This window comes from Pipistrellus hanaki, assembly GCF_964339955.1.
Source record: "Pipistrellus hanaki genome assembly, chromosome: 12".
Taxonomy (NCBI): Eukaryota; Metazoa; Chordata; class Mammalia; order Chiroptera; family Vespertilionidae; genus Pipistrellus; species Pipistrellus hanaki.
The window spans coordinates 52,652,425-53,762,557 of record NC_140514.1 but is presented as its reverse complement, the minus strand read 5'-3'; the positions used below and the strand labels follow the sequence as shown (position 1 = coordinate 53,762,557).

Here is a 1,110,133-nt window from a genome sequence, read left to right as displayed (position 1 = left end):
AGGGCGCGGGCCCCCAAGCCTCTGGGCCGAACCTCGCCGTCCGGTGGGAACAGGCCAAGGTGTGCAGGCCCCCAGCGAGGCCCCGCCATTGCCCGCAGGTGAGGGGCTGCTGGCCTCTCCTGTGCGGGCGGAGGGGCTCAGGCTCCCACAGGGCCAGAGGCATCCCAAGCTCCTGTCAGAGGGAGCTCACAGACGGGTTTGAACCACAAGCCGCACTCGCAGTGCGGAGCAGCTGCCGTCCTAAAAACCGCATCTAATCCTGCAAACGGAAAAGCTCCTTTAGTTTAGACGAGAAATGAGAATCTTCCCACACTCAGGATGAGGTGCCCTTCGGGATAGCAGAAAGCCAGGGTGCGGACGTCCGGTCTCCACCCTCCTGACTCTTCTTTAATGGGGTGCCCAGGGTTTCCCCGAAGGCAGCAGCTTCCTAGGCAGGCCGGCACGGAGGCTGTTCAGGCGCTGGTCCTCCTTCCTGAGACACGCACTCGCTCTGCCAGCTCCTCGGGGCTCCGAAAACACAGGCCCACGGGCACAGAGCCTCTCCATGGCAGCGGACTGAGCCGAGGACCAGCGAGGGCCCAGCGGAAATGACAGGCACCCTCACAGGCAGGCCCTGGCCAGGGAGCCCTGGTGCCAGCTGGACCAGAGCTGCCCCCTCCCCGAGGCCCGCCCGCCCACCTGCTCCTGAGGATCCCGAAGGCGGCCGTACCCAGACACAGGTCCCTCCATCCTCCTCCGCTAATGTGACGGCCGTGCCACGTCCCTCTTCCCAACCCTCTCCTGTCGGCCGTGTAGTTGGGATAAAACCCAGCTCCTTAAGGGGCCTGATCTGTCCCTTGCCTCTCTCTGGCCTCCTCTCATCCACCATCAGCTCACTCTGCTCCAGCCAAAGGCCTCTCCTCCAGTTCCTGGACACCCACCCCCTCCTGCCTCAGGGCCTCTTCTTGAGCAGCCGCTCCCTGCAGAGCCTGCTCACTGCCCTCCTCCTCCGGCTTTCCCCTGGCTCACTGCCTCTCCTTCAGGTTCTAGCTTCACTGTCACTGCTTCGGTCTTCTTTCCTGGCCTGCATTCCTCCCTCGCCCCATCCTTTCCTTTAGAGTCCTCCTCACCCTTTCTAGCGGTTTGTTTTTGGTTTCTGAATTCCCCCCTCCAGGAGGCGGAGCTGTACCAATGTGAGCATTGGTATTGCATACGCAGCACCGGCCTGGGGCTGGCACCTAGCAGCTGCGTGAGAAATAGTTATTAATCAGTGAAGCTCCGCCATGACCTTCTGACCCAGCACTGCTCCACCTCCCTCAGGTGTGTTCCTCTGCACCTCTCTCTCCCTTCCCCACTCTTTCCACCGGGTCTTGCTCCCTGTTCCCCAAATGTCTGCTCTTTCCCTGCCAGGAACCCTCTGCTCTTTGCTCCCTTATCTCCGATCATCACTCCCCGCCTTCCTCCTTAGCCTGTATCCTCAGGGTCATCACCCCAGTACTATCTTACTGGCACCCCCACCCCCACCTCCCACCCCCACACCAGCCTCCTGCTCCCACAGCCAGGCCTTTCCGTGCCGCCGAGGAAAATCAGACCCGTGCGGGCTAAAGCCACAAAAATTAACAGTCTCCAACTTCACTTAAGCCCTAACGCCTTTCAGACACTCTCTGAAATACACACAATAGGAAAGAAGGAAGATCGCCAATAATCCATCCCAGAGGAATCCCTGTGGCCATTTTATTGTTTTTCCTTCCACTGTTTCTTTTGAAAGAAGGCCGAGTTAGCCCGCTAACGGGAATGTATTCCATGTCGATGAAATGAAGCCAAATGTAAAATTTTGTGTCCTGGTTTTTCCACCTGCATTATAGCATCAGTAATTCCCCGTGTGATGATCAGGTCTCCGTAGGTGCAGATTTCAGTAGCTGGCTGGCAGTCCATTCTGTGGACAGATCATGGTTTCTCTCACCATTTCCCTCCCGCACTGCTTCCAATCGGCAGGTATCACACACGTTTGTTTGGCAAACGCCCGTGCACATGATCTGTCTGCATGTGTCAGGGCGTCCCCAGGAGGGACCGAAGAAGGGGTTCCCGGCCCGTGGCTGTGAGTGGCCTAAGGCTCTGGACCAGTCGGAGCTGGGAAGGCGTGGCGGGTTCTGTGGCCGGAGGACACACGTGGGCAATGCTTCCCTGTGCCCGGCAGCTTCTCCTCCCGCCCCTCCAGCAACCGGCCCTCAGGTACCGTGTGTTCCGGTCCCCATCACACTCTTCCCAAGAGACGGTTTTGTTCCTTTTTTCAGAGAAAATTAATGTTTTTGGGCATAGAAGTAAGTTTGCTAAGCAATTGACCTTAAAATAGGGAGGTTTTCTGGGTTTTCCTGGTGAGCCCTTCGTGCTGAAAGGGGCAGGGGAGGCAGCCCGGTGCGGTGACTTGGAAGGTGAGGGGCCACAAGCCAGAGGAAGCGAGGCCTCCAGGGGCTCAGGCAGGCCGGGGTGTGCGCCCCCCGCAGGCCCCAGGGGGAACGCGATCCTTGCTGTTAGCTCCAGGAGGCACATGCCCAGTTTGAGGAAATTGTTACCACAATAGGAAACGAACACCGATTTTAGAACTCCATGGGCTGATTGCTGCCGACCCCTTTTCTCCCCCCTCCCCCGGACAGTCCGCAGCAGGCCCAGCAGGCATGCCTTGTCCCAGCCCCAGCGGAACGCGCTCCATGTTTTAAATGGAGGTTATCCATCACACTGCTCTCATGGATTCACACTCTTAGTTAAGTCTCTTCTAGGCACCGTTTTCCTTTTTCTTTTCTTTTTTTGACAAATGCCAAACACTGACAGTTTGAAATTTTGGGCCCTTGGGCAACCATTGAAATAACCTTCAGAAACTTCCAGATCTCACCAGGAATGTCCACAACGGTATTTCTCTGGCAACTCCAATAATGCTTTCCGTCCACCCTGCCCAACTTCTATACTATTTATCACCCATTAGCTCCTCCTTTAAAAGGAGTGTTCTTTTGCTTTCCATCTAAAGATCATAGATTTGTTGCTTTTTAGCAAATGATGCTGTTTCCACAGAACCGTGCACTGTCGGGTTTAACGCTCACTTAACCTCCCAGGCGTGTGCTTGTCGGAAGCCATCAGCCCCCGGTCGGGGGCCAGGAGGGCGGCTGTGGAGCAGGCCCAGCAATGCCCGCCGTCTGCACAGCTCAGGATCTACCAGGGGCCGGACTCCGCGTGTGCAGCCCGCGGCCTGGCTGCGGGAGCAGTTTGCATCTGATTTCCATGCAGGCCCGCATGGCTCCTTCTGCAAACGTGGCTCTAAATCAGCTAATCTTTTAAAAGTCTTCACGCGGACGGATTTAGAAGCAAGGAGAACACATGTGGGCGTGTAAACGGGAGGCTCTGAATAGGAGCGCAGTCCTGCCAGCGAGCACTGCTGTGCGCTGAGCGCCGCTCCGGCTTCCGCTGGAGGCGCTTCCTGGGGCCCGTCTCCCCCGCAGCGCGTGCCCGTGACCGTGGTCCCTGCGGGAGGCCAGGCCCCGGGACCGCAGGGACCACGCTCCTCAGCCGACCCCTACGGGGACCAGAGAGGGACTGGCCCACGTCACACTATGAGGCTGAGCCCCCCCCCCCCCCTCACACCCACCTCCTAGGGCGGGGGCAGCACCTGCCAGCCCCCTCCCATGGGGCCCAGCCCCCTCCCATGGGGTCCTGCCCCCTCCCATGGGGCCCAGCCCCCTCCCATGGGGTCCAGCCCCCTCCCATGGGGCCCGGGCTTCCCGCCCCGCTGGTGACCGCCTGCAAAAATGTGCGGAACAAGGTATTTTTTTTGTAGGACAAATTAGCAACGTTCTCACTCCTCTGATAGGATGCAGAATCTTTTCCACTTGGTGTTATAAGCAAAAGAAGGGAAATGAAGAAATGCAAACATCAAACAGGTTTTCTAATCACAGGAAGATTGTATCATTGTCCTTTTGGGGAAGTTCTTTGTTTCTGACTGAATTATGAACAAGGATATGTTTGGTGCCCAAGACCCAGCTCTCCTCTGAAACCGTCAGCCCGGCCGCTCCTCCCCGTCCGTCATGCGGGGAAGTGACATGGAGGGGAAGGAGCTGAGGGAATGTTTCTATAGCAAATGCTGGCACTAAAAATAGTGTGCGGAGTGCAAGGAGGAGGAGGAATAATTTCCTCATCGTTTCCATGGAAAAGCAGGCGAGTGGGAGGTCTCACTGACGGAGCCCGGAGCCTCAGCTGGGCTCGGAGACCCGCGGGAAGGATGGGACAGGGATGCTGACACGGTCACTCCCCAAACTGCTGCTCCTCATTCTCCCGCCTCGTCTGTGCGCCTTCCCGTGCTGAGCACCGGGACTCCGGTTTGGCTCCCGGTACATGGAAGGTTCTGTGCCAAACGGCAGGGGGTGGCTGGCCCTCTGTGAAGCTGGGGTGTCGTGAAGCTTGTTTTTTGCGCACCGCGTCCTCTTGCAGGCCAAACCCCTTTGGCAGATGCCCTAGACCTGCCTTCTCCAGGCAAAGCCCCATCTCACACCCCACCCCCAGCCTCACTCACACGCACCATCATACAAACCTTGGCTAGTACACCACGTGCTGGTAAAACTGCCCGTTCAGATGACAAGCTCTGACCTGCTGTTTCCTGCTTCTGTCACCATTTCATAGGGATGTGTGTAACTTTTTAAACCATGAAGAACAAGACTCAGAGAGAAAATGCATGCCTGGTGGTACCAGGCCCAGGACAGGGCATTGTGGGAGCAGGTGCCGGGGTGTAGGCTTCTTAAAACTTCCCATCGCGACACCAAACCCACCTGCCGGCCTTAGCCAGCGGCACACTCCGGTGGCAGACACGCGCTCCTGCTTCCTGCTGGCAGCGGCCTGCGGAGACGGCTCCGCGGGAAGGAGGACGGGAGGAGGTGCTGGAGTCACAGAGCCTGTGACCGGAGAAGCCAGGACTCAGACCCACCTTGGTGTGACCTCAAAGCACCTAGTAAGGGCCTAACACACATGAACTCAAATACAAGTTGCCTCTCTCCCCTCCTCCCCCCTTTTTTTTCTTTCTCCTCCTCTTTATTGTAAAGAATTTGGAGAAATTCTGATCATTGGGTCAAGGTGATTTGGTGCTCCTGAACTCGAATGTTTGGCAGAAATGTGTGTTTCTTTTCAGACTGTGGGGCGTAACATTAAGACCAGCGAGCCCTGCTGAAACCGGTTTGGTTCAGTGGATAGAGCGTCAGTCTGCGGACTGAAAGGTCCCGGGTTCGATTCCGGTCAGGGGCATGTACATTGGTTGTGGGCACATCCCCGGTAGGGAGTGTGCAAGAGGCAGCTGGTCGATGTTTCTCATCTACATTTCTAGTTCTCTATCCCTCTCACTTCCTCTCTGGAAAATCAATAAAATATATTAAAAAAAAAAAAAAAAAAGTCCAGCAAGCTCTCCATGGCGAGGTTGACTCCCAGGCTGCTCTGGGGGTGCCTGATGCGGAGGGATGCACCCCTTGTCTCCCACGTTGGCCCGAGAGCAGGTTTAGCTAACTAACGCGTTCCTGCTCACCGTCCACATAAGCCTGCGGTGAAGGTCAGGGCGGCCTTTGGGAGCCTCCCGGAGGGTGTGGTTCCTTCCAGCTGAGCGTGAGGAGGACGGCAGGGCACTCAGTGCCCCGAGGCATTTAAAATCATGGGTTTTGCATCAACATGGTGAATGTATAGCTCAGCTTCGATGAGTTCTTTCTAAACGTCCGCCCCTTAGGTCTCCGGTGCCAGGAGGACCAGACCTCACATCTAGGAAACCGGCACAAAGATCCAACAATCACATTCAGGCCTTTAACACAGAAGCACCGGACTGCGATCCTTGATCGCCCGCCCTCCTGCCTGCGGAGCTGCCCGGCTGGTGGGCAGAGAGAAAGGATCAGACGGGGCAGGCTACTGAGAGAGGAAATGGCACTGGGACTTCGGGAGGCTGAAGAGGCCGGAACTTGTAGGGCACAGTTCTGGGAAGGAGAGAGCCATGGGGAAAGGGCTCAGGAACCCGCTCTCCTGGGAGCAGGCTGCACGTGGCAGAGTGAACTCCAGGGCTGGGTGACGGCCAGTCTGAGGGCTGAGACTGAGCAAGTCCCAGGGCCCGCAGAGGTGGAGGGACAGGCCAGCGCTGAGCAGCAGAGGAGAGAGCTGGGACAACCCAGCAAGGTCGCACCTTAGTGATGGAGCTACCCTTCCCTGGATTAATCCTCCTCCAAACTCTGCTAACAAAGAGCTATGGGGCTGGCTGTGTCTCTGCCAAAATGCGCATGTGGAAGACCTGCTCCTCAGTGCCCGAGAATTCGGCCTTCCTTGTAAAAGAGTCGGTGCAGATGTAATTAAGATGAGGCCATCCTGGGGTAGAGTGGGCCCCAGTCCAGCATACCTGCGTGTCCTTGTAAACAGAGGACACGTGGACGTGGCGTGCACACACAGGCAGTGCCCCGTGTGCACATAAAGGCAGAGGCCATGGTGACGCCTCTGCAAACCGAGGGGGATCACAGACGGTCGCCCGGAAGCTAGGCAGGAGGCAGTGCTCACGGCCCCGAAGGACCGCCCGCGGACACCCTGACCCCAGGTGTCTAGCCTCCAGAACCCGGGGCAACACATTCCCGCTGTCCGAGCCCCCAGGTATGGCGCTTTGTCCAGCAGCACCAGGAAACTATAGTAATGCCCAACCCTAGTAATACAGCAACCTGAAGCAGGTGGAGACGGGCATGGCCAGTTTGTGCCTGCATTGCCTCCCCCAATTCTAAACACCCCAAAGCCAATCTCCGTTTGATAAATCTGAGGAGACAGAAACTTCAGGAAGTCAAGTGTCTCTAGATAGGCCCTCTCTGAAGGACTGGCAGAAGAGATGCTGGACATTTTTAAAGGAGTATTGTATGTTTGAAGACCATGTCGTAGTTTGGGGTGATTATAAACTGGATATTCACCCAGTGCCTAACAGGTGGGCCCCAAACAAGCCATCCCTGGGGTCAGCTTTGTCCCCGGGCCGGGAAAGCGGAGGATCTGCTCCCACAGCAGGTGTCTCCTGAGCCACAGCCCGAGAGCAGCTCAATGAGCTAAAGACAAACCAGGCCTTTCTCCAGAGCCCGCTCAGGAAACGCTTTGAGACCAGCCATTTTTAAATCCTCTGAAAGCGGGAAGTCCCAGCTTTGTCCTGCAGTTGAATTGGTATCGTGTCTCTCCCGTTCTCATTTTTGCCGACAGCTGCCTTGCCTGCAGCAGCTGCACGAAAAGAACCCGCCATCCCCATCCCGCCAGTGTCAGTGTTTACTGTTCGAGGAGCGGTTTGGCCTATTCCGTTTGGTTTACTGCCTCACATGCTCTCTCTTAAAATTCTAACATCTACAGACACATACTTTAAGATAACAAACTTACAAAGTAGAAAACTAAGAAGAAGAAAAAGTCGAGAACGAAATGAATTGCTTTTACTCTTTACCCTCTGAAGGACCCATGCTAAGCCTTACATGCAGAATGGCTAACTGACCCTGCCATTCCTCCTCAAAATGCGATTCCTTAAGAGTAAACCAACAGCAAGCCCAGACCCCTTGGTAGGATAAAACCCCTCTGAGCCCTTGAGTGTTGAAAGAGTATGGGACTTCCCAAAATATTCCTGTGATTACCAATGTTTGGCCACCAGTAGAACAAGATGTGCTCTGATTTTTTCCCCTATAATTTTTTTAAATTTAAGGTAGGTATAGCATCAGCTGAGGAATTCTGGGGTTCTGAGGAACAGTTATTGAAAAATCTCCCAAGGTTCTCCCCCCAAATAGGGGGGAATGCTCTTTTCACAGGACAATGAATAAGACCAAGGAGCATGAGCGGGTGATACCTAAATGGTGAAAGGTAAATAAATGGAAGTGGTGTTGGTATAGTGAAAGGAGCCTTTGTCCTGGGCTTGACTGTGTTCTGAAGTAGTTGCCTGTGGGCAAAATTCAAAAACTTCCTGAACTTTAATTTTTTTCTACCAGTAAAATGAGAAAATGGAATCATTTGGAATGTATTTGATTTCAGATTGACACATTCAATAGTTCTGACAGAAGACTAAGCCTAGCTTTCATTCATTCTTGATAGATGAGAACTAACCATCTTGCTGTTTGTTTTCATCTTGTCTCATCTATAGATTGCTCATTGTGGGTATGGCTATAGAACTTCTAGAAGTGGAAATAACATTATCTGAAATTAAAAATTCACTAGTGAGTTTAACAACAGATTAAATATTGTGGAATAAATGAATGACCAAATTTTAAGATATACCTATAGAATTTATTCAAAATAAAACTCAGGGAAATTAGACTAAAAATAAAATTAAACAGAGCCTCGGGGACCTGTAGGACCAGAAATGTTCTATGAGCATGTCAGATAGAGAAAATAAATTTTAAAGATATATTTGAAGGAATAATGGCCTCAAAATTGCCAAGTTTGATGAACTCTCTAAGCCAAAAATTAATTCTTTGAAAAAATCAATATGATTGACAAATCTTTGAGTACAATGACCAGGGGGAAAAAAAAAAAAAAAAAAAAAGACGATCAAGTAATTAAAATCAGGAATAGCAGAAGCCGGTTTGGCTCAGTGGTAGAGCGTCAGTCTGCAGACTGAAAGGTCCCAAGTTCGATTCTGGTCAAGGGCATGTACATTGGTTGCGGGCACATCCCCAGTGAGGGGTGTGCAAGAGGCAGCTGGTCGATGTTTCTCTCTCATCGACGTTTCTAGCTCTCTATCTCTCTCCCTTCCTCTCTGTAAAAAATCAATAAAATATATATTTTTTAAAAATCAGGAATAAAAAAGGGGGTTTCACAACCAGAAATAAAAAGGATTATAAATCAACAGTATGAATAACTGTAAGCCAACAAACTGAATGCCTAATGAAATGGGCAATTCCTGGAGAGACACTTCCCAAGTCGACCTATGAGGTGAGTGATATCTTTATATAAAAAATAAAAAGACATAAAAAGAAAGAAACACTGAAGACCAATATCCCATATGAATAAAAATGCAAAAATTATTAATGAAATACTAACAAAATTCATCTAGCCACATATATAGAGGATTATATGCCATGAGTAAGTGGGATTTATCTAGAAATGCAAGGCTGATTTAGCATCTGAAAATCAATCAAGGCAATAAATCATATGAATAGAATAAAGGACAAATACATGAACATTTCAATACTTGGAGAAAAAAAGCATTTGACAAAATCCAACACTTTTCATGGTAAAGACACTCACAAACTAGGAATGGAATGGAAGGCTAAATGCTTTCCCCCTAAGATCAGGGACATAACAAAAAAATGTATTCTTACCACTTCCACTCATTGTACTGGAAGTACCAGCCCAAGTTATTGACAGGTTAAAGAGAAAAAGACATCAGATTTGAAAGGAAGAGTAAAATAATATTTGCAAATGACATGATCCTGTAGTTAGAAAATCCTAAGAAATTCACTTAAAAACTATTGGAACTAATAAAGAAGTTTGGGAAAAGTTGAAAATCAAGATATAAAATTCAATTGTATTTCCATTCCCTAACAATAAATAATCTGAAATGATGATAATAAAATAATCCTCCTTATAATAGCATCAGAAATAATAAAATATATAACATAAATTTTAACAAAAGAAGCATAAGATTTGCATACTGAAAAGTACAAAACATTGTTGAAAGAAATTAAAGGAAACCTAAGTAAATGGAAAGATACCCCATGGCCATGGATCAGAAGACTTAATATTATTAATATGGCAATATTTCCCAAATTGATTTACAGATTTAATATAAAGCTGATCAGAAACCCAGCTCACTTTGTTTTGCAGCAATTGACAAGACAAACCTAAAACTTATATGGAAATATAAGAAACCCATAGTAGCCAAAATATCTTGAAAATCAAAACAAAGATGAGGGACTCACACTTCCCAGTTTCAAAAGTTACTACAAAGTTACTGAACTCAAGACAGTGTGGTACTGGCACAAGATAGACATGTATATTAAAGGGAGAGAATTAATGTCACAAAAATAAATGCTTACATATATGGTTAGTTGACTTTTGGCAAAGACACTAAGATGACTCAGTAGGAGGGATTTAAGAAATGCTGCTGAAACAACTGGAAGTCCACATGCCAAAGAATGACTTTATTTATTTATTTATTTATTTATTTATTTAAATATATTTTATTGATTTCTACAGAGAGGAATGGAGAGAGATAGAGAGTTAGAAACATCGATGAGAGAGAGTCATCGATCAGCTGCCTCTTGCACACCCCCTACTGGGGATATGCCCACAACCAAGGTACATGCCCTTAACCGGAATCGAACTCGGGACCTTTCAGTCCCCAAGCCGACGCTCTACCCATTGAGCCAAACCGGTTTTGGCCAAAGAATGACTTTAGATTCTTTATTCATCTCAGCAATGTTAGAGCTATAACCATAAATCTCTTAGAAGATCTCTGTGAGTTAGGCATTGATTTCTTTTATATTACACCTGAAGAAGGCACAAGTGATAAAAATAGAAAATAAGTTGAAATTCATCAAAATCATAAATTTTTCTGTTTCAAAGTATGTTATCAGGAAAGTAAAAAGATTTAATGCTACAACTTTAGATTCTTTTATTCTTTGTACCATATTTTACATAAATCAGTATAATAGTTATCTTTTAATAGATCCATATGAATATATATAAAGTAAATTAGCAATACAAAATTTAAGTTTAAATTAAATTATCAAATTCTTAAAGAATATTTAAAATACTAAAAATGGTTTAAAAGATATTCTTCTAGAAAATAGTTTTTAATTCATTTTTGAGCCTGGCTTAATCTTAAAACCAAGACCTGATAAGGCCATTATGAGAATGAAAATTTACACAACTACATTTCATTCAAGAACAAAAATATAAAAAAAAATATTGGCAAATCAAATGTAGCAATATATAAAAAACTTAACATGTGTAAAAACCAAGTTGTCTTTATTCTAGGAGTACAATGTTAAATAAACATTTGAAAATCAATGTAAATTAACTATAGCAACATAAGATACAGTAATAGGATAAGATACATAAGATACAGTAATAAAAGATACAGTAATAGGATCATCAAAATAGATTCAGGAGAACATTTGATCAATTTCAACATCTATACAGGATTAAATCTCTTAAATTAGGAATTGAAGATAACTTTGTTAATCTGATAAATACTATTTTTTAAAAAAGAATAAGTACCATACTTAATTGTGAACTGTTGAAGAATTCCCTTCTGTAATGATAAAGACAAGTATATCCATATTCATTACTCAAATTCGTAAGTGTAGTCCTAGCCAGTGTACTGAACCCAGAAATAATAAAAAGTATAAGAACTGTGATATAATTAAAATGTTATTTTCAACAGGTGATATGATTGAATATGTAAAAAGTCTAAAAAACATCACCACTAAATTATTAGAATGAATAAGTGACTTTTATCACGGTTACTAAATATAGTAAGTACAAGGTCAAAATACAAAATTCAAATGACTTATATGAAGCAACAATAAAAAATAATGATTTAAAATGATACATAACTATTTGACAGCATCAAAAAGTTAATACTTAGTAACAAATATTTTAAAATTTTTGGGTCAATGCCCTCATGCAGAAAACTATGAAGTATTATAAAGAAAAATAAAATAAATAAAAGAATATCTGTGGGCTGGAAGATTCAATATTATAAAGTTATCAATTCTCCCCAAATGTATGCATAAATTTGATCCAATATGTGAAAATCATGATAAGTTTTATATGGAATTTTACAAAATGATTTAAGTTCTATGGGAATGCAACAGCAAAAATAGCCATGATATTTTGGAAGAACAACAATATGAAAGAACCTGCTTTAGTGGACGGCAAGACTTAAAGCTACAGAAATTAAAACACTGAGGTATTTGTTAGTAACAAGCAGCACAATGACAGAGACCAATAGAAAGCCACATGTATTTGGACATTGGAGAGGACAGGGTAGTAAAGCCTACCTCTGGGGAAATGACAGTCTTCAATAAATGTGCTGAGCTAATTGGGCATCTCTATGGAATTTTTAAAAATCTCAGTGCCTACCTCCACCACACACAAAAATCAAATCCAGGTGGACTGTAGTTCTAAAGTTGACCAGAAAAACAAAATTTATTAAAGATGATATGAGACAGAGTTATGACTTTAAGGTAGGAAAAACTTTTTTATTCAGGTCAGAAAAAATATATATTCATAAAGAAAGTTATTGATAAATTGGACATTATTAAAATTAAAACTTGCTTATTTTTAAAATGTTTTTATTGATTTTTAACAAGAAAGGCATGGAGAAAAAGACAGATAGAAACATGTATGAGAGAGAAACATCGACTGGCTGCCTCCTGCATGGCCCCACTGGGGATCGAACCCCCAACCAGGGCCTGTCCCCTGATTGGGAACTGCACCGGTGACCTCCTGATGCCGGGGTCCATGTGCAACCACTGAGCTCACAGGCTGGGCAAAACTTGTTTATTAAAAGACATCATTAAATGAATGAAAAAGCAAGGCTCAGTGCAAGGTTATTGGGCTCAGACCCAGAATACATAAGATCTATACATTAATAAGACAGGAAAACCATAAGTAAAATACTTGACTATGAACTTTCCAATTATGATGCCAGTTGGGAACTAAGCATTAAGGCATCAGCAAAATGCAAATCACAGCCCCTGGGAGACACCACTCCACACCCACCTTAAGGTGAAACACCAGAGTGGCAACGCCAAGCGTTCCCGGGAGCGGCCTGCACGCGCCTGGGCGCCGGTGGGCGTGCAGCAGTGCAATTGCTGTGGGAAGCAGTTGGCGGTGCTTACGGAGGACACATGGCACTCTTTAATCCGGTAATTCCACGGCCAGCATGTCCCTGTGCACCAAGAGATGTGCACATGAATGTCCCGGTAGCACCTGTCTGAAGAGCCCAGCCAGGACACAGCCCCACGCCCATTACCAGAAGAACACAGATTGTGTCATATGTACACAGTAAAGCAATGCCCCATAGCGAAAAGGTAAAAATGAAATCAGAGGCACACTGAGCAACATGGATGTATTCCAAAAACAGAATATTGAGTGGAAAAAAGAAATAAAAATACACGCAGTATGATTCCTTTTATAGAACTCTCCAAACAAACTAAACTAAGTTATAAGTCTTAGGAATCAGGACCCTGGTTATCTGCAGGCTACGGGGTTGGGGGCAGGAATAGTGACTGACATGGGGGCACCAAGGGAAACGCTGAGATACTCCATGGGCTCCGTACCTTGATCCAGGCAGGGGGTTGATGGGTATTTGTGATAACTCACTAAGTTTAATAAACATTTCCATTGTGTACTTTTTTGGATAATTCTTTACAACAAAACGTGCATTCTATGAGATGCTGCTAAGATTTCATTATTTACTTATTATTAGATTTTTTCTAAAATATAAAACATTGAGATCACATACTTCTCCCCTCGTCCCTACAGGGAGTTTTCTCTCTAGCCCGCCGTGGGTCTCCGGCAGATGAGCTCTCAGGTCTGCCCTCCTGTGAGATCCTGGGCAGAGAGGCCTTGTTTGCCAGAAAACAAGGACAACTCCTGCTTCCCGGGTGGGCCCGGAGATGTCTGCTCTGTGTGCTCCGAGCTCCACAACAAGGCCCGGGGCCGGAGGGACGGCCGGCCTGGCTGGTTTTGCTGAGCTGCGGAAGCTCCGCAGATAGACTCTCCCTATTCATTCTCCCGCATCTCCCTCATCGCTGACCTGTGTAAACCTGCCATTCACTGCTACAAAGGGAGAAGCTCTTCTGCTGCTGCATGCATGAATTACCCACTTTCCCTGGCCAAGGGGTTTGTTTCAAAACCTCTGAAGGCTAGGCCAGCGCCAGATGGGGGCTTGGGGAAAACCTGAAGCCATTTATCTTTGGAGCTCCTGGAAATCTTTGTCTCTGACCAATTCAAAGCTCACAGATAACAGAGGTTGGTGGGTAAGCAGAGGGATTTGAAAAGTGTTACAACGGGGGCTGCAACAGTCAATGTCCTTCAGCTGTAGCAGTAGCCATGATTTACTAAAAGTTCATTTAAGAGAAAAATACCTTTTTCTTTTTCTCTTGGAGCAAATGTGAGGTTATGGTTACAAATACAATTCATAAATTTTTTAACTTATCAACATTTTTTTGTAATAGGATATCAAAAGTTTTGGGCTTATGTGGGTATATAAAGCCAGAGTTTTAATCACCTATTTAAAAGTTTTCAGCAGCATGTGTAGTTGTCATTAAGAGGCATGTTTTAAAAAAGGCAGCCAATATGGGTTTCCCCAAATACAGGCAATCAGGTCCTTGTATTGAGGCCTACAAGCCCCCGGAGTAACTGTCCTTGTCCAAACAGAAGCCCTGAAAATGGCCGAGGGCCTTGCTGCACCGGGGACGAACCTGGTCTCTGAACCTCACAGCTCTGTGTTCCACGTTAGAGCTCTCGCGTTGTTCCTGCCTGTGACCGTCTTCAGGTCTGCCGTTAACTCGCTTTTGCAAAGACCCTCTCTGTCTTGCTCTTTATTTCCTGAAGAAATGATTATATAAATCATTACATAGAGCGATGCTTCATTTAGTTAGACATTTTTAGAAGCTAGAGAGGTGGGCCATGTTTAAAAATGTAAACAGGAGAACCCCTCGGTGGAGCAGTGGCATTGCCCGTGGGCAGGCATGTATGCTACCAGCCGGTTCATGGCATTGGAAACCATGGAAGACGGGCTGCCCAGGTCAGTGAGTTCTTGGGGTCACAGAAAAGTACTGAGGGAAAAATTTCATCCTCATGGATATAAAAATAGGTTTCATGCATGTGTTTGTTCAACACATATTTATTGAACATCTTAAAGTCACGGTGCTTGAGGATAAATTGGTGAAATGTTGCAACAGTCCACCAAGAGAATGGCAAGAACATTATGAAAATAAACACCAACTTATGCTTATACTTAAGTACGGATAACACTGTTCTTGGTGACATATACAAGTATCATGTTGCATGTCTGAAAATGGACATAATGTCAATTATACTAAAACACATGCACATTTTCTTTGGAAAATAGAGTCAGAAACAAGACAACCGTGAGTCATGATCCTGATTCTCTCCATTACTCTCACCAGAAGCAATCCGAACCGCAGGCCTGTTTGTCTAGACACTGCTATCCTGAAGCACACACATGTACAGATGGAGTAACCCGCTGCCCTTGAGCTAGGCTCACTTCCGATTGAAACTGGACCTTTAATAACACTCCGGGATTCCACAACTTGTTATGAAAATTGAGGAAGCAGAAGAGATTTCTGTCATATCAAGGAGTCAAAAGTCTCCCATTTCTCAGTATTATAAAATGACATTTCTATTATTTCAGATGTTGCAATGCATAAATAATTACCATAATATTTGCTTTCTACTGAGATAAATCTGGTATAAATCTAGCTCAATAAAACAAAAGTACATTGCTACTAAGCAGAAGATGGATTTTTTCCTTAATGCTTTAAAACAGGACACTATATTTGTCTTGCCTAAATAGATACAAGCTCAGTGTTACAGACATATAATTAACATTACCCAAAAAAGCAAAATAAACATAAAATAATTCCTCATTTCCGTAAGGACAAAAGTGGGAATTTATATATTTTATCTTATTTGTTGAAGCTGTATGAGTTGGCTTTCATCTTCTAAAAACTTAAGAATAAAATGCAAAATTTCCCTGTGAGCATAGCAACAAGAAATTTAAAGCACAAAAAGATTCTGCACAAAGGGAGCCATTAACAACATATAAAGGCATCCTACTGAACAGAGAAAAATATTTGCAAATCTGTGTCAGATAAGGGATTAATATCCAAAATATAAAAGAAACTCAATAGCAAAAGCAAAGAAACAACAACACACCAATTTGAGTTAAAAATGGGCAGAGGATCTGAATAGACATTTTCCAAAGAAGACATACAGATGGCCAACAGGTATATGAAAAGGTGCTTAACATCACAAATCATTAAGAAAATGCAAATCAGAAGCACAACGACCCAGGCCTGTATGGCTCCACTGGTTGGGACATGACTCTGCACCAAAGGGTTCTGGTTCGATTCCCAGGCAGGGCACATGCGGGGTCAATCCCCACTCGTTCAGGGCGCATCTGGGAGGCAACCGATTGATGTGTCTCTCTCACATGAAGGTTTCTCTCTCTCACTCTCCCCGCCCCCCCCCCTCTTCTAAAATCAACAAAAGCATAACTTTTGGTGAGGATTTAAACACACACACATACACACACACCATGAAATATCACCTCTCACCTGTTAAAAAGGTTAATACCAAAAAGACAAATAACAAGTGTTGAAAAGAACATGAATAGGGAACACTTGTGTTCTGTTGGCAATGTTACCAAGTATTGGTGAAGCCACTATGAAAAACAGAGTGGAGGTTCTGCCAAAAAATTAAACATAATCTATCATCTAATCCAGCAATTGTACTTCTGGGTATTCATCTACAGAACATGAAAACACTAACTCAGAAAGATACATGCACCCATGTTCACTGCAGCCTTATTTACAATAGCAAAGATTTGTAAATTAAAGGACAAACTGAGGTTCCATCAGTGAATAATGGATGAAGAAAATGTGATCACACACAGGGACACATACAACGGGACATTATTCAGCCATAAAAAATAATAAAATCTTGCCCTTTGCAGCAACAGGGATGAATCCTGAGGGCATTATGCAAAGTGAAATAAGCCAAAGACAAATACCACATGATCTCACTTATAAAACCAAGTGCACAGATACCGTGGACACATTGGTGGTGGCCAGAGACGGGTGGGGGATGAGTAAAACAGGCAAAGGAAGTCCAAGGGCACAGCTACCGATTACAGTTCATGTCTAATACAGACACCATGGGGTCTTGTCCAACACGGCACCTGTAGTTAACAACACGGTGTTGCATATTTGGAAGTTGCTCAGGGTACATCTTGAAAGTTTTCATCCCAGGGAAAAAGTGAGTAACAATGTGTGGTGACAGATGCTACCTAGACTTATTGGGATAATTTCACAATGTATACAAATATTGAACCAGTATGCTATACATCTGAAACTAATATAATGTGTATGTCAGTTACGCCTCCATACAGAACAGAGGGAAGTGGGTTCCCCCAATATCGTAACGTAGAGACATAGAAGAAGACGGGACTCAGAAAGGACACTAGGAGTGTGTTTCTCAGCCGGAGAGCTCGCCTTTCTCATGAGGAGAGTGTTCCTCTGCCTCGGAGCTCGGCCCACCCTCTCTGGCCACTTGCTGGGTTCATCTGCCACATCTCTCTTCGAACCTCAACAGAGAAATACTGATGAGCTTCCCACTACATAAATAAACTCCTGTTATTAATGAATTTGGGTTCTTTTTCTTTTGTGGCCATTAAGTGCATGTATTTTTATAAGACCTGATCCTTTTCACTACTCATCAACAACTTACACCCACTATCATCTTGAAATGGTGAAGATGGTAAATTTTATGTTATGTGTATTGTATTACAATTAAAAATAAATAAATAAAATTGTAGAAGTGATTATATTAAACAATATGGTTAGAGGGGAATCATAGCTATAAGCACCTTCTTAAAAAAGGTTTCTGATTTATCAACAACTTAACATTTCACTTTAAGAAACTGCAAAAGAGAAAGAAAAAAACTAAAAAACAAACTCTGCTGGCCTGATTTCACCCCCAACTGTCCTTCCCTGCCAGACTGATCACCCCCAACTGCCTTCTGCTGTTGGCATGATGGCCCCCAACTGCCCTCCCCTGCAGGCCTAGTCCCCTACTACTGCCCCCCTCTGCTGGCCAATTTGGTTCTGATTGGTCAGTTTCTATGCCAGTTAGCATCAAAAGCTCCTCCTCCTAGGAAGCCATTGGCTTCTCACAGTTGACCCAGATTTGGTTCTGATTGGTCGGTTTCTATGCCAGTCAGCATCTCTGGGCCTATCAATGGGGCCTGATCAGAAAGGTGGGGCTGATCAGCAGCCCTGGTGGAGGCCTGGAGAGAAATGGAGGCGCAGCTGCTGGCCAGGCCCAGAGAGAAAGAGAGAGGCAAGTGCTGATCAAAAGCAGCCTCAGAGGCTACGGACCAGACCCTGCTTCTCTCTTAAGGCCTCTCTCTGGGCCTGATTTGCAGCCCCCTCAGCAGTCAGTGCACCAACAACTTTTTTTTAACCCAAAACATTTTTAATATTATTGTCCAAAATGTTTATAAAAGAATACCATGCTTTAAATTATTCAATTTTTAAACCAATCTATAATTAAGGTCTTGAACTAGATGAATAAAACTCAAGGTTTTTAAAAATCAAACTAAAGTATATATGAAGTATAGCTTTATGGCAAAATATCAGAGTGATAATGATTAAACAAGACCTAAATCAGGGCCCCGCCCTACATTATTGTTGTTATACTAAATAGTGACTATATACAATGAGAAACTGTCTACATCCTATGAATACTGTTAATGACAGAACTTTTTATTTTTTATTTTTTTTACTAAAATGGCAAGAATATAAATAGCTAATATTAGTTAAATGCAGTACTGTTCAGGCTCTTAATTCAAAATCAATGGACAGAAAAGGGAAGAGATTTAGGGGACTTTAGGGGAAATAAGAAAACACCAATGGAGATGTTACTCTGAAAACAAACAGCTGCCACAGGCAAAAAACAATAAAAAATAAGTAAAATGGCAATTAAGTTGATTGTAGTACTTTAATGTTTTAGAGAAAACTTATTAAAAATACAGATTTAAAAAATCTTACATTCTTGACAGATATAGCATCACCTGCCTTTCTAAAAAATAGTATAGGTAAACACAATTGCAGAAATGTATGTTAATCAGTGGTACAATATTATGGATTTAAAATCCTGACAATCTCCTACTATCTGTTGCTTTGAAATCAGAATGTGGCCTGGAATTTGCATTGGGCTGGGTCCAAAGTGGCATATTGAGACCCAGGCCAGTATCAGCAAACTGTGCCTGTTTTGGCAGAACTTCTCCAGCCAAGAAAGGATAAATAACTAAGAAAAATAACCATCCAATTATATGAGGTACCACGAAAGGAAAGGAAATCAGTTTTGTAAAAAACACTTTTCCTTCTTTTCATAAGCTTCTTTATTTACTCCGGATAGTTAACAGTGGGTTTTACACTCACTATTACTGTATGGGTAGAAAGAGCCACACACATTTTTATTTTTATAAGTCATCTCTGATCTCTGCAATTTGGCACATGAGAAAAGAGATTCAGAGGCACAAAGTTAATATATACATTTAACATTGTCAAGGATTCAAAAATAAATGCAATCAAATAGAAAAAAAAATCAGTTTGACATTTTGACCTTTCCCAAGGATGTGAAGAATCTTTTCGCATGTCAGAAATCTCTATAGCAAAGATTCCTATGAGAGAGAAGAAAATTGTACAGATTAATATTTTTAATTCAAAGATTTCACCATGTGTAAAAATATATTCTAATATTACTTCAGCAATACTGAAGATTTTTACCAACCTTTTTGCTCAGTTTTTACAAATGGTGATACATCCATGTCTTGGAATCATAGTCGACAATAAAAATGAATGGATTATTATTATATACAACTTGAATATAATAATATGTGCTAAATGAAAGAACATTGTGCTAAATGAAAAATATATATATCTCAAAAGTTACATAGTATTTATGATTCTGTTTCTATAACATTATCAAAATGACAGAATTATACAGGTGTAGAAGAAATTAGTGTTTGCCAAGTGGTGGGTGTGTGCTTTGACTATGAAGGGATATCATGAGGGATTGAGTTCCTTATTGCTGATGGAACATTTCAGTGTCTTGATTGTGGTGATGAAATATGGGTGGTGTGTAAAAAAAGCTGTACATACAATGAGTGCAGGCAAAAACTGGTAAAAACTGAAAAAGGTCTATATTAACATTGTACCCAATGTTAATTTCTTTGTAAGATATTGTCATTGGTAAACTGGGGGAAGAACATGGCTAACTCTCTATAACTATTTTTGCACCTACCAGTTATACTGTAATTCTTTACAAATAAAAAGTAAAATAAAACCAAACTGGTACATCCACACAATGGAATATTATTATTCAGCAGTTAAAAGGAATATGCAATAACATCTGAAATACATGAAAACCTGGGGAAATCTCAAATATGTTATGCTGAGTGAAAGTCAGACATGATAGACTACATACGATAAGATTTCATTTATATGACAGCCTGGAAAAGGCAAAGGGATAAGAAACAGACCAGTGGTAGTAGGAAAGCAAATTAAGTAAATTTATTGTCTAAAGAGGTGGCCATCAAAGGATACCATTTAAAACTAACAGCAAAAGTTAAGTAAGAAGATTCAAGATGATGGAAGAGTAGGTAGAATTTACACTCACCTCCTCCAAGGAGAACTGGAATTGCAACTAAATATAGAACAACCTGAATAATCAAGTAAAAATTAGTTGAACAGAAGTCTTATAACCAAGGATTAATAGAAGAAGCCACATCAAAAATGGGAGGAAGGGCAGAGACACAAAAAAAGGCCAATCTGCACCCACAGGTGGCAGTTGAGGTTCTGGAGGGATATCTCAATTGCAGGGGGTTTCCCATGCGAAGCATGGGGTCTCAAACCCTCACCTAGCTCCCTGGCCCAGAGCACCAGACCTGGGAAGAAGAGCCCACATAGAATCTGGCTGTGAAAACCAGCAGGGATTCTGTCCTGCACGGAAGAGGTAGGGGTATGTTGGAGAACCAAACATCTTCTTAGAGCAGCAACACACAAAATCTTATTCACAGCCAGTCACCTGTATTCCAGCAGAGAGCGGGCAGAGCAGACTAGAGAACTGTGAGGAGAGAGAGGTCTATAACTTCGGGGAGAGAGTCAAAGGGGCAGCTGCCAGGATCCCTGTGCTGAGTCCCATACTCAAACTATAGATGCCATTTTTTTGGGGTGGAGCACTCCCTTCCTTATGGCATCAGCCTGGGGAAATCCGAAAGCCCCATCCTCTCAATTCCCTGTTGCCACAGCCTGCAGAGCTCATGCTTTGCTGAGAAGTCAGCTGACAGGGCCATGGAATAGAGGTCCCAGCAGACTCAGGGGTATCCCTGACTGAGTTATGTGGCTTTGAGATGGGGTAAATCCCCCCACTTTCCTGTGAACTTGGTGGGTGCCTTCCCATCAAGGGAGATACACTAGATTCAACCTCTGGGTTCCAGGTGGCCTCATCCCGACTCTTGATGGTCCCTTCCTGCCAAGGAGGCGTGCACTGAATCTGGGACAGATTGAGTAGTGTGGCTCTAGATTGAGGTCCATTTTTCTCTCACAGAGCCCTCCCTCAACTGGCCAAATTTTGGTCTGTTTAGTCTTGAAAAACTCTGCTGGCCTTGCCCTGACTGACCACTCCCTGAGACTCTGCCCTACTACAAAGGTCTGCAGGAACCTGGCAGGCGGTAGCTAGACTTTGCATATCCTGGGACTTTTGTTGAGTGGCCTCTGACCCAGCACTGGTAAGAGTTTGAACTTGTATCAATCTGGTGAACACCACGTTTCCTATCTGGTGACTCACTGACAACCTACTGCATGCAATTTAGTTCTGTAAGAGGCTCTTCCAGTGACTGATGGCAGTCAGCAGGTGGAGGCAGGCAAAGGAAAACTGCAGATGCCTTTTAACTTTTGATGACCTGTCCCCAGGCTTGGTGCCAGTAGAAGCTGGCCTTGGTATGCAGCTTGGTCTCCCACACACATCAAGGCCCAGCAGAAGCAGCCACAATCTATGGATCACTTTGTAGCTCCAAACAAGTAGCTCTGAGCTAGTCACAGGCAGTGTGTGACATTGACATGCACCAGAGTCTCTCTCAAAATGCCCAGGGGCCAGCTTCAGACAACATCAGAGCAGGATCCAATTGACTGCAAAAGTGGCATATCCAAAGGAAGATCTTGGCAGGCACCAGACCCTGCTGAGGAGATTCTACTTTATGTGGTTAGCACCTGCACAGCACTCATACTCTGTGATCAGGAACAATCCTCATACTCAGCCATTCTGAATGTCAAACTCACTAATGAACAGGCCAATAGCAAGCACAAGACTCAATCACAACAGGAGGGCCCACATAACACACACAGGGACATTACTAGAGCACCCAGCTCAGGTGAGGAAAGGGAGTGCACCACTGGGCCCCACAGGACACCTACTACATAAGTCCACCCTACCACGACTGGGAGATATAGCTCTACCTAATACATAGAAACAAACACAAAGAGACAGACAAAATAGGAAGACAGAGAAACATGCCCAAGTATAAAAGAACAGGAGAAATCTAAAAAAAAAAAAAAAAAAAAAAAAGAGCTAAATAAAAACGAGGGCAAGCACTTTGAGTTCAAAAATATGTTTATAAAGATGCTAAAGGAACTAGTGAGAACTTCAACAAAGAGATAGCAAGCATAAAAATATATACAGAAACCATAAGAACATAAGAAGAAGCAGTCAAAAAGGCATTATACAGTATCTGAAATGAAGAATACACTATAAGGAACAAACAGTAGGCTGGATGAAGCAGATTCTGAATCTGAAATTTAGAAGACAAAGTACAATAGTAAAAAACTCTCAATTAGAGCAGCAAAGGAAAATAATTCTAAAATGAGGATAGTTTAAGGGATATTTGAGACAACATGAAGCATAACAACATTCACATCATAGAGGTACAAGAAAAAATAAAAGAGAGAGCAAGAGAGAAAGCAAGGTATTGAGAATCTATTTTAAGAAATAATGGGTGAAAATTCCCCTAACCTGGTGAAGGAAATAACATAAGTCCAGGGAGCGCAGAGAGTCCGAAACAAGATGTACCTAAAGAGGCCCATATCAAGACACATCATAGTTAAAAAGGCAAAGGTTAAAGACAAAGAGAAAATCTGAAAAGCAGCAAGAGAAAAACAGTTAGCTTCATACAAGGAAGCTCCCATAAGATTGGCAGCTGATTTCTCAACAGACACATTTCAGGCCAGAAGGGATTAGCATCAAATATTCAAAGTAATGAAAAGCAAAGACCCAAGATTACTTTACCCAGCAAGGTTATCATTTAAAATGGAAGGAAAAAGAGTTTCAAAGACAAGAAAAAGCTAGAGGAGTTTATAACCAATAAACCAGTATTATAAGAAATATTAAAGGGGTTTCTTAAAAATGAAGAAAAATGAAGAGAAAGAGACTGAGAAGGAAGAAGGAGGAGGAGGAAGAGGTGATAGAGAATGAAATGGCAATAAATTTGTATGTATCAATAAATCACTTTAAATATAAGTGGCTTAAATACTCCAATCAAAATACATAGGGTAGTTGAAAACTACCTTGATATTTACAGAATATTTTATTCCATAACAGCAGAATATACATTCTTCTCAAGTACACATGAAATATTCTCAAAGATAGCCTACCTCAACAAACAAGAATAATCTCAAATAAACAATCTAACTGTTAACTCAAAGGAATTAGAAAAGAAGCAACATCAAAAAAGCCCAGAGTAAACTGAAGAAATGAAATAATAAAGATCACAGTAGACATAAATGACATGGAGACTAAAAAAAAATACAAAAGATCAACGAAACAAAGAACTGGTTCTTTGACACAATAAAAAAAGATTGACAGACCTTTAACCAGAGTGACCACAAAAATAAATAAATAAATAAATATATAAATAAATAAATAAATAAATAATAAAAAAGAGAGAATGCAATAAATAAAATTAGAAATAAAAGAGAAGTAACAATTATAAAAGGTTATAGAAAAATAATATGAACAATTATATGCCAAAAATTGAATAACAAATTGAAATGAATAAATTCCTAGGAAATACATTCCCCCAAATTGAATCAGGAGAATCAGAAAACCTGAGTAGATGATTATAACTAATAAAATTGAAGCAGCAATGATAAAACTCTCAGCAAACAAAAGTCCTGGACTGGATAATTTCATAGGTGAATTTTACCAAACATTTAAAGAAGAACTAACACCTATCCTTCTTCAAACTATTAAAAACACTTATTTGTATCTTACTCAATTTTTTTCTTCAATATACTATAGTTTTCAAAGTACAGATTATTATTTTTTTTTTGTTGTAACAGTAAATAGGATTATTTCTTAATTTCTCTTTCTGAGATTTCCTTATTGGTGTATAAGAATGCTACTGATTTCCTGATATTTTGCCAAATTCATTTATTCTATCAAATCATTTGATGGAGGGTTCAAGGTTTTCTATGTACAATATCATGTTATCTGAGAACAATGAGTTTTACTTTCTTCTATTTGGGTGGATGCCTTTTATTTCTTCATCCTATATGATCCCTGTGGCTAGAACTTAGTTGAATATGAGTGGTGAAAGCAGACATCATGGCTCATTCTGATATGAAGGAAAATGTTTTTAGTTTTTGCCCATTGAGTATGTTGGGTCTGGTTTTGTCATATATGGCCTTTATTATGTTGTGGTATGATCCCTCTATTGCCACATTGCGGAGAGTTTTTATCATAAATGGGTGCTGGGTTTTACCAAATGTTTTTTATGCATGTATTGATATAATGAGAAGATTTTTATTCTTCATTTTGTTTATGTACTATATCACATTTATTGATTTGCAGATATTTTACAAACCATCATCCTGGAATAAATCTTTAATGTACTGCTGGATTTAGTTTGTTAATATTTTGTTGAGATTTTTAGCATCTATGTTCATCAGGGATATTGGTCTATAATTTTATTTTTTTTTGTAGTGTCTTTATCTGGTTTTAGAATTAGATAATGCGGATCTGTGGAAGTCTTTCCCCTCTCCCCCATCTCTTTCTCTAAAAATTCAACTAAAATTTAATACAAATGGATGTAGAAATAAAAAGAAAATTATATTTTAAAAATAAAATTTATGTAAACAGATAAAATAGAGATCTTTCACTTTAGAATATTTATATAAAAATAAGTAAAAAAACTTCATTTTTATGTGACTATAACTAATCCATGTTTCAATAGCACTATTCTCGACAGACTGTTACTGCGTTTCCTTACATCTTCAAATAGTCACTGTATATACTGCTATATGGACCCCAGAGAATGGACCCTTAAGCCACTCACTCTTCTAGAGATCGATCCAGGCCTCGGTCAGGAGATCGGTGGAGAGCACGTTCTGGTGAACGACATTTAGCATTTGGCTTTATCGTAGAATTCAAATAATAAGCATTACTTGAGTAATTCTGGCGGCGAAGTTCTTGCACAGCCCTTTCCCTAATGCAAAAAAAAAGTTTAAAACAAAACTTTTGAATTTTGTATTCAGTGGCATTATTAATCCAGTGGTGAAACTGAAGTTCAATTCACACTTTAAAACCTAGGCATCATGGAATAACCAGAATCTGTTGTTATCTGAGAAAGAATGCTCCCAGCCTAAATACTGCATAGAGACCAACTCACCTTTCAAAGCGCTCGGTCCCTAGCTGTCTTTTGGTAATTTCTAAGTCAGCTTCCAGTTGTGTGACGACATTCCTGAACTGAGCCACATCTCTACTCTGGATGGCCCTGTGTGGCAGAATGTAACAGAGAGAGTTGATTAGACTTTAAAGTCTAGAACATTCTGAACCATGCTGGCAATGTTTCCTTAGCTGGATCCAAGCCAAACTATGATCTTTATGGACATATTTGCCAATTTTGGGTGTAGTAAATGTACAGGTAGCCTACTTAAAAAGCTTAAGGTGTGCCAATCACATTCAGTTAGTTAAACTTTCTCTGCATCAGTTTCCTTGTGTTTACATGACGTAATATTATCTGTTATCTGTGTCTATCATCTGTTTATAGCACATTATTTTTTAGAAAAGTACTTTAAAGCATTATACTCTTAAGTAATGGTATAACCAAGTAATCAAAACCGGAATTCATATGGTCTGTAATATATTAGATCAACCATGTGCTTTGTGTACACTCAGAATTAAATCTGATATTCCTGCACACACTCTCCTCCATTTAACAGGATCTCCTTTAGGGTTAACCCATGCCACAAACCCCCATCAGATGGCGCCCTGCATCAGGAAGATAACGACGGAGACGAAGGCTGCTTGTAAGAGCGCTCTGCCCTCGCTGCTTGTTCCCAGGACGACACTCTAGGACACACAAGCTGATCGTGTTTGCCCGTGTAAGGGACAGTACTGGTCAGCCAGTCTAGAACAGAAGGTAGCCTTTAAGGTTACATTCTTAAGAGATTTCCACTCCGGCTTGAGAAAGTGACCTGGCAGAACCGATTAAAGGTAGCACAGCAGCCCAGCTGCAGCGACTAAGAAGGACTCAGTGACAGCTGCCATAACCTGCAAACAGCTTTGCAGGCTGGGCTCAGTCAGGGGCTCCTGTGAGTGCCTGATTCCCGAGATCATGGTTCCTATTCCTCCCCAGGCCCCAAGCTCAGACAGAAGGGCCGAGTTGAGGCTGGATGAAAAAGTGTTCTAGGGGAGACAGAATAGAACAGAGGCTGGGGGTCCCCATGCTTCTGTTTTTGGTGAGAGGTTAGCAACAGACCAAGTTTAACAACAGAACACTCACTATCCAGGCAGGTATTTCCACCCACCCTTCCAGCAGGGTCCTGGAATAAGCTGCTAATGGTGCTGGGATGCTGAAAGCAGCAGCCACAATCAATGCTCTAAGGCACACATGTCAAACAGAACGCCCTTGGGCCAAATCCGGCCCGCCAGGCCTTGCAATGTGGCCTGCACCGCGCTGTCATCACTGCACTCCGCTGCGTTCCATCACAATGACGCGCGGTGACATAGGAGGCTTGTGATCTCGCGGCCGCCTCGCTGGCCGGTACTTGCTATCTATTACGCATGCGCATAGATAACAAGTCACGCGAGATTCAGGAGGCGTGACCTATAGTCCGGCATCCGATGTGGTTGTGCGGGTGGCAGAGCAGAGGAGAGAGTGAGTGTGCGGGCATAAAAAATACACAGCAGAAGCTGCCAGTTCCTGGCATAAAGTGCAGGCATAAAAATCGCAACAGAATCTGCTATCTGTACCCAGCCAGGCATTTATTGACTGACTTTTTTTTCCTCCACTCCATCTGCCAAATCAAGCTATCCCTGTGCAGTTTTCAACTTTTTCCTTCTAACGCAGATTTCCAATAAACTACAGCTTTTACTGCCAATATTGATCCCAAAATGTCCAGGAAAAGAAAAGTTGACGGTGAAGGCAGACAATTTAATGACAAATGGGAAAATGAATACATGTTTGTGCTTAGAGAGGGCAAACCAGTGTGTATATTGTGTTATGAGACAGTGTCAGTGATGAAAGAGTACAATATACGTCGTCATTTTGACACCAAACATAATGTTAAGTATGGCAAATATACTTTGGAAGAAAAGCATAAAATTGTTAAAGAACTAAAAGGCAAACTACAATCACAGCAGCAAATGTTTACAAAGGCTACAGCGAAAAATGATGCTGCAGTGAAAGCAAGCTTTATAGTGGCTGAAGAATTTGCCCGTACTTCAAGGTGTTTTTCAGAGGGTGCCTTTTTGAAGCAATGCATGCTAAAAGTGTGTGAGCAAGTATGCCCAGACCACATACAGAGTTTTCAAAATGTCATTTTGTCAAGAAACACCATTGCAGATAGAGTTCAAGAACTCTCAGGAAATCTATCATCACAGCTGGCCGAACAGGCATGCAGTTATCTCACTTTTTCACTTGCTATCGATGAAAGCACAGACAACACTGATACAGCGCAGCTGTCCATCTTTATACGTGCTACGAAGACTGACCTCTCTGTCACTGAGGAACTTTTGGATGTAGCTGCCATGCATGGGACGACGAATGGTACAGATATATTTGAGGCTGTGGGGAAATCTATAAATAATTTTAAATTACCCTGGGAAAAGTTGGTGGGGCTAACTACCGATGGAGCACCTTCAATGTGCGGAGAAAAGAAAGGCTTGGTTGGACTAATGAAGGAAAGAATGCAAAAAAGTCACTGCCACACACCCTTGATTACTTATCATTGCATTATCCACCAAGAGGCTATGTGTGGAAAAGTTCTGGACATGAATGACATAATGACCACAGTCATTAAAACTATTAACTTTATACGGGCACGTGGCCTGAATCATCGCCAGTTCCAGCAGTTTTTACAGGAGGTGGGTGCAGAGCATGGAGACGTGCCATACCACACAGAAGTAAGATGGCTGAGCAAGAGCGCAGTCCTCAAAAGATTTTTTGAGCTCAGAGAACAAATTGCTCTTTTCATGGAAAGGAAAGGAAAGCCCTTGCCTGAACTGTCGGATCCCGCCTGGCTATGTGATTTTGCTATGATGTGTGACATATGCGAGCATCTCGCCCAACTGAATCTGAAGCTGCAGGGACGCAAACAAGTCATCACGAAGATGTCTGACATGATCACAGCATTCCAGCGTAAACTTCAACTATGGAAGTCCCAACTGGAACAGGACCATCTTGCCCACTTTCCTGTTTGTTTGAGTATCTCAACCACTATTTCTGGTACTTTTCCTTGCAGTCGGCTGGCTACCAAAGTTAGCCGTTTACTAAGTGAATTTGAGCGGCGCTTCTCTGACTTTAAAACACAGCACTCAGGCTTTGACATCTTTGCCAATCCTTTTACAGTTGATGTCAACAATGTGCCCTATCACCTTCAGATGGAGATAATCGAGCTTCAGTCTGACAGTGGCCTGAAATCAAGGTTTCAGGATGTTGAAATTGAGGACTTCTACCCTCTACTGCCCCCTGACTCAATGCCAGAGCTCCGACTTCATGCTGCCCGTATTCTATCCATGTTCGGGAGCACCTATCTTTGTGAACAGATGTTTTCAATAATGAATCTGAACAAAAACAAGCACAGATCACGCATTACCGATGACAACCTCCATGCTGTTTTGCGGGTTGCTACAGCCCAAGAAATAAAACCGAACATTGACTCATCGATCCGGGGAAAACGGTGTCAGACATCTAGCCATAAAACAAAACAATGAGCATTTTAGGTACATTCCAATATTACTCTTTTGCTTGATACCAATATTACTGTTTTGCTTGATAGCATGTGAGTTGGTTAACAGCACTGTTAAGGAAAAGATTGTTCCACTCATTTTAAATTCACATTTCTGGTTAACATTGTCAGTTTATGACTGTTCAGTAAACCATTCGGCCTGCAATTTAGGCTGGATTTTAGATTTTGGCCCCTTCTCTGATTGAGTTCGACACCCCTACTCTAAGGGAAGTCTTCAGTATTCTGTTAATGCAGGATCCTTCCAGGTACCTAGAATGTACCTTATAGGTACACAAGCAAACACCGTGTGGCAAGTGGGAAGATTAAGGAGCAATACCAGGTGGGTTCATATATAGAAAAATTCTTCTGGTTTCAGAAGTGTTTTTTTTGTTGTTGTTGTGTTTTTTGTTTTTTTTGTTTTTCTAATCTGGTTATAATAATTCCTGAAGTCATTATTATAGATTAGACATCTTATTATACCCAAAGCTCCACTGGAAACAATCAACACAATGGTTAAACTTAAATTTAAATCAATTTAGCTGAACAAGTAATAGAAACGAGTACTAAATTTTTGGCAAATCACAATATTTCTGGTGCTCAGTTTAATTAATGGCTAATTATGGATGCTTAAATTATATAAATTCCAGCTTTAAAATTCTACTAGCCAATAAAGTATCAAAAACTTACGGAATATGACTTTGTTATGACACTGCTAAGAAACTCACATTTTATTTTCTGCCAAACACAGGTGTTCTTTGAGCAGCTGAATCTCAGATTCCTTTTCTTGAAGCGCTATCTGAGTCTGATACTCTTTGTCCCGATTGGCCACCAGCAAGGCTTCTAGATTCTGCATGGAGATTCTCTCATTTGTCATCTGACTTCTGAGGAGTTCTATTTCAGACCGAGCAGAATCTAACTCATTCTCCATCTGTACAACAATAGGAAGATATCTATACTTATTCCCATTCATTCATTAACTGACAGATTATCAAAGACTTATAAAATTTTTGTATTATGTAATAAAATAAGAACCCCCTTTAATTTTTTCTTTTTTAAATTCCTCAATTGATATGTTTTTTATTGATTTTAGAGAGATGAATGTGAGAGAATGAGAGAGATAAACTTTGATGTGCGAGTGAAACTTTGATCAGTTGCCTCCCATATGCACCCCCAAAGGGAACAAACCTGCAACCTAGGTATGTGCCCTGACCAGGAATCCAACCCACAACCTTTTGGTGTATGGGATGATGCTCTAACCACCTGATCCACCCGGCCATGGCCCTTTTAATTTCTTGATTAGAAATATTGTCGTCCTTCTTATCAAACACACACACACACACACACACACACACACACACAGTTCATTTCTACCAACTTTTTGATCATATTAGAAAATTCATTAAGTAATGAGTTATTAATCCCAAACTGCAAACAATTTCCATTTCCAGCTTTGATTTTATTTATATATTTCTGCAAGACTGACATGGTGAAACCTGTGACTACTGCTTTTACTGTGTGAGGCGAGTGACTTATGGAGTATCATTGCATTCCATTGTTAAGAAAGACAAATGAGATTATTGCCTAGCCAGCATGGCTCAGTGATCGAGTGTCTACCTATGAACCAACTGATTCTCAGTCAGGGCACATGCCCAAGGTTGCAGGCTCCATCCCCAGTAGGGGGCATGCAGGAGGCAGCCGATCAATGAGTCTCTCTCACCATTGATATTTCTCTCACTCTTTCCCTCTTCACTCCTCTCTGAAATAAACAGAAACATACCTTTAAAAATGAGATTATTGGTGGATGGGGAGGCAGCTAGGGGAAGAACTTTCTAGACTAGATACAATTAAAAAATGATGTCTGACCAAACAAAAATATAGTGATGGTCAATATAAACTAAAATTTGCCAGAAAACAAACTCAGTAAATAAAATACAGAGTTAATATCTTAATATAAGGAACTCATACAAATTAAAGAGAAATGTGAACAGAAAATTTATAAAATATAGCTATTCGGAAACATGTGGGAAAATTTACTCTTATGAATAATCAAAGAAATGTAAATTAAAACAAGATGCTACTTCGAGTCCAGGGTATCTTCACCTTGACAGGAGGGACCTTCTGGGTTGGATGAGAATGTGGCATAGGGAGCTGCCTATGCCTCAGTGTGCTTACAGCACCCCTGCCCTCTACGAGAGGCCAGTGGCATCCCCACCCCAGCAGTGACACCCACAAAGTGTCTCCAGACACTGGGGGACAAAATCTCTTTCAGTTGAACCACTATTTCAGTTTAACAAATTGGTAAGTTTATTAGTGTATGTTGATTAACATTAAAATGGGCAATTATAATTTCATACACTCTGCTGTCAGGAATACCAAATGGAGTGTCACCTTTTTTGGTAAAAGGTTTATTAGAATATAATTTACATACCACAAAACTCACCCATTCCAAAGGCACAATTTAATTTTTTTAGAATGTTAAAAGAGTTGTGCAATAACACCACAATCTCATAATCTAGTGTTATAATTTTTCATCATCTGCAAATAAAACCCAGTACCCATTAGAATCTCCCCACATACCCACTGTCCACCACCCCAACATCTGCCTGAACTAATCCCTAATCTTCTTCTATGATCTGTCTTATTCTGGACATTTCATGTAAATGGAATAACACAACATGAGTGTGGTCTATTGTGATTGGCTTCCTTCCTTTAGCTTAATGTTTTCACAAGTTATCCATGATTTAGCAGCTATCAGTACTTCACTAATAAAAACATTAAAAAAATATTTTTATTGTTGACAGTGTTAAACACATCTCTTAATTTCTTCCCTCCTTTACACCCCTCTTCCAGGCCCCAGTAGCAAGCTAACCTCAGAGCATCTGCCTCCTGGTGGTCAGTACACAATATAGAGACTGGTCATCTGTCTGCCCCCCTGGTGGTCAGGGCCTGTGATAGTGAGTGTTTGAGTGACCTTAGCATATCATTACACTTTGATGGGTTGAACAGACAACCTGACGACTAGACACTTAGCATATTAGGCTTTTATTATATAAGATTATAGAAAAAAACATATAAACATAAATAACTAAATTTCAAGGCAAAAAGATTGTCATGAGTATTTTTAAATGCAATGAGCATTAGCCTGACCACTTAACAACTATTAGGATAGCTATTGTAAAAAAAAAGAAAAGAAAAAACAGAACTACAAATAAAAAATTTTTCAATTATTACATGTATTATTTTTCTAATTTGAAAACACCAACTAAAAAGTATTTTTAAAGAAAAAAATAAGGGCATATTATTTAAATTTTTACAGTGAGTATGAGTTACTTTCATCATTAAAATGTTTTTGCTGAAATAAAAAATAATTAAAGGAAGAGTCTGACAATACTGGCATTATACTTCATTCATAAAATATAAACAGTAAATTCTTACAGAAACCAGAGCTAGATACATGATTCTCAAATGCAATATATTCTCCTAACAAATAGTAGTCTAAGAAAACTAAAATTTCAATAGGATTTGAAAATAACAGAAATGTACACATGACCAAAATTTGTTAATTCTTCAGTTACACTACGCAACTTGTATACATATACTTTAGGATCAGGGTTCCTCCTCTCTCTCCAGATGCATCTCCAGCCATTTTCACCCATGCATGCTACACTGGCCATTGAAAATTTCTTACTATTCCCTCAAGAAATTGCTTTTACCTCCATACATTCCCTATGTTGTTCCCTCTGAATGAAACACCTCACCTCTTCTGTGCTTATTAGCATGTCCACTCCCTCCTGACACCCACGGTTGAATAGGAATTCCCTCCCTAAAACCGTGAGTATTTATTAGTATAACATTCATCCCAATGTCAATACTGAAAGGTCCTTGAGAATAAGGGCCTGTATCTTTTGAACATTATAGTCACATATAGTCATATATAGTATATATAATCAATCGAATTACAGTTTAAAAGAACCCAATTGGTAAATAAATTTAGCTTAAAAGAATGTCATTGAAATTATAATTTAGCTGATAGACCTCAACCTCATGATTCTTTACTGACTGGTATGTAAAGATGTTTCATAATCCTCCTAGCCAAAAGTAAATATGAATTATAATAAATGCTCAGAGGAAGAGTTATGTTACTTACTTGAATTGTTGAAATATAGCTGTCAAGTTAATCTCTGAGACTTAAAAAAGAAATCTAAAGGTGGAAGACAGGCTTGATATAATATTAAAAATAGAACTTTTTTCTAACCCTGTAGTAATAATAAAAATATGAAAAAATAAAACATTTTAAATGCATTACATACTATTTCAATTTCTTGATCTTTAGCAACCAGCTGCTGATTAAGAAGGTCTTTGCTTGAGTCAAGTTTAATACAAAGTTCCCTTGTGGAAGACAAGTCTGCAAGGGCAGACACCTTTTCAAACTGAACCTTCTGAAGCTCCTCTTCCATCTTCACAAGAGATTTATGCAACGTACAAATCTGGGCCTTGTAAGACCTTTCTGCATTCAAGTGCTACAAAGACAAAATTATTATTTTAGTTTTTAACTTGGAAAAAAATTACAACATGGGACATAAAATGGGGTAAATCTTTTAACGATAGTACACTTAGATTATAAGGAACTTTAGATACTACAAGTTGTAATGGATGTACAAAACACTCTGACACATACATTTGGGTTTCAAGTTTCTATACCCAAAGCCCATGAGTAAGGTGGTCAAATGGTCATATTTGGAAAACAATTTTTCCCACTTAGAAGTGTCAGCCCCAAAGCTGGTTGAAATATATACATGTTTTATTTATAGTTCTGTCCATATTTGCCACAGTTTCAATTATTCCATAATATAAATATTGTTTTTAACAACAAGTGACAAAGAAAACATTAGCCACTATTACACTCGCAATACCATTTTTTCCGATTCTTAAAGGGTCTGTTGATATCAATAATATCGTAAAATGAGATGACAACTCTCTAGCACTTACTCGTGCCTGAGGGAAAAAGACTCTAGGCAAGTATAAATTAAGAAGACATCCATTATGAGAAATAAGAGCATGTTTTAAAAATAATAATGTGAGCCTTGGTCAATGTTGCTAAGTGGTTAGAGCAACGGCCCGAAGGGTTGCAGGTTTGGTTCCCAGACAAGGGCAGGTACGTGGGTTGCAGGTTTGATCCCTGGCCCCAGTTGGGGTGTGTGCAGGAGGCAACCAATTGATATGACTCTCTCTCATCAATGTTTCTCTCTCTCTTTCCCTCTTACCCTCCTCTCTCCCTTCAATGAATAAAACCAATGAAAAAAATATCTTCGGGTGAGGATTAACAAAAAACTGGTAATAAAGATTCAAGTTATATAAATGTTTTCAAACATTCAAGATAATGCCCTCCCTTTTTTTTTTCCAGAAAAAAAGAAATCTTAATTACACTGCCACCGATAGAGAAGTATTTGTTATTATACTTAAGATAACAAAACTGAGAGGCAAATTACGACACTTTTCTGCTTCTACAAGTACAAAGTACACAAAAATTGCTCCTGGAATAAATTATTTGGTCACAATTCACTCCTACCTTTCTCCCTCCCTTCCTTCCTCACTCACTCTATTTCTCACTCATTCTTTAAATAATCTACCCATCTATTCTATATTTATTGTATATTCTATGTTTCAGTCAATGTGCTTAGATGCATACCAATGATACACAACATGGTCTCTGCTCTCATAAAGCTTTCTGACTGTGGGGGTGTCATGCATCAATCAAATAAACAATGAATATATTAATACATATTAAGCAAACACTTCTGGAGAAAGGGGTGTGTAATAAAGGAACGTGACTTAAACAGAGAGTCAGGAGAGGTTTTCCTGAGCAAATGCCAGTTGAGGTGAATGAGATCTGCAAGGTGAGCAGGTGTATTCAGTGTGTGTTGGAGAGAGCGTCTTCCCAAGTCAGGAACGCTAAGGGCAAAGCTGTGGAGGGCGTGTGTGAAAGGAGGGAAATGACACGCTCCAATAAGAGAGGGAGGCCGGTATGGCAGGAGTCCGGAGAGCACAGGGAAGAGTGAAAGGGGATGCCATTGAGGAGGTATACAAAATAGAGCCTAGGGAGTTTCCTGGAGGATCCAAGATGGCTGCACAGGTAAACACCTAATCGCAGCCAAACACAACTATTTCAATAAAATACAACTAAAATATAAAATGGACATTACCCAGAACTACAGGAAAGTCGACTGAATGGAAATTCTACAACGAGAAGCAAGGAGAAAACCAGAAGGAAGAGCGGAGGAGCTGTAAAAGCCCAAGGTACGGAGACACGCGGCGCGCACGGAGAGGACAGAGCCGGAGAGGAGGGTGGCTGAGTGCCTGGCTGGCGTTCCCTAGTGGGAAGGAGATAAAAGCTCCGACTGTGCTGAACTCCAGATCTGACTGCTCTGAACCCCAGTTCTGGGCCAGACCCTGGGGACCCAGGCTCATCCAGAGGAAGCTGGGCTGTAAGGCAGAATGGGGGAACAGTGAAAGGAGGTCCAGGAGGCGCGCACATTGCGCGCTGAGAAGGGACGGTCGGCTGTGCCACGGGATTGCCCTGGCGGGAAGGAGACGGGGACTCCAGACTGCTCTGAATGCCACCTCCAACCCCACTTCCAACTGAACTGAACCCCAGTTCGGGGCTCATTGGGGGAGAGCCTAGACTGTTTGGTTGCAGGCGAAACTCCAGGGCACTTCACTCTCAGAGGTGCTTGCAACGAGTACTGAAGGACCCTGGGGATCATAGGGCATGGCTGACGGAAGTCAAGCCTGTAGGCTCCACCCTGAAACTCCGCTCCATCAGGGAAACTGAGAAAATGCCGAGACTAGGAAATAGATCACAAACGAAAGAAATGGAGGACAAAAAGTGGCTGGATATAGAGTTCAAAACCACACTTATAAGGTTGTTCAAGAGTCTCCTAGAAAAGGCCGATAAAATAAACGAGACCTATGAGGATATGAAAAGGGATCAAATAGAAATAATAAGGGATCAACAAGAAATAATAAGGGATCAACAAGAAACAAAGAATACATTGTCTGAAATAAAAAATATTATACAGAGTCCTAAAAACAGATTGGAAGATCACAAGAATCAAGTCAAAGATTTGGAACGTAAAGAGCCAGAAGACACTGTTCCGCAGAAGCAAGAAGACAAGAGAATCCAGAAAGTTGAAGATAATGTAAGAAACCTCTGGGACAACTTCAAGCGAACCAACATCAGAATTATGGGGGTCCCAGAAGATGAGAGAGAGCAAGATATCGAAAACATACTGAAAGAAATAGTGACAGAAAACTTCCCCCACCTGGTGAAAGAATTAGACTTACAAGTCCAGGAAGCGCACAAAACTCCAAACAAAAGGAATCCAAAGAGGACCACACCAAGACAAATCATAATTTAAATTCCAAGAGCAAAAGACAAAGAGAGAATATTAAAAGCAGCAAGAGCAAAGCAGGTAGTTACCTATAAAGGAACACCCATACGACTGTCAGCTGATTTCTCAACAGAAACCATGCAGGCCAGATGGGAATGGCTAGAAATATTCAAGGTGATGAATAGTAAGAACCTACAGCCAAAAATAATCTACCCAGCAAAGCTATCACTCAGAATCGAAGGCCAGATAAAGAGCTTCACCAATAAAAAAAAAGCTAAAGGAGTTCATCACCACCAAACCAGAATTAGATGAATTGCTGAAGGGGGTTCTTTTGGAAGAGAAAGTAAATAAAGATAAAAACTATGAACAACAAATATGTAACTATCAACAAGTGAATCTAAAAACCAAAAAAATTTTTAAAAAATCTGATGAACAACATTAACTGGTGAATATAATAGAATCAGAGGTATGGAAGGGGAGTGAACTGATGATTCTCGGGGGAAAGGGGAGATGGGGATGTGGGAAGAGACTGAACATAAACTGTGCACCTGTGGATGAGGACAACGAGGGGGTGGGGAAAGGGCAGAGGCTGGGGTGGGAACCTGGTGGAGGGGAGCAACGGAGGGGGGGGGGAAAAAAAGAGGAACATCTGTAATAATATGAACAATAAAGAGTTAAAAAAAAAATAGAGCCTAGTCAGTGCCTAGTCAGTGGGTTAAAAATTAGGTGTTTATCTGCTGAAAGGTCTACAGAGGGAGGTGATACAATTAGTTTTGTTTGGAAAAGGTCACTCTGTTATGTTTCAGATTCCAGTAAGATAGTGATTAAGAGGAAAACCTTTTAAAGGCTAAGAAAAAATAGAACAAAAAAAGATTTTTGTAATTCATAGATGAGCTTTCAAGGAAGAATGAAACATTTTCACATGCCAAAAACAAAGAGAAAACAAAGCCAGAACAGGAAGCAAATGAAAGCCTAAAGCTAAGAGTGAGGGTAGAAAGCCACGAACGGTGAATGACTTACGTTTCAACTTTCAAGCAAGGATAGAAGACAAGAACGCAGAATTAATGGGGAGCTGGAACTGAGGCCTGTACATAATTTGGGACCCCTGAGAAGAGGCTCCAGAGGCGGGGGGGAAATCCACTCAACCTCACAGAGATACAAACAAAAATTCATCTTGACCTGGCCTCTGGATATGAGAAAAACTGTCTTCTATAAGAAACTGAAACCTCAGGTCTGCCTTCACTCACATGTGAAGTCGGACTTTACACTACACATTCCAAATTCTAAACGTCAACATAAAGCTTGAAGAAGCCCACCCAGCTCCCTGGCCATGCAAGTCTATAGGAGAAAAAAACGTCCTTCTCAAGAGGAGATTACAGTCAAATAGTGAGAATCTGAGTAACACAGCACAGAGCAGGATCAGAGTCCTAAACTCACATTATGGAACAAAATATTTTAGAAGGCGTGGAAAATATGTTTAAAAGTTTTAAAGGCATTAAGAAAAAATTTTAAAGAGGACATTAAAGAAAAATTTAAAAGATTCCTCTTCTATTTCAAGAAGGATCAAATAGAACTTTTAGAAAGAAAAAGTAAATGAAAATTAATGAATGAATTAAAAAAACATAATGGTACAGCTTGAAAGGAAAGAATGAACTAGATGATGGATTACAACATAGATAAATAAACATCTGAAACGTAGGATAAAAATATTAATAAACAATTGGGCGAAAAGATTCAAAAAGTGTATTATAAAAGTTAAAGGAAACAGTAAAATAACATTCTTCTCAAGTGCACATGGAACATTCTCAAAGATATACTACATGTTAGGACACAAAATAGGTCTTAACAAATATAAGAAACTGAAGTCATATCAAGCGTCTTCTCAGATCACAATGAAATGAAACTAGAAATCAAATACAATAAAAAGCATTAAAATACATGAAAGATAAATAGCATGTTATTAAACAATGAATGGGTTACCAAAAAGATCAAGGAAAAAAACAAACAAAAAAAAACTTCCTGGAAACAAATGAAAATGAACACACAACAAGGCAAAAACCTATGGGACACAGTGAAAGCAGTCCTGAGGTTAAAGGGTTAAAGTGTCACAGGCCTATCTCAAGAAACAAGAAAAAGCTCAAATAAACATTCAAACACTACAGTTAAAATAATTAGAAAGATAACAAGAAAATCCCAGAGTAAGGAGAAAGAAGGAAATAATACAAATAAGAGTGAAAATAAATGACGTAGAGACTATAAAAACAATATAAAGATCAATAAAACCAAGAGCTGGTTCTTTGAAAAGATAAACAACATTGATGCAGCTTTAATCAGACTCATCAAGAAACAAAGAGAGAGAACCTAACTAAATAAAATTAGAAATGAAAGAGGAGAGTAACAACAGACACCACAGAAATACAAAGGATTGCAAGAAAATACTATGAACAACTAAATGCCAACAAATTGGATAACCTGGGTGAAGAGGACACATTCATAGACTCATATGATCTTCCAAAATTCAATCAGGAAGAATCAGAAAACCTGATTAGACAGATTCCAACTAATGCAATTGAAGCAATGATTTAAAAAATAAACTAAAAATTAAAATTAAAATTAAAAATAAACAAACAAAAAACTCCCAGCAAAATAAAGTATTGGACCAGATGTCTTCACAGGTGAATTTTACTAGCCATTCTAAGAAGAACTAACACCAATTATCCTCATACTATTCCAGATAATTCAAGAGGAGATAAGATCTCCAGCTCTTTTTAAGAGGCCAGCATTGTCTTATTTTAAAACGAGATAGATACTACAAAGAAAAAATATATAGGCAATATCCCGAATGAACACAGATGCTAAAATCTTCAACGAAATATTAGCAAATTGGATCTGCAATACATTAAAAAGATCATACACAATGACCAAGTGAATTTATTCTGGGGATACAAGGTTGGTAAAATATTCACAAATCAAATGTGATATATCACATAAACAAAATGAAAAATAAAAATCACATGACCATATCAATAGATACAGAAAATCATCTTATTAAATCCAGCACCCATTTATGATAAAAACTCTCAGCAAAATGGGAATAAAGGGATTATACCTCAACATAATAAAGGCCACATATGAAAACCTACAGCCTACAACAGACTCAATGGGTAAAAACTAAAAGCATATCCCTTAAGATAAACAATAATATAGAAATGTCTGTTTTCATCACTCTTATTCAATACAGTACTGGAAGTCCTAGCAATCAGACAAGAAGAAGAAATAAAATCCATAAAAGTTGGGAAGAAGGAAGTAAACTGTCTTTATTTACACATGACATGATAATGCACAGAGAAAACTCTAAAGACTCCACCAAAAACTACTAGATCTAATGAATAAATTTGGCAAAGTCGCAGGCTAAAAAATTAATAATCAGAAATTGGTTGCATATTTATACACCAACTAGTGGCCCAGTGTATGGATTCATGAACATTGAAATAAAATTAATTAGAAGAAAGATTTTAATATTGCTATTTGCCCTTTCTCTATAATACGTGTCAACCAAATTCATGATCAATAATGACAGATGGAAATACACGTGTGTGGTGGATGCTAGCGAGAGCTTTATATGTATTATGCATGTACAAGTCAACTTACCCTTATACAGAATAAACTTGCTTAATTAGGTCTGCTTTCCAATTCAGCTAAACTTTTTCCAGTCCAGTGAAACACCCCAACTTCTCTTTCAGGTAATTGTCAGCAACAGGGCAGTAAATATCAACATGAAACAATTATTGTAGATCACAGGGAGAACAAAGGGTAAAACATTTAACTGCAGCAGTGTTTGACTATATTCTGTGCAGTGAGAAAACCTGAAGTCACTTTCAATGTCCACCATTTTTTACTTCTTTTCAGTCAGGTCAAGTTTCTAAGCTTTCTAAATTTCTGTTTTCCAGCCAACAAAAAGAAAATAGGATTCCACCGAATTTCCTATCTACCTACTCCAGGACTTCTGTGAGGATCAATGATATGAGGCACAGGAAAACACTTCGCAGACATTTGGTTGTGTGAAATGTTTCTACCTGGCTATAAAGCAAGTCATGTTCCTGGGCTGAAGAAATTACAAGGAGGTTAGTCATCTCTAGGTAGAGGAAGGTGGGCAGTTTACTACATGATGTCATTACCTGGATCACAGTCACCCTTTTCCGGGCTGTGCTGTGCTGGGGGCTACATTTTGTGCCATGGGGTCTAGGCAGCATCAGCTGTGATTTAGTGGGCTGTCACTCCGGGGTGGTGGTGGGGCATGTGTCCCACTTGGGGGAAGCTGAGTGTTGCTTTGTGGATGCCAGGTCCACAAGTGCTGTTTCTCTATGTGTGTCACGGCAGCTTCTGCATTGAGTGTTTGCCCCCTGGTGGTCATTGTGCATTATAGCGATTAGTCGGATGGTTGCACACTTAGTATATTAGCCTTTTATATAAGTGTGTGTGTGTGTATAAAATGAACTATTAGAAAGACACACTAAAAAAGCAATCCCATTCACTATTGCAACAAAGAAAATAAGATACCTAGGAATAAATTTAACCAAGGAGGTAAAAGATCTGTACTCGGAAAACTATAAGACATTGAAAAAAGAAATAGAGGAAGATATAAATAAATAGAAACATATGCACCATGTTCATAGATAGGAAGAATTAACATCATTAAAATGTCTATACTACCCAAACCAATCTATAGATTCAATGCAATTCCTATTGAAATACCAATGGCTTATTTCACAGATCTAGAACAAATATTACAAAACTTTATATGGAACGAAAAAGATACCTTTATTTCTTCTTCTTGTCTGATAGCCTCAGCAATCTGGAGGAAGAACAAAACTGAAGGTATCACAATACCTGATATCAAACTATTCTACAAGGCTATTATAATCAAAACTGTATTATAATCATACTGCTAAGGATGGGCATGTAAATCAATGGAACAGAACAGAAATCCCAGAAATCAACCCAAATTTTTATGGTCAATCAATATTTAACAGAGAAAACAAGAACATACAATGGAGTAAATATGGTCTCTTCAATAAATGGTACTGGGAAAATTAGACAGGTACATACAAAGAAATGAAACTAGACCACTAACTTACTCTATACACAAGAATAAACACAAGTCATGAAACCATAAAAATCCTAGAAGAAAACATATGCACTTAAATCACAGACATATCTTGATGTCTCTAGGGTAAGAGAAACAAAGAAAAAAAATAAACAAATGGAACTATATCAAACTAAAAAGCTTCTGCACACAAAAAAAACAACCATCAACAAAATAAAAAGGAAACCCACTATATACACTTATTTAAAAAAAATGCTCAATATCACTAATCATCATAAAAAATGCAAATTAAAACCACAATGAGATAATCTTCTCACACCTGTCAGAATGGCTATTATTAATAAATCAACAGACAAAAAGTGTTGTCAAGGATGCAGAGAAAAGAGAACCTTTGTGCATTATTGGTGGGATTGTAAATTGGTGCAACCATAGGATGTTCCTCAGAAATTTAAAAATAGAACTACATATACCGGGAAAACCCATTTATGGGTACTTATCTGAAGAAATACAAAACATTAATTTGAAAAGTTATGTGCACCCTTATGTTCACTCTAGCATTATTTATAATAGCAAAGTTATAAAAGTAGCTCCCTGGATGAATAGATGAATAGATAAGGAAGATGCCATACAGATCTACAATGGAATATTACTCAGCCATAAAAGGACGAAATCTTGCCATTGTAACAATATGAATGGACTTAGAGGGTGTTATGTTAAATGAAATAAGTCAGACAGAGAAAGACAAATAATACTGTATGACTTCACTTATATGTTAATCTAAAACACAACAACTCACAGAACAGAAACAAACTCATAGAGAACAAACTGATGGTTACCAGATGAGAGGGACATTGGGGGAAAGGGTGAAAAAGGTAAAGAGATTAAGAATTACAAATTACCAGTTATAAAACTAGTCACAAGGATGTAAAATACAGCATAGGAAATACAGTCAATAAGCTTATAATAACTATGTATAATGTCAGTTGGGTACTAGATTTATGGAGATCATGTCATAAAGTATATAAATGTCTAATCACTGTGTTGCACAACTGAAACTAATATAATATTGCAGATCACGTGTAACTGAAAAATAAATTTTAGAAAATTAAAGTTGACCATCTTGCATCACACAGAACTATTAATTTAAAATATATCACAGCTCTAAATATAGCAAGCATAATATTCCTAGAAGAAACAGAAAAAAATCTATGTACCTCAGTATCTACAAAGATTTATTAGATAGGACAAAAAGGTGCAGAGTATAAAAGAAAACTGATAAATTGGACTTTATAAAAAAATCTCAAACTTCTACTCTTTAAAATAAGAAAGTAAGTAAAAAGACAAGCCAGTGACTAGAAGTACATATTAAAAAATACACAAAGGAACATCTAATCAAAATAATTTTTCAACTTAATAACAAGACTTCTAATAAAATATGAGTAACTGATTTGGATACTTTATAATGGAAGATACATTAATGATCATATATATGATACAGAATGGAAAGCTGCTCAACATTATTAATCATGAAGGAAATGCAAACTAAATCTACAGTATGATAACTGACATATCTATTAACAATACCATGTGCTGGGAAAGAGGAAGAACAACTGGAACCCTCATACACTGCAAATGGGAGTGTGAAGTGATACCACTTTACATTTGGAAAACAGTTTGTTGATTTCTTGCAAAGTTGAGAACAATTACCATATGATCCAGCAATTCAACTCCTATTTACGCAAGAAAATAACAACACATGTGCACACAAGGACTTACATGCTATGTCCACTCCAATTTAATTCATAATGGTCCAAAATAGAAAGAACCTGTCCCCTCAAAAGTCATACGTAGAAGGCTAGCCCCGACTGTGTCTGTATTTAGAGACAGGGCCTTAAAGGAGGCAATTAGGGTTACATGAGGTCATAAGGAGGGGGTCCTCATCCAATATAACTGGTGTCCTAATGAGGAGAGAGACAGACAGCAGGGATGCACACACACAGAGGAATGTGGGAGGACACAGAGGTAAGGCATCCATCTGTGGACCAAGTTGAGAGGTCTCAGAAGAAACCAAACCTGTGGCACTTTGACCTTGGACTTCCAGCCTCTAGATCTTGAGAAAATAAATCTCTGTTGTTTAAGCCACCAATCTGTGGTATTTTGTTATGGCAGCTCTACACAAACTAACTGTCCATCAATAGGTGAGTAAACAAATTGGGTTATAGCTAGACAGTGGAATATTATGACAATATGAACTAATGAAAATCATTGTGCTGAGTGAGAGAATCCAAGACACAATGAGTACCCCACAGTATGATTCCATTTACATATGATAATAGGGAAAGCAAATCTAATTCAGAATGATAAAAAGCAAACCCATAGTTGCCTAGGAATTGGGATAGATTGATTGCAAAAGGATTTGAGGGAATTAGGGAGAAGATAGAATATCCTGTAACTTGATTGGTAGTGATGACTGTGCAAGCGTGTTCATTTGTCACAGCTCATCAGATCACACTCTTAAAATGAGTGCTTTTATTTCATGTAAATTATACTTCAATACAATTTATTAAAAATTAGATACACCAGTACTTCATCAACCATAAACTAGGTAACTATATTAATATATAAAACACAGTCCTAAGTAAAATATGACAGTTATTCAAGTGAGTCCTTACAAATAAATACGGATTTGCTTTCTGTATGATAGATTTGCTTTCCCTAGAATTTTATGGAATCACACAGTTGGTACTCATTGTGTCTTGGCTTCTCTCACTCAGCACTATGATTTTGAAGTCATTCATTAGTTCATATTGTCATAATATTCCACTGTCTAGCTATATCACAATTTGTTTATTCATCTGTTGACAGTTTGTGTAGCACTGCTATGTTAAATCATGGAATGGGATCAATTTATTATAAAATTTGAGAGTCTAGTAAGGAAAAAGTACAGTCAATATATTTTGGGGGACATGAATCCAACCAGATATCAAGACTTAACAAAACTATAGAAGCTCCAAGAATATATTGTTGGGAAGGAGATAGACAAATTGACCAATGGAGCAGAATGTATAGGGACATTTTTATCACAAAGTAGATTTATAATTCAGTGAAGAAAGGTTGGCAGAGATTCATTCACAAAAATATAAAATTACCTATTTTAAACTATATACAAAATCAATCTCAAGTAAATTAAAAATCTAAATGTGAAGGGCAAAATTTCACATACTTTTAGAAAAACTTTTAAATGAAAATGTAAGAAAATAATCTTTCTGGTCTTGGGATAGCAGAGGATTTCCTAAAGAAGACATAAAAGCATAAACCATATAGTAAAGGGTTGACTAATTCCAGCAGCACAGGAATGTAAAACTTCTGTTTATATTGCAAGAAAGCGGAACATCTGGACACCTTGGCACAGACCCATCCTGTTCCTGATCCCCTTCACCCTCTTGCTTCTGAGTACTAGAGAAGGACTGCCCAGTTTGGCATATCCTGGGAGACTGCAAGGGAAATTGCCTTCCTGGAAACAGGGGATCAGAGTGAGAAGAGACCATCTGGAAGCCAACACCCAGGCAGCCTACGTCGACAAACCATAGAGAAAGAAGGCTAGAGCAGCAAAAAGATGGGGAAGTCAATCCAGAAACACTGCCACCTAGGGGCTGAATTACAAACTGACCCCCCCCTCCTTTTTTTCCTTTCTTTTTTTTATTTTTATTACTTTTAATTAATCAAAAATAAATGGACACAAATAACTAAGAAATAGCCTACTTAAAATTAAGGACTAGCTTACAAAACTGAGGTGCAGTGGAATACAGGGAACTGCAATATAGTCTGGACCGAGAAACAGGCGTGCCAAATAGAATAACAGAGGAAGTGAATGACCACTACTGCACATTTTTATGCTAATTTTTCTATTTTTTATTTTATTTTCATTTTTTACATCTTTTACTTAAGAAACGAATTTTTTCCTTTTTTCTTCACTTGATTTTACCTTTTCAATTATTACATTTTTTCATTTCAATCATCATTATTACTACTGCTATTTTGCATTTTTTGTTTCCTTTTTCTTTTTTTAAATACCACTTTATTTTCTCTTTATTTTACATTGGGATTAGTCTTCATTCTATTTTCATCTCTACTATAGCATCGTTCAACCCTATCTCAACTTGACCTTTACGCCATCACTCTCTTACTAACCTTTACCATTTTTGTCTCCTATTTATCTTAACCCTTTCCTGCTTTAGTTTTTCCTATTCTTTCTGTATACCCCCTGCTAAAATTCTCACCATACTTATAGACCTAATTTCCAACCCCCTGCTCCAAGAGCATAAATTCCACTCTCTTCGCTATATTAACTATTAAAAACAAACAAACAGTTTTCCTCTCTATCCTTTTGTTGTTTGCGTGAATGGTGATTATATTGAATTTTTATGCTTTTTAGTGAGATTGATATGCTTATTCTTTTGTTGTTATTGTTGCTTAGTATTTTTTAATTGCTTTGTTTTTATTTGTTTTTTTACTTCTGTTTATCCCAGTCTTGCTTGATAACAGTGGGTATTGTAGTTTGTATTAATCTCCAAGTATTGTTGCTGGCATTTGCTGGGATTAGTGGCTGTTCTACTGGAATTTTCTCCACATATATGTAAAGTTTGTTCTCCCTTTCTCTCTTAGTCTGTGCTTCTTGTTTCTCTCTCCCTCTCTCTCTCTCTCTCTCTCTCTCTCTCTCTCTCTCTCTCTCTCTCTCTTCCTGTTTCCCAATTTCACTTCGACACTACTTTTTTTTCTTTTCTCTCTCTTTATTTATTCCCCCCCCCCTTTTTTTTTTTTTTAACTTTTCTTCTCTCTCCTATCCCCTAATTTGCCTTTCTCTAGTGGTCACCTTTACTAGAGGTTATTAATATCGCAAATACATTCCTGTTCAGTGCCTTTTGTGTTGTACCTGGTAGTGTTATATTTTGTGCCTTTAAATCAACGCAGGAGAAAGAGAACAACATAACCAGACATCCTGAAAAGAGAGACAATGGGGAGACAAAGAAATAGCCCGCACATGAAAGAAAAGCAGGCATCACCAGAAAAAAAAGTAAACGAGTTAGAGGCAAGCAACCTACCAGAGCAAGAATTCAGAGAAATGATCATAAGATGGCTAAAAAGAATGGAAGAGAAATTTGACAATATGAGTAATAACCAAGAAGAAATGAAGAAGAATCAAGAGGAATTGAAGAAGAACAAAGAGGAATTGAAGATGAACCAAGAAGAAATGAAAAATGACATTGCTACTATGAAGAACCCAATAGAAAGCATCAAGAGTAGAATAGAAGAAGCAGAGGACTGCATCAGTGAGCTAGAAGACAAGATGGAAAAAAATACCCAATTAGAGCAGCTTCTAGAAAAAAAAAATTTAAAAAGCAGGAGGAGAGACTACAGGAGCTTTGGGACAATACAAAACAAAACAATATTAGAATAATAGGGGTTCCAGAAGGAAAGGAAACTGAGGAAGACATGGAAAATGTATTTCAAGAAATAATGACAGAAAACTTTCCTGAAATAGAGAAGAAAAAACCCACACAAATACAAGATGCTTGCAGAGTCCCAAGCAAAATGAATCCCAAAAGATTGGTGCCAAGGCACATTATAATTAAATTGGCAAACACCAACAACAAAGTAAGAATCTTAAAAGCAGCCAGAGAGAGACAGAAAGTTACATATAAAGGAACCCCCATCAGACTAGCAACTGATTTCTCAACAGAAACTCATCAGGCCAGAAGGGAATGGGATGAAATATATCGATACAAAGTCATGCAAAGGAAGGGTCTGAATCCAAGAATACTATACCCAGAAAGGCTATCAATCAAAATTGAAGGTGAAATCAGGAGCTTCACAAACAAAAAAAGACTAAAGGAATTTATCTCCACCAAACCAGCAATGCAAGAAATGCTAAAGGGTCTACTGTAAAAATAAAGAAATAGGAAGCAAAGAAAGAACACAGGGGTATAGAATAAAAATGGCATCAAGTAAGTACCTATCAATAATAACTTTAAATGTAAATATATTGAATGCTCCAATAAAAAAACATAGGGTAACAGATGGAATAAGAAAACAAGACCCATATATCTACTGTCTACAAGAAACCCATTTCAGAAAAAAAGAAGCACACAGACTGGGGGTGAAGGGATGGAAAAAGATTTTCCAGGCAAATGGAAATGAAAAAAAAAGCTGGGGTATCAATACTTATATCTGACAAATTAGATCTCAAAGTGAAGAACATAACAAGAGATAATGAAGGCTACTTCATAATACTAAAGGGAGCAATTCAACAAGAAGAAATAACCCTGGTAAACATATATGCACCCAATACAGGAGCACCCAAATACATTAAAAAAAAAATGCTGAGGACATTAAGGGAGAGATTAATAGCAATACAATCATAGTAGGAGATTTTAATACCCCACTATCACCTTTGGACAAATCATCTAAACAAAAAAATCAGCAAAGAAATATCAATCCTAAACAATGCACTAGACCAGACGGAATTAATCGACATCTTCAGAACATTTCGCCCCAAAGCCACAGAATATACATTCTTCTCAAGTGCACATGGGTCATTTTCAAAGATAGACCACATGTTGGGACATAGGCAAAGTCTCTTCAAATTCAATAATATAGAAATCATATCAAGCATCTTCTCAGATCATAGTGGCATAAAATTGGAAATCAACTACAATAAAAAAAATCCAAAGAAATCAAACACATGGAGACTAAATAGGATGCTATTGAACAAGGCCTGGGTTACCAGAAAAATCAAGGAAGAAATTAAAAACAGCATGGCAACAAATGACAATGAAAACACAACAATCCAAAATCTATGGGACACAGCAAAAGCAGTTTTGAGAGGGAAGTTCATATCTCTACTAGCCTATTGCAAAAAACAAGAAAAAATGGTAACAAATTATCTAACTCTACAACTCAAAGAATTAGGGAAAGAGCAACAAGAAAAGCCCAGTGTAAGCAGAAGGAAGGAAATAACAAAAATCAGAGCGGAGATAAATGACATAGAGACCAAAGAAACAATACATAAGATCAACAAAACCAAGAGCTGGTTCTTTGAAAGGATAAATTCAAGAGGAAGGAACACTTCCAAACTCCTTCTATAAAGCCAGCATCACCCTAATACCAAAACCAGATAAAAGACAACACAATGAAGGAGAATTACAGGCCAATATCCCTCATGAACATAGAGGCCAAAATCCTCAACAAAATTCTAGCAAATAGGTTCCAGCAGTACATCAGAAAGACCATACACCAGGACCAAGTAGGATTTATCCCAGAAATGCAAGGATGGTACAATATCTGCAAATCAGTAAATGTGATACATCACATAAACAAATTGAGAGATAAAAATCATATAGTCATATCAATCGATGCAGAAAAGCTTTTGATAAAATCCAACACCCTTTCCTGATAAAAACTCTCAACAAGGTAGGAATAGAAGGATCATACCTCAATATAATAAAAGCTATATATGATAAACCCACAGCAAAAATCATACTCAATGGGCAAAAACTAAAACCATTCCCTCTAAGAAAAGGAACAAGACAGGGATGCTCACTCTCACCACTCCTGTTTGACATAGTACTGGAAGTACTAGCCACTGCAATTAGACAAGAAGAAGAAATAAAAGGCATCCAAATTGGAAAAGAAGTAAAGTTATCCTTATTTGCAGATGACATGATATTATACATCAAAAACCCAAAAGACTCCATCAAAAAACTAATTGACTTAATAAATGAATTTGGCAATGTATCAGGATACAAAATAAATGCCAAGAAATCTATGGCATTTCTATACACCAACAGTGAACTTACAGAAACAGAGACTAAAAAAGCAATCCCATTTACCATCGCACCAAAAAAATTAAGATACCTAGGAATAAACTTAACTAGGGGATAAAAGACCTATATGGGGAAAACTTCATGACACTGAAAAAAGAGATAGAGGAAGATGTAAACAGATGGAAGAACATACCATGTTCATGGAGTGGTAGAATCAACATAATCAAAATGTCCATACTTCCCAAAGCAATTTGTAAGTTCAATGCACTCCCCATTAAAATACCAACAGCATACTTCACAGACCTAGAAAGAACTCTCCAAAAATTCATCTGGAACCAAAAAAAAAAAAAAAAAAAAAAACCCGAATAGCCACAGCAATCCTGAGAAAGAAGAATAAAGTAGCAGGGATCTCAATACCAGATTTCAAGCTGATTACAAAGCCACTGTTCTCAAAACAGCCTGTATTGGCACAAGAACAGACATATAGATCAATGGAATAGAATAGAGAATCCGGATATCGACCCAAACCTCTATACTCAATTAATATTTGACAAAGGAGGTATGAACATACAATGGAGTCAAGACAGTCTCTTCAATAAATGGTATTGGGAAAATTGTACAGACATTTGCAAAAAAATGAAACTAGATCACCAACTTACACCATACACAAAAATAAACTCTAAATGGATAAAGGACTTAAACATAGATGGGAAACCATAAAAATACTAGAGGCATTCACAGGTAGCAAAATCTCTGACATATGTCAAAAGAACTTATTCACTGATACTGCTCCTAGAGCAATGGAAGCTAAAGAGAAAATAAACAAATGGGACTACATCAAAATAAAAATCTTTTTCACAGCAAAAGAAACCATCAACAAAACAACAAGAAAGCCCACTGTATGGGAAAACATATTTGCAAATGTTATCACTGATAAAGGTTTAATCTCCAACATCTACAGACAGCTTATACAACTAAATAAAAGGAAGATAAATGACCCAATTAAAAAATGGGCAATGGACCTAAATAGAATATTTTCAAAAGAATACAGAAGGAAGGCCAAGAGGCTCATGAAAATATGCTCAAAGTCACTAATTATCAGAGAGATGCAAATCAAAACAACAATGCAGTACCATCTCACACCTGTCAGAAAGGCCAATATCAACAAATCAACAAAGGACAAGTGTTGGTGAGGTTGCAGAGAAAAAGGAACCCTCCTGCACTGCTGGTGGGAATGCAGACTGGTGCAGTCACTGTGGAGGACTTTATGGAGTTTCCTCAAAAAACTGAAACTGGAACTCCCGTTCAATCCAGTAATCCCACTCCTAGGAATATATCCTAAGAAACCAGAAACACCAATCAGAAAGGAAATATGCACCCCTATGTTCACAGCAGCACAATTTACAATAGCTACAATTTGGAAACAGTCTAGGTGCCCATCAGCAGTTTTTGATGACTGGATCAAAAACTATGGTATATCTTCATAATGGAATACTATGCTGCCATAAAAAGAAGAAATTCTTATCATTTGCAGCAACCTGGATGGAATTGGAGAACATCATGCTGAGTGAAATAAGCCAGTCAATGAAAGAGAAACACCACACGACCTCACTCATTTATGGATAATAAAGAACATTATAAACTGATGAACAAAAAGATAGATACAGAGATAGTAAAGCAACAAACAGTTACAGCAGGGAGGATAGGGAGAGATGGGGGAGATAAGAGATCAACTGAAGGACTTGTATGCATGCATATAAGCAAAACCAATGGACGAAAAACTCTGGGGGGGGGGTAGGGAAGGCATGTATGGATGTGGGGGGGGCAATGGAAAGATATATACACATATAATACCTTAATAAAAAATTAAAAAAAAAGAATATATAGGTAATTCCTTTAAATGAATATCGAAAAGCTAGACAGCTCCATAGAAAATAGGAAAGCTTTAGAAAATTTGTTCTAGAAACTTGAGAGAAAATTCACAAAAGAGGAATCCTGAATGGTGAAGAAATATGAAAAGATCTTCAATTTCACTTGTAATCAAGGAAACAAAAAGTATGGGAAAAATTATATGTCTGATAATATCAGGTACTGATTAGCATTTGAGAAAATGATAACTGCATGGCTTCTGGTGGAAGAGTTATACTTTAGAGAGCAATCTGATAATACCAAGAAGAGTTAAAATTGTACATATCTTGGATCCAGTTATTTTACTTCCAGGCACAAATCTAGAGAAATATATATTCAAGGAGAAACAAAAGAGGATGTTGTTGCATTTTATTATTTAAAAAATGAAGACACTTAAATTTTCTTCCATATAAGAATACATTTTAAAAAGATTTATACAATGAACAGAGATGCAACTTTTTAGATATACACTGTATCAAAATTAACAAATTTCAAAATTATAATATTGAGAAAAAATGCAAGTTGCAAATGTATACCTATAGTGTAATACCACTTTTAAAAACTTACAGCACAAAAAAATTACACAATTTTATGCATCATCTGAGGGTGAGAAATATGTAGAAAAGTATAAACATGCCGAAGAGTTATACAACCAGGAACCTTATACACACTAACCACTAGGGAGAGAGAAGTGGAAAGGTTAAGGAGCTGGATCTTGTAATATTTTGCTTCTTTGAATAAAAAAAAAATTAGAAGTAAATATGTCAAAATGTGAAGAGCCTTAACTTTGGGATTGGGGATGTATAAACATGCCTTTTATATTACTTGATTTGTGCACTTTCTTGGTACATTTGAAATGCTAAAGAGTACTCTAGGGGTAGGGTAGGTAATAAGTTAGAGGAGAACCAGAGTGGATACAAGAACAGTTGTCAGACTACAACTCCCAGTATATTTAAATAATTTAAGTGTTTGCTTATATATTTAGTTTATGGAAAACCAAACTAAACTCTTCAACAGGATGCAGGACTTACTACAAGCACACTTCTCCAAACTCACCTGCTCCACCTCTCTAGTGAGGGCTTCTACCTTTTCTTTTAATCTGTTCCCTTCTGCCTCAGCAGTGATAAGTTCCAATTTGAGAGTATTGTTGTCTATCTCTGCTTGCCGGGCCTTATTTTCCCAGTTTTCAGCATCCTCATTGGCTTTTTGGAGTTGGTCCATCATTTGTCGGTTCTCAGATTCCTGAAAAGCAAACCCTAGGTAATACTTTAAAAGATGTAAAATGTTCAACATATAATTAAACATTATTTGTCAGGTCATTGGTAATTTTCTCGCCACAAGGATCATTGGTAACATAACTTTGAGGAATCCCATCCGCACTCTGTTTGGGAAATTGGTCATCCTGTCATTAACAAAAGGGGGTGGGACCCGCATCTGCCCTGGCTCCTGAGTCACACTCACTCATCCAGTCACGTGAATTTGCTTACTCTCATCTTTAGGACGTGGGTGAACATGTTCTTATATTTGCTTTTGTTCAAACAGAATCTTCCATTGCTTCAATGTCCCATGTGTCTGCTTACTGGCAAGTTGCTGGCCTGGTTTCGGAGCGTCTGTCTTGGCCTGGCCTTTTGTATCTGTCTATTTCCTTCCTCCTGACCACTTTTCTGAGTTGTACTGGTTACAGAGCTTCTGGCTGATGGCATATAGTAAGCATCAACATCTGATACTTCTTCTGGATTGGCACATTTCCTGTCTGATTCTCAATTTTCATTCAGAGCCCTATCCTTAGGTTTCTCCATCATGGACTGTGTTATGACCCGCATTTGCTCACTGCCCTAATAACTTGTCTGAAATGGCTCTGAAATTACATATCAAATCTATGCCAATAAATACTATTCATGATTATATATCCAGGTATGTATTGGGCATATAAAATGGAACCACACTTTCAAAACCTTAAGACAGATAAGCTAAAGTAGGATCTTCAGGAAAGCAGTCAGCTCCACAAATAATACACTATATTTAGTAATCATTTTGAGGCTATATTTAAAAAAATATTTAGTAGTATGGTTTGGCCAACTCATTTTAAAAAATAATTTATAATTTTGGTAATTAATTAAGAAGGCACTAGGTCTCTTTCTCTCCTACCTGTTAATAAACAGGGCATATTTAGAAGCATTGGACTAAATAAAATGACCAAATTACAATAAATAATGTCTCACACTGTAAGGCTTTCAAATCAGATTTAAATCCTCACAATATGATTAAGCATAATTTTGGTTGAAATTAGTTAATATTACCACATTGTGGCCTAATGGTACTTTGACTAATTTGAAAGATCTTTGCAGAGTGTTAGTTAACAAGTTCACAAGCCAAACTATTGTCTGTCTTTCGAGATTCAGATATACCAAATGTGGCAGTAGGGATCTGATGTGTGTTTTCCATTATTGTACTAAAAAGAATAGTTGTGTATTGGGTAAATGGTACAATATACATAAACTAGATGTTACCCACACCAATCTTTACCCTCTTAATTTTCTGCAGCACTCACTGTCTATGCCGTTTCCTTAAAACTGCCTTACAGCTTTAGGAAATTAGATGCATATGTACAATCTCCCCAATAACAACTTGGATTCCTCAAAGATAGGAACCAACTTTTATATTAAATTTATTTTGTGACTAGGTAAATACTGTACAGGTTCAAGTTTAAATGGTAAAAAAGAATTGGCATAAAACGTCTTTCCCTCCAACCATCAAGGGCCCCTTCCTTGTGGCAACCAAGAGGCCATATTTTACCCTTTTTTATATCTGTCCAAGGAAGTCAGAGCAGTGTGGGGCCCAAGATAGGCAGCAGCATAAAGAAAGTGAAACTGCTGGGTATTCTCCAATTCTCTTTCAAGATGTCTTTACTTCCAAACCTGTATCCCACAGCTCCCTCTGGTGGTCCCCTGTGCTCATTACAACATTCGACCACAGCAAGGAACCCTTGCCCTTCTGGACCAATTTATGCATATAGCCTCTTCTAATTGCTCTCTCTCCTGATATTCTTACCCTTCTGATTTATTCTCCCCAACATCTCCAGAATAATCTTTCTAAAAGGAAGTTATTCAAATGACTTCTGTGTTTCTGTTGTAACAAAATGTAAAAATGGCATTCAAACAAGTCCTTCTTCCCTCTCTGCTATCACCCACCTATACACGCCACTCTCGCTACAGGACATACTACTCCCCTTAATGCCTTTGCTGATGCTGTCCCCACCGCCTGGGGTGCCATTCTGTTTCCTTTCAGTTTTCATCTCTGGCACCTCTGCACCGAGGACACTGCATGCTGAATGGAGGAGTGAATGAAGAATGTACCTGACAGTTCTTACTAGGCCACCCGTGCTTTGTGCTCTCTGGGGAAAGGGGTGCCTGGATCCATCCAATGGTGCTGTGAAATGAAATCCTCCTAGCATGCTAAAAGCTAAGAGAAACCTGATGTGTGATGTCTAAAAACACAACTCCAGAATCTAAAAGCCCCAATCCTTAATGTGACAGGGTAGGGAGAAGAGGAGGGCTGATTTACACTAATTCAGAGCTAACTATGCTCAATGTTGCTAAGATATTCAGTTATTCATTTTCTGCCCTGTTCCAGAATAGACTTACATGGATCATTGGGCTAGATCTGCTGACTGCCCCGGGTGTTCTTCCCAGTTACAGCGGGGACAGAGACTAGGAGAGGTTGAGTAGCCCACTAAGTCCATGCCATTAAGGAGAAGAGGAGTCAGACCTATCTGACTCCAGAGCTCTGTCCATTCGTGATATTACACGCTGGCTTCTAAAGTCAAGAAGTGTGGAAATGCCTGCTTTGTCAGTGTAAGCTCGCTGCTCTATTGCCTGAAAGCAAGGATTGCGATTTGGGAGTCCTTACACTCTCCATCTCTCAATGTCCTAAATAACCGAATGAACACCACACATAAATGCTCTACATATGTTTGTGGACTGATATGAAATAATATGTTCAATAAAATGAAGAAAACAGATTTTCTTGGGGTGAGTTTCTATTAATGGTTTCAGTGGTATGTAGGTAACAAACACTAGACCTATTATAATCCAACTATACTTTTTAATCAACTAGACTTCACTATTTTAGATAACATTTTACTAAATGGACACATCTAACATCATTTATCAAGGCTTCTATTTATTCCAGGATTGTCACATATGCACTGAAATTTCCTTTAAGCATCCACACACCTGGTCAAATGGCTACTGGCGGAGAAGTGGCGAGGAGAGCCATCTGCCTTCTGATCCTAAGAAATAAATAGACTCACAACAGCATGATCAGTTCTGATCTGCTACACAATGTGGAGCCTCTTTTGTCCACGTTTGCACCTGGAAGCTCTACCATTTTCAAATATGAATGAACCAAAGTTGATTCTGGCCCCCTGTCCTTTACCAGTTAGGAGGATTCTGGACATTGGTGGTGTTCTAAATACAGAATATACCCATCACTGACAACACTAAAATAAGCTATGCATTAAAGGAAGACTTGGTTCAGCTCTCCCCTTGAGTGTGATCAGAAGTTCAGTGAAAACTCAGGTATCTTGAGAAAGGAGGGGGGATATACATACGTACTTCAGATTTTAATATATTCTTCAGCTTGTTAACCTCCAAATTAGTATCATGGACCTTCTGTTTTATATCATTAAGTTCATTATGAGTATCATTCAATTGTTTAGCCAGGGCCTATGAAAAAATATAGCTAAATTTAACTACAAAACGAATAAACAATTGCTCTGTGTCAAAACCACCATGAATAAGTTTTTAAATATTTATTATAAGTAAAAATTAATATACCTAATATATAAAGCTCATATAAAAAGTGAGAAACTGTGAGTCCAAACAGTAAATGGGCCAAAGTCCCAAACAAATAATTCAAAAAAAGGAAGCACAAGTGGATAATATAATACTTTTAAAAGTTAAAAATTTATTAGTAAATCAAATAAATGCTAATTAAGATAATGAAATACTATTTGCCTATAAATTAACAAGGATTTAAAGCTATTTTGTCATGGCAAAGAATGGGCATTTCCATGTATCATTGGAGTAAATGTATATTTGCAAAAAAACTAATCTGTGATCTGTGGGACACACCCCCTCCTCCGTGTACCAATTTCGTGCACTGGGCCTCTAGTTTTTAATGACAGAGGAAAACATCCATCTATAGTTAGTGAAAAAAAAATCAGGACAAAACATTAAAAATACCTCATTCTAATTTGTTTTTAATTGTGGTATTCAGGGTAAAAAAAATTTTTTTTTAATCCTTACCTGCGGGATATTTTTCCATTGCTTTTAGATAGAATTGAAGAGGGGAGAGGGAGAAAGAGAGAAACATGGATGTGAGAGAGGCACATCCATTGGCTACCTCCAAAATACTCTCCTAAAGGTTGGATATAGAACCTGCAACCATTATATGTGCTCTTGATTGGGAATAGAAACTGAGACACTTCCTGGCTAGCATGGTTCAGTGGTTGAGCATTAAACTATGAACCATGAGGTCATAGTTTGATACCTGGTCAGGGCACATGCTCGAGTTGTGGGCTGGATCCCCAGTGTGGGTGTACAGGAGGCAGCTGATCAATGATTGATTCTCTCTCATCATTGATGTTTCTTCTCTCTCTTCTCCCTTCCTCTCTGAAATCAGTAAAAATCCATTAAAAACAACAACAACAACACACAACCCTTTGGTGCACAGGCTGACGCACTTAGCACTGAGCCAACCCAGTTAGAGCAGGGTGAAATTTTTTTTAAGGTTTCTGTTTTCCACATCTTCTGTGATAAGGGTTCTTTATCTGCCCTCCACAGAGGAATCCATCTTCTACCACTGAGCTTATGACGCAAATGAAGGAAAAAGCTACTGTTGAAAATATGAAAATTGTTATGATATCAATTTTCTTTTGATTATACAAAATGTTTGTAAGATTTTTAAAAAGCAGGTAAATCTTATACTGTCCCTACAAAATATTTATCAAGTGATTATGCTGGACTCTGATAAGTGCTTTCTAGGTATATTCTCACTTACTCTCTGTGTTTACAGATGATGAACTGAGATTCGGAGAAGTTAAGTGATATTATTACACAGCCAGGCAGGGGGATTTTAACGCATGTGGATCCTAAACATTCCACTCTACTGTCCCCTCATGTAGAAAAACCATGATGTAAAGGGGTATGTGGTTTTATTCCAGCTACATAAAAAGTTCATGTAAAATATGAAAAATTTCAAAAATAGATTGAAAAATAGTAAAAATATGTTAATGGAAACTGTGTAGTAAAAATGAGTTTTTAACTTATTTTTTCCATAAATATACAATAGGTTATATTTACCTTTAGCCTATTTTCTAGAGCTTTAGAGAGCACAAAATTATAAATTTACAATTTTTGTTTTCAATGCCATTAAATAAATTTTAAAATATAGGTTTTAATTTATAGAAAAGTTGTAAAAATACTAGAGTCCACATATACTCTATATTCAGTTTCCTCTTTCATTTACTTGTTCTATTAGTATGCTACACCGATCAAAATATTGATACATTATTAATTCAAGTTCATATTTTATTCAATTTGTTTCATTTTTATTTGTTTAATCATTGATTTATTTTTATTATTTTTTATTTTTTAGCATAATTATACTTTTGTTTATTTTTTCTTTATAGATTAAGGTATTACATATGTGTCCTTATCCCCTCCTTGCCCTCTTAACTCCCCACTTACCCCCCTGGTGTCTAAGTCCATTGGTTAGGCTTATATGCATGCATACAAGTCCTTTGTTGATCTCTCCCTCTTACCCCCACCATCCCCTACCTTCCCTCAGAGGTTTGACAGTCTGATTGATGCTTCTCTGACTCTGGATCTGTTCATTAGTTTGTTATATAATAATTTTTTTTTTTTTTTTTGAGAAACAGAAAGAAAGAGAGAAAAAGAACTGATTTGTTGTTCTGCTTATTGATGCATTCATTAGTTGATTCATGTATGTGCCTTGACTGGGGATCGAACCCGCAATCTTGATGAATCAGGATGTTGCTCTTATTGAGCATCAGGGCCAGATTTTTTTCATTTTTATGTGCTGTCCCTTTTCTGTTCCCAAATCCTATTATTCGTTAACTTTGAACACAGTATTTTAACATAAATAATTTTTATAATTAACAAAATGTTGCATCTTTATATCTATTTATAAAAATTAAAAATATTTAACGGTTAAAACACAAAATTTTATGATGCAAACAAAACACAACTGAGAATGACAGTACATGGGGGATATCATTTGGACTGAAGAATTTTCAGTCGGAGAAAAATCTTCCAAAATAGAATGTTTTTAATGGTCAAATTAAAATAATATTGGAAGTGAGAAATGTGGGTAAAGTATATTGGCGTAGGGAGAAAGTTATTATAAAGTAAATTTTTCTGAAAAGATTTAGTGCTAAGGAGAACCAAAAAACCATACACTCATACTTAGAATAATAGTCCCTGAAGTAAACCTACCATTTCTTAAAAGTTTCTGAAGCTTTTATCTTCATTTGTTGAGTACTTCTAAGGTTGAATATACATCTATCTTATTCCCTGCTCCCACTCTCCTTAATATTTAACATTTTATGCCTGAAAGTCTCATTTAGAAATCACGTGGCATATTGTGTAATAGAGGTAAAAATGGCTGCTTCCACAGCCTGAGCTTTTCTACAGAATGAAAGGAGAATCGCGCCTCAGAGGAAATGTGTTCTCTTGGAGAAAAAGAGACTAGGACAAATATACCTGGTTCTCTTGTTTAGCTTTAGAAAACTGTTCTTGGAGATTGTCATTCTCATGAGCCAAGATATCTCTTTCCCTGGCGATTTGAGCCAATTCGTCATTTGTTTCATCCAACTGCCTGCGCATCCTGGAAATGTCTTGTTCACACATAATTAGCGCTTCAGTAGACTGTCTATTGCACAAATCAAATAGTACGTCAGAAGGGACATTTCACCAAAACAGAAAAACAAATTCTCACATGACAGAAGATGGACAGTTAGCATAAAAACATTTGAAGAAGTTTTAAACACATTTAAATTTATATGAATAAATACTGTGAAAATAGTGCATTCCAGTTTCTCTGTGTTGCCAACATTTCACTATGGAAAAAGGATGCTGAAAACACATAACAGTCTAAGTATTACCTAAGTATTTCAAAACTTCTGACATTCAAATATAAGAAAGCTTTCCTGTGACCTCTAGCTGCCATGGCTTAGTCTCCTTTGCAGGTTCCTCTTCCTCTGCCCTCTTAAAATGTAAGCGTTCTGAGGGCTCAACTCTTAGTCTCCTGTTTCTTACTCTCTGCCATCGCTCAGACAAGTACTACTCATATCCATGGCTCCCACCCCCGTCTATACCCTGAAGTCTCTGAAATCATTACCTCCAGCCTTGGCCTCTCCTTAGTCTCCAGACTCTCATATTTAACTGCGTATGAGTCAGATATACAAGGTCTCAAAGGCTCTTCCAATTCAGAGGAAAGCCATTGCTTTCCACAATCTCTACACGTCCAGTATTTATCCCTCAAAACCTGGCATTTTCCTATATTTTCTTCCTCTGAAGCACCTCACCCCTGACCACACTCGCCAACCCCAATCTGTCATCATTCTTCAGTGTGGGTAATCTTTCTAACACAACATTCTCCTCAAATTCCTTAATGATTTCTTATTTCCCAAAGGATAAAATCTAGACTCATTTGTCTATAAGTCAGGCCTCAATGCTTAGCTTTTCCTCCCTTCACACCTCCTCTCTCACTTTGGATTCCAACACTCACCTACTTGCATTCACCAGGCTCTTGAACTTTATGTGGTCTGTGGTTCTCTGCTGTCCTTTCCTTGGCAGACGCCATATCCTCTTTTACTTCCCTACACAGTCTTAGGCCTCCTTCCAGCATCAGAAAGGGATCACCCTATATGTAACACTAAGCCCCCATTTCTTACAAATTTGTACCTAACATAGTATCTTGCCCCTAATAAATATATACTCAAATTCTTATTGGACAAGTGGTTTACCTTGATGCCTGTTCCATCTCAGCAATGATATTCTTCATGCCTGAAATGGTCTTTTCCTTGAAAAGTAATATAAGTATGACATAAAAAAAATTATCTTAAACTGTTATTTCTGTTAAAACTGAATGAACAAAAATCAATTTTCATTTACATTTGGGTTTAATCATTTATGCTCTATTCATCTTTCCTACACGTTAAAATTAAAGCCTACTATATCAATGCCAATATTTGTACTAGACAAAAACAATCCATTATGCTCATTAAGACTACACTTGGGTGTACTGATATGAGATCAATGTGCCAAATGCTGTCAGGCTTTTGCTGTCCCCCAACACCAGAGCCTCCAGAGCGCTCTGTACTGGAGGCAGACCAGTTGTTTGCACCAGGGCGTTCTCCATGAGGAGCAGACGGATTCACTTCCTCAGGCCACGTTATGAAACCCAGGAAAGTGAATGATGTGAACCTAAATTTAGTTCCTAAGACTAATAACTTTAAGTATATTATTTATATTAGTCATCAATATAAATAATGGTCATAAATCCACGTAGCTGCTAAAATGGAGTTACTTATAAAAGTCTATTTTTAAGTTTAAGTGTGAGTTAAATAAGCATAAGGCCTAGAGTAAAAAGTGAATAAAATAAACTACTGATATTCTCCCTTTTCAAGGGTGTGGTGAGGGAGATTCAGGAGTCAGTCAAGGCTGAAATAGGTATGCTTATCTTCATGCCATCAATACTATTCCCACACTTCCTCCTTTGAAAATGCTTGTTGATGGTGAACTAGTTAAAGATACTATTCACAGACACTTTGGCTAACATTAGTCCTGTTCTTTCACTAAATAACTAGATTTCACTTTGCCCTTTGAAGTTTGAAATCCTAAGTGACCAAGGCAACAAGATGAAAACCTAAACCTATATTTCCAACCAGTTCTGTTCCTGTTCATCAGGAAAGTTTAGTCGTATGTACATGTTGTGTGTGTACATGCATGTATATGTGTTATCTCCCTTTACTCATGTGTTCCTCTCTGGGGTAATTTTAGTTCTGGTTTCCCATTCTGCTTCTGGTAGAATGGTGCAGATGGATATTGGAATGTGGTTAACATATCCATTAGCAAAGCAGTTAACCCCCATTTAAGAAGCCAAGCCAATCAAGGAAAAACTCAAAGAGAAAATACCACTTAAAATGGAATGTTTATACATGCATTTGAAATATAATTTAATACATTTCCAATTAAATTCTGAAAAACAAATTGAACTTTTAGTATTTCTGAAAGTCATTACGTGGTAAAGCTTAAATATGATTTGTAAGCCTAACAAGGACTTTCTTTTATCAATAGAAATTCATCTTGAAAGTATGACTATATAATACTAAGAACTTTGTAAAGTATCCAGGACAACAAAATTACTGTGTAAAATCCAGTAATATATCCTATCAGCAGTATTTTCTCTTCATATTACCCTAATATCAGCATCTATTGACATTTATGCAATCATTGTCAATTTAACATTTCTGTACAACTTCAATGTTTGTCCTATTAGAGACATGGATTCAAGTTAATTGTTAAAAATTTAATCTGGGAAAGATGGTCATAAATCCATATAGAGAAAAAAAATAAACTAAAATATCATACAGATAATTATGGCTTTTATTACTAAAAAGCCTGTGAACTTCCTAATGAGTTTTCTAACTTTAACTGGTAGTAAGTAGTAGGGCATCTTTTTAAATTACCAATAAGATGAAAAAACTTCCTATTATTCATTATAATATAGACTTTCCATAGGAATTTATTTCTGTAATTTCCAGATTAGACTAAGAGTATTGTTTTTCATTGTATGGTATTTACAAATTGAACTCTAAAATATTATTGTGGAAACTGTTTCCTCTTTGCATGTCTAATATTGCTTTAAAATATTTGTTTCTCCTCAGAGGATGGATGTGTTAATGTTCATGATCTTATACAAGATCATCAGATGGATTGGCAACTCAATATTCCTTGTGAAGGAAAAGATAATGTTAGTAAACAGAATGGAAGGAATGTGAGATATAGAGATAGTCAAGGGAAAACAGATAGATCTGAATAATCTGTTTCTAAGTGTTAGAGTTTAAAAAACAATACACACAAACTCGAATAGTAGTGTTTAAATATGAGAAAAAATTCTATCCCCCAAAGCCATAATATTTTTTAAAATATTAAAGTATAGCTTATAGAGATGAGTCAGCCTTTTAAATAAGTAAACCAATATTCAGTATCTCAGGCACTTGGATGACTTCCATTAGGCTCATGATTTCTCAAATCCGATAACTTCAATTCCAGTTTCTCTCTAAACCTAAAAATCCAAGAGCCTAAGGATATTTCAGCATGCCCCAAAGGCCCGTGGATCGCCTTCCCCTCTGAGCATGCCCTGTTTCCCCTGCTTCCTACTTCCTGCATAGCAACTGCTCACAGGGTTCCTGGGTCAGAAAGCACTTGTCAACCTTACTCCCTTTGTCGACCTATTTTTCCCATGGATATTGCCACTCTCCTGCACAGTTCTTATCATTTTACTCCTTACTAGTATCCTTGTCACCATTATCACTTTCCTATAATTCATCTTTTACATGGGTTAACAAGTGCTACAATATTTCTTTTAAAATAAAGATATAACTGTAATGTTTTGTTTATATTATTTCATTGGTTCACTATATCAATGTTATTCTAAACTCAACATTACATACATTTTTAAATGTTAGCTTACCTATCCATCTCTTTTTTTTTTTTTTTTTTTTTTTGCCATCTGCCCTACCCCATGCTTACCTCTCTGCACTCTATGCTCTGGCATTATAAACTATCAAGAAACCCTGTGACACTCTCTGGTGAATGCCACTGGGCTCTCCTAAGTTGCTCTACCGTCTGGGTTTCCTTTCTCTAATAGGCATCTGTCTGTCTGAATCACTCTTCCTCTCACTTAGCCTTTCTCTAAGTCTCTTCCTGGCTGGTTCCTAGTCAATTTTCAGGGCAGTCCAGGTACTATCATCTCCTGGAAAGCTTTCTAGATCTTCTCCTCTCCTAATCCAACCTGCAGGTTAAGTCAACTGTGCTTCTGCCAGACTGCACATTGTGCATGCACAGCACATTCTATCATAAAGTACCTTTACTTATCTGTCTCCCAATTACACTGCAGGCTTTGGAAGGCGTGTCCACTCCTCCTTAGTTTCTAACATAATATACCTGGTACTTGTCAATAAATGTTTGTTTTATGGGTGAATAGATAAATGAGTGAATTAGTTCCCTTAGAGAGGGGCAAGGCCTTATTCCAATGATGCTGCTTTGCTTATGACATCTGTGGAAAATACAATAGTTTAGAAATTGCTTTCAGAACCACTTTATAAGCAAGAAAAGGGTATGAATATTTCCCTGTCTTTTTGGCAACATCTTTTATGTTGTTTGAACAACAAAACTGAGGAATGGAGATTATTATCCAGCTTTATTTACCAACTCCATAAGGCAGGGAGGGCAGACCTTTTTTCTGCCAAGGGCCATTTGGATATTTATAACATTGCTTACTATAATTCACTAAATCTATGTTGCTATAAAAAGGTCGTGTGTTTATTGAATTTTGAGTCTGCCTGTAGTTGCACTGGCAGGGCCAGACCAAACGATGTTGTGGGTCTTACATGGCCCCTGCCATATTGTCTCATCTCAATGGCTAAGGATGATGTAAAAACCTGCATCTAGTTCTGAACACAATTACAAAGGCAGTTTTAATGGAATAAACATATTGCCTCCCACAGTGGCTTCCTGAAGATATAAATTCTGGTGTGCTTTTAAAAAGAAATCAATCTCACTGCTTTCTTTTTCATTTGAATATTTGATATTTGAATTAGTTCTTGTCAGCATGTTAACTGCACATTGATGAGAGAAAGAACACATTTTTAAGACTATTCTGAAATATTTCAAAATCACATTTCAAAGTTTCAGCTCTCTAGAAAAAAAAATTTGAGAGAATCCTATTATTTTATTCAGATTTCAGTGCAAATAATTCTTTTAAACCACAGTTCTCAGAACATACTTTCATTGCCAAACTCTCTCCAAGGGATGCGATATTCTCAGACTTTTTATCCAAGCATGCTTGCAGGCATTCCTTTTCTTTAACCAGATCATTGAGGGTTGCACCAAGGATGCTGATTTCTTCTCGCTGGGCAATGCTTTGCCTTGTAAAATTATCTAAATATGTAACATAAAGGCATTTTTTAATCAAGATAATTATTCAGTCCAAGTGGATCGAAATACTTGTCAAAGTAAGTTCTCTTATATTATATTCAATGCCTACAAATAAGTATAGTATTCCAAGTAAAAACATGGCTTTTGTTAGTAATTAAAATCTAAAATGGCTCTCAAATGTAAAAGCACAATTAACACATTTGAATAAGAATAGCAAAGGAAAGCTCTAAATTACAAGTTCTCAAAGAAGATTTACATACTGTAGGTGGATGCAGACTGTAGGTGGATGGAGTTTGGTGGAATACTAAAATGACCATACACCACCAATTTCCCCTCTCTCTAAACTAGAATCATTGTTGCATATAAGTTGGTAACAGATCTTAATAAAATATTCAATTAAGTCATGTTCAGAGTCAAATGTCTTCTACTACTCTGATCTCTCTACATTTTTCCTAAAAATTCCTAGGAAAAAAAATCATCCCAGGACGTCTGAGTTGATTGTGAAAACACTGACAAGACAATGTCAATGCTGAAAGCCTAATGGCTGCTATATTTTCAAACTGTGGTTTCTCAGCCAGCACCATCAGCATCACCTGGGAACCCCAGCCTACTGAATTAGAAATTCTGACGGGGCAGAGCAATTATGTCTTAACAAGCAGCCTCCCAAGTGACTCTAATGCACAACAGCTTGAGAACCGCCTGAGCAAACTGGAAAAGACACAAAAGCCTTGGCCATCTGCTACCCCAGGAGCTGGCCCCAGTGGTCTGCACTAGCCCTCCAGCGGATTCTGACCACACCCAGTCTGAGAACCTCTGGTCTAGAGCTCTACTAGGGAAGCTCTGCTGGACTTGGTAGCCAAACTTCTTAACAGACTTCTATTCTCTCCTGTCTCTACTTTCTCACTGCCCAGTCATCCCTCAACTATTCCATTTTCCACATCCAACACTCTATCCAAAGTTGGTCATTGTTTCCCAAACCTTTAAAGTACTAAATCCAATCAATATTTCTTCATCCTCATCTTACTTAGGTTCTTGAAAGTATCTGATAGTTGATTCTACCCTCCTTCTTAAAACATTTTGCTTGCTTGCCTCCTCAAAAAATAAGACAAAACAAAACAAAACAAACAACAACAAAAAACAAACCTCACTTATAGGTTTTCTTCCTAATTCTTTGGTTTCTTAGTCCTGGATCCTCTTTTCCTCATTCTCTATATTTTCTCTAGGCGATTTCATGGTTTTAATATCATTTATATGCCAATATGTCTCAAATGTATATCTTTAGCTTAGGTTTTAACTTCTGAGGTAAAAACTTATCTATTTAACAGTTTACCTTACATTTTTACTCGCACTTACAATATTCAAAATGAGTTCTTCAATATGTCCTTTAATATTTACCTTTTAGTATTTCCCATCTCAATATAAAGCACCTAAATGACTCATAAATGTAAAAGTATAATTAACACATTTGGGGGAGGGGGGGCAGACTATAGGTCAGGGGTCTTCAAACTACAGCCCGCGGGCCACATGCGGCCCGCAGAGGAGTCTGATCCGGCCCGCCAGGTTTTTTAGGCAGTGAGCGCAGCCGAGGTGTTACAGTAGGAATTAGTAGTTCATATAGTCCGGCCCTCCAGCTCTCTGAGGGACCGTGATCTGGCCCCCACTTTAAAAAGTTTGAGGACCCCTGCTATAGGTGGATGAATTTGGGTGGAATAATGAAACCACCATTACCCCCTTCCCCAATTTTCCCTCTCTCTAAACTAGAATCATTGTTGCATATAAGTTGGTAACAGATCTTAATAAAATATTCAATTAAGTAAACATTCAATTGTAGTTCAAAACTATATTACAGCTAATGTTAACAATATTCCCTCTGTTTAAAAATGGGCTCTGCTCTACTCCTAACCAAAATTTTACTTTACAGCCCTAACTGATTTTGGGTATCTGCCTCAGTGGATAGTGTTGGCCTGCAGACTCAAGGGTCCTAGGTTTGATTCCAGTCAAGGGCATGTACTTTAGTTGCAGGCACATCCCCAGTAAGGGCTGTTCAGGAGGCAGCTGATTGATGTTTCTCTCTCATTGATGTTTCTATCTCTCCCTCTCTCTTCCACTCTGTAAAAAATCAATAAAATATCCTATATAATAAATAGGTAATATGAAAATTGACCATCACTCCAATACACAAAATGGCTGCCCCCATGAAGTCAAAGATGGCCACCAAAAGATGACCAGCAGAGGAAGGCAATTGGGAGAGACCAGGCCTGCAGGGAAGGGTAGTTGGGGGGCATACAGGCCTGCAGGGGAGGGCAGTTGGGGGTGACCAGGCCAGCAGAGGAGGGCAGTGAGGGGTAATCGGGCCAGCAAGGGAGCAGTTAGACATCGATCAGGCTGGCAGGGGAGTGGTTAGGGGGTGATCAGGCTTGCAGGCAAAAGTAGTTAGGGGCAATCAGGCAGGCAGGCGGGCGAGCGGTTGGGGGCCAGCAGTCCTGGACTGTGAGAGGGGTGTCTGACTGCCCAGTGGGATCAGGCCTAAATGGGCAGTAGTACATCCCTCAAGGGGTCCCACAATGGAGAGGGTGCAGGCGGGGCTGAGGGACTGCAACACCCCAATGCATGAATTCTGTGTAACAGGCCTCTAGTATAAAATAAAATAGAAGTTTTACCTTACAGTTTTAAAAATGAGTAAATTATGACCATATTTTCATAGAGATCACTGGCAACTAACATAAATAGGAGACTTTATAAAAATAATTTTCTCTATAAATCCAAGAAATATCATAGATATAGCCAAATATATGAACACTTTCTAGTGATAGTAATATATATGTGAACTTCATTTCATTACAATAGCTTAATATCACATAAAAATTTGTAATTACTTCACTGAAAAATTTGAAGCCATGTCTAAGTATTTATGGTGCTAGATCTAAGTAAATAGTTTATTATCAAAGAAAAACATATTTCCATGATCGGAATCATAAACTTTTAATTGAAGGGCCTATCTCCAAGTTTATCTTGTTATAACTGAGAGAAGAAAGCTTTTTTCTAGCAGATGTAAAGAAAGTAGTATCAGGAAAAAAATAACTCACCAATTTTTTCATCCAAGCACATAATTTTCTCCTGTGTAAGCTGAAGCTCATATTTTTTCTTAGCAAGGTGCCGCTGACTATCAGAAAGGTCTTTTTCTGTATTTTCATATAAAACTCTGTAAACATTTTAATAATAAAACTAATTCTGAAATTTTCATGTTTTATCAACCTCTTAGTGTATTTAAATCTAAAAACTTTTAAGAACACTAATAAACATTTTCCTTGTTAGTATCTTCCTAAAGCCACATATTAGGATGTTTAAGGAATAGAGGGTAAAAAGGGATCCTCAGTCCACCACTCCAACATAAGCTATAATTAGCATTTTGGTGTTCATTATTCAGTGTTGCTGTTTTTTCATATTTTTCATATTAATGTTATGCATATTTAAAATTATCATACTATAAATTCAAAATTGAATCAGATATTCTCACCTATACTTAATCTTTAATAATTTTCAGTCTATAACATAGTCTTCCAAAACATCATTTTCTGCCTAAATATATATGATTAATAGCTATTTATTTTTAAGTAAAAATAAACATTTACTTCAGTATTCTATTATTAGACATCTAAGTTCATTTCCATTTTTCACTATTACTAATAAATCTGTAGTTAACAGCATTTCATTCACTCCACATTTATTAAACATCGTTTTATGTGTGTAGCTAAACTTGTAAGAATTTGTAAGGGAAGTCCCCTGGAGCCAAATTAGAGCCATAAGACCATGAAGTGATGTTATGCTAGATATGATTGGGGTTTGCCTGTCTCAGTAGCCTAGGGTCTTAACTCAGAAACAAAAGATGAGGTCATTGATATGCCTGCAACACAAGAATTAGAACTAAGGCCCTCCCACATAAAGCCACTGAGGACTATAACAAAAGTGAAATGGTCAGACTAGACAAAATCAGCTTATCAACCAGCCATTGCTAGGATCAGGGTAATAATAAATAAATAAATAAATAAATAAATAAATAAATAAATATTTCTTGGGTATTGTTAATCTCAGGACAATAAATCAAAATAAAATCTGGCTCTAGGATGTTTGTATAATCTAGAGCACTTGGCAGAAATAAACAGAAAACTTCTCTGGAAGGACATACCCTCCATCCAGGCTAAGAACTAAACCTCAGACAAAGGCATGTTGAAAATTAGTTCACAATTCAATTAAAAACACATTAAGTAATTATCCAAACTTAGTGGGAGTCAAAAGACACACAAACTAAATTAGATCCCTTAGAACTATAGATTGTAGTATTTTCAATAGAAAATTAAGTATAGTTTTATTTTTTTAAATATATTTTTATTGATTTCAGAGAGGAAGGGAGAGGAATGACAGAGAATCAATGATTGGCTGCCTTCTATACATCCCCCAGTGGGGCTTGTGCCCGCAACTCAGGCATGTGCCCTGACGTAGAATTGAAACATAACCTTTTGGGGTTCATAGATTGACCTTCAATCACTAAGTCATGCCTGCGGGGCAAGAATAGTTGTATTTAAATACTAGAAGATAAAGTAATAAAATACATAAGAAAAAAGAACGAGCAGATTTTTTTAAAGGAACTAATGAAAAGTTCAGAAAATTAAACTAAAATAATTGAAATAAAAAATTTAAAACATCAATAGACAAGTTTAAGAGCACAATAGACACAGCAGAAGATAAAATAAGTAAATTGAAAAAAATCTAATCCATAGTAATTATCTATTAAAAAGAACAATAAAAGAGAGAGGTTAAAAAACAAAAACAAAAACAAAAAAACAGAATGAGAAGGTCCAATAATCACCTAATCAAAATTCTAGAAAGAGAGGATAAACACAATATTCCAAATAATAATCTCTCTATAAAAGCCAAGCGACTGGAACAACTGGTCGGTTGCTATAACATGCAATGAGGCTCCAACTGCCCTTCCCCACAGCCGGCCCCACTCCCCAATCAGCCACCCAATCCCAATCAGGATTAGGGCTGGTAGGCAAATGCCCATAGCCCCTCCACCCAGCCAGCCCCGCCCCAATTGGACCCCTAACTCCAATCGTGGGTGGGGCCAGCTGGCCAACTGCCTGCTGTCCCTCCCCCCAGCCGGCCCCTCCCTGGATCAGCTCCCACCCCAATGGGGGGCTGGGGCTATCTGGCCAACCTCTCGAGTCCCTTTTCCCTTACCAGCCTGGACCAATGGGCCCCCATTGAGGATGGGTGCATGAATTCATGCACCAGGTCTCTAGTAGCTAATATATAAAATCTTAGACTAAGCAAACATCAATGAAAAATCTGAACGTGCCCTGGCTGGTGTGGCTCAGTTGGTTGAGTGTTGCCCTGTGCACTGAAAGTTCCCCTGTTGTTTTCCTGGTCAGGGCACATGCCCAGGTTGTGGGTTTAATCACTGCACAGGGTATGTGTGGGAGGCCACCAATAGATATTTGTCTCTCACATCCATGGTTTTTCCCACCCCCCTCTCTGTCCCTCTCCCTTTCTTTCTCTCTCTCAAAACATTAAAAAAAAAAATCTGAACACTAATATTAAGAGAACTTAAGTCCTGGGCAGAACAAATAATAAATCAGTATCTATTATGACAATTATAAGTCGGGGAGGGTAGGAACATTTAAAGGAAGGAAATATTTTTAAACACAAACTAATAAAAGTGATAGCATGAGGGGAAATGTGTTCACAGGCAAAAATTATAAGACATTTGAAAAGTCCAGCCACTTAAAAAAAAAAAAAAGCAAAAAAACAAAACAAAGCAAAAAAAAAAAAAAAAACACCAAAAAAACCACTCACTCATTACAGAATCCAACTGTAGCAGATATATTGGAATAAATAAATAAATAAATAATATTACACTAGTAAATATATTAAAAGATATGAAAGAGAACCAAGGGGAAAAACATAACAAATATGAGAAATTGAGTAGTTGAAATTAAAAAAACAAAACAAAAAACACATGATGTAAATAGCAGAATATTTAAATCACTGCTGAGAGTAATTTTTAAAGACCTAAACAGAGAGATATTCTGTGGACCAAAAAGCTCTATATGTTCACCAACAGTTCTTCCAAAACTGACATATAGATTCAACTTAATCAAAATCCTAATAAACAATTCATAGATAAATGATTCTAATAGAGATAATTCCAAAATTGATATAGAAATATGCAGGACCTACGAGCAGCCCAAACAACTTTTAAATGGAATAAAGTTGGAGGACTTATAGTATCTGATTTCAAGACTTCTTATGAAGCTTCAATTATCAAGACAAAGTGATACTAGCATAAAGATGAAAAAATATATCAATGGATCAGAATAGAGCTCAGAAACAGACTCACTCATGTATGGTCAATTAAATTTTCAGGTACTAAGGCAATTCAATGGGTGAATGGGATAATCATAATAAATAAGAAGCAATGGCTATCCATACATACAAACAAAACTTTTAATCTCATATCTACACCAAGCATGTCAAACTCGTGGCCATGGGGCCACATGATGAGGCATGTGGCCTGCCAGCCATGAGTTTGACAAGCTTGCCTTACAAGAAAATTACTTCAGAAAAGGATCATAAACCTAAATACAAACACTAAAACTATAAAAGCTTTTAGAATGAAACAGCAAAAAATTTTAGTGACCTTAGGATTGGCAAAGAATTCTTAAATAGAACATGAAAGCATGCTATAAATAAAAGTAATTTCAATAAATTATACCTCACCAAAATTAAAAACTTTTGTTTATCAAAAGCATACTCTGGAAGCATATATTTTCAAAACATATCTGACAATGAATTTGTAGTTAGAACATATAAAGGACTTTTATAAATTAATGATAAAAAAATAAATAACCCAATTAAAAACAGACAATTTTGAACAGTACTTCAATAAAACTAGATTGATAGATGGCAAAGAAGTTAATGAATGCATGATCAACTGATCATAATTACTGATTAGAAAAAAGCAAATTAAAATCACAATATAATACTAAATACCCACTCTAATTCTAGTATCACTAAAATTAAAAAGACACTATCAAAAGTTGGTAAGAATATAAAGAAACTAGAACTCTCATGCACTGCTGGTGGCAATATAAAATAGCAAAACCATTTTGGAAAACTATTTTTAATTCCTTAAAAAGTTAAAATAGATCCAGCATATGACTCAGCAGTTCAAATCCTGGGTATTTACTCAAAAGAAATGAGCATATAAATATACAGAGACTTGTATTTGCAGTTCTATTTGTTATAATTAAAACCTGAAAATAAACTAAATGTCCATTTGGTATCTTATATAATAAAAGTCTAATATGCTAAGTGTCCAGTTGTCCAGTTGTTCATTCAACCAAAGCATAATATGCTAATGATATGCTAAGGCCACTCAACTGCTCATTATAACATGCACTGAGCAACAGGTTAGCTTGCTGCTAGGGTCCGAATGAATGGGACTGAGCGAAATGGGCCAGACATGTCCTGGAGCCCTCTCAGGGTCCCTTACCAACTGGCTAACTTCTCACATCTCTCCCTGCCCCTATCATGCACCGGTGGGCTCCCTTGGCCTGGCCTGTGCCCTCTTGCAATCCGGGACCCCTCAGGAGATGTCGGAGAGCCAGTTTCGACCTGATCCCACAGGACAAGTAGAGGGAGCCCATTGGTGCACGAATTCGTTCACTGGTCCTCTAGTATAATGCAATATGACCCAAAAAGTGAATCAGCTACTAAAACACACAATAACATGGATTAATCAATCTGAAGGTAATTATGCTCTATGAAAGTAGAGCAATAGAAGAGTACATGGTGAACAATTCCATTTAGATAAAATTGTAGAAAACCCAAGATAATAAAAAAAGACAGAAAGCAGATCAGTGGATGCCTGAGCAGCATAAGGGAAGGATTACAAAGGAAACATATATACATAATTACATTATACTGATTATGGGGATAATTTGATAGGTATAGTCATAGGTCAAAGTTTATTAAATTGTACCTTTTCAACACATGCAGTTAAGTTATATATCATATATCAATTACACCATAATAAATTTGTAAAATATGAACAAGAAAACTATGCTAATATCTAAATAACATATATATATCCCCAAATAAAAGATATAAAAATAGGGAGATTAAAATACTGGAAGAAATAAAAAAGTATACAATTTTCCTGTGGCAGCAGAGAGCTAAGTAGGCAGCACTATGGGCAATTAGGAAGCTATTCGCAGAGCCAGCACTGTGTCCCTGGGTCACGGAAGCAAGGCAATAGGAGTTACATCGGTGCTCCCACTGAAGCTTGTTTGGATTTTGGTGGAGAGCTGTTCTGGACAATGGAGACCAATATCCTGTACACTACACTGGGCTGTTACAGGAGCCTACTAGTCCCCTAATCCAGCATGCCTCTGAGAAAAAAAATCACTGCCTGCAGGCAAAATAAATCAACAGTGATAAAAAGTTTCCCTGACCAGTTGGCTCAGCTGGTTGGAGCTCTGTGTACACCAAAGGTCTGAAGGTTTGATTTGGTCAGGGCACATACCTAGGTTGTGGATTAAATCCCTGGTCAGGGTATGTACCTGGGTTGCAGGTTTGATTCCTGGTCTGGGTATGTATGGGAGGCAACTTATCAATCAATCTCACAGCAGTGTTTCTCTTCCTTTCTCTCCCTTCTTCTCTCTCTAAAACTAATATATATGGATTAAAAAAAAAAATATATATATATAGAAAAAATTTAAAATGTAGTGAAATTTAACTGTAATTCAACTGAAGAATCACTTCAAATGCCCCAAACATCATTTTTACAAAGCTTTTTCTTATAAAATAGCACTGTTTAGGAAGAATGTTTATTTAAACAGTATAATGGGTATTGGTTTTGAAACCCTGGGGATTTTTGTTCTTTATCAAGCAATGAAGTGAAAAGCTGTGAAAAGCAATGGATGCATTTCTTTTTGGCTGATTTGACCTGGAATATTCAATTTAGAGATATTGAAATTTAGACATATGTTGAACTATGTCAGGACTCAACTTCTAATAACTAGAGTTTACACATGGAATCAAACTTATAATTTTCTTATCAACTGAAAAAATGGAGAACAGGAACAACCGTATTTTAACTATTTTCACTATATTAAATGTAGTTGGATTATAGAGTTCCTAAGTAGGCTCTTGTAATTCTTTTTTAAATATATATAAATAGAAAACCTATGATAAATGTGGGTGCATTATAAAGTATAAACTATTGGCCTTAAAAATAAATTTACAGCTGACTTCTCAGCAGAAATAATGAAAGTCAGAAGATAATGGAAGGTATTTACAAAATGTTAAAATGAAAATAACCCCAAACCTTTCAAATTTTCTACCTACTGAAATATCTTTTATATAAATAAGATTGCAATAGAGGTAGTAGAAATTTTCAGCTTTGGATACATTTTGAAGATAGGATCAATTGGTTTGGATAAGAGTGTATAAAAATACAGGTTTCAGGCCAAGAATTATATGAATGGAGTTTCTATTTACTGAAATGGGAAGACTAAAAGACAACAGATTTTTGTGCACTGAAGGAAAAAGGATAGTGGAGAGCAGAAATGTTTAGTTTGAGATGTCTATTAGACATCATAGTGAAGATGAAAATGAGATAGTTGGAAATTCAAATTTGAAGTCCACAGAGAATTCTCAGTTATAGTAATACATTTTGAGAATCAAGAATAAATACATGAGGCTGGATGAGATCACTGAGGGATGAGGATAGATACAAAAGAGGAGAGAAGAACTCCTCTCAAAAACTAAATTCAGGAACATTCTAAGATTTAGAGGTTGTGGACAGGAGGAAGAAATAGCAGAAGAGACTGATATAGGAGAGCCAAAAAGACAAAGACAAAAAATCAAATGAGCATGATAGGTCAGAAACCAAATGAAGAAAGTTGTGTGTAAAGACAGCACAACTGATCAACTGTTGCAGATAGCTCAAATAAAATGAAGATTGAGGATTGTCCACTGCATTGAGCAACATGAAAGAAAATGTAACCTTTTAAAACAGTTTTGATAGAATGGTGGGGAGAAAAGTAGATTACAGTAGGTCCAAGTGCAAACAAAAAGTAAGACATTGGAGCCAAAAGTTTAGACAACTCTTCATGAAATTCCTATAAATGAGCCACAAAATTCTAAACTATTAAAGGGTAATATGCAAATTGACCCTAAAGGCAGAATGGCCAGAACGACTGCTGGTAGTCACTATGAGGCACCCTGACCACCTCTGGGTCCCATTCCCTGGTCGGCAGGCTCCGATGGCCTGATGGCGAAGGGGGAGTCAGGGGGAGACGGGGGATGCAGGCAGCACCTGGCAGAGGCTCCCACCCCGCTTGTCACCCCACACACAGAGGCGACCCATGGCAGGGGCGGGCTAGCTGTGGACAGTTGGGGAAGATGGTCCTGATCACAGGCCCGCGCATGAATTTTGTGGGCAGGCCCTCTAGTTTAGTATAAATATAGGATATTTAAAGGATATGATTAAAAATCTGAACTAAGGGATAAATATAAAACATCATGCCAACTATTTCCTAATTTATAATTTCTGAAGTATATACAGATCAATACCAAAACACTGACCATAAAAGAAGAGGACAATAAATTACAGAAATCTGAAATCTAGCAATGTGTTCTGAAAAACAATGTAATTAAGCAAGAAATCACAAAAGATAAAAATTTGTTACTTTTTTAATATTTAAAATTACACATATAAATAATCAATGAACCAAATAAAAAGTCATAATGGAAATTAGAAAATATTTTATAAAGCAAGAAGTATATAAAATATGTAGAATACATTCAAAGAAGCATTTTGAAAGAATTTGAGGGCCTTAAATATGTATATGAGAAAAAAGAAAGCCCAAAAAGTAATAATGTATGCATTTATCTTAAGAAATTAGGAAAAAAAGGAAACAGATATAATGAAAATAGAAGGAAGGAATAAAAAACAAAAAGTTAATGAAATAATAAAACAAACAATAGGGAGATCCAAAGCTAAAGCCTATTTAAAATAACAGACTGGAGGTGCAGCCACTGTGGAGAACAGCATGGAGTTTCCTCAAAAAACTAAAGATGGAAGTCCCAATTGACCCAGTGATCCCACTTCTAGTAATATATCTCAATATATCAGAAACAGCAATCAGAAAGGATATATGCACCCCTATGTTCATAGCAACACAACTTACCATAGATTTGGAAACAGCCTAAATTCCAATCAGCAGATGAGTGGATTAAAAAATTGTGGTACATCTATACAATGGAATACTATGCTGAAGTAAAAAAGAAGGAATTCTTACCATTTGCAACAGCATGGATGGAACTGGAAAGCATTATGCTAAGTGAAATAAGCCAGTCAGAGAAAGATAAATATTATATGATGTCACTCCTTTATGGAATAGAATGAAAAACATAAACTGACTAACAAAAACAGATCTAGAGACAGAGAAGCATCGATCAGACCGTCAAACCTCAGAAGGAAGGTAGGGGAGGGTGGAGGTAAGGAGGAGAGGTCAACCAAAGGACTTATATGAATGCATATAAGCTTAACCAATGGACACAGACATGGGGGGGGGGGGGTGAGGGCATGAGTGGGGATGTGGGGGAGTAATAAGGGGATAGAGACACATGTTCAATACCTTAATCAATAAAAATAAAAAAAGGAAAAAATAATCATTTCTACAAATCTAAAAAAACACACAAAACACCAGACTGGAGCCCTAACCAGTTTCACATCGGGCTATGGATTCAAGGGTCCCACGTTCGATTCCGGTCAAGGGCATGTACCTTGGTTGTGGGCACATCCCCAGTGGGGGTGTGCAGGAGGCAGCTGATCGATGTCTCTCTCATCGATGTTTTTGACTCTGTCCCTCTCTCTTCCTCTCTAAAAAAATCAATAAAATAAATATTTTTTAAAAACAGACAGGAAAAAGAGGAAATCACTACAGATTCTGTGATACTGAAATGTTGAAAGGAAAAGGTAAACAACATTATTCTAAAAACTAGAGGCCTGATGCATAAAATTTGTGCAAAGGCTTTGGCCCCCAAAGCTGTGGCAGCTACCTCTGCCTCAGTCCCCACTCACTGTGGTGGCCAGAGACCTTTGCTGCCTCTGCCTCTGGCCACATTGGCTTTATCAGGTCTACTTAGCATAGTACACTTTTATTATTAAAGACTAGAAACCCAGTGCATGAAATTTGTGCAGGGAGGGGTGTGTCCCTCAGCACAGCCTGCACCCTCTCCAATCTGGGACATCCCTCTCACAATCCGGGACTCCTGGCTCCCAACTGCTTGCCTGCCTGCCTGCCTGATTGCCCCTAAGCATTTCTGCCTGCTGGCCTTATCACCCCCTAACCACTCTCTTGCCAGCCTGATCTATGCCTAAGTGCTCCCCTGCTGCCCAATTGCCTCTAACTGCCCTCCCCTGCCAGCCTGGTTGCCCCTAACTGTCTTCCCCTACAGGCCTGATCGCCCACAACTGCTCTCTCCTGCTGGCCATCTGGTGGTGGCCATCTTGTTTCCACATTGGGGTGGCCATCTTGCATGTTGGAGTGACGGTCAATTTGCATATTACCTCTTTATTATATAGGATGTTTTCTAAGTTTGAGAAAATGGACACATACATGAAAAAATATATAGTGAATGGCATAAAAAGAAATGTCTAATTGTTCCTTTATCCATTAAATAAGTAAAATCTTCCTCAAAGAGAAAGTTCAGAATCAAATGGCTTCACTGCTAAGTACTAAACTCAAATATTATATAGAATGTTCCAGATATTGAAAGAAAACAAAATGAATTGGAAAGATTATCATAAGTTTTACATTATTTGATACCAAATTCTAATTTTTAAAAAACCCAATAAGGTAAATTGTTGGCCTATTTCAATTATAAAAATAGATATAAACATCTCAAACAAAATATTAGTTAATTGAGCCCAGAAATCTATAAAAATTATAACATACCCTAACTGATTTGACAAAGGACATCCTTTCCTGAAAACACACACACACACACACACACACACACACACACATACACACACACACCAAATAAACAAAAAACCTCTCTTTTAGGAATAGAATGAAACTTCTTCAACCTGATAGAAGTCATCTATGAAATATGTACAGATAATACCACACTAACTAATGCTTCCCCCTTAGATGTGAAAAGACTCAGAAAGTCCACTTCATTTCTATTCAACAATGTACATGATTTTCAAGACAATGAAATTGGGAAGAAAAACAACAAAAAACATGCTGATTGAACAAGTAAAACTGTCTTTATTTGTAGATGACCCAATTGATTATGTAGAAAATTAAACAGAATCTACAAAAAGGCCACTAGAACTAACATGTAAATTTAGCAAGGGTATAGAATACCAGGTAAAGATCCTATATAATAAAAGGGTAATATGCAAATCAACTGGACGGCAGAATGACCTATTGCTATGATATGAACTGACCTCCAGGGGGAAGACACTCAACCCAGGAGCTGCCCCCTGGTGTTCAGTGCACTCCCACAGGGTTGGACATCCCCCGAGGGCTCCCGGACTGGGGGAGGGCACAGGCCAGTCTGAGGGACCCCCCTGAATGCACCAATTTCATGCACCATGCCTCTAATATAAAAAGAAGTTGTAAACCTTCTGGTTTTGGCCCTGACATATAAAGAGCTTAGAAGACATCATTCCCTTTGTTACAAGAAGAAAAAGATGACTGAACTGAAAATCAATGACTTTTTTTGAAAACATCAAGATAGCGAGTGTGTTGGCCCCCTAAAATATGAGAAGAAAGGAAAAACCAGAGAGTCACAACTAAGGTATGCTCACTGAGAACAGAGCTTCTTAAACTGTAAATGATTAAAAAATTTAAATGATAATGTTCATGCATTGCTGGAAGCTGAGTGTGTGTTATTAACACGGGGGGTGAGAATGTCCTAGGGGCCACATACTTCAGGGGGTTTACATCCAGGAACCCATTGGTTCTCACAGTGAAGATCTGAAAAAGGATCCCTAGTGCCTCTGACAGGAAAAGAGGAATTAGTATAAAATATGCCCAGAGCATTCCCACAATAAGGCTTACTCTACAAGTGAAAAGACTATACCAGAGCTCATCCCAGCTGGGGAAGGGCATTCCTCCTACTTTACCACCTTTAGCCTTCCAGTTTCACATAAGTTGATTAAAAAATTATCAGTTATACCATTGGGAAACACAAGTAATATCAGGCCCAGAAATACAGATACACTGAAAGACTGAGATTTAAGTATATGACTATGAAACATGTTCCCTACCCTTCTCCTAACCAGCACACTACCAGGAGTCCAGGATAATCACAGTGAATTACAGCAGAAAGAGCTGCAGGTATGAGGAATGTAGTAACTCTGTAGTATCCTCACAAAGTTTTGTAAATCTAGAAGTGTTCTAAAATACAAAGTTTATTTTAAAAACAATTGTATTTTCATATTCAAGCAACAGACAATCAGAAAGTGGTACTTTAAATTCCATTTACAACAGCATCAAAAAATAGGAAATACTTAGGGAAAAATCTGACTCAAAAAAGTATGAGTTGTACACTAAAAATAAGATAACCTATGGTAAATTAAAGATCTAAGGAAAGAAAAGACATGCTGTGTTCATGAATAGAAACACTTGATATTCTTTAGATGTCATGTCCCCAATTTCAATTAAATTCTATATATATATGAAGCTAATTCTAAAATTAAAATGCAAAGAAACTACAATAGCCAAAAAACACTTTGAGAAAGAACAAAGTTGGAGAACTAGCACTACCTAATTTGAAGACTTAAAACAGAGTAATCAGGAATGTTGTACCGTATTTGGCATCAAGATATATGAATATGTTCATCAAACAAAATAGGCAATCAAGAAACAAACCTTCACATATATGGACAACTGACTTGCTACAAACTTGTAGCAACTATCCGTTCTACAATTTTATGGAATAAAATTTCAACTTTTATTCCATAAAATTAAATATCCACATGGAAAAAGAAAACTTTGACCTATATCTAGTACTATACACAAAAAGTAACTTGAAATGAATTACAGATCTAAATGTAAGAACTAAAACTACAAAACTGCTAGAAGAAAACATGAGAGAAAATCTGTTACCTGAGGCTTAATGATTTATTTAAAAGAACACAGAAAGCTAGATATGAATTTCTGAAAATCAACAAATTTTATTTAACCAAAATCAAGAACATATATTCCTTAAAAGACACTGTTAAGAAAATAAAAAGACAAGTCAGAGACTGGGAAAAAATATTTGCAAAACACATACCTGACAAAGGACTTATAACTAAAATACAAAAAAATCCTTTCATGACTTACTAATGATATAAATAACTCAATAAAAGCATGCAAAAGATTTAGACATGCACTAAGGAAAGGAAAAAAATATATATATATCCCATAAGCACATGAACAGATGCATGAAATCATTAGTCATTAGGAAAGCAAATTAACCACAATATATACCTATTAGAATAGCTAACATTAGATTCCGCACATCAAGGGTTGGTGAGGATATGAAACAACTGGAATACTGATACACTGATGGCTCCAATGTAAAATAAAATAGTGCAAGCACTTTGGAAAACAGTTTACAGTTTGTTCCAAAGTTAGACTCACAGAACATTCACTTTTATTTGTTTAGCCCCAAATAGCAAACAATCAAAATGTCTATGTGGTATATCCATACAATGGAATACTACTCTGTGACAAACAGAAATAAACTCTTTATTTTATGAGATGACATGGATAAATCTCAGATGAGTTATTGTGTGTAAAGTACACTGACAAAAGAATATATACTCTGTGATTTCATTTATATAACATTTTGAAAAATACAAACAATTTCCTACGACAGACAGCAAATCAGTGGTAGCCTAGGAATTAACAAGGTAGGGTGAGGTTATAGAAGGGTATGAGGAAACTTTTGGAAGCGCTGGCTAGGGCTACTATCCTGATTGTGGGGATCATTTTACAGATATATAAAGATGTAAAAACTGATGAAATTTTACTATCAGTAAAACAAATGTACACACACAAAATAAAAATCTCCAATTATGCATCTATCAGTTAGAATATATCTATACCTATACCTATACCTATACCTATACCTATACCTATACCTATACCTATACCTATACCTATATTTATATCTATATCTATCTACATCTATATCTATATATCATCTAATCTCTATCTATGTAAGCTATGATGCGCACTGACCACCAGAGGGCAGACGCTGAATTCAAGAGCTGCCCTCTGGTGGTCAATGCTTCCACAGAAGAAGCTTCCCATCGCTCAGCTCAGCTGACCTACGCCAGATGCCTAGGCTCAGGAGCCTCTCCTGATCAGGACTCACTAGGCACTAGCCAGCAACAGGCACAGCGGGACGGGATGAATGGGAGCAGCGTGGCGCCCAGCCTGGGATCGGCTCCTCTCCCGCCACCTGTCCAAGCCCAATCCCCGCAGGCCATACCAAGGGACCCCACTCACCCGGCCTCTTAGTATTTTAATAATCTACTAAAATGCTTTCAAAGAACCTCTAATGACCTGGGGAAATGCTTATGGTTTACAATTAAGTGACACTGCTTAAATATAAAACAATATATGATGATGTCAATTATATTGAAAGTTTATGTACACAGATAAAAGTATTTCTGGTTAAAAACATATGTACATTACTAAAAGTCTTCCCTGGGTTATAGAATTAAGGGTGATTTAAATTTTCTTTACACTTTTCTCTATTTCCCAAGGCTTTCTTTGTTGATGCTGTTTTATTTATCATTTTTAAAAATACGTTTTTATTGATTTTTTTGAGGGAGAGAAAGAGAGAGGAATAGCAACATCGATGAGAGGGGTACATCATCGATTGGCTGCCTCCTTCAAGCCCTCTACTGTGGATCTATTCCGTAACTTGGGCATGTATATTCATTGGGAATTAAACCTGGAACATCTTGGTTCTTGGGTTGACACTCAAGCACACCAGCCTGGCATCATTATTATTTTTATTTTACCTGAGATTGCAATGTCTTTTTAAACAGGAAATTAAAATACAGATGAAGGGAAGAATTTGAGTGATTATCTATCCTGACAACTGATTCCAATGTACACCCCACAGACCCTTAAAAGATCAAAGAGAAGACTCTGGGAGTTCATATGAGAACCAAGTATTATCTTTAACTTAGTAACTTGTTTCACACTCACATGAACTATTATTTTTTCAAATAGATCCACTGAAATTCAACCTTACTGAATCTGTACAATCACTATTTTTCACATCATATATATATCCCATAAGCACATGAACAGATGCATAAAATCATATATATCCCATAAGGTATCAAAAGTAAAAAAACAAAAACAAACAAAACACCTACTAGCATGGAGGTCCTCAAAAACTGATTCCCTTATACTTATTGCCTGTAGGCTGCTTTAGTGCAATGTCTTCTGCCACTGCACCTGTATGTAGGATGGGCTAAGCATAGTAGTTGACATTCAGCTATTAAGTTCCATTACATGTTCCAATTTCTCTATTACTTTTTATTATATTCTAAACCACCTCTGTTCTAAGCTACTCTAAAACCTGTGCCTTGTGTGTTCCAGAACATAATTTAAGTTATAAAGCTAAATTAATAATCAAATGCTAAAGTCAAACATGCAGTGTGCCCAGAATGGCTTTGTAAAAGCTATTTTAGTTAAACATTCAGGCTTTCTCCATATGTAAGACTGAGATTACTCAGTATGAGTCCTGGTTAGATGCGGCATTACCAATCAGTGATTGATCTTCGGGAAATAATTAATGTGTGCCGAAGCTTCTACAACTGTTTTGTAATAATCCTGCCCAAAATTAAAGTCAACAAATAACTTAATTACCATTATAAAATAAACTACAAAAAGCAGAGTCATTAATAATAAACTATTTGTTGTTCAAAGGCAGTTTAGTTTACCTCAAAGAATTATTCTCTGCTTTTTGCCTGCCAAGTTCACTTTCAGTGTCCATTGCCTTTCTTGCTAGTGATTTCATTTCTTTCTCCACAGTGGTTATGGTCTCCTTCATCAAAGTCATATTTGACATTTGCTCCATACGTTCATCATCAAGCTATACAAGTGGAATGACAAGATTACTGCTCCCCTATCTACTGCATTTTTTATTCATTATGAAAAAATAGTACAGATGAATTTATAAATGCCCACAATTAAATTTGGTAACAGAAAGTCAAATTCCATTAATTCTGTTTATATGGTCATAATATCTCAAATACAGCATCTTAAATCTTTCATTAGTAAAAAAAGGTATTGCCTCACATTTAAATTCAGTTTACATATATATTTTCTCACTATTTTTCATTTCACCATAATTTTCTCTATCCTAGCTACTCTTTAAGTAGAATAATCCAGTTTCCCTGTATCTGGATATGTTCTATTTAATAAAATACGGAGATGAAAATTGTGCTAAAATCCCTGAGAATGCATCCCTAATGGTTTTTTGAAAATAGCCCACTTTACAACATAGAAAATATTACACTCCCATGTTCAGAAGGTAATAAACAATAAAGAATCGACAATTTACACTATATACACCACCTTCAGTATTTTAGGATTAGAAACCCTATCATAGAAAAATAAAAGAACTTCTCTGAACACAGTAAAAAAGGAAAAGGGTAAGCTCTGACAGTTTATAGCCAAAAGTGCAAAAATGACTTTACATTATGAACTGTACACTCCAGCTCCTCTATCCTTTGTTCCAAGTGAGCTTTCTCATTAAACGCTGTCTCTTGAGCAATCTGGTTAAAAAAACAAAAACAAAACAAAGCGCTTTCAATGTCACTGTGTCAGGTTTCACAAATGTTCACATAGATAAAATTCTCTCAAACCTTTAGCCTTTCCCGCAGACTGTCTCGTTCTGTGGTCATTCTTCGTAAGTCAGTGAAGGCTACATCTCTTTCAGTCTCCACCCGCCGGAGGATGGCATGTGCAGTTGTTGATTTAGGAGACTTACAGCTTTTCATCATTTCTCGGCGAAGCCGGGCAATTTCTTCCTTCGCCTATTATTTAAATACATAGACAGACTCCTGTTTAACAAGCTTTAGAACAGATATAAAATAGCTATTTATATCCAGCCAGTTATAATTCAAACCTATTATCAATAGCTATGGAGCAGAATACTGGTATAACTTTGAACTTTACCCAAAGAAATGCAAATGATGCCCACAATTAAGAATGGTGTATACAAATAGACATTTGATATATAATATTTTTGCCAAAAAAACTTAAAAATTAATTTGGGGGCAGTCAATACAAGAGAAAATTATTTACAAATACATACATACATATATATGTATATATATATAATATACTCCATCTTGTGATATAAACATGAATTCAGCACAATTCAGTAGAATAAATATAATAGTGTTCTAGTCTTTTTCTATATAAATGTATATGCCATAGTCATGAACAGATAGTCACTTTACAACATAGAAAAGATTACACTCTCATGTTTAGAAAGTAATAAACAATAAAGAATTGACAACTCTTTACCTTGTCAGAAAGGCCCACTAATCCTTAATGACAACCCATCATACTTTGTAAATACTGTTCAACAATCCGCAGTTCTAAAACTATTCTACATCTTCACATGATTTCATATCCTATTTTGGAGTTTTAGCATGTATCTCCCTTCCTCTAGATTATAATCACTACCTATTCAGCTAGTCTCCAAGTCTCTGTTACTTCCCAATTTCCATAGCTAAGCCTTCACCAGAATCCTGGACCTCCTCTCCTGAAGTGTCTTCTAAGATATCCCTGACCCAACCAATAATTTCCTCTCACTCTGAATAGCACTCTCTGCACTGGCTCTTTCTCCCCTGCCTTCAACCATGCACAGGGCTCCCATATCTTGAAAACCTGTCACTTAATCCTGTTGTGCCCATTTACCAACCATGACTCTCCTTTGTTTTCAGTATCTGTACCATGGCCTGTTCCTTTCTACCCACTTTCTCACCCCACTGTAACCTGGCTCCCACACCCACTTATTTGCAGAATTTCAACTACTGACTTTGCCAAATCTAATGGCCTTTTCTTGGTTCTTGTTTTTGATATAAAGGCAACATTTGACATTGTTTTGAACACTCTCCTTGATATTTCTCTCTTTCCTGGTCCTATATATAGCTTTCTCATTCAGAGACCTCACTCACTCTGAAGCCCCCAAAATCACCTCTAAGCAGATGACTTCTAAATCAAAATACTCAGGTCTTGCTTTTCTCCCCTTTCCCATCCCACATTTCTTACTGCCTGATGGCGATTCCTACCTAATACACTCCATCTGTCTGAACCAACCACATCTTTTCCATCAATCACCAATGACTTCCCTATTTCTTTTTCTATTACCACATTCCTTCAGTCATCTTTCCTTTTGGCTCTAATAAAATCTGGTCAAGTCTTCCTTGACAGCATCCCAGCTTAGTCCCTTAATGCCTCATGCGTGGACTACTACAACGTTCTTCCAAAGAGTCCATGAATTTCCTCTCTCCAGTTTTTTTGAAAGAGAATGTATATATGGCTAATAGGCAAAGTGTCCCCTCGGGAATTTGACTGGGAGACCAAGTTTGATCACTTGCTATGACGTGCACTGAACACCAGGGGCAGCATGGAATGAAGCTGGTCCTGGCCAGCAGCCAGCAGCTGGAAGAAAAGTCCTAGCCAGCAGCCAGAAGGCCCCAATTGGCCCTGATTGCCGAGGGAACCTACCCATGCATGAATTTTTGCACCAGCTCTCTAGTTGTTATATAAAAAGATAATATATACCTGTAATGCAAAAAAAATTAAATTAGACCACCAATTTACACCATACACAGAAATAAACTAAAAATGAATTTTAAGACATGAAACCATAAAAATCCTAGAAGAAACAATGGGAAGAAAAATCAGACATTTCATAGCAATATGTATATGAATACATCTCCTAAGACAAAGGAAACTAAGGAAAAAATAAACAAATGGGACTACATCAAAATAGAAAGCTTCTGCAGAGCAAAATAAACCATCAACAAAATAACAAAGAGAGCCCACTTCATGGGAGAACATATTTGCCAATGAGACATCTGATAAGGGGTTAAATTCCAAAATTTATAGAGAAATAATACAACTTAACAAACAATCCAATAAAAAATGGGCAAAGGAACTAAATAAACACTTCTTCAAAGTAGACATACCTAAGGCCAAAAGGCATATGAAAAAATGCTTGAGGTCACTAATCATCCGAGACATCCAAATTGAAACGACAATAAGGTACCACCTCTCACCTGTTAGAATGCCTATCGTCAATAAATCAACAAACAAGTGTTGGCAAGGATGTGGAGAAAAGGGAATCCTTGTGCACTGTTGGTAGGAATGCAAACTAGTTCAGTCTCTTAGGAAAACAGTTTCAAGTTTCCTCAAAAGTTAAAAATGGAACTCCCATTTGACTCCGTCATTCCACTCCTAGGAATATATCCCAAGATTTTAGAAACTCATCAAAAAGAATATATGCACCCTATATTTATAACAGCACAATTTACAATACCTAAGATTTGAAAATAGCACAAGTTCCCATCAGCAGATGATTGGATTAAAAAACGGTGGTACATCTATTCAATAGAATACTATGGAGCTATAAAAAGGAGGAAAAAAAAGAACTCTTACCATTTGCAACAGCATGGATGGACCATGAGAGCATTAGGAAAAGTAAAATATGCCAGTCAGAGAAAGACGAATATCACATGATCTCACTTATATATGGAATCTAATGAACAACAAAAACTGATGAACTTAAATAGACACAGAGATGTAGAAACTTTGAACAGACTGTCAAACCTCAGGGGGAAAGCAAGGGAGGAAGGGATGGGACGGAAGAGATCAACCAATGAACTCATATGCCAAATGGGTATATGCATAACCATAGACAGAGGCAATAGGGTGGTGAAGGCCTGAGGGAGAATGGGGGTAGATGGGTGGGAGAGAGGCTGGGAGAGAGGGTGGAAGAGGTCAATGGGGGAAAAAGGGGACATATGTAATACTTTCAAAAATAAAGATCATTTAAAAAAATAATATATAAAGATTGTACATGAGATAAATGAGACAATATAAAATTCTTAGCAGGTTAAAATTGTAAAAATGTGGCTTGAGTCATATATCTTTTTTAAAATTTTCTTTATTAAGGTATTATATACGTGTCTTATCTCCCCATTACCCCCCTTCCCCTGCTCATGCCCTCACCCCCCTGGTGTCTGTGTCCATTGGTTATACTTATATGCATGCATACAAGTCCTTAGGCTGATCTCTCCCTCTGAACTCCACTCTCTCCTACCTTCCCTCTGAGGGTTTACTGTCTGATAGATACTTCTCTGTCTGGATCTTTTTATTTTTTTTTAATCTTTTTTATTTTTTTATTGTTTAAATTATTACATGTAGTAGTACATATATCTTTTTTTCCCCATTGACCTTCCCTCAGCCTCTCCTACCCCTTGTCACATGCCCTCAACTGCGCCCCCCCCCACAGTGTCTTGTGTCCATTTGTTGTGCTTATATGCATGCATACATGTCCTTCAGTTGATCTCTTTCCCCCCTCCCCAACACTCCCCTGTCTTCCCACTGCAATTTGGCAGTCTGTTTGGTGCTTTACTGCCTTTGTATCTATCTTTGTGTTCATCAGGTTATAAAGTTCTTTATTTTCCATAAATGAGTGAGATCATGTGGTATTTTTCTTTCATTGCCTGGCTTATTTCACTTAACATAATGCTCTGCAGGTCCATCCATGCTGCTACAAATGGTAAGAATTCCTTCTTTTTTTATAGCAGGGTAGTATTCCATTGTGTAGATGTATCATAATTTTCTAGTCCACTCATCTGCTGATGGGCATTTGGGCTGTTTCCAAATCTTAGCTATGGTAATTTGTGCTGCTATAAACATAGGGGTGCATATATTGTTTTTTCTAATTGGTTTTTCTAGTTTCTTGGGATATATTCCTAGAAATGGGATCATTGGGTCAAATGAGAGTTCCATTTTTAGTTTTTTAAGGAAACCCCATACTGTTCTCTACATTGGCTGCACCAGTCTGCATTCCCACCAGCAGTGCACGAGGGTTCCTTTTTCTCTGCATCATCTCCGCATTGTTGATTTGTTGATGATTGCCATTCTGACAAGTGTGTGTCGTTTTGATTTTCATCTCTCAGATAATTAGTGACTTTGAGCATGTTTTCATATGTCTCTTGGCATTCCTTTGAAAAGATTCTATTTAGGTCCAATGTCCATTTTTTTATTGGATCCTTTATCTTCCTTTTATTAAGTTGTATAAGTTGCCTGTAGATTAAACCTATATCAGTGATAACATTTGCAAATATGTGCTTCCATACAGTGGGCTTTCTTGTTGCTTGTTGCTTTGTTGATGGTTTCTTTTGCTGTACAGAAGATTTTATTTTAATGTTGTCCCATTTGTTTATTTTCTCTTTAGTTTCCATTGCCCTAGGAGCAGTATCGGTGAAGAAATTGCTTCCACATACATCTGAGATTTCTCTGCATGTGGATGCCTCTAGTATTTTTATGCTTTCCTGTCTTATGTTTAAGTCTTTTATCTATTTTTAGCTTATTTTTGTGTATGGTGCCAATTGGTGGTCTAATTTTATTTTTTTGCATGTATTTGTCCAATTTTCCCAATACCATTTATTGAAAAGACTGTCCTGATTCCATGTTCATGCCTCTTTTGCCAAATATATATTTTAAAAATAAATCTTTATTGTTCAGATTATTATAATTGTTCCTCTTTTCCCCCTCCATTGCTCCCCTCTACCAAGTTCCTACCCCACCCTCTGCCCTTTCCCCACCTCCCACTGTCCACATCCATAGGTGTACAATTTTTGTTCAGTCTCTTCCCGCACCCTCCCTCCCCTTTTCCCTGAGAATCGTCAGTCCACTCCCTTTCTACACCTCTGATTCTATTATATTCACCAGTTAATATTGTTCATCAGATTTTTTAATTCCCTTGGTTTTTATATTCACTGTTGATAGTTACATATTTGTTGTTCATAATTTTTATCTTTATCTTCTTCCTCTTCTTGAAGAATATTTTTCAGCATTTCATATAATTCTGGTTTGGCAGTGATGAACTACTTTAGGTTTTTTTTTTTTATTTGTGAAGCTCTTTATCTGGCCTTCAATTCTGAGTGATAGCTTTGCTGGGTAGAGTAATCTTGGTTGTAAGTTCTTGCTGTTCATCACTTTGAATATTTCTTGCCATTCCTGTCTGGCCTGCATAGTTTCTGTTGAGAAATCAGCTGACAGTCATATGGGTACTCTTTTTAAGTAACTAACTGCTTTTTTCTTGCTGCTTTCAAGATTCTCTCTTTGTCTTTTGCCCTTTGCATTTTAACCCTTTGCACTCCGAACCATTCTGGACATTGGCTACCAGCTACTCGATGCTACTTTGCGGCGGAAACGTGCGTTAAAATAACTCAATTCCCCGTAATCACTAATAAACTGCAATGTCCCCTGAGAGGGGACATCTGAGTGATATGCTAGAATTCCGATGTCCCCTGAGAGGGGACAGCAGAGTGCAAAGCCTTAATTATGATGTGTCTTGGTGTGGTCCTCTTTGGATCCCTTTTGTTTGGGGTTCTGTGTGCTTCCTGTACTTGTAAGTCTATTTCTTTCACCAAGTAGGGTAAGTTTTCTATCACTATTTCTTCCAATAGGTTTTCAGTATCTTGTTCTCTCTCTTCTTCTGGGACCCCTGTAATTCTGATGTTGGTTTGCTTGAAGTTGTCCCAGAGGCTTCTTACACTATCTTCAACTTTCTGGATTCACTTCTTGCTTCTGTGGAGGAGTATCCTCTGGCTATTTGTGTTCCAAATCTTTGACTTGAATCTTGTGATCTCACAGTCTCTTTTTAGGACTCTGTATAATATTTTTTATTTCAGTCAGTGTATGCTTTATTTCTAGTTGGTCCCTTTTCATATCCTCAAAGGTATCATTTATTTTATCGGCCTTTTCTAGGAAATTCTTGAAAAACCTATAACTGTGGTTTTGAACTCTATGTCCATTCTTTTGCTTTCCTCCATTTCCTTCCTTTGTGGCCTGCCTCTTTTCTGCATTTTAACTGTTTCCCTGAGTTGATGGAGTAGCTTTGTGTGCTAGGTGTCCTAGCAGGGCCCAGTAGCTCAGCCTTCCCAGTTACCTGAGGTGGACAGTCTTGATGCAGCCCTTTGTGGGCTGTGTGTGCAGTCTTGTTAAGCCTTGCGTGTTGTTGGTATCACTGGGGAGAGTTGATCTCCATGCCAATTGGCTATGAGGATCAGTAGTGTCTCATATAGGAGGGCTTCTGTGCTCAGCTTGGATGGGACGGAGTCTCAGAGTGGCACAGACAAATTTGATTTCCCATCAGCCCCGCCTTAAGAGGGTCCTATTCGCCGAGTCCCGCAACACTGGCTGCTGGAGTGTGCACCACTTGGGGGAAGGCTGTTCTCGAGTTTTGCCTGCTCTCTGACCTTCAGTTTCTTCCCAGACCAGAGCTATCAGTGCAGTTGGGAGGTTTTGTTTTTCTCCAGAACAAGAAAGCTAGCCACTGGGAGGGCTTCTGTGTTCCACTTGGATGGGGTGGATTCTCCGGGTGGCGCAGACAAGCTTTGGTTTCCCATCAACCCGCCCTAAGAGGGACCTGTTCCTGAGTCCCGCAGTAATGGCTGCTGACCACGCACACCTCTGAGAAAGTTTTGCCCAATTTGGACTGCCTGACAGTCCAATTTCTTTCTGACTGGAGCTGGCTGTCAGTGCAATAGGGAGGTTTTGTTTTCCTCCCAAACAAGAAAGCTAGCTGCGCATTAGCTGCCCACCCTCTCTGTGTGTGCCGTGAGTAAGCCAGCAGCGTATTCAGTAGCCTCCCTTTCCACACGCAGAGATCTCCACACCTCCACAGCTCCCGAGGCTCAGTGTCCTTTCTCTTCCCTTCCTAGATAGTAGAACTTCCACTCAGCCAGCCTTCTGGTGGTTTAGAGCGATGTTGGCTCTGTTTTGCAGTTGTAATTTTAAAATTGTTGTGGTAGGCTGCATTTAGGCATTTACTTTATGCCGCTATCTTGGTTTCTCCCTCCTTTGTCAAATATTAAATTGAGCATAGTGGTTTGGGTCGATATCTGGGTTCTCTATTCCAGTGGTCAACAAACTCATTAGTCAATAGAGCCAAATATCAACAGTACAATGATTGAAATATCTTTTGAGAGCCCAATTTTTTAAACTTAAACTACATAGATAGGTACATTGTTATTAACTTAACTAGAGGCCCTGTGCATGAAATTCATGCATGGGGGGTATTCCTCAGCCCAGCCTGCACCCTCTTCAATCTGGGACCCCTTGTGGGACCCCTGGAATCAAGCCTAAACGGGCTGTCAGATATCCCTTTCACAATCCAAGACCGCTGGCTCCCAACTACTCGCCTGCCTCTGCCTGATTGCCCCTAATGGCTTCTGCCTGCTAGCCTGATAACCCCCTAACCACTCTCCTTCCAGCCTGATCAATGCCTAACTGCTCCATGGCCGGCCCAATTGCCCCTAACTGTCCTCCCCTGCTGGCCTGTTCACTCTCAACTGCCCTCCTCTGCTGGCCCAGTCACCCCTAACTGCCCTCCCTGCTGGCCTGATCCCCCCCAACTGCCCTTCCGTGCAGGCCTGGTTCCCTCCAACTGCCCTCCCCTGCAGACCTGGTCCCCACCAACTGCCCTCCCCTGCAAGCCTGGTTCCCTCCAACTGCCTCCCCTGTAGGCCTGGGTCCCCCCAACTGTCCTCCACTGGAGGCCTGGTCCCCTAACTGCTCTCCCTTGTTGGCCTGATCTCCCTCAACTGCCTTCCTCTGCCAGCCTGGACACCTCCAACTGCTGTTCTCTGCTGGTCTTGTCACTCCTAACTGCCCACAACTGCCACTCCCTCCAGGCCATCTTGTGGCAGCCATCTTGTGTCTACATGGGGGAAGCCATCTTTGAGCACATGGTAGCGGCCACCTTGTGTCTTAGAGTGATGGTCATTTTGCATATTACCCTTTTATTAGATAGGATTAGGAAATGCCTAAGCTGGCCTTTACTAAAAACTTAAGGGGCCAAAGGGCCGCATGGGGCTCCCAAGCTTCAGTTTGCCAACCACTGGTCTATTCTATTCCATTGGTCTATATGTATGTTCTTGTGCCAATACCAGGCTATTTTGAGAACAGTGGCTTTGTAATACAGCTTGAAATCTGGTATTAAGATCCCACCTATGTTGTTGTTCTTTCTCAGGATTGCTGAGGCTATTCAGGATCTTTTTTTTATACCAGATGAATTTTTGGAGAGTTCTTTCTAGGTGTGTGAAATATGACATTAGTATTTTAATGGGGAGTGCATTGAATCTATAGATTGCTTTGGGTAGTAGGGACATTTTAATTATGTTGATTCTATCAATCTATGAACATGGTATGTTCTTCCATCTATAATATTTATGTCTTTATCTCTTTTTTTCAGTGTCCTGTAGTTTTCTGCATATAGGTCTTTTACCTCCTTAGCTAAGTTTGTTCCTAGGTATCTCAATTTTTTTGGTGCAATAGTAAAAGGAATTGATTTTTTAGTCTCTCTTTCTGTAAGTACACTATTGGTTTATAGAAATGCCATAGATTTCTTGGCATTAATTTTGTATCCTACTACATTGCAGAATTTATTAGGTCTATTAGTATTTTTTTTATGGAGTTTTTAGGGCTTTTTATGTACAATATCATGTCATCTGTCAATAGGGACAGTTTTACTTCTTTTCAAATTTGGATGCCTTTTATTTCTTCTTCATGTCTAATCACAATGGTTAATACTTCTAGTACTATGTCGAACAGGAGTGGTGAGAATGGGCATCCCTATTTTGTTCCTGTTCTTAGGGGAAATGATTTTAGTTTTTGCCCGTTGAGTAGGATGTTGGCTGTGAGTGTGTCATATATGGTTTTTATTATGTTGAGATATGATCCTTCTATTCCCACCTTGCTGAGAGTTTTTATCAAAAATTGGTGTTGAATTTTGTTAAATGCTTTTTCTGCATCAATTGATATGACTATGTGATTTTTATCTCTCAATTTGTTTATGTGATGTTTCACGTTTAGTAATATGCAGACATTGTACCATCCTTGCATTCCTGAGATTAAATCCTAATTGGTCATGGTGTATGATCTTTCTGATGTACTGCTGGAGCCTATTTGCTAGAATTTTGTTGAGGATTTTGGCCTTATGTTCATGAGGGATATTGGCCTGCAATTCTCTTTCATTGTATTGTCTTTATCTGGTTTTGGTATTAGGGTTATGCTGGCTTCATAGAAAGAGCTTGGAAGTGTTCCTTCCTCTTGAATTTTTGGAATATTCTGAGAAGGATAGGTTTTAGTTCTTCCTTGAATGTTTGGTAAAAGTCCCCTGTGAAGCTGTCTGGCCCCGGGCTTTTGTTTGATGGAAGCTTTTTGATGACTGCTTCAATTTCTTCCATAGTCATTGGCCTATTGGGATGTTTATATTCTTCCTGATTGAGTTTTGGAAGGTTATATTTTTCTAGGAATATGTTCATTTCCTCCAAGTTGTCCAGTTTGTTGGAATAGAATTGTTCATGGTATTTTTTAACATCCTTTGTATTTTTGTGGGGTCTGTTATTATTTCTCCTCTTTAATTTCTGATTTTGTTTATTTGGGTCTTCTCTCTTTGCTTCTGGTGAGCCTGGCTAGAGGTCCATCACTCTTGTTTATCTTTTCAAAGAACCAGCTCTTGGTTTTGTTGATCTTTTGTATTGTTTCTTTGATCTCTATGTCATTTATCTCCGCTATGATCTTTATCATTCCCTTCCTTCTACTTACACTGGGCTTCTCTTGCTCTCTTTCTAACTCTTTGAGTTTAAGGATTGGGTGATTTATTACCATTGTTTCTTGTTTTTTTACAGTAGGCTTGTAGAGCGATGAACTTCCCTCTCAAGACTGCTTTTGCTGTGTCCCATAGATTTTGGATTGTTGTGTTTTCATTGTCATTTGTTGCCATGATGTTTTGTTTTTTTTTTATTATTTCTTCTTTGATCTCTCTGGTAACCCAGTCAATGTTTAATAGTATGCTATTTAGTCTCCATGTGTTTGATTTTTTTGGATTTTTATTGTAGTTTTATTGTTTTCCAGTTTTATGCCACTGTGATCTGAGATGCTTGATATGATTTCTATCTTCTTGACTTTGAAGAGACTGCCTGTTACCCAATATATGGTCTATCTTTGAAAATGACCCATGTGGTCTATGGCCATACCACCCTGAACGCGCCCGATCTCGTCTGAAGATGACCCATGTGCACTTGAGAAGAATGTATATTCTGTGGATTTGGGGGTGAAATGTTTTGAAGATGTCAATTAATTCCATCTGGTTTAGTGAGTCATTTAGGATTGATGTTTCTTTGCTGATTTTTTATATAGAGGATTTGTCCAATGGTGCTAGTGGGGTATTAAAGTCTCCTACTATGATTGTATTACTGTTAATCTCTCCCTTCATATCCTGCAGGAGGTTTTTAAAAAATGTATTTTGGTGCTCCTGTATTGGGTGCATATATGTTTACCAGAGTTATTTCTTCTTGTATTACTCCCTTTAGTATTTTGAAGTAGCCTTCCTTATTTCTTGTTATGTCCTTCACTTTGAGATCTAAGTTTTCAAATATAACTATTGCTACCCCAGTCCAGTTTTTTGTTTGTTTTTTTAATTTCCATTCGCCTAAAAAACCTTTTTCCATCCCTTCACCCTCAGTTTGTGTGTGCCTTTTTATCTCAGGTGGGTTTCTTATACAGTGGTGCCTCACACAACGAACTTAATTCGTTCCAGGAGCAAGTTTGTTATGCGAAAAGTTCGTTATGTGAAACGTGTTTTCCCATAACAATACATGTTAAAAAAAATAATTCGTTCTGTAGCATAAAATATGCTAAGATGACATAAAAAAAGATAAATTTTTTGTTATTATTTTTATTTAGATACATCTAAAAACATAATTTAAAAAAAAAAAACACATTTTTTTTTAAAATGTGTGATTTAATTCGTAATGAAGAACGATTGCCGCGATACGTGCTTAAGTTAAGTGCAGTGACTAACGACTGCCTGCAGTGCCTGCGCGGAAGGATGCAATACATCGGCAGCGATCCTGGAAGCTCGGGCGAAGCAGTCGTGGAAGCTCGGGCAAAGCGGTCGTGGAAGCTCGGGCGACTTCGTTGTGTGAAACGAAGTTCGTTGTATGAATCATGAAATGAAGTTCGTTGTGTGCAGCGTTCGCTGTGTGAGGCGTTCTTTATGCGAGGCACCACTGTAGACAGCAGATATATGGGTCATGCTTTCTTATTCAATCCGTTACCCTATATTTTTTGATTGGGGCATTTAATCCATTTACATTTAAAGTTATTATTAATAGGAACTTGTTTGTCGCCATTTTTATTCTTTACCCCTATGTTCCTTCTTTGCTTCCTATTTCTTTTTCCTTTTCTTTTTTTTTTTTTTTTTTACAGAAGACCCTTTAACAATTCTCACATTGCTGGTTTGGTGGTAATAAACTCCTTTAGTCCTTTTTTGTTTGTGAAGCTCCTGATTTCACCTTTAATTTTGATTGACAGCCTTGCTGGGCACAGTATTCTTGGATTCAGACCCTTCCTTTGCATGACTTTGTATATTTCATTCCATTCCCTTCTGGCCTGATGTATTTATGGTGATAAATTAGTCATTAGTCTGATGGGGATCCTTTATAGGTAACTTTCTCTCTCTCTCTGACTGCTTTTAAGATCTTTACTTTGTCCTTAAAGTCTCCTACTTTGCCAATTTAATTATAATATGACTTGGCGTCAGACTTTTGGAGTTCATTTTGCTTGGGATTCTGTGAGCTTCTTAGATTTGTGTTGGTTTTTTCTTCCCTATATCAGGAAAATTTTCTGTTATTATTTCTTCAAACAGCTTTTCTATTCCTTGCTCATTTTCCTCTCCTCTGGAATTCCTATTATACGGATGTCATTTTGTTTCATGTTGTCCCAAAGTTCCCTTAGGCTCTCCTCCTGCTTTTTATTTTATTTTTTTCTAGAAGCTGCTCTACTTGGGTATTTTTTCCTACCTTGTCTTCTAGCTCACTAATGCAGTCCTCTGTTTCTTCTAGTCTACTCTTGATGCTTTCTATTGAATTCTTTACAGCAGTGATGTAATTTTTAATTTCTTCTTGGTTCTTCAATTCCTCTTAGTTCTTACACATATTGTTGAATTTGTCTTCCATTATTTTCATCCACCTTATGACCATTTCTCTGAATTCTTTCTCTGACAGGTTGCTTGCCTCCGTTTTGTTTACTTCCTTTTCTGGTGATGCCTGCTTTTCTTTCATATGTGGACTGTTTCTTTGTTTCCCCATGATCTCTCTTCTCCAGGTATCTGGTTATGCAGTTCTCTCCTTCTCCCAAGTGAAATCTGACATTTCTGTGAGGGAGTGTAGAGCTCCTCTGACTCCACATGCTTGTGCCAATTGGTGTTCTTGGGTTCACAGCTGTCCGGTGGCTCTGGATCTGTTTTTGTTTGTCAGTTTATGTTGTTCATTATATTCCACAAATAAGTGAGATCACGTGATATTTATCTTTCTCTGACTGACTTACTTCACTTAGCATAATACTCTCCAGGTCCATCCATGCTGTTGCATAGTATTCCATTGTATAGATGTACCACAGGTTTTTAATCCCCTCATCTGCTGATGAGCACTTAGGCTATTTCCAAATCTTATCTATGGTAAATTATGTTGCTATGAACATAGGGTTGCATACATTCTTTCTGACTGGTGTTTCTAGTTTCTTGGGATATATTCCTAGGAGTGGGATCACTGGGTCAAAAGGGAAGTTCCATTTTTAGTATTTTTGAGGAAACTCCATACTGCATCATTTTCCTCAGTGGCTGCATCAGTCTACATTTCTACCAGCAGAGCACGAGGGTTCCTTTTTTCTGCATCCTCACCAGCACTTGTCATATTTCTTCTGCTTAAAAACAAAACAAAACTGCCCATTGATTATAAAGCAAAGTATAAACCCCTTGTAATGCCCAGTATACAGGCTCTACCATACAGTCCAGAAACAGGTTAACTACACTGGCTCATAGATCCAATTCAGTGAGCCTCCTGTTTTTTGTAGATCTATATAAGCTGATAATGTTTTTACATTTTTAAATGGCTTAAGGAAATCAAAAGAAGAAAAATATACCATAAGAGATAAAATAATATGAAATTCAAATTTCAGTGTTCATAAATAAAGTTGTTATAAAACAGTGAAAGTATTCCTTTGTATTGATATATCATTTATGGATGCTTTTGCAAAACAAAATAGTGCTGAATAGCTCTAACTGAGTTCATGGCCTGCGTGGCCCAAGATATTTATTACCTTGGCCTTCACAGAATGGTCTGCAGACTGCTGCTCTAGTTCAATCTACCTCTCAAGTGTCAGCTCCCCCTTCCTCACTGTCATACACTTTTGATACTAGTGTTTGACTGAATCACTTACCTGCGATTTTCCTACCTTATCATGTGCCCCACATAATTTCTTTAATCTAAATGTTCCTTCTTATCCCTTTCAAAATAATAGAAACCCCATTTATACATTCCTCAGGACTCAAACTCTATATAGCTTAGTAAATATTTCCTGATCACCATAAAGAAAATACACACTCATTTAATTTTTCAATATCTTTAGACTATTTATGCTAAACTAACAAAAAATAGCCACCAAATACACACAATATACCTTATCTCCCAACAAGATTGTAAACATAGAAAATAGTATCTGTGAATGTTTTTAAGCTGTGTTCCATGGGATTCCATGGTTTAATGAGGCAATTGAGTGGATCACAGCAGCTTCTCATTAACCATTTTACACTTCAAATCTCAACATAAAACTGTCTGAAGAAAAGGAATAGGCAAAATTTTGAAAATCACTGACTTACAATATATGCAAGCAATTGTAGGATTTTCAAGGCAGAGACTTCAGTAAAATAATCTCACATTTTACACACAAGAACACAGGCGCCTCATTTAAGGATTTTCCAGCCCCTTAGCAGTCCTGGCCCTATAATCAAGTATACGTACACTGACTCAGGTTTCATGCTACAGACACAGACACCAGGGAATTCTGATCAAAGCTCAGTAATCACCCCCACACACACTTCAGACACCAGGGAATTCTAATCAAAGCCCAGTAGTCATGCCACACATTTAGAAGTGGTAGCTGCTATTTACTAATAAACTGCTCAAAGTAAAAATAAGAAAGCTAATTATGGGAGAAAATATCAGGTAGCATCCAGTAGTTAATAGAATGTTTTACATTTTAAGTATAGTAAAATCTTAAGATACTACTGAGAAGAAATAAACAAGATTGAGATTAGAGTGAAAGAAAAGAGTATTGTGATTTAACCAAAAGGATTCTATAGTGTACTACATGTTCTGGGCATTTATTTTATACTAGTAGCCCATGCACACGAATCTGTGCATGGGTAGCTCACTTCGACTTGCCTCAGCTGGCTCACCTCCGTTAGTTGCTCACTGCAGCATGTAACTCGCTGCCCAGCCCTCCTGTAGCACTCTGCCCACTGCCCTGCCCTCCTGTACCTCTCTGCTGCTCATAGCTGGCTGCCCTGCCCTCCTGTAGCTCTCCGCCCTCCTGCTGCTGGTCATTACACCTCACAGTGTAACAACCATTTGCATATTACCTCTTTATTATATAGGATATTAACATATATGCCCAGATACATCCATTTCCCCGTCTGCCAATTCATCTATAACAATCTAAATTAAATGGAATAGAGCAGACCCATACAGGAGTCAGAAAATCTGGACTGATTCCTGCTATTCTTGGACAAAGCAGTTAACTGTATTAGCCCTGCCTTGCCATACATAAAATGAAAGAAACAGGCTATATAATCGTGGTATTCAAAGCTACTGTAGTTATTTTATAAAAGGTGATTAAGTTTCACTTCAAACTATAATAAAACCCACTAAGTTGAACTTTAAAACTTAAAAAAGACCAAACTAACAGTGTCTCCATCTTTATCATTTTTTTTTCTCTTAAGAGTAGCAAGCCCATCACCATGCATAAAGTTGATGTAATTCTTAATTAAATTGAATATGTTTAAAATAAATTATGTTGGCAATATATGGGGTTTAATATTTGTGGAATAGAGAAACTTTTTGGTTAATAAAACTATTAATTTTAAGCAAAAAATAGAGATAAACTATAAACTGATTTTACTCTCTGAAATTAAACAAATTCTATGGCAGTTTCTAAAGTGACTGATAATAAATCAAAATGATATGTCACTATTTTTTAATCTCCAAACTCAAATATTTTTCCTTAAACTCAATCCTTTCATTGAACATTTTCCTCATTTCTTATTAAAAAACAAAACAAAACAGACTATTTCCCAAAACAAAACAGACTATATGACCTTTTACAGGTATGGGGATAACATACATGTGTGTGTACACATATACTGTATGGGAGATATATTTCATTAAAAATATCTTAAGAGCGAAGGCATTTCTGAACTGATAGTTAAATTAATTTGATTAACAGACTTAAGCATACCTAAAGAATTACATATCTCTAGAGTTAACTGTTATTACTTACATATTTTGTTTCCTTATAAGCAAGTTTACCTGTTCATAAAGAAGAAAGGTCTTGTCTCTCTCAGATGTAAGAACCTTGACATTACCCTGAATTTCTGCCAAATGACGTTCATATTTTTCCAGCATGCACTTAAGTTCTTCACGGTCTCGCGTGGTCTTCAAAAGCTCTGCATCACAGTGTGTAGCCTATAGTTATTAGATAAGAAATGTGAAGCTCTTCTTTGCATGATAGCCATTCATAGTCTCTACTTAAGCAACCATGACAATATAATGAAAGGAAATAATGAAAAAAAAAGTTTAAAAATCATCTCACTTTTAAACAGCTTCTTCCAAAATTGTTCCATATTTATCTGATTACCTCCCAACCAGGATTAGTGCTAAGGCTAAAGAACCAAATTGAAAGATCCACTGTCCATCAAAGAGACATTTGTCCCGCAACCTCTTTGACAGACCAATCAACCTGAACTGTTCCCAGATTAGGTAAATCAAAGAATAAAAGTTAGTGTTGGAGCAACAAACTCCAAAATATTTATAACTTTCCAAAACTTACCCGGGAAGATGGTGACATGCGTCTTGGACTTTTAGATCTATTTCTAATCATCTTTCTCAAGTTTTGAGCTTCACTCTTGTAGTAATCTTTGTCTGCTTCTAAGGTCTTGATAAAAGAATCAAGTCTGGAAGGAGATTTATTTTGTGCTTTTTCAGTCTCTAAAATTAACTTGCCAAGGAGAAAAAAAAAATTAAGCCATTATTTCAAGCTAAACTACAGCAACATTTTCTACATGAATCCTTAAAAATAATTAATGTGGTATTTTAAAAATAACTTTTAAAAATTATACTTAAAAAAAGCAGTTAGATATCATTCCTTTCCAGTATTTCTGAATGTTCTACATTTTTATTTAACTACAAGTATTCATATATTTACCCAATAATTTTGAAAGAAATAAGGTAAAGAAATTTCAGAGGCCAGAAATGTCCGAAGATGTAGTTATAAATCCTAAAAATAAAATTTCTTACAAAAACTTGTTTAATTTTTTTCAATAAATGTCCAAGGAATTAATAAATTAAAGGAATGCTGGATTTCTATACTTTTTTTTTTTTTTTTTTTTTTAAATATATTTTATTGATTTTGTACAGAGAGGAAGGGAGAGAGATAGAGAGTTAGAAACATCGATGAGAGAGAGTCATCGATCAGCTGCCTCTTGCACACCCCCTACTGGGGATGTGCCCGCAACCAAGGTACATGCCCTTGACCGGAATCGAACCCGGGACCCTTCAGTCCCCAAGCCGACGCTCTATCCATTGAGCCAAACCGGTCCCGGCTGGATTTCTATACTTATAAGAACTTTCAAATGCATTCCCATTCAGTTTAGTGTATTTAGAAACATTTCCTTTATAACATTTATTTTATCAAAGCTGTATTGGGAGAAAATGACAAATATACTTACAGATAAGTTCTTCCAAATTATTTTAAATAGTTACATTAAAATGCCTAAACTGAAGTTTTCATTTCATATTGTTAAATTAAAAGACATATTACTTGGAATTAAACAACAAAATTTGACATAATAGATATTTCTTACTAGGAAAAAGAAAAGTAAATGTGTAGACAAATGCATCTTACATGTTGAGAATTAAATTACTCACAGTTACCATTTTAAATCAATTAACAGCAAAGGGCATTAGTAAAACTAACCAAAAGTTCTCTAGGAGAGCAAGGAGTAATAATGAAATGGAGCAAGAACAGCATTGCTCTTACACATGGGAGTACCCTGTGCATGAAGCAGAGGGCTGACTGTAGACACAAATATTTTGCTAGAGGCTTAGTGCACAAAATTCATGCATGGGGAGGCTGGGGTTTGTGGGGAATGGAGGATCCCCTTAGTTCAGCCTGCAGCCCTCTCCAATCCGGGACCCCTCAGGGGATGTCCAACTGCCTGGAATAGGGCCTAAACTGGCAATTGGACATTCCTCTCATAATCCTGGACTGCAGGCTCCTAATCATTCACCTGCCTGCCTCCCTGGTTGTCCCTAACAGTCCCCCTGCTGGCCTGATTGCTCCTCACTGTCTCTGCGTGCCAGCCTGATCACCCCTAACTGCAACCTCCCCAAACTGGTCGTAGGTAGCCATTTTGTGAGGGTGTGAGATACCTCTTTATTAATTAGGATTGTTCACAAAATCATGAGAGTCGGAACATACATACAATTTTTTGTAGTTTTATTATGCTAACAGAATAAAAATTATTCCTGAATATATATTTAAGAAAAATGTACTTACATTTCTAAGTCTTTTTATTGTATCTTCCAATACTATTATATTATTTTGCTGGCAAATGAGTTCAATCTGAAAATCAAGCCAGAAAAAAATTATTGGGATTTTAAATACATAAACTGATTTAACTGGGAAAAGAGAATAAAAAAAGCAAGCCCCTTAAAAATAAAAACATGCAGACAGTGAATATTTTACAAAAGAAACTATGTTCTACCACTTTATGTGTACTTACTGTTGCTGATAAAAGAACCTAGGATGATATATAACAGTTCCTTTAAATTACCTTATATAAAACATTGATTATAAATTACTCCCCACAAACTAGAAAAAAATTTAATGCTAATTATAATCCTGAAGATGATAATGTGGAAAAAATAAAAAAATGACTAGGATTTTTCAAAAAAAATATGTTTTGTTGATTTTTTTTTTTTTTACAGAGAGGAAGAGAAAGGAATAGAGAGTTAGAAACATTGATGAGAGAGAAACATTGATCAGCTGCCTCTTGCACACCCCCTACTGGGGATGTGCCCACAACCAAGGTACATGCCCTTGACCAGAATCTAACCTGTGACCTTTCAGTCTGCAGGCCGACACTCTATCCACTGAGCCAAACTGGTTTCGGGTTGACTAGTATTTTTTAAGTTTTTCTAAATCACCATGGTCACAAGTGGTTGTCTTTTCCTCTGAACTCTTTAATAATTTAGTTCAATTTAGTTCAATTCAACCCACAAAAACCTTTTTAATCAGATTTATGATATCAAACACACCCAGTGCCACAGTATAGTTCTCCGTAGTTATATATTTAATATATAACTAAACTGTATGTTCCTAGAGGCCAGTGACTATGTTTTTATGCAAAGCTGTAAAGCTCTCTACTAAAAGTTGGCAAGTTAGTTTAATAATTTATTTCTCTCTTTTTTTGCAAAACCAACAAGGTGGCTAAATCTTCCCTCAGGACATCAAGAAACCTGTCTGTGACAACTGGGAGAATGGGTTGAATGCAATGGAGTGTGTATTAAAAAAATGTGAATCAGTCAGATTCACTGACAAAAATGACCCTTATTTGTGTGACTTCATTGAGACACAGTACCTGAATGAGCAAGTAAAAGCTATCAAAGAATTGGGTGATCACGTAACCTCACCCTGCATGCCTGATCTGATGCGCCCACGGCCTCCACTGCCTCCTGCTACCACCACTACACGTCTCGCCCCACCTCGCCCCACACTCACTGCCAGTGCTTCCCCTCCAGCAGCCGCAGCCAACTTGCTTTCCACTTTCCTTCCCTCTTCCTTCTATGCTGTCTTCAGTCTTCACTTCTCCCTCCCTCCGCATATGCAAATTAACCACCATCTTTGTTGGGTTAATTTGCATAATCACTCTGATTTGCAGGTGGGTGTAGCAGAGTGGTGGTTAATTTGCATATTACTCTATTATTAAGTAGGATAAATTCATACACAAACATCCTAGAAGCAGATAGAAGGAAATGAATAATATATAAACTGAGGAAGATAGATTACATTTAATTATAGCAAGGTATGATTATGGTAGACACACACACACACACACACACACACACACACACACTAATGGCATAGTGCATAAAATTTGTGCACAGGGGATGAGGGGGGGCCCTCAGCCTGGCCTGCACTCTCTCCAATCTAGAATCCCTCTTGCAATCCAGAACCACTGGCTCCTAAGCGCTCCCCTGCCTGCCTGCCTGCCTGATGGACCTAACTGCTCCCCTGCTGGCCTGATGGCCCTAACTGCTCTCCCTTCCTGGTCTAAACCCCCTAACTGCCTATGTGCTCTCCCTTCCTCTCTGCGCCTTCAGAGCCCAGCACAGGAGTGCTGAGAGCTCTCTGCCGAGGCCCCACCCCTGTCCTGACGCCCCTCTCCAGGCAGGGTGGCACTTCAGGCCTGCGCACATCTCCACCAAAGGGGCTGCCCGGGCAGCAGCCTCATGTCCTGGTGGCGCAAGTCCCCGCCCTCATCCCTGCCCAGGAGGTCCTGCCCACGTGTGCCTCCGTCAGGAGTGGCCTCTGCCATTGAGTCAGTGTGACATTAGCACTGGGCAGGCCTCTGCACACCTTTGCTGGGGGTAGAAGTCCCCGCCTCTGTCTCCACCCACCACCTCCTGCCTGTTGACTGGTGGTGACTGGGACACCATTAGGACCAATTAGCATATTACCACTTTATATATATAGGTGTATATACACTAGTATAATACACACACACACACACACACACACACACTAATAAAAGAGAAAGATGCAAATTGACTGTACCTCCATGAAGCCCACCAACCAATCAGGAGTGAGTATGCAAATCGACCCAACAAAAATGGCAGGTTAATTTGCATGCACAGGCACTGAGCAGCCTGGGTCCTGGAAACATCCTTAGACCCAGGACGCTCTAAGCCTGTAGATCCATGTGTAGGTCCTTGAGTGGCCAGGGTTCTAGAATGCCCCTGGCCAGAAGTGGCCTACAGGTGCTGGTGCCAAGCAGCCTGGATGCCAAGATGAGTGACCAGGGGCACCAAGCAGGCTGGGTCCTAGGACAAGCATCTGGGCCACCAAGTGCAAGTGGCTGCAAGGCGGGATGGGACCTTCTGCCCCACAGCCACTTGCATATGTGCCTGTGCCAAGAAGCCCGAGTCCATGCCCCCAACTCTGAGGACATAGTGAACACGGGCCACTGGGCTTAGGGGCGTGCCCCCAGTGGCTGGGGACATGCCCCTAGCCCAGTGGACTGTTTTTGTCTGTTTTAGTCACTACTAAACCAGACAAAAACTTCTGCCCTCACAGATCTTACATTATGGTCGAAAAGAGAAAAACAAAAGATACTAGGTAAAATATATGTCAGATAGTGAGTATGTTATTTTAAAAATATATAGAAGAGTCAATATAGCAGTGTAGCTAAACATGGTAATCACCTCCTCCTATCACCATATCAAAATTAAAACTAAACCACAGAACAACCATCATTCAAAACCACCTGAACAGAAGCCCTACAACTAGAGAATTAAAAAAGCCACATTGAGCCCTAACTGGTTTGACTCAGTGGATAGAGTGTCAGCCTGCAGACTGAAGTGTCCTAAGGTTCAGGTTCAATCAAGGGCATATGCCAGGCTTGTGGGCTCAATCCCCAGCAGGGGGCAGGCAGAATTTCCACATGTGAGTTTAATAATTTCAGTTTTAGGTAAATCCTAGCTCTTTTATTTTAGACATTTTTCCATTCCTGAAACTCTCCTTTTGATAGCAGAGCATTTACCCTGACAGAGTAGTCACTCTCTCTACAATGCAGACCCTAAAATCTTTTAAAACTGATGACTTCTAAATTGGGCACTCTCTTCATGGGATTTTAGCCAACGAGATGCCCTGAGCCTGGGAAAAAGTGCAGTAAATTCTTAATTTGAAGAAAAAGCAGAGAAGGCATAATAAAACACTGATCCAGCATTTTTTAATTTTGAGTCTAAACTCAACCTACCATTATAATGTAAATAAAGAATAATTTTCTTAAAGAAAGTAACAATGTAAACAAAAGAATTTATTGAAAAATGTTTAAGATATTCAAGCTGCTTTTAAATGTCCTTCAAATCCTTTATTAGAATTCATGACAAGATAAATAACTCACAAATTAAAAGCATATCATTCTTATCTACTCTCTTGATTAGCTGTGCTAAGAACCTCCCCAAGGAAGCATTGGTAAAGAAGATTGTGTTCTTACATTAAAAGAAAAAACATAACAATTTAAATAGACTTTTCACTAATATAAGTAAGTAAGTCTTTACTTACTTAGGATAAGTAAGTAAAGACTTAAAGTCTATAGGATAAGTAAGTCTTATCCTAAAGTCTATAGGATAAGTAAGTCTTTACTTATCCTTTCTAAATAACTGTGGTAACTGCATATAAACAAACACCAACCTAGAGTTCATTAACTGGGCTCTTATATTTCAAATTACTATAACAAATAATGCCTTTGATAACACACATGTTTTCAGCCTAATCATTTAATTAAGTGCTTTATCATATGCTACTGACAGGAGTATATAGTATGCTACCGAGTACATTAAAAGGGTGTTTAAGAAATAACAGGGCCCTAGCCAGTTTCGATCAGTGGATACAGTGTTGGCCTGTGGCTAAAGGTCAAGGGCACATGCCCAGGTTGTGGGCTCAACCCCCAGTAGGGAGTGTGCAGGAGGCAGCCCATCAATGTTTCTCTCATCATTTATGTTTCTATCTCTCTCTCCCTCCTTCTCCTTTTCACTCTCTGAAATCAATAAAAATATATATTTTTAAAAAGTAAATAACATGTAATAACACTTAGCTTTGGGAAACTATATTATCACAAACATAGTTTACTAATTTGGTGACTAATAAAATCAAGTCAAGCACATTCACACGATATTTAAGAATCCAATAAGTTGCTTTTCAGCTTTCAAATCCACTCTGTGTTTTGCTTATAAACCATCAGGCAGCAAAATGAAACAAAAGGTCTTCATTTTATACTAGTGTTGTTATTCCCAGTTTCTAAATTTCATGGCAGAGTATTAAATCTCAGTCAAGAGAGATGTTACCAAAATGTCAAGTAGCTACAGCAATTAGAATAATGTGCCAGTGGCATAGAAACAGCAAATGAATCAATGAGACCAACCAGCTCAGCACTGTGTCCACACACATTTGTGAATCCAGCAGCTGCTAAAATGGCACTTCAACTCAGTGACTAAAGAAAGCACTAGTTGACCCTACCTCATACTAGAACAAAAAAATTTCAAAGAATTATAGCTTTTGAAAAAATTTAGAAGAATCAAAAGATAACTTTAGAAAATATTCTTGTAGTTCTGAAGTGATAAGGCCTTCCCAACCAGAGTCAACATATGGCGAAGTACACAAGGATTTTCAGGGCAGTGAAACTACTCTTTGATAGTACAATGGTGGACACATGTCATTTTACATTTGTCCAAACCCACAGAACGGTCAACACCAAGAGTGAACCTAAATGTAAACTATGTAAAAACTAGAGACCCAGTGCACATGAAATCGGGCTCGAGTAGCTCACTTCCACTTGCCTCAGCTAGCCGCCCGCCTATTGCCGCTAGAGCTTACTGCCCCACCCTCCACTGCTAGTAGTTCTCCTCCACTCATAACTCTCTGCCACTAGTAGCTTGCATGCCACCCTGCCTGCACGAGAGCTGCTGCTCATTTGGTTACTGTGTTACGGCATCACAGCCACAGACCTTTTATAGAAGAGATGACGTGTCTTGTCGGTTCATCCATGGTAACATATGCACCATTCTGATAAGGGATGTTGATGATGGTGGAGGCTATGCATGTGTGAGGGCAGGGAGTATATGGTAAACCTATATACCTTCTGCTTAGTATGAATTTATTTATTTATTTTTATTTTATTTTATTTTTTTTAAATATATTTTATTGATTTTTAACAGAGAGAAAGGGAGAGAGATAGAGAGCTAGAAACATCGATGAGAGAGAAACATCGACCAGCTGCCTCTTGCACACCCCCTACCGGGGAGGTGCCCACAACCAAGGTACATGCCCTTGACCGGAATCGAACCTGGGACCTTTCAGTCTATATACCGATGCTCTACCACTGAGCTTCGGCTGAATTTATTTATTTTTTAAAAATATATTTTTATTGATTTCAGACAGGAAGGGAGCTGGAAAAAGAGATAGAAACATCCATGATGAGAGAGTCGTTGATCAGCTGCCTCTTTCATACCCCAAACTGGGGTTCGCGCCCACAACCCAGGCATGTGCCCTGACTGGGAATCAAACTGTAACCTTCTGGTTCATAGGTTGACACTCAATCACTGAACCACACCAACCAGGCAGTTTTGCTATGAATTTAAAACTGCACTAACAAAGTCTATTCAGATTTTTTAAAAGGGAGAAGGAACATCTAAAATAAAACAATAAAAATATTGATGCCGAAACCAGTTTGGCTCAATGGATAGAGAGTCGGCCTGTGGAATTGGGGGTCCCAAGTTCGATTCTGGTCAGGGGCACATGATTTGGTTGCAGGCACATCCCCGTAGGGAGTGTGCAGGAGGCAGCTGATCAATGTTTCTCTCTTATCGATGTTTCTAACTCTCTATTCCTCTCCCTTTCTCTCTGTAAAAAAAAAACACAATAAAATATATTTTAAAAAATATTGACAACTATGACTACAAAGAAATTTTAAACTTTGGTTAAAAATACTTTTTCTAAAGTGTGAAGTATATAGTGGATGTGATACAAACAGAGGGAAAAAAGAATGGAGATACATGCATCTTGTTTGTAGCTATCTGTGTAGAGAGAAAGATTAGGGAGAAGGAGAAATGTTTGACATACAGAAAATTATTATTGCTTTAAGTTTTTACCATTACACATCTTATTTAGGAAATTTTCTCAACAAAAATTTTAAAAGAAAAAAATGTAAGATAAAAAACAATTCATAGGACATAAATTTAAATATAATGTCAAATCTAAAATTTTTTATATGATATAAGAATGTCACTTTTTCCTTTGTATTTAATAATTACATGATATTTAAAGTAGAATTAAAACCTTGATTAATAGTCATATTGATAACTATAATAACTAGAATTATTGTAGTAATTTCACAATATATATATACTGAATCATTATGTTGTACACCTGAAATTATTTTTAATGACATATGTCAATTATACATCAATGTTTTAAAAAATCCTATCAGTGGTAAGTCTAATACCTTGGCTTCTTCAAGTTCCTTGTCGGCAGTATCCACCACAAAATTTTTCTGTTTTTCTAATTGCTTTGCTAGTTGGTCAATTTTAATCAATTCTTTACAAAGGTGCTCATTGTGGATGGTTAAATTGTCTATTTGATTGCGTACCACCTCCTTATTATTCACGAGGTTTTTAATATATTCTTTCAAGGCATGATTTGTCTGCTTGAGATCTTCAATCTGTATAATAAGAAAGAAAATAATCACATTAAAATATGTCCTTGGCTTTCCTTTGAGTAGAACAACTAGATGACTGGAATTGGAAAGGTAGGTTTGCTTCCCTGGCAAGAAGACCTAACCATGTACGTATCTTTCTTTACTTTATGAATTTTGTGCCAGGTGAATACTTTCCTTATCTGAAAAAATATCCTATCTAATAAAAGAACAACATGCAAATTAACCATGCCTCCACTATAGCCACAAGCCATGTCCACCCAATCAGGAGCGAGTATGCAAATTAACTGAACCAAGATAGCTGTGGCCACAGAGAGAGCAGGAGGCTTGCGTTTCCCCAGCAATGAAGGAAGCCAAGCTTCCGCACACCCTGGAGGGCCCAGGCATCCACTCAAGGCTACAAAGTTTTAATTATAAAAGATAAATAAATCCCAGATACCAGGGCCTCCACTTGGGTTGCTGGGGGGCATCGCATCCCACCACAGGCCCCTCACCCAGGCCGCCCCATGCCCCAGGGAAGCCCCACCCTGATCTGGGACACCCTTCAGGGCAAACCACCCGGCCACCAACCGAGCACCGGGCCTCTATCCTATCTAATCCTATCTAATAAAAGAATAATATGCAAATTGACCATTACTCCAACAAGATGGCTGCCCCCATGTGGTCAAAGATGACTGACCCCATGTGAACACAAGATGGCCACCACAAGATGGCCAGCAGGGGAGGGTTGGGAGGGGTCAGGCCTGCAGGGGAGGGCAGTTAAGGGTCACCAGGCCTGCAGGGGAGGGCAGTTAGGGCAAACAAGCTAGCAGGGGAGCAGCTAGGCAAACATCAGGCTGGCAGGGGAGTGGTTAGGGAGTGATCAGGCTGGCAGGAAGAAGCAGTTAGGGGCAATCAGGAAGGCAAGCAGGTGAGCAGTTGGGAGCCAGGAGTCCTGGGTTGTGAGAGGGATGTCCCCGATTGGAGAGGATGCAGGCTGGGCTGAGGGACACGAATTTCTTGCACAGGGCCTCTAGTGCTATACAATTAAAGGCTAATATGCAAATTGACCAAATGTCAGAACAACTGGTCACTATTATACGCCCTGACTACCAAGGAGCAGACACTCAATGCAGGAGCTGGACCCTGGTGGTCAGTGCCCTCCCACAGGGGGAGCACTGCTCAGCCAGAAGCCAGACTCACAGCTAGCAAGCGCAGTGGTGGTAGCTGGGACTTCTCCCACCTCTACAGCAGTGCTAAGGATATCTAAGTTGTTAGTTGGACATCCCCTAAGGGCTCCCGAACTGTGAGAGGGTACAGGCCAGGCTGAGGAACACCCCCCCGCCACCTGAGTGCATGTATTTTGTGCACCAGGCCTCTAGTACAAATAAAAATCAAAAGGTTAAGATCTGTATCTTCCAAGACAATTTACAGTTTAATAAAAAAGGACTTAATTACTATTGATTTTTAACCAAACTATTAAAAAAATTGCCAGATATTTATATCTGCAAATAAAGAAAACACAGTCTTAAAATTATTTAATTATAATAATTAATATAATTAATAAGCATTCTTTTTTTAAATATATTTTATTGATTTTTTTACAGAGAGGAAGAGAGAGGGATAGAGAGCTAGAAACATTGAAGAGAGAAAAACATCAGTCAGCTGCCTCCTGCACACTCCCTACTGGGGATGTGCCCGCAACCAAGGTACATAACCTTGACTGGAATCCAACCTGTGACCTTTAAGTCTGCAGGCTGACACTCTATCCACTAGCCAAACCGGTTTCGGCTTAATAGGCATTCTTTACCATTAAATTTATATTTATTATTATAAAAAATCTGCTAATTCTTTAGAAAAGTCCTTTTGAACATATCAATAACTTACTTGACTAAGCTAACTATCAGATCAATCAAGTATTTGCTGATTAACACAGAGGACCACAGCTTTCCTTCTCAGCCCACCTTCAAACCATCAGGTGATGAAGAAAAGGGCCTTTCTATCATGAAGGTGTCCAAATGCCTTTAAAGGGGAAAATGCATTTATTAGACTCAGTGGTCTAATATGTTGTATTTTATTGTATGTTGAGAGCTATGTTAAATTCCAAAATAAACAAAGCTAGGTTAGGTACTTGCCCTCAGAGAGCTTTTTACTTGAGAAAATACAAACATAATATGTTAAGTGACACAAAGGACATATCTATGAGATAAAGTAGTAGAACAAAGATCCTTTCCCATAATATTTGACTCTCATTATATATTTAACAATATTTATTGAACACCTACATATTCAAGGCACTGTTTCAGTACACCCTGGAATGTGCGAAATGACAAATGAAAAAAGTCTTGTTCTTTAAAGAGTATCTAAAATGGCTAAATCCCTCATCTAACTCTTAGATCTAACATTATTCTTGCTCTGACCTTGCCCTTTTCGAATAATTATAGAGATAGTTCTTTCTAATCCATGAAAATCAACAGTTCTCTTTAAAAACTTTAATCTTTATATTTAATTCATCACTATATAAAAAAAATCTTAAACATTATGAGTTATATTTATACTACAATGGCACTTATTATACTCAATACATACCTAGAAGGACCATAAAATCGAGCCTACAACCCAGGCATGTACCCTGACTGAGAATTGAACTGCAACCTCCTGGTTGATAGGTTGACCCTCAACCACTGAGCTACACCAGCCGGGTTCCCTTGGGCATTTTGTAAAGCACACACTAACTTGTCATATTTAGAGGTAAAGAGTTTGAATTATCAAATCCTGGAAATAAGAAAAATGTGGAGAATAAAAAATAAAAAAAAGGAAACGGCAAATGCACATATCTCCTTAGCTAAGTCTTATCACACTGGCCTGAATTTTTAGCAATACACCCCACTCTATTATTCTCGTTTGGCCTTCTTCTATACACAGCTAAAATTCTTTGAAAATGAAAATTTGAGGCAACTCCTGTAATCTACGGTGCTTCGTCACCTTGAGAATGAATAAGATGAAAGAATGCCAGTTGTAATCCCAGTCCTACAGACCTGTCTGGCCTATCCATCATCCCCTATATACACTCAGGAAACAATCTCACTAAACTCATTTAAAAACCTATATTAAGGAAATTATTGAAAATGTGATATACTGTTACTGAACCCTTTTTTATGAGAATCCTCAGAGAAAACTGTTAGTTCTTTTGGATATTTCAGAAAAACATGTAGTTCTTCTGGATACCCGGTTTGTTCCCATTCTGTGGACTGTGAATTATTTACAGTCCACAAAGGCAACTTCCTTTTCACCTTTGCCTCTTAGAAGTGCAAAGCCAATCTGGAGCACTAATGCAGAAGTCCGTGCAATGAATCTGTCTGCTATTCTCATCTCACACTTTCACTGTTTATTTCCCCCTATTCTTATTACTACTTTCATTATTAGTATTTTTAACTATAGGATGTGGGGTAAATAAACAGATGAACTTCATTTATCTATTCTATGTATCTTTCTATATTTGCTCATGATTTCTGAGTGACTAGAGCACACTACAGATGCTGGCGAACCATCCACTGCACCAGGAGAGATTAAATGCTTCTCCTCTCTGTGTTTTCATAAAGCCTTTTTGTTTTATCTTAGCATTTTACAAGATATATTATAATCATTATTTTTATTTCCCTGTTCCTTCCACTAAATTATAAGCGAGTTTAAATCGACTGTGTCTCTAATTTCTTATTCAACATAATTCTCATTTTTGTATCATTATATTTTTAGCACCTAGCAAATTACTGTTAAATGAATAAATAAAACAAATGAATTATAAGTGCATAAACTCTTCCCTTTCCTCTGACATCAAGCTCTACTTTCAAACATTTCCAAGACACAAATACTCTGAAAGAGGCAGTGTAGAAAGGATGTGGGCTTTGGACTAAGTCAGGCAGATTTAAATCCCACTGTAGCCTTTACCAGTAACTTAACATCAGGCAATTCCATATTTTATTGATCCTAAGAGGTGCATCCTGATTTCAGAAAAAAAAAAATAAATAGAAGCCTCTTGAGTCTTATCTCTTAAATGGAGATATTATCTACAATTTGCTGGGATGTATATAAAGAGATATTAAAATTCAAGTAGAGGAACCAAGATGGCAGCATAAGTAAACACCTGATCTTGCTGCTTTGCATAACCACTTCAAAACTACAACTAAAAGACAACAGATATCATTCCAAACCACAGAAAGCCTGGATGAGAGGAATTTATACAACTAGACGGAAAGAGAAAAGCACACTCAGACTGGGAGGAGGTGCGGAGGTATGGAAGTGAAGTGTGGAAGCACAAAAGCGCTTGGAAACGGGCAGGCAACTGAGTACGCTGTTGCCTTTTTCAATTGGGAGGGAGGTACAAGCTCCTGACTGCTCTGAACTCCAGTTCCTGGTGAGAAACTGGGGACCCACACTCATACAGGGAGAAACTGGGCTGTCTAGCATCAGGAACGTGATGGTGGCTTTCTCTCAGAGATGCTTGCAGTAAGCATCGTTCCTCCACAATACCTCAGGACACAGAGGCCCAGGGACCTCTTCGGGACAGGGCTGGACAGCCATTGCTGTTTGCTCTGTCCTGGTGATTCTCCGAGACTCACTCTACCCAACTTACAACCCCACCCAAGCTGTGTGCAGAGGCTTTTGCATATGAATGGCCTGGCCTTTTGCAGTCTAAAATCTAACATACTGCAGCTGGATCAGAGAGCCCCAGAGCCTCCAAAAGAAGGCCCACAGCTGGACTGCAGCTTGCATTGCTTCACAGCTGGGCCTCGTCTGTACACCTCCAAACCCTAAACAAAGAGGAGGAATCTGCAGATCTCTCTGTAACTCCTGCTGGGTGGTCTCAGGCAGTGGCTGACTTTGCACCTCCTTGGAGATCCAAGAGCCAGTGCACCCAGTGGTCAGAGTGAGACCATCCAGATTACAACTCTTCACATCCATAAGAGACACGCTCAGGGGGCAGACTCCGTGAGCGCCAAAGCCCCACTGAAGCAAGTCCTGCCCCATAAGGGTGCTTCCAACACAGAAGTTCTCCCAACATAGACACAACTGATCCTCCCAGCCAATTGGCCTGTTGGTCAATTCCTCCCAGTGATACCAACAGCAATCAAGGCTTAACTACAACAAGACTGTGCACACAGCACACAAAAGGGTGCTTCAAGAGCTTCCACTTCAGGTAATTAGGGAAGATGAGCCACTGGGCCCTATAGGACACCTAGCACACAATGCCACTCTATCAACACAGGGAAGCAGTAAAAATGTGGAGACAAACACAAATGAAAGAAGTGGAGGAAAGCAAACTACTGGATATAGAGTTCAAAACCATTGTTATAAGGTTACTCAAGAATCTTCTAGAAACCTTCGAAAAATTTAGTAAGACCCTAATGGATATGAAAAAGGAACAACTAGAATGAAATTAAGCATACACTGAATGAAATAACGAATAATATACAGAGATCCAACAGCAGACTAGAGGATGGCAAGAATCAAGTCAAAGATTTGAAATACAAAGAAACAAAAAACACCCAACCAGAAAAGCAAAAAGCAAAAAGAATCCAAAAATATAAAGATAGTGTAAGGAGCCTCTTGGACAACTTCAAGCATACCAACATCCAAATTATGGGGTTGCCAGAAGAAGAGAGAGAGCAAGATATTAAAAACCTATTTGAAGAAAGAATGACAGAAAACTTCCCCTACCTGGTGAAAGAAATAGACTTACAAGTCCAGAAAGCACAGAGAACCCAAAACAAAAGGAATCCAAAGAGGACCACACCAAGAGACATCATAATTAAAATGCCAAAAGCAAAAGAAAAGGAGAGAATATTAAAAGCAGCAAGAGAAAAACAGTTAGTTGCCTACAAGGGAGCACCCATATGATTCTAAGGTGATTTCTCAACAGAAACTATGCAGGCCAGACAGAAATGGCAAGAAATATTCAAAGTGATGAATAGCAAGAACCTACAATCAAGATTACTCTACCCAGCAAAGCTATCATTTAGAATTGAAGGTCAGATAAAGAGCTTCACAGATAAGAAAAAGCTAAAGGAGTTCATCACTGCCAAATCAGTATTATAGGAAATTCTTGAAGAAGAAGAAGAAGAAGAAGAAGGAGGAGGAGGAGGAGGAGGAGGAGGAGGAGGAGGAGGAGGAGGAGGAGATAAAAATATGGACAACAAACACATATCTATCAACAAGTGAATTTAAAAAGCAAGTGAATAAAAACTCTGATGAACAGAATAAACTGGTGAATATAATAGAATCAGGGGCATAGAAAGGAAGTGGATTGACAATTCTCAGGGGAAGGGGGTGTGGGAGGTGTGGGAAGAGATTGGACAAAAATCATACACCTATGGGTGAGGACAGTAGGGGGAGGTAAGGGCAGAGCGTAGGGTGGGAACTGGGTGGAGGGGAGCTAAGTGGGGAAAAAAGAGGAACAATTGTAATAATCTGAACAATAAAGATTTATTTAAAAAATAAAAATAAAGTTCAAGTAAAATTTCTGGTAGGTAATAGGTAGTCCAAAAAGTAGTTTTTCTAAACAAACAAGGAAACCCTTTTATTTTACCACTAGAGGCCCGATGCACAAAATTCATGCACTTGCGGGGCAGGGTCCTTCAGCCCAGCCTGTGCCCTCTTGCAGTCCAGGAGCCCCGCAATTGATCGCCCCATAGATGGAGGCCCCACCCACTGCTGCCGCCTGGGTAGCTCTTTGAGGTGATCACAGAGCCCCCTGGCTGGTGGCCGGGGCCTCCCTCTGTGGGGCAATTGTGGGGCGATGGCGGGGCCCCCCCAACCAATCGCATCACACCCGTCTTAGTGGGGGCAGTCAGTGCTAGGTCGCCATTGCACCCGTGACCCAGGCGGGACCAAGTGATCAACAGTTCAGCCCACTGGCCAGTCCCCGCCCACCCAAGCCTGCTGCGCACACAGTCTGCCATTCAGTTGTCCTTCGGTTGTTTTGGATGGTACAGGCCCTGGCTCTTTATATATTAGGATAACTGAAGAACAGGAAGTTGCAAACATGTATAGAGAGATCTTATATAACCTTAACCTAGTTTCCCCCAAAGGTTACATCTTAATTATAAGACAATGTCAAACCCAGAGATTTTTACATTGGTATAATATGTGCATATTATTCTATATGGTTTTATCCCGTGTATATTGTAACTACTACCTCAATAAGATATAGAACTATTCCATCACCTCAAAGATCGCCCTCCTGTAACACCTTTAAAGTCACATCCTCTCCCTCCCCATCTTTAACTATCTTTTGGGGGACAGGAAATAGGATTATTGGTAGATGTAAAGGGTGGTCAGCCTGAAGCTATTTGTCTAGGGGGCCATGATTAAGGATGTATTTGATTCCACAGTCATCTGTGATAAGCCGCTTGTCAGCCTCCATACCTTCAAATTCATCCACATTAAACTCAGTAAAGCCTTCTTCTTCTTGGAGATGTGATTCTTCTGGTGGCCAGGGAACTTGAACCTGCCCCTGTGTAAGGCCTCATTCACATGGTCCTTGTTCTCAGCCTGGTCTAGAAGGAGATGATGACTTGGCCAATATGGACCCTGGCCTCTGGCTTTCCAAAAGCATCCAGATAGACTGGGAACAGACTGAGGTCAGAGTGAGTGCCCAATGGGAAGGGCTGTCTCCAAGGTCTCTTAGGGCAACCCATATAAGCAACAACAGTCATTGCATATTGGGCTCCCATGGGGAAAAGAGCATATTTGGCTTAATTGTTTGTAGACCATCCTTATCTCTTAGAAACCACTAATCTCTATAATTTCATAATTTTGAGAATGTTATATAAATAAAACCATGTGATACAGATCAGTATGTGATCTTCTGATATTGGCTTTTTCTCTCAGCTCAATGCTCTTGAGATCTATCCAAATTAACAACTTGGATCAATAGATTCCTTTTTACTGATAATTAATATTTCATACTATGGCTTATGAAAGTTTACTCATTTACCAATTATGGGAAATTGTAGTTGTTTCCAGTTTGGGGTGATATCAAATAAAGCTGCTATGAACAATTAAATAGAAGTTCTTGAGTGGACGTAAGTTTTCATTCGAGGTTGTATGGTTAATGTAGGCTTATTTTCCTGGAGTGGCTGTACCATTTCTCATTCCCACTGGGAGTGTATGAGTGATTCAGTTTCTCCTCATCTTAGCCAGCATTTAGTCCTGTCACTATTTTTCATTTCAGCTGTTCTTATAGGTGTATATTATTTCATCATGGTCTTAATTTGCATTTCCCTGATGTTTAAATGGATAAATATATTTTTGTGTTTGTCAACCATATATCCTTTTGTGAAATACATCTTCATGTCTTTTGCTTATATTCTAATTGGATTATTTGCTTTTTTACTGTTGAGTTTTGATGAATTTTTCATGTGTTCTAGATATGATTCCTTTGGCAGAAATATGTGCTGTAGCTTATCTTCTCATTCTGTAACAGGAGCAAAGGACTTAAATGTTATGAAGTTAAAACTATCTTTTTCATAGAGCAAAGGACTTAAATGTTATGAAGTTAAAACTATCTTTTTAAATTTACTTTATGAATCATGCTTTTGGTATCATTTTTTCACCAAGCTCAAGGTCCTGAATATTTTCTCCTGTGTTACCTCTACCTAGTTTTAAATTTTACATTTAACTCTATGATCAATTTTGAGTTAATTTTTGTATATGGTATAAGGTTTAGAACTATGCTTATTTTCTTTCCCTAAAAGATATCCAATTGCTCCAATGGTGAGACTCTCTTTGTTCACCATTCTCTCAAAAATCATTTGGCTATACTTATGCAGGCTATTTCTGGATTCTCTATTCTGTATAATTGATGTATGTATCTATCTTTTAACAATACCATAGTCTTTATCGCTATGGCAACATATTAAGTTATGGAATCAAGAAGAATGACTTTAATTCCCAGAAAAATACAACCTTCCAAAACTCAATCAGGAAGAATATAAAAACCTCAATAGGCCAATAACTATGGAGGAAATTGAAGCAAGTCATCAAAAACCTTCCAGCAAATAAAGCCCGGGGCCAGATGGCTTCACAGGGGACTTTTACCAAACATTCAAGGAAGAACTAAAACCTATCCTTCTCAGAATATTCCAAAAAATTCAAGAGGAAGGAACACTTCCAATCTCCTTCTATGAACCCAGCATCACCCTAATATGAAGACCAGATAAAGACAACACAATGAAAGAGAATTACAGGCCAATATCCCTCATGAATATTGATGCCAAAATCCTCAAGAAAATTCTAGCAAATCAGATCAAGCAGTACATCAGAAAGATAATATATGATGACCAAGTAAGATTTATCCTGAGGTTGCAAAGATGGTACAATACCCACAAATCAATAAATTTGATATATCACATAAATTCAGAGATGAAAATCATATAGTCATATCAATTGATGCAGAAAAAGCATTTGACAAAATCCAACACTCTTTCTTGATAAAAACCCTCAACAAAATGGGAATAGAGGGATCATACCTCAACATAATAAAACTCTTATATGACAAACCTACAGCCAACATCGTACTCAATGGTCAAAAACTACTAAAACAATTTCACCTAAGAACAGGAACAAAACAGGAATGCCCACTCTCACCACTCCTGTTCGACATAGTACTGGAAGTACTTAGACAAGAAAAAGAAATAAAAGATATCCAAGTGGGAAAAAAAGACAAACTTGTTATTATTTGCAGATGACATGATACTGTACATAGAAAACCCTAAAGACTCCATAAAAAAATTATCAGACTTAATAAATGAATTCTGCAATGTAGCAGGATACAAAATTAATGCCAAGAAATCTATGGCATTTTTATACACCAATAGAGGTTCTGTAAACAAAATTCATGCACAGAGGGCTTGGGGGGGATGGAGAGGGGCGGAGGAGAAGGGTACCCCTCAACCCCAGCCTGTTTCCTCTCCAATCTGGAACCCCTCGAGGGATGTCCGACCCTAAACCAGCAGTCGGACATCCCTCTCATAATCCAGGATGGCTGGCTTCTAACCACTCACCTGCTTGCCCCCTAACCATTCCCCTGCCAGCCTGATAACCCCCAACTGCCCTCTCCTGCCAGCCTGATCACCCCCAAATGCCCTCTCCTGCCAGCCTGATCACCCCCAACTGCCCTCTTATGCCAGCCTGATAGCCCACAACTTCCCTCCCCTGCAAGCATGATAATCCACGATTGCCCTCCCCTGCTATGACCCACCTCCTCCGCCAGGACTCGCCTCCTCCACGCTGCGCAGAGCCCTGGGACCCCGCGGCCTCACCATGCTAAATGGCCAACTGGCCCTGCCTCCACTGTGCATGTGGCCATTTTGTGGCGGCTATCTTGTGACAATGTCACACAAGGGTGTCATGCGAGGGAGTGATGCCACGTAGGCTTTTATTATATAGGATAGTGAACTTATAGAAAGAGAGAATAAAGAACAATCCCATTTACCATTGCATCAAAAAAGTAAAATACCTAGGATTAAACTTAACTAAGGAGGTAAAAGACCTGTACTTGAAAAACTACAGGACACAGAAAAAAGAGATAAAGATATAAACAGATGGAAGAACATACCGTGTTCATGAATTAGTAGAATCAACATCATTAAAATGTCCATACTACATTAAAATACCAATGGCGCCGAAGCTGGTTTGGCTCAGTGGTAGAGCGTCGGTCTGCAGACTGAAGGGTCCCAGGTTCGATTCCGGGCAAGGGCATGTATGTTGGTTGCGGGCACATCCCCAGTAGGGGGTGTGCAAGAGGCAGCTGGTCGATGTTTCTCTCTCATCGACGTTTCTGGCTCTCTATCTTTCTCCCTTCCTCTCTGTAAAAAATCAATAAAATATATTTATAAAAAATAAAAAAATAAAATACCAATGGCATATTTCACAGACTTAGGAACAACTCTTCAAAAATTCATCTGGAATAAAAAAAGACCCCGAATAGCCACAGCAATCCTGAGAAAGAAGAACAAAATAGGAGGTATCTCAATACCAGATATCAAGCTGTATTACCAAGCTACAGTTCTCAAAACTGCCTGGTACTGGCACAAGAACAGACATATAGACCAATGGAATAAAACAGAGAACCCAGAAATCGACCCAAACCACTATTCTCAATTAATATTTGACAAAGGAGGCAAGAGCATACAATGGAGTCAAGACATTCTTCAATAAATGGTGTTGGGGAAACTGGACAGATACATGTAAAAAAAATTAAACTAGACCACCAACTTTCACCACACACAAAAAGAAACTCAAAATGAATAAAGAACTTAAACATAAGATGGGAAACCATAAAAATATCAGAGGAATCCATGGGCAGCAAAATCTCAGACATATGCCAAAACAATATCTTCACCGATACAGCTCCTAGGGCAATGGAAACTAAGGAAAAAAAATAAACAAATGGGACTACATCAAAATAAAAAGCTTCTTCACAGCAAAAGAAACCATCAACAAAACAACAAGAAAGCCCACTGCATGGGAGAACATATTTGCCAATGTTATCACCGATAAGGATTTAATCTCCAACATAGACAGGGAATTCATACAACTTAACAAAAGGAAGATAAACAACCCAATCAAAAAATGAGCAACAGACCTAAGTAGATGCTTTTCGAAAGAGGACATAAGGAAGGTGAAGAGACATATGGAAACATGCTCAAAGTCACTAATCATCCCAGCGATGCAAATCAAAACGACAATGAGGGACCATCGCACACCTCTCAGAATGGCTATCATCAATACGTAACAAATGACAAGTGCTGGCGAGGATGCAGAGAAAAAGGAACTCATTTACACTGCTGGTGGGAATGCAGACTGGTGCAGCTACTGTGAAGAACAGTATGGAGTTTCCTCAAAAAACTAAAAATGGAACTCCCATTTGACCCAGTGATTCCACTTCTAGGAATATATCCCAAGAAACTAGAAATACCAATTAGAAAAAAGAATATATACAACCCTATGTTCATAGCAGCACAATTTACCATACCTAAGATTTGGAAACAGCCTAAGTGCCCATCAGCAGATGAGTGGATTAAAAACCTGTGGTACATCTACAATTGAATACTATGCTGCGGTAATAAAGAAGGAATTTTTACTATTTGCAACAGGATAAATAGATATTGTAGAACTGGAGAACATTATGCTAAGCAAAATAAGCCAGTCAGAGAAAGATAAATATTATATGATGTCGCTCCTTTGTGGAATATAATGAACATAAACTGATGAATAAAACTAGATCCAGAGACAGATAAGCCTCGATCAGACTGTCAAACCTCAGAGGGAAGGTAGGGGAGGTTGGGGGTTAGGGAGAGAGATTAACCAAAAGACTTGTATGAATGCATATAAGCCTAACCAATGGACACAGACACCAGAGCAGTGAGAGCATAAGTGGGTGTGTGGGGAGCGGGGGAGAATAAAGAGGGATAAGGACACATATGTAATACCTTAATCAATAAAGAAAAAAAGCCAAAACTGGTTTGGCTCAGCTGTAGAGCGTCGGACCTCTGAAAGGTCCCAGGTTTGATTCCGGTCAAGGGCATGTACATTGGTGGGGGGTGTGCAGGAGGCAACTGGTCGATGTTTCTCTCTCATCGACGTTTCTAGCTCTCTATTCCTCTCCCTTCTTCTCTGTAAGAAAAATCAATAAAATATATTTAAAAAAAAAATAAAAAATAAAGAAAAAAAAAGGAATGACTTTTTTTTTTCCAAATTGATTTTGCTGGAATTTGAGAATGTTAAATAAATAAAACAACTTTGATCAAAAGATTCCTTTTTATTGCTGATTAACAACTTGGATAGACATTGCATTAAACCAATAGACTGATTTGGACAGAACTGACATCTTTACTATATTGAAGCTTTCCAATCCATGAACATATGCCTTTCCATTTGTTTAGATCTTTGATTTCATTAGCATTTTGTTTTTTCAGAATACAAACTCATAGGTTTTTAATAGATCTACAACTAAACATTCTATTTTCTATTTGAGTAACTATAGATAGTAATGTATTTTTAATTTTGATTGTCACATGTTATATATAGAAATATATAGAAATGTAATTAATATGTTCATATTGTATTCTGACCTTGCTAAAATCATTTATTAGTTTTGGCTTTTGTATTGTATATTTGAGATTTTCAAAGTAGAAGATCATGCAATCTACAAACAGAGACAGTTTCATTTCTTCATTTCAGATCTGTGTGCCTTTCAACCTTTCAACTTTGCTACATCCTGAAAGGGAATTTTTTGTAGACTGCATAAAGCTAGGTCATGTTTTTTAACCCACTCTGTCAGTTCCCATCTTTTAATTAGGTATAGGGTATATGTACTTAATGAAATTACTTTTGTTATAATTCAAGTGTGGCTTTTTTGTTCACTGTTTTGTGTACAAGACGATACCCTAACAACTGAGCCACATCAGACTGGGCTGTATAACTTTTTAATGGCTGCCCTATACATTCACAACTTATCACAGCCTACATTTTACCAGTTTGAGTGAAGTGTTCCTTTATCCCCCTCTATTAATAACTGTCTTAAATATTGTCCTCTACGTGCATTGAGAACTATATTTGAAACATATTTTAAAAAACTAGAAAAAAGGAAAATTACATTTATTCATAGTTTTGCTCTAAATGTTGTCCTTTCTTTCTACCCTTCTAAATTTCCTTCTTTTATCGTCTTCATCATAGTTAGAGAAATCCCTATTGCTATTCTTTGTTGGCAACCAATTTAGTTTCTTCCTCTGAGAATGTCTTGATTTTCCCTTCATACAGAATACTAAATTGACAGTTCGTTTTTCCAGCACTTGAAAAATGTTGTGCCATTTCCTCTGACCCCCATGTTTTCAGATCTATTGTAATTTGAATAAATGCTCCCCTCTGGGTAATGAATTCTCTGGTTTATTTCAGGAACTTTTGTGGTCTTTAGTTTTCACAAGTTTAAATAAAAAGTGTCTCGGTATGGATTTCTTTGGGAGAATCCCTGTAGGCATCCACTCACCTTCTTTAATCTGTCATGGCTTTTTACCAAATTTGGGGGATATTTTCCCATTATTCCTTCAAATAATTTTTCAGCATCTCCCTTTCCTGCCTTTCTTGCTGGACTCCAAGTATCCAAATGTTGTATCATTTGGTATGGTTCTACCTGTACTAAACCTCTGTTCATTTTTTCAATCTATTTTTTCTCTATTGTTCAGGTAATTTCTATTTTTCTGTTCTCATGTTCACTGATTCATTCCTTTTTCCCTATATATTTTGTTGTTTGAGAACACTTAATTTTTAATTCAGTTACTACATTTGTTTTAACTATTTTTGTTGTAATGAAATAGACATACCAAACATTTAACATTATAACCATTTTTATGTATACAGTTCAGTGGCATTATATCCATTATGTTGTGCAACCATTCCATATCCATTTCCAGAACTTTTCCATCGCCCCAAATAGAAGCTCTGTACCCGTTAAACAAAAACTCTGAATTTTCCTATTCTAGGTACCTTATGTAAATGGACTGTACAATATTTGTCCTTCTGTTCCTGCCTTATTTCACTTAGCATGTTTTCAAGGCTTATCCACGTTGTAGCTTGTATCAGAATTTCATTTTTTTCCAAGGGTGAATAATATTACATTGTATGTACATACCAGTTTGTTTCTTCATTCATCTGCTGATGAGTATCTGGGTTGTTTCTACCTTTTTGCCATTGTGAATGTTGCTACTATAAACATTGGTGTCCAAGTATCTGTCTGAGGGTCTGCATTTAATCTTTTGGGGATACACTTAGGAGTAGGATAGCTGGGGATATACTATAATTCTATATTTAACTTTTTGAGCAGCTGCTAAACTTTTTTCAACATGGCTGCGCCATTTTTACTTTCCCACCAGCAACCATACAGGGCTCCAGTTTCTCTGCATCCTCACCAATATTTGTCATTTTCTGTTTTTTGTTTGTTTGTTTGGTTTTTATTTTTTATAATAGCCATCCTAATGGGTGTAAAGTAATATCTCATTGTGGTTTTGCATTTCTTTAATGGTTGGTGATCTTTTCATATGCTTATTGGCCATTTGTAGATTTTTGGAGAAATGTCTACTGAAGTCCGTTATCCATTTTTGAATTGGGTTTGTTGTTGCTGATGAGTTGTAGTTCTCTATATATTCTAGTTATTAATCCCTTATGTGATATATGATTTACAAACATTCCCTTCTGTACATTTTTAATAAATTTTATTTTTTAGAGCAGTTTCAGTTTTATAGAAATACTAATCAGGAATTAGAGCTTTCCCACAGACCTTTTGTTCCCACCCCCACCCCCAAACATACAAACACACTGTTTCCCCTTTGTTTTACATATTGTAACAGTATGCTACATTTGTTACAAGTGATGAAACAACATTGATACCTTATGATTAACTAAAATCAATAGTTTACATTAGGGTTCATTCTTTGGGTTGTAGATTCTATTGGTTCTGACAAATGTATACTGACATACCATCTCATCACTCTCTTCCTCCAAGGCCTCAATCTTTTGTCTTTTTTGGGTTAGAATCAGAATATGTAATCTTTTCAGATTGGCTTTTTTTTTTCACAAAGTTCCTTTGATAACACATTTCTTTTTATAATTCCACTCTATGGATGCACCTCAGTTTATTCATTCACTTATTGAAGAACAATTTGATTGCTTCTAAAATTTCCCTTTGGTTCTTGTTTATAACTCTTTATATCTTTTACTTCTTTGCTGAGAATTTCTATTTTCTTTTGTATATCTCAGGTATGTAAAAAAATGCTTGCGGAAGCATTTATAATATGGTTGATTTAAAATGCTTGTCAGATCATCGCAATATCTAATTCATATTGGTCCTGGGCATATCTTGTCTTCTCTCATTGAAATTGAGATCTTCCTGATTCTTAGGATGAGGAGTGATTTTTTTCTTTTCATTGAAACCTGGCATTCTAAGACTCTAGATCCTGTGTTTTGGTGGGTTTCCTGTGACACTGCTCCAGCTAGAAAAGGGAGACACTGCTTTGTTCCTGCTGGGGGTGGGGGGATGGGGGGTTGGTCCAGTTTTTCCCGGAGGCTTCCATGGACACCTGGAGAAGGTGAGGCTCCTTGTTCCTGCTAGGCAGGATGGATGCTCAGGCTCCTCACTAGGCCTCTGCTGAAACCACAGCAGCAGGAAGAGCAGAGCTGCCCCGTTACTGCTCTCACGTGTCCACCACTGCCCCTGTGGGCTGTGGGCTTGCTCCTGCTGGGTCCCGGTGACGCCCTAACTGCACATTCTCCTGGGACACCATCCAGCAGGGAGGAGAGGAGGCACTCACACCACCCGTGGGGGTGGGGCTGGTGCTTGAGGCTGCCCATGGGCTTCACACACACAATGGGCTTGGGAACTTCCCTTACTGCCTGTGGTTCCCAGCACCAGCCTTCTTCTTTGCCACCACCCTGTGGGGGGGAGAAGTTGGGGGGGGGGGGCGGGGGGGGAGCGGTATGAGGCGCAGCTGGGGCTTCTTGTTACAGCCTGGCAAGGATAATGGGCTGGGCTCTTTACTCAGCCTTTGCGGGCAGGAACAGGGCTATAGGTTTTCCACTGTGTTGCTTAGAGCAGACAGTTATGGTCTAAAAGGAGTCTACCTTACTAGGCTGTCCCTCTCCTAGTCCTCTGGCTAGAGACAGACCGCTTCTCTGAGACTGTTCTTTGTCTGCACCTATTGTTGTTTCTGCGCTTTCTGTCTGCAATATGTGGGGCCAAAAGAAAATCTAGGAACTCACTAACGTGTCATTCTTGGTGTGTTGGGGTCCCTAGTCAGTCTTCCTTCTTCTTCCCGCCTTTCAGTGTTCTATGCTTGTTTTATACATAATGTTCAGGGTTTTTAGCTGTACTTAGTAAGAGGATTATAGAAAAGTAAGTCTACTCCTTCTTCCTACAAGAGGCAATTTCTTTCAATGGCCTTAATTATTGCTATCCCACAGATTAGGCACCAGAAGAGAAACAATGCTGAACTTGGAGTTCAGAGAACAGAATTCAAATCCTAACTAACTCAGGAATTCAGAGAAATCCTAGCTCTGTCACTCATTAATCCAGTATCGTAATTCTTTAACCTCTTGGAACTTCAGCTTCTATGTCTGTAAAATAGAAGTAACGACACTGTTTCACAAGGTTGGGATGAAGTAAGATTATGTACTTGAAAGCACCAAATAATAAAGCACCTGGCACACCGTTTGCACTCACTGACTCAGACTCTGTGCATCAAAATGGCTAAGATAAAAATGAAATGATTTTAGACCCATAAAATAAAAACCGTAAGCCAGCACTGAATTAATGTTCTCCGTCTTCTTATTTTAAAATAGGCCCCAGCCAAGATTAATTTAGGGAAATAAATACATATGTAAATTAAATGTAACCTGTAATTTCAGTGTAGAGATGAATTTATCTTGAGTTCTCACTTGTTGTTCTAGCTGGAAAGTATTCTGATTTTTTTCAGCTTTGGAAACTGGAGCCCCTAGACCAAAATCATGTTCTTTGGTGGTAACCTAGTGGAAAAAACAGAAATAATACCAGGACATTCTTTTTAAAACAGTTTTGTGATTTCTCACAACAGTCAATAACTTTTTTAATTTAACCACATTCTTAGATACATTTCCAATTGGTTTTAACCTTGTCACACCAGCAAAGAGTATTTAGTAAGATTTACCTTCTTAACACTTTATGTTATAAAACTTTTTCTGTGTGCTTTCCAAATATAAAACTACAATATGAACATGCTTTTCAAAAGAGACATACCCCATCCTATCCCCTTGGTAATCACTATACTAAGAAAATATTGGGTCAGCAGCAAATTAAGTAGTCTATCCCTAGGCCTGTGTTTTCCAAAAAAGTTTGCTACGCATATCACAAAGAGCTGGTTTCTCTAATATATAGATAATTCATATAAATAAGAAAAGTGGCAAAGACTATGGATACTTTACACACATGGCTTTTAAATAGATTTAAAGATACTCAATCTCACCAGTTAGAGGGATACAAATTGAAGCAACCTTAGATACCATTTTTTAACTCACATTGGCAAAGATAAAATAATTGTATATGTAACATAGTATTGTTATATATCACTGGTGGTAGTGTATATGACACAATACTTATGAGGACCAATTAAATAAAATCTACAAACATTATAAATACACATAGCTTCTGTACAAATAATTACATTTCTAGGATTTGTTCCCACATACATATTTGTACATGTGCAAAATAACAAGATATTTCACTTTAACATATTGCACATACTAATCCACATTGTATATTTTTACTTGACAAAGTGTATTAGAAACTGTGTAATTTAAAAAAATAATTTGTTGTTCTCCTGAATCAAGGCTGTCTTTATGTTAAGAAAGAAAGATTTTCCTACAAGTATCTTAGATCTCTCCTGGCAACACAGTTGTAACACTCCGAAATCAGGATCCCCAGTCACTAACCTTACGTCACACACTGACTGATCCAGCACTTAGCAGTGTGACAGATGTATCTTCCTTTTTTCCTTTCCCCAAACAACACACAAGTCTGTGTTTCTGTTGTTCATTCTAGCAGTTACTGCCTCACTTGGAACTTAACTTAGCATTAGATCCCACAGAGTATTTCTAATTATGAATCGTTTATGCCTTTATGGGGTATGCTAAAATCTAATTCCTTACACAGTTTCTGTTGAAAAATATGTTCCTAGGTATAAACATTTGACTTAGAATAACAGAATCAAATGACTCCTCCCTAGAGTACTTTTCAGTTTTTTTAGTGAATATACAAATAACTTGGGAATCTCATTAAAATGCAGATTTTTATTCACAATATGCCTGAAACACTAAATTTCCATAAAGCTGCTCAGCGATCCCTATTGAGCTAGTACAGAGACTAGACCCATAAAACATCCCATAAAACAAGCACTGAATTAATATTTGTTCTCCACCTCCTTATTGTGAAATAGGCCTCAGACCAAATTAATTCAGGGAAATAAGGTACAGTCTAATCCTGCCAAGCATTCAGAGCTCTTATAATTTGGTCCCTTCCCATGACTCCAATTATCTCCTACTTGACAACTCCAAGAAACCCTCCATTAAGGACAAACTATTCCAAACTACTCCACACATTCTTATACATTCAGAAACATGTAATCTTTTATTCATAAGCCTTGCCCTCACCCCTTTATCCACTTAACTAAAGACAAAGACACTTCTAAGGTTCAGCTTGAATTCTATATTTTCTAGGAGTTTTTCTTTGTCTTCTCCATCAAATAGTAATCATTTCTTCAATGAGACTTGTATATAGTAGTTACAGAACAACTTATGTAGCTGTTTGATTTTTCTGGATGTATACTCTTCCTCATACGGTCATTAGAATGTTAAGCACAAGCAATCTCCCAGAGCTCTCTGTACTGCCTCAACCTGCACAGAGCTGTCTGTATAATAGAAAGGTATCATAAAATTTTGTAGATGAGACCAAGAAGCAGTATATAAAAGCAGATAAAATTAAATATTCCTTCTGTTCTTTGGAAATCTCAATAGTCAAGTGGAGGTTCTATAAAATTACCCATCAGACTAACCTAGACATTAAAAGTAGGAAGAGGTCAAGAGACTATCACATTAGAGCTGCTACTTTCCCTGCACTAGCTTAGGAGGCAGTAAGAAGGGAGAGAAATTAATATATCTGAAATATTCTTGTCTAGCCTGCCACCCAGAATGTTCTCAACATTCCCATGATCTTTAAATGGATGATGAATGGAACTTGTGTTCCTGTACAGATCTCAGAGAATGCAAGTAAAAGTACTGTGCGAGCAGCAAATTGTTATCATGAACATCCAAGTGAGAACCACAATCATTCTCAATTGGGAAGTAACATAGCATAGTGGTTAAGAGTGTGTTCATGTTCATCATGCTAGTTCTGCTGCTTCTTAGCTGTATGACTAGAGGCAAGTTACTTCTCTGGCCAAGGCTTCACCTATAAAATGGGAATGATAACAGTACTGGCCCCAAAGAGCTGCAGTGTGGATTCATATAAGTAAAGCAATTAGGAAAGTGCTTGGCTAAAACAAGTCTATATACACCAAGTGGCCAGATTATTATGATCTCTGAATGCATAAAAATATGGCCACTCAGTGTATGGCCTATAATAAAATACTAATATGTAAACTGTCCTCTCAACCAGGAGTTTGACCAGCAGGCAGGTTGGCCAACCACCCATGTCCCCTTCCCGTGGCCAAGCTGGTCAGACTGCACCCATACACAAATTCATGCACTGGGCCACTAATATATATATATATATATATATATATATATATATATATATATATATATATACACACACACACACACACACACACACACACATACTGAGTGGCATGATTATTATGCGTTTAGAGATCATAATAATCTGGCCACTCAGTGTATATATAATTATTATTAACAATTACTATTATTCCCAATTCTTCTCAGTGATTCAACTTATCTAATTGTCCATCAACTCCTGCTGATTTTTCACTAAAATCTCTCTCAAATTCATATCTTCCATTCCTATCACTGTTTCAGTTTTTACAATCAGACTATAACAGTCACATTTATTCAATTCTCAAATGTATACACAGTGTAATGATGACCCAATATTAGATTCTGGAAACAGAAATATGGAAACCAAATAAAAAGCTAAAATTTCATCTCTCAATGATCTAGGTAACTCCAGCTAATAAATCAGAATCGGAGTACAGCAAGATTAGTGCACACCAGAGGAATGAATGCGCATGAATGCTAAGGGAATACAGAGAAAAGGACTACAAAAGAGTATTTCTGAGTTCTACTTCCCTCCAAAAGACAGCATAGATTTTACATGTTCCCAAAAAACTATGAACATAGCCTATCAGAGCACATTATATTGTATTTATTGGATGTCCACAGCCATTGCAACTTGTGTAAAACAGACCTCTAATTCTCCCACCTGCAGTCTGCTCTCAACACCCTTCCACTAAGCTCCTTCCCAGTCTCTCCCAGGTCAAATGGCAGTGCCTACGGCAGTGCCAGAGGAGTCACCTTTGTTTCCTCTCTCCCTGATCCACATCGAATCCATCAACAAGCCCTGTTGGTTCTAACTAAATCCACCCACTTCCCTACAGTTTTATTATCATCTCCATGGTTCAAGTCACCATCATCTCCCACACAGATTGCTACAAGTTTCCTAACTGGTCTTTCTGCTTCTATGTTGCTCCTTACAACTATTTTCCAAACGGAGATCAAAAGACTCACTTTAAAACAATGAGATCCTCCTCAAAAACACTCCAATGACTCCCCAATGCAATTAGAACAAAATCCACATATTTTAAGGTCCTGTGTGATTTGGGCCCTGCCTTCATTTTCCTAAATAGACCTAATAATCTCTTCGTTTTCCACCTGCCAGCTTTATCTGTTTTCTTTCTGCTCCTCTACTGTACCAATATCATTCCATGGTAAGGCCCAGCCCAAGGCTGGCTCCATCTTACCCCCAGCTCAGCTGTTGGGCTCTTCCCTGACCTCTTACCTAAATAAATAAATAGCCTCTCTCCTAGTCACTCTCTTATTAGGTTATTTACACTTTAGTCATTTGAAATCATATCGTTTTTTTTCTTCACTAGTATTCCCCCCTACTAGAAGGTAAGTGCCAAGAGATCTAGGCTCTTATCTTCTGTTATAGTCAAACTCAATAGTCAAGTGGAAGTTCTATAAAATTACCCATCAGACTAATATAAAAATTAAAAGTAGGAAGAGGCCAAGAGACTATCACATTAGAACTGCTACTTTTCCTGCACTAGCTTAGGAGGCAGTAAAAAGGGAGGCTATGTTCATAGTTTTTTGGGAACATGTAAAATCTATGCTGTCTTTTGAAGGGAAGTAGAACTCAGAAATACTCTTTTGTAGTCCTTTTCTCTGTATTCCCTTAGCGTCTATGCACATTCATTCCTCTGATGTGCACTAATCTTTCTGTACTCTTAATTTCTGATTTATTAGTTCTGGAGTTCCCTAGAACTAATAAGTAGTTTTAATGGTAGGGATGGGATGGAAGCAAGTTTGATGAGGACTAATAAAATAGTACCAAGGAAAAGGAAACCAAATGTAGACTTAAAGGAAGCATGATTGTAAAAAGAGAGGTAGAGTGAAAGTTAGAAGAAGACCAAAGTTGTTGAAGAGTCATTACAAAAGTAGAAAATCTTTTTAAAAAAATATTTTTTTATTGATTTCAGAGAGGAAGGAAGAGGGAGAAAGAGATAGAAACGTCAATGATGAGAGAGAATCAATGATTGGCTGCTTCCTGCACACCCCCTATTGGGGGCTGAGCCCACAACCCAGGCATGCGCCCTTGACCGAAATGGAACCTGGGACTCTTCAGTCTGCAGGCCGAAGCTCTATTCACTGAGCCAAACCCGCTAGGGCAAAAGTAGAAAATCTTGTTCCTTAATTCTCTTTACATCAAGGAAAGCTTCCAAAATTAAACAAAAGCCCTGGGTTCTCTCCTAAATGCAAACACATACACAACTTCCATTTCAGGGGGTTCAAGAATTGCCTAAGTTCTTGTACTACATGTTACGAAGCCCTACAGTTCTGTAAACACAATAAAGATTCTAAGACATGGGTTAACACTAACTAATGGAGCAAGGCCGCGGGGCTAACAGGAAACCCAGATATAAGCTGTGCACTGTCCTCTGAGACAAGGGAGAGAAAAACAAGGCCAAGTGAAGATTAAGATAAGGAGTAGAAACATGTTTTTAAAGATTTTTTAATTGATATTTAGAAAAAGAGAGGAAGGGAGAGAGAGAGAAAAGGGAAAGGGCGAGAAATATTGATGTGAAAGCAAAACATCAACTGCCTGCCTCCTTCACCCATCCATCGGGTGATGGAGCATGAACCTGGGAATGTGCCCTAACTAGGAATTGAACTGGTGGCCTTTCAGTCATGGGATGAAACCCAACCAATGAGCCTCACCAGTCAGGGCCATTTTTTTAAGGGGTAGATATTTATATTTGCATAAGTTCCTTCCTGGTAGAATTTTAATTTTTCGGTAAAAAGGGAGGTAAAATCATTTGCTAAAATGTATTACCAGTGGTGCAAAATATCAGGTATATAATATGTACTCAATAAATGCCTACTGAATATTTTAAAAGAATACTGGAGTATTTTATATGAGATTCTGAATGCTAGTTCCACAAAAAGTCAACTTGTTTTCTTTAATAAAACTGCCCCCAAGTGTTTAAACTGGTAGACACTTTGAAGTAGGAAGGGATAACCTCACTAAAAGAAAGATATAGAGAAGCACATAAAATTTTATGAACAATTTTGAAATAGCTATAATATTTGTATTCATAATAAAAACCTGTGAATAAATGTTTTGGGAATTCACTTCAAACAAAACAGTAAAGCCACAATAGTCAACCTTTCTATGAAAAAGAAATAACCTCTCCTAGTCATTCCATTCAAATCCAATGTTCTCACTTCTCTTCCATTCAGATTATACTGTAAAGAAATAACTTGTGTTTTAAAAGTTCATAAATAAAGGGCCTTATGGGAGGGACCACTTATCAAGACCTCATGGGTACATAAGAGTTAAATAGCTGTTTTCAAGAGGTTTTTATGAACTTACAGAATTTAATAATATATAAACTGATGTCATACCATAAGTATGATATGGGACTGCCTTACTAACTAACTCACTTCAAAAGATTACCATCTATATATATAAAAGCCTAAGCCACCAAATGACTAGTCGACCAATCACTATGGCGAACACTGACCACCAGGGGGCAGATACTCAATGCAGGGGCTGTGCCCTAGTCACTAGGGCCTAGTGGTCAGTGTGCTCCCATAGCCAATCTCCCTTGGTCCCTCCCCCAGGCTGGCCAACCCAATTGGTCCTGATGGCCGCCAGGCTGAGGGACCCACTAGTGCACGAATTTATGCACCAGACTTCTAGTGGGGAAATAAAAAGATTATCCTGGGGGCATGCCGTATTTTCCGCGTATAAGACGACTTTTGAAACGAAAAAAAGTCAACCGAAAATCGGGGGCAAAAGACCAAAACTGCACAAAAATCACCTGCAGATCTTGACGGCAAAGTAAGTCTTTTCTTTGAAGTGGGGGGTAGTCTTATACAGCGAATATAGGCCTAAACCTATATTTTAACTGTAAGATTAGGGGGTCGTCTTATACACCGGAAAATACGGGTATAAGAAGCTAAAACAATAATGTTCTTCATGTTCACCAAAACTGTAAAATCTTTAACGTCCACCAAGAGAAGAGTAGATCAGTTGTGGTATACTCTTACATAAGAACACTGAACAACAAACTATAAGCCACAACAAGGAAAAATCTTAAAAACAATGTTGAGTAAAGAAGCAAAATTCAAATAAATACTTAGTAAAATTTCATTTACATAAGTTCAAAAGCAAGCCAGATTAGAATGTGCATGTTCACATACAAAGATGGAGGAAAAGCAAGGAAGTGGCTACATCAGGGGAGAAGGGTGTGTGATGGGAAAAAGGAACAAATATAATAATACCTGCTCTAACTGCCTCTGTATCTGGAGTACTTTAAGAGCAAATTATCCTAAAACAAATTGTACCAAGAAACTGAAGAAGACAGAAAGACAGCACGAAAATCTCTACAACTGATTATATGCTGGGCTAAAGCAGTGATTTTTTTTTTTTTTTAAGAAAAGAAACATTTTAAATAAGATATATTTGGGAAGCTGCCATTAAATAATGTCAAAATTTATTATTTCAAATTAATATTTCATTAATGTACCTTCCTAATTATTTCCCACTAATTAGACTGATTTAGCCCTGGCTAGGTGGCTCAGCTGGTTGAAGATCTACCTTTGTGGGTTCCATTCCTAATCAGGGCACAAACCTAGGGTGCCTGTTAGATCCTGGCCTAGGGAAGCAATTGATTGATGTTTCTTCTTCACATCCATGCTTCCCTTATCTCCCTAGAAATCAAAAACGTATCCTCCTGAGGAAATTATAGATATAGATATATAGATATATATGTGTGTATATATATGTATATATGTGTATATATACACACAAAAAAAATTGGGTGAAAATTTTAAAAATTTGGATTTAGTTGATTAATTAAAATACATAAAAAAGTTTTATCTTGGAGGCAGGTTTGAATGATGTGACACTTTACTTTTATATTCATAACTAACCTATTTTCCTCTACTTAAAAACCGACTGTTGTTCTGTTTATTTCCTTACAGGTAAAACAAAACAAAAAGTGTAGTTGAAAGGCCAGTAGAGGACATCTGAAACACCGAATACCGAGAGCATAAGGGCATGTATGGAGGAAGGAAAAGTCGGACCCCGTCATCTTTGCAAACTTTTCCTGATGCCGCGATCCTTGACTTTATTTAAAGAAAAAAAAAAAAGTATTCCTGAGCGTATTTAGGTATCAGGTCCATGACTGTCTCAGTTACTCGGTTGCCTCCACTAGTTTTCAGACAAAAGCCAGCTTACCCTGTCTCTCCTGGGCACCGAACTTATATGGGATTTTCACGGGAATGCTACCTCGTCTCGACCCTTGGCCTCCCGGGTCTATAAAGAGCTTAGAAGTGGAGGCTGGGACCAGGATGAGCCAGGGTGAAGTCCCAGATCTGACTTCCAATTGCTCAGCTCCAGAGCGTCTCCAAACCCAACAGTCCCCCCAACAACCAGGCCAGGGCGGCGGCCAGCGAAGCGGTCACCATAGGAACTGGCTCAGCCTGCGCTCCGGGGACAGGGCAGCGGGAGCCACGGCGGCCCCCGGGCTTCCCGGGCCGCAGCTCCGCCCGCCGCCGCCCCTCGGGCGGTGAACGCCGGCCTCGGGGTCACCCCGCCGGACCCCACACACTGCCTCCTGCAGCTGCCGCCTCAGAGCCTTCCGGCCCGGACACTGCTGGGCCCCGGCCCGGCCATCACCGCTTCTACCTGGAGCTCCGGGTCCCTCCCTGGACTGGTCAGCCCCGCAGCCTCCTCGGAGCTCATCCTGGACTGCCAGGCCCCGCCTCCCGCCGGGACTCCAGTCCCACCCCGTCCCCATCCTCCGCCCCTTTCCCCGCCCTTCCCACCCCCAATGGCCCGGCCCCGCCCGCCGGGGGTGGAGAAAGAGGAAGACGAAACCTGGCGGGAAGGAGGCTGCCGTGGACTCCGCCCTCACGCTCTGTACCTGAGGGGCGCTTTTTCTCCACTTCCTGGCGCCTTCGCTCCGCTGTGGTCTCGCGTGCCCCTAGTGCCTGTGCGCACGCGTACCTGGCTCGACGCGCCTTCTCGCAGAGACTACGAGCCCTGCGCGCGCACCCACGCACGTGGCGACGCGTAGGTTCACGTGCCAGGCCTAGCAGACCTCTAGGGAAGGCCTCCTCCAGGTCCATCCACGCCGCGCAGGCGCACGCCCCCCAGCGCCTAGCGTTTCCACAGTAACCAGGTCCGGTCTCCTTAGTAACCAGCGTTTCCTATTCCATGGCCGCGGCACCTGGATGGAATGCGCATGCGCATCCTGCAGCTTTCCCAAAGCTAGGTAACACCTGCAGCTTTGCTGCCAAGGCGTTGTACCACTTTCCCCGTAGGTCAGTGCACATTAATTATATCATTTGTGTCATTTCCAGATATGTTTCTATTTCTATCAACTGACTTTTTTCTCCTATTTATGGGTCATATTTGCATGCTTGTTTCCATAGCTCATATAGTTTTTTGTTGGCTACCAGACATTGCAGATTTTACACTGTTAAATGCTTGGAGGTTTTTGTTTTTCTTTAAATATAGTTAGACTTTGTTCTGATATGCAGTAAGTTTACTTAGAAATATTTTGATCCTTTAGAGCTGCCCTGTTGAAAATAGTAACTACTAAATACATATGTCTATTTTGGTTTTTGTTAATAAAATAAAGTAAAATTTAAATTTTAGTTCCTCATTTGTACTATATACATTTCAAATGTACACACCTCGCAATTGTCCAATATAGTATGGGACAATAATTGAAGAAAGTTATGTTGGTCAGAGCTGCTTTTGAAGCTGACTTTTAAGCTTTGTTAGGTCCAAAACAGTGTTTGGCCCCATTACCGAGCCAAGATCTTTGTGAGGACTCTGTCTGGTGCTCCGTGTATTAGGAGTTCCTCCCATTCTGGCTGGTGCGATTTCTGTTCTTGGCCATGTGTCTGCCTTCCCCTTCTGCTGGTTGGCTCCCAGGTCGCCAAAGTTTCCTTACACCTGTGCACTGACCAGTACTCAGCCAAAGAATTGTGGGGAATCCGCTGCCACTCTCTGGAGCTTTCCCTCACTGTTTCTCTCCTCTCTCCAAATTCTAGCCACTTTAGTCTCCACAAACTCTGAACTCCATCTCCCAAACTCCTTAAATAACTGACTCATTTTGGGTTTCCCTCGTTGCTCGCTGCCTGGAAACTCCAGGGCTCACCTTATTAATTTCCTTTCTGTTGGGAATTACTCTCCTGCACTGCCTACTGTCCAGTATTATAAAACGATGCTTTCGTGTGTTTTGTCTTTTTTTTTTTTTTTTTTTTTTAGCATGTTCAGGGCATGAAGATAAATCTGGTGTCTGTCTCTGTGTCGTGGCCAAAAGCAGAAATCAGCTGGCTCCTCTTAGTCTCAAGCCCCATGTCATCAATCACCCCCAACAGAAATGGTTTGTGATTCAAACCTTGCTTCAGGCTGCGGGCACTGGAAGTGCACAGACCCTGACACAGCAGAGGGTTTGACATGGCATGTGCTTGAGGAACAGTGATGAGGTCGTGGCGGGGGGAGGGACGAAGAGAGAGTGAGAGAGACAGGAGTCTGAGGTGACAGATTTTCATTTTGTATATGTTTCCTACTGCTGCTGCAACAATTTAACACAAGCGTGGTGGCTTTAAGCAACTCATTTATTACCTTACAGTTCGGAGGTTGGAAGTTCAAAATGCATCTCACTGGGCTAAAAGAAGGGCAGCAGGGTGCATTCCCTCGGGAGCATCCCTTTTCCTGCCTTCATTTGGCTCACAGTCCCCTCCTATGTTCAAAGCCAGACACGTCATCCCCACATGGCATCACGGTGACATTCCTATCACTCAGGAAGACTCTGGTGACCCCAATTGTCCGATATCATCTCCCTCCCTTCCAGGGTCAGTTCGTTAACAACTTTAATTCCATCTGCAATCTTACACATCTTTGGAGGCCATTATTCTGCCTATGATGAAGATACAATATGTAGAGAATTTGACTTTTACTCTGAAATACAAAATTATTCCAGCACGTTGAATAGAGAGTCGACATAATCTGGCTTCTCATGAAGATAAAGTCTGTAACACCGAGCCTGCACTGCTGCAGGACAATTGGGGTCACCAGAGTCTTCCTGAGTGATAGGAATGTCACCGTGATGCCATGTGGGGATGACGTGTCTGGCTTTGAACATAGGAGGGGACTGTGAGCCAAATGAAGGCAGGAAAAGGGATGCTCCCGAGGGAATGCACCCTGCTGCCCTTCTTTTAGCCCAGTGAGATGCATTTTGAACTTCCAACCTCCGAACTGTAAGGTAATAAATGAGTTGCTTAATAAATGAGACTGCCCTTGAGGGTGGCCTCTCTCACTTCCCCTGCCCCTGCCCAGCCAAAGTGGCATCTGAGTGCACAGCACTGCTTGGCTGCCCCCCACCCAGATTCTGTGGGCTCCTCCCACCAGAAGATGTGAAAAAGGCCTCTGACTTTTAGGATAACTGAACACAGTTACCCTGGGCTTGTCAACACCCCTGAGTAGGAGTGATCGGAACCGCCCTCTGGGCCCCAGAGGCACTCAGCTTTGGGCAGGGTGACCAGGGTGCAGGCTGCCAGGGGCACACTGAGGGAGCAGGAGGACACGACCCTCACCTGCAGGGCCGCAGTGAAATGGCTGGTTTGGTGTCCCGGATGATGCAATACTCGTGTTCATGGCCGACTGGATACCCCATCGCCACTGTGGGTGGGCAGCCCACGGTGTTCTTGTCCAGGTTCCAACCAGGCTGGTCAGGCCAAGTCGGATTCCGCCCAACAGAAACTTCAGGGCAGCTGGTTGTCACAAAGCTGGAGGGACAGGGACAGGGATGGGTCCTGGATGATGCCTGGCTCTCAGCGGTTCACGGCCCCTTCCTTTCTGCTAAGACCCTGCTCACATCACATCCATTACCCCTGGGCCACCCCAGCATGGAAAGCAGGGAGATGGAGGGAGACTCAGTGGAGTCTTTTGGCTGTCACCCTGCTATCTGCACCCTCTCCCACCCGTTCCCTCAGTAGCCTCACCCAGAGAGGCCCCTGAACGTCTGTTCTCCAGCAGAGGAGCCAGTCCCGCTGCAGGTGAGAATCAACCGGGAGGCTCCCCTTTGTGGACTGCACACAGAATCACCTGGAAAATGCTGACGGTGGGCTCCTGCCCCAGGTGTTGTGGTCAGAGTGTTAAAAGCTTGCAGACTAAATGTGCAGCAGAGTTTGAGACCCACTACCCAGTGCCCACCCCAGACCAATTAAGCCAGAATGTCCGGGTGGGGCCAGGCAGGAAAAGACTGCCCATGGGATTCTGACGCATATCCACGAGCTGAAGCTATTTGAAAAGCTGGCGCACACAGTCCTCACTTAACGTCCTCCTCTGATTCTTAAGCTACACGACGTATAACAAAACCAGTTTCACCGCAGGCCATTGGGCACAAAGAGGAGTTAAGTTCCTGTGGCATCTCACAGTGTTAGAATCAATCAGTGGTGAAGGATGTAACCTATGCCACATGATGCCAGCACCTGCCTCTCAGTGAGCCCTTCCAGGAGAGGCCTCTGAAGTTGTTTCCAGGGAGCCAGCCCCACCTTCTGGTTAAGAAGTGGTATTTCATTTCAACAGCAAAGAAATTTACACCACTTGACTCAGGGTGTTAAAAGGAGAGCAAACAGGTGCTATTGGCAACAGCCCCTCCCCCCGCCCCAGGCACTAGATTGTGTAAATTTAGTTTCTCTCTTCTTACTACGTTCTGTAGGTGTCACTTTTGTAATTAAAATAATAAATGTGATAACTCTGGTCCTGTTTGCTCCTACTCACAGACTTCCAAAGCTTCTACCCACCTCAAGCCCCAACTTTTTTTTTTTTTTTTTTTTAATATTTTATTGATTTTTTACAGAGAGGAAGAGAGAGGGATAGGGAGTTAGAAACATCGATGAGAGAGAATCATGGATCAGCTGCCTCCTGCACACTGGGGATGTGCCCCGCAACCAAGGTACATGCCCTTGACCGGAATCGAACCTAGGATCCTTCAGTCCGCAGACCGACCCTCCATCCACTGAGCCAAACCGGTTTCTGCAAGCCCCAACTTTTGTAGGTCTATTTCTTTCACCAGGTAGGGGAAGTTTTGTGTCATTATTTATTCAAATATGTTTTTAATATCTTGCTCTCTCTTCTGGCACCCCCATAATTCAGATGTTGGTACGCTTAAAGTTGTCACAGAGGCTCCTTGCACTATCTTCATATTTTTGGATTCTTTTTGCTTTTTGCTTTTCCTCATTTCACTCCTCCTCAAGTTGCACCACAAGGGCAGCCAGCGTTTTCTGCTTTAGTCACACCGAGGTGGGGGGGGGAGGGAGAAGGGTGCAGCAGAAAGAGAGATAATGATACAGTGACATTTAAAAGAACCAAAATATAAAGAGTCATATCCCTATTTATTTTTATCCGGCATGCTCTAGAGACAGACTGGCAAGGCAGGCCCTGCACAGGGAGACCAAGAACATGCCACAGAGCATTTCTGCCTTTCTCGGGCCAATTCCACACCAAGTTAGACTTGAAAGGAAGTTGACCCTGGAACTAGAGTACACTAAGATCAGACACTGCACATTGATAAATGAGTGTCCTTGTTTATGTCTTTAATCCAGTCTGCTAAACTGGAAGCTATGATGAGATTTTCACACCTGCAGAAGCTGATGACAAGCGAGCCCTAGACACAGGTGACCACTCTGTGGACACTTTGAAGCTCAACTAGGTGAAATGGCCAATGGATTTTCTTCAAAGAAGTGTCTCCTCGTGTGTCTGATCTTCAGAATACCCTGCTCGGCTTGCTCATACTAGGGGTTGGGGCAGGGATGTGCACTTTTAGTCAGCATTAGAGGTGAGAGCCCTAAGCAGACAAGGTCAGGGCCATGCTGACTCATATAGAAGACACTGTTCACCTGATGCTCTGGTTAAAAGTATGAATCCTTCCTGGCCAGTGTTGCTCAGTGATTGAGTATCGAACTATGAACCAGGAGGTCACAGTTTGATTCTCAGTCAGAACATATGTCCAAGTTGTGGTCTCCAGCCCCAGTGTGGGGTATGAAGGAGGCAGCTGATCAATGCTTCTCTCTCATCATTGATGTTTCTATCTCTTCCTCTCTCTTCTTCTCTGAAAACAATAAAAATATATTTAAAACAAATAAATAGGTGGCATTTTAATACACCAATAATGAACTATCAGAAAGAGGCACTAAGAAAACAATCCCATTTACTATTGCAACCAAAAAAAAAAAAAAAGGACCTAGAAATAAACTTAACCATGGTGGTAACAGATATGTACTCATAGAACTATAGGACAATGAAAAAATAAATTGAGGAAGAAACAAACTAGTGGAGGCTTATACCATGTTCATGGATTGGGAGAATTAACATCATTAAAATGTCCATACTACCCAAAGCAATCTTTGGACTCAATGCAATTCCTATAATATTACCATTGGCATATTTCACAAATCTAGAACAAGTATTCTAAAAAATTATTTGGAACCAAAGAAGACCCCAAATATTCTCAGCAATCTTTTTAAAAATAAATCTTTATTGTTTTGATTATTATAGTTGTTCTTTTTCCTCCCATAGCTCCCCTCCACCCTGTACCCCCCTGCTCTTATTCCCTCCCCCCGGACCCCCACCACTGTCCTCATCTATAGGTGTACAATTTTTGTCCAGTCTCTTCCTGCACCGCCACACCCCCTTCCTCCCAAGAATTGTCAGTCCACTCCCTTTCTATGCCCCTGATTCTATTATATTCACCAGTTTATTCTGTTCATCAGAGTTTTTATTCACTTGCTTTTTAGATTAACTTGTTGATAGATATGTATTTGTTGTCAGTTTGACGTTCATAATTTTTATCTTTACCTTTTTCTTCTTCCTCTTGTTAAAGAATGCCCTTTAGCATTTCATATAATACTGGTTTGGCAGTGAGGAACTCCTTTAGCTTTTTCTTATCTGTGATGCTCTTTATCTGATCTTCAATTCTAAGTGATAGCTTTGCTGGGTAGAGTAATCTTGATTGTAGGTTCTTGCTGTTCATCACTTTGAATATTTCTTGCCATTTCTGTCTGGCCTGCATAGTTTCTGTTGAGAAATCAGCTGAGAATCATATGGGTGCTCCCTTGTAGGTAACTAACTGTTTTTCTCTTGCTGCTTTTAATATTCTCTCCTTTTCTTTTGCTTTTGGCATTTTAATTATGATGTGTTTTGGTGTGGTCCTCTTTGGATTCCTTTTGTTTGGGGTTCTCTGTGCTTTCTGGACTTGTAGGTCTATTTCTTTCACCAGGTGGGGGAAGTTTTCAATCATTCTTTCTTCAAATAGGTTTTCAATATCTTGCTCTCTCTCTTCTTCTGGCACCCCCATAATTTGGATGTTGGTATGCTTGAAGTTGTCCCAAAGGATCCTTGCACTACCTTCATGTTTTTGGGTTCTTTTTTCATGGGAACAGGCATGTAGATCAATGGAACAGAACAGAAACCCAGAAATCAACCCACATCTCTGTGGTCAATTAATATATAATAATTGGTGCTGGGAAAATTAGACAGGTACATGAAAAATGATTAAACTAAATCACCAAATTATATCATACATAAGAATAAACTCAAAATTGATAAAATGACTTAAATGTAAGTCATGAAACTATAAAAATCCCGGAAGAAAACACAGGCAGTAAAACCTCAGCCATCTCTCACAGCATTACTTTTGTTGGTATACCTTCTAGGGCAAGGGAACCAAAGGGAAGAAAAACAAATGGGACCACATTCAACTAAAAAGCTCTGCACAGCAAAGGAAACCTAGCAAATGAAAAGGGAACTCACCTTATGGGAGAACATATTTGCTAATGATAATCTGATAAGGGGTTAATTTCCAAACTATATAAAGAGCATATATAACCTGACACTAGGAAGACAAATAACCCAAGTAAAAAATTGGCAAAGGACCTGAGTAATACTTCTCTAAAGAGTACTAGTATATAAAGATGTCAATAGACATTTAAAATCATGTTCAAGGGGACTAATAGTCATGGAAATGCAAATTAAAAGGACAATGAGGTATCACCTCCCACCTGTCAGAATGGCTACTATCAATATATTAACAAACACCGAGTCTTGGTGAGGATGTGGAGAAAAGGGAACCCTAGAACATTGCTGGTGGGAATGCAGACTGGTGCCGCCATTATGGGGAACAGTATGGAGTTTCTTCAAAAATTAAAAATGAAACACCCTTTTTACCCAGTGATACCACATCTGGACATATATTATAAGAATCCTGAAATGCCATTCAGAAAGAATACATGCACCCCTGTGTTCATAGCAACATTATTTGCAACAAGTGCCCACCCATAGATGAGTGGATAAAAAAGCTGTAGTACATTTACACCATGGGATATTACACAGCTGTAAAAATGAAGGAACTCTTACCTTTGCAACAGCATGGATGGACCTGGAGATAATTATGCTAAGCAAACTAAGCCAGTCAGAGAGTCAAGTAACACATGATATGGTATTAATATGTGGAATTTAGTGACCAAAATATATTGGTGCACAAAATAGAACCAGAGGCACTGATACATGAACAGACTGACAAATGTCGGAGGGATGGGGGTAGAGGGACTGGAAAAAAAAAGGTGAAGAGTTTAGCCAAAGAACATATATGCATAGCCCATGGACACAGACAAGTCAAAGCATGTACACAAAAAGGTGTAAGACCAGGGCAGGGAGTGGGGGGTGGTAGTGGCTGGGTGGAAATGGGAAATGGGGGGCGGGGGAGGGAAGAATGGGGACATCTCTAATAGTGCCAACAATAAAAAGAAAACAAGTGTTGTTGAGGATGTGGAGAAATTGGAATCCTCATATGTTGCTGATGTAAAATAGTGCAGATACTTGGAAAACTGAAGGTTCCTAAAAATAATACTGCATAACCCAGGAAGTTCACTCCTAGGTACATAACCATGAGGATAGAAAACATGTCATACAAAGACTTGTCCATGAACACTCAGCACATTATCCATAATAACCAAAAAGTAGAAACAAACCAAATGCTTGTCAACTCGTGAATAGGTAAACAAGACACATCATGTCCACACAATAGCATTTAGTTTGGCAACAAAATGAAGTACCAATATCTGCTATAGCATGGAAAACCCTCAAAACATTATGTACATGACAAAAGCCAGTCACAAAAGACCACATATTGTACAGTTGCTTTTATGTGAAATTTCCAGAGTAGGCAAATCATAGAGACAGAGAGTTGGTTAGTAGTTGCCAAGGCATGTGGAGGAGAATGGGAGTGAATAATTGCTAATGTGCGTGCTGTTTCTCTTTGGGTGACAAAATGTTCTAAAATTAGATTGTTGTGGTGATGGTTGCACAACTGTGAGTATAATAAAATCCATTGAATTATACTCTTTACATTGGTGAATTATAAGGTATGTGAATTATATCTTTAAAAAGCCATTGAAAGGAAAGGAGGGAGAGAAGTAGGAACTAGAGTTTTCACTCAAAGTAAATGATTTGAGGGACAGGAACAAAGTGCGTGTATTCTAAGTAACAGAGAATAGCCCCTGATGTGTACAAATAAGACCTGATGTGTACAAATAAGAGAAAAAACATTTATTAAATAAATGAGAGTAACTAAATAGAGTGTAGTAAAGGTATAAAAGTGTAAATGTGTTCCATTTTACACTAGAACACTGTAGGTTGCTTTGGAAAACTAGTTTGGTCTACTGATGAATCTGGTTATCTTGTTCAAAGTTGAGAGATCTGATATTGTACTTCTGAATCAACTTAGCATTTACTAAGCACCTACTTACATCTTCAGCATTGTAATGAAGGAAAAACATAAAAACTGGGTCTCTGTATTATGTTTGATTAAAAAAAAAAAGCAAAAATACATGAAGTGGGACCTAGCTACATACTGTCACCCATGCCACATGTACAAAGCACTGTTTTCAGTAGAAGGCTGGAAATAAACATAAAAATGGGTAAAACTTCATATTACTTCATTTCAAAACATTCCAATTCTATTAGAAAATGAAAGCACGTACACAAATAGATGTTACAAGGAATTGTGTGATAAATGCCTAAAAAGGAAAACATTTTAATGGAAAGTCAGAGAAGCATAAAATAATCTGGCATTGATGAGATTAGAGAAAACACAAAAACTTTCTAGCTACTGACCTGACTTTCACATTCTCTCTTAAAACAAAAACTTAATATTTATGCATTGAACTTTATCAAAAGTAAAAAAATTCAAATAAATTCTACAAGGTTATCAAAACAATATTTTTGAGCCAGCCTCATTCCCAAAGATGCATTTTCCTCTCCCAGAGACAACTAGTTTTATGTGATTGTTTTATTATCCGTTTCTCCAAGTAAGATACTTATATCACTATGCTTTGCTTTTTCAATTCTAGGCATTATCAATTAACTCCCCACTATGAAAGAAAAGAATTTACCTTTATTTCCTTCCCAGGCCTTTATGACATATTGCTTCTTTCCCTTTCCTTCATCCTCTCCTTAATTAATTTTGTAATTTTGCTTAGATGTATATACAGTGCTCATATTATTAAGACTCTGAAGCACTATTCATAATTGAGCCATCTGGTAAATCTTGATATCTTTTCCTCCATGAACTGGTTTTTGTTTTCCCTATCTTGTTTTTCATTTGTTTGATCTCTAACCCAGTGGGCAGCAAACTGGCTTGTGAGCTACATGTGGCTCTTTGGCTTCTTGAGTGTGGCTCTTCCACAAAATACCATGTGTGGGCATGCATGTACAGTGCGATTGATACTTTGTGGTCCATGCGCAGAAGTCGGTTTTCAGCCTGGGCGAGTCTATTTTGAATAAGTGGTGTTAGAACACTCAAAGGGTCAAAGAGCCCCGGGTGGCCCGGGAGCCACGGTTTGCTGACCACTGTCCTCGCCCATACCTGCTGAGGACTACCAAAACTCTTCTCCAGCCAAGTTTTCTCTCTTGAGTCTCAAACCTATAGGTTTCTGTATTAGTTTCAGAAATAATAAAAATATCTACTGACTATCTACTCTATACCTGACACTGTACAGAGACTAAGTATTATAGGTATATTATCTCGATTAATCCACATACTATTTTAAGTTGGATATATATATATATATATATATATATATATATATATATATATATATATATATATACCTTTAACAGATGAGGAAAATAATGTAGAGAAAGCTTAAGTGCTAACTTAATCAAGTACACGGTTAGGAAGTATAAAGACATGATGTAAAGTCAAGCAATGGGTGTCTAGAGCCTATGGTCTTAACCACCTATACTGTATACCTGTTCAGTGAATATATATGAACTGGAAGCCATCATGAGTCTGGTATGGTCTGTACCATTAAAAATAAGCAATCTTTCATGGAGTTCATTGCCTAACAGGTATGACTCACAAACAAGACCATACAATAAGAATGAAATGAAGCACACAGGATATGTTATAAGAAATAGAAGAATATATAGAAATTAGACAAGAAATAAAAAGACTTTAATTTTTTAAAAAATACAAAAATTTATTAAGCACATACCATGTGACAGGCACTGTGCTAGGTGCTGATGATGCAATGTTTAGCCAAACAAGACTTTTCCAGGCTTGAAGGGAGACTGGGAGAGAGAAAAATGAGTGATCCAGGCAGAGGAAAGAGCATATGTAAAGGTCAAGAGATGCAAGAAAATAAACTATTCCAGGTATCAAATGCAATTCAGAATAAATATAATATATATTTGTAAAGTGGGTAGGGAGCAGGATGAGGCTGAAAAGATTAAAAAATAAAGAACCAAATCAGAGAGATGAAGGCAATCCTATATAATAAAACCCTAATATATAAATTGACTGAATGTCACAATGACCGGTTGCCGTGATGTGCACTGACCACCAGGGGGCAGACACTCAATGCAGGAGTTGCCCCCGGTGGTCAGTGTGCTTCCATAGGAGGAGCACCACTCAGCCAGAAGCTGGGCTCATGGGTGAGCGCAGCGGCCAAGGGCCGTGGTGGGAGCCTCTCCCGCCTCCGCTGCAGGTGGGTGGTAAGGAGCGAGGGGTACTGAACTGCGAGAGCCCGGGATTGTGAGAGGGATGTCTGCCTGCTGGCTTAGGCCCATTCCCGGGGGGGGGGGGGGGGGGGGCAAAGCGGACCTAAGCTGGCAGGCAGACATCCCCCAAGGGGTCCCGGACTGCAAGAGGGTGGAGGCAGGGCTGAGGGACCCCCCCCCCACACACACACACACACGCACACACACACACACACCACCACCAAAGCACCATTTTCGTGCACCAGGCCTAAATAAAGAGTTTGGACTTTAGTCTAATGTAAATTTCATACTCACAGGGTACATGTGTAGAGAGAGATGTGATTGTGTTAGTGTTTAAAACTACTTCTTTGATTACAGTGTGGAGAATGAATTAGACCGAGAGAGCGAATAGGAGACTGTCACATCATTTTAGATTAAGATGTTACTATGGTCTGGATTAAAGTGAGAATAGAGGAAAGTAGATTATTTCAGAGATATTTAGGAGATACTATAATAGTTAAGAATTGGGGGAAATTTGTTCCTTCATTTCAGGGTTGGAAACATCTACAAGGCCCAAGAAATAATTTGGTCAGGAAAGACCTCCCAAGGCCTTAGGGGTGAGTTAATTAAACGTTTCACCAAATACAGCAGGCTAATTTTTAAGTTGATAATTTTGTATGGCCCATGAGTGATGTTATAAATACCTAAATGTCCCTTGGCAGAACAAAGGCTGCTCACCCCCGCTTTACTTGTTCCATAGTATATACAGAACGCCTAGTATGTACCAAGCATGTGCTACACCCTAGGAGATACAATGAAGACAGATATGATCCCTTACCCTGATGGATTTTATAGTAAAGAAGGAGACAGATATTAGATAAATAATTACACAAATAATCAATTACAACTCTGGTAAGTCCTTCAAAGGAGAAATACTAGATACTTTTTGCAGGAGAACCTGACCCAGTCAGACCAATGCTAGGAGTCAGAGAAATTTTGAGAAAATGACTTTTTCATAAATTGTGGTAAAATAACAAAATTTAACATTTTATTAACTATTTGAAATTGTACAGCTCCGTAGCACAATGCAGCACAACTATTCCCACTATACAGTTCCAGGACTTACTCATCACCCAAATAGAAACCCTGTGCCCACTAAGCAGCCCCCCCCCCTCGCCCCCATTGCCCCTGGCAACCACTAATCTGCATTGACTCTATGGATTTGACTATTTGCATATTTCAAATGAATGGAATCACAAACTGTGGGTTTTGTGTCTGGATACTTTCACTTAGCACAATGTTTCAAGGGCTATCCATACTGTACTTCATTCACAGTTATGAATGAATAATATTTCATCATAGGGATGTAACATCAATTGTTGGACATTTGGGTGGGTGGTTTCAAATTAGAGCTAATATGGACATTCGTGTACAGTGTTGTTTGGGCACATTTTCAGTTCTTTTGGGTATATACCTCGGAGTTGAATTGCTGGGTCATATGTTAACTCTGTTTAATTTACTGAGGAACTGCCCAACTCTTCCACAGTGGCCGAATCATTTCATATTTCCACCAGCAATGTATGAATTTCTCCACATCCTCATTGATACTTGTTATTGTCATATTTTCCATTCTAGCCATCTTACTATGTGAGAGGTTAAAACTTTTATCTCAATTGTCACAATGACTAATGACACTGGGTATCTTTTCATGTACTTATTGACCATTAGTATATCCTCTTTGGAGAATGTCTACCCAAGTCCTTTGCTCATTTTTAAATGAATCATTTTTAATGTTGGGTTATAAAAATTATATATTCTAGATACTACACCATTACCAGATATATGATTTGCAAATATTTTCTTCCATTATTTGGTTGTCCTTCATTCACTCTCTTTGTAGTGCCTTTTGATGCACAGGTTTTTAATTCTGATGAAGGCTAATTTATCTATCTTGGAAGTTGTCATATTTAAGAAACAATTATGAAATCCAAGGTCATGAAGATTTGCCTGTATGTTTTCTTTGAATATTTCAATAGTTTTAGCACTTAAATGTAGGTATATATATATTTCATTTTGAGTTGATTTTTGTAGTAAGTGGTGTGTGGTAAGGGTCCAGCTTCATTCTTTAGCATGTGGTTTTCCAATTGGCCCAGCACTCCCAGTGAATGAATGGTCTAGGCACCCTTCTTGAAATCAACTGACCATAGAAGTAGGTTTATTTCAGGACTCTCAATCTATCCCATTGATCCTTGTTTATCCTTGCATTAGTACTACACTATTTCAGTAACTGTAGCTTAGTAGTAAGTTTTTGAAATTGGGAAATGTGGGTCAGCCAACTTTAGTCTCATGATTGAGCTATTCTGGATCTCTTAAAATTCCGTATGAATATTAGGACTGGGTTTTCCATTTCTGTGGGGGGGAAAAAAGATAGATTCCATTGGAATTTCAAAAAGAACTATTTAATCTGAAGATGGCTTGGGGGAATATTGCCATCTTAACAATATTTGGCTCCCAGTCCATGAACACAGGATATCTTTCCACTATTTAGGTCTTCTTTAATTTCTTCAATATGTAGGAGGAAGTTACATTTAGGTTAACTAAATTGTTCAGTGAGAAGGGAAGGGAGTGACTTCTAATGGCATCTGGGCTAAGGATTCAGGCATCTGACATAGTGTCTATGTGGGAAACAAGGGTGGAGACTGCAAGAGGACACATCGTTGAATATAGTTTAGATGTATTGAGACTTAGTGCCTGTGAGATATTTAACTCAGAGGGTTAACAATTCTCTTTCAAAACACCCTTTCTTCAGTAAGAATGGATGTTTTGGATTAAACATGGCATTTCAACGTTGAGAGCTTTTTCAGATTTCTTTGTTATCACAGAAATAATGTTTGGTATAGTTTTTTTATTGTGCATTTTATTGCATCAGGTGACCTCAACCTTATCAATAGGCTAATATATATTTATATCATGTGACATGCATCTGATTTAAAATAATGAATATCCTTAAATATAACTATAAGAAAAAATATTTTCTTTGAGTTTTAACATAGAATAAAGTTGAGGTTTCCCTACCTTTGGATAATATTGGCCCCTTTATATTTACCAAATAATTTTCCTTTTAAATATTCTGTAATTAATGGCACAAGTATAGTATACTTTTATTCAAGTATGGAAATATTTGCTTACATACTTCATTCTTATTTATCTCATGCCCTTTTCCTGACATACTGCCCTCCACATACAATATGTAAAGTACATGTGACAGGTGACACTCAGCTCCTTATCAGGTAATCTAGGAGGTGGACAGATTAAAATTAATGTTGTAATGACATAGTGCTTAGGTCATTGCATCACCTAGAAAAGTTAATTTTGCATATTTATTAATACATTATTTAATATTAGCACCAACAACTTCTTTTACCAATAACTCTTTGTGTATTATCTAAAATGTTTATACTAGGACATATTTTAAATTATTCAATTTTTTTTAAATCAATCTTTATTGTTCATATTATTACAAAGGTTCCTCATTTCTTCCCCCCTCCACCAGGTTCCCACCCCACGCTCTGCCCCCTTCCCATCCCCCCCCCATTGTCCTCATCCATAGGTGCACAGTTTATGTTCAGTCTCTTCCTCCCTCCCTTTCCCCGATAGTAAATCTCTTTTCAGATAGTAAATCTGTTACTTAGCATTTTCTCATATCAATAATACCTCCACATGCCCAATGATATACTTCACACAAAAGACATTTCCAAATAGGTCAACCAGCCTCATCCAGGCCCCACCCAAGGCACTCACAGATCAACACCCCAGCGCTATACTAACTCAACACATCCAGATCTAAGCCTTCATCACTTGATTCAGCAGACCCTCAAGTTCCCGCAAAAGTTTCCAGCCATGTCTGAGAGGCAGCCGTGGGCAGGGACAGGCGAGGAGCGAGCTGTTTCGGGCCTGGCTGCTCCGGGCCTGGCCTCTGTTGCTCTGGTTCGTTCCACAACCAGCTGCTCCGGGTCTGGTCACTGCCGCTCCCGACCTAGTTGCTCTGGACTTGGCTGTTGCTGCTACAGGCCTGGCCGCACCCGACCTGGCTGTTCTGGGCCCGGTTGCTCTGGTCCCGGCCGCTCCAGGCCTGGCCGCTCCGGGCCTGGCCGCTCCCAGCCTGTCAGCCGCTGCTCCAGGCCTGGCCGCACCAGACCCGGCTGTTCCGGGCCTGGCCGCTCCCAGCCCGGCAGCTGCTGCTCCGGGCCTGGCCGCTCCCAGCCTGGCAGCCGCTTCTCCAGGCCTGGCCGCTCCCAGCCTGGCAGCCACTGCTCCGGGCCTGGCTGCACCAGACCCGGATGCTCCGGGCCTGGCCGCTCCCAGCCTGGCAGCTGCTGCTCCGGGCCTGGCCACTCCCAGCCTAGCAGCCGCTTCTCCAGGCCTGGCCACTCCCAGCCTGGCAGCCGCTGCTCCGAGCCTGGCCGCTCCCAGCCTGGCAGCCACTGCTCCGGGCCTGGCCGCACCAGACCCGGCTGCTCCGGGCCTGGCTGCTCCCAGCCTGGCAGCTACTGCTCCTGGCCTGGCCACTCCCAGCCTGGCAGCCGCTGCTCCTGGCCTGGCCACACCAGACCCGGCTGCTCTGGGCCTGGCAGCTCCCAGCCTGCCAGCTGCTGCTCCAGGCCTGGCCGCTCCCAGCCTGGCAGCCACTGCTCTGGACCTGGCCGCACCAGACCCGGCTGCTCCGGGCCTGGCCGCTCCCAGCCTGGCAGCTGTTGCTCTGGGCCTGGCCGCTCCCAGCCTGTCAGCCGCTGCTCCAGGCCTGGCCGCACCAGACCCGGCTGTTCCGGGCCTGGCCGCTCCCAGCCCGGCAGCTGCTGCTCCGGGCCTGGCCGCTCCCAGCCTGGCAGCCGCTTCTCCAGGCCTGGCCGCTCCCAGCCTGGCAGCCACTGCTCCGGGCCTGGCTGCACCAGACCCGGATGCTCCGGGCCTGGCCGCTCCCAGCCTGGCAGCTGCTGCTCCGGGCCTGGCCACTCCCAGCCTAGCAGCCGCTTCTCCAGGCCTGGCCACTCCCAGCCTGGCAGCCGCTGCTCCGAGCCTGGCCACTCCCAGCCTGGCAGCCACTGCTCCGGGCCTGGCCGCACCAGACCCGGCTGCTCCGGGCCTGGCTGCTCCCAGCCTGGCAGCTACTGCTCCTGGCCTGGCCACTCCCAGCCTGGCAGCCGCTGCTCCTGGCCTGGCCACACCAGACCCGGCTGCTCTGGGCCTGGCAGCTCCCAGCCTGCCAGCTGCTGCTCCAGGCCTGGCCGCTCCCAGCCTGGCAGCCACTGCTCTGGACCTGGCCGCACCAGACCCGGCTGCTCCGGGCCTGGCCGCTCCCAGCCTGGCAGCTGTTGCTCTGGGCCTGGCCGCTCCCAGCCTGGCAGCCACTGCTCTGGGCCTGGCCGCACCAGACAGACCCGGCTGCTCCGGGCCTGGCCGCTCCCAGCCTGGCAGCTGTTGCTCTGGGCCTGGCTGCTCCCAGCCTGGCAGCTGCTGCTCCGGGCCTGGCTGCTCCCAGCCTGGCAGCCGCTGCTTCGGGCCTGGCCGCACCCGACCCGGCTGCTCCGAGCCTGGCCGCTCCCAGCCTGGATGCTCCGTGCTTGGCTACTGCTGTTCTGGGCCTGGCTGCTCCAAACCCGGCTGCTCTGGGCCCGGCTTCTCCGGGCCCGGCCACTCCGTGTCTGGGTGTTCCTGGACTGGCCACCCTGGGCTTGGCCGCCTCTGCCTCAGGCCTGGCTGCCACTGCCCCAGGTCTGGTTGCTCCAGTGCTGGCCGTTGATGCTCTTGTTCTGGCTTCTGCTGCTCTGGGGCCTGGCCACTGCTGCTCCGGGCCCAGCTGCCACTGCCTTGTGCCTGGCCACTCTAGGCCTGGTCGCCGCTGTTCCAACATTCTGTCCCTTTTTTCTTTTTTTTTTTCTTTTTAAAAAAAAAAACAAAACGCATTTTATGTTGCAATGTTGGCTGGTGAGTTGAGTTCTGACTTAGTCTTTAATTTTTCAAGATCTTCTTTGTATTCTTTCTTAAGTAATTTTACTATCATTTGCTCTCACTTGATTTCTTCACATTGAGAACTTCTTTGGTTTCTTCCTCCTTGTCCTGGGAGCTCAGCAGGTTGGCCTGTGGCACCCCTTTGTTCTCCGCAGGCTCCTGCGCTGCTTCAGCCTGTTACCGGGGTCGGCGCCACCCAGGAAGCAGCCCCCGTCCTTGGCTCCGTTGCCCGCGCTCAGCAGTCGAAGGCTCAGGGGCACCCCCCCCCCCCCGGGGGCCCCGTCGCCCGGCTCCTTGCTGGCGCCCGGCTGGCCGGTGTCCGGCAGGGGCTCCTGCTCCTCGTCGCATTCCTCCAGTCTGGAGCTTTCTTTCTCCCTCCCACTAGGGGAGTCCAGGATCAGAGTCAACAGACTGTCCTCTGCGCGCAGTGTGCGCGACTCCGGGGGCTCGGCCTTTCGCCGCGCTCCCAGGACTCCACCTCACAGCCCCGTCTCCCCCTACCCGAGCCTGGGTCCCCAGGGACTGGCCCAGACCTGGAGTTCGGGGCGGTCCGGACTGAGGCTTAGTGCCACTGGAGGCTTTGTTTCTTCCGGCTAGGGTAATCCAGCATCAGAGTCAACATTCAGTCCTCTGCGCGCCATGTGCGCTCGACTCCGGGGGCCCCGCCTTTCGCCATCCCCGCCATTCCGCCTCACAGCCCCGTCTCCCCCTGCCGGAGCCTGGGTCCCCAGGGTCTGGCCCATAACTGGGGCTCAGCGCTGCCGGTTCGGGGGTTCAGCCCAGGCTGGGGGTTCTATTTCCTTCCTGCTAGGGAACGCCAGGCAGCACCCAGCCCTCTCCTCCTCTCCGGCTGCGACCTCTCTGCACGCTTGTGCGTGCGAGTGCGCAGCATGTCTCCGTACCTTAGGCTTTTTTTCAGCTCCTCTGATTTTCCTTCTGGTTTTCTCCCTCCTTCCTATTGTAGAGTTTTCAGTCAGTCGACTACCTGTAGCTCTGGGCAATGTCCACTCTACATTTTAGTTGTATTCCATTGAAATTGTTGTGAGCTGCTGCGGCTAGGTGTCTACCCGAGCAGCCATCTTGGATCCTCTCCTTAAATTATTCAATTTTTAAACCAATCTGTAATGAGAGACTTGAACTAGATGAATAAACCTCAAGGTTTTTAAAAATCAAGCTAAAGTAAATATGTAGCATGGACTTATGGTAAAATACCACAGTGTTAATGATTAAACAAGATAAAAATCAAGGCCCTATCCTACTGTATTACTGAACAGTATTGCTGTACAGTATTACTGTAGTCATACTGAATAGTGACTGTATACAGTGAGAAACTATCTATATTCTATAAATACTATTAATGATATAATTGTTTCAATAAATGGCAAGAATACAAATAGCTAATATCAGTAAAATGCAGTAGTATTCAGGCTCTTAATTCAAAATAATGGACAGAAAAGGTAAGAGATTTAGGCAATTTTAGTGGAAATAAATAAGGAAAGGTCACTGGATTTATTACTATATATAATAAACACCTGCCACAGGCAAAAAATAAGAAAATAAATAAAAGTGGCCATTAAGTTGATTGCAGTACTTTAATGTTTTAAAGAAAACTTATTAAAAATACAGATTTAAAAAAATCTTACATTCTTGACAGATATAGCATCACCTGCCTTTCTAAAAATAGTATGGGTAAACACAATTGCAGAAATGTATGTTAATCAGTGGTACAATATTATAGATTTAAGATCCTGACACACTCCCACTATCTGCTGATTATGGCCTGGAATTTGAGTCGGGCTGGGTCCAAAGTGGCATTTTGGGACCCAGGCCAGTATGAGCAAAATGTACCTATTTTGGGAGAACTTCTCCAGCCAAGAAAGGATAAATAACTAAGAAAAATAACCATCCAATTATATGAGGTACCAAGAAAGGAAAGGAAATCAGTTTTGTAAAAAACACTTTTCCTTCTTTTTATAAGCTTTATTTACACCAGAGAGTTAACAGGACAGTGTTCAATAGTGAAGTAAGTGGGTTTTACACTCACTATCACTGTATGGGTAGAAAGAGCCACATGCATTTTTGTTTTTGTAAGTCATCTCTGATCACTGCAATATGGCACATGAGAACAGAGATTCAGAGGCACAAAGTTAATATATACATTTAAGATTGTCAAGGATTCAAAAGATAAATGCAATCATATAGCAAAAAAATCAGATTGACACTTTGACCTTTCCCAAGGATGTGAAGAATCTTTTCGCATGTCAGAAATCTCTATAGCAAAGATTCCTATGAGAGAGAGAAAAAATTTGTGCAGGTTAACATTTTTAATTCCACAATTTCACCATGTAATATTAGGATTAAAATATTAAATCCTAATATTACTTTGGCAATACATACTATTTCCCCCCCAGCTTCTGTGAGGAAAAACAAATATATTTTTTTGCTCAATGTTTACTAACTGTGATACATCCTTATCTTGGAATCATATTCAATATTAAAAAGGAATAAACTATTATTAGATACAACTTGAATGGATCTCATGGACATGTCTTAAATAAAAAAAGTCAATTTCAAAAAGTCACATAGTGTTTGTGATTCTATTTATATAACATTCTCAAAATGACAGAATTATAGAGCTAGAGCAGAAATTAACATTTACTTGGGGGAAAGTATGTGTGTGCTTTGACTAACTATAAAGTGGTATCATGAGAAAGTGAGTTCCTTGGTGCTGATGGAGCAAGTAGGTGTCTTGATTGTGGTGGTGAAATATGGGTGGTGTGTAAAACAACTATAAATACACATAAATAAAAACATGGAAAAACAAGTGAAAACTGAATGTGAGTTAAAATTAACTATATTTTGCCGAAACCGGTTTGGCTCAATGGATAGAGCATTGGCTTGGGGACTAAAAGGTTCCAGGTTCGACTCCGGTCAAGGGCATGTACCTTGGTTGCGGGCATGTTCCCAGTAGGGGGTGTGCAAGAGGCAGCTGATCGATGACTCTCTCCCATCAATGTTTCTAACTCTCTATCTCTCTCCCTTCCTCTCTATACAAAATCAAAATATATTTAAATAAATAAATAAAATTAACTATATTTTACCAATGTTAAATTCCTGGTTTGTAAGATATTACTTTGTAAGCTAAGGAAAGGATATGGGGAACTCCCTTTTTAACTATATATTTTTTATATATTTTATTGATTTTTTACAGAGAGGAAGGGAGAGGGATAGAGAGTTAGAAACATCGATGAGAGAGAGTCATCGATCAGCTGCCTCTTGCATGCCCCCCACCGGGGACGTGCCCACAACCCAGGTATGTGCCCTTGACCGGAATCGAACCCGGGACCCTTCAGTCCACAGGCCGACACTCTATCCACTGAGCCAAACCGGTTTCAGCCCTTTTTAACTATTTTTATAATTCCAGGTAAATCTATAATTCTTTCTAAGTAAAAAGGAAAATAAAACTTGTAGATCCATACAGTGGAATACTTTTCGGTGGGTAAAAGGAATATTCAAAAAGATCTGATACATATAACAACCTAAAAAAATCTGAAATATATTATGTTGAGTGAAATTTAGCTACTAGAGGCTACATATGATATGATTCCGTTTCTATGACATCCTGGAAAAGGCAAAACTATAGGGACAAGAAACAGACCAGGTACACTCTTAAAGGGCCAACACATAAAACCTTGTTCACAGATACTCACCCTGAGTACTGATAGAGGGAGGGCAAAGCAGACTAGAGTCCCATGAGGACAGAACGGGGTTTATGGCTCTGGGAAGAGAGCTGACGGGACAGCCGCCAGGATCTCTGTGCTGAATCCCTCTTCCACATTGCAGACACCATCTTTCCTCAGAGGAGGATTCCTCTCTATGGCATCAGTCTGGGGGGATACAATAGCCCCATCCTCTGGATTCCCTGCTGAGAAGTCATCTTTCTGGGCCAGGGTGCAGATGTAGGAGCTGACTCAGGGACTGAGTTGTGTGGCTTTGTGGCAGGTCCATTCCCCCCACTTTCCCATGAAATTGACCAGTGCCTCCTCTAACAACATATACATTAGCCCCACCCTCTAGGCTCCAGGTGATCCCACTCCCATGATGCCAGGCAGCTCCACCTTGCTGAGAAGGTCTGGGCAGGATCTAGGACAGACAGTGTTGTGTTGCTCTAGGACACGGTCATTTCCGCCCCCCTTGCATTCCAAACTGGTGCAGAATCGTTCCTTTAATGACCAAATCTTGGTCTGTTTGGGCCTGGATAAAATCTGCTATCCTCATGCTGATGACTCCCTGAGACACCACCCCACCTACTACAAAGGTCTATTGGTATCTGGCAGGGAGTAGCTAGGTTTGGTATAACCTGGGACATTTGCTGAGCGGCCTCAGACCCAGCATTGGCATGAGTTTCAACCTATATAAATATGGTGAACACCACTCACCCCTACCTAGAGGCTCTTTAAATGATTGAACCTAATAAGCAGCTGGCAGGTGAAGGCTGGCAGAGATGGATCTCTGGGCCCTTATGCCATTTGCTGACCTGCCCTTGGGCTCAGTATTGGAGGAAGCCAGACTTGGTGCACGTATGGATCCATCACACACAACAAGGCCCAGCAGAGTTAGTCACAAACTGTGGATTGCTTTGTAGCTCTAGAAAGATTGCCCAGGGCAGGTCACAAGCAGTGTCTGATATTGACCAGTGTACCTCCCAAAAGGCACCAGAACAGACACACTCAGTGGCCAAATTCAGACAAGATCATAGCAGGATCCAATTAGCAAGTGTCATAACCAAAGGCCGATCTCAGTAGGCATCATATCTTGCTGAGGCAAATTCTGGTTCACGAGGTCAGCACCTGCACAGCAGCTTGTACACGGTGGTCAAGATCAATACTCATAATCAGCAAGCTTAAGGATCAAACACATACACACAAACAGGCCCATAGCAAACTCAACACTCAATTATGACAAAAGAGCTCACATAACATACACAAGAGATATTAGTGGAGTACCCAGCTCAGGTGATCAAGGAGACTGTGCCACTAAGTTCCACAGGACACTATCCTACCAAGATTGGGAGACATAGCAGATCTACCTAATACACAGAAACAAATACAAAGAGACAGACAAAATGGGGAGATAAAAAGACAAACCTAAATGAAAGAACAAGAGAAATGTCCAGAAAAAGAGCTAAATGAAATGGAAACAAGCATTGTACTATTTAGATGAAGAGTACAAAAAAATTGTTATAAGGATGTTCATGGAACTTAGTGATAACTTAACAAAGAAATAGCAAGCATTGAAACAACAACAACAAAATGTAGAAACCATAAAAAATAACCAGTTGCAAATGAACAATTTGATATCTGAAATGAAAAATACACTGGAAAGAATATACAATAGATTGGATAAAGCTGAAAATCAAATTAGCAATTTAGAAGACAAGGTAGCAGAACATATCCAATTTAAAGAGCAAAATCATTTTTTTATATAAGGACAGTTTAAGAAATCTTTCAACATTGTACTGGAAGTCCTAGAAACATCAATCAAACAAGAAAAAAAAGGTATTCAAATTGGAAATTAAAATGACCACTCTTTACTGGTGATGTAATACAGTACATAGAGAACCCTTAAGATTCCACCAAAACACTACTAGAACTGATAAACGAATTCAGTAAAATAGCAGGCTACAAAATAAATATCCAAAAATTAATTGCATTTCATACACCAATAATGAACTACCAGAAAGAGAAACTAAAAAAAAAAAATTATTTACTATTTCATCAAAAAATATGTATGTACTAGTAAATTTAACAAAACATCTAAAAGACATGATAATGGAAAATTAAAAGCAATTGAAGAAAGAAACTGAAGAAAATACAAATAAGTAGAAGCATATACCATGTTCATAGATAATAAAAATTAATGTCATTAAACTGTCTATACTACCCAAAGCAAACTATGGCAATTCCTACCAAGATGCCAATGGCATATTTCACAAATCTAGAACAAATATTCCAAAAATAAACATGAAACTGCAAAAAAAAAAAAATAAAAATAAAAATCCCAAATAGCATCATAAATTTTGAGAAAGAGAATAAAGTTGGAGGAATAATGCTACCCAATATTTAACTATACTACAAGGCCATAGTACTAGAAACAGCATGGTCCTGGCATAAAAGCAGAATAGAGAACCTAAAGTAAAGCCATGCCTTTATAGTCAATTAATATTTGACAAAAGAGGCAAGAACATAGAATGGAATAGAGACAATCTATTCAATAGTGTTCAAAAATTAAAGATACATGAAATAAAAATGAAACTACACCACCTTCTTACACCATGCACAAGAATAAACTCAAAATGGAATAAAGACTTAAGTGTAAGACTAAAATCCACAAAAATCCTAGATGAAAACATAGGCAGTAAAATCTGAAATATTTCTCATCGCAATGCTTTTTGTTTGTTTATTTTTTGACATATCTCCTTGGGTAAGGGAAATAAAAGAAAAAATAAACAAATGGGATTACATCAAACTAAAAAGCTTTTACACAGCAAAGGAAATAATCAACAAAGTGAAAAGCCAACCCACTGAATGAGAGAATATGTTCACCAATGATACTGCTGATAAGGGATTAATATCCAAAATTTATAAGGCACTCAGACAACCCATTAAAAAAATCCAATTAAAAAATGGACAAAACATCTCAATAGAAACTTCTTCAGAGGACATTCAGATGGCCGATAGACATAAAAAGATGCTCTATGTCACTAATCATCAGAGAAATGAAAATTAAGACCACAGTGAAATTTCACCTCACACCTTCATAATGGCTCTCATCAATCTATACTAATAAAAGGGTAATATGCTAATTAGACTGGATAGACCAGATGTCTTTTGGACATCCTTCCGGGCAAAGCCACAGTGGCTATGAGGGCCAAAGAGGGCCTGCAGCCACGGCAGCTGGCAGTGGCAGCAGCAGTGGGGTGATGGGGGCAGCGCCTTCCCCTGATTGGCCTGGTTGCCTCCTACAGAGGGAAGCCAGGAGCAGCAGGAGTGTCAGTGTGATAGGGGCAGCACCTTTCCCTGATCAGTAGTCGCCTCCTGCAGAAGGAGGCCTAAGGTGGGGAGTGGGCCTAAGATGTCAGTAGGACATCCCCTGAGGGCTCCTGGACTCTGAGATGGTGCAGCTGGCTGAGGAACCCCCAGTGCATAAATTTTCATGCACCAGGCCTCTAGTAAATCAATAAACAAATGGGATTGTATCAAATTAAAAAGTTTCTGCATAGCAAAGAAATCATCAACAAAATGAAAGGGAGCTCTCTGTATGGGAGAACATATCTATACTAATAAAAGGGTAATATGCTAATTATACAGGGAGAATGGACATCTTCCAGGCATCCCACTTCCTTCCAGACAAAGTCACGGTGGTGGGGGGCGAGGCAGAGGCTAGGGGCTATCAGGCCAGCAGAGGAGGGCAATTGGGGGCCATGAGGCCAGCTGGGGAGAGCAGTTGAGGGGCCATGAGGCCAGCCGGGGATGGTAGTTGGGGGCCATCAGGTACTGAGTTATATAAATTCTTTATACAATATTTTTGAAATTAAAGCCCTTATAAGATGTATTAGTGGCCCCAATGCAATAAAACTAGAAATTAAAAATGAAATGAAAACACAGAAAAAACCCTTCTCATTGGAAGGGCAGGATAGAAAGCACACAGGAGAGAGGGACACTTTGAGTTACTTTTGCAAAGTCTTGACTTTTGAAAGCATATCAACCTACAAACTCAAAAATTACATCAAATCAAGGAAAATATAAGAAGAAGAAAAATGAAAACAAACTGAAATAAATAAATCTAATGATATTTCAAACATATATACTAAACCACAGAGAAAGAAAAATAGTAATTTATTAAGACAATATTTAACTATATGCCTGGAAGAGTTGGGCCATAAGACATATGGGGATAGGAAGGAAGAGTTGCAAACAGATCTTGAACTTTTAAAATGCTCACCCCAGGATATTTTTTTCCATTATTTTTTTTTTTTTAAGAGAAAGTAGAGGAGAGGGAGAGGGAGAAAGAAAAGAGAAACATCAATATGAAAGAGACACATCTATTGGTTGCCTTTTGCATGTGGGGCGAGGGATCAAGCCTGCAACCAAGATACATGCACTTGAGTGGAAATTAAACCTGTGAGCCTTCTGTCTCTGTGCCAAAGCTCTAACCATTGGGTAACTAGTCAGGGCTAGATCTCAAACTTAAAAAATGTTGCTCTGGTTATTGTAATAACATAGGTGAGAAATTTTGAAACTTTTTTTTTATGCATTCTGGGATTAAACAAAGGAGTAACTATGCTTATATGGAGTAAATGTGTTGATGAGATAGAGTACCCACTGTAGAAAAATGGACTTACAAATACAGAATGGAAGAAGGCAAGGTGAGGATGGTTTGGAACTTAAATTATTGTTGTTTTTAAAAATGTGTGTATGTAGAGAGAGGGAGCATGTGCAAGAGAGTATGTGAGACAGCACATGCGTTGTCTCAAACACATAAAAAGCAAATTTGGTAAAATTTTAACAATAGAGATTATGGGTAAATGGTATACAGATGTCCTTTGTATTATTTTATTTTTATTATTGATTGTAAATTTCAAATTATTTCCAAATAAAAATGTTATTACAAATTTGTGACATATAGAAATGCATCTAAAATTCTGCCTCTAATATTAACTTTTTACTTTCATAGAGTATTCACATTTAGGGTGGTATAAAAATGAACCAATATTTTATTAATCAAAGTTAAATTCATTTAATTAATTTACCAATTAAAATTAATACAAATTAATGTAGAAATAAAAAATCAGATTTAAAATATATAATTATGTAATCAGATAAAATAGAGTTCACTTTAGAATATTTATATAAAACTAAGTAAAAAAACTTCATTTTTATGTGAACATAACTAATCCATGTTTCAATAGCACTATTCTTGACAGACTGTTACTGCGTTTCCTTACATCTTCAAACAGTCCCTGTATATACTGCTATATGGACCCCAGAGAATGGACCCTTAAGCCACTCACTCTTCTAGAGATCGATCCAGGCCTCGGTCAGGAGATCGGTGGAGAGCACGTTCCGGTGAATGACATTTAGCATTTGGCTTTAGTGTAGAACTCAAATGATAAACATTACTTGAGTAATTCTGGCGGCGAAGCTCTTGCACAGCCCTATCCCTAAAGCAAAATGTTTGAAATAGAACTTTTGAATTTTGTATTCAGTGGCATTATTAATCCAGTGGTGAAACTGAAGTTCAATTCACACTTTAAAACCTAGGCATCATGGAATAACCAGAATCTGTTGTTATCTGAGAAAGAATGCTCCCAGCCTAAATACTGCATAGAGACCAACTCACCTTTCAAAGCGCTCGGTCCCCAGCTGTCTTTTGGTAATGTCTAAGTCAGCTTCCAGTTGCGTGACGACATTCCTGAACTGAGCCACGTCTCTACTCTGGATGGCCCTGTGTGGCAGAATGTAAGAGAGAGAGTTGATTAGACTTTTTTAAAGCCTAGAACTTTCTGAACCATGCTGGTAATGTTTCCTTGCTGGATCCAAGCCAAATTGTGATCTTTATGGATTTACTAGAGGCCCAGTGCATGAAAATTCATGCACTGGAGTGGAGGTGGTGGTGGTGGGGGCTCAGCCTGGCCTGCTCCCTCTCTTAGTCTGTGAGCCCTCACAGGTAGGAGGCAACCCAACAATCAGGGGAAGGCAATGCCCCATCACACCTTTGATGCTGCCACTGCTGGCAGCACAAGCCTCAGCCGGTCCTGGTTACCTGAACCTCAGGCGGCCCCTGGGCGGCTGGGCAGCTGCCATCCGAGGCTTGTCTGCACCTTGGGCCGGCCCTGGGCGGCTGGTGGACTCAGGGGACTGGGGGACTCTGGAGGCAGTCGCACGGCAAGGCTGGGTCTGCTGGGCCCAGCCTTGCCACGTGCTTGCCACTGGGTGGGGCTGAGAGGACGAGGTGCTGACTTCTTGTGGCTGTGGGCATCACCATATTTGAGAGTGGGACAGTCAATTAGCATATTCCCTCCTTATTGGCTGTGGGCACTGCCATCTTTAAGGGTGGGACAGCCAATTAGCATATTCTCTCCTTACTGGGTGTGGATGCCACCTTTGTGACTGTGTGAGGGTCAAGTAGCAAATTCCCTCTTTCTTAGATAGGATATGCCAAATTTAGGTGTAGTAAATGAACAAGGTAGCCTATTTGAAAAGCTTAAGGTATGCCAATTACATTCAATTAGTTAAACTTTCTCTGTGTCAATTTCCTTGTGTTTATATGGAGTAATATTATCTAGTAGGAGCCAGGAGCACAAAATTCATGCATGGGACAAGGGGTCTCTCAGCCCGGCCTTCACCTTCTCCAATCCAGGGCCCTTTAGGATGTCTGACTGCTTCCCACAATCTGGAACTGCTGGTTCCTAACTGCTCGCCTGCCTGCCTGCCTGCCTGATCTCCCCTAACCACCTCTGCCTGCCTTATCACCCCTAACTGCTCCTCCACCAGCCTGATTGCCCTAACTGCTCTTTTGCTGGCCTGATCATCCCTAACCACCTCTGCCTCGTCCCACAACCGGTACCAAGGATTCCCTCCTCTGGCTGGTCGCAGGCACCCAGACCCGGGCTTCCCTCCCTCTGGCCAGCCCCAGGCACCCAGGACTTGGGCCAGCTTTGCCCACGCCAGCTGCAGCTACAGCGGCTTCACCTGGGCCACAGCCGTAGGCACCCAGGACTGTGGAGTGGTCATTTGCCCCTCTCCTGGGCCACAGCTGCAGGTACTGACATCCAGGACAGTGGGGTGGGCGGCTTGTCCCTCTGCCAGGCTGCAGGTGCAGGCGCTGGTGCCTGGGACCATGGGGAAGGCTGCTTGTCCCTCTCCTGGGCCACAGCCCCAGCCACTGGTGCCCAGGACCATGGGGCAGACGGCTTGTCCCTCTCCCAGGCCGCAGCCTGGTTGGTCCCCATTTCTCTCTCGCAAGCTCATTTGTGGTTTGGTCCTCATTCCTCTCTCATGGTCCCCATTCTTCTCTTGTGAGCTCATTTGTGCCTGGCTGGTCCTCCCCAGTGTTGAGTGTCTGAGCAGTTCTGGCATGAGGGCATAAGGGCATGAGGGCCATTTGCATATTAGCTCTTTATTATATAGGATTATCTATCTCTATTACCTATTTACTGCACATCTATATATATAAAAGCCTAAGCAACTGACTGACCAGCCAACCTTTTGACCAGTGGCTATGACTCACACTAACCACCAGGAGGCAGATACTCAAAGCAGGAGCTGTCGAGCTGCAGTAACTTGGCAGCTGCAGTTCTCGGGTGATGCACCCAGAATCAGAGACGAGGAAGCCCAATTTCGGGGTGCTTCACCTGAGAACCGCCGTCTCACAATCAGGGGATGTTGGAGAGCAGGTTTTGGCCTGATCCCCAGAGACCAGGCGGATGGACCCCACCAGCTCATGAATCCATGCACGGGCTTCTGGCCAATTGGATCCCCACTTCAGGTCTGGCTCCACACCAGGTCTCTAGCCCATTACAGAGGTCTGGCCCTAACAGAAACTTTTTGACACAATTAGCTAAATGATGAGACATGCAGGACCTACTGGCTGGGGCTCCACTGGTGCCTGCACTGGCCTATCCACTTAATATTGATTTCCAGTGGAGGCAGTGAATTTTTCCACTACCACTCTTGGCTGGGAAAGGGGCTGTGGCTTCCCTCCTTCCAGGTGAACAGCAGTGCCAGCAGGCAACTACCAAGGAGGGAAGGAGGAGGAGGAGAAGCTCAGGAGGAAGAAGGAGGTTCCCACCCCATCAGGACTCTGCCTGGGTGGAAGGGCCAGCATGGGAGCCTGACATTGAGCATAGTCCTGCCCTAGGCCTACTAGATTCCAGGCTAAGTAAATCCTGTTTGCTAAATTAATGCATTTTGCAGCTAAATGCCCACAAGTCATCAGTTACTACCAAGCTTAGGATAAAGTGAGATGAAAGGATTGAGACAGATGCAGAGAGAAAATGACAATATTGGGAGATGAGAGGAGGGAGCCCGATTCTGGGTTGTGTCCATGGAGAACTTCCCTCTCGCAATCCGGGACCCTCAGAGGACGTTGGGGATCTGGTTTCAGCCCAATCCCCACAGGCCAGGCCGAGGGACCCCACTGGTGCATGAATCTGTGCACCTGGCCTCTAGTAATTTTCATAGAAGTACTTTAAAGTATTATACTCTTCAATAATGGTATAACCAAGTAATCAAAACTGGAAGTCTAATGGTCTGTTATATATTAGATCAACCATGTGCTTTGTGTACACTCAGAATTAAATCTGATATTCCTGCACACACTCTCCTCCATTTAACAGGATCTCCTTTAGGGCTAACCCATGCCACAAACCCCCATCACATGGCGCCCTGCATCAGGAAGATAACAACAGAGACGAAGGCTGCTTGTAAGAGTGCTCTGCCCTCGCTGCTTGTTCCCAGAACGGCACTCTAGGACACACAAGCTGATCGTGTTTGCCCGTGTAAGGGACAGTACTGGTCAGCCAGTTTAGAGCAGAAGGTATCCTTTAAGGTTACATTCTTAAGAGATTTCCACTCCAGCTTGAGAAAGTGACTTGGCAGAACCGGTTAAAGGTAGCACAACAGCCCAGCTGCAGCGACTAAGAAGGACTCAGTGACAGCTGCCATAACCTGCAAACAGTTTCTGAAGGAACTGGCTTGGGCTTTGCAGGCTGGGCTCAGTCAGGGGCTCCTGTGAGTGCCTGATTCCTGAGATCATGGTTCCTATTCCTCCCCAGGCCCCAAGCTCAGACAGAAGGGCAGAGTTGAGGCTGGATGAAAAAGTGTTCTAGAGGAGAGAACAGATCAGAGGCTGGGGGTCCCCATGCTTCTGTTTTTGGTGAGAGGTTAGCAACAGACCAAGTTTAACAACAGAACACTCACTATCCAGGCAGGTATTTCCACCCACCCTTCCAGCAGGGTCCTGGAATAAGCTGCTAATGGTGCTGGGATGCTGAAAGCAGCAGCCACAATCAATGCCCTAAGGCCATGGTTGGCAAACTGTGGCTTGCGAGCCACATGTGGCTCTTTGGCCCCTTGAGTGTGGCTCTTCCACAAAATACCACGGCCTGGGCGAGTCTATTTTGAAGAAATGGCATTAGAAGAAGTTTAAAAATTTTGGCTCTCAAAAGAAATTTCAATTGTTGTACTGTTGATATTTGGCTCTGTTGATTAATGAGTTTGCCGACCACTGCTCTAAGGGAAGTCTTCAATATTCTGTGAATGCAGGAGTCCTTCCAGGTACCTAGTATGTACCTTATAGGTACACAGCAAACACCGTGTGACAAGTGGGAAGATTAAGGAGAAATACCAGGTGGGTTCATATATAGAAAAATTCTTCTGGTTTCAGAAGTGTTTTGTTTTTCTAATCTGGTTATAATATTTCCTAAAGGCGACATTATAGATTAGACATCTTATTATACCCAAAGCTCCATTGGAAACAATCAACACAATGGTTAAACTTAAATTTAAATCAATTTAGCTGAACAAGTAATAGAAACGAGTACTAAATTTTTGGCAAATCACAATATTTCTGGTGCTCAGTTTAATTAATGGCTAATTATGGATGCTTAAATTATATAAATTCCAGCTTTAAAATTCTACTAGCCAATAAAGTATCAAAAACTTACGGAATATGACTTTGTTATGATACTGCTAAGAAACTCACATTTTATTTTCTGCCAAACACAGGTGTTCTTTAAGCAGCTGAATTTCAGATTCCTTTTCTTGGAGCGCTATCTGAGTCTGATACTCTTTGTCCCGATTGGCCACCAGCAAGGCTTCTAGATTCTGCATGGAGATTCTCTCATTTGTCATCTGACTTCTGAGGAGTTCTATTTCAGACCGAGCAGAATCTAACTCATTCTCCATCTGTACAACAATAGGAAGATATCTATACTTATTCCCATTCATTCATTAACTGACAGATTATCAAAGATTTATGTCATGACCCACAGGTTGAGAACTGCTGCTGTAGAGCCTGAGACCATCAGAAAACACAGATATTTACATTACAATTCATAACAGTAGCAAAATCATAGTTATGAAGTAGCAACGAAAGTAATTTTATGGTTGGGGGTCACCACAACATAAGTAACTGTATTAAAAGGTCGTGGCATTAGAAAGGTTGAGAACTACTGTCTTAAAGGATAAATAATTTGAAAATGTTTTTTCCCATTCTGTGCAATGCCTTTTTTCTTTATTGATATTACTAGAGGTTCAGTGCATGAAATTCGTGCATGGGGCTGGGGAGGGGGGTCCCTCAGCCCAGCCTACACCCTCTCCAATCTGGGACCCCTCAAGGAATGTCCGAATGCTTATTTCCTGGGATCGGGCCTAAATGGGCAGTGGGACATCCCTCTCACAATCTAGGATTGCTGGCTCCCAACTGCTTACCTGCCTGCCTTCCTGATTGCCCCTAACTTCTTCTGCCTGTCAGCCTGATCACCCCCTAACTATTATACTTCCATGCCAGCTTGATTGATGTCTAACTGCTCCCCTGCCAGCCTATTTGCTCCCAACTTCCCTCCTCTGCCGGCCTGGTCATCCCTAACTGCCCTCCCCTGAAGGCTTGATCACCCCAACTGCCCTCCCTTGCAGGCCTGGTGCCTCCCAACTGCTCTCTCCTGCTTGCCTGATTGCCCACAACTGCCCTTCTTTGCCTCATTGCTCCCAACTGCCCTCCCCTGCTGGTCATCTTGTGGTGGCCACATAGGGGCAGGATCATTGATCACATGGGGGCAGCCAAATTGTGTGTTGGAAAGATGGTCAATCTGCATATTACTCTTTTATTAGATAGGATAGAGGCCTGGTGCATGGGTTGGGACCAGCTGGTTTGTCCTAAAGGGTGTCCCGGATCAGGGTGGGGGTTCTCTTGGGGCATGGGGTGGCCTAAGAGAGGGGCCTGAGGTGGTTTGCAGGCCAGTCATGCCCTGTGGCGACCCAAGCGGAGGCCCTGGTATCTGGAATTTATTTACCTTCTACAATTGAAACTTTGTACCCTGGAGCGGAGCCAAGCCTCCTGCTTGTCTGTGGCCGGCAGCCATTTCTATTGGGACTTATATACCTTCTATAATTGAAACTTTGTAGCCTTAAGCAGAGGCTTGGGCCAGCCAGGGTGTGCGGAAAGCTTTGCTTGCTCTGTTGCTGTGGGCAACCCTAGACTGCTCTCTCCAGCTTTGTGGCTGCCGCCATTTCTGTTCGGATTTGTTTACCTTCTATAACTGAAACTTTGTAGCCTTGAGTGGAGGCCTAGGCTGGCAAGAGTAGGCAGAAAGATTGGCTTCTTCTGTTGCCTGGGAAACCCAAGCCTCCTTCCTGCTCTCTGTGGCCATAGCCATCTTAGTTTGGTTTATTTGCATACTCGATCTGATTGGCTGGTGGGTGTGTTGGTGGGTGTGTCTTGTGGGTGTAGTGGAGTGATGATTAATTTGCATATTACTCTTATTAGGTAGGATTTGCAACACAAAAGTTGTTTGTTTTGATGAAGTCCTTTTCATTTATTTTTTTCTTTTGTTGCTATGCTGCCTATATGTATTTAAGGTCACAAAATTTACTACAGGCCTATAATATATTTTATTTTATTTGCATGTGGTATGTGATAGGAATTAAATTTAATTCTTTTCCATGTAGATGTTCAGTTGTCTCAGTACCATTTGTTGGGAAAACTCTTCTTTCCCATTAAATTGTATTGGCATCAATTTTTTGAAAATCATTTATCCATAAATATAAGAGTTTATTTCTGGACTCTCAATTCTGTTCCATTGACCAATATGTCTTTCCTTATGTTAGTACTACACTGTCTTGATTGCTGTAATTTTGTAATGAGTTTTGAAATTGGGAATTGTTAGTCCTCTAGCTTTGTTCTTATTTCTCAAGGTTGTTTTGGCTATTCTAAGTCTCTTGCACTCCACATTAACTTTATATCATGACTTTCTGTCTTATAAAGAACGTTTTGCACTTCTTTGTTAAATTTATTATTAAGTTTTTTATCCTCTCTTGACACCATCCTTTTTGATGTAATACCATTTGATGTATTTGTTTTCTTATTTCCATTTTTGAATTATTCATCACTCATATAAAAATATAATTGATTATTGTATATTAATATTATATCCTGTAAACTTGATAAATGTATCATTAGTTAAAATAGTTTTTTAGTAGATGCTAGAATTTTCTATATGTAAGATCATCATCTGTAAATAGAGATAGTTTTACTTTGTACCAATCTGGATTCCTTTTGTTTCTTTCTCTAGCGTTATTTCTCAGGGTAGAACTTCCATACAATATTGACTGCAAGATGGGAGGATAGCATATTTGCTATATTACTGACAAGAACAATGAAAAATATTCACTCTGTTACCATTAAGTATATGTCAATTGTGGGGTTTTTTTTTGTTATTGTTTTTTTTGTTTTGTTTTGGTTTTTTTGCAGATGCTCTTTATCAATTTAAATTCTCTTCTATTCCTAGTTTATAGGACAACATGAAATATAATAGCATCTGCATCATAGGGATACCAGACAGAGAAGAGAGAGAGCAAGGGATCGATAACCTTTTCAAAGAAATAATGACAAAAATTTCCCTAACTGTTGAGGAAAAAGACATACAAATCCAGAAAGTACAGAGAACTCCAAACAATATGGAGCCAAAGAAACTCACACCAAGACACATCCTAATTAAAATAGCTAAAGTGAAAGACAAAGAGAAAATATTAAAAGCTGCATTAGCCTGACCACTTGACAACTATTAAAATAGCTATTATTAAAAAAAGAAAAGAAAAAACAAAGCTACAAAAAACAAATGTTTCAATTATTACATGTATTATTTTCCCAATTTGGAAACACCAAGTAAAAAGTATTTTTAAAGAAAAAATTAAGGACATATTATTTGAATTGTTATCTATGAGTTACTTTCATCACTAAAATGTTTTGCTGAAATAAAAAAAAAACAATTAAAGGAAGAGTTTAACATACTGACATATACTTCACTCATAAAATATAAACAGTGAATTATTATAGAAACCAGCTAGCTACATTTTAGACTAAGAAAACTAAAATGTCAATAGGATTTGAAAATAATAGAAATGTACACATGACCAAAATTTGTCAATTCTTCAGTTACACTATGCAACTTGATACATATACTTTAGGATCTGAGTTCCGTCTCCCTCTCCTTGAGAATAGGGGCCTGTATCTTTTGAACATTACAGTCATAGTGGCAAACACAATGTCAGGCACATGGTAGATATAATCAATCAAATTACAGTTTAAAACAACCCAATTGGTAAATAAATTTAGCTTAAAAGAATGTCATTAAAGTTATAATTTAGCTGGATAGACCTCAACCTCGTGGGGTTTTTTTGTTGTTGATTTTTTACCTCATGGTTCTTTACTGATTGGTATGTAAAGATGTTTCATAATCCTCCTAGCCAAAAGTAAATATAAATTAAATGTTTAAAGGAAGAGTTATGTTACTTACTTGAATTGTTGGAATATAGCTGTCAAGTTAATCTCTGGGTCTTAAAAAAGAAATTTAAAGGTGAAAGACAGGCTTGGTGTAATACTAAAAACAGAACTTTTTTCTAATTCTGTAGTAATTTTATATACTAGAAATATTAAAAAAATAAAACATTTTAAATGCATTACATACCATTTCAATATCTTGATCTTTAGCAATCAGCTGCCTACTAAGAAGTTCTTTGCTTGAGTCAAGTTTAATACAAAGTTCCCTTGTGGAAGACAAGTCTGCAAGGGCAGACACCTTTTCAAACTGAACCTTCTGAAGCTCCTCTTCCATCTTCACAAGAGATTTATGCAACGTACAAATTTGGGCCTTGTAAGACCTTTCTGCATTCAAGTGCTACAAAGACAAAATTATTATAGTTTTTAACTTGGAAAAAAAACTACAACATAGAGCACTAAATGGGGCAAATCTTTTAACGATAATACACTTACATTATAAGGAACTTTAGATGCCATAGGTAGTAATAATATATGTACAAAACACTATGACACATACCCATGAGTTATATGGTCAACATATTTGGAAAACAACTTTTCCCACTTAAAAGTCTCAGCTCCAAAGCTGGTTGAGATATATACATGTTTGATCTATAGTTGTGTCTGTGTGCCACAATTTCTATTATTCTAGAATATAAATATTATTGTATTTAACACAAAGTGACAAATGAAACAACCACTAATTTACTCATAATTCTCATTTTCCAATTCTTAAAATATCTATACTACTAAAAAGGTAATATGCTAATTAGACCAGATGTTTTCTGGACGACCTTCCGGACAAAGTTGCAGCGCGTGGGGACTGAGGCAGAGCACGAATTTCGTGCATCAGGCCTCTATATGTTGATATTGATCATCCTATATAATAAAAGCATATTATGCAAATTGTCCCCTCCATTAGGAGTTCATCTGGGAGCTCAACCAGGGGGTGGGGCTGGCCAGGGGAAGGTTGGGAGACCCCGGCTGGCAGCTGGCAGCTGATAGGACCCTACTAATGCCCGAATTTCATGCACTGGACCTCTAGTAATATAATAAAATGAGGACTATTAACTCTATAGCACTTACTAATACCTTAAGGAAAAAGGCTCTGGGCAAGTACAAATTAAGAATAAATCCACATTATGAGAAATAAGAGCATGTTTTTGATATTGATGATATTCAAGTTATATAAATGACATTCTAGTTATATAAATGCTTTCAAACATTCAAGATAATGCCTCCTTTTTTTCAGAAAAAAAGTCTTAAGTACACTACCACCTACAGAGAAGCGTTTGCTATTATGTGAAGATAACAGAACTGAGAGGCAAATAAAGACACTTTTCTACTTTTACAGCTCCTTTTAAAAGTACAAAGCACTAAAATATTGCTCCTGAAAAAAATTATTTGGTCACAATTCACTTCTACCTTTCTCCCCCCCTTCCTTCTCACTCACTGTATTTCTCAGTCATTCTTTTTTTAAAAAGTATTATTATTTTTTTAATCCTCACCAAGAATATTTTCCCATTGTTTTTTAGAGGAAGTGGAAGAGAGGGAAAAAGACAGAGAAATATAAATGTGAAAGAAACACATCGATTGGTTGCCTCCTGAGCCTTGACCAGGGTCTGGGTGGGGGAGGAGCCTGCAACTGGAATCAATAGAAACCTGGACCTTTCGGTCTGCAAGATGATGCTCTATACATCGAGCCAAACTGGCTAAAGCCTCACTTATTCTTTAAGTCATCCTCCAGCCAATGTGCTTAAATGTATATCCAACGGTAAGCAAAATGGTCTCTTCTCTGACAAAACTTTTAGACTATAGGGGAGTCATGCATCAGTCAAATAAATAAATGAATATATGTAATTCATAGTTGAGCTTTCAAGGAAGAAAGAAAAATTTCAAGCTCCGGGCCTCTAGTATATACAATGGAATATTACTCATAAAAAATAATGAAATCTTGCCATTTTGACATGGATGGACCTAGCGGGTATTATGTAAGTGAAATAAGTCAGAGATAACAAATACCATATGATTTCACTTACATGTGAAATCTAACATAAAATAAACAAACAAAACAAACTCATAGATACTGAGAACAAATTGATGATTGTCATATGGGAGGGGCATTGAGGAAAGATGGGTGGAAAAGGTGAAGAGATTAAGAAGTAAAAATGCCAGTTATAGAAATAGTCACAGGGGTATAAAGTAGAGGATGGAAAATATAGTCAATAATATTGTAATAATTATGTATAATATCAGATGGGTACTAGATTTGTTGTGATCCCTTCATAAATGTCTAATCACTGTATTGCATACTTGAATCTAATATAATATTGTATGTCAAGTGTAACTGAAAAATAAATTTAAAAAATAAGCCTTAACCATTTTACATCATATACAAATATTAATTCAAAATATATCTTAGATATAAATATAAAAAGTGTAATATTTCTATAAGAAGAAAACTTATGCACCTTGGTATTTGTAAAGATTTATTAGATAGGATAAAGATGTGCAAATTATTAAAGAAAACTGATAAGCTGGACTTAAAAAAATGTCAAACCTGCTCTTAAAAAGAATTAAGTAATAAAAAAAACAAGCCAATCACTGGAAGAAAACATTCAAAAATACACAAAGGAACATCTAGAGCAATAAAAAAAAAATTCTTACAACTGAATAACAAGATTCCTAATAAAAATATGGGCCACGGATTTGGATACTTCGCTAAAGGAGATATAACAGTGATCAGACAATCAAAACAGAATGTAAAGCTGCCCAACATCATAGTCATGAAGGAAATACAAACTAAACCTACAGTATGATAACTGCACACATTTATTAACAATACCATGTGCTGGGAAAGATGTAGAGCAACTGGAACCCTCGTATACTGCAAATGGGAGTGTGAAGTGATACCACTTTACATTTGGAAAAGTTTGTTGATTTCTTGCAAAGTTGAGAACAATTACCGTATGATCCAGCAACTCAACTCCTATTTACTCAAGAAAATAACAAACCATGTGCACACAATGACTTACACGCTATGTCCACTCCAATTTAATTCATAATGGTCCAAAATAGAAAGAACCTGTCCCCTCAAAAGTCATACATAGAAGGCCAGCCCCAGCTGTGTCTGTATTTAGAGATAGGGCCTTAAAGGAGGCAATTAGGGTTACATGAGGTCATAAAGAGGGGGTCCTAATCCAATATAACTGGTGTCCTAATGAGGAGAGAGAGAGACAGCAGGGATGCACACACACAGAGGAATGTGGGAGGACACAGAGGTAAGGCATCCACTTGTGGACCAAGTTGAGAGGTCTCAGAAGAAACCAAACCTGTGGCACTTTGACCTTGGACTTCCAGCCTCTAGATCTTGAGAAAATAAATCTCTGTTGTTTAAGCCACCAATCTGTGGTATTTTGTTATGGCAGCTCTACACAAACTAACTGTCCATCAACAGGTGAGTAAACAAATTGTGATATAGCTAGACAGTGGTATATTATTACAATACTAGAGGCCCAGTGCACAAATTTGTGCACAGTTAGGGTACCTTGGCCTGGCCAGTGATTGATGGGGGCTGATTAGAGCCATCTCACCCAGTCCTTACTGGGGCCAAAGGGGGCCAACTGGCCAGAGAGGGACCATGGGAAAGCTCCAGGGAGTGTCTATCCCTCTCACCCAGTCCTGATCAGCCGGACCCCAGCACCAAGCTAATCTAATGGTCAGAGAGTCTGCCCCTGGTAGTCAGTGTGCATTATAGAGACCGGTCAAGGATTCGACTGAACATTAAGTATATTATGCTTTTATTATATAGGATGAACTAATAAATGGCTTCAAAATCATTCTGATGACACAACAAGTACTGACTGTGTGGTTCCATTTACATAAAATAATAGGGAAAGCAAATCTGCAGTTGCCTACCAGTTGGGATGGATTGATTGCAAAAAGGCTTGAGGGAATTAAGGAGATGATAGAATTTCCTATAACTTGATTGTAGTGATGATTGTACAAGTGTGTACATTTGTCATAACTCATCAAATCACACTCTTAAAGTGAGTGCTTTTTATTTCTTATAAATTGTACTTCAATATAATTGACTAAAAATTAAATATAGCAGTACTTTGTCAACAATAAAAACATAGATAGCTATATTAATATATAAAACATACTTCTAAATAAATAGTGTTAGTTATCCAAGTGAATCCTTACACAAATTTAGAATATTTTCTTTAGAAATATATAAATACTAAACTGGTATGAAACTAATGACTATCTCAGAAATAAAGAAAAAATCAAGAAAATCATTCAGAGAAAAACAGACAAATCAGAATAATAGAGGAGGATCTTAAAACATTGCTTCCACTAACTAAAAGATGAAAAATGCAAACTTAGTAAGGATTTATAAGAATTGAATGACACTATTAACAAACATAATCAGATATATAAATATATAATGTATACTATTTATATATTACGTATATGTATATAATATGTGTAATATATATGTATACATAATATATAATGTGTATAAATATACATACACTCACATAGCTTATAATAAGTGAATACAAATATTCACCATGTCAGTTTTCATAGACACCAAAAAATTAATATCACATAAGGTATTTTATCTGATCATAAAACACAACAAAATAAAAAATAGAATAATCATTTTAGGTCCTCTGTTCATTGAAAAGTTTTAAAATAACTTCAGGGATCAAAAATAAATCATAATAGAATTGGGTGATATTGAAAACTGAATGGCAATGACAGAATTACCTCAAAACTGTGGAATATAGCCAAATAAATATTTCGAGATAATATTTAAATTAAGAAAATAAATCTTAAATGCATATAAAAGATAAACATATGTTCAATCATGGAATGTGATCATTTTATTCTAAAATTAATTTAAGGGTTTAATAAGGGCAAAATATAGTCACTATATTTTGGGAAACATGAATCCAACCAAATATCAATACTTAACCAAACTATAGAAGCTCTAAGACTGTATTGTTGGGAAGCAGATTGAGAAACTGACCAATGGAGCAGAATGGATGGGGACTTATTTTTATGACAAAGTAGACTTGTAATTCAGTGAAAAAAGATTGGCAGATTTACCCACAAAAATATGAAATTATCCCTCTATTTGAAGCTATATACAAAATCAATCTCAAATAAATTAAAGATCTAATTGTAAAGGGCAAATTTTCACATACTTTCAGAACATTTTTAAAATGAAATTATAAAAAAAACATCTTTCTGGTCTTGGGATAGTAAAGGATTTCCTAAAGAAGACATAAAATCATAAACCACAGGTAAAGCATTGACTAATACCAGCAGCACGGGAATTTAAAATTTCTATTTATATTGCAAGCACAGTGAAATAACAAGCTACAGATAAATGTTAATCTATTTAAAAGGATTATTATTTAGAATAGATTATACCTTTAAATAAATATGAAAAATATAAACAACTAAATAGAGAAGTAGGAGAGTTTAAGAAATTCATTCCAGCAAATGAAGAGAAAACTCATAAAAGAGTAATTCTGAATGGCTAAGAAATATGAAAAGACTTTCATTTTCACTTGCAATCAAGAAAACACAAAACAAAAAGTATGAAAAAATTAAATGTCTGATAATATCAAGTACTGATTCATATTTGAGAAAATGATAACTGCATGATTTCTGGTGGAAGAGTAATACTTTAGAGAGTAATCTGACAACACAAAGAATAGTTAAAATTGCACATATCTTGGATACAGTTGTTCCACTTTTAGTCATAAACCTACAGAAATAAATATCCAAAGAGAAACAAAAAAGGATGCTGTAGCATTTTATATTAAGAAAATGAAAACATGTCTGACCAGTTTGGCTCGGTGGATAGAGCTTCAGCCTGCAGACTCAATGGTCTCAGGTTCAATTTCGGTCAAAACCATGTACCTTGGTTGTGGGCACATCCCCATTAGGGAGTGTGCAGGAGGCAGCTGATCGATGTTAATCTCTCATCGATGTTTCTAACTCTCTATCTATCTCCCTTCCACTCTGTAAAAAAATCAATGAAATATATTTTTTTAAAAAGAAAATCAATAAAATATATATAAAAAAGAAAATGAAGACAATTAAACTTCCTTTAATATAAGAATAATTTTTAAAAAGAAAATATTTATACAATGAATATAGATACAACTGTTTAGATATACACTGTATAAAAATTAATAAATTTCAAAATAATATTGAACAAAAATGCAAGTTGCCAATAGATACCTGTAATATGTAATAACTTACAGTGCACAAAACAACTTTATGCATTACCTGAGGGTGAGAGATATGTAGAAAAATATAAACATATGCAAAAGAGCTATACAACCAGGAATCTTATACATGCCAAACACTAGAGAGGAAATAGGGGAAAAGATAAGAAGTTGGATCCTGTAATATTTTGTTTTTCTAAATAGAGAGAGACTTGAAGAAATTATGGCAAAATGTTAGCATCCTTAAACCTGTGAGGAGGGATATAAGCATGTCTTTTATATTACTTGTTTTTTGCACTTTTTCATATGTTTGTGATAGCTTCTATTTTTAAAAAAAAAATGCTAAAGGTTATTCTATTGGTAGTGCAGGTAATAAATTAGAAGAGAACCAGAGTGAGTACAAGAACAGTTATCAGGCTACAACTCACAGTATCTATATATATAAAAGGCTAAGCAACCTGCTGACTGGGTGACCATTTGGTAGCTATGACACGCACTGACCACCAGGGGGCAGGCACTCAATGCAGGACCTTTACAGAGTGCCTTCTTGCACTCTGGGACCCCTTGCTGGATGTTGGACTGCCACTTTTGGCCCAATCCCTGCAGGCCAGGCCGAGGGACCCCACCTGCCAGAGAGACCCTGCTTGCTTTGCTGATGCCCTCCAAGCCCCAGCACTGCCCCAGATGCAGCCAGCCAGAGAGGTTGGCTCCAGGACATATTTGATCCCTCTCGCTCAGTCCCACCCCTCTGGCCACCTTCAAATTAAATGTCCTTTCAATGTGCACCAATCCATGCACCAGGCCTCTAGTATTTAAATAATTTAAGTGTTTGCTTATATATTTAATTTATGGAAAGTCAAACTACAGTTTTCAAAAGGATGCAGAATTTACTACAAGCACACTTTCCCAAACTCACCTGCTCGACCTCTCTACCGAGGGCATCTACCTTTTCTTTTAATCTGTTCCCCTCTGCCTCAGCAGTGATAAGTTCTAATTTGAGGGCATTATTATCTGCCTCTGCTTGCCGGGCCTTATTTTCCCAGTTTTCAGCATCTTCATTGGCTTTTCGGAGTTGGTCCATCATTTGTTGGTTCTCAGATTCCTGAAAAGCAAATCTTAGGTAGTAGAATTATGGGTACAGCCTCTCCTAACTGCTCTCTATCCTTGTGATTTTCTTACCCATCTGATTTATTCTTCCCAACATCTCCAGAATAATCTTTCTAAAAGGTAATTCTTCAAATGACTTCTGTTTAAACAAAAGCTTCCTGAAAATGGCATTCAAACAAGTCCTTCTTCCCTCTCTGCTATCACCCACCTATACACGTCACTCTCGCTACAGGACACACTACTCCCCCTAACGCCTTTGCTGATGCTGTCCCCACCGCCTGGGGTGCCATTCTGTTTCCTTTCAGTTTTCATCTCTGGCACCTCTGCACCGAGGACACTGCATGCTGAATGGAGGAGTGAATGAAGAATGCACCTGACAGTTCTTACTAGGCCACCCGTGCTTTGTGCTCTCTGGGGAAGGGGTGCCTGGATCCATCCAATGGTGCTGTGAAATGAAATCCTCCTAGCATGCCAAAAGCTAAGAGAAACCTGATGTGTGATGTCTGAAAACACAACTCCAGAATCTAAAAGCCCCAATCCTTAATGTGACAGGGTAGGGAGAAGAGGGGGGCTGATTTACACTAATTCAGAGTTAACTATGCTCAATGTTGCTAAGATATTCAGTTATTCATTTTCTGTCCTGTTCCAGAATAGACTTAAATGGATCATTGGGCTACATCTGCTGACTGCCCCGGGTGTTCTTCCCAGTTACAGCGGGGACAGAGACTAGGAGAGGTTGAGTAGCCCACTAAGTCCATGCCATTAAGGAGAAGAGGAGTCAGACCTTTCTGACTCCAGAGCTCTGTCCATTCGTGATATTACACGCTGGCTTCTAAAATCAAGAAGTGTGGAAATGCCTGCTTTGTCAGTGTAAGCTCGCTGCTCTATTGCCTGAAAGCAAGGATAGCAATTTAGGAGTCCTTAACACCAGTGGTTCTCAACCTTTCTAATGCCACAACCCTTTAATACAGGTCCTCATGTTGTGGTGACCCCCAACCATAAAATTATTTTCATTGTTACTTCATAACTGTAATTTTGCTACTGTTAATGAATCATAATGTAAATATCTGTGTTTTCCGGTGGTCTTAGGCTCTACAGCAGTGGTTCTCAACTTTGGGTCAGGACCCACAGGTAGAGAACCACTAGCAGGGTCACCTGAGACCATCAGAAAACATAGATATTTACATTATGATTCATAACAGTAGCAAAATGAGAAACTGTATTAAAGGGTCATGGCATTAGAAAGGTTGAGAACCACTGCCTTATACTCACTATCTCTCAACATCCTAAACATGCTCTACATTTGTTTGTGGACTGATCCTCCTTCCTATATAATAAAAGTGATATGCAAATTGACCATCACTCCAATACACAAGATGGCTGCCCCCATGTGGTCAAAGATGGCTGCCCCCATGTGGACACAAGATGGCCAGCAGGGGAGGGCAGTTGGGAGGGACCAGGCCTGCAAGGGACTATAGTTGGGGGTGATCAAGCCTACAGGGAGGGCAGTTAGGGGTGACCAGGCTGGCAAAGGAGGGAAATTAGGGGCGACCAGGCCTGCAGGGAAGAGCAGTTGGAGGGAGGGGACCCAGGCCTGTAGGAGAGAGCAGTTGGGGGACCAGGCCTGCAGGAGAGGTCAGTTAGGGGTGACCAGGCCTGCGGGGGGGGTGGGGGGGGGAAGCAATTAGGGGCAAAAAAACTGGCAGGGGAGCAGTTGGGCATCAATCAGGCTGTCAGGGGAGTTGTTAGGGGGTGATCAGGCTGGCAGGCAGAAGCAGTTAGGGGCAATCAGGAAGGCAGGCAGGCAAGCAGTTGGGAGCCAGCAGTCCTGGATTGTGAGAGGGTGGAGGCTGGGCCGAGGGACACCCTCCCCCATGCACAAATTTAATGCACCAGGCCTCTAGTATGAAATAATATGTTAAATAAAATAAACAGATTTTCTTGGGGTTTCTATTAATGGTTTCAGTGGTATGTAGGTAACAAACACTACACCTATTATAATCCAATTAAACTTTTTAATCAACCAAACTACACTATTTTAGATAACATTTTACTAAATGGACACATCTAATATCATTCATCAAGGCTTCTGTTTATTCCAGGATTGTCACACATGCCCTGAAATTTCCTTTAAGCATCCACACACCTGGTCAAATGGCTACTGGCAGAGAAGTGCCTTCTGATCCTAAGAAATAAATGGACCCATCACAGTGTGATCAATTCTGATCTGCTACACAATGTGGAGCCTCTTTTGTCCAAGTTTGCACCTGGAATCTCTACCATTTTCAAATATGAATGAACCAAAGTTGATTCTGGCCCCCTGCCCTTTGCCAGTTAGGAGGATTTTACATGTATCTAGAATGGCTGAGTAGCAAGCTAAGAGGGGCATATTCTTGAGTTACCTTTCTGGACATTGGCGATGTTAACTCATCATTGACAACACTAAAATAAGCTGTGCATTAAAAGAAGACTTCTTTCAGTTCTCCCCATGAGTGTAACTGGTCAGTAACTTTATTGAAAACTCAGGTATCATGAGAAAGGAGGGGAAAATGTATATACGTACTTCAGACTTTAATATATTTTTCAGCTTGTTAACCTCCAAATTAGTATCTTGGACCTTCTGTTTTATATCATTAAGTTCATTATGCGTATCACTCAGTTGTTTAGCCAGGGCCTATGAGAAAAAAGTAGCTAAAATTGACTAAAAAAATTAAAAAATTAAAAATGATATATTTCTAAATCATCATAAATTTTTAAATAATTATTACAGTTAATATGCCTAATATATAAAGCTCATATAAAAACAGGGAGAAAATATGAGTCCAAATTGTAAATAGGCAAAGAACCCAAACAGATAATTCATAAAAAGGAAGCACAAATGGATAATACTTTAAAAAGTTAAAAATTTACTAGTAATCAAAGAAATGCTAATTAAGACAATGAGATACTATTTGCCTATTAGCAAGTATTTGAAGCTATTTTGTTATGGCAAAGAATGGGCATTTCCATGTTATCATTGGAGTAAATGTAATTTTGCAATCATCAAATCTGTGGTCTGCTAACGGGTGATGTATAAATATGTTGCTATTTGTTGAAGATGAGAGATGTAAAATTATGTATTCACTATATTTGAAAATGTCCACCTAATTTAAAAAAAACTTCATAATCTGTGATTTAACTTGAAATTAAATCTAGCAAAATGTAATAAAAAGTAATGTTCATTAAGGCATTATTCGTTATGGCAACAATATTTTATTCACATTGAGTGATGCAGCAAATAATAGTATCTATATAATGATAAGACCACATACAACATTATGCCTCTATAAGAAATGCTTGAAGTAATTTTTAATAACAGAGGAAAATGTCATCAATAGTTAGTGAAAAAATACTAAAAATACTTCATCCCAATTTGTTAAAAATTGGGGTACTATGGTAGGATTCTGTTTTCCACATCTTCTGTGATAGAGTTCTTAATCTCTGGTCCAAAGAAGGATCCATCTTTTACCCTTGGGCCCATGACCCAAACGAACTACTCTTGAAGATATGAAAATTGTTGTGATACCAATTTTCTTCTAATTGTACAAAATGTTTATAAAAAATTTAAAATGCAGGTAAATGCTTATAATATTCCTACAAAATATTTATAAAATGATTATGCTGGACTCTCTGATAAGTGCTTTCTAGGTATATTCTCACTTACTCCCCATGTTTACAGATGATGAATTGAGATTTGGAGAAGTTAAGTGATATTATCACACAGCCAGGCAGGGGGATTCAAACTCTTGTGAGTCCAAACCACTCCTCTCTACTGCCCCCTCATGTAGAAAAACGATTATGTAAAGGGGCATGTGGTTTTATTTCAGCTACATAAAAAGTTCATGTAAAATAATAAATATTTAAAAAATACATTGGAAATCATTACAAAATATTTTTAAAATACACTGAAAATCAGTACAAAATGTGTTTTTAATCTAGTTTTTCATAAATATAGGTCTTATTTTCCTTTAGCCTATTTGCTGTAGGTACAGAGTACACAAAATTATAAATTCACATATTAGTTTTCATTGCTATTCATTAACTTTTAAAAATAAAGTTTATTCTAGAATACTTTTAAATATACAGAAAAGTTGTGAAAATAGTAGAGAGAGCCCACATACACTCTATATTCAGTTTCCTCTTTTGTTAACATCTTACATAAGGGATTCTTATCACAATTAATGAACCAATATCAACAAATAATTAACTGAAGTACATATTTTATTCAGATTTCTTGCATTTCTTTATTTACTACTCTTTTTTATTTTTATTTTTATTTTTATTTTTTTTGGACAAAGAGAGAAAAGGGAGAGTGGTTGGGGAATATCAATTTGTTGTTTCACTCATTTATGCATTCATTGGTTGATTCTTGTTTGTTCCCTACCAGAGAATTAACCTGTAACCTTGAATTGTCTGGTCAAGACTCTAACCAACTAAACTGCCCAGCCAGGGCCCAGACTTCTTTCATGTTTATGTGCTAGTCATTTTTGTTACAGGATTTCATTATTCATTTAATTTTGAAAATAGTATTTTAACATATCAGGCAATTTTTCATAATTAACAAAATGTATCTGTATCTATTCATATAAATTTAAAATTTTTAACAGTTAAAATACAGACTTTTATGATGCAAACAAAACATGGAGAGTGACAGTACATGGGGGATATCATTTGGACTGAAGAATTTCCACTGGGGAGGAAAGCTTCCAAATAGAATTATTTTTAATGGTGAAATTAAAATAATGATATTGGAAATGAGAAATGTAGATAAAGTATATTGATGTAGGGAGAAAGTTATTATAAAAGAAATTTTCCCGAAAAGATTTAGTGCTAAAAAGAACCAAAAAATGTGGCATAGTTCATACACTCATACTTAGAATAATAGTCCCTGAAGTAACCTACCATTTCTTAAAAGTTTCTGAAGCTTTTATCTACATTTGTTGAGTACTTCTAAGGTTGAATATACACCTATCATATTCCCTGCTCCCTCTCTCCTTAATATTTAACATTTTATGCCTGAGAGTCTCATTTAGAAATTAAGTGGCATATTGTGTAATAGAGGTAAAAACGGCTGCTTCCAGAGCCTGAGCTTTTCTACAGAACGGAAGGAGAATCGCGCCTCAGAGGAAACGTGTTTTCTTGGAGAAAAAGAGACTAGGACAAATATACCTGGTTCTCTTGTTTAGCTTTAGAAAACTGTTCTTGGAGATTGTTATTCTCATGAGCCAAGATATCTCTTTCCCTGGCGATTTGAGCCAATTCGTCATTTGTTTCATCCAACTGCCTGCGCATCCTGGAAATGTCTTGTTCACACATAATTAGCGCTTCAGTAGACTGTCTATTGCACAAATCAAATAGTACGTCAGAAGGGACATTTTGCCAAAACAGAAAAACAAATTCTCACATGACAGAAGATGGACAGTTAGCATAAAAACATTTGAAGAAGTTTTAAACCCATTTAAATTTATATGAATAAATACTGTGAAAATAGTGCATTCCAGTTTCTCTGTGTTGCCAGCATTTCACTATGGAAAAAGGATGCTGAATATACATAACAGTCTAGGTATTACCTAAGTATTTCAAAACTTCTGACATTCAAATATAAGAAAGCTTTCCTCTGACCTCTAGCTGCCATGGCTTAGTCTCCTTTGCAGGTTCCTCTTCCTCTGCCCTCTTAAGATGTAAGCGTTCTGAGGGCTCAACTCTTAGTCTCCTGTTTCTTACTCTCTGCCATCGCTCAGACAAGTACTACTCATATCGATGGCTCCCACCCCATCTATACCCTGAAGACTCTGAAATGATTACCTCCAGCCTTGGCCTCCTCCGTAGTCTCCAGACTCTCATATTTAACTGCGTATGAGACAGATATACAAGGTCTCAAAGGCTCTTCCAATTCAGAGGAAAGCCGTCGCTTTCCATAGTCTCTACACATCCAGTATTCATCCCTCAAAACCTGGCATTTTCCTATATGTATTTTTTTCCTCTGAAGCACCTCACCCCTGACCACACTCGCCAATCCCAATCTGTCATCATTCTTCAGTGTGGGTAATCTTTCTCACACAACATTCTCCTCAAATCCCTTAATGATTTCTTATTTCCCAAAGGATAAAATCTAGACTCATTTGTCTATAAGTCAGGCCTCTGTTTTTAGCCTTTCCTCCCTTCACACCTCCTCTCTCACTTTGGGTTCCAACACTCACCTACTTGCATTCACCAGGCTCTTGAACTTTATGTGGTCTGTGGTTCTCTGCTGTCCTTTCCTTGGCAGAGGCCATATCCTCTTTTACTTCCCTACACAGTCTTAGGCCTCCTTCCAACATCAGAAAGGGATCACCCTAAATGTAACCCTAAGCCCCCGTTTCTTACAATCTTTGTACCTAACATAGCACCTTGCCATAATAAATATGTACTCAAATTCCTGTTGGACGAGTGGTTTACCTTGATGCCTGTTCCATCTCAGCAATGATATTCTTCATGCCTGAAATGGTCTTTTCCTTGAAAAGTAATATAAGTATGACATAAAAATTATCTTAAACTGTTATTTCTGTTAAAACCGAATGAACAAAAATCAATTTTCCCCACCCTTTTTCATTTACATTTGGGTTTAAACATTTATGCTCTATTCATCTTTCCTACACGTTAAAATTAAAGCCTACTATATCAATGCCAATATTTGTACTAGACAAAAACAATCCATTATGCTCATTAAGACTACACTCGGGTGTACTGATATGAGATCAATGTGTCAAATGCTGTCAGGCTTTTGCTGTCCCCCAACACCAGAGCCTCCAGAGCGCTCTGTACTGGAGGCAGACCAGTGGTTTGCACCCGGGCGTTCTCCATGGGGAGCAGACGGATTCGCTTTCTCAGGCCACGTTATGAAACCCAGGAAAGTGAATAAAAATAACTTTAGCCCTACCCAGGTGGCTCAGTGGATAGAGCATTAGCCTTCGGACTGAAGGGTCCTGGGTTTGATTCCAGTCAAGGGTACATGTCTAGGTTGTGGGCTAGTGCAGGAGGCAACCGATCAATGATTCTCTCTCATCATTGATGTTTCTATCTCTCTTTCACTCTCCCTTCCTCTCTGAAATTAAATATATATACTTAAACTTCTTAACAGTTATCAATAACATCTTCTAAAAGCTGTTAAAATGGAATTACTTATAAAAGTATATTTTTAGTTAGATGTCAATTAAATAAGGAGGTAAATATTAGACCTAGAGCAAAAAGTGAATAAAATAAACTACTGATATTCTCCTTTTCAGGTGTGGTGAGGGAGATTCAGGAGTCAGTCAAGGCTGAAATAGGTATGCTTATCTTCATGCCATCAATACTATTCCCACACTTCCTCCTTTGAAAATGCTTGTTGATGGTGAAATGGTTAAAGATACTATTCACAGACACTTTGGCTAACATTAGTCCTGTTCTTTCACTAAAAAACTACCGTGTTTCCCCGAAAATAAGACATCCTCCGAAAATAAGACCTAGCTCATGGAAAGATAACACATCCCCTGAAAATAAGACCTAGCGCAACTTTGGGAGAAAAAATTAATATAAGACACTGTCTTATTTTTGGGGAAACAGGGTAGATTTCACTTTGCCCTTTGAAGTTTGAAATTCTAAGTAACCAAGGCAACAAGTTGAAAACCTAAACCTATATTTCCAACCAGTTCAGTTCCTGTTCATCAGGATGGTTTAGTCGTGTGTGCATATGCATGGTATATGTCATCTCCCTTTATTCATGTGTCCCTCTCCAGAATATTTCTTTTAAAAAAGAATTTAATTATAATGCTTTGTTTACATGCTTTCATTGATTCACTGTATCGATGATGATATTCTACACTCAACATTACATTTTCAAATTTATTGCTTACCTATCCATCTCATTTTTTTTGCCATCTGCCCTACCCCATGCTTACCTCTCTGCACTCTATGCTCTGGGATTATAAACTATCAAGAAACCCTGTGACACTCTCTGGTGAATGCCACTGGGCTCTCCTAAGTTGCTCTACCCGTCTGGGTTTCCTTTCTCTAATAGGTATCTGCCTGTCTGAATCACCCTTCCTCTCACTTAGCCTTTCTCTAAGTCTCTTCCTGGCTAGTTCCTAGTCAATTTTCAGGGCAGTCCAGGTACTATCATCTCCTGGAAAGCTTTCTAGATCTTCTCCTCTCCTAATCCAACCTGCAGGTTAAGTCAACTGTGCTTCTGCCAGACTGCACATTGTGCATACACAGCACATTCTATCATAAAGTACCTTTACTTATCTGTCTCCCAATTATACTGCAGGCTTTGGAAGGCGTGTCCACTCTTCTTCAGTTTCTAACATAATATTCCTGGTACTTGTCAATATATGTTTGTTTTATGGGTGAATAGATAAATGAATGAATTAGTTCTTTTAGAGAGGGGCAAGGCCTTATTCCAATGATGCTGCTTTGCTTATGACATCTGTGGGAAATAGTTTTGGAACTGCCTTCAGAACCACTTTACAAGCAAAAAAAAAAAAAAAAAAAAAAAGGGGGGGGGGGGCGGTAATGAATATTTTCCTGCCATTTTGGCTACAGCTTTTATGTTGTTGTTTGAACAGTAAAAAATGAGGGAGGGACATTATCACCCAGCTTTACTTACCAACTCCATATGGTCTAGTCTCAATGGCTAAGCACGATGTAAAAACCTGCATCTAGTTCTGAACACAATTACAAAGGCAGTTTTAATGGAATAAACATATTGCCTCCCACAGTGGCTTTCTGGAGATATAAGTTCTTGTGTGCTTTTAAAAAGAAATCAGTCTCACTGCTTTCTTTTTCATTTGAATATTTGATATCTGAATTAGTTGTCAGCGTGTTAACTGCACAGTGATGAGAGAAAAAACACATTTTTAAGACTATACTGAAATATTTCAAAATCACATTTTAAAGTTTCAGCTCTCTAGAAAAAAACTTGAGAGAATCCTATTATTTTATTCAGATTCCAGTGCAAACACTTCTTTTAAACCACAGTTCTCAGAACATACTTTCATTGCCAAACTTTCTCCAAGGGATGCGATATTCTCAGACTTTTTATCCAAGCATGCTTGCAGGCATTCCTTTTCTTTAACCAGATCATTGAGGGTTGCACCAAGGATGCTGATTTCTTCTCGCTGGGCAATGCTTTGCCTTGTAAAATTATCTAAGTATGTAACATAAAGGCATTTTTAGTCAAGATAAATTTTTCCATTTCAAGTGTATTGAAATACTTTTCAAAGTAATTTTTCCCATATTACATTCAATGCCTAAAATTAAGTATAGTATCCCAAATAAAAACATGGCTTTTGTTGTTAGTGATTAAAAACTAAGATGAATCATGAAATTCTAAATGACTCAAAAATGTAAAAGTATAATTAACACATTTTGGAGGGGCAGACTATAGGTGGATGAAGTTGGGTGGAATAATGAAACCACCATTACCCCTTCCCCAATTTTCCCTCTCTCTAAACTAGAATCATTGTTGCATATAAGTTGGTAAAAGATCTTAATAAAATATTCAATTAAGTAAACATTCAATTGTAGTTCAAAACTATATTACAGCTAATGTTAACAATATTCCCTCTGTTTAAAAATGGGCTCTGCTCTACTCCTAATCAAAATTTTACTTTACAGCCCTGCCTCAGTGGATAGTGTTGGCCTGCAGACTCAAGGGTCCTAGGTTTGATTCCAGTCAAAGGCATGTACTTTAGTTGCAGGCACATCCCCAGAAGGGGCTGTTCAGGAGGCAGCTGATTGATGTTTCTCTCTCATTGATGTTTCTCTCTCTCCCCCTCTCTTCCGCTCTGTAAAAAATCAATAAAATATTCTATATAATAAATAGGTGATATGCAAATTGACCATCACTCCAACACACAAAATGGCTGCCCCCATGAAGTCAAAGATGGCCACCAAAAGATGACCAGCAGAGGAAGGCAATTGGGAAAGACCAGGCCTGCAGGGAAGGGCAGTTGGGGGTATACAGGCCTGAGGGGAGGGCAGTTGGGGGTGACCAGGCCAGCAGAAGAGGGCAGTGAGGGATAATCGGGCCAGCAAGGGAGCAGTTAGACATCGATCAGGCTGGCAGGGGAGTGGTTAGGGGGTGATCAGGCTTGCAGGCAAAAGTAGTTAGGGGCAATCAGGCAGGCAGGCGGGCAAGCAGTTGGGGGCCAGCAGTCCTGGACTGTGAGAGGGGTGTCTGACTGCCCAGTGGGATCAGGCCTAAATGGGCAGTAGTACATCCCTCAAGGAGTCCCACAATGGAGAGGGTACAGGCTGGGCTGAGGGACCGCACCCCCCCAATGCATGAATTTTGTGTAACAGGCCTCTAGTATAAAATAAAATAGAAGTTTTACCTTACAGTTTTAAAAATGAGTAAATTATGACCATATTTTCGTAGAGATCACTGGCAACTAACATAAATAGGAGACTTTATAAAAATAATTTTCTCTATAAATCCAAGAAATATCATAGATATAGTCAAATATATGAACACTTTCTAATGATAGTAATATATATTCATTACTTCGTTTCATTACAATAGCTTAATATCACATAAAAACTTGTAATTACTTCACTGAAAAATTTGAAGCCATGTCTAAGTATTTATAATCCTAGATCTAAGTAAAAAGTTTACTATCAAAGAAAAACATATTTCCATGATCGGAATCATAAACTTTTAATTGAAGGGCCTATCTCCAAGTTTATCTTGTTATAACTGAGAGAAGAAAGCTTTTTTCTAGCAGATGTAAAGAAAGTAGTATCAGGAAAAAAATAACTCACCAATTTTTTCATCCAAGCACATAATTTTCTCCTGAGTAAGCTGAAGCTCATATTTTTTCTTAGCAAGGTGCCGCTGAGTATCAGAAAGGTCTTTTTCTGTATTTTCATATAAAACTCTGTAAACATTTTATTATCAACCTCTTAGTGTATTTAAATCTAAAAACTTAAAGAACACTAATAAACATTTTTCTTTTTAGTATCTTCCTAAAGCCACATTATAGGAAGTTTAAAGAATAAAGGGTAAAAAGGGATCCTCAATCCACCACTCCAATATAAGCTACTATTAGCATTTTGGTGTTCATTATTCAATGTTTTTCCATATTTTTCATATCCAGTGTTATAATATTTTAAAGTTACCATACTATAAATTTAAAAAATTGAATCCGATTTTTTCACCTATACGTAATCTTTAATAATTTTCTGTCTATAACACAGTCCTCCAAATCATCGTTTTTTGCCTAAAAAAATTATATGAGCTATAGCCATTTACTTTTAAGTAAATATAAACATTTACTTCAGTATTTTATTACTATTAGGCATTTAGATTCATTGTCACTATTATAAATAAGTCTATACTGAACATCATTTCATTCATTCCACATTTATTAAGTGTCTGATACATATCAGGAACTAGATGTTTAGGAACCTATAGCAAACTTGGTAGGCACCAGTCTTGCCCTCATTGAATTTAGTCAATAAAGAAATAAACAAAGTATATAATTTATGGCATTTTGGAATAGATTATCTGGAAGTCTTCTAATATAAAGAAGAATCCTACAATATAAAGAAGCATCCTTTTATATGTATAGCTAAACTTGTAAGAATTTGTAAGGGAAGCCCCCTGGAGCCAAATTAGAACCATAAGACTATGAACTGATGTTATGCTACAATAGATATGACTGGAGTTTTCCTGTCTCAATAAGGAGGAATATAGGGGGCAATCTGGGGGTGGAGGGGTAGCAATCTGAATCTGTGCCAGTGACTGGTGTCCTAGCCCACATTCTGGTTAGCCTATAATTAAGTCACTGCCCCTTCCTTAGGTGATAATCTATTTTCCTAAATGCTCCCAGTTTACAAGGGCCACAAACCAAGAATTTAACAGCTTAGCCAGAGGGGAGGTCACTAGCACCACCCAGGCCAGGCCTTCAGCTGTAATCTTACTTCCAAATTCTAACTTACTAGGTAGGACTGCAAAAGCCTGAAAGTAAGGAAAAAATGAATTTAGGAATATATATATAAGGAGTAATCTCATTGTATAAATTGTTCAGGCTTTGGATCTTTGAACAGCCTGAGCCAGCATCTCTGCTTTAAATAAGGGTTTTTCCTGCATGTCCAAGCACTTGTAGTGTATTCCCAGTGGCCTGGTAAATTCTGCAACATAATTTCGTTCCCTGACCAAGTAACACACAGCCAAGTTGCCCCTTTGATGCACCCCTGCACAAGACCAGCGGGTGGGCCCCTCTCAACTGAGCCCCTGATGATGGAGAGGTGCGTCTTCAGTGACGTACTGGGTCCCAGTCCTCATCGGGCCTGAGTGACCTGGACCCCCACTCGAGACCCAGTGTACTCCAAGGAGGACAGGAAAGCCCTTTCTGGAACCAGACATCTGACCAGTGAGTTTTCCCCCAGGGAACCAGTTCAAGTTCAGGCTTGTCATTTGGGACAGAAGTGGCTGATCACCACTTACCCAAAATATTTGCCTCAATTCAGGGACTTTCCGTGGGTGGAACTCAAAGCTTGGACTGGTTTGTGAACGTGAATGTAAGAGTCTGCATGAAATGAGTTACCTTGTGTTGTCCCATGTCTCTGTTAACTGGGAGGGATTACATGGTTTAACTTCAAACATGGGAAGTAGTTTCTCTAAACCCATTATCTTAGAATGTATGCTAAAGAATTTTAAGAAGGGCCCAGATCGATGCCTGCAATGCAGATTCCTCTCTGTGAAATCAGGGCCCCAGCTTATGGCAGAGTTAGGAAACAGAAATTCCTGGCCTAGGAGATACAGTCTCCCAAAGTAGTCTATTGGGGAGAATGCTGAGATTCTGGGGAGAGGTAGTTCCTGAACCAGGGACAGAAGACATTGCTCTTGATATTAACTTTTAGTGTGTGCACACGTCTGTATGAGAGTGTTTGTTGATATTTTATGTCTCTTTGTTGTTGGTTTAAAGATGGGGCAAGTCCTGTTTTGGGGAAGCCCAGTTGTATGTGGTGAGGCTGAACACATGACAGAGATTAAAGAATGTCCCAGCAGCTGCTAAAAATCCTTATTCTTGGTGACTCTTACTGCTCTCCCTCTGTTACATCGGCTGCCAGAAACTCTTAGTGAGATCCCTGTATATCTACAATGTAATTTTGGCTTTCTAATTTTTAGGGACTTTAGTTTGCTCTTCCCTCGTTTATGAATATAAGAAACTCTCTGTGTAGGCTTTGTGCCACTCAGAACCAAAGGTCATTATGCTGTGCTGCATTAAAGTTTTAAGATTCTAATTTGAAAGTGTAAAATTTGTGAAGGCTGCATATATGTTAACCCAAGGAAGTTTAAACAAAGGCCAGACCAATAGGTAATTTTGTGCCTGCCTGTGACGTCACAAATCTGCCCAGGCTGGCCGAAATGGAACTGAGGGGAGGTCACTATGAGGACGTCATAGCTTTACCACTTCTGCACCCTTGGGGGCAAGGCAGCAAAGGAATGGGAGGGCAATAGGTGTGTCTTCCCAGCGTTTTCTCTATAACATTCAAAGTATATTCTGTACTTCTGTAGCATTATTAGAATATAACATTAGCCATATTTAAAAAGATTAATTCTGTGGTCAAGACCAAATTTTTAATGTTAAAATCAGTTTAAGTCTTGATAATCTTTAAATTGGGTATTTATGTGACAAATAACTTTGTGACATCTCAAGGGCCCTGAGATAACACAAAGATCTACTCTCTTTCCCTAAAAAGAAATATTTTGAACTAAATTAGACCAATACAATATACTCTAAATTACATAAGGAAATAAGCTCTGCAGGCTGGGTTGGGCAACAAGTTTAATGCTTTCATGATAATGGGCAGTTCTTGTATGAGGATGTACCACATTTCATGGATGATTCCCAGGTCCTGGGGGCATGACTCCTGGGCAGATTAGTACGTCCTTTCTTTGAACAGAAAGGGCAATCATGTTTAACAGCATAAATAATGTTTCCCATAACTATAATTGGTTCCCAATGTTCTGTTTTTCCCCAATACTGGGAGGAACAGATCTGTAGAAGTACCCTCTGGCTTGGAGCAGGGCCACTCCTGGTTTTATAAGGAAAATAAAATACAATGGTACTTTCACACTGAGTTACTCCCTGTTACAAAATTGGTCAAGAAAATGCTTTTGGTAATAATTGGGTTTAAAATTTCAAAGTTGTTAAGATATAATAAATAGATGTAACTAAAATGAAAGATTTGTGATAAAGCTTTTCAGTAATAATTATAAATATGTTAATAATAAAAGTCCAGTCACTCAACAGATTGACTGTACTCTCTGTTGGAGGAAGGGGCCAGTCATCCTTCTCCCTGTAAAAGTAGAGAAGCCTAAAAGAGAACATGGGCAGACAGAGAAATGAGATCCCTTGTCCTGCCTTCTCTTCCCTATTTGACGAGGAGACAATCTGAGGGAACAGCCAAGACGGTGATTTACAATCCCAGCCTCTCCCTCATCCAAGGCCTCTGTGCCACCTAAACCAGCTTTTCTGGTTGTAAAAGTAGTTGGAGCAGTGGAAAAAAAGAGTTAAAACCTCTCCTGGAAGACCAATGTGGCTTAGATGACCAGCTGCGCCCATTTTTGGGCCCACAAGTGTATACGTAGACCCAAGTTAATGTCTATCTTGGGAATACTATTCTCAGGAAAAGAAGGGGGAGTTAGTTGAGGGCTGGCTATGGCTATCTGGGAAAGGGAGCACCTGGCTGACCCTGGTGTGCTTTAGTAGATATAAAATTTCAAACCTGGGAGCTCCAGTGGGACCTTAACAAGACCCATAGGGACACATGAGAGACCTCACAGGAGACTAATAATTAAAGGGGTTGAGGAAGCAGTTCCCTGGTCTCAGAACCTCAATAAAGTCTTCCATATTCAGCAAGGCAAAGAAGAAGGGCCTCCCAAATTTTATTAAGACTAAAAGATCAAATGGGAAAGTACTCTAGGCCAGACCCCAAGGACCTGTTGGGCCAAGATATATTCCTCCTCATTCCCTCCTCTTGATCCTCAAGCTGATTTTCAGCTTTTTAGATTCAATTGGAGACTCAAAGCTAGGGAATAGGGTGTTCAGCAGCTGGAGCCTTTTTCATCTTCATCACCCAATAGATTTGTAATGGCAGTCTAGAGATCTGGTCTGCAGTAACATCGGGGGCTTCAGGACTTACTGATTATTAATTATTCTAAAACCTGTTGGCTCTTTTAGAAAAAGGAATAGAGAATCTACACAGGTTTCTTCATTTCTGCCTTCAGAGCTATTGGCGTAGTGAGAAGCGTATCTCAGGATCCCATCTCTCCTCCAGTTGGCCCATTGTCCTTGCTCTGCTCATGTCTGTCTAACTGCCTAACACATCTCCTCAAGTATCTTGGCTCTGAATTCTTTCAGGGAAAGTGGGCATCAGTGGGCTCCTCTAACTGCTGCCATGCTGAGGAGGGGCAAAGTTCTCTTTCAGAGCCAAGAGATCCTTGCTCTCTGTCAAAGGGACGATGAGGCCTGAGCATAGAAGGAGGTGGCTTGTGATGGAGACAAACTGTGCTATAAAATTTAGTATTATTGAGCAATTAGGACAGCAAGAGTTAAAATAAATAGTCTGGTGGAAGGGAAAAGAAAACATTTCAGTTCTAATTTCTTATTGAAATAGATTTTTTTCCCTCAAAATCACTCATAATTTTATTAAATAGACAAATTAAGACCAAATTCTATTGCATTGAATTTGGCCTGATTGTTTGCATAAACACAAGAATAGTAACTGACTGCCTTGGCCAGAATTCCATGATTGAATCTCAATGTGCCCTTCGGGCAGAGAAGCCGTGCCAACCAGTTGCTGTTAGGCCTGCCTGCAATATCTGCTGGGTTAGGTAAATTCCTCACCAAGATCTGTACTTGCAGCTGCTCTGCCCGTGCCCATGCCCTAGGCTTAAAGGCCCATCTCAGCAGTCCTTCTCCTCACGGCCTAGAGTGCATTAGCGATCCGCAGGGACGCAGAAGCACCCTTGCTACCCCAGCTTCCACTCTGACCAACCAGCAATGGCAGGTTATGGGCCTGATGCTCCAGCACCAACCATTTTCAGGGCTACCAAATTCCACTTCTTCACTGCTGGTATTGGAAAGCAATTGACTTTGTATATTAACCTTGCATCCTACAACCTTGTTATTACTGCTTATTAGCTCCATATTTTTGTGGTCAATTATTTTGGATTTTCTACATAGAATATCATATTACCTGGAATAGATTGTAATATTGAAATCTCTTAGGCTGAAATACTTTTCAGGTTTTCTTTTTTTCTCATATGTATATTTAAGGCCATAAAATTTCCTCTGTTCATTTAGCTGTTGGCCTAAAACCTATATTTCTATACACACATATCTTATCTAGCTGATCCCATCTTCAAAATGTATGTGTAGCTGAGGTTTTCTACCACTTCTGTTACAATTTTGCTGATATTAAGAGATATTTTGGTAGGTAGAGAATGCTAAAGGTTGGGAATTATTTTTATTTTAACATTTGGATAATACTCTGCCACTATCTTTTGACATTCATTCTTTCTTCTGAGAAGTAAGCTCCAAATTTATTTTTCAAGTATCAGTAGCTTATACTTTATAATGCACTCACATTTATCACAGTTTTCCTATTTACATATAAAAAAGACAAAGTATTGCAAATAACCTACTTAGGAGCTGTAAAATCCGACTACATTCAATATAATTAAAATATTGTTCTCTCCCCCTGCCTCCCCACATCCCAGCTTTCTCTGTCCCTCACCACCCATGCCCCATCACCATGTGGTTGTCCCTGCCTTCCTGCCTCCTCCTCCCCTCGCTCCCTCAGCACCCCACTGTCGCTGCCGCTGGTCGCCTGCCATGTTTCACACCACCCCCTGATAGTCAGCACATGTCATAGCAAGTGATCAAACTCCTGTTCTCCCAGTCAAACTCTCAAAGGGACACTATGCATATTAGCCTTTTATATATATAGATAATCCTTCCCCCTCTCCTAACAAGCACACTAACAGGAGTCCAGGATAATCACATGAATTACAACTGAAAAAGCTGCAGGTTTCAGTCTTATTGAGGAGGAGAAGGTAGGGAACCTAAAGTCAAGAGGAGATAAAATTTTAAAAAAATCAGGACAATCGAGGAATCTGAAACCTCTGGAACCGACAGCTACACCAAACATTGAACACAACTCAACTATAGCCAAGTAACATAAACATTCACATTTAACCTCAATTAACCAATACCCACTACAATCAACAAAAAATTACAAGACATAAAAAATCATGCAAAAATAGAACCATGAAGGGTCAGAAACAAACTCAGATATTGCATGGAATGGGAAGTATCCAACCAAAAATTTTAAGTAACTATGATTAACTGCTTAGGGGCACTAATGGAAAAAGTAAATAATATACACTAAGAGATGTATAATGTAAGCAGAGAGACAGGAAGTCTGAGAGAATAACAAAGAAAGCTGAAAAGAACAAAATACTGTGACAAAAATGAAAATTGCCCTTGATGGGCTCATTAGTAGACTGAACAAAGTCAAGAATAAAACACTTAGCGTGGCCCAGAAAAAAACAAGATGGTGGCGTAGGTAAACACCTAAACTGCTGCCTCATACAACAATTTCAAAACTACAATTAAAAGACAAAACGGACATCATCCAGAACCACAGGAAGGCTGGCTGAGTGGAAATTCTACAACTAGAATGAAAGAGAAAAGCACACTGAGACTCAGAGGAGCTGCAGGAGACAGAGGTATTGAGACATGTGCACAGAGAGGGCGGGAAACTGAGTATGCAGCTGCCTTTCTCAAGCAGGATAGAGACAAAAGCTCCCAACTACACTGAACTACAGTTCAGGGTGAGACTCTGGGGACCCAGACTCATTCAAGGAGAAACTGTACTGTCTGGCAGTGGCTTTCTCTCAGAAGTACTTGCAGCAATTACCATGGGACACTAAGACACAGGGGCCTATTAGGGCAGGGCTGACAGGAAACCAATTCTGTCTGCTCCCCCCTGAGATTCTGCCCCATCCAAGCTGAGCACAGAGGCTTTTGCAAGTCTTGTCTTCTAAAGGTGTCTCCAGTACAGAAATTCTCCCATTGTAGACATAGCTGATCCTCACAGCCAATTGGCTTGGAGGTTAATTCTTCCTAGTGATACCAACAATCGAGGCTTAACTACAACAAGACTGTACACACAGTCCACAAAGGGATGCACCACAAGTGTCCACCATAGGTAATTGGGGAGGCTGAGCCACTGGGCCCTATAGGACACTTAGCACACAAAGCCACTCTATCAACATAGGGAAGCAGCCAAAATGCAGAAACAAAGAAACAGAACACAAATGAAAGAAATGGAGGAAAGCAAATGACTGGATAAAGAGTTCAGAACCACAGTTATAAGGTTTTTCAATAATTTCCTAGAAAAGGCTGATAAATTTAATGAGACACTCAAGGATAAGAAAAAATACCAACTAGAAATTAAGCATACATTGACTGAAATAAAAAATATTATACAGAGATCTAATAGCAGACTAGAAGATCGCAAAAATCAAGTCAAAGACTTGAAATACAAAAAAGCAAAAAATACTCAACTGGAAAAGCAAAAAGGAAAGAGAATTCAAAAATATGAAGATAGTGTAAGAAGCCTCTGGGAGAACTTCAAGTGTACCAACATCAGAATTATGGGGGTGCCAGAAGAAGAGAGAAAACAAGATACTGAAAACCTATTTGAAGAAATAATGATTGAAAACTTCCCCCACCTGGTGAAAGAAATAGACATACAAGTCCAGGAAGTGCAGAGAACCCCAAACAAAGGGAATCCAAAAAGAACTACACCAAGACATATCATAAGTAAAATGCCAAGAGCAACAGACAAAGAGAGAATATTAAAAGCAGCAAGAGAAAAACAGTTACCTACAAGGGAGCACCTATAAGATTGTCAGATGATTTCTCAACAGAAACTATGCAGACTAGATGGGAGTGGCAAGAAATATTCAAAGTGATGAATAGCAAGAATCTACAACCAATGCCGAAACCGGTTTGGCTCAGTGGTAAAGCATCGGTCTGTGGACTGAAGGGTCCCAGGTTCGATTCCGGTCAAGGGCATGTACATGGGTTGCGGGCACATCCCCGGTAGGGGGTGTGCAAGAGGCAGCTGGTCGATGTTTCTCTCTCATCGACATTTCTAGCTCTCTATCCTTCTCTGCTCCTCTCTGTAAAAAAAAAATCAATAAAAAATATTAAAAAAAAGAAAAAAGAATCTACAACCAAAATTACTCTATCCAGCAAAGCTATCATTCAGAATTGAAGGTCAGATAAAGAGCTTCACAGATAAGAAAAAGTTAAAGGAGTTCATCACCACCAAACCAGTATTATATGAAATTCTGAAAGGTATTCTTTAAGAAGAGGAAGAAGAAGGAAAAGGAAAGATAAAAATTATGAACAAATACATACCGTATTTTCCGGCGTATAAGATGACTTTTGAAATGAAAAAATGTCAACCGAAAATTGCGAGTCGTTTTATACGCCGAGTATATCCCGAAAAACGTCTCGATATGCCGCTAAATGAATTTTCCAACTCGATCCCGCACCAATCACTGCAAGGCTGCTTGGACTGCCTCTCTAACTCAGCCAATCCAAGCAGGCTTTTTATGCATGCAAATTATACATGCTCTGTACCCGAAGCTACACTGTGTTCTAGTAAAAAGCCTGCTCAGATTGGCCAGAGTCAGAGAGGCAGTCTATTATAACCTTTGAACCTTTGCTTGTTGTGATTGGCTCACCGTGGTACATATAGTTGCAGCACAGGAACGTTCTGTGTAGCCAAAGCTGCTGTATCAGGACACATACAGTGAGTTAAAAGGTACCATAATAGAACATTCTGTGTGTAGCTGAAGCTACAGTACTGTATAACCCCGGCCTAAAAGATTAGTGGGTGTACAACAAATGGCTGGTAGAAAAGAACCCATCATGGCTCCAGCAAGAAGAAGGAAATTTGAAGCCAGTTTCAAATGGAAAGTTGTAAACTTTGCCAAGGAACACAATAACTGTGCTGTGGCAAGACAATATGGAGTAACAGAAAAGATGGTCCGAGACTGGAAAGCAAATGAAGATGCATTAAAGAGTATGCCAAGGAGTAAGTGTGCATTAAGAAGAGACACCCCTTATTGGCCAGAACTCGAAAAGCATGTAGCAGACATGGTTCTTAAGCATCGTCAAAATGGTTATGTAGTGACACGAAACAAAATACGTATGTTTGCACTTCAGTGGGCCAAATCGAACCCAGATAACAGCAAAGGATTTAAGGCCACTGTATCCTAGAGTACTAGGTTCTTGGAAAGGTACAATCTGGTACTGAGGCAAAAGACCAAAATTGCACAAAAATTACCTGCAGATCTTGATGGCAAAGTAAGTCTTTTCCATCAATATGTAATACAACAGCGTAAGAAACATGGCTATGCATTAAGTCAGATCGGAAATATGGATGAAACTCCTATGAATTTCCATATGGTTGGAAATAAAACTGTTAATCCAAAAGGTGCAAAAACAGTGTTAATTAAAACAACAGGACATGAGAAGTCCAGTTTTACAGTGGTACTAGCGTGTACAGCTGATGGTGCCAAACTAAGACCAATGATTATTTTTAAAAGAAAAACAATGCCGAAAATCAAGTTCCCTGTTGGAGTTTTTGTACATGTGAATGAAAAAGGATGGATGGATGAAGAAAGGGTAAAGCTATGGCTTGATAATGTATGGAGTAGGCGACCAGGTAGACTTCATCAAGAACGTAGCCTACTGGTGTGGGATATGTTCAGGGCTCATTTAACTACCAGCACAAAGAACAGGCTGGCAAGAATAAACACAGATGTGGCAGTTATTCCTGGAGGATTGACATCATTGGTACAGCCCCTGGATGTGTGCCTAAACAAGCCATTTAAAGATCGCATTAGAGAACAGTGGAATTAGTGGATGGTTAGCAGTGAAAAGTTATTCACAAAAGGAGGAAACATACGTGCGCCACAAGTGGATGTTTTGTGTAACTTTGTCAGAAAAGCCTGGAATGATATTACTGAAGAAACAGTAATCAGGTCTTTCAAGAAGTGTGGCATATCAAATTCTTTGGACGGTATGGAGGATGACTTCTTGTGGCAAGATGAAGGGGAAGCCGAAGCTGAAGCCACACCATCTGATTCGGAATTTGATCCATATGATGACTGTCTTACAAATGTACCACAAGAGGTCATTGATGAACTTACGATGTCAGAAGAACAACATGATGAGGATTTTGAAGGATTTTAAGCTCACAATGCTCCTCTGCCTAGAAAAATCTCTTATCATCCCAGTCAGTCACAAACAAGCGTTTTCTGCAAGTTCTTCATGTAATTTTCTTTCCAGATGGTGCCATCATTGTTAATGTTCTCTTTTGGATTTCTTGTTTCTTGGTCAAGTTCATGGCATTGCCATTTATGAAGAGACCTTCCATTTATCATATCAATGTACGGTATATTACGGTATGTTCGAAAAATGTCATTCATTAAAAATTTAATTAAAAAAAGAACTGGTGTTGCCTCGGAAGTGAGGGGTAGTCTTATACAGTGAACATAGGCCTAAACCTATGTTTTAACCGTAAAATTAGGGGGTCGTCTTATACGCCGGAAAATACGGTATATATCAACAAGTGAATCTAAAAAGCAAATGAATAAAAAATCTGATGAACAGAATAAACTGGTGAATATAATAGAATCAGTGGCATAGAAAGGGAGTGGACTAACAATTCTTGGGGGGAAAGGGTGTGGGAAGTGTGGGAAGAGACTGAACAAAAATCATATACCTATAGATTAGGACAGTGGAGGAGGGTCAAGGCAGGGGGTGGGATGAGAACTGGATGGAGGGGAGCTATGGGGGAAAAAGGGGGACAATTGTAATAATCTAAACAATAAAGATTTATTAAGTAAAAAAAAAAAAAAAGCTTAGCTTGAACACAGGTCAGTAAAAACATCCTAAATTGAAATGTGAGAAATAAAAGAATAAAAAACATATAAAACAGAATATCCAAGAACTGAGGGTATAGCTGAAATACCAGAAGGAGAAAAAGAAGAAGAAAATAAACATGAGAAATATTTGAAGTAATGTCTTAGAACTCTCCAAAATTAATGCACAGTATCTATGTGCAGAGAACTGTAAAATACTGATGAAAGCAATAAAAATCTAAATAAATTAAGAAACATTCTACATTAATGAATTGAAACACTTCATATTGATAAGATGCCAATTCTTCCCAACTTGATCTAAAATTCAATGCAAACCCAATTAAACCCAGAAAGCTATTTTGTAGACAGCAATAAATTGATTATATAGCTTACATGGAAAGGCAAAAGATCCAGAATAGCCAATACAATATTGAAGAAGACAAAGTAATAACAACTCTTTCAGGCAACATAGCTTTGCAAAAGAATAAACAAAAACAGATCAATTGAACAGAAAGAAGAACCCATATATAGGCCCACACAAATACAGGCAACTGAACTGGAAAAAGAGCAAAGACAATAGAGAAAGGGCAGTTTTTCAACAAATGGTGCTGGAACAAATTTAGGATGTCCCTATGCAAATTAGTGAACCTAAATACAGATTTTACCTCTTTCACAAAAATTAATGCAACACAGGTCACAGACCTTAAGTATAAAATGCAAAACTATACAACTGCTAGAAGAAAACAGAGAAGGAAAATATGTGTCCTTGGGTTTGCTGGTAAGTTTTTAAATACAGCACCAAAATCACAATCCGTGAAAGAAAAGTTAACAAGTTGAACGTTAGAAAAAATTAAAATGTCTCATCTGCAAAAACACTGCTAAAAACAAATGAAAATATAAAGCTCAGCCTAAAAGAATATATTTGCAAAGCACATATCTATCTGACAAAAATGTGTATCCAAAATATACAAAAAAATGATCTTAAGACAATAAGTAACACAATCATAAACTGGGCAAAATATCTAAACAAACACCTCACCAAAGAAGATATCCAGATGGCAAATAAATATATGACATCATCTGTCATTGGAGAATTAAAAATTAAAACAATGAGTTATCACTATACACTTACTATAAAGTCTAAAATACAAAATCTGACTGCCAAATGCTGACAAGGCTGTGGAGCAAAAGAAACTCATTCATTGCTGGTAGAAATGCAAAATGGTACATTCACTTTGGAAGAGAGGTTGGTACTTTCTGATACAACTAAAGATAGTTTTACCATATGACTCAGCAACTGTGCTCCAAGGTATTTACTGGGGTGATTGGAGAACTTATGTCCACACAAAAAGTTGCACAATAAAGTTTATGGCAGCTTTATTCATAATTACCAAAAACTGGAAGTAATAAGATATCCTTTGATGGTGTATGACTAAACACACTGTAGTAGAAACATATGATGGGATATTGTTCAATGCTAAGAAGAAATGAGCTATTAAAGTATGAAAAGACATGGACAGACCTTAAATGCACACTGATAAGTGAAAGGAGCAGAATGAAAAGGTGATACACTGTATGATACAAATTATATGGCATTCTGGAAAGGCAAACATCACATCTGCCAGATTATCAAGGTCAAAATAAACAGTGATAAGTCATATTGATAATATGTATTTATAATACCCTGGATATATATTATCTCTGTGTTCTATTACCCACTCTAATCATAAGAAAAACATCAGACAAACCCCAAATAAGAGACATCCTACCAAATACCTGATTAGTACTTCTCAAAACTGTCAAAGTCATCAAAATAAGGGAATTTTTGTCACAGCCAAGAGAAGTCTAAGGAGACATGACAACTAAATATAATATGGTGTCCCTGATCAGGTCCTGGTACATAAAAAAGGTATTAGGGGAAAACAAAGGAAACCTGAATAAGGTATGGATTTCAGTTAATATTAATGTATCAGTGTTGTTTCTTTAATTGAAACAAATATGCCATGCTAATGTAAGATACTAATAACAGAGAAAACTGGGTATGAGGAATGTAGGAACTCTGTAGTATCCTCATAATGTTTTGTAAATCTAGAAATATTTTAAAATTCAAAGTTTATTTGAATAAAATTGTATTTTTATATTCAAGCAACAGACAATCAAAATATGAAATTTTAAATTCCATTTACAATAGCATCAAAAAATAGGAAATACTTAGGGGGAAATCTGACTAAAAAAGTATAAGACTTTTATGCTAAAACAATAAGATAACCTATGGGAAATTAAATATCTAAGGAAAAGAAAAGATAACCTGTGTTCATGAGTGTAACACTTGACATTCTTTAGATGTCATGTCCCCAATTTCAATCAAATTCCAAAGCAGGCTGTTTTATATGTATGAAGCTAATTCTAAAATTAAAAATGCAAAGTAACTACAATAGCCAAAAGAATATTGAGAAAGAACAAAGTTGGAGGACTAGCATTACCTAATTTGAAGACAAAACAGAGTCATCAGGAGTGTTGTACCATATTTGGCATCATGATATATAAATACTAGAAGCCTGGTGCATGAAATTCATGCATGGGGCTGGGGTGTGGGGGTGGGGTGGAGGGATGTGTGTGTCCTTCAGCCCAGCCTGCATCCTCTCCAATCTGGGACATTCCTCTCACAATCCAGGACTACTGGCTTGCATTGCTCGCCTGCCTGCCTTCTGATCACCCCCTAACCACTCCCATGCTAGCCTGATTGATGTCTAACTGCTCCCCTGCTAGCCTGTTTGCCCCCAACTTCTCTCCTCTGCCGGCCTGATCACCCCTAACTGCCCTCCCCTACAGTGTTGATCGCCTCCAACTGCCCTTCCTTGCAGGCCTGCTGTCTCCCAACTGCCCTCCTCTGCTGGCCATCTTGTGTCTACATGGGGGTAGCCATCTTTGACCACATGGGGCCAGCTATTGTGTGTTGGAGTGATGGTCAATCTGCATATTACTCTTTTATTAGAATAGGATAGAGGTCTTGTACACAGGTAGGGGCAAGCCAGTTTGCCCTGAAGGGTGTCCGAATCAGGGTGGGGGTTCCCTTGGGGCGTGGGGTGGCCTGAGGGGCCTGTGGTGGTTTTCAGGCTAGCCACGCCCCCTGGCAATGCAAGCGGAGGCCCTGATATCTGGAATTTATTTACCTTCTACAATTGAAACTTTGTAGCCTGGAGTGGAGCCAAGTCTTCTGCTTGCTCCGGGGCAGCAACCATTTCTGTTTGTATTTGTTTACCTTCTCTAATTGAAACTTTGTAGCCTTGAGTGGAAGCTTAGGCCAGCCAGGGCAGGCGGAAAGCTTGGCTTCCTGTGTTGCGTGGGAAACCCTCCTGCTCTCTGTGGCTGTAGCCATCTTGGTTGGGTTTATTTACATACTCACTCTGATTGGCTGGTGGGCGTGGCTGGTGGGCATAGCTTGTGAGTATAGCGGAGTGATGGTTAATTTGCGTATTACTCTTTTATTACGTAGGATGTTCATCAAACAAAAGAGATAACCAAGAAACAAACTTTTACATACATGGACAAGTGACTTGCTACAAAGGTAGAAAACAATTTCATGTAGAAAGGATAGTTTTTTAACTAAATATCCATATGCATAAAAGAAAACTTTGATCTATATCTAGTACTATACACAAAAAGTAACTTGAAATGGATCACAGATCTAAATGTAAGAACTAGCCCTAGCTGGTTGGGCTCAATGGATAGAGCATCGGCCTGCAGACTCTAGGGTCCCAGGTTCGATTCCAGTCAAGGGTATGTACCTTAGTTGCGGGCACATCCCCAGTAGGGGGTGTGCAGGAGGCAGCTGATTGATGTTTCTCTCTCTTCTATGTTCCTAACTCTCTATCCCTCTCCCTTCCTCTCTGTAAAAAAATCAATAAAATATATTAAAAAAAATAAATATAAGAACTAAAACTACAAAACTGCTATAAGAAAATATGGGAGAAAATCTCAGTTACCTGAAGCTTAATGATATTTTTAAAAGAACATACAAAGCTGGATGTGAATTTCTGAAAGCCAATAAATTTTACTTAATCAAAATCAGGAACATGTATGCTCCTTAAAAGACACTGTTAAGAAAATAAAAAGGCAATCCAGAGACAGGGAGAAAAATAAATGCAAAACACATACCTGACAAAACTTATACCTAAAATACCAAAAAAACTTTCACAACTTACTAATGATATAAACAACTCAATAAGAGTGTGAAAAAGATGTGAACAGAAACTAAGGAAAGAAAAGAAAAAGAAAAAGAAACATATATATATCACATAAGCACATGAACAGATGCATAAAATCATCAGTCATTAAGAAGGCAAATCATTAACCACAATATATACCTATTAGAATAGCTAACATTAGATTCCGCATACCAAGTGTTGGTGAGGATATGGAACAACTAGAACATTCATACACTGGTGATGCAAAGGTAAAATAAAATAGTGCAACCACTTTGGGAAACAGTTTACAGTTTTTTCTGAAGTTAAATATCCATCATGTGACTCAGTCACTCTATTTACTGTATTTATCCAAGAAAAATAAAAGCATTTGTCCATACAAAGACTCACAGAAGAACATTCATAACACTTTTATTTGTGTAGTCCCAAATAACAAACAATCAAAATGTCTAATGTGGACATACGATGAAATATTACTCTGTGACAAACAGAATTAAACTCTTGATTATATGTGACAACATGCATAAATCTCAGAATAATTATGGTGAGTGAAAATATCCTGGCAAAAGAAAACATACTCTGTGATTTCATTTATATAACATTTTAAAGAATACAAACAATTTTCTATGCCAGACAGCAAATCAGTGGTAGCCTAGGAATTCAAGGTAGAGAGAGGTTATAGAAGGTTATGAGGAAACTTTTGGGATCACTGGTTAGGGCTACTATCCTGATTGTGATAATCGTTTTAGAGGTACATACATATGTCAAAACTGACCAAACGTTAATATCATTAATACAAATGTACACCAAAAATATCTCCAATTATACATCTATCTGTTAGAATATTTTAATAATATACTAAAATGTTTTCAAAGAACTTCCAATGACCCGGGAAAATGCTTATGGTTTACAATTAAGTGAAATGACTCAAATATATAACTTAATATGCGATGATGTCAATTACATTGAAAGATTATGTACACAGATAAAAATATTTCTGGTTAGAAACAGGTGTATGTTACTAAAAATCTTCCCTGGGTTATGGAATCATGGGAGATTTAAATTTTCTTTACACTTTTCTCTATTTCCCAAGGCTTTCTTTGTTGAAGCTGTTTTATTTGACTATCATTTTTTAAAATGTTTTTATTGATTTTTAGAGGGAGAGAAGGAGAGAGGAATAGTAACATCGATGAGAGAGGAACATCACCAGTTAGCTGCCTCCTGCATGCCCTCTACTGTGGATCAATTCTGTAACTCGGGCATGTACACTGACTGGGAATCGAACCTGGGATATCTTGGTTTCTGGGTTGACACTCAACCGCTGAGCCACATCATCAGCGATTGATTATTTTGATTTTACCTGAGATTGCAATGTCTTTTTAAGCAGGAAATAAAAGCATAGGTGAAGAGAAGAATTTGAGTGATTATCTATCCTGACAAATGATTCCAATGTAGGCATCACAGACCTAATACTCTGGGTTGAAATATCAAAGAGAAGACTCTGAGAGCTCATGCAAATCAAGTATTATCTGTAACTTAATAATTTGTTTCACACTCACATGAACTATTATTTTTTCAAATATATCCACTGAAATTCAACCTTGCTGAATCTGTACAATCGCTATTTTTCGTATCAATAAGTACCAAAACTAAAACTAAACTAAACTAAACTAAAATAAAATAAAACATCTACTAGCATGGAGGTCCTCAAAAACTGATTCCCTTATACTTATTGCCTGTAGGCTGCTTTAGTGGAATGTCTTCTGCTACTGCACCAGTATGTAGGATGGGCTAAGCACAGTAGTTGACATTCAGCTAATAAGTTCCATTACATGTTCCAATTTTTCTGCTATGACTTTTTATTATATTCTAAACCACCTCTTTTCTAAGCTACTCTAAAACCTGTGCTTTGTGTGTTCATACACTGTTCAGACCCTAGAACATAATTTAAGTTATAAAGCTAAATTAATAATCAAATGCTAAAGTCAAACATGCACTGTAAAAGCTATTTCAGTTGAACATTCAGGCTTTCTCCATATGTAAGACTGAGATTACTCATGAGTCCTGGTTAGGTGCGGCATTACCAATCTGTGATTGATCTTCTGGGAAATCATTTAATGTGTGCCGAAGCTTCTAGAACTGCTTTGTAATAATCCTCTCCAAAATTAAAGTCAACAAATAACTTAATTACTATTATAAAATAAACTACAAAAAGCAGAGTCATTAATAATAAACTATTTGTTGTTCAAAGGCAGTTTAGTTTACCTCAAAGAATTATTCTCTGCTTTTTGCCTGCCAAGTTCACTTTCAGTGTCCATTGCCTTTCTTGCTAGTGATTTCATTTCTTTCTCCACAGTGGTTATGGTCTCCTTCATCAAAGTCATATTTGACATTTGCTCCATACGTTCATCATCAAGCTATACAAGTGAAATGACCAGGTTACTGCCATCACTAAAAAAACCTCTATTTGTAAAAACTGGTAGATGACAAGATTTATACAATGAGATGATCAGCTTAAGCTTGAACTTTGTGTCAGGCTATATGGACAAAGTGTTGTGGAGTAGGAACAATAATAGTATATATGGGGGTTAAGGGAAGGGGACGAGAGATATCTGAAATACCAGCAACAATAAAAATATATATTTTAAAAAGGAATAGTATATCCATCTACATATTCAATCTGGTTCAATTTGACTTCTGCATACATATTCTATTTGCAAAAAAATTCATATTTGTTGCTCAACCTAACAATTTATAGCTATAAAGTAGAATTAAGAAATAAATTATTTCCCCCCTATCTACTGCTTTTTTTTACTCATAAAAACATGATACACAGAAATTAATAAATGCATTAAGTTAAATTTGTAACAGAAAGTCAAATTCCATTAATTCTGTTTATATAGTCATAATATCTCAAATACAGCATCTCAAATCTTTCATTAATAAAAAAGGTTTTGCCTCACATTTAAATTCAGTTTACATATATTTTTCTCATTAATTTTCATTTCACCATAATTTTTTTTACCCTAGCTACTCTTTAGGTAGAATAATCCAGTTTTCCTATATCTAGAAATGTTCTCTTTAATGAAATAGGGAGATGAAAATTGTGCTAAAATCCTTGAGAACACATCCCTAATGGTTTTTTTAAAGCCATTTTGCAACCTAACATAAAAAATATTATACTCACATTTTGGAATAAAGAGTTTAATACACACACACACACACACACACACCCAACCTTCAGTATTTTAGGATTAAAAACCCTATCGTAGAAAAATAAAAGAACTTCTCTGAACACAGTAAAAAGGAAAAGGGAAAGCTACTGACAGTTTATGGCCAAAAATGCAAAAATGACTTTACATTATGAACTGTACACTCCAGCTCCTCTATCCTTTGTTCCAAGTGAGCTTTCTCATTAAACGCTGTATCTTGAGCAATCTGGTTAAAAAAACAAAAACAAAACAAAGCACTTTCAATGTCACTGTGTCAGGTTTCACAAATGTTCACATAGATAAAATTCTCTCAAACCTTTAGCCTTTCCCTCAGACTGTCTCGTTCTGTGGTCATTCTTCGTAAGTCAGTGAAGGCTACATCTCTTTCAGTCTCCACCCGCCGGAGGATGGCATGTGCAGTTGTTGATTTAGGAGACTTACAGCTTTTCATCATTTCTCGGCGAAGCCGGGCAATCTCTTCCTGTGCCTATTATTTAAATACATAGACAGACTTCTGTTTAGAACAGACACAAATACAACTTTATATACAGCTGGTTGAAATCCAAACCTATTATCAACAGCCATAGAGTAGGATAATGTTATAATTTTGATTTTATCCAAATAAATGTAAATGCTATATACAAACAGAATTTTGCTTTCCAAAACCTTTGCAAAATTTTGTTTTAAGTGTCTGTACCATGGCCTGTTCCTTTCTACCCACTTTCTCACCCCACTATAACCTGGCTCCCACATTTTGCAGAATTTCAACTAAAGACCTTAACAAATCTAATGGCCTTTTCTCAGTTCTTGTTTTTGATACTTTGGTAACATTTGACATTGTTTTGAACATCCTTCTTGATATAATTCCCTCCCTTTCCCTTCCTTTGCTTCCTGTCTTCTTTCTCTCTTTCCAATCCAATAAAACTTTCCAAGACCCCCTATATATAGCTTTCTCATTCAGAGACCTCACCCACTCTGAAGACCCCAAACTCACTTCTAGGCAGATGACTTCTAAATCAAAATATTCAGCTCTTTCTTTTCTCCCTACTCCCATCCCACATTTCTTACTGCCTGGTGATTCCTACCTGAATGTACTCCATCTGTCTGAACCAACCACATCTTTTCCATCAATCACAAATGACTTCCCTATTTCTTTTTCTATTACCACATTCCTTCAGTCTTTCAAACATGGAACTTCAGACATTTCCATTCATCCCTCCTTTTGGCTCTAATAAAATCTTGTCACTTCTTCCTTGGCAGCATCCTAGCCCAGTCCATAAATGCCTCATGCATGGACTACTACAACAGCCTTTTAAAGATTCCATGGATTCTCCCTCCTCTAGTTCTCTTGAAGGAGAAATCTTCATATATAAAAGGCTAATATGCGAAGTGTCCTTCCCTCTGTCCAACCATCACTATGATGAGAATTGACCACCAGGAGGCAGACACTCAATGCAGGAGCTGCTGAGTTACAGTGACTTGGCAGCGGGAGTTCTTGGGTGATGCCCCAAAACCAGGGAGGAGGGAGCCTGATTTCTCTTGGGGCCACATGATTCCACATTTGGCCATGGGTGATGCTGTTTTGGGGGCACTGGTTTACTGCACACTTGCGTTTATGTTCCACAATCTATACAATAGCAACTTTGCAGAGTGCCCTCTCACACTTCCAGACCCCTCGGGGGTATGTCATAGAGCGGTTTTGGCCCAATCCCTGCAGGCCAAGCCGAAAAACACCACCTGCTGGAGTGACCCCGCTCATTCAGCAGATGCCAGGGAGCAGCAACCAAGGGAGGTTGGCTCCAGGGCATATCTAGACCATTTCACCCAGTCTCACCCCATCAGTCACCTTCCAATTAATTTTCTTTTTCAACGTGCATGCATCTATGCACCGGGTCACTAGTTGTTATATAAAAAGATAACATATAAAAATTGTGTATGAGATAAAGAAGAAAATATAAAATTCTTACCAGATTAAAATTGTAAAAATGAGGCTTTAGTCATATTTCTTCTGCTTTTAAAAAAATAAGCTGCCCATTGCTTATAAAGCAAAGTATAAACTCCTTATAATGCCCTTGAACAGGCTCCACCATATAGTCCAGAAGCTGGTAACCTACACCAAATCTCACAGGCCAAATCCAGCAAGCCTCCTGTGTTATGTAAGTTTATAAGCTTATAATATTTTTACATTTTTAAATAGTTGACAATAATCAAAAGAAAAAAAATATTTCATACTGGGTAAAATAATATGAAATTCAAATTTCAGTGTCCATAAATGAAGTTATATTATAGTAACAGAGCAAACATATTCATTTGTATATCATCTGTGGGTGCATTCACATCACAAAAACAGCTGACTCACCATGACTGAGATGATGGCCTGCAGAGCCCAAGATATTTATTACCTGGGACTTCACAGAAACATTTGCAGACAGCAGCTCTAGTTCAATCTACCTCTCAAGTGTCAGCTCCCCCTTCCTCTCCTATCACACACCTTTGATGCTAGTCTTTGACTGAATCACTTACCTTTGTCATGTGCCTCACATCATTTCTTTAATCTAAATGTTCCTTCTTATCCTTTTCAAGATAACAGAAACCCTATTCATACTCTACATAGTCTAGTGATCACCATAAAGAAAAATATCTTTAGATTACTTGTGCTAAAATAACAAAAAAGCAAATAAAGACAATTTACTTTATCTCCCGAATAAGACTGCAAATGTAGAAAACAGTATCTTAACTTTTTTAAACGGTGTTCCCTGAGTTAATGAAGTAATGCAGTAGCTCACACTAGCTTCTTATTAACTAATTTACACTTCAAATCTCAATTTAAAATTGTCTATGCCCAGTCAGCCTGGCTCATGGTTGATTGTCGACCTATGAACCATGAGATCATGGTTCAATTTCTGGTCAGGACACACGTCCATTTTGGTGGTTCGATCCCCAGTATAGGGCGTGCAAGAGACAGCTGACCAATGATTCTCTCTCATCATTGATGTTTCTATCTCTTTAATCCTCTCCCTTTCTCAGTGAAATCAATAAAAATATATTTAAAATAAAATGAAATTGTCTGAAGAGAAGGAATAGAGCAAAAATTTGAGCATCATTAACAAAGTATACTTATGCAAGTACAGGGCTTTCTGAGCAGAGGTTTCAGTAAAAAATCTCCCATCTTATACTCATACGCACAGCGTTCTCATTAAGGACTCTCCTGGCCTATAATCATGTGCACGTTCACTGACTCAGGTTGCATGGCACAGACACAGACGCCAGGGAATTCTAATCAAAGCCCAGTAGTCACCCCACACACTAAGAAGTGGTAGCTGCTATTTAAACTGCCCAAACTAAAAACAAGAAAGCTAATTATGGAAGAGAATATTGTGTCATCCATTAAATAGCTAATATAATGTTTAAAACTTTAAGCATAATAAAAGACAATGCTGAGAAAGAAAAGAAAGAAATAAGATTGAGATTAAGTGAAAGAAAAGAGTCCTGTGATTTAACCAAAGGATTTATGTTATGGTATATATACACTGGGCATTTATTTTATACATTAAGATATATGCCCAAACAGATCTATATCCCCCTGGGCCAATTCTCCTAAAACAAGCTTAATTAAATGGCAAAGAGCAAACCCAAATAGGAGTCAGACAATCTGGACTGATTTCTGCTGTTCTTGGGCAAGATAGTTAACCTTATTAGCCGTGCCTTCCCTTATTAAATGAAGCAAACAGGCCACATAATCATGGTATCCAAAGTCACTGTAGTTATTTAAAAAGAGATGAGTGTCCTATCCAGTTTGGCTTAATGGTAGAGCATCTGCCTATGGACTGAAAGATCCCAGGATCGATTCCAGTCAAGGGCATATGCCCTGGTTGCAGGCTTGATCCCCAGCAAGGGGTGTGCAAGAGGCAGCCAGTCAATGATTCTCTATCATCATTATGTTTCTATCTCTCTCTCCCTCTCCCTTCTTCTCTGAAATCAATATAAATATATTTAAAAAATAAAATAAAAAGCGATGAGTAAGCTTGACTTAATTAAAATACAACCCACTAAGGTGAACTTTATAACTTAAAAGAACAAACAAAAAACTGGCAATGTTTCCATCTTATGATTTTTTTTTCTTTTCTTAAAGTGGCAAGCCCATCACCCTGCACTAAGCAGCTGTAATTCTTAATTGAATTTTATATTTTTTAAAATAAATTATGCTAGTAATATATGGTGTTTAATATTTCTGAAATAAAGAAACTATTTGGTTAATAGAGGTATTAATTTTTTAAAAATATATTTTATTGATTTTTTTACAGAGAGGAAGGGAGAGAGATAGAGAGATAGAAACGTCAATGAGAGAGAAACATCGACCAGTTGCCTCTTGCACACCCCCTACCGGGAATGTGCCCGCAACCAATGTACATGCCCTTGACCGGAATCGAACCTGGGACCTTTCAGTCCGCAGACCGACGCTCTACCACTGAGCCAAACCGGCTTCGGCTAGAGGTATTAATTTTAAGCTAAAAATAGAGATAAACTGATTTTACTCCCTGAAATTAAATTATATGGCAGTTTCTAAAGTGATTGATAGTACATTAAAATATGTTACAATTTTTTGTAATCTCCAAATTCAAATATTTTTACCTTAAAGTCAACATATATTTCTATTTAACATTTTCCCCATTTTTTTATTTCAAAAATCAATCTATTTCTATGCATGTATGTGACTTTTTATGGGTATGGGGACAACAAATGTATGTCCACACATATACTGTATTGGAAATATATTTCTTTAAACATATCTTAAGAACAAAGGTAATTCCTAACTGGTAGTTAAATTAATTTGATTGGCAGATTTAAGTATACCTAAATAATTACCTAGAGTTATTAATTACCTAAATATCCCTAGAGTTAACTGTTATTACTTACATATTTTATTTCTCTATAAGCAAATTTACCTGTTCATAAAGAAGAAAGGTCTTGTCTCTCTCAGATGTAAGAACCTTGACATTACCCTGAATTTCTGCCAAATGACGCTCATATTTTTCCAGCATGCACTTAAGTTCTTCACGGTCTCGCGTGGTCTTCAAAAGCTCTGCATCACAGTGTGTAACCTACAGTTATTAGATAAGAAATGTGAAGCTCTTCTTTGATATGATGGCTGTTCACAGTCACTATGTAAGCAATCATGATGGTATAAAGAAAAGAAATGATGAAAAAAAGTTTATAAATCACCTCACTTTTAAACAGCTTCATCCCAAATTGCTCTACATTTATCTGATTACCTCTCAACAATGACAAATACTAGGGATAAAGAACCAATTTCAATGGTCCACTGTCCATCAAAGAGACCTCTATTCACAACCTCTTTGATAGACTAATCAACCTGAATTTTTTCTAGATTAGGTAAATCAAAGAATAAATGTCAGTGTTTGAGCCACAAACTCCAAAATATTTATAACTTTCCAAAACTTACCCGGGAAGATGGTGACATGCGTCTTGGACTTTTAGATCTACTTCTGATCATCTTTCTCAAGTTTTGAGCTTCACTCTTGTAATCTTTGTCTGCTTATAAGGTCTTGATAAAGGAGTCAAGTCTAAAAGGAGATTTATTTTGTGATGTTTTAATCTCTAAAATTATCTTGCTAGGGAGAAAAATATCAGGCCAATATTTCAAGCTAAACTACAGTAACATTTTCTACATGAAGTTGAACACACACAGAATCCTTAAAAATAATCAAGGTGGTCTGTTTTTGTTGTTGTTTTAAATATATTTTTATTGATTACAGAGAGGAAGGCAAAGGGAGAGAGAGAAAAACCTCAATGATGAGAAAGAATCATTGATCAGCTGCCTCCTGCACATCCCCCCCTAGGGACCAATCCCTAAATCTGGGCATGTGCCCTTGACCAGAATTGAACCTGAGACCCTTCAGTCCACAGGCCATTGCTCTATCATCTGAGCCAAACCAGGTAAGGCAATAAATGTGGTGCTTTAAAAATAACATTTAAAAATTACACTTTAAAAACAGTTAGTTTTCATTCTTTCCCAGCATTTCTGAATGTTCTATATTTTGATTTAACTAAAAGTACTCATAAATTTACCCAATAAGTTTGGAAAAAAAAAAATAAAGAAAGAAATTTCAGAGAGGCCAGAAATGTCCAAAGATGTAGTTACAAATCCTAAAATAAAATTAATTTTCTTAGAAAAACTTGTATAGCATCTAAGTTTTGTGCAGTAATTGTTCAAGGGATGATTAAATTAAAGAAATGCTGGATATTCTATACTTATAAGAACTTTCAAGTGCATTCCTATTCACTTTAGTATATTTAGAAACATTTATTTATAATATTTATTTTACCAATGCTATATTGGAAGGAAATAAAAGATATAGTTACAGAGAAGATATTTCAAATATTTTAAATAATAAAATTAAAATTTCTAAACAGAGCAGTTTTCATTTCACATTGTTAGATAAAGAAAATATATTACTGGGGGGGGGGGGAGGGAAATGGCGGCGGAATAGACAGATATGTCCTGAGCCTTGTCCCGGAGCAGATAGAACAGCTGAGGATCGCATGGGGAGTGTTTTTTGGTGAGATAAGGGACAGCTATATGCCAGAGAAGGTGGGGGACTGCTGGACGGGGCTCCCCTGACTAGGCAGCTCCCACTGCAGCTGGGCTCCCTCCCAGAGCCACTGGCTCAGATGCAGAGACCGTGCCATCCTGAAGGGGAAAATGGATGTTATCAGAAGCCTGAAAATCTACAACTACAGCATCCACTGAACAGCTGTGAACTTTAGAACACTCGTCCCCAATTGGTGCAAACACGCGGATTCAGAGGAGCTCTACATTCCACCACAGAAAGGTCAGATTTCACTTGGGATAAGGTGGGTCTCTGGTCCTGACAGGACAGAGAAACGCATGCATGGTGGGAGCTGAAGACCAGGTGATGTTTGCACCTAGAAAAATCCGTGGCTATTGGGGCTGACATGATCCGTGAATGTGGAAGGGGGTCCTCAGAGCTGCTAACAGAAGGGATCTCTAAAAAGCAACTGATTTTGATCTGATGCAAAAGGTCAGCCTAAAAATTTTAAGAGTGAGCCAGCTGCTTAGACACAAGGGGGAAAAAAGACTGTACAGACTTGTGCACAGCCCCAGAGTTCGCACACTTACACTTTTTCCTCTTTAAATCCTTGCTTCTGATTACTAAGCCCAATACATAGGATCACCCAAATGGGGAAACCCTAAGAGACTGCAGGGGAAAGTTATTTTTCTGGAACCTGGGGATCAGAGAGGGGAATAACATTCAGAGAACCAGCTCTGGGGAAAACTACTCCCACAAACCTGTATTCAGTGCCACAGGGAAAGCAGGATCTAAGCACAGGCTAGAGAGGACCTATACACCCGAGGTAAATACAGAAACACTGCCACCCAGGGGCTGAATGACAAAATGACTCTTGTGTAATCAGAAATAAAGGAATACAAGAAATTAAGACACACTGCCTGCTTAAAAATCAGGACTGGCTTACAACACTGAGGAACAGTGGAACACAGGGAACTGCAATATTTTCCTGACTGGGAAACAGGCATGCCAAACAGAACAATAGAGGAAGTGAATGACCTTTACTACTGCATATTTTTAAATTTATTTTATTATTTTTAATTTATTTATTATTATTATTTTATTTTTTTCATCTTTTATTTAAGAAACTAATTTTTTTCTTTTTCCTCACTTGATTTTACCTTTTTAATTAATACATTTTTATTTTCAATCATTATTATTACTACTACTATTCCCCCCCACCCTTTTTTTTAAGTGTCATTTTATTTTCTCTTTATTTTACTTTGGGATTTGTGTTCCACATTCTATTTTCATCTTTCCTTCAGCATCATTTTACTCTATCTCAACTCTACCTTTATGACATCACACTCTTCCTAACTTTTCTCCTTTTGTTGTCCTATTTCTCTTACCTTTCTCCTCCTTTAGATTTTCCCTATTCTTTCTTTTTACTCCCTGTTAAAATTTCACCCTACTTATATATCTAATTTCCAGTACCCTGCTCCAATTCTATACACACTTCTGCTGTTTTCACTATCCAAAAAATTGTTTTTCTCTCTGTCCTTTTGTTGTTTGCTTGAATGTTGATTATATCAATGTTTTATGCTTGTTTGTGAGATTGTTTTTCTTATTCTTTTGTTTTTGTTTTTTGTATTTTTTGTTTTTTTTTGCTTCTCTTTTCCCTCACCTCACTTGATACTATTTGTTGTCTGTAGTTAGTTTACATTTCCAGGTACTTGTTGCTGGCATTTGTTGGGATTAGTGGCTATTCTATTGTAGTTTTCTCCTCATATATATAGTTTATTCCCCTTTTCTTTCTTATTCTCTTGATTTTCTCTCTTATTTTTTTTCCTTTTCCCAATTTCACTTTTGCACTCCTTTTTTTTCTATCTCTCTCTTCTTCTTTCTCTCCTATACTCTAATTTGCATTTCTCTGGCCATCACCTTTATTTGGGGTTATTAATATCATGAATACATTTCTGTTCAGTGCCTTGTGAGTTGTACCTGGTTGTATTGTATTTTGTGCCTTTAAATCAACACAGGAGAGAGAGAACTACATAACCAGACACTTGGAGAAGAGAAACCATAGGGAGACAAAGAAACAGCCCTGATATAAAAGAAAAGCAGGCATCACCAAAAAAGGAAGTAAACGAAATGGAGGCAAGCAACCTACCAGAGAAATAATTCAGAGAAATGATCATAAGGTAGCTGAAAAGAATGGAAGACAAATTTTCGACAATAGGAGTAAGAACCAAGAGAAAATGAAGAAGAACCAAAAAGAAATGTAAAATGACATCGCTGCTGAAAGTACTCAATAGAAAGCATCAAGAGTAGACTAGAAGAAGTGGAGGACCACATCAGTGAGCTAGAAGGCAAGGTAGAAAAAATACTCCAGTAGAGCAGCTTCTAGAAAATAAAAATTTTTAAAGCGGGAAGAGAGCCTAAGGGAACTTTGGGACAAAACAAAACAAAACAACATCCGCATAATACGTGTTCCAGAAGGAGAGGAAACTGAGCAAGGAATTGAAAACCTGTTTGAAGAAATGATGACAGAAAACTTCCCTGATATAAGGAAGAAAAACCCCACACAAATCCAAGAAGCTCACAGAGTCCCAATCCAAATGAACCCCAAAAGACCGACCCCAAGGCACATTATAATTAAATTGGCAAACACCAATGACAAAGTAATAATCTTAAAAGTGGCCTGAGAGAGAAAGTTACCTAAAAAGGATCCCCCATCAGACTAGCAAATGATTTCTCAACAGGAATTCATCAGGCCAGGAGTGAATGGAATGAAATATACAAAGTCATGCAGAGGAAGGGTCCAAGAATACTGTACCCAGCAAGGCTATTAATCAAAATTGAAGGTGAAATCAGGAGCTTCACAGACAAAAAAGAACTAAGGAAATTATTACCACCAAACTAGTAATGCAAGAAATGCTAAAGGGTCTGCTGTAATAAAAACAAAAAATAAATAAAAAAGGAAGTGAAGAAGGAACACCACAGGGGTAAAGAATAAAAATGGTGACAAATAAGTACCTATCAATAATAATTGAAAATGTAAATGGATTAAATAACCCAATCAAAAGTCATAGGGTAACAGATTGGATAAGAAAACACCACCCATATATCTGCTGTCTACAAAAAACCCACCTCAGAAAAAAAGACACACACAGACTGAGGGTGAAAAGATGGAAAAAGGTTTTTCAGGTGAATGGAAATGAAAAAAAAAAAAAAAAGCTGGGGTAGCACTACTTATATCTGACAAATTAGATCTCCAAATGAAGGACATAACAAGATATATGGAAAGCCACTTCATAATACTAAAGGGAGCAATCCAACAAGAAGAAATAACTCTGGTAAACATATACGCACCCAATACAGGAGCACCCAAATACATAAAAAAACAAACAAACAAAAAAACAAAACTCCTGGAGGATATCAAGGGAGAGAATGACAGCAATACAATCATAGTAGGAGACCTTAATACCCCACTATCACCACTGGACAAATCCTCTAAACAAAAAATCAACATAGAAACATTAATCCTAAATGACTCACTAAACGAGTTGGAATTAATTGACATCTTCAGAACATTTCAACCCAAAGCCACAGAATATACATTCTTCTCAAGTGAACATGGGTCATTTTCAAAGATAGATCATATGTTAGATAACAGGCAAAGTCTTTTCAAATTCAAGAAAATAGAAATCACATCAAGCATCTTCTCAGATCACAGTGGCATAAAACTGGAAATCAACTACATTAAAAACAATCCAAAAAAAAAAAAAAAAAAAAAAAAGCAAATACATGGAGACTAAACAGCATGCTATTAAACACTAGAGAGATTAAGAAAAAAAACAAACAAAAAAAAACCATCATGGCAACAAATGACAATGAAAAGAGAACAATCCAAAATCCATGGGACACAGCTAAAGAAGTCTTTTTTTCCCCATTTTTTTTTTTTATTAAGGTATTATATGTGTACATATCTTACCATTGCCCACTCCCGACTCCCATACATGCCCTCACCCCCCGGAGTTTTGTGTCCATTGATTATGCTTATATGCATGCATTCAAGTCCTTTGGTTGATCTCCCCCACATCTCCCTAATCTTCCCTCTGACAGTCTGTTTGTTGCTTTACTGTCTCTATCTATCTTTTTGTTCATCAGGTAATAATGTTCTTTTTTTTATCCATAAATGAGGGAGACCATGTGGTGTTTTCCTTTCATTGACTGGCTTATTTCACTCAGCATAATGTTCTCCAATTCCATCCAGGTTGCTGCAAATGGTGAGAATTCATTCTTTTTTATGGCAGCATAGTATTCCATTGTGTAGATGTACCATAGTTTTCTGATCCAATTATCTGCTGATGGGCACCGAGGTTATTTCCAAATCTTAGCTATGGAGAACTGTTATGCTATGAACACAGGGGTGTATATATCCTTTCTGATTGGTGTTTCTAGTTTCTTAGAATATATTCCTAGGAGTGGGATTACTGGGTCAAATGGGAGCTCCATTTTCAGTTTTTTGAGGAAACTCCACACTGTTCTTCACAGTGACTGCACCAGTCTACATTCCCACCAGCAGTGCATGAGGGTTCATTTTTTTCCACATCCTTGCCAACTTTTGTTGTTTATTGATTTGTTGATGATAGCCATTTTGACAGGTGTGAGATGGTACCGCACTGTCGTTTTGATTTGTATCTCTTGGATAATTAGTGACTTTGAGCGTGTTTTCATGCATCTCTTGGCCCTCCTTCTGTCTTCTTTTGAAAAGATTCTATTTAGGTCTGTTGCCCATGTTTTTATTGGATCATTTATCTTCATTTTATTAAGTTGTATAAGTTGCCTGTAGATGTTGGAGATTAAACCTTTATCAGTGATAACATTCGCAAATATGTTTTCCCATACAGTGGGCTTTCTTGTTGTTTTGTTTATCTAAAGCAGTCTTGAGAGGGAAGTTCATACCTCTACAAGCCTACTGCAAAAAATAAGAAACAATGGTAATAAATTTCCTAACTCTTAAACTCAAAGAGTTAGAAAGAAAACAAGAAAAGTCCAGTGTAAGCAGGAGGAAGGAAATAATAAAGATCAGAGCTGAGATAAATGACATTGAGACCAAAGAAATAATACAAAAGATCAACAAAACCAAGAGTGGGTTCTTTAAAGTGATACACAAGATTGATGAACCTCTAGCCAGGCTCACCAAGAAGCAAAGAGAGGATGCAAATAAACAAAATCAGAAATGAAAGAAGTGAAATAACAACAGACCCCACCGAAACACAAACGATTGTTAAAAAATACTATGAACAACTCTATTCCAACAAACTGGACAACCTGGAGGAAATGGACATATCTAGAAAAATATAACCTTCCAAAACGCAATCAGGAAGAATCCAAACATATCAATAGACCAATAACTATGGAAGAAATTAAAGCAGTCATCAAAAAACTTCCAGTAAACAAAAGCCTGGGGCCAGATGGCTTCACAGGGGAGTTTCACCAAACATTCAAGGAAGAACTAAAACCTATTCTCCTCAAAAAATTCAAGAGGAAGGAACACTTCCAAGCTCCTATGAAGCCAGCATTACACTAATACTAAAACCAGATAAATACAACACAATGAAAGAGAATTACATGCCAATATCCCTCATGAACATAGATGACAAAAATCTCAACAAAATTCTAGCAAATCAGGTCCAGCAGTACATCAGAAAGATCATACACCATGACCAAGTAGGATTTATCCCAGGAATGCAAGGATGGTACAATATCCACAAATCAATAAATGTGATACATTACATAAACAAATTGAAAGATAAAAGTCACACAGTCATATAAATTGATGTAGAAAAAGCATTTGACAAAATCCAAACACTCTTTCTTGATTAAAACTCTCAACAAGGTGGAAATAAAAGGATCATACCACAACATAGTAAAAGCTATATATGGTAAACACACAGCAAACATCAAACTCAATGGGCAAAACTAAAACTATTTCCCCTAAGAACAGGAACAAGAAAGAGATACCCACTCTCACCACTCCTGTTCGACATAGTACTGGAAGAATTAGCCATTGCAATTAGACAAGAAGAAGAAATAAAAGGCATCCAAATTGGAAAAAAAGTAAAGCTGTCCTTATTTGCAGATGACATGACATTGTACATAAAAACCCCAAAAGACTCCATAAAAAACTAATAGACTTAATAAATTAGTTTGGCAATGTAGCAGGATACAAAAATCAATGCCAAGAAATCTATGGCATATCTATACACCAATAATGAATTTACAGAGAGACTAAAAATGTAATCCTACTTACCATCGCATGAAAAATATTAGGATACCTACGAATAAACTTAACTAAGAAGGTAAAAGACCTATACGTGGAAAACTAGAAGACGCTGAAAAAAAGAGACAGAGGAAGACATAAACAGATGGAAGAACATACCATGTTCATGGATTGGTAGAATCAACATCATTAAAATGTTCATATTACCCAAAGCAATCTATAGATTCAATGCACTCCCCATTAAAATGCCAATGGCATACTTCACAGACCTCGAAAGAACTCTCCAAAACTTCATCTGGAATTAAAAAAAAAAAAAAAAAAAAAAAAGACCCCTAATAGCCACAGCAATCCTGAGAAAGAAGAACAAAGTAGGTGGGATCTCTATACCAGATTTCAAGCTGTATTACCAAGCCACTGTTCTCAAAAAGCCTGGTATTGGCACAAGAACAAACATATAGATTAATGGGATCGAATAGAGAATCCAGATATCAACCCAAAACACTACGCTCAATTTGACAAAGGAGGCATTGACATACAATGGAGTCAAGATAGTCTTTAATAAATGGTGTTAGGAAAATTGGACAGATACATGCAAAAAAATGAAACTAGACCACCAACTTACACCATACACAAAAATAAACTCAAAAATGGATACAGGATTAAACCTAAAACACGAAACCATAAAAATACTAGAGGAATCACAGGCAGAGAAATCTAATATATGCCAAAGGAATTTCTTCACCGATACTACTCCTAGGGCAATGGAAGCTAAAGAGAAAATTAACAAATGGGACTACATCAAAATAAAAAGCTTTTTCACAGCAAAAGAAACCATCAACAAAACAACAAGAAAGAACACTGTACGGGAGAACATATTTGCAAATGTTATCATTGATAAAGGTTTAATCTCCAACATCTACAGGCAACTTATACAACTTAATAAAGCGAAGACAAATGATCCAATAAAAAACATGGGCAACAGACCTAAATAGAATCTTTTCAAAAGAAGACAGAAGGAAGGCTAAGAGACACATGAAAACATGCTCAAAGTCACTATCTGAGAGATGCAAATCTAAACAACAATGCGGTACCATCTCACACCTGTCAGAATGGCTATCATCAACAAATCAACAAACGACAAAAATTGGTGAGGATGTGGAGAAAAATGAACCCTCTTGCACTTCTGATGGAAATGCAGACTGGTGCAGCCACCAGTGGAGAACAGTATGGAGTTTCCTCAAAAAACTGAAAATGGAGCTCCCATTTGACCCAGTAATCCCACTTCTAGGAATATATCCCAAGAAACTAGAAACACCAATCAGAAAGGATATATATATTCCTATGTTCATAGCAGCACAATTCTCCATAGCTAAGATTTGGAAACAGCCTAAGTGCCCATCAGCAGATGATTGGATTAGAAAACTCTGGTACATCTACAATGGAATACTATGCTGCTATAAAAAAGAAGAAATTCTTACCATTTGCAGCAGCATGGATGGACCTGGAGAGCATTATGTTAAGTGAAATAAACCAGGCAATGAAAGAAAAATACCACATGATCTCATTCATTTATGGACAATAAAGAGCATTATAGCCTGATGAATAAAAAGATAGATACAGAGGCAATAAAGCACGGAACAGACTGTCAAATTACAGCAGAAAGGCTGTGGAGTGTTGGGGAGGGAGGGAAATAGATCAACCAAAGGACTTGTATCATGCATATAAGCACACCAATGGACACAAGACACTGCCAGGGGGAGGGGGGAGATGGGTTGAGGGCATGCGACAAGGGGTAGGGGAGGCTGGTGGAAGGTAAGTGGGGGGAAAAAGGAAAAACATGTAATTGTTTAAACAATAAAAATTAAAAAAAAAAAATATATATATATATATATATATATATATATATATATATATATATATATATATATATATATATATATCTCCTAGAATTAAACAACAAAATTTGACATAACAGATATTTCTTACTAGGAAAAAGAAAAGTAAATGTGTAGACAAATGCATCTTACATATTGAGAATTAAATTACTCACAGTTATCATTTTAAATCAGTTAACAGCAAAGGGCATTAATAAAACTAACCATAAGTTCTCTAGGAGAGCAAGGAGTAATGATGAAATGGAGCAAAAAGAGCATTGCTCTTACACATGGGAGTACCCTGTGCACCAAGCAGAGGGCTGACTGTAGAACACAAACATTTTTGACTGTTCATAAAATCATGACATATGTACAGTTTTTTTTGTAGTTTTACTATATTAACAAAAATAAAAATTATCTAACATATAAAAGGCACTTACAGATCTGAGTCTTTTTCTTATATCTTCCAATACTATTATATTATTTTGCTGGCAAACGAGTTCAATCTGAAAATCAAGCCAGAAAAAAAAGTTATTTGGATTTTAAATATGTAAACTGATTTAACTCGAAAAAGAGAATATAAAAAGCAAGCCACTCAAAAATAAAAATATGCAGACAGTGAATAATTTACAAAAGAAACAATATTCTACCTCTTTGTTTACCTACTTTTGATGGTAGAAGAACCTAGGAATATGTATAGTAGTTTCTTTGAATTAGCTAATGTCTTGTATAAAATATTGATAATATTTTTTAAATTACTCTCCACAAACTAGAAAAAATGTTAATACTAATCCTGAAGATAATAAAATGGAAGAAATAAAAGAATGACTAGGATTTCAAAAGTTTTCCCAGATCACCCATGTTCATAAATGATTATCTTTTCCTTTGAATTCTTAATAGCTTAGTTAAATCAAACCCACAAAAACTTTCTGTAGATTTATGACATCAAACATATCCAGTCTCGTGGTATAGTTCCCCATAGTTATAGTTTAGTATATAACTAAATTGTAGGTTTCTAGAGGCCAGTGACTATGTTTTTATGCAAAGTTGTAAAGCTCTCTGCTGAAAGTTGGTAAGCTAGTTTAATAAATTTATTTCTCAATTTATAAACCTCTCATTATTCTAAACTAAAATGTACTATTTTTAAAGTGTATTTCTAAATGTACCATATTTTATTTTACTTTTTTAAATGTACTGTTTTTAAATATATTCTAGAATTAGTGTACCTCATTTGTTCTTTTGACTAAAGTACTTTTCTAAGGTGTTTCTGGAAGTCATACTTTTATGAAATATTAAGGGTTGTTGTGGTATGAGACATAACATATACAATTTGGGTAAGCTTATGTGTAGTTATTTGTGTAGATAATTTTCAGTGCTTTAATTATACTATTATGAAGACACTAAAAAAAGGATATAATTTGAGTTGTGTGTGCTGATATCCATACTAAATTAGTATTAAAACTCCACAGGGCCAAAAGTTTTACTTAGTATGACATACTCTTGTAAAAAATAAATTTATATACAAATATCCCATATTCAGATGGAAGAAAACTAATAACATATAAGGAAGATGGATTTTATCTAGTTATTACAATGTATGATTACAGTCAATGTCATTTTATATGCATAAAAAATTGTAATAGATATGTATTACTTTACATATAAAACACATAATGCTGATTCTGCTTTGAAAAACAAAATGAAAACATTTACTTGACAAATGTTTAATGAGGACCATGTGCTTGACATTTTGCGATATGCTAGATCTAGTGGTGAATAAAATAGACAGAAATTTCTGTCCTCATGAAGCTGACATTCTACTTAAAAAGAGAAAAACAAAAGATATTAGGTAAAATATATGTCAGATAGTGAGTACGTTGTTCAAAAAATATATATTGAGCACTCACATCTGTTCTTTTCACTTGACATATAAAAAAGTGGACAAAATAAATCAAGATCCCTGCCTTTGGGTAAGTTATATTCTAGCTGGGTAGAAAATAAACGTAACAAATAAATTATATAGTACAATAGAAAGAAAGAGCAGAGTTAAGGCTCCTGGGGTGTTTATGAAGGAATAGGTTGGAATTTTACATAGGGTGATTGTGGAAGTCCTCATGAAAAGGAGTCCTTTGAGCAAAGACTTATAAAAATCTGGAAAAACACTCCAGGCAGTAGATATAGCCTCCAGCAAAGGTCCTAAAGATAAGAGACGCCTACTAAATTCCAAGGAATAATAAGGAGGCTAGTGTGGCTGGAGCAGAGGGAGGGACAAAGTAGTAGGAAAGTGCTACAGAGAAAAATAAAGCAAGCAGAGAACAAAGAGACTTGTGCCTATTTGTGTGTGTGTGTCTAATAATGGCTCCTATGTTAATTAAAAATATAAATTGTGCCGGGACCGGTTTGGCTCAGTGGATAGAGCGTCGGCCTGTGGATTGAAAGGTCCCGGGTTTGATTCCGGTCAAGGGCATGTACCTTGGTTGCGGGCACATCCCCAGTAGGGGGTGTGCAAGAGGCAGCTGATCAATGACTCTCTCTCATCGATGTTTCTAATTCCCTATCCCTCTCTCTTCTTCTCTGTGAAAAATCAATAAAATATATTAAAATATATATATGTAAATTGTATCAAAATAAACTAGTAATGGTGAAATTGCAATTCTGCTATTCCATATTTCAAAAAATTGTGTTTTTACTTATCTGGGAAACACTGTTTTAAGACATAAATGGCAAACACCTCAAAATGAGAAGATAAAAGGAGGTATATAGTTGTAGTGGTTTTCAAACGTCCGTGAACTCTAATATTCCTTCCTTCAAAAAATGGAGCTTACCTGCCCTCCCCTTAAGTGTGGGCTACACCCAGAGACACACGTCTAACGAACAGGATGTGGTGGGAGTGTGGTGCACAGGCATTACCCATTCCTCCTTGCTGTCTCTCTGGGATCACAGGCTTGGAGACAAGCCAGCCGCTGTGACGACTATATCAAACAGCCAGAGGGAGAGGTCCACCTGGTGAGCAACTGAGGCTTCTGCCACAAGCCAATGGCCAGCTGAGTAAGGCATCGTAAAAGCAAATTTTCCAGGACAGTCAAGCAATGACTGTGTCCTGTCATCTGGATGATAATTCCCAAGAAACCATGAACCAGAACCACTCAGCTAAGTGGCAACTGAAATTGTGAGATATAAATGTTTGTCATTTAAGGCTATTAAGGTTTAGGGAATATTTGATACATAGTAATAGATAACACAATAATAAATATTCAAAACATTTTTATGGAATAAATAATGGAAGAAGTTACTCTTTAAAAAGTTGACCTTTAAAAAATGACTAAAAGTGGATTCCAAGATGGCTGCAGAATAAGTGAAAGCTACATTCACCTGCTCCCAGCCCCAAACCAGATTTACAGCTAACTTGTAGAGCAATAAACTTGAATAACCAAATGAAATATTATAACCAAGGATTTACAGAATAAGCCCCGTAGAGACTGGTAAGAAGGGCAGAGGCAAGGAAAGGGCTAGCATCCATACCCATGTGTGATGGGTAAGAAGCCAGAGGGTATTGTGTTGCAAAACTTGTGCATGCGCCCCCCTACCCCCAACCCCCGCTCAAACACACACACAGGGATCCCAAACCCAGAGCAACCAAGATGGGAAGAGGAGCACGCATAGCAACTGGTGGTGAAAATCAGTGGGGCTTCAGTCTGCCTGGGAGACCCAGATGCCACCTTCCCAGGAATGAGAACTTCTGTTATTACAGCACTAGCCTGGGGAGCGCACTGTCTGGCCCCAATAGCTAGCTGGGGCACTTTGCCAAACTCAGGCCATCTGGAGGTGTCAGCGAGCACTGACTTTAGGGCCCTCTTTTTCTAGGGGGTTCTCAGCGGAGACCCAGACAGTGACTAAAATGTACAGCTTTGGAAGGAGGGCAGGTCTCCCCATCTGGAGTGCAAAGCTGGTGCCCTTCCCCCCAGGTGCTAAATCACTGGGTGGGTCCTGTCCTGCTGAGTTACCTACATAGGAAAACGGGAGTGCCATTCAGAGCTAGAAACTTCAGAGTATGCTTCCTGGGGAAGTTTTTGTACAGCAACAGGACAGCTGGGTGCTGTGGTACACACCACATTGCCAGGGCAGGGGGCACTCCCCTCTCTTTACTAGCTCAGCTTGCACTACCCTGAGAAGGTGAAAAAGTACCCGCCCCCTCCTACAGGTTTGTGGGTACCACCCCCAAAAGGTGACTGTTTGGATCAACCCTGCCAAGTCCTAGATACCCCGCCCAGCTAGTCTCAGTTCTGATGGGGGAAGGGAGAATGGTTCAGAGCTGGAACATTCTAGGTTTGAGGAAGTTGGAGGCTGTTATCTGGGACCAGGATGATGTGCTTAGATCCCTCCTGTGGACTCTGCTAGCATCACCCACAATGGGAGACTTCTGATCTGTCCCCCTGAGTCCAGTTTGCTCGTGTGGATGGGCGGGCGGGTTGGCTGCATCCAACCTGAACTTGTGGCATGCCCCTTTGGGGGGAACTGGAGTTAGAGACTCTGGTATGGACTGAGTGGTTTGGCTCTGGAGAGAGGGTCACTTTCTCTCATTAGTTGCCTGACCTCAAGACCTCCAAGTAGGGGACCCACTGGTCCTGTCCTCCCACCACCATACCAGGCTTGCAATCTGTGGAAGAGCCTCTAGTTTGTGGCCAGTCTGAGCCCACACTATAGTCTTTCTTTGGCAGGAGGAAGACAAGGCAACCTCAGGAGTAGTTGGAGTAACTGACAGGCGAAGCCAGACCTCAGGAAGCCTCGGGCCTTTTACAGATCTGCCCCCAACTCTAAACTAAAGGACACCAAACCTTATATTCAGATTGGCCCCTCCAATGCACACCCAGGCCCAGTAGACACAACCACAAACTGTTAACTGGGTGGTAACTCCAGACAGGTAGACCAAGGCCAGTTATATACCTGTATGTGAACCTCGTACCTGTATGTGAACCTCGCCCGAGTGGACCCAGAACCAACACAACCAGTGATGAGCATCAGACCACACCAGAGCAAGTCCCAACTAGCCATACAGGTGGCATACACAAAAGGGGATTCGGGCAGGTACCAGAACCTACAGGGAACAACTCTATTTTGAGAGGGACACTTCTGCACAATGTCTCACACAGGATGATTGAGGTTTCCCCTTACAGTCAGGCAGCCTGAAGAATTAACTCCACTCATGTAGGGCCCAAAAATATTCAAGACTCAATTACAATAGGTGGATACACATAACCAGCAAGAAACATAGAGCTCAGGTGACCTAAAAGATTGTGCCACTGAGCCTGACAAAACACCTTCATCATAAAGCCATCATAACAAATTTGGGAGCCATAACAAATCCACCTAATACACAGAAACAAAATGGAGAGACAAAGAAATATGTTCCAAATGAAAGAACAAGAGAAATCACCAGAGAAGAATTAAATTAAAAGAAGCAACCAAAACATTAGATGCAGAGTTTAAAACAATGGTTACAAGGATGCACAAAGACCTTAGGGGGAGAATGGATGATCTCAGTGAGAACTTAAAGAAACATAAGCATTAAAAAGGATAAAGAAATCCTTAAAAAAGAACCAGTTAGAAATGAGAAATACAATTATCTGAAATAAAGAATACACTAGAAGGAATAAACAGCAGGTTAGGTTAAGCAGAGGATGAAATCTATGATTTAGAAAATAAGATAACAGTAAGCACCCAAGCAGAGCATCAAAAGAAAAGAGAATTTTTTTTTTAAATAAGAAAGTCTAAGTGACCTCTCTGATAACATCAAGCATAACAATATCCACATAATAAGGATCTTAGAAAGATAAGAGGGTAAGCAAGGGATAGAGAACTTATTTGAAGTAATAACAGCTGAAAACTTCCATAACCTGTGAAAGGAAAAGTCACATAAGTTCAGGAAGCACAGAAAATACCAATCAAGGTGAACCCAAAGATCCCCACACCAAGACACATCATAATTAAAATGCCAAATATTAAAGACAAAGAGATAATCTTAAAAATCAGAAAGACCTACAAAGGGGCTCCCATAAGGCTGTCACTTGATTTCTCAACAGAAACACTTCAGAACAAAAGAGACTGGCATCAAATGTTCAAAGTGATAAAAAACAAAGACCTACAAAGAAGACTACTGTACCCAGCAAGGCTATCACTTAAAATTGAAGTCAGTATAAAGATCTTCCCAGGCAAAATAAAAAAAAAAAAGTTCATTACCACCAAATTAGTATTATAAGAAATGTAAAAGGCCTACTTTAAGAAAAAGAAAGGAAAAAATTTAAGAGAGGGGAAACATAGGTATAAAGAATAAAATGGCAATAAATAAGTAGCTATCCTATATAATAAAAGCCCAGCAACTGAACGACGGAACAACCAGAACGACGTCGACTAGTCACTATGATGCACGCTGCCAGCAGAGGGCAAATGCTCAACGCAGGAGCTGACCCCTGCTGATCAGTGTGCTACCACAGTGGGAGCACAGCTCGGCTGACAAGGATGAGTGGCTGCTCCTGCTGCAAACCCCTGGCCAACAGGCAGGAATCCAGGCTGCAATCATCACCTTCTCACCCCAGGCTCCTCCTCCTTGCTCCCTGCTACCTCCTCATGATGCCCACAGGCTGTGCAGCACTGACACCAGACTCGCAGAGCTGACCCCAGAGGCTGGGAGGCAGCTGTGGCAGCAGTGGGACTGAGGCCTACTCCATCTCCTCTTAGTGCTATTGTCCCTGAGCCCAGTCCTGACCGGGTCCCCTGGAGAGGCAAGTGTTCTGGTTCCATGGAAGATGCCAGACCAGGGAGCAGCCTCTCAGAGGGCGGGTCCACAGCCGCTCAGCTGACCAGGATGAGTTGTGCTCCCACAGCAGGCAGATCCCCGCAGGCCACACCCCCCACTGGTGGATGAATCCTGTGCATCAGGCCTCTAATAAACTCAAATATAAAAGGATTAAACACTCCAATAAAAAGATACAGCATATCTTTTACTAAGAAAACATATATGCTGTCTACAAGAGACCCACTTTAGAATAAAAGTTACACAGACCGAAAGTGAAGGAATGGAAAAAATATTTCATGCCAATAGAAAAAACACCACCACAAAACTGGAGTAATAGTACTTTTATCTGCATGTATGGGAGTAGGGGTGAGGGGGATTGGTAAGATATGTACACATATAATACCTTAATAAAAGATGAAATAAAAAAATACTTATATCTGACAAACTAGACTTCTAAACAAAGGTCATAAAAATAAAAAAAAAGACAGCCCTGACCAGTTTGGCTCAGTGGATAGAACATTGGTCTGCGGACTCAAGGGTCCCAAGTTCGATTTCAGTCAAGGGCATGTACCTTGGTTGCAGGCACATCCCCAGTGGGGGGTGTACAGCTGACTGATGTTTCTCTCTCATTCATGTTTCTAACTCTCTATCCCTCTCCCTTCTTCTCTGTAAAAATCAATAAAATATATATATATATTTTTTTAAAAAGACAAACAAGGTCATTACATAATACTGAAGGGATCGATCTAACAAGAGAATATAACCCTTGTAAACATATATGCATCCCAACACAGAAGCACCTAAATATATAAAGCAAATCTTGGTAGACATTAAGGGAGGGATTGATAGCAATACTGTCATAGGAGGAAATTTTAAAACCCCACTATCAATGGATAGATTTTCCAGACAAAAAAATCAACAAGGCAATAGCAACCTTAAATGATAGCTAGATCAAATGAATTGAATTGATATTCACAAAGGAATTCATCCCAGAGCAGTAGAAAATACAATCTTCTCAAGAGCACACGGAACATTCTCAAAGATAGACCACATGTTAGGACACAAAATAAGTCTTAACAAGTTAAAGAAGATTGAAATCATATTATGTATTTTCTTGGATCACAAAGACATGAAACTAGAATTCAATTGTAATAAAAAAAAAAAACACTGAAAAACATTCAAATAGCATGTTATTAAACAATGAGAAATAGGAATAAATAATTATATGGAAACAAATGAAAATAAACACATACCAACCCCAAATCTCTGGGGCACAGCAAAAGCAGCCCTGGAAGTGAAGTTTATAGCATTAGAATCTGACCTGAGGAAGCAGGAAAATTCTTCAATAAACAAACTAACCCTATACCTAAAAGAACTAGGAAAAAACACAAAACAAAGCCTAGAATATAAGGAAGGGAATAATAAAGGATAGAGCAGAAATAAATGACATAATAGACTAAAAAAAAATGCAAAAGATCAATAAAATTAAAAGCTGATTCTTTGAAACAATAAAGAAGATTGACCTTTAACCAGACTCATCAAGAAAGAGAGGACACAAATAAATTTAAAAAATCAAAAATGAAAGAAGTAATAACTGACACCAAAGAAATACAAAAGATTGTAAGAAAGTACGGTACTATGCCAACAAATTGGACAATGTGGATGAAATAGATAAAGTCCTAAAAACACACAACCTTCCAAGAATAAACTAGGAAGAATAAGAAAACCTGAATAAACTGATTACAACTAATGAAATTGAAGCAGTAATAAAAAAACAAACAAACAAAAAACTCCCAGCAAGCAAAAGTCCTAGAGCAAATGGCTTCACAAGGGAATTTTACCAGACATTCAGAGAAGAACTAATACCTATCCTGATACTGTTCCAAGAAATTCAAGAGTAAGGAAGTATTCCAATCTTTTAATGAGACCAGAATTATCCTAATTCCAAAACCAGATAAAGACACTACTATGAAAGACAATTATAGAACAATATCACCAATGAACATTGATGTTAAAATCCTTAATAAAATATTAACAAACTGGATCCAACAATACATTAAAAAGATCCTACACCATAGCCAAGTAAGATTTATTACAGGGATGCAGACAGATACAATATTTGCAAATCAATAAATGTAATACATCACGTAAAAAAAATGAAAAATAAAAATCACATGATCACATTAATAGATGCAGAAAAAAACACTGATGAAATCCAGCACCAGTCTATCCTATCTAATAAAGAAGGAATATGCTAATTGACCCTCACACCATCACAAAGATGGCGGCAGCCATAGCAATAAGGAGGGAATATGCTGTGACTGCTCCGCACTCAAAAATAGTGGCACCCACAGCCAATAAGGAGGGAATATTGTAATTGACTGCCACACCCTCAAAGATGGCAGTGCCCACAGCCACAAGATGGCAGTGCCCAGTCCCCTCAATCCCACTGAAGTGCCTGCCTTTGGAGTCCCCCAGTTCCCTCAGTCCCCCAGCCACCTAGGGCCAGCCCAAGGCACAGGCAAGCCTCAGATGTCGGCTGCCCAGCTGCCCAGGGCCCGCCCAAGGTGTAAACAAGCCTCAGATGGTGGCTCCCCAGCTGCCCAGAGCCTCCCAAGGCTCAAGTAACCAGTGCCAGCTGAGGCTTGTGCTCCCATCAGTGGTAGCAGCAGAGGTGTGATGGGGCATCCCTTCCCCTGATCGCCGGTCGCCTCCCGCCCCTCAGGGCTCCCAGACTGTGAGAGGAGGCAGGCCAGGCTGAGGGACCCCCCTCCAGTGCATGAATTTTCATGCACCAGGCCTCTAGAATATATATAAAAGGCTAATATTCTCAGTGTCTATCTGGGTAGATATCATGTAGCAAAGCCCAGCTTCCTCTCCCTAGCAACTAGCCTCCTTGGAGTTTCTGCAGCCCAGGAATATGACTTGCTTCATAGCCAGGTGGGAACATTTTACACTACAACCAAATGTCTGTGAAGCATTTTCTCTGCCTCATCTCATTTGTTCCTCACAGAAGTCCTGGAGTAGGTAGATAGGAAACTCAATGGAATCCAATTTTCTTTTCATTAGCCAGAAAATGGAGATTTAGAAAGCTTAGAAATGTGACCTGACTGAAAAGAAGTAAGAAATGGTGGACTCTGAAAATGATGTCAGGTTTTTTCACTGTCATACAGCCTGGCAAGAATACAGTCAAACACTGCTGCAGTTAAATATGTTTTCTCCGCATGATCTACAATAATAATCTGCTTCATGTTGATATTTATTTCTGTGTTTCTGACAATTACCTGATACCTGAAAGAGAAGTTGGGGTGCTTCACTGGCTGGAAAAAGTTAAGCTAAATCAGAAAGCAGGTCTAATTAAGCAAGTTTATTCTATATCTATGAAAGGCTAAGTTGATTCACTCATTTGTGGTACATATACAGCTCTCACTGGTGCCAATCTAGACAGAGTAGGAATATTCCTACCTGAACCCATTTTTGGACATGGTCAGTTATATGTTACTTTTTCTTGAGTTCAAAGAACTGTGACGTTAAAATTAAAGTTGTAAAAGTTAATCACCAGGGAAATTAGTCAAGCACTCTGAAAGTGTTTTTACTCTTAATGTGGTATACAGGGAGATATTAGGATAAGTTTAATCAATTTATCAGTCTTTTTTTTTTTTTATCAGTCATGGGTTTTATCAATGTCATTTTTATATCATGTTTTATTGTTTCTATATCATGTCTTTGTGTTGTTATATCATGTTGTTATTGTTTATTTATTAATCAATTTATATATTATTTTCATATATATTTTACTAATTTTCTTTCACCTCTGACACTTGTATTATAGAGAAAGGGCAAATAACAATATTAAAATATTTCTTCTAATTAATTTCCTTTCAATGTGCATGAATCCGTGCACTGGGCCACATGTTTATGATAAAAACTCTCAGCAAAATAGGAATAGAGGAAGCATACCTCAACATAATAAAGTCTATATATGACAAACCTACAGCCAATATCACACTCAATGGGCAAAAACTAAAAGTGTACCACAAGGCAGTGATTTCAATTTTCACCACATTATTCAACATATAACTGGAAGTCTTAGCCATAGAAATTAGACAAGAAAAAGAAATAAAGGGCATCCAAATTGAAAAGGAGGGGAAGTAAAACTTCCATTATTTGCACATTAGATGTACATAGAAACAGCTCCACCAAAAAACTAGATAAAATAAATAATTTCCCAAAGTAGCTGGATACAAAATTAAAATTCAGAAATTGGGAGCATTTTTACCCACCAATAATTAACTATCAGAAAGAATAATTAAAAAACAAACACACACATATTTATTACTGCAACAAAAAAATAAGATACCTAGGAATAAACTTAACCAAGGAGGTAGAAGACTTGTACTCACAAATTTAGTGCAGTTTTAGGTTTATAGAAAATGTGATAGGGAATTACAGATTTCCCACATACCTTTTGTTTCCCCACCTCAAAGATGCACACCCATTCTCCCCTTATTTACATCTTGTTACAATTGATAAGCCAAAATCAATACATTATCACTAACTGAAGTCCATAGCTTATGTTAGGGTTCATTATTTGGGTTCTGACAAATAATACTGACATATATCCATCATTATTTTATCATACAGAATAGTTTCACTGTCATAAAAATCACCTGTGCTCCATTTATCTCTCCCTCCCCCCAAGTCATAGCAGTGGGTGTTCTTTCTAATATCTCTCTGTTTTGTCTTTTCTAGAAAGTCATATAGTTGGAATCAGAATATGTAACCTTTTCAGATAGGCTTTTCTCTCCTTTTAATGTTCCTTTGTGTTTTATTGTGGCCTAACAACTCATCTCTTTTTATAATTCCATTCTATGGATGCACGGCAGTTTGCTTATCCATTCACTTACTGAAGAACAACTTGGTAATTTCCATTTGGTTCTCCTTTATCTCTATTTTCCTTTGTGTGCCATAGAAATATCCAAAATTGCTTGCTAAAGCACTCATAAAATTCTTACCTGATTAAAAATGCTTGTCAGATCAATGTAATATCTAACTCATATCCGTCCTGGCATATCTTGTCTTTTCTCACTGAAATTGAGAATCTTCCTGATTCTTAGGATAAGGAGTGTTTTGTTTTTTTTTTTTCTTTCAATTGAAACCTGGCATTCTAAGACTCTGGATCCTGTGTTTTAGTGGGTTTCCTGTGACACTGCTCCAGCTAGAAAAGGGGGACACTGCTTTGTTCCTGCTGGGGGTGGGGGGATAGGGGGTTGGTCCAGTTTTTCCTGGAGAAGGTGAGGCTTCTTGTTCCTGCTAGGCAGGATGGATGTTCAGGCTCCTCACTAGGCCTCTGCTAAAACCACAGCAGCAGGAAGAGCAGAGCTGCCCCGTTACTGCTCTCACGTGTCCACCACTGCCCCTGTGGGCTGTGGGCTTGCTCCTGCTGGGTCCCGGTGACGCCCTAACTGCACATTCTCCTGGGACACCATCCAGCAGGAAGGAGAGGAGGCACTCACACCACCCGTGGGGGTGGGGCTGGTGCTTGAGGCTGCCCATGGGCTTCACACACACAATGGGCTTGGGAACTTCCCTTACTGCCTGTGGTTTCCAGCACCAGCCTTCTTCTTTGCCACCACCCTGTGGGGAGGGGGGGGGGGGGGGAGCGGTATGAGGCGCAGCTGGGGCTTCTTGTTACAGCCTGGCAAGGATAACGGGCTGGGCTCTTTACTCAGCCTTTGCGGGCGGGAACGGGGCTATACGTTTTCCACTGTGCTGCTTAGAGCAGACAGTTATGGTCTAAAAGGAGTCTACCTTACTAGGCTGTCCCTCTCCTAGTCCTCTGGCTAGAGACAGACCGCTTTTCTGAGACTGTTCTTTGTCTGCATCCATTGTTGTTTCTGCGCTTTGTCTGCAATATGTGGGGCCAAAAGAAAATCTAGGAACTCACTAACGTGTCATTCTTGGTGTGTTGGGGTCCCTAGTAAGTCTTCCTTCTTCTTCCCGCCTTTCAGTGTTCTATGCTTGTTTTATACATAATGTTCAGGGTTTTTAGCTGTACTTAGTAAGAGGATTATAGAAAAGTAAGTCTACTCCTTCTTCCTACAAGAGGCAATTTCTTTCAATGACCTTAATTAATAGCTACCCCACAGATTAGACACCAGAAGAGAAACAATGCTGAACTTGGAGTTCAGAGAACAGAATTCAAATCCTAACTAACTCAGGAATTCAGAGAAATCCTAGCTCTGTCATTCATTAGTCCAGTATCGTAATTCTTTAACCTCTTGGAACTTAGCTTCCATGTCTGTAAAATAGAAATAACGACATGGTTTTACAAGGTTGGGATGAAGTAAGATTATGTACTTGAAAGCACCAAATAATAAAGCACCTGGCACACCGTTTGCACTCACTGACTCACACTCTGTGCATCAAAATGGCTAAGATAAAAATGAAGTGATTTTAGAACCATAAAATAAAAACCGTAAGCCAGCACTGAATTAATGTTCTCCGTCTTCTTATTTTAAAATAGGCCCCAGCCAAGATTAATTTAGGGAAATAAATACATATGTAAATTAAATGTAACCTGTAATTTCAGTGTAGAGATGAATTTATCTTGAGTTCTCACTTGTTGTTCTAGCTGGAGAGTATTGTGGTATTTTCCAGCTTTGGAAACTGGAGCCCCTATACCAAAATCATGTTCTTTGGTGGTAACCTAGTGGAAAAAACAGAAATAATACCAGGACATTCTTTTTAAAACAGCTTTGTGATTTCTCACAACAGTCAATAATTTTTTTAATTTAACCACATTCTTAGATACATTTCCCATTGGTTTTAACCTTGTCACACCAGCAAAGAGTATTTAGCAAGCTTTACCTTCTTAACACTTTGTTATAAAACTTGTTCTGTGTGCTTTCCAAATATAAAACTACAATATGAACATGCTTTTCAAAAGAGACATACCCCATCCTATCCCCTTGGTAATCACTATACTAAGAAAATATTGGGTCAGCAGCAAATTAAGTAGTCTATCTCTAGGCCTGTTTTTTCCAAAAAAGTTTGCTACACATATCACAAAGGGCTGACTTCTCTCTAATATATAAATAGTTCATATAAATAAGAAAGGAAAAGAAATACCCGAATAGAAAAAGTGGCAAAGAATATGGATATTTCACATACATGGCTTTTAAATAGATTTAAAGATACTCAATCTAGCCATTTAGAGAGATACACATTAAAACAACATTGGATACCATTTTTTAACTCACCTTGGCAAAGATAAAATAATTGGATATATAATGTAGCATTGTTATATGTCCTTGGTGGCAGTGTAAATTGACACAAAATTTATGAAAAACAATTATATAAAATCTAGCAACATAACAATAATTCCATTTCTAGAATTTTTTTCTGGTGTGTACATTTTTTATGTGAAAAATAACCAAATATTTCACTTTAGCATATTATACATACTACTATGCACTGTGCTTGTTTTTACTTGACAATGTATCTTAGAGATTGCGTAATTTAGGAAAATAATCAGTTCTTTTTCTAAATCAAGGCTGCCTGTATGTTATGGAAGAGAGAATTTGCTACAAGCGTCCTAGGTCTCTCCTAGCAATGCAGCTGTTATCCTCTGAAATCTAGTGCCCCAGGTATTACAGGATCAGGATTCCCTAGTCACTGACCTTGAGTCACACCTTGTCCAATCTCTTAGCAGTGTGACAAATTAACCTTCCTCTTTCCCTTTCCTAAGCAAAATACAAGTGTGCTTTTTGGTTTTCATTTCAGCAATTGCTGCCTCATTTGGAACTTAAGTTTTAGCTCCCACATAGCATTTCTAATTATGAATCATTTAGGCCTTTATGGCATTAGCTGAAATCCAAATTACCATTCCTTACACAGTTTCTGTTGAAAAATATGTTATAAATATTTCACTTAGAATAACAAAATCAAATGATTCCTCACTTTAGCCGTATTTTTCAGTTTTTAGTGAATATACGAGTCACTTGAGAATCTTGTTAAAATGCAGATTTTTATCCACAACTAGAGGCCCGGTGCACAAATTCATGCATGCGTGTGGTCCTTTGACATGGCCTGTGGGGATTGGCAATCCACCGCGCCAGTGCTCCTGCCTGCCACTCCTGCTCCTCCTGGTCCCGCATCGCCTGCTGCAGGCTCGTGCCCAGTCAGTCCTGACCACGAGACTCGTGCCTCAGCAGCAGCAGCACTCACCAGCCACGAGCCCTGGATGTGGCACCCATCCCAAGGGGGTGAGGAGGGGTGTGGGACACAATCGGCCCTCTAGGCAGGTGGTGGGATGCCCTTACAGGCCGGGGATCCACCCCCCTGACTTTTGTGCCAGTAGTCGGGATACCAAAGAACCATTGAAGAAATGATTACTATTTGATGGAGAAGACAAAGACAACCTCCTAGAAAATATAGAATTCAAGCTGAACCTTAGAAGTATCTTTAATTAAATAGAGAAAAGGGTGAGGGCAAAGCTTATGAATAAAAGATGACATGATTCTGAATGTATAAAGAATATGTGAAAAGCTGCGTTGGTAGTATAGTGGTGAGAATAGCTGCCTTCCAAGAATATGTGAAGTAATTTGGAATAGTTTGTCCTTAACAGGGGAGCTCTTAGAGGAGATAAATTTGGAGATGTAGGAAGGGATCAAATTATGAAGAACTCAGTATTAGGCAGGTTTAGACTTTACTTGATTTCCCTGAATTAATTTGGGCTGAGGCCCATTTAAAGTGTGTGTGTGTGTGTGTGTGTGTGTATATATAGATATAGATATAGATATAGATATAGATATAGATATAGATATAGATATAGATATATAGATATTAGAGAGGAAGGGAGAGGGAGAAAGAGATAGAAATATCAATAATGACAGAAATATCAATAATGAGAGAGAATCATTGATTAGCTGCTTCCTGCATGACCTCTACTGTGGATAGAGCCTGGAAAGGCTTGTGCTTTTTACAGGAATTGAACCTGGGACCCTTCAGTCAGCAGGCCAATACTCTTTCCATTGAGCCAAACCTGCTAGGGCCTGAGGCCTATTTTAAAATAAGATGAAGAGTAAATATTAATTCACTGCTCATTTCATGGGACTTTTTATGGGTCTAGTCTCTGTACAAGCCAAATAAAGATTGCTGAGAAGCTTTTAAGACATGCAGGGTCTCAGGCCTATTTTCTATATATATAAGAGCCTAAGTGAGTGAATGACTGTCACTATGATGCGCACTTACCACTAGGGGACAGATACTCAACGCAGAAGCTACCCCTGATGGTAAGTGTGCTCCCACAGCAGAGTGCTGCTCAGCTGACTGACCCTTCCCAGCAGCCCACCAGCCCAGCGGCAGCCACTCAGTCCCTCAGTAGTCCTGCAGGTCCAATTTCCAGAGAACTGGCCAGGCACTGATGGATCATTGCCCCCAGCACAATCCCAATAATGCCACAGGCCTCCTGGAAGTTGGCCTGGGAAACTGTGGCCACGTCTCCTCCCTAGACACTCTGCAAAGAAGAAACAATATAAAAACAGCCACAGCACTGTCCTCTGAGACAAGAAAGAGAAAAGGAGGTTCAGGTGAAAGGTTAGATAAGGGGTAGAAATTTTTTCCTCTAAAACAAACAAAAAAAAAGGTCAGGTAAAGATTAAGATAGAGGTTGAAATTTTAAGAAGTTCCTGCCTGGTAGAATTTTAATTTTTCAGTAAAAAAGGAGATAAGGTCATGTGCTAAAAAGTATCATCAATGCTGAGCAAAATATCAGGTATATAATATGTGCTCAATAAATCTCTACTGAATATTTTGATAGAATTAAAAATACTGGAGTATTTTATATGAGATTCAGATTCCGCTAAAGGTCAACTTGGTGTTTTGTTTTTTATAAAACTGTCCCCAAATGCTTATACAGACATTTTGAAGTAGGAACAGCCTCACTAACAGAAAGATATAGAGAAAGCACACAAATATTTATGACAATTTTGAGATATTTATAAACAATTGTGTTTATAATAAGCGTTTTTGGAATTTACTTCAAACAAAATAGTAAAGCCACAATAGTTAACTTTTGTTATGAAAATGAAATAACCTCTCCTAGGCATTCCATTCAAATCCAAAGTTCTCACTTCTCTTCAAATCAAATTATACTGTAAAGAAATAACTTGTGTTTTAAAAGTTCATAAATAAAAGGCCTGAAGGGAGGTACCACTTATCAAGACCTCTTTGAAACATAAGGGGTTAAAATAGCTGTTTTCAAAAGGCTTTTCTGAACTGAAAGAATTTAATAACAAATAAAGTGATTTTATAGCATAACTAAGATATGGAATTGCCTTACTAACTAGCTCACTTCAAAAGATTACTGTGGATAAATGAAAAGGGTATCATGGGGAACATGTATAAGCAACTTCACAATAGTGTTCTTCACATCACCAAAACTGTAAAATCTTGAGTGTCCACTCAAGAGAAGAGTAGATAGCCGAAACTGGTTTGGCTCAGTGGATAGAGCGTTGGCCTGCGGACTGAAGGGTCCCAGGTTTGATTCCAGTCAAGGGCATGTACCTTGGTTGCGGGCACATCCCCAGTGGGGGGTGTGCAGGAGACGGCTGATGGATGATTCTCTCTCATGGAGGTTTCTAACTCTCTATCCCTCTCTCTTCTTCTCTGTAAAAAATCAATAAAATATTTTTTTTTAAAGAGAAGAGTAGATAAATTGTAGATAAATTCTTACATTAGAACACTAAACAAACTATAAGCAACATGCACATTCTAGTTTGGTTTATGACATTTTATATAAATGAAAATTTCCTATTCCTTTGCATTTTGTTTCTTTACTGGAAATTGTTTTAAGATTTATTCTTGTTGTTGCTTATAGTTTGTTAGTATTCTTGAGCGTATTTAGGTATCAGGTTCATGACTGTCTCAGTTTCTCGGTTGCCTCCACTAGTTTTCAGACAAAAGCCAGCTTACCCTGTCTCTCCTGGGCACCGAACTTATATGGGATTTTCACGGGAATGCTACCTCATCTCGGCCCTTGGCCTCCCGGGGTCTATAAAGAGCTTAGAAGTGGAGGCTGGGACCAGGATGAGCCAGGGTGAAGTCCCAGATCTGACTTCCAATTGCTCAGCTCCAGAGCGTCTCCAAACCCAACAGTCCCCCCAACAACCAGGCCAGGGCGGCGGCCAGCGAAGCGGTCACCATAGGAACTGGCTCAGCCTGCGCTCCGGGGACAGGGCAGCGGGAGCCACGGCGGCCCCCGGGCTTCCCGGGCCGCAGCTCCGCCCGCCGCCGCCCCTCGGGCGGTGAACGCCGGCCTCGGGGTCACCCCGCCCGACCCCACACACTGCCTCCTGCAGCTGCCGCCTCAGAGCCTTCCGGCCCGGACACTGCTGGGCCCCGGCCCGGCCATCACCGCTTCTACCTGGAGCTCCGGGTCCCGCCCTGGACTGGTCAGCCCCGCAGCCTCCTCGGAGCTCATCCTGGACTGCCAGGCCCCGCCTCCCGCCGGGACTCCAGTCCCACCCCGTCCCCATCCTCCGCCCCTTTCCCCGCCCTTCCCACCCCCAATGGCCCGGCCCCGCCCCGCCGGGGGTGCAGGTGGTGGAAGAGGAAACCTGGCGGGAAGGAGGCGGAGCGGTTAGCACCGCCCCGCGCCGCCTTCGACTCCGCCCTCACGCTCTGTACCTGAGGGGCGCTTGTCCTCCATCTTCCTGGCGCCTTCGCTCCGCTGTGGTCTCGCGTGCCCCTAGTCCCTGTGCGCACGCGTACCTGGTTTGACCCGCCCTCTCACAGAGACTACGAGCCCTGCGCGCGCACCCACGCACGTGGCGTCGCGTACGTTCACGTGCCAGGCCTAGCAGGTGCCTAGGGAAGGCCTCCTCTAGGTCCATCCGCGCCGCGCAGGCGCACGCCCCCCAGCGCCTAGCGCTTCCACAGGAGCGTCCGGTCTCCTAGTAACCAGGGGCTAGCCCTGGGGGCACCTGCATGTAACGCGCATGCGCAGGCCCATGTGTGCAGTGTTCCCAAAGCTCTGGAACACTTGAGGCTTTTTTGATACCTCATTGTAGTTTTAATTTGCACCTTTCTGATGATTAGTGACATTGAGCACTTTTTCATATGTCTTCTGGCCATCGATACGTCCTGTCCTTTGCCCATTTTTTAATTGGATTGTTTGTCTTGCTATGTTCTATGAGTTCTTTATATATTTTGGAAATTAACCCCTTAGCCAATGTGTCAATAATGAATATTTCTCTCACACGATGGGTTCCTTTTCATTTTGTTGAAGGTTTCCTTTGCTGTGCAGAAGCTTTTTAGTTTGATGTACTCCCATTCATTTATTTTTTTTCTTGCCCTTGGAGATGTATCCATTAAAATACTGTTCCATGAGATGTTTGAGGTTTTACTGCCTATGGTTCATGGCTTCATAGCTTACTTTTAAGTCTCTTATCCATTTTGTGTTTATTCTTGTGTATGGTGTAAGTTTGTGGTCTTTCATTTCTTTGCATGAACCTGTCCAATTTTCCCAATACCATTGATTGAAGAGACTGTCTTTACTTCATTATATGCTCTGGCCTCCTTTGTCAAATAATAATTGACTGTAATGTCTTGGGTTGATTTCTGAGTTCTCTGTTTTGTTCCATTGATCTATATACCTGTTCTTGTGCCTGGGTGTTTTGATAACAGAAACTTTGCAGTATAATCTGATGTTAAATTTTGCAATCCCTTCAACTTTGTTCTTACGATTGCTATGGCTATTCAATGTGTTTTTTGGTTCCATATAAATTTTTGGATTATTTGTTCTAGATCTGCCATTGGTGTTTTAATAGGGATTGAGTTGAATCTAAAGATTAGTTAAGTAGTGTAGACATTTTAGTGATGTTAAGTCTTCTAATCCATGAGTTGAATAAATTTAAGATTTTGGTAAACATATTGTGTAGATTGTTCAAGAAATATGCCCTTCTCATCTCTCTATGTCTCATTATTAATTATTTGAGATTATTAATATTCAGAAAGCATCTTATAAAGTAGCATTTTTTATTTTCATCTTAATGTCATCACAGGAAATTTTAATATGAGAAGTAATTGCCACTGAGTATGAATGCAGTTAAGTGGAAAATAACAATGTTTTACCTCAATCTTCTGTAAAATGTTGACATTTACTTCATTTGTTCTTAAATGTCTTCTTTTTTAGAAAGCAATTTTATTGAGACATAATTCAATATCATAACATTCTCCCACTTAAGTATACATTTCAGTGGTTTGTAGTATATTCACAGAGTTCTGTAACCCAGTTTTGTAGTAACACAATGTAATTTTAGAATCTTTTTTATCAGGGCCATTCATCCCCTACTACATCCTGGCAACCACTAATCTCCTTTATGTCTCTATAGATTTTCCTATTCTGAATATTACATGTATATAGAATCATGCAATATGTAGCTTCTTTCACTTTGCATAATGTTTTCAAGGTTCATCCATGTGATATGTAGCATATATCAGAATTTCTTTATTATTTCTGAACAAGAGGCCTAGTGCACAAATTTGTGCACCAGGGGTGTCCCTTGGCCTGGCCTGTGGGATAGGGCTGAAACTGGCTCTCTGGCATCCCCCAAGGGGTCCCAGATTGCAAGAGGTAGCAGGCCAACCTGAGGGACCCCAACGATGCATGATCAGGGCTGGAAGGGACAGCGGGAGGTTAGCCAGCTGGGAGGGACTGCAAAAGGGCTCCAGAGTGTGTCTGGCCTGTCTTGCTTAGTCCCAATGGGCTAGACCCCAGCAGTAAGCTAACCTAATTGGTTGAAGCGTCTGCCCCCTGGTGGTCAGTGCACATCATATCAAGTGGTTGAGCACCCTCAGCATATCATTAGCATATTACACTTTGATTGGTTGAAAGTGGATGATTGGACACTTTGCAAATTAGGCTTTTATTATATAGGACTAGAGGCCCAGTACACAAGAATTCATGCACTCGGGAGGTCCCTCAGCCTGGCCTGGACTCTCTTGCAGTCCGGGAGCCCCTGGGGAATATCCACCTGCCAGCTTAGGCCTACTCCCCAGGGGACTGGACATAAGCTGGCAGTCAGACATCCCTCTGACAGCCCGGAAGCTCTCAGGGGATGTCCAAGGAAGTGGGAGAGGCTTCTGCCACTGCTGCTGCACTTGCAGCCATAAGCTCTGGCAGACTCCCCTCGGCCCTGCAGCCAAATCTTGATGCAGACATGGGGTTTACTAAACTTTACTGGAGCTGCTCCCCACACCTTCACCACCCCTGCCTCCCGCCCCAGGATCTGCTGCCCACGCAGGGTGCCCGGCAGCCTCATGACAGGCCGGTGGCCGGGGAGAGCTGAGTGGGGAGGGGGCGGCAGGGAGCCACAAAGCGGCCATGGGAGCTCTTCCAATCCTCCTGCACAACACCCTATCCCAGACCCCACACCCCCGAGGACAGGGAGGCTGACCTGACGGGGAGAAGAGCCAGCCTTGGGGTAGCTGCAGCCCGTACCTCTGACTCCCAATCTCTTTCCCTGCCACCCCCACCAGGGGTGCCCACAGCAATATCATGCTGGCGACAAACCGTAAGCCCCCCCACCCCCAGGCACCTGGGGCCCACGGCCCACCACTGCCCGCCCCCTCCACTGGGGCCGGGCATGCATCTCCTCCCTACAGTTCCAGACCCAGGTGGAGGCTGGCCTGAGCAAAACCCCAGGGTCAGGCCCATCCCCCTGCCCCTGACAGCAGCAGTGCCATTTCTACAGTGGAAATGCACTGAACCTCGGGCCACGACTGCATCTGCCCTCCTGGCCCACCTGGCCCTGCCCTGGCCTGCCCCGCCCTGCTCCAGGAGGTTGGAGCCCTGCCCTCAGCACGTACAGCTGCGAAGCGGCCAGTACAATTTAAAGAAGGCGCCAAGCAGGGGAATTTGACAGTTAATCCCCCTTCGGCCTTGCCGCCCCCCTAGCATTCCCCTGCCACCCCCCTGGCCAGCGTCTCCAGGGATGACCACCACTACAGGGCTGCTGGCCAGAGCCCACCCCTCCGAGGCCTGTGGACCCTCTGCAAAGCTTCCACAACTACAGTCCCAGGAAACAACCATGCCCTCCTCCCCTAATCAGCACCTGCTACCTTTGAGGGTACCGGAGAGCTTAAAAATAACAATGCCTTCACGTTTAGACATCACTTATCGATACTTGATGAAACATTTCTAGGTTTATTAGCTCAGACCTTCTCATGACAACCCAGTGAGGTAGGCGAAAAAGAGACTACAATTCCCATGGTATATGCATATGTATTCAGAAATGAAGCTCAGAGAGGAAAAGTGTCAAGCACAAGGGCTCCCAAGATGCATCACACGCCCCACGGGAGAGTGGGGAGGCAATCTGATTTTAACTGGGGGCAATTCAAGAATGAATTAACAGTGAAATTTTTGCATTTCTTATGGTTCTGGGGGCCTTATATACACTGTATCCTATATAATAAAAAGCTAATATGTAAATGAATGGTGGAATGACTGGTCACTATGATGCACACTGACCACCAGGGGACAGACACTCAGTGCAGGAGCTGCCCCCTGGTAGTCAGTGTGCTCCCACAGAGGGAGCGCTGCTCAGCCAGAAGCCAGGCTCATGGCTGGTGAGCACAGCAACAGTGGTGGGAGCCTCTCCCGCCTCCGTGGCAATGCTGAGGATGTGGGCCTTACAGCTTAGTGGGCCTAAGTCAGGGGTCTTCAAACTATGGCCCGTGGGCCACATGCGGCCCGCAGAGGAGTCTGATCCTGCCCGCCAGGTTTTTTGGGCAGTGAGCGCAGCTGAGGTGTTACAGTAGGAATTAGTAGTTCATATAGTCCGGCCCTCCAGCTCTCTGAGGGACCGTGATCTGGCCCCCACTTTAAAAAGTTTGAGGACCCCTGGAAGTCGTCAGTCACACATCCCCCCAAGGCTCCTGAACTGCGAGAGGGCACAGGCCAGGCTGAGGGACTCCCCTCCCAAGCGCACAGATTTCGTGCACTGGACCTCTAGTATCGGATAATATTATAGTCCATTGTATGACTATACCACATTTTCTACCTATTCATCAGTTGTCATTTGGGTTGCTTCCACTTTTTGTCTATTGTGAATAATGCAGCAAGTTTTTGTGTTCAAGTTTTTGTGTGGACACATGTTTTCATTTCTCTTGGGCACAGACCTACAAGTGGAATTGCTGGGTCATATGGTAACTGTTTAACTTGTTGAGGAACTGTTTTCCAAAGTGACTGGACCATTTCTGCATTCCCACCAGCAGTGTATAAGGGTTCCAATTTCTTCACATCTTTGAAGTTTTTAAAGGGATAGAGAAAGAGAAACATCAATGAGAGAGAAACACTGATCAGCTGCCTCCTGCACACCCCCTAAAGGGAATTGAGCCTAAAATCAGAGCATGTGCCTGGCCAGGAATTGAATGAGGACCTCTTGATTCATGGATTGAAGCTCAACCACTGAGCAACACCAGCTGGGCTCAACTTTTTTTAATCAAATAATTTAAAGCTAGAGAGGGATTTTGAAATCATTTAGTTCTAATTCAATTATAGATGATTGAAGTAAAAGTGCAAAGAATTCATAGTTCAAATATCTCCCCTAATAGCTTTATTTCTAGCATGTCTTTATTCTGGACATTAATTTTAAGTATCTTCTTTGGATATTTAATTATGAAAATGGAAATGTTTATATTAATTTTATTGACTGTTTAACAAATTTATTTTTCTTTCATAGTTGAGGTTTTATTGTTTTGAGGATCAATACACAGACATTTCAATTTGTACACAACTCTTAACATAGGTACCAACCTGCTCGGACCCGCTTTAGGGGCAGTGGGAGAACCAGATGAAACCGGATTGGGAGCCCTCCTTCTATCTCCCCTCCCACATCCCTTGGCCGCTTGCTCCCCCTCTTGTTTAGCAAATTTTTATGCTGTAAGCCCTTTTTTAAAAATTGACTTGATGATAAAAATTTTAGATAATCATGCAGAATAAAAACCCTAAAGGCGGTTTTAAGTGTGGTGAGAAATGTGTTAATTATTCTGTGAATTTTGGAGCAATAGATGTGCCTGGTGATTGTTACTACCTTTTCTTGGAATATGTTGTTCTGCTCTCAGCCCCTCCCCTCCCCACCTTCACCCCCTACTAGAGTGCTGTGATAGAGAAGAAGACTAGAGCAGCAGCACCCTTTGCAGAAAGTTACTGCACCTAATACTTGCAATTATAGATATGCAAATGGTTTAGTAGAGTCATATGTACATTTATAATTTATGTAAATAAATGTTTTCTAATACTACTTTATCTATGGTGATATTCAAAATTGTCTGAAGTTAGAAAATTAAAACTCTGATAATCACTACCACTTTTGGGGTTACTGAATTATACTTTTGGAACTGTGTCCATCAATGGCAGGAACAGCTCCGAGGTCCTGTGCTGATATGTTACCAGCAATGACACTATAGCAGGCGCCATGTCACTTACCACGGACGTCTCCCTACACCACCTGGATGGCTTCTAAGTGTTTCTCTCTCTTTTTTTTCCTCACTGTTTAAGAACATTTATTTATACAGCTTTATTTAATTTTTAATTTAAACATATGAGTTAAGTTTCATTAGCTTATTTTTCCAATAAATAAAACGAAAGAGAGGCTAAATAAGTTTCTCAAGGCAACACAGAGAATATCCAAAATTGATTTGGTCCAGTCACAAAAGTAATGTCCATGATTTTTTCATTATAACACATAATCAAAAAATTTGTGAAGAAACATGTGTTTTTCAAACTGTTGTGGAGGAAAATGCAAATGTATACATTTCACAAATATAGAAGATAATATATTTTATCAGAGTAGTATGCATACTTTCTCTACTGGACGCCTCTTCACTGTAGCTATTTCCTTTAATTGTCTTAGAGTTCAGTGTCCTTGTCATTTGAATGCATTGCTATGCTTGCATTTATGTTACTATTCACTTTTTGTCTTTTTTTTTTTGTACCTAATTTTTGGTTCTTGTTTACAACCCCTATAGGACATTAAAAATTGGAAATACAGAATAATGTTATTTAATGCTAGAAAAAGAAGTTAGAGATTAAAAGGAATGCCTTTATTAAATGAATTAATTTTATCTGTAGATTCCTATATTTCTGTCAAATTTAAATTTAGAGTTGGATTTCTAAAATATTTCTCTTGTTAGCTACCTTTTCACTAATGTTGAAACATACTCGTGAGCTGCTTAGTCATCAGAGGATTGATAGTTGAATGAAATGTTTTATTTTCCTTAAAGTATATTAGAATCCAGATGGCTCAACTTCTTGTTTATTTAAAAAAAAACTATTACAGATAGAAAAATACATGTACTTTCTCCATATTTATGCATTTTAAACCTGAATTATTAAGCCACCTATATACACTGAGTGGCCAGATTATTATCATTTATAAGTTTTAATTTTTCTTTTAAATCTGTGTACATTTATTGTCCTGCTTAACTAATGAAAAGTCTAAACAAAGTTTGGGATTTTTGAGTTTGAGGAACTAATGAAGTTACTAAACAAGCAAGATATATCAGAACCTTACCCTAAATATCATGATGTGTAGGTAGGACTTACAAAGTATTTTAAAGTTTATAGTATTTTAGAGGTTTCTCAGAAAAGATAGAGTCCATATGTTTGTTTTGATATACCTTTAGTGGTGGTTTTTTCATTGCTTTCTTAAGGGTTGTGTATATATTTTAAAAATACATACATTTTTTATTGATTTCAGAGAGGATGGGAGGAGGAGAGAGATAGAAATATCAATGGCGAGAGAGAATCATTGATGGGCTGCCTCCTGCTCCTCACCTCCTACTGAGGATCAAGCCCACAACCCAGGCATGTGCCCTTGACCAGAATCAAATGGGACCCGTCAGTCCACAAGGTAACGCTTTATCCACTGAGCCAAACTGGCTAGGGCCGGTTGGGTGTATTTTTAATAGAAGCAAAGCGGAAAGGCTACAAAGATACACATTGTACAACTAGAGGCCCGATGCATGAAATTCATGCACTGGGTGGGTGGGTGGGGGGTTCCTTCAGCCCAGCCTGTGCCCTCTTGCAGTCCAGGACCCTTTGGGGGATGACCATCTGCTGGTTTGGCCCACGTGAGGAGTGGGCCTCAGCCATCAGGCAGCCATACATCCCTCCTGCAGTCCAGGATCCCTCACTCCTTACTGCCCACCTGCTCGCTGCTCCTTAGCGCTGCCACAGAGGCAGGAGAGGCTCCCCCCACCGCCTCTGCATTGCCAGCTGTGAGCCTGGTTCTGGCCCATTGGCACTCCCTCTGTGGGAGCACACTGACCACCAGGGGGCAGCTCCTGCATTGATTGGTCAGTGCACATCATAGCCACCAGTTACCGGATCCAGCCGGCATCACAGGTCCTGGAGGTAGGGCTAGGAGGTTTTAAGAGAAATAAAGACAAAGAGAAAGCGGGACTTCAGGAGGACTGCTAGTCCATGATGAGACTGCAGTAACTTTATTAGTTGCAAGCGTACATTTATGAGGCTTTTCTGGGCATTTCTCCAAGTGCCCCTTTCCCAGGACAAGGCCGCTCATCAGCCCCTCAAGACATTCTTGGAAAAGATACATAGAGCAAGCGTCTGGTTAGATATCATTGAGAACAGCCTAGCTGAGAACATCCAGATAAGTCGTGCATCACGCGCACTAACAATGGGGCTATGGTCTGCCCTGTCCTTGGTTGACCCTGAAGGCTTAGGGGAGAGCAGGTAGGCATCCCTACCCTGCGCTCAATCCCCTGTAGGAGAGCAGGTAGGCGTCCCTACCCTATGCTCCATCCTTGCCCTCGGGCCCCACGGAACACGGCTTCCCACAACCAGTCATTCCAGTTGTTCCACCGGAATGGTTGCTTATGCTTTTATTATTATATAGCTATACTTCAAGCCAAGTCATGGTCTGAAATTTGCAGAAATTGAAGTGCATAGAGAATTTAAGTCCCCAAAATATATCTAACAAACTTTTTAGAGGAAATATATTTGTCTCTATTTGAAAGATTTAAAATTAGGTGTGGAGTAGCAGTTAAGTTTTATTTAGGCTAACATAAACTCAAAATAGGTGTACTTCTAACGGGATGCCCCCAGCTCTTCTAATAACAGGCCTCTTTTCCTCAGAGAGACTCCCAGCTTGGCTATAGTCTGTAGTAATGAGGATCGGGGGCCATGGACTAGTGCCAGCTCTGGTTGTAGCATCACCTGAACACCAAGGAGGTTGCAGTGTACAGGAGGCAACTGATCAATGTTTCTCACACGGATATTTCTCTTTCTCTCTCTATGTCTCTCTTTCTCCCTCCCTCCATTTGTCTTTTCTCTCTCCCTCCATCCCTTCTCTCTTTCTACCCCTCTCCCTCCTCCTTCCTTTTCTAAAAGAGATAAACATATCCTCAGGTGAGGATAAAAAAATGTAAACATTCTCACTTGACCAAGAGGGCTTTTGGTGGTGGTGGTGGTGGTGGTGGTGCTGGGATTTAGTAGTGCTCTCAGTGACTTTCAAAAATTGTGCATAAAAATGTTCTTCAATTGCTTTTAAATATCAGGTTATTCATTACTTTGTAGGTTTAGGTTGAATATTGATAAAAACAAGTCTTTGACTAGGTAGCATGAGTTCTATTTATTGTCTACTCCCCCCCCCCCCAACCGCCCGCACCCCGTAGAGAGATCAAAGGAGAGGGGTGAACCAGCGATGACTCAGTTCAGGAGAGATATTTAGGTAGACTTCAGAAGTCCCTTCACACCTGAGAAAGGACGGTTACCAAGATGAAAGTACAGGCACCATCCTGCAGATCCTTCAGAAACTGTCTGGCATGGTGAGGAGGGCTTTGTTGAAAGATTAGTTGCTAGATGGCTCTTTATTAAAGACGTCTTTCAGTCCTGGTTGCTTCAGATTCATATGTGCACACAGCTTCAGGTACACTTCTCTGGTGACTCCAATAGGAAAGTATTATGGATGAGGTTGGACTGGATGCCCCCTGAGATTTCCCCCTAAAAGCTTGTCCCCAGCTGTAATGGAGGTTCCATGGATCCAGGTGACAACAAGGGACATTAACTCAGTTGTTCTTCCTTCCATCAGTAAAATATAGCATTTAAAAATGCATTCTAATCTGCTAGAAATGATCTCTCACCCATGTAACGCACCAATTGTTTTATCCAGAGAGCATCTGGAATGGTCAGATCAACACACAGATATTTAAAACCTAAACATCTGGGAGAACACTTTAAAATAAACCCAGTTTTCATTGTGAACCTGGATAACAATATATTAATCAATTGTTTAATTGGAATGCACCTTTAATAACAAGTGAGGACAGTATATAGTATTTTGCAGTGAATTGGGGATAAAATCATCCTCTATTTTTATTGTGGTTTACTTTAAAACACACACAGAATTTGACTTCTTGTTTACCACAAATGTTCAAAATAGAGTTCAAATTGATTTTCACTGTAGGGATAAATTAGATATTGAATTTTACTTTATTTTCAACATTCTAAGAAATGTTTCTGGGGGTATCTTAAAGGAGTAGTAAAAAATATATAAGATTTTTATGCAGCATTGTTTTTAATAGCAAAAGTATCCAATCTCACTGTCTAATAATTGGCAACTAGGTTGGTTAAGTAAGGGTATATCCACTTGATGCCTTTACTGCTATAAAAATTATGAGCAGTGTAACAGCAGAAGAAAGGCTTATGTTTATAAAAGCAGAATATATAAGTTTGTATTTCAGTTACAGCTACGAAAAAACAAAGCTTGTAGACACAGATTAGAGTGTAATAGAAAATTAAGCAATTGATTTGTCAGATGCTAGAAATCAAAGTAGGAGATATTTCTCCCTTTCCGTTAATGTGGGGGAGGTAGGGAGATGTATGGAGGAGGGGAAACAGGTAAGTGTGAATATGAGGTCAGAAGTTCCTGTGGAATTCCCTGTGCAGAATCATGAAGAAGATTGCACAGCAGGTGGTGCACACATCTAGGCTTGGGGACAAAGAGATGAAGCAGCTGTGATGCCTTTGATAGGGTTATTGTGGTGACCAGCTCACAGTTCATTCCTTCTATTTCCTCCAAAGTTAAATTAGATATCTTTATATTAAATAAAAATACAGGTTTTTAAAAATATTGGCATAGATATAATTATATTAGAGGCCCAGTGCACGGGGGGCAAGGTGTGTGTCCCTCAGCCCAGCCTGCACCTTCTCCAATCTGGGACATCCCTTTCACAATCCAATGTTGGCTCTCAACCACTCATCTGCCTGCCTGCCTGATTGTCCTTAACTGCTTCTGCCTTTCAGCCTGAAAACCCCCTAATCACTCCCCTGACAGCCTGATCAATGCCTAACTGCTCCCCTGCTGGCCCAATTGCCCCTAACTGCCCTTCCCTGCCAGCCTGGTTGCCCCTAACTGTCCTCCCCTGCAGGCGTGGTCTCCCCCAACTACCCATATCTGCTGGCCTAGTCATCCCTAACTGTCCTCCCCTGATGGCCTGATGGCCCACAACTGCCATCCCTGCAGGCATCTTGTGGATAGCCATCTTTGACCATATGGGAGCCGCCATCTTATGTCTTGGAGTGGCAGTCAATTTGCATATTACTCTTTTATTAGATAGGATATCTGTATGTATATTTAGATATAATTACTTTTGGTACATTTATTTAAATAGTACATATTTAAGTGCTCAGGCCATTTTAATTTTCAATTTGGGCTGTTATATTATTTTGGTATTCCCTGCATAAATATCTCACTAGTGAGGACATTTTGACCCAATTTGAAAGATTTGAAGTATTAATTCTATATTATTAATATACTCTATAAAATCATCTGAGTAACTTCTCTGCTGAAAATTAGAGAAATAATGACTTCTATAATGTCAAGTGAGAGCAACTTGTGGTATTTTTGCAGTGAATTGAGGATAAAATCTTTTCCCCTTTGGAAATGACTCCTTATTATGGGTAGAAGGGGTTCTCATTGTAATACCCCCCACAAAATTTATTTGTTTTCCCCGTCTCCTGCTAGGTGAACTCACAGGATACAGTTGTAAATTGCACCATTATTTTAGGTAACTCTTTTGTAAAGTGCTTTAAGTTACAAGGCACAGACTAAATCCTGATGGTAAAATGTATATAAATATGTGCTTTAGAATAAAAAATATATAGGGTGGGCAAAATAGGTTTATTGGTGACAATAAAGAACTTTGTGCCAAAGTGTACTTGAGTATGTCAAGTAGACTACAAGAATGTGTAAATAATGAAGGCCAGCAATGTGAGCACTTACAAGATTGTACCTAAGTGCAGTGTGATTGTGACATTCCTTTGAGTTAATAAAGCTACTGTAATAATCACATTCTGCATGTCTTTTTCCATATGAACAGCTGTAAGCCTACTTTTCCCATCCCTAGATATGGGTCATGTTTTCTTATTCTATTCAGCTACCCTATGTCTTTTGATTAGAACATTTTATCCATTTACATTTAAGGTTATTACTGATAGGTACCAATTTATTGACTTTTTTTTTTCTTGATACCTATGTTCCTCTCTTTCTTTTTTACTTTTTTCTTCTTAAAGCATTTCCTTTACCATTTTTTGCAATGCTGGGTTGGTGGTAATACACTCTTTAACTTTATTTTATTTTATTTTTTTGCCTGGGAAACTCTTTATTTCCCCTTCAATTTTAAAAGATAGCTTTCCTGGATATAGTAGTCTTGAATTCAGGTCCTTGCTTTGAATACTTCATGCCACTCTTCTGGCCTGACATATTTCTGCTGGGAAATTAGCTGACAGTCTAATGGGACCTCCTCTGTCTCTCTCGATGCCTTAAGATTGTTTCTCTGCCGTTAACATGTGTCATTTTAAGTATGATGTGTCTTGGTGTAGGCCTTTGGGTTTATCTTGATTGGGACTCTCTGTGCTTCCTGAACTTGTGTGATTTTTTTCCTTCACCATGTTAGGGAAGTTTTCTGTCATGATTTCTTCAAAGGATTCTCATTATGATTAGGATTCCTTGCTCATTTTTTTTTCACCTCTGGTACCCATATGATGTGGGTGTTGTTACATTTCATATCACAAAGTTTCCTTAAACTTATTCTCCTGCTTTATAATTTTTATTTTGGAAGCTCTAAAAGAAAAGCTCTAGTTTTTTTCTTTGTTTTTTTTTTTTTTCTCGCCATCACTGATTGTACCCTCTGCTTCATCCAACCTACTTTTAATACCTTCCAGTGTTTTCTTGAGGTCAGATATGCTACTCATCATTTTCAGCTGGTTGTTGGTGGTTTCTACTTCCTTTTTCATGCTGTTGTAGTTCTCAGTAAGCTCCTTGTAATTCTTACTAAGTTCCTTGAGCATCCTCATAACCAATACTTTGAACTCTATATCTGAGAAATTGTTTGCCTACATTTCATTGAGCTCTATTTCTGAAGATTTATCATGTTCTTTCATTTGGGGCCCGTTTCATTATTTCCCAACTTTGGCTCCCTTTGTGTTTGCTTGTATGTATTAGATAGATCTGCTATGACTCCCAGTCTTTGTGGGGCAGCCTTATGGAGTAGGTGTCCTGTGGGACCCAATGGTGCAGCCTCCCTGATCTTCTGATGCTCTAGGAATGTCACTGATGTGTATTATGTGAGCCCTCCTGTTGTAATTGCATTTTGATTGCTATTGGCATGTTTATGTTTTGGATCAACTTCAAGGTGGCTGACTGTGAGGCTCAACTCCAACCATATCAAGAAAGTTGTTGTATAGATCTTGACAGAAAACACACACACACACATACACACACTCAACAACAACAAAAATACAAGGCAAAATAAGAAACAAAACAACAGAAAGAAAGCAAAACACAAAAACATCAACACAAAATAAGAAAATATAAAAAAGAATAACGAGTCAATAGAAAAAAAGAATAAGAGAAAAACATAAAAGAAGGAAAAGAAAAAAAAAAAAAGATCAGGAAAGGAAAGCCAGAAAAAAAAAAAAAAAAAGCATCAGGAAAGAAAATAGAATTAGAAAGGAAAGAAATATGCAATATTATGGGGGAAAAGACAAGAAAAACAACAGGAGCAAACTAGAAAAGGAAAAGTGTTGGATCCTTTCTGATGCTGTCTGAAGCTGGACACTTGGTCTGCAGGTTCTTGGTCTGCAGCTACAAGCTACCACAGTTTGTGGCTACCTCTGTCTGCTGGGATTGGCTGAGCCCAGGGCAAACCAAGCCTCACTCTAAGGCCCAGGGCCCAGTGGCGGGTCAGCAAACGCCCAAGGACCCCTGGACTGTTTCGGCCTGTTCTGCCTATTGGCTGGCTGCCTGGCTTAGACACTGAAGAGCTCCAGGCAGAGTTAGGGTTTCCCATGATGGGGAGTTGCCTTTCAGACTTAAGGGAAGATGTTGAGTGTTTCCCTGCCCCTGCCCCACCCGCCTGAGTCTGCCCTGGATTTTTCCCTGACCTCAGCAGGGGGAAACCCCTACTGGTCAGGCCACGAGCAAAGAAAGCAGAAACCGGTTTGGCTCAGTGGATAGAGCGTCGGCCTGTGGACTGAAAGGTCCCGGGTTTGATTCTGGTCAAGGGCATGTACCTTGGTTGCGGGCACATCCCTGGTAGGGGTGGTGCAGGAGGCAGCTGATCAGTGATTCTCTCTCATTGATGCTTCTCTCTATCCCTCTCTCTTCCTCTCTGTAAAAAAAATCAATAAAATATATTAAAAAAAAAAAAAAAAAAAAGCCCAGAAATTTGGGTTTGCTGGAGGCCGGGGGTGGGGTCTCCCTTGCGGTTCCCTTGAAAGTTGGGGAAATGGTCCTGTCCAAAGCAAGTGGCTGACATCCCTGAGACCGCCCAGCCTTCCCCAGCCTCGCTGAGAGCTCACCAGGGCTCACCATGCAGGGCGGGCACGGAGGAATCCAGAGGGCCGGGCCCGCCGCAGGCTGGACGGTGGGGGTAGTTGCTTTTCCTCAGGCTATTGCCCTTGGAGTGGCTGCTGTGAGACCGGAAGGCGGTCTAACGCCGTGATCCTGGTGGCTGCTCCCCACACGTCTCCCCAAAGCCACCCACCCCAGCGTCTCCCCACGCCTCCCCTCCACCACAGCCCCTGAGTGTCTGTGAACAAACGCTTTGTACATCGGCCCTTCACGGGGGGCTTTGACTCCAGAGGCCCAGCCTCTCCTTGCTGGACAGAAACCACTCTTCCCCCTGCCCCCCACTCCCCCCCACACACACACACCACCTTTCCCAGCTCAATGCTACATGGTCGCCTATTGCCCCTGGCACTCAGGTCTGGGGAGCGCGGTCTGGGGATGAGGCTTCACACCTCTCAGGGGGAACCCCCTGAGCCGAGGTATCCCTCCATATCCTTGGGGTGCTGCCCCGCCCCTTTCCTGACTCCTCCTTCCTGACTCCCCCTTCCTACCAGCCTCGATGTGGCTTCTGGAGTCCTTGGGCAAGACTCCTCTCCAGCTAGTATTTCAGGGTGATTGTTCCCCAATTTAGCAGTAACGCCCAGCTCGGTTCTAGAAGGCATTGAACTCCACCACCATCTGAACCTCTGTCACAATTTCCCAGGTTCGCCCAGTGTGAAATGGAGAGGCAATGGGGCAGCAGAGGCAGGTCGGCAGGGAGCCCTGGGTATCTTCCTGGGAGTCCCTTCAGAGTCGCCAACATACACGTTGAGAGAAATTCCAAACCAGGAGAGTGGCTGCCTCTCTTTCCGGTTTCTTCTTGCCCTCCGCGTGTGAGCCAGGGTGTGAGCCCACAGCGGAGCCGGTAAGAGCCTTTCTCGGCGAGCGGTGGAACCGCTGCCTGGGCGGCCTCCCTGGAGCTGAGCAGGCACCGAGCGGCCTCTTTGGCACACTGGGAAGCCCTCACCTTCTTCAATCGCCCACGGGCTTCTCAGCTGTAACGGTGGCTTGATCTCCCTGTCTCTTCGGCAGATGAAATAGATTACTAGGCTTTAAAAGCTTCTTTCTAATGATTCTGATTTAGTATTCCCATATGCATTTCAAAAAGTAATCTCACATTTGGAGACAATTCTGTTTTTTGCCAGGTAAGCACTCATTTCCCCACAATATGTTATTGACAGGCATAAACAAATTTTACGTTAGAACAAATTTCTTCATAGAAATACATTTAAATATAAGTGCCACGTCCTTCCATTCTCTGCTGTTTTTTTCATCAATGTGTGTGCCATTACATTTTCTTATATTGTGGCATTTATTTTGAGACATCACATACTTTGTAAGTATAGGTAGCTACCAAAAAATTTAATTGAATGTTGTTGCTATTTTAGCTACAGAAGTCAGAAATCCTGCCCATCTGGGGTGGCTCAGTGGTTGAGCATTGACCTATGAACCATGAGGTCACAGTTTTATTGCCAGTCAGTGCACATGCCCGGGTTGAAGGCTCGATCCCCAGTGTGTGTGTGTGTGTGTGTGTGTGTGTGTGTGTGTGTGTAGGGGGGTGTGCAGGAGGCAGTAGATCAATGATTCTCTCTCATCATTGATGTTTCTATCTCTCTCTCTATCTGCCTTCCTCTCTGAAATCAATAAAAGTGTATTTTTAAAAAAGTCAGAGTTCTGAAGAGGTATATTTCCTCTGAATTATAATTATGGTGTACACCTGATAGAATAAATTACAAAGAAGCATGAGTTCTCAAATGCCAACTTGAAAAGTTATTTTAGGGAGAACAATGTATAATCTCATTTTTTCTTCAGCTCCTAAGATTATTTTTAATAAAATGTTATTATCTAGCATTATTAAAAAAAAATAGTGAAAAAATGCACAAACCTCAAAACTCTCAGTGTTGAAGACTTGGGGATGATAAGGGGATTTTAATATAAAAGGGAAGAAAATACTTCCGTTGGGGAAAAAGAAAACTTTAAGCATTTATGCATGTCACCTAGATGTTACTGAAGATTCTTTGGAAATAATGTAGAGAAAAGATCATTGTATAGCCTAACCAGGGCATGAAGATTTTCTTTCTTTCTTTCTTTCTTTTTTTTTTTTTTTTCATATCAAGGACTACTGAGTTCTTCCTCTAGAGTCTAGACCAAGAGAGTGAAAAATGTCTTCCCTCAAAGAAAACCCAAAGACTGCTCAGCGCTCCATCCTGCCCCAACTAACCCTTTCATAGTACCTCTGCACTCTCCCCTGTGACACACTCCTGTGCAATCCTAAAGTCTTGGTTTTCTTTTCTTTTTTTTCCAGGAGGTATTTCACTTTATTATTATTTTTTTAATTAAATCTTTATTTTTGAAAGTATAACATATGTCCCCCTCCTCCCCATTAGCCCCTTCTAGCCTGCCCCCACCGCCTGCACCAGGCCTTCACCGCCCAGGGGTTGTGCATATATGCATACAAGTTCTTTGATCTCTCCCTATCCATCCACCTTCCCTGCCTTTCCTCTGAGGTTCCACAGTCTGTTGCGTGCTTCTCTGTCTCTGTATCTATTCTGTTCATCGGTTTATTTTGTTCATTAGATTCCACATATGAGTGAGGTCTTGTGGTGCTTATCTTTCTCCGACTGGCTTATTTCATTCTGCACAATAATCTCCAGGTCCCTTCAAGCTGTCTCAAAGGGTAAGAGATCCTTCTTTTTTATTGACTTGCAGCCTATCTAAAAGTTTGACCTTTTCCTTGATGGGCATTTTTAAACCTCTGGAACAGCTTCTAAGATTGGCCGGACTTTTCATTGTGTATTATTGATGGGACCCTTCTGTTGTCTTTGCCCAGGAGCCCTTACCAGGGGATCAGGAGCGATGCCACTGCTGCATCCCTTCCTGAGGAAAAAGACCCCACTCTGACCTGTGAAGTACTGACAAATGCTATTGCTGCAGAGTCTGCTGCTTATCATCGCATTGATAATCATATCAACCTAATAAACCCAACAGAGGAGGCACTGCTTCCTGGAATAAATAGCAAAGCCAAAGAACTGCAAACCTGGGAATGGATCTACAGCAAAACTCCAAAGTTCAGTGTAAAAACTTCCTTAATGTGTTACAGGAACAGTCACACTTGGAAAGATGTGAAGTATGGGAGAATTGAAATTTGTAACCTTGAAGCACCTGGTCATTGGATGCCTCTGGAACTATGTGGCAAATTAAAGTCAAGTTTTCTTGGCCGTAAGTTTTGTCCAGTTGAGACTACTGTGCTAACCATTATATTGCATCAAGCGTGTCAAACTCAAAGGCTAACACGGGCCAAATACATGAGGCATGCAGCCTGTGGCCCATGAGTTTGACACGCTTGTATTATATAGAACATATCCAGAAGATGATGAGCTACATGGTAAATGGAATGTTCTCTGTGGAAAAAAAAATAAGGGCATAATGTGATTGCAAGTAAATTGTGTGATGTTGACAACAGGTCACTGAGAAAATAAAAATTTTCAGTGTACGTTGTATGTCTCAACATTGAAAGGGCCTAGTCTCCTTCAGGAACTTCTCCCCGTTTGCGTCTATCACCTAGCCTTGTCTTTTTTCCTACTGACATCCAGGGGACTCTGTCTCTTTCCTCACTGACTTCATCACTTATTTACTTATTATTTATATGTTTATTTTGAGAGGTCATTTATTAAAGCTGGGGACGGTGAAACAAGGAAGGCCTGAGAGAAGCAGCAGCAGGAGAGTCTCAGCGGGGCTGCTCCCGCTGAGTGAGAAGTCAGAGGAAAGGGGTCTTGCCGACAGGTCCAGGGGGAGCCCTAGGCTGGCTGCCGCTGCCCACTCCTCCCCTGGCTGCAGGTCTGCAGGACCCGAAGGCTACCCCAATCTGATGAAAGCTTATTCTCTTTCAAGGGCTGTTTGCCTTCACCTTCATGGTGAATCAACCTCATTTTAACCCTAAGGAACTGAATTCTTAAAGCAAATTCTATAACAAATTGAAAGAGCTATTGGGCACTGAGGCCTGGGTGTCCTCTTCACTGCAGAGCCCAGTCTCCCAGCCCTGTTGGGGGTTCTCCCCATCTCCCTGACCCTCCCTTGGTGAGGCCCCATTGCCGCCCCTCTGTGGGCTGACTCTCAACTGACCACCTGGCCAGGTAGGAGGGGTCTGCTGTCCCCTGGGGACAGAGCCTCCTTGTGGCGTGGCTCAGTGCCACACAGTCAGCAGCCTCCTAGGAAGAGGCAGAACCTGATCACAAAGAGAAGCAGCAGGGCCTCTGCTTTGGGGGCTCAGAGTCCAAAAAATAAGTACGTGTGTGCATGTGTGAGAGTGTGCATGCGGGTTCATATGTGTTTGTGTGTGTGTGTGTGTGTGTGTGTGTGTGTGTGTGTGTGTGAGAGAGAGAGTCCATTTTGTGGCCCAGCACCATCCGGAGCTCCACAGCCCCTCGCTGGGAAGAAAGAACCATGATGGCTTTAGTAGGAACCTACTTGAGTCTTTACTAGCCACAAGATTGCTGCTCCTCATTGTTCGCTTCCTGTCACTCAAAAGTAAGGCACCCAGAGGTGCCTGGGCAGAGCCACCACCTGGGGCCACCCCACACCAGGGACCCTCCTGGCCCTGCACTGGTCCTGGGCTCTCGCCAGCCATTCTCAGCATGGAGAGCGCCTTGCTCAAGCTCACCTGTAAGCCCAAGACACAGCGTTCACTGAGAACAGTGCTGGGCCAGGGCCTGGCGTGCCCACACCTCCGTGGGCCTGTGGATTCCGTCTTAGAGTCTCTGATGTGGACACTCCCCACGGCAGAATGTTCACTCGGACGCGATGAGCTCACGGCTGCAGGAGTCCGCCCTCATCAGCCTGGAGGAGCCCTGCAGACCCCCTGTCCGGCTCTTTCCCGAGTGGTCCCACCACCGCCGAGCCACCGGCATCAATGCGAGCAATTCCCCCTTCTCTTACAATAACCTCATTCTCGTTCCTTCTTCCTGCAGCAGATACTTTGTAATGTCATGTATTTAAGCCTGGTGAACATCACTGCTATCAACAGTTAATTGATTCTTGATTATAATCAATTATATTCCTGAAACAATTAAGCACCCTACAATTAAAAATAATTGATTCATTAGCACGCCTCTTACTTGACAATTACACGAATGCATTATTTATGTAATTACACACATTTACAGTCCACCATCCCACATTTGATGCTCTTGTTCCAAAGCGCCCGGAACGCCCCAGCTTCCTTTCTCATCGTCCTTGGCTAAACAGCGAGGCCGCGCAGTCATTCCGATGGGCCCCGTGAGAATGGGACGTGACCTGAGCAGAACACTGACCTTATAAGTCAGAAGCCTAAGAAGCAGGTCGGTTCAAATGAATAATTAACTAATTCACCTCTGAACTTTTCAGAGGAAGAAGCAAGAGCCCAGGTTATTTGGGATCCAATGGTGTATTTCACCAGTGAGGCAGAACGATGACTGAGCAGTGGGTAAGTGAAAGGAGAGAACAAGAAGCCAGATGAGCCCGCCTGCAGCTGTGTGGTCACAGCCCCGATGGGAGCCCCGGCCCCACCAGAAGCAGCACCAGGGGGTGAACATGAGCTGAGGTGTCATCTGGCCACCAGAGGCCGAAGGGCTGGCGCGTGGGGACAGCGGACAGGAGGCCAAGCCTAGTGTGGACCTGGTCTGCTGTCAGGACCCTCTCCCTCCCGAGGCAGCGCCCAAAGCGGCTACTGCATTTCTGAACAAAAATGAGACACAGGTTTGACAAAATAAATAAATAAATAAATAAATAAATAAATAAATAATATATATTATCATACATGAATTTATGTTTGGGATGTCCTAAAGAAGTTTAAGAAGTCATATGTATTTGTATGTTAACGAATCAGCTTTATTACAAAAACAACATTCTATGGAGTCAGGAAAGAGCGCTTCAGTCCCGAACTCGTGGCACACGTGTGCTCCTCTGGGGCCTCCCTGGACCTGGGTCCGGGCGGAGCCTTCACAGGTCACCTTTCAGGAGCGGAGGGGCCTGGGAGCAGACAGGACGACAAGAAACCCCTTATTCAGCAGCTGCTCAGGGCCGCGGAGCGCACAGGCTCCGGGGCTGAGACTGGAGGACAGGGACCGCGCTGGGTCCCTATCGCTGCCCTCACCAGTGGCCTCCAGGGGCTTCCACGCCAAGTGTGCGGTCCTCTGCAGGTGCTGCGGTCACATCCCGGGCGGGTTTGCTTCCCCCCCGCCCCCCTGGAGGCTCCCAGGGACCGGCCCTGCCCTGCTGGTGGGTGCTGGCAGAATCCGCTCCTTATGGGACAGTTCCCTTGTGTCCCTGCCAGAGCCACTGCCAGCTTCTGCCCCCCCCCCCCCCCCCCCGGAAACCTCTGCTGTGTCCCTTCCTCCAGCCTCAGAGCCAGCGAGGGGGCTGAGTCCCTCCCAGGGCACCTGTGACCCACCCTCCTGCCCCTTCCCGCTTTCAAGAGCACCTCGTTACTGAGGCCAGGATGTCGTGGGGCCGCACCGTCCGTGCGCTTGGTACAGGCCTGGGGGTTGCTGGTGCTCAATAAGTGTTCAACTGATTCAAAACAAAACAAAACAAAAGAACAGCTGGTTAACTTCATCCATCTGGATAACCCTGGACGGTTGCCAGGTTACCTCTCTGACCTGTCTTACCATTGTGGCCTGTCTTAGTTCTGTGACTTGTCATCATGTGATACCCCACAGGGCTGGGTGGGGCCTCTGTGGGGTGGGGCCTCCTGGGGTGATTCCCCAGCAGGCTCAGGGAAGGGCTCCCTAAGATCTTGTCATATTTAAACTCAGAGGCGGCTCTGGAAATAGAATTGGCCACATGGAGAACTGGGAAGCCATCACCAAAAGGACACAAGTGCCCCCGGGCAGGGAGAGCGGGCTAGCTGGGTGAGGAGAGGGTGGGCCGGCCAACGAAGGCCATTGGGTGGGTTGACAATGGCTTTTAGGCACGAGAATGACATGGTGGGATTTATATGTTTTAAAGATCACTCTGTGATTTGGCATTTAAAATGGCATTTGAGAGGGGGATTGAGATAGATGAAGACGAGTAAGATGTGCTTCAGGTACAAACAGTGGAAACACGGCCTGGAGGCAGGACGGGTGAGGACTGGGGACCTGAGCACACACCTCTCAGAAGCCTGAGGGTGACTGGTCAGGGCAGGGGACAGAACCCCGGGGGTGGGGGCAGAGCAGGGGGACCGGGACCTTCCATAGAGGGGCAAGGGCAGGGCAGGGGGGACAGGGCACCCTCCATGGAGGGCAATGGGCACAGGGATAGGGACTTCCCCTTTGAGGTGACAGGAGACCCTCCAAGGAGGGCTACCACAGGACACCCACTAGAAAAGGCCACACTACCAAGACAGAGGCAGCCAAAATGGAGAGCCAAAGAAAATGCCCCAAAATAAAGAACAGGACGAACCTCCAGGGGAAAAAAAAAAAAAGAAAAAGTTAAGTGAAGTGGAAGCAAGCAATCTACCAGATATAGAGTTAAAAAAAAAAGGGGGGGGGGTTATGGATGCTAAAGGAACTTAGGGGGAGAATAGATGAAATCAGCTGAAATTGGTCTGGCTCAGTGGATAAAGCATCAGTCTGTAGACTGAAAGGTCCCAGGTTCAATTCCGGTCAAGGGCATGTACATTGGTTGTGGGCACATCCCCAGTACGGGGTGTGCAGGAGGCAGCTGGTCTATGTTTCTCTCTCATCAATGTTTCTAACTATCTCTCTCCCTTTCTCTCTGTGAAAAATAAATAAAATATATTAAAAAAAGAAAAGAATGGATGAAATCAGTAAGAACTTAAAGAGTCAGTAAGCATGGCTCTAGCCAGTTTGGCTCAGTGGATAGAGCCTTTGGACTGCAGGATCCCACATTCAATTTCAGTCAAGGGCACATGCCTGGGTTGCAGGCTGGATCCTGTGTGCTGGAAGCAGCCAATCAATGAATCAATGATTCTCTCTCATCATTGATGTTTCTGCCTCTCTCTCCCTCTCCCTTCCTCTCTGAAATCAATAAAAATATATAAAAACAAAATAAAACTGTGAAACACAAAGACATGGAGAAAAAATACCATATTACTAAATAATGAATGGGTTAATAATGAGATTAATGAAAAAATCAAATGTTATTTTGTAACAAATGAAAATGCGAACACAAGAACCCAAAATCGATGGGACACAGTAAAAGTAGTCCTAAGAGGGAAAATCATAGCTTTGTAGACCTACTTCAAGAAATAAGATAAATCTCAAATAAAAAATCTAACTTGACCCTGAGAGGAACTGGAAAAAGAAAAACAAACATAGCTCAAAGTGAGTAGAAGAAAGCAAATAATGAAGATCAGAGCAGAAATAAACAAATTAGATACTTAAATTCAACAGATTGTTGAAGCCCTGGCTGCTGTCACTCAGTGGATTGAACAATGAAGAGTCATGGATTTGATTCCTGGTCAAGGGTATGTACCTGCCATCCTATCAACTAATTGATGTGTCTCTCTCTTATCAGTGTTTCTCTGTCTCTCCCTCCCTTTCCTTCTCCCTTCTCTGTCCTTTCCATTCTTTCTAAAAAGTCAATGGGAAAAATATTCTCAAGTGAGAATTAACAAAAAGAGAGAGAGAGACAGGGAGAGAGAGAGAGAGAGAGAGAGAGAGAGAGAGAGAGAGAGAGAGAGAGAGAGAAACTGGTTCTTTGAAAAGATAAAGAAGACTGACAAACCTTTATCCAGGCTCAGCAAGAAAAAAAGAGAAAACCCGAATAAATAAAATCAGAAATGAAAGAAGAAAAGTAACAAATGACTCCAAAGAAATACAAAGGATTGTAAGAAAACATTACAAACAACTATATGTCAACAAATTATACAATCTGAACAAAATTGATAAATTAATAGAAATATACATCTTCCAAAACTCAATCAAGAAGAAGCAGAAAATCTGAATAAACTGATTACAACTAATGAAATTTAAACAGTTATCAAAAACCTCCTAACAGATTCCACCAAAACACTACTAGAATAAATGAATTCAGTACAGTAGCAGGATACAAAATAAATATCCATCAATCAGTTGCATTTTTATAGACCAAAAATGAACTTCCAAAAAGAAACTAAGAAAACAATCTCATTTACAATACATTAAAAACAAAACAAAACACCCTACCAAGGATTTAAAAGCCTGTGCTCAGAAAATTATAAGACACTGAAGACAGAAATCGAAGCCCTAGCTGGTGTGGATCAGTGGTTTGAGGACCAGCCTGCACACCAAAGGGTCATGAGTTCCATTCCTGTTCAAGGGCATGCACCTGGGTTGCAGCTTTGATCCCTAGCCTGGGTCAGGGCTCATGTGGGAGGCAACCAATCAAAGTGTGTCTCTCATATCTGTTTCTCTCTCTCTCTCTCTCTCTCTCTCTCTCTCTCTCTCTCCCCTCCCTCCTTCCTTTACTCCCTTCCACTCTCTCTAAAAAAGCAATAGAAAAAATATCTTTGAGTGAGCATTAACAACAGCAAAAAGAGAAGAAATTGAAGAAGATACAAATAAGTGGAGCCATATAAAGTGTTCAAATATAGGAAAAATTAACACTATTAAAATGTCCATACTACCAAAAAAAATCTATAGATTCAATGAAATTCCTATCAAGATATCAATGGTATATTTCCCAGAACTATAATGAATATTCCAGAAATTTATATGGAACCACAAAACAACAACAAAAACACAGCAAATCACAATAGCAATTTTGAGAAAGAAGAACAAAGTTGAAGGCATCACACTACCTGATACCAAACTATCAAGCCATAGTAATAAAACAGCATGGTACCGGCATCAAAAGAGAGATGCATAGAATGGCACAGAATTGAAAGCCCAGAAATATACCCAACCATTTATGGTCATTTAATATTGGACAAAAGAGGCAAGAACATACAGTGTGGTAAAGATAGTCTATTCAATAAATTGTATTGGGAAAATTGGACTGTTATATGAAAAAAATGAAACTAGACCACCTTCTTACACCATACACAACAATAAACTCAGCATGGATTAAAGACAAATGTTAGACTAAAACCATAAAAAAATTCATAGGCAGTAAAACCTCAGACATTTTTTGTGGCAATTTTTTTTCTGCTTTATCTCCTCAGGCAAGGGAAACAAAAAATAAACAAATGAGACTACATCAAACTAAAAAGTTTTTGCACAACAAGGGAAACCATCAACAAAATGAAAAGATAATCCAATGAATGGAAGAAAATATTTGCCCATATATCTGATAAGAGCTTAATATCCAAAATTTATTTTTAAAAAACTTATAAACCGAAGATGGCTGCTCGGGTAGGCAACTAGCCGCAGCCGCACACAACAATTTTAATAAAATACAACTAAAATATAAAATGGACATTACCCAGAACTACAGGAAAGTCGACTGACTGGAAATCCTACAACAAGAAGCAAGGAGAAAACCAGAAGGAAGCGCAGAGGAGCTGTAAAAGCCTAAGGTACGGAGACACGCGGCGCGCGGAGAGGACGGAGCCGGAGAGGAGGGAGGCCGAGTGCCTGGCGGGCGTTCCCTAGCGGGAAGGAGATAAAACTCCGACTGTGCTGGGCCCCTGACTGCTCTGAACCCCAGTTCTGGGCCAGACCCCGGGGACTCAGGCTCAGCCATAGGGAGCTGGGCTGTAAAGCGGAACCCCGGGGTAGCAGAGAAAGGAGGTCCCGGAGGCGCGCACACTGCCCCCAGAGAAGGGACCGTCGGTTGTGCCGCGGGATTGCCCTGGCCGGAAGGAGACTGGGGCTCCAGACTGCTGTGAACGCCACCTCCAACTCCACTTCCAACTGAACTGAACCCCAATACCGGGCTCATTGTGGGAGAGCATAGACTGTTTGGCAGCAGGCGAAAATCGAGGGCACCTTTCTCTCAGAGGCACAGGCAGCGAGCACTGAAGGACCCGCATAGGGCGGGGCTGACGGAAGCCAAAGCTGCAGGCTCCACCCTGAAACCCCGTCCCATCTGTAACTGCGAAATGCGACAACAAAATAGATCACAAACGAAAGAAATGGAGGACAAAAAGCGTCTGGATATAGAGTTCAAATCTACGCTTATAAGGTTTTTCAAGAATTTCCTAGAAAAGATGGATAAGGCCTATGAGGATATGAAAAGAGATCAACTAGAATTAATAAGGAGTCAACAAGAAATGATAAGGGATCAACAAGAAATAAAGAATACATTGTCTGAAATAAAAAATATTCTACAGAGTCCTAAAAACAGAAGGGAAGATCGCAAGAATCAAGTCAAAGATTTGGAACATAAAGAGCCAGAAGACACTCCTCCACAGAAGCTAGAAGGCAAGAGAATCCAGAAAATTGAAGATAATGTAAGAAACCTCTGGGACAACTTCAAGCGAACCAACATCAGAATTATGGGGGTTCCAGAAGATGAGAGAGAGCAAGATATCGAAAACATACTGAAAGAAATAGTGACAGAAAACTTCCCCCACCTGGTGAAAGAATTTGACTTACAAGTCCAGGAAGCGCACAGAACTCCAAACAAAAGGAATCCAAAGAGGACCACACCGAGACACATCATTATTAAAATTCCAAGAGCAAAAGATAAAGAGAGAATACTAAAAGAAGCAAGAGCAAAGAAGGTAGTAACTTATAAAGGAGCACCTATACGATTGTCAGCTGACTTCTCAACAGAAACCATGCAGGCCAGAAGGGAATGGCAAGAAATATTCAAGGTGATGAATAGCAAGAACCTACAGCCAAAAATAAGCTACCCAGCAAAGCTATCACTCAGAATCGAAGGCCAGATAAAGAGCTTCACTAATAAAAAAAAGCTAAAGGAGTTCATCACCACCAAACCAGAATTATATGAATTGCTGAAGGGGGTTCTTTCAGAAGAGAAAGTAAACAAAGATAAAAATTATGAACAACAAATACGTAATTATCAACAAGTGAATCTAAAAACCAAGGAAATTAAAAAAAATCTGATGAACAATATTAACTGTTGAATATAATAGAATCAGAGGTATGGAAGGGGAGTGAACTGACGATTCTTGGGGAAAAGGGGAGAGGGGGGCGTGGGAAGAGACTGAACATAAACTGTGCACCTATGGATGAGGACAATGGGGAGAGGGGAAAGGGCAGAGGGTGGGGTGGGAACCTGGTGGAGGAGAGCAATGGTGGGGGGGGGGGAGGAAGGAACATTTGTAATAATATGAAAAATAAAAACTTATTAAAAAAAAAGAAGTAAAAAAAATAAATAAATAAATAAAATAAAATAAAAAAAATAAATAAATAAAAAAAAAACAAAAAAACATTTCTTAGAAAAAATGTTCTGAGAAACCCAGTATTGGAAACACTGGCCTAAATGTCTTTTAGTAGATGACTTCTAAAAAAAAAAAAAAATAAAAAATAAAAAAAAAAAAATAAAAAACTTATAAACCTCAACACCAAAAACAATAATTCCAATTAAAAAAGGACTAGAATAGACACTTCTCCAAAGAGGACATATAGATGGCCAATAGATATCAAAAGATGATAAATGTCATTAATCATCAGAGAAATGCAAATTAAAACCACAATGAGATATCTCCTCACTCCTGCCACAATGGCTATGGCCAACAAATCAATAAGCAACAGTCTTGGTGAAAATGTGGAGAAATGGAGAACACTCATGCACTGCATCTGGGAAAGCAATATGGAGTTACTTCAAAAAATTAAAACGGAACTTCCTTCTAACACAGCGATTCCACTTTGGGGAATACATCCCAAGAAACCAGAGACACTAGTTGGAAAGAATATATGCACCTCTGTGTTCAATAGCCAAGATCTGGAAGTGGCCCACATGGCCGTCAGTACGTGAGTGGATAAAAATGCTTCTGTACATTGACACAATGGAATATACTCCGCTGTAAAAAAAAAAAGAAGGAAATTTTACCATTTGTGACAGCATGGATGGACCTGGAGAGTATTATGGTAAGTGAAATAAGCCAGTCAGAAAAGACTAATATTATATGATTTCACTTATATGTGGAACCTAATGAACAAGATAAAATTAACAAACAAAATAGAAACAGACTCATAGAGAATAAATAGACTGACAGCTGTCAGAGAGGAAGTGTTGTGGGGCTGAGTGAAAAAGGTGAAGGGATTAAGCAAAGAAACACAACTCATAGACACAGACATCACTAGAGTGATTATCAGAGGAAAGGGGAGAGGGAGGTGGAAGAGGTATGGGGGGGTAAATGGTGGTGGAAGAAGGCTTGATTTGGGGTGATGAACACACAATATAATATACAGATGATGTGTTATAGAACTGTTCACCTGAAACATACACGGTTTTATTAACCAATGATACTCCAATAGATTCCATTAAAAAACAGGTAGGACATTGTGACACATGCTACAACCTGGGTGGGCCTTGAAGACGTGCTCAATGCAAAAGCCACTCACAAGAAAACAAATACTGAGTGACCCCACTCACAGGAGGTCCCTAGACCCATCTCAGGCAGAGAGGAAGGTAGGAGGGAGGGTACCAGCGGTGTGGAGTGGGATGGGGAGTTGGCCTTTAGTGGGGACAGATTTCAGTGGGAGAAGATGGGAAGAGTGATGGAGATGATGATGGTGATGTCCCCACAGCCGTATGAATGTTCTCACTACCACGGCACTGGGCCCTGAAAAGTGGCTGGAGGGGTAAATTTCATTGTCTATATTTACTGGGATAAAGCAACCCATAAGAACAAGAAAGAGAAGGCCAGGTCTTAAAATAGAAGCATGGTGTGATGCGCTCAGGCTGCCTGAATCACTCTCAGGAGGCTCTGGACACCCAGTGATGAGCGGAGCCTGGGTGTGAGGTCCGATGGGCAGCGCTGGACCAGCCTCGGTTCCCTCCCGTTGACCTCCCAGGCCTATTGAGAGACCAAGGGATGCTGCGTGGGGGTTGGCATTGTGCGTTGGGGCATGGAGGGTACACACCCAGGCTTTGGCCGGGCACACCTCTGATGACAGCAGAGGCATTCGCCTGATGCCCAGCCGCCTGTTGCTGAGGATAGGACCCTGCAGACACTCCCACCGCCAGCTGCCCGCGGAGCCCCTGCAGGAGCGAGCTGAGAGAGGCCAGCAGTGCTTCAAATGGTGGCCGATGTCAGTGTTTACATTCATAAAGATCTGAGCCCCAAATAACTGATTCCATGTGATAACTGTGCCACCACAGAAAACTAGAGAATTGACTTTCTAAAGTACTGCCTCACAGGCTGTGTTGTGATGTGTCCATTACAGGACACGTGTTAGGAGCGGATGGCATCCTGTTCAAGGTTTCGCTGTGACTGTTTAACTTCATCTGAAGAGGAGACCAAAGGTCTACATTCAAGGCCTTGAGGTTACAAGGAAAGAACTGTCTTCCCAGGGCTGCACATTCATATACCTCCACTCACAACCATTCATACACATGGACATTCACAGTCACACACACATTCATATACACCCATTCACAATCCTTCAGGCACATGGACATTCACAGTCATTCACATATACTCACCTTCACACACGCTTATGCATTCAGTCACGCACATTCAAACATTCACACACAGACACACAACCACATTCATACACACCCATTCACAATCCTTTAGACACACCATTCACAGTCATACACACATGGTCATATACACATATACTCACCTACACACTCGCTTATGCATTCAGTCAAACACATTCAAACATTCACACATAGACACACACAAGCACATTCATATACACCCATTCACAATCCTTTAGACACACCATTCACAGTCATATACACATATACTCACCTTCACACAGGCTTATGCACATTCAGTCACACACATTCAAATATTCACACACAGACACACACACACAAGCACACTCATATACACCCATACACAATCCTTTAGACACATGGACATTCACAGTCATGTACACATATACTCACCATCACAAATGCTTATACACATTCAGTCACACACATTCAAACACAGACACACACATGCACTTTCATACTCATTGACATTTCCACACACATGCACACACTCCCCATTACACACTTAAAAACACACATTTATCCATCTGTCACACACACTAACATCCATGCATGCACTTTCACACATACATGCACACATCTCCATACATGCCTAACACACATGTTCACAGTCACTCTCACATAGTCACACACACACACACATGGGCAGGAATGAGGGAGAGAAGTGGGCAAGTCTCTGCTCCTCCAGGAGCTCAGAATAAGTGGGGATTTGCAGGGGGAAAGGCTAGGACTTTCCGACAGAGCCACTGTATGTGAGCCATGTGGGGAGCAAGGCACCTGTAACGGCTCATGGAAGCCGTCCACTCCTCTGAGGCTGCTCGCCTCTGCCCCTCTGTCAGGTCCCTCTCCCCACATCAGTCACTGTGAGTGACACCGTCACAGGGCTGTGGGCATGGGACCTGCTAGACAAAATGACCTCAAATATAAAGACAAATAATCTCCGGCCTCACCGATATGTCTTGGAAGTCGGCCCACCTTTGCCTACACACAAGTCTCACTCAGGAACATCTTAACCTTATTAGAAAGGTCATAAGAACTTTGTTCTAGTGTATAAAACTGGGCAAACTATGAAATTGGGTCCAAAGACAAGATCCAATATTAACTTTAGAAACTTAAGAAACAGTACAATCTTAAAAAATAGCACAATAGAATGTAAGAATTGTGGTTTTGACTTTGAAGAGAAAATTAATTCGAATTGCTCCATCAGAGAATTCAATTTTGTTTGTCACATCTTAGATGGATACTAGCTGAACCCAATGTGGTAGTCATTTCACAATGTATGTAAATCAAACCATCATTCCTTCTGCGCTGGTGTATATCAAATACTTCTCAATAAAACAAACAAAATAGTACTTTAAGAAATGGGGGCGGGCGAGTGGTTTTAGATGTAGAAAAATGCATAGACCATAATCAGAAGGAAGAAAAGTCAGCGGCGGTGGCTTCCACAGGAGCCAGTTTGGGCCTTGGTGTCTCCTCCACCTGGTGTGGCCTCTGCTCAGTACCGCGTGCCTGGCTTTCTTCATGCCCTTCTTCTTCCTCGTTATTTACTGTTTCCACCACTGTTAGTGACAGTCCACCCCTTGCAGAAAAACGTCAAGACAGGACACTTCTGTATTTTGGCCAAGTCAGTGACAAGAACCACGGGTTTTCCTATCATCATGTATCTCATCCAGCTTTTGACTTGTTTATTTTATTAAGTATTTTACATTAAATACGTATATAATGTTTTTGCAAAATATTTATTTATCCTCTTATAGTTTGTAGATTTTTAGTCATACCAAAAAAGGCTTTCTGGAGATCCTTACATGCATGAATTATGAATCCAAGTTCTAATTCTGACCATATCACCTTAGTAGTAACAATTGGTAAGAGCTGGCTTTATCACAGTGAATCCATTGACCATATTTTAATTTATTAAGTTTTTATAACTTTCCTATTCACAAATCCTACATTCAGAGATGTGAATAATAGGGGAAGCATATGGACTAATTATATTTAAAACCAACCTATCAGGAAGTATTAAAATTCTGAACCCAGATGGCATTTGTCCACATTATAGGAATGGCCATCAGGGTCCTCTTCACTTGAAGGACGAGTCTTTGTCCGGAACCAGGGACCTCACTCAAACCAGGCCCCCTGTTCCAGGCCCAGTCTCCAGCCCGCCCTAAGCAGGCAGCAGAGACCGGAAGCGTCCGTACTGGGGAAGTGAGGTTGACAGAAATGTATATTGCTGAGCTTCTTGCTCTTAGACAGCTTATGACACTATTGAAGAACCATCAGGTGACATAAAACAGGGGAAGGGAAGGGATGTGGGGTAATACTGGGGAAGAATTAGCCGGTGTCATAAGAGGAGAATAAGAAAATTAATAGAAGGCAAGAGGAAAACCTGGGGAGTCAGTATATGATGGATTTAAGTGGGAGGAGGAAAAGGAGGGTAAAATCTAGGGAAACTGACAGATGTTATAAAGGAAAGCATGTCATTTTATCACACATACTAATGGCTCAGGGCACAAAATTCATGAACATTAAAGGGGAATTAATTAGAGGAAATATTTTAATATTGCTATTTTCCCTCTATAATAGAAGTGTCAGAGATGAAAGAAAATTAGTAAAATGTATATGAAAATCTTCCTCCTGTCAGAGTCTGGGGCACACCATGGGAGCCAGAGTCAAGTCCCTCCCACCTGCTCATGCCTCAAAATTGTGCAAGATCCAGACCCAGACGACCCCACCCCATTGGGTGAGTCCCATACCCAGCTGGTCCCACCCGGGGGGCCCAGCCTCAGGTCCCCCAGCAAGCCCAGCTGTGCAGAGGGTGCAGCCTCACGTCACTTGGCCTGGTGCCAGGGTGGGGGGCATGGCCTGAGGTCCCCTGGCCTAGCACTGGGGCAGGGGGCACTGGGGTGTAACCTAATGTCCCCCAGGGCAGGGGTTGTGCCTTGAGGTCCCCCATAAAGCTCCGCTGGGCAGGGGCCATGGCCTCAGGTCCCCTGCCTCGGCCCGGCACCACGCAGCTTCAGCTCCCTGGTGATCACTCATTATGGGAACCCCACCTCTGCTGTGGGCACAGCCATCTTGTGATGGGCATGAGGGTTAATTTGCATACCACCTCCTTGTTATCATATAGGATACCAGGTGCCAGCAAATTATGGTGGGTGGGCAAAATCTGGCCTATTGCTTGTTTTCATATGGCCCATGTGATAAGAATAATTTTTATACATTTTTAAAAGTTAGAAAAACAATAAAAAGAATATTTTGTCATACATAAAGATAATATGAAATTAAAATTCCAGTGCCCATAATATCTGAGTAAGGCTCAGACGTGCACCTTCATTTATAAATTGTCTTGGCTGCTTTCATGTTACAATGGCAGAGTTGAGTAGCTATGACCAGGATGGTATTGTCTACAGAGCCAAAACTATCCTATATAATAAAAGGCTAATATACAAATTGCTCCCTCGGGAGCTCAACAGGGAGACCAGGAGTTTGATCGCTCACTATTGGGTGTGCTGGCCACCAGGGGGCGGTGCGGAACATGTGGGTGACCAGCAGCAACGGTGGGTGCTGAGGAAGTGAGGGGAGGGGGAGGCGGGGAGACTGAGAGAGGGGGAACCATGCAGGGGCCGCGTTCCAGTGGGGCAGTTGGGGGAGAGGAGGTGGGGAGAGAGGCAAATTAAAACAACAACGAGGTATCACCTCACACCTTTCAGAATGTCTATCATCAGCAAATCAACAAATGACAAGTGCTGGTGAGGATGTGGAGAAAAGGGAACCTTAATACACTGCTGGTGGGAATGCAGACTGGTACAACCATTATAGAAAACAGTGTGGAGTTTCATAAAAAAATTAAATATGAAACTGCCATTTGATCCAGTGATCCTACTTCTAGGAATATCCTAAGAAACTCGATACACTAACCAGAAAAAATGGATGCACCCCTGTGTTCATAACAACATAATTTATAATAGCTAAGATCTGGAAACAACCCAAGTGCCCATCAGTAGATGAGTGGATAAAGAAGCTGTAGTACATTTACACCGTGGAATACTATGCAGCTGTAAAAAAGAAGGACCTCTCATGGGACAGCATGGAGGGACCTGGAGTGTATTATACTAAGTGAAATAAACCAGTCAGAGAAAGATAAGTATCACGTGATCTCACTCATATGTGGCATCTAATGAACAAAATAAACTGATGAACAGAGAGGATCCAGAGACATGAAAGCATGAAACAAACTGTAGAATCTCACAGGGAAGGTGGTGGGTGGGTGGGAAGAGATCAACCAAAGAACTTGTATGCATCTATGCACAACCCGTGGACACAGACAATAGGGTGGGGCAGGCCTGGGGCAGGAGAGGGGTGCCTAGAAGAGTTCACTTAGGAAAAAAGGAGGATATATGTAATACTTTCAACAATAAATATTTAATTTAAAAAAAACAAAAACCATAAAACATTACTAAGGGGGAAATAAAAAATGTAGACAGACCATTCCTCCTGCTGACAGCCCATTTCATCTCCTGATTCTTTCTTTTTTTCCCCAAACTCATGAAAATGACCGGTACTTACCTATGTAGAATCTGATAGTACCAGGTAGGATGATTTTTTTAAAAGATAATATTCCTTCTAATCAACTGAACTCTATTTCCTAAAAATCTGTAACAATTCTACCTGTGAGCTTATATCCCATTATTTTAAAAATTAAAAAATAAAGTAGGTTTCCATTCGAACCCCACAATCAATTATCTAAAACAGATATCATATAGAAGTAAGAAACTGTCATGTTCCAATAGAAACTTTTAAAAATATATTTCACTGATCTTTTGCAGAGAGGAAGAGAGACTGATAGAGAGTTAGAAACATCAATGAGAGAGAAACACCAACCAGCTGCCTCCTGCACATCCCCTACCAGGGATGTGCCCACAACCAAGGTATATGCCCTTAACCGGAATCGAATCTGGGACCTTTCAGTCCACAGACTGACGCTCTATCCACTGTGCCAAACCGGTTTCGGCCCAATAGAAAAATTTTTAAAACTCACTTTCTGATTGGTAGACAATTAATGAGTGTGTTTAAGCCTTTTTAATTTATTTGTCTGAATTGCCATGACCCATTATGCCTCCCTGTGCACCAGAACATCTGTCCCCTCTGTTGACCTTAAGTATTCTTTTTAAAGAACATGTAATTCGGATATTTTAGCAATTGTGTTTGAAATATAACTTGAGACTTATCCCATTTATAATTTTCCTAAAATATTTATGTGGAGATCTGGAAATGCATATGTAAATTTTTCTTGCATAAACTTTGGCTGAAAAACGTTGCACTGAGGAATATACAAATATAATGTTATTAAGTTAACTAAAAGCCAAGAAATGTTCTATCAAGAAAATGTTAACCAGAGATGCTGTCCGCAAAATTCCAATGACACTTGATCTTATATAATATCCCCCTTGAGTGTGAATAAACATGTAACGTAGTGAGATATCAACACTAAATTATGTAATGTTATATGGCAAAGGGATGCCTGAAGATACAATCAGGTGACTGTTCAGTTGGCTGTGAGTGAATAAAAAGTGAGATGTCTGGGTTATAACTGAAGTGGGCCTGTCTGAGCACAGACGCCATTTAAACACAGTTTTCTCTGATTGGTGACATAGGGGAAGTCAAGACATTCAAAGCAGCAGGAAGACTCATTGTGTCATTGCTGGCTTAGAGATGACGGGGCCTCAGCCAAGGCCTGCAGCCCACAGTGGCCCTGAGCTGAGAGCAGAGAAAGGGGCCCCTGCTGTTGCCTACTGTGTGTCTCATGGCACTCAGCAGAGACCACTCCTTAAGTGATCCCAGTACTAGCCGGGACCAGGCTATGTTTAAAAGACTCTATGAAGAGGAGAGAAGGGTAGGAAAGGAAGATTAATTACCCTGAGATGTGGACTCTCTTGAATCTGAAAGCCCAGACCATGGTCCATCTCCAAGAGATGCTTCCCCGCCTGGTCCACAGCCTGATGTCATGCATCAGGGGTCAGTTTATCTCACCAAAACGTTAGTCCTCTAGAACAATGCTTCTCAAACTTCAATATGCACTCAAGTCACTTGGAAACCTTGTTTAAATGAACATTATGATTCGATTGGACCTAAGACTCCGCCTTTCTAACAGGCTCCCGGGTGATGCTGACGATCTTAGTTAGAAGGTCAAAGCCTGGAGGCTGCCCTCCTCACTAAGCATGCCAGACAATACCGGGAGAGCTGGGGAGAAGGAGGAAGTTCTTTTCTGTTGCATATACTTATCCAACTCTTGTATACCAGTACATGTACCTTTGTTTCACATTGCCATCCTGAATTTTGTGAGAATTTAACTTACCTACTAGAGTACAGTATGTAGAATTTTTGTCTTTAGCCTTTATAATTATCCAGTCCAAACTATTGTTTTCCAAAGTTATTTTAAAGCAGCTTATTTTTTCCAACCTCTTCAGTCAGTATAGTTGTGTGATTCATTGTGAAAAAGTTAAATTCATTTGGTGTCATTTGCATTCTATCTTGGGTTCCTTCCAATTTTATTGAAATGTCATGCTGTACATTTTAAATATATACAATTTTTATTTGTCGATTATACCTCAATAAAGTTAGGAAAAATAGTTTTAAAAAAAGGTTTTTCAATGGAGAGTTTTTTAAGAAATGGTGCAGAAACAATTTGATTTCCATATGCAAAATAAATTAGCCTTGACATCTTGCTAAAAATGAAGTTAAAAATGGATTGTAGATCTAAATATATAATGTAACTTTATAATATTTGGAAAAGAAAATATAGGAGATAATTTTGTGACCTTGAGTTAACCAAAGATTTTTTTTTCCCAAATTTATAAACTACTAGTATATTGGAGAACAAATAGATAAAGTTAAACATGATCAAAATGAAAGTTTTTGCTCTTCATGGGACACTGCCTTTTCATAAGAAAATGTCTCCAAATATTTCTAAAGAAGAAATTTTATCTAAAATACTTAAAGAACTCTTGTATCCCCATAACAAGACAAACAATTTAATACAAAGTGGGCAAAAGATTTTACCAAAAAGGTTACACAGAGGTAAATTTGCAAGTGAAAACTTTCTCAACATCATTCATTATTGGAGACAGGCAGATTAAAATCACAATGAGGTGTCACTACAGACTTATTTGAATGGCTAACATTTTTAACCCATGTTTTGAAAAACAGTGTTTTAGATTATTATTAAATCTGAATTTATCTTGCAATCTATTAATAGGTATTTCTCCCAAAGAGAGAGAACAAAAACATGCACACAAAAATGTGTAGCCAAATGCCTGATAAGCCTCCCACCCTGTTCCTCTCTTTGAATTTCACACATTTGCTTACACAGACTTGGAAAATCCATGCAGTAAGCAAACTTGCTTAGCTTTGCATAACTTAGTGTTTTCTTTTTTCTCCAATATATTTTTATTGATTTTAAGAGAGGAAGGGAGAGGGATAGAGAGTTACATTGATGAGAGAGAAACATTAATCTGGGGGTTGAGCCCACAACTAATGGTCGCACAAGGATGGTAGAGAGAGTGGAAGGGAGGGAGGGGGAGAGAGAGACATTGCTGTGAGAGAGACACATGGATTGGTTCCTCCTGCATGCTCCCTGACTTGGGTCAGGGATGCAGCCTGCAATCGAGGTACCTGCCCTTGACCTGGAATTGAACTCATGACCCTTCGGTCCTCAGGCTGACACTCTAGCCACCTAACAAAACCATCCAGTGCAGGCTGCCTTTTCTTAATTTAACTTTTAAATTAGTATTTCCAAAGCATATATAAGCTACAAAATTAAACAGGAAGGAGAGAGTAATCTCACTTTCTGGCTTTGTTCTTCCTTCCCCTAGTCCTTCATGAGACTCAGCTATATGCCCTAATCTTGGGTACATTGAGATAAACTGTGTCTTTCCAAAACCATCACATTTTGCTTTAGTGAGTTAGAATGCATGTCAGCATTTTATATCCAAACAGCTAAGGCAACCTAAAAGAAGCCTGAGCCAATGAGATGTAAGATTGTATAAACCGTAATGTTATGAGAAAACATGTCTCTTCATAATAAGAAAGAGTGTATGAAATATGCAAAGGAAGTCCCCCCCCTCTTCCCTTGTTCACTGCGTTGGAACTTGTCAGATGATGCCCAGGGGGCTGTGGTTATTTTGTGTCAATGAGGGAAAGGTCAAGACAACCAGGCAGATGTGAACCTAGATAGAGCCTTGTCATCTCTGGGCTTCTGGTCAACCCTGAAAAATCCCGTTGCCTCAATTCTTAAGTGAATAAACAAATCTTTGTGTTATTGAAACTGCTCTAGGTTGGATATTCTGTTATAGCCAAAAGTATCCTAATTGATACAGCAGGGAAGCAGAGACAAATCTAGAGGAGAAAAGGAAAGCCCTAGGAAGACCAAAGTCACACATTAAGCAAAATGACAGAGGTCACCCAATATAAAAGTTGAATATTGGAGTCAACAGTGGTCTATATGAACAAATCCAGGGAACGGGGACATGTTTGCACTTGAGTTCCCGTGCTCAGCATTGTGCCGGATTGAGCTGGAGGTGATGTGCTATTCTTGAAGGCATAGTTGAGTTTCTAGTCATTTCAAAAACATGATAATTTAAAGCAAACATATAACCTTATCGTGAACTCCTAAATCTGTTTAAGTGAACAAATGAGTGCAGGGTCATTAATGGTATCGTCTGATGATAATATGCAAATCACTACCCGGTTGAATACTTCCTGGATCTGTAATGCAGAATGTTAATATTTAATCTTTGCCAAGCACTTTTTGTTTAAGTTGTATACTATAGAGTGTTAGAGATAAAAGTGTCATTATATGTCATTTAATCCAACTAAGAAAGCACATAAAACACTTAGTGTGGAGATGGCAGGAATAGAGTCCAATGTTTTAATTGAGAGCAACAATCTTTGAAGTAGTGGAAAACAGGAACAAAGCATTCTCAAAGCTGGAATAAGGAAAATCTGGACAGGAAGGACAGGCTCAGGGAAATTGCTTCAATACCTGCTGGAGTTCAATACCTTCCTGGTCTAAAAGGAGTATTGAGTTTGTCTCATTTAAATAATGAGGGGCAGCACAGATACACAGCTAAGAAGAGGTAGAGCAGAAATCAAAATCTGGTTTACCAGCTTCTGCTCCAATTCCTTTTCCACTTGATAGCTATTGTTCAGTTAAAGCTGCAGCAAAGGAGACTAAAGGTGAGGAAAGGTGAGTTCCAAAATCAGAATCAGTCCTGGGAAGACCCCAGGGCTTCCCATATCAACCTTACTGATGTGCTCAAAATTCCTTTTACTTGGCTCCTCTTAAATTACCTTGCAGCTAAATGCCTCGGGTGTCTACTCTGCACAAACCATTAGCCCTCCTGGCAAGATAATGCAGAGGCTGATAATTCCAAATAGACAAATGGACCTTATTCAGGGAGATGTTATTTTCTATCAAGTCACCGACTTCATATTTTGTTTTTTTATAAAATTTGTGACTCGATGAGAGTGAAATGAGAGCAAGGGAAACCTCAATAGAGGGGTAAAGTTTACCTGTGATATAGACATGTCTCCCTGTTGTCTACTGGCTCTCCTGTGGGTGTGACCCTCTCCTAGAGACTATCACTTTAAAATGCTAATCAAATTTTAAAATTTTAACAAAAAGTAGTTGAATGAATAGTAGTTTGATATTTTTTCTGTCTTATATTTATGGAAAATATGTCAATTTATTTAAAAAGATATCAATTCCTTCAAACACAATGAATCCCAACCCCTCCACCCATGCAAGAAACTTTAAAGACAATGACTAAGAAGACCTGGGTTTGCCGCGATGGGCCGAAGGAGAAAGAAGCACCGCGCTTGCTGAGTCATGGAAACGGCCTGGGCTGCTGCAGCTGCACGGACTCACTTATTAGCATAACACGCCATAGATCTACGTATCTTCCCTCATCGGACTTTCTCGTACTGAGAATGTGGCCACTTGCGCAGCCCAGAGCCCTGCAGGGACCATTGACGCTGTGTTTGTAAGACACTCACACGTCGGGCCGATGGAGGGTTGTCCTTTTCAGTCACCCCTTAAAGCAGCAGGAGCTGGGCTGCCAGGTGCCAAGACCTATTGCCACTTTTTTTTTTTTTTTCTAATGTGCACCTTCTTTTTTTTTTTTTTTTTTTTGTGGCTGCACTTGAAAATTTGCTAATTATTTTAGAGGAAATTAAGACAAGTTTAAAAGTGCTACTATAATTATTAAGCAATTTAATCTATATCTTTTTAAAATCTCTTAGGTCAAGAGAGTTTTCCGAAAACTTCTGCCAAAGTCCCCCAAAATATACTTTTTGCCATAAAAAGATATAATCCCATACAAACTATTTTAGAGAATAAAGAGGAAATAGTCCCTACCTGTGACAGATAATAACAGACAGGTATTTTCTACATGAAGGACTCGATGTGCTTCTCGTTGGTTTCAGATGTAACTGGCAGTCCTCTCTCTCTGGAGACAGGCAGCCTATCCTGGAAAGGGTGGAGACCAGCTATTCCTTTCATCTATTTATTTGAGAATGAAAACCTTACATGTAGTGCAGCATTTGCAAATATGCAATATCTGCCAGAATGAGCAACAATGTAATCTTTGGTGTGTACTTTACTCACAGCCTATTTGTTAGTAGACATTCCACTTTAGCGAGGCGTCCTGTCTTTTATCTGGGTAGAAATGCTGAGTTGCTTCAGGCCCTTTTGAAAAATTTTGGCCAAAGTCCCATCCCCCTTTCAGTTGAGGGAATTGACCAAATACTTTATTTTTACACATGTATGAGGCTGGAAAGGTGACAACAATGAGGTAGTGATAGTATGGTGATCTAAAAATATTTTGTTTCATTAAAATTCTCCTTCTTCACTTGCATAAGTGGTGCTTTTCAAGAGAAATATCACTTATTCAAATTTTTTTATTCATTTAATAATTATTTATAGAAATCTTGCCAGATGTTAAGACTTCCCAAGTTCAGTCTTGATTGAGGCGGTAATGTTTCCAGGCCCTAGGACAGGAAATCCATCCAGACCCTTTCTGTACTAGCACTCAGGAAAGTAACTCCAATCAGCAACCATAAGGATAAAGAACTAATGGTGTGGTTCTCAAATTGTTATTGTCTTGTCTAGGGTGAGGTAAAGATGGAAAGCAGAAATAAGATTTTAGAAAATTTTGTAACAATTTGATAGATGACTTTTGTCTATGGCATTTAAACTTCTAAAAATGAGTTTGTAATATAATCCACATTTTTATTTTATATTTTGTTTTTAGTTATTCTTTTTAAAAAAAGACTAACTTTTAGAATAATTTTAGTTTTACAGAATTATATAAATGTGGAGGAGCTTCATAAATTATTGGAATTTTTTTCTGCATGAAATACTGGTTTTTGCATACATATTAATAGATTAATATAATATTATATATTATTATACATATTATCATAAATAAATATTAATACTATCTTATCCAATAAAAGAGTAATGTGCAGATTGACCATCACTCCAACACAGAAGATGACTATCCCCATGTGGTCCAGATGGCTGCCCCCATGTGGACACAAGATGGTCACCACAAGATGGCCAGCAGAGGAGGGCAGTTGGGAGGGACAAGGCCTGCAAGGGAGGGCAGTTGGGGGTGATCAAGCCTGCAGGGGAGGGAAGTTAGGGGTGACCAGGTCAGCAGAGGAGGGAAGTTGGGGGCGACTGGGTTTACAGGGAAGGGCAGTTGTGGGGGACCCAGGCCTGCAGGGGAGGGCAGTTAGAGGTGACTAGGCTTGCAGGGGAGGGCAGTTAGAGGTGACTAGGCTTGCAGGGGAGGGAAGTTAGGGGTCAACAGGCCTGTTGCAGGGGAGAGCAGTTAGGGCCAATCAGGCTGCCAGGGGAACAGTTAGGCACCAATCAGACTGGCAGAGGAGTGGTTAGGGGGTGATCAGGCTAGCAGGCAGAAGCGATTAGGGGCAATCAGAAAGGCAGGCAGGTGAGCAGTTGGAAGTCAGCAGTCCTGGATTGTGAGAGGGATGTCCAACTGCCCGTTTAGGCCCAATCCTACTGGAATCAGGCCTAAACGGGCAATCAGACATCTCTCGAGGGGTCCCAGATTGGAGAGGGTGCAGGCTGGGCTGAGGGACACACTCACACGTGCATGAATTTTGTGCACCAGGAATCTAGCCTACACTAATAAAAGAGAAATATTTAAATTGACCATCACTTCACAACACCCACCAGCCAATTAGTGAGTATGCAAATTAAAGATGGTGGTAGTCCCATCCCCCAGCCGCTCTCTAGACAGCACTCATGCAGGCATGGAGTGGCCGGGAGGGGGGGGGGACGGAGGGACAGAGGGAGCTACAGGAGCCGTGCTCTGGCTGGAGCAAAGACTAAAGGCTCTGGCTGGAGCGAAGATGGAAGGCAGTGACCAGAGTGAAGGCCTGGGTCCCAGTTGCCAGAGGAAAACTGGTGCTGGCAGTCAGGGGAAGGAAGGCCTATTGCAAGAATCTTTGTGCAACGGGCCTCTAGTATTAACATGTAAGTAATTCTAAACTAATTGATTCATGGATATTTGCATTATACTTTTAGTTACAATCCAATACTATTTGATTTCCTTTGTTGCTGAATTATTCCCAGCTTTGGTCCTAAACAGTGCTTTCAGTTGGGTCCATTGAAACAACTCCAATATTAGGTTTTTATTTTTACATTTCCTTACTTTCTTACTTTCTGGCACACTAAGATGCTCTGCTTTTATTTCATACTAGAGGCCTGGTGCACAAAATTCATGCATTCACACACTGGGGGTGCAGGGAGTGTGTCCCTCAGTTCAACCTGTCCGCTCTCCAATCTGGGACCCCTCAGGGGATGCCCTGAGGGATCGGGCCTAAACCGGCAGTTGGACATCTTTCTCACAATCCAGGTCTGCTGGATCCCAACCACTCACCTGCCTGCCAGCCTGATCATCCCCTAACCACTCCTCTGTCAGCCTGATTAATGCCTAACTGCTTCCCTGCCGGCTCAATTGCCCCTAACTGCCCTCCCCTGCCAGCCTGATCACCCCTAACTGCCCTCCCTTGCTGGCCCAGTCACTCCCAACTTCCCATCTTGTGGTGGCCATCTTTGACCATATGGGGGTGGCCATCTTGTGTGAGGGCGTGAGGGTCAATTTGCATATTATCTCTTTATTATATAGGATTATTATATAGGACATTACCTATTATATAGGATGTTACCTTCTGTCTTCGGTTCAACCATTTCTTCAAGAAGCTCTTGTTTCTTTTATTGGAGAATGACACTAGAACCAAGACCAAGGTACAAGGAATGTCCTAGTTTCTGAGTATTATGTTCCTTCCCCACCACCTACCCCCGATTTATGTAGCTATAACTAGTATACCAAAATGCACATATGTAATGTATACAATTTAGGAGTTTGGATTTATGTAAACACTTATGTTGCTATCACTACACCCAAGTTATTAGGTATTACCATCACCTCGGAGAGTTTCCTTGTGTTCTACTATTTGTTTATGGGTTTTTCTTTTTGTGCTAACACACCTAACATGAGATCTACCCTCTTAACATATTTAAGTGAACAACACCTTATTTGTTAACTACGGGTGTGATGTTGTGCCATAGATTCTCGGAGCTTTTTCTTCATCTATTGATATGACCGAGGAATTTTTGGCCTTTATGTGGTGTATTACATTGATTGATTTGCATATGTTGACCCTTCCTGGCATCCCAGAAATAATTCCTACTTGGTCATGGTATATGACCCTGTTAATGTTCTGTTGAAATCGGTTTGATAACATTTTGTTGAGGATTTTTACACCTGTAACTATCAAGTTTATTAACATGCAGTTTTCTTCCGTTGTGGTATCTTTATCTGGACAGATTCTTCATCACAAGAATGTGGTGGGGTTCCAGAAGTAAAACCCACGAAAGAGAAGCAACCTCCCTAAGACCACAGCCTCCTGCAGTTTCTCTCTCTTAACGGCATCCACACTCAGTGTTCAGCAATCTGTCACAATTACCATTTAATGTTCCTCAGAGCTCAAGGCGTCGGCAGCTCCGGCTCCCACAGAAACGAGAAGGCCTGTGCTCTGGGGCCTCGGCAGGCATCAGGGTGATGGGTGCAGGAAAAGTTGTTGGTTTTCAAATTGTTCAGACTTTTTTCTTCAGGAAGAGTAACAACTTCTAATGCTCTACATTTCAGCTGTTACCACGGTCTAAGCAATTAATATTTTATATAAGCTATGGTCCAATTTAGATTGCAAATTAAAGAGAACCACCAATCCTCTGGCCAGGGATGTCAGAAGTGCTGTTACAGTAGCATCAGAGGCGAACAGGAACCCACGATGCTGCTGGTGCCACACCATAAAGAGGCGGGTGTGTGAATCCCATGTGAACAGGGCCTACATACTCATCACAAATACGCTGGTGGGGATGTCCCTGCAGTCACTGTAACCAGGGGCCTGAAGGAAACGGAACAAGGGCAGCACCTAGATTTTCTCCCACACCCACTGATTCCTCAGTCTTGCTATGAAACTGGAACACAAGAATGCACAAGAATTGAGTAAAATATTTATTTCTACTGTCTGGGACTTCAGGCCATGGGACACATGGAAGCCTGGAGTGAGGGTGAGGAGGAGGGAAGGTGAAAAAGAAGAGGTCCGGGTTGAGAGTGTGTGAAAAATATTCCTTTCCGGCGGGTCCTCACTTGGTCCCTCGATGAGCTGCATCCCAAACTCAGGCCGCTGGCTCCCACCTGACCTAATTATTTTTTGTTTTTTAATTGATTTCAGAGAGGAAGGGAGAGGGAAAGAGAGAGAGAAACAGCAATCATGAGAGAGAATCATTGATTGGCTATCTCCTGCACACCCCACACCAGGGATGGAGCCCGCCACCTGGGCATATGTCCTGACAGGAAATTGAACTGAGACCTCCTGGTTCATAGACTGATGCTCAACCACTGAGCCACACCTGCTGGACTCACCTAATGATTGAACTTGCAGATATAGGGTAACTTCTGAGCACAGTTATAGTTTTTCCATTTCAGATGTCCTGGAGAGAGAAAAGATGAATGGGGCTAGGAGATCTCAGAGCTCAAAGGAAAGACATGTAAACATGTCTAGACTCTGGCCTAGGATTCAAAGCCCCGCCCACATCGTCACCAGTGACCTTCTCCAGGGGAAGAGAAGAGAAATGAAAGGAGATGGGAGAAGACAAACCAACACTGCGTTTTCTGGTTCAGGAGAATTCCCTGAAGGATAGGCCCAGAAACGGGGGACGAGGGGATGGAAAGGTTGGCCAGAAGGTAGCTCTTCTCTTCCTTACCTGCGCTTCGTGACAGGCTCCCGCAGTAGCCAGAATTGGTGGCAGGAGTTCTCTCCCAGGCAACGTAATTCAACACATCATTATTGCTCCACTCCCATCCACCTGCATTGGGCTCATAGCCCTACAGAGTAGAGATGGAGCCTGGTAAGGTTGAGTGGTCATTAGAGTTCTTTATGCAGGATCCCTCAGGTGAACACCTGGTCCCCTCCTCAGGATTATGGAGTTTGGTCTGCTATTCCATATGTTGTCACGAAGCTTTCCCCTTCCCTAATTCCTTGCTCCCAGTGGTAAGTCCAAAAGTCAATAATCACAAAGACCAATGGAACCGCTCAGAGTAACATGTTCCCGGCTGGACAACAATTGGCAGCGAATTTATAATTACACCCTGAATCTCAGAGGCCATGGCTCTTCTACAAGGAAAAATGAATCTCATTTTCATGTAGGATTCCTCACTGAAGCTCAGAGAACTGAATTACAGGGTGTCATGTCTGAATTGTATACAAATCTCTACCAGAGGCAGATTAACTTCAGCTGGAGACTACTGACCTTCACAGAACTCAGCTCCTCACCTGACCTCCAGACCCTCCCCTTCCCCCAAACACCCCTGCAGATCTCAAGTTCTGGGGTTCTCTGGGCAGGCGCAGGGACAGGGAGTGGCCTGCATGGCCACAGCAGCTTCAGAGTTAATAGGCAGGCGATACCATCGCACCTGTGTGGGATCATGAAGCCCAATCCAGACGTCTGGGCAAGTGTTTGAATTGCTCTTGACCACAGAAGCCAGGAAGGATGCCTCAGAGGGACTGAGCACAGACGCAAGGAACCCCGAGGGTCGCTTCTGGCAGGCAATCTGTGTGGGGAGAAGACAGACTGAGGAGGAGGCTGAGACGTCACAGGGGTAGGGCAGGGCTGAGGGGTAAGAAGAGGTGTGTGTGTAAAAGATGAGGGTGCTCATCCTCACCCTCAAAAAATCTGGAAAATGGAGGCCATCCCCTCCCCCTCCTGTCCCTACTGTAATGCTTCCACCTGTAAATGCACCTACTCACATCTGCATCGGCCCAGGATTTTGGTGTCATGAACAGAGCATAGCAGTTGAAGCGATAGGAATAGGAGCCTTCGGGACAGGCTCCCCGTGGAGAGTGAAGCTCCTTCTTGGACTCTTCACCTGGGGTGGATGGAGGTAAGAGAGAGGAATGGAGTGAGACACAGTGTGGGGATGGGTGTTGGGACTGACTGTGGGAATATTTGGGAGCCAGTTCTTGGGGGAATGAACACCAAACTCTTGCCTACCTCTCACCGTTTCCCACACTTTCAGGACTTCTCGATCTTGAGCTACCCCCATTAAATGAAGAAGCATCCCTTCCGCTCTATCCTCCCCCTTTAGTCAAAAGTCCAACGCTTCCCCCACTCTGCGCTGACGTTCTCACACCAAGCCCTCCTACCACTCTCCTGCTTCTCTCACCCCTGACCCTTCCTGCTTTCTCTCTTCCTCCTGCCCAAGTCCACTCACAAAATGGGAACCATCTCATTCCACTGTGAACGGACCACCGTGGTGCCCCCACCAGGAGTTACCCCGAAGAAAGGAGAGAGGATGGAGGAATGGCAGGCAGTCTCACTGTGTGAGAAGACGCCTCACCATCGCCACAGGCCTCCCGGAGGCTTCCTCCACTTCCTGGCCCTGAGCATTCCCGGGAAACCCCGTGCCGGAGGTGGAGAACGCTCACCTTGCGCCTGAGACAGGAGCAGCAGGCAGGAGAGCAGCACCCAGGACACGCTGGGCAGGGCCATGGTGGGCAGCGCTGTACAATCCCTGTGACTTGGGGAAGCAAGCAGAGATCACTCAGGAAGTGTGGTCCGAGAGAGGGCATGGAGGGACCCCTCGGTTCTTCCTCTTGTCTTTTCCTTTGACAACACGCCTAGAAATACATTGATCTATCCCCTTTTATGATTCTGGAAATAATTGGAGAATCCGTACACCCTCTTACCCCTCAGACTGATGTTCTTTGAAGACCAGAATCCTCCCATAGCCTCTCCCCAAATATGTGAGGCCAACCCCCGCCGTGGCTCTCACCTCCTCTCAGCTCCCACTCACCTGTTTTGCAGGTACTGTGTCTGGGATGGTTGGTCAATTCAGAGAAGATGCGGCTTTTATAAGAGTCCGAGGGTGTGGCCTTGGGATGAATAGCAGGCACGTGGACCAGGACAGGGGCTCAGGGAACGGGTGCAGTTTGGACTTTATCATCCTATGCCGTTTTCTTATTCTGAAAAATTTCCTGGAATGAAGGTAGCCTTTGGCACAAATCCTTACGTTATGTGCTTTAGAAATGTGGCATTGAATAGATAAGAAAAACGTTGATACTGTATTTTTTTTAGCAATCGGTCAAGTACTGGCCCCTCTAAGCATATGTAGGAATATGTTTCATTTTTTCCTGTATCTATGTTTTTCTTTTAAACCTTGTATTTTAAGAATAAATAAAAAGAAATAACTAAGTAAAAGTCGGGCGGGTGTAGAAATAGGAATTATTGCTGAGAACTGAGTATTGGCTGAGGGAAAAGAAACAATTAGAACCAGGGGAGAGCAGTGGTTCAGAGGTGCTGTCACAGGTCTTGGACTCAGCGGGGAAGCCAGGAAGGAACAGCAGGCGAGGCCATTGGACACTTCACAGCGGTGTTCTCTGGCTGTGACTGGCAGACCCTTCCAGTTGTAACTTTCATAACGACACTAAAATGTTCTCTGTCTTTTTTACTGTGCTGACATTCGCACTGTGGGACGAAAGCAAGATGGGTCAAACACCGAGCCACACCCACTGGTGAGTAAAAGTTCTGATGCACCAGCATTAATCAAGGCAGCAGCATCAGCCTGTGTTCTCCATGCACTTGCAAGAAACAAGACATTTTTACTGAAAAACTGTCCTGTGTGAACTTGATGAAATGGTAAAAATAATTTTATCAAGTCTGAAACCTTGGATATATTTATTTCAATATTCTCTATGACTAAATGGGAAGTCTGCACAATAAAATATAATGTTTGTCTTAAGAAAACGTATTTGTAACAGTTTTAATCTACAGTTTTCACGAATCACAATTCTTACTTGAAAAATGGACTGAGAGAAAAACTTGTCATTCTATATGGGCATTTTGGGGGAAAGTTTTTTGAAAATGATCAAAACTAGATAGTAAAAAAACATTTTAAAAATAGTTTTAACAGCTAATATTATAAATATCAATAATTCATATGAATAAAAATAGTTTGAGGTCTTTAATAATTTTTAAGTGTAAAAGTGTCATGAGGTCAAAACACTTTGAGAACCTTAGATTAACATTAGGCTATTCTCAGGAAGTATCAGGGATGAAGATATTTCATGTTACAACACAGCAATATAATGAGCAACGTCTAGAAGGTGGGACACTCTAGGACAAATGACTCCATTTCCTCAGCAAATGAATTTTTAAAAATAAAGCGATATTACATTCTTAACATTTGAGAAATGTATCATTCAAATACAATGTGTGGAGCATGTTTAGATCCTGATATGAACAAAGCAAATGGGGAAAAATAAATATGATGCTATCGATGGGGAGCTCTCTGTGTCCCCACTGGTTGCTGGTGGAGGTGGGGCCCTTGCAATGTCACCAGAAAAGGAATTTTCTGAGACTCCCATGGGAGAATGAGTGGCACTTATTTGCATGAAGTCACATCCTTGAGTTTCCAAAGTCCCGTTTCCCTCCACATCACCAAGGAAAAGCCCAGCGGTGTCTTTAGCAGGGCTAACGTGCTGCCCAGGGTTTCTGTTCCATATTTGCATGTGTTCCCAGCTGCAGCCATCAGTTCACTGAGTGTGGGGTCTGCATGGTGTTAGAAAGAAGGCAAGCCCCAAACCAGGGCTCCTGGCAGAAGACAAAGGACACTCAGGAGCCAGACAGCAAGGTAAACCTTTCCCCCTGCAGAAGGCGTGCACGCACAGGGTCTGGCAACCCGCCCACTGAGCAGGCCATCTGCTTGGGATTTTGTGTCTGATGCACGTCAAGATCATCTGTCCCTCACGCTTGATTGGCCAGAGCTTAGGCTCACATTCTTGAGCCATTGGCTAATTTAAAGACATAAGGGAGGGGCTGACCTTTGCTGTTTCAAATGGCGGCCCCAGGGAGCTGTAAGTCATGGGGTCAAAATGGCAGCTGCCTAAAATCCCTTCTTTGATAGAAAAGATTACTTATTTATTCCCACAACTCCCCACTTTTCTTATTTAACTCTTTTCTTCAAACTTGACTAGCATTCCCGCTCTGCAATGTTTAAGAGGAGGTAATTTTGCTGTTTGGCCAACACAGTTTCCATTAACCTTTGCATAAGACCCCTCATGCATGGGATGATTGATACACCATCACTGGAACTCCTAACCTGGTCATCGGAGCAGTGAACATGGATACCATCATTCCCTTCCACTCTCTGAACCATTGCTCTAATGCAGTGGTCGGCAAACTGCGGCTCACAAGCCACATGCGGCTCGAGAGCCATGGTTTGCCGCTCTGTTGACTAATGAGTTTGCCGACCACTGGGATAGGGGCTTAATCACAAGGTACAACAACAGCCTGTAATTATTGGAATTGAGAGTCTAGGCTCAGTGGTGGTCCGGCTGGCTGGGCTGTCAGGGATGAATGTACAACACTGGCCCCCCAACATGACACACACTCCTCCTGTTTCTGCCAGAACCCTTTCCAAAGCCAACCTATTCCCCCAGTCACCCTGCTGGTGCCATCTAGTTGTTTGGCTGTACCTTTAACTGCACCTCGAGTATAGTTAGCAATCTTTTGCTGGTTATAGTAAATAAAATGAATCCAACCCACATTCTTGATTACAGTGGACACCAGAACAGTCAGATTCAAATCCTGCAGCAATCTGATTTCTAGGCTTGAACTCCTTGGCACTCCTCCTGGAACCCGGTGGGATCTGTGTAAATATGGGGTCAAAGGCGCCCCCTGGCCTCTCTGTCCTCTTCCTAGTCTGTCCGTTGAAAACGGTTTACAATCTGCCAAAGTGAAGGGGGAAGCCAACTGTATGAGCGTGCAAGTTCTGCTCCAGGTGCTGGGCAAGGCCGCAAGGAATGGTCCCCATAACACCATCTCACATCAGCAGGGGGTATCCACAGTGCTTCTGAGGATACCGGCCATTTACACATCTGGATAAATCTCCCATAGACTCCAAGTCCTCTTCCCCCCTTGAGGGACAGGAGGCATAGTTTACATTGGAGGACAGGGCTGGGTGGTTTTGGGGGATCCTTCTCTTTACCTCTATGGGATGGGAACAACGGGGAGAGAGTTTTACAGGAAGCCTTTCCCCAGGCAGCTTTCTCCTGACACAGGGCAAGCACACATTCCATCCCGTTACTACCTAAGGTCCATCTGAATGGATATGGGACCAGATGGGCCTCCTGCCTTCCTGCCGCTCAAGCGTAACATTCGCTTTCATTTAGGGCATGTACAGAATATTTAGTTCATCCCACCCAGGCATTAATTTCCTTATAGCCTACTTCTATTTGCATGGTAGTGGCTGGGGCTACCAGTCTTGGAGCAAACCTTCCTAGGGGATCTTATCCTGCAACATCTGCTCCTAAACCTAGCCCTGGCCAATCTCTTAGCCTAAAGGCTGAAATATCCAAGTCATTCAAATTATCTATAATCAATGACTTAACTGGGTAAGCATGATACGGATTGCTGTGCACATTTCCCCAGCCCACATTGTAAAAGCCCCCACAGCTTGCCAGAACCCTAAAGCAAATAGTCAGCTTATAGTTTCTTAAGTGTTAATTTCAAGGGGCTATGTCTTGGTATGGCCATCCAAGTTGAGGTGTCTCCACCCAGAGAAGCTGGTGGCCAGCCCTTAACCAGTGCCTGATGGGTCCAACCTCGTTCTGCAGTCTGAACAGCAGTCTCAGTGTAGGCAAGACAAGGTAGGGTTCTTCCCAGGAGAGTCCCAACTTGTTTCCCTCCATGTCTTGACCAGAACAGTCTCCTGGTGAATGGTGATGAGCCAGGAACTCAAGAGGAGGGCCTTGGGCCAGGAGGCCTTCTAACCTGAGAGAGATTAAAGTAGAAGAGATACTCAGTACATTCTTCTTAAGAACTTGGTCCCTAGTCTCCACTGTACAAAGGTCTTAAGGCATCCCAGGGCCTATTGGAATTACCTAAAGCCAATTCTAGGTCAAGAAAGTTTCAACTTCATTTGTCCTTGGGTGTGGCCAGCAATGGACAGTATTTGGACTTCTGCTATCTGTTTCCCTGATTTGACCTTTGGTTAGGGAAGCAAAATGCAAATCATTTACTGTTAAGTCTCCTTGGTTTACGGAAGATGGGATTTACTAACAGCTCCAAATTGCTGTTTAACCATCTCAGTTTCCCTGTTCCACTTGTCCTGGCTTACTGGCCTGTGTCATTTATATAACTCCCTTTCCTCCCAAACGTTACAACTTTCAGAATCCACTTTCCTTTTCCTTCAAAATGACACCAAAACCATAATTTCTTTCCAATTAGTTAAATTTTTTAACCCTTAGGAACCTTAATATTTAGGTAACATGTTTCCTCAAATTAGCAACACATTCACATTTTAAGAGATATCATAAATAATAATAATAATAATAATAATAATAATAATAATATGCAAATCAATGGAACTGCAGAACAACTGGTCGCTATGATGCTCACTGACCATCAGGGGCAGACGCTCGATGCAGAAGCTGCCCTCTGGTGGTCAGTGCGCTCCCTCAAGGGGAGTGCCCCTCAGCCAGAAGCCAGGCTCACAGCTGGCAAGTGGCAGTGCTAAGGATGTCCAACTGACAACTTAGGCCCACTCCTCAGGGAGTGGACCTAAGCCTTCAGTCAGACATCCCCTGAGGGCTCCCAGACTGTGAGAGGGTGTAAGCTGGGCTGAGGAATGCCTGCACACCCCGCAAGTGCACATATTTTGTGCAACTGGTCTCTACCTTTAAATAAAATACAACGCTTATCATTAGCATATTCAAATCCATTCTCTAGTTTCTCCATATGAGGCAAACTCAGATTAATATTACAGTATCCTCTTATTTCAAAATATCTTGATATTTAATAATTTTTAGCATTTAACCCAGAAAATACTAAGCAAATCAAATTCACCAAAGTATACAATAAATGAAAAAAAAAAGAAGTTGATCTTAGAAATGTAAGGGTTATGAAAAACTATTAGTATAATCATTAAGAAATTAAAGGAGAACAATACATGATCATCATAAAAGGGAAAAAAATATTTGGTGAATTTCTACACCCATTAATGAATGACACAAAATTAACAAAGAAGAAGGAAAAAGGAATTCCTTAACATAATAAAGAAGACTACAGAGACTCAAAAGGAAAACATTTCCTTAAAAATCAGAAAGATAAGTGTTCCACCATCGGAAACATCTTCTATTCAACTACATGTGTACTATGTTGTAGAAAGTACTTAGAAAAAAATACCAGAAAATTTAGACATAGTAAGAGAGTAAATGAAATTATTACTATGTGCAAATGGTATGTTTTCACCATCTAAAACTCAAAGAATCTCCAAATTAATTGTTAGAATAAATGGGAGAATTTAGTAAGCAAGAAGAATATGGTATCAACAAATGAATTTCAATTGAATTTTATATTCTAGTAACAGATTTAGAAAAAGTATTTCTAAAAGATCCCAGTTTTACCAAGGAAGAAAAATATAAAGTACTTAAGAATATAGCTGATAAAAAATAGTCAAACTCTCACCAAAAAATATGTTTAACTATAAAGAAGACCTAAATATATGGAGAAATCTAGTATGTTTGAAAAGAGAAAGAGTCAATAGTCTAAAGATGTTTCCTACTATGATGTTGATCAATAGACATGCAATTAGAACGCAAACAAGGTTTTGTTATGATTCCATAAATGAATTTAAACATTAAGAGGGAAAAACAAAGGACCAAGAATAGGCAACAAATTTCTGAGGATAAAAATGTGGTAACAAATTTCATTTGACTATACATAAGGCTTTTTACGATAAAGTAATACAGACATGGGGATAGCAGATTTGACCAGCATGAGCGATCCAAGATAGAACAAGGCAAGACTTGCAATGTCATTTAAACCCTAACCTCACACGTTGCATGGCCATTTCTGCAATATCATATTGGTTACATGGGTCAGCCCTGTCTGATATGGCATGGAATCACGTAAGCATAAGAGTGTGAGTACCAAGGAAGCAGGGATCATTGGTGTTATCTTCAAAGCTTGCTACCAGAGTTGGAACCTGGTACTTTATCAGTCATGGATCAGAAGTTCCGTGTAAGAGTCAGTCTCTCTCTCTCTCTCTCTCTCTCTCTCTCTCTCTCTCTCTCTCTCTTTCTCTCTCTCTCTCTCCCTGTCTTTCTCTCTGATATCTTCAGAATTTATGTGATAAATACCATATGTCCTGGGAGGAGAAATGTCACTCAGTTCCATCCAGTAGCCCTCAAACTTCAAATAAACTGGAATGTGTATGAGAGCAGGGGACAAAGAAAGTGTTTATCTCCTACTTTCTAAATAGTCTGATCCCCAGGCCCCACCTATTCAAAATGTTCAGTTATGTACTGAATTATTATCACTCTCCTGTTTAAAAATGTTTCAGTGGTTTCTTTATCAGCTAGTCATCTGATTACCTACCTACTGCTGCACAATAAACTCTTTTAGAGGCAGGGGCTTAAAATAACAGTTTATTATTATTTCTCATGGTCCCGTGAGTTGACTGGGTTTACTTATATGTTTTTTCCTTGGGGTTGCTCATGCAGATCCTGGCTGGAGCTTCAGTCATATGAAGGATCAAATGAGCTGGACCTCAGGAGTGGAAGTTGAAGCTAACTATTGGCTGAGGGCTCGTTGGGCTGGTAAATACAGTGTCAGTCCCACAGCGCCTTTCCATGTGGCTTGGGTTTCTCAGCACACAGAGGTGCTGGGACAGTAAGACTTCTTTCACTGTTGGTCAGGGTTCCAGAGGGCAAAGCAGAAGCTGTCCGTCCTCTCAGAACAGGTTGAGAAATGGCATAATGCTGTTTCCATCGCACGCCATTGGTCAGCCTGAGTGTGTACTCATGGAGAACATGCAGCACACAGTCATGTTTATTTATTCACAACGATTCGGCTTATTACAGCAGTTGCCTTTACTGGCTTAATGCCTTAGAAGACTTGGGTTTCCATTTTATTTCCTCCATTTAACATGTTATTTTGAGTAAGGGACTTTATCCTCCCTTCCTTGCGTCTGTGTTTCTCAAAATTTCAGTGAGGATTTTGGCCAGAGAGCCCTCTGAGGTCCCTTTGATGACACCCCCTCACCACCACCACCATTGCTGGCTGGAATGTCATGAAGGTGGATCAAGAGGCCTCTGGGAAACAGTTACTGCTCCCACATTAAAGTCTCCGATCATCTCCGAGGCCATCATGTTTCTCTTGTTGCACCAGAGGGGTCGCTTGTGAGCAAGCTTTGAGAAAAGTACATGGTCAGGAAACCTGTCTGAGGCGGAGCCATTACAGAGAATTTTCACTCTATTATTTAGCCGGTTACTACGTGGCTGTTAGAAACAGCTGATTTCCAAAATGTGAAAACACACAGACGAGGAGCTCCTTGCATATATGCTTAAGAAGATTAGCCTTAAAGAATCACCACAGAGTATTTTTAATTAAATATCTTTATTTAAAGTGTAACCATTTGTTAAATTCTGTGATCTTGGTTCCTATAGTGCTTGGTTCCTATAGTATGTTGCCTAAAGTACTTCATATGGCTACTGGCATGTGTATGGAAAATGATCAGGGGAGAATTCAGTTTCTAAAAGGACCTATTCTTTCAGAAAAATCTTTAAAAAATTAGTAAAGCTTGGTAAGTGCTGTTTCTAACTACTCCTTGTTCTATAGGTTAATTTTAGCCTAGCAGAAAGACAGACTGTATACATCAACACACTGAAATTTTTAGCAAAATCAAAGAACATAATAGGGTCCACAGGTTGATGCAAACAGAAATAGGTTCTATGAGAGAGAATGTTCTGAAGGTAAATGTCCAGAGATAAGGTTATTAAGAGAAAAGAAAAAAAGAAAAAAGAAGGATTAGGAGCAGAAAGAAAACATCAGATCATCTGAAATTCTTCAGCTATCTGATCTTGTTGGTTAGCTGGAGTTAAGACCTGAGAGTAAACGAAAGTTTTGCTCCTTCACCTCACATTTCATGGTCTGAAGCGGGAAGAGAGAGGAAAGGAATCGTATAGAAAATACTATTCAAAACATAATGCATAATATCCAAGGCTTCCCTTTTCTTACATTTTCTTTTCTCTTTATGTTTCATAAATTAACCTTTGCTGCTTAGGGGAGAATGGAGACATGAATAAAATTCCATTTTAATTGAAAGGATGGCCAAGAGTTAGGACAGAATAAAAATCCAGACAGCAACCTGAGTGTTGTAGGATCGAAACCTGGGTTCAAAATAAGACCACCGGAGGCTGATGATTAATTTTTTTAAAAAATCAGGCAAGGATTTATTGAAATAACTGTCCAGGACAGCCGCGAGAGCACCACAAGAAGGTGGTCTCACACGACTACACTGTTTCAGGGGTAGGCAGTCCCTTTTAAAGGTTCAAACCACAGTAATTTTCCTTTGTTCTAAATTCTAAATCCTAAAGACTAAATTCTAAAGATGGGACAGCCTGCAGGGTTGGTTCCCAGTCACAACCTGCTGGACATTGGAATGTGGCCCTATGTTGCGATAGCCGATAACACAGAAGCAAAGCTCAGCTGTTAATCTCTAAAGGTTATCTACAGTTTCCATCCCTGAAGCTACTGAGTCAGTGGGAATTAATCTCCTGTGGTCCTGGTCCCAGGCAAGGGAAAACTGCCTTAGCCTCCAGGTCTCCACCTGGAAGCTGAGGTAAGTACCCAGTGTTTTAATCAGATGCAAGAGCCAGACTTAGCAGGGTTAAAATTCAAACAGCAGTTTTTACCAAAGTATGGTTGCCACTATATTTCACTGAGGATTCGGTAGAAATGGAATTCTAAAAAAAAAAAAAAGGTAAAATAACCAGATACACCAAACGAAGTCCTATGCAGAAAAGGAATGGCATGTCTCAAAGCTGAGATTGATCCAAGACAACTGCGGAGTGTCAAGGAGCAGAACATTCCGAGAACAAATCCACCAGGACATGCTCTCAGGAATGGTGAGAGAGCTGGCTCCAGCCCTCAGGGCTACTTGGGACGAGGTGACTCGGCCACAATAGGGAGCCTGGGTGTGTGGAGTAGAGAAAACACGGGGTTGGGATTCCCAATAGGATTCTCAGGCTGGAATTGATCTGAGAGAGTATGAATGCTTCAGAGTCATGTTGCTCCCTTTCCTACTCAAGATGTGCCCTGGGCTGCCAGATACCCGTGGGTAGTTGTCCCCAAGCCGGCCCCACGGTGAGTTAGTGAAAAGGATAATCAGTGAGGCACAGTGACTCAGGATTGGGCTCTCAAATCACAGGGACTCATCTCAGGATGTTGGGGTGGAAATTAAACAAGATAATGAATGAATAGCCGTAAGCATGATGCTGGCATACATAATACAAGACAGCTAATAAGAATATTTTTTTCAGTGCCTAGCTATGTCATAACAGTGCTCAATAATAACAGTGGAATGACATAAGTACATAAAAATGGTCTGCAGATGTAAATTATAGAGAAGTGACTCATTGAATTATTTGTGTAGCTTACCTATTAATTGATCTGACCTTTAACAATATTGCTGTGAGGACATCAAGCCAGCAATGATGGCCAGCCATTTGTATTCTCTCTATATTTATCTTTAAATAAAATGAAACACTATTTATTTTTAAAGAGTGTTCAGATGTTTCTAATTTAGTAAAAAACTTTACTCATAAGTTCAGTTATCAGGGAACTGCCAGGCTGATCTGTGCAGGAGCTCGTCTGATCGTAGATACCACTTGCTCAGCTCGAATTTTGTGCCTGGCACTGTGCTAAGAGCTCTCCATAAATTATTCTTTTAACATCCAGACCATCATTATGAGACAGCTAAGCTTACTTTGTTTTTCACACAAGAAGATGAAACCTTGGAGAGGGTGAATAACTTTGTCATGCTTCCTCAAAAGTAAAGGAAAGAGGACTAAAACCCAATACCAAAGCTATGGTCTTAGTCACGGGTACTCATTTCCGGAGGAAATAGATTTTTTTTTTTCTATTAAAAATAGTCTTGGCCTTTGCTGAAAGACCATTATCTTCTGCACCATGTGAAAGGAAATATTTTTTTCTAAGATGTTTAATTTACCATTGGGATAGACCAGACATTTAGAAGACCTGAGCCCAGAAAATCAGATTTCTGAGCTATATACATGGAGAGGATTGAAAACACTAGGGAAATTCTGTGAGCAGCAGCCACATGTGGTTATTTGCTAAGCTACATTAACCTACTGGATACTAAGAAAAAAAATGTGTTCAGTGGGGTTAGCAGATTCTCTTAACTTGCACAAATACAATACTAACAATATCAGAAAAGCACTGATATTGTTCCCACACCTGTAATAAATGCTGTGAGCTCCAACTCCCCTTTGATCTAGACAATTGACTAAATTGCCAGTTCTGTCCATTATTTCTGGCATTCAGCAGCAACACATTAAATTCTGAAAAGATCCACTTAATTGCTCTGTGACATGATAGGTTTTTGAATGATTTCACCTGAATCGAAATGGATTCATTAGTTTCAGAATTTTCATGCAGAGTTTAAATGTCATTTTATAAAAAGGTGTTTACTGCACAGAATATTGGTCTGATTAATTTTGGAGAGCAAGTAGGAATTGCTCGAATTGTCTGTGGTTGTGCCACTGGCCTCGAACGTGTCCCATTGGGTTTCTTGGTGATGTGTGTGCACCCACACATGTAAATTCAGGTGCACATGTGTGTGGACACAGGTTCAGAATGGTGATTTTGCTTTGCAAAATTTAACACAAGAGAGTTTCAAGATTTTTTTTTCAGGTGGAGGCTTTCCCCACAATTATTCCAGCTGAAGGTAGCACAGGAGCTTGCCTGCGGTGTATTTCGGGAAATCCCTCTGGAGCAGGAGGGTATGCTAATCAGCACACCTAAGGAGCAGAGAGAACACTCGTCAGGAGGACAGCCTCCGCATGCAGAAGGCTAGGTGCGAGGGACGGGAACAGTGCACTGCAGGCAGCTTTCTTCACGGAAGGCATGGCTGAGGATAAACGACAGGGTCTGGGAGGTGCAATGGTTTCAGGCCTCGGCAGTTTGTCCGTCTAGCATCGGGGGGATCTGAGACAACACAAGGAAATACCAGCGGTCCTGGGAAAAGGTGTGTCAGTTGTAAAGGGTAGAGGTAAACACTGGGTCATCGGCCCCTATGAACTCAGTTGTAAACCATGAAACAAAGACTGAAGCTCAGGCTGACAGTGTGAGAGTGGTTTGTCTCAAGGGCAACCTGAGGATCTAGTCCAAGTTCAGCCATTTCAAGGCTGGAAGCTTGAGGAGTAAACTCAGATCCTATAAGATAGTGGGTACAATCAGTGTTTCCCAAAGTGTGGTACGCGTACCCCCAAGGGTACGGGGAGAGTTTGGTGGGGATATGCACTGCACCGTGCTTAGCTGCGCCTATTTCTCCGTTCTCATGAATAGGAGGGGTACTCAGCGTTAGGAAAATTATAGAAGGGGTACACATCTGTCAAAAGTTTGGGGAACACTGTCTGGCCACCCTGGTTTGGGTGGGCTGTGTGGCCTACATGAATGGAACCAGCGTGGAGGGAAATGGCACTTTGAACCACCGTGTTTTCTCCAGTTTTCCGGAGAAAAGCCAGGTAAGTCAAGTAACAACTTCTCCGCACCTGCTTCCTCGGGGATAAACGGAGACTCTATCTGAAGCTCCTTCTAGGTCAGGTGACCAGATCGTCCAGGTCTTGGCGGGACAGTCCTGATTTCTAACAATTTTTCCCGCGTCCCCCGGCGTTTAAAAAAAAAAAAAAAGGGCCCGATTTTTTGAAAGAATCTTTCCAGTGTTCCCAATCTTTCCAAAAATCGGGACCCGCTGCTCCGGGACCCGCTAGCGGAGAGGGAGGGAGGGAGGGAGGGCGGGCTCCCAGGCTCCTGCTGCTGCCCCGGGCTGGGCTGCGGCGGGTCCTGTCCTGCTGCTCCCCGGGAGGAGTCCAGTGGATACGCTCCGCTCAGGGTAAGGCGCCTGCACGAGGCGAGGATCGCTCTGCATTCGGAGATCCCCGGTCACGGGTGGGAGCTGCAGAGCAGGCCTGGGGCCGGTGGAGAGAGCAGTGGCTGCAGGAAGAGGGCATGCTGGCCTTTTCCCGGCAGCCGCCTTCGGGAGAAAGGCCGCTCCTGGGCCCTTGGCCGCCGGCGTGTCTGTCTGTCCTCCGAGCCCGGGAGACAGCAGGCTGCTTCCTCTCTCAGTCCACGTGGGTCTCCGTTCTCTCAGTCCTGGCGGATCTCTCATTGATGTTCCAAAGACATTGAACAAATATTCACCCCAACCATAAATCCCTAGAGCATGTGTTTCTTATGTTTCTTATGCACATAATGTTAGGCAGATTCCGTACAGAGCTCGGCTTTAGGCTTTTATAGAGATTTGATGAATCAGTGACTAGAGGAAGCTGGAGGGACTGGGAGAAGGGAGGGTGCGAGGACACCAGGAGGGAAGCGGGGAGGGAACCGCCTTCCTAGTGGTTCCCTTCCACAGGACAAGAGGTGTGTGGCGCCATCTGCTGGACGCTCCGCAGTCCTGCACAGGACTGGAGGGGGCCGGGTTCCATCAGGCGCTCAGCCCATGCCCAATGGTTTCCCCAAAAGTCTCACCAAAAGGATAAAGTCTCAGTCAACATCCCATGGCAAATGGCTTCAAGAGCAAACCAGAACCGCCACTGCACAGGCCGTTGCCGGCGGCGCACAGCGCTCCCGGGCCCACTGTCGCCATTCCTCCTCCTCATTATCAGAAATCCCAGGCGCGGTGGGACTTGCTCTATGGGGGAGGCGACTGGGAAATGCCGGTCATGTATGCAACTCCGTTTTCCCACTGATGTGTACTGCGAGGATTTCCAGTTGATCTTCAATTAGCAGTAACATAATCCAGTTCTTAAAATTTTATTTTTATTGTTCAAAGTATTATAGATGCCCTTCCCCATTTCCTTCCCCTCCAGCCCCACACGACCCAGATCCCACCCTGCCCCAGGCCTTCACCGCCTTGCTGTCTGTGTCTGGGCAGTGCGTGTCTGCATGTCAGTTCTTTGGCTAATCTCTCTCCGCCCTCCCTCTGAGATTCGCCAGTCCAGTCCATGTTTCCATGCCTCTGGTTCTATTTCATTCATCAGTTTATTGTGTTTATTAGATTCCACATATAAGTGAGATCATATCAGTAGATGAGTGGATAAAACCTGGTACCTTTACAATGGAATACTATGCAGCAGTAAAAAAAAAAAAAAAAAAAAAAAAAAAAAAGGCTCTATTTCCCCTGGAGAGAGCAGAGGGTCCTGTAGATGATTTGCTAAGTGAAATAAGCCAATCAGAGAAAGACAAATATCACATGATCTAGTTTTAAGTTTCTCTGTCTCTGGGCCATTTTTTCAACTAGTTAATACTTTAAAATAGTGTGTATTTAAAAATTATGGAGACTTCCAGTTAAAGGAACTCTGGATGAGTTCTTTTATGAATCCAAGGGCCTATTTATAAAGCAAAAGGATTTATCTATGTTATACATTTACATGTGTTTTTTTTTTTAATCTGAACCCAACTGCACCAATAGTAAGAGGTGACGGATGGGATGTTAAAACAAAATAGCCCAGATTCGTGTGGAAGGTTGGACGCGAGATTAGCAGAAGGAGGAGGGTGTGGGCAAACTCGCTTATTTACACACCGACCAACCGCGTGGGGGCAGCAGTGCACCCTTCTCCCCCAAATCAGGTTCCCTGTGGCTCCTCTCCACTTGCAGTGAAGAACCAGTGAGGAGGCCCCCGAGCAGCTCTGGAAGGTGCCCTTGGGGAAAGGTCCCCGGGCGGGTCCTTGGTTCTTCCCCTTCCACTGGTGCCATAGAGTTAAGACCATGTATTTTAGGTCAGGTTTTGTCTCCAACGCTCACCAGCTATAGAGCAGGTAACAACCCGAAGCTCCCTCCCCCCCACCTCCCCGTGCAACGGGAACAGCCAGCGCTGGCTGGCAGGGTGATTGGGCGGATCAGTGAGGGAGGAGGCATGACGATACAGTAGCTGCTAACACCACTGGTCACAGACGTGGCTTCTCGTTGTCTACATCCTCATTCTCCCCTTCTCGGACTGTTCCCAGCTTACAAGCCCACAATCTGAGCTTCCGTCACAGGTGGGATGGCCAATAAGAGATAAGGGAAGTTGCTGGAAAACAGGAACAGCTAGTTAAAAGGGAGCCTATGCCTCTGGGAAACGAGCTTTGCCTTTGTCTCATCTGGATTTTTCTGCCTGGAACTCAGACTCGATGGCTGGGCTCTAGCAGCCACACTGTGCCGGGAAGTCCCTGTGGATAGAGGCGAGCCTCAGGGCTGCCGAAGCAGAAGGTTGGGGCTGAGCTGACACTGTGATCCACTTGGCAGCCCGCCGCCTTCCTCCGAGGGACTGGGTTACACCAGAGAAAACCACCCTCACGTTACTACAGCCACAGGACTCAGCACAGGCTAACAGCAGCCACCTGCAACCTCTTGCTGGGAGGTTTTATTTCTAAAAGGAAGGAGTGGCTTAGATAACCCCTACGGCCCTTTCCAGCTCTCACGTCGCATTGCTGCCTCCTGAGTTTATGCCAAGCAGTCTCCTGGTCTGCCTTTATCTTCTCTCTGAGGCCCGGCAGCCTTGCTGAGGGTGGGGAAGGCGGGGTGGAGGGGGAGAGGGAGGGGGGCATAAACCTGGAGGTTAGCTGTGCAGACTCCCCTGTTGCTGTCTCCCAGACGCTGCTGTAGGGGGCGCTCTGAGCTCAGGTCTGTGGTCAGCAGGCCGGAGGGATGTCTGTCCGGCAAGCCCACCTGCCTCTCCCAGTCGGGGCTGCTTGGACTTCCCTCCCCAGTGGGATGAAAGCACATCTCCTGACAAAGGAAGTCACCCCCTGCTTTGTTCAATGATGAGCTCCCAGCAAGCGGTTATCCTGGGAAATGGCCACATGGGGTCGCTGCACACGCAGGAATGAGGGGGTCTGTGAGTTTGGATTTGGGAAAGGACTGCCTGTGGGTGGCATGGGGACATCCCTGTCTGCAGAGCTGAGCTGCCCGGCACCGCGGAGGCCCTCCCTGCGCTCCGGAAGGAAGGGTCTGGGACAGTCTTTGACCCAGAAAAAGGCGGTCAGGGATTGTTTTCCTTGTCGCAGGAGCTGGGCACTCTTACGGAATCTTTTTTGGCTCACAGCTAAAAGGTCAACTAATACGATAAATCATGGTCAGTCCTCCAAGTGTTCCGAGGGTGAGTGGGATGGTGCCAGGCAGCATGGCATGGGGTGGGCAGTGTGCGGGGCGGGGCAGGCTCGGCTGACTCCCGCTGACGCTGAGGTGTGTGTGTGTGTGGTGGTGGTGGTGGGGGGGGGGGGGGTGAGGGGGGTAGCTGCTTCACTGCTCAGAGCCTTGACTTCTTAATTTATAAAACGGGAAATCTAATACCTGCCACGGCTTGGCATTCACATGCATGAGGCGCCTCCTGTGAGCTGAGCACCGGAGGCGGGTCGCAGGCTGGCTGCGGAGGGAGAGACCTGAGCGGTGACGGCAGGAGCGCGCCAGGCTCTGGGCTGTTCGGCTGCTCTGGCTGTGGCGGGTGCAGGTGTGGGTGCAGCTGTTTCGTTCTCCTTTCTCTGCCACTGCAGGCCTTGGGGACTCCGGGTCCCCCTCCGCCTCTCCTGGAGGGCCGTCTCCTCCTGGCCTGGCTGCAGAGCAGGGCCTGGAGCACTTGGCGCTCTGTTCCACGCGGTGTTGAGGTCCTGCCCCGAGATGGGGTGCGAAAGGCACACGTGCAGTCCGTTTGCAAAGGTTACTGATTCTGCAAGTTCTGACATAGCTCCCAGCCCCTGCTTGGGATGGCAAGTGGCAAGCTGTCAGATCTAGGGACGGATTTTTAATGAAATATTGTGGAACACGGAGAAATGCTGCAAATATTCCATGCATTGGCACCATTGGCACCTCATTAAACCCTGACAGGTTTCCATGCTTGGTTCATATTTATTTGTAGGAAATGAGAAATGACAAGGAATAGGGTGGCCTTGAAGTGCTGGCATAGCCTCCCTCCACAGCCTGCATGCACACACATGCATCACATATATATACGCTTACACACACTCACACACATGTACACACACATACTCACACGCACTCTTGCACATACACACTCACACACTCACATACATGCTCACACATACTCACATGATCACACATTCAAACACTCACACGCACTCTTGCACACACACTCACACACTAACAAGGCGGTGAGCACTCGGATCCAGCCCCCACCTTTGGCAGACTCCGTGCTCCGTGCCGAGGAATATGGGGCTCCTTGGAAGACCTAAGCAGGTAAAAAGGCATCTCAGATGCTCACGTTGCCCTTAACCTTGGGCATATCCTTGCACTGTTCCTCTGTTGCTTCTCTTAAAGCAAAGGCAAGTAACCTGCACTGAGCACGTGTTCGCACACGCGGGCCAGCCCTCCCGTGTCCCACAGGCGCTCTCACGGGGGCGCAGCTGTGCTGGCTGAGGGAGACCCGCCTGTGTGACTGCCTCGTGTTCAGACCCCTCCTTTCCCGTGTATGTGTAGGTCAAGCATGTCAAACTCGCGGCCCCTGGGCCGCATGCCTCGTTCATTTGGCCCGTGTTAGCCTCTGAGTTTGACGTGCTTGGTATAGGTACTTCCATTTCCGGCACCAGAGGAAGCTGTGATTAACAGAGTTTACCAGCTCCGGGCACTTGGCATTGTGCAGTGCTTCTATGCTTGTTTGTTTGTCTTCCTCCCCCCCCCCCCAAAAAAAAAGTCTTTATTGATTTCAGAGAGGAAGGGAGCGGGTGGGAGTTAGAAATATCAATAATGAGAATCATTGGTCAGCTGCTCCTGCACACCTCATACTGGGCATGTGCTCTGACCAGGAAGAGTAGACCTGGATGGAAGAGGAAGCCGGGGGGGGGGGGGGGGTGTGACAGTTCACCAGGTGGAGGTGGCTGGTGGGGAATTGGGGGGGCTCCCGCCGGGCTCCGGGAAAGCCAGATCAGGGCGCCTGTGTTACTCAGAGTGGAGAGGCTGTCAGGGCTCCCAGCTGCTGACCCGCTGGGTGACAGCCCCCAGGGCTGGGCTGGCTTTCGGCTTCATAGGGCACCTGTGCCCCTGACGTGGACTAGAGTTTTGGAGAATCTGCCTATGGGCGCCTCCCCAGCAGGAGGAGGCAGACGATGACACTCTCGCCGAAGGTGGACGGTCCCGGCAGCCAGAGGGCCTGTCCCGCCGCTCCCCCGGCCCCTCTGCTTTTCCCGGAACCCCCTCCGGGGGATGTACCGGCTGGCGCTCAGCCCCCGCGTCCAGCCCCAGCGGACCACGGCATGCCCTCCGGAACCTTCCCGGGGAGGCCCGGGTGTCTCCAAAGCGAACGTGCGTATTAGGAAGCTGTGTTCATTTAAAACTATTTGTGTTCGGTTCCTGAATGGCCACCCTGGCAAATGGCCACAAGATGAACAGCTGGAAACAGGAATTGCTTTTCTGCGATTCCGGAAGCCGAAGTCCCCAGTCCGGGCCTGCAGGGCCGGGCTCCTTCTGGCGGCGGCCGGAGAGCGTCTGTCTCCATCTCTTCCAGACCGGGGGTGAGGCTGGGACGGGGGGTCCTGTCAGGTTCCTTGAGTGGGGGGAGCCACTCAGGGACAAGGCTTGCCAGGGGAGGGGCAGAAAGAGGTTGGTTGGCCAGCCCTGCCCCTGATTGGCCAGCTGCAGTGGGCATCACAGCAACCAGTTGTTCTAGTAGTTCAGGTCATTCTGGTGTTCCGGATCCTGGCTATATATATATATATACACACACACACACACACACACACACACACACACACACATACACACACACACACACACTAGAGGCCCAGTGTACGAAATTCATGCACGGGGGCTGGGGGGGAATCCCCTCAGCCCAGCCTGCACCCTCTCCAATCCAGGACTGCTTAGGTGATGTCCAACTGCTGGTTTAGGCCCAATCCTGGGGATTGGTCCTAAACTGGCAGTCAGACATCCCTCTCACAATCTGGGACCACTGGCTCCTAACTGCTCACCTGCCTGCCTGATTGCCCCTTAATTCCTCCCTCCCCCACCGCCGGCCTGGTTGTCCCCAACTGCCCCCCTGCCAGCCTGGTCGCCCCACGCAGCCTGTGTTCAGTCGTCCGTACGGTTGCTTCATTTGTGATGGCCCCTGGCTTTTTATGTATTCGGATATATACGAGAGGCCTTGTGCACTAGATTCGGGTGGGGGTCTCTCAGGGAGGCCTCCACCCTCTCGGTCCAGGAGCCCTTGGGGGATGTCTGACTGATGGCTCAGGCCGCTCCCTGTGGACATCCTCAGTGCTGCCTGCCGCAGTGGTGGGAGAGCTCCCGCCACCACCACTGCACGCACCAGCCGGGAGCCTGGCTTCTGGCTGAGCGGTCATTGACCACCAGGGGCAGCTCCTGTGTTGAGCGTTTGTCCCCTGGTAGTCAGTTCGCATCATAGCGACTGGTTGTTCTGCCTTTCAGTCGCTTTGCATATTAGGGTTTTATTATATAGGATATGTACATATGTGTACATGTATATGTGTATGTTAGACCTCATCCCTGAACAGCCCCTCACACAACCCGGGCGGGCAGCTGGCTCCCAGGGGAAGGTCCAAACAAGGACAAGCGGTGCTGGCGGCCGGGCCAGCGAGGGCCCCTCACCTCCCGGACGTGGGGACAGGCCCCACAGCCCTGGCTGTTTGGAAATTAGGAAGAAGCCACCGCAAAACACCTCAAACCTAAACCGTCCTCCTTCCTCCGAGAAGGGACTTTCTCACGTAGGAAAGGGAGACACCACAGGGTTGTGATTTGAGTAACTCAGGCAGAAACACCCTAATTACTAGAACAGGCCAGGCAGAAATAGCCTGGGGTTGTTTTTCTTCTTTTCACCAAACCAGCCCTCGAAGGGTTTGTGGTGTGTCCCACCAAACCAGAGCCCCCAGAACTCTCGGTTCCCCTTGTCTCGCTCCCCAGGGAGAGGAGGTGCCTGGGAGACATGGCTGTGGGCTGCGGCCCTGCTGTGTCCCCCCAGCCTCAGCCCTCAGGAGGCCTGCTCTGTCCCCTAGCCTCAGCCCTCAGGAGGCCTGCTCTGTCCCCCAGCCTCAGCCCTCAGGGGCCTGCTCTGTCCCCCAGCCTCAGCCCTCAGGGGCCCGCTCTGTCCCCCAGCCTCAGCCCTCAGGGGGCCTGCTCTGTCCCCCAGCCTCAGCCCTCAGGGGCCCGCTCTGTCCCCCAGCCTCAGCCCTCAGGGGCCTGCTCTGTCCCCCAGCCTCAGCCCGCGGAGGGCCTGCCGCAGACGCAGACAGTTCCCTTGATAGACACATGTGTGTCCTAGAGGGGAGACGGCACATGGGGGCCCTAAGGGTACGGGGTGAGGACAGGGCAGTTCTGTTGAAACACAGAGAAGGTGGGGCACAAGCAAGGTGAGGAGGTGGAGGTGACAACCCTTCCTCTCACAGGACCCAGGCCGGGCTGCTGTGGCCGGCATAGCACGCTGAGGGGCTGGGGAGCAGTCCCGGAGCGGCCAGCCTGCGAGCGGATGGGCCAGGCCTGGGGACGCCCGTGACCGCTTTCCCGTGTCCTCACCCAGGGCCCCCCTCCAGGTCCCCACGCCCTTCCCGGGACCGCACTGCAGTGTGACGGACACACCAGGTGCTGGGGCCTCTGGAGCAGACATGTCCCTGCACCGTGGCCTTGTCTCCGAGGGAATCCTTAGCCAGTGTTCGTGTGATGCCAGCAGCTTGCTAATTACGGTGATGGGCTAACACAGCGACCGGCGGCCGTGGAGATGCAGTCAGTGATGACAGGAAAGACAACATCGGACTGTCCGGGGCTGCACCCAGGTTCTCAGGAGGAGGAACGAGACGAGGCTCAGCACGGTGCTGGGCTTGGAGCCCCGGCCCCGAGTCTCGGTTCTCATGAGAGTTTGGAGTGGAGGTGCCGTCTGGGAAGTTCGAGCTGGTGTGAGCAGTGAGGACGGTGAGGAGGCTGTGTCAGTGGGATCTAATGCCCCATGTGGAACAGGGTGTCGCCTGTTCCCACCCCAAACCCACAGTTTATGCTCACAGTTACACTCACTCACATGCCCACTCACATATCATACACATTCGTTCACATGTATTCATACTCATAGACATTCTCAGACATCACATTCACATACACTTGCACACTCACTGTCAATCAGACATTCACCTGCTCTCTCACACACAATCCACATATACTCACACACACTCCACATGCTTACATACACTCGTGTATACACACACAATTCATGCATACTAACACACTCCACATGCTCACATACACTCGGGCACACACACACAATTCACACACAAAGCACATGCTTACATGCACTCATGTACACACCAAATTCACAAACACTCACACATACTCCACATGCTTACATACACTCATGTACACAACTACATTTCAAACCTAACTAGAGCTCTCTTCCTGGGCCCCAAAGGTGTCCTGGGCTAGAAGCCTTGGGTTAGATCCTGAACCCACCCTGCTACCCTGAGAGAGTACCTTCTCCCCCTTCTATATTTTCCAGGTGTTGAGAGAAGGACTGAGCTCCAGGGAGACAGAAAACATGCTAGAGGTACGGGGTATAAATTCTGCTAAGACTTACACTTGAGTAAATGTTAGTGTAAACAGTATCTGCAAACTAGTGCAAAGAAAAGAAACTCTACTGACTGCATATCCTATCTGGTGGATCCCTGCTGGATCCCTGCTGGATCCCTGGTGGATCCCCGTGGTGCGTGTGTGGGAAGGTGCTGCATGTGGGAAGGCCCCTGGACACAGGAACCGCCCACCAGCTGCAGCTGACATCCACGTGCTTCTCCTGTGCAGGCAGGGTGGTGAGCCAGTGCAATCCACTCAGTGGCTCCCACACTCTGCTGCTCATTTAATTACAAATCCGGATGCCTCATCTTGGTTTTTAATACCATTCCCCAATAAAAGGAGCCAGGCTCATCGCAGAAATGACTGAGTCTAGGGCTGGGGCAGGTGAGACGCAGAATGGGCCTGGAGCACCTTGCAGTGCCAGAGCATAAGGAAGTGCTCAGAGACACAATGACATGACGAGGCCTGGCAAAGGGCACAGCAGCCAGCTGAGGGGGCTCCAGTGCCACACCCAGACAATCGGGGCAGTGAGATATTGACCACACGTCCATACTGATATAAAAATAATTGAATAAATAAACACGTGGGGAGGGAGGCAAACCTCCCGTACAGAAGAATTCCAAATCACTTATAGATGCTCCTCCCTCAAGGAGCTCCCTCCCGCGCAGGGAGGGCGACACAGAATGAGTTCCAGGGACGCAGAGTGGACAGAGGGAGAGACGGTAGCTTCCCAGTGAGGAAGCTGACAAACCCAACCTCAGCCAGGGGAGCAGGGTCAGTGCCAACAGTTGTAAGTCACGTGACCCTGGCTGACGACCACCTCCGAGGTCTTCCTCCCCAAACCCATTGGGCCAGTCTAACCACGAGAAACACACCAAACGAACCCAGATCGCAGTCTGCAGAACACCTGACGGTGCCCCTCCACACTGTCAAGCTCTTCAGAAACAAGGAGAGTCTGGGAGCCTAAGGAGATATAACACCGAATGTAATGCCATATCCCATGGGATCCCGGGACAGCAAAGGGCATTCCATAAAAACCGCGGATCTCCGAATGAAGCAGGACCTTAGTTAACACACTGTGCCCGCTGGGTTCATTAGGTGTGACTCAGGCACCACAGGGCCGTGAGCTGGTAGCAGCGGGGAGGCCTGCCAAGGAGCATGTGGCACGCTCTGGCTGCCTTCTCAGCTTCCTGTGAAGAAGTGCACCCATTAAAATCCTGGTTCCGGGACCCGCACCCATGGAGCTGGAGTGCCTGGAGCTGGAGCCAGGCTCAGGACCACCTTAGGTTCCGGGGAGACTTTGAGGAGCAGCCAGAGAGACGTTTCAGGCCGGTTTGTGCCACAGCAACAGGCAAGTCCAAAGTCTCAGGTGCTTAAAACAACGGCTTTTCTTGCTCCCTCCAGCCTCACAGCCAGTGCAGGTGACAAGGGGAGGTTGTTCTTCATAAGGGACCTGGGGACCCAGCTGCTGGGGAAGCCACCTTCTCCAGTGTTGCCTTGGGGGGCAGACTCCTGGGCCCCGTACCTGCCATCACTGACTCTGATAGAAGGGACAAGTGCCACTTGCTCTCACAACTGATTGGCCAGACCAGTCACATGACCTCAGAACTCTAAGAGGACAGAAAATACAGCCCTCCCACGTCCCCAGAATGTGGCAAACAGCTGTGATGGCTCCCACAGAGGTGCAGCCAAGCTTAGCAGGATTGAAACAGAAACCTTGCTCCTCTGATGTGAGGTGTCGATGAGGGCCTGACTCTGCCTCCTGCCTCAGCCCTCCCCACACCTCAGTGATGGTGTGGCCGTCTGTCTTCTGTCCTGTGCCCCTGTCTCTGTCCCAACGCCCCATCCAGGCTCCAGTCTCTCTAAGAGTAGGGACTCTCAGATCAGAGTCCCACTGAGCCACCTGCCCCACCAGCTGGGGGAGGAGGCCTTGCTGCCTGCTGACCTGGTTCCCTAAGGCGCCTGGCACTCAGCTTCTGAGGAGGGTCCGCTCTGACTTCCGGTTCCCCTTGGGACTGTAGCTGAATTCGTTTGGGTAGAAGTGCACTCAGCTTCTCCTGGGGAGAGGAGTCTGAGAACTCTTCCTAAGGACCAGGGTAGTGTTTTAGATTTCAAAAACAGTATTTTCTGAAGCCAGCCATCACCACGCTGGGAGCAATGAGATACACTCTAGCTTGGTACAAAGCACAGTGGGCCCTTGGGCAACTCAGGGTTCTGGTCGCCAGGCCCTTGCTCATTTGAAAATCCACTATAACTTCCGACTCCCCCAAAACGTAAGTCGCCCCCAGTATGGGGATTGGTTCCAGGACCCCACCATCCCAAAGTCAGCAGATTCTCAAGTCCCCTATATGAAATGGCGCAGATGGTGCATTCAGTCCTTGGGCCTCCGCATCCAGACTTTCAACCTGGATCAAAAGGTGCAGGTGTTTCTTTTTAAAAAAATCCATGTGTAAGTGCACAGGTGCAGGCCAAACCTGTGTTCTGCAAGGGTCAACTGTACCATAGATTCTTTTAAAAAAGAATTAAGGGACACAATGGTATTTGGGTCAAGAGTGCTTGCTGATTTCCGGATCCTGGCTGCGTAGCTCAGTGGTTAGAGTAGCTCAGGGCACATACAAGAATCAACCAGTGAACGCAGGAATACGTGGAGCAACGAATCGATGTTTGCTTTTCTCTCTCGCTCCCTTCCTCTCTTTAAAATACATTATAAATAAATAAAACCAAATAAATAAAAGAAGTGTGGATTTTTATACTTTATGGAATAAGAATTAAAATCTATTGTAAAGTAATGGACCCTTAATCCAAAGCAGCCAAATTAGTGGTTATATATTGAAAGATGAGACAGAGGCTGGGGACCAGGACACAGGCTTTGTTAGAGGAGAAGGACCCTGCCGGCTGCCTCCCAGAGGAAGAGCACACATACGGGGGTGAAGGCGCCTTCTGAGGGGAGGAAGGGAAGGGATGGGCTTAGGGTACTCGGCACGCACTGATTGGTGGTTTCATGTAAGGCACATGATTAGGGACTTAGGAACTTAGGAATCGGGGCTTAGGGTATTTGGCAGGTGCTGATTGGTGGTTCAATGTACAGTCCATGTAAGGTGCCTGGTTAGGTGCTCAGGAATGTCCGTGCTGCAGGTGCAGTTTACTTCATTCTCCGTCCTCCAGTTGGGGGAAGGGAGGATCTATCATATATTTGCTAAGTTGACTTATAATGGTAAGGGTCCAAAACATAATCTCAAGAGTTTTATATGTACTACTTTAAACAATAAAAAAGTGTTTTTTACTTTTGGACTCCAAAACCTTCTTATTAAAGTCTTTTTTATATTTAAAGTAGAAGAAGAAGAAGAAGAAGAAGAAGAAGAAGAAGAAGAAGAAGAAGAGGAGGAGGAGGAGGAGGAGGAGGAGGAGGAGGAGGAGGAAGAGGAGGAGTAGGAGGAGGAGGAGTGGCTTTTACACTTATTGTGTTGACTTAATTCATCAAAAAGAAGCATTTCCTCTTTGAGTTGAGGAATCTATAGGGTTGGAACACACCTAGAAGAGTGAGTGTGAACAAAAGAACAAAACAAATCCAGAGGAAGCTGAAGGAGCCCTGGCTTCTCCACGTGCAGATGTGTTGGAGGCCTTATGCCTGAAGGGCCTGGCTGGGCCTGGGCTGGCCAGGCTTGAGGCCTGAGATGGGGCCTCCCTAGAGCAAATGAATGAAGGTGGGGAAAGCGGCCCCTCCAAGCAGTGAGCTGCCCGAGCCTCCAGGTGGCACTCTACAGCCACCATCCCTGTCAGGGCTGGAAAGAGCCAGCGACCCCCACCAGGCCTTCAGTCCCCATGGGCGCGGAGGGGCTGAGCCGGCCTGAGGCGGTGAGGAGACCCACACTTCCCCACTGGGGAGAAGAGGGCAGGAGGCAGCCTGCCCCGCCAGGTGGGTGCCTGTTGAAGCTTTTGCCTTGAGTTTTTTTCTTCTTGGAGCAAAATAATTCGCATCTCTTTGGAGGCAGCGGGACTGGGATGTTTATAAAAGGGTGAGGCCTGAGCACTGGCTCTCCTCTCCCACTGCCCATTCTTGGAACACTGGGCAGCAGCTCTCTGTAGGGCCAGGGGAGGTGGCAGCTGCCTAGAGGGACCTTCCCCCTTTGTCATCCCCTCCTGTCACCTCCTCAAGATCTTCCCAGCAGTTCCCTTCACCTGGCTCCCAGAGGTCCCAGCTGGCGCCACACACAACCTGCATGGCGGCCTCCACCCTCGTAGCTGACAGGACTCAGGTGGAAAGTGTCAGTGATCAGTGGTACCCGGGGTGGGTTGTGGGTGCGGGAAGACAGGGGGCCTGCGGGCGCTCCCTGGGGACCCCTTGGTCTCAGGCACCGGTCAGGAGGCCACTCTTCCCTGCAAAGAAGCAGAGGCCGTGCCCCTCTCCTCCCGATGGCAGATGGGCTGTGTGGTAATCAGCTCCGAGCCGCCAGGAGTGGATGGATCCTGGAGGGACCCACGCCTTCCCTGAGACCTCTAGGCTCAGCTTCAGACCTGATCCTAAAAATGACAGCAGCAGAGACTCTGCAAGGAATCAAAATCCAGGGAACAGGAGAGGCGGAGCCGAGAAGTCTGGACCAGCACGGAGCAGACAGACTCTGCTTGTGGTTCGAGATGGCCTGTGGTTGGCATCCGAAGAATTGAAAATTAACATCTTGTTACCTGGAGGTAATCTATGCAGATTTGTTTGAGTTAACAGTGCAACAAACAGCCTTTGGCCTCATCCTAGAGCAGGGACCAGCGAGCTATGCCTTCAATTGTCTTTATGAAAACCCGTGTTAATGGAAGTGCCTCTCGGGTTTGCACAGATGTGCTTCTAGGTTGGGTGCCCAGAGGAGCGCACTGAGCCGACGGCCATGCTCACAGTGTCCCTCTCAGAAGCCGCCTCCCTCCCGCTTCTCCAGGAAGTGCCTGCCCGTGTGCAGGGGGACATTTAGCAACAGCCTGTCTCCTCCTGGTCCTCCTGAGCACATCCTGAGACAAGTGCCGATGGAACTGGCTTCTGCAGGGCAGGAGGGAGCGACAGGGCCGCCGGGAAGAGATGTGACACCGGGTGCAGTGCAGGGGCCCTGGATGGTCTCCCTGGGAACGCTGAAGACTCAGAACTCCCATCTGAGCAACGAAACGCAAGCACCTCCTCTCCCTGCAGCACACATGCACACAGGTTAGAGGGCGCCTCACAGCGCATGAACTCAGCAACTCCGGTGACCTGTGTGTGAAACAGCTCCCACCAGCGCCCCACCCCTCAGCATCGCAGACAAAGCCTGGCGCAGGCGTGCAGGGCGCAGGCCGCTTACCCCGGTGAAGGTGGCTGCCCCCTGCGGAGGCTTGGTCCCCGGGCATTGCCTGCACAGGGAGGGGAGGCTGATGGAGCCGAGGTGATGCACAAAGTGTCCCCCTCGCATCCTGGGCCCGCCGTGCCCAGTAGATGGGAGGGCTCAGACCACAGTTCCCCTGGAGCCTGGGGAACAGGAGGCCAGCTCGCCCTGTGGACCAGCCGCACACCACCGGAGTCCCAGTCTGGGGGGTTGCCTAGGCCCTAGGGGCCGATAATGCATCAGACTCCGCTAAGGGAAACAAGAGGAAAAGCATCACACTGGTCAAGACAGCCTTTGGGAAGTCCATCTTGTCTGACAGCTGAGGACGGCAGCACTCCCTCGGTGGCAGAGACTCTTTGGATCAGCCGCACCCCTTTTCCATAAGTCACCCCTAAATTTTGCTCCCAGATGGGAAGAAGAGAGCGTTAGGAAGTGGGTAGAGATTTCCCTGCAGAACTCCATGAGTTGTAAGAGAATGAGAAGGAGGAAGAGGTTGAAGAGAATATGGACGAGCAGGCGCTGTGGATTAGCTAGTTCTGTGTCAGTGTTTACCGGACACTCACAGACCACAGACAAGGAAGGAGGGCTGGAGGGAGGTGCCCGGGGTTAGGGACCCTCCGGAGCAGGAAGCAGGAAGGCAGTGAGGGGGCCGCTGCAGGAACCTGGGGGGACTCTGGGCCAGGAGAGCTGGGCTGCGGGCGGATGGGGCCACGTGGTGGGGCTGGGGGCAAGCACAGTGACTGCCCAGGTGCGGGTGCAGGCGGGGAAACGCGGATTCTAGGCCCCACCCCACAGATGTCCTCCCTGCGAGCACTGCCAGCCTGCAGAGGAGGCCGGAACAGCCGGTGATGGAGCACGCCAGCTGATCTCACAAGCAGACCTGGGAATTCGGCATTTTTCTGCAGCATCGTGTCTTACTAGACGTGGTTGTGAGTAAGAGGGCTGCTACCCTGGGCCCTGGCTCTGCCCACACCCTCCCTCCTGGGGTCCCTGCCTGGGGGACCTTTGAGCCTCAGGCCCGGCTGCTCCAGCCTGGCAGGCGAGGAGGAGCAGAGTATTAATGAGAGTTCAGACCAGGCCTCAGTCTTGTCTCCTGCCCAGCCTGCGCCCTCCCCATCTCAGAGCCGCCCCGGGGACCTCACCGGGCGGCTCTGGTTCCTCCGCGGAAACCCGAGGAGGCGCTCCAGATGGGCCCTCGGGCCGCAGTCCCCGGGGCCTGGCCTCTCGGACCCTCTCCCCGCCGAGTCCGGGAGCGGGCCCAGGCAGCTCCCTTTCTTCTCTGGGACCAGATTTCTGTGCAGGTTTATCTGACCGCAGAGCCCAGAGGCGCGGCCCCTCCGCCCCCTCTGGCTCCCGCCCCCTCCACCTCCCCCTGCACCGCAACTTGCAACTTCAGGATGTGCTGGGAGGTAACGCCCGGGTTCCTTAAGGAAATGAACGGTGTGTGACGGACGGAGAAAGCACTGGACCTACTGGACGGACGGTGCTGACCTCGGGATGGGCGGCGGGGAGAGGATCCTCGCCTACAGCCTCCTATGGGCGCTCCGTCTCCCCGAGGCGGGAGGGCGGGAGGCTGGCTCAGAGCCGGACACAGAGGGCCTGCGTTCCGCCCCGTCCCCGACTGGCTGGCCCTGCTGCTGTGTGGCCTGGGGCGTCACCCACCGCTGCCCAGGCTGGGGGGAAATAAGGACTATGAGCCGGGGCCTGGCACAGAGGGAGGCCATGCCCGTTAGCCGCCTGAGCATCCGTCCCGCCTCCAGCCGGTTCGGGGAGCCTTAGCCCGCGGGGCTGCTGTGTGACACCGGCTCAGTGACCCGGGGACAGGGCCACACACACGAAGCCAACACCCAGGACGAGTGGCCCAACCGAGGCCGGGACCCTGGGCTGCTAATCCTCGCCCAGCGCTGCGTCCACCGGGCCAGGATGCCGGGAGGGAGGGGTGCCAGGTGGCACGGAATGGTAAGTTACAAGGCACACAGCGCGGCCTGTGCCTGAGCGGCGGACCTCCACACTCACTGTGCTTTGTGATGGCCCTTTCATGGCCCCGGGGGCCAGGCCCACGGCCAGGGCCGCCGCAGACCTGAGTGGTGCCAGCTGCTCCAGTCGCCCTGGCTCTGCTGGACCCATTGGCCGCCCCCGGAGGCACGCAGCTCGGCTGGGTGTGGCAGGGACGCGGCTTCCCCCGTCTGTGCTCCTGGGCAGCAGCCAGGATAAAAGGACTTTTTCGACTTGGCTGACAGTTTCATCTAAAAAACAAAACAGAACAAGCACTTATTCCTGCGGGCCACAGTGAGTGGACATTTATGTTTTTAAAGGATAACTCAAAATGATTTCCTATGGAACCTCTTTTATTTTGTTCCTTTTAAATCCTCACCGGAGGATAGTTCCCCACTGGTTTTTAGGGAGAGTAGAAGAGAGAGAGAAAGACAGAGAGAAACACCCATGTGAGAGAAGCACATGATTGGTTGCCTCCTGCAGGAGCCCTCACCAGGCCCAGGCTGGGGAGGAGCCTGCAACCCAGGTGCATGCCCTTGATTGGAATCGAACCCGGGACCATTGGTCCACAGGCCGATGCTCTATCCACGGAGCCAAACTGGCTGGGGCTATTTTGTTCATTTTTAAAGCCATCCCAGAAAATGCCTGAGGTCTGGCCTGCAGTCCAGTACCCCAAGTGATTGTGACAACAGCCCTGCACCCCACTTTCGTGCACAAAGGGGGTGCTTTGGAGGAGCCCCGTGTGTGCAGACACCCAAGCAAGGACCCAGCTGTTCTAAGAATGGTTTTACCTTAATTTCCTTGACCTTGGACCAGCCATTCTTTTTATTCAGGATTTGCTGTGTGCACAGCTGGACAGTGAGGCCCTGTCCTCAGGGGCTCTGCTGAGGCTCTGGAAGCGTCACCCTGGGGGTTTGGGGTCCTTCCTGCTGCCCCTCCCCGCGGCCAGCCCTCTCGGTGGCTCTCCGCGCAGCAGGCTGTGGCAGGAGCACAACCCCGGCAGCCAGGTGAGGTGCCCAGTGAGCGGTTTGGAAACAGGAGGCCCTGGCTCAGGGTGCTGGGCCGCTCCGTGGCCTGCTGCTGGCGCCCCACTGTCACCCAGCCCCGGGGAGACAGCACTGCCGCAGGGACTTGTGGCGAGGTTTCCATTCCTGCAATTAGATGTGCTCCGCCAGAGTTTTTCCTCTGCTGCGTGTAATTGGTGCGGTCACCATGTCAGAGCGGATGTTATTGTTTGAGTCAAAAGCGGTAAGCTAGAGGAGATTTCTGTGCTGCTGCCCTCCTCTGTCCTAAGGCTGAGCCCTTAGGGAAGAGCCAACGAGCCCTGATGGGGCACTGTCGCCACCAGCCCAGACCTTCAAGGGCCCTCGGAGGACGGATAGAAAACTGGCCTGTTGGGTTTGGCCCGATAATCCTCACTGAGGCAGTGAAAATGCATGTGTGCAGACTACATCTACATGGACAGGAAAAAGCTCTGCTCACACTGTTTGCCCTCCAGGACTGTCACCCTGCTCTGCGGCTTTCCTCACCACGGAGTGTGTTTGCTGAGTGAATGAATGAATGAATGAATGAAATGTGCAGTGTCCATGTGCGGGAGGCTGGGCCATGCTCCTACCTCACGGAGCAAATGAAACACCGTCTCCAGCTTTGGTGAGCGCGTGTCCTGCCTGCCTGCAGGTGCTGGTGACACGTGCCAGTGATGGGAAGAAAAACAAAAGGAATTCATGTTTATCCTGTTATCCAGCAAGATGCCTAGCAGATCACAGGACAGTCGGAACATCTGTAGGTAAAATTGCAGTGCAAAGTTTTATAAAGTCATCAAGGTAAATCTGACTTTGCAAAATTGCCATAAAATTGTGTGTGTCCTCATGGCCCTAATTCAGAATACATTCCTGAAGCAGAGAACATCTTGGCTTGATCCCATTTATTTTGGAGTGCATAGTCCCTGGACGTTTTCTTCAGAAGCCATAAAAAGTTAAGAACGGTGAGTGAAAATTCAGATCCTGTTGTTACATGCGTAGATTTCCAAGTGGCAATTATACAGAGGACTGAAACACGGTTTAATGGGGTCACTATACATTTAATCTAATTGTCATTTAATATGTGGGACTTCATGCTTTAGGGTATCAGCTCCCTGGCTTTTGTTCTGTAAAATCTGCCAGTCAGGACACAGATACCTCCTGCAGGTGACACCGTGCTGCCCGCACGCACAGATGGTTCGGGAAGGTTTCCTGAGAAGTGAGGGGAATAACGCAGAGGCCCTGTTCCTATTTTGGGTTGAGGCACATGCCTCTGGCTTTGCTGTGTTTTAATATGTAGCCTCACACCTGAGAACTGTTGTAAACTGGCCAGGTTTCACTTTACAGAACTTGGGAAATGAGCTGGTGTATTGGTTTGCTGGCGCTGCCGTAGCAAAGTGCCACAGAAGGAGGAGGGCTCTAGCAGCAGAAATGAGTCATCTCACAGTTCTGAGGCTGGAAGTCCAGGATCAAGGTGTCGGCAGGGTCGGTCCTTCTGAAGACGGCGGTGGGAACTGCCCCTCCTCCCTGGCTTGCAGATGGCGGTCTTCATGGTCACATGGCATTCTTCTCTACCTGTGTCTGTGTCCCAATTTCTCCTTTTAAAAAGAACACTGGGCGTATTGCATTAAGACACGCCCTACTGGAGCATGACCTCATTTTAACTAATTATGTGAGCAATGACCATATTCCCAAGTAAGGTTGTATTCTGAGGTGCTGGGGTTAGGACTTCAACATAGAAAGTTGGGGGATATGGAGAGTTCTGCCTGTGCCTCATGATTTCAGAAACTGTGAAGCCCACCCACCCCCCAGCCCCAGCCACACTCCTTCCTGCCCCTCCCCAAGCCTTTCCCACAGGTGTCTAACACCCTTGGAGATGTGTTCCTTCGCCTCTTGAAGATGACTTAGTCTTCAAGGATCGCACCCAGATTTTGGCCATGCCCAGAAGACACAGCACTAAGCTCACCGGTCAGCTCTTTAGTGTGGTGGCTCTCAACCTGTGTGCCACAAGTCTTCACTGAGAAATACAGATTAATGTGTGAGCTTTTATAAAACCGCATCCATCCTATCACCTGCCCATCCCTCAGAAGAAACGTTGGGTTGGTGGGACCAGGAGACACAGGAGAGCTGGCATGACTAGCGGCTATTAATGATCAGAGGCAGGAGGTAGGGCCGGGCTGCACTCTCGGCCACCTGCCTGTACGGGCGCTCACACAGGGGCGCGGGGCTGAGGCCCGAATGACCACAGACCCTCGTTGAGGCACTCGGAGGCAAAGCAACATTGTAGGAGTGATTGCTTTGCAATCATTGCTGAGATTTCAAATTGACTTTGAATATCTATTAAGATTAACCTTCTAATGTATTGGAAAGGACATCACTGACAGATAGATAAAGAAAGCCTGTTTTTGGCAGGCCCAGATTTCCAACTGGATGGCTCACGAGTGTGCCAGGGATGGGAGACCCCTGGAAAGAGCCGAAGGCAGCAATATCGCAGCGAGAGGACCCCGGTGGCCCTGGGCTGGAGGCCTGACCTGGTCTCTTTCTGGCTGGCTGACTCTGAACAAGTCCTCCCACCTTTCTGACCAGCCCTGTCCTCTTCATCTGTTCAGTGTCCTCGCAATGCCTGCCTCTCGTGAAGTGTTATGAGGCTCAGGCCGGCACAGAACATGTTTTAGTGGCTTTAATGTTGTTCACCACCTCATCTTTCTCCCTGGGCCCAGGCCTGTCTGGTTGTAAAGGCATAAGCCCTGCAAGACTGCCCCAAGTTCACTCGTTAACCACAAACTTGTCTTTGCCACGAAAGCTGCTCTTACCTTGGGAATGGGCTGGTGCCCCAGCCCGCTCAGGCCCGCACTGCACAGCTTCCTGACAGGGGGAGGCCGAGGCCACAGGAAGGGGAAGTGAGAGGGCGAGGCTGCTGTGGTGTGGAGCAGGCCCGGGGGCGGCCCAGACCACTAAGCTTGAGAGACGCGTCAGTCAGCACCTCCGAGAGCCTTGGTTTCTTCCCAAACGTTTGTTAGTGTGCTCTGCACTTCCATAACTCATCTTTTACTGTCCTCCTTACTAAGGGGCCCAGGTCCCTTCCCCACTCATATCCATACATTCTTCTTCCTAATGCATAGCTCTCTCTTTCTAATTTCCTTCAGTCAAGTATAGTTGGGGCAGCAGATGGCCAGGGATGAATGAGAGAAACTATTAGAGTGGGAAAGGCCATCAAGGTTTTCTAGAAAAGTCTGCATTAAGCTCATGCAGAGGAGGTGTGTCAGTTCTGCAGCGCCCGCCACTAGTGCCAGGACAATCACTCCCTCTCCGCTTACCTGCATGCTGCCCATCCCTCGCAGCCCTTCAAAAGGACACCTTGCCCAACTGCAAGTCCCAGGTAACAAAGGATAACAAAGGCAAGACTTCAAGAGACTTAAAGTGACGTGTTCAAAGGCCCACAGTCGACGGCAGCTCTTGATGTGGGATCTGAATCAACCTCACCACATGTTCCTCGCTTCCCTGGCTTAATCACACAGGAGCTCTGTGTCACAAACTTATGAAGTATCCCTTCCTATGCCCACACATTTACCAAGGCCGCGAATGACTCCTGCACATACTCATTGGATGGAAATGTGTTGGAGAAGGACACTGAGATGGGCCCTACCTTTCCATCTGATTGAATGACACAGTTCCGTAGAATTCCAGACTTTACAGAATACACTCAACCTCACTTTCAGGACACACTGCCCAAGGCTGTGGTCACTCCCACCTCCTCTTTCACACTGGCCTCAGCTCTGTTGTTGCTATTGGTTCCTTTGGATAAGGCCTCCACGCTCAGTGCTGCTCTGAGCTGACATTTTTCACTTTCCTTCTCAGTGAAAGAGGTCTAACTCGTCCTTAAGATACAGTATCCCATTGTGTGGATGTCCCAACATTTATTTCATCTGCTTCAGAGTTCATTTGAGGTACTTCCCTGTTTTTAATACTTTTGAGTTTTTAGGCAAAACCACAAGGAGCAGTCTTGAGCTTTGTGGCTTTTATAAAAAGGGTTTTGGAGGCTTAAATCTTTTTTTTTTTTTTAATAAATCTTTATTGTTCATGTTATTGCAAAAGTTCCTCATTTTTCCCCCTCCATCAGGTTCCCACCCCACCCTCTGCCCTTTCCCCAACTCCCTTGTCCTCATCCATAGGTGCACAGTTTATGTTCAGTCTCTTCCCACACCCCCCACTCCTCTTTTCCCTGAGAATCATCTGTCCACTTCCCTTCCATACCTCTGATTCTAATATATTCAACAGTTAATATTGTTCATCAGGTTTTTTAAATTCCCTTGGTTTTTAAATTCACTTGATAGTTACATATTTGTTGTTCATAATTTTTATCTTTATTTTCTTTCTCTTCCTAAAGAACCCCCTTCAGCAATTATATAATTCTGGTTTGGCTGTGATGAACTCCTTTAGCTTTTTTTTATTTGTGAAGCTCTTTATCTGGCCTTTGATTCTGAGTGATAGCTTTGCTTGGTAGAGTATTTTTGGCTGCAGGTTCTTATTATTCATCACCTTGAATATTTCTTGCCATTCCTGTCTGGCCTGCATGGTTTCTGTTGAGAAATCAGCTGACAATCTTATGGCTGCTCCTTTATAGGTAACTACCTGCTTTTCTCTTGCTGCTTTTAATATTCTCTTTTTGTGTTTTGCTCTTGGAATTTTAATTATGATGTGTCTTGGTGTGGTCCTCTTTGGGTTCCTTTTGTTTGGGGTTCTGTGTGCTTCCTGAACTTGTAAGTCTATTTCTTTCACCAGGTGGGGGAAGTTTTCTTTAACTATTTCTTTTCAGTATCTTGCTCTCTCTCATCTTCTGGGACCCCCATAATTCTGATGTTGGTTCTCTTGAAGTTGTTCCAGAGGTTTCTTACATTATCTTCAACTTTCTGGATTCTCTTGTCTCCTTGCTTTTGCGGAGGAGTGTCTTCTGGTTCTTTATGTTCCAAATCTTTGACTTGATTCTTGCGATCTTCCATTCTGTTTTTAGAGCTGTTAGGCTTTTACAGCTCCTCTGATTTTCCTTCTGGTTTTTTCTTTCCTTCTAGTTGTAGAATTTCCAGTCAGTCAACTTTCCTGTAGTTCTGGATGATGTCCACTTTATATTTTAGTTGTATTTTTTGAAATTGTTGTGTGAGGCTGCAGTTAGGTGTTTACCTATGCTGCCATCTTGGTTTCTCCTGGAGGCTTAAATCTTAAAAGTAGAAATACTGGGCCAAAGATATGAATTTGAAGCATTTTGGTAGATACTGCTGAATGGCGAGCCAACAAAGTATTCTGATTTACACTTGCACCAACAACACCCATTTACTTCCTACACCCTCACCAATGCTGATCCTCAGCAGCCCATGTTCAGCTCAGCCCATCTGATAAATGCAGCAGTATGTCTTTGTAGTGTAATTGGCGTATTTTGATGATGTCCTCTGGGAAGCTGGGGCCAAGGCTGCCCAGGTCTGAACTAGTTTCCTCCTGGCTAGTTTCTGCTTCTCAACTCTTTTCTGACCCCTCTACATCAACGTAATTTTTAGAAGCCTTAGCAAAGCGCAAAGCAAATCCGATTCAAATTCACACCCTATCTATCGTGCAGAGCTGAGACTCATAGACTGGAGATCCCACTGCATGCTTCCATTAGCCCAACTAAGTCAGTAATCGTGGCCAGATCTCACTGCAGAGGCCGGTCTGGCTGCTCTGACACCACAAGAATGATGGTAAAGGGGACGCGAGCACATGTGGGTGATTCTACCTCGAAGGAAGGTGACTTTTATCCAGCCAGTCAGGCGGCTGTCTCCTCCAGCAGTCAGAGCAGGATGTCCCACTTCAGATGACACTTGGGACAGAGGCATGGCCATGGAGCCTCAGACCCACTAGCCTGCCACCACCTCCATCATTCCAGGCCACCCCCACCTGTGACCTTTGAACTGCTTCTCCCCTCCATACAGGACACGCCGGCTGCTTGTTTCCTTTGTTGGCTGTGGTCTCACCTTCCCAATGAGACTGTAAAGTTCTTGAGGGCAGAGACCAGATCTTCTCCTCATTCGGCACCCAAACTTCACCCACGGCAGTGCAGGTGGCGAGGAGAAGGAAGTTGTGGGGCGGATGGGCTCTGACGCCATCCTGGACCTGAAGGGCCCTTCTGGGCACCCGGGTCCACACTGTCCAGGTTCCCAGCAGCCTGACCGGCTCTCCCTCCCTCTGGCTCCCATTTACCTTTGTCTAACAAGGCCTGGAAATGAGCCCGCTTGAGAACTGGCAAGAAACCTGACTTGTCCAGGTGGCTGTAAGACCACCCCCACAGTCAGCTTGGACCTCTGCCCCGGAGTGAAACTTCCCATAAAACATGTTCCATGTTTCTTCTCTCAGACACAGACTCCTGAAATTAACATGTCATCACCCCACCAGGGCCCCTGCCTGAAGGAAGGCACAACATTGTGTGCTCATGCACCCTGCCACAGTGTCTGACTTTATAAAAAGAAAACGCTCACACCTGTACACTACACCTATTTCCTTAATTTCTGAAGACTCATTTCTGAGTACCATGTTGTTTTCCTAGCTCTTAGCCTAAACATAATTAAGGCTCCTTTAGCTGAGATTTACACTTGAAAAGTGTGAATAACATAACTCATTCAAGCCCACTTATAAAAAGAGGAAACAGGCAAAGCTCGTTAGAGTTTCTCAGGCGTTCTTTCAGGAATTAATTGCCAGATTTTATACCCCATTAGAACTTTCCAGCTCTCTTTAGGAGCTGTTCTTAATATCGGGATTTTATTAACACTTTTGAACACATTTGCTCTGTGACACCTCTTTGAAAGGAGAAATTCTTTTCCTTACTTTCTCATACCCGCAGAAGGATATTATGGACTATACTATGAATAAAACCTTGCCGAGAGTTGTAGTGGGTGAGGAGAGACTGTAGCAAAGGACCCGGAAGGTGATTAAGGGCTAAGGAAATGTGATGGTCAGACACGCGGGAATAATTCAGCCAGTGGAAGAAAGACCCTTGCAAGTGACTTAAAAGATATAAAGCTTCTGGAACTTCTCCCCACTATAATCCTTTACACCTTTAAAAGTTGGTGAGGATTTTCATGCAGTTCTATGTATATTTTTAGATTTCGTTTGAAACTTCCCTTTTGATCAATTGGTTATTTAAAAGTATTTGTTTAATTCCCAAATGTTAAGAGCTTGTCCTGTTTTCTTTATCTTATTGAGTTCTGATTTGGTTCCATTATGGTCAGAACACATAATCGGTATTTACTTTTTTCAGTATTTGTTTGATGACCCAGAATATGGTAGGTGTTGGTGAATGTCTCATGAACACTGAAGGGGGTAGAGGAGGGGGAACAGTGCATTCTGCTGTCCTGAGATGGAGGGTTCACTCAGTGTCGACTACATTGCGCTGGTTGACTGCACTGTTTAAGTCTCTATTCTTGCCAAGTCCTCCCCTAGAAATCCTATCAGTTGCTGAGAAGAGGGTGTTAAAGTCCCCAACTATAACCGTAGATTTGTCTAGTTTTTCTTTCAACTATGTTAGTTTTGCTTCATGGATTTTTAGGCTCTGTTATTAGTTGTATATATATTTAGGATCATTATTTTTTCCTAGTAGATTGATCCTTTTACAACCATGTAATGTATCTCTTCAACCCTGGTGATTTTCTTTATTCTGAAATTGACTTTATTAAATGTTAATATAGCTACTCCTGTTTTTGTATTTTTAATGTCTGCATAATGTTATACCTTTTGTCATACTTTTGCTTTAAAATTACCTATATCACTGAACTTAAAGTGAGTTTATTGTAAACAACATATAACTGAAACTTTTTTTATCCACTAAAGTAATCCCTGCTTTTTAATTGGTATATTTAGACTATTTGCATTTAAAGTCTGCCATTTTATTATTTGTGTCTGTGTCATTTGTCTGCTTCTTTTTGTCTCCCTATAAATGATTAGCAAAAAATTTTGGATTCCATCTTGATTTATATATGGTTTGAGTATATGGCTTTGAATAGCCTTTTTAGAGGTTGCTCTGGATATTATAACATTCTATTGTGACTTATCACAGTCTATTATTTTTAACATTTTACCACTTCAAATAGAGTGTGGAACCTTACTTCCACTGAATTCCTTTTATTGCCCCCACATTGATTTAAGCATTAGAGACTATTATAATTTTTATTTTCATAATTATCAATAATATGGTTATGAAATGCATGAGGAAGGATGGTCTATTGTATGTACCATATATGTTATCTTTCCATTGCTTTTTCTTCCTTCCTGTTGCTCCAAGATTCTTTTATTATTACCTTTCTGTTTGCAGAACTTGCTTTAGCCATTTATTAGGGATAGGCCTTCTAAATGCAAATTCTGTGTTCTGCTATCTGACAATATGTTTATTTCCCCTTTATTTCTGAAGGATAGTTTTGCCAGATATAGAATGTGTGGTTGCCAGTTCTTTTTTTTCAGCACTTGAAAAATAGGCCTTTCCTTCTAGTGTCTGTAGTTTTTGTCATATAAATTGTTCATAATGTATCATTTCCCTGTGGCTGCTTTCAATATTTTTCTTTTTCTTAATTTTTAGAAATTTAATTATGTGACTTGGCATGGATTTGGGGGGATTTATCTAATTTAGGATTCACTGGGCTTCTTGGATATAGGTTGATGTTCTTTCCAAATTTGGAAAGTTTTCAGCCATTATTTCTTTGAATTCTCTTTCAACCACAATCTCTGTCATCTTTGGACTCTGATCTAACAAATGTTGGATCTTTCGTTATTGTCACACAGGCTTGAAGCTCTGTTTTTATTGTCGTGTTTATTTTCTTTCTATTGTTCAGATTGGGGGAAATCTATTAACATTTCCTCAAGTTTCCAATTCTCTTCTTTCACATTTTCACCCTATTATTAAACCCATCCAATTTTTTTTTTTAATTATGATCATTGGGTTTCTTCAGTTCTATAATTTCTCATTTGGTTCTATTTTTTTGGGTGAGTTTTACAATTTTTTTTTTCATTTGTGTCAACAGAATTCATAATTGTTGTTGAAGCACTTTTATAATGACAGCTTTAACATCCTTGTCAAATGATCCTGGCACCTCATTCATCTCAGCATCAGCAACAGATGATTGCTTATCTTTCTGCTCTCCAGTTGTGATTTTTCGGTGTCTTTGTATGACTGGTGATCCTCTATTGTATCTTGGACATTTTAGTGATTATGTTAGCAGGCTGTCTTTTTAGATCTAGCACTCGGGCTACCTTTGTGAGCTGTGGTTACAATAACAATTTAATTCCCACAGTCTTCATGCTGCTGTGTTTGTCTGCTTCGTTTATCCACAAGGGACTGAGTTTGTCTGCTTCATTTATCCACAAGGGGTGGAGTGACTTTCCCTGAGCTGGTGCTATGAGGAAGGGGCCTCCCGGGGCTTGGAAATAAAGGTGGTTCCTGGCAGGACCCCCCATGTCTTTGGGGCAGGTGGTTTTTGTGGCAGGTTGTCCCTTGCTGATGCCACCCTGTTCCTTGGTGTTTCCGGGTGAGAGAGAGGAGTCTCAGGCCTTTGTCTGGAGATAACGAAGCTTCCTGGGATCAGGACTTCCTGTGGTAAGACCCCCCTCGCCAGCACTGTTCCGCTTCCTTGTATTTCTCAAGGGAGGAGAAGGTCTCAAGCCAGTGGGAAAGGAGAGGACTTCCCCTCCCAGGTTTGTCCAGAAGGTTCCTGATCCATGACTCTTGACATTTTTGAGTGGGCCTCCTGTCTATTTTCTATTGCAGAATTGGGGTTTGGGGAAGCATGTTAATTTGCAATTCCCTAGTGACGTGCAATGCTGAACATTTTTTAACATGCTTTGTTAACATCTGCATATGTTCTTTGGTGAAGTGCCTGTTTAGGTCTTTGCCCACATGGGGGTTGTTGCATTTTAAGAGTTATTTGTATACTAGAGGCCCAGTGCATGAAATTTGTGCACTCAGAGTGGGGGTGCAGATGGGAGGGGGGTCTCTCAGCCTGGCCTGTGCCCTCTTGCAGTCACGGAGCTCTTGGGGGATGTCCAACTGATGGCTTAGGCCCACCCCCTCTGGTAGTTGGACATCCTTATTTCTGCTGTGGAGGTGGGAGAGGCTCCTGCCACCACCACTGTGCTCGCCAGCCGTGAGCCTGGCTCAGGGCTTCTGGCTGAGCGGCACTCCCCCTGTAGGAACACAGTGACCAACACTCCTGCATTGAGCATCTGCCCCCTGGTGGTCAGTGCACATCATAGTGACCAGTGGTTCCACCGTTCAGTTGATTTGCATATTAGCCTTTTATTATATAGGATTTTGTATGTTATTAACAGTATTTGATCAGACGGGACTTTGGCAAGTGATTTCTGCCAGTCTGTGACTTGCCTTCTCACAACCTTGATACTGAGTTTTGAGATAACTATTCTTCATGGGATATATGGCTTGGAAATAGTTTATTCCAGTCTGTAGCTTGTCTTTTCATCCTCTTCACAAGGTCTTTCACAGAAAAAAAAGTTTGTAATTTAATTTTAATGAGGTCCCAATTATCAACTGTATTTTGCTTTTGGTATCAAGTCTAGCTCTTTGCCTGGCTTTAGGTCTCAAATGTGAAAGGAGTGCTCAGAAAGGTGGAAAGAGAAAGATGAGCAGATTAGAAACTGAAAATTAGAGGAGCAGCAAGGCAGCATGGGGTTCACCCAAATGAACTGGAAACATGTGTCCACATGTGCACACAGACAAGCATCTCATGATCTCACTTAATGAATAAAATAAACCTATGAACAAAATAGATCCAGAGATATTGAAGCATGCAAAAGACTGAACAGTTCAAATAAACCTATCAGAACCTTTAAAATAAAAAACAGTTACAATAGCAAATGCTGGTGAGGATGTGGAGAAACTGGGTCACTCATATTTCTGGTGGGAATGTAAAATGGTCCAGCCATTCTGGAAAACTAAACATGCAATTGCAACTCAGCAACTGCACTCTTGGGCATTTGTTCCAGATAAATGAAAACTCAAGTTCATAGAAAAAAACTTAACATGAAGCTTTATTTGTAGTCACCAAGAACTGAAAACAACGCAGGTGTCCTTCAGTGGGTGAGTGATAAGAGAAACTGTGGTGCATCCATACCATAGATCAGTAATTTTCAATCCATCTGCAGCAAGAACTTTTAAAACATGCCATACCTGACTGTACAGTCAGAGGCTCAAATAACAAACTGACCTCTTTTTCCTTAGATAATCAAATAAAAAATTACCACAGGCAACATAGCAGTAGACATCCAGTGTGAATGGATCAAAATTGGACCTACATTTTGGGTCAGATTGGCAAAAGATAAAACTTAATCTTGTGTGTGCTACAGAAGTTTAGTAATTAGTGTATGTGTGCCTACATGAAAAAGATTGAAATTCACAGCCATAGACTAATACTCAGCAATTAACAGGAACTAAATATTGATCATGCAAGTACTTGGAGGAATCCTTTGGATAGAATTATGTTAAGTGAAGAAAAGCCAATCCCAAAAGTTTGCACGGTATATTATTCCATTTATATAATTTTATTGAAATGAAAAAAAAATAAAGAAATAGAAGACAGTAGCAGTTGCTAGAGGTTAGCCCAGGTCCAGAACCTCCTAATAGAAGAGTACAGAGTTGCTATGAAGCACGTGGCTTCTTAAGAGCCACACATCAGTGATGCTTATTTATCTATGGACTCTCTGCCACATTCTTTGAAGACCACGCTGAGGCGAAGTGGGAACATGAGAAGTAGTTCCTAAGATAACTAAGAAAACACGAGGGTGAAATCTACTTTCTGGTGATTAGAGGCCTGATAGAGATAACTGGGGAACTGGCGTGCAGGCTCCAGAGTTGGAGAATGAATTCACCAAGTTCGTGCTAGACCTGAAGACCGTGGTTTCTGCCAACAATGAAACAGGTCTCTTATGCTTCAGGGGAAAGTGCCTGGTAAACAGAAGAACACGGGCTATATGGAACACCAGCTTGCATATCATAAGGAATTAGAAATCAGGCCCAGCAGGAAGACCCATCTTAAAAGCCTGCTTAAGTGTCAGGTAAAGAGATGCAATATCTGAAGGCAACAAAGCAAGCCTTCCCCTTGTAGTAGGCCCCAAATTCAGCCACTTAAGCTCTTAATCTTCTCCATTCGACAGACGACTACTTTCCTTCACTGTTTTGTGTGCCAATAAATCTATTTTTGCCTTAAGAGGAGGAAAAGAAGAAGAAAGAGGAGGAGGAGGAGGAGGAGGAGGAGGAGGAGGAGAAAGAAGTGGATATGTCTATAGGGATTCTTGTGGTGCCAGAATGTCTGTATTATGACTGTGGTGGTAGAGGTAGGAACCTACAAATGTGTTAAAGTTGCATAGAACTACACACACACACACACACACACACACACACACACACACACACTTACTCACTTAAGACTGAGACAATCTGAATAAGATTAGTGGACAGCATCAATGCCCTGGTTGTGGTACTGTACTTCAGTATTGCCAAATGTTACCACTGGGGGAAACTTGGTGGGTGTTGGTTCTGAATGTGAATCTACAACTATCTCAACAATTTAAGATTGTGTTTTAAAAAAAATGTCAATGAGCCATTCACTCCACTGGATGACTGAAGCTGGGCTCTGCCTGGGCAGGTGCACTTGTGTGCAACAGAGAGAACAGCCCAGGCGTAGTATTTCTGACTTGGGGATTCCACAAGGCTAACTGGCTCCTCTGCTGTTCCCTTCAGCTCCTCCTGGATGTTGAGTGGTGGGAAATGAGAACACTTGGTGGAATCCCTCTTTGTCACGTCTCTTTTTCCACATGCCACTGATGTGCCACTGAGAAGTGCTCAGACAAAGCATTATCTGAAGAGAAACTTAATTAAACCTTTGGGGACACAGATAGAAAACAGCAGGTCAGTACTCCCGTGCAGAAGTCAGAACCTCCGGCTCCTGAAGGAACTCTGTGGACCGCCTCACTCCTTCTTGGGGAACCGCTGTCTTCCTCAGGGCTAGTGCTTGGTATCATATTACGTTACAAACATTTCTCCACATCAACAAAACCCTTAATGGACATAATTTTAGTAGCTTTTTCGTGTTCCATGGAGTAGATGCATCATCATTTTCTTAACCATGAGACAGGTAGACTAACTGCTTTTACATATGGGTATATTTGATAAAGATATATGTATATATCTCCATGGTATTTATTATGCTCTTATGTGATACTCCCAAAAGCATTACCAGATGAAAAAAAAATGAACATCTTGATGTAATATGTGCATTTTTGTCCTTTTTTTCAAAGGTGTTGTATAAATTTACATCCCCTGGAGGGAAAGTCCACCACCGGAAAGCCTTCCCGGGACCTGCCGGTGCACAGTTAAAGAGAAACATGTGCTAATTTAGCAACGGGAAAATCGTATCCCGGGGTTCTTGTAAATTGCTTTTCCTTGGTTGCTAGGTGGGTAATACTTTTCCCCTGTGTGTCTGTTAACAATTTGAAGTCCTTTTTGAAAATCATTCCTGTCCTTTGAGTAATACCTATGAGTGATTCCATCAATTTTATGGACTATGCAAAATTCCATAGTGAAACTATAATTCACTTACTCATTAGTCTGCCATGGCACACAAATTGTTTATGAATTCTACTATTGTAAATTAATTCTTCATTCATACAGAAGATGCCAAAAGGGTGGCTATGTGTCAATCACTGTGAATCCATCAAAGGGGTTTGCTTTTAAGGAGCTTACATTCCCCTGCAGGTGGGGGAGACAGACTCTAGACAGATAAACATATGATATGTCAGCAAGGCCAGAGTGCTAGGAAGAAAACAAGGGGCTGGGTAGGCAGAGCCTGTGCTATTTTAGAGAAAGCATTCTGAGAAGGTCTGACTCATACAAGCCCAGGAGCGAGCTGGGCAGATGTCTGGCAGAAAGTGTTCCTGGCGGAGAGTATAGCAAACTCAGAGGCCCTGAGGCTTGCGTTAGAGAAAGGACAAGGAGGCCAGCACAGCTGGCATGCAGCAAGTTAGGAGGAGAAGAGATGAGATGAGAGGAAGGAGAGGAGAGGAGAGGAGGGGAGGGGAGGGGAGGGGAGGGGAGGGGAGGGGAGGGGAGGGGAGGAGAGGAGGGGAGAGGAGAGGAGAGGAGGAGTCATACAGATTGCCGGCAACCAGATTTTCCTGTAAGTAAGATGGAAAGCCATTGCTAGACTTTGGGCATAGGAGTAGAATGATATAGATGATAAGTTTTTATTTTTTTATTTTTAAAGTTCCAATCTGGCTACTGGATGGAGAATAGATATCAGGGATCACAAGGGGAAACAGGGAGAGACCAGCTGGGCCATCGCAATATTCCTGGTTAAGGCAATGGTGGAGGTGGTAAAAAAGGGTTGGATTTTAGACCAGTCTGAACAATTAGATAGTGGGTTGATTGTGGCATGTCAGAGGAAGAGAGCAATGAAGATGACACAGATTGTTTGGCTTAGAGTACTACTATTTTGGAAGGGAAAATTGCATTTCCTCCAGTTTTATTTGGACACAGTAAGTTTGAGATGATACTTAATCTGGAGGCAAAGGTCAAGTCTGAGTCTGCCACTCGTGGAAGAGGCCTGGGTGAAGGTGTACACTCAGCGATCATGAGCTGTGAGAAGCAGTTGATACCGTCAGGAGTGGGTGTTTGTAGAGAGAAGAGTAGAGAACCATGCCCTAGCATTCCTGGATGGATTGCTAAAGAGAAGGCACTCAGGAAGAGATGGAGGTAGGATGAAGACTGGGCCAAAACCGGTTTGGCTCAGTTGGTCTGCGGACTGAAGGGTCCCAGGTTCGATTCCGGTCAAGGGCATGTACCTTGGTTGCGGGCACATCCCCGGTAGGGGGTGTGCAAGAGGCAGCTGGTCGATGATTCTCTCTCATCGGTGTTTCTGACTATCTATTCCTCTCCCTTCCTCTCTGTGAAAAATCAATAAAATGTTAAAAAAAAAAAAAAAAAAGATGAAGGCTGGGAGTGACAGCTGGGTTTAGCATGATGATGTCAGCAAGGACCTTAACTAGAGCTGTCAGTGGAGTGATGAGAATGAGGACCAGGTTGGCATGAACTGACAACAGTGGCAGAGGGAGTGGAGACAGACTACACACCATCTTGCTATAAAGAAGGAAGGAGGAACGAGGCTAAGGCTTTCAGGAGTTGACCTAAAGAGTTTTCTTTCTTATTTTTAAAGTTGGGAGATACTTCAGCATGTTTGCATGTTCATGTAAAGAGGGGGAAATTATGATTTGTTAAAGAGAGGAGATTATGGCTGGTGTGAAGTCCTTGAATAGGCAAGAGGGGACAGGATCCGACCCCCAACTGGAAGGGTAGGCTAAGGTAGGAGCGTCGTGTTTATGGACTTCATGCCTATGTCCCCTCAAAATCCATGTGTTAAAACCCTACCTCCCTTTGGGATGGTATTTGAGATGGGGCTTTAGGTCAGATGAGGTCATGAGGGCAGTCTCTATAATGAGATTAGTGTCCTTATAGGAAGAGAAAGAGAATGGATCTCACTCCCTCTGCCATTTAAAGGCACAGGGACTAGGCATCCATCTGTGAACCAGGAAGCGGGGCCCCATGCTGGTACCTTGTCCCTGGACTTCTCAGCCTCCAGATACTAAATAAATAAATAAATATATAAATAAATAAATCAAGTACATTGTTGGAGCCACCTCGTCTATGCTATTCTATCATAACAGCCTGAACCAACTAAGACACGCGGTCAGTTCATCCATGGTAACAGGAGAGAAGCAGAGTCTCTGGGCCCAGTTGAGGTGTTAGTATGTTTGTTGTGGAAGCCTGTGGAAGTTCTTTTCTAACTGCTTCTATCTTTTCAATGGAATAAGAATCTAGTTCACCTGCTGATGGTGTGGTCAGAGAAGAAAGGTCTGAATAGCTGTCCAGGAGAGTGGGAAGGTGAGCGAACCTCGGAGGGCAGGATTGCTGGAGGCACTGGTGCCACCTGAAGTAAGTGGTCAGGGCTTAGTCAGACCAGTCTGCTGTCTGCCTTTTTCTTCACCTTCTCAGCTGCTCAGCTGCAGGTGTAAGAAAGTTGGATTTCCTCATGATTTAGGTTTTGCCAGGCAAGAACAGTGCAGGGAGAGAGTCTATGATGCAAGCAAAGGAATGATGGATCCTATTGGAATTTAAGGCTGTCAAAGAAAGAGGCAAAAATATAGAGGAATTATTGTGATCTTCATGCACATAACTTCTCCCATATTCCAATATTTAGGCCAGAGTCACTGTAATGCTTTTGCAGAGGCTTAAACTTAAAGCTAGGAAAGTTTAAGAAGAGAGATAATTTGAAAAATTACCTTAACAGTTAATGCCTAAGTAACTTAGTTAACTAGATTCAGCAAAGTCTGAACTTTGATAAGACATCTCCTAGAAAAAAATGCCTTTTAAAATAAAGGTGGTAATACTATGGGCATTGAATGTTTTCACTGACTTTTCTTTTAAGACAGAGAGAAGAAGGAAGTGGCATAGAGAGATATAAACATTGATGGGCTGTCTCCTGCTCGCTCCTTACTGGGTATCAAGCCCACAACCTGGGCAGGAATTAAACCAGTGACCTTTTGGTTCATGAGTTGATGCTCAACCACTGAGCTACACTGGCCAGGCTTTAAATTTTGTTTATCTCTCTACTTGGGAGAAGAAGGACATTTTCCTTGGAGCTGCCAAACCAGCATGGTGACCCACGCTTCACTCAGCCGGTTATACAGATCCAGGAGGAACTCTGTCACAGGGTAAAGCCGGCCTTTCAGTACCACTTGCAGCTGCTTGGGTGGGGAGATGTCAGGAAGCATGAAAGATTCTTTACTGAACCCCAATCCCTTCAGAGAACAAATAGCAAAACTTCTGCTCTCATGTAACCTATAGTCTAGCGGGGAGAAAGACAATTACATAACTGATGAGTAAAATGAAAAGAAATAAGAAAGATAGAGGCTTTAGGGGTGAGCATGGAGATTGTGTTTTAAATGGAAGAGTCCAGAGCAGCCTCACTTTGAATGTGATATTTGTGTAAGTACCTGGGGGCGGTAAGGGGGACCTCTGACACCCGGAGGAGCACTGTTCCAGGCAGAGGGAACAGGAATTGCCTTGGTGTGTTTAAGGGACCACTGGGGCTGAAGCAGGTGGGGAGGGCAAAGAGAGGAGGGCAGAAAGACAGGTGGGGAGTCAGGGGTCCCACCAGGGGTCCTCGGGGGTCACAGCAAGGCCTGGCTTTTATTCTGAGTGAAATAAGATGCCATTGGACAGTTCTTAGCTGCGGAATGTCACGATCTGCCTTGTGTTTGAACATGAGGATATCGTGGCTTCCGTGCTGAGGACAGACAGTGGGCACAAGGGCAGACACAGGAAGAGCAGCAGGTGGTTTCTGGAGTCGCTGGACAAGAGCTGCTGGCGGCTTGGAGCAGGGAAAAAGCCATGATGGCCATTCAGTCCTCCGGTGCCGTCTTCATTCTGCCTCTGCTGGCTCCAGGAACAAGAGACCCGCGCACCGTAGAAACAAGGGAGCCTCATTAATTGGAGCGGTGTGAAAGCTCTCCTCTTAGGAGTAAACGTGGAGAACAAGGAGACATAAGGGCCTCTGGCTCCCAGGAAGGAAGGGAGTCAATAAATACAGTACAAGCACGACTGTGAGAACTTGGTTGGATTCCTTGAGTTTTACAACTTCTCCATAGTCATTGGCTCGGCACCCTCATTCTGTTTCCACATAATGATGAGCAACAACAACGAAAACGCTTCTCAGAGACAGCAAGAAAGAAAAAACCCAGGACACTGCAACTTCCCTGAAGCCAGTGGGGGTGGGAGAGAAATCACAAGAGCCTGGGTCCATGGTGACAACTCTGAAAAGCTCTGGTCGTTGGGGGTGAGCAGAGGCTATTGCTGATGACCCTTGAGAGGTTTCTGAGCTTTTCCAGAGGAATGAAGACAAGAGCATTGCTGCCTGACTCCCCCAGGGGCTGACCACCTCTAAGGAGCCATGCGATGCCAACGCGCCTTCTTCAGCTTTAAGAAGAGCTCTGGGGCCCTGACCAGTTTGGCTCAGTGGATAGAGTGTCGGCCTGTGGACTGAAGGGTCCTGGGTTCGATTCCAGTCAAGGGCATGTGCCTTGGTTGCAGGCACATCTCCAGTAAGGGGGGGGCGGTGGTGTGTGTGCAGGAGGCAGCTGATCGGTGTTTCTAACTCTCTATCCATCTCCCTTTCTCTCTGAAAAAAATCAATAAAATATATATATTTTTTTTTTTAAAAAAAAGAAGAAGAACAAGAGCTCTGGGCATCTCAGTGAACTCCTGCCACATTTTGTGGTGGGCTGAAGAGTTATGGAATTTAATTTTATCCCACTTCTGCTCATTTACAAGTCTATTTTCAGGGAGACCAACTTGCTCAAGAATAATTTCTGCATGCTGTGACTACAATATACTTGCTTAGAAGAAGGAAAGGGGCTCAGCTGCAAGTGGCCACTCAGTGAGGTCTCGGAGCTTGTCCACTCTTAAAGGTGACATGATTCTCTTAAGAGCTTCTCAATTAATAAAAATTAGAAACTCTGACTAGACAAGTAATAAGCAGAGAGATCAAATTAGTAAAAAACAAAAAAACAACTCACTGGCTTCACTGGTGAATTCTACCAAACAGTTTCGGAATTAACGCCAATGCTGGAGAAACGGGTCCAAAAAGCAGAAATGGAGGGACATTTCCCGCCTCATTCTATGAGACCAGTGTAACCCTGACGCCAAAACCAAACAAAGACAGCACAAGTAAAGAAAGCGATAGATCAGCATCTCTTATGAATACAGATGCAAAAATCCTCAACAAAATACTAGCAAATCAAATTCAGCAACCTATAAAAAGGATTATACACCATGACCAAGTAGGCCTTATCCTAGGAATATAAGGCTGATTTATTATTTTAAAAAAACTGATCAATGTCATACACCATGTTAATAGGATAAAGAATGAAACCACATGCTCATGTCAAAAGGTGAAGAATATCTTTGAAAAAAATTCAACCACCTATTATTACAAAAAGTTAGAAGGAAACTTCCACGACCTTGTAAAGGGCATCTGAGAGAAACCCCCAACTAATAGCACACTCGATGGTGAAAGACGGCATGCTTTTCTAAGATCAGGAACAAGACAGGATGTCCCCTCTCACCACTTCTAGTCAGCATTGCCCTGGAGGTGGTAGTCAGGGCCACCAGGCAAGAGAAGGAAATAAAAAGCATTGGATTGGAAAGGGAGAAGTGAAACCTGTCTGTTCCCAGATGGGATGATCTTGTTGTATAGAGAAAGCCTAAAGACTTTACCTAAAATGAGAAAACTAATTGGAGCTAAATGTGGGTTCAGCAGGTGGCAGGATAAAGCCATATATAAAAGCCAGTTGTTATTTGTATACACTTGCAATGGGTAACATACAAAGCAGAAAACAATTCCATGTAGAGTAGCATCATAAAGAAGAGCCTCCAACTGTTTTCTCTGGGTTTGGGTGTGACATCCAAGACCACAGCTGCAAGTGGCCCATGACGGCGGTGTTCCCAGCAGGTGTGGATGGAACGGGTTCAAAGGTGGATGGGTTTACCGGGGCTCTCGTGAAAAACCGCTCCTTTCACGTCACACCCCTGCCATCCCCGGGGCGTTCTTAAATACCCACAGCGAGGCAGCTGCCCACTCGTGACATTTTGAGGCCCCAGGATGCCTCTGTGTCCCCACATCAGTCCCTCGGTCCCTCACTCAGAGAACGTGAGCAGTTCAGATTAAAGCTTGGTCCCTGTAACCGAGAAAACGTTCCTGCGAGAGACATTTACACGTTTGTATGATTGAATTTATAATCCATTTCATGCCACACAGAATGGAAAGAGATTGGGCACCTCTGAGGACTAAAAGATAAACTGGGAAGCAAAGCATGATGGAAATGAACTTTCTTGCTTCTCAGTGCTGACTTCAACCCTTCTACCTGTGAATCAAAAATGTAGAAGATTCCATATCCTTGGATAAGGCAATATAAGTTGACAAAGCACATACATGATCTTATTTTGTCTTTATAAATAACTCCAAAAAGTAGGCATGAATGTGATTCTCGTTTTCAGGGGAAGAAAGTGGGACATAAAGATAATGACTACCCAGGGTCATCCTGCCATTAACCAGCGGGGCTGGGACTAGGGCCTGAGTCTCTGATCTCCAATCACGTGCTCTGCTCACCACAGCAGAGTGGAAGGGGCCTGCTCTGTTGGCTTTTTGCCAGCCAGGGATTTTAAATCACAGCTACCGTGTTTCCCCGAAGATAAGGCATCCTCCGAAAATAAGACCTAGCTCGTGGAAAGATAAGACATCCCCTGAAAATAAGACCTAGCGCAACTTTGGGAGCAAAAATTAATATAAGAGACTGTCTTATTTTCGGGGAAACAGGGTAGTACCCTTTAATGTGGTGTAACCATTCTTTAAAAAAATAACGTTAAAGGGGTTTCTTAGGACCACTGGCAAACAAAGGGGAGAATGACAAGCACCTCCTTTTAAATTCATCACCAGAACACGTCAGCTCTTCTCCCAAAGGCCACAGCCTACAGAGGATGCAGAACGTTTCTGAGCCATGAGCCTGTGTGCGAGAATTTGCTGTCTTCATTCAGACTCCTGATGCAGCAGCCATGTTCTGACAAATGAATTAAGGCATGTTCCAGAAATGGCCCTGGCTGGGAGGCGGGGGAAGGGCTATGACTGAATTACTATAATCCTAGGAGAAATGTTAATTATATTAGCGTATGTGCTGCTCAGAATCAACCGGAATCTGCCTTACCCAGGAGTACCTGTGTTGGTGGCCTGAAAGTGGGTCAGGGATATATATATATTTTTAAGATAAACATTCTTATATTTCCATATGTAATACTATGTAGGTCATTGCCTACCTAAGGGCTCATCGGATATTGAAGCTGCAAGAATCAGAATTGTGCATTTCTGTGACACATGGGTTTGGTGGTTGAGCACGTGGCTGCATTTTGGGGTGGTGTGGGGTGCAGTGGAGTAGGATGGGGGACTAGGAGCTGAGGGATGAGCATGCTGGTCCCAAGTCCTCTCCTGATAAGCGGCAGCCTAAAAGACACCTCAGGGACAGCACAGGGTCCCCAAGGTAGGAGGAACCTCCACCCTTTCCAACACACACACACACACACACACACACACACACACACACAGACACACTCACACGCATCCCCATAGCCCGAGGCCTTGGTCATCTCCATCCTTTTCCTCTGCCTGGCCAGGGGGCCTCTGGGAGCCAGGAGCAGGCCCCCACGAGCTGAGAGCGGTGGGCATGAGTTGGGGGTGCTGAGCACTGTGAGGTGCTGTGCTCACTCAGCAATGCGATCTGAATCTCTGCAGCTCTGTGCCCTGGAGCCCGAGGTGAAACCTGGGGTTCTCCATCCTCGTTGGGACCCTGGCAGTGAGGCAGCAGATGGCGTGGAAGCATGTCACCTCCCTCCCGGCTAATTAGTTCTTCTGTGATTTTAGGGTTTCCTGCCTTCCTCTAACAAAACACTCAAGTGAGAAACAAAGGGATGTGTATGCATTGTATTTTTATTGAAGAATCTGGATATTTTTTAAACATGCACCTTAAAAGGGTCAGACTTCCAAGGAGGGTGAAGCAACTTTAGGTATGTGACTTCACTTCCCTGGCTGGTTGATCTAATATCTGGGGTTTCCTGGAGACCTTCTGCTTAGGGAGGTCTGGAGGGTGAGGAAGTCTGAGGGAGGATGGCAGAGAGCTTGCATTGAGGCTGCCCGTTCAACCCAAGCTGGCCGTGGGCTGTCTGGCTTGCTGGTGGCAGAAGGGGGCTGTTCTAAAGTGCCCCTGGTTTTTCTTCCCAGATGGGACCCAGGACCCAGTTTCTAAGTGGATCCTTCTAGGCCGGTGAGCAGCAGGTCCGAGGGACAGAGTTAGCATCAGGCTTGACCATCAACCACACAGGGACATCAGGAAAGTTCTGTAAATTCTCTGAGCATCTCTATCGCTCTGTGTTGTAAAATGATTCTATTTCACAGGTTTGTTATGAAGGTTAAGTGCATGGGAATTTCTAAGCAGAGGGCCTAATGTATAGAAACTGTTTTCCAGACATGATAGTCATAGTATCCACCTTAGACAGAGGGGCCACGGGACTGCAACTGCCACCTCTTGGCTTCAGGCGCTGCATGAACGTCCCACCTTCAGATATTTGCATGACCTTGGATGGGAGAGCCATGAAGCCCGCTGAGTGCCCAGAGGCAGAGTATGGCCAGGCCGAGGGCTCCAGATAGCCACAGAGTCATGGAGGACAGCAGGGACGGCCACCCACATCCCCTCAGGAACAAAGGACTCACTCCCCAGAATGCCCCAGGGCTGCGGGAAGACAACCGTTGGCTGCAGCCCTCTTCGGGGATAACTAATTGGGGCAGGAGAACAAAGGCCCAGGCCTGACCACACACCTGGTATGAAATACCTGGCGAGGGACACCTCTGAAGGGCCATCTCCACCCCTGGGCTCTCTGCGGGATCAGCTGAAGCCTTCACCCAGACTGCATTGCAGCCCAGCTTCTTCCCTGCCCAGGCCTGCTTCCTTCCTCCCCGCCTACATCCCCTCCCCCCCCCCCCCCCCCCGCCACGGGACACCCAGAGATGACCCCTGATGGTGGGGGTGGAACGGGAGGACAGACAAAAAAGAGGAAAAGCTAACATCTTGGGGATTCCCTAAAAACCCTCTTCCTCCTAAGGTTGGATTGAGCAATCTTTGAGGTGCCCTAAGTCCGTGACCTAAGTCTGCATTTCTGAAGCGTGGTTCACAGCCCCGAGGAGTCTGGGATGCCCGCTAACACGGCCCCAGACCCGCTGAACTGCATTGTTAACAAGCTCCAGAGGCATCCTTTCAGCCATGCCGGAGGACAGCCCCGAGGAAGGTGGACCTCGTGCTCCTGACCTAGCTCTGAGGCGTCTGAGGCCAGTGCGGGATCTGGCAGATGCTTCTCTGGGCAGAAGGGAAGGAACAGGGACAGCCTGGAGAGAAATCTTCCTCAGAGAAACCCTCTCTTCGGAGAATGTCAGCACCACTGCCTGACTGCTGTCCTCACACCTCCAGAGGGAAATGACCTCCAGGACTGAATGGATTAGCGGTTCCATTCACTCCACATTGGAGTTTTTAAAAGAGGTAATTTACATAAGTTATCTTGAAAAGCATGGGGGTCAGAGAGCATTTGCAACTTTCAAGTGCAATTATCCAAAAATGAAAAAAAAAAAGAAGTCTATTTGAGCACTAAATATTTATAGGCCACCTTATTATTAAATTTCAGCAGGAACTCAGGAAAGCACCCAAAGTGCATGGCTGAGCTAGTCATTCAGGTCTAAGCCTGGCCACGCAGAGGAAGCATGAGTCATTTCGGGAACCTGTGCAGTGAACATTCGGATCGCAGGTGTACAGTTCTCTACTCACACCTGAGCTGGGCTCCAGCCTCGCACCCAGACACGCTTTCCCTCTCATGAGACCTTGTCAACGAGACCACAGTCAGAGCAAGTCAGAGCAGCACTTGGAGGAAAGCAGGTGCTTCGGGGCACAGACCAGCATGGCGGGCCTGTGGCCTCAGGCAAACTGCTCGCTGCACTTCCCCGGGCCTCGCCTCCTGACCTGCAAAACGGGGCCAGTGAGCTCCTCTCCTGGCCGAGTTCTTAGGGGGATGCATATGCAGCTTGAGGAAACCTTCTGAAACAAGTGATACAAACTTGTAACTACAACAACCTTGAGATTCACTAGTTTAGGGCAGACCAGTCCTGGGAGCAGTGGCATGCGTTACCAGGTTAGTAATGTGCCTGGATCCCACTGCCAGTGCCGGTAAAGCTCATTGGCACCCAGGCCTGACTCCGGCCGCTTCCTCGCCAAGGGAACGGCGTCTGCCTTACTTGGGGTTACTGACATGTCCTTCTCCGAGCGTTGGTTCAGTGTTTCAGATGCTCCTCCCAGGGGAGTCCTGGGTTGCCGTTTCCCAGGAAAGGTGCCAGGAAACACCTGCCCGGGCTTAAAGCTGCATCTGCCCTAGGGAGCCCTCGCTGCAAAGCCTGCAGGGGGAGACCTCTGCAGTGGCCACTGCTGCCTCCAGCCGCGCTGGAGACTTGGTAGATTCCAAAGCTGGAGTCTTGGTAGATTCCAAAGCTGAGGGCTGGAGCTAAGTCCTCTGAGGGCAGCGAGAAGCCAATGATGATGCTGCTGATGACTGATGAGGAGAGGGGAGCCCAGGCCCTGCCGGCGGGCCAGGGAAGCCCAGGAAGGGACATGGGGGAAGGGCAGGAGGGCCCCCTGCCCTGGGAACCAGCCAGCGGGAACAGGAGGGCCCAAGCCCGAGGCAGTGCATTGCAGTGAACCTGTGGCACCTGCGCAGCAGCAGCAGTGGAGACTCCGCTGAGGGGTGTGTTGGGGGTGAGGAGATGAGACACTCCCAGCTCTCACTTCCACACCCCAGTGTGGCTTCAGTTAAAGCTGAATCTCTCCCTGGCCAGGTTCTTCCACTGAAGGGTGGGAGGTAGTTGTAGTTGCGGAGGTTGTGGGGGTCACAGAGGAAAGACCGAGAGATCAGTGGGTGGGGAGAGCTCAGGAACCTGCAGCTGCACTTTTAGAAAAGTGTGGGTTTTTTTAAATTTACTAGAGGCCTGGTACAGGAAATTCATGCACTGGGTTGGGGATCCCTCAGCCCAGCCTGCACCCTCTCACAGACCGGGAGCCCTCAGGGGATGTCCTACCCACAGGGTGTGGGCCTACACCGCAGTCTGGCCTCCCTCAGCAGGAGGCAACCCAACTGATCCAGGGAAGGTGCAGCTCATCACCAACTGCTGCAGCCACTGCCAGCCACCACAGCCGCAAGGTGTTTTCATCAACACAGACTCCAGTCCCTTCACCATGAAAAAATGACAACTTTCTTGAGGCATTTTCAAGATGTGTCTTTCATAGGATATGACATTTCTTTATTTCTTTTCTTTTTTTTTATCCTCACCTGAGGATATGTTTCCATTGACTTTTAGAGAGTGTGGAAGAGAAAGAGAGGGAGAGACAGAGATAAACGTCAGTGTGAGAGGGAGACTTTGATTGCCTTCTGCATGAGCCCTGACCTGGGCCCTGGCCAGGGAGGAGCCTGCAACCTAGGTACATGCCCTTGATTATAATCAAACCCGGACCCTGCAGTCAGCATGCCAAGGCTCTATCCACTGAGTCAAACCAACTAGGGCAGGATATGACATTTCTTAGCCCCTCCAGCAGTGGACCTCCATTTTTTTCCTCCAGGAATGTGGTGGGAAAACCCTAGATTACCTTCTTGGATTCTTATTACCCAAGTTATCAAGAACACTGCAAGTGGCAGCATACAGGGAGCTTAGCCAATGAGCGGTCAGGAAAGGTGTTTACGCTTGAGCTGGTTTGGCTTAGTGGATAGACGTCAGCCTGCAGACTGAAGGGTCCCAGGTTTGACTCCTGTTAAGGGCATGTACCTTGATTGGGGGTACATCCCCAGTGGGGAGTGTGCAGGAGGCAGCTGATTGATGTTTCTCTCTCATAAATATTTCTGACAGTCTATCCCTCTCCCTCTTCTCTGTAAAAAAAGTCAATAAAATATTTTTTTTTTTAAAGAAAAGAAAAGGTGTTTCTTCCGCAGCCATGCACAGAGGATCCCCTATGTTGTGTCCACTAGACTAGGGGTGTGTTCCCAGCCCACCTTTGCTGTGTCTGCCAGGCTGGGGCCCCTGGCCACTTGTCCTGGAACCCAGGTCACTTGGCACCGGCTTCCATAGGCCTCTCCTGGCAGGGGGCATTCTGGGACTCCTGCCGCTCAGGGCCTACACTCAGGCCTACAGGTTTGGAGCAGTCTGGGTCCGAAGGATATTCCCAGGACCCTGGCTGCTCAGCACTCACATATGCAAATTAACTCACCAGCTTTGCCAGGTTAATTTGCATACTCACTCCTGATTGGGTGGTGGGTATCACGGAGGTACTGTTAATTTGAATATTTCTCTTTTATTAGTGTAGATTTGTTTGTTTGTTTATTTTTTTATTTTTAGTGAGTAAGGAATAAGACCGCTTACTCTTACCGTGCAATAGACAGAGAGCTTTAGGGCAGAGGTGGGCCCTTGCCTCTTCCTGAATCCCTGCTTCCCAGGACCTGGGCCTGCAACTGGTCTAATTGCCAGTTTCACCGGTGGGCTAGGAGCAGTAGTGCATGTGCTCGGCCTGTGGTGGGTGGGGCAGCCTCAGCTGGAGCGCCCTCCAGCAGCCGGGAAGTGAATCTGTGAGCCGGGAATGGGGGGCCTGTGGGCTTGGGCAGAAGGTGTGGCTCCCAGGTCCAATCACACCAGGGAAGTCATGCATGAGGCTCTGGAAAGACTTTTCTGTAAAAAGAAAAGATTCTTTTTGGCAGCCCCTCACACATGGTCCTGATGGGAGGTGTATGCCATGCAGGGCCCGGAGCCTGAGGGCCAGAGTCCATGGCCGGCTCTGCTGCAGGTCAAATGCGTGACCTGGGGATGGCCTCCCCCCGCTGAGATCCAAGAGGCGTCAGTAGCCAAATGGAGGGGGCCAGGATGACCTCCAAGCTTCCATGTGCTTTGCTTACCTATTGCAGAAAGTTCATAAAAATACACATAATAAACTTACTAGCTTGATTATCAAACAATAAATGTAATTTGTCCATGAACAAATCAATCAACCAGTTATCTATCTATGGATGGCCCATTAAGGGTCTAGAAGGGTCCGAACACTTGGGGGCATTCAAGAGAAACACTGCCCACAGCTGGACTCTCTGGCCCTGAGAACCCGCAGCACAGCTGGCTCCCGCTGCAGCAGCCTCTCCTCGTCCTATTGCCTATCTTAGTTCCAAACCCTCTCATTCATACTGGTTTCTAAATGTCATTCTCTGATACAAGGGACCAGGGCTCCTTGGAAAAACGACTGATTCCAGAGCCGAGACAGGAAGTGCAAAGGGACCTGGATCGTCTTATGCCAGAAAGCAAGGGAGCACTCAGAAGGTTGGGGCATGTTAAGACAATTCAGCAGACAGGAGCCGGCTCAAACTGTTCCCACTGATCAAATCTGGGACAATTTGAGCATCAAAATAAATAAGGACACTAATTGATTAGAAAACATTAAGACAGTAGAAACCCATGTGTCCATACCTCTATAAATACAGGAGTAGGTAAATGTAGGCTTACAGTGTGAGTACACAACTCACAGAGTTTATACTTGTGCTATTAATTAATTAATTAATTAATTATTGTATTATTTTCCATATGAACAACAGCAGACCTATGTTTGCCCACCTCTGTGTATACCTGCACACAAATGGGAAGAGGGAAGGCTCTTTTATGTAACCAAGTGAATATAGAAAGAATGATGGAGTTTTTTTTTGTTTGTTTTTTTAAATCACTGTTTTGCAACTTTCACGGTAATTGATTCAGGCAGGTAATCATCAATTTTGCTGAAATTATTGGGTGGCGATTTGATGAAGAGCAAGCTGACAATAATTGCAAAGGGGAGCCGGTAAACTTACAGATGAGAAGCCTGGCAGATGCTACCTTCACCAGATGGTCTGAGATCCTATGACCAGTAACGGGACAAACTGACCTCAGGCGCTGATGCCCTGAGAAGAACAGTCTCCATACTGAAGCTCATGAAGTTGGCGATTGTTTGTGATGGCAGCGGACACTACACTAAGGCAGCCCCTGATCCCACCTCTTGCTGCTCTCGCCTTGTGTGATCCCTCCCCTTGAGAGTTGGCAAGACCTAATACCTACTTCTAACCAGCACCGCCCAGTATGGGGCTAGATGTACACGGTGACACGATTGTGTTTCATAGATGGTAGCCTCATCTTGCTGAAGTCTTTCCATCTCTTGCTGGTTTTGAAGAAACACACTGCCATAGTTTTGAACTAAGTGTCTTCCATTTCATAATGTCCTATACTTTTCTGCAATTAAGAGAGAAGTTAATCTTATCTCGACCTCCTATTTTCTGACATTTTGAACTTGAGTTTGCCTTGAGTATCCATGCTATTACTATTTTTCTTTTAATCCTCACCTGAGGATATGTTTCCATTGATTTTGAGAGAGGAGGGAAGGGAGAAGGAGAAAAAGAGAAACATCAGTGTCTGAGAGAAACATCGGTCTGTTGCCTCCCCACTCCAAGTGGGGATCAAATCTGCAACCTAGGTATGTGTCCTGACCAGGAACTGGACCCCAGACCCTTTAGTGTAGGGGATAATGCTCCAATCAACTGAGCCGCCCACTAGGGCACCCGTGCTATTATTCTGTGTGTAAGGGTCATGGGCTGAAAGCTCATCAGAGGCACTGTGAAGCTGGAGCACCCCATTATTTGTAGTGTTCCCAGAGAAGGGAATACATATTCATTGTTTTTATTGTAAGTAAAAAATATTATTTTTTTAAATCAGAAAAGTTGTTATAGAAAAGGAGCAATTTTTCTTCAAATTTTAATGAAATTTATTGAGGTGATAGTAGTTAATAGGGTCATATAGATTTCTATGATACAGGATCTGTAGATTGCACTGTGTGCCCACTACCCAAAGACAAATCATTTTTGTCACCATATATGAGACCCCCTTCACCTGCACCCCCTACTGGTAAATGCATGACTTCTATAGTCAGCAGGATCTTGCAGGAATGGGGCTACTTAGCATAGTGGCCTGTGATTGTGGTGAAGTTTCAGACCATCTACTGGCTCAGCTCTCCCAGGGAAGCCATCCTCTGCCAGACTTGGTCCAGATGATCCCTAAACCCCATCACAGTATTTTTAAAAAATATATATACAATATATATATATAAATTTTTCACAGAGAGGAAGAGAGAGGAACAGATAGTTAGAAACATCAATGAGAGATAATCATCAATCAGCTGCCTCCTGCACACTCCCCACTGGAGTGTGCAGGAGGCAGCCAAGGCACATGCCCTTGACCGGAATCGAACCCGGGACCCTTCAGTCCGCAGGCTGATGCTCTATCCACTGAGCCAAACCGGAATCGGCCCATCACAGTATTTTTGATAACATATTTACACACATTTTTATCTTGAAGACTTCTCAGAGCCGTTCTGATTGGCAGGATGGTGAGGACACTAGCAGAGGCCTTTTGAAACAGTTGAGAAGCAAACATCTAAAGAAGAATTCCCTGGACACCAGGCCGCGGGGCCTCTGAGAAGGGGTCGTTGATTGGCCTTTTAGCCCGTGTGCGCCAGTGGCCGGTCGTGCTTTTCCCATGAAAATAACTTCTCTATTCCCGATGCTGCGATTTTCTGATGACGTCCAGCCCACGGCTGGTGTTCCTCTCTTTTCCTGGACAGATGTCAGCATCGCGACGCTCCTGTCGGAAACCCAGTCCCTGCTGACCTGCCTTTCCCCCGGGCTCCCCCTCCCTGGAGGAGCCGGCCAGGCCCAGGTGAGCCAGCATTCTGTGTTCTTAAAGGGAGACACGAAAGGCTTGCCTTTGTGCTGAAACAGGTTCCCGCTTCGTTGAAATGCAGGCGTGGACGCTCCAGCCCAGCCTGTCCAGAAGCCCTGGCTCTGCGTTTGGAAGCAGCGATCTCGGGAGAGGCGTTTTCCATCTGCCTCCTCCCGAGCTGAGCTGAGTGCAGCTGGTCAGCTCTCCCAGCGCCCCCGGATGTGAAACTCCGATCGCTCTTTTGCTGGGGTGGATGTGAAACGAGGGCTGCATGGCTTCTGCAGACTGAGTTTTAAAACAGCATTTGAGGAAGGGGCGGGGGGGTGTAATTATTCCCAAACTGCTTTCATCTTGGCTGCTACTCATCCTCTCGGGCTGTTCACACTCATGCCCCTGGAATCAGACAGTCTGCGGCTGACGAATGTGCACAAAATCGCAGTAAAGAGCTGTGTCCTCCAAGGCTCTACACATGTGTGCGTGTGTGTGTGTGTGTATATGCGTGTGTGTGTGTGGGGGGGGCGCAAGCTGGGCTCTTTGCCCCCAGAAGCAAGGAGGTGAAGTGGGAGCATGTCCACATAGCAATGTGTGTGTGTGGGGGGGGATTTCACTTCACAGCAAATTCACAGCCTCCTAATAGGCAGTTTGTGGGATGTATTTAAACACACACACACACACACACACACACAAATTAACAGACAAAAGAACTGACCTTCAAAACATCTCCTGGTCCTCCAGGGCAGCCAGTCTGTGACAATGATGTGTTTATCAGGGCAAAGCTGCTTAGGCCCCCCCTAGGCCCCCAGGGAGCTGGGTTTCTCAGGCCTGGGGCCTTCCATGGCTCGCAACAACCCCCCCTCTTCTCTCCCTCCCTCTCCCCCTCCCCGTCCCTGTCACACACGTGGGAATCCTGTCCTTCCAGCCTTGGGGGGGGGGGGGGGGGACACAGCCCAGAGCACCACGGTGGGAGGGGAGCACGCAGGGTCTGGAGGGGAAACTGGCCCATGGCGCCAGCATTCTTGCAGTTAAATCATTATTATTCACTGCTGCAGGCTGGAGGGCTCTTCCTGGCAGGCCCTGGCCGCTCTGCCTCGCTGACAGGCTGGGAGGGAAGGAGCCGTGGGATGGTTATTTCATTTATTTCCCTTTCCACCCAGCACCTTGTTTGTGCAGATATCCTACCAGGCCCAAAAGGTGAGCATCTCTGCACATAATTAAAGGATCACTTTTCTCAATGAAACAGTATCTGAATTATCCCCCTCAAAAAAGTGTTGTTTACAACAGTGACCGTGAATGAACGGTGCCAGCCAGCATCGCCCGGAAGATGAGCTGCCCGCCATCTCCCGCGGCCGCTCTTCATGGAATAAACACACTTATCTCTCCTGTCAGACGACACCCTCTTTAATTGAATGGAGATGTTATTAAGATAAAATCTCTGTTCAGTTCCATATAGTACCATATTAGCACACACAATTAGTAATGCTTTATCAGTTATAAAAAAAGATGATGACTGCTTTTAAGCTAAATTACCTTTATCACGGCAGCACATGAAGGAAACTACAAATATTTACCCAAGCGAATGCTAATTCTTACTTAATTTTAACACTGCTCTTATCAACCAAATGAACCAATGGGCTTTATTAAAGGAATTCTATCACAGACCAGGGCTTCCAACGCCGCCTTCCATCTGCTTTTATTTATTTGATTTTGATGGTTTCCTTTTCTCTTTCGTTTCATTTTTTAATTAAAAGGAACACATGGAAAATGGAACATTTGGGCCTAATTTTAGCAGGATCTGGAATAATTAGACCTGTGTTCTGGTTAGGAGAAAGACTGGCAGTGCGGGGGCTCCAGGGCTGCGGGTGCTCATTTGAACCCCGCAAGATACCCGGGGGCATGGGGGAGCAATGCCACAAGCTCTGGAACGCAGCACGTGGCAAACAGAAGAACTCACCTCGGTGACTTTATACGTAGGGAAGCCAAGTAACTCCTCTTTATCACGTAATGGCTGCAGCTTGCCATGCCGAGGAGGAGGAAGCCGTGGCAGGAGACACCTTAAGATCAGGTGTTTCTTCCCCGCGGGGTGTAAACCAGCCCAGGGTTCAGATTCTGCTCCTCTCACTGTGGGCGTGCGTGCAGCTGGGCGAGGCTGCAAGGTGAAAACCACCAAAACTCTTGACCTTCTTGGACTCGTTCTTCCTTCCTAAGCTTTCTTGACCCCCCCCCCACCCCCCCCCCCGCCCCTCCCTGATAAAGTCCGAGGGGATTGCTGTACTCCCGGGGTAGCAGTCTGCATTCATAAGGTACAAGCTCACATCGCCATGTACTTTAGAAGGTGAATGATACTGATTTTTTATTTGCTCTTTGGAATCCTTCTTGGAGGCAGAGCTCAGGCCCACCTTTGGTTGCTTTCAGGAGGGCAAACCAGGGCGCCTGGAGGAAGCCACCTCGAGGGGTGTCTCTCGGAGCAGTCCGGGAGCAGATGCCCTGCAGGCCTCAGGGAGGGGAGAGGGCACTGCTGGGCTCCCTGAGGACACTTCAGGGTGCCCTCCCCCAGGGTTGGGCACAGTGTGCTGTCTCTTCACACTGGGCTGCCGGGAACTGTGCAGAGCTGCACACCGCACGGCGAGCCAGGTCCTCTGCGCTGGCCCCACATGGCAGGCTCAAATCCTAACGCCCATGTGCTCATGTAGGACACATTCTCAGGGAGAGTGTGATGAAACTGTATTTAAAGGGGGAAAGTGAACAGTGAAGGAGTGGTGTGCATTTCCCATCACGGGCATTTGTCTTGTGGTTGAAAGGTTGTTGATCAGGACACCGGGGTCCTTCTGACCTCAATGTGGACACTTATCGTGTGACTAAGTCATGTGTCTCTCTTAGCCTCAGTGTTTTATATCTGTAAAATGGGGCAAATAGCTGGCTAATCCATAAAGCATAAAAATGCCACTTGTTCTCCTAATGCTCAGGATCTTCTCAAGAGAGTGGAAACATAAAAGAAAATTGTTTTCAAATCATTGAAATTTTTTTCTATCATGGTTTTTCCTGAAATCCGAATCCTATTTCTAGTTCCTCTAAGCCAGTGGTTCTCAACCTTCCTAATGCCGCGAACCTTTAATACAGCTCCTCATGCTGTGGTGAACCCCAACCATGAAATTATTTTCGTTGCTACTTCATAATCATAATTTTGCTACTGTTATGAATCATAATGTAAATATTTGTGTTTTCTGATGGTCTTAGGTGACCCTGTCATGACCCACAGGTTGAGAAACACTGCTATAGAGCCTAAGACTGTGGGAAAACACAGATATTTACATTACGATTCATTAACAGTAGTAAAATTACAGTTATGAAATAGCAACAAAAATAATTTTATGGTTGGGGGTCACCACAACACTGGAAACTGTATTAAAGGGTCCCGGCATTACAAAGGTTGAGAACCACTGTCTAAGCCAAAATTATGTGAAGATGCTGCTGGAAAATATGTTAGGAAGTGTCTGTGGAGGAAAGAAAAATCATTCCCGATCCAGACGAACCCAGGAGGCTTCCACAATCTTATAACTTAAATATAACCAAGGCTGGCCCACATTGGAAACCCTCACTGGAACCCAAGTTGCAGGTGCCAATATGCAAGTAGCGTTTGCTGGTGGTAAAGGCATCGTGATTTCCATCGGGATATGTGATTGCGACCTGAAAGCCAGGTGGGACGGACAGCCTTACAGAACCTATAGCACCCCTAAACAACCAATCACTGTACCCACAGCCTCGGTACCCCTCACTTACACAGGCACTTCCCAGTCATGGAGGCTGGCAATTCACATTTAATCTCATCAAAAACAGCGCGTGCAGGGGAGAGCCCCACTCCGAGAGAGGGCATCGAGCATGGACGCTTCAGGTGTATAGAATGGCCTGTCACTGGTAAACATAAATTTAAAAAAAAATACTTTATTGATATTTTTACAGAGAGGAAGGGAGAGGGATAGACAGAAACACTAATGAGACAGAAACATCGACCAGCTGCCTCCTGCACACCCCCTACCGGGGATGTGCCCGCAACCAAGGTACATGCCCTTGACCGGAATCAAACCCGGACCTTTCAGTCCGCAGACCGACGCTCTACCACTGAGCCAAACCGGTTTCGGCTAGACATATTTTTTTTGATCCCGAGGGAGAGAAGGTGAGAGCAAAGTAAGTAGAGCGAGTCGTTTACATTGTTCCTAAAGGTGAATTCTTCGTTTATTTTCATCTTGTAATCAGGCACTTGACAAATATACAAAAATCTCATTTTCTATCTCTACAGTGTTTGTGACATGTTTTGTTTTTAGGAAGTAGCGATGTTTCCAAAATCACATTTTAAACAGGAAAAGAAAATCAGTCTCCATATAATTGGTGAATGTAACTGGATTATTTGCAATCAACATCTACTTAATGCCTTATTACCCTAATGGAAGTTATTGTAAGTGATGATAAAATTGTCAGAAACAAGTTATGCTGAGTGATGATAAGACTGGCATTATTAAGGAGAAATGTGAGAGGGTTGATCTCTCCCTGCCATGTGAGGACGCCGCCAGAGGCAGCTTGTCTGAGCACCAGGAAGCAGGGCTGCATTGGCCAGCCCCTTGATTTCAGATTCCTGAGGCTCCCAAACCGTGAGAAACAGGTGTGTGCTGCCGAAGCTGCTCAAGGTAAGACAGAGGCACACAGCAGCTGAGGGGCCCACGCCAGAGGAGATGGAGGAGGGCAGCGGAGAGATGGACAGTGGGAAGCTCAATTCCTATTTGCCAGAATGCTTTGTGGGGCTCTGCCCATTTGTTCAGTTCTCTTTCTTCCCACCCCGTGGTGTTTGCTGTTATCTGTGGCTCCTGGGCTGAATGTCAGAGAAGGAACCAGAAGTAAAGTGACTATTCTGTAGGCAGGTGGAAGACAAGAGCCATGTGAGCACTGTGAATGAGGGGGTCCCTGGGCCTGGAGAGTGGGTTCTCAGCCCTAACCAGGACCAGGGACCACTAGGGCATTGCTCTGCCCGCGCCAGGTGACTCACTCAGGGGTGGCTGGTCACGTGACTCCGCCACCATTTTCATCTAGGCTTATTTGATAAACCGAGAGGAAGACAAACAACTATGGATTTCTGAGTTAGTTGCAAGCACTGCAGCGTCTCTGTTTACAGCCCTGGTGCTGCCTCCACGTGGATGGGGCCAAGACGCCCCATGTGCATGTTCTCAGGGGTGAACCGAACAGCAGGCCTGAGGAAGGGCGTGCGGTGAGTCCTGGCGGCAACTCCTGAGAGAGACGCTCTTCTAAGGAAAAGCAGTGTGTTGGGCACATCCTTCCCACTAGAATGTATGCTCTGCAGGGGCCAGTTTTGTCTGTTCCATCACTGCTGTCTCCTCAGCACCCAGGACAAGGTCTAGGAGCTGCCCAACAAATGAACACGCATTGATGGGACACCATTAAGATCTCTAGCACCCCAGTTTTAAAAGAGAGAATGAAGAAGCCAATTGTCCCCCAATTCCCAGACCTCATTGGCCCATTCTTCTCTCTGCCCCCGATCCCTCTGCCTTTTGAAAGGCCAGCATTTGGAAGCTCCGGTCATGTTCATCCTCCTTCCACAGCTCATTACATCTCAGTGGTTGGAAGATTTTCCTATTCTAATCTACGGTGTCCTTTTATTCACTCCACCGGGTCCTGGGCCTGGCCCTCTGGCCTCAGCAGCAGCTCCAGCCTCCTCACTGCTCCTCCTTCCCTCCCCCCATGTGTCCTACAGTCCAAGGCAGGATCATCTCCTCTGTAGCTGCCGTCATTCCCGTCAAGAGTTTGTCGGGGTCCCCACTGCTCACGAATGAAGCCCAGGTGAGTGGTGCAGGCAGGTGAGTTCCTGCACCATGAAGCCCAGACTCACTGTCTCACTTACCTTTTCTGGGTGCAGGGCATTCTGGGAGGGCTTCTTTGATGCCAGGGACATTTGATGTGGCTGTTTTAAGATGTGGGTTTTATTATAATTTAGATATGGTGAGGCCAGCTGATTCGAAGGTCCAGTGAAAAGAGTTTGCTACTCATAGTTCCCAAGTGGAAGGTGCATGCCACAGCACCCAGGGCCACCACCCAGGGCCACATGGGAAGCACAGGGACAGTCAGGAAGCAGAGGGAGTGGGGAGTATGTGGGTGGGCAAGAGCCTTTACTGTGGTTCTTGTAGTGTTAGGGTCACTGAAGGAGGAGTGCATGAGGCCAAAGTGGTAAGGGATTATAAATTCACTAGAGGCCCAGTGCACGAATTCATGCACCAGTGAGGTCCCTTAGCCTAGCCTTCAGGATCGAGCTGAAATCAGCTCTCCAACATCCCCTGAAGGGTCCTGAATTTCAAGATGGTGCAGGCCAGGCCAACTGACCCCACTGGTGCATGATAGGGGCCAGGGAGGGACCAGAGTAGGGCTCCAGGGCATATCTGGCCTGTCTCACTGAGTCCTGATCAACCTGACCCCAGCAGCAACCTAACCTATCAATTGGAGACTCAGCCCCCTGGTGGTCAGTTCACATCATAGTGAACAGTTGAGCAGCCTTAGCATATCATTAGCAATTACGCTTAGATTGGTTGAAGGGACCTCTGGATGACCAGACACTTAGCATATCAAGCTTTTATTATATAGGATTAGATCATCTGAGGCTGAGCCCCCAAGTGGCATCATCACCCAGGGATGGGGAGCCACAGGTTTAAAGGACTCTAGGTGGGCTTTCTCTGCCGGAACTCTCTGGGCGGGTCCAGATCCTGGGCAAGTCCAGAGGGGAAAAGTAACAGGCTTAGCAAGTGGAATGTGGTCTAAGCAAAAGAGAATGCCGGTTGTGAAGTGGTCTAAAGGTCAGTTCCCAGGGGAGAGGGTATCAAGTCAACTATTTGATCAGACCGAACGTGGGAGGCCAGGTAAGCAGAGTATACGCCAGCTTAGGGCTGGCCACTTTGAACAGTTGCAGTGGGCTCTGGAGTGAAGGGACCCAGGGGCTCTGCGGGGTGGGCCGGTGCCTGGTGCTCGGTGGGTAGGGCTGGGGAACAGGGGCCCTGAGTGTGAGAGCCATTTGACCTGTTTTAAAATGTGGCTTTATTATTACTCAGGGAGAGGCGGTGGCTGGGGACCAAGGGCTCTGGATAGGTTAGTTTGTGTGTGAAAGGCATGCTCACAGGCCTAGGAATTAGCCCTGGGGAGGAGCAGTCTCTCCAGGCTTATTAGGCCCCAGGTGTCAAAGCATCAGGGAATATAGAAAACGAAAAACATGGTTAATACTATGGCCACCCCTCCATCATTAAACTATTGAATAGTACGGAAAATAGTCAGCCACCCCTCTGACGGGGCTCCTCCGTTTCTATCGCCCATTCCCAAGCAGACCGCCTTCCCCCATTTCCACCTCCAGTTCCAGACTTACCTTCAATTTGCTACAAAATGCTCAAGAATTGATGGGAAATTACTTGGCATTTCCTGTTTGCTTCCTGGGGCTGCTGATCCATACAGCTAAACGAGCCCCGTACCCTCGTCTCTGCGGCAGCCACTTCGGTGGCTGAAGGCCTTGGTTCCTTTCCTGTACAATCCGCTGTTAAGAATCAAAACCAGTCATCTGGTCAGCGAGGTATTTGCCATTTGCCCATTCACAAAGTTAAAATAGTGATCTCGAGCCGTTTTGTTAATTTTTAATGGGCCCCTTCCGTACAGCTGGGCGCTGGGCATGGGAGCAGCCACTCTGCTCAGCCTCCTGGCTATCGGAGCGCTTGGCCAAAGCCAAAGGCCTTTTTTCCATCCCATAGACTTTTACTCCAGCTTTACAGTAACATAAATTCCACCTGGCTGCTCGCTCCCCTATTTTGTTCTCCTTTAGTCATTAATCACTTTTATTAAAAATGATGACTGACCCAGCTCACCATTGCACCTAAAAGTAATTCACCTTCAGCATTTGTTTGAGGAGCATCCTCTTTCGAACATTTTTTAAATTTTAATATTTTTGAGAACAAATGTGGATAATGAACACAAAGATGAGAATGGGAGGTTGCCGTTCCTTATACTAGTATTAGCCTCCATTTTTTTCCGAAAAGGGACATATCATCCCACCTTCTTAATCTGTTTTACTGTCTTCTGGTAGCTTTTATAAAACTTCCCAGTAAAACACATTTATTGGGTTAAGTACATTTATTGAAAGCTGTCATAAAGGTTTATTCCCCAATTTGACACTTAAAGGAAGTAGATTTTTTTTATTATAAATCCTTTATGATTGCCTGGCCAGCGAGGCGCAGTTAGCTGGGCGTGTCCCATGCACCGAAAAGTTGCCTGTTGGATTCCCAGTCAGAGCACATGCCCGGTTGCAGCCTTAATTCCTGGTAGGGGACATGTAGGAGGCAGCCAATCGGTGTCTCTCTCTCTCTCTCTCTCTCTCTCTCTCTCTCTCTCTCTCTCTGTCTCTCTCACACACACACAAAAAAAAAAAATCAATAAAAATATTTTTAAATAAATTTTAAAAAAGTCTTTATAATTAACTTTCCCCCCTGAAATTTCTTTTATGACTGAGGTTGAAAAAGCCCGCAAAGTATAACTCTGATACCTGCTATTCATCATGATGGTGCTTTTAGTGCTCTATAGATTTCTAGTCTGTGTATAGGTGCATAGATAAGGATGAAAAGCATCCAAGTTTGAATAGTGAATTGCAGTTAATCCCATAGGACACAATCATTGCATAAAACATGTAGCACCGGCTAACGTTGAATTTGCTTATTACTGGAGATGGTCCGTGTGGAACAGAGCTTGCTTAAGTGGACAATAATAACGTTGGACATGTGCTAAATAACTCACATAGATTTTCCCACTTGATCTTTACAATAACCCGGTGAGGTAGGCACTCTGATGGGCCTATTGTCTGATGAGAAAACTGAGCTGAGGTTTAGCAAGCCTGGGCACCTCGCCCAGGTTGCCCGGCTGCAGACCTGGTCTCCATGCTAAGAGCTGGCCACATGCCTTTCTCACTGCCGCCGGATACAGGCTCACCGGGGGACACAGCTCATCAGCACAACATGCCTTTGAAGAAAGCGAAATAATTCATTACAAATGTCCTGGAGATTTGGGGAGTAACCATTCGGACCAGGAACTGCAGAACTTCAACTACCCCCTGTAACCTCCAGGGGGCAGGACACATGTGAGTCTTCCTGACATTGTGCCCTCCAGCCTGCAGCCAGGGCTCAGCTGAGCACGGCCTGGAGGTCACATACAAGTCAAAGCGCCTGGTTTTGACTCTTGGTTTCCACTTTGCTGGGTGACATTAGGCAAGTCACCTAACCTTTGTGCATCTCAGCTGTCTCATTTCTAAAGACTGGGTGAAATCTGCTGCCTATGGTGGGTGTAAAAACAAGTGAGAAAATTATTGTGAAAGTGTTTTGTAAACTGTAATTAATACAAATACAAGCAACGAAGCAAGTTCCACTTGAGTTGCGACACGCATCTGTCTAGGCACAGAGACCTCAGCCGCCTGCTCTCCGGGCACCTTCGCCATCATCCCAGTGCTCCACTTCCTGAGTCCATGTGGGGCAGGTTCTTGGGGAATGCTGAGCATAAAGGTGAGCTATATGGAATGCTCCAGGAATTCTAAGCCCAAGCTCCACAGAGAAGCGATTCTGCTAGCAATGTTCCCAGGTATCAGAATCTCTAACATTGACCATCACTGTCACCCAGAGCATGCTGGCCACCAGATGAGCAGGGGTGGCATGTACTGTTTGGATCTCAGGTACAAATGAGGGGACTAAAGTGCACAGAAACTGAGGGCTCTCTCAAGGTCATAGGGCAAGGAGGGGGCAAAGGCAGCCCAATGGCCAGTGCACTCTAAGAGACCTCGCACCTGAGCCCTAGGCTGTGGACAGCCCAGTCCTGCCCTCCCAAAGTTTGAGGAGCTTTGTAGGTGGGGCAGCTGTCCGTTCTACCACCAAGGCCCAATTCTGTGGGGATACAATGCCACAGGTACTACTAGCTCATCCTAATATATAAAAAGCCAGGGGCAATCACAACCAAAACAACCAGACAGATGACCGAACAGCAGGCTGCATGGGGCGACCAGGCCAGCAGGGGGGTTAGTGAGGGATGACTAAATGACTGAACATGGCTGCATGGGTGACCAGGCCGGCAGGGGGAGCAGTTGGAGGTGACCAGACCAGTGGGAGAGGCAGTAATGGGTGACGAGGCCGGCGGTGTCAGGGGGGAGTTTGGGACAACCAGGTTGGTGGGGGAGCAATCGGGGGCAACCTGGCCGGCAGAGGGGACCGTTGGGGGTGATCAGGCCAGCAGGCAGAGGCAGTTGTGATCAGGCTGGTAGGGGGGCAGTTAGGAGCAATCAGACAGGCAGGCAGGTGAGCAGTTAGGAGCCTGCGGTCCTGGGTTGTGAGAGGGATGTCCGAGTGTCCTTGTGATTGAGTCTAAACCAGCAGTCGAACATCCCTGAAGGATGGTTTGGAAAGGGTGCTGGCTGAGCTGAGGGGACTCTCCCTCCCGTGCACAAATTTTGTGCACCAGGCCTCCAGTTAAACAAGGAGCCTTCCTGTGCATGCCGCCTGCCCTTACACTCCTCACATAATCAATGCAACAGACAGAAATGCCACTCTCTTCCTCTCACTGACCTTTAGGGAGGGTGAGGCCCCATAGCCAGGCCAGTGAAGCTGGTGCCCATGGGTCTTTGTGAGGGCAGGTGTGGAGAAGGAGGAGGACTGAAGGAGAGGGAGGAGGACTGAAGGGGTGGGAATCTGGGCGCTGCCCGAGGGAAGGGCTGGAGGGTGGTGTTTGTCTTTTGTTTTTATTGAGGTGAAATTCTCGGAAGATGAACTTTTAAGTGCCGTTTAGTACATTCACAGTGTTGTGCAACCATCATATCTGGTTCCAAAACATTTTCATCGCCTCCAAAGGAGACCTGTGAGGGGAGGTTAAAGTCTAAGCTGTGAAGAATGTGACATATCCCCAGCCCGGCCCCTGCCTCCGCCTCTGGTCAGGTCCTCGTGGCAGCTCCTGTAGCGCTGGCATAAGTGGCTTCCCGTGGGGGACCCAGCAGACAGAGGGCACGGAGACGAGGAGGCAGGATCAGACCGAGACTACATCTGGGGCGGCCAAGGCTCCCTCCCTCCAAGAACAGGGAGGCCCGGGGACATCTGTGTTCTATAAGCGATATGTGTGCTGAGAGCCGCTGCTGGGGCTCAGCACAGACACGCCTGGTACACAGAATGCTTTCCTCAGAGCGGTACTCACTGTGCCTTGCATCACGAAGCAACTGCTGCAGACAGCGCCGTAAATTGTCCGGAGACAAAGACTGCCCTCCCGTTGGCTCTAAAATCATCTCCGAGGCAGAGCCCCAGCTCTTTCTGCAGAGGGCTGGTCACCGGGCACGGCAGGCGAGGACAGAGAGGAGCCCAGGCTCCTGGCCTCGCTGAGTGGCCCCCGGGGGCAGGCACCACCCCAGCTTCCTGGAGCCTCCGTCGGAGGAGCAGGCCTCCAGCCGGCCAGGCGGCGGCCAGGCGCGCCCCTCCCCCGGGCTGCTCCCTCCGCCTGGAATCTGAGCCACATTTTTCATTTCCCTTCTGGTGCTTTCCTGGTATTTCTTAGTTGCTTTACTGAGAAGTCACTTTGAAGAACACCTCTATTCTTTAACACAAGGCATACCTTGCATTCTTGTGCTAAAATAGTATTTTTTGAGGATTCCCTTATAGTGTGATTATTTAATGGTCAATCTGCTCTGCTGGGAACAGCAGCAAATATAACTATTGACGGGGGAGGAAAAGATGCATTTCTGAGACACATTTGGCAAAGTGAATCCAGCTTCTTACAAGAAAGGAATGTAATGAATTTTCCTCTATTTTTAGTCATGCATAAATCCCTGTAATGCATTTGAGCTCAGAGCTCCATATTTGTCTTGGTCTGGAGTTAAAGCTGCAGGGTTTAAAGGGCAGATTTGTATTTGTCCATTGCTGTGTGTCGAGCTCCCCCAGTGGAGAGACCACTGTTCGGGGCCCTGAGTGTCATGGCAACCCCAGGACTGTGACCCTCTAACACCTGTGAGTCCAGAAGGAGAGGCAGACCGGACGAGGTGGGATGGGCCACGAGGGCCTGGAAACCCTAGTTTCGATGTTCAGGCTGCATAGGTGGGAGGGGTGATTCTGAATCCAGCGCCTACGTAATTTAAATGAAGACCCAGTGGCGGGAGGGAAAGTGACTATCTTGAGATGAAAGATAACGATAAGAGCTGTGGCCCTAGGGCCGTGGTCCGCAAACCAAGGCTCGCGAGCCACATGCAGCTCTTTGGCCCCTTGAGTGTGGCTCTTCCACAAAATACCACGGCCTGGGCGAGTCTATTTTGAAGAAGTGTCGTTAGAAAAAGTTTAAGTTTAAAAAATTTGGCTCTCAGAAATTTCAATCAAAATTTGTACTGTTGATATTTGGCTCCACGGCCTGGGCGAGTCTATTTTGAAGAAGTGTCGTTAGAAAAAGTTTAAGTTTAAAAAATTTGGCTCTCAGAAATTTCAATCAAAATTTGTACTGTTGATATTTGGCTCTGTTGACTAATGAGTTTGCCGCCACTGCAGTAGGATAACTGTAAGACTAAGCCTCCTTATCTCAGGATTTAAATTGTTGTAATTAGTCACAGTTGGAAGGCCAGGGTGTGGAGTGAGAGGTGGCCCCACACTGGTAACCCTAGCGGTGACTAAGATGAGTTCATTAACAAGAGAGGTCAAGGCCAGGGCCAAACCTAAGTCAAGCAAAGCTCACACCATGTCACTGGCCCCACAGGGACAGAGAGGCACTGGGGCTCGGAAAAGTGATCAGGGAAGAGTGTGCTCCGACCTCAGAGGACACACAGGGAGTGACCACGCGCCCCGTGAGGAATCGGGAGGATTTTCCTGTGTGCAGGGAGGGGGGGGGGAGGGGGAGGGAGAAGGGAGTGGCAGGCTAAGGATTCGCCCACCTGGGTTCCTTGACCACACCCTTCACGTTGCCATGGTCTGAGCTTCCCGTACATTCTTCCATCAGAGCATCAGAACTGGACCGGAAGAAAAGCTTTCTAACTCAGGGTGTCTGTAGTCCAGAGGTCTCCCAGTTCTTACCATGTGCCATCTTTAGTGGTGCCACTCATGCTAAAAACCCCAGATACCAAAGCTGGAGTTGCCATCTGATGTAATCTTGATCAATCAATCAGCCGGAATCTTCTGGTCAAACACCTGGAAGGTAATCTGGGCCCTCTCCTCACTCCTGCCTAGCAACAAAAGGCCACCTGCACGATATAAACCTCCCATTTCCCCCCCCCCCTCCCCCGCCCCCACGAGGGGTAATCCTGGATTTTTCTTTTGTTAATAGGTCCCTTGCCCCACCCTTTTCCTGTGAAAACCTTTCTTGTTGTATAAACTCTTGCAGTGCCTCCTAGTGGCCAGGTACGATGCTGCCACTAGACCAGGGATGCCTGGCAGATACCCAGAAAGGCGGATGAGTCGCGCTGTGCCTGCCTGTGTGTGATGCTCTGAGCTCCTGAACATGTTTTCATTCTGCCCCTGTTGGCCCTCAATGAGGCAAAGGGGTCAAAGAGGATCATTCATCTTCAGTGACTCAGCCAGAAATCAAGCCACAAAGAGACGCAGTCACTGTCCGGGTCAAAAGCCCTGCACTAGAGCACAGGATTGCCATGGCCCCACCCCACCACATAAGGCATCTTGTTGGAAGGATGTCAAGAATATCCTTTTGAAATATTTGGACACAAATAACTAATTTTTTAAAAATCTTCAAAAACTTAAAAAATTACAACATACTAAGAAAATGCTCCACAAAATTGCCCAGGATTGACAGCACAAACCAATGGAGAATAGGAAATCAACCCATTTTAGGGGTTAAACACTTGAGTGTACACTCCTGTTAAAACCTTTTTCAAAGGCCCTCGCTCCCTTCAAGACCTCTAAGTGCCTTTTGTCTGCTCCAGGGCGCTGAGGGTATTAAGTGGCATCACCCCAGCTCCTTTGATGTGTTGCCAGGTGTGCCGCCAGCCGGCCAGCCATCGGTTTTATGGAGAAGGCCACGAAAAGCACGACTGCAGTCTTGATTTCAGCTTTTAGCCAGATGTTTCGGTTCACATAGAGTCGAGTAGGCTTGAGAGTTTTCTCCGGGAAATTCAGCATGAAACCTATTCAAAATTTTACATTCGAAACTTGCACAATTTGAATCATAAGGAGTGCCTGAATCCCTCCCAACTCACCACTTCCATTCCCTTCAGGGCATAAACCCAGCCGCTGTTCTTCCTCTAATGGTGGAGGAGCCAAATCCTTCGCAAATGTTCCTTTTTTACGAGAGCAAATAGAAGGACCGAACCAATCCAAACCTCACTTTTTAAGGGAATTAAATTTTGTGAGAACATGGAGGCAAGTGTTCTGCTCTCAGAGCTACAGGGAGATCTGGATTAATCACAGGAGCGGTTTCCCACCTTTTCCAGTTGCATCCAAAACAACACGCACCTCCGCCACCGCCGAGGCCTGCACTCCCACCACGCCCGCCGGTGGGCTCTGCAACTGAAGCCACGAAACAAAACCTCAAATGTGTTTAGATTTCTATTCCCAAAGCCTGTGGCTGAGGCGGAGAACGTCCACCGTAGGGAATGAGCACATAGCTGTGGTTTACAACGGGTAGCCAGCTCCGCAGACACATCGACATGGGAGAGTAACTGGAAACAAGGCAGACATGTCAGTGTATGCAAAAGTGATGTCCAACAAACCAAGCAAACAAAGCAAATCCACAAAACATATGTAAAGTAGGTGAAAATCATATTTTTCCTTCAGACTTCACCCCTCTGGGGGTGATGGGAACTAACACCAGAGTCACTAACATCAGGGCCCTAAACAGAGCCTGGAGGGAGGTCGCTGGAGAAATCAGACTCACACACATTCGCACCGGACGAGGTTCGGACTTCTGTGCTGCCCCACAGGGCCCCCCCGGGAACCTCTGGCTTTGTCCTCGCCAGAGGGCAAATGGGGTTGCTGCCTCTGTGTTTTCTAGGTTGCAGTTCTTTTTTCTCAGATTAATTTACAGTGATGCTCTCTTCCTGGAAAGACTCTGCACTAGCTTTTCTCTGCTGCCCACCAGGTCCCTTCTCCGCCCTCCTCCCTGCTCCAGGAGCTCATCACCTTGGCACCTCAGCCCCTGGGTTCTGGTTGGACTCAGCTAGAGAGGGATTGGCAGGAGACTGGCAGGGAGGAAAAGAGAGAGGCTGCACATTTCTTCCTCGCTCACTCCCTAGGTCGGTGCCAGGTCCCCAATTTTAACCAAGTCCCACAGCTCCAGCTGCCACGTGTCCTGAGGGCAGTTTCCTCTGCTTGCCCCTCTGCCCCCAGGAGGTAAGGCTTCCCACGGTTCCAGCACCATCCCCTGCTGTTGCTGTAACTTGCCTGCATCCTGTGTCTGACTCCGTCACCACACTCTTTGCTTGAACCATCAGGCGTGCATTCTATTTTCTGCTGAGACCCAGATGCAGATTTCCTTCACGACTCAAGATAAATTAATCAACTGCCCATCAGTGACCCTCCACGTTTTCTCAGATGCCGCTGATTACCTCCTCCAGAGTCATTATACTGTTTTTGTTGGTCTCCCCATTAGCCTATGGGCTTCCTGAGGGCTCCGACTGACCTACTGCACTATCTGTTAACTGAGACTGCTTGGATGAACATGTAATTGCAGGGCAAACAAATTGGGTCTGAATGCTCTTCTGAGACAACTGCATACACTTTACTTCTTACTTTCATTAAGCACCTGCTACATTCGGCCCAGTGCTAGGTAATCGCAACAAAAACCTCCAACAAGACAGACACACTTGTGAACCTGGAGGAGTTTATAACCTCAGGGAGTGTTGAGGGAGCTGACAAGAAAGCGGATGGTCACGCAGTGTGTGTGTGAAGTGCTGTGACTAGGGGCGGGAAGGGTGCTTTGTAAATTCCCAAGAAGAACCCAGTCCAAACTGGGAGTGGTCAGTCTGGGCCATCAAGCCAGGGTTGGCAACCTCAAATGTCCACAGGGCTAAACGGGCAACACAATGAGTTAATCCATCCAGGTGAAAACCGAATGGGCTGGCCAGAACAAGCCTTGTCTACAGTGGCTACTGTCTTCAGCTTGAGCAAAGGGAGTCCTGTGGCCACGTGGGGCCAGGGTCCATTTCCAATTTTTTTAAATTTAATGTTTTTTATTTATTTTTAAAGAAAGAGAGAGAGAGAGAGAGAGAGAGAGAGAGAGAGAGAGAGAGAGAGAAACATTGTTATGAGAGTAAAACATGGTTCAACTACCTCCTTCACGGCCCCCACTGGGGATTGAGCCCACAACCTGGGTATGTACCCTGACCAAGAGTTGAGCTGGCAACCTTTCAGTGCACAGGACAACATCCAATCAACTGAGCCACAGTGGCCAGGCCTGTTCCCAATTTTTAAGTGAAATCAAGAAGCTTGATTTTATTTTAAAATATCCAAAACCAATTAAAAAAAAATACAAAAACACTGTGGGAAACAACATGTCACTAGAGAAGATGCTGCTAGCTTCCCATTCCCAAACTCCTGGTCAGAAGAATGACCAAGGGTTACCTGGGCGAAAGTGTGAGGTGTGTTCGTGCTCTCTCTCACGCACATGTTGCGGTCAGGGGGTAGGTACTTTGGTAGAAAGAGAATTCCAGATAACTAGAACTGCATGAGCGGATACCCCGTGCAGTCAGAGTCTGGCAGGCTGACAAATGTAGTGTAACCGAAGGACAGAATGTGAGTGAGTCATGGCCAGAGAGGAGGCTGGATGGGCAAACAGGGCCAGATGCTGAAGGTCTCACCGGCCTGGTGGGGGCACTACTGATTGCCACACCGCCAGCCTTCCTTCTTTGCTCCTGGAATTTCTATGATGTTCAGCTACCAGGCAGCATGTGATTGAGAGGAGGGAAGACCCTCCCAGACCAGAATCTGAGCCAATCACAGCAATCTCAGTCCTTCTCCAGAAGGCAATACTTGCCAGTGAGACAGGGAGGAGAGAGGGTTGTACAAAGTTTGTCTTGGTCATTGAAAGAGTCACATAGAAACAGACACCCCCTTCCCCTCTTTATGGTATTTTCCCTGTGGATATATCCTAACTGCCACCTGGCGATTAAAAGTAAAACCAACCCTGGAAGACAAACCAGTATGCTGGAAAGACAGAGCAGCCCGATGGGAGACCTACATTCATGATGAGGTCACTGAGCCGATGCATGCACCAGACCTGGGACTTCTTTTCATGTGAGGTATTCTTATTGTTGGCCCCTAGGAGTGTGGTGTCTCTAATCATTACCAAAGGAAGTGTATGACTGAGTCACCACGTCAGGGGGTGGAACCTGATTCTGAGGGTACTGGGAAGCCACTGGAGGGCTTTAAGGACAGGAGTGTCACAGGGAGATCTAAGTTTTAGCGGGATCACTCTGGCTGCAATAAAGACATATGATTGGTGACAGGGAGGAAACTGTATGTCTCATTTTGCCCAGGAAACTCTAGGCTCCCTGAGAGTAGGAATCATGTTTCATTTGTCACAATGCTTTTCATATGGTTGGCACTCAGTGTTCACTCAGTGAATGAGCTCAACTGCTGCATGGCCCCAGCTGTGTCACATAGAAAACACCTACGGGTTCTTGCCAAGAGTGGGCAGTTAACTTTACAATTGTTGTTGTAAGGCATGCAGTATTCCCACAGTCCAACCAGCTGCGTCATTTACAGCACACACTGCAAACGAACCACGTGGAGTCCTTTGTCCGAAAATAAAGGGACCTGTCCTCAACAGCACTAAACTTCAAAGGTTTATCCTTTTCCACACGGATCTCCTCTGCTCATGCACATGCTCCATTGGACTTCACTTATGCAACACAAGTTCAAAGAACTGTTAAGACTTGAAAGATGGTGAGACCAGAGCATTAAATCTCAAGCAGGCGACCCCTATGAGCGTGGGTCTCTGAGAGGCACACGTCTCAGCCCATGAAGCCAATGTTGCCTGGAGCTGAGAGCCCAGGCTGTGGGGTCCACAGTGAAATAAGGGGGAGCTAGTGCAGAGGGACACTCAGGGGAGGTCCTCTAGAGCAGTGTTTCCCAAACTTCTCTCATGACGAGAATCACCTGGTGGAGTTGTTAAAACACCGATTCCTGAATCCCAACTAAGAAGTGCTAAACTAGAATTTTTGAGAACATATAGGTAAAATTGCATACCTAACTTAGTGCTCTGTATATAAAATCTGTCTTAGAGCACTAGTTAAGTATACAATTTTACCTATATGTTCCCAAAAATCCTAGTTTAGCACTTCTTAGTTGGGATTCAGGAATCTATGTTTTAACAACTCCACCAGGTGATTCTCATCATGAGAGAAGTTTGGGAAACACTGCTCTAGAGTACTAACAGAATTCCAATTATGATTTTAGTGGCTTTATAATGAAAGGCCACTGCAAATGTATGTTTTTATGGATTCTATTTATATGTATTACTAGAGGCCCCGGTGCAGAATTTGTGCATGGGTGGGATCCGTTGGCCTGGCCAGCGATTGAGGCTGATGAGGGCTGTCTCCCATCCTGATTGGGGACCAGGGCCTATTGGGGTGGGCCAGCGGGGGGGGGGGGGGGAAGACTGCAGATGGTTGGTTGTCCATAGGAGACTGGCTATGGGAGTGCACTGACCAGCAAAGGGCAGCTCCTGCATTGAGCATCTGCTCCCTGGTGGTCAGTGCATGTCATAGCGACTGGTTGACTGTTCATATGGTTGTTTGGTTACTTAGGCTTTTATATAAATATAGATAGATAGATAGATAGATAGAGATATAGATATTTTCCAATGATACAAATTTAAGTGAATTATAAAGATAAATTCATTGTAAATCTAATGATTTTCTAAATTCCCCTCTTCTGGGAGCTGCCTCTTAGTTTCCATGATTATTCTGGGGGTTTCCACTATCCCACTAATTCCTTTCTAAGTTCTCAAGACTGATTCAGACTCACAAGTCCCAGATGTTCATATCTCTATGACCCCACTTACAGTATGTAACCAGGATAGAGTTTGGGGAAGAATTAAAGGGTTAATATTCTCCAAAAGCATTGACAGACCAAGGGAGATCTGAATCACATATCAGAAAGCAGGGCAGTTCTCTTCAGTGCTGGAAATGTGCCTCTGCCCTTCAGGGATGGGAGAAGGAGGGGAAGGAGACCGTGTTTGTCTCAAGGAGGCCTTGGTGGGGTTTTTTTTAAATGTTTTTATGGATTTCAGAAAGTGAAAGAGAGAGGGAGAAACATCAATGAGAGAGAAACACTTATCAGCTACATGTTCCCTGGCCAGGAATCAAACCAGTGACCTCCTAGCTCTTGGGCTGACACTCAATCAACTGAGCTCCACTGGCCTGGCTAGGCCTTGTTTTGGGATGAAAGACCAGAACCACCTCCCTCTCCCAGCAGGATGAGCAGTCATACTAACAGAAAAGTTGTGCATCCCTCCACCCCAGCCACTGGCATGGAGCCTGGACGCCTCCTCCAGCTGGACTACCCTGTTTGTCATTCCTGTCCCCTGGGCCCATGAGATGGGGGCTGTGGACTCCTTGCCCACCTGAGTTATTAAATGCTAATTTTGCATTGATCTGTAGAACATCTTCATGCCAAGTGATCAGGTATAAAACATACCTACTTTCACATTTTATTAATATGTCTCATCATTTTGATGAAATGTTGTTGTTGTTCTTTAACTATATTTTAACCTTTCTGAAATTAAGATACTCTCTGCAATCAAAGACATCTTACATTCTTTGTCAATGGTTATGACATGACGCTCTAGAAAAGCACCATAAGTGGAAGAACCCAGCACTGGTGTGTTAGGGCCTCTTTAAGAAATGCCGCATGGACAATGCACTTGATGCTTCTACAGTGTGACATTGGGCAGGAAGACAAGCCAAATGTGAAGAAGTTTTAGGAATGTCAGAAACAATTGATTTCACCTATATTTTCCTTTCTATAGATGCACAAGAATGATATATAAAAAACCTATGTATGTCTAATTAGAATGGTTATTATATTAGGTCTAGTAATAATTAATGTCGTTTCTAATACTTTTTTTAAATCGAATTTAAAAACAAACAGAAAATTACAAATGTTGAGGATGTGGAGAAAGTACAATATTTTCTCTGATGTTGTGCCCTGATGTTGGAATTGTAAAATAGTGTGGGCACTTGGAAAATAGTATGATGCTTTCTCAAAAGACTAAACATAGAATTATCATAATGACCCAGAAATTCCACTTTTGGGGTATATACCGGAAAGGGTTGAGAGCAGGGACTCAAACAGATATTTACACACCCATGGTCATAGCAGCATATCCACAGTAGCCAAAGGGTTGAAGAAAATAAATTGCATAAACAGAAGTGTTATATCCATACAATGGACTATTATTCACCTCTAAGAAGTTATGAAGTTCTGACACAGGCTACGATGTGGGTGAACCTTGAGGACATTACGCTAAGTGAAATAAGCCAGTCACAAAGATACTGTCTGAATCCCTTTCCATGAGGGACCTGGAGCCGTCAGGTTCACAGAGAGGAAGCTGCACCGTGGCTCTCAGGGCTGTGGGAGGGCGAACGGGAGCTGCTGCTCAGTCATACAGCGTGTCAGGTGGGAAGAGGAACGGTTCTCAAGGTGAGCAGTGGGATGGTCACACAACGTAAATGGGTTTGCTGCCATTAGACTACACACTTAACAATGGTTACTTTTGTGTTTTTATATTTACCACAGTAGAATTCGTCTTATTAAACACAAACAAACTCTATTAGTAAAAATAAGCTAATTTGAAGTGCTAAGAAAGCATTTTGACATAGTTCATGGCCAGCAGCTTTCTTTTTTATGGCATCTAAACGAATGGCGCATCTTCGGTTGATGCATCCCGGAGCTGTGAAGTATGGGCATATGCCCACCTTCCACTCCTCATCCCATTCCGGAGGCTCAGCTCCGAAGGAGAAGTCATGCCAGCAGCTTCCCCTCGGCCAGTTGCTAGGACTTACTCCAAGCCCAGTGCTGCTCCAAGAGCTGGGATTAGAGACCTAGCTCTGGACCTTGCTGAAATGGTAGATTCTTGGTCAGGCAAAGTAACACAAAAGCCTAGGTAGGACTGTGGCTGAGCGGAATCTGAACAGCAGCATCTGATCTAAACTCTCTGCCAGCAAATCACTGTGCTCCCTGGGCGTCTCCTGTAAAGGCGAAATCTCTGAGGCCCTTATTCCTTTTCTGCATCTGTGAAAATAGACAAAATATAATAAAAGGATGTAGGAGAGAGGGTGCACATGTGCCCCTCAAATGGTCCTGAACGACATTTCCCAGTGTGCCCAGCGGATAAGTGGTCCAGGTGACTGACATGCCAAGCCACCATGGTCAGTCAGTATTCCCAGTGGGGCCTCAAAACATACTCCCCAAAACAAAAACCTTTGTGCAGTCAGAAATTGGGTGTGCCCCCTCAGGGCTGGTCCCTGACATTCCCCGCCTCCCCCCCCCTCCCCCCCCCCGCCCCACGCATCCACGGCCCTTGGAGCCCAAGGCTGAAGACAGCTGTGCCAGGAATGGCTGTTTCGTTCCTGGGGCCGCCCGGAAAGGCGGCTCAACCCCGGTGGCTGTGATGTGACAAGAACTGCATCATCACTGTTAAGCGGCTCAGATTTTGTTTATATGAATAATTAACCTACCTTGAAAAAGACAAAAAGCAAAGTATGAATTCAGTAACAATTCTTTAGACCTAGAAAGACCAGAGGAGAGATCATTGAAATGGGCCTGAGGTACAGACAAAAGAAAGGCCTCTGGATTCGCAGTTGGAGATTTGGATGGGTTTGTTACGAGAGCTGAGATGAATGTTTGATGTAGTGACCACCTCCAGGTGCCCTGGGCTACATGCATCCAAAGACTTCCATCACCCGTAGCATCACCAGAAAACACGCAGGCACTCCGCGTGGACCCGTGCCCTGGAAACCCAATGCGCAGCACTGCCAGGAGCCGAGCACCTCCCGTGGGACGCAGTGCAGGGCTGGGTCCGCGCTCACCTGAGAGCCATCTCAATCACAGGCCAGCGAGCCCGAGGAAGGGCGGATGGAATGGCCACCACGGTGCCTCTGGTGAGCGTGGTGTGGCTTGGCTCCTCCCAGGGAGGAGGAGAGGGTGAGTTCCTAGGCCCCACCTCCAGGGCAACAGGCATTTGGGAGCTGAGGAGCAGACCTGCTGGGAGGACTCCCACCCCAAATCTGCATTCATCCCAGGGCATGAGGTTGGGTGAGGGAGGGGAGACCACCTGGGAGGGAAGAGAGTCAAGAGGAGGGGACTTAACATGGTAGAGGGAAGCTCCTTAAAAATTCCAAAGAAGGCACAAAACCTCCCTAAAAGGCGCGGGAGGAACTGGCCAACAGGTCAGCTGTCCCCTCTCCGTGATCTCCGTGCTTTAGAAAGAAGGGTCAACATTTGGGCGGAAAGCAAAACGAGGGGTTGTTTTCTGTATCCGCACAGCTTCTAGGAGGGATGGAAGCCATCTCAACCACACTCCCCCCACCCTGCAGGACCCTCGGCCCCGAGACACGGGAGAAGGAAGGGCGCTTTTGTGGGTGAGCAGTGACTGCACAATGAGTGGCCTTGGCCCAGAGTGGGAGGTGGGATGGGCCGAGGATCGGAGGCAGGCAGGGGGTGAGGACAGCGAACAGCCAGGCTCCCTCCCCAGAGCCTCTGCAGGGGCCAGTCCCTCCTCCTGGAAGAACCTCCCCCTGCTGCTGGCTGGCTGCCTCACGTTTCTCCGCCGCCTGCTCTGACCTCTCCCAGCAGCATCGCTCCCTCAGGACGCGCCATCTTCTTGCGCTGCTTCAATTTTCCTTGATGACCTTGTTTTCCGGGTCAGCGTTACATGGTGTATCTATGTGCGGTCATGGCCTCTGCTGTGTTTCCCGCTGTGGGCCCTGGAGCACAGCAGGAGTCACAGGTACGCGCTGAGCCGTCTTGCTGGCTAGTGTGTGGGTGGAGGCTGGGTGGGTTTGGAGCATCAGAGATGGTCCTTACAGATGGACATTGTGCCCAGCCACAGGGCCCTGAGCCGGACGCTAGGGTGGTAACACTGCTGCCTGCATTGGGGTTGGAAATGGTGCTGAGTTTGGCCTTGCCTGAGGGACTAGCCAGTAAGTCAACTTTCCGGGTTTCTCCCGGCAAGTGCACAGGTCAGGGCAGAGGGGCTGTGGCGGGAACTAGATGGACCTGGACCGAGAGGCTGTGGGAGCAAAGGAGGTCTGGGGGCCGCGCCCCCTGCAGAGGCAGCACTCAGAGGCCACGCGGGAGGCCCATTTGTTTGAGATCTTGCCCAGTTGAGGGAGGAGGGGAGGATTGAGACAGGAGGGACCCCAGCCATGGCCACCCTCCGGCCTCCACAGCCTCCCTCAGGTCACCCAGTGCTCTCCTCCACCCTGCCGGCTCAGAGCAGAGCTGCAGAGTTCATGCGAGAGATGGAAGCAGGAAGCAGATAAGCCCAGTTCGTATGTCATTAGGCAATATCCTTTAAGCATGCCCTAAACCTGACCCCCGGCATGATTTCTCTTGTCCATTAAGCAAAACTGGTCAGAAAGGGACCATCTCTCTTCTTTTCAGATTATAGAGTCTGCCAGACCAGGCGACCAGGAATCTTTCCCAGCATGCTTTATGTTGTAAATTAACGGTAAGCTCTGATGCAATTGTCTGGGCGCCAGGTGCCTGCCTGGGAGCAGCAGAGAGCTGGCTTCTCCGGACAGAGCCCCCTCCCCCTCCCTCCATTTCTCTCTCCACGTGAAGGAAGGAGCATCACCGAGCACCTGGGAACTATCCCGCCTGGTTTCTGGGCTAGGACCCAGGTCATTTCTCCCGCAATACGGATTCCTGTGTGATCCTCTCCTCCTCCTCCCTCCCCAGCCTCTCTGCCTGCCAGACGCTGACAGACACAGCAAACACCACGTGCAGAAGGATGGTCTGTGTTTGTCCTGAGAAAGGCCCTCATTTCCTGCCGTCCCATCTTGTACCTGGGAAGCAGCGGATGGTCGTGAGTGAGACAAACAGACCAGAACAGTGAACAGCAGGTTTTGGAAACACAGTTCTGCCTCTCACGGTGAAGTAATCATAAGCAGGGACCTCAGTGCAGGCTTTATCCTCCCGCCTCCCCGCCCCAGAAAAATTGTGCTCTTGCAGTTTTATGCTAGGTTAGGAGTGGAGTTCTAAGGGATTTCATTGTGTCTCTCTTGAAGTAGTGCCACTTTATCTCTAGAGATAGAAAGAAAATAATATTTAGTTGAACACATACAGGCTTTTTGTTGTGGTGGTGGTTTTGTTTGTTTGTTTGTTTGTTTGTTTTTCCCTGAAGAGCTGTTTGGATTTGAGAACCGATTTCTCAAGCAGAAGAGACGGGAAAACCCCAGGAAGTTATGTGGGGATCCGACTTAGTGACCACCACGCGGGACAACTCAGCAGAGACCAGAGCTCCTGGTTCTGGTGCACAGGATCCTTTTATGCAAACAGATTCGTACACAGACGATCCCAAGTCCCAGGTTATTTGTTTCTCAGTAGTTTATTGCTCATGTTAAGCAGGAACTGAGTTGACAGCGTCCTGGTTATAGATGGCACGTTTAATCGGTGCCACCTGCACCTTCTTTCTGCCCTCGTGGCTTTGAGATTCCACTTGAGACAGCAGCCATTAGGGTTTGTTTCTGCAAACCTCCACGCCTCAGCCCAGAAGCTGCGGGTGCTCCTCTATGACCGTGGCCTGGACTGGCAACATGAAACGAGCCAGCCGGTGGGGCCTGTCTCCCAGCCGGACATTGAACTTACATGAAACGAGACAGTGTGCTGGGCTGAGCAGCAAGATCTCAGCAGAGACAGGCAGCATGTGCGTCTCCCAGTCACTCAAGGGAAGGGTTCCAGCAGATGGCAGGCGGCCAAGTGACAAAGAGAGCGAGAGGCACCATGGGAGGACAGGCGAGGCAGAGGCAAGGAGGCAGCGGCACGGACCGTGGGCCAATCGCTACAAAGACGGCAAAGGTGCCGGCCTTGCACCAGGCACTTGGGTTCAGAGAGCTTTGGAGACAGGAAGGCCAGCCCCGTGCGCATCGTCGAACAAAGGAGTGCAGGAGGTGCCTGTGAGCCGCTCTGGGCCTTCCTGGTCTGTCCCAGCCCACCCTGCACTGTGATCGCCAGGGGAGCTTCTGGGGGGCAGAGCGGCTTCCGCTGCCGCGGGCCTTCCTCTCCACCGGGGTGGGGAGCGCTGCCGCCCCGGTGCGACATTCCCGCACCTGCGGAGGGTCCGAGGGCCGCCCACTCCCCTCCACCCCACAGCAGAGCAGGCCCAGCCCAGGATGCCTGGGAAGCAAGCCACTGCGTAATGAGAAACAAATGAGGCCATTACACCTAAATGACAGCCGGGAATGGAAGCCGGAGACGAAGTGCAGAAACTACCCTGGTGCCTCTTGTTGCCAAAACAAAGTAGATGGTGAAGTCCGTAGAGGCAGGTATTCCTTTAAGTAGCAGGCCTTTGAGGATGGGCCTGGGCTGTTCCCAGGGTCCGCTCTGGCTGAACCGGGCGGATGGTCACCCTGAGCAGCTGGTCTGGGACAGTCTGATACACATGATCACGTTTCCCGGACACGGTGACAAAGACCACACCGGTGGCTCACTCCCGAGCTTTTCTGCAGAAGTAACTGTAAGCAACTTAGCAGGTAGACCCCAGTGACTGTGACAGGGACTTGAACCCTGGCTCCAACACCCACCAGCCCTAGGAACTCTGACAAGTTACCCTTCAGTCTCTCCATGCCTCAGTTTCTCTCCCTGTAAAGCGGGGCCAATAGTAAAGCCTATGTCAGAGGGTTCTTCTTAGAATCAAATGAGCTAATGTAAGAGGCTTGTAACGGCATTTGGCACGTAGTGCTCAATATGCCTATCATCAAAGCAGCATCATTGTTTCTCTTTTCCTAAGTCCCCTGTTACCGCCCAGTACAGCAAGGGTTAAAATACAACTCCTTAACTACATTAAGCCTTCATGTCAGCACATAGCTGTTGTAATCCCTATGTCACTAAACAGTGTCTCCTTTGAGACCTAAGAATGTGGGTTTTTCTTCTTGGCTCTGCGCTGGCTGGAACCTTTCCACATCCTCTGGCCGCATCGGTTTCATTCTCTCAGAGAAAGGCAGCCACCAGCTTCCTGCCAGCCCCTCTGCCAAAGCCTTCTCCTTCGCCTGGAGTTCAAACAGCTTTTGCCTGCTGCTTTCCGTCTCTACTCTAGGCTCTGACTGTCTCTTCTGCACACATCCATAGTTATTCTCACATACCTACACCCACACGCAGCACACATGTGCACACACCTCACACAAATACATGCAGGTATACACATAGACATGCACATAGAGGCACACATCACACACATGCCCATGTACACACACACATATACACATACATGCACAAAGATGCACACAATAACCATGGCTGGTTTTGCTCAGTGGATAGAGCGTTGGCCCATGGACTGAAGGGTCCTGGGTTTGATGCCTGTCAAGAGCACATGCCTTGCTAAAACCAATTTGGCTCAGTGGATAGAGCGTCAGCCTGCAGACTGAAAGGTCCCAGGTTTGATTCTGGTCAAGGGCACATCCCTAGTAGGAGGTGTGCAGGAGGCAGCTTATCAATGTTTCTCTCTCACAGATGTTTCTAACTCTCGATCCTTCTCCCTTCCTCTCTGTAAAAAAATCAATTATATATATATGGCACATGCCTTGGTTGCAGGCTCAATACCTGGCCCTGGTTGGGGCTTATGTGGGAGGCAATTAATCGATGTATCTCTCTCACATCAATGCTTATCTCTCTCTGTTTCTCCCACTCCCTTCCCCACTCTCTCTGTTTCTCCCACTCCCTTCCCCACTCTCTCTGTTTCTCCCACTCCCTTCCCCACTCTCTCTGTTTCTCCCACTCCCTTCCCCACTCTCTCTGTTTCTCCCACTCCCTTCCCCACTCTCTGTTTCTCCCACTCCCTTCCCCACTCTCTCTGTTTCTCCCACTCCCTTCCCCACTCTCTCTGTTTCTCCCACTCCCTTCCCCACTCTCTCTGTTTCTCCCACTCCCTTCCCCACTCTCTATAAATCAGTGGGAAAATATCCTCAGGCAATGCGGTGCACTACTCTCCTCGTGAGCTATGGCTCCAGCTCACTCCCAGAGAGGGAGAGTGTGCCCACCATTTCCACACGGGTTTCAAGGTGGGTCTTTTCCTAATGAACCTTGGGCAGGAAAAAAAGATGCTTATAAAAGGAAATTACATGTGGTTTTCCTCACTGTCATGTTCAAATATCAACTGTGTAAAAGACTATATCAAATATAAAACTTCGGTGTATATGCTGGTCATTTAATTTCTCCAACAAAAAATTACATTGTTTGTCTCCAAGACTTCACAGTCTACAAAATGCTTCCTGACATGTCATTGCATCTGGTGAGGAACTTCTATGCAAGCATTGCATTTGATGATGTGAGGTTGTCTGGCCTTGGCTTGTCTACTGAGGGGTAGGGAAGGACAGCTCAAATGTAAAATATTTGGAATTGCAGAGGCCAAGAAATACTAACTAGAAGTGGGAGGAAGAGGCTGACCTAGCTCAGAAAGTGCAGTTGGCGGTCAAGCATCTTGTTGGACTGGGTGCAGTGGTTCTGATTTTGGAAATGGGTAGATCTAAGTGACCAGTTGGGCAGCCAAGGAAAAGCAGAGGGAGACTGAGTCCTGGTTTTGGAGATCTGCCCATGGTCTGTAGAGAGGGAGATGTGGGGACCTGGAGACATGGAGCTGGCGATGGAAATGGCGAGAGGAGGAAAGATCTGATGACCAGTGGGCTGGATCTGGGCATGGCACCGCAGGTGTAGAGGGGAGCTCTACGCCTGCAGAAGGAAGTGGCACATCGGAGAATGACGCTCCAGGCCGGGTGGGGGGTGGGAGATATGCAGGGTGGATAGATGCTTCTGGTTCTCCCTGGTGTTGGGTGACTGGGAGGAAAAGAGAACCAGGTGGCAATGGCATCTGTGGCTGCAGCCCCATCTGCCTGATCTCAGCCCACACACTTCTAGAAGGGGGCCGATAACTCTTCATCTGTATGCCAGTCAGAGTCCTGGAGGGACACAGGGAGCACATGCAAAGCAGATAGTTGGAAAGTTTGGTAAAGAAGCCATTTATTGAAGATAATGTCTTTGCCCTATTGTATATTCTTGTATCCTTAGTCATAGGTTCATTGACCACATAAACATGGGTTTGTTTCTGGGCTCTTTATTCTGTTCCATTGATCTATGTGTCTGTATTTTGTGCCATTTTTATACTGTTTTGATTACTATAGTCTTATAGTTTGAAATCAGGGGGTGTGATACCTCCAATTTTGTTCTTCTTTCTCAACATTGCTTTGGCTATTTAGGGTCTTTTGTGATTCCATATATGTTTTAAGCTTATTTTTCTAGATCTGGTGTTTTGATAAGGATTGCATTGAATTGGTAGATTGCTTTGGGGATATGGGCAGTTTAATGATAATAATTCTTCTAATACATGATCATGGTGTATTCTTCCATTTAATTGTCTTCAATTTTTTTCACCAATGTTCGTTAGTTTTGTACAGGTCTTTAACCATCATGGCTAAATTTATTCATACGTATTTTTATTTTTTTAATGCAATTATAAAAGGATTTTTAAAAAATTTCTCTTTCTGATAGTTAATTATTTGTATTTAGAAGTGCAACTGATTTTATGAGTGTTAATTTTGATTCTGCAACTTTATTGAATTAGTTTATTAGTTCTAATAGTTTTTTTGTGTGGAATATTTAGGATTTTCTTTTTTATTGGGTAATTATTTTTTAACTTTATTTTTATTGTTGACATTATTACAAATGTCCCCATTTTTCCCCTAAGGTTTTCTATATATAGCATCATGTCATCTATAAATAATGACAATTTTACTTTTCCCTTTTCAATTTGGATACTTCTTTTTATCTGATTGCTATGGCTTTGACTTTCAGTACCAGTAGGCATCCTTTTCTTGTTCCTGATCCTAGAAAAAAAGCTTTCAGCTTCTCACTGCCGAATATGATGTTAGCTGTGGGTTTATTTATTATCTATGGCTTTTATTATGTTGAGGTATGTTCCTGACCCAGATATTTATTTTGGAAAAATCTCAACTCTCAGCAGTTTTACCTGGGTTGGTTATCAGTGTTTTATTTGTCCAGGACTATTGGGCAAGTGAGTATAAGAGGCACTTCAGGGAATATCCTGGGTTGCAAACATAATTTTTCTTGTTCCCAATCAACATTCCTGTTGGTTATCAGATCATCATCTAACACCCCTTTTGGTTATTAGAACCCAGACAATGTATTGATCCCTTTCTTCCTACCTGGTTTAATGGCGGGAGGAGGCCAAAATGACCGGAAGGCTTTCCCCTACAGCAGAACCATGACTGGCCCCAGGTGAAGCATCCTTTTCTTAAATACTATTAACTCTACATTGTTTGCAGCCAAGATTGTGGGGACAGAAAGCACACATTCCTTCAGTGTTATCTGATGTGTTAGTAAGAGAAGCCATGCCCACTTCCAATCTTGGCTGCCAACATTCTGGAAAGATGGTTCTGTATCACAGTAGCTGGTTTAAAACTTGTACTGCCTCCTGAAAGACAACATGCCGACCTGTCAGGGCAGCTATAACTAAGTAATGGAACATATGGGAGGGCCAGTGGATTCTGTGTCATGAGCTCATTGCCCCAATTCCTTTGCTATAAAATGTATACTCTGACCATCAGAGATCTTGTGTGGGATACCATGATGATAGATAAAATAGTCTCTAAGGCCATGAATGGTGGTATTGGCAGAAGTGCTTCAGGTAAGAAAGGTATATCTGGTTCTAGGACTACAAACACCTATCCCCTCATCATAGAAGTGGTTTAATGTAATCAGTCTTCTACCAAGTGGATGAATGATCCACCAAGAGAATGGTGCCATATCAGGGCCTTAGCTCTGGCCCTGTGATAGGCAGGTTTGGCACTCGGCAATGAGAGCAGCCGGGTCCACGATGGTAACGGGAAGCACCTGCTATAGGTGCAGCTCTGCACAGCCTCCATCCCTGATGCCATGGCCACTTTGTGAATGGGCCCCTTGAGCAAGGACTGAGAGGTCTGGGGAAAGAAGCTGAAATGCATCTCCAGATGGTTCTTGTCCTCTCAATTATTGAGAGCCTCCTCTGCAATGGGCACTTACAGGGGCGTGAATATCTTCCAAAGATTCGTTAATTCTCCCTCAGAGCTTCTTGTCACTAATCTTTCAATCCTGTGTTTCACAACCCTAACCAACCAGCTGAACTAATAGCCACTGCAATTAAATAAATGTAGAGTTATTTTCATTCTTTCCATAGGAAGTAGATAACAGGATGTACTGCCTAAAGGTTTGCCCACGTGGAGGATTCACTTTACCATTGTATTTCAGTACTGCTCTAAGTGGGATTGTACTGAAGCATCTGTCTGCTTTCCCCTTTGTCAGCCATCCCCATTTTAATGACCGTAAGGAGCTCCCATGTGCCTATAGGTTGAGGGAGAAAAAAGAAAGAGGAGGAACAAGAGTAGGTACTATAGAACTTGTATTCCACATGAGCTTGGGCTGTGTCATCTGGGAACTCATTTGACCTGGGAAGTTGAAGATTGCTCACCAGGTTCAACATGGCTGGTGATTGATGTTGCCTGTTAACTATCCACTGACTTGGACAGTGTATTAATGACCTTTCAGAACTGCTCTGGTTCAATTTTTTATTTATCATTTTACATTTTACAATGGAATGCTTGTTATGCATGTCCTCTTTTATGATTTGATAGATCAAATAACATATTTATGGTAGCCAGATAAGATTGCACAGCTACTTGGTATCTATAATGGATTATTAATGTCTGCAAAGTCTTTGTCACTCTCTCTCAACATAAGGTAGTGTATGTCATTTCCCCTGGAAACTAGACTGATAAGCCAAGATAATGTGGTCGAGTGCCACTGTGTGGTAGGCCTGGAAATTAAAAGGACTGGGAGCATTCATGTCTTCTCTTCCTTCCTTTATGAAGGTCAACTATCAACCTGTCAAAAGCCCAAGTGTCACAGAGAGGTTACATATAGGTACTCTGATCAACAGCCCCAAACTATTAGTCAACAGGCAACTTCAGTCACCAGCCATGTTGGACCTGGTGAGCAATCTTAAACTTTCCAGGTCAAATGAGTTCCCACATGACACAGCCCAAGCTCATGTGGAATACAAAAATAGCTCAGCTAAGTCCAGGCTTCCCAAAGAATCATGAGAGATAATGAATGGTCGTTTTAAGCTACTAAACTAACTTAGTAGCAATAGATAAACTGAAAGAGTCTTCCACCCGGAGGTGTTTAGTCTCCATTAGGACTCAGTAGCAGGCCAGGAGCTGCTTCTCAAGTAGAGATTTATTAGCAGATGAGAACATTGCTTTTCAAATTAGCATATCATCAATGTTATGGATCAGCATGAGAAAACAAGATCAAGTTCCCTCTGGACTATATTTTGGTGAAAAGCTGGAGACTTGACAGAGCCCTAAGGCAGGACAGGGATCTGCCTTCCCTGTATATTCAAATTGATTCAGATTATCTTTGTTGACATTGAAAGGCAAAAAAGGATGTGCTAGCTCTGCAGCTACATATCAGATACCAGGAACCATGTTGATTATCCCACACCAGTGAGATCATCATTATCATCTGGTTGAGTCTGGGATCATCGTTATTCTCCGGAGCTATTAGGTTATTTAAATAGAGGTATGGCTGGAGTTTGAACTCTTGCATAGGCCAAGTCTTTGATGGCAGCATTCATCTCTCATTTAGTTTACTTTCTTAATGATAGGTTTGCCGGAAATTTCAGGGGCTTCTGTTTGTCTCTATCATAATACTCTTCACTCCACAAATCTGGGAACCAGTGTCAAGATTTGGGTGGTTACTGGTATATCTACTCCCATTCTAATCTGATGATGGGGAAATTAACCACAAAATGAGTTCACAGTCTCCCTAGACCTACTGTGAATCAAACTAGAAGACTTCATCTATTACTTATCTCAAAATGCCCTCTGCCCTCGTGGATTTGGTTCTCCAGGAATTAGCACCAATTCAGAGCCAATATCTAACAACTTCTGGAAAGTCTCATGATCTCAGGGCACAGTCCTGAAACTGGCCTCAGAGGGAACGCTGGAAGAATATTCACAGTAGGTTGCACCTCTGTGTGCTATAGCTAGATCCTTTTTCACAGGAATCAGTCACCCCCTCCATTTAGAAGATTTTGATCTATAAACTGGTTTATGTTTGAGAATTGCATAAGCGACCTTAAATTCCCTCCTTGGCATCTTGTTTAGGTTTCCACCCACAGGCCTAGATTCCGCCCCCTTCCCCCCCCCCCCCCCCCTATATATGTCAGGCAGGACTCTATAAAGCTTCCCATCTATTTTATCCCAAGGGACATTAGGGACTCCCCTCTCAACTTATGCAGGTCAAAATATTCTGATAGCAGCTTTATCTTTGTTGCTTATCATTGTACCTACCTTGTCTCTGAATTTTAAATACCACTTCCTGGCTGATAAAACCTCATGTTATCATGGAGACTGAAAACCCAATATACAGGGTGTCCCAAAAAAAACACTGTATACACACTTTAAGTTTAAAAGCTGATAGCTGTTAAGTTAAAATGAAATGTTTAATAAACACTGCCTTTTAATTATTCAAAATGTGTATATACATTCTGGGGGATATGTGGAAGCCCCTTTCACATCCTGCGTGGTTCAAGATTCCGGTTCAGGGTTCGGGTTCTGTAGAAGGCTGCACACAAATGAAGAGAGACTAGAAAATGTACTAATTTGGCGATATTGGGGGCCAAGCAGGAGCCCACCTCAATGGGGGGACTACACTGGGCTCTGGCCTAGCTGTCCCTTTTATTGAGACTATGGGATACACCTATAGCCCTTGGGCAGGAGTCTCCAGTAACAGAAATTTACATAAGACAACAGAGGTGGAGACTGCTTTAGCTAACAATGTTTCAACTAAGCAGTAAGCGAACTAGCTCTGACCTTTCAGAACAATCCACTAATAATGTTTCAACTAAACAGTGAGCGAACTAGATCTGACCTTTCAGAGCAAAGAAGGTTGTTGACAATGACCAGTTTCCAGTATTGTTACACCTACAAGATTCTCCAGCCTTCAGAGGACATCCACCTTAGAGATTTTAAAGAATTCTCACCAATGCACCTCTTACGGCCTCAAGGAAGGAAAGATCCATTCATGATTTTGACCCTCAGGTGATGTCTGACCAGATTGCATTTACCGTGTTTCCCCGAAAATAAGACATCCTCTGAAAATAAGACCTACTTACAGGTTTCCTTCTGAGTGAAATATAATGCATCCCCCCAAAAAATAAGCCCCCCCCCCTTAGGCTAAACATGAGAGATTTGGTCCACTGATTCTGAAAGAAATGGAGTCACAAGAAATTCACCAGGAAATTCAGGAATTGGATTGTTATGATGATGTTCCAGGAGATTGTTAACGAAAAAAAACATTGAAACCTGTAAAGAATTTTTTTTATGAGTTTATTTGAGCCAAAATTGTCGACATATGCCGGGAAGCAGAACCTCAACGGATTGAGATAATGCTCCGAAGAATGGCAGGTTACATTTCTCTATTTATACAATGAAATCAAAGGGGGGACATAGGTGGGCTACATGAAATTCATTGGTGATGGAGTAAGGAGGCGGGAGAAAGCAAAGTGGTGGGAAAGTCCTGGGATTGGATAAAAAGTAAAATGATGGACGTGTACTCAGGTGAGTGCAGGAACAATTAACATGATAAAGAAGGAATTTGAGGCATCTGTCCTGGCGCCCACCACATTTGGTTGTTCCCCAGAGGCTCTGGAAAAAGGGAAGTTACAAGTTACCCAGACATCTCACAGGTATGTTATCTTAGAGGCAAAAAGGCAAATGGGCTCAGTTAAAAGATCAAAGTTGATCTTTGTCTGGGAGAATATCTGGGACATGACTACCTACTATAACCTGTTAGATATTTAATTTTCAAACCATCTGTTGTGGTTATCTTAGGTCTCTGGGTTTGCAAGACTGCCTGCAGGCCTTCCCTGAGCTTGTCAGGTTAGCATGTGGCTTTTTTCTTTCACAAGATGATGACATGATTGTCATTGAATAAATGAGTAAATTCTTGATACTGTAGGATTCACAGTTTGTCTTGTTTGTGTTGACAACTACCATACTACTGTACCATATACAGGTAATAAATTTCCTTTATTTTCATTTAACAATAAATGTGTACCGTATTCTTCTTCATGGAAAAATAAGACATCCCCTGAAAATAAGACCTAGCGCATCTTTGGGAGCAAAAATTAATATAAGACACTGTCTTATTTTCGGGGAAACAGCGTAGTAAACTCATCACATCACTCCTATCACCCTTAATCTTCAGACACCTTTCTCTTCAGGTATATTGAATGTCACACTGCTCATCTAAGTCCACATTTAGCACAGGCATTGCCTGCAAGCTTGTTAGGTTATCAGGTCCTAGCCCGGTCCTAATTCTTCAAAATCTCGGGGTGAGACCCAGGAACCTGCATATTAAAAAGCTCACCCAAGTTTGCACAGCATTACCAGCAGATTCAGCCTAAGTGACCATAGGCCACATTTGAGTGAAGACTTCAATTCATCCTAACAATTACATCACTGTCAGGACTGGATGGAGCTCTGGTTAGGGTCCAGGCAAGGAGGGGTGGTGGCAGTGGGTCTGTGCTACAGCTGCCCAGCGCAGGTCTGGAAGGGCTGTGTGGAAGGTGTCTGGGGAAGGAGCAAGGGTCTGCTTTCCACTAGCAAAGGATTAAGGGAGGTTTGGTAGTTCAAAGCTCTCAGTTCCTTCAAGTCTGCCCAAACATCTCTAACCCATTTCTTAAGGTTCATCTTATTCTTTACAGTGTCCTAGCACAGTGACATAAGAAATCTTAGCATTAGGGACCCAGTGGGACTGGGCTTAATGGAAACAGCGGCAATATAGTGGCTACTCCAAGACCTTAGCCTTGGTCCTCAGCTATACCTGCCCTACAACTGTAGGAAATAAGGGACCCTTTTCAATGCTGCCATAGAGATTTTCTGATTTTTGAATGTTCTGGTTTTCTTTTAATTTTTTTTTTCCATACAAACGCTCCTTAGAGCTTTCTGAGGCAGTCATCTGAGCCCACATAATTTATAATCACTATTATTGCCTGCACTGTACTTGATGGTGTCCCCCAAAAAGTCTGTCCACCTGGAACCTGTGGATGTAAAGTTATTTGGTAACAGAGTCTTTACAGACATAACTAGGTTAAGAAGGCAGGCACACTAGATTGAGGTGGGCCTTAGTCCGATATGACTGGTGTCCTCATCAAAAGAGGGAACTTTGCACACAGACACACAGGGTGGAAGGCCATGTGAAGATGAAAACAGAGAGTGGAGTGATGCGCTATAAGCCAAGGAATAACAAGGGTTTCTGGAAACCACTAGAAGTTAAAGAGGCAAAGAAGGATCTTCCTTAGAGCCTTTGGAGGGAGCGTGGCTTGCCAACATCCGGATTTTGGACTGCTAGCTTCCAGAACTTTGGAATTCCAAATACATTTCTGCCGCTTTTGGCTGTCTAGTTTATGACACTTTGTTATGACAACCCTAAGAAGCTAATACATTGCCTCCCGCCTCCTAACGCTTGACCTCCACCCACACGCAACCCAGGCTGCCGCTGGAAATCAGTGAGCTGGCGGCCTCTTGTCCCCCACCCCAGCCCTGGTCCTCGTCAGTGACTGAAATCTGCTGTTAGTGTCCCCCCGCCCACTGGACTTTTGTGCACATTGAAGTCTGAGAACCGCGGGCTTAAACCATAAGGCGCTTAGGGAGGCCGTCTTTGTCTCACTGGAATGAATCTTCAATGGTGGAATTATTTGGGATAGTTGGGATGGCAGTCAGAATGGAGTATGTTTTGGAAAGATCTCTGAAGAATCTCAACCATTTGGGTGATTTGGAGAAGATCATTAATTTTGGAATCTGAAGATCAAAAATCCCATCAATACCAACACTGGGTGAGTAGCCACAGGTAGGATATACAATATCCCTATGCCGCACTTTCTTTGGAACCCCCACATGTCATTATACAACTTATTTCTTCCCTTCCGGCCTCCCGGGTTCTCCCATGTATACGCATTGTGTAACCAAGGGCAGGGATGGGCTCAGACCATGTGGTCAGCAGGGGCGGTTCTTTCCTTGGGAGGCTGGAGTGAGTTATCCTCACCTCTTGCTGATCTGCAGGCGAAGAGGCTAATGCAGGCCGAGGTGTCCTGGCCTCGGATCTTTCCCGGACTCGCTTCACCCTTCTGCCCCTTTGTTTCTCTGTTTCACTTTCTGTTTCTCTCTCCCCATATCCACCTTTTCCCCCTCCTTCCTAGTCTTGTCCACCCACACACTTTTGGCATTCTGACACTTCTCTCTATTCTGATCATTTTAAACATTGTCTTGTCCTTCTGGGGTCAGAAGCCCCTGGTGCTCTGCTCCCATTAAACACCCCACAGTCACTTCCTTCTGGTGAAGCCTCGTTTCCCCAGGAATCAATAAGCCTACCTCGCTCACGAAGGAAGGGAAGTCAGTACACATTACTTTTCAACACAGATCTGAGACACAGCAGCATTTCCCAGCAGCGGGAGGCGTGTTTTCTGCTATTGTATTTCCGCTCACGTCCAGACCCCTGGGGCTGGACCTCCAGTCCCCACTGTGCTGGGATTCTGGGCCAGGTACACGAACACCCCGAGCCCAGCCGAGGAACCACCGCCTTGTCTGTCCTGTGGATCCCGACCGGAAGGTTCCCAGGCCACAGCAGACAATGGGGTAACTTGGCTCGGTGGAAGCCTGGAGTGAAAAGGTCCTTGAGCAGCATTTACTGGAAAACGCCATTCCTGGAATGTGGATTAAAAAGGCCTGCTGGGGGAGCTGCTAAGTCTTTACAAATGTTTAGGATGAAGCACAAACGAGAAAAACATGTTCGGCTAGGCTTTTCATTTGGGCTAACGTGTGCTCTCAAGTCTCTTCTACAGAATCGCAAGTGCCAGGACCAGGAAGAAATGTGTTGTGATCGGAGGTCCGAGCACAGGCCAGACGCAGAGCCACCGTCCCATGCGCTCTGCTCCTCTCCACCGCGTTCTCCCTGTCTCCCTGGGGCACACACTCGGGAAAGGAAAGCGGTATTTTGAAAACCGTTACTTAGCATCTGTGCAGGGACACAGGCACACTTTTTAGAGGAAGGCAGAAGCTAGGGGGGCTAAGGTCCTTACTGATTTGAAAGCTGAAGAGAAACTGGTATACAATGGCAGCGAGGGGAAAGCAATTAAACTGTGGAAGAAAAGAACGGAACTTTTATAAATTTTTTTTAGTATTTTTAAGTAAAATTATTTTTCAAGTATAATACACAGACAGAAAATTGTACAGATATAAGTGTATAACTCAATGAATTTGCACCAAATGGATCATGTGTAACCACCAACCAGATCAAGAAGCAATATTGCTGGCCCCTCAGAAGCCCTGTCTATGTCCTGTTTCATCACTGCTGTTACCCCTAAAGGTAACCACTGTCAAGACTTCTATCATCATCAATTAGTTCTGCCTAAAATGTTAAGTATGCACTTTTTGTGTGTGTGTGTTCTCTCATGCAAAATTATGTTTGTGAAGTCCATATGTGTTATTGTATGTAGTAGTAACATATTCATTGCTATGGCTCTGGAGCAGAGACTGGCAGCCCACAGCCCACCACAGCCAGTTCTTGTATAGCCCACCAGTGAAGACTGATTGTAAAAATATTAAGAAGATGAAACAGAGACAACATGTGGCCTAAGACATAAAATATTTACTCTCTAAATCTTGACAGAGAAGCTTGGTAACCATACTTCGCAGTGTTGTGTTGTTTGGATAGACCACAATTCATCCACTCTTCTGCCCAGGGAGGTTTGGGCTGTTTTACATTCTGCTGTCATGAGGGGTGTTGTTATAAACATTCTTGCCCTTGCACTTTGAAGTACCTGTGTATACATTTCTGTTGGGGGTCTACCCAGAGGTGGAGTTATTGTGGTGTAAAGTATGGAGTTATTCATTTTTAGTAGATACTGCCAAACAGTTATCCAAAGTTACACATTCAGGAGCGGTGCTTGAGAACTCTAATTGCTCCACATCCTTGTCACCACTTGGTACTGTCTGTCTTTTTAAGTTAATCATGTCGGTGTATATGGAGTGGTGTCTCCGTGTAGCTTTGGTTTAGTTTCACCTGATGCCTCATGAAACATGCACTTTTTTATATCTGCATTGAACATTTACATATTCCTTTTGTGACATAGCTGCTCACATGTTTGTTTTTTCCCTATCACTTGGATTTTCCTTATTGATTGTTAAGAGTATCATATTTTGTTAGATAGGAATTGCAAATTCCTTGTTCTACTTGGTAGTATCTTAACTCCCTAATGTTATCCTTAGGTAAATGAAAAGTTTTAATTTTAACCATCTAATTGACCAGTTTTCCTTTGGGGTCAGTGCTTTTGTATCTTATATAAGAAAATCTTGCTTACCCTTGTCTCAAAGCTATTCTCCAATATTTTCTTCTAGAAGTGTCAGCGTTTACCTGACGCATTTAAATCTGTAGCTCATCTAGAAGAGGTTCTTTGTATGGGGTGAGGTAGATGTCAGGATTCATTGTTGTCTTCTATGGTGTCCAATTGACCCAACACTGCTCTTAGAAAACATGGTCATTTCTCCAATGCATCTCAGTGACGCCTTTGTCATAGATCAGTTACCTTGTAGGTGCTGCTCTGGTTCTGGATTCAGTGAAGTGTCGCATAAGAACTTGTCACTGGTTGAATAAGATCTTCAGCTTTCTTCTTCAAGATTGTATTGCCTCTTCTTGACTCCTTCCATTCCCACATAAATTCATTGATTCCATTCCCACATAAATTCATTGACTCAAAGAGGATACAGATTTTTATGGTATAAAAATGAATATGATATATTCATTTACTTAGGTCTTCTGTAATTTGTCCATATGCTACTTTGTAATTTTCAATTCAGAGGAATTACATAACATTTGTTAAATTTATTTTTAGTTATATGATGTCTGCTGATGCTACTTTAAGGAATTGCTTCTTAAAAGTTTTATTTTATTATTGTTCCTGATTATAGAAATGTAACTTATTGTTATATGTTGACCCTATATTCAATGGTCTTGCTAACTTGATTGTTAATTATAAGAATTTGCAGAGTTTTTGGCTTATTTACATAGATAACAATGTATGTGAATAAAAAGTTTTATTTTTCCTTTTCCAATTCTTGTAACTTTCTTTCTTACCTTGTTGTATTGGCCATATTATATATTACAATATTAAATAGAAATAGTGATATTGAGTATCTTAGTTTCATTCCTTATCACAAGGGAAATTTTTCACTATTTCACCATTATAAGTGTTTTTTATAGACCTTTTGTAAATACTATCATATTAAGGAACATTCCTTTTATTTCTAGTTTACTAATTTCCTAAAAATAAATAAATAGATGTTTAATTTGGTCAAATGCTTTTTATAAATCTGTTCCAATAATAATATGATTTTTCACATCTATTCTGATAATTTGTAAATTACATTGAATGATATTTCAAAATCATTACTGGAAGAAACCCAATTTCTTTTTTAAAGTTTCAGGATATAACTTGCTAAGCTTGTTTTGGGGGGTTTTGCATCATAAGGGAGATTGGCTTGCAATTCTTCTTTTTTTGTATTGTTTTATTTAAACTGATTTGGTATCAAGGATATGCTGGCCTCATAAAACAAGTTAGGAAATATTTTCTTTTCTATTTGTTCTCTAGAAGAGATTGGTGTTATTTCTTCCTTAAATTTTATAAATATTCATCAGTGAATACATTTGGGCCTGAAGATTTCTCTGCAAGAAAACATTTTATTTAAATTTAAAACATGGCCGAAACCGGTTTGGCTCAATGGATAGAGCGTTGGCTTGGGGACTGAAAGGTCCAGGGTTCGATTCCGGTCGAGGGCATGTACCTTGGTTGTGGGCATATCCCCAGTAGGGGGTGTGCAAGAGGCAGCTGATCGATGACTCTCTCTCATCGATGTTTCTAACTCTCTATCTCTCTCCCTTCCTCTCTGTAAAAAATCAATAAAATATATTTTAAAAAATAATAAAAAATACATTTAAAACATGTTTTTTGAGGTATAATTGAGAAACAAAAAACTGCATGTACTTAATGTGAATAATTTTTAAAGTTTGGATATAAGTGTACACCTGTGAAGCCATCACTAATCACCATGATCAAATATTAGAAATATCTCCTACCATAATTGTGCATTTGTCTATTTCTCCTTGTAATGTTTCAATATTTCCTTCATGTATCTTAAAGTTCTATTTTACAAACAAATGTTAAAATTGTATGTGTTCTCAATTGTATGTCTTTATATCATTGTAAATGGTATTTTATTTTTGGTAATCTTTTGGTTCTGATACTGGACTTTACCTGGTAATACTATACAAATTCAAGACTTCTTTTGATTAATTGTAATATCTTTTTCCATTCTTTTATTTTTAACCCATTTGAGTCTTTATATTTTAATTATATTTCTCATAGGTGGCATATACTTGGATGTTTTTAAATCTCATTTGACCTGTACCTTTAAATTGAGGTGTTAGACCATTGAATGTGATTACTGATATGACTGGGTTTCACTCTATCATCTCACTATTTATTTTCTATTTTTCCATTTGTGTTTTGTTCCCTTTTCCTATTTTTTTCTGCCTTATGTTAGATTAATTGAGTGTATGTTTTGCTTTAATTTTATCTTTTTCATTGTTTATTAGCTACAACTCTTTGTAGTTTTATTTTAATGGTTGCTTTAGAGTTTATAGTATACAACTTTTAATTATCATAATCTGCATTCAAATGATATTCTGTAGCATTTTACATGTAGTTTAAGAGCCCTTCTACAGATTGTTTTCATTTTCCCCCTTTTGTGTTGTTGTCATACATTTTTTTTCCTTCTACATGTTACAAACCCCATAATATATTATTATTATACTTTCATAGAAATTTCAATACTAAGAAACATCCCCTGTTCACTTATTGTTGCTTTTCCTGGTGCTCTTCATTCCTTTGTGTAGATCCAGATTTCCAATGAGTATAATTTTCCTTCTGCCTAAAGAATTTCTCCTAATATTTACTGTAGTGGAAATCGGATCACGATGAATTCTTTCAACATTTATATATCTGCACATATCTTCATTTTTGCTGAGTACAGAATTCTACATTGCCTTAGCTGCGACTGAAGGTTCCCAGGTTCAATTCCAGTCAAGGCATGTAACTTGGTTGCAGGCTCAATCCTAACCCTGGTCAATGCTCATGTGGAGGCAACTAATTGACGTGTCCTTCTCACATCGATGTTTCTCTCTATCTCTACCTCTCCCTTCCACTTTCTCTAAAAATCAATGGAAAAATATCCTCTAGTGAGGATGAAAAGAAGGAGGAGGAGGAGGAGAAGAAGTAGGAGAAAGAGGAGGTGAAAAAGAAGAAAAAGAAGAAGAGAAATAGAAAGAAAAGTATTCTACATTGACAATTTTTTTTTCAATACTTAAAAAACTTGCTCCAGTGTCTGAATTTTCATTATTTCCTCAAAGAAATGTATTATCAGCTTCATCTCATTTCCTCTGTACATAGTTGTTGTTTTTTAATCTGAAAGCTTTTGATTTTTTTTCTTTTCACTGGTTTTAAGCGATTTGATTGTGATAGGACAAATTTACAAATAGTCATTTGTTTCCATTGCTGTCATTGTCTAGAGGTTGTTAGTATTTCGCCCAGAACTTATCATTTTTATTTGTGAAAGGGTTAATCTAATACAGGTTACTCCACCATTACTAGAAACCAAAACTCTTATCATTCACTTCAAAATATTTACTAGTTTCCATTCTGATTTCTTCTTTGTCCTATAAGTTATTTAGAAATTTTTAAAATTTTCCAAACTTTTAGCAGTTTTTGGCTTATCTTTTGTTACTACTTATGACTTAATTTCACTGACAGATAACATGCTCTGAATATTTCACTGCTTACTTTCTGAAGCACAATATGTTCAATTAAGGTAAATATTCAAAGTGCATCTCAAAAGAATAGCGAGTTTATCATTTTGGGGTGCAGTGCTCTATATAGAACAATCAGGTCAAATGTATTAATCAGTTATTCAAGTCCTTTATGTCCTTACTGAATTTCTTGTCAGCTTGTTCTTTTTGTTAATGAGAAAAGCATGTTTAAATGTCCCAATAGAATTGTGAATTTATTTCTGTTTTTAGTTCTATTAAGTTTTGTTTTATATATTTTGTAACTATCTGCATACAAATTTATAATATTTGTATATTTCTTGCAGCTTAACCATTTTATTATTATGAAAGTCTCTCCTTATTTCTAGTGATGTTCTTACCTTAAAGTCTGCCTTGCCGGTTGTCTAGTAGTTAATTAATTAATACAACTATACCAGCTTTCTTCTACTTTGTATTTTCATGGTACATATTTGTTTATCCTTTAATTCTTAATCTTTTCATTTTACATTTTATTTAAGTGTGTAACTTGATAACAGCATATAGTTGGGGTTTATTTCCATGAAATCTAGTCTATTATTAATTTCTTACCATTCTACATGTTTTATAGACCTTTTATTTATCCCTTCTTTATTTTTATATAATTAAAATATTTATTATTCCTTTTTAATTTTTTATTTTTAAAAATTCTTTACTTTTTAAAGTTTTATATAAGTTCCCTTTTCCCCCAATTGATCTCTCCCCACCTGCTTGCGCGCTCTCCCCCCCTCCCCCCCAGCACGTGCCACCACTCCACTATTGTGTGTCCATTGGTCATGTTCATGTGCATGGATATAAGTCCTTTGGTTGATCTCTTACCTGCCCCCCACCCCATCACCTTTCCTTGCCTTCCCTCTGAGGTTTGATGGTCTGTTCGATGCTTCTATGCCTCTGACTCTATTTGGTTCATCAGTTTATGTTGTTCATTATATTCCACAAATGAGTGAGATCATGTGACTGGCTTATTTCACTTAGCATAATACTCACCAGGTCCATCCATGCTGCTGCAAATGGTAAGAATTCCTTCTTTTTATGGCAGCATAGAATTCCATTGTGTAGATGTACCATAGTTTTCTGATCCAGTCATCTGCTGATGGGCTCTTAGGCTGTTTCCAAATCTTAGTTATGGTAAATTGTGCTGCTATGAACATAGGGGTGTATATATTCTTTCTGATTGGTATTTCTGATTTCTTGGAATATATTCCTAGAAGTGGGATTACTGAATCAAATGGGAGTTCCATTTTTAATTTTTTGAAGAAAATTTATACTGTCTCCATAGTGGCTGCACCAGTCTGCATTCCCACCAGCAGTGCACGAGGGTTCCTTTTTCTCCACATCCTCGCCACACTTGGTGTTTGTTGATTTGTTGATGATAGTCATTCTGGCAGGTATGAGATGGTATCTCATTGCCATTTTGACTTGCATCTCTTGGATGATTAGTGATACATCATAATTAAAATGCAAAGGTTAAAAACAAAGAAAGAATCTTAAAGGAAACAAGAAAAAAGTATTAATTACCTACATGTGAGCGCCCATAAGCCTGTCAGCTGATCTCTCAACAGAAACATTTCAGGTTAGAAGTGATTGGCATGAAATATTAAAAGTGATGAAAAGGGGGACCTACAACCAAGACTACTTTGCCCAGCAAGGCTATCATTTAGAATTGAAGGAGAAATAAAGAGCTTCCCAGACAAGGAAAAGCTAAAAGAGTTTGTTACCACCAAACCAGTATTCCAAGAAATGTTAAAGGGCCTGCTCTAAGAAGTAAAGGAAGAAGAAGAAAACAAAACAAAAGAAACAAAGTTAAAAAGAATAAAATGGCACCTGGTTGGTGTGGTTCAGTGGTTGAGCATTGACCCAGGAACCATGAAATCGATGGTTTGATTCCTGGTTAGGGCACATAGCTGGGTTTCAGGCTCTACCCACAGTGTGGGGCATGAGGGTGCAGCCAATTGATGATATATTTCTCTTATTGGTGTTTCTATCTCTCTATCCCTCTTCCTTCCTCTCTCTCTCAAAACTAATAAAAACATATTTTTTAAAAGAATAAAATGGCAATAAGTACATACCTATCAATAACCACTTTAAAGGTAAATGATTTAAATGCTCTAGTCAAAAGACATAGAGTAGCTGAGTAGATAAGAAAACAATACCCATATATATGCTGTCTATAAGAGACCCACCTCAGAATGAAAGATAAAGGGATGGGGGGAAAATGTTTCTTGCAAATAGATATGAAAGAAAGCTGGGGTAGCAATAGTTATATCTGACAAAATAGACTTTAAATCAAAGGCTATTGTTAAAAGACAAAGAATAACACTATATAATGATAAAAGGAGCAATCCAACAAGAGGTTATAACTCTGATAAACATTTATGAACCCAACATTGGAGTACCTAAATATGTAAAGCAAATCTTGATGGACATAAAGAGAGAGATTGACAGTAATACAATCAGAGAGGATTTTAACATCCCATTGACATCAATGGCTAGATCTTCCAGACAGAAAATCAACAAGGAAATGATGGCCTTAAATGACACACTAGATTAGATGGACTTAATTGATATCATCAGAGTATTTCACCTTAAAGCAGCAGAATATACATTCTGTTCAAGTGCACATGGAACATTTTCTAGGATAGACCACGTGTTAGGACACAAAACAAGTCTCAATAAATTTAATATTGAAATCATAACAAGCATCTTCTCTGATCATAATGAATGGAATAAAACTAGAAATCAACCAAAGGGAAAAAAACTGAAAAACACACAGTCATGGTAGTTAATTAACATGTTACAAAATGAATTTGTTAACAATGAAATCAAGGAAGAAACCAAAAGTTACCTTAAGACAAATCAAAATGAAAACACAACAACCCCAAATCTATGGGACACAGCAAAAACAATGCTAAGAGGGAAATTCGTAAGATTACAGGCCTATTTCCACAAACAAGAAAATATTCAAATAAATCATCTAGCTTTACACTGAAAGGAACTGGAAAAGAACAACAATAAACAAAGCCAAAAGTGAGTAGAAGGAAGGTAATAATAAAGATCAGAGCATCCCTAGCTGGTTTGGCTCAGTGGATAAGCGTTGGCCTGCGGACCCAAGGGTCCCAGGTTCGATTTCAGTCAAGGGCATGTACCTTGGTTGCGGGCACATCCCCAGCAGGAGGCAGCTGATTGATGTTTCTCTCTCATCAGTGTTCTAACTTTCTATCCCTCTCCCTTCATCTCTGTAAAAAAAAATTAATAATAATAAATAATTAAAAATAAATTTTATATATATATATATATATATATATATATATATATATATATATATATATATCAGGGCAGAAATAAACAAAATAGAGTACAAACGATCAATGGAACTAAGAGCTGGTTCTTTGAAAAAATAAATAAGATTGATGAACCTTAATCAGAGTCATCAAGAAAAAAAAGAAAAAAAGACTCAAATAAATAAAATCAGAAATAAAAGAACAGTAATAACTGACACCAAAGAAATACAAAGAATTGTAAAAAAAAAAATATTATGAATAACTACATGCCAACAAATTGGACAACCTGGGCAAAATGGACAAATTCCTAGAAGCACACAATCTTCCAAAACTGAAACAGGAAGAGAACCTGAATGGACTGTTTACAATTAGTTAAATTGAAGCAGGAATTTAAAAAAAAAAGACACCTCCCAACAAGTAAAGTCCTGGACCAGATGGCTTCACAGATGAATTTTACCAAACAGTCAAAGAAGAACTAACATCTTTCCTCCTCAAACTATTTCAAATAATTCAAGGGAAAGGAGAACTTGAAAGCTTTTTTAAAATATATTTTTATTGATTTCAGAGAGGAATGGAGAACATATAGATAGAAACATTAATGATGAGAGAGAATCATTGATAGGCTGCCCCCTGCAAACCCCTTACTGGGGATGGAGCCCGCAATCCTGGCATGTGCCCTTCACTGGAATCAAACCTGGGATCTTTCAGTCCACAGGCTGACACTTTATCCATTGAGCCAACCAGCTAGGGTGAACTTAAAAGCCTTTTTTTTTTTTTTTTTTTAAGGCCAGCATTACAGATAAAGACACTACAAAGAAAGCGAATTACAGGCCAATATCCCTGATGAATATTTCAACAAAATATTAGCAAACTGGACCAGCAATACATTAAAAAGATCATACAACATGATCAAATGGGATTTATTCCAAGGATCAAGACTGATACAATACCTGCAAATCAATAAATGCGATACAGCTCATACACAAAATAAAGGATAAAAACCACCTGATCATGTCATTAGATGCAGAAAAAGCATTTGATAAAACCCAGCACCGATTTATTTCTCAGTGAGAATAGAGGGAACATACCACAATGTAATAAAGGCCAAATATGACAAATTCAAAGCCAACATCATACTGGAAGTCATAGCCACAATGATCAGAAAAGAAGAAATAAAAGACATTCAAACTGGAAAGAAGGAAGTACAACTGTTATTATTCACAGATGGCATGATATTATGCATAGAAAACCCTAAAGACTCCATCAGAAAGCTACTAAACCTAACAAATTAATTCAGCAAAGTATAGGATACAAAATTAATATTCAGAAATCAGTGAACTATCAATAAGAGAAACTAAGAAAATAATTCCAATTAGTATTGAAAAAAAAAAGGTAAAAAAGACCAGCACTAGGAAAACTTAGGACATTGAAAGAAGAAACTGAGGAAGATACAAATAAGTAGAAGCATATATCATGTTCGTGGATTGAAAGAACTAACATCATTAAAATGTCCATACTACCCAAAGTAATCTATATATTCAATGCAATTCCTATTAAAAGACCATAGAACAAATATTCCAGAAATTCAAATGGATCAAAAAAAGACCCAGAATAGCCTCAGCAATCCTGAGAAAGACAAAGAAAGTTGGAGGTATCACAGTACCTGATATCAAACTATACTACAAGGCTATTGAAGTCGCAACAGCCTATACTGGTGTCAGACAGGCATTACTAGTAGATGAATGGAACAGAAAAGAGCCCAGAAGCAACCCATGGCTCTATAGTCAAATAACATTTGACACAGGAGGGAAGGGCATGCAACGGAGTAAAGACAGTCTCTTTAATAAATGGTGTTGGGAAAATGGGACAGGTACATGCAAAATATGAAACTAGACCACCACCTTACATTATATCCTATCTAATAAAGAGGGAATACGCTAATTCAGTGGTCGGGAAACTCATTAGTCAACAGAGCCAAATATCAACAGTACAATGATTGGAATTTCTTTTGAGAGCCAAATTTTTAAAGTTAAAGTATATAGGTAGGTTCATTGTTATTAACTGAATTAGGGTACTCCTTCAATTGCACTGTACATGTGCGCCCACACATGGTATTTTGTGGAAGAGCCACATTCAAGGGGCCAAAAAGCCGTATGTGGCTCGAGAGCTATGGTTTTCTGACCACTGTGCTAATTGATTGCCACACCCTCAAAGATGGCTGTGCCCACAGCCACAAGATAGCAGCACCCAATTCCCTTAGCCCCACCCCCAGGTGGATCAGGCCACTCCGTGTGCCTGCCTCCAGATTCTCCCAATCCCCTCAGCCCCCCAGCTGCACAGGGCCGGCCTGAGGAGCAGGCAAGCCCCGGGTGGTGGCTGCCCAGCTGCCCAGGGCCGGCCAAGGCTTGCACTGCCAGCAGTGGCAGCAGCAGAGGTGTGATGGAGGCATCGCCTTCCCCTGATCACCGGGTCGCCTCCCGCCCCTGAGGGCTCCCGGGCTGTGAGAGGGGGCAGGCTGGGCTGAGGGAACCCCCCCTCCAGTGCATGAATTTTCATGTACCGGGCCTCTAGTGTAATAATAAACTCAAAATGATTAAAGGACTTAAATGTAAGTTGCAAAACCATAAAAATTCTAGAAGAAACCATAGGCAGTAAAATCTCAGACATGTCTCATAGCAATATTTTTGCCTATGTGTCTCCTAGGGCAAGGGAAATAAAGGAAAACATAAATGGGAGTATATTAAACTGAAAAGCTTCTGCAAAGCAAAAGAAACCATCAACAAAATGAAAAGGGAAGCCACTGTACGGTAGAACACATTTGCCAATGACACATCTAACGAGGGATTAATTTTTTTAAACTATGAAGAACTTAAACAATTTAACACCAAGAAGACAAGCACTCCAATTAAAAAATGGGCAGCCCAGCTGGCATGGCTCAGTGGTTGAGCATTGACCTATGAACGAGATCATGGCTCCATTCCCCATTGGGGCACAATCCCCAGTGTGAGACATGCAGGAGGCAGCCAATCAATGATTCTCTCTCATCATTGATGTTTTTCTCTCTTTCCCTCTCCCTTCCTCTTTTAAATAAATAAATAAATAAATAAATAAATAAATAAATAAATAAATAAATAAATAAATAAATATTTTAAATACTAAATGGCAAAGGACCTAAATGGACACTTCTCCATAAAGGACATTTAGATGGCCAATAGACATATGAAAAAATGCTCAACGTCACATCATCAGGAAGATGCAAATTAAAACCACAACGAGCCTTGGCTGGTGTTGCTAAGTGGTTAGAGCTGCTGACCAAAGTGTCATGGGTTTGGTTCCCAGTCAAGGGCATGTACCTGGGTTGCATGTTAGAGCTCTCTCCCCACTTTTCCCTCCATCCTTTCTATTCTCTCTAAAAATCAATGGAAAAAAATGTCTTCAGATGAGGAAAAGAAAAACAAGAATCCTGAAACACCAATTCGAAAGAATATATGTACCCCTATATTCATAGCAGCATTATTTACAATAGCCAAGATCTGAAAATAGATGAAAAAAGGTGAAGGAATGAACCACAGAGCATATATGCATAACCCATAGGCATGGACAACAGCGTGATAATTGCCCGGGAGGAGGGGTGTGGAGGCCAGGAGAGGCAGAGGAGGGGGGGATACATAGAGAGAGATTTGACTTGGGGCGATGAACATACAACGTAATATACAAATGTTGTGTCCTAGAATTGTGCCCAGAAGCCTGTATAGTTTTGTTAACCAGTGTCACCCAGTGAATTTAATAAAAAAAAAAACAAAAAAAACACAACATATTTGTGAGTATAAATTTGGAAATTACTAGTTTGTTTTCTGGCTTTGGAAGTTTCTATTGAGAAGTCAGGTATTAGCAGTATGGCCCATTGCCCATCTAAAAGTGCGGTGTCTTTTTCCTTTGGCTGCTTTTAGTATTTTCTCTTTGTCTTTAAGTGTCTTCGCTTTTGCCATGATGTATACGAGTGTGGGGTTTGATTTCTTTTAGTTTATTTACACTGCTTGAGAGTCACAGTGATCCCTAAATATGACAATGTCTTTTATAAGTTTTGGAAAACTGTCAGACATTATATCTTTAATATTACTTCTCCCCCAATCTCTCTATCTTCTTCTAAAATCCCATGTACACATATCTTGGACATTTTTATTATAATTCTTATGTTCTTAACACATTTTTTGTATCTTATCTCATTGTCTTAACATGTATATTTTTATACTGATCGATCTTCAAATATACTTATCCTTTTCTCAGCTGTTTCAGTCTGCTGCTAAACCTATTTATTTTTTTTAAACTTCAGTTATATTTTTAACTTTTAGAACTTCCCTTCAGTATATTAGAGCTTTATGTTGAAATTCTCCATCTTATCATCTGCTTCCACAAAAATATTAATCAAATATGTGAATGTGAATAACTGATTGTCTTGATCACCTTTGTGTCTATTTTTATTGCCTATTTTTTTCCACCCTGTTTCATAAATACTTGATATTTTTAATTAAATGTCAAGCATTATACATGAAAACTTGAAGAGACTGAGGGTAATTTTTTCTTCCTTCAGAGAGGATTAATGCCATCCTCTGCCAGGCAGCTCAGATACAGGCAGTTCACCTTACGCCGTGGTGCATGCTAGAGCTTTGGTAAGACTGAGCCTACCTGATTCAAATCTGCATTTAGAATATCTTCCAGACTCTCACCTGGATGTTCACTAGAGCTTGGGGGGTATAGGCTCTAATTTTTGTCTCCCCAGATATACAGGATCACAAAAAACTTCTGCTGTATTTCCAGCTGTTTTTCTCTGAGATTTTTAAGCCTTTTGTATTGCACAAATTAAGAATAAACAAATGCTTCAAGGGGAAATTGCTGCGGCGTTTCAGGCTCACTTTTTTGAAATTTTCCCTTTGCCTGCTTCACTTTTAACTGCCTTGGAAACCTCCAACTCCTGTTCTGCCTCTTCATCCCTGTGATCATCCACAGCTCTTCTATTCATCTGAATCTTGGTAGCTTTTTTCTGCCCAGTTCAACCTCACCCTCTCCGTGTCAAAAACCAGCAAACGTCCTCAGAGGAATGAAATGGTTGAGTTCTCCTTAATGAGCTTCCCTTTGGCCTCCCAAGTGCTGGCCATCTGTCCCAGCTTCTCTCCAATGCCCTGTGATAAATCCTTTATGTTTGCATTTCTATGTGTTTTGAGTTTTACCTACAAATAATTCCATCATAGCCTATAGAGAAATACTATATAGGATTTTAATAAAAATAAGGTTGAATTTTGAAAATACAAATGCCAAAGATTATATATTAATATTAGAGACTCAGTGCATGAAAGTCGTGCACTTGGAGGGGTCCCTCAGCCTGGTCTGCATGCTCTGGAAGTCTGGGAGCCCTCAAGGGATGTCCGACTGATAGCTTAGGGCCTAAGCCGTCAGTCGGACATCGTTAGTACTGCTGCAGAGGCAGGAGAGGCTCCCACTGCTGCCACTGCGCTCACCAGCCATGAGGCTGGCTCAGGGCTTCTGGCTGAGCAGCACTCTCCCGGTGAGAACACATTGACCACCAGGGGGCAGCTCCTGAGTTGAGCGTCTGCCCCCCTGGTGGTCAGTGAAATTCATAGTGAGTGGTTGAGTGGCATTAGCATATCATTAGCATATCACTCCTTGATTGGTTGAACTGCTGACTGGATGACCAGACACTCAGCATATTAGGTTTTTATTATGTAGGACTAGAGGCTTGGTGCATGCATTTGTGCACTGGTGGGGTCCAGCTGGCCTGCCCCAATGGGGGCCATAGGGGATGGGCCAGCCAGGGTTAGGGACTGGGGTGGATTGCCGGTCAGTCCCACCCAAGGGGAGGGTGCTCAGGAGAGGGGCTAGCCGGGTGAGGGGCCATGGGCATTCCACCGTTCTGTTGATTTGCATGTTACCCTTTTATTATATAGGATTATTTTACGACGGTTGCTCACACTTATTCTTGTGTTCATGAATGTTCTCATGATAATATTTTCTGTGGTGTTCACAGTAGTAGTTAACTAATGGTGTGTTGGTATAACAGTGGTAGATTCTATGGAAGCGTGAAGTTTTGAGATATTAAACTCCTCAGAAATCACCTTTTGCTTTTATCCACTGACACAGACACTGCTCAGTGTCCCATGTGATGATGATAGAGTACAGAGCCACAGAGGTCTGTGGTTCTCTGGCTTTGTGTTCTAAAAGCTTAGGCCTCTAGGACAACTTACAGAATGTGAGGCCTCAGCAAAATCATTGGCAGAGACAGAGTGGAGAGAGTAGAGCTTTCTCCACTACAGAACAAGAAATTAATTCCCCTGAGTTGGTGGTGACAGGAAAAGAAAGAGTGACAGAGGAGATAGCAGATGCCATTGGTGCCCCGCCTCTGCCGTGGCCAAAACCGACTGCCTTAGCGTATGCCCATCTGACTTCCACCTTGTACTTGTACTTCTCTGACTGAGGTTTCCTCTGCCTCCACGTCCTACTTTGCTTCCATCTGTGGCAGACTCGAAGTGCTGATGAACTAGTGTCTCCAGCAAGTAGTTTTCAACCAATGACAGGTAGCAGTTGGCATGTAAACATCCCAGCCCACCAGGCCTTGGGCTGTGTGTGTGTTACACCGGTTCTCAGGTCATTTTCCCAGGAATTAATTTCCAGTCGGCCTTGGTGGCTTGATAATGCCCCTGTTTGACCATTTTCTCTTCCCTGTCTCCCTCCTCAACTCCTCAGCTGGTATATTTTGTGCCTCCGAAAGAAATGATTTGCACTACAATTTTGTCTGAGAGTCTACTTCTTTTTAAAATTTTATTTTTATTGTGGAAAGTATTGCAGATGTCCCCTTTCTTCTCTCCACTGACCCCTTTCCACCCCCCCCCCTCAGGCCTATTGTCTGTGTCCATGAGTTATGCATATATGCAAATAAATTCTTTGGTCAATCTCTTCCTATTCCCCTCCCCTTCCGTCTGAGTTAATGAACCAAATAAACTGATGAACAAAATAGGTTCAGAGACTTGAAAGCATGGAACTCAAAGTCTATTTCTAACCCAAAGCTAAGACATGGCATAGACCAGTGCAGATGCCATGGACCTACCCCCAGGCAGCAACCAGAGGAGGTACAGGACCCCAGGGCTGAATGGCTCAGGGTACGTGAAGGCTTGGGCCATGGACCATGGTCAGCCTGGCAGGATGTTTGTTGAAGTGTTGGATTAAAGAGAATCTTTTACACTAGGGAGTGGTCTGGGTCCAAGTTGATATATATATATATATATTAGAGGCCCAGTGCATGAATTTGTGATTTGTGCATGGGTGGGATCTGGCCAGCCTGGCCATGGGGAGGGGACATGTGCGGTTGGCCAGCTTGCCTGCTGGTCAAACTCCTGGTCAAGGGGACAATTTGCACATTAGCCCTTTATCATATAGGATATACACTGAGTGGTCATATTATTATGCGTTCAGAGATCATAATAATCAGTGTATATCTTGAAAATAAATGAATGACTCACAAGCTAAAAATACATGCTTTTCTTTGCAAGTGTAGCCTGGACTAAGTTTTGTGTGTGTTTTTTTTTTTTTTTTTTTTTTTTTTGTTGTTGTTGTTTTAACAGGATGCTGTATTCCGCTCTTTTTGCCCCTACTTGTCCTGTTTTAATGAGCAGAATGTTCAAAAACAAGGAAATTATCCTGAATGTTTAGAAGCAAATAGATGTTTAATAATTATCCTAGCTGACATTCATTTCAGATCTCCTGAATCGCTTGAAAAAGAAGTAACTTTGTTATTTTTAAGCTTCCTTAAACCATTGAAAGTATAACACAAAATGAAATTACTTCCACCTTAATTCCTTTCTGAAAATTGCATTTTGCTCATTAGACCTTGTAAATCAGGTGAGATTATGAAAGTGGTGGTTAAGGCTTGAAAGCTTAAACATGGCCTCCTGGCTTCAAAATGGCAGAAAGCATCCCAGGAGCTGAAATGTCCATTCTTGCCGGATGACGCAGTCGGTCCACTCATGCTCCATAGGTGCCGTCCTTCGGTGTGTGTATATGTGTGGCAGGCAGTTAGACGGCATGAGCAGAGCAAGGACGATGGGCCAGGTACAGACAGTCACCAGGGTGGAAAGCTCCAGGCGCCTAGCGAAGGACAATTGCATTGTGGGACCTCACCCCAGGGTGACCTTCCTCCCTAGCACATCGCTAGTCTTGCAGTTTGGATGCCCTGACCTTGTCCTCCCCAGAGAAAACATCTGGGCCTCAGTTGTGTTTCAGCTTCAGGTCCAGAAAAGCAGCAAAACCAGGCAAGTGATGGGCCACAGTTGACATCAGGACCAGCTGCATGGAATATGCCCCCTGCCCTGGTGCCGGCCAATCAGTGAGACCAGGAGCCTGAAAGGGCACCCCTGGGAAGCTGCTGAATGTTCTACTGAGATCTTCCCTGGGACCTCCCCTAACGTCTCCACCTTAAAGCCCTTAGAATGGAGGACCGAGTGCTCTCCCTCCTGGGGACCCGCCGGCCCTGGGAGCCCATCGCTGAGTCAGGCCTCTGCGGCATCCAGCCCAGGTTCCCGGGGCGTGAGGAATAGTTAACGTCGGCTCCTCCCAGAATTACTGAGCTCGTTGTGCCATTAGTAGTTCTGTTTAACATGCCGCTCTGTTTAACACTGTATCCGTCTTGCTAAAATTAAAACTGTAAATTTTGCTTATGTTTCTGCCAGATTAAAACTGACTACACTTAAAGAATAAAAGACCAGTGGAATGAACACAGGATATCTACCTTTCAAAGAAAGTAATGCATAATGCATATAGAAAAATTAAAACAAGAAGTAGCAAGAAATATGAAAAAGGAGAAGCCTTAAAAATAATAGAAGTCAAGTAAATTACTTGTCAATTAGAGTAAATGGGGGGATCCTTTTCTAAAGAGCAAATATCAGGTGAAACATAAACTCTAACTGAGCTATTAGGCTCCTAATAGATGAATAAAAATGGCAAAGAAATATTAAAATTAAAAGGATAAGCCTAGCCGGGGTAGCTCAGTGGTTGAGCCTGGCCCTATGAACCAGAAGGTCAGGGTTTGATTCCCGTTTGGGGCACGTGCCCAGGTGGTGGGCTCAATCCCCAGGGTGAGACTTGCAGGAGGCAGCCAATCAGTGTCTCTCTCTCATCATTTATGTTTCTATCTCTCCCTCTCTCTTTCTCTCTGAAATCAATAAAAATAAATAAAAGGATAAATACTCTCAGGAAAATGTAAACATAAAGGAGGCAAGGTATAGTATTTATATTTATACAAAGTCAAATTCAATGTAAAATATAATTATAATGAAATGAAATTATAAATTAATATTAGATATAATCAATGACAAAATTAAAAGAGGCAGGAACATTTATAAATAAAAATATAGAAAGCAAAAGTTTTAAGGCAATCAAGTTTTTTTTTTTTTTCTTCAAAAAGGATAATTATATTTAACCTGTTGGAGACCTAATGATTTAATATATTTTAAAAAAATATATACTTTATTGATTTTTTGCAGAGAGGAAGAGAGAGGGGTAGAGAGTTAGAAACATCGATGAGAGAGAAACATCCATCAGCTGCCTCTTGCACACCCTCTACTGAGGATGTGCCCACAACCAAGGTACATGCCCTTGACTGGATTCGAACCTGGGACCTTTCAGTCTGCAGGCCGACGCTCTGTCCACTGAGCCAAACCGGTTTTGGTGATGATTTAATATTTATTTAAAATATTTCCAAAAATAATACGTCAAGGCCAGGCAATAAAACTAATGAGACAGACATACACAAAATATCAGCTAATATTCTCAATTGAGAGCCACATACCTGTTTCAAAGCTCAGGACTCCATTTAACATTTACTTGGTAATAGAATGGAGTTAAAGCTACATGGCATCAGGTTACCGATCCCCCCCACTGACATGCTTTAATAACACGTATGAGGTCTTATCGCTGTCCTGCTCCTGAGCTTTCAGCACCTCATTTGTATGCAAATTCTCCCCAGGCAACTTATTCTCCAGTAAATGCTTACCAGCGCAGAGTGTCTGTAATTATGTCCCATCCCTGTCGGCCCTGTTTGCTTCTTATTATGTCACTGCAGCCGTCCTGCTCCATGCTCCAGTCACGGATCACACCGTGGCTCTGGCAGCACTTTTCCTTACGGTGCTGAGCTGCTCTTCCCCAAACCCTTTCATTTGGCACCTACCCACTTACCGCTTTCTGAACCAGGCACGTGAGGCGTGTTACTTTTCCACTTGTGCATTTCCTTCGGTTATTTATTTTAACAGACAAGTTGTTCAACTAACTAGCTTAGCCCCTTCCCACTCCCTCCCTCCGTCTGATTTATGTGATGCTGAGATAGGAGGTAAAATGACTTTGTTCACGTGTGTACGTTTGGGTTGCTCAGGAAGGCTGAGAACTCTAATAAACATTTCATGTGGTGTGGCCATGGCAGGAACAGATATTATACACAGAGATTTACATCAAAATGCAAACACAGTGTATGCCTTTACACATATGTACAAGTATCTGTGAATGAAGTGTGTGTGTGTGTGTGCGTGTGTGTGTGTGTGGGAGAGAGAGAGAGAGAGAGAGAGAGAGAGAGAGAGAGAGATGCTCTGGAACAGCAATCCCGTGTTGAACTCCAGATCTATCATTAATTTGGGCCATCTTGTAAAGTCCTGAATCTCAAGTTCCTCTTCAGAAACCTAAGGATAAGAGTGGCATCTGTTTCATAGGGCTCTTGTGAGGTTTGAATAAATTAATACATGCAAAGTGCTCTTCAGTGCACGTAGGCATTCGGTAAATATCAGCTATTTTAATCATCACATAGAATGAACTACAGATAGAAATATATATGTAATAGAGCTCCTAGTCCCGTTGTTGGCAAACTGGGGATCGTGAGCCACATGCAGCTCTTTGGCCCCTTGAGTGTGGCTCTTCCACAAAACACCACAGTCTGGGAGAGTCTATTTTGAAGCAGTGGCATTAGAAGAAGTTTAAGTTTAAAAAATTTGGCTCTCAAAAGAAATTTCAATCGTTGTACTGTTGATATTTGGCTCTGTTGACTAATGAGTTTGCCGACCACTGCCCTAGTCACTTAGCTAAAATCATTCACAGCACCTGCCGAGGGCCTGGTGCCGGCTCAGGCGTGAGACGGAGAGTCCCCTCCCGGGTGCACCGTGGTCCTCGCAGTGGCCTCCTCCCTCATTCCTCTCCTCTGTACCAGCCCACACCTTCACAGAGCAGCCTGCCAGCACCCACTTGGCCTGGGGATCATGCAGAAGGCCCCGGTCAGCACTGACCAGTCCTTCCTCGCCCAGGACCACCGTAGCTGATCTATTTGCCCAACAGGGAACTGTTGGGTTCCCAAAAGCACTTCTCTCAGCTGCATAGAGACTCACTCCCATGGCCCCTGGGTGTCCAGCGAGGACAAGCCTGATTCTGGAGGTATCCCACTCGGTAAGGGCTTTGCAGTGCACGGCCTGCTGTGGTCACTGCCCTGTTCCTATGGATAAGGTGTCTTGTGCTCCCCATGTTACGAAGGAGGAAACAGATGCTGAGATATTACAGCTTGCTGAAGGTCACATGGCATGACAAGGGCAACAGTGACCAAAGTTGGGCTCAAAATTGGTGTTACGGTGTAATAACGTTTTCATTCATCTACTCACTCAACAAAAATACTTATTGAGGACCTACTATGTGCCCGGCACGGGGAGACAGGCATGAGGGGGGCGGGGAGAGAGACTGTACCCACTCTACCTCAGGTGGGTACCAGGTCACTGAATGTAGTTATGTGTGGCAGGTGCCGAGGCAGAGGAAGTGCATTTATTAAATATTGTGCCACGTATTTTGCCAGAGGCTGGGAAAAACTCTAAATGCACACATCTGTGCCCAGCCCTGCCTCCGGGGACCTGTTGCAGCTCACATTCCACGTCTGCCTTCTCATCTGCTCTCTGTCCCCGGGGCCGGGCCTCCGTGTGGGGCACCGGGGACGCTCACTGACAGGAGCACAGGCAGGGCCTCTGAGTGCCCCCGTCAGGCCTCGACAACCAAGAGCTCATCCAAAAGCACAGACCAGGCACAGCCCAGCGTGTTCAGCGACCCGCCCGTGGTGGGTCAGGCTGGGCGAGCAGAGGGCCACACATAGACAGCTGGTCGCAAATGCATGCTTTGAGCCCCTGTTACAAATGTACACTAAAGAATTAGCTTTAAATAAGTTAAGGTAGTCTGCCTGCTTGGGAGTAGCTCACCTTTGTATGAAATTTATGAATGTTAGGGGGAGTTCTCCGAATAGTAAGGCAAACAAACAAGAGAGCTATAGTACTACTTCCCACCACTTCCTACTTTCTGCACCCGGGCATACCGGAGGCCTTTAATCTCTGCCATCGCTCTGTGAGGTGGAGAGCAGGTAGAGGGAGAAGCTGACAGGCCCACGGGATCACAGCTGGTAAGTGGCAGAGGCATTATTCAAACCCAGGTCCTGCTGACGTCAGAGCCTCTTAGCCACCAGATGTGCCATCCTGCATGGAGGCAATGGCCTCCGGGGCAGCGGGCACGTGGAATGAATTCTGCCTAAGAGAGGAGGGACAAGGAGGGGCTTTTAGCGTCCATGGGATCTGCTAGACAGCCAATGGGAGCCACCCCCAAGGAGGAAATAGCAGGGGATGAGGCCGAGTGGCCTACAGCAGCTGGGTGTTCAGGAAATCACCAGCGGTGGGTATTGTCGGTGCTGCAGAGGGAAGTAGTGAGCGTGACAGGAGATCATGCGGAGGGGGCAGAGCTCCAGCTTCAAGCATACCGTCTACCCAGCGATTGAAATGGGATTTGGGACTGAGGGCATGCAGTGTGATCACTTCTGCAGTCTCTTATAAAGAACATTTAGAGGCATTTTGGAAAATGCTCTGGAAGTTGCACCTGAGAGATGAGTTTGGAGATCAAACATGTCCTCATTTCTTTTTTTCTTTTCTTTTTTTTTAAATATTTTTTATTGATTTTTTTACAGAGAGGAAGGGAGAGGGATAGAGAGTTAGAAACATCGATGAGAGAGAAACTTCAACCAGCTGCCTCCTGCACACCCCCACTAGGGATGTGCCCACAACCAATGTACATGTCCTTGACTGGAATCGAACCTGGGACCCTTCAGTTCGCAGGCCAACACTCTATCCACTGAGCCAAACTAGCTTCGGCATGTCCTTATTTCTTAATGTGCAACCCCCTCCGTAAAGAAGTCTTCACCACATACTCCCAATGGGTGCATGATTACTCACCGATTATCACAATACAATTACATTCATATATTACATGCATTAAGATGCACACACACACAAAACAAAAACGCTAAAAATATGGTATAAAGACCTGGCCAGTGTGGTCCAGTTAGCTGGGTATTGCAGGTTCAATCCCCAGTGTGTGTGCAGGAGGCAGACAATCGATGTTTCATTCTCACATTGATGTTTCTCCCCCTCTCTTTTCCTCTCTCTCTAAAAATATCAATAAAATTATTTTTCAAAAAAACTATCCGAAAAATAGATAAAATTAAAACATGACCTAAAAAAACCAGTAAATATGAGCTTGGGACTAGATGGAGGTGGTGCACAACATTGTGAGTATATTTAATACCACTGGCTTATACATTTTAAATGGGTAATGGTTAATTTTATGTTGTGCAAGCATTATCGTCAGTAAAAATAAACCATAAGCATATGTATATGTCCCAGTCTCCTTCCAGACCTGGGTGCACTTTCTGCAGCCTTGGTGCTCACACCCCTTGGCGGACAAGGCTCGGGGCCTGGGCCGGGGCCTGGCTGTGGAAAGAAGAGAGAAAGCTTGGCGCCTGGGGGAGGTAGCATCCACAGGGCGCGGTTGAGAAGTGTGCGTGCCAGGGAAGAAGGCAGGACAGGAGAAAGAAAGGTTTTCCCCTCGCCTCGGACCCGAGGCGGCCATGCCTGGGGTACCTTCTCCGTGGGTGGGGTTGTCCTGGGGTGTCGGACGTGAATCAGCCTGAGGATACAGATGGCAGGCCTGCTTGGACGAGGTTACCTGAGGGTCAAACCTGAAGAAGCCGTATCAGCCGAGCAAAGCGAGAGGCTGGGAGGAGTGAAGCTCAGAGTGAGGAGCAGGAGCAACCTGGAAAGAGGCAGGAGGCTCTCACAGCCCCTGGAGCTCCAGAGCAAGGGGATGGCCGCTGCGCTCCCTTTCAGCCTGCTGACCTGAGGGCGGGGACAGCCCGGGAGCAGCAGGGACTTGTGCAAACGTAGTCCTGGGCTTGGGAAGCAGCTGTGGGGACAGCAAAGGCCCCGTGGGCAGGAGCCACCAGACTGAGTGGAGCCGGGGCAGACAGGAACGCAGACATTGGCAGAGGCACCGAGGCCTGACAGTGAGGGGGTCACCTGACCACACCCGAGGGACCGTGCGTTCATGGGGCCTAAGGGGACGCTCCCAAGGAAAGGGGGGTCCCTGGTGTGAGACACTGCAGGGGACAGAGGAGACAGGAGCTGGAAAAGCGGCCACTGGTGAGCTCCCTGGTGCCATCAGCGAAAGCAGTTCCAGGGGTGATGGGTTAGAGGGAGAGGATGTGGGGTCAGAAACTGGGCTGCCGAGAGCTGAGGAGTGAACAGAGATGAGGAGGTAGAAACCCCCTCTCCCCCACTCCGTAGCACAGCCCGGGTTCGTGGGATTCCTCATTGGTGCCTTTTCTCCTCTCCTGGTACATATTTGTTCTAGAAAGTTCTAGGAGACATGAGCTTACAGAGGAGAATGCGGCTTTGGTTCTGGCCTCTTGGGTGTCTGGGCAGTTTAGGGAACCAGCGGAGTGTGCATGTAACCCAGCACCCCTGGCGACAAGACGCTCTGGGATTCTGTTCAGGAGGCTGCAGAGTGAGGGAGAAGCGGAGAGTGAGGGAGAGGCAGAGTGAGGGAGAGGCAGAGTGAGGGAGAAGCGGAGAGTGAGGGAGAGGCAGAGTGAGGGAGAGGCAGAGGGAGGGAGAGGCAGAGTGAGGGAGAGGCAGAGTGAGGGAGAAGCGGAGAGTGAGGGAGAGGCAGAGTGAGGGAGAGGCAGAGTGAGGGAGAAGTGGAGAATGAGGGAGAGGCAGAGTGAGGGAGAGGCAGAGTGAGGGAGAAGTGGAGAATGAGGGAGAGGCAGAGTGAGAAAGAGGCAGAGTAAGGGAGAGGCAGAGTGAGGGAGAGGCAGAGTGAGGGAGAGGCAGAGTGAGGGAGAAGTGGAGAATGAGGGAGAGGCAGAGTGAGGGAGAGGCAGAGTGAGGGAGAGGCAGAGTGAGGGAGAGGCAGAGTGAGGGAGAAGCGGAGAGTGAGGGAGAGGCAGAGTGAGGGAGAGGCAGAGTGAGGGAGAAGTGGAGAATGAGGGAGAGGCAGAGTGAGGGAGAGGCAGAGTGAGGGAGAAGTGGAGAATGAGGGAGAGGCAGAGTGAGGGAGAGGCAGAGTGAGGGAGAAGTGGAGAATGAGGGAGAGGCAGAGTGAGAAAGAGGCAGAGTAAGGGAGAGGCAGAGTGAGGGAGAGGCAGAGTGAGGGAGAGGCAGAGTGAGGGAGAAGTGGAGAATGAGGGAGAGGCAGAGTGAGGGAGAGGCAGAGTGAGGGAGAGGCAGAGTGAGGGAGAGGCGGAGAGTGAGGGAGAGGCAGAAGGAGGGAGAGGCACAGCACAGAGAACGCCTCCTATACTTCCTGGGGCTCCCTGGCCACATTCTTCTGCTTTGTGTCAGGTGGTCCCCCATGGGGCCCGGTCCCTGCTTCCAGCCTCCGGGTAGACCTCGCCCGCAGGGGGGAGAGGAGGCAGCGGTGTCTGGTGGGGAGATGCCATTGGCTGGCTCAGTCACTCGCCTCCACACTTTCACATCCTCTACTGACACCTGCAGCCCGGAGTCCTGACCACACACGCTCTTCCTGTTTGTGCAGAGAGAGCCATTCAGAAAGCTCCGGGGAGCAGGGAGCATGCTCAGCCTCGGAAGAAAGAAGTTGAATTACTTATTTGGCAGAGAAGGAAGACGAGCCTGTGAGCCTTGAGGTAAGATCGAGCCGGAGAGCCCCTGTCCTCTGGGCTGCCTGGGGGGAAAGAGTCACCCTTCCGTATACCCTTCAGGAGGGCATGCGGGCAGCCTGGCCCGGGGCCTCAGAGATAATTCAGCTCTGGTGAATGGCTGGGCACCGAGGGAGGCAGATTTCGAATGCGATTAATCTATATCTATATCTATATCTATATCTATATCTATATCTATATCTATATCTGACTGCATGGGGTGTAGCATGGAGTGAATATGCATGGAATGACTATGTAGATATGAACACGTTCACACACATTTAGGCTGGTAGCTGGGCCTGTGGGTCTTGGGAGCATAAGTGTGTCTGATGCTCATTTAGGCCACTAGCTAGTGTGTCTGATGCTCATTTAGGCCACTAGCTATACCTCAAAAAGAGCCCAGGGCATGGCCACAGACTGGACCCAGTGCATGGTCCCCGCAGGCCTGGGCACAGGGACGGAGTATGTGGTTCGCTCGGAGGCCAGCACCGCTCCTGCAGGAATAACTCAGGATGAGTGACCTCCTCCCCATCAGGGCTACCAGTGCTCTCTCCGTCTCCCTTAGACAGCATGTATGCGTGCTGCTGGGCCACACACATATATGCACATAAGCACATGTCGTGTAATTCCAAATAGCAATAGTTACCATATTTGTGAAACCAGAGGACTAATGGTGTGATGAAGAATTTTTTTCCTGACGTGATTCCTTGCTATTCAAGTCTTATGTATGTAAAGGTGAAATCCTGTTCAGGTATATGTCCCATAATCCCTTCCACTCCCAGGGAAATGAAAGCCGTGAGGTGAAACCGGCTCAGTTAGCCTGAGACCTGATCTGGCACCAAGAACAGCTAAAGGCCAGATGCTAACTAGCACCCATGGCGACAAGGGGGTAGGCTTATTTGTGAGTCTTGGGTGCGCACGCCAAATAACCAATATCTTTAAAATCATGGTGTTTGCCTTTACCAAAAGCACCTGCCCTGGGTGCAGCTGAGGAAGGACGCTCCCCTTAACCAGGGCTGTCAGGCTCCCCTCTCACTGGTGAAGAGATGCTCACAGTGAAAGTAACAGAAGCACCTGCTTCTTATCCTGAGACCACAAGGTTTTGGTTTTGTTCTGTCTGCTGCTGCTCGCTTGCTCTGGACGTTGCTGTACTCAGGGTTTAGTTGTGCCGGACACATTTCTATGTATTTTGCATTTCTTCAAAATGGGAAAAACGCATTGCTCTTCTGCTTGACTTTTGTTTCAAGTCCCATCTGCCACACTCACTGAGGTTTCGGGCCAGGCCCCCCAGGTCTCTGCAGCAGGGCCTGCGTTGGAGACGTGGTGCAGCAACGGTCTCTGCCTCTGAAGTGAGGCTTAGAGGAGCTCTACGGAGGCGCTTCATCTGGGACATTGGAAGGCTCAATAGGGTTAGGGGCTAACTTTTTATTTTTTATTTTTTATTGATTTCAGAGAGGAAGAGAGAGGGAGAGATAGAAACATCAATGATGAGAGAGAATCATTGATAGGCTGCCTCCTGCACGCCCCCTAGTGGCGATTAAGACCCAACCTAGGCATGTGCCCTTGATTGGAATCGAACCTGGGCCCTTCTGTCCACAGGTGGTACTTCTATCCACTGAGCCAAACTGGCTAGAGGCTATTATTGTTATTATTGTTCTCACCACCTTTTGTGCAATGAGCTGCCAGACTTGAAGAGAGGTGGGAGGGTGGGGGTGGGCGAGGCTGGCAGAGGCAGAAACCCTGCGAACAGCCACTCCATCTTGCACACTTCAGTTTCCCTTTCTGTGAAGTGGGTGTGATAACCGTCCTATAGCGCTCCCAGGGTTTTATGAGATTCCAGGGAGGCTGCATGTGTAAAATACTGTTATATATCTTCAATTCAGGTAAGAAGAGATGGTGAAAGTGACTTTCAGTAATGGCAAGTTAAAAGTACAAATGATCTTGGTTCTTAATGACCCGTCATTAAATATGATTTCACCCACTCTTTAAATGGCTGCCTGATTCTCTGGTGATGGCATTCTGTAATTTGTTTAACCTGTCTCATGTCTGGAACATTCTTTTATTTCCATTTTTCAACCTCCCAAGTCAAATGGCAGTGACTGTTCTACAAACCCTTTAGTGCAGGCATTCTCCCCATTCTTTTAATCTGCAAGCCTGAGAAGGGTCTTGTGCCATCTCTGTTTTGTTTTCATTTTCTTCTCTTTGGTTATCCGTGAACGGACTCCAGTGTTTTATGACACAGCTTGGTAAACGCGAGGAACATTACGCCTGTTCCAGAAACAGCCCAAGTTCGTGTTGTTTTTAAAGTGAAGTAGCAACATGTTTCTCACAATTAACATACAAGCAGGTATTTGCATACAAAAATAAACCTACTAAAGAGCACCTTGCACACACATTCCTCTTTATAGCTCTTATTGGTGCTAAAACCCGGGTTATAATGAATACAAGACAAGGAGCCTCCTGCAATAACTAATAAACATGACAATTTGATTTATTGCTGTTCCTCCTCTGGAGCCTGTTGACAGATTTTTTTTTTTATGGAAAAATTACCAGGGTTTAAATCTCCATCATATGGCACTTAGTCCAATTGACAATATGTTACCAATTAGATCTTGGTTAAACTAGCATCCGCCGGCAGACCAGGGAGCGTGTTAAGCAGGATGACAATCACATAACTAGCAGAACGCTCCGTGGCAGCTTTCTGAGGAACAGGGGCCGTGCTGAGCTCAGGAGAGTGAAGAGAGACAGAGTTATCCTAACGGATTACAGAGAGCTTGTGCATGAGTTGATAGTTATGTACGTTGATATTTGCTACCCTTGCTACCCCTCCATGCTCTTGAACCCTTTGATGATACATTTGCACTCCGAAAGGCATTCTGTTCCCAAGTCCTGTGCCGATGCATGACGATAAGCCCCGAGCTTTAAGATTTTACCTATTCTAACGAAGAGTGGAATGAACCTCTTTTATTTTCCCTCTGTAATCTGGTTGTACCAGACAATACTCCTGTTGCAAGAGAGAAACCCCAAATTGAGTTGCGCTGAACCAAAAGGCAATCTTTTGGAACAATTTTGGGTGCTGAGCAAGTGAGGGGGTCCGAATACCAGGCAGCCAGAACCAGTAAGAACACTATTAAAAACCACAGTAATGGAAACATGGGCACAGTCTGAGCTACATCATGTGGCCACCGCCGTGAAGACATGATCTCAATGACCCCCCATGGGGCATCCCTCATGTGAAATACAGAATCCCAGGAAGAAAGGAGAGTGATGAGTGCATCTGGGTCACGTTCCTGTCTCCAGGGGATGGTCGGACCCATCCGTTTAACTACAGGCCTCCCTCCCAAAGCTCTGCACACAAGGCATTCCCCCAAAGGAGGCTGGATGGAAATGGGAAGGAGTGGCTGATGGGAAGGTGACAGCAGAAATGACCAATGCCTTCCCCGTGGTTACTGCACGGCAGTCCCGGGTAGGGGCTGGTTAGTGACAAAGAGTTAGTGAGAGATCAGCACTGGTGATCAGGTGCAGGCCAGGGGCGTTAGGGACCGATACCGCTGCTTCCTGCAACCTCCTCTGGCCACTTGGCTTCTACAGCTGAGAGTGGAGAGTGAGACCAAGGTACTTTCTTAAGAACCTTAGCGGTGATAGGGGACTCCCTCCAACCCAAGTAATAGATGCTGCTCCCAGCTCCTACAATGTCCCGCATTTTACAGTAATTTTCTGAGTCCCCACAACAGCCCACACTGCCGATGTCAGATATTTCTATTACATGTGGAGAATGGAGGCTTGAGATGGCTGAGTGACCTGGCCCCGTGCATACGTTAGATGTGGGTTCAGACCAGGCTGTCCATGGCTTTCCATGAGAACCTGCCTCAGGGGATCCATGGCAGCCCATGTGGCATTGTTTGAGTGAAATCCCTTCCCTCCAGGATACGTGTGTGTGTGTGTGTGTGTGTGTGTGTGTGTGTGTGTGTGCGCGCGCGCGCGCGCACAGGCACACATCACCAGGAAGAATGCTAAGAGGAAAGTTAGGGTCTCAGAGGAAAAATACCCCATATGTTCTAACTTTGTCTGGGCTGTCCCTGTTTCTGAATACCGTAACAGTATTTTTGAAGCAAAGATCAAAGGACATATGGTCTGACTCAAGGGTTAACAAAGGGAAAAATATTTGCAATAGGGAATTTCTGGGACAATTTGAGATGTGTGGCTGCAATCGCTCCCAGAGCACCTGGAAGCCATGGACTTCCCGGGGGAACACTTTGAAATACTGACATATGCAATTCCATTCTCCACACTGGGATTTTATCAGCAGAAGTCAGGACAGCCTTATACACAAACTGTATGATTCCAGAGCTGTGCAAAGGTGTTGAAATCTGCTTGCATCACCTGTAAAATCATTAGAAATAACAAGATAATTCTTTATAGAAAAATAGATTAATTTTAGCAAAAAAAATAGCCAGTAAGAAAATACAATGGGAAAAGGGGGGATATAATTCACAAAAACCACTAAAATTTAAATACCTAGAAAAGAACTTAAGAGAAAACACATGAGACCCATATATTTAAAAAATCTACTTGGAGATATGAAGCATAAATGGAAACACATACCATGTGGAGGGTAGATAAGCACACTCAATATTAACTTTTACACAACCAATTCGTATGCAGAAATAGACACATATAATGAAATTTCCAACGTATTCAGGGAGGAAGGAGACTTGCTAAAATTCCAACGTAAAATTCTGGTGAATTTGAGATGAGAATAAGCAGCATATTTTTGTAAAAAAGAAGAAAAGGTGACGGGGGTCCATGGAACTTGCCTTGTCAAGTGTGAGAGTTTCAGTGGTCACACAGTTCCGGATGGATAAGCAGACCGATGGGAGAGAAGAGAAAGTGCTCATGCACATGCTCACACAGACACAAATTTCCTATATGAAAGAGGCACCTTTCTGAGCCAGTCATATCAAGAATGAAGGCCGTAATGTCAAGAATGAAGACAGTAATACCAAGAATGGTCAGTCCTCATCTGACGGGGTTCTCCAGAAGATTTGACACAGTTCTGCACTCTGCCCTCACTGGAACAGCTCACTTCTCTCCCTCCAGAACATTCTTCTCTTATTTCCCTTCCCATCTCACGGGCTGCCCCTGCAGTCCCCTTTTCAGGTTCCTTCTCCGTAGCTCCTACATCTCTAGATGGTAGGGTGCCCAGGGCTCCGTCCTCCTGTTTCTCTGCTCTGTCAATTGACTCCCCGGGTGACCTGGTCCAGCGTGACCATGGAAACACCATGATGCTCAAACGTACATCTCCCAGGCCTGGCCTCTTTGCGGACCAGGCACTCAACGGCCCAACAGCACGTTGCATCTCCATTTGAATGCGTGTTCCGCCACGTAACCTTGACCTGTCCAAAACAGGACTCCTGACTCCGGTAACTCCAACCCTGCTCCTCCTGCAACCTTCTCACAGGTCAGTGAAGGTCCCCTTCCTGTTTCCAGTGTCAGGCCAGCACCTGAAGCCATCCTTTAAGCCTTTCTTTTACACCCACATCTGATCCATCGGCAAACCTCATCCATGTGACTTCTGAAATAACAGTATACCCAGAATTGAATTTCTTCCTCCAACTTCTGCCTCTACTTCATGTCTCTTACCTGCTCACCTTCCCACACTCTCCCTTCTCATTCGAATTCTGTTCCCAGCACAGGCCCCGAGGAAATCTTGTCAAACTTAAGTCAGATCATATGATTGCTCAGAACCCTCCACTAGCCTCCTACCTCACTGTTTCAACTCTCTGTTGCCACAAAACCAACTACCACAAAACACGGTGTCTTCAGTCTTTCCATTTTACTCAAGAGGTTGTGGGTCAGGAACCGGTGCAGTTTGGTATTGGCTGGGCTGGAGGACTCTTTTTTTTTTTTTTTTTTAATATATATTATTGATTTTTTACAGAGAGAAAGAGAGAAGGATAGAGAGTTAGAAACATCAATGCAAGAGGAACATTGATCAGCTGCCTCTTGCACACCCCCTACTGGGGATGTGCCCACAACCAAGGTACATGCCCTTGATCAGAATAGAACCTGGGACCTTTCAGTCTGCAAGTCGATGCTCTATCCACTGAGCCAAACCAGTTTCGGCTGGAGGACTCTTAACAAAAACGGCTTCTCCACTCACATGCCTGGTGTCTGCAGCTCCTTGGCTTCTCTCCGTTCATGTAGCAGCTTACCCTCCAGGGCTCTCCCTGTGACTTTGACTTTTCAAAAAGTGGCCGTCCCAAGGTATTTGTTCTCTGTCTTCCTCTCTCTCTTTTTAAAGCCTCACCCAAGGATATTTTTCCTGTTGATTTTTAGAGAGAATGGAAGGGGGAGGGAGAGAGAGAAACATCAATGTGAGAGAGACACACCAATTATTTGCTTCCCACATGCACCCCAACCGAGGGCGGAGATTGAACTTGCAACCCAGGTACATGACCTGGACCGGGAATCGAAACCACGACCTTCCAGTGTGCAGGCCAACACTCTAACCATTGAGCATACCATCTAGGACATATTCACATTCTTTTCATCATGACTGTCTTCTAGGAGGCAGGAAGGAGAAGCTGCCAGACTAGTGAAGGGCTAGTCCCAAAATGGGCATAGCACCCACTCTGCCAAAGCTTATTGCCCAGAGCAATCACTAGGCCTGCCCATGTTCAAATAGGTCAAGAGATGGACTCTGTCCTCTGATGGGGCACAGCGATATCACACTGCAAAGAGCACCTGGGATATGATTATGGCATCTTTGGGAAATGCCATCCACTCCACTCACCCAGGGCCAAAATTCAAAGTCCTAACCAGGCCCTCTCAGGCCCTACCTCATCTGACTCCTGCCCCCTCTGACTCCTCCCTGTGCTCTCCCCCGATCCGTGGTGGAGCCTCTCTGTCATTCTTGAAGCACACCGAGTGTCACCACTCCCGGCTCAGCGCTGCTGCCCTCCGATGCCCAGGCCAGGTGCACAGTCACCTCTCACTTCCTTCAGGCCTCCACCCAAATGTCACCACTTCAGAGAGACCATCCCTGACCACCTTACCTTTAGCACCACCAAGTATAGGACATGACCTGCCTCTTCCCGTTGGAGTGTAAGCTGCCTGCTCTATTCCCAGGACCTAGAAAAATGCCAGCTTGTGCATGTTCTGAATAAATACTTGTTGAATAAGTGAATGATTGGATGAGTAGCTTTTCAGTAAATGATATTGGCATACTTTCTAACTGTTGGGGAGTAGAATAAAATTAGATGTACCCTCAGTGCTTTAAGCCAAAATAAGTTCTAGAAGGATTTTAATGTAGTATAATAAAGCGTGAAATTTACTCCAGAAAATTCAGGTAAAGATGAAATAATCTTGGGATCAGAAAGGTTTTTGTGAGCCTGGTACTAAGTAATCACAGTATAAATGAAAATAAAGTCAGATTTGACTTTGTAAAAAACACCACACGGAAAATAAAAAGAGGAACAGCCTACTTAGAAAGATTCTTCCATGTATATGGGCCGGTCGCCATGATGCGCACTGACCGCCAGTGGGCAGATGCTCAGCACAGGAGCTGCCAAGCGACAGCAACTTTGCAGAGCACCCTCTCCCACTCCAGGACCCCCCGGGGGATGTCGGATTGCCGGTTTCAGCCGATCCCCACAGGCCAGGCCAGGCCAGGCCGAGGGACCCCACCTGCCAGAGGGACCCCACTCACTCCACTGACGCCCTTCGAGCTCTGGTGCCTCCACAGTCCAGGTTGGCTCCAGGATGTGTCCAGCCCATTTCACCCAGTCCCACCCTGCTGGCCACGTTATAATTAATTTCCTTCCGATGTGCATGAATCCGTGCACCGGGCCTCTAGTCCTTAATATATTGTATAAAGAGCTCTGTTAAATAAATTTAAAAAAATAGAAATGCTTCATAAGTATTTAGGTAGGAAAATTCCAGCAGGTGTGTGGTGGTGGGCAAGCTACTCAGTTCTGTAATAGGGATACCATGTGGATTCAATAATGGGATATATGTGCCTCTCTAAGAACAGTGTCTGGCACGTAGTGGACGCACATGCTTAATGTAGTGGATGCTTAAGCATGTAGTGATGCTTAAAGAACATTGTCTGGCATGTAGTGGGCTCTTAATGCTTCATTGTTATTATCTTCTAATGCCATGCATGACACATAGATGGAACTTGTAAATGTTTAATCATCAATTCATTCATTCATTCATTCATTCATTCATTCATTCCATGGGGTGCTCATGTTACCCATCTTCAGAAGCATCACCCAGCTTCTCCCCTCCTGACTTATAAATATAAAAAGGTGCTGCTGCAGCACTTAGATTCTCGAGAAGTGTGTTTTAAAAGGCAGCTTCTCCCAGGAACACTCCATTCATATCCTATGAATAATACTAACTTTAAAAAAATCTCTCTCCTCAAGGAGTTTCGGTGCTGAGAAAGCACCCAGCCAGCACCCCCTCGGCTGGTGAAAAGAATAGAGGGGGGCCCCGGACAGCGTGCCCTGCCCGTGCACAAACAGGGGTGTGGGATGCTGCGTCCCTCCTCTGTGTCACAGAGCACACTTACAGTCTGGCTCCAGAGGAACGCTTGGGCCGGAAATGTTGCTGTGGAATTTCTGGCCGTTCGTTTTATGAGTCTATTATTCAATGTTGGTTGTTGGCGGGCCTGATTTTCCTTTTGTAGCTTAAGTCTTTGTTTAGAAATAAAGGGTGAGGGGTTGACCATCTCAGCTGGCAAACGCTCCTCTGTCATTTCAGTGAGACGTGACGCTGCCTCTGTGGCACTTTCCTGTGGGACAGGGACTCGCACGGGGCACGCTGCCGGGCACGTGGGGAGGAACTGACATGCAGCCCACACTCCATTCTCCAGCAGGAGGGACACCTGTTCTCCAATCCTCACAGAGGCCTCACCGAGCCCTGTGCCCGCAGGCCGCACGTTCTGGGTGGGGGTCTGATGCAGGTACTCAGGCCTGGCCTGGGTGACAGTGTCTGCCGTGGCAGGACCTATGGTGACGGGAGGTGGGAGTGGGACCCTGGCAGGAGCCTGGCCTACACAGCAGTCTTGGCACATCATTTTAGAAATAATGACACCTGCAAACTGAAAACTGAAGGTATCGACAAAGTTCTCAAAACTTCTGGAAACTTCTTTGTGCCGCCTACCCAAGCTTGAAGGTTCCTCTCTTCATCATGCTGCATGCTCTCATGAACAGGGAGCTGCTCAGAGTGCGGCATATGCAGGACGCTCCCTCAAGACGAGGGTCTTGCCAGTGACAGCTGGCCGTGACACACCTCCTTCTCATGGACAGGGCACATCGTTTGAGACAGAACCTCCTGGAGGCAAGAGTGAGTGCTTTGAGGAGTATCACACCTCGACTCCCAGACCTGCGCCTCCGAGAATAAAATAAAATTAATGCTCCTGCACCCAGCACTTCCTGTGGACAGGCGACAGAGTGATTTGACTGCGGGCAAATTACCTTTCTCTCTGAGCCTCGGTTTACTCCTCAGTTAAAATAGGGATCATAATTCACCTGGCTTGCTGTGAGGACTGCATGAGGTTGTGTGGAGCGTGTGCAGAGTGCCTGGGTCATACTGAGCTCTCAGTCTCTATTATTTAGACTCTGGACCCGCATCAACTCTAACATGCCAGGCACTTGAAGGATGGGCACATTAGATATTTGGGGAAGAGGGTGAGGTTAAGTCCTCAGATGGGTGGGGCATTTTGTGAACCACAATAGTGATTTTCTAAATGGCTCCGAACTACCTGGAAAAGGTTGTGCGTGTCAGACAGGTCCTGGCGGTTCCTGGGGAGTTAGCTGCCCATTGGATTGGCCCGACCATTACTTGCTCATAGTGTGGACTGTATGAGTGTGTATGTACACACGGGTGTCCCCCAAAATGTGTACACACAATGTCTGCAGGTTCTATTACATTTTAATAAACAGTGCCTTTATAATTATTCCATGTGTGTGTGCATTTTGGGGGGACACTGTGTATATTTAGTGATAGCACATTTGCGAGGAAATCTACCAGGCTGATGTTGTGATCTAAAGAGCCAATCGTTTTCCTGACTAAAGTGTCAAACAAATGATTTATATTTTACGTGCAGCTGTTTTTTACATCCGGAAGCACAAATCCAGAGTAATTGGCGAGTGAGTGCACATTCACATGGTAGGATGATAGCCTGCCGCACTCGCCTGTGGTTCTGGAGGGAGCAATCACAGGGATGCTTGTTTCAGAATCTCATCAAAGCGGACCCTCTGGCTTAGTTAAGTGGCCACTGCTGCTGAGTTTGTCGGTGGTGACAACGGAGCCGAAATCAGGGAGCCTCTGGCCCATTAGCCTGGCCGCGTCCTGCCAGCTGCTTCTTTGGGACACAGCCCGCATGTGCTGGCTGGGCTTAGTGGCGAGCAGCACGGCTCAGCACAGGCGACAGATGGGCTGGATGTGCCTGACCATTGCCCCGACCCTGACCCGGCTCCCTCTCGCAGTCCACGGAAACGTGCCCAGTGGAGGGACAAATAAATTAGAAACCTCAGCGTTGAGACCCGAGGGGTCATCTCTCCCAGCCCTTCTCTCCGTCTCCACACACTTTGTTAAATAGTCACGGGCTGTTTTACCATCTCTGGCAACAGAAACCCCGGCCCCTCGATGCCGTTCCTTTCTCAGAGAGTTCCAATCATGTGGAAGGCCTGCATTTCAAACCGAAATCAGCCTCCTTGTAATTTCGACCCTTGTTTCCCATTTTGCCTTCTGGTGTCACAATGAATAAAAATGTAAGACTGACTGAAGTAAAGAGATGATCATTCTCGGTTCTCCCAGCATCTTCCCGGCCACAGAACAATGACCAGCGTTTTTATAATCTCCAGCGGCCTGGGTGGGAGAGGGCAGATCGGGAAACCCACTGCTGAACTCAGAAATGAGCTGTTTTAAGTGGGTCACTCTGGTCATCTTCAGCCAACCACAAGGAAACACCAGCCGTCTCTTGGGAGCGATCCCTATGAGGATGGGCGAGGGAGGGGAGGAAGGAGGGTGGGCAGGAGAGGGGGGAAGAGAGAGGGAGAGAATGAGAACTAGGGGTGGGTTGTTCACACCTGTTACAAAGGAGCCCCCAGCTGAGAAGGGACACTAGCAGGACAGGTCAGAGATCCACCTGCTCCATGGTTACTGTGTTCTGACTAACCCATGCCGCCTCCTGCCGGAGGTGATGCCAGCCCGGGGGTAACAGCTGGGAGCAGGAATCTCCTCGGAGCTGCCTTCTCAGGCTTTGCTCGGTGTGCAGTGGGGTGTGGGGAAAGGTGGCACCTGGAGCCCAGGGTCAGGCACAGCAGGGCCTGAGCTCAGGGAGTTGGCAAGCAGGGCCCTCCGGGAATCAAAGTGCCCATCTGGGCCGGCTCTGCCACTGAGAAGCCCTGTGACCCCGGACAAGCAGCCTCAGCCTTCCCGAGCCGGGTGTTCCTTACGCAGCAAAGGGAAATAAACCCCAGCATCACCCTACCGTGTCACAGCAACGCCATCAGAACAGGGCGAGACAACGGACGTGAATGACAGGAGCGCCCAGCGGAGGGGCAGACAAAGGGAGCAGCCCTGAGCGTTCCTGGTAAAGCAGCACGTGCGGCCAGCAGTGCGGGGTTTCCCAGAGCAGGCACTGCCGGCCTCAGTGCATCCTTTATTTCCTCCGCCTGGAGGAACTGTCTGTCCCTGCAGACTCCCCTCCCAGACACCGGGGGTGACTCCCCGCTGAGCCCCTCCGGGGACTGCCCACGGCTCCTGCCGCCTCCCGGAGCAGCCTGACAGCGCATCACAGCAAATTCACATGCAGAGGCGCTGTTTTTATCTCTGACTCTAAACAACGTTAATTAATACCGTGTTTCCCCGAAAATAAGACATCCTCCGAAAATAAGACCTAGCGCGTGGAAAGATAAGACATCCCCTGAAAATAAGACCTAGCGCAACTTTGGGAGCAAAAATTAATATGAGACACTGTCTTATTTTCGGGGAAACAGGGCAATCCCCCCCTTCCTCCATGTGTCGTCATAGCTCCACCTTTTCATTCGGAAAGAACTTAAATAAATACAGGAATAAAATATTCAATAATTGGAGCCAGAAATGAGAAAATATAATTGATTTCAGAGGCTTTTGCTACAAAAAATTCCCCAGGGCCACTGTCTACATTTTATTAAAAAATATCACACACTTCTATTTCTACATTTTTCTTATGTAATAATTTTGAGTTTCTCAGGGGGAGAATAGCATTATTGAAGGAAAAATAATTATGACGAGTGTTAAAGATTACTGAGCCGGATTCCCCTGGTGAGCAACCAGCATCCCGGGAGGGAGCTAAGTGCCTGGAAAGCGGCACGGACTCTGGCGTTGAGTAGATGACTGTTTCGGTGACTAACAAGGACCCGCGTGGATTGGGAGGGGCCCACACAGCACCTGAGACCAGCCTGCTCCCCGGGCAGCCTTTGTGCTTCCTGAGAGCCTGGATCGGGGCTCGTCCACACCGATCCCCGTGGCTCAGAGCAGGCCCTCCTCAGGGCAGAGCCCACGTCTTCCCGATCGCCACGGGCACCTGGCCCGTCCCTGTGCCTGAGAGCCCGTGAACCCTTCTCTGGCTCTGTGATGAGATCAGGCTTTGCCACTGATCAATGCCTAACGGGCCCTGATGGTGTCTTCCTCCACCCACGCTGATCGGCATCCCGCCTGCCCGACAGGCACCAGTACTGTGGTGATGAGGAAACCAGCCATTTCCACCAGCTTTCTCAGCACAGCTTGTTCAACTCATGCCTCAAGTGGCAGTCTATGCCCTCAGTTGACCATTTTCTATCCAGTTATCTGGTCAGCAGTGTTTTATTTTCCTGTGGTAGCTCAGCATTATTAGATACTAAAAATCAAATCCAAAGGCCCAGTACATCCCCGATTTGCCCAGAGCAGAGCTATTTGGGCGCTCCAGTCCCAATGCTTGCACAGAGCAGGAGTGCCCAGCCTCACGGGGGCAGGTTATGGGATACCTACACCGGGCCTCACGTTGCTGATGAGAAATTAATCAGCCTTAACGTGGCCTACAAAGCCTCGTGGCCTTGCCCCGCCCTCTTTGCCAGGCTCTCAAGGAGCGTCCTCACTCACCCTCAGCCCTGCCTTCTGGATCTCCTTCCTTCCTAATGTCCTCACCTGTGCTCCCTCTGCCTGGCTCTCTCTCTCCTCCGCTGGCTGATTCCTCACTCAGGTCTCATCTTCTTTCTCATCTCCCCAAGGAAGTCACTACTCTCAGTGGCGTGGTGCATTTTCCTGTGTTCTTCACAATGACAACTTTTTCATCAAAATAATACCTTCGAGAGAGATCCAAGATGGCTGCTCGGGTAGGCAACTAGCCGCAGCCGCACACAACAATTTCAATAAAATACAACTAAAATATAAAATGGACATTACCCAGAACTACAGGAAAGTCGACTGACTGGAAATCCTACAACAAGAAGCAAGGAGAAAACCAGAAGGAAGCACGGAGGAGCTGTAAAAGCCTAAGGTACGGAGACACGCGGCGCGCGCGGAGAGGACGGAGCCGGAGAGGAGGGAGGCCGAGTGCCTGGCTGGCGTTCCCAAGCGGGAAGCAGAGAAAAGCTCCGACTGTGCTGGGCCCCTGACTGCTCTGAACCCCCGTTCTGGGCCAGACCCCGGGGACTCAGGCTCAGCCAGAGGGAGCTGGGCTGTAAGTCGGAACCCCGGGGTAGCGGAGAAAGGAGGTCCCGGAGGCGCGCACACTGCCCCCAGAGAAGGGCCGGCCGGCTGTGCCGCGGGATTGCCCTGACGGGAAGGAGACTGGGGCTCCAGACTGCTGTGAACGCCACCTCCAACTCCACTTCCAACTGAACTGAACCCCAATACCGGGCTCATTGGGGGAGAGCATAGACTGTTTGGCAGCAGGCGAAAATCGAGGGCACCTTTCTCTCAGAGGCGCCGGCAGTGAGCACTGAAGGACCCGCATAGGGCGGGGCTGACGGAAGCCAAAGCTGCAGGCTCCACCCTGAAACCTCGTCCCATCTGTAACTGCGAAATGCGACAACAAAATAGATCACAAACGAAAGAAATGGAGGACAAAAAGCGTCTGGATATAGAGTTCAAATCTACGCTTATAAGGTTTTTCAAGAATTTCCTAGAAAAGATGGATAAGGCCTATGAGGATATGAAAAGAGACCATCAAGAAATGATAAGGGAACAACAAGAAATAAAGAATACATTGTCTGAAATAAAAAATATTCTACAGAGTCCTAAAAACAGAAGGGAAGATCGCAAGAATCAAGTCAAAGATTTGGAACATAAAGAGCCAGAAGACACTCCTCCACAGAAGCTAGAAGGCAAGAGAATCCAGAAAATTGAAGATAATGTAAGAAACCTCTGGGACAACTTCAAGCGAACCAACATCAGAATTATGGGGGTTCCAGAAGATGAGAGAGAGCAAGATATCGAAAACATACTGAAAGAAATAGTGACAGAAAACTTCCCCCACCTGGTGAAAGAATTTGACTTACAAGTCCAGGAAGTGCACAGAACTCCAAACAAAAGGAATCTAAAGAGGACCACACCGAGACACATCATTATTAAAATTCCAAGAGCAAAAGATAAAGAGAGAATATTAAAAGAAGCAAGAGCAAAGAAGGTAGTAACTTATAAAGGAGCACCTATACGATTGTCAGCTGACTTCTCAACAGAAACCATGCAGGCCAGAAGGGAATGGCAAGAAATATACAAGGTGATGAATAGCAAGAACCTACAGCCAAAAATAAGCTACCCAGCGAAGCTATCACTCAGAATCGAAGGCCAGATAAAGAGCTTCACTAATAAAAAAAAGCTAAAGGAGTTCATCACCACCAAACCAGAATTATATGAATTGCTGAAGGGGGTTCTTTCAGAAGAGAAAGTAAACAAAGATAAAAATTATGAACAACAAATACGTAATTATCAACAAGTGAATCTAAAAACCAAGGAAATTAAAAAAATCTGAGGAACAATATTAACTGTTGAATATAATAGAATCAGAGGTATGGAAGGGGAGTGAACTGACGATTCTTGGGGAAAAGGGGAGAGGGGGGCGTGGGAAGAGACTGAACATAAACTGTGCACCTATGAATGAGGACAATGGGGAGAGGGGAAAGGGCAGAGGGTGGGGTGGGAACCTGGTGGAGGAGAGCAATGGGGGGGGGGGGGGAAAGGAACATTTGTAATAATATGAAAAATAAAAACTTATTAAAGAAAAAAAAAACAAACAAAAAAAAAAAAAAAAAAAAAAAAAAAAAAAAATAATACCTTCACCCAGGAACCATTCAATGTAGAAAAGAGGGCGCCCCTGGCCCTCCCTCCCTCACTCCCAGGCCTTTCTCAGCCAGCTTCTTCCTGCTCAGCATTTGACAAGCAGGTGTAGCGGGTGTTCCAGGCACCACTCCAGACACCATGAGATGCACTGTCCAACCATGAGACAGACAGGGCCCCGTTCTAAAAGGTTTTCGTTTTCAATTCTGCTCTTGCCTCCATATAGGCAATATGCCTATAGCTCTATTTTTTTTTAATTTGTCGATAAAATATATTATCTATAGTCTCTTCAATAGCAAACGTGAGGATTTCGCTCAATACTATCACCCTCTCCTCCCAGAAACCTGGGCATTCAAAAGTCTGGCATCTATTATTATCTTCGATCTTCCTGTGTTTATACCTGTAATTTAAAGTATACTAAATCTGCACTTCTTATTTCATTAACTTTCGATAATACTCTATCTCTGGTTCTTCACTTTAAAAGATAAAAGTTATTGCCTTGGCCAGCACTTTTCAGTGGTTAAAGCATCAGCCTGAGCACTGGGGGGTTTCAGGTTTGATTCCTGGTCAAGGGCACGTATCTGGATTGCAGGTTTGATCCCACTCTCCTCACCCAACCAAAGGAAGCAACCAGTGGATGTGTGTCTCTCACATAGATGTTTCTCTCTCTTCCCTCAGTTTTTCTCTCCCTGTGCCCCCTCCCTTCCACTCTCTCTAAAAATCAATGGAAGAAATATCCTCAGGTGAGGATTAACAACAACAACAAAAAGATAAAGTTATTGGTGCCCCTGCCCTTTTCTCCACCTTCTGTGTCCCGCTTTGTCAGATAAACATTTACTTTACATTTGGTTCTGTAATTGCAACAAGTCTCCATGATTCATCCATAGACTGACCAAGTCATATGTTAGGAGTCCATTCTTCTTAATGAGTCATAAACCCTGGACCAATCAAGAAAGGATGTTACCAGCATCAGGATTCAATAGAAGTTTTCTTTGTTTTTATCCTCCAATATTGCCACATTTCAGTTTGCTTTGTATATGAACTATAGTTTTATTATGCACTAGAGGTCCAGTGCACGAAATTCGTGCATTGGGGAGGGGAGGGTCTCTCAGCCTGGTCTGCGCCTTCTCATGGAAGAGCGGGCCTAAGCCGGCAGGAAGACATCCCTCTCGCAGCCCAGGAGCCCTTGTTCCTTAGTGCGGCTTCGGAGGCAGGAGCGGCGCGCGGCACTGCCTTATGCTCACCTGCTGGGAGCCAGCTTCACAAGGGGAGCACACTGACCACCAGGGGCAGCTCCTGCATTGAGCATCTGCCTCCTGGTGGTCAGTGCACATCATAGTGACCAGTTGTTCTGCCATTCAGTCGATTTGCATATTAGGCTTTTTAAAAATATATATATTTTATTGATTTTTTTTACAGAGAGGAAAAGAGGGGGATAGAGAGTTAGAAACATCGATGAGAGAGAATCATCGATCAGCTGCCTCTTGCACACCTCCTACTGGGAATGTGCCTGCAACCAAGGTACATGCCCTTGTCCGGAATCGAACCCAGGACCTTTCAGTCCTCAGGCCGATGCTCTATCCACTGAGCCAAACCGGTTTCGGCTAAGCTTTTATTATATAGAATTATTTCACCTTACCACTGATCCCTGAAGTTCCCAATGGATGATGTTGTGTTTTCTTGCATTATTTCTGTGTTTAATTTTCTCATAGACTGTCTTCTTATTAAGCCCCCATTTTCAACTGGAGACACCCTTCTCCCCTCGATTTCTGCCCAACATTCTCCAGCTCCAATCTGTCTGGCTGCCCTGTAAGCCTGATATGCAGTTGTCATGTTGTAGATTTTTTCCACTGCCATCAGGAGTCTGGATTGGAACCACATGCTGCTAGATTCCACAATCTCCTTATTCTACTCTTTGTTCTTCTGGATTACATCTTCAAATACCTTTAAAGGAAAGGATATGTGGGAGATAAACATACTGAGATCTTCCTGTCTGAAAATATCATTATTCTGCCCTCATACATGATTGATATCTGTATGGGATGAAAACCTCCAGAAGTTTCTTCCTTTCCTTGGTACTCTGTATTTAGGTATGGATCTCTTATTATTAATTGTGCTGGGCACTCAGGAAGCTCTTTTAATTCCAAAGAATTTTTGTCCTTTGATTTGGACATTTTTTCTTTGAGTATTTTATTTATTTACAATTTTTGCATTTCCAACCCTGTATGTCAAACCTGCTAGACTGATCTTCTGTCTCATAGTTTTCCGTTTCTTGATTTTTTCCCCCTACATTCTGAGAATGTTGAGAGAATTTTGATGTTTTTTTCCCCTAATTCTTTTTAATTTAAATGTTTTTCAACTAGTCTTATTTTTTAAAAAGATTTTATATTGATTTTTGGAGAGAGAGAAAGGGAGAGGGAGAGAGACAAACATCAATGTGAGAGCAGAACGTCAGTTGGCTGCCTTTTGCATGCTCCCACAGGGATCAAGCCCTCAACCTGGGCAAGTGCCCTGACTGGGAATGGACTCAGCAACCCTTCAGTGCAGGGGATGAAGCCCAACCAACTGAGCCACACCGGACAGAGCTAGTCTCATTTTTCTTAACCTTCAAGCATTCATTCTCTTTTATTCTCTAGTTGTTTCTTTTTCTTAGCATTTTGTTCTAATTTTAAGGATACAATATTTTTTCCCAAAATTTCCCCTGGCATATTAATTACAGTGCTTTTAATGTTGTCTTCTGTTCCCTAATTGTGTTTCTCCCCCTCACCTCCTCACTCCCCTCCCCCCCACACACACACCCCTGGGTCGGTGTTTGCTTCTTTTGGGTTTTCTTTTCATTGCCATGGTTGTTTTGTGTACCTGGTGATCCTTAGTTACACGTGTCCATTTACAGCAGAAGGATTAGTGACTGTATGCATTTTATGTGTTTATTGTGTGTTTTTTTCTTTATTGATTAAGGTATTACATATAAGGCTTTATCCCCCTATTATTAGTAGATTATTTTCTGACTGGGTCTCTGTTCTTTAGAGCTGTGTGTGGGAAGAGGGGTGGTGAGTTCTGCCAGGCAGCTTTTCGTTAAGGTAGAAATCCTGAAGATTTCTAATGCTAAAGTGAGGAAGGCTTTATTCTGGTATTCCAATATGATTACTGCCATTTTACAAGGAGAAAACTAAAACTCACAGACTTGTTTATCATTAAACTAAGGGCCCAGTGCATGAATTTGTGCACATTGAGCTGTACTGGGCACAGGGGCAGGTCTCAGCTCATCTTCTGTGGTCTCCCCCCAACCCCGTGCCTGCCGGCAGCCCCACTCCTGCCACCACTGTTCCCATGCACTGATGGCACTGGCCCTGCTCACACCCACTGATGGCACAGCGCAATTGGGGCCGGCACCAGCAGTGGGTGTGAACAGGGCAGATGCTGACAGTGAGTGCAAGAGGTGGCTGCCCACCCCAGTTATCCCTCAGGAGCAGGGGGAGGTGGAGAAGCTCTGAAGAGTGATTGGGGTGGGCAGCTGCTGCTTGCACCCCCTTACAGTGTCGAGTGATGGGGGCCAGTGCCAGGCCCCTGCAGTGGGTGCAGCAGCTCTGGTTCCAGCAGCAGGTGCAAGTTCTGGGAGGGACCACAGTGTGTGGGAGCACCGAATTTTCAGTAACTACCAGAAGCCCTGATGACAGCAATCGGCGCCCTGCCTTGGTCTGGTGCCCCCGCTCACCTGTTCCACCATCCCACATGGCTGATGCCCACCATGTTCTGTGCTCTGCCACCTGCTGCCAATGCATGTCATGTTCCGTGCATGTCCCCTGGTGGTCAGTGTAAGTCATGGCGACTGGTTCTTCTGCCATTTGGTCTATTTGCATATTAGCCTTTCTATATATATATATATAAAAGCCTAAGTGAGCATCACAACTGAATGGACGACCGAACAGGCCTGCGTGGGGAGACTAGGCCAGTAGGAGGATTAGTGAGGGGAGACCAAATAACCAAGCAGTAGGCTGCGTGGGGTGACCAGGCCCTCAGGGTGGGCAGTGGGGGCAACCAGGATGGCAGGGAGCAGCTGGGGGTGACCAGGCTGGCAGGGGGCCAGTTGGGGGTCACTTGGCTGGCAGGAGGGCAGTGGGGATGACCAGGCTGGTTAGGGGGGCAGGTAGGGGCAACCAGGCCAGCGGGAGGGTAGTTGGGGGTGACCAGGTTAGCATGGGGAACAGTTAGGAGTGATCAGGCAGGCAGTGATCAGGCAGTGATCAGGCAGTTAGGAGTGATCAGGCAGGCAGGTGAGCAGTTAGGAGCCAGTAGTCCCGGATTGTGAGAGGAATGTCCGACTGCCGGACAACGGCAGTTGGACATCCCCCAAAGGGTCCTGGATTGGAGAGGGTGCAGGCTTGGCTGAAGGGACCGCCCCCCTTTGCACGAATTTCATGCACCAGGCATCTAGTTATTATATAAGATAGCTAGTAAGTGATGAAGCCAAATTTGAACCACAATTTGCCTGATAAACACATTCTCATTCCACAAAACCAAATAAACTGAAAAACAAATAGAAAAATAGGATTATGTGAAAAATTAACTCTCTTTTTTATTTTTGGTAAATGTATAAAACATATAGTCCAAGCTTCCACCTTGTCATGTCTTAAAATATATATATATACATATACATATATATATATATATGTATATATATATATATATATATATATATATATATTTTTTTTTTTCTACAGAGAGGAAGGGAGAGGGATAGAGAGTTAGAAACATTGATGAGAGAGAAACATTGATTCAGCTGCCTCCTGCACACTCCCTACTGTGGATGTGTCCACAACCAAGCTACATCCCCTTGACCAGGATCAAACCTGGGACCCTTCAGTCCACAAGCCAACGCTCTCTCTATCCACTGAGCAAGACCAAAGTGGTTAGGACCACTTTGTCATGTCTTGAGCAGTAAACGGGGCCTGTGCACCTTTCTACCCATGTCATAAGCCTCTATATTTTTATTTTAAGCAATTAATCTACTTTCTGCCAATAAAGAAAATGAGATAATTAAATTTTACTCACACCACAAAGGCACCTAAGCAGAATAAACAGTTTCAGAGAATAATTTTTCTCGAGATTGGGCAGGCCATGAGATGGTAGAAATTTTTAAAATTATTGTTAGGTCTATCCCAAATAGTTCTGACCCAAATGGTGACTTCACTAATATGTGGAATCTGAAAAGTAAAATAAACAAACAAACAAAATAGAAATGGACTCGTAGATACTGAGACAGACTGATGATGGTTGCCAGAGATGGAAGGGGTTTGGGAACCAGGTGAAAATAGAAGGGATTAAGGTCCACAGGTTGGTAGCCACAAAATAGTCCCAGGATGTATAGTACAGGATAGGGAATAAGAAAAAAGGAAAATAAAATAAAAGTATTTTTAGTAGATGTTAAGAAAGCCAAATTATTTCAAATTCTAAGGTTTTGTTCTAATTCTAAGGTTTTTAATGTGGATTTTTAAAAAGCAAAGTAGTAGCTACTTCGCTTTTTAAAAATCCACATTTAAAAAATGTTGACAACACCCATTTGACCCAGTAATCCCACTTCTAGGAATATATCCCAAGAAACTAGAAACACCAGTCAGAAAGGATATATGCACCTCAATGTTCGTAGCAGCACAATTTACAATAGCTAATATTTGGAAACAGTCTAAGTACCCGTCAGCAAATGACTGGATCAGAGGACTATGGTACATCTACAATGGAATACTATGCTGCCATTAAAAGAAGGAATTCTTACCATTTGCAGCAGCATGAATGGAACTGGAGAGCATTATGCTAAGTGAAATAAGCCAGTCAATGAAATAAAAATACCACAGGATCTCACTCATTTATGAATAATAAAGAACATTAGCCAAAACCAATTTGGCTCAATGGATAGAGCGTTGGCCTTCGGACTGAAAGGTCCCAGGTTCAATTCCGGTCAAGGGCCTGTACCTTGGTTGCGGGCACATCCCCAGTAGGAGGTGTGCAAGAGGCAGCTGATTGATGTTTCTCTCTTATCGATGTTTCTCTCTATCTCTCTCCCTTCCTCTCTGTGAAAAATCAATAAAATATTTTTTTTAAAAAAGAACATTATAACCTGATAAACAAAAAGATAGATATAGAGGCAGTAAAGCATCAAACAGACTGTAAAATTACAGCGGGAAGGTTAGGGAGAGGTGGAGGAGATAAGAGATCAACCTAAGGACTTATATATGCATATAAGCATAACCAATGGACGCAAGACACTGGGGGGTGAGGGCATGTATGGGAGTGAGGTGGGGGAGCAATGGGAAGATGTGTACACATTTAATACCTTAATCAATAAAGAAACAAAAATAAATAAATGTCAACAGCAAATAAAAAATTTGTTAGTAGAAATTACTTCCACAAATTAAAAAATAAGCATTTATTGATCACCTAGTATATAACAAACACTATGCAATTAAATATAGGTTTCTGAAATCAACATTTCCCACACCTTCCTGGAAAATGAGATCAGCTGTCCGATGGGGGAAGGACTGAAAAGTCTAAATTCAGGATTGATTCTGAAGAATCAATCAGCTGTCACGTAGCCTAATTCAAACTCCTCAGAGCTTTGGTAGAAGAGAAGCAGCCGCGCTCCGGGTGGCGGCTGGGAATTATCCACACCCTTGTCCCTGACAGGGTCTCCTTTTAGTTGGGTGTGATTAGTAAGAGCATAGGGTGGGTAGTCATGCAGATCACCAGAAAAAACAATGCCTTCCGAAGTGAACAGGTTTAGGCAGTTATCACACTCTGTGCATTCATTAACCTCTTTCCCGGGGCACGGCACTTATCTCTGGGCGGCATCCGGCTTTCTGGGTAGCCAGCCCAACCTGAGGCTGCAGAGAGTCAAACAGTCACAGGAGGTTAAACAGCGCCCCAGTGTCCCAGCTGCCTTTGCTGCTGCAGTCACACTGCATCTCCTAAGTGAGTTCCCTTACCATGTCCCATGAAAAATGTATTCCAACATCAAATAAGTTTGATCAAATCTGAGTTAAATGAGGTTAGTTTTCCTTTGCTGCTGGTCTTCTCAGACCCTTTCGCTGCTGATATGCATGGTGAATACCTAACAGGTTTACAATAGGGGGGGAGGGATGCACATTTTGAGAAACACTCAATTTAGAAAAGCTCACAATTTGAGAGACGCTGGCTTATTAAGGAGCCATTTTGCTCTTCTCTCCTCCCCAAAGACAGGATTGCAACCATGCAAGCTGGAGCTGTGTGTCCCAGCTATGTAGCATCTCATTCCAAAACCGTATTCAGTTTTTACTACTTTGGGTTAGGAAACTTAGTTTTACAACCACCTGCCCATGTCCTTGAATAATGCTGCATTTTAATGCCTCAATTTTCTCATTTACAAAATGTTGACACAAAATTCAGGCTTTAGTAAGAAATGAAAAAAGGAAAATGACAGCCTACTTATCACATAAAGATAATAATAAAATATTTGAACTAAATGTTTGGAGCATTCTCTCATGATCATCTCAGTCTTCAGTAAGTAATACCCACTGTGGTGAAGAAGGACATTGAAATATAGAGACTAGAGCTCTAGGACAGGGGCACAAATACTAACAGAAAGGCTATAGGCCACCCTGACTGGTTTGGCTTAATGAATAGAGCATCAGCCTGCGGACTAAAGGGTCCCGGGTTCAATTCCGGTCAAGGGCACCTACCTTGGTTGCAGGCTGGATCCCCAGCCATGGTTGGGGTGTGTGAGGGAGGCAACTAATTGATGTGTCTCTCTCACATTGATGTTTCTCTCTGACTCTCCCCCTCCCTTCCATTCTCTCTAAAAATCAATGGAAAAATATCCTTGGGTGAGGATTAGCAATAACAACAACCACAACAAAAATTATAGGGGTTGATGGAGAAAGGCAACTTTAAGACAGAAATTTTCATCAAGATGTACCAGTCTCTTGAACACAATTTTCCAATTTGTTGCCAAATACCATGTGTGTGCTGCTAATCCGACTGACACCTCCTCCTCCATCTGCCACGGGGTTTGGTTTATGGCACCCAAACCCATGCATCTGCCTGAGTGAGAACTTCATCATCACCCTCATCCCTCTGCACGTGCTTCCCTGTCTGACTTGAACTAATGCCTTCTCCTCTGGGCAGAGTCATCCCTTAAGATCAAACTCAAAGCCGTGGCCAGCACAGGCACTTTCTAAATAAATTTATTCACCCAACAGGCATTTGCTGAGCGCTGAGAATGCTGGGCAGTAGCTGGCAGGGCGTGGCTGGCAGGGTCCAGAGCAAGCATTTGGGAGCCCCTTGGATGCAGAGTCCCTGAGGGAGGCCACTGCTATGGACCAAATGACGCGGCCCTCCTGTGTCCCCACCACCCTGGAAGCAGCATTTTAGACATTTCACTTCCAGTCCTAAATCTTGACATGAGCAGTCCCTGACTCTATTTCTTTCTGTTATACTCACACTGGTCGGATGAGGTTAAAAGGCTGAAATGATGGGAAAGACTCCCCAGTTCCATGATAATCTCCGGAGGCTACATTTTAATTGTCTCGAAAAGTGAAGAGGAAATTTCTTTTCTCTCCTCACATAAGCAACTGCGCCCGGAACCATCTGTGTGAATGAGGAAGGTTTTCCGGGAAAACCCCCCCACAGATCTTGTGTAAGTAGGCAAGGCAGCTGGACTACTAAGTAATTTAGCGAATCTCATCCCTACTACGAGTTCATTTTACCTCCACAGAAGATCCCCGAGTGAAATGATTTCTGTGGAAGGCCTTGGCTTGTGGTCGGCAAACTGTGGCTCTCGAGCCACATGCGGTTCTTTGGCCACTTGCGTGTGGCTCTTCCACAAAATACCACGGCCTGGACGAGTCTGTTTTGAAGAAGTGGCGTTAGGAGAAGTTTAAGTTTAAAATATTTGGCTCTCAATAGAATTTTCCATCGTTGTACTGTTGGTACTCAGCTCTGTTGATTAATGAGTTTGCCGACCACTGGGCTGGACTATTAGGATCCTAGTGGGGATGAGCTGTGTAACATGATTGCCCATCAAATGTGTGCTGTCAGAGGTGCCGTGGAGCCACGAGGGCCAGCTGGGCCTGGAAACGCAGGCATGCGGGAGGGTGACCTCTCCTGCTGACCGCTGTGACACCGCTCTCTGGGACGCTTCTTCCCAGACCTGCCCTGCCTCCTCCTGCCTTTACAAACAGCGTCACTTCATGACCAGGTGACAGCCCTTTCTCCCGGCTCTGCCCGCCCGCTCTGACAGCTGCTTTGCTATGTGCTAGCCTGTTTGTTTTCATTAGATCCTCAGGCTCCGTTCTCATCAGGGAAGTGTTTAAAAGCACGGTTTTAAGTGCAAATCTGTAGAATAACTGCAGACCTGTTACTCGGGTGGACATTCTTTCAAAGCTTCTCCCCAGCTTCCTCCGTAAGAAGCGGAAGGTTCTTGTTTCTCCATGTGATGTTCTACACGGAGCGCACAGACCCTGGAGAGGACGGACGTGGCCCGGAGCTGGTGTGTGGCCTCCGGTTACACACTGTGCCCCCATAAACCCCGGTCCCCCCGTGAAGCCGGCGTAACGGTGGCGCCCGCCTCACTCGGCTGTTATGTGAAACCAATGCGAGCAAGTGTGCACATTGCTTGCCACATTGTAAACACTCAATACTTGTTAGCAACTATTAAACCATAATGAGCTATTGTGAAGCCCTCTCATTGTTTTGAAAAGTCTGCCAAGAATAACATAACGTTGTTTGCTGCTTTTATTGACTGTTCCCGGGGTTTTGGAGCTGCGGGTCAAGACCAGGTTAGGAATTAAGCAGCATGAGGTCAAGGAAGACTCCTCGTTACTGATGCTTAAAGGAGCCTGCGTTCAAGTGCCCCACAGGCAGCGTCCGCAGGAGCAGGCTCCGAAGAGGGGCAATGTCTGCGGGTGTAACACAGGGCCAGAGGGTGGAGCAGGGCTGTAACAGGAGGCCCCTGAGGGCACCCACAGAGGCTCTTTCCCAAGGCACATCCTTGGCCTCACCTATGGGTCAAGAGGGAGCTAATAAAAACATTAAAATAATTGGGGCAATTGTAGAAGCATAGGCACATAACACTGAGTCTCACACATCTCTGTGGGGATACGTGCTTTAAGGCAACATGTAGGCAAAGCCAGAATGTTTCTTAATTGGAGTTGGAAATTGACCCCAGAATGTAAGGGAAGTATTCCGCTGGGGACCTGAGTTCCACAGTGTGAACATGGCTAAGCGTCGGGTCTGGGAAAATTACAAAGCAAGTGGTGCCAGAACCCCAAAGTCATGGCCTAAGAGTTCCTGCTTGAAATAAAACACCAGGAAAAAAAATCCCACAATTATAATAATTTTAAATCTGAAATAGTACTTTTGGCAGATGTTATTAGATATTTAAGTAGTTAATAATGAATAAAAATAGTTAGGTTCTTACAGTATAGGCCAGCCCTCTGTATATCTTTGCTATATTAGTCCATTTATTTGTCAGCAATAAAAGCTATAATCATCACATTTTACCAGCGAGGGAAGCGGGAATCAGAAAGTTTAAGTTGCCAAAAAATCGCACTGCTAATGCAGGCAAAACAAGGATTTGAACCAGATTTGCTGTCTCCAAACCCTGTGCTCTTAACCAACACACAGAACACTTTATAGCCATCCTATGAAGGCCACTGGAAGAGAAAATTACCCAAATCCAAATAAAACTTTTTCCCCCCACAGCACATATGCATGTAGTCAGTCTCTACAGACCTTTAGAATAATTAGAATACAAAGGAATTAGAGATTAAAAGTTGAGTGAAGAATTTTATAGCCAGCCTCCAGAAGATAGAGACCAAAGGAAGTGAATGTAGTGTTTAGGGTCACTGTTTCCTGGAGGTCTATCCCAATCTTGGAGGCAGCAGATGAGGGGCTAATGCAAGCTGTGGACAACCTTCTGGGGCTCAGGTGATAACAAGGGAGTCAGGGTCCAAATGGGAAAAACTGGGATTAGCTAGTCCTATATAATAAATATGTGATATGAAAACTCACCTTCATACCTTCACAAGATGGCTGCCTACGACCAGGCTGGCAGGGGGTTAGTGAGGGACAACCAAATGACTGAACAGCAGACCGGGTGGGACAACCAGGCCGGTGGGATGGGAATTGAGAGAGTGCATGAGGGGCAGCCTGACCGGCAGGGGGAGCCACGCAGAGACAATGAGGGACAATCAGGCTGGCAGGTGGGGGCAGTTAAGGTCGACCAGGCAGGCAGGTGAGAGATTAGGAGCCAGCAGTCCAGGATTGTGAGAGGGATGTCCCTGGGATCAGGCCTAAACCGGCAGTCGGATGGGGATTGGGCCTATACTGGCAATTTGACATCCCCTGAGGGTCCTGGATTGGAGAGGGTGCAGGTTGGGCTGAGGGGACCCCCCTGCATGAATTTTGTGCCCCAGGCCTCTAGTTATTAATAAGAGGAAAGGAGCAAAAGGGAGGCCAGACATTATAGGCAATAACTGTCCACTGCCAGGGAACCACCAGTCAGTTTCCTGCAGGTCACTGGGGGAAGGGGTCCAGCCACGGGGAGATGGGTGCAGAAAAGTCCAAGTGACACAGGGAAGGTGCTTGTCAGCCAACCCTGGGAACAGAGATCATTGACCAGGGAAGGCAAGGACACTGCAAGCCCACCAAAATTCGGGGATACAGAGCCCCAAACAAAAGGGTTTGCTCTGTTGCCTCTCTCGGCTGTTGGTGCTGGTGGCTGTGGCTCTCTGGCTCTTCTCTTGTCCAGAGTGTTTCCTCCACAGCCGTGCAGCCACGCAGACCCCACACATAATGGAACACAAACTAAGCTGGCCTGATGCTGGATGGGACTGTGCCCAAACACAGGACAGGAATTCTGGGCAAGGTGTTAACTGTGGTCCTATTAAAGACTAAGATGGGCATTTTCCGTGGCAGGATGAAGGGAAATGAGACTTTGGAAGCTCAGGGGTTTACTCCCACAAAAATAAAGCTTTCTACAATTTCTTATCCTCCCATGCAAGTCTCAGAAAATTCCTTTTCTTATGACATCTCGAGAAACCCACTTCTCCTGAGAAGAGGTGGGTAAATGGAGTGCTCCCCACCAATAATACCTATACCCTAAAAGAAACGGGGTCTGCCAAGACCGGTTTGGCTCAGGGAATAGAGCATCGGCCTGCGGACTGAGAGGTCCCGGGTTCGATTCCAGTCAAGGGCATGTACCTTAGTTGCGGGCACATCCCCGGTGGGGGATGTGCAAGAGGCAGCTGGTCGATGTTTCTCTCTCATCAACATTTCTAGCTCTCTATCTCTCTCCCTTCCTCCTCTCTGTAAAATATCAATAAAAAAATATATATTAAAAAGAAAGAAAGAAAGAAAGAAAGAAAGAAAGAAAGAAAGAAAGAAAGAAAGAAAGAAAGAAACGGGGCCTTCAAAGTATACTGAAGTTTCTAGTTCAAAATCCTCTCAATTTGTTTTTTCTTTATATAAAGACTAGAAGTCTAGTGCATAAAATGTGTGCATTGGGGTAGGGGGTGTCCCTCAGCCCAACCTGTGCCCTCTCACAGTCCAGGACCCCTCGAGGGATGTCCGCCTGCAGCCCTAAGCCAATATTCAGACATCCCTCTCACAGACCGGGACCCCTCCTTACTGCCTGCCTGCCCACCTGCCCGAAGGCAGGAGGGCTTCCACCACTGCCGCTGCCTTCACCCGCTGTGAGCCCGTCTTCTGGCTGAGTGGGGTGAGGTGGGAGAGTACTGGGCTCACTGGAGTGTGTGTGTGTGTGTGGGGGGGGGGGGGGGAATCTGATCTGGGGCCGGGCCAGCCATGGCTGGGACCGTGGGAAGTTGAGGCACCATGGTCGTGCCCTATCCTGCTTCTGCAGAGGCACTGGGACCATGCAGCCCTCTCTTCCACTGCCTCTGTGGAAGGGGGGACACCAGGACCACCATGGCTGGCCTGCCAAATGGTAGTTCCAGAAGGTCGTTCTGCCATCTGGTCTAATTAGCATATTAGCTCTTTATTATATAGGATAGTCCTGAATTGCTATTGCTCCTAAGAATCTTACTTCTCTAGAGAAAGATAACATTACCTTAAACATAAAATTATTTCTGCAAATTATTTTGCAGATACAATGTCATAATATAATAAAAAATAACTGGATATATGATGTAACATAATATGAATGACATTTTATTGGTAGAAATATACGCCTGAGGGCTCCAGATAAAGGAGTCAGATATCAACTTAAAACAACTATGCTTACAAATTGAAAAAAGATAAGACTGAGAATTTTAGCAAAAAATGAAAAACTACAAAATGGACTCAAAAGAAAATTCTATCACCAAATAGCATGATACCCCATATTAACTTAGTGAATAGATTTAACAGCAGATTACATTTAGTTCATAAAATAATTAACTAGAAGATATATTAGAAGAAAATATACAGTTTAGAAAGACAAAAGAATTAAAATTTAAAACCTAGTAAAAAGATAGAGATGATAGTAAAAAATTCTAACATGCAAAAATTAGAGTCAGAATGAGATGAAAGAATGAGTCAAAATCAAAACTAAAGAGATAATGGCTAAAAGGTTGACAAAACAAATGAAACCTATCAAACATAGTAAGAAGCCAAATGAACCTCAAGTAGGATAAAGACAAGTAAATCTACATCTAGGCACATATCATAGCAATCTGCTAAAAGCCAAAAACAAAAAGGAAAATCTTAAAAGCAATCAGAGGTAAAGAAGGTTTTACCTTCATAGAAACAATATAATTTACTTCCAACTTTTTCACAGACATGATAGAAGCCAGAAGACAAGATATGATACCTTTCTTAAAAAGTTCTTTATTGTTTAAAGTATTACATACTAGAGGCTCAGTGCACGAAATTAGTGCATGGAATGGGGAGGGTATCCCTCAGCCCAACCTGCACCCTCTCCAATCTGGGACTCCAAGAAGGATATCGGTGGGATCAGGCCTAAACGGGCAATCAGACATCACTCTCACTATCCAGGACTGCTGGCTCCCAACTGCTCACCTGCCTGCCTTCCTGATTGCCCCTAACCGCTTCTGCCTGCCAGCCTGATCACTGCATTACCACTCCCTTGCCAGCCTGATTGATGTCTAACTGCTCCTCTGCCAGCCTGTTGGCCCCTAACTTCTCTTCCCTGCAGGCCTAGTCACTCCTAACTGCCCTCCCCTTCAGGACAGGTCCCCTCAACTGCTCTCCCCTGCAGGCCTGAGTCCCACCTAACTGTCCTTCCCTACAGGCACAGTCACCCACAACTTCCCTCCTCTGCCAGCCTGGTCACCCCCAACTGTCCTCCCCTGCTGGCCTGATTGTCCACAACTGCCCTCCCTTGCAGGCCATCTTGTGGTAACCATCTTGTGTTCACATGGGGGCAGGATATTTGACCACATGGGGGCAGCCATATTGTGTGTTGGAGTGATGGTCAATCTGCATATTACTCTTTTATTAGATAGGATAGAGGCCTGGTACATGGGTGGGCCAGCTTGTTTGCCCTGAAGGGTGTCCCAGATCAGGTTGGGGGTTCCCTTGGGGTGTGGGGTGGCTCGGGCAAAGGGCCTGTGGTGGTTTGCTGGCCAGTCACACCCCTGGATACCCAAGCAGAGGCCCTGGTATCTGGAAGTTATGTATCTTCTACAATTGAAACTTTGTAGCCTGGAGCAGAGCCAAGCCTCCTCTGTTGGAATTTATTTACCTTCTTTAATTGAAACTTTAGCGGAGACCTGGGCTGGCCAAGGTGTGTGAAAAGCTTGGCTTCCTCCATTGCCAGGGAAACCCAAGCTTCCCTCCTGCTCTCTGTGGCCACAGCCATCTTGTTGGGTTTATTTGCATATTTGCTCTTGATTGGCTGGTGGGTATGGCTGGTGAGTGTGGTGGAGGTATGGTTAATTTGCACACTACTCTTTTATTAAATAGGATGTCTATCTTTTATTAGATAGGATGTCTTGACCTCCTTCACCCCAGCATATACCCTTACCCTGCTAATGTCTGTGTCTATTGGTTATACTTATATGCATGCATACAAGTCCTTTGGTTGATCTCTTATCCCTCCCACCTCCCCTGCCTACCCTCTGAGGTTTGACGGTATGTTAATGCTTCTCTGTCTTTGGATCTATTTTTGTTCATAAGTTTATGTTGTTCATTATATTCCATATACAGTATAAGTAAGATCATGTGGTATTTATCCTTCTCCGACTGCCTTATTTCGCTTATCAAAATGCTCTCCAGGTTCATGCATGCTGTTGTGAATCGTAAGAGTTCTTTCTTTTTTACAGCAGCATAGTATTCCATTGTGTAAATGTACTATGAACAAACGGATACATATGTCCTTCCTGAATGATGTTTTTAATTTATTGGGATATATTCCTAGAAGCGGGATGACTGGGTCAAATAGGAGTTCCATTTTTAATTTTTTGAGGAAACTCCATATTGTTCTCCATAATGGCTGAACCAGTCTGCATTACCACCAGCAGTGCATGAGGGTTCTTTTTTCATTGCATCCTCACCAGCACTTGTCGTTTGTCAATTTGTTGATGATAGCCATTCGGAGAGGTACGAGATGATATCTCATTGTCATTTTGATTTGCAACTTTCAGATGATTAGTGACTTTGAGCATGTTTTCATGTCTCTTGGCCTTATGTATGTCCACTTCCAAAAGTATCTATTTAAGTCCTTTGCCCATTTTTTATTAGATTATTTAATCTACCTTTTTTAAGTTGTATGAGTTCCCTCTAAATTTTGGAGATTAAACCTTTATCTGAGATAACATTGGCAAATATGTTCTCCCATTCCATGGGCTTTCTTGTTGTTTTGTTGACTATTTCTTTTTCTGTGCAGAAGCTTTGTATTTTGATGTAGATCCCATTTGTTTATTATCTCCTTAGTTTCCATTACCCTAGGAGCTGTATCGGTAAAGATATTGCTAGGACATATGTCTGATATTTTGCTGCCTGTGGATTCTTCTAAGATTTGTATGGTTTCCTGTCTTATGTTTAAGCCCTTTATCCATTTTGAGTTTATTTTTTTGTATGATATAAGTTGGTGGTCTAGTTTCATTTTTGGGGGAGGAGGGAGATATTTTGGATAATAAAAGCCTTATATGACAAATTTTCATACTCAACAGAAAAATTTCCAAATTTCCAAATGTCCAATTTTCCCAACAGCATTTATTGAAGAGACTGTCTTTACTCCATTGTATGTTCTTGCCTCCTTTGTCAAATATTAATTGAGCATAATGGCTTGGGTCAATTTCTGGGTTCTCTGTTCTGTTCCATTGGTCTATATGCCTGTTATTGTGTCTGTATCAGGCAGTTTTGAGAACAGTGGCTTTGTCATATAGCTTGATATCTGGTATTGTGATCCCTCCAACTTTGTTCTTCTTTCTCAGGATTGCTGTGGCTATTCGGAGTCTTTTTTTTTCGTTCCACGTGAATTTCTGGAGAGTTTTTCCTAGGTCTGTGAAATATGCTGTTATTTTAATAGGGATTGCATTGAATCTATAGATTGGTTTGGGTGGTATGGATATTTTAATGATGTTGATTATACCAATCCATGAACACAGTATATTATTCCATCTGTTTATATCTTCCTCTATCTCTTTTTTCAATATCCTGTAGTTTTCCAAGTACAGATCTTTTGCCTCCTTAGTTAAGTTTATTCCTAAGTATTCTTTTGTGTGTGTGTGTGTGTGTGTGTGTGTGTGTGCAATGATAAATAGGATTTTTTTTTTTAACTAGAGACCTGGTGCACAGGATTTGTGCACTGGTGGGGCACGTGGCCTGTAGGGGTTGGCCTGCTGTGGGCTTGCAGCTCATCTAGGTCAACTGAGTAGTGCTCCCACTATGGGAGCACACTGATCACCAGGGGGCAGCTACTGCAGTGAGCATCTGCCCCTTTGTGGTCAGTGCAGGTCATAGTGACTGGTTGACTGGTCATTCTGGCAGTTCCACCATTCAGTTGCTGGGCTCTTATTATATAGGATTTCTCTTCCTGAGAGTTCGTTATTGGTGTATAAAAAAGCCATAGATTTCTGTGCATTAATTTTGTATCCTGCTACATTGCTGAATTCATTCATTAAACCTGGCAGTTTTTTGCTGCAGTCTTTAGAGTTTTCTATATACAGTATCATGGCATCTGTGAACAATGACAGTTTTACTTTTTCTTTTCAATTTGGATGCCTTTAGTTCCCCTTCTTGTTTGATCGCTATGGCTAGTACTTCCAGTACCATGTCAAACAAGAGTAGTGAGAGTGGGCATCCCTGTCTTCTTCCTGTTCTTAGGGAAAATGGTTTTAGTGTTTGCCCATTGACTATGATATTGACTGTAGGTGTGTCATATAAGGCTTTTATTATGTTGAGGTATGATCTTTCTTTTCCCACTCTGCTGAAATTTTATCAAGAAAGGGTGTTGGATTTTGTCAAATGCTTTTTCTGCATCAATTTATTTTGATTATGTGCTTTTTATCTCTCAATTTATTTATGTGATGTATCATGTTTATTGATTTGCAAATATTGTACTATCCTTGCATCCCTGGAATAAATCCCACTTGGTCATGGTGTATAATCTTTTTAATATATTGCTCAATCTGATTTGCTAGAATTTTGTTGAGGATTTTAGCATCTATGTTCATCAGACATATTGGCATGTAATTCTATTTCTTTGTAGTGGCTTTTTCTGGTTTGGGGGATTAGGGTCATGCTGACTTCATAGAAAGAGCTTGGAAATGTTCCTTCTACTTGAATTTTTGGGACTAGTCTTGAGAATAGGTTTTAACTCTTCTTTGAATGTTTGGTAAAACTTCCCTGTGAAGCTGTCTGGCCCCGGGCTTTTGTTTGTTGGAGTGTTTTTTTTAATATATATATTTTATTGATTTTTCACAGAGAGGAAGGGAGAGGGATAGACAATTAGAAACATCAATGAAAGAGAGACATCGATCAGCAGCCCCCTGCACAACCCCTACTGGGGATGTGCACAACCAAGGTACATGCCCTTGACCGGAATCTAACCCTGGACCCTTCAGTCCGCAGGCTGACTCTATATCCACTGAGCCAAACTAGCTCTGGCTGCTGGAAGTATTTTGATTACTGCTTCAATTTCTTCTATAGTTATCAGCCTATTCAGATTTTTTTGTTCTTCCTGATTGGGTTTTGGAAGGTCATATTTTTGTAGGAATATGTCCATTTCTTCTACGTTGACCAATTTGTTGGAATAGAGTTGTTCATAGTATTTTCTTACAATCCTTTAAATTTCTGTGGGGTCTATTGTTATTTCTCCACTTTCATTTCTGAATTTGTTTACTTTGATATTCTCTCTTTGCTTCTTGGTGAGCCTGGCTAGAGGTTCATCAATCTTACTTATTCTTTCAAAGAACCAGCTCTTTGGTTTTATTGATCTTTGTATTGTATTGTTTTGGTTTTTTGTTTGCTTATTTTTGGTCTCTTTGTCATTTATTTCAGCTCTGATCTTTATTATTTCATTTATTCTGCTCACTCTGGGCTTTTCATGTTGCTCTCTTTCTAATTCTTTCAATTGTAGAGTTTGGTGACTTTTTACCAGGTTTTTTGTTTGTTTGTTTGTTTGTTTGTTTGTTTTTTGAGGTAGGCCTGTAATGCTATGCACTTCCATCTCAGAACTGCTTTTACCATGTCCCATAGATTTTGAATTGTTGTTTTTTCATTGTCATTTGTTTATAAGATGTTTTTTATTTCTCCTTTGATCTCTTTGGTAACCCAATCATTGTGTAATAACATGCTATTTAGCCTCCAAGTGTTTGAATTTTTAACAATGTTTTTATCATAGTTTATTTCTAATATTATGCCATTGTGATCTGAGAAGATGCTTAATATGGTTTCAATATTCTTGAATTTAAAGAGACTTTGCCTGTGTCCCACTGAGTGATCTATCTTTGAAAATATTCCATGTGGCCGAAACCGGTTTGGCTCAGTGGATAGAGCGTCGGCCTGTGAACTGAAAGGTCCCAGGTTCGATTCCGGTCAACAGCATGTACCTTGGTTGCGGGCACATCCCCATTGGGGGGTGTGCAGGAGGCGGCTAATCAATGTCTCTCTCTTATCGATGTTTCTAACTCTCGATCCCTCTCTCTTCCTCTCTGTAAAAAATCAATAAAATATATATTTTTTTTAAAAAAAGAAAATATTCCATGTGAACTTGAGAAGAATGTATATTGTGTAGCTTTGGGGTGTAATGCTTTGAAGATGTCAATTTAGTCTATCTAATCTAGTGAGTCATTTAGGATTGCTGTTTCTTTGCTATTTTATTTTGTCTAGAGGATTTTTCCAGTGATGTCAATGTGGTATTAAAGTCCCCTACTATGATTGTATTGTTGTCAATCTCTCCCTTGATATCTTCCAGAAGTTTTTTGTTTGTTTGTTTTTTGTCTGTGAAGCTCCTGTTTTTCTCTTTAATTTTGAATGATAGCCTTGCTGGATAGACTATTCTTGGATTCAGTCCCTTGCTTTGCATAACTTTGTATATTTCCTTTCATTCCCTTCTAGCCTGATGTGTTTCTGTTGAGAAATCATTTGATAATCTAATGGGAGATCCTTTGTAGGTGTCTGTCTGTCTCTCTGTTGCAGCCTTTAAGATTCTCTCTTTGTTGTTAACATTTGCAATGTAATTACTATGTGTCTTGGTGTGTTTTTTAGGGTATATCTTGTCTGGAACTCTCTGTGATTGTGTGACTTTTTCTTCCCCAAATCTAGGAAGTTTTCTGTCATTACTTCTTCAAATAGGTTTGCTAATCCTTACTCCTCTTCTTTTCCTACTGGTACCCCTATTTTATGTATGTTACTTCCTTTCATGTCCCAAAGCTCCTTTAAGCTCTCCTCCTGATTTCTATTTCTTTTTTCTCCAATTGCTGTTCAGATTGGGTGAGTTTTTCTGATCTATCTTCTAACTTACTAATTCTGTCCTCTGCTTCTTCTAGTCTACTGTTGAAATCTTCCATTGTGTTTTTTATTGCAGCTATATCATTTTTGATTTTCACTTGATTCTTATATAAGTTGTTTATTTTCTCATTCATCATTTATGAACTTTATGACCTTTACTCTGAATTCTTTTTCTGACATATTGTATGCATTTGTTTTATTTAGTTTCTTTTCTAGAGATTCTTCCTTTTCTTCCTTTGGGGATTGTTTTGTCTCCCAATTTTTGCTCTCACTGGGAGGTGCAGGGTCCATGGCCCCAGTGGCAGATTGGTGGGAGGGTCATTTACTCCAGGACTCTCAGAAGTCTGCAGCTGGGGAGGCTGGAGTCCCGATGTCCATAAGTCTGCAGCTGAGGTAGCAGGTCTTTGGCTGGCGTGGCTGTAAGGTCTTGGATGGTGTTTTAGTCCAGTCTGGGTGGTGGTGAGGCTGGGCTCCTAGTCACAGCAGCTCTCCCCTTCAAGGTGGTGTGGTTTCTGTGCCAGAGCCTGCTGCCTGGGAATGCTTGTAGTGGTAATAGGGGCTCCCTATCTAGGAAAGTCTGATCTTCAAGCCCCTGAGACTCCTGCAGGATCTATCTACCACACACACCATGTCCACACACACACTCTCCTTTTTCTCCCTCCCTCACTCACATTCTCTTCCTCTCTGCTGTCCTGCAGGCTGCCATCTTGACTCCCCAAGATATAATATCTTTAAGTAAATTTAAATTGTTATCTGTCAACTTAGTACCTTAAGCTTAGCAAAAATATTCTTTAATAATAAAGGTAAAATAGAGAGGTCAACCAAGATAGTGACATAGGAAACGGCCCCCTCCTATCCTGGGAACACGAAATGTGCAGCTGTGCCCAGATCAATTACCTCTAAAAAACATCCTACACATCATGCAAATGAGAAAGCACTCAGATTGAAATGGAGAAGAAAGGCTGAGACAGTCTTTTGCCATAAACCCCACCCCTGGCACAGTGCCAAACAATCAGGATTCTCCCTGAGGTACGGACCCCCACCTTCAGGTTCTCTTTTAAGACTCACATCAGAGGGACAGGCACTTAAAGCAATCAGTCCAGAAAGCTATGGAGCTTGCATCCCTGAGACCTACAGGCTATAGCAAACTAAGAAGCAGTTATTAATGGCACTCCTCGTGGGTACCCCTCAGGAATATCCCTTTGGGGCTTAGCACAAAGGGAGTAGAAAAAAACACCCATCTCAGTCTTTCCCTGAAGGTGGTCGATATGATATGCATACTTTGAAAGCAGGTGCTTGGGATCAGTCCTCGAATTTAGCACACATCTAGAGGCTGGCTACCCTGGAGCCTGGGGAAACGAGCAGACATCTCCTCCCTGTCTCTCCATCTTCCTCTAGCTTTCAACCAAGTTGTCAGTATCTCCTTGGAAAGAACTTGCCTATATCTCTTCACCCCACTATTTGCAATGCCACCCAGATTTCCTGACTGTGATAGCCAATGGGCTTCCATTCACAAATCCCACAGGATACTCCCCTGAGGATATATACCCAGGTGCAGCAGAGAGGGAATAGCAAAATAACCTCCTCCCAGTTTCTCCCTGGAAGGAGTTTAACTACACACTTTCCCAGCTCCTAATTGAGGGTCTGAATGTGATCCCCCTTTTGGGATTCTAACAGGTCTTGGCACACCCTCAACTACTGGGAGCCACCAATAACAAAGAAGGTAGCTTGGACAACCACAAAGGTTTGAGAGACAATCAGGTGCTCAGGCTGGGCTGATTGACAGAGTCCATTTCCTGCATGAGTTAATGCTGTGAAACTAGGAGAGGTGGCTGCTTTATCTACAATAATATATAGAAACCAACACAAAGAGTCAAGGGAAATGAAGAAACACATGAAAATGTTTCAAATAAAAGAACAAAATAAATCCCAGAAACAGTTGTTAATGAAATAGAGATAATTAATTCACCAGATAGAGTTAAAAATAATAATCATAAAATCCTCACTGAGGTCAGGAAAGCAATGCAGATTGAGAATTTTAAAAAAGAGATAGACATTTTTTAAAAAACACCAAATAGAAATCACAAAGCTGAAGAATAAAAAGACAGAATTGAAAAATTCAATAGTGGAGTTCAACACCAAACTAGATCAAGGGGAGGGAAAGATAAGTGAACATGAAGACAGGGCAGTGCAGTCCATCCAGTCAGGGGAACAAAAGGAAATACAGATGCAAAACAGTGAAGAGAGCTTAAGGGACTTATTGGAAGCCATCAAGAGACCCAATATACATATTATAGGGTCCAAGAAAGAGAAGTGAGATAAAAAGAAAGGATTAAAAGATTATTTTTAAAAAAAGACTGAAAACTTTCCTAACTTAGGTAAAAAAGACATCAAACAGTAGAATCGCCCAGAAAACATTTTATAAAATTCAGCATCAATTCATGATTTCATTAAACAAAATAATAAATAGCTTTGAGGTTAATAAACTAGGAGTAGATTGGAAATTACTTAATCTCATAAAGAGTCTACCAAAAACACTCATTTTGAAATCAGGAACATTCAAGGATGTCTACCATTACTGAGTCTAGTCAAAACTGTATTTAAAGTTCTAGCTGGCAAATGAAATAAGAAAATAAAGAAATGTGTTTGCAGAGGGGGAACAAAACCAGCCACCCTTCATCTGGTGAATTATTGTGTGCATAGGAAATGAAACTATTGACAAACTATTAGAATGAATAAGAAACCAACCTATTCATTCTAATAACTTATTAGATAAAACTTCTAACAAATGACATGCAAGACCTTTATGCAGAAGAATATGAAACTTTATTGATAAAGGTAAAGGGAAATCTAAATAAACAAAAGGCTGAAGGAAACTAGTATTCAGTATCAGAAGACTCAATATTATTGACATATTAGTTCTCCCCAAACTAATCTATATATTTAAAGCAATTCCTGTTAAGCTGCTAACAGATATTTTTGTATGTGCACATGTGTGTGTGAGTGTGTTTGTGTGTGTGTGTGTGTATGTGTATAACTTGACAAGCTGATTCTAAAATGATAATAAAAAAACAAAGGCCTGGAAGTAGAAGATTATCTTGAACAAGAAAACGGTGGGAGTAAAGCTAACTCTCTCAGCCATAACTTTGTTATAAAGTTTGTTATAAAAGTGTGGGTCTGACCAAGGATAGACAAACAGACCAATGGCAATGACAGTCACCAAAGAAAAGGACTTGGACCAGGGCCGGAAGGGACCTAGTCTGAGCTACGTCTGTGATGGCTTCCCCTGAGTCTGGGACTCCTCAATTCATCCCATACCCATTAGGTCACTATTCTGGGGTGGGACAGGCCATTGAAATCCCGCCCCCCCCCTTTAATTCTAATCTGTAGCTAAGTTTGAAAACCACTTCCTAGAACACACACACATGAACACACATAAACATATCTCTATCTCTCTTAACTTGGATGAGCAATGCAGCCTTTTTTTTTTTTTTTTTTTAGGCTCATTAGGAGATTGGAGAATGTGATTACATCATACTGCATAAACATTCAAAATCCCACTTAGACATTTCTTTTTTTTCCTTAATATATTTTTATTTATTTCAGAGAGGAAGGGAGAGGGAGAGAGATACAGAAACATTAACGATGAGAGAGAATCATTGATTGGCTGCCTCTTGTATGCCCCACACTGGGGATCAAGTGGGCAACCCAGACATGTGCCCTTGACCGGAATCGAACCCAGAACTCTTTAATCCACAGGCTGGTGCTCTACCCACTGAGCCAAACCACCTAAGGCCCATTTAGATATTTCTGTCTTTCCCCAAAATTCTTCTCCCTTAAGCTACTGCCTCTTCCCTTCATTCTTTGGCCAGACTATTCATTTCTTCCTATAATCCTGTTTTTATATATTTTTCGATTTTGCAGAATCATTTCCCCCTTCCATCAGTTTCCCTAACCTACATCTCCTTTATCACCCTGCTTAGCAAACAGAAGTTTATTGAGGACTCGCTCTTATAGAAAGGGGAGAGAGAGATTGAAAATACTATTTATAGTAATTTAACCCCCACCTCCCGCCACCCTACCCCTCCCACCCTCCCCAGCACATACAACTGTGCATGGCTTGGATTGTTTTCCTCTGAGTGTGTTTTCAATACAATCAGGAAAAACGGAACATTTTCATTGTGGAACAAGCTCAGTTGCAGTGGGGGCTCCATGGTGCCGGCCATACGCATGCCACACTGTGCGATAGACGTGCTGCTCTCCCGTCCTGGGCCCCGGGCTCCCAGGAGTTGGTGCTTCACCGCTCGCACGTCAGCAGGCCCAGCTTCATGGGTGGGCACCCAGGGCCCCCCTGGCAGGGTCCTGTGCTTGGGGTAATGCTCTGCCGCCATCATTTTGAAATTCTCGGTCATTTTTGCACAGGGGCTACACATTTTCATTTTGCTGGGGGCCATTCCAACGACTGCAGGTGGGGTTACAGTCTTGCTTGATTTTGCAACCAAAAAGGAAAAAACCTCAGAGCCCGGTGTTCTGTGAAGGACTTTCTCTGGTTTCTCAGAAACCGTTTCCTCTTTTGGTCTCTCTTGGCGGCTGGGCGCTCACTTGCGGCTCTGCTGACTCTCTGGGGCTCGTTTCCTGCTCGCTGGGTGTTTCACAGCAGCCCACAGGGGCTTCACACCTGGCCCAGCCCCTCTTCCTGGCCTGGCTCCTCTCCCTGCTTCCGTTCCCGCGCTCCTGCTTCCGGTCCCACCCTGAACCCACCCGGGCTGACTCTGCCACCTCCACCCGTCCTAGCACAGCGCTTTGACCACAGAGGACCTTCTCTGCCACTGGAATGTGGCATGCTACGTGCCTCTCCTTATTTCTTAACCCACTGATTGGCATGGACTAGGTGCTCAAAAATGTTTGTTCAGTTAAAAAAAAAAATCTGTAATGATCTATGTGATTATTGAGATTATTCTCTTGGGGCCTGTCCCTAAGATATGGGATTCGGTAGGTACCCCCAAGGACATCATCCCTGATTTGAGGTCGTGATTTTCTTTTCTTTAAAAAAAAATATATTTTATTGTTGTTTTTTTTTACAGAGAGGAAGGGAGAGGGATAGAGAGTTAGAAACACGGATGAGAGAGAAACATCGACAGCTGCCTCCTGCACACCTCCTACTGGGGATGTGCTTACAACCAAGGTACATGCCCTTGACCAGAATCAAACCCCAGACCCTTCAGTCCGCAGGCTGGCGCTCTATCCACTGAGCCAAACAGGCCAGGGTGAGGTCGTGCTTTTCAAAGCAGGATGAGAGGGATGACAGCATGGGTATCTGGGCTGACAGTCACCCAAGAGGATGAATTTTTCTTTATGTTGTAATAAAACTCATATTGTTATCTAGAGAATGACAGAAAGTAATGCTAAAATTCATAGAAATGTACTGTGTGTGCCCTTGGAATTATAATAAGCATCACAGGAGAGTGGGAGCTTTGGAAGAACACTGGGAACCACCCCTCGAAAGGGCCGGGGTGGGGTAGGGTGAGGGTGGGCCCTTAGCCTCAGAGCTCTAATCGGGATCCATCCTGTCCTCACTCTCCTCTTCCCATGGCCTGGGCTCCTGTTCTCCACCTCCCTCTGTGCAGCTCCTTCCTTGAGACCCACCAGGGAGGAACCTTCTTTGGGGATTTCCCCGCCTCCCTATCTTGTGGTGTGCCTGTTCCTTGTGGCCAGCTCCAACTTCTTTGTGAAACTCCCTTCGCCCAAGAAACCAGCTCCTCGTTGGAAGAAGGCAGGGTTTCTCTCATTCCCTTGTCCATGTGCTCCTTTGGAGGTGGCTCCTGTTCTCTATATGGCATTTTCAACGGCAGAAGGAATTCCCTTTGCCAAAAGTAATGGGAAAGTACTTGAGGCTAAACTCAATATATGGAGGGCCAGGAGAAGGAAGCACTGAGGGAATGCTTGCTCTAAGCTGGTGATATGCTAGGAAATTATAGGGAGATCAAGTTGGGATCATAAATGTAAGGGAAAATGTTGTTCCAGTCAGAGCTCCTTGGAGAGAGTGAGCTGCCTGTCACTAGACATGTTCGTGTGGAGGCTGAACATACCAGGGCTGACAATGAGGGTTAGTTAGAGAGTCTCTATGGCTCCTCTTAACTTGCAAGCTTCTGATTTTATTATAGGGTTCTAACCCTGTAAGGCAGTTTATATTTCAAAATACTGTACTTAATTAGTTGTTTTTCTAAACTCCTTCTGAAGCAAATCAGCTCCATACAGCGGTAATTAGTTTATTGGTAGGAACAATGACAGGATCTGAAACATGCGTAGTTAGGAAAGGCAGACTATTATTATTCCCGCCCGCTTTTCCAGAGCACAGATCTTCCAGTGTCCTGTGAGGATGTAACAGGAACTTAATCAGGTTAATATCTACTATGAAAATAATTAATTATTACTATGGAATACTTAAAAATGCTTGGGCCACATTAGCCAATCTTCAAACAGTCAAACACGGGTTTCTTAATTGAGTGAACTCAGAAGGCAAGACTTCACTCAAAAAAGCAAACCGGGGCTTTTCCAAATCGGAGCGGGTCCTCTTGCAGTGCTGCCTCGGCAGGGCGCAGGCTGGGGCAGCTGGCAGACCTGGCTGTGGCAGTGCGCAGGGCTCACTCGGGGACCACATTCTCCATCAGTAATAATCAGAGCAGGACCAGAGCGGTTCAGCCAAATGAGGCCTTGCTTTGTCCTCAGAAGCCCGGAGCAAACTGGTGGTTCACAGATGGAACAATTGTGTGAAGAAACCAAGGACATAGCCTCCTTTAGCTGAAGATCTGCCAACTTGTCTGTGGGTTTTGCCCTCAAGGTCCAAGATGGGCGCTCCATGTCAGACCTCCAGCGGCGTTCTGGACAGAAACAAGGGAGTGGCCTAGAGAGAGAGATGGTGCCTATTCCAGAACAGCAAAGCTTTCCAGGAAATTCTTACATGTCCAGTGCTTGCTGAACTAAAGTTATATTATAATAGAAACTGGGAAATACAGTTATTTCAGCTGGGCCTATTCCTTCTGCAAACCAAACTGGGTTTTGTTAGTAGAGAGGGCGGATGGCTATTGAGTAGGCAGCCAGGTGTGACTGCCATCACTCGTTTGTCTCAAGCTCCGGATAGGGTAGGTTCTGCCTCTGTTTCTTTGTTATGTGGCTGGAGGACTCCGCCATGGACCTTGGAGCTGTAGGCGATGCCTCTATCTGTGAGGATCTTACACTGCTGCCTTTTGCGCACCAATGTTTAACTCATTAGCATATAATTATGAAATTCGTTGTCTTCAGGTTGAGTCATAGTTGTAACACTTTGAACTTCAGGGTCCTCCAGGGGCTCCATGCTCAAATCTCCCTGGAGCCATAGAGACAAGTCTAACACTCACAGCCACTGACTTTCTCCCCGTCCCTCCCGTCATCCTTTCCCCCTCTCCTCCCCCCCCCCCCCCCATCACCTAAGCTAAGTGTCCTTTTCCTGGACACTTCCGTCTTGTTGGCTGCTAACTCTTAACAGAATCACAGTCACTCCTGTTTGGAGCAGACCAACACCTTGAGGTTTGCTTAAGTGGAGGAGGAGCTCCTCCTACCTTTAACCAAGAAAAGATGGAGGCTCTTCTGACTTACTCCAGGGGTTTCTGCTCAGCAGCACTGAGGAGGAAGGAGCAACTGAAAACAGGACTCCAACATTTTAGAACTGACAGAGACAGAGAATGTGCAGCCCTGCCGTCTCGGGTTGCAAAGGAGGACACTGGGACTTGAGAGAATGAGGGCCTTACTCCAGGTGTGGTACGGCAGGCAGAGGTCTGGGGTCAAAACTAGAGGAAGAAAGATTATGAGAGAGAGAGAGAGAGAGAGAGAGAGAGAGAGAGAGAGAGAGAGAGAGAGAGAGAGAGAGAGAGAAGAGAGAGAGAGAGAGAGAGGCAGAGGGCACTCTCTCTTGCCTTCTGTTTAGGTTTGTGTCAGCGCCCACAGGCATGGGAGTGAGCCAATGCCATAGATAAGGAGGGCAGGGGGTGGTGTGGCATTGTGGCTGTTGGATCCAGTACCCAATCTGCCATGCTTTGGTTGACGAGACTTATCTGTTCCTTAGTTTACTCTCCTGTAAGATAAGAGCACTGGTAACATATCTCATATGGCTTCAGGAAGAATACATGGAGTTAATAGAACAGTACCCAGTACATCATAACAAATAAGTGTTTGCTATAGTTACGATTCGTAATCTCCAAATTGCAACAGGCTCAGAGTCCTTGGGTCTTGCACAATGTTGCGGACACATCTTGAAGAAGCACAAGGATTCCGGGGGGTATTGCGTTTTAAATCAGATGTTCGGTTCTTATTACCAGCACCGAGGGATCTCCTATCACAAATAGTGGGATTAGCCCGCAAGTAAGTCAGCATGACAGGAAATATATGATCTGGGAAATACTTTTCTGATCCACTTTCATGAATAGCCTGTGTCTTTGCAGCCTGCATTTTCATCTTCAGTTCATGTGCCTGCTTTGTTTTATGTATTTAAAAAAATGTGGCGAGCTTCACACACTAGTCTTTTGTACCAGCTGTATATGAAGCAACTACCACCAAAGACATACATGCATGGAATTATACCAACTCGACTCGAAAGTAAAACCTCTTTAATTGGACAATACTTTAATCCTCTCAACAAGGTTAGGGTAGCTGACCACATTTTGAAATTATTTTGTCTCGTCTGCACTTGAGTGGCATGGAAAATTTCCCTCCACTTTCTTACCCTCTCCCGAGGGTCATTTTCTTCCCTCTTTTCTCCGCCCTGCCTGGCCTCTGACCCTGCCCAGCTCTGCCGTTTCCATGGACTTCTGAATCTAATTAATGTCCTTGTGGCTATAGAAGCGAATTATATAGGCAGGAGGATCTTATAAACTTGGAGGAGGGTGCGCTCCTTGAGAAAACCTGGTTTTGTACAAACAAATGAAAAGAAATGCACGTGGAGGGGGTAGAACGTCAGTCAAGTGTAAAATGCTAGTAACACGCTTTGCTCTTCAAGTATCTGCTGCCTGATGACATCTGGGCGATACTCAGCCATGATGGAAGCTGGCTGAGGGGCAAATAGTCCAAATAAGCCACCGCTGCGGATCGGCCTCAGCCATGTGACAGGAGTACCGCCCCCTCCCCCCCACCCTCTCCCTCCCTTTTGGGCCAGTTAGCAGCCAGGGGTGGGGAATGGGTGCTTAGATGATCTCTGAAACGACCCTGGCTTCCAGCCGCAGCCACAGAATATTCTCAAACTCTCCAGAATGTGGGCAGACAAGGGGGAGGGGCCCGGAGTGCTGAAGTTCTCCACCAGAGGATACTGTCAGAGAACCCAAGGCAGAGATGGTCCCTATGCCCCATGTTTCCATGGAAACATAGGAGGAGTGATGACAGCCTGCACAGCCACACCATCTGCTTGGGACCTGGCAAATGATGAAAAAAAAAAAAAAATGGAAACAGAAAAGCACCTTTTTCCAGGGCTAGAACCACTGAGACAGCAGTGGGGAGACAAAGGCCCTAAGAGGCTAGAATGCCCAGGTGGAGTAAACCCCAGCAATCCTGGGCTCCACAAATTAGCATGTAATTTGCAAGCAGAACGCCTCCAGGGCTTGTTCCGCCATCCTTAGCTCCAGTGCGGAACACCCAGGCAGCCCTGGAGGAGAGAGGAGGCCTGTGGGTCTGCAGCCTGGCTGGGCAGGGGGGAAGGTGCAGGGAGGAGCCTGGGAGGGGGAGGACTAGGGGGAGCAGAGGCTCCAGCACCTGCACAGCTGGCTGCCAGCCAAGCATCTTTTTCTAGGGTAATAGAGATTATAAAAGGAAAACCCCCACCGAGTCACAAAGGCAACCTCTGAGCTGTAGCCCCGTCTTCAGAGTCAGGGCTGAGCTAATGAAGCCATGCATTCGTAGCCAACGCCAGTCTGAGTTGGCTGCCACAGATTTGCTTCTGGGTCCACTGAGGAGGGTTCCAGTCCAGGCTCCGGGCTGTGAGTGGAGCCCCAGACTGAGAAGGATTCATTCCTGAGTCCCTTTCTTTATAGATTTCGCCGAAACACCCCTGACCTGGAAAGCCCACCGCTCCCCTCCCTCTGCTGCTCCCGCCATGGCCTCAGGAGCTGCGGGTGCCACTCAGGGTCTGTGGAAATGCGGATCTGTCTCAGGAGAAAGGTCCCTCAAGCCTCAAGGTCATTAGTGTGCACAGATGCTACATCGACTTCCTAGGAAACATCAGTTTTTATTTTTAATTTAGGTAGTCTCTTACTCCTTGACAAAAATGTTTCCCTTTTAGTTCTGGCATTCTCATTCCAGGAAGGCCAAGCCCCTTTTTGCTTTGTATTAAGGATTTAAAATTTGACAACTAAATTAAATGCTTGTTTTGGTATAGGTAGAAGGGCTGAAGAATAATGGGGCTATCTTAATAAACCAGGTAAATAACAACAACAACCAAGATCTCCCCACTAAGGTTCTTATTGTTCTACGTTGTACTTATAAATGTTATTCATTTAGACTTGCTAGTATTTCCATGACGCCTTAGTAAAAATGGTACCTATAACTATTATTAGGTTTCTTCAAAAGGTGCTGGTCTCCACCTGGACATTCTATCCCCTGGAAATAAAAAGCATTCATGCTGGCTAGAGGCCCCAAGCAGCAAATAGGAACTGTTTTTGATGAAAAAAAACTTAAATACCAGTGAAACTGCTTGAGGTTTACGTACACTCGTGTATTAACAGGAAGCACCCTGCTTAACTTCACACAGAAATCTTCCCTCGGATCCGGCTGCAGGGGAGAGGCCTGTGGTAAATGGACCCCGGCTCCCTGCACCCAGCGCTTTCTCTTTCCCTTTCTGGGGTCATCTGCTCGCCTCCAGCCTCCACGGTGAAGGCAGATCTGTATCTCCAGCTTCAAGCTCTGGTTGGGACTCCCAACAAACACGTTCTGTTTGTCCTTCGGCAGCCCTCCTTTGTATAAACAGATGTGCTGGGAAGGCAGGGAGGGCCAGATCTCTGCGAGGGTGGGAGGTCTGCTTTCTGGAAGCTTCCCCGCTGCAGCCCCCAGCACGGGGACAGGATGCATTCCTCGTCCAGACTGTGGAACTTGCAGTTCTTCCAAAGGGGCTGTTCCCTTCTCCTTTCCACCCTCCACCCGCACCTTTTGTTCCCGGGAATGCTGTCTGCGTGGCTCAGGCGCCTCACTTTTGCCAGAGCAAACATTTCCAGCAAAGGCGGCTGCTCAGGGGATGTTAGGAAGACAGATCTCCCCTCTCCGGATCCGCGGACAGGGATGTGGGAAGACAGCTGCTCACCTGTGCTGCTCAGTCTCTTTGTTCTCCCTTAGCCTGGTGCTACCTTTGCCTAATGAGGGAGGCTCTGAGGGACGGCGCTGTCAGCTTGTAAAATAACAACTCCGTTTTCTCAAACTGTGGACACTGACTCTGCCTTAATTTATTGCTTTACATTTTGCACATTAGTTACGGATGCTAATAAAGGAAGGACTACTTTGAGGGGGAGGTAATGGAGGAGGAAAGGGCGAGCATTTTGTAATCCAACTCCAAATAGGAAGGAATTCTCGTTGGTCTTTTCTCCCTGGCATGTTCACCAGCCTTGGTTTGCTAATCCTCGCTCACGGGTCAGGGAGGTGAGAGGGTGACTCTCAGGCTTGACCCGGGAGCCATCCTGTGCCTTCTACCGGAGGGTCTAGATTTCCGGGGTCCCCAGGCAGCGGTTCCTCTCGCTGAGAGAGAACAAAGGGGAAGAGGACCAGAAGGGCCTCCCGGCAGGAGCGGGGTTTGGTGCCAGAGGTGGGCCCTCGCTGCACTGCCCGGTGCCTCTCTCTCCAGGAAACCTCTGGAATCCCGAGCGAGGCTCCAGAGCTGCGTCCAAGGACAGGAGGGTGGGGCTCAGGAGGGTTCCGGTTTGGGAGAAACAGATTTGGACCTGGGCTCCTCAGCATGCCTGTAAGAGTCAGGAGGGGAAAATGTTCTTTAACATGGGGGGGGGGGGGTGTAGTGGTGGTAATAAGGACTTGATTTTTAGGAGCCACAATGACACTCTATCATCTTCCAGCTGACAGTGCGCTTCTCTCCAGCCTGGAATGGGGCAGGAAGTTTGCAGTCTGCTCCCAGAGGCCAGCCCCCTCCCCGTGAGAAATGAAAAGAGGGGGCTTGGTGTCCAGGGACTGGCCGGCGGGAGGACGGTGAGACCTCCGCTGCAGGCCGCGCTGCAGGGCCGGGCAGGAGACCTGGCCTCCCGGGTCCCCTTATTTCCTTTAACTCACGGGCTCCAGATATTTTAAACGGTTTGTTTACGGCGCTGCAGGAGGCGGCACGGTTAACTCTCCGGGGCCTGGGGCGTCGGAAATTTCCCGGCCGCGACTCCGGGTCTGCAGTCCCCGCCGCCAGGCGCCGCGGGTCACGGCGATCCCGGGCCCGGAGAGCGGGCGGGCGGCCTCTCCGCATCCCCCGCCGCCGGCCCAGGCGCCCGGGGCGGCGCGGAGGGGGGCACCGGGGCGGGGGCGGCGGGGCGGCGGGCGCCGCGGGACCCCAGGGCGGCGGGGAGCCGGGGCGGCGGGGAGCCGGGGCGCGGGGGAGCCGGGGCGCGCGGCGGGCGCGGCTCGGGCCCGGGGCGCGCGCCTCGGCCTCGCGCACACGCGCCTCCCGGAGGAGAAAGGCGGCGGCGGCGGGGGCAGCGGGGCGGGAGGAGGAGGAGGCGGGGCGCGGCGGCGCCGAGCTCGCCGCTCTCCGGAGTGAGCCGGCCGCGAGCCGGGAGCGGGTGAGTGTGGCCGCTCCGCCGGCCCCGGGGCGCGGGGGGCGCGGGGGGCGCGGGGGGCGCGGGGGGCGCGGGGGGCGCGGGGAGCCGGGGGCGCGGGGCCCGGCGCCGCCGGGGTGCACCTTGAGCGCCGCTTCTCGTTGCAGCGCGCGGGCGGCCGGAGCCTTGGCGGCGGCGGCGCTGACACGGACCCCGACACCTCCCACCATGGACAGCTTCGACCTGGCCCTGCTGCAGGAGTGGGACCTCGAGTCGCTGTGGTGAGTCCCGCGCCGGCGGCCGGGGCGGCGGGGGCGGCGGGGCCGCGGCCCGATCTCACCTGGGCCGGGGCCGCCGTGGGGGGGCGGGTGGTCCGGCGCCCTCCCCCTCCCCCTCCTCCCGGCTGCCGCCTGCCCGGCTCCTGCCCCCTCCCCAGCCTCCCCTCCGGTGCCGCCCGCCCAGCCCCGGGCCGGGGATGCGGGAGCCGGGGCAGAGCGCAGCCATGGAGAGAAAAGACAGACCCGATCGCTAGAACGTGTCACCGGTGCCAGGTCCGCCCGCCGGCCCCGAGCCGCGCTCTCCCTTCCCGCCCGGTCCCCGCGCTCCCGGTGCACAGCGCGGCCCGGAGCTGGCCGCGGGGAGCGCCGCAGAGGATGCTCCCGCCACCGCCCGGCGCCCCCCGCCCGCTCCCGCCGGGAGGCAGCGCCGGGCAGGGAGCCCCTCCGCGCGGGCACCGGAGGCCGCGGCCCGGGTCTCCTTTCCTCGAGGTCCCGGTCCCCGGGCCGCTCCCCGCCCCCCGCCCCCCGCGGGCAGCCCTCGCCGGGCGCCGGCCGCCTGGGAGCCCCGCTCAGCTCGGCGCTCACGTTGAGGAGCTGCTGTGGGTAAATCGCCGCTAGAAGCAGTTTGATTCCGGTTGCCGGTGTTTTAAAAACCTCATTGGCTGTTTCGACATCCTTCTTGCCGCTCACCCCCCTCTTTCGTTGCCAGCCCCCCCTCCTTAAATGTTTCTAACCAGCCGTGCTCAGGTGGTAAGATTGCTGCCTGCATATTATTCCTGGAGGAACGTGTGTTCTGTTTAATATTTACGGGAATGCACATCTGCTGAAACAAGCATATTAACTGCACTCTGTTCTGCCCTGGGTAGTGGCTTATTGTAGAGCTGAGCTTTTTCTTTTTCTTTTTTTTCTTTTTCTTTTTTTTTTTGGGGGGGGGGGGGAGGGCGGTTAATTCCGAAAAGGGTCCACATGTGTCTACAACTCCAAGTGGTGTGCACATGAATATGCAATGTGCATTTTTAAAGCTCCGCTGCTTTCTGATTTGTAGATCGTCCAGATGATCTATGGATGGATGTGTATTTTCAGTGATGCAGGTTTCTAGTGACTTTTATCTTTCTAAAGCCAGGTGTCACACACACTTGACACAAAGGTAGCGCGTGGTGGAACGGTTTCTTATAAAATACATGCGGATGGGCCCTGAAGTAATAAACTTTATATATTACACTGTGGGATATGGGGGACTTCAAAGAGCCAGTGTAAAATGAATATGAAACATGTTATTACTCTATAAAAGTTGCTAATTACTGCGTTGTTGCTCCAGGGTTATTGCAGCCTTTCATTTACAGACACCTATTATTTTACAGGTTTACATTAAGGAATGTTGGTTTCTGGCACAAATTCAATAGGTTTCTAGAAAGAAACTATGCTTTAAATGTGACTTTTGCTTTTAAAAAGGCAGTTTTTCAGTTGTAGAGGGGGACATTGTTTTGGCATATTTTTAATGCTACTTGTCTGCTTGCTTATTCAAATCGAAGCCCCCTCGAGATTTTTACAAGTAATATTTCGAAGTGTCAGCCATAATCTGTGGGCTTTTTCTGCACAGGCCTCAGCCCATGTCCCCTTGCAGCCTGAGTTCCCAGGTGAGTTACCTGGAACACGGTCACACAGTAAATATCTGCTGAGTTGACTTGAAATTTACATCAGCTACAGTATACTTACTATTTTTAAAAGTGAAACAAATAATCATTTTTAAAAGTTGCTATACATTCAGTCAGATTTAACCAATGCATTAATTTATCTTTGGCTTATGCAAGTGTATAGTCTGCACATTTATGAAAGTGCTTGACTGAAGGGAGTCTTTCTAGTTTGCAGATGTAGACATTACATTTTACACAAGCTTACATGTTTCTGATAAAAATAAATCCTTGCGTATGCATTTTAACAGAGACGTTTCTGAGTCATGGATACATTTTTGGACGATATTTTCTAACTACATTTTATGGTTTACTTTTAAGCTTATAAGTTTTTAAGTTTATGACTTACCTTTAAGGTTACATATAGACTAGAAGCCTGGTGCAAGAGATTCATGCACTTGTGGTGGTGGGGGGGAGGGGTCCCTCAGCCCAGCCTGCACCCTCTTGCAGCCTGGGAGCCCTCCCGCGATGTCTATCTGAAGGCTTAGGGGCCCCGCCTACTCAGGCAGGCAGACTTCCTTAGCACCGCCCACTGCACAACCCTGGCTTCTGGGTGAGCAGTGCCCCCCCTGTGGGAGTGCATTGACTTTGGGGAGGGGGGGGGGGAGGGGGGAAAAGGGGGCAGCTCCTGCGCTGAGCGTCTGCCCCCTGGTGGTCAGTGTGCCTCATAATGGCTGGTTGTTCCGAATTCAGTCTATTTGCATATTACCCTTTTATTATATAGTATATTCAAAATAACTAACATTTGTGTATTTTCTGCATGTCAGACATTTTCATATGCGTTGTTTTCTTATTTGAATGTTAACAATCCTAGAGGTGACAAGCTTAGTAGTCCCATTTTATAGACATAGACACGGAGGTTTGAACTGTGAAGTGACTTCCTGAGACTATAAAACAAATGGACAGAGTGAACACTCACCACTTACCAGATACTGTTCCAAGTAATTACATGTTTTAACTCTGTTCTAAATACTTTACATGTTTTTTGTGTCATTTAATCCTCATAACAAACACCTTTAGGAAGCAAATACTGTCATTATCCCCATTTTATAGTTTGGGGAAACAAGGGTGGGGAGGATCAGGTAATCTGTCCAGCACTGCATATCTAGAACTAGAGGTCCTATAGTCAGATGAGACATTAATCTCAAAGCTCAGTTTTCTGATTTAAAATCCGGTGCGTTTTCTATAATACTGCTGATGTCTCCCAGTTTATGAGGCTCTAAAATTAATTACAAAACAAAATTTTGATGGACTTGAAATTAAGGTTTTGTTAAAATATGAAAGAAAGAGAAGGTCAGAGCCCTAAATGATATTGATCTAAAACTAAAAATTTGAAAATGAGATACCAAGATTTAGGAAATTATGCCTATCTTATTTGAGTTAACTTATGTATATTTCAAATATATATATATATATATAAATTTAATATGAATTACATAATTGAAATATATAAATTTAAAATAAAAATCACTAAAAACTTTTTCCTTTAATTCATTTTAGAAAAAACATTTTTCTTCGGAGAGGTATAGGTTAATGGAAAAGAGAATTGAATTTTGATCCCTAATAATTTTTTTTTCTAATTGGTCAGCATCGTTTTCCAATAAAACAAATTGCAGTTTGTTTGTTATGTCTGTAGTTTTGAACCTTCAATAGTTTAGTCTAGTGGTCACAGAAAGTGTCCCCAGATGTCTGTATAGACATGATGAAGAGAACAGCTCTGTGCTGTAGAATATAATCAACATGGACAATTAGTTGATAATTCATGACCCAACTCTCTGCCTCTCCCCCCCTCCCCCCCAAGATACACACACAAACTCAGGAACAACTACCCTTATTTTTTAAGGGAGGTCTTTTGACCTCCAGATAGCCATTTCAGTGTTTCATTTCAGCCACACCTTAATGTTGAGAAGAAATCTCCATTTCTGATTCTGTTTCCCACTTCTGATTTGAAACAAGAGTGGACACCGTGGAACAAGGTGAAGACACTCGTTCTCACCAGCGCCACCTTTGTGGAGTGCACCCCCTGAGGGGTCTGGGATTCAGTCACTGGGGTGCTCGCAGGAGCAGATACCCCCAGGAGCAGGGTCCCAGCCTCCCACACCCCCTCCCTCCCTGCTCTTCACCAGCTTCTCCTCAGCTGGGCACGTAAGCCATCCCTCAGGGCCTTTAAATACCGCCTGTCCTTTATAACAGGCTAACTGTTGCTTTTACTCATTTAACAAATATTTATTGATCATCCCTTTAAGTACAAGACCTTGTGCTGATTGCTGTAGGGGATACAAAGATGAATAAAACGTGGGTTAATACGAAATTGTCTAGCAGGGGAATGAGAAAGGTGAAAAAGGAAGTTTTGAACAATTTTTATTCCGAGGACAGAAAGACCACACTTGGGACTGGGGTGGGAGATGGAGGAGGGAGAGAGAAAAAATTGAGTTAAAAAAAAAATTTAAAAAAAAGGCTTCCATGGAAAAGGTGGCCTTTGAACTAAGCCTTGGAAGATGAATGGAATTTTTACAGAGGGCGGGGGTGGGGGTATTGACAGGACATAGAGGCATCTTGGGCAAAGAAAGAGCGTGAACAAAGGCTTTCATGATGTATCTGAAAGATCCTTTCATGAGCCATGGCGGAGTTACCTATACACCGAGTGTTTTAAAGATGCAGAACTTTGTCATCACGAGTTACTTTCAGGGAGTGAGAACAGTTTTCCAAAGTGAGCTTGGCCAAAATTGGATCTTAATCATCCTTAAATATAAATACAGTGTAGTTATTGGGGAGAGAGTCTATCGAAGTATAATAGTAAATATTCCGATTCCTCTACACCACACTCCCGTCCCCAACAGCTTCACATGGGCCAGAATCTATTTACTTTTGTCCAGATAAGCAGTATACTTTATATTCTTTCAAATTTGAATCTCTGAAGTTGTAATTAATGGGTATTTTATGCTCATAAATTTGTTCAAGATAATAAGCATTCATGGAGTATTAGGCCTAGGATAGGTACTATAGAGCAGTGGCTTACAAATGTTTCAGATCATCACGCACCATAACAAATACCTTTAACATCGCAACCCACTATATTTGTGAACATACAAATAACTGAAATAAAGTGTCATGAAGCTACACTTACTGGTACTTGTATGATGCACTGACAATTTCTATTCCATTCCTTTTCTTTTTAAAAAATTTCCCATTCATGGATTTCAAACAAAATAACAACAACGACAACAAAACCCCCACAAACCCCACTGAAGGGGATGCAAAAGAAAGAGTTTTGGGGAGCTTGTAGGAGAGTAGCCATACCTATAATGTCTGCAAAAGCTGACTTTGCCCATTTCTAGGACATGAGGCCACATCCCCTTGAGAGAGGGAGACCTTCATGGTTAGCTGGCACTTGACATGGATGCTGGAGGTGTAGAGGTTCAGGAGGAAATTAGGGGAGGAAAGGCCTTCGGAGGGAAGACTGACTCGGACTAGGACCAAGTGAAGGTGGAGGCACGGTTATCGCCAGCAGCAGGCGGGGACGCACTCACTCCTCAGGGAGAGGGCGGAGCAGAGCCCTAACAGCTTAGTCTTCAGATGACGCCTCCCCGAGGTGCCTACTGACCCACTTGGTTCTCTCAAGTCAGCTGCCAGCGGACGGATGTGCCGAGGCCCCGGCTTCTGCCAGGCTTCCTTAGCCGGGCTTCCCTGGCACTTCCGAGGGTCAGAAAACTGCCCAGACCCTGCTCTTGAGCCTCAGGTGCCTCTACTCCTTCTGCCCCAGTGAAGCAGGTGTTTCTGGGCCGGCCCCATTCCTTTCGTCAGCCCTCAGAGGCCCCAGCAGCTCAGCAGGACACGGAGAGCAGAAGTGGCAGTGCCCGCCGGGAGGTGGGACCACCACCCTCTGGGTGAGCTGAGTCCGGCCTCAGTTCCACAGCGAGTGGTCTAGGGCAGTGATTTTCAACCTTTTTCAACTCATAGCACATAAAATACTAAAATTCCGTGGCATACTAAAATATATACATTGAGTGGCCGCATTATTAGGATCTCTGAACACATAATAATCTGGCCACTCAGTGTATATCCTACATAATAAAAGGCTAATATGCAAATTGTCCCCTTGACTAGGAGTTTCAACCAGGAGGTAGGCCGGCCAACCACCCATGTCCCCTCCCCTGGCCAGGCTGGCTGGACCCCACCCATGCATGAATTCATGCACTGGGCCTCTAATATATATAGTGCTGTATATATACTGAGTGGCCAGATTATTATGCATTCAGAGAGCATAGTAATCTGGCCACTCTGTATTTTTTGCAAATAATAGGTATAATTAAAAAAAAAAAAAATATATATATATATATTATCGATTTTTTTACAGAGAGGAAGGGAGAGGGATAGAGAGCTAGAAACACTGATGAGAGAGAAACATTGATCAGCTGCCTCTTGCACACCCCCCACTGGGGATGTGCCCGCAACCAAGGTACATGCCCTTGACCGGAATCAAACCTGGGACCCTTCAGTCCCCAGGCCGATGCTCTATCCACTGAGCCAAACCGGTTTGGGCTGGTATAATTTTGATTCATTCACATCAGACAGCTGTATAGTGTTGGGTGTTGTCACTCTTTTATTTGACCATCTAAGGGGAAAGAGGTCAGTGCCCCTGACTAAATAGTCAGGTACTACATGTCTTAAACATTCTTATGGCACAGACTGAAAAATAGCAGGTTCTGAACTTCCCGAAGGCCGGCGGAAGAAGGACAAGAGAGACAGTTGGCAGCACTCCCATTGGCTAAAAGTGGTGGTGTGATTGGCTCTAATTGGCTGAGAGTTCCCCCGTCCTCCAGGCTCAGGAGAGGATCTCAGAGGTGTCGTGTGAACACAGGAAGTGGGCAAAAGTTGTTCATATGGGAAAATACATAATCCTTTATAATAAAAGCCCAGGGACCATGATGGCAGAACGACCAGTCACTATGAGGTGCACTGACCACCTTTTGGTCCTTTTCCCGGCAGGCTCCGATCGCTAATGGTGAATGGGGATCTGCGGGGAGTGGCAGGGAATGCGGGTGGCACCAGGCCAAGGCCCCTGCCCCACTGGTCGTCCCACACAGAGAGGGCAACTGGCGGCAGGGGTGGGGCTGGTGAGTGGGTGAGAACAGCTGACCTCTCGGTCCCTCCCCTGGCCGTCAGGCTCCCATTGCCAAATGAGGAATGGGGAACAGGGAACAGGGGTTGGGGTGCTGGTGGGGGCAGCACTGGTGAGTTGGTGGAATGTCTGACCTCTTGGTCCCTCCCCCACAGTCACTGATGGTGACCGTGAAATTGGGGTGGGTGCACTGGAGGGGGGAGGGGTGCTGTACAAGAGTAAACGCTGTGTTTCAGTTGTCACTCACAACTGTAAACCTACTTTTGCCCATCCCTATGCATATCCAAGAAGAATGGCTGCCAGGCTCAGGGCCTGTGGGCTGCAGCCTGGAAGGGGCTGGTGGCCAGCTTGGAGGAGGCAGGGATATGCGGATGGGAAGCAGGGAAGTGCTGGGACCAGGGAGCCGAGTGCTGGACCGCCCAGCGCCTAAGGTGGTGTGTTTTGGAGCAAGCCAGGTTCGTGGGGGCGGGGGGGGGGGGGGGGAGGGATGGGCGGTGAGGGCTGCCAGGATAACAGGGAGACTGTGCGTTGGATACACAGATGGGTTTTAACCAAATGCCTTTTGATGACGCTAAGGATGAGTGTTGCGTGGGGAAATGACTCCTTCCTGTGTTCCAGATTCTCTCTTGTGAAAATGTGTGAGGGTTATAAAATGCTAAGGATCTATTTTGGGAGAATGTCCCTCGGAACTAGAGAGGGTCAAATCAATGACACTTCAGGCTTAGCAACTTGAACCAAGGCCCTTTGACATATGCTTGATTACAGTAACAGTCAAATTAGCAAAAAAAACTTAATCTCTTAAAATGGAATGCAGAACTGTGTGTGTGTGTGTGTGTGTGTAAAACCTACGGTTTGCCTGTTTAAATTCTCTTTATTTGGGAATAAAGCCTACTTGGCAAAATCAAGGCCATGAAAGACAATTTTAATATCATTTAAGGCTAACATAATTTCTCCTTGTTTTATGTCAAAGTGAAATCCATACAACGTGTATTCAGTGTTGCCTGTTCCCTTTTGTTTGGGAATTTAATGGAGGTTTCTGAATTCAGCTGGCTCCAGCCTTGCTGTCTTTTTGGCCCTGGGCAGCTCACGATTTTCCTCATTTCCTATTCTCAGTCTTGGTTTAATCACTTTTAAAATGACAGCACTTACGCTGGCCTACCTCATAGGGTTGTGATGTTAAGTAATAAAAGTGTCAATTGCTTTGTGAAGGCCAAATGTAGTTCTTTTATACCCTTTGCTTCACTGAAAAACACACAACACCTCTTCATCATAAACAAGGGGAGGTACGGAGAGGCCACGCCGGGCCAGGGCGTCCATCCGGTGGCGCTCTCCCTCTCCTGGCAGTGGGGCCCCGGGTGCTTCTGAGGAGAGATTGGTGTTTTCCTTCATTGCACACCATAGTCGAGCAGACAAATGTGCCCTTGCTTATGGCTGTACTACTAACATATGTAGATATATTAACCATTACATAATCTTTGATGTTTCACCGAGAATGTATTGAATTACTACCCATTACATCAAATGACTTCATTTGGCACTGCGGGTCTCATTAAATTATGTCAGGCTAATCGTAATTCAGTTTCAATAGAAACAAATACAGTTCTACCAGGGAAGGAGGACGCCACACCCCCCAAGAAACTAATTGGGGTGAGTCCATGGGAACGTGACACGGGGGCGGGGAGGGCCCTCAGACTGATGGAAGGCGGTGGGCTGCCTGAGGGCACAGGGAGGACCAGTGGGGGTGACACCCTGGGGTTTGGGATCAGAGGTGACAGCTGTCTCTAAGAGGCTGTAGCCCCCTGCCAGGCGCTTTTGGAAGAGATTCCTGGGTAGGTGGACCAGCAGCAATAGGCTGTCTCTGAGAGTCCTCCCACCTTCAACATTCTACAGCCGTCCCAGTCCTAGGGCTGCAGAATCAGAGTGCAGAAGTCGTTCATTGTGCGTGCTGTGTCTTTTCCCCTTTGGGAGTTCTCCACGCACGGGTGGAGAAAGGCAGAGGGTACTCAAACCTCTTCACGGGATTTCTGCCCAGCAGGCTCACTGTTGGCTGAGGTAAACACAATGTCTGCCATTTGGCGACCACACTAACACAGCAGCTCAGTTTAGAGTTACGCGCTTATCTTGATGCTGAAAAATTGCTTTCCTTTTTATGGACAGAAAATTGGTTTCCAAAAATCCTCTAGAATGTTATAACGTGAGTCTGTCTGACTTAAGTTTTTCTTGTCACACTTGTACTGCTGACCTGAGTTGTGAAGTGACAGAACAGATTTTCTGTCACTGTTCATTGAAATGTTAATTAGTTACCTGGCAGTTTGGTTAGAAGAGGGCTTACTCTAGTGGATCACCATCAGTTCTGGGAAAGAATCTGTTTTTTGTTTTAAAATTTCAAAACATATCTGTTTTTCTATAAAGTATATTAAGGGTGGAGAAAACTGGTTGAGAATGTAGGTCAGTGTAGGATTCACTAGGCCAGGGCCTCCCACACATCACTGTGCATCCAGGGAGCTTAGGGATGGCGATGGTTTAAAAGGTCCAGGGCAGGGCTGATTCTGCATTTCTGATCAGCTCCCAGGTAATACCGCTGGTCCACACACCTAACTTGGAGTAGCAAGAACTAAAGGGATATAAATGCCTCTGAAAAGAAGATCTTTTAAAATGCTTTATTTTTTCCTCTTTATTTTGGGGCAGCTTTGTCTGATAACATTATAATTCCATAATGCCAGGAGGTTACATTTAGATGCAGCATTTATTTTGGGGCATCTTTCTGATATTTCTGATGAGTGAGGGGGTGGCTAATTGTATCCTGGTGGGGATACCGCAGGAAATAAAAACCTGAATGAACAAAGTTTGTGATAAATAGGCTAATCACTTTCACAGCTTCGCACTTCTTATCAGCCCTTCAAAGGCTGCTTCCTTCTGCGTCAGGTGGGATGCGATGCCTAGTAATGGATGGCCTTACAGACACTTCTCGATTTGCCGGGAGTCTCACCATAGCTCCTGTAGGTGCCCAGGACTCTGGCCAAATGTCTGCCTTCTCTCCCAGCCATCCTCCTGCGGGAGGGAGCTGAGGGCAGGGAAAGAGGCGGAGGTGGGGCTGTGACATGGGTGTAGGTGTGGGGGCAGCTACTTGCAGAATTACTGCTGCACGGCCCTGTGGCCACAGCAGCAAATTGCAAACGTCCCTCCTGTCCTGGGGGAAATCACACCTCAGCTCCACGCGGGACCAAAGGTAAGTGCCAGGCGCCTCAGGCGGGGCCTCCCATCAGGCCTGCCAGGCCCCTCTCCTCCGCCCTCCTCAGTGCCCCGAGTCCGTCCATCAGATGGTCCGACTGAGCGGCAGTCTCGCGTTTAATTTTCAGTCTTATTCCATTAGAAAAACGTGTGCAGACAGGACTGATTATGTGAGCAAATATAGCACAATTGACTCTGAATGTGCTGTGAGATTGGCAGGAAGTTTATTTACTTTATCTTCTTAATGAGGGTGTGTGTGTGTATGTGTGTGTGTGTGTGTGTGTGTGTGTGTGTGTGCATGGGCGCTCGCGAGCACAAACACACACACACACACACACACACACACCACATCACATCATACACACACTTCCATTCTCTGAGATGGGCAGAGAAGACTGTTGCTAATGAGAGAAAGCCAGGCTGGGTTTAAACAGTGTGACTCTTTCAGAGTTGAAGGCAGCTGGCTTTTCAGGAACACGGAGACTGATTTAAAGCTGCGGCCGCGGGACACAGGTGACCCTCAGAGGAAGGACTTCAGCCATTGTTTGGGGCAGCACTTCTCACCTGTGCTTCCCGTGGCCATAATATTGCCTTCTACATCGCAATCCAACATGTCACCTAACTGTATTTGGCCATTTCTCATATGTGCCACATTATGTTCCACTGAGGTAACATTCCTTCAGATGGGGAGGGGGAGGGAGACAGCTACCCTCCAGGGTGGGGAAAGGCTGGGCTCGTAGGGAGGGAAACGATGGTGGGTGTTGCTTTGGTTTGTACTGATGTCATCAAACTCATGCCTTTCCCTCACATTGGAGAGACAGTGTTACCGGCTGTCAGTATGTGGTACGAAGACTGGCGAAGGCAGGTGACTTGGACAACTCTTGGGGGGAAAAGGACTCTCAAAGCAGCGGTTTGCTCAGGAGGGTCCTAAGGAAATAAATCCCTTATGAAACAGAAACAACTGACGATGGTCAGGTAAAGGCTGCCCTTGGCTTACATTACTCAGGCTCTCGGCCTTGACTGAGGAGACAGCAGTCAGCAGGGCCCTCCCGCTCCCTCTCATGCCGGCCGTGTTCCAGGCTCAGCCTGCTGCTTCCTTCCCAGAGCTGCTGCGCTGGCTGGACAGTGCCGTGGAGCGGGGACTGTGCCTCGGGCTGAGAGGCAGCACCATGCCTGACCGTGGACTCTGCACCTTACTGACCTGAGGTTGTAGCCATGGTGATTCACCTGCTGGCGGGTATAGCTCTAGAGACCCTCTGAGCAAAGTAGATGAGCTGTCTGCATAGGCCACCGCGTCAGCAGTAATGGGCAGACCTTCTTACTCCAGTGAGCATCCATGGGAAATAGCCTTCTCTTTTTGATGCTAAACCAAGTGATTTACTATTCACGGTGGTATACCAGTTGAACTCTAGCTGGGTAAATGTCTAGGACAGTGGTCGGCAAACTGTGACTCGACAGCCACACACGGCTCTCAAATCTCGGTTTGCCGCTGTGTTGACTAATGCGTTTGCCAACCACTGGTCTAGGGGCTTAATCACAAGGAGCAACAACAGCCTATAATTATTGGAATCGAGAGTCTAGGTCAGTGGTCGGCAAACTCATTAGTCAACAGAGCGGCAAACCGAGGCTCGCGAGCTGCATGTGGCTGGCGAGCCGCAGTTTGCCCACCCCTGGCCTGGCCTTTGTTGTCAGGGCTCAGGGTGGGGTGACGTCGGTGAAGCCCACGCTGTGTCTGAGCACCGCTGCTCACCTGCCGGCGGCTGCTGGGGCTGGGCCAGTGCGTGCAGAGCCTGCTCAGCTGGTGCCACGTGGACTCTCCCACCCGTTTCTCTCAGTGAAGATAGGTCCTTCCCCAGAACACGCCACGGCCTCTTCTGAGAACTACACCTCTCAGGGCTGTCCTTCAGAGTGTTTGTCTTTTGATTCGTAGAGTTAATCTTTCAGTATGTGCAGAATACCTGAGGACAGTCTTCTATGGGGAAGCCAGGGAATTTTACCTACCACCTAGCTACCCTTCCTTCAACTTGAATGAAAACTTCAAGGCTAAGTTAATAAGTTCTGATTGTGAAAATTAAATATTTATAGTCTAAAAAGAAAGTATAATACTTTAGGTTCTAATATTTAGATAGATAATAAGTTACATAAATTAATTTCTATTCCTTTCCTTACTCTTACACCTCAACAGGACAAAAGTAATGTTTAAAGTCCTAAAATATTATATCTACTAATGTAAAATAGTATTGATGCTTTAAGCTGCTTTTTGTAACTTTCTTCCTCCAGATTTATAGGTTTCTAGGCTGAGATGAACAATTATTTAAAAAAAATAAGTTTTTCTTGATTTTAGAGAGAGCAAGGGAGACGGAGAGAGGGATAGGAACTTCAATGATGAGAGAGAATCATTGATTGGCTGCCTCCTGCATGCCTCCCCCTAGGGATCGAGCCCACAACCTGGGTTTGTGCCCTGACTGGGAATCAAACCATGACCTCCTGGTTCATAGGTCAATGCTCAACCACTGATGAGATGCCCAACCAGCCAGATGAGATGAACAACTGTTAATTGAGCCAGAGAGAAGTGAATAGACCACCTTTCTAGTTCTTGATGCTTTTATACTTTAGCTTGTAACAGATTATTTCAGATAATAATGCTCTATTAGGGAATCCTAATGAGTACATGAAAGGGCACCCTACCCAGTTTGGAGTTTTAGGGAAGAGTTCTTGGAGGAAGTAACTTCTATTTTGAGTTTTAAAGGATGGATTAGAGTAAGGCTGGGAGCAGGAGGGGTGTGGTAGGTGAAATAATGTCAGCAAAGGCAAACTGGTGAAAAAACAAGCCTGCTGTGAACAGCCGCAGTGACACGGTGAGCGCAGGTCTGGAGCATCAGCGGTAGGAAGGGGCAGGAGAGGAGTCTGGGAGGCGGAGGCCCGGGGTAGGCTTTGGAGCCCTGCATGGCGTTCCAAGGAACTTGCACATTTTCTAGTAGGTGATGGCCTGCTTTTGAGGGCTCTGAGCAGATGAACACAATGGTCACATTTGCATTTTATTATTATGGATGAATTTGGTGGCTGGGGGATCAGAAGGTCAGGCAGGGATTGATGGTGCTTAGCCCAGGCCAGCGCGGATGGAGAGGAGGGGAAGGGTTAGAGAAGTGTTTAGGGGATGACATTTGCAGGATTTGTTGATTGACAGGGTGGGGGCAATGAGAGATGATAATGGGCCGTTTACACTATTCTACTTGTGGGATGAGGTAGGGAGTATAGGAGGAGGAGGAGCAGGCTGAGTGGGGAAAGATCAAGTGTTTGGATTTAGATATGTTACCCTTGAAGTGCCCGTGGGCCATCCAGGTGAAATTGCCTGAAGAAAGTTTGCTGCATGAAAATGACGTTTAGGAAGGTGGTTAGGACAGAAATAAAGATTTGGGAGTTATCAACACACAGATGCTGGTGACAGCGGTGAAATTGGACCTGATTATCCAGGAAGAGTGAGGAGAGAACGAGAAGTAGGTTGAGGGGGCAGTGAGGGGCAGGGAGTGTATGAAGGAATTTGAAAAGGGATAGGGAGGGTGGAGACCATGAGAGAGTGGAGTTCATGGTCAGTGGCTTTAGGGCAGTCACCTGACTGGAAAGATCGAGGTGGCCTGTGGAGTCGGCAGTGTCGGCATTGGGGGTGAAAGAATGAATGGGAAGTCGGGGAATGGAGACTATGAGTGTTCTCACTCTTGAGGGAAAAGGTGGGCAAACGAATGGAGGAAGGTCTCGGAGAAGGAAGTGGGTGGGCTGTGCCCAGAATCAGAGGAAGAGCAGGGGGTGGTTGTAGCTGTAGATATGTTGGGTAGAGGAGACTTTTATAAAAACGTCTGTGAGAGCCCTGGCCCGTGTGGCTCTGTTTTGATTGGGCATCGTCTCATGCACGGAAAGGCTGCTGGTTTGATTCCCTGTCAGGGCACATACCCAGGTTGCAGGCTCAATACCCCATAGGGGGCATGTAGGAGGCAGCTGACCCATGTTTCACATCAATGTTTCTTTCTTCTCTTTTTAAAATTCAGTACAAATATATTTTTAAAAATCTGTGAGAAATGGAAGTTTCATCGAATGGAACCACAGAGAAGAAGATAGCTTCAAATATTAGCCTCTGAAATGTCAATGATTAGTGTTTCATAGATATTTCTGAATCAGTGACTAATGAATGGAAAAATCTGCGCAAATCACTTTAGCATAAATTTATGTTATACCACCCATAATTTAATTAGTGTCTTTATAGAAGTAGCTTTGAGTCAGAAGTAACTGGATGAGGTTCCAGAGCCAGGAAAAATTAGTGGACTTTCCTAACTGTGGAATATTTAAATGGATTTTTAAAAGTCGTTTTCAGACACATAAGACAGGTGCCCTGTCATTTAACGGCAGTGACTCTGCAGAAGGGCGCTTAGCCCCTCAGCCGCAGGGTTTTTATGTGGAAGGAAGTGTAGTGAGCCTTTACCAGTGCCAGGTCTCATTTAGCCTGCAAACCTGTGAGGGAGGTCTGGTCGTTTTTAGAGAAGGAAACAAAGGTGCCAGGTAACTGCCCAAAGACCACAGCCAGTTTGTGCCCAGGCTGTCCGGCTCTGGAGTCTGGCGTCATTATATGTGGTGTGAAGTCTGTCTCCCTGACAGAGTTGTGTGTGTGTGTGTGTGTGTGTGTGTGTGTGTGTGTGTGGTCTACAAAAGGTACAGTGGGGTATGCATGAAAAAATATCTTGAGATCTTGAGATTTACTTTGGGCTTTTAAAAAATATATTTTATTGATTTTTAGAGAGAGAAGAGGAGGAGGGATAGAGAGTTAGAAGTGTGGATGAGAGAAAAACATCATTTGTCAGTTGCCTCCTGCACGCCCCCTACTGGGGATGGAGCAGGCAACCTAGGCATGTGCCCTGACTGAGAATTGAACCAGTGACCTCTTGGTTCCTGAGTTGTTGCGGGTCAACACGCCAAGTACTGAACCACGCCGGCTGAACTACTTTGGGCTTTTTAACTTAGAATGAATAATATAGAGTGTTCGAGTTATTCTGTACTTTGGACTAATGGAATTTGAATTAAACAGGCTTTACTGTGCAAGGACTGTCTGTAATTGTAATTTAGGTACCACTTGTTGTCAGTATTTAACGTATAAAATGGTCATATATACACTGTATATATCTTCTCTTAATTATTTGTATGCTCATAAAATCACTAATTTGGCAAGTATTACATGTAAAGAAAATGGTAACAACTGTTTATTACGGCTGGTCAGATCTACCATAACACCTAAGTACAACTTTATCAATAACAATAATAATGGTACAGCAGTAAAATTAGTACAACTAATTTTACCTCTGAGAGTAATCTGACATTGTGATTCTTTTTCATGTAGATTATTTTGCGGATTTTGTTTTTTTCTACATAAAAACAAGCTGTCTCTTCTAGCTCTATGACTTACTCTGTAAAAAGTGTTTCTTGGCCCACCTGGTATGGTTCATTGATTGAGCATTGACCTATGAACCAGGAGTTCATGGTTTGATTCCCAGTAAGGGCGCATGCCAGGTTGTGGGCTTGATCCCCAGTAGGGGGTGTGCAGGAGGCAGCTGGCCAATGATTCTCTCTCATCAATGATATTTCTATTACTCTCTCCCTTTCCCCTTCTCTTTTAAATCAATAAAAAAATATATTTTTAAAAAAGTGTTTCTTTGATGATATGGACAGAGTAAATGGGCTTAATTTATGTCATGAGATATTTGGGTGAAGTAACCTTAACGAGACTATTGGCTTAAGGAATTGTGACGTATTGAAACCCATGACAAGAATAACTTTAAATGTCATGTTTAAAAATTCTTAAGAATAAGAAATTTCAAGGTAGGCTAAAAATACACCATTTGGTAATGGGAAGGGAAAGGGGCTGGGGGACAACATGCAGTGGGTTTAAATTCTGACTGTGAGATTTATGAGGTGTCACCTTAAACTGGTAACTTAACAACTCTCTGAGCCTCAGTTTCCTCAGATGTAAATGGAGGTGTAATGCCTATGCGTTGACTTGATATGAAGACTAAATGAGATAATATACACAATAGCCTGGCCCATAGTAGGGCCTCAGTATATGGTACTTTATTATTAACTAGTGGCCCAGTGTGTGAAATTTGTGCGGGGGGAGGGGGGAAGAGCGGTGTCCCTCAGCCCAGCTTGCACCCTCTCCAATCTGGGACCCCTTGGAGGATAACTGGCAGTCAGATATCCCTCTCACAATCCAGAACTGCTTGCTCCTATCTGCTCACCTGCCTGCCTGATTGCCCCTAACTGCTTCTGCCTGCCAGCCTGATCATCCCTAACGGCTCCCCTGCTGGCTTGATTGCCCTAACCACTTTTGTCTCGGCTCTGCACCCGGGACCTAGGATTCCCTCCTCCAGCCAACCATAGGCACCCAGGATCCGGGCTTCCCTCCCTCTGGTCAGCCATAGATGCCCAGGCTGGCTGCAGACTCAGGGGATGGTGGGCAGGTGGCTTTGCCTGTACTGCAGCTGCAAGTGCTGGTGCCTGGGACCACAGGACAGGCAGCTTCTCCATCTACCAGGCTGTAGCCAGCCTCTGGCCCTGGCACCCAGTTTCTCTGTCTCCCCCAGGATGAGGGGCAAGCAGATGTGAGGCTTCTGCAAGGGGCTGCAGCCTGGGATCACAGGGTAGGCAGCTTTTGTCTCCCGGGCTGCAGCCAGCCTCAGGCTCTGGGGCCCAGTTTCTCTGTCTCCCCCAGGACATGGAGCAGTTGGATGTAAGGCTTCTCCAGCTGTTTGCTGCCTGGGATAATGGGGCAGGTGGCTTCTTCATCTCCTGGGCCACCTAAGTGGCTGGGGGGTGAGGCTGCCAACAACTTTGTCAGGTTAATTTGCATACTCACTCCTGATTGGCTGGTGGATATAACAGAGGTATGGTCAGTTTGCATCTTTTTCTTTTATTAGTGTAGATTCTTCTTTTCTTTTTCATGGCTTCCTTCATATAAATATATTCAGTATTTATATCTATTACGTTGCTTAAAGCATATTCAGAGGTAAATGTGAATTACTTTTCCAGTTTGTATCTTTTTTAAAAAACTGATATATTTTTTTTTGAAGTCTGTTCTTGAGTTTATTTAATGACTATGGCAGATAGATATAGAGGATAGTCTAATACTTTCTTCTGTTGTGCACAAGGATTCATTCTTAATGGCTTCACAAACCTCCTCAGTGCTGATATAATGAGCTATAAGCATTGTAGGTGCTAAGAAGTATTCAAAATTATTACATGTATTTTAATTAAAATACAACTTGAAAATTGGTGAAGACATATTTTATTTTTGAGGATATTTTGTTCATTGCTTTTTTAAAAAATATATATTTTATTGATTTTTCACAGAGAGGAAGAGAGAGGGATAGAGAGTTAGAAACATCGATGAGAGAGAATCATCGATCAGCCGCCTCTTGCACACCCCCTACTGGGGATGTGCCCGCAACCAAGGTACATGCCCTTGACCGGAATCGAACCCGGGACCTTTCAGTCTGCAGGCCGACGCTCTGTCCACTGAGTCAAACCGGTCCCGGCTGTTCATTGCTTTTCAAGAGAGAGTGAAAGGGAAGGAAGGGGGAAGAGCAAGAGAGAGAAACGTCACTGTGAGAGAGACAACCCAGGTACTGTGCCCTTGACCAGGAATTGAACCCAAGACATTTAGGTGTGTGGCCAACACTCTACCCACTGAGAAATACTGGCCTGAGCAGATTATATTATTAATTTTTTTAGTTTAGGTGAACTTAAGAGCCATGACTTTTAATAGCTCAAATAACAAAATTCTCCTAACTCTTTTCCGGCAGTAACAAACTGAGGTCTCTCTGCCATCTCAGATCAATGGGTGTACCTTGACCTCATATCTCTCCTTTGATCCGTGTTCATATGCTTACTGCCCAGTTCCTGGACGTAGAATGAACTCAGGTTTTCCAGTTGGGTGACAGCCACTGTGGTCCTGGTACAATGAACCCAAGTCACGGAGTCATTGTTTCTGTAGGCTTCAGATTTGGGTGCTTTCTGCTGTTTTGATTCCCTTCTCTTATCACTGCGTCAATTGCTGATGCAGAACACAGGGTATCTTTACCTCAAATCACTTGATTCTGGCGCACCTGGGTATGAGTCATTATGTATGTGTTTCATACTGAATTGTGAAGTCAGCATCCCTGGACGGTTATTTATGACATCTGCCAGATACATTAAAGCCGCAAGGGGTTTAAATGCTAGGATTGCAGCTTGTGTGAGTCGGCTTTGCTCAGGCGATGCTGTGTAATAGCCCTCAGATCTCAGAGGCTTACCAATCCAAAGTGTAGTTCTTGCCCATGTCACACGGCAGTTGATATCAGCTGTGCTCCGGTGTCTTTTTGTTCGAGGGCCCGGGCTGACGGAGTGCGCCTTTTCGGAACATGCCATCCTCTTGGCGGAGGGAGAACAGGAGCCAGATGTCTGTTGGCTCCCATTTCATTGGCCTTGTTAGTCACAAGGCCAGCCCTGCCCCGGCGAAGGCAGGGAAGCAGCCTCCGTTCACACACAGACTGCAAGTCGCCGGTGGCCAGCAGGATGCATGGCCTCCAAGAGCAAGCTCATTAGTCAGCAGAGCTCCAAACCGTGGCCCGCGAGCCGCGTGTGAATAACAACAGTATACCGTGTACTGTGCAGCTAGTCAGTATTTTAAATTAAAGAAAAATAGCAAGATTTACGAAATAGCCTATTGAACTGCCTGGTAGGATGCTCTTTTATATTATAAATAGTTCTGCCACTGGCCAGTGGCTTTCTTTTTACTGAATTTATCATCTGTTTTGAATTTTAATTGCACAAATGGGGGACTGATGAAAAGTTTCCATGGTATAGGCCAGTGGTCGGCAAACTCATTAGTCAACAGAGCCAAATATCAACAGGACAACAATTGAAATTTCTTTTGAGAGCCAAATTTTTTAAACTTAAACTTCTTGTAACACCACTTCTTCAAAATAGACTTGCCCAGGCCGTGGTATTTTGTGGAAGAGCCACACTCAAGGGGCCTAAGAGCCGCATGTGACTCACGGGTATAGGCTTACATCATTAGGGAAATCGTTTTTAATGTGTTTATTTAACACTTCATCTTTGAACAATTATTACGCCCTGATTCTTAAATTAATAACTTGACTTTGCTTGTCACTAATTAGAATCAAATTATGAATAAAGAGCAAAATCTACACATATATTGGAAGGGAGTCATGCAACAAATTATCTGCTTTACAGAAAAATAGCTTCTATTAAAGTTTTCATTAAACCTTTTCTTATAACTTGAGCCCAGTTTCCGTTTTTGAAATAATTTAAACAACGAAAGAAGATGTGGAAACCTGTAGATACATAGGGAATGATAACTGACCGTTGATGTGAATGAACAAACATGTCAGTTTATTTTGAGGTCCTGAGACAGAGAGTGCAAACAGAGTTTCCTGGAACTTAGCAGGAGCTCAGAGTTTAGGTTTACCCTTAGCCCGCTTCATGCCTGTGGATTCTAGAATAGCAGGGTCTGTATTCAAGTCTTCAGAAAAGTAATAAATATAGCCCCTTTCTGAAACATAGACCAGTATTCCCTTATGTGAATGTTTGGTTTGTATTACCTATAAAGAAACACATCCAATATTGTTGGAATCGAATACCGCTTTTTTGTTAGTTCTACAGAAATTAATAAAGGAAATAGTCAACAACAATACTGAGAAGGGCTTAATGTTGTTTCATATCTCCAGGAGACTGGATCAAAGTCAAATCTGAACCAAATAAGTGAAGATGTAGTCATTACTCTAGTTTGTATGAGCATCACAGTGCATTTTTTAAAAAATATATATATTTTATTGATTTTTTTTACAGAGAGGAAGAGAGAGGGATAGAGAGTTAGAAACATCGATGAGAAACATTGATCCGCTGCCTCCTGCACACCTCCTACTGGGATGTGCCTGCAATCAAGATACATCCTTTGACTGGAATCGAACCTAGGAACTTTAAGTCCATAGGCCAATGCTCTATGCTCTATCCACTGAGCCAAACTGGTTAGGGCAACACAGTGCAATATTTTGAACTGATTGCAATTGCTGTAAAGTTGCAATCACTCTGAAGAAAAAACCCTTAGAGGAAAATTAAAACTTGAAGGTAGTATTCTTTAGTGGGTCTAACAGAAGATCTTTTGTGGCTTCAAACTCTTTTCTAATTATCATCATTTAGCTTTTGGGCTATATTAACAAAAGTATCTTTTCTTCCACATTTTCTAGAATTGTGTATATACCAGGAAACATTTTTCTTAACCAAATATCATAGTTTTAAAAATGCTAAAGTAAATTCTGAATTTTATATTTTTGGTCAGGTTGAGATTAGTGACATTAAAAGAGCAATATTTTTAGTTGCTAGTAATTATTGAGAGATGGAAGAATGAATCATTGATATTTTTTATTTTATTTTTTTATATTGATCTTTTGGCTGAATGTATTTGTTAGTCCAAATAGTTGTGAGAGAGAGTGTGTTGTGTGCTTTGCCTAAGATTTTATATATACAAGATCATGTCATTTGTGCATAGAAATAGTTTTGCTTCTTCCTTTCCAATGTGGATATCTTTTCTTTTTCTTGCTCAATTGGCTTGTTAGAACCGCCGGAATAATGTTGAAAAGCAGTGGTAAGAGTGGATGAATATCCTTTGCTAGTTTGTGGTCTTGGAGGAAAGCTTTCAGTCATTTACTTTAATAATGATAGTGGGTTTTCATAGGTTTTATCAGGTTGATGAAGTTCCTTTCTATTTCTAGTTTGTTGAGTTTTTATATTGTTTTTATCATGAAAAGAGTATTTGATTTTGTCAAAGGCTTTTTCTGCATCTATTAAGATGGTCATGTGGATTTTGTCCTTTAGTCTATTGATATAGCTCATTATATTGACTGATTTTTGTATATTGAACCAACCTTGCATTCCTCGAATATCTTCACCTAGTCATGGTGTATAATCCATTTGTACACTGCTAGATTCATTTTGTTAGTGCTTTGTTGAATGACTTCTTTTGAAAACTAACATTTTCTAAAACTTTTTCTTTGCTGTTGGAAGCTTAGGAATGCTGGAGAGAAAAACAAAGGCACCTGACTTCCCCATGGAAATACAGAATGACTGACCTTTAAGTGATAACCAGATTTCAAAATTCCCACATAGTGTTATTATATGACATTCAGATTTTAGGTCTTGGCCTGTGCAAGTTACTCAGGGTTTATTTATTTATTTATTATTTATTTTTCTTACTAGAGGCACGGTGCACAAATTTGTGCACGGGTAGGGTCCTTCATCCTGGCTGGCAATTGGGGTCGATATGGGCCGTCTCACCCAGTCCTGATCAGAGGTTGGCTGTGGGAGCACATTGACCATCAGGGGTAGCTTCTGCATTGAGCACCTGCCCCCTGGTGGTCAGCACGTCATAGTGACTGGTTGTTCAGTTGACCTCTCATAATGGCGCTTAGGCTTTTATATATATATATATATATATATAGATAGATTAGCTTCTAATTAGTAAACAGGATTATAAGAAGCAAATAAAATATGGTATGTGAATATACTCATATTTCATGATGGTAAGATATAACTGCTTATATAATTATGTTAACATAATTATTTAGCACAGTGGTCAAAATTCAAAAACATTGTGGGCCAAGAAGGAGTAACACAGTGGATGTGATGGGGCTTGTAGCCAGTTGGAAGATCTGCAACCTTGCTTCACTGCATTCAAATTCAAAGTAAAACAAAACACCAATAAAGTGAACAAAATAACCCCAACCCCTTCTGTCCTGGCCATACATCACACAACTGCTTCCTTTGTGGGACCTCCGACTCAAAGGCCAGCTAGAAAAGTCCCCTTTTAATAGAATGGCCCATTAATATATTTCCTGGACTTGACTTGTTACCTGGATTATCCCATTGACATCATAACAAGAAGAACCAGTGTCTTATTTTTCTCACCATTACTTTCTATTAGGTGTGAATTCTTATGACAGTTCAGCGACATGCTTCATAATTTTCACAGACCAGCTGTGTAATAGGTAGCACTTTCTGGGATTTCTTTAACAAATAAACAGAAAGTCAGAACTTGTATTTTATTGGTACTGTGCATTTGAAAGAGTGATTTCTGCAGTTTTCTGTCTATAGTACGTCAAGTGCTGATACCTTAAAACCTGTGTAGAAGGTACTTTTGGAGCAAGAGGTAACCAGCATTTGTACACAATTTGCAAGTAGCCCGTCCACAGCAGTATCCATGAAACAGCTCTGGAAGCTGGAGAGAGCCTTGGAGATCATCTCTCCAGCCAGGTCCCTCATTTTGCAGTAGAGAAAGCCAATGTCTACAACTAAATGTGAGTCTAGTGGTCCTCAGATCTAGTTGTTTTCCAGAATCACCGGGGAATCCAGAGTCTGTGGGATTATACTGAGGCACAGAGGACACACAGTCCTGGGTGATTCTGACATGGCCAGTGTGCTTACTGGATTTGGGAATGGCAGCAGGCAGGCGTGAGTGGTTTTGGAGTTGAGGGTCCAGGGAGCTGACTGAAAGGGCCTGATGGAGGCTTGCATGTTGCAGTAACAGGTAGTATTATAGCATTGGGATGCCTGGGAACTTTGGGATGGGGAGTAATTGGCCAGGGCGTGGAGCTCAGACTTGGCCTAGTCAAGGCAAGGAGAAAGATGTTTTATATCAGATGACTCTCTTGGATAATTGCAAGAGGCCCTAGGGGGGAATTCATACACTTATACACTTGTGTTAAAAACGAGCTAAGTCCTTCTGCTCATCACTTTTACTTTTTTTTTTTTTTTATGTGTGGGAAGATATTAAGGAAGTGTTAAATTGCATCACAAGTAATTCTGCAATCCCAAATTTATTGTACTTGACTAAATGTGTTTTTTTTGTAGTTAATCATTAGTGTCATGGTTAGTATCCTCGTTGCCTTTCCCAAATTGCTTTAAGACAGACACTGATCATTTTGTTTACTCAGCTATTGTGTTTCCTGGTAATAAAGCGGCTGATCTGAGGATGCTAATAACCGTGTCTAAGAAGTGCACATGGTAACCATTGAAAACACCCGCATTTGTCAATTATTCTTTGTTGAAGATAACTTTGTTCTTTCAAGAAAGGGAGTTATCTGTATGATATTTTAAATATTAAGATTATGAAATTAGACAATACCTTCATGATAAATAAATGTATTTTAATCAGTGTATGTAAGACACAAAACAGCATTTTTTTTTGTTAAATATCTCCTCTGTATGTATATTTTATAGTTATGTTCATTTCATTTTTTTTTATTTTTTTTTGTATTGTAATCGTTCTCCCAGTGTGGCCTAGTTGAAGGCAGGAATCACACATAGTGATTAAGAGCATGGGCTCTGAACCAGGTGTTCCGAGTTCTAATCCCCTCTGTTGCTTCGTTGTGATGCATAATTATTTTGTCAACTGTGAACCCTGGAAAGTGTAATACCTACCCCAAAGGATTGGTGTCAGATTAAATGAGTTCACACATGTGTAAAGTGCTTTAAAGCTGTCTCGCTAATGCCCTTCATTGTGATCACGGAGGAATGCTCTCTAAGAACTTGCTCAAGACAGAAGTTAGAACCCGGACCAGGACCCAGACTCCAGGTTACAGGCTCTAGAGAAGGGGAGAAAGCTGCTTCTCCCAGAAGCACTTGCTCCAGTGCTGTGTGGCTCATTTTGGCTCTCTGTGTCCCCCTTCCTCTTTCTGTGCCTCACCCATCTCATCAGCCCCATTCTCCCTCTCTTAGCCTTGGAAAGCTGAGATTCTTAACCCGGAGGTCAGGGAACCCTCCTCACATCATATGTGCATTTCTTTATTTTTTAAAAAAATATATATTTTATTGATTTTAGAGAGGGAGTGAGAAGGAGAGAGAGAGAAACATTGATGACTTGCCTCTGGAATGCACCCCATCTGGGGGTCGAACCTGCAACCTGGACATGTGCCCTGACAGGGAATCAAAGGAGATGTTTCAGTGTACAGAGGAGATGTTTCACTCAATCAGCAGAGCCACACAGGCCAGCACCTGTCTTTCCTTCCGCTCTCCTCCTCTCCCTCCCTCCTCCTTCTCCCACCCCCTTTCTTTTCCTTTCTAAGAAGAGCCCACAGCTTTCACCAGACTCCCGAAGGCACCTGGCGACCTCTCTTGTGTGAGGGAGGAAGCGGCTCTGCCAGCAGCCGCTTTCTGTCATGAGCAGAAGCTGAGGTTGCACTTGGGGAGGTGTGAGAACTGTATTTCTGTGTTAGTGTTTCCAGCTGCAGGGGCAAGTGGGCACTGACAGGGGCGAGTGGGCACTGACAGGGTTGCTTGGCAAAGCCCTGGTGCCAGGCAGAGTGGTTTTACCATGAAGACACTGCTGACTCTCGCCTTGACTGCCTTGAACAAGCAGGAGGCGTAGAGTTACAGCCAGAGCATGAAGACAGGCGAGTGTTTGGAAAGTGAGCCAGTAAGAACTCAGAGCCTATAGGACTCTCTCTTACCGTGTGGTGGTCAGGCGGCTTAGGTTTGCCTTAATTACAAAGGAATGGGCTGATAGACTTTTTATAGTTGCGAAAAGAAAGTGCTCTTTGGTGTTTAAAATAAAATTAAGGAGACCAATACTGTCTATAAGGGCTTAGGAATTCAAATATATTATTGCAAGATCCATTTTATTGTATAAGAATGCATGTCACACTAAAGGGTTTATTATAGCCTGAGTTATCATGAAGATCATGACTCAGTGATAAAACCATGGCCAGATCACTTCACGTGTCATTTTTCTGGCTGTAACGTAGCCCTCAGTGTTTGCCCTCCGTCCTGCAGTGTCAGATTATTCACACCACAGCGTGGACACAACTGGTGCACTTTCTGTGGCAGCGGTGGGATCAAGGACTTCTCAGTACAGACTGGTCGAGGGCTGTTACGTGTAAGACAGTACAAGTTGGGGGCATTTCAGTAAGCAAGGCCAGACCGGAGGGCTTTAGCAGAGCCACATTCTTTTGCCAAGTATGTGTGATAAGGCCAGGGTGAGATTTGGGGAACTTGGACCTGTCTATATTTAGCACCAGAAACCGCTGTGGGGCTGTCACTGGTTAGTCACAGTTCTTCTGAAGTTAGACGATTTAGGCATATAGGACAGTGCACAGTCCACTCTCAGCTTTGTTAGTCTGCTCATTTATTCATTAGTTCATATTTCAATATATCCCAATTTTTCCTGACGTTATGTTTACCTAGGAAGGATGTGAACTTTTTATGAGAAAAATTTATCATGAAAAATTAAAGTTAAGAAAACATATATGCTCGTATACTTTGGCAAATCCCTCTTTAAAAGTTTTTCAAGGAACTAGATATTAAAAAAAATTACTAAATCAAGGCAGAAAATGTCAATAGGAATTTCTTCCTTTAAAAAATTAAAAAATACACATATGTGCAAGAGCTGTAAAGGACAGCTGGGTGACTCGGGCCGGCAGGATGCCCTGTATGGCAGCCAGTCCTAGTCTGTAGGAGGGGTGACGCCTCTGCACAGGGATTTGGTTTTCAGTTTCAGCCGAGGCCCCAGATAGAAATCTAAAGTGAAAAAGAAAAACCTTCAAGGTGAACTAGATGAATGTGTTAATTAGAAGTAGCACACTCTTTGACAGAGCCAAAGAGAATTGCAATAAACGCATGTGATACCATACCCATGGCAATGATGGCGAAGAGCGGCCAGTAACTAAGAGCGTGCTATCGGCATTCTCTCTGGTCATCTGCACAGCCTGCCACAGCAGGCCGGTGAGGAAACCGGGACACGTTTGGGCTTAAGCTCAGGGAGGACACTGGCGACAGTGCCAGTCGCTGTGGCACTCTGGTTTTCAAGCCAAGCAGGTGCTCTCTCTGTCTCTCTTGGAGAATGCTGCTGCTCTCTCAAACTGTTTCTGCCGATCCTGGCCCTTATTCTCGGTCAGTGTGTTGTGTCTGAGTCTAGATAGATGACAGCAGGTGGGGGTGGCGCGCAGGATGTGATACCCTACTTAAGCGATAGCGACAGGAGTAACAGTCAAGAACCAGGGGAAATAAGGCGATGTTCTGTCTCCTCCTCCTCCTCCTCCTCTTCTTCTTTTTCTTTTTAAAAAAATATATTTTATTGATTTTTTTACAGAGAGGAAGGGAGAGGGATGGAGAGCTAGAAACATCGATGAGAGAGAAACATCGATCAGCTGCCTCCTGCACACCCCCCACTGGGGATGTGCCCGCAACCAAGGAACATGTCCCTGACCGGAATCGGACCTGGGACCTTTCAGTCCGCAGGCCGACGCTCTGTCCACTGAGCCACACCGGTCAGGGCTGATGTTTTGTCTTCATGGCCAGGAGCTCACGGACCACCAACTGGCTTCCTGATCTTTCCCTGGTGGGTCTGGCAGCCCCCGTTCACCCAGCGCTCAGCACAGCACGGACAGTGAGCCCAGAGGACAGTGAGCCTCAGATCCCGGAACTGCCACCAGGAAACGTTTAGCTTGTATCTGCAAGTGTTTATGACGCTGGGAACTCCGCGTTTGCTGTGGGGCGAGCGGAAGGTGCAGTCAGTTTGTAAGCGTGCTCCCAGAGCTGTGCGGCAGGGCCTGTGCGTTCCAGGTGAGCTCGGCACACGCCGCTGTAAAGGAAGGGGCGACAGGCGAGAAAGAGAAGTGTGTTCACACAGTGTCTGCCCTGAGGAGTTACAGCTCAGCTCAGAAACTCGAATTCAGCCCGTTGGCTAGTTTTTATCTGGCTCTTTTGTAGATTAAGTATGCTCTTCTGAATATCACGCTGAATTCCATTTGACATATTATTTTGGATTTGATTTTTTATTTCCTTCATTAAGAGATGTTTGCAAGTTCACTCACTTAGCATAGCCGTCAGCCGAAGGAGCCTGCTCTCTGTCATCGTTTGGTGCCGCTGATTAAAAGCCAGATGTGATGCCGGGGCCAGATCAGGGCCCTCTGAGGTTCTGTGTGTGCTTCTGGGTCAAGACCAAGTCATACTTACATGTTCTCGTAGAGGGAATTCTCTGACCAGTGAAGGATTGAACCAATGACCGTGGGGTCTCTTGCAGTCTCTTGCAGCCCTAAATATATGCACGTGCTGCACAGCGGCGTTTCGGCTAATGAAGGGCCGCACAGACGTGGCAGTCCCATGAGATTACAGTGGAGCTGAACATTCCCTCTGCCGGGTGCTGCCGTGGCCATCCTGATGTCACCGCTCACACAGGGCTCACGTGTTTGTGGTGGTGTCGTGCACACAAGCCTGCTGCCGGGCATGTGAACGTGCAGCGGATGCAATGCTGCACAGGAAGTGACGCTTGGTAACGATAGTAAATAACCGTGTTACTGGCTTATGTCTTTACTGTGCCTTCCATCATCATTTCAGATTGTACCCTTGCTAGTTATAAAACAGAATCTGCTGTAAGACGGGGTGCTCTGCTACGCTGGCAGCAGCGTCCTGCATCTCCTGTTCCCCGGTTCTTGATTGCATCCTTTCCTCCGCGCTGGTGTTTGTCCTGTGCTGTTGGTACAGTTCCCACTGTCCAGGCGTGTGGCCCAGGAGCAGTGGGCCAGGCCAGGCAGGGTAACGGTGGGCTATCCCATCTAGGTTTGCCTAAGTATGTGTATGACGTTTGCACAATGCCGAAATCACCAAATAGCTCCTCTCTCAGAAGGGATCCCGGTCATTAAGGGACTTGTGACTGGGTGTGCTTTTGGGTCAAAATAATAAAATAAAAAAGCCTTATAAAGCTCTGAGTTGGAGGTGGCAGGAGCTGTGCTGTGCATTGGATAGTATTCACAGAACCTATACCGGGATAAACCTGTCCTGTATGTTCTGCGTGTGGGAGAAGCCGGACTCGCCCGCCTCCGGGTGTGTGCCTGCGGCCGCCGAGTGCTCCCTCTCAGCCCGCGGACTGACACTGATGCGAACTGAATTCCTTTCAGCCACTCTGTGCTGTTTCCCAGTTGGAATATGCAACCTGTGTACATTTTAATAACTGAATTATTTACTTCAAAGGGCAGTTTGCCAAGGGAATCAACTTAGAAGAGGAAGGAAGGCTGTTTCTGAGGGACAGACAGCATTGCTCACGGTGCAGCGGGAGACAGGACATTGAGAGAATTGGGTTAGAAAGTCAGCAGATGTCACCGATTGGCTGGGTGTCTCTGGGCATCCTTTGACCTCTCTGAGTGCTTATTTTCCTCTTGGCTAACATTAGAGGTGTGGCTTAAATGGGTCTGGTCTAGTGAGAACTCTGCATGCCGGGTCTCTTTAAATAAAGGGCACTTCACCTAATGGAGCAGGTCATCGAGAGTTGGAATAATAGGAGTGGACTTTGGGGACAAGCAGGGTGTCCCCTCCCCCGTTTCTCCAAACTCTTTGATTGTAATTTGCTGCTGGAGCAAATCACCACACATTTCGTGGCTTAGGACAACACACGTTTGCTGCCTTCAGGTTCTGAAGCTCGAAGTCTGAAGTGGGTGTCACTGGGCTAGAGTCAGGGTGTCGGGAGGACAGTGCTCCTCCCGAGGCCCCGGGGAGGACCTGCTTCCTGACTTTCTCCCGCTCGGGGAGGCTCCCCACGTGCCTGGGCTCAGGGTCTCGTCCCGTCTGCCTTCAAAGCCAGCGTCGCCGGCTCTGACCTCCGCTTCTCAGCCTCGCTGCCTCCCTCTTTGTGATTAGGCTGGGCCCACGGGGATAATCCAGGATAATCTCCCCAGCTCAAGATCCTTAACTTAATCACATCTGCAAAGCCTCTTCTGCCTTGTAAGGTAAGGCCATCACCGGTTCCGGGATTCGGAGCCATGTCTTCGGGGGCCATTATTTTCCCTCCCGCACATCCATAACGCCGACGGCAGGGCGCCGGCCCCGAGACCGCTCCCCGCGCCTGAAGGGGAGATTGCCAGCGGATTAAATCATCTCTGGCCTTCACGGGGGACCTCCGCTGCACTGCTCCAGCCTCTCGTGCCTCAGCAGGGAGTTTATTAAAAGGAAAAAGGGGAGAGGATGGGAGAAGAACTGACAGTTGGGAAGCAGTTTTACCAACTCAAACAAAGTCAACAGCAAGGCTGTCTCCTCTTCGGAGGAGAGTGTGGGCTCCTGACTCGGTGTGCGGAGAGGAGGCTGGAGGGTCCGCAGGCCAGACCGCGGGGTGTGAGACGGGCTGTGGCCTCCGGGCTCAGCTGCAGGCCGCCCCCCACATGCCCGGGTGCTGAGGTGCCCCCTCCCCTCTCCCGTGGGAGCTTTCTGGAAGCGCTGGGAGCCAGTGAGCTCTCCACGGGAAGGGCGCTCCTGGCTCGCGTCTCAGCGTGACACCGCGTGTTCATAGTCCTCGCAGCCGCAGAAGCATTCTTGGCGTCTCAGGGGTGACGTTTTAATGATCACCGCGTTAGATAAGGAGTTATCTCTGTTTGTAGTGGGAGACGTAATTGATAGAGGACCAGGCAGAGTTCAGGGGACAGATTAGTGGCGGGAGCATCTTTTCATGCCCTGGACTCCAGCAACTTTGCTTTTCTACTCTGATTTGACAGAGACTTGTGTTATCGCAGGAAATCCACCTGGTTTGTGAGAGATTTACATTTCTCTGATCTCTTTTAACTTTCAACTCTGCCGTGATGACGAGCATGCTAACCTGTCTCCGAACCCGACTTCCCACTGCCGCGGGAGTGGCGGAGCCTCGGCTGAGTGGCTGCGGGGGTGCTGCTGCGATCCGCTGGCAGGCGGCTGGGGCCGGAGCTGGACCGCAGGCCGGTGACAGCACAGGGCACCACAGGCTGCTGAGCGGGAACTACTGCAGCGGGTTAGTGCACGCCATCGTTTGAAACCTCATCAGATAAATGCATGCTGGGAATTTCACTTAAAAAAGTGAAACCTGGAAATATTGATAAAATATCAGAATTTGAGATTTTCCTTAATTATAGTGACATTGCCTTGGCTATTCCCATAATTAATAGGTTGCTTTAATTTATTTTATTTATTTTTATTTTTTGCCACTGCTGTTGCCATGTCTAGAAACAGGATTGTTCTGGCCTGACAATTTCCAGAAAACACTGGTGCTGTGGCTGTGCTCCGGGGGAGGGAGCTTCAGGGAGGAACTGAGGTCGGATGTTCAGAGCAGGAGAAGCCAGCAGCCTGGGCGGTCTGCTGCTCTGACTGTGTGTTGTTGCTCCTCAGTTCTCAGGCTCTCCAATGAAGAAGAGCCTTTGCGAGAAGCACATGACCATTGGCCCAAACTTCCCGTGCTGCCTAAGGACTTGTTTACTGAATGAAGGCACTGAGCTTGGCACGTCTACGAGGTTTTAGCAGAGGTGGAGGTGGATTGGGGACGGGCATTTGCCATGCTTTACTTGGGAGCCTTGGCATCGAACTTGGCTCATGGCCACCAGCTGCTTGGGCCTTCTGTGCCCTAACTGGGCCTTCTCTATACGGATCCATCACCACCGGGGTCCTGGGCGTTAGCTCAGGCTGCTGAGCGGAAGGAGGCTGCTCCCTGTCCAGGGGGGTGGACTGATAACTCATTGCCGTATAATTAAATGCTCTATTTACCGGCAGGAAGTTGGATCCTATAATGGTCCTTTTGAACATTTAGATTAGAAGACTTTGACCTCTCCAAGCTTTCTTTACCTCTCTATCTGCTGGCACTCACAGGAGGACTTTCAGTGGCTCTCAGTGGCAGTGCCATTTGCCATGACTCCTTAGTTCTCCGGGGTCAGGAGGAGCACGGTCAGGAGGCACTCTGTCCGGCCTGTGCCTTCAGTTCTCCCCAATCCCCCCGTCTCAGGGCGGACCCGGGATCTTCCTGTGGGACACTGCGGAAGCACGTTACCTATTTTGTACCCTCTGATTCAGAATTCAGAGACAACTTTGTGCTGTAACTTTTTACCCGGTAAAATGATGTAAAAACCAAAAAATATTGTAAGCAAGTGTCTGGAGTTAAGAGACTAATCTGTTAACAGATCGTTTTTCAAGTCATCTTATCTCTTCATGTTGTGTTGATCAACTGTGAGAATACTGTTTAGCAAAAGTATAGATCTAAGTATATGTAAGTGCAGGGCGTATTGGCATAGTCACGTGGTTGTCTCCTGGCGATTGCTGCTCGGGAGGGAGGAGAGGTTAGGCTGGAAATGCAGGCTTGGATGGCAGGCCAGCTCCCTGGGGAGGGCCCAGGGCATGACCAGAATGAAAGCAAATTGAGGAGCGCTTTTCACAGGTGGGGAAGGGCCAGAGTGGCAGGAGAGCCAGGAGCCAGAAAAGTCCCCAAGCCCAGAAAGTGGGTGAGAGATCCACAGAGTAAAATACAAGAGTCGTCCAGCTCAGTGAGAGCCAGATGTTCGCACTGGATGGGTAGCTGTGCCTGGAGCTTTGACAGAACCACACGAGGACACCAGTGCTCAGGACGATCAAGGGCCTGATCTGTGGCTAAGCCATGACGGGGACTTGGCGGTGGTCTTTCTGCTGGAATTTTCTACCACATCTCCATACCTGTGAGAGACTGGCTCCTCTGATCTGACTCGTTAGTAGTAGCCATCATATCGGCTACATGTTCTCCTTTCCTATCCTAAATAATAAAACTGTAGTATGCAAATTGTCCCCTCGACTGGGAGTTCGACTTGGGGGCAACGCAGCAGCTGCTGGGAGAAGGGAGTGAGGCCCCGCCGGCAGCCAGCACCTGACAGCCACTAGGGACCCTACCAGTGAATTTCGTGTACTGAGCCTCTAGTAGTCAAAGAATGTCTCATTTCTCTAGTCTCTTCATTAGGCATACTAGCAGCCCTCCACACGAATCTGTGCGCCAGTCCCTCTCTCCCCCTGCTCCCCGCCCACTGCCCAGAGGCTCTCCATGGCCCAGAGGCCCATCCATGGCTGCCCTCCCCCTGCTCCGCGCCCACTGCCCGGAGGCTCTCCATGGCCCAGAGGCCCATCCATTGCTGCCCTCCCCCTGCTCCACGCCCACTGCACGGAGGCCCATCCATGGCTGCCCTCCCCCTGCTCCCCGCCCACTGCCCAGAGGCTCTCCATGGCCCAGAGGCCCATCCATGGCTGCCCTCCCCCTGCTCCCCGCCCACTGCCCAGAGGCTCTCCATGGCCCAGAGGCCCATCCATGGCTGCCCTCCCCCTGCTCCGCGCCCACTGCCCAGAGGCTCTCCATGGCCCAGAGGCCCATCCATGGCTGCCCCTCCCCCTGCTCCGTGCCCACTGCCCAGAGGCCCATCCATGGCTGCCCTCCCCCTGCTCCGTGCCCACTGCCCAGAGGCCCATCCATGGCTGCCCTCCCCCTGCTCCGCGCCCACTGCCCGGAGGCCTCTGCGGCTGGGATGGGATGCTTGCCTGGTCACCACAGCGACGAAGCAAGCTTTCGGCCAGGCCACTCTTACTGCCCGCTCTCAGTAGCCGCCCCCCTGGGCCCGGGGGGCTCTGGTGGGGCTGAGGGGACTGGGTGCCGCCTTCTTGTGACAATGGGCGCCATCATCTTTGTGACAATTTGCATATTACCCTTTTATTAGATAAGATATCATGGGTGGAATAAAGTGCTGCTTTGTGCACAGGGAGCTACTTATTTACAGTTTTGAACTTTGGTGTAACACTTTAAAACTTAAAAGTAAAAAGTAAATCTGATTGCCATGAAGGTGGTCATCTGAAGGCTCTTGACTCGTAGCAAGTAAAATTTTTTTAATTTTTACTTCTGACCATGACCTATGAACTTGCCTTTACTTGAAAACATTAGCGTCTTATTTATCTGGCTCTGTGCAGCATGTTATTTGGCCAGATAGCACATTTTGTTGAGCTTCTGGATAAACACAGGAAATGCAGCGTATGTGTATTAGTTTGCTTGAGCTGTTGTAACCAAGCACCGTGGACTGGAGGGCTTTCCCAACACATTTGCCTCATTTCTGGAGACGAGGACCCCACCCACGGTCAGGTGTGGCCGCGAGAGCACATCTGTTCCCCCTTGGGCGTCATCCTGATCTCTACTGCGTGTGCACGTTGCCTTCTCCCTGCATCCCTGCTGAGTTCAGACTTCCCTCTTTTTTTTATAAGGACACAAACTATATGGGATTGGGGCCGCCCTATTCCAGTTTGACCTCACCTGAATTAATTACATCTACAATGACATTATTTCCAAATAAGGTCACGCTCTGAAGCAGTGGGAGTTAGAGCTTCGTACACACATTTTGGAGGACATAGTTCAGCCCATGACAGACCAGAGCTCAGTAAGATGGTCCAAGGTGGAGGTTTGGGAATCTCTCCTCCACATCCAGAGGGAAAGCACTGGACTTCGTTGAAAAATGACACTTGAGTCATAGAATGAAATCTGTGCATTAAGTAGCCAAGGCCGCAGTTAAGGTCAGAGGGGCAGCAGGAAGAAGGTCAGTGAAGATAAAATGGCAAGAATAAAGGAAACACAAACGGAAGAAACAGCAATGGCAGTTACTTGGGCGCATGCTTCAAATGGCATGTGTGGTGCAGCAATCTGTGCGGTGTCCCAGACACTGTTGTAAGAAGACCACACAGGTCAGTGTTTATGATGTGGTGGATTCCTAGCATTCATGGCACCAGCCCCACACGCAGGGAACCAGGAAAGCAAAGGGCACCAGCGTCGTCAGACTTGGCACTTTCCGGGGGTGGCAGCCTTCGCCAACAGGCCTGGCTCCTCGCAGTGTGGCAGCCAGCAAGCCGGCCCCGCCCGCCGGATTCCTCCAGGGGCTGCTCTCCAGGGGTCCCCAGCGTTCCCTTACAGACCAGGGCGTCACTCAGAGACTACTGGTGGTCCGTGAGGCCCGAAAGGTTGGCGACCGCTGACTTAGAGGGCAGCCTGAGCGACTTACTGTACTGATTTAATTTTAGCTGACTCCATTTACACAAGGCCAAAGTAACTCTTTCTGTGGGTAAGATAGAGCTGATTTTTCCCAGCCATCCTATCTCATTGGCTAGGAATCTCCAGTTAGTGATTCCTTCATTGTGTTATTTAGTTGCAGACATCGGAAGGCTACACGTGCAGGATGGATGGTGTTTAGCTGAGCAAGCTGGGTGTGCAGACCGTACTGCCTGCGGACAGCCGCATCTGCTGGGCCGAGGGCCCCTTGAATACACACCCCCTGAGCCTGGGAAATGGGCAGAATTGCTTCACGGGAAAAGGCAGCTGGCTCGCAGGAAAAAAAAAAAAAGGAAAAACCACAGTTCTGTTTCTTAACAAGTGCCAGCCCATTTAGCGCATCGTCTGGTGTCACCTGTGCTTCTGCCCAGAGCGTTCTTAGGGCGCTCCTCCCAGCTTCTCCCAGGAGCTTCAGAATGGAGCCAAAGCTGGTGCGTTTACCGTCAGACCAGGGGCCTCACAGGGGCCCACTCCCTCTCTCCAGACATGTTCTGGGGGTTCAGTATGTACCTGTGCTGTGTTAGTGCACGGGGACTGCTGTCTCAAACCCAAGTCCATGGCCAGGAGTGCGGTGTGCTGGAGGCACCTCATTCTCAGACCTGCACACCCCACAGCCATGCTTTGTGCCCTGCTCACATAAAAACTCAGAACTTGGGGCTTTGAACTCCTCCTGTAGACTTTAAAATTTCTTTTAACAATACCTCAGACTTTTCTCTTGACAGCCATTTTTGTTTTTAAACAGTTCTCTACTTTATATGATAACAGTTCCAGAATCAAAATAAAAGGTTTGGCACACATTGTGTCTTCTTAGAAACAGGTCGTATACTCTTAGACCACTGTAAATAGGAAGGTGTTTACATTGTCAGATTTTATTACATCTACAATAACTGCAATTTTATTCTTCTGTGTGATTTGATATGTTATAAAGTGTTCCTTCCTATTAGTAATGTTATAACTGAGAGCCAGAAACAATATGTTCCATTTTAAGAAGAGCCTCATTTAATGAGATTTAAAATAAGCAAACAAGTTAATTAGAGATAGTGTCTTACAATACAAAAATGACTTTAATAAAAACTGTCTTTAGAGAGGTTTCTCAGGTGTTAACTATGATTTTTATTCAACAGACCACGACTGAGCATTTCTTAGGAGCCAGGCACTGCCTGTGATGAGAGTGGGCATGGAGAAGGGGAGGGGGGGAGAGAGCCTGGAGTGGGCATGGAGAGGGAGAGGAGAGAACCTGGAGTGGGCATGGAGAGGGGGGGAGAGAGCCTGGAGTGGGCATGGAGAGGGAGAGGAGAGAACCTGGAGTGGGCATGGAGGGGGGGGGGGAGAAAGCCTGGAGTGGGCATGGAGAGGGGGAGGGGGAGAGAGCCTGGAGTGGGCATGGAGAGGGGAGGGGGAGAGAACCTGGAGTGGGCATGGAGAGGGAGAGGAGAGAACCTGGAGTGGGCATGGAGAGGGAGAGGGGGAGAGAGCCTGGAGTGGGCATGGAGGGGGGGGGGAGAAAGCCTGGAGTGGGCATGGAGAGGGGGAGGGGGAGAGAGCCTGGAGTGGGCATGGAGGGGGGGGGGAGAAAGCCTGGAGTGGGCATGGAGAGGGGGAGGGGGAGAGAGCCTGGAGTGGGCATGGAGAGGGGGAGGGGGAGAGAGCCTGGAGTGGGCATGGAGGGGGGGGGGAGAAAGCCTGGAGTGGGCATGGAGAGGGGGAGGGGGAGAGAGCCTGGAGTGGGCATGGAGAGGGGGGGAGAGAGCCTGGAGTGGGCATGGAGAGGGGAGGGGGAGAGAGCCTGGAGTGGGCATGGAGAGGGGAGGGGGAGAGAGCCTGGAGTGGGCATGGAGAGGGGAGGGGGAGAGAGCCTGGAGTGGGCATGGAGAGGGGGGGAGAGAGCCTGGAGTGGGCATGGAGAGGGGGGGAGAGAGCCTGGAGTGGGCATGGAGAGGGGAGGGGGAGAGAACCTGGAGTGGGCATGGAGAGGGGGGGAGAGAGCCTGGAGTGGGCATGGAGAGGGGGGGAGAGAGCCTGGAGTGGGCATGGAGAGGGAGAGGAGAGAACCTGGAGTGGGCATGGAGAGGGGGAGGGGGAGAGAGCCTGGAGTGGGCATGGAGAGGGGGGGAGAGAGCCTGGAGTGGGCATGGAGAGGGGGGGAGAGAGCCTGGAGTGGGCATGGAGAGGGGGGGAGAGAGCCTGGAGTGGGCATGGAGAGGGGGAGGGGGAGAGAGCCTGGAGTGGGCATGGAGAGGGAGAGGAGAGAACCTGGAGTGGGCATGGAGAGGGGGAGGGGGAGAGAGCCTGGAGTGGGCATGGAGAGGGGAGGGGGAGAGAACCTGGAGTGGGCATGGAGAGGGGAGGGGGAGAGAACCTGGAGTGGGCATGGAGAGGGGAGGGGGGGAGAGCCTGAAGTGGGCATGGAGGGGGGGGGGGAGAAAGCCTGGAGTGGGCATGGAGAGGGGGAGGGGAAGAGAACCTGGAGTGGGCATGGAGAGGGGGAGGGGGAGAGAACCTGGAGTGGGCATGGAGAGGGGGAGGGGGAGAGAGCCTGGAGTGGGCATGGAGAGGGGGGGAGAGAGCCTGGAGTGGGCATGGAGAGGGGGAGGGGTAGAGAGCCTGGAGTGGGCATGGAGAGGGAGAGGAGAGAACCTGGAGTGGGCATGGAGAGGGGAGGGGGAGAGAGCCTGGAGTGGGCATGGAGAAGGGAGTGGGGAGAGCCTGGAGTGGGCATGGAGAGGGGGAGGAGAGATCCTGGAGTGGGCATGGAGAGGGGAGGGGGAGAGAGCCCGGAGTGGGCATGGAGAGGGGGAGGGGGAGAGAACCCTAGAAGCCGTGGCCAGTTACGATCAGTCAGAACTGAAGCTAAGGCGTTGCTAAGATTATCACGGGTGGAACATGTGGAAGTGGAGCTGATTGGCATTCAGCTTCCAGCTCTCCAGGAACACCTCAGCGAATAATGATGAGTGCTGGGTGACAATTCCGGGGATTAGAGAGTGTGCATCAGTGAAACGCGTGATCCTGTGTCAGCGTGAGCAGGAGAGCTGACCCAGAGCGGTTAAATGACGGCTTCGAGAAGTGATGTATGCTGTAAAACGCTCGCGTTCCTACTTAACAACAATTACAGCGGCAGTGACTGCACACATGTTGGCCGGCGCGTTCCAGTCCGCCGAAGGTGAAATGTGTGGCAGTTCCTTCTTCTCACACACGGATGTGTGGCTCGGAGTTTAACCTGTAGAGGTGCTTAAGCAGCCACGCTTTGCAATTTTTTTGGTATAAAACCACCCAAACAGAAACAGCCTGATAACCTGTGACTAGGAATACAGAAAGCTGGAGACTTTTTCACCTGATATAAATGGCTCCAGTGACCTCCCTTCTTCCTTTCTGTCGGGGGTAGCCCTCACCCAGGTGTCTACAAGCAAATTTCCATTAAAGATCGGAAGCCATTTGTGGGGATCCACATGTCAGGACAGGACCTTCTGCCGCTCGGGCAGTGCAGGTTCTAAACGAGTGAGTGTGAAAGAGAGAAACGGGGTCTTTTATCTTTACCTGAATGTGTGGGGATAAACAGCAGTTTTAAACTCATTATTTGTAGAGAATTTACATCTTCAGCTTCTAACTGTTGCAAGGCAACCAAACTTCACATACTTCTACTGTACTACATTCAACTTTTAAATGCAACTCTGTGTTAAGTTAACTATAAGGTAATGTGCACACAGGTAAGGCATTTTATTCAGATTGCATTGCATCAGATTTTCGTTGTTGCCTGAAGGACATCAGATAAGAAAATAGGAAATGGCCAAGTATGAAGTTGACATAAGCTAGACTGTGCTCATCTTTTTGTTTATCAATCCTCACCCAAGAGTATTTTTCCCACTGATTTTTAGAGAGTAGAAGGGAGGGAGGGAGAAAAGGAGGGAAAGAGAGAGAGGGCGTGAGAGAGAGATGAGAGAGAGAGAGATACTCATTCAGTGGTTGGCTCCTGAACCTGCAACCCACGTATGCGCTCCTGACTGGGGATAGAACCCAAGACTCTTCGGGGCTCGGGCTGATGCTCTAACCTAGGGGTGTCGAACTCAATCAGAGAAGGGGCCAAAATCTAAAATCCAGCCTAAATCGCGGGCCGAATGGTTTACTGAACAGTCATAAACTGACAATGTCATAAACTGACAGCAGAGTGCAGTGATGACAGCGCGGTGCGGGCAACATTGCAAGGCCTGGCGGGCTGGATTTGGCCCGCGGGCCTTGTGTTTGACACATGTGCTCTAACCACTGAGAAACACCAGCCAGGGCCTGACTGTCCTCATTTTTAATCAATGAAGGCTCTCAAGCTTGGTCACGTAGTACAAAAACACATTTTAAAGGTGTGTTTAATTAAAATAGGCACCATACTAAGTATTTTACATTTGTTATATAGTTTTATCTGTATGATTCATTAAGGGAAAACTATCATTAATTCTATTTTACAAATGAAGACCTACGCGCAGAGGAACTTACCCGTGGTTCCAGATTGGTCTGCCAGAAAGTCAGGTGGGAGCTTTTTAAACACAGATTCTCAGGCCCGCTCCGGAGGGTGGGATTTAGGAGTTTTAGAATATGGGTCTGCGTGCTTTATGGTTAAGTCCCTTCCCCAGCTGATTACCCAGGCTGGGCGGCCACGCTTGGGAAGCCCACCCGGGTCAGCGGTGAGGCCGTGGCAGTCCCGTCATGGAGGCCTCCGCAGAAAAGCGCCGCGGAGTTCTAGCCTGAGACAAAGCCTGGCTTTGTCTGCCCCACACCTTCCCAGTGCTGGCTGCCCTCTCAGCCTCCTGGCAGGTGGGCACCCGAGCCCCTTCCTGCTGGAGGCCGAGAGTAGGGGAGGGGAGAGGAGGTGAGGCTCTGTGTCCCCACGCAGCCCGGCCTGCTGAGCAGTTCTGATTATTAGCAAGTTCTTTTCTACCCTGGGCCGCGTATTCCTGCCTGCCACTCCCTAGTCTTACCCTCTGGCGCTATTCAGAGCAAATCCAGCCCTTCTTTTGCTGGACAGTCTTTGGGATATTCAAAGAACCAGCTTTTCCCCACAGCGGCCTTCCTACTCCAGGCGAATTGTGCCAGGTGCCAGGTTCGAATCCCCTCGGTAAGGAAACACCGCTGCCGCCCACACAAACCTCGTGGTGTCACCCACACAACGGCCCAGCACAGACCTCCAGCCTCTCTCAGGTTCTGTCACTGTGCGGCCTCCTAGATCCCAGTTACCTTTCTCCTTCTTTGTTCCTAGCCCTGTATCAGAACGAGGACATTGGTCATTGTTTATAACACAGATCTGAAGTTCGCTTGTGGCAGATCAGTCACATTCCGGGCCAAAGCTGGGCGCCCGGGTGCGGGGAGAGGAGTGAGCGTGCTCAGGCCCCGCCGGCCCTGGGTCCGCAGCCCACGGCTGTTCGCGGCCAGCTCCTCCGCCAGCAAAGGCAAACACATTCCCTCCTATGGAACCCTTTGTGTTTAAACTATTTCCCATCTTGTTTGAACTGTTTTGTTTTTTCCTGGAACAAACATTTATTGTAGGCAGTGTAAATAACAGCTGACACTCTGTTTGTGTTGACTTTTCTATGACTCGTCTGGGCTGTTATTTAGTTAGCAGAGAGTTTGGAGACCTGAATTCATGTCTCTACCTTCTCACAAGTCTCTTAATTTTCTGGGCCAAGGCTCTTTTGTGGCACAGGGATAATGGGTCCCTTTCCCTTCCTTGTGGAGGAAAGGTTGCTAAAACATAGGCTGCCTGGAGTCTTGAGAGGTCCAGAAAAATGGGCTCCATAAAACAGCAGTTACACTATTGTGAATATTTAATTACTGTTACTGATGCCACCGTTGGCTTACCAGTGGAATTTAGTCTCTTTTTCTAGCTTGCTGTTTCATTTTTAATTTTGCTGCTATTGTTAGTTTAGACAGGATGGAGTTATCAGAAATATTTACTGGAAAATTCTGACCCTTGGGGGATCAGACTGATGCCCCGGAAACAGCGCTCTGAGTGTCAGATGGTGTGGAGAGGCCGTGTCCGCCCCTTGCACCCGTGGGCCGGTCCCACGTGCTCGCAGAAGGAAGCAGATGGAGAGGCGCTCCCGGGACGCAGGGGGCCTGGGAGAAGTCCGCTTCTCACCCCTCCTGTGGGGGGCGCAGTTCCCTGCCCGGCCTTTTGAACACCACCTGTTGTTAGCAAGTGGAAGCATGGACAGACCTCCCAGCTGACTGGCTGAGAGGAAGTCGTTATGGTTAGATGGTTCAGGTGAAGATACAAGTGGACGAAGTGTAGTTAGTTGCCCATGGTCCTGAGCAGCATTTCCTTCAGGGCATACACACCACTGGAGCTGAAGATGTGAATAAAAACACCTCCTCCAGGTTCCATCTGTGGGAGCTCTCAGACCATTGTCAAGTTTTCTCAACATCTGCCTCCGTTCCCTGGTAAAGTGTCAGGACTGCACAGGGTTTCCTACAGCGTTCCCTGCAGGGATGCGTGGGGGCTAGTGAACCAGAGCGCGGGAAGTGCTGTGGACGTCCACGGTCCTTCGGAGATGGTAAACACCGCGGGGTTCTCTTGGGGCCCGGAGAGAGAGACCTCATTCCTCCCACGCGGTGCGAGGGAGCGGGAGAGGCGTCCTCGCCCTGTGAGGTCACCAACGTGGTGATGCGCTCACTGCTCCGGTGTGTTGCCATGCGGTCATTATCGGTGGAGAAGTCAGAGGGACCTCCCCGGGCCTGCCAGCACCATCACACTCCAGACCGTTACAAACACATTACACTAAAGCTGTATGTCTACCATGTGCCAATTAGAATATTTAATTGGCAATAAAAGAGGAGTTAATAAAACACATCTAAGAAATGGGAAATCAGATTAGAAGTGGCATTTTGGCCCTTACTCTAGAGCAGTGTTTCCCAAACTTCTCTCATGATGAGAATCACCTGGTGGAGTTGTTAAAACACAGATTCCTGAATCCCAACTAAGAAGTGCTAAACTAGAATTTTTGAGAACATATAGGTAAAATTGCATACCTAACTTAGTGCTCTGTATATAAAATCTGTCTTAGAGCACTAGTTAAGTATACAATTTTACCTATATGTTCCCAAAAATTCTAGTTTAGCACTTCTTAGTTGGGATTCAGGAATCTGTGTTTTAACAACTCCACCAGGTGATTCTCATCATGCGAGAAGGTTGGGAAACACTGCTCTAGAGTCATGGAACAGGAGAGGGTATGGAAAACTCCCAAAGCTCACTTCCGGTGTCTTTTCTTGCTGCTGGCTCATTCATCACTGCATACCTGTAGATATTTGGGTACCACCCCTCTCCCCCAAATAGCCTGTCCTCAGTTTGATTCAGTACTATTTTATTGTGTAATGACATGGAAGTTTTAGAATTCAACTTAAAAAAAAAAAAAAAAGAAATCTACAATTTATTGCTTGCTTGCTGGCTTACTTGTCAGATGAATTGTGTAGATTTTCTACTTTTTTCCCCTCAAAAGTCACTGCCCTCCAAAATATCTGGAGGTGGGTTTAAAAATATATATATTGAATGGCTGCTTGGCAACATTGACTAAAATGTGTTTCTGGTGGGGGGTTTCACTACCACCTAATGGCCGTCTCAGTCCTCATTTAACGGTGCATATCACCGATTTGTAAGTGTGTGCTGTAACAGGTCAGCTGTCTGCTGGCATGATTGGAGAACTTACGAAATGAAGTTAATTTTGTATTTCCTTTTCTTGGAAAATCCTTTACTTTTAAACAGATAAGTGACTTAAAAGTCCAGGCCACTTGAAGATAATGCATTTAGAAATTGCTGATTGATGAGCTTATGCTTATCTCATTTTGTTTAAGAAGATACAAATATATCTTTTGAGAATAGACTTTAGACCTGAAGAAAAGTATTGCTCTAGGATAGGTGGATAACATTGCAGAAAGAAAAAAATAAAGGAAAAAGAAAAAAGAAAATTGAAAGGCTCTGACTATATGTTTTTCTCTCTTCAATAATTCATTGTAATATTAATCCTGGAATTCATGTTTAAGTCATGGTTGTCAGTTGTGGAAAATATTATTTAGCTTAACAGTTTTAATTAAAATGTTTGTGTTTTAAGCAAAACAGTTTATGTTGTAACAGGATAGCAGCAACTTTTTATGCATCTCTTTCTTTGCTGGATTTCCTTTTAGAGATAATAATCTTTCAGGCTGTTTCCCATAAAATATGCATATCACATTCGTGTTTCTGTTTAATGTGTGCAGGAGTAAGAAGCACTGAATTTGATTAACTTTATTAACCATAAATAATGAAGTGAACTCTTTTATGTTAACCCTTGTTTTATTGTGTATCAGCCTTTAGACATTTGGCTATCTGGACAAGCAATCATTTATATCCTTTTAAAAAATATTTATTGCTTCTTTGACTAATTGCTTCTTATATGACTTAGAGCCTTTTGCAGTGGTACCATTTGTTAAAACACAGCCAGAAGCAGGCAGAGCAGTGTCATTTTTCAAAAATTTAGTGTCATTTTTATAGACAAATAACACTTGTAAATGATGGATAATAGCTAGCAGGATGCTGCATGGTATAAAAAGTGCATGAATTATATTTGCTGGGAGTTAGAAGGTTAACTTGTCTATAAACTAATTGAAGGGCTTTATGGCAAATGCAAAATTCTGTGTGCACATTATCGGCAAGACTTAAAGCAGCTGAAAAGGGGCTTTTCCTTCCCTGGGGAATTATTCATCCTCTCATCCTCTCCCCTGGCTCGCTGCTGGGTACGGGAGCATCTAATCATAGTGCATCCGCAGGATTTATAAAAGCAGTGGAGGTGCTTTCACGAGGCTCACACTAGCACTGGAACGTTAGGAAGGGAGGGGCGCGGGTGTCGGTGTGGAAATTGCCTCTGCGTTGTGATATGTTTGGTTCACACAGACCACGCTGATTCCTGGCCGTGGGAAAGCAGTGGTGAGAGAAATTCTTGGTTTCTTCAGCAGCTTGGGATGGGTTTCTTGTTATTTACCCTGATTAGTAATGGACTCATGTCTCACCACCTCTGGAAAAGTCTCAGGAGATATATTATCTCCTCAAATTTCCTCTAAACGCCCTTCCTATTTTTTTTTTTTTTCTAGGACTGCAATTAGACTTAGGTTAGACCTCCTCACTGTGTTCTCCATATGGGTTAACATCTCTGTTCTTCACCTCCTTGTCTCTCTTGTATTGATTGCCTTTTAGGTGATTTCTTCAGTTCTTCCTTCCAGCTTATTAATTTTCTTTTTAGCTGTGACTAATATAATCTTGATAGTGGATTCTCTATGTTAATGACTAAAGTTTTAAAAAAGTGTCTTATTTGGTTCTTCTTCAACTGGCTGGTCGTTTTAAAAATTGTGGCCAAGTACACAACATAAAGGGACACCTTCCCCTCTGCACTCACTGTGTCACACGAAAACTGACGGCGCTTTCTGACCGTCACTCGTCGCTTGCTCATTTTTCTATTCCATCTTCTGCGTCTTTGACATCATAGGAATGTGGTTATTTTATGCTTTGTATCTGGCAGCTGAAACAGTTGAAGTCCATGGGAATCCAAATCTGTTATTTGTTGTTTCCTCTGGCTCACACATGGTGTTTTGCTTTGTGTGTATGGAGGCAGTCTTGATTTCCAGCTCCTATTTATCTGGATTGGTAGGAAAAGCCTTGGGTCCTAAATCAGGGATGCTTTTCTAGGGGAGTACTTGCTTTGTCTTATGGGTGATCATGGGGTGCTGCTGCCCTGACACCATTCCCCCCATGTAGGAGCCCCAGTGTAACCAGGGGTTTTAGTGTCCTCTCCCCCGACCACAGCCCACACTGAAAGCAGCACTTTGCCATTTAGCTATGTTTAACATAATGAAATGGTCTAAATGGCATTATTCTACAACAATATATGTCAACAGATACTCAAATATATCACATTATTTTGCCACAATACGTATTCAATGTAAAAATAGTCGACAAAATACAAAAATATAAACATAATTAAAGCCAAATTGACGGTTTTATCAAAGAAAGAAAGAAAGAAAGAAAGAAAGAAAGAAAGAAAGAAAGAAAGCAGCTCTCTCATTGGACCCTCCCTGAGTTGGGGCCTATTGCCCAGGGTTCTTTTGTTTGCTTGGTTTTTCTTTTGTGCTCCTTGGTGATTTTTCTTGCTTTCTCCGAGCCCAGCAAAATAATCATAATTGTTTTTTATTCAGGATCTGCATGTTCTCTCGTGGACCCCACGCTTCTGGAGCCCACTCTGGCTCACAGCGGCTTCCTGTGCGGGGCCCTAGAGGGCAGCGCCCTGAGGGCGGCTCCTGAGTCAGCGGCTCCCAGGCTTCTGCTTCACAGAGCTCTGCTCTCTCCCGCCCGGGGGCACCTTACTCCCCAGAGGAGCTCTGGCCGCATCCCCACCATAAAGTCTAAACCAGCTCCAGACTGAGTTACCTTTGTTCCCCTTGGAGGGGGGGGGGGGGAAGGCCCTCTCCGGTGCGGCGGCTGCCGGTTGAGGGTGCTCCCAGATCCCAAGGAGACCGTGGAGAGGGCTGTGCTTCCCTCCCTCGGAGCCTGTCTCCCTGACTGCCGCTGAGCACAGGCACCCAGCCCGTTGGCGGCCATGAAAACACGGCTCTTCTCCTCCAAGAAGTACACAGTGCTCTCCTGACCCTTTTTCCCACTTGGAGTGGATGAAGGTTATAAAGAGTCACCAAGTCATTTATGACACATTAATTTTGAAAAGTCCCTTTAAAAGCCTGACAGCTCATCTTGGGATTTTCTATCTGTGGTGGATTTCGTGGCTCATTCAGAACTCCCAATGTGACATCTGTCCCTGCGAACAGACCGCGTGTGCCACCTCCTCTGTCCACAGGGCCGTCTCCTCCTTCTCTGACCCGCCGTGTGTTACAGAGCTTCTAGAAAAGAATAGGTTTCTGTTTTGAGAACCAGTTGATTCACTTTTTCATTACCTTGCAGAGAGTGTATCTTACCTGCTGTGCTTCTGGTACATAAGAGTGACGGGTAGTGAGCCCTCAGAACCACCACAGGCCCTGTGCATGGGGCTGGGCAGTAAGCACACTCTCATCGGGCATGCTTTATTTTTTTAAAATGCCATGGCACGTTAACTCCATTAAAAATCAGAGTGTTTATGTAAGCTACCACCCCCCTCCCCCCGAAATGGAGCTCAACCCCCCATTGGTAGGGCCTGGGCTGCACCGTGACTTCCCTCCACAGGGCGGAAGGCGGCCGGGAGCAGGGGTACAGAGAAGCCGCGGACACTCAGCCGCTGGGCAGGGTGAGCACCCACAGAGCAAGTCACGCACAGGTTGTGCCTTTGATGAGGTGGATGATGAGAACGGCACCGCACCTCTCTGGTCTTCTCAGAAATCTCAGTTTCATGAGAAAAACAAAAGAGCAGTAAAACCCAAACTGAGAGATACTATGCAAAATGCCTGGCTAGTTGTTCTCAAAACGGTCAAGGTCATCAAAATAAAGAAAGCGAGAAAACTGTCCCACATGAGAGGAAGCCAAGGAGCCATTGCTATGACCTGTAGTGGGGTGGGACCTTGGAAAAGAAAAAGGACAAAAAAGGTGTGAAATCCACATACAGTGTGGCCTTTAGTATATAGTAGTTACTAGTGTTGGTTCCTTAGTCATGACGGAGGTAAGATGCTAATAGTAGGACAGATTGGGTGATGCGATATACGGGGATTCTCTGCACCGTCTTTGCAACTTTTCTGTACGTCTGAAAAGGTTATATGTAAATAGTCCGAATGGCAGAACAACCAAACAACCAATCTAAGTGTATAATAATATGCTAATGATATGGTAAGGCTGCTCAACCATTCGCTATGACGTGCACTGACCACCAGGGGGCAGACAGTCAACCAGTCACTGTGATGTGCACTGACCATCAGGGGACAGATACTCCGACTGGTAGGTTAGCTTGCTGCTGGGGTCTGGTGAATCGGGACTGAGTGAGATGGGCCGGACATGCTCTGGAGTCTCTCCCCGACCTGATCGTGCACCGGTGGGGTCCTTCAGCCTGGCCTGTGCTCTCTTGCAATCCGGGACCCCTTGGGGGATGTCAGAGAGCCGGTTTCAGCCTGATTCCGCAGGCCATTCTCCTTGGGAGGGTGCCAGACACAGGGCTTATCATTGGCAAGTGCTGCAACAGCACGAGCCTCTCCTGATCAGGACCGATTGGGTGCGAGCCTGCAGCAGGCACTGGGGGGGCGAGATGACAGGGAGCAGCAGGTAGGAGCTGCAGGCGGCATTGGACTGTGGGTTTCAGCCCGAGCCTTGCAGGTCACCCAGAGGGACCCCACCTGTGCATGAATTTGTGCACTGGGCCGCTAGTTGTAAAATAAAAAGTTTATTTTAATAAAAAAATTAAAATAAAGATAATTAAAATAGAATAGATATTTTAATAATTTTTTAAAATAGTGCTGAGAAACGTATATGAGCTGTTATCTGCATTTCAAAATACCTTTGACTATCTTCTCGAAGCGGGGAGAGTGTCTGGTGGACAGGTAGGTACACAGTGCAGGAGGCAGCTGTTAGCACAGTGGTTAAGGACATAGCCTTGGAGCCAAACTGACTGGGCCTAACGCCCAGTTTCATTGCTCTTAGCTCTGTGACCTTAGGCAAGGCAGCATTCCTGTGTGTCAGTGTTCCACCTGCAAAATTCCTGTCCCATGGTGGGTGGCTGTGAGGGCTTTATGGCAAATGCAAAATTCTGTTCAAGATACAACACACACAAAGCTCACCTGGCACCTACCACATCCTGTGTTAGAGCCAGGCTGTTCCCTTGATTTCCCCAACGCCTTTACTACCTGTTCACATGACTGTAAGGGTCAAGTTGGTGGGTAACCCCATGCAAGGCAGAATGATAGAAAACTATTTGTTCGCAGAGGCCAGCGTGAAATGAACAAGGACATAGAGTGTGTTTCCCACGTTGTTAAGTAATAACATTGCCACTTGTGTATCCTAGACCCTTAGGATGCTCTCTAATGCTAATGATGGGATCGGATTCATACGTGTAGACATGTGTGTTTTGTGTCTGTGGTTTTATAGAAGGTCGTTTATTTAGGATCTTAAAGAAATTCATCGTCTGGCTGGGGTCCCACAGCTTGTTCTGTGGACGCCGCTGTTCCGTGCCCGATGAGCTTTCTGTCCTCTTCCAAAGGCTCTGGCGAGGCGCCGGTGCCAGGTCCTGGGTTGACATCTGGCCTCTTGGCTGACGCTTCAGCCAGATGGGAGCATTGGTGTGGCCTCAGGATCAAATAGCCCCCCTTTTTCTCATTATCACTTTCTAAACTTGCTTTGGATTAGAAATGAGGACATGCAATTTTCTTTTTAAAATAAACAGGTATTTGAGATATAATTCACACACTGTACAATCCGTCCATATGAAGTATACAGGGTGTCACAGACTATTCAACCTTCACCTCAGTCAGTTTTGAAACATCTTCCCGGCCCTCCAGAGAAACCCTGTGCCCTTTAGCTATCATCCCCCCATCCCCCGACCCCCAGCCCTGGCAAACCACAGATCTACTTCCTGTCTCTGTAGCTTTTCCTGCGTCTGAACCTTTCATATAAATGGAATCACATGCGGCCTCTGGTGTCTGCCTTATTTTCCTTAGTATAACACATGTGCTGCTGTAGCACATACCACTGCCCCATTCCTTTTTGTTGCTGAGTAGTAAGTGATCCATTGAATATATAGACCAGCTTTGGGCCACTTCCTGTTTATTCACTTTCTCTCTGGGCAGTATGTATCAAAATGGTACCTTCATTGAATTTGCTGGCTGTATGCTTCACTATAGTCACCTGCTTCACGCGGCTAGCTTTGTGTGTATGATGGCTCTTGTATATGAAAAAAACAGCCTTGGGTATCTGGCTTTCATCATCCAAAATTACTGCTTAAAGGTCGGCTATTCACTTAATCAGAAGTATATATTTCTCTAAAAATCTCACCATCTTGCTTTTTTTATGGAGGCCTTTTATTTTTTCAACTGTGTCTAAAAATGTCTTGTATGTCTTCAGAAGACATAGCGTGGTGTGTCTGAAGGAGCACGCACTGTGGGCGCAGGCCTGGGTGGCTGCTGTGCCTGCCATTACCAGTTTGCAACTGGGTGACTGAGGCTCTGAGGCTCCATTTCCAGCAGGGCGGCTGAGTTGAATAGCGAGCTGAGGTAACATTTATAATATGCCTCGTATATCATTTCTTGGCATGTAGTAGTCACTGAATAAGTAATGGTTGCTATTTTGTAGTTGATATTGGAACTCTAGCTATCACTCATTTTTCCTGTGTGATCCTTTTTCTAATGCACTATTTGAATATGCCGCGGGTCAGCCTTATTCTCAGAAAGTTAATGCCGTTATTATTTTATAGCTGGTGTGATTTACTCTAGCTATTTGAGAATTGGGATCTCCCAGGTTCAGGGTGTGTTCCCAAGGGATCCGGAGCGGATAGCAGTTTATCTTGATCAGGAAACGGAGATGCCGGGGGAGTCATGGGGCGGAAGTTTGCATTCCTGCCAGAGCAGCTCACGGATTACGCAGGTGGCTTCTCTGTGAGAGGAGCAGCCCCTGTGAGGAGTCCAGCTTTCTGGTGAAGACGGATTTCTTCAACAACACGAGAGAGGCTTTACAAACGATGCAGAGGTGCAGTTGAGTTTGAATTAGCAGGGAGAGATTGGTGAGAAAAAGAACATGACCAACAGAAAAGGAAGGACAAACTACACAACAGAATAGAGTAACAAATGTTGTGATGCTGTGGAGAGGGCCGGGGGAATGAATAGCATTGGCACTAATACTAATAGTGATATTAGGTATCATTTATTGAGCATTTGCTAGGTAATGTGTGCTGGGCCAAGTGCTCTGATCATGTGTTTATCCATTTAAGAGGTAAAGAGATTCGATAGGGCGGAGTCAGACATCAAAAAGGTTGAATAACTTATCCTGAGGTCACACAGCCAGGAAATGGCAGAGCCGGGAAATGAATCCAGTGTAGCTAGAGACTTAGCAGAGATGATTTTCTTTTTCTCTCGAGTGTATGACAGACCTGGAAACCCATCCCGTCTAGGAAGTGCTGTCTGCCCCCATGAACTCAGCTTTTCCCCTGGGGCCAGCTGTTCAGACGATACTTATCAGCGTGAAGAAGTCAGTGAGCACTGACTTCAGGCAAAAGACATATACCAGGCTCTTCCAGGCAAACCGAAACATATGGTCACCTGTATGTAGGATTTTAAAGCATTTCTCCGTGGAGCCAAAAGAAATAAAGAAGACCTGGCCTTCTTTAGAACAGATGGCGCAGTGTAAACAGGGGATGTGGCGAACACAGACCTGCTTGGCTCCCATTGTGACCGTATCATATTTATCAGGAAATAGAGTCTTAAAATTGGAAAGGGTAGAATAAACATGCTTAGGAAAAATTAAAACTCAAGACAGAAGAGATAATGAGCTGCTGAAAGTGCATTTGGGTCCCCCCGGGCACAGAGCGAGCTTGCCGATGGGACGTGGAGCACTTTAGATAATGTTTGAGAACCAAGAGACCAGGATGCCAGAAGATTGTAAATGATTTCAGGGAACGTGTCCCGGTTCTCCAGAGGGAGAAGCATAGTTTAGAAGCTGCAGATGGGTGAGCTTAAGTCATTTTCTGATGAAATTCCAGAAGCAATTTTAAACAGATGTTTGTGAACATATAAAAAGGCAGCAGTGATTACTGGGAGACAGAAAGGACTCTCCGAGGACAGGGCTGTTCCTGTTTGGATGGGAACATCAGTGTGACATAGGAAGGGAATGTCAGCTAGAGAGTGAATATTGATTTCAATATGCCGTTTGAGAATGGCAAGATGGAGAAATGTGAGCTGGTGATCATGCGGTTCTTTGGGATGATATTTGAGGCAGCAAACCATTTTAAAACTGGGTAATGAATGGGTTAACTGACCAACCATGGCCTATGAGCCAAATATGGCCAGCCTCTTGTTTGTGTAAATAAAGTTTTATTGGAACAGTCAAGCCATTCATTTACACATTACCTATGGCTGCTTTTATGCTACAATGAAAAAATAGCAGTTGTGACAGAGACCCTATGGCCCACACGACCTAAAATATTTGCCATTTGGCTCCTTTACAGAAAACGTTTGCTGACCCCTGGTCTAGAGAGAACACTGGTTTTTAGACCTGCTACGTATTAGAATCACCTAAGAAGTTCTTATTCATGTCCTAGCTTCCCCTTACCCGCCTCTCACCAGCTGCATACAAATCTCTGAGGTTGAGCCTGACATTAAAAAAAAAAAAAAAAAAAAAAAGATTCGCAGTGACTGTTCTGTGCAGTCAGGGCTGAGACCACTGGCCGGAAGGTGACGGGAGTGCTGCGGCAGCAGGAGGGCCCACCCCATGTTCCTCCTGGAGATGGTGATTTATTGGCCAACCCCAGGATGAGACAGGTGAGAGGAGGAGACGGTCCCCTAGGCGACAGGATAAAAATCGCCACATTTCTGTTGGTTTTGGTAACAAAGGCGAAGGCCTGCACTTATGTCCTAAATGTCCTCGGCAGAAGTGCTGAGTGGTGATTCACTTCATGGTTATTCATGTGCACATGAGCAGACCCGGGATCGGCCAACATTATAACATAACCAGGAAACCAGAATGAAACAAAACTGACTCCCGGCAGGCCCAGGCTCCCACATTACATGATTAGGAGCCCCAGAGATGAAAGTTGCACTCTCCTCTGCCCAGGTGTTAGACTGAAGCTCCCTACTGCTGAGAGGGTGCTGGTGGGGCTTTGGATTCTCCCCCAACGTGGGACCTGCCAAGTCCCACCCTCTTTAAAGCAAGATGAGCTGCCTGGAAGGCAGGGAGGTGTTCAAGCCGCAGATTAGATGACCGTTTGGCAGCAGTAGAGTTGAGAATTATCTTTGGCAATTATATTATCAGGTTTTCTAGAGAAACAGAACCAATTGGATATGTGTGCATGGCATTTATATGAAGAGATTTATTGTAAGGAATTAGTGCATGTGATACTGAGGCCAAAAAGTCCCCAGATCTGCAGGGTCAGTAGGCAAACGAGAGGCAGAAGAGCCAGTGATGGAAGTGCTAGTGTGCGTCCTAAGGCCTGTGAGCGAGGACAGCCGGTGGTGAAAGCACCAGTTTCAAGGCCTGTAGGCTCATTCCAGGAAGAGTCCCCGCTTCAGTTCAAGTCCGAGGGCCCTGGAATGTCCTAGCTCATGTCCCGTCCGAAGGCAGCTGGGCAGAGGGGGAAGTCAGCCTTTCTGTGCTGTTCAGGCCTTCCTCCGGTTGGTGAGGCCGACCCACCCTGGGGAGTATGCACTTTATTCAGGCCACTGGTCCATGTCACCCCGGCACAGAAACACCCGCACAGACACGCAGCATAATGTTTGTCCAGATATCTGGACACCCTGTGGCCTCGTCAGGTTGACATAAAACTAGCCATTACTGTGGCCATCTAACCCAACTTCCTCACTCTGTAGATGAGGAAAGAGTCTTGAATTGCCCAGTGTGCCCCATTGCCCAGGTAGCTCTGGGGTTCGGGGCTCCTAAACCCACCACCTGGTGCCCTCAGAGAGTGTGCTAATGGCCGGAGGAGTCCTTCCCGTTCCCGGGTGAGATGGGCTCGGCGAAATGAAAGGGATGAAGTGACGCCTGGGAAGGAGAAACCTTACCTGGGACCAAGAGCTGCAGCCCCCGGAAGGGGAGCACGAGGTTCTGAGGAGCCGATCCCTCACCGGGACACAGAGGGCCAGCGTACACCCAGGTGACAGCCCTAAGCTTATGCACTTGGATTTTCTACACAAACTCTTCGTGCCTCTTCAAGGAGCGCCAAATGCTAGTTAATCCTTTCATGCTGGCGAGAGGGCGAGAGAGCGAGGGAGAGGGGTCCTCAGACAGACTCACGCCGGCGTGTGTCACCAGGGGAGCGAAGGTCGCATCGGACAGTCCGCAGGGGAAGTTGTTCCCAGTGTTCCTGGCATATGGCCTCCTTTTCTGGAACCAGAAGATGATTTGGTCAGAAAGATGCAGGACACTCAAAGGGAAGCTCTTCCTCCAGGAAACTGCTCCTGGCAGCCATCATAGCAGGCCGAGCACCTGCCCTGTGTCAGAGGCTGTTTGGGTGCTTCACATCCCTGCCTTTTCCTAGCCGAAACGCCAGTGACCTTGCACAGTGTTCTCCCCACTCCACAGATGGGAAAACTGAGCCCCCGATGCGTCTTCTTCACGTGGAAGGAAATGATTTGAACGGTACAGTTTCTAACGTGATGCTTGCAGAGTCAGCCCTCAGTTACCCTTAAACAGCAGGATTTGAAATGAGTGGATGCTAGCGTGCTGGCACCCAACCACACATCAGTGTTGTATAAATAAAGTCAATAGGCTGACTTTTGAATACGACCTAATTTTCCCCCGCTGCCAAGAGGAAGGTAATTGGTGTGAAGGTAACACCAATCCTGTTTGATTACCTGGTGTGTGAGACTACCTCGGCGTCTCTTCATTACGCAGAAACTCAAAAACCCGCGCAGAAGAGGCTCTCAGTGCAAATTTCCTCCTTCCCGCTCCCCCTCTCCCCACATTCCCTCGCACTCCAGCAGAGGCCTGGCTCTGGGGAAGTCGGGAATTAGTTGCTTCACGTTCTAATTATCACGAGTGTGTTAAACATCACTGAGGAGCGGCGTGTGAGGCAGGTGCCCGGAGAGCTGCCGGAGGGAGTCCCAGGCGCTCGCCCGCCTGCCCCTCCCGGAGACCTAATAGGGCAGCAGTGAGTGGACTTGGAGCACCGAGGATGATTGTTTTGTCTCGATTTATAAATACATTATCATTAAGCACTAATCTGTTTAACTTGGGAAATAGACCCTCCAAGTTGAATGCCAATCTCTAAACCCAGCTCCTGCCCTCGGAGTAGGGTGGGGCCCGGTGGGGAGGCAGCCAGAGAATTTGGTGTTAACATAGGGCTCTTGTAGACCCATTCTAAGCAAGAATAGTCCTGGAAGGCAGCTCTGGGCATCCGCCCAACAGACTGGGCAGTGCGCCCTCGATGCCTTTCCCCAAATTCACTCTTGGAAGGGAGGGCTGGGAGGAGTTAGCTGGTTTGGAGCAACTTCTGCCATTTTTCTTCATAACTTTACAATTTAAGTTTTGTCAATTTCTTAAAACATAAATAGAAACCTCCATTTTATTCTGTTCCCTATCAAATTAGTTTTAATACTGAAACTTTAAAAAGAAACCGAGTGATATGGCTGCTTATTCCTAGATTAAGGCTCTTTGATAAAAGAAATTTAATTCATATGTGAACAACCAAACCTACAGGACAATAGCACACTCAAGTCTGTTCTCTGCTGCCCCCACTCCAGTCCCTTCTGTGATTGGACATCCCAGGGCCTTTGAAAATCCATTTGTGTTTTTTGTTAAATGTATCTCAGGTCTTGAGAACTCATAGCCTGGAGAAGTATTGATTGTATTTAAGGGTCCATTACTTAGGAAAACCAAATAATGTAACTGATCTTGGTTCTAATTGATCGAATCTCTCCCACAGTGTTGGGAAGATTGTAATCTAATTACTTTGGCTCCTGGTTTCTAAGGCGAAGGTTACATTTTGCTGAAATGTATCCCGCTTCAGCAACCTCTCCTTCTTGAAATACAGATACAGTGTGTGTTGTACAACCATAAACTCAGAGGTACACACACACACACACACACACACACACACACCCCAATCCAGATACTCCTGGACAGCTCCCCAGATTTTCATTTAAACTCTCTATAAATGGCAGATAAGAAAGATGAGCCATATTAATTTTTTCCTTTTAACTTTTTACAGCGTGGTACAGCATGGTGGAGGGTGGCACAGCAGGTTCAGTATTGGCTTCTCTTGTTTCTCCCAATAAGCGTTGCCTCATCCTCATTCTTCCCTTTTCTGGAGATAGAAGATCCCTTTTCCGTTTCAGAACATGCAGGTGCAGTCTGTGGGAAGACTGCTGTTAAAGCGGCTGAGCTGAATTATCCACGGATCACCTTGGTCTTATACTAGCTCTTAACTACACTTTTTTGTTTTTGTTTACTTTGAATAATTTTTTGTTTTTAAATTATAGTTGACATACAATATTATGTTAGTTTCAGGTGTACAATCCAGTAATTAGACATATAATTTACTAAGTTATCATTCCAATAAATCTAATACCCATCTGACACCATACATTGTTACTATAATATTATTCACCGTATTCCTTATGCTGTACTTTACATCTTTGTGACTATTCTGTAAGTACCAACTAGTACTTCTTAATCCCTTAACGTTTCTTCACCCATCCTCCGCACCCTCCTCCCATCCTAAAGAATACCCGTTAACATTTCATGTAATAGTGGCTTAGTGGTGCTTTTTCTTGCCTGTGAAGCTCTCTATTTGACCATCAATTCTAAACGATAGTTTTGCTGAGTACAGTAATCTTGGTTGAAGATCCTTGCTTTTCATAACTTTGAGTATTTCTTGCCAATCCCTTCTGGCCTGCAAAGTTTCTGTTGAGAAATCAGCTGACAGTCTTATGAGAGCTCCGTGTAGATAATGAACTGCTTTTCTCTTGATGCTTTTGAGGTTCTCTCTTTGTTTTTAAGCTTTTTATTTTAATTATGATGTGTCTTGGTGTGGGCCTCTTTGGATTCATCTTTTTTGGGACTCTTTATGCTTCCTGGACTTATACATTTCCTTCACCAGGTTAGGGTACTATTCTGTCATTTTTTCACATGCGTTTTTAATTCCTTGCTTTCTCTCTTCTCCTTCTGGAACCCCCATAATGTGAATGTTGGTACACTTAAAGTTGGTAACCAGAGGCTCCTTATACTCTCTTAATTTTTTTTTTCCTGTTCTGATTGGGTATTTCCTGCTTTCTTACTTTCCAAATCTATTATTTGCTCCTCTGCTTCATCTATCCCACTGTTGATTCTCTGTAATGTATTTTTCATTTCAGTTAGAAAGTCTTCATTTCGGAATGGTTCCTTATTCCGTTTTCCTAGCTCTGTTTTATGTTCCTAGCTTTTTGTTGACATTGGCACTGAGATCATGGAGCATTCTTATAACCAGTGTTTTGACCTTTGCATCTGATGGGTTGCTTGTCTCCATTTTGTTTAGTTCTTTTTCTGGAGTTTTGTTCATTTGTGACATGTTTCTTTGTCTCCTCATTGTGCTGATTTCTGTGTATTAGGTGGAGCTTGATGGAGTGGCCTTATGTATTGGGTATTCTGTAAGGTTCAGTGGCACAGCCTCCGGAGTCACCTAAGCTGGTGCTCCAGGTGCTGTGAGAGTTGTGTAAACCCTTCTGTTACAGTTGAGTTTTGATTGTTGTTGGCACATCCGTGGGGGTGGGGGGATTTACCTTCATGCTAATTGGCTTTAAGGCTGTGACCAGGACCACAATGGAGCATCAGTTGTGCAGGGGCCCAACCCACAGAGCAGGGCTTACTAAGCAGGGTCCTGGGGCCCACTCAGTCTACCCCTGAGTGTGTTGCTTGTGGATATGACTCTGGGACCACCTGAGAGGTACCATCCAATATCAGCCACCACCTGTGTCCTGCATGGGGCCACCTGGCTTGAGCTACAAAGTAATATGCAGATAGCTACTACTTAAGCTGGCTTGGAGGTGCCCAGGAGAGGCCAAGCTGTTAACCAGGGCTGGTTGCCTCTAGTGCTGAGCCTGGGACCACTTAGCCAGAAGTGTGGGGCACACTGAGGCCAGATGCTAGTTGTTTGAAAAATTTTAGGAAAGTCTGAAACATGAGCCAAGACAGACTGTTAGTATGGAGAAGCCACTGGAAACAGCTTTGGTGGGCCTGCAAGTTGGATGGGGCAGGATCTCAGGGAGTCACAGGGTGGAGCCAGCAGTGTAGGCCAGGTTGATGGAGACTCCGATATGCTCACCTGCCTGCTCTGTTGGGGAGGCTCAGGCTAGGAACAGTGGCTCTGCCAGCAGTTCTGTCTGGGAGAAAGCTGCGCCTGCAGCTCTTGCCCTGATTGCTGACAACCCCGTTCCTTGCTGCTGCCCAGGTTCCTTGGGAGCTGCTGTTGCAGAGCTGGAGCTTGGAGGCAGTGAGTCCTAGTGCTTCCATGCATGGGCCCTCCAAGAGGAAGGTAGGGACTCCAGCAGTCCCTGTCTTAGCCACAACCCCCTCTTGTTTTCACAGCCAGAAGTATGGGGACTTCTCTTCCAGGCATCAAGACCCTGGACTGGGGGACCTGGAGTGGGGCTGGGCCTCTCACTCCTCAGAGGGAACCTCCGCAGCCGAGATCTCTCTCCCGCTTTGTGTCTATCACACGTGGGTGTGGGACCAGCCTGCTCGGCATCTCCTACAAGTCTTGATGTGGCTGCTGCCTTTTTCCTTCGCTGTAGGATTTATATTCAGCTAGATTTCAGGCGTTTCTGAGTGATGGTTGTTCTGTAGTTTGTTGTGATTTTGATGTGGTTGTGGGAGGAGGTGAGTACCACGTTTTCCTAGGCCACCGCCTTGACTTTCATTAGTCGTCACTAGTTTTACCAGCAGCCTCTGCCCTTCCTGAGAGGCATTGCGTTGGCTCAGTTTGAAGTTTCCAGCTCTTTCCAGCAACATCTGTTTACTTCCTTAGGTAGGCCCGGTCTAACCCACAGGTTAAAATGCAGGGCTGGGGTGAGAGTGGGCAGATGCTAACTAAACAAAGTGCTTGTTGTCTCTCTTAACCAGCAGGATAACCATATTTAGAGTACTACCAGAGTGACCGGGAGCAGAAATCAGAAACTGAATGAAAACGTAACATCCCAGCATTCCTGGAATGCCCTCGCTTCCGGAGAGCGTGGTGGCAGTCCGGGTGTCGCAGGGAGCCTGCTGTGCACTTCTTACGTGTGGACAGGGAGGACGGGGACAGGGACCCTGCATGCCGCGCTCTTCCCATGGCGAGGCCGACCCTCACTGGTCATCCGTCCACGGTGATAAGGTGCGCAGGCCCGTCCTCACTCCCAGCAGAGGCTGTGAGCACCGCCTGCTCCGTGGGTTAGTGAGTGTGCCCAGCCGGCAGTGGGCGTAGCGTGGGGGCTGCCGTGAGATGAGTGGGGAACACTCTGCCCTTTTGGTTCTTGGGGATTTCTCCTGGTTGGGCAAAATCCTACAAGAACCAATGTTCACTTTACTTAGTTAAGGAAGTGTGTTTGTAAAAGTGCACTGAGATGGGACTTGTTGTAAGTAGTATCTTAAAATTAAACAAAGCACACTGTAGATTCATCTTTTCTAACAAAACCTGGCATGGCCCTCTCAGCCAGGCTGGTGGGCTGCGTGGGTCTGTATGAGGAATGCCTCGGCTGCTGTGTGGACGGACTCCTTCTGGGGGCTGAAACCTGAGGTGAGTGGAATGTGCTTCTCGGGACGTTGGGAGTGGCTGTGCTGCCAGGTTGGTGGTCATGCTCACACGCTGACATTCAGGGCAGTGTAGTGACACGTCCTGGACGTCGGTGAGTAAGAAACGCATAGTGAGCCTGACCCGGCCTCCCTGCCGCTCTGCCCACTGGACTGCTTATATTTCCCAGCCTTTGATTTCAGGCTTGTAGAAAAGTGGAGACGTGTCTAATGAACTTGAAAAACATTCCTTACCTCATGCATCCACCATTTTGCTCCACTTGCTTCACACTCTCGCTGTTTGCTGAATGTTCAAAAGAATGTTGTAGATCATGACAACTCTTTCCTGACCATTTCCGGCGTCTCTCCTGAAAACCAGCTTTTTCCTCGTGTTACTGTTGGCGAGTGGGTTCCGACTCCGGGCGACCCCATGGATGCCGGAGGCCTGGTGTCCAGCCTCAGCAGCCGCTCAGCGGCTGTGGATCAGCCCAGGGCTGCTATCCGGAGTCACCCTCCCTGACGGGCCTTCCTCGGCCTGCTGCTTTCTCTCTCTCCAGTGCTACTGTTTGTTCTTCTTCCACAGAACCCTCTGGTCTCATGATGCCCCCAAAGTAGGACAACTTTGGTTTCATCATTTCTGCCTCCAGCTATCTTTTAATCTGTTACCTTAAAACACATCGAGGAAAAGTTAACCTTGATATAATACTGTGATATAGTATACAGTCCTGACTCAAATTTCCCCAACCATCTCCATTTTTCTTGTATTGATTTTTTTTTTTTTTTAATCCAGGATCCAATCAAGGATTGCATAAGACATTTAGTTGTCATGTGTCTTTAGTCTCTTTTTAATCTAGAATCGTCCCTCAGCTTTTTCAAAGTCTTTGTGACATTGGCCACTCTGAAAAGTCCAGGCTGGTTGCTGTCGAATGGTCGGTGTTCCATAAGATGAAAGAATGGGATCTTGGGAGAGGCGCCTTCTTGAGGCCACGCCTCAGGGTGCTCACGTCGGTCCCGGTGGTGGCGGTCCGTCCTGGTGGTGGCGGCATTCGGTTTGCTCATGCCCTTAAGGTTGTGTCCAGGCTTTGCTGCTCTCAGGACGCTTTTCTCCTTTGGAGACAGGTGAACAGCCCCTCCTCCAGCAATCTCCCAGGAGTTGGGTGGTCTTTTCCTGCCTCAGTTGCAGGCACATCTCCTTTTATTGTGCCTGTCTGTAGTGCGTCCCCGGTGCTGTGTGCTCTCCAAACTGGAGGCAGGCCCTCCACCAGCAAAGAGATTACGACTTGCTTTTGCAGCACTTGCTTTATCACTGGGGTTGGACCCACACGCCCCTCTCTCCCAAGTGTGCCTGTATCGTTGGTGATTACTGTGCTCCGATTTGTAGGAAAACAAGTCAATTGTACCTTGGGTGCCAGAGACACGACTCCAGGAAGGAATGCTAGCATGTTCTTTTTATTTAAAAAAAAAAAAAAAAAAGGAATTTTCTAAAAATTTTAAATGGAATCTGTCAGTGTAAATATCAGGCTGTTAATTTTGAGTGCAGATTAAAAAATGTTGAGTTTATAGATCTGTACATTTTGTACAGCATATTTTTTTAACCCTTACCTGAAGCTCTGTTTTTAAATTTATTATTATTTTTTTTTTTTTAGAGGGAAAGGAAGGAGGACTGTCGGGGGTTGGGAGGAGAGAGAGAGTAGGTGGGAGAGAAACACCTATTGGTTGCCTCCTGTACACGCCCTGACTAGGGATCAAACCTGCCACCTGGACACGTGCCCTGACTTGGAGTCAGACCCGCCGCCGTTTGGTGCACAGGGCGATGCCAGCCAGCTGAGCCGCCAGCCAGGGCTGCACACCGAGTTTTAAATTTTGCCCTAAGAACTGCGGAGTTGAACTCTTGTTATTGGTAAGCTTAGAGACTATTCTTATTTTTGCAAATATTGGGAGGAAAAAGTGGGTAAATGCTCTCATTTCCTGAGTGAAAGGTCTCCATTCAGGCTCCCTCTGCAGAAATGTCGCCAAGGACTGAATGAAACGCCGAAGGAATCTGTTGTGTTTTAAGCTGTGCTTATTTGAGAAATCGCTTGTGATAAATGGGTTTCACTAATTAAATCATACCCTCCCATAATACATTACATATAAAACTAGAGTAGGAAATAAACATAATTAAAGTAAACATGCCCTCCTAATTAGTAATTGTTTCTGCCATTTTAAGCAAATTTTAGAGGCACAGAGAGCGGCTCCACCAGCAGCCTAATAATGACGCGTGTGATAACAGGTGTAAATTAACTCGATGGAAAACATTTACACCGGAACGTGCTAAATTAAAAATGACATTAACAAGACTCATTTTCAGATCCTCTGCAATTAACATTTGTTCAACCTGGAGATGAGTAAGTGCAGCACGATGGAGATGTCTGTATTTATAGCGTGTGACATTCGTCACGGCTTTGTGTCTGTTCACATTGTAAACAACAGCGATGCGTTTGTTCTTAGAGCGATCCACATGGACATGGTCTCAGGCCACTGTGACGGGCAGACGTGACCTACGCTGCTGTGTCACCGGGCCACACGCAGGGCTGCACAGCGGCCGCGGTCGGAGGACACGGCAGCCTGAACGGCGAGGGTGCGGGTGTGGAAACAGGCAGGCACCACGGCGATAACATCCAGGACGTGAGTGGACGTTTGTGGCTGCAAATAAATACTATGTTTAAAGGCTTTCTTTATGGCACTCATTAATATAAGTGAGAAGCCGGAGAGCAGAGCAAACTGCTTGCAGCTTAATTTGTCACAGAAGACACGATGCTCTCTCCGCACAGAGAATGCCGTCGGTGCGCTAATGGCGGGTGAGGAACGTGAGCATGTGGCACTGAGAAACACTGGCTTGAGCTTAGACTTGACTTTTTTTAAAAAAAAAAAACAACAAGATTTTAATCACTCTAACTAAATCTAAAAGGAAATTGTCAAGGGCATGTGGTATGGATTATGTTCTTATTTTTAAATTTTCGGTTTATTGTATTCGGGTTGTTTGGGGTTTATCTTAGAGGTAGAGGATGGAAAGGCTTTAAGGACAGGGTCTGAGCTGTGCCTTGTTAATAAGCCTGACACAGTGAAGGACCTCAGTGATATTTGAAGAAATCTAAGACCCAATGTCCACCAGGCTCTGGAGCTCGCAGTCTTGCTGGGGAGACCAAATTCAGCATCATTTGCTCTGCCCTGTGGGCTCCGAGCCCCTCCAGCCTGCTGCAGGTCCTGAGAATTCTCAGCCTCCAGCATTGCATGAGCCAATTCCTTATAACAAATCTGTCTTACACACACACACACACACACACACACACACACACTCATCCTGCTGGTTTTGTTTCTTCTGAGAAACCTGACTCATACACCAACATAGCAGGATTGTAGAGGAGATTAGAAATAATATTTATATATTTGTATTCCCCAGAAAAGTAAATATTTATTGGTTCCCTGAAAGGGAAGATTTGAGGCAGTTCTTAGCAGAATGCCTGGCACATCCTGAGGACTGAATGGCGGTGGCTGTTCTTCCTGAGGAGGGAGCGGTCCCTGGGCCACGTCCTGTGCTTCTCCTGGGTCATCGGCTGCTTGCTGTTCTGAGGTGGTTTCACATCTCCTCTGGCGCTTGGTTAAAGAAAAGAGCCAGTTCCTCCACCTCCTCCCATTCTTCCCCACATTGCCATGGCTTGTTCCTTACCCCTCCCCCTTCTGCTCCTTCAGACCAGGCCCTGAGGTTTATGGGGGGAAGGCTGGTTAGGCCCCAGGGGCTCAGGAGCCTCTGGGCTGAGGCTGTTCTCCCCGTGCAGATTGCCATCCTGTACTCCGACCTCCGCCTCCCCCTCCCCCCAAGGCTCTGATCGGCCTTCACTGCTTCGCGCGGTGGTCTGACCTGTCAGACAGAGGCCGGGGCCCCTGAATGGGCAGCACTGTCTTAGCTTTCCTCCTGGGCACACCTGCAGAGTAGCTTTGAAGGGATATAAACATATCAGCTTCCCTTGAACTCAGTCTCAGAGATCAGCTAAACGAAATGCCACGTTCAGCATCCGCCGGCCAGTGAAGCCAGCACACAGGAGGCCAGCCCGCAGAGGGAGAACGAGATGGCGTGTGCTTCTGCTCATTGCTCAGGGAATCTTACTGCTAGCTGCTGACGACCGCACCGGGTCAGCAGAGGAACCTGGGTTGGGTGTTGGGAATGGAAATACCTTGGAAAAAGGCCCTGGGATCCCTCGCTCTATAACTCATGCAGACTGACTCGGAGGGGGAGGGGAGCTCTGAATAATTTCAGTATTTTCACCTGGAGGTTTTTCTCTTTGTACTGTCTAGCCCCAGCTCTGTGTCTGAGAGACAGATGAAGTCAGAAAGGTCTATTTCACTCAACACGTGGAATTTCTAGGGATATATAGCTATCGTTACTGCCGGGAGATGAATGTTTACGAGCTGTATTCCATGAGAGCATATCTGCGAGGTGTGGAGAGAGGGCAGAAATGGAGGCTGTATCCTCCAGGCACTCACTGAGTCAGTGATAAGGTGGCAAGGAAGGCGAGCCAGCCAGGCAGCCTGCGCCCCGGCTCCGGGTGCTCCCCCCCATCCCCTGGCTCTGAGTGCTCCCCCTGGCCTGGGCGTGCGGGAGGGAAGTGGCGCCGTGAGACCTCATGGCTGGAGCAGGATGCTCAGGCCGGCTGCCTGCTCTGAGCCCAGGGCACACGCTCTGGGGAGGCCGGCCCGCGTTAAAGACTGAAAAATAATTTCGGCAGCGAATTTAAACTCGGGTGAACTCCACAGGGGGCTGCAGATGTAGAGATGCAGTCTAGGCGTTCTTAAAAAATAAAAACAAAAAATCGCCACCATAACCACAGAAACCTTTAAATTCAGTATTCCAAGCCCATCACAGTGCAGGTTGTACAGGAGCGTGTGAAGATGAGTGTGCGAGAGCAGGGCCTTTTAAAAGCTCAGAATTAAGGCGAAAGATCGTACGAATCCGGTTGACAGTGTGATAGGTGGCAATAGTGAACAATAAACTGCTCTTTGTTGTATGTATGGGTTCAAAAAACGTTTTACTTTTCCATATTATGCGACATGAAACGTCTTTTTTAATATGGCTCTTCCCCCCCCCCCCCTTCATCCGTGTTCAAATTTTCTAAAAATAAAAGTCTCAGGTGCAATGAAGCTACGTTGCATCTTTTCCAACACCACACGCTCCCTGTGTAATTGTATGGGATTTATTCTCCCGGCTCAGACCGGATCCTCCCGGTTCCTGTGCTCCTGTGCAGCGGAGCCTGGGTTTGCAGGAGCCACCTTGCCTGCTGGTACATGGTGGGCGTTGCTGTCAGAAGATGCTTGCTGAGGCCCGGAGGACATGCATCACACACGTGTCAGCCCACCCGCCCTTCCTGTTTGGGACGGAGGCTCCAGGTATTTTCAAAGCCAAGTTCATATATATATATATATATATATATATATATATATATATATATATTTTTTTTTTTTTTTTTTTTTTTTTAAGAAGCATCTGGCCCTTTGGCAGCTCCACAGAAGTTATCTTAGTCGTTTGAGACTTTCTCTTGCATTTATCACATGGTTTAAATATTGAAAGGGTTCTTGGCATTTTAATGTCCTAGTTTCTGGGCATGAGGAATGTGAACAAGCTGAAGTCTGTTTGCACTTGCAAAGCCTCTTTGAATTTTGTAAGGCTGAAAATAATTTTTTTCCTACTTAAAAACATTCTTCTGACTTGTGTTATACCTGCATTCATGGATGATTTCTCTACTGCCCACTTTTAATATCCACATTGCTGCTATTTTTGCTGGAGAGAAACATCAAAGAGTAGAGAGAAGTGGTCTTGAAAACTATTTATTGAGAAAACTGAAATAACATTTTATGTTTTTCTTAGTTTGAGTGTTTTGAAACTCAGTGATATTTACTGAGCAGCTATGATGTTCCCAGCGGCAGGTACCACTCCAGACCCCCCCTGTGTTAGCTCGCCCAGGCTGCGGTAACACATCACCCCTGTCCGGAAGGCTTACATAGCGGCCACTTAATTCTCAAAGTTCTGGAGGCTGGAAGCCCAAGATCAAGGTGTCAACAAATTTGGTTTCCAGGGAGATGCCTCCTCTTGGCTTGTAGAAGGCCTTCTGCCTGGGCCTGCACATGGCAGAGAGAGAGAGAGAGAAGCTGGGTCTCCTTCTTGTAAGTCAGAGACTGTCTCATCACCTCATCCAAACCTAAATGCCTCCCAAAGGCCCCAGGCACCATCGCACTGGCGGTTCGGACTTCAACATAGGAATTTGGGGGAGATATTCATTCCACACAAAATATTAGAAAGTTCAGGTTCTTTGTTCTCAAACCTCAGAAGCCTTCCCAGGTCAGGCCACTCACATTGCATGTGACCCTTCTTTATTTTACTAAATAACTGTAGCCCATGTGCACGAATCCGTGCCAGAGTAGCTCGCCGCTGCCTGTCTCAGCTGGTCACCGCCCACCAGCGCTGGCAGCTCTCCCTGCCAGTAGCTCGCTGCCCCACCTTCCTGTAGCTCCGCCCACTGCCCCGCCCTCCTGTGGCTCTCCACCACTTGTAGATTGGTCATAACATTACAGCGTAGTGAATAATTAGCATATTCCTCTGTTATTATATAAGACTTATTCATGTGGGGTAATTTCAGCTAACCTTGATTACTTAATCATAACTTAATAAGCAACTGCTAAGTATTTCTGTTTGTTTCTTGGCTGCTCTTTGTCCACTGGCTTCTCAGTCATTAGGTAGCTTCAGGAGTGTGTGTGGTCATGTCTGTCGCTAGCACAGACTTCATTTATGTAACAAACACCTCCTGTGTGCCAGGCACATGCTGGGTGCGGGGAGAGGAAGCTGCTTTCCGCCTGGAGCTTATGTGTTAGTGGGCCAGGCAGCCAACAGCCAGCCAGTTCAGGCTGAAATATGTCTGTGCTCTAGAGAGTAAATGGGTCACAGGGAGCAGGAGAAGGAGTGACTGCAGGTGGAGCACAGCACTCGTTAGGGTGGCCAGGGAACCCCACTGACGAGGAGACGTTTGACCTGAGATCTAAGAAGTTAGCCACACAGAGGTCTTGGGGAAAAGCTTTTCAAACAAAGGAAACAGCAGGGACAAAGGCCTTTCTCCTGGCTCACTCATGGGACAAAGAACAAAGAAAGAAGGCCAGTGTGTGGGGACAGAATGAGCGATGGCAGGCCGGCTGGGGGTGGAGAGAGGTGGGATGAGGTTGGAGTTGTACGCGATGGGCTCAGACTGTAGGCATGGCTGGAGCATGGGAGGCGATGGTGAGGAGTTTGGCATTTCGTCTGAATGCAGAGGGAAGCTGTGAGTGGATTCAAAGCAAGAGAAAAAACAGATTTTATTAGTACGGCAGGGTTATTCAGTAAATACCATGATGATAGTAGTATTGAAATCTGTATGTAATTATGCATAATAATCGCCTCTGTTCTTGCTATGATGTGAACACTCCTTCTCTATGATGGATTAAAAGACAAAAGAAATATTTTATGCATAATGAAATGAATTGTTTGTCTATATTTTTAACAGTTTAATAGGCATCCTTTGGAGAAGATAGTTTTTATCTATGTGTGGGCATAAATTGTTCAGTGGAGTGGGGCATGCCAGCTTTAGCTGAGGTCTCCTCTTAATTTTGATCGCTTGTCCCTTGGGGCTACATGTCAAAATATGACATATTGGCATAGGCCAACCTGGATTTAATGAATAGGAAACCATGGCATTTATATGATTTGGGGGAACATGAAGGCTTTTCTAATGCCGATTCCAAGGATAAGTGGCGTGGAGGTTATTTGATTAATTGGACAAGCCTAAACTCTAGCTCCAGCTGCCTGCCTGTCATCTGAACACAGAATATCAAAGATTAGTTGACTTAGCATTCCAGAGTTAAAATCATGACACTCCTGGTACCGTTAACAGGACATTTTGCTTTGCATCACACTGTCTTTTACATAAGCACTTAAAGTGCCCTGCATATATCACTCTTCCTTATGAGGCAGGTATTTTCCAGGATGTATTTCAAAATCACTCTGCTCCTTGAAGTTCAAGGGTGGTTGAAGGCCACGCCTTTGCAACAAGGCCCATTTCATAGTTCACCATGAACCTATCTGCTGCTTTTGTGGGGCTGGAAAATTTACCTCATGCTCAGCAGGATGTTGCTGAGCTGCTTAGCAGACATGCTGTTGGTAGAACCATCAATCACACAGGACTTGTATCCTCATGAGATGATGCTTTCGCACATGGCTTTAGCTCTGCCTTGGCCTTGGCCTTGTTTCAGAAGACCCAGAGACCCGGATTGACTTAACTCTCAAGGTGATGAAGAGGGAGGCTTTGACCCTGATGAGGATTCGCCTGGGCTGACTGTGAGCCCCAGTGCCCCTGAACCCCCAGGACAGGCCCCCCAGGCTGGAAGAGCTGGCGTTGAGTCTCTCCACTCCTCATGCCACGGAGTCTAAGAACTGAGGATTCTGAGACATTCACAACTTTGACCACAACTAAGAGGGCTGACCACTAAAACATTTGTAGCACATTCAGATTTAAATAGTGTGTTCTTAAATTCTGGAAGTGAGTTACTTAACAAGATTATCAATAGTAAAATTCAGTAGTAGTTGAGCCAAAAACTCAGAGAGTCTGACAGAACCTGTCCTGTAGATTTTAAGGTTTTGTTATTTACACCAGTTTTTCTTTCATTGTATAACTATATCCTCCCACGTTTGTACTTGAATAATGTCTTACAGTGCAGGAGCAATTTCTTACTTTGTTCAAAAATACAGAACAGATGTCTTACAATGCACTGAGAGGTCCCAGCTAGATTCCCCATCCAGGCACATGTCTGGGTTATGGGCTTGATCCTCAGTGGAGGGGCACGCAGAAAACAGCCAGTCAGTGTTTATCTCTCATTGATGTTTCTACCTCTCTCTCTCTCCCTTGCCCTTCCTCTCTCAATAAAAACATATACAAATTCAAAAGTAAGTGTAGTATCAGCATTTTTGTGTCCACCTTACACATGAAGACATTGATGATTTTCTTGAAGTAGATACCTGGCAAGTGATAGAACTGGATCCCATTGCAGACACACAGGCATCAAGCCTGTGCTTCTACCACCCCCACACTGCCTTTCAGCTTACAGGAAGAAATCACTAAATGCCAAAGTGTATCCAGTTGTGTGGGGAAGCACAGGACTTGATGGGAATGTCTGTAAGGAGGATTCTCCACAAGGTTGGGGGCCTCCAGGGGAACCTTGCCAAAGGTGGCAGCCCCTGCCTTGACTTTTCCAAACAAGTCCAATCCTTTTGCTAGAATCTCTATGTTGAGTCTTTAAAGACCCGGCCTTGTAGAAACACATACTTTCTCAAGGATGCTTACCTTGCTGATTTAGCGCTACATTTTAGTTCCAACTGTTGTTACAGTAAAAGCCTAGTGAGGCAGGCAAACGGGGGGCTGTTTGGTCCCAATAGCCAAGCAGCCCCTTAGCCCTCTCTTTCACAGAAACATGTGCCAGAGTATTCCATTCATCCACTGCTTAGGGTCTGCTGATCAGTTCCGGCAAAGTTGAAGTCTTTCCAGTTTAGGAGGGAGACACAGAATAGTAAATATTTATCTAGAGTGTTTCAAGATTTCCTTTACACTGATTAGGAAGCTCAAGGTGATCAAGAAGGACACAGTCCACTTTAGGATGGGAGCTATTTGGGTTGAGATGGGAGTGTATCTGTTTTAGAATTCATAGACTAGAATGTGGTAAGATTTAGTTGTTGCCATAGTCTATTGAATTGAGCACACACAGAAAGATGCCTGGATTGGACGGCGAGGTACTAGAGGGAAAAGGTGGAGAAAGATTTAAAACTTTTATTCTCATACATCTGTATGTCTTAGGTTTAATGAAAAGTCACTATGTTTTACTTCTAAATCCTAATAAAAGGAAAAACTTAATGATGATAAGAAACTTGCTGCAGTATGTGACAGACTACAGTGACAGCACAGGTCTATCTGCCTTCAGTCACACAGCACATTCCCAGCAAATTCAGGGCCCACCTCCTGTTCTCCCAATGTGCAACCCAGCGGGTCCTCCCCTCCCATCACTGTGCAGGCTGGCTTCTCAGCCAGTCCACGTAAACAATACTTCCCCACGCCCGAAACCGTGTTTCTAACTCTGCTTTCACTTGTGAGAAAACCCTTTACAGAGGGGGCAGCCCGCGAGTGTCCTATGAATAAGCATGTGCTTCCAAGTCCCAGACCTGCATTACTCTTGCCAGCATGTGCCACAGACCTGGCCGTGCTGACACCAGGTTTAGCCACCGCCTCAGCATCCTGCCGTTCACAGGGGTTCGCGGTAATCCTCTGATGTGAGCCCTAGGATGTGAACCTGAACACGATCCCTTACTGCCAATGACTAGAAAAGGGCTCCTTTGTAGCGTCCTTTCTCTGCTCCTCACTCACCGGTGGGCGGTCCGCGGGGTCGTTTGGAGCTGCTGAGGCTCAGTGGTGCGCGTTGGCTGGGTTAGCACAGGGATGGCCTGTCGGTCGGATTGGACTCTTTCTTGGAGCAAAGGAATGCTGTCGTCCCTGGGCGGGAGCTCTCGGTGTGAGGACTGTGCCAGGGACTCAGGGGAAGTGGGATTCCAAGCCACTGGCAACATTTTCTTTCTTTAAGGAGATTGCGATCTAATGGGGAGGCTGTAAGCAATAATTAACATGGTACTTAATAATGTTGGACAAAGAGGCTCTATCAGTAAATAACCACCAGTTTAGAAAGGTCCAGCAGAGAAAGTAAGGAGAGAAGAGCATTGGGGGTGGGTCAGCAGAGTGTGGGCGGGGAGGGAAGCTTCCGGTGGAGGAGGGAGAGGGTCGTGAGCCAGGGTGATGGCCGAGGGTCATGAGGGAGATGGGATTCCATTAGGGAAGCATGGCATGTACAATCACTGGGCTTTAAATGGTCAGTAGTGTTGAGGCGGATATTTGCTAGTCTGAACTATTCGCATAAATCTCTGCATTGGAGGTTTGTGAGGAATAGAATGATTAAGGTGAAAACTCCACACCAATAAATTCAATAAAAAATAATTTTTAAAATCAAAGATGCAAACTCAACGTTAAGAAATAGAAAAGCTAAAATGAAAACTCAATTTAACAAACATTTATTCAGTGCCCCTTTGATCTAGGTTCTGGGGTGAGTGCCTGCCCCAGAACTCACAGCCTCGTGAGAGAGAGGTGAGAACCAATCCAATGCACGTGGACCCAAGATGCCTGAACAGAGGAAGCAGCAGTCCGCTTCCTAGAGGAGAGGAGAGACTCCCAGCAGAGCGCACAGTCAGTGGGGCCTAGAGGAAAAACACAAAAGCGGAATTCCAAGCTGTCTGGAATAGGGCCCCATGTAACCTGGATAGAGCTAAAGAGGAGGCAGGTAGGTCATGGGAGGTGTGGGGGTGGTTTTTGTGTCATGTTAAAGTCTCTGGACATCATCAAACCTGGTAGAACATATTTGAAAAATTGTCAATTTGATTGGACAGCTACTACAGTGTTTCCCCGAAAATAAAACATCCTCCGAAAATAAGACCTACTTACAGGTTTCCTTCTGAGTGAAATATAAGACATCCCCCTACCCCCCAGGCTCTGTCTCAGAATGAAAATTAATTTACCCTAAACTGGTCCCTAGGGCCGCCCCAACTGGTGTCTAGCAACCAGTGACGTTACGCGGAGTCCTGATGTCACTGCTGTGTAGAGGCGGAGCAGAGGTCGGAGTGAGTGGTGAGTGCAGGGCGGGAGAGAGGAGACTTTCGCAGATGTGTGTAGAAGAACAGGAGGATTAGAGTGGATGGGACATGGCCAAGGTGGTGAGTGCTGGTCTGTCTCTGGTGACACTACCTGATGCTCGCAGCTGCCCTCATGATGACTGAAGGTTCTCAGTCAGTGGCAGACCCTGCTCCAGCCCAGATCCAGGCCCCAGCAAGCCCAGTGACAGTCCCCAGGCAGACCCCAAGGGGTAAATGTCTGATAAAGGGGTAGGGGGGATGTCTGGTGAAGGTGTGCAGTGGCACAAGGATGCGGGGAGGGGGATCACTTAAAATGACACAAGAGGATCAGAGGGGGCAATCAAAATGACACAGGAGGATCAAAAGGGGGTTACTAAAATGATAATCCCCCCCCCTGATTCTCATGTACCATTTTGATTCCCCCTCTAATCCCCCCTGTGTCATTTTAAGTGATCCCCCTCCCCCTACCTTGATACCCCAATTCCTTTTTTTTAACCCCTAGAAATGAGCACAAAAAGAAAAAGCTACTCCGTGGAGTACAAGAAAGGAATCGTGGAAGACTCTTGGGGCCAAAATCTTACTGCTTTCTGCAAAGAGAAGATGTTGAGTATCCGATTGGTCCAAAAATGGCGAGCAGAATATGGTAACCTCATTGAACAAGTGGACAAGGGAAATGCTAAAAAGCGCAAGTGTGGATCAGGTCGGCAACCATTATTTTCCAAGCTGGAAGACCTGATCTGTGAATGGGTTGTTGACAGGAGAGCAAAGGCTTTGGTTGTGAATAGGGCTCATATTCATGAATTTGTCCTTGCAATGGCACCACAGTTTGACATAGCCCCCGAAGACTTCAAAGCATCACAATGCTGGCTGGATAATTTCCTTCAGCGAAGTGAATTGTCTTTAAGAAGACCTACCGGTACAACATTGTTTAGGTTGGAAGATATTTAAGTTATTAAGTGAGCACTTGCATTCAAGTCCTTCATTGATGATGCTGACTTCTCTAAATACAATCTTTCCAACATGATTGCTATGGATGAAACTGCAGTGTTTATGAGCCAATCATCTCAAACAACAATTGAACAGCGGGGTGCTTCCTTAGTGTACATTCCCTTCACTGCTTACGAAAATGCACGTGTTTCCTGTACTTTGGCAATTTGTCTGGATGGCACTAAAATCCCATCTTCAATCATTTCTAAGGGCAAGAAGGAAAAGATTGAACGTGTTTTGGGCGTTTTTATTCTTGAAACTGAAAAAGCCTGGGCCACACAAGCAGTTATAAGGAAGTGGGTCAATTTAATGCTGCCACTTGTTATGCGAGGGAGCCAATGAGGTCTGCTAGTCTGGGATACAGCCAGCACTCACCGCGCCAAAGACATGAAGACATTTCTTCACCAAAGAAAAATAGATCAGATAATGATTCCCGCAGGAATGACGGCCTATCTCCAGACTCTTGATATTGCAATAAACAAGCCATTCAAAGACAATTTGCACATGGAAATTAATGACTAAATTGAAAATAGAATGGAGAGAAATCAGCATGGAAGCTTTGTGAAACCTAAACTGCAAGAAGTTGTGACTTAGGTGAAGAATTCATGGGAGAAAATCCCTGACAGTTGCATTGCAAATGCACTGCGAGCAGGCTACCTTGACAAGAAGTACTCATTTAAAGACAGTGCTATTGCTAAACATGAGAGATTTGGTCCACTGATTCTGAAAGAAATGGAGTCACAAGAAATTCACCAGGAAATTCAGGAATTGGATTGCTATGATGATGCTCCAGAAGATGATGACATGATTGTCACTGAATAAATGAGTAAATTCTTAATACTGTAGGATTCACAGTTTGTCTGGTTTGTGTTGACAACTACCGTACTACCGTACCGTATACAGGTAATAAATTTCCTTTATTTTAATTTAACAATAAATGTGTACTGTATTCTTCTTCATGGAAAAATAAGACATCCCCTGAAAACAAGACCTAGTGCATCTTTGGGAGCAAAAATTAATATAAGACACTGTCTTATTTTCGGGGAAACAGGGTAGCTACTAGGAAGCCATTATAGATTTGTCAGGAGAAAAATGACACAAAGAAGATGGTATTTCACTTACCTAATTAAAAATGTAAGCCCTGTTGTAATAGTTATTTTTCCTCTCATTATAAAAGCAAAATAGGTAAATTTCAAAAAATTCCCAAGTAGAAAAACTGAAAAGAAGAAAATAAACATGTTGCACAGTGCCATGGCCCATGGGAGTCAAGTCCTTGGAATGCTTTGTGACATTGCAGGCTTTTCTCGGCATGTGTGTGTCACGGGTGAAACCATGGGAAGAGTTTGGACCGGATCCCAGCCTCTTTCCCCCACTGCAAGCTGCGTGATGTCTTTCACTTGCCCTCTCCAATGTTTATAAAGTATCTGAGAAATAAAATCAAAGCTCTCTTTGTACTATTAGTCCACAAAGTGGTGGAGATTGTTTATTCTTTTCTGGGCCTTTCTGTAAAAACACTTTTGCTCCGTACAACCCTTCTCTTTTTGCTATGTACACACTTGGACATTGTGTTTTTTTTTGGGGGGGTCACTGATCCCCCCAGATTGTTTTCAGTCTGAGGAAACGCTAAGTCAACTTGACTGATACTGGGAGGCTGGTATCCTGGGGAGAGTGAGATAAGAGGCCAGGTGATGTGTTTGGCTGAAATTGGAGTAGGGCCATACATTAGCGTGGCAGGAAAGCAGCAGGCATAGAGACATGTGCTCAACCCGAGGTGTCTGTGGGTCCTGTCCTGTGTCCTCTGTCCTCTGGAGGACTCCATTGCTGGTGGGGTGGTGTTCCTTCTGTCCTTCTGACTTAGTAGAAGAATGATTCCTGTGGTGTCTTCCCTTTTGCTCCTTTTTTTCTCTTTTCCTCAATGACTTGAGTATTTTTGGGTGAGAAAAAATAAAGCCAAGAGTTTTGTAACTTGAAACATTGACTTTGAACGTCTTCCTTTGCCCCTGTCATTTCAGGGTCTACAGGAACCAAAATCAAACAATTAAAAACCATGCATCATTGACTTTCTCACGGAACTGTACAGATAAAATGTGTGGTTTTATATTTCCCTTCTCCCCATATTTGGATCATACCCCCTATAGCTTTGAGTCTCGTCTTTTCACTAATATTGTGAGCATTTATCTCTAAATACCATTACATTTTCCTTGAAAACATCACACTCAGTTGCATAAATGCATTCTTGTGTAGAATTCATTGCACACATCATTGGTAATTCCCTTAGCAGAAATTCTTAAAAATGGAATTCTTTTATATAGTTTTAGGTATGTTGCCAAATTTCTCTTCAGAAAGATTTGACCTGTTTTGCTACCAGCAGGAGCATATGAGACCTCCTGCTGCCCTGTACAGTTGTCAGTATTGGGGATTATATTTTTTAACTATTTGCCTATTTCGTAGGAAAAATGATATTTTTTAAAAAAAATTACTGATAATATGAGCTTTTTCTCCCCCTCATATTTGGTTATTTTTATTTCTCTCCATCCCCCCTTTTATTTATTTATTTATTTTAACTTTTTGCATGTTTTAACTCCCTTTTAAAAAATTTAAGTAGAGTTGGTATACAATATGATATTGGTTATATTACTTTCAGGTGTACTATAGTGATTTGATATTTTTATATCTTACAATGTAATCACCACTAATTCTGTAATCATCTGTTACCGTGCAAGCTTATCACAATATTATCTATCTATCTATCTATCTATCTATCTATCTATCTATCAGCCTAATATGCAAAGTGTCCCCTTGTGAGTTCGACCCATTGGGAGTTGGATGGTTTGCTATGACCACCAGGGGTGGCATGGAATGAAGGAAGGCCCCAGCTGGCAGCCGGCAGCCAGGGAAGGGAGGCCCCGGCCAGTGGCTGGCTCCCGGGAAGAGGGAGGCCCCAGCCGGCGGCCGGCAGCTGGCAGGGACCTATCTGCGCATGAATTTTTTGCACTGGGCCTCTAGTTGACTATATTCTCCTTCACCTTTTTTACTCTCCTGCTTCTCCCTTCTAGTAACCATCCTTGTGGTCTCTGTTTCTATGAGTCTGTTTTTGTTTTGCTTGTTTATTTTATTTTATTTTTTTTCAATTCCGCATGTAAGTGAAACCTGACATGGAGTTCTCTACCTGACTTTCTAACTCAACTTCATCTGATTTTTAAAAACTATTTACTTCTCATAATTCTATATATATACAGTAAGACTATTACCCCTTTTATTTTACATGTTTTATATATTTCCCCTAGTTTAATCTTTTAACAACATGGGCATTTTATGATGTATAGAAGTATATAATTTTTCCATGGTTAAATATATAAAAAAAAAATTTTGCAATCTTTTTCATTGCACTTAATGATTAGCAATATCAGTCCCTTCTATGATCACACATTTACCTATATTTTCTTCTTGTTTTATTGTTGCTCCATTTTAAAACAATTATCTTTAGTCAGTTGGCATTTATTTTGAATATGTTCTTTGGTATGATAAAACATATCCCCCAAATACTTTACTATTTACCCCATAGCCCCAAAGTGGATTTGTAATTATACGAAGTTAGCTTTTTAAAAAGTTGGTAATGGCCTCGGGCAATTCCAGGGTTATTAAGTAGAAGGAATTTACTTGACAGCAAACAGCAGGCACTTCAGACCTAGGGCATTGCGAGGCTGCTGGTGCTGCCCGTGTGAATGGGGAATTCATGAAGGGAGGTCGTTGTCAGGAAAGACTTGAAAACTCTTCTATAGCACTTTATTTCTCCAGAGCCTGGCACACACTTTCCATTTTGATTAGAACCATATCAATGATCTTTCTCAGAGGATTGAATGTCTGTATGCCAGGAGGTGGATTAAGTGGTTCAAGGTGCAGACGAGAAATCTGGGCTTTGAGGGCCATGTTCCTTGAAGTACCTTGCTACCATGCCCATTGCAATAATGCCTCTTTACTTAGAACTTACCTTTGTAGCATTCTTTATGGCTAACAGATAACTATTTAAGTAGATAAAACCAATGTCTATTAGTCCACGTGGTTGTCGCGACACAACCCAGTGTAGAAGGCACGGAGGCAGTATGATGTCCTTGTTTTTAAAGGTCGGAAACTTATACCAGAAAACATTAGTTGTCTAAGGTCACAAAGACTATGTACTCTTTCATTGAATAAATTCTCATCCAGGGCCCATAGTGTGCCGAGCAGCATTAGATGCTGAGCACACACAGATGAAAAGGAAGGTTCCTACCTTCGGTTGCTTAAGTAAAGCAAATGGCAGAGCCGGATCTAAAACCCAGATCCTGTGACCAGTAGTGCTCTGCCCATTGCACCATACTTCCTGCTGTATGTACCCGCACGCTCCTCAACGGAAACTGGTACCATATGATGAGGTAGTTTCACTTATAGGAACTCGGTCATTTTTAGTTCACTGAAGAGTCACCGTTCTCTGCAGCCCTCATTTTTATTCATAATTGGCATGTACGTCTGGTGACTCCTGTTGCATAAATAGGCTCATTCACACTTAGGGGCTCCTTGCTCACTAACAGTGTTCCTGGGAAGGGAAAAGGTCATCTCACTCAGTGAGGTTGCTTGAGCACAGGTTGACACAGGTGAAGCATGCATGGGTGAAATATGTTTCGTACGCATCCCTGTCTGACAGAGTTGGAAGAGTGCCTCTTGGCCTGAGCATCCTGAAAGCCTATCCTACTTGTGCACACGTGTAACTCCACAGTGTCTGAAGACTAGGGTTTGAAGGAACGGAGTTGGCGGTGGCCATGGGGAAGCCATGGTTGGCACACAGGCGTGGCGCCCTGCACTGCCTGGCGGTAGCCCGAGGATGCTCAGGTTGGGGCACGTGGTGATCACCAGGGGAATGGACATTGGGACAAGAACGAATCTGATTCCTTCCTTTGGTTAGACTTCACTTTTTAGAGCCCAGGGCTTGATTCTTGACAATACCCATCCATAAAAATAAAAGGAAACTCATGAGACAATGAATGAGGATGACATGTAATACTTCATGCATGGTGAACTTGGATAATACTTCATGCATGGTGAACTTGAGTGACCTTGATGGAATGAGGGAACTTGGACAATAATTAGATCAATGTGTTAGATTGCTTTCTGCCCTGGTTTTCACTGTATACTTCTTTTATTGGCATTAGATTAAAATTCAGACATCTGTATTTCTTGGTGGTTATGTAAAGTGAAATTTAGGGTCACTTAGTCTCTTTGCTTTAAGAGAAATGTTTTCTTCACCGATACTCTGGTATAAATGTGCCAGCATTATCATCCCGCTAGAAATGTTTGCAGATGAAAAAAACTCACAGAACCTTTCTGTGGACTTTCATTGTAATGGGAAAAGCTGGTTATAATAAATTTTTTCTGAATTCTGAAAGAAAAAAAAAGATTGGTGTAGTTGAACATTGAAGATAGACAAAATCTGATCAACTTTGTGTCAGTTTAGTTTTAATTTCTACATTTTTGCATATAAGTCTTTATATATATGTTAATGGTATTAGTTTCTGGGCTTCTTATAATTTTATTCAACTGATATTGTTATACATGTATGTTAATTCTATTATGTGTATATCTTATATGTAATGCCATTTTATATTTCCATTTCATCTTACGTTATTTTACAATGTACTTATTTATATGTTGTAATAAAATCACTGTTTCTAAATGTGTTTTCTGATTGACAAGTTGAACAAAGAAATTGATTTTCTTTGACATAAAACTAAGCATAGAGTCACACAAGAAAGCCTTTGGAAACCCAATAGAGCAATCCCTCTGTCAGCGCTAAATATTTCAGTTTTTCAAGCTGCTTCATGACTAGAGTGATACCTAGTAATCTTCCAACGAGCTTTGGGGTATTGATTTGCCAGTCTAAAGTATCAGGTTACTGATTCACTTCTTATCAAGAATTAAATCAAAATAATTCTGTGCTCTGTATGATAGATATCATGAGAATCCTCCTGTATGATTTACATGCTGCAGTGTAGCAAGGCTGAATGTTGAAGAATCATGACTTTAGATAAGGTTGATATTATTACTACATAATTTTATTATATAGTAATTCTTAATTTGATTTACACAAAAAGCTGTTGCAGAGATTGCTAAAAAGTTTAGGGACACAGTGTGTTATAATGATTTGCATTTCTTTTTATTAATCCTGTTGAATTCTTGGGCCATATGGCTTTTATTGTCCAATAAAAGTCATGAATGGAAAGTACTGACTGGCTTACAAAATGTAGTGCTTTTTGCAAATCAGAATTGATAACCATTCAAAACTGATATTAGAAATAAAAATTTTGTATTGTTTCCTCTGCTCAAAATTAGATATGAGGTTATACTTAGGTATATTCTGTGTTTCATCTAAAAGTCAAACAGTATTTTTTACATATTTTAAATTTATTTTCAGAATTTGCCATCTGGTAAATGTCTTGAGTTAATTTCAGAGAGCTGTACGTAACTCAGATATTTCATACAGAAATAACGGTTCATATACCCCATGTTTGTGTGGGTATTTATGCAATAAGCTTGTTGTAGCTCAGATATTTAAAATAAATCCAGAGTTAATCTTTAATCTTTTCTTCTAAACCCTCCTCCTATTCCAAGGCCATGACATTTGTAGGGTCATAGAATTATTTTTAAACAATGAGCGCCTGTCTCTTGCTCATGCTATGTTTTCATAATGTGTCAGTGGGCACGGGAGCTCTTTGGAACATTGACTCCTGACTCCGCTCAGGGACCCTGGTGAAGGGAAAGTCCATCCCCAGGCTTCCAGGTTTGGCTAGCAAAGAAATATGGGTGTGACATGCATGCTTGTCCCCAGAGTAGCTCCCAATAATTATGTGTAGAATTCTGTGGAAATTGGCAAGCTGGTTTCAAAATTATATATGGAAAATAGAGAGAGTCAAGAATACCAACACAATAATGAAAAAGATTAAGGTTGTAGGACTTACTCTACTAGATGTGAGGATTTTGTTATAAAGCTGTAGTAATTAAGACAGGCTGTGTTGGCACAGGGATAGAAAAATAGACAAATGGGATTAAAAAGAGAGTCCAGGAACAGAACACACTGGGGAATAATGGGAAAACCACACTTTTTAGCCAATAGTTCCAGGTCATTTGGCTCACCATGAGGGAAAAAAGTAAACTGATTTCTACATTAGTTTCTGAGCTTCTTTTTCTTTTTTTTCAATGGAAATTGGTTTCATGCTTAGTGTGAAGTAGTGGTAAAGTTTAACTTATTGAGTTGTTCAGATCATTGATGGAAGGAACATGGATCATTGGTCAAGTTTAACAGAATGTTGTCAGAATTTCAGAAATATCTTTGGACATCCTTTCACACATGGTCCTTTCTCTTCTCATCAGAGAGTATCATCCTGAATTCCAGAGCTCTGGTTTTGTGTTTACTTGATTTTGTACCTTGTACAGATAGAATTATATAGTACAGAGTTCTTCTTAATATTGCTTCTTTCATTCAGTATTATATTTGTGAGATTTACTTATGTTACTGCAGTACCTGTGGTTCTCAAGGAGAGTAGAGTGGTGCTGCATCTCCCTAAAGGTGAAGACCCAATGAATGAATTATTTGGAATTATTCTGCATGGGAGAGTTATGTGCTCTCTCCCATTTATTTATGTAATAATTTCTTTATATCAGTATGGACTCATGGGTATTTCTTTTATACTTTGGGTTATAATCCAGTTCTACTTTATTTATTTGTTGCTCAAATATCTCCATTTTGGCCATTGGAAACTTTTTCAGTTGGCTCCTGTCTCCCTTTGACATACTACACCCATCATTGTGGTAGTGTTGTATTTGTTGTATTGTGCTTTGGGTAGATTCCAAGGATGAAATTAGCAAGGTAAGAGATCCCTTTTAAAGTTCCCAGTATGTATTATAAAGTGCAAAATTCTTCTGATGAACTTTGTTCTGATCTATGCTCTTTCCAGCCATGTCACCTAACTCTTACCAGAATTGAATAATATTTTTCCAACTTATTAAAAAATATATTTTCCAGGTGGGTAGATTACAATGGTTTCACATTTATTTGGTTTTCATTTCTTTAATTATTACAAGGCTGTGCAGTTTTCACATATTTATTATTATTTCCTTGGTGAATTTATATGTCTGGTGAAATATTGACATGGATAGAAAATAGCACATTAAAGTTACAGAATACCAACATTTTCATAATATAAGGAGATGCACAGCCTTTAATGATTAAGAAAATATAATATGCTTAATATTAAGAAATGATTTTTAATTTTTAATTTTATTGATTTGAGATAGAAGAAATGAGAGGGAGGGGAAAAAAAGAAAAATAGAGAGAGAAGGGAAGAGTGATAGAGACATCAATCTCTTGTTCCACTTACTTATGTTTTCAGTGGTTGATTCTTGTGTGGGCCCTGACCAGGGATTGAACACAAAACCTTGGTGTATCAGGATGACACTCTAATTAACTGAGCTACCCAGCCAGGGCTGGTTTTGAATTTATTAAGAATAATTTCCTTGCTTTGTAATACTTACAAATACTTGTCAGAGAGAACTGCTTAAAATATAAATATTTGAAACAAAGAAAATAAACATTGGGGGAGGATTGAAAGGAGTCCCTCGGCCTGGCCTGCAATGACGCCAGCGTCCTGTGCCCGGGCCTCTGACCAGAGACCCCTCCCTCTTTCTGCACGGCTGGGGCGTGGGACACTGGGCTCACAACCCGGCTGCTATGGGCACTGCCATCTTTGTGATGGAGTGATGGTTAATTTGCATATTACCCTTTTATTAGATAGGATGCTTTGCCTTGGCGGAGCACTTTGACATTTTCAGACCTCTGTGTTCACGACATTACTTGCTTTTTACCAACCACTGATCAATGTATGGACTGGTTTTATAACCCTGCTTGAGATGAGGGCCTGAGGCAAGGAGAGGCTCCTAATGTTTCTACGGCTGGACCTTACCGGGTCTCCCTGTTCCTGGCCTAATATGAGTATCTGTGAAGGTCCTTGGAAATATTCTTTTCGTCCAGTGGTAGGATCTGCTCTGTCTTCCCTCGTCTGTAATTCCAAGTTGACCCTGAGTCACTTGCTTCGTATTCAGGAAAGCTTCGAATTCAGCAATTATCTAGTAGTTTCCCACTGAGATACGACAGTATCTGTAATTGCAAAAGGACAATGTGACCGCTTTCATTTCTCTTTGTGCAAATCGTTAAAAAATCACTTGGTAAAATAATTGATCAGCTCCTGAGACTGCTTCTCCCAGAATGTACCTGGAAGGCTCTATGTATCATCAGAGTGTGGGCTCTTCTGTCCTGAAAAGACAGGACACATCCACTCACCGTGTTGCTTATTCCCAGGGCTCTTCCGTGAAAAGAGGGTTGGTGCTTTATCCACCCACCTGTTCATTCCACTAACGGTAACTGAGTGCCTGCTGGGAGCCAGGCTTTGTTCTCAGCTAATTCTGAGAAGTGTGGATGCTAAAGTCCAATGGAGGGGAGACACCTACGGGCCCAGAGGCTGGGAAATCAAGATAGAAGCCCACACAATGGATCCTCCTGCTGACTCAGCAGAAGGCTAGTTGAGGAGAGAAGCGAGATGTCACCTATCTCTGCCTATGTAATGTGACACTTAACTGCTCAACCCAACCAATCCTGCTTTATCTAAGTGTTCTGAGCACAGCATTTTGAGAAAAAAGAGCATTCTTCACATTAATAAATTTATGGTAATGTCCCAGAGCTGCGGGTTTACTCTGTCGTAAGGGAGTGTACATGGGAAACATGAACGAGTAAGGGGTAGGAACAAGAGGAAAGGAGAAGGGGAGAGGCGGCAAAGACATTTTTAGGTAACATGTATGTTGTCAGAGTGAACTTAAGGAGTGTCGTCTTGACAACATTTCTTAAAGAACTGTGGTAATTATCATCATGTGTCGGTAACCTTATACTTTATAATATAAAATTTCTATTGTTCTAGAGATCAAATGTTTTTATGATAGACTCCATGTCTAATTAAAATTGGGACTGGTGAGTGACTCATCAGCAATAGGAACACCTGTTGGTGTTCTGACACCGTGTTACATGGAGATTTAGAATCAATCATCTTTAGTGTCACGAGCACAGAATGAATTATAGAACTATAGAGTTCAAATAATTCATAATTCTTAACATCTACCTCCAAGTCAAGCTTAACTGACTACTGAGTGTTCACCAGAGGACGTCAGAGAAATGTCCTCCGAGTCTCTGTGGAGACAGGGACCATGCACGGTTTTTTTAATGTCTAGCTGCCACTTAATATACAGTGTTTATTTAACAATTTTTATTTAAATGTGTTTTTGTAATAGTGAATAGTTTTTAATGTTCAGAAATTCCCTGGCATTTAAAATTTGGGTTCTAGTAGTTGTTTAGACAAGTCATTTACATTTTCTAAGAGTCACTTTTGCGTTGATAAAAGAAAGGAGCCTTTGTCCGTAAAAGGAGCATAAGAATATTTATGGCACACAGATTTTATTTCTTATCTTCCCCAGAGGATATGTTTTTATTGACTTAAAGAGAGAGAGAGAGAGAGAGAGAGAGAGAGAGAGAGAGACATTGATGTGAGAAACACCAATTGGTTGCCTCCACTAAGCACTCCTATCAGAGAGTGAACCCACAACCTAGGCAGGCCAGGAATCAAACATGTAACCTTTTGGTGTACAGGATGGTGTTCCAACCAACGGAGCCACCAAACTAGGCTTATTTCATTTTTACATTTACATGTTCACTTATTAAAATTTTGTTTTGCATAAATAAGAGCTGTATAACAGGTTTATTGAGAGGCATACTTAAGAGACCAAATAAAATTTTCTTTAAAAATGCTCCAGCACCAGTTAGTTACCCAATATTACAATTGTCATGATTTTCATTGTTATTCTGTAGCCATAAAGGACATAGTAAGATCCAGGGTCAGATGGATTCTTTATTTTGTTTGCTCAAAGTGTGGCAATGTATATTGGCTAATTTTTTAAAAGGAAGAAAACAATTAGACACTTAATTAGCAAGTGTTATTTTTCAGCGCCCACTCTGTGCCAGGCAGTATCTTGGGTGCTGGGAAGATAGTTGTACAGAAAGTAGGCCCTCTTCGTGTGGAACGAGGTGTTTGACGATAATTGGCATTGGGAATGTGATTGTGGGAGAACGCAGGCTTCTGGGGGTGCATATGAAGGCCCCCAGTCAGGACCCGGCCAGTGGATTAAATCAGGAACGTTCTGACAGGGAAGCATCACAGGAGGAGACCTTCGGGATCAGGAGGGGTTGGCAGGCCAGAGAGCAGACTCCTGGGCTCAGGGCGAGGCCACGGCCTGGCCATCAGGTGGATGGGTGGCTGGCACCGGAGAGATGAGCAGGGGCTCGTCCCGCCCCGCAGAGCCATGGTGCCCGCAGTGCGTTCTGCCCTGAGCCCTGGCGGAGCCGGGGCAGGGACACAACCAGGCTGCTGTTTAGCACACGCTTTGCTGAGAGGAGCGATTCCACAGGGAGGCCTGAAGGGCCTGAGAGCCGGTGGCGGCCTGGACCCAGGAGGCAGTGGTGGAGGAGAGGGGGCAGATTGGAGTGACGCTGACTGCACTGGGGATGATTGCAGTGAGGAGTAGAGCTATGGGAAATGATAGAGAGTCAAACGGTACCCATGTTCCTGACCTCAGCAACTAGGTGGGTAGTGGTGCCACCTGCCCACACAGGCAAAGGAAGGTAGGCAGGGCCGGTCAGGGGTGGTGATGAGCTAAGTGTCCGCCTGCGGAGCTGTGCGTGTCTGGGGAAAACCTCCGTCGACAAGACCAAGTGGATAGATCGTGGGACGGTTGGGTCTGGAGCTGATGGAGAAGAGAGGTTTGGATGGCGTAAACCTCTCCATAAGGATGGCACCTGAAGGCAAGGAAGGAATGATGTCACCCGGGAAGATTGTCAGTGAGGAGAGACCCGGCATAGACAGGAGGCCTTGCACAGGACCCGGGTGACGACGACGTCAGAAGGAGCGGCCTGGGGAGAGAAGCGCAGGGAATGGGGGGCGGAGGCACGGCCGGAGCACAGCCAGCGGGGAGGAGAGCCTCTCAGACGGAGATGTCAGCCTGTGAGGGGCTGGGCAGTGGGGACATCCATCCATTGCCCAGCGAGGAAGCTGTGACCTTGCTCTGAACAGCAGAACCTGGAAAGCCCGGTTTGGGAAACCAGGAATAGAGAGAGAGGGCAAGTGTAGATGCCGCTCAGAAATCTGTGCTGAGAGCAGCAACAGGCAGAAGACAGAGCGCCAGAGGGGACTGCTCTCCCTCTTTTTTTTTTTTTTTTCTCTAAGATAAGAGGGCTTGGATGGGTTTATTTGCTGATGAGGAAAAGCTAGTTGAGACCAAGATGGTGAGCAAATGGGAGAAAGTGGCATATGGGGGGTGGGAGGTGGTCAGGGGAATAGAGCCAGGCAGGGAGGCCGCAGGGAGGAGTGGGGCACCGGGTGTGAAGGCCCGAGGGGGCATGTGGGCGGGAAAGGTCGGAGGAGGAGAAGTTGAGGGAGCTTCTGCCCATTGGCTTCTGTTCCTCTGCCGCCGAGGAACGGAGCGCCTGGCCTCACGCCCCAGGTCCTGCCTCCTGGTGGCCATCTCGGGGGTTCTGTGTGCTCGCTCACAGAATGAGGACGTTCATTCCCGTGTCCTTCCTGCCCTCCTGACCCACCGAGACTTCCAGCTGAGCCGGCCACCGCCCTGTGCTGAAGCCTGCCATCTCATCCTCAGAGCAGGGTCTCTTCCTTCTCGGATAAAAGATTTTCTGTTATTTCATTTCCATTTGTGCTGCCCACATGAGAGATTTGAAAGGTTGGCCTGAGTAGACATTGGGAGGCATTTGAGGACATGCATATTTCTTTTTTAAAAAATAATTTAAGTATAGTTACCATACAATATTGTATTAGTTTCGGGGGTACTGCATAATGGTTAGATAGATATATATATCTTATGATGAGATCATCCCAGCAAGTCTAGTGCCCATCTGACATCACACATAGTTGTTGCAATATTATTTGCTATATTCCTTTAATGCTCCCTTCCCAGAAGGTTAGCTCTGTTTACATTCCAGCCTTGGGCTAGTCTGTACCTCACAGGTGAGCTGTTAGTACACAGATGGCAGAAGCCTGGATGGATTCTCACTCCTCTCAGAAATCCCATTTCAGCCAGATGGTGCATTTCTCTGCGTGGTTCTGGGAAGAAAAGAAGTTAAGGAGTTGGGTGCAGGAAGAGCAGGAGCCATTTTTAAAAATTTACTTTTTAAAATATATTTTTATTGATTTCAGAGAGGAAGGGAGAGGAAGAGAGAGAGAGAAAAATCAACGATGAGAGAGAATCATGGATTGGTTGCCTCCTGCACACCCCCTGCTGAGGATCGAGCCGGCAACCTGGGCCTCCTCCCGGTTCATAGGCTGACACTCAACCACTGAGCCACACCAGCCGGGCAGGAGCCATTCTTCAGTGGCTGCCATTCGGGGCCTCAGGGCTTTCAGTGTCTAGGAGCCGGACCCACCTGCCTCCACCTCCTTTGCGCCCTCTGACCTGAGGCACCACGTGCAGGACTCTGGGCGTCTGGGGTCAGATGGAGGGACTTGTGGTTAAAACAGAGGCGGCTATGAAAATGGGACCTAAAATTCGTAGGAGCTGAAGTTTGGAAACCGATGCTGTAACGGGAAAGTGGAATCTCACTGAGCCTTGGGTGGAGGAAAAGGAAGCGATGGCCCTCCTGGGAGAAGCCCTGTGGTGGGTGCCGGCCGGTGCCGATGGCGGTGGCCGTGGAGCTGGGTCGTGGGCTCTGCCGGGGGCTTCCCGCCGAGCGCGTGCTCTGTGAGGCTGTGCTGTGCCTCTGTCTGCGGAGGGAGGGGTGTGAGTCAGAGAACTGCTCCGTCCCAGGTGCTGTCCTGTGGTGGAGGGACGGGTCCTGCTGGGAATCTCCGTGGACGTCTGCTGTCTGCCGCAGTGTGCGGAGCCTCTGGGAGCCGCTTGCCAGGCAGCCCGTGGCGTCCGTGCACCACAAGCAGTTCCCGCGGGGCCGGATGCTGTTCCCATGGCACCGGCTCCCGGTCCCTGGGGAGCCGTGGGGGCCCTCGGTGTGCAAGGCGGTCGTTCACCTGTCCTCTCTCTGAACACTCTCGGCGCATGTTGATGAGAGAAGTGGGAGCAGCCCTCGTTTCCGCTGAGTCGGAAGGGAAGGTGGGACCCTGTGCGGTCAGCAAAGCCCTGGAAGGTGTCCAGACCGCAGGGCCGCAGCGGCCCATCTGCCTGGCTCTGTATCAGATGCGGTTACTAAGGTCCCATCCTCCCCAAGGGGCTCCCGGACAGAACTCAGGGCCTGGGGCCTCAGGGAGCTGCTCCTGCTGACTCATTTGAATTGCTTATCCCGGCTATACGTTACAGGTTTTAGAAGAATCCTTGAAGTTAATTTACATCAACCGAGGAGGCTTAGCAGATCTTAGAAGAATGAGCCGGAATTGTCATAATGTGAAAATTACCGCCCTCCGCTGGCACATAACGGAGGACGGCTCCCCCTGTCAGAGGTGTCAGTGAGCACGCTCCCCGGGGAGACTGGCCTCTGGTGCGGGACTGCCGGGCCTCAGCCCCCTCCTCCGCCCCCGCGGTGCCGCTCTCGGTGTGGGTGCGGGGCTGGGCCAGTTAGCTAACCGCAGCGCCCTGGCTGCTTCCCTGGCGGATGGGAAGGATGTGTCTTGGGGTTTGGAAGACTAGTTAGTGAAATAACGCATGAAATAAAGTGCTTCGCACAGTGGTTGCGTGTGGCAATAGAGGGGAGATGTAATTAGCAGAATGTAAGATGGCCTGGTGGGCCTGGGAAGATGGCATAGATCATCCAGAAAGCTGCTTTTCTTTAGGACACGTGTGGGCTCAGACTGTGTGCGGGCCGTGTTGCTTTGTGACTCCCTTTGTGTCCCCCTTTGTGTCTGTGTCACAATGCGGTGTGGGGGAATGATCGCAGCACAAACCACCTTCAGTTCCCTTCCCGCCCTCACAGGCCGCAGCCCCCCGGCAGAGCTGCACCTGCCAAGTGAAGATTGTGGTAACCTGCTGAAACCGGTTTGGCTCAGCGGATAGAGCGTCGGCCTGCGGACTGAAAGGTCCCAGATTTGATTCCGGTCAAGGGCATGTACCTTGGTTGGGGGCACATCCCCAGTAGGGGGTGTGCAGGAGGCAGCTGATCAGTTTTTGACTCTATCCCTCTCTCTTCCTCTCTGTAAAAAATCAATATTATATTTGTTATATATATAATATAACAAAGGTTATCTCTCTCTCTCTCTCTCTCTCTCTCTCTATATATATATATATATATATATATATATATATATATATATATATTGAGATAACCTTTGTTGTCAGAGGCAAACAGGAGGTTGGACTGGCCTTTTTGAGGAGTCCAGTGTAGACTAAATATCGGGGCACACAGAGTTGATGGTAAGCAGTGCACAGTGCTGTTGGGGAAATAGAGTGAGCAGTCAGGGGAGCTCAGAAGGAAAAGCCTAGTGTAAGCAAGCAGGGCGAGTGCCGCACCCAGCATCCCAGTGTTTGCTGGTCACTGTGGTCCTGCCTGACTCCTCAGCAGGTCCTTACCCTCCTCGGCACTGCTTTCTCCCCGCCCACCACATAGCCACCCTCACCCTCACCCTCACCCTCACCCTCACCCCCCTCACCGCCCTCACCACCACCACCACCACCACCACCACAGTCACCCTCACCCTCACCCTCCTCACTGCCCTCACCACCACCACCACTACAGTCACCCTCACCCTCACCCTCACCCTCACCCCCCTCATTGCCCTCACCACCACCACCACCACCACAGTCACCCTCACCCTCACCCCCCTCATTGCCCTCACCACCACCACCACCACAGTCACCCTCACCCTCACCCTCACCCTCACCCTCACCCCCCTCACTGCCCTCACCACCACCACCACCACCACCACAGTCACCCTCACCCTCACCCTCACCCCCCTCATTGCCCTCACCACCACCACCACCACAGTCACCCTCACCCTCACCCTCACCCCCCTCACTGCCCTCACCACCACCACCACCACAGTCACCCTCACCCTCACCCTCACACTTACCCCTATCCTCACCCTCACCTCTCTCACTGCCCTCATCAGCACTGCTTTCACCCCCCCGCCCACTACCATAGCCACCCTCACCCTCACCCTCACCCCCCTCACTGCCCTCACCACCACCTGTCACTACCCCCACAGCCACCCTCACCCTCACCTTCCTCACTGCTCTCACCACCACCCCCACCACGCCCTTTTCTGAGCTCTGACTCCAGCCCCTCTTCTCTCTGCCTGACTCATTCTCTCACCTGCTCACTCCCTTCCCGTCTTGCCCTCCGCCAGCTCTGCCTGCAGACTGAGGAGAGGGTTTGTAAGTATACTTCAAGAGCTTTGCTTTTCTCTGACTTAAGAAAGGATGACTGACCTGTTACCGTTTGCTTTATAAATAACAAGAGACGTTCGTTAGTTTGACTCAGTGAATGTGAAGCAGGTGCTGTCCTCTCGCAGTGTGAGGCTCTGTAATTCACACGGTCTCTGCTGCTGCTCTGGAGAGAGGAGAGTTTCTGGAAGCCTCTTCCCTCCTCCATTCAGGCCTTCTCTTCCCGTTCGCCCTGTGGCCGCCCGTCCACCCCGGCACCGGTCCCCTGCTGTCTCAGGGCCCTGCCGGCTCCGTGGCTGAAAAGCGGTCTTCCCTGCGATCAGGCTGCTGGGGGCCAAGCCCGGTGCAAACTGTGAAGGAAGTTTTCCTCACTCACTTGCTCCCCCAAACCTGCTTTGGGAAAGGGACCGGATACACTTACGTAGGGCGGTGGCAATGCCAGGTTAGTGGTGGAGCAGATCAGAGAAATGGAACTTGTGTTTAAAGAAAGGCGATGGGGAGGGGAGGCAGGGTCGCCTCCTCTGAGTGCTCTCAAAGGCCACTGACGGTAATTTCTGTGCCTGCCATTCTCAGCCCTGCTTTCCCTCCCCTCCCCCACCTGCCCTTTTCGAGACCCAGCTCGGAGGCCATCTCTCCCAGGAGGCAATCCTGACGCCTGTGCTCCTGGCCACCTGGTGTCAGCAGCCCCGTCTTAGAGTGTGCCCCTTCTCCTGCTCCCCTCCCGGCACCCGGGCTGCCCGCCTCACCGCAGCAGCAAATGCCGCTCACAGCCCACAGCTCACAGCTCACAGCTCACAGCCCTGCTGTCTCCCAGCACCCGGCACCGTGGCACTCCGGAAACGCTTGGGGAGGAGAGTGAATCGTAGTTCTCTGCTATTTGAAGAGGGCCATGTTTTTTAAACATGGAGAACATGATAGCTTGTCTCCAAAATAGGCGAGAGGTGGTTCATTCTCTTCTCCTTGAGTTCCCTTGTTCCTGGATCCCAACCCTGGAGATCTACCAGTAGGTAGGATACCTTTTTAAAGGAATAAGACACTTTGGTGGTGATTGTTACGGGGAACAGATCGCTGTGTTTACCCTTGGCAGAAAAACCCCTTCACGGCAAATGCAGTTTGCTGCGATATCCTGTTCAGATCCAGAGGGCGGCGTACGGAGCCGCGCAGGAGGAGCAGGGCCGCGCGGGCAAAGGCTGGGCTCGTTATCTCTATTTGCTAACATTGGGCTTGTGGACATCAGGGTGGCTCATGGGCAGCTCTTCTCCGCTGGACAGACAGGAAGAAAGAACTGTAGATATTGCTGTTCCTTTTACATAATGTTACTTATTTATTTTATTTATCTTTGTGGTTGAAAGTATTACAGATGTGCCCTTTTATCCGCCATTGACCCCCTGCCACCTGTTCCCGCCCTCCCTTGCCCCCAGGCCTTCACCGCACTATTGTGTGTCCATGGGCCTTGCATATATGCATATAAGTTCTTTGATTGATCTTCCCCCTCTTCCCTCAGTGATTCATCAGTCTCTTCCATGTTTACACATCTTTGGATCTATTTTGTTCATCACTTTATTTTATTTTATTTTTTAGATTCCATATATACAATAAATGAGATCATATGATTCTTTTATTTCTCTGACTGGCTTACTTCACTTAGCATTATATTCTCCCTTCATGATTTCTCAAAGGGTGTGAGATTCTTCTTTTTCATAGTTGCATAGCATCCATTGTGTAAATATACTATGCTTTTTATCCACTCATCTACCGATTGGCACTTGGGTGTAAATTGTGCTGTTATGAAGATAGGGGTGTGTACATTCTTTCTAGATCTTAAGTGTAAATTGTGCTGTTATGAAGATAGGGGTGTGTACATTCTTTCTGGTTGGTCTTTTGGGTTTCTTAGGATATATGCCTACAAGTGGGATTACTGGATCAAATGACAGTTTCACTTGTAAATTTTTGAGGAAACTCCATACTGTCTTCTGTAATGGCTGCACTAGTCTGCATTCCCACCAGCAATGCACTAGGATTCCGTTTTTTCCACATCCTCACCAGCTGATTTGTGATGGTACCCATTCTGGCAGGTATGATGTAGTAACGCATTGTGGTTTTGATTTGCATCTTGCGGATCATTAATCATTTTGAGCACTTTCTCATATGTCTCTTGGCCTTCTGTATGTCCACTTTGGAGAAATGTCTGTTCAGGTCCTTTGCCCTTTTTTTAATTGGATTATTTGTCTTCCTTTTGTTAAGTTATATGAGTTCTTTATGTATTTTGGAAATTAATCCCTTATCAGATGTATCACTGGCAAATAATGTCTTCTTTATGATGATATCATTTTAATGATCAAAATTTTATCCTAGTTTCTTGATCTTTAACAAAGTTTATCTACTATAATTGTCTTTCTCCAAGAAAAATTTTATCCTAGTTTCTTGATCTTTAACAAAGTTTATCTACTATCTTATAAAAGAGTAATATGCAAATTGACTGTCACTCCAACACACAGATGACTGCCCCCATGTGGTCAAAGATGGTTGCCCCCATGTGGACATAAGATGGCTGCCACAAGATGGCTAGCAGGGAAGGGCAGTTGGGAGGGACCAGGTCTGCAAGGGAGGGCAGTTGGGGGCAATCATGCCTGCAGGAGAGGGCAGTTAGGGGTGACCAAGCTGGCAGGGGAGGGCAGTTAGGGGAAATCGGCCCGCAGGGGAGCAGTTAGGCATCAATCAGGCTGGCAGAGGAGAGGTTAGGGGGTGATCAGGCTGGCAGGCAGAAGTGGTTAGGGGCAATCAGGAAGGCAGGCAGGCGAGCAGTTGGGAGCCAGCAGTCCTGGATTGTAAGAGGGATATCTGATTGCCTGTTTAGGCCCCATCTGGTCAAGATTGCATTAATTTTGGAAATGATGATAAGATCGTGTTTGAACTTCTATTCCTACTTAACTGGCACAGCTGACTTTTGCCTGAGTCCTGCAGAGTACTTCAATATGTAAATTAATACAAATCAATCAAAATGACCAGGATATTTTTACTACATTTTTACTGTTCATTTTTTTAAAATTCTAAAATAAAGTGTTTTTTGGAAAGGAGTTTATTAAAAAGCTTCGTTTTCTGGAATGTTACACATCTGCAATAAATAATAAATACCATTGCAGCAGCTGGCTGCCTCCACTTGCATGCAAAATAAATGAATGCATTCGGTGACATACATCTGAAGAGCTGTATGACAATTATAGTAGATAAACTTTGTTAAAGATCAAGAAACTAGGACCACCCAATGCCGTGTCATCTGAAGAACTGATGACACGGCATTGGTTCTTGTAATTTTCACAGAAATCAGGAACAACTTTTCAGATGATGGAAATTTTACCCTCTGCTGGTAACCCGGAAACACAGCTTGTAACACGGGGCTCTTGCTGAGTCCAGCGTGGTTAGAGGCATTCCAGGACTCGGAATTCCCCGGAGCTTCAGTCTCCACAGCTTGTCCTGGGAGAGTTCGCTAAGTGAAGTAAGCCAGCCAGAGGCAGACGGATACTGCATGATCCCGCTTGTATGTGGAATTAATGAACAAAATAAATTGCCGAACATCAACAGAAATAAAGCAAGTGGTGTGGTCCTGGCCTTGAACCCTGAGGAGGGAAGAGGCTGAGTGTTAATGGCAACAGATCAAGAGAAAGGCATCCTCTGGGACTCGGACCCTGCACAGGTTTCCCCTGAGATTAGTGGGTCCCTGGACTTGCTGTGGAGAAGATGCTGTCTTTATGAGTCAAATGTTTAGTCCTGGAAGAAGAGATCAAAGTTCAGATGCTGAGAGAGAGGTGGGGATGGCAAGTGCAGGCTCCCATGTGCAATGACATTTGCCTTAAGCAGGTGGCATTAAAGCGGCCTTGGCCTGGCAGCCACGTGGGGGTGTGGCTCGGTAAAGGGAAGGGTAGTGGCCTGGGAGGAGCGGAGGGCTCGGTGGAGACAGCAGCATGCTCACTAAGGGAGGGATGAGGTACCCCCGGAGAGGAAGGCGCTGAGGAAGAGCGGCCCCTCTTCCCGGGGCTGACTGTGGGCATTGGTTTTCCTCTGACGGGAAGGGAACTGATGACACGGCATTGGGTGGTCCCGTAAAAGACGGTCCGTGCAGCCCTGGCCGGGCCCGGTGGCTCACGCACCAAAAAGATCGCAGGTTCGATCCCTGGTCATGGTACATACGGGAAGACAGCCAATCGATGTTTCTCTCCCTCATCGATATTTCTCTCCCTCTATCCCTTCCCCCACTCCTTCCCTCCCACCCCCCACTCTCGCCTAAGAATCTGTAAAAACATGTCCTAGGGTGAGGATCTTTTAAAAACTAAAGGGGGGGGTGGGGGAGGGGGAGAGATAGAGAAAGATGGCCAGTGTATTTCAGTTGCTCTGTTATGTGCGGGAGGTCCTGAGGGTGTTCAGTCCTTTGCAGTGTGAGAAGGCACAGGCTGGGCACGCAGGCAGGACCATCAGAGAGCTTAGCTAGCCGTGATGTGCACCATGGAGAGCTGTTGGTTATCTTCAGGCTGAAAGGGCTGGGGGGGTGAGGCCAGCGTTGTTAAGGAGGAGCAGCTTCCTCTGCACCTCTCACTCCATACTGGGAAGTGATCCCCTCCCCTGACCCCGGAGAGGCAGGAGTCCAGTGTCTGCCTCACTGATTCTGGCCTTTGTCTGAAGCAGGTGAGCCAGGCCGCACAGAGGTGGGACTAATACACTGGCTCTCATTGCTGCGCCCCGCATGGCCCTCCCTTTTCTCATAACGCCTCCTTTTGGCTCTCCCTTTGCACCCTGATGGCCTTGTGCCCCCTGCCGGGCCCTCGGGGGTCAAGAAGCAGACAATCGCATGCACGCTAAGATGCAAGGGCTGGCCAGGTTTCAATGTTTCCCTTCTGTGGTGTCTGCATTTCTTACAGGGGCGAAGACATCCTAAGCCAGAGGAGTGACTCTCTAGTGGTGGAATTTCAGTCGTCAACCAGCCGATGCAGGAGGTATTATTTGGGGCATGGGGGCCTTCTCGGGACCCCAGATCACCCTCCATGACCACCTGCCTGCTTCATGTCATCTTCGGCCATGTCGTACATCATACCCGTGTTCAGTTGGCAGGACCTGGCTGAGGACAGCAAGCATATGTGTGGGGCTCTGTGTGCATGAGGTCTGAGGCACTGGCCAGGGGGGAAGGTGGTGTCTGCGATGCAAGCTTTTGTGTCTTACTGCAAATGCTGGGCTAGGTCCAGTGAGACTGACGTTCTCTTGGTAAAAGCCCACACCGTGTCCATCCGTAGCGTGAGTCACGTGACCTTAGAGAAATCCCCGTTTGAAATCCTGGAACGTCCGTGAAAGCCGGGGTTCCACGTGTGCCTATCCACAGCGGGCCTGACTGATGCCCTCTCCTTCGGACCGGAAGCGGTTCTGGGAGAGCGTCTTCGTCATCCCGGGCCTCCCTTAGGCCATTCAGGGCCTGGGGGCGCCCAGAGGGCGCTGGTGCGGATGTAGGCGCTGTGGGCCCTCCGTTGGCCAGGCTGTGGCTCAGTCTCTCTTTGTATGAAGGCCACTGGTTGGACTCCCAAACCTAATGATTTGGGGTAAATTATTAAGGACGAATTAAAATGCTAATGGGCTACATGTTCTGTTGTTTTTTCCCCAACACCCTCACTGTTACATGTAAATGCAGGGCTCTAGGTGCCTCACAGCCTTGCCCGGAGCGCTTTTAGCATCACCATGGAGACAGCGAATTTAAAGTATATTCTGGCCACCTGGGCAGAGCTAGGAGGATAAGCAATATATATTTTATGATTATTTTATTTGTGCCCTCTACAGCTACAGGACACATATATCCTCTTTTTTTTACCCAAGTTCACCATTTAACTGAAAAGTTGGTTATCCTTTCTATTGTCATAGCTTCTTTGGACCCACAGACCCGCTCATTGTTAATAGTTACTAACAGTATTTGCTATACATTGGACCGTGGCACCGAAAGCCATTGCGAAGCCCTTTCTTATAGACTGTCTTCATGTTTAAACATGTGCCCCACACCGTGAAACACCCCTGCTCTGTAATGAAGACGGGGTGGCGGGAGGGGGAGAGACCGAGTGTGTGTGCTTTGTCATCATGTCATTGATTAGGCGAGACCCTCCGTCAGGAAGCGGTTGTCTTGCTCCATCTTTGGCACCTGCCCGCCCTGGACCAAGTGGGAGCTCTAAGCACAAGGATGGCAAGGTCACAATCAAAATGCTTCTGCTGGGAAATGAGGCCGGTGCTCATTCTGAGAGACACATGGGTTCTTTACAGCCCGTAGTGTTAGCTCTGTGCCTCCACAGGCCGGGTTTCTCTAGCGAGCTGGAAAAAAAACAACAATCAAAAATACAAGTGTGTTCCCTCCTTTCACGACTCGGGTCCCGTCCTCATTATTAGTTACATTAGGCCCTTTATTTCCCCCAATAGGGGGAAGGAACACTATTTCTTCCTCAGTCCTCCCGTTATCTGGTGTCTGGTCACTTCATAATTGCGTTTTAGAAGAAGAGATATTAATTTTCTTCAACAAAAGGCCGAGTTCCTTGATGACACGCCATAATTCAATTTCCGCTCTCCCCCTTCGTTGCCCGTATCCCTTCCTCCTGGCACATTTTTCATAGTTAGGAGGAGTGATAGTGTCAGATATATCAAAAGGAAGAATTGATTCAGTCCTAGTTTGACGACTTGACTGATTAACAGAGATCAGAAGAAGGCTCGTAACTGTGAAAGCCACTGCAGCATGGAGCTTAACAGCTCTTCAGGGAGCCCGTTAATGAAAGAATCACTACAGAAACAGCCATGCACGGGGAAAAAGGAAGGAAAATACAGGAGCATGCCCACATAGCACTCGGGGGCCATGTCATAGGAGGAAATGTGCTCGTGATTTCTATTTACACATCGCTATAATTACCGTCTGCCGTAAGAGTCCTCTCAGCCTCCTCCTGTCAAAGTTGCTTAGACAGTTCCTCCTTCACACGCACGCAGAGGTCTAGCGCTGGCTGGGACTTGTCCTCAGGACTTTTCTCCTCCCGAAAGCTGTTATTATCTGACACCCGAGCCCGCACTGCTTGGTTAGACTAGCTTTAACCTGATCCGTGTTCTTGTCGTCATCACCATTTGTCCGTGAACCAGACTTCTGCACGTGGGTGAATGTCATGTTGGACTGTAGCCTTTAATTTTTGTGTGTAATTATTCTCTTTTCTTTCTCCTGATGCAGCGTCTACGAACCAGATAGAAATGTGCTACGGAGGAAAGAACGAGAAAGGAGAAACCAGGAGACCCAACAGGATGATGGCACATTTAATTCCAGTTATTCCCTCTTCAGTGAGCCCTACAAGGTAGACGGTTTTCCGTTGTTTCTCTCCACCCCTCGCTCCCTGGCACCTCCAACCCCGGGATGACAGTCTTCACCAGAAGAGTCGCCTAATCAAATTCCAGTCAGGTTTCTGCCTGTTCAGCTGAGGGAAGGCCACCTCGCCACTAAGAATGGGAGTCTCCCCCCTCAAATCTTGGTGTCAATATTGAGATCTGCTTGCTATCATTTTTATCAATAACATACATGCCCTCTCTGCATTGATTTTCAAATTCAGCGCCACTTGTTATGTTCCCTAAGGTTAGAAACAAACACAGTTCCGAGAGGTTGAGTCCCATATCTGTCACCCATGAATCATGCGGGTACCGGGGTTACCTGATAGGGCCAATAAGAAAGAAACTGTACCGAAGGCCAGAAATATCAGCACTCTCCCGAAGTGGGACGTCATCCCAGGAGCTCAGGCTGCACGGAGCTTGTGTAGTTTAGACTCGTAGCTTCTTGCATAGTTAGCCTGTGTGCATTGAAGCTTCATTCTAGCTTCTTCCGCCTGCCATTCTGGGTTTCTGGCAGGGATGATTATGTAGTTAGAACTTGGAAAGGGAACCGTTGGAACCAAATCTGATTTTTAGGAAAGGCTTCTAGTGGGACTATGAAAAGGCAAAAGTCCCTCCTGGAGAGCCTCCGTCCGGGCTGCTGTGTGGAGGGGCCGGCATGCCGTCTGGACATCCTCACGGCCGCACAGGCCCCGGGACGGGCCGGCCCTCTGGGTCTGGGGTGCAGCGAGCCTGACGGACTTCCTCAGCGATGATGGTTTAGGTTTCACCTCCAGCTCGCGTTCTGCACGTGGCGGCCCTGGCGCTGTGGTCGATGACGGCGCCTCGCTGCGGTGTGCCGTGTTCCGTGGCCTCTAAGGACAGGCTGTGCTTTCTCTTTCTCCAGACCAACAAGGGGGACGAGCTCTCCAACCGGATCCAGAACACGTTAGGCAATTACGATGAAATGAAGGACTTCTTAACCGACAGGTCTAATCAGAGTCACCTCGTTGGCGTTCCCAAACCTGGGGTTCCGCAGGCCGCCGTGAACAAGATCGAGGAACATTTTGTTGCGGATTCCAGAGCCCAGGCCCAGGCCTCCGCGGTCGGCAGCACTGCATCTGCCACGCCAGCGGCTGTGCCCACGCAGCAGAGCAAGAGGGGCTCCGTGGGCTGGCAGAAGGCTGGGCACCCGCCCCCCGACGGCCCACCGAGAGCGAGCAAGCGCGGACACAGGCTGATCGATCTCACCAGATCCGCTCCGCCAAAGAACCCGAGTCAGAAGCCTAACCACTGTGTGTCCAGCCCCTCCTCCTCCCCCCCTTCTCCTTCTTCTTCCAACACAGCACAACAGAGCTCTCTCAGGACCTTGCTTGGCGATGGCGTGGGCAGGCAGCAGCCGCGGGCCAAACAGGTGTGCAATGTGGAGGTGGGTCTTCAGACCCAGGAGAGACCCCCCGCCATGGCAGCCAAGCACGGCGGCAGTGGACACTGTGTTCAGAACTTCCCTCCATCCCTGGCCTCCAAGCCCAGCCTGGGCCAGCAGAAACCCACCGCGTACGTGCGGCCGATGGATGGCCAAGACCAGGCTCCCGATGAGTCTCCGAAGCTGAAGTCATCCGCGGAAACCAGCGTGCACTGCACGTCCTACAGGGGCGTCCCGGCTGCCAAGCCAGAGTCCACCAGAGCCAAGGCCAAGCTTTCCAAGTTCAGCATCCCCAAGCAGTCGGAGGTGAGTCTTTTCTCATGGCTTCTGCAGGCATCTGGGTGGGCCTGCGTGTTCTCCTGGCCGCTGAGGATTCAGTGCCCAGCTTTTTTTATTTCAGTGTGTGACCGCCTTCACGTGGTAGGATTAGTAGTAGTCAGTGAGGGAGGATGTACGCATCAGTAATGCTTTCTTACTGTTTCACACTGAGTACAGGCAGACTTTTTAAGTTCCAGCAAATGTAATTGTAGGTGTGTCCCTGTTAGTTCAGGAAGGAATATCTCCTTGAATGAGTTCAGGGGATAGTTTGTAAACAAGCCAGTATTATGGAGATATTAAATCCTAAAAATGAAGGTACTTCACGAACCATAATTTTCGGTATGTGAAGAGGTTAATTTTCATTAGTAAAATAGTTCAGATATTTAATATTTTGGTCAGTTTTGGAATGTTCCAGGACAAACTTTACAAGGTAAACAAACTTCTGAATGATTTTGAAAGTAATTGTTAAATGATTAAATGTTGATTATGGTAAATATTCAGATGTCCCATCTTTATTATAATATTTAAGATCCAGGTTCATTGGTGTTAATTAATAAAGTGAGGACTCTTTGTGTCCCATAAAAATTGTCTTAGGCTATAGGAAGAAAGTGAAATATTTTAGCTCAGATTCTCCTAGTTTGCATTGTGACTTTATTCAAATGTGAAGATTAGATGTAAAGAACATGAATTTAAAACAAGCAGATCACATAGTCACAGAGGTAGCAAAGAGGCATGACTAGTAACTTGAACAGAAGTCTGGGTGGGAAATGTTTTGTCTTAGAGAAGCATATCTCCTACTATATTTCTAATTGATGACAGTTGTCAAGAGCGCAGGAATAAGAAATATGACTGCACATGTTTTATTTTACTGTGATTAAGGTGCAGTAACTGAAATAGATGTGTGTTCTGGAATGTTGTACTTAGAAACTGTTCAAGATTTTCTTTTCTTTTTAACATATTCTTTTCTAAAGATAGAGTAACACTGTTGGCCAGGCTAGTCTTCGTGTCTTAATTTGATCTCATAACCAAATGAAGCAGATGATTTAACGTATCTTCTTGATTGCCCTACAATGCTGATCTTAATCATTTCTGAGCTATCATCTCAGAAAGCACCATGCACCAGTTGGGAGGCCAATATCTTACCTAATTAGACAAGACTTCCTTCTTTTACTTGGAGGCGTTTACACAGGTCCTAATGAGGAAATTGTACCAAGGACCAGTAACATCTTCTGATAATTCATTCATGATGGACCCCAGAAAATATTCATTAGAAATTAATAGAAGCAAAAATGTAACTTCTGCAAGCATTTATGTTTTTAAAAGTTTATAGGAAACACACACGGATCCCACCTTACAAAATTGAATTCATTAAGCTTTTTGATTTTTGTTATTACTGTCAAATGACCCTGTAATGGCAACAAAAAACATGGTTTTATCCTTGAATAGAGGTGACCGCAACCATCAGGAATCCCTTTATAATTTCAATTCCAATTGATTCTTTGTTAAAATTATTTTTATGTACCAAAAAAACTTCAGATTTATTCTGTAATAATTTATTTATTTTGGAACCCATTGAGCTGACAAAGCTCTGGTTATAAGCCAGTGTTTGATCGCCAGTTCCGCCTTATGCAAGTAATTACATAGTTTGCATCAGGTTTTTGGGTATGTCATTAATAACGTGGACACTTTCAGGATGCCCTTGCAGGAGCCAGATTGCGAATGACATACTGGACTGGTGTTCAGTAATCTGAGCAAGGGGAAAAGGCCTGGGATAGAGTCAGCCCGACAGAAATTGGAGCTTTTATGCAGGAAGTGTTTCACTTCCCCCACGTGTAATATCATACGCAGTCAGCTTGCTTCTTCCTAACGTTCTGTGCTGACCACTTCAAAGAGGGCAATCATGCATTGATAGACAGGAGGTAAGGAAAAGTGTTGTTGGTAGGACAAAGTTGTAATGGGTGGATTTTTCGGGGAGGGGGAGAAATGCAGTCTTTATTTTAGTGGAAAGCATTGCATGTTATGGAAAAGATGGTAATTTGAGTATTGTAGTACTGCTATGTTTAATCAGCCCACTATCACATTAACAAAAAGGCTCTTTCCGGTCAGTAGCATGGTGGTAGTTGTAAGTAACATTCCCCAACCTTCAAACTCAAAGGTTTTTTTTTGTTTGTTTGTTTCTTTTTACATTACTCCAAGAAATTAAGAAATACCTTTTGGCAGGTATAACATTTATTGTTTTTAGGGAATTCCATAAAATCCACAATCTTAACAGAAAATGAAGAATTTTACCAAACCAATAAGATTTTACTTTGGGGGGAATACTTGCATTTATTTTTTGTAGAAACTAAAATAATTTTAAGACTAAAATATCTTCTATAAAGAGTTGACTGATCTCCTGTGAAGCAGAGAATGTGTTTTTTTAGGGAAATTGACAGAAGAAATGATCTGAATGGAACTTGTATCTTGATTATACATTTTCAGGATGCTAGCTGTTGACAAGGCTTAGGGCAGTATGAAGAATCTGGGGGCTAAAAGGAAGTGTTAGGTAAAGATGACAAAGACAGGGAAGGTGCAGATATAGCTGTATGATGTTGTGTAGGCACATTCCTCATGAGAAGAATCAGGTCAAGGACAAGGTATACTGATGTGAAAAGTATTTTAAAAAAATCTAAGATGTGGTCACTGCCTCCAAGAAATTTACAGGAATTGAATAAATTCAGTGCTAGCACTTGGCTTTTACTTTGTAATTTCTGTCACTTGAAGTCCAAACTAAATTTAATATCATCTGTCTTGCCCTAGGACCGTGGTTGGCAAACTGCAGCTCGCGAGCCACATGCGGCTCTTTGGCCCCTTGAGTGTGGCTCTTCCACAAAATACCATGGCCTGGGCGAGTCTATTTTGAAGATGTGGCGTTAGAAGAAGTTTAAGTTTTAAAAATTTGGCTCTCAAAAGAAATTCCAACCGTTGTACTGTTGATATTTGGATTTGTTGACGAATGAGTTTGCCGACCACTGCCCTAGGAAAATTCTCTCACCTTTGTAGTCCTTGTAGTAGAAAAATATTCTGCTTTATTTTTTTTACAATAGAGAATTGGTGACTCTATTTTGCCTGATTTTACACTTGTACATTCTTTTGAGAGAGAGATTTGAGAGAGAGATACACTTGTACATTCTTCATTGGTCCCTCACAACACCTGTACTCTGTCTGCTGCTGTGGTGAGTTATTTCTTACAATTCTTTAGTCCTCAATAATAGGTAAATTAGTGTAGAAAAATTTAGTGCAATTTGATGTGGAAGTTAAGGATCTCAAGGGAATTCCTTAACTGATACACCTGCCTCCTAGCTGGTTTTCCCCAGCTCAGTTTTGTGTTTAATGAAAAACATGTTTTTGTTGTTGTCGCTGCGTCTTTCACTCTCGGTGCCGCCCTCAGTAGGTGAGCCCTTCCTGGGTATCAGGGAGGTGGCTCTGTTAGTGAGAGTCCGAGAACCTCACGGGTGACCGAGACACGCATCCGGCAATGTTCCAGGGCCGGGCACCCTAAATGTAACTTCCAATCAAAGAGAATGACTTTTTGTCTCACACACAAACACAAAATTAATATTTTGCCCTTAACATGTAATTTAAGATTCAGATGATGGGGGACTTTTTCTGGAGGGCCAGGTGCAGGTTTTGTGGGAGCTAAAGTTGACGTTGTCTTGGTGATGGTGGGGTTCTCTTTAGGAAAAACAGAATTAAAAATACCTTTCTCCTGAAATGTTTACAAGAACATGTAGAAACCTCTGCTCCGGAGGCCCTGAGGCTGACGTGTCACCAGCTTTTCTGTGTATCTGTCTTTGGCTCATGGAATAATAATACATTATTATTTAAATGATAACTTTAGATGTGAAAAGAGTGCTTCATAGTAGCTCCAAACTTCGTAGAACTTAAAAAAATAATGTCTAACGCCAGGTGATGTAGCAAATGAGACAACACTGAAAAAATCTGGTCTGCGGTGCCACAGAGACAGCAGATGGTCTCACAGGCTCTGGAACATTCCCGTCCCAGCAGGGGCACTCCACCGCCCACAGGCCGGCCGGAGCTGTCAGTAATGGCAGCCATGAACCGGAACTGCTCCTGCAGAGGCTCCGGGCTGAAACGGAAGCACTTGAAAAGGGAATGAAGGAAGGAAGCCAGGAGAGAAACACTTACACACGAAAGTCAGTGAATCTACTGTGTTTTAGAAGTTTTCGTCATGGTTGAAAATTCACCCATAAGAACAGAGTAACCATTTTTGGTTGATCAGAATTTTATTTGTTAAGATAAGTAATTAAATAGCTGAAGACATGTTGGTTAATCATCGCATTTTCACAATGGGCATTTTTAAATCACCATCTATACCACCAACAGGAGCAGAAAGATAAAGTACCATGATTCTACAAAATGGCTTCTTAGAAAAGCAATTAACTGATTTTTTTTTTTTTTTTTTTTTTTTTAAGTTCACGGAAGATAAATGGTGTGAGCTTCCTATTTCCTGTCACTCTTGGCTACCTTTGTATGAAAATGGGTTTCTTCCACATTAAAGTTGGCAGCAGCCTATGGGGGAAAGGCATCTGCAGAGCAATGTGTCATTACACATTCAGGCCAGGCTGCAGCTCCTCATTGCATTTGAGCTGCTTGGTGTTTTCACATCAGCCATGCTGCTCCTCGCTCACTGATGACATGAGGGTGTGGGCCAGCCTGGAGACTCGGTTTCCCTGTCTGTTATGGACTCGTCCTCCCCACGTGCCTGGTCACTGTTCCCCTTCACCCACTGAGACAGAAGCCACGTCCTGGGGCACAGTGTGGCTTAGCAACAACACGGATGGTTATGCTCTGCACACCTCCTGTCCCATAATGCACGTGCTCCCTTCTCTAACCGTGAACATGGTCAACTTGTACCGTGCAGACTGAGAAGAGTGACTCAAAACTTGGATTTTAGGTGTAGAACAAAAGCATCTGTTTTCTGAATTGCGGAAGGGTCATTCTGAAGGTCATTGTGAAGGCTGGGAAGTGGATACGTTGCCATATTTTTTGGTACTTTTATGTCTAGCCAGTGGGGCCCTAAAAGATAAAGCACTTAATCACTTGAAAAGTTGAAGAATGCATATTAAATGTGTCCTGTCCCACCCCCTGCCTCTGGCTGCTTCAGGGCAGCGTCCAGGCTGTAAGGTAGGAGACGGCCCCCAGTTCTGGAACCGGCCCCCAGGGGAGGCTGTGAGCAAGCCCCACTTCGTTTTTCCTGATTGTTTTTCTCAGCTCTCACAGAGCTTTCTCTCGGAAAGCATCTGGACAGGTTACTGCTGTTTTCCCTTAAACTGCAATCTTGTGTGTGGACTCCAACCCTGGGGATAATCAAGAGCCTGAGATCTCTGTGTTTGGAGCCACTTGCAGAGATGACCTTCGATTCAGCATCGCTCCCACCCTGGAAGCGTCACTGGACAGCCCAGTGGGAAAAGCCGTGTGTGTGTGTGTGTGTGTGTGTGTGTGTGTGTGTGTGTGTGTGTAGTTTATCATCCCTTGGTTGGAAATGGTGTGTGAGCACAGGGGGAGGACCGCTGCCATGCAGACCAGCCAGGACGGGGCTCACACCCTGGCTGTACCTACCACACGGTGGGAGGGAGTTGTTTAACTTCCAGGCCTAAGTTTTCTCAAGTGAGAAGGGGAGAACTTGATCATACGTGCTTGGCAGGTTTATTGGAGGGAGGAGTAGAGGACACAAAGTATGTAACTTGCTTATAAGCACTCGATAATATAGTAAACATTTGGGTAATATCGGCTATGTTATGCTTACTAGCGATACTTCTGAAACAACAACAGCAAACAAAATATGGAGATGAGGGATTATTGGAAGTGGTTTTGTGTGAGGCAGAGATGGGGTGGGAGGGAAAGAAAAATGAAATTCTGAAAGTCCTTTTGTGTTTGTTAGAAATAATGAAGTCTTTGAAGACACAGGTGATCCTGGATCACTCTAGCAGAGCCTGAGTATCCTGCGTCTCCCTCGTTGAATGCTTGGCCCTCTGTGATTTTATGACGAGGCTGAGATAGGATTGTCATTCTGTGTAGCTGGCTGTTCTGAGCTGTCTTCTCTATGGACCGTGCCACACTTGAGCTGTGTCTCAGTTAAATGTAATACGGAACCAATAATATTTGGGCTGAGGAAAATGCTAAACATTCCAGGTAGTCGGTACTTGGGATGACTCGCTGAGATGGAGCTCTCTGGAGCTACCAAGTGTCGATGGCACGCGTAGCTGGGCTGAGCCGAGCCTTGCTAGGCGATGAACATGGATTCCCCTGCCGCTCAGGATCCGTCTCTCTGCACAGATGGCCGGCTTTCCAGCAGCATGAGGAGTGCTGATTGTCTGAGTTTGACTCTCACTCCATGGCGCCTGGTGACCGGCTTTATGTGAGATGAGGAGTCACGGTTGCACCGTGATCAGTTTGCGCTGCTATAAGGAAGCACCTCCCAGTGGCTGGCTTAGAGCCACAGGGATGAATTGTCTGACGGTTCCAGAGGCTGGACGTCTGAAAACGCGGTGTGGGCAGGCTTGTTTCCCGAGGGCTGTGAGGGAGAGCCGGTTCCAGTCTCTGTCCTTGGCCGGAGAGGCTGTCTTCTTGTTTTTGCCCTGTCCTCCCTCTGTTGTGGTCTGTCCAAATTTCCCCTTTTGGTAAGGTGTTAGACTGCATCAGGACCCACCCTAATGACCTCATTTTAACTCGATTACCTTTGTAAACACTCTATTTCTACGACACAATTCAGTGCAGTAAAACCCATGGGTAGCATTTTTATGACTACTTAATACCTTAATACGCAGTACTGCTAGGACAGTGACTGGTGCATAGTAAGCCCTCAGTGAAATCCACAGTAATAATATGGATCATAATCAGTATAATTATGTTAGCTCTGTTTGCTTTACACTTAGCTTCTCTTATGCTCAGGTCTAGATGCTTTGAGAGCTCGGAATCCAGAAACTGAGATGAGGAGGATGAATTTCGATAAAATCTGAGAGCCTTAAAGGCAGGGATTTCCTTTTGTTTTTACTTCTTAGTAACTGAAGCATCCCTACCTGTGCCTGGCATGGAGTTGCTGCTCAGTACAGATTCATTGAATTACTCCGTTAACTTAGGGATGTGAGTGAAGGAAGACACTCCCCTCGGGCACTGACCCCGCTCCTTGGGGGCTCAGTGATTCCTGCTAACCCTCTATGGGCAGAGGAGCCGCCTTCTCACCTGTAACTTACAGCTGCTGCTGCAGAGAGAACCGGGAGCCACACTCACCGGTGTGCGACCCAGCCTGTGGAATAAACTGTGCCCTCTGTGCTGACCTCAGGCCGAGGCTCTGCCTCGTTTTCCTGGTTCTCTGCTCTGTGTTCATAGGAGCCGCCCTGGCTGGGGGCAGCGTGCCCAGTGCTGCGTGTGTGTGCTGCCGCAGATGCTGTGCTCTCTGGCCACATGGCATGCGCTGTTGGAAAAGGAGATGGTGGGAATAGGAATGGGAGGGCTGGGCCCAGGCCTTCTGACTCTGCCCCATGGATTACATTGCGGGGGGCTTACAGGAGCCTGCAATGCATGGCGCTCTCAGAGGCCCCTCGATCCCAGCGGGTCCTGACTCCCAGATGTCCCCGGGGCCTCTTCTCCGCACGTTGTTACGTGCTTCACTGACCCGTTTCACTCACTCATGGAATGCATTGTTTCATAATTGATGCAAACAGAACCCACATCTTTATCCGGAGCTCTCTTTACCTGTTGTCCTTCAGAAATATCGCTGGTTACATAGCCTTGGGGTCCACAGGGCCCTTGGCCTGTCTTAATACACAGTAAGTGGTTGGCCCCTTATCTCGGACACAGAAAGGTGAACAATGGGAAATAAATGGATGCATTCGGCTATTTTTGCAAGCCCTGAAAACAAACAAAGGCCAGCCCCGCTAACCACTCGGTGCCTAAGTATGCTAATTAACCTGTGATCTTTGTTGGGTTAATTTGCATACCCACTCCTGATTGGCTGGTGGGTATTGCGAAGATACACTCAATTTGCATCTTACTCTTTTATTACTGTGTACCTGAATATACCTGCAAGACTTCCAGCAAGCTTCCCTCCCACCACTGCCACCTCTGTCGCCACGCTCCCACCTCTCCAGGCCTTGCTTTCCACTTCCCCTTCCTCTTCCTTCTATGCTGTCTTCAGTCTTCACTCCTCCCTCCCTCTGTGTATGCAAATTAACCACCATCTTTGTTGGGTTAATTTTCATACTCACTCTGATTGGCTGGTGGGTGTGCCTTGTATAGTAGAGTGATGGTTAATTTGCATATTACTTTATTATGTTAGGGGTGTGTGTGTGTGTTAAGTCTAACATATGAAACCATAAAGAATTAGATGAAAACTTTTCTATCTGGAATTTATTTTGGTATGTTGTCTTTACTTATTTGCTTATTTTTTTTCAAATAATCGAATCTTAGCATAAATTATTAATTAGTCCATCTTTTCTTTCTAAATTTAGTAAGAAAGAAGATTAAGTACTTACTAGTGGAATTGTGGTGTAGCTATAAGTAGGGATCCTATAATACAATTTCTTGTGAAACTAGAAATCTTAAATTGAAATGCTCCATCTTTTCTTCAAGGCAAAGTTCTGCGCCTCTACAGTTGGCTCCAACCATTGAAGAGCTTCCCTTCTGTATTTCTATTGTGTAATGTTTGTTATACGATGTTATTGTTTACTTTTCTCTGTGTGTTCTGATCTCACCAGTATTGTAAGACTTTGAGGAGAGAGTTCCCTTTCCATTCACGATTACACCGTCTTCTAGAATAGGGTCCTATTAGATCGGTACTGAATTATTTTCCCCCTGAGGTCTACAGATTGAATTTCTGCACCAGAAAAATAGAAAGACAAGTCTACTTTAACTTGTTTGAAGGATGTTAGGTAAATCAGTAACAAAAGTAAACAGTAAACACTAGAATGAAGTACAGGCATAGCATATAGTCTGACCTGGCTGCTCTCCATCTACTTCCTGCTACTTCCTAGGCATGCCATTTTCTTTCTTACTTTTCTCCCTTTGCTTATGCTCAGAGTTTCTTCCTTTCCTAGTTTGCCTGCCAGATTCTTCCTCCAAGGCTGGTTCCCCTTATAATGAAAATAATGATGCTTGGACGATAGAAAGTCACCACTTAGAGTCGCTCATTGTTAATATATTGGCATTCTTACTTTCCATCTTTATCCTTCATATTTTTCTATTTATTAATTGTTTTCCTGTTAACAAGTTACATGCTCACTTATATAATTTATATAATGAAGAAAAATAAAATTTAAAAATAAATTCACATCCCACCATCCAGGAAAAAAAAATCACAAAAATAAGATGAACTTCATTTACAAATAACATTCTCTCCCTTTTATCTCTTTCTCTAATGTTTCTTTGGTTTTATCAGATTTGAAGCCTCACACAAGCTTTGATATACACTGAGTGGCTAGATTATTATGATCTCTGAATGCATAATAATCTGGCCACTCAGTATATATCCATCTAATAAAAGAGTAATATGCAAATTGACCATCACTCTAACACACAAGATAGCCTCCCCTATGTGGTCAAAGATGGCCACCCTCATGTGGACACAAGATTGCCACCACAAGATGGCCGGCAGGGGAGAACAGTTGTGAGTGATCAGGCCAGCAGGGGAGGGCAGTTGTGGGTGATCAGGCAAGCAATGGAGGGCAGTTGGGAGGGACCAGGCCTGCAAGGGAGGGCAGTTGGGGGTGACCAGGCCTGCAGGCGAAGTGGTTAGGAGCTACCAGGCTGGCAGGGAAGGGCAGTTAGGGGCAATTGGGCTGACAGGGGAGCAGTTAGGTGTCAATCAGGTTGGCAGGGGAATAGTTAGGGGGTCATCAGGCTGGCAGGCAGAAGCGTTTAGGGGCAATCAGGCAGGCAGGCAGGTGAGCAGTTGGGAGCCAGCAGTCCTGGATGGTGAGAGGGATGTCCAACTGCCTGTGAGACAGGCAGTCAGATATTCCTCGAGGGGTCCCAGATTGGAGAGGGTGCAAGCTGGGCTGAAGGACACACCCCTGCACGAATTTTATGCACTGGGCGTCTAGTATATACATATTAGAGACCAGGTGCATGAATTTTTGCATGGGGGAAGGGGTTCCTGCCAGCCTGGCCATGGGGAAAGGACATGGGTGGTTGGACGGCCTACCTGCTGGTCGAACTCCTAGTCAAGGGGACAATTTGCATATTAGCCTTTTATTATATAGGATATACACTAAGTGGCCAGATTACTATGCATTCAGAGATCATAATAATCTGTCCATTCAGTGTATATTCTTCCAAAATGCCCATCATGTTACTTTTTGTAGATGGTTTTCTCCTTCTGCTTGAATATCTAAAGAATGATTTCTTTAAATTTTGCAGTTTAACTAAAATACGTCTCAGTGTTGAGCATTTCCTAAAACATGGAGTTCTCTGTCAATCTTTCAGGCTCAGTTCATTCTTCTAGTTCAGAGGAATTTTTATATTGTATTTGCACATGATGTTTGCATACACTGTTTTTGATTTGACTCTGAAAGGACTTACCTTATGTTGGATCATCTTTTTCTTTTGTATTGTTTTGTTCCTTTTTAATTGCTTTGATCTATATTTTTTTCAACTGCACTCACTGCAATTTTCCTAAGCCTTTTCTATATGTCAGTAATTCTATTTTTGGTGTCAGAATAGTTTCTTATTATCTGTAATTTTTTTTTCATTATTTCAATCCCATGATCATACAGTTTTGTTTAAAAATTTGTGTCCCCAATGATTACTTAAGTCATTCTCTTTTAAGAATTTACATTTTAATTCTCATTTCTATTTAATTAACTATTAGATTAATTCATTGTCATAACTGAGGGTTTTGTTTTTCATGAAGAAGTTAAAAATCAGACTTGATTCATACTACTAAATTTTTTCTTTTAATGGGCATTTTTCAGTACAAAACACCCAGAAAAAGAAGCATCACTATTAGCTATCAATTGGAGCCTGGTGCTGCCTCATATGATGGATTCCAAAAAATGGCTTAAAAACAAGGCAAAAGCTTATTTTTCTTTCTGATTAAAATCTGAGGTGGTGGACTGCTTTTTTCATTGACATCCTATCATGGATCTGTGCTTCTTCCACACACACCTCTACCACCCGCCACCCCCCATTGGTTCTGCCATTTATAGGGGTGTTATGAATATCCACATGATCCAGGATGGTCCATGTTCCTTTCTAGTCCTCAGAAGAAGGGAAGGGTCGGAAGGGTCAGTCTGGAAGAAAAACAAACCACATCCTCTCATATCCTATTGGCTGGAAGAAGTCACCTAACTATCTTAGCTTCAAAGAAGGCTGAGATATATGTATCCATCTGTATGTTCGGTCACTATATGTCCAGATAAAATTTTTATTATTATGGAAGAAGACATGAGTAGATATTGAGGAAAATGCAGCAGCTATAGCACCTATTACTTTATATCAATGAGTATATGATCTAAGGGTTTATGTCATGATCTTTGTGAGCCCTTCAAAGAAAGGAATTATCTTCCCCATCCTTATTCTCTCAGTGCCTGAGTTCAACATATATTAAGTGTTAATACTTTTTTGTTGAATTGCAGCTTTGAATTAAAATGACACAATGAGTGTAATTTTCTGATTTTCTGGAAGGATGGGTTATATAAATTCATAAAGTGTTTTAGGACATTCTCGACATTTTTGACAAAAGGGAAAGGCTCCCATATTATATTACTCCTGTTTGAGAATTGTTCCTGAAGTCAATGATAGCTGCAAAGGATATGAGTTTAGTGGAAGTAAGTATAGTAGCTATAGTCATTATTATAGACTCTTCTTACTCAGTATGAAAATGTGTTAGGATAATAAGTGGATTCCTATCTAAATTCATGAGTTCTCTTATGACATTTGGGTGAAGCCCGAAATGGATTAATCATTTTCTGATAAAATTTCTTAAGCTGTGATTTCTCTGGTGACCACATTTAATTAGATATTAAAAAAACTGCTTATCATTATACCAACAGGTTTTATGACTGCATTTCCCCCCCTGAGCCGTATTTCACAGATTAAATTGCTAGCAGAAGTAAATAAATAAATAATTTAGTAAACCATAATATACTTAGATTAGAAATTAAAAGCAGGCCCACTTTTTAAATGAAAAATAAATATTTGAGCTTAAATTTAAAGGACAGAGGTAGGTAAGATAGCATACATATACATACATTCCAGTGAAAATAAATCCATTTTGTTATTCCAAGTACTGTTCCCTTCCTTCTCTCCCCCCAACACTCCACCAAGAAATTGGCTATACTTCTTTTTAGTGGAAAAAATTCCATTTAATCTGCAAAGGCTGAAACATTTTGTGTTGAGCTTCTGAAGGTTTTAATTAAGATTTGGTTTGTCTTTTCCTTTTTAAATTCTATACATTGCAGTAAGATTCTCCAACTCCCATGTAATGGCATCTGACTCAGCCCACTCACCCCCAAGAGCTGGAATGCAGAGGAGAGACTTGCTGGCCTTGTAAATGTTGAACTGTAGAGATTAATTTAATCTGTTCTTTTAACAAGTGGAAACCACCGAGATTGATCTGGAAACCCCAGATGACCTTTTTGTGCAGACCAGAGCAAGAGAATTCCTGAGTTGCCCAAAGTACTGAAATCCAATATGGAAGGAAGATCAACAATTGTCAGATTGCCTAAAGGCATAAAGTCTGTAAAGGGTTTAATTTTTCTCAGTTCTGTTCTATTTCCCCAGAGCAGAGGATATTTTTAGGAGAGGTTCTTTTCCCCTCCAGAAGTTTCCTTAGTTCCATTGAATTGGAAGTGAAATGGTTTTTACCTTTCCTGTCTTAATACTGTCTCCAAACATTTTATTGTGGAAAAATACGTACCATAAAATTGACCGTCTTAACCATTTTTAAGTGCACAGTTCAGTAGTATTAATGTATATTCCCACTGTTGTGCAATAGTATTTCATAATCCTTGAGGTTTTTATTCCCTCCTAACTGAAGAGAATTGTTAAGCCTGTTACATCGTATAATACTGATTTTTAAGTATTTTATACTAAAGTGATAATAAGAACGTCATACTGGTCTATTGAAGCAGCATTCTGTGCAAGTAAGTGGCAGCTACTGGAATCTTTCTTGAGCTCAGTAATAACTGCTGCTCTGTCTTCCTTTCCCCGGTGTCTGCAGCATGAGGGAGAACAGTGGTCACTCAGGTCTGACACTGGGCACTCCTTGTTGACTGGCTCTGATGGGTGACAAGACCATTGTGATGTAGGATACTGCTTTTCCTGACGGCCCTTCCAAGGAGTCAGGCTAATTGCATGATGCTCCAGTAAAACTCATTTCAGCTACATCGGGGGGGGGGGGGGGGGGGAGGGAGCGATATTGTTAACACTCGTATATCAGAGCAATGAAAATTAAAAACAGAACATTTTAAAGCAGTGAAATGTTTTTCTAATATCTGTTAATTATCTTATTCAAGTGAATTATATTATTTGCATTTTCAAATGCCTTAGAAATAAGTAAAATGAAAGAGAGCATCACATTTTGAACTGATTTTCAACCTTCTAATTTCATACAATAAAAAATAATATAATACTGATTAAAATTCACAAATGGACTTTTCAGGCATCCTTTCAAACCTAAGTCCCTGATTCTTTCTTTCTTTCTTAGTCTTTACATCACTATTGGGCTCGTGGCAAGCAAAACTAAATTCTCTTAACTGCTCTAGTCTTCAGGTGTACTTAGACCGTGTTCTTTCCAAACATATTTTGATGAGTTGATGTACCAATGACCAAAGAAAAAATATAAAATAGAACATTGTCAGGATCAGTACTACATTTTGTTCTAGATAACGTAAGAGAGAACCTTTTACAATAAAGATTACAATAAAACCTTCACATTACAGTGAAGTTACAATGAGAACACCTTAAGATTATAATATACAAGTGTTGCATGTCCATACAGTTGAGTAATTAATTTTATGTCTTATGCATTGAGATATTGGTATTCTGGATTCTGTGCTCTTTGGCCCTACACGTTTTCCTAGGGGTACTTTATCCACTCAGTGACTTCATATATTATTCTCTCTAATCACAATATGTACCTCTAGTCCTGACCTTCTCCAAACCTGTAAAGCCATATCCTGCCTGTTTTCTTGCTGTGCCCACATGGATATTTTAGCAGGTGCCCCGCACTGAAAGCGGGCAGACTGATTTTCTTCGGAGCAGGCTTCTCCTCTGAAACTCTGTGTGTTGGTCAGAGGAGGGCCTTGCACTGGGGCTCAGAGCTAGAACCTTTGAGTCCTTCTCATTCACTGTGCTCCCAGCATTCCACCTCTACTCTACCATTAACCCCTTGAATCTCGTCTCAGAAAGTCGCTTGGTGGGATCCCTCTCCCCCATGTTTCCTCACCTCTTGGCTTCTTGCCATTAATTTCTTCCCACTTTAGTTCAACATCCACATCGCTGCCAGACATGCACAGCTGAAAACCTGCTTTTTAAAAGGAAGAACTAAATCTTGTCATTTTACATTCTTGCTCCAGCAGCTCCCTTGTCCCTGGCTTTGCTAGATCAGCTTTCAGTATTCCCCATGGGTAATCTGCAGGCCAGCGATTGTGAGGGATGTCAGTAGCTCTGTAAAATGGTGTTCAACTTAAACTGATTTTTGCCAGATGTATGTTAGGAAGCCCCAAAAGGAGAATGCAGGATGTAACATTTTCCAAACTTACTTGATCACAAAACATTTTTTTTGCAAATTAACTCGTGGAATCAGTATTCTGAGAAACACATGCTAGAAAATACTAATTTTCTGGAGGCTGACAAATCCAGATCCTTGGACCCAGAATACAGAACACTTCACACTCTTGCATACACTGGCCTTTTTAGCTTTGACTCGCGACATTGAGCCAGGGACTCTACGCTTCAGCCTCTGGAACTAGATTGCTGTCCCCTGATGTGCTATGGAACTTCATGCTCCGTGCCTTACAGTCAGTTCCTCCGAACCAGAAATCTTCTGCAGTTGTTGCTAGACCCGCTGTAAGTGGAATCATCTCTGTGAAACCTCTACTCCTCATGGAATAAGCTGCTTTCTGTGTTCCTTCACAACACTTCTTGTCTCCCTATTTGTTATCTGTCTGTCTGTCCATCCAATCATCCATCCATCCACCCACCCACCCATGCATCCATCCACCCATGCATCCATCCACCCATCCATCCGTCCACCCACCCATCCATCCACCCACCCACCCACCCACCCATCCACCCATCACTCAGATATATGTTTCCGTAAGCACACAGCTGTCTCCCCGACAGTCTTGTTCTTGTTCAAGCCCTCACCTTGTCTTGTTCATCTTCACGTCCTTGGCACTAAGTCTGGTGCTGAACATGCAGGTGCTTCACAAGTTAATGCAAAATTAAATGTTAAAAGCTTTAAAAATCACATATCAATTCTTTTCCCAAAGGACTCAGTAATGTTTTATAAGCATGCATTATCTCAGGCTAGAGACTGAGGAAGTGACATACTTTATATCTTACACCCTGTCAGAATTCTGCCTGGACATTAAGTTCTTAAATACCAGACAATATATTTTTAAAATATATGGATAGTACAAGAGAGCCCGTGGATGAAACCTTTGTTTGGAGTGGCAGGTGGTCAGTAGAAAAGTGTCCATACTCTGAGTGAACAGGAATTTGAAATCATAAAGTCTCCTTAAATTCTGGCCACAAAGTTCTTTAAACAAATGCCCATTGTCTGGTATGAGCAAAAGTCCCAGTAACGTTGAGAATAAATCAGAACTGAATGAGCCCTGCGCTGGCCTGGGTCCCCAGCTTGATCTCAGAAGGACGTTAACGGAAGCGCCTGTGGATGGATAAAGTAACATTGACCTCACGCACCAGCTCTGATGTGCCTGCCTGTGAGCGGAAGCAGCGCATGTTTAAGCAAAACCCAGAGTTCAGTTCCCTTCAGCGGAAAAAGTCTGCGGAGTGTTTCGTTGTGGTAGATACGAGTTCTCCAGGGCTTTCACTTACAAATGTGGACACACGTAGATTACTGCAGTGACTGAGGATAAAGTTTTCCACATCCCTTCATTTAGGTTTAGTGGCTCACATTAATTACTGAGTAGGATCAAGCTATCAGAATGCAGCCTTTGCAACCACGTTGCAATAGATGAACAGCCGTAAAGAGAGAGGTCAGAGGCACCCTCCTTTTAGGGTAAAGAGGGTCTCTTTATGCCTTTGACCCCGGTTCATGCATTGACGGCCGCCATTTGAGAAGTGCAGCTGTGAAGCCACTTAGGCTGGAGCGTGCGTGATTGTGTTTGTAATGCTCAGCCTTTTTGTTTCCCAAAGAACGAACGGGGAGGAGAGCGCTTGGAAAACACCGCCCTGTCATCCTTAGTAAGTTGACTTCTCCAGGGGCTCCGAAGGCTAATGCTTACTTACAGCGTCATTTCAGCTTCTGAGATGGTGACTCTGAATGAAAGCTCCCCCACTGTTAGCCCGCCATCCGGCAGGGCCGAGTGCCCCTGGGTATTTTAGTGGTGGTGTGTTTTCAATCTGATTTTGGTATTCATACTCTAAGGCACTAGTAGGTCAACTTGAGTAGGCACTGTCTCACATTTCTTTGCTTTTACATAACCTATTTACATCTGTGGATTTTCATGAGGAATTCTTTCCTTAGGTAAAACAGTGTAGTAATACCATTTTAAAATGCACTTAGAATCGCATTTTACTGAAAATTATATGTTTCGAACTGCTTCTTGGCTTTATAGTTGTGATAATGAGCTACGCAATGAAAATTTATTTAACGTTCACACCTTTTGGGAGGAAAGTCAATTTACGTATTAGACGAGACTACCGCGAACGTTGTGCTATTAATTTAAATTTAAACATTAGGCCAACTTAGTTACTCAAAAAAGTGCTTATATGTTGGACATTGAAAATCATGAAGTTCTGTGCATGTCTTGTTTATTATTTTTTAACTTATTTTATATTGTAAGCTTTTTTGGAAGTACAATTTATAGAGAAAGAAATCCTTGAAGAGTTTTTACAAAGTGAACACATGTAATCATCACCCAGATTAAGAAGTGGGGTACCACCAGACCCCAAGAAATCCTATTCTGTCCCCTCCCAGCAGCACCCCACCCACCCAGTAGTGACCACCAGCCTGACTTCTAAAAGAAAAACCACTTTTGCCCGTTTTTGTACTTTTTATGATTGGCTTCTCATTCAACATTGCATTCACGGGATTCATCAATGTTGAGTGAATTGTCAATTGCACTTTCTCAAAGCAATGGACTGGCATTCCATTAATTTGTCCTTACTTATTCGTTTTTATTATAATTTTACCATTTCATTAATTTTATTTCTCTGATTTTACTGCACACCAATTTGCCTTTTAAAAGGTCAAATGGTATTCTTTTTATTGCATGTGCATGCAATCTTTTAAAACATAGATGAATGAGGCAGCAATAAATTTAGCAAATTTTATGAGTAAAAGAAACTGGTAGCACATTTTCATGATTTGAAAAGAGGTCATGTCCATGGCAGTCCATTGCAATTCTGAATATGTAAAAAGAAAGCGAATCTGGTAAAAGGCCAAAATAAATTTAGTTGCAAGATGATGACAGAAATACAGTTGTGCTTAAGGTTTGGACGTTGCCTTACACTTTATCATTGATTGGATGACATTTTTAAGAGAATCTTTTAGAGCAAAAAAGGTAAATTGGTTTGGTTTCCCAGTACAGAATTTTTCTACCCAGTGAATGCCTCACATCTGTGTATTTGTTTTGCTGCAGACATAACCAGCAAGAGTTTAGCGATGAAATCTGTTCTTAATTATGAGAGCAGCTGTTGGAGGGGTAGCCATTCCTCTCCCCCTCCTGATGTGAGGCTGCCTGGTTTCCTTATTTTTGCCAGCGTTTTTCAGGGTTACGAGTGCAAAAAAAGGGCCCCTTTGTGCGAGGCTGCAATTCGTTTTCTGTCTGAGAGCCAGTGCAAATGGACTAAATCTGCACAGCAGGGTGGTTTTATCTGTCCTCCTTGCGCACTGCAAGCTGCCCTGCCCCTCTGCTCAGCACCAGAGACCTATAAAACCATCCAACAAATGAGGGGGCCGTTAAGTGTTCTGGCAAGACTCTCAGACAGCCAGCGGCTCATGTGAATTAACTGGGTCTCTCCGATGGTGGCAGAGCTGGACGCTGCGGCGCTGGAGCAGAGGATGTGAACGTACTATTTTGTTTTCAGTGTTGTAGATTTACTAACACACCTCTTTCTGTTTCTGTTCAGTTATTTCTACATCCATGGGCTGTAGCATATTATTACTATGCAGGTGACCAACACAAAACAAAAACACTTAGATGCTCAGCCCGGCCCTTCACAGAGGATTCTGTTTTAATTCTCTGGGTATTTAATTGCATACTAAAATAAGGACTTTGGGTGGAATTGATCTGGAAGCTGAGTGAAGAGGATCTTTCATAATTTAATTTAAAAATATATATATTTTATTGATTTTTTTACAGAGAGGAAGGGAGAGAGATAGAGAGCTAGAAACGTCGATGAGAGAGAAACATCGACCAGCTGCCTCTTGCACATCCCCTACTGGGGATGTGCCCGCAACCAATGTACATGCCCTTGACCGGAATCGAACCTGGGACCTTTCAGTCCGCAGACCAATGCTCTACCACTGAGCCAAACCGGTTTCGGCCATAATTTAAATTTTTGACTGAATTTAAAAACTTCATAGATTTCTTTCAAGTCAGAAATCAATAAATTTTTCTCTTGGAGATGATTGATACCCATATATCAATTAATACCCATATATCAATCTTAGATGCTTTGTGCATTAGTTTGAGCTCTCTGTCATTTCAACTCTAACCACAATCAACCGAACACTTGAAGCTTGACATTTTTATTATTTATTTACTTTTAAAAGAATGCTTTATTGATTTTTAGAGAGAGAGGAAGGGAGAAGAGAAAAAAAAGACATCAATTTGAGAGCATAACATTGATTGGCTGCCTCCTGCAGGCCCCTACTGGGGATGGAGCCTGCAACCCAGGCATGTGCCCTGACTGGGAATTGAACCAGCAACCTTTGGGGGCACTGGAGGACAACCAGCCCATTGAGCAACACCGTCCAGAGTGAAGCTTGGCATTTTAAATATTAAAGGCATCTTAAAAAGACAAGGTAAAACTCAAAGTGCATGGAGCTCACTCTCCACCAGCTGCAGGAAAACACTGGGACAGTCTTTTGTTTTATGTGATGTGAAAGGGGAAGGCCTTTTTCTTTCTCCCATTTGAAAAGCAGGGTATTGTAAGCGCTGTGCAGTGGATTTCTTCCCAAATTAGTGAATTAAAGCTAATTGTCCTGCTCCGCTGGCACTTTGTGGAGCCGCTGGTACCATTGCAGAACCTTTCAGGGCCGACGCCAGCCTTCGGAGACGCCTGCCGGCAGCACTCCCTCTCTGATCTTCATTAAACACAGGCCAGCAGGACAGCTCTGTGAGCACCTCAGCCCTTTAACGCCTCTTTCACTCAGCCAATGGGGGAAAGTGAGTTTTTCTCCCTGGATTGTCCAGATAAGTTTATGTTTGTGCTTCCTGGCCTCCGAAGTGAGCGGGTCTGCTCTGCAGTCTCCCTCACGGGTAAGCCACCCCGGGCCCTTGTCGCGTTGGCCGGGTTAGCAGAGGTTTTGTCCAGCATTTGGTATTGGTTCAGGAGATACGTATTGAAAACATTAACAGTAGTGATAAAGAAGACATTTACAAATAATTCACAAGCACTCGTTTGGAGGAGGGGGAAAGAGAGGCGATTATTATCTTTTATATGAGTTATTGAGCAGCGTGCATATTCAAGGCAGAGGGAGGGCCTGGGCCGCTGTCCTGCCGCTGGGGTAGATGCGGGGTAGATGCGGGGTAGATGCGGCGGGAGGGAAACTGCGTCTGGCTCACTCTTGTGCCAGGCTCTTCTCACTAAGATTTTATCTAATCTTTAAGGCCGAACCCTTATCAGCCCAGACCCATGAGTAATGGTTTATGGGCTGAGACTTTTCTCTTTATTAGAGATTTGTGGATGTCCAGTAAATAATAAAAACGTCAAGCTTCCTACGGATGCCTGGTCTCATGCTTGGAGTGTGCATTGAACTTGTAATTGGGACAGAGATTGTCCAATCCCCCAGGGAGAGGACCTGTGTGTGGCAGTTACCTGAATAATTGCAGGTGAGTGAACATAACTCAGAAAGCCAGGAATGTTTTCTGTTTTGTCCATTATTGAACCCTGTCTTCAATTAGGAAGTGTTTTGTTTTTCTGTCCTTTCTGATTTCTGTATTATTTCTGAGCCTAGCTCTCTTCTTGATTGCCCGGTTTTCAGTTTCATTTTGAGTTAAATACTCCATGTTTCCTGCAGATTTCTGGTAAATTTAATATCCTGGTCCACAGCGTGAAGGGAGGTGGACCACCAGACCCAGAGTCATTGGGAATATTTCCAGTATCACATGTCAGCGTGAGGCCGGAACCTCGGGGAACTCGGGCCCGGCGTGTTTTTTTGTTCTGTGTGGGCTACTCTGGTTGGGTCACCTTAGAACTACAAACTGAATTCTGGGGCATCGCTTGGGCCCAGACCACCTCTGCCTGCTTGTGTGTGGCTCCTCCGACCTGAGGAAGAGCCAGATGTAATATCTATGGGGCCTTGCCGGGCCCTGACACCATTAATGGCAAAAAACTTGGGAAATTACCGGCATTTTTGGTCTCTCGTACCTGTCAGTCAGAGGCTCTCTTCTTCTGAAGGTCCTAGTGATGTTATATTTCAGGTGGTTAACAGTCAGTGGACAAGTTCAGCACATAAAATACATCTATTGTAAATGGACTGATTTCCAATGACAGCTTGAAGTTCATATGAGAAATGACATAGATAAAAGTTCATGTTCATTTGCATTTTTAGAACATGATCCAAGACTTAAAGGCAAGTGATAAACTGGGGGAACATTTGCAGTCTGTTAATATCCTTAACACAAAGGACTCTTTAAATATCAAATAGGAAAAAAATCACAATGTTCTTTAAGAAAAATGGATAAAAGTCCCAAGTAAACAGTTCATAAAAGAAGATATCTAGCTGTTTGCCAAAAGAAAGGAAAAATGAAAGTCTAAATATGCAAATGAAAACATCAGTGTCATAATATGTTACCTATCAAATATTTAAAAAAACAGTGAAGATTGGAGAGTGGACAGTCTTGTGGTATCCTTATAGAAGTTAAAATTGTTAACTTTCTGAAGAGTAATTTGGGGTATGCATGGAGAAATTTAAATATTATCTACAGAAATGTGTGTCATAGTTGTACTTAACATATCAAGGAATTGCAAAAAAAAAAAAAAATCCCTTTACCCTATATGGCATTAAATTATAATTTTGAAGAGGAATTATTATCATGAAAAAATGTTCATGATATGTTGTTACCTGAAAAATAAGTATGTAAAAACTGCATATAAAGGATGATCTCAATTTTATTAATAATCAGTCTATTATAAGACATTGTTTTGATTGGTGGCAGTATGGGTTATTAAAAGATTTTTATTCTTTTCCAATATTTGCTTACAATGAACATGAATTACTTGTATAGTCAGAAACAACTCATGTAATTGAAAAATAACTCTATGACTAAGTTCCTTTAGATTGACTGCAAAAGAATGTGATGCCAACAAATATTTTGGTTAAATAACATACAGTGACTGAAAGACACATTTTTATATAGAATTGATCTGGATAAGAGAAAATTGATACAGATAATGGCCACCCCGGGAGTATTAAACAGGAGGGAAATACCTGGTGCCGTGCTTTCAGGGGTCAGCGAGCCTGGCACTAATGGGATCAGGGAGAGAGAAGCAACTGCCACAAATCACATCCCTTCAGAGAGCGTGGGCGGCTGTGCCTTTGAAATCTAAAAATCGCACCTGCTGGGAAAGGAGCCGGCGCCTTCTGTGTGTCCTTCTCGCACACGTTCCCCAGGACGTGCCCGGCTGCCGCCGCGTGCACATGGGCGCGGGTGTCGGTCTGTCTGCGGCGAGGGGAAAGGAAACACCGCATGGCGTCTGTTCAGACTTCGCTTGTGTCTTCATCCTGGCACAAGGGCCAGGCAGCCAGGCGGCCCTCCAGGCTGCGGTGAGGTTGGAAACAGCAGGGAAAGGCAAACAGCACAACGTTTATTTGCGTAAGAGGCATTACTGCTACGAATATGAAACTCAAACTCTTCTATTGAGTGAAGTGTAGATGAGGTTGAATAGTGGTCAATAGCAAAAATGGGGCTGTACACCCAAGGCCCTGTTGTCATGAGTTTTTACGTTTAAAAATTTGGCCAGAAACTTATATTTAATAATTAAGGGGACGTGGTTATGGTAAGAAGTGTGGTTGGAAACCGCAGGGAGAGCAGCGGAGACAGTGATCTCAGGGCAGTGTTGCTTTTCTCATTGCTTGTGCTTTATGGAACTCTAGTTCTTTGTGACTCTCAAGGATTCACAGAGTGGCTTTGCAGGGCGAGAGAAAATGTTTGCTATATTGGTAGTAGAATTAGGGAATTATTATTCTTTCTTTCTTTCTTTTTTTTTTTTTGTAAAGAATGGAATAAAGAAAAAAGCAACGCTAACAAAAGGAGTTTTTCTTTTTCTTCTCTGTGGACTCTGAATGGTCCCATCGCATGCTTGTGAGACTCCTGCCTGAGTCAGAGCATCCTCAGCAGCCTCAGTCAGGTGCATGGCTCTCCGAGCTGCTGGTCAACCATCTTAGTCCTGCTCCACAGAGACTGTGAGAGCCCCAGGCCTCTTTCTGAGACGAGCTGTTTTCAGGCACCGGCTTCCCTTAGAGAAGACGCAGCCCAGCTGGGACAGATGTGGCCGAGCACCGGTGTGCTGCCCTGCAAGGCCTCTGGGGCCTGAGACCCTCAGCCCCGTCCTTGCCTTTGAAGAGGCCAGTGGGGAAGGCCAATGTTTAGTGATGAAATGTTCCCCATTTATACCTTTTCAGAGTTGGGACAAATTTAAGTAATATTCGTCCCCTCCCAGCGTCCGTCCCTTCTAGTTGCAGAGCCTTTGGCCATAGTAGGTGCCCGTGGCTCTGCTGTGGTGCCAGGCACACGGGCACTGGCTGTGCCCGGGGGAGGGTGACGGCCTCAATGCCCGACCACGGCCAGCGTCTCTGCTTGGCCGGGCGGCTGCCGGGCCCGTATTCTCAGTAATGATGTTCGTTGTCACATTGTTCCCCCTGGCGCTTTGAGCTTTTCATGAACCAATAGGTAACATTGGCAATATCCATAAAACCATAATGAGTATTCTCTAAATATTGACCACGTTGAGCTGATTGATCTCTTGGTTCCTGCGGGGCATGCTTTTGCTTTAGGATGGGCACCAGCACAAGTGTGCACGTTTTACCCCACGTAGAGTTTCCTGTGGATCCGGTGCTGTGAGCAGTCTTCACTCGTAAAGGGTATTCAGATATATTTTTAGGTAATTTTGTTTCTAATAAAGGAGAGATGGCACCAACCTTGTGGGAATTCTGCTCCTGAACCTCAGAGGGGGTTTGCATTCAGCTGTCTCTGAGCCTGCGGCCCAGGTGAGTGTCCCGCATTTGGATCAGGCTTAGCGTGTCTTCCGTCCTGGCACCGGGGCCAGAGGCCGGGCGGTTTCAGAGACTGGGCTCTGAGGTTTCAGAGATGGTGTGCAGAGGACAGGTAGGGGCAAGAGGCAGAGGCAGAGTTGGCTGAGTTCTTTCTCTTGTTTCCAGCAAACAGCTTGGAGGTGGGCTGCTTGGAGGTGGTGAGCTCCTCCCCGAGGAGCACTGGCAGGAGATGGGAGGGGAGGACAAGGAGTGTGTGGTGTGTGTGTGTGTGTGTGTGTGTGTGTGTGTGTGTGTGGTGTGTGGGTGTGTGTGGTGTGTGGGTGTGTGTGGTGTGTGTGGTGTGTGGGTGTGTGTGGTGGGGGTGTCATGCATGGAGATCAATGTCGATCAGAGGCTTTCCAGGACCCTGAGCCACTCGGCGTCGCTGAGCCTGTTAGGCCAGGACGGCGGAGGTGTCCCCGGGCTCCCCTCAGGATTCACACAGACTCTGAGGCAGCTGCAGGCCTGAGGCTGCAGGCACCTTCTCCGTTGTAAGCCGGGGCAGGATTGTCCTCAGAAAGGACCAAGAAAGCAGAACCAGCTCAGTTGCACAGATGGTTGTTTTGGAAAAGCTAGCTATTCCCTTTTATCAAGAGAAAAAAAAAAAAAGTATTCATTGTGGACTTAAGAACAACTGCATTCCCATTGAGGTCTACTTTTGTTTTTCTTGAACATTTAGGATCTCTAAGGGATTGTTGGGGGCGGGAGATTAGGGAACAGAGCCCTCTTCCCAGTGGGTACACCTTCCCGCCTCACAAAGGAGCAGGCCTCCAGTGGTGGCTGATGGAGAGATGGTGGCTGCCCCCTGTCAGAGATGGCGCTGGATGTCTGGCGAGTGCCCACACTGCTGATATACCAGTTGCACCCTTAGATCGTTAGGTCAGGAAGGACCACTGGGAGGAAAATTCATTTTTCTGACTTCAGGAAGGACCACGTCCAAACCATCTCAGACATGAAAAATCTATCCTGTTTTTAAAGTCTCCAAAAATGGTCTCTCAGTCTCGGCTTAATGTCATGAACACTTCTTGTCAGGACATTTAGCTTAATAGCAAACTCTGGTTCCTCATACTTTAGTTCAGAGACCATTTCCTTTGGCTATCTTCCTCTCTTGGAGTTCCCTTCATGTGTTTGAAAACAATATTAAATTGGCCTTCAACTTTCTCTTCTCCAAGGTGGAATAATTTCAGTTCCAGTTGCTTGAATTTAGAGGACAAAGCTTGCAGGGAAAATTTAAATCAAGTAAATATAAGCCTTTTAATCTTTTTAGTAAAAAAACAAAACAAAAAGGAACCAACCAACCAAACAAAAAAAAAAACTAGGAGAGAGAGGGAGAAAAAGAAAAGAGATGGTTCTCAGCTGACAATGTCCCATCTGGAGTTCAGGTTACCCGGAATGAAGGAAAGTTTTATGTTAAATTTTTTATCACTGCAGAATTAGTCAACTGCTGTCCATCCCACCTCTAGTGAGAGCCAGAGTTTGCTTTTCTTACAGGCATTAGGGATTTTCTTTGTGAATTTGAAAGTGTTTTTGTGAATTGAAGGGATTTAGGAGCTATTGAGAGAAATAAGATTGTGGAGTAAGGATTTCTTTCTTGGCCAGAGCCTCAGCTCTCTCTGGAACAGATGTTATTAATCTTTGGGAGAGTCATAGATGCATTTGAAAATCTGATAAGAGCTAAGAACCCTTTCCTAAAAAAATATGTATATGTACTTACAGGAACTATTCCGTACAGCTCCATGTAGTCCCTGGACCTCAAATGCTAAGCCCAAAACCTAAAATAGGCTGCATTTTTAATCAGAGGTGAAAATGAGTCATTTTGCATCTAACTCTTATTTTATCACTAGGAAGAAAAAAAGTGGATTTTTCTTTTTATGCAAAGGTAAAGTAAAACAGATTCCTATTGAGGTATAATTCTCTGTGACATAATTGGATATTTAATTTGATTTAAATGGAAACTGCGTTTTCATTTCTGAAGTATTCCCACCAGAAATCCATAATGTCTAATAGAATTTAATTCTGTACAAGTGCCGGTGTTAACCTCCTCCTCACAACGCAGTGACTGTAGAGAAGCCTGGACGGGCACCAGGGCGATGGGTTCTCCTGTCCCTGCTGCTGCTGGTCGCACGGACCTGGGTCCATCTGTCACCTTCTTGGGTCTGTTCTGCAAAGTGCTGTTTTCAGACTCTGTTACTTAGCTTTGTTTTTCCGTATTTCAATTTCCCATCTCCACGGCTGTGCGCTTCCAGAATTTAGCGAAGTATTCCTTCGCACAGTTTTTATAATCTAGTAGGGCAGCTTGGCAAAAAAATGAGTGGAGGAGAGCATATAATGGGGCGTTGGTACAAAGGGTTATGACCACTGTTGCTCCCAAAACACATGTGTCACTCATCCCATCTTAGCCAGCTGGGTTCCAAAATCCTATATAATAAAGATGTCATATGCAAATGGTCGTTACGCCATGATGACTGACTTCATAACTGCTGGATCACGGATCAGCAGGAGGGTGGGGCAGTGAGCTACAAGCAGGAGGCGGAGAGCTACAGGACGGGGCAGGGCAGCAAGCTATGGGGGTGGAGCAGAGGGAAGGCGGGGCAGTGGGCGGGGAGCTACGAGTTATTGGTGAGCTTCTGGCACATGGATTCCCGCGCAGGGCTCCTAGTCCTACAATAAAAGGGAAACTCAAATGCCTCCTCTCTCCTAGGATACGCACACACTTCAAAGGTGCAGCATGCATAGAATCCAGATTTCCTAAACAATTTTCTTCATTTCAGTCCCACTATATTAGCAAAATGCCACAGTAAATGACTTGACTTACAGATATTGTTATATATATATTTCCATGATCAATGTTGACATCCGTACATTTGAAATTGGACTTTTCTACTCATTCTTAGTATTTCATAAACAGTTATATCTTATTCAAATAAAATTGTTCAGGTGGTTGGGTAATTTAGATGGATTGTTGAGTTTTGTCTGCTTTGTGAGATCGTTAAAAATACCCAATTCTACCCAAATTCATTGAGGTTAAAATGAGAGATCAATGATTCAGTGGGTCTGAGTGGATTCCAGCTTAAAATCATACATGTATTGATTTCTCTTTATCTTATTGGCTGTCAAGAGAAAAGGCCCGAAGAGCTTGGTGAAATGTAAGATCATGTTACCGTAGAATAAGAGTAGCTGAATGTGACTGCAGGTGAAGAATACCACCCAGTGCAGCAGGTGTGCTGGGTGGGCCACAAAGTCCTGGGCGTTTTTAGTTCCAGATCAAGTGATGGATCCTAGCGATTCCTTAAGCTATGGCTGAAGGAATGAACATTAACAAGGAAGGACCTTGTTAATGACCACTTCCTGGAATTGCACCTGCTGGCATGTTTCCTTCCTGTCAGCACGCCATCCGTTCATGCTACGCTTCCTGCCCTGCCCTCGGCCAGCCTGTGTCACAGTGAGAAAGACAGTGGCTCTGTCACCGCTGGTACCAAAGGGCGGATTGGTGGGGGGAGGGGTTCAAGCACATCTCATGGACTAGCCTTTCATTTCGCAGTGTGATGACACATGTCAGCTTTTGCATTTATTTTATTCTCAGCTGCTGCACTGAGTCTCCGCACATGGAAGAGACCTTCACTGATGCAGGAAAAATCACTGCCCTTCCTCACGGGCCGGAGGGCCAGCGGGGGGTCAGACTGAGTGGAGGCGGCTTTAGCTAAGCGCTGAGCCCTGGTGGCAGGAAAGAGGGTTCTGCTGGGATCAGGGCAAGGCTTACGCATGCTTTTCACTGTGTGCCTTTCATCGTTGCAATTAGCTTCTTGTCTGCGAATGTTTGGATACAGAATCTGCGGTTGTCATGCAGTCAGTGTCAGAATCGCTCAACACTGCGCTCACTTTTGTGCTTGAGTACACTTATTGATGAGCACACAGGTGTTAAATTAGACTGGGCTCCAGCCATTGTGCAGCGTCGCCAGCCACCAGCTAATCCTCCTCTCGACACGGTTTACGAAGTCTAGGTTACAGGAAAATGAGGAGTAATTAGGTAATCCTAATCAAACAGGAATTATAAAGATGCACATAATTAAAAAAAAAAAACTGTCACATTTTACCTAAGGGAGAAAATAAGACAATTTTTGATGGAAAATAGACATTTCGGTAAGACATACATTTTACATAACAATGCCTTTGACTTTCATTTACCTCTATTCATTAACATAATTTGTACATATTCACCGTCTAAACTCCCTCACTCCCCAGCACAGAGCATCACAGGTGGAAATGGTTCTCCAGGAGCTGAGTGTAAATGCAAATTAGGAAGCCAGCCTCGGAGATTCACCAGCATCTCTGCTCCGCGGGGCGTCTCCGGTGCTGGCTCCTGGCTCAGGGCAGGGATCTCCTGACTGAAATGGCTCATTAACGCCCGCGTTTCCGAGCAGGAACCCTCTGTGGGCGCCCCTGCCCCAGAGCAGCCGCAGCAGAGGGCCCACTTACACGCAGGCACACTAATTAAAGTAATAGCTGCAGAGAGAGAATGGAAATTGAAGACCGGTACCTCTAGCAATAATTTTCCATTAAAGGTCTCCTTTTTTAAAAAACAAAAAACTCAAGGACACTGCCTAGAAAGGGGAAAACATTGAGAATTAGAATTATGCAATGAGGGCTCAGGCAGTGCAGTTTTGTGTACCCACGTCGAGATGTTCAGACTTGTTTCCGTGGACCTGAATATGTGATTATCATGGGATGTAGCACACATTTGGGGGCATCAGACTTAGGAGAAATCTGGGTGTATTTTCAGTGATTTCCCCCTCTGTGCATAAAGTGGAATAAAATAGAACTATCTATCTGAGGCGTCTGTCTGAATCTGTGGGAGAGAAAATCAGGAAGTGTCTGTGTCAGTGTAGGTGGGCGGGGGCGGAGGGAGGAGGGACACGGGCCAGAACAGCTTGCTTCTCTGCCTCCATTTTCCACGGCGCCGAAAGCAGCAGCAGCAGAAGAGAATCCCGGGAGCTATGCCTTTTCTTTTCCTAACAAATCTTAGCAAAGAAGTGTTTTCCCAGGGAGTGTGTGGGCTGCTTTTAGCTGTACTTGTGCTCTAACAAGGAAACATAGGAGCGGAGTCAGTGCCAGGTAACTCACAAACGCTAAGAGCAGCTTTATCCATGGTGAGCACTCAGCACAGAGCAGCTCAGGGTCAGGTGAACGAACCCAGGAGCTTGGAAGTTATAGAAAGGATATTGGGAGTGGGGGTGGGGTGGGATGACCAAGTGTTGTTTTAGAGTTCATTCTGATCAGATCTGATCAGATCAGCGTGTCACAAAGTGTCTATTTCACGAAATAAAACCACCGGGGGAGAGGAGCTTGCAGGTTCACATATATACTTAACCACTTCAGGTACAGAGGCGTTGCTTTGTCATTCCCCATCCTTTCTAGCTTGTTATAAATTGGTCATAGCCCTGTCGCCATCTGCAATTACCTTATTCATTTTCTGGTTTATTGCCCGCCTTGTTCTCTGCTATCTCCTGGGCACCTACAGCAGTGCCGAGCGTGCAGGAAAGAGCCAGTGAGCTGAGCGAGTGAAACTAGCCTTCCGAATGACAAGCTAGGCAATTATATGGACAGTCCACGGAACTGTGCCTATGGTGTCACTGTTTGCCTTCACCAGACACCTCTCTCCCCACAGATCCTAAAATCACAGGAAAGGACATTGCCCTAGGCTTAGACCTTAATCAGGAGTTAGCCAAGGATTACAGCTCTGGAGTCAGTAATGCCCTGAATTGCTCCTGTCCAGATCCTCTTGGGAACCGGTCTCCTGGCCTCCCTGTGTCTCCTGAGCCGACACATTCCTGTGGCATCTGCACCAGAACCTCCTAGACCATCCCCCGGGGCTCGGGGTGTATTCTGGGTGACACCCGATATCCTAGTCTCCCAGGCTCTCCGTGCCCAGCGGACTTGTTAGAGCCGCTGGCCTCTGGCACCCGGTCTGCTGGCCCTGAGCCCGGAGATTTCTGTGCTGCAGGAAGGACCCGGCCTGATGGGGATCGAATTTGAGTTGTTTCACTTGTTAATGGATTTAGGCTTGTTCTGTCTTTACCATGAAACAGACGTGTCAGGTTCTTTTGCTTTCCTTCTCATGATTTAGACAGTGTAAATCAAATATTTTTTTAACCATAAAGTTTTGTTAGCTAAGCCTTAAGATATGTTTCCAGGTCAATCACACTGAGCAGAAACCTCCAACTAATACATTGACTTTTGTTGCTCATTTTTTTGGTTTGGCTGTGAGCCTGACTCCAATGCAGGGCTAGATGATGACTTATTATTATTTAAACCGAAATGGACTTTAAATTATATTTGTATGATCAAATTACCCTTAGAATTTTCAGTACAAGACGGATCAAATACCACATGCTCATTCAATAGTGGGCTACCCAGTATGGATTACACAAAGTAAATTTAAGACATGTTTTTTAAAAAAATACATGTATAGTTTTCCAAAGACCTCTCAGCCACGAGGGGAGAAGTGCCGATTCCGTGGAGGAGTGGTGGCTGTGGCTCTGCGTTCCCTGGAGACAGTTTTGACTGGAGAGAAAAGACGGGATTTGGAAGGGATTGAAAGAAGCCACAGAGTTTGGATCTTTTCCTGGTCAAAGTGGGAACCGTAACCAGTTTAGGAACGAGGGAGAGGTTGTTGTGGAGGCTGTCTTGGGAAGAGTGTCCTCGGGGAGCAGAATGGGGTGAGGAGGCAGACCCGGGAAACGGCTGGAGAGGACACTTGCCAGGAGCAAGCACTGGCGGTGGCTGGGTCTGCAGGAGTGGAGAAGAATGAGGACAGAAGGAAGGGACCGGGGACATTGGGAGGGAGGGATTGGGAGACATTGGGAAGGAAGGGAGTGGGGGACATTGGGAAGGAAGGGAGTGGGGGACATTGGGAGGGAAGGGGGTGGGGGACATTGGGGAGGAAGGGAGTGGGGGACATTGGGAAGGAAGGGGGTGGGGGACATTGGGGAGGGAAGGGACTGGGGGACATTGGGAAGGAAGGGAGTGGGGGACATTGGGAAGGAAGGGACTGGGGGACATTGGGAAGGATGGAGTGGGGGACATTGGGAAGGAAGGGAGTGGAGGACATTGGGAAGGAAGGGAGTGGGGGACATTGGGAAGGAAGGGAGTGGGGGACATTGGGAAGGAGGGAGTGGGGGACATTGGGAAGGAAGGGAGTGGGGGACATTGGGAAGGAAGGGACTGGGGGACATTGGGAAGGATGGAGTGGGGGACATTGGGGAGGAAGGGAGTGGGGGACATTGGGAAGGAAGGGAGTGGGGGACATTGGGAAGGAAGGGACTGGGGGACATTGGGAAGGATGGAGTGGGGGACATTGGGAAGGAAGGGAGTGGAGGACATTGGGAAGGAAGGGAGTGGGGGACATTTGGAAGGAAGGGAGTGGAGGACATTGGGAAGGAAGGGAGTGGGGGACATTGGGAAGGAAGGGAGTGGAGGACATTGGGGAGGAAGGGAGTGGGGGACATTGGGAAGGAAGGGAGTGGGGGACATTGGGAAGGAAGGGACTGGGGGACATTGGGAAGGAAGGGACTGGGGGACATTGGGAAGGATGGAGTGGGGGACATTGGGGAGGAAGGGAGTGGGTGACATTGGGAGGGAAGGGGGTGGGGGACATTGGGGAGGAAGGGAGTGGGGGACATTGGGAGGGAAGGGAGTGGGGGACATTGGGAAGGAAGGGACTGGGGGACATTGGGAAGGATGGAGTGGGGGACATTGGGGAGGAAGGGAGTGGGGGACATTGGGAGGGAAGGGAGTGGGGGACATTGGGAGGGAAGGGGGTGGGGGACATTGGGGAGGAAGGGAGTGGGGGACATTGGGAAGGATGGAGTGGGGGACATTGGGGAGGAAGGGAGTGGGGGACATTGGGAAGGATGGAGTGGGGGACATTGGGGAGGAAGGGAGTGGGGGACATTGGGAGGGAAGGGACTGGGAGACGTTCAGAAAGAGCGCTCAGGCCCCTGGAGGTGCACCTGCGGGCACAAAGGGAGAGCCAGTTGGAGAAGTCGTTGGTCCCATGACTTAAAGGGCACCTTAAGGCAATAGTAAGGTGACCAGACGTCCTGCTTTTGGGGGGACAGTCCTGATTTTTAACAATTTGTCCCGCATCTCGCAGTGTCTTTTTTTTTTTTTAAAGTCCACGTATAATACCTTAATTAAAGCAAACAACAACAACAAAAAAGTCCCGATTTTTGAAAAATCGGGACTTTTTTAAAACGCCACGGGACAAATTGTTTGAAATCAGGACTGTCCCGCCAAAAGCGGGACGTCTGATCACCTTAGGCAGTAGGGTGGTGGGAGAATTGCCATGATGACCCTTCAGGATTTATAGCATCTATAGGTGTAAAAAACATTCAGTCACCACAGCACCCCTTTGGACCAGGCAGGAAGTGTATTTGATTTTTTTTTTAAATTGATTTCAGAGAGAGGAAGGGAGGGGGAGAGAAATATAGAAACATCCATGATGAGAGAGAATCACTGATAGGCTGCCTCCTGCACGCGCCCTCCCCACAGCCCCCCACTGGGGATCGAGCCCACCACCCAGGCATTTGCCCTGACCAGGAATAGAACCGTGACCTCCTGGTTCATGAGCCACACCAGCTGGGCAAGGATATGTGATTCTTACGCTATAGATGTAGGAGCTCAGAAATCTGAGACCAGGGGACCTGGGCTGGAAGGTGGTGACTTCTCCCTGGCATGTTGAGTTTGAGTTGATGGAAGGAAAACTAAGTGGAATGATTTGGAAGCATTTGAAACAGAATGCTGAGGTGCTTGAAGCTGAAGTCCTTGATATGATAATTACGCCAATGAAACAGTAACTGGGTATCTTTGGGGAGGAGATTTGGAAGGAGAGGAGTAGAAGGCTGAGTACTCTGCTGTGGAGCCCCTGTGCCATGGGGCAGCCGGAGGCCACCACAGAGCAGCTCCGGGTGGTGGGGAGGGAGCGAAGGATGCATAGACTTTTGGATGTGAAGAGGGGGAGCCGGCATTTAGGTGAGGGCGGGTCAGCAGTGTCGGGTGCCTTGTCGACTTTGTGAGCAGAGTAAAAACAGACAGACTGATTGGTAACAACCGGAGCAGGTGGTGAAAGATTACAAAGTGAGTAAGTGGGTGATGACGAGAGAGAGATTTTGATGCTAAACCAGGGTTAGCAGTGAAGAATGCTGGGAAGGGCAGGTGGGAGATATACTTATAAATATGTATTTAGAGAGAGAGGTAAGAAGAGAGGAAGGCAGGGAGAGAGATGGCTCCTAGGGAAGCCACAGGCTCATGGGTGGTGGTTCCAGCGGTGGGGGGCTGTGGCTGTTGGAAAGGGGCGGGCGGGCAGGACGGGTTGGCGGGAGAGAGGAGGGCTGTGCCCTGGGTCCAGGCGCAGGTGCTCTGGGCCCTGGGCTGCTCTAGAGAAGAGAGTGAGGGTGACTGCATTTTGTGTCAGCTGAGAGGAAAGCCCCCAGGAAAAGCCGCCCAGCCATTGTTCCATGTCCTGCCTTTGCTGTGGAGGTCCCTTTTCATCTCCTCAGAAAACGTCTTTAGCTCTCACAGAGGAGACTGCGCTTGTATGCTATTAGGTGTCATTAGATTTCGCCTCAGTGCCACATGCGGTACTGCAGCCGGGCCGAGGGAGGGAACCAGTAGTGTTTGGGTTTTTTTAGGAGGGAAATCTTGTAGAAATGTGCGGTGCTATTGTGGTGACTGTGAAACTTCAAAGGCCCTGATTATAGAAGATGATAATACATAGATATTCAGGCTTAGAAATACTATTGTAAAATTAGCCCTAACTGGTGTGGCTCAGTGGATAGAGCATCGGCTTGTGAACTCAAGGGTCCCAGGTTCGATTCTGGTCAAGGGCATGTACCTCGGTTGTAGGCACATCCCCAGTGGGGAGGTGCAGGAGGCCGCTGATCGATGTTTCTCTCTCATCGATGTTTCTGTCTATCCCTCTCCCTTCATCTCTGTAAAAAAATCAAAAAGTATATATTTTTAAAAAATACTAAACTTAGTTGATTTTGTAGGACTTTATTAATTTTTAACTGTGGATCTGGACGGTCTGGGGGAAAGTGTGGCATTTCCATGCTAATAACGTGCAGTTAGTGACGCACACCTGTCTCCTTAGACCAGGGCAGGGGTCCTCAAACTTTTTAAAGTGGGGGCCAGATCACGGTCCCTCAGAGAGCTGGAGGGCCGAATTATGAACTACTAATTCCTACTGTAACACCTCGGCTGCGCTCACTGCCCAAAAAACCTGGCGGGCCGGATCAGACTCCTCTGCGGGCCGCATGTGGCCCGCGGGCCGTAGTTTGAAGACCCCTGGACCAGGGGGTTAAGCCACCTGTATGTGCAGGGGAGCTGTCCACACGGGCTCTCTGCCACTCAGTGCCTTTGGATCGAGGTGGGACCCACCAGTCACCCAGAGAGAGAGAATGCCAGCGTCCTCTCTGAGGGGGGAGAGGGAGGGGCCCGGCGACACACCTGAGCAGCCAGCGCTCTGCCATCTCCTCACCTTGGTGCCCTGGCCAGGGGGAGCAGGGACCGACGCTGCCCGTCCTCCTTCCTCCTTTGGGACGCAGGAAGTCAGCGGGGTGCAGGGGGAGGCAGAGGCAGAGTAGGCGGCTGACTCCAGGCTTGGCTCTCTCTCCTGCCACCTCCCTTTTGCTTCATTTCCAGCCCCGCTCGGCTCTGACCGAGGTTGCTTCTCTTCTGCACTGGCCCGTGGCTGAGGGCTGGCACCGCACTGAGAGGATGTGGCTCCTCTGCCCGCGGAGCGGGGGCAGCGGGAGGGAGCGGTGAGGCCCACAGGAAGGGCGGAGGGAAAATTGTACAAATTGTAGCCAGAGTGGCGGTGGCTTCCGGAGGCATTTGATGGCAATCAGACCTCCTCTGGGTCACTTGTTTTCTTGCTCTCACTTCCTGTTTGCCGTTACTTGTCGAAGCCGAGGGCATTCCTGCTCCTGGGCCTCCACGTCTCCGCCCGCTGCCTTATCCCAGGGAGTGGGAGCGCTCAGCTCCGAGCTGTACCAACCCAGAAATGTCAACCAAATTATCTTGAATGAAATAATTTTCTTTTTTAATCATAGAGTCAACCAAAGGGGGAAGGAAGATTTGCTTTAATTGCAGGCACTTGGAACACCCAGCCTGGGGTTAAACATCCTTTCATCTCCGTGATTGTGACAGACAGCACAGGCATTCCTGACTCTGGGAAGGCTCATGGTTTGGGGATAATTAAATTGGGGTAAGGAAGCAACATGAAGGAAATATATGGTTGAAAGGAAAATAGAATTGCCATCATTTAAGAGCAAGACGGGGCTTTCACAGCGGATGGAGATGAAGTGGGTTGTTGCTGCGTTTGGCACATGTGAGACGCAGAAGCAGAGGGCCCGAAGCAAGAATGGTGCAAGCGAAGGCAGTGGGGCCTCAAGGAGAGAGGGTTCTTAACGGGGGGGGGGGGCCGGGGGCCGGGAAGGCGCCTCGCAGCTGCGTGGCCTTGAGAGGAGGGTGAGGTGGGGCGTTTGAGGTTAAGGGAATACAAGGGAAGTCCCAGGTGGGAATGTGTAGGCAGTATTGTGTTCAGGACTTTGTTCCTTAGAAAATGGTGAGCTCCCGAGGCAGATTGAAAGTGCCGGGCTGCGTTGAAGGGGTAGAACCCTGTGGCTGTGGGAGGGGCCGAGGCACACACTGGTGATGGCCGGAAGAAGCCTGTCTGAGGGGAATGCGGAGAAATAGTGCAGCGAGGCCCTGCTGGCCAGTTTCTGTGCTGTAGATGCTCCGGGCCGTGCTGCTCCGGGGGGTGGAGTGAGAAAGGCACCAGCGCCCATGCCATGGGGAGCCAGCTCCTGCAGGTCGTAGAGGAAGGTGCTGGGTGCAGTTTGGGGGTTTGGCTTGAAAGCATCAGTGAAATGTCCACCTCGAAAGAGTCCAGCAGATATTGGCGCTTACCGCTAGCTGGCACTCAGGAGCCTAAGGGCTAGGGTGGGGGGAGTCAGCTGCCCCACAGGGGGCCGGCAGGAGAGGGACAGTGACTGGAGGGGAAGGAGGGAGGGCGATTGAATTACAAAGTGGGCTTAGAATGGCGCCTCAGGGAATACCCATGTATAAGAGGTGAGCTGAGGCAAAGGAAAAGGAGTGAAGGACTGGGGGAGAGAAAGTGGGAAGGTGGGTGACAATGGGGAGAAGGCGGCATCTCTGGGAGCAGAGTTCAAGAGGCAGAATGACATAATCAGCATAGGAGGTTTTGATTCCCAATTTATGAACCTAACATTTTAATCAGAATTGGCCCAGCATAGATTAATTTTCATGGAGTTCCCGGGGGAACATCATGAAGCCTATTTAATTCCTTCCCGTAATCAATTTTCCATGGAGTGCAGTTAATCTGTTTCCAATTTTCCCCCGTTTTCATATTTATCTTAATGAAGATATTTAAATCAGGACCAATTATTCTCTTTATAAATATCCTGATAAAGATTGGATTTATCAATAACTTTAAAGTCTCCATTGAGTGACGGGTTATTTTGGTACTGATTACATCCTGTGCCGTCCATTTTCTTTGGAGACCATCATTTCTAGGTCCAGTTTCCCTGAGTCATTTTTAAATTTGTCACCATTAACCACAGATGAGCCTCTAGGCAGTATTTCATCGGTACAGGTTCTGTGGCCACGATAGCCATATTAGTTCTGCTTTGTCTTTAAATGCTAACCATTCAATTAAGCCCTCCTGATGGGTTCAAAAAAAGCCACTGCTCCCTGACAGCTCACCTGAGCACAGGGCTGTAAGAGATGAGCTGGGAGTCCTGACTGCAGAAGATGAAGAGGCTTGGAAAGGTCTTTCATATCGTAAACTCAATAGATTTAGTTAATAAAAGTCTTAAAGTCTGATATTGGGAGACGATCACTTCATTTCTTCTATTATAATAATAGTCTTCAAAATCTTGAATTTTCATAGTGATTTAAAGGAAGCAAAAACACCAAATACTTGTATTTGCTAGTCAAGATAATAAAAGTCTCGTGTATGTGTCTATCGGTCACGTGGCAGTGGTGTGAAAAGGCCGGAGAGTTTGAAAGCACCGGATTGACACCGGTGGTGTTGGCGGAAGACTGGCCAGTAGGTTCAGGAGACAGCGCTGGACCCGGGACAAGCAGGGAGTAGCCAGCACCAGGAGAGGCAGCCTGGCCTCTGAGAGCCCCTTGTAGCCGGCGCCATTTCAGGGGTGAATTTGCCACAGCACGTGGGCTGGACCTGGGGCTCAAAAAGCTGGTTTTGCCACCAAATTCCTAAGACTAGACTCGTAATCTAAACTAACAAGCCTGATTTGTGAAGTTAGAATGTCCATTGATTGGTTTAAGCAGGAAAAGAACTGCAAGTCTTGCAAAGAATATAGGGTTGAGATCTGGTTGGCTTAGGGCAGGAGCGGGGAATGTCAGCCCATGGGCCATAAAAGGCCTGTAAAGTCATTGGGTCTGGCCCTCCAGGGCAGTAGGGGTGAGTTGAGTTAATTAAATGTTTGACCAAATATAACAGGATAATTTTGTATGGCTTGTGAATGATGTTACAAATACACAAATGGCCCTTGGTAGAAAAAAGCTTGCACACCCTTGACTCAGAGGATAAAAAGCAAAAGGCAGCCACGTACGCACCAATGGCTTTCAGCTACCAGCTCCAGGTTTACTATGCATTGCTGAATATTTTGTCTTATCTACTACACACCCCAGGAGGGAGAGCAGGCCTGGACTATTTAAGGTCCAATAAGTGCAATTCTGTGCTTCCATCTCAGTGGTGAATCCTTAGGAATAGATTTGTCTCATACTTCTTGCTCGTTCCCTGGATAGACCTGAGGTGGATATCCCTTTCTCCCCCTGCCTCCCTTCCGAGCCACGTGGGATTTCTGTAGGAAGGTGGTTTCATTGAGATTACATGCTGTTCTTCTCGGCCTAGCTTTCATTGAAAGTTTATTTTTATATTTCATCTTTCATTTTGTGTCATTAACAAAGTTGAAATCTCTGTTAGCAATCTAACATTGCTCAGTTTGGGGGAGTGTGAGCCCTAAGGAAGCAACAACCACAACATGCTCTTTCATAATATAAGAGCCTCCAGATGAATGATTGAGTTCAGTCACACTTAGCACCAAGTGTTTTAATTACACCTTTTATTTAGAGAGCATTGTAGATTCACATGCAGTTGTAAGGAATAATACGCAGAGATCCCGTGTACCCTCTACCCCTTCCCCTCCGGCGGTAACGTCCTGCAGCACTTCGGCACAGTCAGGATGCACAGAGTTCTGTCACCAAGACCCTGGTGCTGTCCCGGCACCCCCAAAATAAACTGCACCATGAAAATTCCTTTTATATGTTGCTAGGTTTGATGTGCTTTTATTTTATTAAGTACTTTTGCATCTTTTCTAATGTAGACATTCAGTACTATAAATTTACCTCTCAGCACTGTTCCTTTTGCTTTTTTTTTTTTTCTGCACGCCACATATTTTGATATGCTGTTTGTTATATTTTTTCCATTCTATGGATTTTTAATTTTTTTTAAGATATCTTTTTTGAACCATGGAGTGTTTAGAAATGTGTTGTTTCTTTTCCAAGCGTTTGTAGATGGTCCTATTGTTTTTGTTATTTATTTCCAATATGATTCCAGTATGGAATATGCATGACTTCAGTTTTTTCAGATCTGAAGTTTGTTCTATGGTACAGGATATGCTTAATCTTGTTAATGAAATGTTCCATTGGAAAAAATGTGTATTCTGCTGTCACTGAGTGGAATTTTTACACATGTCAATTAGATCTTGGTAAATATAATGTTTAGTTCTTCTATATCTTCTTTGATTTTCTGTCTGGTAATTTTAACTATTACTGAAAGTGAGGTGTTTAAGTCCCAAGTGATAATTATGGATTCATCTGTTTCTTATTTCAACTCTGTCGGTTTTTGTTTCATGCATTTAGAGGATTTTGTGGTTGTTTAGTGCCTATACTTTTAGAATTGTTCTGCCTTCTCAGGGTATTGGTTGTTTTATAATTATGTAATATTCCCCATTATCTCTAGTATTTTTTTTTAATCTTGAGTTTGATGTTAATATAGCCACTTCTGCCCTTTTTCCCTTTATTGATGTTTGCATGGTGCATATTTTCCCATCCTTTTATTTCAGTCTACCTGTGCTATTGTATGTGAAGTGAAATCCTGTGGACAGCATACTGTTGGATCATGGTATTTTATCCACTTTGACAATCTCTGACTTTTGATTGGTTTATATAGACATACTAGAGGCCCAGTGCATGAAATTCATGCATGGGTAGGGTCCCTAGGCCTAGCCAGCGATCAGGGCTGATTGGGGCCTTCTGGTTGCTGGCCAAAGCCTTCCTTCCCCACCTGCAGGCTGCCAGCTGGAGCCACAGCCTTCCTTCATTATGTGACGCCCCCTTGTGGTCAGGGCACGTCATAGCAAGAGATCAAATTCCCCATTTAAATATAACATTTAAGGTAATTATTGACATTCTCTGATCTCTTTCATTTTATTTACTTATTTGCCCTCTGATTTGTTTTCACTGTTTCCCATTCTCAGTTTCTCTCTTCTTACTTTTCTGGTGATTATGTGAGCATTTTAAATTATTCTGTGCTGTTTTATTTATATAGCTTTTAAAAAGTATATCTCTGTATAGTTTTCTTAGTAGTAATTCTAGGCATTATACTACACATATGAAACTATCACTGGTATTGATGTTTTACCATTTGTAAGCGGAATGTAGAAACATTGCTGCCATTTCGGTGTTTCCGCCCTTCCCTCTCTTTAAATCTAATGGTTTTGGGTGTTCCCTTTATGTACATTGTGCACCACATCAGAGGGTGTAGTAATTTTTGCTTCAACCAGCCATTTTACCTGTTCTGGCTTTCCTTTCTTCAGAAGTTCCAAGCTTTTCTCTGTTGCTTTTGTCCGTGTTTACAGGCCTTCTTTTAGTCACACTGGCAGGCTTGCTAGCCCAGATCCTCTTAGTTTTCTCTCCCCTGAGGATGTTTTCGTCTCTCCCTTCATTTTGGAATGATATTGTCACAGATAGAGAATTCATAGTTGGGCAGTTCTTGCATCTCAGCATTTCAAAAATGATGTGCCATTTCCTTGTGGCCATCATGGTTTCAGATGAGAAATATAATTTTATATGAATTGTCATTCCCTAATAAATTATATATCTTTTCCCTCTGGCCACTTTCAAGTTGTTCTGTCTTTAATTTTCAAAAGTTTAATTATGTTGTGTCATGATGTGTTTTTTATTTTAACTTTATCTTATTTGGCATTCATTCAGTTTCTTGAATCTTTTGAGTTTATGTCTTTCACCGAATTTAAGAAATTTTTAGCTATTATTATTTTTAATACTCTTTCATCCATACTCTCCTCTCCCCTTCTGGCTCTCTGATAATAAAATTTATTGGAGTCCTGTTTATTGTTTCAAAGGTCTCTGAGGCTGTTTATTATTTTTTTCCAGTCTACTTTCTCTCTGTTGTTCAGATAGGGTAAATTCTATTGATAAGTCTTCAAGTTCATTGATTCTACCCTCTATCATTCATACTTTATTATTTAGGCTATTCCATGAGTTTGTATTCATTAAAATACTTTTTATTATACAATTTCCATTTGTTCATTTTTATAACTTTTAATTTTTCCTGATTTTTTTCTGTTTTTTATTGGTTTCAAGAGATTTTATTGATTGTTTATAAGATTGTTGAAGCATTTTCATGGGAAGTGCTTTAAAGTCCTTATTAGATCAATCTAATGTCTGATCACCTCAAGGTTGATATTAGTTGACTGTCTTTTTTCATGCAACTTGTGATTTTCCAAGTTCTTAATATGATGGATGGTTTTAAATTTTTATCATGGTTATTCTATTAAGAGTCTCTCTGTTTTAGGTTTAGGTTTAGCACATAGGCTACTTTTGTATGCTGTAGTTGCGATGGCGTTTAAGCTATTATAATGCTGTCTTGATCTGCTTGGCCTGTCTTGTGTCCTGTGCTGCTCGAGGAGAAGGAAGGAGTTCTGCAGGCGGGTCCCTCAGGCCGCCAGGGCCGGGAAGGGAGCACCTGGCCCATGGGAAGGACACAGGTGCAGGGTGTTTGTGGCAGGATCCCCCTTGCATGTGTGTCTGGGTGGGGGAGGGCAATCTCAGGCTGCCAGTGTAGGATAACATCTCTCCCGGTCCATTGTCATCATCGGGGCCTCTGGCTTATCCCTCTTATCCGTTCTGCCTTAAGGGGCCTGCCCTTCCTCAGAGACCTGTCACTCTGAGGGCCTCTGCACCCAGGTCCCTGGCCAGTGTACTCTTGCCACCTCTCAGGCGGCTCCTTAGTTGGCTGCTTGTGTTATTTCCGGGGCTCATTGCTGTGGTTAGAGGGAGGAGCAGGGAGAAATGAGTCTCCCCCTCCGTGTCTAGACCCGACATCCGGTCAGTCCACAGACACTTGAGACCCAGTGTGAACAGTCTGTGGAGAATGCGGACACACGATCCACAGAATCTGTGTGGATGAAGGGAATGGCCAGTTGGGAACAAAGGGCTATAGAAACGGCAGAAGTGAAACCGCAGATGTCTCCAGGCAAAACGTGATTAATTGCCAAGTGAGTGACACGGGCACGGAACACTGGGGCCCAGAGGAAGGAGAGATCAATGCGTCCCCTCGCCTGACCTGAGCAATTAATCACCCAGTTTTTCAAGGGCTGCGGCGCCCATAGGACATCACTTCCAGATGAAAGAGGCTTCCAGCTGGTAATTTGGGGCGGACAGCTAGAAAGTAACTTCTGGAAACAAGTCACCTTCCCCCGAGTCAGCTCCGCGCTGCTTTGCTGTATGCTGGGACAGTGGAGGCAGGGTGGTGAGATAGCAGGAGAGACAGGTGAGGGGCAGAACTTGGGGATAATGGTGTTCAGAAGGACTAAACCCGGGAAGCAGTGAGTCGTGGGCTGAAACATGCTGGCTGGCCCTGGGCGACCTCTAGTTTTGGGAAAACAGGTAGCAAGCCCAGCACATGGAGCTCGGGGCGTGTGGAAGTGGTCACAGGTTGGCCGCTCCATCAGGACACTCGGAAGGTAGCAGCGCTGAGTAACGGCGATGGGAACGTGGGGCAGACCCCGAAGGAGCTGCCCGGCTCACTCTGACCTGTGCTGCTGCTGATACCCCCCGCCTCAGCCCTGCACTGTCCCTCCCGCCTGCCTCAGCCCCTGCCCCTGTCCCTCCGGGGAGGGGGCCTGGCCGGGGTGGCGGGTGGTGTGTGGTGCAGAGGAGACAGATGCAAGGGAGGCAGAGATGAAAAATAACGCAACATAGATGGCAAGGTTGATGTTTAATTAGAGGATTGTCATAGGCACAGCACTTGATAGAAGGGACCATGAGGATAGTAGCATTTCGTGTCCCACTAATAAAATGGGGGACATCCCAGCAGGGTATCTCTGAGGTAGTCCATATGGTGCTAGTGGATTGTTGGTTTTTTTTTTTTTTGTTTTTTTTTAGTAAACATAAAAAAGAATTGTAGCCGAAACCGGTTTGGTTCAGTGGATAGAGCAACTGTTTGTGGACTGAAGGGTCCCAGGTTCGAGTCCAGTCAAGGGCATGTATCTTGGTTGCAGGCATATCCCCAGTAGGGAGTGTGCAAGAGGCAGCTGATTGATGATTCTCTCTCATCGATGTTTCCAACTTTCTATCTCTCTCTCTCTTTCTCTCTGAAAAAAAATCAATAATATATATATATATATATATATATATATATATATATATATGTTAAAAAAAAGAATTGTAAATAATGTTTTAAATGAAACATCAAAAAGACTACTTTCCTTTTAATAGTTGAGAAAGTGTGAAGTAATATGTTAGTTGTCTAAAAATCATAGTAGAGAAACCTGCATTGTTATTATTATTAGTCATTATTGAAATAGTTAAAAATTTAAAGATGACCTCTGGAAGAGGGATTGCTTAGATTTTAAACAATTCCAGTGTCCATCACAGAGAGAAGATTTACTCTTTTTAACTGTGCCACTCCATTAAAATCATAGCAAACAAACACACAACAAAACGCAATATTTTATTACTTTTTAATCTTCACCTGAGGGTACATTTATTGATTTGTAGAGTGATAAGAAGGGGGGGGGGGGAGAGAGAGAGAGAGAGAGAGAGAGAGAGAGAGGGAGAGAGAGAGAGAGAGAGACATCAATGTGAGAGAGAAACAGATTCATTGCCTCCTGTACATGTCCGGCCTGGGATAGAACCCACAACCTTTTGTTTTGCGGAGCAACGTCCCAGCCAATTGAGCCACCCACCCAGGGCACACGTAATTTTATTTTGGTTTATTCTGTGTAAGTTAAAAATCTGTTTATTCAACAACAAAATATATATATATATATATGTTTTTATCACAAACTATGTTCCAGGTACTCTTCGAGGCTCTGGGAATGGGACAGTGAACAAAACCCATTCAGCCCCTGACCTTGTCTGTCTGTCTGTCTGTCTGGGACACGGTTGAAAGACCTGTGGCTTATGCTTGGGGCGGGGGTGTTGGGGTATAGTAGGAAGAAGCCATCCACTGCCACCTGTCAGGAAGGCCATACACTGACGTTAGGGCACATATTGTAAGCATGCCTTGAACAAGAGTTTGCAAACTGATAGAAAGGAATAATATATGACTGATCTTAGGAAGAATGCTCATAATCTTATGTGTTCATGCTAAACATCATTTTAAAATGTAAACTAATTTTTCTGTGCAATTAAAAAAATAACCTTTTTGAGTGTGTTCAAGGTGCCGGACTAGAAGGTGGGCCTTGGAGCGAAGGTGGTGAGGGAGGGTGCTGAGCTTCATGCCCCGGCGCCGGGTGCGGGCGGTGCAGTCTGTGATACAGACGCTCCCCAGCCCTGAAACAGCCGGCGAGAGGACTGAGAGAGAATGCTGTTTAAGGACAAACGTGCCTTGGAAATACGCGTTTGACATACCAGTCCTGCATTACTTTCCTCATCACACCACACTTATCAGGCAAACTGGAATTGTTCCCCCAACCTCATGTATTTTTTTCCCATTTCCCACTCTTTGTTCAAGCCATTCCTCTTCTTTCACTCTCTCCTCAAACACATCTCTGGCTTCCAAGACCTTTCCATCCCCGAGCGCGCCCTGCGGTGAATTGTCACCCTCGCCCCGCCGGGCCGGGCCGCTGCTCTGCCCGCGTGAGGTCCCCCTCCCCGAGGACAGGCCTGCCTGCCCCCCAAGGATCCCCCCGGACGGCCATGGGAGGCTGCTCAGGAAATATTGATTGAGTTGTATTTTATAGTGATCCCTCGGATGTTGTGAGGACCACTTTCCCATCCCACCGGTTTCTCCAGGGTATCCTTCGGCCCCCCGGAGACTCACCGCCCGCAGCCTTTTCTTCCTGTGGGCTCACGGTGGACACTGCCTCCTCTCGCAGTGTGTCCACACGGAAAGCTGTGTCTTCGGGGGCACGTTCAGCACAACCACCCATTTCTAAGTACCACCAGGCTGAGGGCCCCCTTGTTTTAATTACTGTGGGAAAGTCAGGTCCACTAGAATTCTCTGGGCACCCGGTGAGCCTGAGGCAGCCCAGGCCTATGGCTGTGCCCGCTCCACCGCCCTGCTCGCCTCCCTCTGAGAGACGCTGCCGCCCCTGCTGTAGGTGCTGGGAGAACTCAGATCAGACACGACTGCTTCCACACACGCCCGGCCTTTTCCCGAGAAAGAGGGATGTGCTGGCTTTCCCATCCGCGGAGCCTGAGAGCTGGCTCCCATTGTGCCTGCTACATCCCACCGTCTCCGAAAACTAACTTGCCCAGCCCCTAACCCCTCTCCGCGCCCTGGGCCCAGCTCTGCCTTCCGAGGCCTGGCTGGTGCTGTGGCCACTGTGCAGGGTTTTCACTCTGCGAAGAGCTACCCCGGCTCACTTCTGTTTTCTCCTCTCTCCCCTCTCCATCCCACACACTGCTGACTGGGTTCCTGTCTTCGGATTTTAGTCTGTTTCTGCATGCCGTCCTGAAGTGTTAAGCATTTCTCCCCTTCCTGTAAAGGAGTGATGGTTGTTTTTTTTTAAAATAACTCTGGAATGCCCTACCTGATCTCTAGGGGCCAACATTTTAATTAAGTAAAGGAGCCTCACCTTGAGTGAAGGTGGGTATCTACTTAATGGCTCAGAGACTCCTGTGGCCATGGGGAGGGGCGTGCAGTTCATGCACCGTAGACCCTGACTCAGGTCACGGGCAGCAGATGCGGGGTGTCTGCACCCCACGGCCTGGCGTGGGGCCTCGGTTTGAACAGCACGTGCAGCTGCGTCTGCTGATCGCTTCATAAATTGGAGCTTTCGTAGGTAGGTGCTGATATTATTTTGCTTTATGCTTAACCTACTTCTACATTGTGATTCTTATGGCACGGAGCTCACATTTCTCTCCAGTCAGAGACAACGGCAGTGAATTCCCTGATCATATTGAGTTCCTTCCTTCCTATTCCGTCTCCTGTCCCTCTCTCCGAAACCCCTTGCCAAAGCTGCCTAGCACCACACTCCAGGTGTAATCTACTGCTTATTGTTTAGTGATGATGGAATGTTCTGTCATGAATAGAGACGGATGATGAGCACACGTGCCTCTGAAATCTCTTTATCGGAATAATTTTGAGTGGTCAAAATTAGGCATATTTAAGAAATGTTGCCAAATCATTTCTGTTTCATTTAATGTAAAAGCCAGGCATTGCAGGTGAGGAACAACTCATTTTGTGTGTGTGTGTGTGTGTGTGTATGGGGGGGGGGGGTGTTGTTGTTGTTGTTATTTTGAGAGAGAGAGAGAGAGAGAGAGAGAGAGAGAGAGAGAGAGAGAGAGAGACATCAATGTGATAGAAACACCCATCAGTTACCTCTCCTACACAATCTGATTGGGGATTGAACCCACAACACAGGCATGTGCCCTGACTGGGAAATAGAACCCACAACCTTTGTGGAATACAGGCCAATGCTCAGCCAACTGAGCCACCTGGCCAGGCAGAGGGATGACGCTTGAATTCACTTAAAATCAGGTTCCCTGACCATAACTTGCTTATAAAAACTGGATGTCAGTCAGCTAAGGAGAGTGACGCTGCGGTGACAGACAGCCCTGATTCACTGGCTTTCAGTGGCGCGGTTTGCAGACGTGTCTGTCACGGTTGCACTTCACTTCTGCTTCGGGAAATGGCCGCCCGGAGACCCAGGCTGCCTCTCACGTCAGAACAGGAGGCTGTGCTCGCAGAGCGGCTCCCCTCGTCCCCGGCCCGCACTCCGAGCAGCTCTCTCCGCAGGCGCACATCCTTCAGTTCCTCCATGATTAATGTCCTTGCCAGGCTTTTTTCACTTGTTCAGAGTGTCTTTGGGCTAAAACATCTTTTGGGTGAAGAGCATCTTTTATAGACAAAAAGAAAGGATAAAAGGAGGAAAGATGAAACAGTTGGATTATTGAAAGCTGTTCTGCACACGTGCACACATGCATGTAGAATTCTCACATTTACTGCTTTGGCTTTTGCCTATCACTTCACTTAAACACCCCTATTTGGACTAAAACCACTTCCTAGTGGGTAAAAAATGCATCAGTGTAAAAACTGCAATCCTAGCCTCCTCCCCTGGCCCCACAGGATGGAGGGAAGTTATGTTTATGGCTGCCTACGTGTAGAGAATTCTCTGAACTCGCTGAACGCTGTAAAAGGGCCAAAGGAGAGGTTTTATACACATTTAAAGACGTAATGCTTCCCTTCAGGACGTTGAGTGGCTTTATGAACGGGCGTCCTGCTTCCTCAAGTGGGAAAACAAACCGGTGGAAGGGATGTGGCATTGTTATTAGTAAAAATATGTCCTGCCAGTCTTTCCGCAGAATATTACTTCTGCATTAAAATAAATGGTTTTCTCCCCGTCAGACTGTGCTTGGCCTCGGCTATGAGGCATTACACATTCTAGCGGGAGGAGAGCCTGTGCTGTGGGTGTCAGAGATGCACAGTGCAGTGGGCCCAGCTGTGCCAAAACCCGCTTCTGTTTGTGTCTAACAGACATCTTTGGGTTTATGGCGCTTCCCGGGCTCCATGAAGATGTTAAACAATCACAAGGATATTTTTGGAAGCAATTCACACTCAAAATGTCTTGAGTTCATAGTAGTAAAGCGTTACAGAAGAAACTTAACAGTTTTCTATAAATTTAATTGCTGCCTTGAAGTAATTATGTCTAGAGGACAGAATACTGTATATATTTTATTATCCGTCAGTTTCTTTTTTAATAGGAGTGCTGTGCTTTGTACAGGTCGATTATTTTTGATAGTTTCTGTAATTAATGTTTAATTATATTTTATTATCCTCATTTTTACTGCATCACCTTGGTGATAACCAAGGCATTTCTAAACACTGCACTTCCAAGGAATGTTTCATGTGTGCACCCCATTACCTTCCTAACATTTCCACAGAGTCTCAGGAGATATATATGTACACACATATGTATATATGCATGTATACAATATACATACATATACATACATATTTGAGAATGTATACACACACACACACACACACACACATATATATATATATATATATACCTTTGTGTATATATATGAAATCTATCTTCTCTGTTGTAAAGCAGAATAGCCTTAAAATGTGACTGACGATAGGGAAAAAGCTAAGCATTCTGTATAATTACCAGAATGGCAAATTGTTAATTAAGTAATTTTTAGTACCATGGCATTTTAATTTCCCTGCATTTGTGTAATGCTAAGTGGACATGAAAATACACCACTGACACTGTCCGCAGGACTTAGTCTGCGAGGATTTGGTTTGTTTGAGTGCGGTGCCAGGATGGGTCAGTATCCTCCATCACACTTTTCCTGTGTTCACAAAAGGTCCCTGCACCAGTGCCCCAGGCAGACGAAGCCATGCCGTGGCCAACACTCCAACCCACAAGACAGACTCGATTCTTGAGAAGCATTTCTTACGTCTCTGCAGTGACCACGCAGGGGTATGGGGGAGGCTGGGACTTCCTCCTGTGACTGTCATCACAGCAGGAAGGTCCCGGCAGGAGGCAGCCGCGCCTCCCTCAGCCTTCCACCCCATTCTGCCTCTCTGTCCCCCACATTCTGCCGCTCTGTCCCGTGACTGCACTCCGCTGTGCTGGTTCTAAATTGTTGCCATCTATCCGTTGGTCTCTCATTTTCACATAATTGTCCTGCCTATTTTTAACAACTGGCATTTCCCCTCCTGTTCTATATAAAACAGAGCCCCAGTAAGGATATTACAATATAATTTTCTCAGTTCATTGGTTAGCCACTCCAATACAGGATGAAATAATAAATTTTGATGAATTTGAGAAGCTACAGCTATTACGGATGCTCAGTCTTCAAAGGACTGTCATTGGACATAGAAGGATTTAAAATTAACCAGAGTGACTTTTGTTTAAATGGCACGTTTTCTTCTAGGTATTTGCAAATTGAATTTATGGTCATTTTTATAAAGAAGAGAAGGGAAATGAACATCTGTGAGTATCTGTGTGAGTCTGTTTTAGATGCTTTCTCAGTTGCATATGGTATATCTTCATCCAAGAACCTTGCAGGTTAGGAAGTCTTATCTCCATTTTTTACAGCGGAGGAGAGAAGCATAAACTCATCAGATACTTAATGGATAGCCATATAACTGCCAAGAGGCACGAGCGGCTTTGGATGTCTGTCCCCGCTCCCCCATCCCAGATCACACAGCGTGAATGTGAGGGGCCATTGAAGTCCCTCCATGCAGACCCCTCTCAGATTTCAGGGCCCGGGAAGTGGGGTGATCTCTGTGTCCCCAGGCTGTAGTGCGGCGCCCGATGTGAGCCCTACACGGCGTATGAGGTCCTCAGTCAGGACTAGCCCTCAGTGCTTTCCGGTACCGGGCCCTGTTTGAAGCACCTTGCCGTATATTATCTTACTGACTTGACTCTATGGAGTACAGCGCCGTTATCACCCCATTTTACAGGTAAGCAAACTAGCACACCAGAGGTCACGTCACCAGTTAGAGAACCGGGCACCCAGCTGCACAGCCTGATGTGAGGGCGGTGGGCCTTGCATCCGCCGGCCCTTGGAGTAGGGAGCACAGGGCTCTGGTCACGGGACATGGTCACATCAGAGGGCTGCATACGCACCCCTTTCCATCTCACAATGCAGAGTTCAGGTGAGCTGTTTATTCTAAGGAGCGATGTTCCTAGCAAAGCTTAGAACTAAGAATAGACAGGACTGGGAAATCATGGAAGGAAGAACAGCCAGATGTTGGCAGGCAGGTCCAGGTGAGCATTTTCGGGGTGGGAAGCATGGGATGGAGGGCACCAAGCAGGGTCTGGTGCTTGGAAAACGAAGGGCTGTTCTGGTGGAGCGGGAGAAGCAGAACTCAGCTGGGACCTGCACCTCCGGCTACAGCCTCCACAGTCTCCTCAGGAAGCCCGGCACGGCCAGGGCTGCGGAGGAAATCAGGCTGTTGCATTTACTAATGAACTGACTGTTTATAAAATTACCCTCTGCTCAAACCTTCCTCCTCACCCAGCCGGGCCTCTGTCTGTCTGTCTCCCACTATGACACTGTACGTTTCTGACACTAACTTGCAAATACACTACAATTTAGAAATGCGACATGCAGTTTTTACCAAAATGAGGGGTTTCATGATATCAATAAAAATGAGGTTGGAGAACTGTTTAGGTCATAGGCAGGGCCATTGGTGAATTAACAACCAGGACGATGACATGGTAGATCTTTTTTGTAAAAGAGAAATTCTTGGGAGAATCACAGTCGGTCATCTTTGTAAAAGTAATCCTCTTTATGGATCAAAAAACCTCGGAGAAGTTCATCCTCAGGGGTCAGAGAATTTATTTTGAAAAATAATTATGGCTTGATTCATTCTTCGCTTAAGTGTTTTATAAAAATAAATAAAATTTATTTTTTAGCTTTTGGGTGAAATACAAGTTTATTTTACTCTTTAGACTAGGACTTCAGCTTCTGTTTTCAGTGGCTTCCTTTTGTCCTGCCCCCTTTTGGCACCAAATCAGATAAGGGTCGTCTGTGTCCTCAGGCACATGTTTTGGATGTAGGCATATGTATTCACATTATTATCTAATTTCTTCAGCATTAATTTTCTATCTGAAAATTAGATTTTATTTTCTGCCCTGACAGAGTATGTCAAAAACTTCTTAACCTGTTAACCGGGGAGTTCCCTTTTCAGTTATGCAACTTACAACCGGCACATGCTCTTTCACTAGGACATGTCAGTACGTCACGCCCGGTGGACGTAATTTCATATTATTATTTTTTTTATTTATACTTAAAATAAATGAAAAGACTATGAAATATATATATTTTGTTTATATATATAAAGCACAAAGGAAAATACAAAATTACAAACAAATAGAAAAGAATACCAACAAAAAAAATGGAAACATCGAATTAAAAAATTATAAATTTTACAAACAATTATAAAGATAACAAAAATATATTTTTTTATTTCGATACACAATAAAAAATAAAAAAAGTTAACAATTGCAGAACAATAAACAAAAAAACACAAATAAAATAGAAATATTGAGTTTAAAAAATTGAAATATAGATGAAAAATTCAAAACTCAACTTCCGTGTGATATATTTTAAAACAATTGTTGATACATAGTGCTACCTCACAATCCGGACACCAGTATGTAGATTCTTTCCTAACACCTTTTTTGTAGCAAACTCGGCATTTCCTGGATTTAGTTTTTCCTATATCGCTTTTCATTTGTTCTGGAAAATGCCTTTCAACTAAGCGTGATGGTTTAGATGTAGAGCTGCTTGTTGGTGTCTTTAGGTGGCTTTTCACTATGTTGTTATCTACCAATTTCTCTACACACTCTATCAAAAAGTGTAATCGATCCAACTGACCTTTATCTTTTTTGTATATAATATATGCATTGAAGCAGCACATATCAATTAATTGTAGAAAAAATTTTTTATAAAATTTTTTTACCCTATTACGGGCAGCCGTGTAGGCCACCATAACTCCATTTCCCAAATTTACGCCGCCCATATTCTTGTTATAATCCAGGACAACATTCTGTTTTTCTTGCCTCCTTCCTCTCTTTTCAATCATTCTCTTTTCGTCATTATGAATAGAACTGAGCATCAATACGTCTTTTTTATCCTTCCATTTTAAAACCATAAGTTTGTCTTTGAATCTTACTATATGTTCCTTTTTCTGTAATTTTTTTTGTTTTTATTTCACTGGGGATTCCGACTCTGTTTATCCTCATTGTTCCAACAATGTCTGTATTGTTTTGACACAAGAGTTCAGCCAAATGAATTGACCTATAGAAATTATCTAAGTAAATCCTATACCCTTTATTCAGTAAGTCATGTGTTAACTCCAAAACAATTCTTGTTGAACACGTTCACCACTCACTAGCGAAATTATACTGATTCCCTCCGTGTCTTAAATTCATGTCCAGACATGTATGGATGACTAATACCTTTGTTGTTTGAAATATACATTCCGCCCATTTCAGGGCGCAACATATATTTCAAGGACGTATTCATATGTCCTACCCTTTCCGGATATTGTTTACGTTTGACGTATTTATACGTCCCGCTCGGTTAACAGGTTAAGACTTTGCTACAATACTGGTAGGGCAAGAAACATAAATAATGCAGTTTAAGTTAACAGATTTATATGTCAGTCTAATTTTCCTGTTGTAAATACACATAATAGATGCTTAAGAAATCCTTGCTAAGTGGATGGATATATTCTCCATCTATGAATTATACAGTTAAATATACTCTTCTAATCCCAAGAGTATAAAATAAAACGACTTATGGGTATGGCAGTTCATTGAAAACACACCAAAAAAACAATAAATATTTACTTGGCCATATTATTCTCATCATTATTAATGGTAAGGAATAGACATGATCATTCAAAGAACCAGCATTTAATTATCTGCCATGCCGCAGGCACTGTGGTACAGAATACAGTGACTTTCTCTCTCTTTTACCCAACAGCATATTTAGATTCAGCACATACTTTCATTCTTTCTCTTCTGGAATCCTTGTCACATGTTCACCCCCACAACTCCTCTCCTTGAGCTTGTTACCCCCTTAATTTTTGACAAATAAAAACGAAAAGGTTAAAAAATAAAAACGAAAAGCCTAGAAGCCCAACCACAGATGCCGAAGTGCTTGGCTGAGGAAGGAGTAGAGAGATCGCCCAGTTAGTCTCTGGGTGGTGAAGCTACATCCAGTGTCACTGCGGATTGATCATGTGCATTTGTCCAAACTGAACTGATACGGCTGCACATGAAATTAAGATTTAGCTTATAAAGTTATTTTTAAAAGTACTGGGAATAGTGAGTGGAAAGATAGTTTGTTCCATTATCTGATGTTTGAAACATTATTTTGAAACTAGAGACCCAGTGTACGAAAATTCATGCACCGGAGGGGGAATCACTCAGCCTGGCCTGCCTCCTCTCACAGACCAGAGCCCTCAGAGGCTGGAGGCAACCCAGCGATCAGGGGAAGGCAACGCCCCATCGCACCTCTGCTGCTGCCATTGTCAGCAGCGCAATCCTTGGCCAGCCCTGGTTATCTGAACCTTGGGGGGCTCTGGGGGCTGGGGGACTATGGGGGTTGGAGGACTCCGGAGACAGGTGCCCCAGTGGGGCTGAGGGGATTGGGTGCCACCATCTTGTGGCTGTGGGGTGCTGCCATCTTTGAGGTTGTGGCAGTCAATTAGCATATTCCCTCCTTATTGGCTGTGGGCACTGCCATCTTTGTGACAGCATGAGGGTGAATTAGCATATTCCCTCTTTATTAGATAGGATTTCATTTAATTCTTGACAGGCCTGTTAGGCTGGTACTGTTGTTTTTCCACTTTACAGATGAGGACTTTGAAATCAGAATAGTTTGCTCAAGGTCACCTTGAAAGTGGCAGAGCCAGGATTGAAATCCAGAGTTGTTCTGACTCCCAGCCCTGGGCTGGCTTCCAGCGTGCCTGTTTTCCTAAGTGAAAAAGAACTATTTCCTGAAACTGGAACAAATAGGAGCTTATTTGAAAATATTACTGGTCCTTTCAACAAAGGCCCTCTGCTTTTATCTTTCCAAGTATAACTTTATTTGGAGGAATTAAACTTAGAATAAATACATCCAGAGGTTTTTCACCTTTTTCTTTAGCAATATTCACGTTGCTCTCGTTGGAGAGTGGGATGTTGACATGAGCAATGGTAGAGAGGGCCAGGTTTTTGTTGCTGCTGTATGTGTGAGTACGTCTGCATGTGTGTTTTGACACCATGGTTTCCTCAGGTGTTTTCCCGCAGGGACTGCCGGTTTGGGTGAGAGAGTCTGCAGTGTTGGTAGCTCTGCGTGGACTTCCTGGGGCAGTGCCTTTAGGACTTTTGTTCTTTCTCAGCATCAGGCAAGGAGGGCCCTTGGGGGAGAGCAGAAGAGTCCCGAAGAAGCTATTTGGGGAAAAGTGAATAATGTATCCTTCAGTAAGACCCTTGTTGTCCACTATTCATGTTTATCCACCTTCCTCTTTTGAGTTTTTCTATTTCAACTGAAATATTGACATATGTTTCTAATATCTTTTTATTGATTGCAGAGAGGAAGAGAGGGGGAGAGAAAGATAGAAACAATGATGAGAGAGAATCATTGATTGGCTGTCTTTGTATACTCTCTACTGGGATCAAGCCTGCAAGTGAGGGACTGGGGCGGTTTGCAGGCTGGACACCGCCCCCATTGGGGGTGAGGGTCCCCACTGGGGGGCATGGCCGGCCTGGGAAAGGGACTGAGGGTCGTTTGCAGGCTGGCCACACCCCCATCAGGTGTGGCCGGCCTGGGCGAGCGGCTGAGGGCCGTTTGGGGGTGGTTTGCAGGCCAGCCAAGCCCCTGACTTTGTCCGGAAGGTCTCTGAAGATCTCCAGGTCTAATTAACATGTTATCCTTTTATAAGTATAGATGTGATCTGAGAGGGTCTGAGCAGGCAGAATGAGGACTGTCATTTGAGAGAATTTCTGTTCCAAACGAATGTTTACTGATAACACTCCCATCCTTGGAAGCCTGCTTGTCTCCTGAGGACCAGCTGATGGCCGTTCTTTGCTGGCTGGTTCCTCTGGGCTTGCTCACCTCTGTATCACCCTATTGCTCTGCACTGGGAGCCAGACTGCGTGTTTCCCTCTGAGGATGAGGTCCCTGGCGATCCTGCCTCACCTTTGTCACTCTGGCGCCCATGGAGGGCCAGGCGTGGTAGGTGTCTAATAACTATGGACCACTTAAACGGTGAATCGCATTCATGAATTTTTATTAGAGATTCACATAAACTCCTCATGACTGCCGTGTTCTCTAAGTCTGTTTTTACAAATCCATCAGGTAACCTCTTAAAGTCCATTTCTTAATTTAAATGTAAATCACATATCATTTTGTTTTCTGTTATTGCCCGTTAGCGTGGAACAGGATGTTCTTGGTGGCCACGGGCCATTGACCCCGTCCCTCCCGCTAGAGAGGGGCTCCTGGCGGCTGTGTCGTGTCACTCACTGCCTCGTTTCATCCTTTGTACCTCCCGGCCAAGCATGGCTCACAGCATAGAATGACGGGAAAATGGAAAAAGCAAAAAGTAGATAGAGCACGTGGCTCTTCTTAGAATATGAACTTCTTGACCCGCAAGGAGAGAAGAGCTGGCTCTGTCCCTCTGTGTTCAGCGCTGGTGCCCGGGCCGGGGGTGGCCATTGGGTTGGATGAGGGGCTCTGACCAACCTCTGCATTTCGGAGGAAGCAAGCGTTCAGGTTTCCCACCAGCAGTTTTCCACATCTGCCTCGCCTTATGCTGAGCTTTTGTCTAACCCACCCCACTTTACTTATTAGGACATTTCTAAATATAGAGGTTATTACTGGTCGGGAATTAGATAATACAGCTAAGTGGCTTTAATTTACATTGGGAAATAGTCACACCAAGAGAAAGTGGAGAGAATGTTGCCCTCTCCAATGCAGTCGTATCAACTCCAGTCCCAGGCCAGGCCATTAGCACAATGAGCCTGTGTAAGGAGCTTACTGTAAACACAGAGCGTCCGGAAGACGAAGTGGGTTAGGTTGAGAGCCCACCTTCCCTCTAATCTGACATCCAGATAAAATTGCAGGTAGAGACTTCAGTGGGGAAAGGATGCGTTTGCCTCAGAACCATGGGGCCCCTGAGCACTGAGAGAAACACACACGAGGGAAATCACCGGGAAACGCCTCAGACCGTGGTTTTAGATGGGAGACGGGCAGTCCGCAGAGGCTATGGAATCCCCGTGAGGAATTATTATTCCACATTTGACTTCTTTTTTTTACCAAGAGAACTCATTAGGAGCATATCACCAGGTAATCTGACAATTATTTGAGTGCAGTAAGTCTGTAAAGGGAGAGAAAGGATGGATCTGTATTAAAATAAATGAAAACTCTTCCACTTGATAAAAACTCCAGAGGAAATAAAGCTGGAGAACCGGGTAGCATTTTCTTTGAATGATCAAAGAATCATTCTCTGTGTAATGTCATCATTATTCATTGAAAATTAGATATATGGCCACTAACGTCAGCGGCTGAGTGTGTTTCCTGATGTTTAAATATTGGTAACGGAAACAGCACACTCAGGACGCCGTTGTCTTCCTGGCAGCGGTGAGGTGCTGGGCCTGCAGACACTGTCCCGCGGCTCACACAGTCCCCGGGCTGACAGCGCTCGGAGGGAGGGGGGCGGTAGCACCAGGTCCCCTCACGGTGGTGCTCCCGGCAGCCTGGAGGTCCCAGGGGTGGTTCTCTTCTGCATTGGCTGGGCCTGTGGCTGGTGAGGGTGCAGTTGACCTTTTGAACTGAGGCACTGCGAACTTGGAATAGGGGCTGTGTTTTAGTGAGCTTTTGATACAGAATAGGCTGGGTTTTTGTCATGGCAACTGCTTTTTAAATAAATAAATATATATATATATATATATATATATATATATATATATATATATATATAAATAAATAAATATATATATATATATATATATATAAAATCTCTGAACGCATAATAATCTGGCCACTCAGTGTGTCTCTCTCTGTGTGTGTGTGTGTATGTTAGAGGCCTGGTACATGAATTCATGCATGGGTGGAGGCTGGCCTGCCTGATGGTTGAACTCCTGGTTGAGGGGACAATTTACATATTAGCCTTTTATTATATAGGATATATACTGAGTAGCCAGATTATTACACATTCAGAGATCATAATAATCTGGCCATTCAGTGTGTATATATGAATTATTGATTTCATGAAGGAAGAGTAAGGGAGAGAGAGATAGAAACATTAATGATGAGAGAGAATCATTGATTGGCTGCCTCCTGTAAGCCCCCTACTGGGAATTGAGCCTGAAACCCTGGCAGATCCCCTGACTGGGAGTGGAACCCCGATCTCCTGGCGCTTAGGTCAATGGTCAACCACTGAGCCGCACCAGCTGGGCAATAACTGCTGAAAAGTAATTTTTTTTTCAATACAGAAGAAGGAGGGGCTTCCTTTGTTGTTTTTTTCTCCAACTGTCATGTGATTGTGATGCAGGGAAGGAAAGTCTTTTGAGAGTGAGGCACAGGGTGGTGTCACTGAGCCGGGTGTGAGGGGGATGGGAGAAGAGAGGATTTCCTGCTGGGCTCCTTCTCTGTGGGAACCCCGTGCTCTAGAGAGGAGGAGGACTTGGCTGCAGCCAGGGCCAGCCTGAAGCCCTTCCCCTCAGTTAGAACCACGTGCTCCTTTCTGAGCCAGTACACCCTCCAACAGACTAAGCTTATCCCTGCCCAGCACCTCTGCCCTTGCTGTGCCTTAGCCAGGAATGTTTCTTTCCAAGCTCTCCACAAAGCTGTTTTTTCCCCCTTAAGTCAGGACATCAATGTAAATATTACCTTCACAGGAGGCTTTTTCTGGCCACGTATCTAAAATAGCTCCCAGCAGTAATTCACTCTCACATCACCTTTATTTTCTGAAATTGTCTTGTACACTAATTTTCTTCTTCCTTATCTTTGTTTTCCTCTCTTCAACTTGCTCTTCCCCATGCCATCTAGAACATAAACTCATCAACATATTCCTAGATCAGTGTGCCACAATGATATTTAAACATGCAATACCTGACTATTTGGGTAGGTATTGAAAAAGAATACCTCTTTTCCTGTAGATTGTCAAATTAAAAAATGACAACCGCCAGTACAGCAATAGCCTTCGGTATGAATAAATCAAAATCATACCTATTTTTTTTTTTTGTCAGATCCGCGAAACATATATTTTTTGGTGTGCTGCAGAACTTTAGTGATTAGTTTATGTGTGCAGGAGATGAAAAAGGTTGCCATGAAAAGATAATGAAAGAAATAGATTTCATTTTCTGTATTTCAAGTGTTTCATTATTCTAGCAGAAGTAGGCAGAATATCAAATGTTTCATGAAGCTTAGTTATAACAAACTAGAGGCCCAGTGCACGAAATTTGTGCACTGGGGTGGGGGGGGGGGGAGTGATCCCTCAGCATGGCCTGCACCCTCTCACAGTCCAGGAGCCCTCTGGGGATATCTGACTGATAGCGAAGCTGTTAGTTGGACATTCTTAGCATCCCGCCACAGCTGCTGTGCTCGCCAGCCATGAGCCTGGCTTCCGGCTGAGTGGTGCTTCCCCTGTGGGAGCGCACTGACCACCAGGGGCAGCTCCTGCATTAAACATCTGCCCCCTCGTGGTCAGTGTGCATCATAGCGACAGGTCATTATACTATTCAGTCGATTTGCATATTAGCCTTTTATTATATAGGATAGCTGTATTTATCTCTGTCTGGAGTGAAGAGATATTAAAGAAAATTGTTAGTTTCTAATTTAATATATCCTAGCCTTTCTAAAGCTGCATGTAGTTTTTGAATGTTTCATCCTGGGTAATATGTTCTAATTTTTTTTTGCAAATACTTAAATGTTCCTTAGATATTTAATCTCAATTGAAAGGGGCCATTCTGTGGGAAAAAAGCTTAGGTGTTCTTTAGCAAAGTGATGAGGAAATGGTCAGGAGACCTTTTTCTCCACTAAAAGAACTTAGTCGTACGCTTTTGTGATTAGGTGAGTTAAATCTAAAAATCTTTGCCTCATGGTGTCATCAGGAAGTTTAAATGTTACTTAAGTTTATCTTAATAAACATTTGTATTTATTTTCTAATAGAAGGGAAACACCCAGGTACAGGTTCTGCCACTATCTCAAGCAGCCATGACCAAACAAGATGGCGCTTGCCGAAGAAGTTAAGGAGAATGGAATCTTCATAATATTGATTTCTCCCCTTTCTCGTCTTTCTGGACCACAAAATAATAACATTTGTGTTAGAGTCTTCCAGGGAAACAAAACCAAGGTGTGTGTGTGTGTGTGTGTGTGTGTGTGTGTGTGAGTGTGTGACCACTCTCTCAGAAACTCTCATGTGGTACACCACATGTCACTAAATTGTGATCTATAAAGAAAGGCTGTCACTCTTCTGAAATTTATTCTATTAAAACCCCCTCGGTTTACTGAAATCATGTGTCCTTTGTCCCTGCATCTCCCCATTATGCTCCCGTGAAAGACCTTTTCTTTCTCTCCTAGCCTTCCGGATTAGGACATCATTGGTTTCCATGCCTGTCCACCATGGAATGCATTGTACTTTTCTTCTGGGTTCTTCCCGAATGTAAACTGTCATCGAGAATGTGAGCTTCTGGAGGTTTTGGACCCATTGAACAGACGAGGGTGCCCTAGGAGTGTGCCCGAGTCTCGGAGGGCCACCCTTGCCGAGGCGGCATCAGCACTGATCATGGACAGGCCCCCGACAATCCGGCCACGGCTGCGGTCTGGACGGAGGGCAGCAAACACGTGCCAGTAATTATCTGAGGACAAAACCTTGCCTTGATGACGGCCATTAGTACTTTAAAGAGTGTTTGCCCTTTTAACAAGTGTGTTTACACTTCGTAAGTCCAGTAATTCCTCCCAGTGAGCCAGTACCTGCAAACAGAGTGGATGCCCGTAATTCCTTTTCCTTCCTGGAGACTCCTGAGTTTGAAGTTGGTCTCTGTGCCTTTAGTATTGTGTAACGTCTCCTTGATATTCTAAAAAATTAGAACGAGGGGTTACAGCTTATAAACTGCGTACACACAGAGCCCCCAGTGGCATTTCCTCCCGCCTGTGCAGGAATGTGTGTGGATTTGACAGATAGCAGGAATGCCTTTATTCTCAGCGGCTTCCCTGTCCCTTCAGTCCGGGTGGTCTGATTAGGGTAAAGCCCATCAGCACCGCAGGCCAGGTGCTCCCGCTCAGAATGCGCAGCTGTCGGAAACAATCCTCTGATTTCCTGGAAACTCATGCCCGCACAGCGCCCCAGGCCGTGGCTGCTCCTGGTGCCCAGGTGAGGGATTAGCCGGTATCGTGTGGCTAGCTCTCGTGAATCCTTCCCACCAGTGGCTCAGATCCTCTCGTTAATACCCAGCTAATACCCAAATCTGTGTGCCCAGAGGCTGTAGTCTCTGAAGGATAGAAAGGAAGAAGCAGAGCAGGAGGGGAAAAATAAGAACTAAAAAGACAAGAGTGTTGAAGTTGTATTTATGTTTCCTTCCAAGCATCTTGGAAATTCTCTCTCAATGAATATCTGTCTACCTGTCCTCCGATATCAGCCAATTAGTTTGCTCTTCTGATTTTGGAGTGCAAACATGGAGGTGTTTTCTTGTTTGTGTTCGCGTTCATATTCTTCCTTTCCACTTCCTTCCATCGCTTCCTTGTGCTTTTAGTGAATGCTTCCTCTTGCAGCCCTATGGTGGAGGACAGGGAGCTGGTTACTAAGAAGCCTGCCTATTGGAAGCTGCATTGTTGCAAACAGATCTTCTTAATTCCTACCTCCATGTGTTGAGTGCTCTATGGCCAACACCCGGAAATGCAATGGAAAAGTTGAACTGTATGTAGATTTTGAGTGCATTCAAAATAGAGAAATGGTGATAGAGCTGTGGACAGACTCCGGGCCTTATGGGGTGGGGCCATATGGCGGGTCTAGGAAAAACCCGTGGTGGGACTAAGGCCTCGGGAATTCTCAGCTGTCATTTGTAACATAAGATTGCCCCCCTCATTTCTGGGGGAGGGCTGCCTTCTCTGGGAATGCTGGACTTCGTCAGTCCCTGGCCTTCTCATTGTATCCTCTACTGCAGTGAGACTGTGACTTCTCAGTGAGGTTTGCAGCACTTTATTATCCTCAGTACTTTATTATTTTAAAGAAATTCTTTAAAGAAAATGTCAACCTCCTTCTCCTCCATTTGAGTTATCAACTGCTCAATAAATATTTTGTACAGTGAATGAGTGAGTGAATGAATAAATGAATGAGAATGATGGCCACGGATAACCTGTCTGGCTAAGTATAGTTGAGAAGCCGCTCTTCAGAAAGGGGCACAGCCATCATCCAATATGCAGGCGTCTGGAGTAACAAATGGGCTGTATTTGATGCTGCCGATGCAGCTGGTTGGTGGTGGCTGTCCCCACCAACACCATGATGAGAGGGGCTCTGAGGTCCTGCATGATTCAGGAGGAAAGATTGTCACTCATGCTGGAGGGGACAGAGTTATTTCCTTGCCTGTGCTAATATACACTAGGTGGCCTCCTTTTTTCCAGACATAAAGGTGTCGGGGTGTTTGGAGGTGTGCAAACATCCTCTTTCTTCCCCTCTTGAACTGATTGAGAACTGAGACATAAGTGACAGTCAAATGTAGTTGAATTCTCAGCTGATTAAGGGCATCAGAGAGGACGCCTTCCCTGTGTTTCTTCTGCCCAGAATGAAGCGTGCCAGGCACAGTGGTCTCGGTTCTGAGGGGCACGTCCTGCCTGGTTCCGCTTCCTGCCTGGCAGGGGATCAGAGCAAAGCGTGTGTTGAAACTTCTCCCTTAGGCAGTAACAGCATATGGCTCCCGCCCAAGGAGGGAGTTGTGAGTGGGGTGGAGTGGGGCCGGAAGTGCTCCTTCCCAGCTGGCCCTTCTCAGGGATGGAGGGCAAGCTTATCCCCTCAGGTCAGATGAGAAGAGGGAGCACTAGCCCAGCAATCGGTTATCTGCAAGCATCTCTTCCGATGCAGCATCCAGACAGTCCCCCTGGGCTGCCTTCTTGTTCCGTCTGGTCCTGCAGCTGCCCCGGTGGGGGAGCTGCAGGCGCCTCTTGGCCCAGCCCACAGTGAGGTTTTGCAGGACAGTTCTCCTCTTCCTCTCTCCTCCCTGACGGGTGATTTGCTCTGATTGTCCTTACCTGCCTGTGAGGCACTCCAGGGCCACCCCTGTGAGGTCCTGTAGGTTTAAGGGACCTGCCTCTGGCTTTCTTTATATGTTGGGCACAGAGGAGGCCTCTCGCAAAACTTGCTGACATCCAGAACTTTATGGAAACTCACGTAACATACTCACCTTCTACACCCGAAAATGCCCTGTTGATAGGGCAGCATAAACGTCAAACCATGGAACGGAAAGAGACCACACACTTGATCTAGACCAGTGTTTTTCAACCTTTTTTGGGCAAAGGCACACTTGTTTCATGAAAAAAATCACGAGGCACACCACCATTAGAAAATGTTAAAAAATTTAACTCTGTGCCTATATTGACTATATATAAAGTAATTCTCTTGAATAGGAATCAAATAAACACAAAGAAAGTATTTTATAATTACTTTATTATGAAATATTAAGTAAACAAAATAGTGAAAAATTATAAAATTCTTGTCTTGTCTGCACCTACGGCACACCAGGCAACATCTCTAGTGTGCCGCGGAACAGCGGTTGAAAAACGCTGATCTAGACATCACCCTCTCCATCACTGCCCCCCTCCCCCACACACACACCCTGGGGCTATGCTGAGAGGGGCATCAGGCATCTAGCCCAGGCCCAGCTCCCGAGGAGAAACTGGGCACAGCTTTGTCCCTCGCTCGCTGCGCTGTTTGTATCCGAGGCCTCTTTCCCTCCCCGTGTGTGGTTCTAAAGCAGTCCCAGGAGCGACGGGCAGGCTGCCCAGAGGTGCGCTGCCTGAGCCGGGGTGCACGGTGGGCGCGGTGCAGAGGGCGGCACAGGGCCTGAGGAAGGGCATGGTGCTCAGCTGGCGTGACACTAAAGTGACAGCCTGGTCCTCTCGGGACAGTCCTGTTCTCAAATACCTTTAGCCACCTTCAGTTCTCTTTCCACTGGTTATCAAGTGTTGTGTTTAAGACTGTTTCAAATGCTTAACATAAATACCTCCGCCTCTAGTTTGAGCTCCTTGCTTCCTTGATGGGTCTCCCAAGTCATCCTCAGCCTTTAGTCTTCAGATGTTGCATTTGTCTGAGAGAGATCTCAGGGGAAATAAGTCACCAGGACTCAGAGTTCGGCTCCCTCTCTCCATTCCATTGGGCTCCTTCCTGGAAACAGACATGTGTTTTAATTATGAATTTATACACTTATTATCTGACAAGCAAATCTAGTTTGCCTTGCCATGAAATTGATTGCAGTGTAGCTTTTAGGAGCATATTTAGCATCAATAAAACCCACATTATTGAAACCGCACCGTGATCAAGAACAGAACAAGAAGAGGTTTGTTGCCCGGTGGAGAAGTTCATTGGAAAACAGGATTCACCGAGGGGACCTGGGATCACATGGCACCGGTGTCCCTGCCGCCTCTCTGTGCAGCCTGGAAACCCCTTGAGAGGCACTCACTGTTTCCAAGAGGATGGGACTGACAGGGAAGAGCATTTTGTGCTCACCAGACATGGATGAATTTGTGAGGCAGGCTTCACTCTCCCCAGTTCTTACCGCTTAGCTGGACAGGCAGTGGAGTTTGTAAGGTGACTTAAGTGTCTTAGGTACAGCGCTGACCCCCAGCAAGGAGAGTCATCAGCATCTGACCGGCCCCTGGCACTGTTGGCTGCTGGTCCTGTGGTGGATGTAGCCTGGGAAAGGCCATTAACTGGGACACCTGTGGAGGAGGACATTTTCTTGGTGGTGGCTGTTACCCCCAATAGCTGGGGAATGTTCCGTCTCCAAATCTTGTTTTCTTTCATTGTCATAAAATCTGGAACGAGGAGACATGTCCTCTGAAATGCTCTTTTTCAAAGGGGACAATGGTGAGCCCCTCACCTGCACCTAATGGTGCTGCTGAATTAGGGGAGGTAAGTGCACCGAACCTTGAGAGTTATGCAGACTGCACTATTTACCATAGTGGACCTCAGCCTCCCATGGACTGAAGAGGGTACGCAGCAAATCTTACCATGAAGTTATTTACACTGAGAGTGTGTTTGTATAGGAGAGTGTCATGATGGTCTCTAAACAGTGCCCCACAAAGAACTCGTTTCAAGTCCTCAGTGAAATGAAAAAGGAAAAGACTCCATCAGTGACTTCCACTACCTCACCGCGTCCTCAAGCGGGGCTCCTCCTGGGTTCATACCCAGTGCAGCCTATTCTTTTTCTTTTCTTCCTTTCTTTCTTTTTTTTTTTTTTCTTCTTTTTTTTTTTTTTTTTAAATATATTTTATTGATTTTTTAGAGAGGAAGAGAGAGGGACCAGGTATGGTGAGTCAGGACCTAAGAGTCATCATTCACTGAACAGTTACTGGGCTCACACCACTCGCTAGGATGAAAACTACACACCCCAACTTGTAGAGCAATCTGGCCACCGAGGGAAGGCAAATTACTCAGTTCTTGTGATAGGGAGAAAGAACACTCTATGTGTGGCCAAGAATAGACTGCACCTGGGCCAGAACCGGTTTGGCTCAGTTGATAGAGCACCGATCTGTGGACTGAAAGGCCCCAGGTTCGATTCCGGTCAAGTGCATATTCCTTGGTTGCAGGCACATCCCTGGAAGGGGGTGTGCAGGAGGCAGCTGATCGATGTTTCTCTCTCATCGATGTTTCTAGGCATAAGCCACCAGAAGTAATGAGAAAGGGAAGACACCATTATTCTTATTTCATCGTTTTGTTCCTTTTGTTACAAAACAAACGGATCCTAGGGTCATGATAATCCATGTTTATTCAGTGTCTTAAAACAATGAATCATACATAAGATTATGATGTTTACAAAGCAGAGTCATTCTGTGACTTTAAATACTCTTTTATAGGAATTTTGTTCCAAATCTTAAGCTAGTGGTTGTTGGAACTCTAGCTTATAAAAGCTAGTCAAGTTACTGAGTTCCACAGGGATGTACTGTGAATGCCTTTACAAACATGTGCTTTAAAAAAATGCACACCTGTCCTGGCCAGTGTGGCTCAGTTGGTTGAGCATTACCACCTGCACCAAAAGGTCACTGGTTTGATTCCTGGTCAGGGCACATGCCCAGAGTGTGGGCTCAGTGCCTGTGGAAGACAGCCAACTGATGTTTCTCTCTCTCTCCCTCTCCCTTCCTCTCTCTCTAAAAATAAATTTAAAAAAATTTTTTTTAAGATGAACATGTGTCCATTCTCATTTAAGACTCATAGACATGGAACATATCCTTGAGAACACAGATTAGAAAATACAAATACTCGAGTTTATATTTTGAGATTAACTTCCCGAATCCTGGTAGTTAACTTAGCACAGTGTTTTTCAACCTTTTTTGGGCAAAGGCACACTTGTTTCATGAAAAAAATCACGAGGCACACCACCATTAGAAAATGTTAAAAAATTTAACTCTGTGCCTATATTGACTATATATAAAGTAATTCTCTTGAATAGGAATCAAATAAACACAAAGAAAGTATTTTATAATTACTTTATTATGAAATATTAAGTAAACAAAATATTGAAAAATTATAAAATTCTTGTCTTGTCTGCACCTACGGCACACCAGGCAACATCTCGCAGCACACTAGTGTGCCGCGGAACAGCGGTTGAAAAACGCTGACTTAGCACATTAATGGCTGGTGCTTTGAGGAAATATAAAAGCCCTTAGGGTAGCCCCACCGCTCTTCCCCCAATAGATCTGCATAGTTGGTAGGGAGGTATAGGCATTAATCAACACAGACCCAGATTTGAACCCCAAATCGCCTAGTTCAGAAAGAAGCCTAGTTTGCCCCAGAGCACAGAAATGTAATAGTTATGTGAAAGGGGGAGGGAGAAGAATTTCCTTCTCCTTCTGAAAACAAGTTTCTGGCACATTCACATGACCACGTGGTGGCTGGGTCGGGGCTCAGTCTGGACTCTAGACTGAGACCAGCCTACAGGGGCCACATGGAAGGCGCAGCTGGCAGTGCAGGCTCAGGATCACTGTGAACTTTGAACCCACATTATGATGAGCTCTGCACGACCCTTCCTGTGGACCAGCGGTTTGCTCAGTTGCATGCGAGTTGTCTCAGTCCCCAGGTATGAGCATCCTTTCATTGTTGCCTGGCGAGCAGGCCGGGGCTTGGGGTAAACTGAGCTCGCCTTGCAGTCCTCACCTGTGCGCGGATCTCTCTTAGCCAGAGTCTGAGTATCTTTAAGGTTAAGGTGCAGGTCCGTGGCAATCTCTGTGCAACTTGGGAAATCATTTATCTTAATATCCCAGGATTTTCCTTTTTCCTGAAATGGAAACATATAATGAAGTCATTTAAAAAATATAAATTCTAAATGTGTGATAGTACATTTACTTCTGGTTCTCCTTCACTGAACAGGTCACATGTATGTAACATGGTACTCATGCCCACGTGTATGGAATGCTCAGGCGTTCGTTGGCATCCCAGCCTTCCTCATTGTTTTGGAATGCCATTTTCAAGCTGCTTTGGTTGTAAAATGTTATACTGAAACATTTTATTTTAAAAATTTGAATTGCTTTTTGCTTTACTGCACCATGAACTTGAATCTAAATCAAGGGAGGGCCATGCAGTGTGATGTCAGACATGCTTTGCTTTCAGAGGCATTTTTCTGTGAGATGTGCTTGAGTGATGTGGGCTTTTCAAATGATTAATAGAAAAGGTTCTGGGGAACAGGAAACTATATTCATTAAAAAATAACTGAGGTCAACATAAAATGGCTCAGAAGAAGGTAGGCAGTCGGCTTAGTGATGAAAGGAAGGAATGTCCCTTCTTCTTGAACTGAGTTGATCTAGACTTCCCTTTCTGCTGCATAATTGATTGTGAGTTTTCTCACGGCTGCCTCCGCTTACCCACGCCGGCTCTTACAGAACGACCTGGAATGAATTAAACGGGCCTAGAACGGTTTCTGTGCTTCTTTGTTCAGCATTTAATCGGAGTCATGAAAGCTGGTTCCCGCGGTGTTAGGGGCCGTGCGCGGGGCACACTGCGGTGCGGGTGTTTGTGCCCAGCGCTCCGTCAGCGGAGCGGGGCCTCCAGGAGAGCGGCTCAGAGCTCCCCGGGGACGGATGCACACCCCTCAGCCCGGAGGGTGCCTTCTTTGTTGCAGGGAATTGAGGTTGGGCCACCACAAGCCACAGCGGTGGTGTTACTCTTCCCCGCAAGCCGCCCGGGTCTGCCCGAGCAGCTGTATCCGGCTTTCTGGCTCCTTTCTGTGCTTCCCACTGCAGAATGAGCAGGACTGACCTTACTTACCCTGTGATAATGATAAAAGAGTCATCTAACTCAGTGTGTGCAGAGCTTTTGAAGGAAGATTCTTTTCCCAGGAGTAGCTTTCAAGAGCCCCCTGATACCACTGGCAAAGCCCAGCTTGTTGTCCTCACACACATGTAATTAGGCGGTGCTTTCCTCCAAGATGGCTGCAGGTATCAGCCGCCCCTGACAAAGAGCTTCAGGAAACTTGTGCTCACAGAGAGGTGGCTGGCTTTATAACATGCGTATTAAAAATGCATAATGCTATTTAGCTACCATTTTGAGGTTTTCATGGACTTACGTAGCTGTAAACTGTAATTTCCTTTTCCGTATTAGTGCATCTGTCCCCCAGAGGCTCCACGGACTCCCCCCACGGGCCCCGTGGCTGCTCAGCGGACGCTCCTGGCTCTCTGGTCAGGACACGGGGACTTTAAGGTCTGGGCAGCTGCTGAGGCTCTGTGGCTGGGTTGCTTCCGACTCGTTGGGAAGCCTTTCCAAGATTAATTGCTGGTCTCCTCGCTCTTGCCTCCTGAGCCAGCCTCGGCTTGCACAGCTGGGGGCATGCTGTGCCTAGGGGAGATGAAAGGAGGTGGGGCCACTCCCTTCAAAGTTCCAGTGCCACCATGTCGTGTCCACGTCCACAGAGCCGTGGGGGACCTCAGGGGCCGGCGGGAGACTCGGAGGAAGTGGACCGGGATTGAGAGCACATGGCCAGCTGCAATCTTTTTGTTTAGGTTCTTTTGAGGTGCACGTTAGTGGGCAAAATCCTGATTGTGTTGGACCTTAGGGATTTTATTTTAGTGCTTAAATTTTTTTCTGCAAGCAGAGGAAGGAAACCAGGTTTCTGGAAGGAGGTCTATGGAAGCATGTGTGCATGGTGATTTCGAAGCACTATGTGAGATGACTTACACAGTCAGCATGATAGGTATGTTCAGGTGCCGTGTATATGAATGGATGTGTAGATCATATACATGATGATAAACATGTAGATCACTCCTAATTCTCTTGCAGCCTTGCAGGGGCACCAGCTGCCCCTGCACTGAGGGTCTAGGTGTCCAGTGGGCCATCAGAGATGGTAGGAGATGAAAATTGCACTTAATCAAATTGCCCTCTAGAGGCCCTGGATTTCTCATTAAAAACAGCTGATGCCTTTTCTAATATAGTCAGTCCCCTATGGGTATGTATAATAATGTGTGAGGTAGGTGGTGTGGGTTTAGGGCTTTGTTGTATGAGGAGTGTGTCTCTTTAAACAGTGGAGCACGGCTCACTGAGGAGCGATGGGAAGCACGAGGGAGCTGTGCCTGCCCTGCTCCCCTCTGCACAGCACACCCACTGCGAGAACGGCGGGTGCAACGCCCTGGGGGCACTGACTAGAGAGAGGCATGGAGATGATTTAGCCTTCACACTTACCATCACTGACTGAAAGGTACACTTAATAACTGAGCATTTCACTGCATGCAGACTATACTGCAGCCTTACAAAACGGTAAAACAGTTACTAAGAATTAATAACCTTTACAAATGATCAAGGTAGCATGTTTTTGCTTTTATGCCTAGACTCTTGCCTGCTTATGGGGCTGAAATAAACCTTTGCATAGTTCCAGTCCTTTGGCTACTTCTCGAAGAATGGTGGTAAATATTTGCTTTAAAAAAAAAAAAAAATCTTTATTGTTAAAGATAAGGCAGGAGCTCTGTCTTAATTACAGGCATACCTCATTTTATCACATGTTGCTTTATTGTGCTTCACAGATGTTGCATTTTACAAATTGAAGGCAAGACCCTCCATCAGCAAAAATATTATGACTCGCTTTATTGCGGGGACTTGTTTTATTGTGGGAGGGGGCGTGGCGTCTAGAGCCAAACCGCACTCTCTATGGAAGGTCTGCCTGTACTTGCGTGCTTCTGTGCCCGTGTGTTTGCACTTGGCCTTCTGTGTTCCCGTGGGCTCGCTCCGTCTCTTTTCCGGGCATGTATATGGGGATTTCCACATTGTACTTACTGGTTTATGACCCTGACCCCATGGCAGGGAGCCCCCTGAGGGTAAGGCCAGATTATGTATTTGTGACACAGTGGAATTGGGTAGGGCTCGGTCACTGTTGACTAAATGTATGAAGGATAACTCCACTCTCCTAAGCAGCCCAAGAAGCAGGCTTCCCTGGGCATCTTCCTGAGAATGAGGGTGCGCTATGGGTTCCATGTTTACATGAAAAGGTCAGGACTTCGGCTGCTACTTAGTGATCGCTAACTGCACACAAGGTGCTGTGCTGGACACTGGGTGGAATTTGCAAAGGACTGGAGAGAATCTTTGATGTCCTTAGGTAGAAACCGTGGATCAGAGCAGCACAAATGAGAGCTATAGAAGAGATACAAATTGTGATATTAGTAGGAAGGTTGATTCTTCAGGGACTCTAAGAAAGCAACTCGGAAGTAACCTACAGGTAGAACCTTGAAGGGTTTATAAGATTTGTGTTAGCCAAAGTGGGAGGAAATGCATTGTGTGTGTGTGTGTGTGTGTGTGTGGTCTTTAACTCAGAATTTAGTCCTCTGAGGCGGGGAAAAGAAATTGCCTCAATTCTAGTCCCTTGAAGGGCACAAGCATTTGTTAAGTGATACTTGGAGGAAGGTCAGGGCAGGGCTATTCAAGGCGGGGATGTTACAACAAACTAAAGAGAGGCAGCTTGAGTTGGGTCAAAATCTGATGCCCTTCTCTTGCAATCCGCATCTAGCAGGCTGGCTCCTGGGCAAGCTCACTCCCTCAGGCCTGCGCTGGGCCATGTGCTCTGAAAGCAGACTTTCCTGTCCTTTCTGGGTAGCTGTTCTTGATGTCATTTTGTACCTTAGTTTACTTGTAACTGTAAGAATTACAACATTAAAAGTAAATTCTATGGTGTGACTGTATAGGGGGCAATAAGCATGTTCAGTATGTTCAGTACATGCATACTGGGGTAGATCATAGCGTGTTCTTTTTCCCTTTTTTAAAAGTTATATTGATGCCAGAAACCAAAGATGTAAAAATTTTCTATTTTGGGAATATTTTTTTCCCCAAGCAAAATTGAGTTTTTATTGCAAAAGAACTATGGGACAAGTCATTTTCAAATATCTGTTTCAAATGACTTACACAGTCAGCACAATAGATATGTTCATATGCCACTGAACAACTATTGCCAGTTTTTGAACAACTGCTATCTCTTTTGATTGAATTCATTGGACCTTTCTACCCAGCTAGAATTCAGAAGATCCTACTCATCTTTAATTGTTCCTTTTGCAAAAATACAAATTAGCTTCTAAGTTTATAGAACTTGTGATTGTGGCTCTGGAGAAAACTCGGATGGAATGTGAAATACAGTATTTGCTTATTCTTAAGCCCCAAAGCGCATTTCTCCCCAGCTCTCCTGTGTGCCTTTCAGCACCGAGAGCTCCTCTCTGGAAACTGGCGATCTGTGTCTGGTGAGCCCACAATGTGCTTCCGAGCGAAGTCCTCAGCAGCGCCTGTGCATGTCACCCAGGCCCTCCCGAAAGAGCCCGCTTGTTTTGGACAACCTGACATTTGGTTTGAAGAGATGGCAACTGTGACAACATCCTGGAGAACTGAGGTTAAACAGGACCCCGGTTCTGTCACCCTCAGGTCTCCGCCGTGTCATCAGGCCTGGAATGAAGCGGTGACCGCCATGCTTCCTGTGGGTGAGGAAGGGTTTGCTTAAAGCACTGCGTTCGTCAGGGCTGCTTAGAATATTTGCAAAGGTCGTAGGCTAGTGGAATTCTCTGTTCTTCTTAAAAGTCTGTGAATTGTTGATGCTCTGGATAGGTGTGCTGGAAACGGCGGACACGTGCATGAATGTGGTAGACACGATGGAGAAGTGTGTCAGGGACACTGAATGAGCCGTGGTCCGTTGTAGGCCAGAGCTCCAGAAAGGTGGGTGAGAAAACATTCACCCTGGAGTGGACTGCGGACTCACCCTGCGGAAGGCAGGGGTGGGCAGGAAGAGATTAACCGAAGACCTTGTATGCATGTATGCAGAACTCATGACACAGACAATAGGGTGGTGAAGGCCTTGGGCAGGGTGTGGTTGTGGACTAGAAGGGGTCATTGGGGAAAAATGGGAGACATATATAATGCATTCAACAATAAAGATACATTTTTTAAAAAAGAAAACATTCATCACCATTCCTCGAGAAGTGGCCAAAGGACTGGAACTGTGGAAAGGTTTATTTCAGCCCCATAAGCAAGCAAGAGTCTGGGCATGAAAGCAAAAACATGTTACCTTGATAATTTGTAACAGTTCTTAATTCTCAGGAACTGTTTCACCACATTTTAAGGCTGCGGTATAGTCTGCATGCAGTGAAATGCTCAGTTACTAAGTGCACCTTTCCGTCAATTATAATAAGTGCGAAGGCTAAATCATCTCCATGCCTCTCTAGTCAGTGCCCCAGAAACCAGAAGCAAATCCTGATCTCATGTCTGTCACCATCATGATTCTGCCTACTCTAGAATTCTATAGAAATGGGATCATAAAATATGTTCATTTTATTTGTGGGTTTTTAAATTCAGTATCACAATTTTGAGATTCTTCTATGTTGCCCTGAATCAGTACTTTCTTTTTTCCTTTTCCTTGCTGAGTGGCAATCCTCTTTATGAACATGTCACCATAGGTTGACCCTGCATGGAACTCTGAATATGTCTAAGTGTGGGTTATTAAGAATAAAACAGCAGTAGAAGGCTTTTTTCAAACATGGTTTGAATTGGTGGATGGTACAGTGGATGTGTGTTTAACTTTATAAGATACTGCCCAAAAGATTGCCAAGGTGATTTATCATCTTATACTTGATCAGAAATATTGATGAGTTTTGTTTGTCCCACAGCCTCTTCAATATTTGGTACTCTTTGTCTTTTCATTTATTCATTCATTTCCCGTATTTGTGGGTGAGTGTGGGTGTCTCATTGTGGTTTTAATCCGAGTTTCCTGAGGGAAATGAGGTTGAACACTTTCTCATGTGCTGCTTGACTATTTGCTAATCTTAGTTTTTGAAGTGTCTCTTCAGGCCTTTTGCCCATCTTTTACTATGCTGTTGTTATTGTTGTTTATGGGGTATTAGAGTATTTTTATACACTACATGTAATTCATATTTTAGAAATCTGATTTGCAAATATTTTCTCCCATTTGTTGGCTTACCTGTTTATTCTCTAGGTGGTACCTTTCAATGAACAGACATTTTTAATTGTGATATGATCCAAGTTATTTTTCCTTTTATGTTTATTCCTTTCTGTACTCTCTCTAAGTTGTCTTTGCCTACTTCAGCATCATGAATCTATTATTCTGCGCTTGGTTCTAACAGCTTTTAAAACCCTTTTTGTTTTGAAGTAATTTCGCAGTTACAGCAGAGCTGCACAGGCATCACATTGAGTTCCTACAATACCCTTCCCCCGCTTCACCAGATGTGACCATCGTACCTGACCTTCGTCCAATGATCGTAAATAACACATTTACATATGCAGAGTGTTCAGTGAACTAGACACTCTCTTCAGGTTTTGCCAGTTTTCCCTGAAAGCCCTTGTGTTCCAGGGTCTAAGCCACGATTCCACGTTGCCCTTAGTTGCCATTAGTCACTAGTTTTCTCCAAAGACGAGGGTTCCTCAGCCTTTCCTTATCTTTTATGACATTGACACTTGTGATGACTACTCCAGGAATTTTGTAAAATAACCCTCAGTTTGGGTTTATCAGAAAATTTTTTCCTGATTAGACTGATGTTCTGGATTATCGAGAAGAATGAATATTTACAGAGTTGATGTATTCTAATAGCTTTTTTTTTTTTTTGTCTATGATTATCTCAGATTTATTTGTGTACATTTTATTTTTAGAAAAGCTTGTTGGAATTTTGACTGGAATTGTATTGAATTTTATTTAGGTCAATTTGAGTATATTGGCATCTTAACAGTATTGAGTTTTCAGTGTTTGCATTCATGCTATAGCTCTCTACTTATTTGTGTCTTCTGTAATTTCCAGCGATGTATGAGAGTTTTTGGTTTAAAGATTGTGTGTATCTTTTATTAAATTTCTCCCCAAGTATTTGATAATTTGTAAATAGTATTTTTAGCAGTTGTTATTGCTGATATATTGACTTTGTATCCTGGGACATTGCTAAATTGGTTTAGTAATTTTCTTTTCGATTTATTCAGACTTTTTCTATGTACAGTGTGATCATAGAATAAAAAGAGGTTTTCATCTTCCTTTCCAATCTGTATCATTTCATTTATCTTGCTTATCTGATGGCACTGGACAGGACTTCCAGTAAAATGGTAAATAGTGGTGCTAAGAGCAAACATTTTTGTCTTCTTTTCAACCTTAGAAGCACTTAATACTTTACTATTAAGTGTTTTTAGCTGGAGATATTTTTATGTCTATTACTGGCTGAGGAAATTGTCTTTTATTCCTAGTTTACTGAAAGTTGTTCTCATATATGGGCTATTTTCTGTAATAATAAAAGCGTAATATGCTAGTTAGACCAGACATCCTTCTGGATGACCTCTGGACAAAGCTGGGGCTGCAAGGAAAGCCCTGGTCTCGGTGCCAGCAGTGAGCCAGTGCTGGCAGCTTGCGGGGGGGGGGGGGGGGGGGGGGGGGGGCAAGGCGTACTCCTGCGTGAATTTCATGCATAGTCTCTGGTGTAACATAAATGGTGTCAGATGCTTCCTCTACATATACTAAAAGTATATGAATTTCTCCCTTAATCTGTTATATAGTGAACTACATTAATTGACTTCCAACCTTTAATTTTTGGAATAAACACTACTTGATTGTGTATTTATATATTGCTAGGTGATCTGATAATATTTTATTAATTTTTTAAATATTGATTTCATGAAGAATTTTGGTCTGTAATTCTCTCTTTTTTGGTTTTGGTAGCAGGATTATAATGACTTTATAGGATGAGTTGGGAAATATTCTCTTCTTCATTTTCTAAAAGGTTGTGTATGACTGGTTTCTCTCTTTTGTCAATTTTTAGAAGAGTTTAACAATGGAGACACTTAGTCCACAAAGTTTTAGACACTTAGACACAAAGTTTTCTTTGGGCAAATTGTTTAATTACAAATTCAATTTCTTAAACAGGCATAGAGTTATTTAGATTTTCTATTTCTTTTTGTGTCAGTTTTAATAAGTTGTATCTTTAAAGGAATTTGTTTCATCCAAGTGGTCAAATTTGTTAGCATAAAGATGTTTATAATATCTCTTTATTGTGCTTTTAATTTTCAAGCAATCTATAGTCATATTCACTGTTTTATTCTTAGTGTTGATAATTTCCATTTTCTTTCTCTTTCTTTATTAAAAATCTTGACTAATATTTCTAGATGGTTATCAACTTTAAGTTTTAAAGATTTTAGCAATCTTTAAAAAGAACCTACTTCTGGCTTTGTTGATATTTGTTTTGTCAGTTTTTTATTTCATTAATTTCCTCTTACTTTTATTATTTTCTGTCTTCTACTTACTTTGTGTTTAATTTGTGGAACTTTATTACTTTTAACCTTTGCTGTAAAGGAATTGTTAGTTAGGAAGGAAAAAAGATTAATCAGTATGAAAATTTTAAAATAAGGGGGAAATGTTTATAAAAAATATCATAGGCAATTTGAACTAATATCAGTTTTCTAAATATGAGCAAAGTTCACCTATTAGACCTAAAATAATCTGAGCAGTGTGGTTGCTTTGGTTTTGATGGCAGCTGCCCAGAGGATTGGACTGTTTCATAGAAGGAACCATCCAGTGTTACACGCCCTTTGTAGACTTGGCAAAGCACTGCCTCCGGAATACAAGAAGGCTTACAACAGCTCTTCCTCCCAGATTTAAGTTCATTTGAAACATGAAAATTATACATTAGTTTTAATTGATGTGTTCAGCCATGGACATTGATGTGAGAAAGATGATAATTATACTTAAGAGATAAACATTAATAGTTTTATGCTCATGGATCATCCATAAAAGAATTAGGTGCCCCAAATGTTTTTCACCCACGTCCTTTATGAGAACATTACAGTGGAGGAAATTATTCTATGCTACTACTGGGAATTAATGATTATTGTCTATATTCATAAAAACCATACAGTAACTGACAAGTACCATAAAACAATAGCAATAATGATTATTGGAGGATTAATACACCTCCTACTTCTCAAAGCATAACAGGCAGGCATCTTAATACCCCAGATGAAAACCGCCGTTACTGTGAGGCCGGCGGGAGGGAGAGTGGTTTTGCGCAGAAGTGGTTTGGATGGCCAAGAAGGGGGTAAGATATCCAAGTTTTAGTCTTCCTACTAGACTTTTTTTTTCTACAGAATTTAGCATTTTTATCCCTGCTAGTCTTTTTCATAATAATATTTGAAAACAAGATAAGAACATGCGAAGCTTGCCATTGGCACCAGTTCAGTTAGGTTTGGTTTCAAGGAAGACTTATTGTCCACCCCCCATACTGCACTTACATAAGTACCACGTCCTAAGGTAGCCTTCAGGCTGGCACTTCCTTTGGCAGTCATTTGATGCGGATTAGTGGTATGTCTGTCCATCTCACCTCATAAGTATTTGTTGCTGGGATGAAAAAATGAGTGAATGAAAGCAACATCCCAGTTGTTAGTTAAATTTTGGAATGATTAATATTATAGACGCTGACACCAGAACAGCTGCTGTTCTGACAGTGGCACTGACTTTGTGGAAGGCAGGAGGGGGCCACTGTGTGCAGGGACTTGGCCAGTTGTTTTGACCCCCAGAATCTCCAAGGAACTAGGAACTGGGAAATGAAGATGTTCAGTAGATGTTCGATAATATTTTTAAAGAACATAAATGTGACGGAGGAGTCACCTAATTTAAATAATTTAAAATTATTTTAAATAATCCAATATATTCCCAGGATATTTTAGACTTTGATTGATTGCCTTTTCCTTGTTGTCTCCAAAGAAAGACGGTGTTTTGCAAACTTCTTGATGACTTTTGAGTTATCATGCTCATAGTCAAAAGATAAACAGCCACGTAAAAGGCAAACCAGAAAAAAAAAAATCTGTATTTTGTTTTGCAACTGCAACTAGGATATATTTTTTAAATAATAGCAGAGAATTGCTTGGCTGAAAGAACAGTAAATTATTTATTCCCTTTGGAAAACTACACTGAAAGAGAAAAGCTGTTTTCCCTCCTTTTTATATTAGAACTGATTGCGCACTGGCATAATACTCTCCAGTTCTATAAGGATTTGTTAGGGTTTTTTCTCTTCATGGGGTTTTTATTTCCGTAATATTTTCATGTAATGGCCAAGTAATAAGTACCCCATGGAAATTTTTTCAAGCTTTTTGTGGAGCAGATAATGTAGTTTCCTTGTCAAATAGCAAACTACTTTCATCATTTACTTTTCTTACTAGATAGTGTTGTGTCTCATGTAGAAATGTATGTCAGTTGGTGCAGAATTCTGCCTACTGTTAATGAGATAGATGCCCGTTGCTGTCACATATCATTAGAAAATTGTAATTCTGATACTTTGGGGTCATTTTTAGTTTCAGGAAATTTTGACAGCCTACGTAGTAACCGACCACATCATCACTAAATGACAGTGTCGCTATGATGTGATGGAGAATCTGATGTCACTGTGATGTGATGGAGAATCTGATGTCACTGTGTGATGTGATGGAGAATCTGATGTCACTGTGATGTGATGGAGAATCTGATGTCGCTATGATGTGATGGAGAATCTGATGTCACTGTGATGTGATGGAGAATCTGATGTCGCTGTGATGTGATGGAGAATCTGATGTTGCTGTGATGTGATGGAGAATCTGATGTTGCTGTGATGTGATGGAGAAACAGGAGGAATAATATGTGGCCCTGCCCCGAAGAGCTTAGAGTCCAGAGGAAAGAAAGGCCAGCACTCGGCAAACAAGGGCCAAACTCAGACAAGGAGGAGAGAGCTGTGCGCCCCTTGATACAGGGGTTCAGAGCAGGAGAGCCATTGTATTTGGAGTTTCTTCCTTTTGCCTCCCCCGGAACTGCTCTCACTTCTTCCTGCTCAGTGCCAGGGAGCCCACCTTGCAGAGCCCATTAGGCTCTCCTGGCCTCCAGCTTCTTGTTGCGCTCAGCCCGTGAGGAGATGAGGAGGGAGGAGCCTGAGGTCCCCTCGCCTCCCCTCCTGCTTGCCCTCCGTTAGCAGTCTCTGGGCCCTGTCCTTCCAGCCCAGGGCGGTCAGACCTTCTGTTTCTAACCTCAGGCAGGTGCTGCACTAGCCTGCAGGAGGCAGGCAGACAGTCCCTCTGGTAAACTCTTAAGCCAGGTCTCAGCTTACCCAGTCTGCCAGGCCCCTCACCATCCCGTGGCACCATAGTTAGGGCAAGTTTTACGAAGGGAAGCTCGTGCCAGTCCTACAGGTTGGGGAGCTGAGAACCAGGGAGCAGCATAAACAAGAGCAGGCACACAAAGCGCACCGCCTTTGAGTGATTCCGCTAGTTGTCCTCTTGCCAAGGGGGCCTGGGAATCCCTGGCCTTCGTGTCAGGCTTTTACCTGTGTGGGCCTCTTTGCCTGGGGCCTCTCAAAGATGAGCATCTCACACAGTTCCATCAAAATGAAAACGTGAGGTGCCACCATTGATGACATTGGGAGCTTGCTGCTCTGGTAGTGGCAGCTCACAATTGTGTGCAGGAGTGTTGCCAGGAGCAGTGGCTGCCAACCTTCCAGACCTCACAGACCACCAGTGGTCCGCAGACCACCAGCTGGCGACCGCCGGCTGGAGTGTTTGTGAGGACGTGAATGGAGAATGCAATTTTCAAGCACAGGTGTCCCTGGCCACCTCAGGTCCGTGCAGCCTTCAGGCTCTTGGGAAACCTGGCTGTGAGCTTGTTCCAAAAGCATGGACTCTTTCAGGCCTCTCCCCGTCTCTGCAAATCTCTCTGTGTTCCTCTTGTTTTAAGTTCATTTTATCAACAGACATTAGGTGCCTCCTGTTTACCTCCCTGGAACACAGAGTAGGGGACAGGGAGGAGATGAGGCCCTTACCTCCCAGGGTTTATGTTCTAATGAAGAGGATATAATATGCATAACTGCATAAATACATGACAGAATCTCAGAGAGTAAGCGCTGCGATAAAAACAAAGTAAGGCGAGGGATGATGGGATGGCGCGGAGTTGCTGAAGAAAACTTCTGAAGAGGCCATGTTTCAGCAGAGAAGTCACTGCCACTGCTTCAGACAAGGGAACCACATCCTAAGCAGAAAAGTTTTCTTTCTTTTTTTTTTTTTAATAAATCATTTTATTTTTTAAAATATGTTTTTTATTGAGTTTTAGAGAGAGAGGCAGGGAGAGGAATAGAGAGATGGAAACATCAATGAGAGAGAAACATCATTCTTAGACTGCCTCCTGCATGCCCCCTACTGGGGTGGAGCAGGAATTGAACTGGTGACCTCTTGGTTCATGGGTCGGCTCAGCCATTGAGCCACACCAGCCAGGTGCAGATAGGTTTTCTTTTAAATTGAACTCTAGTTTAGGGCAACTCAGCTTTGAAATGCTGAATATTGTTTCTTTATTTTTTGTTTTTTCACAGGCTAAATTAACATCTTAAGATGAACTTAAAAAAATGTCTTTTTTCATTTGGTAAAAAACACTGACACCCAGTGCAAAAGGAACATGTGTGGTCCCCTGTCAAAAATTAATAAGAATTTTCCTACATAACTAATAGTGATGTTTCACATATGTGTTTTAAATGACATAAATGATACTGGAGTATCCATGGCATTGTGTAACTAACATATTTTTACCATGTGTTCCTACTGATATATGTATCTCTGTATTTTTCATGTTAACTGCAGTGAGAAGCTAATATGTAATATTTTAATTAATCTATTTTATTATTGGGTGGATATTTTAAATCTTTCCATATCTTCATAATGTTAACTATTTTTAAATAATTTCATATGAAACGTTTCAAGAAAAATAAAAATTCCCTTACATCTTTCACTCAGATTTTCCAAATGTTAACACTTTACCACAATCCTTTATTCTTATCTTTTTCATATTTTCTTCTTATTGCTTTGTTTTCTGTATGTTTATAGTATAAAATATATCCTTATGTATGCATAAAATCTTCTCTGAACATTTGAGAATAAGTTGCAGACATGATGCTCATTTTCCCCATAAATACTTCAGTGTGTATTTCCCACAAAGCAAGAACATCCTCTTACATAACCGCAGGATAGTAACCAAAATTAAGCAATTATCTTCAACTCCGTGCTACTGTAGCCTCATTTATTTTCTCAGATTGTCCTCGTGATGCCTTCTCTTCTTTGCCGGCCCAGGATTTTCTTCAGGACAGTGAGCGGTCATGTCTCTTTAGGCTCCTGTAAATGCTTCTTTTCCTCGGGGTTTTTTGTTTGTTTGTTTGTTTTGTCTTTCATGACCTGGATATTTTTGAAGACCAGAGGCGGGCATTTTAAAGACTGTCTCTCAATTTAGGTTTGTTTAGTGTTTTCAAATAATTAGGTTCAAGCTTTGCATTTTTGACAGGAAAGCCCCAGGAGAGGTGCTCATCCTTCTGGAAGCTCACGCCCAGAGGCCCATGATAAGGTTTGTCCCAGGACTGATGACTGAGTGTCATCACTTGGTCACAGTGGCATCTGCCAGGTTCCTCCCTGAGGTCATTGTAAGTACTGCCAGGGAGTGTCTGGAGACCATTTCTGTTCTTTGGTGTGTCCCGCCTGACCCGTCCTTACAGTGGTGCTGGCCCCGTGGTGCTATTCTAGCTGCCAGGACTGGTGCGCTGATCAGTTGGCATCTGTAAGGAGGGGCCTTCCTTCCCCTTATTTACTTATTTAATCAGGATGCACTCGTGGATTTCTCTCTCATCCAGTGGGTTACAGTCGATTATTCACGTTATTTTAACACTCAAGTTACCCTGGAATTGATCAGCAGGAGTCCCTTCAAACTAGGTTCTTTCCATTTGACATTTTTCTATCATTCTTCATTATTCCCTTTTCTTGTACAAGATGTTCTAGAATCATTTTGTAGTTCCTAAGCCCCAGACTTGGAATCTGGAATCAACCATTTCTCAGGGAGCCCTGGTCCCCTTCCCCTTCCCACCCCCCCCACCACCACCACCAGAAATGGTATTTAGAAACCAAGATTTGGGTATTATGTGTGCTCACCGATACTTGGCTATCCTTGTTTCTAGGCCCTTTCATTAGATAGAGTTACTATCTTATTATATATTATATATTATATATTATATATTATATATTATATATTATATATTATATATTATATATTATATATTATATATTATATATCTACTGTATCTACTTGAGTATCTACCTAACATCTATCACCCATATACCTGTGTATCTACCTTTGTATCAACAGAAATCATGGTTTATACTGATACTTCTAATTCCAACTCTGTTCCACAGGGTTCATTCTAGTCTTCTCCCTTTCTGTATTTATAACTCCCTTTTCTGATAATGAGAAGCTCTGTTCCCATTATCCACAATATGTGGGTTTTTTTATTTGAGTATTTGAATGCACAAATAATAGATCCAATGTTTCTAAGACTATCACTGTGAAAAACAAACACACTATCCAGGATTCAAATAATAAGGTGAAGAGAGTAGCCAAGGAACATGCACTCATAGAGCCCCTGGGCAGACAACAGAGGGGTGAAGGCCAGGGAAGGGCTGGCGGGGCTGGGAGGAGGTAGGCAAAGGTGGGGAAAATGAGGGACATCTGCAATGATGTCAACAATAAAAAAAGATTCACTGGCTATTTAAAATGCTTAGGTAAAGTTCTGACTACATTGGGACAATAGTAGGTATACCTGAATAAGACATTGTCCTTGTTATTAAATCTCTTCAGCTCTTCCTTTCTTCTCCTCTGTGAATGGAAGGAGTGAGCTGGCATTGTTTTTTAACCCAGGGCTTTCAGAACCTAGGAAGGACTTAGAGAGTTCAGGCTTGGATGGGTGTGAAGTCAGTGGGGACAAGGCGTTGGATGGTATCTTGTGCATCTTTGTGCTCTCCTTATAGGGGAGTGTGGGTTACCCCTTGCCGTATGGCAGCCCACTTAAAACTTAGCAGCTTAAAATAATGAGGCGAATTTGTTTTGCTCATGGATATGCAATTTTGGCAGAACAAAATCAATCCCTAATACAGAAACTGCAAGCTAAGGATTTGTTTCCCTGTGTTATCATTTGGGGTTGTATGACCCTGTGAGATTTTGATCCTCATTAAATCTGTGGTTTCCTGATGACAGATGTAGCCCCATGTTTCTTTCATACACTAGTGATTCCTGATTTTTGAGGGATCATATGGAGGGAAATACGACTACATTTATTCAGGTTAAAATATGATCTTTCGAAAACTTGGTATGATTGGAAGATAGCCTAATGGGGAAAAAAAATTTGCAATCAGTGTGCGGAGAACTAATATATTGGGTTTTAATGGGGACATACAGCATGGCTATAACTATGAGGACAACTTGTAACAAGTTATGTGGTATATGGAAGCACATATGCTGCAAGTGTGACTTTTGGCTAATAATTTTTACTAATGTAAATCACCAAGTGACATTTATAGACTGTGTTTGTCGTCAAGCATAAATGTGGAATGCTGATCATTAGTTTTCTGGACAAATATTTCTCCATGGGTCCCAGTGGATTTTGCCCTAAGCCTCTAATAATGCGGGTTCTGAGGCTAATATATAGAGTGGCCTTCCCTGTATAGGCTGATCATTGGAAATATCAGGATTCATCATCCCCAGTAATGAGAATGGGGCCTTGCTCTCCGCTGGGCTGAAGAGCAATCTCTCCCTCCCATCATCTCCGAGTGGTTTCCATATCCCACCCTCTGAGGCTGTGCGCGGATTCCGTGCCTCTCTTCCGTCTGAGCACTGTCCCTTGCCAGCTATGGTTTTGTGCTTATAAATCCTGCCCCTCTCAACAGGACAATCCTGATGAATCATTAGAGACGCTTTACCATCTGAGCTTTAAAAATGGTGAAATGGTTTTCAAATAACCCGGTTCTTCTTGGAATTTCACATCCCAGCTGCGGCAGCGCGGGGTTCCTCACCGCCCGGGTGCATCCCAGGCGCCCGGCCTGTCTTCCCGCCCTTGGCGGCCAGAGCTCAGTTCACCCCATTCCGTTCGTTCTTTCCGGTGGATGGCGGCAGCTGCTGGGTGCAGCGGGGGATTCTTTCAAAGGAACAGTTTGCCCTAAAACGTAACACACACATTTGTAATGTTTCTATATGCAGTTCAAGTGATGATCTGTAAAATTCTGTATGAATCCTGGGGCACAGGAAACCCTTGATGACTGTTCGACCTTCCTACTTGGGATTCTGCTCTATTGAAGGTCAGTACTTGCCGTAGCAGCCAGCCCCGCCTCCTGTGTGAGTGAACGTAAAACGTGCAAATCTTCAAATGGGCACAAATGTTCAGCAAAACCAGTCTTGATCTATTGAGGCTGCTAGTCTGTAATTTGCGGTTTCTACTGATTTTTTGTGAGGAATCCTTTTCATATACATAATACGTTTATACTAAGTCTTGGAACATTCCCAGTCTTATAAAAAAAAATGGCACACAGAAATCGTAGGTCACACAGTGATTAAAAGAGATTGGGATGTGATAGCCACACACAAAACCACAGGCCATGATGCCACACTTCTTGCAATCCAGCATCAAAGACGGAGCACCGCTGGCAGCAGGCAAATGGACTACACGCTCCGCCCCAGGGGGCCCACCCGCAGCAGCTCCGCCTCAGACGCCATGCTGGGCTATCACTCTGTGCGCACACATCACAAGCACGTTCCTGCTTTCCTTAGCATTTATGTAAAAGCGTTCTTTTAAGATTCTTCAGTTAAACTTCACCAGTTGTCAGAGTAGCCTTGATAAGGAGGAAGGAATTGTGGCGTCCTTAATTCAGTATTTGGAGAAATATGTGATGTTAGCCATACAGCAGAGCCAGTCAGAGCCTGAAACCATTAGATTTAACTTGGTCTTCCAAACTACAAGGTCTCCTATTCAGCAAAGGATGTGAGCTGACGTACCCAGATTCATACAGTTATTGCGGAGTAAGGAAACGTAGCCTGTAAGTGAACTCTGAGCTTTGGCACGGCTAACGTGAAAAGAGAAACGTGGAGGCTTCAATAGTCACGTAGTCCCTAAATATACACTTAGTCACCCGGGAGAGGCAGAGGCTTGCCTTATAATGTGGTCCAAAGAGATATTCCTCCTACACACCCTCCTAGACAGTGATACAGAAGATACGGTGTTTGTAACATTCTTGCAGTAACTGGAGATGTTCACCCAGATGTTTTCGTTGTTTCCCTTTGTGCGTTTGGAGATCACAGTGCTCAGATGTGGCTCTTGGAGGAAGTTGACTGCATTGCTATTTTACCTCTCCCCTCTCGAGGTCTTTCTTTAATGCTTTCACACAGCATCCAAATGTGACTTCCATCAGCAGGATTTTAAATTATTAATCAAGTCTAATTTTTAATATATGCCTGGGAATGAAAACAAATGAACAATAAAAGGTTTGCTGACAATCCTTAGCGAGTAAGCAGTGGGAGGATAGGTTCTGGCCGTGCCTGAACAGAAGAACATCTGTTCCCAAACCGAGCATCCGCGGTGCTTTTCTCAGGGGCTGCTTCAGCGCGGTTGGCGTTCAGTGCGTCGTCTCTGCGGTGGAGCAGACATTGTGGTTATGCTTCTTCAGGCACATCTGCACATTGTTACTTCAGAGATCATCTCAGTGAACATGCTGCTGCACATGACAGGGAATTTGTAAACATCTTTTCATCAGAGGCAGGAGCGAAGGGTTGGAAATGACATTCAGTGGCTTGTAGGTGACCAGTTGTTGGTTTTAGACCAATAGGCGGGAGGAGATAAAGTAGCCAACACAGATCCAAAAGGATTATAGGAAATGGGAGTCCTAGGCAGGGATAAGCCGCCTGAAGAGAAACAAGCATCAGGTAGTTTTGTTGGAGACATAAGATAAGCTGTAAGCAGCCTGTAGGTGTAAGGTCAATATTTACTAGTACTGACTCAGGATGGGGAATAAAGAATCAAGGTTCCCCCCACCAGGAGAATGCCAGGGCGGCCGGTGGTGGTGTGAGGATGGGTATAGTGAACCCACCACTGAGCATGTTGGTGTATACCTGCTTCATAGTGAGAGCAGCATTCCTCAGCACTTCAGAATCTCTTAAGAGTAAACTGAGTCCGTGTTAGTGACTTAGGATGAGGGGGAAATGACGTCAGAGATCCACAGGTGAGCCAGTGAAGTGATGGCCAGCTAGGAGCTGATTCACAGGGAGGCAGGAGGGAGCATGGGTCATTTAACACGGAGAGTAGAACCGGCTTTTCCAAACCAGCATCTGAGGAATGATATTTTGGTAATACTGGAAATCCCTCACTTTAATCTTGCACTTGCAGTGACTGAATTTTTCATGAACTTGTTAATTATGCAAAATGGCAAAACTGTACACAGTGTAACAGAATTGTGTTAGAGTTAGAAAGCTTATACAGATTTTACATTTTAAGATCATTTTTTTTTTTTTTACCAATGACAGCATGAATATATGAGTGACTTCAACTATATGAGGAGGGCAGTTTGTTTTCTGCCTCCATTAAGGATAAAGGGAACCCTAAGTTACAAAAGGAGGAATAGTTGTATGAATTGTCAGAATGAAACTGATTGTCATGTAGGGGTCGGGGGAGGTTGCCTGGCATGTAGTATATGTGCAGGCTTGCTGTACATTAATAGGCCACAGTGCCTAACACGGTATTGGCTTATGATAGATCCTTAATCATCAGTTCACTTCTTAGGTGGGGCATCAGTCAGGTTTCAAGAGAGAACCAGAAACAATAGAAGCTATGTGGATATCTACACTAACAAAAGAGAAAGATGCAAATTGACCATACCTCTACAAAGCCTGCCAGCCAATCAGCAGTGAGATTGCAAATTAACCCAACAAAGATGGTGGGTTAATTTGCATATGCAGGCATGGAGTGAAGACTGAAGTCTCCTTCCAAGCGAAGACTAAAGACTGAAAGCTTCACTGTGGCCAGAGCCAAGCCTGAAGGCTGAAGGCTTAGCTCCACTGTGGCCCAGGTCCTGGGTGCCAGAGGAAAACCAGTGCCGGCAGTGAGGGGAAAGAGGCCTATTGCACAAATCTTTGTGCAACGGGCCTCTAGTCTATATATATAAAAGGCCAATATGCTAAGTGTCCTTCCCTCCATCCAGGTAATAACATTGCATAGCAACACCTGGCTTCCTCTCTCTAGTGATGACTAGCCTCCTTGCAGTTTCTTCAGCCCAGGAACACAACTTGCTTTACAGCCAAGTGGAAACTTTACACTGTAACCAAATGTCTGTGAAGCATTTTCTCGTGCCTCATCTTATTTGATCCTCACAGAAGTCCTGGAGTAGGTAGATAGGAGACTCAGTGGAATCCTATTTTCTTTTCATTAGCTGGAAAATGGAGATTTATAAAGTTCAGAAACTTGATCCAACTGAAAAGAAGTAAGAAATGGTGGACCTTGAAAATGACTTCAGGTTTTCTCACTGTGCAAAATATAGTCAAACACTGCTGCAATTAAATATTTACCCTAAGTTCTCCCTGCATGATCTACAATAATAATCTGCTTTGTGTTGATATTTACTGCTGTGTTTCTGACAATTACCTGAACGAGAAGTTGAGGTGCTTCACTAGGCTGGAAAAAGTCTAGCTACATCAGAAAGCAGGTCTAATTAAGCAACGTTTAATCTCTCTGCAAGTTGTTTTTGAGTTTGACATGCATCTTCATCCAATAATGCTTGTAATTGTTAGTCTTCAAACATTTTTGGTTGACCTGGATGTTCTTTGTCTTTCACATCAAAATCATCACTTTTAAAGCATTTAAACCAGTGTTCACAAGTATCTTGAGATGGAGCGTGTTCACCATAAGCTTCCCGAAGTATATGAAAACTTTTTCTTCAAAATAAAGTAATGAATTAAAACTTCCTGCGAATGCTCTTTTTTTGGCATGAAATTCGACATTTTTAAGAGAAAAACATCTATGATGTTAACACTTTCAGCAAATTTGACATATGAAGTTTTGAAGCTTGCTGTCAATACAACAAAATGGCAAACATCAAATCGCTTATATATGTCAACATATGTGTAACACTATCTATTGAAAAAAAATCCTCATTATTTACTGGTACACCTAGTAAACATAAAATTTAAACAAACACCTTTTTGTACCAATGCACTGAGATGCATGAAGCAAGGATAAATACAGGAAAGCAAAAGAGGCAACTAACCGGGGTGATTCCTCCTTGGTATCTATAATAATCTATAATAATAAAAGCATAATATGCTAATTAGACCAGACCGCTGAATGACCTTCCAGATGACCTTCCAGACGAAGCCAGGGCTGTGAGGGCCTCTAACTTTATAATAATCAGCATCCAAGATGGTAAGAGGAGAAACTGGAACTGATGATGGAATCTTCGTTTCTGAGAGAAAGGGAGGGAGGGGGGGAGGGCAGGCAAGAAGCATTTGGACTGAGAACGGGGGCGTGTCAGCAGATGGCTGTCCTTGCCCTCAGATGGGAAAGGTCACTAAGACCAAGAGGGCTGTATGTAAGTTTTCATCAGAAGTTTCCCGCAAGCTAGCAGGGTTAGGCTGGCAGGACTTGAGCCCACATCTTCAGGACTGCTCCCTGAAGACCTGGGTGCCACTCTGGAGAAAGAGCGCAGAGCCTCCTGGATGGCTCACCACGGTCAGATGGCCCACTCAGTACGGCTCCATCCTTGAATGCTGGCCACAGGGTGGTGTGGGAGAGACTGGGAGGAGGAAACGCGGAGAGTGACGGCCCAGAGGAGAGAGGAGGAGCCCGGGAGGTACTGGGGTATAGAGGGCTTTGGAGGAAGCCCCACGGTGGCCACAGCAGCGGGGAGAATGGAGGAAAGGGAAGGCAGTATGGTGGGCCACCAGGCATCTGGCTTCATTCTGGAGCAGCTGGTGGACATGGCCACAGGGGATGCCGGCACCAGATGTGTGGGAAGGGCTGTAACTCTAGACCCTAGAAGGCCTCTGAGGAAGAGAACCAAATAGTAGAGATTATGTGAGTGGTCCAGAGAGTCCTGGGAGAGACCTTCTGTTTCTCTCTGAGGAAAGAGTGGCACCTGAGGACTCTAGGGAGAGGGCCAGGGCTATGCTGGTCATTGAAGACACTAAACAAAGCAATGAAATGTTGCTGTCAATATTGTTTGCACTGAAAAAGTATCAGTTAAAAAAGAAGCCCTCTTTTAACTAAAAACTCTGCAAGGCAGCAGAACCAGAGCATCCCAGTGCACGCGTACCTGGCAGATACTGCGGGCTTAGTACCAGACCTCCCAGTAAAACCTCACAGTAAATGGAGTTGTAACTATTTTGCTGGTGGAGGGGCTTGCCTTTGACCTGTGAAAACCCGGCGTCTGTGAGGCACAATGAAGTAGGTATGCCTGTGCTCCCGATCCCAGAGCCGCATCGTGGTGTGTGCCTCACAGATCCTGACAGGAAGGGGTGTAAAATCAAATTCACTCAAAATCAAGTGAAAAGGGCCCCAAGCCAAAGTGTATTTTTGGATAGGACTTATTTTCTGCATTTTAAATTTAACCGAGTGGAAGTCCTTTGTAACCACTGTCCTATTCAGCCTTTAGGCAGGAAGGGATTGCCATGTGATGAGAGGTGTGCATACTGTGCAGCTGGAGCACAGGGTCCTTGCTCGGTGGTTCTCTGGGGCTGCACTGAGCACAGAGGACACACAGATTCACACCGGACCCCACAGGCCTGCGTTTATACATGCAGATCCATGGGGCAGCCTAGTTCTGTTCCCAGTGGAGCATCAGATGACAGAAGTGACATAACCAGTGCCCGGTGTCATATTGATGAGCCCACGAAGGCAGAACAAGTGAAGGAAAAGGGGGGGGGGGGGGCGTTCAGGTAAAGATAGAATTTATAAAGAAGATGCATAAAGTGATTGCTAAAACTTAGCCAATATAAACAACAAATGAGAACTTTTAAAAGTCTTTCTTTGTTCACAGAAGTGCTATATTCTGGGAATATCTTAAAATGATGTCAGCTAGAGGAAGATCAATATAATAGAGAGAAAGAATTGCCCATGACATATATTTAGGGGGGATATTTGTAACTGGTGACATCAGCGAGTGGTCAGCAATTGTGAAGTAAGGCATGATTCAAGATAAGCCTGAGGGCTGTTACTCAGTGACAGGAAGATAGCCCAGATCTCAGAGATAAGCCGGATGGAAGGAAAGCGCTTCAAGGAAAATTCAAGGGAAAATCTTTGCAAAGTGTGTCAGAATGGGTGCTTGGTCACTTTAAAATTTAGTTTAAAAATTCTCATCCAATTTATATATAATTTTATTTGCATGACTTACACCTGACAGCTATCTATTTAGTGGAAGTTTGTAAAGAGGAAATTACATTTATACTCCAATTTCCCGAGCTATAATTTGAAAGAAGAGACAACTTGGCATATAAAATGACTACTCTGAAACTTCTGAGCAGCTCCTACAATTTTCCCAATTTTCCTACGTGCAAGGTATTTACTTCACTGTTTTAATTCACTTATTCGTTTTTCATTCACTCAACAAATATTTACAGTGTTTACTGTTGTCAAGCACTGCTCCAAATGCTGGGATAAAGTAGAAAAGAGTCTATACCGTGTATCATTGGCTTCATGATGAATATTTTCTCACATTTTAAATCTCTGGATTGGAATGCGACTGACAATCTATTATGTGTCATAATTTGGTTGACAGAAGTTTCTCTTCCTAAATGGCACACAATATCATGGGTACAGCTCACAACTGACAACATCTTATAATTGTTGTAATAGAGTATAATGAAACAATTATAGTTATATACATGCACATATACACCTAAGCAACTATTTCATGTTTATTAATTGGAAAAGTAGAGATATTCTCCTGAGAAACTCATTTCTGTGCTTCTAGGAAAAAATGGCCCCAATATAGAATGCTGTGCCTGTTCTTGAGAGCTGTAAATTGAGACTAAAATTTTTTAATTAGCAGAGAAGATGAATACAGACGAATGTAAATGCTAAACTTCCTTGTGTTTCTGCCCTCATTATGCACGAGAGGCTTAAGTGACAGCTTCATCATTTCAGCGCTTGTGTTATGTAGGATCTTGGCAATGTGTATGTATGTGTCTTATGTTACTGTTTTTCCTCTGTGTTTTATTCTGTGACTAAAATCAATTCAATTACTTTATAATATTGCTATAAGTAAATCCAATTATGAAAGTCTGAATCATTCAAGAAAGTTAAATTAGGAGGGATTCTTTCCTTTGAACATGGAATTATCATATAACTTGCTCAAATGAGACATTGAAAATCAACTTTGAATCATAGAAATTCAGTCTGCATGCAGTTTTCAATGCATGCTGTCATGAAAATGAGGTACACCTTCATTGATTAGGTACACCTGCATGATGAGGTACACCCACATCTGAGATACACCTGCAAGTGAGGCTCACCTGCCTGAGGAGGTACCCCTGCCTGAGGAGGTACACCTGTCTGAGGAGGTACCCCTGCCTGAGGAGGTACCCCTGCCTGAGGAGGTACCCCTGTATCAAGAGGTACACCTACATCTGAGATACACCTGCAACCTGCCTGAGGAGGTACACCTGCCTGAGGAGGTACCCCTGCCTGAGGAGGTACACCTGCCTGAGGAGGTACACCTGCATGAAGAGGTACACCTACATCTGAAATACACCTGCAACCTGCCTGAGGAGGTACACCTGCCTGAGGAGGTACCCCTGCCTGAGGAGGTACACCTGCCTGAGGAGGTACACCTGCATGAAGAGGTACACCTACATCTGAAATACACCTGCAACCTGCCTGAGGAGGTACACCTGCCTGAGGAGGTACCCCTGCCTGAGGAGGTACACCTGCCTGAGGAGGTATCCCTGCATGAAGAGGTACACCTACATCTGAGATACCCCTGCAAGTGAGGTACACGTGCATGAGGAGGTATTCCTGCATTGTTGAGTTGAATAAACAATTGAATTCAGCTAACTATACTAAAAAAATCATAGTATCCTGTACATATATCTTTATTTAAATATTATCCAGAAGTCACCCACTGGGAATTAGAATTTATCACTCATTGATTTTAAACAAATGCTCAATTTTTCTGATCATAAAAAAGAAGTATTTCCTCTTTTGTATATTTATAAGCCAGTACTAATTGTAGCATGTGAAGACTGTAGTTGGCTGTAAATTATTTATGCTGTTTATTAAAGTTTATAACTTCAGTGCAAGAGCGTACAGTTTCAGCAGTCATGAGCAAACACACTTCCCAGTAGATCTGAAATCTGTATTTCATGAACAGTGTCAGTGACCACACATGGAGTGTGTAGGCACTCCCAGAAGAGACCTCACTTTCAGATTCAAGGAGCAAATTACATCCAAGCAGGGACTTAGGATTATACATGCAGATCCATGGATTAACATGCAGGGGCAGATGGATTAACATTGTGCAATCCAGGCGTGCGGAGAGCTGGGAGAGCCTGGGGCTGGGGTGTGCAGGGAGTTAAAGAGATACCTCGGTGCCAGACCCTGACATGCCTTCTTAGCCATGACAGGCATTTGGCCTTTCCTTCTAAGGGCACAGCCATTACAGTGTGTCAAAGGGGGTGGGGTGTGATGTGATGAGCCTGGTGTTTTGGAAAGACGCTGTGGCTGCAGTGAGTTCAGCTGCCTGTGGGACATGAAGGACGGCAGCGATTAGAGAAGGACGGGAAGTGGCAGCTGGACCAGCTCCTGCAGGAGCAGAGGGGTGGCAGAGAGCAGCGCCTCGGGAGAACGTGGTGGTGCGCTGGACGGAAGGAGCCGGAGCCATGGAGCTGATTCCCACAGTGCCAGTGTGGCTAGCTGGAGGGACAGCGGAGTGTGAATGATCACGGGAAGAAAAGCAGGGTGGGGCGGGGCGTCAGATAGTGAGTTCCCTCTCAGTGGAGCTGTCCTGCTGGCCATGGAGAAAGGCAGGGAGCCAGGGCAGAGCCAGCAGGGTTGAGCCAAGCCCGTTGGAACCTTTGAGAGGTTGGGTGAGTGGAGACACTCAGATTGCACAATAGCCCAAGCACCCAAACGGAGCCCCGGCCTGCTGGTTGTGTTTAGCTTTTCCAGCCGTGCTGTGTAACCCATGTGTAGGTGACATCCTGGCAGGGGAATGGTGGCCTCAGATCATCTACCCTGGAAAGGCAGGTACCTCAGGAGTTTGGAGAGGAAATTTTAAAACATCCCATAAAAAAAAAAACAAATAAAAAAAACCTTCCTTATTTCTTAGTGCCATAATAGCAGGGGGACTTTCTGCAACACATTCTTAGCTGGAGGGCACGCATGCACACACGGGGGCACGCACATTCTGTTTCCTCGGATGACAAGGAGGGACGTTGCCATTAGAGCGGGGCACGCATTCCTGCACGTCTGTGCCTGAGCCTGAACCCGCAGCTCTGCAGGAGGAGGAGAGTGACTAGCATTGTACCCTCCGCGGATGCTTTCTAAGGTCCTGCCATCAGGGGAATGTGCCAGACCTATTTCTGAGTTCGTCCAAGCCTGCCAGACAGCCTCTCGTCATGGGCATTTCCCCCTTTGTGCCCATGGTTACCGCTCCATTCCTGCCCAGGGTTGTGTTAGCAGCTGCTGGAACCACATTGCCAGCATCCTGTGCCCCTCGGAGAGTCCCAGGCCTGGCCTGGCCACCCAGACACTCTCAGTCAGTAAACCCCATTGTACCCGTGCCCACTGAGCCCTCTGGGCATCGCACCAGCCCCGGGAGAGGTACTCCTTTCAGCGCCTCACGAATGCCCAGCAGGCTTTCCCCCAACAGGACCCTGGAAGGCGCCCTGGGGGTTTAGTCTTTGGAGGCAGCAGTGGTCCCTGTGAGGAAAGAGGAGAAGCCAGGAGGTTCTGAATGGGCCCTGGTAGTTAGTGAGGAGAGAACCAGGGGTGGCTTGATTGTGAGAGCTGCATACTAGGGGCATGTTTCGTTTGAGAGCCCTTTCCGAGGTCGCCTAACCTTGACTTACAGTCCAGCAGCCCTTGTGTCCTGAGCACTGTGTGGCTCCCTGGGGTGCCCTCGTGCACCTGCTCATCCTGGGCCGGAAGTACAGCACCAACTCATGTCCTTTCAGCGTTGGTGCTGTCTTCACACACAGTAAGCAGACCTTCCTGCCAGTCTCTCTTCTCCTCTCAGTTCCAGCCTCCTCACCGGGCCCCTCTGCCCGCACTTGAATAAACTCTTCCGGAGCCGTAATTCCTATGACAGCCACGCTGCTGTGTGTTCTGGCCTCACGTGGAAATCTTTATGGGATCATTGTGGGGCCGTAAGTGGTTATTAGCACCACGTCACTTACCAATAAAGCCCGAGAAGCCGCTGCAGAGCGTGGCCCATTATGACTCTTTAGAGTGTAAATAGCCGGGCTATTTCCACACGTGCTTTGGAATGCATGATAAGGTACAAATAGCCAAAGACATTTGTCTGCCTGAGTGACTCCCACATTTCTTTCTGATGAAACAGAAAACAAAACAAAACTGTTTCTCTTGCATTTCTATTTCACAGGGGCTTGATTTGTGACCCCTATTTTTCTTGGCCATTGGGGCTTAAAATTTTACTCGGGCCCACGTGGCTCATGTAGAAAGGGTGAAAAAGATGTTCCTTGGTGGGTAGCTCTCAGAAATGCTGCTCAAACGTTAGGTCAATTGCGCGTCTTTCAGACGGCAGACTAGTCGGTTCTTTTTTCCTTCAAATCCTTCTGTCAGCAATATTTCTTTCATGATAACGTTTATTTATCAAAGTTTATGCTACTTTGACTTTTTATAAAATGCCAGTGAAGATAAATGGATCGATTGACCCCAAGAGCAGTTTATTTATCCCTTTAGTCACACTTCAGTGGCAAAATCAATACCCCTGTGAAATATCTTGATATTACAGCGGTTCCAGTAAACAGTGACATTCCTGAGATATGTGCATGGGGAACTAAAATTTATTATCAACTTAGATTTTTTAGTACCTGTATTGATTTTCCTGGAGGAGCTTGTGAATTTTTATTTATCTGTGACCTTTGTTTCACAAAACTGCAGCGTAAACTTGCCAGATTAGGGGAGTTGGGAGGACTGGCGTATGTTGGTGAATGTGCGGTGAAAACAGAAGAGTGAACAAGGTTTTCTTTTCTTTGTTTTTTAAATATATTTTATTGATTTTTTTACAGAGAGGAAGAGAGAGAGATAGTTAGAAACATCGATGAGAGAGAAACATCGATCAGCTGCCTCCTGCACACCCCCCACTGGGTATGTGGCTGCAACCAAGGTACATGCCCTTGACCGGAATCGAACCTGGGACCCTTCAGTCCGCAGGCTGATGCTCTGTCCACTGAGCCAAACCGGTCAGGACAACAAGAAGGTTTTTGGTTTTGTCCAGAAGTGGGCTTTTTTTTTTTTTTCTTTTTCAAACATCCAACATTTTGCATTTAGTGCTGCCAAATCCACACGTGTGAGATGCACAGTACTTATTGAGGACATCCCGTGCCTAGCCCCCTGAGAAGAGTTTTGGGGTAACTGGCATTAGAACTGGTCTTGGTTTTGAAAATGCGGTCAGCGTAAGCAGAAGCAGGAGACAAGAGGACAGACGGCAGGAAGGAGGCTGGTGTGGAGGAAGGAGAAAGGGAGGTGGAGGGGGGGAGAGATGTGTGCCCCATTGGGAGCAGGGGCGGTTGGTCAGCATGAGGATAGAGTCAGCAGGGCCTTGAGGCAGCGGGAGCTGCTGTGGTATTTGGCTGAAATGAAATGTGTTTCTGAAAATCGGGTCTGGTGGCAGGAGGTGTGCAGAGTGGTGGCTGGGAGAGGCTTCGTAAGGCGGTGGAGCTGGGCCCGGAGCTGGGTGCAGCGTGAGAGCTGGAAGCAGCACGTGGCAGCCAGTGTTGGCAGGAGCAGCTGCAGGACTGAGAGTGATGCTGGGAGAAGAGGAGCTGGTAAAAGAGAAGGCGTCCAAGATGCGGCTGCTTATGGAAGGGCCCTTCCTGATCACCACCTTGTTTGGGGATTTGAGATGTGGGGGTCATGGTCTGTTCCAAGGGCTAAGGCTTTGGAAGCCCAGGCCGATGCAGAATGCTGGCTGGGAGCTCCCCGGCCCTCTGTGTGCTTTGGCAGCCTCATGTCAGTGTGTCCCTGAGGGCTGGACTGACAGTGAATTCAGTAACTGCATGGGGCATCCCTTTGGGCACAGGGTAGGTGCTCAGTGCAGGTGAGCGGTCATTAGTTTGAGGATGACATAGAGGAGAACGTGAAGACTTAAGAAGGCCAAAACAAAAAGCAGACGTCACGCGAACGCAGATTTCTCTCACTCTGCAATCACGTTTCTGAATTAGCGAGGGCGGCGTGGGCGCGGGCGGGGGTTCATTTCTGTCGGTGTTCCGTCTGTAAGGCTGTGGGTGCTCAGTGGACATTGCAGAAAGGGGTGGAAGTAGGGAATTTTTAAGGCTTGTTGACCCAGCTTATCAGATAAACTCTCTAGGTAATTTTCCCAAGGTTTTGTGTTTTTCTTATCAATCCACAATCCATGTTATTTATTGAACTAGCAGTTCATAAATCTGTTTGTGGGTCAGGGCTCTTAAATGTTTAATATTCACTTGCTGTGCCCATGTCATGTATGCCCAACTAAACACGTTAATTCAGTATTTACTGAACTTGCCACCTATATCTTCATCACTATTCCGGGCAAATAAAAAGGTATAAAATGTATATTTTGCTCATAAAGCATATCTTATCAGAAAGACTATAAAATTATGATATAAAAAAACCAATAAGCCCTAGCTGGTTTGGCTCAGTGATAGAGTGTTAGCCTGAGGACTGAAGGGTCCAGGTTTCAATTCCTGTCAAGGGCATATGCCTGGGTTACAGGTTCAGTCCCCAGTAGGAGGCATGCAAGAGGCTACCAATCAGTAATTCTCTCTCACCACTTATGTTTCTATCTTTCTCTCCCTCTCCCTTCCTCTCTGAAATAAATAATATATATATTTTTTAAGTAAACAAATAAGGACTAAAAGGAGTGGTATTTCAGAAATTGAAAAAAGTTAGAAATGTGAAATAATCAGAAAAGATTTCCCAAAGGGAGGCCAGCTGGCTGCGAGGGGTCAGCGCAGTGTGATCGGGAGGGCGGTGTGAGCTGGAGGGCGGTGTGAGCGGGAGGACAGTGTGATTGGGATGGCTGTGTGAGCTGGAGGGCAGTGTGAGCTAGAAGGCGGTGTGATAGGGAGGGCTGTGTGAGCTGGAGGGCGGTGTGAGTGGGAGGGTGGTGTGATAGGGAGGGCAGTGAAATCGGGAGGGCGGTGTGATCGGGAGGGCGGTGTGATCGGGAGGGCGGTGTGAGCTGGAGGGCAGTGTGATCGGGAGGGCTGTGTGATCTGGAGGGCGGTGTGAGCAGGCGGGCGGTGTGATCGGGAGGGCAGTGAGATCGGGAGGGCGGTGTGATCGGGAGGGCGGTGTGAGCGGGCGGGCGGTGTGAGCAGGAGGGCGGTGAGATCGGGAGGGCGGTGTGAGCAGGAGGGCGGTGTGAGCGGGAGGGCGGTGTGATCTGGAGGGTGGTGTGAGCTGGAGGGCGGTGTGATCTGGAGGGCGGTGTGAGCGGGAGGGCGGTGTGAGCTGGAGGGCGGTGTGAGCGGGAGCGCGGTGTGATCGGGAAGGCGGTGTGAGGAGAGGGGGTACTGGGAGAGGAAACCGGTCCGGGCTGAGTCTTCAGGAAGGTTTAGCACGTCCACCTGGCTAGAGTTCCCCGGGACCAGGTCGAGGGGCTCATTCCCACGGTCCATGGGGACTATTTCATCCCTAAGTTCTCAAGAGAATCTGTTGAAATGGCTTTGGCAGGGGGGTTGCTTTTTAAGACAGAATAAGTTAATTGCCCATGACTAAAATTTAAATTAATTGTAGAAGTATTTGTAGCTGAATACAAAATTCTGAAATGTAAATGTTGGTCTCTGTTGTCTTAAAATTAGTTGAATTCACCTTTCTATTGATTTTATAATAAATTTGTTTCATTTAATTTTGGCAAATAAAGTAACCAACCATTATTCTGTTTTTAAATAAATCTTCACAATACTATTGAAGACATAAAATACAAATAAAATAAATTAAATATTTTCTTTAGAATGTATTGGGTGTCTTTGCAAAAACAGTTCATTTACATTGAGGGTAGATAACTGTTAAAAAGAGAATGTGTTCTGACAGGGAATGAATGGCCTCAGGAAACATCTTAACTAGCCCTGTAAAGTCCTCTGATGAACTCTGCTCACCTCAGATGGGAGCTTCCGACAGGTTCTTGAGGAGTTTTGTGCAAAAATTGGCAGGTATTGATGGGGCAAGTCCTTCTGGAACCACTGTGCCTGCACAGGCAGCAGGAGTGAGTGGCTGGCGGTAGGTGGCTACAGTGTGGAAGCAGGTGGGGCTGGGCTTCTCCGGATTTTCGGATTGGGGGTGATAGGAGAGCACTTCCGGTGGTGCTGGTGGGAAGTTCCTTACACTGAGTGTTGGGGTCATCCCACCGTACACAGTTCCATACAGACTTAAAGCAGCATAGAGATGCTGCATTCCTTATGCATCTCACCTAGTCCTCCCTGGCTGTTTACTCAGAAACAAAAGGTGAACAGAATATTCTTGAGGTTTCTGTGGCCTGGTGATTTCTCAATAAAATTTAGTTTTGTTTTCTTTTTTAAATGGAGGGACAACCACAAAAAGAACAGAAATAGACTTATAGGTAGAGAGAACAAACTGCCAGTTGCCAGGGGAGAGGTGAGTTGGGGACTGGGTGAGCAAGGACCAGGGATTAAGAAGTGCAAATTGCCTCATACAAAACAGTCACAGGGACATAAACGCAGCATAGGGAATATAGTCACTGATATTGTGATAACTCTGTTGGTGTCAGATGGGTTCTAGAATTATCGGAGTGGTCACGTGGTAAGTTATGTAAATGGCTAACCACTGTGCACACCCAAAACTAATCTAACATTGTAAGTCAACTGTGATTGAAAGAGGAAGTGGAGCAGGAGAGAGAGCCGGAGGGGAGGGGAGGGTGTGAGGGAAGAAAGAAAGGAGGCTTTGATCTCACAGAAGCAGCTACTGGGTGTGTACAAGCACAGTGTCTTTTGTGTTTTTCCTTTTTCCACTCACACTTTATCTTGGCTACCTCTCTCTAGAAGCCATCTCATCGTCTCAGGCAGCTGTGTAATATTCCATTGTATGAGTGAACCACAGCTTTCCAAGCACTTTATATGATACATCTCATTTAATCCTGTGACTAGCCCGATTTTCTAGATGAGGAGCCTTTATAGTTCAGAGAGACAGAGGCTTAGAAAAACAAGAAAGTGACAAAACAGGATTCCTAGTTTTGAGTCCCTTAAATACTGAAAGATAATGATCTTGAGTCCAAAGCTGAGGATAATGATACAGAGATTTAGTGATTTCTGGGTCTTTCTTCCTAGTCCCTCTGTCTAAAGTAATAAAATCAAACAACATTAATATCCATAAACTATCTGTATCAGTCTGTATGGGTTGCCATGACAAAATGTCATAGATTAGGTGGGTTAAACAACAGGAATTTAGATTCTGTGGTTTCTGGAAGCTGGAGACGGAGATCGGGGTGCAGGCAGAGTTGGGGTTTAGAGGGGGCCTCTTCCTGGCTGCAGACAGACTCCTTCCTGCTGTGTCCTCACATGGCAGAGGGGGGGGGGGGGGCACTCAGGCACCTGGTATCCCCCTTTTCTTAAGCAAGTTCAGTTTGATAGTTTGTTGTGTGTGTTTTAATATTTTTATTTATTTCAGAGAGAGGAAGAGAGAGGGAGAGAGAGAAATAGAAGAAACACCGGTAATGAGAGAGTTATCAATGGGCTGTCTCCTTCACACCCCCTACTGGGGACTGAGCCCGCAACAGAAGCATGTGCCTGAGCAGGAATTGAACAGTGACCTCCTGGTTCATGCATCAACCCTCAACCATTGAGCCGCACCAGCTGGGCTGTAGTATCTCTGATCCTGTGATAAGGGCCCCACCCTTAAGACCTCATCTAACCTCATTACGTTCCAGATGCCCTGTCTTCAAATCCTGTCACATTGGAGGTTAGGGCGTCAACATATAACTTATGAGGGTACACAGACATTCAGTCCATACTACCATCTATGTAGAGATTGTTCACCTTCCAACATTTATGAAATACCCGCTTTGTGTAGCACACTATGAAGTGCTTTAGAGGTTATTGCTGTGGGAGGTTTTGAGAAGGTGTGAACATCGCCATCCTGGGCATAAAGCTGGGCTGTACAGGGACCAGGCAGGCCCCGCCAAAGGTCACAAAGATGGTTTAGTTGGATTTTTAGAAATATTTGTTTGTTGGAAAAAGCCTGTCATGTCCATCCAGGTGGTGAGACCAGCATTTCCCTTCCCTTTCCTTCCCTCCCCTCTTTCCTTTCTTTTTTTCTTCCTTTATTTTCTTTCTTCCTTCCTTTCTCTTGCTTTCTTGCTTTGAATTTTTAATTACAGTTATCATACAATATTGTATTAGTTTCGGGTGTACAGCATAGTAGTTAGACATTTATATGACTTATGAAATGATCACTCCATAAGTGCCAATACCCCTGTGACACCATACACAGTTATCACAATATTATTGATTATATTCCCTATGCTCTACTTTATATGCCCATGACTGTTTTTATAACTTGCAATTAGTACTTCACATTTTTACTCAGCCTCTCAACCCTCCTCCAGTCTGGCAACCATCATTATGTCTCTGTATCTATGAGTTTGTTTCTCTTTTGTTTGCCCATTTATTTTGTTTTTCGATTCCACATTTAAATAAAATTGTTATTTATCTTTCTCTGTCTGACTTATTTCACTTATCATAATACTCTGAGCAATATTTCTTTGAATATATGTACTACAGCCTCTGCTAAAAGACACTCAGGTTGCTTCTTTATCTTGGATATTGGAAATGATGCTGAAATGATAGGAGTGCATATGTCTTTTCATATCAGTGTTTTGGATTGCTTTGGATAAATATGCAGAAGTAGAATTGCTAGATCAAACAGTAGTAATATTTTGAATCTTTTTAGGAACCAATGTACTTTTTTTCATAATGGCTACACCTATTTGCAATCTGACCAACAGTGTACAGTGGTTCCCTTTTCTCCACATCCTTGCCAACACATGTCTTGTCGATATATTGATGATAACTATTCACAAGTGTGAGGTGATATCCCATGGTGATTTTAAGTTGCAATTTCCTGATAACTGGTGATGTTGAGCATCTTTTCATATATCTGTTGGACATCTGTCTGTCCTCTATGCAGAAATGTCTGCTCAGGTCCTGAGCCCACTTTTAATCAGATTGTTTGGTTGTGTGTTTGTTTTATGTGGTTAAGTTACATGAGTTTCTTTCATATTTTGGATATGAACCCCTCATTGGATATATCATTGATGAATATCTTCTTCCATTCAGTAGGTTGTCTTTTCATTTTGTTGATGCCCTCCTTCACTGTGCAGTTTGATGTAGTTTCATTTATTTATTTTTTCTTTTGTTTCCTTTGTCTAAGGAGGCATATCAGAAAAATATTACCAAGAGCAATGTCAGAGAGTTTATTGCTTATGTTTTCTTCTAGGAGTTTTATGGTTTTGGGTCTTACATTTAAGTATTTAATCTATTTTAAGTTTATTCTTGTATATAGTGTAATAAAGTGATTCAGTTTCATTCATATATATGTTTCAGCTCAGTTTTCCCAACACCATTCATTGAAGAGATTGGCTTTACACTGTATATTCTTGCCTCTTTTGTCATATATTAATTGGTCATATAGGAGTGAGTTTATTTCTGGGTTCTCTGTTCTGTTTCATTGATTGATGGTTTTATATATATCATGCTGTTTTTATTACTATTGCCTTGTAGCATAGTTTGATGTCAGGTAGTATGATACCTCTAACTATCTTCTTCTTTCTCATGTTTGCTTTGGCTATTCAAGGTCTTATGTGGTTCTATATAAACTTTAGGATTATTTGTTCCATGAAAAATGCCATTGATATTTTAATAGGGATTGCATTGAATCTGTAGATTGATTTGGGTAGAATATACATTTTCGCAATGTTAATTCTTCCAGTCCATGAGCACAGTATATGCTTCCCTTTTTTTGTTTTGGTTTGTTTTTGTTTATTTGTTTTGTTAATCCTCACCCAAAGATATTTTCCCATTGATTTTTAGCGAGAGTGGAAGGAAGGGCAAGAGAGAGAGAGAGAGAGAAACATTGCTGTGAAAGGTACACATAGGTTGGTTGCCTCCTGCACGCACCTTGACCAGGGCTGGGGATTGAGCCAACAACTGAGAGAAGTGCCCTTGACTAGAATTGAACCCAGAACCCTTCAGTCCACAGGCTGATGCTCTAATCACTGAGCCACATTGGCTAAGGCTATGCTTCCATTTTTTTGTATTGTCTTCACTTTTCTTCTTCAGAGTCTTGTAGTTCTCTGAGTACAGGTCTTTTACCTCCTTGGTTAAATTGACTCCTAGCTATTTTTTTAATGCAATTGTAAATGGGATTGTTTTCTTAATTTTTCCTGATTCATTATTGGTGTATAAAAACGCAACAAATTTCTGAATACTAATTTTATATTCTGTTGCTTTTATGTTTTTAATTTCTTATTCTAATAAGTATTTAAAGTTAGGATGGACATCATAATCTATACAGTAGAGTGACCTTTTTTCCGTAGCTGTATATTTATTTTTCTGATTTCTGTAGGTGGTGTGACATTGTTCTGAAACTCAGAAGAGTATGAGTTCATTTTGGAGGCACCGAGTTAGTGCCAGACCTGACCAGGGAGCTTTAAATATAGTCCTCTGAAATCTAGGAACCAATGCAAATACAAAACCTGCAGATTCCAACAGTCTCCGGGTTTAAACTCTTTTTTTTCAGTGACTTTCCCAGGTACAGTCCTTCTTGTTGGTGAATTTACTTTATGAAAATTAAAAACAGATTCTAAAAGTTCAGAACAACATTGAGATGTACTGAGAGTTTACTGTGTGCTAAGTATTACTGTAAACATTTAAATTTAATTATAGCAGCAGCAACCCTGTGTGATAGGAGCCTTTATCCTCTTTTTGCATGAGAGGAAGCTGAGGTTAAGTAAATTATCCAAAAGTCTCAGTTGCTAACATTCAAATCTGGCTGTCTGCTCCGGAGCCTGGTCTCAGGGCTGCCCTGTGTGCCCTCTATTTGAATTAAGCCTGTAAATACTATGATTATCAGCTTATTAATGTGTGCCATTCCATTCTGACAATCAAGCTCTTTGCAGAGTTGTGTGGTTTTTTTACAATAAAATTAAAGACTTTAAAGATCGGGGATGCTGTGGTCTGATATAATTCAAGTCCTAAAATGCATAACTAAGGAAAACCAGTGCCAGCCAGGACTGAGACTGGCCCGGACAGGCAGAGAGGCGGGGAGCTTGGCTCTGAGGACTCCCGAACCGCGCTGGTGCTCCTGACAGAGATTCCAGAAACTCATCTGGGATTTCTGTCAGTTTAAATATTCTCACCTCCTATGTAATAGTTGATGTTACATGCTACAATGTGGAAGGTGTCGCCTGTGTGGTGAGCAGTGAGCAGAGCCCTTAGCCACTCTCTGCCACAGGCCCATTCCTGCAGGGACTCTGCCGCCGCCTCTGGCCGGGGCGGTGGGCAGCACTGTGAGCAGGAGGAGCTCACGTTGGGAGCAGGCTGGCTCAGGCAGAGTTATTCTCAGACCTCCAGGCATCAGGCCTGCTTCCTTCTGGGGGCTCCGATTGAACATACTACATATACCCAGATCCCACATTGAGCACGCCATCTTATTGTTTTATTTTAATGCTATATAACTTTAGAAAGGGCTTTTATAATTTTGCTTTTTAAATTACTTGACTATAACCAATTCATTTAATTTACAGTTGATTTCTCTGTGATCATCAGGTAAATTCAAGAATTCTTGGGAAGTGGGGAAAAAAAGTCTAAGCAACACATTATTGTCAAGTGTAATTGGTTTTTGTTAAGTATAATGCACTTTTAAGTGATTATTAAATGTAGCAATAAAAATGACTTCAGATGATTTTGGGACATTTAATTATAAGTATTTATTACTTTTGACATTGTAGCTTTCTCTTTTTATTTTGGAGCTGGTAGGTCTCGTGTATTCATTTGGGACCTTAAAAAGCTGGTAGACTTTAAACCCAGGGCCTAAGAGAGAGAATGATCCTGAGCCCGGATTCAAGCCCCGACTCGCCTGCTGGCTAGCTATGTTACGTGGGAAAGGCACTTTCACACTCTGCACCTCAGTGTCTTCACCGTTAAAAAGGGGGTGCTGTCACGTGTGCTGCCGGGGTGCTGAGTGAGGCACCCTCCGGCAGCTGTCTTCCATCTGCTGCAGGGACACGGGGGAGGCCCGGGAGCCCACCGGCCGCACCTGAGAAAGGGCCAGGAAGTCTCTCTCTCAGTCTCAGCATCCCCCAAGCTGCCCGCTGCTCCTCCCTCCTGTGTTAATCGTGTGTTTTCATTACGTGTTTTTGATGCTTTGATATCTTTGGGCCAGCTGACCCTGGGGGGACTGAACCTCCAAAGTCAGCTGATTCCTAGAGAAAGTATGACTCCCAGCTGGAAGTGCACCTTTCAGATGCAAACCAACTAACCGGACTCCCCTTCCCCAGCCGCCTCTTATTCTGCCCCCACCTCCCTGCCCTAATCATCTCAGCGCCTGACACTAGGGAATATGGGCAGCTCCTGGCCCAGGGCCCCAAAATGATCAGACCAGCCAGCCTGAATCTGCTCACCCTTCCTGGCCTGGTCCTTCCCTAGAAACTACAGTAAAGGCTCTTGGTCCCTTCCCCCAGTCCCTCTGCCTCCTGACTGACCCTGGCCGCCCCCTCGGGCCCCACTGTGTGGCGTGCTCCTTTCTCTCGGGATCCGTGCCTGGCAGCCTGTTTCCTCACAGCCTCCCAATCCGGGCCTCCTGTCAGCACACCTGAATAACGGCAGAGCCTCCATGCAAAGTCGCAGGCCCAAGGCAGGCCCAGCGAGCCAGGGAACTCAGTCTCAGTCCCCGGGGCCCCATGGTGGCGGTGGGGAAGATCAGTGACAGGCCTGACCCTGCACCTGTGGGCCAGGGGCACACGGAGGTCACGGCTACCCAGACAGAACAGAACACCAGAGCCTGTCTCAGATGGCGGCTGTTTGGAGGATGAGGGGGTGGGGGGCTGGTGTGCATGTGTGAGCACAGAGGCTGAGAGAAAGCTCGGAATTCAGGGGCGGCGGTCTCCTCCGGCCCAGGCCTCTGCCCGCTCTGCCCGGGGCCGGTTTGCCTGTCAGGCCCGCGGTGTCCCAGGCAGGGCTTGCTTTCTTTGTGTCTCAGTTAAAAAGCAGGCGCCAGCACGTGTACTTTAATCAGGTGTGAAAAGCCGGTTATTTCTTCTGACTTCTTCCGCCCCATTCCTTGTTGCATTTCTGATGAATTTTCCATTGAAAATTAATACCAGAAACAAATGATTAGAAGCAAAGCATGTAAATGTGTAAAGCTAGTTCTGAAGACCCTGAGCAGATGCCTAACGACAAGACGGTCAGTCCCGCACATGGTGTCAGCAGCAGAGGGCTCTCCTCGCCCCGTGCCATTTCCCCGCCCTGCCCTCCGCGGGCCCGTCTGCCTGCGGCGCCCGCAGTCTCCCAGGATGTCCCGGACCCCGGGGGCTGAGTGTGTCCCCCGCTGTCTCCAGGCCGCTCGGCACAGGGCTCAGTATATGGGGGGCGGGGGAGGCTGCTGGTTGTGAGACCAACGGAAAAGCCCAGCCCATTCAGAACGCGCCCCTGTCCCAGCAGAAGGACACTCGTGTTGTGCTTCCCAGCGGATGAGGCAGGGGCAACTTTCCTTTTAAATTAAGCTTAAATCTCAGGCCCCTGGGTCACATGGTCCTCTTACAAGGCCTTGTACCTTGTTAGGCAGTTTTTAAAAGGGTGCTGGTAGCCTTTCAGACCCACAGAACCTGGGTCTGCCCCTAGGAAGGGCGTATAGAGTTATGGAGGTGCAGAGATGGCACGTGTCAACATGATTGAGAAACAATGGCACTGGTATTACTGTTTACACACGATTTCAAATACATTATTTATGGTATCTTAAAGGGCTTGAAACCTCCTGCTTTTATTTACAAGATCCAGATCTATTGGGGCCATGAGAAAAAGAATTGATACGCAAGTGCTTTTAGTTCTCAGCTATGTCTGTCCTGGGCTTTAAACCAAAAAAATAAATAAATAAATAAAAATGATTTTAAAGCCTCCCAGCACACAGTTGGATCATTACTTCTGTGACAGTCAAATTAATTCTCTCATCCACCACTGAAACCAATGGAGAGTGCAGTCCAGTCTTCTCACTCTAATTGTATAAATCTCGTTGAAAATGAAGATGCTGGAGGATAAGAAGGTGCGTGACTGCTGTTGATTAGCCATCTCGTTGGCTTCTTTGTTGGGCCCTCATTGGCCTCGTGGGCAGAGGGAGGCCCCGAAGTAACAGCGCTGGAGTCTCCGTGGAAAGAGAGCCTGCGTGCTTGCAGACACAGTTCTGACGCACGTGCCTTAGTCTTTTCAGAAGCACAGGGATAGATTACAGTGCATCAAGGAGAAGACTAAAAGTTGGTTGGTTAAATGTCCGTCCCAAATACTTAAAATATAAAAGTCATTGTCAATGGTGACTGTTAAGCAGCAAAGTAGGAAGAAGTAAGAGTAAGATAATGAACCTACCTACAGGTACTAGGGTAATTATAGCATTAATTTAAATAAAAATGTGTAGTCTCACAGCTGTGAAATCCTGGATGTGGTTTTTAATATGATACAGAAGAGGAAATGCTATTTTAAAAGTTCTTTGTTGTTTAAAATATTACATACAGTGTTACATATGTCTCCTTTCCCCCCATTGACCTCTCCCTGGCCACCCCACCTCCCAGCACATGCCCTCACCTCCCACCCCCAGTGTCTGTGTCCATGGTGCTGCTTGCTAGGATCTGCATGCATACAAGTCCTTTGGTTGATCTCTTACTCCGCCCCACCCCCGACTTCCCTCTGAAGTTTGATGGTCTGTTCGATGCTTCTCTGTCTTTGGAACAAAAATAGATCCAGAAACTCTATTTTTTAACAGCCAGGTACAAATATTGTACATATGTTAAAGCTTCTATTTAATTAACAGTTTTAATTCACTTAAAATTACCTATGTCAGCGACGCCTGTGCTGTATAGGGGAGATTCCTTCATGTATGTCAACACTCCCATTGCCTCTTACCGTTTGTTCTTAAGTTACAGTGAAGTTTTACTGTGTTTCATTTTTAGAGTTAGGCCTTCCCATCCATGTTTTATTGGGAATATACTTTTTTCATCCCTTGCTTTGGAATTCTATCCAAAGCAGCGGTCACCAACTGGTGGTCCACGAAGGTTTGAAAGGTTGGCGACAGCTGATCTAAAGTATTCATTCCCATTAGGTTCATTAACAAAACATGAGAAGCAAAGTTGTGACAGTGCATGACAGTGCTTGTCCAGTGACTGACCTGGCACTTGCTGAACATGGTTACCGGTAATCAGCGCAGGCAGCGGCTGTTGGCGTCACATGTGCTGACGGGGGGTTGGTGCGGCTTAGTGACCCGTCTGCCGGGAGCTGGTGCCTGGCTCCTCCCCTTCCATCTGTGAATGGAGGGAAGTGACACCCATCTCGTGGGGATGTGAGGAAGGGTTAAATCAGATGGGATGTAGAAAGAGTTTAGAACAGTGCCTTTTACAATAAGTATTCAATGCTTGATAACTGTTAAAATAGCTTAGTAATAATAAGTACAACAACAATAAAAATATATATGCGTACTGAATGCTGATTGTGTGCCGGGTACTGTATTATGAATTGGAACCAAAACACACACACATACACCCAGAATAACTCCTACCATTAAAGAGCTTGTATTTTCTAGTAAAAGTACATGTAGGTAAGTAATAATTAGAACAGGATGTGATAATCACATTGCTGTTAGCGCACACTGTGGAGCTCTGTGGGCAGGATAACGCATCGCTAAAACACAGCCAGTTTCACCGACCTGAGCCGACGCTGAGCGAGCAAACACGGTGCTGACGCCGGCCCGGAACACCCGCCGGAAGGAGCACTGTCAGTCCAGGGAGCACCCGTCTTCCTTCTTACAGACGATCTTAGTGGCACGGGTGGCTTTCCCCCTCTAGTTTTGTGTTTCTAAGAGTAAATTGTCAGGAAACTGTATTTTAACCTCTTCTGGATTCAGAGACAGGCCCTCTGACTTGGTGCTGAATTTTGCTCATTGCTCTTCCCCGTAGACCAGTGGTCGGCAAACTCATTGGCCAGCAGGGCCAAATACCACCAGGACAACGACTGACATTTCTTTGGAGAGCCACATTTTTAAAACTTAAACTTCTTCTAATGCCACTTCTTCAAAATAGACCCGCCCAGGCCGCGGTATTTTGTGGAAGAGCCACACTCAAGGGGCCAAAGAGCAGCAAGTGGCTTGTGAACGCAGTTTGCCAACCACTGACATTCCAGAGATTGAGGTCAAATTTAGCATGCGGGGAGGCACAGGCGCGGGGATCAGCTCAGCTGGCTGCCACAGAGCGCCTGCTGCGCTGAGATGCCAGGCCCACCAGAGCGGGAGGCTGCCCCCTGTGAGGGCACACACGGCGTCCCACCGTCTGTCTCCAGCTCTGACTGACGGGAGACACCGCCTTAGGCGCATGAGCCAGCTCAGCCTCCCCGCAGAGGGAAGTGGGCAGAATTTCAGTGATGTGATATTTACAGTGAGACGTCACTGGAAATTTAAGAGAAATTTGCTACTTCCCGTAGCATTGGGTAAAAGTGGAAATGAATAGAGTTTTTAAAAATATATTTTAATTTTTCATTTATAGTTGCCATACACAGTCTTGGGGTAGCTTCTCCTACGTATTCTCAGTGAGAGGACTTCTGTTCAGCTGGACTGTGGTGTTTCTCCCTGGGGCCGATCACAGGTCAGTTGTAATTTCGATGTGGCTGAGGGAGGTGCCAGCACAATGTTTTCGCTCCGCCCTCCTGATGGGCAGTCTCTGGAAGTTAGTAGATTTTAAAGATGGTTTTTCTTTTCTTTTTTCTTTTCTTTTTTTAAAAATATATTTTATTGATTTTTGTACAGAGAAGAAGGGAGAGAGATAGAGAGTTAGAAACATCGATGAGAGAGAGTCATGGATCAGCTGCCTCTTGCACACCCCCCACTGGGGATATGCCCACAACCAAGGTACGTGCCCTTGACCGGAATCGAAGCCGGGACCCTTCAGTCCCCAAGCCGACACTCTATCCTTTGATCCAAACCAGTCTCGGCTAAAGATGGCTTTTCTAAGTTGAAGTCTTTTAAAAAATAGGATCTTTAAGAAAATATCCCAGATTAATACAGTAAAGCCTCTTCCTGAGCACGTTTGTTCCTTTGCCCGTCAGGAAGTCTATAAATCACAGGTTACCCTGCGGTGGCGTCGGCAGCAGTTGCTGTGATGACATGCAGGGTGGGGCAGAAGTAGGTTCACAGTGGTTCCTATAGAAAATAATCTGGTAATTAATAATAACACAAGAATAAACTCTGTGCTTCCCATACTCACAACTGTACACTTACCTATATATGTCTGCCTTATTGTCATTAATTATTTTTACCAATTTGGCTAAAAAAATTTCTTCCATGGAGCACAGTGTACAGAGCCATTTTATAACTCCAATGGACTTGAAGTTAAAATAGTCCAAAAGCAAGTAGAGATTTTCCTGGTAGCAAACATGAATCCTTTGTATTTTTCTGGCAGGGAGAGGAGACACGGGGAACTCCCCCAGCCCAACATCAAGGGAATGTGTCCATCCTGCTTAATTCAGGGGGCTTCTGACCATGGATGTCCCTCCCGTGTTTCTGGCAGAAATGTTGGTGTAATGACTGCAGTGTATTTGCTCTGAGTTAGCCATGGGCTTCGTGGGCATCCGTGTGCTCAGGTCGCTGAGGCCAATCTGAAGAACAGGGTCCCCAGCACGAGCTGCCAGGGGTAAGAGGAGTCCTCCCAGCTCTGGATGTGCGGTGGGAAGGAATGGGAAAAAAGGATAACATGCAAATAGACTGAATAGCAGAACAACCAACCAACCAATCAAAGCATAATATACTAATAATATGCTAAGGCTGCTCAACCTCTTGCTATGATGTGCACTGACCACCAGGAGGCAGACAGTCAACTGGTCAACCAGTCACCATGTCGTGCACTGACCACCAGGGGGCAGATGCTCTGACCGATAGGTTAGCTTGCTGCTGGGATCTGGCTGATGGAAACTGAGCAAGATGGGCCAGACAATCCCTGGAGCCCTCCCATGGTCCCTTCCTGGCCCAATCGTGCACCAGTGGGGTCCCTCAGCCTGGCCTGTGCACTCTACGGTAGCAATCTGGGACCCCTCAGGGGATGTCAGAGAGCCAGTTTCAGCCCAATCCCGCAGGCCAATCCCCAGAGGGCGCCAGAAACAGGACTCAAGGCTGGCAAGCACTGCTGCAGCAGCCTGAGCCTCTCCGATTGGGACCGATTGGGCGCCAGCCTGTGGCAGGCACAGTGCGGCCAGGATGAGCGGCAGGTAGGAGCTGTAGGTGGCTTTGGACTGCGAGTTACAGCCCGATCCTTGCAGGCCACCCAGAGCGACCCCACCAATGCAAGAATTCATGCACCAGGCCTCTAGTAGAGAATAAAATCCCAACGCTGGCCAGTGTAGCCCAGTTGTTAGAGCATTGGTTTGCACACTGATTCCCACTCAAGGACCTGTATCTGGGTTGCAGGTTTGAGCCCCAGCCCCAGTCAGGGTGCATGAGGGAAACATGTGTGTGTCTCCCTCACATCAATATTTCTCTCTTTCTCCCCATCCTTCCCTTCTACTCTTTCAAAAAAAAAAAAAAAAAAAAATCAATGGAAAAATATCTCAGAAGATTAACAAAAGGAAAAAGAAGAAAATCCCAACCATTCTTTAAATCCTCACCTGAGGATATGTTTCCATTGATTTTTTAGCGCTGTGAGAGACAGGAACATTGATGTGAGAGAGAAGCAACAATTGATCACCTCCCACATGTGCCCTGACTGGGCGTTGAACTGTAACCCTTTGGAATACAGGGTTGTGGGTTCAATGAGCCACCCATCCCAGCCCCCAACTATGTTCAGTATAGCAACGTTTTCTTAATTATAAGGCATCCTTCTGAAATTTTTAATAATTCCAACTATCTTTTTTCCCCCCACATACACGCAAAACTAAATTTTAGTCCCTTTCTGGATGTTTTCTGATTTTCAGTCTGGGATGTTTCTGTTGAGAAGGAAAAAGAAGCCACCTTGGGGGTGAGAAGGGGGAAGTGATACCAGGAAGAGCATGGTATGTGCCTTCTCTCCGTGAAATCCTGGTTTGCCCACCGAAAACAGACCTTTGTGCGATGCAGTTCTCTTCCCAAGGAAGCCAAAGGGTCACGCCAAAGACAGATGCTTCTGAGCTGTAATTCAGAGGGGATTTGTTTTTGAAGGCCGTGATGCATTCTGAGCCAGAGGATTCCGGGTTCAGCTGGGGGCCTGACGAAGCATGTGCTTTACTTGGTGGAGTTCCTGGCGGTGCTGTCAGCCATGGAGCACGGGGCCCGTTGGCAGGAGCTCTGAGCTCTGGCTAAGAGTGTGCCTTCCCGCTGTGAGGTCCTTCCTCATTGGGAGCGTTCTGAGGAAACGTCAGGGAGCAGCCTATTTCTTTTATACTGGAAGGGCTTTCTGTGTGAGAATTTATATTATTGGTGTGAATTTATATTATTAACGTTCTGCCAGGGTTAGAAAGCGTGCTCACCGCAGTAGGGCACTTTCCAGTCCCTGCATTGTTCGTTGTGTTTACCGCCTGGGGGCAGGAAATAAAACCGTTTATTACTCCAGACGAGGCTTAAACTCCACTTTAAAATATGTCTCTCGGCGAACAGTGCTTTTCCAGAGTTAATATCTGTATGGAATAATACCCTGTGCTGCTTGGTCAGGATTAACATCGACTTTATCACTCAAACTGCTTTCCTTCCCTGTTCCTTGTCCCCAGTACTTCTCAAGGCCTGTGGACACACAGCATTATTCATTATTCTCCTCTCTAACTAATTAGTGCTGTCCTGAGATCATAACCCAATCAACGTGCCCATCAAAACGTGCATTATTAGGAAACTGAGACGCAGACGTGAAATGGCCACAGCTTGGGCTGAGACCGCACTTTCTTTATGTGGCCAGCTGTCACGTCGACAGTCCCCAGCCTTGTATTGAACCAGCTCGATCCTGGTGAAAAGAAAATTCTCCATCACATTACCTGGGACAGTGTGTTCGATGGAATATGTACTGGTAGGCTTACCTGAGCCACCACCCGTCATGACGCACTCTTTCGTTAGCCAAACCTTCAGAGAGAGAGGCCCCTGGCTTAGAGGTGGGCCTCCGCCGGGCACTGTCTCGGGGCATGGGTGCTTCCCAACATCAGCCGTCCCAATGGTTCCGACAGGATTTGGGGTTGACCTCAAACCAGACCAGCGGTTGGTCCAGAGCCACTGTAAGAACCCGGCTTTCATGTAATGCTTTAACTGGCTTACTTCTTTCCCAGCTGGATGGCTTCAGCTCTCCCTCCGGGTTATTTCCCCAACATTTTGACCCCATAAAATATAATGTCTCTAGAATACCTAGACTGTTTAATGATAATTTATTCTGCAGACTGGGGCTGTTGGAACCCCCTTGGGCAGATTAATGGCTGCTCCCCGGACAGGAGGTAAACCTCAATAGGGCAATTATTTGTATCTTCATTTTATATACATTCACTCACACACAGAGCTAAGAGCTGGGGAAGACACATGGGGAAGCTGAGCTCTCCCCGCACAGGGACAGCCCGAGAATGCAAAGAATGATTTATATGTTGCAATAAGAGAAGATGGGGTGGGGGTGGGAGAAGGAGAGACAGAGAGAGGCAAATGAGAACCAATCAGGCCGAAATGAGACATGATTTGTTGCTATTTTCCTTTCTCTGTATTTTTCCTGGATCCCTCCCTAGCCGCTGCTCAGTCCCTCCTGTCGTGTGTGCTCATGCATAAATTCAGGTCAAGTACAAAACCCTGATTTCTCTATTCATCCCAGGAACGGCTAATGTTCTTATCAATACATAACAAGAAATCACAACTAATTTGTCTCATGACCTTAATCTTTTATCGTTAATGGCTGAAATGGTGTTTGCCTAGCCATCACTGCATTCGACTCAGTAAACTAAGCTGTTTGGAATTTTCACTAATCCTTTCTCATCGAGGGCCTCCCTAGACCAAATAACTTCTGAATAAAACAAGAAAGCAAATGCATGCCCAGCTTCCTAAGGTTTTCCAGATCAAACATAATTTACAGGCCACAGCGTTTTAAAATGAGATTCTGTTTCTTTGAAATTGCAGATCCCAAAGTATTGGAGAATGAACGAATGGGTTACTGAAAATGGGAATTGCATGAACTTACCCGTAAAGTGTTCACATATTGAGGGACCTTTTTTTCCCCGATTCAAAAATGAACCCGTATCTAAGAATAAAAGTAGGAAAGTGGTTTAACACCTCGCACAAAGATGCTTCTCGAACGGATCCGTCTCCGCTGTTTAATTTACATCCTGAGGGCTCATTAGGATGATGAATGGCGCGCCTGGAGAATAAGGCGCACTTCCCGAACAAAGGACGGTGTCTGTGGCCTAATAACATTTTATGCCAGCACTTACATTTGTCAGAAGTGGCTGCTATTTATCCCTATGATTATTTAAAAATCATTTTTATTGTCCTTTGTGCTGTGTCCTCTTCTGGGAATTTTAATTCAGAGTTTGACACCTACTTATTAACTTGGGTGAAGTATGGAGTACAAAGGCGGGCACTCCATAAAGAACCTCCGCAGCCATGTTGACGGTGCGGCAGCTGCACGCAGGGAGCTCACTGCGGGCTGGTCTCCCGCAGAAAGGGGCCCTGGGGAGAGCATGTCGCCGGCCGAGGCCTCCTCTCCAGGCCAGGCCGCTGCCCTCTCCGTCTGAAGAAGCGTGCCTTAGGAGTCGACAGAAGGGGATGTCTCCTCATTATGCTCCTGCCCTTCCCTTCCCCTTGCCTCCTCCAACTGTTCCTCCCAAACAACACTCCGTCATCTGTCACCGCTGCTGTCCGTCCTCCCTCGCCTCTCTGATCGTCCCAACTCCCACACCCTCACTGTTATTCCATGTTGCTGCTTCCGGAGCCATCTGTCTGCCTGCCTGTGTTTTTTCACAGCTCCTCGGTGGGCTAAGGTGCTGTGTGTGTTTTTCCAGGGTGGGTGGCACCCTTTGGAATTGAGTAGGAATCTCAATTGAGAAATCCTGTATATATGATGAGATCCACAGGGATTCTCCCCGTGGCACAGCCGTGAAAACCAGCCTACGCTGCCTGGGCAGCAGCCACAGGACCACAGGGTCTCCTTTCAAGCCTATTTCTACCCGCACCTCCCACTGCCAGCGGGTTTTGCTTATGACTCATCCTAGAGGGTTTTATAAAGGGCAGTGTCTGGTCCTTCCCCAGAGGAAAAACAGCCCCGGCGCTGTGAGTCAGAGCCCCAGAGGCGCCTTGTCCCCGGGGGCCTCTCCCAGGGCTCCTGTCCGCTTCTGTGAGGCACCAGTGTCATCAGACGTGCACGCCTCCGCCCAGCCTCACGCCTGCTTGCTTCAGGTGATCTTGCTTTTCTTTTTAGCAAGCTGGAGATACAGCAGCCAACAGCATAAATGCAGAGGTGAATTTTGGGAAAGTAAAGTTCTGATACCCATTTTAAATCTCTGTTATCAAATGATGGTCCTTTGCTGATGGTACTGCAGATCGATATTCTACAGGGAACTCAGCTTTGAATTATTGGTTTGGCTTCATTAGCAATTAAATGAACATATAACCATCTTGGCACTTTCATTGTTATTTTAAGTGCTATTAGAACGGGAAACTATTTCTATTGGATCCTTAACTGCTTTAATATTTTAATTGAAGTTACAGTGATAATTGATGATAGCTCATACTTGTTAAAAGAGTAGCTACTTTAGCCGGGACCGGTTTGGCTCAATGGATAGAGCGTCGGCTTGGGGACTGAAGGGACCCGGGTTCGATTCCGGTCAAGGGCATGTACCTTGGCTGCGGGCATATCCCCAGTAGGGGGTGTGCAAGAGGCAGCTGATCGATGACTCTCTCTCATCGATGTTTCTAGCTTTCTATCTCTCTCCCTTCCTCTCTGTACAAAATCAATAAAATATATTTAAAAAAAAAAAAAATTATAAAAAAAAAAAAAAAAAAAAAAAAAGAGTAGCTACTTTATCTGTTTCCATGGGCATGAATAAAATCAAAAAGGACGGGAAAATTCCAGAAGAGGTGAAGACATTAGCATTGGGTTTCCCTATTTAGGGCAAGAACATATGTGGCCTGAGGCGCCTTGGCCAGACTGATGCCTTGTGAGCCCGGCCATGCCTGAGATGTTGGCCAACTGCTTTCGCAGCCTTTTGCAGCACATGAGAGATGGGAAAGACCAGCTGTTTGCGCCCAGTTGATTGAGTAAATTATCCAGAATTCCAAATTACCTTCACAGAGAACCTCTGACTGTTCTCCTCCCGTGAAGTAATAGAGAAATTTTATGAGGGTGGCTTGCTGTACCTCCAGGAAATGGAAGGAAAACTGATGTACACTCTAGTTTTTATGTAATGCTTCATTAATATTTTTAATATTGTTATGTAGACATTTATGGAGCTACTGGAAGCTGATGAACACGGCTAGGAGATATAAAAATAGTCTCTGTTCACAATCTGAATGTAAATAAGCTTGGGGATGGAGAGTAGAAACAGAAGAATTCAGCTAAAGGGAATGACTTCAAGGAAGGAATTCCATGAATCTGCAGAACTCATTATGGACCGTGTGGGAAAGTCACTGGTTTTTTTTAAAAGCATAAATCATAGGTGCCTTTAGTTAAAGGACACGGTCTGGAGAACAGCTTAGGAACTGCCCGCTCTGCCTGTCCACCACAGTGACCAGCTCTGCAGGTCTGCCAGCCCATCACTGCCTCCCCCCTTCTTCCAGCAAATCCTGGGCCCCGAGGGCAGGCTCGCCCTCACAGAGAGCCTGGCATCTCCAGGTGACCTGGTCTCATGGCCTGGAGTTGTCTAGTTTCCTTTGCCTCTGCCCACGTTTAATTCAGATATCGGAAAGATTTGCCAAACACTTAAAGACTCGAGTTGTGTAAAAAAGGAACACAGCTTAAATCCAGATGCAGGGTATGGACCAGGTGTGGTTCAGTCGGAGTGAAAAAACAGCAGGTTGGCAGACTTCAGGAATCCCATCCACCTACTCTTCACTTGAGAGACTTGCAAATCAGGAGTTTAGTGATAGCTTTCTTACGTAATTAATTAAAATATCTTGCATGTCCTTAAATTTATACTTCCCATTGATTATTTTTAGATTGTATCAGTTTTCATGGAAGGACAGCCCCAGAGAGCAGGAGAATTGAAGAAATGTAATTCAGTGCCTACCGACAAAACAGAATTTTTTGCCTTTGTTTTTTTTTATTTTTATTAAAATCTACTTACTGTAAAATAACATATTAAAGGGAGAAATCATGATAGGTGGAAGGCTGTGAGTGTTCAAAAAGCTATCATTAATGAGTAAAAACACTTAGTGTGTCCAAATAAATAGGTGATTATAGCATGGAATTTTCCTGACTCTGAAGTACCCAAAAACAAAAATTGAGAGCAAGACTAATTACACAGGAAAGAACATTCCATGGCAGGAACTATTTCTCCCAAAAGTTGTAATTTAGCCACTTAGAATTCAACCAAAATAATTTTATTCCAGGGTCAAATTGCACAGCTTTGATTTTTCTTCCAAACTCAAAACTAAATTCACTGTTGATCTGAAGAACATTGCCATAGAGGTTATGCAAACTTCTTCCTGTTTTCTCCTACAAATTACTATAAAATTGCATCTCAATGGATGTTTCTTTTTACTATGAGATATTTTTGCAACATTTAATGCTAACTGATCAAGGTGAGCTGACTTATAGTATCATGTATGTATAACTGGGAAATCCTGCATACAACACGGTTCTACAAACAGTGTTGAGGGTCTGATATGATAATAGTGTGATTTGATTTGAGTCATTCATTCAGTACCCATTTTGTGCCTCGTATATGTCCTTCTTACCACTTAATCTACAGCACCTAGAATACTGTCTGACACACAGGGGGACCCAGTGAATATTTGTTGAATGAAGAGTGAAGTGTTTTGTGAATTACATTGTTTGGAAGAAAATTAATGTCTACTATTTAGATGATAGTGTCCAGTCACTGTTTAGCAATGTTTATGCTAGTGGCAACCAGAAGTTGCAGTTTTCTTCTAAACAAAGTAAGATATTGTGCTTAGAAAATAGTTTGATATTTCACTTAATATTTTTGTAACATTGCAGAGGTAATGCTGACTTTGTGTTCTGTGTGGCCACAGAACAATGATCTTTAATAAAGTGCCAGTAATAATCTCAACATAAAGGAGGTTCCTTATCTGGGTGCCAACAGTTGTATGGCTTGCCACCCATGGGCTCTCAGTCTCTCTTTCTCCTAGTTCCTACTCAGCTCCCTTTCTGATGTCTCACAGTAGTGGTACCACCTGCTGGTACCCTCTACGGCTCCCTCCCATCATGGCAGGTGATGGGCATTTCTACCCGATGTCCCAAATCCATGCCCAAACAGAGCTCCTTATCTTCCTGCCACCCAATATACCAATGACATCTCCTCCTACTCACCTCAGCTCAATAGTATCACTGCTTTATCCTCGCCACTCCAGTTCAGCTTCCCTCCTTTTGCCTCTATAAAGTATAAATTTGAATTAAAGCACTTTTCTCAAAGTCTTTCACTAAATGTTTACTAAAACCAAGGATGTTGTGGATCATTCAGACAGCAGAAAAGTTAGAAAAAAGGTATTCCGGGCTAAGGGCACAGGATGGGCAATGGTCTTAGGCTAGGGAATATCTTTACACTTTGGGGACACTGAGGGAAAACCAGCGGACCTAGGTCTTAGTGAGCCAAGGAGAGAGAATTTGGAATAATGGTGAAGGGCTGGGAGGAACGAGATCACACAGAAACGATTAGGCTATGTTCAGGGTTTGGGTTTTTATCATGTAGATCACAGGTGGTTTTAAGCATGGGATTGGCATGATGTGACTCCTCTTTTATAAGGAAGACTCTGGCAGCTGTATGAAGAATAGAACAGGACAAGGAGAGAAGCGAGGACACAGGTTAAAAGATGAGAGAGATTATACCTTAAGGGTAGGTGGCGAATTGGAGGTACACCAAAGCAGGTGGATGTGATTATCTTTTGAATCACGCAAATCACGTGACTTTTTGATGAAGTGGATGTATATAGGAAGATAGCAAGTGGATTTTATGGGGTGCACATTCCTGAGTGAGAAGGATGTTTAGTAGAGAAGATTGAGTTCAATTTTAGAAATTTTGACATTTCTGTTAGATATCCAAGTAGATTTGCTAGTCAGGCAGCTGGAAAATGAGCCTGGAATTTAACAAAAGATCCAGGCTGGAGATAGGCATTTGGGGTTTAGCATACAAATGCTGTGAAAGCCACAGGAGAGCATGGCACAGCCTCAGGAATGAGTGTGGCTTGAGGAGTGAAGAACAGAGTCTTTTGTAACCATCAGGAATGGTACGTGATTAGGGCGGAGCTGGCAAAGGAAAGTGAGAGTCAGAGCAGCCAGGAGTCACCGAGTCACGAGAGCGGAGAAGGAGGGGCCACTGTCCCGCTGCTTAGAGCAACGAGAAAGATGAAGATGGGGAGAAGCTTGTTTGGTTTGGCGACGTGGACATCATGCGTGACTCTGGCATGAGCCCCTTCTGTGGAATGACGGGTGGAAGCCAGACTGGGGTTGTTCAAAGCATAACTGTCAACGCGTGTGCCTGGCAGACTGTCCAGCCAAGCTGCATGGGAGTTTCTCTGTGTAATTAGCGAGATCACTAGCCTTCCACAATATAGTCCTTTTTAGAGTCAAAAACTCTCTGACTTATTCACTCATTTACATATTATCACTCAGCCAAAACAAATAGCTATTGAGTCCTCAGCATGGCGAGTGTCCCTGACGGTGAAGACGGATGCCGCCTGCCAAGGCTTCGGGACATCTGCAGGTCACTCGGCTGACAAGTACTCCGTGGGCGCCTGCGCGCTCCGGGCTCTGCCCACGGGGATGGAACATGGGTCTTTCTTCTGAAGCATCAGGCAGACAAACCTTACAACATTAGTGACCAAAAACACCAGGGCTCTACCCGCAATGGGGAATCATTTTGTTGGAGGAAGATAGGTAACTGTAAGTAAATAAAGCAATTTCGAATACTGATAATTTAATTTAAAAACAGACAGACCTGGGACGGATAGAGAGAGAGTGACCTGGGGTGGGAGTGAGGGAGCCCTTGTCAGTAGGGCGGTCGGACAGGGCCTCTGAGGAGGGGATTCCTGCAGTAAGGCTGCCTGTGAGGAGGAGCAGCCCCGGGAGGAGCGCAGCGCGTGCTCCAGGCCTGGAGCCCGGGCACGGCCGCAGGCGGCGCAGATCTGCTGTGGAGGTGAGAGGAGCCAGGCAGGAAGCTGGCCCTCACACGGCCCAGCAGGTCAGCATGGAGCACATGGCCAGTGAGCAGCAGCATTCGTAAGTGCTCTTCATAAAAGAAAAGATGCATTGTCTAAACAACGCATACAAGCTTATGTTTTGCTCCATGATACATCTGTGTCGGCCTTCATTTTTTTAAAAAGTCACATGAATGCCATCAGGAAAAAATAAGCTCCGAACTCAGTTTCCTGCCTTGTGGGTGAGAGGGACAGGTGTTTGTGCCCCGAGCCTGGCTTTTTGGAAAGGACGCCGCCCTGCAGAGCTGACCTGGAACAGCAGCTTCCGGGGCAAGCCGTTCCTGGCACCGGTGTCACCTCCCCCTGAGGACCCGGTCAACACAGGCGCGGGGTGAATGTCAGCTCTCTCCAGCGCCTGGTGGTTTCCAGGCCGCTCCTCGGAAGAGAGGCGGGACTCTGTGGAAGCAGGAGATCGTATTCTCAGGCGCGGAGGGGAATTCAGCAATCAGAGCTTTTTAAAGGGAGGCACCTGAAGGAGTCTCTGACCAGGTTTAATGACATCAGGGAAATCACCCAGAATTTTCCGTGGAAATGACTGACAGGTGTTCCCCTTTTCATCAGACGCTGAGCTGGTTATTTTATCACACCCAGATGAACCAAGGGTCCCGAGTGATCCCTGATCTCCTTTTAGTCGGTTTTTTGTGGCTCTCACTATAGGCCAGCTTTGTTATTCCGTCTTTACATGGTTTATTCTATGGAGTCCTCACCATACCCTGTGGGATTTGCCCTGCAAGTTTTCTCCATTTTACAGATGGGAAGATTGAGGGCTGGCTAGGTGAAGGAATCTGCTGAAAGCAGCTTGCAAAGTGTACTCTCTGAAGGCTCCAAGACCCTTACAGTGGGCACCTCAGATCGGAGCTGTCCTCGCAGTGAAACTAAAGTGGTATTTGTCTTCTCTCACTGTGCCCACGGTACACGATGTATAGACACAATGGAGGGCAAGAATGCGGGCGCCTCGGCCTGAATGACAGCAGTGCCCCCAGCTGCCGTGCACACACAGTTTAAAAGGAATTCCAGTTTCCCTGAAGACCGTGCCTGCGAAGGGAGCAAACATTATCCACGTTATTAGATCTCATTAGCGGAGTCCCTGCCTTTCTAATGCTGTGTCTGCGCCCTCCTCCCGCCGGCCCGAGAGAGGTCATCGTGAAAGAGCCACGTGGCCGCACAAGGGAAAGTGGATACCATTCCACTTCGAAGAACGGCTGAGAGACAGTGCGCTCTCAGACTTGGGCATTCGGCAGACATGTTCTCCGAAGTGAATGAAGTCAATTGTCACTTCAAGGAAAACAGCTGACAGCGTTTGTTCCTTCTGATAAGACTTGAGCTGTCAAGCAAAAGTTAGGGTCTCAGCGAACCTCACATCTGCCACCAGCAGCCTGACAGTGACTCTGACTTGGGCGTAAAGACTTTGGATGACACCAGTGGTGATATAAACAAATACGGTTTTGCTGTTCCATAATGAAATGAGTTAACTACTATAGAAGATACATATAAACCAGTGGAACTGATGTCTGCCAGTGACCAATGCGTGGCGTCACATAACCATGCTCCTGGGAGGGATGCAGGTGCAAAGTGCTGGGAGGCCGGGGGAGTTCACTGTAATGGAGTTTGAAAAGCTCACGGCTGTGATTTCGAGTTCACACTTACTTATTCTTATTTTTAATTTCTCAGTCGTATTTACAATCCTACCTTCAATTAATTGTTGAATAAGAATCAGCTTTGAAGAAACATCTGTTAAAAAGCCATTTTTAAGAGCATTTCCTTATCATTAAGACAAACAGTAACTGTATTCAGCTTATCCAGGTTTTTAATCTCTTTCATGATGGGTCATAGGACATCACTGAGGTGAGAAATAGAACAAAACATAGTGTCGTGAAATAAACTTGTAATGACATTACTCATCGCTGATGTTCCTGAGATGGTTGCCTGGCGTGTGCCACGCCCCTGGCCTTGCACCGAACACTCCGGCTCCTGTGAGGCAGTGACCTCAGCTCCTCGCCGGGAGGGGAAGAAGCTGTAGGGTAAGTCACTGCTTCGTGACAGAGTCAGCATTCAGACGCAGGCAGCTTACTCCCAGAATCCCAGCTTTTGATGCTACTTTATGGAATTTAAATCAGTGTGAGGGACAAAGTGGTTTCTTGGGTAATTTATTATTTTCCAAATACTGGCTGCTAATTCTTTTTTTTTCTGTAAAAGCTTTGTGGTTTCGCTCACCCACAGCTTGGGAGGGAGGCTCCAGGTGGGAAGGAGCTTCCTCACAGGCCCAGGAGGCTCCTGTCACCGAGGTGGTGGCCTGGCCCAGCCCGAGAGGGATGCTTAGGGGGCCGCCCGGCTCCTGGTCGGAGGTTCTCCAGGAACTCAGGGGGTACAGGCCGTGTTGCCGGAGCCCCAGGGCTGGCACAGGTGCTTCACAGCCCCAGGATGCCCCTGGTGCCCCCCCACTCATCCTGGCCAGCTGCCTGACCTCGGGAGAGGCGGCGTGCCCTCCCGCTCCCCTCCACCAGCTGTGGGGAGTGCAGTCCAGGTCCAGGGGGAGCGGGCGTAGGAGGCGGGTGCAGGCAGCCGCGGCGGCTTCTCCTGGGGAGAAGCGATGCGGGATCTGGTGGTCCTGTCCGGTTGGTGACAGGACGCCGCCCACAGCAGGGGTGTCTGCTGCCCCAGAGGCAGACGGCAGGGAGGATGGTCCAGAGGCCCACACGTCTCTCCGAACATAACGATGCCCACTCCTTCTGTGTTCTCAGGACCAGTATGAGGTTAGCTCTGGAGAAGAACAATTTCCACTAGTGAAGAGTAGGAGAGTATATCCACTAGTGACAACATTTTAAACAATATATGCCTTTTCCCCACCCCCCACCGCCCTATCACAGTGGCCCTCTGGTCAAGGTTCTGTCACTGGGCTTACCTTCACTTGCTGTCCGGCACATCACTGCACACCGGGCGCTGCAGGGGTGACCCAGGGCAGGCGTGTTACTGATGTCCTTTAAAAGGGCACACGGTGGTGACTGCTATGCTGGTGATAAGCGAACACAGCCGAATACTTCTTGTTCGGCATTTCTTATTAATCAGGTTTGGGTCAGTGCCAACCTCCTCAGGACAGCTGTCATAATTTCCAAAATAACATTCATGACCTTTTAAACTGTGGAAGTCTATGCAATAAGTACTCTATCTTAGTCATATTTCATTCTCTCCTCTCACCCACCCCAACCTCTAACCCTGCACCTGACCCAGGGGCAGAGTGGCTTCTAGGTACACGTTTATTGAATGAGTACCTTCTTTTATGGAAGACCCTTGCTGAGATTTAAGAAGTACTGTAATTTTATCAAGTCATTACAAATCAGTTCTGTTGGCTATTTTCTGGGGAAATAGTTAATCTCATCTATTCCAAATCCTGAGCATATGTTCAAGTTACAGACCACAGCCCTCTTTGGACAGGATACTGGGGGCCCTGGGTTTGGGGTCAGTTTGGGATGGCAGGGGCCACCTACAAGTCCAGAAGTAGGATCTTGTATGAAAAATAGGACTGTTGGATCTTGGCATGGCTCCCTTTCTTCATGCAAAAAGAACACACTGTCCACCCAGAGAGCAGTAACTTTATCCTCTTTGGCTCTGATATTGTTCAGGGGGTCACAGATGAAACTGATTAAGATGCTCAAGAAGCCACAGGGTCATCCAAGACAGACTCGTGTTCTCAGTACTCTCCCCCCACTCCTCATTATCTTGCTGTTTCTGTACAAAACTCCCAACCGCTTTTCTAGAACTTTCTTAGCAAACTAAAAGCCCCTCCCCGAGTCCCTCCCGCTTCAGGACACATCTCCCCTCAGGGCACCACCTGTCAGCGCCCTGCTGTCTCCCCTTCTGGCTGACATTGAATTTCAGTTGGTTGCAGCTAATGTTGAATATATTTCAGATGCCGTGCCCTCTCTGTGAACTATGAAGACAAGATTAGCAGACACAATTAGCTGCTTTGGGATTAAAAGAAAACAACAAAAGAACTGGATTTTAATTATTGCCCTATTGGTTATTACTACTTGGAACATTGGCTTCTGCAATCATCTATTTCTGAAACAGAAAGAGTGGAAAGTGGGTAGGAATTAGAATACGGGTTTTTTCTTCCTGAGGAAAGGAGCCCAGCACACATTCCGGAGCTGTGAAAGTGTTCTCATGATCTCGTGGGTCCCATCTGTGCATGTTTTCAGCTCCATACTTCAAGTCACGAGCTGCAGTCAAAGGACCTAAGAAAGAAAGAGAGAAAGGAAGAGAGAGAAACGTGGGTGTTAATGAGAGCGCCCCGGCTTGACAGCTGGGGGAAAGCTAATCTCTCTTCACGTGCCCACCTGTCCCAGGGGCACAGTTAGCATGCCCTGGCTTCCTGCAGGAAGTCTGGCTCTGAAGAGTCACCCAGAGTCCACAATGCCCCCTTGGGTGCATTCTGAGGTGTGAGGTCGCTCGGCTCTGACCCGCACTGTCCCATGGAAACCACAGTGAGATGGATGGGGCGATGGGGAGCCCCTCCCCTGTTTTCACTGCTCGGGCGGGGAGGAGGCGGAGGGGATGGATAAGACATTATTGAAGGACGCTCTTACCATGAGCTGTAAGACCCTTGCCATTCCTGATTACCCAGGGAGGTCATCAGATGACCTGCTCTCAGGCTTTTAGAGAGGGGCTGCCTGCCATCATGTAGGAGATGCGGGCCCTGGGGACGCGTGGTGGTGGATTTCCTGACTGCTGAAAGGTTCTCCCAGTCCTGTGGGCCTGGTGGGTTATGCTTGGTTACCGCTGTGCTAACTAGTTCTCCACGAGGCTGACTTAACACATACCTCTGCCATAATACAGCCCGAACCACCCACCCCACCCTCATTTCTCCTAGGTTCCTCGTTACCAGTTTTCTTTCAAACCCACCAGGACAATTTCCGATCGGTGTTAAGCATGTTTGTGAAAGAGTGTAACTATCATAATTCTTCCTAGAAGGGGGTTTGGAGAAGCAAACACTCTCTGTGATACTGAGGAAGTTACGTTGCCAACTTTAGTTTTTTCCCCACCTTTTGGGCTTCTGATTCCATTATTTGGCTTTGTTCAAGTGTCATTGGGAGAAGAATTGCCATCACTTCCGCCGAGTGTTTTTAAACCTTTACTACATTTTTGGGAATCTCAGCATCTGAGCACCATGGCAGGACAACCCACCCCCGCAGTGAGGCAGAGACCACCTGTCAAGCTGAAAATGCAAGATTCTTCATCTCCCAGCTTCCCTTAGAGCTAGGGCTTGGGCCCATGATCCAGGCTCTGCCAGGTCAGCTCATCCCTCCGGTACTAAATCAGAGGCTGGTGCTGTGAAGATACGGGAATGCATGGACCCCCTCCCAGTGAGAATGGGAACAATGGTGGCAGTTTCCTGGATCTGTTCTTATAACACAGTCAGCAGTCACAGTACAGGGGTCCTGTCCAGACCCGCCTGGCCATGCACACTGGGGGGCCTTCCCTAAGACCAGCTTTGCAGGTTTCCTGCAGACTCTGTGAGAAACCATCTTCTCTTTAACAGATGCCATTTCTATTTAAAATATTAGTAATCAATGTTGGTTTCTATTGCTTTCTACTGAAAGCCATATTGAGAGAGCCTCTTTCTTAGAATGTGGAGGAACTGAGAACGAGATGCCTGGCAGAACTCGTCGGGGAATCCTAATATACTCTGAGGCTGGAGCTTCGCTTCATTGATTACCATTTCCACCCAGCCTAAGACTAAAATGTATCTTCCAACTTTTTAGGCGGCCATTTTTCCCCCTGAAAATCTCTGAGCATGGGGGAAATTTCCCACCTCTTGTAATTCTGCTGCCCAGCACAATGCCTGACATAGTAGGAGCTCCACAAACAGTGTTGAATGAGTGATTAAACTGTCATGTCTAACTGTGGCTCTAATTTAGCCTATAATAGCCTCATAGAATAATACTTATCTCTGGTCTACATAGCCCTTCAAACATGAGGGCTTTTTGATATCCTGGTGTTCTCTTCTCCCCTGAGTGAGCATTTTCAGTGACTTAATGCAGCTTCTTCTTTGGACAGGGTCTGAGTGGGTGCACCCAGAACCCAGCACACTGGATCCATGAATAGGATTGTCCTCTTCTTTTTCCTACATAATCAATTGAATTAATTTATTGGTCAATGTTGCTTCATTGTTGACTCCCAGAAGTAAGTCTTATGCACATGAAGCTCCTAAGCTACTAGTTATAGGTTCTTAGAGTTATATCTTTGGGCCTAAATATAATTCTCGTGGATCTCTAATAAATTCTATGTTGTTGGTATGGCTCATCCATCTTAATGAGATCTTTCTGAATTGAATTATTATTATTCGATATGAACTATGTGGGGCTAAAATAAGCAGTTTGACAGCCAGAACCTTCAGTGCTCATATCAATAATTCTTTGGTTTACTCTCTATTTCCATAGTCCATTGCTCATGGGCCATAGTTGCCTGCTTTTTGTCCTTGAATCTTTCAATTCCAAGAAGCTCTCCCCTTCCCACTAGTTATGATTGTCCCCTGATGTTTCCCCCCAGCACATGATGACTGGGCTGCGGCTATTGAAGGTATGCCGTTGTGCCTTGAGAGCATTTTATCCAGCCATATAGCTTCTGTTCACGTCCGTTCTGCATTTCATGCAGCTATTGCTTAGCTGTCTGGTTCTATCCAACCTCCACATATCCTCAGCCTTGTGGGCTCAGCAAATCGATTCTGTTTCAGAATCTGTTTTCTTTCTACTTAATGCTTAAGAAGGTACTTAGGGGACACTAATTAAAATGCCTAAGAAGCATTATGTGCCATCTCTGTCACCTCTAAGTCTCCAGCTGCGGAGAATGCATGACTCTTTGCCCTTTTGTTTGATTAGGAGTTTCAGGGGGCCTTGATGGTATTGAACTCTATCACCCCCCCAAAGACCATATCAGCTCCTACTTAATATTTCATGTCCAATGAACACATGTGGTTGTGAAAAGGGATTCAGACAAGGCTCCTAGCTCTCCTTCAGTGAAGAAGCTCTTTGGTTGCTTACGGCAGTGTTTTTCAACCTTTTTTGGGCAAAGGCACACTTGTTTCATGAAAAAAATCACGAGGCACACCACCATTAGAAAATGTTAAAAAAATTTAACTCTGTGCCTATATTGACTATATATTAAGTAATTCTCTTGAATAGGAATCAAATAAACACAAAGAAAGTATTTTATAATTACTTTATTATGAAATATTAAGTAAACAAAATAGTGAAAAATTATAAAATTCTTGTCTTGTCTGCACCTACGGCACACCAGGCAACATCTCGCGGCACACTAGTGTGCCGCGGAACAGCGGTTGAAAAACGCTGGCTTACGGGATTCCCTGGCGTGGCTCACAGGTTAGCCTCAGACTTCTCATTGCTCATTGGAGGTGCATTCACAGCAGAGTGGTCATCGGATCTGGAAAGTGGGCTTTATTCAGAGCAGTCAGGAAAGGCCGTCTTTGACTAGCTGGTTATACGGCTGGTCATAACTTTTTGTAGCCTATTAATGTAAGAGACTCTCCCAAAGGACTAGAGGCATAGTTACACCAGTCTAAAGATTTGTGTTTGTGCTTTAAAAATAACCGCATAGGCTGGCCAGCATGGCTCGGGGGTTGAGTATCAACCTATGAACCAGAAAGTCATGGTTCGACTCCCAGGAAAGGGCACATGCCTAGCTCTTGGGCTTGATCCCCATTATGGAGTATGCAGGAAGCAGCCAATCAATGATTTTCTCTCATCATTGATGTTTCTATCTCTCTCTTTCCCTTCCTCTCTGAAATCAATAAAAATATTTTTTTAAACTGTATTTGAAAAAGGAGAATGAACAAAATGGAACCCATTATGGAACTCTGCTTCATTAAGGCCCAGTTGGGAGACAGTATAGGTTCAGAGGTGCTGGCCACTCCTGGCCTCGTCATCATGCTAAAGACCAGGTGGGCTTTTAAAGGCCTTTGGACCTTTATTAGCAGACAAACTTATCAAGACCCCAGAATCCAAGTCCAGCAGTGATAGCAGACATCCTTTATCCTTTATCACATCCTCTGTTTTTGTCTGTGTTATGCAGCCATCATCATGTTCCTTGCATCAGAAAGCTATTGACTGTAATTCTCCAAGGCCATGGCAGTGAGATTAGGAAGTGGTAATCTGGTCCCACATTTCCAGTCGTAGTGAACTGTCCATCAGGACCACAGCCCCAGCCAGCTTTCTCTGCTTCCCTCCAGGAGGGGATTCTGTGGAATTGAAGAAGCAAATACATAGTTTATATCTACTTCACTTTCCTGTAACTCTCAGAAGGGCCTCATAATATCTCTTTCTTGTTCTTTCTTGTCATGTCCAACATGGAGAGTTTGCTCTACCATCATGAAAGAATATCTTTGTGGCATGTGGACTTTAAATGAAAATTAATCATGAACCTGCCATGTTCTTTCAGCCGAGGCTTCCATCCTGACCTGCCTCAGAGCTGCCAGCTGACTCATACACTCTTGCCACACTCGTCCCAGTAACTTCTGGATATAGCCTTGATGAAAAGGGGTCTGTTGTGTGGATATGTTTGGTCTCCATTAAATATTATTGTTTCTTCAGATCAAAGCATAACATATATATGAAATAATTGATTTTTCAGTGTTCTCTGTAACATTAAATATTAAAAAAAACATAATTCAGTAGAAGAATCCAAATATTTTTCAGTATCTCTAAGTCATGCTTATATCTATTTAAGATATTTTATTTGGTGGCTAAAGGATTAGGGTTGAGGTTATGTGAACTCTTTTCTGAATTTCTTTTAAAAGAGGAGACAAAATAAATAGAAGGGTCCGACTTTGATGTTTGTATAGTTTAAATCAGTCATCATCTGACTTCATGGCCCATGATAAAGTAATGTATTTAAACTGGAATAGTTATCTTCCCAGCACCAAAGTCTTACTTTTACTCTGAGATGGTTATCCTTCTAACACAGATAAATTTTTACTTTTTGGGGGGTCTGGAATTGGCAATGCAGAGCTCCTTCATGAGTGGCAAAAACATCTACCCTTTTAAAAGCTTGCTTCTCCTCAACTTCTGTTATTAACTGCAAAAAAAATCAATGCCCATAGGAAATGAACAGTGGAGTCTTTATTGAGCTAGGTGGATGGATTAGTTTTGAATTTCTGTGGTTCCATTTCCTTTGTAGGAAAAATATCTAATTAGATGTTTTATTGAGTGTTTCTATTTAAAACCACATTTATTTTAATAAAAAAAACCTTTGTAATATTAATTTGCAAAACAGTATTACTAGATGATTGGAAGTGTTTGGAATGCTGAATAGGGTAGAGTGACTGAAGGGGTCTTTTTAATTGCTATCATAACTGTTTAAAAGAAGGAGGAAACCTTTTATATCTGGCACTAGATTTTAACTTGGAAAACTGAATAAGTTTAATTGCAGCTCATTCACTGTCATTTGTGATGTCTTAGCATATTAACACATCATAATAGGTTTCAAGGATCCCTTTTATGTTTGTAAAATAGTGGTTGTTTTTAGTTAGCTCTCACACAGGGTAAAGAGCTTGAGGAATGAGGTGAGACTGTGGGAATTCCCTGCTGAATAACTCAGCCAGTGTCAGGACCACACAGGGGGACCTTGGGACAGACGAAAGATGGTGGGCATCTGTAAACATGACTGGAGAAGCTGAAACATTGGGTGAGGGTGTCTTGGGGAGGAAGCCTTCCCAAACTAAGCACTGGAGAAAAAACTGACCATTGCGAGGAGCAGAATATCTTTCAAAATCTGTGCCAGTGCCGCAGTTGAGGAGAATGAAGAGCCTAAAAATAGGTGGCAGATAGAGTGTTAAGAAAATAGGTCATAAAAGAATTTATGAGCAACTTACAGAGGTTTCTATAAATAGTAATAAACAAATAAGTAGTAAAACTATAAAGAAAAGCAAGAGAATAACAAGCACACCATTTGGCTAGTGAAGGCAAGGTGATGACCTAAGTAAGAAGCCCAATGGATCAAAGAATTTATTGTTATAAATCTGCCTCTTAAGCTATTTGGAAACACAAGTATGTACTTTACTGTAATTCCTTAAAATGTACATACACATTGTAGATACTCTTTTGTATGTCTGCCATATTTTGAAATGAAATATTTAAGAAAACAAAAAGGGGGTGTGGTTAAATACAAAGGAACTTAACTAAAGATTTACTACTATAGCAGTGCCAAGAACACTTAAGAATTTCATAACAACTTACACATCTTGACTTCTGCTGAACCAAGTACTGTGCAAGCACTTTTACATGTAATCGGTGTGTAATGCACAGGCTGGTGTGATATGCTATTGTCATCCCCATTTATACAGGGGGGGAAACTGAGGCAGAGTAAAATCAGAGCCCCAGTGCAGGCACTTTGGCTTCCAAGTCCATGCTCTTTCTGTACCATCCACATGGTAATAAAGAGACTAAATGAAATTTCGCATTCATTCTTACATAGAATAGAAGCCACAGAAGAAACAGAATTCCTGGCAATTTTGGAACTATTGACCAAAAACTGTCATGTCACTGACAAAATGCTAAAAACCTGACCAACCACCAATTCTACTTCTTTCCGTAAGAAGCTCAGTGAGTTAAGACTTGTAAGTTAGTTCCATGTGAGACCAGCCAATGAATTCCATTGAAGGCAAAATGTAAGGGCAATTCTTTGGAGGGGCGGAATTATGACTTCTATGGGGCAAATATGTAACTAATTCAAGTGCCACATTTATTTTTTAAGAGAAGATATAAATTTGTTAATAGAGAAAAGTCATTGAAATAATTTATTTAAATTATCCAAAGGTTTTTAAATAGTATGTACCAAGGTTACTAAAACGAAATTTGAACTTTGATGTCATTAAAAGTGGAGGTAAGAAAAAAAGTCATGGTTTAATGTAGTAGATAATGAACATATAGAAAACAAAAATAAAGAATTAGCATATATGATATTTCTGGATGAAGATATATAATCATTTAAATCCTCTAGGACTAGGACTGGCTTCAGGTCTGGTTAGTTAACATTTATACTATTCAAGTGTTTCACAAACTTTGCTGTAACATGAGAATTTCCTAGGGAGCTTGTTAAAAAATGTAAATTCCTGGATGGCACCCCAGAGACTCTGACTCAGGAGACCAGGAGCTGGCCGGTAATTGCCAATTTTAACAGGAGTTTTGGGTGACTGTGCTGCAGGTGGTCCCTGACCACTCCAAACACTCCATCCCGAAAACGATGTGATTCTGGAAGACAGCGTGGCGGAGTAACGTGTTTGCAGAAAACTCCAACTCCGATGAAGAACTGTGTACCCAAGTGGTCAGGACAAACCACAGGAAAATCTTCAACAGCTAAGTGGGCAGGAAAGAGAAGCATTAGTCTGAATGCAAACAAGTGTAAGGCAATGCCACGAGTGGAAAGCAATGTGGACTCGATTAGCACTGTACTGAGGGCATAGGAAAGCAGAGCCACCTCATTTGGGGGATTATTCCAAAATGTATTTTAACCGCGGACATGTTCCTAGTGGATAAAACCCCACATTAGTGTGTGCATCATTACTGAGGAACATCCCACCCCAAACTCAGCGGCTGAGAACAGCCATTTATTCTTGCTCTGTATCCAGACCTGCCAGCTCCATGTTGAAGGTTGGGTTCTGATCTGCTCAAAGAGTTAATCCTCTTTCAACCACATGTTCTTTTCATGGAGATAGCAGGAGTTTGGAAGGGCAATCCCTGCTGAGCAAGTGCCTTTTAAGCCTTGACTTGTATCATGTCTACTATGTACCATTGGCCTAAGCAAGCCATTTGACCAACCAAGATTGGGGGAAGGGGTTTGCAGAGAGGGGAGAGAATGTTTCACTCACAGTGGGAGGGGAAGGGAAGGGAATATTTTCTGAACAATAATTCAAAGTAGTACACTAGGGATATTTTCCTTTAGTTTATATCAGGAGAAAAGCTATTAATGAGATCCCCATGGGTACAAGGTCAAGTTGAGAAGGTAGACCTACCCAAATAAAGATAGGCTGGGAGAAATGTGACAATAGAGACATAGGCAAGGTACTTTGGGAGAACATAAAAGAAAGTTATTAATGATTTGGGGACATCTGGGAAGGTTGAATTAAATAGGGTTCATAGGGTACATGGGATCTTTCACCATCATGAAGAGAAAGTCAGCCTGACCCAAGCTGGGATTTATGTGCACATGTGCTTTGGGTTATATTTCTATATATTAATGCCTAACACACATAAAATCCACAGCATATATTCCCTTTAGTTTATTTTTCTAAGGAGCTATTGACAGAGTGACTTGGAAAAACTAAATTCTTGGAACTAAAGCAAACAATGAAATAAAAAGCTCTGTAGTTCAGGATCTATGCATGCAATCATTACATAAAACGTTTTCTAAATGTTTTTTTTTAAAGCTAAATAATACAGAATAATTTGATAATCATCCTAATTATTTTAGGATTAAAAGTTATTCATTGTTATAAACAAACTGTGACAATCAGTGCAAATAAGTGGGGTTCAGTATTCTGTTCTGATTCATGCCATTGTGCCTGTAAATGAGTGGCTCAATTACAGGAACAGTTTGCTAATGAGCTCCCAAACAAGGACACCAATTATGATTAGTCATTTATTTAGAGTGAAAGATGATCAGCTCTCCAGATTTTTCCCTTTGAGAAAATAAATATTCATTTGGACAGTCTTCTTGAAACCTATATGTATGTCTCTCTTCAAATAATTTAGTAATCAGTAGAAATAAAAACTGGAATGTTATTTGTCTTTGTAGTTCTTGCTAGGAAAAGACTGAAGATTTTTTTTTTTTTTAATCTTCACTGGAGGATAATTTTCCATTGATTTTTAGAGAGAGTGAAAGAGAGAGGAGCAGACAGAGAAACATCCATGTGAGAGAAACACATCAATTGGTTGCCTCCTGCACAAGCCCCAACCAGGTCCCAGGTCAGGAGGAGCCTGCAACCAAGTTGCAGTATGGAACCTGGGATTCTTCAGTCCAAGGCTGATGCCCTCCCTATCCACTGAGCCAAACCGGCTGGGGGCAAGACTGAAGGTTTTAATGAGAGATACTCTATAATAAAGAAGAACTTACTAATTTCTAACAGGATTTCAATGCCAGAGGAACAGAGGGGGTTAATAGTTCTCTCCTACATGGCCCACGCCAGCACACCAGTTGAGTCACCATGTGAGACTTCTGAGAGATGTTAATAGACATGCTTACATGGTACATTTACATAGTAGGATGTTACTCGGCCATAAAAACGGAGGAACTCTTACCCTTTGTGATGGCATGGATGGGCCTGGCGAGTATGATGCTCAGTGGAGTAAGCCAGTCAGAGAGAGGCAGGTACCATATGATTTCACTTCTATGTGGAACCTAATGAACAAATTAAAGTAACAAACAATATAGAAACAGACTCACAGAGAACAGAATGACAGTTTCAGAGGGAACGGGGTTGAGGGGCTGGGTGAAACAGGTGAAGTGATGAGGAGAAAAAAAGAAACATAAACTCATAGACATCGAAAACAGTATGGTAATTACCGGGGGGGGGGGGGGGGCTGGGGGAGGTAGGGGAGAGAGAAGAAGGCAAAGGGGGACTAAGTGGTGGTGGAAGGAAACTGATTTGGGGCCATAAGCACAGTACAGACTCCTTATACAGGTGATGTATTATGGAATTGTATACCTGAAACTTCTGTAACTTTATTAACCAGTGTCACCCGACATATTTTTTATAAGACATGCTTATATATAATTTGTTCCCCAAATAATCAGAAGTTTCATGTTTCTGGGTCAAAGGTGGGATCTCTAAGGTACCATGCTTTCTATAATGTTTGGTCATCATTAAGTTAAGAAGGGACTAGTTGCCAAAAGATATTTTTTAAACTGATTGTTTGAAACTTAAAACATAACTTCTTAAAGAAACAATGCTTTGAATAGTGGTTTAGTTTCAGAATAGTCCATAAGAATCAATTTTTCGCAAAGTATATAACCAAGCTGATAATAATACATTTCAACTGTATTAATCCTTTTAAAACATATTCTTACGTTCATTTTTGAGGCATCATATCTATATGTAATAAAAGTCTTAAGTGACCCTTACAGCAGAATGACCAGGCACTATGGTGCACACTGACCAGCAGGGGGCAGATGCTCAATGCAAGAGCTGCACCTGGTGGTCAGTGCGCCCACAGGGGGAGCTCCACTCAGCCTCTCCTGCCTCCGCACAGCACTAAGGAGCAGTGAGCTGAGAGGGAAGGAGCAGTGAGTAGGCAGACATCCCCTGAAGGGTCTCGGACTGCAAGATGGCATAGGCCTGGCTGAGGGAACCCCTGCCCAGCGCATGAATTTTGTGCACTGGGCCTCTAGTATATATAATAAAAGTCACCAATTTTAAATAGACAATTTAACAAATTTTGATCATTTTAACATCTATGTAACCTCATTATTGGCATCTCTTGTCTTTTCCCATGTGAGTTGAGATTTTTCCTGGTTCTCTGTGCTCAGTAACTTTGGATTGCATCTTGGACATTTTGAATATCACCCAAGAAGACTGGTTCTTGTTTAAATCTTATGGAGAGTGTTGATACTTTTGTTTTAGCAGGCACTCAGCCTAGTGGGATTCAGGCTTTCAGTTCTGATGTGCCTTCTGTGGATTTTAGTTGCAATGTCAGTTTTATTTTCAGCTCATTTGCATGCCATTCAGAATAGTTCTGGTTGTATGCCGTTCAGTGTCCTGTCTGGGACGAGCCTATCCTAGAGTTCAGATCTATAGTTTGCTGTTTAGCATTATATCCAAGCACGTTTAGCTCAGTGGTAAGCCCTGGAACTTATTGAACACACACACACACACACACACACACACACACACACACACTATATACAGTTCATTTTCCAATCATTTCCCTCTGTGATGCCCCTAGAATCTTCTGGTTCCTTGCGGTCCTCTTTAGACATTCGGCCAGAAATCAGGGACTTTCTGTCACCCTGTCACACATTTCCTACAACCAGGGTTTTCCCCACACTCTTAGAGTTCATATCTGTTCTAAGAAGTAATCCTCCTTTAACCACGTGTCCTTTTCACAGTGATAGCAGAGTTTAGAAGGGATTTTGTGTACGTGTGTCTCATTGTTACATCACATAGCTCATGCCGATTGGGCATTCCTCTAATCAGAGAGGGAAGTTCTCCATCATAGACCTGGCCCCTTGCTGGCTCCCATTGCTGCCATTGCCAGCGATGCTATCACCACCCAGGGATATTCTGAGGGGCTGAGAAGTGAGAAAATGGAGAAATGAAAAGACACTCCCTGAGGGTCAGGAGAATCCCTCCTTTGCAGCCATGTTTGCAAGCTTCTTCCTGGTACTCGCTCCTCTTGGCACACAGTGCCTGCTTGTGGGTTTCAAACGTAGTAGAGAACAGACCAAGAGATACCAGAAGAAGAAGAAAATGATTTATCTGGTACGTTAGATTCTGACCTTTGCCAATCAGACTGCTGTTTAATTTTTTCATCTATGCATTCTGTGTAGGTGTTTTTAGTTACATTCAGTGTGAGAAACAGGATAAAGTGGGTTTACTCCATCTCAGATGCAAATAGAAGTAAACTTGTCAATCTACTAAATTTTAGTCTAATGAATATGAAGTGTTACCTTATTGTGCCTTTAATCTGCTCTCCCTTTAGCCATTGATATTGATCATCTTCTGTTGTTGTTAATCTCATTGGAGGCTATTTTTTTCCATTGATTTTCTAGAGACAGTAGAAGGGATGGGGAGTGGAAGAGGGAGAGAGAAAGAGAAAGAGAGAGACAGACAGAGACAGAGAAGAGAGAAGAGAGACACATTAATTGGGTGCTCGAGGCCAATGCTCTAGCCATAGCATATGGCCAGAGCGATGTTGATCATTTTTTTTCATGTGTTCTTTGCTACCTCTATTCCTTCTTTGGCAAATTATTTTTTAAAATCTTTGCCCTTTTTTTTTTTTTTTTTTTTTTAAGAAAATAAATTTTCTCTTGCAGTATGGTTTCATATTTGCAAAAAGAGTTTCAGATAGTACTGACAGTTTCTTTTTCCCTATACCCTTCTATAATACACTCAGTTTCTCCATTGCTATTATATTTGTACTAAAGGCCTGGTGCATGGATTTGTGCACATTGAAAGAAAATTAATTAGAAGGTGGCTGCTGGGGTGGGACTAAGCGAGATGGGCTGGACACACCCTAGAGCCAACCTCCGGAAGTCCCTCCCCAGCCAGTCGCACCTGGGGCAGCACTGGGGCTCCAAGGGCATTTGTGGAGTTTGTGGGGTCCCTCCAGCAGGTGGGGTCCTTCGGCCTGGCCTGCAGGGATCATTCCAAAACCAGCAGTTCAACGTCCTTCAAGGAGTTCTAGAGTGTGAGAGAGCACTCTGCGAAGTTGCTGTTGCTCAGCAGCTCCTGCATTGAGTGTCTGCCCCCTGGTGGTCAGTGCATCATACCTACTGGTTGGCTGGTCCGCTGGCCAGACAGTCAGCCGGTTACTTAGACTTTTTATATATATAGACTAGAGGCCCAGTGCACAAAATTCATGCATGGGGGAGCAGTCCCTAAGCCCAGCCTGCACCCTCTCCAGTCCAGGACTGCTGGCTCCCAAACGCTCACCTGCCTGCCTGCCTGATTGCCTCTAACCACTTTTTCCGGCTAGCCTGATCACCCCCTAACCATTCCCCTGAGATCCTGATTGATGTCTAACTACTCCCCTGCTGGCCTGATTGCCCCTAACTGCCCTCTCCTGCAGGCCTGGTTCCCCCAACTGCCCTCCCCTGCTGGCCATCTTGTTGTGGCCATATTGTGTCCACATGGGGGCGGCCATCTTTGACCACCTGGGGGCGACCATTTTGTGTGTTGGAGTGATGGTCAATTTCCATATTACCTCTTTATTATATAGAATAGTACATTCACTACAACTAATGAACCAATAGGGATACATTATTATGAACTAATGTCAATATTTTATTCAGATTTACTTAGTTGTTACCCACTGCCCTTTTTCTATTCTAGGATCCCATCTAGGATGCCACATGTTGAGTTGTCATATCTCCCTAATCTTCTCTACAGTGTGACAGTTTCTCAGACTTTTTTTAATGACCTCGACAATGTTGTGGAATACTGGCCCAGCACTTTGAAAACCCTTCAATTTGGGTGTGACTGATTTTTTTTCTCATGATTAGACTGAGCTCTGGGTTTGTGGGAGGAAGACCACAGAGGTCAAGTGCTAGTTGCATCACATCACATCAATGATATAAGCTGTCAATGTGACCTATCACTGTTGGTGCTGACCTTGGTCATTTAGTTGGAGTATGTTTGCCAGGTTTCTTCCCTGTAAAGTTAGACCTTCTTCTCTTCGTGCTATCATTTTTGGAAAGAAGTCACTATGTGCAGCCAGCATTTAAGGGGGAGTGGGTGCTTTATTTCCTTGAGGGAAGATTAGCTACATAAATTCCTTTAATTCTTGTCCACAGGGGATTTATCTATTCTCTATTTATTTGTTCAATCTTTTGTTTATATCAGCATGGAGTCATGGATATTTATTTTATACTTTGAGTTATAATCCAATACATCTTAATTGTGTTGTTTGAGCTTTGCCATTAGGAGCTCTTTCAATAATCTCTTGAGTCCCTTTCACATAACCCCATCACTGTGTTTTTGCACGTGTTATATTGAGTTGTTTGTCCCCTTCTTACTGAGTTGTAGGAGTTCTTTATTCTGACCCTAGCCAGCTAGGCTCAGTGGCTAGAGCATCAGCCTGTGAACTGAAAGGTCCCAAGTTCGATTCCAGTCAAGGGCACATACCTGGGTTATGGATCGATCCGCAGTAGGGGCCATGCAGGAAGCAGATGGTCAATGATTCCTTCTCATCATTGATGTTTTTATCTCTCTCTCCCTTTCCTTTCTTCTCTGAAATCAATACACACAGACACACGCACACACATTTTTTATTTTTTTAAGAGTTATTTATTCTGGTTGCAAGTCTTTCTTAAAATACATGTTTTACAAATATTTTCTCCTAGAGACTGGATTACCTCCTCCTCTTCCTGTGCTTCCTGTTCCTCCTTCTCTTCTTCTTTTGGATAACAACTTTATTGAGATAAACATACACCATACAATTCACTCATTAAAAATGTACAATTCAATAATTTTTTATATATTCATAGTTATACCACCATCACAGCAGCCACTTTTTGAACATTTCTACCATCCTAAAAACAAACCTTGCACTCTTTATTTCTTAAGCCTTTTCAATGTCTTTTGAAGATGGAAAATTTTTAATTTTAAGAAAGTCAAATTTATTTTTCATCTTAAAATCTGTGCCCTTTGTGTCTTAAGAAAAAATTTGCCTAACCCCAGGTCAATAAGAATTTTACTTGTGTTCTCTTCTAGAAATTTTATATTTTAGCACTTAAATATAAATCTCAGATCCATTTTGAGACAATTTTTTTGGTCTGAGGCAAGATTCATTTCTTTGCATATGGATATCTAGTTGTTCTGACACCAGTTTTGAAAAGATTATCTTTTCCTCATTGAATTAACTTTTAGTAAATTACCTGCCTCAAAAATAAATTAGCCATTTATATCCAAGTCTATTTCTTAACCTTCATTACAATGTTTGTTACTATTATAAAATGCCCAGAAACATATGTGAAGCTATTGCGTTCTTTGAAACTAGTTTTTTAATTCATTTGAAACTCCAAAGATTTTCATCACAGATTTGTAATTCTCTAGGACTTTATAAAACTTTTATATTTTATCAAACATTGAAATTGACTTACGAGATGAGTTATGAACTCTACCACAACCTATGGCTTCGTGTTGCTGTTCCATCTCACAGGTTGAAATATTTATCACAAACACTTTGCTGATTTGATGGACACACGTCTCTATAAAGCCTGTCAGCTGGTGTGGTCAGTGCACTTGGCCTGCCCTGGCACGGGGGCTGGGAAGTGTCCTGGAGCATAAACTCTGCTTCTCTGATTGACATAAGTCACTTCCTGGGTGGGGCGTCTCGGCATCCATCTGCTACGACCGTGTAAATGACGGCTTTGTAAGTGTCATTGTGAAAGCTAGGTGATCTTTTTCTTTAACTCCTTTCTCAGAAACCACACTGCAGTATTAATCCACACAACTGCTTCCCTTCGTCCCTGGTTTTCCCAACTCTGTGACTGCCATTCTGTCTTCTGCCTCTGGAAGAATCTTCCTCTAGACTAGGGGTGTCAAACTCAATCAGAGAAGGGGCCAAAATCTAAAATCCAGCCTAAATCGCGGGCCGAATGGTTTACTGAACAGTCATAAACTGACAATGTCATAAACTGACAGCGGAGTGCAGTGATGACAGCGCGGTGCGGGCCACATTGCAAGGCCTGGCGGGCTGGATTTGGCCCGCGGGCCTTGTGTTTGACACATGTGCTCTAGACTGTTCCTCTGTTCTTTTCTTTTTCTTTTCTAAGATTTCCTCTCACTTTACTTAAAATTTGGGGGGAGGGTGAGGTTGGTTGCTAAGCTTAGATGGGTTTCAGTTGTACGTCTCTAAGATGCATGATCTGTATGTTGCACTGTGTGGCCACCAGAGAACCTCCGTGCAGAACTTAATTTAAGGCACTTATCTGAGTCCCTTCTTGATGCGACGAGGGAGGTCTCCACCCTTAACACATATTGCTCCTTCTTCATCTTAAATAGCCAGCTCAGCTTTGGGCCCACAGACATCTGAACACGGATGTGTTGCAGGTGACACAAGCCGAGAGCACAGACGTGGCACACAGAGTTGGGCCCGGACTGTGACCTTGAGGAAGTTCCTCTTTTGCAAAATGTGGATAATCACGTTATTGACTTTGTAAAGCTGTGAAGATCGAATGATACAATGAATGCAAAGCACTTAGCATGGTGCCTAGAAAGGATGATGGTCAATGAAGCTAGCTGCTATTACTGAGAATGGGAGGTCACCAGCCCTCAAGCAGGATGTGTCAGGAAGTTATATATAGTCACCCACGTGCCCCTTCTTCTGGAACACTTGGCTGGAATTTTCCCCGCTGTGTTATCTCCTGCTTCAGAAAGGGCGAAATGAATATTATGAATCTAGCTATAATTCAAGGAGCTGTAAATACCAAGGAAATCAACAGAAAAAAAAAAAAAAGGTACTCAAATGAGAAAAAGAAACATGTTTTAAAAACCATTGGGATGAAGTAGAAAAATGCAAGCAGGGCAAATTTTTTTTTAAACCTGCTGGAGGGCCATATGGTTGATGAATGTGTTGACGCTGGCTTTAAGATTCTTGAGTATTTTAAACTTGACATGTTATTTTTTTAATGATTTCAAACATCATTTCTTTCAGAGCCTTTTCCCAATGTTGCCGCAATACTGGACAGATGGCTCAGCAGCATTTACATTTGCATTTTGCAATACTGCCATGTTATTTGCAAAATTTCTTATGAAAAAACCTGTGGTTCTTTCCCTACCTTTTCAGTATGGCTGCCATGGAACTGTAAATAGGTTTTTCCCAGAGTCGTGAGGATGCGATGGAAATTGGGACCACATATTGCTGCAGCTTTTCAGTTGTATGTTGTATTTTGGGGTTTTGCACCAGCTGTTTTTAATCACTCTCATCTTAGGCCCCTTTCCGCCCGGGGACAGTGAGCTCCCGTTGCGCCTTGCATTGTGGGTAAAGCGAGGTGATGCTAGTGCTGAAGGAGTCCTGATGGCTGTACCAGCCCCTTCACATCCCCGTGCTTGCTTTTCGGTCTTTACTCATCACTCTCTGGAACCAGCCTGCTTCTTTGTTGTCCGGCTCCACCACGTTGTAATGAGCTCCATAAGAGCTGGGGCCTGTCTGTCTGTGTCCCGTCCCCCTATCGGCCCCGTGTCCGTGCCCAGGGACCAGCTGTGAGGGAAGGAATGAACGGGTGAAGTGACTAGTAAGTGACCCTCTGGATCCTGGGGTTCTTTCACAAGCAGAATCTGAGTTCCCCCAACATGGTTGCTTTCTCTGATCTTTTTGTTCATTTTGCTCAGCTATGTTTTCAAGAGGTTTTCTGAGGAGCGTTTTCTTTGTAGGCCTCACGTCCTTGTTTTTTTTAGGTGTGTTTTTTAGATGAAATAAAAAGACTCGTGCTTATAAATAGACAGTCCCCTCAGAGGCTTTCTTCCCTTCGGGGGCACAGTGGGTTAGTGCCTACAGAAAGGCATTTTCTGGCTTGGCAGATTGAGGAGACGCAGGAAGCAGGAGAGGGTTTATTGATCAGAGCGGGTTCGGTCTTTCCTTGAAAAGGCCTGGGATGAAAAAGCAGCCACCAACACTCTGTTAAGATGATTTGATTTTCTCTTTTTAAATGAGGGCCTGTAGGACGCCTGCTCGCCTCGGAGTTGGCACGCAGTGGCCACGCTGTGATGGCTGGTTCCTGGCTCACATTGATCTGGCTCTGGCCCCGGGCGTGGCTGGGCCCAGCCTGTGACCTACATTCAGTGTCTCCATGGCTTCAAGCTGGAAACCAGTCTGAGATCCGCTCAGGCTTAGCCCTGCACACAGAACAAATAGGGGGAAATTTAATATTGGCGTTTCTGCTCTGTGACATTAAAAAAGGACCCTTTGCTCTAATTATTGGGAAGTGTTGGCAGGTTATTTGCTGGCAGAGTCACAGTTTCTGCCTGGCAGCTCGGAGGTACAGCCAGAGGTGAAGAAACACATTTACTGCCGCAATCCTGCGCCTAGAAAGCATCGAGGTTCCCGGAGCGGGTCTTTATAGACGTTCCTGCTCCCGCGAAAAGGTGCAGGAGCTTCATCTCTCCCGAATGAACATTTGATTTTCCTAAAGCCAGAATCACAAAGGGACTGGAGTGGGAGGTCTTTGTGCTGTGGGTTGGCATCCCCACCTCCGAGCCCGGTTCGCACTGGCAGGCCCACGCGCAGCCTCGCCTGCTGGGAGGTGGAGGGCCGCAGGGGGCACGCTCCAGCCGAAAGCGGAATGAAAATCATGTGTAATTCCCTGGCCTTCACACACACACAGTATTTCCGTGAAACATTTATGCAGGTAGGATGTGAGGAATTGGGGAGACAGCATAAGAGTTGCCAGCTGGAGTTAAATCACTGTCAGCGTGGTGGGATTCATTAAATCCGGGGAAAGGCTGGAATTTCATGGCGCCTGGCTTGCCCGCGCCCTCACCTTGGGAAATCACCTGTCTCAGCAGGAAGCGTCGGCTGTGATGTAGTGTTTTCCAGGACAGGGCTCTGCACTGGGAGGTTAAATGTATAATAAATGCTGCCTCCCTGCAGTATTTTCCTTGGTGATGAGTTTAACCCTTGGTTTGCTGCAACCTGTAGCCATGCAACCTACCTCTCTCTGAAAATGAATATCAATTATTATTATAAACAGTCCTCATTCTGTTTCCATGGATGGCATATTTTACAGCTTGCTAATTATAAGCACACAGAACTGAAGAGCTTGACGTTAAATAATGTAAACAGGTTGTAATAGATTTTCATATTGGATACTTTGATTGCTTAATTATTAATTAAAATTTCTCAAATCTCTACTCAATTAGTCTATTTAATTTACTGGATACTGTAATAGGTCTTGTTCCATACCTGTAGATTGGTACTTTTAGAATATTCTTTTAGGGTGAGTTCCTCCTCCCCGCCCCCCCCCCCCCCCATAAATAACTCATATAGCCCTGGCTGGTTTGGCTCAGTGGATAGAGGGTCAGCCTGTGAACTGAAGGGTCCCGAGTTTGATTCCGGTCAAAGGCACATGCCTGGGTTGTGGGCTCAATTCCCAGTGGGGGACTTGCAGGAGACAGCTGATCCATGATTCTCTCTCATCATGGATGTTTCTATCACTCTCTCCCTCTTCCTTCCTCTCTGAAATCAATAAAAATATATTTTATTCCATCAGGATTGCTAAGGTTCTGAGTGTCTTTATTCTTTAACCTATAGGAAGGAGCCTCTACAACTCACCTCCCTCCCCCGTGCTGGAAATTGAGTCCATAACCACATATTGTCTCTTAGTTCTTTGGCTTCATGTGGGAGAGGAGGGTTGATGGATGACTGAGTGATTCTTTTCTTGCTTTTTCTCTAGGCCTTTAAGCCATGGTGTTAGATAGAAAATACCCTTGGCTAATTTTTATTCATATTTTCTGACTTAACTTTACTGCTCTTGTTGGTATTTATCACAAAATGATCTTTTTCATTAAATTATTCCAACATAATCTTGGGTGTGTTTTAATTAGATTTCCAACCTTTTCTTTTTTATATATAAACATAGTTAAGGTTGTCTCCATTCAGAAGAGAGATTCCTGGTGCAGAGGTTTGCCTTATGATCAGTTCCGTTCTGTAATATCTACCGAAAAAAGCCGAGGAAGCCAAAGGCTGTGAAACCAGAAAGTGGCCCAAACAAATGGGTTTCTTTCCAGCTGGTCCCTGTGGCTGGAGCATCCCCCGCCCGGTGTTAGATCTCATTGAAAAGCGAATGCCTGCTTTCATGAGATCTCGCCATAATAACCTCAGCATGGTTCAAATGTTGCGTTTATTTCATACCAAAACTTTCATAAAACCTTTGTTTTTCTCCCTCCGATTGCAACCCAAGGGATTTATGACAGCAGTGAGCGTATGAGGATAAGAGGGAGTGTATTCCCCTGGGGCCAGAGGCTTTGGGTTGGGGTGGAAGACAGTCTGCCCTCTTCCTGGTAGGCCCTGGAGCAGGCCCGTCTCCTCTGCCTGGATGGCCGCCAAGGCCCTCAGTAAAGGATGGCTTTGCCAGGTGGGGTTTTAGAGCAGTTCTCCCAGGGGCCTCTGAGGCCTGCCTGGAGAGAGGAAAGGGTGCGTGTGTGGACAGATATCCAGGTTCAGCCCCAGGTACCTCAAGTTCCACACGCCGCTGAGCTCCCTGGGCCTTACACTGGGGGACACTTTGAAGGAACTGAGCATTTTCGAGGAGTAGCCATTGCCATGGTGACAGCTCTTCTCCAAAAGCCTGCAAATATTTTCCAAGAGTCATAGTGAGTCAAGAATGAAAATGCTCTAAATATACACAAAGTTTTTTAAAAGTGAAAAAGACAAAAGCATGTAAGTGTGGCATTGTAGATAGATTTATTTAAAAATATAAAACATAATATTTAAAATTTTTCATCAGCCAGTAAAAATGTGTACCAGTTTCTCTCTCCTGTTTCCCATGTTCCCCGCTCCCACCTCTCAGGTAAGCCTCCTCCCTGCTCCCAGCTCACCGCAGTGGTCTCTCCTCACCGGCGTTCACGTACAGCCGTCTCCTCGGAGAGCATACGGACAGCCAGTCCCTGTCAGGCACACCCAGATGACGCTCTCTGGCGGTCAGACAGACCCAGAGCTCTTTGGAAAGGTGCTATGATGATGGAGAAAAAAAGACTCGTAATCACATCACATTTTAAGGGTTATTTGTGAATCTGTCCTTCATTTCTTTTGGAAAAATGCTGAAGTCAAATGAATAGCATGTGCCAAATAGAGTATTGTCAAATGCATAGCACCACTTTTGGCAGGTATAATAGTGGTTTCAGTTCCTGCTGAAGAGGATTGATTACCTGCCTTCCCTTAGGACACAAGTTAGCGCAGTCCTTAGTGCCTGTAATTGGCTAATTTCTCCAGCCTCACTGGGCTGGACTCTCCGTCGTATAAGTTTTATGTTCAGAATTTCATGACTATAAAAGAAAACTGTGCTGCCACTTCTATATGATAATTAAATGTGTTTTTTTCTGAACACTTTCCTCTATCTTTTAAGAAAAAAAAGGACTATATTATAGCAAGCCTTCTGCTGCCTAACACATATTGTTTATTAGGTTGCATAGACTGGGCAGAGGATGGGGTTCAGGAAAATGTCAAAAAGGAATGGTCTGTTTTAGAAGTCTCACCAGAGTCTGCCTGTCACGTGAGGATTCGTCACTCCTGCCTGAGCCTGCATGGTCTCCCTCCTGCAGTGACCGCTTGTCTTAGCTGACAGGACACAGAGGCGTGAAGTGCCCTGTCAGAGTCAGACAGCAGGTGGGAAGCATCTGGTCTGTGGTTTCTTCCCAGCGATGTCAGGACAGAGTGGAAGATGCCCCGGTACACAGTGCTCGGCCTCTTGATCAAGGGGGAAGCACTGGATATCAATTAGTGATCAGGACGTAAGGCCGCTGTCTCGGTTCGGATCTCTTTATTGTCATCAGTGGCTTTTGACAAGGTCATCGCACTGACAGACCACTTACCTTTCTGGAAACCAGTGCACTTTTAACCACAGCCTCTGATTGAGATCACTGATTTTCATTATGAAAATAATCACATAATTGAAAGACCTTGTCCTATGGCTAAGGATCTGATAGAAAGATTATTAACTCTTTAGCAATATTGCCTGCTGCTAGACGGCTAATACTTGTTCTCTGATTTACAGATACCAACGTGCTAATGGTTTCTGTACTCATCAGAATAAGCTTAACTTATTGAAGTAAATAAATGCTGATGTTCTGAGAATTTGTCTTTAGGATAACTCTAGTGATGATTTATTTCATTTGTGGGTAGAGCAGACCTCTCCTTGTAATGTAGATGACCAGCCATATTATTTTGTAAATAGTCTTTTTTTCTTTTTCTGTTAGTATATTGACCAATGATTTATTTATCCATTCAACTCACACCATGGAGTGCCTACTATGTGGTAACAAGTATTTTGCCAGGAGCTGGTCATAAACTCATAAATGAGAATTGTATCAACCATAAAATCCAATATAAGTAAATGTACTCATCAACATTTTTCTGATTTTGTTCTTTTAGTTCAGTATCGTGTTTGTCAATACAAAAAAAAGATCATATTTAAAAATAGTCAAGGGGCATGTGGAGAAACTACTTAGGGGGCCGGAGGTTTTGTTTGGACTGACAGAAACATTTTAGGACAAGACAGAAGTGCTGGTGATTCCCAGCACTGAGTGCATAAATGCCACTGAGTTGTGTGCACACTTTTAAATGGTTGATTTTCTGTTAGATGGTTTTCATCGCATCTTATTTTACGTTAATGCAGTTTGTGGTTTGTTTCTCTTGAAATATTATTATATGTTAGAGTTGGGAAGTATTTGAGAAGTCTAACTCAGTCCCTTTTAGAGATGGATTGATTACTTATTTATTTACTTATTATTTATTGTATTCTTTAGTAGAATTTTGTAGATTTCTCTTAAAGGTTTACAACATTTCTTGTGTAGGTTATTCCTTATTTATTTTTCTTGATATTACAGGAGAGATTTATATTAAATTATATTTATAATATTCTGTTTAGGATTTTTTATTTAACTTCTTTATGTTAGATTTTTATACTAATTTATAAATCGTATAGTTTCTAGTACTTTCTACTCTGGAAGAGAAAGAATTTGGGAATTAGTTCTTCCTTTGAAATATTTCACTCTAAAACTGTCTGGCTAATCACCTAATTATAGAAGATGACATTCTCAAGTTTGTAGGTCTAATCTTATTTTTCTTTATTTCTTATGTCAGATGTTTTTCAAAAAGTTGCCAACTTCATAAAAACTTTTACTTACGAGTACTTATTCTACTTTAATATTAATATTATCTTATAATTATCTTTTCCACATATTTTATTATTCCCTATATCAAATTATGTTTATTTGGGCTTTCTTTTTATTTAACAGATTTTTAAGTCCCTTTCTATTATTTTGGGTAGTGTATTGTAATTTGGTTTTTAAGATAGTGTATTTTGGTTTTATAAATTCTACTGATATTTGTTTTATAAATATTTCTTTGGTTTTCCCTATTTATTCCTTTTGTATGTTCCTTTTTATTTAAAAATTTAATATATTACTTAGTACACAAATTTCCTTTTAAAAATAATTAAAACTTTTAGTATATGAATTTGCCTCAAATAATATCTTTGGGGGCATCCCATAATTTTCTTTTGCAGCATTTTAATTTTATTTTTCTGTAAATGCAAAGAATTATTTATAAGTGTGTGATATCCATTTTATTCCAAGAGTTCTAGGAGATTTTATGCCTGCACAATGTTTAATTCATCACTTATTATTTTGATAACTTGTGGTTAAGGAAACTGGGCTATAACACAAATACTTATTGGGATTTTTTGAAGCTGTTTTATAGCTGTGTGTATGACCACTTCAGTAAGTACCATTCAGTAACTATCACAGGCATGCTTGAGAAGTCGGGGTTTCCTCTTAGCATTCCAAGTTCATTTTATCTATTAATTTAGCCTCATTTAATTTTATTTTTTGAATTAGCTTCCTATGTAACTTTTGAAGGAGTGTCCTTTGTCTATTCGGAAAAATAGGGGTAGATTAATATATATTTACTATCCATAATATTTCTATTTCCCTTCCTTTTCCCTAGCATTCCTATTAATGCCCTATTTTTACTCCCTCTGTATTGTGCTCTCTAATTCTTTCTTTCCATGACCTGTCTTTTAGTTAATATTGTCTGCTGTCATTTTTATTATATGCCTTTATACATCTTTTATGATTTTGTTTGCTTATTTTTTCTCTCATTGTATAAATGTCTAGCGATATGGTAACAGTAGGATCACGGAGGAAGAGATGGATGTGAATGGTGGTCAGATTCAGGAGATAAGGAGGAGACTGATGAGGGATGAAGCTGGGTGATAGGAACAGTGTAGCCCTCGGAAGGGGAGGTGTCAGGTTGGGTGTAAAACAGGCTGAATGTGGAAGAGAACTGGCGACTGCCTTCTGGTCCATAGGTAACCCCGGCTTCAGGTGAGGCTGGGGGCACAGTCAGTGACTGGACGGCCTTCATACAGAATTACGATGATCCCAAATTTGAGTTCAGACCTTGGCCCACTGTTTTGGTGGCATTGATGGCACACTTAATTTCTACGTATCTGAGGTGTCCTGTAAATCGAGAATAGTAAGATTTATTTTAAAATACTTCTGGAGAAGTATTTAAGAGGGTGCATGTGATAATTTCTAAACGCTTGAGGGCCTTTTGAGAGCTTGCAGACAAAGGCGCTGTGACTGTAAAGTAGTTTATTTTAGAATGGAAGTTCTGCATTAAATGTGTCCGATGAAGAGTTAAGCTATTTTTTAAAACAGGCTTCATCGCCTCTGCAGTGAAATGCCATTTCCCACTGATTTGATCAAGTGTTTTCTCCTTAAGCCTCGCTTGCTTCTTCCAGGGCGCTGTGCCTGGCATGGTAATGAGGGGCTCTGCTCTCACTGACAGCAGCTCTGGCTGCTTCTTGAGCTCTGCAGTAAGTCCTCACTCAGTGGTCAATAGGTTTGGTGACTTTAAGAGGAGCTGATGTATAGTGAAATTTTACCATAGACTAATTGATGTAAACAAGAGCTAAGTTTCTATGGCGTCTCGTCGATACTGGAACAAATTGACGGGTGAAACAACATTATTAGAGGCCTGCTGTACTCAGCTCCTCGCATTTCCCTGGCAGGGCGTGTGGTGTGCATCCTTAAGTGGTAGGATTTGGGGAAAGCAGTTCCGTGGAAAAGGAACGTGACAAGCCAGGCTGTGGAGGAGAATCAGCTGGGGTTGCTCGCTTTTAATTGAAGTTTACTTGGAGATTCAATGAGGTGAGACTGTTATGACAGATTCCAAAATGTAATGATAGCAGAATGGAGTGGGTTCATCAAAGTCGGAGTAAATAAGAACAGCTCAGCGGCTCAGCGTGAAGCAGCAGCTACAAACCCTCAGAAAACCCGGAGTGATTAACATTTGCATTGTGCAGCCCTGCTTCTCAGTGGGTACCTTTCCAAGGGAAGCAGTAACTTTGCTGTGAGAAAATAAACTCCAATTTGGAGATGTAAATTACAGGCATGCTTCAATCTTGTTTATAAACACTGAAAGTTTTAAATGTAATTATAATCCAAGCACACAACTGCAACTGAAACCAGATTTGAGAAAGGTCTCAAGTAGGTGAAGGGCCCTCTGGTCTCCCCTCACCCCTACACACTGTCAGCACAGCCCTCCCCCCCTCCCCCTTCTGTGTGTTTGGGAGAGGAGGGGGAATTCTGCCCTCCAGTCTCAGAGCACACAAGTCCTGTCTCTCCTTCTTTAATGCCAGAGAAGGGATAGTAGTTTTAACCCTTTCTCTCCACTTCCTCTCCCATCACTTCCTGCTCTGGTCTCCGCATGCGATGTCAGAAGCTAGTGAGGGAGAGACAGAGTGACCAAGTGTTGGAGAATTTGCAGCGTTGAAAGGAAGGGGGAAATTGACCCCAGCACAATCCACGTTCTTTCCTTTCAAACATGACAGTGACCTCCAGTTGAGGCAGTTCTAAACTTGAACTGGGGTTGAGGAGATGTATGTGGATTCTGCCTTGATTACTCCTTGCCACCTGAATGATTTTGAACAAAGTCCTCCATTCCTCTGGGCCACGGTTCTCCATCTGCTAGAGTCATTGAGTGGTCTAAAATGAATTCTAGGCTTCCTTTTCATTCAGACTTTCTTTAATACCATATCTCATGCATCCACTCCATTCTAGACAGGTTCCTAGAGATTCAAACCCAATGTACTACCCTACTCAGGTTCTACTTGTTGTAACACCAGGAGTCAGAACTGTTTCAGAAAAGGCCAGAGATTTCCCCTGCTGAGGACTTCCACATTGTACCTTAAGGCCAGGATTGCCTGAGACTGTTCTTAGAAGTCCTTGGGTCTGGTCTCACCTCCTCAACTTTGCAAGGGGCCCTCCTGGTACAGAAGACCTGATGTCATTCTAGACCATCAGAGCTCACGGTTGGAGTTCCCTGAGATGACCCACCGCAGTAATTGTACATACTCTAACTCTGGGGCATCTACACTGCATTTCCCTCCGGGCATTCCCTTTTCAGAGTAGAATTACAGGGAGAGCAACTTATAAGAGCACCCTGTCATGTATATAAATCTACTTTCAGGAGAAGCTTAGCTTTAAGGGTCAAACCCAAAGTTTAATTTAATGATTCCTTTCAGTGTACTGTGCATCTGGGTGAGTCCACCAGGAGACCATGAAATCAAGTTTTCCTTGATTCATTGTTTTAGGGTGGAAAATATACACTGAGAATGGAGTATTTGCTCTACCCGAATGTTACATGGTAGGAAAGGATTTAGACTTGGAAGTAGAGTAAGAGAAATGGTTGTTGGTTTAAGGAAACTTTTTTTTTTTTTTAAATTGAGACCGTCATTCCCACCACTAAATTCTAAAGATCATTTCAAAGGGCCGTCAAGCCCGTGCCTGAGTCAGAATTTACAGGCAGCATGTGTGACGGTTCCTCAGGCCGCCCTGGAAAGGAAGCAGGTTTGGGTCAGGTTCCCAAAAGAGCTCTCTGAGCCAGTTTGATCAGAGTGTCAGCATAGTGACATCTCCAGAGAAGTCCGGAGTAAGTCTGGGGGGTGGAGTGGGGACTCATTAGATGTATGTCACCAAACTGTAACCTTTAAAAGAACAGAAGAAAGGGTGAGTGTAGGAGAGGGCAATGAAATAGTATTGCTAATTCTGTCATGATATCTAACACAGTTTTTCTTTATTTATAAGGATGGACATGTATGTTGTGTTCATGCACCATTAGCTGCTGTGGCTGTGCCTTACACATTTTGTTATTGATCTTTTAATAAGGAGTCTAGAATGGAATAATCTATACAAGGATAATGTTTCTTTATCTAAAAGTTCTCAAACTATTGGATTAATGACTTAAATATAAAAACTAAAACTGTAAAACTCTTCAGGTAAAATGGGTAAATCTGCATAACCTTGGATTTAGCCACAGTTTCTTAGATATGATACCAAAAATAAAACAATAAAGAAAAAAAAAAACAGGTAAGTTGGACTTCATCAAAGTTAAAAATGTACATCCATGAACACTATCAAGGGAGTATAGTCATAGAATGGAAGAAAATATATACAAATCATACAGCTGACAAAAGGTCTAATATTCAGAATATAATAAGAATTCTTAGAACAAAACTATAAAAAGATAAACAACCAATTTAAAAAATGGAAAAGGACATTTTTCCAAAGAAGATGCAAATGCCAACATGTACCTGGAGATGCTCAGCGTCACTGACCAATGTGACACCACTTCATTGCCCTGGGGTAGCTGCCACCAAAACAAGCCTAGAGAATAACAGTGTCAGTGAGGATGTGGAGAAGTCAGAGCCTGCTGGTGGGAATGTGAAATGGGACAGACACTGGGGAAGGCAGTTTGACAGTTCCTCAAAACGCTCAGCAGAGAACTGCCATATGGCCACCAATTCCACTTCCAGTTACATCCCAAACAAAAACCTGCACACAACAGCTCACAGACGTGCTATCACAGTAGCCAAAGTGGAAACAACAAAATGCCCGCCAGCTGATGAACGGATACACAAAGCGGTACATCCATACAGTGGAGTATGATTCAGCCACAAAAAGGAGGGAAGTGCTGATACGGGGGACAACGTGGATGAACCTTGAAAGCATGATCCTAAGTGACAATGGCCAGACACACAGTCCACGTATTTTGTGATTGCATTTATATGAAATGTCCAGAATTTATAAAGTCATAGTGGCAGGAAGTAAATTAGCGGTTATCAGAGGCTGGGAGAGGAAGGAATGGGGTTTAGGGGTAGGTCCCAGTGTAGGCATTTCCTCGAGTCCAAACTCCGTTGAATTTAGGAGCTAACGTGCCATCTTTTCTTTGTAACCATAAATCTCGTCTATCCGGCTTTAATTCTTGTGTTTTTTCCTCTGCTTTCAGGAGAGCAGACCGGGGGAAACCAACAGCTGTGTGGAGGAGATAATCCGGGTAAGGATGATCCTTTACCAATCTTACCAGAGGGCGGGACGGGATTCCAGATGGTAGGCAGTCATGGGGCTGCACCTCAGAGGGCGCCGGTCGTCGTGTTGGGCATTACCTTTTCTGGGAGGAATCACGCAAGCTGCCTAGGTGCCTCCTTGTGAAGCCGCACTTCCTTAGAGATCCGGGAGCCCTCCACAGCGGGGGGCCGGGGCCTGGCTGGGATGGCCCTGTGTTCACAGGATTAGCTGGGAGACAGGGGAACAGAGTTGAGGTGAAATACATGGTTGTGCTCCCATTTGGACCCCGGTTGTAGGAGACGTTTAGAAGCATCTTTAATAATCTGTACTTTCCAATCGGGTGGGGTTGCCTTGGTATTTTTTCCCCTAAACGCAACTGGAATCAGAAGCACTCTGACGAAGTGGTGTCTTGGAGTCTGGAAATTTACTTCTGTATCATTTTGCGTGTTATTACTTTGCGTGTTACTCTCATAAACCTGCCCTTTTCGCCATCGGCATATTGAGCGGATGTCCTCCGTGAACCCTTTCATACCCAGAGGCACTTGGGCTGGGCTGTTGTCCCATGTTACTGATCGCCTGCGTGTCCAAACTTATAGTCACGGTGTCATTTTCATCCCTTTTTTCTCTTCACTCCTATTTTTAGGGGTGTAACCTAATAATTTACAGAAAGCTGACACTGCATTCGGCAGAACACCAAGATAACTTAGACCAGATGGTATGGTCTTCCTTATAAAGGGAGGAAAAAAACTTCATTTTTATATGTTTCTAAGTTTTGGGCACCCTACACACTTTTTCTTGAATTTCTAGTGAATTACGGTAATATAATTATTTGGTTGAACTTTACATTAGCCATCGGATCGTTTTCCGGGACAGGATATTTTTTCTTCCCAGAAAGCATTGTGTCATACGTAAATCTTGGAACTCAAGTTGACCAAAATAATGAATTAAAGTTCGATTTGTTGAATTAATACTGACTTTCGTTTTTCTGGTAGAGATTTATATAGAAAACATTTTCAAAGCGGGTGGCTTCTTTTCTGGCATTTAAGGATATATTAAAAAATACAGCTTATATTTTTTTATCTGTTTTCTCGGTCCTGGAGAGTTTTGTTTCAGATTAAAGAACAGATAGTGTAAAATGCTGATGTACTTTTCCAATTTTCCCTTTCAATGTACTTTCCTTTTTGAGTCCAAATATCCATTGTTTAGGCCACCTTCCTTTGGTGGGTTATGGTGTTTCCATCTGCGAATAACAATGCCAGAGCACAGCGGGCCTCTTGGGTGCTGCTGTTTGAAACACTGCCTCTCTATCCTTTCCTTCTTCTCTGAGGAGATGGAAGAACTGTCATGTGACCCTTCTTCTCCATACTCCACACAGAGCTTGAAGTTCGAGTGAGAGCTTGAGTAATGCACAGACCGAAAGGATGTAGTTAAGTAATGTACAGTGTACCCAGAATAAATTGAAGGCTGCAACCAAAGGGCAAGCTCAAAGGTGCTCAAGAACAGCTTCCCCGAGGAAGCCTCCCAGGGGGTAAAGCATTTGTGTTTTTCCTTCAGAGAGCTGGTGAGAGCCTCATTCTCCTTACCCCACTGCTACCTCCCACGACTCTGACCCTGTTCCATCCACCGCTGCCACCGCCCACCTTGAATCGGGTGTGAGTAAAAGGGAAGGCCTGGACCGACCGGATCGTGGATTGGTTTGCGTATGCCAGGTTAAGGGCAGCGGAGGCCATGCCTTCCTTAGCTCAGCGGAGCTTTCTGTGCCTCCCTCCTGGAGCCCATGGGAGTGGGCGGGTGAGAGGAGTGCGGAGCCGGGGAAACAGTGCTGCCCGGAGCCTTTGCCTCTCTCCTGGCCTGGCAGCCCAAGGCGTTGGTAGTTAAGGTATTGGTATTTAGGCAGCTCCTCAAAGACCCTATCAGTGTTCCCGATTCTCCTGGGCTGTTTTCCTGGCTGCCCCCTGCCTCCGCACGCCATTCACTCTCCGGACCGCCTTCCCTCTGCCCCGAAGCACGTCCTCTCCTGCGAACCAGCACCGCGCTCTCGGCTGCAGCCTGTTGTGTGTGTGTCTGTATTTGATGTGCATCAGCATTGCTCCTACACGGTGGCCCCAGAGTCTGGAATTTAGAATTACGATTTTGTTGTGGATAAGTTACCCAGTGAGTGAGTGAAAGAACCCTCCAAAAGGGAGGGTGGGTATCATCTGGCAGCTCACAGACGTTCTGTTGGCCGTAAACCATGGGAGCGGTGCCCTGCCCTTTCAACACTGGCTTCCGTGGCTGGTCTTGGCGGAGCCCGGTTGTCCCTGTGAGTCTCTCTCCCCTGATCCCAGGTCACCGAAGTGGTTACTCACGGCCATCACTGTTCAGTGAAGGCTCCCTTCTGTTCTGCAGTAAGACCAGGGCCATCAAAAAATGCCTTAAAATGATGAAAACTGCGATATTCATTAACGGGTTAGTATGCCCTGTCCACAACGGAGGTACTGGGGGAACAATGGTGGGCCAACCAGACATGCCCTCTTCAACTCTACAGAAATACAGCAAGTTTTTATTTTACAAATAAAGTAGAATGTTAATTGTGACAAACACGGCTTTATGGCAGCCTCCTTATCATAGGGCACATGGCCTCGTTTTGGGTCCAGAACAGCTTCCCCGAGGAAGCAACCTTGAACGGAAGTTGGAGGGTGAACAGGAAGTCAGCCTAAGGAATGCGATGCCGAGGGTTCCAAGCAGAGGAAATGCCAGAGCGTGGCTGGTCAGAGACGCAGGAAGCCGGGGCAGGCCAGAGTGGATAAAGGCAGTTAGGAGAAGCCAAATGCGCTCTGTATCGGTACTGCTCCCACACTGTGGTCCCGGCGTCCGGATTTAGAGTCCCTTCTCCGCCATGTTCAAGTTCTCATAGGCCGGGAGCCAGTGAAGGACTCAGCCGGGGGCAGCGTCATCATGTGGCAACGTAAATGCGCCCCTGGCTGCTACGGGGAATGGACTGAGGGCAAGAGGGAGGAAGAACAGGAGTGGAGCTGCTGCCGTGTCCAGAGCGGAGACGCTCTGTGGGGCACTCACAGGCATGGGGGCAGGGTGGGAGATGCTGGCTTCGAGGGAGAGGGGGAATCATAAATTATTTTTAGTCATGTTGAGGTTAAAATACCTTTTGAGACATTCCAGTAACAAGGAGAATGTAAATGAACATACCTGGGTCTGGAGCTCAGAACAGAGAACTCAGCTGTAGATCAACATTTGGATTAATGAGCATATTGGTGATAAAACCACAGAAATGGGTGCATTTGCCTGGAGAGATCGGGGGGCCAGTGGAGGTGAGAGGGATGGTGGGAGACACCGGGGAAACTGTGACTGTAAAACCATAGAACCCATGGAGAGCGTGTCAGCTCCCCTGCGCTCAGACTTTCCGAGGGGACCAGAGAGACAAGGATGGCGAACCACCCGCTGGAGGGGACAAAGGACAGGAAGGCCACTGGTGACATACTGGAAGGCTGGTTCGGTGGAGAGGCTGGGGGAGTCCGATCCTGAGAAGACGGAGCCGGTGAGGTCTCTGAACAGTGAGAAGTCACAGGAAGGCCGCAGTGTGTGAGTCAGGCCACAGTTTCCATTCAGATCTCTTCTCATTAGCAGTAGGTGTGACATCCTGTAACCACTGCCAAATGCTGGAGAGCTAACATTTCTGACGATGGAGACACTCACTTCCTTGCATGTGCGAACGCAGTGAAGCCTCACAGTGCCCACAGGGGGGCAGTGTTAGCATCCCCATTTCAAAGGTGAAGACACTGAGGGGAGAAGTTAGGCATAACCTGCCCAAGGTCAAAGAGTTAGCGATGGGAGAGCTGTGATTGTAACAAGCACCGCCTGGCACCAGTCCCCCCCCCTCCTCTTTCCAACAGCTACGGTGTTTTATTAAATTCAGAAGCAACACACACACACCCAAGTCCCCAGTTCATAAATGTTCAAAAATACCACCTGTGCATTTTTACATGTTTACCATTCAGAAGTGCCGGATCATGTGTTTGTACACTTTAACTCATAGAGGTTCTGTGGCCAATATTACCAACATCATTTATTTTTTAACCCTTAGCAAGGATATTTTTTATTGATTTTTAGAGAAAGAGGAAGGGGAGAGAGAAACATCGATATGAGAAACATCTATCCGTTGCCGCTTGTACACCCCAACCGAGAATGGAACTGGAACCTTTCTGGTGTACGGGACAATGTTCCAACCAGCCGAGCCCTCCAGCCAGGGCTCCCAATTTATTTCCAAACTTCTTTTTCTCTCGCCTCTCTAATGTTTTTTTTCTGAGGTGACTGTTTTCGAGTCATTTAAATATTACATTATCTTCTAAAGGGTAATTATTTTTTATTTTTACTCAGAGCATTTTAATCCTAGGACTTAATAAATCTGTGTGCTACTGAAAAACTCACTTAGCCGAGGGAGACATTAGCACTGAGCTCTGTGAAGATGGGCGTGAGGCGGGAAGCCCTCAGGCTGGCATCTGTTTATCACAGATGGTCTCTGCGTCACACAGTATTTCACCGTAAAGGCTCCGGTGTATGGTACGGAGGTGCTTTCCGTTGCATTACCCATTAGCGTAGAATGGCGTTAACATTTGTTCAGCAAATAAAAGCCATTTACAACTTAATGGGGCTGTGCAGGGCTGGGCCCTGGGATGCACACATCTTATGCCGGCAGGTTTGGTCCGCGCCGGTGAGGGCAGCGTGCCTGACAGGACGAGCCTCTGAACGGGGGACGGGAGCTGGGATTCCGACTGGGAGTTAAGGGGGGAATTCAGAGTGGATTTCAGTGCAGCTCTGAGCAGTTGACCTTCTTGGCTTTCATCTCAAGTCGCTAATTTAGTGCCAGTGTCCCGTGAAATATTCACGATGAATATCTACATAGAGTTGCATTTCCGTTTATCTGAAGCGGGTAACTGTGGTGGTTTACATTCTGGAGACCCAACGCCGTTTTCTGACACAGTAATGAAACAGACTGCCAACAAAGAAAGGGAACTCCTTTTCCCTGGTTTTCTGGAAACTAAGGCACCTCCTGGGCAGGATTCCAGCGTGACCTGGGAGACTGCGAGTGAGGAGAGAGCTGAGCGCCTTGTCACATGAAGCACCCACCCAAACACACACACACACACACACACACACACACACACACACACATATCATGTATGCAGAGCCTGGGTGGTGGGCCGAGAGGAGCCTTGGCTTGAAGGTCCCCATGCTCCGTGGCCCACATGAACGTGTGAGCCACTTGAGAGAAACCAGAGAAGGAAGAGGACGCTTGTTGTGAGTGACTTTGGGTCCTTTGCAGAGCTGGGCCTACGTCGAACCTCCCCTGCTTCAGACCAGACCAGCTTTTCCTTATCATTTCCTTCTTTTGTTTCAAACAGTAGAGATTTTACTGGTGACTAAACGAAGCCCACAAATGGCACAACCAGTGCAGGTGTAGCTATAGGAGAGCCCATTGGCATGTCCCATTACTCATTGTCGTAAAATCAAATCAAAGCCAAAGTCAGCGGGACACAGGTGAGAAATTCACTGAGAAAAACCTACTCTACTCGCCCAAGAGAAATTAGCTTCACAGGGCAGCGTTTTGCTTTGAATTTTTTTTTAAAAAATATTTTTAAATCATTTTGGAGCGTTAAGAACAAGAAAGAAAGAAGCATTGATTTGTTGTCCCACTTACCGAGGCATTCACTGGTGGTTCTTATAGATGCCCTGACCAGGGAGGGATTGAACCTGCAGCCTTGGCATATCACTCCACCAACTGCGCTAACCAGCCAGGGCCGCTGTTTGCATTCTCAATAGATGTTATTCTATTTGTCCTTTCAGCTGAAACCGCAAACTACTCACATGGCTCCCCCCCTGCCGAGGGCGCCCATGTCTGGGAGGGGTCCCAGGGCCTGCCCCTGTGTTCTGGCCAGTTGGCTGCACTCGCAGGTGGTCAGTGTCCAGTGGGGCTGGGGCAGGAGACCCCTCTGCAGGATCTGTTCTGAGCCCAGACATTTCGGGGGGCTGGAGGTCTGGATCCTCCATTGAGAGGGAATGCTTCTCGCCTTTCTACATCTCCCCGAATCTGCACCGTGAGAGTCCCAGAGGCATTTACGGGACCTTGGGAAGAGAGATCAAGCCAGTGTTAGCAGCCAGAGGAGCTGGCAGTCCGTGGGATGCATTTTCTGCCCTAAAGGGCGGGTTCTGATGGAAGCCGTGGAGCGGGTGCCTCCCGCTGACCCGGGCTGGCACACAGGGGGGTGCGGGGGCATGGTGCTGATGGAGTGTGCGGCGGCCAGGGGTCTGGAATGTCCTTTATAAAATGTATCTTTATTGTTGAAAGTATGACATATGCCCCCCACCCCCAGGCCTTCACCACTATAGTCTGTGTCCGTGGTTAGTCTTCAGAGCCTTGGACACTTAATCTGGATTTCTCTTAAGTGCTGTTCTGAAATGACTTGTGCATTGTTATATGTGGGGTCTTTTAGTAAAGACTATTTGGGGGTACTAATTAAGAAGCATAAAATATTAAAACATCCGCTGGAGTGGTAGTAATACTAACAATACGAAGGTTCCTGGGGCACCGCTGCCCTCGGAGTCTCCTCACCGCGCCCTGAGACGCCTCCCGTGTCCCCGGGGCGCTGGCTGGGCCGGAGGCAGAGCCCTCGCTGTGGCCCCCGGGGACCCCAATGCCCTGCCACAGGCTCTGCTCTCAGGCCGGCCCTCAGCCTCTGACCCCCGCTCTGCTCCCCGCGTGGTCGCTTCCTGGCCTCCTCGCCCTGCCCTCCTGGGACGTGGGCTGGCTCTGCCTCCTCAGGAGCTGCCGCCTCCCGCTGCTCTGGCACCCGGGCCGTCACAGTCCCGCGTGGGTGTGGGCCCAGCGCTGTCCTGAGTGCCATGTCCACCAGGCCAGCTGCTCCCGTGTGCCACTGCGGTGGCATGGAGGCCTCCCCCAGGCTCTCTTCGGCCTCCCCGCGCCTCCTGCAGCCGCTGTCCCGCCTCCCGCCCTCCCTCAGCTCCTCACCAAGTCCGTCCTTCTGTCTCCTTTGTCCATAGGCCTCCCACCCGCTTCTCCTCACCCCAGCCACCTTCCTGGTTCTGCCACCATCCTGACCCTTTCCCACCAGAGAGTCCTGAGCCCCCTGGAGGCTTCTGCCTAGTGTGTGCCTCCTGCCCGCTCTCCCTGTGGGCAGAGGGCTCCTCCCCCACTGCCCTGGCCACCCCACTCCATGCTGCACTCCAAAGCGAGTGCTGCCCGCCCTCCCTCACCCCCGCGCTTTACTCCGGCTCCTTCCAGCCCCCAGCACAGGCTCTGTCTACCCCGCACCCCACTCCAGCCACTGCTCACCTGCCAGGCCCACTGAGACCTCAGTTCCTCCAGGGACCCTTCCTGACTCCCCCAGTCTGATTTAATGCTCCGATTCCCTGTCTCCCAGGTACCCCTCCTCTTACTGAGCCACCAAGATCTTCCTCACCCCATTGGGCTGGCAGTCACTCCAGGGGCTGGCACCAGTGACTGGCTAGTAGATGTCTAATAAATACCGACTAAGTGGGTGAAACCAACGACTTTGACCTTTTGCTCAGTGTCTGTCCCTGCTCCCCATCTGTCTCTTCCTCCCCATCCTTTAATGAAAGGTTGAGGTGTTCATTTAAAACTTCAGCTCTCCACGGCCGCCCTGTGAGGCTGCATGTTGCCTGGAGCGAGAGACACAGCAGCAGCACCGAGCAGTCTGCTCCCTGCTCCCTCATCCCTGCTCCCTAATCCCTGTCCCAGCTCCCTGCTCCCTGCTCCTGCTCCTGTTCCTCCTCCCTCCTCCCTTCTCCCTCCTCCCAGCTCCCTGCTCCCTCCTCCCTGCTCCCTGTCCCTGCCCCCAGCTCCCTGCTCCCTGCTCCCTGCTCCTGCTCCCTGCTCCCTCCTCTCTCCTCCCTCCCCCCTCCTCCCAGCTCCCTGCTCCCTCCTCCCTGCTCCCTGCCCCTGCTCCCTGCTCCCTGCTCCTGCTCCCTTCTCTCTCCTCCTTGCTCCTCCTCCCTCCTCCCAGTTCCTCCTCCCTCCTCCCTGCTCCCTGCCCCCTGCTCCCTGCTCCCTGCGGTGGGATGGAGGGAGCCAGCGCTCTGCCTGAGGTTCCTGAAGGGAACTCAGCGCCTTCGCACCCACCTCTTGCGCGCCCGTGATCTCCCATGAGCCTGCGTTTTTCATTTGGGTAGCTAATGAGTGTGATGTACAAGTTGGAGAATCAGGATAATAACTTCGCAGGGATAATTCGGTTAATTACTTTGTTGCTGCTCATAGAATCAAGGGCTGAAAGTCAAAGCTATTTCCAAGCTATTTCCACGGTTAATACGTTCTGTGTAAAGCAATTCTTGGAACAAGAACGCATTAAAACACATCTATCCAAAGTGATCGAGACATTCGTTTTAAAATTGTGTTTATTATCATTAAGCCACACAGTCTTTTGTGTTATTTTTTTTAAGTTGAGGGGTGTGAAATTATACCAGTTCTCCGCAGATGACTATTGCACACGCACAGGAAAGCTTAAAACAACCCCTCAGATATAAAATATGGGTGGCCTGGTGTCGCCATTCTTGAACCTCCCAGATTCACTGCCTTTTGAGGGTGAGGTGTTTGCCTCGTGCCTCGCTCCACTCTGACCCGTGGGCCCTGCTGCCCTGGCACAGGCTGCCTCCCTGCCCTGGCACACTGCTGCCCCCCTGCCCTGGCCCAGTGCTGCCCCCCTGCCCTGGCACACTGCTGCCCCCCTGCCCTGGCCCAGTGCTGCCCCCCTGCCCTGGCCCAGTGCTGCCTCCCTGCCCTGGCACAGGCTGCCTCCCTGCCCTGGCACAGGCTGCCTCCCTGCCCTGGCCCAGTGCTGCCCCCCTGCCCTGGCCCAGTGCTGCCCCCCTGCCCTGGCACACTGCTGCCCCCCTGCCCTGGCCCAGTGCTGCCCCCCTGCCCTGGCCCAGTGCTGCCCCCCTGCCCTGGCCCAGTGCTGCCCCCCTGCCCTGGCCCAGTGCTGCCTCCCTGCCCTGGCACAGGCTGCCTCCCTGCCCTGGCACAGGCTGCCTCCCTGCCCTGGCACAGGCTGCCTCCCTGCCCTGGCCCAGTGCTGCCCCCCTGCCCTGGCCCAGTGCTGCCCCCCTGCCCTGGCACACTGCTGCCCCCCTGCCCTGGCACACTGCTGCCCCCCTGCCCTGGCCCAGTGCTGCCCCCCTGCCCTGGCCCAGTGCTGCCTGGCGCCTGGGGCCGCTGCGGGGCCTCCCACCCAGCACTGCTTCCCCACGCCCCTGGGGTTGGATGGAAATCAGGAGAGGTGCCTGGGCCTGTCTGCAGACACTGAGCTTGGAAACAATTGCCATTTGCTGACCCTGGGTGATTAGTGACTTACTCATCCTAGTTTCCCTCTTCCCCTGCCCGTCCACTAGGGGAGGGGAGCTATTTGTGCAAAGGATATCTTTCTCTCTGAATTTCCTAGAAAGTTATAGAAGTTGTAATCTATGGACAATTCACTGCTATTACAGCTTTTCCATTACAATGTTTTTATTTTAGTGCCTAATTTTTTAAATTGTAATTCTAAATTAGAGGTCTGTGATTCTGTGGAATTAAACATAAGGTTTTTATATTCTTGTCTCTTTTTTTTTTTTTTTTTTAAGTATTTCTCTAGGAGCATTGGTTGGGCTTCTGAACCTGATTTTAAAATCCTGAGATCAGCATGCTTATTATGGATTTATTAAACATTAATTTAAATCCTCAGCTACTGCTAAATACCTTCTAATGGTCTCAAATGTAGATTTATTTCTCTATGTAAAGTACATTTTAAAAAAATCATTCCAGAATTTCATACTAATTAATGGAATATTGTCAAAATAGTTACATCTGCATGCTTACTTTATGAGCCATTTTAGCTTTCCCTTCTCTGGCAATAACTGTGGCCAGCTTTTAAAAACATGTTTGAATTCAGTTAGCAGGGTCTGTCTGTGGTGGGAATGGTGGAGAACAGGCTCTCTAAACCAGAACCTAAAAATCTCACTGAAAATGTTAGTAACAGCTTCTGAAAAATGAACAGCCCCCAAAACCGACCTCGGCCGCCTCTCAGGAAACCAAACTACCGAGTAAGACCTGCTGAGCCAAAGACTCGCTTCCAATCCGAAAGCCTTCTGAAGGCTCCATGCAGAACCAGAGGGGAGAGGAGGAGGGAGAGAAACCGGCCACAGGCGGCACAGAGGATCCTGCCGGAGGATAAAATAAAGGAGAATGAGATAAAGCCCCAGGCCCTCTGCTCAGCAGGGCAGAAACCTCTCCTCCGCTCTGCCTCATAGGCACTTACCATTCTGACTTTCTAACTTTCTGTTCCCTTGTTTTTCACTGACCGTCCCTCATTATCCTCCGCACACACACACCCCCAGACTCTGGAAAAGGCAGGAAATGAACCCGAGTTCTCTGGGAGGTTGGCCAGTTACTGTACGAAGCGAGGAGCCCGCTGTGATGCGGATAAAAACCCAAGTGCAGATTCCTAGCATGTTTCCAGCGGCGAGGAGGGGAGGGGCCGTGGTAACTGGAGTCACCCACCCATCAGCAGCAGCCCTGGATGGCTGAGATGATTAATCACTCCGGCACAAAAGAACACAAAAGGAGATTTGTTAAGAGGGCCAGCTCCAGGGGGGACATGCCTGTCTGCTTAATGATGTATTTTTAAAGTGTGGCCACATCAAAGACAAGCGTATGCAAATGGAGGGGAAATGAGAAGGCGGTGAGCACAGGCTTTGGTGAATTAGAACAAATGTTTAGGAAATCAGAGCAGCCATCATTTTGGTTTGAGCTTTTTAAAAACGTGTTCCTTCGCCCTGTTCTACCCAAGCCCCAGTGTCTTAGCAGCCTGGGGCACTGGAGTCCCTCGCCGAATGTGTGCCGGGCCTGTCAGCTCTAAGAATCATCAAGAGCCGGTGAAACAATAGTGCGTGTTAGCCTCCCTTTCTCTGAGGTCAAAGGATCGAACGAGAGCAGACTCCATGGCTTCACACAATAGAAACATCAGTGACGGCATTGCTGAACCTGTAGTGATGGCTCACTGTGCCCGGAACATCTAGTATCTCTCAGTCCTCACAATGACCCCCTGTGATGTCATTCCCCCATGATGTCATTCCCCCATGATGTCATTTCCCCCATGATGTCATTTCCCCATGATGTCATTCCCCCTGTGATGTCATTCCCCCTGTGATGTCATTCCCCCATGATGTCATTTCCCTCGTGATGTCATTCCCCCCTGATGTCATTCCCCCATGATGTCATTTCCCCCTATGATGTCATTCCCCCCTGATGTCATTTCCCCCTATGGTGTCATTCCCCCATGATGTCATTTCCCCATGATATCATTCCCCCATGATGTCATTCCCCCTGTGATGTCATTCCCCCATGATGTCATTCCCCCTATGGTGTCATTCCCCCTATGATGTCATTCCCCCCTGATGTCATTTCCCCCTATGATGTCATTCCCCCCTATGATGTCATTTTCCCCTGATGTCATTTTTCCCTGTGATGTCATTTCCCTCCGATGGAAGAGGAACCTCAGATATGGGGAGGTTCACACACAGCAATTATGAGACTTGGGGACTAAACTCAGCCCTCGCAGACTCCAGAGCCCGTTTATAAACACATTACAGTGTGATTTTTTAAAAATCTGAATACTTTTTAAATGGAAGGCTGAGCAAATCTCCATATGGCACTGTATTGGGACCACTGTGTGTGTACTGCCGTTTCTCACAGCCAGGGGGTGCTGCGTCCATTGCTTCTGGGGTGAGAAGCTGCCGGGGTCGGCTGAGCACCCAGGCCTGCAGCCCGGTCGAGGGGCGCGCAGTGAGCACAGGATGCCTCCGAGCATCCTTACACACCGCGCTCACTGTGCGCTCATGCGGGCCCTAGTTGCCGAGTTCTGCATCTTGAAAACTGGGCTCTTTCATCAGCCTGTTTTCTCTGCCATTGGAGGAGCTCTGTGCCTCACACCTCTGAGGACTCCCCCTGCCCCACAGTAGCCTGCACTGTGCTTATCCCCAGGAGAGGGGCAGGGGAGGAGGGAGAATCCAGAGACACCAAGAGCGGGTTCCCGGGACGAAGCCGCAGCACCTGTCCCTGTAAGGATGTGCGCTTTCCCTCCTGTGTCCAACCACAGCGCTGCCACAGACGGGCTGGGGACGGAGCCGGCAGAGATCTCAGTATAGTGTTCATTTTGCAAAGACAAAACCCACAACAACAACTGTAGTTTTCCCTTGTTATCTGATATGGTTGTAACATCTGTTGCTGGATAAATTTGTGAATACGCACATCTTGGTGAGTCAGCGTGTCTCACTTTACCAAAGTGTTTTCATTCGACAAGCAGGGTTCTGGAAGCAGAGGAGTTTTGTGAGTGAGGGACTGGAAAAGGCATTGTAATTTGGACCTGGCTGCCATTAGCGATCCATTCTTGTTCGGATAATGAAGTGCTTCCAAATTCCTTAGAGACGAGGTTTACTTAAAGAAATCTTCGTCTGTAAACTCTAATTGTGGGATATTTGTAGATTATCTTTACTGCTAAGAAACAATTCCTTTGCTAAAGGATTCTTGGCTATGTACAGGAAAGGATTAACCTAGGATTAATAGCAAACTCCCCTAAAGATTCTAGATACTTGCTTTACAATTTCTTTAAAACTTACCATTAATAGAAAAACAAAAGTGTTAGAAATCACTTGGAGTGTGATTGACAAGCAGTAATAAACTGGAAAGACAAAGCTTCCTTGGGATAAAAATGAAAGCCAGGAGGTTATAAATCACGTGACAGAAGTACAGGATCTTTTCTCCAGCTGTTCCTGAGGTGGGTGCAGTCAGGCGCTGCGCGGGGAATAAAGGCGGACGACACCCCCTGGTGGCGCCTGTGTTTCCCGCGTGGGTGACAGCTTTTCCTCACTGTAAGTGCGGTCAGAGTGCTTATTTAAACCTCTGCGCCGTCTTAGCTGCTTGTAAAACCGCGTTCATTTATGTCAGCTCATGCCTATACATTGCTTTTATAAGTATATGGTTATACTAAGTAAGCCTAATTATGAACCAGATTACCCAGGCAAAGTAATTTTTATAATATATGTCTTAGTCCACTGTGTTTCTCAAGACTCCTTTTCAGAGCTCAGAAAGGATTAAAACTCATGCATAACTTCTAACTCACAGCAGTATTTTCACATCGGAGTACACTTAATAGATGGCTTGGACCAGCCCTCTTACTTATTGGCACATTACATGGAACCCTCCTACTTCAGTCTAAATCCTTTCTACGTAAAGACTTAGTGACTGAGGAGAGAATGTAAAACTCACAAGTCTACTGGGAGCCGAAAGGGCAGTGAGTGAAAACAGGGGAAGTCTGTAAAGAGGTAGTTCACAAAACTGAGGCCTTCACACGGGGCCTTAAAAGAAGACACAGGAAGGGGAGTGGATGACATGTGAAGGGTTGGGTGTTTCTTTTCAATATCCTATTTTTCATTTACATATATATTTAATTTCAGTTAGAATGAGAAGACCTTCATTTCTATATGGTTTGATAGCACCCAGCATTCATCTCAATAAGTAAATGATTTATTGGAAATTTAACTTCATGAGAAAACTGACTAAAGACATCATACAGCCTGGCTGGTGTGGCTCAGTGGCTGAGCGTCAACCTAGGAACCAGGAGGTCACCAGTTCTTTTCCGGATCAGGGCACAGGTGCGGGCTTCAGGCTCGACCCCCAGTGGGGCTGTGTAGAAGGCAGCCAGTCGATGATGTTCCTCTCTCTTTGATGTTCTGTTTCTACCATCTCCCTCCTCTCTCTCTCAAAAGCAATAAAGACACATTAAAAAAAAAAAAAAGACATAATATATGCTTTCAAGTGTGGGACATAATACTTGTTAAATTTTATTCAATGCCTTGAGTTATTTTATTTTATTTTTTAAAATAACTTCTAGGGTCCATAAATGAGTAAGAGCTGTAATTGCACATATGCTAAAGTCATGTCTTCATGGAAACGCAAAGGCATCTAAATGTATAAACTTTACTTTTGCCTCAGGTAGGCATCTACTTGAGTGGACTAGGAGTTCATAATGATACCTGTGATGACTGTAAAATGAAGAATAATCTGTGGTAAGTTTCCTAAGTGATTTCTTCTCTGCCTGGGGCACCATCCTGTGCCTCACAGACTGGTTGTGTAGCTCAGAGGAAACTAAGCTGGCACACAGCTTGGCAACTCAGAGCTACAGAAGGCGGGGCCTGAGGAGCGTGGCTGCCTCTCCTCCATCAGAACAAAAGCTGGAGAAAGGCAGATTAACTACCTCTGTGAAACTCACAGAAGAAGCGAAGGCACAGAGCGGCCAGCTAACCTGAAAGGTGAAGAAAGGCTGCACCTTCAGGAAAGAGCCACCTGAGCACTTGCTCATGCGGATGCACAGGCGCCGGTGAGGAGAGGCAGCCGGAAACGTGCAGTGATGGCCAGAGGCCACCGTCCGGCTCCCGGGAGGGCGCCAAAGCACAGGGCGGTGTGCAGGCCTTTTGGGTTTTCCTCCTCCAGGAGCTCACCGGGAGGCCAGGGCAGGCAGAGGGGCCTCTCCTGGGGGTTGGCTGGGAGAGGAACAGCAGCCTCTGCCCAACCTCCCGGCCCTCTCCTCCCTCTCTCCTTCGGACCCGACACCTTGCTCTGCAGGAAGAAGGGCACAGGCCTGCCGCCCGGGGGGCCTGCTGACCCCTGTAGCTCAGGGAGAGGAATGGCACCCCCACCAAAACCCACTCTGCCTCCTCTCCTGTCATTTCTAAGAAACAAAAGCTTCCATCTTCACGGAGAAGGGCAATGCAAATGCATCTTGAGGTCCTGGGGAAACCCATCATCCCTGGGGGGGCAGAACGAGAGCAAAGGAAAAGCGCCCGGGGAAGGGCGGGAATGGGCTGCCTCACATTCCATGGCGCCTGGAGGAAGGCCTCCGCCCCCTCAGGTCACAGCCCGCGGGAGCCAGCGCACGCAGAACCAGCCACCCTCTGCCCAACTCTCAGCCACCACAGTGCCGAGCACGAAGTGGAAAGAGCAGTGGGACACACCGGGAGCTGTACAAAGAGAAGACCAGAGCCACGGGGGAAGACTCAGCCACGCAGAGAGCAGACTTTAAGTCCAGCCCAGCTCTGACTTAGGTTAACAAACCTCCACGCGGAAGACCTCGCAGAAGGAAAGGGGTTCTCACCTCCAGGCATGGAACGTAGTTCCCTCAGAACCTACCGCTCCGTACAACACGTCTGGCTTTCAGCAAAGACATATGAGACCTATTTTAAAAATCAAGGGGAATAGCACAGTCAGAAGGGACAGAGCAAGTATTAGAACCAGAATCAGCTGCCACCCAATGTTAGAGCTATCAGACAGGGAACATAGGTGGCTGTGGTTGATATGTTAATGGCTCTTAAGGAAAAGACAGAGAGCATGCAAAATCACGGAGGTAATTTCTCTAGGGACATACAAACTACAAGGAGAGCCACATAAGACCTTAGAGAAATGAAAAGCAGAGAGGCCAAGAACACTGGAATGGTTTTATCAGTAGACTGGACACAGCTGAGGAAAGAACCCGTGAGAAAAAAAAAAAAGTCAATAAATTATTCAAACTGAAAACAAAGAGATAAAAATGTGAGAGAAGAAAAAAAATGAACAGAGCATCCAAGACCTGCAGGACAATTATAAGTGGGCATCCCCAGAGGAGAAAAGAAAAACAGGGCAGAGGAAATCATGGCCAGGAATTTTTCAAAATTAAACAGCCTAAGTGCCCATCAGCAGATAAGTAAATAAAAAAACACTATTGTACATTTCACAATGGAATACTACACAGCAATAAAAAAGAAAGGAGCCTTACTATTTGCAACAGCATGGATAGACCTGGAGAGTATTATGCTGAGAGAAATAGCCAGTCAAAGAAAGACAAGTATCACATGATCTTAGTCATATGTGAAATCTAATGAACCAAATAAATAGATGATCAAAAGTAGACCCCAAATCATAGAACAATGAACAGACTGTTGAACCTCAGAGGGAAGGTAGGGAAGGGTGGATGGGAAGAGATCAACCAATGAACTTCTATGCATGTATGCATAACCTCTGGACACAAATAATGGGGTGGTAAGGGCCTGGGGGTGGATGGGAGCAGGCTGGAAGAGGTTAATGAGAGGAGAAGAAGTGCCTACCTAAGTAATACTTTCAACAATAAAGATTATTTATTTTTTAAGTAAAATAAATAAAATTAATAACAATAAATTTTCCAACATTTATGACAGACACCAAACCACATATTCCAGAAGCGCAGGCTCTGGGATGCCCAACATGATAAGTACAAACACACATACACAAGCACACACATATACACCCTACAGTCTATACTGTTCTAACTGCTGAAAACCAAAGACAGAGAGAATCTTAAAGTTCGCCAGAAAAAGGAAAAAAAAAAAAAAGACATTGCCAGCAGGGGACCGTGGATGAGGATTTCAGCAGACTTCTCATGAGTGAGCAGGCAAGCAATAGACAAGTAACATCTTCAACGTGCTGAAAGGAAAAACTGTCAACTCAGAATTGTTTCAGCAAAAACACTCTCCACAAGTTAAATAGAGTTTTTTAATACAAACACAAACGGAGAGAACTTATTACCTGCAGACCTATTTCACAAGGAATGTTAAAGGAAGTTCTTGAAACAGACAGAATATGATGTAGTCAGAAACTCAGTTCCACACATGCAAAAATAAAAAGTGTCAGACATGAAATAAATAAAAAGTAAAAGAGCCACAACAGCATAGTAAATGCGAGAGCCAGGCCTTCTGCTGAGTTCTTCTATTTACTCCTTAAATGCAACCATCACACAGTACTGAGTGGAGATGGAGCTTCCATTTGGAAAGATGAAAATCTTTTGTGGAAGGATGGTGGTGATGGTGGCAAACCGGGTGAAATACCTCATGACAATGAAGTATACAATTGAACATGCCTAAAATGCTAAGTTTTGTGTATCTTTTACCACAAATAGAAAATGCAGCTGCCGCGTCTGAGGAGCACTCAGCATGATACAGAGCGACCCTCTCTTGTCCAGCTGTCCCCTGACACCTGTCTTGGTGGCCTCTTCTCCCCTCGCCCCTGAACGGAGTCTCAGCGGTTCCCATGGCTTTCCTAGCCGTTCCGAGGACAGGAGTGCCTCATTTCAACAGTGACAATGCCCAGCCACAGGCCATCGTCAGAGCTGCACACGTCCCTTAAAGACTCTGCCCCCGACGTGGGCTTCCTGCAGGCGGGATCCCTGGGGAGGGAGGAGGGCAGGTGCCTCTGGCCTGCACATCTTTCTCTCAGTTGGGGCTCCTGGGCTAGAGCTAGGGCCGCAGAGGGTGGTGAGGGCCAAAGAGTTGTCCTTGTCTGGCCCTGTGAGCAGGAGTCGGCTCTCTCTCAGGTTAGTGGGTCTCTGTCTCCGGGAGAGGAAGGACACTCTTTCTCTCCTGGATGCTTTAATGGTTCCAAAAATATTCCCCCCGTGGACATCACCTGCGGCTCCTCTGACGAGGCCAGTGCCCCTCGTTCAGTCTCCCCACAGCCCTCCCTCCACTCCCTCTCCCTCTCTCCTCTCCCATTGGCACCTTTGCTCTCTCTGCAGGAGAAAGTGCAATCCACCCAGGGCCATTCCGTCAGCCACTTCCCTGTTGGTTTTTCAGGCTTAAATGAGGCATCCCCCAAGCTCCCAGTCAAATAAAAGCCCTCAGAGGGTGTGTGTGTGTGTGTGTGTGTGTGTTCACTAACCTTTTGCGTAAGCTGGAGGTGAGAAGGAACTGTCTCCCTTCCCCTCACACACTTCAAACGGTGGAGGAAAAATGTCAAAACATTTCAACAACTTTCTCCAAAGACATTCTCTTTCAGATGAGTATTGAGCAGACAGTCATAACACTTCCCTCTGTGGCAAGCTTTTCCTTGTCTCGGTGCAAATCCTTTGATTGTGTGGTATCAATTGTTTGTTCAAAATAAAAATACAAAAATCAAGCCAGCCCTGGCTGGTGTTGCTCAGTGTCAGCCTGCACCGAGGAGCCACTGGTTCGATTCCCGGTCAAGGGCATATACCTGGATTGCAGGTTCACTCCCGCCCTCAGTTGGGATGTGTGCAGGAGGCAACCAATCAATGTGTGTCTCTCACATCAGTGCTCCTTTCTCTCCCTCTCTCCCTTTCTCCCCACTCCTCTCTCTCCTCCCTCCCTTCCACTCTCCCTCTGAAAAGCAACAGAAAAAATATCCAGGGGTGAGGGTTAACAAAGAAACCAAGCCAGCCCAAGTCCCGTTGGCATACCCTGCTTAGCTCACTTCAGCACAGCCAGGGGATGCGTGCTGAGCTGGAGCTACGCTCCCTGAACGCTGCACCATTTTGTTCTGTTCCTGTAGCTCCTCCATCTGGGTTATAAGTCAAGTGCGAGCTGAGGAAGCCTGGGGTGCTCTTCCCAAGGTGTGACCAGGCAGAAAAAAGTATGTCTGTCCTTTAACTTCCTAGTAGTCTCAGCCCTCTCAATCCTTTTCTACTTTCTCTTTGCCTTTTTTAATCTTCCCGATGGCTTTGGCCGCAGGCAAGGCGCACAGAACTCCCTGGAATCAGGAGCCACTGTCAGCCGGAGGCTGTGGTACCCGGGCCCTGCTGACTGGGCCAGGCCGGGCTCGGTTCTCTCACTCCACAGACTCCGCCGGAGGACAGGCAGCACCTCATTAAGAGCTGGTTCTCTCTTGATTTAGGAAATGTTTCTCACCCTGCGTTTCCTAGGACCACGGAAAGAGCTATTTTTAAAGAGATCATTTTAGCTTTTGAATAAAACGAGTACAACCGTCTACAACATTCCCAAGTAGTAACTTTGTTTAAAATGAGAACTTCACGGGCGATGGAGCTGTGGTCGGGCTGGCGTGTGCGCGTCGTGAGCCGTGTCTCCGCGAGCAGCGGGCAGCCTCCCCGCCCGGCCACCGCCCTCCAGCCCGGCCAACGCGGCCTCACGGGGCACCCCCCTCCGCACGGGACGTGTTCGGAGCGTGTTCTCACAGAGCATGAAATGTGAAAGGAGGGACGCACAGGCTTTTAAAAATATGTCAGTATTTCCTGATTACCTTTTTTTATGAGGTCAGACCCTTCCTTTTGACACTTAATGAATAAAATGCCCATGTTGCAAGAAATGAGATAATGAATTGTAAAAAGACATAATCAGCAATGACTAAGTAATTAAGGAAATTGAAATGCGGAGTCATCTGGGACTACATTACTAATAACACAATTTGTTCCATATGCTGAAGAATTCTGTTTTTAGAAAATCAGTCATCACACATGTTTCATGGCAAAAAAAAAAAAAATTAATGTTGACTAATAGGAACTGTAATTAGATGTTCTGCATTTAAACAGCTGAATAAAAGATGAAATCATATAGAAAGTATATTTAGATACAAGTCAGAAAGTAAACTGATTGTTATTCACGGTGCCATTAACCGGCTCTGTAATGTATGCAGCCGGTGAGGACGGTGTTAGGCAATTAGCAAAGGGAGCCACACGACGTTCCTTCATGCGCTCACATTGACAGTGTGTGTTTACTGCGCTGTTCCAGGGACCGTCTTCCATCTCATCCTTCAGCGCAGCCCTGGGGTCAGGGCGTGAGGCCTCTGGGCTTGGACGGCCCCTCCGGGGGAGCTGGGCTGGGGCTCCACCAGCGGTCCAGCGTGCTGTGTGGGGTGTCACCCGCGCCGCGTGGGGCCTTCTCAGCCTCTCGCCCCCAGGGGCTCCTGGGTGGGAGGCTGTGATGTCTGACTTCCAGGGGCCCCTGGGAGGCCGCTGAACGGGGAGGGTGGAGGTGGTGGCTGAGCAGCCACTGGGACGGCTCTCGCTGTGGAAGCCAGTGGTCAGCAGTGGCCACGTCTCACTGATCGTCCGACACCTCTCTGGGTGGGACAACAGCCATCCGCTGCTTTTAAAGGGACGGCATCAGAACAAAGGTGTGAGGTCGTGGCCTGAATGAACAACTTTCTGATCCTGGATTCTCCATGAAAACGATGTACCTTTTTGGAGAATAAAATAGTGTGAACAGGAGTGCAGGATTCTAACACTCTCCTGGCCTCTCTGGCTACGTGTGCGTGCACACCGTGGCCAGTGTGCACCAGGAGAAAGCCGTCCTGTGACTGCACTCATGTATTCACACGGGGAATTGAACGTGGAGCAAGCGGCTCCCTGTCACTGTGTGGGAGGGGCGTGGGACCTGCCTGCGCGCCCATTCTCCTTCCTGTCCTCTCCCTCCGCGATGTGTCACAGGCAGGTGCTGAGTTGATGGGGAGAGCGTCCCTCAGCTCCATGAGACTCCTACTCTGTGTTCTTTGTTAGGTCTGAACGCCCTCGCATCTGCTTTTCCTTCCACAGCAGAAACCAGATCTCTTGCTGCTTCCTTGGGCTTTACATGTTGACATGACACACACATACGGTTTTGTGGAAAGAGTGCCGGACCAGAACTCGGAATACCTGGGTTTGAACCTGCTACTTTTGTGCCCTTAAGAAAATCCCTCTGTGCTTCCGATGCTCATCCATAAATCTGAGATGATAATACTTGTCTTGCCTGTCTTATAAAGTAGTTTTGAAGGTCAATAAGACATATATAGTTGACCTTTGAACAATCTGGGGGTCAGGTCCACCCCCCCCACCAGGCAGTTAAAAATTCATTTATAACTTTTAACTCCCACAAAACATAACTACTACTTGCCTGCTGTTGACAGGATGCCTTACTGATAACATAAACAGCTGTTTAACATGCATTTTGCATATTAAATGCATTGTACACTGTATTTTATATGGGAGTAAGCCAGAGAAAAGAAAATGATATTAAGAAATGATATAAAGGCCCTAGATGGTTTGGCTCAGTGGATAGAGCGTTGGACTGTGGACAGGAATGTCCCGGGTTCAATTGCAATTAAGAGCACAGGCTCAGGTTGCGGGCTCCATTCCCAGTGTAGGAGGCAGCCGATAATGATGCTCTCTCATCATTGATGTTTCTGTCTCTCTCCCTCTCCCTTCCCCTCTGAAATCAATAAAAATATATTTAAAATAAAGAAATTCGTAAGGAAGAGAAAATATATTTATAGTGTTTATTGAAAAAAACTGCATATAAGCCAATCTGGGTAATTCAAATCTGTGTTGTTCAAAGTGTATTTCAGATTGCTTTGCAAACTATAAATCATGCTATAAATGTCAGGGCCGTTTTTATTGTAGTTAATATTTTATGTATATATCACCTTCCTTAGACCGCACGTCCTCAATGCAGTAGACGTCTTATGGGTCCCTGGCTGCACCATGTAAATCAAACCCATCGTTGCTCTCAGTGGACAAGTCATTACTCATGTGCAGACCCGCACTGGGGCGGGGGGGGGGGGGGGGGGGGGATGAAGTGCTCCCGCCCTCCACCCCTCACCCCAAAGATGTCTACATCCTCAGCCCCAGGCACGTGACGGTGTTGGGTTCCAAGGCAGGGAGTGCAGGTTGTAAATGGGGTTAAGGTTACTCATCAGATGACCTTGAGGTGGGGAGATCGTCCAGATGATCTGGTTTGGTCCTGTGTAATCACAGTCTTCATCAGGGGAGAGCGAGAACCAGAGGCTGGGAGGATGGGGAGGACTTGCCCAGCACTGCTGGCTCTGAGGATGGAGGAGGGGCCGAGGAGAATGGGCCCCCGGGAGCCAGTGGGGTCCAGGAACAGGTCCTCCACTGGAGCTTCCAAAACAGGCACAGCCCTGCTGCACTGGGGCGTGAGCCCGTCTAGACTGTAAGATCTTGAGTTTGTGTTATTTGAAGCCACTAAGTTTGACGTGATTTGTTCTCGTAGCAACAGCAACCAAGGTACAAACACGTTGACTGAAGTAAGTAGACAGGATTCTTCAGAAACTAAGTTTAAAATACCCCAAAGCCAAGACTGCACGTGGCCACAATCACCGGGAAAGTTTCAGAGCCTCGTGCCTCTGCTGTTTCCGATTTGCCCCGGTTTCTGGACTGACCCTCCGCTTTGCCTTATCTTCATTTCCTGGCTCAGATAAGCAGTAAGTCTGTTGCTTTGTGCCCTTTGGTATGCCATCCATATTTGTTGACTCCCTGTCAGTGTAAGTGTTGTCATCATTTCCTAGATGAGGAAACGGGAGGTTAGAGAGGCTGAGTAAGACAGGGACGGCTGGGGTTGCATAGCAACCAGAAGGATGCTCAGCTGCCATCGCGTGTCTTCACCTGTAATCACCTGCTCTTCCCATTAGACAGCACATTCCACGCCAGAGCAGCATCCAGCGGCAACAGGCCTGTCTTTCTGCCCGTCTCGGCTGTTTCATAGACAGCGGTACTGATTGAAGTCCCAAAGGCTCCTGAGTCACAATCACTGGCCAGTCAGTCTGTTAGGGAAACCTTGAAATTCACGAGTGCGTGAGGTTGGCCTTACACCGTCACACAGCAGAGCGCTCGCCGTGGGCCTGCACAGGTGTGGGAAGACAGCGCTGGGACAGGATAAGATAGGCCTCTGCCCCCGCCCCCCCAACCCCACCCCCGCCAAATTTTGTAAGACTAACTCTTCTTTGACCCACAGGTTGTCCATCTGTATTACTGGAAGTCTCCTGAATAAAAAGCTCAATTCAGCAGAGAATAGTTTTCAAAATACAACACGTGTCCCTAAACTGAGGAGTTAGCCATCTCACATACAGTGAATAAGAAACTTGCAAAAACTCTAGCAAGCGTGCACGTTAAAGTGAGCATCGGTGTAGTGCAGTTCCTCCCTCCCTCCCTCCCTTCCTCCCTTCCTTCCAAGGGACTAGGTTTTCTCCTTAGATCCTTGGACACCAGAACACCCCCTCCCCAAGCTAGAAAGCAGTAATAGCAACTGAGGCAAAGCGGGGTGGTGGCGTTGAAAACAGATCCACCTTTGAACCCAGCTTTCCCTCTTACCCGATGAGTGATTCTGGGTAAATCACGTGATCTCGCTGAGCCCATTTCCTGCTTCTGTTAAATGGACTCCGTGTCCTGGGAGGATGGCATGAGATGGTACCTGTGGAGCCCAGGCTGGGCCGCTCCCCTCCCCTCCCGCCAGAGCGCTGCGCTGGGAGCTAGCCGTCCTCGCTGGGAGCTTCCCCCGGGGCCAGCCAGGGCTCGGCGGCGGCTCAGCAGCTTCCCCTTCTCCGCCGCCCCCCACGAAAGTGGTGTCTTCATTCCCACATCCAAGGGCTTTCTGCCTTCCAGAAGCTTGTTTTATCTCCCAAAGAAAAGTGGAAACACGAATGATGCTCTTTAAGTTCCTTGTCTACTTTCCCTTTAAAAAACACAGGTACATGAGACCCCCTCTGGCCCTGTCCGCTCACCTGGGGCATGTGAATCCCAATGTCCTGGTCCATTCGCTTTGTGGCCGTGGGATTCTCCTGCCCAGGGAGTGAGCTGTGAGCCCACAGTGGGAACAGAGAGCGCCTCCCGCCGTTTCACTGCCTAGTCATTAAGTAGATTCAGTGTTTCAGTGCACTAGCAGAAGCACATGATTGTTTAACAGAGTGTATTGTGGAAAAGGGTGGTGTTAATAGTCTCTGTGGAGTTCTAGTTGGGGAAAAGTACGTGGCAGCATTGCAAAGGCAGGGAGCTGGTTTCGTATGTGAAAATAAGTTCCTGGTACTGGGCATCATTTTCATATCCTGTTGCTAGGCAACATATTTCCGAATGTGGTTATTGCAAATGTGTCTACTTTCTTGTTTTTTAAAAAAAGCCACTTCTTAATTCTGCAAAATTAAGCCCTGCTATTGATTCTGTGGTCTTTCCTGAGTGTATTGATTGAGGTGCAGCCATTAGCGTGGGCAGGGGGGAGGAGGAGGAGACTGGCTGGCGTTTGTCAGGCAAACATGCACATTAGTATAATCATTAGTTCTCTTGCTCATCACACTTTGTTTCCACACAGAGACAGGTAGAGTTCCGGTACCCGGGATGTGATATTCGAAGAACTAGCGTGAGATGCAGACAGAATCTGCCGATGAATTAGATGCAAAATTACACGTATTTTCTAGCATAAGCCTCCTGTCACTGGGGTCCTGAAACCCCAGAACAGTCTGTCTCTTCCTCCTGGCGTGTGACTCCCTGGTTTCTGCCTCCGTTCACTTTTCCTTGCTGCTGCCATGGCACTGCGTCAGCGTCTGGACCCACTACAGTCAGGGTGGGGTTTAGAGGAGGCCGGAGTGTGAGGACGTGTGATTTCTGAATTCTCAAACTGCCGTGCAGTGAGCTCTCTGGCCTCTCGTTCACCCCCCTTCCCGGGCCCCCAAGTCCACCGCGCACAGGCAGCTGCTTCGTCTCCTCTCCACCCCGCTGCTGACGGAGGGTTCCCGCCTGTATTCCTGGGGGTGGCTAATCCACACGCCACACCCGACCTGCACAGACCTGATCCCCACCTGCTTATTGCTCACATACATCCCCAGCCGGGGGGGGGTTGGGGTGTACGGCCCCAGGGGCTGCACTCTGGACAGACTGAGCCACAGGACCGACCGAGAGGGGCTGTGGAGGAACAGGAAGGCGTGGCGCCTGGTGCCCTCTGGCCCGGCAGGGCGGAGATTGGCTTGTTTGGATAGCTGCTGGCTGGCAGGGGAATGCGCCCCCTGTGGGGAGTAAGTGGAACTACGCCGGGTCCCCTTGGTAAGGAAGGGGGGCTGGGAGACCTCCTCTCCGGCAGAGCAGGGGGGCCCTGTGGTGTGGTGAGGCCGCGGAGGCCTGCTTTCGCCGGATGTCCAGCAGCTCCTGAGAGTGAGCGTGATTGCAGGCCTCGCGCCACAGCAGCAGGCAGTTAGGTCGGTTCTTCTGACTTCGGGGCAAAAAGAAAAAGAAAAGAAATGGAACCGAGGAGCGGACTTTGCGGTGTGGGGCTTTTATCAGGAAGACCTGTCTCCCAGCTGAGATGCCAAAGCGCTTTGGGGCGGGACAGTTCCCCATCTTAGGAAGAACAGAAGGGTGGGGGGAGGGATTTGCCTCATTCGTTCTGCGGCTGGTCCAACGTCCTCCCGAGACCCGGGCTCTGTGACCTGACGGGACTTACAGGACCCCGCAGCCCGGGCAGCAGCTTTATCCCGGGCCGTTTTCTCTCGCGTCCGTGCTCACTCCCGTTCTGCCCAGGCCTTTGGGCTGACAGGATTCCGTTCGTGCACATGCTAACAGCGGCCTCTGTCCGTGTGTGCTAACGGTGCACGGAACTGCCCTGGTGCTGCCAGTCAGGCCCGCAGACAGGACAAGGAGCGTGTGGGGGTTAGGCTACCAGGCGTTGTGCCCCTCAGCCCAGAAGCTCCCGCGGAGCTTGGAGCCCTTCACATGCTCCGATAAGCTCCGAGGCCCAGTCCGCTGCGTGGCACAGGATAAAGCAGGAGGCCTGCACGCGCTGCCACACGCCACTGCATGTCTCTTCCTTCAGAAATGGTGAAAATGATTGAGAAGGTACGAAAGGCACAGTCTGTACCCTGGGCCACAGCTGATGGGACTCTCCTGTAAGGACCCAGCATCCGGCCTGGGTGCTCACTCACTGTCTGCCGGGCAGTGGCTGGGCCCAGCTGGCCCTGGGCTTCCAGGAGAGACACGTTGGGGAAGATGCCGGGACTTTTATCCATAAGGGGGGGGGGGGGGGCAGGAGGAGTGGGACTCCTGAGACGAGTGGCTCTCCTCTCCGGCTCTGGCCCCGGGCCGGTTCTCGGTTACTCGCTCTGCCACATGCAGTTCAGCTTGGGTTACCCCATCAGATCTGGAGAGGCACCCAGAGGAGACAGAGGAGGGAGCTCCGGGGCAGTCACTGGGCTTTGGGTGCCGTCCTCCACTGCGGTCCTGGCGCGCACTCCCCCCCTGGCCCGGCTCATGCACCACTGTGTGCCGACGGGCTGCCCTGTTCTGGTTCTGACTCCATGCGGACAGGGCTCCGTCCTGCTCTCTGCGGCACCGTCCATGCCCAGCGCCGTGCTGCAGGCATACTAGGCAGGAGCTCAGTGAGCGTGGATGGGAGTGATTAACGAGGGGATGTACGGGAGCCGTGGCGGGTGAATGCACAAGGCGGCCAGCGATGGAGCAGCTGCGGAGCGGGCGGCCGGTTCTGACAGGCGCAGAGCTCTCCTGGCCCGGGCAGGGCATCACACAGACTTAGCCTGCAGTTTCCACTGGCGGCACTTCCTCTGCCATCTCTGGGAGGCATGTTCTTTTATGTGTGCATGTGTTTCCTTTTTCTTCCCAAGGATACGCAATCATTGGAGGATGATCTTTAGGAATACTTGCAGGTTAAACTTAGGTTTTTGAAGATGTGCTGGTTGCATATGTTGTCAAGCAACATGTACTGTGCTCCCATGAGAAGGGCAGGCGATGTTCCTTCAGTGTGTGTGTGTGTGACCCCATTTCCCACACTGAGTGGCTGCCCTCCCAGAACACACCTCCTGAAGCAGCGGCAGGATGAGGAGGTGCGGGGAGAAGAGACATCGATAAGTAGGAAGGAAGCATGGGGCTGAAGAGTAGGGATTGTCTTGCACAGAAACTAGTCAACTGTTGTGCCGATTTGGATCAGGAAATTCAATACCTGATCGCTGCTCTAGAGTGAGGATTATCTCCTCAGGCTCCAAATTATGACATTAGGTTTTTTAAAGTTTTCAAAAGCTATTCCTGCTCCGATTCTCTCCATGTCATTTATTGGCTCATGTGCCTGTCTGAACGACAGGCCAGAGAACACCTCCGCTCGCTGTTTCTGTCCCAGCATCTAGCTTAGTTGACTCGTCATGATTCCACTGACAAAATGCACATCGATTTCAGAAACTTTTATTCTTTAAATTGAAATTAAATGAAATCAGGTAGATCTTCTTATTATGAAACTGATATTTAATCCACATTTAAAGTAACAGTATATCTTTGAGACTAAGTATAGACTCTCCAGGGCTCAGAATCAGATACACTGTTTTCAGATTCACCGAGACACCAGCTGGGTAATGACTGCAGTGCCCATAGCCTGTGGCAGGAGGAACTTCTGCCGGGCCTGGGGAGGAGGGCAGGAGTGCAGCGGCCTCAGGGACACTTCCTGAGCACCGCCTTTTGTCTCTCCTGTATCCAGGGAAGCTTTCTAACATTTTAATAAAAAATTTTTTTAAATCATTGACATGTTTGAAAGCACTCAAGACATCAGGTGAAATAATTGGTTACCGGTTACACATTGTTTTCAGTTGAAGTAATTTTTAGAAGGCCCCAATCATGAATTTCAGTAGTTGCCTCCTCGTTGCATGCATTATTCATTTAAAAAAAAAAATAATTTCCATAAATTTTTAAACTTAGTAATTATATGTCTTAATTATGTAATTATACATTCTAATTATGCAGTTAAATTATATTACAGTAATTATGTCATTATATATCTGATACATAATACACATGTAAAAACCTGTGGAAACATCTATTTAACAAAGGGAAATGTGAGGGAGATACTTCTGGGAAGAGCCACAGGAGTGCTGACTCACAGAAAAGAAGGGAAGTTGGCTAACCAATGGCTTGAGATGAAGCAGGAGCCCCTCGTACGGGAAGTGGTCTCTCTGCAGCGCCGTGCTCACCGTTCCCGCCTCTGTAGCCGGAGGTGCCTGCGTGCGGCGCTGCGACGGGGCGTAGGATGAGAGCGCCTGTCCCTGGACATGGAGACGCGGGCTTAGTCGGTGAAAGTCCTTTAGCAGAGGAGGCTCCCCCTCTAGTTTCCTGAGGGAAAGACGGGCGGGTCAGCTCGGCGGCAGGAACCTGCTCCTCCGGCCACACACGTCTGCTGCCGAGGCAGCGGCTGCCTTACCAGGGCCCCTTTCCAATGAGCAGTGCCACTGGCTCACTCCTGTGACTGTGTCTAATCAATAAAGAAAAGAGTAAAAACATATATAAGTACAGTCTTATAAAAATAAATAAAATAATGCTTTAGAACGTTAAGAAAGGCCTGTGACCGTGAAGACCAGGTTACGGATACATGGGAAGGCACCTCACAGCACACTGGGATGAAGGCTGGAGAAGGAAGGTAACCTCTAACATTACAAGAAGTTGGCATACTTTGAATTTCTGAGAATTTTCTCAAAATTATTTAGCTGGTTTCAATAAAAGATACACTGCTAGCAACTTGCAGAAAGGGTCACATGTATAAAATCTAAATTGGGTGGGATTGGGAGGAAATGAGAAGGAGCTTTGCATTTCTCCACTGGGGAATAGTTGGCATGCAGTGATTAGAAAGGCAGCTGATAGGTTTCCCCTGGGTCCATACCTGTGAGAACATCATCGTAATCAACCCCAGAATGCATGTCAGAGCCCCTTGTCACTCTTCCCTCCGACCCTTCTCCATATGCTCCCCCACCCTAGGCCGCCAGGATCTGCTTCCTGTCATCATAGCCGAGTTTGAGGAGTTTTTTTTAGAGTTTTATATAAATGGACTCATGTAGTTTGTCCTCTTTCTTGTCTGGCTTCTCCCACTCGGCATAATTGAGGTTCACCCTTGATTTTGCTTGTATGACTAGTTTATCTCTTTTCATTATTGGGCAGTATGACATGGTATGGATATTCCAAAATTTCCTTATCCATTCATTTTCAAAGGACATTTGCTTTTCCAATTTTTGGCTACTACAAAGAAACATGTTTTAAACATTTGTGCACATGTTTGTTACATGTAAAAAGTCTGTGTGGAATTATATTCACTTTTTTCTGAAGTACACACCCCATGTTAGATGTTTGGAGCAAATAATGGAAGTAGAATGTTTAGCGTAAAAGAAAAACCACCTGTCAGAGTATTCTCTAAGTACTTACTCACACAGCAGTACCTGAAAGTTTCCGTCCCTCTACATTCTTGCTAAAACCTGGTCATTTTAATTCTAAACATTTTAATGGTAATAGTATCATGTGGTTTTAGTTTGTGTTGCTTTAATGACTAATTATGTTGAGCACATTTTCATGTATTTAATTTCTATCCATATATCTCTTTGGTGAAGTATCCAAAACTTTGGCCATTTTGGAGGTTTGAATTTATATTATTGATTTGGGGGTTTTAAAAATTATTTATACATATTTGATATATCAGTCTTTTATATACCTTGTAGATAAGTGCGTTGCAAACATTTTATATCAGTATGAGGCTTGTCTTTACATCCCTTGGTAGCTTTCAAAGATGGTAGTTTTTTTTAAATTAATTTCAGTGAAGTCTAGTTTATCATTTGTTTTCTGTATGGATTATATGTTTGATGTCATGGCTACAAGATCTTTTCCTAATCCAAGGTCACAAAGATTTTTTTCCCTATTTTCTATTCATTTTTAAAAATATATTTTTATTGATTTCAGAGAGGGAGGGAAAGGGATAGAGAAATAGAAACATCATTGATCGGCTGCCTCCTGCATGCCCATTCTGGGGATCAAGCCCAACATCCAGACACGTGCCCGTGATTGTAGTTGAACCTGGGACCCTTCAGTCGGCAGGATGATGCTCTATCCACTGAGCCAAACCAGCTAGGGCTTTTCCTATTTTGTAAAGTTTTACCTTTGCATTTAAGATTCACTTTAAAGTATGGATGGAAGTTCAGTTTTTGCACATAGATATCTAATTGTTCCAGCAACAACAGTTAAAATTATTATACTTTCTCAATTCAATTAGCTTTGCATTTTTATTGAAAGTAAGTTGTCCATATTGTCTATTTCTGGGTTCTCTATTTTGTTCCTGTCTATCAATCTTAACACCAATATTACACTGTCTTGGTCACTGTAGATCTATAATAAGGTTTTCTTTGAGGTGATGTTAGTTCTCCAATTCTTATTTTTCACAGTTGTTTTGGTTATTTTAACACCTTCGTATTTCCATGTGAATTTTAGAATCAGGTTGTCAATTTTTACAAAATAAAATTTCCATTGGCTTTTTATTAGGATTGTATTCAGTCTAATAAATAGATTATTATAAATTTGGAGATAATTAAAACCTTAACAATTTTGATTCTTCCAAACCTTAAACACAGTCTATATCTCCATTTATTTAAATCTCCTTCAATTTCTCCCTGCAGTGCTTTGAAGTTTTTAGTGTATAGGACTTAAACATCTTTTGTTAGATTTATTCCTGTCATATTTTTATACTATTGTATATGGACTATATTGTATATATTGTGTTCTGATTTTAATTTCTATGTATTAGTCGCTAGCATATAGGTATTCAGTTGATCTTTGTTTATATCCCCCAACATTGTGGCACTGCCATTAATTTTAGTAACTTTTTTTTATAGGTTTCACTGATTTCTCTACATAGACCATCATGTCAGGGTATTGTTCAAGACTGAATTCTGGCTGATTTTCTTTCTAGTTATTCTGTCAATCACTAAGAGAGGATTAGTAAAACCCTATTGTAATTATGGGTTGTCTATTTCTCCTCATTGTTATATCAAGAGTTTGCCTCGTACCTTTTGGAACTTTGTTATTGGGTGCATAAGCACTTAGTTTGCAATATCATATTAACGAATTGGCTCCTTGGACATTAGACCAGTTTTAAGGTGTAAGGTTTTGTAATAGCGTGATTGTAGGCGCAATGGGTACTACAATAGGATATTAAATATACGTAGTTCACTGAGAAAATTGCAGATACTTTTCCAACTTTAAAACTCACCAAAATTTGGCAGATTTGCTTAAGTCATTAACTATGGAGAATAAAATATGGAACATAAGATCTCTATACTGAGGTTTTTACATTTTAAAATTCTGAAATTCTAAATAGGTTTTAATTGTGGTAGAGAGTTTGAGAAAAAAAAGTAAGATGATTTGGTATTCAGAGGATTGGGGTTTCTGTAGCCTTGAGTGTTGAAATAGAGACTGTAGATACATTCTAAATTGTCTCTATCATGCATCCTTTATCCCACTGTTCACAAATACTGCTTCTGGATTAATTTTTCTTAAACGTATTTCTTGATTTTTGAACTCACTTCCTCACCAACCTAGTTTATAAGAGGAGACATCATGCAAAAAATAATAATAATAATGATATAATACTATGAGGTGCCTGCCAGATGAGGTACAAATAACTAATAGTTGTAGAGGAACATAATATTTCAACCAGCGGGAGGGAAGAAGAAGAATTTACTTAGACAACAGGAGCGGTGCCATGAGCAAAGGAAAGAGCACTATAGAGATATTAAAGCACAAGGAACAAAGCTGGGGGGATGAGGTGGGGCAATGGAATGAGGTCCCAGTTTCCCTGTGATTGTCCTGCTCTGGGCCTGTTATCACAGTCCCCCTTCTGATTAGCATTCTAGTACTTCAAAAATACCCCAACATAGACAATAAATTATAGAGTCAGCTTTGAAATATTTTAAGCTAAAGAGTGACTTGATCCGGTTTGTATTTTTGAATGATTACTCAGGTTCCTTTGATGAAGTAATTAATGGTTTAGGATTTGTCCTTCTGCCACAAACAGAAATGGCACAGAATAAGGGAAATACTGTTTTTAGGCATTTGGAAGCAGTCAGAATAGAACTGTGGCCCTATAAGAAGGAAAGCAAAAGAGGTGACCGCTGCAGTCCTTGGATTTCACTCAGAGGAGCTTCCAGACTGCAGTGCAGAGAGGCAGCTCCCAGCAGGACCTAGAAGCCTCCCTGGGATGGGGGGGGTGGGAGAGAGAGAAAGGGCAGAGGGCCCTAGAGAAATGGAATTTGCGAGGCAGAATACAAAAATGGAGGCACTCCTAGAAAGTTCTAGAAACCTGCACAGGGAGTCCCTTGGTTCTTCTCTGAGTACCAAACCTTGCTTACACAATGTGAAACTCCACAGGCCACACAAATAAAAATTCCCCAGGAGCTATAAACCGAACAATCCCCAGAGCTCATGCCGGGCAGAGGTGCATGTGCGTTCTCACAGCTGTTGTGGGGAAATTTCATCTAAAAAAGCAGAACATTCAGTAGAGACACCAGTAGAGTCACGCCTTAGTAAGAAGTCTGAAATGTCCCCAGAGTAAAGACTACTTTGATCCCACCCTAACACACTTTAAATGTAATCCTTATAAAGACAAATATGGTCCACAGGTAACACATTTCAATTATCTGGGAAGAAAGGAGAAAGGTGAAACAATGACCAGTGCACACCCGTTAGAATGGCAGTTGTCAAGAAGACAAGAAATAAATGTTGGCAAGGAAGTGGCGAAAAGGGAACACTCATGCTCTGTTTGTGGAAATGTATATTGGAGCAGTTACTATGAAAAGCAGTTTAGACATTTATTAAAAAATTAAGAATACAACTACCATAGGATCCATTAATTATATTTCTAGTTATTTATATGAAGAAGACAAAACTCTAATTTTAAAAAGTGTATACATCCTCATATTTACTGCAGTATTATTTACAATAGCCAAGTTTTATAAACAACCTAAATGTCCATTGATGGTTGAACAGATGAAGAATATGTGAGATAGATAGATAGATAGATAGATATAGATAGATAGATATATTGATATATGTGATTATTATTTAGCCTAAAAAAAAGAATAAAACCTTGACCTTTGTGACAATAGGGATGGATCTTGAGGGTATTATGCTAAGTTAAAAGTCAGACAGAGAAAGACAAGTACCTTATGACCTCATCTATTCACAGAGTCTAAAAACAAAACTGAGAGGAGAGATTGGAATGGGCAAAATGGATTGCAGAGAGTAAAAAGATACACATTTTGGTTATAAAATAATTAAGTTATGGGGATATAATGAATAGCATGGTGACTATAGGTAATATTATATTGCATATTTGAAAGTTAAGAAAATAAATCTTAAAAGTTCTCATCACACATAAAAAATGTAACTATATATGGTGACAGATGTTAACTACCATGTTTCCCTGAAAATAAGACATCCTCTGAAAATAAGACCTACTTACAGGTTTCCTTCTGAGTGAAATATAAGGCATCCCCCGAAAATAAGGCCCCCCCTAGGCTAAACATGAGAGATTTAGTCCACTGATTCTGAAAGAAATGGAGTCACAAGAAATTCACCAGGAAATTCAGAAATTGGATTGTTATGATGATGTTCCAGAAGATGATGACATGATTGTCATTGAATAAATGAGTAAATTCTTGATACTGTAGTATTCACAGTTTGTCTGGTTTGTGTTGACAACTACTGTACTACCGTACCATATACATACCGTACCGTATTCATTTAACAATAAATGTGTACCATATTCTTCTTCATGGAAAAATAAGACATCCCCTGAAAATAAGACCTAGCGCATCTTTGGGAGCAAAAATTAATATAAGACACTGTCTTATTTTCGGGGAAACAGGGTAGACTTCTTATAGTGATTATTTTGCAATATATACAAATATTGAAAGATTCTGTTTTACACCTGACATTAATAAAATGTTGTATGTCAATTACACCTCAATAAAAACTGTTTTCCAAAAAAATTACCAATATAACATTTGTAATGTTAAGCATACAATCCAAAATTGTTTGGCATACAAAGAAGCAACAAAATGGGACCCATAACAAATGGAAAATTGGTCAATAGAAACATTCCTGGAAATTAGAGAGATTATGCAATTATCAGCAAGGTTTTACAGCAGCTAATATAAATAGTCTTGAAGATTTAAAGGAAAATATGAACGTAATTAGAGAAATTGAAGAGCTGAAAATATGTTATTTGAAAGTTAATATTCACTGGACAGACTTAACAGTAAATAAAAATCAATGAATCTGAAAACATTACCATAGAAACTTTCCAAAATGAAGCCTAGGGTGAAGAAAAGATTGGGCGAAGAAACAAAACCTCAAGTGGTTGGTGTCACAATATCTAGGTATTTGTTATAATGTGCACTTGGCATCCCAGAAGGAGAGGAAAAAAAGAGAGAAAAAAATAATGGCCAAAAGTCTTCCATATTTAGTGAATACTACAAGCCTACAGATCCAGGTAGTTCAACAAATTCCAAGTTGGATAAGTACAAAGAACATTGCATCTGAGCAGATGATACTTAAAAAGCTAAAAATGAGTAAGAAAGAAAAATTTTAAATAGCAGGGGGGAAATAAAAAGAACTGTTATACACAGGGGAACAAACAAAAACATGACAAATACCCAATTCTGAGAAACAATATACACAACACAATGGATTGGAATCTTTAAAATGTTGAAAGAAAAAAATCTGTCAATGTAGAAATCAATATTCATTGAAAATATCTTTCATAAATGAAAGCCAAGAGGAAGGGCTTTAATAAATAAATAAGAGGTGGGAGAATTCTTTGCCAACAAAGTGGACCAAAGAAATGTTAATGAAAGTTCTTCAGGCTTAAGAAAAATAATGCCAGATGTAAACTTGCAATTAGCTATGAGAATAAATAGTTCTAGGAATGGTAAATACATTAGTGAATATAAATATTTTTCTAATTTAATTTGGTTTTAAGGATAACTGGCAATCTAAAACAAAATGATAACAATTTGTGGAAATGTTTATAATATATTATATGTAAAAGTAGAATGAATGACAAATAATAGTACAATGGACTGGAGAGAGAAATAAAGATTACTGTTGTAAAACTCTTACATTAGAAGTAGAATGACATATTACTATATGGCATATTATGACAATGCATATTTTTAATATATATTTTTATTTATTTCAGAGAGGAAATGAGAGGGAAAAAGAGGCAGAAACATCAATGATGAGAGAAAATCATTGACCGTCTACCTCCTGTACACCCCACACTGGGGATCAAGCCCATTACCTGGCATGTGTCCCAACCATGTACTTCCTGGTTCATAGATCAACACTCAACCACTGAGCCACACTGGCCAGGGAGTAATGTATATTTTAAATGGAAGAGCAGCTACTTAAAAATTAATAGAGATATAGCAAACAAGCCAAGAACAGGAAAAATTCCAAGAAAGAATCAATTAATACAAAAGAAGGCAGGAAAAGAGAAAAAAAAACAAAAACAGAAGAATAGACTATGCACATTAAAAACAACTATCAAGATGATAGACTTAAACCAAAGCCTAATGAAATATACACTTAACATTAAATTAATGTCACTTCATAATTACATTAAATGCAGTGGCCTAAACACTGATTAAAAGACCAAGATTATTAGAATAAAGTTAACAAAATCAGTAATCAACTATATGTTGTGTACATACTTTAAATATAGAGATAGGCAAAGTAAAAGAATGGAAAATATATGCGGATATTAATGTAAAGAATGGTAAAGGGCTATATTTATATCAGCCAAAGTAGAATACAGGATAAATACAGTTTTTCCAGGGATATAGTGGTATGTTTCCAAGTGATAAAAATTGTATAGCAAGTCATCAAAAGTGTATAACAACCTTATATGTATATTCATTTAATAAAATAGCTTTGCATTGTATGAAGCAAAAACTGGTAGAATTGCCAGGTAAAATTGACAGATTCACAATTTCAGTTGGAAATTTCAACATTCAGTATTCTTATTATTTGATAGAACATGTAGAAAATTAGTAGTATCATAGAATACTTTAAAATATTAACAACCAACTTGACCTAATTGGCACTGTGCCCAGTAGTACTACACCCAATAATTTATTAGTTAACTGTATAGAATACTATACCCAGCAGTTCTGCACCCAGTATTCTTTATCAATGCACATGGGCATTTGGTAAAATAGACCATATAGTGGTCTATAAAACAAATCTCAATAAATGTAGGAGCATTGGAAAGTATAGTTTGTTCTCCCATCTAAGACAAAATTAATTTAGAAATCAAAATCAAAAGATATCTGGAAATTTCCCAATATTATAATATTAAGCAAAATAATTCTAGATAACCCATGGATTCAAGAAAAAAATCAAAAGAGAAATTAGAATGTATGTTAAATCTAATGAGATGTATCAGATAAAAACCTGAGGGATTCAGTTAGAGCAGCATTAGAGGAAATTGTACAGCTTTTATAGTTTATATTAGAAAATAAGGTTAAAAAGCAAGTATATAAGTTTTCACCTTAAGAATTTAGAGTATATGGAGCCATGGGTCAGACTGTTGGACCTCAGAGGGAGGGTGGGGATAAAAAGGAGAGATCAACCAAAGGACTTGTGTGCACACATATGAGCCTAACCAGTGGTCAAGGACAATGGGGGAGTGGGGGCATGAATGGTGAGGGGAGGGGGATTTGAAGGGGGGTTGAGGACAAATATGTGATACCTTAATCAATAAAGAAATTTTAAAAAAAGAATTTAGAGTATAAAGACCAAATTAAGCCCTAAGGAAGTAAAGGGAATTAATAAACATAGGAGAATTTGTTTAAAGAAAACATGAACAAAGAGCAAAGAAAAATTTATTAAATCTAAAGCTGATATATTGAAAATGTCTATAAAATTAATAATCTTCTAAGTGAGCTAATAAGAAAAAAGAGCAAACACAAATTATTACTATCAGCACTAAAAGAGGGGACATTACCACAGATCTTACAAATATTAAAAATAATAAGGGGCTATTATGAGCCACTTTATGCTAATAGATTAAAAGAATTCAGATTTAAAACTGCCAAATCAGATACCAGGAAAAATAGATATCTGCATAGTTCTATCTGTGTTAAAGAACTTGAGTTTGTAATTCCCCAAAGAAAACTCCAGGTTTTACTCATAAATTTTACCAAGAGTTAAGGAAGAAAGAATACTAATAATTGACAGATTTTTTTAGAAAACAGAGAGTAGGAAATACTTATTTGAAGGTAGCGTTGGCCTGACAAGAGAACCAGACTAAGAAAACTATTGACTAGCACCTTTCATTTGTATAGACTCAAAAAGCCTTTATGAAATCACAGCAACTCACATCCAAACATATATGAAGAAGGTCATACCATGACCAAGTAAGTTATCTCAAGCATGCAGGAAAAGTTTAAAGTACAAAAATTAATCCATTTAATGTTTCATACTAACTGGTAAAGGAGAAAACCATATTATTTCAATTGAAGCATTGGTCAAAATTGAATATATAAATTAACTCAGCAAAGTAGGAACATGAGAGAACTATAGCTTTTTTAACAGGCAACCTCAAAAAGCCTATCTATCAACATATATATAAAAAGCCAGAGACCATAACACTGTCACGACCATAACGACCTGGTCACCGTGACACCCCCTGTGGCCAGTGAACAGGCCTGATCCTGGCTGGATCACCCCCAACACCCTGGCAGGGCAGGGCCAGCCGGCCAGCAGCCTTGGCTGGCAGAAATTTGGGATCCGGGGACCTTGGAGTTGCTCAGTCTCGGTCTCAGGCAGCTGCACGGGCAAAGCTCTCCTTTGGTGGAAGTGGCCCTGGGATCAGGGCGCTGGAGTCGGGGATGAGATAAGGAGGCTTTCCTGGTGGTGGCCACAGCAGTCTCCGTCGGCTGCACACAGCACCTGGGCATCTGGCCCCAGTTGGAAGAGTGGCAGGAATAGAGGCCGCAGGGCACAGGGGTCAGTGGCACACAGGAACCAGGAAGTGTGAGGCCCGGCATGGGCTCTTACTCTGCCTGCTGGGCCCAGCAGCACTAGCAGGTGGGCCATGATGTGCAGCCAAGTGCTGGGCCGCAGACGGGAGGGGAAGCCAGCCAGGAGGGCAAGGCCCTGCGCCAGACAGAGCCTCCAGCCCCGTGCCTTTTTGGCTTTAGCCTTGGAATTCAGAGGTCACCCCCACTTCAAGAGAGAGGTCATGGAGGAAAGTGGCAAGGCCGTAGGAGGGATAGGAAACGTGGCCATCTTCGGAAAACACAGCTGCCATGGTCTTCAGTAACTATGAACAGATGACCTTCTCGATTCTACAGAAGAAGAAGCTGAGACTCAGGGAGCTTTCCGCAACACCTCACCGACTCCTCAGGCCCAACCCTGTGCAGCACTGTTTTTGTTGAAAGTAGAGGATCCAAAATGTTTTTAGATCTTTGCTATTTTAGGCAGGAGAGAATTTGGCACAAGGAACTGGTGCTTGGGAAATCATCGGAAAGCTGGGGGAGTGGGTATTAGGCTGGGCCCCCAGGAAAGACTCCCTGGCCAGTGGGAGGAGCTGCCCCTTCAGCCACCACTGAATTCTGGGACACTCTGGCACAGCTGTGACCCAGGATCAGGAAACTGCTGCCCCCGAAAGTGCCCTCCAGCTCCCACAAAACAGGTCACTGGGCACTGCCTCTGCCACAGCTGCTGTGACAGCTCTGCACACATGATCACCGGGGGCAAACAGCCCAAACTACGGGAAGATGCCTCTGCCCCACTTCTGCCTTCAAAATATTGTGCAGGCGCATCCAGTCAGCAGAAATGAACTAATATCCAGAAACCTAGCTGCAAAGGAGTTTGGGCAATTTCAGACTATCATCTAGGAGTGAGATCTTGCCAATGTACCTCATGTGCCTGATATTGATAAAAATGGGGCCTGGCTTGTGGGGTTCAGTGGTTGAGCATCAATCTATGAACCAGGAGGTCATGACATGATTCCTGATCAAATTTTGGGCTTGATCCACAGTAGGAGTATGCAGAAGGCAGCTGATCAATGATTCTCATCTTTGATGTTTCTATCTATCTCTCCTTTTCCCTTCCTCTGAAATCAATAAATATTTTTTAATGGGGTCATGCGTTATAACAAGTTTTTCACTTCATAGGTCACTAATGTCTTTCCTGTTAAAACATACTTAGAGAAAAGTATTTATTTATCATTCATTTTAATTGATCTCAGAGAGAAGAAGGGAGTGAGAGAGAAACATTGTTCCATTGCTTCCTGCACTCACTGGACTGGGTATTGAATCTGTAACCTGGGTATGTGCCCTGTTTGGCAATCATTCCACCACTTTCTTGTGTATGAGATGATGCTATGCTGGTTCCCTGACCTCAAATTCCAGCCTCCAGAACTGTGAGAAAAATACATTTCTGTTGTTTAAGCTACACAAATTTATGATGTTTTGTTATAGCTGTCTGAACTAATTTATACTAATAAAAGGGTAATATGCTAATTAGACTGGGTCAACCAAACATCTTTTGATCACCTTCTGGATAAAGCCACAGTGGCTGGGGCCGAGGCAGAAGTGGTTAGGGGTGATCAGGCCAGCAGGGAAGCAGTTAGGGGTGACCAGGCAGGCAGGCAGGTGAGCAGTTAGGAACCAGCGGACCCAGGTTGTGAGAGGGATGTCTGACTGTGGAATTGGGCCTAAACAGGCAGTCAGACATCCCCCAAGGGGTCCCCGATTGGAGAGAGCCGAGAGACTGCCCACCCCTGTGCACAAATTTCATGCACCAGGCCTCTATATAAAAGCCTAAGCAGCTGGCCAACTGGCCGGTAGCTATGATGCACCCTGACTACCAGGGGCACTCAATGCAAGAGGAGAAACCACAGGCATGGAAACATGAAACAGACTGATGAATCTCAGCGGGGAGAGGGGGGAGGGTGGAAAGAGATTAACCAAAGATCTTACATGCATACTAGAGGCTCAGTGCATGGATTTGTGCACCAGAGGGGTCCCTCAGTCTGGCCTGCACCTTCTCACAATTCAGGACCCCTTAGGGGATGTTAGAAAGCCAGTTTCGGCCCAATCCCTGCAGGCCAGGATGAGGGACCCCACCAGTGCATGAGTCCATGCACTGGGCCTCTAGTAATAACAATATAGTTAGAGTTAAAGGAAGTTTATCAATAAGGCAAGGATATACTCTTTTGCCAATTTTTATTCACAAGTAATGACCAACATAAAAATGAAGTAAAATAGTTCATTTGGACAGCATCAAAACTTTGTGTAAAGTACTTACTGATAAATTTAGCAAACTGCATGCAAGAATTATACTTCAAAAACTGTGGAAAATTATTAAGGGAAATTAGAGAAAACAAATAATTGGAGAGCTAAAGTGTGTTTCTTAGGGAAGCAGACACTGACACAGACAGAAATGCAGGTATAATGAATTCTATCAAAGACCCATACATACCATAAGTTCCCATTGTTTACAGTAGTTATCCTATATAATAAAAGGCTAATATGCAAATCGACCGAATGGGGCAAAGACCATGCCCTCCCACAAGGCAGGTGCCACTCAGCCAGAAGCCAGGCTCATGGGGAGCAGGCCTAAGTTGTCAGTCGGACATCCCCTTAGGACTCCTGGACTGCAAGAAGGTGCAGGCCAAGCTGAGGGACCTCCCCTCCCCATAAGTGCATGAATTTCATGCACTGGGCCTCAAGAGTTCTATAAAGTGCCATGAATACTGAATGCACAAATACCAAAACTATGGAAAATAAGGTGTTAAGTTCCTACAAGCCTGTCTGGTCACAACATTTTCATCAGTCCCTTTAATAACAAGTTTGTTTTATATGTCTTTCTGTTTAAAGAGACCTTATTTAATATGAATTGCTAGTTTATTAACATTGAACTGATGGCCAACACTAACTCAGGCCTGAGTGAGACTTACCAAACCCACAGGTTTTCTCTGTAACGTGCATGACGGCTTCCTTGCACTTCGGAGCAGTAGAAGCGCTCCAGCACTGCCCTTGGGGACATTGTCAACAGGGAAATAACCAGCAAACCCCACAAAAATGCAACAAAAAAAAATGCTATTGACTATATCAGAGAACCACCCTTGCTTATAGTACGAGAGCTCAGAGGAGGCACAGCATCGCCCTGTTGGGCCTCAGCTGGGAACACGCACATTGACCATATTTAAATCGTATCCGTCCTGGCCAAGTCCTTGAATGACCACTGTGATCCTGTGATTTATAATAAATATATATATGGTCTTCCTCTTTCATGTACAAAAGCTCCTAAACCCTTTGAATTTCCTAAGTGATAGAGAAAGGTTTCTTTTGTTACTAATAGATAGCAAACCTCTTTCAGCCACACTTGAGTTTATGTTAATGATGTGAGTTTTGGAAATCCCCAGGATAACTTAATGCCTGGAGAATCAACCATGAAGCAGAGGGTTGGAATTTCCAGCCCCACCTCCTGACCTCCAGGGAGCAGAGAGGAGGTTACAGGTTGAATTCATCTCCAGTGGCCAAAGATATAATCAGTCATTATATCCTAGGTATGAAGGCTTCAGAAAAATCCAGAAGGCTGGTGATCCTGGTTGGTTAACAGGAACTCATTCATGAGCCGAGAGAGTAGTGCACCCCAAACTCCATGGGGACAGAAGCTCCTGTGTTCGAGATCTTCTGGACCTCACCTTATGTACCTCCTCATCTGACTGTTAATTCCTACCCACTCATTTGTGGCTGCCCATTCATGGACAATTATATTGAGTAAAATCTTGGGAGTACAATTGCTGGGTTATATGTTGATCAGGTGTCTCAGCCTTGGCACTATTGGTATTTGGGGCCAGATATTCTTGTTTGTGGGAAGCTGACCTGTGCATTGTTGGATGGTTGGCAGCACCCCTAGCCTCTACCCACTAGATGCTAGTAGTACCCCCTCAGTTATGATTGCCAACAATTTCTCCAGATATCACCCCGGGTTGAAAACCACTATAGAATTCGTTAGCCCCTTAGTGGAGATTGATAATAATATTGTAAAAGCAAACAGTGCTCAATGAAAGAAATGTTTTATTTTCACGTGCATGAATGTGTCTTAAGAGTTTCTTTACCAGAGAAAAGCGAATCTTAGCTCTTTCATTCATTCATGGAAGGTTCTATTTAGTGCATTTCATTCAAAAACCCCAACGCATTAGGCCCATTGTGTCTAGATGCCAGAAAGCCTATGATAGTTTTGTTAATAAATTTTTAGTTGTTTTGTTTGGGTGCTACTGTTGGATACTATAGTTACCGTATTTACCTGGTTGTTAGTCGCGTTTCAAGAAGTTCTTACGGAACTTTATTTGCAAAATAGGCTTTTCAAACAGTTCAGGACTCTATGTCGCCGTCACACTCCTCTTATCTGTGCTGCTGCTTACGCGTTTTTGGAAAAGAAGCATGAGCTTGCAGTATTTCCTAAAGCAGGTTGCTAAATGCTTGAGTCGTCATTTTTGGAAGAATTTATCGCAGGCGAGAGCGATTCACATAGGAACGTGTGTATTTTCTGATGAGCAATCACTATTTTTGCAGAAGCTGCCACCGGGAATCTAATTTTAGGTGTCACCAGCATCCATGCATGTGTAATTTTGACTGGATCTACATTCCTCTCATTGTTGAAATTCGTTGAGTGATTCTGTAATTTGCTTTAAAAATGCAAAGAAGATCATTTTGTAGCTATATTTTAATTTGCAGAGCTTGTGCTTCTGCCACTGATGTTTATTTCTCCTGACAAGACTTTGAAAGTGAGGGAAGGGCTCCGCGCTGACGCCCCCTGGCGGCGGCCCGGATCCTTGGGCAGCCCTCCTGCGTGACCGTTCTCAGAGCCACCCTCAGCACTTCCAGGAGGGGGTCTGTGCTGTGCTGGACTCAGAAGAGCAAGGCCGCTTCCCGCTGCCTGGGAGCCCACCGGGTACCCCGAGGAGCCTGACCAGGAGCCTGGGAAGGGCAGCCGTGGAGTCACTCTGGTCACATGTTCACGATCCCTGGGTTTCTAGAAAAGACAGTGCCAGTGGCCCAAGTCCTGAACAATTATGAGAAGCGCTTTGCAGAGGAGAGAGCGGACTCCGAGGTGGGCCAGCCCTGGCTCACAGAGCTGGTGTGTAACTGAGCAAACGCAGGCCGAGTAAAATTCAGGAAACTTTTTCTGTCTGCCGAAACTCGAAACCCAGCCTAGTGGTCTTTAATGAGAAGTGCTTAGACTCCCAGACCAGCAGCCCCCAGGCAGAGCTCTCCGGGAGTACATCACGGTCACATTTTGAGAACTGGTTAAGGTATGTGTTTCCAAAACAGAAACAGATGACCTCGTGGCAGAGTGCGGGGCAGGCAGGCGCTGGGGCGGGAAGCAGGTCGCCTCAAAGCCAGGAACTAGAGAGGACCAGGAGGCTCTCCTGAGAGGAGGCGCCCGCTCCGCCTTGCCCCGGGGCGGCTGTGGTGCCGGGACCCAGGCTGCAGTGTGGGCTCGCAGAGAAGGCGGCCTCAGAGAAACCTGGGCCATGATTTTTGCTCCTTTGCTACCCTCTGTGCCTCTGCTTGGCACTCCCGGCCTCTGATTTAAGGGGCTGCGTTCGCGGGCAGTTTGCTAATGACGCCTGCACGGGGCACTTGTGGCTTAACGGGCCGAGCGGGTGGGTGGGAGCCGGCGCTCAGCCCTGCCTCCCCTTGCTATCTGTGATTTAGAGCAAAATCTTTGCGAGAAGTATAACCGCCTGAATTACTGCCCTTTTATATGTTTTTAAATGAGAATGTAAAGGCCAAGGGCATTTTTTTCCATTTAGTACTATTAAGTCCGTCGTTAAATCTCTCACTGAACACTGGCTGCTTTTAATGATGCCCTCAAGTCCGATCCTGGTGCCTGGCTGTGTTAATATTGTTGTATATATAGATGGATAGATGCAATAAATAAAGCTTAGCTAAGATGCTACAGGAGCGTGGCTGTGTGTGTCAATAAAAACAGTCGTGCTAATGAGCTCGAGTGTCAGGAGCAGAGGCTGTGGTGGGGGCCCTGCCACCCGAGCCGAGGTGCAGGCCCAGCCCCGGGGCCCAGTCTGTCCCCGCCGGCCCCGTGCCGTCAGCGTGCCGCAGGGAGCTGACGGGGAAGGAGGAACCTGAACCAGTGTTTCCTGTCTCACTGGGCAGCACTGGCATCCAGCCACACAGCCACAGTGCTCTCCGTGTCAGCGCTGGGCACTGGCCCCGCGCCCTGACTTCTGGGCAGAGCCAGGACGCTGACCTGCCTGGCACCTTACCCGGCTGAGCGCCACCCAGGCCTCTACCGTAGGGACCGGGAAACAGGATGTGGGAGACCCTGCTTGTACTGGTACTTTGTCAACGTGTCCTTTTGAAGGCAAAGTATTATTTTCATCTGAACAGCCAATATTCTACCCTTCACTTTTTGACCACTTAGTGGTCAACAGCCACAACTCATGCTTGGGAGCTGGTGTGTTAATCGAGGCTCTGGTGCTGTGTGATGGGAGCTCCCGCTGGCCCCGGGAGCCTGTGCTCTGATCAGTGCGTTTCAGAGGAGGAGGCTGAACAGAGAGGCTCAGTCCCTTTCCCCAGGGCACGGAGCCGAGCGGCAGACCCACACCCTCTGCGCCTCCCTCCGCCTGGCAGGGCTGGGCCAAGGCCCTGCAGAGGCCCCGCACCACTGGAGTGCGTGAGAGGGACCGCGGGGAACAGGTGGGCATCGCACCGGGAGCTCACGTCCTTAACGAACCCTGGGAATAAGCGTGTGTGCTGAGCCCACTCCCGGAATGTCCTGAGTGACCCCAGCCCCGAATGTCCTCAGTGACAGAAACAGTGCCAGCTTTCTGGAGTCCCGCACACTTCGCCGTCGGAGATGGGACGGCCCTGAAATCTCTCCTCTGCAGCATGTTTTAGGAATTTTTGAGAGCCTTCTAGAAACCTGGTGACATACAATGTCTCCTTGTATTGCCCTTACAGAGCTTCTGGTACGATTCCGTTGTAAAGGGGGAAGGAAGCAGGAGAGGGGAACGTTTTATTCTTTCCAGGCCAGTCTCCTCACCGGGGGTAGCTGTGACTTCCAGGTAACGGTCTGAGACTCGGGGGTAACTTTGGGAGCAGCGCCGTCCGGTAGGTGGAACCACGTTGGTGCTATTATTTTAGATTTAGAAATGGCCCCTTAATGTCGGCGTGGCCCAGAGGTCGTGAAATATAACTTCATTTCTTATAGACCCCATTGCTGTAATCCTCTACCCTCCACTCACCCTTTCTGTGATAGAGGTCTGCATAGATTCAGAGCTTGGAGTGGCCTAGCCAGATTTTTAATAGAAACAGACAAACCAGTTCAGGCTGATACAGTGACTCTGACTCATTCTGCTGCTGCTTGTCCCTCGGCGTGCTCTGGCCGCCAGGACACCAGCAGGCTCTGAGGACAAAGACTAAACTCTCAAAGGTCCCCGCTTCACTCTCGCATGGACACCACACCAGTGCAAACAGGGCCAGAAACCCGTGGACATTTCAGAGCCAAAGTTAAGGGATGAAGAAACGCACCGAAGAATCAAGAAGAGATTTGCAAAGAGGAAAACTAATGCAACCTCCTTATCAGCTCATTATGAATGTTTAAACTCGAATAACTCAGGATGTGCTCACGACAGAAATAGTCTCTAACGGTAATTGAAAGGGTATGGACTACACTTTAAGGCGGTACAATTGCATTTGGTATATTCTTCCGTTGGAACCTGAAATTAAAAATGGCTAAAAGCGTTGAGTTCACGTTATCCCATAAAAGAAAATGACTCCAGTGTTTAGTGCCATATGGAGCTTGTTCCCCACACGCTGACAGGGAGCATTTTAAATCTGCAGGAGACTCTGCGTCCTGTACAAAGCATACACGGCCTCGGGATCACACTGGTGTGCGACGTGCGCTCAGAGCTTCCTGCATGTGCGGTCTGTCTGCCAGCCCCGTGGCCTTTGGTCCGCTCTTTGCCCGGGTCCGCTTTCGGCCCCTGTAGGCATGTAAGTCCCAGGCCTGTGTCCGTCACCTCTGTGGGGTGCACCGTGGGCCTTTTGTGGGACCTTTGCATGCTATCATGTCTGGAGCCCGCAGAGATTTGACAGGGTGTGACTGCACTGAGACATACACCCTGAGAACCCAAAGGGTCCCCTGGACCACCCACGAGGGTACCGGGGACAGCAGGCTGTTTCCTGGCAGCGACGTGTTCAGGATGACGGTGCTGAGAACTCGGGCTTCGCGGGCCTGTTCTGATCTGCAGACACCGCCTCCTGGTTCCCTGGCCTGGACCAGACTCCCCTGCTGATCGCTCAGGCCAGAGCAGCCAGTGGGGTAGATCCCTGCCTCCCAGAGAGAATGCAGTGATGCCACCTTGAGTGCTCTCTCTGAGTGTTGCTAGGGAATGCCTCCATGCACCTCAAAAGTCAACTTTCGATCAGGGTTTTGCAACTTGTAAGCGTACGTGCCGTGGATGACTACGGTGGGCGACGTGCAGTCTGGTTCGCACGCCACAGGTTGGTTCCCTGCTTTGGCCACACCCGGAAGAACGTGGACCCTTTGCCTGTCCCCCAGGCCCGTCTTCCACAGCCAGAGCAAGGAGAGGTTAGAAGGTTGACTGGTTTTATATCTTCAGGGTGGTCTCTTGACCGTTCTCTCCTCTTCTAGAAGTTTCTACAAATGACAGCCTCCACATCACAAACTGTGCCTGGATTCTAGAAAGACAGCTGAGCTTAAGGATTTGTGACAGGCAGTGTGAACAAGGAGGCTGTTTGGTTGGGAAAGGAACACATTTGTCAGTGACCACGCTTGACTGAGTGCCTGGGACAGTGTCAACTTGCAGCGGGTCCTCGTCTGTTGTGTAACCTCTGCTGCCGGGTGGTGTCTTCTGTCAGCACACATCCAGCGCCCCCGGGGGTCCGGAGTCGGGCGCCCTGAGGTAGGGTGCTTCGCTCACACTTCGGGGCCTCAGTGGCTCCTGGACAAAACCGCAGAAGTTACATGTACACCCCCTTTTTCACTCTCTACCACAGTCCTTGGCACTGTCTACACACAAACCCCTTCAGAGGACAGAATCCAGGAAACATGGCGTCTGCAACCGCTTTTCAGAACTTGTACAGATGGAGGGAATTTCAATCCCTCGAGTTCAGAGGAGGACATTAAGGAATATTGAGGGTGAGGGTGAGGGGTTGGCAATGCGTGGTAGCCATTTTAAAGGTGGACAGATTGTCAAGTTCTCTCATTTAAATCTCTGCAGAGTGTCCATTTTTCTTCTGTGAAGGGATGTATTTTATCCAACAGTGATTTTTGCAAATAGATAACAAGAGACCAGGAGGCCACCTGGACTCAAGTTACAGCCAATGGCATTGCACCGCCCAGGCTCTCTCAGACTTCAGAGCCTCATAGAAACAGCTTAAGCAAACAGACCCCGAGTCTATGCCTTCACAGACCAAAGTAATCATTTGTGTCTTTTTTGGTCTGGACATCAAATTGTCATTAGTCTAAAATATGTTCAATCTTGTTAGGGGGCTTTGGAACACTCATTTTACCTTTAGAAATCTTGTCTCAGAATTCGCCACGAGTTGGGGTGTGTGTGTGTGTGTGTGTGAGTGTGTGCAGGTAGGAGTACTAGCATGTGTCCACAAACTGAACTACCAGTTTGAATGACCAAATATCAGGCGAGGCATGAGCCTAGATGTTACATTAAAACCCAGGTTCAGAAGGAATTGAACAAGTGCTTCTCAAGCCAGATCTATCTTTTTTTTTTTTTTAATATATTTTATTGATTTTTCACAGAGAAAAAGTAGAGAGTTATTGTAGAAACATCGATGAAACCAAGGCACATGCCCTTGACCGGAATCGAACCCTGGACCTTGCAGTCCGCAGGCCGAAGCTCTATCCACTGAGCCAAACCGGTTTCGGCAAGCCAGATCTCTTAAGAACCACTGTTGCAGGCCACGACTTTAAAGGTTTCAGGAGAGTTTCAGACGGATCACCCTGGATCACCTTAGGACCGTGGAGGCCCCTCGTCCTGCGGTGACAGCGAAGGTCACAGCTCAGGCTTTCTGTGCCCTGAGCGGGCAGTGGGGACATGGTGCCATCTTACAGAATTCCAGTGCTGCCCTGTTCTTGCTGGTTTCTGTTCCTTCCTTTGTCTCTCTCATGCTCGCAGATTTAGTGCCTTTAAAAAAAAAATAACCTCATAAACCTGGAATCCTGTTTCTGTATTTTATAATGTTCCCTTGCATTCACAGATGTTTGAGTTACAAAGCTTTGGGTAACGTCTACATTAAGCCTTTTAAGTGCTCTGTTTACAATTATTACAATGTGAGGGTTCTAAATTCAAAAGGCTGTCTTCATGCCCACGTGGAAATGGAAAATCAAACGTTGGCCAGAATAATTTAAAGAAGCAAAAGGAAAAAAAAAACAAACTTTCTTTTTAGTCTTCAGAACCAATAGTTTTGGAGTGTGCACACTTGTTTATTAGGACTGAAATCCCCCGGATAATAAAGTTCAATGTGAGCTTACATTCCACATAGGCTAGCTGTATTCCTCTCAGCATTGCTTTCACATCATAGCAAAGAAAACACATTGCAGCCCTGGCCAGCATTCCTCAGTGGTTAGAGATGGGCACTTGCACCACAGGTTCTCAGGTTCAGTTCCGGTCAGGGGCACACACCTCACTTGTGGGCTCAATCCCCAGGTCCGGTCAGGGTGCTAGGGAGGCAACCAATCAACATTTCTCTCTCACACCGATGTTTCTCTCTGACTTTCTCTTTCCCCCTCCTCCCCAACCCCTCTCCCCTCCCCCTCCACCGCTTCCATCCATTCTCTCTGAAAAATCAATGGAAAAAATACCCCCGGGTGAGGATCATCAAAAAGAAAAAGAAAACACATTGTATTCCCCATTTACAGAAAACAGCATTATGAAATATTTTATATACATTTGGACTTTATTATGTTGAAATCCCTATTTATGCTTTGCTATGGTTATGATTAACCTAGTAACAAATGCAAATGCCCTTTTGATATGATATTTCTTAGCCCTACTTTTTCTTTGTTTCTTTCTTCTTCCCTTTTATTCACTCATTCATCGATCGGGTGTGAGCACCTCTATCATATGCCGGGCGGAATGCTAGGCCTCAAACAGGAATCAGCAGACGTTTCTCATACAGAGCCAAGTGGTAATATGTTAGGCTTTGGGGTCGTGCAGTGTCTTGCAGCTCTGCAGTCATGCCTTTGCAGGCACCAAGCAGCCATAGGCAACCATAGTGAACGAGTTGGGGCAGTCATGTCCAGTAAAACTTTATTTACAAGAGTAAATGTCAGCCACTTTGGTCTCACAGCCACTGTTTACTGGCCCCTGCTCTGCGGTAGAGCAATGAACTAAACAGAGAAAGTTCTCTGTTCCCATGAAGTTTACATATTAGTGGCAGGAGACGAGATAAATAAGAAATAACTGTCAGGGTAGAGGCTATCCATGCCATCTTGTTGGCACTCAGGACGCACCTCACATGTGAGTTCCCTTAATAGACTCTTGGCAATACTCCCTAAATTGATCTACGGATTCAGTGCAATCCTTATCACAATTACAGTTGCCTTTTTTTTGCAGAAATGGACTGGCTGATCTTAAAATCCATACCTCCAAAGCAAAAACAAAAACAAAAACACACGTGCAAAAACTTCTACAAAAGGAGAGCAAAGTTGAAGAACTCACATTTCCTGATTTTAAACATATGATACCAACAATAATCATATATTTTAAACATATGATAGCAACAATAATCAAGACAGTGTGGTACTGGCATAAGAATAACATATAGATCAATAGACTAGAATTGAGAATCCCAAAGTAAGCCCATGGTTTTATGGCCAGCTGACCTTTAACAAGGAAGCCAAGTCCACTCAATGGGGGAGAAGAGTCTTTCAACAAATGTGCTGGGACAGCTGGGAGGCCACAGGTAAAGAATGAAGTCAGACCCTTCCCTCATGTCATATACAAAAATTAACTCAAAATGGATTAAAGATCTAAATTTTAGAACCCAAAACTATAAAAATCTTAGAAGAAAACATGGATATAAACCTTTGTAACCTTGGAGCAGTCAGTTGGTTCTTAAAAATGGCATGAAAAATTCAAGCAACAAAAGAAAAAAAGAGCTAAGGTAGACCTCATCAAAATTTAAAACTTTTATGCTTCAAAGGATACTTATCAAAAAAGTGAAAGATAATCCACAGAATGGGAGAAAATATTACAAATTATACATCTGGTAAGGATCTCTTACCCAGAATATATAGAGAAAGAACTCTTACAACTCAGCGAAAACATGGGCAAAGGATTTTAATAGATATTTGTCCAAATACACAAATATATACAAATGCCTAAGAAGCACACGAAAAGATGCTTGTCATTCATTAGCCATTGGGAAGATAGAGATCAACACTATGAAATAACGCCCACACCACTAGGATGGCTAAAATTAAAAAGTATTGGCAATGGCGAGTGGAAATTGGAACCCTCATACATTGCCAAAGAACGTAAAATGTTGCAGGAGCTGTGGAAACACTGGCAGATTCTCAGAAAGTTAAACTATAGCACCCAGCGGTTCCATTGGGAGGTCTATACCTAAGGATATTAAAAGCATCTCCATGTAAAAACTTGTAGTTGGCTGTTCATAGTGGCATTATCCATAATAACCTAAAAGTTAAAACAGCACAAATGCTTAACCGATGTATTAATAAAAATATTGTGATACAATGAAGTATTATTTGGCCATAAATAGGAATGAAGTACTTACAAATGCTACCACAAAGATGAATCTTGAAAGCATTTTGCTAAACCAAAAGAAGCCAGACTCGCAGGCCATATATTGTATGCTTCCATTTACATGAAATGTCCAGAATAGGCAAATCCACCAAAACTGAAGGTGCATCATGGTTGCTAAGGGATTGGGAGAGATTTTGTGTGGGTTTTTTTTTTTTTATGGTTTTTTTTTTGGGGGGGGGAGGGGTGATGACTGTGGTCTGAGTTAGATATGGATGATGGCTGCCCAACATTGTAAATAACTAAAACCCACTGACCTGTATATTTTAAAATGGTTAAAATTGTTAATTTTATATTATGTAAATTTTATATCAAATTTTTAGTTATTTTATAGTTCCTAATAAAAACATAATAGGAATTTGGGGCTCCGAGGTGCCAAAATAAACACAACTGTAGAATGTGTTTTGTTGGGAAGAGACCAAGTTCTCCGGAATGGGCTTCCAATAAACTCAGACACATCCGCACAAGCCCCAAGTGTCCTTCCCTCCCCACTGTCTTCTTTCTTTTAATTGTGTAGGTAGACAGTTTAGACAGAAAATAACAAAAAGAGCTTTCACACAGAAAATGTGCTGTGGTAAGTGCTATTGTCTACATTTTAAGGCCTGAAGTCACGCATGAGCTGGTTTTTCTGCAGCAATTAGAACTGAAAGCGACTTTAGGTTCTTAACAGCAATGCTGGCCATCTGAAGTTAGCCACCACGGAGTCTCTAATTCATCCTCCAGTTTCATGAATGTGAACCAATAAGAATGTTTCTGTGCTTCCTTTATCATCACTAACTCCAAGATCACCCCTAAGGCAGGCTATGCTCTTTTAAATGTCATTTTTCCTGATTAGTAAATACCAGAGGCCCGGTGCACAAAATTCATGCAAAAGTAGGCCTTCCTTCCCCGGCTGAGGGCACCGGCTTCCCTCCCGCACCTGGGACCCGGGCTTCCCTGGGGCCGTGGACTGCAGGGCGGCCCCTCGGTGCAGCCGCGGGGGTGGAGTGGCCGCCTGGCCCGCTGCCTGAAGGCAGGGCTGCGGGAGGTGGCCTGGCAGAGACCAGCTCCCGGGCATTTTCGTGGCTGCAGAACGGCTGGAGGTGTTGCGCTGGCAATCCTACCTGCGCTGATTTAGCTGATGAGGAACCTTGCACTCAAACCCAGTAGAGAAGTTTACAAGGCAGGCCCGTGGGGAAGTCTAACCCAGCCATGGCCGAGCCACGGCCACACCCAGGGCAGTGTCTTCCCGCCCTGGGGAGCAGCTGGGAGACCCTGGCTGGGCCCCGCAGGGTCAGCTGCCTGTGACCGGGGACCACGGCCGTGAACAGCCACCCGGGGGGGCACGCCGGCCACTGTCTGGCATCAGCCATTGTAGGACCTGCAGAGAGGAGACCCGGTGTCCGCTTCCTGTGGGAGAGAGAACTGGGGCCCTGGGCCCTGGGTCACAGCATCCGGGAAGGAAGCAGGTGGATAGGGCCTGTGCACGCTGCCCCACAGCAGGAGGCTCTCCGTAGATGGAGCTTAAAAACAGACGCACCGCAGCTACAGCTTCCTCCGAAGCCGGCGTCTTTATTCGGAAAATCGTAGGCCCCTTGCTCTGGGCTGATGCTCAGGACATCACCAATAGTCTGCGTCTTACCAGTAGGCTGCGTCTAAAGTTCCTAGTTCTCTAGGCACTAGCTCTGCTTCGAGCGTCGCACTAGTAGAAAGTGGGTTTTCCCGGAAGTCAGATTCTCCATGTTTCCGAGAGTAAGTGACAAACAGGGCTGTGTCTCCTCCAGAACGGTCGCTGTGGAACCTGGAGGCCTCCCTAGCCCACGGCTCCGCAGCTGCGCCCGGGGCTCGGGCAGGGGCAGAAGCCATCAGCCCAGGGAGGGGGTGCGTGCCAGCAGCCCGGTCCCTGGGGAAGACCCGCCAGGCCCGTTCCCGCGGGAGGCGGCACACAGATGGTGGCTCGGAGGCACCAGCCCTTCACCCCTTGGCTGGGTGACCCCGAACAACTGCTTCAGGCTCTCAGGTCCTCCGTTTCCTCCTTGTTACAATGGAGCAGGGGGCTTCCTTCACACTGCTCTGAGGATGGCAGGAGGGGATGTGGAGGAAGGGTGCACTCAGTCCATGGTCCTCTACATGGTGCTGGACGCTCCTGCTCTGAGCAGTGGCCGCCGGGAGCTGAGCCAGCCGGCCTCACCCCTGCATGTAGTTTCAGATGGGGATTTCCAGTCCAGGTGACTCTGTGGCTGCGCTGGCCACACCATGATACCAGTTACTCTTCCCACCTCCATTCCGATGCTTTCCCTTCCTGGAAGCCCGGCACTTTTCTTGTGAAAGTCCTTTTGCGTCGAGAGAGAGAGCGAGCGCTCCGCGGGCAGGGCTGCTCTGCTCCTTTCCAGGCTCTGTGACGCCTTTAACATATTGGATCATCGATTCTAACGTCCCCGACCCCGTGGCTGCTTTGGTCTGAAATACATGGCGCTGCCCTAAGGGACATGCCACGTGGGGCTGCTGCTAACCAGCCTGCGTCCGTCGGGTCTCCGGATCCTACACCTGAGCCTGCCGAGGGGAGGCCTGCGGCGGCTCAGTCTCGTGTGAGGCCAGAAGCCCAGCCAAGGCCAGACTAAGTGCCCTGGAAAACTCAGGTGGGTCGTGTGCCTGTTTAACTCCAAGGCAGGCGGCCAGGCCCACTGCCGTCCGCAGTATCGGAGAGGAGAGCCCCAGAGGCCGAAGGAGAGCTCCCCCACCCTGGCCGCGCCCTGGCAGGGCTGGGCCCAGAAGCTGGGGTGAGGCCCGGTAGCACCCTCACGGTCACCTGTGTGAGCCCCGGCGGGTGCTCTCAGAGTTGCCCTGCGGACACCCGTTCTGAGGTCAGATGGTGGCCCCACGCTCTGTTCTCTAAAAGCAGTTCCTGGCTCCGATGCTGAAATGTCTGGAGCCCTCCACCTCCTCCTCCCCAGCCCGTTGTAATTATATCCTCAACTTTCTAAAAAGCTTTTCTTCCCAAAGGCTGCCTTTCTCTCCACTGGCCCCTCTCCAAACTGCCTGGCACACCACTGCCAAGTCACTCTGCCTGCAGCAGCACCTGGCACCGGTGGCCCTCCAGCCGCCGCCCCACCACTCCGCGGTGCCATCTGGCACTCAGCCCTGTACTGCAGGCCGCGCTCCTTACCCTCCTCAGCTCCCCACCACCCTGACTTCCATTCGTCCCTTCAAATGCCCGGCCAGCCTGTGCCTGGAATTAGCCAAATCACGTTGGTTGCTGGCTTGCACTCTTCCTGCCTCCTCCAGGCAGCCCGCCGAGCACACAGCTCCCGGTGAGCACGCCTCCCTCAGCGCGGAGCTCACTGCCGCTCCTGTCTCCGGAGTTGGCCACGCATGCTGGGGGGGCTGTGTCGCTTCTGCGTGTATCTGTGGGCTCCTCCCCCCGCAGTGCTGTCAGCCCCTCCCGCAGAGTCCGTGCCTCCTGTTTGCCATGCCCCTCGGCATGCTCACCAGTGCCCCGCGCACGGCCGTGACACACGGTCTGCCTCCTGCCTCCTGCCTTTGGCAGGGCTGCTACCCATGCCTCAGAGCTGAGCCCTCCCAGGTGTTGGCTGAAGTCCACCACGAGCCCGGACAGAGCTCTCTGTTGTGCAGACAGGAGCGATAAAGGGTGATGTGAGCAGCGTGTGGTGGTTGTGCCAGCAGCCCTTCCTCTGTGAGGCCGGCGCCCTCGGGAAGGGTGGCAGGAGCAGGCTCCGCAGGCCAGCTCCCTTCCCGGAGCTGGGAGGCCGGCCTGTGGGAAGCCCCCTGCACAGACAGGTGCGGGACTCCTGGAGGACGGGTGATTATGGATCGATTTTTATCGTCACCTCTGAAACAGAGTGGAGAAAGATTTCAGACCATAAAGCGTATTCCACTGCAAATGAGATATTAGTGTTCAAACCTCGTCAATGTTGCTAAATATTTACCCAATACGGGGTTTCTACCTTCTGCCAACCTGATGCAGCTTCTTGGCAGATACGGTGCCTGGGACTTTGGAAGTCTTTCCGCGTCACTCCTCTAGCCACATACGTATAGCCATCTGGCTGCACTAGGTGAGCGGGCTGGCCTCTGTTCTCTTTTTGTTAACCTTTGCTTTAATTCCTTGAAATTTGCCCAAAATACCCCGATTCTGCTGCGGGTCTTTGTTAGAAGCCGAAAAGACACAATGATAAGGAACTCCGGGCACATCCTGTGTGTTCCTTCTCGTTCCAGCGTTAGCTGAAACCCCCTGCGAATTGTGATTTAAAAGGTCCCCACCTTCCCTTCCTCCTGAGAGGCGCTGTGTGCCTCTGGCTGCGGCATTGTCTCCCTGGCCTGCCTCGGGGCTTGTATTTATAAAGCCTCAGGTTTCTTTGAACCAAACCAGCCTTCTACCGCAGCTGTAAGTAGGTTAGGTCAGTGGGTATCGAATTAGTTCCTACTGTGTGGTTAGTTGCTAGGTTCGTTTCTAAAAGAAATAGTCACGTGTGGGGTGTTTTTAATGCATTCAATGGGATCACTCATTGTCCTGCAAAAAGCCATCTTGTGTATAAGTGCTCTTTCTAACGTGTCACCGCCCACACCCTGCAGTAGAACTGCTTGCTCCCTTCCGGGAGCCAGGAGCCGGGGGACCCGCCCCCTCCTGCAGGCTTTGATCCAAAACAGCTCCTGAGCGTCATCAGCCACTTCATTGAGCCTGCCCGAGGGACTTTTCGGTCTCTGAACGCATGTCCACCGTTAGCTTCCCCATGCCATGCTCCTCAGGAATCCAAAGGCTGCGATGCAGAGCAATTCCAAAGAGTGTGGAGACACCTGAGCCATCACGCCGCGGGGATGAAAGACTCACCGCCCGGCAGAGACAAAGAACTGTGTGAACGTGTGTCATCCTCGTTCCCTGTCACACCTCACACGTGAAGTCACTGCTCGGGATCTCTAACGAGCCCGGCCACAGACACTGCGCCAGCTGGACACGGGATGGAGCCGTGGACAGAGGGAGAGCGGTCTCGGTGGCTGAGTGCTGTGCACGATTGTGCTCTCCATGCTCGGAGAAAGGGAAGGTTCGGGAAAGGAGCCATACGCACACGTTTCCTGGGCAATAGGGGTCTGAGTGAAGAAGTGATGGGAGGGTTGGTTGTGGGCAGGGAAGTGAGGCGGAGGGCATACACCTGAGAAAGGCCAGTGGGTGGGACGCTCAGAGCCCCCTCCTGTGAGCGGCAGGGGCCCACCACCTGAGTGAGGAGTCCTGGGAGGCGCATGTGGAAGGCCAGTGAGCGGGGCCAGAAGAGGCTGAGAACCGGACCTGCCTAATGCGTGATCCCGGCCCCTCAGACTGAGCGGACCTTAGGGGACAGGTGGCGTGATAGGAAGGTGTTGGGGAAGGTTGGTCAGGCTTCAGGGTCAGTGGCCTTTCTCCTGGCTGCAGAGGCCCTGCCTTGCTTGTGCTTGAGTCCATCTAGCCAACCATGGTTCTGGAATTGCACGTGGGAGACTGGGACGTGAACTTCTTAAGTTGGGAGGCAATAGGAGAATGAAAGCATGGTGGTTTCGTGCTGGGGATGAAATGATACTTGGCTTAACCACAGCTTTTGAACCTGGTCAAAACACAGTGTTTATAAAAATCGCCGCCATGTCCTCCTGAGGAGAAATAACGAGAGGGAAGAGGCAGATACAGAGGATGTAAAACTTTAAGACCTTGGCTGGATGTAGAGACCACGTTTCCAGAGTAAATACTTTCCGCGTCTGCTGGACAGGGCCAGCGTCTCCGCCGACTTTGCAGGAAGCCTGTGCACGGCCCCTGGCGGGAAAGCCCTCTGTCGACTGTTTTTTTGTTTTGTTTTTGTTGTTTTGTTTTGTTTTGTAAACTCCTTCCTGTGGCATTTCTCTCCCTGTGCTCACAGAGGAGAGGAGAGGCCTCAGAGTTCAAGGACAAGGCCAGGGTCCTGACTCCATGGTGCTGGCTCACCTTCCCTCGTGGCTTGCCAGCTCCCCGGGTCTGCTCTCTGCAGTTTTCTTCCTCTTCTGCCTTCTCTTCTCTTGTCCTAGTTCCTGTGTCCGCAGCGGGAGGAGGTGGGAGGAGAGGGACTGAGCGGACAGGACGGAGGGGCAGCGCTGGGAGAGGGAGAGGATGCCGGCCGCACTCCGGAAGCCGGGCCGCGCTGCTTGCTCTCCGTTAAGCCGCTCACCTACCGAACACTTCCCGGTGCCGTCTCTCCTCGCGCCCTCACCCACGCCCTTAGTGTTCTTAGCGCTGTTTCACCAGCTGAAGGGCACAGAGCCCGGTTTCGCATTCTCTCTGAGCCGCAGAGTAGCTTTTGGCCGCGGCAGGTGTCTCTCCAGGCCGCGCTCTCGCTGGAAAAATCCTATTGCCCCTGAAGCAGCCTCCACCCGGACCCAGGTCCGCCCGCCCGCTGGGATGGGCCAGCCTGGGTGTCTCCTCGTCCCAAGGAGTGCCCTTTCTCTGCACAATGCCATCTATCCGGCTCTGGGCCTCCGAAACGCTGGAAGAAGCATAAAGTCCTGAAACACAAATACTCTATAAGCAAGGTGACGTTTAAAATTACTGCTAGGAAGTTTGCATCTCTGGCAATTGGTTGGCGTGTCCCACATGCGCCAGCCTTCTCTCTTCTCAGAACCACTCTTACCGTGATACCCGGACCCGGTATCTCCACTGGCTGGGTGTCGGGTCTGAATTGCTGTTTTTCAGAGGTTCCATAGCTGGGCGCTCATCACTTACTCCAGTCCCACCTCTGACTGGGCCGGCGCCCCCACTGCCCACCCAGCACCGGCCCACCCAGCACCCACCACGCCCCGGCAGGGCCACACTTACCGGGTCAGCCCTTCATCACAAACCCGCTGCCCCCCAGCCTGGCTCTTTCCCCAGCCAGAGGGTGTGTGCCACCTTAGTGCCGCTGTTCTACTCATGACCAGCAGGCATCAGGAACGCTATCCCTCTCTCCTCTTCCACAACTTCATTGAGGCAGAGTGTACGAATCAGAAACTAACCCATTTCAAGCATGCAATTCAGGGACATGTCATAAATTTACAGAGTAGTGCATCACCCCAATATAGTCTTAGGTGATTTCATCACCCCAGTAAGATTCCTCATACTCATTGTACAGAAAACAACCACACACAGACACACACACACACACACACACACACACACACACACTCACACTCAAATATCTAATAGTTTAACCGGAATATTACTGATATAATATTATATTGCTAAAAGCCTATTTAGGCTTTTATTACAACAAATATTTTAGCAGTCACATTTCAAAATTTGGAAACGTTTGCTGCTGTACAATAACATTTCCTGCCACAGACTTTGACAATTACATTGAATACTTTCCAAAAATATTTTATTGCTCACCTTTTTTTTCTTAAGAGTTGCTTTTCCTTCCAAGTTTTCTTTTCCATTTTTACTTTAGGAATTCTTTTCATAAAGATGTGATATGGAAAATATATTTATGCAGATGGCCACAGAGCTGTAGATTGCAGCGTAGGGAATATCTCCAGTCACATCGGGACAATGGGTGTGGGGCCAGGGTGTACTGGAAGCAGCAGGAGGACCTCTCTGTCAAGTCCATGAGTTCCTAACCACTTTGCTGTACAATTGAAACTAATGCAGAATAATACTGAACGTATTTGAAAATAAAACAAAACAAAAACCAAACAGGTAAGACAGAGAATTAATTTTCTAAATACTCAAAATACTTTAAACAATAACATGAAAAATATATATTCTGATATCAAAGTGGGCAAAGATATGAATAGGTATTTAGGAACAGGAAAGGAATATGTCTAACACGTTATACTAAAAATTAGAGATGCAATTAAAGCAACAGTCCAGCATTTTTTCCTCTAAAATTAACAGGGAAGTAAAAAATGGCTTTGTAGCTGAAGCCGGTTTGGCTCAGTGGTAGAGCATCGGTCTGCAGACTGAAAGGTTCCGGGTTCGATTCCGGTCAAGGGCATGTACCTTGGTTGCGGGCACATCCCTGGTAGGGGGTGTGCAAGAGGCAGCTGGTCGATGTTTCTCTCTCATCGATGTTTCTAGTTCTCTATCTCTCTCCCTTCCTCTCTGTAAAAAATCAATAAAATATTTTTTAAATGACTTTGTATATTAAGGTGGAAAGGACAGATAAGGTTGCCATGTGTTTTAAGTGTGCATGTGATCATTTCTGTGTACATCACACATTGTGAAGGAGTCCCACCACCCACTTCACATATTTACCTTTTTACTTTTATTTTTTGGTGACAACGCTTAAGTTATACTCTCTTAGTAAATTTCTGCTGTATCGTATTTACAATGCTTTATTATCACCATATTTTGTTCATCAGTTTATTTTATTTATTAGATTTCACATATGAGTGAGATCATGTGACACTTGTCTTTCTCTGACTGGCTTATTTCGCTTAGCATGATATTCTCCAAATCCCTCCACGCTGTCTCAAAGGGTAAGAGATCTTTTTTTTTTTCATTTCTGCATAGTATTCCATGGTGTAAATGCACCACAGATTTTTTATCCCCTCATCTGTTGATGGGCCCTTGGGTTGTCCCCAGATCTTAACTATTGTAAATCATGCTGCTGTGAACATAGGGGCGCATATATTCTTTCTGATTGCTGTTTCGGGTTTCTTAGGATATATTCCTGGAAGTGGGGTCACTGGGCCAAATACCAGTTCTCTGTTTAATTTTCTGAGGAAACTCATACTGTTTTCATAATGGCTCCACCAGTCTGCATTCCCACCAGCAGTGCACTAGGGTGCCCTTTTCTCCACACTCTCACCAGCACTGGTTTATTGATTTGTTATGACAGCCAGTCTGACAGGTATCAGGTGATACCGCATTGTCGTTTTAATGTGCATCTCTCTGATGATCTGTGACTTTTAGCATTTTTTTCTTAAGTCTCTTGGCCATCTGTATGTCCACTTTGGAGAAGTGTCTTTTCAGGTCCTTTGCCCTATTTTTTTTTTTAATTCTCATCTGAGGATATTTTTCCATTGATTTTAGAGATAGTAGAAGCGAGAGGGAAAGGCAGAGAGAAATATTGATGTGAGAGAAACACATCAATTGGCTGCACAAGCCCTGACCGGGGCCTGGGCCAGGGAGAAGGCTGTAGCTGAGATACGCACCCTTGACCGGAGTCTAATCCACTTTGATCTGTAGGCCAATGCTCTATCCACTGAGCCAAACCGGCTAGGGTCCTTTGCCCATTGTTTAATTGGATTGTTTGTCTTCCTTTTGGTAAGTGGTATGAGTTCCTTATATATTTTAGATATTAACCTTTTATCAGATGCGTCATTGCCAATATGTTCTCCCATACAGCGGGCTCCCTTTTCGTTTTGTTGATGGTTTCTCTTGCTGTGCAGAAGCCTTTATTTTGACGTGGTCCCATTTGCTTCTTTTCTCCTGTCGCTTTACCATATTGACGCTGACTGTGCTTCTTGTCTCCATAAGTGTTTTCCTCGAGGCAGCTCCTCAGATGTCTGATACAGCAGCCATGCCCCTCTTGTGCTTCCTTTTTGCTCAAACACTAGATTCATCAGGCCAGGGTAGCAGCCATGAGGAATACGGTGCCTCACCAGTCCCCATTACGGCCGGGATGGGTGCTGGTGGCCGGGGCAGCGCCATCGCACACACACACCCCAGAAAGAAAAGGAAACGCAGCAGCCGTGAGGACTGTGCGCCTGAGCCTGTTGCCTTTCCATGTCTTTGTCCTTGGTTTATTGCTTATATTCCCCACCGTTCCTCAGGCTTCCTACGAGCGGGCCCACGGCGGCTGCAGCCTGTGCCGTATCCGCCTGGCACACGGTGGCTGCTCGGATGTGTGTTCGCTTGAGTGCCTGTCTGGCTGCACTAGCAGAAGCTGTGCGATGGGCTTTACTAAGTCATAAACTGTTCGGTGTGACTGCAGACCCCTTCTCAAGACGGGAACCATGTCTGTGTTTTGGGTGAGGATCAAAGAATGGAAACATCTGCCTGAAAGTTGTGGATTGTCCATTTGCCCTTGTGCATTCAGGCCCGTCCTTCTCATTCTCCCCACGGAGGCCTCTGCAGGATCGGTTATGCTTCCTAGTGCCCGGGAGTTCTTGTCTTCCTTCCCCGTTGGAAGACACACAGCATCGGAGCTCAGGATCTCACCATCTGCAGGCAGCATTAATGCTGCGCCTTCCTCTTTTATCTTTGTTTCTTTGTTCTTACAGAATGTCCTTCCCCGAAGGGTAATCTCCATCAAGCTCTCCTGATTCCATCTTCTTAAATGCTTTTTCTTCTAATAAAAATAGTTGTCATCCTATTTTTATTTTGGCCCTAACTTTTCTTTTCTTGCAGACCTATAAACTTTGTGGGGGGAACACATTGATCTTCTGCTTATGCTTTTTAAGGATGTTTTAACCTCCTAGTAATAAACAAACAGACAAAAAAACATTGTTTCTTCTCCAAAGCTAACCAGCTCCCCTGCTCCCCGGCAGCGCAGGCAGGGTCTGGCTGTCCAGCTCTGGAGGCCTCCCGCCTCCTGTAAAGTCATCCTGTCTTTCGTGAAAGTTCTCCCTTCAGACTAGGAGCTGTCCCTGCTGGACGAGGGCAAGGCCGTTCCGTGGTTCACAAATCACCTCTCACGCCTCCTGTCCACCGGGCTGCCCTCCTCTGCGCCTGCCCGGGGCTGAGCCCTGTCCCCGTGGCACAGCTCCCCCCCTCCGCCGGCACACGCCCCATGGCCCCTGCAGGCTGCCTGAGAAGAGCCCGCTCACCAGCCAGCCAGCGGACTCACTAAACTGCCCTAACTGTTGCCTAGACACTAAAAGGCAAAGCTTCTAAGCTCTTCAGAACCCCAGTGACCAGCTTACCGGGCACTGTCCTGTTTAAGAAAAACCCCAGCGCTGAGATGGCCCCGCCGCCCCCTGCCCCGGAGCGGCAGAGGCAGAGGGAGCTAGGGAAGCAGGTTCCTGCCTAATAAGCACGCTGGCCTTCCATTCGACTATGAATAATTAACTAGTTGAATATTAAATAATTAACTGAGTGAAGTGGATTAAAAAAAAAATTCATAAATGTCTTCTCCCGTGTTTGTGTGTCCCCTCCCCCCCAAGGCCCATGCCAGACGCTGCCAATGCCAATGACAAAGGTAGCCCAGCAGCAGTGGCTGCGTTCCATGGGCACCTGCTCTGTGCCAGACATACGCTGGGCACCTGCATGGTTACCACCCATTCTGCCAGAGAAGGTTACTGCCTCCACGTTTCGGATGCGGACCCCGGGAATCAGGGCAGGCAGTGACACTGCGCCCAGAGGGGAACGGGCAGTGACTATGTGTTCCTTGACGGCGCCTGTAACAGAGCACCCTCGATGTTGGAGCAGGGTCACCGGGAGCTTCTGAGCAAGTGCATCATAGTAACTGTTTTTGAGAAAACACCTCCGTGGTCTTGGCTGGGTTTGGTGACCATGGCTGAGACCCCATGGCCATGGGTAAGCATCGATATGAAAAGAGACCAGGGAAAGTGTTTTCCACTTACTGTTTTAGTAGAAAAATTAAAATATTTTCACTTTTTTCTTCTTTAACCTATCTGCAAGTAAATGTACTTTGCAGGTCTTCATAACTGTATATTTTGAACTCTCAGATTATATTTCAGGCTAAAATTCAATTTTTGTTTCTCCTCTTTTTAAATAACGAAGAGCTGCATTGCTGAGTGCATGGGTGTCCCACGTTTCACCCGCTTGTCCTAAGAGGCTGGTGCAGGAGGCATCACTGTGAGTGGCAGCTGAGGGAGGGAGGGGGCTTGTGCAAAAGAAGCATCTACTCGCCTTGAAACCATGGCTGTTGGGGACTCATGGTTTGTCTTGCCATGCCATAGACATGGGGATGGGGACCTGGTACGTGCCCCGTGGTGTTCTGAAAATTGGGGGGTGGAGAAAGCTGGACAGTTAATGAAATGCAGTATTCTCCACTCTTATCATGTAGCCATCTGTCCTTACATTTAGGAGAAAAAGGAATGTGTTGGCTATAAAGAGACTTGGCATTTTATGTCTGTCTAAGAAATAGGAAGACGCCCTGAAATATGTCCCTTGGGTAACAAGACATCTGCTGAGGCTGGGACTGGGAGGCTGTGCGAACACAGATAGGTTGGTTCTGAATCTCATCAATCGGCTCCAAACTGAGGACCTCTCCGTGCTGCGGAACAGGGTGGCCTCAGTCCTACGTGACCAGAAAATAAAGAGGAAGGAAGACAGACAGGCAGGTCAAAGGAGCAATAGAGGGGTTTGCGAGATCAGGACTTTGGAATACTTGGCTTTAAACACGCTACTTCTCGTCCTGCTTTACCCGTGGTCCAGGATGAGAGGAATGGGCACCCAAGTGGAGGAAATAAAAGAGAACAGTAATGAAGGGAGTGGTGAGGCTGGGAGGTCCAGAGCAGGGGCGGGGAGGGGAATGGCGCATGGGATTGGTGGTCTTGCAATAAAATAGCATTCTTACCCTGTGTAGTGAGGCAAACTAAGTGAAGTTTTGGCAGTTATGAATTTCCCCTTTGCTTACATATTAAGTCACTACCAGAAAATGGTATAAATTAAACACCTTCTCATCAAATCTTATCTCACTGACTGCAATTATTATGTCAGAATTCCATTCCCTTGAGAAAACTTAGGACATTTTCTCCAATGGAAAATACATATCATACTTAAGAATCATAATAAACTCTTTAAATAACTTCATGTTTTAGCAATATGTAGTTTGAATTAATAATCACTAGCTCAATTATAGACTGCATTGGCATAATACCTTCATTCTTCTGTAAAAACACTTTTCCATACAGTCTTCTATCCCCAGACTCTAAACATATAAAGCTCAGAGAGAAATTTGATTTCTTACTTTAGAGATAAGAATTCTGAAACTAAGCTTGATATTAATCAGTGCTGTCTTTTATTGAATGATTAAACATAAGAGAACCATGCTATGCCCTTTATATATATTATCTGATTTAATGCCCATGATTAACCTATAAGTGTTAGCAACTCTATTTGCTCTGGTTCTAAGATACCACAAATTGAGATCGGATTGATTCAAAAGTCTATGCTTTGAAATCACTACAAGTTACTGACCATGAGACTTACTCAAGCTCAGTGAGCTAGTGAGTGACAGAAGAGGAAATGCCGATAGAAATAGTCTATTTGCCCTTAATTTTTTTCCATTTAGCCCTAATGGAGAATTTTAATATGGTGGATAATCAGCCTTAAAAGGTCATTGCACATTCATTAAAAACAAATATTTAATTAGTTCATATAAATAACTATGTATTTTTTGAAATTCTAATAGATTTAAGTGTTTTAAGCAACCCTATTGTCTTTTTTATTCCTTCATATATGATATGCTGTTTCCTTCTCATGCTCTGATTAGGTTGGAAATGACATGGAAATAGTTAGAATTAAAGCAATGCTTGTGAGCAGTTGTGTATTGAAATATGGGCATTTAGTTCAAGTTGACAAGTTAGTTTTGAACACTTAGTCTGTAAGGTTTTTCACCTACATAGACGAGTAGACACTGTCCCTCTGAAGGAATGAATGTTCAGTTCATCTTTAAAGGTTGTGTTTAATAAACATGAATATTCTTGAAAGAAATTATTAGGATTCCTTCTTGGTTATGTTTAGTAAGACTGAATACTCTTGAGAGAGATTATTAGGATTCCTGAGAATTGTTTTTACTCTGCATTTGGGGAGAAAGCAAAATGGCTGAGCGCAGATAGAGATGTATGCTTCTAAAGGAACCCAAGAGTTACAACGATAGAGAGAAATAGTGCTTTGGAGGAGCATGAGGAGGGGACTGTCATATCACTTTGGGTTAGAAGGGGAGTCAGCAGAGGCCCGTGGCACAAGTGATGTTTCAGCGGAGCCCTAATGGGTGGATAGAAATCCTGAAGGCATTTGGGGCAGGGCAGTCACACACACACAGGGGGCAGTGTGAGTCAAAGCAGAGACTGTCATTTTCTTATCCTGTGTGTGTGTGTGTGTGTGTGTGTGTGTGTGTGTTTGTGTGTGTGTGTGTGTAGATTAATAAAAGGCTAATAAAAGGATAAAAGGCACAGGGGATCTGATCGCAGAAGGTATTGAACACCATTGTCCTTGGGGCGGATGCAGAGTAAGAAGCAAGCACTGACGGAGGAAGGAGATGTGCGTGAACACTTCAGCGGTGGCGTTTGTGAACTGGGTGAACTTGGGCAAATCACTGCATCTTTTTGCGCCTTCACTTCCTCGCCTCCAGTGTGGATAGAATAGTTGTTACTTTAAAGGCTGGTGTAAACGGGAAGGCTTGTTGGACGTGTTCTGAAACTGTAAGCACAACAGGTGCTGCCGATGCCATCGTAGTTGCCACCGTTGTTGTACACGTGATGGTAGATGAATGAACCGTAGAGGGGTGCTTTCCGTTTCGCTCTGCCCCTTTGGAGAAATAGGTTGACAGAAGCGTGGAGGATGGCTTCATCATAAGGGAAGAAGGAGAACCAATCAGGAAGCTCCTAAAGTAATTCAGGTTAAAAATAACAAAGGTGCGATTAGGATGGTAGTGCAGGTAGCCAGAAAGAAAGGGAGGTACATTGCAGAGACACTGTTTAATTTTCTGTTCATTGGAAAATGGACTGAGGACCCCTGTGTTCCTGGTCTTCACAAGAGGCAGCGGGGATGGAGATGCGGAGTAGGGTGTGCAGATACCTGGGGAGTGAGCTGAGAGGCAAGAAGGGGTCTCCGAGTCTTCCTGTGCTTCCCATTGGCGAACCCTTGGAACCAGCAGAATGGAGAAGGGAGCTTAACCCACCTGTGGTGCCTGTGTCATGTGGGCAGGAGGCGAGGAGGGTCAGTGATCCTTCCAGGGAGGCGTGAATGCACCCCCTCTCTCTCTCCCTGTGTGGGTCTGCACCACCTGACGTGCTGGGGGCAAAGACTTGCCCAGGGAAAGAGGGCACAGACCATCCCCGAGAAACTCTCACTCCACACACCTGACAGCACCACCAAGGGAACTGAGAATGCGTCTCCTCTAAAGCGAGTTACTCACGTCTCTTAAACTGGGCCGGCTGCTCCTGTGCTTGCTTGGGTTTGGAAGTGGATGTAAATCAAGTTCAGAGTCTCTGTAAACTCTAAACTCGATTTCCTGGTCATCAGAACTGGATTCGGTTTAACCCACAGTCACTCAGTGAAGGCAGACATCTTCCGGAGATGGGCTGCCCAGGAATGCTGGGAGTGACCGGGGACCCTGCCCTCTCAGCTTCCTGAAAACGCACGTCAGAAAGCAGGCGGCAGCCCACTGCGTGTTGAGCTAAAGCTGTCTTCTTAATACTCTTATAAGCATCACAACACGCTCTCTCTGTGTGTCATGTGTGTGATCTGTGTCTTCACTTCTTCACGAATGACATTTTTATGAAGAGGGAAGTGATGTGGGGGGGCCTATTGGAAACTCATACTGATATGGGTTTTAACAAAATAAACAACTCCTGCAGTACTGATTCCTAAAGCTGAAAGTGCTCATGCAGTCCTTCAGACACCCTGTGAGTTTTGTGGGATCGAGTCCCAGAGAAACAGCCCCCTGTGCATGGCATTTTCCATGGAACTTTTACCACCATGTTGTCCCTTTACTTGGGAGCTTAACTGAAGTGAAAATAGGACAGCCTTGTAGATCTACTTAAAGTATGCAGGGGACTTGAGGCTAGCCACGGAACCAAGAATTTGATAAAGTTATGAGGAGAAGTCATGGAAGTGGGTTCACATTTGTTTAAGTCCCTCTCATTCCTTTCATCTCCCGCTCATTTCTTCCCCTCCGTGCTTTATGACGTGGAATGCTCTCTGTGCTGACTGTGCGGTTTTCTTCCCTCCAGGAGATGACCTGGCTCCCGCCGCTTTCTGCCATTCAGCCGCCTGGCAAGGTGGAACCGAGCAAATTCTCATTTCCCAATAAGGTGAGATCTTGTGTCACCAGAACAGCCAGCTGTCTTCACACAGGGCTTTCCAGGGACGATGGGATGTCCCTTTATTGTCTTTTCCTTTGAGAATATTCCTGCCAGAGGCTTATGGGTCTGATTTTCAACGTTTTTCAAACATATATATTTATTCATCAAAGGGAAAAATCAAGATTGCAATTTTACACCTACACTTCCATACTTAATGCAAAATGTGATGCATATTATGTGTCATTTTATCTAAAACATTTGTGAAGTTGCTTCTTACAATAATGCTATGCATTCAGTGTGATTGCTTACTTTTTCCTTGAAAGCTGTTTAAATTAATAATGAATCTTGAAATCAATGTCTTAGAATTGAAGGCAGGTAGTATTTAATTCCTCTTAGATATCTTTTATAAAGCATAAAATATAATCTAGGACTTTAAAAGATTTCCATATTTTCTAAAAACAAGTACACAAAAAGAATAGCCACAAAATGTATTTAAGTTATACATGAGTCTAATTTGTTTTATTTGAATATAACATATAACTTCATACTCATTATAAAGGTTAAATTATGCAAATAGAAGGAGCAAAATATGAAAGTTTCCTGTACCCTTGTCCAGATTTTATTTCCCTACCCAGGAACTACATACTAGCAAGAATTTGATGTGTAACATTCCAGTCATTCTCTCTGCATTATATATACATATATGTGCATATGCAGTTTTTAAAACTCATAAATGGCATAATACCAAGAGCATTTTTTCTAAGGGTTGAACTTTTTCCAGATAGCCACAATATATAAATATCCTTGCTAAGTAGTCATATCAACTTTCTCTAGTGAATTATTGAAATAATTATTTATTATAATCATCACAATGATAAATTTCATTCTGAGCGTTTTGTTGTTGTTTTTTATTTTCCTTTTCTTAACAAAATGTATTTGGAGAGTTTGCCAAGTGAATATATATTTTCTTCATTCTTCTTAACAACAGCAAAGTACTTCCTAGTATGAAGTGGGCTGTAATTTATTGAGTCAAACTCCTTTTGATGGACATTCGATTGTTTATGGTTGGTTTCTATCACAAACTCTGTTTCAACAAACAGCATTTGGCAGGCGCCTCTTCCGATGTCCTTGGTGCTGAGGCCGGAGCAGAACGGTGGTGCTGGAGGCACCTGAAGCCATACTTCCTTTCCACTGCATTTCCAGAGTACTTTGCTGTGCATCTTTGCCAGCGTCTAATATTATCGACATTTTATCCTTGTTTCTGGGTGGAAATTTGCTGTCTCATTGTTTTCGCTTGCATTTCTCCAATTTCTTCTGAGTTTAACAATGGACTATTTTTCCTTTGCAACTTACCACTCATAGTCATTACCCATTCATATCACATTTTAAAAAATGACTCATTAGGAACTTCTTATTGCTTATTCATGTGCCTATTATATATGATACAACTATTGTCTTGTAACTTGATTTATGTACCTTTTATACTAGCAAAGTGTTTAATTTTTGTAAGAGATTTTAAAAAATCTTTCCTGCACCAATATTCTAACCATGTTCTCTATTTTATTCTAAGTCTTTTATAGTTTTGGTTTTGGGTTTTAAAAAATGTTCTGACTGGTATAACATAGAATTCTAGTTATGTTCTTACAAATGGCTAATAAGTTATTATAACACTGTTAATAAAATTAGCTCATATTCCCCCCACTATTTTGAAATACCATGTTTATCAGCAATTAAATTTCTCATAAATACATAGATTTTGTTCAGGAGTATCTATTCTGTTTTTTCAGTGTATTTACTTCTTCCCCAATAACCCGTTATTTAAATTAAATGTTGACACATTTTTTCTGTCAAGGCTCAGGATATAAATAGTTTAGACTTTGCAGACAATACATAAATGAATGACTGTAGCTATGTTCAAATAAAATTTTATTTACCGAAATAGATGACAGCATCTATAATAATAAAAGTGTAATGTGCTATTTAGACCGGACGTCCTTCCAGACAACCTTCCAGAGGAAGATGGGGCTGAAGAGGAAAGCTGGTGCTGGCGGCCGGGGAAAGGAAGGCCTACTCTTGCACAAATTTTGCACAGTGGGCCTATAGTAACACATAAAGAACTCTTATAATTCAATAATAAAAGAATAGCTCATTTTAAGAATGGGCAAAGGATTTACATAGGAAAGAGCTACAAATGGCTAATAAGTATATGAAAATTTTTATTATACTCATCACAATGATAAATTTCATTCTAAGCATTTTGTTGTTGTTGTTTTTTGTTTTCCTTTTCTTAACAAAATGTATTTTGTTAAGAAATTGATGTCACTATTATTAATAAAAATCACAGTGAGAAGATGAGTCAGACCTACTTAAATAACTAAAAGCAAAGACAGACAGTGACCGGTGTTAACAAGAGTGTAGAAAAATTGGAAACCTGCTCTCAGTTGCTTGTGGGATCATAAAATGCTGCAGCCTCTTTGGAAAACATTTAGGCAGTTTCTTCAGCACTGCATTATCCTGTGAACCAGCAATTCCAGTTCTAGATATACAACCAAAGAATGAAAACACATATCTATACAAAACTTATGCATGCACATTTATAACACCATTGTTCATAATCCTATATAATAAAGAGGTAATATGCAAATGGTCATTACGCCTTGAGGGGTAAGGACTGATCACCAGAGGGCGGGGCAGCGAGCTATGAGGGGGGAGAGATACAGAGGCAGTGGGCGGGCGGCAAGCTGAGACAGCGGCAGTGAGCTACACGGATTAGTGTACAGAGCAACTAGTAGCCAATAAGTGGAAACAACACAAATGTCCACCAGCTGATGAATAGGTAAACATGAGTATCATATCCTTACAATGGAATTCTTTTCAGCATAAAAAGGAATGAAATGGTGTCACCTAATACAATGTGGATGAACCTGAAAAATGTTAAGTGAAAGTCACAAACAACCATATACTACCGTGTTTCCCCGAAAATAAGACATCCTCCGAAAATAAGACCTACTTACAGGTTTCCTTCTGAGCGAAATATAAGGCATCCCCCCAAAAATAAGGTCATCCCTAGGCTAAACATGAGAGATCTGGTCCACTGATTCTGAAAAAAAATGGAGTCACAAGAAATTCACCAGGAAATTCAGGAATTGGATTGTTATGATGATGTTCCAGAAAATGATGACATGATTGTCTTTGAATAAGTGAGTAAATTCTTGATACTGTAGGATTCACAGTGTGTCTGGTTTGTGTTGACAACTACCATACTACCGTACCGTATACAGGTAATAAATTTCCTTTATTTTCATTTAACTATAAATGTGTACCATATTCATCTTCATGGAAAAATAAGACATCCCCTGAAAATAAGACCTAGCGCATCTTTGGGAGCAAAAATTAATATAAGACACTCTCTTATTTTCAGGGAAACAGGGTATATTGTATGATTTCATATATTTGAAATGTCCAGAATAGGCAAATATAGTGAGACAGAGAATTAGATTAGTGGTTTCTTGAAGCTCAGAGGTGGGGAGGTTGGGTTGAATGTTGGCTAAAGGATTTTTGTTTTGAATTGATAATAATATTCTAAAATTTATTATGGTCATAAACTCTGAATGCTCTAGCATGGGGCTGTCAGGACACCGGGAATATCAGATTGGGCCTATTTAGGTAATCCAGAATAATCTCCCATCTCACAGTCATCATTTAATCCCTGCTGCAAAGCCCCGTTGGCCATGAGAAGTAACGTGTTCACAGGGTCAGGGAATGAGGATACAGGAGTCTTTGGGGGGCCCGTGTTCTGCCTACTGAAAAGACTGTCACTAATTGTACTGTCACATACTGTACCCCTTCCAACCTGTATCTCAACTAATTAGTGTAGTCAGCTGGAGACTTGCATTTCCATAATCAGATAGATTATTAACATTTAAGATTATCACTGTATGCTAGCATGAAGGATCTAGAATTGTTCATAAAATATAAGGGACAAAATCTCCTAAATGTGCAACAAATAATTAAATTAATCCCTTATTAAGATTAAAGGGGCGACTTGACCTCCCCAGGAAAGTTGATTTAACTGCATTCTGAGTTGGCCGCACCACTAAATTAATTAGCTAATACTTCCGAGAATTTCCCCCATTTGTCCAGGCATTGAAGGGTATTACATCCATTGAGGACAGTTGTTACCGAATGTGGGTGTTTCTCCTATTCTCTGAACACTTCATCGGGAGTCACTGTTCACTGGACAAATACTAGCAGACATGTCTGCCTCATTCTTCAAATCTCAAGAGTAATTGAATTAGGTAAAGAAAAGAATGCGTGACTTCTTCAAGCTGGCTGCCATTATCAGGTACTCCCACAAAGGTGGGGCAGAATTTGCTTTGCCCTTTGGCCTTCATTTCTGTAGCGGCCTCCAAAGTTGTGACATACAAATAAAGAACTGGAAATTGTAGAGTTTTCCCATCCTCAGAAGGCATCCGGGCAAACCTAATGGCATGTCACACCACGTCACAGGGCGATGGGGCTGAGTCTGGGGATCGGCCCTGGCCTGAGCGTGTCCGGCTGACAGGGCTGGGAAGCATGCGCAGGGGAACTCGGCATCCTTACAGAAATGCCCGCGCGCCTGCCCCCTCTGGGTGCCCAGAAGGAGAATGAAAGCCGGGGGTGAGGAAAGCAGCAAGCTCCCTCCCTCCCGGGGTTGCTAGGAAACCTCAGAAACTACCACAGGATGTTTGAACTAAAACTCCATGCTTAGCATTATCTCAAACCAAACATTGAAACCCATTGTAAATTACATTACTTTAACTACTTGGCGCTTTATAGAATACGATTCAGAAGAAAGCGATTGGTGGGGGTGGAAGGCGATGAAGCCAAATCAGATGGTTCCTTTTCCTCTAGGGATTAGCTCACTGTGTGTGTGTGTGTGGGGGGGGGGGGGGGGGGAATCAGAGAATAAGAGAAGATAGTTTTGCATTTCTTGCCTTTTGTAGTTCTAATTGGGCTTGTAGACAGACAAGGAGAGGTCTGAGTGGTCCAGTCCTCAGGGGTCCTAACCGCAGTCTTGAAGTAATGCTCACACAGTATTAGTACTGGTGTGTCCTCCTTCGGCTTAAGGATGCCTGGACTTACTGATGTAAGGTGCGTGGTTTTTCTCATTGTACGTTCCCTACAAATCAGGGTGTGTTTTACAGCTGGTGGCATCTTAGTTCGTTGGCAGCAGTTTTGTTTGCCAGCGGTCCCTGAGATGGGCAGCCTCCTGCACTCTGATGGCACCTTACACTCGGTGGGACACGGTGGTCGCTATGGCGCTCCGTGGAAGGGCTTCCTCCGACACCAGGGAGCGTGGTGATTTCCATCCTCAGCAAAAGGATTTGTACCAACTGGCTTCTCCGCTAAACCTCATTTAGAGGAGCTTTCGGATCCCCACGTACCGGACAGCAGTTTAGGCTTGGGGATTCTGGATTGAAAGATGGAAAAGGAGAAATTCCCATCCGAAGCATTCTTCTAAGAAGCCAGAAGTGGTGTCACCTCTGTGCATGTGACTGCCAGTGACACACTCGAATCACACTGGCGAACCAACAGCAGCAGCTTACCCTCCGAAATGACCCGATTCGGGGTCACAGACAACTTTTGTATACTTCCCCGTTCCTCTAAATTTTCTTTAATGAGTAGATATTATTATATATATTAGGTTAAATACTAAGTGCTACTTAATAAAATGGAATGGTCCTGGAGTTAAGAAGATGATAATAGTAGCAGCCCTTTATTGCTATTTATTATTAAATTGTGTACTTCAAATATGTGCAGCTCGTGTTTTATTGTTTATGCCTCAATAAAGCTGCTTTGTTGTTTTCAAAAACTAATTCATAGTTGAAAAGAGAAAAGAAGCTCAATATCATTAGTCATCAGGGAAATACAAATCAGAACCACATGAGAAACCATTGCACATCCCTTACAATGGCCGTCATAAATTTTATAAAAATTAAAAACAGAAAATAACAAGTGTTTGAGAGGATGTGGAGAAATTGGAACCCTCAGACATTGCTAGTAGGAATGCAAAATGACTCAGCCCCTGTGCAAAACAGTTTGGCGCTTCCTCAAAAAGCTCAACATGGAGTCGCCACATGAACCTGCAGCTCTGCTCTTGGGGACTCAAACAAGGACACATGCATGTGTGTTTTTGGCAGCGCTGCTCACAATAGCCAGAAGGTGGAAACAGCCCAAACGTGCATTAACAGAATGGACCTGTTAATAAAAACGGCTGTGTACACACACAATGCACATTATTCAGCCACAAAAAGGAATGAATTACTGGTACAAGCTACCACGTGGATGAATCTCCACAACAGGTGACATGAAAGAAGCCAGGCACAAAAGGTCACGCCATACATGATCCCACTGCTACAAAATATCCGGAACAGATAAACTCAGGGAGCCAGGACCCCGACTGGGGCGCCAGGGGCTGAGGAGGGGGGCGAGAAGGGGAGACACTGCTTAATGCTGTGGCGTTTTATTTTGAAATGATGGAAATACTTTGTAACTAAAGAGAGTTGGTGGTTGTACAACATTGTGAATGTATTAGATGCCGCTGAATTGTTCACTCTGAAGTGGCTAATTTTGTGTTTTGTGAATTTCACCTCAATAAACAAAACAAAAAGTCTACAATACAAAAGAGAAGTGATTGTGAACTATAGTGCCAGAACTTTTAATGAGCACATTTATGCAAATGTTTTTCATTACAGTAGCTGGTAGAAATTGACCAGGAATATATCTCACATTCAACTTTGATTTTAAAAGTCAAAATGAGAATGTTAATTGGTATTTCTTGTTCTTCTAGGACTCTCAGCTCATTTCCTCTGGACACAGCAATCCAAGTAAGAAAGGCTTCTCTCTGGGCTGTATGAGTGTGTATGTGGTGGTGGTGGAGGGGGGCTGTGAGGGTGAGTAGGGGAGATGTATGCAATAAACATGTGAAAGAATTTCACTATAAACAAAATCAAACGGGGGGAAGAGGGCCATTTGCTCACATGCATTCCAAACGTGTGCGGTCCACGTGACCTTGAGAGCCCCTCTATCTTTCTCAAGGGGAGGAGGCCAAGACATAAATGGTGGTTGTCAAAACAACCGTAGGTTGAAAGAACATTACTCTTTGTGATAGCTGGTTTCTGGTATATGTGGAGGGGAAATGTTTTTAAAAAAACACTAATTAGTTATCTAAATTGAAAGAAAAAGGACGGGCAAAGAGAACCAATCAGAAGCCCTCAAGATTAATGGCCTTAGAAGCCATGGGGAAACCGTGCCCTCTCAGAGACAGGCTGGAGTGTCTAGGAAGGAATTCCTTATTGAAGCCAATGTCACGGCTTCGTTGTCAGAGGATGTTATCATTCCATGAAGTAGTGTTTTCATTCTCTTCTTTGGCCTTACTAATTGTTGTTCGTGTTTTCTTGAGCATGAAGAAATGCAAACGCTATCTCATTCGTGTCATGGACAACATCCACAAAGGCTGGGCTTCCTTCCATCTATGACCAGCCAGTCAGCTGAGAGTCCCCCCTGCCAATTACGAAGCCGTGTTTGAACATGAAAATCACTCTGAGCAAGCAGACGTGTCTTTGAACTGAGGCTCACTCACTGAGCATCTGTGAGGGCAGAAGGGCTGGGAGAAAAGACAAGAGGACAGATGTGTTCGGAGGCCCCGCCTTCTCCTGCACAGCTGGAGAAAGGTCAGGGTAGGGCAACGGTGGCATAATGATGCACAGGCAATCCCACTTCATCATCTCACCCTTGCCTGGAATTTGCTGTGAGCACAAGCCAGCAAAGGGGAGAGATGCCAAGGGACTTGAAACCTAAAGAACATCCTTAATTCGGTAGTAGGAAAAGGAATCAGGAGAAATGCCTGGTTAAGTCCATGAGGTGTGTAGGCGTCAGCATCACGTGCCAAAGACTAGAGCAGTGGTTCTCAACCTTCCTAATGCCGAGGCCCTTTAATACAGTTCCTCATGTTGTGGTGACCTCCAACCATAAAATTACTTTACTTCATAAATGTAATTTTGCTACTGTTATGAGTCACAATGTAAATATCTGGGTCGCAGCATTAAAAGAGAACCACTGGACTAGAATATACAGAAAAAGTGCTATTACTTTCCTCAGCATGTCCCTCCATTTGAATTTAAACAGTTCAGGGCAGAGGGAGGATACCAGAGGTGAATAAAAGGACCTTCGCTCAGCTTGAAGCTTTTGACATAAAGAACAAAGGAAGAGGTACTGAGTCTCTTCCACATGCCCGCCCCTGGACACACGCTACCTCACTGAATCCTGACAGTACGTGGATGGCGGTCCCCATTTTGCACATGATGAAATGAGATTCTGAGGTTAATAACCAGCCTTGTTTATAGTGGCTGGAAAAGAAATGGCAAAGAGGGTTTGAATGCAGGGATGTCTGCCCCAAAGACAACTGAATTTCCCACCTCTTACCTTGAACCCAAAAAGGTTGCTTCTGATGGCTCAGTGTGAGGCTGGATTCCTATGATAGCTGTATATATACTGTGGTTTTGTGTGCATCTGGCATGTGGTTACAGCATGCCCTGACAGTGACCTGCTAATGCTGCATTTGGCTTATGAAAAAGCAGACCCTCGTCTGTGGAATGTGAGGTGGCACCTGCCGTGTGCAGTATGAAACGCGCTGGCACTCCATCGCCCAGGGGAATCTCTGACTGGCTTTCCCTTTTCTTGGAGTAGGGAGCTTATTATTTTGTATTTTTAAAATAAATCCTCTCCTAAAGCCAAGCACATCTATCTACAGATATCACTGTTTAAAAATCTGAGCATTCACCTGGATTATAGCACATGGAAGCTTTAGGAGAACTGGTCTCACCAGCATGTCTCTGCTGCTTCTTGTATCTGGTTTGGAATCCTTACAGTTTTTGGAATTGTGACTTTAGTAAGTATGTAGAAAATAAAAAAGCACTGAGCTTTAGGGAAAGCAAACACGAAATGTGTGTGTGGATTGATGAGCTAACCGTCACCACTTCAGCTCAGTGCTGCTTTTCTTCTTTGAAGTTGGAGGTTTGTATGATATAGATGCCAGGAGAGAAGAGTATGTTAATTGAACAGAAAAATATTTTTAATCCAGATCTTTTAAAGGATACTTTAGTCAGTTTACTAAATTATTGGTTAATTTTAGAAAATAGAAGCTTATTAAGCATTGAGAAACTTAAATATTAAAGAAGAGTTGACCTATGTCTACATTTTACTAAAGTCTGGAGTGGCCCTGTTCAAGTGGCAGTCTGAGCATGACTCCAGAATCTCTGTTTAAATTACCAGAACTTCGTCACAATGGATATAAATCTGTAACAGCGCTGAGGACAGAAAGGGGTGCATCAACAAGCCAGATATTCAGTTGAGTTCCTGGAAAACAGAGAGTAGACAGGACCCTCCTATGAAGTAACCCTGGGCAATGAAGGTCTTAATGAAACAAACAGGAACCAGCTCTAGCGGTGCTGGGAATGTCCTTGGGACTCCATGACAGACCCCAGGTTTCTGCTCAGTCTCACAGGGAACAGGCCTGGCGCTCAGAGAGCGGTAGGGACCGGGGCTCTTCTTCCACCCATAGCCCATCCAGCCATCCTAGCTGGTTCTCATACATAGATTTCCATCTGGATTCACTCCCAAAAACAAACAAAACAACAAAATATCAAATAACACGATAACATTTGCTAAGAAAAGAACAGTTGACCAGAAGCTCTAGTTGGGAGCTGATACCTAAGAGAAGTGTATAGATTCTGAGGTAATACCAGGCTCTAAAAAAAGACATATATGAGTGGTGGAAGAAGAGTTAGCTTTTTTCAAGATTAAAATAAACAAAAATGCTACACACCCAGAGTACAGTACTTCTCTCTTGGTGTGGAGCAGGATGAGAGGATCAGGGCTGTCAGCTTGTCTTGAGGTCTCTCTTCTCCGAACCCTGAATAAAGTCTCCAGTGAACATACCCTTCCATTTACAAAGAGCTCAAAGCAGCATTTCCTGCCAGGGATATGTGTGTGAGGAAAACAGATCAATATACGACTGCAGGAAACCCCCATCAGTTACCTTTGTAAACCAACCTGCTATCGTTCAAAGCATGAATGTGTCACCAATAAGTACCAAAGAGGACTGACTCCAGAGGAAATTCACTTAATTCAAGAAACAGAAGAAAAAAATGTGAAGTATAATTACAGCCTTCAGAAACATTTGAAATTACTGTATTAAATAAAAGGAGAGAATAGATTGGTATGAAAAAGAAGCAGTTACAGAACAAATGAGCACTTGAGAATTAAAAATATGGTTCACAAAATTTAATAGAAATGATTTGTAATAGTGGAAGTCTAGGATTTGTAATATAAGGTTGAAAACATCTTTTTTTGAACATAAAACAAAAGACAGATGGAAAATTTGAAAGGAAGTTCAGATACATGGAAGATTAATTGGGGTGGCAAGGTCAACATCCAGCTAATAGGAATACCAGAAAAAGAAAACAAAGTGGAGAAGAATAAGTAATAATAGAACTATAATTCCGAGGGAAATGAGTTACTCCATATCACAAGCACTATATACCGTGGAGCAGGAGACCATGAACAAGAGTTAGGAGGACAGCAGATGCAGAGAATTAGACCCATAAGGTCTTCAGATATTGGGATTACCCAACCCAAATCTAAAATAAGAGTGCTTGCTTCAATTTCCAGAATGGGATGTTTGAGAATGTGGTTAAGAATAAGAAGATTTTAAGAAGTACAAATCAGACCTCTAGAAATGAAAAAATGATAACAAATAAAAATTTTCTCATTCAGGTTGAACAGCAGATTAGATACAGCTAAAAACATTAATGTATTGGGAAATTGAATTTAAGAAATTATCTAGTGTGCCGCCTAGAGAAAAATGGAAATTAAGAAATGTGTGGGATATTCCCTGGCTGGTGTGACTCCGTTGGTTGAGTATTGTCCTGTGCACCACACTACAAGGTCACCGGCTCGATTCCTGGTAAGGGCACATGCCCAGTTTGTGGGTTCGATCCCTGGATGGGATGTATACCGATTGATATCTCTCTCTCTCCGTCTCTCTTCCTCTTTCTCTAAAATCAATGAAAATATATTTAGAAAAAAGGAAATGTGCGAGATAAAGTAAGAAAGTCTGGCATATATTTAAGTAGGATTTCAGAAGGAGATGAGGGAACAGAGGAAATATTAAGGAAGATAATGGCTGAAAAAATTAGAATTGAATTCACTAACCCACAAATTCTAAAAACCTCATGCATATTAAGCAGTAAAAATAAAGGCCACACTAGACACATTATAGTTCATCTGCAAACCACGTAGATAAGGAAACAATTCTTAAACTGCCCTTTAATTCGTCAGAGAAGCAACAATTCAACTTCCAGGTGACTTCTTTCTCAACAGTGATAGGAGACAGTGCAATTACAACTTCTCTTTTGTGTATCTGGAAATTGACAAGGTGATTCTCAAATTTCTCTGATAGAACAAAGGCCCAAAAATAGCTCAGACACTCCCAGAGAACAACAAGGTGGAGTTGGAGCCTTGCCTTGCCGTATTAAAAATATATAAATGTTTTAAGCTAAGTATCACAGACAGTAATAGACAAATTGACAATGAAAGAGAATATGGGTCATAGAAACAGGCCCACATATATACAAAAATTAGATTCATCAGAGAGCTTATAATGTAATCAATGGAGAAAGAATGAGCTTTTTAATTGGTTACCAGAAAAATGAAATTACCTTATGTCATATAAAAAAAAACAACTCCTGGTATTTGTAGAAGATCTAAATGTGATCAGTTTAGTTATACACTTTCCAAAGACAATATAAAACATATTTTGATGTACTTCTTAAATAAAAACAACAAATTATTAAATATAGGAAAATATTGATATATTCGAGTAAATTAAAATTGAGAACTTATCATGCACAGATACCAGAAAAAAAGTAAAAGACTCACACTGGGAAAAGTTACTAGAGAATAGGAGAGAGAGAGAGAGAGAGAGAGAGAGAGAGAGAGAGAGAGAGAGAGAGGGAGAGGGAGAGAGAGAGAGAGAGACAGTGACAGAAGACTTGGATCAAGACAATGAAGTGCTTCTATGAGCTAAAAAAGTTACTAAATTTTTTTTTTTTTTTTTGAGAAATGAGAAAGAATGTCACAGAAGAGCAAGCACAAAATATTTCTTCCACATTGGTACTCAGAGAAATGCAGATACTACACTGAAATTTCACTTTATATTATTAAATGAAAAGAAACATTCTTTAATGTTTGACCGTAAGTTAACTTGGAACCAATTCAGCATTCCCTGGTAAGGCTGGGCGTGTGAAAGCCCAGGGCCCACAGCTTAATCCGTATCATGTCTCGGCTTACGGATTAAGCTGCGGCCTGATGGAGTTAAGAATGAGACTCCCCGGGACCTCAATGCCAGGAGCGCAGCCTTCACTCAGGCTCAGTGGCCTTCCCTTCCCCACAGGCCCAGTCCCCCTTCTTCACTGACTAATGTTTATATTGTTGCAGTATTTAAACTTCTGTTATTGGTTTATAATTTTTCTAATTGGCCTATAGGACATTCTAAAAATTAAGTTATTAATTAAGTTAAGATGCAGAAGGATGCCTCATTAATAATCACTGAACAGAATATAAATATTTTAAGTCTCGGCTTGTAGATGGAAGGTTTAGCTGTGTAAGTGGTGAAGGGAGGTCAGGTGGGAGGAATGAGTGGGGGAATTTCCTCATTGTGCCTAGTTTAAGAGGAAAGATACTGTCAGAAGTTGATTAATCAAGAAATGGATGATTAAATGTCTTGAACGGGTGAAGGGCTCACAGGACGAAAACCAGAAGCAAGCAACGGAGTCACGTTTTCCCTGCTGGTCAGTTGTTTTGCCATGTGCATGGGTTCCTTTTATTATAAAGAAGAGATGTAGTACATCAAACCTCACCTGTGCAGCAGAATCCAGCCTGGCACAACCTGTATTTCTCCCTGTTCAGACATCCTTAGTCCCTCTCCTGGCGGGGTGATGGAGACTCCAGCCATGCAGTCACCCTAAGCGTCTGAAGGGCACAAATTCGGTATTTTTTCTTTTGTGACCGATTGGAGTCATCAAATTGTTTAGTATTGAAATTGTACATTCAACTCCATGGTGAGTGTACCTACCCTCTCTCCCCTGTAGTGTGGGGGTCTGTTCTCAGACAGAAGACAGACGCTGAGTGTGCAGTGTGTCAGGGACTGTGCGAGGCGCAGGGAGACCCTGCGAAGCGTCAGGGTGAAAGTACACATATATGTACTGTACATATGTTCCTACTTATGATTTACTTGTGTGTACATGTGTCTGTGTGTGTGTGTGTGTGTGTGTGTGTGTGTGTGTCTGTGTCTGTGTGTGTGTGCTCTTGCAGTGGCTCACTTTCCCCCTCTTCCTCTCTGTAATTGTATTTCCATGTGCTAAATGACCACCCTGCGCCCAGGCCAACCTCTCCTGTCCATCTCCTTAATGACCCGTGCAGGTCCCTCCCAGAGAAGCCCGCGGGGCATCCGTCATGAAAAGGTGACAGAGCCAGGATGGCCCCATCCTCTTCGGTCGCTGCACGGAAACATCTATCTGTCGTGCGTCATTCTCCCCTGGGTCATGAGGAAGAAGGGATGGCCCTTAATGACGTACGCACTTAAACATTTCAAGGAAACTTCAGATAATTGCATCACCTACAATTGCAAGTTGTTGGGAGAATCTGTTTCGTTCTTTCTGGAGGACCAAAATAATTTGGATCCCTTTCTCCCTCCTGCACCTCCTCTTCCCCGGAAGCCCATTCCTCGTTGGCACTGGCGGTGCTGCGAGCACTCCCTCCCAGGCTGTTCCTAAATCTCTCCTTGGCCCCTGGGGTCCTCGCTGCCGGCCAGAACCCCCTCTCTTGTCCCTGTCGCCCCAGCGCTGGTCCAGCCCGACTCCCAGCCCAGGCCCCACAGGCAGAGGCCTGTGTCCTCTCCATTTGCAGGTTCTTTGGCAGAATTGTTGGCCAAGGAAAAACATTTACTCAAACATCCAAACAGTGTCTCCATTGAGAGTCTTTGTTTCCTGTTTTCTTGACATAAGTTGTTTGGAAATGTTTGCTATTTCTGGCTGCTGCCTGGCTGTTTCACTCTGTTGTGATTGTATTCAGTGTGGCTAAGGGCAGTGCCAGGCTGGGGAAAGCAACAAATTCCTCCAGGTAAAGAGCGGGGCATCAATATGGGGACGGAAACCTCCATGTAGCTTTGTCTCACTAGCGCAGGTATAACTATTTAGGGTTCTGGCAGGAATTGTCGCCACTGCGTGGAAGAATGACTCTGGAAAGGACTAAAGGCTGTTTTCCAGTTCTCAAACCGGTTGATGAGGCCTCACGTGTCTGAGTGCACCACAGGCGTGGCCTGGAGGACGGACGTGACAGTACGAACTCCAGAGCTACTTCATTGATTCGCTGCCTCTACTTGCACTTCAGCGTGGTTTCCTATGTGGGGAGGCCCATTAACCAGCGTTTGTTACCCAGGCAGTGAAATCAATGATTGGCTTTCTGATGAATGGCTGTCCCTCGTAGCTGTACCTGTGCCCAGTTACCTCTGTTATATCTAAGATAGACATGTGAACCACATCTGCTGGTCTTTCTCTCACAGCTTTGATTCCTAAAAAGAGAAAGAAGAAATGATCAAGTTTGCTTTGAGATTCAGTTTGGACAATATCTTCCGAATGTCATCATCATGCAGTTTAGGGAGACCGTCCTGACAAAAGGGGCCTGCACATACGTAGGCCTGGGCCCTCAAAGAGCACACCAGGGATTCTGCAGACTCAGATGACAAAGCAAAGCAGCTGCCACCATCAGGCCCATTTCCTAGGTCCCACAGCCTTGCCTGGGGTTTATTAAACTATTAGAGGCCCATTGCACGAAGATTTGTGCAAGCATGAGCCTTCCTTCCCCTGGCTGCTGGCACTGCCCTCGCTCTGGCCGGAGCCGCCTTTCTGCCTTCCCACGCTGCCCAGAGGCCCAGGGCTGCTGGGGTGGTGCAGAACACCTGCATCGTCGCCATGGCAATGATGCAAGCATCCTGCCCCGCCCCCAGCTGCTCAGCGCCTGCATATGCAAATTAACCCAATATCTTTGTTGGGTAAATTTGCATACTCACTCCTGATTGGCTGGTGGCTGTCACGAAGATATGGTCAATTGGCATGTTACTCTTTTATTAGTGTAGATTAGGACAGCACAACCATCGTAACACAGCCAACCCACATTGGCAATCAAGACCCTTGCTCCTTCATCCCCAAAAGGGAGCACCTTACAGCATGAGGGCACGTAATTCAAACTCCCAGTATTCAAGGATCTAAGAGTTACAGTATCTTTGCAAGAGGAATTTGCCCTTTAAAACTACAAAAAGTGAACTGGTTCCAGTCTCTCTTAATTAAATCCTAGATGACCACAGTGAAACTTTTCTTTTTTACCTAACCTGTCAGGAGGGATTTCTGGTTTACATTTTATTCTGTATTAACTGGGGAGGGTGGGGGCAAAACCTAAGCCAGGGCTTTTGGTGGGGGGTAATTCTTGGGGACCTGGTAACCTAGGATACAACCTCAGTGAAATTCTCCTCCGAGTTCTGGCACAGCCAGACCTGGTTCGGCTCATGTTAGCCAAAGGGATCGAAGTTCAGCATGCCTTCATGTAGGATGCTAATGGGGTTTATTTCCTTAAATGTTCTGTAAAGTGGCGTGGAAGGAAACAGGTTTCGGCTATAAGATACTCATCTCCTGGCGAGGTTTCCACTCTGAGCCTCTGGTTGTTTACAAACAGCTCCTTAGTGCCTGCTCACAGATCCGTGCCCAGGCAGTGGTATTACAGAGAAGAAATTCTCTGCAAATCTGGTTCTCAGACATAAAAAGGTGTTTGAAAAGCCTCCTGCTGCACATTTTTGAAAATGGTTATAGGAAATAGGAACATTCAAATGTATGTAATCTCTCTTAAATGTTGAAGACTGTGATACTCACATGTTGGTTTTTTTTCTGCTTCCTTTTTAAGAGAAAGGTGATGCTGAGCCCGAGAGTCCAGACAATGGCACCTCGAATACATCGTAAGTCTTTCCTCTTTCTGTTCGTGATGGCGGTTCTTTCATACGAAACAGTTCAAGTGTCGCGTAGCTGTAATAATAATAACGGGAGGAGGGCCAGTTCTCCTTCTCCTGATGATGGCTTTTTAAATGCTCCGAGTGCACACGCATTTGGAGGTCTTTCTCGTGCTTTAATACAAAAAGAATAATATCGAAAACACAAGTGCTCCTCTTCGGAAAGTCCAAGTATAAGGAGATGGGAGGGCACATACTGGTGCAGAGGAGCTGGCAGCCTTTTAGAATGTGTTTGAGACTTCCATCGTCACTGTGGTAAATAACGTAAAACTTGGCTCACCTTCGGGAGGCATTGTCCCGCACACCTGTGAGGCACTGATATCATTCAAAACGCCTGCTGCCTGCACCCTCCCCTCGGAACTTTGTGAAAAATATAAGGCCAGATGCCTCTGGAATCTCATGAGTTTGCTGATGTTGTTGAATGAACAAAAGCATTTTTTTAAGATAAGAAAAGGCCCTTAGAAAGCGCCTGTTCCTTACTTTGCATGTTGCTTTTTCCTCTTGATGCTCAAGGAACCCAAAAGTTTTAATGATTAATTTGATACCAAATTTATATACCGAAGTTTAAATGAAATAATTCAGAAGCTAACAAATTATTCTAGGAATCACATTTGCCCTTTGAAAATCTTTATTAGAACTCTGAGGGGGTAACTCAGCTTTCTTATTCCTGTATGGTTTGTGAATTCGTCTTTATGTGGGCCAGCACTCTTATTACTAAGCGTTTAAAATGCTTCTCAGTAGAAATCACAGTTTGTGATATAATTTATTGAGTGTCTCAGTTTGTCTAAGATCTGTTTCTCAGTCTATAAAAATCCTTCAGCTTCCCTTAAGCATAGGATGGCTATATATTTCATAAAGGATGTGATTATATGTGGTCTTCCTTATGATGCTACACTAAAAGTTCTAAACAGCTCCATTGCTATGATTTCTGATGATATAATAAATTGATTAGTTTTAAGTGGTTAAAATATCACTAACTTTAAAATTTTTATGCTGCAAAATATAATGGGGGAAGGGTTTTAATGCCATCTGGAGGCATTCTAGAGAACTGAGAAGGGCAGAATCGTTAAAAAATTTGGTTCTTTTTAATAACATTTGAAACTGGATATGAATTTACACAACTAGAATGTAAGCGATTTGGGAGTAAGTAGCATTTTTTATAAATAATTTTATAAAAGTGGTAATTATTACAGAGACAACTTTTTTAATTTCTTGTTTTTAAAAAATCATTTAAGAAACAAAATATATTGGAAAACTGCTAACATCCTACATTTAATTTTACAAAATGTTAAATCTCATTCAGTAGACACCAGTTTTGTTAATGCAGTTTGATGTACTGTGGAAGTTCTTCTTCTTTTATGCATTTCTAAAAAATTCTATTCTCTAAGGGAATTGGTTGTCTGGGCTGTCCTGTTAAATTCTGTTATTTCTGGCGATCTGAGAACAGGAACGCTGGGAGCATCACCCCACATTCCTCTCTCCTCAAGCAAAGAGGTGCTCAGCCATCCGCCTCACCACCTCGTGAACTAGGAGTAGCAGAACTAAGCGGGGGTTGCAGGATCCTGGTAAAAGGGAGGACTCTGACCGTGAGCCCTGGAGGAGCTCGCCCCCCGGAGTTCTGTAGGAATTAGGCCAGAGGAGCAGCGTGTGTGTGATCGAAGGCTCAGCATGGTACAGTCCCTGTCGGTACTTGTCCGAGCTTTATTTAGGTGGCAGGGACAATATCCTTACTTTGTCTAGAACAAGCATGTCAAACTCTCAGCCCACAGGCCACATGCAGCCCACGATATAATGGTATGTTAAATAAAAATTTCATAACTTAATGTTTTACAGTATCCTGTTATTTATACATAATTATTAATAATGAACTACAACATTTGCTAATGACTGATTACTATAATCATGTTGCATTCATTTCCCTTACGTACCTTGCACTCAGGTACACCATTTCTCTCCACTAATACTGGCAGCAAATATTTCAGTAGCCGATGGCCACATCATTAGTCTTGAACTAACTTGTTTGGTGTGCGCAACAGGAAATATTTCACTTTTGGAAAACAAAAAAAATAGATTCATTTGTGTTATGATTATTTATTTGTGAAGTTATTCAGTGTCTGGTAAGTTAATGTTCAAGAAAAATATTAATTTTTATTAAAATGTCCTATTATTTTATGTTAACGATGACTCATTTATTTCAGCCCTTTTTATTCAGCATGTCTCTATCAAAATTTATATTGAAAATTGAAGCTTTTGTTTTTTAGTGACCCACATAAACTTACCCCTTGTTTATTTGGCCCATGTTAGCCTTTGAGTTTGACATGCTTGGTCTAGAAGGCTCAGAAAAGCCATTCAATTTAAGAAAAAAATAATAGGTCCCACATTTTTGGATATTTTGCTTTTTTGCCCATTAACCATACTGAGGAGTCCGTGGATCTTAGGAGACAAAGTAAAGCCATGAGTCAGAATCCAGTAGAAAAACTGGGTCAGACTATTTGTTAAGTGGTAAGTGTATTATTTTGCTGGGGCTGCTAAGGCACAAAGTACAACAGACTTTGTACTTTGAGGGCCTTAAGCAACAAAAGTGTATAATCCTGTGGTTCTGGAGGCTGGACGTCCAAGATTGGTTTCCTCTGAGAGAAGGACGTGTCCAGGCCTATTGACAAGTTCTGCAGGTGGACACCTCCTTCCTGTGTCTCTTCTCATTACCTTCCCTCTAAGCATGTCTTTGTGTCCGTTTCCCCTTTTTATAATAATACCTGGTATCTTGGATTAGGGCCCACCTTAAAGGTCTTGTTTAATTAATTATCCCTGTAAAGCTCCTATCTCCCAGTAGTCTCATTTTGAGAGGTTAGGACTTCAGTATGAATTGGGCGGGGGGGGAGGGTGTCATGCAGCACGCTGGGAGGGTGGGTTGAGGGTGGGAGGGAGCATTCAACTCCTAACATTAAAGGTCACAGTAATCAGAATGATTCTGACACCAGGTTGGCAGAAGCAGATGCACAGATGCCAGGAGATAGAACAAGGGGGGAGAATCTCAATAAAACAGACCAGAAATGATGAGCTCATGGGAGCAGAGGGTAGAAGCAGAGCAAAGAAAACGGCAGACAACACACACTGGGCATGAGGAAGGACACCATTTTCACACCTGTGATCCTGTGAGAGAGACGTGGCTTCAGTAATGCCTGTATATCCTTCTGTCTGTGAAACTCCATGACCCTGGGAGTCACTTAAAACCATCCTATGGATGTAAACTGAAGTATAAAGTTGGGAGCCTCCAGACAGAGAGCTAATTTCCTAGAAAGGAATCTTTCCTCCCTGGAGATGAAATCAGCAGGAAATCCATCATGTTAAGTTTTAGGCAGTCATTGCCTGATAGGACAGAGTAGCTGAGGAACACCCAAAGATCCCTGCAGGCGATATTATTCAACGACACTATGAGTATTCATAAAGATGAAATCTGTAGTTTATGCTTAACAAACACAAAACACCAAAAGTTACAGTCTCTGTCATGTACCAGTAATGATAATGATTGGAGACCTTATTTAGGATTAATTCTCCTGCAGAGAATTAACTATTAAAAAATCTGGGACAAAATATTTTTTAAACTTCTAGAAAACAGAAAATGTTGGGCATTTGGTCCTTGAAAGAAGAAAACTGGATGGGTGAGATCCGCGTTTATACAGCTTCTCCCCTAAGAGTACTCCCCGATCCACAGAGAACAACACGAGCTCAAGGAGAAAGCATTATTGGCATGCAGTGTCGGAAGATCAGCACTGCCAGAGTGGCAAGACAATGTCAAAGGAATGAGAAGGCTGACAGAACATGTTTGCCAAGGACACATCTGATCAAGGACTGACATCCAAAGCAAAGAATGTTTAAAACTCAACAGTAAGAAAACAACCCAAAAGTGGCCAAAGAAAGTCCCAGACACATCACCAAGGAAGAACTGCGGATGGTGAATAATCACATGGAAAGTTGCTCCACATCGTATGTTATCAGGGAAATGCCAGTTAGAGCAGTGATATGCCTCTATTACAATCGCCAGAACATAGACAACTCCAAATGCTGTGGGGACGTGGAGCTACAGGAACTCTCAACATAGCTGGAGGGAATTCAAAATGTTAAGGCCACTTTGGAAAACAGTTTGGTGGTTTCTTACAAAACTAAACATACTCTCGCCATACAATCCAGCCATTATGCTCCTTGGTATATACTCTTAGGGTAAAGCTGCTGAAAACTTACATACACACACAAAATTTACCTCCCTTTAAAAAAAAAAAAGAATAAAAAACAAATTTACAGAAAGGGTATATATTTATGTGGCAGCTTTTCTTCCCTATCCTATATAATAAAGAAGTAATATGCAAATTGACCATCATGCCCTCGCACAAGATGGCCACCCCCATGTGGTCACAAGATGGCCATCAGGGGAAGACAATTGTGGGCAATCAGGCCAGCAAGTGAGGGCAGTTAGGGGTAACCAGGCTAGCAAAGGAGGGCAGTTGGGGGCAACCAGGGAACGGCATTTGGGGGTGACTGCGCCAACAGGGAAAGGCAGTTGGAGGCAATTGAGCCAGGAGGGGAGCAGTTAGGCATTGATCAGGCTCATAGGGGAGTGGTTAGGGTTGATCAGGCTGGCAGGCAGGCGAGTGGATTGTGAGGGGGATGTCCAACTGTCAGCAGTTGGACATTCCTTGAGAGATCCCAGGTTGGAGAGCGTGCGGGCTGGGCTGAGGGACATTCTCACACCCCTCCACCCCAGTGCATGAATTCGTGCACCGGGCCTCTAGTAATAATAATAATTAACATGTTTTGAGTCATTACATTGTCCAGGTACTAGTCTTAACATTGGACATGTTTTATTCTTACCAAAAAAAAAACTTATTTTAGAGGCAAATAGGCTAATTAAGGTTCCTGCTTTATATAACTTCAAGTGGCAAAGGCAAAATTCAAATCCAAAATCCAAACCCTGGAAGCCAAGCTCTTAACCAGTGTCCCATTCTGCTGGCATCTCACAGTGCTTAGATAGTTTTTCTAGAGATGATAATCATTCCAGGAAATCACTCCAAGTAAGACCCTTAGAGGGAGGGTAGACGGAGATTCTGCTAGAAAGTCATCTGTGCCAGAAAAGCTCTAGAAATAATTAGCAAAAGGGGGTTTCCAAAATACTATGAAGGCCACAGTTTGGCGGGGTCACCATGCTTGCTCAATCCAGATTTTCCTGCCAACAATGAATTCACTCTCGAGTCAGAGGTCCACAGCACAGGCTTGTAGAAAAGGCCTGAGTGAGGCTCCTTCTACGTTTTCAGAGGACCCTCAGTGGAGCAAAGTGACTGAGACCTTAAAGAACAAATGAAGATTTGAAATGATCTTCATAAACAAATGGGATTAAACAAAGTATTCAATGCCTAGGAGGAAACATAAATAAAATGAGGCGGAGAGGAAATGTTTCATCAGAGGTACACATTGTACAGTAAAAGACTTGGAAATTATTATAAGCTCAAACTGAATCAGTGACCTGTGAAGTGTTTTGTCTCCAAAGTTAATGCATTTGTTGGAATTAATCTATAGAAAGTGCCCATTATCTAGTAGACATTCAGTAAATAGTTATTATTTCTATCATAACCAGATTCATCACTTATAAAAGATAGAAATCAACCTTGCCTTGGCAGTTAGTAGTGAACAGAGCTTATGAGAATTTTAATCTCTTATTTTTTTAAAAAAAGTGGAAAACTTAGAAAGGGTTAAGAGTGATAGAAACAAAAGTTGATATAGGTCTTCTAGTGAGCGGTGAGGAGGAAAGGCTGAATGATCAGTTTATTCTGAAGATGCCAACTTCAATGGGCACTTCTCCACGCCTTCTGATGATGGGGCCAAGGCCAGGGGCGCGGGTACTGCCTCTCCCAGGGAAGAAGGCACGGCCTGGAGGCAGCTAAGGAATCCGCCTCCACCACTGACATCTGTTTTAAAATATCTGGAAGACCTGGGTGTCGTCTGATGGTGAGCAGACTGGGCCAAGATGATGTCCAGAGCCCCTTTCCAGGTGTGTCACGTGCAATTCTGTGAGTAGTTTACAAAGACGAAAGGTGAAATATGTTCATGTCAATGAAAAGAGTTTGTCTTCATCAGTCGAGGCTACTGTGAAAACCACAGCAACCTGGGTAGCTTGTAAACAGAATTTGATTCCTCGCAGCCTGGAGGCTGGGAATCTAGGATCAAGGCTCCGGCAGCTCCATTCTGGCGATGGCCCGCTTCCCGGTTGGTCTTCTCATCGTGTCCACACGTGGCAGAGAGCAGAGGGAGCGGCAGTCAGCTCTCCTGTCTCTTCTTCTAAGAGCATTAACCCCGTTCCCGAGGGCTCCACCCTCATTACCTAACCCCCTCCCAGGGTCACCTCCTGATGCCATCACATTGGGGGTTTGAGTTTCAATTTGGGAATTTTGGAGGAAGTCAACAGTATTCACAGTTCACAACAGTATTCATTAAAAAGATGCCCATTATGGAGCTGTCTTATAAAAGGTAAAATAAGAAGGAGAATATTCAGAGGAACAATTATGTGCTAAACATGTAAAGGAATGTATTACTTATGCATGTGCTTTTACTAATAAGCTTCCACAAACTGATCTGGAAGTTGAGAGATCTACATTCTTTTGAGAACTATTACCAAAAGATGTTCTTTTTTCCAGAGGAACTTGAAACCTTCCTGATGTTTATTTTGGCCGTAGCAACCCGAGTTTAAAATGATGAACTGCGGCTGCTCCTTTATTTACGAGCGCTCTGTCCCCAGAGGCTCCCTTCCATATCTGTTTAAGTGATTTGCCAGGATCCTGTCTGCTAGGAAAGTGAGAAGCCTAGTGTGCAGCCTTTGCCTAGAAAAACTCTGCCAGGTCCTGTGTCTGCAATCTTAGACGCCGAGCATGAAAAGGGGCATTGCGTCTGATGAGCAAACTGGGCTGAAGGCCTCGGAGAGGCAGGAAGCCCTGGGCCAGCACTCGGGTGCCATGCGTGCAGGTGCAGCTGGCAGAGCGGGGAGGAGGTTTTGTCAGTCTTACCTGAGGGAAACTAGACACGAAGATATTGCTTTACTCTCAGATCAAAACCCTAAGCAAGCCCAAGAATGTGTAGGAATTATGCCATCACAGAACAAGGCTGCACACCTTAGCTCCCAAGTCCTTACACCAGACTGGAAGGCCCATGGTCTGGGGGGAAGGAGGGGGACATCTGGCCCCTGGCCCCTCCCGTTCCCCGGAGAGTCACGCTTTTCTCTGCTCTGTGCATGGGGCTCCGTCACACCCTACCTCCCCTCAGGATGTTGTCTAGATCAGGATTTCTCAAACTTGTGCTTTGTAACTTAATGTTTTGTGAGTTAATTGTGATAAATACACGGAACATGAACCATCTGAACCACTTTAAGTATGCAGTAGCCCCCCATTCCAAGCCCAGCCGCAGATGCTGAGACTGCAGACGGTACCGAACCCGCTGTGCACTATGGCTTGCCTGTGCACACGTAACTTGCCACTTACAGGAAGCACTTTACTGCTTCTCTCTGGAATATCCAAATTGTCAGCTTCACCACTCTTGTGCTTTGGGGCCATTATTAAGTAAAGTAGGGTGCGACACCATGACAGATGATCTGATCACGCAGACGACTCCTCAGTGACGAAAGGATGGGGAGCGTCTGCACCCCCAGAGCAGAGACGCTGGACAGAGGGATGGTTCACATCCTGGCAGGATGGGCAGGATGGTGCAAGGTTTCCCCACACTTCCCAGCACAGCACACGATTGGAATTTTGCCTTTAATACATTTGGGCCCTGGCTGATCACTGGTAACTGAAATGGTGGAATGCAAAACCGCGGTAGGGGGGCCACGGGACAGGTCAGCAGCATGAGTGCACTCACATTGCTACCGTCACCCCGTTCCCAAAACTCTTCATCTTCCAAACTGAAACTGTACCTATTCATGTGCCAAATTAATAACTGCCTTAGCACACAACTCCCCGTCTCCCCTCTCCCCATCCCCCGCAGCCACCACCCTCCTTTCCCACTCTCTGAACTTGCCTCTAGGCTCCTCCTGGAAGTGGACTCGTACAGTGTTTGCACTTTGGTGGCTGGATTATCTCACTTATCAAAAAGTCTTCAAGGTTCATCCATGTTGTAGCCTGTGTCAGAATTTCCTTCCTTCTTAGAAAAGGAATTTCCTTTGTAAGGCTGAGTAATATTCCCTTGTGCATATGTACGTTTTGTTTATCATCTACCCATGGACACTTGGGCTGCTTCTGCCTTCCACTGTTGTGAATGATGCTGCCTACCAACATAAGTGGGCAGACATCACTCTGAGTCCCTGCTTTCAATTATGGATATAGGTGTAAACTCATCTCAGACTGTTTGAACATAACCCACACAGTCAAAAGCACATTTTACATCATATCCCACAAGAGTGTATATCAGAAGCAAGTGTCACAAACATTACCTACTGTGACTCTGACATTTTTCATCTCTCTCTATATAGAAGGCTAATATGCTAAGTGCCTGGCTCTCTGACCAGTCCCTATGATGTGCCCTGACTACCAAGGGCAGACACTCAATTCAGGAGCTGCTGTGACCTGGTGACCACAAATCAATACTTGGCTTACCTCAAGTGGGACACAGGCCCTGCCACCACCCCCAGAGAGACAGCCCACCAAATGACAGCCAATGCTGCCTAGACCTCATGGCACAAAATGTGGCCCACAGCCCAGCCCAGCCTGGAAAGGGTCGCTGTGGGCACCAGGTAATGATGTGACGTAGCAGTGCCTGGATTCCTCTCCCTAGTGACGACTAGCTTCCTTGCAGTTTCTATAGCCAGGAACAGGACTTGCTTTATAGCAAGTGGAAACATTTCACACTGCAACCAAATGTCTGAGAAGTGTTTTCCCATGCCTCATCTCATTCGATCCTCACAGAAGTCCTGGAGTAGGTAGATAGGAGACTCAGTGGAATCCTATTTTCTTTTCATTAGCCAGAAAACAGAGATTTAGATAGTTTAGAAACTTGACCCAACTGAAGAGATGTAAGAAATGGTAGACCTTGAAAATGACTTCAGGTTTTCTCACTGCACAGAAGAGAGTCAGTTAAATGTTTTACCCTTTGTTCTCCCTGCGTGATCTACAATAATAACCTACTCCATGTTGATATTTACTGCTGTGTTGCTGACAATTATCTGACAGAGAAGTAGGGGTGCTTCTCTTTGCTCTGTGCATGGATAAAGGTTAGCTACATCAGAAAGCAGGTCTAATTAAGCAAGTTTATTCTATATATATATAAGGCCAAGTTGACTCCTGCATGAATGATATATGTCAGGGGTCTTCAAACTACGGCCCGCGGGCCACATGCGGCCCGCAAAGGAGTCTGATCCGGCCCGCCAGGTTTTTTGGGCAGTGAGCTCAGCCGAGGTGTTACAGTAGGAATTAGTAGTTCATATAGTCTGGCCCTCCAGCTCTCTGAGGGACCGTGATCTGGCCCCCACTTTAAAAAGTTTGAGGACCCCTGAAGCTCTCACTGGCACCAATCACACACATGTATTTCCATCTGTCATTGTCGATTGTGAATTTAGTTAACACTTCTATTATAGAGAAAAGGCAAATAGCGATATTAAAATATTTCTTCTATTTAATTTCCTTTCAATGTGCATGAATTCATGCACCAGGCCACTAATTCTTTATAATATGTTTAAATGCAGGTCATACCACACAGACTCACTTTTGTCAGCCATGTTCACAAAATACAACAGTTGCTGACTATTGACAAGACATTGTGTGCCCAGGGCAGGGAGGAGAAGGCAGTGACAGTACTGAGCACTGCCCTGTGCTAGCCCTGGCTGCGTCACTATGGAAATGACCTCTTCAGTCTGCCCAGTGGCCTGGTTTTCTTCCCCCATTTACAGGTGAGGAAACCAAGGCTGAAAGGGATCAGAATTTTGTCCAAAGATCTGTATCCAGTGACTCAGTTTTTACTCAGATCTGCCAGCTGCAGGACGTGACTAGCTTAGGGGGCACCCTGCAGTCCTCCCCTCAGAACCCACATGCATTCCCCCAGGACTGACGGAAGGAAAGAGTGGGACTCTGCCAAAGCTCCAGCAGCAGGTACTTAGAGGTGTATATCCTACGAGAAGGTAAAGTCGTTCCGTGACCCCTCATTAGACATAGCCACTGCCTCGTTCACGTATGGTTAAGGCAGGTGGAGTACCCACAGGGAGTTTGTGCTTTGCAGTGACTCCTGGTGAGGGAGAGGTTAGTGAGCACACGGAGAGCATTCTGTGCTCTCCGTAGCTTTGGCAGATGGAGGCGTTTTTCTGGGAGTCACTGGGACTGTGGGAAATCAACAAATGTTACCATATTTATAATCAATAAATACTGCCTGATATGAACAGACGGAGCACACATACTGGCTTCATATGTTTGTTTTCAGATAGCTTCTTCATGACCTGGTGTTGAAGCCGGGCCCAGCCTTTAGAACAGAACACTTATTCAACAAGGAATCATTAGCGTGAATAAATGAATGTGCGCAGTAACGCAGGATGGTTGGTGTCCCCTTGTGCGTTTTATGTATCTTTTCCCAGAAATACTATTCGCTAGGATTGTTCTTTCTCATCTGCAGACTTCAGAGCCGATGAACCTCCGAAATGCAGAGCTCATATATGCGCAGACCGGGTTCTGTCCCTTCCCCGCTGTCCCCAGATCAGCTTCCCTTTGGCCTCGCGCCCCAGTGCTCGACCCGCCCCTGGTAGCCGCCCCGAGATGATGCTCCCGTGTACTCAGTGCCTGTTCTGCGCCAGGCGCTCTCGTGAACACGGTGTCTTATTTAATTCTCGTGACAATCCAGTGAGGTGTATCATTACATTATTACGTCTCATCTTCCTGAATGGAAAGTCGAGATCTCGGAGAAATGTGCTGGCTTGTGGAGGTCGCACAGTTGGCAGAGCGGAAATTCCGGCCAGGTAGGCTGCAAAGCCACTTGATGGCACCCCGTTAGATCTGTGGTCCAGTGCGGAGGGCACAGGAAGTGGGAGAGATATTGAGGAAGAAATCCTGTTTTGAAACACATGGCTGGTATGGCCCTAGAGCCTTGGGTACCTCCACAGTTCTGAGAGATTCCGTCCCAAAGAGGCTGAAGGCGGCTTGCAGAGGAGATGGGAGGAGGCCTGGTTACAGGCAATGGTAAAGGGGAGCTTTCTGCACAGGGATGGAGGTCGGGGCCATAGCAGGGAACGGAGTCTAGAGTTCATCGGGTGGAAATGAGAGGACGGCTGCACGGCCCGGGCCCACCTGCTCACCTCCAAGCGCCTTCTGCTGTTGGCCGGGATATTTCGGTCAGCAGTGGTCACGTGATCCCATCAAAGCATGTCAGGTATTTAAGCCTCTGCCCGTACAGTTCTACCACAAAACTCCACCCCCACTTTTAGCTTCTTAAATGACTGGCATGTTCAATGACTGGCATGTAGGGATAATGGGCGCTGACCAAACTTTCACACCCATGCACACGCTCACGTTTCTACGTTAAGACATTCCTGTTTAACAATGAGGGGGAGGCCTTTCTTTAGAAGAGGGCCGGTGCCAATGTAAACGCTTAGGGGACTCGGAGATAGCAGAGACTGAGCACTAACTCTGTGCCCGGCTGTGCACCAAATGCTTTGTAGACACAGGATCCCTACACAAGATGAGGCAGCGCTGTGCAGAGACCACAGGTGAACTACAAACCCTGCAGAAGAGTCGAGTCTTTGAATTTGAATAGCAATTCAAAAAGTAGGCAGCATGAGAACCTCCCTCTTTACAGATAAAGAAACTGAGATTCACAGGTAGAGCCGAGCCAGTGTCGCCCTGGGGGTCTGACTTGAAAGCACTTTCTGTGACGTCATCCGGCACTCAGGCTCCTGAGCGGGCCCTGTGGACCCAGCTCTGCTGGGCACCAAGGCTGGCTCCCAACTCAAAGGCAGGTCGGAGGGCCAGATGGCAGCACAGGAAAGCCTGTGTCACACGGAGGCTAGAGGACGGGATCGGTCAGTGGCCTCTGAGGAAGGGGAGAGAGTGTTCTTGCTTTGCTTTTGGAGTTTTTGGAGGGCAGAGGGAATAATCAGTAGGTGAGACAAGAAAAATACCCATTGTTGGGTGGTTCTGTCAACCACACAACTTCACTTCTTGAAGCAATATGCTGCTAACTTCATATAACCCCAGAAGTTGTAGACTCTGAAAACAAAACCATTTTTAATGGGTAAATACATAAAATATTATTATTCACGATTTTGGGAGAAAAAAACATGTATTTTGCATTTGAACCCAAGAAAAAAATCTTTTTTTTCATGAGCCAATTGTAAAAATGGAGACAGGCTCTGATTTTGCGTTTTGCTTGCCTTTTGACAGTTTGGGCTAGGTCATGTGACCCTCACCCTCCCACCAAAAAAATGTACTGAGCATTTACATGCGTTAGGCACTCTTCTGGGCATTTTACTTACATCATTCTCACTGCTCTCCAGGGTGGTTGTCCCCATTTACAGAAAAGGGAATGATGCACAGAGAGGGTAAGCGACTTGCCCAGAGTCATCCAGCTCGTATGATAACTGGGAATTGAGCTCAGTTTGACTCCTGAGCCCATGCTTTTAAATCACATGTCCATACAGCCTCAATTTCAGCTGTTCAACCTCAAAATCTTTTCAAAATACTGAATATTAATGTATCTCTGAATAAGGGAGCAGCATTTCAAAATTATGTGTCATTCCTGAGTATGCTAATACATAGACAATGGAAAATACACTTGAATTCATAATTAATGTAATTAAGATCTTTCTTAACTTTCAGAATGTCCAAGAGGTCATCATTTTAGTACAGTTCAGAGTACATTTGAATTCTATTTTTTTAAATAATTACTGTCACTAATCATGCTAAATCACCGCAAAGCAAGAACTGTGGAGAGAACACTCAGTGCCTTGAAAATACTAAATTCAATGTTCAGATTTTAAAGAAAAAGGGTGAATTAAAAAGAGTATTTGTGTGGGTTTTGTTGCTGGTCTCTGACCCCGGGTTGCCTGGGCAATGACGTTGCACGTTCTGGACTCAGGTGGTGCCTGGTGAGACCTGAAACCTGCTGAGCTTGCTCAGGGTGGGAGTGCAGTGTGTTCTGTGGAGCTTTTAGCGAAGCTGATGGGTCAAAACTCAACGAAAGGAAGGCCAGGAGAGGTGGTGCCCAGACAAAGGCATTCAGAGGGACGGAAACTTCTCTTCTTCCAGGACTTGTAAATGGATGTCTTTGTTGTTTTTTTATCCCTTCTGTTTAACTTTCAAACTGGGATTGCCAGATAAAATACAAAACACCCAATTAAATTTGAATTTCAGATTAAGAAGGAATAATTTTTTAGTGTAGTTCTGCCCATGCAATGTCTGGGAATAATTATTTAGTATAAGCATGTCTTATGCAATATTTGGAAAATACTTATACTAAAAAACATTAGTGTGTTTTTTTTAACCTGAAATTTAAATTTAACTGGGCATTCTATATTTTTTATTTGCTAATTCTAGCAACCCTACCAAACACCACACATAAAGCTTAGTTAGGTCCAACTAACTCAAATCCATAATTTATTGAAGAATAGGAGCCAGACAAGGTGAAGAAGTGAGGAAGGGGAAAAAAGAGAAGGAAAAATAGAAAAAATACAAGGAGAGAGAGAGAGAGAGAGAGAGAATATGAGAATGAATTCTGGCAATCTGCCAAGTAAAACAACTAACATTTTGCAAGAAAGAAATCCTGAAACTGAGGTCATGGGATGGAAAAAGTTTGTTTCCCAGACTCCAGCCTGAACATCGGCCAGAAAGAGAAAGGCATCCTATTCACATCTGAAGCGCAAAGCTCGTCCAGGAATGGAAAGATTTGGAATTTAAAGGCTCTCAGCTCCAGCCTGGTCAGAAACCACAATTCGTTATTAATTGCAAGGAGGATTTGGGGTTTTCAATAAGATGCCTCAGTAATTCGATACCAAAGAAGCTTCCTAACTTCCGTTTACCTTACTAAGATGCGCTTGAAACTTTCTGGGTAACCTTTTGTCTGTCTGCTTTGCACTGAAATGCAAAAACCTGTCAGATACCTGACATGGAGAAGAACTTACCTCTTTAAAAATCACACAGTGCTGCTGAGAAACGTGAAGATGCTGCTTCTTTTTAATTAGAAAATATTAAATGACAGCTTCCAAACAGATTGTTTTTCTTTCATCTCTAACCAGACAAATTACTATAAGCAAGCAACTCTTGCCTTAATCTGGACACGTCACAGATGTGACACTTCTGTAGGAGATGGCTTTTTAACTGTGCATGGGAGAAAAGAACCTTTGGAGATTTTAGGATGTTATTACAAGCAAGTTTACTAGTTTTTGACTTCCTGAGCCACCGCTGGAGCCAGCCTTCCCCGGGGTAAGAGTATCTCCATATTACTATTACATCTTTCAATTATAAGATTTGTACGTTCTGGGGAATATGGCCTTTGAACTTATACTGTCTATTGAGTATGCAAATGGGATGCTCTATAAAATGGGAGAGAAACTGACAGTTTCTGTCTCAGATGACCCTAGGGGCTGCTGGAGCAGAATTGCATCTTCCCATCATTTGAAATAAAAGGTGGGGGGGAAAAATTTTTTTTTTGAGAGGCATTTAAAGGGCTAGGCTTACATCTCACCTGAGAGCTATACAATTAGGTGCTAGGCTCTCAGTTCTGTAGTTTTGTATTATTGTTGATGCTTTTAAAACAAACTGACTTAACAGTGCAAGGACTTTTCTCATCAAACTAATTATGAATCTGCCTGAAAATATTTTTTAATATTTGTGAAATATGAACTATCATTGCATTTTCTATCATCTTTTCTCCATCCTGCATCTTGTTGCTGTTGTTTTATAAAGTACATTGGAGGTTAGTTCAGAGAAAGAACAGTGTTATTCTGTATGCTTCCCTTAAAGAGGATTCAAAAGTCTCTAAAGCCAGTCTCTCCCCAAAGAGCCGGAGATGGCACCGCCAGGCCTGGCTGCCCGTGGGCCTGCAGCGGGAGCAGCGGGAGCCACACCCAGCAGCCTGTGAGAGCAGGTTAGATCAGGTGCAGTTTTAATAGGAGCACTCTCCACAGGAAATTGTCAAGTGGCATAAATAACAGAGAACCAATCAGTTTGGTAAATTTAAGTATCCCATCCAACTTGTTTGTTTGTTTGTTTGTTTATTGATTGATTTCTTTTCTTTTTTTTTTTTTAAGAGGAAGGGAGAATAGAGAGTTGGAAACATCAATCGGCTGCCTTCTGCATACCCCCTACTGGGGATGTGTCCAAAACCAAGGTACACGCCCTTGACGGGAATCAAACATGGGACCCTTCAGTCTGCAAGCCAATGCTCTATCCACTGAGCTAAACCAGTTAGGGCCAACTAATTTATTTTCAATCCAATCTCCTTACCATGGTTCTTAGCTGGGTGCACATCAGATCACTGGGGAGCTTTGTAAAATATTAACCCGGTGCCCTGCAGAGTCTCGGTCAGTCAGGGCTGCCCTAACATATGGCCTCGGATGAAAACCATTCTCAGGAGGTCCCAGAATAGCCAACCTTCAGAATTACCAAAGGGGCTTTAAAATGCAGCCTCCTGGGCCCCGCCACAGAAATTCTGAATCACTGTGGCTGGGTTTAGGTCTAGGAAGCTGTATTTTTAGGAAATCTTTCAATTACTTTTGTTGATTAGTCAGAATTGGAAACCACCTTTGGCCTAACTGAACCACATTCATTTCAGCAAAAAAGGGGTGTGGGCTATTGAAAAGGAAAATAAACTAGTCAGCTGTGCAGGGTCTGTGGAGCAGCATCCTCATTCCCATTGTTTTCACCTTAAACTGTCTCCTAGTCCATCCCGCCTTCCTGGCCGCCTGTCTGCTGCAGCTGGTTTCTAACATCAGTACTCAGAGGTCACCGTGACCTATCTGCTACTGAGCCAAACCCATGAGTGGCCCTTTCCCAGTCCTTAACTTCCTGATGACTTTGCAGCCCATGACCTGTTGATCATGCCTTCTTTGAACCATTCATTCCTTGTCTGTCTCAATATTGCATCTTCTTGGTTTTCTTACCGGGCTTCAGTCTTTGTCCCTTTTCTCAATGACCTCATGGAGATCTCACCCATTCCTATCTCTCTGTCCAGAAGCCTCCCAGATGGAGATCTCGAATTCATGATTTCCTTGAGCTCCTAGGGAGTCTATGTAGACATTCACTCAAACCTCAAATCCTACATGTTCAGAATCTCATATTCCTCTCCATCTCCCCACAGACCCTTCCTGCGCCCACTGCTCTTTCTCTTATATGCCTATTTTTGCTAATAATGCTACCCAGACTCAGAATGACAGGTTCTCTTCCCTTCCTTGGCCTCCAGATTCAATCACTTGCTATATCCTATCACGTTCTATTCCCATGGCTTCTCCTATATTCAGCTTCTCCAAAGTTCCCATGGCCACACCTTTGTTTAGGCCTCCAATGCTTCATTCCCCATCCTCTGGAGAAGCCTGACTGCCCTGCCACCAGTTTCTTCATCCAGTGATGCTGTCAGATTAATACATTCAAAGTACAATTCTGCTCATGCCACTTCTCTGCTTTAAAATGTTTGATAACTTTGTACTACCAACAATGAAGTTCAAATTCCAAGTGTGGACCTAACTGCCCTCCCCTGCAGGCTTGATTGCCCCCAACTACCCTCCCTTGCAGGCTTGGTCCCTCCTAACTGCCCTCCCCTGCTGGCCTGATCATCCACAACTGCCCTCCCCTGCAGACCTGGTCCCTCCCAACTGCCTTCCCTTGCTGGCATCTTGTGGTGGTCATCTTGTGTGTTGGAGTGATGATCAATTTGCATATTACTCTTTTATTATATAGGATAGAGGTCTGGTGCACGGGTGGGGACAGCTGGTTTGCCCCTAAAGGGTGTCCCGGGTCAGGGTGGGGGTTCCCTTGGGGCATGGGGCAGCCTGGGTGAGGGGCCTATGATAGTTTGCAGGCTGGCTACACACACACACCCCGCCCCCCCTCCCCCCCCAGCGACCCAAGTGGAGGCCCTAGTATCTGGGATTTATTTATCTTCTATAATTGAAACTTTGTAGCCTTGAACAGAGGCCAGGGCAAGCCAGGGCCGGTAGAAAGCTTGGCTTCCTCTATCACCAGGGAAACCCAAGCTTCCTGCTCTCTCCAGCTCTGTGGCTGCTGCCATTTTTGTTGGGGTTTATTTATCTTCTATAATTGAAACTTTGTAGCCTTGAGTGGAGGTCAAGGCAGGTCAGGAAGCTTGGCTTCCTCCATCACTGGGGGCAACTCAAGCCTCCTGCTCTCTCTAGCTCTGTGGCTGCCACCATTTTTTTGGGGGGGGGGCGGGATTTCTTTATCTTTTATAATTAAAACTTTGTAGCCTTGAGTGGAGTCCAAGCCTGCCAGGGTGTGCTAGAAGCTTGGCTTCCTCCATTGCTGGGAAACCCAAGCTTCCTTCTCGCTTTGTGGCCTTAGCTATCTTGGTTGGGTTAATTTGCATACTTGCTCCTGATTGTGGGTGTAGTGGAGGTATGATCAATTTACGCATTACTCTTTTATTAGATAGGATTATATACTAATTATTGTATTATTTTTCATATGAACAACTGTAAACCTACTTTTGCCCTACCTGTATATAAAAAGAACAATATACCATGAGCTAGTGGGATTTATTCCAGGTATGCAAGGCTGGTTCAATATTTAAAAGTCAACCAATGTAATCTACATAAACAGGCCAAAGAGTAAAAGACATATGAGCATATCAACTGATGCAGTGAAAATATTTGACAAGTTTCAACACCAATTCATTACTGAAGCTCTCAGTGCATTAGAAAGAGAGTGGAACTTCCTCAGCCTCATAAAGAGCATCTACAGAGTACTGACAGCTAGCAGCTGACATCATACTTCATAGTGGAAGAGGGAATGCTTTCCCTCTGAGGTGGAGAGCAAGGTAAGGGTGTTCACTATCATCACTCTTACTCAATGTAGTGCTGGAGTTCTAGCCGCTGCAATATGGCAGGAAGAGGAGATGGAAGGTGTCCGTATTGGAAAAGATAAACTAAAACTGTCTCGATTGGGAGATAGCATGATTGTCTACATAGAAAATCCCAGAGAGCCTACAAAATAGAATGAATGAGGACTGTAGTGTTACAGGATACAGGATCAATACACAAAAATAAATTGCATTTCTATGTATTGACAAGTAGACACAAAACTTTTTTAAAATACCATTTTAATTGCTTCAAAGAAAATGAATACTTAGGTGAATTTAACAAAATGTGTACAGTGTCTATGATGAAGATTACAAAGTACTGATGCCTAATCTCACTTGGTGCCTACTCATGTGTGGAGCAGTGTAGAGTGGTCTCTCCTTGCAGAGAGTGCTAGGTCTGGTCAATGAGGAGCCGTGGAAATTGGGTAAATATGTACTTGTAAAAGGTCAAGTCCTTAAATGAATAAAAATTATTGGCAGCACCGATACTGATATAAAAGTTTTCCACTGTCTCAATATCTAAAGCCCAAGAATGCCAGACCCCGAAGGTGAGTCAGAGTGTTTGGATTCTGTTGCATGAATGTAGTCAGCCAGGCTTAACACTCTTAGATTGAGATTGAGGTAGAATTTCCAAATGCTGCAAACATTATGGACAGCCACCCAGCCCCGATGCTGGGCAGTTCAAGACATGAGTCACAAGTGGGCTCATGAAGAGATGCCCAGTTTGGCTCGGGCACTCCTTCATTAGTGGTGTTGGAAAACACAGGCTGGGGGCAGGGCGGGAGCTTTAAAAAACACAACTAAGCTGCTGAAACAGAAGTCCAAAGGCAAGGACAGAGATGCCTGGCCAGAGACTGTGGCACAGCTTGCAGGAGGGTTTTTAAGTTGGGAAGACATCTAGAGATGGTCTGGTCTTGGAACTTGGGGTGAGGTCCAGGAATAACAGCACTCTGCCATTGCCCAATCCTGGGGATGATGCACACTTGGAATTCTATTTTGAACAGTCAGGGACATACAGAGACGTTTTAGAGAAGAAAGAACAGATGCAGATATCATAGAGCATCACAGACGAGACATTGTGATACAGACAGTAGATATTTGGGAAGCATGCAAATTCACAAGGTTAGGGATTTGTATACTGCAGTATTTATGTTCATAAAGTGATGTTTTCAAAGCACTTTCTATTCTGTTAGATCATGTTTTCTTTAGCAACCTGTGAAGAAGGCAGAGTTGGTTTTATTATTCCCATTATAAAGAAATCACAAAGAAGTTTGTGGTCATGTAGTTAACATCCGAAGCAGGAGGAGAATTCAGATCCTTGGACCTAAGGATTCTCAGCTCTGAACCCTTGGCAGAGCTGGCAGACCCTGAAAGGAGTTTTCAGGGCCTGGGTCTTCAGTGGGACTTATTTTTCTCTTGTCCTGATCCCAGGGACCTTTCTGCAAGAGCAGGACTTCTTGCTCATTTAAAATAAGATGAGCCTTTGCAATGGCGTTATGCACTGAACCTAACTCATCGTCTTACGAACGCTTGCCCTTAATACATTGGTTCTCTAGAGTGAGACTTGCATTTTTTTTCCTTTCTCTGAAAAAACTTGGGGCTCTTCACAGTCTTTGGGTTGGAAGGTCTTTTTCAAGGTATGATATCCGCAGCCTGAAGAGACACGCATACACCACCCCTCACACCCAGAGCAGGGAGGGGATGGGCAAAGGCATCTCATCTCCTCCCCGCTCAGTGCCACCCAGCTGGGGGCAGCAGGACACCTCCTGGCACTGAGGACTCTCCAGTCTGCAGAAACCTCATCCGAACTCCAAACTCCCGTGCAACGCCCCTCATCAGCTGCCTCCTGCTTCTCATCTCTTCTTGTGAAGAGCCAGCTGGCTGCCTTTTCCTCGGGCTGGGAAGAAAAGTTGGGTTAAGAGTCCTGATGTCTTCACAGCTTGAATGTGTCACAAGGGCTTCGCCCTCTCAGGAGAAATAGGTGGCAGGGGATGAGAGCGAAGGGAACAGCAGGGCTGGTAGCCCTCGGGAATTCCACCAGAGCCTGGGAACCACACACTGCTCTGAGGCGGGTGGAACCCTCCTTGGTCAAGGTCTGGGCTTCCAGAAACCACATGTCTAGAGTGGAAAGAGGCAAGAGCAACAGAGTATAGTAATAAGTATAACTTGATTCTCTTCCTTGTGTGGCAGACTGAGTGGGTGCTGACATATCTGTGTAGCTGATAATGCACACCTCGGATTAGGCCTTTTGCGTTAAATGCAATGCAGAATTTAAATAACAGAAGCTTAGGATTATCTGGCTGGAAAATGCATATTATGCAGCTAAGATGCCATGGTTTTTGCTTCCTGTGTTATAAACCACCTGTCTTGATGCTGGGTCATGTGGGGATGTCGCGTGAGATGGGAGAGAATGAAGCTATGTTGAGGGAATGTTTTACCATTCTTCCAAGCAGCCAAAGCTTTTATGTCAAATTGATTTCTCGGGCAATTTATTTTGTCTGCACCCTTACCAAAAAAATAATCGATTTTGTTTGAATGGGTTTGGACAGCTTACTGTTGTGTGAGGCAGTCAGGCTGAGAAGGTTTAGCACGTGCCCTGTTGGAGTGGTGTGGGGCCTCCCCACACAGGGAAGCTTGCCACGTGATCTGGAGAGTTCTTTGGCTAGGGAAAATGACTGGTGGATCTTTCTTTTTAGAGATGCTTTATTTCCCTTTCTTATCAGTTCCCTTGTCTTATGGCATCAGGTGCTTATAAGTGCCCACGAATTCTCAGAATTACACATTTAATTGAAACCCATTTCTTACCAGTAGCAGGGCTGCATTGCTGTGAGACCTTCTGCTTATTGTATTGCTGGAACTAAACAGGCTCACTTACAGGGGGGAAAGTGAGGCAGAAGCAGCCTCCTCCATCCTGTGTAGCTGTGGGCGCGCAGGGAAAGTCAGAGTTTTCATAAGAAAATACATTTCCCAGATTGATCTGTTGTGGCTTAAGGGCACACTTCTAGCCTATCTCAAGAGATCTGACTAAAAAGGATGCTTTTGCTCCTAGATATAATACCTAGAACCCAGTCGTCTGGCTGGAGAACGAAATGAATTTAAGGAGCCAAACTTCACAGGAGTGAAGGTACTGAGGGACCCGCCCTGGAGACCCGCCCAGTGAAGAGCTGAGGGTGGGCTGAGCCACAGGCACAGGCGGCCGGCCCGAGGTGGGCTGGGCGTGTAAAGCACTTCTGCAGAAAAGTGTCAGTAGTCGTTGTTACTGGTCCCAGGTTGAAATGGCAATGTTCAGGTGGATTGGGTTAAGTAAATGTATTATTAAAGTGGATTTTGCCATTTTTAAACTTTTTTAACACAGCTACTAGTCATTTTTAAATTACAATGGGCTCCCATTTTATTTCTGTTAGGCAACACTTTTCTGGATAACTGACCAGCATGTGGGGGGGGGGGGGGTGTGAGGGGCTGGAGGGGGCAGTGCGACTATGAAAAGTAATGCAAACTCTTTCAAAGTGATTTTAGGCATCCCTGTTCCTCTCCCTGCTTCCTCCGGTGGCCTCAGCACAGCCAGCACCGGCCTCTGGCCAGCTGCCAGCCCCTCTCCACCCCACCCCGCTCACCGCCTCAGCCTTGCCTCCTCCAGGGCGGCCTGGAGCTCCCAAACCTCTCCCTCTGCTGGGCTGAGCCGCTCCTCAGTCTGACCTCTCCCCTGACTTCCCTCCAGGTGCTCAGCCTTAGTTAAGGAGACCCGTTCTCCTTGGAGGGCTTTCCTTTAAAATATTGACCCACGATCTCTCCCTCAGTTCAGAAACGGTAAAGGCTCCGAACGCCTGCCGTCTTTAAACCCATTGGAAGGCCTGACTCAATGGGAGTAGCTCTGACCGCACTTCCTGCAACTGACTGCTCAGGAGACACCCAGGCCTGCCCGGGGCGGGGCGTTGTGGAATGTGCGGGGTGGGCACCCGTGGCTTTTCTAAATTACAAAGGAGCCTCTGAATCCTGAAACAAACACACCCAGACTGGGCGGTTTCATACAAGGACTCTGGACCTAAGGAAATTTTTCCCTCTTAAAATCTGCCTCCCTCCCTCGGTCTTCCATCGAGGCTCCTTAAAGATCATCTTTCTGAATATCGGATCATTCTTTAGGTCCTTTGAAGGCCCACACCTCCGGGACCAGGTGCCAGCTCTAACAGGTGTCCAGGCTCCGTATCAATAGGTGTTTATCACCTGCCAAGCGCCCAGCCCTCTGACAGGGACTGGTGCACTCAAAAGACACTTGAAAGATGGTCTCTGGCCTCAGAGAGGGGAGATGAAATACCAGGAACCACCGCAAACAATAGAAGGATTGAGGGCAAAAGTGAATGAAATTGGCTACCAGTGCAGACAGAATGAGAGAAGCAAGACAGCAGAGCAGCGTGGGGTCCAGTCCCAGGTGTGCTGAGGGGCAGGCGGGCAGGTAGGGCTGGACAGGTGGCAGGATGGGGTGGGGAAGAGAAGGAAGGAAAGGCAAGGGGCGTGTAGCTTCCTGCTTCCTCACCTGCACATCTGTCTTCTCCCGATAGCTAACAAGGGCTGTTGCCTGCCTGTCAGCGCCAGGGGACACCGAAGGCTGCAGCCTGCTCGAATAAACGTCTCCCAGTGTTTTGTCATTGGAACTGATTCTTTAGAAGCATGACCAGATGATGGAGTTCATTGTCAATTAGGGAAGCTGCTTGGAGCCTGCTGAGCCCAAATGTAGTGTGCCAGCTCTTCCTCCCCCCCTCGCCTCTGGACTCATGTCAGGCTGCCAGGAATTGGTGGTGATTCAGTGGCCCTTCCATTCACTTCCCATCTCTCACCATCCTCCTGCGTGCCAGGCTCTGAGCCAACACCCTCCTGGTCCTCACGGTTATTCTGTGCTCTATAATTTGCAGAATGCTTTGGTCTGTGTTATCTATTCAATTCCCCAATAATCCTTTCAAGTTGAGGGGTTGTGAGCTATTCAGTTTCCACTCGGAAGCGGGGGCCTAGCAGAGCTAATGCGCTCGGGCCGTGGAGCGGAAGTGACGGAGTGTCAGAGTAGCTGCTAATCCAGCACGTTCCCAGTGCAGGTGTCAGCGCCTTCCTGCATCTCCCTGAACCTTGAGCTTCCTTGTAAGTAGACAAGTAGGACATTTGAAGGTCATTGAGGAGGGATGGATGCGTGCCCGCTCCTGGCCCAGAAATATAACTTTTCTTACTAGTTGCCAACGTGGCCAAAGCTTTCAGACACTTCCAGGAGAGATCTTAGGAGTGAGGCTGAAGGTGTAAATGCGCCTCCAGACCCGTGCGGGGAAGGCCGGCCGCCCTGTGGAATGGCTGATGGAGCAGAGGCTGCAACAAGTAAGTCGGGAGCATCTCCGGCAAAATGCTGCCTCGGTGAGAGGAGCTGCCAAGTTAGAGTCTAAATTGGGTACCAGACTCACTGGCTGTCATGCTCATTCTTTAAATGAAAGAAAAAAGAAAAAAAAGTGAGTTTATTGTCCAGTGCTAAGGGAAAGGTGGAAGGAATTGTTATCACAGGGAAAGGGGTCGTGATGGGGCATGCAATAGTGTCTCCTGTTGCCCAGCAACCAGCCCTGAACCAGAGGGGCACGTTCCAGGGTCCAGGAGGCAATGCCATTTCTGTACTCCCCACCAACTCTCATTTTCTCTGGCTGAAACCACCTTGATTTTTAAAAAGGTGTACACGGTTCCTTTAACCAGCGATGATAACAGATAAGAAGTCCTAGTGGAGCCAAGGGCACAAGGGTGCTACATTTTTGGCTGAGTGTTTGGTCCGTATTTTTCATGAAGATAATTTGGACACAGATATATGGGAGAACCTTATGCGGAGCTGCCGGTGACAAATGAGATTCTAAGTTTCCCCCATCACCCCTGACTCTGCTGGGTGGATGTGCCGGCTGGGCACGGCCTGGCCTGGACCAGCCTGGTAAGCTAGAGCCTGAGGTGGGATGGCAGGGTGGGAGGCGAGGGGATTCCGGTTAAGATTCATCAGATGGAGAAGAAAAAGGGCAGGGAGGGAGCCTCTGACACGGCTAGGCCTCCGCTGGGCCTCAGCTCCCCGAAGGGATTGGTTTTCGAGGCTCCAGACAACGTCACAGCAAAGCGAGCAGGAGCCCCTGAAACACACGTTGCTCACTGCCATTGTCACCATTGCCCATGCCCCTGCCCGGGATGCTCAGACGGACACACCCAGTTTTCCTGACACCGAGCACAGCACGCAGGCATCTCCGTCCTTCCCCATCACTCCTCCTGGTCCTCTCTACGCCCACCTTCTCCCCCAAGAAAACTGAAAAAAATATAAAATGAAAAAACTCCACTATGCCTGTGTTGAAATCCTTCAAAACACGAGTTAAGTTTTCTTTTAAAAAATATTATAAGATACCATTAACCAAAATGTATTTTGAGAATCCACATTTTTACTGGAAAGATCTGGATAAAAAGTGCCTACAATAGCCAGTCTCCTGTAGGAACTCCGGAAGCAGCGTGTGCCGGTCAGTGCTGCCACTCACGTTTCAGCAGCCACTCCGCCCTGGTGGCCCGGGCCCTGCAGGCCTGTCTGCGCCCTTCCCACGTTGGTCTGACTCTAGACTGGACAGTGTGCCTGACTGCTTGGCACACACTGCACTTCATGGCACCTTCCCCACCTCATCCTCTAATACCGAGAACAGCGGGTTCAGAACGTAATTTTCTAGAAGTCCTTGTAAGGAACAAGGACAGGAATTATAAAAGCATCTTTGAGGAGAAAGCGTTCCCTATCAAAGTGCTCTTTAGAAATCATTGAATACACACAACCCGGTTTCCCTGAAATTCTTTCAGGAGGAAGCAATTTTCACGTCTACTATGTTCGGAGAATGCTACTTTTTACCGTGGTCCGCGTTGCCCTAAATGGAAAAGACGGAGACTTTCCTGTTTCTATAATCTCCGGAGCTGTGTGTGCGCCATCTTTCTGGGTGGGAGGAGTGGGGGATGTTCGGGGGGTGTGGGCCGAGCCCGTGTCCCCGGAGCGAGAGCTCCCTCGGGCGGCCCGGCCCCTGCTTGAAGGGTGAGGCACAGGTGAGCAGAAAGAGGGCGCTCAGGCAGGAGGGGAGGCCGGGCTGAGATGCAGAGAAGAGGAACTATGTGTAGTTTGTACTGTTCCAGGATGGAGTTCAGGGGCCAGGCCAGGGGAGCAGCCGCAGTGAGCTGAGGCCCGGCCATGGAGAGCCTGGCGCCTTGGGAAGCAGCAGAGACTGGACTCAGATTGTAGGTGGACAGCAGCAAGGTGTGAAACAGGACCGAGGAAGGACTGCAGGGAGGGATGCGCTGTTATACTGAGAACCGGAGGCATGGACTACAGTGCTATGACAGGGATTGGGGGGGGGGGGTCCTAAAGAGAACTCAGGTGGGGCAGACACATCTGAGCATTCCACTGTCTGTAAGCCGTGACCAGTTGACCAGCTGAATGGCAGTGCCACAGACCGGGACATAGAATTCAGCAGTGAACGTTGGCTTTTAGGGAGGTAATGGGTTCCGGTTTTGGACAAATCAAGGTGGAGGCACATCCAAGTAGAGATTAATTCATTTGCTCGACACTTATTGTGTGTGATTCTGTGCTCGGCACTTTCCTAGATGCTGATGATGCCCAGTGAGATCAACTGTGTGGGCTCAGCTCTGGGCAGCCTGGTGCAGAGATCCCGGGTGCGGTTGACCCTGTGGCCTTTGGAGGACACGGTCATAGATCATCCTTGAGAAAAGGAAAAGGGAAGAGACGGTACAGAAGAGAAAGGACCTGAGGGCCAGAACTTGGGGTGACATTGACTAGTGCAAGTGGCTGGAAGGTGCAAATGCTTGAAGGAAAGGGAGGTCACAGGTAAAGAGAACCTGGAGAGCTAGAGGAGCTGTGCAGGGAGTGTTCCAAGAAAGGAGTGTCACATCCTAAGGTCACCTACATGACGTCACATAGACCAGAGCGCTCAGACAAGATGAAGAAACAAAGGTGCCCATTTGATTTGGCAATCGAGTGTCCCTGATAGAAATCCTTAACTTGCCGAAACCGGTTTGGCTCAGCGGTAGAGCGTCAGTCTGTGGACTGAAAGGTCCCGGCCGGGTTCCATTCTGATCAAGGGCATGTACATTGGTTGCGGGCACATCCCTGGTAGGGGGTGTGAAAGAGGCAGCTGTTCGATGTTTCTCTCTCATCGACGTTTCTAGCTCTCTATCTCTCTCCCTTCCTCTCTGTAAAAAATCAATAATATATATATATATATATATATATATATATATATATATATTAAGGCTTTAAAAAAAAAAAGCCGAAACCAGTTTGGCTCAGTGGATAGAGCGTCGGCTTGCGGACTGGAGGGTCCCGGGTTCGAATCCTGTCAAGGGCACGTACCTTGGTTGCGGGCACATCCCCAGTGGGTTTGTGCAAGAGGCAGCTGGTCGATGTTTCTCTCTCATCGACGTTTCTAACACTCTATCATTCTCAATTCCTCTCTGTGTAAAATCAATAAAATATATATTTTTTTAAAAATCCTTAACTTTCCAGTAAGGATGGGCTGTGCCTTATCTTTGGCACTGGGGAAACTCACCCCTCCCCTGGAAGCAATCTCATTCAAATGGTGGGGCCGGGAGGGGAGGGGAGGGGAGGGGACAGGACAGATGCCTTGATAGGCAGTCCTCGTACAGTGCACTCGGTCTGCGCAGTTAGAGAAGAGAGACTGTCCTGTGGGTTGGAGGTGGCTTTAGGAGCAGTAGCACTGCTTCCCAGTCCTGGTGCAGGTAGATTCATCGGGGAGGCACGTCAGAAAGACTGACGCCTGTGCCAGTCTGAGACCAGTAAAATCAGAATCTCCGGGGTTGAAGCCATGAGTCAGCGTTGAGCACCCAGTAAACACTAGCCCCGGCACTGAGGAAGCCCCCTCTGAGGCTCGACAGTCTGTTTTCACCTTTATTGTCTGTGTGAGACTTGACTGTCATCCTGTTTTGTTGATGGACAAACTAAAACTCAGCATTTAACCAAGGTCCAGAGCTAGTCAAGGCCTTGACCTGTTAAGACTGTGTCTCTAGTTCTGTGTTATGCAGTGGTTCCCAAACCCAAACCCGTGACATCTGAGTATGGGGTGGGGTGGGGGCCAGGCGCAACACCTTTGAAAGATCCCGGTGATTACAATGCCCGGTCAGGTTTGAGACCACTGTGGCAGGTGGTACTCGGGCAACATGTGAGGTCCATGCAGCTTACAGAGCATGCATTTGCTAATTAGGAGGTTATGCTTGGTTCTCTTTTCCAGTCCTAACAGCTTATCTGTTCAAATAAGTCTCTTAATTAGAGACTGTCGTAGCAATTAACTTGTCAATAACAATAGCCAAAAAAATAAAAAACATGTATTGTGAACAAACCGACAAATCTGAGCCTATTGGACAAGTGGCCTTACTGAGTCAATGCTTTCTCACGCTCAGTGCTGTCAATGAAGTCCTGGCCCATGTCTCCGTTGAAGTGTCAGTTCATAAACCCAAAGGGGTTCAATTCCAGGTCAGGGTGCATATCTATAATAGGTTGCAGGTTCAATCCCTGCTCAGGTCTCTCTCACATCAGTGTTCTCTCTCTCCCTCTCTTTCTTTCTCTTTCTCTCTCTCTTTCTCTTTCTCTCTCTCTTCTCCAACCTCCTATGCCCCCACTTCCTCTCTCTCTAAAAAAATAAAATAAAAACATATCCTCAGGTGAGGATTGAAAAAAAGTTATCAATTAGATATGCAAGTCAATAGTTAGCAACCAGAATAGGCAACCAGCTTATTGACTAACTGACAAGCAATTAATATCTGGCATCACACACTTGAGCCAAACCCATAAATATCTCAGTTTCCTTCCGCTTAGGGACAGAGCCCCCTGCGGAGAGGGTGAGATGGAGAAAAGCCCGCTGTTGGATCTGTGCCCTTGACAGGGTCCTGCGGCCTCTCCCTGGTGTCCGCTCGGACAAGGGCCCTGCTCTGCACTTGACTTTGTGGCGCGTTTCCAACCTCATCCTAATACCAAGAACAGCGGGTTCAGAACGTAATTTTCTAGAAGTCCTTGTAAGGAACAAGGACAGGAATTATAAAAGCATCTTTGAGGAGAAAGCATTCCCTATCAAAGTGCTCTTTAGAAATCATTGAATACACACAACCCGGTTTCCCTGAAATTCTCTCAGAAGGAAGCAATTTTCACGTCTACTATGTTCGGAGAATGCTACTTTATACCGTGGTCCGCGTTGCCCTAAATGGAAAAGACGGAGACTTTCCTGTTTCTATAATCTCCGGAGCTGTGTGTGCGCCATCTTTCTGGGTGGGAGGATTGGGGGGATGTTCGGGGGGTGTGGGCCGAGCCCGTGTCCCCGGAGCGAGAGCTCCCTCGGGCGGCCCGGCCCCTGCTTCAGCGGCAATTCCAAAGGAGAGGCACAACCAGCGAGGCTGACAGGGACACAACCTGAAGCCAGACCGCCTGGGATATTGCAAACAACTTTCGGGAGAGGTGCCGGCACTGCATCCAAGAGAAGGAGGGGCCGGCAACCCAGGGCAGCGAGTGGGCAGGCCTCCCTGCCGCGTCCGCCTTGCCCAGGAGCCTCTTTGGTGAGGCTGCCCCTGCTCCCTGGGCCGTGACTCAGAGCGCCCCCTCCTGCGGGCACAGCAGCGGTGTGTTCCCCCTTTCTGCTCCCTCCTCACCCTCCAGCAGCTTCCTGGCTTCTCGCCCATCTAACGGGACAGATCATGGGATTCAGGCTGCAGAGGTCATGTTACCCAAGCTTCGTTTCAGAGAGGTGGAAGTGGTGTCTAGAGAGATGAAATGTCTTCCCAAGTTCACAGGGCTAGCCGGGGACACAGCTCAGACTCCAGCGTAGGCTAGGGCTGCCATTTCAGGACTCATCCCCTCCCCACACTCAGCACCATGGACGGAGTCCTGGTGTTGAGCTTCGTTTTCCTCTGCTCTCCCTTCGTCCTGTTTCAATATGTAGATGTGGGTCTAGTACACTGGGAAAGCCATTGCTCACCTGAGATTATTTTTAATATATGTTTATTGATTTCAGAGAGGAAGGGAGAGGGAGAAAGAGATAAAAAACATCAATGATGAGAGATGGATCCTGCAACCCAGGCATGTGCCCTTGATGGGAATCAAACCCATGATCCTTCAGTCTGCAGGCCGACGCTCTATCCACTGAGCCACGTCGGCGAGGGCTCACTGGAGATTCTGAGGGCACGCGTTCATCCCATTCTCGCCAGGGTTGGTCAGGTTTCCTCAGTGAGGTGGCTTTTCCCGGGTTCTTAAATGCAGGAAGTGAGATTCCGCCCCAGGTAGGCAGGCTGCGTAGAAGGTGGCAGGTGGACTCCGCCGCTTGTACATCAGTGAAAGGGACCATTGGGACGTACTGTCCTGAAGAAAGAATAAGGTGATAAGCAGAGAGGTAAGGCGCACCTTTGCCCCAGGATCGGCCTGGCAGAACCAGACCTTCTGTGATGTCACTGGCAACCAGCGCAGACCCCGGGAAGAGAAGTCCAGGACGGAGAGTGAGAGCAAAGGCCTCCTGTCTCCCGTGGGATCGCTGAGGCTTCAGAAGACGTAGCACTGACACCCCGACGGGAGAGCACCGGCGTGGGGAGCGCTGAGGCCACCGAGCCCAGCCCTGTGTCTTGTTCTGATTCTCCGTTTGCTTCCAGACCAGTGAGTTCATGTGCCTCAGACCCACTGCATCACAGTGTGAGCCCACCCTAGGCGTCCTGGTCCCCAGTGGACTGGGGTGGCACGAGCTAAATTCTCTAAACAGATGCAGAGAGGAGGTGGCCACCAGGATGAAAATAAGCCAGGGGGATGGCAGCCCTGACCGACTTCAGAATAAAATGAGTTTTACAGCTTTCCCTCCCGTGTTCCGAGCAGTAGAGATGATGGCTCGGGTAAGCCTTCAGAGGGGTGTACTTGCATAACGAATGGGCTATCATGCATTGCTAATTGCTAGAGTAGATATTTGCATATATGAATATGTTTAATGGGGAGTCATAAACATTTGTCTTTGGTTTTAAATCTCAAATAGGGGGAGACAGGAGTAGCACCAGCTATAGAAACAAATCTGAGAATCAAACAGCCCAATTAAGCTCGGATTTTTAAAAAGCCATTAAGATATACCTAAATGAAATGAACTTTAAAGGACTAAAGGCTTCATCTGTTAAGAGCCCTAAATGACAAGTAATTCCAGGGAAATCCTGTTAATTAAAAACCACTGCTCTGTGAAATGACGGCCGTTCCATGTGCAGGTGAAGTGCCGCAGTACCTGGGAGACAGTGAGCCTGAAACCAGGTGGCCATCTGCTGAGGGCAGGCGGCTACTGCTGCTGCCCGGGAACGCGGGGCCTGAAAACATGGGCACCAGCTACAGCACACGTTTCCTGTGGCTCCGTGAAGGATGAGGCACACATGGAAGTTACCACAATCAAGTAGGAAGTTGCTGGGCTGCCTCGAACCCTCCTTTCTGAGCTGCTGAGGGACCGTCTCTTCAGAGGAAGCAGTTGGCTCTGTTAGAATCACGTGCATCTGCGCGTCATGCTTGTAAGCGCTGAGAAGTGGCTGCGAGGGCAGTGAGGCAGTGAGAGCAGTGTGTGAGGGGAGCCAGCCCTGGGAGGGGGTGCTTCCATGGAGAGCGGTCCCATGCGTGAACACGTGCGAATTAGTCGGTGGTTGGGAGTTTGGGCACCAGTGCTGCCACCGGTGGTGAGACCGAGGTTCCATTGTCTCCCCTTCCAGAGAGAGGCCCTGTCGCACCCTGTCTTCCTCGCGGTCCGTACAGGAAAGCATGCAGCCCACGGCTCAAAGCATGCTGATCCTTCACACCAGGTGTTACGGGTGCAGACTCGCAGGGCAGCCACACTGGGCGCTGACTTGTGCTCTGACAGCAGGAGGGCAGCCCCTCGGGTGCTCAGGGCAAATCCGGGGTCTCCGCCCTGCTGGCTGCACCTCTGCTGTCCAGCCTTCACTTGCAAAGTTTGACCTTACCGCCTTTTATTTTGGTGTCCCTGTTGTCATCAGGCGTGGGTCCTTCCTGCTAAGGATGCCTGGCCCTGAGGCTGGCCACAGCTCCCAGGACATGTCTCCTTGTGCAGGCGGACTGACGGACATGCTGTCTGTCTTCTGTGGACGTAGACGCAGAGTCACCTAGGATCAATGGACCCCGGCAGCGTTACATCCCCTCCATAGCCTCCGAGAACACCTTTTCTGTTCACAGTGGCCTGGAGTAGAGCAGATGGTTTCGTTTGAAGACTTCGTAGCAGAAACATCTTTGCCTCCTAAATTGTTTACCCATCAAGTTTCATAAGTGCTCCGCAGCTTTAATGGCCTCAGAGGTAAAAGGAATGTTCATACACATGAGCCCCTATAGACGCTCCCCTGCGCTGGGTTCTGTGCTGAGAAAGCCTGAGGCCGGGGTCCAGCCGCTGGCTGGCTGAGTGTCAGAGCTGGAGTCACCTGGGCAGCCGCTCTGACCTCCGGGCCTGCTGCCCCGCATGCCCACCTCAGAGGAGGTGCTGTGGGGATGGGCTGAGGGGGTCTATACAGTGCTCAGCAGGCTTCAAACAGAGCTGCTGCCCTTTATCAGGAGCTCAGTCACCAAGAGGGCTCTGAGGATGGGGGGGCGGGGCTCTGAGGATGGGGGGGGCTCTGAGGATGGGGGCGGGGCTTTGAGGATTCGGGGGGGGGGGGGGACTCTGAGGGCAGGGGAGTGGGGCTCTGGGTGGTTGGCAGCATTGGCCGGTGCTCCCTGGAGGGGTGGAGGGGTGTGGCAGGGTGATCTGGATGGATCACTATGTGCAGGTGATCCGTCCTGAGCTGTCCTCAGCCTTCCCAGCATCAGAATTGCCTTTTTTCAAAAACGTCATTAGAGGTCCCCACCCCAACCCCATGGCCTAACCAACACTTTTTAAGTCATTCGCACTTTCTTTTACTCTTGGTTTGGAACTTTCGCTGTTGTGGGTCTTGTTTACCACACCTAGCCAGTCTGTTTCTTTGGAAAACGGACAGATGACAGCAGTGCTGTCTCCTGGGCGGGGCGGGGAGCCATGGAAGTGTTTCAGCGGAGGCGCAGGCCACGGCTCCTGCCACCCCACCTGACAGCGCCTCGGATGCCCTGGGTGCCACAGCTCTCTTCTCTGGCCATGGTTTCTTGTTCGGCTGTAACCTCAAATAGACTTCGCGCCTCCCCCTTCTCCCCCCCCCCTGCCCCCACCTTAACCCCGCCCCAGGCCCTCAGAGGCCACTCCGATATTTCCAGCATTAAAAGTGGGCACTTGATGGACATTAAACCAGAATAAAGTGCGTGAAGGGAACAGCGCTGTGCCTGGAAGCCAGCCACGGGGGCTGTGCTGTGACCTCGGAGCCAAGCAGAAGGGCCGGTCCGGCGCAGGGATGGGCTGGGGCCCCGCTCCAGGGGGCAGGGGCTGCGGCTGGGTCTCCCGGGTTGAGAACAGCAGCCAGAATGGCCCTTGGTTGTGCCTGTTTCACTCCGTGTTTCCATTGCCCTTTCCTCAGATTCAAGGTATTCTGAAGTGTAATTGGATTCTGACTCCTCTTGAAGTCTCTCTGGAATGCAGAGGATTCTCACTTTGGGTCCTCAGTTTTCAGATGTGAGCCAGGACCTATTCTGTGCATACGAGTGAGAGCCCGGTGGGGGGGTGAGCACTGCTCACATGAGAGCTGGGTCTCCGCTTTTCCTCTGAGCGATGGCAGCAGGCGAGTCTCTGCAGACCCGACCCGGGGCCAGAGGCGCCCCCTGCTGGGACCGGGGGTGCGAGAGGCATGTCTACACACTTAGAACATGGGTAAAACAGACAAAACGGGGCTGTTCTCTGTACCTTAGAAGAGACCCTGACGCACTGTTTTCTCGGTTGTGGTCACAGTGGGCAGCGCCAGCTTCGTGCGGTGGCCGAGAGACCGGCCGGTGTGCGGCGGGCTAGGATCCCTCGCTTTGAAGGGTTTTGGGGTTTCCTGCTCCGGTTGACAGTGGCCTCCAAACCCGAACACACGATTGCCTGGATAAAGATTAAACTCCTCGCCACCCCTGACAGGACTTCCATGGAGCAGCAGGCGGGTGGTTAGCGCCGATGGTGTGTGTTCTCCCGCCCTTCCCCACACTGACAGGACCACCCACACTTAGAACACCCGGTGCTCACAGGGCAGTCTGTGAGATTGCACCAAACTGCAGTGGGCAGTTTACCCCAGAAGAGGGAGGGAGGGCTGGAGGCAAAAAACGGGCCTGCTTCTCTGGGGTTTTTCATCTGGAAGGCCTGAGTGCCTTTTGGTGGGAAAATGGTCTTGGAGAAGGTGCCCCGGCCCAGCCAGCATGCTGGCTCTGTGCTCTATCATCACTGAGCCGCTCACCAGGGACTCCCGGACAAAGAGAACATCATCCCCTCCCCAGCTCCTTCCTGAACAGTGCTTCGTGCTCAGTGCTCCATGCTCTATGCTCAGGGCTCCGTGCTCAGTGCTCTGTGCTCAGTGCTCCGTGCTCAGTGCTCCGTGCTCAGTTCTCAGTGCTCCGTGCTCAGTGCTCCGTGCTCAGTGCTCCGTGCTCAGTGCTCTGTGCTTTAGTAAATCTCCCCACGTCTCTGCTCTGAAGCCAGGGATGAGTTCCTGGGATCCAGAGGAGTGGAGGGCAGGCCAGACGGACAGAACGAGCAGTTGGGGGCACAGTCCTTGCTCTGCAGTCTTGGCTGCTGTTGTGTTTGTTTGCTTGGGGCTTAAGTAATGAGCGAATGAGACGTCTCACTGCCGGCAGGCAGGATAGCGCAGCCTGTGAGGACGTGGCCGTGGCCTCCAGTGGCTGTGGCTTCAGTGGCACACCGCAGTTGCTTAGCAATCCCTCAGTTGTGATCTCAAGGACAATATACGGCCTTTCCTACTTTTCAAAAGAGAGGTAAATTTATTTCCTAGACTTGTGAAATCTAAAGCAGAATGGACCTTAGAGATTGCCGGGAATCACCTCACTTTATAACCAGGGTGGGGCGGGGGAGTTCCTTGACCGGCCCGAAGCATGAAGCCTTGGGGGGACTCTGTCCACCGCCCGTCCTGGCAGGTCTTTCTCCCAGGCTCACCCAAAAGCCACCGAAGTGACTTCTTAAAACATCCAGAGGAATGCACTGACGATGGGCCTGTGACTGGCTTCTGAAGGGATGGAGGCACACTGAGGGTGTCTGTGGAAGGTGACTGAGGAGGAGAGGGGGCCTTTGGGCACAGGGGCTCAGGGCCTCCGGACCCACTGCTGGCGCCCGGCCTGCGTGCATTCCTGCTGTAGAGCGCACTCCTACGTGAGGTTTCTTTTGGAATGACTTATTCTGAAAATTAATATTCTGTAAAGAAACAATTTGGCGGTGCTGATAAGAATGTCATTTTATCATCATCAGAAATCACAGGACTGGAAGGGTTTCTTGTTTTTTGTTTTACCCTTAACATTTATGAACGCAAGAGTGTGCTGTCAGACCTGGGGCGCAGGGGAGTTGCCTTCGCAGTCTTTCCGGAAGGTCCCCTCTGGTTCTCCCTTCCCGCAGGGCCTGCGGCTGTGTGGCCAGGCCTCCGCGGTGGGAGCCCGGGCGGCGTGGCTCGCCCCCCAGCGTGGTGCCCGCCACCCTCCGCAGCGTGCCCCGGCCCGGGGCCTGCTCCCGGGAGCGGAGGTGGACACGGGCACGGGCGCTGCCACTCGGAAAACCTCCCCGGGAAACGCGCTCGTGACCACCGTCCAGCCTCACACGTGGACGCAGCCGCCTCGCACTGTGCCTGCCGTGAGGGCCAGTTCTCAGGACGTGGCAGTGTGTTGCTTTGGGTGCATCACAGGAGAAGGGCTTCAAATGAGCACTTTTCCAAACCAGTGCATCCAACAGACTTATTACTGAAACGTTGCTCGCGTTCAGGTGTTTTGTTGGTGAATAACTTGAATGTGCTAAGCACCTGTACGTCTTTGTTCCCTCTTCCAGAATGCTCGAAGATGACCTCAAGCTAAGCAGTGATGAAGAGGAGGGTGAACAGGTAAGCTCCCGCTGGGCATGTGCTGTTCGGCGTGGCACCGTGATGCCGGCCTGGCAGACCGTCCTGGACGCTGGCTGAGTCATACAAATGCTGAGACATGGGGCTCAGTGATGCTAATGGCATTGTTTGGTGCCGTTGGGAACGTCTGTTAAAATATCTTGACCTTAATTTCCCTTAAAACAGTAATTTTGTGCTTTTTTATGGCACCAAAACCAACAGCAGCTATTTATAAGGAAGCTAGCGGGGTCAGGCTTCAGAGTGAAAGCCTCTTTCTGGAAAGCTGACTGGCCTGCTGGCGATCAGGCATGATCCTAACCTCATCAGCATGCAGCAGGCAGACTGTAGCATTAAATATTGAGGAGCCTTACGCAGATGTTATTAACACTGAGAAGATGCAAGCGCAGAGGTGAGCTCCAGTGATGAATAAGAAAGCTTCATGCTCAGGATAGCCCGTTTGTCTTAAATGATAAATGTGCTTGAAATGTTCTCCTTTGGTGTTGATTTATCAGCTTCCAGACATTAGTCGGGGCTTTGTAAATACTCTTCTGATCAGTCAGTTAAAGTGAAAAAATACCCACTCAACATTCATCACCGTCACGTCTGTACTCCAGGCAGTGCCTGCGTTTTGAAGCATGTTTGAAAACACTAAAGACAGATTTCCCTACCCTTTTTCTTGTTACCTGTGCTGCGTTTTGTCAGTTTGGATAAATGTGGTATGTCCAAAAACGACTAAGACAGAGAGGTTTTTCTACGTCATTTTTACGTTTCCTACAAACCACATGTGCCGTTCGGTCGCTCTTGGGAGAGGGAATTTTACATAACGGTACCGTGGGTGCGGTGCAGGCGCTGGCGAGACCTGCAGGTGGGAACGATGCACAGAGAGTGTGCAGAGGTGAGAGAACAGTGAAAGGGAACTTCCAGGAAGAGCGTCTGAGCAGAGTGTGGCTAGGAGAGCAGCGAGTGGAGTCTGCTCACCTCGTGAGAGGCGGTGAGGCACCAAAGAAGCCGCTTGGCCTGAGGTAGAACTCGGTGCCTCTTGAAACTGGATTGGCAAGCAGAGGGAGCCCAAGTGGAGGGAGGTTAACCGAACCCGGAGGACCACTCAGGCTTCTTGGAGGCTGACTAGCTGGTTCCAGGCGGAGACACCAGGGCTGTCAGCTGGCCACAACACAGCCACCGCGCCAGACCCAGAGCAGCTCCCGTCTGGGTCCTCGTCTGGATGACGATAAGCAACTGATTTCATCTCTGTGTGTTTTCCCAGGGAGAAGTTCACATAGGTGTGTTGTGGATTCAGTCATACCAATGTGTAGATTATGTAAACTTCCCATTGGAAAAGGGATTTACAGGCTATTTCATTCAGCAAGCCTTGTTTAATTCGGAAAGAATTTCCTGAATTGTTTCCAGGAAATATTTCCCTGCAAACTCAATTTTTAAAAAACTAGTTATCAAAGATGTTCTCTAAGACAGCAGGAACTTTGAGTTGACTTATCTTGCTTTATTGGTGATTTCTTTTCCATCTGTAGACACTGATATTATTGTATTGTGATGATAGTGTCAGATCCTTCATTCTTGCATGTAGTCCCTATGTGTGGGCACCTTCCCACCTTTGAAAGCAGCTGACAGAATGAATGACTTTTATACAGTAATCTCCTCTTTTTAATTAAGGCTTCACACCATGGTTGTGTGTGGTAGCTTCAGGGATTGCTCTAACACTAATTATATTATCTGGCTCTAGCCTATAATTATACCCTGGCCTAATTACAAAATCGTAATTTCCATGCTTCTAAAAAACTCTAATGACATGGTGTGTTTTTTTCTCTCCAAGACCAAAACACGGTTGTGCCGGAAAGCGTGGATGGAGCCTGGGCACACATGCACACACTGCGTTGCTCTGGCATTGGGAGATGATAAGACAACTAACACAACTGACTCTCAGGCGTACTCGGAGCTTGTCCCTTACTCAAATATTTCAAAAATACTAGTGAAATTTCCCGGTCTTAGTAAACATAGTAAATGAAAATGCCTCATCTTTTCTTCCTTGATGCCTGGTTGTCCTATGACTATTGGCCACCAGCCTGGCAGCCCCTGTGATAGAGACAGCTGCAGGAGCATCAGCTGAAGTGCCTGCAGGCCCCTCCAGTAGGGGCCTCAGGCCCTAGTGCGTCCTGTCTGGTGTTGCCTTTGTCCTCACTGCCTTGGTGCCTTCAAGGACAAGTAGACAAGCAGTGTAGTGGGTGAGCACGGGCTCAGCATCCCTGCTCCCTGGGTTCAAATCCTTGCTCTCCAACTCAGTAATTCTGCAACCTTGGCCCATTGCCTGAACTGCTCTTTGCTGCAGTCACACTAACTTGAGGTCCCCAAAGCCCGCCACTCCCTCAGAACTGTGCTTCTCTGCTATCTTCATATCACCAGATCAAATAGGCTTTTTGTTGTTATCTAGTTAACTTATAATTGAGTAAAGCACACATGGAGGAAAGCACATGTAACCTACAAATACACCTCGATGAGTCTTCATAAACCACCATTACATGTAAACTGCCCGTGTCCAGGTCTCTCAGAGGGCAGTCGGGCCAGAGAGTGTGTGCACATTCAACTCAAGTAGGTTGTCCCAAACCACCTTCCAAAGCGGCTGCGCAGCTGACACGCCCACCAGCAACGGAAGAGAATTCCAGTTGCTCCACATCCTCACACTTGTCTGTTAAGCTCATGAAGGATGTTGTTCTTAAGGCTTCTTTCTTGGTATCATGTTTGTCTAGTCTTGGCAGAAGGCCAACATGGCTTGTAAAATGAATTGAGTCGTGTGCCCAGCTCTTCCCCATTTTTGAAGAGATTGTATAACATTGGTGTTAATCACTCCTTAAAAGTTTGTCAGAATTCTTCAGTGGAACTTTGTGGGCCTGGAGATTATAAAAATTTGCAAATTCTATTTTCTTTCTAGTTAAAGGGTTATTGGATTTTTTTCACATTGGGTAGCTCAGTGGTCGGCAAACTCATTAGTCAACAGAGCAGCAAACCGCAGCTTGTGAGCCACATGTGGCTCGAGAGCCGCAGTTTGCCGACCACTGGGATAGCTTATGTGCTCTCCAAATAATCACTTCATTGTGCCAGTAAGTTGTCACGTGTGTAGAATTGTATTCCTTTATTGTCCTGTTGATGTCTGAGCTATCGTGATATGCGTTTTATTCTTGATACTGACCTTTATTTTTGTCTTTGTCAGTCTTCTTGGATGTTTATCAGTTTTATTGATCTTTCCAAGCTTTTGTTTCATTGATGCTCTCTATCAGTTTTTCTGTTTTCAATCTCATTAATTTCTTATCTTTATTATTTTTCTACTGCTTACCTTGGGTTCATTTTTGCTCTTTTTTTTCTAGTCTCCTGAGAAAGCTGAGATTATTAATTTGAGATTTGTCCTCTTTCCTGTAAGCATTTAGGGCTGTATATTCATTCTTATCACTGCTGGGGGAACCCTAATCAGAGTATGCCCGATGGTCAGGGCCAGTTTGCCTTGTGCATGTGCAAAGGCAGTGACACAGCAGTTTTACTGTACACAATGCACAGGCGTACCTTTCTATAACCCAAATATTGATATCACTATTTGGCAAGAAGACTCTTTTGTCTAAGTTAGTATAAAGATACTAGAGGCCTGGTGCATGAAAATTCGTGCACTCAGGGGAGGGGTCCCTCAGCCCGGCCTGTGCCCTCACAATCTGGGACCCCTCAGGGGATGTCCATCTGCCACCACTGATCGGTCACTATGATATGCACTGGCCACCAGGGAGTGGACGCTCAATGCAGGAGCTGCCCCCTGGTGGTCAGTGCGCTCCCCGGGGGATCAGACCTAAGCTGGTAGTCAGACATTCCTCTGGCAGCCGGGGAGCCCTCAAGGGATGTCAGACTGCAGCCTGAGCCTGGGGCCTAATCCACATCAGACATTCTCAGCACTGCTGAGGACGTGGGAAAGGCTCCTACCTCTGCCGCTGTGCTCACAGCTGTCAGCCTAGCTTGTGGCTGAGCAGAGCTCCCCTGTGGAGCTCACTGACCACCAGGGGGCCCCTGCATTGAGTGTCTGCCCCCTAGTGGTCAGTGTGCATCATAGTGACCAGTCATTCCTGGTTGTTCTGCCTTTAGGGTCAATTTGCATATTACCCTTTTATTATACAGGATTATTGAATAGGATATTGTTGACCAGCTGGTATGTGGCTGCTTTGTAGGGCTGCTTTAAAGAACTGTTTTAGCAGATGGCTCCTGGTTAGCAATGGCTATTCGGTCTGCAGGGAAGTCTCTCCTGTTTGCCTAGGACTGCTCACATCTTCTTCCAGTGCCTACTGGCTGCGGACGTGCAGCCCTAGCAGAGAAGGAGCTGTGAGGAGCTGTGCCCTAGCTGGATGCCACAAATGTCGAGATGTATTCTCATTGTCACTCAGTTCAGTGAGACTTCCTCTTGGGCATGGGGATTATTGAGAACCATATTGTTTCATTTCTTAAACGTTTAGAGATTTCCTGTCATCTTACTTGTATCGGCTTCTAGTTTGGTTCCATTGTGGTCAGAGAACAAAACACGTGCTGTGTCATCTCAGTTCTTGTGACTTTATGGAGTATTTTTTATGCCCAAGATATGGTGTGTGTTGGCATCTGTTTCATGGGCTCCTGAGAGAACATCTAACCTGCTGCTGTTGGGTGGGTGTTCTGTAAATACCCATTGTATCCTGCTGTTGACGTTGCTGAGTTATTCTATATCCTTCTGACTTTCTGTCCAGTCACTCTGTCAGCTGTTGGGAGAGGTGGGTTGAAATCTCCGACTGTAATTGTGGATTTGTCTGTTTCTCTTTTCCATTCTATCAGTTTTTGCTTCACATATATTGCAGCTCTGTTATTTGGTGCATAACATTGTGCGTTTCTGTGTCTTCTTGGTTAATTGCTCCTTTTATTGTTGGAATGTCCTCTCTTTCTTGGGTAATTTTCTTTGTTCTGAGGTCTACTTCATCACTGCCACCACTGCTGCCTTCTTTTGATTAATGTCTGCGTAATGGAACTAATTCCATTCTTCTACTTTCAACCTACTTATGTCATTATATTTGAAATGAGTTTCTTATAGACAGTATATAGTTGTCATATTTTAATCCCCTTTGCCAGCGCCTATCATTGAATTGATGTATTTAGACCATATGCATTTGATGTAATTATTAATACCTTAGTGCTGAATTCTGCCACTTTATTTTTATTTTCTGTTTGTTCTTTTTTTTTGTTCTTTTTTTCTTTTTCTGTGTTCTTCTTCCTGGCTTCCTATAGGTTTTTTTTTTGAACATTTTGGGAACTCCCATTAGTATTTATCTACAGTATTTTGTATTTTTTATTATATCTCTTTGTTTATCATTTTAAGTGCTAGTTCTAGATATTAAATTATATATACATAACCTTTAGCAGCTCACTGGTGATGGCATTCTACAAGTGTAATTTCCCAGTATCTTATAATTATCTCTGTCAAAGAATTGATGCTGAGTGAATAATGTGGGACTTGGTTCTCTCTTCCTGACTTCTTTTTTTTTTTTTTTAATATATTTTACTGATTTTTTACAGAGAGGAAGAGAGAGGGATAGAGAGTTAGAAACATCGATGAGAGAGAACCATCAACCAGCTGCCTCTTGCACACCCCCTTGGGGATGTGCCCGGAACCAAGGTACGTGCCCTTGACCGGAATCGAACCTGGGACCTTTCAGTCCGCAGACCGACGACGCTCTATCCACCGAGCCAAACCGGTTTCGGCTCTTCCTGACTTCTTGAGTGAACATCCAGAATGATTCTGCATCTTACTCACCTTTATTTCCCTAGTGAATTCATGGGTGACAGGAAAGTCTCCTCTTCCCATAACCAGACCCACACAGCCACCCTTATCTTCACTGTTTCTCTCCCTTCCCTCTATTACTGAAAACACTGCCTTCCTCTCACCAAAACCCATCATCTCCTTCTCCCACCTCCCCACCAGAACCACTCACTGCGTGAACAGCGACCCCCACTGACCAAGTGACCTGGTCCTTTCAGCCTGGCCTTCTGCCAGGAGATGGACAGCACTGGGCCTTGAAAACCATTGATCACACACGCCTCTTGAGGTGCCTCGTACCGAACTCCTGTTTGTTCCACCCTTCTGGCTGTTTTTCTCAGGCTCTTCCTCTACCCAGCCTTAACTGTTGGAGCCTTTTAGCATTTATTCCTGATTTCTCCACTTCCTTCCCCCACTCGCTCTCTCCCTTCTCTCTCTCTCTCTCTCTCTCTCTCTCTCTGACTGAGGGGTCCCCTGATTCCCATGATCTTCAGTGCTTATATGCTTATAGTTTCGAAAGTTACACCCTCAGCTCAGAGCTCGCTTCTAACCTGCAGACCTTCTTGCCTCTCCCGCTTGGACGTCTCACATGCATTTCCCTCAGTATGTGCCAAACTGGACTTCTGGCCCTGCCTGCCGGTGCCCACCCCACCCACCTGTGCCCTTCCTGTGAGTGTTCCCTTCCTGAACACGCACGGCCAGCCGCGCCGTGGGGGGAGCCTGGGACCTGGGCTCCTCCTTGACGACTCCTGTTCCCACACAAATGCTGGTGTTCGCTGTGAGTCCTGTACGTTCAGCCTCCAACACTAAACACAAGTCCACGTGCCTCTTGCCATCCTGGCTGGTCTAAGCCTATCGAGCACGTGTCTATCCCTTCCCCTCTGCAATACCGCTTCGCACAGTGATCTTTTAAAAATGTAACTCAGATCGCGTCATTCCTTGGTCTCTAATCTTAACTAACCGCTTGGGATAAAGCCCAAAGCCAGCACTGCCCCCACCGTGTGGCGCCCCCACTCCTCCCTTCATGGCGCATGGAGCTCATCGGGCACTTCAGCCACGGGGGCCTTCCTCCAGCTCCCCCCCTCACCCCGGGGGCCTTCCTCCAACTCCCCCCCAAGGGAGCCTTCCTCCAGCTCCCCACCATGGGGGCCTTCCTCCAGCCCCCCCCCCCACGGGGACCTTCCTCCAGCCCCCCCCCACGGGGGCCTTCCTCCAGCCCCCCCCCACGGGGGCCTTCCTCCAGCCCCCCCCCCACGGGGGCCTTCCTCCAGCTCCCCCCCCCACGGAGGCCTTCCTCCAGCTCCCCCCCCCCACGGGAGCCTTCCTCCAGCTCCCTCCCATGGGGGCCTTCCTCCAGCTCCTCCCCACGGGGCCTTCCTCCAGCTCCCGCCCCCAGGGGCCTTCCATAAGCTCCCCCCCGCAACGGGGGCCTTCCTCCAGCCCCCCCCCCCGGGCCTTCCTCCAGCTCCCCCCCCCCCCCCGGGGCCTTCCTCCAGCTCCCCCCCACGGGAGCCTTCCTCCAGCTCCCCCCCATGGGGGCCTTCCTCCAGCTCCCCCCCCCAGGCCTTCCTCCAGCTCCCCCCCCCCCCGGGGCCTTCCTCCAGCTCCCCCCCACGGGAGCCTTCCTCCAGCTCCCCCCCATGGGGGCCTTCCTCCAGCTCCCCACCCCCCCCCGGGCCTTCCTCCAGCCCCCCCCCCCCGGGCCTTCCTCCAGCTCCCCCCCCCCGGGGCCTTCCTCCAGCTCCCCCCCACGGGAGCCTTCCTCCAACTCCCCCCCACGGGAGCCTTCCTCCAGCTCCCCCCCACGGGGGCCTTCCTCCAGCCCCCCCCACGGGGACCTTCCTCCAGCCCCCCCCCCCACGGAGGCCTTCCTCCAGCCCCCCCCCACGGAGGCCTTCCTCCAGCCCCCCCCCCACGGAGGCCTTCCTCCAGCTCCCCCCCCCACGGGGGCCTTCCTCCAGCCCCCCCCCACGGAGGCCTTCCTCCAGCCCCCCCCCACGGAGGCCTTCCTCCAGCTCCCCCCCCCACGGAGGCCTTCCTCCAGCTCCCCCCCCCACGGGAGCCTTCCTCCAGCCCCCCCCCCCGGGCCTTCCTCCAGCTCCCCCCCCCCCGGGGCCTTCCTCCAGCTCCCCCCCCCTCCCCGGGCCTTCCTCCAGCTCTCCCCCCCCCCCCCACCTTCCTCCAGCTCCCCCCCACGGGGGCCTTCCTCCAGCTCCCCACCCCCCCCACGGGGGCCTTCCTCCAGCTCCCCCCCCCCCCCGGGGCCTTCCTCCAGCTCCCCCCCACGGGGGCCTTCCTCCAGCTCCCCACCCCCCCCACGGGGGCCTTCCTCCAGCTCCCCGCACACCAAGCGCAGCCTCCCCTGCAAGCCAAGGGCCCCCAGCGGCTGCTCCCTCCTTCCTTCCCGACCAAAGCCTACTCGTCTAGGAAGTGAGCATAGCTTTCACGTCCTCATCAAGCGTCCCCGTCACCTAAACTGGACCATGTTAGTCCTTCTCACAATAACCTTAACCTTTCAAGCCTCATGACAATTGTAGTTACTTGTTTTTACTTTTACACTATCTTTCTCTACCGACTAGGCAGGGACGGGGTCTGGCACAGCAGAGGCGCTACATTGAGTGAGTGCAGTGTGGAGAGGGATGGACAGTATTCGCTGCTGGCCATTATCCAGTATCAAAGGTTACTTTTCTCCGCCTTCATTTCTTTTACCGAATCCTGACTTCAAATCAGGTCTATCCAGAGATCAGAGTGCTGGTAGAGAAGACCAAAAGAGAGACCCGAGACCATGAGTTGACTGTAGAGCATGCACACATGACCTGCTTGTTCAGGAGGAAGGTGGAGATGGCGGTAGCCACTTCGTAAATAACTTAGCGACAGGCCGTGCTGCAGTTACAGGTTTTCAGAAGTTTTCGTAGACGGAAGCCTGGAAGCCAGGAGGGCGGTGTCTGCACAGCCTTGCCATTCGAGGACAGCAGAGCTTTGTGACCTCAGAGCTGGGGTTGTGACCGGGTTCACCCACAGAGCTCGGAGACATGATGGAAATGGAAGCATGTTCTCATGTTTGCTTCTGTAATTCTCATGCTTGCTGAGGTTCAAACTGGGACTAGGATAAACTGTGAGGACCAGTTTTCTTGTTTGTCTGGGAGCCTGAAGGACATGTGGTACATGTACCAATTTGTTTGATCTCTTTTCCTGTAACTCTGGGTTTTTAACAATTCCAAAGAGAATGTTTCCCTGGAGAGATGTGGATCAGTTAGAAGGTTTAAGACAAAATTATTCCTGAAGCTGCAAAGTACCAAAGGCGTTTTCACACGCATTTGGAAGGGGGTGAGAGTGGGACTGCATGTCTCGATGTGGTGAAAGGACAGCTCTGTTGATCACGTCAGGCCAGGCTCGGGGGAAGGGACATAGCAAATGTCTAGATTCATGGTCGGCAAACTACATCTCATGAGCCACATGCGGCTCTTTGGCCCCTTGAGTGTGGCTCTTCCACAAAATACCACGGCCTGGGCGAGTCTATTTTGAGGAAGTGGCGTTAGGAGAAGTTTAAGTTTTAAAAATTTGGCTCTCCAAAGAAATTCCAATCGTTGTGCTGTTGATATTTGGTTCTGTTGACTAATGAGTTTGCAAAGGCAGGAGGAGAGGGACCGGAACTGGGGCTCTCGGATGGAGCAGCCACGCTGGTGTCGGGTGAGGGCAGTGTTTTCCCGAAGTGACAGATGCATAAGTGCAGGGCAGGGAAGGGAGCAGGGTCCAGATCTCACGGCCAAGTACGTGCCTGCCGTTTCCAGTGATCACATTAGCCACGCACATTAGGCAGTCTTTTCATTTTAATTATAGAACTGCATATTCCCCGCAAATGAGCACGGTTTATCCACTTACAACTGACAATTTTAATTTTGCAGGCCATGATCATTGGATAAAGTCTGTAGAGGGAAATTCTCCCACTGGCATAATTTACTCCTCGCCATGAAGAAAAGTTACCTTTTAATCCCCAATCAATATTTGGAGAGCACAATTAATGTAATAGATATCTGGGTAGTTAACATAAATCTTCACGTTAAAGAGCCGGTTCCTGTCTTATGTGAATGCGTGGCGTACTAATGGCGTCTCTCAAAAGGAATGTGAACGGAGAGCCCGGCTGCATGGAGCTGCACTTCTTGCTCTTTGATACCTCGGGTTTCTCGTGGAGAGACACGGGACCACTCCTGTGGCAGGCCCCTGCTCTGTGCCACAGACTCGCTGGGTAACGCACCGCGGTGTGGGTGTGATCCTGAGAGCAGATTGCCCATCGCGGGGAGTGCTGTTCATGTTTTCCCTTGTTTCTTTCTAATATGACGATTGCGTAACAGAGAGCAGAGCTTTCGAAAAGAGCCTCTGGCCGCACCTGTCAATCAGCGACCGAATGTGTTGGCTGCGGGACACCCAAACGTGGGCCACAGAGCAGGAGGGTCCGCAGCCCGCCGCACTGCCCTGGGGCCGCTTTCTTCCCGGACAGCCTGGTGGATCTGGAGCCCTCGGCCTGTGAAAATTTATTGCCGCAGAGCCCATCGGCATCCAGGCGGCCAAGTCTGGATAAATAGAGTCGTTGTGCTTGTCTGGGCTTTGTGGCCAGGGTTCATCCAGGCGGCTTGACATTCACATCCCAGGAGATGCATAAGAGCCAACACCCTTGGCATGTGCTCTTGAGTCCTGCCAAAACTGCAGAATTATATAAACAGGAGTGGAGGCCGTAATCAGGACCAGGTTTGAGGGGCCAGGCTCCAAAGTCGAGCTTCTCCCTGCATCAGAAAGGAGCTGTATGTTAGATATTATTTGGAGTCAGAACAAGAGCTACGCAATTTTTACATAAAAGTCATTCGAGAATAATCTTGAAGGCCTACTAAGTGCCGAGTTGTACAAGACTCTGGCTTGTTGGTCTCGATGAATTCCTCACTGGTAATATTCATTATAGTAATTTGTCCTTAAAAGTCGGAAGTAGCCGGGACCGGTTTGGCTCAATGGATAGAGCGTCGGCTTGGGGACTGAAGGGCCCCGGGTTCGATTCCGGTCAAGGGCATGTACCTTGGTTGCGGGCATATCCCCAGTAGGGGGTGTGCAAGAGGCAGCTGATCGATGACACTCTCTCATTGATGTTTCGAACTCTCTATCTCTCTCCCTTCCACTCTGTACAAAAATCAATAAAATATATTTTTTAAAAAAAGTCGGAAGTAAATTTTAAATCTTAGGAAATGCCAGGCCTTCGCTTCAATGTATATACACACCAACTACCTAGTGTTACATAGATATGAAGCCTAATAGCAAAGTAGAAAAAAAGGTAGTTAACTTTTGCGTGCGTGTTTAGTCTTGCACAGTTTAACCGTACTGACCAATGGGCGCCTTTTGAATGTGGGGGCAGAGCAGGCACGCTCATGGGAAAGGACTGCCCGTGGCCAGATCTCCATCATGTGCACTGAAGGAATCACTGCTGGGACCTTCCGTCGCCACCAGCGAAACGCAGGCGTTCAGCAGAAGGCTTGTGTTTGTGTTTTTAAGCTCTCACACTTAGTTAAATGATTCTATTTTATCGGTAAAATTTTACTGTCACCATAGGCAACTGCAGACTTCTCTTAAGATGGCCAATTTCATTATATCATGCCATTTTTTCTAAACATTTGTGAAAAACACTAGCGTAGGTGGAGATACAAAAATGTCATTGCCTTTTTTTTTTTCTTGTTAATGAACTATAATCTCCGAAATTGAAATGGTCAACCAGCTTAAGTGTCACTGGGCAGAGATGTAAAAAAGGCCCACACCCTGTTCCCCAAAACTTTTTCTCAGACGCCCTCTGGGGACCTGGCTGAGATTTATGTAGATTTGGTTGTGGCCAGCCAGCCTGGACCTTAGACGTGCCTGATTTCCATCTGAGGACCCTGACTAGGAATCGGGACAATGAGAAAAATTGTATAAAAACCATAGATGATTGGTTAAATTTGGGCAAACATATAGTTAACGCAAAAAATGAGAATTATTGCTTTGTCAGGTAGAAGAATTCATGAAAGGAGAAACATTTTCTAAGCTGAGCCTCGTTTTCGCTGATGGTGCCTCTCAACGCCACCCACGGAGCTTCCCCGATGGGAGCGCAGAGCGGCTGTGCGTGTTACCGATAGGCGCCTTCTCGCTCAGCCGCCAGCCGCCGCGGTGGGCAGAGGGGTGGACCTCTCCCTCTGAGGACGCCCCTGGGTGACGCACAGGCATAGTCCTTTGTCCCGGGACTTGAATGGTGTTTCCTTCAATAGCGTTTTCAGAAGCTCAGCCATTCACCGGTGGATGCTGCTGCGCGCGCACGCTATCGCTGCCGTCCAGGCGTGGTGCTTGCATGTCACAGAGGAGTCCCTAGACCACTCAGGTGTTTGGTCCAGCTCTGCGCTTGGAAAGCTCTGTTTACATGTGTGTTTTTCCAAGTCTTCACCGGGCTGGTTATCTCATAAGCTCAGCTTTTCCCAGGAGACGCTCTGAGCCCGTTATTTCTTTTTTCTTTTTTCTTTTTTTCTTTTTTTTTTGTTAATGAACTATAATCTCCGGAGCATAACCATTTGTGGTAATTCAACGCCCCCGGCACTTCCCGGTGCTGTGCTGGCCAGATCTGCAGCCAACAGGTTGTGCGGAGTGAAATGAGGCCGTCTTCTGGGAGTGGCCACGCAGTCCCCGAAGCCAGACCCAGCACGGTCCCCCGCGGGCTGCACAGTGTGGGTGCAGGTGGCCGGGGTCTCTCTCCGGGGGGTCTGGTCCAGCAGCAGGCCTCCGGGCACCTCTCCTCTCAACCAGGACCTCATTCGTAAAAGTCCAGGCTGTTCAGGGAAGGGCGTGAGATGACAATTATATGTGAACACACTTCCATGTGTAAACCGTAAGCAGTGGTCACGGGAGAGGTGGAAAGTCTGACACCGATAATAACAATAACACAATGAGAACAGGTGCAGCTTTCTCTCCTGTTACACAATTGATTGGCAACGTGCCATTTTGAGGATGTTTCCTAACCAGTACTTTTTAATTCTGCCAGTTTCTACCTTCAACTATTGTTATTTTTGTCTGAGCAAGCGATGTTTCAGTGAAACAAAGACAGACTTAATTTTGGTTCTTCAAATGCAGGTTGTATGTTTAGCAAAACTATCAAAACATTGATGTTTTTTCCATCTTGCCTTTATACGAAAACAAAACATTTGCAGCCCACAACTTGGGCCCGAGTTGCATTCCTGAGAACAGCCACCGACCACGGTCAGTGGAAGGTCAGCGGGACTCCACCAGGGCCCCTGTTGGTGCATCATAAGAACTTGGTGGAGAGCTCCAAAGGCCTTTGGCAGACCCGACAAAATGGGAAGCGACTGAGCCGGTGCCCCGCTGTGCCCACGATGGGCATCATTAACGGCCATCACCATCTGGCTGTGCCGGCCGGCCTGCTCTGGACCTGCCCCGGAGGCGGGTTCCAGCAGCACATGCTGCCCCGAGCCCTGGGGAGCAGCTACAAAGCCCGGGTGGAACCTGCAGGACCAGAGCCACATCCCGTGTCACCCTGACTTCACCTCCACTCCCAGCAGCAGGGCTTCAGACCCACATGCTGTGTGCAGAGCAGCTCCAAGCAACCAGCCACCGCCAGATCCGAGGGTCATTCAGGTGTGCTTGCTTTCACTTTGAAATTGTGGATGCCAGACAAGCACCTGTGCGCACTCACACACACACACACACACACTCACACGCTCACTCACGTGGAAGGCACTACAACTCTGTCAGTGCTCTGTCCGAGGCCAGGGCTTTCTGCCGCTCCCACAGCTCTGAGAATCACACACCCACCCAGGTCTCCTGCCACCACCCTCGGGCGCCAGGGCTTTGCCCTGTGCCTGAGTCCTCAGTGTCCTTGGACCTGCCCGGCCTGGCCCAGCAGCTCTTGCCTTCCACACGGAGTCCTGCCACAGGAGGTCAGAGGTAGAAAGAGTTCTTCCCTGGGAGCTCCTGGCCAGCTCGCAGGTAAACAATGTGATTCCACCTGCAGACTTCCCGAGGAAAAGGTATCCGTCTCGGAATCCTGAAACCCTCCGGCTTCTCCGCAAACCCTCCCAGGAGGTGCCGCCTGCACTTCCTCCTGAGCATCCCCGAGAAAGCTCTCCCGGCCTCAGCTAGCGCCCTCTCAGCGTCCGCTGCCTCTCTCTGAGCTGAAACTGGCAGAATCCAAAACCCACCCAGCCCCTCCCGTCACCCTCTGTCCTGACACCGCGGTGGGCTGGGCAGGGCTGGGCTGGCCTTGCTGCTCTGTGACCGTGAGCCGGCCGGCCTCAATGTGCCCGGACAGGAATGCTAACGGAGATTAATAGAAAATATTCCGTATTGATATAAGTATTATGTATATTATATAGGCAGATCTGGGTGTCAGACTATTAAAATGTACATTTTTACATCCTCCTTCTTCCCTTCCATTCCCCTCAAAAGTGTTCTTTCTTTGCATTACTGACACTTTCTTTAAATGCTCTTTTCCGTAATAGGAGAGGTGTCCAGGAAGAATGCAAGACCATTAATTTTATAAGAAAGGGAAAGGAGCTACAATAGTTATCGAAAATAGAACTCAAAGGTGGAGGAGGAGAGAGTGTGGGCTGAGCTTGGGAGAAGAGGGTGAGGAGGAGGGAAGGGGCAGAGAGAGAAGGCGCTGCCACGGGGTGGGTGTGAGAAAAGGCAGCCGAGTGAGGAGATGCTGAGGGGCTTCTCCCCCTTGAGCTTCTCTGGTCAAGAATCTTTGATTTCGCCCCTTTTGCTTAGTGGTTAGACGCACATGTGTCAAACACAAGGCCCGCGGGCCAAATCCAGCCCGCCAGGCCTTGCAATGTGGCCCGCACCGCGCTGTCATCACTGCACTCCGCTGTCAGTTTATGACATTGGCAGTTTATGACTGTTCAGTAAACCATTCGGCCCGCGATTTAGGCTGGATTTTAGATTTTGGCCCCTTCTCTGATTGAGTTCGACACCCCTAGGTTAGAGCATCGTCGACCCCCAGACTGAGGCCCTAGAATCTGATTCCAGTCCTGGGCACACACCTCGGTTGCAGGCTCGGTCCCCGGTCGGGGCATGTGCAGGAGCCAGCCAATCGATGTGTCTGTCTCTCCCCTTCCCTTCCACTCTCTCTCAAAATCAGTGGGAAAGATATCAAGTGAGGATTAACAAAAGAGAAAAAAACCTTTTATTTTACCTTATTTTCAAGGCTTTCATGGCGTTTTTGTGAGAGACAGCCCTGATGGATGGTTTTACTTGTGAAGTGGGGACAGAGTCATCCAAACAGCTGGCGGTCACTGTGGGCCGGGGTGTACGAGGCAGTTCCTCCTGCGTTTGTCGCTTTGGTTTCCGGCTTCCTGTGTGCGCTGTCTTTCTGCAGTGAGCGCATACCACTCGGACAAGGGAAAATTATATAAAAACCGGGGGCTTGGAATGGAAGTGTATCCTGTGACTACGTCTGCCACACAGACCACAGAGGTGAGGTGTGAAAGGCTTTGGCCAGATGTTGCCTTTTGCTGGTAGAGAACATCAGTAACGAGAGAACCGGCTCAGAATGAAGGGGCGGGGATTTGAGAACATGTTACTCAGGAGGACAAAGTACTTCTGTTCGGAACAGAAGGTCGGAGACTAGCAATAACACCTGCCCAGCGGGACCCTGAACAGTCCCCTGTGTGCGGCCTCAGGAGCGGCTCTTACTGGGAACCGCTGGTGAAAATGCATTTCTCACAAGGAAAGGCGTTTCATAGAGCGTGCTGGTTTGGTTTTTAACACAGTCATAGCTCAGCAAAGGTTTGTCATTCCCTTCTACCTAAAGGGGAACTGGTAATTGAAGGATGGTGCCTATTTAAAAGCAAAATGCTCCGTGTTGATTCCTTTAAACAGACAAACCAACCAACAAACAAACGAAGGAATGCTTGCTGGTAACTGCACTGGCGGAGCTGAATAAACGTTAGAATCGGTGCTGAAGACTAACCCGCAGCTGCCAGTTGGTCCTCACCCTCTGACAGGACACGCTTTTTGGAATGAGGTGGAGCTGACTGAGGGATGGAGAGGCCAACCACCACCCCCAGGGTCTGGGAGGCGCCTCATTAAGGCAGCTCACATGGTATTTCTCAAGCATTAGGTGCCCTGTGCTGTTGGCTAGACCTTGTGCCAAGGTTGTGCAGTAATGAAATTGGTACCCACTACCCGTCCTCCACTCCACCACCCCCTCCAGAAGCCCTCCTGACCTCTCACCCCCACTCCACCACCCCCTCCACCTGACCTCTCACCCCCACTCCACCACCCCCTCCTCCTGACCTCTCACCCCCACTCCACCACCCCCTCCTCCTGACCTCCCACCCCCACTCCACCACCCCCTCCTCCTGACCTCCCACCCCCACTCCACCACCCCCTCCTCCTGACCTCCCACCCCCAATCCACCATCCCCTCCTCCTGACCTCCCACCCCCACTCCATCCCCCCCTCCTCCTGACCTCCCACCCCCACTCCACCACCCCCTCCTCCTGACCTCCCACCTCCTCCACTACCCCCTCCTCCTGACCTCCCACCCCCACTCCACCGCCCCCTCCTCCTGACCTCCCACCCCCACTCCATCCCCCCCTCCTCCTGACCTCCCACCCCCAATCCACCATCCCCTCCTCCTGACCTCCCACCCCCACTCCATCCCCCCCTCCTCCTGACCTCCCACCCCCACTCCATCCCCCCCTCCTCCTGACCTCCCATCCCCACTCCATCCCCCCCTCCTCCTGACCTCCCATCCCCACTCCACCACCCCCTCCTCCTGACCTCCCACCCCCACTCCATCCCCCCCTCCTCCTGACCTCCCACCCCCACTCCACCACCCCCTCCTCCTGACCTCCCACCTCCTCCACTACCCCCTCCTCCTGACCTCCCACCCCCACTCCACCGCCCCCTCCTCCTGACCTCCCACCCCCACTCCATCCCCCCCTCCTCCTGACCTCCCACCCCCAATCCACCATCCCCTCCTCCTGACCTCCCACCCCCACTCCATCCCCCCCTCCTCCTGACCTCCCACCCCCACTCCATCCCCCCCTCCTCCTGACCTCCCACCCCCACTCCACCGCCCCCTCCTCCTGACCTCCCACCCCCACTCCATCCCCCCCTCCTCCTGACCTCCCACCCCCAATCCACCATCCCCTCCTCCTGACCTCCCACCCCCACTCCATCCCCCCCTCCTCCTGACCTCCCACCCCCACTCCATCCCCCCCTCCTCCTGACCACCCATCCCCACTCCACCACCCCCTCCTCCTGACCTCCCACCCCCACTCCACCACCCCCTCCTCCTGACCTCCCATCCCCACTCCACCACCCCCTCCTCCTGACCTCCCACCCCCACTCCAGCCCCCCCTCCTCCTGACCTCCCATCCCCACTCCACCACCCCCTCCTCCTGACCTCCCATCCCCACTCCACCACCCCCTCCTCCTGACCTCCCACCCCCACTCCACCACCCCCTCCTCCTGACCTCCCACCCCCACTCCACCGCCCCCTCCTCCTGACCTCCCACCCCCAATCCACCATCCCCTCCTCCTGACCTCCCACCCCCACTCCATCCCCCCCTCCTCCTGACCTCCCACCCCCAATCCACCATCCCCTCCTCCTGACCTCCCATCCCCACTCCACCATCCCCTCCTCCTGACCTCCCACCCCCAATCCACCATCCCCTCCTCCTGACCTCCCACCCCCACTCCACCACCCCCTCCTCCTGATCTCCCACCCCCACTCCACCACCCCCTCCTCCTAACCTCCCACCCCTATTCTACCCCCCCCTCCCGAAACCCTTCTGACTGGGCGCACTGGGACCCTCTGACCCATAATGTTACCCTCATGACAGTAAATGTGGCCACCATGGAGGGTGCTTGATACCTCCCAGCCCTCGCTGGGCCCTCGCCCTCAGTGGGCCCTCCTCGCCCTCAGTGGGTCCTCCTCTCCTCGCCCTCAGTGGGCCCTCCTCGCCCTCAGTGGGCCCTCCTCGCCCTCAGTGGGTCCTCCTCTCCTCGCCCTCAGTGGGTCCTCCTCTCCTCGCCCTCAGTGGGCCCTCCTCGCCCTCAATGGGCCCTCCTCGCCCTCAGTGGGTCCCCCTCGCCCTCAGTGGGGTCCTCCTCGCCCTCAGTGGGCCCTCCTCGCCCTCAGTGGGCCCTCCTCGCCCTCAGTGGGCCCTCCTCGCCCTCAGTGGGCCCTCCTCGCCCTCAATGGGCCCTCCTCGCCCTCAGTGGGTCCTCCTCTCCTCGCCCTCAGTGGGCCCTCCTCGCCCTCAGTGGGTCCTCCTCGCCATCAGTGGGTCCTCCTCTCCTCGCCCTCAGTGGGTCCTCCTCTCCTCGCCCTCAGTGGGCCCTCCTCGCCCTCAATGGGCCCCCCTCGCCCTCAGTGGGCCCTCCTCGCCCTCGGGCCCTCCTCGCCCTCAGTGGGGTCCTCCTCGCCCTCAGTGGGGTCCTCCTCGCCCTCAGTGGGGCCCTCCTCGCCCTCAGTGGGGTCCTCCTCGCCCTCAGTGGGCCCTCCTCGCCCTCAGTGGGGTCCTCGCCCTCAGTGGGTCCTCGCCCTCAGTGGGCCCTCCTCGCCCTCAGTGGGCCCTCCTCGCCCTCAGTGGGCCCTCCTCGCCCTCAGTGGGGTCCTCCTCGCCCTCAGTGGGGCCCTCCTCGCCCTCAGTGGGGTCCTCCTCGCCCTCAGTGGGCCCTCCTCGCCCTCAGTGGGGTCCTCGCCCTCAGTGGGTCCTCGCCCTCAGTGGGCCCTCCTCACCCTCAGTGGGGCCCTCCTCGCCCTCAGTGGGCCCTCCTCGCCCTCAGTGGACCCTCCTCGCCCTCAGTGGGGCCCTCCTCGCCCTCAGTGGGGCCCTCCTCGCCCTCAGTGGGGTCCTCCTCGCCCTCAGTGGGGTCCTCCTCGCCCTCAGTGGGCCCTCCTCGCCCTCAGTGGGGCCCTCCTCGCCCTCAGTGGGCCCTCCTCGCCCTCAGTGGGCCCTCCTCGCCCTCAGTGGGGTCCTCCTCGCCCTCAGTGGGGCCCTCCTCGCCCTCAGTGGGGTCCTCCTCGCCCTCAGTTGGGCCCTCCTCGCCCTCAGTGGGGTCCTCCTCGCCCTCAGTGGGGTCCTCCTTGCCCTCAGTGGGGTCCTCCTCGCCCTCAGTGGGTCCTCACTCTCAGTGGGCCCTCGCCCTCAGTGGGGCCCTCACTCCTAGAAAGATGCGGTGACAGTCCCTGCAGCTGAGGAGCCGCCCCAGTTTGTGCTCACGTTGCCACCACCTTCCCTTCTCCCCCAGCTCCTGGCAGCTGCCAGGTCTTATTGTGGAGGCACAGCCCGCAGGGCCGGGTCTTATTGTGGAGGCACAGCCCGCAGGGCCGGGTCTTATTGTGGAGGCACAGCCCGCAGGGCCGGCAGCGGAGGTCTCAGGTGGCTCACGGCGTCGCCCTCGTGAGCCAGATGTCCTGGCAGTGCCCTCCCCACCCCCCACCCCCCTCAGGAGAAGAGAGCCGCCAGGTAGGGGCTGACTCTCACCGACAGCCGGCTCCAAACCAGGCCCACGCCAGGCGGTTGGTGGCAGGACACCGATTGTGAGGTGGTGTAGTCCAGGCTTCACCTAACCAGCACTCTCCCTGGGTGTGACAGCAGCTCCGCAAGTGTGCTGCTGTCTTCATTGGAGTTCCGGTAGAATAAACTGATCTAAGCAATCCGGCGTTAAAACATAAAACGAGGCAAACTTTCCCTAAAGCCAAAGTGGACCCGAGTTTTAAAGAAAGTGAAATAGAGACAGAATATATAGCTCGGAAAGAAATGAGTTTTAACAAATCTCTTGGAGCAGAGCCATGCAAATAGGAATTGGTCATGGGCAGAAGTTCCCTCCTGGCACCCGGCCTGTTGATCACGGGCAGGGGGTTCACGGAGTGTGATCCCGGGAAGCGCTTTCTGGGCCAGGATGAGCTAGGACCTCTGCCCTCAGTGTCTCCCGGAACCTGAGGAGCCCAGACTAAATTTCTTGTGAAGCAGGTGGCGAACTTTTCAGAAGAAGGAAGAAGCCTGTGCTCATCCAGGTTCCAGACGAGGAGTTGAGAGAGAGGAAGCTGCTGGAAGCTTGGGTGGTCGGGGAACACTAACAGGCAGAATCTAAGTAGAGGGGGAGCAGCTGGAAAATGGCAGAGACGTTGGTTTGACTTTAGAGACACCGAGAATCAAAGCGATCTGTCCCTGCTGACCCCATTCGGAGCTCTTTGCTTATTGACAACGCCTCGGCCCCGGAGTCCTGCCTCCTCGGCCCCGGAGTCCTGCCTCTGCATCTGATGTGCGTGTACGGACAGCAGCCCGGTGGCCTGGGTGCTGAGAACAGCACTGCCTCTCCTGCTGTCCCAGCTCCGTCTGGAGGGCGGGGTATCCCCGTCCACTCTCAAAAAAGGTCCTTATTGGATGATCCATGTTGTTATCCCTACTCGGCCTGGCCCCGTGGAGAGCAGGACAAGTCCAAGTCTACTGAACAGAACGCTTCCTGGGCGGCATCTGGGGCATCTGAGAACGCAACGTGCTTCCTGTGTCAGAGGAAAACCGGAGAGCAGGACTCTCCTTCGTCTCGCCGGTATGCTGGCTGGGGAGGAGAACCACATGGAAGATCACAGCACTCGGTGAGGTGCCCAGCTGGTGGTGGTCAGGGCACATGCCCGGTTGTGGGCTCATTCCCCGTGTGGGGATGCAGCTCGATCCCCAGTAGGGGGCGTGCAGGAGGCAGCCGATCAGTGATTCTCTCTTATTGATGCTTCTATCACTCTTTCCCGCCCCCTTCCTCTCTGAAATCAATAAAAACATTTAAAAACAAAAAGACCCAACGAGGATTCCAATAAAAACCAACAGCGCGGAAGTTCAGTAAATGAAACAGAAAGTGGTAACAGATGTGGAAGTAAATTAAACAGTGAAATACATTAATAAATGCTAGAAAAAATGTAATTAGCCATTCTGGACAGAATTCCTGCAGAGATACGCGATTGGACCTAAACTCCATGGCGCGCTTCATGACGGCTAAACAACAAATGACCAACCACGATCGACTGGATGTGACAGGCCAGGATTGGTGGCAGGACTGAGCCCCGGGTTCCAGCTTGAGCCCCTGGTATAGACGGAGGGCCACTGACTGGGACGGCATTTGCTCCAGTAGTTGAATGTGGATACAGTCTTCCAACAGGCGGAGCAAGGTGACCCAGACCGCAGCCGCAGAGGTGCCACCTTCTGTCGGGAAAACGAGCCTGGAGCTGGGACAGCACAGATGGGCTGTGTGCGTGTGGAGTGGACAGGCTGTTCTGGGCAGCTGACCCGAACCTACTCCTCTTCGAATGAGAGCAAAATGCAGATCCGGCACATGAGCCCTGTATCTGTCTCCTTTTTATGACTGTAATTTGCCAACATGCCAACAACGTGCCAATGTTTGGAACCTCATTGGCATTTGACAGCCGCCATCTATGTGTCCAAGCATCTATTTAGCATCTCCGGCTGAACATCCTGAAAACAACGTGAACTTCACACCCCAAACTAAGCTTCTCCCTTACCCCTGCCCCTGCACCCAGCTTGCCTGTCCCAGTCAGCGGCCCTCCATGGGGCTCAAACTGGAACCTGGGGCTCAGTCCTGCCGCCATCCTTGGCCTGTCACATCCAATCAATCGCCAGTTTCCTCAGTTCTGCCTCCAAAATGTAGCACAAACTCTCTCCACCATCATTGCTATCATGCACTTCTCTTGCTTAGATTAATGCAACAACCTTACTTAATACTGAACCTTCTGCCCAAATCCATTCACCACACAGAAGCCAGAATGAAATTTGGGGAAAAAATGTAAATGATATTGCCTCACTCCCTACTTTACTTTTTTTTATTATAGATCCATCAGCCCCTGGCTGGTGTTGCTCAATGGTTAAAGTCGACCCATGCACCAAAGGGTCATGGGTTTGATTCCTGGTCAAGAGTATGTACCTGGATTACAGGTTTGATCCCCAGACCCGGTCCAAGCACATGCAGGAGGCAACCAATCAATGCATTCCTCTTTTTCCTCTCCCCCCCTCCCTCCCTCCCTTCCTTCCTTCCACTCTCACTAAAATCAATGGAATAAATATCCTTGGGTGAGGATTAACAAAAAAATTTTATTGAATACTCTAAAGATGCAAACAGGCCCCGTACATCCTTTACCCAACTTCCCCTAATGTGAGTGATTTCTCAGGTGGAGAGTCCCCCAAATCCTCAACTTGACCTCCAAAGCCCTTGGGATCTGCCAGTGTCGCTGCCACCCTCTGAGCTCCCTCACAGTGGCCTTCTTGTAGTCCTTCAACTGAGCGAGGATCTAGGCCTGCGTGGGGCTCTTTCTTCCCCACACCCTCTCATTTCTCTGCTCCAGGAACTCCTCTTTATCCTTCAGGCATCAGCTTAGCTACCCCTGACTCAGTGGGCCTTCCTCACCCACTCACTCCAAGGGAGGTCCCCCCGCACCCTCTCCTCGTCAGCCACAGCCCCTGCAATCTAGAACGCTTGTGCAATCGAGAATGTTCAGCTTTTATGTCTGACACCTCTAGTCCCTACGTCCAACATGGTGAGCACGTTCTCTATCTTGATTGTGGCCCAGGCCACGCCTGTCACCTGCACATCACAGGCGCTTCAGATTGAACCATGGAGCAGCCCTGGTTGGTTCTGTTTCCATCGGGAAGGAAAGAAATGGCATCCTCCGGGCACCCTCTGAAATCCAGCCCCTCCCCTCGCTCAGCATCCAGAGCCTGCCCTGCGCTCAGCCCAGTGACAATGAGGGCGCCTCATCTCTCCTTTGGTTTTCCTTCAGTCACAGACCGGGACTAGCAACTTACTTCACAAACACTGAAACCTGAACTTCTGCTGCTTGTGTCCCAAGCTCCAAGCTTTGTGTAACAAAGGCAGAAAAGGGCCATCTCTTGAAAAGGACCTGGAAAATGATTATTTCTGGCAGAAAACTTGTCTCAGAGCTCATGCCTCCGAGTCCCTCGTGAATGCGTAAGGAACTCGGGAAGGATCGGCGAAGTGTTCCCCTCGCCCTCTCCGTTCCGTTGCTGAGAACTGGATGAGGAAAGTGACAGCGAGGTGATGATTGGGAGGGAGGGATGTGGGCGCTGGAACACACGGCCCTTGCAGGCAGGAAATTGAGCAATCCATCCAGCTTACGCCGCGTCTTTCTTCGGGCTTCACTTATGAGTCACCTAGCAGTTTTTTCTCTGCGATTTAGTTCCAATGAGTTTTTATTTTATTATTTTCAACAGTAAAAGAAAATAGGGTCCAAAAGCCAAAGCATATTTAAAAGAAGAGCTGTAAAAAAAAAAGAAAAGGAAAGAAAAAGAAAGAAAGAAAGAAAGAAAGAAAGAAAGAAAGAAAGAAAGAGAGAGAGAGAGAAAGAAAGAAAGAAAGAAAGAAAGAAAGAAAGAAAGAAAGAAAGAAAGAAAGAAAGAAAGAAAGAAAAGAAAAGAAAAATGGCGGTCTTTGCTTTGGCATATGGCATACCATTTTAACTTAATGCCATAAAGCCTTTTTAAAGTTATTGTTTAAACCTTTAACATATTCTCATCTGCTTTCTTGATGGGTGATGAGCCATCTCCATCAAGTTTTTAATGCTGTAAAATAACTGCAAATTAAATAGCTTCATCAAATTCAGGCATTAAACATTGTGGTGCAGGTGGCCGGTGGTGCTCTGAGCCAGTGGTAAGTGCGTGGAAACACTGGCCGTGCGGGCGGACAGATGGGAGAGTGAGGAGCGCAGAAAGCCATCGTCCGGCTGGGGGGACGCTGTGACAGCCCACACGGCCTTCTGGTCAGCGCCACGTCCATCCGCTGGAGGAGGGCGGCCGCCCAGCCCCGCTCACTCACACCAGAGCCGGCCGGGGGCCCACTGCACGGAGTCCTCCGCAGGGTCCGCCCCCTGGAGGCACCGCGGCAGAGTTGCTTGTTTTGTGCTTGTTTTTGCTTTTGTTGTTAAAATAATTGTCTCATAAGTTGCTCATCAACGGGCCCTGTTTCCGTATCACAAAACGTCAGTGGGAAGTATTCGGAGGCAGGAGAGAAAAAAGTCAACGGGCTGCTAAAACATGGGCAGCCCTGGCCGGGGAAAACGCAGACACCGTGTCCGAGATGCCTGCTGACCTTCCAGCCACATCGCTGAAGGTTTCCATTATCCCCGGAAAAGTCACGTGCCTTCTGCGGAGGTGCATTGAGCCTGAACTAACCATGCATGCCACCTTTCCTTGGGGGGGCTCAGAGTACATTTGGTGTATTTAGCCAAGCAGAGGCAGGGGTAGGGAGCTAGGTTCTTTTCAAGTACAGGTGCCAAAAACGAAAGCATCCTGCTGAGCGATGGGGCCCCGGGGACCGTGGTGGCTGCCTGCACCTGCCGGGCGCTCCTGTGCCAGCGCCTGGGCTGGCCCCCGAGAGCACAGAGAGGGAGGGAGAGGGAGGGGCAGGGAGGGGCCCCTGGTCTCCACGGCCTCCTGAGGCTTTTCACCGTTTTCCCCGCCTCGTTCTACTCCCTAAGGTGCCCTCAGCAAGAGAGCGCCCTGTGGATACTCTTTCCCCTCCTGACACTGGAATGCCCCGGCATTTGGCCCTAAATTCACGGGAATCAGAGAAAAAAGAGGGGAAGTGACCCCATGAACTGTTCGCTGGAGCCTGGGCATGGCTGGCCAGCTCCCTCGCCATCCCCTTAGGGTAGGAAGAGCAGTTTGGAAGCTGAGTCTCGGAGGCCCTAACATAAGCGAATGGTAAACTTCTCCCAGGATGGAAGACGGTCAGTGCCAAGGTCCGCAGAGCGTATGTTTTTCCTGTCAGGGGGTGATGTCGGTGTTGGTGATTTGGTCTCGGTTCCTTTGCCAGGCCCAGAAGCCACACCCCGGGGGTCGCTCCTGCCAGGTTTCCTCCGGCCTTTGCTGGGTGTTTCTCCACAGAAACCCCTGTCCTTCTGCGGGGCCGCTTCATGGGGCCAGGGCCCTTTGGGCCTTGGAGAGGCTGTAGCATCCCTGGCCCCAGGCGTTCATGCCGGCAGTGCCCCCCTTGCTATGGACACACAGAAACACCCCTCCTCAGCCCCGGTGGCCTTGGTGTTTGGGCAAGAGGTGCCCCGCTGAGAGCCGCCCCTGCAGGCCTGGCCGGGGCGGCCCTGGCTCCACCTTGCCGTCCGGAGCGACCAGTGCCTCTTTCCCCTGCACACATCCTCCTTGTCTTTGCAGCTTCGCTCGCATATTAGTGGGAAGGATTCCAAATTGATTCCTTCATTTGACATTTCCTCATCATGTGAACTGAGCCCCTGCCAGCCGCCTCAGGCCCTGACCGAGGAGCCCGGGGCCTGCCGGCCATGAGTTACCGGCACCCACGTCCCCACCTACTCATCTCTCACTTGCATGTTCATTCCCAAGCGTCGTCAAGTCCTCCCTGGCCCTCTGCCCTGACTTCCTGCCTGGGGCTGGGCTTCTCTGGCACAGGGACCGCGCCTCCTGCCTTTGCTTCTATCCCCCCTGCAGCCCCCGCAGGGGTCTCCGTGGGGGGGGCATTCGGCCAGCGCTGGGCGGACCGAGTGAGCCAAGACGTGTGTGTGTGTGTGTGTGTGTGTGTGTGTGTGTGTGTGTGTGTGTGTTGCCAAGGGGGGATTCAGTTCTGTGACAGGATCAGGTTCCTGCCAGGTCGTGTTTTTCTCATCTGAAGATCCTGCCTGTCTGTCTGCCATCCGCATGGAACGAGGAAACATGCCGGCGCCCCGGCAAACAGGACACTTTCCACGCGTCCTGGGCGCGGTGAAAGCGGGCCAGTGCACTTCTGTTCCCTGTGCACCGAGTGAGCCCCTCCCACAGGCGGGGCGTGACCCCTCCCGGCAATGGCTTCGGGCCGTGGAATGAGCTCAGCCCCTCGGGGCACGTGGGCAGCCGAGGCTAAGCAGGCAGAAGGCCGTGAGTGCAAAACGGGGGGAATCTGACGGAGAAATGGAGGCCTTTTGTTTCGTTTTGCTTCTTGTGTTTTATAGAACATTCCAAACACGTAGAAAGTCTAGAATGGCATAACGATCCCCCTGTGCTCATCGCCTGGTGTCAGCAGTTACCGCCCAGGGACGTTGTTTTGTTTGCATGTCCACCCCTCTCCCTCCCCTCCACGTACATTGTTTCAAGGCAAATCCCAGATCCTGTAATGGTTTCCATAAATATCTCCATAGGAACCTCTGAAGACTCTTTTAAAATTGCCACAAAATCATTGCCTATAAACAAATCCATAATCTCATAATATCTCCATATTTCTGTCAATGTTCCGGGTTACAATTGTGGTGACTTTTTCAATAAATCAGAAAACTGGGTCAAAGGTATACCTTCATTGAGAAGATGCTATGAAGTAGAATAAAGCAACAGGGAGTACAAATGAAATAGCTGGGGAGGTGGCGGGAGGGTAGGAGGGGTCTCCTGAGACCTGTCCAACCTCACAGCCTGGCACCCCCCCCCCCACGCTCGCCCCCTGGTGGCGGGACCCTGCAGGGGCTTCCGTTAACTCCTCGGGAGTGTTCACTGCGCAACACACAGAGCTCCTACTGTGTTGCCTGCAGTTTGATATTCGGCCACATGGCAAAAATGTGTGTGACCCGGGTTTTTGTAAGTGCTGATTGACCGCGTAATGTGGAAGTCAGAATATTAAATAAACATCTCTGCCCTTTCCTCCGCAGGCAGCCCAGGGAGCCGCGCTCCACGCTCTGTCTGACAGGTACGTTTTGTCATTTTTATGAACTATAAATTGCTTTATGAAACATCGAGCCCTATTTATCGTAGCATATAATTCATAATCGGATTTTGTCCCTCTCGTGTTTGGGAGCTGGGGTGTTAAACGTTTTGCATGCTTGGATTTGTCATGCCCGTGTGGGTTTATTACTGCCAAAGTCGCCGTGTTGTATTTCACAGGAAGTGTGGAGGGTCCCTTGTTGTTAGTGAAACAAGAGACACGGAGCCGGAGGGAAAGCCCTCAGCGCGCAGTAAATGCCGAACTTCGGAATTGTTTGAGACCTGAGCTCATTTTTCAGCAATAAGTACTTCATTTGCTTTGAGGTGTTTTCCTCAGACTTTTTCCATATCATTTCCCGGGAGCTGTCTGGCTTTCGATGCGATTCTCCCGGAAACACTTTATGCAGGTCACCCACCTCCCAGTCCTGAGTGCCTGGCTCCTCCCACCGCGCTTTGGCTGGTTTTCTGACTTTATTATGAATGAGATCTACAAACCCAATCAACTGTCACTCAAACTGTGTCCACATCTGGCTTTACTGTATGGGATCTATAGCTACTTTTGAGAGCAGATCAGGCCCTTTTTCTTGTTGGTTCATTGTTATCTTCACTTGTTAAGGTTCTGCATGGGGGGGGGGGTGTGAGATGGGGAGCCGGATGGCCTGCCCTGATGAGACCCGAGATCTGGGGGGTGGGGGGTGTCCCCGCTGGGGGGCATGGCCCACCAGGGCAAGCGGCCAATACTTCTGGCCTCTGGTGGTTCTGCTGTTTTGGTTGCTGGGCTTTTATTATATAGGATAATAAAGGCATAATATGCTAATTAGACCGGATCACCTTCTGGATGAAGCCGGGGCTGCGAGGGAAGCCCGGTCCCGGGTGCCTGCCGGTGACCAGCGGGAGGCCCTGTCCCGGGTGCCTGCCGGTGACCGGCGGGAGGCCCGGTCCCGGGTGCCTGCCAGTGACCAGCGGGAGGCCCGGTCCCGGGTGCCTCCAGTATTTCAATAAAGTGGTGTAAATAGATGCAAAATGTCAGCATGACCTCTGGTAGAAGGAATCAAGCTATTTTAGGAAGGTATGGGCTCCCTTTGAAGACCTGGTTGCAAGATACAATCAGAAATTAGGACTCCTTCCCAGAAGACACGTGGCCCAGTCTTGGCTGGCAAAGGTCCATGGGTGATAAACAGCGCTGCTCCCTTTGACTTTGTTCTGGAAGTCCCTCCAGCCCCTCCTGGCCAGGCCCGAGCTCAGCAGCCAGTAAGCTAGCTCCTGGGCCCCTGTTGGTTGCATGACCAAGTGCAGGAGAAACCGTCCACTGCCTAGAGACAGAGGCTCCCATTGTCACTACTCTTCCACAAAGTCTTTGTCCCCCGTGGAGTAGAGCATTTCCCCTGAAGTATAACAGTTTTTCTGCTCAAATTTGGGGGAACTGGGCTCATTTCAAAGTAATGCGCCTAGCCGGGGGTTGTCTGCAGCTCCCTGCTCTGTGCTGCTCCTGTCCTGTGTCCACAGGCGTGATTTCCATAAGTGAGAACCATCTGTGACCATTTGGAGATGCCATCGGAAACCCTCCTTTCCAATAAGGACGTAGAACACCGACTGAATTCTTAGACTCACATTTTCTAGGGTCTTAGAGACCCAGCAACAGAAGTCATTTTCTACCACTTACCTGACCTGGGAGGAAACCAGTAATTTCTAGGAAATGATTGACCAGGGTGGGGATGAACTGCGTAATATCTGCCCCAGGTTCTGACCTTCCCGAGGTGGCGATCGAACCCAGGACCGCTGCCTCCTGTCGCCTGGCACTCACCTGGTACACATTCATGTACACCGACTATTTTGGTTTCTAAACTATTGTTTTTCAGCACATTAACCATCTCTTGATATAAAACTCCATATGAGGCAGCACTTTCATTTTTACCCCAGAAGAACAGAACCCTGTTTAGGCCTTAAGGGGTGCCCGAGTTCTGCACGTCGCGTGGAACAGGGCGACGCAGGCTGGCCCAGGCCCTGGCGCACGGCTCCCCTCTTGGTGTCTGTCTTGCCAGTGCCTCTCGGGCCGTGCCGCTGCCCTGTGGCCACATAGCCGCCCGCAGTGCCCGGGGCACAGGAGGTTTGGGAGGGGCTGAGCGCTGTTTTGCTTTAAGATGTGCAGCTTGGTGATGAAGAGGGTTTGGCTGGCTGGGTTGGGGATGTGGGTTACAGAGCAGGAAGCTGCTGTTGCTCTCTGCCTCCCGGGCAGGAGGCCTGCTTCCAGGGCGCGGAGGCGGGACCTGGCAGACCAGTGACAATTCGAAGGGCGGCCTTTTTCTGTCCTTCTGAGGACGTAGCAGGTCCCTCCCTGTGCGGTGTCAGAGGGAGAGACTAGCCAAACGCCTTTGCGCGGCCGGCCTCGCCTGCCTGGTCACCTCTCCGTGTCCTGTTTTAAGCAGGCATTCTGTGAGAGTGGGTGTCGGGTAGCTCAGATTGTGTGCTTTGGAGTTGTGAGTCCGTGGTAATCAAAGCACAGCCCTGGTACAGTAGAACGATGAAACATTTCGTTACCTACATTTAAACATCGTCTGTGGTCAGCCCCTCAGAAGACCTTTGGCCTTGCTTTGCTTGGCCTGAGGGATGAGCTTAATGTGCGGTTCAGCCTGAACAGCCAGTGTGTCCGCAGGTGAGCACGGGGTCACAGTCACAGAGCAAATCTGACGTCCCCCAACCTACGCCTGCCACCGGCACGACGGGAAGGGCCAGTGTAGGTGGGGTGGCCTGTTTCTCATTCTTTCCAGCATCAGCTGTAGAGTGTTTCATCTGTCACACGCCACTGGGTGTCCGCCGGCAAACCGAAGGCTGGTGGTGCCCAAATAATGAAAAACATCAGGAGACCAGGGCAGGACAGACGAGGGGGCGAAATTCTCTGTCTGGTAGACAAGCCAGTCACAAGAAAGCCTCCACTTGCAAAAAGACACAGTGCTTCCCACCTACTCCTCACCGTGTGTGCCTCTCGGGGTCTCTCGTCCTTACGGATTGTGTGTCGGTGGTGGAGAGGGGCAGGGAGAACCGGGGTAAGTGCGCCCGAGGCTGGCTTGTCCAGGTGAGCCCGTGTGGGCGCACTGGGAAGCGGGCACCGCGGGAATGTGGGGGATGTGCAGAGTGCCGGCGAAGAAGGAAGGATGCACGCAGCATACAAAGTCCCCTCGCTGTGATTCACTTCCCCTCTGAGCAGTAAATAGTAGATAACTGGGGAGGGGGGTGAGGGGGAAGGGCCTGTGATTTATGAGGCCGAGCAGCTGCGGGTCTGCAGGAGGCGGAGGTCCGTGGTGAAGCCTGGGAGGAGCAGGAGGCAGTGGGGACTCGTGTCCATCCCCGGCGCCTCGCGCTCCGGAGGCGGCCTGGAGCCCGCAGCTTTATGGCTGATCGGGAATTCACATTCGCTGCGAAACCTCAAGCATCATTTGCAGGAACTCAAGCTTTATAAAAACGGAGCCTAATTTCATCTGAATAAATCATGTTCAGCTACAAATAGGAGGAGCTGGGGAAAATGTGCTCGGCTAAAAATAAATAAATAAAAAATAAAAAGGACGAACAAGGAAGCCCACGTGGAAACAGTTGCTGAAGCGCTGGCAGTCGGAGGCTGAAATCGCGCATGTAATCATCTCTGAAATGTCAGCCTGCCGCGCAGACAGGCCTGCGTGTTTATAGCCTGGGAGACGCATCACCAGACTGTGCCCTGCCAGCCCATCTGGCAATATTTCAGCTCCAGGATCCATTTATATTGAAATCCAAACAACCACCATTGATTTATTCATTTGTGCCACGAGTATGTATGGAGCGCATCCCGGGCCCAGCGGGCGGGCGCCGTGCGGGGCAGGCTGCGGGGCGGCCGGGGCGGCCGGAGCGGCCAAGCGCCCCGCGGGGCTTCATCGTCCACAGGGCCGCCGGCTCCCGCGTTTGCCGCTCTCGGCTCAGCTTCCTCAAGTCAGTCTCGCCATCGAGCGTCCTCTTCCTGTTCGGGAGAAGAGGATGAAAGGAGCTGCCTGAGGAATGGCATAAAGTGAAGGGGTTTCACCTCCCTGTGAGTCTGTCTGCATCTAAAAGCAGGACTGGACGTGTCCCCGAAGCAAGGCAGGGAGCACTTTCCAGAAAGTTCCACGTTTGGAACCTGGAAGATGCCCAGGAGGCTCACTGGAGAAGAGTGTCAACCCTGAGCCCACAGCCGTCTCTGGTCTCCAGGGCCAGGGGCTCCGCCATGACATTCTGGGAGCCGTGTGAATAAGCCTCCTGCCGCGCTCACAGCTGTCAGTGACAGCCGCCGGCGACCACAAGGAGACTGAGCTTCAGGAGGTGGCGGGATCAGCCCAGGCCACCGGAGCGAGCGGCAGAGCTGGGTCAGGCCCCCAGGCCCCTGTCCATCTTCACTCAGCAACAAAGCAGGCTGGGGTGGGGGCAGGGGCAGGCGACTCAGGCCACACAGATTCTGACAAAGACTTTACTTGGTGTGCACTAACACTGTCTTCGTTTCTACTAATAATTATAATAATCGTAACTTTCCATTCATAAAGTGATCTTTTAATTCCTAGCACCTCGAACAGTTCCTGGCAATTAGGAAAAACACAGTAAGTTATTTGATGAGTGAAGGAGAACAATGAACACATGAATGACGGTTTTGTGGTTAAACAATGGCGACTTTGGACTTAAAGAGGAAACACTTTCCTGGAACTGGCCGTTCTGGAGGCAGCAGACCACCTCAGGAGGCAGAGACCCCTGGCTCATCCCTGAGGGTCCAGGCAGGGCCCTGCCTACAGAAGCCATAGAATTGGTACGCTGTTCCCTGTCAGAATGGCTGTCATCGATAAATTCACAGACAACCAGTTCTGTGAGGATGTGGAGGGAAGGGAACCTCACACACTGCTGATGGGAATGCATTTGGTGCAGCCACTGGGGAGAGCCGTACGGAGTTACCTCAAAATATTAAAAATGGAACTGCCTTAGGGCCCAGCAACCCCGCTTCTGGGAGTTTATCCAAAGAAACCCAAAACACTAACTGAAAAATGTGCACACCTCTATGTTCATTGCAGCATTCATCACAATAGCCAAGATTTGGAAGCAACCCGAGTGCCCATCAGTAGATGAGTGGATAAAAAAAAGCTGTGGTACATTTACACAATGGAATATTTCTCAGCTGTAAAAAAAGAAGGAAATCTTACCTTTTGCAACAGCCTGGATGGCCCTGGAGAGCGTTATGCTGAGTGCAATAAGCCAGTCAGAGAAAGGCCAGTACCATAGGATTTCTCTCATGTGTGGACTCTAATCAACAAAATGAACTAACATACAAAGTAAAGACAGACTCATAGGTAGAGAGTAGGCTGACAGCTGTTGGGGGGGATGGGTGGCTGGAAGAGGGATAGAGGGATTGAGGAAAAAAAAGAAAGAAAAAAGAGGGGGAAAAAACTCATGGACGTGGACGACAATGTGGTAATTGCCAGGAGGAGGAGGGGTGGGGAGGTACAGAGGAATGGGGCATAAATGGTGATGGACACACCATACGGTATACATATAATGTGTCATAGAGTTGTGCACCTGAAGCCTGTGTAATTTTGTTAACCAGTGTCACTCCAATATATTCAATTTAAAAAATTAGTCCAAAAGTAGGGAAGAAAGCCTTTTTAAAATTTTTCAAAGGATTGAAACACCCTGTGCAATTAGAGTGGATTAAATTAGAAATAATGACCGAAGAGAACACGTGATGCCATTGAGAGCTCTCTGCACCCAGAGGGAGTGAGGGCCATGATCTCCAGTCCCTCCTCTCTTCACGCTTCACCCTGTCCAGGGTTTTGAAATGCACCCCATCTTTCTTTAAATATGTTTATTTCAGAGAGAAAGGGAGAGGGAGTGAGAGGTAGAAACATCAGTGATGAGAGAGAATCATTGATTTGTTGCTTTCTGCACATCCCTCACTGGGGCTCTAGCCCCCAACCAGGGCACACGCCCTGACTGGGAATCGAACAGTGACCTCCTGGTTCATAGTTCGACACTCAGCCACTGAGCTGCGCCAGCCGGGCAAACTGCCCCCATCTTATTTCCACCAATTATTTGAATCTAGAGGCCCGGTGCATGGATTCGTGCACCAGTGGGGTCCCTAAGCTTGGCCTGCAGGGATCAGGCCAACACCAGCTCTCCGACATCCCCTGAGGGGTCCCAGACTGCAGGAGGGTGATTCTCGGGTGACGCACCCCGGAGTTGGGCCCCCTCCCATCTGGATCAGGGATGTGAGTGAAGCAGATTTAGGGCTGACAATGCCCCAGCAGCAACCTAACCCATGGCCGATTCCATGAGGAAGGGCTCCCTCCTCTACTGGTCGGAGATCTGCCCCTAGTGGTCACTGCACATCATAGCTACCAGGCGAATGGTCAGATGCTCGCTTAGGCTTTTATATAGAGAGATTCTTTCTGTCCTGCATTCATTTGAGGCAGGTTCAGTTCTGAGTTCCTCTGCTTGGCGAGGCGTTATGCTGGTCTCCATGGAAGACACACACACTCCTTAAGATGGTCCCACGCTGCAGGAGCTGACGATGGCCGAGGACATGTAGACATCCGCATAACCACTGTGTATTAAACGTGGACATGTGCACACAGCCTAAGTGTACGACAGCAGCCGTGTGTGGGCGCTACGCTGAGCACTTCACACACCAGACCTGAGGCCCTGAACCTAACTGTCCCCTATACCTGGGCTCCTAAGCATTGAAGAGAAAAATTCAACATGATGTAGAAAAATGTTAGCTACATGCAAACAAGTGGTTAGAATAAGATGGAACTTGGAGACATTGTAGAAAATAGGTCTAGGCAAAGTAACGAAAATTAGGTACAGCGGTATAGCGGCAGATTCGCAGATTCGAAAATTACCGAAAAGTCGGTACAGCGGTCTGGTAGGGTTAATCCTCACACCACCCTCGGAGGAGAGATTCAGCATGAGGACCTGAGGAATGACATTTCCAATGAAGTTTCATTTCATTTCATTTCATTTACCAAATACTCTCCCTAAAATCCCACTGTGTCTGGTTTCCAGGGACACATAACTTAGCCAAAGCCTGCAGACTGGTCTGTCTGATACTAGTCAGTTCTCTTAGCTGCTTCAGTAACACCAGCCACACACACCCGTACATTAGTAGGGAAAGAGTGTCACCAGCGGGTGCAGGTGTGGCACTGACATACTCAGAGCACAGAGGAAGGGGAGGGGCCTTTGAGGTGGCATGTGAAGGATGAGTGGTATCAGGACAGGCCCCCCAGCTTGGAGAAGTGAGGGGCACCTTTCTCTGCAGAAAGAATGGCCCAAGCAAGGCCAAACTGAGGCCTGAGCACGGAGCAGCAGCCCCCGCCCAGGGTGTGGGCCCTGCAGGCTCTCGGCAGCCGCCAGGCAAGGCGCTGGGGCAGGGGTGCCCATCGCTCCACAGTGCTTCCTCAAGCCTGGGTCCAGCCTCATCTTCCATAGAAACCGTGAATAAGCAGCGTACCCCACTGCCACAACTCGCACTCGCTGACACGGGCATGCATCTGCCCTCTGCTTCCTCATGCGTTTATGTCTGTTCTCAACAAGGAGGAGAGAACAGGAGCCACACCTTGAACGCTAGTGCGCCCCGCCTACAAAGCAGCTGCTCAGTGATGACTTACCCAACGCCTTTCCAACCAGAACGACCAAGCATGCCGCTCAGCTCTGCCTTCCTGGGAAGGAGGGAAATGCCAACGGCAGCCTGGACGCCAAGGAGCAAGCAAGGGGGTCTGATCCTGACACGGGGCTGGAATCTGCTTTGGGCCGAGGAGTCAGCGTCTGAGCCTGAACGTCCTCGGCTGCATACGTGGGAGGAGAAGAGTGCCCCCTGTCAGTGTCCTCTGCACGGTTCAACCCGGCGGCGGTAGAAGGGCCCTGTGGACCAGGCAAGCACTCTGTGGGCCCATTAGGCAAAGTCTCTCCCACCTACCATGCGACTCTTCCAGTTTCACCAAGAGGCGAAAAACCAAAAGAAAAATACTGGTGTGGATTTCCAATGTGGAACCATGAGTAACCAATTGTATGAAGCATGTTTTTTTGTTTGTATCTTTAAACTTTTTTTTTTAATCCTCACCCGAGAACATTTTTCCATACATTTTTAGAGAGAAACCATTGATGTGAGAGAAACACATCGATTGGTTGCCTCCTGCTCAAGCCCCAACCAGGGCCCGGTCCAGGGAGTAGCCTGAAACCAAGGAAGGTGTCCTTGGTCAGAATTGAACCCAGAACCGTTCAGTCTGCAGTCTGATGCTCTATCCACTGACCCAAACCAGCTAGGACTGTATGGGGCATCTCTTTACGCCAACATTATAGGAAAATGATACCATCGTATCCCAAGAACTATCCCTCACTGCTGTCATTCTGCCCCTACTTGTGGCAGGTTCTCCAGCCTGTTCTCCCTGAGCCACTTGGGGGCCTCTGGGCCTCGGGAGGCTCACGCTCCCTGCAGCTGATCCAGCCGATCGCCAAAGATCCGTTTTCATTTATTATTTCAAAGCAAATAATCACGTTTCAAACGCCAACGCGATCTCTCAGATCACGTGGGGATCTCGGGTCAAGATCTGCTTGGGACTGTGATCAAAGAAAAAGCACTGAGGGGCCGCAGGTCCTCTAAGGCTGACCGGCCCGCCATGCTCACCAAGGTGCCCCCTTGCCTGGCAGCCCCCCACCCGAGAGGCGTGAGTGTTCCTGCCCTTGGGCAGCTGTTAGCCAAACAGGCCGCATCACCGTCCGAGCCGCATCACCGTCCGAGCAAATACAGGCTATCAGGTCTGCAATCAGCGTTTAAACCCCCTGCTCTGATCTCCACACTACACCGGAATAGCTCCTGGGAAGCCATTGCGTTCTATCAGGTAAATAACACACATTTTAAAAGCTCCCGAACTTGTGTTTTACAAATAGGACAAGACAGCCTGGAAGAAACCGTTACAGCCTTTATGAGTGAATTAGTTGTGTGAAGCCACTGATTGCCCTTTGGGTGGGTTAGCGGCTTTGGGGAAGCCCAGGAACATGGGGACCTGATGCCGGGGTATAAGGAGCAGCAGGTGGGCCTGGGGGGCGGGGGGGGGGGGGTTAACCTGTGATCAGAGCCCACAGCTGGGACTCAGCGACTCAGCGTGGCCTTAAGAGGGTGTGAGCTCTTTAGAAAAGGGAAGATAATGTGAATGACAGCACAACAGTGTGAATGTACTTAATGCCACTTGAAAATAATTAAAATGGTGCATTTTATATGATATATACAGTGTGTCCCCCAAAAATGTATACATACTTTGAATAATTATTTATTCCAAAGGGTTAAATCTGAAAAGAAACATCTGTTGAGCTATCAGCTGTTAATACATGGTTTGGGACACCCTGTGTATGTAAAACCACGATCAAAAGTTTAGAAAAACACAATGTACATCTCTGCGCATCCTGATATTCCAGACGCCCCTCCCGGTGGACCGCTCTCTCACGTCCAGACAGGGAAGCGTGTCCTCGCGGATTTGAGGTGCTGGAGCTCTGGCCTGGAGAGTCCTTCCCCCCTCCTCTGCTGGCGGGGAAGCCCTCCCGCAGGTGACCCTGAGCTCCTGTGGTGGGGGCCCACACTCCCGGGAGCCCCCCTCCCTGCCTGCTCCTCCCCTCACACCCCTGCCCTCCTCCCCTCTCACATCCCTGCCTCTCCTGCCTGTCCTTCAAGTTACAGCTTAACCAGCCTGGGCCCAGGCACTCCCCTCGCACACCCCCTGCCCCTGGTGAGCTCGGTCTAGTAAGGAGCTGCTGGACTCCCTGCCTCCACGGAGGACACGCTCCCCGTGTGCCTGGCCAGCTCCCTCCGCAGCACTGCGGGCTCTGCGTCCTTTGCTCGCCTGCTGAGCGGGAGGTGGTGCCGCTCTGCCCGCCGTGAGGCCGTGGTCAGGCCTCGGAGCCGGTTCGGTGAAGCAGCCCCCAGAGCGGGCTCAGGCCGCCCTCCCGCAGCCTCGGTGCTTCCATCCCAGGCCCAGCAGCAGCGGCCTCCCCGGCGGTAACCCTCCCGCAGCCCCGCTGACTGAGCGTGCTCTCTGGAAGGTCACCGGGCCCGCGGGGCCACGGAGGGCCAGGCCTCTGTCCTCGGAGGAGCGGCCCAGCTGTATCCCCGCTGGCGGGAGGCCCTGGGACTCCTGCCCGGCAACCTTCCACCCTCATCGCCAGCAGCTGACACAGGCCCGAGGGGCGTGAGAGGCCGTAAACTCTCCTCTGTGTTTCTGTGATGGGTCTCCCGTGACTCTCTCGGACTTCTGGCTGTTCCCCAGCCCCACTGCTGCCACTTTCCCGGGTGTTTAACATTTCGGCGCCCTGACCTGCCCTTCTCCAGCTCCCACAGCGCCGGCACGCCTCGTGTTGTTTCTTTCCGAGCTTCCTGGTGAAGGCCGTCTGCTGGACGTTTGAATGCTGAAGCCTGGCAGGCACCGCGCTCCTAAATGAGCTCCGGATCTCCCATGACGGTCCCCTTTCTGAGGGGTAGGGCCCCCCGCCCTCCCCCATGAGCGGTCCCCAAAGAGGAGTCTGGAGTGAAATATGCCGGGTGCAGTCCGCCTCCTCTATTTCTCCACCCTCCCCCCTGCCACACACAGGGAAGATGCACGCAAGAGGGGCTAGAGGACAGCTGCTAGGATCATCTGGCTTTTATGTAGCAAGGAACGGGCGCTGGGGAGGTGGACCCAGGTTTGCAGACACCACTCTCGGCGGGCACCTCGCCCCAGGCGGGCTGGTCTCTGTCCGCTCAGCCCTGGGGCCAGGCCAGCCGTGAACGGAGCGCCTCTCCGCCTTCTGCTGCCCCGATGCGCAGGCGCCGCCGAGGGAGTGGAGCGCGGCTGCTGTGGCCGCGGAAGACCCTCGGGGTCGGCTCTCTCACGCCTGCACGGGGGCAGTTCAGACTATTCTTTTCATAGACATTCTGGCCTCTCTGTCTGGCCATTGGGGTCTGAATTAGCGGGTGGGAGCTGCAGGCCTGGAGATAGAAACAACTTCAGTTTCCCTGGGAAAGTGGTCAGCCAGCCCACTGTTCATCCCTCTCCACTTACTGAGGAGCTTTAAAAGGCAGTTGTTCAGCCCTACGTTTTGTGACTTTGAAATAGACTCGGATGATCGTCTATCTCCCCGTTCCTCGTATCTTCTGACTGTTCTTCCATCGTAATGTCTCTTGAATGACATTGCTCTTAAAATTTAGCTCTGGCAATGTGAAAGATGACTTCCGGGTTCCCAAACTTCCTGGTCTGTGACCAGTTATAATTAATCCTCTCACATGTCATCCCATCGGGATCCTGTGAAATAACCCAGGAGACACTGCCACATGGCAAGCAGGGCACCACCTGCTCACTATTTAATAGGGGTGCTGTTGCCAGGGTCAACAGGGTCATTCGCCTCCCTGGTGACCACCCACCACTGCCAGGACGTCTCCCCCGTGCCTGGCCCTGCAGTGTTTACATTGGATGGATAAGAAAGAACACTAAGCCTAAGGTTGCCAGGTTTAGCAAATAAAAACACAGGAACAACAAATAAGTCTCCATATAACTATGTCCCTAATTTTACATCTTATTTACTGTGTATGTGAAATTGGATTTCACTGGGTACCCTGTATTTTATGTGGCAACCCTACCCAACCCATATTTTGATTGAAAAACCATTAAGAAAAAATGGCTGGGCGAGTGTGGCTCGGTGTTTGAGTGACAACCCATCAATCAGGAGGTCACAGTTCGATTCCTGATCAGGGTACATGCCTGGGTTGTGGTCTCAATCCCCAGTGGGGGCCGGCAGGAGGCAGTTCATGGATGATTCTCTCTCAACATTAATGTTTCTGTCCTTCTCTTCCTTCCTCTCTCTGAAATCATTAAGAACACCTTTTTAAGAAACAAGTATTCTGTAGGAGTGTCTGATTGCCGTTGGGAAGTCCGTGAGGAAATGTCAGGCTCTTGGAGGCCATCCTATAGACACTGTGGGTGCAGCTCAAATTCTGTCTCCCTCCTCAGGGGGCTTCCTTGAAAACTAGGTTTCCCTTTTCAGAACAAGCGTCTCTTTCCAATAGAAAATCCTGCACGATGGTCCCTCTTGGCTTCCCTCCGAGAGTGTACCTGTGTGTGGAGTGTGTCATACTGGCTGTCAGTGTGGGGCCCATTTGGAAATCCAGGTGGGGGAGGTACCATTCACAGACTGGGAGCATCTGATGGAGGTACCATTCACAGGTGGGGGCATCTGGGGGAGGTACCATTCACATGCTGGGGGCATCGGGGGAGGTGCCATTCTCAGGCAGGGGGCATCTGATGGAGGTACTATTTGCAGATGGGGGGCATCTGGGGGAGGTCCATTTGCAGGCTGGGGCGGGGGGCATCTGGCTGGACTGGCTCCCTGCCCCTCTCACCTGCATGCCCTCATGGGAAGCCTCAGGCTCCCAGTTTCTGTGCAGCCTGGCCTGCTGCCCCAACCCTGTGCCCTTCGGGGGCCGTTTCTAATTTCCATTTCGCTGAGTTATTTGTGCCAAGTGCTGTCTGTTTTGATAAAGTGCAAGCTCCTTCTTGCTGCCACTGAAGAGAACTCCTGACCTCCTTCCCGTGTGTGTGATGAGGCCGGTGAGGGTGGGAGGGAGGGCGGGGTCCTCCGTTGACCTCTGAGAACAGCGGGCCTCGGAGCCGGTGACCTCTGAGAACAGCAGGCTGGTGAGCCGGAGCTCGGCCTCTGGCAGACGGCCACCAGCGTCCAGGCCCTTGTTAGCAGGACTGCGTGCGGGTGACACCTCTTTCAAGCTGTTTCTTAAGCCTCTGGGCCCCTTGGTTAGCATCCCACAGTAACTATTCCTGCCTCCCTTTCCCAGCAGTAATTAATGAGATAAGGTACACAATGGCAGCGGTGTAAATATTATAATAGGAAAGCAATTACTAAAGTGGCCATTTTAATTCAAAACTGTTTTAATTACATGGGACTCCCACTTGTTTGCAATCTTCCTGCACAGAGCCTCCTGTGAGCGTCCCCTGCTCACCTGGAGGAGGCGGGGAACCTGGCCTCCACCTCTGATTGGAGTCACTCAGGGAGGACTCAGAGGTCCCGGCTCCGTCACAGGCAGGAGCTGGGCGACCCCCTCCTCCTTCTGGCCCCTCCCTCCCCCAGGCGAGGCTCTCAGGAGCCTGGCAGCCGGGGTGGACGCTCTGAGTAGACGGTGAGGTCGGAGAGCCCTGCAGCTCCAGCAGGGCCAGCGCCTGGGCATCTCCGGAGCCCACGCAGACTGTCTGTACTCGCTCTAATGCCCTGCAGCCTGGAAGTATGTGTGTGTGAAAGAGAGAGAGAGAGAGAGAGAGAGAGAGAGAGAGAGAGAGAGAGAGAGAGAGAGAAGTCCCATGGGCGAGTGGACGTCCCCAGGGCTCGGAGCCGTGACTCACAGGGTCCCGCCACCCAGGGAGAAGCTCCCAGCCACCTGCTCCCCTGCCTGGCACCCGGCCCCACCGGGTGCTCCTCTCTCCACCCTGCGCAGGGACCGCTGCCACCCTGCACCCCAGAGGGCATGGGCGAACGGGGTCAAGGTGAGGCACACACCAGGCTGCCATGGGGGCACTTTGCACCCCAAGTCAGCAGTGCTGGGGCCCATTCGGTGGGCACTTCTCCCAGGTGAGCCTCCCGCTGTGCTGGTCCAGGTGCCCAGTGTGCCCAGTGAGGAGGTCACAGCACTGGGAGTCGCCTTCCCATGTGGGTTGGGGCGGTGGCCCAGAAGGAGGGATGAGGCCTGGCTCCACGTCACTCTCCCCGTCAGGCTCCGTGTGACCGTCCTCCGGTGCCGGCGGGGTCTCTGCTCCCCACAGTGCCCGGTGCCCGCGAGCTCCACAGGAAACAGCAGATAAAAACGCTGTGACGTCGAGAACCCGTGGGAGGGAGAGGAAGCGACGTTCCAGTGCTTGGAATGGCGCTTCCTCCTGCTTCCCGAAAGCTGCTCACGTGCTCCTGTGCGCTGAGGGTGAAGGCAGAACAGCCTCCGACCAGGCGGTGGAACCGCAATCCTTACCTTGGTTTATGGCGTCTGCACCACTCGAAGTGGGGGAAGGGGGTGGGGTGATGAGGAAGAGAGCTGATGGTAGATTGGTACTGACCGATTCTGTATGCCAGGCAAGAGGAAGTTCTCCAAGCCAATGCCCGTGATTTAAAACAGGACGACTATTCTGAGTGGGGAGCACTGCCCGCCCAGCTCTGGTGCGGGCAGCCCAGGCCGAATGGGGTCTCCCCCAGCTCGCTCTGCAGAGCTGGGTGCCCAGGACAACACTTGGGGACACCCGAGCTCGTGAGGAAAAGCGTTTTTGCTTGTTTCAGTTGTCCTACCTGCTCTGCTGGAGCAGTCCAGTGGCCATGCTCTATTACAGGGCCTGTGAGGGAGCCGTGGGCACAGCCTTTCCCGCAAAAACCTGGAGAAGTTTTTACACGTCTGCCTGAGAGTTCCTATCCCAGGAACACACCAGCCTCGTTACAACAGCCAACAAGTCACAAGTCTGCCCCTCAGATGCCGTAATTTGGTTTCCACAGAATCCCCTGAGCTCCCCATCCTGAATCTTGTATTCCCTGGTGAGATGCAGATTGAACACCACAGGTGGCTGGCATCAGAGGCCTACTTCATTTGCTTTAAACACGGGAGAGCGATGGAATCGGTCTGCTCAGACAGACCTTGGGCTGGGAGGAGGGTTTCAGGAGCCAACATGATGGTGGCCGACTGCGGCCCATGCTGCCTCTCTCTGGGCCCCTCCCCTCTCCGGGAGGGTCCTTGGACCCGCTCAGTGTCATCGCTGTCTGGGGCCTGCACTGAAGCTGGGTTTATGGAAATGGAAGGATTTCTGTGAAGTATTGGAAAGCTCACGTGCCGTGTGGTCTTAGACGCCTATGGGTACTTATCCAGCCCCACACGGCCCTTGGCCGGCAGGGCACCCTGGCCTGCGAGCCCCGGGATTCGGCACTGAGGTTCCAGATTCTTCCTCTCACCGTCTGTGTTCAGACTTGGCCCGGGCCAGCTCCTCAGGGATGGAAGCGTCACTGCAGCCGAAGGCAGGGGCACAGCAGCGGGTCATGGGGATAAAGCCAGGACTCCCCAAAGGGTGGTGGGCCCTGACCACTAACAAAGCAGCAAGACATCCCCCGACATTAAAATACAAAAATTAAATAACCATCTGAGAGGGAACGGGGCTAAATCATAGCACATGAAACTGAGGATACATTTTTTTAAATATATTTATTGATTACAGAGAGAGGAAGAGAGAGGGATAGAGAGTTAGAAACATCGATGAGAGAGAATCATCAATCAGCTGCCTCTTGCACACCCCCTATTGAGAATGTGCCCACAACCAACGTACATGCCCTTGACCGGAATCGAACCTGGGACCTTTCAGTCCGCAGGCCGAAGCTCTATCCACTGAGCCAAACCAGTTTCGGCTAAACTGAGGGTACATTTAAAGAAACAGTCTCTGAAAGGAAAAGTGTTAAAATTGGGAGAGCACAGAGGAGCTGAGATCCCCTTAAATATTCTTTTATTAGCAAAGAGAAAGTGTAACCTTTTGAAAGGTTAAATGCTTTTTCTAAAAAGCCCATTAAACCAATGATGGGTTTTTTCTTCTACTGATTTTTTTACTCAGTGATCACATGTGAGCGACTACTATGTCCCAGTACAGTGCTAAGCTGGGCAGCACACAGATGTATCCATGATCTCATCAATGTTTTCACGTCTGCAGACTCCACCGCCCGGTGTTCCTGGTATGGCAGAGGGCCCAAGAGCACGCATAAACACTGTCCACACCGTGTCATCATGTCAACTATTTTAATGCTATTGTTTCAGGGAAACATTAGATTTTTTAATTATTTCTTTAATATCTCCGGTACAAAAACACGAGGTCTCTCGGCACACTGAAACGTTAGCTGTCTGCAGCCCCATCTGCCTTCGGAAAGGGCTTTCCCATGCGTCTTCTCCCGTCTAGATTTCCTGCCTCCAGAGGGCCCTTTGATGGGTCCTCGCCTGCAGTGTGACTGCACCCGATCCTTGTCCTCACCGCCCCTCCCCGCGCCGCTGCCCCGGGCTCCGTGTGCTGAGATGGGAGCTGTGAGCCCGGCCGGCTGTGCCCGGTGCCTGGGAGTGGCCTTCGCCGAGGTGGGTGCAGGCAGTTCCGTGGTCCCAGGATGGGGCACAGCTCTCGGGGCTCCCGCTCTCACCAGACTCTTCCTGGCGACATGCTCTCTGCTCGAACCATTGAACCACGAACTTACCCAATCCTGACCGCAGCAGCGCGAGCCTCAGCCCGTGGACAAAGCATGGAGAGAAGCCTAAAATGCATGGCTCTCCCGCTGTTTTAAAAACAAACAGTGGGTATGCCAGTGAGTCTGTCCCTGTCAAGGAATTCCCAGTTTGAGAAAGGGAAGCGGGAAAGTGTGAGTCTTTCTGCCGACCTGACAGCCCAGAGGCGGGGTCTCCTCGGGCCTCGGCCTCCTCTGCAGAGCAGGAGGGAACGGCTCATGGGCATCTCCCGGAGATTAAAGAGCTGCTTTCCAAAGGCCAGCCGGGCGCATTGGGGTGCGAGCCCCCGAGGACTCCACGCATCGCCCCATCACATGCTCCCTGTGTTGGCTCCGGAGCGGGTAGAACGTCCGCGTCAGGGACCCAGCCTTTGGCGACACAAAACCAGCCGGCGCGCTCCTTGTCCGTCCGGGTTCCCAGGCTTCTGAAGTGGGGCGGGCACTCTCTTCCCTCCACCACGTGTGGCTGCGCTTTGGGGCTTTGGAGTTTGGTGTGGCTGTGGTAGTGGGGGTGTTGGTTTGTGTTTTGGCGTTTCCCCACCCCAGTGTTTTGGGGGGCCCCTGACAAATGGTTTGCTTGGATCTCAGGGGTCGTGCTGGGTCAGAGACCGGTGGTCCCTTTTGTTTGTAATGACTTCATTGAGAGGAGCCATCCCAGCTTCACCAGCAGAAGAGATGGGTTTTCGCTCATAAGGAAGAAAGCCACTTTGCAGCCTTTGATCACTAACCTCCCTTCGAAAGAGCCAGGACTCTCGCTCAACGCCAGCCACAAACGAGAGGCTGCACGAGCAGTCCCTGACGCCAGGCCGGGCCGAGCAGCAGATGCCGCCTGACGTTGAGGGATGTGTCAGGCCGTGGTGTGGCCGGGACACTGAGGGAAATAAAACCTCCAGGAAAGGCTGTGTCCCAGCGCCCTCTCTCCCTGACCTGCAGCTCACAAATGGCTTTTATTTCCAGGTAAATCCTTCGAGACGGTGTTTGTCTTGTCAGGCTCCTGGAAGCCGGGTTCCAATGAGCAATGACCCCTTCACCCCACTCCCCGCGCCCCCACACTGAGGATTTATGCGATTCCGTCCTGGGCAGAGCATTTGTCAGAGCCGTAAGGGGCCGGGAAAATGGTCCCTGGCCTTGCCCAGGCCGACCTGCACCAAGGCCGCCCCTGCCACGCCCGGCCAGCCTGGCCCGCGGTCCATGGCCGCAGTGGGAGGGGCAGCCAGCCTTGTCCCAGGAGAACGTGGTTGCTGCTGCTCTGGGTTGAGCGTTTGACCTCGAAAGAACAGAGTTAGGTGTGATTTAATTAGTACAGACTTTGAAAATGTTGAATATAATGGGAGTACCAAAAACTTTATTCTTGCCTCAAACACTGTTTGGGTGGCTGTGTGTTATTTGAATTTTTGTGGCTAATTAATTACCATTAGAAAATGTCCATTTTCCCGATTCTGTCTGAACATATAACTTGCGTATATAATTTCCTGGCGAATTTCAGCATGAAATGTGAACATGAAGTGTACTTTGAAATGTTATTGCTCTGAGGCAGCCGCTCTCCTGGGGTCTGGAATATATAAAACCGTGTGAGTGATGGATCTCCGGTCCTTCAGTGACGGGCTCAGAGGAAAATGGCTGTTTGCTCAGAGGGCCCGCTCCTGGGAAGAGACAGAGCTCAGTCTGAGGTGGGAGGAGGCGGGGGCAGGGTTATGTAACCGCTGGGCCCCGGTCTGCGTCTCCGTACGGAACCTTCCAGCAGGCCAGGGAAGGACAGAAAGGAATACTGTTCCCTTCCTCACGGCCCACGTCCTAAAATAAAGCAAACAGACATTTTCAATTTTCACAAAACATTCCAAGCATTTTGGATTTCCTTGCCTCTTTGTAGATGGTAGTGTTTGGGGTGCCCTGGAAAGGCGTTCCCAGAAACAGCGGCGGGACAGAACGCCGTCTGAACCCCCCACCGTCCCCCCGAATGGCCATACACATGGCATGCCCGACTGCCACGGGCACCCTCCCACTCCCCGTTTATCGGCACGTACGTAACCACGGGACTGGCAGGATCGACCTTGACGGTCGCTCTGCGCGTGCCAAGTGATGGTGGACCAACGTGCGGCCTGTGCCTTCTCGCTCCTCTGGTGGCGGGGCAGCTGCGGGGTGCTGCGTGTTTGCTCACTTGCCTTTCCTTCCCTCTCCCCCGGGCCGTGGCCAGCAGCGCCCGGCTCCAGCAGGCCAGCCGCAGAGCCTCGGTGGCCTCCAGCAAGGGCAGCAGCAGTGGCAGCAGCAGCAGCGGCAGCAGCTCGTCCAGCGACTCGGAGAGCAGCTCCGGATCCGACTCCGAGAGCGAGAGCAGCTCCAGCGAGAGCGAGGGCAGCAAGCCGGCCCACTACTCCAGCCCCGAGGTAAGCCCCGCACGGCCCACGCCTGGGCCTCCGTCAGCCTGGACCCTGGTCCTCACAGCTGCCCACCTCCGCGCTGCGACAGCCACGACCCCAGACAATGGCCCCTGGACAGCCTGTCAGGCTGGATTGGGCTCATCGTTTTCCCTGCTCTGCCCCCTCCTTTCGGTTCTCTTAGTTGCAGAGCTTTCTTGGGAGAACAGAAGTTGCATCTTTCATCTCCAAAAATCTCTATTTTGATGGCCAGGAATTTCCAAATAGGCTGCGAATGCCGCTGGCTGGAGTGGGGTCAGGTCTCCCTAGGGGTCAGCAGGGTCAGTAACCAGCCAGGGTGGGTTACTGAATGGGGCGCGTGGCCCCCTGTGACTCACGGAAAGGAGTTATGGATTGGACATAGTAAGACCTGACCTTTTTGCAGTTTGTCACAGATTAGAAGAACAAGAGCCATAAGTATTAATAAAACTTTAACTGTGCTTTCTTTGTGAAAATATTTTTTAAAAGTTAGCACCAACCTACAAATAATGTAACCTTTTCTAGCTATAAGGAGTATCTACATGGGAGACTTAGATGCCTCATATAAAAACATTATAAGGTGCCAATAAAAACATTGCTATTTGGGAAAGGGAAATATCAAACAGTCTTTAGAGCATGGAGGTTCTTGGAAGAAGGTGAGGGCAAATTCCTCAAGTCCATGGCTCTGTACAGCAGACTTTCATGTCTACAGAAGGAGTAAAATGGTTTCCTCCTGCGTGTGTAAACATTTGGCCTTACCCTGGATGGTAGGATTTAACTTTTCACCTACCAACCCACCGGAGCACTGTGGGACCCACGTCTCTAAATGGGCTCTGAGACGAAGCCAACAGCCCTTATGTGAACCGAGGCGGTGAGAGGGAGTGCGCAGGCACACTGTGCGCAGCCCTGAGCCTGTGCCTGCGGACACTGGAGAGAGAGCAGCTGGGGCTTAATTCCCTCAGGGTCTCCCCTCCAGCAGCACCGAGAATCCTGGGGAATATACTCCCCACACTCATTCTTCCAGCACCTTCCTGCTGTGCTCCAAGCACTTGCCCTGAACCCTGAAATAAACCCTCTGTCCTGCTCTTCCTCCCCTTCCCATGAGGCTTACCTCCTGCTCCCCCACACCCACCCACACACCTGCCCGGCCTCCATATAAAGGAAAGCTTTTAACAACATTAACCTATAAAAGCCACAGGCTCATATAACCCTGACTTTTCCCCAAAACTAAATTATTATTCCTTCTTTATAATTTGATTCATTCACTCATTCTGTTTTCATCCAACAAATACTTATCAAGCACGTGCCCCTGACCTAGTGCTTGGCCCTGGGATACAGCAATTATCCAGCATGTCCCTGTCTTCACAGAGCCGGGCTGATAATGGGAATAATATGAGACAAAACAATACAGGAGTTCAATAAAGTAAAGGCGTTAGACAGGCTTCTTCAAAGCCAACGCTGTGCCATAATTCGTTGAGAAACTGCAGAAGAGTGGCGGCTCTAAGAAACAACGGGTCCAGGACAGCACAGGTGCCAAGGAGGGGTGGGGCGGGTAAAAAGCATTAGTGTCAGTGACGATCCCTGTCCCGGCTCTTCTCTGTGACTGTGAAGCTTAACCCCATGAGCAGTTGTGTCTCATTCTCATTGGTGAGGCTGAAGCCAGCCTAGAAGTGCAGTTCTTAGCAACTTTTTTTTTTTATTGTCTAAAGTTTTACTTATGTCTCCTTTTTTCTCCCAATTGACCTCCCCCAGCCCCCTGCCACACTAACCCCCAAGGGCAAGCCCCCATCACCCCAGTGTCTGTGTTCATTGGTTATGCTAATATGCATGCATACAAGTCCTTTGGTTGATCTCTAACTCCCCTGCCCTGCCATTTGTCTCTGGATCTATTTTTGTTTATCAGTTTATGTTGTTCATTATATGAGTGAGATCATGTGATATTTATCTTTCTCTGACTGGCTCATTTCGCTTACCATAATGCTCTTCAGTTCCATCCATGCTGTTGCAAATGGTAAAAGCTCCTTCTTTTTATAGCAGCATAGTATTCCATTGTGTAGATGTACCACAGTCTTTCCATTCACTCATCTGCTGATGGGCATTTAGGCTGTTTCCAAATCTTAGCTGTTGTAAATGGTGCTGCTATGAACATAGGGGTGCATATGTTCTTTCTGATTGGTGTTTCTGGTTTCTTGGATAGAGTCCAGAAGTCGTATAACTGGGTCAAATGGGAGTTCTATTTTTAATTTCTTTGAGGAAACTTCATGCTTTTTCCCACCGTGGCTACATCAGTCTGCATTCCCACCAGCAGTGCATAAGGGTTCCTTTTTCTCTGCATCCTACCCAGCACTTGTCGTTTGTTGATTTGTTGATCATAGCTATTCTGACAGGTGTAAGATGGTATCTCATTGTTTTGATTTGCATCTCTCAGATGATTAGTGACTTTGAACATGTTTTTATATGTCTCTCAGCCTTCTGTATGTCCTCTTTTGAAAAGTGTCTATTTAGGTCCTTTGCCCTTTTTTTATGGAATAGTTTATCTTCCTTTTGTTAAGTTGTATGAGTTCTCTATAAGTTTTGGAGATTAAATCCTTATCTGGAATAACATTGGCAAATATGTTCTCCCAAGCAGTGGGCTTTCTTGTTGTTTTGTTGATGGTTTCTTTTGCTGAGCAGAAGCTTTTTATTTTGATGTAGTCCAATTTGTTTATTTTCTCCTTAGTCTCTATTGCCCTAGAAGCAGTATCAGTAAAGATATTGCTACAATGTATGTCTGAGATTTTGCTGCTAATGGAGTCATCTAAGATTTTTATGGTTTCCCATCTTACATTTAAGTCCTTTAACCATTTTGAATTTGTTTTTTTATGTATGGTGTAAGTTGGTGATCTAGTTTCATTTTTTTGCATGTGCCAGACCAAATTTCCTAGCACCATTTATTGAAGACACTATTTCGACTCCATTGTGTGCTCTTGCCTCCTTTGTAAAAAATTAATGGAGCATAATGACTTAGGTCAATTTTTGGGTTCTGGGTTCTGTTCCATTGGTCTATATGTCTGTTCTTGTGCCAGTACCAGGCAGTTTTGAGAACCGTGGCTTGGTAATATATCTTGATATCTGGTATTGTGATCTCTTCAACTTTGCTTTTCTTTCTCAAGATTGATGTGGCTATTCAGAGTCTTTTTTATTTCAGATGAATTTTTGGAGAGTTTGTTCTAGATTTCTGAAATATGCCATTGGTATTTTAATGGGGATTGCATTGAATCTGTAGATGCTTCAGGTAGTATGGACATTTTAATGATGCTGATTTTACCAATCCATGAACATGGTATGTTCTTCCATTTGGTTATGTCTTCCTCTATCTCTTTTTTCAATGTCCTGTAGTTTTCCAAGTGAATTCTTAGGCACTTTAAGCAAGTTCTTTCTGAATGTCCCTGAGATGATCACAGGCTTGAACTCCTTGGTGAGGAAAAGAAGCTCTTGTAGTTTCTCCCAGCAGCTCTCAGAGGCCTTGGCTCTGGAGAGGGCGCTCTGCGGAGCAGGCACGGAGCCAAGCTGCCTGGGGCCACGCACAGTTTGCAGCGCCTTTCTTCTGGGTGCAGAGAGGATGTGGAAGTGGCAAGAGTGGGTTAGTCACCTGCACATCACTTCTTTCTGCTGGAAAGGATGTCTTAGTGGGAATAAAAGTAAGGTTGCTTTTAACATTCTCCCCAAGATTAATACACATGCCCTTTAGAAATAAAGCAAATTTCCCGAATGAAAATTGCAAAGAGAAGTAGCATCATGGGCCTGACCCTCCACGGTGTCACTGTTGCCCTCTGGCTGAGCCGGCCCAGGTCACCTTGCAGAGAACATGGGCTCGGCTCCCTGAACCTCCATGACAAGGGAGCCACACCTCCCATTCCACTGTGCAGGCTGTTTCTGCTGCTTAGAAGCAAACTGTTTCTGACCCTCACTCCCTCTCTCGCCCCCTGTAACAGCTTGGCGTGTGGGGAGGAGAGGAGGCCCTCATGACATTTCAAGGGCCCCCGTTCTCGGGTCAGCCGCCAGCGCCGGCACCCAGGGGGCGCAGCTGAGTTCCCTCTGCACTGCCCTCCGCGGCCTGCTTGTAGAGACACTGCATTGAACAGGCCTCACCATCATACGCCTGGTCCGCACGCTGGCACAGAGGGGCCACTGCAAACACCAGCCGCCGTGCAGTGCCCTCCCTGCGGCCTGATGGTCGCCGCGAGTTCTCAGTCTAATTTGTGACACTTGAGTTTCATCTTCTTTTCTGGCATGATGCTCCCTTTCATGTCCAAGCTGTCCGGGGGACCGTGACTCCCCCCTCAGCGAGCAGACTGCACCCGACACAGAGCTCCCAGCCCCTGCCACACAGCACAGGAAGGCCAGGATTGTCCTTAACCATCACTTACCCCAGGGCTCCACCCAGCCCGCGGTATTGCTCATGGAAACTGGTTTCCATTGCACGTTCCCCGTGGAAACCTTTCTCGTGGACTCTGTGAACTACAGGCGCCTGTGGGCCATGCTGCCCTGGGTTGTTCTTAAAAATCAGCAGAAATGTGATGCCGGGTATTCGTTGATTGAACTAGCTTCTCCCCAGTGAGGAATTTGTGGGGTGTATGGCGGGGGTGCTAGGAAGGAGTCCGATGGAGCAGGGACTGCAGTGCTCGGTGGAGGCTTAGGCATGAGTGGAAGTGAAGATTCACCCGGGAGGAGAATCAGCCGGAGAGGGGAAGCAACCAGGGAGGGGAATCAACTGGGGAAGAGAATCGTGGGCTGAAAACAGAAAGCAGTGAGCAAGCAGAGAAAGCAGGGGCAGAAGCCCTGGGGCGGCTCAGGAAGGCGGCCATACCGGCTGCAGGCCAGTGCGCAGAGTCCCACCTTCACACCACCAGGGTCCCCCCTTCACACCATGAAGTCTTCACTGCTCAGCTCCCCGGGCCACAACTGCCCTGCCCCCGGAATGGCCGCTCCGCTCGGAGGACTGAGAGTAGGATGGAGGGACAGCCGGCGTGCGTTGTTCTCAGGAGCAGCGCGGCAGCCTGCCTCCCAGCTGGTACAGACGCTGCGAGGGACACGCTGCAGGAGACCAGCTCCTGCCGGCGGGAGGGCCGGGCTTTGCTGAAGGCACGTGGGCGCAGGGAAGGAGCATGAGCGCCAGGAGGCTGTGCAGTTGAGGGTAACAGGAGGCACAGGTATTATTGGAGAGTTAGTGATGTTCTCCAAAATCAGACCTAACTCTCGTTTTAGGGTGAAGACCCTGCATTTCTCAAAAGCTTCCACGTTCTTGAAGCTTGCTGGGGGAATGGGAGATGAGGCAAGGCAGCCGGAGAGAGAACAGGCGATACGTGTTTAGTCTCAGGGTACCTGGTAGCTGTGCAGCTTTGACATGTCACTTACCCTCTCTGATCCGCATACAGATCAGCGGCGACATTTCTTACCTGGGTGGGTTAAATCGGGTGGCATATGTGAAGTGGCAGGTCACTGTAGGCGTGCCAGCAACGAAGGACGACTATGAAGTGATGGGAGTCCTGAACACAAACCCGAGAAATTCGGGTTCCCTTTGAGAGGCAGGCCGAGGTCCTTGAGGAAGGAAGCGTGATGTAGTGGTGTGTTGTAAACGGTGCTTCAGACCGATTTCTTCACCTGTGAAGTGGAGGGGAAAATTACCTCAAAGCACATGAGGCAGCGGGCGCATATTAAATGGACTAACTCCCCCTCACTCTGAGCGCCCGGCAGGGAGTGCTGGGAGGTGTGAGCTGTGGGCGGCTCAGGATGGGGGGAGGGGAGAGAGAGGAGAGAGAGGCAGCGTGAGGGGCATGCTCTGCCATAGTGTTGGCTCCCCCTTCCAAAATGTGTCCCTCTTCTGCAAGAGGCCCCTCTGCCCGCATCCCTATTTCCTGTGCCCCATTTATCTAGGACAGAGGTCTGCAAACCGAGGCTCACGAGCCACATGCAGCTCTTTGGCCCTTGTGTGTGGCTCTTCCACAAAATACCAAGGCCTGGGTGAGTCTATTTTGAAGAAGTGGCATTAGAAGAAGTTTAAATTCAAAAAATTTGGCTCTCAAGAGGAATTTCAATCCTTGTGCTGTTGATATTAGACTCTGGTGACTAATGAGTGTGCCGACCTGGGCCTAGGGAAGTGGAGACGAACAAGTCACTGACCTGTCAGTGGCCACACGGTGAGAGCAGCAGGGTGGGAGGAGACCTTACCAGGAGCCATAAATTGTTTGCCACCCACTTAGCTCTCAGCCACACTCAGCTGGTCTCAGGGAAGGTGACCGCTCCCCCTTGTGCAGCAGCTGCCCTTGCCTGCCGCCCCCCGTGGGGCGCGCTGCAGGGCAGTGAGTGTGCACGGGTGTGCTCCGGCATTCTGTGGGCTCCTCTCGAGAAGCCACGTGAAGCCAGGTCGGAATTGCCGTGTCACAACTCGGGGCCTCCAGAAGGATGTTGGTGTTCTTTTGTGCTTACTTTCGGTGCATGAAAACAAAGCGAAGACCAGGCACCCCAGTCAGGGCCATGAGGGCTTCGCCTCCCACACCTGTGTCCTTGTGGGAAGCCTTGCCACCAACGGCCCAGGGCACGGGCCTCGGACGCCCATGCTGGGCCGCTGGGCACCGCTGCCGGGTCCCTGAGGTGCAGCGGTCGCATCGTTTGGGAAGAAGCAGCAGGATGTCCCTGCTTTGCTCAGTGCCTGGTTCCCATGCTCTGAGTCCCTCGCCTTGGCCCCGGGCCCCTGGCCCCTCAGAAGCTCCCAGCTTCCTGAGCTACGACCCCGACTCCCCCAGACACCAGGCCCCTCCTTCCCTTCACGCTCCTCAAGGGTTCTTCCTCAGCTGGAGCCCACTGTTGAAAACAAATCTTGATACGTGAAAACAACTTTTGAAATTCTTGTGTTAAAGGAAATGTGCTTCTCCTCCGAGGGAGGCTGACTTGCTGTGGACTTGAACCAGCCATGTTCAAAAGGCAACGCCAGCAGTGCCATCTTTATTCTGGGCCGGTCTCTGGTCTCCCCTGAGACAGCAGACGCCATGATCAGAGGCTGGGGGGCTATGGGAAGGAAAAAAATATCACCTAACCCAAATATCTTCTCCTTTTCACGTATGGTCACAAACTGCAAACACTCTGGTTAGTTCTACTCTTCCCATTAATCATCACAGATGATGGGTCAATGGGCTTTATTAGAAAGCAACCGATCAAGCATGTCCTCGGCTCTTAACCTTTTTATGGGACAGAGAACTAAGGCCTTCCCCTAGAGCAGTAGTCAACAGAGCCAAATATCAACAGTACAACAATTTAAATTTCTTTTGAGAGCCAAATTTTTTAAACTTAAGCTTCTTCTAACACCACTTCTTCAAAATAGACTCACCCAGGCTGTGGTATTTTGTGGAAGAGCCACACTCAAGGGGCCAAAGAGCCGCAGTTTGCTGACCATGGCCCTAGGGCCTAGGCGCTCTGTGCCCGGGGCAGAGTTTACTGTTGAAACCTAGAATACCCATGATTTGCTCTGAACTAATGGCTCACAGGAAATACTTCCCATGGTCACTTTCACGTCTGAAACATGTCTGGCAAAGTGGATGGGAGCAGGTTAGGGGTGGATTAACCAGGTCCAGCGCCAGAGCTCAGGGACACAGGCGGCTGCTCAGTGGGGGAGCTATGCCTCTAGCCAAACCGTGTGCCCGCAGTGACCGCCGCTGCCGGTACCTGCCCGGCCTGCCTTCCCGCATGGACTCCACGTCCCTTCTCTGGGATAGCCTCCCCATGCCCCCCTCTTCCCATGGCCCCAGAATGCCAGCCTTACAGAAACTGAGCGCTTTAACACGGCTCCAGACCGCTCCCCAGGTAACTTCCACGGAATCCCGTGTAAGTATGTATGCGTGTATGTTATAATTATAAAAGTTATCCATTGTATAGCACACAAAAGTGTTAGAAATGGGTTCTAATGAAGCACAGTGCTATCCCTAAATTTATTCCAATGGACTTCAAAGTACTGACATTTAAGCGACCTGGGACAGGAATGGAACGCCACCCTGCATCCAGGTGCCAACTGAGCTCTGCCCCACACGCCACGCCCCTGCCCCTCCCCTCATCCCGCCCCATCCTCTTTCTGCCCAGACCCCTGGAGGAGTAGGTGAAGGTGAAGCAGCAGGTCTGTAACGAAGGATGTTCTGTTTGTTGCTTTCAGGCTGAGCCCGCGTCCTCTAACAAGTGGCAGCTGGACAAATGGCTGAACAAAGTGAACCCCCACAAGCCGCCCATTCTGGTCCAGAATGAGAGCCACGGCCTGGAGGGCGGCCAGTACTACGCCCCCGGGAAGGACCCGGCCCAGGACGGCGGGAAGCTGCCCGAGGGGTGCCAGGCCGGCCTGAGGGAGAAGGACGCCAAGAGCGCCTGCAAGGAAGAGCAGCGGCCAAGGACAGCCAACAAGGCCCCGGGGACCAAGGGGGTGAAGCAGAAGTCCCCGCCCGCGGCCGTGGCCGTGGCCGTGGCGGTGACCGCAGCCGCCCCGCCGCCGGCCCCTGGGGCGCCCCCGGAGCCGCCCGCCCCCACGCGGAGGTCCGCGGGCAAGAAGCCCCCCAGGCGCACCGAGCGGGCCTCCGCCGGGGAGCCCGCCAGCTGCCAGCGGCCGGAGGAGCCCGCGGAGGCGCTGGGGGCGCCCGCAGCCATCCCCCCCGTCCCTCCGGAGCCCCCCAAAGCCAGGCCCTGCGCCAGCAGCCGGACCAGCCACCGCAAGGAGCTGCGCGCCGCCGCCTCCGTCCCCTGCGAGAAGCGCCGCACGCGGGGGCTGAGCAGGATCGTCCCCAAGTCCAAGGAGTTCATCGAGACAGAGTCCTCATCGTCCTCCTCCTCCTCAGACTCGGACCTGGAGTCGGAGCAGGAGGAGTACCCTCTGGCCAAAGCGCAGGCCGCGGCCGCCGCCCCTGCCAGTGACCAGCGGCTCAAGGAGGCGGCCGGCGGCATCGGCGGCGGCGGGCCCCGCGCACCTGTGGGCTCCATCAACGCCAGGACCACCAGCGACATCGCCAAGGAGCTGGAGGAGCAGTTCTACACGCTGGTCCCCTTCGGCCGCAACGAGCTCCTCTCCCCGCTGAAGGACAGTGACGAGGTCAGGTCTCTCTGGGTCAAAATCGACCTGACGCTCCTGTCCAGGATCCCAGAGCACCTGCCCCAGGAGGCCGGGGCCCTGGCGCCCGCGGCCAAGGAGGCAGAGAGCGCACCTCCGAGCCACCCGGCCGACACACCCGTAGAGAAGGCTTTGCCCAAATCCAAGAGGAAACGCAAGGTAGGCATGGGCTGCGGGCTGGGGGAGGAGGGCTGCGGGCTGGGGGGGGAGGGCTGGGGGCTGGGGGGGAGGGCTGTGGGGCTGAGGGAGGAGGGCTGGGGGCTGGGGGGAGGAGGGCTGCGGGCTGAGGGAGGAGGGCTGGGGGGCTGGGGGGGAGGGCTGCGGGGCTGAGGGAGGAGGGCTCCGGGCTGAGGGAGGAGGGCTCCGGGCTGAGGGAGGAGGGCTCCGGGCTGAGGGAGGAGGGCTGCGGGCTGGGGGAGGAGGGCTGCGGGCTGGGGGGGGAGGGCTGGGGGCTGGGGGGGAGGGCTGTGGGGCTGAGGGAGGAGGGCTGGGGGCTGGGGGAGGAGGGCTGCGGGGCTGGGGGGAGGAGGGCTGCGGGGCTGGGGGGGGAGGGCTGCGGGGCTGGGGGGGAGGGTTGGGGGGCTGGGGGGGGAGGGCTGCGGGGCTGGGGGAGGAGGGCTGCGGGGCTGGGGGGGGAGGGCTGCGGGGCTGGGGGAGGAGGGCTCCGGGCTGGGGGAGGAGGGCTGTGGGGCTGAGGGAGGAGGGCTGCGGGCTGAGGGAGGAGGGCTGTGGGGCTGGGGGAGGAGGGCTGTGGGGCTGAGGGAGGAGGGCTGTGGGCTGTGGGCTGAGGGAGGAGGGCCGTGGGCTGAGGGAGGAGGGCTGTGGGCTGTGGGGCTGAGGGAGGAGGGCTGCGGGCTGAGGGAGGAGGGCTGTGGGCTGCGGGGCTGGGGGAGGAGGGCTGCGGGCTGGGGGAGGAGGGCTGGGGGGCTGGGGGGGAGGGCTGCGGGCTGGGGGAGGAGGGCTGGGGGGCTGGGGGGAGGAGGGCCGTGGGCTGGGGGAGGAGGGCTGCGGGCTGGGGGGGCGGGCTGGGGGGCTGGGGGGAGGAGGGCTGCGGGGCTGAGGGAGGAGGGCTCCGGGCTGAGGGAGGAGGGCTGTGGGCTGAGGGAGGAGGGCCGTGGGCTGGGGGGGGAGGGCTGGGGGCTGGGGGAGGAGGGCTGCGGTTGGGGAGACAGAGCACACGCGGCTGCTGGTCCGGGATGGGAGGCAGCAGCAGTCTCTGTGTCTCACAGAGCAAACATTCACACAGCACTGACACAGGCCCGGCGCTGTTGTAAGTGGCTGGCATACAGTCATCCGGGTAAACCCTTCAGCACCCAGGGCCGGAGCACGGCTGTGATCCCGTGTTACAGCTCTGGTAGCGAAGCCCTGTCCGCTGCGTGTTGAAGTCTTTATCAGGTGTGTGCGAGGCGAGCTGGGCCTGTGGAAAGCTAGCCTCGCGGTGAGCCCCATTCTTTGCTGGGAGGGGTGCAGTGGCATCTACAGTGGGTTCACTCACCGACTAAGGAGCCGGCAAATGTAAGGCTGTGATGGGGAAGCCTGGAGAGCAGTGCATGAAGCCAGGCGTGGGAGGACGGCCCTGTGGGGGGAGCACGGCCTCAGCGTGTTGATGGGAGCTTGGTGGTGGAGCGGGGCGGGGACAGTGCCCCGAGGAGGAGGGGTTTGAGTATGGTCCTGTGCCCTCTAATGGCTGGGATTTGCTCTGGGAAATGCATGGCTGGTGATCTTGCTTTTGATCAAACCTCACGGAGTGCAGTGACACAAACCCAGATGGTCTGACCTCCTACTCACCCAGGCCGTAAGGGACAGGCCACTGCTCTGGGCTACCAGCCTGCAGAGCTTGTTACTGTAGAAAACAGCACGACATTAAAGCAGGCATAGAGGAAAGAGGCAGGCGGACAGGAGACGTAGGAGGCTGCTGCTAACATAAGAAGGCATACTATTGTAGAGAAAAAAATTTAGTAAGTAGCAGGAATACACAAATAAATGATAAAATACACAAATCACTAACATAGTTGTGTGTTACCATTATCAGGTATGTATTGTGGGCTGTGCATATTGTATGTGCTGCACCGTCATACGGCGGGCAGAGCAGCAGCCTGGTTTGCACTGCCTCATGGCGAACACGTGAGTGATCCTGGAGCTGTGATGTGAGGATGGCTTCGGCATCACTAAGCAATAGGAATGTTTCAGCCCATTATGATCTTTAAGAAAAAAATTTAAGACATTTTTATTGATTTGAGAGAGAGGGGAAGAGAGAGAGAAACATTGATCTGCTGCCTCCTGCACGCCCCCTACTGGGGATCGAACCCACAACCAGGCATGTGCCCTGACCAGGAATCAAACCAGCAACCTCTTGGTGCATGGGGTGACGCTCCATCCATTGAGCCATACTGGCCGGGCTCCATCACAGTCTTATGGAACCACTATCATACAGACAGCCCATCATTGGCTGAAATGTCATTACGTGACACGTGACTGCCATTAGAGGGTCAGGGAGGAAGAGGCACCAAAAGAGGGGAAGGGAAACCAGGAAGCGCAGGCACGAGAAAGGACAGGGAAGCTGGAAACACATCTGGAAGCTGACCCAAATGCTCAGCAGTTTTCGAAGGTTTTTCAGCATGGAAGTAACCTAGTTATAAATTACAGCCAATTTTGAAGATTATTGTTCCCTCCTGTTACTGTGTCTTTAAAAGTAACTTGGACCACAGTGAAAAACACAATGGGTAACAAACCAAAGGTTGCAGTAATCATGGATAGTTCCAAAGTTAGGACAAAATCATTAACAACAGTTGACACATATGCATATCCTCATGAGGGATGCAGCACTTGGTGTAAATTAAACCGTTGAGTCCTATAACTTTATGATGCAAATATCATTGTCATGCCCATTTTCCAGATGAGGAAACTGAGGCTCAGGAGATTACAGCAATCTGCCTAGGTTCCCTAGGTGGTAAGGGGCAGAGCAGGAGTGAGCCTAGGCTGTCTGGTCAGGTCTCCCAATAGAAGGCAGTCTTGGGTTTGTGCTGAACTTTCCCTGCTCAGAAGGGCTTGGGCTTGGGGCTTAATGCTGGTGGTTGCTGTCTTCATATTCTCCATTTTCTCTTTGAATTTGTGCTCTGTAAGTGAAGTCTGATAGGACAATAGAGCATGTGTGGTCCAGAGAAACCTGTCCTATTCTGAGAATTCCCAGAAAGGAGACTGCAATCCCCTAAGGGTTGCCGGGTTCCTTGGGTAGTGGGAACCAGGGAAAGGGGAAAGGCCCACTGGACTTCCTACCCTCACCAGGCAGGCCCGCCCCTGGTGGGCAGTGGGAATCCTTTGCTGGTGGGGTGCGTGCGTGCGCCCAGTCACCGGACAGGACCCTGGGCACCAGAGTCTACACTCCCCCTCCCAAGCATGCCAACGCCTCAGGGAAGGTCTCAAGTAGACGCCAGCATGGCAGATCAGGAGACACTGAGAGACAGGAAATGTTTTCTACTTTAGTACTTTCTAATTACTCCTCCTGCTTTAAAAACAATTGCGGTATAATTGATAAAACATTGTATTAGTTCCTAGTATACAGTGTGATGATGCTATATTTGTAGTGTATATTGCAAAATGGTCACCACAATAAGTCCAATAAGTCCAATTAACATCCATCATCAATACATAATTACAAATTTCATTTCTCCTGATGAGAACTTCCAAGTGCTACTCTCCTGTCTACTTTCACATATGCAATACAGTATTATCAACTATAGTCTCCATGCTGTATGTTACATCCGGGGACTTCTTTATTATGTAAATGGAAGTTTGTACATTTTGATTCCCTTCATGTATTCATCCACTCTCCCCCAAAACCCCCCAGGCCCCTCAACAACCACCAGTCTGTTCTCTAGGTACATAAGCTTGGGGATTTATTTAGGATTTTTTTGTTATTTTGTAGAGTTCACATAGAACCGAGATTATATAGTATTTATGTTTTTTCTGTCTAACTTATTTCACTTATCATAACATTCATTCATTTTGGAAAGATTTTATTTTCTTTATGGCTGAATAATATTCCATTTTTTGTATCATGTGTATATGTGTGTGAATATACACTGAGTTGCCAGATTATTATGATCTCTGAATGCAAAATAATCTGGCCACTCAGTGTGTGTGTGTGTGTGTGTGTGTGTGTGTGTGTGTGTACACATTTTAGAGGCCTGGTGCATGAATTCGTGCATGGGTGGTGTCCAGCCAGCCTCCCCAGGGGGAGGGGACATGGACATGGGCAGTTGGCAAGCCTGCCTGCTGGTTGAACTCCTGGTCGAGGGGACAATTTGCATATTAGCCTTTTTTTTTAAATATATTTTATTGATTTTTTACAGAGAGGAAGAGAGAGGGATAGAGAGTCAGAAACATCGATGAGAGAAACATCGACCAGCTGCCTCCTGCACACCCCCTACTGGGGATGTGCCGGCAACCAATGTACATGCCCTTGACCGGAATCGAACCTGGGACCTTTCAGTCCACAGACAGATGCTCTATCCACTGAGCCAAACCGGTTTCGGCTGCATGTTAGCCTTTTATTATATAGGATATGCATTGAGTGGCCAAATTATTATGCGTTCAGAGATCATAATAATCTGGCCACTCAGTGTATATTATATAGATATTATGTAGATACAATTTCTTTATCCATTTATCCATTGATGAATATGTAGGTTGTTCCTATATTGGCTGTTGTAAATAATGCTGCAGTGAACATGGAATGTACATATCTTTTTAAATTAGTGTTTTCATTTTTTTCAAATGAATACCCAGAAATGGGATAGCTGGATAACATGCTATTTTTAATTTTCTTAGGGACCTCCATACTGTTTTTCATAGTAGCTACACCAATTTCCATTCCCGCCAACAGTGTAGGAGGGCTCCCTTTTCCCCATGTTCTCGCCAGCACTTGTTGTTTCTTATCATCGCCAGCTAACAGCTGTGAGGTGATTTCTCTCTGTGGTTCTGGTTCGCACTTCTCTGGTCATGAGCGATGATGACCACCTTTTCATACACCTGTTGGCCATCTGTATGTCCTCTCTGGAGAAACGTCTATTCAGGTCTTCTGCCCATTTTTTAATCAGATAGTTTGTTTTGGGATTTTTGCTGTTGAGTTCTGTGACTTCTTTATCTATTTGGGTTGTGGGCTCCTTATCAGATATACTGTATGGTGTGTAAACACTTTCTCCCATTCAGTAGGTTCCCTTCTCATTTTGTTGATGGCTTCCTGGCCTTTGCAGAGTTTTGTAGTTGGATGAAGTCCCACTTGTTTATTTTTGCTTTTGTTGTCAAATAAAAAAATAATAATTTTTATGATAAGGACCTTTTCCTGCTTTTTTAACAAGGAGCCCAACATTTTCATTTTGTGCTGAACCAGCAAATTATTTAGTCCTCACTGCCTCCTGGGTGACCTTAGTCTGGTGGCCTTGCCTTTTCTTTATTTCACTTTCTTCCTTTCTAAATGGTGACACCTATGCAAGGGCACCGGGCAGGTCAGATGGTATAATTCAGTAATGTGGGTAAGCCCTCCCCCGCTGTCTTCCTGTTTTCCTCTGGATATCCTGCCCTCCTCATCACTTTTGGATTGACTTATCAGTCAGGCCTCAGGTGATCAACTGACTGATCAGTCAGTTAACCACCTGGGGATTGATGGATACATGGATGGAATGATGGAAAGAGAGGGGGCTTGGGTAAGAGAGACACAAAGATATATAAGAAATATACAGAGAGAGAAATTGATAAACATAGATTGGAAATACAGATAGCTGTACAGGCATATATAGATATAGAGAAGGAGATGTGCAGAAAGACATATGCAAATATGTATAAGTATATATAAATTCCATAATGTTCTGTATTTAAATAATTTTATTATTTATGACCTTTTTAAATTTTAACTTATGAAACTTTATTTATGCCAAGCCTGTCACCAAGCTCATAAAATCTGATAAATTATCATTAAACGCAGACACTGAGAAGGTGAAGAGCATTTCTCAGCGCTCTTTACTCAGCATCTGGGTGTGAAGACCCCAGGACTGGGTGCAGGAAATGGGACCCATAGACCAGGCTGCCGAAGGGGCAGAGTCCAGCTCTGCTGGAGCCCAGAGCCAAGGGCTGGGCATCCTCCGGGGTCCCAGTGGAGCCCTTGGGGTCCTTGTGCGAGAGGCTGTGACAGTCCCAGCCAGAGAGAAAACTGTCTTCTGGACAACACTGCCCAGGGCCCTGCACATGAGACAGGGCGTGTTTGCATGGCACCCTAAAACACGTCTAATGTCACACGTAACCAAGGAAACATACTTGGATCCAAGTGCTGTTTTACAAAAAGGTGCCTCCAGGGTTCTCCGATAGCACGGGAGAGCCATTGTGAACTGGGAGTGAGGCACCAAGAGGTGACAGCCTTTGCTTGAAATGCATAAAAGCCGTGAATTTCAGGAGAAAGGGTCGAGCCAGTCACTGCCCTCCTGGCACTGAGAATGGGTTGCTGTGCCCTGTTCCGTTAGCGAGAAATGCCGGGAGAGGTGCCGAGGCTGGGCCAGGGCAGTCTCTGTTGACGGCGGAGCCGTTTTCCCCATTCAGTGGTGTGTCCTGCGTTTTTTATCGGGATGCAGGGCTTTCCCTCTCACTGAAGTTCCCGCAGTAAAACTGACCCGTTTCCTCCTCATTTGAGGAGGCGCTGGCAGGGAACCCAGACCAGGGCCGGGTGCTTGGACCATATGGCTGCTCCGATGCCTTCCAGAGAGGCAGCGAGCGGGCCTCCGAGGCCGTGCTGTGTGTGAGCAAGACGGTGATGGGAGCTCACAACGATCCTTTCACAGCCGCAGCTCATTGTTTTTGCTTGTTTGCACGCAGTGTGACAACGAGGACGACTACCGGGAGGTCAAGAAGGCCCCAGGAGAGAAGGAAAGCTCTTCCCGCCTGGCCGCCTCTGCCAGCAACACTGTGTCCGCGAATCCCTGCAACATGAACGTCAGCAGGTGCGTGTCCCTCGGGCGGAGGCGAGCTGGGGGCAGGGGGCTCTGGGCTGAAGCCGTGTGCCACATGGCGAGTTGGGTTTTAGGACTGCTCTGGTCTGGGGCTCCAGGCCTGCTCTCAGCAGGTTAACCTGAGGCTTGTCCTTACACTCAGATGTGCACTCGGGTAACTGCTCAGGTCACCGCTCGGGTGTGAGTGCTTCTCAGTAACAAAAGGCAGTCACCACTGCCACCCAGCTCTGCACACCTCCCTCTGAGAGCTTCATCGCTGGGCTCTTAAATCGTGATTTCAGTAGCTAAGCTTAGGACACTAAGCTTATCACACAAATGGAGAAGCATACATTTTGAGCTGAATCTCCATACGATGCCCCTAAGGCTCTTGGATGTAGACTAAAATCGTGGTGTTAGACAGGCTCTGTGTCTCCAAGGTTAACGGCCGCCTCGTGGCGCCGCTGCCGGAGTTCCAGACGGACCGCGCTGCGCTGAGTCCGCTCTGTGACAAATGTCCTCCTCGCAAGGCAAGGTCCCCGGTGTTCATCACAAGCCAGTGGCTTCTCATCAGTCACAGACGCTCTCGCCATTTCGAAATAGCACAGCTCGGAACCCACTTTTCCTCTGCGAAGGCTCCTCACTCTCCCTGGCTGCAGACATAGCATCTGTGAGGGGAGATGGATGCCGCAGCACAGCCCGTGCACCTGTAAGCAGAAAGGTCAGGGAAGATGGAGAGCAGCACTCACAGGAGAGGGACGGAGAGCGAGGCGTGGGAGCGGGCCGGCCGCCGTGGAGGGGCCGGGCTCCTGGCGGCGTGAACAGGAGGGAGAGCTGAACATCACACCGTTGGCCTTGTCCACAGAGCCTGTCCGAGTGGACAGTACCCCAGAATAACTGGGGGAAAGTTAATGGGGACAGAGTGCTTCCTAATAATCTTTCAAATGTGCGTAGAGTTATATATGTGCTTCTTTGTGCATTAGCATTAGTAACCTTTCTTTTTAAAGTTCATATATATTTGTTTTATTGATTTCAGAGAGGAAGGGAGAGAGAGAGAGAGAGAGAGAGAGAGAGAGAGAGAGAGAGAGAGAGAGAGAGAGAGAGAAACATCAATGATGAGAGAGAGTCCTTGATCAGCTGCCTCCTGCACGCACCCTACTGGGAATCGAGCCTGCAACCTGGGCATATGCCCTCAACAGGAATTGAACCGCGATCTCCTGGTTCATAGGTTGACGCTCAACCACTGAGCCACCCAGGCCAGGATAAGTACCCTTTCCAGCACATCTGTGACTACATGATTTCTAAGTGGTGGTGATTATAAACAGCATTCATTATGCTCCATTTCAGGGAGAGGTTATAGAGAGTGAGAGTGTCACTTCCATCCCAGTTCACGGAGCCCAGGACTCGTAAGCTCTTGCAGTAGGAGCCTTTGCATGGCAGAGCCTGAACGACAGATGAATGATTACTCTGACACACGTTTCTGTGAAAGAGAAGCTAAGGGGCTAGTTGGCATAAGGAGTCAAAAAAGCCTTGATTGCCTGCCTCCTTGGGTTTTTATTGTCACAACAGCTAGAACTAAAATTAACCTTTAGGTACAATCAGCAGGTAAGCATCCTTGAGAAAGCACATGCTTCTACAAGGTCGGGTTTAAGAACTAAACATAGAGATTCTAGCGAAACACCCCAGGGGATCAGATTTGTTTGGAAAAATCAAGGTAGGGGCTGCAGCCTTTAGTAAGGTCCCCCCAGAGGCCCCCTGCTTTTCCACATGCCCGTCTGGTGGCTTCGTGGTAAGTGATGGCCCTGGGCATAGCAATGTGCCTTCAGACTTTCTAGGAAAGGCGGGCTGGGTCCCCCCGGTTTGTGCTGACTGCTGTCAGTTATACCCGTGTGATAAGACAACCCCATATGTAAAGCGGTCACCCATCCCAAAAAGGAGATCCAAATGAAGTTTCTTTGGTCAACTTGACTATATAAATTTATAATGATAAAGAAGAAATAATCATATGTCCATGATAATACAGTGTAATAATCCAGTTTTCCATGAACATTTAAAATCACATATATGGACAATGATAGATTAGATGAGGGACGTTTTTCACTCACGTGTCAGGAAACAGTTCTATTCAGACTGTTCACATCCATCTTCCCCTCCATCATCACTCGCCCGGGGACTGTGATTGGCCCACCGCAGTTTTCCCGACGTGCCTCCCCCTGCTTAGCTGTTAGACATCCAGTGCTGTTCGAACCAGAAATAGATCACCACCAAGTCTATCCCTAACCATGTCTATCTGCATAATCTCCAGAACCTGCCTTTGTCATCTGAGGCCTGAGTTTGCTATTTCTACATGGTCACCACCTACTAAGGCAATTGCTTTTGAAGTGACTTTAATGACTTGTTTGCAGGGATAGCCACCATATACAATCATAACTGTGGGAATAATGACTACATTTTGTTAAATTAATTTACCTTTTCTTTTTTTATCTGACTATCAGGGGACTTCTTTCTACAAGCATCCTAAATTAGCAATGGTTGAGTTTCTTTCAAGCTCATGTGTCTTTTCCCAATTTTTTTTCAAATTAAGTAATGGAGAGAGTCCTAACAATAACTCAAGTATAACTTCTCTGATGGTTGATTGTGGGGGAGGGAGTTCCAGACGATAGTTTTGGAAGTAAAATCAAGAGCTGGGAATTAGAAAATGTCACTTCTGATGAGTTTTCTGTTCTGTGTTCATTCTGATCAATGCCAGGTTAGCTGGGAAACCTAACAATTAAAAGTTGCTTGTTGCTTTGCAAGTCATTCTGTAATTCTGTTTTTCTCCATTAAATAATTAGTATAAGCTCAGTTGTTAGCAAAAGTCCTTTTAGAAATAGGAACAAGTATGGTGTGATTGACTTCTCATTGCTTGCTGCTGACACTTAGTAGGAAAGCAGGACGACGTTGGTTGTGCATTTTGGAAAATGAAAGTCTTATTATTCTTAGTTATTTAACTCCAGAGTTACTCTTCATCCTGTAGGACAAGTAAAGAAACAATGAGTGAAATTTGCTTATTGTTTGTTACGGTCCTAGTGCCATAAAATTGTTTCCTGGTGTAATAACTCCCCATAAACGTCTCGCTGCCAGCCAGCTCTAAATAGGCGGCGTGGGTCATATATAAGACGTTTGCCTCTCCCTGTGCTGGCTCCTGACATTCCATTACCGTGATTTTCTTCTGCAGCTTGGCAATCCCCATCAATAAGAATGAAAAGCTGCTCCGGCCGCCCATCTCACCCCTCTCCGACGCCTCCAAACACAAATACTCCAGCGAGGACTTGACGTCCTCCGGCAGGGCCAGCGGCGGCCTGTTCCCTTCCACCGCCTCCAGCAAAAAGCTCAAGGCTGAGAGCCAGCTGCCGGCTCACGCCGCAGACCTCACGGTACGTTCACGCTCTTTCTATCTGATTGAATGTGAAGTGAAGCTGAGCACACCCCGACACGCCACCTGTCCTAGCCCGGCACTGTCTGGACACACACGTGAGGTTCCAGAAGGGACCCCAGGCTGCTCTGGGAAGGCCTGGCAGGGAGAGCTGCGGAAGGAGAAACTGAGGAGCCGCCTGTGGGGCTCCACTCCCCGTTCTGAAAAGGAATGGCCCAGAGTAATGCTGTCCATCACAAGACAAAGGGAATCGGAGTTTGGGACCAGCCCACCCTTTCCTTTGAAAAGGTTCCTGTCCCAGGACAGAGCTAAGCCTGGAATGGAAAACCCAGGCCAAAATGTTGGGGCTCCCACTCCAACCTGGGTGACCAGTATAGCAGCCAGAGTGTGGGACCCCACCACCACCCCTCTTCTGGCAACCTCCTGGGGTGATTCCAGTGTCCTCCCCTCCCGTGAGGAGGGCAGGAGGTTGGGGTGCACCATCCATCTAGCTTCATAAATTAGTGGACACGTGGCCTTGGAGCCTGTTTCATTTGCAAACAGCATTAAAAGATTTAAATGAGATGATGTTATCTAAAGAACCCAGCACCTGTGGACACCTGTGCACCTCACACTACAGGCTGGTTCCTCTTTACTGCCCTCCCGCTGGGCTCCATTATTTCATCCCGGATCTCCCCACTGCATGCTCCCGTCACTGTGCCTATCAAAACCAGTGGGGCTTTGTGAGGCTGGGGGCGGTGAGACAGAGCATCTGACTCTGGCAAAGAGATGGGGAGGCAGCACTCAGTGCTTTATCCCATGATTTAATAAGATCAAAGAGTTAGTAGAAGGTCTTACAAAAGCTTAAACCTTGTTGTATCAGGAAATTAAATGCGCCCTCATTTGGGAACAATTATATTTAATTCTAAACTATAAGAATCTGAGAACACCATATTAGGAAAACCTGAAATGAAAGACTACCAATTCAAACTTAAAAACAAACAAAACTTTTCTTTGCCTCTAGTCTAGATCCTACAAGCAAAAAATTGTATGGTGTGCAGAAATTTTTAAAACAATTAGCGACTTCATTTAGTCATCCATTCCCTGACTAGATGGCTATTGAGCAGGTGCTTACTGGGTGCCAAACACTGTGCCGAGCAACAGAGACGCAAGGACAATCTAGCAGATTCCATCTGAGCCTGCGTGAAACCTCCCGTCCAGCTGGGGAGAGCGGCTTAGACAGGCCACACACCCGCAGTGCCACCCACCTGCAGGGAGGAGATGCCCACGGGCTCTTACAGCGAGGAAGCTGACCCACACCCAGAATTGGTCCATCCTGAAAGAAGCATTGGCATGCACTTTATTATTCCTTTCACTCTATTATTTTTTAAATATTTTTTATTGATTTCAGAGAGGAAGGGAGAAGCACCAATAAGAGAATCATTGATCAGCTGCCTCCTGCACGCCCTCTACTGGGGATCAAGCCCACAACCTAGGCATGTGCCCTGACCAGGAATCAAACCATGACCTCCTGGTTCATAAGTCGGTGTTCAACCACTGAGCCACACTGGCTGGGCTACCTTCTATTTTAATTACTTTAGAGGAACTGATTTGAATTTCATAACCAAAGGCAGTTGTCTTCTGATCCAAGTGTTATGCACACAATGGATGCCCTATAAATATGTGTATCCCCAGGAGTTATAATTTTTTTAATTTTTCCACAAATCAATAGTATTCCTTTTAACGACATATTTTAAATAATTTCTAGTAATTCCCTCCGGCTTTTTCTAATCTTAACAGACAGTGAATAAGAGAGTGTCTGTTTCTAATCTTTTGAGAGGGATTGTGGGTTACAGCTCAGTGGGCTTGTTAGAAATGCTCGCTCTCAGGCTCCGCCCCTGACCCGGGGACGGGGGCTCTGGAGGTGGGGCCCACGGTCTGTGCGCTGCTGCGCCCTTGACTGAGTCTCATGCGGAGTCAACTTGGAGAACCACACATCTAGCCAGTGGAGGAGAGCAGGCGAGGGCTGGCCCTGAGCCTTCCTCACAGCAGGGGGCTCGGGCTGTCACTTGACCTCACTGAACCCAGTGCCTGGGCCAGCCATGCCTTCGCTGATGACACTGTTATGAGATGACACTGCACAGCATACAGGGCAGGCAAACGTGGGTTTATAGTGCGGGTGTGCGAAACACGGAGCTTATTCTTGCATTACTATAATCATAACCTGCATGGCTTTCTTTCACAGAACAGCTGTAGACCTACTTTTGCCCACCCTGTATCTGAAACTCTTTTTTGAGAACTGGAATGCACATATTTCTTTTTCTTTACTTAAACAAAAGCACCACTGATTCTAACGTAGAGTCCGGAACACAGCTGTTCTGTGTGATGGGTTGCTCTTCCAGCCAAGAGGCGAGTTTCTCAGAACCAGCGTGTTGTTTGTCATTTAGAAAGCAGCTCACCACAACTCGGAAAACGTTCTCCACAAGCCACGGCCGCAGACAGAGCCGTGGTCCCCAGGCTCCAGCAGCCACCGGGACTGCAAGAGGCAGAAACTCATCTTCGACGACATGTGAGTGTGGATCCGCGGCTGCGGTGAGGGCCAGCGGGACAGGGCAGTCCCACGGGGGAAGGGGCTGTGCATCTGGCCACAGTGGCCATTCCTGATAAGCCTGTCAGGTAAGTGTCCTCTCAAAGGGACATGCAGCTGAACCTGGCTGCAGCCAGGAGGTCCGAAAGGAAGGCAGAGGGCATCAGCGAGCCTTTTGAACTCAAGACTGTTGGCGGTTGAATGCTACCAAAAAGAAGTGTTTTGTTTTGATAAACAGGCAAACCCCTTTCCTCTGAAATGCTGTGTTCTTGCCTAGTCGGTTTGGCTCAGTGGATAAAGCATTGGCCCATGGACTGAAGGGTCCTGGGTTTGAATCTGGTCAAAGGCATGATTGCAGGCCCATTCCCTGGCCCTGATCAGGGGGGCATGTGGGAGGCAACCAGTCCATGTGTCTCTCTCACATCTATGTTTTTCCGTGTGTCTCTCCCCTTCCCTTCCATTCTCTCTAAAAGTCAATGGAAAAAATATCCTCAAGTGAGGATTAAAAATAAAATAAAATGCTATGTTCTTTACACCAGTAGAAAGAGTTCTTATACAGAAAAAATATCCTGTCATCATCACTCCATCCTGCACTAAAACCCAAGTATTGCCTCCTTTCCTAGGAGCAATTTGAAAGAGGAGAAACAGGAGAAGTAGATGAATAGAGATAACATCCTGGAATGCTCTTGAGATGCTGAAAGTGACAAATAAGAAATTATGAAAATTACTTCGGCTCTTAGGGAAAAAAATATGTGTCAAGGACAAGCCTGGAAAGCAGAAGAGATGGTTTCAAGAGTTTGGCTTGACGCCTGTTTGCAACCTCAGCTGTGCACTAGGCAGTGGTCCATCTCTGTGTGAGGCACACATTAACCCGGCTGCAGCCGCCCCTGATAACGAGAGATCCGCCCTCAGGCCAGATTGCCTTCAATCCCGCCCCGGGGACAGACGCTAAACCACTGACCCACCGGAGTCAGAACAGTTAAGGGTGCTAAATGTCCCCAAGTCCCAGTGTCCTTGTCATAGAAGCGACAGTCCTGACACCTGTCCTCCAAGCACCCCAGAATTTGGGGATAGAAAGCCAAATCCGCATTTGTTGTTAGTCTCATTGACTAATGTTCCAAGGTCATTGGATGTACGAAAGGCTAAGGTGGTCCAGGACGCCCTGCCAGAGCGGCTCAACTGAGCATCATCCTGTGCAAGGAGAGATTATTACAGGTCCAGTTCTCAGTCAGGGCACATACCTGGTTGCAGGTTTGATCCTTGGTTGGCACATAGGAAAGATAACTAATCAGTGTTTCTCACATCAATGTTTTCCCCTCTCTCTCTCTCTTTTTCTCTCCCTCCCTCCCTCCCTTTTCTCTACTTCCCTCCTCCTTCCTCTCTTGGATGAGAATTTAAAAAAACACAACAGGGTGGCCCAGGAGGACGTGTATTTTTCTCCCCTTCCCTTGGCTGCTCTCGCTGTACTCAGCTCCATGCACGCTCCCCTCCTGGCCCTCACAACCTCCTCATCTTCTCCCCTGCCCTAAGCAGTAAGGCAGGTAGTCTTCGTTAAACAAAAAAGTTTCACAGCCCAAAGATGTTATTTTTTTTAATTTAATTTATTGGCGTGACATTGGTTAGTGAACTCTGAGGTTTCAAGTGTGCATTTCTATAACAGATCATTATGGGTTGTATATTGCGTTATGTGTTCACCACCCAAAGTCAAGTCACCAGATATTTGACTTTCTTATCCTGTTCTACCTCTCCCCAATGCCCTTCCCCTCTGGTAAGCACCATACTATTGTCTGTGTGTGTGTGAGTTTTTGTTTGTTTATTGTTTTCAGTTTTATATCCCACTCGTGAGTGAAGTAATGGTTATTGACTTTTTCTATCTTATTTTGCTTAGTATGATATTCTCAAGATTCATCCATGTTGTCCCAAATGACAGTATTTTATCTTCTTATGGCTGAGTCATGTCCCATTGTATATACTATATGTACTACATCTTCTTTATCCAATCATCTATCCAAGGCCACTTCAGTGGTTTCCATGTTTTGGCCTCCATGAATAATGCTGCAGTGAATATAGGAGTAGATATATATTTATGAATAAATGTTTTCAAATCTTTCAGGTAGATACCCAGAAGAGGGGCTGCTGAGTCATATGGTAACTCTATTCTTAATAGTTTAGGGAACTCCCCTACTGCTTTTCATAGTGGATGTCCACCTACATTCCCACCAGCAGTGAGTGAGGGGTCCTTCCCTCCACACCCTCTCCAACACGAGTTATTATTTATCTTGTTGACAATAACCGTTTTGACAGGTGTGAGGTGGTTCTCATTGTGGTGTTGACTTGTGTTTCCCTAGTAGCTAGTGAAGTTGAGCATGTTTTTATGGCCACCTGCATGTCCTGTGGCCACCTGCATGTCCTGAGAAGAAGTGTCTGTTCAGCTCCTCTGCACATTTTTATTGGGTTATTTATTTTTGTTGTTGAGTTATATGAGTTCTTTATATATTTTGGATGTTAACCCCTTATAAGAGGTGTTGTTTGCCTTTTTTGTCTTGATTATGGTTTCTTTTGAATTTATAATTTGATGTAGTCACTTTCATTTGTTTTTGCCTTTAATTATCTTGCATTTGGGTCAAATTCATAAAATTTTCACTAAGACCAAAGTCCATAAGTTTAGTACTTATGTGTTTTTCTATGTAACTTATTGTTTCAGGTCTTATACTTTGGTCTTTAAACCATTTTGAGTTTATTTTTTCAGATGGTGACAAATGGCAATCTAGTTTTATTCCTTTGCATGTGGCTTTCCAATTTTCCCAGCATTATTTATTAAAGAGGCTTTCTTCTCTCCATTATAAATTTTGGCTCCTTTATCAAAAATTATATGCCCGTATATATGGGGGTTTATTTCTGGGTTCTCAGTTCTGCTCCATGAGTCTGTGTGTTTGTTTTTCTGCCAATACCATGCTGTTTTGGTTATTGCTGCTTTGTAAGTCGGGGAGTGTGACATCTCTGGCTTTGTTCTTTGTTCTCAGGATTGCTTTGGCTATTCAGGGTCTTCTGTGGTTCCATACAAATCTAATGACTTCTTGTTCTATTTCTTTAAGAATGGCATTGGGATTTTGATGTGGGTTGCATTAAAAAGACACAGAGTAGTGGATTGAGTCAAAAACAAAGCCCAACCATGTGCCACCTCTGGAGACACATCTCAGCTGCAAGGACAAATAAGACTCAAAGTGAAAGGGCAGGAAATGATTCTCCAAGCAAACGACACCCAGAGAAAAGTGGTGTAGCCGTACTTTTACGTCACAAAATAAATCTCAAAATAAAGAAAGTAACAAGAGGCAAAGGTAGACATTTCATAACGACAAAGGGGACAATCTGCCAAAGCTTTTCTGAAAGGAAGGGGCTGTTGAGCCAAATGCTGCCAGAAAGGGACCAGGTCCTGGGTGTGCGGTCCCACCCGCCAGGAGCAGGGCTGTGGGGAGCAGACGTGATCTCTGTATCCATGTTTTGGGAAGAAAGATGTAAGTTGTTTTGAAAGAATGTACATTTGTTACAGAGCGGGGCCAGGGAACGGTGCAGCAAAGACGGTTGTAGGCTAAGGCTGGGTGCACTGCGTGTAAAGATGATTCACTAATTTTGACCACTAACGGGCAGCAGTCCTGAAAGTTCATGCATACATGGGATGCGGTGGCATCTTAGTTTTCTATAGAAGTTGATACAAAGCTCCAACAACCGTTCAGGAATGTGAGCAGACACATTGTGGGCCCACAGCTGCTAACTGCTTACCTCACTCTTTTCTCACTCTCTACCGCTGTAATTTAATCTAAGACATTGCAGTATTTTTCTCTTATCATTAATCCCCTAGGTCAGTGTTTCCCAAACTTTTGTCATATGTGTACCCCTTCTATAATTTTCGTAACGCTGAGTACCCCTTGTACACATGAGAACGTAAAATTAGGCGCAGCTGAGCACGGTGCAGTGCATATCCCCACCAAACTCCGGTGCAACGCGTACCCCCACCAAACTCTTCCCGTACCCCTGGGGGTACGCGTACCACACTTTGGGAAACACTACCCTAGGTAGTGGACATGTAATGTGAATACAATCAGTTGGTCACATATAATTAGGGTTCAGTGGTATAAATTGTTCGCAAGAGCTTTAACCATTCGTAAAAATGGGAGATTAGAATTGTGGTTAATTACCACATGGAAATTTGCATTTGGAAGTCATAATCTAACAACAGGACCAAACACGGAGATGCCCAAATCATCAAACATTTCAGCAGATAATGTTCAGGGTATGATATTCTCTCTCTCTCTCTCTCTCTCTCTCTCTCTCTCTCTCTCACACACACACACACACACACACACACACACACGGGAAATGAAAATGTAAGGAATTCTCTAATGCATGGGCCAGAAAGCTAATTCAGACACAGCAACAACAAAGTAACTGTACTTAGACCTGCAGTTTCTTGAGCCGCTTATACAAAGCAATGTTTCTCAGTCTATTGGGGCTGCCACTGCTATAATTTTGTCATCACATATATCAGCCACGAGGTGTTGCATGGCTCTTCCTATTAGCAATATGTCTAATTCTTCGGGCTGACAGCCACAATAAAACTGTTTCTCCTTTTATGGAGATAGATATAATAGAATAAAAAAGCAGTCTTACATATCCATCACTGGGAGAGAGAGATGGTGTGTTCCAATCGCCCTGTGTCCCAGTTGATTCGAAACCCATAGCAGTGAAATAAACATGCACCTCAACCAGCCACCCACCACTGAACTAAGAAAGCCCTGGGCAGATTTGTCAAGCTTGAAAAGTAGAAATAAGCAGTGTCTCCCTTAAAGCTGTAAGAGATTGTCTCTTAACGGATCACTGGGCGAGAGAGTCACCGAAGTCTGTAAATGTCTCCCAGGTCCCATGGGTGTGCGCTGCGGGCTTGTCAAGGGCAGGTACAGTGGCAGGAGGGAGCTAGGACACATGATTATGTAGTTAACTCTCAGTTGTTATTCAGGGGAGCGGGAGGCACACGGTGGCCTCCCCAGAAAGGTTTCTGGGACCACAAACTTGAGCCTCCTGCTCCTTCTCCGCTCGCCTGTGCCAGGCAGCTCCCCACCACAGCCTCCCCGACAGATGCCACCTGACTCCCGGGCCCTCGCTCCTGGCTTCTCACTCAGGTGTCAACAAGCAGTGGGACAGCCAAAGAAAGGCCGCCAGCGGAAGAGAAGGGCGAGAGGTTTGCACTGAAATCATGTCGAGTTGATGGGCACCAGATGCTGAGCTGTCGTTTAATTCTCAAAGCCTCATCATGTAGCTTTTTAAAAAAGCACACTCGTCCTTTTGTATTATAAATACTCATTAATGGTTGGATAAACATGCGGTTCAGACAGCAGCTGAATCCACGGAGTGCCCAGTGCCCAGTGTGGGATGAACCCTGCGGGACTAGCAGACACCCCCGGGGGCAGCGCCTGCATCTTCCTTTGTCCGTGGTGGCCAGGGACCTACATGCCGTGCATGTGAGGCGCCGGGCTTCCGGCCCTTTCTCCGCTAGCAGTTCCGCGGCGCCGTGTGTGCCTCGGGCTGCAGGAGAAACTGCACAGAATAACACGATTCTTAAAATGTGATCCGGGTCAGCTTGTTCTGGGAAACCGCAGACGTGGGTTGGCGGAGTGTGGCCGCACCTCGCCGGCTGACATCATGACATGACAGCCACAGGCCTGAGGTGACACTGGTGTGATTACCAAGCTTTTGTTTAAAAAAAAAAAATCATATTGCGGGGTGTCAGAATCAGTGACGGGGTGCTCGGCCGGAAAAATCGAGGGAGCACAGCTGTGTCCGAGGCCTCGGCACAGAAGCCCGGGGCAGAGCTGAGCGGGGAAGCGCTCGGCGGGAGAAGCAGCCTGGCTCCCACAGGCCATATTGCCGCGCTGGCAGCCAGCGACCCCGTGCCAGGCGCCTGCTGCTCCCAGAAGGATGGCTGCCTCCTGCGCACATTTCACCGGGAAGTCAGTCACGATCTTCACATTCAGCCAAACGCCCCATCTGTCCCGTGGCACCCACCACAGGCGCCCAGCTCCTCTGGCCTCCCGACGCGGAGCACAGACCCCTCGGCCCCGGGCGCTGGAAGTCGTGGCATGTGAAGTGTGCCTGGTGGGGAAGGAAGGGGACTTGGCATTGGTAATGTCCTCCTGGCCGCCAGCCTCAGGCTGAAAGGGTTTAGTCTTACAGAAGATGGGAAGATGCCTGTATGTAAAAGGGCGGGTCTCAGGCAGCACAATTTAGTCAAAGGACACTGACTGCCATCCTTGGGTCGGTGGTGACATCACAAGGCGCCCCCTGCAGGGCTTGCTGTGGCCCTGCCCTTTGCCTGAGGGGCTCCCCTTCCCACCTTTTCGATCAGTATGTCTTTCTTTTCTTCGTGTGGGATTCTTTTCCACCGTGGAATTCCTGCCTCTCTACCAGGGCCTTGTTTTGTTCTATAATATCAAAAAAGAGAGAGGAGAAAGGGGACTTACGCTTGAGGAGTGGGTGGCATCAAAGAATTCAGATTTCTCTCTTTGAAATCTTACCTCTCTGATCATTTTAAGGGTTTTGTTGATAAGAAAGAGAAATGCCGGTTTGTTATACCACTTATTGATGCACCCATTGTTTGATTCTTGTATGTGCCCTAATGGGAGGTTGAACCCAAAACCTTGACATAGTGGGACAACGCTCTGAACAACTGAGCTACCTGGCCAGGGAGTAAAGGGTTTCGTAATATTTTATTTTAAACTAGAGGCCCAGTGCACGAATTCATGCACCAGTGGGGTCCCTGGCCTTTGGGATTGGGCCAAAACCAGCTCTCTGACATCCCCCAAGGGGTCCAAGATGGCGAAGACCAGGCAGAGGGACCCCACCAATGCATGATCAGGACTGGGGAGGGACTAAGGGGGCTTGGCCAGCCCAGGAGGGACTGCAGGGCTCCAGGGCATGTCCAGCCCGACTCACTCAGTCCCGATGGTCCAGACCCCAGCAGCAAGCTAACCTGGTGGGAGTGTCTGCCCCCTGGTGGTCAGTGCACATCATATCGAGCAGTTGAGTGGCCTTGGCATATCATTAACATGTTATGCTTTGATTGGTTGAATGGATGACTGGACACTTAGCATATTAGGCTTTTATTATAAAAGATGTCACACCCAGAGGACAACAATCAACTTGATGATTGTCCATTTCACTAGAAAGTTGCTTTTGATGGAATGACATACCTGCTGCTCTGCCTGGTGCTGGAAAATGCGTGCTGTTTTCTGTGCGTGGCCGTGTCTGAGGGAAATGATTGTCTGCACAACCAAGGCCTGTAAGGCACAATGACTGGCCGCTGGTGCTTCCGAGAAGCCACGGCCAGAGGCTCGGGTCCCAGCCAACGCCAGGGTTAGAGAACACAAGCTGCAGGGGAATCTTGCTTCCTGGGTGCAGGCCACCTGCACAGCCAGCACTGGAGGGCGGGCCCTGCGGGGCCTCCACAACGGCGTCAGGCCGCGCATCTGAGCCGTTCCTTCACTGCCGTTCCCACTGCAGCGCACACTCGGTGTTAGTCTCAGGGCACAGCACAGCAGGGAAGCATTTATGTAATTTACAAAAGGACCCCCCAATAATTTAAGGACCCACCTGGCACCATACATAGTCATTACAATATTATTGATTATATTCCCTATACCGTGCTTTATATCCTGTGACTATCCTGTAACTACCAATTTGCACTTCTAATCCCTCCACCTTTTCCCCCAGCCTCCCATCCTCTCCCATCTGGCAACTTCCTTCACGTTCTTCTTTGTAAAGAAAGTGCCCCAAAGCTCGGGACACGGGCCGCGTCTGGGGTTATCAAGGCAGCTGACAGGATGTCAGGTGATGAATCCATTTGGCAGGCAGTGGCCTATTTGTCTGATTTGAATTTCATCTTCCCCAAGAAAATTACTCGGATTTCTGCTGTGCCAAGGCACCTGTTTATTCAAACAGCCTGCTCCTCCCTGCCAGCTTTCGCAGAGCAGGCTGGCCCTGCCGGGCTCCTTCCCAGAGGCGGGAGTGGCAGGAGGCAGTCTGCCAGCCTCTCCCGGGGAGCCTTTCAGCTCCAGCTCCGCAGTGAAGGAGAACAAAGGACATGGTTGCTGTAATCCTCCCTGGGCCAGAGAAACATTGGGGAAGCTCAGACCGGTGCTAAGAACGCAGGCGCATGCCGGTAGGTGGGAGGGCGAGGGGAGGAAATGAAAGAGAAAGCAGCATTCTTGTGCATCAAGTGCTCAGATTATTTTTGCTGCTGAGACCTCACATGACAAAGATACATACAGCTAAGCATCGCCTTTTTAGGTCACTCACGGCCCGTTTCTGAAGAGCCCGAGCTGCACGATTACGGGGATGATGTTTAATTGAACTTTTATTGGGCTTGTTCCTATATCCTCATAAAATACCATCACTGACAACAATGTGAAGAATGTTAGTATCTGAACGAAAAACAAAATCTTCAGGTTTTCCGTGTAAAAAGAAAAAAAATAGATGATAAATCTGTCTGAACCCTGAGATAATTAGATTTCGTCTTAGTGCCTTTACCATATCACGTTCTGTATCTGCCACAACAGTAACGACGATTTCATTTTCCTGCTGACCTGAGCATTGCAGGGGGGCGACGCCTGGTGACAGCACGCACCCTCCGCTGGCCAATTTCAGCGACGCCCCGTGGGTCCCTTTGCTCTATAATGACCTGGTGTCGGAGCCTGGCACCAGAAATCGCCTGAGAGGAGAAAAACGGGCCAATCTGCAGGCCGTCTTCAGTGAATCGATGTAATGAGCCTCCGTTGCACGCAGAGATGAGAATTCTAATGTGTTCCTAAGTGGCCTCTGGATGGTGCATTTCAGCATCTCGGGTTACCGGTGTTGCTGCGGTGACAGTCAGAACATTAGATGTGTTACTTATCCACGTCCACTATTGTGGGGGTTTGTGACTCAGCCTTCGTATCAGGTTTAAAAAGACATTCATATGCTGCAGATAAAAACAGCACTGATGGAGGACCCCATAACAGGAATTAGGAGGCCCTGCCATCCAAAGGGGTAATGTAGAAGGCTTGTAAAAACTGAGATGTCTTAGCTTATTATCGAGAGAATCCTTTCATGAAAACGAAATGCATTTGAAATGATGATCTGTTAGCAACAAGACGTACCAAATGGGAAGGGAAAAAAAATGACCAAACTCATATACTGGAGTGTAGAGCAGATAATGATGTAGAGAATTTCAGGTTGCCATGGAGACGTTCTCTGGCTCATTGGCTATGTTGCTGCCATCAGAAGCCACCACTCTCTTCTAGCGCAGAATGAATTCAGTGCTATTCCAGGGGAACTCATTTTCCTTCTCCCCTGTGCCTAACACTGCAGGGTGGAAGGATCAAAGAGGCCACAGCGTAGGCCCCGCTGAAATGGACCAGCTGCCAAGTTGTGTGAATGCGATGACTGTGTGGCCCAGTGCAGCTCGGAAGAGAACTGAATGCCCAGAAGGGTAGTGTAAACAAGAGGCAGTGCCTCAGATTAGGAAAGAAAGACGTGAGGGTGGACCAGAGTAACCAAGAAGGCCTCTTGGCAGGAAAATCTGAGGGATGGGTGATATTTGGCTCATAGTAGCACTCAGTGAAGGAGCAGAGAGAATATTCCAGAAAGGAGAAAAAGTGTGAGCAGAGCTTCTGAGACAGGGATGACGTGGTAACAAGACAGTGCGGAGACGACCCCTGCGGTTGGAGGCCTTGGTGAGGCAGCGGGTGAGATGCCTGGAGGCCTGAGCTGAGAGCACAGGGGCACTGGAGAGGGCTGGAGGTCTGTGACAGGCTGGTGAGGTAAGGTAAGGAAAGCCATATTTCACAAATATCGATCAGGACTGAAGTCCAGGGTAGACTGGAGGGGAGTGAAACTGTAAGCCAGGAGAGGTGCTGGGAGCCTAGATTTCTGTGGTGGATGTTTCCTTGAGAAAAGAAAGGGGCATTTATTTACAAGAAAACATCCATGGCATTTCATAACGGGAGAAACTGAGGGGCATACTTGGACTCCTCTTCTGAGCAAATGGGCCCTGGGGCCACCTCCGAAGCTCAGGAGTCTGATCTGGTTTGGCTGGCAGCAGGGTTTGGTTTTCTTCTTCGCCGAGTGAAACAAAGGGAAAACCAAACAATAATGCAGAGGATCTTTCTGGTCAGTGAAACTGCTCTGTAGGAATCTCTAATAGTGGATAAATGTCATTCAGCATTTGTCAAATCCTATAGGATACACAACGTTCAGAGTGAATCCTAGCGTGCACTGGGGGCTTTGGGTTCGTTGATCGTAACGAATGTTCCACTCTTGTGGGGGTGCTGAGAGCGAAGGGATGCTGACAGTGGGTTGTGAGGCAGCAGATGCCTGGGGACCCTTTGTGCTTTCTCTTTCCTGTCTACCTAAACTCGCTCTAAAAAAATAAAGTCAGTTCATTAAAAACCAACAACAAAAATCAGGTAAATTGCCAGAATTGGAATCAAAGACCTAACTGACAGCCAACATGTGTTCAAAGGTTGATATGGGGACAAAGAATTTTGGAAAAGAGCCATGTAAAGGCCACTAGAGCCATTGAAATAGAACAAGTATGGGCATCTAGGAAATGAACTGGAGAAACCAGTCTGCAGGCCCAGGGCCTTCAATGAAGGGACCTGCAGGGCAATGAAGACCCGCCAAGATGGATGGGAGTTTGCAGCCTGAGTGACAGGAGGAATGGTGAAGGGAAGATGAGCCAAAAACGGAAGCTTTATTTTGCATTAAGGAAACCCTGTAACTGTGTTCCTCATTTCTTTGTTGAAGTTGAATATTTCCAATGTGATACCACAGTCCTGACAATATTTATGCTTCAGTGATTTGTGACCAGTTTGTTTCTTTGGTTGATTGATTGATTGATTGATTGATTGATTAAAACCATTAAAATGAGGATAATATTTTTGGATTGCAGTAGTATAGGCAACATGATATTCATGATTTTTCTAAGCATATTGACTTTTTTGGATAAAAGCATATTCTGACCACCTAATATTGCAGTGGGGGAAAAAAGGCCCATTAGAATCTGAAAAAGACAGTTCAGCATAAGCATGTAACAATAGGTTAAACCAGTGGACGTCAAACCACATGTGGCTCTTTGGCCCCTGAGTGTGGCTCTTCCACAAAATACCGCAAACCCTAATTAAGTTAATAACAATGTACCTACCTATATAGCTTAAGTTTAAAAAATATGGCTCTCAAAAGAAATTGCAATCGTTGTACTATTGATATTTGGCTCTGTTGACTGAATTTGCCGACCACTGGGTTAAACAGTCCGTGGTTCATATCACTACCTACGTCTTATCGCTTTCGGGGAGTCCTGGCTTGTATTGGCTATCCATGAGTAAGTCAAGTTTATTGACTACATAAAGTGTAGGCTGATGTCACCTAAAATATGCAGATGTGTAAAAACTATCAGACTTCACATTTAAAGGTGCAGTGTGATGAGTTCCTTAATGTAACTTAAAGTTACAGGCACACTCGGATCAACCTCTGGATGAAGGACCTCCGTCTCCTGGCAGAAACAGTGCTGGCCGCAGTGTTGCTTTAATAGTGTGTGGCTGCTGTTCATGTTTACTAGCCAGCTAACCAGAGCTGTGGAGAACCAGGCCACGATTACACTATTACAAGGGAGACATCCTTTTACAGTTAACTTCATTGTGACTGGAATGGAATCACACAGCATTACCTCTTTTCATTTCTTACTGCCAAGCTTTAAAATCTATACTAATAAAAGGGTAATATGCTAATTAGACTGGGTCTACCAGACATCTTCCAGACGTTCAACTTCCTTCCTGACAAAGCCAAGGTTGCGGGGCCAAGGCAGAGGCGGTTGGGAGTGATCAGGCCAGCAGGGGAGGGCAGTTGAGGGCAATCAGGCTGCAGGAGAGGGCAGTTGGGGGCAATGAGGCCAACAGGGGAGCAGTTAGGTGGCGATCAGGCTGCCAGGCAGAGGCGGTTAGGGGCGATCAGGCAGGCAGGCAGGCAGGCAGGCGAGCAGTTAGGAGCCAGTGGTCCTAGATTGTGAGAGGGATGTCCGACTGCCAGTTTTTGCCCAATCCTGCAGGGCCTAAACTGGCAGTCGGACATCCCCTGAGGGGTCCCAGGTTGGAGAGGGTGCAGGCAGGACTGAAGCACATATACACTCCCATGCATGGATTTCATGCACCAGGCGTCTAGTCATTTCTAGGTACATATAACTCTACCTTTTATACCTGTAAATGACACAGATTTTCATAAGGATACATAGCTATATTCACCCATACAATTATTATGAGGTATTTTGCAATCTTTACATTAAAAAGCCATTGTTTCATGTAAATATCACAAAATAAGTTTTTTACTTGTTTTCTTAACTATGCAATAAAAAATCTGATTCAAAGCAGGCATTGGGGAGCCATGTTAAAATCACTGTAAATGCAGATGATCGGCATATACTGTGTTTTGAATTGCTAACTTAAACGAAATATAATTTTGCTACTTTCCATACGGGTGGTAATTTGGAAATGTGAAAAATACCTGATTCCCTATGAAGCAGAGTGTTTAAATTGTGATTAAAGTTTGAGCAAAAGGAATATGCTTCACAATAGTGACATTCGGCATCGTCCTCTCCTAGGCCGCGCAGTGCCGATTATTTTATGCAAGAAGCTAAGCGGATGAAGCATAAAGCAGATGCAATGGTAAGGCCCTTTTCTTTCCAGATACGTTTTTCCAAATGATGTCTGTACTGCACCTTGATCACGGGGGCAATGTAGCTGGGTAATTATAAAATCTATTACAAGGATGGCCGAGTCTGTTAAATGGGGAAATGTTTATATAATCAAGCACTCATCACCCAATAAGTATGACTTCAACCAATAATGTCTGACTGGGAGAAAGCCCTGGAGAAATGAATGTTTTATTTTAGCCCTACATTTTGAATAGTAACTAGAGGTAATGGAGTAGTGGGTAGCATTTTTTTTTTCTTTAAAAATAAAATCTAAGTTTGCATTTTTCTGTCATGTTAGCCTGGCCAGCCCTTGGCGTGGTCCCAGGATCTAATCCCTTTTCAAAAATGAATACCTCTCTGAAACTGTACAGCAGAAACTGTTACAATGCACAACGCCTCTGGAGTCACCATGACTTGGTGTTTATAACAAATAATGTTTCTTACCTGGATAATCTCCTGTTTTGGAAAGCTCGAGGCTGTTTAGACATTAGACTTTTTAAAAAACGTCTGTGGTTTGTTTTTTTTCTAAAAGCGATCATGTGGTTCTTGCATCTTGAGGCCTCGGCCAAAGGGACTCTCTCCTCAGGGAATGCCGGTTCGGTTCCCGCCAGCTTGTATAACGGAGGCTGGGGAGCTGGAGATGGCAGAGGCATTTCAGATGGCCTTCGTCTTATTCCGGTGTGAAGATGTCCGAACTGTACAGCGCTCCTCTCCCACTGCTACCGATGCTGCCCATCAAATGTTCACTTGTGTGACGATCCCGGCTGGGTTCACAGTGCAGGCACAGAGCCAGAGTGTCAGAAAGCAGAGGAGGTGCCGTTCTTGCCTCACACTCCCACAGGCTGATGAAGGCTTCCGGTCCCCTGAGGAGCAGAGGCATGCTGTGGGAGAAGAGCAGCGAACCCTAAAGCAGAATGAAAAGTTCTGCCTGAATCACCAGGGTTACTAGGATGCTTCATTCAGTGTCACCCTGTCCCACCCCACAGCTTCAGCCATCAGGCTGTGTACTTACAGAACCGCACACTCACACGCACACAGCTCGCACATACCTCCACACTCCCTCTCACGCACTCACACTTTCAGCATGTCCCCAAATCCTTTCCTTCCCGCAGGCATTTCCAGGTCTCCTCCCCCAGGCCTCCCGCCTCTGCAGCCCCATCACCTGCCCCTCCTCCATCCCATGTGCATTGGACTCGTTCCTCTGAGTTGCTAGTCACTCACAGGCTGCCCTGCACCGTGAACTGTCGTGTGGGTACCCATTTTTTCTCTCTGATTGTATTATCTGTTCTTGGAAGGAACTTGTGTGCATCAAGTGCGCACAGGAAAGAACTGGGTGCTTCAGGAAATACTTACTGTTGAAATGGCTTCTTTAATCTGAAAGTGTTGCCAAGAAATATTGCTCAATAGCCTGTTAGGGTTATAAGCTGTTTAAAAATTTGATTTGCTAATGAGGGAGTATTTAGCTCTATATTTCTGTTTTCTAAGGCATCATTATCAATGAGAAATTTTTTAGAGGCAACACTTATATTAGTAATTAGAGTATTTGTGTAATTCTGTTTTGATTCACAAATGAATACTGGAGAGATTATGCGATTCAAACTTAAAACATGTAATTATCTACAGAGTGTAGCAAAGTATGGAACCAGGAACTTGATGTGTAAATTTATATTTAATAGAATCTGAGAATATAAAGCGCATTCTTGCTATTGTGGGGAAGGATTAAACATCAACTTAGACAACCTCCTATAATCCAAAAAAGACTCTTTATTAAATATAACTCTGTATTCCATTTTAGCTAAACTGAAATATTGCCTTGAGTTTTATCCCCTCTCCTTACTCTCTTCCCTGACTGAGGTCCTGACTATTAAAGAAATAACTACACACACACTAGGAGAAAGGCATGGAAAGGGAAATGTTAGATAATGTAAAATACAAAGGCACATGTTTATGCTGTAAATCATCAAAGTTGAAGATTTATACTAAAAAGAGTATGAAAATTCTTGTAAGGAATCACACCAGCTTCGCTGTGTATTTAGCATAGAATGGAGGAACAAGGAATGTAGCTGCCACGCCCTTAGGGGTTGAAAGAGGAATGACCATGAAGTTCTGAGGGGTTCTGATTGGCAGTTGTTACATGGATTTGGTACAATTCTGTCTGTAACCATTCACTCATTTACCCTAAAATAGTGGCAAATTATGAAGATAACTAGAGAAGGAAGTGCCCCATTTTTTTTTTTCCCTCTCTCAGTTCCATTCACAGGATTTCTCAAATGAGGTGTATAGACTGTGTGACAATACTGTTTAAAACCTGTACTTACGGGAGACACTGTGTTAACTGTTGAACAGGTGGAAAAGTTCGGAAAGGCTTTGAACTATGCCGAGGCAGCCTTGTCATTCATTGAGTGTGGAAATGCAATGGAACAGGGCCCAATGGAATCCAAATCTCCATACACGATGTATTCGGAAACAGTGGAACTCATCAGGTGAGTGCTGGGTGTTCTCGCTGGGCGGTGGGGTCGAGGAGTGAGGACTGTGTGCGAGTGCTCTGAATACAGAGGAGAATGTCAACCTGCAGTATCAGCTACTGAGAACCTTTGCCTCTGAAAGTGAGAATGTAAGCTTTTGCCTCCCCTGCTTCCTTTGCCCTCGTGATGAGTCAGGCAGGGCTTCTCCTATGACTCCTTATTCATAGTTCACTTATGCATAGTTCACCCAGCTAGGAAGTAGCAAATTTTTAACTCACTTGACGTCTATGCTGCTTTTTTAAAAATATGATTCATATTAGTGTAATCTCAATTCTAACTCCATCAATAATGATTCAGAAGTATTTAATGAAAGGAAAGCAGATTTGGGGGGTTTTAGGGAAGGAAATGTATCCTATGACTTAATATCTCAGAGTGTCCTGGCGTTGTCCTAGTGCAGTGGTCAGCAAACTGTGGCTCGCGAGCCGCGGTTTGCCGTTCTGTTGACTAATGAGTTTGCCGACCACTGTCCTAGTGTAAGAGTTAGATGTGCACATCATTCCCCGACCTGGGGTAAGGCATGTCATGTGAGCAAAACAAAGTTTCTGATGGGGGCAGGTGAAGAGGTGGGTGGGAGACCTTTCTTTTCCATGATGGAGACCCGGAAAGGCACATCCTTATCCTCTCATTAATGAATCAATAGGGAATTTCATCTCTTAACCCCACTGATAAACTTTGTCATATGATTTGTCTTTAGCCAATTCAGCTTCTTTGTATAATGTCTAATACCTTTCATATGAAATAATTCTTTCCAAAACTAACAGAAATAAAAATCTCACTTGATGGGCTTAGTAGTACAGTGATGATGACAGAGGATAGAATCAACAGAAATGGCATTTACCCAATCTAAGTAACAGAAAGAAAATAGACTGGAAAAAATGTATAGTGCCTCAAACACAGTGACAGAAGATCCACGTATGTATCATTGGAGTCCCAGAAGGAAAGGAAGACAGCAAGACTGAAGAGTTTTGAAGATAGAATAGCTGAAACTTGCCAAATTGGACAAAATATATAAACGTACAAGCTCAAGAAGCTGAGAAAAACCCAAATAGGATAAACTCTAAGAAATGCATATGAAGACACATCATAACTACATTTCTGAATACTAAAAACAAAGAAAAAGAAATCTTGAAGGCAACCAGAGAGAAATGACATGTTACTGCAGGGGAGCAGCAATTCAAATGACAGCTGACTTTGCATCTGAAACCATGGAAGCCAAAAAATAATACTTCAGCTCTCTCAAAGAGTCTGCAAGTGACTTGGTATGTTTTTGAAGAGATGGCCAGAATCCAAAGAAATAAATGTGATTAACTATTTAAGTTAATAAAAGCCACTAATTACACACCAGGACACTTACACTACTGTCAGCGTAAACATTGTCACAAGGAAAAGGAGGTAAAGCCAGGCATTTATCTAAGTGTAGGAATGAACTTTTTTTCTGGAGATTGGCCCAGAAGAATTGAACTTTGCCTTCATCTTGTCAACCACTCAGCTGTAAATCAAAATTTGTAAAAATGGATGTGTCACCATATATGTGGAATGCTTGAACTGGTGTCACTCTTAACCATCTGTAGCATTTGAATTTGTATCACCAAAGCACAGAAAGTAGCTAGGTGGTTATAAAGATCATTTTGTTCTAAGCATCACAGTACTAAAAAGCTACAGGAAAATGAGGTGACATCAGGTAGCTTTGAAGAAAGAATTATCTGCAAGCAGTATGAAAATCTAAGTGTTAGGCAGAGAGAACTTCCACCATAGAAGATGTTCTGTTGTTAATAAAAAAGTTATTTTTTAAAAATTTATTTCGATGGGACCCAAGGTGGCTGTGGATAAGTGGAATCTACACTTAACCCATCCCAGAACCAAACTGGAGTTACATCTAAATTATAGAACAATCATCCTGAATAACCAACTGGAGACAAGCTGAAGAGAAGTATTATACCCAAGGAATTACAGCAGCCACATCGAGACTGGTAGGAACGAAAGGGATGGCCCCATTCTCATGGGTGGCATCTGAGAGCCCAGAGGGACATCTCAGCTACAGAGGTTCCCTCTGAGGAGCCTGGGGTCTCAGGCCAGGCTCCCCAGACCAGAGCATCAGAGCTGGGTATAGGCGCCTCAGAACATTGGGCTGTAAAAATCAGCAGGAATTCTGTCCACCAGGGAGAGGTCTCCCTCTTAAAGGGCCAGCAAACAAAATCGTATTCACAGCAACTCATCCTGGGCTCCGGCAAAGTGGACTTGAGTTGTTTGAGGAGAGACTGGGCTTTGTGATGCTGGGGAGAGAGCGAAAGGGACAGCTGTCAGGGTCCCTGTGCTGAGTCCCTCTCCCTCACCCTAGATGCCATCTCTCTTTTGGCAGAGCACTCCCCTCCTTGTGACATGAACCTGGTAAATGCAGTAGCCCCACCCCCCGGAATCCCTGTCTCTGACCGAGGGGGGGGGGGGGGGGGGGGGACACGACACCCTGCTAAGGAGTCAGAAGCCTGAACAGAGAGATCCAGGCAGACTCGGGGTGTCAGTGTCTGCGTTGGGTGGCACTAGAGTGGGACCACTCCTTCCTCCTTCCCCCAGGCCTGGCCAGCACTCCCTCACATGGGAGATCCCCTAGTCCCACCTTCCATCTCGCAGAAGCCCTAATGCTGAGCTCCTGGCGGAATCTGGGACATCCTGGGTTGTGTGGCTCTAGAACATGGTTCTCTCTTATGCCTGACCAGTGAAGAGCCCTCCTTCACAGGGCCAAACCGTGGGCAGTGGGGCCTGATAAACCCTCCTGGCCTCACCCTGAAAGTTGTCTAAGACCCTGCTTTACCACAAAGGTCTGTAGTTACCCAGCAGGTGGAAGCTAGACTTGGTATACCCTAGGACCTTGGCTGAGTGGCCGCAGACCCAGCACTGGCACACTGATTGAACGTGTTATCCATCTAGTGAACACCATTCACACCTGGTGACTCACTGAGAACCTACCTATTAAACCCAAGTACCATCAGAGGCTCTTTCAGTGACTGAGCCTAACAGGCTGCCAGCAGGCGAGGGTGACTATCAGGGCGCCTTGGGCCTTTTGCTGACCTAACATTGGACTTGGTGCTGGTGCAAGCCAGCCTTGATGCATAGGTTGGTCCTTTGCACGCGTACCCAGGTACAGCAGAGGCAGCCAGAAACTATGGATCCCCTTGTAGCTCCAAACAGGTTGCCCAGGATCAGTCATAGGCAGTGTTTGATATTAACCTGCACCAGTCCCTCCCAAGAGGCCCCAGAACCAACACACCCAATGGCCAACTTCAGACAACATCAGAGCAGGATCTGGATAGCTTTGCACGTGGCATAGCCAAAGTGAGATCTCTGCAGGCACCAGACCCTGCTGAGGCAAATTCTATCGATACTTAGTGTGGTCAGCACCTGCACAGCAACTATTGTAGTACACACTGACTGAGCCTCACAGTCAAACAGCCTGAGACTCAAACCCATGCACCAAATGGGCCAATAGCAAATTCATGACTTAATTACAGTAGAATGGCTTACATAACCCACACAAAGGATATTCCTGTAACACTCAGCTCAGTTGATTAAGGAGACTACACCACTGGATCCCACAGGACACCTACTACATAAGACCAGCCTACCAAGGTTGGGAGACATAGGAAATATACCTAATACAAAGGAAAAAAAATACAAATAGGCAGCCAAAATGGGGAGACAAAGGCCTTAAATGAAAGAACAGGATAAATCTCTAGGGGGGAAAAAGAGATAAATGAAATGTGGACAAGTAATTTATAAGATACAGAGTTTTTAAAAATGTTTATAAGGATGTTTGAGGAACTTAGTAAGAAGTACAAGGTGGAAAGGGACATCGAAATCATAAAAAAAGATCCAGTCATAAATGAATACCATATTTAAGATGAAGAATACACTAGAAGGAATAAACAGTAGGATGGATGAAGCAGAGGATCGAATCAGTGATTTAGAAAACAAAGTAGTAGAAAGCAACCAAACAGAGCAGCAAAAAGAAAAAAAGAAAAAAAGATGTTTTTAATGTGCATAGTTTAAGGGACCTTTGGGACAACATTAGTTTAAATGTAAATGACTTAAGTGCTCCAATCAGAAGATATAGGGTAGCTGAATGGATAAGAAGACAAGACCCATATATATGCTGTGTACAAGAGACCCATCTCAAAGAGACCTCTTTAAAAATAAAGGGATATTCCTGGAAGGGATGGAAAAATATTTTTTGAGCAAATAAAAGTGAAAAAAATCTGGGGTAACAATACTTATATCTGACAAAATAGACTTAAAAACAAATGTTACATTAAGAGGCAAAGAACAACACTACATAATGATAAAGGGATCATTATCTAACAACAGTCTATAACTCTTTTAAACATCCAATATAGGAGCACCTAATTATATAAAGCAAATCTTGAACATAAAGCAAGAGAAGGACAGTAATACAGTCACAGTATAGGATTTTAACATCCCATTTATCATTAAACATTAACATCAATGTTTTCCAGACAGAAAATCAAAAAGGAAACGGATTTAAATGACACACTAGACCAGATGGATTTAATTGGTACCTTCAGAGCATTTCACCCCAAAGCAGCAGAATATACATTCTTTTCAAGTGCACATAGAACATTTTCTAGTGTAAACCACATGTGAGGACACAAAACAAGTGTCAATAAATTTAAAAAGGTTGAAATTTATAGCAAGTATCTTCTCTGACCATAATGGTATGAAACTAGAAATCAATCACAAGAAAAAAGCTAAGAAACACACAAAGATGTGGAGGCTAAATAGCATATTACTAAACAATGAATCAGTTAACAATGAGATCAAGGGAGAAAATCAAAAGATACCTTGAAACAAGTGACAATGAGAACACAACAACCCCAAACCTATGTGACACAGTGAAAGCAATCCTAAGAGGGAAATTTATAGCATTATAGGCCTACCTCAAGAAATAAGATAAAGCTCAAATAAATGATCTAACCCCACAACCAAAAATATTATCATGTGAACAACAAGAAAAGCTCAGAGTACTATTAAGTGGAAGGAAGGAAATAATAAAGATCAGAGTGGAAATAAATGGTATAGAGACTAAAAAATATATAAAGGTCCATGAAACTAAGAGCTGGTTCTTTGAAAAGATAAACAATATTTACAGATTCTTAACCAGACTCGTCAAGAAAAAAGAGAGAGGACCCAAGTAAATAAAATCAGAAATGAAAGAGGATAAGTAACAGCTGACACCACAGGAATACAAAGGATTGTAAGAAAATATTACAAACAAGTATATGCCAACAAATTTAACGATCTGAATGAAATAGATAAATTTCTAGAAACATAGTCATCCGAAACTGAATCAGGAAAAATAAAAAAAAATCTGAATAGACCAATTACAACTAATGAAATGGAAACAGTAAACAGCTCCCAACAAACAAAAGTCATGGACAGAATAGCTTCACAGTTGAATTTTACTAAACATTCACTACCATCTTTCCCCGAAAATAAGACATCCTCTGAAAATAATGGTACTAGCGCAACTTCGGGAGAAAATAATATAAGACACTATCTTATTTTTGGGGAAACAGGATAACACCTATCCTTCTCAAACTACCCCAAATATTTCAAAAGGAGAAAAGACTCCCAGCTCATTTTCTGAATCCAGCATTTTCCTAATTTCAAAACCAAATAAGGGAACTATAAAGAAAGAAAATTATAGGCTAGTATTTCTGGTTAACATAGATGCTAATATCCTCAACAAAATATCGGCAAACCAGATCCAGCAATACATTAAGAAGATCATGCATCATCATCAAATGATATTTCTTCTGGGGATACAAAGTTGGTACAACATGCACAAACCAATAAACGTGATACACCACAACATGAAGGATAAAAATCACTTAGTCATATAAATAGATACAGAAAAAGCATTGAAAAAATCCAGCAACAATTTATGATAAAAACTCTCATCAAAGTGGGAATAGAGTGAATATAACTCAACATAATAAAGGCCATTTATAATAAATCTATAGCCAACATCATACTCAATGGACTGAAACTAAAAGCATTTCCCTTAAGATCTGAAACAAGAAAGGGATGTCTGCTTTCACCAATGTTATTCAACATGGTACTAGAAATCCTCGCCACAGCAGTCAGACAGTAAGAAGAATTAAAAGGCATCCAAATTGGAATAGAAAATGTAAAGCTGTCGTTATTTGCAAATGACATGATACTGTGTACTGAGAACTCTATAGATAACACCAAAAAAACTACTAGAACTGATAAATGAATTCAGTAAAGTAGCAGGATACAAAATAAATGCCTAGAAATCAGTTGCATTTTTATACACCAACAGTTAACTATCAGAAATAGAAACTAATAAAACAATCCCATTTACAATTGCATCAAAAAAAAAAAAATACCTAGGAGTAAATTTAACCAAGGATGTGTAAAAGACCTGTGCTCAGAAAATTATAAAAAGATACAAATAAGCTGAAACCGGTTTGGCTCAGAGGATAGAGCGTCGGCTGCGGACTGAAAGGTCCCAGGTTCGATTCCAGTCAAGGGCATGTACCTTGGTTGCGGGCATATCCCCAGTAGGGGGTGTGCAAGAGGCAGCTGATCAATGATTCTCTCTCATAGATGTTTCTAACTCTCTATCCCTCTCTCTTCCTCTCTGTAAAAAAATCAATAAAATATATATATTTTTTAAAAGATACAAATAAGCTGAAATGTACACCATGTTCATAGATAGGAAAAATTAACATCATTAAAATGTCCATACTACCTTTGATGCAATCTACAGAGTCAATACAATTTTTATCAAGATACCACTGGTATATTTCATAGAACTAAGACAAATATTCCAATAATTTATATGAAATCACCAAAGACCTAAATAGCAATCTTGAGAAAGAAGAACAAAGTTGGAGAAAGCACACTATCGGATATCAAATTAGCATGGTACTGGCATAAGAACAGACATATAGATCATAGGAAAAGAGTAGAGCCCAGAAGTAAACCCATATCTTTATAGTCAATTAATATTTGACAAAAGAACATACACTGGGGTAAAGAAAGTCTATTCAATAAATGGTGTTGGAAAAATTGAATAGATACATGCAAAAAAATGAAACTAGGCCACCTTCTTACACCAAACACAAGAATAAATGCAAAATGGAGTAAAGACTTAAATGTAAGACTTGAAACCATAAAAGTCCAAGAGGAAAATACAGACATTTCTCATAGCAATATTTTTTTGACATTTCTTCAGGCAAGGGAAACAAAAGATTAAGTAAACAAATGGGACTACTTCAAACTAAAAAGTTTAGTGCAGCAAAAGGAAACATTGACAAAATGAAAAGACAACCTACTGAATGGGAGAACATATTTGTCAATGATACATCTGAGAAGAAACCAATTTCCAAAATTTATGAAGAACTCAGGCAACTCAACACTAAAAAAACAACCAACCAGTCCAATTAAACAATGGCCAAAGGATCAGAATAAACACTTCTCCAAAAAGGACATACAGATGGCCAATAGACATATGAAAAGATGCTCAGCATCACTAATCATCAGAGAGATGCAAATTAAAACCACCATGAGATGTGACCTCACTCCTGTCAGAAAGGCTATCACAGTAAATCAACAAACAAATATTGTGTAAGATGTGGAGAAAAGGGAGCCCTTGTGGGAAAGCAGATTGGTGCAGCCACTATGGAAAGCAGTATGAAATTTTCTCCAAAATATGACAACTGGAACTTCCTTGTGACCCAGCAGTTCCACTTCTGGGAATATATTGAAAGAAACCTGAAACACTGATTCGAAAGAATATGTGCCCCTATAGTCAATGCGTCGTTATTTACAGTAGTCAGTCAAGATTTGGAAGCAGCCCAAGTGCCCATCAGTAGATGAGTGGATAAAAAACCTATGGTATATTTATACAAGGGAATACTACTTGGCCATTAAAACAGGAAGGAAATCTTACCTTTTGTAACAGCATGGATGGACCTGGAGAGCATCACACTAAGTGAAATAAGCCAGTCAGAAAAAGACAAATACCATATGATCTCACTTATATGTGTAATCTAATGAGCAAAATAAATAAACTAAATAGAAACAGATTCATAGAGAACAGACTGGCAGCTGTCAGAAGGGAAGGGGGTTGCAGGTCTGGGTGAAAAAGGTGAATTAAGCAAAAACGAAACTCAGACACAGACAACAGATGGTGATTACAGAGAGAAAGGTGGGGTTCAGTGGTGATGGAAGGAGACTTGACTTGGGTTGTTAAACAATATACATGTGATGTTAGAGGATTGTATACCTAAAACTTACATAATTTTATTAACCAATGTCTCCCCAATATATTTAATTAAAACTTTTAAATTTTTCTTCAGTTTTGCTTTCTTTTCTTTTCCTCTAGGTATGCCATGAGACTAAAGACCCACTCAGGCCCCAATGCCACACCAGAGGATAAACAGCTGGCTGCGTTATGGTGAGTGCATCATATCGGCTTACAACAGCCTGCCCTACCTGTGTGTGGCCATTGGTAAACCAGGTGCTGAGAGGCACCATGTTTTTCTAGTGCCTCTGACATGCAAAACCAAACGCAAGTCCAATCGTGGCCAGGGAGAGCCCACCCATAGCTTGCTGCTATGCCAGCCATGAGGTGCCTACTCGGGTATTAAAAATCAACAGGGCCAAAACCAGTTTGGCTCAGTGGATAGAGCGTCAGCCTGCGGACTGAAAGGTCCCAGGTTCAATTCCGGTCAAGGCCTTGTACCTTGGTTGCAGGCACATCCTCACTAGGAGATGTGCAAGAGGCAGCTGATAGATGCTTCTCTCTCATAGATGTTTCTAACTGTCTATCTCTCTTCTTCTCTGTAAAATATCAATAAAAAATATATTTTTTAAAAAAAGAAAGAAAGAAAATCAACAAGTCCGTTATGCTAGGGTAACTTTTCCTGTGTGTGTGTGTGTGTGTGTGTGTGTGTGTGTGTGTTAAAACCAGGTAGGTTTGTGTTTCAATTATGTCAATGTGAATTGTGCCAAATGTAATTTCTCTTGTGTTTAACATTTGAGTTGCTATCAAAATAATTCATCTATCTCTTTACACATGGGATTAGTCTGAATGAATGAAGATGACGCATTCAAGTCCTCAACACATTAAACTGAGGAGCAGCTCATTACACTTTGATAATAAAAGCTCTCCTTGTAAAATGTTAACCAACATTAATAGGTTTTTATATCTATAACGATCTCACTAATAATGAATATGTGATTATAATAGTAATTTCCCTGTGACATCTTCTCAGTACACCTCATCCCACGCCCCCAAATCACAAGATACCTCTCTCTTTGTTCCTTCTGAGGCAGGGATCCAAAATGTTTGTCCCCAAAGGTTTACTCCCCTGATCTGCAGTAGACAATTGAGCCTCAAAAATGAATAAATAACAGCAACATACACAAGAAAGAGGGCCTCACGTAGTGTAGCATCGTCACGTCATCTGGAGTTTGATGGGCTGAGAGGAGACCATTACTCATTTGGCATGCTGGTAATCTCCCAGGTCAGCACCACCCCTGGGTGAGCCAATAATTACGAGGGGAAAGCACCAAACAAGAGAGGGTATGTCTCAGGAAATGCTTTCTGCACTCTTTTCAAACTTTAAATTTCATATTAGGGCTAATAAAATAATGATGATTAATAATTGCCATTATATAAGGTTACTAATATGTAAATAATGAAATATATAAAATAAAATGTTAACTATTCTCAGCATAGTTGTTATTGTTTATGAAACCACGTATCTGTTCCTTTATTTGAACTCATTGTAATTGAGCGAAATAGTTTAAAGGTAAAGGAGTAAGCGCAGGTGGATGGCTATTCTTTCAGCGACACCCCTGGTGCGGGAAGTCCAGGGTGCCAGAGGGAAGTCAGTGAGGTCACTCTGCCCTGAAACTCCAGTTAGCAGTTAAAGCTGTGAAAGCTGTGAGCTGTGAGCTGTGAGCAGCAGCTTGCTCTCTCCTCTGTGGAGAGACACTGTCCTCTAGTGGTGACAGAAGAAATGGCAGTCCCAAACCCCAACAAAGCAATAAAGCTTTTCTTAAATGATCTGATGGCAAATGCATTGATGGAGTAACCCCTTGAAATGTTGAAGTATTCCTTCTGAACAAAAGGAAGATCAGACACTTACAGAGACATGTATGTATTTATATTGTATATACAATCAGGATATAAATATTGAGTGCTTGAAATAATATTTTTGAGCCCTAGCTGGTTTGGCTCAGTGGACAGAACCAAAGGGTCCCGGGTTCAACTCCAGTCAAGGACACATACCTTGGTCCCAGGCCACCCCCCCCCACCCAACGCCCGCGGGCCCTAGTCAGGGCTCCTGCAGGAGGCAACCAATCAATGCATTTCTTTCACATCAGTGTTCCTCTCTCTTTCCCTCTCTTCCACTCTCCCTAAAAATCAGTGGGAAAATATCCTTGGGTGAGGATTAACAGAACAAAAAAGGAGCTTTTTGAAAAGTCTTGTTCGCACAGGACACACTCATGCTTGCAGGCTCATCTCTCTTCTCCCCGCAGTTACCGATGCCTGGCCCTCCTGTACTGGCGGATGTTCCGACTCAAAAGGGACCATGCTGTCAAGTATTCAAAAGCACTTATCGACTATTTCAAGGTACTGTCTGGCTATCGGGGGGCATTGTTCCCCAAATTTAGTTGTCTTTCTACCAGAAACATTTGAGGACGGAATCCATTGCTTTGAGGAGAATGCAGGAACCTCTGACGCCTACACTGACCCATTTGTCCGAACCGAGGACTTTGTTCCCTCGTGTTTTAACCGTCACGGGGCCTGGTGGTCTGGAAGAAGCCTGAAGGCAGCTGCACAGTGGCCACATGCAAGGCCATTTCTGCCTTCTTGATAGCACCCCGCTAGAGTCTAAAGCTCAGTCGCCACTTCATAAAGTTCTTTTTAGCCAAGGGAAATGCTTTGTGTCTAGGGAGCCAGGCCAACGCTGTTTTCTTGTCTCTGGAGGGAAAATTCGCATCAGCGTGTGGAGACTTCTTACCCTCTAGCATAGGGGTGTCGAACTCAATCAGAGAAGGGGCCAAAATCTAAAATCCAGCCTAAATCGCGGGCCTAATGGTTTACTGAACAGTCATAAACTGACAATGTCATAAACTGACAGCGGAGTGCAGTGATGACAGCGCGGTGCGGGCCACATTGCAAGGCCTGGCGGGCTGGATTTGGCCCGCGGGCCTTGTGTTTGACACATGTGCTCTAGCAGGCCGTGGACGGAGGGAAACTCACCCCAGCGTATAGAGGCCTCGTCCCTCTCACAGGCCGTGAACGGAGGTCCCAGAGTCATCGAAGGCTCTCAGGGAGGGTCTGTCTGTACACTTAGGAACTTCCTCACCAAAAGCAGAGCTTCTTGTCAATGCCCGATGCAAACAACTGGCTTGGGAAACATATCCTCCCCAGTCAGGATATTCAGAAAAATCAGAATTTTTGAACACCCCACCTGTCCAGAAAATATATTTTAATCTGTTTTTTTAGAAACATTCAAGAGGAACTTTCTTTAAGAGAAATACTTTTTTTAAAAATATATTTTATTGATTTTTTTACAGAGAGGAGGAGAGAGGGATAGAGAGCCAGAAACGTCGATGAGAGAAACATCGACCAGCTGCCTCTTGCACAACCCCTACCGGGGATGTGCCCGCAACCAATGTACATGCCCTTGACCAGAATCAAACCTGGAACCTTTCAGTCTGCAGACCGACGCTCTACCACTGAGCCAAAACGGTTTCGGCAAGAGAAATACTTTTAAGCCTTGCAAGTTAAAATATTTCCAGGCATTAAATGTAGGCAGACATGCCCTACATTTCAACATGAGGTGTTCTCATAGGGGACAGGAGGCCAGCTCTTTTTTCTTTTTCAGAAGAATTAAGCTAGTTTAAGGTGAAAAATTAAACTGGCTCAGGATTCAGCAGACCCTGGATTCTGATTCAGTTTGACACATTGCATTCGGGGCGTGAAGTCCCAAGCTGTGGAGAAGCTCTTGCTTTCGCCCACTGTGGAGCCCGGCAGGCCAGGCAGCTCCCCACTGGGCTTCAGAGGGGGAGCCAGCAGCCTAGGATTTGTGACTTCCCGGGTTCCTTTCTGGGAATCTGCATTTTATCTGCAGTGTCAGCCATTACTCCTCTCAGCCATCCCCTGAGAGCTTGCATCGTCAGCTCAGTAAACCTACGCAAATGGCTCACTGTCAATGTTTCTCTTTTCCTGCAGAATTCATCGAAAGCTGCCCAAGCCCCGTCTCCATGGGGGGCCGGTGGAAAGTAAGTTCATGTTCCCAAAGTAAAGGCGAGAAGCCCATGCTGGGCAGGGTGCTGCTCTGCTCACGGTGCCCGGGGGCTGCCCCGCCTCAGGGGGAGCCAGCCTCTCCACCTGCTTTTCTTGCTCTCCCCTTCCAGGAGCACTGGAACCCCATCGCCCATGTCCCCCAACCCCTCCCCCACCAGCTCCGTGGGATCGCAGGGGAGCCTCTCCAACACCAGCGCCCTGTCCCCTTCGACCATCGTCAGCATCCCACAGCGCATCCACCAGATGGCAGCCAATCACGTCAGCATCACCAACAGCATCCTCCACAGCTACGACTACTGGGAGATGGCAGACAACCTGGCCAAGGAAAACCGAGGTGTGTGCCTTTGGGGGGCGTGCATGGCTCCACCTCAGCTCAGGGAGACAGCCTGGCCTTGGGCGTCACCACACACGTTGTCGTCATGGACCGAAGCAGAAATCCTAGAAGCTGTCACCTACAGCGTGAAACTTCCTGACCCCGCCCCTCACCTGGGCCTGAACCCACCTTTTCTTCACTGTGGAAGATTGCACATCCCATAGAATAAAAGGCTAATATGCAAATTGTCCCCTTAACCTGGAGTTTGGCCAGGGGGCAGGGCCAGCTGGCCAATTGCCTGCAGCCCCTCCCCCAGCTGGCCCTGCCCCTGTCAGGGTCGGCCCTGATCAGGGCGGGCCAGCCAGACACCCCCTCCCGTCCCCCCCTGCATGCATTCATGCACTGGGCCTCCAGTAGAGATGATAAAGACGCAGTACTGTGCAGATACAGATCTGTAGATACAGATATAGATGTGCACACACGTGTTCTTTTTCCTGCTGGAGTGAGCTCCCTGAAGGGAGACTCTGTCTTATCCGGCTTTGTATTCCTAAGACGCGCACCGAGCCCAGAACACAGCAGAGGTCTGGAACACTGAATGAACTAATTAATGAGTGTGAATGTTACTGGCTTTTGAAGTGATAGCTGCTTACAACCAAAAAGAAAGTGTTTATATGAAGCAAAAAGTTCCATTTCTTTTTTAAGTGTTTTTTACTGATTATAAACGGAGTGCATGTTTATTGTGGCTAAATTTATACAGTACAGAAAACTGTTGTAGAGGAAAAAAAGCTTTTTATATCATCAGTAATAGTACCACCAAGAAATAATTCCTGTTAACATCCTACTGAAGTTTCTTCTGGTCTCCTCCAAATAAGGGTGATTTTTTTACCACAATAAGGTCATTGTATATCTACAGTGTTATGTCCTGTTTTGATTTTTGTTGTTGTTGTTTAACAGTATATCAGGAATTGTCTCATGTTACTAACTAGTTCAAAAACACCCTTTATGCTGGTTCTATAATGTTGTCAGCACGGTGGTTGTATAACCACAACGTAAGATTTCTTGGGCCATTCCCCTGATGTTGGACACTTTAGGCTACTTCCAATTTTTTCCACTATTACAAATAAGGTTGTGATAAATAGTTTCGCATAAGTCCTTTTCTATATTTTTTATTATTTTCATAGGAAGGAGTTATAGAAGTAGAATTTTGGGGTCAACAGGTCTACATTCTTTTATACATCCAGTCATTGAATGCGCATTTGGTGCCGTGACAGCATAAGCCTCTGAGGACAAGCCCGGGTGTCCACATGCGATGAGGAAGTTACAGCAGGAGTAGGCAGTGGGGCCGAGTTCACGAAACTGAGGAGAAAGCCAGGTAGCTCCCAATGTGCAGCCCAAAGGTGCTGACCCTGACAATCCACTGGGAAGCCGGCATGGAACAGGATTTTGAAAAGCAAATAGTGGCTGAGTAGCAGAGATGGGGTGGGGAGGGTGTCCCAAGTAGACAACGCAGAAGGACAAATGTATAAAATGTCCGTGGCTGGTTCGGGACACCCTGCGCAGGCCAGGCCTTGCACTGCCAGTGGCCACTAGACGGCTCCTCCCTGAGGCCCAGGGGCACAGGTCTAACAGGAAGTCAGTATTGTGTTTCTGACAGCTCCCCTCCTGGTTCTGCTCTGATCCTAGCCACCTGGACTTGGCGTCCCCCTCACCCCTCCCTGGCCTCCAGCAGGCCCCCATTCAGCATGTATGCACATGAGCTCCTTTGCAGACTTCTCCCAGGCACTCCTTTTGAAGGAGTGCTGTTCGGTGATCCAGCTACGATGGCCCAGCGGCCCTGTGCATGTTTCTGCCTCTCCCGGCCACTCGGCTGTGGTCTCTTGGTACGCTCCCTATCTGCCCTGCTGCACCTGGCACAGGGCCTTGGCACATACTAAGTTTAAAGGAAGGACCAGCCCAGAGAACGTCCAAGCACTGGGAGCTCTGATTTGCTGCCCGGAGCCTCCTCCAGGGGACCCGTGTCAGTGCAGCGCACGCCGCAGCTGGGTCAGGGGAGGGTGCCGGAGCCACCGCCCACGGCCAGGGTGGGAAGGTTGCTGCTCCGGGAGAATGTCCTGAGGAAGTCAGGGTTTGGCTAAGTCCAGCCCGCAGGCCCTGTAAGGCCCCCAAAATCCTTTGGTCTGGCCCTGCCAAGGCATGAGGGGTGAGTTTATGAAATGCAGCAGGCTGGTTTTTAAGTGGATAATTTTGTGTGGCCGGAGAATGATGGTATAAATATCCCAATGGCCCTTGGCGGAACCAAGGTTCCCCTCACGGGGCTAAGTAAACGTTGTTCACTGGAATTAGAAGTTGCCCACAGAGTGACCATTGGATAAAAGTCTGAGTCCTGTGCCTTGGTGTTCCGCTCTGTTCAGTGGAGCGCTGAGCCGCACGATGGGCAGAGAAGCTTGCCTCTCTAGGACCATGAGTGGAGTTGCTCCTTAAGTCACGTGGGCCCCAGGGTCGCACGCTAACCGCTCTGTCTGTCCCCTAGAATTCTTCAACGACCTGGACCTGCTCATGGGGCCGGTGACCCTGCACAGCAGCATGGAGCACCTGGTGCAGTACTCCCAGCAGGGCCTGCACTGGCTGCGGACCAGCGCCCACCTGCCCTAGGCCCGCGCCCGCGGCCACTGTGCTCCCCCTCCGAGGACGGCTCCACGTTCTGGACACTGTGCTACCGACACTCCCAGCCGCAGCGCTGATCAAACCCAGTGACTGTTTTCTCAGCATCGGACAGCGGTCTTTCCCAGGGCACGTGTGCCTGTATGTGTGGGTGCAGAAGCAGCAGCGTGTGTGTGTAAGATACACAGCTCTTAAAACATACTTTCTTTGTCTAGTTTCCATAATCCCAGGCTAGACAAAGTGGTCAGAGGTTTCTGATTAGAGGAAATACACTTACACACATACACACACAATAACACACACACACACACACACTCTTTCTACTTCCAAGCTAACCCTTGACTTTTTAGAACATTCAACCAAAACCTTGTGGTGAGTTCACCAGGTGCCGCGAAGCACACCAACAGCCTGACTGCCAGTGAAGAGGACCTCTCCTTACGGCGGACGACGTTCAGTGTTGATATACTATCCCCGCTCACCCTTCAGTTGTACATGTTCATGGGTAGTTGAGTAATGAAAGTCAGTCATGTTCTGCTGGATGTTTACTAGGTTGCATGTTACCAAATGCCCTGCCTTTCATTTATTTACTCCTCGCCCCTCCATCCAACTTCACCCTCAGCTGAATGCACTGTAAGCAGATGGACCGGCTGCCCTGCCCCCACGTGGTCTGGGCGGGCGCCGTGTTTGGTGGGAACTCGGTGCCTTGGGAGCCAGCCCGCCCATGCCGAGGGGAGCCAGGCAGGACCCGGCGCCTCCTGCACCTGCCACCCGCCCGCCCCGCAGGTGTCTCTTCTCCCCGCCTCGGTGGCCCGGGCCGGAGAGCCTGGGGGCACGGTCAGTCTTTTAAATGTGGCGTTTTTAAGCATTTCCTTTTCACAATAGCTTTCTCACCAACGTCTTGGCCCCCGATGGCGCCTCCCCTGGGAGTCTGTGTGTTGTCACCGGGCGGAGAGCCTGCGGTGTGCGGTGCTCACGCCTCGGGCAGCAGGTGCCATGCGACTGCGTTGTGAACGGGGTGCGTGTCGGCCCGGTCAGCGGGCTGCCCTCCGCCGGGCGGCTCCTCCCGCCTCGCCGCGGGGCTGTCGGGTGGCATGTCCTCTGCGCCGGGTATGTTTACGTCTCGCTCCCAACTCTTTTCTTTCTTTTTTTTAATTAAGTTTACATTTTAGTTTTTTGACACCTGTTTACATTTTTTGTCTGAAACTTGTTTATATTTTAGTCCCCTGTGATGCCCTAGATTTAGTCTTCTTATTAAACATGTTTGGTTATAAAATTATTGCTTGAAAAGAAAAACTGAACAAAAAAAAAAGGATGTGCTTTGCCATAACTTTCACAACAAAGACTATGGCTCTGAGGCCCCTCCCTGACCACACTGCACCGGGCTGGTCTTTTCACACCCCCCTCCCCCTTTCTCCGGCGGGAGGGCGCCCAGCATCTGTCACAGATTCGGACGGTCCGGTCGGTCGGTTCCGATGTTGACATTCCCGTCGTCCTGACGGACAGTGGAGATGAGATGTAATTCCCTAGCTCCCAGCACTCTCTCAGGACTGCACAAATGACTGATCTGTGCGCGTGGTGGCCCGAAATTAACTTACAAAGAGCAAGTGAAGGAAGGGCTTTGCCATTGGCATTTGGCTTTGGCCTTCAAGCGTCTGCACTGTTCACAGAGTTTGTTTTACTTTCATCCAGCCCAGGGGTCTGTCACAGCCTCGCGCTAGTCCTTGTGGGTAGAGTTCATGATCCCATTCATGTGGGAAGTTTCCGTCTAACGTAAGGAATTGTGAACTGATGTGTGGGTTTTTGTGGCTGTTGTGTGTGTTCGGAGGACTGAGGCTTAGTTCCGCTTGCTCTCGCTGAATGCCCTGGAAATGTGCAAACTCGCACACAAGGGCTGGCCCTCAGGCGCGCCCCCAGGTGCTCTGCAGGCCCGTCCGTGTTAAAGCTGCAGGATGTGCTGTGTCCGCGGGGTGTGCTTCCCATGAGGCCCCATCTGAACACCCAGGCGGCCTCTGTGTTTTCCCGGCGCTTCGAAGACCACGTTTCCCAGCAAACCCTGTCGTTGTGGGCATGGCCTTTCGCTTCATTGTGGAGCCTGAAAGGCAGAGTGTGTTAGCCTGGACGAGATGATTATGGTGAGGAGCCAACTTCTTATTGGTGCGTGTGAAAGTCATTCATAACTGTTCCTTTATTTACTTTTGTTCAGAGTAGAGATATATTTTTTGCATTTTCTGATTATAAAGCAATACATGCTTCAGTGTAAAAATTCAGACAACATGGAAACGTAGAAAGTAGAAAGTAGTAAGTCCCATCCCAATCTCCCCTTACAGACAACCACTGCTCACAGCTTCATGTCTGTCCTTCTAGTGACGCTCCTGTGTCAACACGTGCTGTCCCTTTAGTTCGTCTTTCTCTTTGGAGACGTATTTCCTTAGCAGTTCAGCACAAGTCACCTGACCTTATCCTTCCTGACCTGAACGGATGCCACCCTGTATCACAATGTTTCAGATGCATTCCTCCTCACCACGTGGGGTTTGTGACTGCTCTCCACAGATCAGACTTACGTGCAGAATTGTGCCCGGAAAGAGAGGTTTGGTTAAAACAGAGATTTCTGGAAACTTTCCCATGACAAATGGAAACTCAGACCCGCTATCTAAAGAGGAATGTACTGGGAAAAATAATCTGAAAAGCTGACAAATTGTGTACTAGATAGAACGCATAGAACGCAATGCAACGAGACTTCCTGCACTAAAACTTATCCCGGTGTGTGCGACACTGATGCGTGTATTATATAACAGTGATGTGTACATTTCTGACATCCCATGCATACGATACACAGTTTGTACAAACGCATACATTTAAAAATATATATGTACAATACAGCTACCATGAGACTGTAGTACGCCTGGAGGGTATGACTAGTGCCTAACATTGAGTGTAAGTCACTGCGTGTTCGCATCACCTTGGAAGTATGGTAATTGTTATAAAATTAATCAGTGCAACCAACATTATTTATGAATCACATCTTTGAAACTGTGCAGTAGTATATACATATATATTTTTAAACAACATTTTTCACAGTTTTCCAGAGTTACTGTTGAAATCTGTATCACCAAAAAAAAAGAAAAGAAAAAAAAAAAAGAAGCAAGATTTTTCTAACGATGTAGACACTCTTCAGACCCCGTGATCTGTGTGTGAGTTCCTGTTTGTAGATACCCAAGAGACTTTAGCAGTCACCAGCCTTAATGCATGTACAGGATATTATTGTGACTTAATTTATCTGCAGTTTTTAATCCATGTGAAATTGGAATTTATAAACTGACTTGGATTAAATATGTCTGCCTTTCTAAGGTTGCAAATGTTACATTAAATGACTTACGTTGTAAATGAGAGAAATTGAGTTGTATGTAAAAAACACCCACCGGTTTCTGTGACTATTTTTATAAGAAAATATTAGATTCAGAATATGTTCCAGTAAGGATTCTGGTCCCCAGATCATAATTTCCTTAGAAGCGACCTTGTTTCGTGAGTTTGTTTTTTGTTTTTTGTTTTTGTTTTTGTTTTCAGAGAGGAAGGGAGACGGGGAGAGGAACATCAGTGATGAGAGAGAATCATTGATCGGCTGCCTTCTGCACACCCCCTACTGGGCATCGAACCCACAACCCGGCCATGTACCCCTGACTGGAATTGAACCTGGGACCCTTCAGTCCTCAGGCCAACATTCTATCCACTGAGCCAAACCAGCTAGGGCTTGTGAGGTTTTTTTTAACAGCTCCCACAGGTGATCCATACTCAGTCAAATTCTTTTTTTTGAGCAAAAAAAGGGTAGTTTTTCTTCATTATACCTGCACATTGCTACTTGTCTCTCCCAGCCCACACACAAGCCTGCACACGCATGTGAGAGAACACACCCACATGTTTCAGGAAACTCTGATTAGGAGTTGACTCTGATGACCGCATGGACACCTCCAGCCCCAAGACGCTGTCCTCTCAACATTCCTTCATGGCCAAGTTCATTCCCTGCCTTGTGCTCCAGGATTTTCCAGCTCAGACCAGCATGGTGAAATCATGTCTGCAGTATCTGGATGAGTAGAATAAAAGACTTCTGAATTAGCAAAGATGAAAATATTAGACCAGTGTCCTGCCATAGTCTGTGCCCCGGTGCAGGAGACTTTTTTGTTCACCTCATTTTCCCCTTCTCTCCCTCCTTTTCAGTCCCCGCTTCCCCAAACTAAACAAAGAGGCAGGAGCAGTAACAAACACACCGAGGCTTTACCTCACCCAGCCCGCATCCTCAGATTCCTGTACGCCTTGTCCTGAAGCAAAACCTCGCTCGGTCACCATGGAGACCGCCTCACTCCCATGCCAGCCAGGACGGGCACTGGGCTATGCTTGCTCCAGGACCACCAACTTGCTCCTCCCTCACACCCACGGTCTTTCTAGAACTTTCTTTCTCTTATTCGATATTGCCCGCTGCTCACCTAAAGCCTGTTCCTATGAGAATCCTATCTTTTTTTTTTAAGTAACACCTTTTTATGAAACCTGGATCAACTGGTCTTGAAAAACTCTTTTCTTTAATGAAAGGAAAAAAGAAAAAACAACTACATGAATTGCATTCCCAACTCTTTGGAACCAGAGTTTTTTCTTGTTTTCAGTCTCAGTATTACAGCTGCCTGCCAAGCCACACACGGAATGTTCAGATGTGAGGTTTGTGTTCTTTCTGTCCGAACGGAATTACTCTGCATTTGTCACCAGAGGGGCTCATTTGTTTCTTGGCGTGAGGAAAACCATAAAACTGTTCTCAAACCAATTCCCCCGACCACGGGCTGGGCCTGCACTGTTTAATTGGCACTCCGAGGCTGCAGGGGTGAGTGCTGGGTCAGCTGCAAGGGGTGTGAGTCCACAGCTCTCACAGCAATGGGAGCCGGGGAGAGAATCCCCATGCGTTTCTTTAAAATCCTCTTACAGCCTCTCTTAAACACACTGATCTCAGGGATGAATTCAAGGCACTAAATTGCAAGTCAACACAAGAATTAGCATTTGTCTTTAAGCATCAAGAAGCAACGATGAGCCCAGCTGTTGTAGCTCTGTGGGTGACCATCGACCTGTGAATTAGAGGTCACAGTCTCTTTCCCGGTAAAAGCACATGCCCAGGTGTGAGCTCGGACATCCCTCTCACAATCCAGGACAGCTGGTTCCCAACTGCTCGCCTGCCTGCCTTCCTGATTGCCCCTAACCGCTTTTGCCTACCAGCCTGATCACCCCCTAAGCACTCCCATGCCGGCCTCATGATGTCAAACTGCTCCCCTGCCAGCCTGTTTTCCCCCAACTTCCCTCCTTTGCCGGGCTGGTCACCCCTAACTGCCCTCCCTTGCAGGCCTGGTGCCTCCCAATTGCCCTTCCGTCCTGGCCATCTTGTGTCCACATGGAGGCAGAATCTTTGACTATATGGGGGCAGCCATCTTGTGTGTTTGGAGTGATCATCAATCTGCATATTACTCTTTGATTAGACAGGATAGAGGCCTGGTGCATGGGTGGGGGCCAGCTGGTTTGCCCTGAAGGGTGTCCCAGATCAGGGTGGGGGTTCCCTTGGGGTGTGGGCAGGCCTGAGCGAGGGGCCTGTGGTGGTTTGCAGGCCAGCCATGCCCCCTGGCGACCCAAGCGGAGGCCCTGGTATCTGGAATTTATTTACCTTCTACAATTGAAACTTTGTAGCCTGGAGCGGAGCCAAGCCTCCTGCTCGCTCCACGGCCAGCAGCCATTTTGTTGGTATATATATACCTTCTATCATTGAAACTTTGTAGCCTTAAACAGAGGCTTGGGCTAGCCAGGGTATGCGGAAAGTTTTGCTTCCTCTATTGCTGGGAGCAACCCTAGCCTGCTCTCTCCAGTTCCCTGGCTGCCGCCATTTCTGTTTGGATTTGATTACCTTCTATGATTAAAACTTTGAAGCCTCAAATGGAGGCCTAGGCCGGCAAGAGCAGGCGGAAAGCTTGGCTTCTTCCGTTGCCTGGGAAACCCAAGCCTCCCTCCTGCTCTCTGTGGCCATTACCATCTTGGTTGGGTTTATTTGCATACTCACTCTGATTGGCTGGTGGGTATGCTTGTAGGTGTAGCGGAGTGATGGTTAATTTGCATATTATTCTTTTATTAGGTAGGATAGTAAGTCATAGGCACCCTTTATTATCCTACTACAGGCTTGATGCATGAAATTCATGCATACGGGGGGTCCCTCAGCCCAGCCTGCACCCTCTCCAATCTGGGACCCCTCAAGGGATGCCCGATTGCCTGTTTAGGCCCAATCCCACCGGGCAGTTGGACAACCCTCTCACAATCCAGGACTGCTGGCTCCCAACCACTTGCCTACCTGCCTGCCTGCCTGATTGCCCCTAACTACTTCCGCCTGCCAGCCTGATCACCCCCTAACCACTCCCCTGACAGCCTGATCAACACCTAACTGCTCCCCTGCCAGCCCGATTCCCTCTAACTGCCCTCCCCTGTTGACCTGGTCATTCCTAACTTCCCTCCCCTGTTGGCCCAGTCACTCCTTTTTTCCCTCCCTTGCCAGCCTGGTCACCCCTAACTGCCCTTTCCTGCCTTAATAATAAGATTATTTCTATGTATAATGTGAAAAAGGGGACTCACAGCACACTAACAACTCTTAGAGAAAGGGAGGCCTATTTTAACATGCAGTTAAACTAGAATTAAGGCCTGGGCCTCACGTGGCCATGGGGTTGCCTCCACTCTCAGCTCCCCACAAGGGGGCCACCTCTCATTTTCTATTTTGTCCCATGTCATATTGCTATGGCTGCTTTCCGTGTGTTAGCTAGCTTGTATCTGTTTTCATCCCAGGACCATTTATTTTCCTGTGTGGTTTTGCTTTAGATTTGTCTCTCATATGTAGTTGTAATCAGCATGTAGTTGGACTGTGGGTTTTACCCAGTATGAGTATCTCCATGTTTTTACTAGGTGACTTTTATAGGGCCACATTCATTGTGATTTCTGCTATGTTTGGTTTTCCTGCCATCTTCCATGTATTTGTCACACTTTCTCTTTTCTGTTTCATCGATTTAATCAACTTTTATTTATTATACCTTTTCCTCTGATGCATTTCTTTTAGTTGTTGCCTTTAGATTTTAATGCACAAACATAAACACATGCTTTTTGTCAATGCTTAGAATTAATATCTATGTCCCCCAACAACAACAATAAAAATAAAATAAAAAACTTGGCAAACTGGGGTACCTCACCTTAGTCTCTCATATAGATATCATTTGGAAACTTTTAGTTCCAGACTGGACTCTTTAAAAATAATCAACATTTCACCTAACCGGTTTGGCTCAGTAAATAGAGAGTCAATCTGCGAACTGAAGGGTCCCAGGTTCAATTCCAGTCAAGGACACGTAACTTTGTTGTGGGCCCATCCCAGTAGGGAGTGTGTAGGAGGCAGCCAATCGATGTTTCTCTCTCATCGATGTTTCTAATTCTCTATTCTTCTCCCTTCTTCTCTGTAAAAAATCAATAAAATGTATTTTATTAAAATAAAATAATAAAAATAAAAATAATCAACATTTTAACAAATGGGCCCTAGCTGATTTGGCTCAGTGCATAGAGTGTCGACCTACAGACTGAAGGTCCTGGGTTCAATTCTGATCATGGGCACTATGGTTGCAGGTTCCTCCCTGGCTCCAGGCCCTGGTCAGGTGTGTGCAGGAGGCAACCAATGGATGTGTTTCTTTCACTTTGATAGGCTCTCTGTCTGTCCCTCTCTCTTCCACTCTCTCTAGAAATCAATTAAAAAATATCCTCAGGTAAGGATTTTAAAATAATAATAAATAAATAATTTTAAATGGTACCAGGACAAATAGATATCCAAGTGCAAAAGAATGAGTTTTGACCCCTATCTCACACCATATACAAAAATGGATCAAAGATCTAAATGTAAGAGCTCCAACTATAAAACTGTTAGAAGAAATGGTAGCTATAGATCTCTGTGACCTTGAATCAGGGACTGGCTTCTTAAATGTGACCCCTGAAGCACAACCAAAGGGAAAAGAAGGTAAGTTGAAATCACTACATTAACAGCTTTTCTATTCCAAAGGACATCATTTAGAAAGTAAAAGACAACCCAGGGAAAATATTTGCAAGTCTTATATCTGCTATGGGTCTGGCGTCCGGAACACATAAACAACTCTTACAACTCAACCACAAAAAATGCAAATGACCCAATTTTTAAATGGGCAAATAATTTGAATAGAGATTTCTCCTGAGAGTATACAAAAATTGTCAATAAGCACTTGAAATGATCAGCAATATTGGTCATTAGGGAAATGCATATCAGTCACATGAGTTCCTACTTCCCTTTCAGTAGAATGGATATAATAAAAAAGGCAGACAATAACAAACATTGATGAAAATGAGAAAAAATTGAAACCCTCATATATAGCTGTGGAAATATAAAATGTAGCCACTATGGAAAACAGTTTGGCAATTTTACAAAAATGAAACAGTGCTACCATATGACCCAACAATTCCATATACCCAAGATAGTTGAAAGCATATTCACACAGAATTTTGCACACAAATGTTCATAGCAGCATTATTCATAACCAAAAAGGGGAAACAACTCAAGAGTTCATAAACTGAAGTTTAGCTCTAACCAGTTTGGCTCAGTGGCTAGAGCATTGGCCTGTGGACTTAGAAGTCCCAGGTTTGATTCCGGTCAAGGGCATATACCTTGGTTGCAGGTACATCCCCAGTGAGGAGTGTGCAGGAGGCAGCTGATGGATATTTTACTCTTGTCGATGTTTTTAACTCTCTATTCCTCTCCCTTTCTCTCTGTTAAAAAAATCAATAAAATATATATTTTTAAAAATTGATGTTGATAAAATAGGCATACCCACATGATGGAATAATGATCAGAGGCTACAACGTGAACCTTGAAAACATTATGCTAAATGAAAGAAGCCTAATGCAAAAGGCCACCTGTCGTCTGATTCCATTTATATGAACCTACTTAGGCAAATCCACAGAGACAGAAAGTGGACTGGTGGTTGCCAGGGGCTGGGAGGAGGGGGGATGGGGAGTGACTGCTGGTGGGCTTTGGAGTGATGAATATACTCTGGAATTGGTGATGAAGGTCTCACAGCATGTGAATATACTAAAACCCACTGAACTGTGCATTCTAAAGGGGTAAATCTTATGGTGTGTGGATTATATCTCAATTTTTAAAGTAGTCAATATTGGTTTAATTAGACTTAACCATAAGGCTTCCCAGCTTCTTTGTTGTTGCTGCTCCTTGCACTTCAGATGGGATCTGAGGGAGTTAATTCTTCCTCCATATCCCCTCTGAGACATAACATTTTGGAATCCTTGCAAGTCTGAAAACATCTGGCTTTGGACGCTCACCCTTGTGCCATGGTCTCCCTCGGTGAGGAGCGCCGATTCCCCAGGACTGGCCTCAGAAGCTGGAAAGCATGGCTCAGTTCTCCTTGTGCCCGTGGTGTTCTCCGTGTAGCCAGAGTCCCCCGCCCCCACCCCGACTCCCAGAGCCCGGTGCTGCCCGCGCCGCTGCCGGGAATTCCACTAAACAGCAGTCGGCAAACTGCGGCTCGAAAGCCACATGCAACGCTTTGGCCCCTTAGTGTGGCTCTTCCACAAAATACCACGGCCTGGGCGAGGCTATTTTGAAGAAGTGGCGTTAGAAGAAGTTTAAGTTTAAAAAAATTTGGCTCTCAAAAGAAATTTCAATCGTTGTCCTATTGCTATTTGGCTCTGTTGACTAATGAGTTTGCCGACCACTGCACTAAAACATTGCCGGGTAAGTCTCTTGTTCTACCCTCTTGTCCTTGATTCAGCTCAGCTGTCCTCACCCTGGGACACTGCTATCCTTCATGGTCTCAGTCCCTCTGAAGATCTGTTAGAGGAGTGGCAGGGACTTTTGGTTTTATTTTCCAACTAGAGGCCCAGTGCACTAAATTCAGTGTCCGTCAGCCTGTCCTGCACCCTCTCCAATCAGTATCCCTCAGCATGACCTGCACCCTCTCCAATCTGGGAGTCCTCAGAGTATATCCTAATGATGGCTTAGGCCCGCTCCCCATGGTTCTCTGCTCTCTGCAGGGCCTGCCTGCTCCACACCACGGCAACTGCTACACAGGCCATGCTGAGAGCTGCCTGCAGGCCGGGCTTGCCTGCTTCCAGGTTTCTGAGGTGACCGCCAAGCAGTCCATGCTGGGAGCTGCCTCCTCCCTGCTGTCAGAGGCTATGAGGCTAATTTGCATATTCCTCCTGATTGGCTGATAAGCGTAGTGGAGGTATGATCAATTTACATGTTTCTCTTTTATTATATAGTATGCTCTTGACCATGTTTTATACTTTCTGTCTCCTTGTTTGTTTTTGCTATTCTGAGAGAATTCCTTGGTTCAACCTTTCCTCTTGTTCTTTTATCAGCTTCAGTGCTTCTGCCCATTTACTGAGAATTTTATTTCAATCATCAAATTTTTCATTTTCAAGATCTCTAAGACCTTCCTTTTTATGGGCACAATATCACTTTATTTCTCTCTGAGGCTTCTAATTATACTGTGCCAAATCCTGTTTGCTCTATTAACTCTGCTTCTTTGGATATAAACTTTTCCATTTCTTGGAGTTGGTACCTCTCTTTTACGGCTGTTTTCAAATGTCAGCTAGGGGATTACTGGCTGTGCACTCAACTTTTCATTTGAGTTTTCAGCCTTCCCGCCAATGTTCTCCCTGCCCCTTGTCTTGGATGTAGCGATCGCCCCGTTCCTCCTGGCATGACATCTGATCACACTGCTTCTCCCTCATTAGCAGGAGGAGACTATGGGTCGGAGGGGGGTGCCAGGAAGGCGAGAGAGGAGGGGAGAGGCCCAGGGGAGGAGGAAGGCCACAGTCAAATCCAACCACTGTTCCTGCCGTGGCTCCTTCACAAGTCTTTTACTGAAGGTCGTTGCCTTTCAAACAGGAACTTCATCCCAGAGGCAGCTGACTCTGCATGAACACTGAGGACACTCAGCGCTGGGATCTGAGAGGGAGCTCCCAGAGGGTGAGACTATAGCTGTGACTGAGTGGAAGGCCACTTCAAGATTCGTCGTTTCATGTAAATTAAGTTGCTGGTGCGTGTGGGAAGGGGCGTGGAGAGTTTGTTAGCTACCGCTGTGGACGTGCTCTGCAGACAAGAACTCTCCAGAAGAGCCACGTGTTGTTATTAGGTGCCTGTGATTTATAACTCGTCTTGAATGGGCTGTTTTATTTTATTCTGTTTTGTTTTGGTATGAAAGTGATAGCTTCAAGCACCGAGTTCAGCAACAGCCTCTACACGTGCCACAGAACACGGACCAGGGGCAAACACAGGGTTCCCAGCGGTTCGGAGGCATTCGCTGAGGGCATGGGAGGCACTGGGAATGGCAGCTGAGGAATCCAGTGTGAGGGGTGGTGCCAGGAGCCGCACTGCCTGTGACCTTGAACAAGTGCGTGCACTTCTGTGGGCCACGTTCTCCACATCTGGAAGCCGACCAGCTGGACCATCCCTATGCTCCTTTCCCACGTTGGCATTTCATGTGACGCCCCCATGCACACACGCCTGTCATGTAGGGAGATCTGTCTGTCACCACAGCTGACTCCTCGGGAAGGAGGAGGTGGGGAGAGTTAGGAAGAAAGAGATTCATAGTTGGATAAAGTCTGCAAATTCAATTTCTTTTCATTCATATGGATTTATTAAGACTGGAGGGAGGTGGCCACAGGCAATGCTAAGATGAATGTCAGAGGTCAGGAAAACTGCTGCCCTCTGCCCAGGCCTCTCTCTGAGCGGGTTACCCTAGCCTGAGAGTCTGACGGTCTGACAGGTCTGTCTTTACCCATCAGTCCTTTCCCTCGGGACGGACCCTTCATGTCTATGTTCCTATGGGAGAATCATCCTGAAAATGTACAAGTTTGGTCTGAGAATTTCCAAGCAGCTACTGGAGGTTGAAAATTTGCATCTACGGTCAAAATTGGGAAGTACCAGAGGCAACAGCTGTAACCCAGGGCACGCAGAGGGGGAGGGGCGGGAGGGCTCTGCACCAGAGAGGACTCTCGGGAGCGAGCTCTCAGGCGCAGGCTTTCACATGAGGGATGCTTACCGGGTCCTCCCACGCTCTGCAGAGTCCCATGGGTGGTGCTGACCTCCAAGCCAAAGCAAAGGGAAGGGCCGTAGTGGAATGCAAAGTGAGCTGAGCGAGGATCTGTGTTAAGTGAATGAATTTGTAGGTAATCCCCACCCTCCACCTTCCTGTTATCTAGGAAAAGCGTGGGTTTTTGCCCTTATCTCGGTTTGTTGATTTATGGACCCCACACAAAGAAATAACTTTCAAACAGGCTGTATTTGCTCCAAACGTTAAAACGGGAGCAAACAAAGACACAAATAATGGGGTGTTTGGTATATTCATGGTCAATGGAAACTTTGGTCAGTATCTATTAGGTCAAAAGCCATCTTCTCACCTGGACCTTGCAAACCAAGCAGCCAGCCTTGGAGATGTCCTGTGCCCATAGGACGAGGAGTGGTGCCCTTGACTTCTACCCACTGGACACCAGCAGCACCCCCTCCACGCTGTAACAATGAAGATGGTCTCCAGACATTGCCAAGAGTCTCTGGGGGACACACCTCCCCACGCTGAGGACCACTGCACTAGAAGAAAGTCCAGCCTCCCAGTGACCTGCCTTCTCCTGTGATCTCAGCCCACTCACTTCCCCGCATGGGACTCCAACCATGCGAAGCCACGTGAGAGTTCTGAGCTGAGCACCCTCTTATGCTCCAGAGCTTTGCACACCTTCTTCCCACTTCCTAGACCACCTTTCTCCAACTTCACTCAGCCAGCTCCTTATTAGCTTTCAAAACACGCAAGCCTCACCCAGCCCATCCAGCCCCAAATTCATCCTTCCTTTACTTCTCCTCCCCCAATCTGGTGAGGGGCCACACTTGGACTCCTGAGCACCTTGCTGGGGGCTCCATCCCTCCCCTTCCTGTACCTAACCTGGATACAGTCTTTAATGGCACCGGATGGTGAGCTAGATTTTGAGCATAATGTCTAGCACATAGTAGGTGCTGAGTAAATGAGTTCGAGAGGATGGAGGGAGGAAGGGAGGAGGGGGAAGCAGGGAAGGGGAGAGAAGGAAGTAGAAAAAGGAGAAGGGCTGTTAGAGATTTTTCTAAGGTTATATGAGTAGTAAATGTTGCTTTTATATTCATTTTTATCTCTAGAAGTCCATTAACTCAGCCATAAAAATACATGCTGGCCCCTCATACCATATACTTCAATAACGTGAGGCCCACAGTACTTACATCCGTTACTGGGCCTTTTTTAAAAACCCAGGCAAAGTACATTATCCTTTCTCTGATGACTGCTGCTTATTCCAGGTGGTCTCTGTTCAAACACTGACTTTTCTCAAGTGTGTTTTCTTGCCTCCTACACTCCTGGCAGCGATTGTCTGGTGGCTGCCTCTGAGCATGAGGTGGGGGAACCCATCAGTGCCCAGCCACAACCAAGGAGGACCCTCAGACACGCCCTGCTCCCAGACTTGCTCATAGACTATCCTGTTCACTCACTCTGCTCTGATTTGCATTAGCCATCTGTTGGCTCCATCAATTACGTGATCAGAATCCCTTTGAATGTTGCAATGAGTTCCTCTTCGTCTGACCTGTCCACCAGATCCTGAAGCAGGAACTGCCCAGGAGGCTTCTAGACGAGGCTGAACTGATGCATTTCTGAGCAGAAGATCCACATTTTGTCCCCGCTCCCTGAAGCTGGGTCATTTCCCTATCGCGAGCAGTGTAGTATAAAGCAATCTGAAACCAAGTCAGGCGGTCACAAGACTGACTTCACCTGTGGAATACAAACTACTTCCAGAAATCAAATCAGCTCAGCTGGCTGAATTAATTGCCCTCACCAGGATCTACCAAGTGCAAAAGAAAAAAAGAGCAAATATTTATACTGATAGTGGACATGGTTTTGGAGTGGTTCATGACTTTGGAATGCTTTAGAAACAAAGAGGTTTTCTAACATAGGATCGCCTATAAAAACTGGATGGCAAATTAAAGAACTTTTAACGCTTTGCTTTTACGTAAGGAAATAGCTATAATAAAAGTGGAAGGTCATTCAAAATGCAAAGACCTTGAATGTCATGGAAATGCTTTAGCTGACCACTATGTCTAAAAAGGCAACATTAACCAAGATAATTACTCCTATAATCACAGAGGAATCCAAAGAGGCTGTTATTCACGGTCAGAGACAAGCCCCTGATTCATAAAATAAGAAAATGGCAAGAAGTAGGATAATTATGGCAGATGGATAATATTTGATTGGCACTTCTCAGGATGGTCAACTGGCAGTGTGAAAAAACTGAAGATGGAGTAGGCAAAAATGCTTCATTACATTACACATAACAGAAATCAATCTGCCACATTAGCGGGGGAGGTGTAGAGGTGTGCAAGGGTGCTTCCAAAATGCATCCTGCCAGCCAGTGATACAATCCTGCTAAACGGTGAAAGGCAGATGCAGGCAAGAACCAAAGCTTGAGGGCCTTCGAACACTCCATGTGGACTTTCTAGAAATGCCTCCTGTACTGGCTTATGCACATGCTTTTGTTATTGCATAAGCCAGTTATTTATTCTCAGAGCAGGTTGAATTTTCTTGCACAAGATCTACTGTTCTATGGCAAGAAAACAAGAAAAGAAAGGGAAGGTGAAGGAAGGGAAAGGAAGGGAAAGGAAGGAAGGAAGGAAGGAAGGAAGGAAGGAAGGAAGTAAGGAAGGAAGGAAGGGAGAAAATGTCTTGCTTTTGTTTCTACAAGTTGGGGGATTCCCACTGCTCTAGTGAGAGGGACGTTCATTTACTAGTACTGTTATTAAAGAACTCTGTAAAGTTTTGTCTTTTATCTAAAACTACTCATCTCAATGTTGCGGGGGGTGGGGGGGAGAACTAGTGAAATTATAAAATAAAATTAGCAAAGCTCTCAGAAACCTTAACTCCCAATATCAAAACTCTCTTACATGTTCCTTCCAGATCATAGCTGCTATTCTGAATCCAATGGATTGCTGCATCTGTAACTCCTTAACTGACCCTGTTGATAAAAACTTAATGACTATTTCTTTAAACTTTTGGAAGGAAAATTCTCTTTAATAGATCCCTCTGGCTCTTGAGTTTCCTTCACAGCACTAATCCCAATCTCCAACCTTGCAAAAAAATTGGACCTTGAAATGTTTCTGCTGAGATCATTACAATCCTATCAGCAGAGCCTTGTCTATCAGGACTAGATATTGGGTCTGTCCTGTTCATGATCATGTGTTCTCTTCATAGATGACTTCAGCCGCCTTTGCAGGAACCATTAAATTTAACCCAAGGAATTTGTTCATCGTGGGGGACTCATGCCCGTGACAATGAATGATGTCTACACTTGTAATTCAACCTGCATTCCACGAGGATACTACTTCATGGACATCAGACTTCCTCTCTACCTCACACTCACTGACCCTGTGTATTCGGCGCAATTGGTAGAGACATCCAGATATTTAAAGCACTGTCCTTTCATTGGATCCTATTTCCTTAAGAAGGATACCCAAAGCCTCCAAAGCAGCACAAATTATTTGGGAAAGCATCCAGGGGGATTCACACAATGGAAATAATACAGTTAGAAACGTGGGTTGAAACTTGTGTCTGACTTGAACAGAAATCATAAATGATTCTACTCTGGAAACCTGACTAGTCTAGACTCATTAGCTAGAGTTGTCATGAACAATCATATTATTCCTTCGTTTCCTCTTAGCCAGCCAAGGGGGAGTTGATACCATAGCAAATACTCTCTTTTGGACCTATATAAATACTCCAGGGTAAACAGAATGATCTATGACTAAGCTGAAAGGAAAAGCCATCTGGCTCTGTTAAACACACACAGGTGGATTATGGGACACACTTTTGTTGCCTGGCTTTCATAATCTATGCCTTTGGCTTCAAGCCCTCTTACAGCAACTAAGAGGCATTTTGCTTCTGATAATTGCCTGTGTGGCAGTTGGCTGATGTGTCCTGTCCATCATGCTTCTGCAGAGTCATTGTCACAGAGTTTCAACAACTCTCACACAACAGAAGGAAAGATTAACCCCAGAGCAACCACAGACTGCATTCACAGATACTTTTCTGCTCTTACTCAACAAAATCTTGGCAACAGTGAAAATCTAGATAACATAATTAATGTTCTGTGGCTTGACTTCATCTGCTTGTGGCCAAAAGGGAAGAAAGAACAAAAAAAAAAATCAGCCCCTGACATTGAAAAGCTGGTCTGAGCCTCACTGCGAGGTATACTAGTCTCCTATTAGATGTAAACAATTCTCAGGGAAGGCCTCGCTGAGACCGTGATAAAATGAAATAAAGCAAGCCTACTTCATAATTTTGACTGAGCATGAAACAAAAAAAAAGTCACTCTGCCACTCAAAAAGTACCAAATACTCCCTTTCTCGGCCAAATGGGTGACTGCTACTTCTTTATCAATTATAACTTGATCCTCCTTCTAGTCTCATCTCCCCATAGATAAGATTTATAGACATGCTATCATAGAATTACCCCTACTTTCTGACAACATCCAGCCCATTGACACCCCACTTCCTTATACCTTATTCCAAATCACCCAACCAAACCAACTCATATAATGGGTTCTTTCTCTCCCCTGCCTGGGTCTCCCCATGGTGTATGCTCTCCACAGTGAGTAATAAATAAACCCAGCTGGTTGAACTACCAGAGTGACCCTGGTGGTCTTTGGCTGGAGGGCAATGGTAACGTCATCACAGGGATAGTCATAGCAGATCCGATGTTTTAGGAAGAATATCTGAAAGTATCATGTGGGATGGGCCACAGAAAGGGCCCGTGTAATTATTCAGGAAGCAGCTGTGTTTGTCTAGGAGTGAAGAGATGAAGAATTGTGCTAAGACTGTGTCATGGGAATAAGCATGAAAGAAGGAGGGACATTTGGAAGAATTGATAGAGACTGAGTAATTATTTATTCAGGCAACCAATGCATGCCAGGTGGTGGGACACACTGCGGAACAAGACAACCAAGACCCCTCCTCGGAGAGCTCATATCCCAACGGGGAGGAGGAGGCTGGGGACCATTTGGCCATGTGATAGGCGAGGAGACAGATGATAGAAACGGGGATGCGATGGTAGGTGAACAAAAGGTGTGGTGGTGGCGGCAGCTCTGGACAGGCTGTTCACCGGATGTCATTCTGCGCTGGTGAGCTGTGAGCTGAGGCCTGAAGGAGAGCAGAAGCTGGCCAAACAGACTGGGGCAGAGGGAACATATAGAGGCAAAGCCCCCGAGGTGAAGTCAAGGAGAGGCACAAAGTTTGGTTGCAGAGTGGTGGGTGAGGGGAGAGCGCAGCAACATGGCATTGGTGGGGAAGCAGAGCCAGCTGTCGCAGGGTCTTGGATGCTAAGGTAAGAATGTTGCTAAGGCGGGGGAACCCCATTGCAGAGATGCTGTTCACCTCAGAAGCCCCTTTCCTGGTCCTCTCCTCACGATGTCCTACTTTCCCGCTGCACTTCCCAAGTGTCCCTCTGGGACCTGGGCTTCCTGAACAGAGTGTCCTAGTCCCAGGGCCATCAATGGGCCACCTTCCTACCGCTTCCTGGCTCTGAAATAGGGAAGCTTCTGGCCTCTGCCTCAGCATTTAAACTTAATGTCCCATGCTGGAATTTTCAAAGAATTCGTACTAAAAACTAGGATGTGCTGATTGGCAACCTTCAGCTTTATTTCATAGTTTATTGCAGTAGCTTCTAGAACGGCCCAAAGTTTGGTGAAATAACTTGTGTCTTAAAATGAAACCTAATTGTGCTTTTAAAAATTCCTGTTGCTATCCCATACTTTATGTTGTTGGGTTTTTTAATTTAATCTATATATATTCAATATTATTTTGTATTAGTTTCAGGTGTGCAGCATAATGGCTAACAACCATAGACTTTATAGAAATTCCCCTGATAGTCCCAGTACCCAGCTGGCACCACACACAGTTATTTCAACATTATTGACTCTATTCCCTCTGCTGTGCTTTATGTCCCAGGACTATTATGCGGCCACCAATTTGTACTTCATAATCCCTTCACCTCTCTCACGCAGGCCCCCAACCCCCTGCCTTCTGGCAGCCATCGGTCTCTTCTCTGCACCTATGTGTCTGTTTCTGTTTTGTTTGTTCATTTATATTCTTTAGATTCCACATAATTGAAGTTATATCCCATACTTTCATGCTGGCTTTTTTCCCACATTAGATTTTCCATTTTCCTAAACAATTGTATATTCTGATTAGTCCATTCAGTTTTTGTTTGTTGTTTTCCCTTCAAGATAAGTGTGCTTCTTCCTACTTTGAAAACTTCCTTCACATTGGTTGGGGGTTTTTTTTCATAATTTTTTTTTCAAATTTTCTCCATGCCTCTGTTTATTTGCCAAACGCCTTTGAAACAATAATATCTAAGCTCGGTGCTCTGTTTAGCGAGATGCATTCTGCCTGTTAATAATCATCCTTCTGTCCCCGCCCTTCCACTCAGCCTCCTGAATGTCAGCTGTTGTTCCTAGAGAGAAGGCTCTTCTTTTTGGCAATTCTCCACTCTCTCCCTCTGTGAGTAATGAAATTGTCTTTTCAAAGCCCAGACTTTCCTTATCCCTTTTGTTCTCTGAGCCCTTTCCTCCCCATGTGGAAATATTTGATGTCTTGTGTATGTGGTTTAAAAGCCTATGATTATGAATGCGGCTTGCAATATTGAGCCTCCTCATTTTTTTAATCTTTTCCTGATTAAACTCATATAATGATTAATTCTGCTTGTCTTTTATAATCCCCTTATCTTTATTCTGGCTTTTTCATATATTAAGGAAAAAAAAAGATCAGAAACAAAGCCTTTTCTATTGTTCTCTCTATCTTTAATTGAATATATTTCTAACCATTTTAGCTTTTTAAATGAATTGTATTATTTTGAGTATTTCAGTACGGTATGAGACAACCATGATTCCAATTCATTTTATTTAGTTTTTAAACCTTTAAAATTAAGGTTTTGATAAAATTTTAGAACTAGGGGAAGCACTGTTTACAACACTTTTCTTTTACAGGCCATTGCTTCGAGGTCCAGAGAAGTTAAACTATTTGTCTAAAATTAAGCTGCTCTTTAGTGCCAGGATCCAACCCAGAAACCTGGGTCTGACTCTGTCTTTTCCCACAACAGAGCTGAGCCTCCATGGAAAGTGGGTTTGTGTTTGAACACCTCCAGCATATGTCACCGTGTTCGTATTCATCTCTTTTGCCTTCAGTGTTTGTATGTAGAGCTCCCACAGGAGGGACTCATCCAATAAAATGCAGCAACAGGCTCCACCCTCCCAGGTGCGCTCAGGCTCCGAGGAGCCCCTGCTGGCAGAGCGGGCAGTGAGAGTCCCTGAGCTTTGTTTGCGGTTCTCCTGCCAACTGGGCATACCACTGCGGGAGTATTTTGCCCTTGGGCTATATGTTGGGACCTCGTTATAAACAAACCCTTTGAAAGACCTCCTCCCAAGGAGATAGTGTGAAAACAAGATATGTAGCATTGTTAGGAAGTTGAATTTGGGGTCGTGCACTTCCTTTTAATCCAGAAATGTGATTCTCGTGTCTCCTGTATTAGTTAGGAATACGTTTCTAAACCTCTCCCACTAAGCCCCAAATTCAGGGCAATCCAGAATGTCCCTTGGGTTTGCTTACTGTCTGGTGAAGAGGGAAGGGAAGTGCTGATCACTTAGGCCTACCTCCTTTTGCAGCTTTCTCCATTTGGTGAGGCATAGCTGGTCCCCGAGACCAAGTTCACCAGAGCCCCGCAAATGGCCCAGGTCCTGGAACTGCTACCCCCACCCAGCAAAGCTGAGTTGGAGCTGTTAGCCCCAAGCCAAGGCTTTGGTTCCTTTTGATGTCATAGGAAGAGATAGACTGCTTTAACTCTCTGGAAAGTTCAGTCAACCTTCCAGATCAGTGAAACGCTCCCTGTTTGTTTGTTTGTTTGTTTGTTTTAATTTCAGAGAGGAAGTGTGAGAGAGAGAGAGAGAGAGAGAGAGAGAGAGAGAGAGAGAGAAATAGAAATATCAATGATGGGAGAGGATCATTGATTGGCTGCCTGCTGCATACCCCTCACTGGGGATTTAGCTCACAACCCAAGCATGTGCCCTTGTCTGAAATTGAATCGGGAACCCTTCAGTCCACAGGCTGATGCTCTGTCCACTGAGCCAAACCAGCAAGGGCTGAAATGGAGCTTTAATCTTAGTAAGAACTCCTTGGCTGCTAGTTACTGAGACCAACTTTTTTAAAAAAAAATTTATTGATTAAAGTATCACATATTTGTCCTCATCCCCCCATTCCCATCCCCAAACCCTCCCCACGCATGCCCTACCCTCCTATTGTCTGTGACCACTGGTTAGGCTCATATGCATGCACACAAGTCCTTTGGTTGATCTACTGGGACCAACTAGAGTCAGCTGAAGCCCAGATCATGGAGCTCCAGGCAGAGACAGGCTGGCAAGGCCAGGGCCTGGAAAATCCCTGAGATGGACCCAGTTCTCTCAAGAATCCACTTCGAAATCTGCGAGACAGGCTTCCTGGTACCCAGACTATAAACTCACTCAGAGTTCTCAAGGTTGCATGCCACAAGGCGATGTGTACTTCGTTCTGATTGCTGGGAATTACCCCCTGGCTGAGACCTATTATAAATAGAGGTGATTATGATTCTACTGCATCCTAAGAGTTTATGTTCTGACTTTTTTTTTTTTTTTTTTTTTAAATATATGAAAAAGCCAGAATAAAGATAAGGGGCATACACTCAAATTCAAATACACACACTTATACAAGCTTGTGTAAGCCAGTGATTTTCAACTGGTGCGCCACAAGACGTTTAAAATATGCACTATCCGACCATTGGGTCAGGGGCACTGACCTCTTTTCCCTTAGTCAGCGGTTCTCAACCTTTCTAACGCCTCGGCCCTTCAATACAGCTCCTCATGTTGTGGTGACCCCAACCATAAAATTATTTTCGTTGCTACTTCATAACTATAATTTTGCTACTGTTAATGAATTGCAATGTAAATATCTGTGTTTTCCGATGTCTTAGGCTCTACAGCAGCGGTTCTCAAACTGTGGGTCGCTAGCAGGGTCGTCTAAGACCATTACCACAATGAACTTAATAAACACATCCATCACTTCACAGAGTTCCCATTGTGTGTGGTGAGAAGAAGGTCTTTTCTCCCAGATCTATATTCATCAGGAATGTTGGCCTATAATTTTCTTTTCTTATAGTGCCTTGCTGACTTCATAAAATGAACTTGAAAGGTTTTCTTAACATTTTTGGAAGAATTTAAGAAGGATTAGTGTTCTTCTTTAAATGTTTTATAGAATTCATCAGTAAAGCCATCAAGTGCTGTGGTATTTTCTTTGTTGACAAGTTTTTTATTACTTCTTATTTGTCTTTTCATATTTTTTTGTCTTCATGATTAAGTCTTGGTAGGTTGAAGATTTCTAGGAACTTATTAATTTCTTTTAAGTTATCCAATTTGTTGATGTATAATTGTTCATAGTAGTCTCTGATGATATCTTACATTCCTCTGAGAGTAGTTGTAATTAATATCTTCTCTTTCATTTCTGATTTTATGTATTTGAGTCTTCTTGCTTTCTTAGTCTAGTTAAAGGTTTTTAAATGTTTTTTAATATATTTTTTTATTTTAAACTAGCACAATTAAATGTATTGGGTGACAATGGTTAATAAGATTATATAGGGTTCAAGTGTACATTTTTTGCTTATTTTTTTTTTTTTAAAAACCCAACTCTTCATTTTGTTCTACTTTTTAAACCTCTGATTCATTTATTCTATCCTGACCTTTGTTAGTATCTTTCTTCTGCTAATTTTGAGCTTATTTTGTCTTTTCTTTTTTTTTCTTTTTTTTTTTTTTTTGAGGTGTAGGAGAACACATTTAAAGAAATTATTAAAGAAATAGTACAAGAAAACCTTTCAAAATAGATGAATACAAGTACTTCTAACTAAAAGGGTCCATGAAATACCCAGCATAATGAATAGAAAAGCACCACACTAGAGCAGTGTTTCCCAACCTTCTCTCATGATGAGAATCACCTGGTGGAATTGTTAAAACACAGATTCCTGAATCCCAACTAAGAAGTGCTAAACTAGAATTTTTGAGAACATATAGGTAAAATTGCATACCTAACTTAGTGCTCTGTATATAAAATCTGTCTTAGAGCACTAGTTAAGTATACAATTTTACCTATATGTTCCCAAAAATTCTAGTTTAGCACTTCTTAGTTGGGATTCAGGAATCTGTGTTTTAACAACTCCACCAGGTGATTCTCATCATGAGAGAAGGTTGGGAAACACTGCACTAGAGTATATAATTGTGAAATCCCAGAACACCAGGAATATAAAGAAGACCTAGAGACTAAAGCAAATGATATCACAGGATTGATCCTCACATGGAAAACTTAGCAATCAAGAATAGCATAATAATAAGAATAATAACAAAAACAATAATAATAGTAGCCTTACTATATTATTTAAAAACCTTTAAACAATTGACAGATGTGTGTTAAAGGACATGGGCACCAACTAAAAGAGGCTACCACTGGCCAAATCTAGAACAATTTGTGCATCAAAAAGAATGAATATAATCAATGGAAAGATTGCAATAAATGAATAAAATTTATGAGTTCATTAGAATTTTCAAGAAAAAGCTTACCACCATTGGAGGTAACTTGTAGACAACACTTTTCTATGAAAATTAGTAGTTATTGGGGAAAAAAATTGAAACATTTGCTCTGCTTTTTAAGGAGAAATGGTAGTTTATAGGAGATAGTTCTTCTTTGAAGAAAAATGCTTGCTACTGAAGGTGGAGAGAATGATGGAATTAGTAAATCACTCCTTTGCAAACCGGTGGAATAATTTATTCAGTCCAGGATCATGGGTGGATGCTGAAGCCACGGGGTGGGAGATTGCTGAAGAGAAGACTCACTTGGTGGGAAGTACCACTGCGGCTGCACGGGGAAGTGTAGTTACTCTTTCAATGCAGAGCTCTGGCTGTCACCACCTCACCGGGCCTCACCGTGGAACCTCCCGGACTCCCCTTTCAATGGAATATGAAGTACGTAGCCATAAGCATGAGATGGTCTTGCCCAGTGCGGAATGGGAAACGAGGGTGGCAGTATCCAATGTGGTCCCATGGTTTGAAAGTTTTACATTGCTCAATGGACACGTAAGCCCCATAGTAATGGTTATTCGAAAATAAAAATTAACATTATTTTTGCTTTCACTTTATGTGTATTACTTTTTTTTAAAAAAGTAATGCCTATTAATAATGCCTATTAAGTTGCTAGGTCACAAGTACTTATTAGGTTATTTGGCCCTACTTACTTGACAAACAAAGCTAGTAAGTAATACTGATGGCCTAGAGATTCTGTGGGAAAAAATGGCAGATCTAAGTATGCTTTGGAAACCTCTGTCCTAGGACCATCTCTCTATTGGAGTTGAGCATAGTGAATGGCATTTATCCTCCTGGCCTAGAGTCATCGAAATTGTGTTCTGATTCACTGATCCTTTCTCCTGTCTTAACTCCGGATAATTTCAGTATGTACCTAGATTCTCTCCTTCTGGCCTCTCATATCCTTGAACTTGTCTCTGATCTTGGCCTCTATCCCAAATCAACTGCTAATTTCCTCTGCAACCTTGTTATGACCACACCCTTTAGCGCCTGACTCCAAAAATCCTTTAACTGCTTCCACCCCCTCGTTGGCACCATCTTTTCACTGATACCCACCCACATACCCTTGGCAAATCTTTTTTCCTCCTTTGCAGTTTAAGTTCCATGTTCAATCAATATAATTTCTCCCTTGTATATGTCCTCAGTTGCCTTGCCCTTCACTCTTTCATTATCTTTGACCCCCTCCCCTGGTCACATTTAACCCCCTGCCCCCTCTGGGCACCTGGACTATTAGAACACCCCCTGAGCCTCTCCAACTATTTCCATGCAGCAGCCAGAGTGACTTTAACCCTTGTCACTTTACCCTTTAAAACCCTGCAATGGCTGATTGCCTTCAGCTAAAACACATTCATAGGGTTTGTGGGGTCCTCCCTCCCTCCCTCCTCTGCCTTTGCACATGTTGTTCCTTCTGTGGAGGGTGGCATTGGCATCCCCTTGCTAGCTTGACTAGTCTGTCATTCCTTACTGAGATGTCATCATTCTAACTCCCTTCCCATGTGCTCCACAGAACACCCCCAGGGGACAGCCCTGAGCCACACCGGAAACTCACTGAGTGCACGGAATGCATTTGTTCACCATTGGCTCGTTCACTCCAGTGACTGATGTTCAGCATGCACATTGACTTGTTGAATTGTCCTAAATTTCGGGAACTGTGGTGTTTAAATATAGATATATATACACCTGCCCATGTTTTGTTTTTTTTTTACTATGTAATAAAGGATGTGTTTAGAAGGATTAAGTCTTGGTAAACCAATTCTGCTTCCAACTGCCATTCTAAATTTCTGTGGGCTTGTGCTTATTCTGCCTTATTTCAACATTCACCATACTATTCTGAAGGCCTTATAATAATCAGCACGCTTGTCCTTTCCTATAAGTAAGTCACACAAGTTACTGTGCACATAGCACCCAAGGAACTCGAGAACAAGCCTCTGTTCTTTAATGGCTTCATGCTCTCATGTTCTGTTTTGGGTATTTGAGAGGCTAGAGGTGGGAGTTTCCTGGAAAACTTAACTGTCATACAGAGGGGGAAGGATAGCAGAGTCATATCCTTACCAAGGGCTGCCCCTACAAGGCTCATCCGCCTGAGTTTCATAGGCCCCTGGAGATGTTAGTAATGATAGAAATTTCAAAAATGAATGTTAAGGAAGTTCAGAAAAGAGGAATAAGGTGGAGTGCCCCAAAGCACTCCTAAAAATGTGGGAGGCCAAAGTGGTCATCTCAGTGACCCCACCCAAAGGTCAGGCCAGCTGCCCTTAGACTAGGAAAGATAGTCCTCATGAGAATAAATGGAAGTCGATGAATGAATGAATAAATGAATGTAGGTGATTGGGTAAAAGGGAAATAAAAACCTCCTCGGATATTATGTAATATATGGTATTACATATGGGATAGTCTTCTAGAATATTCTAGAATGGGCAATAATAAAGAAAACTTTGGCTAAATTGTGGCAAGAATTCTGGTTTGTATACATTTACCTATTCACTCTTTTTATTCTATTTTATCTAGAGAACAATGTGAATTGGAAGCCACCTGCTAGATTGTACTCAAGTGCAGTTAATATCATCTTATTATTTTCCATAAATTTGTATTTCTTTCTTGAGAAAATACATAAAAATAGCTTTGATTGGAATAGGAGTGGGGAAGAAAACTGACATTGAAATTCAATGGTACATTTCCTGTAGAGTTCACAAGTTATTTTTCTTTTTTTATACATATATTTTATTGATTTTTTTTACAGAGAGGAAGGGAGAGGGATAGAGAGTTAGAAACATCAATGAGAGAGCAACACTCAATACTGGGGATGTCTGGTAACCAAGGTACATGCCCTTGACAGGAATCCAACCCCCGGGCCCTTGAGCCAAACCGGTTAGGCCCTTAGGGCCACAAGTTATTGTTCAATTTGAAAGGCGAGTTTTGCCATTCCTTGTTAATGGAAATACTGCCATTTGGAGACTCGTTAAAAACCATAACTAATAAGGTTTTGCCATTGCTTTTCTGTGGCGTTTTAGCAGATGATACCCTGATGGTGCAGTCCGCAGCTGGCTCAGCTTGTTGAAATCACTCCAATTTGTACTACATTATGACGTCTCAGAAAAGCACACGACCTGAATTAGCTGGCTGAGACACAAGAATACTGAAATTGAAGCGCATTTTAAAAAGTCTATAAAATGGTAAACACGAAAGAAACAAGTCATTTGAATATTCTCCGAATTTCTGATAAACGCCAGCTCTGCAAGATCAGCTCTCAAGAGTGCCGGGTTTTTTTCCCAAGTACTTGGAAACTCTTCAGGTGTTTCAGGTAAGGAAATGAGAAAAAGTGTTGAGCCTTTGCATGGAGTTTCCCTTCACGTTTGTGCATTACAATAAAGATTATTGTAGAAATGGGGGATCTCCAGAAAACCGACATTGCCAAGAAGGACGAAAATGGTCCTTATGAGTCTAGCTAGAAGGCCCTTAATTAAAATTGTATTTAATAATACATAACGTGTAATTTTTCTTTTTACATTAGTAGAAAATTGCTTTCGCGTGTAACGCCAGTGCTGCGGGATGGGATTCCAACCGCGGATTTACGGAGATCCAGGCGCAACCCAGGGCGGGCACCGGGGGACAGGGAGAGGTGTTAGTGCCCCGCTGGAACTGACAGCCAATCAGGGCGCAGGGTTCATTCCCACCAGCCAATGAGGGCCGAGACTCCCGGTTGCTCCGACGCTGGGCAGTGCCAGTCCTTGTGTTTCCTTCCCTCCGCTAGATGTCGCTGTAAATCAGCCGCTGGCGGAGGGGGACCCGGCGCTTTACCGGTGCACACACAGCGCAGGGTTCTAAGCACGGTCAGTCCTTGCACTTGTGTCCTCTCGGACAGTAGCGTCCGGAGCGGAACGGGGGCGGCGGAGACTCGCTGAAGAACAGCGCCCAGATCCCAGCTGGAGGCGTGGAGGTCATAGGGTGCGGGGTGGGCTCCACGAAGAGGAAGGCTGGTCCACGCTACGTCCCCCCCTACCCCCGCCTCCGCCAGTGAGACGGTCACGTGCGGCGGCGGCGCTCTCCCGGCGGCGTGAGGGGGGCGGGGCCAGGGAGGGTCGCCAAGCTTCCAGGCTCAGCTCCCGGCGTTCGGGGGTCGCCACAGGCTAGGCGGAGCGGGCGCGTGCGCCGCGCGGGAGTGAGTGCGGGTGAGGCGGAGCGAGCCTCACCCGGCTGCGCGCACAGAGCTGGCCGCCGCCCGCAGGGGGCGGGGCCAGGGATCCGGCCGGAGGGGGCGGGGCCAAGGATCGGCCGGAGGGGGCGGGGCGAGGCTGCGGCGCGCGCCCGCTGAGGGGGAGGGCGGGGTCTGCCGCGGAGCGCGCGGGGCCGCCCTCCTTGAGCGCGGGGCGAGCGTGGACCGCGGCGCGGCGCGGCGGTGTGACTCCTTCCCGGCCTCCTCCCGGCCCGGCGAGCGCACTGTGCGGCGGCGCGGGGGCGCCGGGGCCCGCGAGGCCGGACGAGGCGGCGGCGCCGGGCATGGTGGTGTGGGGCAACGTGGAAGGTGAGCGATCCCTGCCGGCGGCGGGATGGGGGAAGGGCGGGAGCGGACACGCGCCGCCCGGAGGTGCCGCAGCCCGGGCCGGCGGCGGCCGAGCGCGGGCGGCTGAGGCGGGGCGGGCCGGCGCGCTGTCCGGGCGCCGCGGCGGTCCTGGCGGCCTGGCGGCCCGGGGCGCCCGTAGCGCGGCGGCCGGCGGGTTATGTAACGGTGACCTCCCTCCCCGCCTCCGCCATGGAGGCGCCACGCCACGACTGGCGCCCACGGCCCTGCCTTCCGCGCCTCCCGACCCCCGGCCGCCGAGCCTCCCGGCCCCGCTCCGGCCGCGCCGCAAACTCCCTCCTGCGCCGGCGCCTCGCGGCCATTCACACCGCGCCATTCATTCGTGCGCGCGTCGGCTCGCTGGCTCCCGGAGCGGCGCCGGTGTCCCCCTCCGCCAGACAGCCCCGCGTCGGGGCCCAGAATCGGCTCGGAATATCTGAAGACAGCTTTTGTGCACTTGCTTTTTCCTCCTCGTTTGTTGCCTTAATACGCAGAGCACCTCCTATCTGTCCACACAAGTGCCCCTTTCACACTTGCACTTCCTGTTAGAACCAGTCAGTCCCTGTGAACCCGGAGAGGGGCATTTCCTTCCGTAGTAACTGCTCTCACTACCTCAACCCAACTTGTAAAGAAATACCTTAACATATCACTCCTTGATTGCCTCCCCCTTATTAAAAGAAATTACAGGTGGTGTAAGTCGTCTCTTTCTGTCTTCCAGGCTTCTCGGGTCACGCACAGGGTGGAAAGCGTTACCCTTTAGGTAAAAATAATGTGGACCAGCACATACCATAAAGGGCTTGGAACTAACTGCTAAGGACTTTATGTGATGATTCTGGTGTCCGCCTGGTCTCTGGCCTCTCCCCTTTGGTCTTGGGGAAGGAGCTGCTCCCTCTTTGGGTAGGGTAGGACAAAACATCGCCTCTCCCTGTGGCCCGCACGGCAGCCCAGTCTGCGGTGTGCCTCTGCCTGCTTTCTAAGCTTAGCATCTCTGCTTCCCAGTAGCCTGGCCTTACAGTGCAAATACTGTCCCTCCCGCTGCTTCCTGTGTTGGACTCTTCAAGCTCACCCAAATTCCCCCCCCCCCCCCCCATCCTCCAACTTTAATGATCTGCACTCAATTTTCAGTCTGTCACTTTTTATCTTTTCATTCACATCCTGTTTTTCTGACTGCCTTTTTGTTTTGTTTTGTTTTTAATCCTCACCTGCGGTTATTTTTCGTGGAAAGGAGAGAGAGACACATGGATTGCCTGCCTCCCGAAAGCCCCTGACCAGGGCCTGGGATAAACCTGCAACCCAGGTGCATGCCCTTGACCAGGAATCAAAACCCAAGACTAACCCTATGGTGCGTGGGCTGATGCTCTACCACGGAGCACCACTGGCCGGGGCTCAGAATGTCCTGTAGTCTCAAGGGCGGAGTGTGTCTTTTCTCATACTACTTTTCACTTATTTTATGATAAAAACATATTTAAAATTTTTTTCCTAAAAAGGTGGGAATCATTCTTTTGGAGTTAATTTTTATGAAGTCTCAAGTAGTAGAAAGTAATTTTTCAAATAGTGTGTTTGAATATGTAAGACCACTCTTATTTTCCCACCTCCAACTTCATAACTCAGATTCTCCACGAGAGAAGAAACCCTGTCCTCACCGGAAACAGCCTACGCATTAACAGCAAGTCAGGAAGGGCCCTGGCTGGTGTGGCTGATTGGTTGGAGTGTCCCCTTGTGCACTGAAAGGTCTGGGTTCCGTTCCTGGTCAGGACACAAAGCCCAGGTTGCTTGTTTGGTTCCTGTTGGGAAAGTGCTTAGCACAGGGTTTTATAATTTTTAAAAACAATGTTTGAAATTAGCTTGGAGTATTCAGTTAAGTATTCTGCATTTGGGAAGCAGCTGATTGATGTTTCTCACATCGATGTTTCTTTACCTCCACCCCCTTCCTCTCTAAAATCAATAAAATCATATCCTTGGGTGACTATTAAAACAAAACGTTAGGTTTAGAATGCTGCATGTCATATATATCTGATATCTTTCTTTGATAGCTGTTATAGTAGAAAGACAGGGACTTTGGACTTAGATGTAGATTTAAATTCTGATTCTGTCCATTGGCTGTGCGACCTTGGACAATTTTAAGTTACTAATATCTGATTTTTTTTCTCATTTGTAGAATTAAGACCTAACTCCTACCTTGGTTAGCTCAGGATTAAATGAATTAAATCTAAGGCATCTAGTGAGTCCCTGGTACATAGTGAAGCTCAGTAAATACAAATTCCTTTGGAAAATGTCTCTTTATTATAATTCATAATCTAAAGTGAGTCAGGATGTGCTGGAGACAAAGCATTAGAGGAAAAATGTAATTAAAAGAGGTGATAGGTACCTCTTGTCTCCAAATAGATAAATGAACCCTAAACTAAAGAGCAGTAAAGCTCTTTCTGCTTCTCAAGACTATATGAGTGCATGTGGCATATTATATATCATAGAGTATATTAACCTGTTAACCGAGCGGGACCTATAAATCCGTCAAACGTAAACAATATCGGGAACGGGTAGGACGTATGAATACATCCTTGAAATATACATTGCGCCCTGAGAGGAACGGTATATATTTTTTGTAATTTTTTTAAAAAAAATATTTTATTGATTTTTTTTTTTACAGAGAGGAAGGAAGGGGGAGGGATAGAGAGTTAGAAACATCGATGAGATGAGAGAGAAACATCGATCAGCTGCCTTTTGCACACCCCCCACTGGGGATGTGCTGACAACCAAGGTATATGCCCTTGACCGGAATCGAACCCAGGGCCTTTAGGTAGGAAGGCCGATGCTCTATCCACTGAGCCAAACCGGTTTCGGCGATTTTTTGTAATCTTTATAATTGTTTGTAAAAATTTATAATTTTTTAATTCGGTGTTTCCATTTTTTTTGTTGGTATTCTTTTCTATTTGTGATTTTGTATTTTCCTTTGTGCTTTATATATATAAATAAATGAAAAAATATATATATATCACTCATTTTAATTAAGTATAAGTAAATAAAAATAATAATAATATGAAATTACATCCTCTGGGAGTGACGTACTGACACGTCCTAGTGAAAGAGTACGCGCCCGTTACAGGTTGCATTATTAAAAAGGGAACTCCCCGGTTAACAAGTTAAATTTACAAATGAAGGAAATAATATTTTTTTCCTCCTAGAATAGCACTATCTGAAGCAATAACATGGATATTAAAAGATTATCTCTGATTTTCAAAATTATGTAAGGAATGGAGAGTGAGAGGGGGGGAATATATATATTTTTTAATTATGTGAGGGTTTTTTTTTTAATTGATTTTAGAAAGAGGAAGGGAGAGGGAAAAAGAGAAACATTGATTGGTTGCCTCCTGTACACACCTGTCCGGGATTGGAATCCACAACCGAGGCATGTGCTCTGAACTGGAATGCAATCGGTGACCCTTCGGTGCACAGGATGATGCTCAGCCAACTGAGCCACATCAGCCAGGGTAAGGGGAGGAGAAATATTAAAAAACGTGATTTTTTAGAAACAGGTTTCATGTTCTCCTTTTAATATCCCATCTGTGTATAACAGTTTCTCTTCCTTACACTGTCACAACAGTGCCTGCCTTCCCTGCTGTCCTGCTTTTGCTCCCTCCCTGCCTTACTGATCCCCACATAACAGTGACTTTTTTTTTTTTTTTAAGACATAAATCAGTTTTCTTTATTATGCTCAAAATCCTCCCAGAGTTTCCTGTAACCCTTAGAATTGAATCTAAACTCCTTACCACAGCCCATCAGGGCATTACATGGTTTGATAGCTGCTAATTCTAACCTTATCTCTTATCTGGTGACTCTTCACCTTGCCTCAGTCTGTAGGTCCTTTTGCCATTTCTTAAAAAAACCAAACTGTTCCTACCTTAGGGTGTTTCACTTGCTATTCATTTAGGTGGGCCACTCCTTTTCCTGGTTGTTATCTTGCATTACATCTTCTGTTCGCTGCTCAGATGCCCATGGGAGGACTATCTGAGGTGATAGTCCTCCCCTGATTTCTTAAAGTAGAAGCCAGCCCCTCCCTCTGTCACTTCAGTTCTTTCATTTTGCGTTGTTATTTTTCTCCACAGCACTTATTACTAGGCAAATATACAATAGTCATTTATTTATCAATTTCCCCCATTTGTTCCAAGACCCTACCTCCCTCCCCCGCTAGAGAACAGAGACCTTGTCAGACTTGTTCATGGCTCTATCCCCAGTGCTTAGAACATATGCCTGGCACACAGTAGGTTCTCAGTAAAACTTGCTAAATGAATGAGTGGTTTAAGTTGTTTTAAACATTGGTGCTGGGGTCAGAATCCTGGCTCCTACCATTTACTGATTGTGAGGCCTTGGACAAATTAATATCTTGGTGATTCAGTTTGCTAATCTGGAAGATGCAAGCAATCATTTCTAACTCATAGGATTATTGTAATAACTGAGTTAATATATGTAAAATGCTTAGCACAGGGTTTTATAGTTTTTAAAAACAATGTTTGGAATTAGCTTGGAGTATTCAGTTTAGATTTTGTGTTTTTGCATGAGATAAAGGTATAATCAGTTGAATTTTATATTTTGCTTATTTATTGAACTCTTTCTTTTTAAATACATGTATTTTGTGGATGTCTGGAATGGATTAAAAAATAAATTCCTGAGAATGGTTACCAGTATTTGGTCTTAATGTCTAAGTCAGCCTTTTTATTCTTAGATATGTGGAAGATGCTTAGAGTGATTATCTCGGCAGCTGCCCACCAGAGTGGCTTTTATATATTTCTCTTTGAAGTTCCACTGGAGATATGATTGTGGTGATGAAATGACTTGCAGGAGTCTGGAGACAGGAAAGTCCTTGAAGGTCTAGTTGAAGTATAAGTCTGGTAGTATTTGGGAAAGGAGATATTTTTATTATCTTCAATGTGTCAATTTCTGCCTTTCATTATGGTCCCCCCAAATTGTATTTGGTTCTTAACTGGGGTTTATAGTAATCCAGTTGTACTTCGTATCTTTTTCCTTTCTCTTCTTTTTTTCATAGTGTATTTTGTACTCTAGCATTTATAGAAATAGGAAAGAATTGATGGGGACAAGCAACTTAGTAACAATAGATACTTTGAGCTAATGCAAATTGAATTATTCTTAGAAATTAAGATTCTGCCTGTGGTAATTGCACTTGCATATCACCAGTTATTTTTCCTTAGTTCACTTGTCTTTAATAAAATGCCTCTTTGGCTGGGACCGCTTGGCTCAGTGGATAGAGCGTCAGCGGCCTGTGAACTGAAGGGTCCCGGGTTCGATTCTGGTCAAGGGCATGTACCTTGGTTGCGGGCACATCCCCAGTAGGGGGTGTGCAAGAGGCAGCTGGTCGATGATTCTCTCTCATCGATGTTTCTAACTCTCTATCCCTCTCTCTTCCTCTCTGTGAAAAATCAATAAAATATATTTTTTTAAAATAAAATAAAATAAAATGCCTCTTTGGAGGAATATTAGGTTCTATTATGCTTTATTTATAAGTTTGAACTTCAGCCAATAGGATTCTAATCTTTGGGCCTTAAACTTTAAAAACAACAACTAAATACTGCTGCTCTGTGTGACATTTGTTCCAAAATTTCATAGTAATTACTAAATTATTGTGTATTTACTGTGTGTCAGGCTCTTTTTTTAAAGTTCATTTTCTTATTTAATATTCATAATCACCATATATGGTGGGCATAGTTATAGATGATGTTACTTGGCCAGGCCACATTGGAAACAAAGGAGCCAGATTTCAGTCTACTTCCACCTGATTTATGAGCCCAAGTTTATAACCACTTTGCTATGATGCACATAAAAACAAAGTTTCTGTTTAGACACTTTGCCAGTATTTTTTATCACATAATTTGTGTTCTTCCTCTTAACTATTGGCAGTTTCATTATCATTTGTGGCTAAGGTTTATTTTTTTAATATAATTTTTTTATTTACTGCTATACTGAGATGCCTATCCTATATAATAAAAGTGTAATGTGCAAATTGACCAACAGTGGAACGACCGGTTGGTGGGGGGTGGGGTTAGGGTTAGCAAGCAGTGCCAGGCCAACTAAGTCGTGTGTCAGCGGGCAGAGGGAGGGGACAGTGATCTGGGGGCGGCAGTGACCAGTGGCAATGGAGGGGTGATGGGGGTTGGGGGCAGGGCCTAAACCATCAGTCAGATATCCCCTGAGGGCTCCTGGACTGCGAGAGGGTGCAGGCCAGGCTGAGAGACACCCTCCCCCCCATGCAGCAGGCCTCTAGTATATTCTATAAATGTGAAACATTTTAATAGGCTGATGATATGCAAAATCATTTATTTTTCCTAATTATTAAAGTTATTAAAAAGAAGTCGAGCCCTGGATCAGTGAATAGAGCGTCAGCCTGTGGACTGAAGGGTCCCAGGTTTGATTCTAGTCAGGGCGCATGCCTGGGTTGCAGGCTCAATCCCTAGTGGGGGGTGTGCAGAAGGCAGCTGATCAATAATTCTCATAGTTGTTTCTATCTCTTCCTCTCCCTCTATAAAAATCAATAAAAAATATATTTTTAAAAAATGAGTCAAAAGCATCATGTGTCATATTAGGTCAGCTTTGTAAATAGTTTGAAAAGGTTTTGTATATAATGATATGATGCTTCAGATTTAAGAAAACATGATTATCTTTAAATTTACTTAAGGCTGAAATAAATTTCAGGTAGCAAGTAAATACTTAACAGAAATTAATGATGCTGATGTGGACCAAATTTTTGTTATCTCTGTTTTTAGTAAGTGAGGAGAAATGTGATAGAATGTTTTGCATCCTGGTAAGCTTTAATGATTTTTGACATCTATATACAAGACTTGAAATTTGAAGAATATTGAAGTTAGGCGTTTTTGATTTATCATCACATAAGTAGATTCAGAATGCTGGTGTTAGATTAGATTGAACCTTACAGATTCTGTAGACCAAGCACATCAAACTCATGGCCAATGGGCTGCGTGCCTTGTTTTTTTAAAAGAGGTTTGCAGTCCGGCCCGCCAGCTGAGTTTGACATGCTTGCTGGGGACCATACCTTTATATTTTCCTGGAGGAAAATGAGACTCATTTGACTAATAAAGAGGATAAATTAAGGTGACTGGACGTTTTTAACAATTTTTCCCGATTTTCGGGACTTTTTAAAACGTGGAACGCGGGACAAATAGTTAAAAATCGGGACGTCTGATCACCTTAGAATAAATAGGACTAGAACCTAGGGGATTTTTGTTTTCTCTAAGATAATTTTTTTCTGCTACAGTAATAAGTTGCCCCCTTTGTCACCCAGGGAAAGACCAATAGATAGTTAGTATCTTATTTTCAGGAGGGTAGAGAATTTTGAGAGGTTTTTTTTTTTTTTTTTTTTTTTTTTTAATCACTGGCTTCCCCTAGTTGGTTTGGCTCAGTGGATAGAGCTCCAAGTTGATTCCAATCAAGGGCACATTCCGGCTTGATCCCCAGTAGGGCGCGTGCAGGTGGCAGCTGATCAGTGATTCTCATCATTGATGTTTTTATCTCCCTCTCCTTTCCTCTCTGAAATCAATACAAATAACGAAGTAAAATAAAATCACTGGCTATAAAGTAACAGGAAAGTTCTTGTGCTCTGTAATGCAATTAGGAATTATGCTTTCTCTTTATGCACATAGGATAGTTTGAGAAGTCTTTGAAAGACCAATCTGGTCTCTTGGCTTTATGCTTGAATTAAAAGACTAGTTAGGGATGGGCAAAAAAGTTGGTTGTGATATGAATAGTTTTTATTTGAAGCCAGTATCTGAGTAACAAAGTGTTGCATATTAGCTTCAATCATTCCTGATCATAACCAAGGTTAAAATGACCTTTTTTAGTGGTATAGTCAGAAAATAGCTGAACACTACATTTTCTAAACTCCTATTTCTACACTTGAGAATGGACTTAATATACTTTTATCATTTAGGCACAAGCCTGAATTATGTAATTAACATTATGATTTTTTTTTTTTAAATCCTTACCTGAGGATATGTTTTTCTGTTTGTTTTGAAACAAATTTTATTGATTTTTTTTTTTTTTAAGAGAAGATACATTATTCAGTTGGTTGCCTCCTCTATGCACCAAACCTGACTGGGAATTGAACCTTCAATATTTGGGTGTACTGGATGACACTCCAACCAGCTGAGACACCCAGCCAGAGCTGATGCCTTGTTCTTTGAAATGTTTTTCACCAAATTCTGAATTTTATCTTGTAATAAGATTTGCTTGGTGACTATTGGCAATATTGAGAGCTTAACCAAAAAAGTCCTTTTTGGAATGCTTTGTGTCTTAAAAAGTGCTTTCATTTGACTTTTTCTCATTTGATTCCCCTAAGAGTCCTGAGAAGAGAGGTAAGGCAGTTTCCTGTTTTATAGTTGTAATGGAGTTTTGGCACCAACTACCCTGAGTTAGAGCCGACATCACAGGTTAAGGGCACAGCCCGCAAACTCCACTTCAGATACCAAGTGTTACCGGGCAACCAGACCACCTATACTACAAAAACTGGCTACACATTTGGAAGTTCCCACTACTTGCTCAGGTTTCATCGTTTGCTAAAATGACTCTCAGCTCAGGAAGGTGTTGTACTTGCAGTTATGGTTTTATTGTAAAGAATCCAAATCAGGACCTGCCAAATCAAGAGATACATAGAGAAAAGCCTGGGAGGGTCCCATAGATGAAGTTTCTGTGTCCTCAGAAAGTCATCTTTCCACCACATCGATACAGGATTACAAACCAGGGAAGCTCACCCAGGCCTTAGTGTACAGTTCTTAGTACATATGCATGATTGAATCATTGGTCACAGAGTTTAATTCAGCCTCCAGCCCCTCTCCTCTTCTGGGATATCAGGCTTTATGTGGCTCATAACCACATTCATCACATGGTTAGCCTTTCTAGCATGGCCCACCCCATCCTAAAACTAAGAGTGTAGTGGGAGTCACCTGCTAATATAAAATACTAGAGGCCCAGTGCACTAATTCGTGCACAGGTGGGGTCTGGGCAGCCTGGCCCCAATCGGCAGATCCGAGCTGAGCTGGCTTGGGGGGAGGGACCGTGGGTGATTGGCTGGCAGGCCCTGTCCCCTATTGGGGTAGGGGGAAAATCAAGTGGGGGGAAGGGGCCCATTGGGGGATGGGCTGCAGGAGTTTGGCCAGCCGGCCTCACCCCCTGTTGGGGTGGGGGGGTGATTAGGGATGGGGCTGGCTGGGGGTAGGGGAGTGCCGCAGGGGGGTTGGCAGTTGCCCCACCCTCGATTGGGCTGGGAGAAGCTGATGGGGCAGGGCGGCCAGGAGGAGGGGCTGTGGGAGGTTGGCCGCTGGCCCACCCTTGGATCTGGCCAGTTTGCTGGCAGCAGTGGGCATCATAGTGACAGCTTGTTACAGCCTTCCGGTTGCTGGCTTTTTGTATATATAGATGTGGTCCCAGGGATCCACTATGGTTAACCAGTTGTGAAATTCCAAGAGTTGAGAGTCTCCCACCGGGGAACCAGGGACAAAGACATGTCGAGTTATTACATAACAGTACCCAAGTAAGAAGAGACATTTGGCCAGTTTGTGATAGTTGAAACTAGAACACATTTTTGTAGTACTAGCCTAGTGATCTCCATTATACTAAAAATTGGAACAGATTGCCTTTGAATATGGAAAGATTGATTTCTGTTGATCTTTTCTTTGCAGTTGATGTAAGAGTATTTAAAAATCTGGGCTGATGACCTTTGTGTAAGCCAAATATCTTCTTATAAATTGTGTTGTAGGTTGAGTTATGAATACAGACTTAAAGTATATATTTTTTTATTGATTTCAGAGAAGGGAGAGAGAGAGAGAGAGAAACATCAATGATGAATTATCTTCCGGCTGCCTCTTTCATGCCCCCTACTGGGGATTGAGCCCTCAAACAGGGCGTGTGCCCTTGTTTGGAATTGAAGCTAGGACCCTTTAGTCCTGAAGCCAATGCCCTATCCATGAGCTCAACTGGCTAGTGAGATTTTTTGATATTTTAAAAGCTCAGTAATTGTGGCTGTTAAAACTTGAATTTTTTTGAATTTGTAATTTTAGACTTAGATTATTACTGTTAAGTGAAAAGAACCTATGAAATGAGATTTTTGTTGGAGAGGTGGAGGTATTGATAATGTATTTGTTAGAATTGTAAAATGTTTTAGTAACTTATTTGTCAAATTAATTGTCCTTTTAAATGTTCAGACATGAGTCGAAGTTGCTAGCTGTTCAATTTATAATGCAGGTGCAGGTTAATGTTCTTTTGCATATTGTTTATGTCCAACAGAAAATTTCTAACCGACACAGAAAGATTGTGTTATATTCTCTTGGAACTCACTGAATGTTTCTCAGAAGTAAACTCTACTAGTTTTAAGGTATAAAGTGAACAAAAGTTTGTTCATTGAATAAGACTACTAGTTCCAGTGTCTTTTGACAATATAGCATCTCCTTAGAATGTGATATCATCTTAAAACTAGGGGGGTTTTGTTGTTTTCCATGTATAATAGGGGCTACTTGGCAGGAAGCCAGGGAAAAGAGACCAGAAAGTAAAGGAGTGGCAGTTTCTTAAACATTCTACTCCCTTTATTTTCACTTGCAATTACATTTAATATTAGGATTTATGAGGAGAGAGATTTGTTCAAGATGGAATTGAGCAGAGCTAGAAAAAAGCAAATGTGACCAAATTATTGAATTGCAGTTCTGCAGAGGGCTTGGTTTTTAGTTGCGTGTTGTGTGTGCCAACTTGCCTTGTGAGATCTTGGGCATGTGTGGATAGAAGACACAAGGTGAGGCCTTCAAGAGCCAGAACCTCTCTCTCTCTCTGCAACCAGTCCCATCCCCATCATCTAGGCACAGGTTTACACTTCCTTTCCTAACTTAGACACAGTAAGTTCAAACCTCTTAGTAAGATCAAGGCCTTCTGTTACATTACTTCAACTACCTTATTAGTTCATTGTCACTACCTCTGGCCATGGGTCCTGAATAGCAGCCAATTACCCCAATGTTGCTTAATCTTTTTTCTTTTGATTGTGAATTTTCCTTCCTGAAATCCCCCCCTCATTCCCTTCTACCTATTTAAATCCTACTTATTATTCTCAGCTTAGATGCACTTTCCAGAGAGGCCTTCTTGGACCTCTCCCAAGAGGAGGATCATTGCTGTTTTGTAGTTGTATGCAAGTCTTTTTTCTCTAGTAGATAATTTTGCATTTTGGTTCATACTTTTTACTCACCTGAAAATTGCAGAATATGGTAAATGCTCTGAAAATATGGAGTAAATTTTTAGATTATACCTGGAATTGGGGGGAGGGGGAAATGGAAGTCAGGATAGGAGAGATCTTGTCATCTGTAATTGAATAAAAACGTTCAATTACATTGGAGGTGAATTGTATTTCTAGTTTTTTTAATTCCTTCCACTTAGTGCACATTGTGGCAATATTCTATTTATATACTGTCTCATTACCTGTGAACTTCTGTGTTTGTCTCTTTTCTCATTTACAACTCTAGATACACTATAGGCAAAATCAGTGATTCTCAAAGTAAATGCCTCAGACTAGCAGCATAAGCATTTCCTAGGAATGTTGTAGAAATGCACATTCCCGGCACCATTCCTGACCTCCTGGATGAGAAGCTTTGGGGTTGGGCCCAGCAGTCTGCATCTTGGCAGGCCCTCCTCCTGATTCCGATGCTCAATGTGAGAACCACTGCTGAGTACACAGTCCCCTCTCTATATCAGCTCCTTTATTCTCAGACTAAGTTCTGTTCCTAATACTATGAAGCTTCACAGCAGCCTTGGGAATCCTTGATTTACTGCAACCATTTGGCTTTCCTGTGAAGATACAACATTCCTCCTTAGTGATGATAACTGGCCTTCCACTCTCTAAAAAATCAGTGAAAAATCCTCCGTTAAAGATTAACAACAATAAAGAATATGGAACAGATTTTGTATATATTACTCTGCTCGTGTCCAACCCTGATTTTAAAGGAGCCTAGAAGTGTAGTCTCTAGTTGGGCTCCCTTGCTTCCTACTAAGAGAGGCTGGGAAAGGTGTTTCATTACTAACAGAAAGGGAGAATGATTAAAGAATACTATACTGGCTGAAACCGGTTTGGCTCAGTGGATAGAGCGTCGGCCTGCAGACTGAAAGGTCCCAGGTTCGATTCCAGTCAAGGGCATGTACCTTGGTTGCGGGCACATCCCCAGTAGGGGGTGTGCAAGAGGCAGCTGATCAATGTTTCTCTCTCATCGATGTTTCTAACTCTATCCCTCTCTCTCCCTCTCTTTAAAAAAATCAATAAAATATATTAAAAAAGAATACTATACTGGAGGACAGTTGTAATTCTGCCACCCTGTAGTTCAGGAGTTCCAAGACTGTTCTTGCTTCTGATACCAGCTACAAATTTGGGTGTCTCCCAAACTGCCCTCAAGTTCAGTGATTATCTAGGACTCAGAACTCCCAAAAATTGTTATGTTACAGAATTTACCAGGTGCAGGAGAACCGGAGGCACAGGAAAAAACATATTTATTTCCAGACATTTCACATGTACCGGTACAGTGACTCAGGGGAATCTGTTTCTCTCCAAATCCTGAGCCCCCCAATATGGAGGAAGCTTTCCCTTTATACCCCTTTGGTTTCTTTGTCCCCCAAATATGGATCATACTTCTGGACCTTTCATAGGCTCTGCACAAAGCCCTATGTGCTGGGATGGAGGCAGTGAGACCACACCTAAAGGCCTGGTGCCACTGCTGATAACCTGGGGGTTGTGTAGTGTTCATGGTTTATGGCCTCACTAAAATGGGAGGAGTACTTAGGTAAATAGGTCTTGCCGGACCAGATAATTAAAGAAGGAGCACTGACTATACTATAGGCCGACAAGAATGTGCATTAGGTTACTGGCACAGATTCAGATTCCTAGGTGCCCCTAGGAGGGAATATGCTAATGGCTGCCGTGCCTTCAATGATGGTGGTGCCCAGGCCCTAAGCCCCGCCGGGCAGCAGGCGTGTGGCAAGGCCAGGCTCTGATCACAGCTGTGATTCTTAGGATGTAAATTTTCATCTTGGTGTAGAAGCGCTGAAAGTGAGTATATGCTAAAGCAGCGTTTTTCAACCGCTGTTCCGCGGCACACTAGTGTGCCGCGAGATGTTGCCTGGTGTGCCGTAGGTGCAGACAAGACAAGAATTTTATAATTTTTCACTATTTTGTTTACTTAATATTTCATAATAAAGTAGTTATAAAATACTTTCTTTGTGTTTATTTGATTCCTATTCAAGAGAATTACTTTATATATAGTCAATATAGGCACAGAGTTAAATTTTTAAACATTTTCTAATGGTGGTGTGCCTCGTGATTTTTTTCATGAAACAAGTGTGCCTTTGCCAAAAAAAGGTTGAAAAACACTGTGCTAAAGACTAGAGCCAGTATTTGTGCTTCTTGGAAATTGTTACAAGGGCTCAGTACTCTTCATCTAGGTGTTTTTGTTTTAAATAGATTGGTGAGGGTCTCTTCAAACTAAAAACCTGACTATAGTGTGTGAGATGGGGCTGGAAAAAGGCTCTACTTCCTTGGGATATGAAATTCAAGAATCTGTCTTGTGCCCTTAAGACTTCAGCAGTCTGAGAACCATGAAGGTGTCTGTGGTTGAATCAAAACAAAACTTCAAAACTGCTGTATTTTCGTATCTGTTATATAAAAACCTGTTTATCTGGTGGTAAAGCCTTTTTCACATAAGACCAAATAAGAGCCCGTTTGAGCAGGTATTGTCAGGCCTTGTTAATTACTGTGTGCCAGTACTTCTTACTTAGCTCCTTAAAAGGACAACTAGAGGCCCAGTGCATGAAAATTCATGCACTGGAGGAAGGGGATCCCTTAGCTCGGCCTGCCCCCTTTCACAGTCCGGGAGCCCTCAAGGGTGGGAGGTGACCCGGCAATCAGAGGAAGGCGACGCCTCATCATACTTCTGCTGCTGCCACTGCCGGCAATGCAAGCCTCAGCCGGCTCTGGTTACCTGAGCCTCGGGTGGCTCTGGGCTGCTGGGCCTCGGGCCAGTCTTGGTGCTGAGGGGACTGGGGGACTCCATAGACAGGCATGCAAAGCCCAGCCTTGCCACACACCTGCTGCCCATCGTTGAGGGCATGGCAGCAATTAGCATATTCCCTCCTTATTAGTTGTGGGCGCTGCCATCTTTGCAACGGTGTGAGGGTCAATTATCATATCTCTTTATTAGATAGGATACTTGGTCCTGGTAAATTAATTCTGCAAACCTGTTCCTACTGCCTGTCCCTAAAAGATTTTTTAAAAATCTGCGATACAGATTTCGTAGGGAAGAAGCCTCTTTCCCAGATTTGTACTACCAACTGAACTCCCAGTTACCCCTTCCCTTGCTAGTTGGTCTCTTTGAACCCAACTGGCTGTGGAGTGTCAAAAGTCTTTTTTTTTTTTTTTTTTCATCTTCTTTGCTTCTTTTAAAAAAGTTTTATTTTTAATATTTTAATTATAGTAAAATACATATAAACATAAAATATACCATTTTAACCATTTTTAAGCATACAGTTCAGTAATGATAAGTATATTCATCTTGTGCAACCAACCTCCAGAGCTTTTTTATCTTGCAAAACTAAAATGTTAACCCATTAACTCCCTATTTCCCCCTTTCCAAGCCCCTGGCAACCACCATTCTACTTTCTGTCTTTATGAATTTGACTACTCTAGATAACTCATATAAGTAAAATCATACAGTATTTATCTTTTTTATGGCTGGCTTATTTTCACCTAGCATAATGTCCTCAAGGTTTATCCTTGTAGTATGTGTCAGAATTTCCTTCCTTCTTAAGGCTGAAAATACACCATTGTCATGTACACTGAGTGGCATAATAATCTGGCCACTCAGTGTATATCCTATATAATAGGCTAATATGCAAATTGTCCCTTCGACCAGGAGTTCGACCAGCAGGCAGGCCAGCCAACCACCCATTTCTCCTTCCCCCACCCTATGCACGAATTCATGCACTAGGCCTCTAATACACACACACACACACACACACACACACACTCACACTCACACTCACACTCACACCAGTGGCCCTGTGCACAAAATTCATGCATGGGGCAGGGGTCCCTCAGCCCAGCTTGCACCTGCACTGTCTCCAATCTGGGATTCCTCGGGGAATGTCCCAGAGGATCAGGCCTAAGTTGGCAGTCGGACATCCCTCTCACAATCCAGGACCACTGGCTCCTACCTGATCAACTCTTAACTACTCTGCCTGCTGGCCTGCTCATCCCCAACTGCCCCCCTGCTGGCATGCTCACCTCCAACTCCCCCTTCCCCCACTTTGCTGGCCTGATCACCTCCAACTGCCCCCCCTTGCCGGCCTGCTTACCCCCAACTGGCCCCCCTGCCAACTTGCTCACCTCTTAACTGGCCTCCTCTCCTGGCCTGATCTCCTCTTACCTCCTCTGCCTCGGCCCTGTCACCATCACTTTGTCCAGAAGAACATCTGGAAGGTCTCCCAGCCTAATTAGCATATTACCCTTTTATTAGTATAGATACACACACACATACACACTGAATGGCCAGATTATTATGCGTTCAGAGATCATAATAATCTGGCCACTCAGTGTATGTACCACATTTTACTTATCCATTCATCAGTCATGGACACTTGGGATTCTTCTACCTTTTGGCTGTTGTGAATAATGCTGTTATTAACATGGGTGTACAAATATCATTTCTAGATCCTATTTTCAATTCTTTTGGGTATATACCCAGAAGTTGAACTTCTGGGTCATATGGCAATTCTATATATAATTATTTAATGAATTGTCATACTGATTTCCATAGTAGCTGCACTATTTTACATTCCCGCTAACAATGGGTTGCCCGCCAAGGCTCCCATCTCATCTCTCAGGTGTTGTCCTGGGAGATGTCTATTAGATGGTACTGGACGCACTTCCCATCCAGGATGCGGGTTACCTCTGCTAGGATTTGATTTTGAGTGACCCGGTGACCAACATGCTGTAGACACACAGGCTAGTCATGCTGCTGGTGGATGGAGCGGCAGTAGTTGCACCTACCTAGCAGCTATTTCTTAGGTTGAGGATAGACCCATACATGCACATATCACTAGAATAATGAGACTGAATAAAAGCCACTCAAAGTCAATTTCATTATTTAATAGTTAGTATACTTTACAGAGTTACAAATATGTAGCCAGCTGATTAATGCTGATGAATATGTATTTGGACATTTTCTGAATATTTAGTAGGAATTTTGCTGGTGTGTTATGAACTATTTGGGAACTTACAATGTTGATAGTTTTTTAGAAAATGGATGAAATACTACTTTTGCATGAAAATGATTGCTCCTGGTGATTAACATCATTCTGTGGGGAGGTAATCAATATCCACCAATAATCAGTAAAAAAAAAGTCAGAATGGCCAAAACTGGTTTGGCTCAGTGGATAGAGCGTTGGCCTGCAGACTGAAAGGTCCCAGGTTCGATTCTGGTCAAGGGCATGTACCTTGGTTGTGGGCACATCCCCAGTGGGGTGTGTGCAAGAGGCAGCTAATCGATGACTCTCATCGATGTTTCTAACTCTCTATCCCTCTCTCTTCCTCTCTGTAACAAATCAATAAAAATATACTTAAAAAAAAAAGTCAGAATGATGTTTGTTTTTAGTGGGTTTTGATTAGCCTTTTTATCTATCTACTAAAGGCCTGGTGCACAAAATTTGTGCTCAAGTAGAGTCCCTAGGCCTGGCCAGCGATTAGGGCCAATCAGGGCCTTCTGGCTGCTAGACGGGGTCTGCCTTCATTCCACACTGCCCCCTGGTGGTCAGCGCATGTCATAGTGAGTAACTGAACTCCCAGTCTCTCAGTCGAACACCCAAGGGGACACTTTGCATATTAGGCTTTTATATATATAGGAGATCTATCCTCACCTGAGAATATTTTTCCATTGGCTTTTCTAGAGATTAGAAGGGGAGGGAGTAGAGCATGGAGGAGAGGGAAGAGACATCAATGTGAGAGAGACACATCAATTGGTTGCCTCCTGCAAGCACCCTGACTGGGGTTGGGGCATTAAAGCAACAGAGCTATGTGCCCTGGACCGGGAATCAAACCCATGACTCTTGGGTCCACTGGCTGACACTCTAACCAGCAAGCAAAGTGGCCATGGCTTGACTAGCCTTTTTTGAAAAGAAAGGGGGAAAAAAAAAAAAAAAAATATATATATATATATATATATATATATATATGTGTGTGTGTGTGTGTGTGTGTGTGTGTGTGTGTATAATTATTGATATTTATAGAGAGGAAGGTAGAAGGATAGAGAGTTAGAAATATTGATGAGTCTCAGAGAAACATCAATCAGCTGCCTCCTGCACATCTCATACTGGGGTTGTAAGATTAAATATACAAGGTAGAGTTTTGAATATTGACATGCTAGTGGCCCAGTGCATGAAATTTGTGCAGGGGGTGTGTGTGAGGGGCGTGGTGTCCCTCAGCCCAGCTTGCACCCTCTCCAATCAGGGATTCCTCAGGAGATGTTGGGGATGTCCCTGTGGGATTGGGCTTGAACTGGCAGTCAGACATCCCTCTCACAATCTAGGACTACTGGCTCCTAACCGCTCACTTGCCTGCTTGCCCGATTGCCCCTAACCATTCTGCCTGCCAGCCTGCTCACCCCACAACTGCCCCCCTCCCATTGGCCTGATCACCCCCAAATTTCCTCTCCTGCCAGCTTTATGGTCCCCCACTTGCCCTCCCCTCCAGCCTCATGGCCCCCAACTGCCCTCCCTGGCTGGCCTCATGGCCCCTAACTGCCCTCCCCGGCCATCCCATCCGCAACCTGGTGCAGAATCCTTGCCTCATCACCAAGCCAACAATGCAAGCATTCTGCACCCAGCCACTCTGTGCCCACTGCCCAGAGGCCCTCCACAGGCAGGGTGGAATGCTTGCCTTGTCACCACAGCAACAAAGCAAGCATTCCACCAGGCAGTTCACGCTGTCTGCTCTCAGGGGCCGCCCTCCCCGGGACTGGGGGACTCAATAGGGCTGAGAGGATTGGGCACTGCCATCTTTGTGGCGGAGTGATGGTCAATTTGCATATTCCCTCTTTATTAGGATTGGTGTACATCAGTGTTTCCCAAAGTGTGGTACACGTACCCCCAAGGGTATGGGAAGAGTTTGGTGGGGTACGTGTTGCACCGGAGTTTGGTGGGGATATGCACTGCACCGTGCTTAGCTGCGCCTAATTCTACGTTCTCATGAGTACGAGGGGTACTCAGCGTTACAAAAATTATAGAAGGGGTACAAATATGTCAAAAGTTTGGGAAACACTGGACTGTACGCTATACTTGGGACATATTGCTATTACTACTATGCTTTATATATAATAAAGCATATTTATTTTCTTTATTCAACAAGAATTTATTGACTTCCTATCATATACAACAAGATTAAAAGGAAATTTTTATTTTTATCTTTTACTAGAGGCCTGGTGCATGAAATTCATGCACAGGAAGGGGGAAGTGTCCCTCAGCCCAACCTGCACCCTCTCCAATCTGATTGCGGTGGGATCAGGCCTAAACGGGCAATCAGACATCCCTCTCATGATCCAGGACTGCTGGCTCCCAACCAGCTCCCAACTGTTTGACTGCTTCTGCCTGCCAGCCTGATCACCCCCTAACCACTCCTTGCCAACCTGACGGACACCTAACTGCTCACTGGCCCGATTGCCTCTAAGTGCCTCCACTGCCTTCCTGGTCACCCTAACTACCCTACCCTGCTAGTCTTGTCACCCCCAACTGCCCTCCCCTGTAGGCCTGGGTTCCCCCCCACCCCCAACTGCCCTTTCCTGCAGGCCTGGGTCCCCCCACCCCCACCCCCAACTGCCCTCCCTTGCTGGCCTGGTGACCCCCAACTGCCTTCCTCTGCCGGCCTGGTCACCCTCAACTGTTCCTTTCCTGGCTTGGTCACCCCTAACTGCTCTTCCCTGCTGACCTGGTCTCCCCCAAACTGCCCTCCTTTGCTGGCCCGGTCACCCCTAACTGCCCTCCCTGCTGGCCTGATTGTCCACAACTGCCCTCCCTTGCAGGCCTTTTCCCTCCCAAGTGCCCCTCCCCCCCACACACACATGCCTTGTCCCCCCAACTGCCCTCCCCTGCTGGCCTAGTATCCCCCAACTGCCCTCCTCTGCCAACCTGGTCATCCCTAACTGCCCTCACTGCTTGCCTGATTGCCCACAACTGCCCTCTCCTTCAGGCCTGGTTCCCCCACAACTGTCCTCCCCTCCAGGCCTGGTCCCCCATAACTGCCCTCCCCTGCAGGCTGTCTTGTGGTGGCCATCTTGTGTCTAGGTGTGACAGTCAATTTGCATATTACTATTTTATTAGATAGGATTGACTTTAGAGAGAAAGGAAGAGGGAGAAGTAGAAATATCAATGATGAGAGAGAATCATTGATCGGCTGCCTCCTGCATGCCCCATACTAGGGATTGTGCCAGAAAACTAGGCATGTGCCCTGACCAGGAATTGAACCATGACCTCCTGGTTCATAGGTTGATGCTCAACCTCAGAGCCATGTTAGCCAGGCAAGGCAATTTTACATGTTTAGCATATTCTTCATATTTTCATTTTAAGGTATCTTGAGTATCAGAAAGCAGATGAATGTGGATCTAACCCAAATGAGGGAAGTCTTTGATGCTATGTACATCTCAACAGAAGTGTGATAAAACTAGTACTTATTCTTTACATCCTGTCACCTGAGTCTCCCTTTAATTTGGCCATGCAGTTCAGGTTGTCGAGTAGCTTTGCTGCATGCCAGCATGATCTGTCCCTGCTCTTGACCAGATCTGGGTCATGTAATTCGCTTGATGCTCCAGGGTTTGCTGGTTTCTCCTCCCATTCTTCCTGCCTGAAATCTTTCTTTTAAGTTTACTTGTAGGGCTAGTATTTCCTTGATTGGTGCTCATTTCTTTTTAGATTGTGAAATTTAAAACTCATACAGAGTGCCTATTTTTCATTTGTCACAGTCGTGCCTATAGTATCATGCTTTACACACAGTAGTATGCTATTAGTAGTCTAGTGTGGGTTCTTCCATACATGGTCTCTAAGTTATTTCTTAGATGACATAATTAGTTGTGTTAGGAAATGTAATAAATAGCTATATGCTGAACTACTTAGCATTGACTGTCTGATAAGAGAAAGTTATACAATTGACGGTAGGTGTCCTCTCTGTCATCTTCTAAATCTTGGCCCAGTAATTCATTATTTGCTAGACCTTGTATGCCCTGAGGCAATTTTTTTAAAAACAATGTTTTTTTTGTAGCTTTCCTCTTTGTCAGCAGGAATTTTGGGCCGCATTGTTTAGTTTGCTATTTGTTATGAATTTTTCTCAAGTTGAATTTGAATGTATAAAATTAAATATGTTTTTTGTTTCCTTTTCCCTTTTTGGGGTCTTATTTGAAGCCAGGACCAATAGGTGTTTGCTGAACATGGGTCAAATTAGTGGAAATGATGAAATTACAATTTTAAGTCTTTTTTTTAATATATATTTTTAATGATATTTTTTTTATAGAGAGGAAGGGAGAGGGATAGGGAGTTAGACACATTGATGAGAGAGAATCATCAACCAGCTGCCTCCTATACACCCCTCACCGGGGATGTGCCCGCAACCAATGTACATGCCCTTGACCAGAATCGAACCTGGGACCTTTCAGTCCGCAGGCCGATGCTCTATCCACTGAGCCAAACTGATTTTGGCAACAATTTTAAGTCTTTTATTCTCATTCCTTTTACTTTTTGAAGCTTCAAATATTTGTCCGGGTAGCTTTATTACTCTGGAATGGGTAGAGTACCTTTAAAATCTGTTCGTTTTTGTTTCTTTATTACAGCTCTGTTTCGTACATTGTCTATCCTCATTAACCCATCAGTAAGGATTTTCATATTGGCCTTTCTAAGTGGATACACAGTACTTTTTAAATAAGAGGCTTTTAAATGACTGGGCAAATGAATTAAACTAAAAATTATTGTATTTTTAAAAATTTGCCTCATTTATCAGATTGTTGTATTTACTTTTTGTGGGTGTTCATCCTTAATCTAATAGCCAGAACTCCCAAACTCTCTTTACTTGTTAGAACAGATTCTGTTATATGATGTCAAGAACTATGTGTTAACCCATTTCCCAGGAATCCTTTAAGATAAGGGGGGAAATCTTGACCAAAGTAAGCCTCTTGAAAACAAGTATTCAGCAAAGCAAATACGGCAGCTCTGAGACTCATGATGAACCTTAGGTAGGTAGCCATGTCCCTGCCTTTATCAAACTTGAAAAAACAAAACTCTTCTCCCTCAGCACCTATAGCCCCCGTTCAGAGTTAATCACTTTGCACCTTGTTGCTCTATTGGACTAACTCTTTGAGCATATCTCCACACATCTTTTAGGCACCCTTCAAAGGTAGACAGTAAAAATTCATAATTAACATAAATGTCAGAAAGGAGAAACTGCATCCCCCAATATACCAAGAATAGAAATATTTGAAAGAAATTATATGCTGTTATGTTCTAAGATGTTACTCAATAACAAAATCTTAAAAACCATATCAAAGTTGATTTGACTTGTATAATGTATAAGGCTTCTCCAGCAACATAGGGTAACCATTTGATATTAACCTACATGTAGTTACTAGAAGAAAAAAATGCCTAAATGGAAATCATGTTAATTTTATGAAGGATAGTGCAGTCATGACTCAAGATGTAGCCATTTAGGGTTAGCCTTATGCTTTGATGTAGAAGTCATTTTATTATTTTTTAATATTTAAAAAAATGTTTTTATTGAATTTCAGAGAGAGAGGAAGGGAGGGAAAGAGGGAGAGATAAAAACATCAGTTGGCTGCCTCCTGCACGCCCTCTTCTGGGGATCCAGCCTGCAACCCAGGCATGTGCCCTGACTGGGAATTGAACCAGTGACCTCTTGGTGCATGGGTTGATGCTCAACCATTAAGCCACAACAGCCAGGCTTAGGAGTCATTTTATACCTTGCTAACCACTAAGCTATCATTTGGTCATTTTGGTCATTTAGTACAGATAGATGGTCAAGTGTTGCCTTATGGAAAATGCCAGATTTCCTTGTTTATCAGTGATAATCTTTCTGCATCAAATCCCTAGATCAGCACTTTTCAACCTTTTCATCTCATGGCACACATAAACTAATTTCCAAAATTCTATGGCATAGCAAACAATACATATTTTGCCAATGTAACAAAAAATAGGTATAACTGATTCATTCACACCAGACAGCTATTGCGTTGGCCGTTGTCGTTTTTTAATTTGACAATTTAAGGGAAAAGAGGTGTGTGCCCCTGACTGACTAGTCGGGTATTGCATGTTTTAAAAATGCTGTGGTCTGACTGGAGTGGCTCAGTGGTTGGCCTCATCTTGAAAGAAGTAATAACAAGTGTTGTCCTGGGCACTGGAAGGTTGCCAGTTTGATTCCTGGTCAGCGTATGTGTGGAAGGCAACCCATTGAGGTTTCTCTCTCATCAGTGCTTCTCTGCCTCTGTCCCCCTCCCTCCCTTTCTTCCTTTCTAAGCATGTCCTCTGGTGACGTTTTAAAAAATTTCTTTTGTGTGTGGCACACCAGTTGAAAACCACTACCTTAGTATTATAGATATATTGTTTTAGTTGATTTTTTTTTAAAGGGCTTTTTGTGTAATAGATGAATTACACTGTGAGTGCACTCTTAAGTGCCAGTCAGCAATAGCAAAGACACAGTTTAAGAGCCATATTTGTAGGTCATTTCATAAAGGAATGTGTTTGCTTAGATTCTCTTAACACTGATTAATCCTTAACAAGTAGTCACGACCATGTTAGTCACATTTGGTGATGTTTTAAGTAAGTAGGTGTTAGGATTGTTGCTCAGGAATGTCTAAAAGGTTTTCCAGTTTAAATGTAAAGTACTTGTAATTAAAACCTGACACACACCTGTAGGAGGGTGTTTTTAGGAACAAATGTCTCTTGTGAAACTTTAGTAAAAGTTTCTTCACTTGGTATTATTATATTTTCAACTTTTGTGAATTAAACATTTGTATTTTAATTTTTTATATTTTTAATACTGAAGTAAAATATATATTAGTATATTATGTTATAAAATTGATTTTATTTTTTCTCCCTAATATAGAAACTCCACCATGAGACGAGGTGGATGGAGGAGGCGAGCTGAAAATGATGGCTGGGGAAACTGGGTGTGTTTTAAAAGAATAAAAATTATATTGAACTGTTTAGGTATTTTTATAGCTTATAATGTGATTTAAGCCATTTTCTAAGTTATAAATCACTTTAGATACTAACTCTGAGTCTTCACAATGTGTAGAAAGCTCAACTTGAACCCCTAAACTTGCAATAATTTTATCCTGAGAAAATAAATATTATAGTGCACACAATTTATTGTGTGATAATTTTATTGCAGCTTTGCTAATAATACTGAGAAATAGGAAAACTTAGTGATCCAAGAATAGGGAATTGGTTAAATAAATTATCTCTATACAGTGGAACACTATGCAGCCATTATTTAGCTTTATATTTCTTAAACTGGCAGATGGCCTTTTGTTGTGTTATAAAGGAATATTACATATATGATTCTGTTTTTGTAAAGCTGCTATGCTCTGAGGCATAGATACAAATTTTGAAAATAAGATCCTAAAATGTTAACAATGAATGGGATCATAGCTAATTTAAAGTTTCTTCTTTATATTAACAAAAAAAATTGGCATTCAATATTTGAATAATCAAAAACAATGAAGTCATTTCCATTTTGAAAGAAATATGTACCACTTCTGCATACCAATTGCTTTCTTTTAAAGACCTAATTGATACTCTTAATTGATCTAGATAAGTCAATAAAAACTTAATTCCTTTATCAATTAAGTTTAATTATTTAAATATTTGGGGAAAATGTAGCTGAATTCAGCCATGCTTTTTAGATTTCTAAAGGTCTGTAGGGAAAATGATATGTTTTTATATTATTTTTGAGGTTCTTGTTATCTAATGAAAATTTGTACTACTGTTGTATATTGATTAAATCCAGAATTTAGCCACCAAATCCTTTATTGTATTCTTGTCTACATTTTTGGAGGACTATATGATTTTTTCAAGTTGCTTCATTTTACATGAAGTTATTTTACGCTTCCTATATACAGAATATAGTGGAAGCCCATTTAAAATATACATTTATTGACCACTTGTCAAATTTTAATTGCTTTAAATTTTGATGCAACTTTTGCTTGATTTTATAGACAAGAATAATGTTTTGTGGCATTTAATTTATTTCAGACATTTTATATATTCTTTTTGTTATTTCTGATATTCTAAAATAACTTATTATTAAAAATGTTAAAGAATTATTAAAAATTGAGTCAAAAGAGTCCAAGTCTCTTTTGACATGCCTGTTTTATTGCCTTGCCTCTGGTTCATGTTTAGCATTACACCTTTGTCATCATTATACTTTGGTCATTGGCACAGAATAAAGTCCTTTTAAATAGAAGTTTCTTTAAGAAAAGGGAGGAGGGGATAAAAATATAACTTTTGTGAATAGTGTTTACTTTTTCTTTAATTCTAGGGTGGATATATGGCTGCCAAGGTCCAGAAATTGGAGCAACAGTTTCGATCAGAGGCTGAAATGCAGAAGGATGGAATTTCATCTACAATTTTTAGTGGAGTTGCCATCTATGTTAATGGATATACAGGTTGAGTGCTTTTTACTTTTTGGGTACTCTTGCCATGCATTATTATTAGGATTGAGAGTGACTCTCTTTAAATTACCTATAATAATAAAGGGATAATATGCTAATTAGACCAGGTGTCCTTCCAGAGGAAGCCAGGGCCAGATGGAAGCCCGGGTCCTGGGTGCCTGTTGGGACCGGAGGGAGCCTCCATGTGGGAAGGAAGGCTTACTCTCGCACGAACTTTTGTGCATCAGGCCTCTAGTCTTAAATATAAAAATGATAAAAGTACAATTCTTTGGTTAAGTAACCCTTCACTCTTACTGCTATTCCATCTATACCTGCCATTGTCTCTTTTTTAAAAGTTAATATGTTTTGATTGATTTCAGAGAGAGAGGGAGAGAGAGAGAGAGAGAGAAACATCAGTGATGAGAGAGAATCATCTATCAGCTGCCTCTTGCACAACCCCCACTAGGATTGAGCCTACAACCTGAACATGTGCCCATTACCTCCTGGTTCATGGGTCGGCACTGAACAGTTGAACAATACCAGCTGGGCCTACCATTGTCTTTTATTTTATTTTTTATTAAAGCACTTAGAGTGTGATTGTGTGTGTGTGTGTGTGTGTGTGTGTGTGTGTGTGTGTGTGTTTAATATATCTTTATTGATTTCAGAGAGGAAGGGAGAGGAAGAGAGTGTTAGAAACATCAGTGATGAAAGGGAATCATTGATTGGCTGCCTCCTGCATGTGCCTTTGGCAGGAATCAAACCCCTGACGCTCTATCCACTGAGCCAAACCAGCTAGGGCTAAAGTACTTAGTTTTTAAAAAGTCAAATGAACCCGACTGGTGTGGCCTCAGTTAGGTTGTGTTTCGTCGGATGCACCAAGTGTTCTCCAGTTGGATTATTGGTCAGTGCACATGCCCACGCTCCATCCCCAGTAAGAGCATACAGGAGGCAGCTAATCATCAATGTTTCTATCTCTCCTTTCCCCTTTCTCTAAAGTCAATAAAAACATTTTTTAAAAAGTCAAATGAGGTTTAAAATTAAAAGCAGTAGTGATCTTGATTAAACAGCTGATTGGAAGTCAGTGTGTGGTACTTGTAAACTGTGAACTTCAATATAGGAAGATCTTGTAAGGCCACCTCACTGGTAAATCTCCTTGTTGGGGTTCTTCCGGCATTAAGAAGGGTTCAGTAATCGGGAGAAACGCTGTGCGTAGATTAAGTAAGAGTTCAGAGATGAAAGATAATTTTGAAAAGCATTGGGGATAAGAGGAGCCTAGCTGAAGGAGCTAAGTCCTCCTTGTCTCAGGACCCTTGCTTTTTATTAACACAAATTGTCCTAAGGCCTGGTGGATCTATACACTTCAAAGGTTAGGGTTTCCTATAGAAGCATTGTCAGATTAGCTGTTCAGGTGTTTGGCCTATAGGAGGCAATAATATGTAGATTAAGATGCCCTGAGCTGTCTGGCAGCAAATAATCATCCTATTCAGGTTTGGGGGAAATGCCTTTCAGCCATTCCATCAGGTGATATCACATGTGACTCAGCCCATGTAGAGTCCCCAATTTCCATCAACCTTTTGATGAAACTCTTGCAATTATGACATACTGGAACTGGCTCCTGGCATCTCCCACTGTAATTACCTATAGATTTTGGGGCTGATGGAGAAGGAGGCTGGTATATGTGTAAGATTTCCCAGACTCTTGCTTAGAGCAGCATATAAATCCAGCTGTCAGTATTTTGGTGGCAAGGGGGAAGCAATGTGCCATAACTCTTAGAAAGTAGAGTTTTATTTAATCTTCCTAATATTCTTTTCATTCCCTACATCACTTCTCCCCTCTGCTATGCCTGTTGTCATTGAGTCTGGTACCTGGAAGGGACAGGATAGTCTTCTTTGTGAGCCCAGGGGGATGTGGGGAGATGGGGAATTCTAATTACTCTGTTACACAGAATTTCAACTGTGAACTTCTTGTTTTACTACCTATCCACATGTCTACTTTTGTACCCCTATTTCATGCATTTCTCTTGTTTTCACTTTACTGTAAAATTCAGCAAATACACAGCCAGCTTAGATTTTAGCTTTCTCTCATCCGTAAAGTCAGTTACCACTTGTCTACTGGCTGTCAGATGTTTCTGCTAAAGTTTCTCTTCTTTTTAGGATTTCTTTCCTATTAAGATAATTTAAGTGTATTTTGACAAGAATGGCTGCAAATATTTGTGTCAACCTCTTATACTTTTTCCTCTGCACTTCTCAACTGGCTGATACCTGCTTATCTGTAAGTCTCTTTATACATAGCTTCCCTTTGATTGTCTGATTGTCTTCTTACTGGCATGCTGACTTCTCATGCTCCTATGTGGCACCTTGTATTTGTCTGCGCCTTAGCATTTTTAAGATCTTACTTCAAGAACAGGAGATACATTTTCATTGCTACTGTCTCCTTGGTAGCTCTACAGTGACTGGATGTAACCACGCAGGAAATATTTGTTGAATTTTACAGTTAAGTTTTAATTAACTAATACATTTGACCTGAGTGAATTTTATTAGGCATCATTGACAATAAATTCTTAAAATGAATTGCTGGTGAAGCTTTGGAAAAATTCACATGCAACTTTTTCTACTTAGGTATTCTGGAACATTGAAGCTCCTCTGGCCTTCCTGAAATGTATTATAAAAGATTCAAAATGTTAACAAGAAGAAATAAAATTGCTTGTTACAGTAGTCAGTTATGGAAGTCCCCAATTTGCAATGGCACCTTATTCACATAAGAGGAAGAAAAAGAGACTGTGAGAGAGAAAAAAATAATAACTATTGTACAATAGTAATCACTACCATGGTGGAAAGTTTGGATTCTAACCACTTTTGTCACTGATTTTTGTGTGACCATAAGACATTTTTTCTTTGAACCTATTTATTTTGGACCCATTATTATCATTATCCCTTTCTTTAGGGTAGAGATAATAATATTTATTTTTGCTCTTGTTATAGTTACATTATAATTCTACAAATGAAGTTCCATTTTGCAGAATTTCATAGGACATGCAGATTGTGGTGATGGAATTCTTTTAGAAAAATAATCTGTTTTAGTGAAAACTTTGCAGCTTTATAGATAAAACAGAATCAACACCCGTGTAATGAAGTAGCAAGTGAAGAATGGTGCTTTAGATGCAGGAAGACTAGTAGGGAATGCTGTTTTATTAATTCTTAATCATGCTCCCTGCAGACTTTAATATTCCAAGTTTTCTTGATTTTTTTAAGCTTCCAATTCTGCCATCTGAACTTCTCTTTGATAACTCTTATTTCTTCCAACCCAGTTAGCACTGAACTTGAGCTGAGAGATAAGATCATCTGCCTTTTGGATATTCTGCCTCTGTTAGGCCATTCTCTTCTTTTTGCCTCCTCTCCCCCCAAAAGGCATCTTCTTCTCCCTGTTAAGGTTAACTTCTTTGTCATCCATCCTTTTTTTTTTTTTTTTTTTTTAATTAAAAGTTATTGTGAACCCTGCCAGTGTGGCTCAGTGGGTGAGCATTGACCTATGAACCAGGAGGTCACAGTTCAGTTTCTGGTCAGGGCACATGCCCGGGTTGTGGGCTCGATCCCCAGTGTGGGGAGCGCAGGAGGCAGCCGATAAGTTATCCTCATCATTGATTGATGTTTCTATCTCTCCCTCTCCCTGCCTCTCTCTAAACTAAATAAACATATATCTTTTAAAAAAATCATCTTGAGATAACTATAGAATCACAGTTTTAAGAAATAATACAGAACTCATGAACCTTTTGCCCAGTTTCTCCCAATAGAAACATCTTATAAACCCATAGTATGATATCAACCAGAAAACTGACAATGATATAGTCAAAATATAGAACATTTTCACACCACAAGGATCCTTCATGCTGCCCTTTTATAGCCAAACCTACTTCCTTTTCTTTTGCCTTCCGTACCTCTTATCCCCTACTAATCTGGCAACTACTTATCTGGGCTCCTTTAAAAAAAATAAATAAATAAATTATATATATATATATATATATATATATATATATATATATATATATAATACACACACACACACACACACACACACACACACACACATATATATATTTTTACAATTCTTTATTGTTGAAACTCTTACATATTATAATAGTTTTTTCCCTATTTGACCCCCTCCAGCCCGCCCCCGCAAGCACCTCCTCCCCCATGCCCTAGGCCTTCAGCACTCTATTGTCTGTGTCCATGGGTTATGCATATATGCACATAACATCTTTGGTTGATTATCTCCCACCTTCCCCCACCTTCCCTTTGAGATTCCCCACTCTGTTCCATGCTTTTATATCTCTGGATCTACTGCATTTATCAGTTTATTTTGTTACTTAGATTCCATATATGAGTGCAACCATGTGATACTTATCTTTTCCTGACTGACTTCCTTCATTTAGCATGATACTCTGCAGGTCCCTTCATGCTGTCTCAAAGTGTAAGAGATCTTCCTTTTTACTTTTGCAAAGTATTCCATGGTATAAATGAACCACAGCTTTTTAATCCACTCATCTACTGATGGGCACTTGGGCTGTTTCCAGATTTTAGTTATTGTAAATTGTGCTGCTATGTACATTCTTTCTGATTGGTACTTTGGGTTTCATAGGATATCCTAAAAGTGGGATCACTGGGTCAAATGGCAGTTCCATATTTAATTTTTTGAGGAAACTCCATACTGTTTTCCATATTGGTTGCAACAGTCTGCATTCCCACCAGCAGTATACTAGGGTTCCCTTTTCTCCACATGCTCGCCAGCACTTGTCATTTGTTGATTTGTTGATGGTAGCCATTCTGACAGATGTGAGGTGAAAAACCTCATTGTCATTTTAATGTGCATCTCTCTGATGACCTGTGACTGAGCATTTTTTCATAATGTCTCTTGGCCTTCTGTATGTCCTCTTTGGAGAAGTGCCTATTTAGGTTCTTTGCTCATTTTTAAATTGGATTGTTGGTCTTAATTTTGTTAAGTTTATGAATTCCTTACATATTTGGACTTAACCCTTTATCAGATGTATTATTGCCAAATATGTTTGAGTTTATTCTTGTGTTTGGTGTAAGTTGATGGTCTAGTTTCATTTATTTGCATGTATCTGTCCAATTTTTCCAATACCATTTATTGACTAGACTCGCTTGACTCCATTGTATGCTCTTGCCTTCTTTGTCAAATATTAATTGAGCGTAATGGCTTGGGTTGATTTCTGGATTCTCTGTTCTGTTAAATTGATCTATATGCCTCTTCTTGTGCCAGTACAAGGCTGTTATGATTACGGTGGCTTTGTAGTATAACTTGAAATTTGATATTGTGATTCCTCCAACTTTGTTTTTCTTGGACTCCATTTCTATACGTTTTCATTTTAAGAATGTTATATACATATGTAATCTTTTGGGATTTCTTTTTATTTCTCACTGAGCATAATACTCTGGAGAGTTATCCAAGTCATTGTATTTCTTTTTTATGTTTTTCTTTTTTATTGCTGAACTGTCTTCTATCCTTTGGGTATTCTACAATTTGTTAATCGTTCACCTATTTAAGAACATCTGAGTTTTATCCTGGTTTGGGCTATTAATACTTGTGTACATAAGAGTGCAATTGCTGGGTCATGGTGGTTGCATGTTCACTTTTTAAAAGAAATTGACAAACTTTCTCAAGTGGCTGTACTATTTTATATTCCCACTAGAGGCCCGGTGCACAGGGTGGGAGGGAGTCCCCCTCAGCCCAGCCTGGACCCACTCCAATCCAGGACCCCTCGGGAGATGTCCAACTTCCATAGAAACCAGTAGTTGGACATCCCTCTCATAATCCAGGACCGCTGGCTCCTAATTGCTCGCCTGCCTGCCTGATTGCCCCTAAGTTGCCCCCCCTGCCAGCCTGATCACCACTAACTGCCTCTGCCTGCCAGCCTGATCGCAACAACCACCCCACCCCACCCCCCCGGCCACTGGCCTGGTTGCCCCCCTGCTGGCCTGGTCACCCCCAACTGTCCCCCTCTGCTAGCCTGGTTGCCTCTCACTGCCCCCCCTGCTGGACTGGTTGCCCTCAACTACCCCCTCTGCCAACCTGGTCTCCCCTCACTGTCCTGCTGGCCTGGTTGCCCCTTTGCCGTCCTGGTTGCCCCTCATTGTCCCCCACTGCTGGCCTAATCTCACCCCCAACTGCCTTCCCCTGCTGGCCTGATTTCAACCCTAACAGCCCTTCCCTGTGGCCTGATCTCGCCCTGAAAGGCCCTCCCCTGCAAGCCTGATTTTGTCCCTAACTGCCCTCCCCTTCCTGACCTTATTGCCCCTAATGGCCCTCTCCTGCTGGCCTGATCTCACCCCCATCGTCCCTTCTCTGCCAACCAATTTGATTCGGATTGGTTGGTTTCTATGCCAGTCAGCATCAAAAGCTCTGCCTCCTAGGCAGCCGTTGGCTCCTCACAGTTGACCCAGATTTTATTCTGATTGGTCGATTTCTGTGCCAGTCAGTGTCTCTGGGCCTATCAACGGGGCCTGATCAGAAAGGCGGGGATGATCAGCAGCCCCAGAGGAGACCTGGAGAGAAATGGAGGAACGGCTGCTGGCCAGACTGGGAGAGAAAGAGAGAGGCAATTCCTGATCAAAAGCTGCCACAGAGGCAATGGATCAGTCCCTGTTTCTCTTCAGGCCTCTTGCTGGCCCTGATTCGCAGCCCCTTCAGCAGTCAATTTTGGGACACCACATCTACAGTAGAAGCAGTCAGTGCTGGGTTGCCATGGCAACCCAGCACTGACTGCAGGACTGACTTCAGGTTAATCGAGCCTCAGTCATTACCAAACATTATGACCTAGGGTTTTTATGTATTAGGATTGCTACCCAGCTACTTTTTTGTTTCATTTCCATTTGCCTGAAAATTTTTTTTTCCCATCGCTTCACTTTCAATCCTTCGTTCTAAGGTGGGTCTCTTGAGAACACAGCATATATATGGGTCATGTTTTCTTATTCACTCAGTACCCTGTGTCTTTTGATTAGAGCATTTAATCTATTTATGTTTAAGTTTATTATTTTATTTTTTTAAATATATTTTATTGATTTTATACAGAGAGGAAGGGAGAGAGATAGAGAGAAACATCGATGAGAGAGAGTCATTGATCAGCTGCCTCTTGCACACCCCCTACTGGGGATATGCCCGCAACCAAGGTACATGCCCTTGACCGGCATTGAACCCGGGACCCTTCAGTCCCCAAGCCGACGCTCTATCCATTGAGCCAAACCGGTCCCGGCATGTTTAAGTTTATTATTGATAGGTACTTGTTGTTGCTATTTTATTTTTTATGCCTGTGTTTATTCACGTTCTGTTTGTTCTTTTTTACGGCAGTCCCTTTAGCATTTCTTGCTTTGCTGGTTTGGTTGTCAACTCCCTTGGTCTTTTTTTGTCTCCTAGTTTCACCTAGTTAGCCTTCCTGGATAGAGTATTCTTGGATTCAGTCCCTTGCTTTTCATCACTTTGTATACTCCATTCCATTCTTTTCTGGCCTGATGTGTTTCTGTTGAGAAATCAGTTCATAGTCTAATAGGAGTTCCCTTATAGGTAACTTTCTGTTTTTTGTTTTTGTTTGTTTTTTCAGTAAACTTTCTGTTTCTTTTGCAGCCTTTAAGGTTCCCTGTTTGTCTCTTACATTTGCCAATTTACTTGCGATGTGTCTTGTAGTGGTTCCTTTTGGGTTCATTTTACTTGGGACTCTGTGCTTCTTGGACTTGTGTGACTTTTTTCCCCATTCTGGGAAGTTTTCTGTCATTATTTTTCAAATGGGTTTCCTCTTTGCTCAGCTTCCTGTCCTTTGGCACCCCTGTTATATAGATGTTTCATTTCAAGTTGTCCCAAAGCTCCCTTAGACTCTCCTGCTTTTTAATATTTTTTTTTCTAGTTGTGGCTCTGCTCGGGTACTTTTTTTATACCTTGTCTTCTAACTCACTGATTCGGTCCTCAGCTTCTGATTCGGTCCTCAGCTTCTTCTAGTCTACTGTTGGAACCTTCCATTTGTGTTCCTTATTGCAGCTGTGTTATTCATCATATCCTAATTTTTTATGTTGGTGAAATTCTCATTCAGCTCCTTATAATTTTCATTGAGCTGCATATATTTGTCATCCAAATGTTTGAGCATCCTTGTAACTATTACTCTGAATTATTTCTTTAACAAATAACTTGCCTCCATTTTATTTAATTTCTTTTTTGGTGAGTCCTCCTTTTCTTTCCTTTGGGAACTTTTTCTTTGTCTCCCCATTTTTGTTATCCTATTGTATTTGTTTCTATGTCTCTAATCAAACTGTTATGCCACCCAGATTTTTGGGGGAGGGTGGTCCTATGTAGTAGGTTTTGTGGACCTAGTGGTGCTGTCTCTCAGATCTCCTTGACTGGGTGTTCAGGAAGGCCCTCTACTTGAGGTATTTAGGTTCTCCTGGTGTAGTTGGGTCTTGAATGTATTGTTCCATTCATAGATGGAGTCTCTTCTCAGGGTCTGTGACTATGTTGCTCACTCCCTGCCACATTGTGCCAGCTGTTACAGAGGTGCTGTCAAACAGCACAAAATAGAACCTGACAAGATACGATATAGAGGCAACAGAACACAAATGTATGGAAGATACCTATAACCCCATCAGAGAAAAGAGAATTAGGAAGGTGAAAAGATAGTAAGAATGGTAGAGAAGGAAAGGGAAGGGAAGAGGAAAGAAAGGAAAAAACAAATAAATAAAAGAGAAAGCACAGTAAAACAAACAAACAAACCAAAAAGCACAAACAGAAAACACCCAGAAAAAGAAAGGCTAGAGAATCTATAGATGCAGAACTTAAATAAAGAAAATAAGGTAAAAGAATTGGAGGAATAGGGGAAGGACCATAGTTTAGAATGATCTAGTGAGCTGTAATTACTCTCTTCTGTGGAGTGCGATCAGGACACTTGATGTGGGAAGAGGTATTCTGGTTATTTTCTACTTTTTTCAATATGTAAGTAGAAGACTAGAACAGTGATTTTGGCACTGCTGATGGTAATAAAAAGATGGTGGGCAGGCAAATGAATGATTCAGCTTGATTTGGAGAATGGGTAGGAGATTATATACATGGGCACCAGGCTTATATTCCAAGTAATAGGTATTTGCTTGAAAATTTAACCTTACATTGATGTTTTCTGAGCATATGAATGTGATGATTTTGGAAGAGTCTGTTTAATTAGTCTGTTTAATTTTTGGGAAATGAATGCCTTCTGGAATTACTTTCTATGGATATATACATATCTCCTATTTACAGTAGGTCTGGTCTTATAAATCAAGGATGTAGACATTTAATCTGTTAACATACAAAACATTCAGACCTGTAAAGAATTTTGTTAGTTTATTTGAGCCAAACTGTCGACATATGCCTGGAAGCAGAACTTCAATGAATTGAAATAATGCTCAGGACAATGGGGAGTTCATATCTTGTTTTTATAAATTTACCATCAAAAGGAAAATACGTAAGTGGGTTACATGAAATTCATTGGTGATATATTAAGGAGGTGGAAAAAGCAAAGCAGGGAAACCTATGGGATAGGATAAAAAGTGAAATGATGGACATATGCTTCTTTTATATAGATGATGCAATATATTTAACATCATTAACAATTGACAATTAACTTGATAACAATAACAATGAGGGAATGTCCTGGTGCCATTTTTGTGCCCTGAGGGGCCTGGGGTAAAAAGGAAGTTACAAGTTACCCAGCCATTTTACAGATTTGTTATCTTAGAGGCAAAAAGACAAATGGGCTCAGTAAAGATCTAAGTTGATCTTGGTCAGGGAAAATACTGGCCTAGGACATGACTACCCACCATAACCTGTTTGTAGTTAAATACTTAATTTTTAGACCATCTTTTGTGGTTAGTTTAGGTCTTTGAGTTTGCACATCCCCCATGCAGGCCTTCCCTGAATTTGTCAGGTTAGCATGTGGTTCCTTTCGTCCACAAATCTCCAACATGTGAGAGACTATATTAATTTATGCTTCCCATTGTAATGTTGTCAGTATCTGAGAGGTATTTGTACCTGTTAGGTACTCAAACATGTGCTCTCTAGGCCTTTAAAACTTTTCTTTAGTTTTCTGTTGTTGTTGCTGTGGCTTGTAGTTGAATGTGGTAAGTCTGAAGCAGTTAAGGAAGAAAGAAGTGGAAAGGAGGCATGCCTATTAGATAGAGGTAGAGTAGTGGATGGGAGTCAGAAGATAAAAGTTAGCTGTGACTATGGACAAGTCACCTAATTTTTCTGTTTCCTCATTAATAACTATGCTAAATTATCTTTTCTAATTTATAGGATTGTGATACTCAAATGAAATAACAGAGGATATTGCTTCTGTAGGGCCAAATGAGAGGAAAAAGCAGCCATTTTGCTTCTTTCTGCCATGTATGTATTGGGTCGGCAACTAAGTAATTGCGGATTTTTTAAAGAAAATCGACAATTTTTTCATGGAACTAAATAACTTTATTCTGTAATGTATTGCCCATTTTGATCAATGACCTTTTGCCATCTTTCAGGCAGCATCATAATCCCACATTCAAAAAACTTCTGGTTTTTATTAGCAAAAAACTGAATCAGGTACGATTTGACATCATCATCATTATTGAAATTTTTACCATTCAAGGAGTTTTGTAAAGATCGAAACAAAAAGTAATCAGATGGTGCAAGGTCAGGACTATATGGTGGATATGGCAAAACATCCCAACCAAGCTCCATTAATTTTTGCCGAGTGACCAAAGATGTGTGTGGCCTTGCATTGTCATGATGGAATACAACACCTTTTCGATTTGTCAATTCGGGCCGCTTTTCTTCAACTGCATTGTTTAATTTCGTTAGTTGTTCAATGTAGACATCAGAATTGATCGTTCGGTTGGGTGGTAAGAGTTCAAAGTAGACAATTCCTTTGTAATCCCACCAAACTGATAACAAAACCTTCTTTTGATGAATATCAGCTTTTGATGTTGTTTGAGTTGGTTCACCTGGCCTGCTCCACGATCTTTTCCGCTTGATATTGTTGTAAACAACCCATTTTTCATCGCCAGTTATCAGTCGTTTTAAAAATGGATCATTTTCATTACGTTTCTTTAGCAAATCGCAGCTGCTAATGCGTTGCGTTAACTGTGATTCTTTCAGTTCGTGAGGAACCCATGTATCGAGTTTTTGAACATAGCCAAGTTGTTTTAAGTGATTTTCAATGCATGTATGTGATACATGAAGCTTCTCTGCAATCTCACGTGTTGTACTGTGACAGTCTGAATTGATTATTGCTTTGATTAGGGCGTCATCAACTTCAACTGGACGACCAGAGCGTTTTTCATCTTTGAGTGAAAAATCACCAGAACGAAATTTGGCAAACCAATTTTGACACTGCCGTTCTTTTAAGGCTTCGTCACCATAAACAGCACATAACTTTTTATGAGCTTGCTATGCGTTTTCCCTTTGCGGAAATAAAAAAGCAAAATATGACGAAAATATTCCTTTTGATTTTCCATTTTTTAACGAACGCCAAACGAAAACTACAAAACAGATCAAAAAACTTTTTTTACTGATTAACAGCTGAATAGCCGACTATCAAATAACAAAATGTGTTTTACATTTGTACTACGTCTGCAAACCTAAAAATTCAACTGAAGCCATATATGTGTGAAACCCGCAATTACTTAGCTGCCGACCCAATAGCACAACCAACATTTACCGGTAATCAAGTTCTTTGGATATTCAGAATGAAATGGTGATAAAATAAATGTTTTCTCTATTATCTATTAAGGGATGCTTTGTACAGCTTTAAAAATTGTTGATAGAATTATTTTAACCAGATGAGCAAAACTCTATAAGCTGTGCCTGGAGAAGTGGTCTTCATGTGGCTCTCTGGTGAGATGCAGTCACCTTTGCTATGCTACGATTTCACTTGCAGAGCTTAAGGCCTAAAGTGCGGCTCTGTGTTTGATATGTGCCTTTTACTTTTCCTATGTTTAATTGTCTCTTTCTTACTGTAGTTTGTTTCAGGTAATCCTGAAATTTCATGGAATACAGAATAATCTCAAAGAATGTTCTATGGCCCTGGCTGGTTTTGCTCAGTGGGTAGAGCGTCAGCCTGCGGACTGAAGGGCCCCGGGTTTGATTCCGGTCAAGGGCACATGCCCAGGTTGTGAGTTGATCACCAGTGAGGGGGCGTGCAGGAAGCAGCCCATCAGTGATTCTCTCTCATCATTGATGTTTCTATCTCTCCCTCTCCCTTTCTCTCTGATATCAATTAAAAAAAAGAAGAAAAAAAATGTTCTATGAAATTCACAGTAGGAGTATTATGGAATATAATTTTAAACTGGATTGAGATACTTAGTATCTTTTAAATAATTGCAAATATTAATAGTTCTAATGTGTGTAAGTCAGGATTTCCTCAGTACTACAGTATGCTGAAATGCAAAATGGCAATAAGTATATATTACTAATTGAACTTTCATAATAAACTTTATAATTACTTTTATTTGCTTGGTATTTTGGGGGATTTATTGTAAGAGCTCATTTGAAATAAGGGTCCTACTATTTAAAAACATTGGAAATCCTTGGTTTAAACGTCTCTCCCCATGTTTCCTTCATTAGGGCAGAGCAGTTTCTTAACTTATTTCTTTCGGTGTTTTGTACATGACTGAACATTAGTAAATGTTTATTAGCCTGCATGACTTGGCTTGAGGTCTATAGAGGATTAATCCTGGTTTAATTTTACTGTGCTTCTCTAATGAAGTTGGTCAGGGTCTGGCATATATTTAATCATAAATGGAATCAAATACTTGAGGTACATAGTCTGACCTACATGAAATGGAGCAGAACTGTCCCCACTTTGTTTTGCTCTCCATACTTGTGCGTCGTTTGAGACAGCTGTTTTGAGGGAAAAGAGGAGGTAGAGCTAAATATAATAAACTAAAATTTAAAAAGGAAAAGACATTCATTTACTTTAGTCATTTGAGACTTCTTTTTCCTATCTTGCCATTGTAGCAGTTCCATATCCTATAATAGTCTAGTTGTTTTAAAATAAAATTTGAAACCTTAATGTTCAGTTAGATTTTTCTCATTTTTTGACCAAGATTACTTTGTCTTTTGTATAAATTAACAACCTTCCACATTCTATTGCTCAAGAAGTGTAACCACCTGTATTCTTAAGTTTTGCTTTGAAATATGCAGAATCGGGCTGAGAAGACAATCCAGCAGCACTCACCCCACCTCGCTTGCACTAGGGTAGACAGTGCTTCCTCAGTCAGTACTCTTGGTATTTTATTTCCTGAGTTTCCACTGGTTTTCCTTAGGAAACATATTGTATAGGTTTGCAAAGCTTTCTAAGATATTTGTCTTTTAAATTGTACAGTCCTGTTCAGCGAGAAACACAGTTTTAGGTGCAAAGTATTATTAATCAGTTGTTTTCTCTGGCTCTTGTGTTTCTATATAAAACTTTTTGTGTGTGTGTGTGTGTGTGTGTGTGTGTGTATTGATTTCAGAGAGGGAGAGAGAAAGAGACGGAAACATCAATGATGCCTCCTGCACGCTCCTCAGTGGGGATGGAGCCTGCAACCCAGGCGTGCAACCTTGACCAGAATCGAACCTGGGACCCTTTAGTCCACAAGCCCATGCTTTATCCACTGAGCCAAACCAGCTAGGGCTAGAAAACTTCTTAATGTCACCCAATTAATTATGGCAGAGCCAAACTAAAATTAAGACTTTTGATCTTCAGTTGACTGTGTTTTCCCTTATACCACATGTTTAACAAACATTATTTGCTTTACGTACTTTGCATTTCATGACTAAACTTCTTGGATTTTGTATCTGTTACGTGTGTGAGACATTGTAGTTTATTAGGTAATCAAAATATATAAGTTATGAATGTGTGTGTATTTTTTCCCCTCATTTCCTTTTTTTTTTTTTTTTTTTGCTTTAGTTTCTTTACTCATAAAATTGGGTGTGATGTGACTTGCTTTGCTTTCTCTCACAAACTTTTGAAATAGTCTGCAAATTTTGTGTACTGGAGATAATACTTTTAGTGCATAGAAATTGTACAACAGCTGTGTAAGGGATCTTAAATACCTAGTCTGGCCTCTCATTTTGTCAATTCAGAAACAGATTAACTGAGATGAGTCTCACTGCCCAAGACTTTTCATTGTTAACCTGCAACTGGAAACCAGACGTTGCATCCAGGGTTGCATCATGTTAAGGCTGATCGAGAATGAGTTTTTGGGGAATAGACCGGCACTTGAATTGTGGCTGTCCAACCAGCTGTGTGTAACTTTAGAAAGTTACCTTACTCTCTCCAGCTTTTGATTTGTTAATGTGCCTAAAATTGATGCCATTTTTATAAGAAACTTTATTAATGAACAACAATTTACATGTTTAAAAATTGAATAGAGCTTTAAGGAAAAATTTTGATTGCCACATGTCCCTATAATAACCCAACCTGTGCACAAATTTGTGCACTGGGCTCTAGTTATAATAATACTGTTGATAGCTGACATGTAGTTCTTATTATGTGCATGTCCCTTTTTTAGCAATTTATAATTTTTGGCTCTTTTAGATCCCACAACAGCTGTCTGTCACTATTTTCAATTTACATATGAGAAAGCCAAGGCCTAGGAAGTTAAATAACTTGCTTAAGGTCCATATGCCTAGCAAATGATAGCTAGGATTTTAATCCAGTCTCACTTTGGAGTCAGCTGTCTGGCCTAATTTTTATGAGACTGAGTAAATATTTTAGGCAGGAGTCTGTGATGCATTGTGGATCTCAGTTAATTCAATAGATACTTAGCACCTGCTTTGAGCCAGATACATGGAAGTAAGACAGACAAGGTTCCTGTCCTCAAGGAGCATATATATATGTTCTGGAGTGAAATCTGACAATAAATAAATGAGTAGATAAGGTAATTTTAGATTATCAGTACTATGAAGAAAAGTAACTTGTGTAGTAGATTGTGTAGGGGTCCCTTGTGTGTGTCATACAACTTTTTAAAAAATAGTTTGTTTTTTTTAATTTCAGAGAGGGAAAGAGTTAGAAACATTAGGATGAGAGAAAATCATTGATCAGCTGCCTTTTGCACATTGAGCCCACAACCTGGGCATGTGCCCTGACTGGGAATCGAACTCTGACTTTTTTGGTTCAGAGGTCAATGCCCAATCACTGAGCCACACTAGCTGGGCTGTCACACAACTTTTAGTGTCACATAGATTTCATACTATTGAATACTGTCTCACAAACTTTTTTCTCTAATTAGTACACATCTGCTGAATTAAACAAGGGTATTAAATACAAAATTAAATTTATTATGCAAATCTTTAGAGCTATTATATTCTTTTGAACTTATAATTTGGGAGTATGTGCTGTTGCTGAAGAAATAAAAGTCAAAAAGAAATACTATTTTAAAAATTTCAAAAAACATTCATAATGAGGGTGACCACCAGCTGCATATCGGGCTGTTTGGGCTGATGGAGTGTTCCTGACTGCCGTCCATTGTGCTCTGTTGATATTCCAGTTTTGTTTGCAAGTTGGAACATTGTTTGCAATGTGTCAGCATATGTGAGTTTAGGGCAGGGGTACGAAGGCATATACATTACTTGAAAGGAGTTCTGATGTCTTCATACTTTATTATAATAGCAGTTTTTATATTGTGTACTCCGATGTGCCTGACTTAATCATTATGGCCTTATTTGTTTATTTTTAAAGAAAGGGGAGAAAGCTTAAAGGAGTCTGGTACCTGTCCACAGTCACACAGTAAAGCATGTTAAAGCCAAGAGTAAGCCCAGTTCAGTGATAGCACATAGTTTATGGCTCTTACCTTTAATAGATGGGTTTCATGGTTCACTCACACTGAACAATATTTGAGAGTCTTCAAAACTGAACTTTAAGGAGCCCTCTTAACTTCATTTCATAAAAGGACAATGAAGAAAACAAGGACAGTAAACTCTCCAGGGTTTCCAGTTCCAAATTTCTGTAATAATTAGATTTCAAAGAGCAACTAGTAGTGTATGCAAAGGCAATGTGTTCCTGGCAGCACTCTGCTTTCTGTTGTAGTCACTATATACAGTTGGTTTAGGGAAATTTTAGATTAATTCGTAAGATGATTTTTTTACATTTCTGTGCTTTTTATTGGATTTGGTGTCTGTCCATATAGTTGTATTGTATCTATCTATTAATTTAGTATTTTTCGTTGGTATTTAATAAGGTGAGCCAAGTTCTTTAATCTTAGGGAAAGAAACTAAGTAAACTATAAATTCCTGACTGGCAAGTTACTTCATTTCCACAATTTTTCATTAAATCATTGTGATGCTCTAGCTTGGTTTTTGTGATCCCAACCCCTGTAAATTTTCGATTATGAATGTTGAACTAATTTTATTTAAACATTGTTTTCATTTATTTTTCTAGTGCAATGTCCAATTTGGTAGTCTCTAGCCACATGTTTTAAACACCTGAAATAGACTTAACTGTTTGGCTTGGTGTATAGAGTGTCAGTCTGCGAACTGAAGGGTCCCAGTTTTGATTCAGTCAAGGGCATGTACCTTGGTTGTAGGCACATCCCCGGTAGGAGATGTGCAGGAGGCAGCTGGTCAATGTTTCTCTCTCATCAGTGTTTTTAACCCTCTATCCCTCTCCCTTCTTCTCTGTAAAAATAAATAAAAATCAATAAAACATATTTTTCACAAAAAGCAACACTTGAAATGGGGTTAGTCTAAATTGACATGTGCTGTAAATAAAAAATGTACATGATTCTGGAGGCTCAGTATGAAAAAAAAAGAATAGGAAATATCTCAATTTTTTATATTGATTACATAATAAGGTGATAATGTTTTGGAACTAGTGGGTTAAATTAAGTATTATTAAAATGATTTCATGATTTTACTTCTGGTACTAAAAATCTTTTTTTTTTTTTTAGAAATCTTTTTTTTAATATTTTTTATTTATTTTTTATTTATTTTTCTACAGAGAGGAAGGGAGAGGGAAACATTGATCAGTTACTTCCTGCACACCTTCTACTGGGGATGTGCCTGCAACCAAGGTGCATGTGCTTGACCGGAATAGAATCTGGGACCTTTTAGTCCGCAGGCCGACACTATCCACTGAGCCAGATAGAGTGTCAGGGCAAGAAATCTTAATATATGTGACTTGCACTTATCAGGCAATGTCAGTGTGTATGGTCAGTAACATCAAATGACATCTACACAGTAGAATTTATAAACCTGGCATATCTGTATTTGCTTTTTTAGTTTTTAAATTTTTCTCATCTAAAACTCATCTAATTAGATAGTTATAATAAAAGTGTTCATCTAGCCCTGGCGGGTTTGGCTCAGTGGATAGAGCATTGGCCTGTGAACTGAAGGGTCCCGAGTTTGATTCCGGTCAAAGGCACATGCCTGGGTTATGGGCTTGTACCTGATTGGGGGCGTGCAGGAGGCAGCTGATGGTTGATTCTCTCTCATGTCTCCCTTTCTTCTCCCTTACTCTCTGAAATGAATTTAAATTTATTTATTTATTTATTTATTTATTTATTTATTTATTTATTAATAAAGAAAAGTGTTCATCTAAATACTTGGACCTATATTGTTTGGACTTGTGGAAAATCTGTTGCTTGAACAACAAATAGATACATAAGCCTCCTGTGACTCTCCTTCTCCCCCACCACCACCCAGGGCCTAACTGTTGCTAAGGGAGGTGTGATTTAGACCTTTCATTAGGATAATAGGTGAAAGAAATAGAAAAGCTATTGAAAGTAATTAGTTTAATTGCTAGTATTAAAAGCCAGCTATAACAGAACTATAGTGAGTCAGACATTTTTTTAATGGGAAAACATAAACTACATTGATTTTTATTTTAAGATATTTTTAATAGTTGTATTGAGAATAAAATATTTTGAAACAGTTGAAAAATATACACTGTTTCGTGGCCTGCAGTGTTTATCTTCTGTATAGATGGACTTCTGACTATTGTATTATGGTAAGTCATCACTGAAAGTTATTGATAGGTTCTATTGACTTTCAGTGAAATGATATATAACATAACCAGTTTTACAATAGGCTGATTGATATAAACGAAAGTTCAGTTCCTATGGCATCTCATTAATGCAATAACAAAATGTTGCTATTCGAGGACCTGCTGTATTCTGAAGGAGCTGTAAAGTTAATTGGAATCTCTATAAACTGATTCATAAATAACTTTATATTTGTCAATTTAAAAAAAAGATATTGTATCAAGGTCATACAGCTAAATGGGATCAAAATTTTAAAAATATTTGCTCTATTATTCATTACTTGAGGTCCCTATTTGCTCTTCTAGGCACCTCTTAGCGGTGGATGTTTTTGTGTTGATTGACTGTCTCTAGCAACCAAGGGAAGAGGATGTGCTAAGGCAAATAGCTTTATCACCTTGTGATTTACCTCCCAACTTTGTTTACTGGCAACACAGCCAAGGACAAAGTGATCCAGTGATATACTCTTTGAATGGCTTGTTCTAGGGGTTATTCAGCTAGAACTTTACTTTCTTATATGTAAAACTCATAGTATATTTATTAACTTTACAGATCCTTCTGCTGAGGAATTGAGAAAGCTAATGATGTTGCATGGAGGCCAGTACCATATGTATTACTCCAGGTCCAAAACAACACACATTATCGCCACAAATCTTCCTACTGCCAAAATTAAAGAATTGAAGGGGCAAAAAGTAATTCGGCCAGAATGGATTGTGGAAAGGTAAGTGTAATTTTTAATAAGGTTTAAAAATTGGAATACATTTTATTTCTATTATAGATACTTACATTGCCCCTTAAGGGTGAAAAGTAATTAATGTCTTAAACAACACTACTGTACTCTTAACTTCATATTGATAATTCAGGTGGTCTAGGATTTACATCCTATTAAAAGTACTACATTCATGTTCTTGGAACCTCAGCTACTAGGAATTAGGGGCAATCAGCTGGTAAGCAGAAGGAGGTGGTGATAGGAGAAGGTTTACTAAGTAAGTTTACTCATTGGCAAATATTTATGCACCTACCCTGTTTCCCCCAAAATAAGACAGTGTCTTATATTAATTTTTTCTCCCAAAGTTGTGCTAGGTGTTATTTTCAGGGGATGTCTTATCTTTCCATGCGCTAGGTCTTATTTTCGGAGGATGTCTTATTTTCGGGGAAACACGGTATTATGGGCTAGGCATTGTTCCCTGTTTGTTTGGAATTGGTGTGCTGTAAATCAGTGGTGGCTGTTTATATTAACTTCTTAAGTTTAAATATGTCATCTGGATTTTTGGTAATGAGCCATACTTAGGTGATTTATATTTTAAAACAATATCATATATGAGTGATTGCTAGATTTATGAAAATTGAAAGATTAAAATCATAATTTTACCTATGAATAGATTATAATCTGTCTATAATAATAAGTCATAATAATGCTAATTAGAATGGACAGCCGAATGACCTTCCAGACGAAGCTGGGGCTGCAAGGGCTGAGGCAAGCCACCAAAACTGTGAGGCCAAGCCCTTGCACAAATTTCGTACATCAGGCCTCTGATCTCAATATATAAAAGCCTAAGCAACTGTTACAACTGAACAACTGCTCAACCAGTCACTATGATGCACGCTGACCACCAGGGGACAGACGCTCACTGAAGGAGCTGCCCCCTCGAGGTCAGTGTGCTCCCACAGCCAGCCTCCCCTGGTCTTCCCCCCCATCCAGCAAACCTCCCGTGTTCCCTCCCCCCATTCACCAGGCCCCATCTGGCAGGCCACGTCTGGCAGCCAGCTGGCCTGGTACCAATCGGGACTGGGTGAGACGGCCCCAATAGGTCCTGATCACGGGCCAGGCCGAGGGACCCCACATGTGCACAAATTTCATGCACCGGGCCTCCAGTTATTCTATAAAAGAATGGTCACATTAAATTATGTAGTGCAAATGAAACAAACTTACGGTTGTTTTTTTTTTTGTTTGTTTGTTTTTTAGTCAATTCCAAGCTTTTGGGAAAATCCTAAGCTTCACTAATTTTGACATTTTCGATAAAGTTATTCAGCAGATTGAGTTGTGCTCAGTTTATTTGTGTTGCAGATGTAGCAGCACAGATTCAGTGGGAGGCAACATAGCATAGTGGGAAAGCCTTGCCTGGGCTCTGGACACACACCTGGGTTCACATCTGAATGCAGGAATTGCATGCCTGTCATTTTGTGTGACTTGGGGAAGGGCTCTGCAGTCATTCTGAACTTCAGTTTCTCACTTGTAAAAGAAGGCAGATACTTGCCTGCTATGTTTATATGAGAACTAGAAATAATTTGTGTAAACTAGCACATTGAAAGGTATCCTATATAATAAAAGGCTAATAAGCACAAATACCTAGCGACCAAACAGCAGAAAGACTGTTCGGACGACCTTCTAGATGACCATGCTGTGACACGCACTGGCGCCAGGCCAACCAAGGCCTGTACAATGCAATTGTTTGGGGGGCCATACCATCCCCCACAGAGGGAGGCCCAGGCCAGCCAAGCAATTGCACCCCACACCTGTCACCTACAGAGGGAGGTGACCGGTGGTGGGGGAGGGGAGGTAGCGCTGCACAGATGGCAAGCAGCGGCATTGGGGGGGGGCGGGGCCACCTGCCAGCAGCTGGGGGAAGGAAAGCCTCAATAGACCCTGATTGTCAGCTAAGCCTAGGGACCCTACCCTAGGAGTTTGGGATTGTGAGGGACACCCCCTCCTGTGCATGAATATTGTGCACTGTGCCTCTAGTAATGTATAAGGAGAAACTGTTTGTTTTTTAATTCCAAAAACACTAGCAAGTATCCTACCTAATAAAAGAATAATATGCAAATTAACCCCAAAAAAGATAGCTGTCACCACAGAGAGCAGGAGGGAGGCTTGGGTTTCTCTGGCAATGGAGGAAGCCAAGCTTTCCACACACCCTGGTGGGCCCAGGCCTCTACTCTAGGATACAAAGTTTCAATTATAGAAGATAAATCCTAAGAAAAATGGTAGTAGTCAGGGAGCTGGAGAGAGCAGGCTAGGGTTTCCCCCTGCAATGGAGGAAGCCCTGGCCAGCCTAGGCCTCCACTCCAGGCTACAAAGTTTCAATTACAGAAGGTGAATAAACCACAACAAAAATAGCTGCCACCACAGAGCAAGCAGAAGGCTTGGCTTTGCTTCGACCCAGGCTACAAAGTTTCAGTTGTAGAAGATAAATATATCCCAGATACCAGGGCCTCCGCTTGGGTCGCTGGGGGGCATGGCTGGCCTGCAGACTACCACAGGCCCCTCGCCCAGGCCGCCCCATGCCCCAAGGGAACCCCACCCTAATCAGGGACACCCTTCAGGCAAACCAGCTGGCCCCCACCCATGCACCAGGCCTTTATCCTGTCTAATAAAAGAGTAATATGCAAATTGACCATCACTCCAACACAAGAACAAGATAGCTGCCCCATGTGGTCAAAGATGGCTACCTCCATGTGGACACAAGATGGCCACCACAAGATGGCCAGCAGAGAAGGGCACTGGGGGTGACCAGGCCTGCAAGGGAGGGCAGTTGGAGGCGATCACCCTGTAGGGGAGGACAGTTAGGGATGACCAGGCCAGCAGAAGAGGGAAGTTGGGGGCAAACAGGCTGGCAGGGTCAGTTAGACATCAATCACGCTGGCAGGGCAGTGGTTAGGGGGTGATCAGGCTGGCAGGCAGAAGCAGTTAGGGGCAGTCAGGAAGGCAGGCAGGTGAGCAGTTGGGAGCCAGCAGTCCTGGATTGTGAGAAGGAGCCAGTAGTCCTCCGTGATTACTACCCTCCGTGATTGGAAAGGATGCAGGCTGGACTGAGGGACACCTCTCCCTGTGCATGAATTTTGTGCCCCGGGCCTCTAGTTGATAAAGTCCAAAAAGTCAAAAGAGCATTTTTTTTTTTAAAGTGCATTTAGCCAAGGTGGCATAATCAGTGGTTGAGAGTCGACCTATGAATCAGGTAGTCACGATGCAATCCCCAGTCACGGCAAATGCCCGGGTTGTGGGCTCGATTCCCATGTGGGGCATACAGGAGGCAGCCGATCAAAGATTCTTCCTTGTCATTGATGTTTCTCTCTCCCTCTGCCCTTCCTCTCTGAAATAAATTTTAAAAAATAAAAGAATATATATTTTTAAAGTGCTTCTAGAAAGCCAAGTGTATTTTATAAATTAAGCATTTTTTCAATCTTTGAGGATTCCTGGAACATCTCACCGGTTCTTTGTGCTTTGTTCTCAATGACTTAGTCACTGTCAGTTCATTATAGAAGGTCAGTGAACATGGCCTTAGGCTGTGTGTCTCAAAAAGGAATTGTGACGTTTTCAGTATAAGAAGTTAGGATCATTCCAGAATCAGGTGTATGTTGTTGCATACAGATATTCCAGTCCTCTCCTTGTGCTAGGGCTAGAATTTTGATCTGGGGATATTTGGTTTGGCTTTGGAGGGTATGGGATAGCTCCATGGACAGTTAAGAGAGGAGGTGAAAAGGGCTCTTAACAGGTAGGACTTGACTTGCTGAGAAGAAGGTGAGTTTTATGACAGCTGTTTTCTTTATGCCTGCTCTTTCTTACCCTGAATGCAGCTAACAGTAATTAAACAGAAAAAGTAACTGTGGCCATTATAAGTTTTAAAATTCACTTTAATGGATAGCATTTCAGTTTAAAGTCAAGCCTGATCATCTCTTAATAACTAATTAAAGTGACTTTGGATACCATAATTATGTGGCCTGTTTCTTTTATTTTTGGTAATCCTCACCCTGGGATATTTTTTTTCATTGATTTTTAGAGAGAGTGGAATGTATGGTGAGAAACAGAGAGAAATATCAATGTGAGAGAGAGAGAGACACACACACATCAACTGGTTGCCTCAGCTTGCCCTGACTGGACCAGGAATCGAGCCCACAACCGAGGTATGTGCCCTTAACCCGTCCATACTCGGGTCAATGCTCTAACCATTGAGCCACTGTCTAGGGCGTGTTTGCTTCATTTTATATATGAGAAGGCAGAGCTAATAAGGTTAACTACTTCGCCTAAAAACAGCAGGATTCAGTCTAGATTTTCTGACTCCTATTTGGGTCTGCTCTGCCATTTAATTAAGCTTGTTGTAGGTGAATTGGTTCATGTGCAAATGGATCAGTTTAGGCACATGTCTTAATATATAAAATAAATGTCAGTGTCTATTGTGTCAGAGGATCTTTTTCTTAAAGCACATTACTGTTTCCTTTTACACTCTAATCCCAATCTTGTTGATCTCTTCCCTTCCTCAGTGTTGGCATATTTATTTTATTTATTGATTTCAGAGAGAGGGATGAGGGAGGGAGGGAATAAAACATCGTTTTGTTGTTCCACTTATTTAAGCACTCATTGGTGGTTTCTTGTAGCTTATATGTGCCCTGACCGGGAATTGAACCCTCACCTTAGGTGTATTAGATGACACACTAATTAACTGAACTACCCAGCCAGGGCTACTCCTCAGTGGTGTTTTAATGATGTTTTGTTATACTTAAATTTTTAAACATTGTATTAGCTATTTAGTGGATGACACATGATATTCTCTTGTATAATTAGCTTTCTTGTTTTTAGTTTGGGCAGTTTAAATAGCAACTACCACTTCTAAGTGTGTGGGTGACTACTGGGCTTTGATCAGAATTCCCTGGTGTCTGTGTCTGTGCCATGCAACCTGAGTCAGTGAACGTGCACATGATTATAGGCCAGGAGGGTCCTGTGTGCGTGCGTGTGAGCTGGGAGATTGTTTTACTGAAACCTCTGCCTAGAAAATCCTACACTTGCTTATAGTCTTTATTTTTTTTTTATTGATTTTTTAAAAATCAATTAATTAATTAATTAATTTATTTATTTACTTATTTATTTTTTACAGAGAGGAGGAGAGAGGGATAGAGAGCTAGAAACGTCGATGAGAGAGAAACATCGACCAGCTGCCTCTTGCACACCCCCTACCGTGGATGCGCCCGCAGCCAAGGTACATGCCCTTGACCGGAATCGTACCCGGGACCTTTCAGTCCACAGACTGACGTTCTACCACTGAGCCAAACCGGTTTCGGCGCTTATAAGTCTTAAGTCAGTGATTTTTAGATTTTTGCCTATTCTTTTTCTTCAGAAGTTTTATATTGAGATTTGAAGTTTGGAATAGTTAACGAGTAGCTGCTGTGATCCACCCTGCTCCTCACTAAGCAGTGAGTCCCATGGAAGGCAGTTTAAAAGCATTGTCCTAATTGCAGGTCACTGTAGTTTTTGTTGGTGCTCACTGTCTCAGTGTTTTTAGCTTGGGAAGCTGCCTCCCTCCTGTGCTTAGGTTCTCATGGCTCTGCTGCGAGTGGAGAGTGTGGTCTCCATTGTCCAGTTCATGCCCCTCACTGGGGTCTTCTGGAGGGAGTGACGGATGCTCAGCAGTTTGTCCTTTCTTTGTAAGCTCTCAAATTCTAATATGTTATATTAGAATATACTTGTCATATACTCAGAAACTCCGAAGATCTTATACTTCAGATGGGCTAAAACTGTTTCTAATTATATTCAGTGTAAATATCAGAGTGCTTATTTAAACTCAACTAAAACTTGATTGCCACCTTATCTCTCATGACTTTTTTCATTTTCCTTGTGATTTTGTGTCTTGCTTCAATTTATTCTTTAAAGAAAATGTGCATGACTCCAGTTTCTGGTGTAGATTTGGCTTTTTAAAAAATTTAATCTTGGTGTCATTTACATTTTTCTCTCATAGCACTACAGAATTCTTCTAATAATATTTTTATCTGGGTAACTAACCAACACACACATCTCAGACTACACCCCACTGACTTGTTGTAGGTAACATTTTATTAGAAAATTAGTTCTCCATCTTTAGGAGCTGAAAAATTATTAGCTTCCTCCTTCCCCACCCCCCAAAAAAATGAATAGCCTAACTTTCAGTATGTGTGTAAGGGCAAGGAATCTTATACATATTTTCATACCTGTTTATTTCCTTTACTTAGCTCATAGTGTCTTAGTGAGTGGTTGGGAAGTTTAGATAGTGGGGAGGGGCAAAAGGAATGTTAATTTTGGTGCTTAAAGATGATTTTTGCTTAATGGCGGAATGGGCAAAAACAGCTGTTTTTCCTCAGCACATCAGTAGACCCTTTCTTGCCTTAAATCCACTTTTGAGTAAGGAAGAAGACAGAAGCCTGGATCCATGGGTGGTGTGTAGACCAGTGTTAGATACTATTTCTGTAATACAGGATAACCGAGACATTGACTGGAACCATAAACACATTTGATGTGCAGAAGTGTTTCATATAAAGTGCTGATACTATAAGCTAGAAGAAAAAGTTCAGAATAGCAATTAGTGTAGTGATGATTTGTTGATATTAATTCTTGTAAAATTTCCCCAAATCTGGTTATAACTGTCCGTGGAAAGTCATTCTCAGTTAACAGAAATAGTAAATGATTTTGAGAACTGTTAGATACAAAGTTCTGTTTTAGATATAACTTTAGTGGGGCTGGACAAGAATTAAGACTCCTGAAATTTAACAAAAAAGAATTAAGACTCCTCAAAGAAGCCTGGCTGATGTGGCTCAGCTATATGTAATGAAAAGTTGGAGGCTAAGGTTAGGGTTCTATGTCATATATTAAGTGCCTCTGCATCTGACGTGCGGGAAGCAGGTGAAATACATAATACTATAAGAGGAGCATCCATAGGCAGTTGAGACCAACTGTTAAAGAAAAAAAGTTTGATAAAGAATAGTAAATTACGGTAACGGAGGGGGGGTGGGGAAGCAGGACATATGTAATACTTTCAACAATTAAGATTTATAAAATAAAACAATAATATAAACCTTAGCTTATAAAAAATAGTAATTTAATACATGATCTAATTTTAGGATTTTGATTCTGATATTCAATTGAAATCTTTAAACTTGATAAAAGTAAATTTAAAAATAAAACAAAAGTAACTTAGCCTGATAATAAGTATTTAGGTAAGTGAAATTGAAATGTCACTGGTATGTTTTTTGACATCATAATGTAGACCTTATAGCATTTGAATACAGTAGGTGCTTTAGGTAGAATTACTAAATACATCCTATCTAATAAAAGAGTAATATGCAAATTGGCGGTCACTCCAACACACAAGGTGGCCGCTCCCATGTGGTCAAAGATGGCTTCCCCCATGTGGACATAAGATGGCTGTCACAAGATGGCCAGCAGGGGAGGGCAGTTGTGGGTGATCAGGCCAGCAGGGGAAGGCAATTGGGAGGGACCAGGCCTGCAAGGGAGGGCAGTTTGGAAACAACCAGGGGGGGAACTTAGAACTGCAGGGGATGGTAGTTGTGGGCAACCAGGCCCTGCCGGGGAGGGGAGATGTTTATTGGGGGGTACCAAGCCTGCATTGGAGGGTAGTTGGGGGGGGGGGGGACCAGGCCTGCAGAGGAGGGAAGATGGGGACCAGGCCTGCAGGGGAGGGCAGCTTGGGGTGACCAGGCCTGTAGGGGAGGGCAGTTAGAGGTTACCAGGCCAGCAGGGGAGGGCAGTTGGGGGCAACCAGGCCTGCAAGGGAAGGCAATTAGGGACGACCAGGATGGCAGGGGAGGGCAGTTAAGAGCAATCGGGCCGGCAAGGGAGCAGTTAGGTGTCGATCAGGCTGGCAGGGGAATGGTTAGGGGGTGATCCGGCTGGCAAGCAGAAATGGTTAGGGGCAAGCAGGCAGGCAGGTGAGCGGTTGGCAGCCAGTAGTCCTGGATTGTGAGAGGGATCTCAGATTGAGAGGGTACAGACTGGGCTGAGGGACACCTCCCCAACCCCCATGCACATATTTCGTGCACCGGGCCTCTATTATTGATATAATTACATAAAGGACATATAGACTAACATTTTATAGTTCCATTTTTAGCATATATCATCACTTTTCCTATGTTCAGAGTTGACTCAGTATTTTAAATTATTTTTTTGTTAGATAATTCAGTCATTTCTTACATGTTTTGTAGTGTCCTTTGAGAAAATTAAATGTCAAGCTCTTGGATTTATGACATAATAAAGTATATTCTGTTACTTATTAATTTTTCCCTAAATAATTAAAATATTAGTTTCTTACTATACATTTTAGGTTTAAAGCCAGAAATGTTTTTGGAAACATTTTCTGATACTTAAAGAGCCTTTTGTAAAATCTGGATGTTAGCATAAACACAATATATTGGTTGGCTATTTTAATGGTATAATAACCATATATATATATATATATATATATATATATATATATATATATATATATATACACACACACACACACACACACACACACACATACACACACACACACACACACCCTATTTTTCGGACCATAAGACGCACTTTTTTCCCCCAGAAGTGGGGGGGGAAAGTCCCTGCGTCTTATGGTCCAAATATAGCCTACACATATACTGTAAAAAAAAAAGTTTTTTTACTTGCCGGGCTCTGTGTGGTCTCTGTGTGCTTGCCCGGCTCTAAAATGGTTCTAAATGCTGCTGTTTACTCTACAGGGTTGATTACATGTGTTTATGACTGTGATGTTGGGTTTTAATGCACATAAAATATTTTAGGACACTATTTGTTTCAGAATCTTTTTTTCTTCATTTCCCTTCTCTAAAAACTGGTGCGTCTTATGGTCCAAAAAATACGGTAACTTAACTTATTAGAAAGCAAAAATCAGATTACGACAGCAATCAAATTAGTTTTAGTTCTGCAGAACAAAAGAATAATTATTTGGGAGTGTTAGTTAATGTGCTAGTACCTAGTATTTTAATAATACTGGTGTTACTCTGGTTTTTACTGGTTATGTTTAGCAGGTAAGAGGTTATTGCAATAGCTTCTGCCCTCATAGAGTTCATATCCTCAGATGGCCTTGTCTCAGTCACTCTTCCATTAAAATAGTTTATTTATTACTCTTAAAGTTGAGGTCCTTCATTTTGTCCCTTTTTTTTTTTTTATCCTTACAGAGAGAATATTTTTTCTATTTTTTTTTTTTTTTTTTAATTGTTGTTGTTTTGTTTTGTTTTTAAAGAGAGAGTGGAAGGGAGAGGTTTGGGGAAGGGCTGGGTGGGAAGGAATGGGACGTCAGTGTGAGGAGAGACACATGGATAGGTTGCCTCCTGCACATGCCCACCTGGAGGCAGGAATCAAATCTGCAAACTCAGGTACCTGGAGAGCCGTGGTGCGTAGGCTGATACTCTAACCACTGAACCATGCCGGCCAGGGCTATTTTAGAAACTTTCACATTTAATAGACCTAACATGAATTGTGGAAATTGGGATTCCTTATCTAGTTTACTTATTCTGGGAAAACTTAATATGCAAGATGGGATTTGAGAAAGTATTGATGATTGTACAGTTATTTGAGGGGAAACTGTGGTCAATATTAAAGTCAGGATAAAAATATTAGCTAGTCCAACTCCGTGCTTTTCTCATCTTACTCTGTAGTTTGTTTGTTTTTGCCTCATGTAGGATTGTTGGCTACTGATTTTTAAGATCTCAGATGTATGTCATTCTGTATATTAGAATCGCAAAGACAGAGGGAGAGGGCTAATAGGAAAGATGACTTGCTAGTGAAATACTCCCATCATTAAGAACATTGCTTTTTCATGGAAGGCTCATTTCCCCCAAGTATTGAACTCTTACGTTGCTGTTACTTTTTGTTGCAGCATCAAAGCTGGACGACTCCTGTCCTACATTCCCTATCAGCTGTACAGCAAGCAGTCACCTGTGCAGAAAAGTCTCAACTTCAACCCTGTCTGCAAACCTGAGGACCCGGCGCCTGGTCCAAGCAATGGAGCCAAACAGCTCAACAACAGGGTGTAAGTTTGTCTAGGGTGGTAAATGCTGCAAGGCTTGCTTTTAGCACTCTTTATGGTTCCTGCTCTGCTGCAGATAGAAATAGCTGTATAACCTGGCCATTCATCTGTGCTACACATGCAGAAATAGGTGTGTGGGTGTCTTACCAAAAATTGTTTTTATCATGAAAGTTTCATAAATAAAATGTAAACAGGGAAGGTTTTTCAGTCTTTATAAATTCCCATGTTAAACTAATGGATCTTAAATTAGTAGGTAAAATTTTCTATAGTTTTTCTAGTAGTAGTTATTTCCATAAAAGAAATTTGCTAAGAATATTACTTTCTCAAAAACTGAATTAACTGTGCCAGCTACTTTTGTTATACGGCATATGTAGAAAGTCAAATAACAAAAATGTTAATATTTCCAGGTTATTTTTGAAAAATTCCAAATTCATAACAATTCTAAATATGTAAGTATTTAATATTAATAAAAATTTAGTTGGTGACCCTTAATGTTATAGAGTGAGAGGTGAATCTAGAGTTTATCCCATGTGACTGATTTTTAAACATATACTGGATTAAGCTTTAATTGCAATAATCCTGGGTGAGTTGATTTTAAATTAATTGGTGTGTTACCTTAACTTGTATATTAGGTGGTTCATTATTACCATCAGCCTTCTTTGTTATTAAGTTGCTCGCTTTGGGAATTGGATATATCTTTTCCCAAAGACCAGGAATCTAACCTGGGAGTATCCAATATCACTGCCTTCTGTAGTGTTTGTTGTTATTTCATTTGTATTCATTTATAAACACATTCAGATGTTTTCATATTACCTAAAACTGTTAATTTTTTAGTACTATGAATGTGTACCAGTCATACCAGAAAACCTTTCAATACATAACTTCATATTTTTTTCTCACACTAATAAAAGTAGGAAAATAGATACAGTAGTTCCCCCTACGCACAGGGGATTATGTTCCAAGACCCCAGTAGATGACTGAAACCTGGATAGCACAAATACTATATATACAGTGTTTTTCCTATGCATACACACCTGTGATAAAATGTAATTTATAAATTAGGCACAGTAAGAGATTGACAATAATAACAGAGTAAAATAGAACAGTTAAAATAATACGCTGTAGTAAAAATTAAATGAATAAAGTCTCTAAAATAACTATTGTACTGTATGCACCCTTATGATATGAGATGATAAAATGCCTTTGTAATGAGGCTACTCAGGAAGGTGCACAATTTAAAACTTACAAATTGTTTCTTTCTGGAATTTTATATCTAATATTTTCAGACTACAGCTGACTGCTGGAAGGGAAACTGCAGATAAGGGGGCCTATATGTATTTTTTGAAATTCCTGTGTCAATTTTAGGGAAAATTTACTTATTAGATTTTATTTCTTAATACTTCTACACTATTGCCTAGTAAATGTATGTTTACTGATTATATATTTCCTGAATAGCTACTTTGTAAATATCCATTGTCTAGACCAGTGTTTCCCAACCTTCTCTCATGATGAGAATCACCTGGTGGAGTTGTTAAAACACAGATTCCTGAATCCCAACTAAGAAGTGCTAAACTAGAATTTTTGGGAACATATAGGTAAAATTGTATACTTAACTAGTGCTCTAAGACAGATTTTATATACAGAGCACTAAGTTAAGTATGCAGTTTTACCTATATGTTCTCAAAAATTCTAGTTTAGCACTTCTTAGTTGGGATTCAGGAATCTGTGCTTGAACAACTCCACCAGGTGATTCCCATCATGAGAGAAGGTTGGGAAACACTGGTCTAGACTAAAAAAAAGTGTGTATTTGCAAGGTGTTTTCTGCTAATATATGCATTTTTGTTGCATGTGTTGCTAGTAAATATGTGAAAAATCTTATTTGTGACAGAAAAAAAGATGTTAAGACTTCTAACTTCACCTTTGTTATTATAATCTTTGTTTTTCGGTATGTTCAGTACATTTTACAAATTTCTTTGTAATTCTTTTGTGTTTTGCCCCATAGCTTTGTCTTTATCTCAAAGACAGACTTCCTCCCTCTTTTAATTGTTTCAGTTGGTTTTCTTTTCCCCTTGCCACTGGTGTGATCACTTGTGAGGACTGGACCTACTCAGAGTTGGCTGTCCTATTCCATGAGATGATCAGCCTGAGCCTGAGCCAACCCAGAAATGGGTGGTAATGTTCTCATGCATGTGGCTTTTCTGTGTATTCAGACTGTCATTACTGATATACCATGTTAGTATTAGGATGAGGGACTTTAGATTAAACCTGATAATACTGTGGTAGTAATCTCACCTATGACTATGGCACCCTCATCTGAAGTCTGTAATGTAATTAGATTAACACTTTGGTTGTTTCTAAAAATGAATTATTGCTCCATAATTTGGTTTTTGCTTTAGTTACTTAGGTGATTCTTGAATGCAAATGAATTTTGTCTTTATTATAGAGCATTACCAAGCAAACATAAGAGGAGCCACGGTGTAAATTTAGCATAACATTTGCCATTGGTCCTGCATTTATAAACTTGTTATCAGGAGACTTGGTCCAGATTATCTTAGACCACCTTGGTATCTAAATACTCTTTTTAATAAATGAAGTGCCATTTTCCTCATTACTAGGGCAAGTGTCCTCATTTTTCTAGGTACAAATCTTACTGAGCTAGCCGTGCACATTGACCTGGTTCCTTCTTTTTTATCCATTGTACAACAGTTGGCCCCATTAATGGATTAATGAATATGGGCTGTCAGTTGTCCTCAGTGAAACTAATACTGGCCTCAGTGTTGTGGCATACTAGATTTAATGTGCTGAAAAATGCCTTACATAAAACTGCAATTAAAAGCAGAAATTAAGAACTTGAACTTTCTTACCTATTTTATGGAAGTTATTCATATTACAATAATATGAATATTGACTGCCTTGTACATGCCAGACACTCTGCTACAAACTGGGTCTAATTTAGAGCTTATATATTCCAGTTAATTTTTGGTAGGAATAGTAGTTGAAAATATTTTTTGGATTTTTCTTAACCTTATAAGATGCCATTGTATGTCTGGTGGTGTCTGAAGCTTAATAAAAACTATGAGGCTGTGAATGTTCTAGAGTTTTCCTAGTTATCTTACTACTTCGGTTTAGCAAAAATTATTTTTTGTTGGAAGAAAAAGAATATAAAACTTGTGGCTTAATTTTTGGGGGGATAGGGGACATCAAAGTGTGTATCACCAAGACAATGTTTAAATGAAAAATTATTTTAGTTTGAAAGTAAGACATTATTAATTTAAGAACACTTTTCCCCTGCTTTAGAAATCACGTAATTAAGAAGCTTGAGACAGAAAAAGAAATCAAAGCCAATGGGATGAACAGTTGGAATGAAGAAGATGCAAGTAGTGATTTTAGTTTTGCGGAGCTGGAGCAGATCCTTCCAGAAAGGAGACAAAACGGGATTCCGCCTCACAGAGACAGCCCTGCCATTTTCAATGGCCACACTCAGAGCTCTAATGGTGCCTTAAAGACGCAGGATTGCTGGGTGCCCGTGGGCAACAGTGCTGCCAGCAGGCTTTCCCCAGACTCTGCCCAGAGGGAGGAGAAGGCTGAGAATAGCAGCACTGACTTCAGAGACTGCAGCGTGCAGCTGTCGCAACAAAGCACCAGGAACACAGATGCCGTGCGGAATCCACACAGAACTAATTCCTTCTCGTTCTCATCTTTGCACACTAACACTAAAGTAAATGGTGCTCACCACTCCACTGTTCAGGGGCCTTCAAGCACAAAAAGCACTTCAGGACCTACTCTTAGCAAGGCAGCACCTTCAGTGCCCTCCAGACCCTCAGACTGCAGTTTTATTTCAGACTTCTATTCTCGTTCAAGACTGCATCACATATCAATGTGGAAGTGTGAACTGACTGAGTTTGTCAATACCCTACAAAGACAAAGTAATGGTATCTTCCCAGGAAGGGAAAAGTTAAAAAAAATGAAAACAGGCAGGTCTGCCCTTGTTGTAACTGACACAGGTAGATACTAAAATTGTTTTCTTAATAAACAGCTTTGCTTGATCATTTTGTTCTTAAGCTATCATTGGTATTCTGAGCAATACTAAGCTTAAAAGTCTTTGGCAACATCAAGTTAAATAGTTTATAGAAAGAATAACATTATAGAAAGCTTATTTATTGAAATATTTTTTACAAAATTAAGTTTTAGTGTGGCTGATACTTTCTAGCTAATTTAAACACTAACAAGGTTTTCAACATTCATTCATCCTGTAGGCCTTACCAGTTGTTTAAGTTTTGAACTATGTAAAATATACTATATTCAGTGCTTAAAGTCCTGTAAGAATGAATTGGTTTGGTAAGAGTAACTGTTAATTTCTAAAGGCTTGCATCATAATGATTTTTAAATAATTAAATAACTTTGGCATAGTTGTTATAATTGCAGTGGTGAACTTTTAGAAGGATTAAGTATTTTCACATATAAGTAGATTGATTAATTGTATTTTTTTTTTTTTTACTTATCAAAACAACAAAACCAAAAATAACAAGCTGTATTTCTGTACCATTTATTATAAATTAGTATCTGGTTTGAGTTTTAGTTGCTTTTTACAGATTATACATCTCCCTGTCCCCCAGGGGAAGGGATCTCTGAGAACATCTACTATTTCCCTTTAATTTCTAGCTGTGGAAACTGAGGTACAGAGAGAAGCTCATGGTTCTGCCCTAGAAAGTGAGGGAACTCTTTTTTTTATTGTGTTTTGCTGGTTGATGTTTTCTTAAATGTTTTTTGTTATTTCTAAAATATTGCAGAATATTGTTATAGGTATTAGATTATCTTGACATCATGACTTGGCCTTGTAACCTAAAGGTCATTTAATTTTGAAAACTTCAAAGAATTCATATGAATTAGTTCCATTGAATGGGAATAAAATGGGAGATTTTGTATGAAAATACTCAATAGGTATTTGATATATGCATTCTGTACTACTTGAATATTTAAAGCCATTTTGGGTTGTTTACATTGTTTATATAATACTTTAATGCAGCAGAATTAATATTGTTAAGATGTATAAATCAATTTTGAAGGTAATATAGAGGGCAGCAAGGAATTGCGTGGCTTTGGAGTTAGATAACATACTCTGACGCAAACCCTGACTCTCTTACATGAAGCAAGACCATGGGCACATCAGTTCCCCTCTCTGAGTCTCAGTTTCCTCCCTGCAGTGGAGTGCTGCTCCATCATGCTCACCTGGTGGGGTTAGGGACCTAAGGAAGATAACGTGAACAAAGGCTCAGTGCCTTGCATATAGAGCTGGGTAAATGCTTTGCAGTCAGAACTTAGTAACTGGAGTGGCCTGAACATCTGGGCAGTAGATGTAAGTTTATGGAAGCCTGATGTGAAGAGAAACCTTCAGTAATAGTATTCTTAAATCTACCAGAGGAAAACTCCTTTATGAGGCCAGAACTTTATTCAACCTCAAGGGTCATATTTCCAAGGCTGTCCATCTATAGGGCTAGGGGGAAGGGTAGGGTGAGACTGGTGTGGAGGGAAGCTCTGGTTGTGGCTGGATGAGAGTTAAACTAACTCCGATGGTCTCTCTGTTGCTCTGGATGATTAGAAGCCAGAGACATGAGGAGAGAACACTCATGTAAGCGTTAGAGCTGACTTTTAATAGGGTTTAAATGCATGAGGAGAATTTATTTGTAGATTTTGCTTAAGTTATTTTTTTAAGTATGTCTAGAACAACTTTATCATGGCTTGAGGGCTCTGAAATCAGACTGCTTGAGATTGAATGCCAGCTCAGTCTCTTACTGGCTATGTGACTTAATAAGCAAGTTATTATCTGTAAAATAAGGATAAGAAAATTGCCTGTTGTAGTGTTGAAATTCTCACATGTAAACCTACAACAGTGGTTGACACCTACCAAGCACTCAATAATAGCAGCAATTTTTATTTTATTAAAGAATGTTTGTAGGCTACATGCATTAGTGTTCATTAAAGTTACTTAGCTCTATGTAACTAAATATATGAAAGCACCTTTATACATTTTTATAAAATAGCACACAGAAATGTTAAGCATTTAGACAAACTGTTAATTTGAGACTTTATTAGAATATAGCCTAGAGGGGGAAAGTATATTTTCACAATTGATTTTAATTATTGGGAAGCTCAGTCTGTATCTGAATTACTTTTAGAGCTAAAGAAACTGAAATGTGCCTTTTCTTGAGGTGATAGAAATAATCTATAATAGATTCTATATATATTTTTTTAAACTTCTACTTGTAAGCATTTAAAAATATAACATGTAAAATTAACTAGACCTGTTATTTTTATATTAAAAATTAGTTTGGGTTTTGAAAATTCTCTTTTTCCTTCTAGGAAATATGTCAGTATTGAGTTCACCCAGACATCAGAGCTGTATAATGCATGTTGATATGGATTGCTTCTTTGTATCAGTGGGTATACGAAATAGGCCAGATCTCAAAGGTCTGTATTCTTTTTTATGTTTTCAGAAACTTCATATGTTATTATAAATAAATATATATTCTAAGCATCACAAAATACATATTCTTAAATATATTTTTATTGATTTCAGAGAGTAAGGGAGAGGGAGAGAGAAATAGAAATATCACCGATGAGAGAGAATCATTGATCAGCTGCCTCCTGCACACACCCCCACTAGGGATTGAGCTTGCAGTCTGGGCATGTGCCCTAACTGGGAATGGAACTATGACCTCTTTCCTGGTTTATAGGTCCACGCTCTGCCATCCTGGGCCACAAAATATTTTTTTAAGAAGTATTTGTAATTTTCCTTCGCAGAATCCGTTCCTGCTTCTAAATTTTCTGGATTCCATTACTAAGAACAATAGTAACTTTTTTTAGGGAAGAACTCTTCAACTGAAGGCTCTGTCATCTTAGGCTAATGTAGGCAGGGACCTGCATTGGGCATTTTCCATATTTTTATTTATATTTACTATTACTTTGTTAGTAAATGGGAATTTTTATGGTAGCATATGTCTTTATGACTTGGGTCACTATGCTTCCTTTTGAATAAATACTATTCTGTACAAGTGAACATTCCAACTTCATATTTTAACTTTGTGTTACTGAGTAGCACTAAAATATGTTGTCATTGTTTTAATGGAATTTCAAATATTTGTTAGCTAACCAGTACTTTATAATATACTTATTCTGGATTTTTCAGTGGTTGTATCTGTGTCTGAGAGATGTAGCATTTTCTTCAGAGAGTTGCTTCTTCTCGTATGGACAGCACAGGGCTATTGGGATTGATTCCAGAGCTGTATTTTTGTCACAAGTTGCTGCTTCACCTCTGATAGGAGTATTTCAGTGTTAAAAAAAAATTGATTTATCCCATTAGTGACTTTTTTTTATTATTGTTTATTATTCCCACAACAAATGCATTCAGTAAAATATTCTGTAGCTTTAGAAGTTATAGTTATCTTGTAATAACTCACATATACAAGGAAGTGATACTGAATCATTTTTATAAATAAACCAAAATAGGATTATATTCTCAACATTTGATTAAATAGTAGGTGAGGTTGTGATTCCTCTGCATATATGTTGTGTCCCTTGCTGTAAAATTAGACGGTTTGTTTAGATATTGCTCTACTTTTCTGATACCAGAAATATTAAAAATCTCTTAGTTCCTTCTCTCCTTAGCCCCTCCAGTCGGAATCTAGGATCTGAGTTGCCCGTTTCCAACTGTAAAAAACAAACAAAAAACTTGGAAAGCTAGGTGCTAATGTTGTTTTAAAGTTGCATAAATGCATCCAAATTGTCAGTGGTTTACTTTTCTGGGTGTGCTGAGAAACTTAAATGATTTGTACATGGTGATTGATAATATTCAAAGATAATAATAGATCCTTTATAGATTAACGCCTAAATAAAGCTAAAGAAAAAAGTGTCAAATGTTTTTAAAATCTTTTGAAAACTTTTCCTTTACATATTGTTAGTGTTCTAAACTTCCCTGTACTTAGATTTTAAAATAATTTTATCCTTTTCCTCACAGGAAAACCCGTGGCTGTTACAAGTAACAGAGGCACAGGGAGGGCACCTCTGCGTCCAGGAGCTAACCCCCAGCTGGAGTGGCAGTACTACCAGAATAAAATCCTGAAAGGCAAAGCAGGTACAAATCATGAGCTCTCTTTGAATCACAGTGCTCCTGTTGAAGACTTCGGGCTTTTGCTGTTGGTATTGTCGTTACAGCAACAAAAGCAGTTGAATTAATTAGCTTTTTCATTCAGGTGTTCTAAGGTGTCAGTGAAACCTTAAAGCAAAATTAAAATGTAATAGTATCTACGACTGGTTTATAGTTTTGCTTGGTTGAACTGGATGATATTTTCCTGGGACAGAGAGTGAAAATGTTTTAAAAGTTGTGATTATTAGTTTGCTTTGTATAAATTTAGACTGAGGATAAAAATCATGGGCAATATTTTGTGGAAGCCTCTACACTCGCAAGTTCATTGCTAGTTGTTTGATCACTGATTACAGTAAAGACGCTAAAGTTTATGCTGCTAAAGATTTGTATAAGGCAGTGGAATAATATAGAGTAGGACTTCAGATTACTAGAATAAGAAGATAAATACCAGCAATCATTCCTCATATCTTTGTTGAACCTATTTCATATTAGAATATTTTCTTTTCTCTGTGGCTTTTAAATTTTGGCTATTAATAAAATAAAAATCATAAATTTATCGAAATACTATTAATATTTTCCTGTGGGTTTTTTTTTCTCCTGAGTATATTCCCTGAGAAATATTTGCTTAGAAATTAAATTCTTTAACATTAATCAGTTTCTTTGCGGATGTTTGTAAAGCTAAGTAATCTTTTAGTTTGTCAGAAAAAAAAATTTTGTCAGAAAAATGCTCATCAGAAAGCAGTCAGAAAGTGTGCAGTTCAGTTTCGTCCCAATTCTTTCAGGTCCCTAAATTTTCAGTTATGAAACCTAGGGTTTGTTTTAGCAATTATCTCAATAAAGTTAAGGCCACAGGAAGGCTAGTTGACATCACTAAGGCCTTTTATTTTTTATTTTTTTTTAGTCTTTTTGTTGGTTGTGATCATCTGTTTACATGGTACAAGTATAAAGGAAAATAATTGTAGGTACATACATCTTTATGCTTCATGTGTGTCTGTACTTTCCAGATTACCTAAAGCTTTTATCGGTCTTTAAATCTTTTCAGAGATTTTTAAGATTCTAATATTTTGAGTGTCATGAGTAGATCTTGAGGTAGCAAATATTTTGAGCATACTGAGATTTAGTTGTATTGCGGAATTTGACAATATGGGCTGTTTCTTAAGTATTGGTAGTATGGTTTTGTGGTTTTCTTTTTGTATTTTCTGTGTGGTATTAGAAGCCAGGTAGCTTAAGGAAATACACAACACTTGTCACGTATTGGACATTAATAAAAACTTAAACTGAATGAATGTTGAAAGAAGGAAAAAGTACTGTGTGCATACTGGTCAGTAACATCTCTCAGTTACTCAGCGCTCAGAGTTTCTCCTGTGGGTAAAATGTTGTGTTTGTCACATGCATTCTTATTTCAACAGTCTGCATCTGGAATTTTGACCTTGTCAAGCAAGCTTTCCTTAGAAGTAGCCAAGTGACAGTCCTCTTACTCTTTCCTTTCATTCACAAATGATCTGACCATAAACAGTTTGTTAATAAAACTTACTGTCAATTGGTCTTCATCAGTTTAGCCACTGGATTTTCATGACATTGTAATGGCCTTTTCTAATTCACATCCCTCCATTTCTTGTGTGGATGGTAAACTGGAAGGTAAATATTAGGAGAAATATTGAAATTTCACTTGCCATTGAAAACTGTCAAAAGTAGATTTTTTTTATCACTAAAAGAGATGAATATGACACTTTATACTCTTTCTCTTAACTTCATGTCATTCACTTTTGTGTTAGCCCTTTGACAAACCATTAAGAGCTTACCAGAATATTTGTCACATATAAAATGGATAGATTGCCCTTTATTATAAAGTTTGGTTGCAACTAAGTTTGCACTTAGAACTTGTTTTATCAATGCCTTTGTTCCTCCTTACTTTTTATTTCCTATCTTTCTCTGGGTCCTTATTAGATATGATACTAAATTATAAAATTTTGAGGATAAAATTAGGAATGAGATTCTTTGGCTTCTGCACACTAACCTTAAAAACAAATTCATTTCTAATGTTTTGACTTTTATGTCTAGGCAGAGTATAAGTAGCATCTTTAGCTCTTTGTAAAAGCTTTATTTTCTTATTGGTCATATTCAGAAACTCTTGTCTAACAGACAGTGTACGCAGGACTCTCCATTGTGGCTTCCTTTGGTTAGCTGCCTCCTGAGTGATGCTCAGCGGTGACACTTCTCATTGATGACCCTCATTATCAGGAATCCCTTTATACCAAAGATATCATGGTTGGGCCTTTTTATCCCTCCTGGGATTCCATGATGCAGATATTTCCTGCCCTTTCAACAACTTCAGTGCTCATTCTAAAGAACAACAGTTTTAAAATTCGTACTAGCCATAGATTTATTCTCAGCGATTTCTTTTTCACAGACTTGGGTCCTGGCCTCTGATTTCTCCAACCGTTCCTCCACATTCTCCATGTGCCCGTCTAGTTTGTCAAGTTTTGATGAGCAGTTCTCTACTTTGCCCTCCAGTGAGGACAGTGTGTCCCTGCATTTCCCCGAATCTCCCTTGAAGCAACTCACTCCGCTGGTGGAGGGATCCACGCACTCTGCTGCACGTGGAAAAGGTCAGCCAGCCCGGCCCAGGGGAGCCCCAGGCGCTGCCTCGCAGGCAGGGCCTTGGAGCACAGGGACCTCAGATACTGTTCTCATCTCAAGCATGGTTTCTGTAATTCTTAAGACGGGTATCTTAGACTATTTAGCCCTTCAAATATAAGTCATCTAACTCCCCAACTTTTGATGCGTAACTCATGGATTATACCTTTGAAAGGCAGCTGGTTGTTGCTGTTCAAGCTTCAACTTTTTGTTGTTGTTTAGTTGTAGCCTCTTGAACTGTGATACTCACAATCCTGAAATTCTTAAGGATTTTCAGCTTAGAGTAATGAACTACTAAAGCAGCTATGTAGTCTTCTCAGACGCTTCAGAAGTAGTCTGTTTTGCATTCTGTCCTTAATTTGTCATGCTCTAACACATATTAGTCACAATATATCAGAAAGCATAGCTCTAAATCATATACTCTGCTGTTTTTATTTTTTATGTAAGTGGGATTTGACCTCATTAAGATGCCAGTCCTTAGAATTTTGTTTGCATTTATGCTTTGTGTGTATGGGTGCTGAATCCAGAAATGCTTATATGGGTTGCATAGTTCGTAAAAAGATGTTGACTGTTGGAGTCAAACCAGGAACAGTTGTTTTAGCCCGGAAAGCCAGACACCTAGCCATGTTTTCCTGGCAGTGCTTCAAGTTGATTTTTTAAATGGAAATTATGTCTCTGAAAAAAGTTGAAGAGAAATGCTGAGTTTTGAGTTGCATTGCTACAATATACTCAGAATAGGTTTGTCTAGAATTAGCTGAAGTGGTGTATATGGTTTTACTAACTAATGGTATTTTTGTTCACAATAGAACTATAGCTGAGACTGTTTTTAGATTTATGCTTTTAAAGCATATTCTTCTTGGAGCCTATAGCATTATGCAAGACTACAACTGAAGCTGTTTTCATCTGTTGCTCAGTTATGAGGGAGGCTGAAGGTGGACCACAGGAAGTCAAGTGTCTGTAGTTTACGGACTCCTAACTCCGTGTGTGAAGCTGGCAGTTTGGATAGATAGGAAGAGATACTGGTGAGCTGTACTATTTAGACTAGAGTTGTCTTCCATTAAGCAGTTGGTATTCTGACCACACTTTCTGTTTACTAATTTGAACCTGCATTGTTAAATCAAAAGTCGAATTTTCTGAAAGGGGGGGTAATATGTAGCTCTTTTTCCTGACATGTTCAAAAGAAAAGTCTTAAGTTTAGGATGAAATTTCTTGATGGTATATGACCTACTAAATTATTATTTGATTAAATGACTTGTAGGAATTTGATCTTTGTTGAACATGTTGTTAATTAGCTGTAAGTATTGCAGTTATTTCTTTTAGGAAACAGCAAACAACGTATAGAGAGGCTTATATTTTTCCTTCACTGTTTCCCCTGAGAGAGCGCTGCTTAATCCTCTGAGCCTATAGGAGGGGTTCATCATCCTGGTCACTTTTCATCCTTGTCCATCCCAGAGACTGGGTTCATAGGATATTTCATATTTAGCTTTTGATCATTTTTTACATAGTATTATTAAAACAGAATACTTTCCACTTATCCGTGTTTTTTCTGACTGCTAGTAGAAAACTTAATGGAAACAAACCATTTTAGAATTACAGATTTCCTTTTATTAAATAAGATAAATACCATTAAATAAGATAAACTATATTTGGTATTTGTTCAACTTATATATACATTTATTTTTTATTTATAAATTTATTTGTATAAGAAATGAATGGAAAATACACTTCTTGAATGGAAGTTAAGGAAAATCAGTTTTTAACATATAATCATTAAATTTTATTGTTTTTAAAGCAGGTATACCAGATTCATCACTGTGGGAGAATCAAGATTCTGCACACACTAATGGAATTGATTCTGTTTTGTCAAAGGCTGAAATTGCATCTTGCAGTTATGAAGCCAGGTATGTGGAAATTAACTGTGTTGTAATATTTAGGGAGGGTTCATTTGATTAATTCTCATATAATCTTTGGAAGTGGATTTAGACATGCTAGTCAGGCCTGTGATTTAAAAATGTACAGACATGTTATGGGAAGAAATGTTTCTAGCTTTAATTCTTTCCATTTCTTTCCCCCCATCTTATAAATGTAGATTTCTTGTTGTTATTGTTGATCTTCACCCAAGTTGTATTTTTCCCATAGTTTTGGGTTTTGTTTTGTTGTTTTTTTAGAGAGAGTGGAAGGAAAGGGGAGACACAGAGAGAGAAACATCAATTGGTTGCTTCCCTTACATGCTTCAATCAGGCCGGGGATTGAGCCTGCAACCAAGGTACATGTCCATGACTGGAATTGAACCTGTGACCATTCAACTCAGTCCATGGGCCAACTCTCTAACTGAGGAAAACCAGCTAGGACTATAGAAAACTTTTGATAGTTTCCTGAGAAACCTGTAAGTTCCACTGTGAAAGGACACTGGAATTTTTTAAATTGTCTTCTGAAGCAGGAAATTAAAGAATTTAGATACCTTTGAATGGGAGAGGCTTTAGTGTTCATCTACTCTAATCATTCCTTTAACAGCTAAGAAAAATCCTTTGTGATATTAACCCTTAATACTCAGTATCTTTTAAAAAGAATGTTAAAACTTGATTGCCTATTAAGTTAAAAGTAAATAATGCCGTACTGGCCTACCCAATACTCTCATTTATGGTTGCAGTGTTGTCCACTTTTTAACACCAGCTTTGTGGATCTTTATCGTATAGTAAGCTTATGCCTTAATTACTATTGGCTGTCTCAATATAAGAAGAAACAGACATATTATATATATGTTTCTCATACTTAAAAAAAACGAGTCATTAAAAAATAACCTATTGTAATAGTTGTGAAAGTAGGAGTAACGATGAATTGATTAATTAAAAAGAGCAGTCTTTTTTTTTTTTTCTTTTCTGACAACTACACATGGACATTTTTACTTATATAACATCAGGCATATACACATTGTTGGCAAGTGTTAAAGTATTTAACTTAAAATTTATAAAAACAGTCTTACATCAATTACATTTTTAGGTTTTTTGTTTTGTTTTGTTTTTTTGAGAGAGTAGTAGATAGCATCTTATGGCTTTGTCATTCATACTTTTAAAAAAATTGATATAGCCGAGACCGGTTTGGCTCAATAGATAGAGTGTCGGCTTGGGGACTGAAGGGTCCCGGGTTCGATTCTGGTCAAGGGCATGTACCTTGGTTGTGGGCATATCCCCAGTAGGGGGTGTGCAAGAGGCAGCTGATCGATGACTCTCTCTCATCGATGTTTCTAACTCTCTACCTCTCACTCTTCCTCTCTGTACAAAATCAATAAAATATTTTTTTAAAAAAAATTGATATATAATTTCAGGTATACATAATGATTTGATATATGTAACATATTTTAGTCTCAGTTAAAAGTTGGGGTTATTTAAGCAAGTCTAATCTGAACAAAAATTTCAACTCAACATCATCTAACTAAAATAGTTTATTTAAAATTTTCCAATCTATATATATAAAAGGCTAAGTGACCGGTCATCCGACCAACCGACCGACTGACTGGTACATGTGACATGCACTGGCAATTTAAAAATAAATATTTACTCACACATGCACGATACATATAAAGCTCTCACTGGTGCCAATCACAGGGAGATATTAGAATAAGTTTAATCAATTTATCAGACATTATTTTTAATCAATGTTTTTATATCATGTTTTTGTTGCTTTTATATCATGTCTTGTTATATCATGTCTGTTGTTGTTATATCATGTTGTTACTGTTTATTAATAAATTTATATATTATTTTCATATACATTTTACTAATTTTCTTCCATCCCTGACACTTCCATTATAGAGAAAGGGTGAACAGTGATATAAAAATATTTCTTCTAATTAATTTCCTTTTAATGTGCACGAATCCATGCACAGGCCACTAGTTGTTTTATAAGAGGCTATTTAAGGAAAAGCATCATCTGTGTATAATTATGAAATATTTTAAATTATTTTCCACTTGTAACATGTCAAACTTTTACTCCTAAACTAACTTTGCCTTTGTTGACAAAATTGTTGTAATTTCTTTCATTGTTTGTTGATAATGTAACTGAGTCAAAACTTACTTTAGTAAAAAAATAACTACCGATGCCTTTTGGACTAGTCTATTTTTGTTAGCACAGGCAAGTTAGAGCTGATCTCATGTTGTGCCCAATAGGCTGGTGTCCCCCTATTCCCCCCAACACCCCCTCCCCACACACACACAAACACACTGAGTTATTGAACGGTGACTTGTGCATCTGATGACTGGACAGTTGTGTCCTAGATCTGGAGGGTGTGATGAAGCCCAGATACTCTCTCAGACTTTGGGTTTTGCTGGGTGATGAAGTGAAAGCCCTGTCTTTCTGTGCTCCTCTTTGGGATCTCTCTTCTCACTCAGTGCCCCCAAGCTGAATGCTGGATTGGCTGCATTCATGCATGCGTGAGTCAGTGTTTATTTTTAAATTGCCAGTGCATGAGGCTGTCTCCCAAGGTAGAAGTGTCCCAGCTCCTGGTGGGTCTGGATCCCCATAGCCACACTTGTGTCTAGACTCCAAGCTTCTGATGGGGTTTGGATAGTGCACTTGTATCACAGATGGTGGTTGTCAAGCTGAGTTTTTACAGAACAATTGGGCTGATGGTGTATGAGGGCCAAATGGTATGTAGCAAGCCATTTAAATGCTACTTACATGGCAGATGTTTATTTTAAGGAGATGCAGAAATGATGAACATGAATTTGAGTTTAAGTTGGGGGAAACCTCACAAAAACCACAGTAGTGGAATTTTGGTCTTTTAATTGTTAATTTTCCATTTTCTAGATGGCTCATTGCTAATGAAGGTCTCCAGAAAACAATTTTGGATACCCTTTTGTTGTGACTATCTAATAGTTATACTTTCATTAAGTGGGAAAATGTTTTAAAATAATAAATTCACAATTATATCAGAGCTATTTCTGGGTAGCGAATGGAGACTGGACTGTGGGGAGGGTTAGCCCAGCTTATGCACTGGTGAGTTTTCAATAGACAGATTAATAATGGAGCTAGCAAAGGATGGAATGTGAACACCAGCCGGCGGAAGTCACAGAAAGGAGGCTGTGTAAATGGAGGTCAGAATATGCATTGTTGTTAGTAGTTTTACCCATACTTACAGAAAGAACACGCTTTGTCTGTGAGGTATATAGATGAATAGATGATATACAAATACCCTACGATCATAGATTTTTAAGATCAGATAATTTCTAAACCTGCTCTCATGGGCTTTTGTAAGGACACTTTGCTCCTCTCAGTGACATAGATGTCTTTTGTATACTAAATGGACCATGGCAGTGAGTTAGTGTTAATTTTTTTAATATCATTTATCATCAAAAATAATTGTCTGGCCGGGACCGGTTTGGCTCAGTGGATAGAGCGTCGGCCTGGGGACTGAAAGGTCCCGGGTTCGATTCCGGTCAAGGGCATGTACCTTGGTTGAGGGCGCATCCCCAGTAGGGGGTGTGCAAGAGGCAGCTGATCGATGATTCTCTCTCATCGATGTTTCCAACTTTCTATCCCTCTCTCTTCCTCTCTGTGAAAAATCAATAAAATATATTTTAAAAAATAATAATAATAATTGTCGGAGTGTAGCATGTGACCAGAAAGAGCATGTTCTCTGCAGTGCAAACTGGGAAAAGCTATTTCTGCCACACACGTTCGGGAAGTATTGGTGTGTATCCTGCGTGGGATTTCGGCAGGAGGAATAAGACAGACGTCACTGTAGTGGAGAGTCACTTTAGACCAGTGGTTCTCAACCTTTCTCATGCCGCGACCCTTTAATACAGTTCCTCATGTTGTGGTGATCCCCAACCATAAAATCATTTTCGTTGCTACTTCGTAACTGTAATTTTGCTACTGTGTAAATATCTGTGTTTTCCGATGGTCTTAGGCGACCCTACTAGTGGTTCTCAACCTGCTGCTGTAGAGCCTAAGACCATCGGAAAATACAGATATTTACACAGTAGCAAAATTACAGTTATGAAGTAGCAATGAAAATAATTTTATGGTTGGGGGTCACCACAACATGAGGAACTGTATTAAAGGGTCGCGGCATTAGAAAGGTTGAGAACCACTGCTTTAGACTGTTTCATAATTTTACGTGATAAAAAACCTCACTTCTCAGCCATGTACTCAAGATATTCTGCTTCCTGTGGTTATGGGAACCTCTTCGTTTTCCTTTTTTGTTTGTAGCTTCCTTACAGTGTCTAGTGGCTCCTAAACACTTTGTAAATTTAGCTTTTACATGCTGAACCTATATACCTAGCATTGGAAATATTTTACACTTAATGGGTAAAATATTTGGATTTCTAAATATTATGACAAAAGTAGGTTTACTGTTGTTCATATGGAAAATATTACAATACCTGATAATAATACAAGAATAAACTCATTTCATGTACTCACAAGTGGACAACTTTCTGTTTTTAATATATTTTTATTGACTTCAGAGAGGAAGGGAGAGGGAGATAAAAATATCAAAAATGAGAAACATAGATCCGGTGCCTCCTGCATACCCCCTCACTGGGAATGGAGCCCACAGGCGGGCTGTACATCTACTTTTGCTGCACCCCTGTATATATACTGTCCTACCGCGCTAGTCAAGGCCCATTGATTCTATCCATTCTAGGGGATGAAGGCAGGCATCCTCATGATCATCCTGAGACTAGTTTCATTCACTTTTCTTTATCTACCACCTCCCAAAATGCCTGAGACATAAAATTTTGTGGAGCGAATAAAATAATTTGTTTTACTTTCTGTTTTGCTTGTCATCAATTCCTTTATGGTCATTTTTTTCGTTTCTGCTAGATCTTTCTCATCTACTAGGGGCTTCGCAGTTAAATAATTATAGCTTTTTTTGTATATATGAGAAATGCGTGTGATTTTGCTTTTTATTTATTTATTTTTTTCCCTGAATAAGTTGGAGGATTCTTTTCATTCTTGGCTCTCGCTGTTGGTCTCAGATGGGGAGGGAGCCAGAGGCCTCTCAGTAATTAAAGACTAGTTTTCTTAAAACAGCACACTCCATACGGAGTAAGCACTTAGTAAATATTTATTGAGTGTATGTATAGAATAACCACTTGATGTATTTCCATAAGAGTAGATAATCTGGTGAAAACGTCGCTCATTATTATTTTGCTTATGTTTTTACCTTTTTTCCTTGATTCATTACAAAGTAGTAAAATGGGATTTTACTAATTATGTATAAGTCCACAGTTATACTTTTGTGCCGAATGCTACAGATATCAGAGGTAATGTGTGGGGGCATTGAGGCATACAACAAGATTTAAAATTTACCGTTTTCAGTTAGGTCCCTCAAAGTTCTAGAACCCTGGCTCCTGCCCAGACTGATGTCCTGCCGTACACAGTGCTGTTCGCATCTCAGCCACTGTGGAGGCACCTGCGGAGCATGGCACTGGGCAGTGGGAGCCAGGTGGGAGCAGAATTGGGTACATTTTGTCTGCTTGTCACATAGCACTGCTTTGTATAGACTTGTGTGTGTATTTTGTCTGGGGGCTGAGCCCTGGCCAAATGGTCCTGTGTGAGGAAGAAAGCCTCTCTTTGGTCCCTGCGCCCTGTGGTTGAGATATCTCCAGTACATGCAGCTGGCGCCTCTGCAGAGGGGCCAAAGGCCGAGTCTCAGGAGAAATCTTCCATTTCCGGCAGGAGCCACACATGGTGATGACATATTTTGGCACATCTCCATGTGTCACTTACACTAATGAGACAATGGTGGAATTCTCCTTTAGGGTGAAGACAAACCTGTAAGGTTTGATGCTTATTTTTACCCCTAATGAGAATGGAGTCGAATGAAAATTAGTATATTAGTGGCTTGGGATACGGTATCATGTATTTGATACTTTTTTTGCATTTAATATTTTTTAGTATAATTTTCATTATGTCTTTTTTTTTTTCTTTCTCTCTAGACAAGTTGGTATTAAGAATGGAATGTTTTTTGGGTACGCTAAACAACTTTGTCCTAATCTTCAAGCTGTTCCATATGATTTTCATGCGTATAAGGAAGTTGCACGCACGATGTATGAGACATTGGCAAGGTATAGTATATGATATCGTCACTGTGTGTCTGTTCTGCTTGTTGTGTCTGATATGAGTCCAATTGCTTTCAGATGATCAGAGTTGCTTTTTTTTTTTTTTCTTAAAGTATTTTTATTGATTTCTGAGATGAAGGGAGACTCCAGGAGAAAGAGAAACATCAATCATGAAAGAGAATCACTGATTGGCTGCCTCCTTCACACCCCCCACTGGGGATAGAGCCCTCAACCGGGGCATGTGCCCTGACTGGGAATGGAGTCGTGACCTCCTGATTCATAGGTCGATGCTCACCCACTGAACCACGCTGCAGGGCTGTTCGTTGCTTTTGCTAGACTTTTCTCTCAGGAACCCTTTCCTCGGCATCCCAGTATGGCAGCCTGTCCTCCTTTCTTTGAGCAACTCCAGTTATTGGTAGTTCCATCTTTTGTGCTGCTGAACTTGGTCAGAATCTGATTTTATAATTATACTAGAGGCCTGGTGCACAAAATTCGTGCAAGAGCCTCTGCCCTCACACACACACACACACACACACACACACCACTTCTAACCTGGTTATTCCCTCTTATTACATTGGAATTATTTTTTTGTTTCAAATTAGAACTGATGGTGAACAAGTAGAGACTCTTTAAAACCCTTTGTCTTCTAAAATTAGTGGATATGCCAAAAGTTAGATTCTGTAAAAGTTAGTTGTGAAATAGTTTCAAGGTGCTTGATTAGTTGGCTTGGGAAAAGGAGATTAATTTTTAAAATGTTTACAGTGTAGGTATATTTAATATCAATTCAGAACTTAAAATTTAAAGTAAGTATATTTCCAGACCATGTGTGCTCTAAAGCAGAAATAAGCACATTTTCTCTGTAATTATTGTGTAGGTCTCAGCCACTCACCTCTGTTTAGCAAGAAAGCAGCCACCCAAAAGTATCTTATCGCACTACATTTATTACCAAAACAGGCATCTGGACAGTGAGCCGAGGTGTGCCCACCCTGGGCTGTGTGGGTGTTATAGGAGATAGATGTTTGGCCTCTGTTCACCTCTTCCTTGACTTTGGTATGCATTATTTTGAACTCCTGTTTATTGAGTATTTATTTATATGGACAGTTGTTGATGCTGCTAGTCCTACAGAGAAGAATACGGTTTAATCGCTGCCTTTGTGGGAGCGTGCTTTAACAGGAGCGAAAATACAAGGGGCAGATGACGTTGCCTGGCATCAGTATGTACGCCTGAGTGCTGACTGATAAGACCCGAATGCGGGAACGTTGGTATGGCCGAGTGAAAGGTGTGCTTTTTAAATCCTACTCTGAAGCTGTCAGTAGTAGAGTCTGAATGAGGGTAGGGAGTGGCTGACTGAGCTAAGAATTGGTCCTCATGTGCTCTGGGTCCCAGAGCCACTGCCAGCTATGCACATATTAGTCCTGATAGACTTTTAGTCTGTTGAGACATTTTCAGTGGCCTGTGCCTACTAGTATTCTTTGGGGGTAAAGTCCGTGATATTCTCCTACCGCCCTTTGGGAATCCTGCCTTCGCTTCCTAGTCACCATGCCTCAGGGCAGCTTTCACTCGGAACAGATTCTTCAAGTCAAGCATGCCCTTCTGCTCTTACAGATGTCACCCTTTACTTAGGCATAAACAAAACGTTCATTCATTCCTGAATAGGTACAGACACTTATTAGTCTGACAAGTTGTGTTGCCTACAGTAAGGTGTAGATGAAGGATGAGGCATATGCCTCCTAATGTACCTTACCAGCTGGGCTCCTGAAGATACATTTTGGTCCTACGGCCTCTGCTTGCCTCCCACTTGTGTCCATGTGTTTAATTAGCATTGGAGCACATGGCAAGATACTAGTAGTTAAAACAAGTTTTTTTGTGTGGATACTTCATAACCAAAAACAAAAACCTAAAGTAGTTCTCTTGCTGGGACTGTAGATGGTGTCCTTTTAGATGGGCGTTTCGGGTGATTGGCCATTGTGTACTGTTACTGTGTCTTAGGCCTGCTGCTGGGAATGGTGTGGAATTGTGGCATTTTTGTTTAGGGCAGCATTGATTACCTATGTGACAGATGTATGATTTTTCTATTCTTTAAGAATTCTGGTAAACTGCCGAAACCGGTTTGGCTCAGTGGTAGAGTGTCGGTCTGCGGACTGAAGGGTCCCAGGTTCGATTCTGGTCAAGGGCATGTACATTGGTTGTGGGCACATTCCCAGTGGGGGGTGTGCAAGAGGCAGCTGGTTGATGTTTCTCTCTCATCGACGTTTCTAGCTCTCTATCTTTCTCCCTCCCTCTCTGTAAAAAATCAATAAAAATATATTTAAAAAAAAAAAAGAATTCTGGTAAACCATGTCTAAAAATGTTTTAGATTAAATGTTGACTGTTCTAACTCACCTACTACTTTTCAACTATTCAGAGGTTTATAAAGGTGTTCTGAGTATAGAGAAACTGGAATGATAATTCCTGCTGTTTTTTGGTAGATAATATGGAAAAGAGAAAGCACTAGTTAATTAAGTTTGCACTTGGGCCAGTTTAATGCTAATGCTCATGTTTTTTTTTTTTTATCACCTTAAGTCTTGTAAGGATGTGTTGGAGGGGGTACCAGGAAAAGACTGTATTTTCCACATTTGTGGTGACGAATGCGATTGTAGCTGTGCCTCATCGCCTGTGCTTTGTGTTGACAGCTACACTCACAACATCGAAGCAGTCAGCTGTGATGAGGCGCTGGTGGACATCACTGAAATCCTTGCAGAGACCAAGCTTACGCCTGATGAATTTGCAAGTGCTGTCCGCATGGAAATCAGAGACCAGACTCACTGTGCTGCTTCTGTTGGGATTGGTTAGTACCCAGCTTCTCTCCTGCTGTTCACTTTTCTCAAAGTATTACTTTGGCTCATTGAATATCACTTAATTTTTAGGAGTGATTTTTGTTTTTTTTATTACCTTACTGCATAGGCCTCTTGTAAAACAATTCTTATCATTGCTCACAATTGTGCAGTACACGAGGTAAAAGTGTGGGAAGTGCAAATCAGTGGTTGGTAATATCTTTGGAATAATCAGGTTGGAGTGTTTCTCACATGTCCTTCAGAAATGGGAGAGTTAAAGTCAGTCTGTGTGAACGGTGTACTTCCTGTCAGGTGTGGGCAGAAGCCATGGTTACAGCGGGTGGTGAGCGTACGGAGTTCAGTGTGAAGGTCCAGGCCTGTTGTAATCAGCTACTTTCTGAACTCTAGCCTCCTGGACTGCGCGGCCGTCCCGTCTCCACATGCAGTTCCAGGAAGCACCTCATGACGGTGCCCTCAGCGACGCCTCTCACCCATGGCCTGGTTGATCTTTTTTTCTAAAATATATTTTATTGATTTTTTATTTATTTATTTATTTATTTTTTTATGGAGAGGAAGAGAGAGGGATAGAGCGTTAGAAACATCGATGAGAGAGAAACATCTATCAGCTGCCTCTTGCACGCCCCCCACTGGGGATGTGCCCACAACCAAGGTACATGCCCTTGACCGGAATCGAACCCGGGGCCAACTCTCTATCCACTGAGCCAAACCGGTTTCGGCTGGCCTGGTTGATCTTACGTCTTGCCCTTGGTTTCCTCATTAACTCCCACCATTTTCCTTTTGTGGACTCGTCCGCTGTGCCCTCTGGAACCCTCCCTCATGCCTACCCTTCTCAGAGTCACCTCCACAGCACCTGTCTTGCCATTCTCACACGGATCCAGTTTGCCCTGCCATGCTCTGCCACAGGCTAGGGCGGGAGGGACAACTCTCTTGGCTTCCCTGTCACTTCCAGTCATTACTTCTCCATTCTCATTACTTCTCCCTTCTTCCTCTGACTTCCTGCCTCATCTGTACTGAGGCCTTTTAACTGAGGCAGATAAAAGAGCCAGTGCCGGTGAAGGAAGATTTTTATGACTTCGTTTCCCGAGAGGACCACAGGGCATGCAGTACCACGCAGGACCCATGGGGGAGCACCAGGGCTCGGTCAGGAGGAGGAAGCAGGAGTGAGAGGAATCCTAGTCCTGAGTCTTTACTGGGATTTCTGCAGGAAAGGCCAGGCAGGGCAGAGCAAGAGTCAGCAGCTCAGGACTGGCTGCTTTGGGTACTTCAGTGACCTTAGGGCTATAAGAGTGGTCTTTGGTTGCCCGTGTTATGCCCAGATTTCAAGATCCCCAAGGACCACCAGGGAGCTGAGTCCAATGCAAAAAACAAAAGAGCCTTTATTCAAACTCAAGTCTGGTCTCCCTGCTTCTACCGACGCAGCGGCAGAATGCAGAGAGCCCCGAGCTCTGAAAGTGTGGTCTTTTTATAGGTTTAGGGTTGGGTGGTGGGGTGATGCTCGGACCACTGAGTTGGCTGGTTCTGATTGGTAGGGTGAGGGCCAGGGTCCGGTTACACTGGGTTAAAGTATGATGATATGAAAAATTCTTTTAAATACAAGCACATAATTAAAATAAAATTCCCCCCACGATATTTCCTCTCCTCAGCCCTCTTTTCTTCTTCAGAACTCACCATATTTACCATTTTGGTGTGACTTTCTAGGACCCTGGGAAACACATGGTTGTTACAGAAGTCTACCCTAAAATTAAGACATGTAAGCCTTCCATCATTTTTGGAGATGTCATTTTCCATAAACAAGTTCACCTGACATGTTGTTTCTCAGGTCCCTGGCACCTTCCCAGGAGCCCTTGCTCTGCTCTAGGTTCATGTTCACATCCACACCTGCGGCCTCACTGCCAGGTCCGTCTTGTTTTTACTACACGTGTCCTGATCGTAGAGTGAAACTTCTTGTTCTTTGGCTTTCTTTTCCCAAGTCCAGTAGAGTGCAGTGGCCTGATTGCTCTGCCTAGCCTGGATCTGCTCATTGGTAAAGTGAACTAATTTTTGATCACTGCCCTCAACTTCCTATAAACCACTGTCGTTTGGACTGCTGTCTCTATTCCCTTACCTGGGTAGGAGATGTTGAAATGATACTTATTTTGGAACAAAGAAGAACATGGTTACCTCTGTTCAGTAACCATGCCAGTTATAATGTGTAAAAACAAAATTTTGCTGATTTTATACTGTATTTGAAATGATCAAAATTGTAAGTAATTTACTTTCATTATTTATAGAAATTTGCTCAGTAACCTGTCTGCAGATGTCTTTGTTAAGAAATTTTAAAAATAATTGTGGTGACTGTTTCTTGAACAACTTTTGCTTCGTTTGTTTTGCTTTATAGGTTCTAATATTCTCCTGGCCAGAATGGCCACTAGAAAAGCAAAGCCCGACGGCCAGTACCACTTAAAACCAGAAGAGGTCGATGATTTCATCAGAGGTCAGCTCGTTACCAACCTGCCAGGTGAGTGCAGACCTTTTCTTTTTAACATCAATTCACTGTAAACATTTATTAGTGCTAAAAGTTTTATAATGTATCTCTTTTCCAAAACATGAACTAAGTATTTATTTTTCAGTGCTATGAGAAAAATTTAGAATTTCCTTTCACAGTGACTACCTCAGTTGATTATCAGGATCTTAATGTTACATTTAGTTTCACTTTTAATGTGTTTTAAGTATTTCTCAAGCAGCAAGATAAGGAATTCTAAGAAATCATTTAAAGTGGATATGATGAAGTTGACTTTTGGTCCTTTAAATAAATCATAACTGAACTGATGTACTTCTAGGTGAAAGATAAAATTTTGAGACTCAAGTCACCTACTTATAAAATTATCCTCCTGGACTAATGACAGTTTTCTGATTTTAGTGAGCAAATAGTTTTAATTAAAAGATAAGGTGTATGAACTGTTAACTCAAAGATTGAAGTAAAATTTGCATCTGTCTTGCCAAGGGACAGCATGTTTACTTTTACATTTTGTGTAGGACTGTGTGGCCAACCTTGTATGTAAAATCTATCCATGGAGAATCATCAAATAGAATTCATTACAACTGGAAAATGGTTGCCTTTTAAAGGGCCTTAAATAGATGTGGGTTTTTTTTTGGGGGGGGGGGGGGTAGGACAATTCCTTTTATAATTATTAAATATTTAAACTTGCTTTCTATGGTAGATGCCTCTTTCTAAGGAATTTCTCTAACCATGTATCAATCCTTGATTATCTCAGACTAGAGGCCCGGTGCACAAAATTTGTGCATGGGGGGGGCTGTCCCTCAGCCAGCCTGCACCCTCTCCAATCTGGGACCCCTCAAGGGATGTCCAACTGCCATTTAGACTCGAACACGGTGGGATCGGGCCTAAATGGGCAGTCGGACATCCCTCTCACAATCCAGGACTGCTGGCTCCCAACTGCTCGCTTGCCTGCCTTCCTGATTGTCCCTAATGCTTCTGCCTGCCAGCCTGATCACACCCTAACCACTCCCATGCCAGCCTGATTGATGTCTAACTGCTCCTCTGCCAGTCTGTTTGCCCCAACTTCCCTCCTCTGCTGGCCTGGTCACCCCTAACTGCCCTCCCCTGCAGGGTTGATTGCCTCCAACTGCCCTCCCTTGCAGGCCTGATCCCTTCCAACTGCCCTCCCTTGCAGGCCTGATGCCTCCCAACTGCCCTCCACTGCTGGCCATCTTGTGTCCACATGGGGGCAGGATCTTTGACCACATGGGGACAGCTATCTTGATCTTGTGTGTTGGAGTGATGGTCAGTCTGCATATTACTCTTTTATTATATAGGATAGAGGCCTGGTGCACTGGTGGGGGTCAGCTGGTTTGCTCTGAAGGGTGTCCTGGATCAGGGTGGGGGTTCCCTTGAGGCGTGGGGCGGCCTGGGCAAGGGGCCTGTGGTTGTTTGCAGGCAGTCATGCCCCCTGGCAGTCCAAGCTGAGGCCCTGGTATCTAAGATTTATTTATCTTCTACAATTGAAATTTTGAAGCCTGGAGTGGAGCCATGTCTCCTGCTCACTCTGTGGCTGCCGCCATTTCTGTTTGGATTTGTTTATCTTCTATAATTGAAATTTTGTAGCCTTGAGTGGAAGCCTAGGCCAGCAAGGGCAGGTGGAAAGCTTGGCTTCTTCCGTTGACTGGGAAACCCAAGACTCCCTTCTGTTCTCGTTGGCTGTAGCCATCTTGGTTGGGTTTATTTGCATACTCGCTCTTATTGGCTGGTGGGCGTGGCTGATGGGTGTAGTGGAGCGATGGTTAATTTGCATATTATTCTTTTATTAGGTAGAATAATCTCAACTCTTTGTTATAAAGCAGCCTGTCTGAGCTTCACCATGCTCCTGTGGGTTTGTGGTGGGAAAGTTCAAAGCAGCATATTTTTTATGAAAGTTGTTTGAATTCATTTGGTTATGAAAAATGGATTTAGTGAGCCCAGGCTGTGTGGCTCAATGACTGAGCATTGACCATGAACCAGGAAGGAGTCCCAATTCGATTCCCTATCAGGGCACATGTGGTCAGGGAGTCTGCCTGGGTTGCATCCCCCAGTGGAGGATGTGCAAAAGGCAATCAGTCAGTCAATGCTTCTTTTTATTTTAACATGTATTTTTATTGATTTCAGAGAGAAAGGGAGAGAGAGAGAGAGAGAGAGAGAGAGAGAAACATCAATGATGAGAGAGAATCATGGATCAGCCACCTCCTGCACGCTCCCCACTGTGGATTGAGCCTGCAACCTGGGCATGTGCCCTGAACGGGAATCGAACCCTGACCTCCTAGTTCATAAGTGGACACTCAACCGCTGAGCCATGCTGGTCGGGCAGTCAGTGATTCTTTTTTATTATTATTTCTTTATTGATTGTGGTATCACATAATTGTCCTCATCCCCCCATTCCCATCCCAAACCCCTCCCCCTAAATGCCCCTCCCCCCTTATTGACCATGACCACTGGTTAGGCTTATATGCATGCATACAAGTCCTTTGGTTGCTCTCTCTCCCTTTCCCACCCTCCCCTACCTTCCCTCTGAGGTTTGAGAGTCTGATCGATGCTTCCCTGTCTCCGGGTCTGTTTTTGTTCATCAGTTTATGTTGTTCATTATTTCCCCTATATGCGTGAGATCATGTGATACAAGAAATACACTTATAAGAACCGGAAATGAGACAAGCCATAATGGTTATGCTGAGAGGCAAATGAATCAGTCTGTAGTGAATTTCTTTCTGGGCCAACAGAAAGAAATTGGGACTCAATGTCCCAATTTCAAAGTCAAACAGTTCCTTATGTGTACATAACAGCACTGATGTTTCAGTTCTGCATGGTGGACAAATGGTGGTGACCGTCTCTGATTTGGTCCTGGGCATCCTTCAGGGATGCACAGCTGCTGTCTGCAAGTATGGCAAGCCGTTGTCAGCGTCTTCCATCTCTGGACTGTTTCTCTTCTGTCTTTATGGCTGGAGCAGTCCTGTCAGTTCCTCTCTTGCAGGAATCCACATGGTCTTGGAGTTGTTTTAGCTGCCGAGCGGTGTACCTGTGGAGGTGGCGGTCTCAGGGTCCGCAGGTCTGCAGCTGGGGCAGCAGATATTGGCTGGAGTGGGTGCTGGGTTGCAGGGCAGTTCCAAGGCCTGTCTGGTTGGTCATGTTGATGAGTGTCTATAAAGGGCCGTTCTCCCCTTCAAGATGGTGTGGGTTCCGTGCTGGAGTCCCGCAGTCCGGGGCGTGCCGCACCAGTGGTAGTCTCTCCTTGTCAAGGAGAGCCTGTCTGCCAGCCCCTGCTGCTCCTGCGAGAGTTAGCTTTCCCTCCTCCCTCACACACACACACCACGCACATCACACACTCTCCTCCCATACCCTCCCTCACTCACTCCTCTCCCACTCCTCCGTCCTACCAGCGCCGTCTTTTCCCCTCCAGCCAGTGTTTCTGACCATTGGTGTTCTTCTCTCTCCCTCTGTTTGATGATTCTCCACGGGAAGATTTTACATACAAGGCTGGCCACACAGTCCTACACGAAAACATGTTGCCCCTTTGGCAAGAAAGATGGAGATGCAAGTTTTACTTCAATCTTTGAGTTAATGGTTCATACACTTTATCCTTTTAATTAAAACTATTTGCTCACTAAAATCAGAAAACTGCCATTAGTCCAGGAGGATGATTTTATAAGTAGGTGACTTCAGTCTCAAAATTTTATTCTTTCCTCTCTGAAGTAATAAAAAATAAAAATGGCTTTAGTGATATTTATAGATGTATATTAAGTATAATAAAAGTATATCTAAACTAAGAAATTTCTGTTATAGGCCACAATATACTAAATGACCCAAATGCCATTTTATGATGGGTTAATTTTAAAGCTTCCTGATCCCATATTAAATAACTTAAAAGAATGTATTTAATGTCAGGGGTGTGAGCCGAAGCCAGTTTGGCTCAGCGTAGAGCGTCGGTCTGTGGACTGAGAGATCCCAGGTTCAATTCCAGTCAAGGGCATGTACATTGGTTGCGGGTACATCCCCGGTAAGGGGTGTGCAGGAGGCAGCTGGTCGATGTTTCTCATCGACGTTTCTGGCTCTCCATCTCTCTCCCTTCCTCTCTGTAAAAAATCAATAAAATATATTTTAAAAATAAATAAATAAATAAATAAAATATATTTTTTAAAAAAAGGAAGAAAATGTGAAGGAAAACTTATTAAAAAAAATGTCAGGGGTGTGAAATATGACATTTTGATGGTTCATTTGATGCTAATTTTGAATAATTAATTTTATGAAATCAAGCTAGCAAATTACAGGCAGATCCTTGAATGATATCATGTGGTTTAGTGTCATTTTGTGTATGTTGTTGAAGAGAAAAAAGTCGATTCCCATGGGAGTTGGCACGTTCTCCCTTCCCCATTCTGTGTGGGTTTTTTCGAGGGTCTCCGCTTCCCTCCTGCACCTTAAAGGTGCCATGTGAGAGGAACCAGGTGCCTAACCGTCCCTGGTCTGAATGCGGGGGGGTGGCCTTGCAATGGAAGAGCGTCCTGCCGGGGGTCCCGCCTGGTGCTGAGCTGCTGTGTGGGCTCTGGCACCGCTGGACTGGAACCGGTGGGTTGGAAAATAATGACCTTGTTTTTGTTACTCTTCCTTAAATGTATGTAGAGCTTACATTTATTTCAATACTTAATAATTTTGAGGAGACACATTTCAGTCCATAACGCCATCGTGAAATGAATCATTTTTGTAGTTTATATATTTGCTTGCTATTGTTGCTTTTACAGAGAATTTTAGTTCCTTGGCCCAGCAGTCTTACCCTTCACCTTTATTGGCTTCCTGGCTGGAGGGACATTTCTTTATTTCTTGAAGGACAGTGTGAGGTTCTTAGGCCCAGCCCTGAGTTTCCTGTGGAGCTCTGAGCAGGCAGCAGAGCTGGCTGCCGCTGCCCAGCGCCTTCTCACGCACATCGTCTACTTCAGGAACCGCCGTGTCCCCCCAGAGTGGTGGTGCTCACGTGTTTAAACTGTCGACTTTTATAAAATCTCCAAATTCTGTATGTAGAACATTTCAGGTATGCGAATGCCAGCCTTCTGCCACCTGTCCTGCAGATGGCTCTGTAAGCCGCAGTCCCCAGGTGTGCTCTGCAGAGTACTCGCTGCTGCTTTAAGAAGGAGTTCAAGCAGCGTGGGGACTGCGCAGGGAGGGCCCACACAGTCAAGGTTCTGAGAATTCTTACCGGAAAGACACCTGTTTATGTTTGTTAAAAACTGGTAATCTCCCCAAAATATTTGAAGATTGATATGTAATACCTATTAACATCTTGCAGAACAAGCTTTGAGGAAATTATGCTCTCTGACCAGTAGCCAGAAGAAATTCAGTGTTTTCACACCTCACTCCTTGTTTTCCACAAGCTTTCTTTGGCCCTAAATTTTTATTAGCACATAGTGTTTCTCGTACAATAATACACAGTTATTGCAGCTACATAAGAAGGAAAAACACACTAGTTACGTTTACTTTAGGGAACTCCACAGATTAACAATTACATGTTAGGCTAAAAAATACATTACTTAGTGAGATCTGTGTATCTGATGAAAGACAGGACTGTCCTAAGAACTGTGTAAATGCAATAGGGGTTTCTGTGTGCTCTGTGGATCTTTGGAAGGCTCTTCATCTTGTGCATGTGCCCAATTTGAGGGCCGCCTCTACCTGTGCAGCTAACTCTGGGCTGTGCACTGTCTGAGTCCCACCTCTGTTCTCAGGATTGCATGAACATGTAGCTGTGCAGAAAGATCCACGCTGTCCTGATGCGGTAGCCAAAGGGAACTAGCAACATGCCTTAAAGTGAAGTAGAACAAAGCCAGGTCCTCGGGTGTACCAGCCAGATTGCAGCTGTGCACTAGCCACCTGTGGAAGGTGCCTCTTGGGTTGAACAGCGCAGGTACAGAACGTGTCTGGTATCACAGACACTCCTGTTGGACAGCGCTCAGACGGTGAGACTTTATTCTCCAAACTGCTCTCCTGCGGCTCTGTTGGGAGGCGTTGGTGGCCGTTTCTAATCTAAAGTAATGGTTCCCATTCAAGGACAGGCACCAGGCTTTGTCCCAGCGGCTTGACCAGGAGCTTCTACGTCTGATTTTCTTCTCTCCTGAGACTCCAGGACCTGGTTCTAAGCTAGCATATTTCTCTGCCCTTTTTTCTTTCTAGGTGACTGTACTCTGTGTGAGTCTTAAGACCCTGTTGCTTTCTCCTTAGCCACACCTCCTTTCATTATAAACACGTATAGAATGCAGTCAGTGAAACTAGCTGCCCTCTCGGGTTTTGGTGCTGACTCCAAGCTTAACTTTGCCGCCCCACTGAAGGTGACAGGGTTAGGCTGACCACTCCGTGCCTCCCTCCCACACTGGACTTCAGGCCACTCTCCTTGCAGTAGGTGAGCATGCAATAGAGAGAATCTTTTCTGCTTCCTTACAGGACAGTTCAGTTAGTTTCAGTTGATTGTGGCTAACTGGACAGTTTAATAGAATGGCCTTTCTTTTTACCTACTAGTGAATAATAATTCTGTTTGGTATACTCAAGATACTCTAAAAGACTATAGGCTTCCTCCCTCTCTCCTCCCCAGCACACACACTTGAATATCACCTCTTATGAGTTGGCAAGTCACGGAGAACAGATTGGCTCCCAGATCGGTAAGGGAAGAGCGTGGTTACGTTTGAGAGTGGGGAGCAGGGCAGTGATGAGAAGGAAGAAACTGAAACACAGAGCCTTCTCTGAACCTGAATAGGAGAGTGCCTCTCTGACTTGTCTCTGTCTTTGGCCAACCTAGTACATGAGAATACTCAAGAGTTTCACCCAGAACTTCACCTTTTCCGAACGGTGTTCCCCTGGAAGATTTGCTGTTTTTAACTCAGACTCTGGTATTCTTACTTTCCTCCATTCTGACATGAACTTCACAGTGGGAGGGAGCACCCTCACCATCTTTATGTAGTTTCCATCGGGGAATCAGTTCTCTCGGTGTAATCTTGTCCAGCCCCCTCCATGGCCATAGGCCTCTTGTGAGGGTGCCGGCTCCTGACCTTGGGTCACTGCTTCGGAGGTGCTCCTGCAGGAGTGGGACAAGGCGGGTTCCTTCTGCTGACGCCGCTCAGAGGGGCCACGTGACAGTGACCAGCTGATGTCAGATTGCTCCGAGTCTCTGATAGGATCCTGCGGAAGACCAGGAATGCAGTCTTTTCCTCATTGGTGAAAAAATACTGATTTGGTGGTTTGGAGGCCATTTCAATAAGAATTTTAGTTCCCCTTGGTTACTCTCAAACACATTTCCTAGATGTGTGTACCTTTGTTAAGCTTTCAGGCAAATTGAAAGCAACAGATCCCACGCGCTTCCTGTGGGTGAAGGTCCACCTTGCGTTTGGACAGGTGACACAGGGACTAGTGCATGCTGCCCAGCTTAGAAAGGCACTCCCTGTTCCGGGAGATACTCTTTGTTCATAAAAGAAGTTTGTCTCTTCCCCGGCCCTCTTCTGCCTCTCGGTTTCTTAGGAACCTTCATCCCCAGGCCACTGGTACCACTTGTCCCGGTTTGGGCCTGTGTTGTAAGTTCTTGTTCTACTGCCCATTTAAAGAAAATGTGATTGGAACCATATCGTAAACTTTCCTTGTTAATCCGCACCTGAGGATATTTTCCCATTGATTTTAAAGAGAGTGGAAGGGAGAGAAAGGGATAGAAACATCTGTAAGAGACACATTGATTGGTTGCCTCCACACATGCCTCTCAACCAGGGCCAGGGATTGAGCCTGCAACCGAGTACATGCCCTTGACTGGAATCGAACCCAGAACCCTTCAGTCTGCAGGCCGATCTGGTGCTGATTCCAAGCTTAAGTTTCCCGCCCCGGAGGAGACAGGTTAGAGGCTGGCCACTCCGTACCTCCTCCCACACTGGACTCAGGCCACTCTCCTTGCAGTGGGTGAGCATGTTAGGAATGAATGCTAACATTCATGAGTTTCCTCATATGTCTGTAAATCATACTATAGCTGAATTAGCTGATTCTGTGAATAAGGTAGAAATCTTTTTTTTTTTTTTTTTTTTTTTTTTTTTTTTAATATATTTTATTGATTTTTTTTTTTGCCCCCCACCCTCCCTCCCACACATCCCCTCCCTCCCCAGAGTTTTGTGTCCATTGGTTATACTTATATGCATGTATAAAAGTCCTTCGGTTGATCTATTATCTCCCCCAGATCTTCCTCCCCTCCCCGCTGTAATTTGACAGTCTACTTGTTGATTTACTGTCTCTATATCTATCTTTTGGTTCATCAGTTTATAATGCTCTTTGTTATCCACAAATGAGTGAGGTCATGTGGTGTTTCTCTTTCATTGATTGGCTTATTTCACTCAGCATGATGTTCTCCAGTTCCATCCAGTTTGCTGCAAATGATGAGAATTCCTTATTTTTTATGGCCGCATAGTATTCCATTGTGTAGATGTACCAAAGTTTTTGGATCCAATCATCTGCTGGCGGACACTTAGGCTGTTTCCAAATTCTGGCTATTGTAGATTGTGCTGCTATGAACATAGGGGTGCATATATCCTTTCTGATTGGTGTTTCTAGTTTCTTGGGATATATTCCTAGAAGTGGGATTACTGGGTCAAATGGGAGTTCCATTTTCAGTTTTTTGAGGAAACTCCACACTGTTCTCCACAGTGGTTGCACCAGTCTACATTCCCACCAGCAGTGCACGAGGGTTCCTTTTTCTCCGCAACCTCGCCAACACTTGTCGTTTGTTGATTTGTTGATGTTGGCCATTCTGACAGGTGTGAGATGGTACCGCATTGTTGTTTTGATTTGCATCTCTCGGACAATTAGTGACTTTGAGCATGTTTTCATGTGCCTTTTGGCCTTCCTTCTGTCTTCTTTTGAAAATGTTCTATTTAGGTCCATTGCCCATTTTTTAATTGGATTATTTATCTTCCTTTTATTTAGTTGTATAAGCTGTTTGTAGATGTTGGAGATTAAACCTTTATCAGTGGTATCATTTGCAAATATGTTCTCCCACACTGTGGGCTTTCTTGTTGTTTTGTTGATGGTTTCTTTTGCTGTAAAAAAGCTTTTTATTTTGATGTAGTCCCATTTGTTTATTTTCTCTTTAGCTTCCATTGCCCTAGGGGTAGTATCAGTGAAGAAGTTCTTTTGGCATACGTCTGAGATTTTGCTGCCTGTGGATGCTTCTAGTATTTTTATGGTTTCCCGTCTGATGTTTAAGTCCTGTATCCATTTTGAGTTTATTTTTGTGAATGGTGTAAGTTGGTGATCTAGTTTCATTCTTTTGCATGTGTCTGTCCAATTTTCCCAACACCATTTATTGAAGAAACTGTCTTGACTCCATTGTATATTCGTGCCTCCTTTGTCAAATATTAGTTGAGCATAGTGATTTGGGTTGATATCTGGGTTCTCAATTCGATTCCATTGATCTATATGTCTGTTCTTGTGCCAGTACCAGGCTGTTTTGAGAACAGTGGCTTTGTAATATAGTTTGAAGTCTGGTATTGAGATCCCTCCAAGGTAGAAATCTTGACATTACTCAGTAATAAGTAAAAATCACATTCTTTTGAGACCTTACCTCTATATATTTGAGAAATTCTGGTTCACCTATATGTGTATCCCAAATCGAGAAGATGATTCTAGAAATACATACCTATGAGATGCTTTGATTATGTCACTTAAAAATAAACTGATGAACAACACAGGTCCAGAGGTATGGCTGCATGGAAAAGAATAACATCTCAGTGGGGAGAGCGGAGGAACGTATATACATAACCTATGGACGCAGACAATAGTATGGAGAAGGTCTTGGGTGGGGCAGGAGGTGGGGGGAGTGGGGCAAAAGGGGAGAAAATGGGAGTCATCTGTAATGCTGTCAGCAATTTTACAAAGAGGATCCCTAGCCAGTGTGGCTAAATGGTTCGAGTATCGGCCCGCAGGTTTGATTCTGGTCAGGAGCACATATCTCGGTTGAGGGCTCAGTCTCCAACCCCAGTCAGGGCACTAGAGAGGCAACCAATGGATGTCCCTCTCATGTTGATGCTTCTCTGTCTCTTTCCCCTTTTCTCCCACTCTCTCTAAAAAAAATCAATGGGGAACATATCCTCGGGTAAGGAGTAACAGAACAAACGGAAAGACTGACAATACAGTTAGTAAACAAAGGATCACTTCTTCTTTTAAAATTGAAGGAAGATTATTTTAAATTAATATTTTAAATTGTTAAATTAATGTATAATTGAAAATTTCAATATGAAATTTTTCATTCAAATATATTGTTTTTCGTAGTTTGTGTGAAGAAGGAAACTCAATATGTGCCCTTTCCTAGGAGTGGGACGGTCCATGGAGGCCAAGCTGGCCTCTCTGGGAATCCAGACGTGCGGGGACCTGCAGCACATGACCATGGCGAGGCTGCAGCGGGAATTTGGTCCCAAGACGGGACAGATGCTGTACAGGTTCTGCCGAGGTTTGGATGACAGACCGGTTCGAACCGAAAAGGAAAGAAAATCGGTTTCAGCTGAGATCAACTATGGAATAAGGTTTACCCAGGTACTGATCGCTCAGTGGTTTTACCTTATGCTGTCCTTTGTTTTCGCTTTGTCTTATCTTGTCAGCTAGACCAGACTGGGTACTTGGCATTAAGTCTTCAAATACTTGCAATCCCAGAGCTTGTAGGATATTTTTAAACAAATGCTTAGCAAAATAGTCAATAATGTGTATGCATAAGGCTGGGATTGTTAGGTCTGTAGGAGAGTAACGGAGTTTTCTGTGTGTGCTTTCCGCAGCCCAGAGAAGCAGAAGCTTTCCTCCTGAGCCTTTCTGAGGAGATTCAAAGACGGCTGGAAGCTGCTGGCATGAAGGGGAAGCGCCTGACTCTCAAAATAATGGTACGGAAGCCGGGGGCCCCTGTGGAAACTGCAAAATTTGGAGGCCATGGAATTTGTGATCACATCGCCAGGTAAGCTTATCTAAAGGGGGTATTGGGTGTTAATACTTCAGTGCAGGTTGTTCTAATTAATAAGGAACCAAGGAAGAGAATGAACAGAGATCTGTAAACTGCGATGGTAGGGATATTCTTTGGAGGCAGGCTCAGCTCGGGGCCACCTTTGAGTTAAGTTGCTACGCTCAGGGTCAGCCTGTCCACGTGTTCCTGGCCTTTGGTGGCCTAGCCTTGGGGTCAGGCTGTTGGCTTCAGTGCAGGGACAGCAGGACAGGAAAGGCCGACACCTGCACCACCGATGGAAGTGGACTTGGGAGAAGGGCCGTCGGGAAATTTCAATCTAGTCACTTAATGATTTGAATGAGACGGTTCCTCCTTCAGGGAGGTCTCATTTCTGTTTGTGAAAAGATTAGTCATTGCAGTCTCTGAAAACTGGTAGAACGCATTTTAAAGTGTGTTTTTAATGTGGGAGCCACAAATACAAAACTTCAGTGAAGAGCTGAGACTAGTGTGAAAATACTTAGTTTTCTGCACATCACTTTATGCCACTCTGCACCCTGTTTTATATCTTCTGGGCAACCACAGCTTTAAGACTTTGCTCCTGAAAGTCACACACATGTAAGGAAAGAGTTAGCGTGGTCACAGTCACATTTTATAGTGATGTTGCTGAGAGTGACAAGAGGATGCTGTCAGACACAGAAAACTTCCAGCTTTATCATTGAAGGTCTTGATTTACCAGGAAAACGGGTTATAAATTACACATTGAACATAATTCATAAAATACTTTTTTATGCAGTTGGTAATTTTGAACTCTGTTCTTACCTATTTTTTTTTAAATATATTTTATTTTTTTATAGAGAGAAAGGGAGAGATAGAGAGCTAGAAACATCGATGAGAGAGAAACATCGATCAGCTGCCTCCTGCACACACCCCACTGGGGATATGCCCGCAACCAAGGTACATGCCCTTGACCGGAATCGAACCTGGGACCCTTCAGTCCGCAGGTCGACGGTCTACCACTGAGCCAAATCACTCGGCTGTTCTTACCTATTTTAATGAACATTTAATTACTTATTTCAAATGGTAGTTTGTTGTTATTTCTATAATAAGTTGATTATAGGACTCTACTCTGGATATAATTGTTTTTAAACCCGGTTTCTGAAAATCCAGTTTATAATAATACCTTTTCTGGGAATGTAACCTGGAGCTTTATTTGTTCAAGATACCTGGAAAGGAACATCCAAAACTGATATAATTCTTTGAAAGGAGAACTGGTAGCAATTCGTTTCCTCTTGGCATATATACACATTTATTTATTTATTTAAATATATTTTATTGATTTTTTTTTTTACAGAGAGGAAGAGAGAGGGATAGAGAGTTAGAAACATCGATGAGCGAGGAAACATCGATCAGCTGCCTCCTGTACACTCCCTTCTGAGAACGTGCCCGCAATCAAGATACTTGCCCTTGACTGGAATTGAACTTGGGACCCTTGAGTCCACAGGCCAACACTCTATCCACTGAGCCAAACCGGTTAGGGCGGCATGTATGCACTTTTAAATGTCTATTCGTTTCTTAGCGTTGTGTGTGGTACATTCAGCAGTGCCTAGGGCTCCCTCTGTCCAATCTTATTAAGAAAACAGCCTGTTGATCATTCTCTTTGGAAAAATCCAGGTTCTCCAGAAATCTAATTACATATTTAAAATGAAATTGATTATACTTTATTTTCCCTGACTCAGGATAATATTTATTTGGCTTTTTTATAAGCACTTACCTGTTTGCTGCTTTTGGTATTTGTTTCTTTATTGTCCTAAACCTTAAGAAAGTGTTTTATGAAAACCTTAAACTTACAATACAGAAGTAGGAAGAATAGTCCTTGAACCCCCATGGGCCCGTCAGCGATTGCCGGTGGCTTCCCTGCAGCACCCTCCCTCCCCCCCGTTATCTGAAGCTCATCTCAGCTGCAGCCTTCCCTCCACAGCAGTCAGGGTTTACCTCGAACAGATAGGGACTCTGCTTAGTAAACACCGTAATAGAATGTTTTGCTGTGCTCTTAACATGTTAATTTGCATGACACATGATGATGCACAAGAAGCACATGATTGAAACAGTGCCATTTTATAAGCGTCACCAAGATGCAGATGGCTGTAAGCCAGCCGCTGACGCCTACGCTGTGGGCACCTGGCTGCGGAGGAGATGCTGTGTTGTAGTGGGGATTATGGAATACCACAGTGCCCACTGTTTCCTCTGATTACTTCCTGTGGGCCTCGCCAGCCTGTGCTTGTTTTTATATGATTGGTGTGAGGGACACTGACCTCATAGCGGCCTGTGAGACATGAAGGCTGCGAAGGGGCCCACCAGGCACCAGTGTTCAACAGTCTGTGGATTCCCGTGCGGTCTGAGTCCTGTTCAGTTGAGTGGATTAAGAACTGGTCTCCACATTCCATGATTCTGTGATTTCTTGTCCTTGACCACAGTCTTGTGGCTTCCAGACTCTGACACTAGATGAAACTAATAGAAACGGCAGATTTTAATGGCCTGTCAGAGGTACGTGGAGACCCAGTTCTGGCTTGATTTTCACTTATAACCCTTTTCCTTTTGGGGAAAGAATCTCCCCTCGAGTCCTTTGATACATGTGGTCAGTTTGAAGTTTGTACATCTAAATTCTACCAGAGGAATGCGTCTGAGTGAGGAGGTGTCGCATGCGGTGCTTCCCTGCTGGGCCCCAGCTCCAGGCCGTTCTTTCGCTCCCGTGGCTTCTCCTGGTGGTCACCTCCGTGCTTCCAGGTGCCCACGGAAACTGCTACCTCTAGCTTCTTTCCGTTTTGTAAAACTAGCTTTCCCTTCTCAGTGCCTGTTTTCCCTGCATGCTTTGCCTCAATAAAGTTGTTTTTGGATCAGTCATGGTCTAGTGTTAAATTGTTCCAGCCACACACATACTGTTCAGAGCTGACCCACACATTTCCTCTCCTGTTGAACAGGTTTTTCTCAGTTTACTGAGAATCGTTTGCTCTTTTGTGAATTGACCAGAGATCGTTTCCAAACTCCCTTCCAGGATGTTTCAGTACATCAGCCATCTGTTGATCTCTTTTTCTGGGAGACCTGTCTCTTGGGGTCCCCCAGCCTACTACTCCTGGCTGGACTGGTTTATCTCAAGGCCTCCTGCAAAGCCTTCCCTCTGTGGATCCTTCCCGTCCTCCCCCTCCCCCCCTGTCAGACCTCACTGAGAAAGAGCGCAGGTGTTGCCTGTTTGAACCTGTATGTCTGCCCTGATGCTCGGCGCTTTGCTGGCCTAAAGGCTATAAACGTAACTTGGAGTTAGAAGTTACTTGTTTCCAGTAACATTTTAAATTTCGAGTGTTTTGCTTTGCTCTTTGGACTTGTAAATGCTGCTAGTATTTCACATTGCAGCATCGTCTCTCCTCTTCACTGCTCGGCCAGTCCCAGGGTGAGTGCTTCTCCAGTCCCTTTCCCGTCCTGGCTGCCGTTGCGGGCGGCTTTCCGCAGTGTCTGCGGGCAGGGCTCGGCTTCCCGCCTGGGAACTGCGACCATGCGGTCTGGTCCTCTGGACTCAGCGGGACACGCAGGCCTGGCTCCGGGGGCTTCACCGAGTGGCTGGAGGGGCTGCTGTGGGGTTGTCACAGCCCATGGTAGTGTCTCATCTTTTCTGTTCGCTTCCCTGTTTCCCCAGAGCGGAGTCCTCCAGCTCCATCTGGTTCCTGTTAGGAAGGGTCTGGATGGGGAAGGGGATGGGAGGTGCCTCACTCCTCAGTGAGCTGTGACAGGCCCTCAGGTAGTGGACGGTGGGGGCTCTCTCGTGTTCGTTCTCATGCCCTTCCTCCCCCCCTTTTCTTACACACCTGGCACCTCTAATTCCTGAGCTGTTCTGGGGGTCTGTGCTTGCTCAAGTTGGTGCCTTCCTGTGGCTGTTAAGCAGGCATTTGGAAGCTTTCCATTTACTGATTTGCTATTAGTATTCTAAACTATGGATAACATTTTTCTTCTCTAATTCCCTCTCCCATTTCTATCAGAGTTTATACCTTTTAAAAATCATTTTAAGTCACTTTATTGGTATTTTAGAAAGAAATTAAGATAAACATAGGTTTCATCCACTAAATTCCACTAAAATCATGCTTTTAAGTTAGTCTCTATTTATCTATGTTGAAGGTTATTATTGGGTAACAAATTAGTGGAAATGCTTTCCCAAAGGATTTCGTGCAGAAATGGGCATGTGTCCAGATGAGTGCGCGATGTCCTCGGGGCACGGGGAAGCGAGCACAGCGGACGCACCGGGCACCTGGAGATGCTGGCTGTGCCCCGGCTGGCCTCAGCCTCCTGGTCTCCCTGCCTGCAGACGGTGCCACCCGTCCGCTTGTCACGGCTGTCCACCCGGGTCTGACCGAGGAGGAGGAGGATTGTAACGAGCTTATATCCACATGTTTAGATGTTTCAATGGCCTCACCTCAGACTGACAAAACGAGTCAGGAACCAACATACAAGGGATTCATCTTTGCTTTCTTCATAGTAACCATTCTGCCGCCACACCATCGTCCTTGGAACCTAAAACCTCTCGTAGTATCTGAAGAGCATTGTACTTAACATTCATGTGTTGGTTGCAACACAATATGTTTACATTTGTTAATGTATTGAGTACTTCTTTTTAAAGTTCCAGCTTACTTTTAGTTAGCCGGTTCTTTGTGAATGCTCTTAAAATTCCAATGTTCTATATGAATGTTCTTTTCCCCTTGCTGCCAGTGTAATTAATTCATTGGCTTCCTTGAAGGTAAACTAGCTCGTTGGGTTTTAGGAGTTACATACGTACGTACGTGACTCTGTGGCTTCCTGACAACTTCCAACTCTGTCTGCAGCGCCTGGTGCAGCTCCTGCCCCTAAAAAGTCACCTCTGTCGCTTACAGGACTGTGACGCTGGACCAGGCCACGGACAACGCAGCCGTCATTGGGAAGGCCGCGCTGAACATGTTCCACACAATGAAGCTGAGCATCGCGGACATGAGAGGGGTGGGTGCACGGCATTGGAATGCTTTCTGTGACGTGGCTTCCGCCGGAGGCCTGGTCTGAACACGCTGGGGCCGGTGTGGGGTTTGTGTGCAGGTTTCGGCTCCTGTGATAAAACCGAAAAACTCAACTTTCTCACCTGATGATCTCCTTTTTTAGAGAAAATCAGATTTGTTCTGAGCTGTTTTCTGCCTAGAATAATAATTTGATGCCTTAAGTTCTTATAGTGCCTTTCTTTAACGAACCACGGACTATTTTACATGCATTGTCTTGCTTCCTGTTCTTGCTCCTCTAGAAATAGATGGGACTGGGATGAGTGTGAGTCTGCAGGGCTTGTACTTACCAGGTTCTTTTTCATCAGAAACGTGTGTCTGATGAGGGAGACGCACCACAGGCACATGAAGGTGCCTTTGGAGCAGAGGTGAGAGCACGGGAAAGGTGGAAACCTCGCTCTCTGCAAGAGGAGCCTCGCTGGTCCCGTTGTGCGCTCAGCGTGCGGAGCGTGGTGACCGGCCGGTGCAGCCGGTGTGGAAGGCCTGGGAGCCGCGGCAGCCGGGACTCAGCTTCTCCCTCCCCGCTGCGCTGGCTGTGCTGGCGAGGGTGGCCGTCACATGCCGGAGGGTACTGCCCGTCCACTCCCAAGCCCATTTTTTTAAAAAAAATATATATTTTATTGATTTTTTACAGAGAGGAAGGGAGAGAGATAGAGAGCTAGAAACGTCGATGAGAGAGAAACATAGACCAGCTGTGCCCGCAACCAATGTACATGCTCTTGACCGGAATCGAACCCGGGACCTTTCAGTCCGAGACCAACACTCTATCCACTGAGCCAAACCGGCTTCAGCCCAACCCCATTTTTAATACTTTTTTTATTTTATGTGAAGTTTGCAGGTAGATTTTTTTTTTTTTTTTAATTTAAAAATTTTTAGAATCTTCTTTTCAAAACTTTTCTGGCAAAAACTTTGGTGAGATTCAACAGCTCCCTTTTTTGGATGTTCTGTGTGAAAAGGTTGTTGTAAATGAGGAGAAGTGGAGGGGCAGTCTGCTCACCAGGTAGTACAGAACCCGTTTTTGTAAAAAATCATGTAGAAGGCTGATTAAATACTTTAACTTTATATTCTAGTAATAGATGTAAAAAGAGGACTGGCTGAGAATGTTGCTCAGTTGACTTCATGTTTCACTTTAGTTTTCCTAAAAACATACTTTCTTCTGATTCTAGGTTGGGATTCAAGTGAACCAGTTGGTTCCCGCTCATTCGAGACCTCCCGCATGTCCCAGGCATGTGCCAGCTCAGCCAGGCCACCGTCCCGGCGGCGCCCACTCTGTCCTGGACCTCCTCCAAGTCCAGAAAGCAAAGGCGTCCTCGGAGGAAGAGCACCAGGAAGGTGGGTGTGGGGTGTCCTGCCTCAGGAGAGCTGTTGATTGTGAGTGTTCTGGCGGGGAGGGCTGTGTGCGCCCCTTCAGGCACACGCTGGGTCAGAGTGCCCCCACGTCCCCAAATGAGCTGGAGGCTAGTTTTTGTATTTTCTGTGCTTCAGTATTCCTGGCTGCCATGGATCTGGAAATCGCATCTGCCTCTAGAACTTGCACATTCCTGCCATCTCTCTCCACACATCTGCCGTCTGCCGTCAGCCCTGTTGTGAGCAAAGCCGAGCCTTCGGGGAAATGGAATGGTCTACATTCTCCCATCAGCTTAAAATCAAGACTAAACCTGAGTATAGAGGTCCCATCTCCTTCCCAGGTACATTTCTATAATTATGATAAAAATGCAAAAGTAGATTTACAGTAGGAATGACATGTTTAATTTCCTTGCCAGTATAGTCGAGAGAAAGGGTGACTCCTTAAGGCCACTCTGTTCCTGAACTGAATCCCAAATGCCACATGACCCGTTAAGTGAAGGATTTGCAACCTTTGCAAGTTGTGAAATGTTGGGTGAGAGCCAGTTCCTTCACTGCCTCTATGACAGGCCACGCGCGCTTCTGGCTGAGCACCAGCTCTGGCGGTCGGAAGCCTGAGACGGGTTTTCCTGGCAGCCGGCGCGGTTCCCTGGGAGGGCTAACCTCCTGACTCAGGTGCTGGCTGAGCTGGTGCGCGCTGCTGGTGTGGAAAGTTGATTTCTCTGTAGCACTCGGTGGCAGAGGCTGAGAACATTGCCCGCTGGCCGCTGGCTGCAGGCTAGGGCAAGGGGCCGTTGTGGCCCGAGTTACCCAGAAAGCTGCTCCCAGCGAGCTCAGATTGGCCTGCCCCGCTCCTGAGCGTCATGCTTCCCAAGGGCCGTGTGCGGGGCCGGAGGAAGGACCGGGCCTGGGAACAGGGATGCCAGTCTGTCTGCTCTCAGCCTAGCATTGTGCTCAGGGGCATATGGTTTCCTGCCTGAAAGGTTAACTTCTGGCTTTAGGAATTGGAGATTTGAGCTTAAACGGAGGCTCCTTCTGTGTGTACTGGCCTGATCCTGGGGACCGGCCAGTTGTGGAGTGTCACCTTCAGAATCACACATTTCTGCTCGGCCTTCAGAGGCAGGGGCAGGGGTGGCTTTCCTGGCCTGGTTATCTGCGCCTCACCTTCTCTTCATTATCCGAGATGTTAACGTTGAGGTGCAAGTGAAGTATGAGCTCTCCAAACGCATCATCTCTGAGCGTGGCGCACCCTCGCACCCTGTCTTACAGCTCGACCAGTCTGTTCTGGAAGCACTCCCGTCCGATCTCCGGGAACAAGTAGAGCAAGTCTGTGCGGTCCAGCAAGAGGAGCAGCGCGGGGACAAAAAGAAGGAGCCAGTGAACGGCTGTAATACAGGGATTGTGCCCCAGCCAGTGGGGACGGTTTTGTTACAAATACCAGAACCTCAAGCATCTAGCAGCGACATGGGAATTAATGTAATAGCCCTCCCAGCATTCTCACAGGTAAGTGAAATGGAGGGGCCTTCTGCCAGTGTAATGGCCACACCTCCTGCTCCAGTTCAGGGCATGTCTTCTTTCCTTTCCCTTTGCACCTGAAACTCGCATTAGTCTACACCACGTCCTTATGGGGGAAGGGGCAGGATTGGCTCATCTCATCATCTGCAGGACAGACAGCAGCCACTCAGAAACAACGGAGGTCTGAGAGGAGGGAGACTATGGCACATGGATGTTCACAGCTTCTACCCAGAACATCCTGTTCCCATTTAGACCTCTGATGGGGCTGTGCTTGAGAAACAGAAGCGCAGCTTGGGGCAGTAACACAGTCCAGTCTCATGTTTCAGAAAACATGACATACCAGCCGAGCCTGTGCTGCTGGCCCTGGGGGCTCAGTGTTTTGTTAAAAAAAAGTCCAGTTCATGCTCAGAATTGTATTCCTTATTCTCATCCTAAAACCTCGTGAGGATTTAATGAGCCTTAATATTGAGGACCTGTTAAGAATTCATACAGATCAGAAAAGTATCATTTGAAAATAATCTCGTGTGAAAAGTATAAGCCAGCTGCCATATAGAATCAACTCCTTTGACTTTGAACCTCTTTCCCACTAGGTGGACCCAGAGGTGTTTGCTGCCCTCCCTGCTGAGCTGCAGAAGGAGCTGAAAGCAGCGTATGAGCAGAGGCAGAGGCAGGGCGAGAGCGGGCACCAGCAGCCAGCCAGCGCCGCCGGTGAGCACGCGGGAAGCGGAGCATGGGGTATAATGGCCAGACTCGGCTCTTAGTCGTGTTGAGGTCTTTAAATTGGGGGAGCGGAACAAGTAGACAATACAGTAAGTGATCGAGTCCTAGTTAGATTTGTGTCTGTAACTTCTTGACTTACAAACACCATTCTTGACTTTTTTTTTAAAGCCCTTTAAAAAAAACGAAGATGCCTAAATAGGTATTTCAAAAAATCTTTTCGCATAATTGCCAAGGCCATTGTCCTTTGAAACAGATACATAAAAGGATGCAGGCTAAAAACAGACTAGTGCTGAGGAGCCGTTTATATTTCACCTGCTGAGTTTTCATCACTTCCTGTGAGCAGTTAGCAGTCAGCAGTGGTGCAACAGAAAGACGAAGCAGGGGCCAGCCCAGCCTGACCTCCCAGCCCTCGTCATTAACTGCCTCCCAGGCTCAGCTAGAGGCTTGTTGGGGTGCGTGTGCACAGGGGTTGGATTTGAGAGGGGTGGGGGGATCCATATTACTATCCAGATACCTTGGTTGAGGATCTTATGTTCATCTTTTAGTGCCAAGGAATCCGTTACTTCAGCTGAAACCAGCCTCAGTGAAAGAAAAGAAACGGAACAAGAAGAAAAACCCCATCAGCTCCCCCCAAAAGGCTCAGAGCCCTTTGAAAAACAAGCTGCTTAACAGCCCCGTCAAAGCTGCGCCAGGGGCCGGCGGGAGTCCCCAGAAGCTAATTGAAGGGTTTCTGAAACAAGAAGATCCTGCTCCTGGGAAAGCACTAGTAAGCTTTATGCTTTTTAAACCGCATCTTAATGCACTCGATGTCACGTAAATACAGCACTTTCATCATTTGTTTTCTTAACAGGGAGAACTCTCTGCTTCTGCTTCAGGTGTGCAGCCTGCCGCCCCGGGCTGTGGCAGGCCCCCGGCACCCAACCTCGCCGGCGCCGTGGAGTTCAGTGACGTGAAGACACTGCTCAAGGAGTGGATCACCACCATCTCAGGTCAGCCTGGCCGGGCAGCGCGCCGAGCACGATGTGTAATGAATGGTCCTGTGGTTTCAACTATGCCGATGCGCTCATTTTCTAAATCCAATAAGCTTCCATCAGCCAGAGCACTTACACTGGTTGGGGAAGTTCTCTCGAAGCCCATTGACTGTGCTGTTGTAAAAATGCAGTTTCCTGTCCTATAAACAGGTGGGCTGGTCCTCATTTGATGTTTTTCCCCTCCAGATCCAATGGAAGAAGACATTCTGCAAGTTGTGAAATACTGCACTGACCTGATAGAGGAGAAGGACTTGGAGAAACTGGACCTCGTTATAAAATACATGAAAAGGTAACTAGTACTGCCATCAGGGGGAAATGGCATGTCACAGGGGCTAGTGGAGGAAGGCAAGGCTCTGAGTTCTGTCGTTTCTGGCAGTGAGCAGAATGCAAAGAAAGGAATGCCGCCAACACTGACTAGGTAATAAAGTCAGAATGAGATTGTTCCCCTTGGGGTTTCATATAGTTTAAAACAAAGGGAAGTCCTTTGGAATGTTCTCGAGTTTGCCAAAATCGATTCTTGATTCTTACATTAAAATGTTAAACTGATTCTTGAAGGAATCCTGAGTCTTTCCTGATGTTCCTCTTTCCCCACCTGTAGGTTGACGCAGCAGTCGGTGGAATCAGTTTGGAATATGGCATTTGACTTTATTCTTGACAATGTTCAGGTGGTTTTACAACAGACTTATGGGAGCACACTGAAGGTTACATAGTGTGAGCAGGGAGCGTGGAGCTCTCGCTGCTGTGCCATAAGTGCTTGTGAGGTATCTACAAAGTGCATGGTAGTGATGCTCTGAGTTTTCATAATTTCAAATTTCTTTTGGAGCAAGTGTTTTGTACATTTCTTTTCAAAAAGTGCCAAATTTGTCAGTATTGCATGTAAATAAATGTGTTAATTCTTTTACTGTAGTATAGATTCTATTTACAAAATGTTTGTTTATAAAGTTTTATGGATTTTTACAGTGAGGTGTTTACAGTTGTTTAATAAAGAACTGGATGTATATTTTGTACAGGTTCCTTTTTGTGAATCCTTTAGGGACCAGGTCCGTACCACGGGAACCACCTGCAGCCCAGACTCTGCGAGGCTCTCTAATTCCCGCGAGGGCCAGGCTGGGGTCTGCTGCTTCTGGACAATCACCCCCACACAGGAAGGAAGTTAAGGGCCTGTTAAGGACATCTTCACTTCTTCCAAGTGGAGGAGTTTACATGTGGTGAATCAGCACACACACACACAATTGATTAAGTTTCTCCTGGGAAAATTATGCCCCACAGTGTTTGGAAGTGTTTTTCTTACCTCTATTGGCCCTTAGAGAAACTTCAATAATGACGAGTGGTACAGATTTTCAAATGTACGTATTTTTATGCTATGTTATGCCATAACACTTAAAAAATATAGTTTACTTGGGAACATTTTCTTCAAACACCTACACTAACTTCATTCGACACTGCTATAAATAGGTAGACAGACCCTTGAGATCTGTTACAGGAATTACCTTTATATTGAGGAAAGGAGTATATCCTCATGTGGACCTATCACCCACACTTTCCAGGAAAACCATAAAAGTAGCTACTATCAGAGTTACTAATATGCATGAATCATATGATGTCTCCATGACAATTTAGAAGCACTAAGCCCCAAATAGTTATCAGTTCCCTGTTTTCTAATCAGAAAATGTATGCATGATAGACATTCTAGGGTAAAATAGACCAAGATTATTATATAAAAAATCCCAGTGTTAACACGTACTGGTATACAAGAGCTGGAGGCTCCTGGGGGAGAAGCTACGCTACCACGAAGGCCTAGCAGAGCTTTCTAGTGAATGTTCTCGTTGCTGGAGTCAGAATTGTGCCGATTACAGGGGACTCGGACTAGACAAGCAGCCAATAGCAGCCAGCTACACTCGACACCATGGTTTCACACAAAGCAGGTAGAGAAATACCAGAATACCTAATTTCCAATTTTAAAAAATCCAGAGCATATGGCAGAAGAATGCTGGAAAAAATGACTGTGGGAAGGAGATGCATAAATAAAATAGTATTTCTTACATCAAAAGTCCCAAGAATCACAAAATCTGCAGAAGCTTGGTTAATCAAACACTGCAGTACTGATTTAATCAGTATAAAATCGAGAGAGCTTTAGATCTGTAATAAAAATCCAAATTTGGGGAAGGGCAAACTTTAAAACAGCAGCAGGTAGGGTGGGGAAGGAGCGGGCATGTGGACAGGCACCTTGGAACTGTGGGACATGTATTTGACCACTGTCAAACCAGTGTTAAGTTTCTTGGTTTCTCATGGAAAACATTTTATACATCTATTTTTTTCCTTCCATACTTAAGTGCATCAGTGTCCAGATACGTCCATTCCACTTTTTATCTTGTTTTTCTTGCATTTACTCTAATTCTTGCCCCATGTGGAAAAATTAGATGATTTCAAATACTTTCTTCAGCTCCACAATAAGCTGCCAGTCACTCTTCTGCATCTCATCTCTGAACCAGTCTTTCAGAGCATCGATGGACTGCCGGCTGATCTGCAAAGGACGAGGCACAGGAGGCATCAGAACAGAATGGAACCACCAAATGCCCAGAGAAGCGGGCGACCCCCAGACGTTGGCCACTCTGACAGACACTAAGGCAGCACTGCTGGGGCCCTGGGAGACCGGCGCCCTCGCTGTGAGCAGCTTTCCCGGGGCCGCTCTCCGTCAGCCTGCCCACACCAGTCCCTTCCGGCTGCCGAGTGAGGGAGCCAGCAGGGCCGCCGCCTCTTCAGAGGTCCCCTCTGCGGAGGGGCTTACCTTACTGACGAGAATGTCTGTGGCTTCAAAATGTCTCCCGTACATTTTGGGGGATTCACCAGGGATAGGTTCTATTTTCACACAGACTTCTTGTCCTTTTTTTGCAACATCCACTTGCTTGTGGTTTATTTCAATACTTGTTACTATTCCAATGTCCACAAACTGTAAAATAAGAACAAAGGACAATGTAAACACAGGAACCTGCCTGTTGCAGCACCGAGAGACGAGCACTGAGGAAAACCAGTGTCTGGGCCAGTGCCAAAGCCTCGGCTGTTGACCCTCCATGGGCACCATCTCCACAGCGGAGTTTTCTCATTGATAAATCGGGGGTGACACAGCACAGCCCTCTCTGCCCTTCCCGAGATGGCCACAACTTGGAAAGTGCTGTATGCTATTTTCTATTTCTGTCCCACACTGCACAGGACAGGTGCCCAAAGCTCAGAACCAAGAATGAGCGTGGAGTGGCTGCTGTGAGCGAGGGGTGAGGAGCTACGGAGTCAGGGCGGCCTTGCAGGCCGATTTCTTTCTGAGGATGAATTATGAGCAACCTGGTCTCATTACGGGGTGGGGGCATCCTCTGCTTGGGAAGATACAGGAGATTAAGAGAGAAAATAGAGGTTGGCCAGTCATACAGGAGATAAAAACTGCAAATAAACATCCTAGCTCAGCCACTGAAGTGGTATGGGAACTACAGGCATGGTCTGGGCAGGGAAGGACTAGACGCCTGGAGCGGCGTCCTGCACTTGGGAGGAGAAGGATGCTCCAGGGGCAAGTGGCTGCCACAGACCAAACTGGGTAACTTGGTCATCAAAGGTATTGGTAATGGATTACAACAGCAGAATCTACAAAACAAGACGGTGTATGGATCCTCAATGAAAAGGTCAGGGGGGGTGAGGGTTCTTTACAGAGCGGGGCGAGTGAAAGAATCACCATTTTGCAACAATTGATGTAATAACAGACTTATGCCAATGGTGAAAGCTTCTGGGATAAAGGCTGAGGAACAGGAGATCATAGGGACTCCAAGTACCCACAGACCACCTAGTAGTTCATTACAGGGGAAAGTGTCTCTCATGGAGAGGCTGAGCTGGCAGCACACCTCCCCAGCAGTCAGTCACCGATGTGTGAGATGCACGAGGCCCGTGGGCACCTGTACCCGCAGGATCCTCTCCTTAGTCCCAAAGCCAGACAAATCCAGGGAGAAAGGCCCTGGGAAGCAATGGTCTGTCTGGACTCTTCAGGCTGCTCCTAACGCAGACAAACACTGACGGCTAAAAGCAGTGCCACACGAAGGGATCCGGGACCAAGCCAGCAGGTCATATTTAGGCAGTTGGTGAAGTGAATGAGGACTGAAAATTGCAGTCTTCATAGCTGATGCACTGGTATCGGGTGCTAAAACCAAGTTTGACTAAGGAATGCTGACATTTAGCAAGGCTGCAGTCTAAAGGACAGAAAGTGACACACTCGGCGTGGTATGAGTTTTGCCACCATTCCTGGACTCGCATTACTGCTAACAGATAGCACATGCTGTGAGAGCACAGCTGGCACTTACGTTTTTGCTAGGGACACACATGGGGGTCCCTTGTTTCACCTGACCTGCTTCCACAGTCACGCCCATCACGATAGGGTCTCGGGAGTTGAAAATGTACTGGGGGAGGATTTTCATCTTACAAGGAAATACTGCTATGTGCCTAAAAGAGAAGAAAAAAGGATTTTAAGTACAAAGTCATTTAAACTAAAAAGCAAGTTCAGGTGAGCACGAGGCTCCCTGCAGCTTTCTCAGGCCCCGCGGGCAGGGACAGTGCCGCCCGGGGTGGGTGCTCAGTCCACAGCCATCTTGTGTGGTTTCCTCTTCACCCCTCCTCTGTCCATCAAGTGCTTCCAGGTCTCAGAGAAGCTGCCCCACAGGAGCATCTGGTGCCCAGACTGAAGGGCTTGAGCTACAGACGGCACTCAGGTCTTAGAACTTCATGGGACCTACTCGGGTGGCCCGTGGCACATGTGGAGGCTGTTCTGGGGATCCACAGGCATCAGACTACATCCTGCTCTCTAGCATCAGATGATCCCAAATCAGATGATCCAAAAGCAGTTTCCCTGCTCATGAAGCAAATGCTTCAAGTGCTTTCACAATTTAAGTCTTAAGCCTTGTCCCGTTAGGTTTCACCGTCTAAATCACATGTGTCAAACACAAGGCCCGCGGGCCAAATCCAGCCCGCCAGGCCTTGCAATGTGGCCCGCACGGCGCTGTCATCACTGCACTCCGCTGTCAGTTTATGACATTGTCAGTTTATGACTGTTCAGTAAACCATTCGGCCCGCGATTTAGGCTGGATTTTAGATTTTGGCCCCTTCTCTGATTGAGTTCGACACCCCTAGTCTAAATCCTCACAGTCTGAACTGAGAATATGCCCAATTGAGCCATCACTCTGAGGGTGACTGCTCTGAGCCTCGGTGGTGTCTGGCTTGGACTGTGGGAGACTCCCGATGGGCCCTCATCACTGACTCCAAAATCCACCCCGTGCACGGGGTCCCGCGTGCTCTGGATCCTGCCGGCTCCTCTGACCTCTCTAAGGGTTTCTGTGTGGCCTTCGCCCAGCATTGTCTGCACTTGTGTCTGGGTGGCTGGATCATAGCCTAGGTCTCAGAGATGAGCTGCTCCTCCCTCATCCTGCTCTGTTTTGCTTTTTAGCACTTATTCCCGCTTTTCTTGTGCTCACTGCTTGTCTCCTGAGCTCCCAGAGGAAGGGAGTGCCCCTCTCCACGTGCTGCAGCCCAGGCTTCGCTCCCTGGAATGCCTCCCTTGTTCCAGCTCCTAGTTCCCCATTTCCTGCAACCCCAGAGAAGGAAGACAGTCCCCCCTGAAGGAGACTTTGGTCTGCCAAACTGAAAATGGAAAACCAAACCCAGGAAGGCTCCCGAGGATTTGTCCCCCACACGGCTGGGGGGCCCCGTGCGCCCGCACTGCAGGTACAGCCTCCAGCGGACGCCGTGCTTCTGCTGTCCACACCCCTTGCTGCTGTTGAGCAATTTTCCAATAGTCAACTTCATCAAAGACCAAAGTAGGGAAAGTCACCAACTTACTTAAATTCCTCTTGTTTCTGCTTCTTGTAGTCTTGTCTATATTTTGTAAAGGCATCAAATAAATGATAAATAATTTCTGCACTAAAAATTCTAACTCCTAAACTATCAGCCATTTCTTGTGCATCCCGTTCAATTCTCACATCAAAGGCCAAAATGACTGCATACCTGGAAGTCAGAGAGGAGAGAGAGTGAGAAGGAGCGCACCCCAAGGGGCAGGCACAGATATGGGGCGCAGCTCCCCCGGGAAGGCAGGTACTCACTGGGGGTCATGCTCCAACATCACTGAGGCCTTCATCACGTCTTTTTTATGGACGGGGCCGATGTTGATGCCTGCGTACTGGAGACAGGTGTCCGCACGTTACAGGACCGGGTGGCAGCGGCAGCCCACCACCCGAGCCCCGGACCGCGGGCGGGTCTGTTACTTACCGGCACTTCTGAGGTTCTCAGGAATTCCAGCAGAGCTTCCAAAGAGCCCAGTGTGGACGCCTGCACGTAGACTCCTTTTTCTTCTAATTTGATAGCATTTAGTGTCTGCTTTAACTCATGGATCAATTCATCCTGAAGAAATTGGAATTTACATGGCTGTGCATACAACTCCAGCAGCAGCAGCCTAGAGTTCTACTGTCTCTCTCTCTCTCATTAAGTATCCTTCTGAAAACAAAACCACCAGGAGCCGGCACTGCAGAACCAGAGCAGGAGTGAAGCCTCTGGACCACATTCAACTGTGTCCCACTTCGCCTCCCCTCGCCTGAAATATGTTTAACCTCTGCTCAACTTGGCAAATATGCAGACGGTGAGAGGAATGCAATAACAATCTTAAAAGCTGAAAGTATGACACATAGGAATGTGTTTTCGGTGGCCCAGTGGCTCGGCTCAACTGTCTCAATTTTGAAGTTACCCTAATTTCACAGCCCTGTCCTCCATCACTGCTCCTCTGGAGATTCTTTTTTTTATATATATATATTTTGATTTTTTACAGAGAGGAACAGAGAGGGATAGAGAGAAACATTGATGAGAAAGAATCATCGATCAGCTGCCTCTTGCACACCCCCCACTGGGGATGTACCCACAACCAAGGTACATGCCCTTGATCGGAATCGAACCTGGGACCTTTCAGTCCGCAGGCTGACACTCTATCCACTGAACCAAACCGGGTTCAGCTGAAGATGAGATTCTAAGGAAAATCATGCTGATGCCAATAAAAAGCAGGTGTCCATGCCAACCTGCCCTCTTCTCTCTGCCCTGAGGGGCCAGCTCCCTGCCCGGGGACTGGTGCAGCCTGAGGGGCGAGTGCTGGGACCGGCTCACAGACCAGCTGTGCTCAGGATAGTGGCATGAGCTGTGATCACAATTCGCTTTTGTGAAACTGCTGGGCTCATGTGCCTTCTGCTCCTACACAGGCACACAGGCTTTGAAAGACTCCCAGGACCTAGTCTGTCCATATACGGGCATCTGAAATCAAACAACTTCTGGGCTTATTTTTTACTTAAGTAAAATATGTGCTTTAGAGTTGTAGGGCATTTAGCCAAAACCGGTTTGGCTCAATGGATAGAGCGTCGGCTTGGGGACTAAAAGGTCCTGGGTTCAATTCCAGTCAAGGGCATGTATCTTGGTTGCGGGCACATCCCCAGTAAGGGGTGTTCAAGAGGCAGCTGATCAATGACTCTCTCTCATCGATGTTTCTAACTCTTTATCTCTCTCCCTTCCTCTCTGTACAAAATCAATAAAATATATTAAAATAAATAAATAAATAAATAAAAGAACCCAATTCTTTAAAAAAAAAAAAAAAGAAGAAGAAGAATTGTAGGGCATTTAAATATTACTTATGCCAATTCATATGATTATACAAACTGAAGTAATTGGGGGAAGATTTTTTTAAACTGAAGTGTTTAAAAAGTGTCAGCTGTGTGCAAAGTGGCCATGACTAAGGCTTCACTTGCCACTCCTGGTGCGAATCCCTCTCCGCATGCCGGGTCGGGTGGCTCCGGAGGAAAACCCACTTACTTTAAGGACCGGAATCTCATCCTCCTTGTGCGCCACCAGCAGGGGTAAGCCGGCCAGCGTCTTCTCCAGGTCTTTGCCGAGAATCTTCACGCCCTGAGCTGCCTCCACCTCTTTGTGCTTCTCATACTGGTTCTGCAGAGACCAAAGCCATTACCACTGTCATCGGGAGAGTGCTCAGCACCAGGAGATGACGTAAGAGATAGTATTTTCATGATTTAGGGGTAAAGATTTCTTAAACTAGACACAAAAAGCAATACACAAAATAAAAGCTTGATAAAATTGATAGTAAAGTTAAGTAGTTCTGTTTACTCGAGGTGCTAGAGAAAGAAAAAAAGTTAGAGAATAGGACAAGATGAAGCACTACCTACCCACCAATCAGCGGACTACTAAACAATTCGGAAATCTGCTAAGGAGAGACAATGCCAGGGCACAGTAGGCATTTCACAAAGAAATCCAAATGGCTATAAACAAAATAGTGGCCACCATGTTTTAAGCAGACAAGTGCCACCTGAACAGCAAGAGCTACCCAGCCACTAGAATGGGAGACAGAAGAATCTGCCTTGAGCTGAAAGCGTGAACAATGGGCACAGCTGCGAGTGCAACACTCACTGGACACTGCGGCCTTCCTGCTGAAGGCGGCGCAGAGCCTAAGCATGAGCCCGCAGTTCACGCCTGTGCACACCCAGGAGAAACCTGGCAGCCGCCCCAGGAGACAAACCCATGTTCACAAGTGTGGCGATGAACTGGAGAACTGCAGCCAGCCTGCGCTCTGTTATCACCAGATCTGACCATGAAGTCCTTGTGCAATGGCCCACATACACAGCAAAGTGAACCACAAGTACAGCAACACCCATAAATCTGTGTTTCTTGACTGAAAGCAGCAGGAAGCAAAGGAAAAAGGAGAAGGACATGATGCAGAAAAGTCCATCCCTTTTAGGGCGCGTTCTCAGGTATGGAGCTGGCAGTCAGAGCAAGGACACGCGTCACTATGGTACAGTGAAGCACACGGGTCCCTCTGGGCCGAGGTTGCTGAGCCCGGGAGAGGACACAGGCTCCTGGGGTCAGCAGCGCTCTTCTCCTTGATCTGGTTGTCTGCTTCCTAAAATGTATTAAGCTTTTCGATGTCCTGTGTGTACTCTTCTGTATGAATGTCTTATTTAACAATAAAAGTGGTGATGAAAAATTACTTAGCGGTGTGCATTACCGTTTTTATCAAGAGCTTAGTTGGCAAATAAGATTCTTATTTGCCAACATGACTGGTCCCTCCTACATGAAGACCTCTGACATAAAGCGAGGTGTGTGTGTGTGTGTGGCTTAACAAGTAGTGAGCCAAGCAGCACCCGAAAATGAGGATGCGATCTCAGCAGTTTCCCAACTCGACAAGCCCCCACAGGTCACTGCTGGCCTCCGAGGCTTACCTTCACCCGTAACTCCTTCATAGGTGGAGGCAACAGGAGGCCTCGGATCTGAGTTACGATGGGCCCTTCCACTCCGGGAACAATAATTGTATCTCCTTCCTTCAAACGGCCATTGATCAATATCACGTCTATAGTGGTGCCCATTCCCGGGAGAGCCTTCACCTAAGAGACACGGTTGCAAAGAGGTATATGCTACAACGCGCCATGCTGGTTAAATCTAACAGCAGTAAACATCCCCACCCAGGAACGTACTATCAAAAAAAAGACAATCGCCTGACGGCTGACCTTACCTCCATCACCTGAGCCCGCAGCTCCTCGCAGTGGGCCAGCCTCTTGCTCAGCATGGTCTGCGTCAACTCGACCAGAAGGCAGATGAGACTTCCCATCCCATCACCAGTGTGAGCAGAGGTAGGTACCAAGGACACAAAAGTGCGGGGATCTTTATTCTCATAAAACAAAGCCGCATTCAAACCCTAAAGACATGAAATGCAAAATCACCCACAGGCCAAGCTGTGGGGGCCTTCTCCAGAAGAGGAATGCTTTACCCCAACTAGAAGCCGACTGAGCAGATGGCTAATCCTGAAACCCGTCAGGAACACTCAAGAAAAGGTCATGCATATCCTGAGGCATTCATTGTTTTAGAAAAAGTTCCCAAGTTAACTCAGTTTTAAAATTTAAACATTAAAACTACCCAGAGATCTTTGAAATACACACTTTCTGATTTACAAAGGAAAAGGAGTAAGGGGGAAGAGTTAAGTCACTTAGTTCCATGAAGGGGGGAACAGAACCAGTGCCAGTGACTGACAGGGCAATGAAAGAAAACACTGCTCCACATGCAGCCTCTTCACACTGAATGGATAGCTTTCTTACCTGCTGTGCAAATTCCACTATAATAGCCTTTGCTCGCTCCTCAAATTCATCTTTTGTGTTCTTTTTCTGCTTCTTTAAAGTGGCCGCCACATCGGACTCAGGGCTTTTTTTCCAATCATACAGCCTATCAATCTGTAAGAGTTTTTCATAGAAAACATTTAAAAAGGTTAATAAATGCTCCAGAAAATTCCTCATGTAAATTATATTTATCCAGAGGAGGGAATTACTCATATTTTATTTCACCAAAAGCCCCTGTCAACCTGCTGAACTGCATCCCTCCTAAACTAGAAACCACTGAGACCTGAGAGGCGACCATATGTTTGCTAAGATGAGATCCCAGAATGACCCAGCCTCCCCCACATGCTGGAATTCCAAAAAGGTTTTGTATCAATAGCAGACAGGAACAAGGATCAATTACAGCAAATAGCATCACCAGGAAAATTATATACCAAAATAAATAAATAAAATAAAAAATACTACTATTTATTCTCATTCTCAGAGAATAGCCCATTTTAATTATTCTATTGCTCAAACTGGGATTTAATATGTTTAATAAAACCTATTTTCCCTCATTTTTTAAAAAAGTGATAAATGGGTACAGAGGCAAAACTGACTTAATAGTTTTTTTTAAAGTAGTTGAGTCTAGGGAGATAATATAAAAAAGTAGGCCAACTGGAATGCCACTAAGGAGAAAAACCAGCAAGTGGAAATAGACCCAGAAATGACAAAAAGACAGTAAAATTAGCATACAAGGTCTGCTGGAAGCTACCCATTGTCTTCACTATCAGAAAAGTGTAAACAAGGAGCCCAGAATGCTTTGATCCGGCCGATGCTCTATCCACTGAGCCAAACTGGCCAGGCCAAGGAGGAAATACTTAACTGTATGAGGAGGCCATCATTACCTAGATATCAAAACCAGTCAGAAGCAATACAAGAAAGTTACATACCAATGTCCTCATGAACACAAAACTCTGCAACAACAATGAGCAAATCAGCCCTGGCCGGTTTGACTTGGTGCCTGCAAACTGAAAGGTCCCAGGTTCAATTCCCGTCAAGGGCACGTGCCCAAGTGGAGGGCTCGATCCCCAGTGGGGGATGGGCAGGAGGCAGCCTATCCATGATTCTCTCTCATCATGGTTGTTTCTATCTCTGTCTCCCTCTTCCTTCCTCTCTGAAATCAATAGAAATGTATTTTTTTTTTTAAAGAGCAAATCAAATCTAGCAATTTAGAAACAATATTCCATGACCAAGCCCACTGATCCTGAGCAAGGGTTATTTCAGTAATAACCTTGTTCAGCTTATTAGTCTGACATTTTAACAGTGCTGGAAAACAGCCCACATGCACCATACAGACCTTACAGCCTTCACAAAAAATCACCTCAGAATGGATCACAGCCCTAAATGTAAAATACAGAAACTCCTACAGCACAGGAAAAAGCCCTGATGTCCTTGACTATGCTAATAACTGCTCAGATATGGCACCAAAGCAGAGGCCAGGAAAGAGAGAGGACACGCCAATCTGGGATAAAATATCTGAAAAACATCTCTGATAGAGACCTAGCATCCAAAATACAAAGAGCTCTTAAAACTCAACAATAAAGAAAGCAAGGAATCCAATTTAAAAATAAGCCCACGAGCTTAACAGACACCACACTGCAGCTTAAAATGTAAACAACTGGTACATCCCTTTGGGGAAAATGTGTCGTTCTCTCACAAAGCTGAAAATACATATACCATATGACCCAGCAATTCTTGTGTACAAATGTTCACAGCTGCTTCATTAATAAATAACCTAAAATAGAACTAATCCAAATGACCTTCAATGGGAAAATAAAGTGTGGTATTCAGATAATAAAATGCTACTCAGAAATAAAAAGGAACAACCTATGAGATATGCAACAATATGGATAATTCTATAATAACATAAATAATGAAAAATGCCAGACTGAAGAGATTACACAAAATTCCTTTAACATGAATTTCTAGAACAGGTAGACGAGTCTACAGTGGCAGATAAATCTCTGCTGGGGTTGAAGGAGGGGCAGACTGACTGTAGAACATGAGGGAACATTCTGGGAATATGGAAATGGTGGTTATGCGTGTGTGTGTGTGTGTATAAATTTGTCATTCATTTTGAACTTACCATGAGGAGATTATTACATGAAAGTTATATTAAAAGAAGCATTTTTAAAATATCTACTTATTGATTTCAGAGAGGATGGGAGAAGGAGAGAGAGATAGAAACATCAATGATGAGAGGGAATCATTGATTGGCTACCTCCTGCACGCCCCCCACTGAGAATCGAGCCTGCAACCCGGGCATGTGCCCTTGACCGAATTTGAACCCAGGACATTTCAGGCAACAGGCCGATGCTCTATCCACTGAGCAAAATCAGCTAAGGCAGAAGCATAATTTTACAATTTAATTTTTCAGAAGCAGAGCTTACCTTATTGAGTGCGACAATGAAGGGACATTTTTTAGATTTCAGAAGGTTAATAGATTCAATTGTCTGGGGCTCCAAACCATGCATGATATCAACAACTAAAATGGCAATGTCACAAAGAGAGCTGCCTCTGTTTCTCAGATTACTGTTGAAAAGAAGGAAAAAGATGTGTAGATAGAAATCTTAAAATAAAATTTTACTTAAAGAAACTTAAAATTTTAATTTCTTTGTAAAACTGAAACAAAAGAACAAAATGAAGTACATGCATTAAATTCAAGTGCCATTCATTAGCCCTTCTCTTTCCAAACATCTGACACCAGCTGGAATGAGTTAGTTCCCAAAGTAACTCCAATATTTCTGCCAATTTTACTGATGGGTTTTTTGGGGTTTTTTTTGCGCTAAGGAATATGGCCAAGAGGCTACAAGATAAAATTCCACCTGCAACGGGTCTCACAGGAGATAGACCAGGAACGTATTAGGACTTGTTCTTCCGAGTAGAAAAGGCTTCTCTCTAAAAATAACGAGTATGTATCCCTGGCCAGTTTGCTCCATGGTTACAGTATCAGCCCTTTGACCAAAGGGTCTCCGTTTCAATTCTAGGTCAAGGGCATGTACCTCGGTTGCAGGTTCCCCAGCCCCATAGGGGTGAATGCAGGAGGCAACCAATCGATGGGTATCTCTTAGCAACCCCCCTACTCACTTTTCCTTCCTCCCTTTTACTGTTTCTAGAAATCAATGGAAAAATTGTCCTTGCATGAAGATTTAAAAAAAAAAAAAAAAGTATCCAAATAAAATCAGTGTAGGCCGAAACCGGTTTGGCTGTGATAGAGCGTCGGCATGCGGACTGAAAGGTCCCAGGTCCGATTCTGGTCAGGGACATGTATCTTGGTCGCAGGCACATCGCCAGTGGGGGTGTGCAGGAGGCAGCTAATTGATATTTCTCTCTCATTGATGTTTCTAGCTCTCTGCCCCTCTCCCTTTCTCTCTGTAAAAAATAAAAAATATATATTTTAAAAAAATCAGTGCGGCACAGAGGAGGATTGGTAGTTATCAGATAAGTAGCTAGGGATCTGTAGTAGAAACCACAAATCTCAAAATACTACTCAAGGATTCGGGATGAGTGAGACTTCACTGACTGAACTTTCAGACTCAAAGTGCTCTTACCTGAAGGACTCATGCCCAGGGGTATCAATAATCAGCATTCCTGGAATCCGTAGGTTCTCTCGGTCAAACTAGAAAAGATGGGGAAGATGGAGAGCTTAGGGAAACCAAAACAATAACAGTGTATTTACAAAAATTAGTTTGCCATGAAAACCTGAAACTATCACCACTTCCTTTTCTAAATAATCTATTTTGAAAACAGTGAGTCAACCAGCAAAGCCTAACAGTTAATATTTTCAATAGTATCAAAAGGAGTTTTGTAGAAAGAAACAGAAAAAGTGAATATTCCCACCCTGCTGGTGTTCAATGGTTAGAGCATGTGTGTCAAACACAAGGCCCGCGGGCCAAATCCAGCCCGCCAGGCCTTGCAATGTGGCCCGCACCGCGCTGTCATCACTGCACTCCGCTGTCAGTTTATGACATTGTCAGTTTATGACTGTTCAGTAAACCATTCAGCCCGCAATTTAGGCTGGATTTTAGATTTTGGCCCCTTCTCTGATTGAGTTCGACACCCCTAGGTTAGAGCATCATCCCATACACGAAAAGGTAGCACATTGCAGGTCCAATTCCTCTTCAGGGTATGTGTGGGAGGCAACTGATAGATATTTCTCAGATAAATGTTTCTCCTCTTCCTTCCTCCCTTTCTTTCTTTCTTTTTTTTTTTTTTTTATTAAATATATTTTATTGATTTCTTACAGAGAGGAAGGGAGAGGGACAGAGAGCCAGAAACGTCGATGAGAGAGAAACATCGATCAGCTGCTTCCTGCACACCCCTTACTGGGGATGTGCCCGGAACCAATGTACATGCCCTTGACCGGAATCGAACCTGGGACCTTTCAGTCCACAGACCGACGGCTCTACCACTGAGCCAAACCGGCTTCGGCTCTTCCTCCCTTTCTAAAAGATCAATGAAAAAAATATCCTCAGGTGAGGATTAACAAACAAACAAACAAACAAACAAAAACAAAAAAAGGAAAACATGCCTTTTGTTAATATTCTCTGAACAGAGTATAAGCAATAAATGACAGAATGATCATCTGAGGGTGATTATAAAAAGCTGACACGTAAAACGAAGTTCTCAAAGTCTGGAAAATTTCTCTGGTCCAATTTTATAGCAATTCTAAACTCTGAAAAATATCCCAAGTATGTGTTAAAGACAATGTACCACGTCAATCTAAAATAGTAAAGAGTAAATGAAGGGACGCATTACAAGGGGCCTGAGGGACATTCTCTTAAGCCATTATGTAGCACTGATCAATAAATCTCTCTCACACACAAAACAGTTTTTACTTTATCTATACTTTTTGACAATCTTCAAATTATTTTTTCACAAAATCTTATCTCCTGACCCAGTTTAAAAGAATCAAATGTAAAAAAAATTTCAAATTTGCATCCTGTTGATCCTGAATCAACATTCACTGAGCACCATAATCACTTCCACTTCAACATCGGGAATACAAACATTTATAACTACCAAATGAACATCCGGAGAACTTTAATACAGGCCTAATAAAAGTCATGCTCTTCAACTATGTTCCAATATAACATCAGATTTTGTTGTATTGAAAATCAGCAAGCTGGACAAGACACCTTAATGAGCCAATTAGTTAAAAGTCATCTTTATGGCAAGCAGGTTCAGAGCAGATTACCTCTGTCAAATTCTGAACACCCAAAGGAGGAAGCATTCTCTTTTTGTATCTTTTCAGGTCCTTGAGTAAGTTATTTTTACAGACAATTTGTAACCTTGAGTATATATCATATCTAACAAACACCTGTCATATCTATACAGACAACTTGTAACCTTGAGTACGTATCATATCTATACAGACACCTGGCATTAGTATCAGCATATCAGCCCCTAAAGTTTTATCTTTTCTATTATTAAAACTAAAAAACAGAGTTTTATTTTACAGAATAAGAGACTGTCTAAAAATAACAAAGTTGACTTACAGAGCAAGAGACTATCTAAAAATAGCAGAGAATTGCAAACAACAGTTTCCAGCAGCAGTTTTTCCAAAGGAGGGATCACCATATACTTCAAGTTCAAGTCCTGGAAACTGCTGGAATAAGCTGTTAAGTGTATTTTGAAAACTGGTGGAATAAATTCCCCAATGACATAGAAATATCAGGTAAAATATAACAAAAGTAAATTACAAACTTGAAAAACTATAATTAAAAAAAAACTGTCCTAAAGACTTTAAAGTGCATACTGAAATGAAAGATGCCACAACTGGAAAACTGACCCAGAAGCAACATCAAAATGAAAAAAGATCTTATAAGAAGATGAAAACCAGCTTGTGATCAAACCTGAAGGGCAACACTTTATGTGAGAAGAAACTGGAGTAATTTAAGATACTTAAGGAAAGAAAATGTGAACCAAGCATTTTGTATGTAGCCAAGTGATGGCCACAAAGTAACTCTTCAATATTCAAAAAACTCAAAGAATATTATTGCCATTATTTCTTCCTTAGGAATCTGAGGAAAAAACAAGCTTCATAATACACAAGCACACAAAACAAACACTGGAGAGACAGACTACACACTAAACTAAGACTAATTAAGAGACAAAGGGAGATGATCCTGAAATGTAATAACATATGCTGTGTGTCAGTTATTTATTGCTTCTCAGTTCTAAATTTACCATTTGACCTGCTCGGTGACAATGGAACTGGGGAATTATTTGCAAGGTGCAGTTGCAGGTCCGGACAGAATTATATGTAGGAAAAGTCTGGAACATTATGCTACACCAGACTGCCTGGATGCAACAAAAGACCAATATGACCACCAGAATTGTATCAAAGACACTCAGGAGCCAACCACAGGGCAAAGATGGAACCATCTCAGCAAGATATAACTGAAATGGATTAAAACACAGTAAATAAGTTTAAATCCAAGAGTTTATAACATAAAACCAAGCCAAAATGGTCACTATTCTGAAAGCTGGAAAAGTATAAGATGCTTATTTTGCCTTTCCTATACATAGTAACAGAGCAGTAGAGTAAGTTGAGTTTCTCTACAAGTAATCCAATAAGGATGGGTTGAAGGGACTGGAATATCAACATCATGCCACCACTCACACAATAAAAGCTAGAGGTAACTTTAGAAGGCAGAAAGAAGACTTTGACTAGAGTGCTTCCGAGGGAACTGGCAAAACTCCGTTCTCCTAACATCGGTGACACAAGGGTGTCTGCACTAAATCATGATTCATTACGCTTTATATTAATCTTGTGTGATCTTCTTTATTGTGTTATATGCAGCATAAGTAGATGGAATATCTCCAGTACAGAGAAAATAAGGAAGGTAGAATACGTATATGCAATTAATCTGATATATAATTTGATGGGGAGGAAATTCAAAAAAAATTTTTTTTGATGTTAATCCTCATCTGAGGATATTTTCCCCATTGATTTTTATAGAAAGTATAAAAGAGAGGGAGGGCAGGAGAGAAAGAGAAGAGGAGAAACATCACATCAATGTGAGAGATTATATATTAAAACATGAGATACAGTCTACTTACATTTTTAATCATCTTAGTCTGTTCATTAATAGCTTCGAGGGGAACATTGGTGGCACCGATTTGCTGTGTGATACCACCTGCTTCACCATCCTGTACATGCGTGTGACGGAGCTGGGGCAAGACAGCAGATTCATATTTGGTTTTCAAAATGCAAAAGGAAGCAAACATGATAAGGAAGTAGTAACATATTTATTGTAACGAGAACTGCATATTTGTGCCATGGTCTGTATTAACTTTTCATAAGGCATCATTCATTTGTTTTAAAACTTGTATCAGTGCATAACAGCACTTTCTTACCTTATCTAGAATTTTTGTCTTCCCTGTGTCCACATGTCCAAGTACACAAATAACAGGGGCTCTCAGTTTTTCCGTGTTTACATTTTTACTATGTTCAAGTCGCCGTTTCTAGGAAGGAAAAAAAAACTCAGAAATAACACTGCAAACCTGATCATTATTTTCCTTTTGCCTTGGCAAGAGAACGCCATCTCATTCAAGTTCTTTCTTGATTTAACTACATGTAACTGCGTTTTACAAGGTGAGCTTCACAATCTAATTTTTAAAAATATATATATTTTATTGATTTTTTTTTACAGAGAGGAAGAGAGAGAGAGAGAGAGAGCTAGAAACATCAATGAGAGAGAAACATCGACCAGTTGCCTCTTGCACACCCCCTACCGGGGATGTGCCCGCAACCAAGGTACATGCCCTTGACCGGAATCGAACCCGGGACCTTTCAGTCCGCAAACCGACGCTCTACCACTGAGCCAAACCCGTTTCGGCCACAATCTAATTTCCATCACAGTACCTTTGGGTAAGAATAAACCTCGTCAGAGTAGCTTTCAGTTTCAGAGTAGCACTGTTAATATGAATAAGCTCAATGTAAGGTGTTGGCTCAAATTTCGAGCCACTTTTGCACATAGCTAACTTAATGGAATAAAATAAACAGAAAAGAAATGGATCTTCCTGTCACATTTACTATACACTACAATCTCTAACTTACGTGGAGGTTATATAAAAAGAAGTATGCTCTTGCATCCTAAATATCCCTTTAGAACTTCAGAGTTGTAAAACCATTTATTTCAAAACTTTGTCCAATGTGCAAACATTATAAAACCTACCAGTCAGAAGTTTACGTAAGCCTCCCAAAGGCATTTCCTACCTTCTAATGTGTGACAGGGCATAAGAAAGTCTGTCCTTGAACCACAATGTATTTTCTGTAGCATTTCATTACCTAAACACTTCATTTCTGAGAGCCCAGCAGTTCTTTCAAATGATAACCTTTCATGCACAACAAAGCTGCCACTCAAATGAGGTAAGACTTTCTTCTGGACTCTGAAGTATCACAACACTATTTCCATCTAAAAACCATTTTTGTAGAAACTCTTTACTTTCATTTCTACCACTAGACACTGAGATCTTTCTGTAGAAAGTGGGGGGAAAGTTTTAAAATGTCAAAGTGACATGCGAGTATTGACTAAAAAGGAGCTTCACAGTACATACTGCTGGAATGGGAACACTGTGACCTTAGGATTGATTTGGGCGAAAATGCCCTCTCTCTCATACTTGGTGAAGTGTTAAAATTTTCTGTAAAGCAATATAGTATCAATTTTAACCTGGAAATTCTACCTCTCAATATCTGTCCTGGAGCAATGAAGGACAAGTACAGAGATGCAGGTGTCTAATAGTGATTGTTCACAGCAGTATCCTATCTAATAAAAGAGTAATATGCAAATTGACCAAACCTCTGCTACACCCACAAGCCACACACATCAGCCAATCAGGAGTGAGTATGCAAATTAACACAACCAAGATGGCTGTGGCCATGGAGTGAGGAGGCTTGGGTTTCTCCGGCAATGGAGGAACCCAAGCTTACTGCACACCCTGGCCCGGCCCAGGCCTCTGCTCAAGGCTACAAAGTTTCAATTATAGAAGTTAAATAAATCCCAGATACCAGGGCCTCTGCTTGGGTGGCCGAGGGGCGTGGCCGGCCTGCAAACTACCACAGGCCCTTCAACTAGGCCGCCCTATACCCCAAGGGAACCCCCACCTTGATCCGGGACACACTTCAGGGAAAACCAGCTGGACCCCACCTGCGCAGCAGGCCTCTAACCTACCTAATCCGATCTAATCCTACCTAATAAAAAAATAATATGCAAATTAACCATCACTTTGCTCTACAAGCCAATCAGAGCGAGTATGCAAATAAACCCAACCAAGATAGCTATAGCCACAGAGAGCAGAAGGGAGGTGTTTCCCTGGCAACAGAGGAAGACAAGCTTTCCGCCTGCCCTTGGGCCTAAGCCTTCACTCAAGGCTACAAAGTTTCAATTATAGAAGGTAAACAAATCCAAACAGAAATGGCTGCCACTACAGAGCAAGCAGGAGGCTGGATTCTGCTCCAGGCTACAAAGTTTCAATTGTAGAAAGTAAATATATCCCAGATACCAGGGCCTCAGCTTGGGTGACTGGGGGGCATGGCTGGCTTGCAGACCACCATAGGCCCTTTATTCAGGCTGCCCCACGCCCCAAGGGAACCCCACCCTGATCCTGATCCAGGACACCCTTCAGGGCAAACCAGCTGGCCCCCACTCGTGCACCAGGCCTCTATCCTAATAAAAGAGTAATATGCAAACTGACCATCACTTCAACACACAATATGGCTTCCCCCATGTGGTTAAATATCCTACCCCTATGTGGACACAAGATGGCAAGCAGGGGAGGGCAGTTGGGAGGCACTAGGCCTGCAAGGGAGGGCAGTTGGAGGCAATCAACCCTGCAGGGGAGGGCAGTTAGGGGTGACCAGGCCAGCAGAGGAGGGAAGTTGGGGCAAACAGGCTGGCAGGGGAGCAGTTAGACATCAATCAGGCTGGCATGGAAGTGATTAGGGGGTGATCAGGCTGGCAGGCAGAAGCGGTTAGGGGCAATCAGGAAGGCAGGCAGGCAAGCAGTTGGGAGCCAGCAGTCCTGGATTGTGAGAGGGATCCCAGAAATGGAGAGGGTGCAGGCTGGGCTGAGGAACGACCATCCTCCTTCCCATGCACAATATTAGCCCTTTTGAAATTCAGAAATGTATACCTATCAAGACTTTATAGAAGAAAACAGCAAAAACTGATAAAGGTATTAAAAATAATTTTTTTATTATAATTATTCATGAAAAGATAAAGCTAAGATAGTTTTTAGCCTTAGCCTCTTCAAGCAAACTAAACTACTTTTTAGTGTGTTGTTTATGCCAAGCTGACATAATTTAAGAACATTATCTCTTGAAATCTGCTGAATTAAGTAGAAAAAATAGAGTAAGTCTCCTAGGTATGTGCACTTTAATAAAAAAGAAGCCTTATTAACCCACCAGATTCAAACTTACATGATCAGATGCCTCACACTAACTAACTTAAATATGCAACACAGACAACTAATGATTCTAAGTAGAGGACATAAGCTCAGAATACCTCTGCATACCTAGAAACCATCACTTGAAGAGCACACTAAAATTCTGAGAACACAAGTAAAGCATGATGAAGCAGTCGCTGTTCTGACTTGGGTAAGGGACTGGCATCTTTTGGTTAGAACAGTGTCATATCTACTATTGTTTTGACTTACAGAAACCAGTTTCTGGTCAAAATACTATTCTGTGATGGTATTTTTTTAAAATGCTGTTAAATAAAAGCCTCTGTTGTAGAATGCAGTTCTAAGGACCACAGAGGAGGACTGCAGAGGAAAGGAGCAAAGAGAAAGGGAACAATAAATACCTCAATCCTCCGTTTTGCTTTGTCATAAGCTCTTTCTTCTTTAGTTCGATCGTCGTCAGAGTCATATTCAGAATCTGAGCTCAATTCTTTACTTGGCTTTTTAACTAATGTTTTCCCCAAATCTTTCTCATCTAACACCTTTTCTTCCTCTTCTTCACCTTCACTGCTGTCACTTTCTTCTTCTTCCTCTTCACTCTCTTCTTCTTCTTCTTCTTCCTCTTCCTCCTCCTCCTCTTCTGCCTCAGGGTTTTCTTTTACTTCTATATGCACTGTATTTCCTTCTTTCAGAAAAACGAGATTTTATAATAAATGAAAATTAAAAATGAGATTCCATCAACATAATAGAGACCTTTAAGATAAATAAGGCAGATTATATCTTTATTTCCAAACAAGTCTTTACCCACATGCTACAATAAAGACTGCTGTTTAACAGTGAAAATGCAAAGCATTAACCCATACATAATCAAATTAAAAAGACATTACTAAGCCAGGATACAAGAGGACAGAAACCCAAGATGACAAACACAATACTTGGTATTTCTCTCCCTTGGGGTTTATGTGCAGAATTCTGGAGAAGTCAGCTCAAAGGCTGAGCAGTGCTTTCTAGCCCCTTCGTGATTCGGGGCATTGGAAATTCAGGCCTAACAAGGATTCAGTGAAGGCAAGGTAGATGAACACTACCCTTACTGTAGGGCGAACATATCTGTCCTGAGGTAAAACTTGAAAAACTGCACCCTACCAGTAAGGATGAATAGGCAGTAAACAGAACTTCCCCTCATTCTTAGCAGAATACTTCTGGGTTCTCTGAATTCTACATTTGGAATTAACTAGTGTTTTATTATTCCCTAGTTCACTACTAGTAGATGTATCCTGTTTCCCCGAAAATAAGACAGTGTCTTATATTAATTTTTTCTCCCAAAGTTGCACTAGGTCTTATTTTCAGGGGATGTCTTATCTTTCCATGCGTTAGGTCTTATTTTCGGAGGATGTCTTATTTTCGGGGAAACTCGGTAGAAAGACTTTTTTTTTTTTTTTGGAGGGTAAAAAAAAATCCTTGACCACAAAGTATTTCTATACTTTTACAAGTATAATGCCTATCCTATATAATAGAGGTATGCAAATTGACCCTCACACAAGATGGCCTCCCCCATGTGTTCAAAGATGGCTGGCAGGGGAGGGCAGTTGGGGACAATCGGGCTGGCAAGGGAGTTGTTAGGGGGTGATCAGGCTGGTAGGCAGGTGAGCAGTTGGGAGACAGTAGTCCCGGATTGTAAGAGGGATGTCCCTGATTGGAGAGGGTGCAGGCTGGGCTGAGGGACACTCCCCTTTCCTCCCAGTGCATGAATTTTGTGCACCGGGTATCTGGTATATTATAAAAATATATAAAGTAACAAACCACACGAGAAAACAATTCTCATGAGGAAAGCCAGCACACCTGGGGGCTTCTACTGAAGTCATAAAGGCAAAATTAAAAAATAACTACACCTTTAACAAACAGGGAACAAAAGATAAGATTAAAATTTTTAAAAAATAAAACTATTAATTAAGTAGAAATTCTAAAACTGAAATATACAGGAGAGAAAAATAGCCCGAATAGAAAATTAATGAATCAGAAGATAGATCAGAAGAAATAATCTAACCCTGGTGGAGTAGCTCAGTTGATTAGAGCATCGTCCTGATATGACAAAGTTGTGGGTTCAATCCACAGTCAGAACCCATACAAAGAATCAACCAATGAATGCATCAATAACTGGAGCAACAAATAAATATTTATCTTTCTTCCTCCCTATCTAAAATCAATAAAAAAAATTTTTTTAAATTTAAAACGAGCAAACTACTAGAATAAACCACAGAGGTGTAATAAGATGGAAAATACAGTAACGTGGAAAAAATAAAATGCAACAATACAGTAACAAGGTCTATCTAGTCATAATTAGAATACCTGAGGGGAAATAATGGCTTATTACATTGCAAAACTGATAAAAATATAAAACCATACATTTATAAAGCTCTACAGGCATAATAAATGAGAAGAAATCAATCCTTACTATATCATAATTAACCTGCTAAAAACCAAAGACACATGAAAAATTTATTTCTGTTGAGTCTTCAACAGAAATAATAAAAGCCAAGACAAGTAATATTTTAAAAGGATTAAATAAAATTTTAGCAAAGAACTCCTCACACAGTAAATATATCTTTTAAGAAAAAATTAAGAAAAATATTTTTTAGAAAAGCAAAAAGCATCACTAAAAATGAATTTTAAAGAGTATAAAATAAATACAATATAAACAAACAATATATCAGAGTCAATTCATCAGAAAGGTGTAGACTGTATTCACCTAATAATATATATAACACCAAAATATAGAAAGCAAGAGTTGGCAGAACTCAGGGAAAAATAGACAATCTACAATCACAGTGGGAGATTTTAACACATCACTTAGTAAGAAAAAGCACACCAGAAAAAAACTCAGAACTTAAAAGACTTAAAATGATCAGCAAACTTGACTAAGGACAGTGAACATGACAACCAAACACACCCAATCACATATGAAACATTTACAATAATCAACTATTTGCTAGGTTGTAAATTCTCAACCCATTGCAAAGGACAGAACTATGTATGTTCTGTGATCCAACGAAGTAACAAGAAGATAATTAGAAAATCCTTACTTATGTAATTAAGAAATGTGTTTCTAAATAAATCATAGGTAAAATTAACATATATCTAAATGTAAATTTAGGAAAATCAACATATCAGTACCTGTAGAATTTTGCTAGAGCCATGCTTAAAGAAAAATTTATAATCTTAAAAATATGTATTTGGGGGGAAAGATAGAAAAACACAAGACAAATATCCATCTCAAAAAGGAAAAAAACCAGCAGAATTAAACCTTAAAAAAGTTGATTTTAGTAATAAAGGATAGAAATTACAAAAAAAATTTATTTTTTTATTCAGAGGAAATATACTATTATTTCTATTTGTATTAGGTTTAAAGTTAAAGGGGCCTTTTGTAGGCTAGCTTTAATAACTTAACCCCGTTTATAACATTATCACTCTGAAAAACTATATTCTAAATCCCAGGCAACTATCTTGCAAATAGTTGAAAAACCACCTATTCATGAAATGGGATCCACATGAGGATTTAGGAACCATAGCAACAGAGAGTGCGAAACTGGTCTCTGTCCTTGGGAATGCTCATATAGCAGTCATTATCAGGAGACTATTCCTTTAAATATAAGCACCTCCAACAACCACGGGATTTATCCACGAGTGCTTATGAGCTATTCACCTTTTTCTCTTTCCTCATCACTGACCATAGCTTCCCAGTCATCCAATCCAGCTTCTTCAGTTTCTTCTTCCTCTTCTGTAAATAAAAGTTTTCATTGAAGACATAGAAAAAGTGGAAAATTATGCTGACATAAAAATAAATGTTTTAATTATGCAAAAAAAATACACACAATTTCATTATCTTTGGGACTAATTTTCAATATAGCTAACATGTTATAATTTATTATTACTAAACTAGAAGCCTGATGCACAAAGATTCGTGCTAGAATGGGCTTTCCTTTCCTTTCTGCTCAGGCCCTGGAGCCGCCTCTTTCGGCTCCAGCCCCGCCTTCCCATGCTGCCCAGAGGCCCTGAGAGACCAGGAGTGGGGCAGAATGCCTGCTCTGTCGCCATGGCAAGGACACAAGCATTCCACCCGCCCCCATCACTCAGCCCCTGTGTATGCAAATTACCGCCATCTTTGTTGGGTTAATTTGCATATCACTCCTGATTGGCTGGTGGCACAGCAGAGGTATGGTCAATTTACATGTTTGTCTATTTTTAGGTAAGATGATTCACAATTCTCTAGTATTTTGAATACAGGTTGGGGCAAAAATAAGTTTATAGTTGTTTGTATGGAAAAATGCAATAATTAGTAAATAATAATCCTACATAATAAAAGCCTAATATGCAAATTGTCCCCTCAACCTGCAGTTGGACCAGGAGTTTGACCACTCGCTGATGAGTGCTGACCACCAAGGGGAAGTGTGGAACATGGCAGGCGTCAGCAACATGGAACTGGCAGTGGAGACGCTGCGGGCCCCGACGAGAGCGGGACCACGGCAAGATGGTGGAGCAGGTGAGCAGACAGCGCCAGGGAAAGGCAGTGTGAATGGGGTCTGATAACTCAGGTGGCACACGGGGGACTGAGATCCACACCAAACGCTCATGCTTCAATAGCCAGTCAGGCCTAGGGACCTCACCCACAATGCACAAATTTCGTGCACCAGGCCTCTAGTACAAGAATTAACTCTGCTTTATTTACTCATAACTGTAAACCTATTCTTGCCCCAACCTGTACACTTGAGCACATGATCACACTCTATTCTTGACGACAAATGAAATTTCACATATACTTTTTGATTTTTTAACTAAGCTTTATACATATAAGAATTTATTTTTCTTTAGCCTCTATAGATAACAAATACTACATAAATTATATAATTGGATATTATGAAGCTACATCTCTATTCTAGTTGAAAATTAGAATAGATTTTTGTGCTTACAACTCAAAAATGGTCAGAAAGGTATTATTTTGAATATTAAAAATTTAATACTGTCCTTAACAACAATGACACTTTTACTGAAATCCAATTAGGCAAAATTATTCGCAAAAGATGAGGGCACATGTAGTATCTTCGTCCCAGAAAAAATCATCATTTGCCAGGAAGTTTGCATAAGACTTCTTGAGGAGAAAGAAACAAGTCAAAAACATGCGCCCGAAGCAGCCTCCATCCAGTTTACAATTCTTTCTACTGCTACAGATATCACCCACAACCCCGCACTGCTATAAGCATCTCAACTGGAATTTCTTTAGTTTCATTATGCTGAGATGTACCCAAACAAATGATATTTTTACACTGAGAACCAAGAGGGAGGTGGGAAGTGACTATCAATAATCTCCCCCCACCCCCCCCAAGGATAGTCAGTCTTGACATCCTCAAATATTTCTACTTCCATTCCTGTCTTTGAACACTTGAGAATGTCTTGATTTTACCAAATATGTATTATGTTAGCCTGTGGCTTCCTATCAATATCTAGTCTCATGAATTAGAACAATATTTATCTTAAAAAAAAAAAAAAAAGAAGGAAAAGAAAACCAGAGACTTTCTCCAACCTAAAAACACAAACACTAAATAAATGAATTGATTTACTAAATAAGAGGCTGGCCTCTAAGAAGATTTTTAAAATAATAACTTTTATGACTTAAAAAGTTCTATTTAAAAATTCTTCCAATTTTTCTTTGGAAAGATTAAAGAACTTCAGCTCTTCTTGGTACCACCTAAGATTTCTGACCCATCAATAGAAACAGAGGAAATAAAAAACCTCTATCCTCTCTACAAAAATTTTTCTCTACAAAAAGAGACACACAATTGATTCAAGGCTCACTTTTACACTTTTGCAACATGGAAATAAAAAAATAAAAAAGATTTAAAGGACTATTAAAAATAGGCCACCCTGCCAGATATCTGGTTTCCCCAAACTACTAAGACATTTTGGACACATCAATGCTACTTAATAGGAAGTTATTAGTCAAAGCTACTGGCCTGGTTCAACAGGAGGTGGTGACTCTTCTTTTTCTGGTATGCCTTGTTCCACAACTTCCACAGCAGCACTTAATTCTACTGGCTCAGATACTGAAGGGCAGAAACCAAATTAATATTTTTTACTATATAATTTTTATAGGATACTCTGTTAAGTATTGAATAAAAATCATTAGTATAAACCTACATTCTTTATCGTGTTAAAAAAAGCATCAGTCATATATTTTACAGAAAGTAGAAGATTGAGAAAAAAAAAGAAAACGATAGTTGTACTTTCCAGTTAAGAATAGTTATTCAGGGGGCAGGTCAAGAATGCAGCATAGGTAAACACGGTACTCAACCTCTTCCCACAACCACATCAGAATTACAACTAAACTACAGAACATCCTTCAGAATTCCCTAAAAGCTGGCCGAATGGAAATCCTACCACTAGAGAATTAATGTAGAAGACACATTGAGACTGGGAGGAGGAGGAGAGGTGCGGAACAGGCTGGTCTAACACCCACTGGCAGCATCTGAGCCGTGGAGGTCCTCCACAAAGAGCCAGGGGGTCCCAGCCCCACATCAGACCCCTCATCCCAGGCTTTCAGTGCAGAGAAGAGGTCTCCCTAACTTCAGGCTGAAAAAACCAGCTGGGACTGTGGCTGAGTGAACAAAGAATTATAGAGTCCCGCCGTTCCTCTTAAAAGGGCCAGCACACTATTCAGACCCACTCCCTCTGAGCTCCAGATGTGGGACAGCAGCTTGAAAGGATGCAGGGACATAGGGGGAAGACCTAAATTATCTGACATCAGGGCAAGAACTAGGGGGTAGATTTCTCCCAGACAAAAGTGCTGGCAGAGGTCATTGTTCCTTTGCTGACCCCTCTCCCCCCACCAGAGTCAACAATCAGGCACCATATCTGAGTGTTGATCAATCTGGCTCAGACCTGTCTGCCCACCATGGTGATTCCCTGAGATCTGGTCCTACCCAATTTGCAGGCCCACGCAAACTGTTTCCAGTAGCTTTTCCACATGAAATGGCCTGTGGTGGCTTAGGCTTCAGACTTTCCTAAAACCTCTCAAACAAGCAGCAGCTGGCCTTACCATGCCTAATACCTCTTGTAAGTGGCCCCAGGCCTGGCACTAGCAGCAACCTGCCTTGATTCAGTTTGGCCTCTCCTGGGCACCTTCAAGCCCAACACAGGGAGCAGCAATTTACAGATAGTTCTGTAGCTCAAGACTGGGAGAGGGTGGGAAGAGGGAAAGGAGGGGAGGGAGGAGTGGGAAGGGGTACAGAAGTTGGCCAAGCAGGGGAACAGGCAACAGCTGATTTTGAACCTCCCAGGAGATCCCAGAGCCAGTGCACTCAGTGGTCAGATTCAGACCACAGCAGATTACAGCCCTACCACATCCATGAGTGACACACTCAAGGAATGCACTTGGTGAGCACCAAAGCCACAATGAAGCAAGTCCTGCTTCACAGGGGTGTCTCCTGCACATAGTTTTTCTGCTGTAGTCAGAGCTGGTCCTCACAGCTGGTTTCCCTGGAGGTCAATCCCTTCCAGTGATGTCAACAGCAATCAAGGCTTAACTACAACAGGACAGTGCAATGAGCTCACACAGGGAAGCACCTAAAGTGCTGAGCTCGGTGACTAGGGAGGTTGAGCCAGTGGGCCATACAGGACACCTACCACAGCAGCTCTACCTAATTCATAGAAACAAACACAGGGAAGCAGCCAAAATGTGGATACAAAGAAACATGTTACAAAGGAACAGAATATCTTCAGAAAAGAACTAAACAAAATGGAAGCAAACTAACTACCAGATACAGAATTCAAAACAATGGTTATAAGGATGCTCAAGGAACCTAGTGAGAACTTCAAGGAACATTAGTGAAAACATCAGCAACATAAAAAAGAACCATTCAGAAATGAATAATACACTAGCTGAAATGAAGAATAATTTACAGGGAATCAACAATAGAGTAGAGGACGCTGAGAATCAAGTCAGCAATTTGGAATATGAGGAAGAAGAAAAAAAAATCAAAAGAGCAAAAAGAAAAAGAATCCAATATAAAGATAGTGTAAAGAGCCTCTGGGACAACTTAAAACATACCAACATTCACATCATGGGGGTAACCTGAAGGAGCAAAAAATTGAAAACCTATTTTTAAAAATGACAGAAAACTTCCTTTACCTGGTAAAATAGACACACAAATGCAGGAAGCATAAAGTTTCAAACCCAGAGGCCCACACCAAGACTTATATGCATATATACATTACCAAGACACATCATAATTAAAATGCCAAAGGTTAAAGACCAAGAGAAAATCTTAAAAGAAGCAAGAGGGCCCTAGCTGGTTTGGCTCCATGGATAGAGCCTGTGGACTGAAGGGTCCCAGGTTCCATTCCAGTCAAGAGCATGTACCTTGATTTCGGGCACATCCCCAGTAAGGGGTGTGCAGAAAGCAGCTGATCAATGTTTCTCTCTCATTGGTGTTTCTAACTGTCTATCCCTCTCCCTTCCTCTCTATAAAAAATCAGTAAAATATATTTAACAAAAAGGAAAAAAAGCAAGAGAAAAGCAGTTAGTTACCTACAGGATTGTCAGCTGATTTCTCAAGAAACTTTACAGGTCAGAAGCGAATAGCAAGAAATAGTCAAAGTGACAAGTAGCAAGGATCTACAAACAAGATTATTCTACCCAGCAAAGCTATCATTTAGAATTGAAGGTCAGCTGAAGAGCTTCACAGACAAAAAATAGCTAAAGGAGTTCATCATCACCAAACCAGCATTAAATGAAATGTTAAAAGGTCTTCTTAAAGAAAAAAAATAAAAATATGAACAAAATGGCAATAAATACATTATCAACAATTGAATGTAAAAATCAAAGTAAGCAATCAAGAAATCTAATGAACAATGATGAATAAAATAGAACCAGAAGCATGGAAACATGGAACAGACAAAAGAATCTCAGAGAGAAGGGGGGAGGAAAGAGGTTAACCAAAGACTTTATATATATATGTGTGGACACAGACAATAGGGTGACAAAAAAAAAGACAATAAGGTGGCAAAAGTCTGGGACAGGGCAGGAACCAGTGAAGGGGCACAAAGGGGAAAAAGAAGGTGGGGACATCTGTAAGACTTTCTCAACAATAAAGATTAAAAAATTAAATTAAAAAAGTTATTTATAGGGTAGGATTTAGATTTTTAAAACGCAAGTACTTTTTCGAGTTGTAATGATTAATCGACTTCTTTTTTTTAAAGACATTCTGTTTAAAGTGTGGGGGGAAAAAGTTTCTAAATGAGAATATTTTGTCTACAAACCTTCTTTATTTTCTAGCTGCTGTGGCGTTTTTTTCTTCTTCTTATCTTCATAAATTGGCCTTTTCTTTGGCAAAGAGTCTTTTGATGGCACTTCAACACCTAAGAGATAATGGAAAATTTCAGGTTTATACTAACCTGTATGTCACCTAAGAGATAGTACTTAAACAAATAACATTCTATTCACCTCAGAGATACATACCCTAAAATATAACAAAGAGCATTCATGGAAAAACCTCTTTATATAAGGCATTCTAAATTTTACCCATACAATAAAATTCCATTATGTTGGTGTACGGTTCTAAGACTTTTGTCAAATATGTAATTATGCAACCACCATCACAATGAAGATGCAAAAAATTCTATCACTCTGTGGGTTCTACTTAAGCAAATCCTGCTCACATCCTTAGCCCCTGGCAATACTGACCTGTTCTCCATCCTCAAAGATTTGCATTTTCCAAATGTCACAGAAATGAACCTTACAGTCTGGCTGCTGTCATCTTGGGATGAGTCACCCTCTTTGTTGTATGTACCAATACTTCATTTCTTTTTATTCTGAGTAGCATTCCATTGTATTGATGGAACAGCTCCTTTCTTTATTAAGTAGTCACTTGAAGGACATTTGAGTTGTTTCTAAGTTTTAACATTTATAAATAAAGCTGATATGAATATTTGTTATGTAGAGGTTTTTGTGTGAACATTTCTCTGGGGTAAAGATTTGAGTGGAAATTATGGCACATTAGGTAAATATGTATTTCATTTTCTAAGCAACTGCCCAGTTTTCCAAAGTGGCTTTACAATTTTGCATTCCCACCAGTAATGTACGAGATTATCAATTGTTCGATATCCTCACCAGCATGTGGTTAAAAAAGATGTTTTAATTTATTCATTTATGTATTCTAATAAATGTGTAGTGTTATCTCTTTATAGTCTTAATTTGAGACCACATTCACATAATTATTATAGTTAATATTGTTATATTTTTCCTCTTTGTTCTTGTTAATCTCTTATTGTGCCTAATATATAAATTAAACTATCAGAAGTATGTATGTGTAGGAGAAAACATAACTATATTTTGTTACTCCATAGTTTTAGGCATCATTGAGGATCTTAGAATGTATCCTCCACATTTAAAGGGGGACTACAGTAGATATAGGACTGTACAGGTTATGTTTCTTTGTGAGTTTTGATAGTTATATCTAGAAAGGAATGGCCCTATTTTATTTAAGCTTTTCAATTTATGAGTATAGAATTACTCATTTATTCCCTTACCATCATTTTAATACTTCAAAGACTTCATTTTTTTTTTTTAGAAATTAGAACTTTATTATAAGCACTTACTATAAATGAATTTTTTATACTCTTTGAAACTTTTAAAACTATATGTAACTTAAGATAACTTTAATGTATTTCATTTTTCATTATTCAATCTATAATACATAAAGAACTTAAAAAAAAAAGTATCTAGCAGAGGAAAAAAATGTAAATTGAGAAAACTAATGAATATAAAAATACCCCACCCCAAATTAAAACAAACCCAATTAAGAAATAGATTCTATAAAGCCTGTTAATCCTCCAATTCAAAATGACTTCCCAAGGGGAAAATAATTCCATCATCATAGCAGTTTGATGAATAAAAGTAAAGCTGCTCTCATTAAGGGGAATTACATTATATGTAAGAAAAATGTAATGAAGTTTCTAGAAAATGAAGAAAAGTAATTTTCATATTGGTGTTATCAAACATACTAAATACTTTAGGGGCTTATTTATTTTTTATTTGAGAGAGAGAGAGAGAGAGAGAGAGAGAGAGAGAGAGAGAGAGAGAGAGAGAAACATCAATTTGTTGTCCAACTTATTTGTGCATTCATTGGTTGCTGCTCATATGTGCCCTAACCAGGGATCGAACCTGAAAGGTTGGCTTATTGGGACCACACACTCCAACCAACTGAGCTACCCAGTAAAGGCCTACATACTCTGTTCACTTGGCCTTTGTTGGAAGTGAAAGTGCCTGTTTCCATGAGAAAAGTGCTATGATCATGAACATCAGAAAGCCAACCTCCTCAATGATTTTCCAATTTAACCTCAGAAGCAACTCAAGAGCTTCAAAATCCAAGGACAGACTGGTCCCAGAGCACTTCCTCCTCTGTCCTTTAGCTGCCTTACTCCTTTTTCCCTTTTCTGTGACTACGATCCTTTCTTAGAGATTACATCTCATCTTTTTCTCTTTGACTAAGCTTCTCTGCACTGATCCATCTTTTTCTCTCCCTTTGATTAAGCTTCTCTGTACTGATCCTGCTTCTACCTCTGTTTTGCTTTTTTGGATGCTCTTGTGTTTGTCTAAACCTATTTCCTATAACCAGCTTTTTTCCTCTTATGCTCAGGCTGCTGCTCATCTGATTTTTTCTGTCTTCAGGGTGCCATTTTCTCTTCTGGTATATCCGTTTGTGACCAGCTTTTTGGGTAACTGGTACTGTTTTCTGAGAGGTGCTTATAAAGTCTAGATTCTACATTGTATAAGCTATAATTATACTCTTGATGACTAAGGTTCAAGAGTGCTGGTTTTTTGAGAAACAGGCCCTGGTGAATTGACAGTACCTCATGCCGTCATGAGCTGTAGCCACTGAAGTAACACTGCATGACCTCGGCTGGGTCTGGATGGTTTCAGTTGGGAGTCTTTGATCAAACCTTCTATACCTGGGTCTGAAATCAACCTCCTCTTTGTCCCTACAGGTTTCCAAATAGTCCTCTCTCATCTGTCTTTGGTTCTAAGCCTCTGGCTCTCTGCACTTGGATATAACCTTCAAGTTCAGCTTGAAAAGAGTCAGATGTCTTCTTTGAATGCTTCATTAAGTTGACAAGGGATTTTCCTTATCAGGCTGAGAACTTAGTAGAGAAGTTTCATCATATTCACCCATTAACTGCCTTCAGTTTTCTAGCATAAACTTTCCCTAAACAGTGAGACTGTGAACACTTGGGGAACTTCTTGTGAGGCAGGGTCTGGTATCTACAACTACCGTGCCCCTTCCTGCCAACGCCATCGGCCAGGAGACAGGCTGAGGTGGAGGTGGCGGAGAGGCAGGGACTACCGCCTCCACCAGAGCAGACAGGGTTTATTGATTCTTTTTTTTCCCCCTATTACATTATTTCTGCTTACTTTGCTCTTCTAATTTTTGGTTTGTAGGATGGGAAACAGAAGATTACTGATGTGCAATCTTTCTTCTTTTACTAAAAGCAGCATTTTAATGCTATAAATTTCCCTCTAAAAATTGCTTTAGACACATCTTCCAAATTTTGTTGTGCTGTATCTTTTTAAGTTACTTTCTAATTCTCAATGAGACTTCTTCTTGGACTCATGGATCAATAAGATGTTGGCCTTAACCGGTTTGTCTCAGTGGATAGAGCACTGGCTTGCGGACTGAAGGGTCCTGGATTCGATTCTGGTCAAGGGCATGTACCTTGGTTGTGGGCACATCCCCAGTGGGGGGCGTGCAAGAGGCAGCTGATCGATGTTTCTCTCTCATTGATGTTTCTGACTCTCTATCCCTCCCTCTTCCTCTCTGTAAAAAAAAAAAAAAAAATCAATTATATTAAATAAATAAATAAAATGTGTTGCTTAATCCTATATAATAAAGAGTTAACATGCAAATTAAACCTCATGCCCTCACAAAGATGGCTACCTATGACCAGGTCCGCAGGAGGGTTAGTGAGGGATAATCAAACGACTGAACAGGCAGGCTGTGAGGGGCGACCAGGCTGGCAGGGGGGTTAGTGAGGGACGACCAAATGACTGAACAGCAGGCTGTGTGAGGCAACCAGGCTGGAGGGGGGGCCCTGAGGGGCGACCAGGCCAGCATGAAGGGGCAGTTGGGGATGACCAGGCAGGCAGAAGGGGGGGGGGGGAGAGCAGTTAAGGGCCACCAGGCTGGTGGGGGGGGCAGGGGTGGGGCAGTTGGAGGCGATTAGGCCAGCTGGGGTAGTAGTTGGGGGAGACCAGGTAAGCAAGCAGTTGAGTAGAAGCCAGTGGCCCAAGATTGTGACAGGCATGTTCAACTGCTGGTTTAGGCCCAAACCCCAGGATCCGGCCTAAACAAACAGTCAGACATCCCCCAAGGGGTCCCAGATTAGAGAGGGTGCGGGTTAGGCTGAGAGGCCCCTCCCCTCCACCTAGTTTTTGAATATTTCTGGATTTTTCTCAAAGTATTTCTAATATTCTTTTCTAATGTAATTGTTGGTGTGTGTGTGAGTGTGTATATTTGGTTAAATCCTTACCTGAGATATTTTTTTTCCATTGATTTTTAGAGAGGGAAAGGGAAAAAGCCAGAAAAGGAGGGGATGGGGGAGAAGAGAGATATCAATATGAGAGAGACACGTCAATTGGCTGACAGACACCTGCACTCGCCCCAATCAGGGTGTGAATCAAACCTGTAACCCAGGTATGTCCCTTGGATCAGGATTCAAACGCACGACCCTTCAATGTGTAGACCAATGCTCTAACCACTGTGCACAGCAGCCAGAGAGTTTAATTATGTTTTATTTTTTATTGTGTTTGCTTTAATTCTTTCAAATGTTTTAAAGCTTGTTTTATGGCTTTCATCTGGATCCTGATTTTTTTTTTAATTAATTATAAAAGGTATTTGGAGACAAATGGTGAAAAATTTTAAATGGACAGAAAATCAGATGCTATCAAGGAATTAATTTTGTTAGAAGATATACTCTACTCATGTTAAAAAGTAAAATGGTAAAAACCGGTTTAGCTCAGTGGATAGAGCATTGGCCTGAGGACTGAAAGGTCCTAGGTTCAATTCTGGTCAAGAGCATATACCCAGTAGGGGGTATGCAAGAGGCAGCTGATCAATGATACTCTCTCATCGATGTTTCTAACTCTCTATCCCTCTCTCTTCCTCTCTGCAAAAAATAAAATATAAAAAAATAAAAAGTAAAATGTCCTTACTTGTTAGAGATACATACTAAAGTAAAATAATATGATATCTGAAATTTACTTTAAAATATTACAGGAGGGAAAAAAGTGGTGGAGGACAAAACAAAAATGGTATTTAATAATCATTGTTTAAACTGAGTGATGGGTAAATGAGGACTCATCTAACTATATTCTCTATTTTCATTTATTTTGGGGGACAAAAAAATAACCATGTTTTTATACACACACTATCATTTACACAAAAAATTTTAACATAGTTTAGAAGTCATCTCCCTAAATAAGGAAATTATATCACCTATCATTATTGGACTTTTTCACAGCATTTCCATAGGAATTGTTCTAGTATAAATGAATTTTCATTTTGACCATTATAAAGATAAAGATACAACTACATGAGAGAAGCATCTAGCCCCTTCCCATTAACTAAAAATACTACTTACCCTGAGCTTGTAGAAGTTTAAGGGTAGCTTCAGCTCTGGCTCTGGCTTCTCTCTGAGCTTTAGTTAAAAGTTTCCCTTCTTTTTTCAAGCGTTCTTTTCTTTCTTTTTCTTTTTGCTTTTTTCTTTCTCTTTTCTCTTGTTCCAATCTTTCCTATAAAAGTATATAAATGTAAAAATCCCAAACTTTAAACAAAGCTTTTGAGCTACATGCAGTTTGTTATGAGATTCCAAATGAAAATATTTTAAATGTTGTACATAATTTTTTTTCTGCTAATCCTCACCCAAGGATATTTTTTTCCACTGATTTTTAGCGTAAGTAGAAGGGAAGGGGAGAGACACAGAAAGAGAAATATCGATTAGAGAGAGAAACATAGATTGGTGGCCTCCTGCAAGTTCCCAACCAAGGCCAGGGAACAAGCCTGCCAGCAGGTGTCCGTGACCAGGAAATGAACCAGTGACCCTTCAGTGCTTAGGCCGACACTCTACCACTGAGCCACACCAGCCAGGGCATACATAATGATTATTCATGAGAATAGACTATGTCTTGGCAATGATACATAAGCAACACCTGTCTGTACCTCAGAAAATAAAGGTAGAATTTTCTGTACCTCTTCATCTTATTATTTAAATCTGGACAATAGATTCAGAGGGTTAGAGATATTTCATTGAGAAGAAATTTTTAAGTTAAATGCAATGTCAATTTCAGCCACTGTATGAAAACATACCTCTTCTTTACGCTTGGCTTCCAACTCTTCAAGCCGTTTTATGCGTTCCTCCTCTTCTCGCTTCTGTCTCTCTTCTTCTTCTTTAAGCTTAGCCAGAGCCTCTTGCATAGCTTTAACTGTGGCTTTGCTCGGTCCTTTTTTCTTCTCCTTCTCTTTGTCTTCCTTTTCTACTTTCTTTTTCTTCTTATCTTTTTTCTTTTTGTCTCCTTCATTGTCATCTACCAAAAGAGAATAGACAAAACATCATTGTTTTAAAGTTTCCTAAGGCAATGAGGAGCAAACCCCATAATGGGCTGACGCTGATGCCAGCAGCAGGCTAGAGCCTATAGGCATCAAGGTAACCAGAAGAGCACAGGAGAACCTGAGCACCTAGAACACCATAGAACCACCAAGCTAGCCTCCTTACAAGCCTGCAGCGCTGGTGCTGCTCTGAGTTGTCCTGAGAGACTCAAGAGGAGAGCAAGATCTTGTCAGCAGAGAGAAGATATGCTGTTATCGCCCTGACCGGTGTGGCTCAGTGGATAGAGCGTCTGCCTGCAGACTGGAGGGTCCGGGGTTGGTTCTAATCAAGGGCATGTACCTTAGTTGCAGGCACATCCCAAGTAGGGGGTGTGCAGGAGGTAGCCAATTGATATTTGTCTCATGATTGATATTTCTCTCATCAATGTTTCTCTCTATCCCTCTCCCTTCCTCTCTTTGTAAAAAATCTGTATTTAAAAAAAGAAGATATGCTATATCTAATATAGCTCTTAATCTATAGTGTCTGAATTCCTGCCTTAATTCTTAGCTAATGTTGCTTCTGTAAGATGGGAATAATATGAATGAAGCCAATCTTAAGATATAAGAAGGACAAAATACAAAAATATAGGTAATTATATTTTAAAAAGCCTACAGTTATTATGCTTAGAAAGCTAAAGATTATAAAGCTACTTTTATGGTGTTTCTCTTTAAATATGTCCAGATATTATTTCAAGTGGTTAAAAAAGTTGTGTCAATTTTTCCATTAAAAGTCTTACTAGTCTAAAGCTATGTGAATTATTTTATCTGTAACTATTTTTATATTGATTAAGAGAAAACTATAAAGCTTATTTTTTGTTAATTAGTTATGGTACCAAAAAATGGCTAACAGTGTTTCCCAAAGTGTGGAACGCGTACCCCCAGGGTTACGGGAAGAGTTTGGTGGGTGTACGTGTTGCACCGGAGTTTGGTGGGGATATGCACTGCACCGTGCTTAGCTGTGCCTAATTCTACGTTCTCATGAGTACGAGGGGTACTCAGCGTTACGAAATTTATAGAAGGGGTACACATATGTCAAAAGTTTGGGAAACACCGGCTTTAAAGATGTTAACTAATTTCAGCATGTTTTCCTTTTCTATTCACAGGCTGAATTGGATTTTTAAAAACAGCAAAGAGCCCTGGCCTGGGTAGCTCAGTTGGTTGAGCCTCGTCCCATGCACCAAAAGGTGACAATTTCAATTGGGTTGTGGGCTCTATCACCAGTAAGGGGCAGCAGGAGGTAGCTAATCGATGTTTCTCTCTCATGTGTTCTCTCTCTCTCTCTCTCTCCTTTCTCTCTCTTTAAAGTTAATAAAAACTTTTATAAAGAAATTTAAAAACAGGAAAGAATTCAGTTATCATCTGACACCGAGTTATCATCAGGAAAGAATAAATTTTCATTAGGCAACTTCCACTCTTTATCAACAAAAATTGTTTATCACAGTGAAATTCTATAAAAATCCTAGTCTGTGTACAAACCACTTGAAAGACATTTTGTATTATATCAACATCAATTCAAAGAGTATATAGGTATAGTTTTTTTAAGACTTTCTTACAATTAATCCTCTTTATAACCACAAATAAGAAAATGACTTCGGGGTATAATGATCAAACCATAGATTAAATAGGAACCCACGCCTTTTGCCCTTTCTGCGATAATCTTACCAACCTTCGGTGGCTGCGGGCATCTCTCCCTTCTCATCAGAGGCAGGGGCTGTTCCCGTATCAGGAGTCACCTTGGATTTTCCACTTTCCTCTTCAGATTTCTTCTGAGGCTCTTTTTGTTTACTCTGATCCTTTTTTCCAGTTTCTAACTCTTCCTTTTCTTTCAGCTTCCGTAGTTTTGCCTTTTCTTCATCCCGCTTTTTTCTCTCTCGCTCTTTCTTTTCTGCCTTCTTTTGGGCCACTGTCTTAATTTTAAAGGAGTCTTCATCTTCATTCCCACTCTCTACAGTAGGACCTGGCTTATTTTTCTGATTTTTTTTCTGTCCTTTTCTAGACTGCAAAAATTCATCTGAATCATCACCACTTTCCCCGGAAGAATTTACTCTGGGACGCTCTTTAATTTTCTTACTGTTATCCTCATCCTCTTCTGACCCATCCAACTTCTTATTTGATTTTTGAGCTTTCCCTTTAGCTTTTTTGGAAAGTTTTTTTAAGTCATCATCATCATCATTATCACTCCCAGAGTACATTTCCACTTTGGGTTTTGCAGTCTTTTTTGATTTTGAATCCTTATCTTCCAATTCGTCACTATCATTATCATCAAAACTTTTTTTGCCTTTCTGTCCTTTCTTTTTTTTATCTTGTTTTGAGATGGATTCTTCTTCATTATTTTCTGTTGGCTAAAAAATTTACATCGTTAGAAATATTAACAGAGTTATATTTTGTTTTAAAATAAATAATTGAAACTCCTCAGTCACATACTTCATTAAAAACACATGAAAAAAATTCTCAAAATAATTTCAAAATAGCCTTTTTTCTATAAGGATATAAACCTCAACTAAGTAATAAAAGCTATCGTAGGCCTCAGGCACATCTCACACGCACAGCCAATGTCAGAATCTAGGTGCTCCAAAGCCAGCAATAATCACAATCCACATTTACTAGCTTCTTCAAATGGCACACAAGTTTAAGAGGGGGGTGAAATAAGAAGAAATACCTATCACTTTCCCATTGTTCTGAAGCCTCTCCAAATTCAAATGTTGGGGGGAAAAACCAACAACAACAGCAGCAACAAAACAATATAAGACATTGAAGGTGGAGACAGGAAATGTTCTATCTCCAAACATATTAAATTTATAAACAGGCAACATATCCCAAAATATCTTTAGATCCTAAGTAGAGCATCTTTCTATCTGTAAAAGGTTTTAAAAGACATTATTTCTTTCCTAAAACTTGCTTTCCCCCTATTGGCATCAGAATTTATAGAATATTTTATCTGTCCTAAAAGCAGCTCCCTAGACAGGCACTAGGAAGCAAGGCTGGCTAACAACCATCTTTCACCTTCGTTGCAGCGGTTTCTCTGTCAGCTTTGATGCCTTGAGCCTCCCAAGACAATTCTTCCAGTTCTTTCAGGATATCATCTTCACTAGAAAAGATTAAAATATATTTGAGGCAAGGAATTAGCTTAATAAGTGAATCTTGTACCATAGCTAATGAGAAGCAAATATATTTTAAATATACTTACTCAAAGTCTTGCCTTTTTTTCTCTTTCTTCTTCTTCCCCTTGGACTTTTGTGGCTCCTGTTCCTTGGCAGCACCAGCTCCTTCTATTTCTGCGGCCAAGGCATCAAGATCAATGTCATCCTTGGCACTTAAATGAAAACAAAGAAGATCTAAATGTTACTTGACGGTAAAATAACCTAGCATATTCACCTACAGAGAAACTTTTTAGAAAAATGTATCTATTGATTTTAGGGAAAGGAGAGAAACATTCATCAGCTGCCTCCTGCCAGTGGCCACAGAGGGAGGACCAGGCTACCCAGCTGGCGACGCTATGGTGGGTAGGCGAGGCCTCCCTCTGCAGGGCAATAGATTTGGGGGTCCCCCTGATCGATTGCCTGGTAGGGGGAGGCCTAGGCCAGTCAAGTGATTGCACCAAGATAGTGAAATAAAAACCTCCAATGGGAGAAAAGAAAGGCAACTCACAGAATGACAGAAAATGTTTGCAAATCATACCTGGCTAAAGGACTGGTATACAGAACATATAAAGAAATTCCTATTCCTAAATAATTTTAAAATGGGCAAAGGCAGCAGAAACCGGTTTGGCTCAGTGGATAGAGAATCAGCCTGCGGACGGAAAGGTCCCAAGTTAGATTCCGATCAAGGGCATGTACCTTGGTTTCGGGCACATCCCCAGTAGGGGGTGTGCAGGAGGCAGCTGATAGATGACTCTCTCTCATCGTTGTTTCTAACTCCCTATCTCTCCCCCTTCCTCTGTTTAAAAAATCAATTAAATATATTTTAAATAAATAAATAAATTTTTAAATGGGCAAAGGCACTGAATAGACAGTTCTCCAAACAAATATGCAAATACCCAATAAACACAACATTTAACATTTTAAACCATCATGGAATGACAAACCAAAATCATAGTATGACACCACTTCACACCCATGGGAATGGCTACTACACAGTAATCAAAAAGTCAGTTGATAAGTGTTAATGAGGATGTAGAGAAATTATAACTCTAATACACTGTTGGTTGGAATGTAACATGGAGCAGCAGCTTTAAAAGTTCATGGAAAACAGTTAAATTGCTTAGCAATTCTGAAAAAGTTAAACACAGAGATACACTATGATCCAGAAATTTCACTCCTACGTATTATATGCCCCAAAGAAATGAAAATATATGTCCACCCAAAAACATGTGTGGGGGTTTTATAACAATATAACTCATAACAGCCAAAAAGTAAAACCACCCCAATGTCATCTACTAATGACAGGGTAAAAAATGTGGTATATCCTTGTAATGGAAACTTAGATTCAAGACTAAAGAAATTTCAATTACAGTATCATCAAAAACAACCATTAGCTTCACCAAAGAGCAATACCTGAAACCTAATGATAAAAATTTAATTAAACTGAAATAAAACAGTACTGAATTGTACTTTCAGGGACTGCTCTACAAAATTTATGGTTTAAATGAATTTTGATGGGGAAGGGCATAGAATAAGAATAGAGCCAACATAATCAAAACAATAATGCGGTACCATCTCACACCTGTCAGAATGGCCAACATCAACAAATCAACAAACGACAAGTGTTGGCAAGGTTGCGGAGAAAAAGGAACCCTCGTGCACTGCTGGTGGGAATGCAGACTGGTGCAAACAGTATGGAGTTTCCTCAAAAAACTGAAAATGGAACTCCCATTTGACCCAGTAATACTACTCCTAGGATTATATCCCAAGAAACTAGAAACACCAATCAGAAAGGATATATGCACCCCTATGTTCATAGCAGCACAATCTACAATAGCTAGGATTTAGAAACAACCTAGGTGCCCATCAGCAGATGATTGGATCAAAAAACTATGGTACATCTACACAATTGAATACTATGCTGCCATAAAAAAAAAAAAAGGAATTCTCATCATTTGCAGCAACCTAGATGGAATTGGAGAACATTGTGCTGAGTGAAATAAGCCAGTCAATGAAAGAGAAACACCACATGACCTCATTCATTTATGGATAATAAAGAACATTACAAACTGATGAACCAAAAGATATAGAGATAGTAAAGCAACAAGCAGACTGTCAAATTATAGCGGGGAGGGTAGGGAGATCTGGGGAAGATAAGAGATCAACCGAAGGACTTGTATACATGCATATAAGTACAACCAATGGATACAAAACTCTGGGGAGGGAGGGTATGTATGGGAGGGGGGGGGGGTTTATGGTAAGATATGTACAGATAATAATTCAATAAAAAAATAAGGAAAAAAAAATAGAGCCAACATGGATGGTCCATAGGATTTACTTAAAACTGCTTTCCACTTTTTGGCTCCCTCCCTTCTTTTGTCAGACAGGGAGGACTTCAGGACTCCACTCCATATCAGCAGGAAGCAGTTACAGAAGAGAACCAACAACCCTTTTCCCTGAAAGGGTTCTAAGCCAAAATCCGTAAGGAGAAAATATAAGCCAAGAATAATAACTTCAGCAGCAAGACACATTCCATATAAAACTAATTTCATAGATATGAGATGACCACACTAATGGAGAGTGGGTGATAGGGAGATGAGCATGCAATAAGAACAAAGCCACAGTGTTTAATGATTGTCCACCTTACTAACTACACGAGAGGTTTTCTTACAGACCCCGAGAAACTGAAGGGTGAAAAAAGGCTGTAGAAAGACCAGGGGCCTCCATGGGTCCATTACTCAGAAAAGTACGTTTTGAGAACAAAGCACAGGACATGCTTTAATTTGGTTGCTGTACCCGGACCCTGACCCACTCTGGGAGTTTGCCTCAGGAACAGCTGAGCTGTTTGTAGAAGATTAGCCACCTTGTTATCAGACTCTGAAGGCTGGACTGCAGACCAGACCCTCCCTTTCCCTGTTAAACTTGCTGCTCCAAGCTGCATGTAGTTATCTTTTTCCTCATCCAAATACAATCAGCCCACTGGTGATGGGGATCAGAACAGAATTTACAGGTGACCGACTGCTCTCCCCAAACTATTGGAATAAATATTGATACATGACTCAACCCTATCTCTGCTTAATTTGGCTCTAGAAGAGACAGGGAGCCTCAGACCCTTTGTGTTCATTATCAGTTTCAGAAATAGAAAAACCAAACCAATATTTTATAGTAGAAGCCCGGTGCTCAAAATTTGTGCACTGGTAGAGTCCCTAGGACTGGCCAGTAATCAGGTCCGATCTGTAGGGCGACTGGCGGGGTGATTGGGGGGCCACCACTGGCACCCGCCTTGGCCGGCCTCGCACCACCTGTTCGCTGGCCCTGCCCCTTGCCACTGCCGGTCGCCTCCCTCTCCCTGCTGGCACCCGCCTTGGCTGGCCTGGCTAGGAGCAGCTCCTGCATTGAGCATCTGGCCCCTGATGGTCAGTGCGCGTCATAGTAACCAGATGTTCCCCAGGTCGTTCCACCAGATGATCAATTTGCATATTAAGCTTCCATTATACTAGTGGCCCAGTGCACAAAACCCATGCACTTTAGAGGTGAATTAATTAGAGGAAATATTTTAATATTGCTATTTGCCTTTTCATTATAACAGAAGTGTCAAGCCAGCTCCACCCCTATTGGGTAACATCAAGCCCCACTAAGTAGGAAACACAGCCTCAAGTCCTGTGAGATCCCTCTGCCCTGGCACTGGAGTGGGAGGCGTGGCCTCAGGGGGACCCCTGGCCTTGCTTCGCAGAGCCAGAAGCACCGGGACCCGCCTCTGGGTCTCCACACGCATGCAGCCTCCTGGTAATGGATTTTGATGGTGTGAGGGCATCATGGCATGCATATTAGCTCTTTTTTACCGTTTCCCCGAAAATAAGACAATGTCTTATATTAATTTTTTCTCCCAAAGTTGCGCTAGGTCTTATTTTCAGGGGATGTTTTTTTTTTTTCTTTTTTCTTTTTTAATATGTTTTATTGATTTTTCACAGAGAGGAGGAGAGAGGGATAGAGAGCTAGAAACATCGATGAGAGAGAAACATCGACCAGCTGCAGATGTGCCCGCAACCAATGTACATGCCCTTCACCGGAATCGAACCTGGGACCTTTCGGTCCACAGACCGACGCTCTACCACTGAGCCAAACTGGTTTTGGCTTCAGGAGATGTCTTATGTTTCCATGCGCTAGGTCTTATTTTCAGAGGATGTCTTATTTTCGGGGAAACACGGTATATAAGATAGGAGGACACCTATGGGAATACTGCTATTACAAAAGTGAGGTCTGAAAGCCAATGATCCTATCTAATAAAAGAGTAATATTCAAATTGACCATACCTCTGCTAAACCACCAGCCACACCCACCAGCCAATCAGGAGCGAGTATCCAAAATAACCCCACCAATATGGCTGCAGCCACAGAATGAGCAGGAGGGAGGTTTAGGTTTCCCTGGCGATGGAGGAAGCCAAACTTTCCAGACACCCTGGCAGGCCCAGGCCTCCACTCAAGGCTACACAGTTTCAATTATAGAAGATAAATAAATCCCAACAGAAATGGCTATCCCCACTGATCGAGCAGGAGGCTGGGCTCCGCTCCAGGCTACAAAGTTTCAATTGTAGAAGATAATTAAATCCCAGATACCAGGGCCTTGCTTGGGTCTCCAGGGAGCACAGCCAGCCTGCAAACCACCACAGGCCCCTCGCCCAGGCCGCCCCACACTCTAAGAGAACCCCCACCCTGATCCGGGACACCCTTCAGGGCAAACCAGCTGGCCCCCACCCGTGGACAAGGCCTCTATCCTATCTAATTAAAGAGTAATATGCAGATTGACCATCACTCAACACACAAGATGGCCAGCAGGGGAGGGCAGTAGGGAGGGACCAGGCCTGCAAGGGAGGGCAGTCGGGGGTGATTAAACCTGCAGGGAAGGGCAGTTAGGGGTAACCAGGCCAGCAGAGGAGGAAAGTTGGGGCAACCGGGCCTGCAGGAGAGGGCAGTTAGGGGCAAACAGACTGGCAGGGGAGCAGTTAGGCATCAATTAGGCTGGCAGGGGAGTGGTTAGGGGGTGATGAGGCTGGCCCAGAACACGACATTGTGCATGGGTAGTTCCCTCCTGGCCAATTGGGGCCATCTCGCCCAGTCCCAATCAGGGCCAGCCAGGGGAAGGGACTGTGGGAGGTCTGCTAGCCACAGGAGGTTGGCTGTGGGAGTGCACTAATAGGGGGCAGCTCCTGCGTTGAGAGTCTGCCCCCTGATGGTCAGTGCGCATCATAGTTACCACCCAATAGTCTGATCATCCAGTCCTCTGGTCATAATGGTCACTTAAGCTTTTATATAGATAAATGATAGATAGGTAGATGTAGATGTAGATGTAGATAGATAAGAATTGAAACAGTCAAGTAATTTATGCTCTTTACAAGAACTGAAAAGTAGCTCAGTGTCTTGTATCTAATAAGCTGCTCATTTCTCACCCAATTCTACCTGGCCAGAAACATGCTCTACTTAGGAGAGCCTGGTTAGGGAAGAGGTGGGATGAATGTAAAATCTTTAAAAGTGGAGATCTTTAAACAAGAGAGGAAAACCAGGTAATATCTAAATATACTATCAACTGAGCAAGTCAATCTTTTTTGCTGGAGGATCTTGACTTTAATTTGTTAAAAAAAGAAAGAAAGAAAAATGCAATAGCATGTGCAAAGAAAAATAAAACTATGTATGCCCGTACTATTTAAATATACAAAATATCAAAGTAAACTAACAAAGCAGTGAAACTTCTTTCCCCCACTCCAAAATATCTAATGTGGAACAAAGTATTAAGGCCCTGCAATTCTGGTCAAGGAGGACTTTCTTCAAAACCCTAGGACTTATTACATACAATTTGAACAGCATCAAGCAAAGGAACCCATGAAGGAAAACATGAGAAAACTCTTTCAATTACATTGCCACCACTTTCCTTTCATTGTGAGCCAAAAAATAAAGACTACAGATAAGTCTGAGCTGGGGTAAAAACAAAAACACTCCCCAAATAACAGGAGCATTCCTTCTATACTTCCAAACCAATCTTTTAACAACAGGCTCCAATGTTTGCAATTTAAACTTTATATCATCCATAAAAATCTTTATGAATCAATAAGAGACACAATTTCCTCTAAAAATAGACAGTAAAATTCACCCCTCTGAATATTTCCTCTATTGTGAGTCTGAAAGATAAAAACTGTAAGTGAAACAATATATTACATGTACTTTTAAAAATAAAGATTTCTGTAATCCTGAACCAAACCAACTGCTTAAAAAAAATTTTTTTAAATAAGAGAATCATTGAAATTAGAAAATTGGCTGCATACTTGATAATATTTAAGAAAACACTGTAAATATTCCCTAGGTTTGACAGTGGCATTGCAGTTGTGTTTTGTTCTGTTTCAACAGGTTTTTCCCCTCAAGTATTATCTTTCAAATACACCTAAAGAATTTACTCATGAACGGATTCTGAGGTTTACTTTAAAATATCCAACAAGGGCCAAGCCAAGTTTGGCTCATAGAATAGTGTGGACTTGTGGACGGAAGGGTCCCAGGTTGGATTCCAGTCAAGGGCACATGCCCAGGTTGCGGACTGGATCCCGGGGGGGGGGGGGGCGGTGCAGAAGGCAGCCGATCAATGATTCTCTCATCATTGATGTTTCTCTCTCCCTCTCTAAAACCAATAAAAATATTATATATATTATACTATATATATATTATATATAAAAAATATTTTATATATATACATATATACATATACATATATATACACATATATATATATATATCCAACAAGGTAGGTCTGGCAGTCGTGGCTCAGTGGTTGAGTGTTGCCCTATCAACCAGGTCACAGTTTGATTCCAGGTCAGGGCCCATGACCAGGTTGCGGTTCGATCCTCAGCATGGGATGTGTAGGAGATAGCCAAAAGATGATCCTCTCATGGATATTTCTACCTCTCTCTCTCCCTTCCTCTCTGAAATCAATAAGAATATATTTTTAAAAATAAAATATGCAACAGGTGGGTGAAACAGGATTGACCATGTGATAACCATGGGTGAAGCTGGGTACGTGGTACACGAAGCTTTTTATCCTCATCTATTTTTTGTACACAGTTGAAAGAAAAAAAATACCCCGTGCATCAAAACATCCTAGCAAAGGTGAGGAAATTCTCTACCACTAAATCACCCAGCTTTTTTTTTTTTTTTGTATGTATCCTGTTTGATTAATAAATAAGTCAAGCCAATTAACTTCCTCCAGTGGAGCTGTAACTGAAAAACAAGCCTCACCTGGGTATCTTTTAATTCCACTCATCAACTAGATGAGTGCTAGGTGAGGAAACGACCTAGCATTCCAACTTATAATTAGTGATCTTATTTTAACTTCAACACCGCATGTCCATTTTGAGTCAGGATGATGAACTACCAGGGGTTGTTTCTGTTTTAATTTACCTTACTCTCCCCCCTCTTCCCCGAGTATTTGAACTAAGTTTGGTGAGCGGCACACTAGTACAGAAGCGAAAAGGAACTGATGTTGTCCCCCCCAGGAAGTAAACTCTTTCAATGAAGAGAGTAAAAGACTCCATCGAATGTGACACAGAAGTTACCGAAATCTCGGGGTGCTCCCTCCCCCAAAAGCCTCTGAAGTGACGAGAAAGGAGCGCCCCTGGTTGGTTGGTTTCATCTCCGCCTCCTTTCTTCGGGGAGGTGCTAGAGAGCAAAGAAATCATCAAAAGACTCGCCGGAAGGAGGAAAGCGAAAAGCATGGAGTCTGGACAGCCAGCCCTTAAATAATTGAGAACTCTACCTCACAAATTAGATGAAGTGAAGAGGGAGGTGAGTGTAAGACACCTCCGACGTACCTGAGGGGCTCAGAAGTGGGGACACCCGGGTACAGGTAGTGATTCGCACTCCCTTCGCCCCCCTGTCCTCGCAGGTACAAAGGCCCGGAGAACTCCTGACCCCCGCCCAGAGCGGCGCCGCAGAATCCGACCACCGGGCCGCGCCGGGGGCCCCGACGCCACCGGCCGCCCTCAGGCCGGACCCCCTTTTGCCGGCCGGGCGGCGGGAGAGGTGGGGCTGAGTCTTGCCTGAGGAACTCGCCAGCCGCCGAGGCCCTCCGCGCCCGCCTGGGACTGGGGTCTTGGGCCCGCGGCGCCCACTCAGGGCCCAGGCCCGGCGCCCTGCGAGGCCTGTCTCGAGCCTCCACCCCGGTCTACCCCCAGCCGGTGGGACCCGCACGACCCCCTCAGCCGCACCGGCCGCTGCCGAGAGGACCCAGATACTGACTTACCTGTCTTCGCTCTTGTTTTTCTGCTTCTTCCCCATCGCGTGACAGCGGCGCTCGCGGCCCCAGCCCCGCTCTTCGCTCTCTCACAGATCCCCTTTTCCCCCGCCGACTTCGGGCTCCACTCCGCTCCGCTGGCCCCGCGCTGCCGCCGCTCGCACCCGGCTCCGCACAGACCCGCGCACTGGGACAGGGCACATATGGTGTGGGCTCGCAGTGCGCAGGCGCATCTTCCGCCGCCGCCGCGGCGTGCGGACGCAGGGCGTGGCTCAACGAGAGCTGCCCTTCGGGTAGAGCGTCTCCACTGCACCCGCCGGCCAGGCCGGAGCCCGAGCGCCCCCTTCCCGCAAGCATCCGCCGCGCATCGACGCCCGCGAGATTTCCAGGTTCTAGAACCCACAGGCTGACAATCAGGCTGAAAATTCCCCAAGTCGGCCCCTCGCCGCGGGGGGACGCAGACTTGGAGAATTGGAGCCTGGTCGGAAGCCGAACTTGATTGAGCTGAGCTTCCTTTCCATCTTTCCACCTTTGTCTCAGCTGCTCGAAATTCAGCAAAGAGTCACAATGAATCAAAGATAAGCGCGCTGGTTATTCCCTAGGGAAATAAATCCAATTTTGTCCTGGATTTATTTCCCTTCTCAGGGACTCCATGAATTAGGAAGCACGTACAATCATTAAAAAATAAATAAAAGAAGGACACACGCATTAAGTTCTCCAAATAAGTCGTTTACTAAAACAAGTTCTAAAAATTTGTTAGGGACGTCATGAGAGAACTTAGGAAGGTGGTGAAAATGTGCTATAACGATCTGGTCAGTGACATTATGAGTGTTAACTACATACAAACTAATCATGTATGTTAAAATTCAATTTTTTAACATGTTCAATAGACAGGATGGAAACGAAGTTGGAGTGTCACTCCTAAGCAATGTTATTTCTGACATAACATTACTGAGGTCCAGAGCCTACAGACAACTCCAACTAAGCACTAAAAAACTACAACTCCCAGCATACTTTGCTCCCGCGCCCTCTGGGCTGTTTAAACCTCGGACCGGAAATGGGCCGCTGTATGGGCGGAGCACACACGTCAGCTCCAGCCTCTCGCCCGCCTTCCTCTGCCGTCACTTCCTCTAGCGTCGCAGGCTGTAAAGCGCAATCGCGCCTCAGTCCATCTAGAGGCGGAAGTGACGACTGCTTCGTAGCCGTCATCCGCTGCTGCGAGGCTGAAGTCGGGGTGGGTTGTTCTTCTGGAGCCGCTGGTCCGTCACTTCTCAGGTATCTCCGAGAGCTCAGGTGAGGCAGAGATGGTGTTAAACAAACGGGCAGCGCGGCCCAGTGCTGATGGACACACTGCGGCTCAGCATCCTCCCGGGCGGGGGAGGGGCGCGGCGCCGGTGCCGGTGTCCGTGCTGCGGTGACAGTTTTGGAGCCTGCGCCTTGGGAGGCGTTGAAGGCGGGGGCCTCCTGAACTCTGCCCTCCTCTGTTCCGGGGAGGCTCCGGGAGTGGCCAGAGACTTTGGGGAAGATACCTGGGGAAGGTACGTGGCGGAGGGCTCTTGGTGGTGTCGGTTGGTGTACGTAGGCGGATCAAGGAAGTGGTAAGGTAATATGAGAACAAGTCCTTTCCCACCGTTCCAGTTGAACTGAAAAATGGAATAATCAACTGCCTGTGGTTTAAAGAATAGAGAGTCATCAGGATTGCTAAACCATCTGACCTTACCCCTTTCGCTGCGGTAAATACCATCACCTGCCCCTCCCCCTCCCCAGCAGCCCTTGTTAGCCATTTCTGCTCCAAATTATCCCAGCATTAAATTCTGAATTCATCATAAAAGGGGGAAGGGCACTTAATAAGAATAGAGCCACAGTTGTTTAATTACTATAGGTAGGAGTTTTACAGACTCCAGGAAAATATAGGATGTGTTGCAAGAAAAACAGGGCTGTAAGAAGAAATACATTTTAAAAACAGACCAAGGACAGGACTCTTTGATTTGGTTGCTGTACCTGGACCCTGACCCCCTCCGGGAGTTCGCTTCAGGAATGCTGATCATTCTCCAGTCCCAATGAACAATTCGTAGCATCACAGAAGACTATCCGCCTTAGGTGGTTTGGCTCAGTGGATAAAGCGTTGGTCTTGGATTGAAAGGTTTGGGTTCGATTCTGGTCAAAGGCACATATCTTGGTTGCAGGTTCCCCGCCCTGGTTGGGGTTCAAGCAGGAGGCAACCAGTCAGTGGTCTCTTACACCGATGTTTCTCTCTGTCTCTCCCTCTCTCTTCCACTCTCTAAAAAATCAATGGAAAAAATATCCTCGGATGAGGATTAACTAAAAATAAATAAATAAAGCTTTAAAAAGAAAGAAAAGATGCCATCTTATTATCAGACCTTGAGCTCCTGAAGGCCTACCTGAAGACAAGACCCTCCCTTTCCCTGTTACACTTGCAGCTACACGTAGTTATCTTTTTCATCATCTATAATAATAAAAACATAATATGCTAACCACTTCTGTCTCAGCCCCCAGGGCTTCATCCGGAATGATGTCCAGAAGATTGTTCAATGAAGCCCTGGGGGCTGAGACAGAGGGGGTTAGGAGCAATCAGGCAGGCAAACGGAGTGGTTAGGGGTGATCAGGCAGGCAGGCAAATGGTTAGGAACCAGCAGTCCTAGATTTCGAGAGGAATGTCTGACTGCCAGTTTAGGCCTGATCCCACAGAGTCGGGCCTAAACTGGCAGTCAGACATCCTTGGAGGGGTCCAGGATTGCCAGAGAGTGCAGGCTGGGCTGAGGGACCCTCCTCACTCCTCCCTGCATGAATCTTGTGCACCTGGCCTCTAGTCCTAATATAACCAGCCCACTGGTGACGGGGGTCAGAGCAGAATTTCCAGGTGAGTGACTGTTCTCCCCAAACTGCCGGCATTATTGGAATAAAAGCTCGCTCATTATTCAACCCTGTCTCTGCTTAATTTGGCTCAAGTGGTGACAGGCAGCCTCTGACCCATTGTGTCGGTATCAATTCTATATGCCCCTGGCAACAGGTTCTGACAAGCAAGTCAGGGTTTGGTATTCAGTTTTCTGCCTCATCTAGCCCCTGTAAAATCACAATCTCCCTGACATTTTTCTTGGGAGGAGGGGAATGTAAAGTTCTTTTATTACATATAAAATACAGCTCCTTTAAAATTTTATAGCACTGAGGAACTAACAGTTGGTTCATTCAAAGTTAATTTTTCCCATTGAGTTTAGAGAGAGGGAAACATTGATGTGAGAGAGACATTGATTGGTTGCCCCCTGCATGTGCCCGAGCAGTGCCCAGGCCCGGGAGGAGCCCGCAACCAAAATGAACCCAGGACCCTTCGGTCCACAGGCCAGTGCTCTATCCACAGAGCCACACCGGGGCCAAAGTTAAATACTTTTTGAGCACCTCTTGTGCCCCTGACATTGCTAGCTCTAGAGATATAAAGAGGAACTGAATGTGCATTTCAACTGCTTTTTCTTTTGGAGAAGAAGGAATCAGAAGTGAAGTTTGCAGGAAGACTATCTTCAGTTCCACAGAAGCTGGTGGATGAGATCACAGTATATTCAGATTTTTTTGTTAATCCTCACCTAAGATACTTTTTCCAGTGAATTTTTGAGAGAGCGGGAGGAAGGGGAGAGGGAGGAAAGAGAGAGAAACATCGATTGGTTGCCTCCTGAATGGGGATCGAACCTGTAACACTGCAGTGCCCTTTACCAGGAATCAAACCCAAGACCTGTCAGTGCACAGGCTGAAGCTCTAACTATTCAGAAACACCGGCCAGGGCTCCTTCGGATTTTTAAAAGTGCTTCCTTAGTATTTGCAGATGTATGTAAGTAGTTGAGATGCAACAGCCTCCTGCTTTGATAGAAAACTTATAAATTATATTTCTGTAGTAATCCAGGTCTACATATAAAGATCTTCATCTGATTGTTGCTGGTGGAAAATAATACATTTCTTTTTAAAGAATTTTTTTTATCTTTTTTTTTTTTTTTTTTTTTTTTTAGAAAAACAGAATCATTCATTTGTTGTTTCACTTGTGTATGCGTTCGCTGGTTACTTCTTGTAAGTGCCCTGACAGGAGTTTGAACCTGCAACCTTTTCGTATGGGGCTGATACCCGAACCAATTGTCCGGGCCAGGGCAGGACAATTCTTTAAAACCAATGTAATTGATCGCTTCTCAGCCTTTTGGCTAAGATCAAGTGTAGTATCTGTTCTTATCAGTTTAAAACCAATGTAATTGAGATCTTCCTTTGTAATCTGAATTAGAATATGTTTACAAAAGCCTATCTTACACAGAAGAGTAATGGAAAAGTCAAAAATAGACTATTACATTGTTTTACATCAAAGCTAAGAACACTATGAGTGTCAATAAATCAATACCAATATCAATCTTGTGGCCTCATAGATTTTATTAGGTAATGGGAGAAAAGGAATGGAAACCTATGCTTAGGGAACACCAGGCATCATTCTTTACATAAGTTGTAATTGCCTTTCTGAGGAGTTAAAGAGATGGAAATCATGAGCAGAGACCATGAAAATGTGTCTTTGCTCAACTCTGCTCTGTGTTAAAGCAAGTTTGGTATCTCTGTGTATGTGTACAACCTTACAACAATTTGGTCATTTGTATTTTGCTTCTCTTTCTTTGGTAAAGAACAATGATTGTCAATATATATCACTAGCTCTAGTTCCAACTACTATAACTCCCCCCTACTCATTTTTCTCTGGTCTCATATAATGAGACAAAACCTAAATCAGGAGCACCTAAACTTCGCTCTAAATCGTTTTTGAGTGCTGTGACTATAATCTATTAAAAAGCCTAACTTCCTGAAGTGCTTGATTGTCAGTAGAACACTTTGTGAACTACGAAGTATGCACTTGCTGGAATTTTTTTAAAATAAGAAAGAAAACTTTACTTATTTGCACATTATTATTCCTAACTTTGCAAACCTTCTCCCCAGCAGCAAGGCTGAACTGTAAAGAATGGAAGCTCATACATCTGCTGACATGTTTTCAAAAGTCCTGGAAAATCAGTTGCTTCAGACCACTAAACTAGTGGAAGAACGTTTGGATGCTGAAATTCAGAAAATGGACCAGATGGACGAGGATGAACTGGAACTCCTCAAAGAAAAGAGACTTAAGGCCCTAAAGAAAGCTCAGCAGCAGAAACAAGTAACCTCCCTGCCCTGCTTTCTGAAATTACTTAACAGTGTGCGCCTAGCAAATGTACACATGTGCCAGTAGTTACATTACAGGTCCTCATTTTTAAGGTGTTTTTCTTTTTCTTTTCTTTTTTTACCTCAAATTGCCTATCACTATTAGAAATTTGGCTGGATAAAAATTAGCTTTAAAGGCACCTTCAAAATCAGCCTGCTCAGTGTATTAGTCTACAGCAGTGTTTCCCAAACTTCTCTCATGATGAGAATCACCTGGTGGAGTTGTTAAAACACAGATTCCTGAATCCCAACTAAGAAGTGCTAAACTAGAATTTTTGGGAACATATAGGCAAAATTGTATACTTAACTTAGTGCTCTGTCTTAGAGCACTTATACAATTTTACCTATATGTTCTCAGATATTCTAGTTTAGCATTTCTTAGTTGGGATTCAGGAATCTAGTTTAACAACTCCATCAGGTGATTCTCATCATGAGAGAAGTTTGGGAAACACTGGTCTACAGTCAAGTGAAACAAACGCACGCCAGGCTCGTTTTCTGAGCGGGTGTGTGTGGTTGCAGTGCGCTGGGAAGGGGCGGCAGCAGGCGGCAGTGGTTCCCTTTCGGCAGTGAAGCCAGCCTGTCAGGTTAGCGTGCTCAGAGCCAATGACATAGCGCTAAACTCATTGCTAATGCTCAACTAGGAAAAAGTTGTCACACAGGGTATTTTGGTAGAACTCTGTATCTACCTGATTTGCAGTGAGGAACATATTTAATGTCTTAAAATAAGTTGTCCAGCAGTAAACAATAGGCTGGTATTTATAATAAAAAAACAAAGCAGGCAGCCTTTAGACATTTTTTTTATTAATATGCAAATCAATTTAAAATGAATTTGTCATGGAGTAACTCGTGCCCCCTACTGGGGATCCACCCTGCAGCCCCCGCATGTGCGCTGACCAGGAGGAATTGAATCATGACCTGGTTCATAGGTCAACACTCAGCCACCGAGCCACGCCATCTGGGCTTCACTGCATTTTAATAGATCTTTCTGTTGTTGTTGTTGTTAGCAGGTTTTCTTAGGAGTTTTCTGAGGAAATAGGCAAGAAGCCTTAATGGTTTTTATAGCCATTCTTTTTGGAAGAGTGTAGATTGTATAGTAATGTTGATTTTTCTGATTCACGAAGATATTGGGGAAACCAATGTAAACAATGACATAAGTACTTAAGAGACCTGTGTTAGTCACTATTCCTCAGTCAGCCAAGCACCCCCTCCTGTGGCAGCTAGAGACGTAGGACGTAGGTAAAGAGCAGAAATAGGATGAGCCCACCAAAAATTTTGTTCATTATTTTCTATTTTAAGAAACAAAAATACTGTTTTAAGTGCACTGGTCATTGGCAAGTAAAGAAAGGAATCGTGAAATGTCACGTGTCACTTTAAGGAATTGTATTTGAGAGGTGGAACTGTTATAGGAGCTTTACCGAAGAAATGTCACGTAAGGCAAAGGTCTCTGGGCCTTGTGAGTGTCAGCTCCAGGGAAGCACTGTGACATGGATCCTGCGCCTGGGCTGCTGCAGCTTCAGTGCGGAGGCGGGAGGGAGAGGGCGTTCCTGCCGCCTGCTAGTGGGACTTCTGGAGGCTGCATTCGGACCTCTGCCAGTTTTAAAAGAGCATGTGTTCAGAGGACAACCGGAAGAGGAAGTCTAGATACTGTTTCATGTGAGAAGCGGTCAAAAGGAAATGGAGATTTCAGTGTAGAGAAGGGAGGACATGGGTGAGAGGTGCTATTTGAAGGGCCAAAGAAAAGATTAGAACTTTTCTTTCTAATCTCGGGTTCAAGCTGGGATCCACGGACTTAAGTTAGAGATATCGAGTACTTCAGTGTGAGAAACCTTCTAAAAATTAGTACTAGTGCATACACAAATGCTTCCCTAGGCACATGTGTCAGGCACTGTTTTACTTATCTTCATGTTGAGTGTTTTTATTTTCACAACTGCTCAGTGAGGTCAATGCTCCATGATCTCCACTTACACCTGAGGAGGTTGGGGCTCAGAAACGTTATTAGAATTCATAGCCTGATAAGCTGTAGAACAGTTTTTCAAGCGCAGGCCTTCTGCCTGCGAGCCCAGTTCCCTTTTTATTAAAACTAACGGCCTGGACAGGAAACGGGCTGCCCGTTGTCGGAGAAGCTTCTTGTCACAGGAAAGTCAGAGGCTGGAAGGCCTGCCAGGCGTGCTGATAAGGGTTGACATCTTGGTTTGGGAAGTTGGATTCCATGACTTGTGAGATCTTTGTTGTTTCCGGACACTGATAGACAATGCTTCCAGGACACTGCCCATTGGCCACCAGTACAGGGAGTTCCTGCCTCTCCCTGCTGGTCATGGACAGTAAGCAGGGCCCCTGAGCATCAGAGCTGCAGTAACACCCCCCCTTTTTTCTTTCCCTGCCCCCAAAGACTGGCTTTATCTCATGAGCATTATTTATGAAAGCTTTTTAGTAATTTGAATCAAATGCTTCTGATTTTAGTAGTTTGAATACAGAGAAATTAAATAGATTGCACATTCTAAGTCTCGTAAGTCTAAATTTTTATTTTTAAAGTTCTACTAAAACATATTCTAAGTTACCAAGACAGGTAATTGTCATAAATATGAGCCGGGCTGTGAAGATAGTACCCACACTACTTCTGCATGGACACTAGAAACCTAGGAAAGTAAGTCACTGAAAGGAATTCCTTTCTCTACAGCAGTGTTTCCCAAAGTGCGGTACGCGTACCCCCAGGGGTGCGGGAAGAGTTTGGTGGGGGTATGCACTGCACTGTGCTTAGCTGCGCCTAATTCTACTTCTCATGAGTACGAGGGGTACTCAGCGTTAGGAAAATTATAGAAGGGGTGCACATATGTCAAAAGTTTGGGGAACACTGCTCTACAGGATAAAATCAACTACATTACAAAGTACAGGGTGGGGCAAAAATAATTTATAGTTCCTATGTAAAATAATACACTAATTAAATACAAAAATAAACTGTCACACATTCACAAGTATAAACTTTTGCCTCACCTGTATTGTGCTGAATTGTCCACCCACTGTAAACTGGTACTAAAAGAAATAACTTCAAATGTGTAACATTTCCCTTTCCTTCAAATCAGGAATGGCTTTCAAAAGGACATGGGGAATACAGAGAAATCCCTAGTGAGAGAGACTTCTTTCAAGAAGTCAAGGAGAGTAAAAATGTGGTTTGCCATTTCTACAGAGACTCCACATTCAGGTAACGTTGTCTCTTCAGTGACTTTCTTAAACATGGAGAGATGTTTGAATAGGAATATACTGACAGAAATTAAGAACAATAAAAGGAACTACTTTCTAAGTTGTTTCTTTGTACTAGAAGTCTGTGCATTAAAGTTAAGCAATTGTTATTTTCAAGATTAAAAACCAGTTGCATATACAAGTATAAGTGAACATTATTGAAAGTCAAGAATATTTCTATATTAATGTCTGTTTTCTGAATTATATATTTACTAACTTTAAAAACACGTTAGAAATGTACACTTACATTTTTTATCAGTGCAACAAGAATTTTTCTACTTTTTTATTTTCCTTTTTCTTTTTATTGAATTTATTGGAGTGACACTGGTTAACAAAATTATACAGGTTTCAGGTGCATAATTCTACAGCATGTAGCCTGTACACTGTATTATGTTTACCATCCCAAATCAAGTCTCCGTCCAGCACCATTTATCCTCCTTTACCCTCCCCTACCTCCTTCCACCTCCCTCCACATTCCTCCTACCCCCTCCCCACCCCCCAGCAGTCACTACACTGTTACTCCTGTCCATGAGGGTTTTTTTCTCTTTTGGCTCAATACATCCACCCCACCCCATCCAGCCCTCTCCTCTCCCCCTACTCCCCCCACCCCCAGCTGTCAGCCTACTCTCTGTCTGTGAGTCTCTCACTATTTTGCTTGTTAGTTCCATTTTGTTCACTAGATTCCACATATGAGTAAAATCATATGGTATTTGTCTTTCTCTAACTCGCTTATTTCACTTAGCATAATGCTCTCCAGGTCCATCCATTTTGTTGCAAAGGGTAAGATTTCCTTTTTGGTGGCTTAGTAGTATTCCACTGTGTAAAGGTACCTACAGCTTTTTTATCCACTCATCTGTTAATGGACACTTGAGCTGCTTCTATGTCTTGGCTGTTGTAAATAATGCTGCCGTGTGAACATGGGGGTGCACATATTCTTTCGAATTAGTGTTTTGGGTTCCTTCAGATAAATTCCCAGAAATGGAATCATAAGGCATTCCTTTTTTTTTTTTTTTTTTTTTTTTTTAAGGTAGCTCCATACTGCTCTTCCACAGTGGCTGCACCAATCTGCATTCCCACCAGCAGCGCACGAACAAGGTTCCTTTTTCTCCACACCCTCCCCAACACTTGTTGTTTGTTGATTTATTGATGATAGCCATTCTAACAGGTGTGAGGTGACATTGTGGTTTTAGTTTACATTTCTCTGATGACTTGTGACATTGAGCATCTTTTCATATGTTTATTGCTCATCTATATGTCCTCTTTGGAGAACTGTCCATTTAGGTCCTTTGCTCATTTTTAAATTGGATTGTTTGGAGGGTTTTTGGTGTTGAGTTCTGTAAGTTCTTTATAAATTTGGATATTAACACCTTATCAGATAAATCTTCGGCAAATATGTTCTCCCATTCATTGGGTTGTCTTCATTTTGCTGATGGTCTCCTTTGCTGTGCAAAAATGTTTTAGTTTGGTTTGGATTCTAATATTTAAGTCTTTAATCCATTTTGAGCTTATTCTTGTGTATGATGTAAGAAGGTGGTCTAGTTTCATTTTTTGTACATATCTGGCCAATATTCCCAACACCATTTATTGAATAAAATACCTTTGCCCCATTGCATGTTTTTGCCTCCTTTATCAAATATTAATTGACTATAAAGACATGGGTTTACTCCTGGGCTCTCTATTCTGTTCCATTGATCAGTGTGTCTGTTTTTATGCCAGTATCGTGCTGTTTTGATTACTATGGCCTTGTAGTATAGTTTGATATCAGGTGGGGTGATTCCTCCAACTTTGTTCTTCTTTCCCAAGATCACTGTTGCTGTTTGGAGCCTTTTTTGGGGTCCATGTGAATTTTTGGAATATTTGTTCTATTTCTGTGAAATAGCCATTGGTATCTTGATTGGAATTGGTGTTGAATCTATATTGCTTTAGATAATATGGACATTTTAATTACGTTAATTTTTCCTGTTCATTAACAGGGTATATGTTTCCACTTATTTGTCTCTTCGGTTTCTTCAGTATCTTACTATGTTCTGAGTATAGATCTTTTACATCCTTTATTACATGTAATTAGTTCTAGTAATTTTTGGTGGAATCTTTAGGGTTATTTATATACAGTGTCATGTCACTTGCAAATAATGACAGTTTTATTTTTTGCCTTTCCAGTTATTGATGTCTTCTATTCATTCTTCTCATCTGATTGCTGGGCTAGGACTTCCAGTACTTGTGTTGAGTAAGAGTGGTGAAAGCAGACATCCCAGTCATGTTCCTGATCTTAAAGGAAATGCTTTTAGTTTTTGCCAATTGAGTATGATGTTGGCTGTAGGTTTTTCATATATGGCCTTAATTCTGTTGAAGTATATTTCCTCTCTATTTTGCTGAGCTGTTTTGTTTTTATCATAAACTATAGGCCCAATGCACGAAATTCATGCAAGGGGCTCGGCCCTTGCAGCCTTGGCTTTGTCCAGAAGGTCGTCTGGAAGGTTGTCCGGCTGTCCAGTGTAATTAGCATATTACACTTTTATTACTATAGGTGGGTGCTGGATTTTATCAAATGCTTTTTCTGCACCTTTTGATATGATCATGTGGTTTTATCCTTCATTTTGTTTATATGGTATATCACATTAACTTTGTGTATATTATACCAACTTTGCATCCTGGAATAAATCTCACTTGATCATAGTATATAATCTTTTACACTGTATTGCTGGATCCAGTTTGCTTTAATTAAAAATTTTAGGTTTTATGTTCATGAGGTATATTAGCGTAAAATTTCTTTCTTTGTAGTGTCTTTATCTGGTTTTGTAATTTGAGCTTGGGAGTCTCCTCCTCTTGAATTTTTTGGAATAGTTTTGGAAATATAGGTGTTAGTTCTTTAAATGTTTGGTAAAATTCATCTGTGAAGCCAGCTGGTCTAGGACTCTTGTTTGTTGGGTATTTTTCTGTTTGTTTTCTTTTTGTTAATCCTCATTCCAGGATATTTTCTATTCATTGATTTTTAGAGAGAGTGGTAGGGAGCGAGAGAGAAACACCAGTGTGAGAGAGACACATCAATTGGTTGCCTCCTGCAGGTGCCCTAATCAGGAGCCTGGGATTGAGCCTGCAGCCATGATGCATGCCCTTGACCGGAATCAAACCTGAGATCCTTCAGTTTGTGGGCCGATGCTCTAAGCACTGAATCAAACTGGCGAGGCTGTTGGGTGTTTTTTGTTTGCTACTTCAGTTTTACTAGTTGTAATCTGTTTATTCAGATGGTCTTGGTTCTTCCTGATTCAGTTTTGGAAAACTGTATATTTCCAGGGATGCATCCATTTTACCCAGATTGCCCAATTTGTTCATAATATTTTCTTACAATTTTTTGTATTTCTTTGGTATATGTTGTTACTTTTCCTCTTTCATTTCTGATTTTATTTATTTGGATCCTCTCTTTTTCTGGATGAGTCTGATTTAAAGTTTGTTAATCGTATTTATCTTTTCAAAGAACCAGCCCTTTTATTGATCTTTTTATTATTTTTTTAGACTCTATTTCAATTATTTCCCCTCTGATCTTTATTATTACCCTTCATGCTACTCGCTTTGGATTTTCTTTTTTTTGTTCTTTTTCTAGTTCCTTTAAGTGTAAAGTTAGATTATTTATTTGAGATTTTTCTTTTCTTGAGATAGACCTGTCTTAGTTTCACCACCCAACAAGTTGCCTGTTAATTAACATCTTTCATAGATTGATTGCCTGAGACTTATTGACTAAAAATATAAAAATGAAGAAAATATTGAAATGGTGAAATACCTTCTAAGGCAGGTGTGGGGAACATCTGGTCCTCAGGCCACATAAGGCCTGAGAAATCATTTGGTCTGGCTCTGCCAAGGCATTAGGGGTGAGTTAATTAAATGTTTGACCAGATACAGCAGGCTGATTTTTAAGTTGGTAATTTTGTATGGCCCATGAGTAATGTCACAAATATCCCATGGCCCGCGGCAGATAAAGGGTCCCCACCCCTGCACTAAGGGGAAGTGAGAGAAGGTAAAGGGCTTCAGGGAAACCCTCTGCCGCTGTGGTAGCTGTCATCTCCCATTGGCATTCATCTTCCTTACGTCGCCAACCTCTGGTATGGATGACGAGTGCTATATTGACATCATATCAGTCTGTAAGATTGATTTCATATGCTGGCTTGTTTATGAGATGTTTTCACCTCTAGCTTGTTTTGTGATGGCAGAGTTTGCCTGTATGTGCACCATTGTGTTTTGGATTCCTAGTCCTAGACCAGCAATGGCTGACACACAGTAAATATATTTGATGGATATATACACAGTGTAGCACCAGGAACACTAATCTTAAAAAAAAAAAACTGAAAAATCAAAATTTGAATCATTTGTGTATGTATATATATATATCAAAGTTCCTAGCACATAATAGGCTGTACACTTTCATGTGTAAAATCCCGGAACACTCACAGTGGCCTTCTGAGGTAAGTAGGTACATGCTTCATGTGTGGAGAGACTAAGCGGCTCACTAATGTCATTCAGTTACTAAATGATAAGAGGTTTTAAGCCTAATGCCATTTTAACTACACCACGATTGCAGCTTCTGTATTTTTAAAAGATAGATTAATTGAAAAATTATACATAGTCTGTCTTAAAATAGGTTCCAGCCCTCGCCAGTGTGGCTCAATTGGTTGAGCATTGTCCCATGAGTCAAGAGGTCACCAGTTTGATTTCCATTCAGGGCACATACTTGGTTGTAGGCTCAATCCCCATCAGGGTGCATGCAGGAGGCAACCAATCACTGTTCCTCTCTTACTTCTTCTCCCTCCTCCCTCTCTCTAAAGTTAATAAAAATGAAAGTGTTTTTAAAATTTCCAGCTCTTCCAGGGATGGTGTCTTCAAGCATTCAGAGTGGCCCAGTGTTTAACATACCAACCGGGCTCTAACAATACAGCCTCTGACAAAACAGACTGCCCGAGCCCCTGGTGAGGGAACCGCTCCCCTGTGTACCCAGAAGGCTGGGGAGCAGCACAGTCCGCATGTGGCCCGTGGCTAGGCTGCTTGGTGGACTTGACGTTCTAGGGAGGCTGTCTAACGGGGCTGGTGGTGGGTCCACGTGTGCTAAATGTGTCCGTGACGGGATCAAACATGCTTGCCTTTTTGAGGAGCAGGAAATCGTTGTGAGCGTGTTGGAGGCACAAGCGCCGAGTCAAAAAGCTAAACAAGAAAAATGGAGCTTTTTTGAGTAATAAAAATAATTAAAAGGCAACAAATAAAATATGTTCCTTATTACTCAAATAAAACCATGGAGTTGATTTATATACAAATGTTCAAGAACATATTTCTCACATAATGGTTTCTTTATCCTTTATTTTGAACTTTATTCAAAAACCATTTACTAATTACTTCTCGCCCTAGCCACCTTGGTTCAGTGGATAGAGCATTGGCCTGAAGGGTCCCAAGTTCAATTCCAGTCTAGGGCACATGCAAGGATTGTGGGCTCATTCCCAGTAGGAGGCGTGCAGATGTTTCTCTCTTCCTCCCTTTCTCTCCCTCTTTAAAACCAATAAAAAGATTTTTTTAAAAATATATTTTATTGATTTTACACAGAGAGGAATTGAGAGGGACAGAGAGTTAGAAACGTTGATGAGAGAGAAACATCGACCAGCTGCCTCTTGCGCACCCCCCACTGGGGATGTGCCCGCAACCAAGGTACATGCCCTTGACCGGAATCGAACCTGGGACCTTTCAGTCCGCAGGCCGACGCTCTATCCACTGAGCCAAACCGGTCCCGGCTAAAACCAATAAAAAGATTTTTAAAAACAATAATAATAATTAGTTCTCTCCTACCATTTTCACTAAATTCACATTGCTGCACTGCAGGATGATATATGAAAAGATACATTCAGAAGAAAAGTGATGAGATATTAAATTTATCAGAAATTCCTTAAGCCAAACCTAATTCAGGAAAAGCTACAACCAAGGAGTACCCCAAAAGCCTAGTTAAAACAACTGTTTAAAAAAAATAAAAGCCCTCACTGCTTTGGCTCAGTGTATAGATCGTCACCCATCAGTCTGTGGATTGAAGGGTCCTGGGTTCGATTCCAGTTAAAAGCATATGCCCAGGTTGTGGGCTTGAACCCCAGTAGGGGGCGTGCAGGAGGCCGCCAATCAATGATTCTTTTTCATCATTGATGTTTCTCTCTCCCTCTCCTTTCCTCTCTGAAATCAATAAAAAATATATCTTAAAAAAAAAACAACAAAACTCTGAAGCATCTAGTGTCTTAGGCATCCAAAGCAGTGGTTCTCATCTGTATTGGGCATGAGCATCACCTGCGTGTTTCCCAGCCACACTCCCAGAGAATTTGATTAAAAGTGCGATGTAAAGAATACCAATGGAGAAAAGTTACTGCTCAAAAAGAATAGTACGCCGAAACCGGTTTGGCCCAGTGGATAGAGCATCAGCCTGCGGACTGAAGGGTCCCAGGTTTGATTCCGGTCAAGAGCATGTACATTGGCTGTGGGCACATCCCCGATGGGGGTGTGCAGGAGGCAGCTAGTCGATGTCTCTCTCATCGATGTTTCTAGCTCTCTATCCTTCTCCCTTCCTCTCTGTAAAAAAAATCAATAAAATACATTTTAAAAAATAAAGAATATTATAATAGTCTGTTTCAGAAACACTAGAGGATTGACCAATTTAAATACATTCTACTTTAAAGAAAATGTCACTTTTATTCTCTTTAGTAGAAGATGGCTTAATGAAAGTTACTTCTGATATTTTCATTTTCTAAAACCATAATGCCCATACTTACAGCCTTTACTTTAATGTGCTTCTCGCTGACAGAGGTGCACAGCTACAAGTGTTCCTTCTCGGGCACCGATCGGCCTTTCCTGGAGACTGGCACATATGGCACCAGATGCACATTTCTAATTCTGAGAGTCTCTCTGAGTCCATCAGGTTTAGATTTGTCACCCTTCAAGCTTCCCATATAAAATACTAGGAATCATGCATAAAAGAAATTACAATTTTTTGTTGTTATCACGAACATAACTTTGTGAAGCACTTACAATTTAAGGCATATGTTGAATGTTTTCTATAGATGTCACTAAAGCAAATCTGACTTCTTAGAATACTGCATTGTTTTTCTGCCTCGCATGATCAGGCAGCTGCTCTGAGGTGGAAGTAAGGGCACCTAACACAGCACCAGTTGGCTACCCAAGTCTGAGACTCAAACAGATAAACTGTAAAATTAGGTGTGCCTTACCTAACCTGTTAACCGGGGAGTTCCCTTTAATTACGCAACATAGAACGGGCGCATACTCTTTCACTAGGACGTGTCCGTACGTCGCACCTGGAGGATGTAATTTCATATTATTTTTTTTTTATTTATACTTAAATGAAAAGACTGAAATATATATTTTTTCTTTTATTTATATATAAAGCAGAAAGGAAAATACAAAATTACAAACAAATAGAAAAGAATACCAACAAAGAAATGGAAACATCGAATTAAAAAATTATAAATTTTACAAACAATTATAAAGATTACAAAAAATATATTTTTTATTTCGATACACAATAAAAAATATAAAAAAGTTAACAATTACAGAACAATAAACAAAAGCACACAAATAAAATAGAAATATTGAGTTTAAAAAATTATAGATGTAAAATTTCAAAACTCAACTTGTGTGTGATATATTTTAAAACAATTGTTGATATATAGTGCTACCTTACAATCCGGACACCAGTATGTAGATTCTTTCCTAACACCTTTTTTGTAGCAAACTTGGCATTTCCTGGATTTAGTTTTTCCTATTTCGCTTTTCATTTGTTCTGGAAAATGCCTTTCAACTAAGCGTGATGGTTATGTAGAGCTGCTTGTTGATGTCTTTGGGTGGGTTTTCACTATGTTGTCATCTACCAATTTCTCTACACTATCAAAAAGTGTAATCAATCCAAGTGACCTTTATCTTTTTTGTATATAATATATGCATTGAAGCAGCACATATCAATCGTGTAGGCCACCATAACTCCATCTCCCAAATCTACGCCGCCCATATTCTTGTTATAATCCAGGACAACATTCTGTTTTTCTTGCCTTCTTCCTCTCTTTTCAATCATTGTCTTTTCGTCATTATGAATAGAACTGAGCATCAATACGTCTTTTTTATCCTTCAATTTTAAAACCATAAGTTTGTCTTTGAATCTTACTATATATTCATTTTTCTGTATTTTTTTTTGTTTTTATTTCACTGGGGATTCCGACTCTGTTTATCCTCATTGTTCCAACAATGTCTGTATTGTTTTGACACACGAGTTCAGCCAAATGAATTGACCTATAGAAATTATCTAAGTAAATCCTATACCCTTTATTCAGTAAGTCATGTGTTAACTCCAAAACAATTCTTGTTGAACACGCCCACCACTCTCACTAGCGAAATTATACTGATTCCCTCCGTGTCTTAAATTCATGTCGAGACATGTATGAATGACTAATACCTTTGTTGTTCGGAAATATACGTCCCTCCTGTTTCAGGGCGCAACATATATTTCAAGGACGTATTCATATGTCCTACCCCTACCCGATATTGTTTACGTTTTCGTATTCATACATCCCGCTCGGTTAACAGGTTAATGACATTCCTCTTTAAAAAGAACTTTGTTGTTTTGGGTTTTGATTTTCTGAATTTGTTATTTACAGGTGTAAAATACTAGACAAACATTTAGCGATATTGTCCAAGAAACACCTGGAGACCAAATTTTTGAAGCTGAATGTGGAAAAAGCACCTTTCCTTTGCGAGAGACTGAAGATCAAAGTCATCCCCACACTAGCACTGGTGAAAGACGGGAAAACGCAAGATTACGTCACTGGGTTTACTGACCTGGGAAATACAGATGACTTCACCACCGAGACTTTAGAGTGGAGGCTTGGTTGCTCTGATATTATCAATTACAGGTACCTTTTAACAAAAGACTTATTTTAATTCACATTTTCAGTGATATTTTTAGAGGAGATTGTTTTATGTGAACGTTTATTTTATGGAATCAAGATCTTTTAGCTGACATGTAGAAAAACTTCCACAAAGGAAGAGCATATTTCTTAAAGTGTTCATTATTAGCATGACCTCACAGCAAAAATCAGTTGTGGATAAAGTTGAGTTTTGGAGTGCACCTAGCTATAAAAGTTCTCAGCCTAACAGATCCTATTGCATCTAATTCCATGTAATCTGGAAACTCAAAATGACACCAGGAATGAACTTTTCTCTGTTTTAAACCAGATTATTCAAATTGATAGTAACTTACTTTCAAACATTAGATTTACAGAATCTCATTTCCGTGCTTAGCTTAAATTGCTTTTTAGGGTAACAGTCTCACTTTGAAAACCATCTAAAATCCAACTTCCTGTTTTCATTCATCTCTTTGTCCATTTCTCCAGACAAATAATTTATCAAATTCCACAAATTATAGCATATCATCTTACCCTTCGTTCCTGTTCTTTTTTTATTAATCTTCACCAGAGGGTATTTTTCCCATTGCTTTTCAGAGAGAAAGTGGAAGGGAGGGAGAGAAGGAGGGAAGGAAGGAGGGGAAAAAAGAAAGGGGGTAAGGCTGGGATAAAATTGAGGTGATAGAGACACATCAACTGGTTGCTTCCCACATACGTCCCAACCAGAGGCAGAAAGCAAACACACAACCCAGGTCCATGCCCTTGACTAGAAATCAAACCTGTAACCTTCAGTAAGCAGGCCATTGTTCTAACCATTAAGAAACATCAGCCAGGGCTGCATGGATTCTTAGAAGGGAGGGAGAGGGGGCGGTAAGGGAAAGAGAGAGGGAGAAAAAGACACATCAGTTGGTTGCCTCCTGCACATGCCGCAAACCAGGACCAGAATCAAACCTGCAACCCAAGTATGTCCTCGAACCTATGACCCTATGGTGTGTAAGCTGATGCTCTAACAACTGAGCAACACCGTCCAGGGCCTCTATGCCTGTTCATTTTTGTTACTGTTCTTTTATTATTATTTTTATTTATTTTTTAATTTTTTAATTTCAGGGATCGGAAGGGAGAGGGGGAGAGAGGGAGGGAGGGAGAGAGAGGAGGGGAAAGAGAGAGAGGGAGAGGGAGAGAAAGAAACGTCAATGATGAAAAAGAATCATCAATCAGCTGCCTCCTGCATGCCCCCTACTGGGGATCAAGCCTGCACCTGTGCTCTGACCAGGAATCGAACATGACCTCCTGGTTCATAGGTTGATGCTCAACCACTGAGCCAAACCAGCTACTAAAGCCTGTTCTTGATTTGCAAGAATAGTTGGTTGTCATTCCACAGTCATTGTGCCTTTCAATAAATAGAAGTCCTCTCGCCTTTTCCTCTGAATCTTTCCTACACATGTCTAAATGATTCCTACATCGTAGAAGTTGATTTGGGAGTTTTAGGTATTATTTTCTTGATACCAAATAAAATATTAATGTTTTTAAAAATTACTTATTTTGAAATGATTTCAAACTTCAATTTGGGAATAATACAAATGATGCTACTATTCCCTTCACTCATGTTCCCTATTTTATTTATTTTATTTTTTTAATATATTTTATTGATTTTTTACAGAGAAGAAAGGAGAGGGATAGAGAGTTAGAAACATCGATGAGAGAGAATCATCGATCAGCTGCCTCTTGCACACCTCCTACTGGGGATGTGCCCGCAACCCAAGTACATGCCCTTGACTGGAATCGAACCCGGGACCTTTTAGTCCGCAGGCTGACGCTCTATCCACTGAGCCAAATCGGTTTCGGCTCATGTTCCCTATTTTAAACACTTTATATTTGCTTTATCTTAAATTTATATATATTTTTTCAGAATCATTTGAGTAGAAATAGTAGGTATATTTTCCCTTTACATACTTTTTGTGTATATTTTCTACGAACAATGACATTTTCTTATGTAATGACAGTACAGTTATTAAAACAGGAGCTTGAGGTAATTTATAGACCTTATTCAAATTCCAATAATGCCCTACATATAAGAAAATGCACTGCTTGGAGTTAATGTGTTTTTAGTTTTCATTAACATGTAACAACCTGTTACCCTTCATTTGCTTTTCAGTTCTGAGGTGTTTTGGAAGGGTACAAGCTATTTATTTTACAGAGCAATCCCCAACGGGTTTGTCTAATGTTTCAAGTTTAGATTCAGATTATGCATTTTTTCACAGGTATATCATAGAAGTGATGTGTTCTTCCTTCTTAGTGCACCATATCAGGAGGCATGTGATGGTTTGCCTCATTTCTGGTGAGAATAACTGAGCACTGGTTAACCAGTTGTCTACCAGATCAAATGGTGATTTAAGGAAGAACTTTTCCATATCTCACGTTAATTTTTACTTGTTTACTTCTATTAGAATGGGTTGTAGATTATTTTATTCAATGGGTCATATTCTTTTGCTGTTATTTGAAGTTCAGATTGCCCCAGGTTAGAGCAGTGAGAGCTCCTTTCATACTGGCATCTATATCCTTTGGTCATGTCCCCATAGTGTTTGAGCACTTGCTTTCTGGTACAAATAAGATGTTTTAGGGGCACTCATGTACTCTCCCTAGAATTGGCTATTTCTCCAAGGAGCCATGGTTCCTTTCAGTGGCAAGTGATATTTCAAAGCCAAGATCTAGCCTTGGCCCAGTGGCTCAGTTCGTTGGAGCATCATCCCAAAGGTTGCAGGTTCGATTCCTATTCAGAGTACATACCTAGGTTCCTGGTTCAATCTAAGGTTAGGGCACCAATAAAAACACATCCTTGGGTGAGAATTACGCTAAGCGAAATAAGCCAGTCAGAGAAAGATAAATATCACATGATCTCACTCATTTGTGGGATATAATGAACAACATAAACCAGTGAACAAAAATACAATAGATCCAGAGTGAAAACCAGTTTGGCTCAGTGGATAGAGCGTCGACTGAAAGGTCCTGCGTTTGATTCCGGTGAAGGGCATGTTCCTTGGTTGCGGGCACATTCCCAGTAGGGGGCGTGCAGGAGGCAGCTGATTGATGTTTCTGTCCCATCGATGTTTCTAACTATCTCGCTTCCTCTCCGTAAAAAATCAATAAAATATATATTTTTTTAAAAATAGATCCAGAGACAGAAGCATTGAACAGACTGTCAAACCTCAGAGGGAAGGGAGGGGGGTTGGAGGGGAGGGGGGGAGTAAAAGATCAACCAAAGGACTTGTATGCATGCATATGAGCATGACCGATGGACACAGACAATAGGGGGAGGCGGGGGGAGAGGGAGGTCAATGAGGGGCGGGGGGAGAGACATGTAAAAGTTTCAACAGTAAAGAACTTTAAACAAGATCTAGGTGCTAGGTAACTCCCCAATATTTTTGAAAAAAGAAATGGTCATATTTCATTTCTCAAGCATCTTTCTCAAGCATCATTGAAAAAGAGTTTCAAACCAATCCGGTTTGAATATTATAAGTTATGATATAATATGAAGTTATAATAACTTCCATGAGTTTTGGTGATGTCTTTAGAAATCTAAACATTAAATGTTGTTAAACAGAATCGAACCTGTCATAACAGGCTGTCAAAATACAGCAGCATTTTTTTTGTGTCCTTTGTACTGTGAAAGGTTCAGCATATCCAAAACAGATGATAAAAAACCTTTGGTTTTCTTCTTTGCTTTTCAGTCAGAAATTCTGTTGGCATCCTGTGAAATGTTAATGATAAAAGAGAAAATAATACATTGATCTTAAACATTTAGTAGTACAAAGTAAAGTTTACCACTATTAACCAACATTATGGATAAATATACCTCTTTCTTGACACTAGCTTTTTAAAGAAAAATTTACACTCTTTCATATGTTATAATGAGAGAAAAAATATCTTTTTCTGTACTGAATCATAAAGAATAAGTGATTTTCATATTTGCTTTATTTTCAGTGGAAATTTAATGGAGCCACCATTTCAGAGCCAAAAGAAAATTGGAACAAACTTCACAAAGCTGGAAAAAAAAACTATCCGAGGAAAGAAATATGATTCGGACTCTGATGATGATGATTAGGGAGCAGTTATAATTCTTTGTAAATTGTCTTTCTTTTTCTGCTTATTTTAGAATTAGATGTGTTTTCTAAGTTTTTTTTGTTGGTTTTGATACATTGGTCTTCTAATGGTCATATTCTAGTTTTATACAGTTGCATCACATTGAAAGACATCTTTAATATTCTCTGTGTGGAGCTCACGTTTAAATTGAGGGAAACTGCTGAGTTCTTAAATTATCTGGGTGGGATCTGAATTCTCTATTTTTGCAATTGTTTTTATCACAATATGATTTTCACGCCTTTATACCATTCACAGTTGTGTTTTTAATTCACTGGATTGGAAACAATTCAAGGAACTATTTCAGGACTAATTCACATGCATTATTTACTTTATACAACAGGTCAAGTAACAGTTACTGGTGTAACAGACTGCACTTGTAAATGAATGATAAACACTTCATGTCTGGAATATGTTTGCATAACTATTAAAAAACTGCTTATTTATTCTGTGTGCTGCATGTCGATGTTGAATCAACTGATGGAAGAGGAGAAATTTTTCAGATTGTGAGCATATTGCCATATTTCAAGGGTCCTGAATGCTTTATTTTAAGGCATGCATTTAAAAAAATCAGGAAGTGTTTTTAGGATGGCAGCATGAGGAGATCTACAGACTCATTGAAACAACCATAACTTGTAAACACTATATTTTTAAAAATTAAAGTCTCTGAAATTGTCATAAGTGCATAAAGCAAACAAAAATAATTATTCAAGAAACTCTTACTAACTCTTGGTAAAGAAAGGTGAGTCTCTGCTGTTTGAGCCATGACCCCATACCCTTCCCCCCAGCTCCCAATCTCAGCCCACGGCTTCTCCCTAAGAGGAGCAGACTGCCCCATTTCTCTTCTACCCGGGCCCCACTTGGGGCCCAGATCAACCTTGGGAATGGCAGCCCAAGCGGACTGTTTCCTAATCACTGTTGCCCAGCTCACTCAAACCCATTGAGATTAACAACTGGCTTACTCTTAAACTGGGACAGCAGTGACTAGGGTGGAGGTTTCATGCAGGAGAGGCAAGCAGACACCAGGGGCCCCCACTTACTGCTCTGCTTGTAAGACCACAGGTGTCGCTCCCAGAAAACGGGTACTCTTCCACCCCAGCTGCGGGCGAGTGCACAGAGGCTTGCCCCAGTAATGAACGTGCAGCCAAGTAGCCCTAAGGTTGGAACGG

At 44.2% G+C, this 1,110,133-nt stretch overlaps 7 protein-coding genes, 1 long non-coding RNA gene and 1 pseudogene across 21 annotated transcripts; 3 read left to right on the top strand and 6 right to left on the bottom strand.

The window, feature by feature from the left end:
• Positions 1-18,729: 18,729 nt before the first annotated feature.
• On the bottom strand, positions 18,730-239,272 carry LOC311630856 (testis-specific gene 10 protein-like). Its single transcript, XM_084900345.1, has 20 exons — positions 239,191-239,272; positions 234,385-234,471; positions 108,280-108,495; positions 101,553-101,618; positions 99,825-99,992; positions 99,305-99,460; positions 83,486-83,656; positions 83,318-83,395; positions 82,559-82,710; positions 67,602-67,717; positions 64,364-64,518; positions 60,318-60,373; positions 59,053-59,221; positions 55,882-55,992; positions 52,322-52,507; positions 33,347-33,556; positions 29,762-29,964; positions 25,475-25,579; positions 25,142-25,291; positions 18,730-19,432 (listed from the first exon to the last, which is right to left on the bottom strand). The coding sequence occupies exons 1-20, from the start codon at positions 239,245-239,247 to the stop codon at positions 19,408-19,410; spliced, it is 2,637 nt and encodes an 878-aa protein (XP_084756471.1). The 5' UTR covers positions 239,248-239,272; the 3' UTR covers positions 18,730-19,407.
• LOC311630858 (testis-specific gene 10 protein) lies at positions 153,441-239,495 on the bottom strand. Of its 2 annotated transcripts, XM_084900349.1 has the most exons (19): positions 239,454-239,495; positions 234,385-234,471; positions 221,410-221,475; positions 211,720-211,840; positions 211,202-211,357; positions 206,572-206,742; positions 206,404-206,481; positions 205,309-205,460; positions 187,639-187,754; positions 185,868-186,022; positions 183,295-183,350; positions 182,026-182,194; positions 179,381-179,491; positions 176,627-176,812; positions 169,611-169,820; positions 165,629-165,831; positions 161,264-161,368; positions 160,935-161,084; positions 153,441-154,147 (listed from the first exon to the last, which is right to left on the bottom strand). In XM_084900349.1, the coding sequence occupies exons 4-19, from the start codon at positions 211,768-211,770 to the stop codon at positions 154,123-154,125; spliced, it is 2,094 nt and encodes a 697-aa protein (XP_084756475.1). In that variant the 5' UTR covers positions 211,771-211,840; positions 221,410-221,475; positions 234,385-234,471; positions 239,454-239,495; the 3' UTR covers positions 153,441-154,122. The 2 variants fall into 2 exon arrangements, with proteins under 2 accessions (XP_084756475.1, XP_084756474.1); XM_084900348.1 differs by lacking the exon at positions 239,454-239,495 and having other exon boundaries at positions 234,343-234,456.
• A 43,323-nt stretch (positions 239,496-282,818) lies between these two features.
• LOC311631253 (lithostathine-like) lies at positions 282,819-285,697 on the bottom strand. Its single transcript, XM_084901140.1, has 7 exons — positions 285,673-285,697; positions 285,305-285,396; positions 284,627-284,745; positions 284,293-284,430; positions 283,584-283,704; positions 283,243-283,310; positions 282,819-283,019 (listed from the first exon to the last, which is right to left on the bottom strand). The coding sequence occupies exons 2-6, from the start codon at positions 285,366-285,368 to the stop codon at positions 283,243-283,245; spliced, it is 510 nt and encodes a 169-aa protein (XP_084757266.1). The 5' UTR covers positions 285,369-285,396; positions 285,673-285,697; the 3' UTR covers positions 282,819-283,019.
• A 64,952-nt stretch (positions 285,698-350,649) lies between these two features.
• LOC311630773 lies at positions 350,650-355,700 on the bottom strand. Its single transcript, XR_014796451.1, has 3 exons — positions 355,540-355,700; positions 351,701-351,865; positions 350,650-351,050 (listed from the first exon to the last, which is right to left on the bottom strand). It is a non-coding gene; the product is annotated as an uncharacterized lncRNA (long non-coding RNA).
• A 97,499-nt stretch (positions 355,701-453,199) lies between these two features.
• AFF3 (ALF transcription elongation factor 3) lies at positions 453,200-917,509 on the top strand. 5 transcript variants are annotated; one of them, XM_084900320.1, is made up of 23 exons: positions 453,200-453,326; positions 454,045-454,158; positions 545,607-545,681; positions 547,922-548,042; positions 548,957-549,781; positions 698,534-698,581; positions 764,725-764,805; positions 771,629-771,665; positions 780,853-780,904; positions 815,974-816,025; positions 842,544-842,581; positions 861,083-861,269; positions 869,461-870,558; positions 877,264-877,388; positions 880,591-880,789; positions 883,215-883,336; positions 896,037-896,100; positions 898,476-898,612; positions 907,083-907,154; positions 909,248-909,341; positions 910,950-910,999; positions 911,135-911,358; positions 913,868-917,509. In XM_084900320.1, the coding sequence occupies exons 1-23, from the start codon at positions 453,280-453,282 to the stop codon at positions 913,987-913,989; spliced, it is 3,984 nt and encodes a 1,327-aa protein (XP_084756446.1). In that variant the 5' UTR covers positions 453,200-453,279; the 3' UTR covers positions 913,990-917,509. The 5 variants fall into 5 exon arrangements, with proteins under 5 accessions (XP_084756446.1, XP_084756447.1, XP_084756449.1 ...); XM_084900323.1 differs by lacking the exon at positions 453,200-453,326 and adding an exon at positions 453,343-453,428; XM_084900322.1 differs by lacking the exon at positions 453,200-453,326 and adding an exon at positions 453,806-453,901.
• Positions 917,510-941,141: 23,632 nt separating this feature from the next.
• REV1 (REV1 DNA directed polymerase) lies at positions 941,142-1,040,729 on the top strand. Of its 4 annotated transcripts, none has more exons than XM_084900326.1 (23): positions 941,142-941,314; positions 964,539-964,602; positions 965,976-966,102; positions 984,663-984,831; positions 994,763-994,915; positions 998,210-998,916; positions 1,001,273-1,001,380; positions 1,002,927-1,003,043; positions 1,007,488-1,007,593; positions 1,013,636-1,013,764; positions 1,016,431-1,016,585; positions 1,018,970-1,019,089; positions 1,029,432-1,029,652; positions 1,029,889-1,030,061; positions 1,034,960-1,035,062; positions 1,036,279-1,036,444; positions 1,036,598-1,036,800; positions 1,037,726-1,037,959; positions 1,038,562-1,038,679; positions 1,039,237-1,039,457; positions 1,039,542-1,039,680; positions 1,039,909-1,040,011; positions 1,040,321-1,040,729. In XM_084900326.1, the coding sequence occupies exons 2-23, from the start codon at positions 964,549-964,551 to the stop codon at positions 1,040,430-1,040,432; spliced, it is 3,738 nt and encodes a 1,245-aa protein (XP_084756452.1). In that variant the 5' UTR covers positions 941,142-941,314; positions 964,539-964,548; the 3' UTR covers positions 1,040,433-1,040,729. The 4 variants fall into 4 exon arrangements, with proteins under 4 accessions (XP_084756452.1, XP_084756451.1, XP_084756454.1 ...); XM_084900325.1 differs by having other exon boundaries at positions 1,007,485-1,007,593; XM_084900328.1 differs by lacking the exons at positions 941,142-941,314; positions 964,539-964,602; positions 965,976-966,102; ... (3 more) ...; positions 1,001,273-1,001,380; positions 1,002,927-1,003,043 and adding an exon at positions 1,005,488-1,005,664.
• Positions 1,040,730-1,041,805: 1,076 nt separating this feature from the next.
• Positions 1,041,806-1,087,700, bottom strand: EIF5B (eukaryotic translation initiation factor 5B). 2 transcript variants are annotated; one of them, XM_084900329.1, is made up of 24 exons: positions 1,087,453-1,087,700; positions 1,079,220-1,079,345; positions 1,079,036-1,079,120; positions 1,077,699-1,078,374; positions 1,075,754-1,075,971; positions 1,075,029-1,075,179; positions 1,069,653-1,069,751; positions 1,066,349-1,066,438; positions 1,064,044-1,064,118; positions 1,060,748-1,061,028; positions 1,057,299-1,057,406; positions 1,057,002-1,057,112; positions 1,053,488-1,053,555; positions 1,052,327-1,052,468; positions 1,049,880-1,050,011; positions 1,049,300-1,049,482; positions 1,049,010-1,049,171; positions 1,047,592-1,047,723; positions 1,046,014-1,046,145; positions 1,045,848-1,045,924; positions 1,045,588-1,045,752; positions 1,044,060-1,044,198; positions 1,042,511-1,042,672; positions 1,041,806-1,042,246 (listed from the first exon to the last, which is right to left on the bottom strand). In XM_084900329.1, the coding sequence occupies exons 1-24, from the start codon at positions 1,087,485-1,087,487 to the stop codon at positions 1,042,139-1,042,141; spliced, it is 3,657 nt and encodes a 1,218-aa protein (XP_084756455.1). In that variant the 5' UTR covers positions 1,087,488-1,087,700; the 3' UTR covers positions 1,041,806-1,042,138. The 2 variants fall into 2 exon arrangements, with proteins under 2 accessions (XP_084756455.1, XP_084756456.1); XM_084900330.1 differs by having other exon boundaries at positions 1,060,748-1,061,025.
• Positions 1,071,595-1,072,719, bottom strand: LOC311630868 (lysine-rich coiled-coil protein 1-like; annotated as a pseudogene). The gene has a single exon. The product of its transcript is annotated as a lysine-rich coiled-coil protein 1-like (transcript).
• Positions 1,087,701-1,088,574: 874 nt separating the features above from the next.
• On the top strand, positions 1,088,575-1,109,415 carry TXNDC9 (thioredoxin domain containing 9). 4 transcript variants are annotated; one of them, XM_084900366.1, is made up of 5 exons: positions 1,088,575-1,088,736; positions 1,092,415-1,092,622; positions 1,095,747-1,095,865; positions 1,104,582-1,104,836; positions 1,108,809-1,109,415. In XM_084900366.1, the coding sequence occupies exons 2-5, from the start codon at positions 1,092,434-1,092,436 to the stop codon at positions 1,108,927-1,108,929; spliced, it is 684 nt and encodes a 227-aa protein (XP_084756492.1). In that variant the 5' UTR covers positions 1,088,575-1,088,736; positions 1,092,415-1,092,433; the 3' UTR covers positions 1,108,930-1,109,415. The 4 variants fall into 4 exon arrangements, with proteins under 4 accessions (XP_084756492.1, XP_084756494.1, XP_084756493.1 ...); XM_084900368.1 differs by having other exon boundaries at positions 1,088,576-1,088,718; XM_084900367.1 differs by having other exon boundaries at positions 1,088,576-1,088,718; positions 1,092,412-1,092,622.
• The last annotated feature ends 718 nt before the right edge of the window (positions 1,109,416-1,110,133 follow it).

Bases quoted from the DNA above. Each gene is read 5' to 3' on its own strand.
- LOC311630858 (XM_084900349.1), bottom strand. From the start codon at position 211,770: ATGATCAGAAGTAGATCTAAAAGTCCAAGACGCATGTCACCATCTTCC. The intron at 186,023-187,638 runs GTGAGTTATTTT...TTACATACTTAG, and splicing joins GTGCTTGGATGAAAAAATTG to ATAATTTTACAAGGCAAAGC. The intron at 161,369-165,628 runs GTGAGTTTCTTA...TCTGCCACACAG, and splicing joins TGTTTGGCAGAAAATAAAAT to GGCCATCCAGAGTAGAGACG.
- LOC311630856 (XM_084900345.1), bottom strand. From the start codon at position 239,247: ATGAGCTCCGAGGAGGCTGCGGGGCTGACCAGTCCAGGGCGGGACCCG. The intron at 101,619-108,279 runs GTATTAGACTTA...CTTGATTTTCAG, and splicing joins AGGAACTTGAAGAAGCCAAG to ATTGAACTCATTTGCCAGCA. The intron at 83,396-83,485 runs GTTTGAGAGAAT...TTTTTTAACCAG, and splicing joins GTCTGCGGGAAAGGCTAAAG to ATTGCTCAAGAGACAGCGTT.
- LOC311631253 (XM_084901140.1), bottom strand. From the start codon at position 285,368: ATGGCCCTGCCCAGCGTGTCCTGGGTGCTGCTCTCCTGCCTGCTGCTC. The intron at 284,746-285,304 runs GTGAGCGTTCTC...CATCCACCCCAG, and splicing joins GCTCCTGTCTCAGGCGCAAG to GTGAAGAGTCCAAGAAGGAG. The intron at 284,431-284,626 runs GTGAGTAGGTGC...CTCCCCACACAG, and splicing joins AATCCTGGGCCGATGCAGAT to ATTGCCTGCCAGAAGCGACC.
- AFF3 (XM_084900320.1), top strand. From the start codon at position 453,280: ATGAAAAGAGGGGGCTTGGTGTCCAGGGACTGGCCGGCGGGAGGACG. The intron at 698,582-764,724 runs GTAAGGATGATC...TCTTCCCTCCAG, and splicing joins GTGTGGAGGAGATAATCCGG to GAGATGACCTGGCTCCCGCC. The intron at 909,342-910,949 runs GTACTGTCTGGC...CTTTTCCTGCAG, and splicing joins CACTTATCGACTATTTCAAG to AATTCATCGAAAGCTGCCCA.
- REV1 (XM_084900325.1), top strand. From the start codon at position 964,549: ATGAGACGAGGTGGATGGAGGAGGCGAGCTGAAAATGATGGCTGGGGA. The intron at 964,603-965,975 runs GTGTGTTTTAAA...CTTTAATTCTAG, and splicing joins ATGATGGCTGGGGAAACTGG to GGTGGATATATGGCTGCCAA. The intron at 1,001,381-1,002,926 runs GTCTGTATTCTT...TTTTCCTCACAG, and splicing joins AAATAGGCCAGATCTCAAAG to GAAAACCCGTGGCTGTTACA.
- EIF5B (XM_084900329.1), bottom strand. From the start codon at position 1,087,487: ATGGGGAAGAAGCAGAAAAACAAGAGCGAAGACAG. The intron at 1,075,180-1,075,753 runs GTATGTTTTCAT...ATACTTTTATAG, and splicing joins AAGCCAAGCGTAAAGAAGAG to GAAAGATTGGAACAAGAGAA. The intron at 1,057,407-1,060,747 runs GTATTTATTGTT...TTTCCTTCCTAG, and splicing joins AAGCAAAACGGAGGATTGAG to AAACGGCGACTTGAACATAG.
- TXNDC9 (XM_084900366.1), top strand. From the start codon at position 1,092,434: ATGGAAGCTCATACATCTGCTGACATGTTTTCAAAAGTCCTGGAAAAT. The intron at 1,095,866-1,104,581 runs GTAACGTTGTCT...TGTTATTTACAG, and splicing joins TACAGAGACTCCACATTCAG to GTGTAAAATACTAGACAAAC. The intron at 1,104,837-1,108,808 runs GTACCTTTTAAC...CTTTATTTTCAG, and splicing joins TCTGATATTATCAATTACAG to TGGAAATTTAATGGAGCCAC.